The following is a 984,680-nucleotide window of genomic DNA, read 5'->3' on the forward strand; positions in this document are numbered from 1 at the left end:
TTATGTGGGGCTCAATTCCAGGACCCTGAGATCATGATCTGAGCCAAAGGTAGAGGTTTAACCCACTGAGCCATCCAGGCACCCCAAGTCTGACATTATTCTGATGGGCTTTCCTCTGTATGTAAGGAATCTCTTCCCTCTAGCTGCTTTCAAGCGCTTCTGTCTAAAATTATGATTCATCATTTTCACAATCAAGTGTCTTGAGGTCTTTCTAGATTCTGTGATCTTGGTGCAGACCTTTATGCCTCTAGGACACAAATGTTGATTCCACTCACCAGATTGGGAAAATTTTCATAGAGAATTTGTTCAAGTATATTCTTCTTTCTTTCTCCTCTCCCTCAGGGATTCCAATAATTGTGACATTGGAACATTTAGTGGCATCATTTATTTCCCTAATTCTGTTTTCATGGCTTCTAAGCTGTTTGTTCCAGGCTTCCTCTTGATCCTTTTTCTCTATTAGTTTGTCCTCCAGATCAGTAATTCTATCTTCTGTCTCAGTTACCCTAGCTGCTAGAGAATTTAGATTAGATTGGAACTCATTGAGAGCATTGCTAACATCATCCCTGGTGGCTTTCACTTCTGCCCTAATCAATTCCATTTTGTCATTAAAGGCTTCCCTCAACCTAGCCTTTGCCTGGATAATTGTTAGCCTGAATTCCCTTTCTGACATACTGTTTATGTCATTATCCAATAGCTCTGATGGAGAGGGCACAGTCTGTGAATCTTTCCTCTGTTGGGCATTCCTCCTTCTAGTCATTTTGGTGAGAGATAGCTGAACAGATGTATAGCTAAATGTATCAAACATGGTGCTGGCAAGGTGCACTCTGGAACACTTCTGAGCAACTGGGAGTCCCCACCAAAAACAAAGAAAAAAAGAAAAAGAGATAGAGAGAGGAAAAAATATTTAAAAAATAAAAGAGAAGATAAAATCAAAAATAAAAGAGAATATCCAGTCCAAATGGGCCCCAAAGGTAATCTATTTCTTTGACTTTTATTAATTTTTGTCTTTTACTTGGTTTAGCCTTTATTTGATGTTTTTCTCCATCTCCATTAGGTATAAGGTTAGCCTGTGTATTTGAGGTGTTTCTAATTTTTTTTAAGATTTTATTTATTTATTTGACCAATGGAGATCACAAATAGGCAGAGCAGCAGGCAGAGAGAGAGGAGGAAGAAGTCTCCCTGCTGAGCAAAGAGTCCAATGTGGGGCTTGATCCCAGAACTCTGGGATCATGACCTGAACCGAAGGCAGAGGCTTTAGCCCACTGAGCCACCCAGGTGCCCCAAGGTGTTTCTAATTTTTTGAGAAAGTTTTGTAATGTTCTGTAATTCACTCTTAGGACCACCTATGCCAGATCCCAAAGGTTTGGAACAGTTGTGTTTTCATTTGCATTTGTTTCCACTAATTTTTAAAATTTGTCTTTCATTTCCTTGTTGACCATTTATTCTGTAGTAGGATGCTTGTTAACTTCCAAGTATTTGAGTTCCTTCCCAATTTCCTCTTGTGATTGAGTTCAAGTTTCAAAACACTGTGATCTTCAAATCTGCAGGATATAATCCTAATCTTTTTCTACTGGTTGAGACCTGATTTTTGAGCCAGGACGTAATCTGTTCTGGAGAATATTCCATTTGCACTTGGGAAAAATGTGTAATCTGTTGCTTTCGGATGAAATGTTCTGAATATATCTGTGTAGGTCCATCTGGTTCTTGTTTCCTTTCTTGATTTTCTGCTCCCATTATCTGTCCATTGCTGTGAGTGGGGTTTTAAAGGCCCCTATAATTATTATATTATTAGCAGTGTGTTTAATTTTGTTATTAATTTGTTTACATAATTGGTTGCTCCTAAGTTAGGTGAAAAACATTTAAAATTTAGATCTTGAAGTTCGATCTTGTCTGATAGACCATTGAAGTATAATGTAATGTCCCTATTCATCTATTATTGCTTTCTTTGGTTTAAAATCTAATTTATGTGATAAGGATTGCTACCCCAACTTTCAGTTGGTATCCATTAACATGATAGATGTTTCCGCACCCTCTCACATTCAGTCTGGAGGTGTCTTTAGGTCTACAATGACTCTATTGTAGACAGCATATGGATGGATCTTGCTTTTTTTCCAGTCTGATATCCTGTGTGTTTTGGTTGGAGCATCCAGCCAATTTATATGCAGAGTACCTATTGAAAGATATGAATTTAATGCCATTGTATGACCTAGAGTTCATTGTTTCCATATATTGTCTGTGTTCCTTTCTGGTCTATGTTACTTTGGGGGTCTCTCTTTGCTTACAGGATTCCCTTTCATATTTCTTTTAGGACTCCTTTAGTTATCACAAATTCTTCTATTCTCTGTTTGTTCTGAATGCTCTTTACCTATCCTTCTGTTCTGAATGACAGCCTTGGTGGATAAAGTAATCTTGGATGCATATTTTTCTCATTCAGCACCCTGAATATATCATGTCAGTCCTTTCTGGACTGCCAGTTCTCTGTGGGAAGGTCTGCTGCCAGCCTTACATTTCTTTTTTTTTTTTTAAGATTTTATTTATTTATTTGACAGAGAGAAATCACAAGTAGGCAGAGAGGCAGGCAGAGAGAGAGAGAGGAGGAAGCAGGCTCCCTGCTGAGCAGAGAGCCCGATGCGGGACTCGATCCCAGGACCCTGAGATCATGACCTGAGCCGAAGGCAGCGGCTTAACCCACTGAGCCACCCAGGCGCCCCAGCCTTACATTTCTAACCCTGTAGGTTAAGAACTTATTATCTTGATCTGCTTTCAGGATTTTCTCTTTATCTTTGAAATTTGTAAGCATCATTATTATATGTCAGGGTGTGGAATTGTAAGGCGCCTCTCTGCACCTCCTGGATATGAATAGCTATTTTCTTCCTCAGATTAGGTAACTTCTCTGCTATAATTTGCTCAAATATATCTTCTGTCATCCCCCTTTCCTCTTATTCCAAGACCTCAATTATTATAATATTGTTTTGCTTTATGGTATTACTGATCTCTTGAATCATCCCCTTGTGATCCACTCTTTTGCTCAGTGTTTTATTCGCCATAATTTTATCTTTTATGTCACCAATTCTTTCTTCTGCTTCATTTATCCTAGCAGTAAGATCCTCCGTTTTGTATTGCATCTTTTTAATAGCCTTTTGATTTCTATCTGATTAGGTCTTAGTTCTTTTATTACCCAGAAAGGATTCTCTAGTGTGTTCTGTGCTCTTTTCAAGCCCAGCTAGTATCTTTATAATTGTTATTCTGAATTCTATTTCTGACTCTTTGCTAGTATTCATATTTAAGTCTCTGGAAATTCATAATGTCTCTTGTTCTTCTTTCTGTAATTTTTTATCCAGTTTTGTCATTTTGTCCAGGCATGAAAAGACAAATGCAAGAATTAAATACAAACATATCAACCATGAGCCCAGCAGAACAGACACTAGACAAATCTAATGAGATCAGAAATGAAAAAAGGATAAAAAGAGAATATATTCAACCAGGTGGACAGAATAGGGTGGTACACGAGGTCCTAGGTATATTTTCATCCATTTGTTTGAGGGCAGTAGATCCAAAATTGTAAATTTCTGTGACCCTGGTGATCCTGAAACTACACTGGCCCAACTAGGATTCTTCTCTGCTTTGTGACCTGAGCACCTTTCAGGCAGAGACATCCCTCAATGAAGAAGACTTACACATTCTGGTTTTGGCCTTTGCTGCTATTCACTTTCTGATAGCCAGCTTATGGAGGCTCTCTCCCTGCACAGTTTATCTTCCAATACATCACCCCAGATTCACTTCTCCACACCTCCTACCTTGCAAAAAGTGGCTGCTTTTCTATTTGTAGAATTGAAGCAATTCTTTTCCTTTCATCTCATGTTGAGTTCACAGGTATTCAGAGTGCTTTGACAGCTATCTAGGAAAGTTCCATGGACCAGCCAAAATTAAGGTTCCCTACTCTTCTGCCATCTTTCCTCCTGTCCCTCATTGTGGTCTTGATTTGTATTTCCCTGATGCTGAGTGATGTTGAGCATTTTCTCATGTGTCTGTTGGCCATTTGTATATCTTCTCAACTGGTTTCTATGTCTGTGTTGATGCTAGTACCATATTGTTTTGATTACTAAACTTTATGGTATAGTTTGAAATTAGAAAGTGTGATGCCTTCACTTTTCTTTTCTCAAGACTGCTTTGACTATTTGTGTTCTTTTGTGATTTCCTATGAATTTTGGGATTTTGATTGGGAAACTCAACCAGTATTGGTCTGCTAAGATTTTATTTTTTCATGAGCTGGTCTAAGTGTTTGTATGTCTCTAGCAGTTTATCTATTAATTCTGTGTATTCCAATTTGTTGGCTTATAGTGATTTATGGTGATCTCTTGGTGATCTGTTGTATTCCTGTGGTATCAGTTGTCATGTTTCCTCTTTCAGTTCTAATATTATTTCCTTGAATCTTTTCTCTTCATTTACGGGTGAATGTATACAAATGTTTATCAGGTTTTTTTATGTTTTTTAAAAACCAAACTCTTAGTGTCTTTGACCTCTCTATTTACATCTTATTCACTATTTTATTTGTTTTTATTTAATATCATCCTTCTGAAAAATAAGATGAGAACATTCCCATTAAAATAGCATTAAGAAGTATAAAATACTTAGAATAAATCTAAGCAAAGAAGTGAAAGAACTGTACAATGGAAACTATCAGATATTGATGAAAAAATGGTTGGTGATGCAAACAAATGGAAACACATCCCAATGGGTTGGAAGAGTTAATATTGTTAAAATGTTCATAATCCCAAGGCAATCTGCAGATTCAATATCTTTCGTATTTAAATCCAATGGGATTGTTCAAAGATGCAGAACAAATAATCCTCAATTTGGCATGGAACTACAAAAGATTCTAACAACTAAAGCAGACCCAATAAGGAACTAATCTGGAGACATCAGAGTACTGATTTCAAACTATATTACATAGCTATGGCAATTACAACAGTAGATTGTGCACCTAAAACACATGTATAGACTAATAGAACAGAATCAAGAACCCATACCTTTACTCACACCTAAATCATCTACTAATATTGCATCAGGAAACCAAGAAGACTCTATGGAGAAAGGATAATCTCTTTGATAAATAATGTTGGGAAAACTGGACCATCATATGCAAGAGAAATTGGGTTGGTCACTTACATCACTCCCAAAAATGAAATTTAAAAAATGGATTAAAGACTTAAATTATGTCTTGAAACAGTAAAACTCTTGAAGGAAATCATAGGACACATGCTCCTTGACAATGGCCTTGATGATGAATTTTTTTATATGACCTCCAAAAGACAGACAATGAAAGCATAAATAAGCCAGTGTATATCCATCTAAACACCTTCTTCACAGCTAAATAAAATAATTAGCAAACTGCACAGGCAACAAATGGAATGGGTGAGTATATTAATAAACCATCTTCTGATTAGGAATAATAACCAAAGTATATAAATAACTCATATAATTTTAATAGCAACAAAATAAAACAAACTGATTACAACTAGGAAAATTTAACAGATGTTTTTCCAAGGAAGACATACAATTACCAACAGGTACATAAAAAGAGACTCACTCTCACTAGTCATCAGGGCAATGCAGATCAAAGACACAATGAGATCTCACTTCAAACATGTTAGATTGGCTAAGCAAGTGTTGGCAAAGATATGGAGAAGAGGAATTCTTGCTTACTGTTGGTGCAAATGTAAACTATGGAAAAAGGTATGGAGATTCTTCCAAAAATTAAAATAGTTACCCAGTTTTCCCAGTACCATTTGTTGGTGATACAGTCCTTTTCCCAGTGTTCTTGTCTCCTTTTTCAAAGATTAGTTGATTTATATACAAGGGTTTAATTCTGGGCTTTCTATTCTGTTCCATCATTACACACGTCTGTTTTATTTATTTATTTATTATTTATTTATTTATTTTTAAAATTTTATGTTATTTTTTCAGTCTTGCAAGATTTATTGTTATGCACCACATCTAGTGCACCATACAATGCATGCCCTCCTTAATACCACCGGGCTCACCCACCCCTATGTACCCCCCCTTCAAAACCCTCAGTTTGTTTGCTATGTCATGCCAGTGTCATATTACTTTAATTACTATAGTTTTGTAATCTAAATTTGAAATTGTTACTGAACCAAAGTTAATCTGCTTCTTGGTGAGTCATAGAAACTCCACCAGGTGGCATTGCCTCACAAAGTTATCTTTGTTTGTAGAACTAAGAAGACCATGCAGAATAATTCCCAAAGCCGTGACTCCCCTAAAAGAAGAAAGCAATTCCTTTCATTTAAAAAAATATTTTTTGAACCTCCATTATTATAGTCATATTTTGTCCTTCATTGTATCTAACTTTATTTTTTGTATGCACATAGGGCTTTTTTCTTCTTAAAAAATCCGGGATACAACTTCTTCTAACATATCAAAATATACCCTAAATCCAGCACAGGACTTTGTTCTAGACTCCAGCCTGAGCAAATTCCCTCCACTTTCTTTTTCTTTATTCTCCCAACCAACTTATCTTATCAACTCCTTTTTTAGAAATTAAAAAAAAAGCTTCTCATCTTTACAGTCATATTCCATCCCCTCATCATGTTTACCCTTATTTTGTGTGTGTGTGTGTGTGTGTGTGTGTGTGTAAAATTTTGGGCGGTAGCTTCTTCTAAGAGACCAAAATGCTCTCAAAATTAAATAGGTGACTGTTCTATTCACCAGTCTAATATATATATTTTCTTTTTTTATATTTTTCTTTCTTTTTCCTTTTTAAATTTTTTTTTCTGAACCTCTTTTTACCCCCTTTCTTCCCCCCCACAATTTGGGGTCTCTTCTGATTTGGTTAAGGCACATTTTCCTGGGGTCATTGCCACCCCTTTAGTATTTTATTCACTCCTTCATATATTCTTATCTGGAAAAAATGACAAGGCAGAAAAACTCACCACAAAAAAAAAAAAAAAAAAGAATAAGAGGCAGTACCAAAGGCTAGAGACCTAATTAATACAGACATTGATAATATGTCAGATCTAGAGTTCAGAATGACAATTCTCAAGGTGCTAGCTGGGCTCAAAAAGGGCATGGAAGATATTAGAGAAACCCTGTCTGGAGAAATAAAAGCCCTTTCTGGAGAAATAAAAGAACTAAAATCTAACCAAGTTGAAATTTAAAAAGCTATTAATGAGGTGCAATAAAAAAATGGAGGCTCTTACTGCTAGGATAAATGAGGAGAAGAGAGAATTAATGACATAGAAGACCAAATGACAGAGAATAAAGAGGCTGAGCAAAAGGAAGACAACTACTGAGCCATGAGGGGAGAATTCGAGAGATAAGAGATACCATAAGATGAAACAATATCAGAATAATTGGGATTCCAGAAGAAGAAGAGAGAGGGGAGCAGAAGGAATATTAGAGAATTATTGCAGAGAATTTCCCTAATATGGCTAAGGGAACAAAAATCAAAATCCAGGAGGTGCAGAGAACCCCCCTCAAAATCAGTAAGAATAGGTCCACACCCTATCATCTAATAGTAAAATCTAGAAGTCTTGGAAAGAGAAAATCCTGAAAGCAGTCTGGGACAAGAGGTCTGTAACATACAATGGTAAAAATATTATACTGGCAGCAGACTTATCCACAAAGACCTAGCAGGCCAGAAAGAACTGGCATAATATATTCAGAGCACTAAATGAGAAAAACATGCAGCCAAGAATACTATATCCAGCTAGGCTATCATAACCAGGAAGGAGATTGAAGCAGTCATCAAAAATCTCCAAAGAAACAAGAGCCCAGGGCCAGATGGCTTCCCAGGGGAATTCTACCAAACATTTAAAGAAGAATTAATTCCTATTCTCCTGAAACTGTTCCAAAAAATAGAAATGGAAGGAAAACTTCCAAACTCATTTTATGAGGCTAGCATTACCTTGATCCCAAAACCAAACAAGGATCCCATCAAAAAAGAGAATTACAGACCAATATCCTGGATGAACACAGATGCAAAAATTCTCATCAAAATACTAGCCAATAGGATCCAACAGTACATTAAAAGGGTTATTTACCACGACCAAATGGGTTTTATTCCAGGGCTGCAAGTTTGGTTCAACATCCGCAAATCAATCAATGTGATACGATACATTAATAAAAGAAAAAACAAGAACCATATGATACTCTCAAAAAGATACTGAAAAAGCATTTGATAAAGTACAGAATCCCTTCCTGATAAAAACAGGGATGTCCATTATCACCACTGCTATTCAACATAGTACTAGAAGTCCTAGCCTCAGCAATCAGACAACATAAAGAAATTAAAGACACCCAAATCAGCAAAGAAGAAGTCAAACTATAACTCTTTGTAGATGATATGATACTCTATGTGGAAAACCCAAGAGACTCCACTCCAAATCTGCTAGAACTTGTACAGGAATTCAGTAAAGTGTCAGGATATAAAATCAATGCACAGAAATCAGTCGCTTTTCTTTACACCAACAACAAGACAGAAGAAAGAGAAATTAAGGAGTCAATACCATTTACAATTGCACCCAAAACCATAAGATACCTAGGAATAAACCTAACCAAAGAGGCAAAGAATCTATACTTGAAAAATTATAAAGTACTCATGAAAGAAATTGAGGAAGACACAAAGAAATGGAAAAATGTTCCATGGTTATCGATTGGAAGAACAAATATTGTGAAAATGTCTATTCTACCTAAAGCAATCCAAACATTTAATGCAATCCCATTCATTTTTTTTCAAAGAAATGGAACAAATAATCCTAAAATTTATATGGAACCATAAAAGACCTCAGATAGCCAGAGGAATATTAAAAAAGAAATCCAAAGTTGGTGGCATCACAATTCCTGACTTCAAGCTCTATTACAAAGCTGTCATCATCAAGACAGTATGGTACTGGCACAAAAACAGACACATAGATCAATGGAACAGAATAGAGAGCCCAGAAATAGATTCTCAACTCTATAGTCAACTAATCTTCGACAAAGCAGGAAAGAATACCCAGTGGAAAAAGGACAGTCTCTTCAACAAATGGTGTTGGGAAAATTGGACAGCCACATTCAGAAAAATGAAACTGGACCAATTCCTTACACCACACATGAAATTAGACTCAAAATGGATGAAGGACCTCAAAGTGAGAAAGGAATCTATCAAAATCCTTGAGGAGAACACAGGCAGCAACCTCTTTGACCTCATTGCAACAACTTCTTCCTAGGAACATCGCCAAAGGCAAGGGAAGCAAGGGCAAAAATGAACTATTGGGACTTCATCAAGATCAAAAGCTTTTGCACAGCAAAGGAAACAGTTAACAAAACCAAAAGACAACTGACAGAATGGGAGAAGATAATTGCAAATGACATATCAGAAAAAGGGCTAATATCCAAAATCTATAAAGAACTTATCAAACTCAACACCCAAAGAACAAATAATCCAATCAAGAAATGGGCAGACCATAAGTGACTCTTAATCTCACAAAACAAACTGAGGGTTTCTGGGGGGAGGGAGGTTTGGGAGAAGGGGGTGGGATTATGGACATTGGGGAGGGTATGTGCTTTGGTGAGTGCTGTGAAGTGTGTAAATCTGGTGATTCACAGACCTGTACCCCTGGGGATAAAAATATATGTTTATAAAAAAATTAAAAATTAAAGTCAGAATGGCTAAAATTAACAAGTCAGGAAATGACAGATGCTGGTGAGGATATGGAGAAAGGGGAACCCTCCTACACTGTTAGTGGGAATGCAAGCTGGTGCAACCACTCTGGAGAACAGCATGGATGTTCCTCAAAAAGTTGAAAATAGAGCTACCCTATGACCCAGCAATTGCACTACTGGGTATTTACCCTAAAGATACAAATGTAGTGATCCACAGGGGCATGTGCACCTGATTGTTTATAGCAGCAATGTCCACAATAGCCAATGAATAGCCTATGAAAAGAACTTAGACGTCCATCAACAGATGTATGGATAAAGAAGATGTGGTGTATATATATACAATGGAATACTATGCAGCCATCAAGAGAAATGAATAGCCAATGAATAGCCTATGAAAAGAACCTAGACATCCATCAACAGATATATGGATAAAGAAGATGTAGTGTATATATATATATATATATATATATATATATATATATATATATATACAATGAAATACTATACAGCCATCAAGAGAAATGAAATCTTGCCATTTGTGATGATGTGGGTGGAACTAGAGGGTATTATGCTTAGCAAAATAAGTCAATCAGAGAAAGACAATTATCATATGACCTCCCTGATATGAGGAAGTTGAGAGGCAACTTGGGTGGGGGAGGTTGGGGAGTAGGAAAAGAATAAATGAAGCAAGATGGGATCAGGAGGGAGACAAACCATAAGAGACTCAATCTCACAAAACAAACTGAGGGTTGCAGGGGGGAGGGAGAGGGTGGACATTGGGAAAGTGTTTAAACCTGGCAATTCACAGACTTGTACCCCTGGGGCTAATAATACATTATATGTTAATTAAAATTTTTTTTGTTTAAATTCTTAGTTAATTCAGAATACTCTAACATTGTAATGATGTTAGGTAAGTCACTTACAAATCTAGAATAAAGGTTAAAGACAAGAGTAATAAAAATAAGTATAACTACTATAATTTCTTAAGGCTATGCCATTTTAAAAGATACAAATTGTAACATCAAAAACAAAGCAGGAAGAAGGCTGTAAATGTGTACTTTTGTTTGCATTCAAAGTTAAGTTGTTATCAGCTAAAGTATACTATCATTACTACAAGATGTTTTCTATAAGCTCGATGCTAACCACAAAACAAAAATCTATACTTGGGATACAAATGAGAAAGAAAGGAATCTAATCATAACACTACAGAAAATCATCAAATCACAAAGAAAGAAAGTAAAACAGAGGAACTACAGAACCTTGAGAAAACAATAAACAAAATGTCAGTAGGAAATCTATACCTTCAATAATTGCTTTAAATTTAAATGAATTAACCTCTCCAAACAAAAGACGGATTGGCTGAATTAATTAAAAAACTAAAACTATTGGACATTCTTTCCTGCTTTGTCGAAGATGAGCTGACCATAGAGTTGAGGGTCTATTTCTGGGCTCTCTATTCTGTTCCATTGATCTATGTGTCTGTTTTTGTGCCAGTACCATGCTGTCTTGATGATGACAGCTTTGTAATAGAGCTTGAAGTCCGGAATTGTGATGCCACCAACGTTGGCTTTCTTTTTCAATATCCCTTTGGCTATTCGAGGTCTTTTCTGGTTCCATATAAATTTTAGAATTATTTGTTCCATTTCTTTGAAAAAGATGGATGGTACTTTGATAGGAATTGCATTAAATGTGTAGATTGCTTTAGGTAGCATAGACATTTTCACAATATTTATTCTTCCAATCCAGGAGCATGGAACATTTTTCCATTTCTTTGTGTCTTCCTCAATTTCTTTCATGAGTACTTTATAGTTTTCTGAGTATAGATTCTGTGTCTCTTTGGTTAGGTTTATTCCTAGGTATCTTATGGTTTGGGGTGCAATTGTAAATGGGATTGACTCCTTAATTTCTCTTTCTTCTGTCTTGCTGTTGGTGTAGATAAGTGCAACTGATTTCTGTGCATTGATTTTATATCCTGACACTTTACTGAATTCCTGTACAAGTTTTAGCAGTTTTGGAGTGGAGTCTTTTGGGTTTTCCACATATAGTATCATATCATCTGCGAAGAGTGATAATTTGACTTCTTCTTTGCCGATTTGGATGCCTTTAATTTCCTTTTGTTGTCTGATTGCTGAGGCTAGGACCTCTAGTACTATGTTGAATAACAGTGGTGATAATGGACATCCCTGCCGTGTTCCTGACCTTAGCGGAAAAGCTTTCAGTTTTTCTCCATTGAGAATAATATTTGCGGTGGGTTTTTCATAGATGGCTTTGATGATATTGAGGTATGTGCCCTCTATCCCTACACTTTGAAGAGTTTTGATCAGGAAGGGATGCTGTACTTTGTCGAATGCTTTTTCAGCATCTATTGAGAGTATCATATGGTTCTTGTTCTTTCTTTTATTGATGTGTTGTATCACATTGACTGATTTGCGGATGTTGAACCAACCTTGCAGCCCTGGAATAAATCCCACTTGGTCATGGTGAATAATCCTTTTAATGTACTGTTGAATCCTATTGGCTAGTATTTTGGTGAGAATTTTTGCATCTGTGTTCATCAAGAATATTGGTCTATAGCTCTCTTTTTTGATGGGATCCTTGTCTGGTTTGGGGATCAAGGTGATGCTGGCCTCATAAAATGAGTTTGGAAGTTTTCCTTCCATTTCTATTTTTTGGAACAGTTTCAGGAGAATAGGAATTAGTTCTTCTTTAAATGTTTGGTAGAATTCCCCCGGGAAACCGTCTGGCCCTGGGCTTTTGTTTGGAGATTTTTAATCTCCTTACTGGTTATGGGTCTTTTCAGGCTTTCTATTTCTTCCCGGTTCAGTTTGTTCCCGGCTTTTGTTTGTTTGGAGATTTTCAATCTCCTTACTGGTTATGGGTCTGTTCAGGCTTTCTATTTCTTCCTGGTTCAGTTGTGGTAGTTTATATGTTTCTAGGAATGCATCCATTTCTTCCAGACTGTCAAATTTGTTGGCGTAGAGTTGCTCATAGTATGTTCTTATAATAGTTTGTATTTCTTTGGTGTTAGTTGTGATCTCTCCTCTTTCATTCATGATTTTATTTATTTGGGTCCTTTCTCTTTTCTTTTTGATAAGTTGGGCCAGGGGTTTATCAATTTTATTAATTCTTTCAAAGAACCAGCTCCTAGTTTCGTTGATTTGTTCTATGGAAAAAAGACAGCTTCTTCAATAAATGGTGCTGGGAAAATTGGACAGCCACATGCAGAAAAATGAAATTGGACCATTTCCTTACACCACACACAAAAATAGACTCAAAATGGATGAAGGACGTCAATGTGCGAAAGGAATCCATCAAAATCCTTGAGGAGAACACAGGCAGCAACCTCTTCGACCTCAGCCGCAGCAACATCTTCCTAGGAACATCGCCAAAGGCAAGGGAAGCAAGGGCAAAAATGAACTATTGGGACTTCATCAAGATCAAAAGCTTTTGCACAGCAAAGGAAACAGTTAATAAAATCAAAAGACAACTGACAGAATGGGAGAAGATATTTGCAAACGACATATCAGATAAAGGACTAGTGTCCAAAATCTATAAAGAACTTAGCAAACTCAACACCCAAAGAACAAATAATCCAATCAAGAAATGGGCAGAGGAGAGGAGTCAAGATGGCGGAGAAGTAGCAAGCTGAGACTGCTTCAGCTAGCCGGAGATCAGCTAGATAGCTTATCTAAAGATTGCAAACACCTGAAAATCCATCGGCAGATCGAAGAGAAGAAGAACAGCAATTCTGGAAACAGAAAAACAACCACTTTCTGAAAGGTAGGACTGGCGGAGAAGTGAATCCAAAGCGACGGGAAGATAGACCCCGGGGGGAGGGGCCGGCTCCCGGCAAGCGGCGGAGCAACCGCGCACAAAATCAGGACTTTTAAAAGTCTGTTCCGCTGAGGGACATCGCTCCAGAGGCTAAACCGGGGCGAAGCCCACGCGGGGTCAGCGTGGCCTCAGGTCCCGCAGGGTCGCAGAAGGATCGGGGGTGTCTGAGTGTCGCAGAGCTTGCGGGTATTGGAACGGGAAAGCCGGCTACAGAGACAGAGCCGACAGTAAGCTCGCAGCTCCGTGTTACCTTGAACCGGTCGCAGGCTCGGTGAGCTCGGAGCGCGGCCGGAGGTCAGGCAGACGGGAGTAACTGGGCGCTGTTCTCTGAGGGCGCACTGAGGAGTGGGGCCCTGGGCTCTCGGCTCCTCCGGGCCGGAGACCAGGAGGCCGCCATTTGTATTCCCGTCCTCTGGAACTCTACGGAAAGCGCTCAGGGAACAAAAGCTCCTGAAAGCAAACCCGAGCGGATTACTCACCCCGGCCCCGGGTAAGGGCGGTGTAATTCCGCCTGGGGCAAAGACACTTGAGAATCACTACAACAGGCCCCTCCCCCAGAAGATCAACAAGAAATCCAGCCGAGACCAAGTTCACCTACCAAGGAGTGCGGTTTCAATACCAAGGAGAGCAGCAGAATTCCAGAGGAGGAGAAAGCCAAGCACGGAACTCATGGCTTTTTTCCTGTGATTTTTTTTAGTCTTGCAGTTAATTTAATTTTTTCTTTTTCATTTTTTTTTTTTTCTCGCCTTCGGGTAAAATTTTTTTTAACTGTTACCTTTTTCTTTTTTAACGATTTTTTACTAGTTTATCTAATATATATATATATATTTTTTTTTACATTTTTCTTAGGTGTTTTCTTTTTTAAAAAATTCTTTTCTTTTCTTTTTTTTTTTTCTTTTTCTTTTCTTTTTGTTTTTTTTTTCTTTCTTCCTTTTTGAACCTCTTTTTATCCCCTTTCTCCCCACTCACGATTTTGGATCTCTTCTAATTTGGTTAAAGCATATTTTCCTGGGGTTGTTGCCACCCTTTTAGTATTTTACTTCCCCCTTCATTTACTCTTATCTGGACAAAATGACAAGACGTAAAAATTCAACACAAAAAAAAGAACAAGAGGCAGTACCGAAGGCTAGGGACCTAATCAATACAGACATCGGTAATATGTCAGATCTAGAGAGTTCAGAATGACAATTCTCAAGGTTCTAGCCGGGCTCGAAAAAGGCATGGAAGATATTAGAGAAACCCTCTCGAGAGAGATATAAAAGCCCTTTCTGGAGAAATAAAAGAACTAAAATCTAACCAAGGTGAAATCAAAAAAGCTATTAATGAGGTGCAATAAAAAATGGAGGCTCTCACTGCTAGGATAAATGAGGCAGAAGAAAGAATTAGTGATATAGAAGACCAAATGACAGAGAATAAAGAAGCTGAGCAAAAGAGGGACAAACAGCTACTGGACCACGAGGGGAGAATTCGAGAGATAAGTGACACCATAAGACGAAACAACATTAGAATAATTGGGATTCCAGAAGAAGAAGAAAAGAGAGAGGGGAGCAGAAGGTATACTGGAGAGAATTATTGGGGAGAATTTCCCCAATATGGCAAAGGGAACGAGCATCAAAATTCAGGAGGTTCAGAGAATGCCCCTCAAAATCAATAAGAATAGGCCCACACCCCGTCACCTAATAGTAAAATTTACAAGTCTCAATGACAAAGAGAAAATCCTGAAAGCAGCCCGGGAAAAGAAGTCTGTAACATACAATGGTAAAAATATTAGATTGGCAGCTGACTTATCCACAGAGACCTGGCAGGCCAGAAAGAGCTGGCATGATATTTTCAGAGCACTAAACGAGAAAAACATGCAGCCAAGAATACTATATCCAGCTAGGCTATCATTGAAAATAGAAGGAGAGATTAAAAGCTTCCAGGACAAACAACAACTGAAAGAATTTGCAAATACCAAACCAGCTCTACAGGAAATCTTGAAAGGGGTCCTCTAAGCAAAGAGAGAGCCTACAAGTGGTAGATCAGAAAGGAACAGAGACCATATACAGTAACAGTCACCTTACAGGCAATACAATGGCACTAAATTCATATCTCTCAATAGTTACCCTGAATGTGAATGGGCTAAATGCCCCTGTCAAAAGACACAGGGTATCAGAATGGATAAAAAAAACAAAAACCCATCTATATGTTGCCTCCAAGAAACACATTTTAAGCCCGAAGACACCTCCAGATTTAAAGTGAGAGGGGGTGGAAAAGAATTTTTACCATGCTAATGGACATCAGAAGAAAGCAGGAGTGGCAATCCTTATATCAGATCAATTAGATTTTAAGCCTAAGACTATAATAAGAGATGAGGAAGGACACTATATCATACTCAAAGGGTCTGTCCAACAAGAAGATTTAACAATTTTAAATATCTATGCCCCCAATGTGGGAGCAGCCAACTATATAAACCAATTAATAACAAAATCAAAGAAACACATCAACAATAATACAATTTTAGTAGGGGACTTTAACACTCCCCTCACTGAAATGGACAGGTCATCCAAGCAAAAGATCAGCAAGGAAATAAAGGCCTTAAACGACACACTGGACCAGATGGACATCACAGATATATTCAGAATATTTCATCCCAAAGCAACAGAATACACATTCTTCTCTAGTGCACATGGAACATTCTCCAGAATAGATCACATCCTCGGTCCTAAATCAGGACTCAACCGGTATCAAAAGATTGGGATCATTCCCTGCATATTTTCAGACCACAATGCTCTAAAGCTAGAACTCAACCACAAAAGGAAGTTTGGAAAGAACCCAAATACATGGAGACTAAACAGTATCCTTCTAAAGAATGAATGGGTCAACCGGGAAATTAAAGAAGAATTGAAAAAAATCATGGAAACAAATGATAATGAAAATACAACGGTTCAAAATCTGTGGGACACAACAAAGGCAGTCCTGAGAGGAAAATATATAGCGGTACAAGCCTTTCTCAAGAAACAAGAAAGGTCTCAGGTACACAACCTAACCCTACACCTAAAGGAGCTGGAGAAAGAACAAGAAAGAAACCCTAAGCCCAGCAGGAGAAGAGAAATCATAAAGATCAGAGCAGAAATCAATGAAATAGAAACCAAAAAAAAACAATAGAACAAATCAACGAAAGTAGGAGCTGGTTCTTTGAAAGAATTAATAAAATTGATAAACCCCCTGGCCCGACTTATCAAAAAGAAAAGAGAAAGGACCCAAATAAATAAAATCATGAATGAAAGAGGAGAGATCACAACTAACACCAAAGAAATACAAACTATTATAAGAACATACTATGAGCAACTCTACGGCAATAAATTCGACAATCTGGAAGAAATGGATGCATTCCTAGAAACATATAAACTACCACAACTGAACCAGGAAGAAATAGAAAGCCTGAACAGACCCATAACCAGTAAGGAGATTGAAACAGTCATTAAAAAATCTCCAAACAAAACAAAAGCCCAGGGCCAGACGGCTTCCCGGGGGAATTCTACCAAACATTTAAAGAAGAACTAATTCCTATTCTCCTGAAACTGTTCCAAAAAATAGAAATGGAAGGAAAACTTCCAAACTCATTTTATGAGGCCAGCATCACCTTGATCCCAAAAAACCAGACAAGGATCCCACCCAAAAAAAGAGAGCTATAGACCGATATCCTTGATGAACACAGATGCGAAAATACTCAAAAAAATACTAGCCAATAGGATTCAACAGTACATTAAAAAGATTATTCACCACGACCAAGTGGGATTTATTCCAGGGCTGCAAGGTTGGTTCAACATCCGCAAATCAGTCAATGTGATACAAACACATCAATAAAAGAAAGAAACAAGAACCATATGATACTCTCAATAGATGCTGAAAAAGCATTTGACAAAGTACAACATCCCTTCCTGATCAAAACTCTTCAAAGTGTAGGAATAGAGGGCACATACCTCAATATCATCAAAGCCATCTATGAAAAACCCACCGCAAATATCATTCTCAATGGAGAAAAACTGAAAGCTTTTCCGCTAAGGTCAGGAACACGGCAGGGATGTCCATTATCACCACTGCTATTCAACATAGTACTAGAGGTCCTAGCCTCAGCAATCAGACAACAAAAGGAAATTAAAGGCATCCAAATCGGCAAAGAAGAAGTCAAATTATCACTCTTCGCAGATGATATGATACTATATGTGGAAAACCCAAAAGACTCCACTCCAAAACTGCTAGAACTTATACAGGAATTCAGTAAAGTGTCAGGATATAAAATCAATGCACAGAAATCAGTTGCATTTCTCTACACCAACAGCAAGACAGAAGAAAGAGATATTAAGGAGTCAATCCCATTTACAATTGCATCCAAAACCATAAGATACCTAGGAATAAACCTAACCAAAGAGACACAGAATCTATACTCAGAAAACTATAAAGTACTCATGAAAGAAATTGAGGAAGACACAAAGAAATGGAAAAATGTTCCATGCTCCTGGATTGGAAGAATAAATATTGTGAAAATGTCTATGCTACCTAAAGCAATCTACACATTTAATGCAATTCCTATCAAAGTACCATCCATCTTTTTCAAAGAAATGGAACAAATAATGCTAAAATTTATATGGAACCAGAAAAGACCTCGAATAGCCAAAGGGATATTGAAAAAGAAAGCCAACGTTGGTGGCATCACAATTCCGGACTTCAAGCTCTATTACAAAGCTGTCATCATCAAGACAGCATGGTACTGGCACAAAAACAGACACATAGATCAATGGAACAGAATAGAGAGCCCAGAAATAGACCCTCCACTCTATGGTCAACTAATCTTCGACAAAGCAGGAAAGAATGTCCAATGGATAAAAGACAGCCTTTTCAATAAATGGTGCTGGGAAAATTGGACAGCCACATGCAGAAAAATGAAATTGGACCATTTCCTTACACCACACACAAAAATAGACTCAAAATGGATGAAGGACCTCAATGTACGAAAGGAATCCATCAAAATCCTTGAGGAGAACACGGGCAGCAACCTCTTCGACCTCTGCCGCAGCAACATCTTCCTAGGAACAACGCAAAAGGCAAGGGAAGCAAGGGAAAAAATGAACTACTGGGATTTCATCAAGATCAAAAGCTTTTGCACAGCAAAGGAAACAGTTAACAAAATCAAAAGACAACTGACAGAATGGGAGAAGATATTTGCAAACGACATATCAGATAAAGGACTAGTGTCCAGAATCTATAAAGAACTTAGCAAACTCAACACCCAAAGAACAAATAATCCAATCAAGAAATGGGCAGAAGACATGAACAGACATTTCTGCAAAGAAGACATCCAGATGGCCAAACAGACACATGAAAAAGTGCTCCATATCACTCGGCATCAGGGAAATACAAATCAAAACCACAATGAGATATCACCTCACACCAGTCAGAATGGCTAAAATCAACAAGTCAGGAAATGACAGATGCTGGCGAGGATGCGGAGAGAAAGGGGAACCCTCCTACACTGTTGGTGGGAATGCAAGCTGGTGCAGCCACTCTGGAAAACAGCATGGAGGTTCCTCAAAATGTTGAAAATAGAACTGCCCTATGACCCAGCAATTGCACTATTGGGTATTTACCCTAAAGATACAAATGTAGTGATCCAAAGGGACACATGCACCCGAATGTTTATAGCAGCAATGTCCACAATAGCCAAACTATGGAAAGAACCTAGATGTCCATCAACAGATGAATGGATCAAGAAGATGTGGTATATATACACAATGGAATACTATGCAGCCATCAAAAGAAATGAAATCTTGCCATTTGCAACAACATGGATGGAACTAGAGCGTATCATGTTTAGCGAAATAAGTCAAGCAGAGAAAGACAACTATCATATGATCTCCCTGATATGAGGAAGTGGTGATGCAACATGGAGGCTTAAGTGGGTATGAGAAGAATAAATGAAACAAGATGGGATTGGGAGGGAGACAAACCATAAGTGACTCTTAATCTCACAAAACGAACTGAGGGTTGCCGGGGGGAGGGGGTTTGGGAGAAGGGGGTGGGATTATGGACATTGGGGAGGGTATGTGATTTGGTGAGTGCTGTGAAGTGTGTAAACCTGGTGATTCACAGACCTGTACCCCTGGGGATAAAAATATATGTTTATAAAAAATAAAAAATTAAAAAAAAAAAAAAAAAGAACTACCACGTGAACCCCCCGAGCCAATCAGCTGTGAGGAACCACGAAAAATCCCTAGTTTGCCTATAAATGACTGTACCTACAAAGCCTGGGTGCTCAGACTTTGGGAAGGATCTCACTGAGCCCACCAGGGACAATAAAGCTGCATTCTCCCAAAAAAAAAAAAAAAAAAAAAAAAAAAAAGAAATGGGCAGAGGACATGAACAGACATTTCTGGAAAGAAGACATCCAGATGGCCAACAGACACATGAAAAAGTGCTCCATATCACTCGGCATCAGGGAAATACAAATCAAAACCACAATGAGGTATCACCTCACACCAGTCAGAATGGCTAAAATCAACAAGTCAGAAAATGACAGATGCTGGCGAGGATGCGGAGAAAGGGGAACCCTCCTACACTGTTGGTGGGAATGCAAGCTGGTTCAGCCACTCTGGAAAACAGTGTGGAGTTTCCTCAAAAAGTTGAAAATAGAGCTACCCTATGACCCAGCGATTGCACTACTGGGTATATATCCTAAAGATACAAATGTGGTGCTCCAAAGGGGCATGTGCACCCGAATGTTTATAGCAGCAATGTCCACAATAGCCAAACTATGGAAAGAACCTAGATGTCCATCAACAGATGAATGGATCAAGAAGGTGTGGTATATATACACAATAGAATACTATGCAGCCATCAAAAGAAATGAAATCTTGCCATTTTCTACAACATGGATGGAACTAGAGCGTATCATGCTTAGTGAAATAAGTCAAGCGGAGAAATACAACTATCATATGATCTCCCTGATATGAGGAAGTGGTGATGCAACATGGGGGCTTAAGTGGGTAGAATAAGAATCAATGAAACAAGATGGAATTGGGAGGGAGACAAACCATAAGTGACTCTTAATCTCACAAAACAAACTGAGGGTTGCTGGGGGGAGGGGGTTTGGGAGAAGGGGGTGGGATTATGGGACATTGGGGAGGGTATGTGCTTTGGTGAGAGCTCTGAAGTGTGTAAACCTGGTGATTCACAGACCTGTACCCCTGGGGATAAAAATATATGTTCATAAAAAATAAAAAATTAAAAAAAAACTAAAACTAACATGTACCCCTGAAACAAATGCATTAAATGTTAATTTTTAAAAACCTAAAAACCAAGTTTATGTTGCCTACAAGAAAGTCACTTCAGCTTTATGAACACACGTAAACTGAAAGTGAAATGATAAAAAAAAAAGTTATCCATGTAAATAGAAACCAAAAGAAAACAGGGGAGATGTATTTATCAGACAAAAAAGAGTTTTTAAGCAAAAAAAAAAAAAGTGAAACAGGACACAAACAAGATCGCTATGTGATGATAAAGGGGTCAACTCATCAGGAGAATATAACAAGTATAAATACAAATCCTCCCAAAATCAGAATACCTATGCATATAAAGCAAATATTAAAAGATCTTATGGGACAAACAGACAGCAATACAAGGACTGCAGGGAATTTCAATATCCAACTTTCATCAATGGATATATCATTCAGACAGAAAACCAATAAAGAAACACTGAATTTAAACTATACAATAGATCAGATGGACCAAACAGATACAGGATACAGCAGTAGAATACACATTTTTCTCAATTACACATGGAACTCTCCAGAATATATCATAAGTTAGGCCACCAAAATAAAAATCTTAATAGATTTGAGAAGATTAAAATCATATCAAGTATCTTTTCTGACCACAATAATAAGCACGTAGGATTTTGTTACAAGAGGAAAACTGGTAGAGTCATGTATATGTGAAGATTAAACAACATGCTCCTGAACAACTAGCTGGTCAAAAAATAAGTCAAAAAAAAAAAAAAAAGAAATAAAAAAGCATCACTGGGTGGCTCAGCTGACTAAGCATCTGCCTTTGAGCTCTACGTTGGGCTTTTTGATCTGTGAGGAGCCTGCTTCTTCCTCTCTCTCCCCCTATGCCTGCCACTCCCCTTGCTTGTGCTCACTCACTCTTACTATCTCTCTCTGTGTCAAATGAATGAATAAAACTTTTTTTAAAAAAGAAAGAAAAACTCGAAAATGAAAATGGAAACACAACATACTGAAGCACATAGGATGAAACAAAAGCACTTTTAAGAGCAAACTTTATACCAAGAAACAATATATTTCTTAAAGGAATCCTCTCAAATAAACAACCTAGCCTTACATCTCAAGAAACTAGAAAAGAACAAAGGCCAAAGTTAGTAGAAGAAAGGAAATAACAAAGATCAGAGTGAAAATAAATGAAAGAGAGACTAGAATGACAGAGAACAGCAATGAAACCAAAAGGTGGTTTTTGAAAAGATAGAGTAAACAAAACATTGAATGAACTAATAAAAAGACACAAGACCCAAAATCGGATACAAAAGAGGAGACGTTACAATGGAGAACACAGATAAACTAATGACCATAAATGACTACTGTGAACAATCCTATGTCAACAAATTACATAACCTAGAATAGATAAATTCCTAGAAAAAGAAAAGCTACCAAGACCAAATCATAAAGAAGCAGTAAATTTGTTCTTTTTTAAAAATTTTATTTATTTTCTTGACACACACAGAGAGAGAGAGAGAGAGAGCATAAGCAGGTAGAGAGGCAGCAGAGGGAAAAGAAGCAGGCTCTCTGTTGAGGAGGGAGCCCAACACAGGTCTCTATCCCAGAACATACCTGGGCCAAAGGCAGATGCTTAACCAACTAAGCCACCCACTAAGTGGTAAATTTGAAGAGATTTCCACTAAGAAGTTTCAACCAGTAAATAAACCTCTCCCAGAAAACAAAAGGCCAGGACCAGATGGCTTTCCTGGTAAATTCTACCAAATATTTGGGAGCATATATTTAAAGAATTAATACCAATATCTCTCAAACTCTTCCATATCAATGAAAAGAAGAGAATATTTACAAACCCATTTCACAAGGCCAGCATTACCCTGATACCAATGCCTGAGAAGGACACTACCAAAAAAAAAAAAAAATAGGCCAATATACCTGATGAACAATGATGCAAAAATCCTCAACAAAATGCTAGCAAACTGAAATCAAAACTACATTAGAAGATTCATACAACATAATTAGGTAGGCTTTATTCCTGGAATGCAAGGATGGTTCAAAATATGCACATCAATAAATGTGATTCACCACATAAACAAAATGAGAGAAACCCTACAATAATCTCAAAGGATGCAAGAAAAACATTTGACAAAACTCAACATCCTTTCATGAGAAAAAACTCTCAACAAATTAGGCACATAGTTAATTTACCAAAATACAATAAAGACCTTATATGACAAGCCCATATTTAATGTCATACTCAATGGTAAAAAGAGAACCAGATTTTGTCTAAGATCGGGAACAAGACAAGGATGTTCACTGCCACCACATATTGTTTAATTTCCTTTAGCAAATGTAACAAACAGCATTATATTAGCTTCTAGTGGACAATATAGTGACTCAACAATTCCAGACATCTCCCAGTACTCACCACAAAGGCCCCCCTTAATCTCCATTACCTATTTCACACATTCACCAACCCACCTTCCCTCTGAGAGCCATCAGTTTGTTCTCTATACCTAAGAGACTGCTGCTTGGTGTGTCTCCTTCTGTCCATTGCTCCTTTGGATTGTTTCTTAAATACCACATATGAGTGAAATCTGATGTTATTTGTCTTCCTCAGACTGACTTATGTTATCATGATACTCTCTAGCACCATCTGTTAAAAATCACAAGTCTTCATTCCTTTATATGGCTGAATAATTTTACATTCTCTATATATGACACCTCTTATTTAACCATTCATAATTTTATAGATATCTCGGAGGCTTCCATACCTTGGCTATTGTAAATAATTCTGCGATACACAAAGGGGTGCATGTGTTCCTTTGAATTAACAGTTTTGCATTTTTTGGATACCTACTGATTACAATGATTGATGCATCATAAAGTAGTTCTACCATGAAATTTTCTTACCCATTTTTTAAAATTAAATTCAATTAACCAACATACACTACATCATTTGTTTCAGATGTAGAATTCAGTAATCCATCAGTTCCATATAACACCCAGTGCTCATCACATCACATGCACCCAATTACCCCATTCCCCCATCCACCTCCCTTCCAGCAACTCTGTTTGTTACCTGTACTTAAGAGTCTCTCATGGTTTGTCTCCCTCTCTACTTCTCATTCAGTCCCCCCCCTTACCCTATTATCCTCTGCACCATTTTTTATATTCTACATGTGAGTGAAACCATATGATAATTGTCTTTCTCTGATTGACTTATTTCCCTCAGGATAATACACTTCAATATCATCCATGTCAGTGTAAATGGTAAATATCCATCCTTTATGATGCCTGGGTAAAACTCTATTGTGTGCATATATATCTATATCTATATCTACTATATCTATATCTATATTGGCTCTGTCCATAGCGTGGCTATTATGGACATTGCTAGTATAAACACTGTGGTGCAGGTGCTCCTTCAAATCACTATGTTTTTATACACTTGGATAAATATTTACTAGGGCAAATGCTAGGCTATAGGGCAGTTCTTTTTTTTTTTTTTTTAAGATTTTATTTATTTACTTGACAGACAGAGATCCCAAGTAGACAAAGAGGCAGGCAGAGAGAGATCGGAGGAAGCAGGCTCCCCGAGGAGCAGAGAGCCCCATGCGGGGCTCGATCCCAGGACCCTGGGATCATAACCTGAACCAAAGCAGAGGCTTTAACCCACTGAGCCACCAAGGCGCCCCCCATAGGGCAGTTCTATTTCTAAATTTTTGAAGGTACCTCCATACTGTTCAGAATAGTGACACCAGTTTGCATTACGACTAACAGTGTAAGAGGGTTCCCCTTTCTCCACATCCTCACCAACCCCCTTTGTTTCCTGACTTGTTCCATTTAGCCATTCTGACTGGTGTGAGGTGGTATCTCATTGTGGTTATGATCTATATTTCCATGATGCGAAGTGATGTTGAGCATTTTTTTCATGAGTCTGTTGGCCATTTGTATGTCTTCTTTAGGAAAATGTCTGTGCATGTCTTGTGTCATGTAGTGACAGGATTCTTTCATTTGGGGATCTTGAATTTGCTAAGTTCCTTATAGATCCTGGATACTAGCCCTTTATCTGTTAGGTCACTTGCAAATATCTTCTCCCATTCTGTTGGTTGCTTTTAAGATTTCTTGACTGTTTCCTTTACTGTTCAGAACTTTTGAACTTGATGAAATCTGAAATCCCAATAGTTCATTTTTGCTTTTGTTTCTCTTGTCTTTGAACACATGTCTAGCAAGAAATTGCCGAGTCCATGGTCAAAGAGGTTGTGGCCTTTGTTCTCTTTTAGGATTTTGATGGATTACTGTCTCACATTTAGGTCTTTCACCCATTTGAGTTTATTTTTGGGTATAGTGTAAGAAAGTGGTCCAGCTTCATTCTTCTGTGTGTGGCAACCCAATTTTCCCAACACCATTTGTTGAAGAGACTGTTTTCTTTCCATTGGATATTCATTCCTGCTTTGTCAAAAATTAGTTGACCAGGGGCGCCTGGGTGGCTCAGTGGGTTAAAGCCTCTGCCTTCGGCTCAGGTCATGATCCCAGGGTCCTGGGATCTAGCCCCACATTGGGCTCTCTGCTCCTCGGGGAGCCTGCCTCCTCTCTCTGCCTGCTTCTCTGCCTGCTTGTGATCTCTGTCTGTCAAATAAATAAATAAAATCTTTAAAAAAAAATTAGTTGACCATAGTGGAAGGTCCATTTCTGGGTTCTATTCCATTGATCTATGTGTCTGTTCTTGTGCCAGTACCATGCTGTCTTGATGATTACAGCTTTCTAATACAGCTTAAAGTCCATAATTATAATGTCACCAGCTTTGGTTTTCTTTTTCAAAATTCTTCTATCTATTCATGGTCTTTTCTTGTTCCATACACATCTTGGAATTTTTTTGCTCCACTTCTGTTAAAAATGTCAATGGTGGGGCAACTGGTGTGTGACTCAGTTGGTTAGGCATCTGCCTTCAGTTCAGTGCATGATCCCAGGGTCCTGGGATCAAGCCCCACGTTGAGACCCCCGCTCAGCTGACAGCCTGCTTCTCTCTCCCTCTGCTTCTCTCTCTGCTTGTATGCTCCTGCAATCAATCAATCAATCAATCAATCACTCTCTCACTCTCAAATAATTAAATAAATAAAATCTTTAAGAAAAATTTCAATGGTATTTGATGGGGAAAGCATTGAATGTGTAGATTGTTTTGGGTAGCAAAAACATTCTAACAATATTTATTCTTCCAGTCCATGAGCATGGAATGGTTTTCCATTTCTGTGTCCCCTCTATTTCTTTAGTTTTTAGAGTACAGATCCTTTACCTCTTTGGTTAGATATATTCCTAGATATCTTGTGGTTTTTTGTGCAACTGTAAGTGGGATTGATTCCTTAATTTCTCTTTATTCTGTCTCATTGTTAGTGTATAGAAACACAGCTGATTTCTGCACATTGATTTTTAAAAATTTATTTCTTATTTTCAGCATAACAGTACTCATTATTTTTGCACCACACCCAGTGCTCCATGCAATCCATGCCCTCTATAAAACCCACCACCTGGTACCCCAACCTCCCACCCCCTGCCCCTTCAAAACCCTCAGATTGTTTTTCAGAGTCCATAGTCTCTCATGGTTCACCTCCCCTTCCAATTTCTCCCAACTCCCTTCTCCTCTCTATCTCCCCATGTCCTCCATGCTATTTGTTATGCTCCACAAATAAGTGAAACCATATGATAATTGACTCTCTCTGCTTGACTTATTTCACTCAGCATAATCTCTTCCAGTCCCATCCGTGTTGCTACAAAAGTTGGGTATTCGTCCTTTCTGATGGAGGCATAATACTCCATAGTGTATATGGACCACATCTTCCTTATCCATTCATCCGTTGAAGGGCATCTTGGTTCTTTCCACAGTTTGGCGACCGTGGCCATTGCTGCTATAAACATTGGGGTACAGATGGCCCTTCTTTTCTCTACATCTGTATCTTTGGGGTAAATACCCAGGAGTGCAATAAGGGTCATAGGGAAGTTCTATTCTTAATTTCTTGAGGAATCTCCACACTCTTCTCCAAAGTGGCTGCACCAACTTGCATTCCCACCAACAGTGGAAGAGGGTTCCCCTTTCTCCACATCCCCTCCAACACATGTTGTTTCCTGTCTTGCTAATTTTGGCCATTCTAACTGGTGTAAGGTGGTATCTCAATGTGGCTTTAATTTGATTCTCCCTGATGGCTAGTGATGATGAACATTTTTTCATGTGTCTGATAGCCATTTGTATGTCTTCCTTGGAGAAGTGTCTGTCCATATCTTCTGCCCATTTTTTGACATGATTTTCTGTTTTGTGTGTGTTGAGTCTGAGGAGTTCATTATAGAACCTGGATATCAACCTTTTGTCTGTACTGTCATTTGCAAATATCTTCTCCCATTCTGTGGGTTGGCTCTTTGTTTTCTTGACTGTTTCCTTTGCTGTGCAGAAGCTTTTGATTTTGATGAAGTCCCAAAAGTTCATCTTCGCTTTTGTTTCCTTTGCCTTTGGAGACATATCTTGAAAGAAGTTGCTGTGGCTGATATCGAAGGGATTACTGCCTATGTTTTCCTCTAGGATTCTGATGGATTCCTGCCTCACGTTGAGGTCTTTTATCCATTTTAAGTTTATCTTTGTGTGCGGTGTAAGAGAATGGTCCAGTTTCATTCTTCTACATATAGCTGCCCAGTTTTCCCAGCACCATTTATTGAAGAGACTGTCTTTTTTTTACTGTATATTTTTTCCCGTTTTGTTGAAGACTATTGTCTATACTGCCTAGAGCAAGCTATACTTTTTTTTTTTGTTGTTGTTTAAATCTTTAATTTTTTATTTTTTATAAACATATATTTTTATCCCCAGGGGTATACTTTTAATGCCATTCCGATCAAAATTCCACCGGTATTCTTCAAAGAGCTGGAGCAAATAATCCTAAAAATTGTATGGAATCTGAAGAGACCCTGAATAGCTAAGGAAATGTTGAAAAACAAAAATAAAATGGGGGGCATCACGTTACCTGATTTCAAGTTACTACAAAGCTGTGATCACCAAGACAGCATGGTACTGGCATAAATACAGACACATAGACCAGTGGGACAGAGTAGAGAGCCCAGATATGGACGCTCAACTCTATGGTCAAATAATCTTCTGCACATAGATTTTATATGCTGACACTTTGCTGAGTTCCTGTATAAGTTCTAGCAATATTGGGGTAGAGTATTTTGTGTTTCCTATATAGAGTATCTTGTAATCTATGATGAGTTGTAGTTTGACTTATCAATTTGGATGCCTTTTTTTTTCTTATGATGTCTGATTGCTGAGCCTAGGACATCTAATACTATATTGAACAACAGTGGTAAGTATGGACATCTCTGTCGTGTTCCTACCTTAAGAGGAAAGCTCTTCAGTTTTCCCCCCATTGAGAGTGGTATTCACTGTGGGCTTTTCATAGATGGCTTTTAGGATATTGAGGTATGTTCCCTCTACCCATATATTTTGAAGACTTTTAATCAAGAAAGCATGCTATATTTTGTCAAATGCTTTTTCTGCATCAAAAGAATCATATGGTTCTTGCTGTTTCTTTTATTAATAATTAATTTTTATTAATTATTAATGATTTTTTTATTAATTGATTGACTTGCAGATGTTGAACCACCCTTGCAGCCCAGGAATAAATCTCACTTGGTCCTGGTGAATAATCCTTTTCAGGTACTGTTGGATCCTATTGGCTAGTATTTTGGTGACATTTTTGGCATCCATGTTCATCACAGATATTGGTCTATAATTATCCTTTGTGGTGGGGTCTTTGTCTGGTTTTAGGATCAAGATAATGCTGGCCTCATAGAATGATTTTGGAAGTTTTCCTTCCATTTCTATTTTTTGAAACAGCTTCTGAAGAATAGGTATTATCTCTTCTTTAAATGTTTGATAGAATTCCAGCTCATCTGGCTCTGGGATCTTGTTTGTTGCAAGATTTCCTTGCTGGTTATGGGCCTGTTCAGTTTTTCTATTTCTTCCTTGTGTTTTGGCAGTTTATATGTCTCTAGAAATGCTTCCATTTCCTCCAGATTGCTAAATTTGTTGACATATACTTGCTCATAATGTGTTCCTTAAATTGTTTGTATTTCTTCAGTGTTCATTTTTGATTCTCCCATTTAATTCATGATTTTATTTATTTGGGCCTTTTCTCTTTTCTTTTGGATAAGTCTGGCCAAGGGTTCATCAATCTTATTAATTATTTCAAAGAACAAGCTCTTAGTTATACCAATCTGTTCCACTCTTCTTTGGCTTCTATTTCATTGATTTCTGCTCTGATCTTTATTCTTTCTTGTCTCTTGTTAGGTTTAGGGTTTTTTGCTGTTCATTCCCCAAATCCTTTAGGCATAAGGTTAGCTTGCATATTTGAGACCTTTCTTGTTTCATGAGAAAGGCTTGTATTGCTATGGACTTCCCTGGACAGCCTTTGCTGTATCCCAAATATTTTGAACAGTTGTGCTTTCATATTCTTTTGTTTCCATGAATTTTTAAAATTCTTCTCTAATTTCCTTGTTGACCCATTCATTCTTTAGTTCAGTGCTCTTTAACCTCCATGTATTTTTGTTCCTTCCAAATTTTCTCTCATGGTTGACTTCATTTTAAAGCATTGTGGTCTGAAAACACACAGGGAATAATCCCAATCTTTTGGTACTGAATAAGACCTAATTTGTGACCCAGAATGTGATACATCCTGGAGAATGTACCATGTACACTCAAGAAGAATATGTATTCTGTTACTTTAGGATGGAATGCTCTGAATCTACCTGTGAAGTCCACGTGGTCCAGTGTGCTATTCAAAGCCTTTGTTCCCTTGTTAATTTTCTTCAATGATCTGCCCAGTGCAGTGAGTGAAGTATTAAAGTCCCCTACTATTATTGCATTATTATCAATGTATTTGTTCAGCTTGGTTATTAATTGGTTGATATGATTAGCTGCTCTCAAATAAGGAGCATAAATATTTATAACTTGTTGGATAAACCCTTTAAGTATCATACAGTGTCCCTCTTCATCTCTTATTACACTCTTTGGCTTGAAATCTAATTTGTCTAATATAAGAATTTTTACCCCAGCATTCTCTTGATGTCCATTAGTATGATAAATAGTTCTCCACCTCCTCCATTAATCTGGAGGTGTCTTTGGGTCTAAAATAAATCTCTTATAGACAGGATATGGTTGGGTCTTGTTTTTTTATACAATCTGATAGCGTGTGTCTTTTGATTGGAGCATTTAGCCCATTTACATTCAGAACAACTACTGAAAGATAAGAATCTAGTGCCATTGTATTACCTGTAAAGTCAGGGTTTCCATAGATTGTTTCTATTTTTTTTTCTGGTCTCTGTTACATTTGGGCTCTCTCTTCACTTAAAGGATCTCCTTTAATATTTGCGACAGGGCTGGCTTAATGATCACATACCTCTTTAGTTTCTGTTTGTCCTGAAAGCTCTTTATCTCTCCTTCCATTGTGAATTATAGCTTTATGGGATGAAGAATTCTTGGCTGCCTACTTTTCCCATTCTGTACAATCAGTATGTCATGCCAGCGCTTTCTGGTCTGCCAGGTCTCTGTGGACAGGTCTGCTGCCCATCTAATGTTTCTACCCTTGTACATTAAGGAACTCTTCTCTCTCTTTCTCTCTCTCTCTTTTTAAAGATTTTATTTATTTATTTGACAAACAGATATCACAAGTAGGCAGAGAGGCAGGCAGAAGGAGAGGAAGGGAAGCAGGCTTCCCACTGAGCAGAAAGCCCGATGCAGGGCTTGATCCCAGGACCCTGGGATCACGACCCAAGCTGAAGGTAGAGACTTTAACCGACTGAGCCACACAGGAGCCCCAAGGACCTCTTCTCTTGACGTGCTTTCAGGATTTTCTCTTAATCTCTGAACTTTGCAAGTTTTACCATGTTGAGGGTTGATCTATTTATATCAATTTTGAGGGGGTTTCCTGTGCCTCCTGGACTTGAATTCCTATCTCCTTCCCCAGACTAGGGAAATTCTCAGATATAAGTTGCTCAAATATACCTCTGTCCCTCTCTTTCTTGTTCCTCTGGGACCCCAATCATTCTAATATTGTTTCACTTGATGGTACTGCTGATTTCTTGAAGCCTCCCCTCATCATCCATTAGCTGATTTTCTTTCTCTTAGCTTCCTTACTTTCCATCATTTTATCTTCTATGTCACTGACTCTCTCCTCTGCCTCATTTACCTAGCCATTAGGGCATCTGTTTTAGACTGCATCTCAGTTAAAAGATTTTTAATTTCTGCATGGTTAGGTTTAATTATTTTACTTCTGCACTAAGGGATTATCTTGTGTCTTTTATGCTTCTTTCAAGCCCAGCTGCTACCTTTACAATTGTAACTCAGAATTTTAGCTGACATTTTACTTACATTACCATATTGATTAAATCTATGGCAGAGAGTATTACCTCTGGTTCTTTCTCTTGTTTTGAATTTCTCTTTTAAGTCATGTGTCTAGAGATGAATAGATGAATGAGAGAACAAAATCAAAAATATCAAACATGATCTCAGTGAAATAGACACTAGACAAATCTGAAGAGGTCAGAAACCAAAAACAGAGAAAAGGAGGGGAGGGGAAAGAGAGAATATAATCTAACAGACACTGGATCCCAAAATTGTAAAGAAACACACACATGCAAATAGAATGAAAGGAAGCTAAAAAGGAAGAAAATATCTACAAATTTTAATTATTAAAATTTAAAACATTTAAACAGTTGATACAATAAACTAATTGAAAGGAGGAAAAGAAAAGGGATGAAAATTTTAAACTGAAGTCATCATGGAAAAAAACACTCAAATTATATATACTATTTTCCCATAGTGCAGGGTTTTTCAGTTCTGTGTAATCCATAAAATTTGTATTAGCCTGATGCTCCTGCTGGTCTTTGGGGGAAGGGCCTGATGCAATGATTCTTAGGTGTCTTTGAGTGTGGCTGCACCACACCTTGCCAGGAGGCTGAGCTCAGTGAAAGCTGTTTCAGGTTGTTCTGTGTGGCTTTTGATCCCTGAAGGCTTTGACTACATAGAGGATGGGGAAAAAATTTAACAAGCTGGCACACCAATCTCCATCCCTGGACCTGAAAGATCGTGGACCCCACTCTTCAGTGAACTCTCAGAGAAAATCAATTAACCACTTTTGTGTGCATCAAACTCTGTAGACTAATGTGGTTGCACACATGCACCAGTCCTCTGGGGAAGGAGGGACACAACAGTTAGATGCTTGCAGGGCCCCGACTCATGGAGCAGTTGCCCAGTTTTGCAGTAGTTCATGGTTAATGGAAAACAGAACTGTGAGCCCACTCTTGGGCCCTGCTCATTGTAGGCAGTCTCCCTGCAACAATGCTTGGGAATGCTGCCAACTCAGACACCCCTTTCTTTCTATGACCCCAGGGACTCTGAGACCACACTGTCCCACTTCTGCCCCACTTCACCACGTGAGCACCTTTCAGGGAGGAACAACCCTCACAAGAGCAGATTTCTAAAAGTTCTGATTTTGTGCTCCAGGTTTCTATCACTTCCTCGTTACCCTCATTGCTTATTTTCTAATATATTTCCCTGAGATTCACTTCTCTGCACCTCAAATCATACAAATAGTGCACCTCTTCTACTTGTAGAATTTCAGAAATGCCTTTCTTAGATCTCAGGTTGAATTAACAGGTGTTCAGAATTATTTGGTAGATATCTAGTTGATTTCAAGGGACAAGAAAGTAAGAGGTCCCCTACTCTTCTGTCATCTTCCCTCCTCTAGCAGCCATGATTGATATTTATGTATTGATTTTGTATCCTGAAACTTTAGTTAATTCATTGATTTCCTCTAACCATTTTTCTTGGAGTCTTTCAGCCTTTTTATATAACATAACATCTGGAAATAGAGACCTTTCTTTATGATTTGGATACCTATTAAATCTTTCTTGCCTAATTGTACAGACAGGACTTCCAGTACTATGAATAAAAGTGGTGAGAGTGACCTGATACAAAACCAGATAAAGTCACTACAAAAAAGTACAGGCTAATATCTCTGATGGACACAGTTGCAAATATCCTCAACAAAATACTAGCAAACCACATCCAACAATACATTTAAAAAATCTTTCATCACAATCAAGTGGGCGTTATTCCAAGATGGAAAGTGATTTATTATTATCAACAACAGGAGAAATGACAGGTATTGGCAATGATGTGTAGAAAGAGGAACTCCTGGGGGGGAGGAGTTAAGATGGCAGAGTAGTATGAGACCCTAAGTTTGTCTGCCCCTGGAATTCAGGTAGATAGTTATCAAATCATTCTGAATATCTGCAAAATCAATCAAAGAACTGAGAAAAGTATGCTGCAATTCTACAAATAGGAAAGTGACCAATTTTTTTTAAGGTTTGATTGTTTTTCTGGTGGTGTTATTTTTGTCTTTTCTCTCTTTCTTCTATTCTTTTCTGGACACAATGATGAGATGAGGAAACTCACCCCAAAAGAACAAGAGGTACTACTCACTGCTAGGCTTTTAATCAATATGGATATATGTAAAATATCAGAACCTGAATTCAAAACAATAGTTACAAAGATACTAACTGGGCTTGAAAAAACATAAAAGACACCATAGAATCCCTTTCCAGAGAAGTAAAAGAACTAAAATCTACTCAGGTCAAAATTTAAAAGGTTATTACTGAGATGCAGTAAAAAAAAAAAAAAAAATGGAGCCTCTAACAGGTAGGATAAATGAGGCAAAAGAGAGAGTCAGTCATATAGAAGACAAAATGATGTAAAGTAAGGAATCTGGGAAAAGAGAGAAAAACTACTAGATCATGCAGACTAACTTTGAGAAATCAGCAATACCTTTAGGTGAAATCATATCCAAATAATAGGGGAAGAGAGCGAGGAGAAGGATTATATGAACAAATTATAGTGGAGAACTTCCTTAATCTGGGAAAGAATATAGGCATTCAAGTCTAGGAGGCACAGAGAACCACCCCCCCCCACCAAAAGCAATAAAAACTTGTCAACACCTTGACATGTTATTACATGAAGCTTGCAGATTTCAGAGACACAGAAAAATTCCTGAAAGCAGCTAGGGATGAGAGATCCTTAATCTACAAGGATAGACACATCAGGATGGCAGCAGATATAGCCACAAAGACCTGGAAAGCCAGAAAGGCCTGGCATAACATATTCAGGTACAAAATGGGAAAAATAAGCAGCCAGGATACTTTATCCAGCAAGGTCATCATTAAGAATGGAAGGAGAGATAATGAGCTTCCAGGACAAACAGAAACTAAAAGAATTAATGATCACTAAGCCAATTCTGCAGGAAATATTAAAGGGGATCCTTTGAGGGAAGAGAACCCCAAAGTAATAAAAAACAAAAAGAACAGAGACAATCTACAGAAACAGTGAACTTACAGGTAATACAATGGCACTAAATTCACATCTTTCAATCATTACTTGAATGTAAATGTTAGACTAAATGCTCCAATCAAAAGACACAGGGGTATCAGATTGTATAGAAAGCAAGATCCATCCATATCCTGTCTACAGGAGATTCAAGTAGACCCAAAAACACCTCCAAATTGAAAGTGAGGGAGAGGTGGTTTCACAGGTGAATTTTACCAAACATTTAAAATATACCTACTGTCCTCAAAATATTCCCAAAATTAGAAGCAAAGCCTCCAGATTCATTCTATGAGGCCAGCATTACCTTAATAACAAAATTCAAAAAAGACACCACAAAGAAACAACAACAACAACAACAACAAAAAGAAGACTCAGGTTACTATCTCTGTTGAGCAAAGATGCAAAAAGCCTCAATAAAGTATTAGGTAACAAAATCCAATAATACATTACATAAACCACTCACCAAGATCAAGTGGGATTTATTCCAAGTGTGATTCAATATTTGCAAATCTACCAACAAGATACATCACATCATTAAGAAAGGATAAAAATCATATGATCATTTCAAGAGATGCAGAAAAAGCATTTCAAAAAGTACAACATCATTCATGATAAAAACTTACAACAAAGGAAGTTTAGAGGGAACATACCTCAACACAATAAAGGTCTTCTATGAAAAACCCACAGCTAAAATCATTCTCAATGGGAGAAACTGAGAGCATTCCCCTAATATCAGGAAAAAGACAAGAATGCCCAGTCCCACCCTTTTATTCAACATAGAACTGGAGGTCCTCACCACACTAATCAGATGGGAGAAAGAAATCAAAGACATCCAAATCAGTAAGGAAGAAGTAAAACTTTCACTATTTGCAGGTAACATGATACTACATATAGAAAACCCAAAAGATTCTACTGAAAAACTGCCAGATCTGATAAATTCAGAAAGGTCACAGAATATGAAATCAGTATACAGAAATCTCTTGCATTTCCATACACTAATAATGAAGTAGGAGAAAGAGAAATTAAGAAAACAGTCCTATTTATAACTGCACCCAAAATAATAAAGTACCTAGGAATAAACTTAACAAAAGAGGTGAAAGATCTGTACCCTGAAAACTGTAAAATATTAATGAAGGAATTTGAAAATGATGCAAATAAATGAAGGAATTTGAAAATGATGCAAATATCCCATGCTCTTAGACTGCAAGAACAAGTATTGTTAAAATGTCATACTATCTAAAACAACCTACAGAGTTAATGTAATCCCTATTAAAATACCAACAACATTTTTCACAGATCTAGGATAAATAATCTTAAAATTAGTATGGAGTCACAAAAGAATAGTCAAAACAACCTTGGGATAAAAGAACAAAACTGGAATTACAAATCTCAGATTTTAAGTTACACTATAAAGCCATAACAATCAAAACAGGGTGGTACTGGCACAAAAAGAGACACATAGAACAGAACACAGAGCCCAGGAATAAGTCCACAATGATATGGTCAATTAATCATTGACGGGTGTTAAATGGAGCAAGAATGAAGCAAGAATATGCAGTGGGAAAATGACATTCTCTTCAAATGGTGTTGGGAAAACTGAACACTTATATGCAAGGGAATGGAACTGGTTCACTTACACCATACATAAAACAAACTCAAAATAGATTAAAGACCTAAATGTGAGATCTGAAACCATAAGTGATCTGTTCATTAGTGAATATAATTTTAGCTTCCCTTTGCAATCTCATAGGTGTGGGGACTTAGTAAATAGTGAGATAACTAGAATACCTGTGCAGTTTGAGCAGATACTGGAAGAGGAGGTCCAAGAGAAAGGTATCCACTTAGCCATGCTGTCTCCCACAGTGAAAGAATATGGGCATGTGTGTATCAAATACAATTCAAGAACAGCCAGCAAACAAGATAGTCATAAAAAGTTGATAAGAGAATTGCCCAGCAGAAACATCTTAGAGAATAGTCATAAAAGCCACCACTTTAATAACTGACACATTCTGGCTTTTATTTTAAAGTAATCTCTATACCCAAAATGGGGCTCGAACTTACAAACCTGAGATCAAGAGTCACACGCTCTATAGACAGCCAGTCAGGCACCCCAATAACAACACATTCTTAAAAATTAGAGTAATTTAAATTTTGCAAAAACCCTAAGCTTTAGTTTTTTTTTATTTTTTTAAAGATTTTATTCATTTATTTGACACAGAGAGAGAAAGAGAGCGAGCACAAGATGGGGAGTAGCAAACGGAAGGAGAGGGAGAAGCAGGCTCCCTACAGAGCAGGGGAGCCCAATGTGGGACTCAATCCCATGACCCCCGGAATCATGACCTGAAGGCAGTCATTTAACTAACTGAGCCACCCAGGTGCCCAACACAAAGCTTTAAATTTTGCTTTGAATCCTTTCTGTAGAATGTACGAACCTTAGTAGAAATCAGCCTTTTCAGCCAGTTGGTTGAACCACCCTTATCTACATTTAAAAGCCTCCCACTTAGAAGTCAGCTTGTTAGCTTTATGATATTTTTTGTCAGACCTCACTCAGGAAAGGAAAGCAAAATATTATGGAGGAGGCCTGCAACAAAACCACAGTGCAGACTAGTATATCTCAACACCTCAAAATCACTCCATATGTGTTTAGCCATGGTAATAACAGAATCTTCAGTGTTAGGCCCTTCAGCTTGTTCTCAAAATAATTTTGAAAGGTTTTGTTTTTACATGTAAAACAAAACAAAAAAACCCTTCAGATGAAATTTTTTTTTCTCTTCCTAAGAAAGTATTTTGATCACAACTTGCCAATGTGACTAAGAATTAGAAAGCTAGTTTTCTTGAAGCCAAATATAATTTTTCTATAAAAAAAATTTATTCTATAAAATACATCCAAAGTAATAGGTCTGTTCTGCTTAGCTCCTTATTTACCTTTGTTTGGTGTTCAAGCATTTTCCTGGCACACTTGGTTCTTATTTCTAATTAATTTTAAAAAGGGCAAAAATAGAAAAGCACAATCTTGAACCTCATATGGTTGAGTCACAATTGGAATAAAACAATTTTCTGAAATGAACAAAAACAGTTAAATGGACATTGGCGCAACAAGTATGTACTCTAATGTAAAGTATTAACAAGTAAATGTAAAGCATTTAACAAGTAAAACAACACTCTGGAATAAACATTTACTAGTAGTCAACAACAACTCTGTAGAGTCAACAACTCTGGAATAAACATTTACTAGTAGTCAATGATGCATAACTAAAAGACTGTTCCATATAAAAGCCAAGACTTTTATATCAAACCATTCCACTGCAGTCAGCAATTTCTTCCTGAAGACTTTTGTATGGTTCTAACAATCTTTAGCATTTCTTACTATATAACTCAGCATGAGAAACCAATTTTCAAAGGTGGTTATTCATTATATTAAAAGTGCAATGCTGAAATATGCCAATGTTCTATTCAAAAAAGTAAAAAAAAAAAAAAAGGCAATCTGGGTCACATATTGAGAAGATGGCTGTACATAGTAACACTTTGAAAGCTTAAAAAAAAAATCTCTTCTTCTCTTCATATAGCCATTATTTACTAGTAAGATATCAAGACTAAGAAGAACAAAAACTATCCTTGACATTGTAGTCCAGAAAAGAGACATTTATACTGTTACTCTAAAGATGCTTTGGGTTATAGGGAACAGAGAACCCAGTCTACAATAGCATATACAAATATGGATCCAATTTTCACACAAAACAAAAAATCCTGAACTCAGTGATTGCTAAGGTTGGGTTAGTAATCAACAATGCTATCAATACCTTTAATATTTTTGCTCTACCATCCTGAACATATTAGCTTTTCACATTCATATTTGTTGTCTAATAATGCCAATATGATAACTGCAGGTCCAAACATCATCTCTAAGGTCAAAGCAAGAAAAAGGCTTAAGCCCACCCTGTATGGCTTTTATTTTAAAAAATGGAAAGCTTTCCATGAAGTTCCCCAGCAGATTCCAGACTGGAATCTGGAATTTTACTGCATGGCTACTGTAGCAGTAAGATTCAAAAATCAAATATTCAACTTTCTAATTTTTATGGTATAGGTAAGGAATGGATATGGGCTGCCACCAACAATGTCTGCCAATCCACAACTCACTATGCACTCACACACTTCTTATACATATATGTTAAACAGAACAGACTTTCCATGTTCTCAAGGAAGACAACCCCACTATTTTTTTTTTCTTGCGTCATATTAGTCCCATAAAATACAGCATTAGTTTTTGATACAGTGTTCCAAGATTCATTGTTTATGTAAAACACCCAGTGCTCCATGCAATACGTGCCCTCCTTAATACCCAACACCAGGCTCACCTATCCCCCCACCTCCTCCCCTCTAAAACCCTCAGTTTGTTTCTCAGAGTCCACAGTCTCTGATGGTTCATCTCCCCTTCTGATTTGCCCCAATTCACTTCTCCTTTTCTTCTCCTAAAGCCCTTCATGTTACTCCTTATGCTCCACAAATTTAACTTTTAGAATTTAACTTTCTCTGCTTGACTTATTTCACTCAGCATAATGTCCTCCAGTCCCATCAATGTTCATGCAAAAGTTAGGTATTTATCCTTCCTGATGGCTGAGTAATTTTCCATTGTATATATGGACCACATCTTCTTTATCCATTCATCAGTTGAAGGGCATTTCAGCTCTTTCCACAGTTTGATTATTGTGGCCATTGCTGCTATGAACATTGGGGTACAGATGGCCCTTCATTTCACTACATCTGTATCTTTGGGGTAAATACCCAGTAGTACAATTGCTGGGTCATAGGGTAGCTCTCTTTTTAATTTTTTGAGGAAGATCCACACTGTTTTCCAAAGTGTCTGTACCAGCTTGCATTCCCACCAACAGTGTAAGAGGGTTCCCCTTTATCCACATCTTCTCCAACATTTTTGTTTCCTGTCTTGTTAATCTTTTTGCCATTCTTTTTTTTTTATTTCTTTTCAGCGTAACAGAATTCATTGTTTATGCACCACACCCAGTGCTCCATGCAATCCATGCCATCATTATACCCACCACCTTGCTCCCCCAACCTCCCACCCCTGGCCCCTTTAAAACCCTCAGATTGTTTTTCAGAGTCCATAGTCTCTCATGGTTCATCTCCCTTTCCAATTTCCCTCAACTCCCTTCTCCTCTCCATCTCCCCTTGTCCTCCATGTTATCTGTTTTGCTCCACAAATAAGTGAAACCATATGATAGTTGACTCTCTCTGCTTGACTTGTTTCACTCAGCATAATCTCTTCCAGTCCCATCCGTGTTGATACAAAAGTTGGGTATTCATCCTTTCTGATGGAGGCACAATACTCTATAGTGTATATGGACCACATCTTCATTATCCATTCGTCTGTTGAAGGGCATCTTGGTTCTTTCCACAGTTTGGCGACCATGGCCATTGCTGCTATAAACATTGGGGTACAGATGGCCCTTCTTTTCTCTACATCTGTATCTTTGGGGTAAATACCCAGGAGTGCAATTGCAGGGTCATACAGAAGTTCTATTTTTAATTTCTTGAGGAATCTCCACACTCTTCTCCAAAGAGGCTGCACCAACTTGCATTCCCACCAACAGTGGAAGAGGGTTCCCCTTTCTCCACATCCCCTCCAACACATGTTGTTTCCTGTCTTGCTTATTTTGGCCATTCTAACTGGTGTAAGGTGGTATCTCAATGTGGTTTTAATTTCCCTGATGGCTAGTGATGGTGAACATTTTTTCATGTGTCTGATAGCCATTTGTATGTCTTCATTGGAGAAGTGTCTGTCCAACCTTCTGCCCATTTTTTGATACGATTGTCTGTTTTGTGTGTGTTGAGTTTGAGGAGTTCTTTATAGATCCTGGATATCAACCTTTTGTCTGTACTGTCATTTGCAAATATCTTCTCCCATTCCGTGGGTTGCCTCTTTGTTTTCTTGACTGTTTCCTTTGCTGTGCAGAAGCTTTGATTTTGATGAAGTCCCAAAAGTTCATCTTCGCTTTTGTTTCCTTTGCCTTGGGAGACATCTCTTGAAAGAAGTTGCTGTGGCTGATATCGAAGAGATTACTGCCTATGTTCTCCTCTAGGACTCTGATGGATTCCTGTCTCACATTGAGGTCTTTTATCCATTTTTTTATCTTTGTGATGGTGTAAGAGAATGGTCCAGTTTCATTCTTCTACATATAGCTGTCCAGCTATATGTAGAGAAGAGACTGTCTTTTTTCCACTGTATATTTTTCCTGTTTTGTTGAAGATTATTTGACCATAGAGTTGAGGGTCCATATCTGGGCTTTCTACTCTGTTCCACTGGTCTATGTGTCTGTTTTTATGCCAGTACCATGCTGTTTTTATGCCAGTACCATCACAGCTTTGTAGGAAAGCTTGAAATCAGGTAACGTGATGCCCCCCGTTTATTCAACATTTCCTTAGCAATTCGGGGTCTCTTCTTATTCCATACAAATTCTAAGATTATTTGCTCCAGCTCTTTGAAAAATACCAGTGGAATTTTGATCAGAATGGCATTAAAAGTATAGATTCCTCTAGGCAGTATAGACATTTTAACAATGTTTATTCTTCCGATCCAAGAGCGTGGACTGGTCTTCCATCTTTTTGTGTCTTCTTCAATTTCTTTCATGAGTGTTCTGTAGTTCCCCAAGTACAGATCCTCTACCTCTTTAGTTAGGTTTATTCCCAGGTATCTTATGGTTCTTGGTGCTAGAGTAAATGGAATCAGTTCTCTAATTTCTCTTTCTGTATTTTCATTGTTAATGTATAAGAAAGCCACTGATTTCTGTACCTTGACTTTGTATCCTGCCACATTACTGAATTGCTGTATGAGTTCTAGTAGTTTGGGGGTGGAGTCTTTGCGGTTTTCCATATAAAGTATCATGTCATCTGCAAAGAGAGAGAATTTGACTTCTTCATTGCCAATTTGGATACCTTTTATTTCTCTTTGTTGTCTGATCACTGTTGCTAGGACTTTTAATACTATGTTGAACAAGAGTGGTGAGAGTGTTCCTGATCTCAATGGGAAGGCTGCAAGCTTTTTCACACTGAGGATGATATTTGCTGTGGGTCTTTCATAGATAGATAGATTTGATGAAGTTCAGGAATGTTCCCTCTATCCCTATACTTTGAAGCGTTTTACATAGGAACGGATGCTGGATTTTGTCAAATGCTTCTTCTGCATCAATTGAGAGGACCATGTAGTTCTTATCTCTTCTCTTATTGATTTGTTCTATCACATTGATTGATTTGTGAATGTTGAACCATACTTGTAACCCAGGGATGAATCCCACCTGGTCATGGTGGATAATCTTTTTAATGTACTGTTGGATCCTGTTTGCTAGGATCTTGTTGAGAATCTTAGCATCCATATTCATCAGTGATATTGGTCTGAAATTCTCCTTTTTGTGGAGTCTTTGCCTGGTTTGGAGATCTGGGTAATGCTGGCTTCATAAAAAGAGTCTGGAAGTTTTCCTTCTGCTTGAATTTTTTTTTAAACACCTTCAGAGGGATAGGTGTTATTTCTTCCTTGAAAGTTTGGTAGAATTCCTCAGTGAATCCGTCAGGTCCTGGGCTCTTGTTTTTTGGGAGATTTTTGATCACTGCTTCAATCTCGTTACTAGATATCAGTCTATTTGGGTTGTCAATTTCTTCCTGGTTCAATTTTGGGAGTTTATAGTTTTCCAGGAAGGCATCCATTTCATCTAGGTTGCTTAACTTACTGGCATATAACTGTTGATACTAACTTCTGATGATTGTTTCTATTTCCTTGGTGTTAGCTGTGATCTCTCCCTTCTCATCATAATTTTATTAATTTGAGCTTTCTCTCTTTTCTTTTGGATTAGTGTGGCCAATGGTTTATCGACCTTATTGATTCTTTCAAAAAACCAGTTTTTAGCTTCATTGATATGTTCTACTGTATCTCTGGTTTCTACCTCATTGATCTCAGCTCTAATCTTGATTATTTCTCTTCTTATGTGTGGAGTTGGTTTGATTTGTTGTTGATTCTCCAGTTCTTTAAGGTGTAGAGACAGCTGCTGTGTTCTGGATTTTTCAATTTTTTTGAGAGAGGCTTGGATGGCTATGTTTTTCCCCCTTAGGACCGCCTTTGCTGTATCCCATAGGTTTTGGACCAAAGTGTCTTCATTCTCGTTGGTTTCCATGAATTGTTTCAGTTCTTCTTTGATCTGGTTGATCCAAGCATTCTTAAGCAAGGTGGTCTTTAGCTTCCAGGTGTTTGAGTTCCTTCAGAACTTTTCCCTGTGATTGAGCTCCAGTTTCAAAGCATTGTGATCTGAGAATATGCAGGGAATAATCTCAGTCTTTTGGTATCGGCTGAGTCCTGATTTGTGACCCAGTATGTGGTCTATTCTTGAGAAGGTTCCATATGGACTTGAGAAGAATGAGTATTCTGATTTTTAGGGTGGAATGTTCTGTATATATCTATGAGGTCCATCTGGTCCAGTGTGTCATTCAATGCTCTTGTTTCTTTATTGATTCTCTGCTTGGATGATCTGTCTATTACTGAGAGAGGTGTGTTAAGATCTCCTACTATTAATGTATTCACATCAATATGACTCTTTATCTTGATTAACAGTTTTCTTATGTAATTGGCTGCTCCCATATTGGGGGCATAGATATTTACAATTGTTAGATCATCTTGGTGGATAGTCCCTTTAATAATGATGTAGTGTCCTTCTGTATCTCTGACTATGATCTTTAGTTTAAAATCTAATTTATCTGATATGAGAATCACTACCCTGGCCCTTTTTTGAGGCCCATTGGCATGAAGGATGCTTCTATATCCCTTCACTATCAGTCTGGATGTATCCTTAGGTTCGAAATGGGTCTCTTATAGTCAATATATGGATGGGTCCTGTCATTTTATTCAATCTGCAACCCTGTGTCATTTTGTGGGTGCATTTAGTCCATTTACATTGAGAGTGATTATTGATAGATACGTTTTTATTGACTTCATGTTAACTTGAAGTCTTTCTTTCTGTAGATTGTCTCCATATTTCTGTTCAATGATATTCTTAGGATTTTTCCTCTCTTATAGAACCCCCCTTAATATTTTCTGCAGTGTCGGCTTGGTGGTTGCATAGTCTTTTAAGGCTTGCCGGTCTTGGAAACTCTTTATCTCTCCATCCATTTTGAATGTCAGTCTTGCTGGATAAAGTATTCTTGGCTGCATGTTCTTCTCTTTTAATGCCCTGAATATGTCTTGCCAGCCCTTTCTGGCTTGCCAGGTCTCTGTGGATAGGTCTGACATTATTCTGATGGGCTCTCCTCTGTAAGTAAGGAGCCTCTTTGTCCTAGCTGCTTTTAAGAGAGCCTGTCTACAATTATGATTCCTCATTCTTACTATCAGATGTCTCAAGGACTTTTGAAATTCTATAATCTTGGGGAGGAGACTGTTCTGCCTCTAGTACATGAACACTGGTTCCATTATTGGGAAAATTTTCATTGAGAATTTGTTCCACCACATCTTCTAGACTTCTTTCTTTCTCCTCCCCTTCAGGGATTCCAATAATTCTGACGTTGGAATGTTTTATGGTGTCATTTATTTCCCTATTCTGTTTTTGTGGCTTCTAAGCTGTTTGTTCCAGGCTTCCTCCTGATCCTTGCTCTCTATCTGTTTGTCCTCCAGATCACTAATTCTATCTTCTGTCTCAGTTACCCTAGCTTTTAGAGAATTTATATTAGATTGGAACTCATTGAGAACATTGTGAACATCATCCCTGGTGGCTTTCATTTCTGCCCTAATCAATTCCATTTTGTCATCCATGGCTTTCTCCAATTTAGCTATTGCCTGGATAATTGTTAGCCTGAATTCCCTTTCCAACATATTGTCTATGTTGATAGCCATTAGCTCTATTGCAGAAGGCTCCGCCTTTGAATTTTTCTTCTGTTGGGCATTTCTCCTCCTAGTCATTTTGGTGAGAGATGGCTGAATGGATGTAGCTGAATGTATCAACTGTGGTGCAGTCAAGGTGCACCCTGGAACACTTCTGAGCAATCAAGAGTCCCCACCCAAATGAAAGAAAAAAGAAAGAGAAAAAAAAGAAAAAAGAGATAGAGAGAGAGAGGAAAAAAAGAAAGATAAAATAAAAGAGAAGGCCCAACTCAAATGGGCCCCAAGGTAAGATTTATGAAGTATACAAACAAAAACATACAAACAAAAAGACTGATAACAGTAGATGACAAGAGAAAAAATATATATATATATGATGTATATATGCATCATATATATATATAGATATATAGATATATATAAGCAAAACAAAAAAAGAACCTCATCAAAAAGAACCCCAGATATAAGATATATATACTACCAGGACAAACACAAATACAGAGAAACACTGGCAGAAGAAAAATATGGGAGAGTGGTTCTAAATTCTCAGTGTGGGCAAGGTTATTAAAATAACTCAAGGTTATTTTGAGTCTTCCTGGAAGTATCTTGATATCTTTGTTAAAGGACTCAACTTTCCTAAGATAAAGGGGGATTAAAAATTGGTTTACCTGTTATGCCCAAGTTTTCACATCTGAGAGACCACCAAGGAGCCAAGAACAGACAAGCTTAAGCTTGGTCAGAAGTATACCCGACACAGCGGAGTAGGGACTTGGACCCTAAACGGGATTACAGTCAGAGTTTTTAAATGCAGAGTAGGAGTAGACTCAGCGGTGGGTGAGGACTATGTTATGTTATGTTATGTTATGTTATGTTATGTTATGTATGTTTGATGTAAGTCTATAAGGAATCAAGGTCTCCAGGACCTTGAGGGGTTAGTTATTGTTGGGAGAAAGGTTATTTATTACCAGTAATAAAAATCTTCTCATGAGACCCTTTAGATGTGTATCAGTGGGCCATATGCTTGGGAATGATTGTTGACACTATCTTGGAGGTTTAGAGAAAAAGTTTCCTAAAGGAATTGTTAAAGTAGACTTACAGGATCCTGGTTGGAACTGTCGGGTTAGGGGGTCGGTCAGGCCAGGATTGTCCTGAGCAAAACCTCAAGGTGAGGGCTGTTGAGTCCCCAAGGGAGAGCCACTCTGTCTGTTTCAAGGGCTTGTCAGTAGGTAATTATTCTTCTGCCTCTATGTCCCACTTCATTGCCCCCTGAACAATTTTGACCCTTAAATCTTTAAGGTTGTTGAAGGTGGAAGGTCTCATCTTCTGTAACTTCTTCCTGCTGAATAGGGGTGTAGAGTTGTCCCTACCCACTTGGGCCAACATTGATCAGTTAAGGAATGTATAGGGGAGTTATGAACGACAGAGGCAACTAAGTCCAGCACTGACAGAGAAGTGTCTCTGTGCATGGTAAGGATCATCTGTCGTCATGAAGTCATTGCAACAATGGAGTCTCAGCAGTAAGTAGAGAAACATTGAATAAGGCAACACATTAAGATTAATAAGGCTATAAGAATGAGAAGTCCAAAAGTTGGCCATAGTCCTCCTTTAAACCAGGAACTTAACCAATCACTGGGGGGCGGGGGATCCTGCAGAGAATGCCAATCAGTGCCCTGTATAGGGGAAACCCTCCAGGGTAACCAGACATACTTGACATATGCAAAATTCCACATATCCAACAATCTGTTTGATTTGAAGTTCAGCATAATGCTGTGCCCACTGTAGAAAGGAACTGTCACTTAAGATAGGTGAGAGGAAGAGAAAGAGAATATATACAACCTTTATTTTTGTTTGAAGAGAAGTTTGAGATCTTATGTGGGCTCACAGGAGTAAGAAGGCACGTTAATTTACTCACTGGGTTCCTTTTGATGCTTCTTTAGCTGTGTGCTCTGCTAAATTGTTTCCTTTAGATTCTAAGGTCATATCCTTTTAATGTCCTTTGATGTGAATCACCACTACCTCCTTGGGCAGCTGTACAGCCTCAAGAAGTGTTATGATCTAAGGCCTATATTTGATTGGGGAGTTATAGCTTGACAGCAATCCCCTTTCCTTCCAAATAGCCACATGGACATTTAGTACCAGGAAGGCATGTTTGTAGTCACTATTAATATTAATTTTTAAAACTTTGGCAATTGCAAAGTGCTAGTGAGCACTATGGCATACTTAGCTTTTCTTAGCCAAAGCATTTGTTTGCAATTATATCTCAACAGAGGTGGCTTCTAGAATAAATATGACTAAGGGATGAAACTATTAAGAAGCCCTTTGAGTGGTCCAGCCTTAACAATATTCTGATTACAGAGGATCACTGGAAAATGGAAGAAAACTTGTCAAGAGACAAGGGGAGTCCCACATGCATCATCCAATCCAATCATAAAGAAAGTGGGGTCATCCATTATCTCTACAAGTCCATAGTTAATCCTATGGAGTGCAGTATGCTGGCTTTTAGGCAATTTCATTATCCCAGCCACACACAAGGTGATAGTTAAGTTATCCAATTGTTAGGGAATCAATCCCATTTTCTAGTTGTTTAATCATGTGCCATGGGGTTCTGTTATCATCCCCACAGAATAATAAGCAAGATCATGTAAACGAGCTATTGTGCAACTTTTTCTGAAGTTTACCTCAAATTGTCTAGCTTAGGCAAACAAACATTTAAAAACAATCAAATTTAGAATTTGACACCCATAAAGGTGTGTTATTAAAACATAATTTTTCTCTCTAAAATAACCCTCATTTCCAGAGATAGCCAAATTAGGACTAATTCATTAGAAAAACAAGTCCAGTTTTAACAAACTTGGCCTAATTACTTACATAAGCTCAGCAAGAACAATGAGTGTGATCATAAGATCTTTCAGAATCGGCTTGGCTGGAACTTCTTATAAGGAATATCTAGGTTGAACTTTTAGTAGCCTCTCCGGGCCAGAAACCAAGCCACGTACTTGTCAACAGACATGCCTGCAATACCTGTCGATTTGGGTGAATTACTCTTCCTGAGGTGCCCAAAGTATCCTGAGGCTCTGCACCTACCAGGGAGTGACATTCTTTACTCACCTGGTGAGGCTGCTGGGAACTCTGTAAGCAAGGTGTCAGGCCAACAGTTCCAAAGGGCTTTATGGCTCCAGGTTTTATAAAGTCAACCTTAGTTCCTTTAAGTTGTCTGGTCATATCTGAGTCTATGTATGTCTTTCTCAAATATGACATTCCAGTCAAAGCCTTGGTTATTAAATAACCAGTGTTTCCAATGGTGTCCTGTTACAAGGAGAACAGATTCTTATTGAACTTATGCAAATGACTGATTGCCATGGAAGAAGAATACTTACTGAGACCTTTTGGTTTCAGAGGGTTCAGATGGAGAGAAAAGTTGAATGGCTTGATTCATTTACAAATGAATACTTTTACAGCTCTGTAAGTTACAGATAACTTAAGAAAAAGTTTCCTTAGTCTGGAAGAGCAAACATTACAGAACCAATCATGTTTAAAATAAGACAATACATTAAGAGACACAACATTACAATTTTTTAGTTCATTTAGTCCCATGTTGCTAATTCTGGTTTAGTCTGAATGCAGCTTTTAATATGTTGAATACCTGTATTTGTCCTGAAAGTACTTTATATGAATCTCCTTGAAGATAAAACTCATCTTACAAGAGAATCAAGACTTAGTTCAAGATTTAAATCTTGGGGATGTTTGTTAAAACCTTTTAAAGCACTTGCCTAGATAGGATTAAGGATGTTAAAGATATGATAAAATAAAACATAGAAACTGGTTTTTCTGGGCAAAGAGAAAACCATTTACATTTTCTTCTTAACAGCAGAACAACCAATCTAAGAAAACTTTGTCCTTTCAAACAGAGAGAAAACCAGCTTTTCTATACCAGTGTCTTTCCTTTTTTTTTTTTTTTAAATATTCTTAAGCATGGGGTCTTAAGATAGTGAGTTTACTGGGTTTTCCTCCCATCGTGAATGATGTCGCAGACAAAGGGAAGGGGATCTTTCAGATGCTGTCCTGCTCCCATTCCTCGAAAGGAACTTAGGAGTGTCTTAGCTAAGGTCTGTCTGTATAAGCCCAGGACCAGGCTACTCCATGGAGTAGATAAAGATGATCATTATGGCATATGATGCCCCGCGAGACTCAGGGTGCAGTCCACTCAGACTCCGTAGCTGAAGCAGTAGAGCCATACAGACAGATTCACACGTTCAGGCACTCTTCAGATTCAAACAGGTTGGATACCCGCCTCTGGATATCCCTGGCTATTGGGAGGTCATCAGTCTCCCCTTCCATTCTATACAAATGGGTCTGGCTCCACAGTGGCCCTGGGGCTGCTTTTCTTTTTCAAACAGGATCAAGCATCTGGTCTTTTTCTTTTTTCTTAGTCCATCCTGACCATACCTAGATTCCATTCCAAAGATTTTCCTTCACAAACCTTCTACAACTTTCCTTTGCATCCAGGTTTTGTCCCAAGGCATTTCCTTCCAAACAACCATCTCCTTTAGGACAAAATTACCTTCTCTTACTTTCAACAAAATGTATTCCCATTCCTTAAATCTTTCTTACACATCTCCTACTTTCCTACATACAGAGTTGCTTTCTTTATTTCCATCAGTCTTAGTTACACCTAGCAGAAATTTGTACTCTTAGAAAAATGTTTAGTTATTAATGAATTATCAGCTATTAACCAATTGTGAATGGTTGTAACAGAATTCTTTAGATGCCAATTTATGAATCAGTTAAGCACAAACCATGTTTACCAACAGATTTAAATACTCTTAGTTTCTTTGCTCTAGGAAGTCAAAAGCACAAACCTATGTTCAGGAATCAATCCTTAGCATTTATCCTATTTGGAAAAGACATAGATGTCCAACAAATTTAATTCCATTTGTCATCCAAGCAAAACTTTAAACTTTCAGGTTACCAAAGACTTTGAAAGCTATCCCAGCAATTACCCATTAAAACTTTGAGACAGATAATTAACCATCAGTTTAGTCATCTCTTTGCTAACAAATTTTAATAAATAATACGAGCTTATTTGACCTTTAGTAAACTTCAAAGTTTCACGTTTACTACTAATAGCTTAAAAGACATGTATATCTTAATTAAACCAACAAACTTAACTTAGTTTAAATACTGATTTATGTTCCACCTGGGCCCACTCCACTTTAAATGTTTACCTGAGACATGGGTGGGAAGATCTGGAGTGGGGGGGTGTTAGGTCCAGGGAGTGCTCTTCTTGCTCCCTGACAGTGAGGAGAGAAGGAGCCATGGTGCATGATCTAGAGGCTAGACATGCAGGCTGCATGCACGTTGGTGCAGAAACACGAGAAGGGGAGACAGAAGAAATAAAGTGCTGCCAGGAGGCAGAGAAAGGATTCCCAGTTTAGAGCTCATCAACTCCAACAGAGGAGCAGACACCAGCAAGGGGGAGAAGGGGTAGGCAGTCCACGTCGGGCCAGAGTGGGCAAGGAATGTCCCCAAAACAAAGGTAGTTTTGGCAGCTGCTTGGGAATATTCCTTAAAGACTCTGTCTCAAGTTAGACCAACCACAGTTGGCTCCAGTGATAGCCATTAACACGGGAAATGAGTGAGGGATAAGCACCCATATCTATTAGAAGGAACATAGAGAGATAAAATCAGAGTCCCCTTTGCTAGGGATGCCCAGCAACCAGGGTTTACTAGAAGGCTTATTCTGCAAAAGGCCCTTAGATCAGGGTCCTAGTGTAGAGCAATGAAGGCCTAGGTATGAGCAATGAAGGTACAGCTTTAAGTAGTTAGTAGAAGACACTGACAAGAAACAGTAAAGGCTGAAATCTATCATGGTCTATGCGACATTCCAACACATGTGGTTCTTACAGACAACTTCCCTAGGAAATGGTCCCCGGTTGCATTTTAATTCAAATGGGTACTGGTTTTGGCTGGCTCCCAATGGAGGTCCCATGGCCAGAAGTGGCTAGACCAGGAATGTGGAGGGGATCACATTAGATCAGCCAGGAGGAAACCTCACATGGGAGTCTTAAGATTGGAAGCCGTCCTGGTGACTTTCCCTTTTGCACTCAGGTTATGAGCTCTTTCCTTGATGTCCGAGAAGTGGTCAATCATCAGGGACAGAAGGGTAGTCTGTGTCTGTCCCATCATGCCTTCAGTCCACAACAAGGCACATACACTTACAACAATTAACAAGAACACACTCACACAGACAAACAATCCGGTGCAGCTGTGAAGACAAAACTGAAAGGAAGTTAAGGGAGAATCCAACTGCAATGGCAGCCAGCTCTCCTGGAGAGCCTGGTCCTCCAGGTGGGGGTAAGAGACATCTCTTCCAAAGGGGCAAGGGACGTCTCTTCCAAAACTCCCCATAAGCTTAACAAACAGCACAACATTAAAAATAATAATAATATAATTAATTAATTAATTAAAATTTTTTAAAGTTTTAAAAAAACAAAACAAAAAAACAAACAAACAGCACAACAGACAACAAAAACAAGATGCCTGACCACCTAGGGGGACTTGAACCCCCTGGCTGTCTTGAGGGACCACAAACCCCCTGGTGACCGCTTAGGGGGACTCCAACCCCCTGAAATGGCTGGGGACTCGAACCCCCTGCGGGGGCAAGGGACGTCTCCACAAGACCCCCCCGGTCAACAGCCCGCCACGTGCCCGCTTGAGCCAATGCTGACCCAGATACAAGTTGGAATTCCTATGGATAAAAATGCAGATTGGAGCTCCCAAAGTATGTGCACAAATAGATGACAATGAGTGCACTGACCAGCCGGTGCAAGACCCTCCGGGTTGGGGTTCTGGGAGTCTCCCAGATCTCGGTGGGACCTCCAAATGTTATGCCCAAGTTTTCATGTCCGAAAGACCACCAAGGAGCAAAGCACCAATGCAATCACAAGAGGATTTATTTGACAATCTTAAGCTTGGGCCCAAGTATACCCGACACAGCGGAGTAGGGACTTGGACCCCAAACCAGATTATAGTCAGAGTTTTTAAAGGCAGAGTAAGGGTGGACTCGGTGGTGGGTGAGGACCCTATGTTATGTTTTGTTTTATGTTATGTTATGTTATGTTTGATATAAGTCTCTAAGGAATCAAGGTCTCCAGGACCTTGAGGGGCTAGTTATTGTTGGGAGAAAGGTTATTTATTACCAGTAATAAAAATCTTCTCGTGAGACCCTTTAGATGTATATCAGTGGGCCATATGCTTGGGAATGATTGCTGACACTATCTTGGAGGTTTAGAGAAAAAGTTTCCTAAAGGAATTGTTAAAGTAGACTTACAGGATCCTGGTTGGAACTGTCGGGGTAGGGGGTCAGGCCAGGATTGTCCCGAGCAAAACCTCAAGGTGAGGGCAGTTAAGTCCCCAGGGGAGAGCCACTCTGTTTCAAGGGCTTGTCAGTAGGTAATTATTCTGCCTCTGTGTCCCACTTCATACCTCTAGGGGTAGCATTGATTGGGGAATGGGGATTACCTTGAAGTTTAACTCTATATGAATATTTAAAAATAAAAATAAAAAAAAAGAATAAACTAACCTAAAATAAAATTTTTTAAAAAATTTATAGATCCTGGATATCAACCTTTTGTCTGTACTGTCATTTGCAAATATCTTCTCCCATTCTGTGGGTTGCCTCTTTGTTTTTTTGACTGTTTCCTTTGCTGTGCAGAAGCTTTGATTTTGATGAAGTCCCAAAAGTTTATTTTCGCTTTTGTTTCCTTTGCCTTTGGAGACATATCTTGAAAGAAGTTGCTGTGGCTGATATCGAAGAGAATACTGCCTATGTTCTCCTCTAGGATTCTGATGGATTCCTGTCTCACGTTGAGGTCTTTTATCCATTTTGAGTTTATCTTTGTGTACAGTATAAGAGAATGGTCGAGTTTCATTCTTCTACGTATAGCTGCTCAGTTTTCCCAGCACCATTTATTGAAGAGACTATCTTTTTTCCACTGTATATTTTTTCCTGTTTTGTCAAAGATTAATTGACCATAGAGTTGAGGGTCCATATCTGGGCTCTCTACTCTGTTCCACTGGTCTATGTGTCTGTTTTTATGCCAGTACCATGCTGTCTTGGTGATCACAGCTTTGTAATAAAGATTGAAATCAGGTAATGTGATGCCCCCAGCTTTATTTTTGTTTTTCAACATTTCCTTAGCGATTCAGGGTCTCTTCTGATTCCATACAAATTTTAGGATTATTTGCTCCAGCTCTACCGGTAGAATTTAAAAATAAAAAAGCAAAAGAAAAACATGGGTATATGTATCAAAAAGTTCAGGTTAAAAGGTTGTTATGGAATTTGATGTATTGGACATCTCACTGTAATGGTAAATAGGTTAAAAATTATCTATAAAGAAAATGAACCCGAATAGTGGGAACAAATTAGAAAATAAAAGTTGTATCTATGAGGTAGTGGTGGTTGTTCTCTTGTCTCCCCCCCACCCCCGGGGTTGGCTTTCTGGGGGACAGGCGGGCCGCATGGGTTTTCAGGCAGTGTTTCCTGAGTTAAGTCCTCCTGCACCCCTCAAGGGGATGGGCTCCGAGGAAACTGGTTTTTCAGGCTTTTGTTCTCTGGAGGTTTTTTTGTTTGTTTGTTCAATTGTTTTCTCTTGCCTTGACAGCTTTTGATGGTTTTTGGAGGTTTAGAGGAAAGTAAATTGTACCCAGACCTCCCTCTTAGAAAGAAGCCTCAGGGATGCCTGGGTGGCTCAGTGGGTTAAGCCTCCGCCTTTGGCCCAGGGTCCTGGGATCAAGCCCCACGTGGGACTCTCTGCTCAGCGGGGAGCTTGCTTCCCCCTCTCTCTCTGCCTGCCTCTCTGCCTACTTGTGAGCTCTATCTGTCAAATAAATAAATAAAATCTTTGAAAAAAAAAAAAAGAGAGAAAGAAAGAAAGAAAGAAGCCTCAGTCTGTTCCCCTCTGGGTGCTCCAGAGCACATAAATTCCCCCTTGGCCACTGGCAAAGCATGTTCCCAGTCACAGTCCCTGAGGATGCAGGAACTCCTGCTTGTACCCAAAACCATGACAGCGATGGCTGTCTGGGCAGCTCCAGACCGCCAGAGAGGTCCCAAGCAGCGATAACACACTGAGATTTTCCCGCTGGCCTGGGCTGGGAGTGCTCAGACTTTCTGGGTCCGAGAACGCCAGGCTGGTGCTGCGCGCACTTCTCTCAGGGGGAGGTACGGGGCGCGACTCAGACTCTAATAGCATGGTGTGGCCCGCTCGTGGAGACTGCAAAAGGGCTCTGGTTCTGCCAGGGGCGAGGCTCCCAGCCCCTCATGGGAGCCACCACCCAGGCGCTCTCAGGCACACTAGCGGCTCAGGGACCAAGACCTGGTTTCTTCACCGCACTCTCTCTGGCTCAGCACCAAGGGTGGCTGTCCTTAACCCCGGGGACTTAAGCCCTGTCCCTAACCGCCCCAATTCCCACATTTCCCCGCACAATCCTTTGCTCTTTTTGAGTGCTTTCAACCAGACTCCCAGTTAATGCTGGTCCCCAGTGGCAGGGCACCCTCGTATTGCGGTATTACTTTCCAATGGGTTGCTTCTGGTGGCTCCCTCCCCCTTTTGTTTATCTTCTGATATCAGTCCAATGTTCCCACTCTGCTTTAGCTGCCCACTGGTGTCTTCTGCCCCTGTAGAGATCCAGACATGTATAATTCTAATCTCAGGCTGATTTCATGGGTGATCAGAGTTCTTTGGTAGGTAATCAGCTCACTTTACAGTACAGGTTGAAACGGCACCTCCTCCTAGTTCCCCACAATCTTCCATAGGTCAATCTTTTTGCCATTCTAACTGGTATAAGGTGGTATCTCAATGTGGTTTTGATTTGAATTTCCCTGATGGCCAATGATGTTGAAAATTTTTCATGTGTCTGCTAGCCATTTGTATGTCTTCATTGGAGAAGTGTCTGTTCATGTCTTCTGCCCATTTTTTGACATGATTGTCTGGGTTTGTTTGTTTTGTTTTTTTAAGATTTTACTTATTTATTTGACAGAGAGAGATCACAAGTAGGCAGAGAGGCAGGCAGAGAGAGAGAGAGGAGGAGGAAGCAGGCTCCCTGCTGAGCAGAGAGCCCGATGTGGGACTCGATCCCAGGACCCTGAGATCATGACCTGAGCTGAAGGCAGCAGCTTAACCCACTGAGCCACCCAGGCGCCCATGATTATCTGGGTTTTTTGGGGTGTTGAGTTTGAGGAATTCTTTATACATCTTGGATATCAGCCCTATGTCTGTAGTGTCATTTGCAAATATGTTCTCCCATTCTGTGGGTTGCCTATTTGTTTTGTTGACTGTTTCCTTTGCTGTGCAGAAGCTTTTGAATTTGATAAAGTCCCAAAAATTTATCTTCACTTTTGTTTCCTTTGCCTTTGGAGACATATCTTGAAAGAAGTTGATGTGGTTGATGTTGAAGCAGTTATTGCCTATGTTCTCCTCCAGGATTTTGATGGATTCCTGTCTGACACTGAGGCCTTTCATCCATTTTGAGCTTATCTCTCTGTATGGTGTAAGAGAATGGTCGAGTTTCATTCTTCTATAATAGCTGTCCAATTTTCCCAGCACTGTTTATTGAAGAGACTGTCTTCTTTCCACTGGATATTTTTTCCTGCTTTGTTGAAGATTATTTGACCATAGAGTTGAGAGTCCATATCATATCTGGGATCTCTATTCTTTTCCATTGGTCTATGTGTTTGGTTTTGTGTCATTACCATACTGTCTTCAACCCCACTACTTCAACAATTATTGCCTGAAATAAGATCTCTGGGTGATTTTCTCTCTGTTCTAGGTAGTACAAACATAGCAACTTTTATCTGACCATCTGTATGGCTGAAGATAACTTGTCTCTGAACCATTCTCTTCCTATATATATTTATAATAATGAAAAAGAAAAGAGTGACATCAATAAAAACTCCATTAAGAAAGGGGATAATAGGAAGCACACAGTGGTCAGTAGTTCAAAACCCATATCAAATTTTATTGATGAGAAATCACAGGTTCCTTGGCAGGCAATAAAGTAAACTCCTTGACTAGTCAGTGGCAGCTGTTAGTTTAAATCTCTAGAGTATCTGCTTTGTCACTGTCCTGTATAACCATATCTAAGACAGGTTTTCAAGTGGTTGCCCTTCTCAGGGGTTCCACAGTTTTTGTAATCTACTTCATATTGGTTTGACTTAGGGAGGAAAGTATGAGAATTGCTTAGAAGGTAAAAACCATCAGAAGTAATTTCCAGCTTCCCTCAAATGTCCTCAAAAATATATCAAGCCTCTGGGCTGTTTTTTTCAGATCAATTCCTGGGAGTAAACACAGCCAAAGAATATTTCTTGAAATAATTTTTAGGCTTGGAGATCTTCATCTCTTAGCTACTGAACTCTCATAAAAGATTTGAAGCAATTCTAGAAATAGTCTTAGGTGAGGAGGTACTTCCCTCAATCCCTACAAAATTCCAAAATATGGGACTCTTTGTCAACTTAGACTGTGAGCTAAAGCCAGAATACTTCTGAACCTACGCTGTATTTTGTTGCCCTCTCTGCTCTCATGCTGAGGAGCACTAATCTGAGTTCACCCCCTTCTCTAGGATCCTTCAGAAAAGTCACAAAAAGTAACCAACACATGACAATATTCTAAGCTTTTCCTAACACTGCAGCTTCAGAGGCACACAGTCAGCCTTCCAAGAAGCAGCAGTCACAGGTTAATCAAAGCTTTGCTATCATATAACAAAGGTTAAAACCTTCACCTCCCCCCCAATTTTCCCCTCAAAATAAGCCTGGAGGTAGGCAGTCCAAGATTGGATTTATTGTCCAACAATGTTCCAAACTCTCATGATCTATCTCCTCCATGATCCTCCATTTGTTTGGAATCACATTTTCAGCCTCATACTTGTCATCTCATGATTACAAGATGGCTCCTACATCTCCCAGCTTCATATCTGCATTCAAGGCACAAAGAAAGTAGAAAAAGGAGAGTACCAACCACCTATGGTCCCTTTATCAGGAAAACAAAAGCCTTCCCTAAAGTCAATAGACTTGTCTTCAGGATCACTGGCAAAATGGAATAGGATTGTCATGACTAGCTTTAACCAAGGTTTTTTTACTTAAAGCTGGTTACACCATGGTCCCTAAGAAAATTACAGTGAGCAACACAGAATGGGTATTAGTAAGGTCACTAAGAATAACTGCCACACATAGATATTTATAGATATAAGAGAACATTTGACACGTAGAAACCAATCTCTATTTGGTGAAATTTCAGGCAATATAACAGAAGGGGGAAAAGCCCCCCAGGCAGTGCTACAAAAGTACATTTTAGGTCAAGAGATCCCTACTCATCCTACCTCGGAGTTCCATCCCTGGAATTAGCACCCTTTAGCAATTCCTGCTTTTCACAGACTTTCTCTTCCTTCATTTCTGAACCCACAGATTCTCTAAATACCCATGTTTATTAACAACTGTTTCTATGGCAGCAGAGCCCCTGGTGGGGGGGGGGACAGGGATGGAGGCTATTTATAAGTTAAGGATTGCCAGTTCATGCCAATTGCAGCTATCATTGATGATATCCTTGAGGAATTTCTGAAAGAGACAAATAGTGGGGGGGGGGAACATGAGATATTTATGTTGCCTGTTGTTCACCAAGAAACCTCTTGATTATAATTTGATTTCCCATCTAGGCCCACAACCTGAAAGAAAATACATTGATCCTCCTGGTCTGACTGGTTTATGTGACAGTTTTATCTCATTGTAAATTAATAAACTTGCATTCTGGCTTTACATATTTGGCTGATGAGATTGTTAGATTAATTTAATCCTCTCTGGGACACTTAATGACCAGACCAGGTTTCTAAGACCACAAAACTGAGTCAAATCCTGGTTAATTCACTAAGGTTATACCACTCAATGTAGTCTTTTGAGTTACAGCAACTGGCCTGACCAAGGCAAGAGCCCTTCACATCACTAAGTATATCAGCGTGAACTTGTCTAAGACATAGAGAAGCAATACGTCAATTTTCAATCTAAGGAGCAGTGCACAAAAGCCACTTTTTTGACTGAAACTCTGCCACCTATCAATATACTCAAATCACCAACAGATCAAGAATAATAGTTTCCAGGCAACCCAGAATTCACAATTTTTATACATAAAAAGGTATACATAGTTTGGGGTGGGGGTAAAAGCATGGGCTCTAGAGCCAGAAAGATGGAATGCAAATCCCTGTTCCACACTGGAAAGAAATTTCCACCACAGAGTAAGTGTGTGACATTGGATAAAAAATCTTTGCATCCAGCTTCCTCACCTATACAAGAGAGCTTGGGACAGAATAATAGTGCCTACTTCAAAGAGTTTTCTGAATAGAATGTCAATCTATACACGTAAAGCACCTGGCCATAAGAAGCCCTCAACAAATGTTAGCTATCCTTACTCTTAACAGGAAAACCTAACTGGTTTTCCTTTTAAGGTTACATTTTTGCAAATAGGAAATGAATGGATAATAAAGATTCATTTTTATATGTAAAATACAAAATAACACAAATTCCCCAAATTAATAATTCATCAAGAGTCACAGTTTTGAAGTCGGCTGGTGAGTGATTTATTTATTTTTTTTAAGATTTTATTTATTTATTTGACAGAGAGAAATCACAAGTAGATGGAGAGGCAGGCAGAGAGAGGGGGGGGAAGCAGGCTCCCTGCTGAGCAGAGAGCCCGATGTGGGACTCAATCCCAGGACCCTGAGATCATGACCTGAGCCAAAGGCAGCGGCTTAACCCACTGAGCCACCCAGGCGCCCCATGGTGAGTGATTTCAAGAACTCTTTGAAGCTACTGCCACATGGCAATAGCAAACTGCATTCTTTACTGCCAAGAATAGTCTTGAATTATGAAGGTCTGCTACAAAATGCTACTGCTCTACACAGAGATGTAAAGAAGTTAAAGATAATTTCTTCCCAAACTTACTGACCCCTTAGTGTCGTCCCTGGCACCCTGGTCTTCCTAGAGTTATCCTGTGTCCTTGAATACCAGACACTCTACAATCAACATCCAGATTTAAGGCTCTGAACACTGTCCTAGGAAAACTTTTCTTGAAATAAAGGGTCAGTCAGACTGGTGACTTTTCACATATATGTGCCCTTTCTTAGTCCTGCTTTTCTCCCTCTTTGATGACTTCCCATTCAGTTTTCCCTACATTCACCTATGATCCTCTGTGCTGTTTCTTATATTCCACATGAGTGAAACTATATAATCGTCTTTCTCTGACTGACTTACTTTGCTCAGCATAATGCCCTGCAGTTCTTTTTTTTTTTAATTAAATTTTTTAAACAACTTTATTTATTTAACAGAGAGACACACAGTAAGAGAAGGAACATAAGCAGGGAGAGTGGGAGAGGAAGAAGCAGGCTTCCCAATGAGCAGGGAGCTTGATGCAGGGCTCAATCCCAGCACCCTGAGAACATGACCTGAGCTGAAGGCAGATGCTTAATGACTGAGCCACTGAGGCAACCCGTGCCCTCCAGTCCTATCCATGTTGATATAAATGGTAAATAGTCATCTTTTCTGGTGGCTGAGTAATATTCCATTGTGTGTGTGTGTGTCTGTACGTAAACCACATCTTTATCCATTTACCTGTTGATGGACATCTTGGCTCTTTCCACAGTTTGGCTATTGTGGACATTGTTACTATAAATGTTTTGGTACAGTGCCCCTTTGGATCACTACATTGATATCTTTGGGGTAAACACCCAGCACAATTGCTGGGTCATAGGGTAGCTCTATTTTTAACTTCTTGAGGAACCTCTATACTGTTTTCCAGAGTAGCTGTACCAGTTTGCATTCCCACCAACAATTTAAGAGAGTTCCCCTTTCTGGGGAGCCTGGGTGGCTCAGTGGGTTAAGCCTCTGCCTTCTGCTCAGGTCACGGTCTCAGGGTCCTGGGATTGAGCCCTGCATTGGGCTCTCTGCTCAGCGGGGAGCCGGCTTCCGGCTTCTCCCCTCTCTCTCTGCCTGCCTCTCTGGCTACTTGTGATCTCTGTCTGTCAAATAATAAACAAAATCTTAAAAAAGAGAGAGAGAGAGTTCTCCTTTCTCCCCATCCACTCCAACATTTGTTGTTTCCTACCTTGTTAAATCTTTGCCATTCTGACTGGTGTGAGGTGGTATCTCATTGTAGTTTTGAAAATCTTTGATTTTTCTAATGTAAAATCATCCTGCTGCATTTCTCCTCTGGATATAGGAAAAGGACAGGCAGCATTCTTAGTATGACAATATTTTACCTACATGAAAAGTATTATCACCCCTTACCCTTTGCTTTTCCAAGCTCAACAACTTGGACTATTTTCCAGACTCTGACTAGTTTCCAAAACTTTAACCTTCATTAGCCCTATTCATATTGTTTTTAAATCATTAAGACCAAACTTAAATTTAACCAGTTTACAGAATTTTGTTATTTTTAATGTTTGTATGGTTCTACCAACTTCTCAAATATTAAAATTGAGACCCAAGCTTCTATAAATTAATACTTACAGAACTTTATATACTGTGGAGTCTACCTTATTGTCTCTTAGTTAAATTAAACCCATGATCTATGGTTATAGTTGACAAATTACAGCTACATGTGTGGCACCAAAACATTAGAAAGAATGAATCAACACTTACCTGATTTATCATTGAGTAAAAGTTTTTTTCTACTAAATTGCAGAGTAGAGAAGAAACTGTCTCTCACTTTATAATTCATGTCTATTTCCTCTGCTTTGATAGAAATCATGGCAGCCATAAAGAAAAATAAAAATGGAAAATAGTTTACATAACAATTTTAGGAGCACATGAAGAGAAGGAAAGAAGAATGTTTACAAATTTCATATGAGATTTTTCTTTTACTTGGTGATACTCCTGAGGACTTCATAAGCAGCAGAAATCTTATTTAGTTAATATATTTAATCCCCACCCCCCAACTTTTTTTTTCCTCCAGGAAAACAACTTACTGTTAAATACTGGGCTAAAAGTTGGATTAAGAAGGAAACGGAATTCTATTAAAAGAGTACTGGGTTGCCTAGGTGGCTCAGTTGGCTAAGCATCTCACTCTTGAATTCAGCTCTGGTCATCATCTCTGGGTTGTAGAATTGAGCCCTATGAGGGGCTCATGCTCAGCACAGAGTCTGATAATTCCTCTGCCTCCTCCCTCCACTCACATGCTCTCTCTCTCTCTCCCTCCCTGAAAAGTGGGAAAAAAAGATACATATAGAGAGAGAGTACTGAATGGAGGAGGAGAATGCCCTTTAAAGCAGGGAGTTTGGATGGGTGGATGGATGACAAGGAATTATATTTCTTTTTTTTATAAACAAATATATAAATATATATTTTTTTATAAAAAAGAAATTTAATTAAAATTTATTTTGGGGGACACCTGAGTGGCTCAATCAGTTTGCCTTCAGCTCAGGTCATGATCCTGGGGTCCTGGGGTGGAGCCCCTCGTGGGGCACCTGCTCAGCAGGAAGTCTGCTTCTCCCTCTCCCTCTGACTTGCCCCCCTGCTCCCCTGCTCATGTTCTCACTTGCTGTCTCTCAAATGAATAAAAAATCTCTTTTTAAAAAGTTTCTTTGTGGGGCACCTTGGTGATGTAGTTGGTTCAACATTGGACACTTGGTCTTGGCTCATGATCTCAGGATCCTAAAATAGGGCCCAGCACCTCAGGCTCCATACCCAGTGGGGAGTCTTTCCTCTCTCCCTCAGCTCCCTCACATCTCTCCCTTTCTCTCAAATAAATAATCTTTTTTTTAAAGGTTTTTTTTATATTATGTGTCTACTAAGAAAAAATATTATGGATACAGAGTTAATAAGCACTGTCATTTCAATAAGGTGATAACGGTCATGAGAAAGGAGGAAAAGTGGTATACACTATGACCTATCTTCACCTTTAATAGTTCATTTCCCCCAAAGAGCTTTACCTTACATGGCACTGAGAAGGTCAAAGCAGTGGCTCACAACACCTAAATTACATAAAAGTAGCATATATGAGTAATAGTTTTTATATGAAGCCAATTTTTTGAATGTACAATCAATCCCAAAGACATTTATGGTCTTTTTGTAGTCAAAGAAATAATGAACATAAAAGGTTAAATAGTAGTATAATTTTGCAACTGCAAAACATCAGAAATTTAAATTCAATTTAGTCTATTGGATAAATGAAAAATCAAATTTTCTTTTTTTTACATAAAAATAATCCTAGAATCATCAAAATTTGTAACTAGAAAGAAATTCAGAGAACTTCTAGGTGGAGTAAGTTCAATTCTCTCTAAATAAGGACATTCACCTAATTGCCTTATTCAAAGTTACAGAATAAATTAATGATGGAACTCTAAAATCCAACATGCTTTTCTCACTGCAAAATGATTTCTCAAACTCACGGAGGCACAGTAGGTGTATATATGTGAGTCATTGAGACACTGGGGTTGAACCTGTGCTCTCTGAATCAGAGTAAATCCTCATTCCTCCACTTATTAGCTGTATGATCTTAAACAAGTTACTTAATTCCTTTGTGTTTCAGTTCTTTCTCTATAAAATGAGGTAACTCTACCTTCCCATTAAGGTTGTTCATACAAAATTAATACATATAAAGCACACAGAATGGTATCTGAGACATAATATTTAATAAATGTCAGCAACGACTAGGATTCCATAGACATGTGCTTGCTAATTTATAAAATAGCCCAATTTTACTAGAATTTGAATATTGGATCATTTTCATGTTTAAAAAATGAATGTATGTGTGTATAGATATAGATATATTCAATGCTATTGCATTTCAGCCCATGAATTATGTAGCCAAAAGTACAATTTCCTCATGAAGGACAAGTAAAATTCTAAATATTAAGCTTACAGTAAAGCTCACTTAATTTAAATACCATTCACTTTATGAACATTTTAGCCCCGTGGTATATTCAGAATATGACACAGAGAGGGGTAGCATTTTTAATGCCCCTTCCCCCGTGTGACAAAATTTCAAGTAATGATCATGAAATGAAACAAATAATAATAGCCAGGATAGAAGACTGTGAAAATTCTTTTTTATCTTTAGATTTATTTTTTGAGAGCAAGCTCTCGAGTGGGAGGAGGGGTGGAGGGAGGGAACGTCAGGGGGATTCCACGCTGAATGTGGAGACCAATTCCGGGCTTGATCTCACAACTCTGAGGTCACAACCTAAGCCAAAATCAAGAGTTAGACGCTTAGCCAATTAAGCCACCCAGGCGCCCCCAGATTGTGAAAATTCTCTTATTCAACTCCATCTATATGCCAATATAAAATAAATATTATAGTACCAAAAAAAAAAAAAGAGTAGTGGAATTAATGTTTTTGAAGAAAGGAAAAACTTAAACCTACATATTGGTCTGTTGAAGTGGTAAATAAAAACAATACACTTCCTATTCTCTTGATTTGTTCTTCAATTTTGAAGCAAATATTTACAAAAAGAATAAATTTCAATGTTAAAAATATTTGATTCAGTTCTTTAAAAGAATAGTTTCACTAATGAACTAAAATTTGTACTTACCAACCAGAAAAAATACATCTCAAAGTTTGCACTTTGTCTCACTCTTACATTTTTCACAGAAATGAAAACTCTTGAAAGTTTTAAGGTCACATACAATAATAACACTGAAGTAATCAGGTTCTGTTTCTTCATCCTTACAAGCACAATGTTACCACTATTTATTAATAATAAAGAATTATTTAAGTGAGGGAAATGGACCAAAGGAGGACATGAACTATGCCCAAAGCTCTGAATTATCCTGAATTTTTATGAATTTACTTAAGAAAATACCCATATTGAAGAGTCTATGTTTATTAAGGCCAACTATTTAATGGGGAGTTCTCTGAATTAACTTCCATGCAGAATATATTTATTAAATGATAATTAAAATATGCTAATTTAAGGTTACATATACATTATTAAAACTTAACAATAACTACAGAAATTGTTTAGAACTTAGTTTTTTTTTAATCACCAATGCTGCTTGGGATTTCTGATATATAAAAACTACCAGTAATATGGGGCTCTTGGGTGGCTCCATTGTTGGGCATCTGCCTTCAGCTCAGGTCATGATCCCAGGGTCCTGGGATCCAGCCCCACATCGGGCTCTCTGCTCAGTGGGAAGCCTGCTTCTCCATCTCCCACTCCCCTGTTGATGTTCCCTCTCTTGCTGTGTCTATCAAATAAATAAATAAAATCTTTTAAAAAAAACCTACCAGTAATAAAAAGCACAGAGACTTTGGGTGGGTTTATTACCATTTAAATTTTCTAAGGACAATGAGAATTATTATTATCTACACTCAATGATGTTCTTATTGTCCCATTCTTGGTATTTCGCTGCTCAGAGTGAAATCTGTCATTGAAGTACCATCTGTAAAGATGAGTTTGTTGCCTTAAGTATATTTAACCTACTTCAAGAAAAACTTTTTAACATGAATATTAACTGAGGACCTACTGAGTACATGGTAGTATGCTTTATATTTTACCCACACAGATTGTATGCACATGAACTTGGCTAACTTAAAGTCAATCATATTTACTTATTAAAGCCATTTCAGCAGGATTTTTTAAAAGATTTTATTTATTCATTTTAGAGAGAGAGAGAGAGCATGAGCTCCAGAGTGGGGAGAAATAGAGGGAGAGGGACCACTAAACTGCTAAGCCTGACACAGGACTTAATCCCACAACCCTGAGATCATGACCTGAGCTGAAATCAAGAGTCGGTTGAGTACAGATGCCCCTCAACAGGATTTTTTTTTTTTTTTTGACAGAGAGAGATCACAAGTAGGCAGAGAGGCAGGCAGACGATGTGGGACTCGATCCCAGGACCCTGAGATCATGACCTGAGCCGAAGGCAGCAGCTTAACCCACTGAGCCACCCAGGCGCCCTCAGCAGGATTTTTTAAAAGCTGTTTTGTTAGCACTTATCGTGTGTATATATGTAAATGTTTAAATAAGAATGACACAAAGTCATGCATATTCCATTTTTCAGGATTCTCACTAACCCAGATTGGCCTTCTCCCTGTGTGTTCTAGGTAAATAAGATTGTATTCTAAATCAACACTTAGAAAAGTTTTTAAAATATTAACAGATACATAAACATTAACAATTTAAGATCTCTTGCTATTAAATTTCACAAATCATGTGGGTGTCAGATTCATATGTTCTATTTTTACAAGCAACAACCTCAAGAGAACAAATTTTAATTCTGATATCAATCTTTTTCAGACATTCACAAGATCCACATAATCTCAAATCTGCCCTCTCATAATCTTGTAGCTACACACATGCACAAATTTTCTGATTATGTGATGCTGGTACTCTTGAAAAGACTTTTTAACTTAAGAAAATCTGGGATGCCTGGTTGGCTCAGTTGTTAGAGCATATGACTCTTGATCTTGGGGTTATGAGTTCAAATCCCACATTGGGTGTAGTGTTCACTTAAAAAAAAAAATCTGACTTACCTCAAAAGATGTTTTGGAGTGGGATATGACCAACGACAGCCACGTTAGAAGTAGGTATATCTGGCAAGAAAGTGACATAGAAGGCTTAAACCCAGTTAATTTCTTCCACTCCTGCTTTATATTTTTTCTATTGCTGTGGAATAGCAATTTTCCTATTGCATGGAACTTCCTCACCCACAAAATTCCCTCTGGTTAGTCACCTGGTCTTCAGAAACAGTACCTGCTCTGTTTATAACTCCAGTATTCCCCCAACCTCTCCTATTGATAAGAATCCTGGGGCAATTAAAAATAAAAATGCTACTTTCCTATAGATTTGATTTTAATTTGCTTGAGGTAAGGCTCTAGAATCTTATTTTAAAAAAGAGTCCCTCAATGTGGTTTTAATTTGAATCTCCCTGATGGCTAGTGATGATGAGCATTTTTTCATGTGTCTGATAGCCATTTGTATGTTTTCATTGGAGAAGTGTCTTTCATATCTTCTGCCCATTTTTTGATATGATTGTCTGTTTTGTGTATGTTGAGTTTGAGGAGTTCATTATAGATCCTGGATATCAACCTTTTGTCTGTACTGTCATTTGCAAATATCTTCTCCCATTCCATGAGTTGCCTCTTTGTTTTTTTGACTGTTTCCTTTGCTCTGCAGAAGCTTTTGATTTTGATGAAGTCCCAAAAGTTTATTTACACTTTTGTTTCCTTTGCCTTTGGAGACATATCTTGAAAGAAGTTGCTGTGGCTGATATCGAAGAGAATACTGCCTATGTTCTCCTCTAGGATTCTGATGGATTCCTGTCTCACGCTGAGGGACTATGGACTCTGAAAAACAATCTGAGGGGTTTGAAGTGGCAGGGGAGGTGAGGGTGGGAGGTTGGGGTACCAGGTAGTGGGTATTATAGAGGGCACGGATTGCATGGAGCACTGGGTGTGGTGAAAAATAATGAATACTGTTATGCTGAAAATAAATAAAAAATAAATTAAAAAATAAAAAAGAGTCCCCAAGTGATTCTTACAGACAAGTTTAAGAACAAGCTAGAGGCCTGCCAGAGCTCTTCACAGTTCCTCTAAACTGATCAGCCTCAAGGGCTGGTCCTCCGCTGGGTGTCAGGGGTGTTTGAAAACAAGAGCAGGACCCGTTTGGAGAAAGCTGAATGCCACCCTGTCTATCTACCTCTGTTTTCAATACCCTAAATTTACCTAATTAAAATTTAATTTTGAGTACGTGCTGTGAAGTAGAATACCACCAGGGGGCAGCATAGAGATGACAAATTATACACGTTTGGGTTTTTTTGTTTGTTTGTTTGTTTGTTTTTTTAACTTCACCGTATAAAATGGTCACATGTACATTTTAGGGGAACTCAGACCACCCAAAAAAAGGGGGGGGCTGGGGCTTTACACTTAGAAGATACTGGTAGGGGCTCCTGGGTGGCTCAGTGGGTTAAAGCCTCTGCTTTTGGCTCAGATTATGGTCTCAGGGTCCTGGGATTGAGCCCTGCATCCGGCTCTCTGCTCAGCAGGGAGCCTGCTTCCTCTTCTCTCTCTCTCTGCCTGCTTGTGATCTCTGTCAAATAAATAAATAAAATCTTTAAAAAAAAAAAGGAGAAGAAGAAGAAGATGATGATGATGGTGATGATACAGGTAAAAGATGTTCCACATAATTTCAATGTATTTTTTTCTCTCACTGGCTGTCTTTACTGCAACCATTGTAGACAAAAAAGTTCCCCTGAAGTAGCATTGCTCATGGAACCAAAAATGGTATTGGACTACAAAGACTCCAGGTAAACCATAGTGATCTTCCAGTTCGTATGTAGTTTCCACTAGCATTGGAACTGGGTGCTTTTCAATGGTGTTATCAACACTCTAGAGTTCTCTAAGTGGGGTAAAAGGCAGTGGATAACAGTGTGATCCAACATTGCCAAGGCTTTTTGTTTTTGTTTTTATACTTTTTAAAAAAGTAATATTTTATTTATTTATTTATTTATTTATTTGGCAGAGAGAGAGAGAGAGAGAGAGAGCTCAAGTAGGCAGAAGGAGAGGGAGAGCAGGCCCTCCGTAGAGCAGGGAGTCCAATGTGGGATTCAATCCCAAAGGGAGATGCTTAACTGACTGAGCCACCCACGCACTCCGCTTTTTTCAAGTATAACTGAAATGTTGCCAACACTTGTCAGAAAACTATACTCCCCTCACACACCCATGTCATCCATAATCCCAAATTTTCTTGACCCATCCAATCACTTTTTCCCTTCCAGTCCACATTTCTTCATTCTGGAAATGTTAAAGAAAGATCCTCTAGCAACCCAGGTAGCTTCTACAAAGATCACTTCCAAGGGCTTTTCTCCCTCTGAAATTCCACCATTAGCATAAGGAAGCACTGAAATCTGAGGGATGACCTGAAGAAAGTTAACCTATTCCCAGCTTGTCAAATTAGATATGCACGCCCTACCTAAGATATTTCTTGGTCTCAGAAAAGCATGATCCAGGCTCTGGGGCAATTCCATGACTTAGGTTTGGAAGTTTTTCAATTCCACAATTTCCACCTTTTAGCTAGAAAAGCAGAAGGGGAGGAGGAGGCAAGAATGACAAACAGGGGCTCCAGCGTGGCTCAGTCCTTAAGCATCTGCCTTCCAGCTCAAGTCATGACCCCAGGGCCCTGGGATCCAGTCCCCCATCCCTGGCTCCGCAGGGAATCTGCTTCTCCCTCTCCCTGCTTGCTTTCCCTGCTATGCTCTCACTCTCTGTCAAATAAAATCCTGGGGCACCTGGGTGGCTCAGTCCATTACGCAGCTGCCTTCAGCTCAGGTCATGATCTCCCAGGGTCCTGGGATAGAGCCTCACATCAGGCTCCTTGCTCAGTGGGGAGCCTGCTTCTCCCCAGCCTGCCATTCCCCCTGCTTGTGCCTGGTCTCTTCTTCTCTCTCTCCCTCTCCCCTTTGCTCTTTCTGTGTTAAATAAATAAGTAAAATCTTTTAAAAATTCAGTAAATACAAATAAATAAATAAAATCTTAGAAAAGAATGACTAAAACATTCCTGGGAGGCCAAATGGGCCTAAGCAAAAACCAAATAGCTTCAGAAGAGGTAGGAGAACTGGAAGTCCACTTTCTCTGCAGAGCCAGAGGCTACACTGGACTGTGTTCTAGAAAGGAGCGTTTCCAAACTTTTCAAATACCTTAACAAAAATGTCAGGACCCCACGGCTGTATGTTCAGCATGAACTGGTGGAGACTGAAAATAAAAGCTAGGAGTTCAGAAACTGCCCGAGTGACCGTGTTCCACTACTCACGGCAGGACTTGCAGACATTAGAGTTGTACATATACATGTGTGAAGACTCTTCAAACCTGCAGAGAATATTTGTGGGTACGTCCAGAATCCTCACCCACTCCACTGACCCCACCTGCTAACCCAGACACACAGTGCTAGAACAGACACTCTCAGAGAGGCGGATACCATCGCCAAGGGGAGAGATCTTACTACTCGTATAAAGCGCAACTACACATAACGTCCATAAACAGCTATACAGTTTATCCCTGATATCTGAACCTCACAGCGGTGGGAGGGGAAGGAGGTGAAGGGGCGGCGGTGATTCGTGACCAAAATGTCGGAAAAGCTCTCCTAAGAGGCCGATCACGGAAGGTGGGGGGGAAGGTGGGGAAACACTGTCCTGCAGGGGTCCTGGGCTGAGACTATTCATCACATGAAGGTCCTGAGAGGCATTTTCCTCCCAAGACAGCACACGGAGGGTCAGTGGTCTCGGATTCTGTCAAGATCTGGGCCAGACAGCGGTGTTTCCCTGCCATTCGCTGCCTCAAAGGATGCCCTGTGCCGACCTAAGGAAAAACTGGCGAAGAGCTCTGCAAACTGCCAAGCCCGGCACCAAAGCCAGAGGAGGCTTCTTTGCCGGCAACTGTAGGAAACCCTAGCGGGACCCTTTGGGCCTCCGCACTTGTTGCTTCCCCCGGGCGCCCGTCCACCTTCACCTCACACCTTCTCTTCGTGAAACCCTTCTCTTCACAGGAGCACACGCGGGCCCCCTGACTGGGCCGCGCGAACCCCTCACCCACGCCATGACGCGGGCGCGCCGTGTTGGAGCCCTGCTGGTGGCGCAGCCTCCGACCCCTGCCCGGCTCCCGCCGCCAGTCGGACCAGCCCAAGCCGCGGTTTCCTAGACAGCCGCGCCGCGGCTCGGGAGCCGCCACAGTAAGCACTCGCCGGTGAACCGCGTTAGGCAAGGGCGCAGGCGCCGACCGGCGAGCTGCTGGAGCGAGGCCGCGCACGCGCGCCCCCGAGCGCGGTGGGCGGAGGAGCCCAGGGAGCGGCAGAGCCGCGAGGGGGCGGGGGGAGGGGGGACCGGACAGGGGAGCCCCGGGAGCGCGAGCTGCAACCGGCGCCAATGCAGAGCCTAGCGAATCCCGAGCCCAGGCAGCAGGTATGTGTCTTCGAAGCCGGCCGTGGCCAGGGCTCCCCTCCTCTATGTTGGGGTCCTGTGGCCAGGGCGGGGGTGGGGGCCGGTCAAGGTTTGCCGGGTGCGCGTCCGGGAGGGCTAGTATCTTACCACTGACCTTCATCCTGGCTTGCTGAGGGAAGCAGGAGGAGGGTGTGTGGGGAAATCCAGGGCTTCAGCTCCAGCCTGGGGAATCTGCTTCTTGTCACATGCTTCTTATTTATTTTTGCAAACTGCTCTGGTTGGGGTCCAGCTGCAGATGCTTTAGCTCCCGTTCTTTGCCTCCGTGTGCCATCTTGCATTTATTAATAAAACATGCAAGCTGGGGTGTGGAGGGGGGAGGTGGATTGCTGCTGGGGGGAATCCCATTGCAGTATGGGTTGAGTGGCGCCTATTTTCAGTGTTCAGGCACGGTACTGAGGTGGAAATTCCACACCCTGGGCATTTGTGGCTTGCTTGGTCGTGAGCACTTACTAGTGGGCTTCCCTCATTTGTCTGGAGGCGCTACAGCGGCAGGTTGGGCTGTCAAGAAAGCATGGTGGGCATTCAGTATCAGGCCAGAATCCCCTTCAGGGGACAGGTGCACACAGTACCCTGCTTGCTAACTTGCCAAGGACGCTTAAACCCAGAACATCGTTTCCGTGATTACTGAGAAGAGGCCTTGAACAGAATCCTCCAGACTTGCATACTCAAACTCGTTAAGGTTTTGCATCTGAAGAGGACTAAAGCTTGCCACCTGTTGGAAGTCAGACCCCATGAAATCCTCTATAATCTAGCCCACCAATCCCTGTTTCAGTCACTAATACATAGCAATAGGCCCATCCTGGTTCTTCCTATCTTCTTTAATATTGTTTGTCATTTCTTTTAAAATTCAATCCATGATTTTATGTTCCATATGTTATAAATTACATTATTTGTATAACATCAACAAAATTTGTATAACATTGTATTGAAAAGACTGAATTTCTTTTCAGTGTCCCCGTTAACCGATTTCCTAGCTTTTCACCTTGCTTCTAGCAGCAGTCCAAAAAAAAGTGGAATATATGTAACTGATTACCTTTCTCTGCCCCCCCCCACCATGCCATGGTAAGAAGTACAAGCTGGAAGCATAAAATGGAAATGCGTATCACAAAACATTGGGGTATGGCGGCAGAACTAAGTGCTTGTAAACTATAGTCAGTGTGCCACATCTAATCATGAGGACACATTGTTGAATGCTCATATGTGCCAGGTACGGAGCTAAAGGGTACTTGTGCATGATCTCGTTTAATCTTCACAACAAACCTATTATCTCCATGTTGAAGGTGAGGAAGGTGAGACTAAGAAAGGTCAGCTAACTTGCCCAAGGTCACACAGCCCAAAATCAGAATAAGGATGCAAACTCAAGTGTATCTGATTGCTGGGGGTGGAGGGGCATTGGGAGGAAACTTTACCCCTGGTGCTGCCCCTGCATCTATATAGTAATTAAGATCAAGTTTCTGCATAAACATACATGCTTGGATCTGATTTTCCATTTCATAGATTCCACATCCCTCTTTGTGGATTTTTAGAAACGGAATCGGCTGTTTTAGAATGGGTCTGTATGGAATTTTTTGAGGTGGCACTGAGCCTATAAAAAATGGTGTCCTAGACACGTTTCCATTTAACTTTCTCAAACAAGCAATTAAGCTCAAAAAAAGTTGTTTCCCTTCAGATTTAAATTCATAAAATGTATGTGCATCAGATAGAATGAGTCACTCATGTTTTTCATTCTTGCATCCCACTCCAGTCTTCTTGCCACCTTGCACACTGGCTTCTGGTGTCAGTGCCAGTCATTAAAAACAACATTGTCTAACACACTCCTGTGTGAGTGCCTTGATGGGGTGAAGGAATGCAGACCAGTCATGGCCCATAATCCAGTCTCTATGATAGTAGCAATTATTCACTTGAAAATCTTGTAATCCATGCATTCAACTATGAATGTCTACTTCATCTTGTTCTACAAGTGCACTATCATAATACAAATATTGGATTTTGCTCCACATTCCAGTAGTTCTCATAAACTTAGAAATTGCTACAGTTGCATCTTCAATGGAAAATCCAGTCAATGGGGCTACAGACTTTTGTATTCAGGACATGTATTTATAATGGTAGTGAGAAAGGTAAAGGTAGATATAAGGGATTACTTGAAATATCCCATGGAAATTAATAGCTTTGAATTATAAATTGATGGCTAATATTAAGTAGGAAATATAAGACTCTCTTATAAATTCTGTAAGCTCTGTTCCCCCCCCCCCTTGGGCAATACAACTGGTTTTAGAACACCATGATCTTACTTTTTTCATTATACTTTGTTGTGTTGACAGTAAAGCAATTTACATAGCCATTTTGCCTCGTGGAAAACACTGGGTTTTAGAAAAGCATATTCCCCAGTGCTTATAGAAATGCTGAGATGGAGTCTTTCCACCCTGAGGATTTCCAGTCTATGATCAGATAAACTCAGGAGGAGTCCTGATGTTACTGGTGAAGCAGCAGAAAGCAGAGAGAGGTATTGCTTGATTTCTGGACAGGATCTCGGTTGTCCAACGTAGACCATCACTATTTTCTTCAGTCAGAAATCTCTTAGTTAAAAAGCATCCAAGAAGTAGAAGTCTACTCTATTCCATTCAAGCAAAATTGTATTTAATGCAAAGCTGAGTATCCTTTTGGGTGCAATGGTCAATATGAGGCATGTAAAAATGTTTCTGGACTACATTTGTTTTTTTCCTTGAATCATATATCTAAACTGGGGAAAACCGTATGATCAACTATGGATGCTGAAGCATTATTTTTTCCCCTCACCAACTGTCTTTTGGGGTTTTTTTGGAAGTGAGGAAAACAACTGAAATTTTTCCAGGAAATGGGTAGCATGCATTGCAACGAATGATTGTAATGCACATTTTAATGCATCCTTGAGTAAGACACTGGGAACTGGCTTATGTATCTCTCTTTGACCAACCTCGTAAACTACTTAGTTGTGAAATGTGTTTTTGTTATAGTATGCTTAACTTAGTATTCTTTAAAAAGAGATGTGTGTTTTTTTCCAGTGTCAACAATCTTGAATCATAAAAGGAGTTCAGTCAGCTTAATTCAAGATACTTTATTTTCATGGGTCTCTTTTTCTTTCCTTAGTGGCAGCCATTGCAAGAGTTTTAATTTTATTAAGAAAATGGTTCACAATCCATGAGTTAATCCATCCCCTTTCCAACTGGGACCAGAGTTCACAGTTGATGGCCAGGCACACTCCCATAGGACCTTCATCTGTGAACCCTGTAACTCCCTTTGGCCTTATTTGCACCCAGTTTCCCCACAAAGAAGGTGTAAGGATTCCTAAAGTCAGGTCCCATGAGACAGGCCTTGCTTGGGTAAGTGAGGTAGAATAGCGGCTACTTGATACTGATCTAGGAGGATCAGGGAATCACTTCTCCTGCAGCAACACTAGCCTATATTGTGATTTCTACTTGTAAAGATAGTGTGTACCCGTTGTAAAATGCTTAAGCATTACATAAATATAGAAGGTAGGAAATCCATGGCTAGAATCATTAGTCATCTTAATAGCAATAGTCAGTAAATAATTTGCTGTGAAGTTTATATTTTTTAAGCTTTAATATCTTTTTTTTAAGATTTTATTTATTTATTTGTCAGAGAGAGAGAGAGCGTGCACACAGGCAGAGTGGCAGGCAGAGGCAGAGGGAGAAGCAGGCTCCCTGCTGAGCATGGAGCCTGATGTGGGACTTGATCCCAGGACATTGGGATCATGACCCGAGGCGAAGGCAACCACTCAACCAACGGAGCCACCCAGGTGTCCCTGAAGTCTGTATTTTTTAATGTGGATACTGAGTTGTTACTGTTTGCCAATAATACTATGTATGGATGATATGGTTTGCAGGGTTTTTTTCTTTTTCTTCCATAGGGTTATTTATCTTGCTCCCTTAGAGGCCCATGAATGGCATACACTTTATTCAGCCACAGTAGGAACTAGATGAGAGGAGCCTTGTAACCAGGGGAAGAGGCAAGGGACTAATGTGTGGTGGGTAGGAACTGGGCATGATCCATGTCCCGTGATAGGTGTTTTTACATTCTGTATCTCATTTAACCCTTTGCAATTACCCTTCATGTTTAACTATGTATAGATGAGGAGAGACAGAGTCCAAGGCCCATGAGATTTAAGGCGCCAAGCTAAGATTCAAGCCCAGATCATTGTGGCTCAGATTCAGGGCTTTTTCTTTCAGAATGAAGAGCGCACTGCCTCTGCCCTTCCACACTGACCTCCTAGCTGTTCCCCTGCCTCAGAGCCTTCACACTAGTGGTTTTCTCTCCTGGAATGCTCATCCCACAGACAACTGCTTTGTTTGCTCTCTTGAACCTCCTTTTGGCTTTGCTCAAAGTCTGACTACTCCTTTATAAAACTAAGCACTCTCCCAAAAGCATTCTTTGCCTTCCTTTCCACTTTGTTTTCATTCATAGTCCCTCTTCTAGTTTACCCTATAAGTTGGTTGTTTTATTTACTGTCCATCTCCCCAGAGAATGAATGCTCCATTTTGTCTCTTTTGTTCACTTCAGTCCAGAACCTTGATGTTGTGGAAAAGAACTGACAAGTCACTGTGGCAATCTTAAATCTTTTTAGCCTCCTACCCTCCTTGTTTTTGTTAGCCCTTACACTTCCCCATAGTGAGCAGTGAAGCTCTAAAATGCAAAGACTCTATGTGCGTGTTTGGGGGAATAACAGGTGAAGTAGAGAGGAATCAGGAGGGATCTTGTCTTAGATGAGTGTCAGGGAGAGAGAAACCTCCTCCCTGGTAGACAAAGGAGGATGGAAAGAAAGTCACCTGAGGGCTGAGGTGTGGCATAAGGCAGCTAAAAGTACATGGTGGGGAGAGGGGGTGGGAATGGCCAGGAACGAAGAGGAGACCTATTCAGGTTCCCCTCTATTTGGCATACATACTTTTGTTGAAGACATCCAAAGGAGAAGACACCAGATTCCACCAACTTTCCTAGTGACCTACGTTACTAGAAAGGAAAAACAATCTATGGACATTCACACAGGTAGATTAATCACTGCACTACCAGCATCAAACTGTTGCACTTCTTAAAGATTAAATACCTGTTGGTATCTTTCCCGTTTAAGCCAGAGTGTGAGAGTTCATTGCCAAAGCACTTAGCTCGCGAGTCTGAGTTTTGGCAGGAAGCATGTTCCAACAGCATCACAGTCTGAGATTCTTTTGGCCCAAGCAGTCCCAGACTCCCGGTTACCTCGCATACATCTTTTGTTTGCAGGAGTTCTTGGGCCCAAGCAAAATGTTGGGTATGGGCGGAAGAATTCAGATTGAGAACATTTTAGAGTTGAGTACACTGGGGTGCTGGATGGAGTTCATGGTTATAGGATAATGTCAGTGAAACTGCTCCTCAGCCACAGGAAGCCCTCCATCTCCTCCTCCTCACCTTCTCCTCAGTGGCCTTAATTGCTACCCTAGGCAGTCTGAATTACCCGCTTGTGGAGAATTCCCCTTCCAAAAAAATGTAGCCTCCCTAAAACTTTTGATTTGTCATGAAAAGTACTCAGTAGCTAGAGCAGGGGCTGATAACTCAGGTTCCCACAGCTGATTAAAGCAAAGAATTTTAATAAGTATTCTGCCCTTTGCAGCCCAGGTTTTGGGAAGTCCGGGCTGCAATCAGGCAGCTGTTCTCGGGATTTCTGTCTAAAACCATAACACACACATTGCTTTTGGCTGCTCTCTCTTGGCTCAGAACAGGTCTGAAATGAATTATTTCATCTGTGATTCCCTCATGGTCTCCTACCTTAGTTTCCAAACTGACATCAGGCCCTGCCAATACAGTATATAAGGTCAAGAGGTCAAGTAACTTTCTCCATAACAAGGCCCCTCAGACAGTTAAATCTTTGCATTGTACCTCAACTTGATGCAGTATTTTTAGTGAATAATTTCGGTGACACTTGCTAATTCTCCTTTAACTATGCCTGCTGAAATGTGTTAGTCTTGCCCTTCCAAACAGAGAACAGGGTGAAATATATATAGTCCCTTAAGTAAAGAAAGTGTTCCACTGTTTGGGGGCATAGTCTCAAAAGAAAATGTTGGGAATTTCTCTCCCATCTCTTGCCTGTCCTTTCATTGTCCAGTTTCTTTCCTGGTGCTCTCTCTGCTGTCAGTCCTCCCAAAATGTCCTACAAGAAACCACTGTCCCTACCCCTCTACTGAAACGGAACTCTTAAAGGTGACCCATGATTGCCTAATCACAGATCCAATGGCTGTTTCTCAGATTTCGTTCCTGATGGCTCAGCAACATCTGAGCCTATCGACTTCTTCTACTCCTTGAAATGCTCTATTGGCAGCACCCTCCCAAAGGTGTCTGATCTATTCCTCTGCTTTCATCATTCCTATCCTATCGAGAGGCAGTCTGGAGAAGTGGTTAAGAGTGTGGACTCTGGGGCGCCTGGGTGGCTCAGTGGGTTAAGCCGCTGCCTTCGGCTCAGGTCATGATCTCAGGGTCCTGGGATCGAGTCCCGCATTGGGCTTTCTGCTCAGCAGGGAGCCTGCTTCCCTCTCCCTCTCTCTCTCTCTCTGCCTGCTTCTCCATCTACTTGTGATTTCTCTCTGTCAAATAAATAAATAAAATCTTTAAAAAAAAAAAAAAAAAAGAGTGTGGACTCTGGCCTTTATGGGTTTGAATCCTGGCTCTTATATTTGCTAACTGTGTGACTTGAGTTATTTAATCCCCCTGAGCCTCAGTCTCTTCATCTGTAAAATGGGAGGAAGAGTAGCTAAGTCATAGGGCTGTCAGAAATTAAATGAATGTGCCTTGTAAAGAGTAAGCACTTAGTAAACGCGGTCTTTCATCACTATAACTTCCTGTTTGGATACCTTCAGAGGCTCCCTTGTTCTCTGCAGGATAAAACCTTAACTTTAACTCTTAACTAGCTTACTTACTGCCCACAGCCTTTCCTAGTGTGTGCCCACCTCCAAGCCCTTATCCATGCAGTCTGCACTTGAGGACCACCTTCACCCCTTCCAGCTCTGCCCCTCCTTCCCTGGCCAGAGGAGGGAGAGTACTGAGGGCTGCGCCCACCTGCTTCAAGGCCCTGAGCACAGGCCATGTGTAATGAAAGCTATCCTCTCTTAGGCACTGAGCCTCTCTCTCTCAGGCAAATTATAAATTACTTAAGGACACTAGCTGTGATTTATATTTCTTCAAAATATCCTTCTCAGCACTTAGCGTTATATACATACTAGGAATTTAACTCCTATCTTCTAACTGCCAAAACATGATAGTTTTTCTTGGTCCTTCTAGAATTATTTTTCCTCCTAAACTGAAACTTGTATTGATCAGTCCTAAAGCCTATATAAGCTTTATATGGGAAAATTGAGTCAACCTACAGGGAGAGTTAACCACATCAGAACCTTTTGGAATGAGGAGGGATATATAGAAATCACTAAAATAATGGGAGCACAGGGAGTAACTTAACACTTTTTAAAAGGAGTTTGACATTCTCCCAACCTGTGAAGCTGTCAGGATTTTCTACAGTGTTTGGGACTTCTTCCTGTCTTGATGCCATCCCTTCCAAGCAAAATGAGTGCCCATTGCATTACTACCTCCACCCCCGCTGTGATCATAAAAAATGCCTCCAAACATTGCCAAATGTCACTTAGGGTACACAAAACCATCCCCATTTGAGACCCACTGCTCTATAGGACCAATCCAGAAAACTCAGTATGTTCCCATTTCACACAATATCAGAATTTGGACAGTGTGGATCAAATGAAGATGACAATTATAGTAGATGTGAAAAATCAATTTGGGTTCAAAATTACTAACATAGAGAAAATTTAGCATCTACTGATCTTTGGTACATAACCCCATTGTACATTGGAAATGTGGTTAAGTGGAAAATGCATTGAATACATCTAGCCTACCCCTGGACATCATTGTTTACTGCAGCCCACCTTAAACATGCTTAAAATACTGACCTTAGCCTACAGTTCGGTAAGATTGTCTAATGCAAAGCCCATTTAATAAGGCAGTGTGGACTATCTCATGTAATTTATTGAATACAGTAGATGAACAAAGTACTGGTTGAATGGGTACCGAATGGTTGTAAACGTGTTGGTTGTTTCCCCTGGTGGTCTTGTGGCTGACTGGGAGCTGCCACTCACAGCTGCTGCCCAGCAGCAGGAAATATCATCCTGCATATCACTAGCCTGGGAAAAGAGCCAAATTCAAAATCCGAAGTATGATTTCTACTGAATGCATACTGCTTTTGCACCATCATGAAATCAAAAGATCATGGGCTGAGCCATTACAATTGGGGGACCCTCTGTATAAGCAGTTATGGATTCTGTCATGAATAGGGAGAAGTAAACCAATAAAGTAGTTACAGAAATTCAGACCATCTTCCCCCTACAGGACTTGGGTCTAAAGACAACAACTCCAAAGCAGTGCTCCAATCATTCTTAGAATATTTTTGTTGGAATTGTATTTAAGTCCCCAAGCTACTTTTCTACTTTTGACAATAAGTATATTAAATCAAAAAATAATGATTGGAGAACTCTTAGTTGATCACTATTGGAGGGAATTACGTTTGAGCTGAGGGAAGCTGACTCTCCCTAGCAGAGGCTGCTTCTGACCCCAAAGCTGCCCTGAGACAGCACATCAGGTGCTTCAGGGATGAAGTAGGAATGACTAGGGACTCTGTGCTTTGGTTAATGGCCCCACTTGCTCAGGATCCTTTTTGCTTGTTAGATAATCGAGCTGTAGACATCTGATTTAAAGCCCACCTCCAATTGACATTCACCATTATGCTCCGTCTAAATATAGTAGCGCAGAATACATGGCTTCCCCAAAGGCTGAAAGCAACAGTTAAACGTAGTACTTTCTTGGGGGGGGGGGGGCAGGGAGCAGAGAAAACATTAAGGCTCCAACCTTGGGAGAGACCTGCTGTGGCCAGAGACCACCTATCTGCCTTTGAAAAGGGAGAGCATACAGACCTTCAAGATGATCCCTGACCAATAGTCTAGAAATAGGCCCTGTGCAGTGTCTTGAATCTGGGAGGCAAAGTACAATTACTCCTTCCTTCTACAGACAATGGTGAGCATCTGTGTTCCAGGCTCGTGCCAAGAAACTCCAGTAACCATGATGGCCTGAATTGTGTGCCCCTTCAAATGCATATGTTGAATCCTTAACCTCCAACATGACTGGAGATAAGGTCTTCAGAAGATACTTAAGGTTAAATGAGGTCATAAGGAAGCCTTCTAAGAAGAGGAAGAGAGGGGCACCTAGCTGGCTCTCTCAGAAGAGCTTGTGACTCTTGATCTCAGGATCATGAGTTCAAGCTCCATATTGGATGTAGAAATTACAAAGTAATAATAATGAATTTTTTTTAAAGGGGTAGAAGAAGAGAATGAAAGATTTCTCTTTCATTCTCTTCACCCTTTGAGGACACAGTAAGAAGGTGGCCATCTGCAAGCTGGGAAGAGGGTTCTGACCAGAATCTGACCATGCTGGTGCCCTCACCTTGGATTTCTAGCCTTCAGAACTGTGAGAAAAAAAAAAAAATCATTGTTGTTTAAGTCATTCTTGTTGTTTAAGTCATTCAGTATGCCTTTGTTTTCACAGCCCCAGCTAACACATTCTGCATCCTTGTTGTATAGACAAGGAAACTGGGCCCAGAGAGGCAAATGACTTGCCCAAGGTCAAGTTACTAGTTAGTGGCAGATCTAGAACACAGACCTAGTTTTCCTGACTAGTCTGTTGTACATTCCCCTTTTTGTACCACCTCAGGTCATATAGGCTTCTGTTCATTATCTCTAGAACCTGTGATTCATTTCTTCTGTGAGTATCAGGGTCCTTATACCTGCCCTGTTTATCTCAGGATTGTGATAAGGATGGATTAAATGGTACAAAAAAGACAATGTAAGTTTCTAAACAGAATATTTTACAGATGTAGGTATCACTCAACTCGGATTTTGCCTGATTATCAGGAATCTTTCTACCTTTGAAAATTGTTTTTTTTTTTAAACACCTGAAGCCTAGTCTTAATTGCTGAAATGAGGTAGTTCTTGAAAGTGTAACCAGAAAGCTCTGCAGTCTAGAGACAAATGTTATAAATAAAGTCATTTCTAGTTTTAACCACATTGAGGCTATTACTTGTTACTCTTCTTTCCAGAGGTAATATTCTAAATTTTGAAAAGAAGCATCAGATTAAGGCATAAGAATTTCTGGAGTCTAGCCCATACACTATTCTATACAGTAGAAGTGTAACCGTGGACAAGTCACTTCACTCTTCTGAGTCCTGGTGTCCTTTCTTGTCAAATAATGAGATTAGGCTTTGTGGTTTAGGGATCCCAGGATAATTCCTCTGAACCATGCAATGCCTTAAGACAGCAGGACAAAATAATTCACCCAGTGATCTTGCTTTACAAATTATACTTCAGTTATAGTTGTTGGAAGAGTCAAACATAGATGAATGGCATTTGGCAAGAGTACATCTGAAACCCTTAATTATACACTGTAGGCAGCTCTGAAGCTTGGTCTGTGTCAAAGACACCACATTATCCAGTGACACAGTGCAGAGACATTTGGAGTCATTGCAACAGCTTGTTCATCTGTGGCATGATTGGCCTGCATCGGGTAGCATCCAGTTTGCATTTGAAAATCTGACCCTCTTATACTGAGATTAAAAGACCTCCTGTCCAGTTCCTTTGGAAATGAATCTATTAAAATTGATGACACTCAGTGGGGAGTTTGGGGTTCATAGCCGGTGACACATATGGTTTATTATCAGATTTTTATGTAATTAAATACTATACGAGGTATACGTTGGCTCTCACAAAGTATATTTCTCTGGTTGGAGCAGGCTGACACTTTCCTGTTTGGCTTCCTTCTTTTTCTGATCATTTTCCTTCACACACTTCAGGAAACTATCTCGGCTCTTAGAGCACTATACATATATCAGTTCTCTTGGCCAGAATCTTGCCCTTAACTTGTTCGTTGATAACAATGCCAACCACATGCTGATTAACATTGTAGGCTCTTCCAGTTTTGCCGTGGTAATGTTTGTGGTGTGTTCCTTCTTGAACACTGCGCATCTCGTTGATGTCCACAATACCTCCTTTCTTGAAGATTTGCATGTATGTGGCCAAAGGAACAACTCCTTGTTTTCTAAAAGGCCTAGAGAATGTGTAGCAGGTACCTCTCCTCTCTTTATGTTGGTCATTTTGGTGCATTACTGGAAGATGTTGGTTCCCATGAATCTTCTTGCTAGAAAATCACTTCTCTCATTTCCTGACTCTTACCAGTTACCAGTTATGTGAGAACGTTCCCTTCTAGCTGAATGTTAAATATCTCATCCTCCAGGAGACAGTCACCTGATTTTCTAACTCCATTGACCCAAAACAAACATCTTTTCTTGGGCCCTCTAAGAAAACCAGTGTTTTGGGGGGTTTCATTTGTTTGTTTTGTTTTGTTTTTCTGGCTCTGTATAGAGAACAGTCTTAGTTTGTTGTGGACTCTAACCTGCACTCTAACAATCAGGAGTTCCCCTTATATTCATCAACCAACAATTATTTAACAAAATGCCAACAATATACTATGTTATATTTATTGAGTGTTATTTGGAAAGAAAATCCCACTCAGGAAGAGTTTACTAAGTCCCAGGCAGAAATGATTCCTCTGGCTAGGGAAGGAAGAACTCAGAGGAAGACAGGATCATGAGGTGTGAAGGTCAGATAGTGTCATGGGTGGTTCCCAGGAAGGTGGGTCATTAGCTGTGCCCGAAAGGATAGAAATGATTTGAGTAGGAAGGACATAGGATAATCATGTAAGATACTTGATATCATAGTCAGAGATGACACTGATTGTGGTTACATTTATACTGACAGATTGGCCTGAAGGGATGGATTCACTGTCAGAAATAATTCACATTGAATCATGTACACATGAAACCCTATCATGCTGACTGTGCTTGAAAAGTCTGCTGTATAAAAGTTCTGGATTACCTTTTGGAGTGATGTTGGTAGTATTTAGTGGTAGTGAGGTGCCTTAGAATTTGGAGATAAGATTGCTTTACTTTACCTATTCAGTCCATTTGTGTGTGACATACTGAAGATAAATCAAGATAGTTCCCAGTCTTAAAATCCACAACTGGCATTATAGTAGGCCCTAAAATGCCAAAATGCCAAAATGTATCCACCTCACATCCTTGGAACCTGTCAACGTTGCCTTATTTGGAAAAAGGGCCTTTGCAGATGTGGTTAAGTGACAGATTTTTTAAATGAGGAGATGATCATTCTGGGGGATTACCTATCGGTGGTTGGAAAAATACTATCCCAAGTGTCCTCGTAAGAGAGAGGAAGACAGAGATTAGACACAGAGCAGAAGAGGACATGACAGTGTGTTCACAAAGACAGAGGAAGTGATGTGGATTCAAGCCAAGGAGCACCTGAAGTGACCAGAAACTGGAAGAAGCAAGGAACGGATTCTCCCCCAGAAAGAAGCACATCTCTACTGACACATTGATTTTGGACCTTTGCCCTCCAGAACTGTGAATGTATTTCTGTCCTTTTAAACCACCAGGTTTGTGGTAATTTGTTGAAGCAGCCAGAGGAAATTCATACAGGTGGAATTAGTTATTAAGGGAACAAGGAAATTGAAAATGTGAATTTGGAAATACCCAGTACATTACTTAGGGTGACCTGGTTTGTGGACTTATGTCTCTCCCAACAGTGTTGTTTTGTTTTGTTTTGTTTTCTCTATCGTTTTTCCCATTTTGCTGCCCTTTCACTTCAAAGGAAGAGTTGTTCTTCTTTTTTAAAACTACAAATCTGTGTATTCTTGATTGCGTCCCTTCCCAGCTCTGTCAGAACTGTATTTATGTACTTCATCTTTTGATCTCTGTTGGCTGTGGTCCCTCAACAAATTTTAAGTTGCGGCTTTTCTTTTCTTTTTTTTTTTTTAAGATTTTATTTATTTATCTGACAGAGAGAGATCACAAGTAGGCAGAGAGGCAGGCAGAGAGAGAGAGAGGAGGAAGCAGACTCCCCGCTGAGCAGAGAGCCCGATGCGGGACTCGATCCCAGGACCCTGAGATCATGACCTGAGCCAAAGGCAGCGGCTTAACCCACTGAGCCACCCAGGCGCCCAAGTTGTGGCTTTTCTTAAAAACACTCTTCCTTTGATAGTGCAGCCCACTCAGGATACATATAGTCTGTTTCCTTCAGCTGTCAACTTCTTGAACCCTTCTAAAATTTATTCATAAATGTCTATTACATACGACCTTGTGCTGGGTATCGTGACAGAAAATGGGCAGCCATCAGGACTGTCAGCAGAGGATATACTCCTGGTTCTCCTGCTCCTGTGTCTCAGGCAAGACAAGGACCAAGTCCTCAGCAACTTGTGCTCTGGCCTTGCCCAGCTCTCTGTCCTCCTGTGGGACCATCACTCTGTCTTCTGTCCTTACCCACTTGCTTTCGGGTTTTTGGTTTTTTGTTTTTTTTAACAGTCCCAAGTTCTCTCTCACCCTCAAGGAGGGAACACACTTCACCTACTTAATTCCTTGTGCCTCCTTTTGATCCCAGTTCAAACATTATTTCCTCAAGGAAACCTTCCTTTCATGCCCCCTCCTCCACCCCATTTAGGACAGATTTGTCTTTTACATTCTTATAGACTCATCATTCCTTTTGTTTAGAACACTCAACTGAGTTTCTAATTTTGCATTTATTAGTATAATTACATTGACTGTCTTTTCTACTCTACCCTAAGCTGTGTGGGTTCCTAGACCACGACTGTTTTTACTCCTCGTTCAATGTGCAGTTCCTAGCATAGAGTCTATCTAGAGGTAGGCTGTCATTCAATCATAGAAAAATTAGGAGAGTGTCTTTCAGGAACTGGTCAGGTAGAAAGAAGCAAATAATGTATTCTAATACTTCAAGCAGAGTATTATAATGGAGTTAAACTCTGTATGTCAGGGGAGCAGGGAATAGCAGCAATTAGCTCACAGGGGTGTGGGTGCAGGTGTGAAGTAATCAGCAAACACCTCTGAAAAGATGAGCAGGCATTAGCTATGCAAATGAGGGAGAAAATGGCATTGTGGCAGAGGGAAGGGCTTGTGCAGAACTGTGAAAGAACTTCATGAGTTGAGGGAACTGGTATGAATGGAGAGAAGGGAGCATGTCGAGAAATAGCTAGAGATGGGACTGGACAATTGGGATGGAAAATGGAGGGCCTCGGCTATGTCGTGTGGAATTTGAACCTGTGTGGAAAAAGCCAGAGACAAGTTTAAAGTAGGCAAATAGTATGACAAATTTGCATTTTTTTAAATGTCTTTTGACAACTGGGACTCTCATATGTGACTGGTGGAATTATAAAATTGTATAACCACTCTGGATAGCTGTTTGGCAGCTTCTTACAAAGTTCAGCATACACCTATCCTACAAACTGGCAATTCTACTCCTAGATATTTACCTAACATTAAAACTATATACTCAAAAAAGACTTTTACAGAACTGCTCATGACAACTTTTTCATAAGAGCCCAAACTGGAAACAACTCAATTTTTCATCAACAGGTGAATGGAAAAATAAATTGTGGCATATCCATGCAGTTGGACACTCCTCGGCAATATAAATGGGCAAACTACTGATAAACACAATAAGCTAGATGAACCTCACAGACATTATGTTAAACTAAAGAATCCCCACACAAAATAATCTATGCCATGTGATTTTAAGGCATAGAACCAATCTCTGGTACTAGAAATTAGGATACTATTTGCCTCTGGGTATCAAGGGTTCGACTGCAGGGAGTCATCAGGGAACTTTCTGGAACAATGGAAATATTCTGTATCTCAGTTGGTATGAGAATTCTGTTCAAACCGGCCAAGCTGTACACTTTTAATGTGTGTGTTTTATTGTGTGTAAATTATGCATCAATTTTTTTTACATGAAAGAGAAAAAAGACATCTTTGGAAGCAGGGTGGAGAATGCTGGAAGACAGGATTGAGACTTGACTTAGGGCGATTTTAATAATGCAGCTGAGAAATTTTAGGGCCAGGATTTAAGCAGTGGTAGTGGGTAGTAGATTCTTTGGTAATAGAGGTATAATCAGTGGAAATTGAGAAGGAGGTGTTGGGGGGAGAGTTTTGGTTGCAGGAGATGAGTTGAGTTTTAGAAATGTGAGGTTGTTGTACCTCTGGGGCATTTATACAAGCGATGGGCAGAACTAAATATGGCTTAGGTCATGATCCCAGGGTCATGGGATAGAGCTCCACATCAGGCTCTGTACTCAGTCCAAGGCCTGCTTGGTGTTCTCTTCCTCTCCCTTCCCCCCTCCCCCTGCTCATGCACACCGTTTTTCTCTCTTTCTCTCTTTTTCTCTCTCTCTGTGTCTCTCTCAAATAAATAAAATCTTTTAAAAATAAAAATTAATTAATTAATTAAAGAATCTGGATCTAAAGCCTGGGGAGACTCCCTGACTGGAGATAAGTATGTGGGTTTGCCTAGGGGTAGGCATCATTGAACTTGTCATGAATAGGAGAGTTTATCCAGTAAGCAGAGACAAGAGCTAAAAACAGAACCCTTGAATCCTTGACATTTAGAGGGTGATAGAGAACAAGGAGCCCTTGAAGGAATCTGAGGTGATGTTAAAATGTTCTATCATAGAAGCCAAAAAAGGGGAAAGTGATTAAATAAAGGAGGGGTGGATGTCAAATGCTGTAGTAGTCAGGTCAGGAAAGAACTGCGTCCTCACCATTCCGTCTCTCTTAAGCCCTTCAAATCTCCACTCTTTTCTCATGCCTCCGGAATGTTTTTCCTAAAGGTGGCCAGATCCAGAGACCTGTTGCCCAGCCTCATCTTCAACCTCCCTGCAGCATTCAACATTGCTGACCATTTCCTCAACCTTGGAATTCTCTCCCTTAGTCCTTTACTGCACAGCAGGGTTGTTACCCTCACCTGACCCTTACCTAGGCTCCTCTACCTGCTCCTGAACATGATCATTCCCCAAGGTTCTCTCTTCTTTTCTTCCCTCAACGTTGAATTGCAGCATCTTCTAGTGGTTCGACTTGTGCTGGGTGCTGATGATACCAGTGAGTAAAGCATAGGCCTGGTGTCAGAACTGGACAGCAAAGCTACAAAAGGAAGGTAGAAATAGATATCAACAATATCGTACGTTCAGAAGTTATTAGTAGGGTACTCTGGGAATGTAGAGAGAACAAATGGGCTTGAAGAACTTAGGAACAAACCAGTAAGAAAGCTGTGAAGGGAACAGTGCATGAGAGGGCTGGGATCCTCAGGAATTTCTGTGGCTGAAGTGTAGAAAATATGGGGTTGAAGGGTGAGAGGAGCTAGAAAATATAAATAAATGTAAAGCAGTAAATTGCAAAGTGTTGTGCAGGATTTTAAGCTTTGTTCTATATGCAGTAGAGAGACATATGGTGTCTTAAATAGGGAAAGGCACAACAAAAAACAATTTTGGGGGGAAGATAACTAGCTGAATGAAGGCTGAAGAGACCGGGGAGAGAGCATGGGCAGAGAGTCCAGTTAGGAGGGTGTTTCAGGAATACAAGTGAGAAATAGTGAGGATTTGAATTAAAGTAGTAATGAGAACAGAGATGATGATGAAATCCCAGAGATATTTCTGATATAAACTTGGGAAAACTTGTCACTGGCTGGTAAATGAGAGAGGGAAAGGTTGAGGATGACTCCATAGTTCTTAAATAAGGAGATTTGGGTGGATGGTGACTCCATGAACTGGGATTAAAACCACAAGAGCAGAAACAGCCTTTGGACTGAGGTAAGATAATGAATTTAGAATTGGACCTATTAATTTTGAAGTTCTTATGCAACATTTAGTTAGAGCTCTGTTTTAACACACAGATGGTGGCTGAAGCCCTAGTGTTAGATGAGCTATTTCAGAAAACCCGTGCAGAGATTGGGCATCAGTGGGCAGAGATGTGACATCAAAAAAATATCAGTTTTGAAGGGTTATGAAGAGGAGGAAAAACATCAAAGGAAATAAAAAGAGGAAGAGGAAAAAAATACATACTGTCCTCAAAAGCAAGAGAAGAGAGAATTTTAAGAATCAGAGGGTCATCAACCATGTCAAATTCTACAGAAAGGTGTAGGGTTAAAAAGTGTCCACTGCTTTTGGTAATTAGTTGATCACTGGCTAACAGCAAGACTGCTCCATTGGAGGCCAGAGATAGAAGTCACTGTTGAAGTTGGAGGAGAAAATTTAGAGGAAGTATAATGTAAAATAATGTCACATTCAGACAAGTAAAGACTCGGAGAGTTTCCTTTCCACACAATTTTACTGAAGAAAATTACTTAAGGATGTACTCCTGCAAAGATAAAAGGAATCCAGCAAAGAAGAAGATATAAGATGTGAGAGAAAAAAATGTAGCCAAGCCAGGATGACAGCCATGCAGCAGATCCATAGAGTGATGTGTCCCAAACTGACTGTTTCACAGGATAATTAGGGATCTGGACAATCCCATCATAAAGAAAACATGTATTTCTACTTTCTGTTAGGAAAAAGGCAATGAGAAACTTCAGGAAGAAAAGGAAGAACCTGTGGAAGAAGTCTGGACCAAATATGAAGCACATTGAAATGTGGCATGATTTTGAGCAATTTGATGGAGTATTAAAAAAAAAGAAGAAGAAAAGAAAAAAACCCCACATACTTGAGCATTTCCATCCAGCAATATGGGTTTAATGAAATAGTATTATATCCCTTTCTGTGATGATTTATTCACACTACCTGATTCTGCAGTGAATATAAGCATAAACATAAATGTTACTTATTGGTCTTGAAGTTTTAAATTCAATTTATGAGCAATTTGCAAAGCATGAAGAACTTTATATATAGCTTCAGAACAGAATCTAAATTATTTAAACTGTCACATGTAAAAAAAAAAAAAAAGTATTGGCCTAGCCTTTCAAACTTGGCTTGTTGAGAAGTATATGAGCTAATGTTTCTTGAATCTCTGTCATGTCCCAGTCCCTATCCTAAGCCTTTTGTGGGTTATTGAATTCATACAATGCTACCAGTTAGGTGTGATTTTCCTATCCATTTTCCAAATAAGGAAACTGAAGTATGGAGAGGTCAAGTAAGCTGCCCACAGTCATGCAACTAGAAAATAGAAGCATTGAGATTGGTACCCCCACTGTCTGGCTCCAGGGCCTGCCTCTGCATTGCACTGTTCTGTCTCCTCAGGAGAGACAGTCCTGGAACCAGTGACCCCACCATACACATGGAAGGGATGGGATATACTAACCCAAGTTGATGCATCAGGCAAGATGCTGAAGCATATTTTTTTTAAAGTAACCTGGGGGAGTTGTCTCTGTAGGTTAAGGTTAGGATTGGGAGACTGAGGGGAAAACATTTACTTTGTCATTTTATATACTTTAGAACCATGTAAATTGTTTTTACTATGTGCATGGGTTGCTTTCATCATTTACAAATCCTGCCTCTACTTTAAAGCCATATGAAAGAGTTTCTTCCAAAAGTATCCCAAATTCCTTCAGTAAGAAATGGCCTCGTCACCCTATGAGCTCCCAAAGGGCTTTGTCTCTGCCTCTTTAGAACCTGTTACTGCTGACTTTACTACAGTTGCCTTTGAAAATGTCTTGAGAGAGTCAATTATCATATGGTTTCACTTATTTGTGGAGCATAACAAATAGCTTGGAGAACATGGGGAGTTAGAGAGGAGAAGGGAGTTGGGGGAAATTGGAAGGGGAGGTGAATCATAAGACTATGGACTCTGAAAAACAATCTGAGGAGTTTGAAGTGGCGGGGGTGGGGTGGGAGGTTGGGGTACCAGGTGGTGAGTATTATAGAGGGCACAGATTGCATGGAGCACTGGGTGTGGTGAAAAATAATGAATACTGTTATGCTGAAAATAAATAAATTAATTTTTTAAAAAAAGAAATTGTCCTGAGGACAGCATCTTTGTCAGATTTCTCTTGCTTATTTCCATAGCCTTAGGACCATGCCCTCCCTATGGTATGTGTTCAGTAAATGTTGAATAAACTGGATGAGTGGCTTCTGCTGATGCCAGACTATGTCTGTTCTCTTCATGCCAGGGGACTTAGAAAATGTAGCTTAGGTATGTCCATGTGTCAGGCATCGTTTTCCACTGGGTCATGGGGTGGGAAGAGAGAAGAATGTGGAGTGGACACTGTCCCAGCCATCCAGAAAGACAGAATCACAGAATAACAACATCAACATAGATTTTAGATCATTAAGTTCAACCCCATCATTTTACAGATGAGGAAGCTGAGCCCAGTGAGTAGAAAGGACTTGAAAGCCCACAACCAAATTGTAATAACTATATCAGCTTAGATTCTTCAGAGTTGTTTTTGTTTTATTTTGTTTTGTTTTCATTTTTACCAAGGCAATACATGTTCAGTGCATAGCTTGGGGGTTTTTCCCCTATAATATTTCTATATTTTTATCTGAGCATGGTTTTTTAGATTCTGTTTTTCCTTTAGTGGCCACACTTTGGTTGTCATACTGCAAGCTGGCACAAATTCTTTTTGGATGTCAGTGAATAATGAGTGGGTGGAGAGGTGCATGAATTAGTGGCTTTCTCTCAGGATAACATGGCTGGTCATTGCTGAGATTTAGCAAACCATATCACTAGGGATGCCAAGCAGCTGAAGTACCTGGTGTAAAAGCCCTTCAGAGTTGCCATGACAACTACCATTTGTTCTCTAATTTCCATCATCTGTGTAAGGATCAGGGTCGGACCCTTAAATACAGCCCCAGAGGTTAAGGCCCCAAAGAGGAAGCTCCTTACCCAGGCTGTGACAGTGCAGCCTCTCCTACACTCAGGAATCTGCATTTTGTTGAAAGCACCGGGCCTGGTCTGAAAGAGGGGCTGAGAGAGATGGACCCAAAGGACACTGTTAATCCAAGCAACACCATGTTGTGAAGAGATGCAGGAGACCAACCCAGATTCCAGTAGTGGCTCAGGCACTAACTCCTTAAGTGACTGTGGGCAGCCCAACACTTGTCTCTGAGTGTCATTTTCTTACTTAAGAAGTGAAATGGTTCGACTAGTACCACGGTGATGTCCAGCTGCTCTTCCTGCATGAAAATGCCCTAACACCACCACTACAAACTGTCTCGTTAGTACCCTGAAAAGGCAGATCCTGCTCCTTTGGGGACTCCAACCTCAGGCTCACAAAAAGGAAATACCCCTCTCCTTACCCATTTATTACCCTCAGTCTCCACTCACCTAGAGACAGCCAGAGCAGAGGGAGGCACCCTGAAAGCAAGTAACCTCCCCAACCCTAGCCAGCTGCCCACTCCATTTGGGTGAAGGAGTGGGGGTCAGGAGCAGATCATTACACTTCACAGAATTCTTTTGGTTTTATGAAAAAGTTGGGAACCACTCCAGCTACTCACACAGTAAAAATCCAGCTTCCAGGGTGCCCACGTGGCTCATTTGGAGGAGTGTGTGACTCTTGATTATGGGGTTGTGAGTTCAAGTCCTTTGTAGGGTGTAGAGACTACAGGAAGGAAGGAAGACTTTAAAAAAAAAAAAAAAGATCTGGCTTCCAACTGGAAGCAAGGGTATGTCTTCCTCCTACTCCCTAAAGACAGAGGCTTGTGGGAGGTCAGCAGTACTAGGAGGATAAAGAAACCACCTGGACAGAGGCATAGAGAGATTGGGTAACATGCAGAGCCTCTCCACCTGTGCCCAGACCCCCAGCATTTTGTGTCCCCAGTCTCTTCATGAGCCATCTGCCCCTCTAGCTCTCTATCTTCCCTACTCTTATACCTATAATTCATTTTTTCAGCAAATGTTTCCTGAGCACCTATAGTTCTGAGTGCTGGGGATAAAAACCCTCCACTCAAGGAGCTTACATTCTAATGGAGGAGACACTTTATAAGTAAATAATGACTGTATTTACTATGTAGATGGTGGGACATACTTTGAAGAAACATAAAGCAGAGAGAAGAGATAGTAAATGTGGACAGAGCATCCTATTTGAGTGAGGGTGGTCAGGGAAGACCTTACCAGTGAGGTGACAGTTGAGCAAAGACCTGATGGGAGGGGATGAGCTATGAGACATCTTGAAGAAAGAGCACTTCTGGCATAGAAAAGCCCCAGAAGTGGGAGTGGGCTTGGTGTGTTGTAGAAAAGAAAAAGTCGGTGTAGCTAGAGGGCTGGAAGTCAGAGAGGCTGCAGGAGGAAGTGTAGAACTGCAAAAGCCATCACACACTGGCCAGGATGGGAAAGCACCAGGAGCTAGTGAGCAGGGAAGTGATATGTTTGCTGTGTGGAGGGCAGGTGAGGGTGAGGACAGGGAGAGTGGTTAGTTGCCTATTGCAGTAACCCAGCTGAGAGATGACAGGGACTGAGACCAGGATGAGAGGGGTGATGAGAAGACTGAGCATGTATTTGAAAGGTAGAACTGACAGATTTGCTGACACCTCAGGTGTGGGGCATGGAAGGGGGGGGTCTAGGATGACTCCAAGGCTTTTTGGGCTGAGCAACTGAAATGATGGAGTTGTCAGTAACAGAGATGGGAAAGGCTGTGGTAGGGCCAGTGAGACATCTTGGCAGAGAGGTCTGCTATGCAGTTGGGCCCATGAGGCTGGAATTAAGGGAAATACTTGAGGATAAAGATGTATTTGTCAGTCATTGGCAAGTGCATCTGTCCTGTCCAACATAGAAGCCACCAGCCAGGAGTCACACTAGTCGCATTTCAAGTGCTCACCAGCCAGGTATGGCCAAGGGCTACCATGTGGGACAGCACATAGTATACTTCCATTGTTGCAGGAAGTTCTGTTGGACAGTGCTTATATATCTTGAGATTGGGTTAGATTCCCAGAGGTGTGAGTCCAAAAAAAGTGAGCATTTATTAGCTGGGGAGATGAGGATACAAATCCAGAAGGGAGTGGATTCCTACATGCCGGTGATGAACATGTGTTGAAGAGGAGGGAGAGATTCATCAGGTCAAATGCTGCAGTTAGGCCACAGAGATTGCAAGCTGAGAATTGGCCAATAGATGTACTAAGGAGGCTGTTGGTAAACTCAATGAGAGCAGTTTTAAGGAAGTAGAAGCAAAACCTTGAGTGAAATTGTAGATTTAAAAGAGAATGAAAGGAAAGGAACTGGGGGGGGGCACCTGGGTAGCTCAGTGGGTTAGGCCTCTGCCTTCAGTTCAGGTCATAATCTCAGGGTCCTGAGATCAAGCCCCACATCGGGCTCTCTGTTCCACTGGGAGCCTGCTTCCCTGCCTCTCTCTGACTGCCTCTCTGCCTACCTGTGATCTCTGTCAAGTAAATAAATAAAATCTTAAAAAAAAAAAAAAAAAAAAAAGAAAGGAATTGGAAGCAGCCCATGTGCACACATTTTCAAATGAATGTGCTAGGAAGGAACAGAAAAAAAAAAAAGGGTACTGCTGGAGAGGGTGGTGATGGTAAGGGATGCTTTCAGGACAGGAGGGGTAATGTAGCATGTTCAAAGCACTTGGGATCCATCCAGCAGAGAGGGAGTAATTAGCTCTACAGGAGTGAAGAGGGACAGGTGAGAGAATTATTAAGCAGATGGGATCTGGTCCTTAGTGGTAGGGTGATCACTGGCTAGGATTTTAACTGTTCATTGGAAGAGAGGAGGGAAGGCAGAAGCAATGGCAAGGCTGCAGATAAGAGGGAGACTTCGGGCGGTGGGGACAGAATGGCAATGTCTAGAGCTTCTCTGGTGATTGTCTGAGTTTCCTCTGGGCCATAAGAAGGACGTCATCAGCTGAGTACGAGCAGAGACATTGAAGGTGTGAGGAGAGAGGAGAAGACATCAAGTAGTCATCTCGGAAAGAGGGTTGAGTGATGGGATTAACAATAGAAGTGGGATTGCTGGGCTACCCCAAGTGTCTGCTTGAAGCTGGTGTTCTTGCCAGATCCAGCTTTTGGAATGGACCCTGTTTGCCTCTCTGTGGTCACATATGCAGTTTTTTCTTCTTCGAGGGTCCCCTCTACTTCCCTACCAGATTGTCTTCCCAACAAACCCATGGTGCTGCAAGGCGTACCTTGGGAATTTCCTCTGGCACCTCCCTCCCTTTCTTCCCATCCCTCTCTTCAAATTCTCATCACGTCACACGGTCTTTCTTTGCTTACATGTTTGTTGCTCGAAGGCTGGGGTCAGCAAATGTTTTCTGTAAAGGACCAGGTAGTAAATATTTTAGGCTTTGTGGGCCGTATACTCTCTGTTACTTTATTTGTTCTGCCGTTGTAGCACAAAAGCAGCTAGACAATACATAAAAGAATAGGTTGGCCTATGTGCCAGCGAAATTCTGTTTACAAAAACAGTCCATGGGCTGGATTTGGCCTGCAGACCTTAGTTTGCCAAGCCCCATTCAAGAAGATGGCAGGGATGATGTCTCAGTTATTTCTATGGCCCCCATACCTAGTGTGGTTTCTGAGTACCAGCAAGGAGCTAGGGAAATATTTGAAAGGATTAGGGATGAATAGAAAAAGTGTTTAGGCCTGCCAAGGTACATATATTAAAGGCAATGCTCCCTTGTACAGACAAGTTCTGGTGTTATTTGTCAGTGACTGGTCTTACTACACTCACGCTGAGGCTATGGAAGGAGAGTACTTGGGAGCATGAGCCCTGGATACTCAGGAAAGATGGGCTTACTGTCTACTACATCCATGCTAAGACCCCACCCTGTGTAGACAACCTCTTGCCCAGTTGTTCCCAGGTGCACATCCCCCAGTTCAGTGGGACCAGCCTCTTCACAAACAAGCCCTATAAATTTCAGCTATATTGGTGTTTTCCCTGTGTTCCTCTTCTGCCCCCCAACCCCTACAAATAGTGAATAGTCATCAGGTACCTACCATATACAAGGCATGATGGGAGAATTATATACCCTTCCATGCAGAAGCTCATAGCCTGGTGCATCCCACTGAGAATGCCTTCTGCCTACCCATGCCATACTTACACTTGACCTCCTCCTCAAAGCTTTCCATAACCATCCCAACCCATCTGATTCCCCCTTCTTTTCCACGTCTTTGTAGGCTTGTGGTTCTCCACCCTGGTGGGGTTCTCTTGAGTATGGATTCATGTGTGGATATTATTTTTCCTACCACAATGTAAACTAACAAGGACAGCAGAGTATGGTTTTGTTTCTTTTTTTTTTTTTTTAAGATTTTATTTGCTTATTTGACAGAGATCACAAGTAGGCAGAGAGACAGGCAGAGAGAGAAAGAGAGAGAGGAGGAAGCAGGCTCCCCACCAAGCAGAGAGCCCGATATGGGGCTTCATCCTAGGACCCTGGGACCATGACCCAAGCCAAAGGCAGAGGCTTTAAACCACTGAGCCACCTGGGTGCCCCAGTTTTGTTTCTTGAGACCAGTGCTGTGCAGTGTATAAGCTACATGTGTAATTTTAAATTTCTAGTAGCACATTAAAAAAAGTAAAAAGAAGCTGGTAAGATTAAATTTAATGTATTTTATTTAACCAATATATCCAGAATATTATTTCAATTGGGAATAAATATAAAAAATCATTTTATTTATAGTAGCTCTCCAGTGTCCAGTGTACCTTTTACTAGCCACATGTGGCTAGTGGCTCGCACAGTAGAAGATGTAGCTCATGCAAGGCATGTGGTCGGTGTGTAAGGCATCCATCCCACTGAGTCCTCCTCCTCCTGAAGCGGGTCTAATCCTCATCACAACTTTATGAGAGAGCAACTGTTACCCCCATATTCTAGATCAGAAAACCAAGAATTAAGAGGTTGCTTGTGCCCAGCTAGTATGTTGCAAAGCTCAAATTTGATCCTAGGTCTGAGTCCAAAGCCTTTCTTTAAAATAGAATATTTGAACTGAAGTTTCTCTAAAAGTGTTTGCAAACTGTCGACTCCATAAATATCACTTGTGTTCCCAGCACCTAGCCCAGTGTAAGGCTCATCCTAGGAGCTGAGATATTTGAATGAGCAAATCCGGTCTCATTTTCCAGATGTGAACATTGAGGTCCAGAAAGGGAAGGAGACTTGTTCAAATGCCTCAAAATAGATAAGTTTGGGGTGTGTGGAGGGTGTCTGAGTGGCACAATATGTTAAGTGTCCAACTCTTGATTACACCTCAGGTCACGATCTCAGGGTCCTGGGATCAAGCCCTGCATCAGGTTGTCAAGTTCCACACAGCATGGAGTCTGCTTGAGACTCACTCTCTTCCTCTCCCTCTGCCCCTCCTGCTCATGCTGTGTGTCTGTCTGTCTGCCTCTCTCCTTCAAAATAAGTAAAATCTGTAAAAAAAATAAAAAATTTTTAAAAAGAGGGAAGTCAGAGCTAGAACCTACATTGCCAGTTCCCATGGCATAATTTGTGTCCCATGTCCTTCTGTTGTACAAGTGATCAGCCCAAAGAAAGCAAAGGAATTTGATATCTGAATGTTCTTTGTATTTACAGGGAGAGATTTTAGCACACACTATCCTTCCCCCACTACTAAGTCTACAGCCTCAGAACTTGCCAAAAATGTTCCTTGCAAACTCCCTTCTCTCCCTTCTCTCCCTTCACTCTCTCTACTCAGCAGCCCAAAAGGCGAGCAGAACAGCCAAGCCTGCTCAGTGATGGGGAGCCAGGTCTCTAAGGGAAGCTGCATAAACGGGCAGAGCTCATGTCACATGAGCACCACCCCTAGCTCCCATCTTGGGTCATGTTCTGTTGTAACAACTTGAGCCATTCCCCTGGCAGAAGGGCAGCATGAATCTCCTGGAGGGTCATGCTGACCAGCAGCCTGGATGCCTGGCACTAGAACCTGCCTGCTGAGGCACCCTCAGGCTCTCTTCAGGCCCAGCCAAGTCAGGATCCTACCAGGGAACTCCTAGCAGCCTCCCTCCTGACAGGGTCAAAAGAAATGACACAGATTGTAGAAGCTTAGAACTGAAAGGGAATTTAAAGATCATGCCTCCCAATACTTCTCAGACTGTGATGTCCTATAAATCTTCTGGGAATCTTAAGTACAGATCTCTGATTCATTAGGTCTGGGACAAGATGAGAATCTGCATTTCTAACAGGTTCTCAAGTAATGCCAATGCTGCCACTGGTCCAGGGACCACACTCTGAATAAAAGAATGGATCTCATCCATCCCTATCAGCCCTTGTTATAGGTGAGGAAACAAGGGGGAGGAATTACAATTAAAGCCACAGTACAAGTCTCCTAATATTAGCCACACTAACCAGCTATATTTGCTATCTGCAGAATTCTTTGGCATTTATCACAGATTACTTTATGTTAATATCCTCTTCCAACTAGACTGCTGGAAGCAAGTCTGTATCTTATTCTTCTGTGTGTCACCCTTTGAGTCCCACCTGAGTGGCCACATGAGCTGTGGAAAGCACAGTGACCTGGAACGAGGCCAATGGGAAGGGTCTTTGCACCAGGTGCTCCTGGGATCAGAGGCACAGTGGAGTGGACCAGAAGCTGGTGCCAGAAGACCTCAGCAGATACCAAACCTGAAGAACAAGGTGAGGATGGAAGTGGGAAAGGTGTAGTGTGGGAGTTGGCAGAAAGTCGAGAGGTCGTGTTGAGTTGTTCTGAGTTCAGTCCATGGATTGAGAGAGAATCTCATTCAGTGGTGCCCAGGGCATGTGGCAGAGACAGTGAGGCTGCTTTGCAAGCAAGGAGCCAGGCCCAGCATTGAATCCTGCAAGGGCCCTAACATTTGAGGAATAAATTCACCAGTGAAGGTCAAAAAACATGCAGCAGTAATAATGAAACGTCAAACTCCACATGCTTAGCAATGATTACACACTTCTGGCACACTTCAGAAGTGGCAATGGCAAGGTTTCCTATTTGACTTAAAAGTCAGTTACTCTTTTGAAGCCAGTGAATTGAGCACCCACACAAAGCCAATCAAAGCCAATAGACTCTGCCAAACAGAGTTGCCCAGTAAAGCTGGAGGTCAAAGATGGCTCAGTCTGTCTGTCTGCTCTGGTGCTTATTTTCCCAAAGATAAAAAACAAATGTAATGAAAAGACAAGCCACAAACTGGAAGAAAATATTTGAAAATCACATATCTGGTAAAGGACTTGTGTTCAAATTATACAAAGAACTCTTGAAACTCAGTAATAAGAAAATAACCCAGTCAAAAAGTAGGCAAAATCTCTGCACAGTTACATCACCAAAGAGGGTATACAGATGTCAGATGAGCATACGAAAAGATGCTACACATCATATGTCATTAAGGAATTGCAAATTAAAACAACATGATTCCACTACACATCTATTAGAATGGAAGAATCCCAGAACACTGACACACCAAACCCTGGTGAGGGTGTAGAGCAACAGGAATTCTCACTCAGGAGAATGAGGGATGCCCATGGGAATACAACATAGTATGGTCCAGCTACTTTGGAAAACAGTCAGGTGGTTTCACACAAAACTGAATGTGTTCTCACCATATGATCCAGCAGTTGCACTCCTAGGTATTAACCCAAAGGAGTTGTCCACACAAAAACCTGCACACAAATGCTTATAGCAGTTTTACTGAAAACCACCCCAAACTGGAAGAAACCAAGATGTCCAATAGGTGAATGGATTAACAAACTGTGGTACATCCAAACAATGGGGTTTAAACAGCAATGAAAAAACACAAGCTATCTAGCCACAAGAAGACATGAAACAACTTTAAATGCATATAGCTAAGTATAAGAAGCCTATTTGAAAAGGCAACATGCTATATGATTCCACCTATATGATGTTCAGAAAAGGCAAAACTAGGATCCCTAAGGTGGCTCAGTTGGTTAAGTGTCTGCCTTGGCTCAAGTAATGATCCTGGGGTCCTGGGATCGAGTCCCATATGGGCTCCCTGCTCACTGGTGAGCCTTCTTCGCCCTCTCCCTCTGCCTGCCACTCCCTACTTATGCTCTCTCTCTCTCTCTCTATCAAGTAAAAAATAAAATCTTTGAAAAAAGAAAGAAAAGGCAAAACTATAGAACAGTAAAAATATCAGTGGCTGTCAGGTATTCAGGGGGATGGAGGGAGGAATGAATGGCTGTAACAGAAGGTATTGGGGGGCCATGAAACTGTTGTGTAGGATATTGCTAGGGTGGACACATGACATTATGAATCTGTCAAAACCCATAGAATGTAAAACACAGTGAGCCCTAATGTAAACTGAAGAGTTTATGAAGTAGCATATTGGTTCATCAATTGTAATAAAGGTACCATGCCAAAATAACAAGTTAATAATGGTGGAAACTATTAAGAGGGAGCTACATGGGAACACTCTGTATTTTCTGCTCAATTTTCCTGTAAGCCTGACACTGCTCTAAAAAAAATAAAGTCTATTAATTTTTTTTAATGTGCTCCTGAATTCTGAAGAAAGATGAGTTGCTGGATAACAGTTCAGCTAAGTTTCTCCTTAGACACAAAAATGACCTTGCACGTTCACTGCTAACGACACCTCTACAAGCTGCCTCAGCACGGCATTGACATGCTGAGAGCTATTCTCGAGCTTGACGGATTATTGAGGAATACTTTTTGAATGTGGGAAGCACACTCATGGGGCCATCCAAGAGCCTTGCATTATTTTATTTATTTATTTATTTGTCTTTAGAAAAGCCACCGACTAAATCTGGCACATAGAAATGTGCCTGAGAGGTTTTTTTTGTTTTTTGTTTTTTTTTTCAATTTGCTGATTATGAACCCTGAGCTTTAAGGAACATCAGTCTAGAGTAGATAGAATATGACCATAAACCACTGTAACAGGGAGTAGAAAAGTAATTCGTGCCCTGAGAGAGATACAGTTGAAATGGGTGGGAGAGAAGAAAGAGATGTCCTCAAGTGGAAGCAATATCACTGGTTTAGAGAAGGTTGCATTGGAGAACCAGACATGAGTGGGGGCTTTTGGAGTAAGGAAATCCATATTCCAAGCAGAGAAAATTCTAGAAGCAGTGGCAGAGTGGTCAGTGTGTGTGTATGTGTGTGTGTCCATGCACTAGGAACATGGCATCTGAATAAGGTGGCTGGAGTATAGTGCATAGAGAAGGATGAGGAATGGTTTAAATGGTTGAGGCCAGATGGTAGAAGGCTCTGAATCACAGGCCAAGGAATTGAGACTATGTTCAGTAGGAAGTGGAGAACCACTGAGGGTATTTGGGTCAAGGAATAAACAAATCACAGCTATGCTTCAGAAAAGGCATCTGGTGGCAACTGTAAGGTGTTTCTGAGAAAAGAAGTATGGAGGTAAGGACATGTGTGAGGAAGCTACTTTAAGGAAGGTAACAAGAACCCAGCCAAGTCTTCTGCCTCCGAATTTCCACAGTCCCTTCTCTGTACCTCTTATGCACATACCAATTTTTAGCCTATGTACATATTTTAAACAGTAGACTTAATTCATTATGAAGGAAAATTAGACCATTTAGAAACATAAACAGTTAACAGTAGTCTCACCACCCAGAAATAATGACTGCTACCGTCATGGGATAGGTCCTTTCAAATTGCTTTCTTTATAACTCACACATTGGGTTTCTTATATTGGGCATAATTTTAAAACCTACTTTTTCTAATTTATGGTGAACATATTTCCCTGTCAATTATTATATCTAAGTGTTTGTTGTCATTCACTGGTTTTTGTTTTCATTTTCCCAGTTTTTAAAATTGTGAAGTATACAAAACATGAAATTTACCATTATTGGCATTCAGTATATTCACACTCTTGTACAACAATTTCTGTTTGGTTCTAGAACGTTTCATAAGCCGAAAAGAAACCTTGTACCCATCAAGCAGTCACTCCCCATTCTTCTGTCCCTTTACACCCTGGCAACCACTAATCTGTTTTCTGCCTCTGGAGATTTATCTGTTCTGGATATTTTATATAAATGGAATTGTACAATATGTGGCCTTTTATGGCTGGCTTTCACTTAGTTCAATGTTTTCAAGTCTATCATATCTAGATTTTTTTTAATGGAGATATCCTTTTAAAAAAATGCTCATGAACAAAAAGCATTCTCCTCAAGAATACCACTTCCCTGCCTCCCTATGTGTAACTGCCCTTAGTGATTGGGAATAGAGCTACCCAGACCTCTTAGATGAATGGAAGTTGATAGGAAACAATGTGCCTTTATCCACCATATTCTGTTGTCTTCCCTTTTCCATCACTAGATATGAATGTTTGGAGGCACCTTAGATTTTCTAACCACTCTCAAGATTTAGGAAAGGCTCATTTTTCAGAAATTGAAATATTCCATCTAAATCAATTCTTCAGTCTCTCATCCAGTCAGCACAGCCTGACCTGTGGACCAGCTATTCTTCTGCCCTGACACATCCCACTCCCACTGCACACTCTGCCTCCTCTGATGCTTCTGTAAGTTCCTTCAGAACCCAGCTCCTGTGTCTAGCCTACTCACAGCCCTCCCCAGCAGGGCCAGAGAGGAGGGCATTGCATGCACCATTCCACTGGACATGCTGCCTGAATTCTTAGGGCTACTTCTAGTTCCTGCTTTGGCACTATGCTGCTGGGACCCTCTAGCCTAAGAGGCAGCCTTCTTAGGTAGCTGGTCAACATGCCCATAGGAAATCTGTAACGACAGAAGGTACTTTCCATATCTGTGACCATCCCATCCCCTTTAAATGGCCTTTGCAGTTTCAGGGAAATTCCCAGATTGAGTCCACCATCCAAGGAATAGCCTCCCTTGCCTCCAGGATGCAGCTGTTTGATCTATCTCTGCCAATGAGATGGAGCTGTGGTTTCTAGAACTTGGAAGGGAGAAGGAGAAAATGCTTGTGTGGTGCCACAGCATCAGTGATACTTTGGCTGGAGCAGTGCCCAGGTCTGCTTGGTGATCCTGACCATGCAGTTTCTATGCTTGGCTCTCTGGCCCACCCCACGATTCAGTATCCTTTAAAAATCCATGCTCTGCTGGGGCGCCTGGGTGGCTCAGTTGGTTAAGCATCTGCCTTCAGCTCAGGTCATGATCCCAGCGTCCTGGGATTAAACCCTGCATCGGGCTCCCTGCTCTGCGGGAAACCTGCTCCTCCCTCTCGCCCTCCCCCTGCTTGTGTTTCCTCTCTTGCTGTCTCTCTCTCTATGTCAAATAAATAAATAAATAAAAATCCATACTCTGCTTAAACTATTAATTTTCACTGAGAACTTTGGTGCCATATCTTTGCTTAGTTGGTAGTTAAGGACAGGCTGCTCCCATCACTGTCCTGTGTCCTCACCTGGCCATCTCCCACTGCCCCAGCTAGCCTGGGAGTCTGGCATGCATTTTTCTAGCTTTCTCTCCAACGGACTGTGGGGAGTAGTCGTTACTGGACCAGCTTGACCATCTGTTCCAAATAGATGGTCTGGCATCTTTCTTTAGAAAATGTGAGTGCTTACCATGTTTGTCCTTAACTTTAGGGCATCTACAGAGCTCTAGAACAATAGGAAAGTCTGCTGCCACACTCTGTCATACACATATTTTCTACATATTTTTCATAAATGGGGGTCATCATATATGTTCTTTTATCATCTTTTTTTTAGTTAATGTTACCTTGCAGACAACTTTCTGTGTTAATGACAATAGTTTTCATTAGTTTCAGTAGTTCATCCATTTTTTTAAAAAATCAACCATGTTGCTGAATGTATAATAAACAAACAATAAAAAGCACTCACTTAAATGGACACTGCAACCATCACCAAAACTAAGACTTAGAATGCTTCCATTAGGGGCACCTGGCTGGCTCAGTGGGTTAAAGCCTCTGCCTTCCGCTCAGGTCTTGATCTCAGGATCCTGGGATCCAGCACTGAGTTGAGTCGGGCTTTCTGCTCAGCAGGGAGCCTGCTTCCCTTCCTCTCTATCTGCCTGCCTCTCTGCCTACTTGTGATCTCTGTCTCAAGTAAATAAATAAGATATTAAAAAAAGAAAGAAAGAAAGAATGTTTCCATTTTTCCAGAAAATTCCCTCATATCCCTTTGCAGTCAGTTCTTTCCAACCCTCAGCTCTAGGTGACATACATCCTGTTCAGTAGCTATATAACAATCCCAGAATATATGAGTTCCTTATTTATTTAACCAGTCTCCTATTGATAGACATTTTTGTTGCTTTCAATTCATAATTTTATTGATTCTGTATCAAATATTTTTGGAGCATCTGCTACGTGCTAGGCATGGTGCTAGTAAAATAGTGATCCAACAAACTTACATTGTGTGTGTGTATATTTAATAGCTTATTTCCTTAAAATCTGTCTCCTAAAAGTATAATTGCTGGGTCAAAAAGTGCATGTTAAAATAATTTAGATAAATATTATCAAATTACCCTTCAGCAAATTTGCAACAATTTACAATCCTATCACTAGTGCGTGTGAATGGCCATTATTCCCACACCATCATCAATACTAGGTTTTATAAATCTTTCCCACTCCATTAGGAGAAAAATGGTTTGAATTTATGTGTTTTTGTTTATTTACTGATAAGGCGGGCCATCTTAGGGTCTGTGACTTTTATTTGTTTTATGGAAATAGCCCCAGGAGCCAGCCTCCCTAGTCTTCACCCCTCAGAGTGAAGCTGTGGCTGGGCTCTCTATCCACTGAGTTGGAAGAATGTGCTATCCTGTTGGAAGCTTGATGCAGGTCACCCTTTGGTTTCTGAGAACTCCCTATGGGACTCCCCATTGTACAGCCACTTTGGAGAAGGCCCCTCAAGGCTAGCATTGGCCCTGGTCTCTTCCGCGATTAGACCTGCCCCTGCAGGTGCACCTGAGCAGGTCTACACCACTTAGAAACTGGTCCATAGGAGCAGATGGTAGAGCAGGTAAGGCCGCACTCTGTCAGCCCACCTCTGCTGCCTGGGGGCACTTGCTGATAATGCAGGAGATTAAAGTTGCCTCCAGTGTGGCAGCCACATCTCTCCTGGCTCTCCCAAGAGAGAGCTTCTGTCACCCTTCCAGATTTAGGAGTCTCAGGGATATGGCTCTTTATGACTCCTCGGGTTGCTTCTCTCTTGATGGACAGGACGTTATGGTCTGAATTCCCCTTTTGTACTTTCACATCTGCACTCCCTCTCTCCCTTCCCTTGGCTTTTTGGTCATTTAGTAGCAGAAGAAAGAGTTTGTAAGGCGGCTCTAGACTGCTTTCTTCCTCAGCCATCCTTATATTTAGTTTATATTTATTCTTATCTTCTTATGTTTTAAATGTTCAATATTAATAATAACCCCAGATTCACCATCTTCAGTGCTAACACTGAATTAATGGTTTCCTGGTATTAAAACTATTAGGGTCTTCCAGTTGATGCACAGATTTAATGTGACAGTATGTAAGTTTTCTCGTGGACAAGCTGTTACTAAATTGTGTACATTATATCGAGGCTTCTTAGAGACAATGGTACATGGTCATAACAATAAAAATTTCTCACATGCCATACTACTTTGCTGCCTACCAGGATCAAAGGAAATACTGTGATGGTGCCTGAGGCGGGTCTGTCACCTCATCCCAGTGGCAATACTGGGCTCTGACTAAGGGATTTTCCCAGTTTCCATACATCTGTCCCATGAAGCCTGTACTGCGTTAAAAGCCCAGTTTGGGTCTTAGAGTTGTTTTATTGTGTTTTCTGAGCCTGTAAACCTTGTTGAGAGTATCTGTAGTTTGTTCTGAGTGGAGGGCAGATAAGAAAGGACTGTTGAGGCTGGAGAAGTGGACTCAGGGCCCAGAGCTTCTAGAGATGATGGAGGATTTTCCAAGTGTAGACAAGCTGGAAATGGCAGTTGGTTCACAGAGGGTTGGCAGGAGAGGGGAATGGAATGAACTGAGGCCCGGAGATATTTGTGTAATTAAAGAGACCCTAATTGTGGTTCTTGAAGGAGGGGCATAAAAGTACAGCCAGTAGGGGGTGGGTAAGTTAGGCAGGCTGGGTTTTCTCAGGTGGTCAGTCACCTGGGCTGCAAGGAAACTCTAGTTCCCGGCTTCCTGGATCAGGATCACTAGAGTGGCCCAGTAATCTGCATTTTGGACAATCTCTACATGTGGTTCTCAGGCCCGATGCAGCTAGATCCTCTGGTGGACATCATTGGTCTTGAGGCTGAAAAGCTGATGTTGTCTTCTTACTCTTGCCATTGACCAGGTAAGTGGTGTGGGGCAAGTCCAGGTCACAACATCCGTGTGAAGAAGCACTGCCTTTTCATTGTACAGGCCACACTGCCTCCCTCCTGCCTTCCTCTTGCCAGACCTTCACTCTGTACTGCTCAGCACATGTCCCCTTCAATCGTTACTTCACATATTGCTGCTCTGGAACCTTCAATCTGATGAGATTGGAAACTTGAGAGCAGGGTTGTCCTTAGACCATGTTGTATCCCAGTGCTAAACACCAAGCTTTGAACTTTCTGGGATCTCTCTAAATGCCTGTTATCTGAGGGGCCCTGACTGATAGAAAGGCATGTGGATACCTGCCTTGCATTTGCTCCAGTCTCTACCCTTTTTAAAATAAACAATGTTGGGCACCTGGGTGGCTCAGTGGGTTAAGCCGCTGCCTTCGGCTCAGGTCATGATCTCAGGGTCCTGGGATTGAGTCCCGCATTGGGCTCTCTGCTCAGCAGGGAGCCTGCTTCCTCCTCTGTCTCTCTACCTGCCTCTCTGCCTACTTGTGATCTCTGTCTGTCAAATAAATAAATAAAATCTTTTAAAAAAAAATAAATAAACAATGTTGTCTAGAAGGAAGTGAAGTCTTTCCAGCATCCCAGGAGATGTCTGTAGAGCACAGTTGCATAGCAACGTCATATAGAGTGATAGCTCCAGCTGGGAAGATACCTCCAAAGAGAGGTATTAGTGAGTGGCACTTCTCCCCAAATCATGACCTGAACCAGAGAACCAGCTTTGTGCCAATGAGCACTATGCCATTGGTGTTCAAATGGGACATTGGCCAACATTTTGACCATTGTCATCTCAAAGACCTGTAATCCATGAAAGGACACCCGACTCTCCTGGGAGTGAGGACAGGCGAGCACAACAGTGGAGGGGACGACTTCAGGAAATTCTGGTGTCACCTTCTGACAGTGTCTGGTGATGTTATGGGCACTGTCTTATATATTGGTACACTGAAGTTGTGAAAAAGAGGTGGCTCTTCCTAAAATTCTTCTCCTTTGATAAGATATCTAGTTGGTAAGGAACTATATCTAGTTTAAGCTTGCCATATTTTTACCCATTCTCTTTGCCAGCTTGTCAGTCCTGGCAGTAGGCCTGGGGTGGGTTCCCAAGAGAACCCAGAAATTGATTATTTGATTGGTTTGCTTTGGATGGTTAGGGTTTATGGCACAAGGAAAAAAGTAGGATTTTGAGGGTTGACTGTTGCCGAAACAACACATAGGAATACTTTGACAGGATGGTCCCTACGTCAAGTGAGTATGTTGTGGCATAAAAGTATGTATTATTAGTTTTGCTTTCATCCTTGTCTCCTGTTCTCACTCCAGAGCTCCATGGGAAGGGGGTGTAATTAAGCAAGTGTTCACAGCCACCCTTAGCAGCTTGTGAATGATTAAGACTCTTCCCTCAAAGAGTTATGCTGGAGTATGAATTATTACAGTCCTTGGGAAAGCAATCTTATTTTAACTGTTAAAATTTTAAATATATACTCTTCAGTCCGCTAAGTCACTCCTGAAAATCTATCCCATACACAGAAAAATAAATACAAATTGAAATGTTTATTTCAAGGATGTTTATCATAGCATTTTTCACAGTGGCCTAAAAAAAAATAAGAAACTGCCCATCAGTGGGCAAATTGTTAACTAAATTATGGCCCATTCACACCATGAATCCTATACAGCCTTCAATTAAAGAATGAATTTGAGTTTTCTGCTTACTTGGGAGACGTTTTTGAGAGTGGACTTGGAAGATATTGATTAGGAAAAGCAAAAAGTAATAAGTATGAATAATGCATATTTTTGAATAAAGCAAACAACTTTGTACAATTGTATAAGCACAAAGAACAGTTAGGAAAGACACATATAGGTTTAACATGGTTATGTTGTTGGGGGAGAGAACAGTAAAGCAGGTAACATGGGGGAAGCAGGCACCACTAAAAACTTGAATTTTATGACAAGCCATTTACGTAGAGTTGTATATGTGCATGTGTGTATATGTAAGAATTAAGAAATCAGGAAAAAGTATAGATCTTTGCCTGTTGACCAGAAAGGATGTCCATTATATATTGGTGAGTGATGAAAGCAAACTGCAGTTGGTTTTTTGTTAAACACAAACCCACAAAAATTAACCTATAGTTGTGAGTATGGGTTTGCATGATTCTGAGCAAGGATTTCTACACCTGGATGTTAACACAGGGACCTCAGCTGAGATGTGAAAGGTGAAGATGGAGGATGCAGGGAAATGTCATGCTTTAAAAATATACATCTTTGGGGACGCCTGGGTGGCTCAGTTGGTTGGGCAGCTGCCTTCGGCTCAGGTCATGATCCCAGCGTCCTGGGATCGAGTCCCGCATCGGGCTCCTTGCTCGGCAGGGAGCCTGCTTCTCCCTCTGCCTGCCACTCTATCTGCCTGTGCTCACTCTCTCTGTCAAATAAATAAATAAAATCTTTAAATATATATATATATATACATCTTTGTATTTTATGTGTTGCAGTGGACATTTGTCTATAATGTATCAGTGATCTATTGCCACAATAATACCACATAATTTAATACCCCCAAAACTTGGTGGGCTTAAAAAAAACAAACCTTTCCTTGAAAGATGGCTGAAAGTAGAGGGGATTGTGCCTGCCAGTGTGAGGAATCATTAGTTGCTTAATATTTATGAAGAGGTTCAGAGCTTTGAAAACACTCTTGTAATGTTTCATAATTCTCACCTTTTTGAATTTTAATTTCCATCTATGCATCTGTCTATCTATGTCTTTCTGTCTCTATCACTAGCCCACAAGTTTCTGGAGTATAGTGACCATGTCTCATTTATCATGATAATGTCAATGTCTGGTATTATTCCTGGAACATGGAAGATGCTAATAAAGAACTGAATAATGAATTTAAAAAAAAAAAACTTTATTTAGCTCATGAGTCTGGGTTGGCAATTTAGGCTCGGCACAGGTGGGTGTTTCTTCTGGTCTTGACTGAGCTCACTCAGGGGAGCAGTTGGCCATTGGCAGGCCTTGACTGAGGCGACTGGACGTCCTGCAGCAGGCAAGCTCGAGTGTGTATGTTGTCATGAAAGAGGGCCAGCCCATTTTTTATTCTGTTTCTCTGTAGTTCCCCAATATATCAGCAAACATGAAGCATGGTCATGTGATTGGGCTGGCTGATTATGGAACCTGAAAAGTCTAGTCAGGAGAGCCAGTGGTATAAGTTGGAGTCTAAGTCTGAGAGCAAAAGACTGATGATGTCCCAGCTCAAAGACAGTGAGGCAGAGAGAAAGAATTCTTTCTTATTCAACCTTGTAGTCTTCTATTCAGGCCTTCAACAGATTGGACGAGGCCCACCCGTATTGGGGAGGGCAAACTACTCTACTCAGTATACCAATTCAAATGTTAATCTCATCCAAAAACACCTTCACAGGGGTGCCTGGGTGGCTCAGTTAATTAAGCATCTAACTCTTGGTTTCTGCTCAGGTAGTGGTCTTGGGGTTATAGAATTGAGTCCTGCATTGAGTTCTATGCTGGGCATGGAGTCAGCTGGAGTTTCTTTCCCTCTCCCTCTCTCTCTGCCTCTCCCTCTGCTCATGCTCTCTCTCTCTCTCTCTCTCACACACACACACACACAGAGACACACACTCTCTCTCTCTTTCTCTCTAAAATAAATAAAACCTTAAACATACAGACACACCCTCACAGACATACCCAGAAGTAATGTTTAAATATCATTTTATGTGTCAAGTTGACACATAAAATTAACCATCATAACCTCCAATCTACTTGGACAAATCCAGTCACATAGCTAAACCCAGAGACAGGGCAATGAAAAGTTATGAGACTACCTTGGTCCATTCAGTCTGCTGTAACAGAATACCAGAGACTGGGTGACTTCAACAACAAACATTTCTTTCTCTCTGTTCTGGAGGCTGGGTAGTCCAGGATAGGTGATGGTAGATGGTATCTGGTGAGAGCTCTCTTCCTAGTTTGCAGATAACTGTATTCTTGCTGAATCTTCACATAGCCAAGAATCTCTTCCTATGAGTGTACTAATCTAATTCATGAGGGCTCCACCCCTACGATCTATCCAAAGACCCACATCTTAATACCACCAGACTGGGGTTAGGATTTCAACATAGGACTCATGAGATGGAGAAAAACAGGCTGTAACAAAGCATTGATATAGGAGGATAAAGAATGGGGGCCGCTTTTACATCATACCATTTGTAGTATGAAAGTATTGAAGAAAGAGGACTTTTTCCCTCCATTTAACTAAGAATGGTCACTTACCTGGTGTCATGAGGATTTAGCAGCAAAATTAACTATATCTAGTTAATATCACATAAAGCAAATATTGCTTTGGGGATTTGCAAGGTGTGGCATAAATACTTAAGATTTGCCTGATCCAGTAAGGGGTAATTGGGACAACCATTATACCCCCTGCTCATTGTTGGCACTTCCCAAAACCATAGATAATAGAGTTTCCCAGAAGCTCTGCAGAGTTCCAGAGGGAAAATGACAGCCTGAGGAGTGCCTGCTAAGTGGCATTCTTTCCTATCCAGGCCAGTTAGGGGTAAGGAGGCCATGAGGGGATCCTTTGTCCATCAGGGACATGAAATGTTCAATTTAGGGAATGTTTGTTAGGAAAAAATTATTGAGGGGAATGAAAAGGTTATGATATTGGTCCTCTTGATTTTCTTCCTGGAATATCCAAATAATCTGGACGATGGGATCTAGTTTTGTGTGATCTTGCTTTGTGTTTCCCATACTTGGTGAGACTGAGAATAATTGATAGGCTGCATGACTAAGTGAAGAGGAGCAAATACAATAGAAAGTTAGAGGCATCCACAGGACACTTACTACACCTAGAAAAGAGAGCCACTGTGGGCTACCTGTCCACTCATTTGATAGCTGAGAATTATGCAATAGACTGGAGATTACGGTGGGAGAAGGCTTGGGTACATGATTGATTGTCTTCATTTTAGTTCCTTGTTAATGGAGCAAGGTATTAATGGGTCAAGGTAACAACAAGGATGACTTTGTGCTGTTATACAGAAACTTTTCTCATTCGGCACAAAAAACACAACTTTCTCCTCCTGAGGGTGTGGAACATAAAGTCTGTGAAAGGTGCCCCAGTGCTCAGTGGCTTCTCTCTGGGAACAGATTCTACAACAAGCTTGATGATGTCAAAATTGAACCTCAGACATCCAATGCTTTCTAAATAAAAGAGCCCTGAAATTTTGTGAGAGTGCATCCTTTATATTTCCTGCCACCCACTTACCAATATTTGGTCAGTCTTATTTGGAGAGCTAGGAAACTTATGCAGCTGAGCCTCAGAACTGTATCAGAAGTATCCCAACCTGGCCTGGCAGACAGTTAGTTACACCTGCAACAGCTCCTTCCCACTTCTTGCTGAAGAGAATGGAGATTTGTTTATGGAAACAATATGCCCAGCCCCAAGAGATGAACTATGACTGAACTGGGCTCTCCTATCTGGCCTTATTCCTTTGGCCAGCTACCCATTGTCCCAGGCTTCTTCACAGCCATGTGACCATGTGACCCAGCTCTGCCCAAGGAGATATCAGGAGATGTTGGCTAGAGGGCTTGGAAAGATAATTCCTGCATAATAAAAGATCAGAACTTTGTGAGGAGAAAGCCTTTGGTTCTCTCTTCCTGTTGGGGAGCTGGCATGCAAGGTGGAGCTACAGCAGCCATTCTGGCAACCGTAGGGCAATAAGTGTGAGTAATGCACAGAGGATTGGGAAAGGATGGAAAGGGTTTGAGTCCTTGGTGATATCTCAGAGCCACTGCCTTCAGGCTTCTTGCAAGGTAAGATTATTAAAAGTCTTTACTGCCTGAGTCACTGGTAGTCAGATATTCTGTTATTGCAAATGAAAGTATTTCCAACTGATAAACCTGGCCTCCTTGAACCTGGCCAGGGTAGATTCTGCTGACAGCTCCATCATGTAAGCTTTGCAACCAGTCCACTCCGACTGCAAAATAGGGATTAAAAGGCCATCTTTATCCATTGAGGTTGCCAAACTGTGGAAAGAACCAAGATGCCCTTCAACGGACGAATGGATAAGGAAGATGGGGTCCATATACACTCTGGAGTATTATGCCTCCATCAGAAAGGATGAATACCCAACTTTTGTAGCAACATGGACAGGACTGCAAGAGAATATGCTGAGTGAAATAAGTCAAGCAGAGAGAGTCAACCATTATCATATGGTTTCACTTATTTGTGGAGCCTAACAAATAACATGGAGGACAAGGGAGATGGAGAGGAGAAGGGAATTGAGGGAAATTGGAAGGGGAGGTGAACCATGAGAGACTATGGACTCTGAAAAACAATCTGAGGGTTTTGAAGGGGCGGGGGGTGGGAGGTTGGGGGAGCCAGGTGGTGGGTATTAGAGAGGGCACGGATTGCATGGAGCACTGGGTGTGGTGCAAAAACAATGAATACTGTTATGCTGAAAAGAAATTTAAAAAAAAATTTTTTTTAAAGTCCATCTTTACCTCAAGTAGTTTCTGATTCAGAAGATCAAAATGTGGTCTATGGATCAGCAAACAGTATCCCCTCAGAATTTGTTCAAAACATGAATCTCAGGCTCCCACCCTAAACATACTAAGTTAGAAAGTTTGTGGATGGGGCCAGTAGTTTTCCGGGTGATTCTGGTATGATGGAAAGTTTGAGAACCATTGATATATATAATAGTCAGTCAAATGGAGTGGTTGCATGTCAGACACCTGGGGAACTTCAAGATTGTCAAACTCCACCTGCAGAGTTATGATTCAGCAGTTCTGCAATATAGCCTATGAATTTATGCGTTCCAAAAGGCCCCCAGGTGATTCTGAGTAAACCAGACTTGGAAACCAGTGGGATGCATATGAAAGCAGGTCACGTAAGCCAAGGGGCTGATACACAAGTAAGGGATGACCAGGGTGCCTCTGCTGGCAGGTGAACTGTATTACGGACTTTTTCACCTGACAAGTGAGGGAACTGACCACTTGATCTTAGAAGTCTTTTTCAGCTTTAAAATTCCTAGGATGCCAGCCTGAATTTTGCAAATCTGGCTGGAACAAGCAAATGATATTGGTAATTACAAAGGCTGTTGAGCAACACATGGATTTTACTAAAGTCAAAAAAGGAGCCTCACTACCCACCATAGCCAGACCCTGTAAATCCAAAACAGGTTTTCTCTTCTGCTTCTACCAGGTTTATGAGACAGCAGGTTTGCACTTCAAATGTTCATTTATAGAGTGCTAGACTACACCTGCTTCGTGCTAGGCTTGTGCTTTGGGGTTATTTTATTTGGAGAATACTGTTTTTAAATAATATCACCTTCAGGGAGCTTGCTTTCTAAAATGTGCTGCTTATTAAGGATCAAAACCACTAACTGAAGCAGCCTACTCACTGCCCATCCAAATATGTTTTACTCTCTGTCCTACCTCATCTTTGCCTTCTACTGGAGATGCCAATCATTTCTTACCCACCCCCGTATCTGTTTTTTAGGAAACTACCATCCCGCTTACCAGGGATTCTGTTCCTTCATTCAACTCCTGCCAAGTTAGTTAATTCCATGATGCTGTGGAAAATTAAAAAAACAAGCAAACAAACAACAACAACAAAACCCTCGTTGACTGAGTTTGGAAGGTAACAAGATACCAATTAATCAAATTTTGAAAATCAGTCAATAAAAGGAAAAGTTAAGCATTTATCCTTTTCTATCTTAGGTTATCTTAGGTATCTTAAAGTAGGTAATCAAATAGTTGATGAGGAAGAGTTTGTCTACATATAAGCTGGTAAATGGCAAAGGCATGATAAAATCAATATACCCCTTTTGCAAATCCTAATGAATTTATGGATCTAGGAAGTGATCACCAATGACTATTACTATCATGAAAAGAAGAACAAGAAGACATGTATCTCCTAAGGAAAGTCATAACACTGCCTACATAGTCTTGCCAAAAAAAAAAAAAGAAGAAAAGAAAACTGAATCTGATTAAAGTCCCTGTAGATTAACTAAAATTTGCAGGAAAGGTAGAGGACAGAATCATGGCATGAAAGGGATACAGTTACCATAATCCAGACTGGGAAACTTTCCAGGACAAATGACCCAGCTTTTCCAATAAATTGCAGGAAGAAACATTGTATAGAGGGGATAACCTACATATTCATTGAGAATTAAGGGTCATATTAACCAATCATAATGTTGGCTTCTGATTCAACAAACCTTAAAAACTATAGGATAAATGGAGAAATGTAAACAATGCCTGGATATTTAATAATGTTAAGAAAATATTGCTGACTTAGGAGCAGTGATAGTTTTGTGGTTATGTCTTTTAAAGGGAATCCTTATTCTTTAAGCTACATATTGAAACTTTTACAGATGATTGAAATGACATAATCATGAGGGGTGGGGATGGACAGGGATATGGAGAACACAAGACTATCCATGAATTGATAACTGTTGAAGTTGGGTGATGGATAGCTAGAAATTCATTCTGTAATTCTTTATAATTCTATATATTTGAAGTTTTCCTTCCCAAATAGTCCAAGAATCTTTAAAAGTCATTTTCATTTCTGTTTCTATTTTATACCGGCCATATTATATTAGCACAGTAGTTCATCTTTATTACTTACAGAACTCCCAGTTTTTGCTCATTCTTCATGACTAGGGGCACACAAATTTTTGAATTTTATGTGTTTCAAACTTGACAGCCCAACCAGACTGGGAGGTCCATAAATGCAAAGATCTTCCTTTTATATCTTTCACAGGGCTGATAACTTTTTGCAGCCTGTAGAGTGCTCACTAGGGAATACAGCTTGTTAAAACACCATTCTTAAAGAGGTCATTGCTCACATGGTCTCCCATTTGTGCATACCCTGAGCCTGATATCACTGAGGCAGAGAACAGAGAAGATTAAGAACAGAAAAGATTAAGACCGAATATGTCTCTATTATAGGATGCACACCCATAAAAAGCTTACTGTACAATTAATACCCAATTCCAAATACTGGTAAAGGAGAGTTTTGATTCTAGTGTTTAGAACCTTCTTACTAAGGTATACTAAGGTAAGGGGAAACCCTCAGCAGGGGGTGTTTACAAAACCCCTCTCCAAATTCTCCCTGCCCTCATCTCTTGCTTTTTGGGCCCCTCGTACAGCTGTTGTGGAAACAGTGGCCTCATATATTAAGGTCCTTCTAATTTTAGAAAGTTCTCTATCTCTCCTCCAGTTGCACTAAGACATTCCCAAGATTTCCTCAATTACCTTAAACTTCAGCTGTCATTTCTTAATTATACAGAACTTCAGGGAGCTTCCCCAGTTTGCAGATTTACTATCCATCTTCTGGTCCTGGGAGTGCCTATGCCTTTTACGTGATGTCATACTTCTTTTGTCTCTCGGGTTCAAGTGTCTCTGCTTGCTGAGCTTTGGGACTGGGAGAGGGGCTCTCTCTCATGGTGATGTCTTGCAGCAAAGGCAGTTTGCAGCAGAATGCAGTATCCACAAGAATTGCCCCTTGAAGCAGCCTCCCTTGTAACGTGTACAGAATCACCCAGAACCCAGCTCTGTCTCTTTGTGTACCCTCTGCCAGATTGTTACTGTATCTTAGAAGACGTCCAGGTAGTGCCATGGTGCTGGTTTATAGAAAAATGTATTCTGTTTATTTAGTCCAGATTTTAAGAGGAAATCTTACACCCAGCTGTCCACATGCTTCGGAATGTGCTCAGATTCAACAGACCATACAACTTAAATTGATTAAATAATACTTGCGATAATAAAAGCCAGCACTACACACCAGGCGCTATTCTAAGTGTTTCATATGCATTAATCAGTTAGTTAGTTCTATTATCACTCTTACCTTTTAGGTGGAGAAACTAAGGACAAAGGGGTTAAGTAATTTACCCAAGGTGACAAGGCTAATAAGTGGGAGCCAAGCTCTGACCCCAGGCAGTCTGACTCCGGGATGTGCTGCCTCTCTCGTGGGAAAGCATTTGAGATTTTTGAGATTCCTAAAGCTGGAGTATAAAATTACCCTGGTTTGCTTACACATGCTGGAAAAGTGGAAAGAACGATAGATAAAAATTTAGAAAACCTGGGGTCCAGTCTGGTTTCTTCTGTCATCTATGTGTGACACAGAAAAGTGATTTTGTCACTTTGGACATATTTATTCATCTCTAAAATGGAGAGTAATTCTGCCTGTTCTTACCCACAAGAACATAATTGTACGAATCTGTTCAACATATACTTTGTTCAAACATAACTTTGAAGAAAAGTGCTATATTGAAGAAAGTTCTAAGGACTTCTATTTTTAGACGAGTTTAGGAGGACTTAGGTTCGACATCTGAGTGTAATAAATTCCTACCATTCAATTATTTGTTTTCAAGGTACCATTCTGTAAGTCTTATAAGAACTCACGTTTAGCAATGCTGACAGCAGGCTTCAAGACGGCTGACCCCCAGTAGACACCAAGAAAACCCATGGCTCTGGGAGCATCTTTCAACATGACCAATCCACAGTAAGTAACAGGCAGGATCTCTGCTCTGGGGATGATGAGTTAGTACCTCAGAATCATGGGCGCAACCAGGAGCTCCTTCCTCAGCCCTGGGAAGATGGAGGAGCTCCAGGCAATTTTGCCCTCAAGCCCAAAGTTAAAATGACATGTTAAAAATCAGCTCTTTCAAAAAAAAAAAAAAAAAATCATCTCTTTCTCTGAGTTTCCTGACTGATATCATCACTTTTTTTTTGGTTTAAAAAAGCAGAGGAATTCTGTAGCCCAAAACTGTTGCTATAAATCTTCCTTAAGACAAGGATCTTCTGGGGCTCCTGGGTGGCTCAGTGGGTTAAAGCTTCTGCCTTCGGCTCAGGTCATGATCCCAGGGTCCTGGGGTCGAGCCCTGCATTGGGCTCTTTGCTCAGCAGGGAGCCTGCTTCCTTCTTTCTCTCTGCCTGCCTCTCTGCCTACTTGTGATTTCTGTCTGTCAAATAAATAAATAAAATATTAAAAAAAAAAAAAAGACAAGGATCTTCTGATTCACTATACACACTTCCTTTAGCAGGATGCCATAGAAACTGGGGAAAACTTCAAAAGCAAACCTCAGGAAGATTAGGACATGCTTAAGGTGAATTAACAAAATGGGAATTGCAAGGAAGTTTTAGAAATCATGAGAGGGTTTCTAAAAGCAGGCTTTGAGAGCAGAACTCTGAAGGCAGAAGTGCTTTCATTTCCCAAATCTGAGATGCCATGTGGACCACCACTTCTTACCAAACACTAGCAAAAACACAAAACACTTATTTTGTGTTTTGCAACTCACTGGCAAAAATACCAAGATGGGAACAGCATTCTTTCTGTCACACTGCATGGCCCCAGCCTGCCTAGCTATGGGGCTGGCTGCTGTCGTCATGGAGCAGGAACCCATTATCTCTTGCCCACAGTAATGCTGTGTAACAATGAGCTCTGGAACCTGTGTAGAATACAGCAGTCAGTTTTTATTCCTCCATGTGTGGGGTAGCCAGCTAGATAGCTGCCGATCTGGAATCACTCTTCGACATGGGGCTTGGCTTGCTGTCAGCTGATCTGCATAAAACTGGGCTCTGCTCATCCTCCCTTAGGCTAGGCTGGTCACCTTCCAATGGCAATATTGGAGTTACAGGAGAAATTGAAGCTCCTTTTCATGTTTCTGCCTATGTCATGTCTGCTAACATCCCCTTGACCAAAACAAATCATAAAACTGAGCCCAGCATCGAGGGTGGAGAATCACAGTCTTCCTTCTGATGGGAGGAGCTCTGCAGGGTCCCATGGTTGAAAGGAGAGGCTGAAGAATGGATTAATGCACATTAATGCACATTGTCCATCATAGTGTTCTTCATATCTGAGATCAGAGTCTAGTCTCAACACCCAGACTATGAACTGTGGGACCTTCGCTCTCACCTAGGGAGGCCTTGTTTTCTCCTACGGAGATGACCACACAAGCAGAAATGGTGCTGAGCTGCTGTAACCACTGGCAAGGGGGAAACTGCAAAAAGTCAGGAAGGCTGAAGTAGTCTGTCCCCTGCTGCTCAAAGCCACATCCTGTTAGTCTCAGAAATTCACTCCAGCCCTCTGAACAGCCCATGGATCAGAAAGTTCTCTGTGTCCAGTAAGCCACCTGTAGCTTCCGTGAGTAGCCCAGAAGAAAAGAGAACAAACTCAACTCAGCATCAATTTTTTGGAAACACCTGGAGGAGCCAGGATTTCCTACCAAACACCCACATTTTTATTTCAATTGTTGAGAAACACAGAAGCCTCACATCCTATGACTGTTCTCCCTGAAGATCTTGAGGCATTTTGTAAATGTCACACAATGATGAGTACTACTCTCTGTGCTTGACAGGTAGGAAAAAGCCAAGGTTTAAATAAGCCCTACCAAAGAGAATTGGGGCGCTGGAAATTACTTGGTGAATCCAGGTGGTTTAGGCTGCCAACCCGTGGCATTCAGATAAAAATCCCACTTTTTCCTCAGTTATCTGGATGATTCAAGCAAGAGACAGCAGGCAGATTCAGCTCTAAACTTCCTCGATAACTGCCGCTGTGTATGACTGGTTAGAATTCAGTGATGGTTGGGAAGGAAAAGTCTGGAACTTAGAGATCCCCGCCCACGTGTAGGGACTAGTCACTGCAGAGTTCCTCCGCTAAGGTCCATGTCTCTTCTCCACATCAGACACTAGGGTGAAAATGAATGGCCCTTAGGAAGCCTCTGTTTCACCTCCTTGTGTTTCAGTTGGAAAAACTGAGGCTCCAGAAAAGCCCCAGGGACGTCAGCATCGGAGTCAGCACCAGAGCCCAAGAGCAGCACCAAGACTGACTGCCACCCCAGTTTTAAAACTGGCCTCTCGATGTTCCCCCAGATATTTCATCTCTACTCCTCTCCACTCGTGCCATTTTTCTTTCTGACCTTCATTGTTTAGCCAGAAGCATAAGACCGAGCCCCTCAGATTCTACAGGTTAAGAGAGGGTCAGGGATGTGTTGGGGGACCAAAGATGGCACCCCAGGAAGTTAAACCAAAGTGCTCTTACCCAGCATCTCTCCGCAGGGTCTCTGCTGGTGTTTGGACAGGACACTGCCACGCTGCCGGATATGTAATCCTCCAGTCCTCCTGATGTCAGTAGTGGCTCCCTGTGGTCTCCATGCCAGGCAGACTGCCACACATCCGCTGGGAGCAGTGACGTGGGCCCTCAGTGACATGGGCACACAGTGATGAGGGCACGCAGTGACAGGGGCCCACAGTGATGGGAGCATGCCGTGATGTAGGCGACAGGCAGCTCCATGGAAGTTTGATCAAGTGGCCTCCATTTTCTATTCTCAGCCTTAAAAGGGGAGATGTAATAGGACCATTTCATGTAGGAAGAAAGTGGCAGCCAGGGACAGCTGTCCTCTTCTGTCCTCACTGTCCAAGGCCCACACGGTCTCTCCCGGTCCGTTCCCCAACCACCAGAAGGACATCCAGTCACATACAGAAGCCTCTTCCCTCTATTGTGGTACAGAGAGTAGGAACATTTCAGAGAACCTTTACAGAGAAACCCAGGAGACAGTTTAAAAAGAGTTTATTACTTCGGGTCGCCTTGGTGGTTCAGTCAGTTAAGCATTTGACTCTTGGGTTTTGGCTCAGGTCACAATCTCAGGGGCCCTGAGACGGAGCCCCAGATTGGGCACCCCACTCAGCAGGGAATTGGCTTCCCCTCTGTCTCTCTTTGCCCCTCCCCTTGCTTGTGTTCTCTCTCTCTCTCTCAAATAAATAAATCTTAAAAGAAAAAAATATATATTACTCCCATATAAAGTAAAGGAACCAAAAATGTCTGAAAAGTCTAACCCCTGATTTTGCTGGTGGGCAGAATTTCGATCTGGGTCTATAGCCCCCTTGATAAGGATCCTACCTCCATAGCTCCTATTTGCAGATGTGAGCAATTCCTCCTAGCCTTCCTCCACCATTCTCCAACTGGTGGAAGAGACAGGGGCTTCAATCTAGTCCCTTGGGTGGCCAGTGTGGAGGACTGGCGACCTCAAGCTTCCTCCACTCACCCCCAGCACATGGATTCTGATGCATTCTTCTTGCTTCCCTTGGAGAGTAGAAGAATTACTTTGCTCCTGAAGGTTGACTGCCCTATCGCTCTTCTCCCCAACTCAGGCCTGCCATAGAAGGAGGAATTTCTGAAGTTGAGATCATCTCCCAACAAGTAGACGAAGAAACCAAGAGCATTGCTCCCGTGCAGCTGGTGAACTTTGCCTATCGTGACCTGCCCCTGGCTGCGGTTGACCTCTCCACGGCAGGCTCACAGCTCCTGTCAAATCTGGACGAAGATTACCAAAGAGAAGGGTAGGTGCCGGGAGTTTTGAGTAGCTAAGAAGGCTCTTGCATAATCCCCCGAGTTTCCATGGGTACCTCAATGAGGCAGCACAGAGATTAGAGATCAGAAGTTCACATCAACCACCCAAGCTCGTTTTCTCCTCAGACATTGCTTCCTCAGAAAAATGCTTTGGGCACAGAAATATCTGTTCTGCTAGACAACCTCTTATGTGACATTTGCTTGAAACTCAGAGATTCATAACATTGTTTTAGGACTGAATTGCTCATTAATGGCCCATCCAACCTCCTTGCTGTACATTTGGGAATCAGGAGACCCATAGGGATTAGCGACTGGCCCAAGTTCACAGATCCCATATGGGGTGGACTTGGACCGCAATGCCCATAATTATTATTATTATTATTATTATGCCCAGGGAAGAGGCTGGGAAGAAAGCATTCTGCACACAGTAACATGCTGAGTGTGTAAGGGAATTTAGCAGCATTTAGCTGGGAACTATGCAGACATTAGCTGCTCTCTTTTCAGCAAGGACATGTAGGATATGCTAGTCCTTGATTCAGACGAGTGGCCGCTACCGACTCCTACTTAGCTTGTCAAGCAGGTTGGATGCCTTTGTTCCCCAGTGAATTTCTCATTAGCCTGGTCTGTCTTACAAACCTTCTGAAGGTGAATGGGTGTTAGAGCTGAATGAGGCAGGGAGACACACCAGTTCAATGCTCCCCTTTTATGTAGCGGAACCTGAAAGATGGGAACAGGTACTAGGGTCTCCCAGCAGGTCAGACTTTTCTCAGCCCCATCCTGTTGCTCTTAGAGAATTATAAACATTGGCTAGGACCTTTGGAGCTACTTCTGGGCCACTCTTCTTGCTCAGGTACCTGTCCATAGTGTGGAACATGCAGGCTGCTTTGAATATAAAAATGAAGGGTTGCTGGGTTGTTTTAGAAGCAAATGAGAGGGCTTAGTTAAAGTTAAAATTTGCAGAGCTTGGATTTTCTGTGTTTGTTTCCCATAGGGGCTCTCCCATTTCCCCAGAGAAATTTCCTAATAATTGTGAAACCATACACCTTTTGCAAAAACTGCACCCTTAGGGCTTTCTCTGAAAATATAATTTTCTCTAGGTATTGTGCGTAGTTGAGTCAGGAGGATATTGGGGGAAAGGGGCAGGCAAGCAGGTGGAGATAGTGAGGGGATGCCTGGCACCCTTGAGCACTGTCGGCACCTGTCTGAGGGCAGGGCTGGCTCCTGGATCTCCAGATCCTTGAGGCTCCAAGTCAGGGCCAGTGTCAAGTCCTGCAGCCTGTGCTGTTGCACAGGCCCTGTTTCTGGTTTAATGCTTTGCTGCTGCAGCCTTGAAATTAATCGGTTTTGAAAAAGCCTTGCATTTTCACAACTTAGGTTGGGTACTTCCCTGAGCACCCTGTCTCTGTGTTACTGCATTCTGGTGGTCAGAAGTGGTAGTGCGGCCGGTAACAAATCCCCCATCTTTCCCAAGGACCCGTTTTGCGCTCAGCCCGAGCCAGTGTTAGCAAGGCCCTTTTCAGGTCTGTGGTCAGAAGGTGTGGAGAGAAACGGGGGGCAGGAAGACCTCTAAGGGTTCTGGCTTGAGGTAGTGTGCCCATGGGCAGCCTCCGGGCTCAAGTACTCGCTGGCCTGCTCCCTCCCTGCCCCAGGAAGGGCGAAGGGAGGCCTGCTTTGTCATTCCCGGTGCTCCTGAATTAGACCCCTGCGAGGTTTCTTTTGATTAGGGAGAGTACAAATGAAGTGCGCCGGGCGGAGAGGCTCTTGATTTGATTTGAGCCTCCAGGTGTGCCCAGAAAGCTGCTCCTGTTGGGTCAATAGGAAGCAGCCGGGGAAGGGATTTGCAGGTTGCTCGAGCTCTTGGGTGAGGAATTGCCCTGGCTTTCAGAGGGCTTCCTGGAGGAAGGAAGAGCAGGCATGGGGCAGAAGCCAGGAGAAGAGGAAGTGAAACAAAAGCACACTGTGGAGGGGCCAGGCCTGTCTTCACAAGGCTTCTTGGCTCTTGCTGCATTTCCTGGGGTTTCCCAGAAAATCCAAGCTGGCCTTTTCTGAAACACTGCAAAACAACACTACCTACTGTTTGGGTCAACCTTCCAAAAGGTGTGACATAAGTCTTCAAAAATACCTCTTCTTGCTGTTAACAAACAAAATTTGGTTGAGTAAATTTGAAGATCTAACTGGCTTTTATTCAGTTATTCATGAATCAGGTGCCATGCCATCTAGCAGATAGAAAGGAGGTCTGAGGAGCTGAACGACACGAAAGACTTTGCCAGACAGGAGGCAGCGCAGGAGAGTTATTCCAGGAAAGAGTGGTTTGTTCGGGCAAGGCCTCCTTCCATGCGGGATGGCAGGGTCTGTAAGCAAGATGACCTCACTGGTGCTGACCAGGGAATTCCAGGGGGACTGCTTAAAGATTATATTCCTGGGAGAGGCTGAAGCTACAATTACGTTAAGTGTTAAAATCTCAGATTACTGATGTGGGGCTTAGCATGGGTGACTCCCATTCTGGGCTTGTTATGTCTTTTTTAAAACTGCCAGAGGAAGTGTGATATAGAGACATCAATGTTGTCTGTAGGAAGAGGAGACCTCAGGGATCCCAGCAAGAATATGTTTAGGGACCCCACTGCCCTGCTATTGAGTTTTGAACTCAATGATGTCTCAATGCTTTTACAATACCCAGAATCCGAAAACGTTAGAGCTGGAAAAGACCTATAGGAAACATCTATGCTAAGTATTCTAATATTCTAGAGTCCAGAGAGTACAAGGAACTTGCCCACGGTCACACAGCAGCAGACTCTGAAACAGAGCCTGATCTCCTGGCTCCTGAGCCAGAGTAGTACCACTGAGCTTCTGTTTGTCACCTGACCCTTTACAACATCACAGCTGTGACTGTGGTTAACATGGCTTGCCCACGTGACACCACTGAGGCATCAGATATCTTTTGCCCATGAAAGCCATGTGAAGCAGCAGTCGCTGTGATGTGGGTAAGCCCCCAGCCATGGGGAAGAGCCCGTCCCCACCAAGCTCCCTGCCTTTCCTAAGAGCCTGTAGTCCTTCTCATGTGCCTGCTTAGCGCAGCCCAGACCGCAGCTCTCCACTCTGCTCTCTGCGCTTCCACACCCAGGCTGCGGAGGGCTCGGGGAGGAGAACCAGCCATCTGTGCAGATTGGCACCTTTGTCAGCTCAGGCTGCCACAACAAAAGACTGGTGCCTTAAACATCAGAAATGTTATCTTCTCACAGTTCTAGGAGACAGAAGTCCATGATAAAGGTGCCAGCAGAGTTGTGGTTGGCAGGGACGCTTCCGCTTATAGATGGCCGCCTTCTTGCTCTGTCCTCACATGGCCTTAACACATTACATGTGGGTAGAGGGAGAATGCGAGCTCTGGACTCCACCTCTTCTTTTTTTATTGTATTTTATTTCTTTATTACTAACATGTAATATATTATTGGTTTCGCGGGTACAGGTCTGTGATTCATCAGTCTTCCACAACACACAGCGCTCCCTACAACACATACCCACCCCAGTGTTTCCACCCTGCAGGCCCCTCCCTGGCCTCATGTAAACCTGATCACCTCCCAGAGGCCCACCTTCAAATACTATCACACAAGAGGTTAAGGCTTCAATATAACATGGGGGGAGGGGGGTACAGATATTCGACCCATAATAGCACATCCCCAAGACTCAACGTCTCTACTCTCAACTTGCCTCTCGGTTCTGCCTGACCATGTCCCCCTGTGGTCCTGGCTGGCAGGCACTCCTGGTCCCAGGTGCTCATCTCAGATTGCCCCCGCCTGCCTTCAGCAGATGACCTCCTCTGTTCCTTCTTCAGGAAACAGAAATTGTTCCAGTGGGCCTGCACCCCATCCCTCAGGCCCCCTGCTCCTTCAAGGGCCCCCCTCGTCTCGGACCTCTGATCCCCTTCCCCTCCCACCTTCTGTATGTGTTTCCATCAGTTACATTCTCACCCTGATTCACCACGCACTCTGGTCTCACATTCTCCCTTGACTCCATGTCCCCTTTAGCTGCCACCCTCTCTCTCCTCTTCGTGGTCAAACTTCCTGAAAGCCTCATCTACACTGGCCACGTCCCTTTTCCTCCCAGTCATTCCTCAGCCTGCGCAGTCCAGCTTGAGCCCCATCTGCGTAGTGGACTGTCCCGTGTTGCTGGGGCCCTTAGGTTATCCTCTGGCCAGGACTGGAAACGAGCAGCCACTTCCTCCCTCTTCAAACCCAGCCTCCCTGGGTCTGCTGCTCTACCACACTCTCCTGATTTCTTCCCGCCCCTCTGGCCCTTCTAAGCCTTTTAAAACTTATTCTTTCTCTGCTTGGTCCCTCAGGGTTGGGGCTCTTCATTTTCTGTCTTTGGTCATTTTCTCTCTACTTTCATCCAGTCCCATAACTGAATATTTTTCAGCTTGCACTTTGAAAGCCATGTCTCTAGTGCAGATTTCTCTCTCAGTCTACCGGCTCATATCCAACCACTTCCTGGACATCTTCACCGGGATTCCAAACACACCTCAGAATCCTAACAAGTATCCGTGGAATAGTCTATTCTTCTCCTGAGTCGTCTGCGTATTTGACAGGAGAGTTCTTGTCTCCATACACTTCATTGCTAAAAAGAGCCGTCTCAGTAACAGCACCCAAGTGCAGCCTGGGGAGCCACAACCTGCCACTCCAGGACTTCTGGCCACCTTAAACCCAAATCTGAACCTGAGCGGTCTTTTCCCAAAATGCATTTTCTGTAGCTCCCATCAGTGGATCTATACCTAGCTGCCTGGCCTCCTGACCCGTTCCTGCCAAAATGAATCACATGTGTATTTTGGCTCATTTCGAATGACTCTGAGCTACCTTGCCACCTTGACAGGAGCGACTACAACTCTGTAAAGCTAGTCAGTCAGCTGTGGTCACACTGGAGTTTGTGTCCTTCCTCCTCGCCTGCTCTGGCTCCTTCTCATCCATGTCCACAGCCCTTGAACCCACTGCCACCAGCAATGCCTATTGTGGCAATGTTTGTCAGTTCAGGAGCTTCAGAAACCCCAGAACCACAGGTACCCATGCAGTGTGGGCTCCACGCCAGGTGGGGAAGAACAGCCTCCCCCCACCAGCCCCAGCCCACCCTATACTATCTGTGAACCCAGAATTGGCTCTGCTTACAGCCACAGCTCTGGTCCTGTTTGCTGCTGACCTTCACCCCTCTAGCAGCAGCTGTCCAATCTAATCCACAGGGAGGCTGGCACACCTTGCCCCTGTGGTGATCATCCTTTCTCTCCCTGCCTCTTCCCCCCCACGCTGCCAGCTGGGTGCCTCTTCCTTCAATAGTGACACAGCACAAACCCGCAAGTATGTCCACAGACGAACGGTCAAGAGATGGGAAGGGGGGAACAGAGAAGGTGTCTGAGCCCCACCCAACCTGGTCACAATGCTGTACTACACCAGTAGTAACCTGAGAGACCAGGCCAGTTCCTTTGCTCTCACCTCTCATGTTCTGCCATCTCCACGTCCTGTAAATTCCTATTGTCTTAATACCTCTTCCTTATACCACCCTTCTCACAAAGGATTGGTGACCATAGGCCAGCTACTTTGAACTGCGTACAACAGAAAGCCCATCTCAGACTCAGTCAGACTTTGATTAGCCCATGTAATATGGAGCACAGAGTCAGGCAGCATCTGGGTTGGTCCAGAGGCTAAACAGCATCAGTAAGGACCACAGTCCTTCCATCTCTCTGTTCTGCTGCCAGCAGTACTGGCTTCAACCTCACACTAAGGCTTCCTTCAGTTTGTGAGAGAGCTGCCTACATTCCTCATTCATGTCTGGTAAGAGAGAATGACTGCGCACTATGCTGTCTTAAGAGGAACAGAGAACTTTCCCAGAAACATTTACCTGCTCTCTCTTCATGTCTCATTGGCTAGAATTGGGTCACAAGGGATATGGGACCCATCACTTGAACGCTATCATTTGCCAAAACACATTGCTGTTACCGATGGGGCAGGAGTGGAATGAATATTGGAGAATCACCTACAACGTACTACAGTCTTCAAGAGCACCAAGTCTCCATTCATAGCTGAATTAAATCTTTTCTTCAGCTTTTCTTGTCATCATTTGGGAAAGGTCTAGGACCATTGTCTGCCTTCTTAAAACTGTTTCTTCTGTAACTTTGTCAACTTGATTCTCTGCAGTTTCACTTGTGTTTGTCATCCCGGTTGACAATGCTTTGTTTCCTTGTAACCAAATCCCTTCTGCCTAGTTCTTGTTCTTTGCCATTGGACATCCCCCCATTCAGGGTGGGGAAGTGAGGCACAGAGCTCTTCTCAGTGAACCAACTGTCCGCTTTTAGATGCGGGAAACTAGGTTTGCAGGAGGCTAACTCATGGCACAGAGTGGAAGTTCTACCTTCTCCTAACCAGCTACATGGCATTGGAGGCCTGGTTGGATTGCAGAGTCTGGGCTAGACAAGAGGCCACAAAAGGAAATTCAGAGAAGCCCAGAGTCTCCACCCCAGAGAGATGATGGTGATCGAATGTGTCGAGGAAGGCAGTATAAGACAAGAGTCATTCACCTCCCCTTTTACAGAGGAGACTCTGTGGCCACAGAAAGAAACAGTGCTCCCCATATTTTTGGTGGAAAGAGGATACAGAGAGGGTCATGAGATGTGGTGGGATAGTCTTTGTCAAAAATCTAAAAATAAAGGAAGAAATGAAAGATATTCAGCCCCTTGTAATTATTTCTATTTTAGTGTTCTAAAAGGTTGAACCTGAGAGTTCAAGGCTAGACCCCCAGAAAACAGAAGCTTGGAGGAGGATGGGTAGACAGGAAGGATGTTATTAAAGATGATGCCAATGTCACATTTCTGTTAGAACTTCACAGTCAGAGGAAGAAGGCATAACAGGAGCACAGGAATGGCTTTTTAGATGTTAGGCTGGGAGAAAAAAAAAAAAAAGAAGAAGATAGGTCCAATATAGCAACATCTTTAAATAAGGACTAAACTAATTTTAGATATACCAGCAAACAAAGGCTGGAGGCAAAGAAGGTGGAAGGGGAGGAACGTACTAAACCAAAGCCCCAAATACTGTCCTTTCTCCCTACACCGTCTAGCTCAAGGACTGTCTCCTCCAAGAAGACTTCTGTGCCCCCACCCCACCCATGGCAGGGCCTCACTTCTGTATACCCCTAGCCCTTTGTCTCCCTTTGTCTCAGCAGGCATGACACTGGGCTCTACTGGCCTGCTCACCAGTCTGCTTCCAGTACTGGACCATGTGTTCCCCTCAGGGCAAGGATCAGATCCTTTGAGCCTGAAACAGAGAGGGTGTTGATGGAAAGAAGGAATGATTTGGATGAATGAGTGAATGAGTGGATAGATAGGACTGTGTTAAGGATGAACAGAAGGGGAAGCCAGCTCTGTTTGGGGAAAATTGGGGCTGGTTCCCAGACTTCGGTGGGGTCAAGGATGAGCCACAGGGAGGGAACAGGTTTCTCATGCCCCAGAATGCAAGGCTGTGGTCCATGGCTGGCCCACCTCTGAGCATCCCTGCTAATTTCACATCCCTCCACAAAGTCATCCCAGAAAAAGTAAATCAGATTTACCTCAAAACATACCAACTTCAACACATGAAAAAATGTTCATCATCACTAGCCATCAGGGAGATTCAAATTAAAACCACATTGAGATACCACCTTACACCAGTTAGAATGGCCAAAATTAACAAGACAGGCAAAATTAACAAGACTGGCAACAACATGTGTTGGAGGGGATGTGGAAAAAGGGGAACCCTCCTACACTGTTGGTGGGAATGCAAGTTGATGCAGCCATTTTGGAGAACAGTGTGGAGATTCCCCAAGAAATGAAAAATAGAGCTTCCCTATGACCCTGCAATTGCACTACTTGGTATTTACCCCAAAGATACAGATATAGTGAAAAGAAGGGCCATCTGTACCCCAAAGTTTATAACAGCAATGGCCACAGTCGCCAAACTGTGGAAAGAACCAAGATGCCCTTCAATGGACGAATGGATAAGGAAGATGTGGTCCATATACACTATGAAGTATTATGCCTCCATCAGAAAGGACCAATACCCAACTTTTGTATCAACATGGGCGGGACTGGAAGAGATTATGCTGAGTGAAATAAGTCAAGCAGAGAGAGTCAATTATCATATGGTTTCACTTATTTGTGGAGCATAACAAATAGCATGGAGGACATGGGGAGATGGAGAGGAGAAGGGAGTTGAGGGAAATTGGAAGGGGAGGTGAACCATGAGAGACTATGGACTCTGAAAAACAATCTGAGGGTTTTAAAGGGGCGGGGGGGTGGGAGGTTGGGGTACCAGGTGGTGGGTATTAGAGAGGGCACGAATTGCATGGAGCACTGGGTGTGGTGCAAAAACAGTTACACTGTTAGGCTGAAAAAAAATTAATTTAAAAAACTAAATATAAAGTAAAAAACAACAACAACAACAACAACAACTTCACCTAGAAGAAGGAAAAGCCTGGTACAGGGTGGCTCAGTTGGTTTTGCCTTTGGCTCAGGTCATGATCACAGAGTCCTGGGATTGAATCCCGCATTTCCTTCTCCCTTTGTCCTTTCCCCCAAGTTGTGCGCTCTCTCTCTCTCTCTCAAATAAATAAATAAAATATTTTTTAAAAAGAAGAGGGAGGGAAAGCCTTTTGGGGTTCAGGGTTAAAAGACAAGTGCATCCCAGCCATGCCCTTGCAAGTGCAGCCTAAAAAGCTCTATATCTTCACTTGGCAGGCAACATCTTTTGCATTTTCCCCCCAATGAGAAAAAGTTCAGAAGGAGCTTCATTAATCCATCTTCTTGATGTCAGCAAGATTTGTCTATAATAAAATGCCCCTCTTTCCTCGGCCGTACCAACTCGGCCCCAAGCAGTCCCAGTGACTCTGTATTTTCAGAGGCTAAGATTTGCGGGGGGCTTCTTGATGCCCCAAACGGGCAATAAAGGTTTAATTAAGATTAAAGAAATTTCCTGGTAAACACAGGTTATCTTCTTCTCTGTAGTCCAAAAATCTCAAAGATTTTTCTTCGATTAAGAGGACGATAAATTCACGGATTGATTCTTTCTCTGCAATATAAATCACCTGTCCACTCTGACGCGCAGGTGCAGGGTGTACGGCCACAGACTAGCACTAGGTGGCGGCAGAGAACCTCTGACCGCCTTCGCCGGGTGCGTGAGTGTTGCCTGGAATGGCGGAGGAAAATGTAACCCCACGGACAAGTCCCCCGCTCTAAGTGGGCTGAATTTTTGGTGTTTGGGGGTCCTCGGTCACCTTTGGAGGCACCTGGAACCTACACTTTTCCCAATAGAAAGAGTGTGGCTGCCTCAGGATTTGCCAGAACACAACTCAGAACCAGAGAGATGGACAAAGAAGTGGAAAACAGTAGGTTAAGAAGCTGGCCTAAGTCATGTGTCCCTGCTGCAAAACTTGGCAAAGGAGATTTTCAGACTTGTGGCCAGTTCTGCAAACTGAGGACTCCTGAGGTGGGAGGGAGCCTTAGAGCCACTGTCCAGCAGCACCCCCTCCCTTACAAATCAGGTGTGGCCCTTCAGACCTGCATAGACAATGCCCTGGGTACCCCCCACCCCAAGTAGGAGCAGCCAGTCTGTGGTGTGTGTCTGCCTTTGTGTCCCCAGAGAGGGGTTTTGTGCCTCACCAAGGTGGGTGACAGCTCCTAGCTCCCAGACCCTAGCTGGTACCGCCACACTCTGCTGTCTTTCCCAGAGTAGGCATTTCCCAGGATGCAAGAAACCTGAAATTCTGGGACAAGCAAATGTCAGACTTCCTGACCCCCACTGCACACAGCCTTCCTCCTGCTCTCTTCCCCAAGGCAGTGAGGCTAACCTTTAGCTCTGAAGCTGCCAGTATGGAAACCAATTTCTTTAGTTCCCCAAATGGCTGGGGGAGTCATCTCTCACCTCCAACCTGGAGTTCCTGTTACATGATGTGGATTTATGTGCTCATCTTTCTGGGTCTGAGAGCATTGCAGTGGCTTGCCTCCTGGAATTGGATGCAGGAACAAAGAAGATGCCTGACAACGCTTTTCCTGTTGTTCTGGTTCTCCCTGGGAGAGAAAGAAGCCCCAGTGACCCTTTCAGATATTTAGCAAAAGGGTGTCCCTGTGGGCATTGGGTTGATGGTTCTCCCGAGTGGATATTAGCCTCTTTGGAGAAGTCTGTGCATGTGAGCTCATTTCCCTCTCCTGCTTTTTTTTTCCTCCCTTTATTTTGCTTTTCGGAGTGGCCTAAGGCCAGGGCCCAGTCAGAATTCCTTTACAAATCTTCAGTCTCCGTGAGGATGAAGACCCTGCCCACTGTCTTATGCTCACCACATAATGCAGTGCCTGGCACTTAGGGGGCACATAATAATTCTGCCTGGAATGGAATGAACATTGAGACTTCCCTTGCTTAGATAATTAATCCCTTTTCTAACGCCCACATACCTAAATCATCATCACAGTAGATGTGCATAGTAGGCATGAACTAAGCACTATGTTATGTGCTTTACATATGCTATTTTCAATATTTTAGCACAACAACCCTGCAAAGGTAAATAATACCCCTCTTTTGGAGATGAGGAAATTAAGACTCAAAGATTACACTCAGAGTTCAGTCTGTTGCAGGAGTGTGACTTGGAGACTCCAGTCACCACCCAAACCTAACTGATGGAAAAGTCTGGCTTTCCCCACCATCCATTAACAGAGAAAAAAATGGAAGGAATTGTCTTCTAAAACAACTAGATGAGTTAACATTTGTAAAGTGCCCAGAAAAATCCTGTTTCATAGTAAATGCTGTATTGTATTGTTAAGTCAATAAAAAATAAAGCCTAGGTCAACGCCAGAAGTTGGATTAAAGTTCGCCTCATGGCTCTCTCTGACAGTGTTTTAATCACCAGGAACAAGTGCAGTAAAGTCAGGTGGGGCCCTGGGCTGTTGTGTTGACCCTTGACACCACAGGGGCGGCAGGATCCAAGCCACAGGTGTTAGGCATCACAGAACTGGAGCCCTCTGGGGCTAGAAGGGGTCTCAGACTGCCCAGTCCTGGAGTTTGAACCTGGAGCTCACATGTCCTTTGACAGTCCCTCAGTGAGACTCAAAAGGTCCATTACCCCTTAGAATGTGATGCCCAGTGTTGTGGTTTTCTGCATTTTTCAGGCACAGGGCCACAGTTTTCATCCCATTAGAGAGCTCTGCGACCCAGCAGGGTTTTGAGGCTCTGGTCTAGCAGTGCCTTCTGAGGTCCGCGTTAGCGGCAGGGAGGAAATCCTAGTCCTTGGGACTTCATTCCACTCTTGCTACCAAACAGGCTTCTGACTCCCTCCACCCCTCTCCCAGTTACTTTTCTAGGGCACTTGATGGATGAAAAATCACCAAGTAGGACTGGCAGGTCCATCTGGTCTGGCTGCCTGCAGGGAAATGAGCTTTTCTGTCGTCTGCTGCCTTCTCCCAGGACACCGTGACTCTCCACTGCCTGGGAGCACCTTTTCCCACCACTTGAAGGGCCCCCCATTACCCACACTCTCGCCCCACCCCCTTCCCCTATCATGCACATTCCCAGCCACGCCAGCATGGCAGGCAGGCACGGTGGCCCGACTGGTCAGTGGATTGTGGGGGCGGGAGAGGCCACAGGAGCAAACAGCCTCCTCTTCTGGCACTGCAGCTTCTGCCTTGCCTGTCATAAAGGGGCTGTGTGAGTTCCAGCGTTGGGAATGCGGCCTGATAGTGCAGTGACCTGGAACTGCTTGCTTCCGAGCCACTTCCGTGGCCTTACCTCACATGGAAGATAGGACGGAAATTTGCCAAAGTTCGTCCTAACTTTCTAGAAGTTATTCTTTCAAATATTTATCAAAACACCTCAGAATATAAAGCAGAAGTAAAGGTACCCAGCATCCCCGCTCCCACCCCAGGATTTCTCGGAGGCCTCAGGAACTAGTAGAACCTCACAGTAGAACACCTGCCTACCTGCCAGGAGATGCCATCTGGCTGCCGATATTTACAGACTTTGGCAGCCCAAGCCTGCCTCCTGGAGCTGGCCCCTTGCTGTCGCTGCAGTAAGCCCTGAAATTGAGAGACGCCTGCCCTCTGGTGGCAATTGCAGGGATAACACCACCCTGAGGCCCAGCTCCAGGGCCCTGATTGGGCTGGATGCTGAAAGAAGTATCTTCTCTAATTAACAAGTCAATGCTGATTTCCCTTCTGGCCCATTAAGCTCCTTGACTCATTATTTAACCACTCGGGGATATTTTGAAACTGGACAGATTCTATTTTTTCTGTTAAAACACAGTCTCTTAGGAATGTCTGAGTCATTCGAATTTCACAGGAATTTTATTAGCAGTTTGGGATTTCCAAACAGCCCCTCAGCCAGAAAGTACAGCTTCAGCCCAACCTCTGTCCTCGAGCCTTGGGGTCCAGGGTCCTGCTCTTCAAGGAGCTAGAAGCCAAGAGCCTATTTGGATTCTGACTTCAGCCTCGTATCTCTGGCTAAGGAGGCCCTTAACACCTCCACAAAGGTACACACTCAGTCTCGGTGAGTGTCCCTGAGCCGGGGTTGGGGGGGGGGGGTGTCACAGGCTGAGCTGGCACCCACTTGCATTCACTGGCTTGTAGCTCTTGCTCCCAGACTCCCTTTGTCATGCTCCATCTGTCCTCCGAAATACCTCACCTCTCCCAAAGCAGTTCCCCCCATCGCCATCACACTGAAATGCGAACTCTTACTCAGTGGGCACGGAGCAGGCCCATGATTCTGCATTTCCAACCAGGTCCCAGATGTGCTGATGCTGCTGGTCCGTGGAGACCACTCGGCTTCAAGGACCTCCAACATTGGTTCTTAATCTCGGCCATGCACTGGAATCACCCAAGAAGATCAAAAAATACTGAGGCCTGGGTCCTACCCTAGAGGTTGTGGTAGAAATGGTCTGGTGTGTGACCTGGGTCCTGGAACTTTTGAAAGCTCTCTGGGTGGTCCTAGGATGCAGCCAGCTTGGAGAACCACTAACCGCAGTGCAGACTGCAGATTTCCAGGCCCAGCTCCTCGTCAGTTGCTCTGTCCCTCCACCTGCTTCAGTTCAGTCCACCCCCGTGTGTGTTGCCGTGGGGTCTTGGGGTCCACATCTACCGTGATGCAAATAGAACTGCTTGACCTTGTGCAGAATGGGGGCTGCCTGAGGTTCCTCCGTGGTGGGCCTGGTTGAGTGCTGGTAGTTGAAAGCAAAGTTGGGGCAGGCATGAGGGACAGTCGGGTTGGCGCAGATGGAAGAGCAGGACCAGCGCAGTGGTCACAGGCTCCATTCTGATGCTGCCTTGGGGTTCTCTGGGAACTGTGCCTGTTATGCCCTGGGCCATAGGAATGCCTGCAGCGTCTGCCCTTGGTGGGCTTTGGCAAACTGCACTCAGCAATGAAGGGGAAAGCCCTGTCTTCTCCCAGCCCAGCTCCTGGCTACTGTTCCTCTCCTGTTTATTCTGTTGGAAGCTCTTCAGGCCTGAGCAGAGTTTTGCCATCAATAGTTGCTTTGTAGTGTACATCCTACCACACCCCAGATGGGCCAGGCCGCACTCCCTCCAGCTCTTTCTCAAATGTCAGTTTCTCAGAGCGGTCTTCCCTGACTGCCTTATTTAAAAGATCACCCTCGGTGCCCATCCCCACCTCCAGTACCTCCCAACTGTAGTACCCACCACATAATCTGCAAATGTGTTGTGTTTACTGTTGGACTCCCTCCTCCACTGAGATGTAAACTGCCCCAGGGTTGCTGCCCGATCACAGTACCTCCCTAGCACCCGGCGGGTACCTGGCATTCCTTTGACTTCCCTGCCTGGTTTCCGAATCCTGCTGGGTGCCTGGTTCCCTGCCTGGCTGCTCCCCGAGGCCGAGGAGCGCTGTGGCATCAGGGCAAGGCTATTGCCCACTGTGGGCGGACTCCAGACACCTGCTGTTTACTGGGCCACGAGTCCCCAGTCTCAGCCACCCCGGTTTGCTCCTACAGCTTCCCAATAACCAGCCCCTGGCCTGTTAGGAAGTTTTTCTAACCCAAACAAGAAAATGAAAATCAGCATTTCAGCATTTCAAGCACCAACGTAAAATGACTTTTCCCTCCCATGGAAGCAGGTCAGTTGAGACTGGAGTCTGCTCTTTGTAGAGAAACAAATGTTTTGTTTCATCCTCTTCTTTCTTTCTTTCTTTCTTTCTTTTAAATTTATTTGAGAAAGAGTGAGAGCTAGAGAGAGAACGCACACAGAAGGAGATGGAGAGAGAGAAGCAGGCTTCCCTCTGAGCAGGGAGCCCGATGCAGGGCTCAATCCCAGGACCCTAGGCTCCTGACCTGAGCCGGAAGCAGACACTTAACTGACTGAGCCCCCCACTGGCGCCCACTCATCCTCACCTTTCTTTGGGACCTTGTTGTTGTGGTAGAGGGAGCAGACTCTGAGAGGCACATCCATTCACCTGGGGTGTACAAGGCACAGAAACCAACAAATGCCCTGGGTCCTTGCACTGACCACGTGGACAGTCTTCTGCCAGTTGCTCGGGGTGACACGGCCCAGCCAGATGGCCTTCGCAGCTACCCCTTTTAGTTATAACTATAGGACACGCTTGCCTCCCATTTCAGATGACAATAAAACGACATCAGTTTGGGGGGCCACCCATAATTGGACTGGGTTTCCGAGAGGATGTGGATGTAGAGCAGAGTCTCTTTGGGAGCTGGCAGGCAAGGTGCTTGTGGAGATGAGTGAGCTGGGAGGAGCTGACAGCGGGGCAGGAGGGAAAGTGCTGAGGCAGCTGCAGGCTGGCATGAGAGAGGTGTGAAAGGGGAAAGGATTAAAATAGGGCCCCTGGGCTGTTGGGGGCAGGAATATCACACTGTGGGAAAAGGAGAAGGCAGGGTAGGTGAGCGGTGCAGACAGGTGAGGAGCAATCAGCTGAGTAATTAAGGCCAAGGAGATCTTACAATTCAATTCATATCCAAAAGCAGCAGCTGCTGGTAGCAACAGTGGGCGGCAGCCTCTAGGCCTCTCTGAGCCTCTTGAGTTGTGAGGTGGAGGCTTCAGCAGCCTCGTCCTCCTTTGGGGGCCTTTCCTTCCCTGGCTCTGGCTTCTCACCTGCAACTCCAGGTTCCCCTGCGTGCCTCTGACCAAACCATAGCCACCCTCACCAGACCCCCTCCACACCCCTCTGCTCTGAACACAGGACACCCAGTTTCAGTTGAATTTCAGACAAACAATGAATAATTTTTTAGTATAACTCTATCCTTTGTGGTGTTTGGGATGTACTTATACTAGAAAATTGTTCCTTGTTTATCTGAGATTCAACTGGATGTTCTGTGTTTTCTCTGGCAACCCTCCTGAGCTCTGTGTGATGTCGGTTTGGGGTCTTTGTACCACCTTCCAACAGCTGGCTCCTCCAAGCTTTCCCCAGATGGTTCATGAGAAAGAAACTCCACCTCAAAGCACTCACAGTATTCCTTTGCAGAGAAGGGAGCATCTCAGAATGCCCTCTTCCAGTGACATCCTTGGGATCCCAGGGAAGGGGTGGGGGGGGGGAATGCGGGTGCTGACCACCCCCCTCAGCAGTTGCTCCCTCTGGTTGAAGAGGAGGGAGGTAGCCAAGTGTTTGGGTCATCAAATAACATCAACATTCTCATCAACCCATTTCAGCAACATGGTACTTCATAGGTCAGATACATTCCCTCATTTAACTTTCAATAACCCTAGGAGTTAAGGAGTTTTATGAATGGGAGACTGAGGCCCAGAATGCAGAGATACCTTCACACATAGTCCTGGATGTCCAAAGGTGGAGCCAAAAGTGAGGGCTTTCCCTGCCAAGTGCTGTCTCTGCTCCTTCAGGATGCCTAATTCTTCCTCACCAAGGCATTGAGGCTTGGCTTCAGCACTCCCACCCCCCTAGAGGCATCCCTCTTTCCCAGGATCTTGTGTTCTGGAAGGGAGTACATCAAATGCCCTGAGAGACCTACCCAGCTCTGAGGTTCCACCCCTTCTTCCCACCTTCAGTCCTACTCAGGAAAAATTTCGCCCTTGGTGGCTTCATCTCCACCTGTTGGGGTTCCCCAAAAGATTGTCCATGAAGCACTAGTCCCACCAGATACTCGGTGACCAGACATTGTTATGATCCGGCGAGTTTGGAAAGCATGGCTACTGTGATCCCTTTTGAGCATGGTGATGCATAATAACATATTCAAGCCACTGAAATGTCCAACCTAGAAAAATGTCCATTTGGATTTGACCCAAATTTTCCAAAACATGTCCAACCATAGAAATTATCAAGTGACAACCATTCACATTCTGTGGAACTGGGATTCCATACAACCCACTTTGAGAAACAGAGATTTAGTTCAAATCTTTGCATAGCTAAAAAGCTCTGGAAATTCATTCATTAGTTTTTTGAGCATTTATTAGAGGTGAGCTGAGGGCTTCCTAACTTTAGAGCCTATGCTAGATTCCGAGACCAAACAAGTTGTACGATAATAACAGCTCATTTTCATGCAGTTCTTACACCCAGCCAGGCTCTTTGCTGACCTTCATGATCTCCTCCAGTGATTACAAGGAACCTATGCCACGTGGGTTTCACACCCATTGCAGAGTCCGAAGCACGAGCTGCTGCTGCTGAGCTGCCCAGGTCAGCCTCCGTACCTAGCTCCATCTCCTCCTGAGATGGTTTTCCTCTTCGTGATTCTACCCAGTGGCCTCTCAAATAAGGTTGCATTTTGCTGAGAGATGCAGAGCTGGGGAGGAATGACGAGGGTGACTCTGAGAGCAGAGCTATGGCCGGGATCTCACCCTCTGTCCCCCCTCCTGTCCCGCTTTTTTCCCCACAGGTCTACCTGGCTGAAGCCGTGCTGTGGGAAGAGAGCAGCCGTGTGGCAGGTATTTTTGCTCAGTGCGAGTCTCAACAGTTTCCTGGTAGCCTGTGTAATATTGGTGGTGATTCTCCTGACTCTGGAACTTCTAATAGATATAAAGCTTCTCCAGTGTGAGTAGCAAGAGAGATACATATGCAAATACATATGATGTCAATATTCAATGTGCATCCATCAGGGGTCCCCAACCAGCAGTGCAATCGACCCCCCAGCCCAATGCCGCTGTCGTGCCCCTGGCCCCATGGCTCATGGGGATTGCCACCCAGGGAGGAAATCTGGCAGTTCCTCTCCCCATCACCTCCAGTATCTGTTTACTCTTTCTCCCCAGTGTGGCCTCTCCAGCTCCCCCTGCCCTTCACAATCAGAAACTGATGAGATCTAAAACGTTGGGGACCCCTGTGTGCACTGTTTTGTTTTGTTTTGTTTTTTAATTTTTCCCATTTGGAATTCTCCAGGTTGGATTTTTCTGTAGCTTACAGAGAGTTCTCACATGTGGAGGCGATCGCCTTGTAGTCACTGAAAGGAACAGCAACCACAGTGATGATAGGATTGCTTGTATTGTTATCCAGCCATCAGTTGGCAGAGTTACTTATGGCTGTGAGCATCCTGAAAGCCCTTCTCCATACCTGTGACCCTAGCAGGAACCCTGGGAGGTGGCTGTGACTGATTTTATCTCATCTTATAGGCAAGGGAATTAACATTTGGAGAAGTTAGAGACTTCCCCTAGGTAAAGGACTTCAGGCCTCCAGGCCATTCAATGGCCCAGCCAGTTTCCTTCCCACCATAGTTCTCTTGGTATTCATCCTACTCTTGTGTTTAAGGGAGCCTGATGCACATGGTCATCGATGGCTTGTCTGCTCCCTCTTCTGTCCTTCTGGATGTGCCGAGGTAACGTGACTGCTGGGGCGGGGACACCTCCTGTCCCCGACCCTTGCAGACCCCTATTTAGTACTCCAGTGGGGAGAGCCAGGCATCTTCACTCTTGGCTTTGGATGAGTGAGTAGTTTCTGGTAGAACTCTCGGATCGCCCCCCCCCCCCCCCGCACACACACATTTCTCTGATTCAGGAAGCAGATTATTCAAGTGCAAATAAAAAAGAGATGAAATTATTGGCCCCCAAGATTCTGCCATTGGCAAAATCTAAGACAGTAGACCTAGCCACCCCCAAACCCATTAAGTTGTCTTCGACTTGTTTTCTCAAATGTCCCCAATTCTTTTACTGGAGCCTCTGTTTTTAGGATCCATCAGAGCTCCTTCCGTGCCCCATCAGCCTTCCCTACTCCCTAAGAGAGGATGACAGGGAGTACAGAATTGCTTTTGTCTGATAAGCCTCCTTGGGTTTTGTGCAGCTGGTGGCCCCTTGGTTCCAATCAAAGTATCTTCCAGCATAAAGTGACCAGCACTGGTTTTAAACTCAACCTGTCTTCAATTAAACCATGTTGTATACTTTCCCTCCCACTCATCCATATGTCTGCTTTTTATGAGGTCTTGGCCATAACAGAGTCTTTCTTTCCCTGTCGTAGGTTATACTTGGGGCCCTCGGCTGCTCAGGTTGTGACATGGCATTGAGTAGAACTGAGAACCTGGCCGACACTGGAATTTTGCTTAAAATTAAGTATCCAGGAGATTGATTTTGGTGGGAGATCCAATAGCAGCTCATAAAAGGCATCTTAAATTCCATAAAATGCACAATCAGAGATTTATTGCTCTTCTAAAGCAAACCGTAAAAAAAGGCACAGGAATTCATTTGAGAAATAATGGGGAGAGATTTTATGTTTTCAGAATCATCTGGAGGTCTTTTCAGAGTCACACAGGCCTCAGACTCTCCCTTCCCACTAGTCCTCATGTGGCCTGGGATGGAAAGAATCCACAGTGCATCCAGGCCTCATACTCTAAGGGTCACATTGGCCCAATACCAGGGTACCCCGAGGTCTCCCACCTGGAACCTGGTATTGCAGCCTTGCTGTATATGCTCTGGGGACATGCTCCAGGGCTGGGGTTCTGCCCGCCCGCAGGGCTCACTGATCTCAGCACTTTGGGGGAGACTGTGGGTTCTTCTCTTTCAAGCCAGCTTCCCCACTGAGGCCCTGGATATTTTCCTTTAGCCCTTCAGGCTACACGCTAAGCAGGCCTGGCCCAACCCCAGAAGAGAAACGGCAAGGCGCATTTTCCGCAACATTCCTGCACCCTGTTTGGGCCCTGCCCACTGCCCTGCATTGTCTCTTTCAGGCCTGCCTTCTAAGAAGCATCCCCACCCATCTATTCTCCATCAGAGCCCACCTGACCCTCATCTCATCCTGGGCCCCAGCACCCTGCTTTTGACCTCACTACTTGATGAACTATGCCCTTCTTAGGCTTGGAAGCTGGTCTTGGCTCCTGTATTTTAAGAGGGTCTTTCAGAGCAAGCGCCTTCACTCCAAGGATTCTCTAAGTGAAAGGTGCGGTGGGAGCTTTCGGGGGCTGACAGCTCTCTCCACTTGCACTCTGGAGTCTGGAGGGCAAATGGAGCCACCTGGAAGGATAGCAGAGCCCGAATGCTTGTCCATCCACGCTCAGGAGGTGAAGGCCCCTGTACAGGGTTTGCCTCCACCCTCATCCCCCAGACACTCTGGCTAACTGGCCTCGCTACACTCAGAGTTTTCACAGTGAAAAGCCAAAGGAAGCTTGCCTTGAGTCCCACTGACAGTTTTAGGACAAAACTGAGCCCACACTTTTGAAGGGGAATGGTGGTGGGAGTTTCTGAAAGCTCATCTGGACTTGACTGAAGCTGCCTTCCCAGCTCTGAAAGCCACGGAGGACTTCCTAAGCCTGGCTCTGGAGGGCCCTTTCTAGGAGGACGGCTGTAGCTCGAAGCCCACAAGGCTGATGGGACTGCGCTGGAATTCTGGGAGGCGGCCTATGGGGGAGATAGAGGAGGCCTCTCAGAAGGAAAGAACAGCACCACTGGCCAGCCGTCCTCCCCCCACCTCCACCGCAGACACCATTTTAAGCTGCCCTTGATGTTCTCTGGCCTGATTCTGTCCAGATCTCAGTGTTCCCAGGAGCAGGCCCTGGGCTCCCAGTGGTCTGCCTCCATGCTGTGAAGGCCCTCTACCAATGCACCTAACTCCTTCCACCTAAAATTGGCCCATTATTGTGTTTGTTGCAGTTTCCAGCGCATTCCAGTTTGCCGGCATTATTCACTGGATCAGCCTGGTCATTCTTTCTGTATTCTTCTCAGAGGTAGGTAAAGACTTGGGTCCTGTGACCTCTTTAGGACAACTCCTGCCGTGGGGAGACCAAACTCTGTTCCCTAAATATTTACCAGTGTCCTGCCCTCTGCTGGCCCTCAAGGCTGCACAGAGGGGAAAACAGGGCAGGGAGCTGGGCTCTGGGCTAGGAGGTGTTTGTGCCACTGCTGACGCCTCCAGGGAGGCCTGAACCCCAGCTCATGACCCCCACGTGGAATCCCAGAGGACAAGCAGGTGTCCTCCGAATAAGGGGTAGGCAACAACGTGTGTGAAAGTGAGACTGAGGAGGAAGTGGCTGAGGGAGGGCAAAAGGCCATGTGTGGTGAGCAGCAGGCAGGGGGCTGGGCTGATGCCCGGGGGGCCTGCAGGTGGTGAGAACTACCCGCGGCTTGGGCACACAGTGGGCAGAGAGAATGGAGTCCCAAGCCTGGGCAGTGGACTTGAGCAGGGGATGCAGGACTGTGGGGTCTGCTAGGCCGCGTATGAGCACAGGGCCACAGGAATGGAGTGGTGGGATCGGGGATCACGGACACCCTTTACCATTGCTATAGCCAGCCAACTGAAGCCCAAGTCGGGATCTCCCTGTGTGAGGTAAGAGGGAACGAGCTCCTGGGGACTCCTGGGTCACTGGGTTTTAGTGTGCGTTAGTTGCCCAGTATGAGACTGAACCGTATGGGCAGCCAGGATAATAGCACCTTGCTCTGCCTGTCCACAGGGGTGAGTGACCCTTCTTACGAGCAGTCCCCAGACCATCCCAGTGATACCCTGGCCTGCATTTCAGTGCCGTTGACTTCGGACTGCTATGGGCCAGGTCTCCCAGGGGGCTGGGAAGGTTGGACTTTTTATCTTGTGAGCAGTGGCAAGTCATTGAAAGATGGGAGAATTTCCTGTGGAAATCCAGTTCTTCCCAATGGAACAAAAGACTAGCCCAAGTCAAGCTGCTCACTGTCCCTATCCGCCCATTTGCCCCACCTCCACGGCCACAAGCCCACATCAGCTCACGCAGAGGGCCCAATGGGGCCTTTCAGCAGGGTCAAAGCATGGGGAGAATGGCAGAAAGAAAAGGCAGAGAGCCTGTTGGAGAGATGCGTGCACATGCACACACACACACACACACACACACGGCTCACGTCAACATGGATGCTGCTACCCCACAGGCTCAGGGGGCTCTGGGTCCCAGAGCACAGCAGTGCCTCGAAGGGAAAAAGGATGCTGTGCGAGAGGAACCTCATGAGTGAAGGTATGGAAGTACAGACTATTTGGAGACATGGTCAGGAAACCTAAAGAGTTAAGAGTCCCGAGGTCCTCTTGTGGGCTGGCTCTGGCCCCTTGTAGTAGCCCTCAGTAGCCTTCAAAGATCAGTCCTGAATCCTGAGTCTGGGTATGCGGTGTGGTGGGGCTGGGTGGCAGGCAATCCAAGCATAGAACATTCCCTCCGCATGCCTCGGTTCCTGCAGCCCACAGAGTTGTCAGGCAAGCCCGGGCCTGAAGCTCTGGCTATGGGGGCAGATCCCAACATTGACCCTCCCGGGTAGTGTCCCCACCAGCTCGCTGAAACCATTGCCCTGGAGGTGACTCAGCAGCCCCTCCACAGTGCCTGCTTCCCAGCCTCCCTCCCTTTGGAGGGTCTTGCCCTCCCCAGCTCCCTTGCCTCCACTCCCCATGATTCCCTCCCGCAGACACACAGGCCATGGCCAGATGTCTCCTTGATGCAAACCTTGGAAAATGTGTCCTGTGCCTGTGACTGCCAACAAAAATGTTTCATCAGTTGCTGCAGTTTTCCCCTCTATCCCTCTGCTTTGGTTTTATTGACTTTGCAGAATTTATTTCCTAGCATGAATTTGGCATTCCCTTCCTGTCACTGCCAGAGACAAGATACCTGAGACAGACAAGCCCCTGTGCAGAGGAATCTCAGCCTCAAACCCCCACCACCCACTCCCAGACACACACCCAGAGTGGGAGGAGCCAGGGCTCCCCACCAGCTTCCCACCAGTCCCTGCCCTTGGCCTTGTCAAAGACCGAAGACCAGGTCGGGTGGAGCCATAACCGGGTGGCATCAGAGGAGTAACGCGGAGTAACAGAGGGCTAGCAGGGGAGTAACAGGGCACCCTGCCCAGTGGGAACTCAGGGCTGCTACACGCTGCTCTCCAGATGGAGCAGCCCAAGTCATGCACCTGGGTTTGCACATGTCACGGAGTGCCCCGAAGAACCAAGCATCAGCAAGCGCAAGAAAGCCCCCTCCACCCCTGTTCCCCAGTGGGTTTGGAGTTGTGGGATAGTGTTTGTGCTCCTTGGTGACTAGGGCACTTCTGGTGAGAAGGGCCAGGGAAGCCAGTGTCCCTCAGCTGTGCATTTTCAGTGGACTTTTTCAAATGGTACAGACAAAGAGAGTGGTGTGGGGTTACTTGGCCAATTCTGGCCAAAACTGGGCCCAGGCCTCTAGGCTGTCACCACTGCATCCCTCTGTGGTCCTAGTGACAAAAGGTTGTGAGGGGACCGAGACTCTGGGGGAAGGGCCAGGGCCAGGAACCAAGAAAGAAGAGATCCAACCCTTCAAAGCCTTGGACCCCTGACCCAACCCAACCAGCACACCCGCCTCGTCTTGTGTGAAATGAACATCTCTCCTTTGAAGTCTGGCCCCATTTTCCTCAGGAAATACCTAGAGACATGGCTATGGGCCGAGGGTGGGGTCATTCCAAGACTCCAAGCCTGGCAGGACTTAAAGAATGGGTGTTAATTCACAGATTCTGCAAAGGTTTGACCTACAAGGCTCCTGATGCTGTGGTAGGTGCCTTTTGACCAGTCCTGAGCAGTATGCTAGCTCTTGTCTCAATTAAGCTTTAGGGAAACCCAGAATGTGGGTGTGGCATTTGACAAGTTGGGACAGTGAGGCCTGGAGAAGAGTGGCAAGCTGCCCAGGGTCTGCAGGAATGACAGGTGGGACCAGAAGCAGGCTCTGTCCACCCCATCCTTTGCCCATCTCAGTGCTCTGAGGGCTGCTTCAAGGCAACTGGGTCACCCTGTGCTGTGCAGCCCCAGGAGACATGTCTAGACCCAAAGAAGAGAAAGTTGAGGCTGCTCTGGGCTCAGTTTGAGGACATCTGTTCAAACAGGCTGTGCTACTTGCCTGAGATACTTCTCAATGTTGTGATAGTGGGTATCAGGCAGGCAGGCTGGGTGGGGTCCCTAAAAGGGCCCAAGGTGAAAGCAGGTGCCCCAAGAGTTTCCTGGGCCCCGATAGTGACTGTGCTTCTAGACGGCTCTGTAGCACCCAAGAACGAGCAAAACTTTTGGAGTCCAGATGGAGAATTGTACAAATGCTGTGTGCAAATCATACAACCCCACCCTTGGCTGACATCGGAACCAGCCAGCCACGTACAACCGGGGAGCCCAGCTGCTTCTCTTCCTGAAACTGTACGGGGTTGGGGCCTAGCCAGACTGGGCCACCCAGTAGCAGGGTTCTCGCACGGGCCAGGAGGTGTTGGCCCCATCCCCTAATGCTGGGCGTGGTGGGAGGGGGAGGGTAGAGAGGCCCAGCTCTTTTCCTGGAAGAGGAGAAAGCTGACCTGTGGCTGGCCCTCTAGATAGGAGCCTCAAGACAGTGGTGGAAGCAGCTGCTGCTTTGTCCTCCTCTTCCTCTTATTATTTTATTGAGGTGAAATTCGCATAGCATAACTCTTTAAACTGTACCATCCGGTGGCATTTAGAGCATACCCTGTGCTAGGTCACCTCTTTTGAGTGTCAAAACATTTTCCTCCCTCTCAGAGGAGGCCTGAAGCCACGATGCAGTCACTCCCCATTCCCCCTTGACCCAGCCCCTCCAACCACTGATCCGCTTTCTCTGTCCGGGAACTTAACTAGTCTGGGTATTTCACATAAACACAGTCATATGACCCATGATCTTTTCCATCAATGTAGCATTGTCAAGGTTACCCATGCTGTTGCATGGCTTAGGGAGTCATTCCTTATTATGTCTGAATAAGATTCCATTGGATGGAGAGGCCACATTTTGTTTTTCCACCTGTCAGTTGGTCACGGCTTCTTTCGCCATCAGTTGTGGTTGCCCTCTCCTCTCCAGTGCAGCCTCTCCATCTCAAGGGAGCCTGGCCTGCTGGCTTACCTGTGCCTTTACCAAGGGAAGGCCATTGCCAACTAAGCCAAACTGACCCAGAGCTTCCGCTTTCCAAATCAGGAGCCAGCCCAAGACTCTGGACTCATGAGGGGGTCCCTTTCCCACCTGCCACTTCCTCCCAGGGGTGAGCCTTGGTCATCCCACAGATGGCAAGAAGCAGTGCTGGGCTTCACGCTCTGAGAAATGATGCATTTGCGTCCCCTCTGTGTCTGACGAGGATGCAACAAGAGGGAGCCAGTTTGGCCACGGGGATGCAGCATGTGGGGCAAGTCACGGGCGCTCTCTGGGCCTTGGCTTCCTCATCTTTGACCTGAGGGTCTTGGGATAGGCCCAAAGGGGGCGCACTTCGGGAAGAGAATCTGGCTTCCCTGTCTGCCTTTCCACGTTTCAGAGAGGTGGAGGGAAATCAGGGCCCCAAGCTGCCTTTCCCCCAGCTGAGAGAGCCACACATCCTGTCACTTCTGATTGCACTTTTCCCTTCCATAATGTGAGCAGCGACTGCCCCACCACCTCACAGGAAAAGCCTGATAGGATTATGAAATTGTCCTAAAAAGACTGAAGAGGAGGAAATGGGTAAGAGCCCAGAGCACTGGACTTCTCAAGGGATCAGGCTTGATTCAGAAGGTGCGAGGCTGCCATCCCCAGCCTGGCCCGTGTGCCCCACCACCCCCGTGGGACCAGCACTGGAGCAAGCCTGCTGTGACTTCTTGCTGCTCTTCCACCACTGCCAAGAGCCCTTGGTCTTCGCATACCTCAGCCAGGCACCTGAGGTGCTGTGCAGAGATAAAAATCTGGTGCCACCGTGCAGGCCCAGCTTCGGGGTGTCTGTAGTTATCTGGGAAGCAGCCAAGCAAATATGAGAGCCCTGGAAAAGGGGCTGAAGTTCAAGCTCAAGGTAGTCATGGAAGCAATCTGTCTGCAGAGGTGTGAGCTTGCAGGTGGGTGAGCTGGAAGGACCTCAGGCAGCGGTCACAGAATGCATAGGGGACAGAGGCGGGAGCCAGAACCCTGTGTCTGGTTGTCCACTATGGCAGGGGAGGTGGTGAGACATCTGGGGAACCCCAGCAAGACCAGATCACAGAGGTCCCTAATGTCTTGCTCAGGGGTTGGGGTCTTGATCTAAAGCCAGTGGGGAGCCACTGGAGGCCTCTAAGCAGGAGAGGGGTGTGATGACATTGGCTTTTTAGAGAAGTCACCCTGACATCCAGGTCGGGAGGAAGTAGGAAGACTGGAATTTGGAGACCATTTAGGAGGCATGGCTCAGCTGTTCAAGGTTAATGGTTTGAACCAGAAAGTAGGAGGGAGATGGAGAAAGGGACAAGGGGAAAGAGATTAAAGAGCTACACTGATCACAGATCATCACTGGCAGCCAGGGGTTGGAGGGGAGCATGGCAGTGGAGAAGGCCAGCCAAAGAGGCAACAGTGATGGGATGTGCCAAGCGGAGCTCCTGCCAGACACATGGACTTAGGGGGCTTCTGGCTATGGGTGGGAAGTGCAGCCAAGGTAGCGATCGTCCCTGGATGGGGTTAGGGAGTAGAGAAGAAACTGGGGCCCTGGGAAGCACTGTCGGTATGGACGGAGGAAAAGAAAGCCCAGATGAACAAGCAGGTGTAGCCAAGGGAAGTGGGAGGAGAACCCAGAGCTGCTGGTACCCTGGAGACAGAAGGGGGGTTCTTGAAGAGGAGGAAAGTGCCCAGCACACTAGACACTGCCACACTGAGATAAATTGCAGGACTTTATCCATGAGAGCCGGCATCGCTAACAAGGTAGGAGAGGTTCCACCACTGTGGTGAGGCTCATGGCAGATTGCAGCGGGTGAAGTGGAGGCGCCACCTCCAAACCTCCGCCTGGGAGAAGAGGAACGGCGGCAGCTGAAGGGAGACATGGGATCAGTGAGGGATGTTTTAGAATGAGGAGACTGAGAGGGTTTGGGGGCTGAGAGGAAGTTCTGGAACTCAGCTTTTCACAGCCTGTGTGTTTCACGCTTGCTTCCTTACCCGAGGGCTGGCACAGAGTGCACACACACAATGTAGAAGGGACTGACAACTGGTCGTGTTGTCTGCCCTATGGGTCTCATACCCATTCTTTCAAGGGAATTGAGCACCTCCTGCCAGAATGAAGCCAGCACCAGGGAGAGTGCAGCAGTTTGCCCATGAGCCGTGGTCCGACGGAGGTATTGGCTACTGTGTCTGGTCTGGAGTTCACGTGTAGACCCCTAGGGAAGATACCAACCTCCTGGGGAGGAGGCTTGCTGTGCTCCATGCCCATGGATTTTGAGAGTGTGAGGATGGAGGAGTGAAGGGGAGGCTGGTCCCTTTGCTCCTGTTTTATATCCCATGTGCCAGAGCATCCTTAGCTCTTGGAGGCAAGGTTGGACTGAAGGGGCTGAAAACCTTCAGTCCTAGGCAGGAAAGAGGCAGCTGGAGCTTCCAAGCTCCAGGAATTCCAAGGATTTGGGTTTCCTTGGACCCTTGCTCAAAGCCCTTTGCAACTCTTGGGGACAGGATTGCAGGACAAGGGGCCTCAGGTTGGAGTGAGTGATAAAACAGCCGCTCCCTACTGCCCTGCTCTTGCCTTCCCTGTGGAGCTTCGTAGCAGCCTGGTGAGGCAGGCAGCCTGGGTCGCTGGTCCACCCTCGTTCTAGCCGATGGCACATGCGTAGTAAGGGAGAGAGCCCCAGCGAGGATCAGATTTTGGACTGTTACTGTAATTCTCCTCCCTGTTGCATCTAGGCATGTGGCCTCCCTGTTTCCAACATGGGACATTGTTGCTTGATAAATCCCTGTGGTTCCAGTGGGTGCCCTAGGGAAGTTTGTGAAAAAGGCATATTCCTGGGCCCTGCCCCCATAGATTCGGATACCTGGATCTCCATGCAAGCTCAGGAATCTGCATTTGAGACAGATCCCCAGATGCTGACGCAGGGAGACTTGCCTGCCTATCGAGAAACACAGCTGTGACTGGATCAGTCAGCCCCTCGCAGGCAGTGTGGCCAGGTGCCTGTCTCCATGGGCAGGGAAATTTGGCAAAGGATGCCGCAGACGAAGGCCGCCAGGTGGGCTGTCTCCAAGCTGGGTTCTTTTTCTAGCTTTGACTCAGACTTGGAGCAGCTCTCTCCACGCCCCCAGTTCCCCCTCCGCAGCGGGAGGCTGGGCCAGGAGGTGTCTCCACAGCTGCCTTTGGCTGTTGTGTTTCCACGGACTGGGTTAGGAAGGAGGAGGGTGACCTGAGTCGGACCTCAGAGGATGGACCCCAGGGGGATGGGCCAGCAATGAGAGAGACAAGTAGCCCATGCTCCAGCTGCTCCGCTGGTTTCTGTGGCTCAGCTTTAGCCTGGTAGCCATTCAACTTCCATCCCTTCCCGGAGCACAGAGGCTCCATGTGTCTTGTCTGCTGCCTGCTCCTCCCCTTGGGGTTGCTGGCTGCATCTCGAGCCTGGCCGGCTCCCTTCTTCATCCCCCAACCCTGCATCCCCTGGACTGCTGCCTTGTTTATCAAGAAGTGAGAGGATTCCTTTTATATGAGGGTCCTAGAGTAGTCAAACTCAGAAACAAAAAGTAGAGTGGTGGTGACAGGCACAGTGGGGGTGGGGGGGTGGGGATGGGGAGTTGGGTTTTAATGAGTGTGATGGAAAACTTCTGGAGATGAGCGGTTGCATGACGGTGTGAATGTACTTAATGTCACAGTACACTTTAGAAATGGTTAAAATGGTAAAATTTGTGTTATGTGTATTTTACCACAATTTTAAAAGAGGAAAAAGGAGAAGTAGCAACCCCAGGAGAAATCCTATTTGGACCAGGCCCTCTTCCCCTCTCTCTTGGCCCAGACTTTCTGCTTCTGGGAGCCTCACAACTGGGAATTTGGAGTGGATGTAGCCAAAGTGAGATTTCAGAGGAGATAAACACCACATTTCAATGTCAGCCCAGTTAGATGGATGGAATAACAACCAAAGAAATGAGGTCCATCTGTGGCTCCACTGCTGGAGAATGCCACGCAGAGTCAAAACCGTCCAGGTCCAAAGGCCAACTCACCATCCAATGCCCGAGTGACCTGGGAAGCCCACTTCATCTCTGTGAGCTTCAGCTTCCCTCTCGGCAAAATGAGAACCACATGTGAGGTACTGGCCCAGGGCCTGGCACTTACTGGTATGTAGTAAATGGCAAAGGTTAATTTCATAAGGAATTGGGAGATTCGAGTCATTTAACCCATCTCCTTGGCAGAGGGGAAACTGAGGCACAGAGAGGCAATTTGATTTGCCCAAGGCCACACATTACTGAGCTGTGACTTCAAGATGTCTTGGACCTCAACCCAGGTTTCTGGAGTTTGTCCAGCAGTTAAGCATTGGTCCCCTATCAAGAAGCCATGTGAGAATGGACATCGGGCTATCACATGACCCTCTCTGTTGTCAAAGATGCCGCCAGGATCCCACCTACTCATTCCTTCATGAAGACAGGATAGGCTTTAACAAGGAGGAGGTGAATTTTATCAGCCAAACCTTTTCGTGCTGTAAGTGTGGGTGGAGATCCATGGGCAGTCAGTAGCTTTGTTGAGTTCAGATGGCTGGTCTTATACTGCAGCCCATGCCAGCAGAGACACCATCTGGTGTGAATTACTGGGAGCTAGTCGTCTTGCTTTAGGAAGGACCTCCAGACACATGTACCAGGGTCCTCTGAGACTGGCATGTACATACTCTCTTTGGAGTGAGACATAGTCCTGGGAAGGAGCCCTCTCCTGAAGGCAGCAGCACTGGAGTAAATTACTAGGGGTCTTAAGGAATTCGTCCTTCCTGCGTGCATTTGTTCATGGACTCAAGCCACACTTGCATTCTGTGTCTACCCTGCGTGAGAGAAATCAGTGTCTCTTGAGCCTTGCCTGGGGGATCAGGGAAGTAATCACCACAAGGTACGATGAAGCACCCCAGAGAGTGATTGATGTCCCCAAGTTCTGCAGGAACACCAAGGAAAGACTGAGCCCAGGGAGTGTGGGAGTCCTTCACGGAGGTGACATCCCAGCAGGGGCCAGAAGGACAGGAAGGCCTTTTCCAGGTAGAGAAGGGAAAGGGTACCGCTGCTTAGCACACTGGCCACATTGCTCTAAAAAGAAAACAGAAAACACAAGGACTTTAACGAGGCGGGGTCCATTTCTCTCTCACGGAAGGACAAGTGGGGTGAACAGTTCAGGCAGATGTGGTCGTTTGGGGCTGCTGGGGACCCAGAAGGCCTCCATCTTGTTGCCCAGCCCTCCCTACCAAAGACGGCTCACCCACCGTACCTGCACCGTCTAGTCTTTGGGAAGAGGGAAAGAGGAGAAGGAGCCTAAGGCCTTCAACAGCTGGGAGATGTTGGCTGTGGCTGGGTGACCATGCTAATTATCCAATTATTCTCTAAGAAAAAGAGAGGAGATTGGGGGAGAAGGGAGAGGAGCGAACAGGCAGTCTGCCATGTGCAAAGAGGAAAGAGCTTGCATGTTTGTAGATTTGTGGCATAGACAGGCGTGCAGGCGATGAATCTGGAGAGGGAAGTGGGATCGGGGTATATTCTGTATGTCCTGGGAGCACTGCAGTGTGTTAGGGTGGGGAGGGGGGGAGGTTTTTGTTTTTGCATGGATCGTGATGCAAACCAGGAGCTGAGGCAAAGTGTGATGGGGAGGGCATGTAAGCTGAGAAACTCTCAGAGGGTGGTAAAGACATTTTCCATTACTGAGCAAGGAGGCAGAGTCCCCGATTCTGAGCTCTGGAATCTTCTCCGCTGGGGGTATGGGCACAGGCTGGAGAGCAGTAATCATAATCTTTTCTCTCATTTCCTCTCCCCAGACTGTACTTCGGATCGTGGTGCTTGGGATCTGGGATTATATCGAAAACAAAATAGAGGTAAAGGCCAGCGTCAGTGCGCACCCCCCACACTGGCCATTCTGGGAGCCGGAAAATATCCCTCCGGGTGGGACCTCAAAAAGGCCTGATCCTTCCACACTGGGTGCAGAAGTCCCTGTGGCTGTGTTGTTGGGGTTGGAGGGCAGGGGACAGGCAGGTGGAGAAAGTTCCTGGCAAAGGGACAGCCTGAAAATTCTCCTCAAAATTCTGCAAGATTTGAGAAGTTTTTTTGAGTCAGTTGGAAAAGCTTTGAAATGTGTCTTAAAACAAATGATTCCACTCTAAAATGGCCCAGTGGTCAGAGAGCTGGGCAAGCTTGTTTCAGTAGAGTATCCGGCCGCTCTGCTTCCTGTAAAAGTGTCTGGTTTAGTAGGTGGGGATGAAAGGCCAAGGAAGCCTGGCTGTCGCTGGGAGTTTTGTACATGCAGGACCAGGACCATGTCCATTGTCCACTCCTTCCTCACCCACCTCCCGCCCCACATCCACGCTGTAGCCTCTTTGGGCCACGTGCTGGGAACAGACATAAAGGGGCCTGGCCCATGGAAGTCCAGATGAACCCAAGCTTGAGCAGACAGGTAGAAGGTCGGGGCCCAAGGCTCAGTTGCCCATGCCGGGCCCCCTCTTCTCCTAGCCCTTCCTCCTTGTGGTGAGAGACTCAGCGTCAGATAGAAATAAGATGTAGGCTCTGGGCTCCTGCTACCCAAGGGATCCAGCCTTCAGCCCCCACTGCCAGTGAGGGATTCAGAAAGGCTAGAACAGGAACACTGGGGCATGGAATACAAGCCCACTCCCAGGAGGGGATGAGACACTGGGAAGATGCCGGGAGCAACCCCAGGCCGTTGGAACAAAGTCTGTGGATGAGCTTAGGTCACTTAAGAGGGAAGAGAGTACCATGGGCATGTCTAGGAGTGGAGAGGTCACTGAAGAGATGGAGGAGGGTCAGGGGAGACCTGAGGTGGGGATAGGGGAGAACTGATGTGGGGACAGACCTCCTGGAGAATTCAGCCATACCAGCTGCTTTGTCTGACCTGCTTCTGGGACATCCAGGAAGTGGCCCATGGCACTGAAATCCAATTCCTCTCACAGGTGTTTGATGGGGCTGTGATCATCCTGTCCTTGGCCCCAATGGTGGCGTCCACTGTGGCCAATGGGCCCAGGAGCCCCTGGGATGCCATCAGCCTCATTATCATGCTCCGGATCTGGCGGGTGAAGAGGGTCATTGATGGTGAGTGGTCCAAGAAGGGTCAGCGGCGCTGGCAGGGTGGCAGGTGGCCACTACTGAGTCTGGCACTATTGACTAAGAGCAGAGGGAGGCCACGTGGTACGGGGTAGGTGGGAGGCATAACCCTGCCAGCCTCAGGGACTGGAGGCCAGAGCCTGCTGGTGCAGAAACAACAAGCCTGTCACCACTCACTCCATGTCACATGTCCAGGAGCTGCACACACTGCCCAGATGTCCCGTGCAAGCACTTGAGCGTTCGTTCCAACATAACTATTTATTCTATGTCCTGCTGGCCAGCGCCTCCCATGAGAACTTACAGCAGGGCCTGCCATTCTGGAACACCAGCATTCCACAGCCTGAGGGTTTGGACGCACGCCTGCCGCCCGCCGCCTACAAACTCACCACTGGCTTTGTCCAGCCTATTGGTCGAGGGGTTGCTCCCTGTGGGGCCCATCTCCCCTCTGTCCAGCAAGGGGTGCCCCGCCCCTAACCTGTCGACCTGCAAACAGCTCAAGATGGTTTCTGGGAGAGGTGCTGGCTTGGTCTGCATTTTGGCTTGTTTTGGTCAGTGTTAGTGGCACGTGCTCCCATCTGAGCTTCCGTTCCCAGAGAGTGTCTGTTACCTCCGCTCTCTGTTACCTGCCTTTGCTACCATCAGAGCCAAAGGCCACCCTCCCAAAGGAGCCACCTCTTGTGGAGAGCTCTGCCCTGACTTAGGTCATTCCTCTATTTCCAGGAAATGACAGACCTGAGAGTGTCCCCCCGGAAGAGGACACCCAAATGAGAGAATTCTGGAAACCCTGTCCCTGAAGAATGGGGCAGGGTACTAGGATGGGGTGGCCTGGGGATGGGGAAGAGGGAGAAGCCAGCTCCAGGTTCCAGAAGGTGGTCCTTAGACCTCCCAGGACATGGCAGAGAGGCCCACCTCACCTCAGCCAGACTCGACACAGACCAGGCACAGAACCACCACAGATGGGCTGGCCTGCCCCTCAAGGAGGTGGGCTCCTGCAGGAGTGTGGGGCAGTCTGAGCCAGGTGGTCACATGGAGGGGCAAGGCACAACAAGGAAGTTATATAGATGACGATTCCTGAGCTTTTTTAAAGTAGCAAAACCTTTCTTCTGCAAAATCTTATGCAGCTCGCCAGTGTGAAAGATAGATTAAAAGGGAAGTATTTTTGTTGACTTGAAGTGGGGGTGGGCAGAGCCTACCTCCTTGCCCTCTCTTCTCCTGGGGGCATCTTTTTTTTTTTTTTTTTGTACTTTACTACCATTTATTTATTTTTTTTTTAATTTTTTATTTTTTATAAACATATATTTTTATCCCCAGGGGTACAGGTCTGTGAATCACCAGGTTTACACACTTCACAGCACTCACCAAATCACATATCCTCCCCAATGTCCATAATCCCACCCCCTTCTCCCAAACCCCCTCCCCCCGGCAACCCTCAGTTTGTTTTGTGAGATTAAGTCACTTATGGTTTGTCTCCCTCCCAATCCCATCTTGTTTCATTTATTCTTCTTCTACCCACTTAAGCCTCCATGTTGCATCACCACTTCCTCATATCAGGGAGATCATATGATAGTTGTCTTTCTCTGCTTGACTTATTTCGCTAAGCATGATACGCTCTAGTTCCATCCATGTTGTCTCTTTTTTTTTTTTTAAGATTTTTATTTATTTATTTGATAGACAGAGATCACAAGTAGGCAGAGAGGCAGGCAAATAGAGAGAGGGGGAAGCAGACTCCCCACTGAGCAGAGAGCCCGATGAGGGGCTCGATCCCAGGAACCCAAGATCATGACCCGAGCCGAAGGCAGAGGCCTAAACCACTGAGCCACCCAGGCGCCCCTCCTGGGGGCATCTCTAAGGACCTTCTGGAGCAGGTTCAGACCACCATTAGATAGACTATTAAGACTACAGATTGTATCGTATACAGACTCTTAAGGTCACTCTGGCCCTGAAATTTGGTTGCAAATGTCAGAAATTGTGGCTATGAGGATACCTCAACAGCATTTGCAGGGGAGTGGGGGAAGGGTATGGGGCAGGAAGGACAGCCTCTGGGGTTTCTCATCCGCTGGCAGGGTTTCCTCTTGCTAGTCCCTGCCCCCACATTCCACCCCGTTAGCACTGTGGGATGTGATGTCTTTTCAGGGAGCTAGCTCCTAATCCAGAATCTTCATCCAACTGGAATGTGACTTTGTAAGGTCCAAACCGGGAAGGCTCTGAGAGGTCGTCTCGTCCATTCCTGTCATTTGACGGATGGGGAAACTGAGGCCAAGAGGGATAAGGGTCGCACAGCAAAGCAAATTGGAGCTCAGGCCCACCGGCAAGTGCCAGTGTGCTCTTTATCTGTACACTCACCCTCATCTGCTCAGGGCGGGTCCACTCACAAGAACATCGTCTCCCTTCAGAGCAGGAACAGCGCCTTCTGGCTCTTCTCAGCCAGCTGTGAACAGCTGGTCACCCTCACAGTGATGGGTCTTGACAGCCCATTGCGAGCGCTCTTCCCAGCTGCTGCCCCTTTATCCTGACATAGCAGGCATGGCTGTACCACTGGAAGCCTCAGGATAGGGATGTGCTGGGTGAAAGTGTGGGTGTTAATTTGCTTCTCTCACCCTGGGTGTGAATTGGCTTCAGCAGAGCTCTGAGGAGGCAGAAGCCACTGGGTCCAGCCTTGGGAGCCTGGAGACGGGCCTGCAGGACAAGTGGGCTGCCCTCCAGTTGAGAAGCAAACATGAGAATTCTGCTTTCTCTGCCCCACATGATTCCTGCAGCAGCCAGAGAACACCCAGAGGGTGGGAGATCATGGGTGGAAAAGGAATCGAAGAGTGGAGATGTGGAGAGTTGTAGAATACAGCGGCAAGAGAGGCACGTGACCAAAATTTCTGACTAGTCAGGAAAAGCTGAATTCTGTGATATGAGAAGAGCATGAAGGCCAGAGGCCAGGGTCGGGTCAGGAGTTGATACTGAGACTTCACAGAGCCTGGAGAACTGCCCAAGGGAAGGGCCCATGTGGCTACCAACAGGCTACAAGATCTGGGGCCCTCCAACCCGAGGCTAGACTCTCTCTGGGTGAATAGGACTGTCCATGAGTAAAAGAGACCCAGAATGACAGTGACTTAAAGCGGAAGCCTTTCTCTCACAAGAAGGTCTGCAGGGGTCGGAGTCCCGGGCTGATGTGGCACTCTCTGTGGTTGAGACTCCAGGCTCTTCCTGTTTGTTGCTCTGCCATACATTGTCTACTTTCCAAAGTCACCCCATGGCCCAGGATGGCTGCTCCAGGGCTAGCCATCACATCCTTATCTCGGCCACTAGGAAGAAGCAAGAGAGGAAGAAGATAAAGAGGCAAAAGGAAAGCCCCAGCTGCCTTTCCTCTTTAGACATCTTCATTGAGATATAGTTCTCACATGAAACACCCATTTAAAGTGCACAATTCCATGGCTTTTAGTATATTGCTAGGGTCATGCAAATATCACCAAAACCTAAGCTTAGAGCCTTTCACCACTTCAAAAAGAAAGCCCGTACCCATTAGCAGTCACTTCACATGACCCTCCCAGCCCTAGACAGCCACTAACCTACTTCCTGTCTCTGTAGATTTGCCTCTTCTGGACATTTCCTATGAGTAGGATCATAGTCTAGGTGTTCTGGTGTGTCTGCTTTCCTTCACTGAGCAAAAGCGTTTCATCCATGTGTAGCCTGTGTTTCATTTCTTTTTATTTTTGCATCATGCTCGTTTGTATGGACAGGCTACATTTTCTCGATCCCCTCATCCACTGCTGGACGTTTAGCTTGTTTCCCCATTTGACTACTGGGAACATCCATGTCCAAGCTTTTGTGTGGCGGTATGTTTTCATTTCTCTGAAGTGCCTAGGCATGGACTCGCCCTGCCCTGTGGTCACTCTGTTTTAGCCATCTCCGGACCTGCTCCACTGTTTTCCAGAGCGGCTGCCCCATGTCACTTTCCCACCAGCTGTGAGTGAGGATTCCAGGATTTCTGCTTCCTTGTTACCGCCAGCTCCCGGAAGCTGCTGCACGACACCTGCACTTGCCTCACAATGTCCAGACTGTGGTCTCACAGCTGGCCATAGCTGCACAGGATACTCAGAAGTCCAGCCCTTGCTCCGGGCAGCTGTGCACACAGCCAGAAGGAAGGGTGCTGTCACTAGGACAAAGGAGGAAAACAGTTCTCTTGGTCACCGCAGATTGGGGTTCTAGCCCTTTTATACTGTCTGGGTACTGTGGGGTGCCTAGACAACCCCTGAGCCCCTGCACCCCCCGGCTCCTCTAGGAACCACTCCCGGACTTGAACCTGCCGCTGGCTGGCTGCTGGGACTGGCCCCTCTCCCTCCTGAGCCCCACTACTGCCAAGTTCCTCATGGAGCTGTCTCTGTCTTCCAGCTTACGTCCTGCCGGTGAAGGTGGAGATGGAGATGGTCATCCAGCAGTACGAGAAGGCCAAGGTCATCCAAGACGAGCAGCTGGAGAGACTGACGCAGATCTGTCAGGAGCAAGGGGTAATGCCCTGCCACTCCCGGGTCTGTCCAGAGCCAAGGGCCCCGGTGATGCCTAAAACCGCAGGAGACCAGAACTGCAGGGCCCCCGAGGACACATGGGGAACCTAAGGCCCACAGAGTGGGAAACCAGTCTCTGAAGGTCACTCCTGCTTGGCCTCACCAGGCCTGGGCTCAGCACCAACTCTCAGGCCAGGGTGCTTTCTCTTTGTACCATGGTGACCAGTGAGCCTTCCAGCCTGAGCCAGCCATCACCAACTTAGTTCAGCAGAGTCTTCTGGACACAGTGGTCTCTAGAGCAGGGGACAGCTTCTGTCCGCAGAGGTTGCTGGGCACCACTGTGGACCAGTCACCACACAAGAGGTGTTCACAGTTCTCTGTGCCTTCCAGGAGCTATGGGGAAGACAGAGAGGGGCCCTGTGAGGCCATGCTCAGCAGAGCCAGTGGGGCGGGGCGGGGGGCCAGCTGGGTCCTGCAGCAAGACTACAGAGCTCTGTAAAAACACAGCCTCCAGGGAGGGGATGTTCTCGTACCTGGTGAGAATGCCAGTGAGATTGCCGCAGAGGGGACCAGCAAGCGAGGTGGTGGAAAGTGTGGAAGAGAATAGACGAAATGAAATATATGGTCATTCTGGCCTCTCCGTTGGATTCTGGGAGGAGGACAGGCCACTGCCCCTTACCCTATGAGCCACATAAGCTATTGCCCCCCACCCTTAGTCCCCAGGGCCAGCCCAGGCAGAGTGCCCCAGCTACTTATCCCGTGTGGGGCTGAGTGCTTCTGGCTTGCAGTGCAGTGAGGATGGACACCCCTTGCTCCCTCCCCCTGCTCCTCTGTGGAGCCCACAGGCACTCTCTGTGGGGGTCTGAGGGCCACATGCATCTGCCTGGCTTTTCACCCTCATACATCCTTCATGTCGTACATAAACACTCTGAAGAAGTCAGACAGAGTCACCTCCCATTCCGACAAGCGCTGTGCCGTCCCATCTTTCATTTTGGTTGTGATGTACCCCTTGCCTGAGCCCTTGCCCCTTGTCAGCCCTGCCTAACTGATTTGTGTGTAGCCTGCGTGTCCTGGCTTTTCCACTAACCACAGCACTGTCCTCCTGCAGCAGTCACTGCTCCCTTAACCCCTGGCCCTGCTGTGGGCCTCCACTGAGCACTGGGCACTCGCTGCCACGGGCTCTGGTTCTCTGCACCCGGGACTGCTGCTCCCATGGAATGGCATGCTCCCGCAGGATAGACCTCGTCTGACTTACGTTTGCCCACAGCCCAGCACCCTCTCATGGTGGGTCTCCAGGGCCCCCAACCCCAACCTCTCCTAGCTAGAAGAAGAGCTGGAGGGAGTGGGAAGTCTGTGGAATGTCACCACAAATTGATCCCTAGAATTGTCCACAAGAACAGGCACACAGAGTCTTCAAAATCATCTCTTTGGAATGTCGGTCAGGGAACCAAATCTTTTTATCTACTTTGGGAACACGATGGCCTTTCATTTTAGCACAAAATGTTTATGAGAGACAAGAGGGGACATCAGGGGACACAGCCCTCAGGAGAACATCCTCCTCCTCAGGATACTGGGCATGGGGCAGTCTTTACAGGGTTGTGGACCTGGGAAGACCAGTGTTCTAGTCCCTAAGTGGTTGGCATCAGCTTCACCCTCACCCATGCATCTAGTTTGCCAGCACCATCACGGCCTGTGCTGGGCACTGGGGGCACTGTGGTGGAGAGGATTTGGCCCCTACCCCCAGGAGGCTCTGTGTGGCTCCAGTCTGGCAGGCCCAAAAGCAAACAGGGGCAGTCTGGTGCCTGCCTGGGGCAGGGACATGTCTGGAGTTCTGCATGCCAGTGGGCAGGGGAGCGGATGGGTTTCCAGAGGAGCTGGCATTGGGCAGGGCCACTTGGAGAAGGGTGCCTGTCAGAGGGGACAGGTGAGGCGTTAGAGTGGGTGTTGTACCAGGGGAGTTCAAGGCCATTCAGGGAGGAGGAGGCTGGCTTGGGAAGGGCCTACATGGCTGATCTAAGAATTTGGGCTCCATCCCGTAGGGAAAGGGGAGGCCTGGGGTGTTAGAAGCAGGGGTGGGAAGTCTCAGGTTGGCGTTTTTGATGGATCTCTCCGGCTGCTATTGGAGGTGGGATGGGCAAGAGTGAGGAACGGAGATAAGAAGCCTGGGCTGAGAAGCTTTTTCAGCCACCCAGCAGGGAGAGGCCTGGGTTCAGAGTAGACGGAGGTGTAGAGGAGGAGGGAGAGGACACATCTGGGTGTCAGCCAGGATCTGGCTGGAGCTTGGTCAGGCAGCTTTCAGTCTACTAATAGGAAAATGAACACCACGTGGCTGCAGTTGGCCACGTGACACACAGCGACAGAATACCTCATCTGCCCTTCATAAGCTCTCACATAGCCCTCCAGCCCGGCAGAGAACAAGCTGACCCACTGCAAGCCTCATAGTCACAGCGCGTGGGCCACATGGCCAAGAGAAAACCCTACCGGCAGCCCCACCCCCAGTTCTTTCCACTAGGACCCCCGTCCTCAGCCCACAGAGACCCCACATGTGGCCTCCTCCCTGGGGTCCCGGCCAAGGGGAGACTCCCTTGGATTCTGCACAGGAAGGAGCTAATAAATAAAGACAGATTTCCTCTAGGTAATGACATCTGGAAAAGAAATGAGCAGAAACAAACCATTTTAATTTAAAAAACACCTGAAGCCTGTCATCTTAGTTGAGGCAGCAAAAAGGGCCAGCTGGGCTGGAATCCCAGTGGCTCACAGGGAAGGCGGGAGGAGCCCAATAAGAGCAGAGAAACCAGGGCTGCTGCTGTCCCAAAGCTGAGCACTGCCCTCTCCATGGGGTAGGCACATGGACACCTCATTCCCAGGTCTCTTCAGGACCAGGTTTGAGATTTGACTGGGTTACAAACAGCCTTAAAGAAATGAGAGTGCTGGCTCACGACACCTCCAGGACGGCCAGACACTTTGAGAGAAGAGCGCCCAGAATGGTTGAGAATAGACTTTAGGGGCAGACCTGAGTGCAAAGCCAGCTTGCAAGGCCCACTGATGGGCCTTGTGGCTTTGGTCACTGATGGGACCTGTGTGGCCCTTGGTTTTCCTAATCTGAAAAAGAGGAATAGTGACAAATTCCATGAAGGATGGTTGTGACATGGTGTAGCCTGAAACCTGACCCATGACGAATAGTGACTGCCAGCCCACCCCTTCTCCCCCAGGTACATCCATTTATTTTATGGATAAGACGACTGAGGTGTGGGTGACTCGCCTGAGAGCTCACAGCTAGTCGAGGGCTGTGAGAGCCAGGAATAGACCCAGCTGTCCTAATGGAACACTGTTCTTTCCCAGCCCACCTTGCTTAGGGTCGCGTTCTATGTCGTTTTTCTACCCATGTCACTTTTCGGTGCTCGGTGAAGACATTGGCCAGATGATGCCCCAGGATGCCTTTAAACCACAGCCTGAGCGCAGCTCTCGGACAGGGACAGATGTAGCGGCACTCAGCCATCTTGGTGGTATTTCCAGACTCTCCCACTGTATCCATCTCCCTGCCCACCCCCAAACCCCCTCTTTGTCAAAAACTCTTGCGCTCTCTCTTCCTGCTGGAATTCTCAGTTTAATAAAGCAGTTTCCACATCAGATTCATAGGTGCTACTTAAAACGCTGAAATTTACCAAAGTTCCCATGAAATGTTCAGGATCTCAGATTAAATGAAACAGCCAATTGTATTCATCCCACTCTCTTCCTGGGGTGTATCTGTGTATATATTTCCCAAGACATTATTCATCTTAGCTCTTTTTAAAATAAACTTTATATTTTGGAATGGTTTTAGATTTATAGAAGAGTTGTGAGGATGGTACAGAGTTCCCATGTCCCCCATACCCAATTTCCCTGTTAACATAACATCTCCTATCAGTATCATGCATTTGTTACAACTAAGGACTTGATATTGGTGTGTTATTATTAAAGTCCATACACTGTTCCGATTTCTGTAGTTTCTAGCTAATGTCCTTGACCTGTTCCAGGATCCCATTCAGAACGCCGCATTAGATGTGGTTATCACATCTCTTTGGGCTCCTCCTGGCTATAAAAGTTCCTCTGACTTTCTTTGTTTTTGATGACTGACCATTTGGAGTACCGTTCAGGTATTGTGTAGGATGCCCCATGATGGGGATTTGTCTGATGTTTTTCTCATGATTAGACTGGAGTAATGGGTTTTAGGGGAGGAAGATCGTCACATCACATCACAGGTTCGAGGGAACCTGCTGTCAACATGACTTCTCACCGTCTGACGTTGTCTGATCTCTGCTCTGTAAAGTTACTCTGTTTTATTCATCTTGGCTTTTTTAGAAGGCTTAAATTGCTTGTCGCTGTGACCCTGTAAAGACTCTTGGGTGACATAGTTTGCTGGTTTCTTGCATGAATATCTTGTACATTTGATCTTCTGTGCCACGTGGCAGCTCCCTTCTTACCACAGGCACACCCATTGTGCCCCCGGACCACCTTATGTTATAAATGAAAGTGTCCTTAGAGGGCATCTGACACAATTCTAGATTCGGCACACGGGGGCGCTCTGAGGCCCAGAGAAGGGGAGAAGTGTGCCCAACATCACACAGCGATTAGGAGATGAGGATGGAAACAGGGTCTCTTACCCCCTCACTGCAGTGCTCCCCCTGCGTCTAGAATCACACTGGCCTCTGGTCTTCACAGGGAGACAGGACACGCTGTTTCCCTCATGTCCATGATCTCTTCTGCCTGCTAGGCTCACCTCATCCTTAGATTCCTCCTGGAAATCTGGGGCCAGCAAAAAGGAGGAGACTCTAATGTTAGGCAGTCTTACTTTTCCGAAGCCTTGGCTGGCCTTTGGCGGCCTGCTTCCAGATTGCTCCCTTCTGTGACGGGAGCAGAGAGCCTCAGATCCTCTGTGGAAAGTTCCTCCCCTTTCCCTTGTATTTTGCTCTCTGTCTGGATCTTGGCCAGATTTTCTTCGGAGTTAGTCTTGCCGGTACACAGGTGAGCTCCAGAGGTGGGATGCTAGTTACTGTCCTTCGGAGAGATGGTGTGAGTTCTTTGTCTCCATGTACTGGCCGCTTCCGAGATTAAGACTGTTTGAGGTGCAATAGTTAAGTCACTGCAATGATATATTCTTCCAGCTCATCTTAAGAAACCGCTTCTGAGGGTTTATGTACAGCTGTGTGCAGGATCTAGCTCTAATTCTGAGGCATATTCTGAAGTCCTCGTTGTACCTGCTCTTTGCCCCGTAAGCTTTGCCTTTGGCCTAGAGTTAATAGGATCCAGCCTGGCTCACTGTCAAAATGTATTTCTCTTCTCTGCTGGGTCCTGTGGGAAGGATGGAAGAAAGTTCATTTCTCTTTCCTCAGGACCATCCACCCTGAGACCATTCGCAAAAACCCAGGTATCGAGGGTGACTTGAGACCCAGCCTGCAAGGAGACGCATGGAGCTCTGTGAACCCCTTAGGACAGCCTTGGGCCTTGGGCCAGCATCAGTCCCTGGATGAGGAGTCCTCTGTGGGGGCAGCCCGGAGGGGTGGAGGGAGTCTGCTTAGACAAGGGGCCAACAAGCAAGATTCTGACCTCTGCTCTGCCAGCGGCTAATCTCCCCTTTAATCCCTGGGCCTCAGTTTCCCTGTTGGAAAAAATGGAGGAAACAAGGCTTATGTCATGAGGATGCTCTAAGGATCAGACTAATTCAAGTATCATATATAAAGTCTGGTCTACTGGAGTCTTTCAGTAAATATTAAAAAAAAAAAAAAGGAAAGAGAGTAAAATAATCACTCATATAATTGGGACCACTTACAAATGCACCCCCGTGTATTTTAGCTTCCTTTGACCTTACAGTCAGAGTGCATAGGCTAGGTCTGATTAACCCCTTTGTAAATGGAAAGACAACAGCTAAGAGAGGCCGTTGCTCGCCCAGGGTCGCCTTGTGGTGGAGGGCGGGGGGATGGAACTCAGCATCAGGTCCGTCTGCCTGCTTCCACCAGAAACAGGGTGTCTGGACAAGTCACTGGCAGGAGTGACATAAGCTGCTACTTCAGACAAATCCAGACATCACAGTGGCCTAACACAAGAGGAGTTTGTCATTCACATCACAGCCCAGTGCAGTTGCCATGGACAGCTGGTGATGGCTCCCCAGTCCCCCGTCACTCTGGCCTCCAGGAGCCGGTCATTTTCTAACTGCTGCTGCTAAGTCCTTGGGGCTTTCTCCCTTCAATGGGGGAGAAGTAGAGAGTTATGCAGTTAGTCAGGCTTCTGCCCCCCTTTTGTCAGTGGAACTCAGTCACACAGGCACACTTGAGGCACCAGAGGCTGACCGAAGTGGTCTATGTGCCCAAGAAGAAAACAGTCACCTGAAATGACGCCCATGGGCTCATGACATTCTCTGCCCCTCTCCCTAGTCCCATGGACACAGTCACATTTAGTAATCCTCCCTGGGTGGTGCAAGTCTCCCTGGCCTTTTTCTAGAAGAAACAGGATAATAATCTTGACCTCAAGCAACAGGCATTTCTGGTGGTGGTAGGCAATGGTAGGAGGGGTGGTGTCCTGCTCCTCCCCCTCCTCCTTCCCCGCCACACACCTTTCCCTCCATCCACTATACCCTCATGGCAGGGGGTTATAGTCCACTTGTTAGGTCGTGAGAGGTGACCTGGGGGCCTTGCTCTGCACCCACAGCTCCCTGGTACTCAGCACACCTGACAGAAGGCCAATGGCTGCACAAATTCTCACCTTTGAGGCTGGGCAGCCAACTCAGAGCAGGGCCTCTGTGGCCATCAAGAGATTGGAAATCGTAAAAAAGTGGTCCCATCCTGGTTCTGGGGGTGGTGCTTGATAGCTCATTCCAGAGAGTCCCCTCTTTTTTCCTGGAGAGGCCACAAGTCCCCAGCTCAGCACAATTGTCTTTGTTACCTGGATTATTCAAGATTCCACTGTGGGAAGGGAAGTGTGTGTGTGTGTGTGTGCGTGTGTGTGTGTGTGTGTGTGTGTGTTTAAGCATGGGAAGTGATTTGTAAAACAGCAGATAGCTTTAATGACAGGCCTATTTAGCTGATAAAATTAGCCATCAGAGGAATAACTTATGTTATCCTTTTGCCATAATTTAAATTTATGGCCAACTACCAGTCATCTTCACAAAGGATGGAAAGGGGCCAAGGTCGAATTCAGCTTCCCCCGCTCCTAAATCATTAGTTTGCAACTGTCTCCTGATTTTTATTGTTACCAACAATGGCAAAACTAATGGAAATAAACATTGGATGCCATCCCAATGGCAGATAGGTTTGAAGGCAGGGCATTCTGTGCAGACAGCACTATTTGGATGGAAGAAAATTATTGCTGTTGCATTAGATACCGTCCAGCTTCTGGCCGGAGTGTGCATTGATCAGGCCAAGGCCGTGTCAAGTGTACTCCACAAACCAGACCATTAAAGGCAGAGATGGACTGGGTGTGCCGGCCCTGCCGCCCCAGGGGTCTGGCCCCACCTGGGTAGCCACTAAAAGCCCAGCCCCAATGGAAGGGGCCTGACTGCTCTGTAATGCACAGTGAGGGCTTCCCTGTGGATCCTGGCGGATCTGGTCCGGTTATCTGATAGAAATACTTAGCTAATGATGCACATTAAGAAGGGCTGTGATTGCACTTTCATTCTTCCTGGGTCTCAGGTTGGTCTTGAATTCCCCATGTGTCTTCAGCCCTGGAGGCCCAGGCAAGCCCTGAGAGCCTGGGTGTTCCTTCTTACCTGTTTTCAGCAGTTTGACTGCAGCGTGTCCAGGGGTGGGGTTTTTGTGTTTATCCTGCTTAGGATTCTGTGTTTCTTGAATTTGTGGATTGATATTTTTCATTAGATTTGGAAAGTTCCTGGCCACGATTTCTTGACCGATTGCTTCTGTCTCAGCCTTCCATCCTCCCCCTGGAGCTCTGGTTGCATGTTCGGCGCTAGGAGCCTGCCTTCCATCTTACACCCTCTTCTGTTCACTCACTCTCCCTTTTTTTTTTCTTCTTTTCTGGCCATAAGTTTCAATATTTTTCTATAGACCTATCCTCAAGTTCAACAGTCTTACCTTCTACCATGTCCAGTCTGCTGCTAAACCTACACAGTGGAAAACCCAATCTCAGACATTGCGTGTTGAGGTCCTAGGAGCTCCACTGGATTCCTCTTACAGGTTCTGTTTCTCTGCTGAAATGCTACATCCATTCTGCTCATCTTTCCCCCACTTTAACATATTAATCACAGTAATTTTGAAGTCCTTATCTGCTAACTCAAATAGACCTAAGTCATCTTCAGTGGAAATTCTAAGCAGCCTCTGAACTGCTCTATGTTTTTGTTATTGTTGTTGTTGTTGTTGTTGTTTTTGTCAGAGAGAGAAAGAGCATGCGCACAAGCAGGCAGAGTGGCAGGCAGGAGTAAGAAGCAGGAGTAAGAAGCAGGCTCCCTGCTGAGCAAGGAGCCCAATACAGGACTGAATCCCAGGACCCTGAGATCATGACCTGAGCAGAAGGCAGCGGCTTAACCGACTGAGCCACCCAGGTGTCTGCTCTATGTTTTTATAATCAATTCTTTTTGTGCTGAACTGCTCTATGTTTTTATAATCAATTCTCTTTTTTGCTTGTTTGCATGAATAGTAATTTTTACTGTGTGCTACACATTTTTGATAATGTGCTTTAGGGATTCTGGATTATGTTATCTTTCTGTAAAGAGTCGGCCCTCTGGGAGTGGGGCATTTCATCAGGGAGCTGGGGTGGCCCTCAAGACAGGAGCTACCTGTCCCTTGTGCTTTATTCCCTCCCAGCTGGGGTCCCAGAGCCAGCATGGTCCTTGTCATAGACTCAAGAGCTCAGCTAGTCTATTTGCCTTATTGAAAACACAGTAAAACCGAGGCCCAAAAAGGAAGAGATTCACCACAAGTCAGGGTGAGGGAGCGCAATGGGCTGAGAACTCAGGCTCCTGCCTCCTCCAGCCCTTACTTTCTCCCCACTTGGGAGCCTCCTGCTCTTTCCTAGCCCCTGTAGCCTTGAAGCCCTCTGTGTACCGCTTGAGCTCAGTCTCTTTCATCTGGTCCCTAAGGCTTCACCTTGATACAAAGTCTGTGAAGCTAGAGGTCAGAGGCCTGGGGTCTGGGCCTGGCTTTGCTTCTGATGCATCCTGTAGTCTTAGCTTTTCCCTTACCCTGTCTCCCAGGACAGAGACTCCTTCCCACCTGGAGCCCCAGTTTACCCACTGACTAATTAGGTCCTGATATCCTAGGACCCCTGACAGGCTTTTGGTCAGCTAGGGAAGCACACATAGCCTTGTTCAGTATAGGGAAAGCAGCAGCCAGGCTCTAAGGGTCTCAGGGCCCTGCCAGTCCCCTGGAACTGAGCTGGGCTGAGCTGAGAGCCAGAGAGCTATCTGCAGTTTCCCTGTAAAGCGTCTGTCCTTCCTCCTTGGCCAAGGGCTGAGAGCATCCAGCCACCACACCCTCTGAAGCTTGTAAAATTACATCCCTCTCCTTCACCCGTTCCAGTGCACGCCCATGCTGACACTTTGACCTCCCAAATAATTTCCTCACCTCCTGTCTCCACTGTCTCCAACCCAGTCCAAATTCTGGTCATCAAGCCTGGGCTGCAGACGTAGCATCTCAACTGTTGGTCCTACTTCCAACCTGGCTCATCTCCGTCCAGTCCTTCTCTGCTCTGCTACCAGCATGGGCCTTCCAAAGTGCTCATTTCAATCAGCACACCACTTCCTCCAGCACTATGCCTTCTCTTCAAAAGATTTTAGAGGCTTCTTGTCGCTTTTTTTTTAAAAAGGCTAACATCTTATCACATCTTACTGTGGCTAACGGGCTGTGCCTGGAGTGGACCCTGCTGATCTCCCCAGCCTCTCTCACCTCCCAGTCCTCTGTCTTGCAGACACACCAGGCCTTCCCTGCAACAAATGCCACCCAGGGTCAGCCCCTAGGACTGGTGTGGGAGATTTACTGCAGTGCAGCACACATGGCCCCCCTCACTTGGGGCCACTGAAGACTCACTTCCAAGCTGGGAGAGGCATTTCCATTGCAAACCACATAATAGAGTTTTAACATAGCCCTCACCATGCTTTACCTGAATGAGTGAATGAATGCATGCCTGCCTGCCTAGGAGAATTCCATACACTTGGGGTTCATATCTCTAGCCTAAACCTTGTTTTAATGTATGTGCCTATGTCTCTACATATGGGCTTGGGGCTGGGCAAGCCCTGGCCTCTGGCTGTCTGGCCTAAATTCCAGTGGGACACTAACGGGCAGCTCTGGATCAATTACAAGTTATCAATAATGCATCTGCTCAGAGTGGCCTAGGAGGCCATTAGCCTCCTGGCCCTGATGAGCAGCCTTGGAGAAAGTGGGCTATGTATGCCCATGGGAAGTTCAGATCAGCCTGGGTAAGAGGGGCTTCTAGCCCCCGTGGAGCTCAGGAGGGTTGCCTCATCAGCCCTATGGGACCTCTGAGAACCTGCTGCCAGAGGGGTGGTTTGACCTCTCTCCCCATGGTCAGAAGGCCACCCCACAGAAAGCCAGCCTCACTTTCTCAGCCTCTGCAAATAATAGACCCATTCGAGTACTGGGTTCTTGAAGTCTAGAGTCAGAGCCTAGACTAAGAGCAGTGTTAGGGCTCAGTATGGGATCAGGCCTGGGACTCAGTGTGTGAGCAGGTGTAGGGTTCACAGCATAACTATGGTTGGAGCTCAGTTTGTGACCATGGTCAGAGTTTAGTGTGCGAGCAGGGTCAGGGCTCAGACTTTGTCTCATCTTTGGGCTAGGATTGGGGCTCCGTCTGAAACCACAGAATTGAGAAAAGCTAATTAGTTCATGCATTCATTTATCTAACAATATTTATTGAGTGCCTTCTCTCTACCAGGCAACAAAACAGACAATACCCCTGCTCTTGCAGAGACTATATTTTATTAAGGGGTGAAGGGCTGCGGTCATGGGCTGGAGCTCTCACTCCTGGGGGCCAGTTAAGTACACTTCTTCCCAGCTCTCCATGACATTGTGTTGGTAGTTTGCAGTTGGTCTTGGAGGGGTATCTACACCACAGAGGTTAGTATGAACTACTCATCAGGGTTTGTTTGTTTGTTTTTAACCTGTGTACTATCACTGAAGTAAGAGAGGGAAAACCAATAGGCAGTCCTTATAGAAAATGGTAGAATGACCACACATATTTATCTGATCTTCTTTCCCAAACTCCACTAAAATGATAATTTAAAAACTATAAACACATAAGAATTAAGAAAGTGTCCCTGAAAGGCCTATTCATAACAACCAAGAGGATAGAGATTTCAGTGGATTTGAGGAAAATGGACAGAGGATGAGAAAGGGGTAACCAATCTACCAGAGTGGAGAAATTATAACGAAAGAGCATAGTGAGGGAAATGGGCTAATTCTCCCCTCAAAACCCCTGAGAGTTGGGGTGAACAAACCGGAAGCTGACCAAAGGGAGAGGGGTTGGCTAAATGCCTGTACACACAACATTTGAGCCCCCTAGATGCCATCCCAATCCTACACAGCCAAGAAACCACATCTCCCCCACTGTACAGGAATCACAGAGGTTTGTTCTCTGGAGAAACTGAACCAGAGGGCTCTGCAGGTGGGCCCTGGGTTAGAAAAGAGCCTGGGGAGAGGCGCAGGGCTGAAACCAAGGATTCAGTGGAAATCCTTCCATGTAATAGAGGGTTCCTTTACCCCATTCCCCTGCCCGGCTCCCAACACAGAGGCAGCCAGAGGCTGATGGGTTTTCTGAAAAACTGAGTGATCCTGGAGACAAAATATGTGGACAGTGACATTGGGAGGTTGCCCTGATGTCAGTCTGCTGCCTGGCGACCCTAATGTTAGTGAGTGGTTTAATTGTGCATTTCACTGACACCAAAAGAAAAATATTAAAATAGATTTTAAAATATCAGAAGGTGATAAGTATAATGCAGAACATTCAAGAGGCTGGTGTGACAAAGTACATGGATGGCTACCTTGGGGGGATGGGGGTCAGGCTGAAATGGGCAGGGCCAGACGGTGCACCTGCTTTGTAAGTCAAGGGTAAGGAGTTGGGTTTTCTCCCAACTGAGGTCTGTAGACAACGTGAGGGTGACATGATCTGATCTAGGTTTGTGAGAATCCCACTGATTCCTACTGGGGATGGTAAAAGGCTGTAGAAGTTGCAGTTGCCCACGTGGTGGAGGTGGAGGGGGGTAGACAGGCTTGGGGTAGCACTTGGAGGTGGAGCCGGACACGGGGACAGACTGGATGGTGGGGGAGGGAAAGCAAGGAAGCAAGGGAGGTGATGACATTTTTGGCTCCAGCTAAGATGAGATAAAACCACGTGAGGAGCAAGTTCTTGGATATAGTGAAGACTCCTATTCTTACCAGGTTGAGTTTGTGATTCCTATCTCCCAATTCTGTGTTGCTGTCAGGTAGGAGTTGGAGGTGTGAAGCTAACTTTACAGGGAGGGGTCAGGGCTAGACGCTGACTATCATGAGCAAGTAGGTAATCTAGGTAGGGATCCCAGTCACTGGGCTTCCCTGGGACCACCCTGCATGTGCACGCAAGCTCCTACACACCTGTTTCAGGCCTTCCGGGTTTACCAGCAGGTTATGCACAGCGATGCAATGTGTGCTTGGAGCACTAGGTGGCAGTGAAAGCTCTCCTGGCCGCTGAACCCACAGCCAGGTCCTTCAATGTCCGACCGGAGCTGTCTTGGCCCAGATGGCCCAGAAAGGTCCCAGAGTGTAAACAGCCATTTCAGCCACAAACCCAAGAAGCATCTGGGAACCTCTTTGGTTCCCCAACAACAAAATTAACCAAAATCAAAATGTGTGCAGTGTTTTACACAGCCCTTACATAGCATTCATTCATGTCCTTAAAGAGATCTAGGGGGCGAGAACCCCTTACTATACAGACAAGGGAACAGAGGCCACAGGGCCAGAAAGTTGCAGAGCGGGGAATGGAGCCCAGTCCTTTCTGAACACCTCGTAGGAGAGGGAAGTGGGTGTTGCTGGAAGACAAATGGCCAATGGACAGACAGCCCAGGGAGCACAGGATGCCAGGGTGGGCTCCCAAGGCTGGTTAGGCTGGCGCTGTTTGTTCCGGGGCATGCGGTCTTCCATTCAGCATCCGTCTAAGACCCCTGACTATGGCTTTCGCTTTGACAAGCACCATCTGGGTCACACATTTAGGCAAGGAACCAGAAAAAGATTCCAATCCAGGTTTTCCGATCCCTCCTTCAGCGCCCTTCCCACAGACCATGGCCGTGTTTCCTCTCATGGCCACCTTGTCTTCCCAATGCAGCGACACTGTACAGTATTGCAGGAATGAGACACAGTAACACGCTGTAGTACTTGGAGAAGACTCCAGAAACGGCTCTTGCGACCCAGATCGGTGTCACTGGAGCCCTGTAGTGCCCACCCCACCCACCCTGCAGACGCTCCGCGCACACCTTCCGGCCCCTAGGCTCAGGCTCAGGCTCTGGCTCCAGCTCCGCCCGCCGCCCCCCCGCCCACTCCCCCCCCCCCCCCCGCTCCCACTGCTCCTCTCCTCTTGCAGTTTGAGATCCGGCAGCTGCGGGCACACCTGGCGCAGCAGGACCTGGACCTGGCTGCGGAGCGCGAGGCGGCGCTGCAGGCCCCTCACGTGCTCAGCCAGCCGCGCAGTCGCTACAAGGTGGTGGAGGCCGGCACGTGGGCGGAGGAGAGGACGGCCGAGAGCGTCGTGGAGGAGCTGCAGCCTTCGCCAGGTGAGCCCGCCCACGGCCCCCACGGTCCGGCCCGGCCCCAGCAAGGGCTCTGTGCCGAAGTGCCTGCGTCTCGGGGAGACTGGGGCGGGGCTCCGATGGCGGGGTGGAGGGTGCAAGACAACCTTTCTGAGCCTGGGAGCAAGCATTTAGCCAAGATACCTCGACCCAATCTCCAGACGATCCTAGTGACTTGTACCCATTTCATGCCTGTGGGTCGCTGGTGTGCTTTGCATGCGTTATTTCCCCGGTCCTCCGAGCCAATAGGAAGTATGACTTGACTATTTGTGGATGAAATAAAAGTCGTAAAGGCGCATCACCAATAAATGGCAGAGCTAGGCTTCAAGCCAGAGACCTGAGACCCTTACTGGACCGCGCAGCCCTCAAGGGCCCAGAGAGGAAGTCCAGGCCTAGGGCCACGGCCAGTACGGCCCAGAAACCTGTCTTGGCACTGGTAGTGAATGGATGGATGGCGGGTAATGTTAATGGAAATGGGAGCACGGGGCATGACCCAGGACACTGAATAGAAGGCCGGCGGTGTCACCTCAGACCGGGGACTTAATCCTCTGAGCCTTGGTTTTGCTAGCTAACAAATTCGAACAATGCAGAGCTTTCCTCACAGGGCTGTTGGGAGGCTCAGGAAAGCCTGTGCACGTGGCCTCCGGAGCTGCAAAAAGCCCCACAAATGCCAGGTATTGTTTTGTGATGGGGTGAAAATACCAGCACTTGGGGACGCAGATGGGTCAGGTTTGGGTCTTCTCAGGCTTTCAGGAGGCTATGTTCTCACAGGCTCGGGCCAGGGATCTACCTCAGCTCAGTGGCATCGGGAGCCAGGCAGGAGGCAGGATCTGTGCCCGCCTTAGGGCCCCAAAGGGATTCTGAGTGCTCCCAACACAGACCATCCCCCAATCAGGCACATTTCCTGTTCATGTCTGAGTCCTCCCTTCCTTACTTGCACCTGAAAATGTTACCACTAAAATGATGGGTAAGGGGTTATTTCACGTTACTAAGAAATTCTTTTAATTATTGACCTCCCCTAATAATTCAGAATAATTCACCTTTAAAGGTAAAGGTACTAAAGTTTATCAAACCCATCCGAGGGAAGTTTTCACAGTGTGAGCTGGTTGAATCCTCACACCTCCTTTGTCTCCTGTGGAGCAGGAAACTCAGACCCAAAAAGGTCAAAAGAATTTCACAGGGTCACACACTGGAAATGATGGTGCTGAGCTTGGAACCCAGGCTGTGGGACCCTAAACCAGAGCTTGGTCAAGGGCCCCTTCACCTTCCCATGCCATGTTCCCCTTGCCAAAACAGCCAGGCAGGGCTGGGCAGTTGGGAGGCGGGAGGCTGGAGCCCCAGACTCTGCTACTCCACAACTCTATGACTTGAGGTTTAGTGTTCCCTTCTGTAAAGTGGACTCACAGCTCCAGCTCTGACTGCCTCTAAGGAAACATGAGGAAGCTGATGGGTGTGAGGAAGCTCTGGAGAAGGCACTGGGAATGACTTTTGTGGAGTGGAGTGATTGCTATTATGATCTTCTGAGAGACCTTCACACCTCAAAACTGTAGAATTTGAGCACTGGGAGAGACTTCTTGGAGTCCAGCCGACACACTAATCCCATCTAAAACTCTTACTGGCCTCAGTTTACCTTCCTTTAACAGTAGGTGCTCCAGCCTCCCAGGGAAGCCCACACCAACTCAGCTTCAAATGGCTCTGCTTATTAGAAAGTAGTCTTCAGGCACACCTAGGTGGCTCAATCCACTAAGCGTCTGCCTTTGGCTTCAGGGTCCTGGAATCGAGCCCCACAGCCAGCAGGCTTCCTGCTCAGCGGGGAGTCTGCTTCTCCCTCTCCCTCTGTCCCTCCCTGCCATTCACGCACACACACTCTCTCTCTCTCATAAATAAAATCTTTAAAAAAAAAAAAAAAAGTAATTCTCAGACTGAGCTGAGGTCTTGCCCCTAGGTACCTACCTCTCCCACTTGGCTGCAGTTTTTACTCATTGGTGTGGGCTGAGGCATTCTTTCATTTTATTCTTTTATTGAGGTATATTTGACACACAATGTCACACTAGGGCATCCTTTTGGAGACTGGCCGCTAAGTGTTTTCTCGTCCAGGGACTGTCACTACATTTCTACACCTATCCTCAGGGGAGAATCTCCCCAGGTTTTTGCTGTTTTGTCCCTCCTTGAACATTCCACTGTTTTGGTTCCTCTTGGAGTGATATCCAGAACAAAATGCAGTTCTTGGGAGCTGCAAGACCAGGGTGGAGTGCTAAGGGGCCACTCTTGCTTTTCTGTTCTGAACCAAGACCCCTTAGATGTGGCTTCCAGGTGGGAAAAGAAGGAGGCAGAGTAAGACTGGAGAAAGCTGGGTCACACTTGAAGCCCACTTAGGGTCAATTTGATGTCACCAACCAGGATGTCACTGGTTTGTGCTCACCCTCTTGGGGGTCAGAACGGGTTGGGGGGGGGGTCTGAACATGGCACTCAGGCCTCCCAGAGAGATGCCAAACCTGTGCCTCTGGGAGCAGCTGCAGATGCCCCTCCCATCTAGTCCTGGACCCCCACCCTGGCCTCCTTTCTCTCTCCTGTGAGACCCCCACCGCCCCCTCTTTGGATGCACACCTGCCCTCCACCAGTCCCAGTCTGTGCCGCCTGCCCCATACATTCCCCCGTGTGCCTCTTGGGCCACCTCCCAGCCAACCTCTAGAGCCATCAGTAGCAAAGCCAACACCTCTGAGGCAGAGGGCAGAAGCGGGGGAGGAGGGCAGCAAGTGGTGAGGGTGATTCACAGCCTCCTGTGGGCCCAGGAGAGAGGGCATCTCCCGGCTGATTTCTCTTTGACCAGGAGCTATGTCCAGGGAGGGATTTCCATGACATTAGAATTATGGCCAGCAAGCTAGGGGTGCTCCAGGCCACTCTGGGGATGGAGAAAGGGCAGCATTTGTTTCTTCTGATGACCATCAGGCCAGTGAGGGCTCTGAAGTCCACCATGTCACAAGCGTGCACAGGCAGTCCGGGGATTAACCTGCAGAACTGAGCAAGAAGTGACAGGAGCTTGGGGAGGAGGCCGTGCTGCGGGAGAGCAGCCCCAAAGGGCGGGCAGAGTGCCGAGGGGTTCCTGAGGTTCAACAGTTGTCAGCAGGTCAGACCCAGACTAACGCCGACCAGCTTCTGTTTAGACTTGCTCTAGCACAAATCATTTTTAAAACCCAGGCTGCAAAGTTCCAGGCTTTGGGGCCTGCCAAGTTCCCGGTGGCCCTGTGTGGTCATTAATACTTCCCTCCCAAATTTATTAGTCTTGAACCTAGCCCATAATTTATGAATTACACCCGCCGGTGAGAGTGCTACAGGGTGCACTGTATATCACGGCAAACCCCAGAGTCCCTCTGTGCTGCCCTGGCGCTCACAGAAACCCTCAGAGTTGCCCCAGGCCAGCCGGTCTGGGCTTCCCCTCTGCCAAGCAGAGCTGGCTCTGATGTGGACCCTAGGAGGGGGAGGCCCATGTGCTGTGGAGACCAATTGGGGTTTCTGCCACCACTGGCCTCCTCATGTTCCTCAAAAAATTAAAAATAGAACTTCCATAGAATTCTACTTTGGGGTATTACTATCCAAAGTAAACAAAGGTACTAACTTAAGAAGTTCCCTCACCCACATTCATTTCAGCATCTGTCATAATAGCCAATGTAGGGCAACCACGTGAGTGTCCAATGGTGGATGGATGAAGTAGATGGGGTGTATATACAAGTGGAATACTACTGGGGGACCCTGAGGATCCAGAGGATCTCCAGAGCTGTCGAGCTGGACCAGGAGGTCCTCGCATGAAGTAGTGAGGCAGCTGTCAGGGCAGAGTAGGCTACAGCAATCCTGAGGAAGGTACGAGAGTGGAAAACTCAGGCTGGGTTTGAATCTCAGCTCAGCCTTGAACAAGTGACTTAACCTCTCTGAGTAGGACTGGCTTCATGGTTGGGTGACCCTGGGTGTCCCAGCCTTGAACTTGGTTCACTGCTCTGCTGTCACCCTCCTGAAATTCTTAATGCTTTTTTTTTTTTTAAATGTGTAATTGACATATAGCATAGTACTTTCAGGTATACTGTGTAACGATCCCATACTTATTTATATGGCAAAATGATCCTAATAAATCTAGTTAACATGTTACAAAACAGTCACAAAGTGTTTTTCTCTTGATGAGAACTTTTAAGATTTACTCACTTAGCAATTTTCAAAAATGCAATACATCACCACTAACTGTAGTCACCATGCAACATCATATCTCCAAGCTTATTTATTTCATAACAAAATTTGTACCTTTTGAATCCCTTCACCCATTTCACCCAGCCCCCACCTCTAAAACTACCAGTGTGTTCTCTGTGTCTGTGAGCTCCGAGTTTCTTGTTTTTGTTTAGTTTTTAGATTCCACATAGGTGAGCTCATACAGTATTTGTCTTTCTCTGCTTGACTTATTTCACTTAGTGTAATGCCCTCCAGGGCCATCCATGTTGCAAGTGCTGTGATTGCTTTCTTTTTTTGTGGCTGAATAATATTCTGTTGTGTGTGTGTGCATGCGTGTTGTGTGTGTCCATATATACCACATCTTCATCTGCCCACCACTAGACACTCACGTTGTTGGCTGTTGTGATAAATGCTGTAATGAATGTGGGGGTGCCTCTTCTCAAGTCCGTGTTTTTGTTTACTTTGGATAAATACCCCAAAGTGGAATTCTTTTTTTTTTTTTTTTAAGATTTTATTTATTTATTTGACAGAGAGAGCTCACAAGTAGGCAGAGAGGCAGGCAGAGAGAGAGGAAGGAGGAAGCAGGCTCCCTGCTGAGCAGAGAGCCCGATGCGGGACTCGATCCCAGGTCCCTGAGATCATGACCTGAGACGAAGGCAGCAGCTTAATCCACTGAACTACCCAGGCGACCCGCCAAAGTGGAATTCTATGGAAGTTCTCTTTTTCATATTTTGAGGAACCTCCATACATTTTCCATGTGGTGGCAACAGTTTGCGTTCCTCCAACAGTGCACGAGTGTTCCTTTTCTCCATATCCTCGCCAGCACTTGTTGTTTCTTAAGGTTTTGATTTTAGCCATTCTGACGAATGTGAGGTGATATCTCATTGTGGTTTTGATTTACATTTCCCTGTGATTAGTGATGTGGAGCATTTTTTCATGTGTCTGTTGGCCATCTAGATGACTTGTTCGAGAAAAATATCCAGATCCATCCACTTTTTAATGGGTTTGGTTCTTTTTGCTGTTGAGCTGTAAGAGTTCTTTGTACATTATGGATATTAGCCCCTTATCATATGACTTGCAAATATCTTCTGCCATTCAGTAGGTTGACTTTTTGTTTTGTGGACGGTTTCCTTTGCTGTGCAGAATCTTTTTAGTTTGATGTATTTCCTCTTGTATACTTTTACTTTTATTGCCTTTGCTTTCGGTGTCAAATCCAAAAAAACCACTGCCAAGACTGATGTCAAGATGCCGACTGCCTATGTTTTCTTTCAGGAGTTTTAGGGTTTCAGGTGTCACATTTAGGTCTTTAATCCTTTTTGAGTTAATTTTTGTTGTGATGTAACATAGTGGTCCAGTTTTCTCAACACCATTATTGAAGAGAGTGTCCTTTCCCAATTATATATCCTTGGCTCCTTTGTCATAAAGTCATAAATTAATTGGCCACATATGCATGGGTTTATTTCTGGGCCTTCTTGTTTTTTGAACAAGGGACCCCACAATTATGCTGCTGGTCCTGTCTCTGAGCCCCAGTTTTTCCAGAATAAGAACAGTAGCAGAAGCATATCTTCTCTAAGAAGTATTGGGCTTTTGGTCATAGACACAGCCCTCATGCATGGCACACAGCAGGTGCCTTCCTGTGAGGGCTGCTGAGGCATGGGCAGCAAAGTGGAGTTAGGAAGCAGAAACCCCAAACTAAGAATCAGGGCTTCCGTCTGAGCATTGGGGGCTGTGTCTGCACAGGATGTGGGGTCCTGGCACCCCACCCCACAGCACAGCTCCTCCCACCCCCTCCAGGGGCCCCAGCTGACTCACACCCTTTCTCTCAGCCTCTGCCTTGCCAGGCAGGTTGGGGCTCCGCCCAAGGGGCAAACACAGATAATGAGCGTTGCCATGACCAGCACTCCAAGGGCTTTGGGCGGATTAGTCAGGATGCATTTGCAGAATGCTTTCACCCCAGGAAGAAAGGCGCCAGGCAGCCAAGAGCAGCTGCAACAGCCGCCACAGAAGGCTCAAGACTTTGGGGTCTGGGGGCACCTGGGTGGCTCAGTGGGTTAAAGCCTCTGCCTTCGGCTCAGGTCATGATCTCAGGGTCCTGGGATCGAGCACCACATCAGGCTCTCTGCTCGGCAGGGAGCCTGCTTCCCCTTCTGTCTCTCTGCCTGCTTGTGATCCCTGTCAAATAAATAAATAAAATCTTAAAAAAAAAAAAAAAAAAAGACGTTGGGGTGGGTTGGGAACACCGTGGGCCAGGATTCAGAGGGGTGAGGAACAGCCCCAGGCTAGACTTGACGTTCGTTATCTCAGTAAACCTCACAGCTCACCAGCATCCAGGTGTTTCATCCGCATTTTACTTGGGAGGTAGCTGAGACTCAGGGTGCCTAGGGATCTGCCTGGGACCACAAGGCGGCGGGTTTGTCCGGGAGCCTATGTCCTGAGCTCCATCCTCAGTGTGGGGTGGCTCCTCTGTGGTCCTGGGGTGCCTTGGGGCTGAGTCAAGACAAACCCTGGAGCAGGGGATTATTCTTAGGTGAAAGGTGAGCAGACCCCCTGTGGAGGCTCAGTGGTGTCCTATTCCTTGTCACAAGCCTCTGGACTTGCTTCCCCTCCTTTCCCCACCAGTCACTAGTGTCCAGGCAGGTACCAGTGACCGGGAACAAGGCTGTGTGTTGTAGGATGACACGGCCTCACAGAGGGTGAGGTGGACGGTGCCGGGAGACCCTGCAGGCCTCTGACCCAGACACGGTCATCCGTCCTACCAGCACTATCGAGTGGAGGCTGCCGTGTGCCAAGCCCTGTGGGGAGTGCGAGGAAGATGCCAAGTAAGATGAGGCCCCTGCCCTCAGAAGCTCTCAGCCCCTGCCATGGGTGGGGACATGACCCCAGCCCAATTGGTCTGTTCTGGAGAAGAGAGCCTGCTTGAGGCAGAGAGTGGGGAAGGCTAGTGCCAGCATTGCTAGAAGAGTCTGGGCAGGCCTTGCTTTCAGATTTCTTCTTTTTAAGATTTTATTCATTTATTTGTCGAGAGAGAGAGAGAGAGAGAGAGAGAGCACAAGTAGGCAGAAGCAGAAGGGAGAAGGAAGCTCCCCTCTGAGCAGGGAGCCTGATGCAGGACTCGATCATGACCTGACCCGAAGGCAGATACTCAAACATCTGAGCCACCCAGGTGTCCCTCAGATATGTGTCTTTAAGCTCATTCTGAGGCCCCTGTGTGGGTCCAGGTTTGGAGCAGAGAGAGCACATGCAGCCTGGACAAACGTGCAGTGGCCACCTGGGTGAGATCCGGGCTCAGTGTCATACATATCCACAGAGCTAGTGATCCCATTCATTAAACCCGCAGCCGTGACAAGAGTCCAAAGGGGAATGCATGAGGTCTGACCTACAGTTGGACCACTGGACCACAGCAGAGGCATCAGGGGTCCCTGGACTAGTCACAGACTTGGTAGGAGTTGGGCTGTTGGTAAAGAAAGAGAGCACCGCGTAATGACCAGGGTCCCAGCCTGGGTGGGCAAGGAAACCATTCACCAGAAGGAGGTGGAGGGAGAAACTGAGCTCTGTTGCAGACATGAGGCGTCAGAGGTGGCTTCAGGTCCTGCAGGAGAAGTTGTCTCGTTGGCCAGATCAGCCAAGAGCTCAGGAGAGATATCGGGCCTGGCCTAGCTGGTTTTTTTCAATGGCGTGGATGAAGATGGGTCATCCTTGGTTAGCACGGAGCTAGGAGGAAGCTTTGATCCCTGCACTGAACCAAGATTAAGAGTGCTCCAGAACATACCAGTCCTCCATGGGGGTGACACAGCCAACTGTGGTCAGGGCTTGGTGTGCCCTGCCACCGCACCAAAGCCCTGGTGGCTCATGAGTCCGCAGAGTAGGGCGGTCGCTGTATGCACAGGGAAGGCACTGGGCTGCATGAGGGGGTGATCTCGCCAGAAGATCTGGGGAAGGACAGGTCTCCTGAGTCACCCTGGCCTCGCAGGGCAGAGGTGAGGATTAAAGAAGCGTGGTGTGTGCCAAAGCCAAGGTGTGGCGCTTGAAAGGCACAGTGAATGCTAGCTCCCTCCTGGGAAACAGACAGTGGTTTCCCAGAAGAGACTCTCAGGAGGGCTTTTTAAGGATCAGAATGTCTGTCACATAGATGGTGAAGAGCAGGAGTCTTAGCCCTGGGACCTGTGAAGGCAGGACCACTGTCCGCAAGGCTTGATTAAATGAAGATGAGCTGTTTGACCAAGGCATGACACCCTGCGGAGGCCCTGATTGTGTGCCTCAGAGGCAAGGAGTCCTGGCCTGGGTACCCCGTGCGGGGTGGGGCACGCTGAGATCCTACTGAGCACAGACCGACAAGAAGCTGCCCACAGCTGGTTATCCCAGCTGTTCAACAGAGAGGTGGGCGCTCCCTTCCAGGTACACAGGCCGGGGTAGAGAGCCCCCAGCAGGAGGAGTGAGCGATGCCTGCCCAGGTATGCGGGCCACAGCCTGGGACCTCTGGTCCCCTCCCGCACTGGTCTCACCCCTCTTGGAGCTGGCGGAAGTATCGTGAGCCCTCCAGCCAGGCCACATTAGGATCTGCTCCTCGAGAGCCTCCCCAGCCCCTGGTGGTACAGAGGAAGAAACTGGGGCCCAACAAGGGAATACGGCCGGCTCAAGCTCTCATGGCAGCAGCACACACGGACAAGAACTAGGATCTGGCTTATTTTGTTTTTGTTTTTTTTTATTAAGATTTGCGGTTTCCCTTTTTATAATTTTTTTTTTTTATTGAAGTGCAGTTGACTCACAATGTCGCATTAGTTTCAGGTGTACAACAGTGATTTTACAAGTTTGTACGTTGCGCTGTGCTCACAAGTGTGGCTGCCATCTGTCACCATACCACACAGTACCACACATACACACAGTATCATCGACTGGATTCCCCGTGCTGTACCCTTCATTCCATAACCAGAAACCCACAGCTCCCACCCTGCTTTGCCTGTTTTCCTATCCCCCAGCTCCTCCCATCTGGCGGCTACCAGTTCTCTGTATGTATGGGTCTGTTGCTGCTTTTTGTTTGTTTATTCCTTTGTTTTCTGGATTCCACCTGTAAGTGAAGTGATATGGCATTTGTCTTTCTCTGACCTAGCATGATACCCTCTGGGTCCCTCCATGTTGCCTCAAAGAGCATGATCTCATCCTTTTTTGTGAACAATATTCCAATGTGTGTGTGTGTACGCGCGCGCACAAGCACGCGCGCACGTGCGCACATTTCTGTGTACCACACCTTTATCCATTCATCTACGGATGGATACTCGGGTTGCTCCCATATTTTGGCTATTGTAAATAATGCTGCATTAAACATAGGCGTGCATGTATCTTTTCCAGTTAATGTTTTCATTTTCTCTGGGATCAGGTGGTGAAATTGTAAGGTAGCTCTGTTTTTCACTTTTTGAAGAACCTCCATACTGTTTTCCACAGTGGCTGCTCTGGTTTGCATTCCCAACCAGCAGTGCATGAAGGTTCCTTTTCCTCCACATTCTTGCCAACACCTGTTGTTTGATTTACGTTTCCCTGATCATGAATGACATTGAGCATCTTTTCATATGTCTGTTGGCCATCGGGGTGTCTTTGGAATAATATCTGTTTAAGTCCACTGCCCATGTTTTAATGGTGTTTGGGTGGTTTTTTTGCTGTGGTGGGCTATGAATTTTTATATATTTTGGATATTAGCCCTTATCAAAAATAATTTGCAAATATCTCCTCCTATTCAGTAGTTTGCCTTTTCATTCTGTTGATGGTTTCTCTTGCTGTGCCAACACTTTTTAGTTTGGTCTAATCCCGGTAATTTTATTTTTTCCTTTGTTTTTCTTGCCTTAGGAGACATTTTGAGAAAAACATTGCTATAGCTGACATCAGAGAGATTTCTGCCTGTGTTCTCTTCTAGGAATTTATGGTTTCAGGTCTCATATTTAGGTCTCTCATCCATTTTGAGTTTATTTTTGAGTATGGTGTAATAAGGCGGTCCAGTTTCATTCTTTTGCATGTAGCGGTCCAGTTTTCTGGGGTCTGGGTTTTTCTTCTTCACCCCAGGCCACCTTCTATGAGTAACTTCCTTGGGATGAGTTCTCATGTGTCTGTGGATAGTTAATAGTTCTGCCCATGTATACAAGGACCCCTCAGCCAAGGCCGAAGGATAATCCCAAGGGAAGTGACTAGAACCTCCTGTCTGGCCCAAGAGACCTGGTGCCACCAGCTCCTCTCACTGCTTGCCAGGAGCAGCTACACCAGCCTCCACCTACTTCCCAGGGTGACCTGCAGGGACAGAGAGCATTTACCACATGAATTATGAAGAGCCACAGAGAACTGTATGGCTGTGTGATTTGGAGGGCGCATTGCTGCCTGATCCTGGACCCAGGCCTAGGTCCCTCCCTCAACTCAGGCATTAATGCAAACCACATCTCTTACTGAAGGCATTTTAAGATCAAAAGAGGGCAAAAAAGGTTTTAAGAGCCAGGTCTATATTTGTCGCTACGCAGCCTTCCAGGGTCTGTGCTGATTGGCTTTTGGAGGGATGTCAGGTGTGCCAGGGAAGGCAGCCACAGAAAGCATCTGGCCCATTCATTTGCAGACCACCACTCCTGGGAGAATCGCCCAGGGGGGTGGGCTCCCGCAGACTTCTGTAGGAAAGGAAGGACTACACTCCTGTGTGTTGAGGGCGCAGAAGGCTGTGGGCCCGAGCCCACTCGGGAAGTCTGACATTTGTCAGCCTCTTTATCCTCCTTAATGGGTAAGCGAACAGAGGCTTAGAGAAGACCATTTAGCTAAAATGTGGTGGGGCTGAGGTTTGAAATTAGGTCTGATTCTAGTACCCTTTCAGGACGCTAGGACTCAGGGTAGACCAGTTGCTAAAGAGCAAGCCCTGAGCTCAGTCTGACAAGTTGACTCAGTGGAGTCAAGGGTCCTCGTTTTGTCACTCTCCAAACCCTGCCAGGTTCCTCCTAATTATCACTTGACCCTTATCCCTTCTCTCTGTCTCATCAGGCATCACCACCCGTCCCCACCTCAGAACCTGTCATCCTCACCTGGGCATCATTTCTGATCTTCCTGCATAAAGTCTGGCACCTTCTGAACTACTCTCCCCACAACCTTGGGAGTGAGTCACAGCTGGCCATGTTCAGACTTTCCTGTCATTCTTCACTGTCCTTGGGAAAAGGCCAAGCTCCTTGGGATGGTTTTCGGGGTCTCTGGTCATTTGCTTTTCCTCCCAATCTCAGGCCACTTGGAATTTCTCACTTCTTTCTCCCACTCCTTCTTTACTAATACCAAGAAGATGAACCAACATTTCCTTGAGACTCTCGTTCCTGTGTTCTCTCCTTGGACGGCTTTACACCTTGTCACGCATTATTCATGCAATAACGAATTACTGAGCGCTCACTGCTTGCTAGGAACTGTGTAGGTCGGGGGAGGGGGAGGGAAGCGCAGCCCCCAGGCCATCCCGGTACTGTGTGGGAGACAGGGTCCTCTGACGGACAAGCCAGCAGGCTATCGTGAAGAATCGGCCCCTGCAGCTGGCTGTGTCGGGCCACTAACAAGGGTTTGAGACTTTTGTACCAAGGACAGTGTTTCCAGACACCCTGAGAGCCCCGGGTAGACTCAGAGACTTGGGCCATCCAGGCAGGAAAAGCCCTGGGCAACTATTTCCTTATCCCTCATCTCAGAGATGGGGAAAATGAAGACAGAGAAGGAAAAGGCCCTGCCTCTGTCCTGTGTCAAGCTAGATACTTCATGAGGACCAGGGTCGCTGATGCCCAGTGCAGCCCAGCCCTGGGGCAGATCCCCCACTGAGGACTGGGAAGCTGCAGAGAGCTCCAGGAAGACCAGGACCTCCTTCCGTGGTGATGGATAGGGGTGGGGGTCTGGAGGGAGGGGCACAAACTGGCCACAGCCTGCTCTCAGACTCTCGGCATGCCGCCACGCTGCCCTTTCTGCTTCCTCTGTGAAGGTGCCGCAGTGAGAGATGACATGAACAGCTACGTCAGCCAATACTACAACGGGCCCAGCAGTGGTGAGTCTGTGTCCTGAACCATTCTACACACACCAGACCCCTGTGGCCCCACGCAGCCCCTAACATTGAGAATGGGGATAGCTTGGCCTGGCGTGCCCATCCCTTGGTGCCCGTGGGCCCATAACTGCAGACAGAGTTTAAGGTTCAAGTACCTGTAGCTTTGGCTCCCAGCTCTGTCCAGTGCCGGGGCTATGGATGTGAAGGTAGGAGTGCTCTGTGATCACTAATGAGGACAGCATGTGGGACCCTCATGTGGAAATGGGGCTGGAATCTAGAAATCTAAGAGACCTCAGTGCCTCTCAACCCACACCCCTCATGGCATGAGGACGATGGGGTGAGGTTAACAGCAGAGTTGGGCTTGAGAAGCAACAGTTATGGGGTATGTCCTTGCTTGATTTGTTTCATTCGTGCTCTGGAAAGAAGTCTCAGTGGTTCTCATTTGTGGGCAAGGTTGAGTTTTACAAGAATACCCCATTCTCCTTAGCCAATGTCTTGAGTCTCATAATTTGTCTTTGACAGTCCATGAACCCTCATATACTCCCTTCTGAGGCTAGAGTGTTACATTGTGTGATGTATAATACAGTGGATTGTTTTCTTGCCTACAGTGTCATCCCGAAAGAGCTCTTCTCTCCTTCTCTTTCAAAGCTGCATCCAATCTGCTGATATCAGAGACCACCATCTCTAGCTCAGACCCCCAGTGCACTCTCCCCACCACTTTGGGGAGAGACCTTGCCCCACTACACCCACTGTCATGCAGCCCCTTGGTACTTCCTTAAAAACCTTCTGGAGTGTCGTCTGTCCTCACCCTACAAGGCATCCTACAGGGGTGATGCAACCTGCTGAAGCCACAGCTCTGATCATGTCACTCTCGTTTGGGCCCCTTTTAAAACTATGACTCCACCATGAAGCCCAGATTCTAATCCTGTGCCTCAGGCTTTCTGAATTAGGATAAACTAGGCTATGCTGCAGTGGCAGATAATCCCAACATCTCTGTGGTTTAAATCAAAACAGGTCCTTGGCAGATGAGCCAGGGACGCTGCTCCCGGGTTGTCATCTTTCCTCCATCGCCTGGGGGGGGGGGGGAACAGCTACCCTCTGTTCGAAAACACTGCTCACTGCAGGCAGAGCACGGCTGTGTCGATTGCCACCGCTGATCAATCGCACGGATCATTGGCCAGCACGTGTCACATGTCCAGAGAACGTGGCAAGAGGAGGGCAGGGCATAACCCTCCCTGGGGCAGGGCAGCAGACACAGGCAGATGGGACGGCAGAGCCAGACCTCCCTGCCCCCCCCACCCCCCCCTCCCTGTAGAGCTTGCGCAAACTCCCTGCCTGCCATTTGGGTCAGAGCCGCCCCCAGCAGGGCCTACAGAGGTGTAGCAGAGGCCCAAATGTGACCAGCATCCCCTCCTTTGTTGCAGACAGTGGTGTCCCAGAGCCCGCCGTGTGTGTCGTCACCACAGCTGCCATAGACATCCACCAGCCCAATATCTCCTCCGACCTCTTCTCCATCGACGTGCCCCTGAAGCTCAGCAGCAATGGCACCTGTGCCAGTGCCACGTCCGAGAGCGCCTCCCGCTCCGCTCGCAGCTCCGTCACCCGGGCCCAGAGCAACAGCAGCCAGACACTGGGCTCCTCCACAGACTGCAGCACCGCCCGAGAGGAGCCCTCCTCAGAGCCCAGCCCCTCTCCTCGGCCACTGCCGCCGCCACCCCAGCAGCAGATGGCAGAGGCCACGGTCCAGGACCTGCTGTCCTCCCTGTCCGAGGACCCCTGCCCATCCCAGAGGGCCTTGGACCCAGCCCCTGTCACCTGGCCCAGCCCTGCGGGCTCAGCCCAGACCAGCCCTGAGCTGGAGCACAGGGTAAGTCTTTTCAACCAGAAGAATCAGGAGGGCTTCACAGTCTTTCAGATCAAGCCTGTCATCCACTTCCAGCCTGCTGCACCCACGCTGGAGGAGAAGTTCAGATCTTTGGAATCCAAAGAGCCAAAGTTGCACAGGGTCCCTGAAGCCTAGAGCCTCCCGGTGGGCAGGGTGGGAGGAGGGCAGAGAGTGATCAGGATGCTCTCCTAGGGCCCCGGAGGCCGCCAGGGGCCACACGCTGGGCCCAGGAGCCCACCTGGCCTCCCTCAGGGTGCTGCCTGCCTCCGGGGAGGTGTCACCAGGCCAGGGGGCCACATGCCTCAGACCTCAGAGCCTCGAGCTGGCATCTCCTCCGGCCCTGCTCAGGGGAGGGTGGTGCTCCTGGCTGGGGTCTTTTTAAACCATTTTTACAAAACCAGCCTGTGGCCCAGCTTCAGCAGGGTAGAGCGCAGGGACCAGCCCCGCCTCTTCCGTTGCCTTCGTTCCTGGCTCCCACCCTGGACCCCTGGGAACAGCACTGTGAGCAGGGGCTATTTAGCCCCACCCCCAAGCCGTCTTTTCCCAGAATCCTGGGTGGAGCCGACACAATCACAAAGACCACCATCTGAGCCTCTTTCGTCCGCCCTCATTCTTTCATTTGGCATGAGCATTTCGGAGTCTTTTCCAGACAAATCTAGTTTTCACCTCCATAGGACATAAGGGAATGAACCTGGAGGGGGGTGGGAGGGTGACAGCGGGTGGGGACAGCCGTTTTCCAATCTTGGCTTTAATAATAAAAACCAACTGCACTGAGACATCTGGTTGCCTGAGGTGTTCCTTTGCAATTGCTGGCCCAGGTAAGAAGCCAGCATGACTCTTCTGGGTTTGGGTTGGCCTGGCCTGATGAAGAGCCACCCAGGGAGGCCCCAGCCCCCTCCCACTGCTTCCAGGTTTCTCCAAAGAAGGACCCGTGGACCCCAGGCGGGAAGCTCTCACACTGCCTGGCCAGGCGACTGCGCCGATCTCTCCCCCCAACTCTTCACCCCCCTTCATCTCCCCCCCACCCCTTCATCTTTCCGAGGAAATAGCTCAGAATTCTGCCTTCCTTGCTGAAACTCCCACACTCAGCTCCCTGAGCCAAGACTCCATTTCTTGGAGTCTTCAAATTCCACAGGTCCAGGGCTGAAGGCAGTATCTTGCCCAAAGCCCGCTCTGCCTTCCAGGTTCCCAGCTGGGGCACCATCATCCACCCAGCCATGGCGTTGGTGTCTTTGACTCCCGTCTCATCCCTCATAAGCAGGCATGAAGCCTGGCCATTCTGGCCCTCAGGGCACCTGTCTTAGACCCCATTACAGCCTTGCTGAGGCCCAGGTACAGCCTCTGACTCCACGTCCCATGAGTAGTTCCTCCCAAGCTGAACCTAATCGGTGTCTCCCTTGCCAGAGAGCCTCCAAGGGGTTCTGTGTTTATAATCCCTATGTTTTCTTTTGTATTTACACCAAAGGGCAGACTTCATTTTAATTTCAAGGGCTCCCACTGTCCCAGCTGAACTCAGAATGGTCACAGCCCCTTAGCTTATTTGTCTCTCTGGCTACCCTCCCAACCTGTTCTTTGTTGCCTCTCTCTTCGGGTGCTTCTGTGTCTCGTTAGTCTCTCACTATAGGTCAGGGTGTCCTCGGGGCTTCTGTGGCCCCTTGCTCATTGAGACAGTGCAGTGATCCCATGGCTTGGCCAGCAGCATCTGCTTTCCTGCCTGCCTTCCCTTGGTCCTCAAAAGTAGGGCTCCAGAGCCACTTGGGAAAGATAGCTAAATTGGAAGATATTTCCACATGCGGGCAAAGAGCCACACCTTGATTCACGGGGAGATGAGCAGTTTGCACCCGAGCCTTTAGGGGAGAAACTGGAGGCATTCCGAGTCACCAGTGGCGTCATTACAGCTTCCAGTACCGAGCACTGTACGAAGACCTCTTCTCGGGCTCCTTGAATCCTGCCAGCAATCCTGTGAGCAGGTATTTCTAGCCCCATTTTACAAATGGAAGAACCTGGGGCTAAGAGAGGTTTAAGAGACTTCCCTGAGGTCAGACCCTAACAGGAGAAGCACCGGAACTGGAGCCCACACTCACCTGATAGTGTGCCAAGCTTTTGGAAGCAAGGTGGTCACCTGATGGGTGTGGAAGGCATTACTTGCTAATCTCTAGGCTTGCTAATCTCTAGGGCGGAAGCCACAGGGGCCTGTAATTAGTGGTCTGTGTCTGCTGGGCCAGAAACGGCTGCTGCCTTCAGCCAGGCCTAACTTACTGAGCTCCCACGAGTCTAGCTCTGAAGCTCATGCTGGCTACTCCAACGGGCTCAGGAGCCTGCCCTGCTCCAGCACTGAGACCCAGCCACCCGCCAGCACTCACCTCTGCTCTGGACTTCTCCAGAGAAAACCACAGGACAGGAAGAAGGGCAATGGAGTAAGAGGCTAGGTGAGTTGTACCTGCTCTCTGCCTCAGTTTCCCACCTAGAAATGGGGTTTACAGAAGAGCTCTACTTTTTGAAAGCTGATTTCTGAGGGAATTTACAAACCGCTGTGATGTGAAATTCTGCCTGAGCACTCGATGTTGGCTGGTCCAGTTTAGACTTGCCCCATGAGCCAATTAAAACAGGACGACAGAGACCAAGAGGTGGTCCCCAGCTCTCAGAGGGCAGAGTCCACAGTTAGAGTGTGGGAGGCTGCACCCAGTTAGAGCAAGCCTCTCGCCTGCCTGGGGACAGGCGTGGAGTGGAGCCTCAAGGCCTGGAATGCAGGAGGTGGAGAGCTTTGGCTCTCACTGCTCCCCAGGGGGCCATAGCCTAGCGTTATGGCTGGTGGGCAGCTGGTAGTCTGTGGAGATGGAGCCTGAGCACTCCCTGGGAAGTTTGCAGCTCTGGGAAATGGCTCCCTGTTGTTCGTCTGCCTGCTAACGGTCCCCACTCACTCTGGTGCTCTCCCACAAGGCAGGAGAGCTTGGGTAACAGCCCCTGTATCCTGTAAGCCAACAAGGGGGGGTGATAATAATGACTCTCCTGTATCCACTTCCTGGTGTCACAGGTGCTCTTTGCCATCTTCCCTCTTTATCACAATCTGCAAAGTGGGGCTATTTTCCCTGCTTGCCAGAGAAAACAGGCACAGGATAATGAAATGATTTGCCAAGGACACAGAGCTAAGTGGTAAGCGAGTGGCAGGATTCAAACCCAGGTCTATCTGGGTGACATGCCATGACGGCTATGCTGAAATGAGCTTCCTGGAATCAAACCAGGTGTCATCAAGGGAGCCAGAGATAAAAATCAGGACTCTGGCCCCCAGGCCATCTATCCATCAGCCCACACAGCCCCCTCGGTCTAGAGGGACCAGCCTACTGTGTCTTCAGAGCCTGGTGGCCTCTCTTACAGAGCCAGACTTCCCTCTCAGCCTTGCCCCTGGAGCTGAAGAGGAGCCAACCCCATGGCCAGGGTGCCACCCTGACTGCCAAATCTGACAGCAAGGACAAGGTTCAGAGCTAAAAGTGCTATTGGTCACCTCACAGCGGAGCTGGGCTAGAGCCCTGCGGACCTGGTTCAAAGTCTCCCCAGGACTGGGGACCTGTAAGGCCCTCCCTGAATGACGTACTGGCTCCCCTCCAACCAGCCCCTCAGCCAAGGCCCAAAACCCAAACCTTGGCTTTTCAGATCAAGTCCACGACTGTGAGATTTTTCACAGATCCTGCATGATCAGAGGCTAGTGGCCTGGAATTCTCTTTAGCATGGTGGGCCTTCATTCCATCCACCACCACAGCTCAGGCCCTCCTTTCTCACTCCAGGACTACTCTTGACTGAAGCTCTTGTCCTGGGGCTGCCTCCATGCTCCTTTCCAGGGACAACTTTCTCATTTCTAAAGAGAAACACTAGGAGTGGGACTCCCCTCTCTGAGCTATGGGGGCCTCCAATGAGATCAGGTCCAAGGAAGCCTTCTTAAAAGGAGAGTATCTTACTAACTAGTCAACAGGGTACTTGTGTGGAGTTGCCTAGCAAGGACACTCAACAACTCCAGGGACTGGCACGGCTAACCCCAGCTTTTGAATGGACTTCTCAGGGCTGGAGAGAAGTCAGGATCACTCCGCCATCCTTTACCTCAGGCGCTGTTAGGCACCTAGGGTGTCAAAGCCCAGGCACCTGGATCGTCAGCCCAGCCCCGTTTCCATTTATGTGGCTCCAAGTGAATCCTTGGGCCCACCCCCCCCCCATACGGCAAGAATAATAACTCCTGAGCCCCCTGCCCCCATGAGGGTTGCTGGGATAGCTAATGACATAATGGAAGGGAAATCCCTTTGAGAATGTTTCAAGGGAGACACAGAAACCATCCTTATTAATAATAGATGCCTGGGGTGTTGCACTGCCTGCCGTGTTCAGCACTTCTGGGGAAGGCTGTGCAGGAGATGCTTAGTTATTTCATTGGCTGCTGCAGTGTGTGGTGTGGGGAGGATGGTAGTGGGGTGTATGGGTGCTGGGACATGAGGGCCCTGCCCCCAGCCCCAGTGGCCAGCCAAGACACTATCTGCTCCTCCGAGCTCTCCCTGCTGGCAAATCCCCACTGGTTCCTCTGTAAATAATGCCTTGGAGTCAGCCCGAGTTAGGCAAGAGAGCACTGTTCTCCAGACAGGAGGCACCTTACCTGCCTTCCTCTCCCTTCTCCAGTACAAGATAAAAGCCTTTGTTTTTCTGACACAAACTGAGCGAGGTTTGTTTTTTTTTCTCACGCCAGCACTGAAAAGTTTGGTATCGTGTCCTGGTGAAGAGTTAATTCAATTATCCAAATAAAATGATGAAACATTTGCTGCTAAATTTATTGCAAGCTACCAAAGAGACGATGCTAGCATAATTTTATGCAGAGCCCTAGGCTACAGCGTAGCCGAACAGACTGCCTATTCATCCTGAATAAGCAAATGAAATTGACTACCCTGGAGATCAATCAGGACATTAAACACTGTGATGAATGTGGAAGAATTCTTCAGTGTCTGAGATTTACTGGGCACCTTTCACCAAGCGCTCTAGAAGCCTCCTCAGCATCAATTAGGCTTCATAACTAGGTAGGTTCACCTCTGCCTCTGCCGCATAAAGAAGGGGCGTGGGGTTCTGGGAGCCAGTTTTCCTCCATGTTCCAAAGGGAGCCAGTGTGCAGACCAGATCCAGATTCTAGAACAAAGACCCCTGCCTCCCTGAACAGAGTGGTTCAGAATGGAGGAGTATCGGGCTAGATGGGGACCCAGGACTGGGGGTCAGGGTCTCTCTTGTTCTTGGTGTTTCTGTACCTTGTCCTTGCTGGGCCTTCTGCCTGAGACACACTTCTTGATCGGTTGTTTTGGCAGCTTCTTCTGAACCTGGCTGAGCAGCCTCATCTCGCCTCTCCATTCAGCTTGCCTCAGCCAGGCTGCATTCACTAGGTATGTTCACTGTGATCCCAGAGTGGACAGGACATGTGGCTGAGAGTAGATGTTGGCCTAGGGTCACCATGTACTAGCTGTGAATCCATGGGCATGTGTCCTAAGTTCTGCAGGCTTCTGTGTTCTCATCTGGAGAGTGGGGACTACTGCTACGCCTCGTGGGGTGGGAGGCTTGAATGAGCTAATGGATATAAAGGGCTCAGTCGAGTATTGTGGGCATAAGCAGCTCTCAAAAATAATTTTTGTATCTGCCTAACTAAGCTGTTTGAGATCTGCCAACACATTCACAGGGGAAATCTGACGACAGTTTGAGAGATCACTAAGTTCAGTTTGCCATTTCACAGTCAATGAAAATGAAGCCTGAAGGAAGAAGCATGAACAGGCTGCCCCTGAGGCAGTGACAGAACCAGGATAAGAGCACAAGTGTCCCTGGCACCAGCCAACTCAGTGTCCCCAGGTCCCAAACCCCAGTGGTCCCCATGCAGCCCCCACATTGGCTGGAGGTGGGTGTACTAAAAGTCAGTAGGAAACCTGCCTTCCCTCCCACAGCCAGCTGTGGGAGACACAGGTGAAACCCAGGTCAGTGAACCCTCACGAGGACCTGGCCACTCACCAATCCAGGCACCATAGAAAGTAATATGCCGTTTCCTTCCCAATAAATTCCCAGTTCCACCTCTGTACCATGCTTCTAATGACAGGCTGCTGTTCTGAGTAATACCAGCCTGAGAGTCCTGGAGAAGCTAGGAGATGCTGGGAGGCAGCCTGGTATGGTGGAAAGGCCAAGTTCTCCAGACCTGGTATCCCATCCAGGCTGCACATCTCACTGACTGTGCCTCTCGGGTCAGTTACCTCTCAGCCCGCCTATTCATCCAGAAGGTACGGGTGATGATATCCATCCCTATGATGATATCCATTTAGGGCTCGTTGTATCAGAGAAGGCTATATAATGCCCCTAGTAGATTCTTAATAAATAATATTTGCCAAAATATTGGTTTGTGTTCTAGTTTTACCATTTGCTTTATGACTTGGGGCACTTCTGAGGGTCTGATTTCTTCACCTTTCCTACCCTTTCCACCTCTGGCATGGTAATTTACATGAAAGTGTTCTATAAACCAATAGTTATCAGCAACTTTTCTTCATTTGAGCTCCTCACAAAACATTTTTTAAAACCTAGGGCTATATGAAATTGTGGCCGTATATCACCCGATACGGGCTTTTTACAAGGTTTTCAGTCAAGCCCCCTTTAAGCCCCCTCAGCAACAGCTAACCAAATCCATCTGTTGTAATCAATAGTGTTCTTAGGGTTTCCCAGCCTTTTAAGCCCACTTTTATGTAAACCAAAACAAAAATCCCTCGTGAGAGACAGCGTGAAATGCAACCAAGCTGATGATCCCTTTCAAAAAGACAGCCAAGAGCACTTATGGTTGGGGTTTCAAGGCCTCCAGTGCCCTGCAGACACGCCCAGGCGCTGCCGGCAGTGAGGCTCCCACACCGTCCCAGGAGGAAGGGCCCCTACTCTCTGCCAGCCTCGCCCACAGCGCTGGACCCATTTCCAGTCTCCAGGGACTCATTCTGTAACCAAAGAGCTTTCAGCCAAACCCATCAGGGGCATAAGGCCAGAAGATTCCTGCAACAGCCTCCCAATGCCTTCCGCCCTCTCCTCCCTCTAGCCATCCTGTGTGCACCACCAGCTCAAGCTACTCCTCAAGGTTAGGGTATGGGACCCTCCTCAAAAAAAAAAAAAGTCAATCTCTCCCTGTTGCTAGGAGGCTGCTTATGACTTCTTCAGGTGGCAGTCAGGTAGCACTTATGGAACATTCCGGATATACAGACATATTTAATTCTAACATGCAAGCAAGGAACAATTAGCAACTATCAAAAGGTATTTTTAAGAATTCAACACATGTCCACTGAACAAAAGCTGCAGGGAGTCGTGCTGTTTACCTCCTTAGTTAATATCCGTTTGCTACTTGTTATTTCACTTTGGAATCTGCTTAAATTCCTAAGACAAGGGATAGCAGCCACCAAAGTTTGAGGGGAAACAAGTGTGCAAGACTTAGGATTGGGAAAATTCTATTAATTTTCCCCGCAAATCAGAAAAGGCTTTTCACAGTATCATTCCTGGTCTAGCTCCTGAAATGGCAGTATTCCTTGAAGGCAAAGTTTGAGAACCACTGACCAATGGGGTAAAGGCCAAACTGCTCACCTAAAAGTCAGTGGCCTCCACCCTACCACCCTCAGCCCCCAGTTTCTGCTCCTCACCGCTTCAAGCATTCACATGAGCTGTTTCCACATCTGCCCCACATGTAAATATCAAAGCCTCCATGCCAGAAGGAATGACTGCGGCTGGCCCATTAAGGGAGCTCTCTCTGTATACACTATTCATACAAGTCTCCTTTCTAATCACACCTTAAATGCAAAATCTTGGGGGCAGGGCTGTGCCTTCAAAGGACTGTGTTCTCAGAGACCAGCAGGGTGCTGCTTCAGGACAATGGCTGGGCCAGACTCCTGCAGGGCAGAGATCCACACAGAAATACGTTAGCCAGTGAGTCCAGCAGGGAATATTCCCCCACAGTACTGCTGAGAACCAGGACCACAGAAAATGCTGGATGTTGTGCTTTCTCAACTACTGAGAAGCTCCAACCAGACCCTCACTGGGTCTCAGTCCATAGAGTAAGGAGGGCATTTGCTTGATCCAGACGGCTGGCCTCAAGGACCGGAATACAGCTCTGCCCTCACAGGGCATGTTTGCCCTCCAAACATGGCCAGAGTAACCAGGCCACCAAACTCCCAGGGCCTGTATGAGGTTAACCGAAGACTTCAAGAAACTAGGGAAAAAAGCAGGAAAGATACACAAACACGGTAACAAAAGCTACCCCTAACATCTCTCCCCACGTTGCTTCCAGCTGCGGCTCTGGGTCCCCAAGCCTGAGGCAGGGGCAGAGTCATCAGGAGCTGACAGTTTGGTGCCCAATAAAACAGGATAAAAAGAACCCATCAAATTGCACCTTCTGGCATGTATTATGGTTTTAATAATTGCCTCCACCTCACACCTTTTTAAGGTGAACTCTATGTGGGCACTTAAGAAGGGCTTTTAGAACTGAATAAAATCCCACTGGAGAGACAAGCCCAGAGCACAGGGTCTCCTCCCCAGCGAGGATCCTGAATGTGTGCCCTGTCCACCGGCACCAAGCACTAGTGCCTTTTACTGCGCAGTGACTCCCCCTGTTCCTTGAGCCAAGGTGAGGTAGAAACATGGCTCTGACCCAGACTTCCTGGTTTCAAACCCTGGCTCTCATTACAGGTGATCTGAATTTGGGCAAGTTACAGAACTTGCAGTGCCTCAGCTTCCATGTCTGTAAAACAGGGATGGTAATCATAGCATCAATCTTAAGGGTGTTGCGGACAGCAGGGGTTCGGTATGTGTACAGCATTACTGTGGCGCCTAGCACACAGTAAGCGCCACTCAGTGCTACTGTGATGATGAGCTGTACCCAGTAAAACTGGAGTGAACTGCCTGAAGGTGGGACATGGCAGTCGTGACAGGAGGACACGGAGAGAAAGAACCATCAATTCCACTTCAAGGCTAGGAGCCATGCAAATGTACCACCCGGGACTGGCCCTCCCTGAGCCAGCATACCCTAGACTCAGGGTACCTCTACCATGTCACCTTCGCATTTCTCCTCTCCCCAAGTTATAGTGTCCAACAGGGTAAATGGAGAAGGCCCTGATAAGCAAGGTTAGTTCCGCTGGGAAGAGCCTCAAACCCAACAACTCGATATGGGAATTAGGTTCACAAGAGTGGTTCAAACCACATGGCCTTGGACAAGTCACTTGGTTGTGCTTCAGTAATCCTTTGTGAACAGGGGGGCTGATGGTCATTCTCAGCTCTGACACTCTAGGATGCTGTGGTTCATTTTATTGCTATCTTCTCATCCTATTAGGTTCAAGAAGGTTGAAATCCCAGAGACATTTAACTTCCAAAAGTGTTTTGAAAGCCAGTGACTGTGACAAAATCAAAGAGTTCAAGGAGCCAAGCCCCAGGATGGCCAAAGAGAGGGACGGGCTGACCACCTCTGCCCCATCCCCTCTTGTACCACTGGCCACTTCCCAGCTCCTCCCTGCTGTCGTCCTTAGTCTGTTAACTACTGTACCTTCTGCAGATCTGCTTCAGGTGGCAGTTGTCTTCATGTTATTCAGCTGCTGACCCGGGCCTTTCCAGAACCTTTCCAGGACACCCTCTCACAGGACAGACCAAAGCCTCCCCAGCTCCCGTTCTTGGGCCTGCATGAACACTGGCTTCTAGCCCTTGTGACACTCTCCATCTCAGTCATGCCTCAGGGCAGCAGAGGGAGAATGCCAAAGCTAAACAAACATATGGTCATCTCACATGCTTGGCTGTTTTCTAAGACAGCTCAAAGGAAGCATCAGGAGGGCCAGAGAAAAGCCAAAGCATTCTCTGAGCAGGAATTAAACATTCATATTAATCACACTATCTGTCAGCGTAAGAGGCCATGTTGCATCACCACAGCCCGTCCTTCTCCCCTCTCCTTCAGAGACACAAAGTCCTATAAGCTGACAAAACTTTGAAATGAAATGGAAAATTAAATTTAATGTAAGCCAACTAAATTCATTCAGCAAGTTCAGGTTTAAGTCGGGTCTGCTTTGGTCCTATTAAGGTCTTCTGAAGACTGGAGTATATTTAAGTTAATATTCATGCTTTGTGGCCATGCTTTTTTAACTCGGAATTTGCCAATCTAGGTCCCTTCTCTCAACAACTAAATTAAATGATTAGTCTGGAGAGAACAATCATGTTCACAATCTTGCCTAAACACAGAGTCCTCGGGCACCTGGGTGGTTTAGTCATTAAGCGCCCGCTTTCAGCTCAGGTCATGATCCCAGAGTCCTGGGATCAAGACCCATGCCAGACTCCCTGCTCCACTGGAAGCTTGCTTCTCCCTCTCCCACTCCCCCTCCTTGTGTTCCCTCTCTCTCTCTCTGTCAAATAAATAAACAACAAACAAACAAACAAATCACAGAGTCCTCCATGAAAAAGACAGGCAGAGAAAAAATAAATTTTCACCCCATTTCTTCAATTTTCTTTCTTTACAAAGCTAGGCATATTTCTGTTAGTAGTTTTAAAGCCGTGGAAATGTTTTATTATATATTTTTTACAGAATTAGAAAAATTTTAAAAATTATTACTTGGAGCCACAAATAATTAAAAGAAATATAGTAACAGGCTCATAAAAAAGCATTCTGGCATCTGTGAGAATTTTTTTCTCAAATTATGATATGTAGCTCTCCATACTTTCCAATGATTACTGTAATAGCCATGAATTTCTATTTCAGTTGAATACTTTGATATATTTTCCTTCTTAAAACACTGTAACTCATTTCTTCTTCAACAACTCAGTCATTTCAGGAACTACCTGCAAATTAAAACAAAAAAAGTAATTAAGCAACTTGAGCCTTCAGTGTGATATGGTCACAGCTCTATAGGAAGTACACAGAGATGGGGCGCTGAGGCAGCGTGTGTGCCCCTGGTCCTGCCAGCCTTGTGTCCAGGTGGTCTTCCTTTCAAAGGCTGCAGTCTTGGAGCGCCTGGCTGGCTCTGTCGGTTGAGGGTCTGACTCTTGATTTCAGCTCAGGTCATGATCTGAGGGTCAAGGGATCAAGCCCTGAGTTGGGCTCCACACAAGTAGGGAGTCTGCTTGAAGATTCTCTCCCTGCTCATGCTCTCTCTTTTGCTCTCACTCTAAATAAATAAATAAATAAAATCTTTTTAAAAAAAAAGTATACAGAAGCCGAAAGAAGCTACGCGCGCGTTGCTGCTGAGGCTTGAGGTGTGTCCCCATCCCCAACATGTTCCTCTAGGCTCTCCTCTTATCTGTGAGAATGTGGGGTCTGTGGAATGACTACATTTAAAGATTTATTTACTTTAGGGAGTGAGAGAGAGAGGCGAGAGCATGAGTGGGGGGAGGAGCACAGGTCAACAGAGAATCTCAAGCCGACTCCCCACTGAGCACAGAGCCCCATGGGGGTGGGGGGAGCGGTCTTGGCTTCATGACCCTGAGATCATGACCTGAGCTGAAATCAAGAATCAGACGCTCAACCGACAGAGCCACCCAGGCACTCCAAGACTACAGCCTTTGAAGGGAAGACCACCTGGACACACTGCTGGCAGGATCAGGAGTGCACACACTGCCTTGGAACTTTACTTTCTTTCTTTCTTTTTTAAATAAATAAAGATTTATTTTTCTATTTTGGGGGGCTGAGGAGAGGGAGAAGCAGACTTCCCACTGAGCAGGGAGCCCGATGAGGGACTCTATCCCAGGACCCCGAGATCATGATGTGAGCGAAGACAGACACTTAAGTGACGGAGCCACCCAGGCGCCCAGGGGAGAGTGCATCATGAAGAGACTCCACACTGACCGTGGAGCCCGACCTCATAACCCTGAGATCATGACCCTGAGATTATAACCTGAGCCGAAACCAAGAATCAGATGTTTAACCGACCGTGCCACCCAGACGCCCTGACTAGGAACCTTCTGACATAATCACAAACCTCAGAAAGGCACCACAAGAAACAGGAGTCCAATTTTTCTTCTGTGAGGAGAGTAAGGTGTATTTTTCACCTCTGTGATTTCTGGTTATTCTTCCTACCCTTACTGCTCTCCTGCCTTTCCTTCAAAGTCCACAGCAATATTCAGACATGACCCCGTCAATCTGCTCTAGCACTTGTTTTCTCATTGTTCATTTGCTTACACATCTGTCATTCGACAAACACTGTAGTTGCTTCCTCAGCACACGTTCCTATCTTTTGGCACATAAGAATGAGCTGCATGCTGAACATTCAGTTTCATCATGCTCTGTTAAAGGCCTTGTGCTAATGCGGTGTCTGGTCAGCAGACAGAGTAAGAAACCACAGCGAGGGAAAACTGACCAAGTTGGCTCCCATTTTTTTTTTTTTTAATTTTATTTATTTGACAGACAGAAATCACAAGTAGGCAGAGAGGCAGGCATAGAGAGAGTGGGAGGCAGGCTCCCTGCCGAGCAGAAAGGCCGATGCGGGGCTCGATCCCAGGACCCTGAGATCATGACCCGAGCCGAAGGCAGAGGCTTTAACCCACTGAGCCACCCAGGCGCCCCGGCTCCCATTTTAAAAAGGATGAATTACTAACTCTTAGTCTCCACAGTTCAGTGGCTGCAACTGGAGCTTTCCACGCGGAGCTGCTTTGGGGTAGCCTGACAGCACAGGTGCCCTGGGCACGGGGACTGCAGGGGATGTCACATGGAGCCCACCTGAAAACTAGCTGAGCCATCTGTGTAAAATATCAATTACCCAGTCTTCCACGGGGCCGTCGACTGTCCTAGCTCAGAGAGATCCCAGCTGAACTCGCCACTGATGAATACAGCCTCTCAATTATTTAAGAGAGCTACATTTCCATTAGGTGGAAATAATGTGTTCGTACAAAATTTATTAAGGAAATTGTCAACATGTTGTTTCCTCCTAATGTCACTTTGTCTCCAGCCTATTAAAGGCCCATGTTTACCATGAGCCAGTGGGCAGTAGCTCAGGGGCAGCACTAAGAGCTGGCACCATTTCTCCCAGCTCTGCTCAGTGGAGAGTCCATGAGCTGATGCCAGGCACACAGATGACACGCTAAAGAGGCCTCTTGTGGGACCTATGTGTTTCATGAAAAATAGGCTAGAGCCCAACTTCTTTTAAACATTAACATTAAACATTAACTTTTAAACATTAACTTGATTTGGAACATATAATTTTTAAAAATCTTCCAGAATGTCTCCCTGCTACAACCCCCCAAAAAGGGCTAAAGGCACTCTGTCCACCATCTATATCCTTTTTTATTAGATCAACCTCAGACTTTCCAAGCATATTACACAATGCCTTATCAGTTAAGGAAAAGAAAAATGCCACTCAAGTTCACTGCATGTCTGACAGCCTGAGCACTAACTCAGAGATTCGGATTCTTATTTTTATTTTAGATAGTGCAGGCCCAGCTCTCTAGTCAGTAAGACCAGATGAAAGTGAATTTACATTTAAAATAAGACAACTTAGGGGCATCTGGGTGGCTCCGAGGGTTATGATCCCAGGGTCCTGGGATCGAGCCTGCTCAGTGGGAAGCCTGCTTCCTCCTCTCTCTCTCTCTCTCTCTGCTTGCTTATGATCTCTGTCTGTTGAATAAATAAGTAAAATCTTAAAAAAAATAAAATAAAATAAGACAATCTACTGATAGAAATCAAAACACAACTACATTCGAGTCATTTAATTAGTATTCTCCCAGGGTGAGCACCACGGGAAATAAAGTTCAGGTGTAATTCTTGCCCACAAGGAATTCTACCCCCGAGCTGGGGAGAAAAGACCGAGATCTATGAACCACACAACCAAAAATGTACCCATCTTACACTGTAATGTAAGAAGATGAAAAGAATAGCACTAAATGCTCACAATCCAGGGGTTCTAAGGAAGAGATTAAGTGTGGGCTCAGAAAAATCAGAACATTAACATGGAGGAGAAAAGGATTCTGGACAAAAACTGAGGAGGCAGACAGAGATAAACCCTGCAAGTTCCAGAGAGAGAGCATAAGGGGTTAGAATGACTCTAATGGGCAGCTATGATAGGAAGAAGTAGAAAAAGTTTTAAAAAACAGGTGGTATGCAAAGTCCAATGAATGGGAATAAGAGTCTCTCCAACAGAGACGGTGCTGTGACAACATGCAAAAGAATGAAGATGGAACCTCACCTCATACCATATGCAAAAATTAATCCCAAATTAATCAATGACCTAACTATGGGAGCTAAAATAAAACTCTTAGAAGAAAACTTAGGGCTAAAGCTTCAAGACTCTGGATTTGGCAATGGATTCTCAGACATATCTGAGAAAAAACAAAAAACAACAGTAACAGAAGAAAAATATAGATGAACTGGACTTCATCAGAATTAAAAACTTTTGTGCCAAGGTAATTATAAAGAAAGTGAAAGGATAATCTACCTACAAAATAGGAGAAAATATTTGGAAATTATGTATCTGGTAAGAGTTAATATCCAGGATATTTAAAGAACTCCTACAACTCAAGAACAAAGACACACATTCAATTAAAAAAGGATAAAAGATTTGGATAAACATTTCTCTAAAGAAGCTACACCAATAGCCAGTGAGCACATAAAAAGATGCTCAACATCATTAGTCATTAAGGAATGCAAGTCAAAACCACAATGAGATACCATTCTATACCTACCAGGATGGCTCTGATTTGAAAAATAAAAAGTAACAAGTGTGAGCAAAGATGCGGAAAAACTGGAAGGCCTGCACATTGCTGGTGGGAATGTAAAATGGTGCAGCCACTAGAGAAAGCAGTTTGGAAGTTCTTCAAAAAGCTAAACACAGAATTACCATATTACCCAGCAATCCCCAGGCATACACACAAAGGAAATGAAAGTGAGGACTTGAACAGATACTTGTAGGCCTATAATCACTGTACTGGATTAGGCAGAAGTTTCACATATAGTACACCTACTAAAGGGAAAGCAATAAAAAATAGATAGATAAACTGGACTTCAACAAAATGTAAACTTTTGTGCATCAGAGGACATAAAGAATGTGAAAAGACAGGGGCTCCCCTCTACTTGCTAAATGGGATGCTATCTGATACATGACTTGTTTAATAAAGTCAATAATACAATAAACAAATAAAGAAGGGAGGGGGAGGGAGGGGGTGAAGAAAAGAAGAGAATGGAGGGGAGAGGAGGGGAGGGGAGAAAGGAGAGGAAAGGAAAGAAAGAAGAGAAAAGAAACATTATTACTGGGAATAGTATTATTGGTGGGAATGTAAATAGGGCAGCCACTTAGGAAAACAGGCTGGCATTCTTCAAAATGTTAAAAGTAAGAGTTATCAAGTGACCCCAAAATTCCTTTCCTATATATGTACCCACACAAGATGAAAACATGTATCTACATGAAAACTTAAATGCTCATAACAGCATTACTTATAATAGCAAAAAAGTAGAAACAACTCAAATGTCCATCAAATGATTAATGGATAAACAAAATGAGGCATATCCACACAACGGATATTATTTAGCACATTAGAACATTATGCAAAGAAGCCAGCTATAAAAGACCATATATTACATGATTCTGTTTATAAGAAATGTCCATGAATGGCTAATCCATAGAAACACAAAATAGATTAGTAGTTGCCAGGGTCTGGGGAGAGTGGGGGAACAGGAAATGACTGAAAATATGTTTGTGGTTTCTTCTCAGTGTGATGAAAATGTTCTGGAATTAGATAGTTGATGGCTACATAACTCCTAATATACTAAAAATCACTGAACTATACATTTTAAAAGGGTGAACTTTATGATTTATGAATTAAATCTCAGGAAAGCTATATAAAAAAACAACCACCAGTCACATAGTATCCCATACTCTGTCACTCTGACTCTGATTATAATATTTACCATTTATTGAACACTTATTATAATGTATGAAAGGAAATATAAATAGGGAGCTTAATATTTAACACAGACTGTACTAGGTACAGTATAATCTCATTTAACCTTCAATACAACCTTGTAAGGTACGTAGTATATTTATATTACTTTTGAGTAAGCTTGCATTCAGAAAAATTAAATAACTTGGCCAAGATAATTTAACTAGTATGTGGCCAAGACAAAATCTGAATTAAAGCTCTTAACTACTGAACTGTATTATTTTCCTTATATGAAGAAAGAAAAAAAACCCCTCATGTCTCTAATTCGTGATTATTAGAAGGAGGAAGTAAAACAATAATTAAAAATTAAAATCCATACACATTTTTACTCCAGACATAATAAAGTTTGGTGGAAACCATATCATTCAGAGCATTATTAGTCTATTATGTGATAGTCTGAAATTTAAAATTTTTACACAGAAATTCAGTCTTAAAAAGTCCTTTTTGCACAACTATTATGTGACTCATGATATTCTTTTTCTTTTTTTTTTCTTAAAGATTTTATTTTTGGGGATGCCCGAGTAGCTCAGTCTGTTAAGCATCCAACTCCTATGATCTCAGGGTTGTGAAATTAAGTCCTGCATGGGCCTCTGCACTGGGCGTGGAGCCAGCTTAACATTCTCTCTCTCCCTCTGTACCCCTCCTCCCTCTCTAAAAAAATAAAAACAAAGATTTTATTATAATTTATTTGGGGCTCAAACTTAAAATCCCAAGATCAAGAGCCAGGTGGGTGCCCCTGACTTAAACTATTTTCTTTAAAATCTTAATCTGAAATAGATAATGCTATCTCATTCATAATTTGCATAGCCATATTTTTATGTGCTGTTATACCTTTAAATATTTGATTTTTAAAAAACAGAGCATGGCCCTGAGGAGCTTATTCACTACACCACCTTGTCCATTCTTTAGTCAGAATTACTAATATTCATGTGCCATATTCATTCTAATTTCAACTGAAAAAACAATTTGATAGATACTGTCTAGGTTCCTAGAGTCTGCCAAAGGTGAGGTCCTTTTTACTGCAACTTATCAAGGGTAGAGGAGTCCTGGTGAACCACCTGGCCAGAGTCCCTGATGAGTTAGAAAGGCAGGGTGATGAGTAAAAGAACAGAATCAGGAGCCTGGCTTAATTGTGCCAAAAACTTGCTGAGTAATTTCCGCAAATCACATCTCTCTGGGAAAATAGATAACCTAAAAAGAACATATTACTTGTCTTATACATGTAGTAGCAACCAGGAGGCTACAACTCAAGCAGCACTGCTTTTTTTTGTTTTGAAATTTTATTTTTAAGTAATCTCAACACCCAACGTGGGGCTTGAACTTACAACCCTGAGATCCAGAGTCAAATGCTCTACTAACCAAGCTAGCCAACCGCTCCCAAGCAGATTTTTAATATTTTCATAATCTAATCTGGTTCCCCCCACAGACTGCTTTTTAAAGGATTAACTTTATATTAATCAAAAGGTATATATACTGGGGCACCTGGGTGGCTCAGTGGTTAAAGCCTCTGGCTTTGGCTCAGGTCATGATCCCGGGGTCCTGGGATCGAGCCCCGTATCGGGCTCTTTCAGCGAAAAGCCTGCTTCCTCCTCTCTCTGCATGCCTCTCTGGCTACTTGTGATCTCTGTTTGTCAAATCAATAAAGGTCTTTAAAAATTAAAAAAAAAAAAGGTGTATATACCTGTGTTCAGAACTTCTGAGCATGAGGTAACCACTACCTTAATATAATTCTAGCTATTAACAAATAGTCCAAACACATTATCAAATGCGGGCTTCTTAAAACACCAAAAATAGCTTGAGAATGTCTGGTTAGAAATCTGCTCACTGATTCTTGAAATTCCTTTCCACTTCTACTGTCTTAGGACTCTCACCAAAATACCTCTCTCAGCATGCACACAACCCTCACTCGCTCTCATACTTTCTCTTTCATGTTCAACCTGGGAGCTGCCCTTAATGCAAGAGGCATTATGACACCATTCCATCAATAATTGCTACAAAGATGGTCCTGCCCCAAGGCAGGTATCCACTATATAAACATCACAAATTTCCAATTGTCTAACACTTCATCCATTTATCAAGGAAGCCCACTCTGTAGGTTGCAATATATAGTACACAAGAAAACAGAAAAATGTATCGCAAAATAAGCAAAATTACTTGTAAACTTATTTAAATATTCACTTGGAGAAAAATATAAGGCAACTGCAGTAGATGTCTGTTTCCAAACACATCAACCCGATACCTGGTGAGGGTTCAGAGGTGTTTCATTTTTACTTAAAAGGTCTTTACTCCTTTAAGCTTCTCACTGTAGCTAAATGCTAGCAACCTGAACAAAGTTATCCTTGTACAGAAAATTTTTTTTTTTTAAAGATTTTATTTATTTATTTGACAGAGAGAAATCACAAGTAGACGGAGAGGCAGGCAGAGAGAGAGAGAGAAGGAAGCAGGCTCCCTGCTGAGCAGAGAGCCTGATGCGGGACTCGATCCCAGGAACCTGAGATCATGACCTGAGCCGAAGGCAGCGGCTTAACCCACTGAGCCACCCAGGTGCCCAGTACAGAAATTTTTTAAAAATTTCTCTTTCATACTAACTTTTCCTCCCACTGATGTTACTGTAGTGGTCAAATGACTGTCATTAAATATTGTTTGTTCTTACAGAGCTGGACCAAGTAACAGGAGCAGCAGAACTACCTAAATTCTAACTTTCAATTACAGGACCCCAGGATCACTGAAGAGGGGCTGTATTCTTCCTAGGGCAAGATATAGGCTCTTTGGGAGGCCAGAGGCAGGGAGGGGGTGCTGAGGGGAAGGCTGACCCAGGGAAACAGCCCCATTCTCGTCTCTGCATGAGGAGTTGAAGGGTCCATTTTCACTGAGCATGAACATATATTTGAGCATGAACTTCAAAGTACAAATGGGCTCTCAAAGTACACTCATTAGTTCATCTGGATCATATACAGTGCTGATGAAGCCATGGTAATGGACCAATTCTCTTGTCAAGGGGACTACCCTGGCTCTCTTCTCAGGCTGCAGCCTCTCTATTAAAGCCCACAGTAACTTGTTGTAATTCTGTGCGAGGGGTTCCTCACTCTAGCAAACCTACCTACTTCTCCCAGTGTTAGGTGTTACTTTCAGAGCCTCAATGGCTGCATGAGTGATTTCTGCATAAGGCAACCAGGAAGTTTATAGGCAAGCCCTGAGGGACAGAAATAAACCAGGCCAGGCATGAGCTAAGAACCTTTAAATGTGGCCAAATGGTACACATCAGTATCACTAAAGTAATTTTGCTCATGGGGAGGGCAAAGATGGGGGTGATGGCAGGGTAGAAAGAACACTCAAAAATGTGAAGAGTAGGAGAGTGCAGAGTAAGTGTTCTTCCCTACATATATCACATTAGGAAGGCATTTAACTCTCAAACACAGGAAGCAGAGCATACTTGTTGAGTCAGATAAGCTGGACCCGAGTGCCCAATCTTCCCTTGAAAAGCTGCAGCACGGGGGCACCTGGATGGCACAGTTGGAAGAGCATCCAACTCTTTTTTTTTTAAAGATTTTATTTATTTATTTGACAGAGAGAAATCACAAGTAGTCGGAGAGGCAGGCAGAGAGAGAGAGAGAGGGAAGCAGGCTCCCTGCCGAGCAGAGAGCCCGATGCGGGACTCGATCCCAGGACCCCGAGATCATGACCTGAGCCGAAGGCAGCGGCTTAACCCACTGAGCCACCAGGTGCCCCAGAGCATCCAACTCTTGATCTCGGGATCATGAGTCTGAGTGCTGTGGTGGGTGTAGAGATTACTCAAACAAATAAAACTTAAAAGAAAAGCTGTAGCATTTCTGGCAAATCTCTGAGTAAGGGTATTTGATGTGAATTTCTTTAAGGTACCTGCCAAATATGATTCTCGGTCATAATTACTTGAATCACTTCACACTGTGTGCTAACTTAGAACACAAGATGCCAAAAGCCATGTGGATATTTTAAAGACAATATGGACTCCTTAAAGGTAAAAGTTATAATACTCTATATAAACTTCACGTATTTATTAGGACAACTTCACAGTTCAAAACTGTGTACAAATATTAATACATACACAGATACACAGGTACACAAACAAACACAGTGTTTTCCTATAATGGCTTCCTCTCTGACCAACTCTAAGAGGTTCCTGGATGACAAGCTAGGTAACAGCCCTCTCTCCCAAGGCCAACTTACCTTAAATAAATCAGCAACTATTCCATAATCAGCCACTTGAAAAATTGGAGCTTCTGGGTCTTTGTTAATAGCCACAATCGTCTGTGAAATAAAAACAAAGACTTTGGTCTTTATCAAGAAAACATACCACAGATTGATGTTTCTACTTTAACACTCCCAACAATAAATTTATATTGTTAAAGATGTTTACTAAATAAGATGAATTTGATTCATTTGTGCCAATACTGTAAATTTAGGGATTTCTGGGTTTGCACATACAATTATCTCCTACACCACCACTAGCCCATCACAGTATTTAAAAAGGTTTTAAGCCATTATTTTTCTAAGTTCTTTTCTGACATGAAAAACAATGTTTTAGGAAGTAACAAATGAGAGGAGAGGAATCTGGGAAGATGGCAAATTAGGAAGCATCAGGAGGAATCTGTCTTCCTACCTACACTGTTAACAACAGCACTGGCAGAATCTGTCTAATGTAACCATTTTGGAAATCTAGAGTCTACTGAATGCTTGCAACTTCCAGGGGAAGGCTTGCATGAGCTGTAGCTCTTAGTGCAGTAACAGGTACTCAGTCCCTGCCCCAGTGGCAAGCAACTGTGCACATGTTCTTGCAGCTGCTTGTACACAGCCTGCAGGAGACAGAGTGGGCAAAAAGAACCCTGTCCTCTAGGGACTGGGGACCTGTGCTCTGATTCCGGATTGCTGTTACTGATCAAAAAGATGTTGCTTATTGCACCTCCCCCATTGTTAGAAGCCCCTCCCCTCCTCTGGCTAAAGTTACCTCTAGGGGATTTAAAATGTCAAAGCACTTCTGCCTCTCTTCAATGTTCTTTTTCCCTTTTGGAAGCCAGACATTCAAGACTAGGACACTTAGAAGAAACTGGATATACAAACTAACCTCACATACAGGCTCAAAAAGGACACAAAAAGATCTTAAGTTTATACCTCAGGTTAATCTTTGGCACATATACAACCTATAACAACCAAAAAACAACAATAATAAATAAAAACAACAACAACAAAACAGCAAACCCTGGGGAAGGAGGAGAATCTGATTTCCAGGAATAGATTATTAGATTCAAATCCCAGTTTTCAACAACAACAACAACAAAAATCAAAAAAACACTAAGAAACAGGAAAGTATGGGACCACTCAAGGAAAATAAAATCAAGAGAACTGCTTCTAAGAAAGGTCTGATGGCATCTCTATGAGGAAAAGACTTTAAAACAACCATTTTAAAGATACTCAAAGAATTAAAAGATGTAGAGAAAGTCAAGAAGACAATGTATGAACAAAAGGGAAAAAGCAAAAGACAAAACCTAAAGAGAAACCAAAAAGAAAATTCTGGAGTTGTACAGTGTAATAACTGAAGAGAAAAATTCACTGGAAAGATTCAAAGGCTGATTTAAGCAATCAGAAGACAGAAACAAGTCTTTAGAACAGAAAGAAAAAGATTAAAGAAATGTAATCAGAGCACTTAAGGGTCCTCTGGACCAACATCAAACAAACCAAAATATGCACTGTGGGAGTCCCAGAAGAAAGAAAAAGGCGCAGAAAGAATAAATGAAGAAATGGTGGCTGAAAATTTTCTAAATGTGATGAAAGACATGAATATAAACATCCAAGACACTAAACAAACTCCAAGAAAGATGAATTCAAAGAAACCCACACCAAGACACATTATAATCAAACTTTCAAAAGCCAAAGATAAAAAGAGAATCTTGAAAATGAGGACATGTGGCTCATCACACACAGGAGATCCTCAATAAGAATATCAACAGATTTCTCAGAAATTTTGGAATCCAGAAGGCAGTGAGCTGAACATTCAAAATGCTAAAAGAAAAAAACTGTTGACCAAAAGTATTATATCCACTGAAACTGTCCTTCCAATGACATTTTCTGCAAAAATTTAAAAAACCCATCCTAAAATTCATATGGAATCGCAAGGGACCCTGAATAGCTAAAACAATCTAGAAAAGGAGCAAAGCTGGAAGACCCACACTTCCTGATTTCAAAACTTACTACAAAGCTACAGGAATTAAAACAGTGTGGTACTGGCATAAAGACAGATATATAGACTTGGGGGATAAGAATAGAGAACTGAGAAATAAACCCTCACATATATGGTCAAATGATTTTTGACCAGAGTGTCAAAATCATTTAATGAGAAAAGGACAGCCTTTTCAACAAGTAAATTACTATGTCTCCTACACGAACCACCAAAAGATCCTATTATCTCCTATAAAATTTTTTATGTGAAGGATTATAATGACAGATGAGCAAACTAAGGCAAAATAGTCCTAAAAACAGTGCTACATGTACCAATTATTCCTTTATTAGTAATGGATTATATATTACAAATGGTTTGGTATTCTCCATAGTTTTTTTTTTTTTTAAGATTTTATTTATTTGACAAAGAGAGATCACAAGAAGGCAGAGAGGGAGGCATAGAGAGAGGGGGAAGCAGGCTCCTCGCTGAGCAGAGAGCCCGATGCGGGGCTCAATGCCAGGACCCTGGAATCATGGCCTGAGCCAAAAGCAGAGGCTTAACCCACTGAGCCACCCAGGCGCCCCTTTTAAAAAGATTTTATTTATTAATTTGAGAGAGAGCACGTGCACACATATAGAGGGGAGGGGCAGCAAGAGAGGGAGAGTCTCAAGCAGACTGCGCAAAACACAGAGCCCAAGGTGGGGCTCAACCCTCCAACTCTGAGATCACGACCTCAGCCAAAACCAGCCACTGGATGCTTTACTAAATGTGCCACCTAGGCACTCCTCCACAGATGCTTCAAACACCACTGCAATTAAAGTAAAATTAAAGTTTTGACTATAATATTTGATTCTTATGTGTTATTTTAATACAGTATGATGATTTATCTCCATAGAAGTAAAATTAAGTTTCTACCTGCTTGTTACTCTATCACATGAAAATAGCTGAAACATATTTTAAGAGAATTTTGATACAGTCTGACTTAACATACAGGCTACAAGACATATGTGTAACTCCCCTAGGTTCTCTCAAAAAAAGATGAAAATATTCCAGAATATCTGAGATTGAAGCATAGTGGTAGTCCAGGTTACTACTATTCCAGTCAAACATGCCATATGTATTAAAAGATGTGTGGTCAGAGACAAGAAATGATGGTTTCAGTATAAGCCTCAAATATAAGTCACAAGTACAAACATTTCAAATCACAGGCATTTGATTTGCATCGAGGTGTTTCTCTTCTGGGAATATGTAAGCCTGCTTCACAGGAACTAGCAGAGATTTATTTAATTAATGATGTTAATGATTTTCCTGGAGGCCACCTAGTCAAACATCTGACATTTTAATCATGTGAAAGCTTTTTCATTCCAACCATATAAAAGTTATTTTTAAAGCAAAAGCACACAACTGTGGACAAGGAACCATTAAAGTATTTAAGAAAAAAGATTTGGGATGGTTACAGTTTTTCAAATTACTAAAAGAATATTCCTGGATTGTCAACTGTAAATGAGTATCATAAAATCTTGCTTGTATCCTAGAGCTCTCCTAATATGTCCTTATAAATTCATGCTCCTCTTCCTTACACAGCTTTTAAAGCACAGATTATAATCAATGATATTAATATGTATATAGTCCAGAAAGTACTCTCATTACATCGAATAGTTTCATATAACAATCAAATCTCATTCTTCAAACTATATGACGATGTTAAAACTATAACTTGTATGCAGTATGATTATTAGATTTAAGCCAATTACTCTAATATTCCATTTTAGACCTCAACCAAAATTATAACCAGAAATTGTTGCATCTCCTACACAAGTTGGTGATGACAAGAGCTGTTTTTTTCATTTAAACATCTCCTGCATCTAGTACAAAAGTAAATGCTTAATAAATTTGTTGACTGCATAAACAGACAACATCTTGGCTCAAATTTATTCTTATAAACAGTTCCCAACGCTGGTCTCCTTACTTCAATCGTTCCCTTTTTTGCTTTAACCTACTAGCTAGATCCTCTCTCCCCTAATCCAGTCCTGTTGCCATGGCATGACAATTTTTACCAGGATCTTCTTGGCAGGCAGAATCGTTTGAGAAGTAGAATTCTAGATATGTCTGAACTCGCCCCGCTAAAAATGTTTTTTAAGGTTGCTGATGTTGGAGTGGTTTTTTTTTTTTTTCCCTTTAATGCAGCAGTAACATTTTCCCCACTGGCACTGCTTGTTTTCATAGCTCAGTAAAGAAACCTGCCATCCAACTGTGAAATCTGACTGGTTTTGAGCCAATTCATTTAGAGGTTACAAGGAGGTAGTGAATGTATTTTTTCAAGTTAGAAGTTAAACCTGTTAAAAGTTTTATTACCTTTATATCAAACTTCCATCTGAATGGATAAAAGCTGAAGTGTCAGAAGCATCTCTGTCTTCATGAAAGACTAAGTTCATAATTCAAAGTGTGCATTGGTATGCATGAATTAATGTGTCACCTTCTGAAATATATGCTCAGAGAATCCTTACACAGGGCTTCCCAATACAGTCCTAAGTAGCAAGTCAGCATCCAGTGTTTCTTCTATACACTATATTGCTAACAATTACTGAGATATGGAGATGCTCCAACCCTAAATGTTTCTGTCACACTTTAGTAACATACCTGAGAAGAGGAGCTTTGCTGCCATATAAAGGTGGGACTTTAAGGGGACCAGGGTGAAGCAGACAATCAGGGATCAGAAACTTCACAAACTAGTTAGATGGTCAGAACCTCATCAAGCTTTATTCACCCTAAATTTTCTACCCATAGATGGTCAGAGCTGAAAGGGACCTTAAACATCATCAATGAATACATGTATTAGGCAAAGAACTGAGGAACAGACAAGACACATCATGTGGTAAGCTAGGGGCAGAGTTGGGACTCAGGGTCACACTTCTTTCCATGACATAACAATGCCTCTCCTACCAATGGTACAGCTTCAAGCCGTGAACAGCACCTTATATTTCTTTCTATTCCTAGACAGAATATTAATCTGAATGGTTGAATGTACACACTGTAACTATACGGAACGAAAGAAACCAAAATTTTAAAATCAGGTAATTTTTCTTCTAGGATTATTATTGTGTAGTTACCTTGCTATCTTTCATCCCAGCTAAATGTTGGATGGCTCCAGATATTCCTACAGCAATATAAAGCTCCTGAAACAAAAGAAACCATATCATTAATATGTACTTATATATATTGTATTGTATCCTCCATAATACTGGCATTAGCAATTCAAGTCTTAGGTTAAAGATATTTTAAATAAAATAGATGCAATATGTTTTACTTAAATCATGTTTTCTTCCTTCTCTGATCTAACCCATAGTCTTCTTTTTCTTCTGAATTCCTATACTAGTGGTGATATAATAATAAATATGCAGGTAATGAAAATCAATGAGCAGTAAGTATGTGCTAAGCATTTGACATCAACTGTTTCACTTAATCTCATAATTTGCTGTGAGGCAGCACTTTTGTTTGGGCTGCTCATTTAGATACCACATTTGAATTCATCACTCTGTATATATTCACTATACACAAACACACACACACACATATCAATACATATCCATATATACCCATTCACAATATATACACAATGTACATATAAACACATACACATATTAAAATATATTTTGACTTGTTTGCCTCCTCATAAAAGAGTATTTATTAAAATGATAAGATATAGTCATTAAACTTTCATATTTAGAATAAAAGTACAAAACAGCCTTAAGGGTTTCTAAACACAGACACACATACATGTGCACATGCATACACAACCTCCCTAAGAAATACAAACTTCTTGAAGGAATAGGCTAAGCCTATTTCAAGGTTTATAAAAGGACCCCCAGACTGTAGTTTCTGAGCAAATGTTGATGACAATATTTGCACTCCCCGCCCCGGCCCTCTGCCCTTAGGAATAACAGAGAATGACTACTGATTACTGCTCTCTGCCCCCTTACCTAAAAAATTTAGTGTCCATGTTTAGAAAACTACTAAGTGCTTAATTTAAAAGAGTTTAGCTGCTTCATTCTGTCTACTAGATACAATTAAAGCTTTAACTGAAAAGCTTTTCCTCACACATAAACTGACCAAGTCTGGCCTTGGGTAGGATGTTTATCTACCATATAACCAAACTGACATTACGGATTTGCCACAACTGACAGCAGTCACTCCTCAATATGAATAAGGTGGAAGGCACTGAAAGTGGCTTTGTCACACTCAGTTTTATTATTTAATGACAGTGTTAGGTAGTCCCACCTTGTTTTCTACACTGCTTATGATTTAACAACTGCTTGCCCCAAAATGTGAGAGCATTTCAGCCAAGATCTGAGGATAATGTCAGTAAATAATGCTATGATTTTTCATAACACATAACATGTGTGGCTGTATACAAGTCAATTCCCCCCTTTCTCAGTTTCTCAATTGTAAACAGAGGGGGGTATAGCCCCCAAACTAGAGATTCTTTAAAAAGCTTTCCAGGATACTCTAACATGCAGCCAGAGCTAAGAACCACTAGAAAGGTGATCGCTCAGCTCTAATGCAGCTTAAAACCTAAATTCTTTCCAATAGGACCAGGCCAGGGGATGCTATATACCCAGGCTTTATCTTTAAAGGCATAAAGTGGGCGAATCTGGGTGGCTCAGTTGGTTAAGCATATGCCTTTGGCTCAGGTCATGATCCCAGGGTCCTGGGATCGAGTCCCACGTCAACCAGGATGCCTGCTTCTCCCTCTTCCTCTGCCTGCCCCTCCCCCCAGCTAGTGCACTCTCTCTGTCAAATAAATAAATAAAATTAAAAAAAAAAAAAAGGCATGAAGTGTCCAACCACTTCTAAGGCATCAAGATACCATTATAAACCCTGGGAAAGGAGACAACCTAGTCCCCAAAGTGAGTTCAATCATCTAAAAATGAGGTAGGCTTGTTTTCCAATTCAACTTGCTCTTTAGTTACCACCAAAAGCCTAAATTTCAGTAGGTACAATTTGACCTAAAAAGACGTTCTTAGGCTGCAGGAAGTAAAACATACGGGTAAGGATAAAAAAAAAAAATCCCAACTCCATGATTCTCTCTCAAACATAAGCAATGAGTCTGTTATGACCACTTACACTTGGACAATGCAATAAGACCCTGTCATACTTCATCAAGCATGGTCACTACCATAAGTGATAAACAAGCTTCTTTTCTTTGAGACAGCACCACTATTTTTTATTTAAGACTTCAGGTAACTTCAATTGATAATTTCAACATCATTTCAGTTATTCTGACTGGCATTTCTTTCATTTAAAGGACAATCATTAAATTGTTTATCAAAAATATATACTTATTAAATCTCACATTCAGGAAAACTAGGCCAACAAGATTTTCAAAGCAGTTATTTAGAAAAAACAAACCTAAAGGTTTGTCTTCAAGGTTCAGAGGACTCAGAAAACTATCTCACTAACCACTCTTCCAAGTACATTCTCAAAGCAAGCACTGGAAAAAATCAATAGCTCTGTAAATGAGTCCTTCTAACATACATGTCTACATTAAAATTCAACAAGTCTTAAAAGCTCCATTTGCATCATAAAATGCTAATAAAAAACGTTGATCATTCTGGCAATAAACATCTACATAAATATAATATAAATGAAATTTATTTTACACCCCCTGAGAAATGAATACCATCGGCTTTAACTATAAATGCCACTAAGGAAATTAAAGATTCTGGACCAAAGCAAACCAAAGGGCCATTCCTGCTTTTCTGACCAGGGTTAAGTAATCCAAATGGGTTCACATGACCAACAGGCCCTCATTTTACTGTCTTACAAACATGATTCTCTGAATAAATATAAAAGCATTAAAACAATAACCAGAAAGAGTCCTGGGATTTGGGCTGCTGTTCTGAGATCTGTTCTGCGATTTGATAGCTCTCTCTGGCAGGAAGAGAGAATTTTTTCTTCTTTTTTAAAAAACATGTACAGGCAATTAGACTATTACCTTAAGATGCTTCCTTATGGCTCAGAAAGCATTTCTGTATTTCAATAATAATAATTAGTATGTATAAAACTCTCTACAGATGCTAATTTATGGAGCACTTTAGACACCACTTCACAACATAACAAGGCAATCCCTGCCCTGAGGCACTTACCTTCCAAAATCAGAAAGTAAGATAATTTGGATAGAAAAATGAGAGGTGATTTTGGAGGGAGCAGCAATTAAGGGTTCAAAAAAAGGTAGGATTAAAGAAAGGAGCAGACAGAGAAGTAAGGAGGGGAAGTTCTGGAGATAAATTCCTAGGAGCCTTAAGGGAAGGAATCTAGAAGTGAGATTAGATCAGCCTACATGAGTTGGCAGCAGTTCTCGTTGGTCATTCTGCAAATAAAGAATGGGGACTGGTGGGAAGAAGTAAAGCCACCAGGGCAGTAACAGGACCAGAGGTTATTCTGAAATGTAAAGAAGGGACAGCACTCTCACTTCAATAGAAACAAGAACCAGCAGAACAAAGCACAAATCCCTCTTTCTTTGTAACAACCTAGAAAGACTATATAGCTGTAGACTCATCAAAAGAACTCAGAGGCCAGGCTCTAAAACACTTTACAGTGGGCTGAGATGAAAATAGGAACAGGGATTGGAAACTGCTGCATCCAGTTCGCAAGAGGAATACATTACTGAGGTTAAGAGCCTAGGCTCTAGAATCTCATCGCCTATGTTTAAATTCCAACTCAGCCACCTGACAGACACAGGACTGTGGGCCAGCTATTGAACCTCTCCATGCCTCGGCCTGCTCATTTGAAAAACTGGGATTATTAAGTATCCCTACGTCGAGGGGTACGGTGAGGCTTCAGTCCTTAGCATAATAACTAGTTTCTCAAGATACTGATGTGTCTTGAGGTTTGCTCAAATATTGTTTCTCTCAGCCCACTGACTGGCCAGCTAGGCTCCTGGGGTGGTCTCAAGGCCACCACATACAGCTGAGCTACTACACTGAACAGCTCCAGAGGGAGGTGTCATGTCACTTACATCATATTATCACAGAACACATTTTTATTACAATAATTTTCCAACAGATGGCAGTAATGTAACTTGAGAAAGAGATACGTTTCTCCTAATTCGTACAAAAAAGTTGTATGGACTAGAAGTACAAAGAAGCCAGAATCCTCTGTGATACAAGAACACTGTAGTTTTCTAAGTATGCCATACCAGGAAAAAGTTGAGAGACATGAACTATGATTTACTCTTGTTGATACATCTTACAGAGACTATATAAAGACACTGTTCTTTGTCCCATGTCCTCAAGAAGCTCACAGTCTAACAACATAGGTTAAGATAAAATCATAATAGTCTATAATCCAATCTGGGGGGGAAAAATCTAAGTATGTCAGAGCTCTGGTCTCTTGTGTAAATGCTTTCAGTACCTGCCACTGAGAAGTGGAGAGGTCTCTGAAAGCAGGAAGCAGATCAGGGGACGACATTCCTCTGTAGTCATTTCTACTCTCTGCCAGACAGAAGCCCACTTTCGCAGCTTATCCCATCTGCTATGGCTCCTTAGTCCTTCAGACAAAACAAGCTTTTATTTAATTTTTTCAAGACACACTTTTAAAAGCAGGTTTTATTGGTCCTAACTAAATGATAAACCTGAATGTCTGATAAACAGAAAGATGACTGGAATGAAACCTTAACTACTTTTACAGAAATTTAACCAACCTGTGGAATCAACATGGCCAGAGTATTCTCTGATACGTGACTTGAGTTTTGGTTACTTTCTTTGGAAAGAAGGAACATCACTCCTGCTTAACCCAAACCTTGTACAGGAAACCTGGAATTCTAAAAGGTATTATCTGAGTCCTATTCTCCAGAGGATTTTAGTGCAGAAGCTAAGGAGAAAAGTGGTCTCTTACTTGTACATTGTGATTTTTGTCTAACGCTGTTGTTAGATACAAAAAAATATAAAATGTGTGAGTCACCTATTTAATTTAAAAAATTTTTTAAAAATATTTTATCTCTTTGAGGGGTGCCTGGGTGGCTCAGTCATTAAGCGTCTGCCTTCAGCTCAGGTCTGATCCAGAGTCCAGGAATTGAGCCCCACATCAGGGTCCCTGCTCGGCAGGAAGCCTGCTTCTCCATCTCCCACTCCCCCTGGTTTGTGTTCCCTCTCTCGCTGTGTCTCCCTCTATCAAATAAATAAATAAAATCCCTAAAAAAAAATTAATTAATTAAAAAAAAGATTTTATCTATTTGAGAGAGACAGTGCCAGAGAGAGTGTGCACAAGTGGAGGGGAGAGGCAGAGGCAGAAGCATCCCTGCTAAGCAGGGGGCCCAACATGGGGCTCGATCCCAAGACTCTGGGATCATGACCAGGGCCAAAGGCAGAAGCTTAACTGACTGAGCCACCCAGAAGCTTAACTGACTAAGCTTAATTAAAGTAAAACAAAACAAAACAAAAAAGTAAAACTAACTTTAATAATGCAATCTCAATTCAGACTAAGTACATCTCAAGTGCCCAAGAGCCACATGTAGGTTAGTGGTTACCATATTGGACAGCACAGATCCAAGATAATTTTAGAATAAGCTAAAGAACAGCTTTCTTGTAAACTCTACAAGGGTACTATACTACATGGTCTGACAGTGGATGTAAAGATAAAATGATATTAGTCTCATGTGTCTGCCTTGCTTGGATTGGCTCAGAACAAGATCATTTATAGGTTGTTTTAAACTCAGAGAGAGAACCGAAAAGGAAAGTCAGCAGTGTAACAAAACTGAAGACCAGCATGAGAAGCAGCAGGATTAAATAAGAGGGCAGCCAACAACAGATAAATCACAAATAGATGACAAAAGTCCATCAAATTTAAGGTAGTGTGGACCATTACAGGAAAGCCAAAGGCAGATGAAAACCAAATTTAATATGGTAAATTTATACTCTGAAAAGAAAACTATTAAATTTTACCCTCTTGTAGGTTATGATTTTTTCTTAAAACTCTAGAACTCAAAAATCTATCCTTAAAAACACATTTTTTTCAAAAAAGTATCTAAGTAATGAGTAAAAACAATATTTTAAAATAGAAATTTAGAAGTAGTTGGAATGAAACACCAAAAAAGGCAAAGTTTATCAGAATTGTAGGATGCAGCTAAAGTAATACAAAAAAAGATTTATACCTCTAAAATGTTTATATTAGGAAACAAGATTATCAAAAATTAATGAGCTAAGATCTCAATTCAAGAAAGCCAAAAATGAGGGGCACTTAGGTGGCTCAGTCGGTTAAGCATCTGACTTTGGCTCAGGTAACGATCCCAGGGTCCTGGGACTGAGTCCCACATTGAGCTGTGCACATGGCTCTCTGCTCAGTGAGGAGTCTGCTTGTCCCTCTCTCTCTGCCCCTCCCCCTCTGCACATGCTCCCATTGTCTGTCTCTCAAATAAATAAAAAAAACTTTTTTAAAAAGTTGTAAATAAGTATACAAAGCCAGTACATTTATACAATCACTATTATAACTAAATAAATAGGATCAGAGATGGGTTCAGATCCTGACTGTTCCACACATACCCTCTATATTCTCAAGCAAGTTATTTAACCTCTCAGAATCTCAATCTTGTGTGCAAAATAGAGATAAACTGCAGCTAATAGGACTGTTGTGATCATTAAATAACCTAGTGCATGTGAAGTGTTCTAAATAGGTTAGATGTTAATACTTATGCTATCATTATTACTACTAAATGATCACTAATTCCTTAAACTAGAAGGCAAAAGACAGCCAACTATTATCTACATTCCAATTTGAAGTGGCAACAACCACCTCAAGGAAGTTGTTATTAATTTGATATAATTCTTCTGGGATAATGCACTGGGAAAATTTCTTTTAACTGATACTTACTTACTTAACTGATACTCTGCATATAGTACTGGCAATAAAGTTGGAAATTCTGCCCAACTTTCTAGATAGTGTTGGCTTGCTTAGGAAGTTGGGGTAAATTTCTTTCCAAGATTCTAATGCAATCTTATATAGAAATATATACCCCAGATTCAGGTATCAAGACATATCATACTGGTTATATAAAACATATATATGAGGCACCTGGGTGACTCCTGGTTTTGGCTCAGATCCTAATCTCTGGGTCTTGAGATAAAGCCCTATGTTGGGTTCCACTTAAGAATCTCTCTCCCTCTCCCTTTGCCCTTACCCCTGACTTGCATACTCTCTCTCTCTCAAAACAAAATCCATATATATACACATACACATATATATGAAGTTGAAATTACATGAGTTTATGTTGTAAATTCATACATTCCCTTTTTTCTGGAATTGGACAGTATTCTGCCTGCAGCAACTTCAGATATGCTTTACTTTAAACAAAGTAGAAAGATTTAAACATTCACTTTTTTGTTTATATGAAATATGAATGAGTGGAGTAGCTAAATCTGAAGCTTTCAGAGCAGAAAAGCCAAGCCAACATTGCTTTATCTCTTTAAAAATCAGGTTTAAAGTTTCTTTTCTACCAGGAGTCTCCCTTTCTAGATAGAGTTGGGGAAGGAACATAAAAACTACATTTCTTCAAAGACAGAAATTTGAAAAGACATCCTAAAAGTAATTCTAGAGCTTGGAGATCCAATAACCAATAACAATAACCTCATGATAGCTTCAGATAGGACACCAGTTTTACAAAATGGCAAATGCTTTCTCAACCTTCTTATTTAGAAGACTACAGAAGCATTACTTTAAACAGCAACTGTTACAGCTAAAACACAACACACACATATATAGGACAAATGCCAGGTTAGGAGTTAGATGGAATTTATCATAGCAAATAATGAATGTCTCTGAGAAGCAGATTAACAGAGCTATATTTTCTAATTACTGCAAGTCTCCTGTGCATTAGTATTGCTATATTTCATCCTGTTGCTCATTTAAAAGGCCAAACTATTTCTTCTGTTTGCCAAATTGTGTTAAGTCTCTTCTCTTTTTGGAAGAGGCCCCAAAACACAAAGCACAACTCACTGTGGCTCTTTTCTCCAAGAGCTCTATGCCTGTGTTACGAAGTTCTCAGGCAGGATTATGGCTAAACTGAGTTTTACATGAATGGAGGACTTTACACATACTCTTGATTTGAAGCCGAACATATGTCCCAGCCATTAGACAATGCTCCTGTACTAGGACTAGCTCAGGTTTTTATCAAGAGTCAAGCTAGCATACAAATCATTACAGTTACACACACTGTCTATGATATTCTGGTAACTACGCTGTACTTTACAAACTTGATCTCATATAACTATGACAAGTCTATAGGATAGGAATTACTCCCATTTTACGGAAGAGAAAAGCATAGGCTCAGGCAGGCTATGTGTTGTCCAAGGTTATGTATAGTGTACCTAGTAAAAGGCTGGCTTCTTAACCCAATTCCTTTGATTTTTAAATTCAGTACTTTTTTCTATTATACCATAGATAACTGAATATTATGACAGTACTGGTAATATGCTTTAACTGAAGCCACTAGTCTTTAAAACGGCAATAAATATATTTATCTTAGAGAAAAATCATTAACACAAGATGAGATGAACAGCTAACTTAAGTTTAAAGTACCATCAATTTTACAGGTGCCTACAGCTCAGGTCATGATCCCAGGGTCCTGGGACTGAGTCCCACATGGGGTTCCCTGCTCTGTAGGGAGTCTGCTTCTCCCTCTGCCCCTCTCCCCACTCATTCAATCTCTCTCGTTCTCATGCTCTCTCAAGTAAATAAAATATAATCTTTAAATATTTAGCTATTTTACAATTAAATGTGCAACATTTACCTAATTCACTTCTATGCTAATTCCCGGATTTCCCACTGTGGGAAAATACTCTTTATGCATACTTGGAATAACAGAAAACCAAGTTTATTATCATATACTTTGCTAAAATTATTCAGATGATTAAAATGAAATACCTGGGAATATGCCATCAAAACACTTAGATATAGAATCACTCTATTACAAAACTTTGTATTTTAGTGGGTCAAATAAAAACTTTGATTATCGAATTTTTTGTCGGCAAGATTTTTTAATTGATTGAAATCAGTTAGAACATGCTAAATTATATAGTCCTACATAGAATTTTGTAGTAAGGCACCTCTGACATTATCTATGTAATTGTTTTATTTTAACAATGAAAAAATTGTGGCCCCACAAAACAAACATGGCACCAGGACCTGACTTCCAAGCAATATTCTTTTCCCTCAACCAAGCTGCCTCTTTCCTAAACTTACTAAGAGTTAAGTCATTGCTTCTGCATAGCATTCCTTGATCTTTATTCTAAAATCCTTAAGATAACTTCTATGCCAAGGACCTCATGAGAGCTACAAAGTAACCAGAGGAAAGCAATTTGGCAATTCTTCAAAAAGCTAAACACAGAATCACCAAAAGACCCAGCAATCCCACTCCAAGATATAAACCCAAAAGAACCAAAAACAGACTCAAACATATACTTGTATGTGAATGTTCACAGAAGCATTATTCACAATAGCCAAAAGGTGAAAACAAAACAATGCAAGTATCCACCTGCAGATAAATGGATAAACAAAATGTTCATGGTATATTAATGGAATATTCTTCAGCCATAAAAAAGGAATGAAGTTCTAAAGCGTGCTACAATATAAATGAAATCTGAAAACATGATAAATAAAATAAGACACTCATAAAAGGACAAATACTGTTATGATTCCACTTTTATGAAATATCTAGCAGAGGCAAAAATTACAGAGACATAAAGTAGATGAAAGATTAGCAGGGACTAGGATGGGGGGAACAGAGAGTTACTGCTTAATGGATATAGGGTTTCAGTTTGGGGTGATGAAAAATTGTGGACATAGATGGTGATGGTTGCATAACACTGTGAACGTAATTACTGCCACTGAATTGTACACTCAAAAATGGTTAAAATGGCAAATTTTTAAAATTTTACAATAAAATAGTCATTAAAAAGTTAGCACCCTTGACAGAAGCCTTCACTTAATTCTCCACCTTCAAAAAACTTGAGCTCTAGAATCTTGTGGTTTTGACAATTATCAAAAACAAACAGTTCACATAACATTAAAAAAAAATAACAACAATAACAGAGGAAACCAAGTACATGATTTATGGGAATTCTCTGAAGAATCTTTGCAAATTTTCTGTAAAGCCAAAACTGTTCTCAAAAGTAAAGTTTACTAAAAAAAAAAAAAAGGCAACCAGAGTTGTGAAATTCAACCCAAGTTGAATTAAAAGAACTAAAAGACTCCTTTTAGTACTTTCTAAAGCTGTAAGAATTTTTTTAAAAAGATTTTATTTACTTATTTATTTGACAGAGAGAGAGAGAGAGCAAGCAAAGGGAAAGCAGAAGGAGAGGGAGAAGCAGGCTCTCTGCTGGGCAGGGAGCCCAATTTGGGGCTTGATCCAAGGACCCCAGGATCATGACCTGGACTGGAGGCCGATGCTTAACTGAGCCACCCAGGGACCCCTAAAGTTCTAAGAATTTTAGCAGTGCTAATAATGTGGAAAAAGAAAGTGCCTATAATAAAATAATAAATTTACTATTGATCCAACCTAACTAGAGACCCTCTAAGTAATCTCACGTCAAGGAAATGGAATACATTCTTTTGTCCCAGACACCGTACCATTTCCCAAATTCCTTTTCACCAAACTAAATTTGGTTACTATCAATATATAACATTATATATTAATTATATATATAAAATAATTAGACTCAGTTGTTCAAATATTCTTTTGTACAAGATTTCAAGTATTCATATCTTTAGCCCTAAAGTGAACAAAAGGTCTGAAGTACATACTCTAAATGAACAATTATCTGTTAAATAAACATTTCCTGGGTGCCTGGGTGGCTCAGTGGGTTAAAGCCTCTGCCTTCAGCTCGGGTCATGATCTCAGTGTCTTGGGATTGAGGCCCGCATCAGGCTCTCTGCTCGGAGGGAGCCTGCTTCCTCCTCTCTCTCTGCCTGCCTCTCTGCCTACTTGTGATCTCTGTCTGTCAAATAAATAAATAAAAATCTTTAAAAATAAATAAATAAATAAATAAACATTTCCTTCTATTATAGTGTCTTATGTTCTCTGACATTCATGTGCATCTTTATCACATCTGAAGCTATACCTGAGAAAATAAGTTAGCATTTATGTGAAAGAACCAAAAATACAGTAGGAATAAGAATTTAGAATAGTTTTTTTTGTTTTGTTTTGTTTTTAAGATTTTATTTATTTATTTGGCTGACAGAGATCAAAAGTAGGCAGAGAGGCAGGCAGAGAGAGAGGAGAGAGGAGGAAGCAGGCTCCCTGCTGAGCAGAGAGCCTGATGCGGGGCTCGATCCCAGGACCCTGGGGTCATGACCTGAGCTGAAAGCAGAGGCTTCAACCCACTGAGCCACCCAGGCGCCCCAGAATTTAGAATAGTTTTATTCCTTTCCAGTTACCACACAAGGATAGCTAAGATAAAGATCTGTTGTCTACTCTTATCGATTTTCATGCCAGCTGTTAAATTAGATTGACTGCCTATATGATATGTCAATTTATCATAACCATGGCATGCTTTTAAACAGTTATATATGGAAAAAGAGTTCAAGAACTCTCCAAAAACTTAAAAATTTCAACCTTATATATAAAATGATAATGAATGAAAAAACCTCATTGATATTGGTCCTCTGGAATAAATGTTTAAAGAAATCCGTCTAATTAAAATTAGCTAAGAAATCAAAGCTATAATTTGAATGCAAAGATATTATCAGAATAAATTCTTAGCAAAAGGGGTGCCTGGGTGGCTCAGTGGGTTAAAGCCTCTGCCTTCGGCTCGGGTCGTGATCTCAGGGTCCTGGGATTAAGCCCCACATCAGGCTCTCTGCTCAGCAGGGAGCCTGCTTCCCTCTCTCTCTCTCTCTGCCTACTTATGATCTCTCTCTCTGTCAAATAAATAAAATCTTAAAAAAAAAAAAACTTAGCAAAAAAGTTTTTAACTATTGCACAACTGAACAATTTATATAGCCTTACCCCAGTTTATAAATTCTACAACTTCTTCATTGTCATTTTAAGTTTCACTGTCAGGACTCTGATCATCCAGGCCACGTAATTACCTTTAAGAAGCATGCTAAGGGTGTTTTCTGGACTGCAGGTCCATACAGCAGTTTTCTCTGCCCTCTTGGGAATAAAACATCAATTGCTTTCAGCTAAATGCACTCACATATGAATATTTTAGTACAATTTAATGCTTCTATACCAACCCCAAAGGAATAGAGCATCAATTTGTGAACATAGTTCTCCTGGAGTTAAAAGCCAAGCTGGATAATGCAGTATGAAAGGGCTTGTCAATCTTTAGCTTTTTAGCAAGTCAGAAAAGCAGTCCCTAAAGTCAGTCCCAGCTGTATACAAATAATTCTATCAAGTTTGTTCCTACAGCGACTTTTCAACATTAGTCAATTTTCAAAAGAGAAACCCCAAAACAAAATTTCTTGTATTGGTAAATTCCCCCAAACTGCTTGTTCACCTAGTAACTATAATCTATTCTCAGAGTTATAAACAGACCACTGATCTGTTAGTAAAACACCAAAATATAGACGAAGTAATCTACTTCCACTAAGAAGCTGTGCTAAGTGTAAAAACACATTTCCTGGGGCACCTGGGTGGCTCAGTGGGTTAAGTCTCTGCCTTCAGCTCAGGTCATGATATCGGGGTCCTGGGATCGAACCCCACATCGGGCTTTCTGCTCAGCAGGGAGCCTGCTTCCTCCTCTCTCTCTGCCTGCCTCTCTGCCTACTTGTGATCTCTGTCAAATAAAACCTTTAAAAAAAAATACACATTTCCCTGGCAGTAAGTAACAGATTCTTTAATGACTGCAGTATGCTTATATTAGGATGAATAGGAAGGTTAAGGCACAAAAAGAGCTTCTAAAGGCAACCCAGAGAAAAATGTCAAATAGGAACTACCATTAAATATGCCAAGGCTTACAAAGTCATTTGAGCTAAATTCTAGTCATTATAACATAAACACGTCACTCCACTAAGCTCAACAAATACTAATTAACGTCCTAATAATCCAATGAGACAATCAAATATGAGTTATAGAAATCAGATTTCAATACCTGTTCATGATTTCAAAACAAAACAAAAAAATCTCTTAGCAAACAAGGATTTGTAACTGTAAAAATAGTTAACACATAGCACTTACACTATATGCCCTGGTTGTAAGTGTTTTACATATACTTATTCTATCTTCACAATTTCCCAAGAGGGAATGACTATCATCACCATGATATAATTGAAAAAACTGTGGTACACAGAAGTTAAATGCAAGTTACATAAGCAAGCAACTGTTATATGACACCATTATAGAAAACTTTAAATCTCATAAAAGAGATCTACTAAAAAGAGATGGCAAACATCACACCTAATGGTGAAACTTATTAGAAATTACTAGAAAATAAGGGACAGAATGTTTATTATGACCAATTCCATGAACAATGTCCAGGGAGCCACAGCTGATGTAATAAGAAAAAAAAAATTAAACAAAAGGATGAAACAAAATTTCCTTATTCCCAGATGATTTATGTATGTACAACACCCAAGAATCTATAAATTAATAAAAGCAGTACATAAACATAAATTACACTCCTATTTGTCTATCTACATTTATACAGGAATTATAAAACTACCTAAATAAATGGAGGAAATAAAATCATGCATTCATAATTTTTTAAAAATTTCTTTTCATTGTAACAGAATTCATTGTTTTTGTACCACACCCAGTGCTCCATGCAATACGTGCCCTCCTTAATACCCACCACCTGGCTCCCCCAACCTCCCACCCCCCGTCCCTCCAAAACCCTCAGGTTGTTTTTCAGAGTCCCTACTCTCTTATGGTTCCATAATTTCTTACTTGAAGAATTTCTGCTACTGAGTATTTGCTACAACGTATCCTTTCCAAATCCAGAAGTCACTAATCAAATAATTTAAAAAAATTAAAATGAACTTGAGTGAGTGCACATTTAAGGTGCTTATGAATCTCAGAGAGACTGCTGTGTCCACTCAGCAGTTGTGTCTCAGCTATTTAACTGACAGGATTGTATCTCAGCCTCACACTGTATAACTATAAGTAACAAGAACACAAGGAGGTATCTATTTTGAGATTTTTTTTCATCTTGTTGCTTAACTAAAGTCTTTGGACAATGATTCAGAGCATCTATTTCTGGAGTCTCGGGAGCCATGAAGAGAAAACTGCCCAATACCTCTCAGCATCTGAATGTGAGCCCCTTTACCAACTCCTTCCCATGCACCCTAACTCACCATGTAACTCTCCCAACTCCCGCTACCAAATCTCACCCAGGCAAGTCCTCAGTCAGTAAATTATCATTTTTTAATGGTCCTGGTTATTAGCTAAGAATTATTTGCCTTTATCATATATCTTTAGCATACTTTTTCATCATTTGTTTACATTACAATTCGTACATGTTTGGAGCAGTACAGAAGAAATATCTGACATTGTCCAGTATCTGTCCAGAAAGATGCTAATGAATTTAATAAGTGTGAAACAACTAAGTAATTGATTTTAAATATTTTATATTATGTTGAAAATCTTGGTTGATTTTATTATTTAAGGGTTTTGGGTGGACTGGGAACTAGTTATTAATTTTCTCTTTTAAAAAATAAAACAGATTTAGATTTTCATCAACTTTGATTTGATTTTCATCAAATTGGAATTTTCATCAACTAAACAATTTCAAAAATCACACTAAATTTGAATAAGATAAATCTACATTTCTAATCAAAACTTCAACTGTGGAGTTTGACAAACTAATTCAAAACTGCAAGAGAAAGGCAGAGAACCAACAACAGCTAAGACAATTGTGGAGAAGAGAGGAGAGGGAAATTGCCCAACTAGGTATTTTTTTATTACAGCTTTAGGGGTAGTACTGGTTCAAGGACAAACAACTGACAGGACAAAACAGAGAGCCCAAAAATAGGCTTGTGCAGGTAATATAAACATGTACAAGGTGACTCTAGAGACCAGTGGAAGAGAAAGAGAATGTATAATCGAAGATTAGTTATATGAGGATAAAGTGAAAACCTACTTCACACCAAACATAAAAACCAAATCAAGTAGATTAAAAGCCAAAATATGAAAAGCAAACTTTACAAGTTTTAGGGAAAAAAGGGAGCCAGGGTGGTTTAGTCAGTTAAGGATCTGTCTTCAACTCAGGTCATAATCCCAGGGTCCTGGGATAGAGGCCTACATCAGGCTCCCTGCTAGTGGGGAGTATGCTACCCCCTCTATCCCCCACCCCACCCCCGCCCCACTCATGCTCACTCTCTTTCAAAAATAAATAAATAAAATCTTGAAAAATAAAAGTTTTAGGAGAAAAACACAGGTGAATATCGTTATGACCCTGTCTTAGGAAAGATCCCTTAACACACAGATGGTAGGTACTAAAAAGGACAAATTAAGTTCAACCACATTAAAATTAAAAGCTGTTTATCAAAAGCTGTAATTTTAAAAAAGGGAAAGACAGCTAAAAACTGAAAATTTATGCAACACACATAACCAACAAAAGACTAGAACCCAAAACATATTAAAAACTTCCAAGAACTGATATGAAAAAAATTCAATAGCAAAATGGGCAAAAAGACATGAACAAAAATTCAGAGGGAAAAAAATCATTAACAGATATTTGGGATGCCTGGGTGGCTCAGGGTCCTGGGATCAAGACCCACATCAGGCTCCTTGCTCAGCAGAGCGCCAACTTCTCCCTTTCCCTCTGCCTACCACTCTGCCTAATTGTGACCTCTCTCTGTCAGATAAATAAAATCTTAAAAAAAAAAAAAGAAAAGAAAAGAAAAACAACTGTGGCAAATACACATAACATAAAATTTACCATTTTAATCATTGTTAGGAGCAGTTCTGTGGCATGAAGTATACTCACCTTGTTATGCAACCATTACTGCTATCTCCAGAACAGCAAAACTTTAAAAAACCAAAAATACCAAAGTTCAAAGAGGATGGGAGTAAAGGTAAGTTTTATTAATTGCTGGTAAATATAAAGAGTTACTGTGCTTGACCCTTCATCAACATCTGGTAAGCTGAACACTTCCTATAATTGAGCAGAGTTACACTCAGGCTTACTTCCCTAGGGAAACACTAACATACAAGGAGACATAAGAATCTTCAAAGCAACATTATTTGTAACAGCAGGAATTATAGACTACCTAAATAAGCATCCATTACTGGAAAAATGGGTGAAGTGTGACGTATTTATTTAATAGGATACCATACATGAATGAAACACAAATGAAGAACTGCTACCTGAATTAAAATGGATGATTCTCACAAACATTAGACTAAAAAACACATACAGTATGCTGTTGCTGTAAAGTTTTAAAAATGTATACAAAACAATGTAACCTATCAGTGTCTTCCAATTTTTTTATATCATGGAACACAGCATGTGAACGTAGCATGTATGTGGTACCCTGGGCTACGTGAACAAGTCTAGTCACAATAATAATGTTTTATTATGTTCCAAAGACTGAGAGGATCAACATCTTGGCACACCTGTAAATCATGCACGGTACTCAAGTTGAAAAGTTCAGCTATATACTGTTTATGGAACTGTAGATATCCAGTAAAAGTACTGAAATCATCATCAAATTTAGATAATAGTTACTTCTGAGGGAAAGGAAGGATATGTATTAAAGTACACAGGGGCTTTAAACTGCATTATAATATTGTTTCTTAAACTTAGTAGTAAAAACAAAGGTGTATTCTGTATTCTTTATGTATAAATATATATATATATATGCATATGTACATGCATATATATATATATTTGGGGTTTTTTTTTAAGTAAATAGAAAAGAAGATTAGCCTACCAAGAGACATAAAAAGCTAGTAGGGAAAAGAGGCTGCTGGACAGACAAAGAGTCTTCCTTTTTAAGATTATAAAAAAAGGAGCCAGTAGAGAGGGAGAGGTTCTGAACCCAGAACATGGGGGTAAAAAATGGAATACTGTCCTGAAGGAGGTAGGAAATAATGAGATCCAAGGATATAAGTAGACAGATGAGCATTAAATTAGAAAAGGATAGACAAAAGAGTTTTCCTTTTTTTCTTTTTTTTTAAGATTTTTAAGTTTTATTTATTTGACAGACAGAGATCACAAGTAGGCAAAAAGGCAGACAGAGAGAGAGAAAGGGAAGCAGCCTCCCTGCCAAGCAGAGAGCCGGATGCGGGACTCCATCCCAGGACCCTGGGATCATGAACCGAGACCGAGACGAAGGCAGAGGCTTTAACCCACTGAGCTACCCAGGTGCCCCAAGAGTTTTCCTTCTTAAGGTTATTTTAAAAAGGAGCCAGTAGAGAGGGAGAGGTTCTGAACCCAGAGCATGGGGGTAAAAAATGGAATACTGTCCTGAAGGAGGTAGGAAGTAATGAGATCCAAGGATACAGATAGAGAGATAAGCATTAAATTAGAAAAGGCTCACCTCTTTCTTTGATGTATATAAGTTAAGTTGTATTGTTTTGCTTTTAGAGAGAGGACAGTAAGTTGGCTTGTGAAGTAGAAGGAAAGATCAGTGCCTAAGAATAAGGGAAAAAGTACTAAATAAGGAGTTTTAAAAATTTGTCCAATTTAAGATAATGCTCATATATTCTAACAGAGGACAAAATCAAAATTCAGTTCAGAAGATCTATTTGTGGAGAAGTGACGCTATGCAATCCATCAGTTTTTCCTGGACAAGTGGTTTTCAAAATGTGCTCAGGGCTCTAGTCATTCTGCAGAGGGGCCAATAGAGACTCTTTCAGAAAAATGAGAAAGAAAAGAGCTATGTTAGCAGCACTTGAGGTTACACCACTCCATTGCAACTCCACTTTTCCTATTATTCATAGGGCTTCCTGACAAGAGATCACCTGAAGAAGGGTTCTACAACTAACTCACTACTACTCTGAAATTTTATCCTAGAAAAGTCAGAGCAGCAAGCCCCAAACCAAATAATTCTGGCACCTTATGGAAATGCATTTAAATATTGGGCAATTGGCTGACATTGAGGGACATTATATATCTAAAAAACAAAAAAACACAGCCTTATGAAACCACTGTCCTATTTATAGTAAGGACATTGTTGAGGATGTTAATCAATACTGTCCTCTATATAAGGGCTCAAGGGATAAATCTCTCTCTGATCTTGATACCAGGCCAAATTATCCTTCCCATGTGCATTAAGTTTGTTTTTAACCTTAGGGACACTGTAATCAGGACACTGATCTTATTTCCCAATATGAACAGGCTTTCAGAAAACCTAGTGCCAGATTTGCATACTAGATCTGCAAATGGATAGAATGATACAGAATTTATTTTCTTTAAAACCTCTCTCCCAGTTTAACATATTTCCAACCTTTGTTTATCTGAGTTTTCTCAAGACCAAACTGTCACCCAGTGACTCCCCTGAAGAGACAAAGGCAGTTTGGTTACTACAGGTATGGGCAGTGGGGGAATAGGAGTAGGAACACTAAGAAGGGTACAGAAGGCCTGCTCAAGACTGAGGTTAAATAAGAAGTGAGAGTTAGGGGCACCTGGGTGGCTCAGTGGGTTAAAGCCTCTGCCTTCAGCTCGGGTCATGATCCCAGGGTCCTGGGATCAAGCCCGGCATTGGCTCTCCGCTCAGCAGGGAGCCTGCTTCCCCACCCCCCTCTGCCTGCCTCTCTGTCTACTTGTGATCTGTCTGTCAAATAAATAAATAAAATCTTAACAAAAAAAAGAAGAGTTACTCCTTACTACAACCATGAGCTTAAAGGTTAAAGACCTATGACAACTAAATTCAATACCTAACCCTAAACTGGATTCTGTACGAAGATGGGACAATACTACAATGAGCATTATGAAACTAAATGAGAAAACTGGAATATCCCATTAGAATATGGAAAACAAATTACAACTTAAATTGACGAAGTCCAAATACAGAATGTAAGTGTACTTTGGAGTGTAAGAGAATATTTCTATTCTTAGAAAATACACACTAAAGGGGCACTGGGTGGCTCAGTTGCTTAAATGTTTGACTCATAATTTTGACTCAGGTCCTGATCTCATGTCTTATGGAACTGAGCCCCACGTTGGTCTCTATGCTCAGTGGGGAGTCTGCTTAAGTTTCTCCCTCTTCCCCCACTATGCTTGCTCTCTCTCTCAAATAAATTAATAAAAGAAATACACACTTAAGTATTTAGAGATCAAGATATTACTGTCATATGTTCAGGGAAAAAAAAAACAAACCCTGTGTGTCTATGTGTATATACATACACACTGTACTATTTCTAATTTTCAACTTTTTGTAAGTTTGACATTATTTCCAAATAAAAAGTTCATTAAAAAATGAAGACTATGGGGCACTTGGGTAGCTCATTGGGTTAAAGCCTCTGCCTTCAGCTCAGGTCATGATCTCAGGGTCCTGGGATCAAGCCCTGTATCGGGCTCTCTGCTCAGTAGGGGGCCTGCTTCCCTCTCCCTTTCTCTCTCTCTCTGCCTACTTGTGATCTCTGTCAAATAAATCAATAAAATCTTAAAAAAAAAATAAAGACTAATATAGAAGAACTTGTAATAGTAAGCTATAGATTAGTGGTTCCCCATCACTAGGTCTGAATTCTTGCAGGGAACATGAATCCATAAACATACTAAGAACTGTTCTATCTTCAGTATGCACGTATAAAACAGCTGTGAATGATACAAATGTATTTAAAAGTATAACTAAACTCACGGCATCTTTTTCCTATTTTCTCAATTGGTAATAAAACTTTTGTGAGGGTAACAAAATTTGCCTTTATGTCCCCTTACTTGAATAGGGAGTTTTTACTGTTTTCATCAGAGACAACCACAGTGATGCTTCCCATAGCTATTACCAAATGGCAACAAAATAGAACACAGGATCTTCAAAGAATATAAAGTTGAGAGGAATGTGAATAGAAAAAAAAAATCAAACTTTAAAAGAATCAAGAGACTTCAATGGTGGAGAACAAAAACCCAAATTTAATAATGACAGTGTTCAGCTTTAAACACAAAGAACAATTCATTATTATTAGATAGGCGAGACATGGTTTAATAGACAACAGAGGTGAAGGAGAAGTTTGGAAGTCTACAAGTGTAATACATGCCAACACTGGGATATGCCTGCCAAAAACCTAATGCAATATTAAGTAGAATTAATTAAAATATTATTTAGGAAGATGATAATCTAATTCTGTACTCATTAGAGTACATGTGAAGTAATGCATTTGATTCTGGCCTTAGGAGTCCTGCACATGGTCCTGAGGGAACTGCTTTTGTCAGACTAAATGAACCTTCTTGCAGAGAAAAATTATGAAAACTTGTTAAAATACAGACAAGAACTATGTAAATAGTTTGGAGATCAACCAAGACAGCACTTAAGAAGGCTGAATTCTGTAGGGGAGGGAAGCACAAGATGAATTTACCTTGTACCACTACTTTCTCCCTTGGGGCATTTGCAGATTTCTCACAGGGGATAAAAGCCGATCAGAAAGCAGTTGCTTCAGACAGAAACCTGCAGTCTTATTAGCTGAGGAAACACACAATTTGTGGCTGCCATATTTGCTGGAAAGGAAGGAAAAAATTCCAGAAAGAGAACCACACACTCTACATATATACTCTGCTTAAAACTCTGGTGACCCCCATATTAGAGATGTGCAAGGTGGCTTCTTAGTTGTCTGGCTAGTACTGAAAGAGAAAACAGTTTGGAGTTTCAGTTTTGTTTTGTGTTTTGTGCTTTAGTTGTATTTGTCCAGAATCAATACCAACTAATTATTGAAGAATTCCTTTATATGAATGCTTGGCAACAAGCACAGTGCTGAAATAAATACTCAGGATTAAATAACTTTTTTGAATCTCATTATTTATCCTGGAAAAACTGTATTAACCTTTGCACTGATGATGCAAAAAGAACAATAGTAAAACTACTGTCTGCATTAATCCAGACCGCTGCACCAAAACTGAACTAGTTGTCACTATATTCTTCAAGGCCACACACTCAATTAAAAAAAAAACAAAAACCTGAAAAATAAAAAGCTAATTTCATTTAAGATTGCTCTTGATGAAGCAGTATCAATTTTTAGTTTTATTAAAAGTTGACCTTTGAGTATACATGTTCTAGAATTCCATATTATAAACTGTGAAGTACACAAGGTACTTCCACTGTATATCAAAGGACAATAACCATCATGAGGAACATCACTTGGGTGATGGTTCAAGTTACAAGCTGAACCAGCCACTTTATAACACTTTAAATTCAAAGAACAAGTGGCAGGTATTTGATGTTTTAGCAGACATTTTATTGAAATGAAATGAGCTTATCAATTCTGAGAAAACAACTTAGAAGTTTTTGTTGCCAATCACAAAATTTGAGCTTCTATTTTTATTTATTTTTTTAAGATTTATTTATTTGACAGAGACACATTAAGAGAGGGAACACAAGCAGCAGGGAGTGGGAGAGGGAGATGCATGCCTCCCAAGGGAATCCCAAGACCCTAGAATCATGACCTGAGCCAAAGGCAGATACCTGCCTAATGACTGAGCCACCCAGGTGCCCCAAAATTTGAGCTTTTAAGTAATAATTAGAATTCTGTTTTTTATTACTATTTTTATCATGTTATGTTAGTCACCATGTAGTATGCCATTCGTTTTTCATGTAGTGTTCCAAGATTCATTGTTTCTTTTTTTTTTTTTTTTCAGCATAACAGTATTCATTATTTTTGCACCACACCCAGTGCTCCAAGCAATCCGTGCCCTCTATAATACCCACCACCTGGTACCCCGACCAAAATCAAAATGACCTGAGCCATGAACTCATGAACTCATGACCTGAGCCAAAATCAAAATGACCTGAGCCAAAATCAAAAGTCGGACATGTAACTGACTGAGCCACCCAGATGCCCCAACAAGTAGTAATTTCTTAAGGGTTATTTGCAGTGTGGAATGTGAAACCATATCAATGACCTTTTATTTGAGAGAGAGGCAGGCTACCCGCTGAGTTTAATCCTGGGATTAAGCCCCACATCAGGCTCCCTGCTCAGCGGTTAGCCTGCTTATCTCCCTCTCACTTTGCCCCTCATCCTGCTTGCTCTGCCTCTCTCTCTCAAAAAAATCAATCTTGGGGGAAAAAAAAAGAAATTATTACTTGTCAAGTTCTGGTATAATGTAAAAGTAAAAGAAAGATATCCACAATTTTCCAAAGAGGCTATTAAAATACTCCTTTCTTCCCAAACATATGTCTATGTGATGGTAGATTTTCTTCATATATTTTAATAAAACTAATAAAAGAAAACATAGTGGAAGCAGAAATAAGAATCTAGTAATTTTCTATTAAGCTAACTATGAAGCCAAAAATGTAAAGCAATGAAACTATCCCCATTAAAATCAATTTTTGTTTTATAAGTTATTTTCATCAAAATGTTATTAATATTAAGAAAAATGGTTTTATTATCTTCAAGTAAATATTTAAAGATATTTAAATTTTTCTCGATTTGAATTTCTAATACAATGACCCACATAATAAAACTCTTTGAGAGCCTTAGGAATCCTAAGACAAAAAATTTGAGAAGCACTGTACTACACACAGAATAAAACAGGAAAATGTGAAAATCAAATCAAAGGAGATAAGCCTCGAAATAACCCAGATTTTGGAATTAGCACACAAGACTTTTAAAGCAGTTACTGTTAAGTATGATCAAGAATGTAAAAGAGGGCGCCTGGGTGGCTCAGTGGGTCAAGCCACTGCCTTTGGCTCAGGTCATGATCTCAGGGTCCTGGGATGGAGTCCCGCATCAGGCTCTCTGCTCAGCAGGGGCCTGCTTCCTTCCCTTCCCCTCTCTCTGCCTGCCTCTCTGCCTGCTGTGATCTCTCTCTATCAAATAAATAAATAAAATCTTTTAAAAAAAAAAAGAATGTAAAAGAAAAGTTAACTGCAATGACTACACAAATAAGAAATCTCAACAGAGAAATTAAAAATTATAAAAAGAACCAAATGCAAATCTAGAACTGAAAAAAAACTGAACTAAGAAATTCCCTAGGTGGTTTTAACAGCAAATTTGAAATTATGGAATAGTCAGTGATCCTGATGATAGACCAACAGAAATTATTTAAATATGCATTTAAAATATGTGTAACTGGAATTCCAGGGTAAAAGTAGAGGTGACACACTGTTCTATAAATGTTCAACAGGCCAAATCTGGACTGTTGCCTGTTTCTGTATATAAAGTTTTACAGTATAGAGCCATGGTCATTCATTTACTTATTTGTCTATAGTTGTACATTCTATAGCCCATAGAACAAAAGTATTTGCTATATTACTCTTTACAGATAAAGTCTGTTGACCCTGGTCTAGATCTTTTATGTTCTTACTGAATTTCTTGGTCTAGTTATTTTATCAATTATTAGGAGAAAGTGTTAAAATCCCCAACTATGATTATGGATTGTTTATTTCTAACTTTAGTTCTCTTAGTTTTTGCTTGAAGTATTTTGAAACTATGTTTTTGGGCACTTCCACAATCATGATTGTTCTGTCTTCCTGAAAATTAATCTTTTTATTATTATGTAATGTCTCTCTTTATCTTTGGTAGTAGTTATTGTCTTAAAGTCTACTTTCTATGATATTAATAAAGACATTCAGATTTCTTAATTTCTTATGCTTCCTGCTTGCATGGTGTATCTGTTTCTCTTTATTTCCCCCAAAGATTTATTTATTTTTACTTAAATTCAATTAATTAACTTACAACATATTACTGGTTTCCGAGGTAAAAGTCAGTGATAAAGATTTATTTATTTATTTACTTGAGAGCGAGCATGTGCACACAGGGAGGGGCAGACAGAAAGGGAAAGAATCTGAAGCAGACTCCCTGCTGAGCGCACAGAGCCCTGAGCCCAGACACAGGACTTGATTTCACAACCCTAGTATCATGACCTGAGCCAAAATCAAGAGATGGATGCTTAAGGGCCTGAGCCACCCAGGCACCCCTGGTGTTACCTTTTTCTTTCCCTTCCCTTTCAATATGTATCTTTTTTATATTAAAATGTATTTATTATAGGTGGCACATAGATGAGGTTTTACTTTTTACACATTCTGACAGTGTCTGTTTCACTGTTTTTTGTTTTTGTTTTTTTTTTAAGATTTTATTTCTTTATTTAACAGAGAGGGGGAGAGAGAGCGCATGCACACAAGAGGGCAGAACACTGGGAGAAACAGACTCTCCACCGAGGAGGGAGCCCAAGGCAGGGCTCAACCCCAGGACTCCAGAATCATGACCTGGGATAAAGGCAGCCTCTTAACTAACTAACTTAACTAACTAAGCCACGCAGATGCCCCCAGTCTCTGCTTTTTGACTGCAGCATTTAACTCCTATTTTTCTCTGCTTTTAAGAATGTCTTTTTATCATCCTTTAAACACTTTGATTATGATGTGCCTTGTAGCTTCTGTCATGTTTACTGTTCTTGGGGCTTGCTGAGCTTCTGAGATCTGTAATGTTTATAGGTTTCATCAAATTTAAAAATTTTCTGGTTATTATTTCTACAAAAAGTTTGGCTATTCCAACTATACACGTATTAGGCCTGCTAAAATTGTCCCACAGCTCATCAATGCTCTGTCCATTTTTTTGTTTGTTTGTTTGTTTTTCTTATTTTTTCCCTGTGTGTCATTTTGGAGTTTTACTACCATATCTTCAAGTTCACTCTTTTTTCCTGCACTGTCTAATGGCACAATACATTCTTTTCAAGTTCATCAAGAGAGGGCATTTACCATACCATGAAATGAGTCTCAATAATTAAGACTGAAATATTACAGAGATATTCTCCAAAATTAAATTATAAATCAGTAACAGAAAGCCCTCTAGGAAAAAAAAACACAAATATTAAACATTTCTAATTTTATAAATTAGAAAGTATTTTTAAATAAATGATAAAAATATATCAAAATTTGTGGAATAAGCTGAAGCAGTGCTTAGACAGAGATTTATACCTTTAGTATTTACATTACAAAATAAACAACACAGCTTGGCCAACTCAGTCAGAAGAGCATGCAACTCTTAATCTCAGGGTCATGAGCTTAAGCCCCACATTGGGTAAAAAGATTACTTAAATAAACTTCAAAAAATTTTTTAAAAATAAACAATACAAAATAAATGAAGTTCTACCTTAGGAGCAAGGTAATTAGTAATTAATTAGTAAGTAATTAGAAGAAGAAAATTAAGAGGAAAAAAAACTCACAACGAAAACAATTAACAAAGCTAAAATTTGACTCACTGCTGGTGTAGCTGCCATGGGAAACAATTTGGCAGGTCCTCTAAAGGTTAATCAAAGAGTTACTATATGATCCAGCAAATCCACTTCTAGGTATATATCCAAGAAAAATTAAAATATATGTGTTGCAAATGAATATTCATATCTGCATTATTCAGAATAGCCAGTAAGTGAAAATAATCCAAATGTCCATCAAATTACAAATGGATATATAAAATGTGGTATACCCACATAATGGAATACTATAAGCAATAAAAAGTAATACTATGACATGGATAAATTCTGAAAACACTTTGCTAAATTAAAAAAAAAAAACACAAAAGACCACCAATTGTATAGTTATTAATATTATGAACTATTAATATGAAATGTCCAGAATAGGCAAATCTATATAGACAGAAAGTAGAATCTTAATTGCCTTGGCCTGGGGAGTTGGGGAAAAAAAACAGGTAGGTGTCTTCTGGGGGCAACGAAGATGTTCTAACACTAAGTGAGATGATGGTTGTATAACTGTGAATACACTAAAAGCTACTGAATTAAACATTTAATTGGTGAATTGTGTGGTACATGAATTGTATCTCAATAAGGCTGTCATTCTAAAAAAGATGGATCACTGAGATTTTAAAAAAATTTTTTATAAACTCTTCACTAGACTGATGAAGAGAAAGTGAACAAAAAAGAGAAGATACAAATTAACTGCAGAAATTAAAGAAGAGCTATCACTACAGATCTGACAGACAAAAAAAGAAAATAGGGCAGTATTATAAACACCTTTATCCAATACATTTGACAACTTAGAAGAATTGGACCAATTCACTGAAATATATCCCTTAGCCGAACACTCTCAAAATAAAATAGAAACTCTGAATAGCCCTAAAACCATTAAAGAACTTGTGTTAACTGTGAAACACTCCATCAAAGAAAACTCCAGGCCAAAATGGCATCACTGGTGAATTCTATCACATTTAAGACAAAACAAAAAACAAAACAAAAATACCAATCCTACACAAACCACTCAGAAAATAGAGCAGTAGGGAACATCTTTCTGAAGCCAGAGTAATGTTGATACCAAAATTAAACAAATATTTTTAAAAATAAAGTTATAGATTATTTTGATCAAGATAGACCCCAAAATCCTTAACACAATACCAGTCAATCAAAACCAGCAATATATTAAAAAGATATCATGACCAAGTAGGGTTTATCGCAGTAACTCAAAGTGCTTTAATATTCAAAAATCAAACAATGTAATTCATCATATTAACAAAATAAAGGAGAAAAAACAGAAGATCATTTCAGTAAATGTAGAAAAATATCTGACAAAATTCAACAACCATTCATGGTAACAGTTCTCAACAAAATGGAACAGAGGGGAAATTCCTCAACTCCGTACCATTAAGAAAACAAATAGGCAAGGCTTAGCTTGCAAGAAGTATGTGCAAAACATATCTGACAAAAAGCTCATATATTATAGCTAGTTATTACAGAAGTAATTATATACATATTTTATACACACACACACACACGTGTGTGTCACATTTCAGTAACAAAAAGACAAGCAATAAAAAAGGGCCAAAGAATTAAACAGACACTTCTTTTTTTTTTTTTTTTAAAGATTTTATTTATTTATTTGACAGAGAGAGATCACAAGTAGGCAGAGAGGCAGGTAGAGAGAGAAGAAGGGAAGCAGGCTACCTGCTGAGCAGAGAGCCCAATACGGGACTCGATCCCAGGACCCTGAGATCATGACCTGAGCCGAAGGCAGCGGCTTAACCCACTGAGCCACCCAGGCCCCCTAAACAGACACTTCTTGAGGAAAACATGTGAATCCCCAAAACACAGCGATGTTCATCATCATTTAGATATCAGGCAAATGCAAATTAAAACCACAATAATGTACCACTACATATTCACCATTCAACAGCTAAAACACCAAATGTTGGTAAAAATGACAAGCAACTGGAACCCAAATACATAGTTGGTGGGAATGTAAAATTGTACTTTGGGAAGAAATTATCCAGACAGGAGTGTCAGAGTCCAAGCAAAGCGGAGAGGGTATCTATATGAAAGTACTATTCAGTGCAGGTATCAGAGTGGGGCAAGGAGGGCATCTGTTAAGGGCAAAGTCTAGGTTGTTCAGTAGGAAAAGGGCATTACAAAAGGGGAAAGAGAGAGAACTAGAATTGATACTGCGGTATTGGACTGGAATTGGCAGTATCGGAGTAAACTACTGTTTTCAGTAATATATGGAATAGAGACTGATAGAGAAATACAAATGTAAATGTGTGTTTATGTGCCTACACATACACATAGCTATGCACATTCCACAGCTTTTCTCACTGAGAGGTCCTGGGAATAACAACATCCCAATAGCGACGAAAGCAGCTAACATCCAGCTGTTGGCTGCTAAATACTCTTCTTCACTAAAAGGAACCAGGGCTCTTTAGAGGAAAGATGGATTCCAGGGCTGAGACAAGAAACGTACAAAATGAGCCTGAACATAGTGTTCTGTTAGAAAGTAAGAAAGTGCTCAGAGAAAAATGGGAACATGTCAAAAAAGACACAGAAGCCACCTTTAAGACGTTCTCACTGGCCAAATGTGGGACAATTTGTACAATAATGATGATGATGGATTTTTACCCACTTGGTGGTAAAATGGGAATCCAAAGTCCAAACTGATATAAATATATGAATTGAAAGTCTAAGGAAAATTGGAATGTTCACATCATTTCAAAGTATCTCTTCATAAAACACTTACTAATTACAAAGGGAAAAGTGACTATATAGCAGAGAAATTTCACAGATTTCACCTTAATGAAAAAATCAAAGTGAAAATTATTGGTAACAAGACAAAATGAAATTGTGTACCACCTGATAGGATGAAATACCACTTCTGTGATAATCCTGTCAAAGATACATAAACTAAATTGGATTGTGAGGAAATACAACAAACCTAATTTGAAGGATATTCTACTCTTCAAAATGGCTATCCTATAATCAATCTTCAGAAGTGCCAAAGTCATGAAAGTCAAGGTAAGACAGGAATTGTTTAAGATGGTAGGATACATGACAACTACAGGCATCATGTGATTCTGAGCTAAAGCCTTTTCCTATAAAGGACATTACTGGACAATAGGCAAAATCTGAATGGGATCTGATGATAAGACGGAATTAATCTATCAACAGTAATGTCTTGATTTTTAAAAGCTGTATGGTGGTTATATGGGAGAATGTTCTACATAACATATCTAGGAATGATGGAGTATCATCTCAGCAACTTATTTTCAAACGGCCCACAAAAATAAAGGTTTTTGGTCTGTATTTGAAAGTTTTCTATACACTTGAGATTGTTTCAAAAAGGGTTTTGGGGGATTTTTCTAGGAGACAGAAAGAGCACACATGCACACATGAGCAGAGAAGGGAAGGGCAGAGGGAGGGGAAGAGAATCTGAAGATGGCTCCATGCTCAGGGCAGAGCACAATGAGGTCCTTGATCTCACTACCCTGAGATCATCCTGCGCCAAAACCAAGAGCCATATATTTAAACTGAGTCATCCAGGCACCCCTAGATTGTTTCAAAAGTTTTAAAGCTTAAACACATGAGCGCATAAACACAATTAAATATGTATATATGTGACCAGGCCTGACTCAGAATTAATGAAGCAGAATCTCTGGGGATCATATGATTTATGTTAAAGAAAGTCTTTAAAGTATTCAATATATTTAAATTCCTTATGAAACAACCAAAATAATTCTATATTCATAATGGCAATGTTGAAGAAAGGTGACTACTGTATGACATTTATTTTCAATACAGATAAAGATGCCACTGGTCATTCCATCATTCAGATAGCCTACTTAACAAGGGCTGCCTTTCAGTCAAACTAAATAGAAGTTTGTCTGCCACCTCAGTGCATTCTTAATTTCTTGTAGAAGTATTATTAATTAGGAACGTTGTGGGTCTGATCTTCTGTAAATTCAAGCCTGAAGATGTCTACCCATGGAATGTGTAATGTGAACAATCATTAGATACGGTTAGTGACTTTTTTTTTTAAGATTTATTTATTTATTTGACAGACAGATCACAAGTAGGCAGAGAGGCAGACAGAGAGAGAGGAGGAAGCAGGCTCCCTGCTGAGCAGAGAGCCCGATGTGGGGCTCGATTCCAGGACCCTGGGATCATGACCTGAGCCGAAAGCAGAGGCTTTAACCCACTGAGCCACCCAGGCGCCCCTAGTGACTTTTTTTTTTAAGATTTTATTTATTTATCTGACAGAAAGAGAGAGAGATTGCAAGAGAGGGAAGACAAGCAAAGGAAGTGGGAGACGGAGAAGCAGGCTTCCCCCTGAGCAGGGAACCCGATGTGGGGCTCAATCCCCGGACCCTAGGATCATAACCTGAGCTGAAGGCAGATGCTTAACAACTGAGCCACCCAGGCACATAGGACTGAACTTTTAAACCAAAGTATTCATTTTCTAAGTTTGGGACAGGCTTAACTGAAAATTATTCTAGTATCACTTATCTATATGGATCATAATTTTCTGAATTTCATGCAGCTAGACAAAATAAGAGAGAGAAGGTAGCTGTACAGGATGAGACAACTATTATTCATAGCTCCTGATTTCAAGATTCAGTGTTCATTAATGCAGTTTTTATTAATAGTAAATAGGCTTTATGGTAAATAAATGTTAACATGACCTTATAAAATCCATTTACTAACAAAATGTTATTTTCACCAATTTTATATTTAGTGTGCAATCTGAATATTTTTTAAAGATTTTTATTTGAGTGGCGCTGGGGTGGCTCAGTTGTTAAGTGTCTGACTTTGGCTCAGGTCATGATCCCAGGGTCCTAGAATCGAGCCCCACATCCAGCTCCCTGCTCAGTGGGAAGCCTGCGTCACCCTCTCAACCACTCCCTCTGCTTGTGTTCCCTCTCTCACGGTCTCTCTCTGTGTCAAATAAAGAAATAAAATCTTAAAAAAAAAAAAAAGATTTGACGTGAATCTGACAGTGTTCCACTGCTTTAAAAAAATCTGAAAGACATTGGAATTTTTTTCTTTTTCTTTTTTTTAAAAGAGAGGGAGAGACAGGGAATGGCAGAGAGAGAGGGAAAGAGAGAATCAAGCAGACTCCAGGTCTAGTACAGAGCCTGACAAGGGGCTTGAACTCACAACCCTGAGATCAAGGCCTGAGCTGAAATCAAGAGTCAGACACTTAATCGATTGAGCCACCCAGGCACCCCAAGATACTGGAATTTAAATAAAAATTTTAAAAAGAAAAATCTGAGAGACAACGCCAGATTTAAGAACTGCTAAGCATTTTACTGAGACCAAGAAATCCACAGAACTTGTGAAGACATGTTCCCCACTGTAATAGTTAACTGCTTAGATAACACTGAAAGGTATCTGAGATGGTTATTCAACAAATATATATATATATAGATGTACACACAAACTTTTTATCCCTACAGAATTTTGCATTACATATTTTATTGCAATACTCACTGGTGCTACTATTTTCCCCGTCTGTCCAACTTGCATGTCATTGGGAACAAAGCCAGCATCAACAGCAGCACGAGAAGCACCAACTAAAGGAGAAACATATTTGTCATTTTTTTTAAGCTCTATTCATCAGCTGGTTGGGATATTCACTAATAACTGTATAAAGAAACACCGAGGGGCGCCTGGGTGGCTCATTGGGGTAAACCTCTGCCTTTGGCTTAGGTCATGATCGCGAGCATCCTGGATTGAGCCCCAGATCGGGCTCTCTGCTCAGTAGGGAGCCTGCTTACCCCTCTCTGCCTCCTTATCTGCCTACTTGTGATCTCTCTCTCTGTCAAATAAATAAAAAAAAATCCTAAAAAAAAAAAAAAGACACCGATAAGTACACTTACAAATTTATTTTATAAAAGCCTTGTTTATAAAAAAAAAAATCCCCTTATCAATGATCAAGAATTCTAAAAGGAAGTACTAGAGCATTTTATTCACAAAACTTCAAGAAATGCCTTCTATTTAAGATTTTATTTATTTGACAGATAGAGATCACAAGCAGGCAGAGAGGCAGGCAGAGAGAGAGAGAGAAGGAAGTGGGCTCCCCACTGAGCAGAGACCCCCCCCCCCCCATGCGGGGCTCGATCCCAGGACCCTGGGATCATGACCTGAGCCGAAGGCAGAGGCTTTAACCCACTGAGCCATCCAGGTGCCCCAAGAAATGCCTTCTATTTAAACCGAAGGATTTAAAAGTTTAAATTTGGCTGAAGTCCTCTGCTTGCTTTATCAAAAAGGCATCTAGGCATTCATAAAAGATACACTATAATCTGTTTGGCACGCCATTATATAATGTCCCTTTATGCAGTAACTTCACAATTTTTGATATCATCTGTGATCAGATAAAGACACGTTATACATAACACAAGATAAGTTTTAACCTATCTAAAAAAAAATGAGAAGTTAAGTAGTCTTTCATCCTCCTTCAGCAGATGTCAACAAGGAGCCCTGTACTTCGAGTGAAGTCACCCCTCTCACAGCAGGGGTCAAAATGAGTCTTAGGTCTTCTTCATCTTCATCTAGAGAGGACAAAAGGAAGCCACAGACAGTACTCACTACCTCCTAATGCACACAGTCTCGACACTACCTAAGTGAGGACTGGTCACATACTGCCCTTTACTTACTTAAGTCACTACAACAAGGTCCAGACTCAAAGGTTATCCTTCATAACCTACAAACTAATCTCCATAAAGCCCTGCATACTCCCTAATCTACACCCATCTTCCCCTTTGTCTAGATGCTCCCTGAAGACAATGATTCCCCTGCAGACCCTTCTAGCAGATGCTGCTCTGCCACCATCTTCATACCACTGGTCCTGGAGGTGGGACTCCTCACTGACACCTTCAGAAAGTTCTCCCTCCTTCCTCCTTAAAAGTCTTCAGCTTTGAATCTCACATGACCAGATCATGTCACCCATTTATTGCTGTGCTGGCTATTAACCACAAGTCCATTATCCTTCATTTCTCAATGATTTTTAGCTTCTGGGCCATTGCCACTTTCTCCAATATTAGTCTTAATTCTCAAAGATATCAACACCTGGCCTGTTGGCTCCTTAAACTCTTCTCCAATCATCTGGGTCCTCAGCCACACCCGTGGTCATATCCCCAACCTTTCCATTATCAATATCCTTTGACAATCTCAATCTCCAATGTCTCTTTGTGACCTACTCTTTCTAGCTGACTCCCTTCGCACCCAGCTCTAACAATCCTCTGACCTCACTGGGATCCACATTTCTATTTGCTGACCCTCTCTCCTACTATATTGTCTTTTCTTTAACCTAGCTTAAATTCTATGATCAATGATTCTAATCACTTCATTGCATATGCCTTCAATCTCCTTGCCTTGGAGATCACACTCAACTGGAAAAACTCCATCTCCAGTTAACAGATTAACAGATAAACAGTTAACAGATAAATAACCTATCTACATTTTCCATACCTGTCCCCCTGTAGTTCAGCATAACTGGAGAAAAACACCAACACTAAAGCTGTGTGCACTGGGTTTTACTTTAAATAAATAGACTTGAATTCTCTGCTTCCTAAACTATAACTCTGAATCTTTTCTTCTCTCATTAAACACCCCACATCTTTACCATCCTCACTCTCAGCCAATGACCTTGTTTCCTATTTGACTTAAGAAATTGATATCATCACAAGTGAACTTCCATATGCTCCAACTAACATACACCCACCAACCTACAGCTGTGTCCATATACTTTTCTGCCTACTTAAGATACCACTCCAGATATCTCCCCTCCCTCTCCTGCATCATTAATTTTCCCCTCTCAACTGGAGCATTCCCATCAGCATAGAAGCATGCTATTATTTGTTCCTTCTTTAAAATATTCCCCTGCCAAATACTGTTCATTTCTCTGCTTTCCCATATAGCAAAATCTCTCTAAAGATTTGTCTGTATTGATTCCAGTTCCAGGCCTTCCAATCTATTTCTAAAAACTTTATTAAAATGTAACACATGTATAGAAACACATGCAAATTACAAATGTACTGCTCAATGGTTTATCATAAAGTCAATGTAGTCATGTAAACACCATTTTGGATCATTCTTTAAAATACATTCCACTCAGGTTTTTGTCCCCACTACTCCACTAAAAATGCTCAGTCACCAATGACCTCTAAATGGCTAAATTAGTCACCCTCAGTCCTCATTTTCCTTGACCTATTACAATACCTGACTAAAACACTTCAATTGGATTCCAAAACATCGTGCTCTCTGTCCTGGTTTTGTTGCCTTACTTACCACTCCTTTTGGTCTTTCTCTCCTTCTCCCCTGCCTTTTAATCTTACAATGTCTAGGGCTTAGTCCTGGGACCTCTTTTTTATCTACACTCACTCCCTTGACGATATCATCCAGTTTCATGGCTTTAAATAACATCTAAATGCAACTGATTACCAAATTTATACTCCAACCCAAACTTCTCCAATGAACTCCACATTCCTATACCAACAGTTTAATTGACATTTCTACTTGTTTCTTCATTGTTAGCTCAAAGTGGTTTAAGCCGCTGCCTTCGGCTCAGGTCATGATCTCAGGGTGCTGGGATCGAGTCCCGCATCAGGCTCTCTGCTCAGCGGGGAGCCTGCTTCCCTCTGTCTCTCCCTGTCTGCCTCTCCATCTACTTGTGATTTCTGCCAAATAAATAAATAAATAAATAAATAAAATCTTAAAAAAAAAAAAAAAAAAACTTAATATGCCCAAAATGGAATTCCTGATCTCTCCCTGGAAACTGTGCCATTTGGAGTCTTCACTGTCTCAGCTAATGGTAACTTCATCCTACCAACTGCCAGATAAAAACTCTCTCTCACAATATATATCCAATCTGTCAAGAAATCCCAGTTTCTTTACCTTCAACTATATATCCTAAAACTATTTCTCCCCACATTTATTGCTACTAACGTGATCAAAACCGCCAGTATCTCTTACCTGAATGATTAAAATAGCCTCCTAACTGATCTCCCTCTTAATGCACTTATTCCCCTACACATATCTGTGCTCAAAACTGTAGCTAGAGTGTCCAGTCATGTGACTCTTCCACTCAAGCCTTTCAATGGTTTCCTATTTCATCAAGAAAAAAGCAATCTCTTTACTAAAGCACATAATGCCCTATGTGTACTGGTCTTTTATTCCCAATCTTATCTCTTACTACTCTCCCTTTTTGCATTTTCCATTCCAGCCACACTGGCCTCCTTGCGATTTGTCACATAAACCAGACATACTTCTCCCTTAGCTGGACCCTTTGTACTTTACCTATCCCTTTACCTGAAACATTCTCTTTCTCAGATCTCCTCATGGCTTGCTCCTTCACTTCTATCAAACCTTTGTTCAGGGATGCCTCAGTGACTCAGTCATTAAGCATCCACCTCTGGTTCAGGTCATGATCCCAGGGTCCTGGGATGGAGCCCTGCATTGGACTTCCTGTTCAGCAGGAAGTCTGCTTCTCCCTCTCCCACTCCCCCTGCTTGTGTTGCCTCTCTCACTCTCTCTCTCCCTGCCAAATAAAATCTTACAAAAACAAAAACAACAAAAAACACCTTTGTTCAGATGTCTCCTTATTAAGGCCTCCTCTGACATCTTACTTAAAACTGACATCTTTCCTCTTTCTAAACTCCTCCTTTTCATAGCATTTATTATCCTCTAACATACTATTATATGCTAATGTATTACATTTAGTGTCTGTGGTAGGCAGAAAAACGGCCCCTCCAAAAAATATATTCACTTTCTAATCCCCTGTATTACCAACACGGCAAAAGATACAATACAAAGGATCTTAAGAAAGGATCCTTATCCTGAATTATCTAGGTCGCCCCTTAAATATCATCACATGTATCCTTATAAAAGGGATACAGAAGGAGGTCTGATAGAGATACACAGAGAAGAAGGTGATTTGAAGACAAAGCCAGAGATTGGAGTGATGCAGCCACATACCCAGGAATACTGGGGCAGCCTCTAAAAACTGGAAATCAACAGGGGCACTGGCGTGGCTCAGTGGGTTAAAGCCTGGTCATGATCCCAGGGTCCTGGGATCAAGCCCCGCATTCGGCTGTCTGCTCAGCAGGGAGCCTGCTTCCTCCTCTCTCTCTCTGCCTCCCTCTCAGCCTACTTGTGATCTCTACCTGTCAAATAAATAAATAAAATCTTTAAAAAAAAAAAAAACTGGAAATGAACTGATTTGCTACCAGAGTGTGGTCCTACCAACACCATGATTTCAACATAGTTCTGGCATCTAGAACTGTCAGAATAATTTTCTGTTTTAAGCCACAGAGTTTAATAGCAATTTGTTACAGTAGCCACAGAAAAATAATACTAGTCTCACTCAAATATAAATGTAACTTCTATAAGGAGAGAGGCTGCTTATTTTGCTCACTACTATTTCCCAGCTCCTAAAATAATACCTGACCTATGGCAGACCCTCAATAAATATTTGTTCAATTAAAGAATAAATGAAGGAAATAAACACCCTCAAAGAAAACCATCTGATTATAGAGTCAACATAATGCCCTTATTCAGACAAAACCATTACTGTTTCTATGAGTACATGTATTAGCTAATATAAAAGCATATAAAAAAACCTAGAAAGTTATACTCAAAACTCTTTAAAAGGGGAAAGAAGAAAAGAATGGAAACTTTTTTTTGAAAGAGAGCAAGCGAAAGAGATGGGGAGGGAGTGGGAGAGGGAGAAAGAGAATCTTAAGCAGGAAAGGAAGGGAGAGTAGGGAAGAGCAAGAATCTTAAGCAGGCTCCATGCCCAGTGTGGAGCCCGACACAGGGCTCCATCTGACGATCAAATCAAAAGTTGGACACTTGACCAACAGAGTTACCCAGGCGCCCCACTGTATAAAGATCATATTCATGCAATAGTTCTATAATTAAAAACTAAAATATTTCCAATTTTCTGATTTCAAAAACCATTCCATTCTCTTCAGTACATTTTTAATACATTCTATCTTTCCTTTAAATGGTTAACTACAATTTTAAAATAACATTAACTTCTATTTTTATGAGAGACTGATATCAGACTACCAATAACGAGAAAAACAAGGGCATTCCTGAATCTAAATAGGCACTGAAGCTGACATTTAAAGATTTTTTGAAATGGAAAAACAGGGGTGCCTGGGTGGCTCAGTCAGTCAAGTGGCTGCCTTCGACTGAGGTCGTGATCCCTGAGTCCCAGGATCAAGTCCTGGGATAAAGCCCCACATCAGGCTACCTGCTCAGTAGGCAGTCTGCTTCTCTCTCTGCTCTCGTCCTCTCTCTCTCAAATAAATAATAAAATCTTTAAATAAATACATAAATAAATAACTAAATGGAAAAACAACAAAGATTTCACATCTTTAAGAGTGTTACATAAACAATAAAAAAGTACAAGGGCCCTCTGTACACTGAATGCTATATCACTTAATTGGCAACTAAGAAAAACCATTTCAGAGAGAAAAGTTGAAAACCAGAGAAAGCAAAATAATCTGTAGGCTTCAGTGACTTATATACAAATGAAATAATAAAGAAAACATATTTCCAACAAAAAGGGAGTATTTTTCTACTAAAGAAAATACCTTTACCTGCAGCATGTAGTTGATCTGCCAAATCATACAACAACTTAAAGTTCTCTCCGCTCTTCAAACCCCGACCTCATTGAAGAAGACAAGAAAAATAAATTAATTAATTAATTAAGTAAGTAAACATAAACTCCATTCTATACAGCTTTAGAGATGACTTGTACCAAGCTCCCCCTGGTGCCAGTGATATAGATGTGCAACTGAGAGACGAAATTGTATTATCAAGCTCATGATTTCATTATCCTAATTGGTAGAATGGGAATAATACTTGCAACCTACCTATCTTACATTTGGGGAAAAAAATAAAATCTGTACTCCTCTATAATAAATACTAATAAAATCAATTTTAAGTTTATAACATCTTTTAAAATTAATAAATTATAATATTCCACTTACCACCAGATACTACCACTTTGGCACCAGTTAGCTCTGGTCGATCACTTTTGGTTAATTTCTGGTCAAGCCACTCTGCTATCCCCACTGGGGAAGGACTTGATGCTGCATACATTGATACAGATAACAAAACAATGACCGTGAGTTAAAATTTAATAATAGCATTTTTTTAAAGAAATACATGAAGAATTCCATGAAATTCAAGTTTGTTAGTTACTGTGAATTTTTTGTGCTTCTAAATTCATTCTCTCTGATTTTTGTTAAGAATTGAAGGGATAAGATTCCAGCCTTTACCTCATGAGCTATATGACCTTTGAGAAGTCATTTAATTCTCTAGTCTATCTATAAAACTGGAATAACCCTCTATGAAGTTCAAACACAGTACCGATATATATATATTAAAGAGTAACACCCTCTATACATTTACTATTAATTACATTCTTCCATTATACCGAGTCTCCCAAGTATTATAATATGAAACAGTGAGAAAAAAGTGAAGCAACACCCCTTTGATCTATCAAAGCAACTATAATAGTACCAAAAATGATATGAAAAGGCATGTTATAAATATTTCTTTTTTTTGGAAAGCTTGGAAATATTATTTAGACTGAGCTCTCAGACACTGTTCAAGAAATTTAACCAGAGGCCATACCTTATTCTAATATAATCAATGAACTGAAAAACAAGAAACAAAACAAATTTCAAACAAACACTCACCCTTTTCTGAACTGGCACTACCTCCACTTGTTGCTGCAGCTTCAAAAGATGTTCCTCGGACAGAAAATACCTTCACTTTCTCATCACACTTCACTGTACATAAAGCATTCCCTGAAATACACAATTTATTTTTTTTAAAAATACCCATGAAAGGCAAGTAATCCTTTGAGGTTCAGAATTTACTTCATGAAAACAAGGAAGAAGTAACTATGAACCAGTTGTTTTCTACTAAGTATAGGAAAAGGTACCATAACACTGAGGAAATTCATCAATAGAGATTTGTATAACCTTGGATGTTTTTAAAAGCAGGGCAAGCGCTGACCTGCCTGGAAGCAAGAAACTGGAATAGGTTAGGCAGCCACAATAAGAAGGCATACTTCTTCTAAAAGGAATATAAACAAAAGCTTTCTTCTCCAAAAACACAGTCAGTAACTCAAGAATATGAGTTGCAACAACTTAGGAACACAGCTACTAGGCTTATTAAGAGAGGAAAATAAATGACAACATGATAGGGCAGAAGGCACCTGGGTGACTCAGTCAGTTAAGCGTCTGCCTTCCACTCAGCGTCCTGGGATTAAGCCTGGCATCAAGCTACCTGCTCATGGGGAGTTTGCTTCTCTCTCAACCCCTCCCTCTCCCCCTGCTCATGCTTGCACGGGTGCTCTCTCTCTCTCTCTCTCTCTCTCTCTCAAATAATATCGTTTTTTTAAAAAAGAAAGAAAACATAATAGGGCATAAAGAACAAGAGGTGTTGATACTCCAAGATTTTAAAAGAATTATGGATTAGCAATCACTTAAGAGTGACCTAAACTTGACCAATATTTCCCCCTCAAAAACTACCAAAGATGAAAGATCTAATTTGAGAACTGAGCATTAAACTGAAACACACAACTTTAATCAGAAAGAACAAAGAGTCCACTGCTTTCTCTAGCCCCACTAGAGACTAGTGTGCTTAGCAGAAGAGCAATCAACTAAAGAGAAACTGAAATGAATATCTTAATGCAGATGGAAATGGGAGTAGAAGCAGTGAAGATTAAGAATACTGTTTTTTTTTAAATGGAAAAGCTTTGTTTCTCCAGGTGCCACTTAACAAAATGTATTGAATAGTGAATCTAATTTTTATTGATGACTTGAAAAATCTCATCGCTCTGTAAACTGAATAACCAAGCAGGAAAGAACTGTGCTCTGGATCTATCAAACACAATGTCATGTCATGGTCTAGCAGCAAATCTAGGATTAAGACTTTTCTCAGACATGTTTAAGATGGTCCATTTAAAGCATGACTTGTTTAAAGTACTATCTTCAAATTAATTTCTGCTTTTAAAATTCACAAAAAGTTAACACGTTGATTATTTTCCTTGGCTACTCACCTGCATAAATAGTTCTCACAAATGTGTCAGGAGACTTGATTGCAATGATGTCAGAAATTGGGGCAACATCAAGTTTGGCTGCTATCCTGGGCAAAAGGTTCTAAAAGCAAAAATAGCTTTGAATTACACAATATATACTGATGGATGGCTATCAACTACCAACACTAACATTCTTAAAACGCATACTCTGCAGAAGTTTTAATTCAAAACTTTTATATTTCATATGCATCATTAGACATACTATAATTTCAAGCACAATTTTTTGGATAGTCTTTGAGATTAAATAAGATAATTCCTGTAACTATAATTCCTATAACTACATTAAGAGTTTTATGAGTTTTACAGTAATAAACCATCTTTTTTTTTTTTTTTAAAGATTTTATTTACTTATTTGACAGACAGAAATCACAAGTAAGCAGAGAAGCAGGCAGAGGGAGAGGAGGAAGCAGGCTCCCTGCTGAGCAGAGAACCCGATGCGGGGCTCGATCCCAGGACCCTGAGATCATGACCTGAGCCGAAGGCAGAGGCCTTAACCCACTGAGCCACCCAGGCACCCCATAAACCATCTTAACTCAGTATGCTGAATTACAAGATATGATATTCACTTTAATGAGTATCACTCACAAAGTGTGACCACCATGGATTACTGAATTTAGGTGAAACAGACAAATATTTAGAAGAGCAATAAAATTCTCAAATACTAAAACAGATATACATGTATATATTTACTTACTGTATATGAAAGAAAAGATTTCAAAGCAGACATTTTCACCTTTTTAAAAACTAAATATTGCATTAAAAAAAATCAAAACTAACCTAAATATCCATCAACAGGGGATAGGTCTATTAATTATAGCTTATCCACATATTGGAATCCTACATAACCATAAAGCAAACAAGAATGAGAAAGGTGAGGAGCAGCCTGAATAATATGTACAGGAGCAACAAAACTAATGTAAATTCTGCAAGTTCTCTAGATGTGCACATAACATCTCTGAAATAGACACATGCACTAACTGCACCCTTACTAGCGGGGATCAATGGGAAAGCCACAATATCCCCAAGTCTCAGTTACTTCATCTCACAAATGACAGAAAGAGAATTCCTGGTTTTAGCTTAAAATTCAAGGACTCTAAGGCTATAAAAAAGAGTTAGTGAAGCCAGAATATCCATTACTTTCTAGTCTCAAAGGTTTCTTTAGATGATAACATCATCTAAGCATAATTTAAAAAGTGAAGTGTTATATTTATTTTTTTTAATTTAAAGATTTATTTATTTGAGAGGGAGTGCTCATGCACGTGCCAACAAGCAGGGGTGGGGGTACAGAGGGAGAAGGAGCAGCAGACCCAAAGCTGAGCAGGGAGCCCAACGTGGAACTCCATCCCAAGACTCGACCCAAGCTGAAGTCAGATGCTTAAGAGCCATCCAGGCACCCTGCGTTGCTTTTATCACACAAATAGATGAATTATACACGGCTGTCTACATAGATCTTATTCCATGGCAGCTACTGAACTTGGTACATGAAACCTAGTGAGAGCAAACTCTCACTATAACAGTATTCAAGTTCCTCTCCTCAATTCCGTCCCCAAATCCTCTTTCTCTAAGAATTCTCCCAAGATTACCTTCTAATTACTCCTTTATTCTGTATCCTCCTGTGTGCATGTACAATTACACTATTTAATTGGCACTACATATAGTTTGTTTTAAAATAACTTTAATATGGGGTGCCTGGGTGGCTCAGTGGATTAAAGCCTCTGGCTTCGGTTCAGGTCATGATCTCAGGGTCTTGGGATCGAGCCCCATATTGGGCTCTCTGCTCAGCGGGGAGCCTGCTTCCCCCTCTCTCTCTCTGCCTGCCTCTCTGCCTACTTGTGATCTCTGTCTGTAAATTTAAAAAAAAAAAAAATTTAATATACATACTTATAATGACCCTCAACTAAACTTAAGCACCCCCAGGGTAGAGATTTTGTGTCTTCCATTCCTCTTGTGTCCTCTATATACTAAGTGGTTTTAAATATACTGATGCTAACTAACAAGTGTTGACAGCCTGAGTCAATATTCCTCATGTTGTATCTACAACAGGAAAGATCTTCTAATTTTCAGTTTATTTTTACCTTATTATACAGCAGTCCTCTTTCAACCACAACAGAAGAACTACTGAAAAGTACCACAGTTTATAAAAACCGCAGTTAGAAAAAAATTAAGATCTCTTAAAAAATAAAGCATTTGGGAAAACAATTAAAATGCCATCAAACATACTTCTAACTTGGTAAATACAAAGTTTAGAGGATACCTACTTTCAAAATAAATCAAATTTGATAGCATTTAAAGCCTGCTTCACTAAGTAACTCTTTTTTTAAAATCTCCTTCAACTCTTTAGGAAATACCACTGGAATATTGTTACCTGGCTAAAGAAATTCTCTAACAAACATTATGTTATGCAGATTATGTTTCTCTTTATAGTTTTAAACTTTCTAAATTGCTTGAAACTTAGTATCTTTTGTACTTCCATTATCCCATATTTCATTTTAACATATCTTGAAAAAAAAAGACCATGGTGCTTAAAGTATGTATCTCCAGGTATGATCTTTCATTTGAATGTCCTGAGAGGGTAGATGGTAAACAGATCTCTCTCTCTACACTCTCCAAGCAGGCTTCACCACATTGGTTTCAGAAGAGAGGCACAACTGTCAGAGTGTTTGTTCATACATAAAAAGATGACAGATTTTTAAATTCTAGCATACCAGTATAAAAGTGTGCTATCTCAAAACCATAGTTGGTAAAGGACTATTAAAGAGCAGATTGCTTAGCCTCATCTAATGGATTCTTTCTCATTCCAAACCCATTCAGAGGCTACAGCACAGGCTACTCTTATGTGACCCTTGTTCTCAAAATTTTCATATGCTGGGCGCCTGGGTGGCTTAGTCAATTAAGTGTCTGCCTTTGGCTCAGGTCATGATCCCAGAGTCCTGGGACGGAGCCCCGCATCTGGCTCCCTGCTCAGCAGGGAGTCTGCTTCTCCCTCTCCTCTGCATCTCTCACCCCCGCCCCGTTCTCCCCCCCCCCTTATGCTCTCTCTCACTCTCTCTCTCCCTCACTCACTCTCTCAAATAAATAAATAAAATCTTTAAAAAAACAACTTTCATATGTTACAACACAGCAATCAAAGTCAGACTATTAAAATCTAGCTACTTAGATGCAACAAACACCCTGTCTGAGTTTAATAATCTCTTCGGAGAACTGTCACCACAAACTCAAGACTCATGAAATTTGTTTAACTCATCTAACACAGAAGCAAAACTCTCAGAGATAGAATGGTGCACAAAGATCTTTCAGTTCGATGCTCATCTGTAACAGAAGTTGGATGTTAATCCTCTGACTTAAATCTTCTCCAGAGTAAGCAAAGACACCCACCCTCCCCCCTTTTTTTTAACATCTCTCTTTGGCAGATCTTGGACATCACTTGGTTAAACTGCATCATTTTACATATAAGAAAAACAGACTTCAGTAAGGTAAAATGACTAGTCTAAGGCCATACAGGTCTGTGGAACTACTTACCAATTACTAAGTTGTACAAAAAACCTAAAAATTTATGATAGTCTACAATGTGACAACCTAATAATAGAAGGATAACTGTTTATTAAACTCATGTGTTTACATTGTTAACGCCTAGAAATTCTGTTAACTTTAAAAGAAAAAATTTAATGAGTTCAAACTGATAATTCTAAAGGTTAAAAACAAACTACAAGCAATTTACATGGGTTATTCTGCAAGTTCTCTAGATGGGTTGCAGTGATTCATGTCTAGAAGCAATACTGCACCACAGATAAATATTCACAAACTACTCATTTTGCACAAAAAGAGATGAAGGTCTTGGAAGCTCACTGTTATTGTCACTCAACATAATTAGTTGATCTAAGAGATTGTATCTTATTCCTCAAACATATTTTAAAATCAATTACAACAGAATTATGATAGTAAAAGGAAAAAAGTCAAATCAAGACAGTTCAAAGAAGAAATAAAAACCAGTAACTGTATGAAAAGGTATTTGATCTCATGATCAAAGAAATGCACAATTTAAAAGGATATAGTTTTTCACCCATCATATTGGGGGAAAAGATGTTAAAATGTACAATACCAGGTATTGGCAAGTCACCCTCTCATGCGACTCATGGAATGCAACTTGAGACATCCTTTTAAGACAGCAATTTAGCAATACATATCAAAACTTTAAATGTACACCGTCTTTGACCCAACTCTTTCACTTCTAGATCTCTAGTCTAAGTAAATACATGTATACAAGGATGCATGTACAGGCACATTTCCTTACAGCAAGGTTTACAAATGCAAAAAATTAGAAACAATCTAACTGTCCAGCCCTGGCTAAATATGGAATATTATGCAGCCATTTAAAAAACGAGAGACATGTTTTATTTTTCAAGACACAGTCTTAAGTAAAAACCATCAGTCACAAAACAATTCATGATATAATATTACATTTTAGGAGTAAAAAAAATGTGTACAGGTATTATAATTTCAAAATCCATAGCAAGGGGACTAAAATAATATACAACTGTTAACACCTATATTTCTGAAATAGGAAGAGGGAGTTGGGAAGAAAGGGGAACTTTGATATCTTGCTCTGCATACTACTGTACTATATGCATCCTTTCTAATAAAAATGTATTTGTGTACAACCTAATTTATAATCTTTAAAACTAAAAACTGCAACTTATTAAGAATGGGATAGAAGAAAAGGGAATTAGAATACCCGTGGCGGGGCCCCTGGGTGGCTCAGTGGGTTAAAGCCTCTGCCTTCGGCTCAGGTTATGATCCCAGGGTCCTGGGATCGAGCCCTGCATCGGGCTCTCTGCTCAGTGGGGAGCCTGCTTCCTCCTCTCTGTCTGCCTCTCTGCCTACCTGTGATCTCTCTCTGTCAAATAAATAAATAAAATCTTACAAAAAAAAAAAAAGAATACCCATGGCCACAGAGAGAGAAAGAACAACCCAGTGACAAATTCTCTTGGGCCCCCCCTTAGTTTATCTCCCTCTTTTTTAAAATTTCATGCAGATAACTAACCATCTGATGGCACATTCTTTCTTCAGACATATCACAATGCACACGATCAGATTACAGCTTTCTTCATCCTAAGGTTGTTTCTAACTACCACGCAGCCCTTCCAAATTCTCCAAGGAGACAGAATTTGGCCTTTGTAAATATCCATCAGCCACTCAAATAAACCACTGCTTAGGGTGGGTTACTACTACAAATGACATTTACACACAGACAATTCAACATTGTTTTTAAAGAAAAATAATCTTTAAAAAGATCCTAGTTTTCTCCATGACAAAATTTGAACATGTGGAAGTAGCATTCTAATAATTCTGACAAAATCTTGAAAGAACAGATTTGTCTCTGTGACAAAATTTGAAAACATGGAGTTGGAGTTGGCATTTTTAAAGAAATTGTAACAAAGTCTTAAGAGAAAAAATTTTAGCAAAACTACCATATTAATTCAGAAAGCCAGGATTAGCTACCTAAACAGAGTCTGTTGTACATTTTCAGCATAATGAAATCCAACCCCTCCAAGTAATGACATCAGACTCCACATTCTCGATCTTCTCACCTTTCCAAAGGCAGATGCTCCCGCACAGATGTGTGTGTAATTGAACTGCTTCTGAGTTGCCAGAATCAATGGCGTCAGCTCCTCTGAGAATTAAACACATTTGTGAAATACACTTTGTGATATTTTCATATTCTTATATTCAGGCATACTCAGACACTACACTTTTTCCACTGGAAAAGCTCACCTGGAAGGAAGCCTTTGTATGTATCATGCTGAGCCACCAGAACTTTTGCTACACCTGCTACTTTGCAGAGATCTTGTACCACCTGTAATTAAAAGAGTAATTATCCACCTAACAGAAAGATACAAACAGAGCCACCACTACAAAAACCACAGAACATAAAATCTTGATGGCGAACTACAGAAATCATTGCTTTTTAGACTACAGAAATAGTTCTTAACAGAAAAAGAGCAACTTAAGTAAAAACAAAAATTCTTCAACAACAAAAAAAATCTTAGGCCAATTGATCTTACTACCAATTATCTTAAACAAAAATTCCTGCCTTGAGAAAGAAAAGTATTAATTGATAAGCCAAAATTAGCACAGCTTTCTACTCAAACTTAGTTATAAATTGTGCTTCTTACCTTTCAATTAATTCAAGTATAAATTCATCATTTTAGAAATGGTGAAAATGAGGCAATGGTTAGTTCTCTCTCTCAGACACACAAACAATAACAACACAGCCTATGGGTTTGCTAGAAGCAAAGAATAGGACCTAACCACACTGGTTTACAGGCCTCTGCACTCTATTTGGCAATAATGATTTCTGCTGACTTTAAAATTATTGAATTTAGGCAAGAGAAAAATCTTATATAATGATCCATTGTCAACTTCTGAGTTCTTGCCCAACTACATATATTTAGGTATGAGAAAGCAAAATAATTTTTACATTAATTCCTCATTTCTTCCTGTGTGGAATCAGAATGAAGTTCTGGGAAAATTTTTTGACTACTCAGAATTCTTATATACAGAAGGTAAGTAGAATCCCTTTTATTCTCTAATTACAGCAAGACTGGCTTTTGCTTTAGAAGGGACATAGCTATCATATCATGGTCCCTGTCTTCTTGTTCACCTCCATGATGATTCGCAGATGAGTAGGCATGAAAAGCTGTGCCTCCTGCCCCAACTCAATGGAAGGTAAGACTGCAACAATATTCACGGTTTCCAAGGTCGCAAAAGTACCTCTGTCAAACCAAGTATTCACTGGCAGACCATCTGGTACTATCAAAACTGTCTTTTTTACCTGAAAAAACTTCTGACACTACACAGAAAAATCACTTACTGCTTACAATAAATAACTACAAAAAAAAAAAAAAAAAACCAGTATAAAACTGAAATTTGCCTAAGCTATTAACTGTTTCTTTACACAAGTACTATTTTTCTTTCAGATAAGACTGTGACAAAACGAGATCGTAACTAAAGAGAAAATGATTTCTGCTTTGGTTATTCTCAAAAGAGTGTGAATAAAACAGCATTTCAAGTCCCCAGCTGCACACTTGGCAGCTCCTGCACGGTACAGGAGGGAACTGGTAGCTCAACTTAACTGGAGCATGATTTCAACTACACTGCAGCCCAGGAGTACAGATCCTGCAAACCATATTCTAGCATCCTTCTAGAGAGTTAGTTCACAAAGCCATTATCTCATTGCAACAACAACAACAAAACGAAGAATACCTTTTACTAAGAGCTATAGTTTGAAAAGCATAGTACTTAACATTTGAAGTCTTATACCAATTAAAAATTAAAATCCATGATACTCCAGATTTACCACTTTCAGGAATTAAAAGCAATTAGCTAGTATATTCATCAATACAAAAAAGGGATCGGCTATTAACCTCTAAGGAGACTCAAATATTATCATTCTATTTGGTACCTGATGGCACACGATGGTGCCAGTGGAACTAAATCAAGTATTTTAACTCATTTCAAAAGACAAAATGCTTAGTGAGCAAACCTTTTAGTTCCTTTTTCACATGTAGTAATGACTATGACATTGGCCATTTAATGAGGATTAGAGCCCAGTTTGGGTTATAGTCCTCAGCATAATTCTCTGTTGCCATCTTTCCCTGTCTCTTGATGGAGATTATATTTGCTATGGCTGACCTTAAAGATTTCTCACCTTGTCACATTTGGTTCCAGCTACTAAGCAAGACACTTCACCTCCAACACGTTTGGCTGCAGTGATGGTATTTAATGTAATGGGTGCTAGGGTATCATTTGCATGCTCGGCTATTACCAGGGTACTTTGAAATCGTAGCAATGAGGCCTAAAAGAGAAAAAAAAAAAGGTGGAACAGAATATTATAATACAAATAGGTTTTTAAAACCCTAATTGTTAAGCATGTGTGCTTTTAAAAAAAATGCACACAACACTCAGTTCTATAAATGTATTCATAAAGTACTTGCTCAATGGCAAAAATAAACTATTTGTGTCTATTATTCTATTACTAATATTCTAATATTAAAATAATACAAATATTACTAATAATATTATTCGCACTAATAATAAAAAGTGCGAATTTATATTCTATTAGAAAAATTTAATTATTTCAAAACAAATTTCCCATTGATCTATGTTTCTGAATATTATGTGTCCAATGAGAGACTGCCAACTGCATCTAAATTTAAAATTCCTAAGTCGAGAGGTGCCTCGGTGGCTCAGTTGGTTAAGCATCCAACTCTTGATTTGAGCTCAGGTCATAATCTCAGCGCCGTAAGATGGAGACCCACGGCAGACCCTGCCCTGGGTTTGGAGTCTGCTTAAGATTCTCTCACTTCCTCTCCCTCATCCCCTCATCCCCACCCCAACTCAGGCACATGTGCTTTCTCTCAAATAAATAAATAAATAAATGTAAAATCCCCCCCCCCCGCTTTTTTAAAAGATTTTATGTATTTATTTGACAGATAGAGATCACAAGTAGGCAGAGAGGCAGGCAGAGAGAGAGAGGAAGGGAAGCAGGCTCCCCGCCAAGCAGAGAGCCCGACGATCCCAGGACCCCAGAATCATGACCTGAGACGAAGGCAGAGGCTTTAACCCACTGAGCCACCCAGGTATCCCAATAGATGTAAAATTCTTAAGTAGAACACATTAACTATCAAACTCAGAATCAAACTATTACTAGTTATATCCGCTTGTACCACAACTGCTAAAGATACAGTATATCCAGAAATAATGGGTTTGAAACCAATTACTAAAGTTGATTTTATTGCTTTCAGGCAAAATGCATTCAATACCCAAATAACTGATAATGTAAATCTGTCTTTAAAACACAGTATCACACAGTTATTTTGGTGGGCTTCCAACTGTTTAAAACATGCTTCTAAATTCAAAAAAGAAGCTTGCAGACCATATCTTGAAACCAACCAGTATCCACCTGTATCTCCTGTGGACTATCAAGAGACCATCAATAGCTCACAGTCATCTGGAATAATTTCCAACACCAGGAACACAAAGATGAACAAGAATGGTCACTGTACTCAAGGACTTTAAGGGAAATATGACTTGTTTTCATACAATTATGAGAACAGTCTTTCAATCAATGAAGAGATCCAAAAGGCTGGAGGTTGCAGATCATGAAATATAGAATCAAGAGGAAGAAACGAAGAAATTTAGGTGTTCTTGTCATATGAAAACATGAGGAAGGCTACCACAGATGTGACAAAATAAGAAAACTCTGGAACTATCCTTATGAAAAATCACAATGAGAAATGAGAAAAGGAGGTGCTGATGATCAAACGGCATGGTTGTATGGCTTAATTCAGCAATAATCTTTGATCTGGAGCTGGAGTGAGGAAAGCATGGTACAAAATTTACACCAGAACTGGAAATTTACAAAGGAGGGAATGAATGAAAGGCAGGCAGGCATGGGACTCTAATGCTCATTACACAACTAAATTTACAAAATACATTTACTATACTGTAAATACCAATTGCTATATTTTAATATTCTTTATGTTTTTATTGCTATTAAGTATATGAGCATACCAGTTTAACCAGTTCTGTAATCATTTGAGTAATTAGTAATTTTTTATTATTGTTTATAAAGATTTTCTCATGTATTGATTTGAGAGAGTGAGAAAGCACAAGCAGGGGGAGCAGCAGAGAGAGAGAGAGAGAGAGGGAGGGAGGAAGCAGACCCCCTGATGAGCAGGGAGCCCAACATGAGGCTGGATCCCAGGACCCTGGGATCATGACCTGAGCCGAAAGCAGATGCTTAACTGACTGAGCCACCCAGGTGCCCCTGTAATTTTATTATCATAAACAATGCAGGGGCATCTGGCTGGCTCAGTCAGCGGAGCATCCAACTCTTTATCTCAGGGTTATAGTTTTGAGCCCCACACTGGGTGTAGAGATTACTTTAAAAAATAATAAAATGCATAAAAATCAAACAATCCAGAGAAAACCATCCTTATAGCTGAATCTTTGTACTCACCCTCAACAAAACAGAGTTTGTTTTTGTGTAGAAAGACCCTTCTGACTGGAACCTGGCCAGACCTTAGCTGCTCTGCTTCCAAAGCCAGATTCTCTGCAACCTTTAATCAGTTATAGAGACCCTCTTCCCCTAAGCTGTCTACCTGTACCAGTTCATCCTCAACCTTCTCCTCAGTCCTCTAAATCACCTCTTTCCTTGAGGAACCAATCCCAGAGCTGGGGCCCAGAAACTCTAGGGATATGCCAGTGGAAGGAATAGTTGCATTATGTATCATGGATGGCATTTCTTGTCTTTTTCTTCCCTTTCTGCTTACTCAAAGGAAGCAAGGAAAGAGGGGAAATGAGACTTATGTTGTTGCCAGATCAAGTACCTGCTTGTATAACTTATTCTTTTTTACAATTAAAAAAACTTGTCTTCTTACAGGAGGTGGTTAAAGTAAGGTTAGAAATCTTTATGCATATCTTATGCTTCTTTCTTATGACAAATTCCTAGAAGTGTTAAATCAAAAGGAAGGCACACTTTTAAATTTTTTAAATTTTTAAATACTGACTGACACAAACTGTTCCCCAGAAAATTGTAGCAATTCACAACAGTTCACAATTCTTGGAATGGAATAAAAGTTCTTAGAAGGCAAATACCATGCCTAGCCAAAGAACCTAGTACAGTTTTTTTTAATCTACATCTGTAGAAATATATAGCATTTTCTCTATTTTAATCAGATGATCACAGTTACCTTGCAAAGAACTCTAATTAGGACTCAGTGGCATAATTTATTATTTAAATCACATTTCATAAGAATTGCCAGTAACAAACTCCTTATTACCAATATATGTCAGATACCATATTTTGATTATGTTTCATTCATCATTTACTATAAAAATTATGAGATTTCCATCATCATTTCAAGAATAAATCCAAGATTTGGTGGCAGAAAGCCCATACTTGCCATAAATTATAGTTTCAGCATAAGATAAATTAGGCAGTTCTCCCAAGGAATCATCAAGCTTTTTAAACTTCTGAGGGAACACTGTATATTCTTTTTAAAAGAGTATTCAAAATTGTAAAAGTAAACAACAACAAAAGAACATACAAAAGAACCCACTCAGTTATCTACCTGATCAATATTTACTAATTATTGTTACATCATTCGGGCACTCTATATTACTTTATCACTTGACTCCTTATAGTTTTTAACACTAAGTTTCCTTCTAACTTAGTGTTTTCTACCTTCTATTCCTCAGATACAACCTGAAGAGAAGCTACAGCACCTAAACATGGTTATGTGGCTTAATTCAGCAGTAATAGTTATGTGTAGCAGGAGAAACTAGTCTGTAGCCTTTAAAATGTTATGCCTCAATATAGGGCCCAGTTTCTTTATCTGCAAATTGAGGGTGGTTAGCTAGCTCTGAGGAATTCAAACTACACTCCATATAAGACTAAGGGTGTCAGGGAGACATACCTCAGGAACCACTACATAGGATAAAGTGAAAACCAGGCAAGCAGGGTTGCCAGAATGACTCCCCAGCTCTGCTTTAACCAAATTAACTAAACCAAAATATACAGACATTGAGAGAGAGTCGACCATGGAAACACATGGGGGTTAGGGCACTGACCCTTGATGCAGTCAAAAATCTACATTAACTTTTGACTCCCCCAAAACTAATACCATACTGTTGACCAGAAGCCTTCCCAATAACAAGTCAATTAATACATTATTTTGTATGTTACATATATTATTATATACCATATTCTTTTTTTTAATAAACATATATTTTTCCCCCAGGGGTACAGGTCTCTGAATCACCAGGTTTACACACTTCACAGCACTCACCATAGCACATACCCTCCCCAATGTCCATAACCCCACCCCCCTCTCCCGACTCCCCTCCCCCCAGCAACCCTCAGTTTGTTTTGTCAGATTAAGAGTCACTAATGGTTTGTCTCCCTCCCAATCCCATCTTGTTTCATTTAATCTTCTCCTACCCCCTATACCCCCATGTTGCATCTCCACTTCCTCATATCAGGGAGATCATATGATAGTTTTCTTTCTCCGACTGACTTATTTCACTAAGCATGATGCCCTCTAGTTCCATCCACATCGTCACAAATGGCAAGATTTCATTTCTTTTGATGGCTGCATAGTATATACCATATTCTTAAAGTAAGCCAGAGAAAAGAAAATATTAAGAAAATCATTAGAAGATAAAATGTATTTACTGTACTGCACTCTATTTATCAAAAAAAAAAAAAATTCACATACAAGTGAACCAATGCAGTTCAAATCCATGTTGTTCAAGAGCCAACTGTATATCTTACTTAAAGTTTACAACTCTCTGATGTAGGTATTATTATTAACTTAACTTTTTACAGATGAGGAAACTGGAGCTTAGGGTCTACATAGCTAGGAAGCAGAGCCTGTTTAAAAGTGTAAGCAGGGGGCGCCTGGGTGGCTCAGTGGGTTAAGCCGCTGCCTTCGGCTCAGGTCATGATCGCAGGGTCCTGGGATCGAGTCCCGCATCGGGCTCTCTGCTCAGCAGGGAGCCTGCTTCCTCCTCTCTCTCTCTGCCTGCCTCTCTGCCTACTTGTAATCTCTCTGTCAATAAATAAATAAAATCTTAAAAAAAAAAAATATTTAAAAGTGTAAGCAGTCAGGGGCACCTGGGTGGCTCAGTTAAGCAGCTGGCTCTTGATTTTAGCTCAGGTCATGATCTCAGGGTCCTGGGATCCAGCCCCACACTTAGCCACTTAGTGGGTAATCTGCTTGTGGATTTCTCTCCCTGCCCTCTCCCTGCTCATGCCCACTCACACAAGCTTTCTCTCTTTCTCAGATAATCTTTTTTTGAAAAGCATAAGCAGTCAGACTCCAGAATTTGCGTTTTTAATTACTAGCTCACAACAAAGTACCATCATTTTTAAGCTGTTTTATATTGGTATCCCTAGCTTTTCAAAAATTCATTTTATGCCACTTCACTTTTATGAAGGATGTACCTGTTTCCGCTACCCAAAAGAAATCTGAAGAGGATTTTCATTTTTATGAAAAAAGGTGAAGAACAAAAATAGCACTGAGCATTTGTTTTGCAACAAGCTGTACCCCCAAAGCATCACATACCCCAAAGCAGCAAGAGGGGCACCATCAAGCTCCTTCCCTGGAACTACACTCAGCATCAACTCACCATAGCTTTGAACTGTGTGAGCATCTGTGATTTGTCTTATTTTGTGCATCCATTAACAAAATGTATCCTACAGGGCACCTGGGTGGCTCAGTGGGTTAAGCCGCTGCCTTCGGCTCAGGTCATGATCTCAGGGTCCTGGGATCGAGTCTCGCATCGGGCTCTCTGCTCGGCAGGGAGCCTGCTTCCCTCTCTCTCTCTCTGCCTGCCTCTCCGTCTACTTGTGATTTCTCTCTGTCAAATAAATAAATAAAATCTTAAAAAAAAAATGTATCCTACAATATGAGAAAAACCTAAGGTTATTTTTTGGGTCTGAGAACGCTAAAAAATGTTTCCTTGTAAGTTAATGGCAACTGCTTCTTCACTTTACACCATTTTAGCTTAGGAAAGGTTTTAAACAAAAGCTCTGTTTTGCGTATCAAGGGAAACCTGTAGATGGGTCTATTCCTGTAAGATTTCACTTAGCAATATTTTCCTAATTTTAAATAAATAGCATTAATCAAACAGAAACAAAAAAATATGATGTAAAAGTCCTCTTTTTCAGTTCTAAACATTCTATAGCCCTAAAATCCTACTTTAGGTATAAGAGCAATATAGATAACTACTAAAGATTCAAAAAGGTCCATTACTGAAAAGGTTTTTTTTTTTCCTGAAAAGGTTTTTAAACAGAAGTTATATTATGTTTTTTTTTTGTTGTTTTTTTGTTTTTTTTAAGAATGTATTTATTTGTCAGAGACAGAGAGACAGAGAGAGCACAAGCAGGGGGAGCTGCAGAGGGAGAAGCAGACTACCGGCTGAGCAGGGAGCTCAATGCGGGGACTTGATCCTAGGACCGTGGGACGACCCAAGCAAAGGCAGGCATTTATCTGACGAAGAGAGTCCAATGCTAGGCTCCGGGCTCCATCCCAGGACCCTGAGATCATGACCTAAGCCGAAGGCAGAGGCTTTAACCCACTGAGCCACCTAGGCACCCCAGGGCCTTCTTTTTAATGGGGGGGGGGAGGGAGCCAAATTCTTTTAAACATTCAGAGATAACTATAGAAAGACTTAATAAGGTAACAGCCCCAGAAATGAATCTCAACCTCTTCAAAACACTGAAACTACTAACGCAGGAGGCTGTCACCATAAATTCTGGCTCATTTGACCTGGGCCCTCAAAATTGCCTGACAATGTTACTATGTTACCCACATTGGCAAGCTCACTCTCCATAGCAACTATTTCAAATAACCCCTTCTGATGTTTCTCAAATGCTAATAGAGTCAGCTTCCTACTGTGAGAAGAAGCCTCATTTCCTACTTTATTCACAATGAAAACTGAAGCCCTTAGAGTGGGGGAACTTGCTTCACCTTCCTGATATCCAACAAAAATTACTGTCCCTGTCCTATCAAAATAGAAGCTACTACAGGTCCTAGATTTGATAGCTTTATCTGAGCTCTAGATTCTGTCCTCTTAAATCTAGCTGAAGACTTCTTTCTATAATCTCTCAGTAATATCTCTAACCTCTCCCATTTTCCAGGGCTCCCTCTGATCAACATTTAAACATGTTTGAGGCTCTCCCAATTTTAAAGAAGCCCAAAATTAAAAACCCACTAGCACCGCCTTCCACTCCAATTCTCTAATTCCTCAACTTCCATTCATGCCTCAACTACTGGCACTCTGGCTTATGTCCTCACCAAAATTACCCTCAGATACTTTTCAGGCTTTACCTTACTTATTCTCTCAGGAATATTTGAAATTATTGACTACTCACTTCTCATTTTGCATGGCTTAATTTATAATTTATGACCTATATAAGAATCACATATATATATATGGAACAAGGAAGATACTAAATCTTATTCCTAAGTTCCTAAGTACTGGACCTAAAATTAAGTTACATCTGCACATCCAACTGACTTGGATGTCAGTCTTGCCTGTCTCCATCAAGCACTCACCAACTCAGCAGATCCTAATCTTAATTCATCTTTCCCCTGATCTTCTAGCCCCTTACCAGACTGCCTCTCCAGAGGTCTTTAAGGGATGTACCACACTCTCTAACAAGTTGCCCAAACCATGATCTGAGAGTCATATCTGAGTTTCTTCCTCAACCCTCACATCCAACAGACTACAAAAGTCATACCAATTCTTCCTTCTAAATACAGCATCTCCTAAATCCATTCACTTCTCTCCATCATCAATGCCAACACTTAGTATACGTCATCATCCTTCTCCTCTATCACTCCACATCTCCCAAACCAGCTTTCTCCTCTCCACTCCATTTCTCTGTCCTTTCCATGACACAAATCCAGCATATTATTCCCCTGCCTAAAAACATCAATAGCTTCCTGCCCACTAAACTCTTTAGGTCGGCTTACCAGGCATTTATTTTATGGTGTGCTCTATCTCTCTATTCATTTCATGGTGTGATATATTTATCCATATATTCCTCTCTTCATTTATACCTTATTTTCAGATACTTGAACTTGCTCTGCTCTCTCTGACCCCCAGCTTTCCCTTATGTTGTTCCTTCTACCTAGAGGACCTCTTCCCCTGTTACCTGATTAGCTTCCAGTCAATCATCCTTAAGTTTTCTGCTTAAATGTCAGACTTTCCAAGAAGCCTTAGTACAGTGCAGTGGCAAACAGTACAGGCTCTGGAGCCACCCTGCGTAGGTCTAAATTCCACTACCACTGCAACTTCTCTGTGTCTCAGTTCCCTGATCATAAAATAGAGATGATGATGGCCTCACAGAGTTGTGAGAATTTAATTACTGGAATAGTACCTAGAACATAAATGCTCAATAAACATTAGCTATACAGAAAAGCTTTCTTTGGATCTCCTTGGACGAGTTAACTTTGCCAGCACCAGCACAGTACACTGAATTGCCTTCATTACAGCACTTATCACACTTGACTATCCTCACTCAATTACTCTGCCATGTCCACCTGATTTTTTTTTTTTTTAAGATTTGAGAGACTATAGACCCTGAAAAACAACCTGAGGGTTTTGGAGGGGCAGTGGGTGGGAGCTTGGGGGAACCAGGTGGTGGGTATTGGGGAGGGCACGTATTGCATGGAGCACTGGGTGTGGTGCAAAAACAATGAATACTGTTACACTGAAAAGAAATTAAAAAAAAAAAAAAGATTTTATTTATTTTTTTGACAGAGAGAGAGAGGGAGACCGCGAGAAAGGGAACACAAGCAGGGGGAGTGGGAGAGGGAAAAGCGGGCTTCCTGCCAAGCAGGGAGCCTGATGCAGGGCTCGATCCCCAAACCCTGGGATCATGACCTGGGCCAAAGGCAGAAGCTTCACGACTGAGCCACCCAGGTACCCTGACATTGATTTTGAGGACAGGGGCCATATCTGATTTTCTTACCACTAACCCCAGTTTCTACTTCAGAGGAGATAATCCAGTAAATGAACTGAACATTGATTTTAAAAATAAAGAATGAGATGACAAGCAACAGATTGGGAGAAAACTATTTGCAAAAGACATATAATAAAAGGCTGTTATCTAAAAGAACACAAAGAACTCTTAAAATTCAACAATAACAAACTGATTTTTAAATATAAGCAAAAGATCTGAACAGACACTTCACCAAAGAAGTGGTGGATGGCAAATAAGCACATGTAAAGATGTTCAACATCATGTATTAGGAAACTGCAAATTAAAACAAAATGAGAAATACTGCATACCTATAAGAACAGTGAAAACCTGGGTGCCAGTGGGGCTCAGCAGGTTAGGCTTCTGCCTTCAGCTCAGGTCATGATCTCAGAGTCCTGGGATGGAGCCCTGCATCAGGCTCTCTGCACAGCAGAGAGCCTGCTTCCCCCTCTCTCTCTCTGCCTGCCTCTCTGCCTGCTTGTGATCTCAGTCTGTCAAATAAATAAATAAAATCATAAAAAAAAAAAAAAAAGAATAGTGAAAATCCAAAACCCTGACAATACCAAATGCTGGTGAAGATGAGGAGCAATAGGAACTTTGGTGGAAATTAAAAATTGTACAGCCACTGTGGAGGACAAAGCGGCAGTTTCTCACAAAACTAAATATACTCTTGTCATATAATCCAAAAGTCATACTTCCTGGTATCCACCCAAATGAGCTGAATTTATTTACACACAAAAACCTGAATATGGATATCTACCCCAGCTTTATTCGTAATTACCAAAACTTGGTAGCAACCAAAAAGTCCTCCAGTAGGTAAATGGATAAACTGTAATTCATCCAGAAAACAGAATATTCAGCACTTAAAAAAAAAAAAAAAAAGGCATATCAGACCATGAAAAGGCTACATAATGTACAGTTCCACTTAGACAGCATGCTGGAAAAGCAAAACTATAGAGACAGATCAGCAGTTGCCAGGGATTGGGGGCAGAGAGGTGAGAGGGAAACAAGCAGAGCACAGATTTTAGGGCAGTGAAACTATTCTGTATAATACCATAACTGTGGATATGTGCCACTGTACATTTGGGATACACCCATAGAATGTAGAACACCAAGAGTGAACCTTAACATAAACTATGGACTTTGGATGATAATATGTCAATGTGGTTTCATCAACTGGAACAAAAGCACCACTGTGGTGCAGGATACTGATAGTGTAGAAAGGTGGGGACTGGCAGAGGGAAATATATGCGAACTCTCTGTAGTTTCTGCTCAATTCTGTGGTAAATCTCAAACTGCTCCCCCAAATGGTGTATTTTTTTTTCACATAGTCTATTTTTTAAAAATCTTCTGTTGCTTTAAAAACATCCTTTGAATAGTTCTACTCTATGCACTGAGCTACAGAAAACAATTTTAAGGGCACCTGCGTGGCTCAGTGGGTTAAAGCCTTTGCCTTTGCTTCAGGTCATGATTTCAGGGTCCTGGGATCGAGTCCCAAATTGGGCTCTCTGCTCAGCAGGGAGCCTGCTTCCCACCTCCCTCCTGCCTGCCTCTCTGCCTACTTGTGATTTCTGTCTGTCAAATTAATACATAAAAACTTTTTAAAAATATGTGTATATATATAAAAAACTATTTTAAGACTCTAGATCAGCCTTTCTCCAAGGCTGCTCATCTAACTCAGAGAAAATCTAAATGACTGTTCTCTTAATTCTCCCAAGAATGAACATAGGAGAGAAATTAATTCATTGCATATAGTGGGTGCTTTAAATGTTTGTTGCCACCTTACACTTACTAACTTCCTTTTGTGTGTGTGAGTGTACAAGAAGCTTATTGGGGAGTACTCCTGGAAACAACATCTATGAGGCATCAAGGAGACAAGACCATGTGGTGGAAGAAGCTAAACTGCAAGACTGCACTGCAGTCACAAAAACGATCTCAGCTGATCCCACAAGGAGTCTTGGAGCTATGATGGCCCTTCAGAGTTACACAGAAATGAAACAAGGGTGCTACAGATCTTCCTTTTCATGTGTGTCATTACTCCAGGGCTAATTTTTTTTTCTTTTCTTAAGTTCCAGGGCTCCTTCAGCATGTGCTTGGACCTTACCTTGGACAAAATTCACATACACTTTCAATTTTATTTTAACAATCAAACTAACATGACTGATGCTTTATTTCTGTTTCTAGCTCAACCCTGCAAATAATCCATTTAAAAACCAAAATATCTAATAAGAACACATACAATATAAACAGAATTAAAATAATAAATGATTAAAGATAGCCAAAGCTCAAAAATGTTTACCTAAAGAAAATCCTTCACCTTTATTACTTCATCGCTCAATAACAATTAAAAAGCAAAGTAATTTTCAGTTTACAAAGTAATTTCAGATATCTTTTTAATTTCCCCAACCCCCAACTAGATTATCCTCCCTGCTACTACGTGTTTCCTAAATACCCTATACACCTTCCTGTTACAATGATCATACTTAAAATAATGTGTTCAACGTCTGTCCTCCCTCATCTACTCACACCATGTGAGCAGAAATTAGGTGTATCTGTTCTCCACAGTGAATTTTGTACCTACCTTTGTGCCTGCCACATAGCAGGCACTCAATGAATGTTTAGTGACTAACTGAAGTTTCCCCAAAATGATAAACTAAACTCTTTGTATCTCACTGGTAACTTCATTATCTAAGCACTTACATGTCTACCTACCAAGAACAGTATATAAACTGTTAAACCACTACAAAAGATACCCCATCACGCTTTCAGAAAACTTACCAAAACTGACCAGACTTAGTTTAAATAGTAAAATGTGAAGTTTTCTTTCACATACCAACTGCATACCTCACAGAGCTCGCTGGCCCTTCTGAGATGGTATACTTTTTGAGGGCAAGCCTTAAAGGGGTTATCATTCTCTCTCCACGCTTTCAGAGCCAAACTTCTTGAAAATAATGTAATCATCAATTACTGCCTCATCTCTATCTTCTTTACTCACAGCAAACTGGCTTTCACACCCACTATAACACTGAATCCAGTTTTTTCAAAGTCACTAACAACCTTGTTATAGCTAAGTCCAATGGATAAATTTTGGTCCTTCTCTTAACAATGTTGACACTGCTTTTCATTTTTCAGTCTTTTAGGTGTAACCACAGAAATTTACTACTCAGGAGTTCCCGCTATGACTTCAAGTCTGTGTTCCTGTAGTAAACTACCATAAGGGTTAAAAAAAAAAAAAAAAAAAAAAAAGCTGGATTCTAATTCCCTACTTTACCCTTACAAACCCACTCAAAACTTAAAGTAGTAAGAATAATTTTAACCTACTCCTCTCCCCACCCCCACCATCTTTGAAAACTAAGTGAGATATAGGTAAGGAGAAGGACAGCATGAGGATCTTTTTGCTTAACTCAAAAATAAAAAGGCAAGAATAAGCTATAAAATCTTTCCAAGTTCTGGGACACCCGAGTGGTTCAACTGGTTAAGCATCTGCCTTCAGCTCAGGTCATGATCCCACAGTTCTGAGATGGAGCCCCGTGTCCAGCACCCTGCTCAGTAGGGAGCCTGCTTCTCCCTCTCCCCTCTGGCCACCACCCACCCCGCTTATGCTCTCCCTCTCTCTCTCAAATAATAAATATCATTTTAAAAAAACTTTCCCAGGTCTAATGAAAAAGATAAATAATATGTAATTAAAATCACCTTTCCTTATTTTAACATACATTTTATAGTAATAAAATGTATATTACATTTTTGTACTTAAACTAAATAACTTACTTTAACCTCTTTGACAAAATATGGTAGCTTTTAATCATGACTAGAAATGTCATGACATTGGTTATAATATTAAAAACACACTCAATTTACTTCATTTTAAAAACAGACAAGGCCCTTAGTAGACACACTAGCAGGCAGAATAATTTTACAGAATTCATCTCATACAATAAATCTTTTAGAACCATCAAAATTGGCTCTCTTTCTTCTTTCAAAAGAAATTAAAATTTGCATGCAAATTACACAGTTCAATCTTATTTGTCAATGATAGGGCATGGACTCTGAAAAATGCCATGTTCCCTCACACCAGTTTCACAGCTTCTGAATCGTGATTGTTATGCCTCCCCATGTGGCAATGAATACAAAAACAGGAACATTCAAATGCCCTTGAAAAGGGTTGCTTCACTCTCTACATAAAGTATATCTTTGGTATCTTAATTAGTCAACAAATCAATTTCAAATGCAAATGAATATAAAATAATACTCATAATTCAGATTGATATCCCCACAAGAATGTTAACTAATTGCAAATGACTACCTATTTTCCTCTTAATGTGTTCTCTAGTTCTTTACTGTAGACATAAAATACCACCTTCATTAAACAGATGACATTGAAGAGCCCCCCAAAGATGAAAGACTTTGCTCAAGGGCACATATCAGGTCAATACTGGAAATAGAACTTGGAAACCAAATGCAAGTCATTTAACTTACATTCCAATAATTTAAGATATCTTTTCTTTAAAGATATAAAGATACTTATAAAATGTATCATCTTAATTATTTTTAAGTGTGTGGTTAGCTATGTACACATCGTTAACAGTTCAAGATAATCTTTTAATAGATTATAATCTATTATTAAAAATATATTTTATGGAATTGTATCTTCCTAAATAATCCATGGTTAGCTACAGAACCAATTTTCTAAAATTTCAAGAGTAGGGATTTTGGATAAGCTATTTGACTTTATGACATCACCGATGTATAAATGTTGGGGTTCAGAGCTGATGTCCAAGAAAGAGTTCTTGAGATGTCTTCAGTGCAAAAGGGTGATTTTAGTAAAGCACAGAGACAGGATCCATGGCAAGAAAGAGCTATACTGGCGCTATGACGGATGACTAGCTTCTGAGGCGCTAGCCATTGTTAGGGAAAGGTCACTTATTACTATCTAGTAAAACCTTCGTCATGAGACCCTTCAGATGTATATTAGTAGGCCATATTCTTAGAGGATGATTGCAAACATGTATCTTAGTGGTAAAGATAAAGGAAGTTTCCAAAGGAATTTGTATGTGTAAAGAAGACTTACAGGATCCTGGAGGTCAGGATAATGTTAATCATAGAGGCAGCTGAGTTCCTAGAGGAAGGTCATCTACCTGTTTCAAGGACTTGTCGGTAGACTGTAGGCAATAAGAAAATTTAATTTTCTTCTTTTGGCTTTGTTTCCCACATCATCACAAGAAAACAGGAGCCAGAAGGGACTCCCACTATAGAAATATACGACAACTTGAAAGCATCAGAAAATTTAAGATAGTGGGGCACCTTTGTGGCTCAACCAGCCAGCTTTTGATTTCATCTCAGGTCGTGATCTAAGGATCCTGGGATTGAGCTCCATGTTGTTGTCTGCACTCAGCAGCAAATCTGCTTGAGGATTCTCTCTCTCCCTGTGCCCCTACCCTACCCATACAAGCTCAGGGGCACATGTACTCTCTCTCATAAATAAATAAATATTTTCTAAAAAAATGTTGTATTAGTGGATTTTAACATACTAACGGATCCATAATAAATACATAAATAAGCAATAAGGAAATGTTCTTCCTTAAAATGGAATGCTAATAAATGTAGAAAGAATGATGGAATTAGAAAAATTACCATTTTACACCACAGTAATAATTTCTCTTAAAAACGATCGATGTTAAGACTACTGGGTGAACTGCTATTCTACATAGTACTAGAAGTCCTAGCCTCAGCAATCAGACAACAAAAGAAATTAAAGACATCCAAATCAGCAAAGAAATCAAACTCTCACTCTTTGCAGATGATATGATACTTTATGTGGAAAACCCCAAAGACTCCACTCCAAAACTGCTAGAACTCATACAAAAATTCAGTAGTGTCCGGATATAAAATCAATGCACAGAAATCAGTTGCATTTCTATACACGAACAACAAGACAGAAAAAAGAAAAGTTAAGGAGTCGATCCCATTTACAATTGCACCCAAAACCATAAGATACCTAGGAATAAACCTAACCAAAGAGGCAAAGAAGCTGTACTCAGGAAACTATAAAGTACTCATGAGAGAAATTGAGGAAGACAGAAAGAAATGGAAAAACATTCCATGCTCATGGATTGGAAGAACAAATACTGTGAAAATGTCTATACTACCTAAAACAATCTACACATTTAATGCAATCCCAATCCAAATACCATCAATTTTTTTCAAAGAAATGGAACAAATAATCCTAAAATTTATATGGAACCAGAAAAGACCTCGAATAGCAGAGGAATGTTGAAAAAGAAGATCAAAGTTGGTGGCATCACAATTTTATACTTCAAACTCTATTAAAAGCTGTTAATCATCAGGACAGTATGGTACTGGCACAAAAACAGACACATAGATCAATGGAACATAATAGAGAGCCCAGAAATGGACCCTCAACTTTATGGTCAACTAATCTTCGACAAAGCAGGAAAGAACGCCCAATGGGAAAAAGACAGTCTCTTCAACAAATGGTGTTGGGAAAACTGGACAGCCACATGCAGAAAAATGAAACTGGACCATTTCCTTACACCACACATAAAAATAGACTCAGAATAGATGAAAGACTTCAACATGAGACAGATATCCATCAAAATCCTTGAAGAGAACACAGGCAGCAGCAACCTCTTCAACCTCAGCTGCAGCAACTTCTTCCTAGAAACATTGCCAAAGGCAAGGGAAGCAAGGGGAACATGAGGCTATTGGGACTTCATCAAGATCAAAAGCTTTTGCACAGCAAAGGAAATAGTTAACAAAACCAAAGGACAACTGACAGATGGGAGAAGATATTCACAAATGACCTATCAGATGAAGGGCTAGTACCCAAAATCTATGAAGAACCTAGCAAACTCAACACCCAAAGAACAAATAATCCAATCAAGAAATGGGCAGAAGACATGAACAGATATTTCTGCAAAGACATCCAGAAGGCCAATAGACACAAGAAAAAGTGCTCTACATCACTTGCTCGGCATCAGGTAAATACAAATCAAAACCACAATGAGATACCATCTCACACCAGTCAGAATGGCTAAAATTAACAAGTCAGGAAATGGCAGATGTTGGCAAGGATGCGGAGAAAGGGGAACCATCCTACACCATTGGTGGGAATGCACGCTGGTGCAGCCACTCTGGAAAACAGTACGGAGGTTCCTCAAAAAGTTGACAATAGAGCTACCCTAAGACCCAGCAATTACACTACTGGGTATTTACCCTAAAGATACAAATGTAGTGATCCGAAGGGGCATGTGCACCCAAATGTTTATAGCAGCAATGTCCACAACAGGCAAACTATGTAAAGAACCTAGATGTCCATCAACAGATGAATGGATAAAGAAGTGGTATATATACACAATGGAATACTATGCAGCCATCAAAAGAAGCAAAATCTTGCAATTTGCAATGACATGGATGGATCTAGAGGGTATTATGTTGAGCGAAATAAGTAAATCTGAGAAAGCCAATTATCGTATGATCTCCCTGATATGATGAATTTGAGAGGCAGAGCAGGTGGGGGGGATTGGGGGAGTAGGGAAGGAAAAAATGAAACAAGATGGCATGGCAGGGGAGATAAATTACAAAACAAAGAGGGTTGCTGGGGAATGGGGGGTAGGAACAGGGTAGTTGGGTTGCGGACAGCGGGAAGGGTATATGTGCTATGGTGAGTGCTGTGAAATGTGTAAGTCAAATGTGTTGACTCACAGACCTGTATGCCTGGGGCAAATAATACATTATGTGTTAATTAAAAAAAAAAAAAAAAAAGACTAGTGGGTGAAGGCCTGAGAGAAACAAATGATTTACATAATCTCAATATATCTCCCTCCAAATTAGTTTAAAATCACAAAGAAGTAGTTACTTGTTAGTGGGAAAACCTGGTGAACACCACTTAAGCCAAGTAAAGTTAACACCACCGATAATGGGATAAATCAGTATTATTAGCCTCCTAAAATGATGCCCTGAGAACACGTATCACTTCTGCAAAACTCCTGCCAAAATAACATGAGGAAACACTAGACAAACCTAAATTGGAAACAGTCAACAAAAAAGACCTGTACTCTTCAAAAATGTCAATGCCATCAAAGCTAAAGAAAGGCTGAGGGGCTTTTCCAACAAAGACTAAATGAGAGATGAAAACTAAATGCAAGGCATGATCCTGGACTACCCTAAACCAAACTGCTAGAAAAATTGCTACAAATGATATTAATGTGACAACTGGCAACATCTGAATGTCTACAGATTTTATAACAGTATTGTATCATTGTTAAAGTTCCTGACTTTGCCAATTTTACTGCGGAAATGAAAGGTGAACCTCCTTGTTCTCAGAAAATACACACCGACTTACTTAAGAATAAGGGGCATGTCTGCAAAACATTCTCAAATTGTTCAGAAAAATAACAAGGGGCACCTCGGTGGCTCAGCTGGTTGAGTGGCCAACTCCTGGTTTCAGCTCAGGTCATGATCTCAGCTCCACAAATGGGATCCTGTGGATTTTCTCCTTCTCCCTTCGCCCCTCCCCCAGCACAAATGTGCACGTTTCTCTCTCTCTCTCTCTCTCTCTCTCTCCCTCCCTCTCACACACAAGCTACCTCTCTCAAATAAATAAATCTTTTTAAAAAGGGGGAAAAGATAAATAATAAGTATATATAAAAAGAGAGAAAGCAAATAAGCCAAACTGTTAATAGCTAGTAAAACTGAAAGGGTTTTGAGAATTATGTACACTATTCTTAGAGCTTTCCTGTAAGTTTGAAGTTATTTCAAAATTTAAAAAATTAAATATGTATGGGTATTTATGGATCTATTTTAGAAGTGTTCCCACCACTTCCTTATATTCTTGAAATTCAACTCTGAAACATTCTTATGACCTTAGAGCAACTACTCTACTTAGCTTGATTTCATATTTTCAAAATAAGTCAAGGTCAAACTTCTTGGCAAACCACAATAAAGATTTTGGAAATACTGTGAATGTCTATCGGTAAATTGTGTTGACAAGAATTACTTAAGCTAATCATTCCATTTTTTCCGTTAGATCTAAAAAACACCTGAGTCTTAAACTGCCCCCAACTAAAATTATTTCATTTTTTTAAAAGATTTTATTTATTTTAGAGAGAGAGAACACAGTGGGGGTGGAGGGCAGAGAGAGAAGGAGAAGCAGACTCCCGGTGAGCAGGGAGCCAGACATGAAGCTCAATCCCTGGACCCTGGGATCATGACCTAAGCCAAAGGTAGATGCTTAACCAACTGAGCCACCTAGGTGCCAAATTATTTCACTTATGCCAGACTCCTAACCAGTCCACAAAACTACCTTCTAATTACTGTGTAGCTATTTTTCTGCCAGTCTGATACTGATAGGTGAATTACCCCAAATCCATGACTTTAACTTGTTTATGTCTTTATCTTCTGAGGAAAAAAATCTCCTGAGAGAAAGAATGAACACTGCCTTAAAGGATGGAGATTTGAACTTTTACAAGGAAGAGGGACACACGAGATTTTTTTTTTTTTTAATGAAACAAGGAATACACAGAAAAAGAGCCTACAGACATCTAGGAATATTGCCAGCTATGTCTCAGAGAGAAAATCTCTGTGGGATGGGAAAATATGCATGGATAAAACCACCTGCAGGAAAAGTACAAAACGTCAGCAAGGTTTCTGACCCAGTTTAACAATCTTGTTTTTCAGTTAGCCTGATTGTAAACTGGAAAACTTACACGATTCACCATATAAATTGTTATTTGACTTGTAATTGATCAACCTCCAAATACTACTGTCCCATAGCATAAAGACAAAGATATACTTTCCATCTGTATTTCCCACAAGAGAGGAATGTGGTAAACTCATGATTTGTCACAAAAGAAAGCATCGAAAACTCATCCACTATCAAGAGTTCCCTGGCTCTTTGGCCAACAATCTGCTACTGCAGTATAAAAAGATGCCTGCCTTTCCAAACTGGCTAAAGCTGTCAAATTGGATGACTGACTTTACACTACATTCACCTATACTCAGCACTGCCCCAAAAGCCAGGGAGCAGAGCAAGTTTCCACAAAACCTCCCCTTCCAGCCTCCGTCCCCCAGATTGTGAGCGGATGCCAGCAGCCACGACGGGCCCAGAGAAAAGGTTTTCGAATTCAAACTCTTTCCCAACTTTCCCAGAGGGCATCCCAGCAGCGACATTTTCCTCCCTCCATTAGTGATTCCGGGGATGTGGCAGCCTGCTCCCAGCCAACACAGAGAACCTGGCGGCCTGGCAGAGAGCAGAGTAAACCCAGAGCACGGAGTGGGGGTGGGAAACAGACGCTCAGCCTCTAATTAAGGTCACTCTGACCTCGGACTTCGCCCCCGCCCCCAACGCAAGCGACCCGGAAGGAGTTCACAGCAGGCTCCAGAACCCCGAGCCCGAGCTACAGACCAGGCTGGGCCTGCCTGCGGTAAGGTCGGTCAGGTCCGTGGGAGACGGTGACCTTCGCCAAGACTCACGGGGACGGCACACTGAGGCTGGCCCGTCACCGGGCTCGGCCCACCCCTCCGGGACTCACCGCCCGCCGTAGCTGCCTTGGAGCCGCAGCTCGGAACATGGTCTCCGCTCCCGTCCGCCTCGCAGCAACGTCAGTCTTCCAGCAACCCACAGCCCAGCGCAGCTGGGCCGCCTCTGCGAATCACTATAACGCTCGCGAGACGCGCGAACGAGAGCGGGAACGCCTCAGGCAAGAGCACGAGTTCACGGTTTCTGTCTGCCCATTGGGCAGTCGCGCAGCCAATGGGGATGGCGGAAAGTTAGGGACCAGACTTAGAAGTAGGGCAAAGGTGAGACGTTCCTCTGAGAGTCCGCGGGTGAAGTGCGGCGGGAGAATGCCTGGCGGAGCTGGTCATTTGCAGATTACGGTGGCCCAGAAGGCCTCTCCGCCGCACAGTGGGCACCGTAGTTACCGAGAACTTTCCCCCTGGGATGCTGACGTCACTTTCCTGGCTTCCCGGCCCTCACACTCCTATATCTTTTGCTCCCTCATTTGTTCACACATAGCGCTACACTTGTAACGTGCTGAACACATTTTCCAGGTCAGGGGATTATAATAAAAGGATGCATGAGATGCTGACCTCACCAGACTCTGAAGGAAACAATCGTTCCTTCAATGGAAAGAGGGATCTGCCAGGCTGTTGCTATTTGAGCTAGGTTCTAGGAAAAAAAATAACCGTGTGGGCAAAAACCCATAAGGGGAAGGTTCAAGGACAGGGATATGACTGTGTGCCGCCCACAAAAAGAGGCAAAATGGCTGGAACAACAGATTGGGCAAGGCCTTGAAAGTGGGTGACTTGGGGCCCACCCTGGCCCTGTCCTCTCCCCACTCTGTCACTGGGCACACCACCCACATCCTGGCTTCAGGGCCTTTGGCTGCCAAATCTCTCCTGACCTTTGGATCCATGTATATATGGGCATCTTCTCAGGAAGTCCTGCAACATCTCAAACCCATGCAATTGACTGCATTCCCTTCTCGATTTAATTCTCCTGTATTCCCTTTTTTCAGAAATGCTTTCCACCTCCACTCATCTGCTCAAGCCAGAAACCTAGGGGGACCATCCTTGACTCCTTTCTCCCTTTCATTGCCTTATCCTACCAGTCACTAAGTTCTAGCAGTTCCACTCCCAAACAGCTCCCAAATCCATCTAAGACTCTCTTCTACCCCACTCTGTGTTTGAATTGCTCTAGTTACCTTCTTTCTGTTCACCCAGCTTCTATTCTTCACCCTCCAATCCACTTCCCACTGCAACCAAAGGGCTCTTTCAAAAGAGTAGATTGGTGATGTTACTCCCTTGTTGAATACACTTCAGTGCCACTACCATGGGCTTTTAAGATAAAATGCAAACCCCTTAACATGATGTATAAGCCCTACATGAACTAATCCTTTCCTTTCTCTTGAGCCTTGTCTTCCCCCGACCCTCATCCCCCATGGCCATACACCTTCACATCCTCCAATGCCCTACCCACTCTGCCTTCCCACTCTCTTCTTCCTCATTCTACCTTTACTCCTTCAACTGTTTAATAACTATTCATTTTTGAAATTTTGGCTTGGACATTCCTCCCCCCACTAACTCTGAATGAAATACCTCTCCCATGTGCCCATATTTTCACCTGTACTTTCCCTATATTGACAATTGTCATATGGGCTGTAATGACCTGGTTACTTCTTTGTCTCACCCATCCGACTGTAAGGCCTACAAAGGCAGAGGGTATGTCCTACCTCTTTTTTTTTTTTTTTTTTTTTTTGCGTCTCCAACACCTTCCACAGTGCCTGGCTCATAGTAGGCATTCGATCAGTGTTTGTTAAATAAATCAACAAACCAAAAAAGGACTTGTTAAAAAAGTCTGAACTTTACCATAAAATTTTTAGGCAGGGGAGTGATATGTTTGAAAATGGTCTCGGGCACCTGGGTGGCTCAGTTGGTTGAGCAGCTGCCTTTGGCTCAGGTCATGATCCTGGACTTCCAGGATCGAGTCCCGCATCGGGCTCCCAGCTACTTGGGGAGTCTGCTTCTCCTCTGACCTTCTCCTCTCATGTTCTCTCTCACTCATTCTTTCTCAAATAAATAAATAAATCTTTAAAAAAATAAATAAAGAAAGAAAGAAAGAAAGAAAATGGTCTCAATTCCCAATTTATCAACCACCTATCTTTACACCATTTTTCCATCCTAACTAATAAATCCCACTGGCTTTACCTTCAAAAGATCTCTAGAAATCAATAACTTCTACCAACACCTCTTTATTCCTCTACCACTACCACCTTCCCTATCTTCTCTCACACAGATGACTGCAGGAGCATCCAATCTGTTCTATGTATCCCCTGGCCTCCTGCATTTTCTTCCCCAAACAGCAAACTGAATATCCCCTCTTCTGTTACTGTGCCCCAGACACAGGCCTTGCTGCTCTTGAACTCACCAAGTGGCTCCCATCTTAGGGCTTTACACTTTGGCTGTTCCCTTTGCCTGAAATGCACTTTCCGGAGGATCCACATGGCTCTTTTTATCACTTCATTCAGATTGCTGCTCAAAACCCACATTTTCAGAAAGACCAACCTTGACAACTTGGGCTAAAATAGCACCCTCCTCTCTCATTTGATTTTTCTGCTTGGCATTTGTCACCACCTAATAGGATACACATTTTTGTTCATTTGCTTATTGCTGATCTACTTGCATGGGAATGTAGGTTCTCTGGAGCAAGAACTTTGAGTCAACAAACATTCTTAGGACCCTGTGCTCAGCTCTTGCTTTTTCCTCTTTCCTCTTTCTCATGTCGAGTCCACCTTTAACACTCCACTCAGGGGCCATTTCTTCTGTAGGGTCTTCCCTGATCTTCCAGGATAAATGAATCCTTCCCTCTTCATCCTCCCGGTTCTGTGAACAATGAGGTGAGAACTTAGCTTGAACATCTACATGCAACCACGTAGATGATGTCTGTACCCATGAGGAGACTGGAGCTTTTGGACGCCCCCCCTCCCCCAGTGAATCATCTGTGGAAGGGACAATTTAGTATTCCACTTATCCCTGCATTTGCCTCCAAATCTGGTCCCCAGCTCAACTCATCTGAGTCCTGTGGAAGTGGAAGGAAGAGGGAAGAGTCAGTAAAAACTGAAAGGGATATTTAACTAAAAACCATGTCAAAGATAGGTACACAAACTAACCTCCTTCCATGCCTCCCCACCCATGACAAAGCAAAACACAAAAGCGGGGAGAACATTCCCCAGCCTCACCCCCATGAGACAGCTTTGTCACCTTCCAGGCTGTGTGAATCAGCATCATCTGTGTTCTCAAGGCATAATACCCGTGGAGTAGAGTGTTTCCTAGCAGAGCAGAGGAGAAGGCTGAAAACTGCCAAAGTCTGCGATAACAGACAAGACCTGTTCCTGAGCACACATGAGACGCTGCCTAAGGATTTTGTGGGGGTTGAGGGGGGTGTGGAGGAGTTTTATATTTACATGAAGGTCAAGTACTACCAAAATGTGAACACTGTATTGGAAGATCTTCTGTATACATATTTGGGTGTCTGTCCTTCCCACTCAGTTATAAGATGCTTTGGTAGTGAGACCCACAGTTTTTACTACTTGGTTCACGTCTGTGGATGTTTAGTGAGCGGAAAAGGAAGAGATGGGTGGGGGAAAGGGAGGGTGGATTTACCAGTCAACCATGGAAGGCCTACTCCAGTCTATTTTGGAAAACGTGTCATCATCTTCTTTCCTCTCCACAAGCCAGCTTCAGGAGCACTCCTCCAGGTTCCTGATGAGAACTTAGAAGAGGAGGGTTAGTGGGACAAACTACCGACCCAGCTACTGCACCTGTCCGGGGGCCACAACTCATACTCATTGTCTCCCTACTTGTTTTCAATCCTAAATTCCCCTCACCTTCAAGTAGCAGCTTCTCTGGTCTTGGTGGCTTACCTGAGGTTCTGAGCCTTTGACCGCCACAAATTCTCAGGGGCTTGGGGCTGCTACACTTGTCCATTTATTGCCAAAATTGAGCAAGAGAGTACTGAGAAGCACCCAAGTAGATCACTCTTGGCCAAGATGATGACTCTTCTTGCCTGCTGGTCCCCACAGACAAAGTGCTCAGGGAGCAGCTGTAGCTTATAGTTCAATAGGACTCTTGCTGTGTCCTCTTGTGGAAGATTCCCCCTCTGGGGAGAAATACCTCTAACCCTGCCAAGCCCAGAGTTGTGAGATTTGGAAGCCCAAATTCTACAAGTGCCCCCTGAGAGTGATGGTAGTAGGTCTCCCCTGCTTCTACCCGGTGGTTACTGAGCCCATGTATTCTTCTGACTGGAGACACAACACCATATAAAGGTCTTTGATGTAAGATGTACCTGGCATCCTGGAAGATGAACCCCATCTTCATAAAGTATTGCCTCCAAGGTGACACTTCACGTGGGCCTTCAGGAGGCCATTCTGATGCCCTATCAGGCCAGTACCTTCTGGGTGATCCAGTCTATGAAGAGATGAGTGAATCCGATGATCATGGACTCCTTCCTGAACCTCTGCTTTGGTGAGTGGGGTCCCTGATCTTACATGATGTTATGTGAGATCTTGTGCTGGTGAATGAAATATTCTAAATGCCCCCTGCATAGTGGTACTGAATAGGATCTTGTGGGCAGGAAAGGCAAACAGTACCCAGAATATATGTCAATTCCTGCCAGGATGAATCACGGCTCCTCCAGGATGGAAGGGGTTCAGTGTAGTCAACTTGCCACTACAAGGCCAACTGGTCTCCTGGAGGACTGTTTTTATACTGGGGACACATTCAGCAGCAACTAGAGCTAACCGTAGTCCTTGTAAGTGGGAGCCCATGCTATATCTGCCACTGTGGCTACTTCATTTAAGTGTCCTTAGTGCCAGCATTGGGTGGCTGATGAGGGAGATTGGCTAAGTTCACCTGACCAAGTGAATTTTGCCTTTCTTAGTTACTTAACGCCTCTTCTAAGGTGGATGCTTTTTGGTGGGTCTTAACATGTGATCTTCACACTCTAGGGCACCTGGCTGGCTCCGTCAGTAGAGCATGTGACTCTTGATCTTGGTCATGAGTTTGAGCCCCACGTTGGATGTGGAGACTATTTAAACAAAGATCTCTATACCTTGTAGCAACTCCCATACATCTTATTCATCCTTGTGCCTCTATCCCAAACCACCTGTCCCTAATCTTCCCAAATTTCTTCTTCCAGGCCCTTTCACCATTTCTCCTGAGGTCATATATATTCTAACCTTGGGACATTTCTCTGTCCACAAAGTGGATGCCCAGGCATACCTCCTGAAGCTCTGCCCACTGACCTCTTCTTTCACCCTGTTTCTCAAGATCACCCCTAGGGGGCTGTATCATAACTGATGTCCATTCTCAGTCACATGCTGAGGCAACTCTCCATAAGCCAAATACAGGCTTTGTCCTCTTGCAGCTGGTGGCAAGGAAGCCTACATAGAGCCATCAGTGTGAGCTGAGGATGTGCTTGTCTAATGGTGGCGTGATGACCTGCTGTCTGGGCTGCCTCCTCAGGCCAGACTTGTCATCTGATCCCACTTGCGTTCAATCCCAGATGCACCCTTTCCATCAGAGGATGGATTGCTGCTCCGGCCCGATGTTACGTCTTGGCGGGTTTGATAGAGCCTGCCTCATGATGGGTAGTTCTGACATGTGGTCACTTGGTTTATTATGATCAGGCCCAGTGGTGCACAAGCAGTTTTTTTCAAAAGGCACATAAATCTCTCCCACAGATGGCACAGCCTTGCTCCAGCACCCCAACATTGTGATTCCCAGCAAAACTTGCCATAAACTAGACACAGCATCTTTTTCTACCACTGAAAACACTGATACCATCTATACCATCCATAGAAGCATAAAGGGATGGCTTGCACTGCAGCCTAAAACTGCTCTATAAGCTTTTTCTGCCTTGAGCTCCACTGAAAGCTGGTGGCCTTTTGTGTCTCCTGGTTTGTGGCCCAGAGCGATATTCTTGGTGTGAAATATACTGTGTCCAGAATCCAATGAGAGCTACCAGGTATTATGCTTCCTCTTCATGGTAGGAGGCAGTAATTTCTCTTTATCTTTGGATGGAATATGTGGCATGCCCTTGACACTGGACACTTCATGATATGACAGCCCCTGAACTTTATACAATTTATGGCCCACCTTCTGGACTATATGTGTCACACCAAGGCCTCTAATGGGTTAGCCACATTTTGTCCATCAGGCTGAATTAGTATGATGTCATCAATGAAATAGATTCAGTGTGATGTTCTGGGCAATGTTCAAACGTTCCTGATTTTTGCAGCCCACATTGTGACAGGCTGAAAGTTAACATAGCTTTGGAGGAAGACCACAAATGTACCTACATATACTGTTGTATCTTTCACGTGAATACATACTGTTTCTGGGCCACTCTTCTCATAGGGATTAAAAAAGAAACCAAAAAAATCTTTAAAAATAAAAAAAACAACTATTCATCAAGTCAATGTCTGTAGGAAGTATACTTGGGGCTGTGTTAATTTCTCCAACAAAGAGAGGAAATCTGGTGCGGGAGCTGCATAGGGCTGCTCCCTGGGTGAGTCTGTGGTAGTTTACTGCTATCCTCTAGGTTTCATCTGATTTTCACAGGGGCAATACTGGTGAATTCAACAGAAAAAGGATGGGGAGCCGTTTGATCCTTGAAGTTTGCGTTGCTGTAGGAGGCCCTCTATCTTTTATACAACTGCCTGTTTATAACTCCTTGTCTTTATTTTTTTTAAGATTTTATTTATTTATTTGACAGAGAGAGAGAAAGAGAGAGATTGAGAACAGTGGAGGGAGAGGGAGAAGCAGACCCCCTGCTGAGCAAGGAGCCCAATACAGGACTCGATCCCAGGACCCTGAGATCATGACCCCAGCTGAAGGCAGATGTTTAATCGACCCAGGCACCTTTGCTCTTCATCTTTAAAATAATTTCTTCTGTAAGGCCTCAAGGAAGCATAATAATTGCCCCACAATCCCATCGTGCTATTTCCTTACTTCCATGTTTCCCACGTGCCTCGTCCATTCCCTTCTGGATGCATACCATCCCAGTTCACCATCAGGGAAAGTCTTCACACCTGGACCTCTGCTTTCTGCTAAGAGTTATCTGTGTTCCAGGTCCCTTCAGTGCAGGGGTCCTCAAGTGTGAGGCTAGCAAAGATGGCTCCCAAATCCCATCTCATCCCCTGCTTTCTCAGAGCACGCCTGCACTCCTATACTCTTGCTCCTTTCTCTTGGACAAGCAGGAGGATGCTGTCAGGATCCACCCCTGTGTAAAGTGAGACAGAAGCAGAATTGGGCAGAAGGAGAGCATGGGCTGATATGCCAGCCTGAAAGTAATCCAAGGGAATATGAATTCTTCTGTTATTGAATTAGAGGACAGTGCATTGTGTTTAATATGCAATAACACAATAACATGATAGCCATGCTAAAAATAATACAGTTATATTAACTAGCCACCCAACACAGCATTCTCGATTCATAATAGAACAACCATCAGAAAAACTAGAAAATTTAAAAGGGAAAATATCATCTACGTGAAATATTTAAAACAGACTATCTCATTACATCAGAATTTCTTCAAAACGGTGGAGAAGACAAGTGAGCTGCAACTGAAGTTACTGAGTAGTTGGTTTGCTAGCCGAACAAGGAGGGTCATTTACTGATGGGGAATTACTTAAACTGGGCCTGACTGCAGCAGCTGACAAAATATGTCCAGCAAAAATGAACTCCTTTGCTACTGTGAGATTTGAGGGCAGAAGAGAACATGAGGAAGCAAGTCAGTAATCAATTGAGAGCCAAAGCAGATTATTTCCAGTAGCTTTCCTTGGCTTTTGATGAGTTAACATTGAAATTGTTCTCAAATGTTTATAACAGCTTGATTTATCACAGCCCCAAACTGGAAATAAACTAAACATCTATTTACTGGCAAATCATGGAACAAATCATGATCTGGTATATTCAGTTGTGCCGTGGACTGAGTTCTGTTCCCCAGAACTCATATGTTGAAGATTTAACCCCCAATTTGATATTTGAAGATGGGGCCTTTGGTAGTTTTGTGTGAAGGAGGCTCTGAGGCAGAGCTCTCATGATGGGATTAATGTTGTGTCCCTCCCCGCTGCCCCACATGATGACCCACCCAGAGAGAAGTTGGCAGTCTGCAAGCCTGGAAGAAAGCCCTTGCGAGAAGCTGACCATGCCGACACCCTGATCTCAGACTTCTAGAACTACAAGAAAACATCTCTTTCCCTTGTTTAGGTTAACCTGTCTATGGTATTTTGTTAGGGCTTCCCAAAATAACAAAGTATGGTCTATTGCATTCACTGTAAAGCAGTGAAAAACGGACACATGGAGTGATGAGGAGCCACCTGAAAAGCACTATACTAAGTGAAATAAGCCAGACGCAAAAGACATATGATTCTATTTCTATGACAGTTGTTAAAAGGCAACCAAAGGAAGAGAAAACAGGCGAGTGGTTTCTAGGAGCTAGGCCTGGCAAATGGGCACGAGAGAACATTCTAGGAGGATTAAAAGGTTCAATAACATGACTGCAGTATATGCAATGACTGTATACATTTACCAAAACTTAAAAAAAAAAAAAAAACCTGTGCATTTGAAATCGGTGAATTTTACTTGAAGTTTACAAAATTTCACCTCAATAAAGTTGCTTAAAACACATGCACACAGAAACATGCACAGCAGGTCACTAGCTTGAAAGCTCTGCTTCTGTAATCTACAATCAGGATGTTGGTAGAAACATAACCGAAACATTTCATTTTAAAATCTGACCCACAGTCCTCCCTTCAATCCACCTGCAAATGTTCTTGGCTTTTAGCTTTATGCTTTCACTCTGGTCCAAGCTACATTCTCTCTGCCTGGGACTTTTGCAGCAACCTCCCAACCAGTCTCCAAGCCTCTGCTCTTGCCTTCACAGGCTCTCCTCAGAACCAACAGAGATGCTCTTAAAATATAAACCACATTATACCATCATCTCTGTTCAAAACCCTCCCCCATCACATTGAGGAAGAAAAATCCAAAGATCTTGCTGTGGCTTCAAATCTTTCCTTGATCTGGCCCATGCTTGGCTCTGATTTATCTCATTCCCTTCACACTTTGGGTACTCTTTCTACTCTGCCTCCAACACAGAAGCACACTCCTACCTTGAGGCCTTTGCAGTTGCTGTTCACTCTGTCTGGAATGCTTTTCCGCCAGAGCTTCTGCAGAATTTGCTCCCCCTCTTCATTCAGGTCTCAGCTTAAATACAACCTCCCAGAAGAGGCTTTCTTCAGTCACAGCTATGTAGACCCTTCTCCATTTTCCCCTTCTCCTAACTATGCTTTATTTTTCAGGGCAAGGGCTTTGCTCCATTCATTACTGGATCCCTTGTGCCTGGAATAGTATCTGGCACATGTACATACCCAGTGCCTATTCTTTTTTGGATGAACAAATGAGTAGAGGATAAACAGATGAGCTTTTTCCTATGAAACCTTCTTAGACCTCCCAGCCTGCACCTTTCTCTTCCTTTCCCTCATCCTTCTGGCTTTGGTTGTCTTTGTGTTTTTGTTTGTTTTTTAAAAACAGGTTTATTGAGATATAATTCACGTGCCGTATAATTTACCCATTTAATTCTTACAGATAAATTATTTTTTGTGAACTCTGAGTTGTACAACCTTCACCACAGTCAATTTTAAAATATTTTGATCACCTCAAAAAGAAACCTTGAGGGGCGCCCCGATGGCTCAGTGGGTTAAAGCTTCTGCCTTCAACCCAGGTCATGATCCCAGGGTGCTGGGATCAAGCCCCGTAACGGGCTCTCTGCTCAGCAGGGAGCCTGCTTCCTCCTCTCTCTGCCTGCCTCTCTGCCTACTTGTGATCTCTGTCAAATAAATAAATAAAATCTTAAAAAAAAAGAAAAAGAAAAAGAAACCTTGAACTCTGGCTCTGGCTGTCACACCCCTGTCACCCCACCCCCCAAACCCTAAACAGTCACTCATCTACCTTCTGTCTATGGATTTGCCTATTATGAACATTTTTTGTAAATGGAGTCATATAATTTGTGCTCTTTTGTGACAGGCTTCTTTCACTTAGGATAATCTTTTCAAGGTTCATCCACATTGTAGCATGTGTCCATATTTTATTCTTTGCAATGACTGAATAATATTCTATTATATGGGTAAAGTGCATTTTATTTATCCATTCATCAGTTGGTGGACATTTGGGTTTTTTTCCACTTTGGGGCTCTTATGTATAATGCTGCTATAAACATTTGTGTGCAAGTTTTCATCTGGATATGTTTTCATTTCTCTAGGGTTAGAATTGGCAACTTTATGCCTAACCATTTAAGGAACTGCCAAACTGTTTTCCAGTGTGGCTACACCATGTTACATTTCCACTAGCAACCTGTGAGTGCTCTGATCCCCACAACTCTTCAACTGTATTCATTGATCTATATGTGGCTTTGCTGTCTTGCCACAATACAAACATTTCACTGTATTTCTGGAACCAGTTTGAACCTTAGGTTGTTATTGACCTTGTTAATAGTTAATGTTTAATATATGTGACACTCACTACCTCAACTGAACTGTAAACTCTTTTAGGACAGAGTCTATGTTTTGTACATATTCCCTTCATCCCATGGTGAAGTGCCAGACATGCAGCTATTAACTATTTGTTAATTGTATGAAAGAATCACAACAGAAGTTGGCAACAACTAGGAAGGAAAGAAGGAAGGAAGGAAGGGAGAGAAGGAGCAGGAATTCAGAGCTACAGGGGAAGTTAAAACATAACCATTTGAATTTTAAATGTTATAACAAAAGATCAAACATCAAAAATCTCATTCTTCCCCTTCTTCTTGAAAAAGCAACTCATTATGAGGTTTTCCACATACAAAAGAATGAAGCTGGACCCCTTCCCTATACCATACACAAGAATTAACTCAAACTATAGACCAAAACACAAGAGCTAAAACTATAAAATTCTTAGGATAAAACATGAGTAAATTATCTTGACCTTAGTATAGGTAAAGCCATCTTAGATATGACACCAAAAGCATGAGCAACAAAAGAAAACATGGATAAATTAGACTTTATATTTAAAGCTTTTGTGCTTCAAGGGACACCATCAAGAAAGTGAAAAGACATCTCACAGAATGGGAAAAATATTGGTGAATTATATATCTGATAAGGAATTGTATCCAGCATATATAAAGCACTCTTCCAACCCAATAATGAAAAAGAACCCATTTTCTTTAAATGAGCAAAGAATCTGAATAGACTTTTTCCCCCAAAGAATATATATACAAATGTCTTCTTCATGTGTCAATAAGCCCACGAAAAGACACTTGACATCATAAGTCATCAGGGAGACGTAAATCAAAACCACAATGAGATAGCTTCACATGCACTAGAACAGCTATCCTCAGACAGACCATCACAGGTGTTGAGGAGGATGTGGAGAAAGTGGAATCCTATGCAGTTGGTTGGCTGAACAATCTAGCAGCTCCCCCAAAATGTTAGACGTAGAGTTCCCTCGGGGGCCAGCAATTCTGTTCTGAGGTGTGTGCCCAAGAGAAATGAAAATGTGTGCTCCCACAAGACTTGTACATAAATGTTCATAGCGGCATTATTCATAATAGCCAAAAAGTGAAGACGCAAGTGTCCATCGACTGATGAATGGATAAACAAAGTGTGATATGTCCACACAACAGACTGAGCGAGAGTTCAGTAACAAGGAAGGATGCAGTGCTGATGCGTGCGACTGCATGGATGAACTTTGAGAAGATCATGCCAAGGAAAAGAAGCCAGTCACAAAACAGGACAGAGTATGTGCTTCTATTCATGAAATGTCCAGAATAGGCAAGTCTGAGAGATAGAAAGTAGAAGAGTGGTTGCCTATGGCTGAGGAGGGAATGAGTAATTGGGAGTGACTGCTAATGGGGATGTACTTTTGGTGGGGGGTAATGAAAATGTCAAAATTGTGGTGATGGTGGGCAACTCTGGGAATATACTAAAACCCAATAAACTGTACACTTTAAGTGTCTAAATTGCATAGGATATAGATATACGCACAACATAGATACACACACACATCACGCATGAGGATGTTATGGTAAGTTCTCTCATTTATTTTCTGTTTTAACAAATCCTTTGAAAAAGGCTATAATTTAATCATTGGTAATTACAAAGGTCTCAGACATATCTCACACACCAACTTAGACCCACCATTGTTTCAGGACTCCAGGAGTGAACACTGCAGCTTTACACCTTAATTTGATCTATCTAAAACCCCTCAGTTCTCTCTGTTATCCATCAATATGGCTCAAGTTTGGTGCTTCCGAGAGCCACCCTAGAATTTCTGTACAGGGGCAACAGTCTGGTTGGAAGAAAAAGAGGTCCAAGGATGTGTCTTAAAGCTGTGTTTACCCAGTAGATCCACTTTTCCCCTTACCATTTGGAGGCTGATGGAGATTGGGTCCCAGAGAACTGCTTCTGGGGAGTTCCCCCCTCTGCTTCAATGAGGGCCACATAGAAGTGGGCCTATATTCATATTTTCAAGATTCATCCACGTTCTCAACAAGCTATTGTTTTGCTAGGACATTCACTGACTTTCTAAATATAGCACATGAAAATGGTCCTACGTTTTAGCAGTGTCTGCCAACAGGACTTCTTTCTTTGTGCTAAAAATACCTACAGATGATTTTAACTGTGCCATTTTCAGATTCTCCTTTCAACTCTTCTGTTCCTTCTGATGTGTTGTCATTTCTCTATTTGGAAATCATGACCATGAAACCTCAAACATTTATGGGTTATGCAAACAGCTTCCCTTGGTATATTTTTAATAGTCACTGCTCTTATTATTACCAGATGCCAAAATCCCAAATGATAACAGAGAGACAGACTTGAAAGGTTAATATTTTTTGAGTAAGAGAAATGTGGTATTTTTGTTCTCTGAGAGATAACAGGTGTCTGACCTGAGTTTGTATCCAAGGTGTCTTAGACAGGTTCCTTGATTTCGCTGACCTCTGTATCTTCACTGGTCAGAAAGTGTTGTTAATGCCTTCCTCATAGGGTTTTTGTGAGAAATGAGTGGGATTTCATGTTGTACTAGTTATCTACTGCTGTGTCACAAATTACAAATTACCCTCCACATAGAGCATCCTGAAACAACATGTATTATCTAACAGTTTCTGAGTTTGGAGGATCATGGAACGGCTCAGCTGGGTGGTTCTGGCTCAAACTTCCTCACAAGGCTACATTCAAGCTACTGACCAGGGCTGCAGTTTCTGAAGACTTATATGGGGCTGAGGAATCTCTTCCAAGACCACCTGTGCAGCTGTTGGCAGGAGGTTTCAGTTCCTTACCACAGGGAACTATCTATGTGGCTTTTCCCAAAGGTAGAGATCAGAGAGGTGGATAAAGATAGAGATATCTGAGCACCTGGGTGGCTCAGTAGGTTAAGCATCTGCCTTCATTTCAGGTCATCATATTGGGATCTTGGGATCAAGCCCCATTTCGGCTCTCTGCTCGATGGGCTTCTCCTCCCTCTGCCTGTCATTCTGCCTGGTTTTCTCTCTCTCTCTCAAGTAAATAAATATAATCTTAAAAAAAAAAAAAGAAAAAAGGACAGAGATATGAAGATGTAAGCTCTACGCTTTTATTGCCTAATCTTGGTAGTGACCTATCATCATGACTGCCATATCCCCCCAGTGACACTCACCGACCCTAATAGAGTGTGAGAGAGGACTACACTAGGGTGAAAATAACAGGAGGCAGGGATCATTGGGGGCCATCTTGAAAGCTGTCTAGCACCTCCACCTAAGCAGGGACATCTGGATACCACTACTTCAACAACCATTTATTGAGCAGTTATATGCAGGCTCTATTCTGAGCCTAGAGGTATAAAATAGACATAGTCCTCACCCTCAAGGGCTTCCATCCTAGAAGCTCCTCATAAGTGCTTAAGAAATAGGTTTTCTCTTAATGAGAAAGAAACAAAAGTACTTTATAAAAAGAGACCTTGCCAATCAGAAGTATAGCCACAGTCCAACTAATTCCCACTTGGGAAAGTTGGGAAACCCTCCCCATATGTGACAATTACAAGGTGGAAGACTCTGCACTTTTTAGTTTAGAGGCCGCAAATTTAGAGTAAGAATACCAGCTGAAGAGAGTCTAAGTGGCTCAGTCATTTGGGGTCTGACTCTCGATTTCAGCTCAGGTCATGAGCTCAGGGTCGTGAAACCGAGCCCTGTGTTGGACTCCACATCTAGCGTGGAGTCTGCTTGGGATTCTCTCTCTCCCTTGCCTCTGCCCCTCTCCCTGTTTGTTCTTCCCCCACCTCAATAAATAAAGAATCCTAGCTGAAGTAATGACATCCATTATAATCATCCGTGAGAAAAAGGTGTAATAAGCAAACTGATTTTATCTACCATTGTGGAAAAGTGATTATTTTCCAAAACTATTCTTCCAGACATTGGCAGCATCTCTAGGCCCACTAATAAACAAGCTTCTAAAGTCATGGCATTCTTAGCTCCATGTGAAAGCAGCCAAGGTGGGACCTCTGTTTGGCCATGACTCATCTACTATCAATTTTGTTGATGTTTAACATAATGTGTATATACAGACATGTATAGATTATATAAGAAGATGACTTTGAGTTTAACATCATCTAGAATGCATTCTGACTTCCAGTTTGTCCCAATTAGTGGGTTTTTACTCTCCCGATACTCTACTTGTGCTAAAATATTCAGATTTCAGGCTCTTAGAGGAGACATGTATGATTCATGGGATTAATGGCAAAGGAATTTGCCTACATTATCAAGTTAACCTTGCATTTTGCTTGCCTTCATAATGCTGAAGTGAAGCTTGAGCTTTATACATAAATATTGAAGTCTTATTCTGAGCTTAATAAAACATGCATATCTTTCCAATATACCCATAGATAGAAATGAATACTGAAACATTTGTTGGTGCAAAGAGCCTGCAGGTGCCCAAGAGATACCATTGGAAGTCACACTGGATGACTGTCCTTCCCTGGAATGCCCTCAGCCAGACTTTCAGGGGACCTGAAGACTCTGTGGTTCAGAAGCTCTTTGCTGAGCTTGCTGTCCCCACCAGTCCTGTAGAAAATACAGGAGAGGAGACTGATCCCACAGGTTCAATGAAAGACACTTGTCCCATAGTCTCCTCCTCCATAGAGAAAGGGTAGGGATTATGTGTGTTATTCACAGATGTATTCTCAGTGGTTAGAAAAGGGATTTCAAGTTATCTTCATTAGGATCCCTGAGAATTAAATCATCACTTGGCCCCCAGAACTCTCCATACTCACCTCACACACATGAAACGGTAATGAGAGCCTTGGGGACAAGCAGAGAGGCCATATCTTCCACAGTGTCCACATTGCTGCTTCCCTGCTTTGCTGGTGACCCTTTTCATTCCTAAGGCCCTATCTCAGTTGCCCCCAATATTCAGCCCAAGATGAAGTTTTTAGCATTTTTTGGGCAAATGAGAAACATAAAAATGATGCAATGAGTTTTTCACAAAACTCAATGAAAAGGAATATTTATTCTGAAATGAATCTTTTCTTTTTTCCATGTTAATATGTTTCCTTTCATATGAAGTGATGATGCTAGATAGTAACTTTTTAAAAAAATGTCTCACTTGGCAGGGGTGCCTGGGTGACTGGGTCGGTTGAGCATCTGCCTTCAACTCAGGTCATGATCCCAGGGTCTTGGGATGGAGCCCCACATCAGGTTCCCTGCTCAATGGAGAGCCTGCTTCTCCCTCTTTCTTTCTGCTCCCCCTGCTTGTGCTCTCTCACTTTATCTGTCAAATAAACAAATGAAATTTTAAAAAATTAAAAAATTAAAAAATGTCTCACTTAGCAACACAGAATAGTGGCAGTCCCGTATGTTATCCCTATTGTTTTTTTCTTAGACCTTGAATTCCAAGTCTGAGAACCATTGTCATACAAGACCTGTTCAGTGCCCAGCTCATTTTTTCAGGACTTCCTGATTATTGATGGCTTACTTTTCCTTTCTTTATTTTTTAATAATATATTACTTGTTTATTTGACAGACAGAGATCACAAGTAGGCAGAGAGGCAGGCAAAGAAAGAGAGGGGGAAGCAAGCTCCCCGCTGAGCAGAAAGCCCAATGCGGGGCTCGATCCCAGGACCCTGAGATCATGACCTGAGCTGAAGGCAGAGGATTAATCCACTGAGCCACCCAGGCGCCCCACTTTTCCTTTCTTTAAAAAAACAAAGTTTGGGTATTTCCCCCCTAAAGTCATAAGTATATAGTGTAGAACAGTTGGTAAAATTTAAAAACTCACAAAGAAGAAAATAGACATCCTCTATAAACCCACTTCTTAGAGAAAATAAATGTAACAATCTGAAAGACTACTTTCTGTTCTATTTGCTGAGTTTGTCATTTAACTCCTTAATAAAAATGGAATTATTTTGCATAAGTTGCTTGGTAAGGTCATGATACCCTATCCTCCCCAACCTGCTCCACAATCAAGTGCTGTCTTAGCACAACAGGTACATGAATGAGCATTTAATCCTCCCAACAACCCGATGAGATGGGTACTGTTATTATCCTCTTTGTAACTGAGGCTCAGAGAGGTTATGATACACACCCATTTTGCAGAGCCCCTAAATGCTAGAGCCTGGATTCTGACTATGGTTGCCTGGCACTGGAGCTCAAACTGTAAAACAGTGTGAATCAGTTCACTTCCATTATGTGGATTTACCACAATTTATTTATTTTTACCTCAATTTATTTAACCAGCCTTTTACTTTTATTTATTTTTATCTCCCTCCTCTTTTTTTTTTCCATTTTTGGTTTTATAAATAAGGCTTCAGTGTACAACTCAAGATTAAATCTTTAGTACATTATCCGTAAGTATTTCCATGAATAGTTTCTAGCAGAAGTTATGCTGGGCCAAAGAGACCACAGAGTTTTAAGTCTTTGACAAGTTTTGGCAAAATTGCATTTCAGATTGTTGTACCCCCCCCCCCAACACCCCCTCCAATGGGCTAGGGTAGGGCCAGTTTTCTCACACTTTGCCAACACTGGGAATTTTGGGGTTTTTTATTTTTTTAAATCTTTGCCAGTGTGAGATGCCAAAAATGACTATTCATAATGCTTTAATTTGCTTTTCTTTCATTACTAATGTGGTGGGTACATTCTAAGGTTAGAATGATCCCCATGATCCAAACCTGTGTAATCCCCTCCCCTTGAATACCTATGATTTGTTTCTAACAAGTACAGCAAAAGTGAATGGATTTTGCAAATGTAATTGAAGTTCTAATCAGTTGATTTGGGGCTCATGAAAAGTAGGTGGGCCTTACTTAATTAGGTGAACCCTTTAAAAGGGCATCCTCAAGGGGGCACCTGCGTGGCTCAGTTGTTTAAACATCTGACTTCAGCTCAGGTCATGATCTTAGGGTCCTGGGATCAAGCCCTTGAATCAGGCTCCCTGTCCAACAGGGAGTCTGCTTCTCCCTCTCCCTTTCCCCATGCTTGTGCTCTCTCTCCCTCTCAAATAAATAAGTAACTTTTTTAAAAGGCCCCATCAAGTTGGAAACTCAACTCAACAGAATCTCTCTCTTTCTCTCACTCTCTCTCTTGCTGCTGCTGCTGATGGCTTTGAAGAAGCAATTATTCATTTACATGTTGCAAGTAAATGAATCCCACCACCAGTTTGGGAGCTTGGAAGCTTATCTTTCCCTAGTCAAGCCTCATATGCACAGAATGCAGCCCAGCCAACATCTTCATTTCAGTTCTGTAAGACCCTAAGCAGAGAACCCAGTTAAGCCATGCCCAGAATTCTGAGTAACAGAAACTGGGAGACAATATATTGGTGTTATATTAAGCTATGGAGTTTATGGTGAGACAGTAATTTTTTCATGTAATTGATCATGATTTTTTTTCTTCTTTCCAGCCCATTTTTCTGTTAGAATTCATCATTTTCTTATTTAAATCATTAATACACTAAACCTTTTTTTGTAAGGCTATCAACCCATTTGTCTGTCATAAATAATAAACAGCCATTGCATTTTCTTTTGTACAAGAAGTAAGCCTACATTTCCTTGTTTCACAAATAGGGTTAGCTGAATTGGTTGCTTTTGTTAGTTAGTCTAAGAGACCAAATCCCATATCCTCACTGGACTCCTCCAACTCTTCCTTTGCTTCCACTTTAGCTGGGGCTATGGTCACAGAGGCGACAGCCGTGGATGCAGATGGATCCACCATGAAGTCTATGACCTTTTCAGCAAGTGGGAAGGTGTCCTCAGTCTCCACAGACAAAGCCGGGATGCACTTGTATCCATTGATGGCAGAATGGGGCACTGATGCAAGGGTGGGGTCACCTACCTGCAGACAGATCCTGGAAACATCACAGACACCCTCTGGAAAGTGCAAATGCAGTTTCCTCTGTCATGTCAAGCACTTCAGGGGTGTAAATGCTGCCATTGTCAAACACCTGCTAGATGATCAGCCCAAAGCCCAAAGGAGAAGGGGGAGATGTTCAGCATGCCCAGCAGCGTGTCTTCACTGGTTGCCACTTGGTCTCCAGTCTGAATCAGCTACACATCACTCAGGTGCCCCTGGAGATTTTAGTGGTGATGCCTAAAGCTTGGAAGAAGGAGGTCTTCACAGGCCCTGACCAGTGTCCTGGGCTGGCACAGGAACTTCCCATGGGCTATGGCACCAGTGTGGGAGGCAGCTGGCACCTTGGTGGCCAGCAACAGTGATCTCAGTGAGGTCTTCCTTGGTAACAAGACCCCCCATACAGCCCCCCACACACATATGAGGCAACAGTTTCTCCAGAACTGGGTTGTTCTCCAGATGCCTTTGGATGGCCTTGTGCATCATGGTGTTCTTGCCCATCTTGTGTCTTGTGGATCTGCTTGGAGTCCATGTTGTCTGCTCTCACAGTGAAGCATTTGGGATAACCATCCAAAAGCTGGATGATCTTAAGGAAGCAGCTGGACTTCCAGGTGACCCTGTCTTCCCTGGGCATCATGGCAGTGTGTGAGGGAGTGCCATGCAGGGTTTAAGGGCGATGTCACCCTCACAGGGATGCCTGGAAAGAGCAACTCATTGCATTCTTATGCAGTCAAATTCATTAGTCTTTCCTGTCTGGGGTCTACCTTCCTTGTGCCACTTGGAAGACCCATCGTCATCCTAAGGTTACAGGAAGAGTCACATATTTTTGTCCAGTACCTTTGTGTTTTTTGTCATTACACTTAAATCTTTAATCTGTTTGGAGAAGGTTGTGGTGAATAGTGCAATGCAGAGAGATCTGACTTAAATTTTTTTTAAATGTACCAATAATATATACTGAATAATTGTTCTGTTATTCCTCTTCTATTGAACTCCTATTAAAACAAAAGTCTGATTTTGGAGCTTCTCAATGTTATATTAAATCTACCAAGTTCTTCTTTAGTATCAAACAGTTTTCATTATTAGAACTTTATACTGCATTTGAATATCTGATAGGGAAAAGCACCCTTCATTGCTCTTCTTTTGTAAACTGTCCTCACTAATTCTCACACATTTCTTTCTTCATCTTATTTTTAGAATTATTGTGTCAAATTCCATGGGCAATTTAACTATATTTGTGGTAAACCAAATTACATTTATAGATTTATACATTTAAAGAGAAATTGGAGGAAAATTGATGTCATATATATAATTCTACACTGGAACATATTTTGGTACTCTATGTGTTTTTTTGTTTTTCAATGCCCTAGTCAAGAAAGTTTTCTTCATAATGCCTTCTTACATTTCCTGTTGACTTAATGATACAGTTTTAAATGTTTTCATTTAAAATATATTAATTGTGGTATATCTTTTAAAGATTTTATTTAGGGGCGCCTAGGTGGCTTAGTCATTAAGTGTCTGCCTTCGGCTCAGGTCATGATCCCAGGGTCCTGGGATCGAGGCCCACGTCATGCTCCCTGCTCAGCGGGAGGCCTGCTTCTCCCTCTCCCACTCACCCTGCTTGTTTCCCTCTCTCACTGTGTTTCCCTCTGTTAAATAATAAATAAAATCTTTAAAAAGATAAAGATTTTAGGCTCCGTAGCTCAGGGGTTAGAGCACTGGTCTCGTAAAAAGATAAAGATTTTATTTATTTATTTGAGAGAGAGAGAGCACAAGAAGGTGGAACAGCAGACAGGAGAGGGAGAAGCAGACTCCCCGCTAAGCAGGGAGCCCCATGTGGGACCTAATCCCGGAACCCCAAGATCATGACCAAAGCCGAAGGCGGACACTTAGCCAACTGAGCCACGCAGGTGCCCCTAATTGTAGTACATTTTTATAATTGCTTATTGCTAGATTATAAGAAAGATATTTATTTACTTAATTAGGCAACTGTAAATTAGCAAAAGTCTGGCAAAAATCAGTGAAAGCATTCTATAAGAATCAATTGACTATGTGGAAATTAGAATTGAAATACAATTACATATTTACAATCACAATTCAAATTACAATGTATAATTAGAATATAATTGCATATTTTATTATTTATAAGTTCTTTGCTATGCTTCCTTTGTATCAATAAATTTATAATAAACACATATATATGTATATGTATATACATATATACATATATATATGTTCTTTACTAAAGAGCCAGTTCTATAAAGATTTATTTGTTTGACAGAGAGAGACACAGCAAGAGAGGGAACACAAGCAGGGGGAGTGGGAGAAGGAGAAGCAGGCTTCCTGCCAACCAGGGAGCCCAATGCGGGGCTGGATCCCAAGACCCTGGGATCATGACCTGAGCTGAAGTCAGATGCTTAATGACTGAGACACCCAGGCGCCCTAAAGAGCCAGTTCTTAAAACATTTATCAGCACCCCTCTAGTGGGGTATGTGCCAATTAGTCTAAACTAACATGGGAATCCCTAATTCCTTTCAGTGACTGGTTCAGGAGGGGGCAGATCTAAGCCAGGGTCAATGAAACAGAAATCAGGTTTTCTAGGAGATTCTTTGGTGAGAGCCCCAAGACACCAGCTTCTCTCACTGGTCACAGGCTGGAGGCATATGGACCCAAGTATTTTGGCAGCCATTATGTGACCCTAAGACTCACCCCCAGAAGGAAGCTATGGACAGTACAGCAGAGAAACAAAGAACCTGCTAATGACACCTTCAGACCCCAGGCTCCTCTAACTATACGGTCTACCCTACCTCTGGGCTTGTTGTTTGAGTCAGCTCATTTCCGTTTATATCGCTCTTCTCTAGGCTTTCTGTTAGCCCAGAGTTCCTGCTGATGCATGAGGACTGAAAGAGATGTATGACCTGCCAGCCACAGGGCATAGCATCGGCTCAACCAATGATATAGTACCTTCCCTTCCCTCTGTTCTCCCCAAACCATGCTTCCCTGCACCCAGGGCATAGGTGCAGCCCAGCCTCTGGCCCTGGCACACTCCCTCCTCACTCATGGGCCATACTGGAAGCTTTCTCTCCTTTAAAGCCAAAATCCCACCACCCTCATTAAACTTGTCTAGTTCATGCTCAGCTTGAACAAGCCTCACCACATACTGCTCTCTCCGGATGCCTGTGCTTTCCTGAGGCTGGGTCCTTCTTCTCAACTAGAGCAAAATCCTTGTGGGCCAAGACCATTCTGTATGCATCCGTTGGCCTTTTCTACTGCCTGGCTCAACCTCTTGCTCCTTGTAATGTTCAGTCAGTACTTTATGAGGAACCTACCGGCCTTTAATCTCTTCGCTTCCTTGCTTTTTATAAGCTGTGGGCACAGGGATCCAGCTGAATGAGAGTCCTACAACAGCAAGAAGAGTGTGATTTTGTTTTGAAGGTCTTTACAAGTATAAGGCATGTCTAAAGTGGCTATAAATAATTTATATTGTCCATAACTCAAGCTGATCAAAATAGACCTCATCACCGTGATGCGGCAAGATCTGGTACAAGCTGCTTTTCTGCTGCTTCCAAACCAATTACACATTTGGAGCAGATGAAAATCTGACTGGATTCCCTTCTGAATCGGATTAATGCCCCATCCACAATCACATTAATCACAATCTGTCTATGATTAGACATAGGATAATCCCATTGGAGTAGAGGTGACAACCCAGATTCTATTATCTCATTTATAGTCTATTTTTGGAATTTTCTGGTAATAGTAACCTTCAGAACATGTTTTCCAGTGAAAGAGGATCATCTGTGCATTTCTTTTTAAAATTCTGCTTGAAGTACTTTGACTGTAGCCAAATAGTTGGTGTCATTTATAATTCCTATTTTATTTTAAGGTGTCGAAGAGACAAAATAGGGCAGGAGAGTGTGGTCCTTGTTACGAGAAAAAAATAAACATAGTTAGCATCTTATGAATGTGTGTTGGAAAGAATAAAAGACATCCCTTAAAACCTTTAAGGGACATTGGGTGGCTCCATCGGTTAAGAATCTGACTCTTGATCTCAGCTCAGGTCTTGATCTCAGGGTCATGAGTTTAAGCACTGCGCTGGGTTCCACACAGGGTGTGGAGCCTACTTTAAAAAACAAAAAACAAAAAATCTCTTAAAAGATTATGACAACAGCTTTATGAAGAGGCATCCTCACATTTGAGAATATACGATAAATCATTATCCATTTGTGTGAGTCTCATGAAGGGCAAGCACCTCTGATTGGTAAGGGGACAGTAACTGGCCCCCCAAATCTGCAAAACCTGAACCCACGCACATCTGTAAAGGAGAGCAGAGCTTGTGACAATATTTCATTTTTCTGCTGGGGAAATCCACTGGAAAATAGGCATCACTCATGTTCAAGTCAAGCAGATAGCAGACAGTTCCCCAAGTTTTATCTAGAAATACTGCTAACAGGAAATACGGGGACCATGGCAGTCAGGGAGATCTTGATTCCACGCCTGTGTTCCCAGAGCCCAGATCCCTCCCCCCACCACCAACCACCAACCACCAACAGACAGAACCTGTAGAGAAAACCTGTAGTCTCCTCCCACCCCGGGAAATAGGATTCACAATGCAAGACTGGTCCCTCTGATACTGGTGTCTGAATCTTAACCCAGATTTTCAGTACCTTTTTTCAATATCTTTAACAAGTAAGTTACAAATGAGTGGTATTCTTTTCCTCTTGCCTCAGGATTTCATATAGAAATTCTTCTCTTTACCCCCCATAACTGGATGAGATCAATTGATCACCCTCCACCTCTTCCTCAGACCAGCCTGCCTTCAGGACTGCCCGTTTCTAAGGAGAGAGCCGCTGGCCCAAAGTCCACAGGCAGGTCTTCTTCCCTCACACCCCTCCCCCACACCCTCCTGATTTACGGCCTGGTTATTTCTTGCCTGGCTTGACTCATCCCTGTGTTAATCTTTCCACAGAAAGATGTTCACGCCGTGTTCCCATCTGAATCTCTTCACGCTACAACAGGGTCACAGAAGTTCTCCTTTGCCGGGGGAATGCCCTCCGTCTGGCAAGTGAGGCTTCCTACAGTGGAACCCAAACTTCTCCTTCAGTCTCTTGCTCTGCGGTCTCCTCTGTGACAGTCCAGCCACACTCACCTACTGTGGATGGCATGGCTGTGGCTTTGCTCGTGCCCCTGCAGAGCAAGGGAAGGAATAGTTCTGAGCAGAAGCAGAGAACTGGAAGGGAGGCCCAGTCCGGCTGCGGGCTGGCAGGAGACAGGAACTCCAGTGCACCCGGCCAGAGGCTCAAGAAGCGCTCCCAGGCTGTGCCAAACTGGCTAGGCCTCCCCCTTCTGGAGAGAGAGGAAAAATGCAGCTTTCCCCTAAAACACCAGACACCGCTCTTCCATGTGGACCCCTCCAGTCCCCAAATCTAAGGATGGCGGTCGTCCCTACAGCTATCTTCGGGGTGTGATTTGGAAAGAAACAAAGGCTGGGGTAGAGGGAGAAGAGAGAAAGAGAAGCAGACTCCCCGCCGAGCAGGGAGACCCATGCGGGCTCGATTCCCAGGACCCTGGGGTCATGACCGGAGCCCAAGGCAGACACTTAACTGACTGAGCCACCTAGGCACCCCAAAGTTAGGTAGGTCTTATATTCATTGTTCAGCAGCTCAGAAATGAAGAAATCAATAACTTCACTTGTTAATGCCCAATAAGAGGTGGGACGGAGACTCAAATCCACACCCTCACTAGTCTATGAGACTAGTTAGTAATTTGTGCTAATGAGTCTATCCACATGGGAATGGTCTTGTTTGTTCGTTTGTTTCTTGGTTTACAATGGACATGTGCTGAAGTCATTGTGAATTAAGAAACCCATGGTCAGGGCGCCTGGGTGGCTCAGTCAGTTGGATGTCTGCCTTCGGCTCAGGTCATGGTCCCAGGGGCCTGGGATCAAGACGTGCATCACACTGGGCCCCCTGCTCAGTGGGGAGTCTGCTTCCCTCTCTCCCTCTGCCTGCCCCTCCCCCAGCCTGTGCACTCGCACGTGCTCTCTCTCTCTGTCAAATAAATAAATAAAATCTTTTTAAAAAAAGATTTTATTTATTTATTTGACAGATAGATCACAAGTAGGCAGAGAGGCAGGCAGAGAGAGAGGGGGAAGCAGGTTCCCTGCTGAGCAGAGAGCCCAATTCAGTGCTCAATCCCAGGACCCTGGGATCATGACCTGAGCCGAAGGCAGAGGCTTTAACCCACTGAGCCACCCAGGCGCCCCAATAAAATCTTTTTAAAAATGTTGAAGACCTACCTACCTTTGAGGCAGGGCTGGCTTCACAGGCATGCAACCTGTGCATTAAATGAGATAGTCTGCAATTGATTAGCCCAGGACCCAGCCTGCAGCAGATGCTCAGTGGGCATTATGGGAGAGGGAAAGAGCTCAGAAGGCGAAAGAGGGCACCCACCAGTGCCATGCCATGGGGGTGCCTGTGTGTTCTAAGGGACTTGGTGGAAGGCAGGCAAGAGAGGTTGGGGCAAGAACACCGGTTTGATGTCAAGAGGCCTAGAATCTTGTCAAGTTTCTGCCTTTTCTCAGGCCCTAGTTATTTTCTCTGAAGCATGGTGCCAAACTCCTACACCAAAACCCAGCTCTGAGAATTGTATGGTGGGTGAGGCTGTGAATGCTGAGGTCCTCCTTGGCCTATTCTCTACAACATCTCCAACTGCCTTGGGAGAATAGTAGAGGATTCTGGGCATGGGACTGGTCCTCAGAGGGGCAATGGCAGAAGCCCATCCCCAGGGTTACCAGCAGGGAGATCCCTGGTTTTCAGTTCCATCTCTGTTACTTACCTGCTGGATACAAGGTCACCAAGCTTCCGTTTCCTTACTGATACTCATGGTAAAGATTAATGCTCCTTCCACAAGCATCAGCTTCCGTTGTGCCTGTGGAGTTCCCTTTGTGAGTGATCAGGAGGTGAGATGGTGCAATGACTCCATAAGCAGGATCTGCAGGCAGAGAGACTGATTCATAGGCTCCACCAGCTTTGTGACCTGGAACAAATGACTCAACCTCTCCAAGCCTCAGTTTCCTCATCTGTAAAGCAGGGACAATTTCAACAATAGTAACTTCTTTCCATAATCATTGTGAGGATAAGGACCATCATGCGTGTGAAGGTGGCCCCAAGCGAGAGGCCAGTATTTTAGCCATCATGGTGACGATACTGAAGGTGTAGGTTATATCCAGTATTCCTCCTCACATACGTGACTCCATGAAAACAAAGATACAAAACATCTTTGTGCCAGTGAAGATCTCACGAGTGGAATGGGAAGGAAGTCAGTTGGGAAGGAAATCCAGTGTGGGCGAGCGTGTACGTGTGGGCGTGCGTGTATGCAGGTGCCCGGGCTGTCTGGGCCCCCCAACTGGGATCTAGTCTTGGATAGACAGGCAGGAAGAGGATGACCACCTTCTCTGGTAGTCAGTTCCTTCTCTGTCAAACACAGGGCCAGAAGAGAATGTCTCTAGTTCTAGAGTTGTAGAAGAAGGAAGAGGAAGGATGAGAGGACTAAGTAAGCAAAACTGTGAATAATACAAGTTGGTTTTTGTTTTGTTTTGTTTTAGTGATCTGGCCTGCTTTGCTGACCCTCCCCCACTCCGGCTCTGGGGCCCTCAGGTCTCATTCCCAGGGTGAGAGCCTCTATCACTGCAGTGTGAATGACCAGCTGTTGGTCTGTTCTTTCTCAAGGTTCTTTACACAGTGAGTCGATCTTTCAGTGGAACTGTGAGCGGAGTTTTAGGCAGCAGTGATGGGGTGAGGAGATTTAGGGAGAAGAAATTCAGGGAGACTTCTCTGTGCTTCTGAAATCTTCCCAGGAGAAGGGTCACAGTTGGGGTTAATTTTACGGGATAACACAGAGCTATGGAGCTTAAGCTCTATTCCTACTAAGGGAAAACAGTGCTCCAGAGCCCAACAAAAGAGGCACCCAGGTCTCCTGCGTGTGGTAGCCTGGGATGTGCAGAGCAGTGTGGCCCCTGCCTCTCCCCAAAGGGCAGCCTGGGAGCAGCCAGGAGGCAGAGAAACTGGGCATGGCCAGATTAATGGAGCCCTGTGGCTATGCCAGGGGAAGAGGTTTTCTCTCCTTCCACACCAGCGCTGATCTCCCAGGGGGGTGGAGGGGCTGTGACCCAGGAGACGAAGGTCTCACATTGAGGGATTGAGGGATCTTGGAACAGGCTGCTGGTTTTACAGCTCCAGAGAGGTGAAGGGGGTGAATGTGGAATCACACTGCTGTGGGTGTTCAAGGGCACAATGAAAGAAGTAAGGCAGACGGAGCCAGGCCAACCTGGCTGTGAATGCCAGCTCTGACTTAGTGTGTGACCAGAAACAGTCGTGTCTGCTCAGAAGCCTCAGTTTCCTTGGGGACTGAATGAGTCTGATATTACCCACCTCACAACATCGCTCTTAAGTCCTGGCTGTAACAGGGGATTTGCGCTTGGTAGGGGCTGAGCAAATATTAATTCTTGACTTGGCTTCCTGGCATCCCTGGAGAGGTGACTATGCCTCCCCTCCCCCTAAAATGGTCACAGAAATTCTCCCCACCCTGTGGTGAAGAATTTCTCCTCTTGGCAGGAAAGGGTTAAAGTCAAGGCCTAAGATTCTGCTGGAGCCATCCTCTCCTGGTGGCTTTCTTCCTTGAGTAATTGATTATTCCCTTGCTCCTGGCCAGGTCCTGGGAGTCAGGCCAGGCTTCTGGTGGCCTGAAAGAGAAGCTAACAGCCTAGCTCACCAGGACACTCATCTAATGCCCCCCCCATTACAGGACTGTGCCCCCAGATACAGAGACATCACCTATGTATACAAACTCCACACTCAGGCCACGCTTTTTGATTGTCCACCCCACAGCAGACCCACACAGAGCAAATACACATGGAGCCATACAAAGAAATGTTCAGGTGATATACAGACGTAGTTAGGCCTCCCCTCCACATCCACACACAGGCCTCCCCACCACACAGAGGCTCCCAACAGGAGGGTATAGCCAATAATAGTAATGACCATAGTTAACGCCTACTGCACACATACTATATGCCAAGTATTATTCCAAGCCTCTTCCAGAGAATAGTTTAGTTCTTACAAGCAGAGATAGCTATTATTTTGTTCCCTATTTTTACAGATGAGGAAACTGAAGGACTGAAAAGTAAAATAAGATATCTTAGGTCACAGAGGGGCCTGGCGCAGACACAAGCACCGATTGCCTTCCCCCTTGCTGCTCAATCTTTTTTTTTTTTTTTTTAAAGGATACATTCAGCGGAAGTATTGCCAACCCCGCCCAGACCTGCCCCCGCCCCCACCGCCCAAGACCTGCTCCATACACACTCAGGGTGGGCGCCCCTTGGGAGCTAGTAGCCAAAGACCGAAGACGTGGCTTGGCAGAGTGATTTCAGATTGGTGACAGGACCACGTCTCAAAGGATGATCAGAAGCCTTGCGTTTCAAAGGATGATCAGAAGCCTTGCGGGACGACGACGGGACAGCCAGAGTGAATCGCTGGACACAGCGCGGGCTGCGGATGGGCGTTCGCGGGCTGTGCAGGGGACCATCGTTGGGCAGCTAGTTTAGTTGCATGGAGGGCCTAGCCCCTGCTCCCCGCAAAGTCTCTCCCTGCGCCCTTGGCTGCACCCATTTTCCGGAGAGTAGTCTAGAGGCCTGAGGCCAAACAGCTTTAGACTTTTATTAGAAGGGCTGCGGCGCTCCACCACGCCGTCAAGCCGACCCGACCTGGGTCGGAGTCCGGGGTTCCAGTGGAGACAGGCGGGCACCGCGTCCCGCCCAGGCGCGCACCAAGTTCCTGGTACACCTTTTAACGGGAAAACAACAACAGCCTCCATGGTTAGATAGGTGTTATTTATAATTCATAGGCTAGTCTTTGAACCCTTTCAGACAAAACCCACAGCGATTTCTTTGAAAGAAAAAAAAAAATGGTTGCACTCTGCTCAGAAGTCTTGGGTTTTCTAAGGACCCACGAACCGCTGCACAGATAGTAAATTACCCCGCGCACCACATTTGTTTTTGATTATTTGCTTTGCATTTGGTTTGCGAAATGAAACAAAAGAGGTTATAAAAATCGCTTATTTGGGAAGTAGGACACACATTCGACCCCAGCATTGTTCCTAGAAGGAGCTGTGCTATTCGGTTAGGGGAAAGATGAGGGAGTCCGTGTCAAATTAACCTTCCTTTCCCGGCCCCCATCTCCAAATTAAAGTCAATGCTCGAATCAGGATCCGACAAACGTCTTCGGATTTTGAGTTCTGGCGCTACCCACCTAATGCTCCAACTTGGAGAAGTCTCCACAGGCGGGGGTCGGGGTGTGGGGATAGGGAAGTCTATAAAGAGTTTATCCAAACCCCCGCAGTGGTCGTTCCCTAACTTCCCTCTCTAGCTTGGACCCTGAGGACAAAGGCGCAGGAGAAGAGAAAGGTGACGGGCTGGACGGTGATGGTTATGTCCTAACAGACGCCCTTTTCACCCAACTCTCGTTCCAAAACAGTGGATTTTTATTTTTATTTTTTTAATTTGTGAAAGAAAGGAACATTTAAAGGAGAGGCCTCCCCCTGCCTACACTCCCCAGGTATCCATCACCCTCCTCGGGCACGCCTGGGAGACCGCCCTGCAAGTCCAAGAGGAAGCTCAGAGCTGCGGTGGCGGCGAAGCCAGCTCGGCGGTGACGCAAGGTCCAGCAGGGAAAGCCCGACCCGGGTTAAGAGAGAGGATCCTTGTAGATTTCGGACTAGGGGGCTGCGCTCCATTGTTCACTCAGGGCCAATCAGAGTTTGCCCATTTCCTTGCAGCCAATCCCCCGTCACCCTCGCCTTCCACCCAAGCCACCCCGCCCCGCAGCCCCCAGGTCCCCATTACCTCCCCCGCATCCCTCGCGGTTCTGGGGAAGCTTCGTGACGCCACAGGTCCCGCCCCCAGCTCCAGCCCCGGGCGAGTGCGTGCTGACGTCATGCTGCGTGCGGGCCGGTGCGGAATCGCTCCTTCAACTCAGCGGGGCAGGAGGAGTTAGTTACCAAAGAGCCGAGGCTGGGCGCGCGACCCTCGTCCTTCTGCCCCTGGCCGCACACTTTGCGCACATCTCTTTTCTGCATGGTGGATATTATTTTTCATTATCCTTTTCTGGGTGCTATGGGGGATCATTCCAAGAGTAAGTCTTTCTCTCTCTGTGTGGGTGTGTATGTGTGTGTGCTTAATATGCAATATTTCTAATGCAGAAGAATGTTTAGCGGATTCTACAAGTGGCTTCTATTTGACAGGACACTGGGAGAGAACAAACAAAACGAATGCATTTCCCCTGCAGGCCACCTAGCCTTTGGAATCCTGTTGTTTTAATTTAAAATTAAACATTCTTTCTCAATGTTAGGCTGCTAGGCTGACCTCAGGCTGTGAAATCTGCTTCTGTTCTGCGCTAGGGCAATTAGGTTTGATCTGGGGATGTGGGCTTTTTTGCTTGCGTTGTCTTTTGGCTTTTCGAAAAAGGCAGGTTTCTCTAGTTTGATCTGGGATATTTAAGAAATGTCAGAGAGGACGAGAAGAGACTCCGCTGAAAGCTGATGTGTCTGTGTTGGGATTGGAGGGAGTCGCTGTAAGAGGGAGTGTGTGGACAGAAATGCCGGAACATCACCGTTCAGTATTGATGCGGTGGCGTCCGCAGTGCTTAAATGTCTTTTTTCCTTCTTCTCACCTATGTATTAGCTTTCAGTTACAAGATACATGGATAAAACGACTGTGTCCAAATGAATTTAGTAGCAAAAAAAAAGGGGGGGGGTGAAGGGGAGACATAAAGCCTTCTCAAATTCGGAAGACTTTGTTTTTTCGTTTTCAGTTGTTTGGACGTTTAGAAAGCCCACTTTTCCCTGTGGTCGCAATTCTTGAAAGGGAGCGAGCGAGCGAGCGGGTTGGGTTGGGGCTGGAGTGGCCGAGGCCCGCCCGGGTCCGCGCAGCCTGGCCTGACGCGGGCCCCGCGCCCTTCCCCGGCAGAGAAGCCCGGGACGGCCATGTGCGTGGGCTGCGGGAGTCAGATCCACGACCAGTTTATCCTGCGGGTGTCGCCCGACCTGGAGTGGCACGCCGCCTGCCTCAAGTGCGCAGAGTGCAGCCAGTACCTGGATGAGACGTGCACGTGCTTCGTGAGAGACGGGAAGACCTACTGCAAGCGGGACTATGTCAGGTGAGGCCGGCGAGAGCCCGGGCTCAGCTACTGCCTGCCGAGGGCTGGGGCTGCCCGCGGCGGCTCATCCGCGCTCCCCGGCTGGGGGAGAAGGCCACCCCAGCTCCGCACGTGGGCCGCCGTGCGCATCTGGGCCCGCGAACTCCCCGAGGGCGGGTCCCCGCAAGCTCCCTTTGGGCCACAAAGCGTCCTGGGCGCGCGGGCCCGGAGCCGGTTGCAGCCCCGGAGGCGAGGCAGGCCTCAGGCTCCTCGCTGACACCGACCGCGCCTTGGGCCCGCAGGCTGTTCGGCATCAAGTGCGCCAAGTGCCAGGTGGGCTTCAGCAGCAGCGATCTTGTGATGCGGGCGCGGGACAGCGTCTATCACATCGAGTGCTTCCGCTGCTCCGTGTGCAGCCGCCAGCTGCTGCCCGGCGACGAGTTCTCGCTGCGGGAGCACGAGCTGCTCTGCCGCGCGGACCACGGCCTCCTGCTGGAACGCGCCGCGGCCGGCAGCCCGCGCAGCCCCGGCCCGCTCCCTGGCGCCCGAGGCCTGCATCTGCCAGGTAAGCCGCGCGCGGGGCCCAATGCCGTTGTGAGTGCGTGCCTGTGTGTACGGGGTGCTTGTGCTCCGATGAAAAGTTGTCACTCGGGTGTGGTCCCGTTTGCCAGGATTTTTGAGTGCAGAACTGTGGCTAGGAACACAGCTAAGTGTGTGTTTGGGTGGGGGTCGCATGGTGGGGTGGGACACAACACCACGAACCGGGATTGTGTGTGCATATGGGGTATTGTGGAGAATTGTGTTCTCCATGACCCGGAATACCGGACCAAGGTGAATAACCACAGAATCTGAAATGGTGTCCGTCTGGGGAGTTTGCATGGGGAATTTCAAGTAGTGTGTGGTATTGCCAGAGAGGAAAGGTGGGTTTGCCCCTGGGGGTATGTGTGTAAGGAAATACAGTTCCCATCCTAGAGCTGGGCCTGAGTTCAACCAGCCAGACGGCTAGCTAGCTGGCTGCCCCCACAAAGACTGGGTGTCTGTGTTGGTGTTTTGAGGCCCAGTTTGATGAACAACTTAGCCAAGTGCTTCTCGGGGAGGAGGGTGTGGCAGCCACAGTGGACTCGGGATCATAGAGAACACTCCAGGGATGCTCTGGGTCTGAATCAGGAGCTGCCCAGAGATGGGATCTGAGTGCACATTAGTGGCCAGAGATCGTGCCCCAGGCTGGGCAGCCACAGACTGGAGCACCAGTCTCAGCCTCTGGATGCTGTGTGGTCTCCTAGTGCTCCTTCCTTCTCTGATCCCCGTTTTGCCTCCCTTATAGAGTGAGGAAATTGGGTTGGATGGGTTATTTGTAAATATTTATCCAGACCTAGTTATGCCCGTGGGGGGATAAAAATTCAAACAGTGCGACTTTTTCCCATGGGTGTGTGAACCTGGTTTATCGGATGGGGGTGTGAAACGGGATGAAGCCGGTGCCGAGTGCACTACATCTCGGGTTTCAGAGGGGCTCCCTTTTGTTTGTTGGGGGTTTGGCTTGCGGGCCCGTGGGCATCAGGCTCTATTTACCGGGGGGGGGGGGGGGGGGGGGGGGGGGGGCTAAAAGAACCCAAAGCCAAGCGAGAATGCTAGCGGCTGCGCTCGGGCCGGGAGGGTGAGCGGCCGTTGCACCGGGGAATCTAGAGGAGGTTAGAGGAGGAGACCTTACAGGAGACCCGGGAGCTGAGGCCCGAGCGCTGGCAGGCGAGCCCCTTCTGTCCCTGGAGGCCCATCGGCGCTCCAGGACAGGTCTTCGCGGCCTTGTCCGAGTGGTCTCTGAAGGAGGAGGAAGGGCTCTTGCAGGCCCCTAGGGGCAGGAGACAAGCCCCCTAATCCCGAAGCGGCGCGGCGCAGGGGTCCGGTCGGCCTCCTTCCCCGCCCAGAGAGTCCCGGGAGCTCCTCCTTCTTCTTCCTCTCAATCTCCGACTTCTTCCGGAGGGCTTCCTACGTCCCGCAAGGGCCCAAGGGGGCATTCCTAGGGTAGGGTAAGTGGAGGAGGAACAGCCGGGAGCGGCCACTCCCGTCCCGCAGCGGCCTGGCGCGGGACTCCCACGCCCGGCTGGCGCTCCGGGGCTGCCTGCTCGGGGACTTGGGAAGGGACGAAAATGCATAGCTCTCGCCGGGTAGGGCGCACAGCTGGAAAGGGAGAGGAACTATAAAGCGAAATCACCGGCGACGAAGAGAAACGAAATAGGTCCTGGGAGGGCTCAGCCGCCTCAGGGCGGGGCACCGGGCGGGCGGGGGGCGGCCCCGCGCTCACCTCTCCGCCTGCCCTCGCAGACCCCGGGTCGGGCCGGCAGCCCTCGCTGCGCCCGCACGTGCACAAACAGACGGAGAAGACAACCCGCGTGCGGACGGTGCTCAACGAGAAGCAGCTTCACACTCTGCGGACCTGCTATGCCGCCAACCCGCGGCCCGACGCGCTCATGAAGGAGCAGCTAGTGGAGATGACCGGCCTGAGCCCACGGGTCATCCGCGTCTGGTTCCAGAACAAGCGTTGCAAGGACAAGAAGAAATCCATCCTCATGAAGCAGCTGCAGCAGCAGCAGCACAACGACAAGACGGTGAGGGTGAGGGACTGTGCACCAGGAGCGGGTAGGGCAGGGCCCCGAGTTCTCGCCGAGGCATCTGCGGGCCCTTTTCTGGGCGCGCTCTGGGGAGATCCAGGGGCAACTGGATTGTCCAAATAGCGTGTGTCTGCGCGTTCAGAGCAAGGTTTGCCTTGGAGATTAAGGCTGCTTAATCATTGTACCGGAGGTCGGATCTTGTCCCAGCGACAGACCTGAGTTGGAAGCTCCGAGCCTGAGGCGGCTTATGCAGCTCCTGTCTGGACAGGTTGTGTCCTCTTGGCATGGCTTGGTTTGGACACTTTTCCTCCCGAAAAACGGGAACCTTGAAGTCCTTTGCTCTGTTGGCCCCCTGTTGGCTCCAGCATTGAGGCTGGACTATGGTGGAGGTTTCTGGGGCCCGAGTGTCTTAAAAGGGAAGGAGGACTACCGGGTTGTGGTGTTGGGAGTGCCTCCCCCAAAAGGGCTTCAAGCCCCCAAACTGCTTCAGGTCCCAAATCTCGAGCCTCAGTGTCAAGGACGTGGTGGGAGACACAGTGCCTAACTTGAGCATCTTTCACCCTGACTTCCGCTTGTCCCTTAGAGCCTCCAGGGATTGACCGGAACGCCCCTGGTGGCGGGCAGCCCCATCCGTCACGAGAGTGCTGTGCAGGGCAGCGCAGTGGAGGTGCAGACATACCAGCCACCTTGGAAAGCCCTCAGCGAGTTTGCCCTCCAGAGTGACCTGGACCAACCGGCCTTCCAGCAGCTGGTGAGGTCCTGCCCTACTCACCCAGACCTCAGGACTGGGTGGGGTGGGATTTAGCCGGTTGATCAAGGTGGCATGTAGGGACTTCCCAGGGGATGAGGGGCTGGGGACAGCTCTAGGCAAGGGGGAGGGATAGATAAGGGGACTGCAAATGCACCTTAGCCCATAATTCGCTCTAAACCAGGTCTCGCTGGATTAAAGCACTCGCAAGGGAGATGGAGAGATTAACCAACTAGATCTCCCTCCCTAATACCCCAGCGAGCTCTTGGGGATCTGGCCCACATCTCTGAAGGGCTTGCTCCCAGCTGGTGGTTTGTCCCTAAGGGACCTCCTCGATTCAGAGTATTCGGCCTGGGAGCAGCAGCTCCGGTGCCTCTTCACCCTCCTCTTCTTGGTGTCTGCACATCCCCAGGTCTCCTTCTCTGAGTCTGGCTCGCTAGGCAACTCCTCCGGCAGCGATGTGACCTCCCTGTCCTCGCAGCTCCCGGACACCCCCAACAGCATGGTGCCGAGTCCCGTGGAGACGTGAGAGGACCCCATCCACGCCAGCCCGCGGACCTCGCATGCTCCCTGCATGAGACTCACCCGTGCTCAAGCCATTCCAGCTCCGAAAACTCTCTCGCCTTTGTAATTATTATTATTGTTATTTAATGAGAGAGGAGAGAGAAGCGGTCAGGACAGCCCAAAGCTCCAGGATACAACCTGCTTTCACCAGACCGGAGAGCCCTAATTCGAGAACTTTTATTTTTTCAAAACCAGAATTTGGGATTTACTAGCGTTAGCTCTGCCCTCTCCTCTTCCCTCGCTCCGCGTGGCCAGCGCCGCTCTGTCCACGCCCCCCACGCGTGGAGAACAGGCGGGGCGCATCCGGCGCGGGGCTACCCCGAGCTCGTTCAGGCCGGTTCCTACCCCAAAGCCGGCGGCTTTGTCCGGGCTCTAGGCGGGGACAATCCAAATGGAACAGACACTGAATCCCCAAAGCGCATGATTGCCGGAAAAAAGTAGAAACGAGACTTTCCTTGAAAATGTTTTAAATTATCAGTCGACGGAGGACAGAGTGTGTGAGCCTTTGCCGAACAAAACGTAAGTTATTGTTATTTATTGTGAGAACGGCCAGTTCACAGTGGGATGGATATTTTGATCTTAATAAAAAAAAAAATAATAACCCAATGCGATGCTGCTGCTGTGTGCTGTGGGCGCAGCGGGAGGGCCGGCCGGCCGCAGGTTGGGGCTGGGAGCTCGGTGTAACGAAAAGGCGGCCCGGCGACACCCGCTGTGGGGTCCCGGGGGTGGGTCCAGCTGCTCGTGCCCGCGCCTCGCGCGCCGCTGCTCCGAGGCCTCCCGCACGGCCGGGGGCGGGCCCGGCGGGGATTGGGCGCCGCGTGGGGGGGCGGGGCTGGGTCGGTGCGCCCCCAGGCGGTTCCTGCCCGGGCGGAAAGTGCCGCGGCCCTCCCGGAAGCCCGGGCGCGCTCCCTGCTTCGGGCGGCTCTCGGCATCGCGCACCCTCCACCACGGTCCCTCGCGCTTCGCAACTGAAGCCCGCGGGGCAGGTGGGGAGACTTCGTTTGAGCGGGAAACCTGCGACGCTTGGTTGGCGGCAGTTCGGCGGACTCCCGCCTGCAGTTAGGCTCGCGAGGGCGTCTTGCTCCCTCGGCTTTGCCTCGGGTGGAGCCTGGTGCCGGCCAAGGACCGAGTCTGCGGTCCCTTGCTGCATTTTCGGCCGGTGCACTCGGGCCCTGCCTGTGCTTTTCCCCCACGCAGACCCCTCTGCCCCGGGCGTCTCGCCCGCCTGCCACTCCGGCCAAGTCCCCGGAGCGGACAGGGGGCCTGTGACGGGTCACCCTCGGCGCTGTCCCCAGAGTGGATGCGCGACGTGATCAATCTCGCTGCATTTATTAATTCCCCCGTCTAGACAGAGGAGAAGGCCGGGCGGCGGCTCCTTATCTGCATTTGGCATCACCTGCAAGCGATACACTGAAGGAGCCACAACAAGCCCCCGCTACGATCGCGGCTGGCCGGGAAAATAAGTCCACCCAGAACCAGTCTGGCGTGTCCTTGGTTTATTTTCTTTCCAGAGCCTAAATGCAGGGGGCGGGGAATGGCCCGGGTGGGAGGGGGCTGGGAATGGCCCCTGGATATGCTGTGCCCAGGTCACTTGGTGTGACATTTCAAACCCCTGCGACTTGTTTTCTTGAAAACGGGCTTTAGTGATCGCAGGAAATAAGCGAGAGATACTGAATCTCCAGCAGGCCCCCGGGCTAGCACAAAAAACAGGAGGCTCAGGTTTTACCCTTAACAAATATTTAACCCTTTGACAGCCTGGGACAGTTCTTTTCCTCAGACCGGGCCTCACTTGGTGGACTCAGGAAGCTGCCACCCTACCAGTCAAACCACTACTCTTGAAGAATCTCTGGCATTGGGTTTCTGCTTCCTTGTCCCTCGAGATAAATGACCCGCAAGTATATCCTCCTTTGTACAGGATTTGTTTTGAAAGAGGGAAATGCCCTGAATAGGGGATGGCTCAGGTAGAGTCTGGTAAGGAAAAATGTGTCCGTGGGGCAGTTGTGGCCGCTCGTAGGTGCCTTCTGTTAAGAAGCTATGTTCTGCTCAGATGGCCAGAGGTCACTGTAGGTTTTTCAGCGGAGCTGATGGCAGGATTCCATGACCCCACCCAGTCCCCAACCCTGAGCCCCCATTAGAAAAGGAAAGCTGGAGGGCTGGCAGTCAATTATTGAAAGAAAATGGGAGGTGGGCAAATCAAGCCAAATTTATGTTTTACTTCCTCAAAGTCAAGGTGATGCCAGCACAAAATTTGAAGAGAACATTCCCTTTCTTTGGGATTTAGGAAATAGTGGCACAAACTTAGAGATAAGGGAGGAGATCTGTAGAGTTAATGAGGACCAGCTTTACCTCTCAAGTGCTTAGAAACGGTTTTAATCATCAGAGTTAGGTTCTTTGAGGCTTCACTCCCTTAACTGAGACCATTCCCTCCCAAACAGAAATACAGATATTTCCTCTTACCTTCTGGCTGGCCATTGGATAGGAGGCTAAACTTCCAAGAAAACTTAATTTTAAAAAACTTTTGATTAATCCGGCTTATTGGGTTTTGTCATTTTAAAAAAGGAAACAAGTTCTTGAGCAAAGAATTTCATTAATACATATTGTTCATTAGCTCTGAATTTTTGCTTTTGACAGACTATTTAATGCTATGAATGGAAACATCTGCCTATCTAATTACAGTGAACTCTTACTCTTGGATCAGATATCTAATTCCCCTTTTTGATATTTATGTGAGTGTGCTGATTTTGAATATTGGGAAATTACCCAGATAAAAGTGGTTACTGTGTATCAGGATGCCTGAAACTGTCTGTATTACTGTAGAAAACATGACAAGCTCTTCTCCTGCAGTTTGCTGCTAGCCGCCCGAAAGGGCAGACCATTTCCCATGTGGGTTACACTGGGGAAAGGCTTTGACTTTGAAACCTTATTACAATGGTCGCTGGTGAGGTGTCAAATCTATGGCTTGTTAGCCACATTAATAAATATCAGTTTTACTGGTTCCCAGGTCATCTTTAAACATGTTCAGTAATACAGCTGGGATTTCCTTGTAAATTAAATTACCTGTAACAATCACAAATTTTGTATTTTATGCTTACTGAACTTTGTAAGTGAGAAACCCCATTGTGTGGTAAAAAGTCAGTTCAATGAAAAGGGGCTATAGGTGGAAAATGGGAGTTATTTAACTAGATTCACTTTAGAATAATATTTTTTTCCAGAAGATTTATCTAATAATTTGGATAGCTCTATGTAATTGAGGCAGGAAAGGGATTCCCAGAGATGGAAAACTTTATGGCCATTATACCACAAAATTTAATACATATTGAAAGGCTGCACAATTCTGGGAAATTCAGAGTCCCTGTGGCAGTATTCCCAATGAACTTTAATATTTAATGGGTTTGTGGAACAGAAATCAGCCTTTCAATTTTGAATGTGGGATGACTTAAAGCTCAGAGCTGCAAATACTGGGTTTAAACGAGACATTGTCTAAGATTGTTCTCTAGAAAATGTTCAGATTCTACCACTGCTGCCTAGGGGAGGATATACATTGCCTTACATTTAGTTAGCTGTGTTTTCCCATAAAAATGGTGACCAAAGAGAGCAAGAGAATTAGCTGAATAGCAGCATGCTGGAAAGGAAACAATGAATGAATAATAAACTATTTGAAGAGAAGTTCTAAGCAGGAAATTCAGAGTTTATTAAACTGATGTAGGGAAGATTAGAGGCTTTTAAATATGGGTCTGATTGATGTAAAGGTAAACTCTCCTCAAGATACTGGGATTCAGTGCAATAATGGGGATTGGGTGACCAATTACAGACTAGCACCTTGTTGATGAAGATAAATGCAGTTGGACTGAGAGTAGTAATGGCAGAGAGAAAGGGCACAAGGATATACTCTTTGGGATCCAGACGTGGATTTGGGGTTGGCTCAATTTATAAAGCAAGTTTGGGGCCCCACAGCAATCGGGAAAGAAAGGCAGGAGTGTTAGGTGAGTGGGGCCTTTGTCCAGAAGGTTAGGAGCTGGCAGGAGAGTGAGTCAGGGAGTGGGCAAGGGGGCAGGGGTTCAGTAAGGCTGAGAATCTCCTCACCGGGAAACTGGATAAGGGGGTGGTTTGAATACAGAAGGCGGGAGAACCCCTGTGTCAGGGTGTGGGAACTGGAGAGAGCAGTGCAAGAATAGGGACGGTGAGGAGTAATCTCTTTGCAGATTATTGAGAACGAAGAATTTAGAAGGCTGGCAAGGAGATCTAGAAGAAAGGACCCAAGTTTCCGAGCTGGGGGAGGGACGGAAGGGAGGAAAAGAGGAAGAAAGGAAGGGAGGAAGGTAGGACGGACGGACGGACGGACGGACGAAGGGGCAGGCTGGTCCGGCCGGTGAAGTCCAGACCTGGGCTTAACAGGGGTGGCGGTCAGGGATGGGGGGGGGTCACAGAGGCCCCGAGTGTCTGGAGCCTGGGAGAGGCTCCGGAACTTCGGGCAGGAAGCTGCAGCCCCGACATCCTGTTGGGCGACCAGAAAGACGACGAGCCCTGCCAGGCTCCCCGGAAAGCGAGCTGCGGCCGGGAGCAGGAAACTCGGTTGGACAACCGAGTTGGGCGCTCAAATGTCATCGCTGCCGGGCCGCGGACAGCTTTTTTCCTCTTTGGCTTAGATTCTGGGCTCTGATGCCCGAGCGAAATAGTTGCTTTTGCCCCGGCTGTGCCCATTCACACCGTCAGCTTTACAGGCTGGCCCCAGCAGAGGCCTTTCGCCTGGGCGCGGCGTGACCCACCTGTGGCTCCGGAGCCTCGGGAGACCCGAGACGCGGCCCCCGCCGCAGGAGAAAGCCAGTGGGTGGCACTCGTCCCCGCAGATTGGAACGAGATGTGCCGGCGCTCACCTGCGCGCCGCGCTCCCCGATCCCTGGAGAGTTTGGGAGTCGTAAAACTCAGGGGAGTTAGAGCTTAAATCAATGGCCGCGCCAAACGCGCCTTAAAGGAGGGAACTCGAGAGACACAAGAAACCATGCGAGTCGCGGGGCGCCGCGGAACTCCAGGCCGGATTCTCGCAAACTCCCTAGCCGGGCGGAGCCGGCATTTGTCTCCATCAACCACCCCCCCTCCCCTCCCGGACGAGGGGGCAAAAGACACTTTTCAATTAAATGTTTAATTGCGAATTCTGGTATGGTTTCTGGGAGGTTAATCACAGCTGTCTCAATTATTTATGACTTTCTGGCAAATTTCCGACTAGATAAGAAGTATATTCTATTGTGAAGCGTCGTGCAGGAAATCTTATAAATATTTGATTATTCCTTTCAGCTACAAGGATTCTGCGTTCACGCCCCAAGACGCGCTGGGCGGGCGGTGTTCGGGAACTCCTCTCCTGGCTGGGGCGCCCCGGGCTGGCCGCTGCGGGTCGCGGAGCGAGCGGGGGGGGGGGCGCACACCTGCCTGCTCCCCACCCAGGGCAGCAGAAGAGCCCCGGCAGCCTTCCGGGAGGAGGGTCCCGGCGCACAGCCCGGCTCGCCTTGGTTCTGCGCGCGCCGCGGGCGGTGTCTCGGATTCCGCGCCTCCGGACCGAGTCGCCCCCGGAGAGCCCTGGCAGGAGGGGCTTCCCCCGGAGCGGGTCCCACCGGCTCGGGAGCGGGCGGCCCCCGCCCCGCGGCCCTGGCGAGATTGGTGGGGTTGGAGCCGCCGCCAGGCAGTGGCCCGACGCGCGGAAAACGCCGGGTCCCGCGCCGGCCGGGTCCCGCGCCGGCCGGGTCCCGCGCCGGCCGAGTCCCGCAGCGCACCCGGTAGGGGCGAGGTGCGCGGGGCTGGGGGTGCGGGGGACGGTCGCCGTCGATCGATTGATGGATTGTTTGAATTTTGGGGACCTCTTTATTTCTTCCGATTTGCAAAAAAGTAAAAACAACATACATGTAACTCAGCAGTTTTGTGAGGCTCCAGAAAGAAGTGTCCTGAACATTAGGTAGGCTAAGTTTGCTTTAAAAAAACCGATTAAATTTTTCTAGTCCCGCCCATCCGACTTCCCTGTACTCTGGTCTCTGACACATATTCAGGCCACTTTTTTCCCAACCAGATCTTCTTTTCTTGATAATGTTTGATCCTTATCTGACAGAAATGATTACAGTTGTCACTCAATGAACAGCTTAGCACTGACCATCGGCTTAACGTGGAGAAAGGATGAGCAGGAGCTGGGAAAAGGTCGACGTCTCCCGGGCGGACTTCTCATGTTCAACTGTGAGCGGTGCACGGGGGTCGATTACAACTTTTACCCAGAGCCCTCGTGGCCTTCTGTTTTACTTTTACTTCAGCGTTGACTTCACAATTATTGAGAAAATACTTCAAGGTGATTCACTGTGGCTCATCATTTTGAATCGCTTATGTTTATTCTGGAGAATAATTTCAGTTCAGCAATGCTATAGGAAGCTCTCAGTACTATCTGCCAGGAAAAGCTGGGCAGACCAATGAACACAGGGTTCCCAGTCCATTTCAAATGGTCCCCTAAACATATTATATAATTAGAATACCCAAGCGTTAAAACATCTTTACTCCACACCTTAAAAAGGGAAATTTAGAGGTTAACTTTAAGTCTTTAACTAAGACACTCCCAGAGTTGGGGTTAACATTTTTCTTTCCAAATTTTACTGCCTTAATAAGAAAAGTCACCACTGCAAACAGAATAAGTTATTTTATTACAAGAACAAAACAGACTTGCTAATTTAATGTCTAATTTCACCCATGTTACAAATAAATGCAAAGTATATATTATCATAGGATGTAGGTTACTGAACTCCAAAATATTGTGCATAAATGAAATAAACTCAACTTGTAGAATTAGACCATTAAAGTATCTACAGGCATTATAAATAGTGCAAAGTATATACCATATCTACAGTGCAGGGGTAGAGTATAAACATGTGAAAATGAGTTTCTTAAGGAACAGTTAGAACATTTGTTTGAACAATTTAAAATATTAACAAGGGTACTCAAATACAGAACTAACAAAGTCATTTATTTTTTCTCTTTTTTTAAAAAAAACTGTCGAGCTTCTTCCCAGGCCTCCTGAGGAAATCTGTTAGCCAGTTCAAGATAGTCTTGGGAACCAAGGAATTTTCCTGAGAGGGAAAAAAGAAAATAGTTAAATTCTTTGAAGTTTAAGCAACTGAAATTATTTTGATATCTGACTACAAAATGGAGTCATTCACTTCAAATAAACCATGATGTAAGTTTATATAAAGAAAGTAATTGATCTGTTTATCTCTACCTACAGCACTATATATATATATATATATATATATATATATATATAAAATCACAATTGATTTTGTGCTTCTCACATATTCAGACATTAACCCCCCTCTGTAAAACATTATAAAAGATTGTTTTTGGACTCCAGAATAAGAAAACAGGGGAAAGTAAGTATGGTGAACAAAATAAAATGATAGATATTCATTCTTAAGATAGCCTTGAAAAGGTAAATCTGTATGTAAACTCGATGTTTATCTTCTAAAATAGTCTAATTTAAATATTTTAAGCATGACTTTTAAAAAGCTCAAATCTGGTGTTCAGCCATCTAACAAAGCAGAGGGGATGAGTAGGAACTTTATTGGTTATGATGTGGGCAAAGAAAACAATCTTCGTAGCTGGAGAGTGATCAAGCAGTGAGACTAGAACACCAGAATTCTTTAGCAATTAAGAATATGGTGCTATGAGGAGCTGCTTTACACTTACAATGCGGAGCTTTCCTGGGTGATGAACTCAAAATGCCTTGAAACATTTTATGGGGACTAAATCTAACCAAAGGGGAACAGACATCCAAAGTGCAGACTGGCACTTAGTGTGGCATAATCTTTCTTTTAAACCAGGTAAGCATATCAGGAGCTGTCACCAATATAATGATGACTCTTTCTGACAAATGCAGAGAACAAGGCCCCATTTGCTGTATTGTGGATTAAGCCCATCGTAACTGGGGAAAGCATGGACATCAGAGAAGATGGGCCCTGGGAAAAGAAAGTAAGTTGAAACTCCCACAGGCCTCAGCCCACCATGCAGACAGTCCGGGCTCTTAGGACTCTGCCTGCCAGATATGTAGCAAATGGTGACTCATCCTTACAGCCTAGAGAAAGGAAGAAAAACAATGTCTATACTTCTTACTGGCGAAAAAAAAAATGCTGTACTATTAAAAATAAATACATTAGAAGATTTTTAAAGATATTTTTATATATTCAAGATTTAAGACATTGCTTTATAAGAAATGGTAACAAATTATACTGATTTCTCCCATGCAGGCTCCAATAGCTTAAAAAAGAGGCTGTGAGTGAGTCAGGGCAGACCTGAACTTGCACGCTAATTCTGGCTTAGACAAATGGTACTGACTATGATGTTGACTGGAATTTCTGAAAAGGGGCATAGCTTTCTGTTTACTTCTCTGAATGCCTGATCAATAAAACATGACATTTTTTTCATGATATTGTTACAGCTTTATATTCTTTTCTATGTACTTTTCAACACCTGTCCCCATAGACAATTGGTGCACGTGTGTGTGTGTGTGTGTGTCCAACGTGACTCCTCACCCCCCCTAAGTAGGGGCTACTTTGTGGGGGCCCTAGAGGGTCCTGCTGGAAGTGGGCCTCTGGCCACTTTAAAGACTATCACACTAATGGAAGAATTGGGGAAAATCTGTATTAGGGTCTCATTAATCAGAGATGCTGTCCTGACAGTCAGACAACGAGCAACTTGTACTTCTCAATTACAGTGTGAATAGAAAAGTAAAAATACTTCTCAATTACAGTGTGAATAGAAAAGTAAAAATGCACTTTAAGATTCTACATCTCTTGCTCTGATCATAGGAAACACCTCATCAGGAACACTACAGGAAAAAAAAAAGCTTATAAATCTTTGGTCTTTGAACTCTTGCTAATCTGTTGGCTTTTTCTCCAAGAAAAACAATTTTATACTTTATATTCTCAATAAAAAAAAATAGGGGGAAAATATGGGCTACTATCATTAATAGTTTTATTCTGAACATAGGAAACCAAACCCATGTGATTTTAGCATTTATGTGAGGAATGTAGGTGAATCTTAATGATCTGCTTGTCTCTGTATTATGAAGCAGCTCTTTAGTAATTAGTCACCATTTATTATATCTTGCATGAGGTGAATATAAATTACAGAAAGATGTTTTGTGCTTTTCTTTTACTTCCATAGATTTTTACTTCCATAGATTTCTCTGTATGTTCTGATGCATTCATGTTGATGACAAAGTCTGTTTCTTTACTCATTGAAATATACTTGATATCCAGATCTCAAATGTTTTAGGTGGTGTAATAAATTGATTCCTGTAACAGTTCCAGAGGGTGGAGTTAGAAACATGTCTGTTCGGCTAACAAACACACGACAATTTGATTTCAATAGAGACGTACCTTTGGGCTGATGAGGCTGGTTATCTGCCTGACCTGATGTCTGTTCAAAATCCTGTGTGAGACAAGGAAAATGTTTTTATACCAAAGCTAGACACAGAGAATTCCGCTGAGGGCAGCTTCAGATGTGCTTCTGAATTCTGAGAGAACCATCTTAGCATGAATACTCTGGAGCCCAAATATAAAAGCTTATGAAGTTGATGTTCAGGTTCTCTCAATTTAAATTGAACAGTGATGACTTACATCTTGCTAAGGATCAGTAGTGGCTATGCTGCTGTCTGTTGTAAAAACGATAACTTTCTTTCAGCTAACAAACTGAAGGCTTTGGGCAGATTAATTATCCTAAAATATTGACAGGTTTTTAACACTTTTTAAAAAAAGCATGATTCTAAAAGGTCTTATACAATCTACATCTAAATCTTTAAAGTCTAGAAATTTCACTTTTAGAGGGAAAGTGAAAAATATCGTACATAATACGTAAATTTTCATAAACCTATGACATACCACCAGCTCCTATTTTTAGTATCATTTTCTAGTGACTATTAATACTCTAACACATGGGGACCTCAAAGAACCATTCTATAAACTCAAATCTAATATATATTTATTTCCCTGATAATAATTATAGAAATGAAGACCTGATTCAATTTCACTAATCTAAGAAGCTATCTCAAATAAGAAATTTCTATAACATTTACAAAATGTGTGTGTCCCAATGTATGTTAAATGTGTTAAATTACATTTAACTGTCTTAGAAATACTTTAAAGATGGGGTGCCTGTATGGGTTAGTTGTTAAGCATCTGCCTTTGGCTCAGGTCATGATCTCAGGGTCCTGGGATTGAGTCCTGCAGCCTGCTTCTCCCTCTCCCACTCCCCCTGCTTGTGTTCCCTCTCTCGCTGTGTCTCTGTCAAATAAAAAATAAAATCTTTAAAAAAGAGAGAGAGAAATACTTTAAGATCGATACGAGATAAAAACAAGTAATACATATGTTCTTTACTTTAGAGTCTGATATCATTTGTACTTTTATAAATTGTTTTCCAGGCAGTTGAAAATGTAAGGGACTAAGCTGGTATAGATGCAAGATTGTTTTTGCTCAAATATCACTGTCTTGGTTGAGGCCTCTCTGCTCATCACCCCCTGGAAGTCCCTACCCCTCTTTCCAGCGCTTAACACCATCTGACATGCTATTTGTTTGACTTATTTTTTTGTTGGTTTGTTTGTTTGACTCCCCCAACTTTAATGAAAGATCTATAAAGGCAGGGATTTTTATGTTTTTTTTTTTGTATTGCTGTATTTTTTGATTGCTTATTTTTGATTGATTATTCCCAGTGCCTAGAACAGTGCCCAGTACCCCAGAGCGGGGGCGGTGGAGGGAAAGAATTACCTGTTGAACAAGAGAAAGAATTCTAAGATCAGTCTTAAAAAACCTCTATATCATATTTTCTATTTAATTTTTAACCATAAGGCTTTAAGAATATATGAGAATTCTTAAATGTTGAATTGATGGTTACGTAAGACTTCATCAAGATTTTAATTTAACTGTAAGTTTTTTTTTTTTTTTTGAAAATCCATACCCTACCTGTGGATCTGAATAGCTTTGAAAAATTTTTCAGAAAATAGAACCCAGACTCAAAGAGAATAACTAAGCTGAAAGTAGACATTTCTAAACACAACTGATCTAGTTGTATTTATTGATTGGTCATCTTATAGAGGATAGTTTAAAAAATGTAAACCCCGAACTGCTGTCTAAGGTGAAGAAAGCTAGACTCTTCAGCCATCCCAACCAGCCAGGAAGGATCGCATCCTTTCAACGATGATATGTGCATACTAGCCAGGATAAGGGAAAACACTAATACAGAGCTCTGCTTTCTGTTTCATTATTACAAACAGAAAACATTGTCTGTTAATCACACGTACGTCATGGAACAAAAACACACTGGTTTTTATGGTAGAACATTTAAAAGAAAATGGAAGATTTTCAACAATTAATGATCTATAATGACGGGAAAAAGAATAGCCAACTTGATTTTCTATTGTCAGTTGACTGAGTTAATTTAGCTGCGGAAACGTTGCTATACTTTGCTCCAGCGCTAATTCTGATTCCAGTCCTATAGACTTGAGCTGGATCAGAAAAATATAAGGCCATTCTTACAAGCATTAGATCTTTTAAAAAAGCAATATAGCAAGATTTTATGACACATACACAGATGTGTATATGAATCATATTTATTTAAAAACTTACAAATCAATTGAAGTTTTACTTGATCTTTCTTCCGTAATCCTTATCTGTTCCCTGCAGCGAGGCTGAAAGCTAGATGCATGTCAGTGCTAAAGCCTTAAAGAAGTTGGGCCATCTTTTTAAAAACATTTCCTTGGTGTGGGTTTTACCATTTCATCAACTGGAAAAATGTCCTTTTCTTGAAATCCTCCAAGTAGAAGTTGCATAACACTCAACCCCAGTTTTACTACCCTCATATTTTAGAAAGTAATTTTCAAGCACAGAGATACGTGCAAAATTCAAAATGGCAAGAATAAACAGCTGGTTCACTTTTACTTTTCCACTGCATTAGCTTACACATAAAGCCAGGGGATCAGGCAGGAGACAGAAGGTACCTGAATGAACGTGGCCAGTAAAACACAGCTCATCTCTTGCTCCAGAATGATCTTGTTCTGACGGTTGTTGTAACAAGCAGCGATAAGTGAAGGGAACAGCACTTTGATCAGCCGTGGGTCACTGAAATACTGGAAGGGCAGCTGGCAGAGCTTCTGCAGGACCGTGGGGTGGCGGCCAGACTGTACGATTACCTGAAACAGGAGGGAACCTATGTCAACTGCCAGAGAGCCGTGCCTGCTCCTTCCTCCTGCAGCCCCAATAGTGTCTGTAAGAAACATGGAGGATAGGCAGAAGGAGTGGAAGGAGAGAGGGAGAGGAAAAACAACAACAACAACAACAAAATAAAAAACAAAAAAAAAAAAAAAAAAAAAAGAGAGAGAGAGAGACTCGGAACTCCTAAGTGCTACTGGAAAGGAACAGAAAGAAAAGAAATCTCCTTCCCAAAGTTCTGCAGCCATTTACACTCCACAGTAAAGAGCATGGCTGCCAAAGGAGAGAGGATGCCTACGAAATGGATTCAGGATACACACCGCTTTAATAACGCGCCTGCCCCTTCTCCCCCTTAAAGCAGAGCCGCCCTATTGCTTGAAACCTGCCAAAAGCTCGCTCAGAGGAAAGATGCCCTCTCCTACCCCTCTGCCTGCTGCAGTCTTCCCCGAACCTAGCTCCTGGAATAGACAGACCTATTCACTACGCAGATGAGCCCTTGCAAAGAAAAGGGGACTGTAAGGAGAGTGGGAAGTTTCAGCAAGCACAGGCTCCAAAAGATCCTTCCTCTGATCCATACTCCTTATCTGTGTTTCCATCAGTGCCATTGAGTCTAAAAGGAGAATTGTTTAGATAAATGAGACTCTTGTCTTGAAGCAGTCTAGGTTTACAACTGTGTACATTTTAAGAAATGGGGCAATGCAATTAATGGACTTGAAGGGAAGCCCTCCTAATTTACTCCCTAGTCCTCCATGATAAACTAAGGAAATGTCAAAATCAGATCTGTTTCAAGTAACCTTGATTAGACGGTTCTAATATGAAAGAGCTTGGTGACCCAAAGCCCACTTCTTGGTATAAGAGGAAGCTCATAGAAAGCTAGGAACACTGTAAAATCTAAGGTCAGGACTGTAAATTGTACTTGGAAAAACATAATTTTACAGGTACACACCCAGACAGGACTGCATTCAAATTAAAACCAGAAGGACAGAGTGAAATAGCAGAGGCAGGAGAAACATAAATTACAGGGATTTACAAGTTTTCAAAGTACTTTTAACAATACTTTAAGAACACACTCTCAGATGATAATGCAGTTTGGTTTAAGAACAAAATCAACAAAGTAATAGTTCACATATTTTAGTTCAATAGCTAAAATGACATCAAAAACCTTTAGAGAATGTTGATAGGGACTTGTTAATACCTTCAAATCCAGCAGGAATTTTAAAGACTCACAGTGTGACAATTCAGCACATGGCTATGTGCAGCCGTTTCTGACCACTGGCTGAGAAAAATATGTCCCATCATCTATTTTATTGATAAAGCATTTACTTAAAGCTTTATTTTAATTATTAGCTACAAATTTTGTAGCACAGCCAAATGACCACCACTTTAGAATTTATAATGATCCCATTATTATAAGTCTCTTTTCCCCCTTGTCCAAAAATGAAGCAGAAGTTTTTTTCTTTGGAACTTCATTGTTAAAATGCTATTATTGGAAGATTCACTAATTGAAAAGATATTAAACCAGCCAGTCTGGCTGGCACAGGCACAATGTTAACTCAAAGATGACAGCTCCTGGTTCCTGGTAAATGAGCACAGAATGTGCCAGCTTAATGAGAACTTCTTCCACCTGGACTCCTGACCCTCATGGGCCAAAGCAGAGCCCCTCGGGGGCCTGGAAGTTCCTTCCAGGAATGGAGCTGGCTCTCACTTGCCCGTTGAAGAAGTGAGCTTACAGAGGTCACCAGCAGTCTCATGAGATGACCTACCAGAGGCCACTATTTTTAAGTCTCTATAGTGCAGAAGACACAAATGGAGTTAGGAAGTTTGGTCACCTTGGGTAGGGTGTTCTACCCATAGGACCACCCAGGAGAGAACTTAATCAGGTTATAGGTAAGAGGTCTGCTGGGGAAGGGGGGTGGTGGTTAAGAGCCACACCCCCTGGCTTGCCTGTGAGGCAGTGGGGTATCTCATCAGCACTGTCCTTTGAACCATATTTCTGACACTGTGGGAAGACAAGATTAGGAAGTCCGTGGTGGGGCCAAACTAGGGCACTGAGACCTAGTGGGCAAGACCACTCCTGGGTAATTCTGGTACAGAGGGGTGGCATTTTGCTGTCAGTGAGCACAGGTGAGTGGTCATTAGGCTCATCACTTCCCACAGGGGCGGGGAAGCAAGGCTGGGGCACAGAGAGCATGATCTTGCTAAGCAGGGCCTTCGGGGCCAGGAGAGAGTTGCCCGAGAGGCTTGGTGCTGATCAGGGGCTGAGGGCAAGGCTCAGGTTTATTTCATCCAGTCACTCGCTCTCAGGCCTTGGCATGGTCAAATGTCACACGAGCTGCTCCAGCTTTCCAAGGTTTAGAGAGTCATCACGGAATATGAAAGTCTTGGCAAATGAATGAAATGCAAACGGTTAAGAAAAATCTCAGATTTACAAGGATGTTTTCTCTCTCTCTGCCTTCCAGATGGAGCTGTAATTATCGGTCTGTCACCTTTCTCTAGACCAGTGGCTGCTGATAAGGCCTAAGGTGAGTTCTACACTGAGCCTGGCCAGGCCACCTGCCCTTCCTTTCAGGGCACACAGGCCAACACACACCCAAAGGGGCTTCCCACAGAGCTCCTTTCCAGACCACTGCCCTGAGAGAAAGGAGGTGCTTGGCTATAGATTTCTTTGGGGGTCACAGTCATCAGTTAGACAGCATGTAGGGGGCCAGGATGGCTCCATAATAACGAGAAGACCCCCTCTCCAATATGATGTCCACTTTCAGATGCACAGCAGCGCTCCAAGGAAATGAGGGGAATTTCCAGCAACAATCAGATCAAAAGAAATTGAAATTGAACTTTCCACTTGCTCTTAGGCGCAGTTCCACATACTAACTAAAGAGCTGGGAGGCCTGGGTTCTTGCCTTTACTCCCGGCACCAATTTGTTGTGTAACGCTGGGAAAATGGTCCAGTTTCTCTGGGTTTCAAGGTAGAGAATTTTCTCAAAAGTAAACTTCTCATCAAAGCATAACATACATGCACCTCTTAAGTAAACAGCTCCATTTTTATAAAGTGAAAACACCTGTGTCACCAGTGCCCCAATAAAGAGAGAGAACATGACCAAGGGTGCTGGATCTTTAAATATATTCCTTTTCATTCAAAACTAGATTCCTACACTTTGAATTTAAGACAAATCATACTGAAACTATTTGCCTGTGCTAGAACACAAGAAAGAGTACTTATGAGCACCATGGGTCCCTCCTCTGGTCTTCTCAGCAGAAACCGGTGGGCATAATTCCACCATCAGTGAAAGACATCTCTTACCCAAATGTCCTGGTATGCACCACTTTTTTCGTTATTATGATTGACAGGGGTTTGGGGGAATGATGGTGGCGGGGACGGGGGAGGACCGCCCACTCTCTCTTTGTTTTGGAACTATCAACAGTTCTGGGAAGAAGGGGCTTTATAAGAAGGCTTTACATGCTGCCAATGTGTACTACAGCCTGCTGGAGGGCCAGGAGGATCTGAATGCTAGTGTTAAGAAGGAATCTAGTAAAAAAAAAATTTTTTTTTTAAGGAATCTGGACTAGATAACTGGATGTGCTGATTCCTTCATCTGCCAACCTCTGGCCATCCACCAGCTCTAATTGTTGTGCTTTCACAAAGTAGAGAGTATAGGTGAAGTATAACTTGATGCAGTGAGAGGCAAAGCCGGGAGAGAGCTCTAGATTCAGCCGACATTTACTGAGTGCCTCCTGTGCCAAGTGCTATAGGAACACAGAATCCATGCTTCAGCTCTCAGGGAGCAGAGGTATGTACGCAAATGACAGCTAATACAAAGGAGACTGGGTCATCAGAAGGGAAGGACAAAGGATTAGGGAACCCCGTGGGAGGGAAGGATTACTTTTAGGTAAACGTGGAAGGCTGCACTGTGAGGGTGGGTTGGACCTCAGGGCAGATGGGTGGGGAGGAATTTTAGGTGGAGAGAAGCTCCTAGATGCAAATACCAGCCTGCTTTAGTCTGTTCCGGCTGCCGTATCAAAATACCATAGACTGGATGGCTTAAACAACGGAAATTTATTTTCTTATAGTTCTGGAGCCTGAAAGTCTAAGATCAGGGTGCCAGCATGGTTGACGAGTGCTCTCTTCTTGGTGCGTAGACCGACACCTCCATGAGTGCTTGCCTCGGTGAGTGTACACAGAAAGAAAGAGCTCTCTTTCTAGTCTTAGAAGGCCACCAATCCTATCTCATTAAGACTCCACCTTATGACCTTATTCATCTCCAAGTACAGTCACATTGGGGGTTAAGGGACAGAATATGCATTTTGGGGGACGCAATTCAGCCCATAGCACAGCGCTGATTCCTCAACTGCTCCTGGCCAGCATAATATTTCAGGCGTTAAGCATCTGCCTTCAGCTCAGGTCATGATCCCAGGGTCCTGTGATGGAGCCCCCCAGTGGGCTCCCTACTCAGCGGGAAGCCTGCTTTTCCTTCTCCCATTCCCCCTGTTTGTGTTCCCTCTCTCGCTGTCTCTTTCTCTGTCAAATAAATAAAATTAAAAGAAAAAAGAAAAAAAGAAAGAAAGACTACCCTCGCTAACCAGGTATATTTCAGAGTTGATGGGGAATCAATTGTCTCTCAGTGGCCGTAAGTCACAAATCTACAGGCTCAAGACGGCTTGCTGTTGGGTAGCCCTGGGCCCTAAGGCTAGCTCTGGTCAGTTAACCAATTTGAGCCTCAGGGTCCTTTCTATAAAATAGGGATAGATATTCTGCACAGCAAAGGGAACAATCAACAAAATTATAAGACAGCCTACAGAATGGGAGCAAAGATATGCAAATGACATAAGGGGTTAGTATCCAAAATGTATAATGAGCTTATAGGGATACATGGGTGGTTCAGTCACTTAAGTGTCTGACTCTTGATTTCAGCTCAGGTCCTGATCTCAGGAGTCCTGAGACTGAGTCCTGCTTTGGGATCCTGGCTGGGCATGAAGTCTGCTTAAAATTCTGTCTCTCTCTCTCTTTTCCTCTGCTGCACCCCCATTCCCACTCCTACACATGCTCTCTCTAAAAAAACAAAAGAAAACCAAACCAAACCAAAAACCAAACTTAAACAACTCAACACCTAAACCCCAAATAATCCAATTAAAAAATGGACAGATGACACGAACAGACATTTCTCCAAAGAAGAGATCTGAATGGCCAACAGACACATGAAAAGATGCTCAACATCACTCATTATCAGAGAAATGCAAATCAAAACCACAAAGAAATATCACCTGAGGTGTGAGGTGTCATTCAGAATGACTAAAATAAAAAACACAAGAAATGACAAGTGTGGGCAAGGATGTGGAGAAAGGGGAATCCTCTTGCAGTGTTGGTGGGAATGCAAACTGGTGCAGCCACTGGGGAAAACTGTATGGAGGTTCCTCAAAATAGTAAATAGAATTCCCATATGATCCAGTAATTCCACTAGTGGGTATTTATCCAGAGAAGACAAAAACACTAATTCAAAAAGACACATGCACCCATATGTTTACTGCAGCATTATTTACGATAGTCAACTTAGGGAAGCAGCCTGCGTGTCCACCGACTGATGAATGGGTAAAGATGATATGGTGGATATACACAATGGAATATGACTCAGCCATGAAAAGAATGAAATCTTGCCATTTGCAACTATGTGGATGAATCTAGAGGGGTATAATGCTAAGTGAAAGAAGTCAGTCAGAGGGGCACCTTTCCCCGCCCTGCTCGTGTTCTCTCTCTCAAATAAATAAATATATCTTTAAAAAATATTATTAAAGAAGTCAGAGAGAGACAGATGCTCGTATTTGGAATTTAAGAAAGAAAACAAATGAGCAAAGAAGAAAAGACAACGGACTCTCAACTGTACAGAACAGATAAATTATTCGCAGAGGGGAGGTGGTGGGTGGATCATCATGAGCACTGAGGACTGTATAGAACTGTTGAATCACTATACTGGACACCTGAAACTATTGTAACACTGTCTGTTAACTACACTGGAATTAAAAGAAAAAAACAGGGAGAGAGATAGATGGTAGCCTTCAGGGTTTAGAATATAATGTGAATCTGTGACTATAATGTGAATGGTTATCTCACCAGTTTTGCTGCTCCAAGTCTTCTCCTGCTGGATCTGGCTTCCATATACTTGTAGGACCAGAAGCCCCCTCCCAGTACGAGACCTAATGAGTGTTTTCCATCATCCCACCCTCCTCTCTCCATAAGGGCCACACATTAGAATGGGGGTCTGGCAGCAGCAGGCCCTGCATGCTGGCGGAGACTCCTCGGAAAGCTTCAGGCTACCTGGGAAGCCACTGCCGTGGCCTCTCCCTGGCCCTGCCTGCACAGGACAGAGCTCTGCAAACAGAGCTGGGGATGCCAGCCAGGATCTTGCGGTGGTGGGGTAGGAAGTGCATTCTGACAGCTCTGAAAAGAAAATCCCAGCATAAGCACGATCCAAGAAACAAAGATGAGTGGTACAGAGAAAGAGAGGCTTAGCTAACTCTGTGTGTGTGTGTGTGTGTGTGTTGAGGCTATTGAGGCTGTTATGCTAGACTTGTCAATCTGAAAACAGAGTAAGAAGGGCTAAAGCTAATAGGCTTGTGTTGTGGGCTCCTGATTCAGACCTGTGATGAGCTTCCCTTAAAGCACATAAGGAAATCCTTAAGCCCAGGAAGTCTGCCCAGGCAGCACAGCCAGCAACAGTCCTTCATTTTCAAACCAAAAACATGGCAGCAGCAATTACGATGTAAGTGTGTATAGCTTCATTTCTAGTTCCAAAAGGGCCAGGACTGTGTCTTTCACTCGTGTGTTCCATTGCTCTCCTGGAGGGCTAGGCACATGAGAGTTACTGGAATGAGTGAATCAAAGTGACAGGGGGTTTATAGTTAACAAATTCATCTGTGCCTGGCCTTGGGGAAGAATCCTACTATATCTCTTCTTCTTAGGTCCAGAGCCCATTTTCTGACTCAGAGGTTTCAATGGGCTTCACGTCATGTTGCCGCAGGTCTGTATATGTTGTCCCTTATTATAGAATGAATGTTCATGTCCCTCCTCCACTCATGTTGAAATCCTAACCCCCAGTGTGATGGCATCAGGAGGTGGGGCCTTCGGGAGGTGACTGAAAATGACAACGAAGGAGCGCTCATGAATGGGGTTAGTGTCCTTATAGAGGAGACCTCAGAGAGCTCTCAGGGCTGCTCCTGGCCTGTGAGAATACAAGAAGCTGGCTGTCTGCAACCTGGAAGAGAGTCCTCCTCAGAACCCAAGCAGGCTGGCACCCTGATTTCAGACGTCCAGTCTCCAGAACTGTGAGAACCACACTACAGCCCGAACTGACTCCTAGGACTTCCCTAAAGAATGAATTTTATGATAAGCTATCTTCTACCCTAGAAGGAAGTTGGGTTTGGGAACCTCAAGGTCCTGAGTACCAATTCAGCTCTCCTTGGCCTGGTCATAGAGAAGGGTCTGGAAAAGATCCAAACCCTCCCCCCACCAAAGCAGGTCATGAGTGACACTGCTCTCTCATTTGGTGTAAAGGAATCCAAAGTCCTCTAGGACACTGCATTGCTAGAAGCTCAGCAACACTCACCACAATGTAAAGCCTGTCACGGGCAGAGCCAGTACTCAAGAGTTTATAAAGCTCCTTACCTACATGGTCTCAGTCTCTGAACACTCTGAAGCAGGTAGACAGGGATGACTCTGCTCTTTTATAAGAAGAAATCTAACACTCAGAAAGTTCGAGAGACTTGCCCCAGCTCCCCCCAGCTGGTCACTGGTGGAGCTGGGTCTGGAAAACTCCTCTGACTGAGTGGTGGCCTCTCACCTCCCAGGCCTGCCCAGGAGAGTCCTGAGGCCGCCCCTTCCTGGGCACAGAGCCTTTCTGTCCCTTCGCTGGAGTTCCTTCCCATGTCTGGCTGCCAGCCAGCTTCTCGCACACCTCTGCCAGCCCACGTGAAGATGAGGATGACACACGGCCATCACACAAAGACTAAACCAGCCGACATACACAGATTAAACCAACACAAAAGGCCTTTCTTCAAAAACCTATATTCTGCTTGGCTAGGTATCAAATAACCAGTTCTTGGCTGTGCTGGGTGGTGCCAAGGGTTTGCCTCAAACCATAAGACCGAAGGATCTGAAAGGGGGGTCGGGGAGAGAGCCAGACGCTCCAGGGCAGGCTGCCGGGCGGTGTTGCTCTGTGGTGAGCGCTGGCTTGTGACTCTTGCCGCCATCGGTCTTCTGAGTTCTGAGTGCCCGCAAAGCTGGTCTGATACTCTGGAAACAAATGCTATTGAGTATAATATACTGATAATGTGAATCCTTGGTATAACTTGAATAATTTAAATTTAAAAAAGAAAAAAAAAAGGAAAGTGGAGGTGGGGTACTGAGTAGTGGTGAGTCTGGTTTAGAAATGGAACAGGCCTGGGAGAGTCTGTAGATTTTATGTCTGTAAAATGACAACTGCTGTACTCATTGCATAGGATCCCAAGGAGAGTGGCTAGGAAGGCTGTGGAGTCTATCCTGTTATGTAAATGGAAAACAGCCGGATTCTCCTTACCCAGAGGGCCCCTTTCCTCCAACTGTGACTACCTGGAATCCAGCCCAGAACCAGGAAGCGAGCAAACAGGCCTCCGAGCAGACAAATTAGTCTATTCATGAAAGGTTTACTGAGCATCTACTCTGGCCAAGTGCAGTATGAGGCACCTGGAAGGAGCTAGAGATAAGTCACAGACATCCCTGCCCTCAGAATGCCCAGTCTTTCCACAAAATCTATGTCAATTACTCACAGGAAAGTTCTGCAAGCTCCAATTCAGTCTACCAACTCATGTTTCAGAAGCAAGTCTAATAAAAGTGGTTTTCTGGCCTATAATAGATTGGAATCAGCAAATTAGGAGACTGCTGGGGATAAACTGACAACAGAAAGAAGTATCAGTATCAGTCAACACCAATAAATGAAGAGGTGGGAATTGAACAGAAATGAAAATTCAGAAAGTTGTCTGGAACCACTTGGTAGAAGACTAACTATCCCTACCCTTTTCATTTAGTTTTGAGAACATTACCATATTGTAGTAAAGTATCTTATTAGAACCCATTATCTTTACTTAGTACTCTACACTTTAAAATTTGCTTCCACACACACAGTAATCATCATGTGCCTAACACTATGGTAGATATTAATTTCTCTCTTTTTTTTTTTTAAAGAAGGATTTATTTATTTATTTGAGAGAGAGAGACAGAGAGTGTGCATGCACGAGCAGGGGGAGTGGCAGAGAGTGAGGGAGCCCATTCGGGGCTCGATCTCACAACCCAGAGATCATGACCTGAGCCCAAACCAAGAGCTCAATGCTTAACTGACTGAGCCACTCAGGTGCACCTACATATTATTTCTCAAGGCATCAAAAAATATATAATATATTAAATAGAATTAAAGTTTAAGAAGGCAGGGAACTATAATATTTTTTAAAAATGATCACAAATAGTTAATGTCAAATAAACATCATGTTTTAAAGGTAATTTTGGTAATTTGCAAATGACCACTTATGTGGGAACAATTCATTCCCCGACAATACCAAAACCATGGCACTACATAATAGCAATAAGCTAGAGAAAGGTTCCATAGCGGTTTCTTACCTATGTACGTAAATATATATATATGTGTGTGTCTACCTGTCAATCATGGATACAACCATGGTGGTCTCTAGTGAAATCTTTAGCTCTCTAGAGATCATCCACATTCAAGGAAACAAAATGGAAAATGGCCAAATTCTGTTTTATCTACTTGTACTCTATGAAGCCTGCTGATTTTGCTAGGATCCAAGAGTGATCCTGAATTTCCCCCTATTTAGGAGTTCCCTCATGGGTTTTAGGAAGCTCTGCATTTTGTTTTATTTCTTTATTTATTAATTATTTAGATATTCAGAATGCCTGCCGGCAAGTTTCTAAATAACTTATTTCCTCAGGACCCCAGCCCCATGTCTGCCATGGACCAGAAGACGGAACCATACACATGGCCCTGCTTGGCTCCAGGCACATGGGCACTTGTTCAGGCAAAGAACAGACGTAAATACCCAGTTTTCAAAAGTCTCAAAGCTGTGAGCTCGGTAGGGACAGGGGCTGTGCTCCTTTTACTCACTGCTCTCTCTCTGCTATCTGGCATGGTGCCTAGCGCAGTGCCTGACAAATGATAGATGCTTAGTGAGTATCAGGGGAATGAATGAATTAGGGCTGAGGTTTGGTCCCTAAACCCAATTCCAAGGGCTGCATCGGGGGCCCGGGCTTGCTTGGCTCAGAGACGTTAAGGTTGTCAAGTGATACTATCTTTGCAGCACCCTGTGGAATTCAACAACCTCCTGGGACAACAGAACAGTAAGCAGGGGTGGGTGGGGTGGTGGCAGCTGCCTTCTGCAACCCTTGTGAGCCGGTCAAACTGCAGGTCAGGCCAGTTCTGTCGGTCAGGTGGTAAGGTAAGTTGAGCATACACTCACACACACATGTATACAAATAGTTAAATCTTACCAAGCAAATTCTTCACGCTTAAGAATTCTTGTTTTGATTTTTTCTTTTTCTTGTCAGAGACAAGATGTCCTCAACAGAGGGGCAAATATAGGTGTCTAGACATCTAGATTCATTAAAAGAGACAGCAGAGAGAGTCTGTAAATGATTGGAACAAAGAATATTTTTTCTAGCAGACCAGAAACAAAAGTAGTTACGTTCCTTTCTGTAAAACTGGTCCTGCTACAAATGCTGGGGCAAAGAGGCAGCAGTCACAGCAACCAGGCCAAGTCGCTCTGTCCACATCGCTATTGACCAGTCTTATTCATACGGGAATCCCGGGCCCGGGATAGTAACAATGTGACAGGAGGGGCCTTGAGGTCAGTGACCTCTATGAATCATAGAAAGAAAATGGCATGCCCCAAACTCACTAACCTGATACCTTGTGGATAGAGTAGGGAGGGTATGGAGTGGCTTTATTTAAGTATCACAGGAGAGAAATTTGAAGTCTGTCTGTCCACATACATAAGCCAATCAAATTTAAAGCAGAGAAACACGAAAAGTCCATTGGTTAGCACTGCAAGAAGTTTTTCTCCTCCCAGACTTGCTCCTGCCATAAAATAGATTTCTAAGCTGAGATTAAATGCAGAGATCTTGGCAGACTGTGTGGGAGGTAGGTCCTTTAAGCACTAGCCTTCTTCCTGGTGGTCCCAGGGATTCATTGCTGTCAGGCACCAGCACAGTGTCCAGGAGGAAGGAGAGCGAGGGAAGAAGGGAAAGAGGAAGGAAAGCAGCCAGGGTCAGGAGGAGAGACGAAAGCCCTTAGTTGGGGGTGTGGCCTCTCACAAGCTTCGGAGAGCAGGTGATCCTATGGGAACAAGGGTCTCCTCATGTAGTGAGGGGTGAGTGGCTGTCCTCCTGTATCCCTCCAGGGAAACTGAGAAGGCCCCTGACTTGCTGTTCTCTGCTTCCTCAGGGAGATCAGCTAAGTGCTGGTTACCCCCAGCAGAAGGATGCAGAAGAGGCATCTGGGCTCCTCCGACACCACTAGGCTCCCATAGCGGAGAACACCTCAGAACCAGGGGCACCTGCTCCATTCTGGGGCTCCAGTATGAATCTCTTGATGCCTATTTTCCTGTTCCCACAAACTGGAGTAACTTTGAGACACAGTTTGAACATATCATCTCCTGCTAGTAACTTTTAGGGGCTTCTCATCCTCTTCCAGAGGGGAAATGCCCAAGTTCTTGATCTAGCACACGGGTCCCTTCTTGACCTGGGCCTGGCCCACTTCTGCATCCTAGCTCGTGTTCTTTCTCCCACCTCCTGAAATCCAGTTGGAGTGAACAGCTTGCTGTTCTCTGAACCTGCCAGGCTATTTTACATGGCGGTGCCTTTGCTTATGGTCTTTTCTATGCCTCGAATGTCTTTCCTTCCTTGCTACCCAGTGAGTATCTTTCAGACATCCGCCAAAGCACCACCTCCACCATGAAATACCCCTAGAGGAACTCCAGCACAGAGCCAGGTTTGTTCATGGTCTGTCCCTTTCTCCCTCCCAGAATGTCAGCAACTGGAGGGCAGACTTGGTCTATTTTGTTTCCCACTGCATCCTGGGTGTCCAGAGTGCCTGGGCCACCAAAGGCACTTGTTAAATGTTTGCTGAGGGAAGGACAAGGAGGGACTGAATTGTCTGCACTGACAGTACTGCTCCGGGGCTATGGGTTCCACGAGACAAGATCTGGGTTGTATTCCTTTCTGCATCTCCCAGAGGCTGGGCATTTGGCAGAAGTGGATATGCGAGAGAAGGAATGAGGGATGAATGCTCACATGGACACTAAGCACACGGTCCTGGCATCGCCCCAAGAATAAGTCACTTCCAGCATTCTGTTCTGTATTAGAGCTTCTTTTTCCTTCTTTCATGTTGCCTATTCTGTGAGAAGAGTTACCTTTCAAATGAAGCATGTTCTAAATTCCCTTCAAACACATCTTGCAGCACAAGAAGGTTGGGCTAGATTATCTTAAACACTTGGCTAACCCTAAAAGTCATGGATTCTACAATCTGTCAGGGACTATGCTCAGAAGTGCTGTTCCATTTCAATTTATGTTTCAGAAAGAACCTTGTCTAAAGAGCACAGACCTTGGAAATAATACAGACTCATCATCATACATTTGAGGGACTACTTTATTTTGGATTTTCTGTTTATTTGCATTATCTGTGTTCCATCTACCACAGGATGGGGGGAGGAGGAGAGGGGGAAGGCTGGTCACAGAAAGCCTTAGATAGTTTGTCAGGAGGCTCGAGGTTGGTGACTTTGAGCAGGTCCTCCTCCTCTTTGGCAATGAGGGGAGCTGGGCTAAATGGTCTTTGAAGACCTGTAAACTTGCAGAAATATTAAAATCCTGTGCTATGAGGATTCACACATCGGACCTCCTTATGCTGCCTATACCTGTGCAGATATTACACTTAAATATGGTAAAAAAAAAAAAAGCTTACTCTTTTTTCTGAAGCATGAATAAAAGAGTTATTATGCAAAATATGCTGCCCACAAATTCTCAACTAGTAGCTGTTCTGATTTCTAAAGCAGCTTCTTTAAAAAAAGAGAACTTATAATTACACATGGACACAGACACATCCATTACAGACATTACAGGACGTGTGTGAAGGAGGTGGACAGATGACGCTTTTAATAATGTCTTAAAAAAGACATTCCAAGGGGACTTCGGATCATTCCTGTGAGGAGAACTTGGGTCAAATCTTGGGTGGTGTGAGAACAGCAGGGCTAACAAATGGAGAGCGTAGGCTGATAGATTTTCTGGTCACATCCTAACAGCAGTCAGAGAGCACGGATGCATTCCATGGAGCATTTATGGGCTCACTAGCACTAGTCTATGACAATTTTATTTAATCATAAAAATATAATAGTAGTCAAATCTTTTTGTAGTTTCAGTTTACTGCTTTCTTGAGTGAAATAAATGGTCTCTCAGATTTCTTTTGCTTTCATCTCGCTGCTCTAAGTACAGTAGGATAAGGTTCCAATTAAGACCCATTAAATGTTCACATTGATTCATGCGAGCCATTTTCCAGTTTCTTTTCTTAACACAATCTCAATGCACCTCTGAGTTATCTCTGTGGTGTGTTTTCAGTTTAGCAGTTGCCCGTACAAAAGAGAATTATTTGGGTGTGAGGTCTCCCTTCCTCTTACTTCTCCAGCCCAAAGTGCTGAGCAGAGACTCTCCTTCAGTGTCCTCCAGTCATGCATATGTTTATCACCTGTCAGGTATGTCCAGCTGAACAAGGCATGCCCCTTGGGGGAGGGGGTGGCTGGCAGCTGGCCAGAGCCAGACTGGCCCTCCCAACCCCCTTCGGCGGCTACACCAGAGCAGTGTACTGAATGCACTGGGCCCAGAGACATCTACAAGAGGATCCTCTGGTGCTTTTGCATCTTTCAGGTCCACAGAGGGACCTTGGAGGCAGGGGACGCATAGAGCTTTCTCTAGCTTCTCCCTAGGTGGGAACACATACTCAGACAGCAGAGATGGCCCATCTATGCTAATAGCAAGTGCATACTCCATAGCTTCTCCCACTACGAGCAGGGAATCTGGAGGCAGACAGTGACCGTTTCAATAACATCACCATCAACATCATTCTGGCCCAGGAAAAGTGCTCATCACCATTGTGCATGGTCTAATTTACTTTGCACAACAATGCCATGAAGTATTCTTGGTGCCATCCCTATTTTATAGATGAGGAAGCAGGCTTGTGCAGGATGGTGGAGCTGGGACAAGAAATTATTAGGTCGCCAGGCTCCAGAGTCCATGTTCCTCTTATCAAGCTAGAAAAACATACTACTGAGGCCTTAAAGCAGAGGCCAGAGCACATGCCGCTGCCACGACAGGGCCTCTCATACACCAGGTTCTCTCGTGGTGTGCGGCATCTGATGCCCCACTAAGGGGACACGTTCCCAAAGGACCTGCATGTGAAGAGATTGAAGAAAAATATTTAAAGTTGCCCTTAGGAAATGTGTTAAAAAAATGAATGAATGATGTGGTGGTTTGGGAGCCTTTGAGTATAGATTTTCCTGCAGTGTGATTTCTTAGAGTGGGACATACCCGTCAAAAAACGTCTTCTTTTTTTAAACCCAATCATAAGTCAGAGTAGATTTGCCATGACAAGGCCACCGACTAAGTGAGTAAAGACTCCACAGGCATCCACTGCCACAGCTGAGAGTTAAATCTGAGACCGGAGTAATAAGGATGACAATTTACTCTTCACAACAATCCTAGGAGCTGGGGTTCGTCTCTATGCTATAGTTGCAGAAAGTGACACTCAGGATAGCTGGCCCACGTTTATCATCCAAGTGAAAGGAGAATGGCTAGGATTTGATCCTAAATCCGCCCCCAAAGCTCTCTCTCACATATCACTGTTTTCTCAAGTACAGTATTTGCAAAATCTTCAAACACAGTAGCTTCCTTTGGATCTCAGAACACTGGTTCCAGCAAAAACGAAACTACGGGGTTTCTTTTAGAATAGATTAGAAGACAAATAACCCATAATGCCGAGGAAATGGCTCTTAAATTTTTAGCTCTATATCAGGTCAGGAAGTGTGGGCAGTAAAACAGAAGTATTGTATGGTTCCAAACCTGGGACCATTTTAACCTTTTCTGCAGTATTATGCCCAAGGAAAGCTGTATTCTTGCAACACCCAATCATTCATTAAACGCATGCTTATTAGGTAACTGCTAAGTGCCAGGCACTGCTGTGGCACTGGGGTCAGACTCTGCTCTCAAGGTACCTCTATTCTAGTGGGATGGGGTGGGGATGGGTGTGGGAATGCGGAGACAGACAAAGGAAATATATGGCAGGAAGTGTAGAAAGGAAAATAGAGTAAGGTAAAGGGGGAAACAGTAACCATGGGGCTTATCTACTGTTTTAGATACAGTGGTCACCGAAAGTCAGATAAGATAATAAGACATCTGAGAAAAAAAATCTGGAAGCCTCTCCAAACCATGCTGATTTCTGAGGGAAAAGTATTCGAGGTAGAAAGCAGCAAGGACAAAGGCTTAAGGTGTGTTTGTGGAACAGTGACAGACCAGCTGTGGCTAGAGTGGAATATTTGTGAATGCTATCCTTAGAAATGAAAATGATTAAATTTATCTACTTATGTTGGTCTGGCCATGTATTCACACTTTGTCTCGAGAATTATATATCCATCTTCTATCAGAGTAGGAAGGGCTCTTCTGACAGCAGGAAAGTGAAGCCCAGAGAAGAGCAGAGACGTGCCCAGGACGGCTTGGCTGAGCAGCCGTGAAAGGACTGGGCCGCCCTCACTGCTGCACCAGCATTTGATCCATGGCGATGGGCTTTCCGTGATAGAATTGATAGAATTTCCTATCTCAGTGGAGGGGTTTTCTTTGTGATGATACTTTAATTCTTAACCCACTGAGCCACCCAGGCGCCCGGTTATTCTTTAATTCTTTATAATCTGTCTCGGTGATTTATGAAAAAGGTCCTCAGTGACTGAAGACCAAGGCAGGCCCAGAAAAATTAGATCTACCACCAGTCAGGAGTTAAACTCTGATCAGACGTTCCTTTTGATATCATTTTCTTATACATATTTGATGACCCAATAGAGGATTTTCCAGGGAGCAAAGGATGACTGGGATTTGCGTGCGCAGCTGTCCTAACTGTATTCACCCTGCTCAGAGGGTCTGGGTTCAGGTACTTTGGGAAGAGGGTGCCGACAGTTTATTTCTTGGCTTCCCTTATGCGTCTTCTACAGCTCTGCCTCATCTTGGGATGGAACTCGGAAGGGAGTGATTAGCTTCGTGTCCCTTTGCAGTTTAATTACACAAGACACTAGCCTTCAGAATGACACTACTCACGTTCCTGGTCTCACAGCCATGCTGAAGGGGCTTAGTGGGTTCCCAGCTTTTTATGGTCCCACTGAGATGAAGCTATGGCTAGCTTTCAACTTCAAAGCTTTAATGTTAGACTTCAGGATAATTATTTTCCTGGAATGTTCTGGATCTGAGTTCCTCAAAAACAAGAAACTGAGGAAACCGGTAAAGGAAAGACAATTTATCCATAGGATCCTGCTTTTTTTTATTTTCTAGATCACTATGTCAAAATTATGAATTTAGCCCATTGCTAAAGCAGGTGTATTATTTAGTGCTGTGAGATGGTGTTAACAGGGCAAGGGGGTAGCAACTGCTCCGTCCATGAGCATTCACTGTGCTCCTTCCCAATTTGCACAAGCTGGGAAGTAGTGGTGACACCTCCATTTTCCGGATGAGAAAACTGAGGCTCAGCGGCCAGTAACTTGCCCAGAGTCATCCTGCTAGCATAAAGCAGAATAGAGGTTTCCAAGGCAGCTGACTTAAGCATCCATGCTCTTATCCTCTATGACATCTGACTTTAGGAACCACTGGAGATGAGTTCAAAACCTCAGGGCAGACTGATTCGCAATATGAATCCATTCAGGTACCACCCTACCAACTGCCACTGGACCACACAAAGGAGGATCTGTGTGAATTACAAGTGTTACGAATCAGGAAGCAATCCCACACAAAGAGCGAAGAACATTCCTTTCTTAGTTACACAGTACAAGCATCCATGGCCAGGGTTGGTGCTGAGTGGTGCAAGGGTCCATCTGAAGCTCGGTGGGGGCTGCCATCAGCTCCAGCTGATCCCCTGGGGAGGCAGCCAGGCATTCCCTACAAGCTCTCAGGGGCTTTACATGGGGTGAGCATGTGGTGTTCCAAACTACCCTTGTGTTGGAAAACCCATCCGAAGAGATGAGGGGAGTAAGAGGTGCCTTTTATTTAGCTTCTTTGAAATTGGTGACTTTCAATATAATCAACCCAAACTGGCAACTGGCAAATTTTGCCATTCTAATACTAACCAGGTCACTCACTAGAAGTGTTACATGTTTGGATGGGCAGAAGTTAATGTATAGTTAGGAAAGTTATTGTTCTTTTTTTGGAGGGAAAAAAATCCCACATTTTTCTTTGGTACTATAACAGAGTGTAACTTCAAAATGGTTACATTGTTAAAATTGTTAAGCTTTTCTTAGACATACAGTTCCATTTTATGTGAGGAACTGTCTTTGTCACACAAAGAAAGATATGGAAGGTTGGATGCCTGTGTGACAGCTAAAGAACGAGCTGCCAACACTGGGAGGACAGGAAGGCTTCAAACACTGGTGTTTCTGCCCTGAGCCCACCACACTGGACTTCATTCATGGACCTGCGTGGGGCCAGGGGAGTTTCCCAAATGGGTGTGACCTGCGACCATCCGCTTTGAGAAAGACAAAGACCTAAGAATGTTTGAAAAATTAGGCCCCTTCTGTAAGTTCTAAAAGCTGAAATGGGGCTCTGGAAAACTGCCACTCTGAAAATGTCACTCTGCTTCCCTCACCTGCAGATGCTGTACAACGAAGAAAGTGACCAGTTTTTGTTTGCAGGGAAATGTCCAAGGTGAGCACAATAGATACAGTTCAGGTATGTTTAATCAATCAATGTTTAGGTTTTCTTACTAAGTCATCAAATTACAGAAGACCTGGGATATGCATGTCACCCAGCTCAGGCAGAATCTGGTTTCAAAGGCTTCACTGTCCAACTTCCTCACCTGTTCTGATCTCCCCAGAAGTGCTGGAGCTTCTGGTACAGTGCAGGGATCTGCAAGGGCTTCCCTCTGGAGAAGCTGGGTGGGGGCAGGGGGCCACAGGAATCCCTCCTCTCACCTGCCACAAGAGACTCCGGCTCTGGGAGCTGGGATCTATGGGGTCTTTCCAAATGAAAAAGTCACTAACTAAAAGGAATATGCAAAGGTGCTTATTCCCAATACAGTAATATGCAGGCAGTCAAACAATCTGTCATTCGAGTTAATTTAATTATCAGACTGCATTTAATTATTCAATATAAAATGTAAATAAAGTGAAGGGCTGACAGCACTACTAATTATGTTCATTATAATAATTAAATGGGAAGGGATTTCAAAAGAGTCACAAAATTAACATAAAATACAAGGAAGTTTTTGATTATAAAAACAACATTTTAATTAGATACTGCAGCCCGATAGGAAACAGATGATTGGTTTCATCAAGAATGGGGTATTATATTTTATTATTCAGGTTTCTCTTCTGAAGTCATCTTTGGTATCAGGGGGGCTCAGTACTTCCAGTTAATAGACTAAATGGTGGCAAAAAAATAGTGCCAATCCTTTATGCAAAGCAGTTGCCTAATAAAACAGCCTTCGGCTGTTCAAAATCTCCTGTCTTATAAAGACACAAGCTGTTTCCCCAGGAGGAAATAAAGGACCCACTGCGGACATACAGGCCTGCAAATTAACATGACTTCTGACTAATGATATAGAAGCATTAAATGAATTGAGCATCATAATTTCTCCTCTGAAATTCCTCTGATTTAGAGAACGTGGCATCAGGTTAAATACATTCGCTTCCCAAGAACAGAAGAGAGGTGGAAAGGGCACTGACTGCACTGCCAGTGGTGGGGCAGGGGCATCCCAGGTCCTGCTCGCAATTCCTTCCCTTCCTCCAAGCCTCAGCTACTCCACCTGCAATCTGAGGCAGCTGGACTGGAGACTCCAGAGCGCTTCCAGGCGAAGACTCCATGAATCTTGACCAGAGCTGGGAAGAGAGCTGAAAGCTCTATTTACCACATCCCCTCAGCAAACACTCAGCAAATTACTGGGTTTTGGGGAGATTAGGAAGGGAATTCAATAAAACAGGTTTTTAGAATGAAATAATCAATTAGCTTTTTAATTGCAGAAAACTCCCCGATTCTACTGGGATAGGAGCAGTTATCATCTTAGTAAGCCTGAGGCTCTTTCCCCCAATGCAGCGGGATGGCACGGAGCGTGGCTGAGAGCCGGTGAGCACAAGCCTCTGATGCAGCTAGAACTGTGGCCAGAGATGGCTCCACAGAGCAAGGCCCAGACATCTCACCTGTAAGTCCCAGCTCATCAGTGTCTGTCAGTGGAGCTCCTCTACTAATTGGGGGCCAGGGGGCTCCAGGGTATTTTCAGCTTTTAAGGATGAGCTGTCATGGAGGCCACTAAATAAGCCATCTGGTGCTGACAGAATCTGGAGCAGAGCAAGGAGCGTCTGAAAAACCACAAAATGGCTTGGAGTTCCCATGAGATCAGAAGGCTGCTCTGTCTGTGGTTCTAATCTCAGCTTTTAAAATATCACAGGCTCATGGAACTCATAAGGGAGGTCATCTAGAACAATCCACTTCTTTAAACAAAGTTTTTTTATTGTGATATAATATATATAACATAAAACTTACCATTTTAACCATCTTTAAGACTGCAATTCAGTGGCATGAAGTATATTCACAACATCATGCAACCATCAACACCATCATCAACCATCAACCATCAACATTTCCAGAACCAGTATACCTCCCTGTATTGTCAAAAATGCTCAAATCTCAAGAGGGAATATGATTAATTTAAGATCACACAAGGGGCATCTGGGTGGCTCAGTCAGTTAAGCATCTGCCTTTGGCTCAGGTCATGATTCCAGGGTCCTGGGATTGAGCCCCTCATCGGGCTCCCTGCTCAGTAGGGAGTCTGTTTCTCCTTCTCCCACTTCCCCTGCTTGTATTCTCTCTCTCTCTGTCAAATAAATAAACAAAATCTTTTTTTTTTTTTTTTTTTTTTTTTTATTTGTTTATTTGACAGACAGAGATTACAAGTAGACAGAGAGGCAGGCAGAGAGAGAGAGGGAAGCAGGCTCCCCGCTGAGCAGAGAGCCCGACGCGGGACTCGATCCCAGGACTCTGGGATCATGACCTGAGCCGAAGGCAGCGGCTTAACCCACTGAGCCACCCAGGCGCCCCAAATAAACAAAATCTTAAAAACAACAACAACAACAACAACAAACCAAAAATGATCACACAGCTTGTGGCAGAGAGGTAGGTTAGAACCCAGGCCTTCTATTTGCTAGACTGCAGTCGATTTTATGCTCATAAAATGCACTCATTTATAACTTGCCAGGATTTTTACAAGTTTCCTGAACAAAACACACAGGTATGTCCCAGCAGCTTTCCAATCGGTCTTCAGAGTTGTGGAACAACAGCTTCTCAGTGTACTGTCTTGGTAAGTGGGCATTATTTTCTGTACCCCAACCCCTGCCCAGGATACACATTAGAGATCCCCAGTAGATGGGGTCTGTGATACGTGGGATTTTCTTAAGCAACACGAAATGAAAAGTACACTGAGTCGAGTGCAAGTTACTCTGTAAGACCTGGGTTCTAGTCCTGGTCTTCTAGTGATTCTTCATGTCATGTCCGGGACTTGCTTCACCTCTTCAGACCCTGGTTCCTCACTTGTTTGAGAGGCAGAAATATACCCTGTAGAGCCTCACTGAAGAGCTAATGAGGTCCAAAAGACAACAGATGGGAAGAACAGTACCGAGAATTCTACAAATATCAGGGGTTATGCTTAGAAACAGCACCTCCGTAATGTACAGTGTCTCAGTGTTTGACAATTACTATAATTTCTTTCAATTTCTGATTTCTCTACTTTTTATCATAGTCTTTCTTCTTGTCATTTCATCAACTGCCTGAGGCTGCAGTGACTTCTCTGATCTTGTTTCTAGTCAGAAGTGATGTCCAGTTTAGTGTTGTCTTTCTGGGAGGCAGGCGTCAAAATGGGGATCTGGCTTTTTTCCCTTTTCTCATTTCTTCTTCATAATGAGCTCACCTCTCGACAGTTGTCTCCACATCCCTGTTGCATCTTCCTCCTCAGCTGATGAGCCACAGAGCACCTGTCTCCTGCCTGTGCCGCCTGGTACTCTCTCTGCCTGCTTCCTCGTGTCCCAGTGTGCCCAGTCTCTGCTCTGTCCCCTGGTCCCAGGCACTGCTGCCATGCCATCTCCAAATGCCAGTTCCCTCGACCTCATTTCCTGTTCATTCTGGTGAGCCTACGAAACTTAGGAGGTATGCCTGATCTACAGAAAAGGATCAGTCTGTAATCTAGCAGCAGCGGCAAAACTCTTTTAACTCCCACACAACTCTGAGTTCAGTAAATTCATCACAAAAGAGTTGGCTTCGACAAAAAGTTTCAAACCATCCCCAAATGTGGGAGTGCTGAAGGAGCTGAACTCTTGCTGAGAAACTGTAACACAGCAAAATCCTCACCTCTTCACAAGCGCAGTAGATAGCATTGCCATATATGTTGAACAACTTAAGTTTAAAACAGGAAATCGTTTGGTAAACCACGGTCTATCTATACAACATAAAGCATGCAGCCAATAAAAATGATACAACAGTGTGCGTCAGCTATATGTCAATAAAAAAAATACCCACAAAGTATGATTTTGATATACAAATGCCGCCTGACTTATGATGATTCAACTTTTGATTTTTCAACTTTATGAAAGCATACACATTCCGTAGAAACTGTACTTTGAATTTTGATCTTTCCCTAGGCTAGTAATAGGACACTTTCTGGAGATGTGCAGTGTTGGCAGCTTCTACCAGAAGCCCCCCTCCTCGGCCTCGTCATCCACGTGATCATGACGGCAAACAACTGACAGACTGAACAAACATTCTGTACTCAGACGTGCTTCTGTTTTTCACTTTCACTACAGTATTCAATGAGCTAGATGAGATATTCAACACGTTACTATAAAATAGGCTTTGTGGGAGATGATTTTACCCAACTGTTAGTGTTCTGAGCATGCTGAAGCTAGGTGAGGTGTCTGAAGTGTACTTTCCACTTAAGGTATTTTCAACGTATGATGGGTTTATTGGGACATAACCACAGTGCAAGGAAAGGAAGACCTATAATGTCACATGTATAAACCAGGACATAAGGGTTTGCACAGTATGATCTTGGCTAAGTAAAATATTCATACAGGGGTGGTGGTTTGTGAAACAGGGAAGGTGGTCAGAAGGCACAGACTTCCAGTTATAGGATAAAGAAGTTCTGGGGATTGTAATGTATAACATGGGGACTAGCACTGTATCATACATCTGAAAGTTGCTAAGATAGGAGATATTAAAAGTTCCCGCCACAAGAAAAAAGTCTGTAACTCTGTGAAGTAATGGATGTTAACTAAACTTACTAGGGTAGTAATTTTGTATGATATGCATATATTAAATTACCAGTTTGCACACTAAAATGAATACAGTGTTATATGTCATCTATATGTCAATAAAACTGGAAAAAATATTCATAGAAAAAGGACTGCAAGGGAACTTGCCAAAATGGTAACAGTGGCTATCTCTGATGGTGAGGTCAGGAATAATAGCGATCCCGCCTTCTCTATGCTTGCCTGTCTTTTTCATGGTGAGTAAGGAACACGTTTGTAATGAGAAAAATAAAAACAAACTTCTAAAGGAAAATAAAATACAATTTAGTAGGCTGAATGAATGAATACATGTGAAGAAAAGAAAATCACACAGATTTCCCTCAGCTTTCCTTCCCTGAGCAGCTTGTAAGAGACTCATGAACCTGCTGGGCACTGCCAGAATGCTCCAGGGGTGGGTGTGGGGTGGTGGTGAGAAAGAGCTGTGTCTGAAAACAGGGATTTTCTATGTACGACACTTGTTCCGGTGAGGGTCCACATTTTCTAGATTTTAATCATGAAAATCTTTCTAGAATGAACTGTATGTTCCTCACTCCTAAAAAGAAATGCAGGGAACATACATTTTGCTTCCATGCTCATTCAGAGTTAGCTCTGAGGAGATAAAGAATCTTCTTGGAAATAAAGTACAGGGTTCAGGGTGCCTTTGAACCCAGATGACTGCAATTTCCGAGTTTTGGACCCTGCCTTATTTTTTCTTTTGCTCTTTCTCCTTATTAGGTAGACAGTTTCAGCTCATAGTCTACACCTTCTTACCTTGTAATCGGCTCTATCAGTGTAACCAGCGCCTGTCCTTCTCCTGCCCTCGTCTAGTTTGCTGTAGGCTAAAAAGACCTAATGAGCATGCTTGTTAGAGATCTGCCTAAGATAAAACTTATTAAGTTTGGAGTGAGAGTTAAGAGTTGTCCAGATGCTTTTTTTCTCAGCTATAATCCATACTGTTAAGGTTGCAGTAGGCTTTAGATAAATGATGCTGTCAGGAACTACTATTTGATACATTAGTTATGCCATTACTCTGGTTTTAAAAATAAAGAGAAATAAAGTGCTCATCATCATCATCATCATCATTATTATTATTTTTACAAAATCAGTAACATAGTCTTCCCAACTTCTTAAAGCAGCAGAACCCTATTTACTAATGAACCCTTGCCTGAAAACTACATTATCCCAACAGTTAAAAGCAAAACTACTCTGGGTGACTCAAGGGAGAGAAGCCCAAGTCCTGTTTTCTCAGGCCCCCCTCCAACACCACCTAGTAGCCTCTAAGCACCTAGGCAAAAGCCAAGCACCAAAAGCGGCTTCAGAAAGCCCCTGACTCTAATGCTATCTGCAAAGTGATCCAGGCGGAAAGGTGCGACCGACCTCCTCAAAACAAAACAAAGACATGGATAGAACATCAGAACCTGTGTGGTAAGGGTTTGATGCTTCTGTGGAGTGAAGGTTGTATTAAAAATATTTTATTTTTACAGCTCTAAGAGGAGGCCTTGGTGCTAATCTAGTGCTGACCACATCTCTTTGGATAGAATAAGTCAGAGACCTGTCCCTGGACCCTGGGTGAAGGGCCTCACACAGGACAGATGGGTTCCAGCAGGCCAGCCTGCCTTTTCTCACTCCAATACCTCACACTCTTAGTGTTGGGGGGGGCAGTCTAAGAAGTGTCCAGGGCCTCTTACCTGGTTATCTGGGTGGTTGACAGTGAAGTAGCCCACACAGACGATGACCTCATGAAGGAGGCTTTCACAAGAGACTTGGCTGCAGTGGCCCAGCAGGGAGCTGGCGATGTGCCGGAAAGCCAGGGACAAGCCCTCTGCCCCTACAATAGACTGACAAAGACAAGAAGCGGTTAGAACTCCTCAGCTAGGGGAGAGGGGCTGCAAATCACAGAGCAAGACTGGACCCTGTGCACTTTCTGCTATGGTGCTGGAAAAGCATAGGAAATTTCTAGAGCACTATGTTTCAGAGTTCAGTTCAGGGATTCCCGCTCTAATAAATGACCACAATAAATTGAATGTTTAACCTGAGAAGAGACATGGAGAAATACGCTTTACTATGTGGATCAAGATTCTATCCGCCTAAACCATGGTTATTTATTCCATCTGCAGTATGGAATTTTTTTCTCATGGTACAAATACTCTCACTGTAGAAAATTTGGAAAAATACAAAATACCAAAATTCTCCTGCGAATCTATCATTTAGCTAACTTCTAACACTTTTTTTTTTTTAATCTGAAGGAGAAAACATTTTCTTGAACACAGGGATAAAAACACAATTCCAAATATTTACTGATGTTCAAATAGGGAAGCAATACGAATAATGACTGCTTATTATTCAAATAAAAGGCTCTAGAAACCCAGCGTTCCCAAAAGAATGTAAAAAAACCAACAACCCACTTCCCCCCAATAAAAACAAACCACGGAGCCCCCTCAACTGTAAGGCTTCTGGGATCCTTTCTCCAGACAGGCAGAGGGCTGTTGTTGGTGGGCAACGCGGGAGGAGAGCCTGACTCTGTCTGTGCAGCCTGAAGCTTCTATTTAATAAACATGTCAAACAGACAGAGCGACAGGAGGGCAAAGGGGAGAGGCAAAGCCCACAGAATACACTCGCAGCCGACACTGGAATGAAGCACCACTGCTGGCCTGTGGGAAAAGGCCGTGTTTTAAACTCATCTCTTGATTTGAGGTCTTGCTGGGCTTGAACCAGGTCAGATACGTTGCAGCTTGGAAGTTGTAATGAATTCACTTTGCCTAACGGTGGTGAAACACAGTTCTGTTAGTGAGTATTGCTGAAATAAAATGACCACTAAATTTTAAGAGTGCCTTCTGTCTCAGTTTCATTGCCCTGAGACAAAATGTTTTTCAAGCCCCAAAGAGGCTTCACGAGAGCTTTGTTCCTTTAAATCAAGTAATGACACCTTCTCAGCTCAGCCCTTATTTAATTAGTTGTGTCCAGCATGCTGTGACCCAGTACCCTCTGTTTAACCTTCACTGATAAGAGCAGGTCAAGGGGCATGTAAGTTTGAATATAAAAATTAAACCAATTTTTCAAGGAAACTATATTTCCTTTTTAGCCAGAATTAATTGCCAAGTCAGTACATTGATTTGTTTCTTGAGACCACCTTCGATTGTAAAATCTGTCAAAGTGTATGCAATATACAATATCCAGGATCTCAAGGCCATCTGTGCCTATGAATTCACAGTGAAATCAGACTCTTTGCTGAAGGGGGAAAATATTTTGACAGCCTTATTCGTATACAATGAAATGGAATAAGCTAAGAAAATGTTTGACTACATGATGGGTTCTCACATGAAACGAGCACATGGGCTTATGGCTGGGCAGAAGTGTGGAGGGGCACTGGGAATGCTGCACTCAAAAGTCAACCTTCTGAACCAATGTCTGCAAAGGCAATTTGGGCAAATTCTTCCTCCACATTCCTTGAGGGCCTACTATGTGCTAGCTAGCACGGTGCTTCTACCTAATCTCATTTAGCCCTCATACTTGTGAGGTAGGTGTTTTCTGTTTATTATACAGATGAGAAACTGAGTTCAAACGATTTGTCTAGGGTCATAAAACTTGATAGTGTAATGGCCCAAAGTCACATCAGTGACTCCAGATCCAAAGGTTGATAAGGATGCCCATTGCAGCTCCGTATTCTTATGATGCCCTGGGCCTCAAATGGTCAACACATCTCACACCATCTAATTCAACTCTTTGGCAGGTCAGACAATTTATCTCATTTCGACTGTGGTCCTCTCAGGCAATTCATAAATTGTCTCCCATATTTTCCTGAGGTCAGACCTATGTGTACCTAAAATCTCTTTTCCTGTCTTTTATAAATGTAGTTCCTAAGATCTCACTTGTGACAAGTAAGTTGTTTTGATGAACTAGAACCTGAGTTTCTCTGACCATATTTATCACAATAGCACTTTTCTCCCACACTTGCCCATTGCTTTGTGATGCATACACTGTTATTTTATACTGTATTTACCTGAGTGTTACATGCTTGATCAGATGTCCATCTACATCAGTGATATCTGGTGGATGTTTTACTTTAGCTTGCTAAACAGAGTGCAGTGGTCCCAAAAAATGCCTATAAATCCTTGACAGTCCTCCCCCTGAGAGGTGGGGCTTATGCCTTCTCCTATTGAATCTGGAGGGCTTATGACCGATTGAACAGAGAGTATGGTTGATAGGTAGCTATACGACTTGTAAGGCTAGGCCATAAAAGGCCATGCAGTTTCTGTTTCTTTTGGAACATTTGTTTTCTGGAAGCTTCCTCTCAGGACACTCACTCAGCACCCAGCATGATATTTTAAGCCCAAGTCACACAGAAAAGCCGTGTAGAGTCTTTAGCAACAGTCCTTGGTGAACCCAGTCTTTAAGTCATCCCAGGCATCAAAAAGAAGAGTGAAGGAGCCTCTGGATAATTTTAGCTCCCAGCTCTCTGTGTCAACCTGTCCCTCCATTCCCCCACTTGTCGTCTGAGGGTCTCGGCCGAAGCCTTACATCATGGAGCAGTGACAAGTCACCCCTATCTGAATTCTGCCCATAGAAACTATGATCATAATAAAGTGGTTATTGCCTATTAAGGTTTTTTCTTTTAAATGTATAAAAGTAACTGGAACAATAAGGTAATCATTGGTAGATGTATTAGAGGCCCTGATGCTAGAAATTCTGGGCATTTGGGGGCCCGCATGTGCTGATGAGGAGTAAGAAAAAATGAGCTGGACCTTGAATTTAGAAAGGATGACAGCCAAGAGGAAGGTTCATGTAGGCTTTCCTGGCCCATGCACTAGTCAAGAGGAAAAGGGTACGTGGGAATAATGTCTGGGGAGAGAATGAGAAATAATTATGGCCAAACTGACTAAGATAAGATAAAACAGGAGTTAGAACAGAGATTAAAAAAAAAGAAGAAGAAGAAGAAGAAGAAGAAAATAGAAAATAAAGTTAAGAGAACTTTGGAACTCCATGAAGGACAGAGAAAAAGACATAAATGTACCAGAGAACAGTCAGGAACCAGCCAAGAAAGGGCATTCCACTTGGGAAACAGGGCATTTGAGTCTAAGAATGGGTTGAACACTCTTGAGTCACCCTGGCATTTTCCCTGCTGTTTCGGACAAAAGCAGCTCAAGCAGGGAAATACATTTCAGGCTAGACATGGTGAGGAGGTAGAGAGAAGTCTTGGTTTTTATGTTCATTTGCCATGAAGGGCTCCAAAAATAAGCTTCTGATTTTTCTAATATTATTTGTCATTGCACTTAAGGGCCACTAGGGGAGCAGGGCGGGTTGGGGTTCAGTGGTGTTCCTTTTGAGTGAGACTGAACAGGTTGCAAGCTCACAGGAATGGTGTGGGGGTGCATGGATCTGGGCTCCCTGACACTCAAGAGTGACTGATGGAACGGCTGACTTAACACAGGTGCTTTTGCTTATCACGTGGAGCACCCTGCAGCAGTTCGAATCCTGGTCAGAAGACCTCTGCCACTAGAAGCTAAGAGACAGTTTTCAGATATTTTGTTTTCATGATCCCTGGTGACAAAGGAAATCACTTTACTTGGACTAGCTGATGGGTGACTGCTAGTCTCCATGTTCTCAGGACAAAAATTTAGTATCTCCTGATTTCCAAGCTGTTTCGACACTGAACAAATGGGTTTGGTTCTTCACAAAAACCCAGATGTTATGTTCAACCCAGAGGCATGAACCACTGGCATTTTCTGGAGCAGACAACGTGAGGTGTGCCTATAAACTCTCAGAACTTTATATAGATTAAGTAGTTATTACCTCAGACCAGTTCAAGCCCTTTGGAAACTGAAATGCATTAACCCTAAAGAGATTTCTGTTCTTGGGATGGATAAACTAACTCTTCAAAGTGGAAAGATATCGAATCCAATGATACAACTTACTAATTTCCTGTTGTGAATGGAATGACAGGAAGACAAGAATTCCACATTTGTCACTGGCTACAAAACAAATGTTTCTTCTAATTGGGAACGGCCAAAGTCCACCATTTTCATACGTTTGTATCTCTATAACCTTTTTCCCTCTGAGCAAAGCAATTCATCTAAATTATGGGTTCATCATCTGCCAAGTTTGTTCCTTTTTTAATGAAATCGCTTGACAGTTAATAAACCGAAAGAGAAGTCTACTCCTTGGGGCTTGCTCTGTTCCAAAGGTTCAGTGTTTTTGAAAATTAAATTTCCTACATGAAAAAAAATCTATTTCTCAGCTGACAGTCTGGTGTTACAGCATAAAGCAATTTTTCTTTCTTCAGCTATAAAAACTGAATTTATAGAGGTGTGCACATATAACTACACATGCACTTTATACTGGACACAAGTCAGTTAAATCATCCACAGAAAGTCCTATCAATCAAAACAATTTTGGTTCTGTTTATGTAAGAAACCATGACTTTCCTTAATATTTAAAAGTTTATGGGATAATAATGCCTTTCCATAAAGAAATCAAGACAAGATTTGTTAGGAGCAGAGTGGCACAGATTTTGGGGTCAGAAAACCACAGGTACCAGTCCTGGCAAAGCCACATGTAACCTTGGGCAAATTATTTAACTGTCAGCATTTTCCTCTGTAGAATGGGTATAATATTTTGCAGGACCATCATGAGAATAAATGAGAACACATATGTAGAGCACCTAACATGGTTCGCAGAAGACAGTAGTTTCATAAATAGTATGTATTGTGATTTCCTTTACTGTGGTTTATTCGTTCTGTTCCAAATGCAGAAGAACCTCACACCATTACCTACAATAAAATCTGAGTTCTTGGTTGGTTAACATCAACACTGACCAATGCTTGGTACCTGGAAAGCAGGCAGATCAAGAGCTGCAAAACTGTTGAAGAACTGTAAACTCTGAATGGCCACTTGGACTGTATTCTGAGCGTAACTCTCCTTGGGGCTGGCAGTACTAGGGTCCGAGATGGTGCCGTGGAAGAGGACACAGTAGAGCGTGTGCAGAACTCCGGCCAGGTCCGTAGCCTGAAGAGCAGCGGTCAGTCCCGTGGGATCCTGGCGATTATCGTCAAATATGCTGTATGACCTGACAAAGAAACATTCAACTCTTTAGAAGAAATCTACCTAAGGATGTGAGCATTTTTATAGGCCAAATGGAATAAGACAAGCAGAACGTTAAAAGCAAACCATCTGAGTCATGGAGTAAGGTAACTAGAAACCTCAGGGAATAGACACAGCCTGCAGCTTTTCCCTGCCCAGGAGGGTGGGCGGCTAGCCCCGTTCTCCTTGGGGAGAACCCCCCTGTGCTTTGTAACCTAGGTGGGCTTGCTTTGTTTTAGCTTCTAGGTCTGGGCAAACTGGACAGAGTCCAGGAGAGCCACTGGAACTCCGAAATAGCATAGTCTCCTTTCTGGATACACAATCTTCTCAGGGGAGGCAGCTACCAGGAAAGTGTGAGGCCTCAAAAACTCAGTAGCATGTTGGTATCCTGTGGTAGGGAGACACTTCACCTGCTTTTAAAAGCAGAGTTCCATCATGGAGGAATACTGGCAGGACGGGCTGTAGGGGCTGAACTCCCAAGAACAAGCAAGTGCTGGATTAGCCTTACACAAATCAACATGAAGCCAGCTTAGTAGCTGTGGCAGGCAGGGCTATGGGTGAACAAGAAGCAAAGGCTGTGGCAAGTGAGTTCCTCAAGTCAACAGGAGAGCCAGCAAGGGTTTACTAAATCCATCTCACTCCTGAACTTGGATCTACACAAAGCAGCTAGTGATCAAGAGCCTGTGGTTTTAGTAAATGTGGTGGCCAAGCATTTGTCCACACTTTTTCCCCCTAGACACTGCACCCAGATTTCTCTCTGAGGAATGAGCCCCCCACTCTCTCTTATAACCTATGTGCTCCAGGGGGCCTCCTTCCGCTTCACTCTGACTCCAGGGCCCAAGGTACTAAAAGGCACACTTCATTTCTCTGGCAGTCCAGTATGGCTCAGGGATGGCACCTGTCACAGTTAGAGCTCAAGGAAGCAATGGAGATGCCTTTGCTGAGATGCTTGGAAAGAAGCCCTTATTTTTTCTCCCCTGGGCTTGAATCTGAGAAGATGTAAGGTTTGCAGCTGCTACAGCCGCATATTCTACACAGATCCTCAGGTCTCTCCGTGCCTTTCCACATGGGCCGGTCTTCCCTTTCATGGACATACGTTTCTTCCCCCGCTCAGGAAGAGAAGTTACAAGTCCCTGTTCAGCGTCTTCCTTTATGACAGATACTCTTCCCTATTTGTAACATGGATACAGGTCCCCCACCGTGCCCACCCTCCAAGGTTGTTTTGTTGTTGTTCCTTTCAGATGGAATCTGGAATGTGAGAGGGGCATTAAAGATCTATGCTAATCTCATTAACTTGCCCAGAAACACTCTGGGAGATGGTACTAATAAACATTCCGAAGTGCTGGCTGGCAAGTTTCTGGTCTCTTGTCTAGTTTTCTAATTCGCTACTAGTTTCATCAAAGTAGAGTTTTATTCATAACCATGGGAAACATTTATTTCTTGAATGTGGACTATTTCTAATACTAAGTGAGATGACATTATATATTATGATATATACATTATATATATATATTATATATGAGGGGTACCTCATTCTCTTTTCAAGAAAGTAGCTCTCTCAGGAGGCATTGTCATCTCATTGTCATATAACAGGATCTACTAAGTACATTCACATCATTTACCTCATCGGTTTTTCACAGGTGGTAGGGAAGGTATTGTATTGCTCCCCTTCACTGTACCCACGAAGATTAGTTGAGACACTCTAGATCATACACACTTATCGGTGGCAAAGGCAAATCTGAGGACCAAAACATCCAGGATAACCAGGAGGTGACTTTTCTTTCCATCCCTTTTCTTAAGTCAAATCTTGGGGTTAACTGAAAGCCATTAAAGTATAGGGAGGCTATAATGTAATCTTATATCATCACGGAGAGATACGTTTTGTTTTATGGGACAGGATATGAACACAAAGTCAAGAAATGATATTTATTTGCTTACAGGAACATCTGAACCTTTCCACAAACTCTGTTAGCTAATGTCAGTCGGCCCGCCCCTCTTTCCTTTCTTCCATTATACCCTAAGAGCTTGGGGTCAGATCCTGACTAGAGACATGAGTAGAGATTGATGTGTCTGACTTTATTATATAGGCTCCCAAAAGGGATCTGTGTTTGCTTAACACTGACTGCCTTTTAGAACCAAAGGCAAGTCAGAAGGCATTTTTACCTAGTTTCCACTAGGCTTTTGGAAATTTAGGCATGAGTAACATCAGTATTGGTGACAACAGGGTTTTTGCTCTGTGATTCAGAATGCTGACCTTACCCTTATTGCCTGTGTTTTTTAAAAACTGATTATTAGCATATATAAATACAGGTACTCAGAAATATAACTTTATCATTTTAAAGCAATTTGTCATACTTAATCTTGCCAAACATTTAAATGACATGAATTAACTGCTATTACTTCTTCAAAAGAATATATAAAAATTTTTAAAAAGTGAAGGTCATCAGATTACTTATTCTTCCTCTCTCCATTCCATCCTATTATTTGGGAAAACATTAATCACAAACTATAAACAACACAACCCGGGATTTTTGCAATATTCTCCTGGTGAAATAAAAATGTTGACTCAGAAAAATGAATTAAATGATCACTCAATAACTTATATGTGGAAATGAAAAATCAGATCTGAAACTTTATGTACTACATTCTGAGATCTTAATTTTACTGAATTTTAAAGTGTTTTTGTTTATTTTCTAGAACTAGAGATCTTGGTGGTATATTAAGTTCTGTTCATTAAAAGCCAGATTCAATTAGGAAAAACTATAACTGGACCATCAATATTCCTGCACAGCATATGAAAAACCCTACTTTGCCTTATTGGACAGTATAGTTAAAAAAAAAAAAAGCGCAGTGATTTGTGTGGGCATGAATCAAATGCCATCCATTCACCTTTGGTATTTCTTTTTTATTTGATGAATTTTACTTTATTTTTAAAGTTTATTATGTTATGTTAGTCACCATACAGTGCATCATTAGTTTTTAATGTAGTGTTACATGATTCACCGTTTGTGTATAATACCCAGTGCTCCATGTAATACGTGCCCTCCTTAATACCTATCACCAGGCTAACCCATCTCCCCACCCTTCTCCCCTCTGAAATCCTCAGTTTGTTTCTTGTTGTCCATAGTCTCTTATGGTTCATCTTCCTGCTGATTTCCCCCTCTTCATTCTTCCCTTTCTTTTTCTAATATCCTCCATGCTATTCCTTATGTTCCACATATAAGTGAAACCATATGATAACTGTCTTTCTCTGCTTGACTTATTTCACTTAGCATAATTCCCTCCCGTCCCATCCATGTTGATGCAAATAGTGGGTATTCATCCTTTCTGAAGGCTGAGTAACAGTCCATTGTATATTATGTACCATATCTTCTTGATTCATTCATCTGTTAAGGACATCTCGGCTCCTTCCACATTTGGCTATTGTGGACACTGCTTCTGTGAACAATGGGGTGCATGTGACCCTTCTTTTCACTACATCTGTATCTTTGGGGTAAATATCCAGTAATGCAATTGCTGGGACATAGGGTAGCTCTATTCTTAGCATCCTGAGGAACCTCCATACTGTTTTCCAGAGTGGCTATACCAGCTTGCATTCCCACCAACTGTGTAAGAGGGTTCCCCTTTCTCTACACCCTTGCCAACAGTTGTTATTTCTTGCCTTGTCAATTTTTGCTATTCTAACTGGTGTAAGGTGGAATCTCAATGTGGTTTTGATTTTAAATTTCCTGACGGCTAATGATGTTGAACATTTTCCCACATGTCTGTTAGCCATTTATATGTCTTCTTTAGAGAAATGTCTGTTCATGTCTTCTATCCATATTTTGACTTGATTATTTGTTTTTGAGGTGTTGGGTTTGAGAAGTTCTTTGTCCAGTCTTTTATCTGTAGTGTCATTTACAAATAAATTCTTCCATTCAGTGGGTTACCTCTTTTTTTGGTTGACTGTTTCCTTTGCTGTGCAGAAGCTTTTTATATTGATGAAGTCCCAAAAGTTCTAAAATTTGTATGGAATGAGAAAAGACCCAGAATCACTAAGGAAATGTTGAAAAAGAAAACCAAAGCTGGGGGGCATCATGTTGCCTGATTTCAAGCTTTATTGCAAAGCTGTGATCACCAAGACAGCATGGTACTGGCACAAAACCAAATACATAGATCAATGGAACAGAATAGACAGGCCAGATATGGACCCTCAACTCTATGGTCAACTAATCTTAGACAAGCAGGAAAAAATACTCAATAGAAAAAAGGCAGTTTCCTCAATAAATGGTACTTAGAAAATTGGACAGCTATATACAGAAGAATGAAACTCGACCATTCTCTTACACCATACACAAAGATAAACTCAAAATGATGAAAGACCTCAATGTGAGGCAGGAATCCATCAAAATCCTAGAGGAGAACATAGGCAGTAACCTCTTTGTTGTCAGCCACAGCAACTTCTTTCAAGACACATCTCCAAAGACAAGGGAAACAAGAGTGAAAATAAACTTTTGGGACTTTATCAAGATAAAAAGCTTCACATTTAGTTGGCCCCCAAAAGCAAGTACAACAGGCTGGGATACAACAACCCCGTAAAGGGGTTGTTTGTTCCTGGCTTGTTTACTCTCTTCTGCCTGGTACCCATTTTTCTGGCTTGGTAACACCAACTGTGATCTTCTAGATGGTTCTACTATCTTCTTGGATTTTGGCTTTGTTCATTTCTTCAGTTCTGGAATTTTGAGGGATCTTGTGAGAACTTCCCATTTTAGTCCCTGAACCTTGAGATTCCACTCAGTCATCTGGATAGTGTTGGGAATGGATGGGATTAAGTCACTGTCTCTCCTACTGATGGATGTAAACTTCACTGTTCAAAAGTGAATTATTTTTTTAGAGGTAGTCCAGTGTGGGCTTTTAAGTACAGGGATATTCTGGGAAAGCTGATCTACATCCAGTGATATCATTCATCAGGATTTGTGATAAGCACAAGGGGCATGATGATCTGTCAGATACTCTCAGTTTGAAAAGCCAAAGTGCCTGTGCCCCCAGAACAGTGACCAACTGTAACATGTGCAGCCAAAGAAGATCTGGTTCCTGTCCCAGGGAGGTTACATGAGGCGCAGGCATGTGTATTAGTTCCTACTGCTGATGGAACACATTATCACAAGCTTGTAGCTCAAAACACTACAAATTTATTCTCGTACAGTTTGGGAGGTCAGAATCCAAAATAAATCTCACTGGGCTAAAAATTAGGTGTTATTAGAGCAGTGTTCCTTCCAGAGGCTCCACGGGAGAATTCGCTTCCTTGCCTTTCACAACTTCTAGAGTGCAAACGGATTCCTTGGCTTGTGGCCCCTTCCTCCATCTTCAAAGTGTAAGCAGCAAAGCACCTTCAAGTCTCTCTAACACTTTTCCAGTTCCCTCTTTCACTTACAAGGGCCTTTGTAACGACATTGGGCCCACATGGATAAACCAGGATACTCTTCCCATCCCAAGATCTTAACTTAATTTCTGCAAATCTCTTTGGTTATGTGAAATAACACATTTACAGTTTTGGAGGATTAGGATATAGATATCTCTGGCAGGGCATTATTCTCCCCCTCCCCCCTTTTTTAATGTTAAGATACATATAACATAAAATTTACCATCTTATTTTAGGTGTATAGTTTATTGATATTAAATACATTCATTATAATGTTTAACTTTCACTACCAACCATCCCCATAACTCTTTCATCTATACCTAGTAAACAATAATTCCCCACCTCCACTTCCCCCTACAACCACATTCTACTTCCTGTCTCTATGACTTTGACTACTCTAAGTACTTCATATAAGTGAAATCATCACAGAATATTTAGTTTCTTTGTGACTGGTTTATTTCACTTAGCATAATGTCCCCGAGGTTCATCTATATTATTGAATGTGCCAGAATTTCCCTACTTTTTAAGGCTAAGTAATATTCCATTGAATGTATACACCACTTTTTGTGTATCCATTCATCCACTGATGAACACCTGGATTGCTTTCGTGTTTTAGCTATTGCAAAAAATGCTTCTGTGAACACAGGCATACAAATAGGTTTTTAAAATCCTCTTTTCCCAATTCTTTCAGATACATGCCCAGAAGTGGAATTGCTTGATCACATGGTAATTCTATTTTTAATTTTCTGAGGAACTGCCAAATTTTCCACAGCAGCTATATCATTTACACTCACAGCAATAATGCACAAGGGTTCAAATTTCTCTGCATCCTCACTAACACTTGCTATTGTCTTTTTTTTTTTTAAAGATTTTATTTATTTATTTGACAGACAGAGATGACAAGTAGGCAGAGAGGCAGGCAGAGAGAGAGGAGGAAGCAGATTCCCTGCTGAGCAGAGAGCCCGATGTGGGGCTCGATCTCAAGACCCTGAGATCATGACCTGAGCTGAAGGCAGAGGCTTTAACCCACTGAGCCACCCAGGTGCCCCCCCCTTTTTTTGATAGTAGCCATCCTAATGGGTATGATGAGGTATCTCACTATAGTTTTGATTTGTATTTTATTATCAGTAATGTTAAACTTCTTTTCATGTGCTCATTGGGCATTTGTATATCTTCTTTGGAGAAATGCCTATTTAAGTTTTTTTTGCTCATTTTTAAAAAAAGGTGTTATTTATTTATTTGAGAGAAAGAGAGAGAGTGAGAGACAGGATGAGAAGGGAGAGGGTCAGAGGGAGAAGCAGACTCCCTGCTGAGTTGGGAGCCCGATGCGGGACTCAATCTTGGCACTCTGGGATGATGACCTCACACCACCCAGGAGCCCTTGCCCATTTTTTAAAGTGTTTTTGTTGTTGTTGTTGTTGTGGAGTTTTAGGAGTTTTCCATGGTTTCCGTATATTAATTCCTTGTCAGATATATAATTTGCAAATATTTTATCCCATTCTCCAGGTTGCCTTTATACTGTGTTGATACCATCTTTTAATGCATAAATTTAAAAATTTTTCATGAGAAAAATACTTTTTCTTTGTCATTGTTAATGTATAAAAATGCAATTGCTTTTTGTTACTAGACTTTGTATTCTGCTACCTTGCCAAATTCATTTACTATTTTTAACAGGTTTTTCCTTTCTTTCTTTCTTTCTTTTTTTTTTTTTTTTTGGTGTGAAGTCTTAAGGGTTTTCTACATCTAAGAGCATATCATTTGCAAACAGAGATCATTCTAATAACACTACACTTCTGATTTGGATGCCTTTTATTTATTTATTTATTTTTTGCCTAATGGCAAAAACTGGGACAGAAATCCCAGTACTATGTCGAGTTGAAATGGCAGAAGTGGGCATCCTTGCCTTGTTCCTGATCTTAAAGGAAAATCTAGTCTTTCACCATGATTATGATGTTCCCTGTGGGATTTGCATATATGGTTTTTATTATGTGGAGGTACTTTCTTTCTGTTCCTAGTTTTTTTGAGGGTTTTAAAAAATTAAAAAAAAAAGATTTTATTTATTAGTGAGGGAGAGAGCGAACGTGTGCACATGTATGATCAGGGGAGAGACAAAGGGCGAGGGATAGGGAGATAGCAAATCTCTCATGCAGACTCCACTCTGAGCAAGGAGCCTGATGTGGGACTTGACTTTAACAGTCCTGAGATCATGACCTGAGCTGAAAGCAAGAGTCACATGCTTAAACAACTGAGTCATCCAGGCACCCCAAGTGTTTTATAATGAAAGGGTGTTGAATTTGTCCAATGCTTTTTCAATTGAGATGATCACGCATTTTTGTTTCCATCATTCTGTTAACGTGGTCTAATTACAATGACTGATGTTCATTTACTGAACTGTCTTTGCATTGCAGGAATAAATCCCACTTGGTCATGATGTACATAATCCTTTTACCACGCCTGCTAGATTTGGCTTGGTAGTTTTGTTGAACATTTTTACATCAATGTTCATAAGGGTTATCAGTGTGTAATTTTCTCTCTGTGTCGCACCTTTGTCTAGCTTTGGTTTCAGGGTAATGCTGGCTTCATAGAATGAGTCAAAGGGTTCCCTTCCCTTCAGTTTTTGAGAAAGGCTTGAGAAAGATTGGTGTTAGTTCTTCAAATATTTGGTAGAATTCACAACTAAAGCTATCAAGTCTAGTGCTTTCCTTTGAACATTTTTGATTACTGATTCAATCTCCTTACTAGTTCTATAGGTCTATTCAGATTTTCTATTTCTTTCTGACTTAGCCTTGGTAGGTATTTTGTTTCTAGAAATTTATCCATTTCATCTAGGTTATCCAATTTGTTGGCATACATTGTTAATAGCTCTCTCTCATAATCCTTTTTATTTCTGTAGAATTGATAGTAATGTTCCCACATTCTTTTCTTCCCTCACCTTTACTGAGGTATAATTGACAAACAAAATTATAACTTATTTAAAGTATACAACATGATGATTTGATATATGGATACATTGTGAAATGATTCTCACAATCAAGTTAACACATCCATTACTTCACATAGTTATATAGTAGAATGCTTAAAATCTACTCTCTTAGTAAATGTCAAGTATATTATAACTATAGGAAATATGGAACACTTCAAGAATTTGAGTGTCATCCTTGTGCAGGAGCCATACTAATCTCTGTGTTGTTCCAGTTTTAGCACTCCATTTTCATTTGAGCTTAATAATTTGATTCTTCTCTCTCTCTTTTTTTTGTTCATCTAGTTGAAGGTTTTGTTAATTCTCTTGCTCCTTTCAAAGAACTCAAAGTTTGGTTTGATTGATTCTCTTTTTGTTATTTTGTTCTCTATTTCATTGATCTCTGCTATAATCTTTATTATCTCCTTCCTTCTGCTTTGAGTTTAGTTTGCTCTTCTTTTTCTAGTTCCTTAAGTTGTACAGTTAGTTTTTTTTTTTTTTAAGATTTGATTTATTTGAGAGGGAGAGGGAGAGGGACTGAGTGAGCATGAGTGGGAGGGAAGGGTGGGGCAGAGGGAGAGGGAGAGGCAGACTTCCTGCTCAGCAGGGAGCCTGATTCAGGGCTTGATTCCAGGATCCTGAGATCATGACCTGAGCTGAAGGCAGACACTTAACTGACTGAGCCACAGGGCTGCCTCTGTATAGTTAGGTTGTGGATTTGAAATATTTCTTTTTTAATGTAAATGTTTATAGTTATACACTTCCTCCCTCAGCAGTGCTTTTATTGTGTCTTCTAAGTTTTGATATATTATATTGTTTTCATTTTCATTCATTGTTAAGAATTTTCAAATTTCCCTTGTGATTTTTTCCCTCAATCCATCTGTTGTTTAAGAGTGTGTTGTTTAATTTCCACAAATTTGTGAATTTTTTAGTTTTACTTCTATAATTAATTTTTAACTTCATCCTGTTATAGTTGGAGAAGATACTTTGAATGGTATCTATCTTTTTAAATCTCCTAAGACTTCATCTTTGGCCTAACAGCTGGTCTATCCTGGAACATGTCCCATGTGCACTTGAGAAGAATGTGTATTTTGTTTTTTCTGGGTAGTGTTCAGGAGAGGCATCATTCTGCTTATCACAATGGGACTCGTTATTCACAATCCATGCATTTATTCAACAAATATTTATGGAGGACCTACTTTGTGACAAGGACTACTCAATGCACTAGGGATCAGCAGTAAAATCTATGCCCTTTTCCTGATAAAGCTTATATTTTAGTGCAGGAAGATATTAGGAACAAATAAACTATATATGAAATCGTATGGCAGGTATACAAAGTGCTACAGTGAAGCAGGGGACATGGCCAGATATGAAGATGTAGGTGAATGTATAATACTATTTTATACAGGATAGTTGGGAAAGCTCCTTCCTCCCTCCTTCCCTCCCTCCCTTCCTTTAAATATTTTATTTATTTGACAGAGAGACAGTGAGAGAGGGAACACAAGCAGGGGGGGTGGGAGAGGGAGAAGCAGGCTCCCTTCTGAGCAGGGAGCCTGATGCAGAGTTGGATCCCAGGACCCCAGGATCATGACCTGAGCTGAAGGCAGACACTTAACAACTGAACCACCCAGGCATCCCAGGGGAAGCTCTTTCTAAAGTGTTAAGTAAGAAGAGTTCTATAGAAAGTGAGGAAGGAAGCCATGAGGTTGTGAGACCAGAGTGTTTTTTACAGAAAAGCAGCAGGTGTCAGGTCTTGGGAGTCAGGAAAATGCAGGACATGTTCAAGAAATAGCAAGGCCATGGGCGCCTGGGTGGCTCAGTGGGTTAAAGCCTCTGCCTTCAGCTCAGGTCATGATCTAAGGGTCCTGGGATGGAGCCCTGCATTGGGCTCTCTACTCAGCAGGGAGCTTGCTTCCCCCATTCTCTCTGCCTACTTGTGATCTCTGTCTGTCAAATAAATAAATAAAATCATATATATATATATATATATATATATATATATATATATATATATATATGAAATAGCAAGGCCAGTGTGGCTATAGCAGACTGAAGGAATAGAAGAATTAGGAGACAAGATCAGAGAGGCCAGGAAGATCAGGTAGGGTCTTATAGACCACTGTAGAGAAAAAAAAGGATTTCACTAAATGAGAAGGAAAGTCATTGTAAGGTTCAGAGGAGTGATGTATCTGACTTAAGTTTAAAAATAATCACTATAGGGGTGCCCGGGTGGCTCAGTTGGTTGGGCGGCTGCCTTCGGCTCGGGTCATAATTCCAGGGTCCTGGAATCGAGCCCCGCATCGGGCTCCCTGCTTGGCAGAGAGCCTGCTTCTCTCTCTCCCCCTCTCCCTGCTGCTCTGCTTACTTGTGCTCTCTCTCTAGCTCTCTGTCAAATAAACAAATAAAATATTTTAAAAAAATCACTATATTCAAAGGGGCATGAGCACCCGAATGTTTATAGCAGCAATGTCCAAAATGGCCAAACTATGGAAAGAACCTAGATGTCCATCAACAGATGAATGGATAAAGAAAATGTGGTGGGGTGCCTGGGTGTCTCAGTGGGTTAAAGCCTTTGCCTTCGGCTCAGGTCATGGTCCCAGGGTCCTGGGATCAAGCCCCACATCGGGCTCTCTGCTCAGCATGGAGCCTGCTTCCCTCTCTCTCTGCCTGACTCTCTGCCTACTTGTGATCTCTGTCTGTCAAATAAATAAATAAAATATTAAAAAAGGAAGATGTGGTGTGTGTGTATAGATTACATATATGAATGAATATTAGCAGCCATCAAAAAAAATGAAATCTTCCCATTTGCGACGACGTGTATGGAACTAGAAGGTATTATGCTAAGTGAAGTAAGTCAGTCAGAGAAAGACAATTATCATATGATCTCTCCGATATGAGAAATTTGAGAAACAAGACAGAGGATCATAGGGGGAGGAGGGGAAAATGAAACAAGATGAAATCAGAGAGGGAGACAAACCATAAGAGACTCTTAATCTCAAGAAACAAACTAGGGGTTGCTGGTGGGGAGAGGGATAGGGTGGTTGGGTGATGAACACTGGGTAGAGTATGTGCTATGGTGGGTGCTGTGAATTGTGTAAGACTGATAATTTACAGACCTGTACCCCTGATGCAAATAATACATTATATATTAATAAAAAAATAAAAATGTAAAAAAATATCACATAGCTAATTGGTTGAAGAGCTTTTAGAAGAGCCAAGGCAGAGGCAGGGAGGCTGTTTGGATTATCCAAGTGAGAGATCATGGTGGATGAACCAGGTTGGTAGCTATGACTGTGGTGGGAAGTGGCTGGATTCTGAGAGTCTTCAGATGGGAAAGTCAGGATTTCTTGATAGACAGGATGTAGGTGTGAGGAAAGAGGAGTAAAAAATGGCTCACTGGATTTTGGCCTGAGTAACTAGAAAAATGTGGCTGTCATTTATAGAAATGGGGAAGACAGTGGATAGAACATGACTGGGGTGGAAAACCAGGAGTTCAGTCTTAAACTGTTAAACTCAAGATGCCTGTTAGACATCTAAGTGGAGATAGTGAACTAGAAATTGGATAAAATGAGTTTTCCAAAGGTAGCTATTTTTGTCAGTTTTGTCCCCAGGGCTTAGAACAGTGGTCTGACATAGTAGCCACTCAATAAACATTTGTTGAATGACTGAATAAATATATAAGCCAAAGGTCAGAGGAGTGGTTGAACTTGAGACATGTGGGGGTCACCAACACATACATGGTACTTAAAGCCAGGAGCCTATCCAGTAAGTGAGCACAGATAGTGGTTTGAGTATTGAACCTTGGGATACTCACACATTTAGAAGTTGGGGAGAGAAGAACAAATCGCAAAGGAAACTAAAAAATAGAAACCAACAGGGTAGGAAGAAAACCAGGAAAGAATGGTGTCCTAGAAGCAAAGTGAAGATAGTTTCAAGGAGAAGGAAGGAATCAATAAAAAAGTTTAACTAAAAATAAATGATAACTGAAAAAAGGATGAAATTTATAAAAATGACTGTTAAATCCTATTTTTAGATTTTTATAAAAACTAACTGCATATGTCTGGGATGGGAAGATGGTATGGTGACAGGGGATTGGAATACAGCTCTCAGGGGTAACTGGGGGAAAAGGCTTAGCAAATTAGCTGCCTAACAGTTCAAATGAGGAAAGAGTATTGCTTTTTTACCAATGAATATTATTCCATTTCTGACTGAATTAATAGGAGCACAATGTACATAACAAGAAAGGTTCAGTTTGGGAACCTTGGAACCTTCCACTACCTTGGAAGCACTGGCTCCAGCACTGGGTGCCATACCACATTCAGGACACTGATGTATCAGAAAGTTCCCTAGGAAAGTGACTTGTGTGGTAGAAGTATCTGGAGCTGAAATATCTCAGAAGTTTCTCAGAACTGAAGGCCATAGAAGTTATTTTCAAACTGAAGAGGTATTATATTGTTATTTATGACCCCAGAGAAAAGACATTACCTGAAAACAGATAGTAGATAAACTTCTGAAAATCTTTCTAAGAATTAGAACACCCCAAAGTTAAATGGGATATTGGTAAGGTATTACATTCTTCCCTATTCTGGAAAAAGTAGAAGATCCCATCCACTTAAGTGGCAGAGGGTACTCAAACCTCAGCTGGGCATGGAACACAACGATGTCTAAGATTCTGTTCACTCCTGGGTTGCTGTAACAGCTGTGAATCTACTTGGAAAATTATACTCTCCTACACACTCCTACACACTCCTACACACACACACACACACTGTAGCTTGTTTGATGCAGATCTAATTTGGAGCCCCACTGAAGGGAATGCAGATGATTTAGTGGAGATGTAAGAGGAAGAGAAAACTGAAGGAGGGAAAGATGTATGTGTAAGCATTGTAAGATACCTGGATATTTGGTTAGAGAAGGAAAGAAGTATAGGGACAATTACAATAAGATTATCAAGTAGGGTGAGGCTAGCTAATATTTGGGAGGATTTCCAAAGTGCCTGATGATAAGTTTCAGTTTAACTCCAAGAGGAGTTTCTGGGAAGGAAACCTTCCTGGGAAGAGAAGTCATAGATGATGAAAAGAGATGGACATTCTTGTTAGTTAGAACTGACAACCTGGAAGAGGCTGGAGAAAGAGGAAGACCAGGAGAACACCAATGGAAACAAGAGGTAGAGGGTGAGGCCACTAAGAAGAAACTGGGGCTCTGACAGAGGTCTGAGTAGAGGCCCAAGAAAGTGGAAGATACAGAGGTGATGGCCTCAAGATAGTCAACTAAAGGTAGAAGGAAGAAGTGTCAGGGAGGAGCCCAGGAGGTGAGAGTACAAGCAGCTCTGGGTGACTGACAACAGGATCTAGTTCTGGATCTTGGAATTGTGGGTTAGGGCTACTGTCCAAACATGTCTCTCCGAGCGGACATTTCTAACCTCCTAACTTTAGCTTTCTTATAGGCACTGTAAGTAGCGAAGGGCCCTGTATTGCTTTTGGCTGGTTTTGCTGATGTTCTGGCTTCTCCTATCTTCAGAATTTGGCAGTTAGGATGAAGGAGCTCTTCCAGAGGCTCTGCTGTGCGGCCAAATGAAGGCAATTGCTTTTGCTGGGTGAGTAACTGGGAGGAAAAACTGTCATATTGGGGCAGCAGTACCTCCTGCCTGAGTTTCCCTGCTTCCCTTCTGGCGCCTCTAATCCATTCCTCACAGAGTAAACAGATGCTCTTTCTACTTTTTAAGTAATCAGATCATGCCACTCTCTGGCTTAAAATCCTCACATGGCTTCCCATCATACATTGAATAAAACCCAGACTACTTCTCTCTCGGTCCTCAACTCCTGGCCCTTACTTTGACTTCATCGAGCACTTTCTTTCCTGCTCGTCACATTCTAGTATTCTGCCTTCTCTGTTTCTGGAACACACCCGCCCCAGATATTTGGGAGTCATCAACTTAGCGTTTCTTCTCAACTACAATATTCTTCCCTTGGATCATTACATGGTTGACTCCTTAGTTTCAGTGTCATCTCCCCAGAGAGGTTTCCCTAACCTCTCCACCTACAAGCCACTGTACTATTACCCACTTTATTTTCTCGTATTGCCACCACTAGTTCATATTATCTAATTTGTTTACTGATTTATTGTCTTCTTTTCCTGTTAGATTGTAAGTTCCATAAGTGGAGGTGTTTTGTCTACTACTACAGCCTTAATGCCTGGACAAATGTCTGGCATATATCAACTGCTCAATAACTTGTAATGAATAAGGAGTAAACAAATGAATGTATAAAGAATATAAGATAAATGAATGGATAAAGAATAAATAAAGGGATGAATAAATAAAGCAATGGAAGGAAGTGAGTAAGAATTAGTCTCATTCCTGCCCAAGGAATGAAGGTCTTGAATATCTTCTCACCTCAGAGGGAGAAGAATATGAGATGTGGGCAGCCTTTCTTCCCATGTGAAGAGCAGGTGCAGGAAATGGGGTCCTGGCATAGATTAACTATATACACTGGTGTTTGCTAACTCTGCCAGTCACAAGCTATCTCCTTTTTATTTTGTTTTTGGCTGGTGCTATGTGCCTCAAGGGGAACTGCTAGGACATGGAGAATCCTTCCTTAGGGAAATCTTAGTTGAAGACATAAAACAAATACATAGGACAAGAGAACTAATGAATTAGCAGTAGGCAAATATTAAGTAAGAGGTATAAATAGTAGGTTCCAGCTCATATTTCGGAGGCAAGCATCCCTTTGATTATATCATAGAGGACTGAAATGGATTCTGGGGGATAAGTTAGAGGTAACTAAAGACACATGACAAGAATCATGAGCAGAATAAGGAGGTGAAGAGCAATAGCCTACTTTGGGTGAAAGCCAATGGGTTTTAGAATCTGACATATTAAGTATAACTTCTTGGTAGAAGCTGCCAGTAGGAATTCCAAGAGGACATGTCCATCAGGGCTTTGTTATGAATATGATCTGTGCCTTAAATTCACTTGCTCCTGCCTTGCTTTACTTTTTCCTATTTTCTTTTGTTCTAGTTTTTTCACTAAAAAAATATACTGTACTCTCTCACAAATCTGTTTGGAAAAAAGTGGGGAACAATAAATATATATTAAAAACAGCACCTCAGGCAAGAGACAGATGTGTTAGTTCCCATTTGCCCCTGCCTTGTCTAAGCCTGTAAGGGAAGAATTATCAAATTCACTTTTACAATGTGAGGAAACAGGCTTTGAGAAGCCAAATCTGCCACTGGTCCCAGAGCTAGGACAGCAGGAACAGCACCCACCTTTTTCTGACTCCCAATCTGTGCTCTTCAACACAACCCCACACAAAGGTTTTCTTCTTGAGATCCTGCCCTCCAAAGTTCTAGAACCAGGAGGAGTCTAACTGCAAGTATATCCTGGATATATTCTGCTGCTCTAAGCCTGGTGAGCCCACACATGTACTGACAGTCTGCCTTCGTCATACCTTATCCCCTCTGGGAGTGGTAAGTGACTGAAGGCTACCCCTAAATGTTGGTCTTGTGGGGTATGATCCAGAAAGCTCCCTTTCTCTGGCACAGTGCCTGGCACATAGTGGACATACAAGTTGAATTGTAGCAATGAAATGGTCATCATTCTGTCTCTATAACTCAACTAAGTCTTTATTATTAGCAGGGATGGATCTTTCAGAAATCTCTAAACTAGCCATTACCCAGTTGTGAATATAGAAATAGCCCAGAAGTTTTGCTCTTGTGTTCTTCTCACTCTCTAGCTCTGAAGCATGCGGCAGTCACTCCTCCTTATCACTCTTAGAGGCTACCATGCTCCCTTGGTATGAGCAGCATTGCTGGAATGTAACTCTACAAGGAGCATTTAGCCTGGGACACATAAAAGGTGTTCACCAAATGTTACTTCCTTTACTTTTACTTGCTGAGTCCTATTATATTTACTTCATTCCCTATCTCCCAATCTCAGAAAGTCTTTTGTCTAAGGACAGTAGCTAATGACCACAAAAGGTTTGAAAGTTAACAGAAGTGATGTCAAAAGATAGGGTGACAATACCAGATATAAGACTGCAGAGAGAACAGAAGACAGATGAGAACAGGATATTGGAAACACATTTATCTTCAGAGTAGGCTGGAACGTGGAAGATTGCATCTTTCAAACACAACTATGGCAATATTTCTGGTCCTATATGCTCTTCTAGGACCTTCATATTCCCCATGAAGAGGTGAAGTCCTATTTCTCCTCCCTTTGAAGCAGTTGGGGGGATGTTGTGACTTTCTTGATGAACAGAATTCAGAGGAAGTCATTCTGCATAACTTCTGAGGCTAGCTCATAAAAGGTAATATGGTTTCTACTTAGTTCTTTGTCAAGATACTCCTTCTTGGAATGTGGCACCACATTGGAAATCCAAATTAGCACTGCAGAGTGACCAGATAGAAAGGTCTTCAGCTAACAGCCATATGAACTACAGATTTGTGTGAATAAGCACTTTGATTTCAACTGCTAGCCTTCCAACTTCTAGCCTTCTTCCAACTGAGGCCCAGATATCGTGGAACAAAAACGAGCCATTCTCGATACAAACATAGTGATCCAAAGGGGCACGTGCACCCGAATGTTTATAGCAGCAATGTCCACAATAGCCAAACTATGGAAAGAACCTAGATGTCCATCAACAGATGAATGGATCAAGAAGATGTGGTATATATACACAATGGAATATTATGCAGCCATCAAAAGAAATGAAATCTTGCCATTTGCGACAACATGGATGGAACTAGAGCGTATCATGCTTAGCGAAATAAGTCAAGCGGAGAAAGACAACTATCATATGATCTCCCTGATATGAGGAAGTGGTGATGCAACATGGGGGCTTAAGTGGGTAGAAGAAGAATCAATGAAACAAGATGGAATTGGGAGGGAGACAAACCATAAGTGACTCTTAATCTTACAAAACAAACTGAGGGTTGCTGGGGGGAGGGAGGTTGGGAGAAGGGGGTGGGATTATGGACATTGGGGAGGGTATGTGCTTTGGTGAGTGCTGTGAAGTGTGTAAACCTGGTGATTCACAGACCTGTACCCCTGGGGATAAAAATATATGTTTATAAAAAATAAAAAATTAAAAAAAAATTAAATTAAATAGCTGATAAAAAAAAAAACAAGCCATTCTCTATGTATCTTGACAAAATTCCTGACACAAAGTCTGTGAGATTAATAGATGGCTTTTTTTTTTTTTTAAGATTTTTTTTTTTTAAATGTACTCTCTACCCCTGATGTGGGGCTTGAACTCATGACCCTGAGATCAAGAGTTGCACGCTCTAATGCTGAGCTAGCCAGGTGCCCCTACAGATGGCTGTTTTATGCCACTAAGTTTTGGGGTGATTTGTTATATAGTCATAGTAATTGGAACAAGGAGAAGAATAGCAAAGGAAAATATGTGGAAGGGTAAGACCAGAGAAGTTCAGGGAGAAGAGCAGGATTAGAATATTCTGTAAGTTGTCAAAGAGCAATCAGGACTAGTTCTAATGGGTAGCAGTAGGAAAACACGTTACAGATGGGTATGAGAGATTTATTAGGCATTAAAACTTACCAATGACAGAATACATTCCCTTAATAAGTAATGAGTTCCCTGTCAAAAGAGATATTCAAATATAGACTGGATGAGGTTATTGAAGAGATTCACACATGAATAGAAGACTGGATTAAGGTAACATTAAGGCTCCTTCCAATCAGCAAAATGTGACAACAGATTAGATCTGGGGTACAAGGAAGAGAGATGAGACAGAGATGACAATGTCTGGAGTCTGATGAGGTCATATATAGAGAGACTTAGAGAGGATTAAAATAAATTCTTTTTCATTCCTTTTGCTTCTTCCCCGGGTGATTGTTAATGGTTTCTCCCACATTCTACCTCCTCTCTAATACGTTCTCCACCAGGTACTCTTGATACTTGATTAATGCTCTCAGAATATGCTTCTTAGCAAGCCACTTCAAAGGTTTTTGATGACACCACTATAACCACATCTCAGCAAGTCATTTTATATAGTTCACACAGTACTCTTACATTTATTATCTAATCTTTTCTATCTATCTTATCTATCTTATTATTACACTTATTATCTAACCTCCTAACAACCTGGGGGGCACTAAAATCACCACTACAGACATCTCACAATGAAGCTCAAGGAAGTACTCCACTGGTTCTTCATGTATCTCTCCCATGATGTCTTGGCTTTAGTTCTTTTCTATATTTGCCTTTCTCTCAGCTCTAAATGTTCCAACCTTTCCTGTCTTTCAAGGTCTATATTAAATTTTAGTCACTCTAGGGAATCGCTAATTCCTACAACAAAGAATGGTCTTTCCCTCCTTTTAACTCCATCGATAATGATGTAATAACAGTAGCCAATGTTTACTAAGCATGTACTACATGCCAGGCAGTGTGCTAAGTGCTTCCATGTGTTATCTTCTATCCTCTGTATCACTCTCTGCCTTATACAGTGGGTCTCTGTATACACGTCTTCTTTCCTCTACTAGTTGACGAGGTCCTTGAGGACACAAGTGATGTCTGAGTCATTTCTGCTTTCTCCCAAGCTTAGCACAGCGCCTGGCACAGAGCAAGTGCTACATAAATATTTGTTTAATGCATGAGTCAATAATTCAAGCAGGCAAAGTTAAAGTTTACCTTTGCCTGAACAAATGGTTTTCAAGCACCCTTAAACACTTGAGAAGCACTCATTTATATCCACATAGTTAATGAGCTAAATTATAAATCATTCTTATCATTTTGTGACACTGGTTTCCAGGGACCTTGGCTAGAACCCATTTTAGTTTAGTGTAGTTTAGTGTAGTTTATGGATATGAAAATTATGGATTTTAGTATAGTTTGTGGATATGGAAATAAAACCCACAAATACATATAACAACAAACTCCTTTTTGTGTAAATACATTCTAGAATTCAGAATACTCTTCTCTAGCCAGTCAAAATTAGCTAGGTTTTATAAGCTCATCTCCTTACATGAGGACTACTGCTTCTAGCCCTCTCCCTGTGGTGCCTAGTATGGTTATGGACTAGGAAGTGATTGCTGACTCAGTGAAAGGACTGTGTTGGCTACAATTTATAATCACTCATTACTGTTCAGATCCTATTATTCAGCTAAGGAGTCAGCATCTTTGAGGGGGCCTCCGTAAGTCTCAGCCAATTAAGTCTGTTGAGATGCTGCCCTGAGATTTGAAAACTATCCTTTTCTCTTTACTACTTAAAGGACAAGAATGGAAAAGTGACAACAGTGAAGGCCAAACAAATGAGCATTTTTGAAAGTCCTATTACAGAGGGTTGAATTCTGCTTAAGTGATTACGAATTGTAACTCGCAAAAAGTTCTTGGATTCACATTCTGGAGTAATCCTAACATAAAATCAATCCTTTCAGCAGAAGATCACAATTTCAATTTTTACTTAAATACAAGTTCAAAACCAGGCCTGGTACAAAAATCATCCATCTTTCCCCCACCCCCTCCCACACCAGTGCTAAAGCAAAGATTACTAACATAACCCCCTGACACCCAAATTGTCTTTCACAAAACCTAGGTAAAAATGAGAAGATTAAGGGCACAATAGGAGAGTAGAGCAAAGGCAGCCCTGCTGTAATCACCGTCACAAAGGCTGGGCCACCAGCAGACTGCAGTGTTTACCCAGAGCCCTGGGCTAATCAGTGTACTTAATTATCTCAGGGCTTGCCAACTCATAAGAAGTGATTTTTGAAGGCCTCTCTGGCTCCTCTTTGTCTTTCTATTTCTGCTGGTCATAAAAGAGCTTTGACAACAAGCCTTCCCCAACTTTCTGGCTCCTTGGTTTGTCCTGATAGCCAAAATAGGCATTATGTGAATGACTCTGATACAGCAGCCACACTACCTTTCTCCCTAGACACAGTGTGACCTTCTAGAGAGAAACTCTGACACATGTAACAAAGTGCTTTCAACAGGCCGTTGTAGGTTGTAGTTTAGAAATAAAATTTCCATGAAAAAAGGGGAAGTAGTCTGAAATGGTCTTGTAAATATCAGAGGCAAACTAATCTGAAGAGGTCAGAAAGCCCTGTATTCTTGCGGCTTGGTGGCGTTCAGGAAATGTTGAGGACTGAAGGATGAGGAGAGCAGCAATTAGGGATCCTTCTTTCACCCATTCACACAAGCGGCTGATACTTATCCTGCTAAGAATTTCCGAGGTAAATTAAGCCAGGAAACCACCTGGACCTTTTTTTCCTAGAATAATCTGCTTTTGTAGCAAGGCCTACTAATAGAAATTGGTTGAGTAACTAAAGATGGAGAAGGAAATTATAAGGGGAAAAATATGGACCAAGGACTCTCAAAAACCACCATGTGCCATGTGTTAACACCATGTGTTAACCACTGATTTATTTAAAATCCAGTTGCACATGAACATAGAAACAATATACATATATACAAAGACACTGGTCTACGTGGATAATCCTTAGGCATAGTTCCTCTATGGAAAACTGCTTATATTCCCTACTCTGGAGATAATACCATCTACCACTCACAAATTTCAAGTCAGAAGCCTGGGAGCCATTAGATTCCTCCCCGCTTCCTTTTACTTCCCATGCCACCAAGCTCTATGCCATCTCGCTTACATCTATTTCGCCTCCTTTTAATGCATTTGCTCTTATTTCTGCTGTTCCCACAGCCCTCAACAGTTCCCACTTGCCTCATGCAAGAGCCTCTCCATTATTCCTTCCACTTCTAGGTCATGCCATTCCAGTTCTTTCTACACTTTTCACTTAACAGAAATGTGATCCTGTTACTCTCTCTTAAACAACTTCAGTGACTTTCCATAGCTATAAGCTCTTGTCTCCCTTTTGGCCCCCTAGGAGCTAACATCTGTGGGATTCATTTAATACTTCAACTCCTGTCACTCTTCATAGTTACCCTATTGTGCAGCTACATCAAACTGAGCCTGAGAAAATATCTTGTCTATCTGTATCTCTTGGTTTGGGTTGCTTCCAAACCAGGTCCTGAAACAAGGGTATGGGTACAAGGAGTTTAATTGCGACAAAGCCGATCAAGGATGTGCTACCACATAGTTTACCACCAGTGCCCCTCTGACAGACTGTACAGAACACCTTGGAACTGCCTCACTGGGGGTTAGCGGAGCTGCAGAGTAATCCACCTATTTACTGCTGGAGAGTCACTCCTGGAGGTATCAACTCCCTGGCACTTGTAGCAAACAGCTACTTGTCCAGAGAATATCCCCAGGCAGGCAGAGAAATTCAGGAATCTGTTGTCAGGCAACCTCCAGGGGTGCCAAAGACAGCAATAACATCTGCCACATCACACAGTGCATGTATTATGTCCCCTTTCTCTGTTGCATTCTTCCCGCTACTGTCTTCCTGGGTCCTTTAAGATTTAGTCCATTGAAACCTTTCTTGGGGCGCCTGGGTGGCTCAGTGGGTTAAGCCGCTGCCTTCAGCTCAGGTCATGATCTCAGAGTCCTGGGATCAAGTCCCGCATCGGGCTCTCTGCTCAGCAGAGAGCCTGCTTCCCTCTCTCTCTCTCTGCCTGCCTCTCCATCTACTTGTGATTTCTCTCTGTCAAATAAATAAATAAAATCTTAAAAAAAAAAAAAAAAGAAAAGAAAAAGAAACCTTTCTTGACCTCCTGTAGGAGTGCTTTACCTCCGTGTCTGTGAACAGTCTCTTCTGTGGCAGCTGTTAGTTTACAGGTCTGACCCCAGACCAGGCTCTGGGCTCCCTGAGGGCAGTATCTTGGGTACCTGTCTTGGCATCTGGCACAGGGCAGATGCTCAGTGTCTATTGAAGAGGAAATGACTGTGTGTGTTAAAGAGAAAGGGATCCTATATTCCATATATGTAATTGAGAAAATCTTAAAAGAAATTAAGTATAGGCTCCTACCATTTTGAATTATACCAAGTCAAGCGTGAGAGTGCTGAGTAGGAATCTTGTATCCTAATTCAAGTTAGGTTGGCTCAGTTGCTTTCCCTATAAAAGTGGCCTCTAAGCTTCTTTTCAAGCTCCACAGATTTCAGGTGACTAAATCTGTGTGTGTAAGTGAAAGCTGAAGCCCACAAACTGTACAACAAACACATAAGGAAAAGCTTATGTGTGTGATATTCATCTGGATTTAAGGAAAGAATATAGGTGACAAAGACTTGGATGCTGGCAGGTTTATAATGCTGTGTAAACAAAAGAACCGCTGTCAGAAGGGGTCTCCTGGGTGAGAGGATACCTCCCAATGAGCAGCCTGGCTACTGCACAGGGCCTAGCTGGGCAGCATGGCCAACCCTAAGTTGGCAGGCGCCAATGCCCTGGACGGAACCATGTTCCTTCTGTGAGCCTCTCTGTGGTGTGTGGTAGCACTTGATCATATTTAGGTTATAGACCCATGAAGAGCCACTTCCTAAGTTCTCACCTAATCCCTGGAAGGTAGGCTCTGTCTGCACTTCTAGAAAGGAACACTGAATATAGGTTATGCTTGGCCTCCCGAACTTTCAGGTAGTCTTAATCTTCCTAGAAATGTGACTAGGGGTAGAGGGAGGTTAACATAAAGAAGAATAGATGGGTTTTGGGGTCCTATGTATAACAGACTAAAAAAATATTAAGCCAGTTCATTTCAGAAAGCAAATTCTCTCTTTTAAAATATTCTGAACATAGTCACTGGCATTCTGTGTACATTGAATATGGATGGATATTTCTTAAGCACCTAGACTTTCGAAGTTTCAAATTTTTAATTTTTATTTTAGTTTTAATTTTCTTCTTGACATGTCCTTAAAAACCATATAATTCTTTCTCTAACAAATCGGTGGCATAAAAAAAGAGGCAGAGGGGAAAGAGAACTATTATAGAATAAGAGAGACTTGAGAGACATAACAACCAAATGACACCTGAAATTTGGATTCTGGTTCCAAGAAACTTAAGGTAGAAAGATGTCTGAGACAGTGGGGAAAAGTGAACATAGACCAGGTATGCTACAAAATTACTGTTTATTATGCTAGGTGTGATAATGGCATCAGAGATGCATGCTTTAGTGTCTTCCCTGAAATGAATACCTGAAATTTGTTATAACATGCTCTAGCTATAACTCCCTTCACCTGAAACAAAAATCCAACAAAACAAAACAAAAACTGCGGAGGTGAATGGGGGAATAAAATAAGACTGGAAAAATACTGATAATAGTTGGAGCTAGAAAATGGATACTATCAGGGCTCATCACTGTACCCTTTCATTTTAGGAATGTTTGCAAAAGTATATAAAATACAAACAAAATGGGCTACAGAAAAAAAAATTATATGCAGTGCTATTTAGAATTTAATTGTGAGAAAATTATTTTACTAAACATTCTTAATATGCCTGAGGGCTATGTCATATTCCTATCAGAAACACTGAATCATTATTGCAAATAATTCTTAATTGGTGAGAAGGGAAAGAAAAGAACATAATGAGGGTTTACTCTGCCTGTCCTAGAGAATTATTACTTTTGAGGACAGTATACAGCATAAGGGGAGGGGTCTAAAGAGCCAACCAGGCCAGCAGCTGTCCCTGGCACACTGGCCATAATTATGTCCATAGCGTAGAGGCCGCTTTTGGGCAACCAACTTGTGTAACAGAAACCTGAGTAAGGTAGAGGGCCCACAGTGACCAACCCCCATGGTGAATACGAATAGGTCCCTTAGACCACCCACCTCAGAATATCCATAAGCCCCAGCTGACCAATGGGCTACTTCCACCAATGGGCTACCAGGCACAGGTACCAAAAACAGAAAATTCCCTATGTTCCCACACCTCTTCACTACTCCCTCCTTAACTACAGCCCCCCACCACTGCCTCAGGGCAGACTGTCTTTCCTCTGCTGTCCCGCCTGCTGCTCCCTGCAGTATATTCAATAAAATTTATCTCCTTTGTTATGCCTTGGGAGAATTCTTTCACTACCCATGCTACTGGCCTCTACCTATTCAGGCTGTCTGTCCTACACATTGGTCATATGTAACTTCAGGGAGCTACTGTTTTTGGATGGCTCCCTTCCCTTATACATGAAGGTGTCTTGGAGAAAGAGGCAAAAGGGGGAAAATAAACAAACCTAGGAGGCTGTAAATAAAGCATGTGAACACAGTCACAGACACTAGGAGGCTGTGCTGTATTGCACTGAGGGTCTGGCTTGATCTGGTGTAGGCTTTGTTACTGACTCACTAACTCAAGGAAAATCACTTGCTTCCCCTGAATTTCAGTGGAAGTTAGGACTGGATGCTTTCTAACATCTCTTCCAGCAAAGATAGTTAAGTGTATGATACCAACAAGAAAAACAGACTCTGACAGGAGCATGTAGCCAGGGAAAGACAAGAAAGGTAAGGCTAGTCTCAATATGGGAGACCAATAAGGACAAAGGCAGGGCAAAGAAAAGAGGCCAAGATGACCACTTGTATCCCTATGAAGTAACCTCAAGATGGGCAAAATTTAAGAGATCTTTCCAAAGTTGAGTCCAGACTGATATCAAGTAGAAGCCTTACCTTCTGGTGACAGCAAAGCACAGCATGCACATTCCATGTAAGAGTTCTGCAGCGTGCTGCAGAAACGTGGCCATCTTGGGATTCTCATCCACTGGTCCTTGTACCGAGAGGAAGCAGCCATGAAGCTTGTTGATAAGACCTATGTTCACCACGTAGCTAGATGTAGGAAGAAACATCTGTGTTATCAGTCTGCACGGGCTGGCAATATCTTCAAAGATAAGTTTGAAAAACACAGGCTTAGACCCCTCTAACAAGCAAAAAACACAGGTCTGGGTAAAGCATCTTAACTAATAATTTCCTTAGATTTAGTCCTGAATAATCAGCTATTTCTGTAAGTGATTCTCTTCCCTCTTGGTTAGTCTGATCCTATTCTTCAAGAAAGATGAGTGAAAATGATTATGTGATCATTTTTAGTGGTCTAAAGAGCCTGTCAATAGTTAAAATGACTTATAATTACCTCTACACTTTTGAAAAGCAATATATTTTAAAGTACCAGACAGCCAGTTCACTAGAATGTAGGGATTCAGAAAATAAGATGATGCTACCCAGATATACTCTTGTTACAACCCAAATTTCTAATGCCATATGTAGGTTCTCTATTTTTCAAAACCTCATCACCATTAAAAGTATAACAGTGAGAATCTAATTGCTTTCTGTTATAAAAAGTACTAGTCTTGACAGTTGACAACAGCATTTAAGAAGTCACTTTCAGTGGCGCCTGGGTGGCTCAGTGGGTTAAGCCTCTGCCTTTGGCTCAGGTCATGATCTCAGGGTCCTGGTCGTGATCTCAGGGTCCTGTGATAGAGCCCCACATTGGGCTCTCTGCTCAGCAGGGAGCCTGCTTCCTTCTCTCTCTGCCTGCTTCTCTGCCTACTTGTGATCTCTTTCTCTCTCAAATAAATAAAATCTTTAGGAAAAAAAAGAAGTCACTTTCATCTTTTCAGCCTAACAAACAGCTATATGTTGCCTCCAAAACTCATTTTAAGCCCGAAGACACCTCCAGATTTAAAGTGAGGGGGTGGAAAAGAATTTACCATGCTAATGGACATCAGAAGAAAGCAGGAGTGGCAATCCTAATATCAGATCAATTAGATTTTAAGCCAAAGACTATAATAAGAGATGAGGAAGGACACTATATCATACTTAAAGGATCTGTCCAACAAGAAGATCTAACAATTTTTTTTTAAAGATTTTATGTATTTTTTGACAGAGAGAAATCACAAGTAGATGGAGAGGCAGGCAGAGAAAGAGAGAGGGAAGCAGGCTCCCTGCTGAGCAGAGAGCACAATGCGGGACTCGATCCCAGGACCCTGAGATCATGACCTGAGCTGAAGGCAGTGGCGTAACCCACTGAGCCACCCAGGCGCCCCAGATCTAACAATTTTAAATATCTATGCCCCCAACGTGGGAGCAGCCAACTATATAAACCAATTAACAAAATCAAAGAAACACATCAACAATAATACAATAATAGTAGGGGACTTTAACACTCCCCTCACTGAAATGGAAAGATCATCCAAGCAAAAGATCAGCAAGGAAGTAAAGGCCTTAAACGACACACTGGACCAGATGGACATCACAGATATATTCAGAACATTTCATCCCAAAGCAACAGAATACACATTCTTCTCTAGTGCACATGGAACATTCTCCAGAATAGATCACATCCTTGGTCCTAAATCAGGACTCAACCGGTATCAAAAGATTGGGATAATTCCCTGCATATTTTCAGACCACAATGCTCTGAAGCTAGAACTCAACCACAAGAGGAAGTTTGGAAAGAACCCAAATACATGGAGACTAAACAGCATCCTTCTAAAGAATGAATGGGTCAACCGGGAAATTAAAGAAGAATTGAAAAAAATCATGGAAACAAATGATAATGAAAACACAATGGTTCAAAATCTGTGGGACACAACAAAGGCAGTCCTGAGAGGAAAATATATAGCGGTACAAGCCTTTCTCAAGAAACAAGAAAGGTCTCAGGTACACAACCTAACCCTACACCTAAAGGAGCTGGAGAAAGAACAAGAAAGAAACCCTAAGCCCAGCAGGAGAAGAGAAATCATAAAGATCAGAGCAGAAATCAATGAAATAGAAACCAAAAACACAATAGAGCAAATCAACAAAACTAGGAGCTGGTTCTTTGAAAGAATTAATAAAATTGATAAACCCCTGGCCCGACTTATCAAAAAGACAAGAGAAAGGACCCAAATAAATAAAATCATGAATGAAAGAGGAGAGATCACAACTAACACCAAAGAAATACAAAGTATTATAAGAACATATTATGAGCAACTCTACGCCAACAAATTTGACAATCTGGAAGAAATGGATGCATTCCTAGAAACATATAAACTACCCCAACTGAACCAGGAAGAAATAGAAAGCCTGAACAGACCCATAACCAGTAAGGAGATTGAAACAGTCATTAAAAATCTCCAAACAGGGGCACCTGGGTGGCTCAGTGGGTTAAGCCTCTGTCTTCGGCTCAGGTCATGATCCCAGGGTCCTGGGATCGAGCCCCACATCGGGCTTTCTGCTCTGCAGGTAGCCTGCTTCCTCCTCTCTCTCTCTGCCTGCCTCTCTGCCTACTTGTGATCTCTGTCAGATAAATAAAGAAAAAATCTTTAAAAAAAAATAAAATAAAAATCTCCAAACAAACAAAAGCCCAGGGGCAGATGGCTTCCCGGGGGAATTCTACCAAACATTTAGAAGAACTAATTCCTATTCTCCTGAAACTGTTCCAAAAAATAGAAATGGAAGGAAAACTTCCAAACTCATTTTATGAGGCCAGCATCACCTTGATCCCCAAACCAGACAAGGATCCCATCAAAAAAGAGAGCTATAGACCAATATCCTTGATGAACACAGATGTGAAAATTCTCACCAAAATACTAGCCAATAGGATTCAACAGTACATTAAAAGGATTATTCACCACGACCAAGTGCGATTTATTCCAGGGCTACAAGGTTGGTTCAACATCTGCAAATCAGTCAATGTGATACAACACATCAATAAAAGAAAGAACAAGAACCCTATGATACTCTCAATAGATGCTGAAAAAGCATTTGACAAAGTACAGCATCCCGTCCTGATCAAAACTCTTTAAAGTGTAGGGATAGAGGGCACATACCTCAATATTATCAAAGCCATTCATGAAAAAAACACTGCAAATATCATTCTCAATGGAGAAAAACTGAAAGCTGTTCCGCTAAGGTCAGGAACACGACAGGGATGTCCATTATCACCACTGCTATTCAACATAGTACTAGAAGTCCTAGCCTCAGCAATCAGACAACAAAAGGAAATTAAAGGCATCCAAATCAGCAAAGAAGAAGTCAAATTATCACTCTTCGCAGATGATATGATACTATATGTGAAAAACCCAAAAGACTCCACTCCAAAACTGCTAGAACTTGTACAGGAATTCAGTAAAGTGTCAGGATATAAAATCAATGCACAGAAATCAGTTGCATTTCTCTACACCAACAAGACAGAAGAAAGAGAAATTAAGGAGTCAATCCCATTTATAATTGTACCCCAAACCATAAGATACCTAGGAATAAACCTAACCAAAGAGGCACAGAATCTATACTCAGAAAACTATAAAGTACTCATGAAAGAAATTGAGGGAAGACACAAAGAAATGGAAAAATGTTCCATGCTCCTGGATTGGAAGAATAAATATTGTGAAAATGTCTATGCTACCTAAAGCAATCTACACATTTAATGCAATTCCTATCAAAGTACCATCCATCTTTTTCAAAGAAATGGAACAAATAATTCTAAAATTTATATGGAACCAGAAAAGACCTCGAATAGCAAAAGGGATATTGAAAAAGAAAGCCAAAATTGGTGGCATCACAATTCCGGACTTCAAGCTCTATTACAAAGCTGTCATCATCAAGACAGCATGGTACTGGCACAAAAACAGACACATAGATCAATGGAACAGAATAGAGAGCCCAGAAATAGACCGTCAACTCTATGGTCAACTAATCTTCGACAAAGCAGGAGAGAATGTCCAATGGAAAAAAGACAGCCTCTTCAATAAATGATGTTGGGAAAATTGGGACAGCCACATGCAGAAAAATGAAATTGGACCATTTCCTTACACCACACACGAAAATAGACTCAAAATGGATGAAGGACCTCAATGTGAGAGAGGAATCCATCAAAATCCTTGAGGAGAACACAGGCAGCAACCTTTTCGACCTCAGCTGCAGCAACATCTTCCTAGGAACATCGCCAAAAGCAAGGGAAGCAAGGGCAAAAATGAACTATTGGGATTTCATCAAGATCAAAAGCTTTTGTACAGCAAAGGAAACAGTTAACAAAATCAAAAGACAACTGATAAAATGGGAGAAGATATTTGCAAACGACATATCAGATAAAAGACTAATGTCCAAAATCTATAAAGAACTTAGCAAACTCAACACCCAAAGAACAAATAATCCAATCAAGAAATGGGCAGAAGACATGAACAGACATTTCTGCAAGAAGACATCCAGATGGCGAACAGACACATGAAAAAGTGCTCCATATCACTCGGCATCAGGGAAATACAAATCAAAACCACAATGAGTTATCACCTCACACCAGTCAGAATGGCTAAAATCAACAAGTCAGGAAATGACAGATGCTGGCGAGGATGCGGAGAAAGGGGAACCCTCCTACACTGTTTCTGGGAATGCAAGCTTGTGCAACCACTCTGGAAAACAGCATGGAGGTTCCTCAAAATGTTGAAAATAGAACTGCCCTATGACCCAGCAATTACACTACTGGGTATTTACCCTAAAGATACAAACGTAGTGATCCAAAGGGGCACGTGCACCTGAATGTTTATAGCAGCAATGTCCACAATACCCAAACTATGGAAAGAACCTAGATGTCCATCAACAGATGAATGGATCAAGAAGATGTGGTATATATACACAATGGAATACTATGCAGCCATCAAAAGAAATGAAATCTTGCCATTTGCAACAACATGGATGGAACTAGAGTGTATCATGCTTAGTGAAATAAGTCAAGCAGAGAAAGACAACTATCATATGATCTCCCTGATATGAGGAAGTGGTGATGCAACATGGGGGCTTAAGTGGGTAGGAGAAGAATCAATGAAACAAGATGGGATTGGGAGGGAGACAAATCATAAGTGACTCTTTTTTTTTTAATCATAAGTGACTCTTTTTTTTTTAAAAAGATTTTATTTATTTATTTGACAGAGAGAGATCACAGGTAGGAAGAGAGGCAGGCAGAGAGAGAGAGGAGGAAGCAGGCTCCCTGCTGAGTAGAGAGCCCGATGCGGGACTCGATCCCAGGACCCTGAGATCATGACCTGAGCCGAAGGCAGTGGCTTAACCCACTGAGCCACCCAGGCACCCTCATAAGTGACTCTTAATCTCACAAAACAAACTGAGGGTTGCTGGGGGGAGGGGGTTTGGGAGAAGGGGGGTGGTGTTATGGACATTGGGGAGGGTATTTGCTTTGGTGAGTGCTGTGAAGTGTGTAAACTTGGCGATTCACAGACCTGTACCCCTGGGGATAATAATATATGTTTATTTAAAAAAAATTATAAAAAAAACAAACAAACTGTATTATTGAAAAGTTTTAACATAAGCCAAAGAAAGACAGACTAGGATAACAAACCCCCATGCACTTATCATTCATCCCTGATCACCAACAGCCATGGACAGTCCTACCCATCCAGACCATCCACATCTTGCATTATGCATAAGCAAGTCTAAGTCATTACATAATTTCATTCATAAATGTTTTACTTTGTATCTCTAAAAAATAAGAACTTAAAAACCCCCCACAATACCATTACATCTGAAAATAACAGTAATTCTTAGCACCATCAAGGAACTAGTATTCAAAATTCCAAAAGTATCACAAAGTCTTAACATTTTGGTAGTTTTTAAAAAAATTAGCATCTAAATAAGAATCATACATTATAATTGTTTACTATATCTTTCTAAGTCTCTTCTTACTCTGTATGTTAACCCTCCATCTCTCTCTTTTCTTCCTTTGTAAATTTATTTGTTGAAAAAATCTGGTTGTTTATTTTATAGTTTCCTGCAATCTAAATCTTGCTGATTATATCCCTGTCTTGTCATTTACCATATTTTTAAAAACTATGTATTTCCTTTAAAGTGATCTAGATTCTAGAGATCTGATTGCATTCATGAACATCCTTTTTTTTTTTTTTTTAATGGGTGAGTAATTTCCTACCAGTGGAACATTTCTGGAGCTTCTGGTAGTTTTCAGTATCCATCACTATAAACCATGTTGGGATAAACATTTTGTGTATAAATCCTTGCCAGACTTCAAGTTATTTTCTAGAAGTAGAATTACAGAGCCAAAGAGTATGCAGATTTTCAGAGTTTGTGATATGTACAGCCCCCTTACATTAAAAAAATCTTGAATCAATTTATAATCCTCCCTGTTGGGTATGAGAAAACCACATTCAGTCTGTGGGGGCTGATATTACTATTCCCATCTGATAGATGAGGAAACTGAGGCTCAGGGATTGTGAAGTACTAGCCTAGTCAGGAGAGATATGATATCCTAAGGTCTTCTGACTCCTGATAAGAGTGTTCTTCCCATAAAGTACACTCTTGCCTTACTGAGGTATGAGTCATTGTTGTTGTTTTTCGGGGTGGGTGTGGAGGAGCAGAGGGAGAAGGAGAGAGAGAATGTTAAGCAGGGTATGAAGCCTGATGTAGGGTTTGAATTTCACAACCCTGAGATCATGATCTGGACAGAAACCAAGAGTTGGAAGCTTAACAGACCGAGCCACCCAGGCGCCCTGAGGTATGAGTTTTTTAAACAAGAATGGAAAATATTTTCTCAGACCATTCCTGAGACTAATAATGACCACACAAAACTTCAAAACCACCTAGTTTTGAGATGAAAACGGCTTAACTGGATTTCCTGTACTGATCTTGAAATAGCCAGAAAGGAGGAAAGACTTCTAGAATGAATGAAGCAGCACAGAAAAATCAAACCAAACCAAAATGAACACCATTGAGTGGGTGGTCCTTTCTGAGCAAGGCCTCCTTTGGTTACTGAGGGCCATCAATGGTGCCTACTGAGTCTGACCAATGTTTTTCTAAACTTCCTGGGTCCTGAATCTCTGCTCTGGCAATCTTTAGATGATTTGCCCATGAAGACAGTGAAACTAAATGGCTCTGAAGGATCAGTGTAGAAAAATTCATTTTGCCAACTTCACAGTTTTGAGGGAAGAATGTTGAATCTTCCAATGGATGTTGGGATCAGCAGCAACATATCTTTTACACTAACTGTTAGCCTGAAATTATAATGTTGAGACTGTTACCCATATACTAGATGTAAAAACTTTAACATGGACTTCTTAGAATATACATCCTGGAAGAGAGGCTGCTGTGAATGCTCCAGAGAAATGGGCCTCTCCATTTATTTTACCATTTGAAATTAAAAACAAGTCCCTCTGCAGCTTTTGCCACTGGAATGTGTAAGCTGCAAGATTATCTATCTCTTCTTCTTTGCCCACCCTTGTTCAGCTACCCACTTTTGCCCCAACTGAAATGTCCGAAGGGTTCTATTTCTGAACTAGGTTTAGTAAACTCATGCTTTTCCATGGTTTCAACTATCCTCGATATGTCAATAACTCCCAATTCTCTATCTTTGGGTCTACTGCTTTTCTGGACTTCTTTCCAGAAGTTCATGGATATGTTCAAACAAAAGCTCATCAACTCTTCTCCTGAAATCTGCCAACATTGTCTAATTGAATATCACCAATTCATCCTATAAATGATGCAAGAGATGTGGGGGATAACTATTTGTAATCATGCATTAATCCACTCAATTATTTCTAATATATATAGATTATTATTAACATATTGATAATATTATTATTTCTGATAATATATAATTTCTAAATATGATACTGATGCTAACCTCAAGGACCTCTTAGAGACTGACACCTAATAATTTCTATAAGAGGGAGGTTCAAAGTAATACTACAGTTTAGCAGGAAGACCTAATTTTGGCTCAGTGGGTCAGGTTATTTGGGGGTCTTCAAGTCTTTAAATGCATTCCCCAGTATTCTGGAGGTTGAGAGACAGAATTTGGGTCATATATTTTTGAGGGGCAGAGATCTAGCCAATGTAGTGTGTTCCAGCAGCAGTGAGCTCCTGGATGGAACAATACGAATGGTTAAACACAATTCATGATACAGCAGCTCTTGATTTTGATAGAAATAGCAGCTTTTCAGTTTTGCAGTACTCTTCTAGGAGTCATTTCCAGAGATCTAGTCTACAACCTGCTATTTCAGTCCTTGTAACAATTTGGTAAGCACATAACTCCATGTATTAAATTCTTTCTGCTTAAAATAGTTTTGATGGTTTGTTTCCTACAAACGAATTCTGATTATAACAAAGGCCAATAAACAATATTCACCCTCACTAGTGATAAACACAATGTAAATGAAGATGACACAAAATGCCATTTCACACATCAGACTGGTAATTCATAAGTGTGCTAACATAAAACAGTGATAAAGATATGGGGAAATGGAACTGTTATCCTTTGCTGATGAGAAGTGAAGTTTGTATACTTATTTTTGGAGAACAATTTGGCATTACTTAATAAAGTTAAACATGCATTTATCATCGCATTCATAAATTCACATTATAAACATGTAAACTCAAGAAACTCCCATTTAGGTGCAAGAAAAGAGTTCTACAAGGATGTTCACTACATCATTTCTTGAAATGCTGAAGAAGTAAAAATTACTGTCCTCAGGTGGAAAATGGATAAGGAAACTGTGAATCTATACATTTAAAAGAATCTGTAGAGCAGTTAAAATGAATTAATCAGATGTATATGCATTAACATAAATAAATCTCAACAACATGTTGGGTGAAAAAAGAAGTAGACAAAACAGTATGATGGCATTTATGCAAATCTTAAATACATGAAATAATAGAAGGTAGATAATGTACTTTATGGATATCTATTTGATCTTTAAATACAGATGTACAAATAATTTATACCTATGTTTACAAAAACATACACGTACATATTTTTATAGACTGCTTATATATAAAACATACATACACACACACATATATATATTATAAAACCATGCATGGGAATGACATACACAAACTAAAATAGTGATTTAGCTCCTGAGAGGGAGTAAGGGGAAAAGCATGAAGATGGGAAGTTAGCTGCATCTGCGACATTTGGTTTTCTTATCAATAAGAAAAAAAAAATCTAAAGCAATATAAAAAAATGTCATCAGTTACTGAAAAATGTTATCAGTTGGTACTTAGGTGTTAGGTGTATGAGACTTTTAATGTGCTCTTGAATTTGGTTTGCTAGTATTTTGTTGAGAATGTTTCCATCTACCTTTGTTAGGGATATTGGGCTGTCTTTTAATTTGTTTTCTGGCTTTGGGTAATGCTGGCCTTGTAAAATGAGTTTGACAGTGTTCCCTTTTCTTCAGCTTGTCTTGGAACAGTCTGAGAAGGATTGGCATTAATTCTTTAAGTGTTGGTAGAATTCGCCAGTGAAACCATCTGGTCCTGAGCTTTTTTCTGTTGTGTTTTTGATTATTGATTCAATCTTCTTACTCAATACGAGTCTGTGCAGATTTTCTATTTTTTTTTTTATGATATATGGTCTTGGTACTTGTATTTTGTAAGCTTTACTCACTTCTTCTATGTTGTCCAAATTGTTGGCATATAATTGTTCATAATAGTCTCCTATGATCCTTAGTATTTCTATGATATCAGGTATAATATCTCCTCTTTCATGTATAATTATATTTCAGTCCACTCTCTTCTTGGCTGGTCTAGCCAAGAAGGTATTAAAGGTATTGCTAATCTTTTCTATTGTTTTCCTATTCTTTTTTCTCATTTATTTCTCCTTTAATCTTTATTATTTCCTTCCTTCTACTATCTTTGGGCTTCGGTTGTCCTTTTTCTAGTTTCTTGAGATGTAAAATTAGGTTGTTTATTTGAGATCACTGTTGTTTCTTGAAATATGTGTCTATCAATATAAAATTCCATTTTAGAACTGCTTTTTGCTGTGTAGTGTAAGGTTTGGCTTGTTGTGCTTCCATTTTCATTTGTCTTAAAAATATTAAAAAATTTCTTCTTTGATCTACTGATTGTTCAGGACTGTGCTGTTTAATTTTCAGCTTTCCTCCCATTACCATTTTCTAGTTTCATACCATTGTGGTAGGAAAAGATACCCGATAAAATTTCTATGTTCTTATATTTGTTGAGACTTGTTTTGTGACATAATATATGATCCATCCAAGAAAATGTTCCATGTGCACTTGAGAAGAATATATATTCTGCTGCTGTTGGATAGAATGTTCTATGTATATTAGGTCCTTTGGTCTATAGTGTTTAAATCTGCTCTTTCCTTATTGATTCTCTGTGTGGAATATCTGTCTATTGTTGGGAGTGGGGTATTAAAGTCAATAACTATTATCATATTATTGTTTATTTCTTTTAGTTCTATTAGTATTTGTTTTATATATTTAGGTGCTCCAGAGTTGGGTACATAAATATTTATCACTGTTGTAACTTTTTAGTAGACTGACCCCTTCATCATTATACAATGACCCTCTTTGTCTCTTTTTAGGTTAAAATCTATTTTGTTTGATATAAATATAGCTACCCCTGCTTTCTCTTAGTTACCATTTCCTTGAAATATCTCTTTCCATCCCTTCACTCTATGTATGTCCTTAATGCTAAAATGAGTCTCTTATAGGAAGCATATTGTTGGATCTTGTTATTTCCTCCATTCAGCCACTCTATGTGCTTTGATTAGAGAATTTAATCCAATTACACCATTAGTAATTATTTATTAGTAAGGACTTACTATTTTGCTGTTTTTTGATTGTTTTTATACTTTCCTTATTCTTTGCTTTTCTTGCTGTTTTCCTTTGTGATCTGATGACTCTTTGTGGTGGTGTGATTTGACTCTTTATAATAATCTTTTGTGTATCTACAACAGGTTTTCCTTTGTAGTTACCAAGAGTCTTAAATAAAATATATTTATTACATCTTACTTTAAGCAGATTAAGTTTGACAGCATATAGAACCTTTATGCTTTTACTTTTACTTCTTCCCTGCTCACATTTTAGGTTAATGATGTGATTTTTTATATTTTTATTTATATTTTTTATAATTTATATTTTATATAATTTATATTCTTAATAATTTGTCTTTATATTTTTATAAAAATAATTTATATTTTAAGAAATAACTTATATTTTAAGTAAATATTTATATATTTTATAAATAACAACTGATATTTTTATATACATAAAGTACATATTTTATATATATTTTAGGATATTGTTGTAATAATTTATATATTTTTATAAAATATATATATTTTAAAATATAAAGCATATTTTATATTTTATAATATATATTTTTACAGGTTGATGTAATATTTATATTTTTATTTTTTAATTTTTATAATATATATTTATGTATAAATATAGAAAATATATTTATATTTTAAAAATATAAAAGATATTTATTATATTATATAATTTATATTTTTATAATTTATATATTTTATATTATTATATTGATATAATAATTTATATTTTTAATATGTGTTTATCCAATAACAGATTACTGTAGTTATGGTTAATTTCAATATATTTGATTTTTAACCTGTAAACTAGGGTTTTAAGTGAATTGTGCACCACCATTACAGTATCAGACATTCAGACTTTGCCTATATGTTTGCTATTTCCAGTGACTATTACATGTCCATGTATTTTTGTTGTTATCCTCCTTTTGTTTTAGCTTGAAGAGTACACTTTAGCGTTTCTTGTAAGGCAGGTCTAATGGTGGTGAACTTTTTCAGCTTTTGTTTATTTGGGAAAGTATTTTTTCCCTATTTCTGAAGGACAGCATTACCAGGTACAGTATTCTTGGTTGGCTGTTCTTTCTTGCCATATTTTGAAAGGTGGTGCCTTGATGTTGGGCAGGGCTGCAGGCTGCACTCTAGGTAGGCTGCTGGCTGTACTCTGATGTTGGGCAAGTTTGCCAGCTGGGTTCTCTGGTTGTGAGGGGTTCCCAGCTATATCTCATAGTTGGATGGGGCTATAGGCTATGCTTTGAGGTTTCTCAGGGTCACTGTTCAGGCTTCCTGTTTATGTGTGGGGCAAGAAACATGATCAACAGTTGGGTAGAGATGCTGGCTTGGCTACCTGCCTATGCACAGCTGTTGGATGGGCTTCATGGCTTCCTGGGTTCTTTGGCTGGTCGAGACCCGAGGTAATGCTGAGCAGCTGGGCAGGGATGTCAATTTGCTCCCCTGCCTGGGTGGGACTCTAGAACAGGCTCGACAGCCAGTACAACCTGGTGACTAAGGAACCAAATCAGGGAGAATTGCTAACCAAGCTCCTTGTCCAGATGGGACTATTGGTTTATGTCTATGAATGGGCAGAAATCCTATCTGAGATTTCTGCTCAGGAATGCAGTCCACCAGGATTTGAGAGCTGATTGCTGTCAATCCCCCCCACCCCCCATCGTATGATAGCCCTACAGATTCCCCCAGTGATTCTCATGAGGCAAAACCCAAGTGGGCCTCTGAGGGAGTGTCCCAGTGCCCCAGGGGAGCTGGATGTTCACTCTGGGATCTCTTTTTGCACTGGACAACTATAGGCTTAGCAGGACCCTCTCAGTGTATGTAGCACTGTGCCAGTCTGCGGGAGGGGTGATGCAGTCAGAGTGTTAGCTCTTCCTTTTACCCTTATAATGCAGTTCTTCTTGGTCCCTGTTGTTCAGGGAGGTTTACTTCAGCCTCACCCACCCTCAATTTCTGATATTTTCACAATGGCATCTTATCTACAGATAGTTGTTAGCTGGTCTTCCTGTGAGGGGAACTGCAGTTGGCAGGAACCTATGTTGCCATTTGGTCAGTGACACAGTCAGCTCTACAGCAGAGAACTAAGGTCTTGTAAATAGGGACCTACCCCAAGGAACTAGTACTGCTCCAAATAAGCAGAGGCATTACCTGTGGCCCTGTGCTACCACTTTCATAATAGGATGGTTGGTAATGTTTTAGTACATTCCATCCACATCTCAGCAAAGTTCTGAAGGTGGGATTGACAGCAATCTGAAGGCTTAAAGTCCAAAATCAAAGGGCTGACAATGTTGGGCTCCTCTGAGGACTCTCTTTGGTTTTTAGATGTCTGCCCTTTTGCTGCCTCTCCACAGTTGTCCCTCTGTACATGTACCTAGTATTCTTAAAGTATGAAGGCTCAATTGGGTCCACTCTCTTCTTGGCTAGTCTAGCTAAAGGTTTGTCCATTTGACGTTTTGTTAATCTTTTCTATCATTTTCCTATTCTTTTTTTCATTTATTTCTGTTTTAACCTTTATTATTTCCTTCCTTTTACTATCTTTGAGCTTAGGTTGTTCTTTTTCAAGTTCCTTGAGATGTAAAATTAGGTTGTTTATTTAAGATCACTGTTGTTTCTTGATATATGTATCCATCAATTGGCTCAATTGAGTTGCTGTATAAATATTGTATAAATCTATGATTACTCATAGGTAATCTTTGGGTAGGTCAATTTGGCAATATGGACAAAAAACTTTAATGCATATTCTTTTGACCTAGAAATTCTACTCCTTAGCATTTATTTTAAGAAAACAATCCGTTTGACTTATTTCACTCAGTATAATCTCCTCCAGTCCCATCCATGTTGATACAAAAGTTGGGTATTCATCCTTTCTGATAGATGCATAATACTCCATTGTATATATGGACCATATCTTCTTTATCCATTCTTCTGTTGAAGGGTATCTTGGTTCTTTCCACAGTTTGGCGGCTGTGGCTATTGCTGCTATGAACATCGAGGTACAGATGGCCCTTCTTTTCACTACATCTATATCTTTGGGGTAAATACCCAGTAGTACAATTGCAGGGTCATAGGGTAGCTCTGTTTTTCATTTCTTAAGGAATCTCCACACTGTTTTCCAAAGTGGCTGCACCGACTTGCATTCCCACCACCAGTGTAAGAGGATTTCATTTACTTATGGAGCATAAGAAATAACACGGAGGACACTGGGAGAAGGAGAGAAGAAGTGAGTTGGGGGAAACTGGAGGGGGAGATGAACCATGAGAGACTCTGGACTCTGAGAAACAAACTGAGTGTTTTGGAGGGGAGAAGACTGGGGGGTTGGGTGAGCCTGGTGATGGGTATTAAGAAGGGCACATATTGCATGGAGCACTGGGTGTGGTGCATAAACAATGAACCTTGGAACAGTGAAAAAAATAAATTAAATTAAAAAATATAAATTATAAATAAAACAAGCTCATTAATAAAATTCAATAAAATAAATTCAAATAAAATAAAATAAAATAAAATCTCACCTGTACATAATCAACTGAAAACAAAGAAAACAAAACAATCAGTTGTAGGGAAAGGTGAGTGTACAAAGTTGTTCTTCATAGTAGTATCTGTAGTAAAAAAACTAGAATAAACCTATATGAGTAATAATAGGTTACTTGAAGCAAATCATTGCTATATAATAAAATACTGGGAAAGCCAGTAAAAAGTAATTTGCAAGTTCCTATTGATTTAGAAAAATAAATAAAAACATGATAAATAATATGTACGTGTATTACAGTATTTTTAAAATTAAAAAAAAAAAGCACATGTCTGTATATCAAAACCAACCCAGTGATTATCTTTGGGTGGAAGGAATTGAGGTAATTTTTGTGTGTTTATAAAAATACCCATTGTTCTCTTCTGTGTTTTCCAAATTGTTTTTCTCATTGAGCACAGAGTAGTTTTATAATTAGGAAAAAGAAGTTATTTTGAAAAGGAGAAATGAGAGAGAAATAGCCAAACTATCTGCTATTGCAAGAGAACCTGCACATTTAAAGACACAAGCAGTAGAGTGAAGGTAGTAAATCTGAGAGAGAGTGACAAGGAGAATCAATAAGTAGTAAAGACTGACTTGAATGTTGGTTTGGTAAAGGAGTCTCTGTGAAGAGTCTGACAATGCTTAGATTGTGGGCTTAAGTAATTGAATGGGATACTGGTGCCACTGACAAGTACAGAGGACACAGGAAAAGGAGTTCCTCTGGGTGGAAAGATTATGTATTCAGTTTTGAATTTGGGGAGACTGATGTGCCTATGCTACCTCCTTGTATGTGGCTAGGGTTTGTTGGCTAGCAAAATGCTAAAGCACAGTTTTATAACTTCTTGAATAGATGCCTTACATTTAATAACTTTTGATTCCAAAAGACTGGTTTCAGTGACTTGGACTCATCTATTTGCCTTTTGGTTGTACTGTTTCATTTTCCTGTTTTGAGAGATAAATATAAATTTCTAATTGGATATGATGAAAAGAATTGTGTGGCAACAAAAGACTTTAAAGAGCCAAAGCAACCCTGTAAAAGAAGAACAAAGATGGAGGCATCACCTCCTGATTTTGAACTATAATACAAAGCTGAGGTAACCAAAACAGTATGGTACCAGCACAAAGACAATTCTGTCCCATTGGTCTATACGAATGGGACAGAATTGAGAACCTAGAAATAAACCCATGCATCTGTAGTGCACAAATATTTGACAAGGGAGCCAAGAATACTCAATGGGAAAGGACAGTCTCTTCAATAAATGGTGCTGGAAAAACTGGATAATCACTTGCAGAAGAATGAAATTGGACCCCTATCTTTCACCACTCACAAAAATGAAATTGAGATGGATTAAAGACTTAAGCACTTAAGTATTTACGACCTCCTGAAACCATTTAGCTCCTAGAAGGAAACACAGGGAAAAAAAACTCCTTGCAGTGGACTTGGTAATTTTTTTTTTTTTTTTGTCATATGATACCAAAAGCATAAGCAACAGAAACAAAGATAAAGACGTGGGGCTACACCAAACTTAAAAGCTCCTGCATAACAAAAGAAACAAACAACAAAATGAAAAGGCAACCTACTGAATGGAAGGAAATATTTGTAAACTATGTATCAGATAAAGGGTCAATATCCAACATACATAAGGAACTCCTACAACTCAATAGTAAAAACACAAATAATCTGATTAAAAAGTGGGCAAAGGGGGCGCCTGGGTGGCTCAGTAGGTTAAAGCCTCTGCCTTCGGCTCAGGTCATGATCCCAGAGTCCTGGGATCGAGCCCAGCATCAGGCTCTTTGCTCAGCGGCGAGCCTGCTTCCCCTTCTCTCTCTGTCTGCCTGTCTATCTGCCTACTTGTGATTTTTCTTTTCTGTCAAATAAATAAATAAAATCTTTAAAAAAAAAAAGTGGGCAAAGGACTTGAATAGACAGTTTTCCAAAGAATATAGAGATGGCCAACAAGTACAGGAAAAGATGCTCAACCTCACTGATGATCAGGGAAATGCAAACTAAAACCACAATGAGATACCACATTGTACTTCTAAGAATGGCTATTATCAAAAAGACAAGAGACAATTTTGGCAAGGATGTCGAGAAAAGTGGACCCCTGTACACTTTTAGTGGGAATGTGTATTTGTATGGTCACTATGGAAAACAGTAAGGAGGTTCCTCAAAAAACTGAGAATAGAACTACTATATGATCCATCAATTCTACTTCTATGTATATATCTGAGAGAAATGAATCACCATCTCAAAGAGATATCTGGACTCTCACATTCACTGCAGCATTACTGAGAACAGCCAACACATGGAAACAACTCTATGTGTCTATCAGCGGATGAATGGATAAAGAAAATGTGGTGTGTGAGTGTCTGTGTGTGTGTATAATGGAATATTATCCACACTTGATCTTAGCCAGAAGGTCAAGAAGCAATAATGGAATATTATCCAAAAAAGGAAGGAAATCCTGCCATTTGCAACAACACGGATGGACCCAGAAGACATGTTAAGTCTATGCTTAGTAAAATAAGTTAGATGGTAAAAGATATATACTGTATGATGTCTCTTATATGTAGAATCTAAAAAAGCTGAACTCCTAAAAATAGAGAATAGAATGGTGGTTATTAAGGCCCGGGCCCAGGGGAAATGAGATGTTGGTCAAAGGGTATGAGGGTAGAAACTTCCATTTCTAAGATGAATACGTTTTGGAGATGCAATGGCGACTATAGTTAACAGTACTATATCATGTACTTGAATGTTGCTAAGAGAGTAGCTTTTAAATGTTTCACCACACATATAAAAGGTAATCAATCATGTGAGGTGATAAAGGTGTTAACTAATCTTATTGTGGTAATTATTTTGCAGTATATTTGTATCAAACCATCACAATTTACATCTTAAACTTATACAATGTTATATGTCAATCATATCTGAAGAAAGTTGGAAAACAGAATTGTGGAGCTTCAGGGTTGGTCCATTTCCTGAACAAATTTCAAATCAGTATTTTTAAAAAATGCAATCTGCTTCTATCCTACAAACAATACTGCTTTCATAGAACTGTGCTAAACACTGTCACTGCCAATATTTTCACTTTCTAGAAAGAAGTTCTGATTTTTGACAGCCAAACAGTAATATTTGGATATTCTGTTAAAGGTCTTTTTTAAAAATTTATTTTTTATTTATTTTCAGCAAAACATATTCATTATTTTTGCACCACACCCAGTGCTCCATGCAATCCGTGCCCTCTATAATACCCACCACCTGGTACCCTGACCTCCCACCCCCCACCCCTTCAAAACCTTCAGATTGTTTTTCAGAGTCCATAGTCTCTCATGGTTCACCTCCCCTTCCAATTTCCCCCAACTTCCTTCTCTTCTCTATCTCCCCATGTCCTCCATGCTATTTGTTATGCTCCACAAATAAGTGAAACCATATGATAATTGACTCTCTCTGTTTGACTTATTTCACTCAGCATAATCTCTTCGAGTCCTGTCTATGTTGCTACAAAAGCTGGGTATACGTCCTTTCTGATGGAGGCGTAATACTCCATAGTATATATGGACTACATCTTCCTTATCCATTCGTCCATTGAAGGGCATCTTGTTAAAGGTCCTTTTATTTGTTTTTGTATCCCAGGACCTTGTATGGCGTCTGGCACCAAGTGCTACAGGTGACCATTGCATGAATGGATAAATATTTCTGAGACGTCCTTAGATCTAGACTGCACCATGTAAAATAATGACAATAAATCCTGGTATTACCATCTTTGTTAGAAATCCTCTTGCTTCTTTTCTCCCAGATGAGAAGAAGGAGGAGGAGCCATGTGTCAGGGTCCTGTGCTCTGCTCTAGCTCTATTTCTAGAGCACAAGCCAGAGAATAGCACTAAAGACTGTGCTCGAACTTTCTCTGCCCAGCTTTACAACTCTACAGATATAATAAACTGAAAAAAATTTCCAGGTTATGGCAGGGACTGGGGTGAGATTTCTAGTCATTATATCTGAGGTGGTGAGAAAGCAAGCATGGAAAGAATTAGACATGTTCTGTTTGCTTCATTAGGCAGATCTAAACTACAGTTGGTGGTTCTGCACATAGCCATCATGAAGCCAACTAACAATGCATTATATGTAAGAAAAGAACCTTCACCAAAAGTGGTTCAAGTCAGAGATAAGGAGTGGCAGAGTTTTGTTCTAAAGGACTGTGATTGTCCATTATCCATTTTAAGATACATGAGATTTGGTTTGACAGATTACCAGTTATTTTTTTCCCCAATACCTTCCTCATTAAGGAACGATCTGGGAACCATGATAATATATGTGAAAACGTATGTATTTTCTCCTGGAAAGTCCATTAGAATTACACTGAAGCCTTTGGCTGATCCTTCTACCTCATCACAGCTGAGGCATGGACAAGAATGCAGGGTTGCTGTATCACACGGCAGCCCTAAGGAGAATGCTGGAACAGAATGGCATGTATTAGCAGAGACGCTGTAGGTTCTACAGTGACCTAAGGAGGTGGGGGAAATTGAAGGGGATCAAGAAACTGAAAGGCCAGGGAGGATGAAAGTCAAGTGCTATAAGATAAACGGTTGTGAACCCAAAGGGCCTAGTACTTTCTAGCAATAAATATGCTTGGGGAAAGAGGACAGGTAAATGGAAGGGAAAAGTGAACAAAATAATCAAGGGTAAGAAAAAGACTGAATGAAACAACTGTTCACAAGAAACCACTACAGAAAAACCAGAGGAAATTTATAAATTCTTTTGAGACAAATGTAGAAGAGGACATTCTCTTTTAACCTATTAACCTACCATAAGCTTCAGAGCAATAAACTGCAAGGATTTTGGAAACCAGAGATCTGTGCTGATCACAGAAAAGTTACTGATAGGTAGGGCAAGAAACTGTTTAACACCAAATGGAACCCTACTGGGAAATTAAATGCCCTGCCTGATTCAAGATTCCTGAGGGAAAAAGAGTTCAGATGTCAGAATAGGAGGAAATTTCCCTGGAGAAGAGGTGACCTTAGGAGTGAACAAGGGTTGACCTTGAGCAGGTGTCAGAAATTGCTACGTTTGTGTAGTGGAAAGCACACAAGTTTTAGGAATCTAGCTAGACCTGAGTTTTAATCTCAAATCTCCTACCTACTTTTTATATTTATTTATTACATAAACTTAGGCAAAGCACTTAAGCTCTCTGGCAATTTCCCCACCTACAAAGTCTGAATTAGAAATCCTACACCTATAGGGCTGCAAAGCTTCTATTACAATATGTTTACATAATGAGTGCTCCATAAATAATAGCTATTATTGTTTTAAGTCTGAACCAAGTTTAAAACCAGAGATGACCTGAAATAAGGGAGTTCTTAGAAATTCTTGAGTTGGGAAATAGTTGACAGAAAGAAAGTTATAAAAGCTAAGACACTACATATTATAATATCAAATATCTAAATATCAAGAATGACAGATGAGTTCTAACTGTATTGCTTTTCATTAACAGGACTTTTCTTCTCTGTGTTACAAAATGTAGTGTATTTTCCACCAAAAATTTATGGATGGTGTTGTGAGAACCAATGCCTTCACATGGGCACTGAGATTTAAATAATTTTAGTATTTTTTTAAAGAAGAAGAAAGTTTGAAGAAATCTAGCAATTTTACCTGATGAGGTCCTGAACTCGACTGTTAAAAGCATCACCTTGTGAAGGTTTGCTTTTCATTTCCTGTGTTGATATTTTTGGTGTAGCTGGCTGGCTGTTTCCATCTGGTCGATTGGCAATCAGGCAGCTAAAAACCACAGCACTGACTTTGAGAAGTCCAGTTGTCAAACCTTCAAAAACTTGCTTATTTGTATTTCTTCCCAAAATAGCATTATTTTCATCTGGAACATACACCTAGATGGAAAAAATACAGTAATTATATATCAGTAAAACCACCAGAAACGGACAGAGATAATTTGGAACCTTTCTGGAATCACAAGTAATTTTGAAATTGTAGAGGTGGCTAGTTAAATGTTCAGGTATTGGTTTTGACGTTATGTTGCTGAGTTCAAGTCTCAGCTTTGTCCTTGCGAGTTGAGCGACCCTGGCCAGGTTAATACTTCCACGCTTCATTTTCTCATTTATAAAACAGGGACAACGACAGTGCCTATATCTTAGGGTTCTTGTGAGGATTAAGTGAGCTAATCTGTATAAAATGCTTAGTTCATGCCTATGTATATAGTAAGTACTCAATAAATATTGTTTATTCAATTGAATAAATTATTTTTAAAATTTGTATGAGCCCGGAAAATGAACTAATGGGTAAACTGACAGCAGCATTGTTTTCTTGAATTGAATTCTTTTCTTTCATTGAATTCTAAAAATATCTAATCTAAATTTCTTTATTAAAGTGAAATTTGTATTTTTTTTTATCACAAAATGGCAAAACAGCTTTTCCTCTAATATATAGGGTCATATTTGGCCATCTTTGTGTATAGTTTACAGGAAGTAACATGGTTAAAAGTGGGACTAGGAGTTAGAACCTGGGCTTGGGTTTTGGCTCTGAAGCTATATGGTATTAGACAAGTTCCTTAACTTTTCTGTGTCTCAGTTTCTTCAGTTGTGAAATGAGGATAATCATAATCATAGCAGTAAATCAACCTGTGTAAATTCTTAGAACAATGTGTGGCACATAGGTAAGCCCCACAGACATGTTATCTGCTACTACAACTGCTAATCTTACTATGATTCCTCCTATTACTAGGAGTAAATACTACTGTGTATGAACATCAGCTGTCACAAAGAAGGATGACTTAAGAAGTACAATGGCTAGATACATAACTGCCAGGCTAGGAGCTCTGTGTCCTTGTTCTGCAATTGGCTACTTAAAGGCTCACTCTTCCCAAGAAGAAGAGCAGCTGCCTCCTGAAGGCCTTACTACCAAGAAAGGGGCTGAGGCAGTAAGCTAAGGATGAGAAGAAAGGAGGTATGGACTTGGAATCAGATGGTACTATATTCAAGATCCAGTTTTTCTTCAGCAGATTATAGGACTTTAATAATTTTACATTTCTGAGACTTGGTTTCTATATCTGCCTACCTGCTGAGACTACTATAAAGTTCAAATAAATGATGAAGGGGAAAACACCTGGCAAATGATGACACTTTACAAATGCACTTACTTAGTAACAATCACCCTCTACTTATCCTCACTCTATACCTGCACCAGTTCTATCAGAAGACAGAGGAACAAATAATCACTTGGATTAAAAAAGAAAAGGATCTTTATAAACACAAGCAAATGTTTCTTCCATTCCTTTTGTTGTTAATTAGACATTTCATGAAAATCACTTCACTGAGACTAGCCTGTTATAAGACTGTTGACCATAAGTTATCTCTGACCACTGAGCCATTCTGAAGCCCAAGTAATTAGAGTAGAATTTTTCTGCAGTGTGTACTCCAGTTAACTGATGAAAGTTCCCTTTGAAATTCTATAGCAGTTATAAAACAGTCACACAAAGCTTTTCAGATTGTGACTAGTGTAACCTAGACTGTCCCAATTCAGAAGGTGGTATATGATGAATGGAGTTTGAAACTATCATAGGTCAGAAAGAGCAGGTTATGGTGCAGTGAAACACTCCTCAAAAGTATCAGTGGCTTCAAACATAAAGCTTTATTTTTCATTCACATGACATGTCCATGTCAGGCTGCCTGAAACTCTGCATCCCTATTGTCCTTACTCGGGAGCCCAGGTGACAAAGCAACTATCATTTCTAGCAACAATGACCCAAAGAACTTTCTAAGATGATCAAAGTGTTCAGTCTATACTGTCTATATCTGCACTAGTCACAAGTGGCTTTTTTGAGCACTGGAAATGTGGTTAATGTGACACAGGTACTGAATTTTTAATTTTAATTAATTTTAATTTGAATAGTCCAATAAATTAATTTATCAGGGACAGTACAAGGCACTGCAGGTCACAGTGGCAGAAAAGAAAAAAAGATCTCTGCAAGGTCCTATATCAACATTTAATGCAGTATCTGAAAGTGACACCATTTTTGCTAGAACTAATCACATAGTCCAACCCAACCATAAGGGAGCCAAGAAATGTCATCCTACTATGTACTTGGAAAGAGAGAAGTAGAATATTTGGTTTGCAGTACTACTGACTGCGTGGTATTGTTTCTTCCATTATGACTATACATATATTATTCACAGTTAAGCTATTTATCATATGATGACTATATTTACTTTCTTATACAAGTTTTTTGTTTAGTTGGGTAACTTTTTAAAAAGATTTTTATTTATTTATTTGACAGATGGATCACAAGTAGGCAGAGAGAGAGAGGAGGAAGCAGGCTCCCCACTGAGCAGAGAGCCCGATGCAGGGCTCGATCCCAGGACCCCGGGATCATGACCTGATCCGAAGGCAGAGGCTTTAACCCACTAAGCCGCCCAGGTGCCCCTCGGTAACTTTTTTTGTATGCTGAATTTCCTATTTACCTATCATTAATGCATTGTCAACCTTTCTGGCTGAATTGGAATTTCCTCTCAAGTTCAGATGCATCAGGAATTATTGGTTCTTTTTAGCTCCCTCAGTGGAGACATTCTCCTGAACCCTACCACACCCCCTGCACTAACCTGGCCTGCTTGCTCTGTACTGTATGACTCTCATTTTGAGACTGTCTTTTATCTTCATCTTAAGAATTCCTCCCACCCCTTCCCAGGTTAGATTCCCTTTATTTCTTGGATTCCTCTTTTTCTTCTCATTCTCTCATTTTGTTGAGGAATATATTGCAACAACTTCCTAAGAAAGGGTGCAGCACTGGGTGTTCTACATAATTAATGAATCACCAAAAGCTAATCATGTACTGTATGCTGGTTAACATAATAATAATAATTTAAAAAATGGTACCTGGGAAGAAAAATTTTGAGACCCGTGTATCTGTAAATATCTTTCTTTCATCCTTATACTTGAATGATAGTTTGGCTGAATAGAGAATTCTTGGTTGGAACTAACTTTCCTTTGGAGTTCTGAAAGACAGCTCCCTTCTTTCCAACTTCAAGTACTGTTGTTAAGAGGTCCAATCTAATTCTTAATGTTTTTGTACCTAGTCTGTTTCATCCTTTCTCAGAACTTTTAGGAACTTCTTATCTCTGATTTCCTGTATAGGTCCTTCTTCATTGTGTGTGTGTGTGTGTGTGTGTGTGTGTGTGTGTGTGTGTTTGTGTGTGTGTGTGTGTGTGTGTGTAAAAACTCAGTTGTCCATTTTTTTAAAAAAAGATTTTATTTATTTATTTATTTGACAGGTAGAGATCACAAGTAGGCAGAGAGGCAGGCAGAGAGAGAGAGAGAGGGAAGCAGGCTCCCCACTTAGCAGAGAGCCCGATGTGGGGCTCAATCCCAGGACCCCAAGATCATGACCTGAGCCGAAGGCAGCGGCCCAACCCACTGAGCCACCCAGGCGCCCCCTCAGTTGTCTTTTTAATCTGAAAACTGCATGTTTCACTTATGGGGAAATTTCTTGCATTATTTCTTTGCTAATTTCCTCCCATTCATTTTCTCTGTTGGACTCTGGTCCTGAACTGAGCCTGTAACTTTCTAGTATTTTGTTTTCTCCTGCTTTTCATCCTTTGTGTTTTATCTTACTTCTTAGATCACCTAACTTTATTTTCCAGTCCTCCTTCTGAGTTTTTCATCTACTATATTTCTAATTTTCATGAGATTTTTTTTTTAAAGATTTATTTATTTCAGAGAAAGAGAAAGAGCACCATGTGGGGGGAGAGTGAGAGGGAGGGGGAGAGAGAGAATCTCAAGCAGACTCTGCACTGAGCATGGAGCCCCACAAGGGGCTCAATCCTACTACCCCGGGAGAGATCATGTCCTGAGCGGAAACCAAGAGTTGGATACTTAACTGACTGAGCCACCCAGATGTCTCTAATTTTAGGTGCTCTTTTTGGCTCCGTATATGTTTTGTTTTTATAGTTTTTTGTTCTACGGATACAGTATTTCTCATCTCCGTGAGATTACACTTTTTAAAGATTTTTATTTTGTTTCCTACATGGTCTCTATCTCCTCTGAGTTCTTTCTCTGTACTTTATATTTTAAGCTTTCCTTACATATGTGGTCATGTGGGACATTCTGTTCATACTCAAGACTGATAGACAGATTAGTGTATCACAATCTTGATCTAGTCACAAGCTGGATACAAATTCTGTGTGAAGGGCTTCAGTTTGGATGACTAAACAGATACCTAGCTTTTCCACTGTGGGAATCCCAAATATTAGTATTTATATATCAGTTCTTCCAGGAGAGTTAGTTTCATAAGAATGAAATCCTGTATCTTCCAAGCCTGGAGTACATAAGATGGGCTGCCCATTTTTGCACAGATTCATAGAATTCTGAAGAAGGCTGAGAGGCTCATTATTTAAGGAATAGTTTTTCACTTAATCATTTTTTTAAAAGACTTTATTTATTTGACAGAGATCACAAGTAGGCAGAGAGGCAGGCAGAGAGAGGGAGAAGCAGGCTCCCTGCTGAGCAGAGAGCCTGAAGCGGAGCTCGATCTCAGGACCCTGGGATCATGACCTGAGCTGAAGGCAGAGGCTTAACCCACTGAGCCACCCAGGCACCCAATCATTTTGTTTTTGTATGACTTTTTGTGGCTGTAGATGGTGTCCCCATGCCTGGAGTAACTTTGGTTCAAACTCTTTTTTCTTCTGCCACAGTTGTGGGGAGGAGGCACTTGCTATACACAAGGCAGATGAAATCTAGGACATTTAAACTGCCTCTTATTTAGACTGTCAATCAATTAGACTTTATAGCCCCACTTTCAACCTCATTTTCTGATAATCCTGGTGACTTTAATTCTTGAGCCTTTTGGGGTTCTACAGAACAAATTTTCTTCTGGCGTTTTTCTTCCTGTTAATTTAGGTTTTAGCTTTTAGATAACCATCTTTCAACTATCTCCTTTTCAGATTAAAACATATTTGCATTCCTTTTCTTCCCATTCTCTCTGTTTTTGAGGATTCAGGCCTGTATCTACTTACTGTAATATTAGTGGGCCCCCGGCAGAGGAAATGTAACTTGTGTGTTCAAATTGGCCACATTTTAAAATTAACTCAATAAATCCACCAAAAACACAACTTTTTCTTTTATACACTACAGAGAGAATATGAGAAATACATTTCTGGGTAATGTCAAGGTTTTTCATCATCACAAATTTTCATAATCCTTTCTTTTCAAGAAACCTGTACTAATTTCCTTCAAGTATTTCAAATAAAACACTATGCATGTGTATTTGGCAATCTTTCACTAAATCAGAAGTACTTTATCCACTACTGCATCTTTAAAGAATATAGTTGAGAATTAAGGAAAAATATAAAAAATCTGAAATACCAAAATTAATGTCATTTATTTAATCACTTGCTTATCTGGCATTTGCATATCTACTACATAAATGGTCAAGGGATCAGAGTGATGCTCTGTTGACCTTAAGGGTCATTCAGAGCCTGCAGACTTTGATTTTACAAAAAACTGTAACAAACTGTGGTTTTATGGTTTATAGAAGAACAGAAAGAACAATATAAAAGAGAAAAGCGGTGACCATTTTAGAAGCACGTAGTAGCAAAATGTGACACCAGTTCTGGAAACACAAAAAAGGACATATATGAGTGAAAAAAGGCACTTTATTGTGAGACTCAGTTATTACTAAGACTTGCTCATTTTTATTTCTTCTGATATTATTACTTACTACATATAACTAGCTTATGCTCAAAATGACAACCTAAAGATAACCCCCCAAAAGGGGGGCTAAATTATGAGTCACACTCACTGGGAGGGGATAAGAGAAGAAAGGATGAAGATTAACATCTATGAGGTTTTTCTACTAAGCCAAAAATGCTTAAGCTTTTTTCTTATATCATCACATTTAATTTTTACAAATAAATAATTCAAGTTCAGAGATATCAAGGACATGCTAGTTAATGGAAGGTCTGGGACTTGAACCTGAATTTATGAGACTTTAAAGCCCATGTGCTTTCTCTTACCCCCTGCAGATTTCCTCTCATTGGGTATCTCTTTTACTGAGGAATCTGTAGAAACTCTGTCTTTGGTGGAGGGAAGCAAAAATTGGTCATGGGCCAAACATTGTTTTTCTGATGTCTCTTCCATTAAAAAAAAAAAAAAAGACGAAGAAGAAAAATTCTTTTAGACCTTCATTTTGGCCAAAGGGCAAGAAAATATATTTAAGGGTTGATGGGATAATTCTGGGTTAAATGTACTAATCTCCTTATTCAGAAACTGTCAATGTGGTTTGAGCGTGAAATGTCACTTCTTCATCAGCCCCAAGAAAATAAGCTCAGTATAATGTAAATCAGATATATTTTTATGATATTCTTATGTTCTTTGTCCACTTTTGATTTTCTATTTCATTGGGGCTTTCTACTTGATTTTAGAAACACCACTTGGCAGTTTCTCATAAACACAAATTGAAAAATTTCTCTAACAATCTGGCAGTTAGATGAAGAACGCTTGTGGCCTGCAGGAGCCAGCCTTCCCTTATTAGGCTTGCTGCACTGAATCCTGGGATTTCAGACCTAGGTCTAAAGGCCCTCACTGTACTGAACAGTATTTTACTTTCTCCCCATAATTTTCTAGTTTCCAACAGTCTAAGTTAGTCTGACATTCAGTTCAGTCCCTCATCATATTTTCCCATAGAATTCTGTGCATGTATATCTGTGGTTTTTTTTCATTAGTATTGATCACTTCACTGCTGAGAACAGAGTTTTCTTTTGCCTGAAATCTTTAGTGAAGTCTTTTTTTGTCTTATCAGGACATTTTATTCAAATGGTCACAAAAAATTTCCTTATCCGTCTATATAGATTTTTCTTTTGCTGGTTTTAAATAATTTAACAGCAATGCTTTAATAAGAAACCAATGTTTCATCTATCAAAGAGTTTTTTCTTTTTATGATTTTATTTATTTACTCATGAGAGACGGGAGCGGGGGGAGGGAGGCTGAGGCACAGGGAAGAGCAGGCTCCCTGTGGAGCTGGGAGCCTGATGCGGGACTCGATTCCAAGACTCTGGGATCATGACCCGAGCCAAAGGCAGACACTTAACCAACTGAACCACCCAGGCACCCATAGGAAAGAATTTCAGGATGTGAGGGTGATCTGGCTGCGACATCTGCCACCCCACTGATCACCAGGGTTGATTTGGCTGGTCCGGCTGGCTAGGTGGGTGTCCCCTTCCTCCCTCACTGGTCCATGTACAACTGTCCCGAAGCTGCGTGCTTGTTGGAAGAGGAGCACCTTCCCCCATAGAGGAAGATCATTCTTCCGTCAAGGGTACAGAGCAGCTGCGCTCCCCAGCCAGGACCTCCAAACAAGCTCTTAAGGAAAGAATTTCAAAATTGCCTAAATTAAGGTAAGGAGGGGCTTATCTTTAGTGAGACAAAAGATTCTTTCTCCTCTTTAAAAATGAGATTTGATAAAAAGAAACTTGCAGAAGGTATCTATACTGTAAGGATAATGTATTCAGAGCAGTTCTCTATACTGTTATCTTTTGTCTACTTGGATATCATTTTTACTTGCCAGAGGTAAAATAACTCATTAGCAGTCTGCTCTTTGGGACACTTAGTAGATGAAAGGCACACCTCGAGTTCTCATACATGTTTATAGACCAACACTGGAGTCTGAACTAACTTCCAGCACAGTTGTTTGGCCAAGAGCACACTGCAGGTTGAGGACCCTGTCCTTTAGGAAAGGTGTGCTAGCAAAATCTTCCCCACCCCCCTGCTCACTGCCCTGATCTACTGCACACCTGGCTTACCTGAATCTGGAACACATTCCATCCTGGGGTGGGTGGTCTGTGAAGGGCAGGGGAAGGTTACTTTCCCAGCATGCAGCAGTGCTTGTAACTACCACCTGCTGGTATGCACCAGGTCTGGCCTGGGAAAAAACAGAGCTATGTAGCTTTTGGCTCTTCTAAATCTGTCACTTCTGAGGCAGAAATCTAAAACCACAACTTTCTCCAATGGATGAAAGGTATTTCCTTTAGTATATTTCTTCAGAATACACTGGTGTGGCCATTATCTTATAGTTGCAAATTAAAAATTGATTTCATGTATATATTCTTACTGCAAAATGTCCCCTTCCTCTCAAAATATATTTGACCTTTGTAAAGTCTGCAGATATTTCATATAGTTTTAGATCTAGAAAGAACCTCACAATCAATTTTTTTCTTTTACTTTATATTTGAGGAAACCATGGTCCAGAGGAGGAGACTTTCCTGAGGATAAAGAAATCATCAGGGTTGGAATAAGTACTGTGCTGCTTCTCTAAACCTGCTCCAAGGAGAAATTCAATATTTTTAGGACCAAGCCCTGAGGCAAAGAGTTTTAGTAAAATTAAATTAAAAGTCATTATCACTTTTAAAAGGCAAATTCACATTCTTTATCCACCACTATCTCATACTACCAAAATTGTTCCAAAAACTTTCTACATTCTTTTTCAAAATACAGGAGGATGCTTTTCTTAGTAGTACAAATCCATCCTTCTGTAACGTGATTCCAAGAGAGAGAGAAAATTAACTTGGTAATCCAGTGGTAATTCTATCCAACTTATTTTTACTATTGTGAAGTTGGGTTTATGTATTTTTAAGTTGTATAGTGTATTTGTTCACAATGGTCAGTATATGAATTAAGTTCACTGAGAACCACTAGGAGATTGTTTAGAAATAAAGGCTTAGCTCAAGAACCAAGAAAAATCTCAAATAAACAACCTAACCTTATACTTTTTTTTTAAGATTTTATTTATTTATTTGACAGAGAGAGAGAGAAACAGTGACAGGGGGAACACAAGCAGGGTGGGTGGAGAGGGAGAAGCAGACTTCCCACTGAGCAGGGAGCCTGATGTGGGGCTCAATCCCAGGACCCTGGGACCATGACCTGAGCCAAAGGCATATGCTTAAGGACTGAGCCACCCAGGCGCCCCCCAAACCTTAAACTTAAAGGAGCTAGGAAAAGAACAACAAATGAAGCCTAAGGCCAGTAGAAGGAAGGAAATAATAAAGATCAGAGCAGTAATAAATAAAAGAGAAGCTAAAAAACAAAAACAAAAACAAAAACTAATAGAAAAAAAATCAATGAAACTAGGAGAGGTTCTTTGAAAAATTAATAAAAATGATAAACCTCTAGCTAGACTTATCAAAAAGAAAAGAGAAAGGACCCAAATAAAGTCACAATGGAGAAAGGAGAAATAACAACCAACACCACAGAAATATAAGCAATTATAAGAGAATATTATGAAGAACTAACTATATGCCAACAAATTTGGACAACCCGAAAGAAAGAAATGTATAAAAGCTCCTAATAAAGAAAAGTCTAGGACCAGATGGCTCCAGGTGAATTCTACCAAACACTTAAAGAAGAATTCATATCCATTCTTTTCAAACTACTCCCCAAAATAGAAAAGGATGGAAAACTTCCAAATTCATTCTATAAAGCCAGCATTACTCTGATACAAACCAGGTAAAGACTCCGCTAAAAAAAAAAAGGAACCAAAAGCCAACATCCCTGATGAACATGGATTCAAAAATCCTCACTAAAATACTAGCAAACTGAACCCATTAATACAGTAAAAGACTCATTCACCATGATCAAGGGGGACTTATTATTCAATACTGACCAATCAATCAACATGACACACCACATTAATGAAAGAAATGATAAGAACCTTATGATTACTTCATGCGATGCAGAAAAAGCATTTGACAAAATACAACATCCACTTATGATAAAAACCCTCAACAAAGTAGGTTTAGAGAGAATACCTCAACATACTTCAACATAATAAAGGCCTTATATGAAAAATCCACAGCTAATATCCTCCTCAATGAGGAAAAACTGAGAGCTTTGCCTCTATGGTCAGGAACAAGACAGGGATGTCCACCCCCACCACTGTTATTTAACTAGTACTGGAGGTCCTAGACACAGCAATCAGAAAATGAAGTGAAATAAAAGGCATCTAAATTGGCAAGGAAGAAGTAAAACTTTCACTATTTGCAGAGACATGCTACTCTATATAGAAGTCCTGAAAGGCTCCACCAAAAAAACTGCTAGAATTGATTCACAAATTCAGTAAAGTCGCATGATACAAAACCAATGTACAGAAATCTTGCATTTCTATATACCAACAATGAAGCATCAGAAAGAGAAAGAATCAATCCATTCACAATTGCAACAAAACTAGTAAGATACCTAGGAATAGACCTAGGCAAAGAGGTCAAAGACCTGTACTCTGAAAACTATAAACACTGACAAAAGAAATTAAGATGACACAAAAAAATGGGAAAACTGTCCATGCTCATGGATTGGAAGAACAAATATTGTTCTTTGCTACCCAAACAATCCACACATTTAATGTAATCCCTATTAAAATACCAAAGCATTTTTCATAGAGCTGGAACAAACAATCCTGAAATCCTAAATGATCCTAGAATAAAAGACCCTGAATGGCCAAAGCAACTGTGGAAAAGCAAAGCAAAGCTGGAGGCATCACAATTCTGGTTCCAAGTTATATTACAAAACCACAGTGATCAAGACAGTACGGTACTGGCACAAAAACAGACATACAGATTAATGCATTAACATAGAAATCCCAGTAACAAACCCACGACTATATGGTCAATTATTCTTCAACTAAGTAGGAAAGATTCTCCAATGGAAAAGGACAGTCTCCTTAGCAAATGATGTTGGGAAAACGAGAACAATGCAAAAGAATGAAACTGGACCACTTTCTTACATCAGACACAAAAATAAATTCAAAATGGCTAATGACCTAAATGTGAGACCTGAAACCATAAAATCCTAGAGGACAACATAGGCAGTAACCTCTTTGACATCAGCCACAGCAACTTCTTTCTAGATATGTCTCCTGAGCCTAGGAGGTAAAAAGCAAAAATAAACTATTGTGACTTCATCAAAATAAAAAGCTCTGCACAGGAAAAGGAAGCAATCAACAAAACTAAAAGGCAACTTACAGAATGGGAGAAGATATTTGCAAATGACATATTCAATAAAGGGTTTCCAAAAATATAAAGAACTTACAAAACACCAAAAACCAAAACAATTAAAAAATGGGCAGAAGACATGAACAGACATTTCTCCAAAGAGAACATACAGATGGCCAACAGACATGGAAAGATGTTCTACATCGCTCATCATCAGGGAAATGCAAATTAAAACTACAATGAGCTATCACCTCACACCTGTCAGAATGGCTAAAATCAACAACACAAGAATCAATAGGTATTAGTGAGGACATGGAAAAAGGAGAACCCTCTTACACTGGTGGTGGGAATGCAAACTGGTACAGCCAGTCTGAAAAACAGTATGGCATTTCCTCAAAAAGTTAAAGGAACTACCTTTTGACCTAGCAATTGTACTATGAGGTATTTACCGAAAGAATACAAAATACTAATTCCAAGGGATACATGCACCCTGATGTACAATAGCCAAATTATGGAAACAGCCCAAGTGCCCATCAACTGATGAATGGCTAAAGATGAGGTATATATATACAATGGAATATTACTCAGCCATAAAAGAATGAAATCTTGCCATTTACAATGATAGGAATGGATCAAGAGAGTATAATGCTAAGTACAATAAGTCAGAGAAATCACACTTGATTTCATTCATAAATGGAATTTAAGGAACAAAACTAATAAGCTAAGGGGAAAAAAAGAACAGAGAAGGAGGCAAACCAAGAAAAAGAATTATAAGTATAGAGAACAAACTGGTGGTTACCAGACTGGAGGTGGGTGGGGCTGGGTGAAATCGGTGATGGGGAATAAGGAGGGCACTTGCTATGATGGGTACCAGGTGTCGTACGATAGTGTTGAGTCACTATATTGTACACCCGAAAGTATTAACACATTGTATATTAACGGCAATTTAAACAAAAACTTAAAAAAAAAAGAGGAAAGCCCTCTCAAGACCGTGTCAGAGTAAGGAAAAAAGGGAAAAAAATGCAAAAGGGTTCCAAGAGCAGAAGATGTTTCTATACTGTTGGCATTATCTTATTTCCTTTAGTTACTGTCATTAGACATACAACAGTTTTTTCCCTATTGATTTTTATAAAACATCTATACTTATGTTTTTATGCATAAAAAGAGAACTAGTGAAAGATATTTACCCTGATGATTTACTTGGCTTCAAAGTATAAAATCAAATAGGAATGGCTAATAATTTTCAACATCTTTTTTTAAATTCCACAAATAATATGACTATATTAAAGAGAATGTTAAATTTTATCCCAAATGTTATTTCCCTTTCTAATAGTTAGAACTTCTAGTCTGTTTACATATTTTATGCAAAGTCCTAAATAATATAGTTTTTTAAAAAGATTTTATTTATTTTGACAGAGAGAGATCACAAGTAGGCAGAGAGGCAGGCAGAGAGAGAAGGAGAAGCAGGCTCCCCGCTGAGCAGAGAGCCCCAACACAGGGCTCCATCCCAGGACCCTGAGACCACGACCTGAACTGAGGGCAGAGGCTTTAACCCACTGAGTCACCTAAGCGCCCCCTAAATAATATAGTTTTAACAAACTTTAGAGGACACGCCTTAGTGGTCATGATGCTTGGAAATGTCTTGTTTTTAAGTGTTGAATCATATCATTCTTCTGCTCCAAACATTCCCTGGATTCTTTTTTTTTTTTTTTAAGATTTTATTTATTTATTTGTCAGAGAGAGAGAGAGAGAGAGAGCACGTGCACAAGCAGGCAGAATGGTAGGCAGAGAGAGAAGCAGGCTCCCCACTGAGCAAAGAGCCCCATCTGGGACTCAATCCAGGACTCTGGGATCATGACCTGAGCCAAAAGCAGCAGCTTAACCAACTGAGCCACCCAGGGGTCCCAACATTCCCTGGATTCTTACCTCTTGTAAACTAAAAGCCTAAAACCTCATAATGGCCAACAAGGCCTTTCTTGATCTATTGCCTCAGTTACTTCTCTAAATTCATATAGTGCACTGTGTCTCTTGTCTCTATTCAAATGCTACCCTATCCTTAAGCCTTTGTAGACTACCTTTTTAAAGTAACATTATTTTCCCCCAAACCACTTTCTCTTTACTGTTTACTCAGCTTTTTGTTCCACTGCAATGGTCATCTCCTAAAATGCATTTTTTCTTTCCCCCAACTAGAATATAAGCTCCATAAGGGCAAGACTTTGTTTTGTTCACTTCTCTGTTCTTGGGCCTAAAACAACATTGACTATGTAGTACAGGTGCTCAAAAAATAATTGTTGATTACATGTAGATATTGATACTTAATGAAAAAGACTATGTCATCCAAAAACTGTGGCTCATTCAGAAGGTCCACGTATCAATAAAACCAGCACTTAAAAAAAAAAAGTATAGTATATTGTCACCTTGGGTAAATTTGTGAGTAAAAGGAACAAAGGAATCTTTCAGGTTACTTCTTGTCCACACAATGTCCTACTTCTTCTTCACGTTTTATTCCTCTTTCAGTTGCTGCAGTCTATGTGATACATATTCTGTCTTCCCCACCAACAACATAAGTTTTATGCCTCAACTGAGCCCCTGGGAATGCTCTGCGTTATTACACTAACCACATGCATTTTAAATGTCTCTTAACTGTCCTTCCTACTAGACTGTGAGCTACTATTTGCTTCTATACTTCTGGAGCTTATGGTCTAGTTTGTAATCCTAAATATTTGTGGAATGAAAGAATGAGTAGCTTCTAGAGGCATTTACAAAGCAGCTTTGGTAGGCTGAGAGTACTTTGCTGGGATCCAGGAGGCCTGAGTCTCAGTCTAGCCTACCCACTAGTACCAGGATGACCCATGTGCCTCCAGTTCCTCATCTATAAAATCAGGGAATTCAGCTTTCACTAATATATACTGAGAGTCTACTGGGTGAATGAAGTGTTTTTATATGCATTTGTCTCATTAAATGTTTACAGCAACCCTCAAATATATCTATTATTCTCCCTTTATGCAAATGAGAAAACAGAAGCTCAGAAAGGTTAAGCAACTTGCATAAGATTGTGAAGTCAGTAAATGGTGGAATAGTTTCTCAAATCAGAAACTGGAGTCTATGTTTAGTGATTTATCACACTCAACATCATTGTATCTTCCTTGTACAAGGTTAGACTGGTTAATCTCTAAGGCCTCCTTCAATCCCCAGATTCTATGATTCTGTAGGTCTTTACTTATGATCATGAAGTTATCTAAGTAAAGTCATCTATCTGGAATATGAACAAGAACCAGGAAATAACAAAACCAGTGAAAAAGGAGATGGAAGCAGGCATACTGATGCCAGTGAGAAAACAGTTAACTAGTGAAAACAGAGGTAAAATAATGATACTACCACTTAAGAAATAATATAATAATAATGCTAGAGGGAGGAACCGTTAGAATAGAGAATTAGAGACTCTCAGCACTGGACAGCTCCATAGTTAGGTCAGTATCTGGTCCATCTTCTCAAACAATAGAGGGATTTCTTAATATGGGTCTGACATCCCCAGCACCAGAGGGTGCTCACTGAGGCAGGGCTTTCCAATTTTAGATAGTTCTAATTATTGTGTTTAAGGCAATGTCTGTCCTTTCCCCCAACCTATTAGCTCCTCACCAACTCACTGGTCATTGGTCTCTTCATTCCTCTGTGGCAATAAGGAGTGCTCCCCTTTTCCCAGGAAAACCACTCAAAAAATACTGAGTCCCAGTTTTTTCATTTGTTTCTTATAGGGCATGGTTTATACTTCTTTACCTATCTGGCTACTCTCTGTTCTGAGAAGGACTATCATACTCTTGTTCTAAAACACTATTCAACTACATGTTATCACCTGTTTTTTCAGAAGTCATGCAACACCCCTGACATACTAAGTTCACAGTCATCTAAAACCTATAGGTCTTTCCTCTAACCTTGAGCCTTTTACACTGATGCAACAGAGAAGCTAAGTTATTAGCACACCTTATATTCTGGAGCTATTTTTTTCAAACTGAACACCAGACCATCAGGATCTGTATCAGTCCCAATTCTATCACTCTAAAAATTATCTGTTCCTCCTACTTTTGTACAAAGGTGATATGCCTGCTTTCTATGCCTCTCACACACCAGACTTAAGCCTGAATTCTCTGAATGCACATAGTCAACCAAGGAGCACACACTGGGATACATCTTACCATAATAGCTTTCATTCTCTTTTGGGAATTCAAACCATGCCATTTGTACAACAGAAGCAACTGGGACTAATGGGCTAGGGGTAAGAAGTATGTGTAGGGGAGGGGTGTGTGTGTGTGTGTGTGCATGTGCATGCCCACACTTTCATAGATTTATAATTGTCAGTTCTAATATTTTCATTTGATTTATCTTTGTATCTTCTATTTCTTTGCTGAGACTTTCTCTCTTGTCATTTTAAAAGCATATTTGGGGGCGCCTGGGTGGCTCAGTGAGTTAAGACGCTGCCTTCGGCTCAGGTCATGATCTCAGGGTCCTGGGATCGAGCCCCGCGTTGGGCTCTCTGCTCAGCGGGGAGCCTGCTTCCTCCTCTTTCTGCCTGCCTCTCTGCATACTTGTGATCTCTGTCAAATAAATAAATAAAATCTTAAAAAAAAATAAAAGCATATTTGTAATTGCATGTTGAAGCATTTTTGTGATAGCTGCTTTAAAATCCTGTGAGATAATCACAGTATTTCTATTTGGCTTTCTTTTCTCATTCAGGTATAAATTTTCCTAGCTCTTGGTATGATGACTGATTCTTAATTGTATCTTAGACATTTGGATTATAGGTTATAAGAACACTGGATCTTACCTAAATCTTGCATTTTAGAATACCTCCCCTGATACCACACTGTTGGGGGGGTAGGGGCGACAACTTGTTACTGTTAGGTAGGGATGAAGTCCAGGTTGCCCACTTGGCCTTCACTGACACTCTCAGGGGGAAGGGATGGTGTCCCATTCTAGTTTGGTGACAGTAGGAGTTCAGGCTCCTCACATAGTTTCTCCACTGATACCACACTGGTTTGGAGCGGGGAAGAGGTAGTATGTTACTTTTCCCCAAATGGCCTCCAAAGGAGGGTGGTGGGGCATGTTACTAGGGAAAGGTGGTTAAGTCCCAGTTTCCTCCTACTCAACCTTCTCTGAAACCACCATAGTGGAAGGGCATTGCACAAGTGCTTAATTGCTTCTTAAGGCCTCCGATTTTTCCAGAGGGTAATACCCACTGTCACTTTACAAGGATTTTTCTTGTAGCAGTAATAGGGGTGGAAGAGGCAGTAGTGCTAGTAACAGCTTACATTAGCATTGTAAGATCCTGTGCTGACAACTTCACCCAGATCCTCACACTTGATCCGCATAATACCCCCACAGAGCAGTACTATTATCCCTATTTTCAGAAAAGAGAACTAGGGTTTAGAGAGGTTAAATTATGGCAGAGTCAGGATCTCAATCCAGGTGGTTCCCCTGCTGAGCCTGAGCCTTTAACTACTTGACTGTACTGTAGTGAGGGTTAATCAAGAGGACACGTGAAAGCACTTGGAAATTTGAAAGCACTAAACAAGTGTGAGGAAATTTTTATTACCACTTTCCAGAGTCTTTACATGTGACCATGATTAGGTAAATCAAAATGCAAGCTTCATCCAATGTTAATCATTTAAACATTGTTTCCCTTTGTGACAGCTACTCAAAGGATGATGCTTCATATTCAGCAAAAGCTATAAGCAAGTACCTCTGAAAGTTTCAAAGGTAGAACTTTAGGAAAATACACATACATATTACTTTCTGATAGGTATTTCTACATTTTGCATACATAGAAATGAGAGTTGAATTTTGCTTTAATCTCTTCAAAAAGATTTGAGTGGAAACTTGTGAGGAGAGACAGGTTATAAATAATCATTGAGCCATGCTTATCTACATTACAGAAAGGACATTAGCATTGTGGAGGAACTTCAGTTTAAGGAAGCACTTATATGTAAATCATGAAGTACATGAATTCGCATGAGAAACGAAATGTATGCCATCCACATTTCACCTATATTTGAAATAACTGTAATTCTCTGATCCACAAAACACATTAGCTTACAACAATTTCTTTTATTCACTTATCAAATATTTTTCAAATACTACTAGTATTTTATTTTTCAAATACTTCCTAGGCTCTGTGGTGAGCTCAATTGGTGAAGATCACGAAGACACAGTTCCATTCTCAAGAGTTCACAGATAAGTACACCAGAATTAGAATTCCAAGTGATAAGTGCAACAACCCTAGAAATAAACTCATGGCACTGAGGACTGGTGCAAGGAACACTGCCCAAAGGAGGCACCTCCTGAGCATCCCCATCAAGGGATGAACTTCACTTGGTGAGGTGGTGATAGTGTGGGGCAGCAGAGTGCACCAAAGTAAACAGCATGAAAGAAGGCATCAGAGTGTGTGGACATTCAGGGAGTTGCAAATTGCTGGGTATAGCCAGAGCAGCGGGAAATCAGACTGTTAGATCACAGAGGCCTGGTGCACTTCATTAAGAAATTCAGCTCTTAATCTAGAAGGTGATGGGTTAGCCAGCGAAGGATTTATTTCAGAGAGAGGACTTGTCACAATGTGTAGGCTGTTACAGAAGAGGTTAAAACTAAAGGCAGGGAAGGAGGCTACTGTATTGTTAAAATTAAAAGATGATGGGGAATGGAGAATAATCTGATTAAATTGCATATTTGGGTAATGGGGAAGAAGGAATTATTTACCAGGATAGGGAATAGAGAAGAAGGGAAGAGGACAGTCCCAGTTTCAGACATGCTAAGTTTTGGATACTGAGTATGGAGATGCTGATTTAGGATCACTAGGGTCTGGATAACAGTTGAAGCTATAAACATAAAACTGTCCAAGAAGATTGTACAGCTTGATGGGGAGGAAAAGAAAAACTCGAAAAGGAATCCTAGGAAACATCAACATTTGTAAAATGGCCCACTGGGAGGACAGTCCAAAGGAGAACTTATATAAACCAAAGGAGGAAAGAGTTTCAACCTGGAAGTCACTGGTGATCTTGGTGAAAGCGCTCTGAGTAGATGGTGGGAAGAAAAGCCCAAGTATGGTGGATAGAAAGTGAATGTGTAGTGCTGAAATGAAGAGTGAAGGCAGATAGCTCCTTAAGATGCTTGGTTGTGACAGAAAGGGGTGGTAAGTGGGACAGAAGCCCATGAGCTATGACTTCTCTTATATTGGGGAAAGAACAGTGCCTAATGACATGATACAATGAAGCCTGATGATGCTAGTGTCTTATACATGATAGCTTAGTTTTTGGCAGCTTGGAGAAAAACACATGCAGGAATTAAACTGTCATAAAAATATGAAAGTGCTAGTCTCAAGACAGGTAATGTGATTCAACAAAGAAGGCGATCTTCCCAAGTTAATGATAGGCAATAGTAAGTTTTCAAAATCATGCCATTTATTCATTTTTCTAAAAATACCTACCAAATTAAACTTTACATAAAACTTACAATTTTTTAAAAAGGTTTCAGGAAAGGAAAAGTGAATTGGGGTAAATCGGAGATGAAAGGTGAGAGACTGCAGATTCTGGGAAACAAACTGAGGGCTATGAAGGGGAGAGAGGTGGGCAGATGGGTGAGCCTGGTGGTGGGTATTAAGGAGGGCACATACTGCATGGAGCACTGGGTGTGGTGCATAAACAATTAATCTTGGAACATGAAAAAAATAAAATTAAGATGTTAAAAAATAAAGTATTTTGACCAGTGGTGTTAAAAAAATAAATAAATAAAATTAAAAAAAAATGTTTCAGTCTTCCTCTTTGATTTGGGGAACAAAATCCCCATGTATTTCTCATTGCATGCACTAAATCTCAAAGGAAGGGAGAATATGTGTGATATGAAAAAAGTCTTCTGGAGAGTCTGCCTGTATTCCCACAGAGCCACTCTAGGAGGCACTTCAGTAAATGCTGAAGTGTCTCAGTGTGGTACAAGGTTTGGAGGGAAAAGCAATGGGTATGGCTTCCCCAATAACTTTGCATGTGGCCTTGCAAGAGTTATTTAAGACTCTGAGTGTGTTCCCTGACCTGAAATTTGAAAGGGCTGTATGACAGAATCTTTTTAAAGTTCTTTACAGCTCTTTATATTTTATGATATGTTGACAAGTGGGTCTAAGGTTGTTGAATTAGCTTTTTTCTCCCTCTTTCAAGAGCACATGGAAAGATTTCCTTCCATGCCTTCTGTTCCAGCTATTTGACACTCTGTTCCCACCTGCCTAATTCCTACATAGGTTTGGTTTTCAACACCACTTCCTCAATGAGGCCTTCTCCAGCCTTCCTGTTAGGAAGGAATCTCTTTCCTCTGACCTTTCAGAACACTGATTTTTATTTTGCTTATAGCATTCTCTTCTTTGCCATTCATGTTTTATTTTACTAGACCAGAGGGTGGTGCACATTTTCTATAGAGGGCAAGATAATATATATTTTATACTTTGTATATCACACAGTCTTGCAGCTACTCAATTATACCACGGTAGGGGGTAAGCAGCCAAATGTAATGAGTGGGTGTGGCTATATTCCAATAAACTTTATTTACAAACACCTGATGGTTTTGCTAGATTATAAGGTTCCTATGAGCAAATTCTACACTATAGTCTCTCTGTATTCTTTGTGATGTCTAGCATAGCATATTCTTGACACAGAGGACATACAAATAAGTTAAATTGTTTTCACTTAAAATATGAGGAAAGAAAAATCCATAGCCATTAACTCAATTTATTTCATATCAAGAAAAAAAGAATGAATATGAATGCATATGAAGATGTGTTAGTCATCAGCCCTCTGGCTTGTTTCTCCCTTTGATAATCTAGTTGGCGTCTTCACATCATTGTATTTTGGACAGAGTATTTTTTTCCCCTTCTAAATCTAGGGCAAGATAAAATTTCACTCAGCATACAATGCCAGAAGTCAAAGGACCCTTACGCATGTACACAAAAGCACATTTCCCTCAATTTTTTGTTTTGAAAAGTGTCAAGCTGTCATAATAGCCGAAGACTAGTATACAATGAACTATACTCATTTTTTTTTAAAAAATATTTTATTTATTTATTTGACAGAGAGAGATCACAAGTAGGCAGAGAGGCAGGCAGAGAGAGAGAGAGGAGGAAGCAGGCTCCCTGCTGAGCAGAGAGCCTGATGTGGAACTCCATCCCAGGACCCTGAGATCACGACCCGAGCCAAAGGCAGAGGTTCAACCCACTGAGCCACCCATCGCCCCATGAACTATATACTCTTTACCCAGACTTAGCACTTGATATTTTGCCACATCAGCAAAAGCACATTTTAAAAAAATTTTATGCTAAATTACACCCATTTTAAGTGTATGCTTCAATAATTTTTTTATTAAGATATAATGTATTATTTGTTTCAGGGGTACAGGTCTGTGATTCATCACTTACACAATTCACAGCACTCACCAGAGCACATATCCTCCCCAATGTCCATCACACAGTCACCCCATCCCTCCTACCCTCCCCTTCAGTAACCCTCAGTTTGTTTCCTGAGATTAAGAGTCTCTTATGCTTTGTCTCCCTCTCTGGTTTCATTTTCTCCTCCTTCTCCTATGATCCTCTGTCTTGTTTCTCAAATTCCTCATATTGGAGAGGTCATATGACAATTGTCTTTCTCTGATTGACTTATTTCCCTTAGCATAATACCCCCTAGTTCCATACACGTCATTGCAAATGGCAAGATTTCACTTTTTGATGACTGCATAGTATTCCATTGTATATCTATACACCACATCTTCTTTATCCATTCATCTGTTGATGGACTATCTAGGTTCTTTCCACAGTTGGGCTATTGTGGACATTGCTGCTATAAACATTTGGGTGCACATACCCCTTTCGATCACTACATTTGTATCTTTAGGGTAAATACCCAGTAGGGCAATTGCTGGGTCTTAGGGTAGCTCTATTTTCAACTTTTTGAGGATCCTCCATACTGTTTTCCAGAATGGCTGTACCAGCTTGCATTCCCACCAAAGGTGTAGGAGGGTTCTCCTTTCTCCACATCCTCGCTAACATTTGTTGTTTCCTGACTTGTTAATTTTAGCCATTCTGATTGGTATGAGGTGGTATCTCGTTGTGGTTTTGATTTGTATTTCCCTGATGCTGAGTGATGTTGAGCACTTTTTCATTTGTCTGTTGGCCATTTGAATGTCTTCTTGGCAGAAATGTCTGTTTATGCCTCCAAGCCCATTTCTTGATTGGATTATTTGTTCTCTGGGAGTTGAGTTTGATAAATACTTTATAGATTATGGATACTAGCCCTCAATCTGATATGTCATTGGCAAATACCTTCTCCCATTCTGTTGGTTGTCTTTGGTTTTGTTGACTATTTCCTCTTCTGTGCAAAATCTTTTATCTTAATGAAGTCCTAATAGTTCATTTTGGCTCTTGCTTCCCTTGCCTTTGGTGATGTTTCTAGGAAGAAGTTGCTGCAGCTGAGGTCAAAGAGGTTGTTGCCTGTGTTCTCCTCAAGGACTTTAATGGATTCCTGTCTCACAAGGTCTTTCATCCATTTTGAGTTTATCTTTGTGTATGGTGTAAGAGAATTGTCCAGTTTCATTCTTCTGCATGCAGCTGTCCAATATTCCCAACACTGTTGTTGAAGAGACTGTCTTTTTTCCATTGGACATTCTTTCCTGCTTTGTCAAAGATTAGTTGACCATAGAGTTGAGGAGTCTCTATTATGGCTCCATTGATTGATGTGTCTGTTTCTATGTCAGTACCATACTGTCCTGATGATTACAGCTTTGTAATAGAGCTGGAATTGTGATGCTGCCAACTTTGGTTTTCTTTCTCAACATTCCTCTGGCTATTCAGAGTCTTTTCTGGTTCCATATAAATTTTAGGATTATTTATTCCATTTCTTTGAAAAAAAAATTGATGGTATTTCGATCAGGATGGCATTGAAAGTATAGATTGCTCTGGACAGCATAGCCATTTTCACAGTATTTGTTCTTCCAATCCATGAGCATGGAACTTTTTTCCATTTCTTTGTGTCTTCCTCAGTTTCTTTTATGAGAACTTTGTAGTTTTCTGAGTACATGTTCTTTGCCTCCTTGGTTCGATTTATTCCTAGGTATCTTATGGTTTTGGGTGCAGTTGTAAGTGGGATTGACTCCTTGATTTCTCTTTCTTCTGTCTCATTATTGGTGTATAGAAATGCAACTGATTTCTATGCATTGATCCTGACACTTTACTTAATTCCTATATGAGTTCTAGCAGTTTGGGAGTTGAGTCTTTCAGGTTTTCCACATAAAGTATCATATCATTTGCAAAGACTCAGAGTTGACCTCCTCTTTGCCAATTCAGATGCCTTTGATTTCCTTTTGTTCTCTGAGTGTTGAGGCTAGGACTTCTAGTACTATGTTGAATAGCAGTGGTGATAGTGGGCAGCCCTGCTGTATTCCTGACCTTAGGGGAAAGGTTCTCAGTCTTTCCCCATTGCGAATGATAGTCACTGTGGGTTTTTCATAGATGGCTTTTATAATATTGAGGTATGTACCCTTTATCCCTACACTGTGAAGAGTTTTGATCAAGAAAGGATGCTGTACTTTGTCAACTTTTTTTTAGCATCTATTGAGAGTATTGTATGGTTCTTGTTCTTTTATTAATGTATTGTATCACATTGATTGATTTGCAGATGTTGGACCCATCCTTGCAGCCCAAGAATAAATACCTCTAGGTCATGGTGAATAATCCTTTTAATGTATTGTTCAATCCAATTGGCCATGATCTTGGTGAGGATTTTTTTTTAAAGATTTTATTTATTTATTTGACAGGCAGAGATCACAAGTAGGCAGAGAGGCAGGCAGAGAGAGAGGAGGAAGCAGACTCCCTGCCGAGTGGAGAGCCTGATGTGGGGCTCGATCCCAGGACCTGAGCCAAAAGCAGAAGCTTTAACCCACTGAGCCACCCAGGTGCCCCTTGGTGAGAATTTTTGCAACCATGTTCATCAGCGATATTGGTCTATAATTCTTTTTGATGGCATCTTTGTCTGGTTTGGGGATCAAGGTGATGCTAAAATGAGTTTGGAAGTTTTTCTTCCATTTCTATTTTTTTTGACAGTTTCAGGAGAATAGGTATTAATTCTTCTTTAAATGTTTGGAAAGGCAATGGCCCTGGGCTCTTGTTTGTTGGAAGATTTTTGATGACTGCTTCAATCTCCTGACTGGTTATGGGTCTGTTCAGGTGTTCTATTTCTTCCTGGTTCAGTTTTGGTAGTATATACGTCTCTAGGAATGCATCCATTTCTTCCAGATTGCCAAATTTGCTGGCGTATAGTTGCTAATAATATGTTATAATTGATTGTATTTCTTTGTTATTGACTGTGATCTCTCCTCTTTCATTCATGATTTTATTAATTTGGATCCTTTCTCTTTTCTTTTTGATAAATCTGGCAGTATTTATCAATCATATTCATTCTTTCAGAGAACAGATCCTACTTTCGTTAATCTGTTCTACTGTTCTTTTGGCTTATATTTCATTGATTTCTGCTCTGATCTTTATTATTTCCCTTCTCCTGCTGGGTTTAGGTTTTATTTGCTGTTCTTTCTCTAGCTCCTTTAGGTGCCGGGTTAGGTTATATATTTGAGACCTTTCTTGTTTCTTGAGAAAAGCTTTTATTGCTATTTACTTTCTTCTTGGGACTGCCTTTGCTGCATCCCAATGAATTTGAACATTTGCGTTTTCATTTTCATTTGTTTCCATCAATTTTTTCAATTCTTCTTTAATTTCCTGCTTGACCCATTCATTCTTTAGCAGCATGCTCTTTAGCCTCCATGTACTGGAGTTATTTCTAACTTTCCTCTCATAATTGAGTTCTAGTTTCAAAGCATTGTGGTCTGAAAATATGCAGGGAATGATCCCAATCTTTTGGTACCACTTGAGACCTGATTTGTGACCCAAGATGTGATCTCTTCTGGAGAACGTTTCATGTGCACTAGAGAAGAATGTGTATTCTATTGTTTTGCAATGGGATGTTCTGAATGTATCTGTGATGTCCATCTGGTCCAGTGTGTTATTTACAGCCTTTATTTCCTTGCTGATCTTTTGTTTAGATGATCTGTCCATTTCAGTGAGGGGATGTTAAAGTCCCCTATTATTGTATTATTGTCAATGCGTTTCTTTGATTTTGTTATTAATAAGTTTACATAATTGGCTGCTCCCATGTTAGGGGCATAGATATTTAAAATTGTTAGATCTCCTTGTTGGACAGACCCTTTAAATATGATATTAAATATGATATAGTGTCCTTCCTCATCTCTTATTATAGTCTTTGGCTCAAAATCTAATTTGTCTGATATAAGGATCACCATCTCAACTTTCTTTTGAGGTGCATTAGCATGGTAAATTGTTTTCCACCCACTCACTTTAAATCCGGAGGTACCTTTGAGACTAAAATGAGTTTCTTGCAGACAGCATGTTGATGGGTCTTGTTTTTTACCCATTCTGATATCCTGTCTCTTTTGACTGGGGCGTTTAGTCCATACATTCAGGATAACTACTGAAAGGTATAAATGTAATGCCACTGTATTGCCTGTAAGGTGATGGTTATATGGTCTCTTTTCCTTTCTGATATGTTACTTTTAGGCTCTCTCTTTGCTTAAAGGACCACGTTCAATACTTCCTGTAGGGTTGGTTTGGTGTTTACAGATTCTTTTAGTTTTTGTTTGTCCTAGAAGCTTTTTATTTCTCTTTCTATTTTCAGTGACGCCTAGCTGGATATAGGATTCTTGGCTGCATATTTTCCTCGTTTAGTGCTCTGAATATATCATGCCAGTCCTTTCTGGCCTGCCAGGTCTCTGTGGATAGGTCTGCTACCAGTCTACTATTTCTACCATTGTAGATTACAGACCTCTTGTCTCAAGCTGCTTTCAGGATTTTCTCTTCATGAGATTCTAAGTTTTACTATTAGGTGTCAGGGTGTTGACCTATTTTTATTGATTTTGAGGGGGGTTCTCTGTGTCTTCTGGATTTTGATGCCTATTCCCTTTCCCAGAATAGGGAAGTTCTCTGCTATAATTTGCTCCAATATACCTTCTGACGTTCTCTCTCTTTCTTCTTCTTCTGGGAACCCAATTATTCTAATATTCTTTCATCTTATGGCATCACTTTTCTCTCAAATTCTCTCGTGATGCAGTAGTAGTTTATATCTCCTTTTCTCAGCTTCTTTATTCCCCATCATTTGATCTTTCTAGATCACTAATTCTTTCTTCTGCTCTCATTTGCACTAGCAGTAAGAGCCTCCATTTTTATTTTTGAGATATTTATTTATTTATTTGACAGACAGAGATCACAAGTAGACAGAGAGGCAGGCAGAGAGAGAGAGGGGGATGCAGGCTTCCTGAGGAGGAGAGAGCCTGATGCGGGACTTGATCCCAGGATTCTGGGATCAAGACCTGAGCCGAAGGCAGAGGCTTTAACCCACTGAGCCACCCAGGTGCCTCGGAGCCTCCATTTTTTATTTTACCTCATTAATAGCTTGTTTAATTTCAACTTGGCTAGATTTTAGTTCATTGTTTTTCCAGAAAGGTATTTTATTTATCCAGAAAGGGATTCTCTGGTATCTTCTATGCTTTTTTGAAGCCCAGCTATCATCTTTATAATCATCATTCTGAACTCTAGTTCTGACATCTTACTAATGTGCATATTGATTAGGTCCCTAGCAGTCAGTGCTGCCTCTTGTTCTTTGAGGTGAGTTTTTCTGCCTTGTCATTTTGTCCAGAGAAGAATAGGTGAATGAGAGAACAAAATGATAAAAGGATAACAACAACTCCAGAAAAATATACATGGAGCAGAAATCTCCAGAGGAACCAGTGCCGGGACAGGAAAATGTGAGACAAAAATGGATGAATTGCAGGAGGCTCTGTGTGGACAAGTGTGAGGGGTAAAAACTCCTCAGAGAGAAACTCCACAGTTTTGTGAGTGGTACTTAGAGAGGCCCCACCAGTGCTTCATTAAGTTTTGACAAATGTATATGTCCATGTAAGAAGAATCATAATCAAGATACAGAACATATTCAACACCCACAAAAGTTCCCCTGTGCTCTCCATACCTGAGGCTCTAGGCAATCACTGATATGCAGTGTCATAGATTATTTTTGTACTTTCTAAAATTTCAAATAACTAGAATCATATCATAGGTAGACTTTTGAATCTGGCTTTTTTTTCACTCTGAATAATGCTTCCATGGATTCTGAAAAACTCATCCATGTTGCTTAATGTATCAATAGTTCATTCTTTTTTATTATTGCAAAGTATTACTCCATTGAATAGATATATCACAATTTATCAATTCACCTACTGGTGGTGTTGTTTAGGAATTTTAATAATTGGCTGCTATGATCATTCTTGTGCAAATCTTTTTAGTGAAGAAATATTTTCATTTTTCTTGGGTAAATAGTTAGGAGTGAAATTGCTTGGAAGTAGGGTAAGTGTATGTTTAAAATAAACAGTCAAACTTAAGTCACATTTTTTAAAATATAGGGATTTGTTAACTTACTTGTCAAGATTCAGGAGAAAGAAAGTTATCTTTCAAGGAACACAATTACATACTAAAGTGTACAGACTTAATGGATTCTCATTTGCTGCAGTCAGAGGCATTAATGAGACCTAATATTGCTGCTTTTACTTCTCTAACCAGACTGCTTTCACAGGTGAGAATCAACTGAGCAAGAGCAGAGGCCAACCACAAAGAATGCTTTTAGTCCATTTCCTACATCTCATAAAACCCCAAGAAGAATGGGAAAGGGCACAAAAACAGGAACTTAGCTGTGTGTATGACCATTTTAATGTCTGGGGTTACTGTTTTCTTTCATTTACTGAAAAAGCCAAAAGGCCTTCTGCATGAAATATAATAGTATAAATATGAAGACATGGAGATGTAAGCTTCAAGAGGGCAGGCAGAGAGACTGCATTACTACAGAGTGCTGGCAAAGGCCTAAACAGGATTTCTCTGTATTTGCCTTTCCCATTTCTCTGCATGGCCCGTTCGTGACTTTGAGTCTCTTCTCTTCTCCATCCTTTCTCCTTCCTTGGCCCTCCTCTTGTATCTGCTTTGGTTCTCTTCCTGGGTCTCACTCTTGTCTTCCTTTTAGTCTCAATCTTCCATTTTCTTTCACCTTTCTGCCTTCTCAGTGTGTGCACACATGTGTATGCATAGGACTCTTACCCTTGCTAGGTTTCTTTATCTCAGGCTTCTGTTCCCAGTCTCTTCTCTTCCTGAACAAAAGCTACCAAATCTGTACCTCCAGAAATGTTAGGCATAAACTATATTCTATTAGAACTAAACTATGAGAACTATTCCTAAACTAACAGAACTATTGCCTTGCAGTTGTTGATGGCCTTCATGCTTTTCAGTTGTAGTTTCCTCCCTGCAACTAAGAACATTATACTACAGACTCCCATTTGAGTACTGGACCTGCACATTTCTTTGAATCTCCATGTTAAAGAGTGACAAGAGTGCGTTCAAATTGGCACAAAATTTACATTGAATAGCTGTCCTCCCCATTAAAGAACTTTCATAAACAGCTCTGTTAATAATTCCTCTGCAAGTATTATAAATGTGTTTCAATTATGTAACTATAGATATAGAGTCTACCATGACAGCTTCATTTTCCTTTCATAGGAATAATCATTTTTTTCCAAAAAGGAGATCTTTGTTAGTTCAAGGTCATTTTTAAGCCCCAAGAAATAAGCCCTAGTATTTAAATTACTAAGTGTCTCAATCACTGAGGTCAATGCATGTAGTTGATGGAAACCACATAAGTCTTAAATCATTCCAGGTTTTAGAACTTGACTTTTGCCCTTTTTAAAAAGATACTTGTGTGTGTTTGTTTGTATAAAATCTCAAACTTCGGAAAAGTTGCTAGTCCAGAATTAAGTTACATATAGTTGTTGTGTCTCTTTTCTGCCCACCAAAAAAAATTCTCAGTGATTCCTTGAATTTTCATGATTTTGAGACTTTTGAAGTTTATATGCTATTCTGAATAATGTCCCACAACGTGGGTATGTTTGATGTTTCCTCCTGATTAGATTCAGGTCATGTATCTTTGGCAGCCATATTACAGAAGTGATGCTATGTTCTCAGTGCAGCCTTTTGATTTTTGATTTGTGCATTATTGACAATGTACACTTTGATCACCTGATTTGTGCATTATTGACAATGTACACTTTGATCACCTGATATGGTAGTGTGAGCCAGGTTTTTCCACTATGAAGTTACCTTCATTTTGTAATGAATAATAATTCTGTAATGTTAACTATACTGGAAATTAAATTAAAAGTGTAATTAAAAATAAAAATAAATAAAAATTTAAGAGAGAACACTGATAAAAAGATCCATTAATCACAGTACTGGATATTTACTCCCAAGATACAAAAACACTAATTCAAAGGGATACAAGCACCTCTATGTTTATAGCAACATTATTTACAATTGCCAAGATATGAAAGCAGTCCAGTGTCCATTGGCTGAAAAGCAGATAAACAAAAGCAGATAAACAAAAGCAGATAAACAAAATATATCACATTTTGTTTCAGTATATATGTTTCAGTCACAAAAAAGAATGAAATCTTGCCACTTGCAATGACATGGATGGAGCTAGAGAATATTATGGGAAGTGAAATAAGTCAGTCAGAGAACGACAAATATCATATGATTACACTCATATGTGAAACTGAAGAAACAAAACGAATGAATAAAGGGAAAAAAAGAGAGAAACTAAGAAAGAAACTCTTAATTATAGAGAATAAACTGATGGTTAGCAGAGAGAAGGTGGGTGGGGGGAAGGGATACACAGGTGATGGGGATTAAGGACTGCACTTGTGATGAGCACTGGGTGTTGTATGGAATTGCTGAGTCACTAGATCGTACACCTGAAACTAATATCATATTGTATGTTAATTAATTGGAATTTAAATAAAAACTTAAAATATAATTCTGTAGGGATGTACTCTGAAACTAGGTTAATATTCCATTCCTCATTACACTTTCATTATTCTTAAGTAATTGGTACAGTGTATTTCATACATGAAATACGTATTTATCTTTCATTGTTAAAAAAATGGCAGAATGATACCTGGAACAGAACTGGAGATACAAGTCTTCCTGCTTAAACTGAGAGATCAATTATCATCTGTATCAATTTAAAATATAAGCCATTGTTTCTCCAAGCAGTTGTACAATAGAAATATTCTTTCAGGGTGCCCAGGTTTTAGGACTTGACTTTTGCACTTTTTAAAAAGATACTTGTGGGTGTGTGTGTTTATATAAAATCTCAAACTTCAGTTTGAGTTGGTTCAGTTAGTTAAATGTCCGACTCCTGATTTTAGCTCAGGTCATGATCTCAGGATCAAGCCCATGTAGGGCTCTGCATTTGGTGGTGTCTGCTTCTCATCCTCTCCCTCCCCCACAATGCTTGCACACTCTCTCTCTGAAATAAATTTTAAAAATCTTTAAAAATCTTTTTTAAAAATAGGTACTCTGAAAAACAATCTGAGGGTTTTGAAGGGGCGGGGGTGGGGTGGGAGGTTGGGGGAGCCAGGTGGTGGGTATTATGGAGGGCACATATGGCATGGAGCACTGGGTATGGTGCATAAACAATGAATTCTGTTACGCTGAAAAGAAATAATTTTTTAAAAAGGTACATTCTTTCCTCACATTTTCCATCAAATGTGAAACCTGAGAGATAGCTAAAGCCATGTAATTTCACTATCAACTCATTATCTCTCATAACCTGATCTTTGCTTATGTCCAGCCAAAGCTGTTTCCACTAGCACTCATTCCTCTTTCCCCTGCCTTTACTTAGGCTGGAAGCTTTGCTAAGACTGACATTTTCTCTCATTTCCCTACATAAAGATTACATTACTCATCCTTTAGGTCTCAGTTTAAATATCACCTCCTCCAGGAACTTTTCCCTGACTTTTCATATCTCACACCCTGTCTTGACTCATCATAAGCCTTAAAACGTGGTATATGTGTTTACTTGTTTCAGTTATTTATCTATGACACTGTAAATTCCAAGAAGACTGAGACTATGGTTTTAATTTACTAATTAAAAATTAAATAATTTAACTATAACAATACCATGAGATTTAAACTACTTTTGATCTTTTCTGCTATCCCATTCCCCTGCCTTTGTACCTAAGTAATCATGATCATGACTTCTATTTATCATTCTCTTCCTTAAAAAGCTTTTTATCACATTTGTATATGTCCCTAAAGAATATAATGTTTAGTTTTCCTTGCTTTCACACTTTATAAAAACAATATTTTTTTATAAAACAAACTGAGGGTTATGGAGGGGAGGGAGGCAGGGGGATGGTTGAGCCTGATGGTGGGTATTAAGGAGGGAACATATTGCATGGAGCACTGGGTATGATGCATAAACAAGTCTTGGAACATGTTAAAAATAAAATGAAGTTAAAAAAAAGATTTAGTAAGAAAATTCTGTGATTACATACAAAGCAATGGTTGGTTCATGGTGGAAACTAAATAAATTTATGTTTTCCTTATGACTATGAAAAAATATTTAAAAAATAAATCAGTGGGAAGATAATAGAGTAGGCTAGGCTCACCTTGTACATCTAGATTAACACCCACATCACTCTAAATAACCCATAAAATGGCCTGAAGACTGGCAGAACAAACTCTGCAGAGCTAAATGTATAGAACAGGTCACACTGACCTGTGTGACCTGTTCTATAGGGTAGGAAGGGTAGAGATGGGGACAGGAACCAAACTGACTGTCTGAAGGAGGGAGGGATGCCCAGGCATGGAGACAGGAGATGAGCAGATTCTACCCCAGGTACCCCAGGCACCCCAGGCAAGGGGAGCTGCACTGAGAAGATGAATCCCCAAAACATTAGGCTTTGAAAACCAGAGGGGGGTGGTTAACTTCACCAGTTCTTACAATCAGTGAGGCTTAAACCCTGAAACTAAAAACACTGAACTTGGCTCTGAGAGAACTGGTGGGGGGTGGAGGGCAGGGTGGTGGTGGTGATAGAAAACATAGTCTCTACCCTTAAAGAGACAGCACAACAAATAGGCCCTCTAAGATACATTTAAAAAAAAGTAGTTTGAATGAATGATGCCAGGGGTATATGGGAGGGAGATTTGTTTATTAATCTCAGAGTGTATGCTGGAGAGGCAGGAATTGTTGGGAGACTTTTGCAAGAACAAAAGAGCTGGCAGTGCCATTTTTCTCTACCCAACCCCAGCTCAGATACACAGACACATGGGGAACCAGTGCAGTGCCAATACTCTCCATGTAGATTGTTTATATCATGCTTTGCCACTGTGTGCTTCTGCAGAACCATTCCCTTTGACCTGGCCTTGGCAGTTTTCTAAAACAGCTCCAAGTCCCTTCCCATAGTAAAACTGTGCAAACTTTGTTAACACTGCATGCCCAGACCCCATGTTCCCCTGTGACCTGCCCCCTCCAACTTGCACTCAGCAGGCCCATCTAAGTCAGTGCGACAGAAGTGGCAGTGTGCAAACAGCCCTGAAAGGGGTCAGCACCCCTCCAAAGTGACTCCTGCCTGGGGAAATGGGAAGAAAACCACATACACCAGTTTCACTGTGGCCCCAGTAGTGGTCTGGGGGCAGATTATAGGGTCTGATTATAGGCCCTACCCACCAATGAAAGCCTCTCAGGGAAACAACACTGGGAAAGTGCCCTGCTGTTCAGTATGACGACAGCTCTGACAAATGCATGGTCTGACCCAACTCAAGCTGAAGGCAGCCCAGACTAGCCCATTAACAACACAGGGATCAAATACTGCCTGTTACAGGGAAAGAGATCAACAGCAGACAACTGGACTAAAGGGAAACATGGCTCAGCCACAACAGTAGAGCACATATAATATACATGGGAGATGTCCTGAAGTGCCATGCTCTGGTGAACAGGGGACATAAAGGGTACTACAGGACCTCTTCTTCATAAAGTCACTACTTTCAAGAGCAGGAGACATAGTGACTTTCCTAACACAGACAGGAAACAAAAAAGTTAGACAAAATGAGGAGATAATGAAATATGTCTCAAGTGAAAGAACAGGACAAAATTCTAGCAAGAGAGCTAAGCAAAAGAGAGATAAGCAATATACCTGATGGAGACGTCAAAATAATGGTCATAAAGAAATCACTGGATTTGAGAGGAATGGAAGACCCTAAAAAAAATAAATAAAAGGATAGAAAGCATAAAATAGAACCAACAAAATATGAAAAACTCAATAACTGATATTAAAAACACACTAGAGGGAATAAACAGTCCAGAAGAAGCTGAAGAGAAGATCAGTGACATTGAGGAGAGAATAATAGCAGGCAATCAAGTTGAACAGAATATGGAAAAAAGACAAATAAAGAATGAAAATACATTAAGGGAACTCAGCAACACCATCAAGTGTAAGAACATTTGCATTATAGGGATCCTAGAAGGAGAGGAGAGAGAAAAGGGGGCAGAGTTTATTCTAAGAAATAGTGAAAACTTCTTGAACCTGGGGAAGGAAACAGAAATCCAGTCCAGAAGGCACAGAGATACCATAACAAAATCAACCCAAGCAGGTCCAAACAAAAACGCACGGTAATTAAAATGGCAAAAGGTAGTAATAAAGAAAAGGTAGCAATAAAGAAAGAATTTTAGAAGCCCCAGGAGAAAAGAAAACATTTACATACAAGGGAAACCCCTGGATGCTATCAGCTAACACTTCAGCAAAACTTTGTAAGCCAGAAGAAAGTGGCATGATATATTAAAAATGCTGAAAGAAAAAACCTGCAACCAAGAATACTCTATCCAGAAAAGCTATCAGAATAGAAGAAGAGGTAAAGAGTTTTCCAAACAGAAGTTAAAGAAATTCATCACCACTAAGCCAGCCTAATAAGAAATGTTAAGGGGGACTCTCTTAGTGGAAAGAAAAGACCACATAAGAAGAAATAAGAAAAGTAGGAAGAACAAAAGAAGTAAAATAAAGTATATCTATAAAAATCAGTCAAGGGATGGGGAGCTTTGGTGGCAAAGGAAGTTAAGTGTCCGACTCTTGATTTTGGCTCAGGTCATGATCTCAGAGTTGTGGGATTGAAGTCCATGTTGGGCTCCACATTAAGCATGGAGTCTCCTTGGTATTTTCTTTCCTCTCTCCCTCTGTTTTTCCCCCTTGTGTGTTCTCTCTCTCTCTCTAAAATAGTAAATAAATCTTTTAAAAAATCAGTCAAGAGAGTCACAAAATATAAAGATATAAAGTATAATCATATACCTAAAATGCAGAGGGCAGTGGAGGAAAAATTCAGTGCTTGGGTTCAAACTTATTATAGACTGCATTCAAACTTATGATAGACTGCTATATGAATAAGCTATTATATATAAACCTAATGATGATTACACATTAAAAACCAGTAACAGACATATAAAAAGTAAAGAGAAAGGAATCTAAGTACATCATGAAAGAAAGCCAGGAACCTGTGAGAGAAGAAAGTAAGAGGAGATGGGATCAGAGAACTACAAAAACAACCATAGAACAAGTAACAAAATCTCAGTAAGTACATATCTATCAATAATTACTCTGGGGACGCCTGGGTGGCTCAGTGGGTTAAGCCGCTGCCTTCGGCTCAGGTCATGATCTCAGGGTCCTGGGATCGAGTCCCGCATCGGGCTCTGCTCAGCAGGGAGCCTGCTTCCCTCTCTCTCTCTCTGCCTGCCTCTCCATCTACTTGTGATTTCTCTCTGTCAAATAAATAAATAAAATCTTTAAAAAAAAATAATTACTCTGAATGTAAACCAGTCCAATCAAAAGACATAGGGTGGGGACTCTTGGGGGGCTCAGTTTGTTGGGCGAGTGCCTTCGGCTCAGGTCATGATCCTGGAGTTCCAGGATCTGACCTTCTCCCCTCTCATGTTCTCTGTCACTCTCTCTCTCCCTCAAATAAACAAATAAAATCTTCAAAAAAAAAAAAAAAGACATAGGGTGATAGAATGGATTGAAAAGCAAGACTCATGTATATACTGCCTACAAGAGACTCATTTCATACCTAAGGCACTTGTAGACTGAAAGTGAAGGGATGAAAAAGCATTTATCATGCAAATGGAAGTAAATACAAAGCTCAGATAGCAATACTTATATTGGACAAAATAAAACAGACTTTAAAACAAAGACTGTAACAAGAGAGAAAGAAGGATACTACATAATCACAAAGGAAACAATCCAACGAGAAGACATGGCAATTATAAATATTTATGCACCCAACATGGAGTACCCAAATAAATAAAGCAGCTATTAACAAACATAAAGGAAGTAATCAATATTAATACAATAATAGTAAGGGACTTTACATCCCACTTAATTCAATGCATAGATCACCCAAACAGAATATCAATAAGAAAACAATGGCTCTGAATGACACAATGAACCAAACAGATCTATCAGATATATTTAAAGGTTTTATTTATTTTTCACAAGTAGGCAGAGAGGCAAGCAGAGAAAGGGGGGGAAGCAGGCTCCCTGCTGAGCAGAGAGCCCTATGCAGGGCTGGATCCCAGAACCCTGGGATCATGACCTGAGTGGAAGGCAGGGGCTTTAATCCACTGAGCCACCTAGGCGCCCTTGTCTTATTCCTGATCTAAGGGGGGAAGCTCTCAGTTTTTCACCATTGAGTGTGGTGTTAGCTGTGGGTTTTTCATAGATGGCCTTTATTTTGTTGAGGTATGTTCCCCCTTAGCCCTTTGAGAGTTTTTAATCCTGAATGGATGTTCAATTTTGTCAAGTGTGTTTTCTATATCCATTGAAATGATCATACAGTTTTTATTTATCATTTCACATTGTTTTGTGAATATTGAACCACCCTTGCAACCCAGGGGTAAATCCCACTTTGTCCTGGCGAATGACTTTTCTAATGTATTGTTGGACTTGCTAATATTTTGTTGAGGATTTTTGCATGTGTTCATCAGAGATATTGACCTGTAGTTCTCTTTTTTGTATTTTCTTTATCTTGTTTTAGTATTAAGATAATGTGGGCCTCATAGAATGAATTTGAAATCATTATTTCAAATATATTATCTCTGTCTGTCAAATAAATAAATAAAATCTTAAAAAAAAAAAAGGAATAAGACAAAGATGTCCACTCTCCCCACTTGTATCAACATACTACCAAAGTCCTAGCCACTGCAATCAGTCAAGAAAAGGAAATAAAAGACATCCAGATTGGTAAGGAAGAAGTAGAACTTTCACCATTTGCAGATGATATGATACACTATATAGAAAATCCTGAAGACTCCACCAAAAAACTATCAGAACTGATAAATGAATTTGGTAAGGTCACAGAATACAAAATCAATACACAAAAATAATAAAGTACCTAGAGGAATAAACTTAACCAATGAGGTGAAAGACCTGTACTCTAAAAACTATAAAGGATGTGAAGACAACACAAACAAATGGAAAGACATTCCATGCTCATGGACTAAAAGAACAAATATTGTTAAAATGTCCATACTACCCAAAGCAGTCTACAGATTTCATGCAATCCCTATCAAAATACTGACAGCATTTTTTCACAGAACTAGAACAAAGAATCCTAAAATTTGTATGGAATTACAAAAGACAACAAGTAGTCAAAACAATCTTGTAAAAGAACAAAACTGGAGGTATCATAATCCCATATTTCAAGATATACTGCAGGGCTGTAGAAATCAAAACAGTATGAAATTGGCACAGAAACAGACACATTGATCAGTGTAACAGAATAAAGAGCCCAGAAATAAAACCATGGTCAATTGATCGTTGACAAAGGAGGCAAGAATATGCAATGGGTAAGAATCTCTTCAACAAATGGTACTGGGAAAACTAGACAACTATATGCTAAAGAATGAAACTGGACCACATTCTCTTACATCATACTAAAATATAAACTCAAAATGGATTAAAGATCTATATGTGAGCCTGAAATGATTAAAATCCCAGAAGAGACCATAGTAATTTCTCTGACATCAGCTGTAGCAACATCATTCTAGATAGAACTCCTAAGGCAAGGGAAACAAGGGCAAAAATAAATTATTGGGACATATAAATTTATAGATTTATTTTAAATCAAATTAAAAGCAAAATTTAAATTTCTTCATAGGAAAGCAAATAATCACCAAACTAAAATGGGAGACTGAACAACCTACTGAATGGGAGAAGATGTTTGCAAATGATCTATTCAGTAAAGGGTCAGTGTCCAAAATATATAAAGAACTTACACAACCTAAAACCCCAAAATGTGAGACAGGAATCCATCAGAATCCTAGAGGAGAACATAGGCAGTAATCTTTTCGATATCAGCCACAGCAACTTCTTTCAAGATATGTCTCCAAAAAACAGTATGGAGACAAAAGCGAAACAAAAGGAAACAAAAGCGAAAATATACTTTTGGGACTTCATCAAAATCAAAAGCTTCTGCACAGCAAAGGAAACAGTCAAAAAAACAAAGAAGCAACCCACGGAATGGGAGAAGATATTTGCAAATGACAAAAGGTTTGTACAGACAAAAGGTTTATATTCAGGATCTATAATGAACTCCTCAAACTCAACACACACAAAACAGGCAATCATATGAAAAAATGGGCAGAAGATATGAACAGAGACTTCTCCAATGAAGACATACAAATGGCTATCAGACACATGAAAAAATGTTCATCATCACTAGCCCTCAGGGAGATTCAAATTAAAACCACATTGAGGTATCACCTTACACCAGTTAGAATGGCCACAATTAACAAGACAGAAAACAACATGTGTTGGAGGGGATGTGGAGAAAGGGGAAACCCTCTTACACTGTTGGTGGGAATGCAGGTTGGTGCAGCCTCTTTGGAGAACAGTGTGGAGATTCCTCAAGAAATTAAAAATAGAACTTCCCTATAACCCTGCAATTGCACTCCTGGGTATTTACCCCAAAGATACAGATGTAGTGAAAAGAAGGGCCATCTGTACCCCAATGTTTCTAGCAGCAATGGCCACGGTTGCCAAACTATGGAAAGAACCAAGATGCCCTTCAACGGACGAATGGATAAGGAAAATGTGGTCCATATACACTATGGAGTATTATGCCTCCATCAGAAAGGATGAATACCCAACTTTTGTAGCAACATGGACGGGACTGGAGGAGATTATGCTGAGTGAAGTAAGTCAAGAAGAGAGAGTCAATTATCATATGGTTTCACTTATTTGTGGAGCATAACAAATAGCACAGAGGACATGGGGAGTTAGAGAGGAGAAGGGAGTTGGGGGAATTGGAAGGGTAGGGGAATCATGAGAGACTATGGGGAATCATGAGAGACTTTTTCAGACATTTCTCTGAAAAAGATATCCAGATGGCCAACAAACACATGAAATGATGGTCCATGTCACCAATCATCAGGGAAATGCAAACCAAAACCACAATGAGATATCACCTTACACCTGTCAAAATGGCTAAAATAAAAAACACAAGAAACATCATGCTGGCAAGGATGTGAAGAAAAAGAAATTCTCATGTACCATTGGTGGGAATGCAAATTGGTACAGATACTTAAAAAAAAAAAGTAGTATGGAGGTTCCTCAAAAACTTAAAAATATAACTACCATATGATACAGTAATTCTACTACTGGGTATTTACCCAAAGAATACAAAAACCCTAATGGAAAAGATATATGCAAACCCACGTTTAATGCAGCACTACTTTCCATAGCCAAGTTATGCAAACAGCCCAAGTGTCCATCAACAGATGAATGGATAAAAAACCTCATTGGAGAACAATGTGGAGATTCCTCAAGAAATTAAAAATAGAACTTCCCTATGACCCTGCAATTGCAACTTTGGTATTTACCCCAAAGATACAGATTTAGTGAAAAGAAGGGCCATCTGTACCCCAATGTTTTTAGCAGCAATGGCCACAGTTGCCAAACTGTGGAAAGAGCCAAGATGCCCTTCAATGGGCAAATGGATAAGGAAGATGTGGTCCATATACACTATGGAGTATTATGCCTCCATCAGAAAGGATGAATACCCCACTTTTGTAGCAACATGGACGGGACTGGAGGAGATTATGCTGAGTAAAATAAGTCAAGCAGAGAGAGTCAATTATCATATGGTTTCACTTATTTGTGGAGCATAACAAATAGTATGGTGTACTTGGGGAGTTAGGAGAAGGGAGTTGGGGGAAATTGGAAGGGGAGGTGAACCATGAGAGAGTATGGACTCTGAAAAACAATCTGAGGGGTTTTAAGTGGTGTGGGGGGTGGGAGGTTGGGGGGAGCCAGGTGGTGGGTATTACAGAGGGCACGGATTGCATGGAGCACTGGGTGTGGTACAAAAGCAATGAATACTGTTATGCTGAAAATAAATAAAAAATAAATTTTTTAAAAAAAGAATGGATAAAGAAGAATAAACACCAGTTTCATACATGTTTGAAATTTACAACTTCTATAGTTGGAATCTATTTCTTACAGCATTTCTGTTCTAAATTTTGTCCTGCTCAGTTTGAGATTATATAAGGAATCAATTGACGTAATTGTATGCAACTTGGTTGCAGTAGAAAAATTTTGATTCATAAATGTGCAGACGTTAAAAAAATAACTAGGCAGACGTTAATTTTCCTGATTTTGGTAAGTATTCCTTAGATTTTTTTTTTTTTAAACCTGGGTTTGAGAAATCGAGGAATGGAAATTAATCCCTGGGGAATTCTATCAAACATTCAAGGAAGATATAAAACCCATTCTACTGAAGCTATTTCAAAAAAATAGAAACAGAAGGAAAAGTTCTGAACTCGTTCAATGTGGCCACAATTACCCTGATCCCCAAATCAGGCAAAGACCCCATCAAAAAGGAGAATTTCAGACCAATATCCCTGATGAACATGGGTGCCAAAATACTCAACAAGATCCTAGCTAACAGGATACAATAGTACATTAAAAGGATTATCCATTACAATCAGGTAGGATTTATTCCCAGGATGCAAGGGTGGTTCAACATTTGCAAATCAATCAAAGAAGAGACAAAAACCATATGATCCTCTCAATTGATGCAGAAAAAGCATTTGCCAAATACAGCCATCCTTTCCTGATTAAAACTCTTCAGGGTGGGGGCACCTGGATGGTTCAGTGGATTAAAGCCTCTGCCTTCGGCTCAGGTCATGATCGCAGGGTCCTGGGACTGAGCCCCACATCAGGCTCTCTGCTCAGCAGGGAGCCTGCTTCTACCTCTCTCTCTATTTGCCTGCCTCTCTGCCTACTTGATCTCTGCCTGTCAAATAAATAAATAAAATCTTAAAAAAAAAACCCAAAAAACAAAAACTCTTCAGAGTTAGAGATAGAGGGAACATTCCTCAATATCATAAAAATCATCTATGAAAACCCCACAGTGAATATCATTCTCAGTGGCGAAAAGCTGAGAGCTTTCCCCTTAAGGTCAGGAACACAACAGGGATGCCCACTCTCATCACTATTACTCACCATAGTACTAGAAGTCCTAGCAACAGCAATCAGAAAACAAAAAGAAATAAAAGGCATTCAAATTGCCAAAGAAGAAGTCACTCTTCATAGATGACATGATACTTTATGTAGAAAACCCAGAAAAATCCACCCCTAAATTATGAGAACTCATATATCAATTCAGCAAGTGGCAGCATACAAAATCAATGCACAGCAATCAGCTGCATTTCTATACACTAATAGTAACTGTAGAAAGAGAAACTAGGGAATCTATTCCATTTACAAAAGCACCAAAAACCTTAAGATACTTTGGAATAAACCCACTAATAGTAGTAAACACTAATAGTAGTAACTGTAGAAAGAGAAACTAGGGAATCTATTCCATTTACAAAAGCACCAAAAACCTTAAGATACTTTGGAATAAACCCAACCAAAGAGGTAAAGGATCTGTACTCTAGAACCTACAGAACACTTATGAAAGAAATTGAGGAAGATACAAAAAGATGGAAAAACATTCCATGATCATGGACTGGAAGAATAAACATTGTTTAAATGTCTATGCTTCCTAGAGCAATCTACACTTTTAATGCCATTCCTATTAAAATACCATTGGCACTTTTCAAAGAGCAGGAATAAAATAATCCTAAAATTTTATGGAACCAGAAGAGACCCCGAATTGCCAAGGGAATGTTGAAAAAGAAAACCAAAGTTGGCCGCATCATGTTGCCTGACTTCATGTTATGTTACCGAGCTGTGTTCATCAAAACAGCATGGTACTGCCACAAAAACAGACACACAGACCAATGGAACAGAACAGAGAGCCCAGAAATGGACCCTCAACTCTATGGTCAGCTAATCTTTAACAATCTGGAAAAAATATCCAATGGAAAAAAGGCAGTCTCTTCAATAAATAGTGCTGGGAAAATTGGGTAGCTACATATAGAAGAATGAAACTCGACCATTCTCTTTACACCATACACAAAGATAAACTTAAAATGGATGAAGGACCTCAATGTGAGTCAGGAATCTATCAAAATCCTAGAGAAGAACATAGGTAGTAACCTCTTCAATATCAGCCACAGCAACTTCTTTCAAGACACATTTCCAAAGACAAGGGAAACAAAAGTGAAAATGAACTTTTGGGACTTCATCAAGATGAAAAGCTTCTGCACGGCAAAAGAAACAGTCAACAAAACAAAGAGGCAACCCAAGGAATGGGAGAAGATATTTGCAAATGACATTATAGACAATGGCCTGATAGCCGAGATCTATAAAGAACTTCTCAAACCCACACCCAAAAAACAGATAATCATGTCAAAAAATGGGCAGAAGAGATGAACAGACACTTCTCTAGAGAAGATATACAATGTTTAACAGACTCATGAAAAAATGTTCATAATCACTAGGCATCAGGGAGATTCAAGTCAAAACCACATTGAGATAACACCTTACACAAGTTGAAATGGCAAAAATTAACAAGGCAAGAAACATCAAATGTTGGAGAGGATGTGGAGAAAGGGAAACCCTCTTACACTGTTGGTGGGAATGTAAGTTGGTGCAGCAACTTTGGAAAACAGTGTGGAGGTTCCTCAAAAAAATTAAAAATAGAGCTACCCTATGACCCAGCAATTGCATTACTGAGTATTTACCCCAAAGATACAGAGTAGTGAAAAGAAGGGCCATCTGTATCCCAATGTTCATAGCATCAATGTCCATAATAGCCAAAAGAGCAGAGATGCCCTTAAACAGAAGAATGGATAAAGAAGATGTGGTCCATATATACAATAGAATATTACTTAGCCATCAGAAAGGATGGATATCCAACTTTCGCATCAACATGGATGAGGTTGGAGGAGATTATGCTAAGTGAAATAAGTCAAGCAGAGAAAGATAATTATCATATGGTTTCACTTACTTGTGGAACATAAGGAATAGCATGGAGGACATTAGGAGAAGGAAGGGAGAAATTTAAGGTGGGGAATTAGAGTGGGAGATGAACCATGACAAACTGTGGACTCTGAGAAACAAACTGTCAGTTTTAGAGGGGTGGGAGGTGGGGGATGGGTTGGCCTGTGAGGAGTATTAAGAAGGGCATGCATTGCATGGAGCACTGGGTGTTACACATAAACAGTGAATCTTGGAACACCTCATCAAAAACTAATGACTAATGTATGGTGACTAACATAATTAAAATAAATAAATAAATAGAAAAAAATTTTCATTTTTGTAGTACTCTTCATTCTGTCATTAAGGTGGGAATTTTCATTGGGTATCTTTTTCTTCACCCAAAGGACTTCTTCTTCTTCTTCTTCTTTTTAAAGATTTTATTTATTTATTTGACAGACAGAGATGACAAGTAGGCAGAGAGGCAGGCAGAGAGAGAGGGAGAAGCAGGCTGAGCAGAGAGCCAGATGCGGGGCTCGATCCCAGGACCCTGGGATCATGACCCAAGCCGAAGGTAGAGGCTTTAACCCACTGAGCCACCCAGGTGCCCCCTCAAAAGACTTCTTTTAACACTTTTAGTAGTGCAAACCTATTGTCAACAGATTCTCTTGGGCATCTACTTTTTAATATGCAAATGTATTTAATTCACCTTCATTGTTAAAGGTTTTGTTTTGGTTTTTGCTAGACACAGAATTCTGGATTGTTTTTTTCTAAGGATTTTCAGGGTCTTCCAAATTTTGTTGATGTATTGAACTCTATTTGAATCATTATTTGCCTGTATACAGTGTGGCTATTTTCAAATTTTTCTCTTTAGGTTTGATTTTTAGTAGATTGACTGACCAGGCATGATTTTCTTTGTTGTAATTTTTTTTGGAGTTTGCTAAGCTCTTTCATCTTTTTGTGTATGTCTTTCACCAAATCTGGCAAAATTTTAGCCATTATTTTTTCTAAGTATTTTTTTTTTAAGATTTTATTTATTTATTTGACAGACAGAGATCACAAGTAGGCAGAGAGGCAGAGAGAGAGAGAGAGGGAAGCCGGCTTCCTGCGGAGCAGAGAGCCCCATGCGGGGCTTGATCCCAGGCCCCTGAGATCATGACCCGAGCCGAAGGCAGCAGCCCAAACCACTGAGCCACCCAGGCGCCCCTTTTCTAAGTATTTTGATGCCTCATTCTCTATTTTCCTTGTAGATATCCAGTGTATACTACAGGGTATTACACTGTTTGATACTTCAATAAATGCCCAAGGTTCTGTTCCTTTTCCTTTTCTTCTTTGTTTTCCCCCACCTTTTCTATTCTTCAGATTGAATAATTCATCTTAATACAACTCAGGTTCAACAACTATTCTTTCTGCTACCTCCACTCCTTTTAAAAATTGAATTATAGGAGATGGCATGGACAGTGATGACATGGTGACATGGCAGCTAGTGGTGCTGGCACTGCCAAGCACCAAGGGCAGCTCTGGGGCAGGAAGCAGGCTCTGGACTTCTGCAGATGATATTGGCTCCAAAACATGCTTTGAATGATAGTGCCACTGAGATTGTCAGCCACTGCTGGGTGAAGTGGGGGGGCAAGGTGCTGAAGTACAGACACACTGCCTGGAGAAGAAGTATGAGGTGGACTTGGATGACCACTCCAGTGAGTATGCATGCATCTTCCTCCCAGAGCATTCAGTCAAGACCAGCATTGAAATGAAGGGGCTCCCTAACATCAAGGCCACGAATAATTCAGAGCATGCCACTGAGGGGGAGATAGTCATGCTGGGCTGCAAGTTGGACTCCTAATCGCTGGTTAGCAACTAGGTGTGGTAAAATTAGTAGCTCCAGGGACCAGGTCCTCAGTAACTGCTCACAGAGTAAGTCCTTCGTGGTGGCCTTGGAGACCAAGATGGAGCTGCATATCTCGAATCTGGATGTTGAGGCAGACCCTGGCAAATATGCCTGCAATGGCACCAACTTGGAGGGCACCACCAGCCAGACCATCATTGTGCCATATGTGAAAAACCACTTTGCCATGCTTTTGCCCTTCCTGGGTGTAGTAGTTGAGGTGCTGGTGCTGATCACAAGTTATTTTCATATATGAGAAACGGCAGAAGCTGGACAATGTACTGTAATGATGATGGCATGGGTTCTGTTCCTCTGAAGAGCACTGGGCATGTGAACAATAAAGGCAAGAACATTTGCTTGAGGAACTCCAACAAAGGCCTCCAGCCTCTGTTCAGTGCAGCCTAGCTGTCTGGTATTTGCAGATGCCATGTTCTTTCCTCTTAAGGGAGACCTGCCCCATGAAAGCAGACCATGCCATGGGTTAGATCACATTTCTTTCCTTTTTAAAACTAAAATAGGGTTTTCTACATGTAGAATTCTGTTCTTGAGGGTTTTGTTTGTCCTTTTGAACCATTTTGTAAGTACCTTGGGGGAGCCATAAGCATCCTGTGAGACCCCTCTTGTCCTCTGCCTGTCCCCTTGTGATCCCTGCACCTGTCCCTCCTGTCCTAGCACTGTCTCCTGCCTATACCCTGCTGCCCTCCCCCTAACTCATCCCCTCCATGTTCCTTGGCCATTTAGCTTCCTAGCCTATCACAGAAGCTGTGAAGGGTAGCCTGGTCTTTTTCTGGGGTCTACCTCTTAAAGTTGCTGGGCCTTGTTGGGAGCCTTGAAGAGGGGTAAAATGTTGTACATGGTATGAATATCCTGAGTATCTGAAGACAGTTCTGGTGGGCTGCCTTGGGTCTGTGTTGTGAGTTGAGACAGCTTGGACCATGTGGCTGCTGGTAGGCCCTATCTGCCCCCTCACTGCTCTGGCTGTCCATACACCCAGTTACAGGGGGGTAGTAGTCTGGTCACAGAGGCTGCAGGAATTGCTGTGATAGCAAATGCAGAACACTTATCCCAGTTGCTCCCTGCACCCTAACTTGCCCATTGCCTGCCTATTCACCAATAAAGAAAGGCTGACCAGTTAAATAAATAAATAAATAGAATTATAATTGACTTTCAAAATTATAGCAGTTTCAAGTGTACAAGATAGTGATTTGATATTTTTACATATTATGAAATAATCAAATAGGTCCAATTGCCATTCATTATCATACAAAAGTATTACAATATTATTGACTATATTCCCTATGCTGTACATTATGTGCCCATGGCTTATATATTTTATGACTAGAAGTTTGTCTCTCAGTCCTCTTCACCTATTTTGTCTATCCTTCCACTCCCACCACCTCTGGTAATTACCACTTTGTTCTCTGTATCTGTGAGTCTCTTTCTGTTTTGTTTTGTTTTTCAATACTCCATATAAGTGAAATCATACTTGTCTTTCTCAATCTCTCTTATTTCACAACTACCAAAACCAGAAAATAGATCTTATTAGAATTTTCCCAGTTTTCTCACTGATGTTATTTTATTTATTTATTTATTTATTGGCCCTGGGATCCCACAAAAAATTTAGTTGTCACATCTCTCCAGTATCCTCTAATCTGTGAGTTTTTCAATCTTTGCATTTTGGTCAGTCACTTCATAGACTGCCCTCAATTTGGATCTGTCTGATGTTTTCTCATGACTAAGTGATGGTTATGCATTTTTTATAAGAATACCTCAAAAGTGATGCTATGAACTTCTAAGTAGATAATATCAGAAAGTAAATGATGCTGATATGTTGTTTCTGGTGATAAGCTTTGATCACATGGTTAAGGTAATATCTACCAAGTTTTTAATTGTAAGGTTTCTATTTTCCCTTTTTGTAATTAAAAGTTTTCTTGCGGGGAGTTACTTTGAGGCTTCGAAAATATTGTTTCTTGTCACACTTTTGCTCACTAATTTTGACATCCATTAATGATTCTCTCCTGCAGTATTTATTACTGTGGTATTTGTCTACTGGTAATTTTTCTAATTATCATCACTCCCTTTCATTTATTATTCAGTACATTTTTTATTTCAATTACTGTACTTTTTAATTTGATTTTCTTTTTTAGAGCAGAAGTTTGACTTTGTTAGATTCAAACTGCAAAACTATTCATGGATAACAGCTGAAATCTCCCTTCAGCTCTTTTGTCTTTAGCTCTGTCTGTCCCATACATTTATGTTACTAGGATAATTCAGACATTTATAAATAATTAGGGGATCCCACTTTCTGGCTCTCTCATTTCTGAACTTAATCTTCACATTCTAGCAATTGTTTTTGTCTTGAATTGTCCTCTAGTTCTTCAGGCCAGAAAGAATGGATTTTCTATGGTAATTCTAGTAGCTGCATGTGGTACCAACTATGCCCTGCTCTCAGGTAAAAAGGCATAAACCAGGGAACTCACACAATGCTGTTCTCCTCTTCTAAGTGTCTATTCCAATCAGAAAGTATCAGTTTTTGAATGACCTCTAGTACCTTTAGGTATTTTTTTCATGCTTTACCCAGTTATAGGAGCCTATTCAGTCAAACCTAAAGCAGAACAGGATCCTATGTATAACTGATTCTTTGACATTTATGAAGACCTGCTCAGAGGTCTATTACACAGTCAATTCTTATAAATTTTCCATGTGTTCTTATAAAGCATGTATATTTCTAATATTGGATATAAGGTTCTTTGTGTTAAACCAAGTTTATTAATTTTTACATATTTAATAGTTTCATTTGCTTTACCTACCATTTGAAGGCAGTGTGGTAAAATCTCTGTTATGAAGCTAGATGTGTCAATTTCTTCCTCAAGCAGTCAATTAATGATTTTAGATTATAGTCACAATGATGGTGATGATACTATTTCATATGACTGCACTGGAAGGACAATTAAAGTTATACCATAATGTTCTTATAACATTACATACATCCAATAATTACATAGAATCCTTAATTAACATGGTAAACAATTTGAGTGTTTTATACAAAGAGAATGATGTAGAATCTCTATTATGGGGGTGCCTGGGTGGCTCAGTGGGTTAAGCCTCCTTCTTTAGCTCAGGTCATGATCTTGGGGTCCTGGGATTGAGCCCCGCTCTTTGCTCAGCAGGGAGCCTGCTTCCCTCTCTTTTTGCCTGCCTCTCTATCTACTTGGGATCAAGTATTTATCAAATAAATAAATAAAAATCTTTAAAAATTTTCTATTATGTAAAATTCTAACACTGAAAACAGCATTCTGCAAACATCATACAATAAATGACAATTACATACTTAAAAAAATAAAGTTATAATCTGTTAGCCATTTACATGTCTTCTTTGGAGAAGTGTCTGTTCACGTCTTCTGCCCATTTCTTGACTGGATTCTTTGTTTTTTGGGTGTTGAATTTGAGAAGTTCTTTATAGATCTTGGATACCAGCCCTTTATCTGTAATGTCATTTGCAAATATCTTCTTCCATTCCATGGGTTGCCTTTTAGTTTTGTTGATTGTTTCCTTTGCTGTGCAGAAGCTTTTCATTTTGATGAAGCCCCAATAGTTTATTTAAAAAAAAAAAGATTTTATTTATTTGAGAGAGAGTGAGCAAGAGAGAGAGAGAGAGCACATGGTGGAAGTGGGGGAGGAGCAGAGGGAGAAACAGACTCCCTGCTGAGCAGGGAGCCTGATAAGGGGCTTGATTCCAGGACCCTGGGATCATGACCTGAGCTGAAGGCAGACAGTTAAGCTACTGAACCATCCAGGTAGTGCCCAATACTTGATCTTTGCTTTTGTTTCCCTTGCCTTTAGAGACGTGTCTTCCAAGAAGTTGCTGTGTTCAAGGGCCAAGAGGTTGCTGCCTGTATTCACCTCTAGGATTTTGATGGATTCCTGTCTCACATTTAGGTCTTTCATCCATTTTGAGTTTATCTTTGTGTATAATGTGAGAGAATGTTCCAGTTTTATTTTTCTGCATGCAGCTGCCCAATTTTCCCAACACCAGTTGTTGAAGAGACTGTCTTTTTTCCATTGGATATTCTTTCCTGCTTTGTCAAAGATTAGTTGACCATAGAGTTGAGGGTCCATTTCTGGGCTCACTACTCTGTTACATTGATGTATGTGTATGTTTTTGTGTCAGTACCATACTGTTTTGATGACCATAGCTTTGTAGGATAGCTTAAAGTCAAATGGCTAACAGACACATGAAAAAATGCTTCATATCACTAGCCACCAGGGAAATAAAATCAAAACCACAATGAGGTACCACATTACACCAATGAGGACAGACAAAATGAACAAGACAGGGAACAACAAATGTTAGCAAGTATGTTGAGAAAGGGGAACCCTCCTACACTGTTGGTGGGAATGCAAGTTGGTGCAGTCACTCTGGAAAACAGTATGGAGGTTCCTCAAGAAGTTAAAAATAGAGGGGCACCTGGGTGGCTCAGTGGGTTAAAGCCTCTGCCTTCGGCTCAGGTCATGATCTCAGGGTCCTGGGATCGAGCCCCACATCGGGCTCTCTGCTCAGTGGGGAGCCTGCTTCCTCCTCTTTCTCTCTGCCTGCCTCTCTGCCTACTTGTGATCTCTCTCTCTGTAAAATAAATGGATAAAATCTTAAAAAAAAAAAAGAAGTTAAAAATAGAGCTGCCCTATGACCCAGTAACTGCACTACTATGTATTTACCCCAAAGACACAGAAGTTGTGAAAAGAAGGGGCATATGCACCCCAATGTTCATAGCAGCAATATCCATAATAGCCAAAAGAGCCAAGATGCCCTTCAGCAGATGAATGGAAAGAGGATATAGTTCATATATACAATGGAATCTAATTCAGCCATCAGAAAGGATGAATACTCAACATTTGCATCGACATGGATGGAACTTGAAGGTATGCTAAGTGAAGTAAATGAGTCAATCAGAGAAAGGCAATTATCATACGGTTTCACTCATACGTGGGACACAAGGAATGGAGCAGAGGACAATAGGAGAAGGGAGGGAAAACTGAAGGGGAAGAAATCAGAGAGGAAGACAAACCATATATATGAGACTCCTGACTTTGGGAAATAGACTGCGGGTTACAAATGGGTAGGTGGGTAGTTGGATGGGGTAACTGGGTGATGGGCATTAAGGAGGGCAGGGATGCGATGACCAAGTCCTATATGCAACTAATGAATCATTGAACATTATATCAAAAAATAATGATGTACTATATGTTGGCTAATTGAATTTAAATTAAAAAAGAAAAAAAGTTATAATCTGACCCACTTTTTTTTTTTTTTTTGATAGATCAATTCTGAATGTAGCTTTGAGGGCAAAGCTCTACAACAATCAAAACATCACTTAAATGTTCTTGCCATACCTAAATTAGCAGTGTGTCAAGTAACTGAGTGGAAAGAATACTAGGTTGGGATTTAGGAAACCTGAATTTGAATCACAGTTCTATTGGTAACAGGCTGTGAAACTTCTGGCAAGTACTCCACCCCATACTTCCATTCTTTTCCTCTTTTTTTTTTTTTTTTAAAGATTTTATTTATTTGTCAGAGAGAGAGAGCGAGCGAAAGCGAGCACAGGCAGACAGAATGGCAGGCAGAGGCAGAGGGAGAAGCAGGCTCCCTGTGGAGCAAGGAGCCCGATGTGGGACTCGATCCCAGGACGCTGGGATCATGACCTGAGCCGAAGGCAGCTGCTTAACCAACTGAGCCACCCAGGCGTCCCTCTTTTCCTCTTTTGATTTCCACTGCTCTCATTTATAAAACAGGAGGACTAAACTAGACCAGATACTATGAAGGCCTCCTCTCTGATTCTGATATTCTCTGTGTCACTAAGATATTTATTTGGTCTATTAGACACAGACTTCACATTACTGATGAAAAAAGTGCAGGTTGTCCTTGACAGCCTGAATAAGTGACACACAGTGAAAGGAGGTACTAATATGCAATTGGCATCAGGAAGAGTACCATTACCTGTGGAGGACTGAAGGATTTCTAATCCCATGTAATTAACTACGGAGTCCATGTTCTGGCTCCTTAATACAAAGAAAACAATGTGGTTAACGGCCAGTTCCAGGCTTTCAAACAATGTGGTTAACGGCCAGTTCCAGGCTTTTGCTCTTATAATGAAAATCAAACAGGCACCTGCATGGCTTTGCAAATGACTCAGCAAAAAACAATCCCCTTGCTGTAGGGTTGCACTTGTATTTTCTTTGTTTATATAAGGAACTTTCTTGTCACCTTCTGAAGTGCTCACCAATAGACTCTTAGATCCAACAGTATCATATCAAATTATTTAAGGTTTGTACATCACTTTTCTTTTCTTTTTTTTTTTTTAAGATTTTATTTATTTATTTGACAGAGATCACAAGCAGGCAGAGAGACAGGCAGAGAGAGAGAGGAGGAAGCAGGCTCCCTGCCGAGCAGAGAGCCCGATGCGCGACTCGATCCCAGGACCCTGAGATCATGACCTGAGCTGAAGGCAGCAGCTTAACCCACTGAGCCACCCAGGCGCCCCATGTACATCACTTTTCAATTAACCAACTCCTTGGCTAAGAAAATATATACACATACTATATCAGCATATTCTTTAAAATATTCCCTGAAGAACAGGTCACTATGAATTAAAACTAAGGATGCTAATAAAATATTTAACGCTTTTTAAAATGCAATGAAACATCAAGAAATTATGTCTTTTAATTAAATGCTTTTTCAGTGAATCCTACTCAGACAATATTAGATATGTATAAAATTAAAGTCACAAATATGTTGCTTTGTCTCATTTGTCAATTCAGTAAAATGAGGACACATTGATTCAGGTTACAGGAAGGGAAACCCTGGATAAGGGCTCAGGAGACTATGACCCAGGTCATGGTTTCATTACTAGGAACTTATATGTTCTCTGTCACATTTCAATTTGCTCATCTGTAATATGGACTATTTACAATTTCAAACAGAAGTCTGTTAATCTATTTTCCCGTATTAGTACTTTCACTGGTCTTTTAAATGATAAAAACATGTAATATAAATTTACCCTCTAACAATTTTTAAGTATATATTACAATCTAATTAACTATAAGCACAATGTTATAAAACAAATCTCCAGAACTTTTTCATTTCACATGACTGAAACTCAATACTCACTTAATAGCAGCTTCCCACTTCCCTTCATCCCAGCTCCTGGCAACCACCATTTTACTTTCTTTTTTATGAGTCTGACTACTTCAGGTATCTCAAATAAGTGAAATCATATCATGCAGTACATGTCCTTGTGTGACTGGCTTATTTTGTTTAGCACACTGCCCTCAGGTTCATCCACGTTGTAGCATAAGACAGGACCACCTTCTTTTTTATGGCTGAAGAGTGTTCCATATATATATGTGTGTGTGTGTGTGTATGTATACACACACACACACACACATTTTCTGTATCCACTCATCGTCAATGGACATTTAAGTTATTTCTACCTCTTGGTTATTATGAATAATTCTACATTGAACATGAGAGTGCAAATGCAGGCCCACCTCTATTTATTGTGCTTCACATGGAAGATTTATGGCAACCTTGCACTGAGCAAGTCTACTGGTGCCATTTTTCCAACAGCATTTGCTCACTTCATGTTTCTGTGTCACATATGGAAATACTTGAAATACTTCAAATTTTTTCATTATTATATTTGTTGTGGTGACTTGTAATCAGTGATCTATGATGTTATCATTTTAGTTGTTTTGGGGTACCATGAATTGAACCTATATAAGATGATGACCTTGATAAAGGTGTACGTTATGACTGTTCCACCTACCAGCCATTCCCCCAACTCTCTTTCCTTGGGCCTCCCTATTCCTTGAGGCACAATACTGAAGTTAGGCCAATTAATAACCTTATACTGGCCTCTACATGTTCAAGTGACAAGGAGATTTCCAGGTTTCCCACTTTAAATCAAAAGCTAGAAATGACTGAACTAAATGAGGAAGGCATGTCAAAAGCTGAGACAGGCCAAGAGTTTATTCTCCTGCATTAAACAGTTAGCCAAGCAGTGAATGCAAAGGAAAAGTTCTAAGGAATTTTTTTTTCCTTTAAGGAAATTGAAAGTGCCACTCCAGTCAACACACAGATGATAAGAAAGTGAAACAACCTCATGGCTGAGATAGAGAAAGTTTCAGTTGTCTAGATAGAAGATCAAACCAGCAACCACATTCTCTTAAGCCAAAACATAATCCAGAGGAAGGCCCTAGGTCCCTTCAATTCTATAAGGGCTGAGAGGTGAGAAAAATGTAGAAGAAAAGTTAGCAGAGGTTGGTTCATGAGGTTTAAAGAAAGAAGCCATCTCCATAACATAAAAGTGTAGGGTGGAGCAGCAAGTGTCGATGTAGAAGCTGCAGCAAGTTATCCAGAAAATCTAGGTCAAGTAATTAACGAAAGTGGCTACACTAAACAGCAGATTCTCTCAATGTAAATGTAACTGCCTCATAATGGAAGAAGATGCCATCTAGGACTTTCATAGCTCGAGAGGAGAAATCCATGACTAGTTTCAAACCTTCAAAGGGCAGGCCGACTCTCTTGTTAGGGGCTGATGCTGCTGGTAGCTTTATGCTGAAATGAATGCTTATTTACCATTCTGAAAATCCTAGGGCCCTTCAGAATTACACTGAATCTACTCTACCTTTGCTCTATAAATGGAACAAAGCCTGGATGACAGCACATCTGTTTATGAACCTGTTTTACTGAATACTTTAAGTCTACTTACAAACACCTACTTGCTTAGGAAAAAAAGACTTCTTTCAAAATACTGCTGCTTATTGACAATGCACCTGATTACCTAAGAGTTCTGACAGAGATATACAATGAAATGAATGTCGTTTTCATGCCTGCTAACACAACATCCATTCCATTGATCAAGGAGTTACTGTGAATTTCAAGAGTTATTACTTAAGAAATACACCTGTAAGGCTGTAGCTGCCACAGACAGTGATTCTTCTGATGGGTCTAGACAAAGTAAATTCAAAACTTTCTGTAAAGGATTCACCATAGATGCCATTAAGAATATTTGTGATTCATGGGAAGAGGTCAAAATATCAGCATTAACAGGAATTTGGAAGAAGCTGGTTCTAACTTTCATGGAGGACTTTGAGGGGTTCTAGACTTCAGTGGAAGAAGTAACAAGAGATGTGATGAAAATAGCAAGAGAATTAAAAGTGGAGCCTGAAGATGGGGCTGAAAGGCTGCAATCTCGTGACAAAACTTTAATGGATAAAGTGTTGCTTTTTTAAGGATTAGGACAGAAAGTAATTTCTTGAGATGGACTCTGATGAAGGCACTAGAGAGATTGTTGAAATGACAAAAAAGCATTGAGAATATTATATAAAGTTAGCTGGTAAAGCAGTGGCAAGAATTGAGAGGACAGACTCCAATTTTGACATAAGTTGTACTGTGGGTAAAATGCTACCAAGCTGCATCACATGTAACAGAAAAATCATTTGTGAAAGGAAGAGTCAACCAATGCAGCTAATTCGTTTGTTGTCTTATTTAAAGAAGTTGTCAAATAAACTTAATCAAGGACATGAAAGATCTTTAAATTTGAAAAGTATAAAACATGATGATATAAGTATAAAGTATAAGTATAAAGTATATTATATTTATATATATATATATATGAGTATAAAGTATAAAACTAACGATGACACAAACAAATGGAAAGATGTTCATGTGCTTCACATGGAAGATTTATGGCAACAAATACTCTTAAAATGTCTATATTACCTAAAGCAATCTACAGATTTAAAGCAATTCCTAGCAAAATATCAATAGCATTTTCCACAGAACTAGAACAAATAATCATAAAATATGTGTGGAATTAAAAAAAAACCCAAATAGCCAAAACAATCTTCAAAAAGAACAACAAAACTGGAGGTATCATAATCCCAGATTTCAAGATATACAACCAAGCTGCAGTAATTAGAAAAGTATGGAACTGGCACAAAAATAGATGTACAGATCAATGGAACAGAATGGAAAATCCAGAAATAAATCCACAATTATACAGTCAATTCATCTTCAACAGAAGAGGCAAGAATATGCAATGGGGGGAAAAAAACCCTCTCCAAAAAGTGGTTTTGGGAAAACTGGACAGCTCCATGCAAAAGAATAAAACCAGATGACTTTTTTTATACCATACTTAAAAAAAAAAAAAAGAGAGAGAGAGACCCTCAGAATGAGTTAAAGACCTAAATGTGAGACCTGAAACCATAAAAATCCTAGAGGAATACACGGATTTGACATCAGCCACAGCATTTTTTTTCTAGATATGTTCTTGAGGCAAGGGAGGCAAAAGTAAAAATAAACTCTTGGGACTACTTCAAATTTAAAAGCTTCTGCACAGAAAAGGAAACACTCAACAAAACTAAAAGATAAACTAGTAAATGGAAGAAGATATTTGCAAAGGACATGCCTGATAAAGAGTTAGTATCTAAAATATATAAAGAACTGATATAACTCAACATATGGGATATGGAATAGAGCAGAGGATCACAGGGACAGGGACAGAAAACCAAATGGGAAGGAATCAGAGAGGGAGACAAACCGTGAGAGACTCTTAAAATCTGGGAAATAGACTGAGGGCTGCAGAAAGGGAGGTGGGTAGGGGGATGGAGTAACTTGGTGATGGGCATTAAGGAGGGCATGTGATGTGATGAGCACTGGATGTTATATGCAACTAATGAATCACTGAACATTGCATCAAAAAGAGGAGATTATGCTGAGTGAAATAAGTCAAGCAGAGAGAATCAATTATCATACGGTTTCACTTATTTGTGGAGCATAACAAATAGCATGGAGGACATGGGGAGTTAGAGAGGAGAAAGGAGTTGGGGGAAATTGAAAGGGAAAGTCTCTCTCCATGAGAGACTATGGACTCTAAAAAACAATCTGAGGAGTCTGAAGTGGCAGGGGGGTGGGAGGTTGGGGTACCAGGTGGTGGGTATTATAGAGGGCACGGATTGCATGGAGCACTGGGTGTGGTGAAAAAATAATGAATACTGTTATGCTGAAAATAAATAAAAATAAATAAAAAAAACTAATGATGTATTATATGTTGGCTAAACAAACAAATAAACAAAATAACAACTCAACACTCAAGACAAATAATCCAATTAAAAAATGAGCAGAAGGGGCGCCTGGGTGGCTCAGTGGGTTAAGCCGCTGCCTTCGGCTCAGGTCATGATCTCAGAGTCCTGGGATCGAGTCCCGCATCGGGCTCTCTGCTCAGCAGAGAGCCTGCTTCCCTCTCTCTCTCTGCCTGCCTCTCCATCTACTTGTGATTTCTCTCTGTCAAGTAAATAAATAAAATCTAAAAAAAAAAAATGAGCAGAAGACATGAACAGACAGTTCTCAGAAGAAGACATCTAGATGGCCAACATATGAAAGGAAAAGATGCTCTGCATCACTAATCATCAGGGAAATGCAGATCAAAACCACAATGACATATCACCTTATACCTGTAAGAATGGCTGAAATAAAAAACAAGTAACAATAAGTGTTGGCAAGGATTAGAGAAAAAGGGACCCTAGTGCATTGTTGGTGGTAATGCAAACTGGTACAGCCACTGTGGAAAACAGTATGAAGATTCCTCAAAAAATTAAAAGAATTACCTTATTATCCAGTAATTCCTCTATTGGGTATTCACTGAAAGAATATGAAAACACTAATAAAAAGAGATATATGCTCCCCATGTTTATTGCAGCATTTGCAATAACCAAATTATAGAAGTAGTCCAAGTGTCCAATGACAGATTAATGGATAAAACCATGGCATATCTCAGATTTGCTGACTTGTTCGTGAACTAACGTGATCTCTACGGAAGAATGTTCCATGTGCACTGAGGAAAATGTGTATTTTGCTGCTGGTGAATGGAATATTTTGTATACATGTGTTAGGTCCATTTGGTCTGCAGTATTGTTTAAAGCATCTGTTTCCCTAATTAGTTTTCTTTCTGGATGTCTATCCATTATCCAAATTTGGGTACTGAAATCCCCTACCTTTATTGCTTTGCCATCTTCTTTTTCCTTCAGTTCTTTCAGTGTCTGCTTCTTATATCTGGGTGTCCTGATAGTGTCTTTGTATTTAAATTGTTATCTATTCCTGGAAAATTGAAAATTGTCCTTTATATCTTCTGATTCACTTTAGGACTATTAGTAATAGTCACTTTAAGACTATTTAGTCTTATAGATGTATGGCCACTCTACTCTCTTCAGGTTATTAATTCACATGGCATATCTTTTTTTCAATTCTTTCACCTTCATCTTATGTGTGTCCTTAAATCTAAAGTGAATCTCTAGAGTCTATTTGAGTAGACACTATATAATTGGATCTTGATTTTTGTGTGCCTTTTTATTGGGGAGTTTAACACACTTACATTACAGTAATTATTGGTAGAAAAGGGAGTATTTTGTTTTCTATCTTGTAGTTGCCCTGTCCCTCATTCTATTCCTGCTGTAGATTTGTGCTTTTGTTCTACAGATTGTTTTGTAGTAACATGCTTTGATTCCTTACTTTCTTCTTTGATAGGTATTTTCTTTATGTTACTAGTGGGCTTACATATAAAATAGTTGTAATGATCCATTTTAATCTAATAATAACTTCAACTGTAAACAAATATGCTATCCTTTTACTTATCTCCCCAACATTTTATTTTATTGATGTCACAATATATATGTATATTTTTATGCATGGATCCCAGTGTGTGGCTTGAACTCATGACCATGAGATCAAGAGTTGGATGCTTAACTGACTGAGCCACCCAAGTGTCCCACAAAATACCTATTTGTATATTAGGTATTCATTAATGTATTTTTATAGTTATTACTATACTTTTATATAGAAATATACAAGTTGTTACCATAAAGTTTCTATATTATAATTCTTTGTCAGAATTAAAATGATTTATAGCCTCCTTGTTATAGTAATGCACAATTCTGAATCACCAGCAAGCTTTACACAGTTGACCTTTGAACAACATGGGGATTAAGGGTGCCAACCCCATGTACAGTTGAAAATCCTAATACAACTTTTGATTCCCCTAAAACTTAACTACTAAGAATCTTCTGCTGATTGGAAGACTTATGATAACATAAACAGTTAATTAACATGTATTTTGAATGTTACATGTATTATATACTATATTCCTATAATGATGTAAGCTAAAGAGTAGACCATGTTATTTAAAAAATCATAAGGAAAAGAAAATACACTTATGGTACCATATGTTTATTTAAAACATCCATATATAACTGTACCCATGCATTTCAATCCCATGTTGTTAAAGGATCAATTGGACTTTCATATGCTTTCCATATTGGTGTTTGGCATCCTTTTGTTCCTACTTGAAGGACTCACTTTAGAATTTCTTTTTAAAAATTTTTAAAGATTTTTTTAAAGTAATCTCTACACTCAATGTGGGGCTCAAACTCACCACCCCAAGATCAAAAGTTGCCATGCTATATGGACTAAGCCAGCTAGGCATCTCTCGCTTTAGAATTTCTTGTAAGGCAAGTCTAGTGGTGATCATTCCCTTAGGTTTTATTTACCTGGGATAGCTTTTTCTTCTTCATATCTGAAGGATAGTTTTACTGGGTATAGTTTTCTGGGTTGGCCATTTTTTCTTTTAGTATTTTTAATACATCAGTCTATCCCTTTTGACCTGCAGGGTTTCTGGTGAGAAATCATTGATTTTATCAGGGTTCCCTTGTACATGACAAGTCATTTTCCTCTCACTGTTTTCAAAATTCTCTCTATGTCTCTGACTTATGACAAGTTGGTTATGTTGCTTTGTGCGGATTTCTTTGGGTTCATTATAGTTGGGAGTTTGTGGGACTTCTTGAATGTGGATATCCATTTCCTTCCCCAGACTGAGAAATTTTTAGCTATTATTTCTTTAAATAAGCTTTCTGACCCATTCTCTCACTTTTTGGGAGTACTATAATGTGTATATTGGTCTATCTGATGGTACCGCATGCATCTCTTAGGCTTTCTTCATTCATTTTCATTCTCTTTCCTTTTTGTTCCTGTGATAGCATGATTTCAGATGACTTGTCTTTGAGTTCACTCATTCTTTCTTCTATTGGATCAAGCCTGCTCTTGAAATCCTGTACCCAATTACCTAATTTTTCAGTTCAATTATTGTATTCTTCAGCTTTAAAACTGGTTTTAAAAAATTTTTTCTCTTTTTAAAATTTTTTTCATGCATCATTTTATTGAGCTCATTGAACACCTTTATGATAACTGTTTTGAATTCTTTGTCAGTTAATTCATATACCTGTTTCTTTAAGATTGGTTTCTGGAGATTTATCTTGTTCCTTTGTATGTGCCATATTTCCCTGTTTCTTTGTGTGTCTTATACCTTTGTTTTGGGATCTGCACATTTGGAAAAAAAAAGGGGGGGGGACTTCTTCTAGACTTTACATCCTGACTTTGTAAAAAAGAAGACACCAATCACCTTGGCTAGGAAACCTGGGGGCTTCTGAAACCTTTTTGTGGATTATGAGACAATTTTTCAATTAGAGAGTTTTGTTGGTTTATTTTAGTTTCTTTTTCAGGACATCATAATCTCTTGCTCCCTCTGGTGTCTGTCTGCAACATTTTAAGTTCTCTGGTTCTGAGCAGCAAGCTGCCCTGCTCTCCTGTTAACAGGGGATACTAGGCATTCAAAGTATGCCAGCTCTCTGTCAGTGTCTTGAGTCAGGTGAGACAGGTTCAAGACCCTTGGGTAGCCCCCCCAAAAGCCAGAATGCCACTCTACTCCTCTCTCCCCTCTTAAGGAGAACCCATGAACTGGGGTATTTTCTGCTAGTGCTGAGTTGTGCTGGTTGGGGAAAGGGGGGGGGGAACACAAGTAAAATGAAACAGTTCTTACTCATTTCAGTGTGGCCATTCTTGGCTTTGAGATTGGCTGGGGGTACTGCAACATATTAACTGTCTTCTGGAATTCTCATAATGGTATTTTGGTCCATATACTGTTTGGTTGGTGTCTCTGTGGGGTAGTGAGGGCTGGGACTTCCTGTTCTGCCACCTTGCTCTTTTTGCTGGTGATTTTATTGCCTTCCAGTGTTCATGTCTGGTCTCCTCAAGGAGACATTTTGAAGCTAGAGACTCATGTTCTGTGCACTGGAAAGATTTAGGCACAGAAAAAAAGGTGCTTAACCATGCTTCTAGAATGGTAGAAGTAATCTGCTTTAACATATTTAAAAACTCTCATGCTTCTTGGAAAATAATACATGTATGTGAGACTTTATCCTAGATCATGTCTATCTCAATGTACCATTTTTACAGGGCTCCCAATAAATTCCCCAAGAACTTATCCCCAAAATCCTACTTTGAATCTCTACTGCAAGGTATACTTTACAGTGCCACCTGTGCTAATTTATCTTTTGTAAAAATCGTAACTCAGAATTGTAGAATTTCTACCCTTCCTCTGAGCATATTGAAATCCAATTTCTTCCCAAAACCTTTCTAATCCTCCAAGTTAGAATTCATTCATTAAATATTTAAGGAGCACCTCTTATGCGCCAGGTACTCTTCTAGGTTGCTTAGGCTCTGTAGCTCTCATTATGTGACATAACTTCTTACAGCTATTCATGTGTGCACATTCTTCCTCTCTTAACTGGGCTTCTGGAGTGAAGGAAATGTGTCCAATTTACCTCTGCAACCCTGGCATCTGTACAGTGCTTTGCACATAATCTATATGAAATACAGGAATGCTAAAACAAAGGCAAAGCAGCTAGACAAAAAAAAAAAATTTTCTAAACCACCTTAGTTTGTTAAAGAACCAAAACAGGCTGAAGTGCCTCATTATTGGGTATCTTATAAATCCCACCAGATCTCAATTAATTAGCTTCTTTTACGCTTCCTTCTCATCCTTCTGGAAAACGTGTTGATGACTATTTTCTATCCATTACTTACAGGGTACTGCAAATTAATGGTCCATATTTTTGTTACATTAGTATCAAACCAATTATCAAGAAAAATGGAAATGTATTTAAGTGATTTCAAGAAATGTAAAAATCACCATCCCTAGCCATCTCTACCCCGTCTCTCCAAATTAGGAAACACAACCTCTTCTCCCAAGTGTCACCAACTGAGTCATAGCAGTACTAGAATTGACAGCTACAGATTAAGAAACCTAAAAGGAACTGTAAAAACCAGGAAGTGCCACGTATAAGGAAAGGAGGAAGAAAATGTGTTTGCCAAACATGTCCCAGGATTACAGCTCTGAACTGAGCAAAATAAACACAGAATATGCCAAAATCCACTGGTTGGGAGATTAAAAGCTATTCTGAGTGTCAAGAAACCATGAGGTCACAAGCAAAGAAATACTACTTAAAGGAAACTAGGGCTTTCAAAGTAGAGGGGGAGCATGGAGCCACTTACAAGCTTCTGGCACATGGTAGACATTTAGTAAATGATAGCTATTATGAAGAGCTAAGGTCTAGTTCAAATGTCCCTCCCTTTGTGATGTGTCAGACTACAAAAGCCCTCCTCTGTGCTCCCAATGTAGTTTGTATACGCTGCCATCACAGTGTTTGCTACATCGAATCTGTGTATCTGTTCCCACTCCTAAAATGGGGTTTGCCGGGTGATGGGGATTATAGTCCATGCTTCTCTGGAAGTAGAAATAGTAAGCACTTAATTATTTTTTAACAGTATTTTTAAAAAAGATTTTATTTATTTGAGGGAGTGTGAGAGCAGGAAAAAGAGAGAGGGAGAATGTGTGGGCACAGGCACCAGCAGTGGAGGGGGTAGGTGGGGACGGCAGAGGAAGCGGATGCCCTGAGGAGCAGGGAACCTGTTGCAGGGCTCAATCCTGGGACTCCAGGATTATGACCTGAGCCAAAGGCAGACACTTAACTGACTGAGCCACCCAAGCACCCCAGTAAGCACTTAATTATTAAGTATGAAAATAATAAACTATTTTTCTATGATATCTCCTAATAAGAATAAGTTTTGAACAGAAAAGACTGAAAAGCTAGAATAGAAGATCCTGTCTGTAAATCTTCTTACCCATCTCTTCACATTTCAAAGGCTTTTTTGTTACCTCTCCTGTTCAAAGTATATAAATGTCTCTTCTTCCATTACAGTATAGAATAAGTTTCACAGAATAAATTCTGCCAGATGATGCAGCATGAAACATAGTGTTTTTTTTTAAATTTTTCACATCTTATTTTATGTCTTATTTTAAAATAATATTAAACTAAGAGATATGGTTCAAAAACAGAGTTCTCTTCACTTAGTACCTCCTACTGTTAACAAATTACAAAACCATACTCTAATTAAAGCAGGAAATTAACTATTCTGTAGACTTAAATGAATTTCCTAGTTTTCCCACTAACGTCCTCTTCCTGGTGTAGGATCCCACATTTCATTTACTTGTCAGTACCTCTTCCAATCTGTGACAGTTCTCCATTCTTTGTCTTCTGTGACATTGACATTTTTGAAAAGTAGCAATTAGTTATTGTATGGAATGTCTCTCAGTTTGGGTTTGAGAGACATAGGTTTGACTCTCAGCTCTGTGACTTTCTTTCTCTGTAGTGTTGGGCAAGCCACTTTCTCTGGGACTCCAGTTTCCTTGTTGGTAAAAGGGATAATAATACTGACTTTGTGTTTAAGAAAATTAAATGAGGCAATATATATTAAAATATATATTAAAATAAGGCCATACAACAAATAATAAGTCTTTTCTCCTTATCCCTGCCTTTCAACTATATTGAGTAGAACTTTGTGCCAAAATGTCTTATCCGTATTTCAATGCTTTCTTTTACAGATATAACCAAATAAAATTGGCCCTCAAGTAATGACACAGTATCACCATGATAAATAGCCATTGCTGTACTGTTTTAATCAGTTCTAGGTTTGTGACTTTGTTCTCTCTCACTGGCAACCCCTCTCATCTTAGTATGCCTGCCTGGAAGGGCCTCCTCATTCCCTTTCTGATTCTCAGCTTGAGATGCGTGGGGATCCACCACTTCTCTCACATAGTCATCAATGACACACTAAACCTACTAAGTGTCAGGCACTGTGTTAGGATCCTGGAGAAGATGATAAGTTATCTTCTATCCTTGTTGATTTTATGGTTAATGGGTAGACAGACAATTAAACAGTTAATTCAATGTGATGAATTCTATGAATAATTTAATGCCTAGGAGCACATAAAAATTTCCTAACCTGGACCTGGGGAGAGTCAGGTTAGGGAACGTTTCATGATGAAGGTGCCATTATGTTTCAGTTAAGGTCTGTAGAATGTACAGAAATTAATCAGAAGGGAGAAAGAAAGATAGCACAAGGCAAGTAGTTTAGAAAGAGGTATTAGAAGTATGTGCTGAGTAAAAGTAAATTGGTTCTGAAAAATAAATCTCTTGTGTTGTAAACTTGTAGCTTAAGAGAGGTTTTGTGTCAATACCTCAGGGGCTCAGAAACTTCACCAGGAAACTTCTGGTCCCAGGGCTGTGTTCTGGAGGCTGCAGTTGACAGACCTAAACCTTTGGATATTATACTGAGCTTACCTCTTTCAACATCTGTGAACTGAAGTAAAATTTAAGGCCATAACTGGTTGCTTGTTCCCATTTCAAAAGTATAACAGGTTAGCCCCTTTTTGCCAGAGAAGTTTCTTGCTTCAAAAAACAGTTATCAAGGGCCATCAAAAAGTCCTTTATAAACCACCCTTTTAACTGAGTTGGCAAGAGAAGTTATGAGGCTTTCCTAAGCTTTCTTCCCTCCTACAGCACTCATTCCTGTGGGCTCAGAGGTTTGGCTTGGAGTCCAGCTGACTCTGAAGTCCCAGTCTAACCATGTAAATCTGCGAACTTGGCAAATGTTACAATATATTATCTATTAAATACTGGAACTTAGGAGAATCCAATAAGAGATTTCCAAACTAAGAGGTTTCTTTGCCAGTCCGTAATTTACTCACCCCATCATCTTTACTCTTTTTCATCTAGAGGGTAAATAAGCTAAATTCTTTGAGTTTTCTCCACAGGGAATATTTCTCAAAACTTAACTGCTTCTAACTTAAAGCAGTAATATTACATACCGTCAACTGGTGTATCAGGAGGTCCATTAAGAAGGTAATCTTGTTACTAAACAGAACATCCGTGCAATTTTCTGAGCAGTTATTGCAGGTGAGGTTGTAAACGTTGATTGCATTGCAGAGAGACCTAATGGAGAGAAACACCATTTGTAAAACTTGAGCAGCTCTTCTATACACAGTTTAAAATATGTAAAACGAATGGTACAAAAGCAACAGGCACAAGATGGAAATCATTCTGAGAAAAAAAAAAACGCCAAATATTAAGTACAAGGCCCATCAGCTAGATATAAAGGCTTATAATTTTTTATCCAAGGCCAGGTGTTTGTTAGTTAGTTGTCTCTTACTAATTTCTTAGTTACATAGCAGGTAATGGAAATGTATTTAATAGTCTATCTGATAATGTCTTTTTTAATTTAAAATTTACTTAGTTAACATAGGGTGATACAGGTTTCTGGAGTAGAATTTGGTGATTCATCACTTACATACAGCACTCAGTGCTCATCACAAGTGCCCTCTTTGTTAAGAAAGTTTTTTTTTTTTTAAAGATTTTATTCATTTACTTGAGAGAGAGAGAGATAGTGAGAGACAGCACAAATGGAGAGGAGAGAGAGAAGCAGGCTCCCCACTGAGCAAGGAGCCTGATGAGGGGGTCGATCCCAGGACCCTGAGCCAAAGTCAGATGCCTAACTGACTGAGCCACCCAGGTACCCCCACTATGTTTTTTTAAAGATTTATTTATTTGAGAGAGAGAGAGAGACAGAGCACATGTGTGCACGGGGTTTGGGAGGGAGGTGGGGGAGAAGGAAAGGAGGAGAGAGAGAATTTCCAGTATATTCCCTGCTGCGGGAGGAGCCTGACATGGGACTTAATCCCATTACCCTAAGATCATGACCCGAGTTGAAATCAAGAGTCAGGTGTTCAAACAACTGAGCCACCCAGGCACCCCACAAGTGCCCTCTTTATCACACATCGCCCATCTAGCCCATGCCCACCTCCCTCCCTCCATCAACCCTCAGTTTGTTCTCTAACGTTAAGAGTCTCTTACGGTTTGTTTCTCTCTCCCCACCCCCCACTTCCCATATGTTCATCTGTTTTCTTTCTTGAATTCCACATATGAGTGAGATCATATGGTATTTGTCTTTCTCTGACTCATTTCACTTAACGTAATATACTCTGGCTCCATCCATGTTGCAAATGGTAATAAGAGTTCATTCTTTTTGATCACTGTGTGATATTCCATTGTGTGTGTGATATTCCACACACACACACATCTTCTTTATCCATTCATCAGTTGATAATGTCTTAATAATCTAAGGATTAGATACCTATCACCCAGGAACTCTGGACCTGGAACTTTGAATAATACCTGAAACAAAGGTCTGTCAAAGCTCCTCTTCCCAGATCTCCTGGTCCCAGATCAAGGCAGATGATGGAAGAAGGGAGAATACATGAGGACAAACTAGATGCTTTCTCTCTAAGAACTGCAGAGTTCTGGGGAGTGAGTACCCCGCCTGCTTAGAGACTGTATGGATAAGGATTCAGAGCACCTCAACACAAGAAAACCTAGAGAGTACAAGAGTCTAAGGTCAAACTGTTCAAATTTATGTTTTCCTCTTAAGGGATAAAACCAATTTACATATGCCATCATTCAAAGAAACTTTTGGAGCCACAAACTCAATGGGCACTCTTCTGAGTACTTTGAAAACTATTTAAAACTAACACTGCCCAAGTGATCAATGTGGATTCTGGCCTGTCTAAATAAATCTCCTGCTTAAGTCCCAAGTACAAATGAAATAACGTAGTCTATTAGAACAAATCCTATAGGACCATGATCCTACAGGATCAGAAGCATCAATATCACCTGGGAATTTCTTAGAAATGCAAATTCTCAGGACCCACCACAGACCTGCTAAATAAAAACTCAGAGAGTAGAGTCCAGCACTGTGTGCTTTAACAAATTCTGCAGGTAATTCAGATTCACCTTCTAGTAAGAGACCCCCGGCTCTAGAATAGAGGTTCTATAGTTTGAGCATTGGAATCTTTAAAAATACATTCTTGCCTGAGTTCCTCCCCTGAAGATGCCAGCTGGGTGACTTTCAGACATCTGCGTGTTTCAAAAGCTCTATGGGAGCAATTCTGATGTGCGTATAAAGTTAAGAATTGAAGAACCACCATATGAGTATTCATTCACCTAACAAATATCTACGTGCCTATGATTTTCCAGGCATTGTTAGGTGAAAAAAACAGCCAACCTCTCTGTCCTCATTTGGAAGAGAGAGAGTGAGAAAGCTCCTGTTGTACTTCTGATCATCTCCTGTTTGTCTGATTTGGTTGGACCTTGCTTCATATAATTGATAGGTTCCTGAACTCTGGGCATAAGAGTATAATTGTTAAGAGCAACAGCCCTAGGGTAAGATATATCTAGGTCAGAATGCCAGTTCTGCTGGGGCGCCTGGGTGGCTCAGTGGGTTAAAGCTGCTGCCTTCGGCTCAGGTCATGATCTCAGGGTCCTGGGATCGAGTCCCACATCGGGCTCTCTGCTCAGCAGGAAGCCTGCTTCCTCCTCTCTCTCTCTCTCTGCCTGCCTCTCCATCTACTTGTGATCTCTCTCTGTCAAATAAATAAATGAAAAAAAATCTTAAAAAAAAAAAAAAGGAATCCCAGTTCTGCCATTTGAGATTTTAGGAAGCTACATCTTAGCACTGGTAAATCAGTAAATTAACATCTTAGTAAATTAGTAAGTTAACATCTTAGTATCCATTTTATCACATATAAAACCAGGATAATAATATGCAGCCTTCACATAAGCATCATGAATAGTAAATGAGACAATACATGTAAAGTACTTAGGAAAGTGCCTGGCACATGGTTAACTATAAGTGATAGGCTTTATTTAAGTTACTAATCTTATTATTTTTGTTATGAATAAGGCACAAATGGAATTTAATAAACTGAGTCAAATTAAAGCATGATATAAAAGTTATTATTCCCAAGATCATGAAGCACATTGTTTCCCAAATGTTTTCCTGGTACACTGGCATGAATGAAAAAAGGACTCTAGGCAGCACGGCAGCAGGAGACTCAATTCTGTCTGGCTTCACTCAATCCCTGAGGCCTGTACAGAAAAACCTGGACCATACTAAACTCATTTATGATAAACTGTTTGGAGGCTCTACTTGGTAAGTACTTCATAAATGTAAATCGGCACCATTTCACTTATCAGATAATATATCTAGATGTTGCTAAAGAGTGCTTTCCTGGGTGCCTGGGTGGCTCAGTGGGTTAAACCTCCACCTTTGGCTCAGGTCATGATCTCAGGGTCCTGGGATCAAGTCCCACATTGAGCTCTCCACTCAGCAGGGAGCCTGCTCCCCACCCCCACTCTCTCTCTGTGCCTCTCTGCCTACTTGTGATCTCTCTCTGTCAAATAAATAAATAAATAAATAACATTTTTTAAAAAAGAGTGCTTTTCTTTTAAATTAAAAAATAACTTGTATTTATGACAAAAATAATTTTTGTTAATTTTATTTTTAAAAAATAGCTTCCACACTCAGCATGGGCGTTCAAGGTGTCACCTTATAAAAATAATTTTCAAAGTAATTGTAATAAATTTGGGAAAGACAAGGACAAAGAAATAGTACAAAACTATCAAGAAGCAATCTGGGGGCATCTAGGTGGTTCAGTGGGTTAAGCCTCTACCTTCCGCTCAGGTCATGATCTCAGGATCCTGAAATCAAGCCCCACATCAGGCTCTCTGCTCAGCAGGAAGACTGCTTCTCTCCCTTCCTCCCTCCCCACCTGCCTCGCCGTCTACTTGCAATCTCTTTCTCTCTGTCAAATAAGTAAATAAAATCTTTAAAATAAAATAAAAGAAAGAAGCAATTTGGTATTTGTACTTCTGGTCTTTGTTCCCTTACTCACATAAATGTACATTTATTTAACAAATACATAATGAATATTTCTCCAAGACATTTAATATTCTGTAATAATGGTCTTCAGGTTTTTTTGTTTGTTTGTTTTTTAAAGCAGCAGAATGCTTTCCTACTCAGAAGATTAAAAGCTTACAAAATTTGGGGGTGCCTGGCTGGCTCAGTCAGAGGACCATGAGACTCTTGATCTCAGAGTTGTGAATTCGAGCCCCACATTAGGTGTAGAGATTACTTAAATAAAAATAAGCTAAAAACAAAACAAAACTTAAAAAATCCTCGATGCTTAAACCAGAGAACTGATAAAACCAGAGTTGCTCTGACTGAAGCAGCAGTGTGGAAGCCAGGGTCCTACTCTGTTTTCTCCTCTCAAAAAGCCTTGAAAGTTTCTTCAGAGACCTGAGGGTATGTTCCCATGAAGTGCAGTAAAAACTACTGAGCTTTGGCGCACCTGGGTGGCTCAGTGGGTTAAAGCCTCTGCCTTCAGCTCAGGTCATGATCCCAGGGTCCTGGAATAGAGCCCCGAGTCGGGCTCTCTGCTCAGCAGGAAGCCTGCTTCCCTTCCTCTCTCTCTCTGCCTGCCTCTCTGCCTACTTGTGATCTCTGTCTATCAAATAAATAAATAAAATCTTAAAAAAAAAACCCCAAACTACTGAGCTCTGATGTAATATAATTTAGCTTTGTAGCTTTTTGACTAGGAATGAAAACCATAGTACAGTATGCACAAGAAAGGGTATATGGTGAAAACCATCTCCCTCTTTCTTATGTCCTTCAGCCACCCAATTTCCCACTTTAGAAATTACCATGGTTACTAGCTTACATATTCCTCCAGGCATAATCTATGCATTCTGAAGAGTATTACTCTAAATACACACAGTGGGACTGTGCTACTTTATTTGATTTCCTGATCTCTGATCTGTACTGGTTCTGTGGTTTCCTGGGTGTGAGACACAGCTGTGTAATGTTATTTATTTATTTATTTATTTTATTAATTTTTTATTTTTTATAAACATATATTTTTATCCCCAGGGGTACAGGTCTGTGAATCACCGGGTTTACACACTTCACAGCACTCATTTCCTTTCCAACTTGTGCTGGCCTCAGAGGAGCAGTGCCTCCAGTGGATATGTTTGGTATTGTTCTGGAGTCAACACAGAGGCCTACAATGGCTTCCAACAATTTAAAAAAAAAATTTTTTTTTTTTATAAACATGTATTTTTATCCCCAGGGGTACAGGTCTGTGAATCACACTTCACAGCACTCACAAAAGCACATACCCTCCCCAATGTCCATAATCCCACCCCCCTTCTCCTAACCCTCCTCCCCCCAGTAACCCTCAGTTTGTTTTGTGAGATTAGGAGTCACTTATGGTTTGTCTCCCTCCCAATCCCATCTTGTTTCATTGATTCTTCTCCTACACACTTAAGCCCCCATGTTGCATCACCACTTCCTCATATCAGGGAGATCATATGATAGTTGTCTTTCTCTGCTTGACTTATTTCACTAAGCATGATACGCTCTAGTTCCATCCACGTTGTCGCAAATGGCAAGATTTCATTTCTTTTGATGGCTGCATAGTATTCCATTGTGTATATATACCACATCTTCTTGATCCATTCATCTGTTGATGGACATCTAGGTTCTTTCCATAGTTTGGCTATTGTAGACATTGCTGCTATAAACATTCGGGTGCATGTGCCCCTTCGGATCACTACATTTGTATCTTTAGGGTAAATACCCAGTAGTGCAATTGCTGGGTCATAGGGCAGTTCTATTTTCAACATTTTGAGGAACCTCCATGCTGTCTTCCAGAGTGGTTGCACCAGCTTGCATTCCCACCAACAGTGTAGGAGGGTTCCCCTTTCTCCGCATCCTCGCCAGCATCTGTCATTTCCTGACTTGTTGATTTTAGCCATTCTGACTGGTGTGAGGTGATATCTCATTGTGGTTTTGATTTGTATTTCCCTGATGCCGAGTGATATGGAGCACTTTTTCATGTGTCTGTTGGCCATCTGGATGTCTTCTTTGCAGAAATGTCTGTTATGTCCTCTGCCCATTTCTTGATTGGATTATTTGTTCTTTGGGTGTTGAGTTTGCTAAGTTCTTTATAGATTTTGGACACTAGTCCTTTATCTGATAGGTCGTTTGCAAATATCTTCTCCCATTCTGTCAGTTGTCTTTTGATTTTGTTAACGGTTTCCTTTGCTGTGCAAAGCTTTTGATCTTGATGAAATCCCAATAGTTCATTTTTGCCCTTGCTTCCCTTGCCTTTGGCGATGTTCCTAGGAAGATGTTGCTGTGGCAGCTTCCAACAATTTTACAAGCATCTAGTATTTTAAATTTCCTTTCTGAGAAATACTGCACAATTTTAAAAGGATGAACAGTGTTATACTAAGGATATAACATTTTTCCCCACAATTAATCCCTTACTATTTCTGTTTTCAACTTTCACTGTTACAAATAATGCTATTTTAATAGTCTTTTAGTTACAAGTCACAGGAAGAAAGCTCTGGTTGACTTAAATAGAAAGGAAATTAAATGATAGGCTATTGGGTATATTGTAAGATTTAGAAAACACACAGGCACTAAAGTTACATGGCCAGGACCAATACCAATTCATACACTACTATACAGATCTGATGAAAAAACCAGCGGGCACCATATGCCACAGCTTGAACTTACACTGTGAGTTTGGATGCCAGCTGCAGCTGTCTCTAATTGTCCAAAGAAGAGAGGTTGGGATCTCCTTACTCCTCTACCCTTACTTTTTTTTTTTTTAATATATATATTTGTTTATTTTACCCTTATTTTCTACTCCTTACTTACCAGCTTCAGAGTGGAAGCCTGGAATATGTATACTGGGTTGTGAAGCTTAGGTCTCATGACTATATCTTAGACACAATGAAAACTGGGCAGCAATTCTCAGGTACTACGGGGGAGGGCCACCTTATATGCTTGGGAACTCAGCAGACATAGGATATGCTCAATGGTAAAACTTGTGCTCATTATAGCTATACCAAAAATATTATTCTAGTTCCTTGGGATAAATTTCCAGTAATAATAATTTGGGTAAAAAGATAAGAACATTTTAAAGATTTTTGACTGACAACTGACAAAATTCCTCATCAGAAAAAAAATATTTTAAACTGATTTATCCTCCCAGAAAAACTTTCTCCATGCCTTTACCAAAACTGGATTATCTCATTAAAAAATCTTTACCATTTTGACAGCTAAAAATAATATTCTTAAAGATTGCATTTCTTTTATTACTAGTATGATTAAAGACCTTTACATGTGCTTATTGGCCATGCGTATCTATATTTTTTTGAATTGTCACTGTGTACCTTTTACCCATTTTTCTATTGGGGGAGGTTTGTGTTTTTCTTACTGACTTATAAGGCTCTTTACCAATAATAAAGATGTTAACATTTGATCACTGTATGTTGAAAATAAATATTCCAATTTGCTGTTTATCTGAACTTAGTTTTGTCATAAAGAATGTTTTCATTTTTATTGGATGAAATCTGTCAAACTTTCCTTGAGTGTATCTGAGTTTTGTGTCAGACTTAGAAGGATTTTCCACTTCATGATTTTAAAAGTATTCTTTTAAATTTACTTTTGGTACTTCCATAGATTTCACATTTAAACTCATGATATAAAATTGATTGTGGGATAAGGTATAAGGGAGGGATTTATTAGATTTTTTTTCAAAATGAAGTTGCCATTCATACTCATCTTTTTATTAATTATTCTTATCCTCTAAACATTTTTTACTGGAGGTTTTTATCTTTTACTCAACGATTTAGAAGGGTTCTCTCATAAATATAGCAAAGGGTTAATTCACTTTGTTAGTATTTTTTCCAGTTTATCCACTGCCTTTCATTTTGCTGTTTTTTTTTTTTTAATGTATGGAAGTGAAACAATTTTATGTAGTCTAATGATTTTTTTCTTTGTAGTTTTATTTTTTTGTCCCTTCCCTTGATTGTTTAATAAGTTCTTATTCCAAAATGAGATGGGGTAGCTATACATTTGTACCCAACCCTTTGTATTTATTTTTTCCTGAATTATCACTGTGTGTAGTAATTTTAGGGTTTTGTAATTCACTAGCAAATCATTTGGAATTTATTTTGGCATATGATGAGAGCCAGAAGCTAAATTTACCATCCCCCCTCCTTTAATAGGTTATTGAAAAATTCACCTTTCTCTACTGGCTTGAAATGGTATCTTTATCGTAACTAAATACAGGACATATTCCCCGGTTTCCTACTCTAATTGATAATTTTGTCAGGCATTGTGCCATATTATATGGTTTTGAGTATTGTAGCTTTATAGTAGGATTAAAATATAAAATTATAGATCCCTAAAGACTAAAACAAATGAGGGTATTACATTTAGATTACCTATGGAATCTTAAAGCTCTATAATTGTATCTTATTTTTTGCTTTTGTTTTGATCTATAAATTTTATAAACTTGATTTTTAATTTCTTTTTTCTGTTTTATTCAAGAAACACAACTTGTCTACAGTCATTTGTAGAATATCATAAAGCATACCCATACATATCATAAAACATGCCCATAAAAAACACAAGGTATAAGAATTTGTCCTAATGCTTTCTGTACTTTAAAGAAAATGCATTTCCTGGTAAATTGTGGAATGTGCACTTATATAATCTTTTGCTCACAAAACTCCCCCAAGAAACTTCTACAAAGAAACTACTTTTTGATGAGAAAAAAGGGGGGGAACCAAAAATCTCAAGGTCAGGAAAAACTTGTCCACTCAGTAAAACTTGTTTGAAAGACAACCTCTATTTGAAAAGCACCTGTCTTAGAAAGATCACTTCTTTGAACCCAGCCTGGGTGGTCTGCTCAAGGAGCTTTCCCTGTAATTTAAAACTCAAATGACTAGAAGCACTTTTAAACATCAAACAGAAAGCCCCAGATTTTAAAAGTATCTTCTGAGAAGACATTAAAATCTTACTGTCCATTCTGTCAAAAGTACACTGTGGCTGGGCTGAGATAAGGGCTTTGTGTCCCAAAAGATCACAACTACATGAATGAGTCTTACGTCAGGAAGTCTTCTCACTGAAGACCTTGCCTCTGAAAAACAGAGGACAGAAAAGGAATCACAAAACTGGGTATTTCGGCAATAAGTACAGTAACACATTTAGATACAAAAAGGACAGTGGTAGAAAACAAGTGTAGTACAACTCAGACATTAAGATTAGTACTTATATATGATGAAAGAGTTAAACAGAAAAGCCCCAGGTGGTTGTAGCCTAAGAGGATTTGATAATATAACTTAGGAAGTACATAGTTTACTTTATATCCTTATGCAGTTTGCAGTGGTTAAGACTTTCGGAAAATACTGTTCACCAAAATCCACCGTCTTACACCTGTGTCAAGACAGCAGACATTTAAAAACAACTGCCATGGGCATTTTAAAACTGGAGCCCCAGCACATATTGTAACTTACCAAATTCCTTTGGTTTGCATTAAGCATTTAATAAATGATATGTAATCACACACACAGGGGAGAGTGAATGACTACGTTTCTGCAGAGCAAAATTCTGTGCCAAGTAGGCACAGCAAGTCCCAGAGTCCCATCAAGAGAGCTGCAAAGAACAACTTGGAATTTTCATCAATTACTCTTTTACCCTGATGTAGATAAGTGTGGAAAAGTGACAGATCCTCAGAAAACACAGATAATGGTTAGCAAATGACACAGAATTAGCCTGACGCAGGGCCTGATCTCACGACCCTTAGATCATGACCTAAGCCGAACCCAAGAGTCAGTTGTTTAACTGACTGAGCCACCCAGGCACCCCTAAGGTAATTTATTTCAATAGTATTAAAAAGAGCTATCTGAAACTAAGGAGATCCAACTGCAGGTAGAATTCTAATGCCCTGGGGCGCATGGGTGGCTCACTGGGTTAAAGCCTCTGCCTTCCACTCAGGTCATGATCCCAGAGTCCTGGGATCGAGCCCTGCGTTGGGCTCTCTGCTCAGCGGGGAGACTGCCTCCCTCTCTCTCTGCCTGCCTCTCTGCCTATTTGTGATCTCTGCCTGTCAAATGCCTTAACTGGACTCACCAAGTGAGTGGCTGCCCACAGAATGAAGCCTGTAACCTAGGTCTGGCCTTGCACAGAGTGGCCCACCTGAGAACCACAGGTGCCAATTCTTGAGGCAGAAAACGGAGATTCCTGTCGAACCACTGAGAACTCTATTCCATTACACGATTACTCTAAGTTACTTCTGGATGAGGTACTTTTTTTTTTTTCTTTAAAGATATTTATTTATTTATTCAAGAGAGAGAGAGATAGCAAGAGAGAGCACAAGTGGTGGGGAGAAGGAGAAGCAGGCTCCCTGCCGAGCAGGGAGCCCAATGCAGGGCTTGATCCAGGACCCCAGGATCCCGGCCCAAGCCAATGGCATACGCTTTACCAACTGAGCCACCCCAGCACCCCTCTTCTAGATAAGGTCCTTGCCTGATTCCTCCTCTTTGGAGCCATCACAGTATATGGTACCAAGTTGGCTGAGCACAGAGATGTCTAATGAAGGGGCAACTGTCTTCCTTGTTTCAAGCAGAATATATAAGAATATACAACTATGGACTATATTAACACCTTAGTTACCTACACTTTCTACTATTCTATTTTTAAAACAGTCACCAGAATGAGTAGAAGTAGGAATCATGCACCTACTTAAAGATAAAATATCTTATGAATGCATAGTGATATTTCAAATTCAAAACAGGATTAAGGGATTTTTTCCTCTTTAATCTCTTCTATATAATCATAGCTCTCTATCTTTTCTTTGGCACTGAAAATCTTGGCCCTCATAGGCATCAAGGATGACAGAAATAGAGTATCTGTTAGGTACTCATTTGTATTATGCTACAACACACAAGAGTTTCGGAAACACAATATTAATAGTACCACCACTAATTATAATTACTAAAAACAGTTAAAACATATTTTGGCATATGCTGTATGCATTCCTCACCTCTAATGAGGTTATATTAGCTACACTATCAGATTATCAGCTACACTATGGTCATTTCCTAACATACATTCCCTCTTAATCTGTTTTCTTTCAGCAGTATTTATTGCCATGACCCATGCTGCCTGACCCAGTGATGGGCATAAGGGAAATGGTAAAAGTCAGTCTCTACCACCTAGTCTCCTGGGGAAGCCTCAAAAGGCACAGAAGTTTCCTGCTGAGAGACAGTCTGCAGATGGCCACAAGATGGAGGTCAGGGAAAGCTCCCTGAAGAAGGTCTAACCAGACCCTGGGAGCCCTGAAAGGTCATGTGTGTCTGGGTCCACTTGCAGGACAGAGGCTGATGGGAGGTCCTATGTGAAGCAGTACCACGTAATCCATAAGAACATGAGGTGGTGCCCACCAACTTTTTTCAAGGTGTTGATCCTGGAGGAGGCAGCAGGCAGGCAGAGTGAACTCCATTCCCCATGTGATGACTGATGTATGTATGGATTATTCAATTTTGACATTCTTGTGTCCACAGAAAAGGTGAACTTGTGACAGAATTTGGGAAGGCTTTTTTTGTAGTGGGTAAGGGTACATGTGGATCAGCATGAGCCACGGATGAAGAGGAAACGTGGCACTGTGAAGACTAGTCTAAACTCATACTGCCTTTCTTGCTCTTGCTCCATCTGTCTGATGCCACAACATGTGGGATGGGTGGGGCTAGTGAGGGAGCCAACATTCAGGAACAGCAAATCTCAGCTCAAGATGGGGGTTCTTCAAGGGACGTTAATAATGCTGTTGACCAAATTATCTTCACTGTGGAGATATATATGATATAGGCTCTACACTTCAGTTTGCATTAAAACTCAATGTAATCATCACAGAGGATTCTGCACTGCTTATCACAGTCTACCACATATTTTGACAAAACCAAAATTAATTTTTTAAAAAATTTATTTATTTGACAGAAAGAGATCACAAGTAGGCAGAGAGGCAGGCAGAGGGAGAGGAAGGGAAGCAGGCTCCTGGGTGAGCAGAAAGACCGATGTGGGGCTCGATCCCAGGACCCTGGGATCATGACCTGAGCTGAAGGCAGAGGGTTTAACCCACTGAGCCACCCAGGTGGCCCCCAAAATTAATTTTTAAATTAAACTATTTTCCTTATTAAAATGATGCCCAGAGCAAGGAGTAAGAAACCTTCAACTAGATGTATTATTGCAAGGGTTTCTTTTTTTAATTGGTCAATTTGGTACAATAAGAATTGGCAATTTAATTATTCCACAGAGACATATTCTAATTTTAGATGGGAAAATCATATATATCTTAAGTACCGACCTAATTAAACTTTCTTCATTTCCTAAAATTAACCTCCCACTGAGAAGGTGTTATGTTTCAAAGATTAGAATAATACATTTAAAAATGTAGGGTGGGCATCAAATTAAAACATTAATTCTAAAGTCTAGGGCTAACTCTGTCTTGTCTAGTAACAAGACAGTTACCATTAGCCAGTCTTCAGATATGTTCGTAAGAAGGATCTGGTTATGTAATTTTAAATTCACAATTAAACATGTGGGCCCTGGAGAAGACCCCAGGTGGTTTGCAGTGTTAAACAGCAGATTAAAGTCTACAAAACTAATTTCTTTACTTTAATCTTATTAGTGGTACAACAGCTGTCAACTGTAACCATCTCTGTGCAGCCTTTGAGACACAAACAAAATGTCTCAATATGTCAAATGGAGAAGAGTATTTATCAATCACTATGGCTAATTTGCAAAACAATTTTTTACCTTTATTGTCTTAGGGAAAGTTATTTACTTTTATTAAACCTTGATCTAAAAATAGATATTTAGAATTATACTAAGAATCCTGCTTAGAAATAAGGAGTTACTAACAATGGGCTGTCTTCCAGATTTCACTTACAGTGGCAAATACCATCTTTTTTTTTTTAAGATTTTATTTATTTATTTGACAGAGAGAGAGATCACAAGTAGGCAGAGAGGAAGGCAGAGAGAGAGAGAGAGAGGGGGAAACAGGCTCCCCGCTGAGCAGAGAGCCTGATGTGGGGCTCGATCCCAGGACCCTGAGATCATGATCTGAGCCAAAAGCAGCGGCTTAATCCACTGAGCCACTCAGGCACCCACAAATACCATCTTATTAACACTTCCTGAGGGCTATCATGTAGTGGACACAGGAGGTAGCATGTGGTTTCCAACTTCAGAATATCTCTATCAGTTACTGATGGCAAGTAAACACTATGAGAAATTTACTCCATGTGTGCCACCTGATTTAAGTTCTGAAAAGGGTGTTTAAGGAAACAAAGAAATGTTAGGTTTCTTTTTTCAACTTCATTGCTAGATCTTTCCTGAGCATTTACTCTTATACATACATATCGCTTTAAGTGGTTTTGGTTACTGTTTCCCAATTTCTGTTAGATCAGTTCCTCTTGTCCCTCTTTGACTCCTAGGTGGGGAAAATGATTCCGCAAGCATTTCCTATACCTACACCAACAACCACCAAAACTCCTAAATTAAAAATCCCAAACCTATCAAACAACATCTTCCCTACCAAAAGTCAAAAGCTAAACAACAAACATGTAACAATAACAACAAAAAAACCTCCAGCAACTCACAGGAATAATGACAGTAATTTTTTCTAAGATATCAATGAAATGGTGCTTTATTTTTATTAAAATAGTAAGAGCTAAGTGTTCATGTAGCAGAAACAATAAGGCAATAAGGTATAGAAAAATGGACACCAGACCAGGATGCTCATTTCTGGCTGCCCATTTGAGGATTGATGATAAATCATTTAGTCTTTTTAAGCCTCAGTTTCTTCATGTATACAAGTGATAATATTGGTGAAGATATGCCAAAGACTGTTAAATAAGTCTAATATATTTATAAAGCAGCTTTACTGCTCTTGTATTTCTGAAAATGCCAAGTGTTTTGCAGGGGGTTAGAGTACTCCTTTCCAAAAGTTCTCCCTCTCTTGTTCACCTTCTAGCCATGTGGATAAAGCAAGTGCCAAGTACCTGGCAATAAAAGTGTGTTAAATGACTGAATTCCTCTTTGTATTTGGTAAGATAGTAGCAGCAATTAATAGATGAGTGAATAAAACTGATTATGACTTTTTTCTCCCCCAAATGTGAAAGAAATAAGGAATAAATACATATTACTCTTCACAGAATTGCCATTTGCCCAATTTGCTCATACCTAGATACTTCCGATATTATTCTAATGACATTAGGACATTTTTGGTCTAATAATACAAATGTTTATAGCTCCCTAAGCACATCCTATTATTTCAGGCCTCCATGATCTTGCACATGCTGTGCTCTCGGCTCACTTATGAGGATTTGTTAATTTGGCAAACTCTGAATCTTTTTAAAAACTGAGTTCACATGTTATCACCTTCAGGTGTCCTCCTCTGGCAGTTAATTACTCTATCCTTTGTGCTATTTATGTACTTAGTGCATACTTCTACAGTTTTACTTAGCACACTGTACTGAATTACATCATTCCCTGTTCAGCTCACCCCCTAACACAAGTGAGCCTCCCGAGGATATGGACAATGTCTTATTTATTTCTACAACTCTACTGCCCAGCACATAGTTCACAATCGGGATTATATAAATTCTTTAGGTGAAACATAGAAATGTGTAATGACATATTTGGTTTTGAAAACAACTGGGAACACATGTATCTAATGGGTGTTTAACGTCATTTAATGACCCAAAGAATGTCACATACCTTGCAGTGGGCAGGACAATCCTGCATTCTGCCCCAAATGCCACTGGTGTCCTGTGCTAAAGCATGGCAATTCACAAAGCCCCTTTATACATATTAGCATTTCATTATCACAGTGACCCTGTAAGATAGGCATCTTTCCCCCATTTCCTAGATGAAAAATACTATAGCTAGTAAGGTTTTAAGAGACAGGTCTCACACCAAGTACTGGCAACGCTGGTATCTGAACCCTAATGCTCTTACACCAAGTCCCAGTTGACTTTAATCTGTTAGTGCATTATATTCCCTCTTTTCTAATTCGATATACAGGTATTTCTGGCTTGAGTTCCAAAACAAACCAAGTGGGAAGGTGACTACGTTTACAGAAATGAATTTTCACCTAAGTACATTACAAGTTAGACTGTGGTAGTATTTGTAAAATATGATATAATCTTCATCCTCTGTAGGTGTTTTTCAAGAATTCAAGCCACAGAAGGTGACAAGAGAGTTGCAAAGTTAGGAAAGTGCTACATAATTTATCATTCTGAAAGTGCTGAAGCGTGTTTTCAACAAGACTGCTGTGTTACACTGTCTAGAACACCAAAGGACTTGACTACAACTCCCCACTGATTGTTTAATGCTTTGACACTTTGCCCATAGAAATTCATCGTTGACTTGAAGAAAATTAATAAGAAAATTGGATTCACTTAGTAGAAATTAACTTTACCATCATCTTTGCTAGAATACATCATTTTGAAACGTGAGAGATTTGTATTTACCTTAACTCAAATGCCAGTGCAGAGAACTATCCATATGCATCTTGATTTTCAGTAAAGCAATTGAACTGAATCAATAGCTAGACTTGGTGAAAATAATTCAGGAGAAGGTAATAGTGTAAAGAAAACAGAGCCTCAGATAAGTTGTGAGTACTGTCCCAGGAGTGATTTAACATTGATAGTCTAGTTAAAGATTTTCTTGAGTAGATAGGTAACCAAAAATGTTTGACAAAACATTACTTGAGAGCTTTCTACTTAGGAAGCAAAAGCCTTAATGTAGACTGAACTATGAAAACAAAATTTTGAAACTGCTAATTTTATTAGAAAATGTGAATCCAGCACCTAAAGATGCAATTTTGGTAAAATCACCATCCCCTCCAGAATGAAGTCTTACATTTCTTAGTGGATGAGAGAGAGAGAGAGAGAGAGAGAGAGAAGAAGAGACAATGCAATGCTCCGAAGCTTGCATCACCTGCTTGAGTATGCCATGCTCTGGGGTAGATGTCGAATAATATGGACATACTGCTTGGTTTCCCCTGAGAGAAACAAAACTGCAATCCCAAGAAAGGTTGCCCTGAAAAGATACAAGCCAGTGCTTTTAGTTCTTCTGTTACATATTATAAAATGACTTAACTAATGGAGAACAAATTGTCTTTTACAAATGTTCCCTCTCCTAGCAATTGAAACTGTGCCCTTAAAGGCATATTATTCTGTTCTTAAAAGTGTAATGAAGCTTTATCTTGGAGCACAGGATTAACATTCTGAGCTGCATCACACTGCCAGGACTTGAGCGGGGGCAGGATAGCTGCTCCTGCAATCTTCTCACCTTCTGAACACTGCAGCCTCATCATCTCAACTGGCAACTGGTTTCCAATTTCAGAAAATAACTGGTGAAATGATTGAGTTTCTCAAGAACAAAGTTATCTTTATTAAAAAGTTGGAATATGGCCCATTATGATCCAGTTTGAGAGAGGAGGGTCTAAAGAAATAGATATTTCAGTTGTTTATAAATATAAGACAATGTTACTGGGATTCAAACTAAGTCCTAATTATCAAGTTAATGCTGAGGTAACCAACCAGGGACCCAAGGGTCACCAAGAAAGTTAACACTTAAGAGCTATTAAAAAAAAATATGAGCAGTACTGTTATTTGTTCTTAAAGACCAATACATAATACATTCTCTTATCTTTGATTCTGAAGATAAGCTCCATACTCTAGAGTATATTACTTAAGTGTGTTTGCCTTAGAAACCAGGGATAATAGCAAGTTTAATCTACATTATTTTCTACACAGATTCTCCAAGTTAGGGTTAGTAGAGAAAAGGGAAGTTCAGCCTGTAGAAACATTTAATGTTCACAATGAACTATACCCTAGAGAACCTGCAGAGCGTGCTTTCTCTCTATTTCTACTTTATACTGTGGCCATTCATTCATTCATTCATTATTGATTTGATTCTTTGTTTTAGAAAAACAAAGGAAGTCACAAGGAAGGTTCTATAACATAGTCAAGTATTTTCAAGCCAATCAAGAGTTTAGGAAATCTTCAATATTGGGGCGACTGGGTGGCTCAGTCGGTTAAGTGTCTCTTGATTTCAGCTCAGGTCATGATCTCAGGGTCCTGGGATCCAGCCCTGTGTCAGGCTCCTCACTCAGACTCTAGGAGTCTGCTGGAGGGTTCTCTCTCTCACTCTCCCACTGCCCCTCCCCTCAAGCTTGGGTGCGAGCACACACTCTCTCTCCCAAATAAATAAATAAATCTTGAAAAAACGTTTACCATTTTTTATTTAAAAGTATTAGGCTCTTTTGGTTTGAAGGGACAGAAATTCACTAAGAATATTTCAAGTAAAAAGAGGCATTTGCTATAAGGTTACTGGGAACTTCCCACGAATCCAGGAGAATATGAACTCCTAGACCTCAGGAGGGCAGGAACAATGCCAGCTCTGTAGACTGGACCCACTCTCATTTCCATCTCCCTTCTCTCTCCTGAAACAGTTCTGTTCTCCCTTTTTCCCAAATGGCCTTTTGTTGGCCCTGCTAAACTGAGAGCCCTGTAATGGCCATCCCAGAAGTTACTCTACATGATTTTTCAAATTCAAATACACTAGAAAAAAATGAGTTGGAGCTATACAACTTTCCAACTGCAAATTCCTGAGAGAAGCCTGACTGGCTCAGTTTAACTTTCTGGGCTGAGTTTTAAGTCTGATATTGTTGGCTGGTCTATAGATTGGCTGCTGAATTCAAATGTCCACTTTTGGTTTAACCAGGTATGGCCACTGAGGGAGGCATCGCATGGCATAAGATGAGCTGCTAAGAAGAGGCCTGGGTGCAATGTTTAGAACAGGTGGTATTCACAACACCCAGAAAAACAAGGAGCCGACAAATATGAAGTGAATGTGACAAAGCAGCAAGAGAGATGAAAGGATAATAAGGAGGGAAACTCCTGGTAAAATTGGATGAACGGGGTCTGGACTGTGTTGCAAATTGAAGAGAAAGGCAAAGATGTAACAAATTTAACAAAATAAAACAACTACCCACTCCCACCAAAATGTAAAGTAAATAAGCCCCCAAAAGAACAGACAAGTGAGTCAAGAGACCAGAATAAGAAGTAAGCTATAGTACACACGAGGGGAGGCATTTCAGGAAACTACGTTTACAGATACTGGATATTTAGCAAAACAGTACTTTTATGACTAGTTAGTGTATACCACCAGAGTGCCAGCCGTGCAAAGGTACACAGCAGGCTACTACTAACGATATTTAAAGTTTAATCCATCTCACTGTCTATGACCCTAAGTTCCCTGTGGACAGGGTCTGTTTTGAATGGCTCCTAGATGTGGCAATTCCGTTCCCATGTCCACACATGCATACAACTGCTCCTAAGGGGACTGCCAAGAAAATAGTTTTTCTCCTGGTTATTAGGATTGGAAGCCCTAGATCATTCACCTGCTTCTGGAACACAACGGGATATCTCTTTGCCATTATAAGATGAACTCTACTAGTCTCTATGCTGAATAACAAGACCAAGAAAGGGAACAGAAGCCTTTAGGGACAAAACCTCAGTAATCATGGGAAAGCAATTCTGAATGCTCTCTTTGCCATTGGGAATGAATAAACATGCTTTCAAGAGGGATATCATGGCTCTTTCAGGTTGCAGTCATGGTCCAAATATGATTGCTGCCAACCCTCATTCTGGTAGTGGGCCATAGGCATGGCTGCTAGTGACTGTGAGGAGTGAGCAAGGTAATACAGGTGGAAGAGTGTCTGGCACGAGGACACACTTGGTAATGTTAATTAAGGTCTGTCTCCTCACCAATAGAAAGGATCCGGTAAATGCAATACTGCCAAGTGGGTTTCATTTTATTTTACACTTAGGAGAATAAATTTGTGATATCTTATAAATGATCTTCCTAGGAAGCAAAACTCCACCTCATATCCTTCTAAATTCATTCCCTTTTATTATTATATTCAGTGACTACTGTTTTACCTGAGAAAGACTGGTTTATTAGAGGAAAAGGTCTATACTATGAAGAAGCAAATAAGCAACTTAATTTGTTTGATCTGAATAAATAGGTAAACTTCATAAAGAACACAGCAGTCCGAAGGATCTGTTTTTCAACAAAGATTAAAATGGGGACAATCTTATATATACTGACATGCCCTGGTTCTAAAACTGTGATAAGGATGACCAAGAATTCAGTTCTAGCATTCCCATTTGGCTTTTTGAATAAGTAGCAGTACAGATACTTGACATAATTACAAGTACACAGAAATTTAAAGACAGAATTAAGAAAACTTAAAGTCTAGCTAAGAGAGTGGTCAATATCAAGAGGCCCCTATTTGGCTAAGTCCACAGAGTCAAATATTTAATGCAGTGGGTTCTTTTACTACTTTATTTCCATGTATGGGGAAAAGAATTTATTCACATATCCAAATGATATTTATTAAGATGCCATGGTGATTTATAATAAATAGTAATAATGTTTTTATAATAATAAAAGTAATACATTTACTATGGTTTTCAGTACCAAGAAATTACAGTCTGTCTGTACAGAGATGGGGAGATGACAGTACAACAGATGGAATACTTGGCAAGACAGCACATTAATAAGATGTTAAATGGAACTACTTCCTAATATTTGGGGCATCAGTGATTTAGACGAAGACGCAGGTATTCTACAGATCAACTTTAGGTCTGGCACAAAGTTTAAGAAAAAGACACTAAGTTAGAGGTCAAGTCAGAATCCAAAAACGATCTTGACAGGTGAGGCTAAAACTGACCAGGATGAAGACTGGGCCTAAGACAAAAAAACAAATGCCCAAGTAAAATGAGTATATTACAGCTCTTTAGAAGCCAAAGTGACACAGAGTGAGGGACTTAAAGCTCAGTAATTAAGTAGGGTCATGCAAAGTCCACCTCATAACAACTAAAACAAAACCCACCAATATGAGTTAAGTGTTTTTGTGGTACACGTACTTTGAATTCTCACAACAGCTAACAAGTCCTACACCACAGGGTAGTGTTACTGCTTAACCGAGGCTCCGTGAGAACACACAACTTGGCCCAAGGTCATATAACTAATCAGTGAAAAGCAGAGAATCTAAGCTCAGATGTGACTCCAGAGCCTGTGTATTTTCTTCTGTGCTATGCAGTCTGCATTGGTTCGTATCGATGAGACTACTTTTATATTAAAAAAAAATTGGGTCCAGAGGGACAAAGAAGGAAGACAAGCAAGGCTGACAGAGAAGAAATGGCAGCCTGGTGAGTACTCCAAGTGAAAACCTAGAGTGGCTTGGTGAGTTAACCATTTGGCCCCTTTGTTGTCTGTGAGTATCAAGAACTAAGGATACCAAGTAAGTAAGAGGCAACCTGGGAAGATTTAGCCCAGTGATTGCTTTTCATGGCCCCAAAGGTTTGCAGGTAACCATCTATTGCTGCCCGAAACGGTCTGGAGATGTGGAGTGCCACTGGGTGCCAACTCTCCCTTCTAGTATCATTGCTGCTCTGTAAATATATGATAAAAACACAACACAAAGCTTTGGTCACAGCAGATCTATTTTCTTATTTACATCACCCAGGGCATTCTCTATGCCCCAAGAAAATGACAGACCAACATTTATTTTCAAATATTAAAAGCTAAGTTAAACAACTATTATTAGCCTAAACCAAAAAAAAAAAAAAGGCTAGAATATTTATTCATTCTTTTGTACTTGTCTTCTGCAATTTAAGTTAGCAGTACATTAATAGGAGGCTTCTCCAAAGTATATACCACAGGAAATGAAAATCACCTTGTTTCAGGCTGATCTTTCTTGGCACCAAAAACAATTTTATTGGAGCACATTTGTTAAGAAGGTTGATTTTGGAATATCACATCTTAATAAAGTCCTCTCAAGAATTCAAGGATTCAAGCAGTTATATGGGCTTTTCTGGTTCTAACAAAGGCAAAACAACCCACCAACGATTTCAGAAAGGTTTCACAAACTTAAATTTTCAGAAGTGGGTATAATTCTCAATTTTACATTTAAAAAAAATCTGCTGGAAGCAAATATTCACTCCCAGTAAGTTACACAGCAAGAATTATAGGGAAACTGCTAAGGTACTACATAGAACAAAAAGGAAACGAGGCAGGGTGGTGAGAAAGGAGAAGCAGGGAGCTGGTCTCTCCACTGTCAGAGCTCAGGGCTGCAGGGCTGCAGGGGCAGTGAAATGCTAGGTCTCCAATCACAGGTGAGCCATATAGTAACTGTCTAGATGAGCCACACGGTGAATATTTCCCGATAATGACTGACACTTCTCAAAACCTCTGCTGTTTATTATTGAGAAAAATTAATGCAGGATAGTAAAAAACAAACAAACAAACAAATCAAAAAACAACAACAAACCCAGCCTCTCTGGGTAAGAGGGATGGGAGCTCATCAGGGTCAGAAGGGGAGGGCTTGGACAGGCTGAGAGCAAAGGAAGTCCCCAGGGACTATGGAAGTCTAAGGAGCAGGGCAGGGGGCGAGGGGTTGTGTACAACGGTAACTGGAAGGAATATAAGAAAGAACACTTTACGTTAAGCCACTGCTCATGCCTACCAGAGTGCTCTGAGTCTATACTAATTCTCACAGAGCTGGGGCATGTCTCCTGCCCCTTTCTGAGTAAGCAGCATAATACTCTCATAGTCTTAATCTGTTAGCTCCGAGAAATGAGGCTAACTTAGAAAGTAGAGTCATCATCTTGATCAATGCTCAGGAGAAGAGAATCTTAGAGCTGCTGCTTGATGCCCAATGACCCGAGTGGAGCCCCACTCCTCAAGCAGTGCCTGGCTGAACACACAAATCTATTGGTCTAAGGTGAGATGAAGAAACAAACTCTCAGTCCTGGCACTGTGGTCAGCCGGCCTGGACTCCCCGGATTCCAGGGCTCCTTGCCAACGTTGGTGTGCTAATTCTTGCTTAGGTCTTCTTAGGAACCATGGAAACCTCTTCTGTTCCCTAAATGATGGTACAGGTAAATACCAGAGCATGCTTTTTGCCACAATGACAAAAGTAGCTTTTGTGAAACAGGCATGTAGTTTGGCTTACCAGCCAGGGAACTCAGTGTCATGCGTGCGGAAACCTACCAGAAAACAAACAAACAAAGAAAGCAGAACAAAACAAAACAAGAAGCTGCAGGTACTTTTAAGATGAACAGTATGAATGATTAACAGTTATCGAAGCACTGTCCCAAAGAGTCAAAAGCCGGTTCCTTTCTTACCTCAAATTTATTGTTTCATTCTTTTCCTTCCCCTCTCTCTCCCAGTCAATTAACAAACACTGAGTGATGACAACATGCCCAACAGCATACTGTCAATAAATTCCATTTTGAAGAGGAACACCAACTCTCCCGGGTTAGAACCTGACTCAAAGGCTATCTATTCCTTCTTTTATTAATCTGCACTTTGTCAGCAGAGCAAAGGAACTCAAAGTAACTTCGGCATCAAACAGTTTGTACTTAGAAATGTCTCATTTCAAAAAGACAAAACTGTCTTAAGGCAGAGGCAAGACTATCACCTAGAAACCGTCAGCTCAGATTTATATAAAAAGAACTCTCACATGTATTTCACTTGATCCCCACAGTAGAGGTGAATATGATGACCCCTGTTTAAAGGAAACTGATGCAACAAGAATAAGGCACTTGCCCAAATTCTCCCAGCTAGGAACCAACAGAAGTAAAACAGAATCCAGGTTCATCCGACTCCAAAGCCAGTGCTCTTTTTATTTTGCCAAAATGTCTCTCAAGAGGAAAGATAACATATTCTTGGAATTTCTTTTCTATAGTATCCAGTGGACAAATAAAGTACTCACTTATGTTGGGCTAACTAAATATTTAGGTTTTCTCAGTGATATAAGTGAACTTTTATCAAAACTCACTTAAACTCTAAATAAGAGTCTCCGCAAAATATCCAGGAATTGTGTATGCTATGTCTCTGGAATGTAATACTTCTGAAATAAAGCTGTCTGCTACTATATCCCAGGTGGCCAGGGCTCACCGAGTGACTGAAGAGAAGGGGAAAGCAGATCTTGGGTGGAAATCTTACACAGGATTCTTATGACAAAGAGCAGTTTGCAGTTAAAGACCAAACTGCAGTTCAGTCCCCAGCTATTTGGCTGGGACTCTCCACTACGGCAGTCTTGGCTTCAGACTGCTCTTCCGTTAGTTAGGGATTTCTTCAAATTTCACAGCTCAGGCTTTTGTTAATGTACTTACCTCTTCTAGTACCCAACGCAGAAAGTAACCCTTCTGTTACTACTATTCAGCTCCATGCAATTTATGTAAGCAGTACAGCTGCCCAGGAGTTCATCCAGTCTCCTTGTTTTAGGATTCGAGAAGGTCACAGACCAAAGAGATTTCCTTTCTAAGGCTTTTTTGGCTCGATTTGAGTTTTGTAAGTGAAGTTGAGCTCCTCTGTTTTTCTCCCTAATGGGGGGGTGTAAGCTTTTGCTATGCAAGCCTGAATACATATACAATTTTCTTATGGTCCTCCATATGGAAACCATAGGGCAGAAATGACTCACAAATGAAACGTGAAAGACAGATTAAAAAACTATACTTACTTAGGAGGAATTCGTGAAGCTGTGTTCACATTTGTGGTTGGGACTACTACTTGAAGAATGTGTTCAAGGGCTGTTAATCCACCAGCAACTTGAAATGCAATCTGATCTGCTACATTCTAGACAGAAAAACAAACAGAAATCAGCCCAATTTCCCAGGCATAAAATTATCACCAAATAAAATATTTAGTGGTAGTGTCAAACATTGTGTTGATTCCATTATTCTGCAAATATTTATTGAATGTTTACCCAGTGCTAGGAACAGTAGGTCAAAACTGGTGAACACATAAGACAGAATCGCTGTCCTCCATGAAGCTTAAAATTTAGTGGATGAGAGCAACACCAGTCAAAAACCATAAATAAAATAATTTCAATTATGATAAGTACCTTAAAGAAAAAGGAAAGGTGCTCTATAAGAATAATGGGGAACCGACTACAGATTGGAGAAAGGGTCAGCACAGGCTTTTCTGGGAAAGTTGAGGCTTTGAAGCAGGCCAAAGAAAAGGGAAAGATTGAGCACTCTAAGCAGAGGACAAAATCTTTTCACACAGAATTTTTAGCAATACTTTAACGGACCACATCATTTTGTCATGTTAATTCCCACCTAACAAGACAAATGGACTGCCATAAAAACTTCCTGTCCTATTCCTTTTCAGTTGCAGAAGATAATCTAATATCTAACCATCCACATGTCTTTATTCACCACTTCAGCTATTTTAGGGAGGATATTAAGTTATCGTTTTAGAACTCAACCTATGATTCTTTCTGTAAATAATTTCTGGATTGTTTACAAATCTCATGAAGGGACCATCTCTGGGTTCTTTGCATTCCTGTGGCATGGGGAGAGGCCAGAGCCATTCTATGGTCCACTGTACTGTTGTTTTTTTTTTTTTTTTTTTTTTAAAGATTTTATTTATTTACTTGATGGAGAGAGATCACAAGTAGGCAGAGAGGCAGGCAGATGGCGGGGGGGTAGGTGGGGGGGAGCAGGCTCCTTGCAAAGCAGAGAGCCTGATGCGGGACTTGATGCCAGGACTCTGAGATCATGACCTGAGCTGAAGACAGAGGCTTAACCCACTGAACCACCCAGGCGCCCCACTGTACTGGTTTTTAACGCACACACAGAATCACTGCATCATATTCCGAAAAAAGTAGGCTAGCAACCTGTGATGGGCTACATTGTGTCTGTCTCCCTGCCCCCAAATTCTTAGGTTTAAGTCCAACCCCTAGTACCTCAGCATGTGACTGTTTTGAGGAGGTCTTTAAAGAAGCGATTTAGTTAAAATGAGACTGTTAGGGTAGGGCCCTAATCCGAATGACTGGTATCCTTCTAGGAGGAGGAAAAGACACCAGAGATCCAAGCGCATAGAGAGAAGGCTGTGTGAGGCAGAGAGAAACCTGCTATTTATAAACCAAGGAGAAACTGACCTCAGGAAAAACCAAACTTGCTAACATCTTGATCTCGGAATTCTAGCCTCCAGAATTGTAAGAAAATACATTTCTATTGTTTAAGTCGCTGGAGTCTGTGATACTTTGTTACGGCAGCCCCAGCACAAAAATGCACAACCCCCTTATTATGTCATCACCTTAGGTTTCTTCTAATAGTATTTTACAATTCATGAAGCCTTGAAATATCTTTGACATACTTAAGTATTTTTTGGGGGGGATACGGAGGGGAGGGATATGAATTATACACAGGCTCTGTCAAACATGTTTGCCTGATTCTTCTGATGTTCTAAGCACAGCGCTCTGCTTGATATGGACTACTGATTACTGACCGGCTCTAGTATAGGTCTAGACTCTGGTAGTATAGTGCCTTAGTCATTCAATTACCTACTACATGCACAATAAAATACAGTTTGAGACTATAATAGGTTTATTGTGAATCCTAGACAGGAACTCATATTTTGAGGACAGATAATTTTCTTTGCAATAAAACTAACAATTAAAAAATTGAAAAACCCAGATGTATTCAGTAATATGCAACCATAATGCTATTACCATTCTTTCTTCTTATGCTAGGATGTCAGTGTGATTAGAAAATGGTAATAAATTTTGAAGATTTTATTTACTTTATTTATTTGAGAGAGAGTGTGAGCATGAGCAGGTGGAGAAGAGGTGTGTGTGTGGGGGGAGATGGATAAGTAGACTCCATGCTAAGCATGGAGCCCAACATGGGGCTCAATCTCAGGACCCTGAGATCATGAACCCAGCTAAAACCAAGAGTCAGATGTCTGAACTCTTGGTTTTGGCTCAGGTCATGATCTCAGGTCTTGAAATCAAGCCCAGCCTAGGGTTCCAAGCCCAATGAGGAGTCTGCTAGAGTTTCTTTCTCTCTCTCCCGCAGGCCCCTCCTACCACTCACTCCCTCTCTCAAATAATAAATATTTTTTAAAAATTTGTATTAGCACATAACACAAAGAAAACGGCACTAATCATAACTGTGTAGCTAGATGCGGTATGACAAACTGAACATACCCTGTAACAACTCCAAAATAAAAAATGAATCTTTATAATATCCCATATCTTCGATACCCATCACATGAAGTCTCTCTCCTTCTTCCCCAAATGTAAAGAATCACAGACTCCCTTTGTCTTTTCAGTTCTATAAAAATGTAATCATACTTTACATATTCCATAGAATCTAGCTTTTCTTGCTCATTTTTTCCCCTAAGTTATCCTTACTGCTGTCTATACCAATATTTCATTCATTTTTTCCTTGTTAGAATATAGTATTCCTCTGTCTGATTATATACCTCAACTTATTTTTTTTAACAGAAGAATTTACTTTATTCTAGTGTCTTTTTTCCCTCCTCCCACATTAATTTCACTTTTAACATTATAGGCTGAAGATGATTACTATCTTATTATCTTACTCAGCTTACTTAAATGTTTCACTGCTAACTGACATTTGGATTGTTTCCACTTTCAGACTCTGGAAGATGCTGTTTTAAACATTTTGGTACAAGTATTTGTGCAAATGTGACATGCAGTTGTGCTGCACTTATGCTTAAAAGTGGAATTCCTGGGTCACACAGTATATATACATGTTCAATTTTACTAGCTATGGCCAAACAGCTTTCTAAGGCATTTGGAACAATTTGTGTACACAATACAGTGCAGTGATAATTTCAGTTATTCTACATTCACACCAAAATTGATTTTATCAGTTTTTTTTTACACTTCAGTCATGCTAATGGTGTGTGATGGCATTTCATTGAGGTTTTTATTTGCCTTTCCCTGATAATTAGTGGGATCGAACACCTTATGTTTACTGAGTAGTTTTTTAAATTGAGGCACACTTTACAATTGCATGAAAGGCTCAGATCTTAAGCATACCATTCAAATAAATTTGAGATGCTTATCAAGACCCAAACACTGGGGCGCCTGGGTGACTCAGTAGGTTATGCCGCTACCTTCAGCTCAGGTCATGATCTCAGGGTCCTGGGATCGAGTCCTGCATTGAGCTCTCTGCTCGGCAGGGAGCCTGTTTCCCTTCCTCTCTCTCTGCCTGCCTCTCTGCTTACTTGTGATCTCTCTCTGTCAAATAAATACATAAAATCTTTAAAAAAAAAAAAAGACCCAAACACTTCCATCACCTTAGAAAGTTCCCTCATGCCACTTTTACAGTTGCTCCCCTCTTCTTGAAGCAACTACAGATTTGATTTACAGTACCATAGATGACACACCAAAAGCAAAAATAAATAAGTGGGACTACATTACACTAAAAAGCTTCTGTGCAGCAAAGGAAACCATTGACAAAATGAAAAGACTATCTACCGAATGGGGGAAAATATTTGCAAGTCACATTTCTGGTAAAACATATAAAGAACTCATACAACTCAACAGTAAGAACCACAAACAATCTGATTAAAAAAATGGGAAGAGATAAATATACATTTTTTTAAAAGACATACAGATGACTGAGAGGTACTTGAAAAGATGTTCAATTAACATCATGAATCATCAGGGAAATGAAAATCAAAATCACAACGAGATACATCTCACACCTGTTAGAATGGTATTATGAAAGAAAGAAAGAAAGAAAGAGAGAGAGAGGAAGAGAGGGCAGGCAGGAAGGAAAGAGGGAGAGAGGGAAGACGGAAGGAAAGAAGAAGCCTGGGAAGAAGGTAAGGGGGAGGGAGGGGAAGGGTGAGGGAAGACAGAAGAACTAGTGCTGGGGAGGATGGGGAGAAAAGGGAATCCTTACGCACTTCAGGTGGGAATATAAATTGGTACAGCACTATGGAAAACTGTATATAGGTTCCTCAAAAAATTAAAAATATAAGGACCATATGATCCAGAAATTCCACTTCTGAGTATTTATCTGAAGCAAATCAAAACACTAATTTGAAAAGCTATATACACCCCTCTGTTCCCTGCAGCATTGTTTATAATAAACAAGATGTGGGGGCAAACTAAGTGTCCAATGATAAGTAAAACCTCTACAGATGTGGTATATAGATATACAGACTATTACTTAGTCACAAAAAGAATAAAATTTTGCCATTTGTGACAAATGGGTAAACCTTGAGAGCATTATGCTAAGGGAAATAAGTCAGGCAGAGAAAAACATATGGAATCTTAACAAACAACAACATTAACTCACAGATACAGAGAACAGATCAGTGGTTGCAGAGGTTGGGGTGTGCGGAAAGTGGGATGGGTGAAGAGGATCAAAAGGTAAAAAAAGAAACAAAATACAGGTTAGTTTTGTCTCTTGTAGAACTTCATATAAATGAGATAATATAGTTTGCGTGAATATTTTCTGGATTTAATTTGGTAGTGAATGGTCATCCTGCCAGCAATGTTTCTATTGCATCTGGTACCATGAAAACATATAAAGCATACGGAGTACAGCAGAGAACCACTGAGTCAAGATAGGGAAGTAAACACATACAAACACCTCCTTTTTTCTTATACTCAAAAGGAGTAGGGTATGTATTGCATGGAGCACTGGATGTGGTACATAAACAATGAATCTTAGAACACTGAAAAAAAATAAAATAAAATTTAAAAGTGAAGAAAAGAAGTAGGAATTATAGATAAAATATTTAATAATGTCAAAAATGCACAACCACCTTAAAAAATAAATGCAACATCTCTGTGAAGCAGGGATGGAAAAGCTCAAAGTAAAGCATAGGGCAAGAGTCCAAAAAGAATATTTGCCCTTCTAGACTTTTCCCTCTTTCTCAGCTTTCACACTGATTCAGCCTCTACATTCTGATTATTCCATTTCTGTTGGAGCTCTCAACTCTTGCCTACTCCTATCATGTCAGTTCAGACTTTCAAGCTCTCCTGCTAGAGGTACTGCAGCAATTACCTAACTAGTATCTTTGGATCTGGGCTCAGCCCAAACAAGCCTATTCTCTGGAGTAGTATTTCCCAAGTATCCTAAGATAAAAGTTATTCCTTTCCTTTCCTTCCTTTGATTTTTACTCCACTATAGACCAATACTTTTGTGAAATACAATACAAAAATAATACTGAACAAATGAGGGAAAAAATGTACAAAATAAGAAACCACATTTTAAAGTATTAGAGACAACAGACAAAAGTTATTCTGCCAATTTACTAAAACTTACTCTTGATTTGCGTATTTATTTCACCCTGTTGTAGTGACAGTGGCCCAGCACTGGACTGGGGATTCCCTTTCGAGTTGTCCTACTCTGGATGCCTATATGTGCAATGAGGATAATAATCTCCAGAGTAAATGTAATCATGCTACTTTTTTGCTTAAAACACTTGAATAAATTCTTCTTCACTATCTGCAGGAGGCTCAAATTCCTTAGCACAAATCTTCAGAATCTGATGCCCCATTAATAGCCTTCTTCCCTCCCATGCTCCTGCCTCTCCTTCAACCAAATTCCCAACCAGGCCCATTTTCTCTTTCATGCCTCTGTGCTGCATCTACTGTTCCACCTTCCCAGGTGGATGATCCTCCAGCATTTTATCTTTGTATTGCCCACTAAACTCAGAGCTTCCTGAGGTTAGGGACCTTGTCTGCTTCACCACAGCTTCGACACCAAGCAGAGGGGATTGCACTCAGTGAGTGCTCAATGGTTGTGAGTGACAGTTTTAAGAAAGAAGGTAGATAAGGGTACTTGGACATGATTTGACAGTGAAAATACAGTCAATAACTTCTCTGCAGGTTAAAATCCTGCACCTGTTATGTGTATGCCTTGTAGAATCGTTTTTCATTATAAGTGAGCTTCATGACCAAAGAATAAAATTCAGTTTTTCGAGACTGAGCCTCCTTAATAGCCATTCAGGGAAGGTACAGCCATTTCAATGTAAAGCCTTCATATATTGATATCTCTTAGTTCAGAAACACAGTATGTTATACCTCAAGCCAAGCAGATGGACCAACTGATGCAATCTGTCCACAGGGAAATAAAGCAGCACCACGGCTGTTCTTGTAGACTTTTCCACAATGGGAGAGAACTGGGTCAACATTGCACAAGTGGAGGGGAAAAGGAATGAGTAAAAGCAGACCATTTTAATGTATACATCTACGTTTTAAAAACAAAACAAAACCCAAAGCCTTTTATGCAGTGCCAACAACATGGACGTGACCTCTTGAGAAACGTAAGATATAGGCTCTAACATGAAGCAGGAAGAAGTATGCCAGTGGCAGGAAGATAAAAGCCATTCAAAGCCAAATTCTTACTAATGTATTATCGAAAACTGAAGTTTTAATTTATCACTTGCAGCTATTCAAGGAGATAAACCAAAAAGCAAAACCAACTGTGAAATAAGAAAAATCTCACACATCTCCTTCTGGAGTCATGGTGGTTTCTGGTTATATGGACTTCAGCGCTGCACATGCAACAAGCCATTTCAGGATTCTCTTCCATAGAACTCAGCCCGATGGCAACCCTGTTTAGGATCTTCCTAACTTCTCCTTCATCTCCAGTATCAACTTGTCTTCATCCTGTCATCTCTGCCCTACCTCAGGACCCCCTTCCATCTGTAAGCCCCGTAAGTGTGACAGCTGGCTCACCTCCTTGGCCCCAGTTCTAGCTTAGAACAGGCGCGGTGAGGGACGCCTGGGTGGCTCAGTTGGTTAAGTGGCTGCCTTCGGCTCAGGTCATGATCCCAACGTCCTGGGATCGAGTCCCACATCGGGCTCCTTGCTTGGCAGGAGCCTGCTTCTCCCTCTGCCTCTAGCCTGCCACTCTGTCTGCCTGTGTTTGCTCGCGCTCTCTCTCTCTCTCTCTAACAACAACAACAAAAGAACAGGCGCGGTGAATACCTGTGGGATGAGCGACTGAACGAAGGGATGAACAATGGAAAAGACTTCTCTCAGAGGGCAAAAAATGCCTTGTCAGCTCTTAGAGGCAAATACAACACCCAGGCCCATGAGAAAGGAGGAAATTCCTTCACGCAGTGCAGATGAATAGCTTTTCCTCCTCTCCACACATAACAGTGGATGAAACGATCCCATGATAGCCTATGACATTTTCACCTCAGGCAGACAGAAAGGGAAAATCAATCTGGCTCAATGATGAGCTGCCCAAATGCTAAAATTGAGGAAGAAACCCACCTTCTTAAGCACATGGCATTATGAGCAAAGACAAAATGGAAATCACATTCACACAACAATCCACAACCTCAAAGGATGCAGAGAGTCTCCCCTTTCCTCTTCCTCTCTGAGGCCACCACACTGACTTCTAGCGCTGCTCACTTTGCACCGAGCAAAGTTTGTTTAATGACAGATAATATCTCATCTAGAAAGGTAACCTTTCCTTTTTCCCTTTACTCCTTATCCAAACACTCTATATTCAGACATGTGAAAACGGAGTTCTGATTTGAGTGAGGAAAAACTACCCCTACAGAGGAAATGTGTGGCTTTACTTAACGTACCTGGCATAACACCTTAATAGCTCTGCCTTCCTCTGCTCTCGCTGACTCTGAGAATGACAAGTGACTAATAGGATTAGTGGCTCCATTCTAATAACCCAGCTTAGCTGAAGGCCAGCAAAAAATGACAGCTTCAATCTGAATTACATGGCCTGGGAATCCATTCAATTATTAACTAGAGTAACTGTTATTGCCTCTCCCAATCAAAGAAGAGGCAGCTGTTAATCTTTGGTGGCCTACAAAGGCTGGTGGCCTTTGTACTTGACTTCTCTACAGACGCTAATTATGTTCTTTGTGATCACGGAGGAAGGCCTTCCTAGCCTTTTAGACAGAGGTGGCAGATGGGGAAAACTGTTTGCCTGTTCATTAGCAGGATAGGCTAGATTTGTTCTGAGCATCTGGTGGTACCTTGGGCCCTGTTTAGAGACAACACAAGCAGGTTTCAGGCAAGTCCATACATTTAGAACTCAATAGCCCAATTTATAGAGATGAGGAGATCCTGGAGTACATTTTTTTATGGTTATTTTTCCCACATGGAAAATTTTGCTAACACCGAAAGGACATCTTCATTCCTCTACTATCTTCACCTGTTAGTGTTAGCTTAAAAGAAGCTAACATGATGAGCTGATAGTCCTTGTTCTATGATTTTTCCCTTCTGAGCCTTTTAATGTTGGTTTCTTCAACTTCCCATAATCTACATAAATGTCTAGGCTCAGCTTTTCAGCTGTACTCTCACACTTGAAAGGATTCAGGTGTTGGGGTCAAGAATATCACAAGGAAATCAGAAACTTAAGGAAATGCGGTGCCAGAAAGAGTAAAATCAAAACATACCACTTGAAGGCTTGTGTAATAAGGTAAGTGGGGCTGAGAGAGGCTGGAAAAGCTATCTCAAGATGACAGAAACAATTCCTTTGTAATGCTAATCAGAACGTGGACCCTTTGGAAGGCTCTCCCTAAGGGAGCTGAATTGTGCCATTTTTGACCTGGTTGGACTAAGTGAGATGAGGGCAGGGTGAATGAGAGGGGGTGGTGCGGAAACTCAAGGATGAAAGCAGGACACAGGACCTCCTGTTCTTCCGTTGAAGCTGTTATGAGATAGATGACCAAAGATTAGTGTACAGAGTTCACTACTGCAATCCAACAAAACTCACAATTAAAGTTATTCTCATCTCCCTCATCCTCACATGCTGTCATGCTGCCTCATGGCAGGCGCTGGCCAGGCCCAGCGCTCACAGTCCTAGTGACAAATGCAATGCAGTGAGTGCCAGAGCGCAGGGATGGATGTACACAGAACCGTATGCCCACAAGGAAATGGTTCCTGGGACTAGTTCTTCAGGACACAGGGTCATCCATATGAACAGTTTTCTGAGTAACTATACTTATCACATAAAAAGACAAAAACCCAGAGTCAAGGACCTACATATAAGGCTCCTTGAACAACTGCTTTATTTGCCCCACCCTTCCCAAATTCCAGGTACCTGCTGGTTTACAGCAGAACTGAGGAGTCTTACTGAAGAAGTTCCTTTTCCCCCCGTTTCTGCATCTCAGGGGTCCTGGATATTCTAACACTTAGAGGCAAAAGGAACTTGGGACTGTGAGACCAAGGAAAATCTCTTTTGGCCAAGAATGTGATATGGACAAAAGTGAGTAACATGGACAAACTCCTTTAGGTCTAGCAGTAACCAGAGGGCAGGACCTGAGAGGCTCAGAGGCTCTTTTCCACCTCGATGGCAAGGAAAGGGAGAGTGTTCCTACACCACTCTGTTCTCTCTCCATCATTATATTTATAGTTCTTGACTCATTTTTTTATGATTTAATTATAGACTAGATCATACTGATTATCTATTTACTTAATCACAAAGCAGACTAGGAGCTCCTGGACAGCTGGAATTGTGTTTATATAGAATCTAGGGGAAAAAGTAGGTTTGAGATTACTCAATCATTAAAAAAGAATGAGATCTTTCCATTTGCAAAAAGAATGGACCTAGAGGGCATAATGCTAAGTGAAATAAGTCAGAGACAAAGACCATATGACTTCACTCATATGTGGAATTAAAAAATCAGAACAAATGAACAAAGAAAAAAGTGACAAACAAAAAAACATACTCTTAGATACAGAGAATAAATTGATGGTTGCCAGAGGAGAGGTAGGTTGGAGGATGGATGGAATAGATAAAGGGGATTAAGAGTACACTTAAACTGATGAGCACTGAGCAATGTATAGAATTGTGAATCACTATATCGTACACCTTAAACTAATGTAACACTATATGCTAACTATGCTTCAATTAAAAAATTTTTTAAAAAGAGTAGGCATTCAGCAAATGGCTGCTCAATCAAAAAAAAATAAAGGTACAGCCTAGTTGCAAGGATTTTAACATCAGAAACTGTCCTAAGAGGAGAGAGAAAAAATCCATCAAGCCTACAATGAGAAAGAAAAGGTGTAGAAACACCAATGTGCTTGGGGAAGTCAAGATAAAGGTACAAGTAAGCTAGAAAATGTGGAAGAGGTTAGTACTTCTTGCCTGTGTTGGCAAGGCAAGGCAAGGCAAGCCCAGCCTAGCCCAGCCCAGGCCAGCACAGCCCTGGTTTGAAGAAGACAAGCCCAGAGAGGTAAAGGCCAACAGCATCTTTGCTTACACACTGCCCTACTCGTGTTGGCACCATTTTTTTTTACCCTATTCTCAAGAAGACTCAGACTCTTTCATGTCTTTAAGGAGGGACACAGAAGAAAGAGGGAGGGGGAAGGCAGTTTTAAAAAGTGAAAGCAAACTAAAGGAAGGAACAGGGACCCAAACTTTACTTTTCTCAAAGTGCCATCCTGGAGGGCTAACAGTGACATTTCAAGGGCTTATCATGTGGCAGGCCCTGGGCTGTTCTCATATAAGCTCTCACAATAACCCTATGAGGTAAGAATGATCATCCATTATATAGATAAGAAAAACAGCCTTAGAGGAGTCACTTAAGTTCTTCCTCCTAGTAAGTGGCAGAGCTTGGCATGGAGTCTAGGCTTATCTGACTTCATATGATGGATCTACTCAAAGAATATTGTGGGAAAATCTGGCATATTATTATCGAAATTTGCTTGGCTCCTGGCATACTTATCACTAAACATCCCAATTTTATAAAATCTTAGTCTTTTTAAAAAATGAAAATTAAGTTAATTTTATCTTTTTAAAATATTTTATTTATTTATTTCACAGAGAGAAAGAGAGAAAGAGAGATCACAAGCAGGCAGAGAGAGGGGGTGGGGAAGCAGGCTTCCCACTGAGCAGAGAGCCCTATGCAGGGCTCAATTCCAGGACTCTGAGATCATGACCTGAGCCAAAGGCAGGGACTTAACCCACTAAGCCACCCAGGTCCCCCAAAAATTAAGTTTAAAAATTTTTAAAGAAAATTTTATTTGGAAATTATTTAGATCTTTTATTATTTTAGATTATGTACTTTAGAAAAGTTTCAAGGACACTAGAGCATTCCTGTATACCTTAATCTAGCTTTCCCTCATGTTAAAATTTTACATAACCACTGTACATTTATCAAAACTAAGAAATCACATTAAAAGTATACTGCTAACTAAACTCTAGACATTATTTGGCTTTCCCCTAGTTTTCCCACTGATGCTTTTTTCTGTTCACCATCAAGTCTAGAATACCACATTGAATTTAGCGCAACAGTATTTTGAAGAGAAGGTGAAGTTACTTTTAGCATTAGAGGAAGTATCCTTAGCTCTCTTATATAAGAATTCACTAACAACTTAAAAAAAATTCTTGAAATAATCCAGACTCAGAGAATGTAAAGGAATGCCAAGTTTGACCATCACAAGTAAATAAGAAAGGAAATGAGAGCAAACTAGATTCTAAGGGACTGAAATACGAGTAGTTCTTTTAACTGGTGGTGCAGTTCTTGAGACTGTCAGGAAATGGGAAGTAATGTGCACACAGCAGGAGGGAAGCAGACTTTGAGTGAGGAGGGAGGGAATGTGGGACCAGGGTTAGAAAAGACTCCAGGTGGCCCAAGATGCACTCCCTCCACAGCTCCAGTCCCCAAAGACCATCAGTACACTTTTAGCTGGGGCAGACTTTCAAAACCCTTTCCTTCCCGAACGTCAGTGAAGTCTCTGTAGGCTTGGCTTCTAACTTCAGCTCAGACATTGCTTCAGTCTTTTGAGTATGCCTTCTCCACTTGCACCCACGGTAGGATATTTATTGCAGGTTTTGTTGTTGTTTTCCCCAGAAGCAACTAGGTTAAAAGCCTTGTGACTGGGTACTAGGAAAGTTAAGAACTGATTTTAGAAATGAATCTGCTAGGGTCTGCTTTATTTAGTCCAGAGGAAATAAAAGGAGAGAAATGGCTAGTGACAGACAATGCTTTTTAAGAGCGATTATCTGGAGCCAGCACTCTGGTTGAGGCATTCTCTAGCATCTAAAAGGTATAGAGAGAAAACAGGAGACAAAGGCAGGGCTAAATCTGTTATTTAGGAGACTGATATAAAATGTGGCAAGGAAGGAGGGAAAAATAAGGAGTCCTTCCGATTTGGGACCTGAAGCTGATCATGTTAACTTATATTTTGGTTATGGAAGAAAACTGCTTAATCACACAGAACTTCTGTTCTCCATGACAATGTTGCAAATAGTACCTTCTTCTGTGGAGAATAGTGCGAAGGCTTTTTTCAGAATATCTGGTCTTTCTTCTTAATTTTAAAATCGTATGTTGACTGAAGAGTTAATGTTGCCCGCCTGAATTCTAACATTAGAGCTGCTCTGTGCTACCATTTTTAGCTAGTGAGAATAGATAAGACCTCTAGTAAAGATGAACCAAAACGTTTAAAAGTCTGCTTATTCAAGGCAAATAAAACCCAGAAGAGTCTTTAAGTCTGGAGAACACCAGGCCATTACAGAATCTTTCTGCTTTATGAAAAAGAAAATAAATTCATTTTTCTTTAAAAGGATTACTCAAGTTCATTTGAAGGGAAATTTGATGATCAATTTTTATTTATACAAAGCCTTTAGTCAGAAGCCTGCAACCAGTTTTGCTTTTAAATCAGCATGCCAGTCCATATCCTTCCAAAACGATAAGTAAAGTCATCATCTGGTAAAGATCCTAAAAAGAATCTGTCCCTCTGAAGGCATTCGTGTGTGAACGTGAAATGGCACACAGTGCTAGACCTTTTTAGCAGAGAGTGGGAGAGGGAGGGATCTGAGAAGGATGTGCGGAAATAATGTACTGCATGGGGGACTCACATAAAAAGACCATTTAGGTTGCTAACTTCGTGATATAAAAGACTGCAAAATAATTCTTGTCCTGGCAGCTGTCGCCCAGAACAATTATTGTCCTCTAGACTGAGCTCCCTGTGGATACAAACTGTGTCTTAGTCACTGTTCGGGAACTGTCAGCATGGCCTCTGGAATAATTCTGCGAAGGTTTGAATCCCAACCTTTTCACACTTACTAGCTATATAACATCAGGCAAGTCACCTATCCCCTTGATGCCTTAGTGTTCCTACTCCTAAGTCAGGACACATAATTCCACTCTAAGTGGTTGCTGAGAGGATTAAATCAGCTGTGCTGCACAAATGTTAGTGATCATCATCTTCTTTACATGCCCTCCCTCCTCTTGCTACCTGCCATACTGTCATCAAACAAATACCAGCTCCTACCCCTATCTTTGTGACATCTCGAAATTGTACTAAAGCGTGATTTCTCACACAAATATCTCTGTTTTAGCTATGAGTCTACCTTTTTGCCTTATCAGTCTCAACTTTCATGTCATTTTCCTCCAACGGGCCTTCTCTGACCTCTACGTTGTAGTCAGTCTTCCTGCTACATTCATGAGCACCTCTGCATTTCCTCAATCCTTTCCTCAAACACTCATTGCTCTTAATTGTAACTGCTTGTTGAATTGTCTAGAAGAACAGGGCCTCTATCTGTCTTAATTACTGCTATTTCCTATGTGCTTGGTATGTTAAAAAAAAATCTCCATTTGCTGAGCACATGTGTCCACGCCCCACGTATTCCAAGTACTGCCTTGCAGGTCATGTCTTATAAAATATTCACGACAGTGTGAGGTGGACACAGTTGGTGAAATTAAAGCTCCAAGAAGATAAGTAACTTGTTTAAGATTACTTAACCAGTAAGAGCTGATCTAGGAATCAAATCCAGATATGTCTGACTTTAGAATCTCAGCTTTAATCATCACTCTGTATTGCCTCTCTGTGCAGCAGACACTGAAAAATAAAATTGTTTCACTGAACTAAAATGTCTGCAAAGTAGAGGTAATGAATGATAGAGCTAGTGTTGAGAAGTTTCCCTAGAAAGGATGATAGCATTACAGGCAAACCATAAACTTCTAGATTTAGGCGGGCTCTATATTGTTCTTGAGAGAGACCCCTGAAGCTTTGGAAAAGGGCCATTATTCAAGTAGTTAAAAATAAATGGAAAGAGACAGGAAAGAATTACAAAATATAAAAATTTTAGATGGAACTTGAAAATGATGTAACTTCCTTATGAAAGTTAAACATATTAGATGAGGCCAAGATGTGCCAAAATATAGTAAGGTAGCCTTTTTGGGTAGTTTGGCAAATATTATGTGCTCTATAATTTTACTAGATTTTTAATGGCATATTTTACAACTTATTGGCTTGGGTTTATATATGAACAAGCCTGTCATATCAATTCCCCAAACAAACTACCTAGTACCTAGAATATATAAGGAAATAGTTGGTGCTGTAGAAGCCCGAACCTAAAAAATGGATTTTGAATACTTTGGATTTTGAAGGGAACAATATAAATTATAAGGTTTTTTGAGATAAAAAATTTATTTTCTAGTTTCCTCTGGTCCTTGACATAAATATAATAAACTTAGGATATGTTAAAGAAAGCAAGCACAACAAAATAATGAGTCACAGCTAGTACTGCAACACTCTAATACCAGTTTTCCCTCTGAATAGACTGTAATGTAGTCCCAGAACTAAGTGTTTCCTGGTATCACCAAATCTACCAAGTTGGCCATTTCTGAAAAGGACGCTATTTGGCCCACACAAGCATCTGTCTTGAGTATTTAGGCATTTGCTTGACTTAAGGCAAGGGATGGACTAAAGACAAAACAAAACTAAAACAACAAAACCCCACTGAATTTAATTAAACAAGCATTTATTGTCTGCCAGCTATGAACCTGGTGCTTGCTAAGTGGTAGAAATACAGAAGCAGAGAGGATCAGCATCTGCCCTCAAAGACCTCACATTCTATGGAGAAAGCTCTGAAAACAAGTTAGTGTACATAGCGTGGTAAGTCCTATGTATGACATAGGTACAGGGTACACCTTGAGCTTACCTAGTAGGTACCTAACATGGTTGGATGGAGATCAGGGGAATGACAGGGAATACTTTCTGGAGGAGGGGACACCAGAGCTGAGTCTCAAAAAACACGAAGCCATCCACGTTAAGTATTTGTTTATGTGATAAGGATGGAAATGTGTGTGTTGGGATGGGGGCAGTGTGAGGGTTGGGGGAAGCAAAAAAGTTGAGTGGGAGAGAGGTAGGGGGTGAGATGTATGGAGATAAGAGGGTGCAAGGACCCATTCAAGGGATCATAACCCATTTAAAATGGTTAGAGTGTAACATGGGAGGGGAGAAGTATTGAGACATGATGACAGAGGGGTAGAAAGAAAATATATTTTACAGGGGATCCTGTATACAAAAATATTAGAGAGTATGACTCTTATTCTAACACATCAGAGAGACACAAAACAGTTTAAAGGAGACAATGACACACCCAGATTTTCACTTATGGGAGCTATAAGGACGATACAGTGGAGAGAGTTAAAACAAAGACCTCAAATAGGAGATCATCATATTCTGATTTAGAAATGAGCAGGAATCTCTTCTCAGCATTTGGCTAAGATCAAGTGTAGAAATGAGCAGGAACCCAGCACCATCAGTGACAATTCAAATAGAGAAGATAGATGGCTGGCTAGAAGCTATACATATACACAAGTGAAAGCTATAGGTTTGGCTATGGATTGGACGTGAGGAGAAAGGGGAGAAAGAAGAGCCAATTTACCAATCATTTTGTATACATAAGGCATAAGGGATATGAACTGGTTTGGTACAGAATCATAGTCTCCTCCATGAAGCAGCTTAGAATCTAATTGGGTAAAGTAGGCATAAAAAAAAAAATCCAATGATTTTCCAAGATAATGTCTAAGTACTAAATGAGTATGTGGCAGTCACAGAACCCAGGCTCATGCAGGGCAGGGCAGAAAGAGCTCTCATGACTCCTTTTCATAATGCCAAATGAAAAACACTTCAAAAAACCATTTTAACTTTTTAATATATAGCCTTGGTGACAGTAAACAGTAGCTCAAATTGGGTATTTGTATATAGGATTGAAAACTGGATATTTTACTGTATTTGTCATTAATTAGCCATTCTTGTTCAATATTAATTCCATGCAAAAGATAAAGAAGCAAAATATGGAGGAAGGGAAAGAAAGAGAACATATGGTGCTTCTTCTGGAAAGGCAATTTTTATTCTAATGGCTGTCATATATTGGTTGCCATATACTCTGAACAACAACAAAAAATACCTACTTTTCCTTCTCCTTAATTTGAATTTACAAGGATTGCATGTTCTCTGAAGGTTTGGTAGATATTGGTTTGACATCTCTTCTCTGAACACAGCATCAGGGTCTATATCACAGGCCACTAAAATCTGTATCAAAATTTAGAGAGTGGACCTGTTTGAAAACAAAACAGTTCAAAGAGGAGGCTAGACTCAGAGTGATTTTTGTGCGCCCTTGTGCTCATTTCCCAAGCCCTAGCCAGAATCTATAAGCTCAGAGGCAGTGCCTACTGAAGCTCTGAGAGCTATTAGCTATTCACAGACACCATTTTGTCTTCTCAGAATGTGTATTTTATTTTATTTTTAAAAAGATCTTATTTATTTATTTGTCAGAGAGAGAGAGAGAGAGCACAGACAGGCAGAGTGGTAAACAGAGGCAGAGGGAGAAGCTCCCCGCAGAGCAAGGAGCCAGATGTTGGGACTCAATCCCTAGATGCTGGAATCATGACCGGAGCCAAAGGCAGGTGCTTAACTGGCTGAGCCACCCAGGCATCCCATAGAATATGCATTTTGTTAAGTAAACCTATTTCTGACAAGTCACCTCTTCTCTCATCTACCAAGAAATAGTTACTGTATTTCAGATGGCCAATGAGTTGCACTGCCAAACAGTCAGGAGACTGCAGCAGATATGCAGTTATGTTACTTTTTTTTTTTTTTAAAGAACAATACAATTTGATAGTAAGAACTATGGCTATTTCAAAGTAACCTGGCAAGTCAAAACCCTGAAAAACTTCTATACAACCATAGCACTTAATATACACAGTATGAATATATTTACATGAAGATGTGAGCCTAAATCAGGTAAATTAAGTTGCATATTAAAAGCTGTACTTTAGGGGTGCCTTGGTGGCTCAGTGGGTTAAAGCTTCTGCCTTTGGCTCAGGTATTGATCCCAGAGTCCTGGGATTGAGCCCTGCATCTGGTTCTCTGCTCAGCGGGGATCCTGCTTGCCTTTCTCTCTCTCTGCCTGCCTCTCTGCCTGCCTGTGATCTCTGTCAAATAAATAAATAAAATCTTTAAAAAAATGCTGTACTTTATAATATGCTATCTGCCACTTTAAAAATTAATTTTTATAATCCTAGTATCTAACATAGTGCCTGGCACCAAGTAGGTACTACTGATAAATCAGCTCCCAGCATACAGAAGGAATAAATCACAAGATAGAAGTCCCTAAATATATGAAATACCAAAATACACAAGCTGCAAAGGAGAACTATATTCTATATAGAGTCCTCTGCCCAATACACATTATTGGTACCAGAATTTAACGTACTGTATGTACCTACAATGTATACATTGTAACCATTCAAAACTATTCTTTTTAAAAGGCAGAGGTAGAGCTCTGACATTGCCAGTGGTCACTGCGTACCATTCCCATATCTCCTCCTCCAGCCCCGAGCGATAGGGTGGTAGAACACGCGTAGAGAACAGCTCCCTGTGGCTATCAGTCTTCAGGTAGCACTGCTCTCCTCTTTTCTCTCTTCTAGTGTGTCTCATAATTTTTGTAATGAAATCCTTGGTTAAAATACCCCTTTTTTTGAAATAAATACTGACAGTAGTTACTATTTTCCTAAATGGATACCATCCGAGCCATTAATCAGGGCGTTACTCCTGTCCGTGTACCAGTGCTCAACACTGCCATTCATTTATTCAACAACCATTTATCAGTGACCACTATGCTCTCATACTAGGTATTGGGGGCAGACAAAACAGACATGTCCGCACCTTTATGGAATTTAGAGTGTAGCATTCTAATTTGGTATAATTAGTTTCTATTCATGAATATGTAAGGATTATAAACTCAGTAAGATCAAGAAGTACCATGATGAATGCTTTTATCAGAAAGGACCTCTCAAATTGAGTTTATTGCTTTATGTTAACCAAAATATACAAAGTAATTTTTATTAGTTAATAAATCAAAATGATAAGAAGATCCCACCCTTAGTAATTCATTCCTGTCCCTGATGTTACAGTCAGGCATCAAAAGAACACATAAATGATACAACTTATACAGAGGGTATACAAGGGATACACAAAGCAGATACAAAGACCTCAGGAAAGCTGCACAGGCTCATCAGATTTACCAAAACCCTCCTTCAAATTAGATAAGAAACTTATTGAATTTGTTTCTATGGCATTTGATACAAAGATAGTAGACAAGTCCAAAAAGTCCTATCAAATGGACTCAGCAGTCTAATGTGTCCCCAGATGCTAGGCTACCAATTCGTTTATCACTGATCTTGACTATAAGGCTGTTAATGTATTATTCATAAGTACATTATGCATTTTACTGCTTGTCTACAGAGATTTTAATTCAGAAAATGCTCTGTGCCGGCAAGAATTTAGTGTAAATGATACAGATAAAAAAATCATTTCATGTGTTTGATAAGTGATTTACATTTCTATTAATCAAAATGGACTATTAATGTATAGTAAAGCTTGTCATTCACATACATGGGCTTTTTTATTCTGAAAAATTCAAAATGCTTTGTGACTAATCTTCTAATAATTGTCTAAATCTATGAAGAACAATTTAGGTCAAGAAGTATAAACTGAACACACAAAATCCAAATAATGAGAGACAGAAAGAGAGAGAGAGAGATTAACCCCATATGATATCTTCTAATATGAATTGGGTGGAGAGATAGCTCTTTAATCACTGTGCAATCACTTATTATTGATGGTAAGTCAGTTAAAAGACTGATTTTAATTCTGTCAAAGCAACGTTAGTCTTCAAACAATATAATAATTTTTAAGTTTTATTCTTGGTAGGATAAAGAATAAAGTGATAATATACAAATTACTACATCAGGAACTCATTTAAACATATAACTTGTAACAAAATATGCAAATCAGGACTGTAGAGAGAAACAGATTATCTGAAACACACACAGAGTGAACTTCTGATTTTTATACTAATACAAGGTAGGAAATAAGTATTTCAATCATGAGTGTAAAAGTTAACAAAATGCTAGGGGGGGTGGGAGGGTTAGGGAGTGCTGACTAAAGGGTATGGAGTTTTCTTATGTGGTAATGAAAATGTTCTAACAATGATTATATTGATGGTTGCACAATTCTGTGAATATACTAAAAAACAGCAAATTGTATACTTTAAAATAGGTGGATTTTATGTTATGTGAATTGTATCTTAATAAAGTGATTAAAAATGCTAACAAATTGGTCTAAAAATACAACTTCTTGAAATACTGGTTTCTGAAACATTTATAGCAATCTTGAAATAGACTGAATAATTTAACTATCATGCAGCATTTACTCTAATAAAAGTGGCACAATGCTTTAAGTAAACATGATACATAAAATTCAAATTAGGACACTATTTTATAAAAATATTTTCTACTTTAGGGGTGCCTGGGTGGCTTAGTGGGTTAAAGCCTCTGCCTTTGGCTCAGGTCATGATCCCAGGGTCCTGGGATAGAGCCCTGCATCGGTCTCTCTGCTCAGCAGGGAGCCTGCTTCCCCATCTCTCTCTCTGTGCCTGCCTCTCTGCCCACTTGTGATCTCTGTCTGTCAAATAAATAAATAAATCTTTAAAAAAATATTTTCTACTTCACTAAAGATTCAGACTCAGTTGACAGGACCGGAGTTATAAAGTCTTAAATATTAGATCAGAAATACATATTTGCACAAAATGAGGAAAACTTGGGAATCAGACAAAAGTCTCTGATGTTAGCTTCTTGTATAGACTGACATGTTTCTCTCTCTCACAGAACATTTTAGTACATTTCCAAGACTGAGGCCATCGAAGTGCTCAGTTACTGGTTTCAGGATGGTCACTTTATGGGAATCTCATAGAACCAACCCATAATCAACAAAGAGACTCAGAATGATGTACTTCAGAAAATGTGATAATGTAAACAGCCTTAAGGATCCAAATTCCAAAGGCAATTAAACTACATTCAGGGACTCATTCGATAAACGTTTTTGGGGGGTATCCATCCAATGCCAGTACTGAGGTGGGTCTGTATTAAGAAGACAGAGAACGCCCCATAATTCTATGGTAGATGCTCTAATAGAAGTATGATCAGAGGGCTCTGAGAGCAGAGAAGAGGAGAAACTGCTATTTATTGTTTCTTTTTTAAGGAAATACATGCTTTATATATGAAAAACAACTACAGCATGTTATCAGCCATGCTAGAAAAGATGATATATTTTCCACTTCACTGTCTTAGTCAGTTTAAAAAAAAAGGTGCATAAATCAACTATCAAAAATCCCCACAGTTGTATGTGATCAGGGTGAATTCACTTAACCTCTCCCACCTCAGTTTCTCAGATATGTCATCAATTCCTAATTCTGTTAGGACTGAAATGACAGTCGGGACTTAAATAAGACTCTTTTATGTTAAATCATTGCTTGAAGTTCTTTCAAAACATCAACACAATTGTCAGTACACAAATCTTTTTTTTTTTTTGTATCAAGCTTTTATTTAAATTCTAGTTAGTTAACATACAGCATAATATTAATTTTGGGTGTATAATATAGTGATTTAACATTTCTAGTGCTCATCGCCACAAACGCCCTCCTTGAGCCCCATCTCCCACCTAGCCCATCTCCACCCACTTCGCTCCAGCAACCCTCAGTTTGTTCTCTATTGTTGAGTCTCTTATAGTTTGCCTCCCTCTTTTTTCCCTTTTCCTATGTTCATCTGTTTTCTTTTTTAATGTAATGGTCCAATTATTAAAATAGAAACTTTACCAGCATATCTATAAAAATTTCATAGCTTTGAAAGACAAAGCTTTTTTTACATACTGTAAAAAAAGAATTTGTTTATAGTGAAAAACAAACAAACAAAACTCCAATATGTGAACAGCCACTCATGCAACAGTGGCATGTTGTGCATGTGGACTGTGCTGGTGCGCCCTGTGAAGGATAAAGAGCCATGGTATGAGACCTCAAGGAGACCAGTGTCTATGAGGGGAGATAAAAGTCAGGACAAGCAGCTCTAAACTAAGGCAAAACATGGCACTTGTCCTAAGAAAGATACAAAGTATTTAGGGTTCTAAGAAGACAGGGGCACCTGAGTGGCTCATCCAACTCTTGATTTAGGCTCAAGTCATGATCTCAGGGCAGTGCATCCCAGGCCCTGTGCAGGGCCCCACGCTCAGCAGATACACTCTTGAGCTTCTCTCCCTCTTTCTCTGTTCCTTCCCCAGCTCCTGCACACGCTCCCTCTCTCTATCAAATAAATAAATCTTAAAAAAGAAAAAAAGGGAAGAAAGAAAAGAAAAGGCAGAGAGATCGATCATTACTTCTGGGAAAATATTTTCATTTTGGTTACTAGGCTTTTATGGGTGGTTTCATTAGAAATAAGACCAACATATATATAAGTGAATGTTTTAAAATACATTATTTTTTAATACCTTACTGAATAGTTGTTTTTGCCTCTGCATTATCTTTGATAATCAGAAATAGGAAATGAGGATATTACGATATTCTGATATTCTACTTATAAATGTTCATTCTGTACTTTTGGGGATATTCTTTAACAGTTTCTGATGTCTTTCATCATTCATGTAGAAACTTGTCAATACATGAAGAGTATGTTCTTGAAATGAAACAAGCATTGGAGCCTAATTTTGAAAGATCTCAGGAATAAATATAAATGCCTCTGCTAGCTATAGGTTTATATGGAGGGAAGATTTTCTAAGAGACCTGGACCATTCAAACAAGCCATCACAGGCCTCTTAAATGATGAAAAATGAAACACTATTATTGGTCATAATAATATTGACTAAGCCTGTATATGACTATAAGGTGGTTTTATTTTTCGGAAATTTTTATATATGTATAAAATATAGGCATCCCTTATCTAGGCGCCTATTTTTGGGTTGAAATTTCTATCTGTACTTAATATACACTAATATTTTCTAGTTGAATTTTCTATTATATACTTAGAAAATATAGACATCCCTTACCAAGGTGGCTTTTTAAATGAATCACTATTAGAATTTTACCCTGGTAATGATTTTCAAGGCCAGATCAAATAATTTTATCTTTGTCTTATGATATCATTGGCCTCCTATGGTTTGTCTAATTTTTAAAATGTCTTTTCTTTTCTTTTTTTTTTTTTTTAAGAGAGAGAGTGAGGGAGGACGGGGCAGAGGGAGAGAGAGAATCTTAAGTCGACCTCATGTCCAGTGCAGAGCCCAATGCAGAGCTTGATCTCACAACCCTGAGATTATGACCTGAGCCTGAATCAAGAGTCGGACGTTTAATGGACTGAGCCACCCAGGTGCCCCTGACTTATCTAATTTTGAATCCTTAATCTAACATTATTCCTGTGGAGTAGTTTTGATTCATAGGAATAGTAATCTACTTAAAATCTTCACCTATTTCAACTCTTATTTTACCATTTCCAGCATAAGGCCCTTAGGATACCTTCACTTTCAGTTATATACCCTTCTCCTTTTTTGTTATCAGGAACTAAAGGGTTATATTTTTTCCTTTTCTGGTAAATTTTAAAAAAGTGTTTTAACACTGTCAATGATTAATGAAACAACAGATGCATTTTCACAGCCTCTAGGCCCACCATTTTTACATAACCCATTCCTTCAGTATGAACTTACTTCCTCTGGCTGAAATAGATCCTTTAATTGATTTACTGAGGGCCTATAGTAGTTCTAATTTCCTTTTTTTCTTGAGTGTCTGAAAACGTCTTCTCTGCCTTCATTCTTTTTTTTTTTAAATTTTATTTATTTATTTGACAGAGATCACAAGTAGGCAGAGAGGCAGGCAGAGAGAGAGGAGGAAGCAGGCTCCCTGCTGAGCAGAGAGCCTGATACGGGGCTCGATCCCAGGACCCTGAGATCATGACCTGAGCCGAAGGCAGAGGCTTTAACCCACTGAGCCACCCAGGTGCCCCTGCCTTCATTCTTGAATCATGTTTCAGTGGCATTAAATATCTGTTGTTATACATTCTGAAGATACTGCTCTGTTGTCCTTTGGCAACTCCTATTGCTGACAAGAAGTTTGCTATCAGTTTAACTACTTTTTAGGTAATCTGTCTTTACTCTGGTAGTCTTAAATTTCTTCTTCTTCTTCTTGATCTACATGTGTGAATTCATGCCCTTCTTTAATTCTTGAAAATTCTTAGATATTAAGTGTAAAATACTAACTTCACTTTTCTCTCCATTCTCTCCTTCTACAACTCCCAGAAAAATGCTATGGAACCTCAGTCTACATTCTATATGACTTTAAAAAAATTTTTTTATTTTATTTTTTTCAGTGTTCCAAGATTCATTGTTTATGCACCACACCCAGTGCTCCAGGCAATACGTGCGCTCCTTAATACACAACACCAGGTTCACCCTACCTCTCACCCCCCTCCCCTCCAAAACCCTTGGTTTGGTTCTCAGGGCTCTTTTTAATTTCAAATATTGTATTATTTCCTAGATTGTCAGTCCTTTTTCATATTACCTATTATTTCATTTCTGCTTAGGTGCTTTCATTATCTCCTTGAGCATATTACATATGTTCAAAAATCTTTTTCAGCCAGTTCTATAAAACTAATGTCATCTTTTATAAATCATGATTCTATTTTAAAAGGTTGTTTCACAGCTGTATTTCCTAAAATTTGATTTATTCATGTCTGTAATTTTGGTTTGCAGGCACATTTGAGAGACAGGTTTTATTCAATCCTTTTCTTCCCTTATTTAGCAGCTTCACAGGTGCACCCAGGACTTCAGGTCCCATAAATGGCAATTCAGAGGTTAGAGCTGCAGCAATAACACTGAGAATACCATAGATTCAGTCACTGAGCAGGCAGGTGGTTTGGTTTAATTGTTGGTCATGAGGCACTGTGTTCTCTTCTCTACTAGGCCTGAAGCTTCCCACAAGCTGATGCACTAGGCAGTGGTCAACAGCAGTTTTTATTCAGCTTCCTATCATTAGTGGAAAAGTCCCTACCCCAAGCTCTGACCTTAGGTCATGAACATGGCTTTCTACAGGGCATCTACCTGGTTTTAGCCTGCAGGAACCCAATCCTTGTCATCACTGAGCCTCTGGACCAGCACTACCATGGTACTATGGTTTCTGCTATTTTTACTTTGTGTTTCTAGTTATTCCACTTCTGGTCCACTAAATTCCCAACTTTGATTTTGACCTGGCTATGTCCTCTTAGTTTTCTTTTTAAATAATTTTTTTTTCTTATTTCTATATATTTGAAGCAGAAGAGATATGCTAACATGCTTAAAGTTTCCCTATCTGAAAACCCTTGTTTCTCCCCTTGGTAAACACAGCACTTCATTCTTCTGTTTTTTGCCCCCATCATTCTCATCAACATTTATCTTCGTCTTTGAAAGCTTGTCTTCTTTTGCTGAAATCAGTAAGCTTTTCCTTGAAGGACCAGATAGGAAATATTTTAACATTTGTAGGCCAAGATGCAAAATTAAGGGCATTATGTAAAATGTAATCATTAGTAAACATAAAGGCCATTCTTAGTTTGTGGGCCATTAAAAAACTGGCAGTAGGCCAACTTTGGTTCATGGGCTGTAGCCTGCCAGTCTCAATCTGTGGAGTAAATAATATTATTCCTCACCCCTCTACTCTAGAGATTATTACCCATTTCCATTGTTTTCTTCACTATATCAAGCTGATCCCAAAGCTCTATCGCTAGTCTAGATGCCTCTAGTTTTTTTTTTCCTTTTTATTTATTTATTTATTTATTTTAGAGGGAATATAAAATGGTACTCCCTTTTATTTTTATTTTTTTTTAATAGATACCTGAAAGAATTTATTGGCTGAAGAAATAACTAAATGCAGCGGAAATAGGAAAGAGCAATCTTGAGAAACACTAATTAAACAGATTTTTTAAATGTCTTTTTCCAGAATCAATACAGGGAAATAAAGTTCTCTTTTACATACTGCTTCCAAATAAATGAACAAATAAACAGTTCATACTTGCAAATGAAACACAATAGTCATAGCTTTTCTCATCAGACTTAAAATAAAAAGGTACTATTTTTGCTATTCTAGGATTATACCTATTTGCCCATACCAATTCTTAAAATTGTTACTTTTTTTGTTTATTTATTTATTTATTTGTTTGTTTTTATTGTTTTTTTTTCTTTCAATATAATTTTTTATTTTTTATAAACATATATTTTTATCCCCAGGGGTACAGGTCTGTGAATCACCAGGTTTACACACTTCACAGCACTCACCAAAACACATACCCTCCCCAATGTCCATAATACCCACCTTCTCCCAAACCCCCTCCCCTCAACAACCCTCAGTTTGTTTTGTGAGATTAAGAGTCACTTATGGTTTGTCTCCCTCCCAATCCCATCTTCTTTCATTTATTCTTAGATGCCTCTAGTTTTAATTGCAGTATAGTTAACAATTAGTTTCAGGTATACAATAAATACAGTGATTCAACAGTTCTACACATTACTCAGTGTCCATCACGATAAGTATACTTTTAAATAAATTTTTAAAAAGATTTTATTTGTCAGAAAGAGAGCGCGTGCACAAAGAGTGATAATAGCAGGCAGAGCAAGAAGCAGGCTCCCGGCTGAGCAAGAAGCCTGATGAGGGACTCAATTCCAGGACCCTGAGATCATGACCTGAGCCAAAGGCAGATGCTTAACTGACTGAGCCTCCCAGGTGTAATAATAAGTCCTTTTTAACCCCTTCACCTGTTTTACCCACCTCCTCCACCTGCTGCCTCCAGTAATCATCAATTTGTTCTCTGTAGTTGAGTCTGTTTCTTGGTTTGTCACTTATTTCCCTTTTGTTCTTTGTTTCTTAAATTCCATATATGAGTGAAAACGTATGGTATCTGTCTCTCTCTGACCTATTTCACTTAGCATAAAATTCTCTAGATCCATCCATGTTGCTGTGAATGGCAAGATGTTTCTTTTTTTATGGCAGAGTAATATTCCATTGTATGTGTATGTGTATGTATGTATATATACATATATCACACATTGTATCTTCTTTATCTGTTCATCTATTGAAGGACACTTGGGGTGCTTCCATAGTTTGGCTATTGTAAATAATGCTGCAAAAGACATAAGGATGCCTAGATCTTTTTGAATTAGTATTTTTGTGTTCTTTGGGTAAATACCCAGTGCAATTACTAGATCACATGGTAATTCTGTTTTTAATTTTGTGAGATATCTCCATACTGTCTTCCACAGTGGCTGGCACCAGGCTATACATTCCCACCAACAGTTCATGGGAGTTCCTTTTTCTATACATCCTCACCAACACCTGTTGTTTCTTTTGTTTTTTACTTTACCCATCGTGACAGGTGTGAAATGATATCTCATTGTGGATTTTGATTTTGATTTCCCTGATGATTAGTGACGCTGAGCATCTTTTTGTGTGCCTTTTAAGCCCTGTGTGTGTGTGTGTGTGTGTGTGTGTGTTGGAGGGTGGGGTACCATGTTTTTATGGTTTTCAACTAGGGATCTCAGTAGCATTTGGATGTCATACAAGCATATCATGTCCAAAATGAAATCTGTTACTTTTCTCTCTTATAGACCTGACCTTGAAAGCCACCATCATCTACTCTATTCTCAGCTTCTTTTTCCTTACTTCTCACAGACAGTATTGATTCTGTCTCTTACATACTTTCAAATGCATCTATTTCTTATCCCTACCACTGTCAGCTTACTTTGGTCTGCCACCATCTCATTTCAATACCCAAAATAAATAAGCAAGGGGACAAAATAAGAAAGAAAGAGGGAGAAGCCATGAAGAAAGTCTCTTAGCTATATGGAACAAACCAAAGGGGAGGTGAATGAGGGGATGGGGGAAATAGGTGATGGGGATTTAGAAGCGCATTTGTGATGAGCATGGGGGGTTGCAGGGAAGTGTGGAATGACTATATTGTACACTGTATGTTAACTTTGATTAAAATAAAAAATCAAGAAAAAATAGCCTCCTAAAATGCTTTCCTGCTACAGGCTTGGCTTCCTCTAATCTACTAACTACACTGCAGCTTGAAGGTTCTTTTCAAAGGAAGTAGCAAACCTAATCACTCCTTGTTTGAAATCCTTCAGTGGCTCCTCAAGTTTTTATCTGCCCCTTCATTTTCTGGCCCCTGATTATCTCTCCAGTCCCACTGCTTGCTACTCTCCATCATTGCAGTGTTTCAGTTGTGATGAATGGCTAGAGTACCACACATTCCTTTGTGCTTCTCTGGGTCTTTGCAAGTGCTGTTCTCTCTGCCTGAAACACTGTTAAAAACTTTCTGTTCATCTGTGAAATCATGGCTGTAACTTAAAAGTCTTCTCTGATACTCAGAGAAGGATTATGAGAGTACATAGTACCTTCTATTTAGCTTTCATCTGTGACTAATTCAATAAGTATTGATTAAGCACAGACAAAAATCTGTACTTTCATGAAAGTTATATTGCAGTTAGTGCAGAAAGTCATTGACAATATAAACAAATATGTTACGTGGTGATTACAGAAAATAAAGTAGAGAAGAGTGGCTGCGGGCTGTGGAGGGAGAAGGGGTTGCAGTTTTAAATGGGGTGGTGAGAGAGGACCTGCCGAGAAGATGACATTTGAGTGTAGACCCAAAAGTGGTGAGGAATAAGCCTGCAGCTTTTCAGGAGAGAAGAGCAGATTTAAGGGCCTATGGCAGAAGAGTGTTTAAGTACAGGAGGTCCATGAGTCAAAAGCAGAGTGAGGGGGGAAAAGTGTCAGAGATAAAGTCAGAAATGTAATTGTGGGGTAAATTTATTGCTTTCTAGTCTACTGTAAGTACTTTAGCTTTTGCTCCAAGTATTCTGGGATGCCACTGGAATGGACTGAGTGGGGAAGTGATGTGATGTGACTTATGGATCACTCTGGATGCCATGTAGAGAACAGACTGAAAGTAGCAAGGATGAAAGCAAGAAGACCAGTTATCATGGCTTATTCTATCTTATTCTAACTGCCTCTTTACTTCTCTGTAGTCAGCTATTAGACCTAAGCAACTTGTGGGCGGGATCTGGTACACCATTTAGGCATTTATATTTGTTGGAAGAATGTATATATATACTTACTTCCTAAGGATCTGCTCACATAGTTTTCAGGAATGCAGGAACATGCACTCATAAGAATATATTGCATAACAAACACTGTGTGACTTTCAGTGGAAAGATGAAATATCCTTCCAAAGTACAAGACAGGACACACACAAAATGAAGTCTGCATCCATCAGCCAAGTTATATACCAGCTTTATGTTTTAATGCTCATGTGACTTATTGGCTTTCAAAGACCAAGGGAATCCTACTCTCAGGTACCCTGTTTAGTTTTTGGTCACTGTACTCTTTTGAAAGAGAAGTGGGCATTATCAACTTGTAACTCATGTACTGAGCATTTTAAACACATTTAGATAATCTTAATGTGGTCCGAGAATGAGAATATTTTAAAGGTATCATGAACTGGGTTCCACTGTCCAGAAAGATCTGTTCTAGAGACACCATGGCAAATTTATCAACCCCTTCATTGACATACTTAAATGAGGATCCTGTTCTTCTTACATTTGTTTTCCCAAAAACTGAAGGTGGTGAGAGTGTGTACCTGCACATGGTTTCTGAGTGTGCACCAAGGGAACTAGAGAGCATCTGTTTCCTGTGAATAGGCTATGTATCTGGAAATCATCACCATCATATGTTAATCATGTACCATGGTTCACAGAACAACTTTACAGTGCTGAGAAGAAGAAAAAGAAAAGGAAGGAAGGGAGAGACAGAGAGAGATGTGTAACAATGGAAGAAAATATCCAGAAACATATTTCTTGTAATCAAAGAATTTTAAAGTTGTATGTGATATATATATATATATATACACATATATATAATAAATATATAAATATATGCTATATTTAACCGAAACCAGAAAGCTGACCCTTGAACAACATGGGTTTAAGCTGAATGGATCCAATTACATAAGGATTTTTAAAATAAATATAGTACAGTACTGTAAATGTATTTTTCTTTCTTATGATTTTCTCAGTAACATTGTCTTTTCTCTAGTTTACTTTATTGTAAGAATATAATATATGACACATACACAAGATCTGTGTTCATTGACTGTTTATGTTATCAGTAAGGCTTCCAGTCAATAGCGGGCTATTAGTAGTTAAGGTTTTGTGGACTCAAACATTATACATGAAAAAAAAATTATACATGGGTTTTCAACTGCACAGGAGGTTGCACAGGAGGAGCTCCCCTAACTGCCACACTCTTCAAGATCAACTGTAGTTAAAAATAAGTTTTGGACTATATAGATAAAAGCTATTACTTAACTCGATATAACAGAAATTGAGGGTGGAAGTTTGCAAATCTCAGAATTAAAAAGTTGATTATGTTAGCCTTTAAGAATACTGGTTATTTCTCCTGAATATTTGAGGGAAAGTTGAGGGCATAGAGATCCTAAATTAAAATGTGCTAGAAGAATCTACTTAAGTTGGTAGAGGAAATCAGAAGATCAAGCCACTTGGGATGAGATATCTGTTTTCCTTACTGGGCTGGAAAAACACTCCCTTTAAAAAATCTTTATGATACTGAAACTATGACTCTTACAGCTGTAGCGTATGAGAATGTATGAAGACAGATCCAAAATTCTTGCTGGGGGAATTAAAGACAGTCACATTCAGATGCACACTTGAGCAAACAAGAAGCAAGATAAATACCAACCTGCTTTAGTCAGTATATCATAGTGATTAATAGCATGGACTCTGACAGGAAGCTATCTGTTTTCAACTCCTGGTTCTCCACCTACTTGCTGTGGGAACTTGGACTACAGCCTCAGTTTCTTCCCTCGTAATATGGGGATAATAAAAGCAAGAGGGTTGCTATGAGGATTAACTTGTTAATATAGGTTAAAAATTTAGAATGGGGGGGCGCCTGGGTGGCTCAGTGGGTTAAGCCGCTGCCTTTGGCTCAGGTCATGATCTCAGGGTCCTGGGATCAAGTCCTGCGTCAGGCTCTCTGCTCGGCAGGGAGCCTGCTTCCCTCTCTCTCTGCCTGCCTCTCTGTCTACTTGTGATCTCTGTCTGTCAAATGAACAGGAATGGGGGGCCCCCTGAGTGGCTCAGTGAGTTAAAGCTTCTGCCTTCGGCTCAGGTCATGATCCCAGGGTCCTGGGATCGAGCCCCGCAACGGGCTCTCTGCTCAGCAGGGAAACTGGTTCCTCCTTTCTCTCTGCCTGCTTCTCTGCCTACTTGTGATCTCTGTCTGTCAAATAAATAAATAAAATCTTTAAAAAAAATTTAGAATGATACCTGGCACAAAATAAGTGTTAATTATGATTATTAGTCTGTACCTACTTAATTATATTGCTTAGAGATATTTCCTATACTCTAGTATCTTCTATCTCTGAGTAAAGACAGCCTTCAGCATCCCACAGAGAGTCAGTGGCCTATCTACCAATCTTCAGTACAGTCAATGAATTAGATGACTAGGTTGTGTTTATGTTCTTTTACTCAGCAGATTCCCTGTCCCTTTGGTATCTGTGTTTGTTAAACATGGATCATCAAAATCATCCCCCAACAACCATACACATCATCTCTGGGATGGAGAAGTTAGAACATAGGCTCTCTCCCACCTGTCACTCCACACCGGGTACTCTCTACTTCCTTTGTCCTCATTCCAACTCCTATGGGCCCATCAGCTTTGGTCTAACTTTTGTTAGAGGATTTGCTCACATGAGGAATGGGGTGAAAAAGATCTTTTGGAAACCATGGCACAGTCTACAAATATAAGCATTATTAATAGCCTGGAGTTAGAGAAATGGTGTATCTATTCTGAGATTTTACCGACTTCTGATGCTGCTTGCTGAAAGCTTTCTAATTCATATTCTACTCTTCTATAATTGTGCTTTGAGTCAATCAAAGGGGGGAAAAGTACATTTAAATTCTTTTTAAAGGATACAACCATTGTCTTGAACTCCTATAATGCTTGTCCTCTGTAGTCAAATAATAACCTAAAACTCCCCCTCTGCCATGACTACACAACTCTTCCAGCAGGGAGAGCTTCTGCAGTATGGTTCCAGAGACACGTGTTAATTAAGTTCAAATCACTGTCCCAAATAGTTCCACTCAGAAAAGAGTTTTGCCACTCTTACTTATCTGCAAGAATCCTAGACTGGAGAGCTAAAAGAACTCTCAAAACAACTGCTACAGGGCGCCTAGCTCAATGGGTTAAGCCACTGCCTTTGGCTCAGGTCATGATCCCGGGGTCCTGGGATCGAGTCCCACATCGGGCTCTCTGCTCAGCAGGGAGCCTACTTCCTTCTATCTCCCTCTCTGCCTGCCTCTCCGTCTGCTTGTGATCTCTCTCTGTCAAATAAATAAATAAAATCTTAAAAAAAAAAAACACACACACACACAACTGCTACAGACATCAGGAAATACAAGTTAAAGGTTTGTCATTCCCCAGGGCATACATCCAGGTAATGGGACAACTAAGGCTTATCATTTCAGGTGCTACTCTTCCTCACCATAGACATGACTACACTGACAGTATATTAAATTCCATTAAGATAATTTCCTCATCACTTATTTTCCTCTTTGTTTACTCTTTTTTTTCCTTATAAGTCTTCAGGCTAATGTCGACTTTTTACTCATCTACTTATCATTTATTTTTTTACTGATTATTATTTTTATTGAGATATAATTGACATATAGCATTATATGACATTGTATATTACATATACAGTTTCAGCTATACAACAAAACAATTTGATATTTGTATATATTACAAAATGATCACTACATTAAGCTAACATCCATCACCATAAACAGTTACAAATTTTTTCCTGTGATGAGAACTTTTAAGATCTATTCTTTTGGTAACTTTCAATATAGTCTCATACATTTTTTTCAGTAAGTATCCTGAGGACCTATATCACTCACCACAGTCTCTAAATCAATCAAGGGGTTGAGTAAACATGGGTTTTCCAAAGGAGATGCATCTTGAATGTGGTCTTGGAGAAAGCAGGACACATAGATAAGGAGAGGAAATGGGGGCCTATGACAGAAACAATATCACAGAGCACCTGGGTGGCTCAGTTGGTTAAGCATCAGCTCTTGATTTCGACTCAGGTCATGATCTCAAGGTGGTGAGATCAAGTCCTGTGTTGGGCTCTGAGCTGGGCATGGAACTTGCTTCAGATTCTTTCTCTCTCCCTCTACCCCTCCCTGATGACCCCCCACCCAAAGAGAGAGGGAAAGAGTAAAGAAGAGAGTGTCATAAGGAAATGCAGTAAAAAGCATGGTGTAGCCACAATATAGAGGATGCTGTTCTGATCAACAAGTAATAATGCCTTTGGAGAGACAAGGAATGAAAAACAAGTGAGGGAGGCCATGAATGCTAGTATTCTAGATTAGCAATAAGGCGTCCTAAATTAAATAAGTCAGCATTTATTTAGCACCTACTATAGGCCAAACATTCTTCTTTACATTAATGACACATGTTTAAATAAAAGAGTCCCTACCTTTTAGGAGATTATATCTTGGTAGGGGGAGATAAACAAGAAAATCAGTATTGTATTATGTGGTAGAAGTGACAAGTTATAGTATGCAGCTATAACAAAGCTGGGTAGGGACGATAATAAAGTCAAACAGTAGACTAGATAAGGCTTCTGAAGGTGGATACTGAGATTAGTTTTGAAGAATGAGCAGAGGGTGGATTCAGGGAATGGGTGTTCCAGAAGAAATGGCATGTAGGCAGTCAGGAAGGAAGTGCACTGTTAAAAATTCAGTATGTCAATATTTATATACATATACATGATCTATGGACACAGCTTAAGCAATACTAAATTTATTTATATACTTCCCCACACCCCTGTTCAACAGGTGATTGAGTAAATGCCTGAAATTGAGAAACAGGTTTTAAATGGCTATAATAGTTGACATGGGCATAGTGCAAGCAAGGAGCTATCCCTCCTTTCTAGGAGCTCCTCCTCTGCCTACCTGTCAGCACTTTTTCTCCTGAACTCACTTGGAAAAGACAGGCAAGAATATCACCAACAGGAAACACATTCTACATATGAGTTTCCATATTTCACTTTTGGAAGAGGGTCATTAACCAAAATAGTAGTATCATTTCCAAACCTGGAATGGCTTCTCCTCATCCTTCAGCCATCATCACTGTAAAACACTCTTTACAAAGACTAATTCAGAGCAATGTAGGGCAACTAGTATAAAAATTCTGTGTTATTCATCTTCTCATGCTGCAATTGGTCACTAATGTGAGCAGGCCTGACAGTTTGCAGATTAAAATGTAAACACCAAGATCGACTCAGTTATGTTGAGGCCAACCATTTCTGACAGTCTCTACAACATGATAAACACCGTCTGTCCACAGTTCCCCTGTATTTGAAAGTTACGACAAACATTTTGCTGAAATGTAAACAACTGACATCATGACTGGTGAAGCAGTGGGCTGCAAATTTATCTAAAATCGAGAAAACAAAGATCTTGTTTGACACTAGATAAACCATTAGTGGTCACCAAGAGAGCAGCTTTGGGAGGTCATAAGTGTTGTCATCAGTCTTCAAAAAATATGCACCAAAGATATTGTCGCAATTTAGTTGAGGCAAGAGTAAGTTATATGAGAGACAAAAGAATTACAAACCAGTAGGAAAAGGGTAAATTTTTCTCTTTACTCTTAAGGACAGTTTTTTATTAGAATAAAATTTAAAATCTTGTTAGCCTTAATTTTTGGTTTTGAAATGATTTTGGGTAGAAGAGTATGGAATAAAATGTATACTTCTTATTTTCTATAAAACTTAATGAATCTCATTCTTTCCATTCCTCAATTATATAAGAAAATTTATTGTTACTTCTTCGTAGTGTTTTCCTGAAGAGTTATGCAAATCCAGTGAATAAAAGTTACCTAAGTCCAGTCCAGTTCTTATGAAGACATCAAGTTAGCTTATAAGATGGCACTGCAAGCCAAAGTCTATTATTTTACAATTATAAATAAGGTTAAGTTACATTTATATTTATAAATTACAGGTACCTCTGCTTTCTGAAAGTTCACATTACGCCACTTCATGTTTATGAAAGCCCTACACTGGTACAGGTTTCTCCTGCTACCTGAAAGCAGAGCATTATTTCTCCTATGAAACCTTTTGTAAGCTGAAATGGCATAAAGCAAAGAAGCAATTACCATTCTCTAAAAGAAAATCCTCTTCGGATCTCTTTCAGTTAGCAAAAACAGATACAATGTAGATCTTTTCATAAAAGTGAAGTGGGGTAATATGAACCTTTTGGAAGGTAGGAAATACTCTTCACTTTATGCCATTTTGGCTTAGGAAAGGTTGCATGAGAATGTTCTACTTTTGGACAGCATGGGAAACCTGGATAAGTTAGAATATTGCTGACTTTTTATGTCAGTCCATAAATGTTTCTAACTCCCACATCTGCATTCCTAGGCTACATTCACTTACAGCTTAATGATGACTTCTAAACATGAAAGACAAATATATGAGAATTTCTAATTTCTAAGTATGTTTAAAAGGATTAAAGAAATGGAATGGAGGTCTCTTCAAGACATAGTATCCAATCTACTAAATGAGTCCAAAACCAAGAACTTGGTTTCTTATAGTCCACAATTAAATTATTTCACATATTTAATATAAGGTATTCATATTATACTGTATGGCAAATTAAAATCTTAACTTTTTTCGAATAGATTTATGGTTAATCTTCCATCATTCTACCAATAATCTAAATACATAAAACACACTGCAAAGACCTCTTTAAAAAAAAAGATTGGAGAAGGGAGAAAGTCTTACTATACAACTGAAAACAGAGGAATCTATATATTTTACCCTGATCACATCAACTAAAATAACTGACAGAGCTTTATTCTTATGATACCATTATTATTTTAAATCCAAACTGCCAGACTCACTTTGTAAAACATGCGGTTATAAAATCAAAGACAAAAGCATGAATTTTTTTACCTGGTCTAGTTCTTGCCACCGGTTGGCTCAGTCTTGTTTCTCATCAAATATGAGTTCTAGGTTCAGCCCTCTAAAATTTCTTTTAAGCTACCATGCATGTCTCTGAAAAGACCCAATACCAGGAAAAGAAGTCGCTCAACAATACTCTCCAGTCATAGCCTCGGGCTAACTTACTTTTTGACCCAAGCTACTTGGCAATTTCCATATGCTTCTGTTCCTCCCAGGTACAGTCATGTTGCTTTTTCTTCTGTTTGTGCCCTTCCTTTGCCTTTTATATCAGTCAAGATGCTCAGCCCCATTTTTATACCTAAGAACCTGACCACAACAGAAGAGCCTTAGGTAAGCACTTTATAGTCTTGGTTTGGTTCACCCTAGGACCAGATTATTCTAACTTTTTCCTCCAACATTGTCCTGGACCTAAAGTCTAGAACTACAGAGCATGCATGCTTGGGCTTAAATTCTCAGTGTATAGGAAAAAATCTCTAGCTACCAGTTTATGGGAAGAAATCCATACCCTTCATAAATTATCTATTTATTGATAGAGTTTAGAAATCTTTATAGGCAAGAAAGTCCTCCTAATGCACAGTCTACAATTTTGGCCTATTTTTCCTTCAATCCTCAAAGAAATTGCAATTGTGCATCTTATACCTTTTACAAAAACCTTTTATATGTACACCGTTCATAAGTTTACTCTTTACCATTTTCCCAGTTAACTGAATAATATAAATCACTCATTAATTTTGTGGTTTCTTCAGTAAGTCTTTGTTGAGTTTCTGCTAATAGGTCAGACACAGGGCTAGGTTCTAGGGACACAGAGACAAGAGGCCCCCCAAAGACTACAATCCTGTAGGAAGACAAACAAACTAAGTGCCAGCTTGCTTAGTTGGTTGAGCAACCAACTCTAGGTTTTGGGTCAGGTCATGATCTCTGGGTCATGGGATCATTGTGCTCCATGCTCAGTGGGGAGCCTGCTTGGGATTCTCTTCCTCTCTCCTTCGGGTCCTCTCCCTCCAACTCACTCTCAAGCTCTCTCTCTGCAGAAATACATAAATTAATTTAAAAAAAGAGAAGACAATCTGATGAAGTACTGTTGTAAAGTACTGGCTGCATCTCAAAATTTTCAGTGGAGGTTTTTATTTAGTGAGTCTGTGGTAGGCCCGAAGAATTTTTTTAAAAAATTTTGTGATTAAAAAAAATTTCAAACACAGTAGTCATCTATATTTAGTTTAACAAAATTCCCAGGGCACCTGGGTGGCTCAGTCACTTGAGCATCTGGCTCTTGATTTCAGTTTGGGTCATGATCTCGAGGTCCAGAGATTGAGCCCCATACTGGGCTCTGTGCTCAGAGGGGAGTCTGCTTGAGGATTCTCTCTCCTTCTCCCCCCACTTGTGCATGCTCTCTAAAATAAAAAAATAAAATTCCTAAGTAATTCTGAGACACAGAGTTGAGAACCACTACAATGCACTAATGAGAAGGACTATGAGAGAGGTAAACACGAATGGATGGGATTATAAAAGAATAGCAGCTCATTCTGTGTGATGACAGACTGGGTGTATGAGTATATGGATACAGAAGGGGCAGCCTGCTTGGGAAAGCTTCTAGAGGATATGACACATAAGCTGGTCTTTTAATAACGAGATTTCCAATCAGAAAAATGGAGGTTCTAGCATGGACATTTTAAGCTTACTTAACAGTAACACTGCTACAGCCCCTTTTCCTGAAGCTCTCCTCTTGGCTCAGCTAGAATTCCCAGTGGAGAAGAAACTACACCTCTCCTTAGTTGAATAGCACTTTATATGCTTTAGGAGTTTACCCTAATATGGGGATCTTGAAAGACAAGGAATGAAGAAAAGATTCTCATAAAAGCCTGGATGCAACAGTGCATTTTGTAATTTTACTTCTAGAAATGTGTCCTATAGAAATACTCATACAAGTATTCAGCAAGGTATATAGATCATAATTTTATTCAACCAACTTCACATTTTACTAATATTCTTTGTTCTAGAAAAAATTTAAGAGCATAAGGTAAAAATCAAGAATAGCTATTCTTCTTTTGGAATTGTAGTGACAAAAATATCAACTTAAGGATGGAGTATGTGAGAATTCAAGGTAACCAATTAAAAGGGTTATCAAACAAAACATTTTCAGAAACTGTGGCCTAGCAAGATGTTGTGTCTGTCTCTCTCATTTACATCTGGATACTTCCCATAATAATAGGCAAAACTTAATGTAAACACATGTCTTTACCTGCATGATGGAAACGTGGTCAAGCAGACACACTATAGAAATGAATTTAAAATCTTTGATTCTAGACCTAACGGTTTATCATGTCCATCATGACCATGCAGTCCTCTTCTGCTAAGAGGATAGGAAATTCTATTTTAATTTATGTTGTTAAGGCCTTTTCAGATTTGAAGCATCAGCATAGTGCATCCCCAACATCCTACAAATAAGGGAATGGGAGAGTCAGCTAAATAGTTACTAAGGTTACTTAACTTCTAACATTCTGTAACATCCAATAATTTCTAAAAATAGGAAAGTACCTTGTATACTCAATCTATACTTGTCAAATATTATCAACCACTCTGTAAGTTTATATCATGAAAGGAAAATACATTCCCTATGCTATGGAGACTACTTCTATTTTTTTTTCCAGAAGGTTTTAACTCCTTTTGTGAATATGACATTGAAAAGCTGAATATCTCATTCATGCAGTATACTTAGTTGTCAAGTAAAAATGTCTTAAAAATATTTTTGACTCTTAGCTCAACTACGTACTATGTGACCTTGGCCAATTATAAGTTAATCTCTCTGTGTTACAATGTCTTTTTTATTTTAATTATTTATTTATTGTTTGTTTTTTCCGTCTTTATTTTTTAAATGGGAAAAACATTATAGAGTTACTCAAATGAGTTTACAAAACAACATTAAAAAGTGTTACAAGAGTAGATATTCAATAAATTCTAGAGTTTTGTTGTTGTTCACTGACATTTTCCAATCTTAAAATGCTTAATATATTAATAATGCCTAGTTTTATCAAGGATGAGCATAAATGGGCTCTTGCAATCCACAGACAGGCATAATAATCAGTATAATATGAAACTCTTTAATAGATCTCCATATAGCCAAAATGATGGAATAATAGACATTCTTCATTTCCTCAGTAAAACTTGTAGATTTGGTGCCTATATGCCAGGGAGCATTCTTGCCTCTGAGTGTTACACTGAGTAAGTTGTATCTGTTACCAGACAAGTTTATGTCAATTGACTATTTACTAAATTATGTAATTTAACTAAATGTCAAGTAAACTAATGAAAAATTAGAAAAAAAAAGTTTCTATAAAAACTAAGTTGAATGCTTTAGAAAGATTCAACAATAGCAGTTACTATACAAAACTGTGAGCAAATTAGGTATAAGTTATACAAGTTTAATGGTGAAGGAAAAATGTAAAAATCTACAGGATGATTATGAACTTGAATTATTCTGTACTTAAAAGAACCCTGAAAGTGGAATTTTTAGCTATGATAGGTATTACTTGTTTAAGTATAACTAACTACTGGAATTCCAAAGAAGACAACTATTCATAAAGAAAAGCCTTGCCCCTACTTCAGAAGATTGGCAAATGAATATACATTTTAAAAAGTTTTATGTTAAAACAAGTATCAAAAATATTTAGGTGATTTTTCATGATTTTCTTGGTTTGACTTTTGGGCAACTGACCAAACTACTAATACCAATTATACTGGCTAAGAAGGTTACTATTTTTTAAAATTTTATTAACATATAATGTATTATTTGCTTCAGGGGTACAGGTCTGTGAATCATCAGTCTTACACAACTAATAGCACTCACCATAGCACATACCCTCCCCAATGTCCATAACCTAGCCACTCTTTCCCTCCCCTTCCACCCCTGGCAACCTTCAGTTTGTTTCCTGAGATTAAGAGTCTCTTATGGTTTGTCTCCCTCCTTGGTCCCATCTTGTTTCATTTTTTTCCCTCCCTTCCCCCAACAACCCCCACTCTGCCTCTCAAATTCCTCATATCAAAGAGATCATATGATAATTGTCTTTCTTTGATTTACTTATTTCCCTTAGCATAATACCCTCTAGTTCCATCCACGTCATTGCAAATGGCAAGTTTTTTGATGGCTGCATAGTATTCCATTGTATACCTATACCACCTCTTCATTCTCCATCCATCTGTTGATGGACATCTAGGATCTTTCCATAGTTTGGCTACTGTGGACATTGCTGCTATAAACAATTGGGTGCACCTGCTCCTTTGGATCACTACATTTGTATCTTTAGGGTAAATACCCAGTAATACAATTGCTGGGTTGTAGGGTAGCTCTACTTTCAACTTTTTTGAGGAAGCTCCATGCTGTTTTCCAGAGTGACTGCACAAGCCTACATTCCCACTAACAGTGTAGGAGGGCTCTCCTTTCTCCACATCCTCGCCAATATCTGCCATTCCCTGACTTGCCATTCTGACTGGTGTGAGGTGGTATCTCACTGTGGTTTTGATTTGTATTTCCCTGATTCTGAGGTTACTATGTTTTTTTTTTTTTTAACATGTCTGAAGGATTATCTGGGCTTTTCTTAAAAAAATCAAAATTTCAGTTTCACATCTAGTAAATCTATCCTGGAAAATAAGCCCAAGTCCATAATGACATATGTACAGGGATGGTCACTGAAGCATTTTTGAAAAAGCTAAATCTCCCAAACAATCCAAACAAATGTCTACCAATAGGAAAATAGTTGTAGGAATAGAAGAAATAGGAAAATACTAGTACAACTAATCCATGAAATACTATGCAGTTTTGAAAAAAACTGCCAACATTAAGTAAAAGAGGAATTTCCTTTTCATTATATTCCCTTTTGGAAGATAGTTTAATTTTTCAAGCCACTTCTTTTAAATTAAAAAAATAAACCCAGGGGAAATTGGAAGGGGAGGTGAACCATGAGAGACTATGGACTCTGAAAAACAATCTGAGGGTTTTGAAGGGGCGGGGGGTGGGAGGTCGGGGTACCAGGTGGTGGGTATTATAGAGGGCATGGATTGCATGGAGCACTGGGTGTGGTGCAAAAATAATGAATACTGTTATGCTGAAAATAAATAAAAAAAATTAAAAAAAAACCCTGGTTAATTAAAAAGGAATTAGGTAGCTCTTAATGCCGATATGGAAAGCTTTATAGTTTGATTTTTAAAAAATATTTTATTTCTTTATTTGACAGACAAAGATCACAAGTAGGCAGAGAGGCAGGCAGAAGAGGGGGAGGCAGGCTCCCCACTGAGCAGAGAGCCCGATGCAGGGCTTGATCCCAGTACCCTGAAATCATGACCTGAGCCGAAGGCAGAGGCTTTAACTCACTGAGCCACCCAAGTGCTTGCCCCTAGTTTGATATTTTTAATAAGAAAAAAGGTATGTTTATTAATACAGGAAAATATACAGACAAAACAGAGGGAAAGATACTTTCCATACTGTTAATAGCTGGTATGTCTGAGGAGAAGGACGAGGAGGGGAAAGTGGGGTTGATTTCACTTTTCCTATTTATGTATTTCTATATTGCTTTATTTTTTATGATTAAAGTATATTACAGATCATTTTTCCTTTAAGAAAGGCTTTGCGAATCGAATGATCCCCTAAGCAGAGGATTAGCTAAATAAATTATACTATTCCCATATTACAGAATATTGTGTGGTCCTTAAAATCATATTCATCAGAAATAATGAGAGAATGTTTAAGTGTTACATATTTTCTACAACACACATCAGTTTAAAAAATAAAGCTACAATATTTTATTTTAAAATTACATATACTTTAATACATATGCTTTGTTTGAAACATTGTTGGTTGCCACTCTTAGGACTTCTGAAAGTCATAAGTAGAAAGGAGCTGCAATAATCAACTTTATATTTTCTGACAACAATTCTGTATCCATCCCAGGCCATTAACGGAGGAAAATCAATGCAATCAACTCATACCTACTGGAGATTTGTATAGATTTGCTCCTCTCCCCTTCCCCCTACATGATGGTTTATTTTTGTTCTTTTTAGGGAAATTCAATTAACAATATTAGTCTCCTCCTCTGTCAATGATGAACACCATTGAGATTCTCCCTCACCACCTTAAGACATGTATGATGGGCTTACTGATTCCCTGACTTGCTAGTTAACAGGAGAATTACTGCCCACTCCTATAAATGACTCTATATGCTTCTTGTCATAAACACAGTGACAGCTCCTGAAATCAATCTTTCATGACCTTATTGATTAGGACACTTAGAAATAATGAGACTTCACCAGTGGCAGAGTAATGCTTGGAAAAAGAAAAAAATACTCCAATGAGGGCTTGCCTATTAACACTGCCAAATTTATCTTCCCATTGCTCCTTTCCTATTATAGACATTCACCTAGAAATATATATGATAAAAGTTAATAATCAATTTTGTGGTTCATATGTTTTTCCTTAATACTTCTTATAACATATTTTAAATGAACAAAATAGACATAAAAACAATTTTTGATCACTGTCTTCCAATGCTGATAAAGATCAGTATATAATTTCTAAATAAGGGGAACACCTGGATTTCTCTGAGAATGATTACAAGATAAAAGCCATTGAGGAAAAATCTGAGCATTATAAGGCAGATGTTTTAAAACCTGTTTTGCTGATCTCAATATTTTCTGCTTATATGATGTGCTTAAAGAAAAACAAATAATTTGAACTGGACAGAACCATAAAGATCTCCTAATTCAAACTACTTCTCTTATTATAAACAAGTAGAGCCTAGGGAAGGGAATTCACTTGTCTATGGTTATATCTAAACAAAGCTAGCTTTAGAATACAGAACTCATCTGATAAGATGTTTTATGATTTTCCACAAAGTAAGATGAGTAGATAGAGCTGATTATCTAGTTCCTGAAAAAGGAAGAATTTTATGTCTTTTGCCTGCGGTATAAGTTTCAGGGTATCCAGGATGGCATTAGGAACCACAAACATGCTTATAGACAAGAATTGTACTCCTTGTACAGTATAGATGCTCAGTAAAACAAGCATACCTCTGAAAAATGTTTCTATGGATAACATTTTCCTGGAATGCCTCTTGGTTTTTAATACTCAAAATTCATAAAACACACTTATTTCTTGTTGGGCACAGCAAAGATGGCGCTGGCCTGCCTTCTCTTCCGGCTAGAAAAGGAGCCACCGTGGCAGTATTGGCGCCAACGTGGCGGTTTCGGTTCCGCATATCTCTGATATTTCCTCCTCTCGCCCAACACACCCTACCCAGTTACTGACTACGTAACCAAACCCCATAGGCTCTCTCCCCGCTGACCTCATTTCCCATCCCCTACCCAATATAAGCTGCAACCCTGCTCAATAAAGTGAGATCCTGCTTCGACAGATCCCCCGAGTCTGGTATGGTTCCTTAATGCGCCTGGACTCCCGACACTCGCCATCCCGCTCAGCCCCAAGGGGAGCTACCGGCTGGCCCGGACGCTCTCCTCGTGCCTGTCGGCCCGCAAAACCTACCGGAGTCCCACAATTTCTAAATACAAAGTTTTTCAGTAGATATGTATACAGAAAAATTTATATGTACCCCAAACCAGTACATTTTAAATACAGAAGAACACAACCTGAATTACACTCCAAACAGAACTTGCAGAATGTCAGGATTACATGTGAACATTTTGAAAAAAAATGCACTGTCAACAAAGGGGATGTGTAATATGCTATTGTGTGCAAAGCAAACTATTAACCATATTGTTATGACATTTTAAATATTTTATATCATAATGTGTCCATTATTTATATGGCCATTTTACTATATTTTAGTATAGTTTAGGAAACTGGCTCAAGTTTAAGATAGAAATAAACACATTTTTTTCTTATTTAAAGTAATGTGAAGTAGTTTCAGTTAGCATCCTGATGCAGTAATCCATGGATTACTAATGGCAAGAGGAAGATTTTCAGTGTGGACACTGCTTGCAACTACTGGGCATAGCACTGTAGTTTGCACTGCACAGAAGGAACTATATGCTACCTCTAACACCTCACAATGTTGAAATCTGAAAACTGCATGAATCTGTTACTACCCTTACTGGAATGAATCCATTTTTTTATGTTTTTCTTTTTTATCTCCTTAAACTCTGATACAAAATATGACATGGGTGTTTCTAAATGGGAAAACTTATTAGATCATATGTGCTGTAAGGAAAGCTGGAAAAATAGTTTTCTTGTTTCCATTTTGGGAAAGCTTGTACTCATAAGGTATGGGGTTCCCTAATGCCATGAAAACTAAGACCTCAATCTCATAACCTTGGATTGAGAACCCAAACCACAAGCAACAAAAGAGATAACATACAAATTAAACATCAAATTTAAAACTTTTTTATTTTAAAGATTTTATTTATTTATTTGAGAGAGAGACATCAAGAGAGAGCATAAGCAACGGGAAAAGGGAGAAGTAGGCTCCCTGCTGAGCAGGGAGCCTGACATGGAGCTCAATCCCAAGACTCTGGGATCATGACCTGAGCCAAAGGCAGATGCTTAACTGCATAAGCCACCCAGGCACCCCAAATTTAAAACTTTTATCCTTCAAAGGACACCATCAAGGAAATGAAAAGATAACACAAATAATGAGAGAAAATATTTTCTGCAAATCATACTACTGATAAAGGATTTATATCCACAACATATAAAAGACATAATGACAAATAACCTAGTTTAGAAATGAGCAAAGGATTTGAATACATATTTTTTCAAAGAAGATGTATAATTAGCCACATGCAAATACTCAGTGTCATTAGTTATCAGGGAAATGCAAATCAAAATCTCCATGAGATACCACTCTACACCCACTAGAACGTCTATATTTAAAAAGAGAGAAATTAGTAAGAATGAAAATAAATTGGAATCTTCACATACTGCTAGTCAGAATGTAAAATGGTTCACTACTTTAGAGGAGTTTGCCAGTTTCTTGAAAAGTTAAATAAATAAATTACTATAAAACTAAGCAACTTCACTTTTAGATACATACACCAAAGAAATGAAAATATACAGCCACACAAAGAGTTGCACATGAATATTTATGAATTATTTATAATACCCAAAAAGCAAAAACAACTGAGACTTCGAGGGAAGATGATGGAGAAGGAGGATCTAGGCTCATGTCTTCCCACAGAAACATGTAGTTAATACCTACAGCAGTGTAAATAACCCATAAAACAATGAAAAAAAAAAAACTGGCAGGACAAACCTTTCACAGCTAAATGTAGAGAAAAGACCAAATTCAAAAGGATGGGAAGGACGGAGAGGTGGTCAGGAGCCAAACTGGCCTGTGACCATGGGATGGTCACAGGAGAGAGGGACACTACAGGCTTGGAGAGGGAACAGGAGCAGAACCTACCCCAGGAACCACAAGAACAATGGAACTGCAGTGCCAAGATGAACTGCATAACATCTGGCTTTGAAAACCAGAGGGGAGGACCTCACGGAGACCCTCATTAAAGAGATAGAAAACTTAAAAAAGAACCTGTCAGAAATGAAGAATTCAATAACTGAAATTAAAAATACACCAGAGGGAATAAATGGTAGACCAGACAGAGCAAAAGAACAGATCAGCAACCTGGAGGAAAGAGTAATAGAAAGTAATCAAGCTGAACAGGAGAGAGAAAAAATAATAATAAATAAAAATAGACTAAGGGAACTCAGGTACATTATCAAGCATAATAACATTCACATTATAGGGATCACAGAGGGAGAAGGAAGAAAAAAGGAGACAGAAAATTTATTTGAAGAAATAATAGCTGAAAACATACCGAATCTGGAGAAGGAAACAGAAATCCAGATCCAGGAGGCATAGAGAACCCCCAACAAAATCAACCCAAGGAGGTTCACAGAAAGAAACATAATTGTCAACATGGGAATAAGTGGTGATCAAGAATTTTAAAAACAGCAAGAGAAAAGAAACAGTTACATACAAGGGAAACCCCATAAGGCGATCAACTGATTGTTCAGCAGAAATTATGCAAGGCCAGAAACCAGTGGTAGGATAAATTCAAAGTGCTGAAAGAAAACAACAACAACAACAAACAAACAAACAAACCATCTTTAACCAAGAATACTCTATCCAGCGAGGCTATTATTCAGGATAGAAAGAGAGATGAATAGTTTCCCAGACAAACAAAAGGTAAAGGAATTCATCACCACTGAATCAGATTTACAAGAAATGTTAAAGGTACTCTGCATGGAAAAGGAAGAATATAAGCAGGAGTAAGAAAAACAGGAAGCACAAAAGTAGTAAAAGGAAGTATACCTACAAAAATGAGTCAAGAAATTCACAAAACAATGAGATTTAAAGTATGATACCATATGCCTAATAGGTGAGAAGGAGTAAAAACTTAGTGCCTTTAAAATGGGTTCAAGCTTATGCAACCATCAACTTAATACAGACTGCTATATGCCTTCTGCATGTTGTATGTTTGTTGTTATATATGACAACAAATCAGAAGTTGGTAAGGGATATGCAAAAAATAAATGGAAAAAAATCCAAGTAAAAATCACTAAAGAAAGTCAGCAAAATGTGAGGGAACAGAACAAAAGAAGCAAGGAACAAAGAACTACAAATACAACCATAAAACAAGTAACAAAATGGCAATAAATACATACCTATCAATAATTACTTTGAATGTAAATAAACTAAACATTCCAATCAAAAGACATGCAATGACAGAATAAATAAATATCAAGACCTACTTCTATGCAGTCTACAAGACCTAAAGACATGAAGATTTAATAGTAAAAGAAAGGAGAAGGATTTATCATGCAAATGAAAGTGAAAAGAAAACCAGGATAGCAATACTTACCTTGGACAAAATACCTTTAAAACAAAAACTATAACAGGGGACAAAAAAAGGATACTATATAATCATGAAGAAAACAATCCAACAAGATGATATAATAATTGTAAATATTTATGCACCCAATATGGAAGCACCCAAATACATAAAGTAGCTATTAACAAACATAAAGGAAATGACTGATATAATAATTGTAAATATTTATGCACCCAACATGGAAGCACCCAAATACATAAAGCAGCTATTAACAAACATAAAGGAAATGACTGATAGTAATATGATAAGAGTAGGAAATTTTAACACTCCACTCACATAACTGGACAAATCATCCAAATAGAAAATCAATAAGGAAACAGTAGCTATGAATGATATAATAAACCAGATGGATCTAAGGATATGTTCAGAACATTCCATTCTAAAACAGCAGAATACACATTCTTTTCAAGTTTACAAAGAAATCTTCCAGAATAGATCATGTTATGCCACAAAATAATGTGAACAAATTCAAAAAGCTTGAAGTTGTACCATGCATTTTTTTCTGACAACACTATGAAACTAGAAATCAACCACAAGAAAAAAATCTGACAAGAACTGCAATATATAGAGGTTAAATGACATGCTACTGAACAATGAATGGTCAAACAAGAATTAATAAAGAAATTTAAAAAATGGAGACAAAAATAAAAACACAATGGTGTAAAACCTTTGGGATGTAGCAGAAGTGGTTCTTAGAGGGAAGTTTATAGCAACTGCCTCAAGAAGTAGGGAAAAATCTCAAAGAACTTAACCTTACACCTAAAGGACCTAGAAAAAGAGAACAAAATAAAAAACAAACCAGTAGAAGGGAGGAAATAATAAAGATTAGATCAGGAATAAAATAGAAACTAAACAAAAAACAAAAAAAACACAAAACAAATCAATGACAAAAGAAGCTGGTTCTTTTTTTTTTTTTTTTTAAAGATTTTATTTATTTATTTGACAGAGAGAGATCACAAGTAGACAGAGAGGCAGCTAGAGAGAGTGGGTGAAGCAGTCTCCCCACTGAGCAGAGAGCCCGATGCGGGGCTCGATCCCAGGACCCTGAGATAATGACCCAAGCCAAATGCAGAGGCTTCAACCCACTGAGCCACCCAGGTGCCCCCAGAAGCTGGTTCTTTGAAAAGATCAACAAAATTGATAAGCCTCTAGCCAGAGTCATCAAAAAGGAAAAAAAAGAAAAAGAAAAGAGAAAAGATGCGGAGAAAGGGGAACCCTCCTACACTGTTGGTGGGAATGCAAGCTGGTGCAACCTCTCTGGAAAACAGCATGGAGGTTCCTCAAAATGTTGAAAATAGAACTGCCCTATGACCCAGCAATTGCACTATTGGGTATTTACCCTAAAGATACAAATGTAGTGATCCAAAGGGGCACATGCACCCGAATGTTTATAGCAGCAATGTCCACAATAGCCAAACTATGGAAAGAACCTAGATGTCCATCAACAGATGAATGGATCAAGAAGATGTGGTATATATACACAATGGAATACTATGCAGCCATCAAAAGAAATGAAATCTTGCCATTTGCGACAACATGGATGGAACTAGAGCGTATCATGCTTAGCGAAATAAGTCAAGCAGAGAAAGACAACTATCATATGATCTCCCTGATATGAGGAAGTGGTGATGCAACATGGGGGCTTAAGTGGGTAGGAGAAGAATAAATCAAACAAGATGGGATTGGGAGGGAGACAAACCATAAGTGACTCTTAATCTCACAAAACAAACTGAGGGTTGCTGGGGGGAGGGGATTAGGGAGAAGGGGGTGGGATTATGGACATTGGTGAGGGTATGTGCTTTGGTGAGTGCTGTGAAGTGTGTAAACCTGGTGATTCACAGACCTGTACCCCTGGGGATAAAAATATATGTTTATAAAAAATAAAAAATTAAAAAAGTGTAAAAAAAAAAAAAAGAAAATCAAAAGTGAAAGAGAAGAAATGATAACCAATATCACAGAAATACAAAGGATTATAAGAGAATATTATGAATAATTATTTGCTAGCAAATTAGACAATAAAGAAGAAATGGATAAAATTCTAACAACATATAACCTACAAAAACAAAATCACGAATAGAAAATTTGAATAGACTGATTTCCAGTGATGAATTGGTAATCAAAAAATTCCCAGTAAACAAAAGTCCAACCCAGAAGGCTTCACAGGTGAATTCTACCAAATATTTAAAGATTTAATTTCTTCTCCAACTATTCAAAATAGGGGAGGAAGGAAAGTTTCCAAATTCACTCTCCAAGGTCAGCATTACCTTGACACCAAAACCAGGTAAAGACACTACCAATAAAGAGAACTACAGGCCTATTGCTAATGAACACAGATGTAAAAATCATCAATAAAATATTAGCAAACCAAATCCAGCAATGCATTAAAAAAGTCATTCACCATGATCAAGTGGGATTTATTATTGGGATGCAAAAGTGGTTCAATATTCACAAATCAATCAAGGTGATACATCACATATCAACAAAAGAAAGGATAAATACCATATGATCATTTCAACACATGCAGAGAAAGCATTTGATAAGGTACAGTAACCATTCATCACCACAACCTATACATAGTAGGCTTGGAAGGATAACATAATATTATATATCAACATAATAAAAGCCATCCACAAAAAAACCCACAGCAAATATTATACCCAGCTGTGAAAAACTAAGAGCTTTCCCCCTAAGATCAGGAATAAGATAAGGATGTCCACTGTCACCATTTTTATTTAGCACAGTCCTGGAAATCCTAGCCGTAACAATTAGACCAAAAAAAAAAAAAAAAAAAAAAAAAAGAAAAAAAGAAATAAAAGCCATCCAAATTGGTAAAGAAGAAGTAGTACTTCCAATATTTGCAAATGACATGATACTCTATATAGAAAACCATAAAGATTCCAACAGAAAGTTACTAGAACTGATTAATGAAATCAGGAAGGTCACAGGACATAAAATCAATAAACAGAAATCAGCTGCATTTCTATACACTAACAATGAAGTAGCAGAAAGAAAAATTAAGAAAACATTCCCATTTACAATTATATCCAAAATAATAAAATATCGGGGAATAAACATAACCAAGGTGGTGAAAAACCTGTATTCTTGAAACTATAAAACACTGATGAAAAAAACTGAAGACGACACAGAGAGATATTTATTCCATGCTCACAGATTGGGGTAATCAATACTGTTAAGATATCCATACTACCCAAAGCAATCTACAGACTTCATGTAATCCCTATCAAAATACTGACAGAATTTTCCACAGAACTAGAACAAACAATCCTAAAATATATATGGAACCACAGAAGATCCTTAAAGAGCCAAAGCAAGCATGAAAAAGAACAAAACCAGAGGTATTAAAATCCCAGATTTCAAAATATACTACAAAGCTGTAGAAATGAAAACAGCAAGGTACTGGCCCAAAAGTAGACACACAGATCAATGGAACGGGAGAGAGAACCCAGAAGTAAGCCCATAACTATACGGTCAATTAATCTTTGACAAAGGAGGCAAGAATATGTAAAGGGTTAGTGTCTTTTCAACAAATGGTGGTAGGAAAACTGGACAGCTACATTCTAAAGAATGAAAGTGGACCACTTTCTTATCCCATACATAAAAATAAACTCAAAAGACCTAAACATGAGATTTAAAACCATAAAAGTCCTAGAAGAGAGCATAGATAGCAATTTCTCTGACACTGGCTATATTAACATTTTTCTAAATATATGTCCTGAGGCAAAGGAAACAAAAGCAAAAATCAAGTATTGGGACTGTCATATCAAGAAAGTTTCAGCACAGCAAAAGAAACAATCAACAAAACTAAAAGACAACCTACTGAATGACAGAAGATACATATGTAAATGACATATCTAAGTAAGGATATACCTAGTAACAGCACCAAATAAGGTTTCATGAAAAATATTTTTTGCATGTTTTTCATGATTTCTTCAATGTTTATGTTAAGCAAAAAATAATTTTTGTACTACATGCCAAGGAGAAGGAAGAGTGTTCTACCTGCCTTACTTAGTATGTAAGATACGTGAAATGGAGTCTACTAATGAAAAGCACTGAGCTGAATTGAAGATAGCTAGCATCAAGGTCCTTATATGGGCAATTTCTCATTTTTTACTGTCACTATTTCCGAGAACGTAGATTTATATAAATGTGGTTAAAAACAGTAAGTGTTTACTCACTGCATCAAGCAATCAATCACTAAGGTAAGCCCAAGAACAGAATATTGCTAGAGAGGTATCATGATGGAATACTGTCAGGTTGCTATGGGTAGAAACTTCAATAATCACAGCTCCTTACTGAGAGGTGAAATCACTCATGGCATATGCTGGGTTGAAGACGCTCTCTTATTAAGTGTTTATTTTAATTCTAGTTAGTATATAGCATCATATTAGTTTCAGGTGTGCAATTTAGTGATTCAATGACACCATACATTGCCCAGTACTCATCAAAAAGTGCACTCCTTAATCTCCATCACTTATTGAACCAAACTCTCATACCCTGCCCCTCTGGTAACCATCAATCTGTTCTCTATAACTAAGAGTGTTTCTTCATTTGTTTCTCTTTTCTCCCCCTTTGCTTAAATTCTATATATTTAAATATGTATATAAAATATACTCCATATATTTATGTATTAATGAAATAATATGATATTTATCTTTAAATTATTTCGCTTAGCATTATAGTTTCTAGCTCCAACCATGCTGTTGTAAAATTACATTCTCTTATGGCTGAATAATATTCCATTATCTACCTATCTCACACCCTTTATCTTCATATCCATCAATTGATGTATATTTGGGCTGCTTCCATACCTTGCCTATTGTAAATAGTGCTGCTATAAACCTAGGGCTGAATGTGTCCCTCTGAAGCAGTGTTCTTGTATTCTTTGGGTAAATATTCCAGTAGTGAAATTGCTGGATACTAGAGTAGTACTATTTTTAACTTTCTTTTTTTTTTTTAAAGATTTTATTTATTTATTTGATAGAGAGAGATCACAAGTAGGCAGAGAGGCAGGCAGAGAGAGAGAGGAGGAAGCAGGCTCCCTGCTGAGCAGAGAGCCCGATATGGGACTCCATCCCAGGACCCTGAGATCATGACCTGAGCCGAAGGCAGCGGCTTAACCCACTGAGCCACCCAGGCGCCCTATTTTTAACTTTCTGAGGGACCTCCATACTGTTTTCCATAATGACTGCATTCCCACCAACAGTGCATGAGTGTTTTTCTACAATCCCCACTAGCACCTGTTGTTCTTTGGATTGTTGATGTTAGCCATTCTGACAGGTGTGAGGCAATATTTCATTGTGTATTTGATTTGCATTTCCCTGACGAGGAGTGATGATGAACATCTTTTCATGTGTCTGTTGGCCATCTGGATGTCTTCCTTGGAGAACTGTCTGTCCATGTCTTCTGTTCATTTTTTAATTGGATTATTTGTTTTGGGGACTGTTAAGTTGTATCAGTTATTTTATTTCCTTTTTAAAAAAATTTAAATTCAATATAGCCAAGGTATAGTACATCATTAGATTTTTAAATAATATTCATGATTCATTAATTGAATATAACACCCAGGGCTCATAATATCACATGCCCTCTTTAATTCCCATCACCCAATTTCCCCACCCCCACAACCCTGTTTGTTTCCTGGAGTCAAGAGTCTCATATGTTTGTCTCCCTCTCTGATTTCTCCCCCTTCTGTTTTCCTTCCTTCCCCTACTGTCCTTTGCACTATTCCTTATGTTCCATATACAAGTGAAAATGTATGATAATTGTCTTGCTCTAGTTGACTTATTTTACTTAGCATAATACCTTCCAGCTCCATCCACATTAATGTAAATGGCAGATATTCATCCTTTCTGATGGCTGAGTAGTTTTATATTGTATATATGAACTACATCATCTTTATCCATTCATCTGTTGAAGGACATCTCAGCCCCTTCCACAGTTTGGCTATTATGGACATTGCTGCTATAAACAGGGGTGCAGGTGTCCCTTCTTTTCATACATCTGTATCTTTGGGGTAATTATCCAGTAGTGCAATTGCTGGGTCATAGAGTAGGTTTTTAATTTTTTATTCAATTTATTTTTGTGATGGTATAAGAAAGTGGTCCAGTTTTATTCTTTTGCATGTTGCTCTCCGGATTTCCCAACACCATTTGTTGCAGACACTCTTTTTTACATTAGATTTTCTTTACTGCTTTGTTGAACGTGAATTGACCAACCATATAACTGTGGTTTTATTTCTGTGTTTTCTATTCTGTTCCATGGACATAGGTGTCTATTGTTGTGTGAACAGGTGCTCTTTTACACTATTATCTATTATTTATTTGTTTTTTATTAAAACAGAGACATACTCAACAAGTAACTATTTGTGAAAATTTTTAACAATCTGTTTTTAATTTTATCAATAGCATTGTAATTTTAGCAAATACATTAAGATTATATAATCATGGTCCTACTTCCAGCTCTCAAATATCATGTTTACAACACTTCTTACTAAATGTATCTTGTTGAAAACTTCTTTATCAACTACTTTACCACAAACTATTTTATAAATTAACTTTCTTCACAAGATAATATTAAAATATTCTTCTGTATAGGTATGTATAAAAACATAAGAGTATAAAAAATTTTAATCATTTTTTTTGCCTCTAATGTTTGAATAAAATTGACACACTGGGGAAGTATACTTTTTTTTAAAAAATCAAATGGCTTTGAGTATCTTCCTTTAGTAATATTCTAAGGAAAAATATCACAGTAGATTAGCATTCACTTAGTCAGATGAATAGTGTTTGGTCATCATGCTTACCTCTCATGAGGCATATGACTTTCTCCTTATTTCAAAGAGGAAAAAACTAATAATCACCAAAAAAAAGTGAGTAGCTGAGATTGTTAGAATATTTTTTAATTTTTAAATTTTATTTTGCAGTTCTAGTCAAGACTCAAATAATAATTCTCTGAATGAGGACCTGCACTATGCTCAGTTAGCAAATACAGACCTCCAAAATCTTTTTAAAAACCTAATCCTCCAAAGTTGATACTTTTAGACAACATACATCTTTTTTCCAAGATTCGCAACATGGCTTGATATGAAAAAGGTTGATCCACACTAGATAACTGGAACACCCATTTCCCCAAATCCTGATGTTACAGATATTATTATTATTTTTTATTTTTAAAGATTTTATTTATTTATTTTTAGAGAGTGGGTGCAAATATGTAAATGCAGGAAGGGGCAGAATGAGAGAAGCAGACTCTCCACTGAGCAGGGAGCCTAATGTAGGACTCCATCTCACCTGAGACCATGACCTGAGCCGAAATCAAGAATTCAACACTTAACTGACTGAACCATCCAGATGTCCCATTACAGACATTATTTTAATATTTTCCATCCTCTTATATATTTTACTTTGATAAAGTGGTTTAAAATGATACTAGAAGGACTACTTCATTAAAAAATGGCAAGTAAGGCAATGAAGACAAGTCCTCCCACTGAAACCAAAAAAGGTAACATTTAAAAATATCCTTAGGGCACCTGGGTGGCTCAGTGGGTTAAACCTCTGCCTTCAGTTCAGGTCCTGATCTCAGGGTCCTGAGATCGAGCCCTGCATCAGGCTCTCTGCTCAGTGGGGAGCCTGCTTCCCCCTCTCTCTCTGCCTGCCTCTCTGCCTACTTGTGATCTCTCTCTCTGTCAAATAAACAAATAAATAAAATATTTTAAAAAATAAAAATAAAAATATCCTTAAATGAATTAAAATTACCAGGGAGAGAACTGCAAGTCAAAATCCAGGAGGGGGCGAAAACCAAGAGACAGCAGCATAGCCCTCTCAAAGTTGCTTTTGCTAATCTAGAAGAAACTTTTATGAATGATAAAAGGTAAACCATTTTAAGCAAGACCATAAAAAATTTCATCCTTATAATAAGCATGAAACTGAAACTGGCCAATCAACCAAGTTGTGGCCTATGTTCAGGACATCCATGTAGCCTTGGGAACCTTAAAATTTGAACTTGGATTAATATGGTTCCAGAAACACTGGTACTCTTATCACCTAACACAAGTAAATGAAAATATTTCCAGAGGAAGATACCATTATATTAGGTCTCAAATTATTCTTAATTTTTAAAAAATTGTTCAAACACAATATGCCCTAAACAAATGTAAATAATTTTAAAAGACTGAAATTATACAATTTGTCTTCTCTGACCACAAAGGACTGAAATTAGAAATCAGTAACAGAAGGAACTCTAGAAAATTCAAATACATGTGGAAATTAAACTGGACATTCTTGTACAACCAATGTGTGAAATAAGAAATCCCAAGGGCACCTCAGACCTGTCAGAATGGCTAAAATAAAAAAGACAAGAAACAAGTGCTGGTGGGGATGTGGAGAATAAAACCCTAGCGCACTACTGGTTGGAATACAGCTACTATGGAAAACCATATGGAGGTTCTTCAAAAAGTTAAAAGCAGAAATACTATAAGATCTAGTCATTGCACTACTGGTATTTACACAAAGAATATGAAAACACTAATTCAAAAAGATCTATGCACCTCTGTGTTTATTGAAGCATTATTTACAATATCCAAATTATGGAAAAACTCCAAATATCCATCAACAGATGAATGGATAAAGAAGATGTTGTTAAATACATAAATGCAATATTACTCAGCCATAAAAAAGAATGAAAGCTTGCAATTTGCAACAACATGAATGGATAAGAAGGTGTAATGCTAAGGAAAATAAGTAAAAGAAAGAAAATATCATATGGTTTTACCTATATGTGGAATTTAAGAAACAAGTGAACAAAGAAAAGTAGAAACAAACAAATAAAAAAACAAAAACAGACTCTGAAGTTAGTGAATAACCTGAGGGTTTAAAGAAGAGAGGTGAGTGCATGATGGGTGAAACAGATGAAGGGGATTAAGAGTACATTATACACCGCAAACTAAAGTAACATTGTAAGTTACACTGGAATTAAAATTGAAGAAATAATAATAGCAAAAAAAAAAAAAGAAATATTAGAGAAATTATAAAATACTTAGAAGGAGGAAAAAGATGGAGGAGGAGTAGGAGACCTAAATTTAATCTGATCCCAGGAATTCAGCTAGATAGTTATGAAACCATTCTGAAACCTATAAACTCAACAGGAGATCAAAGCGAAAAATAGCAGTATTATCCAGAGAAAAGAGACCACTTTCTGGAAGACAGAATGTGCAGAGAAGTGAATCCAACGTGATACACAGGAAGATAGACCTTGGGGGGAAGGGCTGGCTGCCAGCAAGTGGTAGAGCAGGAAAACACAAAATCATAACTTTTAGATGTCTGCTCCACTGAGGGACCCCACTCCTGGAGGCAGGGGGTGGAGCCTTTCCTGGGACAGTGCCATCTCTGGACGCTCTGGGTCACAGAAAAACCAGGGGTGCCTGAGTGTCGCAGAGCTCCAGGTATTGGAACAGGGAAGCCGGCTGCAGACACGAATATGAGTGGACTCTCAGACCGCATTGCCTTAAACCGTGATCCCCTGCATGGTTGGGCTACTGCTCTTTAAGCAGGGACCCCACAAGCGGCAGATCTGAGGAGACTCTCCCTTCCTCCACTGGGAGGAGTGGTGCAGGAGTATGCTGCAGGAATCTGTTGGGTTTGCAGATTCCAAATGGGGCTGTACACTAGAGATAGAAACACTCTGTCACAGGCTGGGTGAGCTCAGAGTGTAGCTAGAGACCAGGGAGACAGAAGTGATGGACTGATTTTCTCTCAGGGCTCACTGAGGAGTGGGACCCTGAGCTCTCAGTTCCTCTGGGGCCAGAAATTGGGAGGCCACCATTTTCATGCCCACTGTCCAAAGCTGTGGGAAAGGCATTCAGGGAATAAAAGGAACCACAGAAAACCCAAGCAGATTACTTAGCCTGGCCCCTAGCAAGGGCAGTGAAATTCCACCTAAGGCAAAAACATTTGAGAATCACTGCACGAGGACCCTCCCCCAGAAGATCAGCAAGAATATCCACCCAAGACCAAGTTTACTGATCAATGAGAACTGCAAAACACCAGTGCTAGGGGAATACAGCACATAGAATTCATGGATTATTCTCCATGATTCTTTAGTCTTTCAAAGTTAAATTTTTAAAAATTTCATTATTTTTTTTCTATTTTTAAAATTTCTTCCTCTTTCTTATTTTAACCTATTTTAACTATTTTATCTTATCAATACCTTTTAAAAAGTCTTTTTTAAATTTTCACCTTCATAGTCATATTCTATCCAGCCCTTCATTATATTTAACCTTATTTTTTATACATATAAGTTCTTTCCTTAAAATCATAAGATAGAGTTTCTTCTAACAGACGAAAATATACATTATATATGGCATATGACTTTGTTCTAGTCACCAGCCTGATCACATTCTCTCCTTTCTTTAGTCAACCAACTTCTTATCAGTTCCTTTTTTAAAATCTTTTTTAACTTGTCATCCTTCACAGTTAGTTATATTCCACCCCTTCATCGTGTTTACCTTTATTTTTCAACATATATAAGTTTTTGTTTCTTTAAATTTTTGGAAAGCAGTTTCATCTAACAAACCAAAACATATCCAAAATCAAGTGTGTGGCTCTGTTCTTTTCACCAGCCTAATCATATAGATATTTTTTTTCACCCTTTCTTCTCCCCCTGCTTTTGGGTCTCTTCTGATTTCATTAGTGTTTATTTTTCGGAGGTTATTGTTACCTTTTTACCATTTTGTTCTTTCATTCATCTATTCTTCTCTGGATAAAATGAAAAAGCAGAAAAACACCTCCAAAAAAAGAATGAGAGGCAGTATGGACTGCCAGCGATCATATTTTTCTCCCCCTCTTTTCTCTTTCTTCTTCCTCCCCTGGTTGCAAGTCTCTTCTGATTTACTTGGTGTATATTTCTATGGGGTTGTTGTTACCCTTCTAGCATTTTGTTCTCTTGTTCATCTGTGCTTCAACAAAATGATAAAATGGAAACACTCAACTCAAAAAAATAGAATAAGAGGCAGTACCAACTGCTAGGGACCTAATCAATATGGACATTAGTAAGATGTCAGAACAAGAGTCAGAATGATAACTATAAAGATGCTAGCTGTGCTTGAGAAAAGTATAGAAGATAACAGAGAATCCATTTCAGGAGAAATAAAACCCCTTTCTGGAGAAATAAAAGAACTAAAATCTATCTAAGTTGAAATAAAAAAAGCTATATAATGAGGTACTATAAAAAATGGAGGCTCTTACTGCTAGGATAAATGAGGCAGAAGAGAGAATTAGTGATATAGAAGGCAAACTGATGGAGAATAAAGAGGCTGAGAAAAAGAGATAAACAACTACTGGATCACAAGGTGAGAATTCGAGAGATAAGTGATGCCATAAGATGATACAATATTAGAATAAATGGGATCACAGAAGAAGAAAGAGAGAGGGGGGCAGGAGGCATACTGAAGCAAATTACAGCAGAAAAATTCTCTAATTTGGGGAACGAAATAAGCATCAAACTCCAGGAGGCACAGAGAACACCCCCACCCCCAAAATCAATAAGAATAAGTGGACACTCCTCATCTAACAGTAAAACATACAAGTCTCAGAGATAAAGAGAAAATCCTGAAAGCAACTCAAGACAAGGAATCTGTAACCTACAATGGTAGAAATATTAAACTGGCAGTAGACCTATCCACAAAGACATGGCAGGCCAGAAAGGACTGGCATGATATATTCAGAGCAGTAAATGAGAAAAATATGCAGCTCAGAATCCTATATCCAGTTAGGCTGTCATTGAAAAGAGAAGGAGAAATAAAAAGCTTCCAGGACAAATAAAAACTACAAGAATGTGCAAACACCAAACCAACCCTACAGGAAATACTGAATGAAAGGGGCCCTCTAAAAAGAGAAAGCCAAAAGGTAACATAACAGAAAGGAAAAGAGACAATATACAGTAACAGTCACCTTACAGGCAATACAATGGCACTAAATTCATATCTTTCAATAGTTACCCTGAATGTGAATGGACTAAATGCCCCAATCAAAAGACACAGGGTATCAGAATGGATAAATAAACAAGACCCATTGATATGTTGTCTACAGGAAACTCATTTTAGACCCAAAGACGACTCCAGATTTAAAGTGAAGGGGGGAAAACAATTTACCATGTTAATGCACATGAAAAGAAAGCTAGGATGGCAATCCTTGTATCAAATTAGATTTTAAGCTAAAGACTATAATGAGAGATGAGGAAGGGCACTCATACTTAAAGAGTCTGTCCAACAAGAAGTTTTGACAATTTTAAATATCTATGCCCCAGCATGGGAGCAACCAATTATATAAACCAATAAATATCAAAATCAAAGAAACACACTGACAATAATACAATAATAGTAGGGCACTTTAACACCCCCTCACTGAAATGGACAGTACATCTAAACAAAAGATCAGCAAAGAAATAAAGGCTGTAAATGACACACCAGACCAGATGGACATCACAGATATATTCAGAACATTCCATTCCAAAGCAATAGAAAACACTTTCCTCTCTGTGCACATGGAACATTCTCCAGAATAGATTACATCCTGGGTCACAAATCTGGTCTCAACTACTACCAGAAGATTGGGATCATTCCCTGCATATTTTCAGACTACAATGCTCTGAAACTAGAACTCAACCACAAGAGTAAAGTTGGAACTAACTCCAATACATGGAGGCTAAAGAACATCCTACTTAAGAATGGATGGGTCAAGCAGGAAATTAAAGCAGAATTGACAATATTCATGGAAACAAATGAAAATGAAATCAAAATCTTTGGGATACAGCAAAGGTGGTCCTGAAGGTATATAGCAATACAAGATTTTCTCAAGAAGTAAGAAAGATCTCAAACACACAACCTAACCCTACACTTAATGAAACTGGAGAAAGAACAGCAAATAAAGCCTAAACCCAGAAGGAGAAGAGAAATAATAAAGATCAGAGCAGAAATAAATGAAATAGAAAACAATAGTAGTACAGATCAACAAAACTATGAGCCTGTTCTCTGAAAGATTTAATAAGGTTCTCTCGTGTCTTTTGATTTTGTTAACTGTTTCCTTTGCTGTGCAAAAGCTTTTGATCTTGATGAAATCCCAGTAGTTCATTTTTTCCCTTGCTTCCCTTGCCTTTTGCGTTGTTCCTAGGAAGATGTTGCTGCAGCAGAGGTCGAAGAGGTTGCTGCCCGTGTTCTCCTCAAGGATTTTGATGGATTCCTTTTGTACATTGAGGTCCTTCATCCATTTTGAGTCTATTTTTGTGTGTGGTGTAAGGAAATGGTCCAATTTCATTTTTCTCTCGTGTCTTTCATATAAAGTATCATGTCATCTGGGAAAAGAGAAAGAGTGACTTCTTCTTTGCCAATCTGAATACATTTTATTTCTTTTTGTCTGATAGCTGTTTCTAGGACTTCTAGTACTATGTTGAACAACAGTGGTAAGAGTGGGCATCCTTGTCATCCTCAGCTTTTCCTCATTGAGAATGATATTCCCTGTGGGTTTTTCATAGATTTTATGAAGTTGAGGAATGTTGCCTCTATCCCTACACTTTGAAGAGTTATAATCAGGAATAGATGCTTTATTTAGGCAAATGCTTTTTCTACACCAATTGAGAGGACCATGTGGCACTTCTCTCTTATTGATTTGTACTATCACACTGATTGATTTGCAAATGCTGAACCACCCTTGTGTCCCAGGGATATATCCCACCTGGTCATGGTGGATAATCTTTTTTTTTTTTTTTTTTTAAAGATTTTATTTATTTATTTGACAGACAGAGATCACAAGTAGGCAGAGAAGCAGGCAGAGAGAGAGGAGGAAGCAGGCTCCCTGCGGAGCAGAGAGCCTGATGTGGGGCTCGACCCCAGGACCCTGGGATCATGACCTGAGCCGAAAGCAGAGGCTTTAACCTGCTGAGCCACCCAGGCGCCCCTGGATAATCTTTTTGATGTACAGTTGGATCCTCTTAGCTAGGATCTTGTTGACAAGCTTGGCATCCACATTCATCAGGGACATTGGTCTGAAATTCTTTTTGATGGGGCCTTTCCCCGGTTTGGCGGTGAAGGTAATGCTGGCTTCATAGAAAGAATATGGAAGTTTTCCTTCTGCTTCAATTCTCTGAAACAGCTTCGGGAGAACAGGTATTAATTCTTCTTTAAATCATTGGTAGAATTCCCCAGGGAATCCATCAGGTCCTGGACTCTTGTTTTTTTGGGAGGTTTTTAATCAGTGCTTCAATCTCATTACTAGATTGGTCTACTTGGACTGTCACTTTCTTCCAGTTTCAGTTTCAGAAGTTTATAGGCTCCCAGGAATGTAACCATTTTTTCTTGGTTACTTAATGCATTGGTATATAAGTCTTGATAATAATTTCTGATGATTGTTTCTATTTCCTTGATGTTAGTAGTGATCTCTCCACTTTCATTCATAATTTTATTAATTTGGGTCCTCCCTTTTTTCTTTTGGATTAGTTTGGCCAGTGTTTTACCAAACTTATTCTTTCGAAGACCCAGCTTCTAGTTTCATTGAAGTTTTCTACTATATCTCTAGTTTCTAACTCATTGATCACTGCTCTAATCTTAATTATTCCCTTCTGATGTGGGGGGACTGGCTTATTTTGTTGCTGACTTTCCAGTTCTTCAAGGTGTAAAAAGAATTGGTGTACTTGGGATTTTTTTCAATTCTTTTTGGAAAAAAAAAAAGGTTATATGTTTTCCCCTTGGGACTGCCTTTACTGTATCCCATTGGTTTTGGACCAATGTGTCTTCATTCTGATTGGCTTCCATGAATTGTTTACGTTCTTTGATTTCCTGCTTTGATTTCCTGGTTGACCCAAACATTCTTGAGCAGGATGGACTTTAGCTTCCAAGACTCTACCACCAAATTACTAAAACTCATACAGCAATTCAGTCATGTGGCAGGATGGATACAAAATCAATCCATAGAAATCAGTTGCTTTCTTAAACACTAACAATGAAACTATAGAAAGGGAATTAAATAATCGATTCCATTTATTATATTATCAAGAATCATAAGAAACCTAGGAAAAAACCTAACCAAAGAGGTAAGGATCTATACTCAAGGAGCTACAGAACACTCATGAAAGAAATCAAAGAAGAGATAAAAAGACGGAAAAACATTTCATGCTCATGGATCAGAAGAATAAACATTGTTAAAATGTCTATAATTTCCCAGAGCAATTTATACTTTCAATGCCATCCTGATCAAATTAACAACGGCTTTTTTCAAAGAACTGGAATAAACAATCCTAAAATTTGTATGGAACCATAAAAGACCCAGAATTGCTAAGGAAATGTTAAAAAAGAAAAACAAAGTTGAGGCATAACACTGCCTGATTTCAAGGTTCACTACAAAGCTGTGATCACCAATACAGCATTTTACTGGCACAAAAACAGACATAGAGACCAATGGAACAGAGTAGATAGTGCAGACATGGACCTTCAACTCTATGGTCAAATTATCTTTGAGAAAGCAGGAAAAAATATCCAGTGGAAAAAAGACAGTCTCTTCAATAAATGATGCTGGAAAATTTGGACAGCTATGTATAGAAGAATGAAACGTGACCATTCTCTTACACCATACACAAAGATAAACGCAAAATGGATGAAAGACTTCAATGTGAGACAGGAATCCATCAAAATTCTAGAGGAGAACATAGGCAAAAGCCTCTACAACTTGGCCACAGCAACTTCTTTCAAGACATACCTCCAAAGGTAAAAGAAACAAAACTGAAAATGTACTTTTGGGACATCATCAAGATAAAAAGCTTCCACACAGCAAAGGAAACAGTCAACAAAACAAAGTGGAAACCAGAGAATGGGAGAAGATCTCTACAAATGACACTACAGACAGATGGCTGATGTCCAAGATGTATAAAGATCTCTCAAACTCAAAACCCAAAAGACAGATAATTATGTCAAAAAATTGGCAGAAGACATGAACACTTCTGCAAGAAGATATACAAAATGGCTAGCAGACACATGAAAAAATGTTCATCATCATTAGCCCTCAGGGAAATTCGAATCAAAACCACATTGAGATACCACCATACACCAGTTAGAATGGGAAAGATTAACAAGCCAGGAAACAACAGATGTTGGAGAGGGTGTGGAGAAAGGGGAAGCCTCTTACAGTGTTGGTGGGAATGCAAGCTGGTGTAAACACTTCTGAAAACAGTGTGGAGATTTCTCAAAAAATTTAAAATAGAGTTCCCTTTGATCCTGCAATTGAACTACTGGGTATTTACTCCAGAGATACAGACATAGTGAAAAGAAGGGCCATATGAATCCCAACATTCATAGCAGTAACGTCTACAATCGCTAAACTGTGGATAGAGCCAACATGCCCTTCAACAGACAAATGGATAAAGAAGATGCCGTCCATATATACAATGGAATACTACTCAGCCATCAGAAAGGATGACTATCCAACTTTTGTATCAACATAGACAGGACGGGAGAAGATTATGCTGAGTGAAATAAGTCAAGCAGAGAGAGTCAATTATCATATAGTTTCACTTACTTGTGGAACTTAAGGAATAACATGAAGGACATTAGGAGAAGGAAAGGAAAAGTGAGTTGGGGGAAATCAGTGGAGACAAACCGTAAGAGAATGTGGGCTTGGAGAAACAAACAGGGTTTCAGATAGGAGGGGGGTGGAAGGATGAGTGAGCCTAGTGGTGGGTATTAAAGAGAGCACCTATTGCTTGGAGCACTGGGTATGGTACATAAACAATGAATCTTGGAACACTTAAAAAATAAAATTAAAAAATTAAACATATAATATATATTCCAATACTATGTTGGGAAAATAAGAAAGAAAGAAGTAATAAGATTGATAAATCCCTGGCCAGACTTATCAAAAAGAAAAGAGAAAGGACCCAAATTAATAAAATCATGAATGAAAGAGGAGAGATCATAACCAACACCAAAGAAATACAAGCAATTATAAAAACATATTATGAGCAACTATACATGAGCAAATTTGACAATCTGGAAGAAATGGATGTATTCCTAGAGACATATAACTACAAAAACTGAACCAGGAAGAAAGAGAAAACCTGAACAGACCCATAATCAGTAAGGAGACTGAAGCAGTAATCAAAAATCTCCCAACAAACTAGAGCTCAGGACCAGATGTTTTCCTAGAGTAATTCCACCAAACATTTAAAGGAGAATTAAAACCTACTCTCCTGAAACTATTCCAAAATATAGAAATGGAAGGAAAACCTCCAAACTCATTTTATGAGGCCAGCATTACCTCAATCCAAAAACTGAAGGCCCCTTCAAAAAGAATTGCAGACCAATATCCCTAATCAACATGGATGCAAAAACCTCACCAAAATACTAGCCAATAGGATCCAAAAGGACATTAAAAGGATTATTCACCACGACCAAGTGGAATTTTTCCTGGGCGGCAAGGTTGGTTCAACATCCACAAATCAATCAATGTGATACAATACATTAATAAAAGAAAGAACAAAAACCATATGATACTCTCAATAGGTGCTGAAAAAGCATTTGACAAAGTACAGCATCCTTTCTTGATCGAAACTCTACACAGTGTAGGGATAGAGGGTACATACCCCAATATCATAAAAGCCATCTATGAAAAACCCACAGTGAATATCAATCTCAATGAGGAAAGACTGAGAGATTTTCCCCTAAGGTCAGGAACACAGCAGGGATGTCCACTATCACCACTGCTATCCTAGCCTCAGCAATCAGACAACAAAAAGAAATTAAAGGCAACCAAATCGGCGAAGAAGAAGTCAAACTATCACTCTTTGCAGATAATATGCTACTTTATGTGGAAAACCCAAAAGACTCCACTCCAAAACTGCTAGAACTCATACAGGAATTCAGTAAAGTGTCAGGATATAAAAACAATGCAGAGAAATCAGTTGCATTTCTTTACACCAATAGCAAGACAGATGAAAAAGAGAATGAAATTTGGAAGACAGGCAGTGTCTAGTCAGACCTGAACACAATTTTCTGAATGCAATTAGACTGAAAAAGCTCTGAGGGATGACTGGTTTATCTTCTCTGAGTATATGCATGTGTAAAATAGCCACAAACCTCAGTTGGCAAAAAAGCAGGAAAAAAAAGGGCAGGGTCAGGAAAAGTTTGTATGTTTCTACCTTTCATAGTTACTTGTTGGTGAAATTTTGCAAGATAAATTTCAAAAACACTGAAACATGGCAGGGTTTACTAAAGGTATCAAAAAGTGATTTGACATCTATCTCTCAATTCAGTTCAAATTATGATTGCTGTCAGCTATGTTGTTTGCTTATTCAGCTTCAAGAGAATCACAGCTGAATCTCTATTTAAATTTGGCAGGATTAAAAAAAAAGTCAGGAAAGGGAATTGGAAAAACTCCATATCCAATCCATCTGCTTAAATTGTTTACTTACAGTAACAGCATACAAATGTCTCATGTTACTGATAAACCACAGAAAGCTTCTGGGATGCTGTTACTATCCAAATTCAAATGCAATGTTCATCATCACAGAGTAATGAGAAAAGTCAATGAAAATACAAATCATGCTCACTTGGACCAAATTTCATAAAATGGCACAAACAAGGAAAATTCCTCTGCATGTATAAGGAAGTTTTAGAAACTTTTATTTGAAATAATTAAACATTTCTGCAACAAAAGGGTTCTTGGAGCATTTATTTTAACTTGAATTTTAAATGGAATTTCATTGTGAAACATAACAGACATACGGAAAAGTGAGAAAAATGAGAAAACATGTAAGTACAATTTGAAGAATAACTGTAATTTAAACATTGTATATCATTGCCATCTGGTCAAGAAAAAGAAGACCAGACACACTCAAGAAGCCACCTACATGAATCTTCCTGATCACATCTCCCTCCCAACTCTCTGAATAATCATTATCCTGATTTTTATGAGAAATATTTCCTGTGTTTTCCTTATAGTTTTCTCTTCTATGTGTCTATTGCAAAGCAATATAGGTACTTTTGGCTATTCTTAGACTTTACATAACTGGAAATGTAACAGTGTATTATGTATGTTCACCTCTGTGTATATATATATACACATGTACATATATTCATACATATATTTTTTTTGGTGACCCACGAAACATTCTGAGATACATTCATGCTGTTACCAATAGCTGTAGTTCATTTTTATTTTTGAATAATATTCTATTACACAAATGTATCATAATTTATATATTTAACTGTTAATGGATACTTGGGCTTTTTTCCGTATTTGGTAATTATAAAAATGCCACCAAACAATTGTATATGTGTCTCCTGGTACATAAATGCATTGCTGTCTTAGGGTATAGACCTAGAAGAAAAATATGATGCAAAAATAAAGCCTGAGCTTTAGTCAATAATAACAAACTGCTTTCTAAAGTGGTAGTACCAACTTATATAATCACAGAGTATGAGAATTCCATTACTCTAGATCTTTGGCAATAGTTGGTATTTTCAGTCTTTAATTTTGCCATTCTGACAAGTGAATCATAGCATCAACACTATGTTTTTCATTTGGAATTTTCTGATTACCAAAGAGATTGACTATCTTTGCATTTACTTACTGGCTACTTAGACGTCTTTTGGAATGCCTATTACCATTTTCCTACGTGCTGTTTATTTCTTTTCCTTTTTAACTTTAAGAATTCCTTATAGAGGATGCCTGGGTGGCTCAGTCAGTTAAGTCGCTGCCTTTGGCTCAGATCATGATCCAGGGTCTTAGGATCGAGTCCTGCATCAGGCTCCTTGCTGAGCAGGGAGCCTACTTCTCTCTCTGCCTCTGCCTGCCATTCTGCCTGCTTGTGCGTGCTCTCTCTCTAACAAATAAATAAATAAAATCTTAAAGTAAAAAAAAAGAATTCCTTATATACACTGGATTCCACTTCTTCACGAGTTATAAAGATAGATTTTCTTCCATCATATTGTCTTTTAACTGTTTTTCTGGTATCTTTTGATACCAGATTTTTAACTAAAATTTCACTTCCCTATATAGCTAATTTCTCGTGTCCTTTTTTTGTTCTAGCAAAACCCCAAAGTTAAAATATTCTTTGTTATTGCCTAAAAGGTTGTTTTTACTTTTCACATTTAGGTCCATCTGATTTTTTGATTATGATGTTAGGTGGGGTCAAGTTTTATTTTTAAAAGTATAAGGATATTCAATCATTATAGCAACATTTACAAAAGGGACCATATTTTCCCCTAATGTTTTGCCATGTTTCCTTTTTCTATATATGCATAAAAAACTGCCTCACATTGTTCATTAAGCATACTATATATGAATTTAATTAAGTATGTTCCATTCTTCGTTTCTGCCATCTTTGCTCCAATAACACATTATTTTAACTACTGCAACTTTATAGTAAGTTTTGATACTTGGTAGAGCAAATCCTCCCATATTATTATTTTTCAACAGTGTCTTGGCCATTATTAGTTCTTTGAAATTGTGTATTTTAATTTTAGAATCTGCATTTCAATTTCCATAAAATAAAGATACAGTTGCACAATATAAAGAATTTTCATTCCAAATGGACTAAATCTACAAATAAATTTGTGGTGAAAAGGTATATTACTATAGTGAGGGTTCCAATCCATGAACATGATTTATTTACTCCTAGATACTTAATATTTTGTTGGTGATATAAATAAGATTGATTTTTATATACTGTTGTTGTAACCTAGTAGACTTTTTAAACTTATTAGTTTATGAAATTAGCTACATTTTTATTTTAGATACAATCTGTGAGTTAAGGAAATTGTATTCTATTCCTTGTTTACAATGATGAGTTGATTTGATGCTGAACTTATCAAATGCTTCTGCTGGGTCTTTTGAGATGCTCACATCTTTTTCTCTTTTCATCTATTAATATGATAAACTCTGATTGACTTTCCAGTGTTAAATCAACTTGAATACCTTGAATAATTCCAATTTTGTTGTGATATACTATTCTTTGTATACATTGCAACATTTTGTTTGACAAAAATTTGTTAAGGAATTTTGAATCTAAGTTCATGAATGAGATTGGCTTATAATTTGATTTCCTACAGTTTCATGATGATGTATTTAGGTGTAGATTTCTTTCTTTCTTTTTTTAAAATTTCTTTTCAGTGTAACAGAATTCATTGTTTTTGCACTACACCCAGTGCTCCATGCAATATGTGCCCTCCTTAATACCCACCATCTGGCTCCTCCAACCTCCCACCCCCTGCCCCTTCAAAACCCTCAGATTGTTTTTCAAAGTCCATAGTCTCTCATGGTTCACCTCCCCTTCCAATTTCCCCCAACTCCCTTCTCCTCTCTAACTCCCCATGTCCTCCATGCTATTTGTTATGCTCCACAAATAAGTGAGACCATATGATAATTGACTCTCTCTGCTTGACTTATTTCACTCAGCATCATCTCTGCCAGTCCCGTCCATGTTGCTACAAAAGTTGGGTATTCATCCTTTCTGATGGAGGCATAATACTCCATAGTATATATGGACCACATCTTCCTTATCCATTCGTCCGTGGCATCTTGGTTCTTTGCACAGTTTGGCGACCGTGGCCATTGCTACTATAAACATAGGTGTAGATTTCTTTTTTATTTTCACTGTTTGGGCTTCACTGGGTTTCTTGAATATCTGAGTTTATTTGTAAAGGTTTAGAAAGTTCTAAATGAGAATCACTTCAGGTACTGTTTCTGCCCTTTTCTCTCCTCTATTCCTGAATAATTATACATAAATTAAAAACCTCACTATATTTGATATGCTTCTATTCTTTTCTCTATTTTTCATATATTCTCTCCATGTTTTAGTCTTAGGACTTAGAATATACTTATTTTCTCTTCAGTGGGTTTATTTTGCTGTTACATGATGAATAGTTTTCTTAATTTTGATTACCAAAACGTTCAGTTCTTGATTTTCTATTTTCTTTCAAATGTGCTATACCTTTTAAAAAATGGTTAATACTTACATCCTTGAACATAGCAAGCATAGCCCCCATTGGTCTGTTCCCAGTGATTTTTATCCATGTTATCTTGCCCCTTTATATGGTTAACTACCTTTCTCTATCAGACACTGTATTTGAAACTTATTTTGTCGAAATAATTGAGACTTAGGTTGATATTATCTTTCTTCACAGTAGATTTCCCATTTGCTTTTGTTAGGCACCTGGAGGTATTAGCAATCCAAGATCACTTTGTTTATTTTTCCCCCCAACAACTGTTTTTTCTTTCTTTCTTTTTTTTTTTTTTCAGCCACCCAGATGATCTGAAGTTAAGCTGCGGTCTGTGCAATGACTGGCATACTTCCAATCTACCCTTGACAGTCCTAGACTACAACACTTTTAATCCACCAATTTTGAATAATGTCAAAAATATTACTCAGCTTCTTATCCACTTCTTTTGGATCACCAATCGTACCCAGCCCCAAAATGCCTTGTTTCCAGATCTCAGCCCAGTAATTCTTTACCACTTTGTTAGCAATTCAGCTCCAGTTTCTATTTTGTCAAGCTTTATTAATTGGCATCAGTAGAACTATTCTGATTTATATACCCTGCCCATATGTTTAGATATTTTCAATTCTTTTATTTCCTTAGAAGATAAAAATCATAGTTTTATAATCTGTAACTGGTATTTACAAAGATTTGCAATTCTAGTCTCTGCTTGTTATAACTCATAATGATTTATTTACTTTTGCACACCTTTTTTTTGGGGGGGCTGTGGCTATCTGTTCTTGAAACTTATTTGACAGAAATGATCTAAAGCCCAGGATTATAAGTGTCTTCTTTAAGTGAGGACTTGCATTTCCTTCTGCCAAGTGTCTAGGGATATCACTAATCAATCTGGGACTACTTCAAATTCAATTCACCATTTGAAATGATACAGGTGATATGAGTTTTGGCTGAAAGTCTACTCCAGGGCTGGATTATAGTTATAACTTCTGCACTATGCCATAACACTTTCTTTGCAGTCTCTAAGAATGAAGTAAGTGGGTTCATGATTATATCACAGAATAGGTTATGGTGGTCTTATCTCTGTAAACAGAAAACCTATTAGAGGTCATACCTTAGGCAGCCCTTAAGCTTTTACTTTTCTTCCCTACCCCATTGCAAATCATAACTCTTGGGGGATTCAGTTATAACTGAATACAACTTCCTAAATTCTTTTTTTTTTTTTGACCCGGTAATTCTTCAATTTTTTCTTAGCAATTTGATGTTTTTAAGAAAGCTACTTTAAATTTTTCCCAGTATTTTTTAATCATTTAATTAGGTTATAATGTTAAACAAGTATTTAACACAACTTGCCAACCATTCATGATACAAATACAAACTCAAGCCAACTTGTCAATGTGATGAACAGCATCTAAGGAAGACCTATAGCTGATAAGATGCCTAAATTTGAAATACTCAGCACTATCTCCCTAAGACCAGAGTAACACAATGATGTCTCTTCTTACCACTTCTACCCAATACTATAATGGAGGTGCTAGCCATTGCAGTTAGTCAAGAGAAACAAATAAGGGGGCATAAAAATGGGACATAAAAACCAGTATTTTTAGATGTTTTTGTTGGTAGAGTGGGTGCAAGTACCCAAGACCATTGTATTTCTTGCAGAACTGGGTGGAGTTTGTTAAAAACTATAACATGTGCAACACAGCTTACAGGCTTTTTAATTCTAAACAGAATCAGAGAACCTGAAAAGTAAGAAGGGACCTGACACAAATGGTAAGTACTAATAGGCATGTTTCCTCAGTTCCCTGATCTTTCATTACAACTTTGCGCATCACAAAGTTTAACCGGCTATCTCTAAAGTAGTTCCAGAAGAATTATCTAAAGAAAACTGTATCAAAGCATTAACAAAAAGCATCAGTGTGTTGAGATCTCAATTAAGAAGGTAAAGACCTCAAGATTGATCTCTCACCATTCCTCAGGGAGTGCTTACCCAAGTTCTACCAGGCCCACCCTTGTCACTTCTAGGCTGTCTTCAATTCCTTCACTGGGTACTTGGCTTTGGCTCTAATGATTTTCTTACTCCAGGGAGTTTTCCAAACAAAAACGAATGGTTATTTACAATTCCTAAACTGAAATCATAAATATCAGCTGAATTACACTGAAATGTCAGTATAACTCTATGAACAGAATTCCACATAAAGTGAGTCTGTCTTGGCTAGGTAAAAAAGGGATTTTAGTTATAAAAATAGCAAAAGGATCTTACTGTAGGTAAGTTTAGACTCTCAGGTGGTCCTGCAGTTTATACTCTGAGGACAGCTTTACAGCAAGGCTTCTGACACAGACCATTTAGACCAGGAGCCAGACTACATTTTTCTCCCCCAAATTATAAGGAATCAGTGGTATTCCAGTAAATTGCCCCTTTGTGAATGAAATAACTTTACTTAGATTTTCATACTGAATACCTTTCTTATACAGATCATTTTACTTTTTCCTCAAAAGTTCTCTGATTACTTCAATCTAAAACAATATTCATGAGATAAGGAACACATAGTGGTATCTTCAAGTAAATCCCTTTTAGTTCAAAGTATAAGTACCCTTTATAAAAATAATCAGTGCTAATTTTTAAAATAGAGATTTTTTCCAAGGTATATCAAATCTCCAAACACTCCCATCTAGCACATGTCTGATAACTACCAGTTTCTGAACTCTGACACTCTGAAAGGGATGCGTTCCACAGAACTGACTCTGTGGCTCTGCTGCAATGCCTCAGTGAATATGCTGCTCTCAGTTCCTACAGAGAACTGTACAATCTGACCCCAAAATGCAGCTGAACACCATCTTGTGAATATGCCTGAGAATCCAGTAATTCCACCACTGAGGTGTATGCCCTAGACAAGAGCAATGATTCTCAAAATATGATGCCTGGACCAGCAGCATCAGTGTCACCTGTGAAATACAAATGCTTAGGACCCACTGCAGAACTAATGAATCAGAAACTGAAGGTGGGCTGTGTTTTATCAAGTCCTAATGATTCTGATGTAGACTAAAGTCTGAGACTCCCCACTTTGGAGAAATTTGTTCATTTGCTCTGATACAAGAATGCTGGAGCAGCACTGTCTCTAACTGCTCAGTTTCTTTTCTCTCTCTCACACACAAACCGATACACATTCAACTCTGACTGAATCAATCCTGGAAAACAATGTCCGTTTCAGGAAAATGGATTTAAAAACTGTATTATTAACACAATGAAGTACTCACTCATAATAGAGAAAGTAAATGAAAAACAGCTATATTTATAAGCCTAAATAAAACTTAGAATCATAATTTTGATTGAAAAAATCACAGAAGTCTATAGTATGATATTTTATAAAGGTCAAATATAAGCAAAACTAAATAATATATTATGTAATACATTTATAAAGGTGATAAAGAAAAAGCTTATTAAAAAACAAAGAAAAGATATCCCTTTAATACTGTATAGTATTTCCTTCAAAGGGAGCAGCGATGGGAATGGGGGTGGAAGAATCACACCAGGAACCACAGGTGTACTGGGAACAGTATAGTTTTTAAGTTGGGTGGTGAATTCACAGCTGTTCATTATATTTAGGTTATTTTTATCACTACATTCTTTTGTGTATCTCAAATATTATAAATTTAAACCCAGAAAACAAAACAAAAAAAACAAACAAAAATTGCAGGTAATAAACAAAGATGGCCATTACACCAAATGGAAAAATTAGAAACCAACTAAGTGATATAAATTGCATAAATTGATATGTTCATTTGGCTACAAGGAATATTTAAAGAGATGAGAAAAAATTTATGATAAAATCAGCCAGATAAAATTATGTGAGAAATGGGAGGAGGGGGGTTGGGAGAAGGGGGGGGTGGGGTTATGGACATTGGGGAGGGTATGTGCTTTGGTGAGTGCTGTGAAGTGTGTAAACCTGGCGATTCACAGACCTGTACCCCTGGGGATAAAAATATATGTTTATAAAAAATAAAAAATTAAAAAAAATAAATAATATGAAAAAATATTATGTGAGAAATGTACAATAAAAAGTAAGAAGAAAATATAATAAAATGTCAACAGTGGGTACTATAGGGAGTTGACTTCTTTGTGCATTGAAAATTTTCTATATTGAGTAATAAATACTTTAGAAATCATTAAGAATCTTTTAACTATCACAAGAACATTCACTGTCTCTAAGTCACTAAAGAAAACTGCCAAATTTTCTGTTGGAAACTGTAAGGAAATTGATGCTTTGTAGAAATATGGTTGTGATTCATGAGTTCTATAATTCAAAGTTTTATATTTTCTGCCATAAAGTTGTATACTTTCATTACTGTGATTCCATTTAAAATAATTTTGTTTTTGTTTGTATGGGGGAAAATATGATTGACCCAATGATCATGTTTTTGCTATTGAGGATTCCAATTTAAGTGACTGAAAACAACATCAGTTTAATTAATGAAAGGAAAAAAAAAAAAACATTGATCAGTGGTTGACCAGGTTTTGGAAACACAGACAAATTGCATAAATGAGAGTCAGCCTTATAGTCCTATGTATGCCCTGTCATAGTGAGAAAGAACCACAAATATTAAGGCCAAGCAAGGCAAAAGATTAGTTACATACCTTTTTTTCCAAAATTCTAGTGATCTCGCCTAGGGTCCGATCTAAAGCAGAAACTTTATTGTTTGCCCATGAGCCACTGTCTTGTACTTGTAGTTGTTTTAGAAGATCTTTAGCTAATCGCTGAAGCCTTCAAAATAAAATGAAAGGGAAGAATGACTTTAATGAATTAGACTATATTTCATTTTCCTCAACGTTTTGAAAGAAAAGTTACTTTCATTATTGTATTAGAAACTGCTTCACAGAACAGCTCTGAGAAGGAACAAACAAACCACTCCTCAGGCTGATATTACTTAAATTCATGATTATCGACCTAGTCCTCATGGCACAAAATAGAACTAGAGGACAGTAGATTAGCTAGAACAACAGCTACCATCAGTTTCTGTGTGATATTTAAACTAGAACAGAACTGCAGATGGGGAGAAGGTGAGACTATGCAGGCAGAGAAAATGAGTATAAGAAACTCTGGGTTTTCATATTTGGACTTAAATCTTCAAGGTAGACTTGGATATCATGTTGTAAGCATTGTAAACTCTCAAAATGTCAAACTCCCCATGTTTCAGTTTACAAGCCATTTGGGGATTGCCTGCCACTGATGATGTCATTTACTTAGGCAACAAAGCAATTATTTGCTTTTCACCAGGAAATAACAAACATTACTTAGACTGTGGGATTCTTTAGTGAGTGAAGTATGTGTAATATTTCTTTGTAGCCCTTCCTTCTTCTGCTTCATATACCTCATTCTTAGCAATCCTCTCCTTTCCACTTAACTTGCTTAAGTAGTCCACCAACAGATATTCACCAGACACACTCCCAGATCTCTCTACTTCTCCCCTTTACATCACTCCCCTGTTGTCTCACTTTCATTTTTACCTATGATAGATTCTGTAGGCCATCATTATAGTCACTTTCTGGCAAGCATGCTACATTCCTTCTCTGCTGTTCTGTTTGTTACTCCTACTAGCCAAACCCCAGCAGTGGTAATAGTCACTAATGTTTAGCTCTTTCTGTAGGCACCATTCTCAGTGTCTTGATGTATTAATTTAGTTAGCTGGATAATGAACATCTGCCAGCCTTTTCCATCTCTGATCTTGGTATGACCACACATTCAGAATCTTAGTGAATCCATTTAGCATTCTCACTCTCCCACTCTCCACAAAGACTTGCTTCATACATTATCTATTCTCTTCCATCATTTCCTTTCCCCCCTTGCTTTCAAAAGAAGATCTTTCACTTCAGAATAAACGTGGAACTACCGGAACAGGAAAATCCTCACTTTCTGCCACAAAATCTACAAACCTATCTGCATTTCAGCCATACCCTCCTTTGCTTCTCCCATTACAATCAAGGAAGACTAATTCCTCCTATGTAGGCCTTATCCTGCCACACAGAATCTGTGTACATGAAGTCCTAATATCAAAATCATCCTCTTCTTCCACTTCAGTGTCTTTGCAAACACTCTTCTTTCATTCCTTCTGAAACGCTTTCCTCAACTCCACATTATCTAGAAAATTTCTACTTATCCCTGAGTTTTCAGCTCAGACATTGCTTTTTCTGATTTGACTAGTCCTTTAAATCACTCATCACAAGTCTTTCCCACGGAGAGGTTTGCAACAGAACTTTTAGCAATGATGGGAATGTTCTGTATCTGTACTGCCCACTATGGTGGCTGCTAGGCAAATGTGGTCATTACGCACCTGAAGTATAGTTAGTATCACTAAGGAGCTAAATTTTAAGTCTTATTTATTTATTTATTTATATTTATGAGAGAGTGTGCAAGCAGGGGTTGGGGATGGTGAAGGGCAGAGAGAGAATCTTTTTTTTTTTTTTTTTTTTTTGCAGAGAGAGAATCTTAAGCAGACTTCATGCTCAGCACAGAGCCCCTTGCAAGGCTTGATCTCGCAATCCTGAGATCATTATCTAGGCCTAAATCAAGAGTCAGATGTTTAACCAAATGAATCGCCCAGGTGCCCCTTATGTTGTATTTAATCTTAATAATTTAAATGCCCACTTGTAGCTAGAAGCTATTTTACTGAACAGTGCAGAAGCACAGTTTTAACTGCATGAAAGAGGGCTCCTGTCTACCTGTTCACTGCCTATCCACAGCACCTAATATGTTAACATAAATGCACTCAAAAGATGCTTAATGATTAGTGTACTAAGGAAAAATTTCTTCTCTAACCTTAATAATATCTATAACTTCATAGGTTACAAAATACATTAATGTACATGATTTTATGTAATCCTATGAAAACAATGTCCATTAGTATTTTTCCCATTTGAAAAATGAAGAAACTAAGGCTCAGACAAATTCAATGACTTTCCCAAGGTCTCACAAGGGGTAAAAGTTATTACTAGGACTAGCCCTTTGGTCCTCAAATCTCATGCTTTTGTATCCAAACCATACTAATCAATTCAATAAGGACATTTTATTCACAAATAAACAATACCATAGAATAATACATATTTATATTACATGTAAATATATATATGTGTATATATATATATTTTTCCCCCCTTTCAGAGCTTTTGAAGATTGAAAGTAATTAATGTAATGTACCTAACACCATTCAGGAGTAAGGTAGACATTCAATAAATGGTCAACTATTATTACTATTCATTGACAGAAGGTCTCAATCCAACAAAAGGAAAAAGAGAATATAAAAAACACAGAAATAGAATAAGAATAACATACTTCTTTTCCCTTTCAATCGAATATGGGCTGGAGTCCCATCCGATTAAAGTTACTGACCTTATCATGTTGAGGAATATTGGCAGCGAACTTTATCGTGTGATAGATAAGTAGCCACTTCGGCTTTTGGCTGAATAAAGCCTGCACACCATGTAACTAAATATCCAGCCATAGCCATGGATGCATATGAATCTAGCAGTATTCTTACCAAGAATGGTCACATTCCACTGAAAACCAGGGGTACTTAGGGAGGCAAAAGGACCATTTTAATTCACAGAATACAAGAGGCTTATATTTCACCCTGAGGTAAATCAAATCTGGGATTCATATGAACCTACCCTTCAAGGGAGAATGCCAAATCAAGGGGATGCTTTGGTAACATGAGATAAACCTCTGTTTCATTCCCTGCCTCCACAGAAGTACCACAAATAATATAGCCCCTCTCAAGGAGAAAACCATCAGATTTTGATTCATACTATGAGTAATTACAGACTGTCAGGACGTAGGCCCTGAAAAGTATATTTTCCCTATAGGGGAAGAAAAGAAGCTGTTTAGAGGGTGCAGTTTTTAGTACAGAAATTGTTATCTGAGTTACTTCTGGCAGAAAAATTTTCTAGCATGAAAAGAAAAAGTAGAGGCTTTGTAACTCCTAGCCTAGAGCATGAATATTATCTGTCAGATAAATAGCTTTGTGGAGAATGTTGTAAGGTCAAATACTCTCTTCTCAAAACTAAAACATTAATTCCCACAACAATTCCAACTTCAACTGTGTCATTGGTAAATGTGAAATGTAAATAAATTTCTGTAAGAAGCCCTAATCTGTATCACAGTCAAATTTTGGTCAGTTCATTAGGATCACCGGGATGATTAGAAAAATTTAAGGAGATTGAGCCCACTTTAGGAAATGTTGCTCTTTAGTACAATGGACAGGAAGACATGAACACATTAACATTTTTTTCTTTCACTTTCTCGATTTGAAAGATACATAGTCTAAATTCAGGGCAATTGGTTCCCCTTCTATTTTTAAGTAATATGTTGAAGGCTTTATTTTGAAATATAAGAGCCTAAGAAAATCTCTACATAAGATGAAAAAAATCCGTGTACATACACTGCCTCCTACATTGCACACCTTTCATTTTTACCTGCCAGCATCCCTTCTTGTAGAAAATGAACCCATCTATCCCTTTTAAGGAACCACCTTGCCTTCATTTACATGGGTGTACTTGATGTGCTCACTGCTATCAGGATGTTGCTATTCCCAGGCCCTCGCTCTCAGTGGAAAGAGCTAGGAAATGCATATATTATTTTATAAATAAATATTTAAAATATATATCATATATATCCCTACATATTTACATCTATATTTCTATTTCTATATATTAGAAAATATAATTAAAACCAATACCTACGATTCCAATTTGCTACAGGGTCTTTCTATTGTCCCTAGATATTTTTAACTCTTCTCCAACAGCGAGCAATCTGCCTTTCATCATTCTTAACTTTATCTTATGTATTTGACCAATTCCCCACATGTAATTTATCACCCATCCACCCTCCCTTCCTTTCTTTCTTCCTTTTTCTTCCTTCCTTTCTTTCTCTCTCTCTCTCTCTTTCTTTCAAGATTTTATTTATTTATTTGGGGGGGGGGGAAGCGAGCAGGGGAAGGGTCGAGGGAGAAGCAGACTTCCTGCTAAGAAAGGAGCCTGACATGGGACTAGATCCCAGGACTCAAAGATCATGACCTGAGTCTAAAGCTGGTGTTTAACTGAATGAGGCACCCAGGCGCCTCCCATCTTTGTTTCCATATGTATGCTATTATGTCCCCTTGGGCTCTGACTCCCCAGTCTGGGTGGTAATACTTTCTCACCCTGCTTGGGTTTCAACAGCCACTGTTTTTAACTATCTGAGGAACCTCCATACTTTCTTCCAGAGTGGCTGTATTAGTTTGCATTCCCACTAACAATGTAGGAGGAATCCTCTTTCTCTGCATCCTCACCAACACCTGTTGTTTCCTGACAGGTTAATATTAGCTATTCTGACTGGTGTGAGGTAGTATCTCACTGTGGTTTTGATTTGTATTTTCCTGAGGCCGAGTGATGTTGAGCACTTTTTCATGTGTCTGTTGGTCATGTGGATGTCTTCTTTGCAGAAACTGGATCACATCTTCTTTATCCATTCATCTGTTGAAGGGCATCTTGTCTCCTTCCACAGTTTGGCTATTATGGATGTTGCTGCTATGAACACTGGGGTGCAAGTGCCCCTTCTTTTCACTATATCTGTATCTTTGGGGTAAATACCAAGTAGTGCAATTGCCGGATCATAGGGTAGCTCTATTTTCAACTTTCTGAGAAACCTCTATGCTGTTTTCCAGAGTGGCTGTACCAGCTTGCATTCCCACCAACAATGGAAGAGGGTTCTCCTTTCCCTACATCCTCAACAACATTTTTTGTTTCTGTCTTGTCAATTTTGCTATTCTAACTGGTGTAAGGTGGTGTCTCACTGTGGTTTTCATTTGTAATTCCCTGACTGCTAGTGATGTGGAGCATTTTTACATGTGTCTGTTAGCCATTTGTGTCTTCTTTGGAGAAGTGTCTGTTCATGTCTTCTGCCCATTTTTTTACTTTTTTTTTTTTTTTTTGAGTGTTGATTTGGTAAGTTCTTTATAGATCTTGGATACCAGCCCTTTATCTGTAATGTCATTTGGAAGTATCATCCCCCATTCTGTGGGTTGCCTCTTGGTTTTGTTGACTGTTTCCTTTGCTGTGCAGAACATTTTTATCTTGATGAAATCCTAAAAGTTCATTTTTGCTTTTGTTTCCCTTGTCTTTGGAGATGTGTCTTGAAAGAAGTTAATGTGGTTGATATCAAATAGATTACTGCCTATGTTCTACTCTAGAATTTTGATAGATTTCTGTCTCACACTGATGTCTTTCAACCATTTTGAGTTTATATATTTGTTTATGGTGTAGGGAATAAGGAGGGCATGTGTTGTTATGTGCGCTGTGTGTTATATGTAACTAATGAATCACTGGACACTACATCAAAAACATGTTCAGTGGCTAACTGAACATAATGAAATATGAAAATGTAATTCACATGCTTTTGTCAAATTGGTTCCCTATACTTTGCAGTGAAAATATTAGTTATTTGGGGGTTCTTTCCCTTTCTTTACAAATGTTATCTCAGTTGTTTCTTTTTGCTTTCTTTCACACTGATGTAAATGCCATGCAAGTCTTGTGGCTGTTTGGATTTACTTGCCTTTTTTTTGGATTTCTTGGAGCTATCTGGTAATGTGGGGTTTTTTGAAAATGCTGCCAGGGGTTTTTGGTTTTAACTATTTATCTTGTTTCTATGTGAGGATTTGGAGACACTACAAAATTATGCTTCTGTAGTTACTGACATTTTTTTTCTAGGTTTATAATTTAAAGGAACATCCTGGTTGCCCAGTGGCCTATAGACTGTAGTAAGGAAAAGCAGAACCAGTTTAAGACTAATTAGGAGGCTACTACAATAACCCAGATGAGAGATGATCATAGGTTAGACTACAGTAGTTACTATGAAGGTAATGAATAGTGGTCAGATTCTGAATATATTTTAAAGATGAAGCCAACAGAATTTGTTGATGGACCAAAAATGAAATGAAAAGAAAGAGAGGTTGACTTTAAAGCTTTTAATCTCAAAGGATGGACTTACCATTTCCTAAAGATGAGCAAAAAAATATGAGGGGTAAGATTGGGAGAAAATTTCAGGAGGGGTCTACCTGAACCCCTGTGTGTGGGTTATCTATGTGGAAATATTAAGCAGGAAGCTGGATATATGAGTCTGGAGCTCTGAGGAGAGGACTGGTGTGGTGTCATATATTTAAAATCCATCAGTGACTATATGTTTAACGTTACAAAACTGAGTAAAATTGCCAAGGGAATAATTCTGCATTTGAATTCTCAAGACAAAGGCATGCGGATGTTGGAGGTCAAGGAGACAAAAAAGAACCAAGCAAAAGATACTGAAAAAGAGTAGCCAGTTAGGTGAATCCAGAGAAAGTTCTGTAATACACTGTTAAGTAAAGGCTCCCCTTGAATTGTCTTACTATCCAAGACTTGTATAGTTTCCTACAGTGACTCTGGACTTGGTGAAATGACTTGCTTTGGCCAATGTGACATAAGCAAAGTAACATAAGCAGAGGCTTAATAAGACTTGATATCCCATATGAACATTAATTAAAAAATCCTCAACAGAACAAACAAAATGAATCCAACAACATATTAAAAGGATTATCACCATGATTAAGTGATGCTTTATCTTCAAGAGGGCTGACCCAGGCTTCCTTACAGGGCAATCACAGCAGAGAGCAAGAAAGTGAGGTTGAAAGCAGAAGGCTTAAGACCTCTATGGCCAAGTCTTGTTATCACCTATTGCTTCCACAGTCGTCAGAACAAGTCAAAAGGCCAGACAAATTCAAGAGGAAAGGAAAGAGAGTTCACCTCTTGATGGAATAGTGGCAAAGTTATATTATATTACATAGGGGCATGCCTCCAGGAACGGTTCAACTTCTGGCTATCTTTGTAAACACTATCCCACCATCATATATTAAATTTACTCAAATATTTGAATCTATTTCTAGATTGTTTTTAAAAACTGATTCTATCAATTTACATTTTTATTCATGTGCTGATGCAAAATTATTTTAACTACATAGGTACCATCAAAATATTATTAAGTATCTGTTAGCACAGACCTACCTCATTCTTCTTTTACATTTTTTCCTAGAAATTCTTTTATTTTTCCATACATTCTTTAAAATGATTCTATTTTTTAAAAGGTAGTTATTTTATTCAGGTTATGTTTCATTTGTAGGAGAATTTAGAGAAGTTACCATACCATGTTTTCTATCCAAGAGTATAATTTGTCTTTCCATTATTTAAGTCTTTTTTAATACCCTTTGTTAGCATTTTAAGGTTTTTAATTTTTATGGAGACTTTACATTTCTTAAGTTTATTTTTAGTTTATTTTTTATTGCTATTGTAAATGGTGTTTATGTTTCCTAACTGATTATAAGAAAAGAAAATACTACTTTTGTAGACTAGATGCAGCATAACCTCAAGGCAAGTTACTCACCCTCTGTAAGGCTTAGCGTCCCTAATGAAATTTATTGAGTTATTGTTAGAAATAAAAGAGTCAACACAGGTAAAGAGCCTGGAATGAAGCGAAGGTTCATTAAAAACTACCTATTATTAATATTATCACATTAATTTGGTGATCAGCCACCTTACTGAATTGATTCTCTAATTTCTACTAATTTTTCACTTTATTCTCTTGGGTTTTTCAGATATGCAGTATCATCATAATCTTGATAATTTTGTTAACTTCTTTACTATTTTACAAATTTTTTTTTCTTTTAGAATGGCAATGACTAAAACAATAATTAATAAAAGTAATTTTCTGATCGGTTATCTCATTTCTCACAGGCAACAATATTTCTGTTTTAAATGTAAATAACTGCAGCATCAAAATGCTATAGCATATCTACACTAACCACTGGTTACAGATATCCTTCAATTTATGGCAGTTAAGTTCTTTCTTGAATTTTTCACTATGAGGAGTAATATTAAAATAGTTAATCTTTGTACATAAATGTTCAGGTACACTTTGCATTACTTCTCTCAGCAGCCTAAAGTAGATGTTCTAAGTTCTGGATTCAGGTTACCTTTCAATAAGACTACACTAACTTGCAGTCCCATCAGCAGTGTTTTTGAGTACCTTCCTCACTGCACCTCTACTGGTAATATATTTGAGAGAAGCAAAATGATGGTGGTTTTGTATAGCTATTGTGTAGTGAAACTAACACCCAGTGGTGGAGTCTAAGTCCTCATCTATCAAGTGGCATTAGCAACAGTCCTGAACAAGACCTCCTCAGAGCAAGAACCAGCGCAGTGCTGCCAGAACCTATTCTGTAAGAGCAGGACTTTTCTACCGGGGCACTACTGACATTTTGGATGAGATAATTCTTTGCTTCAGTCTTGCCCAACGAAGAGTGTTTAAGAGCATCCTCGGGTCTCTATGCATTTGACAGGAATAATGCCATTTCTCCCAGCTGTCGTAATCAAAATGTGCTCACATATCCCCAAGCATAGCCAAATGTCCCCTGCCACAACTGTTCCCTGCTGGACACCATTGTGTTAGAAAAATGAAGTTCTAGGCTTCAGATATAAAGTTTAGGGTCACAGGAATACAAGTTCAGGTAAACTTCTATAAAGACAGACATCAATAAAATAGAAGTAAAATGCAGAGTAATATACTCACTTTGCTTTATAAGGTGAGTCAGATCCAGAATTTTTTGTTTCCATTAAACTCTCATATTCCTTGGCCCTGAAGAGAAAAAAAAAGTATCACTGTTAGTTATTTTGCTGCCAATTTTTAAAACAAACTACATTCCTATTTTTTTTCCTATCCCAGTATTAGAAACTAGTGTAACACTTTGATTTCTGAGAATATATCTTTAAAATACTATAAATGCTATCAAAAATGACTAAAAAATAAGTTATTTCCTCATAGGATAAAGAGGAGCTTCATAAAAACAATTCTCAGTTTACAGACTTAATATAGAATGGGCCTTATTTTTCAGAAATGTTAAAATCATGATAATTAAATTGGAAATCACAGAAGTTTCTACAAGATAGCTGAAATAACTAAATAGCCATATGGCTTAAGAGGTGTACAATGCAAAACTGAATACAAGAAAGAGTTATTTACCATGAGAAATAATTTAAAAGGCCGTGGAAATGACTACACACTCAAAGATTTGTCTTCTTCTGTTTTTGTTACTTATATTTCCTAAATACCTAAAGTCTGGAAAAATCTGAGATAACATTTCTCTGCCACTGTCTAACTAGGCTCCAGCTTACTTGAACCAATACAGAGAACCATAAATAGTTAATCAATCTAACATAGGTGTCACTATAGTAATCCATTATTATTGCCTTAATTTTAAATGTCACCGTTTGAAATTTGAAAAAGAGGAAAATACTAATTTAAATTTTATCTGCTCACCCAAAGGGTCCTAGTCTCAAAGAAATTAGTCTAGTGACCTATGAGAGAATTAGTCACAATGTGTATACCAATCTAGACTGCAATGATAAAATAAGTAATACTTCAAAAAAAATCATGAAAGATGCAAATTGTAACAGATTTTTAAAAAATATTTTATTTATTTGACCGAGAGAGAGAGATCACAAGTAGGCAGAGAGTCAGGCAGAGAGTGGGGGAAGCAGGCTCCTTGCTAAGCAGAGAGACCGATGAAGGACTCGATCCCAGGACCCTGAGATCATGACCTGAGCCGAAGGCAGAGGCTTAACACACTGAGCCACTCAGTTGTCCCTATAACAGCTTTAATAAGGAAAAGGGAAACTAACACAGGTTAAACATGGGAGCAAAAGAATATATTAGAGTTAAACATTAAATTATGTATTGTTTTCCCACCAACAGTGTAGGAAGGTTCCTCTTTCTCTGCATCCTTACCAGCATCTGTCATTTCCTGACTTGTGCAACCACTCTGGAAAACAGCATGGGGGTTCTTAAAAAGTTAAAAAAGAGGTACCCTACAACCCAGCAATCACACTACTGGGTATTTACCCTAAAGATACAAATGTAGTGATCCAAAGAGGCATGTGCACCCGAATGTTTATAGCAGCAATGTCCACAATAGCCAAACTATGGAAAGAACCTAGATGTCCATCAACAGATGAATGAATAAAGAAGATGTGATATATATAAATACATACACACGCACGCGCGCACACACACACACAATGGAATACTATGCAGCCACCAAAAGAAATGAAATTTTTAAAAAAATTTTTTGTTTTTTATAAACATATATTTTTATCCCCAGGGGTACAGGTCTGTGAATCACCAGGTTTACACACTTCACAGTACTCACCAAAGCACATACCCTCCCCAATGTCCATAACCCCACCCCCCCCTTCTCCGAACCGCCCCCCAGCAACCCTCAGTTTGTTTTGTGAGATTGAGAGTTACTTATGGTTTGTCTCCCTCCCAATCCCATCTTGTTTCATTGATAAAAGAAATGAAATTTTGCCATTTGTGATGATGTGGATGGAACTAGAGGGTATTATGCTTAGCGAAATAAGTCAATCAGAGAAAGACAATTATCATATTATCTCCCTGATATGAGGAATTTGAGAGCCAATGTGGGGGTTTGGGGGATAGAAAAGGAATAAATGAAACTAAAATACTCTTACTCTCACAAAACAAACTGAGGGTTGCTGGGGGGAGGGGGGAGGGAAAGGGGTGGGTGGGTTATGGACATTGGGAAAGGTATGTGTTATGGTGAGTGTTGTGAAGTGTGTAAACCTGGCGATCCACAGACCTGTACCCCTGGGGCTAATAATACATTATATGTTAATAAAAAATTTTAAAATTACTTTAAAAAATGAAAAAAATATATATATTGTTGTAAGCTACACATGCTCATCGCTATAAGCCAAAATATTAAAGCATATGAAAATGGGGAAATAACCATTGTAGTAGCAAATAATTATGAACTTGAATGAAAGGGAGAAAGAGCAACAATTATGGAAGGTTAAATATATTCCAAGTATTCTTCCAGGAGCTGAACATCCATTGTCTCATACACAGTCCTAAAAACTCGATATGGTATGATCCCCATTTTACAAAGGAGAAATTGAGGCTTAAGAGGACGTCTATTATATAAAAAAATACATTTATCTAAAACTTAAAGTGGGACAAATCAAATCCATTCTCTCACTCATGTACATACAACTAAAAAATTATCCAGAAAATTCTAACTTTACCCAAACTGAGGATAATCACTTTTTCCTAACTTGACTCTTGTCTTGATTCACTTTTCAGCAATCAAACACTTATTTCCAGGTGTCTGCTCTGTATAAACTAAGAGGTACAAACATAGCAAGGATGAGGCATAAATGTAGTAAGAATATTCAAGGAATTTCTTCTCCACAAGGAAGAAGAAGACATAACACTATGAAAAGATACCCAAGTCTACGAAGCAGAGTAAATGAGAGCTTATAATGTGTAGCCCTTATTTCCTTGTTGATCATCAGTGTACTTGTCCTACCCACTACTTAAAGTGGGGTACTGAAGTCACCAACTACTACTGTTGATTTATCTCTATGTCTCCCCTCAATTTTGTCACTTTTTCCTTCATATATTTTGGGGCTCTGTTAGGTGTATAAATTTTGTAATTATCTTTTTGATGAGAATTCACCCATCATGATTATATAATGTCCTTCTTTTCTATTGCACAATTTTTGTCTTAAAGTCTATGTTGTATGACAACATAGTTACTTCAGCTATATTATTTTGTAGAGGTACTCTGCATAAAATATCTTGCAATCCTTTTCACATTAAACCACTTGGGTCCTTTTATTTGAAGTGTGTCAATATATTAAATATATATATTATATATATATATATATATATATATTACATATATATATATTTGAATCATTTCTAAAAATCCACTCTGCCAAACCAGAGTATTTAATGTATTTACATTTAGATTTAATGTAGTAACTGATGAGGACTGGCTTTTGCCATTTTGCTATTTCCTATACATCTTTTGTCCTTCAATTTCTCCTTATTACTGCTTTGTTTTGTGTCAGATATTTTCCAAAGAACCATTTTCATTCTCTTCTCATTTCTTCAAGCGTAACTATATGTATATGTGTATGTGTATGTATATATATATAATATTTAAAAATACTTCAGAGTTTCTTAAAGTGAAGGTGTCATAACAACAAATTATCTCGGGCTTTATCATGGAATATATAATTTCTCTTTCATTTCTGATGTTTTGCCAGACAGAATTTTTGGTGACAATTTGTTTTTGTAACCAGGAAACTGAATATGTCATCCTACTGCCTTCTAGCCTTTATAGGTTCTGATGATAAATAAGCTCTTAATTATATTAAGAATGTTTTCTATATGAAGAACTGCTTCTCTTTTACTTTCTTTTTTTTAAGATTTTATTTTTTTGAGAGAGAGAGAGAGAGTAACAGCATAGGCAGGGGGAGGGGACAGATGGAGATGGAGAAGCAGACTCCCCACTGAGCAGCGTGCCTGACATAGGACTTGATCCCAGGACCCTGGGATCATGACCTGAGCTGAAGGCAGACACTTAACCGACTGAGCCACTCAGGTGCCACTACTTTGTTCTTGTCTTAACAACAGTTTGATTATAGTATGTTATAGTGTGGATTTCTGAGTTTCTCTTAGGGTTTGTTAAGCTTCTTGGATATGCAGATTAATATCTTGCATTAAATTTGGAAAATTTCCACCCATAATTTCCTCAAATATTTGTTCTGCCCTTTTTTCTCTCTACTTTCCTTCTGGGTCTTCCTTTCTGTATATGTTGTTCCCATAAGTCTTTCAAACTCTGTTCATTTTTTTTTTTCATTCATTTCCCGTTCTGTTCTGTGGAGATAATCTAACTGATCTAACTACAAGTTCACTAATTCTTACTTCTACTTACCCAAATTAGCTGCTCAATTCTCCAAGTGAATTTTTCATTTCAGTCACTGTATTTTGCAACAACAAAGTTTCTATTCACTCCTTTTTATAATTTCTAATTATATGTATTAAAATATAAATATAAATTTAATATAACATCATCATTACTATTCCCCAGTTGGTTAGATATTGTTTGCATGGGTCCTCTAGTTCTCTGGGCATATTTTAACATTTTAATTTAAAGTATGTCCAGTAAGGCCAATGTCTGGGTTTCCTCGGGGACATTTCTATTAATTTTTTTTTCCCTGAGTATAGGCTAACTTTCTTTCTGTTTGAACACCTTCTAAAATTTTGCCCAAAACTAGACAACTTAAATACTATAATGTAGCAATGATGAAAATCAAATTTCCCTCCTTTGACAGGGTGTGTTTTTGCTGCTTGATGTGGCTTCATATATTTGTTTAGTAACCTCTCTGAACTAATTTTCTAAAGTTTGTATTCTTTGTCATTATGGCTACTGAAGTCTCTGTTCAATTAGTTTAGGGATCAACTATTGATAAGAGTGATTTCTTTAAATACCTGGAATGACCAAAAAAAAAAAAAAAAGGTCTTAATCTAATATTTGTAAATGAGCTGTATGTGTGGTTGAGGCAAAATGACAAAACTCTGGCCATTTACAACTCTTCCTTAGCCTTCACTTCCTACTGCACAGAAGCCTGATGGTCAGCCAGAGATAAGACTTCAGGAACTTCTCAGGTCTTTTCCAAACATGTATTCAGGCCTCAGTATGCCTGTCTAGATTTTTCAGAGTATGTGGGAGCTCTTCAAAGCCCTTATTACTCAAAGCATTTCCAACATCTCCTACAAGATTCTCAACATCCTCCAACTCCTACAAGGTTTTTGATTAGTCTATTTTTTTCTCTGTTTTTCCTTGCTCCAGACTATACTGACTAATACACTTGCCTTTAAATTGTTTTTGACAATTGCCCCCAAGTAGCATCAAAATTCTGGGAGAATTTTGAGTTAGATAAAAGAAAGGCAACATCCTTCAGAGAACCAACAAACAGGTCAAAACAACTATACATCTTTGAATGTAAGGTCAGATTTGCTCCCTCCAGAACTAGGTTGTATCAGGGATGCACGTGGTTATCTTCAAAGATGCACCTGAGCTGGGGAGTGGAAGGTGGAATCAGGGTAAAATAAAGTGCCATTAAACACTCTTAATGACATTCAGCTGAGTGCTTAAAGGGAAAAATCTGCAGCCAAGAATACTCTACCCAGCAAGGCTATCATTCAGAATAGAAGGAGAGATAGTTTCTTAAATAAAAACAAACAAACAAACAAAACTAAAAGAGTACATAGAACCAGGCCAGAAGAAATGTTAAAGGGGATACTTTAAGTGGAAAGAAAAGACCATAGGTAAAAGTATGAAAAGTGGGAAACACAAAAGCAGTAAAAGTAAGTATTATTTGTAAATATCAGTCAAAGGATTCACAAAATACAAATATGGAAAAAATGATACCATATATCTAAAACATGGATTCAAGCTTAAGAGCCCATCAGCTTAATAGAGGCTGCAATATACAGTTTGTGCTATATACAAAAAAAAATTGTAACCACAAACAAAAAACGGAAAACAATATGCACAGAATTAAGAGAAAGAAATCCAAGCATATCAGTTTTTAAAAAGCCAGCAAGACTCATAGTTCCTTTATCCAGTTTTTAAAAGCCGAAAAAATCCTAATGATATGAACACTAGTCCCACAGTCTAATCTCATCTAATTCTTTTTAACAAGTGTTTATTGAAAATATACTGGGTGCCAGCAACAGAGAAAAAAATCTTCATAAAGTTTATATTCTAATGGGAGGAAAACAATATGTAAATAATAACCAAATAAAAAGGACTTTAGATGATGGTAAGTGCTACAGCAAAAAGAGCTGCAGAAATGCCAATGATGCTGTTTGACAATTTTGATTTCAGTCACTATAGACAAACTAGCATCATACTGGCCCTTCTGTTATGAACAACAATAAAAGTTCCTAAAGCATATGGAATGAGTGATTTTTATCTATAGACAACTAGTAGCCTAGGACAGTAATCCCTGAGCAAAAGGAAACAAATTAACTAGGTTCCATGATTCCTTCATCTTTTGCCTGAAGGCACTTTCTAAGTAGCTATCTATGAGAGAAAAAGCAAAACAGGATGGATGAGCCAAGGAGACAGGTGGAATTTATGAATAGAGAAAAAGAAGGAATGTGTGCCACAAAGGCCCAGAAAACTCCAAAGGTCCTCTTTAAGTCTTTGGCCATATTAATCTGTGAATGAGCATGGCAAGACATTGCAGGGCAGAGGAATGACCAACTACCAAGGAACTGTAAGTTCAACGATTTCCAGAGTCTGCATAAAGCTGAGAGGTGTTTGAGTTTCAAATGCTATATTACAAAATTTATTGAACACTCCAGTTATTCAGTGGAGACTTTATAAAGGCCAAACATTTAGAAGCAGGGCCAATCTAGTTCTAGAATTAAAGGTTACTCAAAACCCACATCACAAAACTTAAAATCAAGGCATGTAACCTGTAAGAGAGAAGAAAATTCCACATTCTATTAAGACAAACAATAAAATCCACACATACAATAACATAGAGTTCATATTGTCCAATGGAAGGATAAAAATAAAAATAATAGTAACAAAATCAATGGGGAGAAAACCCAATCAATAAACCATCTCAGATGGAGAAATTACAAGTATGATGGACTTCAAATAAATTCATAACTGTGTTAAGAAAGTAAATGAAACCATAAACATATAAAAAGAACAAATCAGAAATTAGAAATAAGTAAACTGAAAGTATAAGGAAGAACTAAAAGGGACTCTGAAAGATGTAAAATGAACATATGAAATGAAAAATTCAGCAGACAATTTTAATAGCAGATGACAAAGAGCAGAAAAAAACATTATATAAGACAACAGAACTATCCAAATTGATGCAGAGGAAGAAAAATGACTTGTAGAACAACATCAAATACTCTATTTTAAGTGCAACTGAAAACCCGGAAAAGAAAAAGAAATGGTCTGGCACATAAAAAGTTTTATTTATAAAAAATAAAAAAATTAAAAAGTTTTGAAGAACAAACAAATAAAATCTTTAAAAAATTTCTTTGAAGAAACAGTGGCCAAAATTTTTCTAAATTTGAGGAAAAGCATAAACTCACAGATTCAAGAAACTCAATGAACAAAAAATAGAAAAAAACACAAAACCGCATCAAGGTATACTATAATGGAATAGCTTAAAACCATCATATGAAAAATATACTAAGCAGCCAAATGAAAACCAGAAATATTGTATGTATGTAGTAAAAAAGTATTAGAATGTGTGCTGCCTCTTTTAAAAAATTTATTTAAATTCAAGTTATTTAACACATGATGAATTATTAGTTCCTGGCATTGTGTGCTGCTTTTTAATCAGGGACAACCCCAGCATAAGATAATAGAACAAAACTATCAAGTGATTAAAGAAAAAAAAAACATTATCACATAATTCAACATCAATCAGAAATGAAAGTCAAAAGCATGGAGGACATGGGGAGTTAGAGAGAAGGGGGTTGGGGTAAATTGGAAGGGGAGGTGAATCATGAGAGACTATGGACTCTGAAAAACAATCTGAGGGGTTTGAAGTGGCAGGGGGGTGGGAGGTCGGGGTACCAGGTGGTGGGTATTATGGAGGGCACGGATTGCATGGAGCACTGGGTGTGGTGAAAAAATAATGATACTGTTATGCTGAAAATAAATAAATTAAAAAAAAATGAAAGTCAAATAAACACTTTCAGGCAAACAAAGGATAAGAAAATCTATTCCCAGTAGACCTGCAATATAAAAATTGTTAAGGGAAGTAATTCATGTGAAGAAAAAAGGTAAGAAATAGAACCTGAGAACTACATGTAAAAATGAAAAGCACAGGGAATGGTTTTGTAAATTATGTAAAAGATACCTGAAAAATCAGAAGAAAAAATTATAGTGGGATGTGGAATATACATATAGAAGTAAAATATGAGGCAATAATTACATAAAAACAAGAGAATATAGATACTACTATAAGATTCTAAACTTATAATTAAAGTGGTTTAATATTATATAGTTATCATGATAGTTTAAGGTTACATATTTTAAATGAAGCAAACACTAAAAATAAAGCAGTAGAGATACTAAATCAATAAAGAAAAAAAAATGGAATACTAAAAAAATAACCCAAAAGGAGGGAGAAAAGAAAAAAAAGGAAAGAACAACAGATGAACAAATGATAGTGAAATAGTATACTTAAAACAACTATAGCGGGACACCTGGATAGCTCAGTTGGCTAAAATAACTATAGCAATAATTTCACTAAAAATAAACTAATGAAAAACGGCAAACAGACTGTCAGAAAAGACGCACATATGATGATTATAAAGGTGCACAAAAATATACAGAGATGAAGTTACAAGAATAAAACTAAAAGAATGGGAAAAGATTTACCATGAAAATACTGAGTGGAAATGATACTAATATTAAATCAAGTAGACTTCACTGTAAGAAATATTACCCAAAACAAAGAAGGGCACTTTGTAATGGTAATGGGATCAATTTTTCAAGGAGATAAAATAATACTACATTTGTATCTATTTATCAACAAGCTTCAAAATTTGAAGCAAAACTGGAAAATATTGAAGTGTGACATAGAAGTGTGAAATAATCAGAAAGGTGAATATTCTTTATGTAACTGATACAATATGAAACAGACAATATTAGAGATACAATGTGGAAGACTTTAACAGCACTGTCACCCAACTAGACCTAACTGACATTATAAAAACTACACCTACCACAAGCAAGTGCAACCCTGACCAAGACAAACCAGATGTTGGGCATAAAACAAGCTTCAATAAATTAAAAGGAACTGAAATTATGCACAATATCTTCTCTCACCACAGGAAATATCAAGAAAAAAAGATATCTGGAAAGCTCCCAATTATTTGAAAATTTAGCACTTACATTTTTAAGTAACCAATGGGTCAATGAATTTTTTTTAATTAGATTTATTTATTTTCAGCATAACAGTATTCATTATTTTCTCTCCATACCCAGTGCTCCATGCAATCCGTGCCCTCTATAGTGCCCACCACCTGGTACCCCAACTTCCCAAGCCCCTGCCACTTCAAACCACTCAGATTGCTTTTCAGAGTCCATAGTCTCTCATAATTCAACTCCCCTTCCAATATGCCCTAACTCCCTACGCTTCTCTAACTCCCCATGTCCTCCATGCTATTTGTTGACTCTCTCTGCTTGACTTATTTCACTCAGCATAATCTCTTGCAGTCCCGTCCATGTTGCTACAAAAGTTGGGTATTCATCCTTTCTGTGTATATGGACCACATCTTCCTTATGCATTCGTCTGTTGAAGGGCATCTTGGTTCTTTGCACAGTTTGGCGACCATGGCCATTGCTGCTATAAACATTGGGGTACAGATGGCCCTTCTTTTCACTACATCTGTATCTGTGAGGTAAATACCCAGGAGTGCAATTGCAGGGTTATAGAGAAGTTCTATTTTTATTTTCTTGAGGAATCTCCACACTGTTCTCCAAAGAGGCTGCACCAACCTGCATTCCCACCAACAGTGTAAGAGGGTTCCCCTTTCTCCACATCCCCTACAACACATGTTGTTTCCTGTCTTGTTAATTTTGGTCATTCTAACTGGTGTAAGGAAATGTTGAAAAACAAAAATAAAACTTGGGACATCACGTTACCTGACTTCAAGCTTTATTGGATACATTTTAATTCTCAATGTGGTTTTAATTTGATCTCCCTGAGGGCTAGTGATGATGAACATTTTTTAATGTGTCTGATAGCCATTTGTATGTCTTCCTTGGAGAAGTGTCTGTTCATATCTTCTGCCCATTTTTTGATATGATTGCCTGTTTTGTGTGTGTTGAGTTTGAGGAGTTCTTTTAGATCCTGGATATCAACCTTTTGTCTGTACTGTCATTTGCAAATATCTTCTCCCATTCCGTGGGTTGCCTCTTTGTTTTTTTGACTGTTTGCTGTGGAGAAGCTTTTGATTTTGATGAAGTCCCAAAAGTTCATCTTCCCTTTTGTTTCCTTTGCCTTTGGAGACTTATCTTGAAAGAAGTTGCTGTGGCTGATATCGAAGAGATTACTGCCTATGTTCTCCTCTAGGATTCTGATGGAATCCTGTCTCACGTTGAGGTCTTTTTATCAATTTTGAGTTTATCTTTGTGTACGGTGTAAGAGAATGGTCGAGTTTCATTCTTCTACATATAGTTGTCCAGTTTTCCCAGCAATATTTATTGAAGAGACTGTCTATTTCCACTGCATATTTATTCCTGTTTTGTCAAAGATTATTTGACCATAGAGTTGAGGGTCCATATCTGGGCTCTCTGCTCTGTTCCACTGGTCTATGTGTCTGTTTTTATGCCAGTACCATGCTATCTTGGTGACCACAGCTTTCTAATAAAGCTTGAAATCAGGTAACGTGATGTCCCCAGTTTTATTTTTGTTTTTCAACATTTCCTTAGCGATTCGGGGCCTCTTCTGATTCCATACAAATTTCTGGATTATTTGCTCCAGCTCTTTGAAGAATACTGATGGAATTTTGATCAGAATGGCATTAAAAGTATAGATTGCTCTAGGCAGTATAGACATTTGAACAATGTTTATTCTTCCGATCCAAGAGCATTGAATGGTCTTCCATCTTTTTGTGTCTTCTTCAATTTCCTTCATGAGTGTTCTGCAGTTCTTCAAGTATAGATCCTTTACCTCTTTGGTTAGGTTTATTCCCAGGTATCTTATGGGTCTTGGTGCTATAGTAAATGGAATCGACTCTCTAATTTCCCTTTCTGTATTTTCATTGTTAGTGTATAAGAAAGCCACTGATTTCTGCACATTGACTTTGTATCCTGCCACGTTGCTGAATTGCTGTATGAGTAGTTTGGGGGTGGAGTCTTTTGGGTTTTCCATATAAAGAATCATGTCATCTGCGAAGAGAGAGAGTTTGACTTCTTCATTGCCAATTTGGATACCTTTTAATTCTCTTTGTTGTCTGATTGCTGTTGTTAGGACTTCTAATACTATGTTGAACAAGAGTGGTGAAAGTGGGCATCCTTGTCTTGTTCCTGATCTCAACAGGAAGGCTGCAAGCTTTTTCCCATTGAGGATGATATTTGCTGTGGGTCTTTCATAGACAGATTTGATGAAGTTCAGGAATGTTTCCTCTATCCCTATACTTTGAAGGGTTTTAATCATAAATGGATGCTGGATTTTGTCAAATGCTTTTTCTGCATCAATTGAGAGGACCATGTGGTTCTTCTCTCTTCTCATATTAATTTGTTCTATCACATTGATTGATTTGCGAATGTTGGACCATCCTTGTAGCGCAAGGATGAATCCCACCTGGTCGTGGTGGATAATCTTTTTAATGTGCTGTTGGATCCTGTTAGCTAGGATCTTGTTGAGAATCTTAGCATCCATATTCATCAGTGATATTGGTCTGAAATTCTCCTTTTTGGTAGGGTCTTTGACTTGTTTGGGGATCAGGGTAATGCTGGCTTCATAGAAAGAGTCTGGAAGTTTTCCTTCTGCTTCAATTTTTTGAAACAGTTTCAGAAGAATAGGTGTTATTTCTTCTTTGAAAGTTTGGTAGAATTCCCCAGGGAATCCGTCAGGTCCTGGGCTCTTGTTTTTTGGGAGGTTTTTGATCACTGCTTCAATCTCGTTACGAGATATCGGTCTATTCAGGTTGTCGATTTCTTCCTGGTTCAATTTTGGGAGTTTATAGTTTTCCAGGAATGCATCCATTTCATAAAGGTTGCTAAGCTTATTGGCATATAACTGTTGATAATAACTTCTGATGATTGTTTCTACTTCCTTGGTGTTATTTGTGATCTCACCCTTTTCATAATTTTATGAATTTGGGCTTTTTCTCTTTTCTTTTGGATTAGTGTGGCCAGTGGCTTATCGATCTTATTGATTCTTTCAAAAAACCAATTTCTAGTTTCATTGATATGTTCTAATGTATCTCTGGTCTCTACCTCATTGATCTCAGCTCTAATCTTGATGATTCCCCTTCTTATGTGTGGAGTTGGTTTGATTATTTGTTGATTCTCCAGTTCTTTAAGGTGTAGAGAAAGCTGCTGTGTTCTGGATTTTTCAATTTTTTTGAGGGAGGCTTGGATGGCTATGTATTTCCCCCTTAGGACCGTCTTTGCTGTATCCCATAGGTTTTGGACCGAAGTGTCTTCATTCTCATTGGTTTCCATGAATTGTTTAAGTTCTTCTTTGATCTCCTGGTTGATCCAAGCATTCTTAAGCAAGGTGGCCTTTAGCTTCAAGGTGTTTGAATTCCTTTGAACTTTTCCTTGTGATTAAGCTCCAGTTCCAGCATTGTGATCTGAGAGTATGCAGGTAATAATCTCAGTCTTTTGGTATCGGTTGAGTCCTGATTTGTGACCCAGTATGTGGTCTATTCTTGAGAAGGTTCCGTGTGCACTTGAGAATAATGAGTATTTTGTTGCTTTAGGGTGGAATGTTCCGTATATATCTATGAGGCCCATCTGGTCCAATGTGTCATTCAATGCTCTTGTTTCTTTATTGATTCCCTGCTTCAATGATCTATTTCTGAAAGAGGCGTGTTAAGATCTCCTACAATTAGTGTATTCATATCAATATGACTCTTTATCTTGATTAACAGTTTTCTTATGTAATTGGCTGCTCCCATATTAGGGGCATAGATATTTACAATTGTTAGATCATCTTGGTGGATAGTCCCTTTAAGAGTGATGTAGTGTCCTTCTGTATCTCTGACTACAGTCTTTAGTTTAAAATCTAATCCATCTGATATGAGAATCGCTACCCCAGCCTTCTTTTGAGGTCCATTGGCATGAAAAATGCTTCTCCATCCCTTCACTTTTAGTCTGGGTTTATCTTTAGGTTCAAAATGGGTCTCTTGTAGACAACATATGGATGGGTCCTGTCATTTTATCCAATCTGCAACCTTGTGCCGTTTTATGGGCGCATTTAGGCCATTCAAATTGAGAGTGATTATTGATAGATACGTTTTTATTGACATCGAGTTACCTTTGAAGTCTTTCTTTCTGTAGATTGTCTCTATATTTCTGTTCAATGCTATTCTTAGGATTTTTCATCTTTTATAGAACCCCCCCTTAATATTTCCTGCAGTGTCGGCTTGGTGGTTGCACAATCTTTTAATACTTGCTAGTCTTGGAAACTCTTTATCTCTCCATCCATTTTGAATGTCAGTCTTGCTGGATAAAGTATTCTTGGCTGCATGTTCTTCTCATTTAGTGCCCTGAATATATCTTGCCAGCCTTTTCTGGCTTGCCAGGTCTCTGTGGACAGGTCTAATGTTATTCTGATGGGCTTTCCTCTGTAAGTAAGGAGCCTCTTTGCTCTAGCGGCTTTCAAGAGATTATACCTACAATTATAATTCCTCAATTTGACTATCAGGTGTCGTGATTTTTTTTGGAATGTATAATCTTGGGTGGGGACCATTCAGCCTCTAGCACATGAACGCTGGTTCCATTTGCAAGATTGGGAAAATTTTCATGAAGGACTTGTTCCACTATATCTTCTAGACTTCTTTCTTTCTCTTCAGGGATTCCAATAATTCTGACTTTGGAACGTTTCATGGCATCATTTATTTCCCTGATTCTGTTTTCGTGGTTTCTTTTTTTTTTTTTTTTAAGATTTTATTTATTTATTTGACAGAGAGAAATCACAAGTAGTTGGAGAGGCAGGCAGAGAGAGAGAGAGGGAAGCAGGCTCCCTGCTGAGCAGAGAGCCCGATGCGGGACTCGATCCCAGGACCCTGAGATCATGACCCGAGCCGAAGGCAGCGGCTTAACCCACTGAGCCACCCAGGCGCCCCCGTTTTCGTGGTTTCTAAGCTGTTTGTTATAGGCTTCCCCCTGATCCTTTCTCTCTACCTGTTTGTCCTCCAGATCACTAATTCTATCTTCTGTCTCAGCTACCCTAGCTTTGAGAGAGTTTAGATTAGATTGGAACTCATTGAGAGCATTGTGAACCTCCTCCCTGGTAGCTTTAAGCTCCGCCCTAACATTGTGAACATCCTGTCTGGTCGCTTTCAGCTCGGCCCTAATCAATTCTGTTTGGTCATCCATGCCTTTCTCCAACCTAGCTATTGCCTGGATAATTGTTAGCCTGAATTCTCTTTCTGACATATTGTCTATGGTGATAGCAGTTAGCTCTGTTGCAGAAGGTCCATCCTCTGTATTTTTCTTCTGTTGGGCATTCCTCCTCCTAGTCATTTTGGTGGGAGATGACTGAACAGATGTAGCTGGATGTATTAACTGTGGTGCAGTGAAGGTGCACCCTGGAACACTTCTGAGCAATCAGGATTCCCCACCCAAATGAGAGGAAAAAGAAAAGGAAAAAGAAAAAAAAGAGATAGAGAGAGACAGGAAAGAAAGGGAAGATGAAAGAGAAGGTTCAGCCCAAATGGGCCCCAAGGTAGGATTTATGAAGTAGACAAACAAAAACAGAAAAACAAAGAGACTGATAAAAGTATATGACAAGAAAAAAAAAATATATATATGCAAATAAAGGAAGAACCTCGTCAAAAAGAACCCCAAGTGTAAGATTTATATACTAACAGGACAAACACAAAAACACAGAAACACCTGTGGAAGAAAAAGATGGGAGAGTGGTTATAAATTCTTAGTGTGTGCGAGGAAGTTTGTTTTGATTCTTCCTGGATGTATCTTGATATCTTTGTTAAAGGACTCAACTTTCCTAAGATAAAGGGGGATTAAAAATTAGTTTACCTATAGGAGTAGTACTGATTGGGGAAAGGGGATTACTTTGAAGTTTAATTCTATATGAATATTAGAAGATAACAATAAAAAGGAATAAACTAGACTAAACTAAAATTTTTTAAAAAAGAAGGAATTCAAAAAATAGAAATGCAAAAGAAAAACATAGGTGTATGTATCAAAACGTTCAGGTTAGAAGGTTATTATGGAATGTGATGTACTGGATAGCTCGCTGTGATGGTTTTTAGGTTAAAAAAATAACCTATATTTATAAAAAAAAAAATGAACCAGAATAGTGGGAATGAATGAAAAATAAAAGTTTTCCTATGAAGTAGTGGTTGTTCTCTTGTAGTCCTTTTTTGTTCCTCTTTTTTTTTTTCTCTCTCTCTCTTTTTTTTTTTTCTTTCTTGGTTTGTTTTCTGGGGGAGGAGCCTGCCACCTGGATTTTCAGTCAATGATGTTCCCAGACTTAAGTCCTCCCGCCCCTCTCAAGGGGGTGGGCTCTGAGGAAACATTTTTTTTTTTTCCCAAGCTTTTGTTCTTTGGCAGTTTTTATGTTTGTTCACTTTTTTTTTTCTCAGTTTGACCACTTTTGATGGTTTTTGTAGTTTTAGAGGAAAGCAAACCGCACCCTGATCTCACTCTCAGAGAGAAGCCTCAGTCTGGCTGCAGAGCCTAAGTAAGTTCCCCCTTGGCGGCTGGCAGAGCAGGTTCCAAGTCATGGTCCCTGGGGACGCAGGATCTTTTGCTTGTACCCAAAGCCAAGGCAGTGGCGGCTGTCTGGGCGGCTCCAGACCGCCAGAGAGGTTCCAAGCAGCAATCGCACACTGAGATTTTCCAGCTGGCCAGGCTGGGAGTGCCTGTTTTTTCTGGGTCTAAGAGCGCCCGGCTTGCGCGTACCAATTTCAGGGGAGGCTGAGGTTCGTGCGCGGGTCTCAGGCTCTGAGAATGGGGCGCAGGTCCATGAGCACCAGGCTGGGCCTTCGCGCACCTCTCTGTGGGGAGAGTTTGGTGCAGGCTCTGAAACAATGGTGCGTATCAAAGGACACTGGCTGGGCCTTTATACCTCTCTCAGGGGAGTATCTCAGGCTCTGTAGCAGGGCTCGCGTGTTCTGCCGCCCGTGGCTCCCATACCCTCACAAGAAATGGACCCCACTTGTTCTCAGGCACGCTGGCGGCTTAGGGAGTGGTTTCTCCGCTGCACTCTCTCTGCCTCAGCACCAGGGTAGGCTGTCCTGGGACCAAGGACTTAAGCCCCTGTCCCTAGCCATCCTGATTCCCACAACTTCCCCCGAGATCTTTTACTCTTTTGGAATGCTTTCAACCAGTCTCGAAGTCAAGGCTGGTTCCCAGACGCAGGGCACTCTGGCTCGTATTGGGGAATTACTTTCCAACTAGTCGCCTCTGGACTCCCTTTTGTTTATCTTCTGATATCAGTCCGACGTTACCTGCCCACTGGTGTCTTCACCCCCTGTAGAGATCCAGACATGTATAACTCTGATCTCAGGCTGATTTCATGGGTGATTGGAGTTCTTTGGTAGGTAATCAGCTCACTTTGGGGTACAAGTTGAAAAGGCGCCTCCTCCTACTTCCCTGCCATCTTGTCCCCCCCGGGTCAATGAATTTGAAGTGATACTAGAAAAAATATTTTTTTTTTTACTTGAGAGACAGAGAGAGAATGAAATAGAGCATGAGCAGGGGGAGGGGCAAAGGGAGAAGCAGACCCCCAGCTGAGCAGGGAGCCCCCGATACAGGACTTAATCCCAGGACTCCAGGATCATGACCCTAGCTGAAGGCAGCCGCTCAACCAACTAAGCCACCCAGGAGCCTGAAACTGGAAAATATTTTGAACTGAATGAACAATAAAACACAACATATAAAATATGTGGGACATAGCTTAGAGGGAAATTTATAGCTATAATCACATATATTAGAAAAGGAGTCAGGTTTCAAATCAGCAATCTTAAGTTTTTACCTTACGAATCTAGGAAAAAAAATACCAAGTAAGCAGAGAAAAAATAATTAAAAACATAAGTGAAATGCAAACACTGATACAGAACAGTTTCTCCTCTTACCAATAGCCTGAATTCCTAAGTGCTCATTTCCCTATATTACACTGTAGAACGTGTTCTCAGGACACTTTCTGCCTCTTTCCCAGCCTCCCTCACCAGTGTGTACATGTATATGTGTGTGCATTGTTGTCATTGCTATTTAGAATTAGGTGGCACCTTAATCTTGGGGGAAAAAACTCAATTTTTGGCAATTTAGTATTATTTAACACATTAAATATTATTTATAAAAGTTAAAAAAAATAAGTGAAATAGAAAAAATAAAGAAAAGTCAATGACAGTAAAAGTTCATTTTTGAAAAGATTAATAAAGCTGATAAATTCTTGGCCAGAATAATCAAAGAATAATTATAATTCCCCAGAATAAAAAGGGGGGTGTTAGTATAGATTCTTACAGGTTTAAAAAATGATAAAAATTTTGAAAGACTTCATTTTTTATAGAAATTTCAGGTTCACAGAAAAATTAAGAGAAAGATTCAGAGAGATTTACACCCATATACCTGCCATCCCAAACATGCTTACCTCCGATATCAACACCTCCCAACAGAGTGGTACATTCATTACAAGTAATGAACCTACACTGACACATTATTACCACCCCAAGTTTATAGTTTACATTACAATTTACTCTATAGTGTTCTATATTCTATGGGTTTGGACAAATATATAATTATATGTATCCACCATTATAAGTATCATATAGAGTCCTTTCACTAACCTAAAAATCCTCTTTGTTCTGCCTATTCATCTCTCCCTCTCCCCAACCTCTGGCAACCACACATCTTTTTTGCTGTTTTTATAACTTTGTCTTTTCCAGAATGTCATATACAAATGCAAATTGCCATTTCCAACAACATGGATGGACTTTGAGGGCGTTATACTTAGCAAAATAAGTCAGACAAAGACATATATCGTATGATCTCATTTTGGTAACCAAAAACAAAACAAAACAACAACAACAAAAACAACCAAGCTCAGAGATGAAGAACAGACTAATGGTTGCCACATGAGGGTAAGCAAAATGGTAGAAGAGAGTCAAAAAGTAAAAACTCCCAGTTATAAAATAAATGTCATGGGTTGTAATGTATAGCACAGCAACTATAGTTGATAATACTGTACTGTATATTTGAAAGTTGCTGAGATTGAATCTTAAAAAATAAAAAAAATTCTATAACTATATATGGTGACAGATGTTAATGACTATGGTGATCATTTCACAATATAAAAACATCAAATCATTATCTTGTACATCTGTAACTAATACAATGTTATATGTCAATTATATCTCAATAATCAATATAGAATTATGCAGTTTTTATATGTGAATTGTATAGGATGTGAATATATCTCAATAAAACTATTATAAAAATCAATATAATGAAGTTTGTTGATAAAATTAAAAGGCACATTTCAATAGATGCAGAAAAGGCTTTTGAAAACATCGAATATCTATGAAAAAAGCTCTCAGGAAACTAAGAATAAAAAAAGCAGCTTCAACTTGATAAAGGGCATCTACATAAAATGACACCTAACATAGTACCTTAACATGAAAAACTAATTGCTTTCTCCCTAAGAACAGGACAAAATCTGTTCAAAATTTTGCACAAAGATGCAATACAGTGCAAGAGACAATGAAGAGAAGTAGACAGTATATAATTGAAAAAAAAAAACTGTTTTTATTCTCACATATGTTTATGTACCTAAAGAAATATTACAAACTCACAAAACTATTAGATCTCATAAGTCAATATGGCAAGGTCCCAGTATATAAAGTTAATATAAAAATCAATTGTTTCTGTATACTGACAACAACAAAAAAGGAAGTAAAACTATTTTCAATAGCATCAAAAAACTAAAAGTGCTAGGGATAAATTTAGTAAGATATTTGTAAAACTTCTACACTGAGAATTACAAGATATTACTAGAAATTAAAGAAACTAAACACCCTAATCATGGGTGGAAGACCCAATACTATCAGATAGATGTTAGTTCTAGTTACTCCTAAGCTAATCTGTAGATACAATGCAACACCAAAAAAAATCCCAACTGGTCTTTTTATTTTAGAAACTAAAAATTAATCCTAATATTTATGGAAAAACAAAAGACCCAGAAAAAGAAAACAATCTCAAAAAAAAAAAAAAAGTTGGAAGACTTCTAATTTATTTCAAGACTTAATATAAAGCCATGGTAACGAAGACAGTTTGAAGACAGATGAATATATCAGTGGAACAGAACTGACCAGAGAGTCCAGAAATGGATCTACACTTCAAAGGCTGATTTTTATTTTTTATCAAGGTTTTAAAATAGAAGAATGAAATAGTCTAAAAACAGACTCATACACAAAGGGAAGATTTCTTCCTCTCTTCCTCCCCTCCTTTCTTCTTTTCCTTTCCTTATGTTCTTTCTTTTTTCTTTTCTTTCTTTCTTTTTTTTTTTTTTAAGGATTTTATTTATTTGACAGAGAGAGATCACAAGTAGAGAGAGAGAGGAAGGAGCAGGCTCTCTGCTTAGCAGAAAGCCTGATACGGGACTCGATCCAGGACCCTGAGATCATGACCTGAGCTGAAGGCAGAGGCTTAACCCACTGAGCCACCCAGGCAGCCCCATTTCTTTTCTTTCTTTTTCCCCAAAATGCTACCTGTATAATGGAAAAAGAAACCTTTTCAGCTAATAATGTTAGAGCAACTCTTTACCTATATGGAAAAATAAACTTGGACCAATGCTTCATATCATAACCATTAATTTATTTGAGATTAATCATAAGCCTAAATAAAAAAATAAAACTTACAAAGCTTCTAGAAAAAAATACAGAAGGATTTTTAACCTTTGTTCAGAGACCTCTTAGAACCCCAAAACCCAAAACAGACACCATCACAAGTAAAACCCTTTGCTTATCAAAGGCTATCTTCAAGAAAATGTAATAGGCTATTTCCAGACTGTAAGAACAAATTAGCAATACACATATCTGACAAGGAACTTTGTGGTCAGAATATATAAACAACTCAAAAGTAAGGTGACAACTCAACTTTTAAAATGAGCAAAAACCTTCAGAAGACACTTCATAAAGAAAGATACTGAATGGTTAAAATGCACATGAAAAGATGCTCAATATACTATTAATCACTAGGGAAATGCAAATTAGAAACACACTGAGATACTTTGACACTCTCACTGAAATAGGCTAAAATTTTGAAAAAACTAACAATATCAAGTGTGTACTGGGAAGACTGTGGAGCAACTGGAACTCCCACATATTGCTGGTAGGCATGTAAAAGAGTACAACCACTATGGAAAAGGGTATTCCACTTCTAGGTATTTACCCAGGAGAAATGAAAAAATATATACTCGAAGACTTGAGGGGAGCTTAATTTACAAATGCTCAAAACTGGAAACCCAAAAGTCTATCAACAGATGAATAAATAAAAATTGGAGGATATGCACACAACGAATATGTATAATAATAAAAAGACTCAAAACTATCTACACATAACAACAGTGATATATCTCAAAACGGTACACTCAGTAAAAAAAAGCCAGCCACAAGGGAGTTTGATTTCATTGGTATGCCTTTCCTGAACAGGAAAAAGTAATCTATAATCATAGAAAGCAGGTCAGTGATTACCACAGACTAGGAGTGATAAGAAACCCACCCGAAAGAGGCACAAAGACAATTTTGATAGGAGTATGGATTACATGAGTATTTAGATCTGTCAGAAGTCAACAAACCATACTGAATCACTCTACATTTCACTTAAATAAATCATACTGCAATGAAGAATAAAGTCTACAGATAGAAGTAGATATGTATAGAAAATATTAGGAACAGAACTGTAGAGACTTTTCCTATAATTTTATAATTTTAATAAACTACCACTACTTATGTTTCAAAAGACAAACAAAACAAAAGTCAAGCTCTTGAGGACAGCCCCACCAAAAAGGGAACATTTGGGCAAAGACCAGAAGGAGATAAGGGATGTAGGTGTATGGATATATGTGGGAAGAGGAAACCTGAGGTTTTGAGAAGTGACATGATCTAATTTACATTTTAATACTCTGGCTAGAGAATTTGGAATAGACTGCAAGGAGGCAAGGTCAGAAACAATGATAATAGTCACAGGGCTCATGCAGTAATTTAGGCAAGAGATGACGACGGACTGGTTCAGGGGAAGCAATGAAGTTAGGCATAGTCGAATTCTGAATGTATGTATATATTTTAAATTAAGGCTAACATAATTTGCAGTTGGACTGGATGTGAGGTGTGGGAGAAAGAAAGTCAAGGATGACTTCAAGAATTTTGGCATACAAAGCTAGAATACAGTATCCATTTACTGAGACAGAGAAGACTATGGGACAAAGGGGTTTTGGTGAGTGGGGTGAGGGAGAGAACAGGAGCTTGTGCTGGAGTAAATTGAAGATATTAAGTTGGTGGTCATTACTAAGTAGATGATATTCAGAGACAGGACTGGGGAGCTTAGCAAGGGAATGTGTACACAGAGGGAAAAAAAAATTCATAAAAATAACATTTCTGTGTCAGGGCAGCAAACTTCTTAGCACAAACTAGAAATGAAGGTCAGGAATACCTTCAAGTATACTATGAAAATATTTTTAGGAAGTTAGAGGGATCTCAAAAAATACAAACAAAAAAGCCTTTTCTATTCTTTGCTTGAATGAGTACTTTGAAAGTTTTCATTGATTCTGGAAGATGAAATGGACACCTTTAATTACAATCTGAAATTGGAAACTAGAGTGATAACCACCATTCACCTTCTAGAACTGTATTGCAATAATCCCACAGGTCAAGCTTCTTCAACTTTGAAAACATCTGGTAATAAAAGTAAAACAGGGGCACCTGGGTGGCTCAGTGGGCTAAAGCCTTTGCCTTCGGCTCAGGTTGTGGTCCCAGGGTCCTGGGATTGAGCCCAGCGGCAGGCTTTCTGCTCAGCAGGGAGCCTACTTCCCTTCCTCTCTCTGCCTGCCTCTCTGCCTACTTGTGATCTCTGTCAAGTAAATAAATAAAATCTTTAAAAAAAAAAAAAGTAAAACAACATATTTAGATTACCTTCTCCCAAAGAGCAAAAATTATCTACACTACAGAGGAACTACATTTGTGCCCTAAGACTCATCAGTCATCAGGTGATGCTCAAAGCATGTGAGGTAATGATGTACTACTACACAGCTGTCTGATCCACGGATGTTACTTTGGAGGCTGATGATAAACTACAGGTCTGACAACTCACTTTCCATTTCAAGATATTTCTTGAACTTTTTCTTGTTGTGACAGGCAACCAAATTGATTAAACCTAGTCATGGGATTTGACACTACAGCCAGCAGACTTCTATTTGTTGATTGCTATTGATTTTCTTTGATACCTCATTTAAAAATCAATAGTTGGAAAGAAAAATAGGCTTAGTTTACACATACTTAAACATACTACTGTATGCTGGAGAAGGCACAAGTTTGGCAGGGCTTTGGCATCCAATTATAAGAAGAGCTCTTAACAGGTGAAAGCAAGGGCTTTAGATCGATATGCAGTTTTCTTTCTCAATCAAAGAAAGTGGCTATAAATTAGGCTCATCAGTATTATTTTCAAGGCTTTCTTAAAGCAAACAAGTTTAAACTTTTGTGTGAGGCAGAGGGTCTTCCTCAGATATACATTAAAAAGGATATATCACTAACAGTTTCTGTTTTGATTTGAAGGATATTTATAGTACCTGGAGTTCATCCGGGCTTTTATCTTTTTGGCTTTTCTTTTATTTTTCTGCCGCTCTTCTCCATCTTTCAAAGGTTCTGGTAGAGCTGCACTTTCAACCACAATGTCAATAACATACTTCTTTAAAGAGAGATGCTCCTGCAAGATAAAAAACGATGATGATGATGTTGGTTAAAAAATGACAGAGCATTGCAACAGACTACAGTGAGTATAAAAGGGTACACAGATGAAAGTAAAAGCAATCTTTAAGAAATTCTGGTTTTCACAATTGCTTTGGAAAACACTGAAGAAACTGTTTTACTTAAGATTTCATTGACTTAAGGAGGGCACATGATGTGATGGGCACTGGGTGTTATATGAAACTGATAAATTATTGAACACTACATCTGAAACTAATGATGTACTGTAAGTTGGCTAACTGAATTTAAATTTAAAAAAGGATTTCATTGACTTATCAAACATTTGCTGCACATCAACTGTGATAAATGCTAAGGCTACAAGGACATATGCTTGTCCCTCACAACCACACAGTGTAGAGAGGTTTAAAATACACACACACACACACACACACACACCCCTACAATATCAACCAATAAGTGCCAATTAGAAAGTTAGAGTGCTACAGGAGTTCAAAAGGGAAACAAAAGCACTGTTCACTGGGGGTGAGGAGGAAAGGTTTCAAGAAGGAAGTACCAGGTCTGCTATCTCTTGAAGGACAGACTGAATTTGAACATATGGATATTGGATATATGTGTGTGTGTTTGGACTGGGTGTTAGGAAGGTGGCAGAAAGGAAAAATAAAAAGGGCAACTCAAAAAACACAAGCAGAGATGAAAACAAAATATGGTTATTGGCAACAGAGATCTGGTTTAGCTGGAGCACGCAGAATCTGGTCCCATGTCCCTCCTTACCAATGTTTGATTTTATCCCCCTCACTAAAAATCACTTCCTTGTGTGTACATTCCCTTCCCCTCTCTTCTTTATTCATACTTGCATGGCAAAATCCAAACTCCAAATCCAACTTTCACCCTGCTCTGTACACACACCTGGGCAGATTAAAGTGGTTATAATTACAAATTGTGTTGACTATTCTCACATTAAATTTATGACATTACATCTCAAATGGCCTCTAGTATTACCAGGCAATCAAGGAAACAAACTATTTTCTCCACACACTCTAGAAATTATTTTAGACTTTCCCCTCAAATTTCTAACACCCTGTAGATCACCTCCTTTTTCCTGAAATTTTTTCCCCACTAGGTTTCCAGATGTTACACTATCTTCCTAACCTACAAGCCACACCTTCTAACTCTTCTTTGCTGGACCCTTTTGCTCTGCTTAACCAGTACATGTTGGAGCATCCCCCAGCTAGTCTTCTCTATCCAAACTCACTCATCAAGTACAGTGACTTGAAATACTATTTACACAAAGGCAATTCCCCAATTTTTATCTCTAGCCTTGACTTCTCCTCTGAACTCTACTCCTATATCAAACTGTCTAAAAATCTCCATATATTTCCATCACAAGCATTTCCAAATAACAGTCCATTACAAAACAGTTATACTCCCCATATACATACTCTTCCCGGAGTGTTTCCCATTTCGGTAAATGGTACTATCATTCACACAATTGCTCACAAATACATCAGCAAATCTTAGGAGCTTACTTCCAAATATATCCCAAAATTCATCCCAAACCAAATCACTTCTCCCCACGACCATCATCAGCTCTTGTCTGTACTACCGCAACAGCCTCTTAACTGGTCTCCCAACTTCTAATCAGACACTCAAGTCTTTTTGTTACAAAAGCAGTCAGTGATATTTTAAAAATATTAATCACATCATTCTTCATATTAAAATTTTGCCTTCTCACCACGTTTCAGTAAAATCCAAAGTCCTCACAATGGCCTACCAAGCTTCTATCATTGATTTCTCTGACCTCACTTATACTACTCTTTTCTTTTTAAAAAATTTTTTAAAATTAAAAAAAAATTTTTTTATAAACATATAATGTATTATTAGCCCCAGGGATACAAGTATGTGAATCGCCAGGTTTACACACTTCACAGCACATACCCTCCCCAATGTCCATAACCCCACTACCCTCTCCCTTCCTCCCTCAGTTTGTTTTGTGACATTAAGAGTCTCTTATGGTTTGTCTCCCTCCCGATCCCATCTTGTTCCATTTATTATTTTCCTACCCCTCAAACCCCACATATTGCATCTTCACTTCCTCATATCAGGGAGATCATATGATAGTTGTCTTTCTCTGATTGACTTATTTCACTCAGCATAATACCGTCTAGTTCCATCCATGTCGTTGCAAATGGCAAGAATACTACTCTTTTCTTTATTCACTTTGCTCCATCCACAGTACAGTGGATGTTGTTCTCCACATTCATCAGGACTGTTACTGCCTCAGAAATCTATTTATGTTGTTCCCTGAGCCAAGAATAGTCTTCTTCCAAGTATTTGCATGGTCTAAGCTAAAATGAATACACAATCTCAAGTAACACTCTTTACTAGCTGCCCTCTCTTTATTCTGTTTATTTTTCTTCATAGGACTTGCCTAACATCAAATATTCATTTGCAATCTCCTGCACTAGAATACAAGTTTCATGAGGGTAATGACTTTGTTCTGTTCATTGATGTTTCTGTATCTGGGTGTTACGGCCTCACATATGGTAGGCAATCAATAAATATGTATTCAATAAATGACTAAATGAGAAAAGAGTCATGTAGTAAGAACTAATAACAGTATTTATGGTCAAATAAGTGAAGGTGCTCAAAAAGTGCAAACTTCCAGTTACATAAGTTAAATAAATCCTGGGGATGTAATGTACAGCATGGTGACTATAGTTAACAATACTGTATTAAAAGTTTGAAAGTTTCTAATAGATTAGATCATTAAAAATTGAAAAGAAAAAAGAAAGAAAGAAGACTTTCTAACTTTGGGCAAGTAATTTGACTTCATCATCACAAGAAAAAAATTGTAACTATGTGTGGTAATAGATATTAATTAAATTAGTTGTGATAATTATTTCACTACATATATATGTATATATATACACACAGATATACACACACATTCAAAACATTATGTTGTACACCTAAAACTAATACAATGTTATATGTCAATTATCTCAATTTAAAAAAACACAGAAATATTTATTAAGGCGTATTACTAAGCTATACTTTACATATAATTGCTCATTTAGTCCTTTTAGCTATACTTAGAACATACATAGAAGATATGTATTTTTATTATTCCCATTTAAATTATAAGAACAAACACAAAAAGTCAAATTACTTGCCCAAAGTGAGAATGTCAAAATCATAACTGAGTAACTTTTGCAGAGGGTACAGTGATAAAGCCTAAATTTAAATCAGACAGTATGATTAGTTTCTATACTCTTGGCTTCTATACTGTATACCTCTACACTTCTATACTCTATACCTTGAAGATATGACTGGAAAATAAGTTTGGGCCACAGAATTGTATCATTATGAAAGTTTTCAAATCATAAAGAACCAAAAATTAAAAATAAACCCAAAACTCTATAGCCAAAGGGAGAATATATTCTCTCAAAAGTAGAAGCAATTACTTTCTTTGATAAGCTAGGTCCCTTTATTTCAAATCCAACTAGAAAAAGTAATGCAGGTCTCAAATCAAATGAAAGCAATAATATAAATAAAGATAAATTAAATTAAATTAAAGGAAAGATAATCCTCTTACCATATCTCCTAAGGGTACATGGTACAAAGCAAGTTATCACCATCCATGTTATCATTTTTTAATACTTACTGTGTGATCAGCAAAGGGCTAAATGGCATACGTTATTTCCTATAATCTCAACCCCACAAAACAGGTGGAAATATGTTTACATTTTACAAGATGCTTAACAGTGGCTCAAAGAGGTTGTTGTTATGTCCACAGTCACAAAGATCAAGGTCAAAACCACAGCTGGCTGACTTCACAAGACCAGGCTTTTCTAGTACTCTACATTCTACTCTCTAGTACTCTACATTCCCTCCACTGCAAATGTTTAACATGGCTCACACAGACTAAGTCTCTCGTGTAAATTTCTATTTCTACACCAAGGAAAAGTAATATTTTAAATGACATCTTTAATTTTATAAAAGTTCCAATTATACTATTTTCAGCTATATATAAATGTCATTTAGATATCTCATAGAATCCACTTAGGATCCTTATAAATAAATGCAGACACTACATAAGAAAACTTGGGGCTCTATCCAGAACTATAAAAAATTACATCTTTTTAAAGAACAATTCATTTACATATGCAAACATACATGCATTATGTACTCATATTAACATTTTTTAAAAATCTGACAACTATAAACAAATGAGAACATACGATTTTTATGACTATTTTAATAGTAAGCTCTTTCTTTTTTTTTTTTTTAAGATTTTATTTATTTTATTTGACAGAGATTACAAGTAGGCAGAGAGGCAGGCAGAGAGAGAGGAGGAAGCAGGCTCCCTGCTGAGCAGAGAGCCCGATGCGGGGCTCAATCCCAGGACCCTGGGATCATGACCTGAGCCGAAGGCAGAGGCTTTAACCCACTGAACCACCCAGGCGCCTCAGTAAGTTCTTTCTTAATATAAAATCAGTAAGTGTTAATTATAGAATATATGAATAAAATTAAGAAATAAAAATCTCAAAAAATATAAAAAAAACAAAAACAAAAAAGAAAAAATCTATAACGGTAACACCTAAAAATAATAATTTGATTATATCCTTCCAGAACCTTTCTTTATAAATATATTTTTGTAAAAGTGGGAGATACCATTTATGATATTTTATAAACTGGTTTTTTTTTTAATAAGCTTTTTTTTTCATTTAACTTTGCAAATATAGGTGTGGCCTCAGTGGCTTAGTCAACTAAACATCTGCCTTCAGCTTGGGTCATGATCCCAGGATCCTGGGATCCAGCCCTGTCCAGCTCCCTGCTCAACTGGGAGGTGTGCGGAAAGCAGCCCTCTGGCTCACATCTGCTAAGGGACCCTGAGCAATTCGTGGGGACTCTCTGAGCCTCTGCAGAAAAACACAGCATCCCTGGTCCCCTTGGGGCCAATTGGGAGCCCAGAATGAGCAGCATGGTGGCCTCCCCAAACACACTGATTCTCTGTCTCCCACTCCACTGCCCCCCCCCCCACCCAACACCTGTGCTCACTCTCTCTCTCAAATAAATAAATAAAAATTTTAAAAAACTGCACATATATTTATACCATTACATAATATTCAACAACATAATCTAGTGGCTGTAAGGTATTCCATTCCATGAATATGCATAATTTTACTAAATGCTTTATTTTTAGATATTTGGATAATTTTTTATTTTCAATATTATAAAAATCATTGCAACAAATATTTCTATAGTTAAAATTTTAAACACATAATCTACTTTTCCCTTATGATCAAATCATGGGAATGAACTTCCTGCATCGCAGATTACACATATTTTTAAGGATTTTCATTAAGTGTTCGCAAACTGAACCAAAATGGGAATTAAATTTTATCTCCACAAGGGATCTGCCAGTACCTAGTATTTCTATTTTGTTTGTAAATCTCTCAATCTTTTGGTTGAAATACTGGTGTTAGTATGTTAGATCATTTGTATTTTGTCCTCTGTGACTTAAAATGTGTCTTTTGTCTAGGTTTGTATAAACACATTTCAAGTTTTTATATATTTCCTTCTAGTGGTTTTCATTCTATTTTACTTTCTGTCAGAAACAGATTGGTTCTGGGTAATAAAAGAAACACATTGTTGGATATGATGGAGAATAATAGTTATTTTCCCATCAAAACTATAAAGACTTTATACAGGACATTTCTGAGATGGCTTCTGAAGATGGAAAGCATGCATAAATGTTCAACATTAAGAATCAGAGGGCAAGACAAACCATGAGAGACTGTGGACTCGAAGAAACAAAATGAGAGTTTTGGAGGGGAGGGTAGTAGGGCATTGTGTGGGCCTGGTGGTGGGTATTAAGGAGGGAACATATTGCATGGAGCACTGGTGAGGTGCACAAATGATGAATTTTGGAACACTGAAAATAAAATTAAATTAAATTTTAGAAAAAGGAGTGGTTGAGAGAATTTTGGTATATTTCCATGAGGAAGTATTAGTAATTAAAATGCTTGTAACAGAAGATTATGACGGAAGAAGGCAGTGGCAGCAAAGTTTTAGATTCTTTCTAAATTATTATATAGAACAGAAAGAGCAACTATGTTTCAAAAGCAAAAATCACAGAAAATATTTACAATAAAACAAGGTGACAATGTATCCTCTTAAACCCAAGAAAAAGTAGGTGAGGTCATATTACCAAGACATCAGTAGGGTTTCAGTGTCTTTGAAGGAGAAATCAAAGGGAAACAATGGGCACAACCATTTTTGCTCTGATCCTATGAGAGGACCAGAAAGCCTCCAGGGAACAAAAGCCACAGAGAGGACCAGTTTCCACTGTGCCCATCCCCCTGACAGGGGTCAGACTACTCTGCCGAGGAAGGGAAACCTCAGAAGCGGCATGGCAGGCCCCACCCCAGAAGACAGACTGAAAGAACAGGTGGACAACAGCTTATGGATCCCACAAGACTCCAACACCAGGGGAAAACAGTATATTGAGCTCCAGGTGTTGCCTCATGACTCATTTATTTTTCAGGTAAAATTCTCCTTTCCTTTTTTCTTTTTCTTGTTCTTTTTTTTCTCCTTTTTACTTTTTTCCCATTTCAGCTAGATTCTTAATATATCAACTTATGTTTCAGAGTTTTTAACTTGCATTTCTTAAAATCTACATTTTATAGATATATGCATCATTTTAGTCCTTTTTTCACTCTATTATACACACACACACGCACAACACACATAGGTGCGCGCACGTGTATGGGTGTTTTTTTGTTGTTGTTTTTACTTTTTCACAATTTTGGGATATGGTGTCTTCTAACACAGAGACCAAAATTCACCCAGGAACAAAAGAATCACTCTGCTTTGTCCACCCTGCGAGATTATACACTTTCTTCTGCTTTTTTAAAAAAAGTTTTTAAAATTTTTATTTTATTCTTCTGTTTCATTTGGCTTTGTTTGCTTTCCTGTGGTGGCTTCCAACCACTTTGGATTTTTCTCAGGTGGATTTTGCTTGGGTCATGGTTGATATTTTGGACTCTGTTTATTTGCCCACCCACTATTCTCTGGCAAGAATGACTAGAAGGGGGAACTATCTCTCTCTCTCTCTCTCTCTCTCACACACACACACACACACACACGTACCTTGTTATTTGCCACAGAGCTAATCAATATGGATATAAGTAAGATATCAGCAATAGAATTCAGGATAGCAATCAAAAAGTTAATACCTAGGCTTGAAAAAAGCATAAGTGACAATACAGAATCTCTAAAGGTGGAGATGAGATCTAATCAGGTTGCATTTAAAAATGCTACGAATGAGATGTAGTCTAAACTGGATGCTCTGACAGGATCAATGAGGCAGAAGGGAATAAGTGATGTAGAGGATAGGCAGATGGAAAGGAAAAAAGTAGAGAAAAAAGGGGAAAGACAATTAAAAGCCTATGAAAAAGCTTAAAGAGATTAATGATTCCATGAAATGTTCAAATGTCAGAATTACTGGGATTCTGCAAAGGGGTGGAGAAAGAGCAAGGGCCTAGAAGGTATATTTGAGCAAACCATAGCTGAGAACGTTCCTAATCTGGGGAAGGAAAGAAGCATCCACGTCCAAGAGGCAGAGAGGAACCCTCTCAAAATCAATAAAAATAGATCAACACCCTAATATATATAATAGTGAAACTTGGAAATTGGAGAGCCAAAAAAGCACCTAGGGAGATGAGGTTCCTTATATATGGAGAGAGGAACATCAGAATAGTATCAGACCTAGCCACAGAAACCTGGCAAGTCAGAAAAGGTTGGCAAGACGTATTCAGGTTAATAAATGAAAAGTACATGCAGCCAAGACAGCTTTATCCAGCAAGGCTGTCATTCAGAACAGATGGAGAGATAAAGAGCTTCTAGAACAGGCAGAAACAGAAAGAACAAGCAACCGCCAAGCCAGGCCTGTAAGAAATATTAAAGGGGATTCTGTAGGTGAAGAGAGACAACAAAAGTAATATAGACCAGAAAGTAACAGAGACAATCTACAGAAACAGGGACTTCTTCGGCAATACAACAGCACTAAGTTCATATATTTCAATAGTTACTCTGAATGAAAATGGGCAGAACGCTCCAATCAAAAGACCCTGGGTATCAGATTAGATAAAAAAGCAGGACCCATCCATATGCTGTCTACAAGAGAATTATTTTGAGCCAAAAGACACTTCCAGATTGAAAGTGAGGGAATGGAGAACCATTTATCATCCTAATGGACATCAAAAGAAAGCTGGGGTAGTAATCCTCATGAGACAAATTAGATTTTAAACCAAAGACTATAGAGGGACACTGTATCATACTTAAGGGTCTATCCAATAAGAAGATCTAACAACTGTAAATATCTATGCTCTGAATACAGGAGCATAATAAAAAATTTAAAAATAAAAATAAAAAAACATATTGATAATAATACATTAATAGTAGGAAACTTTAACACTCCACTCACAGCAATGAACAGATCATCTAAGCAGAAGATCAACAAATAACAAGAACTTTGAATTACATATTGGACCAGAGGGACTTCATAGATATGTGTATATCTTCATAGATATTCTGTATACAGAATACTCCATCCTAAAACAACCAAATAGCCATTCTTCTCGAGTTTAAAAGCATTTTGCTGAAGAATGAATGGGTCAACCAGGAAACTGAAAAAGAACTTAAACAATTCATGAAAACAAATGAAAATGAAAACATATCAGTTCAAAACGTATGGGATACTGCAAAGGCAGTCCTTAGAGGGCAGCACATAGCCATCCAAGCCTCACTCTAGAAAAATCCCAAATGTACAAGCTAACCTTACACCTAAAGGATCTGAAGAAAGAACCACAAATAAAGTCTATACAAATATATATACAGAGAGAAGACAAATAATAAAGGTTAGAACAGAAATCAATGAAATAGAAAATAGAAGAACAACAGAAGAAATTAACAAAACTAGAAGCTGGTTCTTTGAAAGAACTGGTAAGATTGATAAACTGCTGGCTAGACTTTTCCAAAACAGAAAGGACCCAAATTACTGAAATAAAGAATGAGGGGCACTTGGGTGGCTCAGTCGTTAAGTGTCTGCCTTCAGCTCAGGTAATGGTCCCAGGGTCCTAAGATTGAGCCCCACATTGGGCTCCCTGCTCGGCAGGAAGCCTGCTTCTCCCTCTCCCACTCTCCCTGCTTGTGTTCCCTCTCGCTGTATCTCTCTCTATCAAATAAATAAATTAAATAAATAAATAAATAAAATAAAGAATGAAAGGCGAGAAATCACAACCAATACCAAGGAAATAGAGGCAAAGTTATTAGAACTTATTATCAGCAGCTATATGCCAACAAATTATGCAATCTGGAAGAAATGGATGCATTCCTAGAAAATTATAAACTACCAAGACTGAAACAGGAAGAAACAGACAATATCAAAAGACCAATAACCAGCAAGGAAATTGAAGCAGGAATCAAAAACCTCACAAAAAGGGGCACCTGGGTGGCTCAGTGGGTTAAGCCTCTGCCTTCAGCTCAGGTCATGATCCCAGCATCCTGGGATCGAGCCCCGCATCGGGCTCTCTGCTCCGTGGGGAGCCTGCTTTCTCCTCTCTCTCTGCCTGCCTCTCTGCCTACTTGTGATCTCTGTCTGTCAAATAAATAAATAAAATCTTAAAAAAGAAAGAACTCTTTAAAAAAAAAAAAACAACCCAAAAAAACCTCACAAAAAGAAGAGTCCATGGGGACGCGTGGGTGGCTCAGTTGGTTGAGCCGCTGCCTTCGGCTCAGGTCACGATCCCAGGATTCTGGGATCGAGTCCCACATCAGGCTCCTTGCTCAGCAGGGAGCCTGCTTCTCTTGCTGCCTCTGCCTGCCTCTCTGCCTGCTTGTGTGTACTCTCTCTGTCTCTGGCAAATAAATAAAAAACCTTTAAAAAAAAAAAAAAAAAAAGAAGAGTCCATGGCCAGATGGCTTTCCAGGGGAATTCTATCAAACATTTAAAGATGAAACAATATCTATTCTACTGAAGCTGTTTCAAAAAACAGAAATGGAAGGAAAAATTCCAAACTTGTTCTACGAGGACTTCATTACCTTGATCCCAAAACCAAAGACCCCATCAAAAATAATTACTGACCAATATCCTTGATGAACATGGATGCCAAATTACTCAGCAAGATCCTAGCCAATAGGATCTAACAGTACATTAAAAGGATTATTCACCATGACCAGGAGAGATTTATTCCTGGGATATAAGGGTAGTTCAAAATTTGCAAATCAATAAATGTGATAGAGCCCATTAATAAAAGAAAAGAAAAGAATGATATGATACTCTCAATAGATCCAGAAAAAGCATTTGACAAAGTATAGCATCCTTTCTTGATTAAAAGTCTTCAGAGTGTAAGGATGGAGGGAACATACCTCAATATCATAAGAGCCATCTATGAAAAGCCCACAGAGAATATCATTCTCAGTGGGGAAAAACTGAGACCATTTCCCTTAAGATCAGAAACACAAAAGGGATGCCCACTCTTGCCACTATTGTTCAACACAGTACTAGAAGTCCTAGCATCAACAGACAATAAAAAGAAATAAAAGGCATTCGAATTGGCAAAGAAGTCAAACTCTTCTTCTTCACAGATAACATGATACTTTATGATGAAAGCCCAAAAGACTCTACCCCCAAATTATTAGAACTCATACAGCAATTCAGCAACATGGCAGGACATAAATTCAATGCACAGAAATCAGTTACATTTCTATACACTAAAAACGTGACTGAAGAAAGAGAAATCAAGAAATCAATTCCATTTACAATACCACCAAAACCCATAAGATACTTAGGAAGAGACCGAATCAAAGAGGTAAAGGATCTATACTCTATAAACTACAGAACACTTATGAAGGAAATTGAGAAAGACACAAAGAGATGGAAAAACATTCCATGCTCATGAATTGGAAGAATAAGCACTGTGAAAATGTCTGTGTTGCCCAGAACAATCTACACATTCAAAGCAATTCCTATCAAGAGACTATCGACAATTTTCACAGAGCTGGAACAAACAATCCTAAAATTTCTATGGAACAGAAATGACCCCAAATTTCCAGAGGAATGCTGAAAAAGAAAAGGACCCAATCAGAGATGGAAAACTTAGTTACAGTAAAAATACACTAGTATGAATAAATAGTAAACTTAAGAAAGCAAAATAACAGATGAGGGAACTGGAGGACAAAGTAATGGAAAGCAATCATGCTGAACAGAAGAAAAAGGATGAATAGAAGAGGAGAATAATAAAAGACACACAGGGGCACCATTAAGCAGAGTAACATTTGCATTATAGGGATCCTAGAAGGAGAAGAGAGAGGAAAGGGGACAAAAATTTTATTTGCAGAAATAACAGCTGAAAACTTCCTGAATCTGGGGTAAGAAAGAGAAATCCAGATTCAGCCGGCATGGAGATCCCACAACTAAATCAACCCAAAGAGGCCCAGAAAAAAGCAAACAATAATTAAAATGGCAAAAAGTAGTGAGAGAGAGAGAGAGAGAAAGAGAGAGAGAACCCTTAAAGTAGGAAGAGAAAACAATTACATACAAGGGAAACTCCATAAGGCTATCAGCTGATTGTTCTACCAGATACTTTAGAGGCAGGAAGGGAGGGTCATGATATATTCAAAGTGCTGAAAACAAAAAAACAAAATAAAACAAAAACAAAAAGAGTCTGCAACTAAGAATACTCTATCCAGCAAGGCAGTGATTCAGAATAGAAGGAGAGATAAAGAGTTTCCCAAACAAAAGTTGACAGAATTCATCACCACTAAACCAGCTTCACCACTAAATCAGTTCCTTAAATGGGACTATTTGTGGGAAGGAAAAATCATAAGGACGAATAAGAAAAGTAAGAAGCATAAAAGCAGTAAAATTAAGCATATCTATAATAATCAATGAAGGTATTCCCAAAATAAAAGGATATAGAGCATGATACCACATACTTAAAATATGGGGAAGAGAGAAGAAAAAACTTAGTGCTTTTAGAATAGGTTCAAGCTTCTGTGACATCAACTTAATATAGATTACTATATGCAGAAGATATTATATATAGAGGTAACCACAAATCAAAAACTATAATAGTTAAGCAAACAGTAAAGAGAAAGGAATCCAAGTATATCACTAAGGCAAGCCAACAAACCATGAGAGAGCAAGAGAAGAAAGGAACAGAGAAGAACTACCAAAAAAAAAAAAAAACCCTATAAAATAAGTACCAAAATGGCAATAAGTATATAGTAACAATAATTACTTTGAATGTAAATGAAACAATCAAAAGACATAGGGTGATGGAATGGATTAAAAAAAAAAAAGAAGACCCAACCATATGCTGCCTACAAGAGACCTATTTCAGACATAAAGACACATGAAGATAAAAGGTAAGAGATGGGAAAGCATTTATCATTCAAATAGCAGTGAAAAGAAAGCCAGTAGTGATACTTAAATTGGGCAAAACAAAGACTGTTAATAAGTGACAAAAAATGATCTATATAATCATAAAGGGAACACTCAACAAGAGGAATAACAACTGTAAATATGTATATGCCCAATATAGGAGCACTGAAACACATAAAGCAACTATTAATGAACATGAATAAGTAACGGAATAATTCAGTAATAGCAGGGGACTTTAAAAACCACTTAAATCAATGGACAGATAGCCAAATAGAAAACTGACAAGAAAACAATGGGTTTGAATGACACATTGGGTCAGATGGATCTGACAGATATATTCAGAACAATCCATCCTAAAACAGAATACACATTCAAGTGCACATGGAATATTCTACATAGTAGATCATATTATACCGGAAAATAAGTCTCAACAAATTGAAAAGAGGAAGTCATACCATGCATCTTTTCCAACCACAATACTATGAAACTAGAAACCAACCAGAAGAAAAATTCTGGAATGAAAACAAATACATAGAGGTTAAATAAAATATTATTAAATAATGAACGGGTTAATCAGAAATCATAGGAAATCAAAAAACATGGAGATAAATGAAAATGAAAGCACAGTAGTCAAAAATCCTTGGGATGCAGCAAAAGTGGTGCTAAAAGGAACTTTATAGTAATAAGTTTATAGTAATACAGGCCTGTCTTGAGAAGAAAAATCTCAAATAAACAACCTAATTTTATACTAAAAAGAGGCAAAGAAAGAAAGAACAAAACCTTAAACCAGTAGAAGGAAGGAAATAATAAAGATTAGAACAGAAATAAATGAAACAGAAACTTTAAAAAAGATAAAACAGATCAATGAAACAAGGAGCTAGTTCTTTGGGGAAAAAAAAAATCAACAAACTGGTACACCTCTACCCAGATTCATCAAAACAAATATAGAGGACTCCAACAAAATCAGGAATGAAAGAGAGAAATAACAAACAACACGACAGAAATACAAATAATTACAAGAGACTATTGTGAAAATTATATGCCAACAAATTGGACAATATAGAAGGAATGGATAAATTACTGAAAACACACAACCTGCCAAAACTGAATTGGGAAGAAATAGACAATTTGAATAGACTGATTACCAGCAATGAAAATGAATCACTAAATCAACAAAACTCTCATCAGACATGGCATCATAGTAATTCTACCAAACATTAAAAGAAGAGTTAATACCTATTCTTTTCAAACTATTTAAAACAATAGAAGAGTAAGAAAAGTTTCCAATTTCATTGTATGAGGCCAGCATTATCCTGATACCAAAACCAGATACCAAAACACTAAAAGAGAGAGAGAGAGAACAATAAGGCAATATCACAATATATCTGGTGAACACACATGCAAATATCTTCAACAAAATATTAAACCAAATCCAACAACACAGTAAAAAAAACAAAACAAAACAAAAAAACAGTAAATATGATCAAGTGGGATTTACTCCTGGGATGCAAGGGTGGTTCAATATTCACAAATCAATCAATGTGATACACCAGATCAGCAAGAGAAAGGGGGAAAATCATATGATCATTTCAAGAGATGCCAAAAAGCATATGATAAACTATGACATCCACTTATGATAAAAGTTCTCAACACAACAGGTTTACAGGAAATTTTACCTCAACATAATAAAGGCCATCTATGAAAAACCCACAACTAACATCATACTCAATGGTGAATGCTGAGCTTTTCCCCTAAGATGTGGAACAAGTATAGGATGTACACCCTCACCACTTTTATTCAACATAGTCCTGAAATCCTGGCCATAGCAATCAGATAAGAAAAAGAAAAGGCATTCAGATTGGTAAGGGAGAAGTAAAACATTCACTACTTGCAGATGACATGATACTATATATAGAAAACCCTAAAGACTCTACCAAAAAATACCTACTAGAAATAGTAATTTATTAAGGTTGTAGAATACAAAATCAATACACAGAAATCCATTGCATTTCCAGACACTAATAATGAAGTACCATAATGAGAAATTAAGAAAACAATCCCATTTACAATTGCACCATAAACAAAAAAATATCTAGTAATAAACTTAACCAAGGAGGCAAAGAACTGTACTCTGGAAACTATTAAACATCAACAGAAGGAACTGAAGATGACAAATCAAATGGAAAAGCATTCCATGCTAATGAATTGGAGAACAATTATTGTTGAAATGGCCATACAACCAAGCAATCTAAAGATTAAATGCAATCCCTATCAAAATATCACATTTTTCAAAGAACTAGAATGAATAATCCTAAAATGTGTATAGAACCACAGAAGACCCCAAATAGCCAAAGAAATCTTGAAAAAGAACAAAATTTGGAGGTATCCCAATCTCAGATTTCAAAATAAACCACTAAGTTGTAGAAATTAAAAGTGTATGGTATGGCACAAAAATAGATACCGTAGATCAACGGAACAGAACAGAGCCCAGAAATAAAACCACTCTATATGGTCAATTATATTCTACAAGCAAGAAAATGCAATTAGGAAAAAAAGAGTCTCTTCAATAAACAGTGGTGGGAAAACTGGATAACTGCATGCTAAAAAGAGTGAAATGGGACCATTTACTTGCACTTTAAACAAAAATAAACTCAAAATGGATTGAAGACCTAAATGTAATACCTGAAATCATAAAAATCCTAGAAAGCACAGGGAGCAATTTCCTTGACATCAGCTATAGCAACATTTTTCTAGATATGTCTCCTGAGGCAAGTGAATAAAAGCAAAAATAAATGATTGGGATTTCGTCAAAATAAAAAGCTGTGCTCAGCAAGCAAAACAATCAAAATTAAAGGCAACCTACAGAATGGGAGAAGATATTTGCAAATGACATGCCCAAAAAAGGGTCAGTATCCAAAATATATAATGAACTTGTACAACTAAATACCCAAAGAAACAAACAATCCAATTAAAAAATGGGCAGAATACATGCACAGATACTTCTCCAAAGACATACAGATGGCCAACGGACACATGAAAAGATGCTAAACATTACTAATTGGCAGGGAAATTTAAATCAAAACCACAATGAGACATCACCTTACACTTGTCAGAATAGCTAAAATCAAAAACACAAGAAACAACAAGTGTTAGGCAGGATGTGGAGAAAAAGGAACCTTCTTGCACTGCTGGTGGGAATGTAAACTGGTACAGCTACTGTGGAAAAGAGTACAGAGGTTCCTCAAAAAATTAAAAATAGAATTACCTTTGATACAGTAATTCCATTACTAGGTATTTACCCAAAGAATACAACAACACTGATTGGAAAAGATAAATACACCCTTATGTTTATTGCAGCATTATTTACAAATACCCAAATTATGGAAGCACACCAAGAGTCCATCAGTAGAACTGATAAAAGAAGATGTGATATATATCCATCCCGTGTGAAAGATTGAAATCTTTCTATTTGCAACATGGCTGGATCTAATGTTAAATAAGTCATCAGATAAAGAAAAATATAATATGATGTCATTCATGTGTGGAATTTAAGAACCAAAACAAAGGAACAAAGGAATAAAGAGACAAAGAAAAAACCAAACTCTTAATCTTAAATATAGATGGTAACTGGTGGTTACCAGAGGGGAAGGGGTGGTAGGATGTGTGAAACAGAGGGCACCTAAAGGTACACCTATCATCATGAGCACGTAGTAATGTATAGACTCCTGAATCAGTATATTCTTTAACTGTACTGGAATTAAAATTTTTAAATAAGAAAAGAAATGAAAAAAATTTTAAAAATTAAACAAAATTTAAAACAATGAATCATGGAACACTACATCCAAAACTAATGATGTACTGAATAGTGACTAACATAATAAAAAAAAACTACAAAAAAATAAATTTAAGGAAAATTTTTTAAAAAAGAACAAGCCTTAGAAAACCAAAATGACTAGGAAGACATAGACATAAGGATTAGTATTAACCATTACAAACTTAGAGAGCTAAGACTAAACTGATGGTTAAAGGCTGAAGAAAACAGTATAAAACAGCTGTACCTCAGACTTTTCTTAGTATTACCATTTTAAAAAATGGAAAGAATGGGAAAACTTACATCTCAGTAAGTACATTGGAAGCGGAAGTAGAGGTAATTCTGTTCTTAGACTGTTGTGTGTGTAATATGGGATGAAGTAAAGGGTATTTTGCATATTGTAATTTTATCATTCCCTGCCTTTGATTTCCAGAATGTCTGGTATGGAAGAAAAGAGATATAGATACAATACACAGGAGGTTAAATAAAAGACCAGTCATCTTAAACTTAAATTTTAAGAATTCATGAATCCATCATCTTTAAGTAAAAAATAAATGTATATGTATACATGCAGATGTATATGAGTGTTAATACATACACAATTGATATATGTATCACTATATCTAATTTATTTCCTAATTCTGTTCACAATAACCAACCCAGTAGCAATATGTATCCTAATAATGCTCTTGGAATACCATCTCTAAGCAAAAGTAACAAGGGCTTCTTAGTGAAATAACTGATCATAAGGGTAAATATCTTGCCATACCAAGTAGAAGGATAAGTATCACATTCAACTAATAAGCTCATGTCAAAAGAACATGAGTGCAAACTTTTTAACAGGGTCCCACTGACCAAAATATGGTATAATTTGAGCTCCAAAAAGGAGAATTTCAAATGACTGAAACCCCTAAGAAGTGTTCAAATCCAGGAGTTTAATAACACATATATTTTTTTAAAAAACTAGTTGGAAGCTTTGCAGAATATTCGGGAACTAATTCATTACTTTGAAAACAGGCAAACAAAAATTTACCCTGCCTTTCAGTAACCAAATAGATGAGAGAAAGCATCTCTTTATAAACATATATCAAATAATAAACTAAAATGCAAAATTAGAATATACCTATTAATTAATGGATCTAGGTACCACTTAATCAATAGCTAAAACATTAAACATGAGAAAAAGACAATCAGACATTATTATGTTCATGTTGGTGAAAGAACTCAGTACCAATTATAGATTTCCCAGTTATTGAACTCAATACTAATTATGGCTTTGGGTTGAACCTTACTCTGATCAGGCCTCTAGATTCATCTGCCCCTGGGCATGTAATAGAAAAGACAGAAAAACCTTGAACTGAAGCACACTATACAGTGATAGAGCCTTAAGAAGTCACATTATTCCTTGGCTAGGAACTGAATTTCCTAGTCTTGTAAGTCCCTCTTATAGGTAGAGGTAGCCAGGGGCCTGAATTCTAATCAACACAATATGAATGCATGCTGTGTTTGAAAGCCCATTCACTTTATTCCTCCTCAGCAAACTAGAACAAAGAAGAGCCTCTAACAAGCTCAGAGTCTCAAGGGGAGGGCGTATACTATAGAATATTAGAGAAAGAAGAAGATGGGTCCCTGAAAAATCACATGGCATTTGATTCCACTCAAAAAGTGGAATCTGGGATGGGAGTCAAGATGGCGGAGAAGTAGCAGGCTGAGACTACTTCAGCTAGCAGGAGATCAGCTAGATAGCTTATCTAAAGATTGCAAACACCTGAAAATCCATTGGCAGATGGAAGAGAAGAAGAACAGCAATTCTGGAAACAGAAAAACAACCACTTTCTGAAAGGTAGGACTGGCGGAGAAGTGAATCCAAAGCGACGGGAAAATAGACCCCAGGGGAAGGGGCCGGCGCCCGGCAAGCGGCGGAGCAAGGGAGCACAAAATCAGGATTTATAAATGTCTGTTCCACTGAAGGACATCACTCCTGAAGATAAACCGGGGTGAAGCCCATGTGAGGTCAACGTGGCCTCAGGTCCCGCAGGGTCACAGAAGGATCGGGGTGTCTGAGTGTCACAGAGCTTGCAGGTATTGGAACGGGAAAGCTGGCTACAGAGAAAGAGCCGACAGTAAGCTCGCAGCTCGGTGTTACCTTGAACCAGCCGCAGGCTCGGTGAGCTCAGAGCCCAGCCGAAGGTCAGGCAGATGGGAGTTACTGGGTGCTGTTCTCTGAGGGCGCACTGAGGAGTGGGGCCCCGGGCTCTCAGCTCCTCCAGGCCAGAGACTAGGAGGCCGCCATTTGTATTCCCGTCCTCCAGAACTCTACAGAAAGCGCTCAAGGAATAAAAGCTCCTGAAAGCAAACCTGAGCGGATTACTCAGCCCGGCCCCTGGTAAGGAGGTGCAATTCCGCCTGGGGCAAAAACACTTGAGAATCACTACACCATGGCCCTCCCCCAGAAGATCAACAAGAAATCCAGCCAAGACCAAGTTCACCTACCAAGGAGTGCGGTTTCCAGACCAAGGAAAGCAGCGGAATTCCAGAGGAGGAGAAAGCAAAGCATGGAACTCATGGCTTTCTCCCTGTGATTTTTTTAGTCTTGCAGTTAATTTAATTTTTTTCTTTTTCACTTTTTTCTCTTCTTCTGCTAAAATTTTTTTTGACTTTTACCCTTTTTTTAACGTTTTTTAACTAGTTTATCTAATATATATTTTTCTTTTTTATGTTTTTCTTTATTCTTTTTCTCTTTTTTAATTCTTTTTTTTCCTTTTTTTTTATTCCTTTCTTTCTTTTTGAACCTCTTTTTATCCCCTTTCTCCCCCCTCATGATTTGGGATCTCTTCTGATTTGGTTAAACCATATTTTCCTGGGGTTGTTGCCACCTTCATATACTCTTATCTGGACAAAATGACAAGGTGGAAAAAGAACAAAAAAAAGAACAAGAGGCAGTACCAAAGGCTAGGGACCTAATCAATACAGAAATTGGTAATATGTCAAATCTAGAGCTCAGAATGACAATTCTCAAGGTTCTAGCCGGGCTCGAAAAAGGCATGGAAGATATGAGACAAACCCTCTCGGGAGATATAAAAGCACTTTCTGGAGAAATAAAAGAACTAAAATCTAACCAAGTTGAAATCAAAAAAGCTATTAATGAGGTACAATCAAAAATGGAGGCTCTCACTGCTAAGATAAATGAGGCAGAAGAAAGAATTAGTGATATGGAAGACCAAATGACAGAGAATAAAGAAGCTGAGCAAAAGAGGCAAAAACGGCTACTGGACCACGAGGGGAGAATTCGAGAGATAAGTGACACCAAAAGACGAAACAACATTAGAATAATTGGGATTCCAGAAGAAGAAGAAAGAGAGAGGGGAGCAGAAGGTATACTGGAGAGAATTATTGGGGAGAATTTCCCCAATATGGCAAAGGGAACGAGCATCAAACTTCAGGAGGTTCAGAAAACGCCCCTCAGAATCAATAAGAATAGGCCCACACCCCATCACCTAATAGTAAAATTTACAAGTCTTAGTGACAAAGAGAAAATCCTGAAAGCAGCCCAAGAAAAGAAGTCTGTAACATACTATTGTAAAAATATTATATTGGCAGCTGACTTATCCACAGAGACCTGGCAGGCCAGAAAGAGCTGGCATGATATTTTCAGAGCACTAAACGAGAAAAACATGCAGCCAAGAATACTATATCCAGCTAGGCTATCATTGAAAATAGAAGGAGACATTAAAAGCTTCCAGGAAAAACAAAAACTGAAAGAATTTGCAAACACCAAACCAGCTCTACAGGAAATATTGAAAGGGGTCCTCTAAGCAAAGAAGAGCCTACAAGTGGTAGATCAGTAAGGAACAGAGACAATATACAGTAACAGTCACCTTACAGGCAATACAATGACACTAAATTCATATCTCTCAATAGTTACCTTGAATGTTAATGGACTAAATGCCCCAATCAAAAGACACAGGGTATCAGAATGGGATAAAAAAACAAAACCCATCTATATGTTCCCTACAAGAAACTCATTATAAGCCCGAAGACACCTCAGGATTTCAAGTGAGGGGGTGGAAAAGAATTTACCATGCTAATGGACATCAGAAGAAAGCTATGGTGGCAATCCTTATATCAGATCAATTAGATTTTAAGCCAAAGACTATAATAAGAGATGAGGAAGGACACCATATCATACTCAAAGGGTCTGTCCAACAAGAAGATCTAACAATTTTAAATATCTATGCCCCCAACGTGGGAGCACCCAACTATATAAACCAATTAATAACAAAATCAAAGAAACACATCAACAATAATACAATAATAGTAGGGGACTTTAACACTTCCCTCACTGAAATGGACAGATCATCAAAGCAAAAGATCAGCAAGGAAATAAAGGCCTTAAACGACACACTGGACCAGATGGACATCACAGATATATTCAGAACATTTCATCCCAAAGCAACAGAATACACATCCTTCTCTAGTGCACATGGAACATTCTCCAGAATAGATCACATCCTTGGTCCTAAATCAGGACTCAACCGGTATCAAAAGATTGGGATCATTCCCAGCATATTTTCAGACCACAATGCTCTAAAGCTAGAACTCTACCACAAGAGGAAGTTTGGAAAGAACCCAAATACAAGGAGACTAAACAGCATCCTTCTAAAGAATGAATGGGTCAACCGGGAAATTAAAGAAGAATTGAAAAAAAATCATGGAAACAAATGATAATGAAAACACAACGGTTCAAAATCTGTGGGACACAACAAAGGCAGTACTGAGAGGAAAATATATAGCGGTACAAGCCTTTCTCAAGAAATAAGAAAGGTCTCAGGTACACAACCTAACCCTATACCTAAAGGAGCTGGAGAAAGAACAAGAAAGAAACCCTAAGCCCAGCAGGAGAAGAGAAATCGTAAAGATCAGAGCAGAAATCAATGAAATAGAAACCAAAAACACAATAGAGCAAATCAACGAAACTAGGAGCTGGTTCTTTGAAAGAATTAATAAAATTGATAAACCCCTGGCCTGACTTATCAAAAAGAAAAGAGAAAGGATCCAAATAAATAAAATCATGAATGAAAGAGGAGAGATCACAACTAACACCAAAGAAATACAAACTATTATAAGAACATACTATGAGCACTCTACGCCAACAAATTTCACAATCTGGAAGAAATGGATGCATTCCTAGAAACATATAAACTACCCCAACTGAACCAGGAAGAAATAGAAAGCCTGAACAGACCCATAACCAGTAAGGAGATTGAAACAGTCATTAAAAATCTCCAAACAAACAAAAGCCCGGGGCCAGACAGCTTCCCGGGGGAATTCTACCAAACATTTAAAGAAGAACTAATTCCTATTCTCCTGAAACTGTTCCAAAAAATAGAAATGGAAGGAAAACTTCCAAACTCATTTTATGAGGCCAGCACCACCTTGATCCCAAAACCAGACAAGAATCCCATCAAAAAAGAGAGCTATAGACCAATATCCTTGATGAACACAGATGCGAAAATTCTCACCAAAATACTAGCCAATAGGATTCAACAGTACATTAAAAGCATTATTCACCACGACCAAGTGCGATTTATTCCAGGGCTACAAGGTTGGTTCAACATCCGCAAATCAGTCAATGTGATACAACACATCAATAAAAGAAAGAACAAGAACCATACGATACTCTCAATAGATGCTGAAAAAGCATTTGACAAAGTACAGCATCCCTTCCTGATCAAAATTCTTCAAAGTGTAGGGATAGAGGGTACATACCTCAATATCATCAAAGCCATCTATGAAAAACCCACCACAAATATCGTTCTCAATGGAGAAAAACTGAAAGCTTTTCCCTAAGGTCAGGAACACGGCAGGGATGTCCATTAACACCACTGCTATTCAACATATAGTATTAGAAGTCCTAGCCTCAGCAATCAGACAACAAAAGGAAATTAAAGGCATCCAAATCGGCAAAGAAGAAGTCAAATTATCACTCTTCGCAGATGATATGATACTATATGTGGAAAACCCAAAAGAGTCCACACCAAAACTGCTAGAACTTATACAGGAATTCAGTAAAGTGTCAGGATATAAAATCAATGCACAGAAATCAGTTGCATTTCTCTACACCAACAACAAGACAGAAGAAAGAGAAATTAAGGAGTCAATCCCATTTACAATGGCACCCCAAACCATAACATACCTAGGAATAAACCTAACCAAAGAGGCACAGAATCTATACTCAGAAAACTATAAAGTACTCATGAAAGAAATTGAGGAAGACACAAAGAAATGGAAAAATGTTCCATGCTCATGGATTGGAAGAATAAATATTGTGAAAATGTCTCTGCTACCTAAAGCAATCTACACATTTAATGCAATTCCTATCAAAGTACCATCCATCTTTTTCAAAGAAATGGAACAAATAATTCTAAAATTTATATGGAACCAGAAAAGACCTCGAATAGCTAAAGGGATATTGAAAAAGAAAGCCAACGTTGGTGGCATCACAATTCCGGACTTCAAGCTCTATTACAAAGCTGTCATCATCAAGACAGCAGGGTACTGGCACAAAAACAGACCCATAGATCAATGGAACAGAATAGAGAGCCCAGAAATAGACTCTCAACTCTTTGGTCAACTAATCTTCGACAAAGCAGGAAAGAATGTCCAATGGAAAAAAGACAGCCTCTTCAATAAATGGTGCTGGGAAAATTGGACAGCCACATGCAGAAAAATGAAATTGGACCATTTCCTTACACCACACACAAAAATAGACTCAAAATGGATGAAGGACCTCAATGTGAGAAAGGAATCCATCAAAATCCTTGAGGAGAACACAGGCAGCAACCTCTTTGTCCTCAGCCGCAGCAACATCTTCCTAGGAACAATGCCAAAGGCAAGGGAAGCAAGGGCAAAAATGAACTATTGGGATTTCATCAAGATCAAAAGCTTTTGCACAGCAAAGGAAACAGTTCACAAAATCAAAAGACAACTGACAGAATGGGAGAAGATTTTTGCAAACGACATATCAGATAAAGGACTAGTGTCCAGAATCTATAAAGAACTTAGCAAACTCAACACCCAAAGAACAAATAATCCAATCAAGAAATGGGCAGAGGACATGAGCAGACATTTCTGCAAAGAAGACATCCAGATGGCCAACAGACACATGAAAAAGTGCTCCATATCACTCGGCATCAGGGAAATACAAATCAAAACCACAATGAGATATCACCTCACACCAGTCAGAATGGCTAAAATCAACAAGTCAGGAAATGACAGATGCTGGCGAGGATGCGGAGAAAGGGGAACCCTCCTACACTGTTGGTGGGAATGCAAGCTGGTGCAACCTCTCTGGAAAACAGCATGGAGGTTCCTCAAAATGTTGAAAATAGAACTGCCCTATGACCCAGCAATTGCACTATTGGGCATTTACCCTAAAGATACAAACGTAGTGATCCAAAGGGGCACGTGTACCCGAATGTTTATAGCAGTAATGTCCACAATAGCCAAACTATGGAAAGAACCTAGATGTCCATCAACAGATGAATGGATCAAGAAGATGTGGTATATATACACAATGGAATACTATGCAGCCATCAAAAGAAATGAAATCTTGCCATTTGCGACAACATGGATGGAACTAGAGCGTATCATGCTTAGCGAAATAAGTCAAGCGGAGAAAGACAACTATCATATGATCTCCCTGATATGAGGAAGTGGTGATGCAACATGGGGGCTTAAGTGGGTACGAGAAGAATAAATGAAAGAAGATGGGATTGGGAGGGAGACAAACCATAAGTGACTCTTAATCTCACAAAACAAACTGAGGGTTGTTGGGGGGAGGGTGTTTGGGAGAAGGGGGTGGTATTATGGACATTGGGGAGGGTATGTGTTTTGGTGAGTGCTGTGAAGTGTGTAAACCTGGTGATTCACAGACCTGTACCCCTGGGGATAAAAATATATGTTTATAAAAAATAAAAAGTTATATTAAAAAAAAAAAAGACAACTGATAGAATGGGAGAAGATATTTGCAAACGACATATCAGATAAAGGACTAGTGTCCAAAATCTATAAAGAACTTAGCAAACTCAACACCCAAAGAACAAATAATCCAATCAAGACATGGGCAGAGGACATAAACAGACATTTCTGCAAAGAGGACATCCAGATGGCCAACAGATACATGAAAAAGTGCTCCATATCACTCGGCATCAGGGAAATACAAATCAAAACCACAATGAGATATCACCTCACACCAGTCAGAATGGCTAAAATCAACAAGTCAGGAAATGACAGATGCTGGCGAGGATGCGGAGAAAGGGGAACCCTCCTACACTGCTTCTGGGAATGCAAGCTGGTGCAACCACTCTGGAAAACAGCATGGTTGTTCCTCAAAATGTTGAAAATAGAACTGCCCTATGACCCAGCAATAGCACTACTGGGTATTTACCCTAAGGATACAAACGTAGTGATCCAAAGGGCCAGTGTACCCGAATGTTTATAGCAGCAATGTCCACAATAGCCAAACTATGGAAAGAACCTAGATGTCCATCAACAGATGAATGGATCAAGAAGATGTGGTATATATACACAATGGAATACTATGCAGCCATCAAAAGAAATGAAATCTTGCCATTTGCGACAACGTGGATGGAACTAGAGCGTATTATGCTTAGCGAAATAAGTCAAGCAGAGAAAGACAACTATCATATGATCTCCCTGATATGAGGAAGTGGTGATGCAACATGGGGGCTTAAGTGGGTAGGAGAAGATTCAATGAAACAAGATGGGAATAGGAGGGAGACAAACCATAAGTGACTCTTAATCTCACAAAACAAACTGAGGGTTGCTGGGGGGGCAATGGGAGAAGGGGGGTGGGGTTATGGACATTGGGGAGGGTATGTGCTTTGGTGAGTGCTGTGAAGTGTGTAAATCTGGCGATTCACAGACCTTTATCCCTGGGGATAAAAATATATGTTTATAAAAAATAAAAAATTTTTTAAAAAGTGGAATCTAAGAAAATAAAGAATAAACAAAAAGCAGGATCTGATAAATACAAACTAATGGTTGCTAGAGGGAAGAGGGGCAGGGAAGAGGGGCGTTGGGCAAAATGAATAAAAGGGCGTGGCAGATACAGGCTTCCAGTTATGAAATAAATCAAGGGAATAAAAAGCACAGCATATGTAATTCAGTAAATGATATTATTTTAGCGATCTAGCAGGACAGACAGTAGTCACACTTGTGGTGAACACAGTTTATACTAGTGCACAAACTTGTCAAATCATTAAGTTGTACATCTGAAACTAATGTAACATAGTGTATCAACTGTACTCAAAAGGAAAAAAATAGAGAAGGAAGGAAGGGAGGGAGGGAAGAAGGAAGGGTGGACCACATGGCATAAATCTACCCTAACAACTTACACTGCTAACCTCAGGGCTGTATTGTAAGAAATAAACTTGTATGTTCTTAACAATCTTTGTATTTTTGTTTCTTTTATTACAATAGTTTAGTTTTTTCCCTAGCTAATGTAATAGTGCAAAAAAATTGTATGTATAACTATAAATATCTTTGTATACTTCTATGTGTATGTATAAAATGAGTATAAGAAATCAAGGAAGAATACTAAAATTTTCACAGATGAATATGACAGATTTTTAATTTTCTCTTTTATAATAAGTATATATAATTAGCAGAAAGAATATCTTTTTAAAAATAGCTATCATGGATTACTATCTGGAATTGACTTCAAAATAGTATTTGGGAGGGATTCACCATTACTTTATCATTATTATGGCTTACTATTCTGTCCGCTATTATGTTTTAAATTCTCCATAATAGCCAGTTCAGAAAAGTCACTTTGTAAGGAAAAGTAATTTGTACACATGAATCTTAAAACTCTGGCTTCCCAAAAGGAGTAAATGAAATCATATATTCATATCTTTCAAGCATCTAAGAGCTGAACCTAAAATGTAATTAACATAGGTGCAGACTATTCAAGTACTAAAGTGCATACTGCAAGTTTGAAATCTGTTATAAGGATGGGAGACATGTCCTGCAAAAAAGTAGAGATAACAAGAAAGTGCTTCACTGAAAGAAGTAGTTATATATTTTTATTGATAAAATATATTTTATATATTTTTATTTTATGGGACAGGGCAAAATTTAACCAGCAATTACAAAATGATAAACAACCTGAGCCTCCTAAGAAACAGTGCTAAGCACAAAGAGACATGCTCTGCTTATTGAGTCAGAGATGAAGGTCCTGAAGCTCTTCACCTAACCTAATTCCATAGCCCAATCTGTTGTGACAGGAAGTACACTAGCAGGATCCATCCACTAGTTAATAATTTCATCCACTGAAATTAATCTTGCACAAGGCCAGCATCCAGTGTATCTGAGTGATCCTTGCACATCTGTGTACAGAGACAGGCAGCACTTCTCACTCTATGCTCAGCAGTAATCTGTTCCATAAAATCTGGTTCCATTTTTTTTTCCCCTCTCCCTCCTCATTGTTCTAGATTCCTCCTATGATCTGAGTGCTGCCCTGAGACCTAGAACCTAACCTTTGGGGCTGTAATCCTTGATGACATCCTTTCTTGAAAGGAATGGCGGAGATCAGAAAAATACAGCAATCTCATTTCCTTTCATTTGAAATGTTACATGCTTCAAGTTACCTATAGCTCTGGTCATTTACAAAGGGAGCTTTTCAGATATTGTTATCTCTGTCTCCATTCTATATAAACAATCCTATCTACTTAATGTTTAATAAAACACTCAATTAAAAAAAATAATAAAGTTAGCTTAAATAACTTTACTTCAGCAAAACTGCCATAAGGAAACAGAGAGGTACAAAAATATTTCTCTACAAATATATTCACTGCAGTGAAATTTACAAAATAGCAGTAGGGAATTGATTACATAAATTATGGCACATACATTAAGATGATACTATACAGACTTGATAAATTTTAAACAGTAATGATATTAAAAACATACAATGTATAATGTTAAAAAATCAGGATTCAAATCTATGCAATGTAGTTTATAAATAAATAAGAATGTAAGACATATATTTATATATAGAGACCAGAAGATAAGCCAAAATGTTAAGAGTAGGCATTATTTTTTATCCAGTTTTCTACAATTAATATTAATATTTTAATTATCACAAAATTAATCCTAATATAGAAATGCAAAGGAAAGCAAGCTTTCTAAAGAAAACAGTGTTGATTTATACAAGGTTAGAGCTGCTGTAATGCTGCAGAATAATGAGTATAACTGTACAAAAATATACTCACTTTCCATATCTACTCAGTTCTATTATGCCACAGAGATAAGGAAAAGCAAAATGTACTCTTTAAGACACGGTATCTATGATTTACTCAGTCATTTTCAAAATATGAAGCACTCGGGACCAAAAAATCTCGCCAAAAGCTGCTAGATCTCCTCCCTTCCTAACTAAAAAAGTATACCTCTTAGCCTCATGGAATCCTGTTCAATGCAACTCCTACTCTCTTATTAACAAGCAGGAAATTGGCCATTTTGACTATTTGATACTATTAATCCTAATTAAGTATGAATAGGAAACACTGTTTTTCTTATAGGCATAAAAATCAGGTTGGTGCAGTAGAAATAGCACTGAACTGGGGTCAAAATACCTACACCAACATAAATTCTGAAACTCATATGACAGAGTGTCTTACCTGGGCCTCAGTTTCTTCCCTAGTAAAATAAAGGGATTAGACAATAAATTCTAAAGTCCTCCCTTTTCTAACATTCTAAAAATCAATGTAACAAGTCCAAAAGCTAATCAGTGATGGCCAATTACACACACACACACACACACAAATTGTTAAGTCCATTGCTAATAGTATGAAATACAAATAACATATATAAGAAACTAACACCTATACAGACATGATCTCATCAGTTTATACCCTTCTTATTCTTTTAATTACCTTTAATGTTTTTTTCTACTATAATTTACCATATTTAATGAAATCATTCATACAGAAGTTTATGACCTTAATATTCTTTCAGACTCCTAAAGATTCTCATAGTTCCTTGCTTCTTAAAAGAGACATGAAAAAAATTAAGCTGCAGATAGATGCATGATCTTGGGGAAAGAATATAAAAAGCTCTAAAAATAGAATACACAAGAAAACATAAATGACACAATATAGAATTTTTTAAATTGCCATTTTTAGAACTCCAGTTATACCTCAGAATAAACAGAGTTCATAAAATGTTGTACATCAAAAGAAATAATCTGCTCCCCATTACTTAAAAATATTATAATCTGAGGGTTTTGAAAGGGCGGGGGGGGGTGGGAGGTTGGGGGAAGCAGGTGATGGGTATTAGAGAGGGGACAGATTGCATGGAGCTACTGGGTGTGGTGCAAAAACAATGAATACTGTTACACTGAAAAGAAATAAAAAATTTAAAAAAATATTGTAACACAGACATGAGAACTTTGAATCCTAGTTCAAAAGGGTTTAAATATGTCTCCTTTGGGGGAAAAGAAAAAGGACTAAAGCTTCATTATAATGACACAAATGTATTTTTTTTTTTTGAAAATCAAGTTTTCTTTATAGAAATCCAATCTCACACACAAGAGGCTTACTTACTTCTAAAATCTAAATCTAAACCTAAAATCTAAACAGAGGAGAAATTAATGTAAGGGTTTTCACATATTCTTTGGAAAAACAGGATTTTTTTCTAAACCTCATCCAGTACTTCAACTTTGAATCTAAAATCCAATGACAATGACATCAGTCTATTCCAGAGTTACATAAAGTTTTTCTTTAAATTCCTAAAAATATCACAAGGCATTCCACTCTTTTAAGCCTGCCTGGCAGAACAACAAATAAGATAAATAGGAGGCATTTTACAACTTTCCCTATTGCCTTCTACAAAAACTGGGGAAAAATGGAGGCTGGAGGGCTCCAACATTTTTTTGTTTTTCTGGATGATGATGAAGGTAAGAAAAGTGAGGGATGAGGAAGGAGTGGAGGAATGGAGAGATGAGGGCATTGGGGAAGAAAAGAAGAAAAATTGGGAGAAAAAGAGAAGCCAGATGACGGAAGAGAAGAAAAAAAATAGAATACTCAATTAAAAACAACATGGTATTTTTAGATAGCACTCTTCCATGTATTTTGAATATCACTCTCCATAGATATGGTATACTGAAAACAATAAATTGTAGTGTAGCTCATTAACATTTAGTTTACTAACATTTAATTCAATACTTTACTGTTTGCCAAGGGCTTATGCTAACTGCTTAAGTTAAAGGGTATGATTCTCTGGATGTCTGTTTCACCCAGAATACACCAAAACAATCTGTAGTAAACTATTATTTTGACTGATATCACTCCTCCGTAAAACTATTCCAGCAGATTAAACTCCAAAATGACTTCAGAGGAAAGCTGATTTGTAATTACGGATTTGTGAGATGGAATTAGTTGTTATCAAATAAAGTATGTACAAGCTGTCCCTGAATTTACAGCTGAGAGAACACAGCAACCCAGAAAGCTAGGGCCTAAAGAGATTCCTGTTTAAAAAGTAACCAGGTTAAAAAAAAAAAAAAAAAGTAACCACATGTTGAAGGGCTCCATGCTATTGTTGTGTCAGATCGAGACAGAGTCCCTGTTATTAAGTGGCCAATGATAATGCTCTAGGGCATGCTTAGAGACCTGGTTTCTTATCCATATTTGCCCTTACAACAGACCAAAGGAGCAAACTTGGACTTCCAAAAAGTGAGAGAATCATCTGTTACTGTAACACCTACAAAAGTGGTTCAATTCAATCATTTACCTTTGGCAGTAAGTTTCATAGCCAGCAGCAATGCCAATACAGGTCTCACTGTCAGCCTAGAAAGGAAACTTGCTCTGTTATTTGAAGAACTGAGACAAATTGTGGGAGTTTCTTAATCTGGCAGTGACTTTGATGTACACATTTTTTCACTGTAACAGACACCATATCAATCTGGCAATCTTTAGACCACAACAATACTTGTATCCATGTACTCAAGAAAGGGCCCCTTTTCACACCTGACACTAAAGAGTCTACAGATATATAATTTATTGACAGATTGTTATCTTTTTCTTGTGCAGCATCTTTTCTTAATTTAGTGAGATCTAGGGACACCACAGAAATGGTTCAGTTCATCACAGCTCCCATGGAATGAGTCCAGTTGCAAATATATGTGAGATTCTATTCTGTGGGTCAGAATCAAAATGGTATTTTGATCCACTTGAGCCATTAAGTACTCCCTATTATATAATATGCCCAGGCCTGCAGAATGATGCAGACTGTTTTTATTGTGAATAACAATGAGGACATAGTTTTCTTTACATTGTTTTATTTCTTTGCATTGAGTGTGAGGAAGATAAATTGGCTTAGTAAAACTAAAATCAGTACAATCACTACCTTTTCTATGTAAATATAAATAAATATCACTAATTGACTTGATTCTTCTCAGAAGGTGCTGCTCTTTAATGAAATGAAAATGATAACAAATGTCTTTTTTTCTCTGCTCTGCTTTCTATAACCAATCAGTAGTTTTATGTTTGTGTGCTCTTTTTAAAATTTAGAGGAAATTCATTATTGAATTCTGTTTCCAATACTGGTATGTCTGTAAACATGGTAGTACAGCCATTTTTTTCATACATGAATATAAATAAAACAGTATTTTTTAAAGTATAGTTTTGGCTACTAAAAATAAGCAAAATTAATTAAAATAAAGTATGTACATATATTACTGAAACACTATCTAAAAATGAAAGCACCATATAAAGAACTAGCTCACTTTTTAAAATGAGCATGTTTAGAGATTCATGAAACTCAGACTGATAGCATACAACGAGGAGTTAATCACCCCTGCCATTATTTACTTGTACTTTCCTGGTGCCTGGACTAATGCAGAGTGCACAAGCAGGTGCTAAAAAAATGCTTTAAAGATAAAAAGTTTGAGAACTCCATTTTTTAAAGATTTTATTTATTTATTTATTTATTTGAGAGCGCGAGCAAGCATGAGCGGGGATGAGGGGTGGGAGAAAAGGGCAGAGGAAAAAGGACAAACAGACTCCCTGCTGAGCAAGGAGCCCCACATGGGGCTCAGTCCTAGGGCTCTGGGATCATGACCTGAGCCAAAGGCAGACTTAAGCTTAACTGACTGAGCCACCCAGACACACCTAGGTTCCATTATATTTAAATAAAATTTTGTCAAACAGTAAATTTTTAAAAATCTGAAATATAATGTATCAAAACAATGTCTTTTATGATAGCATCCATTTTTGAAAAATTAAACATAAGACAATGACAACTTTTAAAACACAATAAATTATTTTAATTATACAAAAGATTAAAGTCTGCCAAGGTCCCTTTCTACAGGTGTAGGATATACTTTTATTTTTTATCTACTACAGTCTATATAGTGTATTGTTTGAAGTGACAGAGAGGAAAAATATAGCTAATGAAATACTGTGAATCAGACACCACGCCAAAGAGAAAAGGCCATCTTCGGATAGGATGATAGCTGGCCATCTGTCCCCCTGCCACTCAGTGACAATTACAAACACTCCATCAGTTTTCTGGTAGGTGGAGATGATAAATGAGGTAAAGACTTCTGCAGATTCTGATGTTCCTTTCTGATCTGATCTGAGGTTTAACAGATGACTCAAAGAAAAGCACAGAGTTCAACAAGCCTATTAATTTATCATGCTGTTAAGATGGAGAAAGGTCTGAGCTCAATAGCAAAACAGGAAATGGTTCAGTTATATTGAACGAAGCCTTGTAATGAAAGCTATATTCAGAGAATTCTCAGATTTCAAACACAGCATGTTAGACTGCAATTAGGCTTCATCCTTAGAAATCATTTCAATAATATCCCAGTAATGATATGACACAAATAACAGCACCCTTTCAAAAAAAAAAAAAAAAAAAAAAAAAAAAAAAAAAAAAAAGATCAAAGTAAAAGGAATGCTCAGAGACGGGGCCGGAACTTTTCAGCTCTGAGTGGCTTTCGCAGCCCTAGGTGACAAGAACTTGACAGAGACAGTGGCTTCACATCAAACTCAACAGCACCAGAACAAAGATTTTCCTTAAGTCTATTTAACTTTGAAGTGTTTAAGAAAAAAATACATACAAAAAAATATGTTAGAAGAAAAAGATACACTACTCTAATATTAGACAGAAGAAAGCTGAAATGCCTAATTAATATTTAGACAAGGTAACAACAATATTATTAGGAATAGAGAAGGTCGTTTCATAATAAAGGGGTCAATACTCAAGGGGACATAACAACCGTTACCATTTATGCTCCTAATACAGCTTGAAACCACATAAGGCAAAACAATTAAACTGCCATGAGAAAGAGAAAAATTCACAATTAAAAGATTTCAATATCCCTTTCTCAAAAAATGATAGAACAAAAGTTGGCAAAAAATCAGCAAGGATATAGTAAATGAGGAAACTTTCTAAGGTGGCAGACATGTTCACTGTCTTCATCGTGATGATAGTTTCATAGGTTGAATATGCCAAAAGTTATTAAATTGTAAACTTAAAAATAAGTGTAGCTTAATGTATGATAGGCCTCAAAGATGTTGAGAAACAGCAACAAATTCCCAATCCATATGAATCTATGCACTATAATATTCAGTAGAAAAGAGTTTAAGTCAAAAGATTACATATAGCATGGTATATATAACATACCTAATAATATACCTAACAGAGAAGCAAACAATTAAAATAAAATTATACTTTTTAGGAATAGACCTACATGCAAAAATAAAACTATGATGGGGACAAGAGCAAAAGGGAGAAGAAGGGAGAGGAAGGATAATAAAGGGACATATCAGGCAGCACCATGCAAAGCTAGGTTTGCCAAATTAATACCATATAAAAATAATATTCAAGGAAGAGGCATGAAATAGGAAAGAGATGTTTCATATTCTTAAAAAGTAAAATTCACCAGATAAAAATTATGTAAATAGTTTTAATCGTGATGATAAAACATTGATATATATATATATATATATATATATATATATATATGAAGAATTTTAAAACACAGGAGACATGCATAAATAATAATAGCATATTGACAGTCTTTCCATTTTTGACAAAATGATACTAGGGAGGACAAAAAAAATGGGTTAAAAAAGTCAGAATATTTGCATTACAACAAGCAAATCTGATCGAATATATACACCCAAAGAGAGAGAAGACTTCTTGTTAAAATTTTACAATGTATTAAGCAATAAAGAAAAATCAATAAACCATCCAATGTAGAACCTGGATAAACCATAATCTCTGATCATAATGCAATAAAAGTTGAAACTGAAAACACAAAATAGCACTCATTTTAATATCACATGTATACTTTTTAAAGATTTTATTTGACAAAGAGAGAGAGAGAGAGAGACAGAAAGAGAGGGAATACAAGCAAGGGGAGTGGGAGAGGGAGAAGCAGGCTTCCCGCTGAGCAGGGAGCCCGATTTGGGGCTCGATCCCAGGACCCAGGGATCATGACCTGAGATGAAGGCAGACACTCAACGACAAAGCCACCCAGGCACCCCTCACATATTTTAAAATTAAAGCAAGTCCAAAAGATGAGCCTGGTCCCTATATACAATAGCAGTCGAATCCATGAATCTTTTAAACACACACGTACACTTATCCTCATAAAACAAAATGTACTGCAACCCCTCTTAATCTATAACCTTGAAAATATCTCAGTATGAAAGGAAATAAAAACTGAGCCTCGATGGCTCAGTTGGTTAAATGTCAACTCCTGATTACAGTTCAGGGTAGTGAGATTGAGCCCTGCATTGGGCTCTGTGCTCAGCAGTGAGTCTGCTTGAGATTCTCTCTCCCTCTCTCTCTGCCCCTACCTGTGCTTGTGCGCTCTTTGTCTCTAAAATAAAACTAAAAACAAAACAAAACAACCTTCTTTTAAAATCCCTGAAATTTGGAGGAGGGGAAAGATGGTGGAGAAGTAGGAGACACCGTTTCAACAGATCCCCTAAAATGAGCTAAATATCTACCAGAACACTCTGAACACCCATGAAATCAGCCTGAGATGTAGGATTATACACTTATGGATCTCTACAGGGGCAGAAGGCACCAGTGGAAAGGTAAAGCAGGGTGGGAACACTTGGACAGATATCTGAGGATAAGAATAAGGGGGAGGGAGCCACCAGAAGCGACCCATTAGAAAGTAATGCCCCAATATGAAAGTGCCCTATGGTTGAGGACCAGCATTAACTTGGAGTCTGGTTAAAAGCACTCGAAAAGAGCAAAATATCTTAAGGGGCAACTGGTAGAATCAGGCAGTCATGGGCACAGGCCAAAACCCATAGACTGAGGTCCGCCACCGCTGGCGATCACCCGTGCCAGACAGACTGTGGCAGAGCCTCCAATTCCTCGTCCCTGCGCCCCTGGCTATGCGCTGCTTGCACCACTGCTGGGTGGGGTGGTCGCACATGAGGGAGTCTGGTGGCTGCTCTCTAGAACTATAGCCTTCTTTGCTTTGCATGCACTGTGCAACTGGGGTCTGACCCTATTCCCTGCCTGCGACTGAGAGAGCTCCGTGTGTTCACTAGCCAGCGGTCTCTAGGACTGGAAGAGGGTCTGGATGCTCCAGCCCACCCTGAAAGATCTTGGCCTGATACCTGGATGGGATTCCTCAGCAGCAGAAGCCTCATGACTGCGCACACCTGGAGGCATGGGCCTGGTCCCCAGACAGCAGTCCCAGCAAAAGCAGCCACCAGAAGTGGGCTCCCTGGACCAATATCACTCACAGTTTTAGTGGCACAGGGGTACAGAGACAAATGGGCACTTCAGACAACACCTGAGACAGTGGCTAGGGACATGCACTGCCTGTGGGAGGTTGTGGTGTTCAGCTGAGTTTGCAGAGGGGGAAGTTCTGGACTACCCAGAGGGGAGTCTGGACAGTCCAGAGTCTGTGTGTTCTGGACTGCTCAGAGGGGAGCAGACTGAGGCTTCTCTCTGAGGCAGAGGTCTGGGTGGAGTTTGCTTTACACTAAACCTCCGAAAAGCCGCAAAAAGCTGAAAAAAGAAACAAACAAAACAAAACAAAAAAAACCCTCCAGAAAACAAAAGCCTGAAAAACTGGTTTCCACAGAGCCCAGCCCCTTAATGGGAGCAGGACAACTCAACCCAAGCAAGACTGACTGAAAAACAATATGGCAGGCTCTTCTCCAGAAGGCAAGCCAAAAGAACAAGAGGACAACCACCACAGGGTCCCCATAAAACCGAAAAACCCCAACATCAGGAGAAAACAATATATTAAGCTCCCGGTATTGCCCTAAAACATGTATATTTCATAGATACAGTTTTTTTTTTTTTTAAATTCACTCTCACGATTCTTGTTCTTTTAATTTCTTTAAGCTACCTACCACTATAACTAGAGGTTTAATACAACATACTCCATAATAGCCTTTTAACTTGAATTTTTTTTCATACATATGCCTGCTTTATTTTTCTTTTTTTAAAAATACATATAGATATCAGCTTCAAGGTAATCCTTTTTCCCTATTCATTACTACCCCTATATATAAACCAGTTTTAATCTCCCTTTATCTTTGGAAAGTTGAGTCCTTTAACAAAGATGACAAGATACACCCAGGAAGAACCAAAATAACCTTCCTTGCCCACATCGAGGATTTATAACCACCCTCCCATCTTTTTCTTACTATCAGTGTTTCTGTGTATTTGTTTTTGTTCTGGTATTATATAAATCTTATTCTTGGGATTCATTTGACTGGGTTCTTTTTTTGTTTGTTTGTTTCTTGTCATTTACTTTTGTCGGTCTTTTTGTCCGTTTTTGTTTACATACCTTATAAATCTTACTTTTGGGGCTCATTTGCCTGGGTTTTATTTTTCCTTTCTATCTCTCTCTTTCTCCCTCTCTTTTTTTCTTTTTTCTTTCTTTTTGGTGGTGACTTCTCATTGCTCTGAAGCGTTCCAGGGTGCACCTAGTCTGGATCGTGATTGATATATTCAGCTATAAATCCCCTCAACCACCTTTCACCAAAATGACTAGGAGGAGGAACACACAAAAGAGGAAAAACTCAGACACTGTGCCCTCTCCATCAGAACTACTGGATATAGACATAAACAGTTATCCAGGCAATGGCTAGGTTAGAGAAAACCATTAGTGACAACATAGAATCTCTAAGGGCAGAAATGAGAGCCACCAGGCAGAAGTTTAAAATGCTATCAATGAGATCCAATCTAATCTAATACTCTAACAGAGGTAACAGAGGCAGAAGATAGAATTAGTGACCTAGAGGACAAAATGATAGAGAAAAAGGATCAGGAGGAGGTCTGGAACAAACAGCTTAGAAGCCATGAAAACAGAATTAGAGAAATAAATGATGCCATGAAATGTTCCAACGTCAGACTTATTAGGATCCCTGAGGGCATGGAAAAAGACAGAACACTAGAAGATGTAGTTGAACAAACTCTGGATGAAAATTGTCCAGTCTGGGGAATGGAACAAGCATTCAGTCCTAGAGGAAGAAAGAACACCCCCCAAGATCAAGGAACCTAGAAAGACCTCAAGGCACTTAACTGTGAAACAGACAAATCATAATTTTAGACAAGAGCTTCTGAGGGCAGCTGGGGGAAGAGTTTCCTTATGTACAGAGGAAGGTCCATCAGAATAACGTCAGACCTGTCCACAGAAGCCTGGCAAGCCAGAAAGGGCTGGCAAGATGTAATCAGGGCATGAGAAGAACATAGAGCCAAGAATACTTTATTCAGAAAAGTTGACATTCAAAATGGAGAGATAAACAGCTTCCAAGCCTGGCAAGGTTTAAAAGAGTATGTGACCATCAAGCTGGCACTATAAGAAATATTAAGGGGGGTTCTATAAAAGAAGAAAGAACCCATGAGTGACATAGAACAGAAATTTACATAGACAATCTATGAAACAAGGATTTCACAGTCAAAATGATGTCAATAAAGACGTATCTTTCAATAATTACTCTCAAAGTGGATGGCCTAAACACTACCATAAAACAGCACAGGATTGCAGATTGGATAAAACAACAAGACCCATCCATATGCTGTCTACAAGAGAACCATTTGGAATCTAAAGATACATCAAGTCTGAAAACGAAGGGATGGAGAAGCATCTTTCATGTCAACGGGCCTCAAAAGAAAGCTGGGGTAGTGATTCTCATCCCAGATAAATTAGATTTTAAACTAAAGACTATAGTCAGAGATACAGAATGACACTACATCATTCTCGAAGGGTCTGTCCACCAAGAAGATCTAACAATTGTAAATATTTATGCCTCCAACATGGGAGCAGCCAACTACATAAGCCAACTGTTAATCAATATAAAGAGTCATATTAATATGAATACATTAATAGCAGGGGATCTTAACATGCCACTCTCAGTAATAGATCATCCAAGTAGAAAATCAATAAAGAAACAAGAGCTTTAAATGACACACTGGACCAGATGGACCTCATAGATATATACAGAACATTTCCATCGGAAAACAACAGAATACTCATTCTTCTCGAGTGCACATGGAACTTTCTCCAGAAGAGACCATATACTGGGTCAAAAATCAGGGCTCAACAAATACCTAAAGACTGAGATTATTCCCTGCATATTCTCAGACCACAATGCTTTGAAACTGGAACTCAATCACAAGAAAAAGTTTGAAAGGAATTCAAACACTTGGAAGCTAAAGACCACCCTGCTTAAGAATGTTTGGATCAACCAGGAAATCAAAGAACTTAAACAATTCATGGACTCCAATGAGAATGAAGACACATTGGTCTAAAACCTATAGGAGATTGGCAAATGCAGTCCTAAGGGGGAAATACATAGCCATCCAAGTCTCACTCAAAAAAACCTGAAAAATCCAGAATACACTGGCTCTCTTTACACCTTAAAGAACTGGAGAACAATAAATTAAGCCAAACCCACCCACAAGAAGGGAAATAATCAAGATTTGAGCAGAGATCAATGAGATAGAAACTAGAGATACAGTAAAACACATCAACGAAACCAAAAGCTGATTTTTTGAAAGAATCTGTAAGTAACCACTGGCCAGATATGAACCCACAACTCTATCTATGGTCAACTAATCTTTGACAAAGCAAGAAAAAATATTTTCTTGGGAGTGGGAAAAAAGACCGCTATGTATAGGAGAATGTAACCTGACTATTCTTTTATTTTTTTTTTCCCTAAAGATTTCATTTATTTATTTGACAGAGAGAGATCACAAGTAGGCAGAGAGGCAGGCAGAGAGAGAGAGGAGGAAGCAGGCTCCCTGCTGAGCAGAGAGCCCGACGCGAAACTCGATCCCAGGACCCTGAGATCATGACCCGAGCAGAAGGCAGCGGCCCAACCCACTGAGCCACCCAGGCGCCCCATGACTATTCTTTTACACAAAGAAAACTAGAAATGGATAAAAGACCTCAACATGAGGAAGGAATCTATCAAAATCCTAGAGGAGAACATAGGCAGTAACCTCTTCGACATCGGCCACAGCAACTTCTTTCAAGACATGTCTCCAAAGGCAAAGAAAACAAAAGCAAAAATGAACTTTTGCTTCATCAAGATAAAAAGCTTCTGCACAGCAAAGGAAACAGTCAACAAAACAAAGAGGCAACCCACCAAATGACACTACACACACAAAACAGACAATCACATCAAATAATGGGCAGAAGACATGAACAGACACTTTTCCAAAGAAAATATACAAATGGCTAACAGACACATGAAAAAATGTTCATCATCATTAGCCATCAGGGGAATTCAAATCAAAAACACATTGAGATACCACCTTACACTAGTTAGAATGGCCAGAATTAACAAGACAGTAAACAAGTATTGGAGAGGATGTGGAGAAAGGGGAAGCCTCTTACAGTGTTGGTGGGAATGCAAGTTGGTGCAGCCACTTTGGGAAACAGTGTGGAGATTCCTTAAGAAATTAAAAATAGAGCTTCCCTATGATCCTGCAACTGCAGCACTGGGTATTTACGCCAAAGACACAGGTGTAGTGAAAAGTGTAGTGTCTTCTGTACCCATAGTACATAGTAGCAATGGTGCAGTCACCAAACTGTGGAAAGAGCCAAGATGCCCTTCAACAGACGAATGGATAAAGAAGATATGGTCTATATATACAACAGAATATTATGCCTCTATCACAAAGGATGACTACCAAACTTTTGTATCAACATGGATGGGACTGGCAGAGATTATGCTGAGTGAAATAAGTCAAGCAGAGAGTCAATTATCATATGGTTTCACTTACATGTGGAACACAAGGAATAACACAGAGGACATTGGGAGTTGGAGAAGAGAAGTGAGTTGGGGGAAATTGGAGGGGGAGAAGAATCATGAGAGACTGTGGACTCTGAGAAACAAACTGAGGGTTTTGGATGGGAGGCAGGGGTGATTGGGTGAGCCTGGTGGTGGGTATTAAGGAGGCCATGTATTGCATGGAGCACTGGGTGTGGTGCATAAACAATGAATCTTGGAACTCTAAAAAACAAAAAACAAAACAAAAAAATCACCTGAAATTCAAAATGCTTTTAAAACCTATTAATTTAGAAACAAAATAAGCTTACTGTGAAATGTTTAAGACTTAAATCAAGAAGGGCGCCTGGGTGGCTCAGTGGATTAAGCCGCTGCCTTCGGCTCAGGTCATGATCTCAGGGTCCTGGGATAGAGTTCCACATCGGGCTCTCTGCTCAGCAGGGAGCCTGCTTCCCTCTCTCCCTCTCTCTCTCTCTCTGCCTGCCTCTCTGTCTACTTGTGATCTCTGTCTGTCAAATTAACAAATAAAATCTTAAAAAAAAAAAAGACTTAAATCAAGAAAATGAATGCTTAACTAAAGAACACATAAACAAATGCAAGATATAAGTAGGCAAACATGTTGTTGGATGAAAAGAAAAAATATTTAAAAGATGTCTACTTATTAATTTAATCTTGCTATAATTTCACTGCAATCTCAAAATCAAAAAAAGAATTTTCTTAGTTTAACAGGTTAATTGGAAATGTTATGTACCAAGTAAAAAAGGAAAGGAATAGCCAAGGTAATTTTGAAAAATAATAAAGAAGAACACATCTACCCTATTAGGAATAGAAGCAAGAAAACAGCAAATAACATCTACTCAATTTTTAGAGAAAATAATTATTAAGTTAGAAATCTACACCCAGTGAAAATATCTTTCACTTTCAAGTACTATGAACAAACAAAAACAGAATTTCCTACCAGGAGATTCTCATTAACATGAGTAGTGGGCACACAGATAGTTGTTTTATTATTATTCTACAGATAACAGCAAAAAAAGGGAAAATCCAGTATTTGCTTTTTATAATATACATATATTTCTCTTTTTTAAAAGACTTTATTTATCTGTTTGAGAGAGAGAGGGCACAAGTGGTGGAGCAGGAGAAGCAGACTGTCCATGAAGTGGGGAGCCTGATGCAAGGCTTAATTCCTGGACCCTGGGATCATGACCTAAGCTGAAGGCAACCACTTAACCAACTGAGCCACCCAGTCGACCCAGAAAATCCAGTATTTGGATTAACGGCATCAAAGGATACTGCAATAAATTTAAGAGAATAAAGAATTAAGGAGGTAACTGGCCAAAATATTCAAGTTCCCAAGGCCTTCTTTGGTTGCAGATGTGTTTTCTAATTTAACCATGAACAAAAAACAATGGACAGAACACAGAAGATTCCTGAGCAACATGGGCGTATACATAATTACCACTGTTATATTTCTTTTATTTTTTTAAAAATGTTTTTGCTTTTGTCAAAGTTACCAGCAAATATACTTTACATAGTCAATGGTTCAAAGAAAGTACTTTCCCACTGCTTTCCCCACTCCTTTCCCAATCCAGGTGCAATGGTTTTAGGAGACTTATCTTTCTTCTCTATATTCCTGAATCTATATTGTATTACTACTTCTTCATTTTTCAGTTTTAAGATTATCAATGGAATTCTCACCATGGATTTACCTCTATTTCCTGAACCTGGCTCCACCACTCACACTTGATATATGTTGTATCCCTTCCATCGTTCCATGTAGGGAGGGACCAGAAAAGAAGTGTTATCATTTAACTACTAGGTGATGCTGAAATATTTTGTAAACTCCAAAAAGAAATGAGAGAGGACCAAATTTGGGGATTGTGAAAATTTTGTTTTACAGCTTTGTGATTTCCTGACACAACAGATGTGCCTATTCTAACAATTCCAAAAGAAGTCAATTGACAAAATAATTATTACTAAAACTCAGTTAACTCTCATCAAAGATACGATCTTCTATAAATATTTACTTTGGAACTAATATACTGGCCATTGAATTTCAGATAAAGAACCTAATACAGTCAGAATTAAAACAAAACATTTATTTTTTTAAAGATTTATTTATTTATTTGACAGAGAGAGAACAAGCAAGGGTAACAGCAAGCAGAGGGAAAGGGAGAAGCAGAGATTCGGGGCTTGATCCCAGGACCCTAGGATCATGACCTGAGCTGAATGCAGACACTTAACCAAGTGAGCCACCCAGGTGTCCCAAAACAAAAGCATTAATAATCAATTATTTGGTAAGGAAAATAAGAGTTATATAAATTAGGCAGGAAAAATACTAAACTTGTCAGCTATCCTTGTCAGAGAAAGAGTGTTCCTGCTTATAATATCCCATTTTTTAAAAGACTATTATTTATTTATTTATTTATTTATTTGAAAGAGAGAGAGAACATGAGCGAGCTAGGGGGAAGAGGGCAGAGGAGGAGAGAGAGGGACAAGCAGACTCCATGCTGAGCACAGGGCCCTACATGAAGCTCAATCTCATAACCCTGAGATTACATACAACCTGAGCCAAAATGAAGAGTCAGGCCCTCAAGTAACCAACCCATTCAGGCACCCTTGTTCCTGCTTATAAACTTCTATTAATAAATCCTTCATTCTCTTTATTCTTCCAACATGAAATTGTCATACTATGGATTTCAAGATTGGGTATGCATAAAATTTCCATATAATAAAGTACATATCACAAAACTTTGAGAGAATATTCAAGTAGAAGCAGCTTGATTGTATAAATTTGCCTCCCTGCAATATTTCTGATCCTTTATCATCCAACTGAAAGAGAGCAGCTGCAAAAGTCATCATTACAACAGCTTTGGTCTTTTAATGTTGCCCATGGCCGCAATTCTGCAACTCCTCACAACTGACACACAAGAGCCAGATGAGAATGCACTGGTCTGTAATCTGTAGAGGTATACAAGTGTCACTATTGTAATCATTCCCAGCTACCATGATCTTGAATAAGAGTTTAAGGAGTTTAAAGATTTATAAATTGTCTTTTAAAAAGAACAGTATTTAGATATTTAATTAATTGTGTAAAGGCAATGGGTATCAGCTACAAAAAGATAGCCAAAATACGTTATAACTTTAACACTTAAATTATCAGCTTATCCATTCTAATTCCCAAATAAACAGATGTAAAGAGGAAAAAATAGTCTTAATTACTTTAGGCAAACTGTAAAATTAGATAGCCACTGTAATGCAAACAAAAAAGCAGCATGTGTTATAGTAATATGGTCCAAGGACTCATGCAGAGAAATATGGCTGAAATGGCTTTTCACACTTCTATAGTTTAATTGTATTATGAGAACTGTCTAAGAGTCACAAAATAGTTTTATCAAACACTAACGAGCTTAAGTTTCTAAACTGCAGAGATATTTTGCCTATAAGAAATTTCATTTTAAAATAAAGCAACTGTCTGAAAGAAAAGATTCATGGAAGAGAACATTATGTCATTGTAATTTACCAAACCAATGACAGAATCTGAAAAATCTCTAAGAAAAATATAGTTTTTTAGGCTTCTTGTTCTGAATCACTGATTAATGATCAATATCTCCAAAACTGAATGTTTATTAAAAGAAAACCAGTACAGAAAAGATACTGTGATTATTACCAGTAAAAGTGCAAGGGTCATATTACAACAGAAAAAGTATGAAAAACAGGTATCAATGGAGTAACATTTCAAAATTATGAGTAATTATCTCTTTTGTTCTTCTTAGCATATGGCACTTGTCCAATACAACTTGGCTACAGAGGTGATCAGAATTTATTCTAAAATAAATATAAGAAAAATACACTCTTTAATAATCAATTTTAAAACGGAAAACAGATATATGCAGTAAGATAAAAGTTTATAAACCAAGCTAAGAGCCTGAGATTTAATAAATTTATCTATCTTATCCTTTAGCATGTCAATAATGAGGCCTGGAAGATTCAAACTATAGTTTTACTCTACAATATAAAGAATTCCTTTTTCTAACCTTAAGGCTTAGCTGCTTGGTTGTAATTAAGACAAAGAATGGTTAAAGTAAAATTTTTCTTGCCAGTCAAAAAAATTTGGAGATAAAAGGAGAAATAAACTTTTAAAATATGTATCCTAAGGGGGACAGTGTATTAGCTAAGTGAGAATAATACCAAAAGTGTAATTTTGATTCTGAAAAGAAATGATCTCAGGGCAACTGGGTGGCTCAGTCATAGGGCACTTGCCTTTGGCTCAAGTTGCCATCCGGGGTCCTGGGATTGAGCCCAGGGTCCGGCTCCCTGGTGACCAGGAAGCCTGCTTCTTCCTCTCCCACATCCCCTGCTTGTGTTCCCTCTCTCCCTGCCTCTCTCTCTGCCAAATAATTAAAATCTCTTTTTTAAAAAAATGATCTCTCCACCTGTCCCTGCCACCAAATATTATTATATTAATATAGCCATGTTATGCGATCAGTAAGAGATCTTGTGTTTAAGCTTTTCCAAAATGTTCTTAATTCTTATGTGGTGTGAAGCCAGTAGGCCTGCCAGGGCCAGAATGAAGGTTATGGCAAAAACTCAGAGACATGTAGGCAGAGAGGACTGAGGAGTGACCTGCTCAGGAAGAAGAAAATAAATGTCTGATACTCGACTGAACACTAAGTGGAAAGAACAGATCAAGGGTTCATCAGCCATTCCTCAGGATTGGTGGCCTAGAGAAGACTAAGTGAATAGGTAGAGAAGGGCCTCACACCGTAAATCAGAAAAGACAGAAGACATTATGTAGAAAGATCTCAACTTTTCCTCGAAATGTGGGGTCCTGTAAGCCATACTCTTCCTTTAATTCATATAGGGACAATCTCAAGGAGATAAGCAAGGATATAGGGAATGAGGGCTGTTATTCAAAAGAAGGTAGGTACAAACCAGAGAAACTGTTTAAATTATTGGGTCAAACTAAGGTTTAAAACAAATTGGTTACCTAGTTAAAAATCTTCCTTAAATTAATGAAGAACATGAACTCAGCTATGGATAAATAACCAAATATTCTCCACATGTCTCTAGTTACAATTTGGGTGAACTTATCACCATAAGAATTCCAAAAGTTAGAAGAAATACAGAAGTTAACTATCAACTATATATGTGTGCGTTATACACTGAATACATACGCAGGTTCTTTCTCACACAAATCTCACAGGTGCTTGCACTCTCTCTGTCTCTCTCTCTCTCACACACACAGACACTCCATAAAATTTTTCCCATCCTATTAGAAAGAAAATTTAGGCAATGGAAGTTATATCCTATAAGAAAGGATAAGACATTTTTAGCTCATTTCCCAGTCTAACTTAAAGTATACCCAACTGAAGTACTGGGTGGGGGGCACAAAGATTTATTCTAAATGAGTTCTAATTTGTTTATTTGACTTGATTTTCTGTAGAAAAGTAGACAGAATGTTTTCCTAAAAGGATCCCACCAAAAAAGAGAGCTATAGACCGATATCCTTGATGAAAACAGATGCGAAAATACTCAACAAAATACTAGCCAATAGGATTCAACAGTACATTAAAAAGATTATTCACCACGACCAAGTGGGATTTATTCCAGGGCTGCAAGGTTGGTTCAACATCCGCAAATCAGTCAATGTGATACAACACATCAATAAAAGAAAGAACAAGAACCATATGATACTCTCAATAGATGCTGAAAAAGCATTTGACAAAGTACAACATCCCTTCCTGATCAAAACTCTTCAAAGTGTAGGGATAGAGGGCACATACCTCAATATCATCAAAGCCATCTATGAAAAACCCACCGCAAATATCATTCTCAATGGAGAAAAACTGAAAGCTTTTCCGCTAAGGTCAGGAACACGGCAGGGATGTCCATTATCACCACTGCTATTCAACATCGTACTAGAGGTCCTAGCCTCAGCAATCAGACAACAAAAGGAAATTAAAGGCATCCAAATCGGCAAAGAAGAAGTCAAATTATCACTCTTCGCAGATGATATGATACTATATGTGGAAAACCCAAAAGACTCCACTCCAAAACTGCTAGAACTTATACAGGAATTCAGTAAAGTGTCAGGATATAAAATCAATGCACAGAAATCAGTTGCATTTCTCTACACCAACAGCAAGACAGAAGAAAGAGATATTAAGGAGTCAATCCCATTTACAATTGCATCCAAAACCATAAGATACCTAGGAATAAACCTAACCAAAGAGACACAGAATCTATACTCAGAAAACTATAAAGTACTCATGAAAGAAATTGAGGAAGACACAAAGAAATGGAAAAATGTTCCATGCTCCTGGATTGGAAGAATAAATATTGTGAAAATGTCTATGCTACCTAAAGCAATCTACACATTTAATGCAATTCCTATCAAAGTACCATCCACCTTTTTCAAAGAAATGGAACAAATAATTCTAAAATTTATATGGAACCAGAAAAGACCTCGAATAGCCAAAGGGATATTGAAAAAGAAAGCCAACGTTGGTGGCATCACAATTCCGGACTTCAAGCTCTATTACAAAGCTGTCATCATCAAGACAACATGGTATTGCCACAAAAACAGACACATAGATCAATGGAACAGAATAGAGAGCCCAGAAATAGACCCTCAAATCTATGGTCAACTAATCTTCGACAAAGCAGGAAAGAATGTCCAATGGAAAAAAGACAGCCTTTTCAATAAATGGTGCTGGGAAAACTGGACAGCCACATGCAGAAAAATGAAATTGGACCATTTCCTTACACCACACACGAAAATAGACTCAAAATGGATGAAGGACCTCAATGTACGAAAGGAATCCATCAAAATCCTTGAGGAGAACACGGTCAGCAACCTCTTCGACCTCTGCCGCAGCAATATCTTCCTAGGAACAACGCAAAAGGCAAGGGAAGCAAGGGAAAAAATGAACTACTGGGATTTCATCAAGATCAAAAGCTTTTGCACAGCAAAGGAAACAGTTAACAAAATCAAAAGACAACTGACAGAATGGGAGAAGATATTTGCAAACGACATATCAGATAAAGGACTAGTGTCCAAAATCTATAAAGAACTTAGCAAACTCAACACCCAAAGAACAAATAATCCAATCAAGAAATGGGCAGAAGACATGAACAGACATTTCTGCAAAGAAGACATCCAGATGGCGAACAGACACATGAAAAAGTGCTCCATATCACTCGGCATCAGGGAAATACAAATCAAAACCACAATGAGATATCACCTCACACCAGTCAGAATGGCTAAAATCAACAAGTCAGGAAATGACAGATGCTGGCGAGGATGCGGAGAAAGGGGAACCCTCCTACACTGTTGGTGGGAATGCAAGCTGGTGCAGCCACTCTGGAAAACAGCATGGAGGTTCCTCAAAATGTTGAAAATAGAACTGCCCTATGACCCAGCAATTGCACTATTGGGTATTTACCCTAAAGATACAAATGTAGTGATCCAAAGGGACACATGCACCCGAATGTTTATAGCAGCAATGTCCACAATAGCCAAACTATGGAAAGAACCTAGATGTCCATCAACAGATGAATGGATCAAGAAGATGTGGTATATATACACAATGGAATACTATGCAGCCATCAAAAGAAATGAAATCTTGCCATTTGCAACAACATGGATGGAACTAGAGCGTATCATGCTTAGCGAAATAAGTCAAGCGGAGAAAGACAACTATCATATGATCTCCCTGATATGAGGAAGTGGTGATGCAACATGGAGGCTTAAGTGGGTAGAAGAAGAATAAATGAAACAAGATGGGATTGGGAGGGAGACAAACCATAAGTGACTCTTAATCTCACAAAACAAACTGAGGGTTGCCGGGGGGAGGGGGTTTGGGAGAAGGGGGTGGGATTATGGACATTGGGGAGGGTATGTGCTTTGGTGAGTGCTGTGAAGTGTGTAAACCTGGTGATTCACAGACCTGTACCCCTGGGGATAAAAATATATGTTTATAAAAAATAAAAAATTAAAAAAAAAACAGTAAATTGAGAAAGAATAAAAAAAAAATAAAAAAAAAATTAAAAAAGAACAAATACTTCTGCTTCTACAAAGGTAAGCAAGGTGAGGAAATGAATCAAGTAGGAATTATCTGTTATTTTCTGAATTGTCCTCAATTCTGGGGGACAGCTAGGAGACTTCTTTTATCTCAACACCAGCACCCTTTCACAAAAGAAATCAGCTTACATTTCATTAAATACAGTAATGTATTTATGTTTCTGCTAATTTAAAATATCATTTTTTTCTTTCAGTAACCTAATGTGCATAATTTTTCCACATTGAAATACTAATTTGAGATTCTCAAAATCACATTTGATTGTAAACATTCAATAAATTATAGTTAACAACCTTCATGAAAGTCCTTTTTATACATCTATACATCAAATGAAAATAAACTTCATATAAGTACACAGGTTAACAAAGAGAGCTCGTATATTTTACATGTTTTTAAACCCAAGGAGTCTTACAAAGAGAAATATATGGATTTTTAAAAAAAACCTTTTAATTTCATTCTCTATGTATGACTGAATGTACTTCATTCATGTCCACAAAAATCACTATTAGCTTCTTCAGATATTAGTGTGAAAACAGGATGACACAGAAATCAGAGGTTTAGTTAAAACTTATACTTTATTATATCTTTAGCAATGTATAAAAATTAAATTTTGGAAAGTATTTATACTAGCCCCCATATGTTGGGAACTTCAAAAATTAGCTACTTTTATCATTTGGATTCTAAGACAAAGAAAGAGGAAAAAAATAAAACATAAAATAGCTCTTTTTGTGAAGTTTTAAAAAACAAGAAAAATTTCCTGGTAAAATTACAATAAAAACACAAAACAATATAACCTTCTTACTGGGCAGCTACCTATTATGTTTAACAGACTTAAAACAAAATGTGTCAAAGATCAAGAGTAAGTTATCTGATATGTCAAGTGCATAAGGTCAAAGGTAAAATTTTATTAGGTCAGAGGTGGTATAAATAAAATCTTACATGTCAAAGAAGAAGGGTCACAGACAAGGTGTATATAACATAAAGACATCACAGATGACAAGTAATAACTTTAAGTAGAACAAGTATGTTTACTATAGATACCTTCACTGATTAAAAATGAAACTTCCACATGAGTAAATATAAAATTGCTTTACTATATCACATAATTCATATGCTATATTGCATGCTTGTTTTCAAGAAGAAAGGACTATTACCAAGAATAACTACATGAATTAAGTGACTTAAAGAAAATTTAATTCCCTTGAGCTGAAATAGTACACAAAATGAACACATCAACCAAATCTCAAATCAAAACAGCTAAACAGCAGGCTATGCTGTAATAGCTACAAAAGTTGGATAATACTGCACATTTTTCTTCCAAATTGCATAAACTACTCTTTCCTTCTCAACTTTTCTTATTGAAGTAAAACACATAAAATTTAGATTTCAATTTATATAATAGCAATACTCCAGAAAAGGTTTAAACAATTTGTTATAAATTAAATAATGTATTTTTTAATTAAAAGAACTTAATTACAAATAATTTTTGTAAATTGAAGAATTTCATTTGTAATAGAATAATTAAATTCTAACTAATGAAAGCAATTTAAGATTTTTTTCTAACTGGCATACACACACACGACTCTAGTTCTAAACAACAAACTTAAATGGTGAATGGGGATAATTACATGAATGATTCAAGTAAAAAAAATCCTTATTATTCACTCTTAAAATATCTGTACAATTTGAGTAAAGGACAAAAAATTATTTGATTAATTTTTAATTAATAGATGATTAATTATATGTTTTATTAATAATACCTAAAGCCATTATGTATAACCTTTCAGTTCAACTCAGCTCAATGAGCCTTTATTAAATACCTTACTATATGTCAAGCATTTTGTTAAACAATGGATATATAGGAATTAAACATTAGGAGACTTCCAACACCAGCTACAGTGAACTGGCTTATATTGGACTATCTTCCAACTCAAAATGTTGCACAAAATATATAAAATATCAATTTGAAGGCATTAAAGAACAGCTAACAGAGCCAGGACTTGAGAGACCATGATCCCTAAAAGAAAGGAAGCACATGAAATGAGCTCCACATCTACTCTGGATTTTTCCTTAAGGGCTTATGCCTATTTTTGACATGGGAGAACACTGTAAGCTGAAAGTAGCAGCCTTACTGAGCTAAAGAGAGAGAACTTGGTTTGGAGCTGCCGAAGTGACTGGAAATTGAGGGGGTAATCCTCAAAAGGAGAAAATCACAGAGAAGTAAGCCCAAGTAACTGTGTGCAATTTCCCTTCAAGCATGAGTCATGTCCAGAAACTTGAAAGAAAAGAGTGGCTTCAGTGCTCCTACCTCACTAAGATTTATTGATTTATTAAGAAGCAGCCACAAAAAAAGAAGCCCTGTGTTTCCTGACAGTATTCAATCCAGACCAAAGCCCCAAATCCTTGAATCCTTCCCTCCAGATGAAATTACCTAGCACAAGCCCCAATCCTGTAAGTCCTTTCTAACACCTTATTGAGAAGCTCCATAACGCTCCACAATGTGCATTTTCCATTCTTTTAATAAATTAATAAAACCCAATTTTATTCAACTACAGATGTGTTCCTTATGGTCTTTGCCTAGAAAGCACTGAAAAAAGCTAAGACAAAGAATGAACTTTAGCTTCATACAAACATTAAACATCAATCTCACAGTTAGGGATGGGTGAAAGTAACCAGATACAAAAAGTTCATGCTCACTGATACGGTGTAAGTAAAGCTCCAGAACAGACAAAAGTAACTAATGGCAGTAGAGTCAGAGACTAGTTACCTTTTGGGGACATGTCTGGCACAGAGCATGAGAGACCCCTCTGTGGTACAAGAAATAATCTGTATCTATATATGATTGAAACATATGTAAAAATTAATCAAGCTATATATTTGAAATTTGTGTACTCTTAAAAGATGTTAAGAGTACATATATTAACATATATTAAGAGTACACAAAGGAGCGGAAGAGGAGTTAAACACACACATGTATGTATACACAGGTACTGCCCTCATAGAACCACAATAACCTTTCCTGGGCATCTTAACAGATGCTCGACAAACACGAATGTCTCATCTTTGAGTAGCTTTAGAAATGAGCTATTACAAATAGAACCAACATCATAGATTAGCAATGTCATCCACGTCTAGATAACAGCTGATTGTAAAATATTTATAAAAATATTTGTATAAATCTAAATTCCATTACAAACAATTATAGGTAGATAAATAATGCATTTCAGAAAACTTCTACATACTGTATTTATACAAATGCTATCCATTTGACATTTATATTGTTAACTATTTTATAAGAAATGTAGAGCATCACTAAACAATTCTTTCCTTTACTATTTTTTAAATTTAAATTCAATTAGCCAAAACATAGTACATCATTAGTTTCAGATGTAGTGTTCAACAATTCCTCAGTTTGTGCAACACCCAGCGCTTACCACATCACGCGCCCTCCTTAATAATGTTCCCCACCCAAAGTACCCCATCCTCTTCTTAAGCAACCCTCAGTTTGCTTCCCACAGTTAAAAGTCTCTCAGGGTTTGTCTCCCTCTCTTGACTTCTTCCCATCTAGTTTTCCTTCCCTTCCCTTATGATCCTCTGCACTGTTTCTTATATTCCACATTTGAGCTTAAAACCATATGATAATTGCCTTTCTCCAATTGGCTTATTTCACTTAGCATAAAACCCTCCAGTTTCTTTGATATTAAAATTTCAAAATACAATAGCATTTTTATATAAATAACAGTATTACATTCTTATTCCTATGTTTGTTAAAATGTACACTAAAGTGACACATTTAAATACTATATTTTAGTCATTATTAAATGTTATAGCTTTAACATATGAACATGCAATTCTTCATAATAAAAGAACGCATATTAGATATTCAATCAATATGTGTAAATGAATAAAAGTAAAGCTTACCACTTCTTCATCTGAAAGTTCACGCCCTTGGATGCTGCTATTCTCTCTCACAGCTTGCTGGTGTTTTTTTCCTTTAATGTGGCTAAAAAGATACACCTCTGAAGAGATCTAAAAGCATAAGATCAAAGCAGCTGTAATCAACATATAATTGTATCTAATTGTAAATATTACATATTGAAGCCAGTATATTATATCAAGTTGAAATCACTCTAGCCTTTACACACTAGGCTTACAAATATTTTCTTTAAAACACACTTCTGAGAATCCTCTAGAAGATACATGGTCAAAAAAAACATGCTTTTGTAGCCAATCTTAACAGGATATAATTTCTTCTAAGTATTAAAGTTCAAGTTTCAGCACTAAAAATGCTCTTTTCCTTTTTGTTTCCAGTACCTAGAAATACTGCTTGGGCTAACAATTAAGCAGGTATACAGCCATTTCAGCAGCAACTGCTTGCACTGGCATTTTGCACTGCCACTCCTAAATGCCAATACTATTTTTCTAGTACTTACCTTGCATAAAAATCATGATAGTAATCCATGGTACTCATCAGATGCCTTAGTATGAATTTTAAAAGACTGGGAGAATATATTTCCATAGTTTAATAAAATTTAGTAAAGAATTCTATCATCACAATATTAATAATGACAACCTACCAGGACATTGCAGAGCGAACATTGCTTCTTTCTTTCATAAGGGGTCAGTTTGGGGGCATAATCAGTATTTGCATGCCTCCCACTGCTTAACTCAGCAGCTTTTTCTTTTCTTTGTTCAATCTGTTCCATGTGCCTTCGAATGCTTTCATCATGCTGTGAATGAAGTCAAAGTGTGAAAATAGAAAAAATTATCCAAATTATACTGAGAACTTGAAAAAACAGTATTTCCATTGAATTTTCTAGAACAAAAGAATGTCTTAATTCAGCGTTAACTTGAGCACCAAGAATAAGAATTTACATAAAGCCCTTCAATATCTCCTGCATGCACAAAAGTGACTCCTAAAGTGTGCTTCATAGAACTATACCATGGAAGAATACTAAGCATTTTGTGGAAACAAAACAAAAATATATTTTCAAATACATTTCAAAAATGCTAAATTAGGGGTGCCTGGGCGGCTCAGCTGCTTAAGCAAAAGGCTTTGGCTCAGGCCATGATCCTGGAGTCCTGGGATCAAGTCCCGCATCAGGCTCCCTGCTCAGCAGGAAGTCTGCTTCTCCCTCTGACCCTCTCCCCTCTCATGCTCTCTCTCTTACTCTTTCTCTCTCAAATACATAAATAAAATCTTAAAAAATAAAAAAAATAAAACACTAAATTAAAGCTAAACAGGTTTTTAAAATAGAACTATTCTAGTATGTTTCTGTGCTTTATGACTCAATTAAACCTAGCTTATACTAAGAAACATATTACACATATATGTGACTATAATACACTTTTGAGAAGCACTTTGGGAAACACATTGGGAAATGCTGACCCATGTGGGAAGACTAAGCTTATCCTCACAGCAGACAAAACCCATCATGATGCAGGCCTCTATCCACATTAACTCTACACCATACCATTTCTGGCTGTTATACACTTGCAGTGACTTCCCCCAAAAACAAACAAAAGAAAAACCAAGCTTAAAAAGAACTACAATTCCAGACTTCTGACTTCATGCTCATGCTTTTTCATATGACTGGAAATATTATCCAACCAACCTACCTATTCTCCTATTAATTAAACTCCTCTCTCTTTCAACTCGGAAGTTTATCTCTAAAATGTTTCCCCTGACTTCTGAAACCCTTCATGTTAGACTAAGTGTCTTCATCTGTACTTCCATAGCATGCCAAGTACACCTCTATCCATATGGAAATTATCAGCATCTGAATTTTACACTAGATTAAGAGTTTCTTGAAACTTAGGATCATGACTTACTCATCTCTGTACCCCATAACTCCCACAAAGCTCAATAAATTTTTGCTGCATTAAATTGAAATGAATGATAAAAGTTCCAGGACTACATAAATAATACAATATGGTCCTCTACCTTATGGAATTTTCTATCTCCGCACGAAGCCAATGTGTAAATAATTGTTAAAGAGTGTGAAATATACTGCTAGAAACTATATTCCTAATGCTAAGCATATTCCAGAAAATAGCAGTTTATCATAATTTCCCAAGTTACAACTGCACAATTCACAAGCACTGAAGAGCAAGTGAAACGATTTACACTAATCATCTTCTAGTTTATTTGTAAATGATTGAAAGTATGAATATCAGAAGCCAAATAGTAATGCCTTCATGTCACTGACAAACTAGTTAGTAAAAAACAAGAAATGTTAGAATTCCCTTAATTATTCTCCACATTGTTTTATCTTATTAAAATAAATTTAGTTTTTAGATAGTTGAGTTAGAACTGATCATAACCAAATCACGTCTCATTATCTAATATTAAAAATACAAACTAATTAAAAAATTTTCACCATTCCATAAATAAAAGATTTAATCTTATGCTCCACTGAAAGCTCTAGAATTTTAAATTAAAATTATCATATCCTTACCTTGAGCTGAATTTTTTTCTGTAGCTCTTCCATTGCTTCTTGTTGAGCAGCTGTGAGTGCAGCCAATCGTTCTTCCCTATCTCTGTAGAAAAATAGTAAAAATTATAAATTCAACTACTTGGAATAACAAATTTCATGAGATTAAAAAAATACAACTGGGATATATACGCTTATATATTCTAAAGAGTTATTATTTTTAAAATTTTTTCCTTTATTTTTTATTTTTTCAGCGTAACATTATTCATTATTTTTGCACCACACCCAGTGCTCCATGCAATCCGTGCTTTCTCCAATACCCACTACCTGGTTCCCCCAACTTCCCACCCCCCACCCCTTCAAAACCCTCAGATTGTTTTTCAGAGTCCATAGTCTCTCATGGTTCACATCCCTTTCCAATTTCCTTCAACTTCCTTCTCCTCTCCATCTCCCCTTGTCCTCCATGCTATTTGTTATACTTTTATGAGTGCCTAAGCCCCAAATATACTGCTCAATAAATGTTTAAGAAGCAACACAAATTCTTAGTTATAAAATAGGTTATAGTTATAAAAATAGGTTTCTGGACCCACACTAAGTATGGGTTCAAACAAAGCTCTCATTTAAATATGGTATGTTGAAAACCTATTTTTCTCTGAAAACAAAACAAAACAAAACACTAAAAGCACAAGAAATGAACAGAAAAGGCATAGACTCACAAAGACAAAAGTAACAGCAAAGGAAACAATCACAAATTATGAGACATACAAAGAAGTATGACCAGGCTTTGAAAAAAGCAGTCAGTTGAAACTGTCTCTGAATGAGGCTATATCGTATATTTAGTAGACAAAGACTACAAAACAGCTGTTACAAATATGTTCAAAGAATTAAAAGGAAGTATGCCAAACTAAAGAAAAATATTATGATAATGATTCAACAAATAGGGAAACTCAACAGAGAAATAAAAAAGTAAAAAAAAAAAAAAAAACAAAGACAACTTTCCAATAAAAGGAATCAAGAATCTTTAAACAAATAGCTGATTCTACGGGTGGAGCAGAGAAAACACAAGATGAGTATGGACGATCCTGCAGTGCCAGAAGGGCAAGAAGGTGCTCAAAAAATAAAATGATGAAGTATGTTGAAGGCACACAGGGGCTAAAAGAAAGAGCTCCCAACATCCAAACCTAGAACACTTTGAGCAACAAAATAATACTGGTTTATAGCACAGTGTATAAAATAAATATCTATAAGTCCACACTGACATTTAAAAAAGAATTTAATAACTAAGTAGGAGAGAACAGACAAATGTCCTGTTACAGAAGAACTGCAAATAATTTACGTAGGAATACTCCTCCCAAGGAGGTAAAATTCCCTATCTTTTCAGTATTGGTTAGGCTTAGTGGCTTGCTTCCAGGGAAGATAGCATAGAAAAAAATTTTAGAGTAACTATACAGTGGAGAAATCTGACAAACACTACCTTAGCCGAGATCAAGGTTAAAAAAATTAGTGATAAGTCAAATTGACAGCATGAACCTTTGACATGTTATGAATGGTAATTCATAGTTATTTCTGTGTTCTTCCTTCCAAAAAGTTGTAACATCAATCTAACCAGGAGAAGGACATCAGACAAGTCTACGTGAGGGACATGCTACAATATACCTGACCACTATTCAGAACTGTCAAGGTCATCAAAACTATGTGCAGCTTGAGAAAATGTGACAAATCAGAGATGCCTGAAGAGAAATGACAATTAAACATCTGAACAAATAACAGCCAAACACTTCCCAAACTTGATTGTACAGAACTGAATAATCATGAATAGAACCAACCTAGACAAATCATAGTCTGATTACACACAAACAGAAAATTCGAAGAGCAGGAAAGAAAAAGCAATTCCCCCATACAGAGGAAAATCAAAATAATTAATGGCTAACTTCTGTATCAGAAAAAAAAGAAGTTAAAAGATTCAAAATAGTGAAAACAAAAAAGAACAAAACCAGGAACTCTGAACCCAAAAAAACTATCATTTAAAATGAAGGAAAATGTCAAGTATACTACAATAACAAAATTTTTTAAAACCAAAATGAAGGCAAAATATTCCCAGATAAGCAAATGCAAGATAATTGAATGACAGCAAAACTCTCTTACAAGAAATATTGAAAGAAACCCATGTAGCTAAAAAGGAGTTATGCCAAAAAGTAACCTGAATCCACAAAATAAATGAAGTACCCCAGAAATGGTAAGTATGTTAATAAGTATAAAGGAACATAAAAATACATTTTCTCTCTTATTCTAATTTTTTTGAAAAATGTGGCACTACATAAAGAGATAATATAACACTACATTGTTGAATTTATTACATATGTAGGTATACTTTATGTGATGATAATAACATGAGGGAAAGGCTACACAACTATAATGAAACAAAGTTGCTCTATTTTACAAAAATTAAGTTAGTTTTAATCAAAAGTAGATCATTTTAAGTCAAAAATATTATAATAAAGAGAGGAACTACTAAGCAAAATTAAAATAAGAGTTTAAAAATCAGGAGAAAGAGATGCCTGGTGGGTAGGTGAGGCGGTGAAACATCTTGATCTTGGCTCTTGATCTTGGCTCAAGGCATGATCTCAGGCTCGTGGGATCAAGCCTGATGTCAGGCTCCCTGCTCAGTGGGGAGTCTGCATCTTTCCCTCTCTCTCTGCCCCTTCCCCTGCTTGTGCTCTTTATCAAATAAATAAATAAATAAATCTTTGAAGAAATGAAGAGAAAAATTTAAATTATGCACTAAAAAGTATTAACAAAAAAGGCAGTAGTAAGAGAAAACAAATAAACCCTTCAGATATATAGAAAATAAGTATCAAAGTAGAAGATATAAATGTGATCATATCAATAATTACATTCAATGAGAATGGACTAAATACTTTAATCAAAGGGCAGAAATTAGAATAGATGGAAAAGGAAACCTCAACTATATTTAGTCTATGAGAGACACAGTTGAAGTAAAAAGACAAAAAAGGATGAAAGTAGAAGGACAGAAAAAGATATATCATATAAATAATGACAATGGAGATACTTAAAAGAGGAAAAAAGTTGACTTTAAGGCAAGAAATATTTTTTAAAAGTCAAAGAGGAACATTTCATAACGATGAAAGAGTCAATACCTCAGGAAGATATCATATGCCTATAACACTAAGGCACCAAAATACATAAATCAAAAACTGTCAAAACTAAGATATAAATGGACAATTCAAAAATATTTGGAAATTTCAACAACCATCTATCAAAAATTAATAAAACAAAACAGAAAACCAATAAGCATACAGAAGTCTAGACAAAACAATCAACTAAGTTAACTGACTTTTTTTTTTATAAACATATATTTTTATCCCCAGGGGTACAGGTCTGTGAATCACCAGGTTTACACACTTCACAGCACTCACCAAAGCACATACCCTCCCCAATGTCCATAATCCCACCCCCTTCTCCCAAACCCCCTCCCCCCGGCAACCCTCAGTTTGTTTTGTGAGATTAAGAGTCACTTATGGTTTGTCTCCCTCCCAATCCCATCTTGTTTCATTTATTCTTCTTCTACCCACTTAAGCCTCCATGTTGCATCACCACTTCCTCATATCAGGGAGATCATATGATAGTTGTCTTTCTCTGCTTATTTCGCTAAGCATGATACGCTCTAGTTCCATCCATGTTGTCGCAAATGGCAAGATTTCATTTCTTTTGATGGCTGCATAGTATTCCATTGTGTATATATACCACATCTTCTTGATCCATTCATCTGTTGATGGACATCTAGGTTCTTTCCATAGTTTGGCTATTGTGGACATTACTGCTATAAACATTCGGGTGCATGTGTCCCTTTGGATCACTATGTTTGTATCTTTAGGGTAAATACCCAATAGTGCAATCTCTAGGATAATCTACACCCAAGGCTATAAAATAAGTCTCAGTGAATTTAAAGGAACTTTAAAATTTACACAAATTTAAATTTACACAAAGTATATTCTTTGACTACAAAAGATTAGAAAATGACAGAAAATTGGGGATATCCCCAAGTACTTAGAAACTAAACAAAATGATTCTAAATAACTCATGGATCAAAAAATCATTAAAAATTTTAAAAATATCTTAATTGGGAAGAGGGAGGAAAGATGGCGGAAAAGTGGGGGATCCATATTTCATATGGTCCCTTGAATTCTGCTAGATGTCTACCAAATCATTCTGAACACCTGAATTTAACCTCAGATCTAAGAAAAGAACTGCTGCAATTCTACAAACAGAAAAGTGACCACTTTTTGCAAAGTAAGAGGTGCAGACACAGGAATCTAAGGGGATATATCAGAAGATAAACCACGGGAAGTGGGGAGAGCCTTTGTAAGCCGGCCAATGGAAAGTGATAGAGCAGTGAAGTACAAAATTGTAAGCTTTAGAAGTCTGCTCCTGTAAAAGAATGTCCCTGCCTGAAAGGTGCTCAGGTGATGAAGTGGCCCAGACTGTAGGTGGGACAGTGTGGTCTTGGATCCCCAGGGTCACAGAAAGAATGAGGGTGCCTGAGTGTGGCAGAGTTCCCAAGCATTGCAGAAGGAAGCTGGCTACAATTAGCAAGCCCCAGAGAAGCCTATCGGCTAAGTGTTGTCATAAACCATGAACCATGGCATAATCAGGTGACAGGTCTCTGAGAAGGGGCCCAGCAACAACAACTTCTGGGAGATCTGGCTCCTTCCCCCCAGAGTAGCGGCACAGGTATGCACAGGATAGGGCAAACAGTCCCTGAGCAGGAGCCCAGCCAGTGGCAGGGCATAATGAGATACCCTTCCCCACCCTCAGGACTGTTGTGTCTGTGCCTGCAGGAGTCTGTGGAGTTGGTGCACAGGAAAGGGAATGACCACCTTTCCCTGAGGGTGCACTAAAGAGTGGGGGCCACAATCATTCAGTTCCAGACCTGGAGACTGAGGCGCTGCCATTTTTTTATTTCCATTCTCTAAAGCAATACAAAAAGCCTTCAGGGAACAAAAGCTACATAGAGCAAGCAGCTTACAAGGAGCCCTGCCCTAGGGCAAGGGGTAATACAACTCTGCTAGGCAAAAACAGCTGCAAATCAGTGGAAGAGGCCCCACCCCCAGAAGACCTGCAGGATCCTCAGGCAAATACCAAGTTTACAGATCACTCATAAATGAAAAACTCCTATGCTAGGGTAAAACAGTACATAAAATCAGAGGTTTTTTGGCATAAGTCTTTATTTTTCCAGTTTAATTTTTTTTCTTTTTTTTCCTTTTCAACTAGTTTTTTTGTATCAACTCTTTTTTTTAAGTCTTTTTTTAATTTTCATTTTTACATTTACATTTTATTGATACAACTTCATTTTTGGTTTCCATTCACTGTATTCTACTATGTATATATGTTTTGCATTCTTTACAATTTTTTGATTTAGTGTGTTATAACAAACCAAACTACATTAAGGACCAAGTGAATCACCCTGTTTTGTCCACCTGGGAGATTATATACTTCCTTCCACCTCCCTTTTTTTCTTTTCCTTTTCTTTTTTGGCTTGCAACCTATTTGATTTGTCTAATGTGTATTTTGCTTGGGTTGTGGTTAATATTTTTTATTTTGTTTTCTCATCCATTCATTCTTCTCTGGGCAAAATGACTAGAAAGAGGAATTCACAACAAAAGAAAGAACCAGAGGTAATACTCTCTTGCTTCACATCTAATTGGTAGAGATATAAGTAAAATGTCAGAGATGGTATTCAGGATAACGATTATAAAGTTACTAGTTGCGCTTGAAAAAAGTATAAAAGACACTGGGGGAATCTCTTAGTGCAGAATAAAATCTAATCAGGACAAAATGAAAAATGTTTTAATGTGATGCAGTCTATAATGGATCCTCTAACAGCTAAGGTATATGAGGCAGAAGAATGAGTTAGTGACAGAGAAGACAAGATGATGGAAAGGAAGGAAACTGAAGAAAAGAGAGAAAAACTACCGGATCATGAAGGAAAACTTTGAGAAATGAGCAAAACCATAAAATGAAACAGTGTCAGAATTATTGGGGTCCAAAAGAAGTAAGAGAGAAGTACAGAAAGTATATTTGAGCAAATTATAGGTAAGAACTTCCTTAACCAGGGGAAGGAAACAGGCATTCAAGCCCAAGAGGCACAGAGAACTCCCCTCAAAATCAACAAAAATAGGTCGACATCATGACATATCATAGTGAAACCTGAAAAATACAAAAACAGAGACAGAATTCTGAAAGCAGCTCAGGAAAGAAGATCATTAACATACAAGGGTTGACACTTAGGCTAGAAGCAGACCTGTCCACAGAGACCTGGAAGGCTGGAAAGCCATGGCATGATATATTCAACACAGTAAATGAGAAAAATATGTAGCCAAGAAAACTGTCCAGAAAGGCTGTTATTCAGATTAGAAGGAGATAAAGAGCTTCCAAAATAAACAAAAACTAAAGGAGTTCATAAACTCTAAACTAGCTCCACAAGAAATATTAAAGGGGACACTGTGAGTGGGCAAGAGAGACTAAAAGTAAAGACTAGAAAGGAAGAGATAATCTATAGGAACAATGACTTTACAATACAATGGCACTAAATTCATATCTTTCAATAATTATCCTGAATGTAAATGAACTAAATGCTCCTATCAAAAGACACAGGATACCAGAATGGATAAAAAACAAAACAAAACAAACAAGACCGATTGATACACCGCTTATAAGAGATTCATTTGACACCCAAAGATGACTCCAAATTGAAAGCAAGGGGGTGGAGAACAATTTATCATGCTAATGGACATCAAAAGAAAGCTAGAGAAGCTATCTTTATATGTCATCCTTATATCAGACAAACTAGATTTTATTTATTTTTTATTTCTTTTAAGATTTTATTTATTTATTTGACAGAGAGAGAGATCACAAGTAGGCAGAGAGGCAGGCAGAGAGAGAGAGGGAAGCAGGCTCCCCACGGAGCAGTGAGGCCAACATAGGACTCGATCTCAGGACCCTGAGATCACAACCTGAGCCGAAGGCAGAGGCTTAACCTACTGAGCCACCCAGGCACCCCAAAAACTAGATTTTAAACTAAAGACTGTGATATAAGACGAAAATGGACTCTACATCTTAATAAAGGGGCCTATCCAAGAAGAAGATCTAACAATTTTAAGTATTTATGCTCCAAATCTGGGAGTAGCCAAATATATAAATCAATTCACAACAAACTTAAAGAAACTCATTGATAATAATACAATAATATTAGGGGATATTAACACCTCACTCACAGCAAAGGACACATCATCTAAGCAGAAGATCAACAAAGAAACAAAGGCTTTAAAAGACTCACTGGACCAGATGGACATAACATATATTCAGAGCATCTCTTCCTAAAGCAGAATATACATTCTTTTCGAATGCACATGAAACATTCTCCAGAATAGATCACATACTGGGTCACAAATCAGGCCTCAACTGGTAAGAAGAGACTGACATCATACCATGAATATTTTCAGACTACAATGCCATGAAACTTGGAAATCAAACACAAGAAAAAATTTGGAAGGAACACAAATGCATGGAGGTTGAAGAACATCCTACTAAAGAAATTAAAAAAAAAAATACATGGAAGCCAATGAAAATGAAACTATGACAATCCAAAAACCACTGGGATGCAGCAAAAGCCATCCTAGGAGAGAAGTATATAGAAACACAGGACTTCCTCAAGAAACAAGAAAGTCTCACATACATAATCTAACATTACACCTAAAGTAGCCAGAAAAAGAATAGCAAATAAAGCCTAAATCCAGCAGAAGAGAAATAATAAAGATCAGGGCAGAAACCAATGAAATCAAATTAAAGAAAAAAAAAAAGACAGTGGAACAGATCAACAAAATTAGGAGCTGTTTCTGTGAAAGAATAAACAAGATTGATAAACCCTTCAGTAGATTTAGCAAAAAAAAGACAAAGGACCTAAATAAAATGATGAATGAAAGAGTAGAGGTCTTAACCAACACAAAAGAAATAGAAAGAGTTATAAGAGAATATTATGAGCTCTCATATAGTAACAAATTAGGCAATCTAGACTAGGAATTGGATAAATTCCTAGAAACATATAAACTACCAGCACTGAAACAGGAAAAAATAGAAAGTCTGAACAGACCCATAACCAACAAAGAACTTAAATCAATAATCAAAAATCTCCCAACAAATAAGAATCCAGAGCCAGACTTGGGTTTCTAGGTGGCTCAGTCAGTCAGTGTCTGCCTTTGGTTCAGGTCATGATTCCTGGGTCCTGGGATAGAGCTCTGCATCAGGTTCCCTGCTCAGCAGAGAGTCTCCTTCTCCTTCTCCCTCTGTCTGCTGCTTGTGCTCTGTCAAATAAGTAAAATCTTTAAAAACAAAACAATACAACAACAACAACAACAAAAAGAATCCAGGGCCAGGTGGCTTCCCAGGGAAGGACTATCAAACATTTAAAGAAGAATTAATAAATATTCTTCTGAAATTGTTCCCAAAAAAACAGGAATGGAAAGAAAACTTCCAAACTCATTGTATGAGGCCAACATTACCTTGATCCCAAAACCAGACAAAGACCAACAAAAAGGAGAATTACAGACCAATATTCCTGATGAAAAAGGACGCAAAAATTCTCACAAAGATCCTAGTCAATAGGATCCAACAGTACATTAGAAATATTATTCATCATGATCTGGTGGGATTTATTCCTGGGTAGCAGGGGGGGTTCAACATCCCCAAATCAATCAACATGATAAACCACAATAATAAAAGGAGAAATAAGAACCACATAATCCTCCCAATAGATGCAGAAAAAGCACCTGACAAAATACAGCATCCATTCTGAAAAAAACCCTCACAAAGTAGGGATAGAGAGAATATACCTCAACATCATAAAGGCCATATATGAAAGACCCACAGTTAATACCATCCTCAATGGAGAAAAACTGAGCGCTTTTTCCCTAAGGTCAGTAACATGACAGGAATATCCATTCTCACCACTATTGCTCAACATACTGCTGGAAGTCCCAGCCTCAGCAATCAGACAACAAAAAGAAATAAAAGGCATCCAGATTGGCAAGGAAGAAGTCAAACTTTCACTCTCCCAGAGGACATGATAATCTATGTAGAAAACCTGAAAGAATAAAAAAACTGGTAGAACAGATACACAAATTTAGCAAAGTCAGAGGATATAAAATGAACACAGGGAAGTCTGTTACATTTCTATATACCAATAATGAAGTAACAGAAAGAGAAATGAAGGAATCAAACCTATTTACAACTGCAACAAAAATTATAAGATACCTAGGAATTACCCCAGCCAAAGAGGTAAAAGATCTGCACTCTGATGAAAGAAATTGAGGAAGACAAGAAGAAATGGAAAAACATTTCATGCTCATGGACTGGAACAAATATTATTTAAATGTCTATATTACCCAAAGCAATCTATGCATTCAGTGCATTCCCTATCAAAATAATACCAGCATTTTCACAGGGAATAAACAATCCTGATATTTGCAGGAAACCAGAAAAGCCCCTGAGAAGCCAAAGCAATCTTGAAAAAGAAAAGCAAAGCTGGGGGCACCACAATTCTGGACTTCAATTTCTATTACAAAGTTGTAGTAATCAAGGCAGTATGGTACTGGCACAAAAACTGACACATAGATCCATGGAACAAAACAGAAATCCCAGAAATGAACCCAAAAATGTATGGTCAATTAATCTTCAACAAAGCAGGAAAGAATATCCAAAAAAAACAAAAAGCAAAACACAATTCTGGGGCACCTGGTCATTAAGCACCTGACTTTGCTCAGGTCATGATCCCAGAGTCCTGGGATCGAGCCCCACATTGTGCTCCCTGCTCAGCAGGAATCCTGCTTCTCCCACTTCTGGTGCTTGTGTTCCCTCTCTTACTGTGTCTCTCTCTGTCAAATAAATAAAATCTTAAAAAGAAGAAAGAAAGAGGGACGCCTGGGTGGCTCAGTTGGTTAGGCAGCTGCCTTCGGCTCAGGTCATGATCCCAGCATCCTGGGATCGAGTCCCGCATCGGGCTCCTTGCTCAGCAGGGAGCCTGCTTCTCCCTATGCCTCTGCCTGACATTCTGTCTGCCTGTGCTTGCTCTCTCCCCCTCTCTCTCTGATAAATAAATAAAATCTTAAAAAAAAGAAGAAGAAGAAGAAGAAAGAAAGAAAGAAAAAACCAATTTCTCCAAAAAAGGATATTGGGAAAACTGGACAGCAACATGCAAAAGAATGAAACTGGACCACTGTGTTACACCATATATGAACACAAATTCAAAGTGGCTTAAAGACCTATAAAAGTGAGACCTGAAACCATCAAAATCCTAGAGGACAGCACAGGCAGTAATCTCTCTGACATCAGCCACAGCAACTTACCAGATACGTCTCCTGAGGCAAAGGAAACAAAAGCAAAAACTATTGGGACTTCATCAAAATAAAAAGCTTCTGCAAGGTGAAGTAAACAATCAAGAAAACTAAAAAGCAACCAGCAGAATAAGAGAAGATCTTTGCAAAGGACATATCTGATAAAGGGTTAGTATCCAGTATCCATGAAGAACTTAAAAATTCAACACACAAAAACCAAATAATCCAGTTAAAAATGGTATATCTGTGACATGACATGAATAGACATTTTTCCAAAGAAGACATCCAGATGGCCAACAGATGTGAAGAGAAGATGCTCAACATCACTCAACATCAGGGAAAATAGAAATCAAAACTACAATGAAGTATTAATTCACACCTGTCAGAATGGCTAAAATGAACAACACAGGAAACAATAAGTGTTGGCGAGAATATGGAAAAGTGAAACCCTCTTAAATTGTTGGTGTGAATGCAAACTGGTGCAGCCACTATAGAAGACAGTATGGAGGTTCCTCCAAAAGTTAAAAATAGAACTACACTACAATCTAGCAATTGCACTAACAGGTATTTACCCAAAGGAAACAAAAATACTAATTTGAAGGGATACATGCACCCTGATGGTTACAGCATCATCAATAATAGTGAGTCATCAATCATCAATCAATCATCAATCATCATCAATAATAGTGAAAATATGGAAAGAGCCCAGATGTTGATCAATGGATGAATGAATAAAGAAGATGTGGTGTATATATATACAATGGATTATTCAACCATAAAAAAAGAATGAAATCTTGTCATTTGCAACCAAGTGGATGGAGCTAGAGAGTATTGTGCTAAGTGAAATAAATCAGCCAAAGACAAATACCATATGATTTCACTTGCATGTGGAATTAAGAAACAAAACAAACAAACATGGGGTAAAAGAGAAGAAAATCAAGAAACAGACTCTTAAATACACAGAACAAACTGATGGTTATAGGAGGGGAGATGGGTGGGGCAAATGGATTCAATAGATGATGGGGATTAAGAAGGGCAGTTGTGATGAGCACCTGGTGTAGTTTATAAGTGTTGAATCAGTAAATTCTATACCTGAAAGTAAAAAAAGACCAAAAAAACCAAAAATCACAAAATTTTTACAATTTCCTTTTTTTTAATATAGAATTGAGCAAGCTGAATTCTAATAGTGGAAATGCAAAAGGGCCAAGACAGTCCTAATAATAAAAAATAAAGTAAGGGATACTAATAGATACCAAGAATTATGGTAAAGCTTTGAGACTTAAGGAGATAGAAAAAGTGACCACTGGGCCAGAAGATAGAGCCTACAAAAGAATCATGCATACATGGAAGCTTCATTTATATTAGAAATTTTATATATTAGTAGGGAAAAAATTGATGCCTAAATTAGAATGGGGTATCCACATGGAGAAAAAAAAATGAAATTGGATTCCTACCTCAACCCATACAATTAAATAAATTCTAAGTAGATAATGACTTTACTATTTAAAAAAACACCAAAACAAAACATTTTGGGTTTTTTTTTCATCTCCATCCTTCCTTTATTTAGTCGCATATAGTACATCATAAGTTTTTGATGTAGTGTTCAACGATTCATTAGTTGCATGTAACACCCAGTGCTGAACACAACATGTGTCCTCTTTAACTACAACATTTTGAAGAATATCTAATGAGTCCAGAGAGGAAGGGATTTCATAAACAAGATTTAAAAAGCACAAATCACAAAGTTTGTTCAGTTTTACTGCATTGCAATCAAGAATTATATTAATCAAGTGGGGGAGTGATTAAGTAGGTGAGGAGCACCAAGTGTTGTAGGGAAGTGCTGAGTCACTAGATTATACACCTGAAACAAATATTACATTGTATATTAACTAACTGGAGTTTAAACAAAAAATAAGAAAAGGAATTATATTAATTAAAAGCCATCATAAAGAGTAAAACGACAACCAATAACCCATAAAAATATTTGCAACAAATATATCTGACAAAGAATTGGTATCTAGTAAAGATAATTCCCAAATATCAAGAAGAAAATATTCCAATAGAGAAAGGAACAAAAAATTTAAATAGGCACTTTACATAAAAAAAAAAAAAAAAACTTGTGTAGTTGGTAAGTATGAGCAAAGTTGCTCAGCCTTATTAATCTTGGCCAACTAGAAAAGCATATTAAAACAACAAAGAGCTATCTTTTCACATACACTAAATTTGCCACAATTAAGAGGTCAGAAAATATATTATTAGGTGTAGAGCAACCAAAATGACTTGGACGTAGCCAATTAAATGTCTTTTCCTGGATCTTTGAATCTTAAGTGATTTCAAAATGTAGGGATGGCTGAAAGTCATTTATCATAATCAGAGTGGCAATATGCTGACAGGACTGCTTCCATCAAAAGACCACCACTGTGCTCTTGTGGCCTAGCCTTTGACACCTGACCATTTCCAAGCTTGTTCCTCTAACTTCCTATCACTTTTACTCCCAATATTTTCCAAAAACTCTCTTGCTTAAGCTAGCCCATATCAAATTCTGTTTTCTGCCATCAAAAAGTCTTGAATTATCAAGTTTCTCACTCAGTAGGAAGATTCAAAAGGTTTCTATTTAAAGTACAATCACATAATTCCTGGAAATTGAAATTCAGTAATTTCAGTATTTGTGACTATTTCTTTAAAAATCTACATGACGAGAAATGGCTTTACTTTTAGACATGATTTGAATATCCACTTATGACATCAAGTTCATCAGGATCAAAATCATAATAGTAAATGAGGTACCTAGCTCTTTCTCGGGCAGCATCCTCACGGGCTTTTTCTTTTTCTTGCCTCTGCTGTTCAATTCGGGCTTCTTGTTCTTTCCTTCTCATCAACAATTCTTCTACACGGGCCTGCCGTTCTGCCTCTAGAGCTCTCTTGCGTTCCTACAATCAGAAAGAAAAAGTTTAAAATATTAGAATTAAGTGTAAAGTGAAAATAATTAAAGGTGGCACCATTTTGACATAAATTTATATATCAAGCCAAGTAGATCCTTGGCTTGCTAGTAGGTATGCTTCTCAGAATTAAAAAAAAAATAATAAGTACCAGTGATATGTGGTTTTCATATGTCATTTACCAGTGTTATACATAATTATAAGAATAAATGCTCCTTGAAGCAGACACTATGTTATTCATATTCTGTGAGAACCTAACATGCATTTTGTGGTTAATCACTTCTAAACCCTCATATTTACAGAAGATTTCAGAAATGCCAGAACATGATGAAAAAGTATAGTTAACAAATTTCTGAACTAAGCACTCATGAAGGAGTTAAGGGGTGTGTGGGGGGGGCTTGTGGCAAGGATAAAGAGCTATCATAATACAGCACAGTGGGTAAGAGAGTGGGCACTGGGTCAGATTCCCTGATTTTGTTTCATGACCCTATTATTTACTGGCTCAGGAACACTGGTCTCGGTATATTATAAATGTGCCTTCGTTTTCTGGAAGACAAATAACAACACTACTAATGTCTTCAGATATTCTGAAGAACAGATGAGATAATGCATAAAAAATACTTACGAGAGGGCCTGGCATAGAAAATTTTCAGTAATTATTGATCATCATCAAGGCAGAAGATAATCAAAATACTATGCCCTATGTATGTTTTTGCCTACTAGGAGTACACTGCTGACTATCACCATATTACTAGCTGTACTGATATATTTTATTTTTATGTGCATATAGTTTTATTTTTCTGTTTGGCATTTTATATACACTTGTAATATGAGGATACATTTTGTTATATAATTAAGAAAAAATTTCTACCATGTATTTAGAAGTTTCGTTTCCATCATGGCTTCTAATATTTTTGTTCGGTTTTGTTAAAATCACATGTTGACATTTTTATCTCCAATGTCTTTCAGCATTCTTTTAAATATATTAACCTCCATATTTACTAATACAGCATTATGGGTAAATTTCAAGACTATCTTGAAATTATTATTCTTTCTTCATGGAAAGTGTATATATTATTACATCTTCATTTTCTCTTAATAATATTATTTTTCATTTCTATTATCTTTTTTTATTTGTATTTTAATCACCTGGTGCTCCACACAAGCACACTCCTTAATCCTGACCACCTATATTTCACCCATCCCCCACCTGCCTCCCCTCTGGTATCCATCAGTTTGTTATCTATTGTTAAATCTGTTTCTTGGTTTGTCTCTCTTCCTTTCCTCTGCGCCTTTGTTTCTTAAATTCCGCATAACTGAAATTATATCGTGTCTTTCTCTGACTTATTTCACTTAGCATTTGTCTAGCTCTAATCATGTCATTGTAAACAGCAAGATTTCATTCTTTGTTATGGCTGAATATTCCATTTTAGGTATATATACCACATCTTTTTCCACTCATCAGTCGATGGACACTTGGGCTGCTTCCATATCTTCGCTAGTGTAAAAAATGGTGCTATACACAGTGATTTTTTTTTTTTTTTTTTTTTTTTTTAGAGAGAGCATGAAAGTGAGTGGGGAAAGAGGGAGAAAGGGAGAGAGAACCTTAAGTAGGCTCCACACTAGGGCTCGATCTCATGATCCTGAGATCATGATATCAAGAGTCAGATGCTTAACAGACTAAGCCACCGAGGTGCCCCCATTTTTAATTTTTGGAGGCATCTCCATACTATTTTCCAGAATGGCTGCACCAGTCTGCATTGCCACCAACAGTGCACGAAGATTCCTTTTTCTCCACATTCTCACCAACATCTGTTGTTTCTTGTGTTGTTAATTTTAGCCATTCTGACAGGTGTGAAGTGATATCTTACTGTAGTTTTGATCTATATTTCCCTGGCACTGAGTAATGATGAACATATTTTCATGTTCTACTGAAATACTAATTATTTGTTTTGTGGGTATTGAGCTTTATAAGATATAAGATACATATATAGGATTTTAACCCTTCGTGGATATGGTATTTGCAAGTATCTTCTCCCATTCCATAGGTTGTCAATACAGACTTTTTTTAAGAAAAAAGAAATCTGAATTTAAGAGAAAACTCTTTTGTTTATATTTTCTTCATTGGAGATAATTTTCTGTGCCAAATTTAATTATTTTTACTCTTAAAGAGTTTTTGAGATCTTAGAGAGCAACACAAGTTTCCACATATTATGCGTACCTAGTACTGTAAAATAACTATAACCAGTTTGTGTATAGTATACCCGACATAAAGAATATATTTAAAAACCTAACCGCATGCCTCCAGCAGTCCGTAATCTGCCACACACGCCTTCCTGAAATCAGTGCATTCTCTCTAATTCCCAGTCCCTTCCTGTCCTGGACCAACCTATCCACCAAAAAAAAAAAAAAACCCCCAAAAAAAATAAAGCCCAAAAACAAAAATAAGTAGGGACTTTCTGGCTTACGAGTTTAAAAAGATTTTCTTCCACTGGGGTAGATAGGGTTTGTTGTAGGTATGAAGTTACTGTTGTCAGTGTAATTACGTATTAGAAGTATTCATGTCTTGGGGCGCCTGGGTGGCTCAGTGGGTTAAGCCGCTGCCTTCAGCTCAGGTCATGATCTCAGGGTCCTGGGATCGAGTCCCGCATCGGGCTCTCTGCTTGGCAGGGAGCCTGCTTGCTCCTCTCTCTCTGCCTGCCTCTCTGCCTACTTGTGATCTCTCTCTGTCAAATAAACAAATTAAAAAAAAAAAAAAAGAAGTATTCATGTCTTCTCAGTGTTCTCTAAACAGGAACAGCTTTATTATTTTTTTTTCTATGCTAAACACTTAGCTAAGTCCATACTTATATAAGCAGTTTTGACATCACAAGAAACTGGGGCTCTCTAAGGCAAAATGACTTGCACAAGGCTATATAAGTAATAGTTAGAAGAACCTAGATCAGTGTGGCCAGGGAGAGATTGTGTGAGCTACCTGGGGTATGGGGATGAATACAATCAAAACATAGGAAATAACAGGTGTCAGCGAGGATGTGGAGAAAAAGGAAACCTCCCTCTTGCACTGTTGGTGGGAATGCAAACTGGTACAGCAATTCTGGAAAACAGTATGAAGATTCCTAAAAAGTTAAAAATAGAATTACTCTCATGGGGCACCTGGGTGGCTCAGGGGGTTAAGCCTCTGCCTTCAGCTCAAGTCATGATCTCAGGGTTCTGGGATCGAGCCCCGCAGTGGGCTCTCTGCTCAGCCAGGAGCCTGCTTCCCCCTCTCCTTGCCTCTCTGACTACTTGTGATCTCTGTCTGTCAAATAAATAAATAAAAACTTAAAAAAAAAATAGAATTGCCCTCTGATCCAGCAACGTCACTATTGGGTATTTACGCCCAAAACAGAAAAACACTATTTCAAATGAATACAAGCACCCCTATGTTTATAGCAGCATTCTTTACAATAGCCAAGATATGAAAGCAGCCCAAGTGTCCATTGACTGATGAGTGGATAAAGAAGATGTGGTATACACACACACACACGCACACACACACAGGCGTGCATGCGCGCACACACACACACACACACACACATCCCAGAATATTATTTTGTCATGAAAAGAATAAAACTCTGCCATTTACAACGACATGGACAGAGCTAGAAAGTATATGCTAAGTGAAGTAAGTCAGAGAAAGACAAATATCATATGATTTCACTCATATGTGGGATTTAAGAAACAAATGTGCAAAGGAAAAAGAAAGAGACAAACCAAGAAACAGACTGGTAACTACAGAGAACCAACTGATAGTTACCAGGGGGGAGGGTGAAATAGGTGGTGGGGATTAAGAAGGGCACTTATGAACTTGTGATGAGCACTGGGTGATGTATGAAATTGTTGAATCACTATACTGTACAACTGAAACTAATATAACACTGTATGTTAACTGAAATTGAAAGAAAAGCTTAAAAAAATCTGTATTATGTCTGAAAACACGTTTCACAATGAAATCCAAAAGGCTTAGGCATTAAATATAAAAAACTAAACCAGAACTTTTCACTTCATATTTTGTAAAACTAAAAGCTTTAAAAATATACTTTCAAAAATTATAAAATGGTCTTATAAATAATAACTGGATTTCAAACTGTATTCAGTCTTTCAATTTTTGTTTTTAATTAATGGAAAAAGATAATTGGTAACTATAGTTAATGAATAAAATCGGTAAATTCAGCTACTATTTTCCTTTCTAAAATTTAAGTTTTTTAAATAAAAGAAACTTGGTACCCCACATAAGCATTTCATACAGGACAGGAGTTCCATAACTATTTGTTAAATGAAGCGTAACTTTATAAAATAATATGCATTATAAATCTAATCACATACAAATAATGAATTAGAAAGATGTCTAATTCTTAGCCTTCTGAAACCTCTGAAACACTCATACACTTTGCTTTATAGTCAGGGATTTGTTTATGGCAGCCTAAGAATGGATAATACAAATCCCTACCATTTTAGGCCTATAATACAAATCCCTACCATTTAGGCCTATAATTCAAATGATTAGGGCAAAAGCAATGGCAGAATATCTAAAGAAATTGGACTTCAAACTAACCAATAATTTACATAAGAAAAATGACAAATTGAGAATATATGATGACAGCATTTACTTAGTATTTTACCTACAAAAAGAAGGATCACAATTGCCTGTAACCATTTATGGGAATGCTAAAATGTTAAAGTAGGGAAAGTAAAGCAGACAGAGGACCTTAGTATTATTTTATCTAGAGAATATGTGGCATTAGTGCCTTGCACATCTAGTAATGACTACACATTAAAAAAATTTTAGTTATATATATTCTATATATTATCAGTGGACTTTTCCAACATCAAAAATGTCAAGTCCTATTGGGTAGGGTATGTGCTGTGAAGTGTGTAAATCTGGCAATTCACAGACCTGTACCCCTGGGGATAAAAACACATTATGTTTATAAAAAAAATTTTTTTAAATGTCAAGTCCTTTTTCCTAGACTGTGCAAAAGACGTCTTCTCCTCCTCTTCCCAAGGAAATGGGCCTTGTCTGTGAAGACAATCCTAACAGTGTGGAGGTGGCCCTTGCAGCTGGCATGCAGGTGGCCAAGGTTCCATATGGAAATGTGCACCAACACTTGACATCAAAGGCCACTCTGGTACTGGATTCCCTGCTGGACTACCAGCCCAAGTTTTCGGTTTGCCGCCCTACAAGTGAACAGCCCGCCACACTTCTCTGGGAGTCCTGGCCACTACACCCACTCTGATGACCCATGCTACCCAGAAAAATTGCCATGGAAGTAGTACTTCCAGCTGATGAGGTTGGCCTTCTCATCCCATGTGGGCTTGGCCTACTCTGGCTACTGATGACAAATCACGACACAGGTAAGAAACAGCAAAGCAGAAACAGTCCAGAACAGAGATCAAAATACTCATTTGCATAATCATAAACAATATGTGAATGATCATACAATGCCTTTATATTTGAATAATCATGCAAGAGTCATATACAGCAAATATATATACATACATAAACATGGCTGTATATGAGTACTTGTACATGTACACATATATATGTGTGTATTTGTACATGCACATATATATGCAAAATATATCCTTTTCCAAGACAAAGTGAAATTAAATTTGTGTTCTTTTCTTTTTTAGTTTTTCTAAACCCTGGCTGTAAAAGGTAAAATGTGTGTAGGTGTGGGTGTGTGTTTGTGTGTATGCTTATGTATATGTATATGCTTACATGTGTATGAATATATATGTCATAATCATATATTTCCTACACTACTTCACTTGCTTAAGTGTTGGTCTTAATGTGCCATAGCAACTGAGAGAAAAGATGGTAACTGTATTTGGCTTGCAATCTGAGTAGAAAAGCCAAGTCATGGATATACCCCTGAGAAATCATGGATATACCCCTGAGAAATCATCTTCTTTCTAAGCAAAATTCAGTATTTCTGTGGCCTCAAAATCTCTCTGTGGACCTCTACTCAAAAGCAAATTTGGAGTCATACCATATTTTCAGTGAGAGGAAAATGTAGCTTGAAATCTTACATCTAGGTGAATGTCCACATTTGAGGATGTTTTCTACCTCAAAAAAAAAAAAAGTCCTCCTCCTCTAAAAACATTTATTTTCCTAATACAGTCTTTGACACAAATATAATTTGAATTCAGAATGCACACTTGCCATAAAGTCTTAGGGGCAAGACTATCTACTGCCATAAAGTCTTATGGTCAAAATCTAAAACAGTTTATAAATATCAGTACAATTTATGTGTTAACCTTTCTTCCTATCCTGAAATGGTAGCTAAATTAGGGTTTAACCACAGAGGACAAGAGCTAAGCAACTAAAAGTATCCGAAGATACTGCCCAATAAAGGACAGGCATTCCTTGTCATGAGCATAAAGATCGCCCAGTTCTGTAAGGCTACATCTACTGGTTCAAACACAATCCTTTTGTGTGGAATTGAAAGAGCATATTCTTATGAAACCCAATTAGCAAAAAATAAATAATATGTCCAAAGCAATTTAGTCTTTCACCTGGTTGAGACTAGAGATTCAACTAGATTCAGACTCTAGTCTCAATCTAGTTTGACTGCTCTGTATTGATGAAAACACTGATTATCTTATCTGAAGGAATATACATTGTCTTTTGGCAATCAGACTTCATGTTTCCAGAATGCTATAGCAAACCATGCACTCTTGGGTCAAGACTAGGTTTTAATCCTTTTTGGATCCTCAGCACATAGCTCAGAGCCTAGGATATGGCAGGTGTTCAGTAACTGCTTGCCAAATAAAATTCTACCTGAACAGCTTCATCACGTGCTTGTTTTTCCTCCTGTCTTCGCTGACGTTCTTCCTGTAACTCATTAAGCCTCTGTTCATATTCCTTCAATTTTGATAAGACATCATGGCGCTTATTCTGGGCTTCAAGGGTATTTATGAAGGCAATTTCATTTACCTTCGATAAAAACAAAGAAAGTGAGTATTAAATCAAATTAATTCTAAGACACAACACCACAAAAATAAAAAACCTAACAGCAGTCTTTGATAGTAATATAAACTACTAATAAGGCATAAAACAAAACAGCTTTTTTCTTTTAATATTTGCCTCAAAAATGGATAGTAATCCAGTGTATGTAAGAAACCCAAAGGAATAAGAATTGATTTAGAATAAATATTTTAGTGGCAGGTCTTAAGCTAAGAAACAAATCAAGATTCTTAAAATAAACATAAATTTCTACTTAATTAATTACAATTTGCAATTACATAAATTATATTAAGATTTAAATAGGTACATACATGTTATTCTAATGAACTTGGTAAAACAAACTTAAAATAAGCAATACATCATTTTTCTTCAACATACAGCAAATAAGTGACAATTTGTCAGGTAGTAAAATATCTATGACATCCTCAACTTCACATATGTTGATACTTACTAGCCAAGTTTTGCTAGAAAGCATAGTTTTTATGAGTAAAGTTTAGCGAAAGATAAAGCTGGAAAAAGTTAGTTGGGATCAAATTTCTCATTTTTGAAAGCCAGAGTGAAGGCATACTACAGTGAAATGGTAGACTGACTCTGACAGAAGTACAGACTCCAGGAATCCATGCTGGTAGAATAAAACCTATCATGAGGCATGTTAAAAATCTCAGACAAAACAGTTTGAATATGTCTAAAAACGATTTCCCAATCCCTTTGCCACGTGGCCACTTTTTAAAGTAGGATAATAACATAACCATCTTTCAAACTGTACTGAAAGTATAAGACAAACAGCTGTACTCAAGGAAAAGGAATCATACTACATCAGGGCTCACTTGTTAAGCATAATCAAGATCAAAGAAATAGGAATGGGACTTAATGCTAGAGACAAAATAAATAAGTAAACTAAAGTTAGAGGGAAGAGTGTGCAAAAGTTGGGTAAAAATTTCAAACTGTGATGTTGGTCAAAGGGTACAAAGTTTCAATCATGCAAGATGAGTAAGTTTTAGAGATGTACAGCATGGTGATGACATTTAAAAAATACTTGAAATTAGCTAAGAAGATAGATCTTCAATTTTCTCAGCATATATGCAAACACATAAATGGTAATTAAGTAGAGGTGACAGATACGTTAATTAGCTAGGCTGTGATCATTCCACAATGTATATGTATACTAAACATCATGCTGTAAACCTTAATATATATAATTTCAATATGTCAATGATGTCTCAATAAAGCTATAAATAAGTAAACAGAACAGAAGTTAACAGAAAAATTAAAAACCCAGTCTAGAAGAAAACATAACCCAAGGAAAACCAGAAAACTCCCTCGGCAAACTATTTAATATAAAAGGAGTTAAAAAAAAAACCCTGAATTTAAAGGTGCAAACAACTGGTAAGAGAACAAAACAATAAAAGATTAGAAAGCTAAGGAAACAAAGTTAGGACAAAATTAACTCTATCACTGAATTAGAAAAAGCATGGAGCAAATAAAAATGACAAAAAATGATATCACTAAATAGAGGCAAGTCTTAATGTTAACATTAACATTATGTAATGCTAACATAGCATTAACAATGTTAATGCAGAACTTAAAATGAAAATTTATGTATAAGTAATAAGCTCTGAATATAATGAACAGGCCAAGATCGCCAAATACAAGGATGAATAATATCTATAGTTAAGAAAGACAAGGGGCACCTGGGTGGTTCAGTCAGTTAAGCACTTGACTCTTGGTTTAGAGCTCAGGTCATGATCTCAGGGTCCTGGGATTAAGCCCTGCCTCCAGTTCCAGGTTCTGCACACAACATGGAGCCTGCTTGTCCCTCTCCACAGCCCCCTGCTCTTCCCTCCACTCAGGTGCACTCTCTCATAAAAAAGTAAGTAAAATCTTTGAAAACAAAAAAGACAAAAGAAAATATTCCAACATATAATATGGAAAACTTTCTATGGGGGGAAAAAAGAAACAAACTGAAAATTGAAAGAGCACATGTTATTTCATGAAAAAATGTTCAATACCAAGAATATCCTTATTAAATCTTATTAAATAATAAAATGCTAAGGAAGAAGAAGAAATTTAAGCTTCCAACCAGTAAATGCAAATCACCTACAAGAAGGAGAGGAGGAAAACTCAGTATAGCCTCAGGTTCTCCCCAGAAGTAGTTAATGCTAGAAGAAAATAGTCTACAAAATTTTGAAGGAAAAACATTATGAACCATGAACCTGATCTCTAGCAAAAATGTATTCAGAAGAAATCCCTCAGCCTTAGATATGGAAGAACTCAAGGAATAGAGAATATATAAGTTCTTCCTGAAAAAATCACTTGTTAATAAAATCCACCCAACCAGAGACAAGTCAAAACAAACAACTCATAAATGGAGAATGAGTGAAGCTGTAAGTCCATTTATATACAGAAGGAAAACTACATTAAGGAATTTATAATTTCAGAAGTATAAACGTTATCTATCTTAACAATGTAAAAACAATAAAACTATGAAAAATTATTGGGAGGAGATTAGGACAAAAGAAAGAAATGGTAGTGCTCGTTTCCTCAAAACTTTATACAATGAAATAGAGTGTAGTAAATATAAGTATTCCAAACTCTGAATTTTTCATAATTTTCATAATCTTAAAAGAAATTATTAAAAACAATGCCTTTTGTGAGAAAGAAACATTTATTATAAATCAAAAATTGCCTCAATTTTACTGCCATTTTATTTCCATCTAAAATGGAAATAAAATCAAGTTTAATACTTCTTATTCATAAGTACCATTTATAGTATAATTCTATTTTTTTAAAGTTACATATTCATGCCATGTGAACATTATTCTAGAGAGATGTCTGGACATCTCTCTATTTGCCATTATTTGCCATTAGGTATTTCTTTGGTGGCTAGTTCTGAGGTGGAATTTTGAGTTGCTCTTGCTATATTGCTTCAGTTCTTTAAAATGAAATCAAACTATTTCTATAATAATTATGGCTACTACTCTTAATATAAAATAATATTAAAGAAAGCTAAAGAAATGCATTTATACTAAGACTTGAAGATAAACGAAAGTCTCTGAAAGTTTTTGAGCTAAGAAGTAATACAATAATATCTTGCAGAAAGATTAATTTAAAGGGAAAAGGGAAAAAAAGGCAAGCATACCAACTACAAATATTTAGGAGGGAGATTAAAAAAAACCTGGTGGCAGTTATCATAAAAACACATGAGAGACTAAAGAACTGTAAAATTTGCAGCTCAGTATATATATGGGAAATGGAGGAAGAAGTCGAAAAGATCAGCTTATCTTTTTGCTATATATAAAAGAATTACTCAAAACAACAACAACAATGAATCAAAGTAAATGATCAGAACTTTGCCAAGTCTAAGTTAATGGGAAATTAGTGATACCATTATCTGAAATACATATTTCAGGAGAAGCAGATAGTGCAGAAGACAGAAGCAGTGAGCTGATGAGTTCCACTGAATAAAATCATCAAGAAATAGATAACTGAATCCAAACATCAGTTGTGGCCACAAAACAAGTCTCAACAAATTCCAAAAGACTGAAGTTATGCCATGCATCTTTTCCAACCACAACACCATGAAATTAGAAATCAAACACGAGAAAAAATTCTGGAAAGAACAAAAATATGGAGATTAAATAACATGCTACTAAACAATGAATGAATAACATGCTACTAAACCAAGAAATCAAAGAGAAAATTTAAAAATACCTGGAGATAAGTGAAACATAACAGTCCAAAATCTTTGTGATGCAGCAAATGCTCTTCTAAGAGGGAAGTTTACAACAAGATAGGCCTACCTCAAGTAGCAAGAAAAAGCTCAAATAAACAATCTAAACTTATACCGAAAAGAGCTAGAAAAAGAACAACAAACAAAATAAACAGAACAGTACAAGGAAAGAAACAATAAGGATTACAAACAGAAATAAATTAAATAGAAACTAAGAAAACCATAGAAGAGATCAGTGAAACCAGATTGTTTGAAAAGATCATCAAAATTGATAAACCTTTAGATAGACACATTAAAAAAAATTTTTTTTCAAACAAAATCAGACACAAAAGAAATACAAAGGATTTTAAGAATATGCCATGAAAAATTATATGCGAAAAAATGGACAACATAGAAAAAATGGATAAATTCCTAGAAACCTATAATCTACTAAAACAGAATCAGTAAGAAATATAAAATTTGAAAAGACCGATCACCAGCAATGAAATTTAAACATTTAAAGAAGTGTTAATACCTATACTTCTCAAGCTATTAAAAAAAAAGAAGAAAAAGAAGAAGAGGAGGAAGAGGAGGAGGAGGAGTAAGAAAAGCTTCCAAATCCATTCTGTGAGGCCAATATTATCCTGATACCAAAACTGGATAAAGACACTACAAAAAAAAGAGACCTACAAGTCAGAATCTCAGATGAACACACAAGCAAAAATCCTCAACAAAATATCAGTGAATCCAACAATACACTAAAAAATCATTCTCCATGATCAAATAGGATTTATTCCTGGGATGCAAGGGTAATTCAATATGCACAAATCAATCAACTCGACACACCTCTCAACAAGAAAAAGGATGAAAATCATATGATCATTTCAACAGATGAAAGAAAGCGTCTGATAAAGTACAACATCCACTTATGGTAAAAACTCTAAACACAGTAGTAGGTTTATGGGGAATACACCTTAACATAATAATGGTTATCTATGAAAAATCCACAGCTAACACCACACTCAATGGTGAAAAGCTGAGAGCTTTCCCCCTTAGATCAGGAACAAGACAAGGATGTCCTTTCTCACTGCTTTCATTCTGGAAGTCCTAGCCACAGCAATCAGACAAGAAAAAGAAATTGGTAAGGAAGAAGTAAAACATCCCCTACTTGTAGATAATATAATACTATATATAGAAATCCCTAAATGCTTCACAAAAAAACTACTAGAACTGATAAATGAATTCTGTAAGGTCACAAGATACAAAATCAATATATAGAAATCTGTTGCTTTCTATATACTAATAATAAAGTAGCAGAAGGAGAAATTAAGAAAATAATCCCATTTATAACTGCACCAAAAATAATAAAATATCTGGGAAAAGACTTAACCAAAAAGGTCAAAGATCTTCTGAAAACTATACAACATTGATAAGGAAACCAAAGATGACACAAACAAATGGAAAGATATTCATGCTTATGGATTGGGAAAAGAAATATTGTTAAAACATCCATACAACCCATTAATGCAATCCCTATCAAATCACCAACAGCGTTTTTTCACACAATTAGAATAAATAACCCTAAAATTTGTGTGGAACCATGTAAGACCACAAATAGCCAAAGCAATTTTGAAAAAGAACAACTGGAGGTATTGCAAACTCATATTTCAAGATATAATATTAAACTGTAGAAATCAAAACAGTATGGTACAGACACAAAAACAGACATACAGATCAAGGGAACACAAGAGAAGAGCCCAGAAATACACCCATGATTATACAATCAATTAATATTTGACAAAGGAGGCAAAAATATACATTGGAAAAAGACAGTCTCTTCAACAAACGGTGCTAGGAAAACTGGACAGCTACATGCTAAAGAATGAAACTGGAGCACTTTCTTATGTCATACACAAAAATAAACTCATAATGGATTAAAGATCTAAATATGAGACATGAAATCATAAAAATTTTCAAGGAGGAAAATAAAGCAGCATTTTCTCAAACATCAGCTGAAGTAACATTTTTCTAGGTATGTCTTCTGAGGCAAGGGAAACAAAAGCAAAAATAAACTACTGGGAATACATCAAATTTAAAAGATCCTCAAAGCACCCTGAAACTAATACACTATATGTTAAATACAGTGAATTTTAATTTAAAAAAATTTTTAAATAAAAATAAAGCTTCTCAAAGCAATCCACACATTTAATGCAACCCCGATCATAATAGCACTATCATTTTTCACAGAGCTAGAACAAACAATCCTAAAATTTGTATGGAACCACAAAAGACCCCAAATAGCCAAAGGAATCTTGAAAAGGAAATGCAAAACTGGAAGCATCACAATTCCAGACTTCAAGCTATATGACAAAACTGTAGGTGATCAAGGCAGTATGATACTGGCACAAAAACAGACACATAGATTAAAGAATGGAAAATCCAGAAATGAACAAATACGTGGTCAATTAATCTAGACAAAGCAGGAAAGAATATCCAGTGGAAAAAAGAGACAGCCTCTTCAACACATGGTGTTGGGAAAACTGGACAGCAACATGCAAAAGAATGAAACTGGAACACACTCTTATACCATACACAAACACAAATTTAAATGGATTAAAGACCTAAATGTGAGACCATAAAAATCTTAGTGATGATTACATGCAGTAACTTCTTTGACGGGGGCCATAGCACCTTCTTACTAGCTATGCCTCCTCAGGTAAGGGAAACAAAAGCAAAAATAGACCATTAGGACTTCAGCAAAACTAAAAGGCAACCTAAGGAATGGGAGAAGATATTTGCAAACAACATATCTGATAAAGGGTTAGTATCCAAAATATATAAGAAACTTATAAAACACAACACCCAAAAATGAGTGATTCAATTTAAAAATGGGCAGAAGGAGGAGTCAAGATGGTGAAGTAGCAGGCTGAGACGACATCAAGAAGCAGGAGATCAGCTAGAGACCTTATCTAACCATTGCAAACACCTACAATCCAATGGGAAATCGAAGAGAAGAAGAGTAACAATTCTAGAAACAGAAAATCGATCACTTTCTGAAATGTAGGACCTGCGGAGAAGTGAATCCAAAGCGACGGGAAGATAGACCCCATGGGGGAGGGGCTGGCTCCCAGCAAGCGGCGGAGCAACCGCGCACAAAATCAGGACTTTTAAAAGTCTGTTCCGCTGAGGAACATCGCTCCAGAGGCTACCCGGGGCGAAGCCCACGCGGGGTCTGCGTGGCCTCAGATCCCGCAGGGTCACAGAAGGGTCGGGGGTGTCTGAGTGTCCCAGAGCTTGCGGGTATTGGAACGGAAAAGCCGGCTACAGAGACAGAGCCGACAGTAAGCTCGCAGCTCGGGGTGACCTTGAACCAGTCGCAGGCTCGGTGAGCTCGGAGCGCGGCCGGAGGTCAGGCAGACGGGAGTAACTGGGCGCGGTTCAGAGAACGCCTCACAAAATCAATAAGAATAGGCCCACACCCCGTCACCTAATAGTAAAATTTACAAGTCTCAGTGACAAAGAGAAAATCCTGAAAGCAGCCCGGGAAAAGAAGTCTGTAACATACAATGGTAAAAATATTAGATTGGCAGCTGACTTATCCACAGAGACCTGGCAGGCCAGAAAGAGCTGGCATGATATTTTCAGAGCACTAAATGAGAAAAACATGCAGCCCAGAATACTATATCCAGCTAGGGTATCATTGAAAATAGAAGGAGAGATTAAAAGCTACCAGGACAAACAACAACTGAAAGAATTTGCAAACACCAAACCAGCTCTACAGGAAATCTTGAAAGGGGTCCTCTAAGCAAAGAGAGAGCCTACAAGTGGTAGATCAGAAAGGAACAGAGACCATATACAGTAACAGTCACCTTACAAGCAATACAATGGCACTAAATTCATATCTCTCAATACTTACCTTGAATGTTAATGGGCTAAATGCCCCTGTCAAAAGACACAGGGTATCAGAATGGATAAAAAAACAAAATCCATCTATATGTTGCCTCCAAGAAACTCATTTTAAGCCGGAAGACACCTCCAGATTTAAAGTGAGGGGCTGGAAAAGAATTTACCATGCTAATGGACATCAGAAGAAAGCAGGAGTGGCAATCCTTATATCAGATCAATTAGATTTTAAGCCAAAGACTATAATAAGAGATGAGGAAGGACACTATATCATACTCAAAGGGTCTGTCCAACAAGAATATTTAACAATTTTAAATATCTATGCCCCCAACGTGGGAGCAGCCAACTATATAAACCAATTAATAACAAAATCAAAGAAACACATCAACAATCATACAATAATAGTAGGGGACTTTAACACTCCCCTCACTGAAATGGACAGATCATCCAAGCAAAAGATCAGCAAGGAAATAAAGGCCTTAAATGACACACTGGACCAGATGGACATCACAGATATATTCAGAACATTTCATCCCAAAGCAACAGAATACACATTCTTCTCTAGTGCACATGGAACATTCTCCAGAATAGATCACATCCTCGGTCCTAAATCAGGACTCAACCGGTATCAAAAGATTGGGATCATTCCCTGCATATTTTCAGACCACAATGCTCTGAAGCTAGAACTCAACCACAAGAGGAAGTTTGGAAAGAACCCAAATACATGGAGACTAAACAGCATCCTTCTAAAGAATGAATGGGTCAACCGGGAAATTAAAGAAGAATTGAAAAAAATCATGGAAACAAATGATAATAAAAATACAACGGTTCAAAATCTGTGGGACACAACAAAGGCAGTCCTAAGAGGAAAACATATAGCGGTACAAGCCTTTCTCAAGAAACAAGAAAGGTCTCAGGTACACAATCTAACCCTACACCTAAAGGAGCTGGAGAAAGAACAAGAAAGAAACCCTAAGCCTAGCAGGAGAAGAGAAAGCATAAAGATCAGAGCAGAAATCAATGAAATAGAAACCAAAAACACAATAGAACAAATCAACGAAAGTAGGAGCTGGTTCTTTGAAAGAATTAATAAAATTGATAAACCCCTGGCCCGACTTATCAAAAAGAAAAGAGAAAGGGCCCAAATAAATAAAATCATGAATGAAAGAGGAGAGATCACAACTAACACCAAAGAAATACAAACTATTATAAGAACATACTATGAGCACTCTACGCCAACAAATTTCACAATCTGGAAGAAATGGATGCATTCCTAGAAACATATAAACTACCACAACTGAACCAGGAAGAAATAGAAAGCCTGAACAGACCCATAACCAGTAAGAAAATTGAAACAGTCATTAAAAATCTCCAAACAAACAAAAGCCCAGGGCCAGACGGCTTCCCGGGGGAATTCTACCAAACATTTAAAGAAGAACTAATTCCTATTCTCCTAAAACTGTTCCAAAAAATAGAAATGGAAGGAAAACTTCCAACATCATTTTATGAGGCCAGCATCACCTTGATCCCAAAACCAGACAAGGATCCCACCAAAAAAGAGAGCTATAGACCAATATCCTTGATGAACACAGATGCGAAAATACTCAACAAAATACTAGCCAATAGGATTCAACAGTACATTAAAAAGATTATTCACCACGACCAAGTGGGATTTATTCCAGGGCTGCAAGGTTGGTTCAACATCCGCAAATCAGTCAATGTGATACAACACATCAATAAAAGTAAGAACAAGAACCATATGATACTCTCAATAGATGCTGAAAAAGCATTTGACAAAGTAAAACATCCCTTCCTGATCAAAACTCTTCAAAGTGTAGGGATAGAGGGCACATACCTCAATATCATCAAAGCCATCTATGAAAAACCCACCGCAAATATCATTCTCAATGGAGAAAAACTGAAAGCTTTTTCGCTAAGGTCAGGAACACGGCAGGGATGTCCATTATCACCACTGCTATTCAACATAGTACTAGAAGTCCTAGCCTCAGCAATCAGACAACAAAAGGAAATTAAAGGCATCCAAATCGGCAAAGAAGAAATCAAATTATCACTCTTCGCTGATGATATGATACTATATGTGGAAAACCCAAAAGACTCCACTCCAAAACTGCTAGAACTTATACAGGAATTCAGTAAAGTGTCAGTATATAAAATGAATGCACAGAAATCAGTTGCATTTCTCTACACCAACAGCAAGACAGAAGAAAGGGAAATTAAGGAGTCAATCCCATTTACAATTGCACCCAAAACCATAAGATACCTAGGAATAAACCTAACCAAAGAGACACAGAATCTATACTCAGAAAACTATAAAGTACTCATGAAAGAAATTGAGGAAGACACAAAGAAATGGAAAAATGTTCCATGCTCCTGGATTGGAAGAATAAATATTGTGAAAATGTCTATGCTACCTAAAGCAATCTACACATTTAATGCAATTCCTATCAAAGTACCATCCATCTTTTTCAAAGAAATGGAACAAATAATTCTAAAATTTATATGGAACCAGAAAAGACCTCGAATAGCTAAAGGGATATTGAAAAAGAAAGCCAACGTTGGTGGCATCACAATCCCGGACTTCAAGCTCTATTACAAAGCTGTCATCATCAAGACAGCATGGTACTGGCACAAAAACAGACCCATAGATCAATGGAACAGAATAGAGAGCCCAGAAATAGACTCTCAACTCTATGGTCAACTAATCTTCGACAAAGCAGGAAAGAATGTCCAATGGAAAAAAGACAGCCTCTTCAATAAATGGTGCTGGGAAAATTGGACAGCCACATGCAGAAAAATGAAATTGGACCATTTCCTTACACCACACACGAAAATAGACTCAAAATGGATGAAGGACCTCAATGTGAGAAAGGAATCCATCAAAATCCTTGAGGAGAACACAGGCAGCAACCTCTTCGACCTCAGCCGCAGCAACATCTTCCTAGGAACAACACCAAAGGCAAGGGAAGCAAGGGCAAAAATGAACTATTGGGATCTCATCAAGATCAAAAGCTTTTGCACAGCAAAGGAAACAGTGAACAAAATCAAAAGACAACTGACAGAATGGGAGAAGATATTTGCAAACGACATATCAGATAAAGGACTAGTGTCCAGAATCTATAAAGAGCTTAGCAAACTCAACACCCAAAGAACAAATAACCCAATCAAGAAATGGGCAGAGGACATGAAGACACATTTCTGCAAAGAAGACATCCAGATGGCCAACAGACACATGAAAAAGTGCTCCATATCACTCGGCATCAGGGAAATACAAATCAAAACCACAATGCGATATCACCTCACACCAGTCAGAATGGCTAAAATCAACAAGTCAGGAAATGACAGATGCTGGCGAGGATGCGGAGAAAGGGGAACCCTCCTACACTGTTGGTGGGAATGCAAGCTGGTGCAACCTCTCTGGAAAACAGCATGGAGGTTCCTCAAAATGTTGAAAATAGAACTGCCCTATGACCCAGCAATTGCACTACTGGGTATTTACCCTAAAGATACAAACGTAGTGATCCAAAGGGGCACGTGTACCCAAATGTTTATAGCAGCAATGTCCACAATAGCCAAACTATGGAAAGAACCTAGATGTCCATCAACAGATGAATGGATCAAGAAGATGTGGTATATATACACAATGGAATACTATGCAGCCATCAAAAGAAATGAAATCTTGCCATTTGCGACAACATGGATGGAACTAGAGCGTATCATGCTTAGCGAAATAAGTCAAGCGGAGAAAGACAACTATCATATGATCTCCCTGATATGAGGAAGTGGTGATGCAACATGGGGGCTTAAGTGGGTACAAGAAGAATAAATGAAAGAAAATGGGATTGGGAGGGAGACAAACCATAAGTGACTCTTTTTTTTTTTTTTTTTTTTTTTTATCAGAGAGAGAGAAGGGGAGAGAGCGAGCACAGGCAGACAGAATGGCAGGCAGAGGGAGAAGCAGGCTCCCCGCTGAGCAAGGAGCCCGATGCGGGACTCGATCCCAGGACGCTGGGATCATGACCTGAGCCGAAGGCAGCTGCTCAACCAACTGAGCCACCCAGGCGTCCCCATAAGTGACTCTTAATCTCACAAAACAAACTGAGGGTTGCTGGGGGGAGGGGGTTTGGGAGAAGGGGGTGGGGTTATGGACATTGGTGAGGGTATGTGCTTTGGTGAGTGCTGTGAAGCGTGTAAACCTGGTGATTCACAGACCTGTACCCCTGGGGATAAAAATATATGTTTATAAAAAATAAAAAATTATATAAAAAAATAATAACAGGACAGAAATGAATGTCTTTGGTATATACGTCTCAAGGGAATTAAATTTTTAGTAGAACTTAAGTATATTTTTTAAAGCCAGTTAAAAAATGACTGAATTATTAGCACTCTTGGATTAGTAATAATACAACAAAAATGCATTGAGGAAAAATTAAGAAGTAGAACACAAATGGGATATGGTGTTCTACAATTCTAACATTTTATCAAGTATTTACAGTACACCAGAGATGGCACTGACTGCTTTGAAACAAGCATATACTAATTTAATCCTTTCCTCAAAATTTTTGAGATGTAGGTAAGGTCATTCCTAATTTGAAAATTAACAAATAGGGTAAAAAGTAAAATACCCTAAGGTCGTTCAGCTACTAATTGGTAAAGTCAGGACCTGAATTCAATTCTATCCAACTATAGAGACTTCAGTCTTCAATATGACAAAAAGTTACTTTTGAAGAAGGAACAATTCTTTGATGAATGTTGAGCCAAAGTTCCTGATTCTAAGAATCACCTGGAGGACCTATAAAAAATAACGTTCTCCAGGCCCCACTCCAGCTTACTGAAGGACCCTGGAAGGACAGACCTTAGAAATCAGATGACTGTTATGATCAGGCAACCTTGGAAAACACTGGCATGTGACAAAACCAAAGGCAAGAAGAGATTCTGTCTCATAAATTAGTATGTCTGGGTATAAAATTATGTGATAAATTTCATGAAAACTTTTTTAGATATTTATGCAATTACCCTAAGAGCAATTCAATCATAATACTTTTTTAAAAGATTTTATTTATTTACTTGAAAGAAAGAGTGAACATGAAAGAGAGCAAGTGAGAGAGAGAGAGAGAACACATGTGGGGGGAGGGCAGAAGGAGAGGGGCAATCAGACTTCCCACTTAGCAGGGAGCCTGATGCAGGGCTTGATCCCAGGACCCTGGGATCATGATCTGAGCCAAAGGCAGAAGCTTAACTGACTGAGATATGCAGGTGCCCTGACATACTACATTCCAAAATGGAGTTTTGGAATGTAAAAATTAAGAGAATGGACAGGGTAGAAATTGGTAGCATAGTTTTAAAACTATAAAATAAAAATTAAGAGAATGGATAGGGTAGAAATTGGTAGCATAGTTTTAAAGCCCTGTTTCATATTTCCATAATTTTAGTACAGACTCTTGATTCAGTTTACCTTGATTATTAAGAATTTTTAGAATTACAAAAGACAGCTCATATTCTCAGGTAAAGACAGCCAGCAGCTTGACCATTCACCTTGATGGAGAGTTTTTAAACTGTAGTTTGGGTTAATATGCTTATGAAGCCACTATGGCTTAATAAAACTATAATTTTATAAAGTAAACATATTAAGCAATTTGACAAATCAAAATTCATTTAAATCATATGAAAAGAAGACCAAAAAATGAGAATACTAAACCAAAACCACAGTTGTAAAAGCAGAGGCTTTGGAACCACAAAGACCTGGATTTTAATTCTGGCTGTGTGACCATCAACAATCTACCTTCAGATTGCCCCTCTAGAAAATAAAGATAATAATAATAATACATAGTTCAAATCTTCCACTTCCGGCCCTGAGTGACAGGGTCCAGATATACCCTCTCACCTTAAATAACTAAAAAATTAGGTAAATATATAAAACATAAATTCAATTGGTGTATTATAGCGAATATCAAGAGAACAAAAAACAAAAGCTCACTATTTTGCAACAGATGCAGAAAAGCAATTTGACAAAATCCAACATCCCTTTGTGATAAAAACACACAACAAAATAGGAATAAAAAGGAACTTCCTCAAGCTGATGAAAGGCATCTATAAAAACACACACCTAACATCATACTTTATGATGAAAGACTAAATACCTCCCATAAAGACTGGGGAAAAGACAAAGATATCCTGTCCACGTTTATCACTTCTATTCAACACTGAATTTCAGGTCCTACCTAAAGCAAAAAGGAAGAAAAACTAATCAAAGACAACCAGGTGGAAAAGAAATAAACCTATATCTATTTGCAGATAACATGATCTTGTATATAGAAAGTCCTAAAGAATCCACTAAAAAGCTATTAGAAGTAAAGAGTCAGTTTAAGCAAGGTTGCAAGAGACAAGACTAACATATAAAATTCAACTGTATTTTCATGCACTAATAATAAATGGTCTGAAAATGAAATTAAAAAAACAATTCCAATTTATAAGCATGTCTACAAGAATACATATTTAGGAATAAATTTAAATAAGGTGACTTTCACACTGAAAACTTCAAAGCACTAAATTGACATATACATCAAAGGGATACAATACTATAATGGTAATCAAGATAAAGTGGTATTGGCATAAAAATGGGCACAGAGACAAATGAAACAGAATAGACAGTTAGAAACAGACCCATACATATGTATGGCAAATAGCTTTTCAACAACAATACTACAGCAATTCAATATAAAAAAGATAATCTTTTCAACAATTGGTACTTGAATATTGGATATCCCTACATAAAAAATCAATCTCAACCCTACCTCACACCATATACAGAATTTAACTCAAACGGGAACATAGACGTCATTGTAAAATGTAAAACTCCTACAAAAAAATTAAGAGAAAATCTTAGTGACTATAAATTTAGGTAAGGATCTCTTATTTATTTATATTTTTTAAAGATTTTATTACTCATTTGACAGAGATCACAAGTAGGCAGAGAGGCAGGCAGAAGAGAGGAAGGGAAGCAAGCTACCCGCTGAGCAGAGAGCCTGACTCGGGGCTCGATCTGAGGACCCTGAGATCATGACCTGAGCCCAGGCAGAGGCTTTAACCCACTGAGCCACCCAGGTGCCCCAGAGATTTTTTATATAGGACACAAAAAAACACAAAGTATAGAAGGAAAAAAGTTAATACATTGGACTTTGGCAATTTTTAAAACTTCAAAACACACTTTAAAGAAAAGGAAAAGGCAGGATGCCTGGATGGCTCAGTCAGTTAAGCATCTGCCTTCTGCTAAGGTTATGATCCCAGAGTCCTGGGATCAAGTCCCTCATCAGGTTCATTGCTCAGTCTGCTTCTCCCTCTGCCTTTGCCTGCCACTCCCCCTGCTCATGCTCTCCCTCTCTCTGTCTCTCTAACAAATAAATAAATCTTTAAAAAAGAGAGAGAGAGAGAGAGAAGAAAAGGAAAAGGCAATCCAAAGACATAAGAAATTATTTACAAAACATAGGTCTTAGTATCTAAAATACATGGAAGTCCTTTAAGAAATCTTTTCATTTATGACAACATGGATGAAACTGGAGGGCAAGATGCTAAATTAAATGAGCCAGACAAAGAAAGACAAATGCTGCATGGTATCACTTATATTTGGAATCTAAAAAAAGTTGAACTCATAAAAACAAAGTAGAAAAGTGGTTGCCAGGGGCTGAGAATGGGAAAAGAAATAGGGAGAGGATGGTAAAAGTGCTTAAACTTTCAGGTTTAAGATGAATAACTTCTGAGGATCTAATGGGCAACACAGTGACTACAGTTGATAACACTGTAGTGTATAAATGAAATATGCTAAGAGAATAGAATTTAAACATTCTCTCTCTCTCTCTCTCTCTCTCTCTCACACACACACACACACACACACACACACACAGAGATAAATATATGAGGTGATGGATGTCTTATTTAACCTGATGAGGGGAATGCTTTCACAATGTATATGTATAACAAATCATCATGCTGTATACTTTATATGCCTTACTATTTGTCAATTATATCTCAATAAAGCTAAAAAATGTAATAATAAAACAATCCAACTTAAATAAATAAGATGTTTGAACACATATTTCACCAAATAAGAGATAAAGATATGAAATAAGCACTGAAAAGATGTTCAAAAATGAAAATTAAAACCAAATGAGATATCATAGACACATAATAAAGTGGAGTGGCTAAAATTACAATGTGTAACCATGTCAAATGTTGGTTAGAATGTGCTTAATTAGAACTCTCATCCACTGCTGGTAAGAATATCTAATACCACAACTATCCCCTGCTTTTTGAAAGTTCTCATTATACCACTTTGCTTTTATGAGAGACCTACACTAGCACTTGTTTTTGCTAACCAAAAGAAATTCAAAGAGGATGTCTGCTTTATGAAAAAAAGCAAAAAAACAAAAATCATGTTCAGTGTCTGTTTTTACAGTGAGCCATTATAGAGTCAGCACACCCCGAACAGTATGAGCGGCGCTGCCCAGCTCCTTCCCTGGAAACTACACTCAGCATCTCAGCATCAGGCCACCACAGTTTTGAATTGTGTTTGTGAATATCTGTGCTTTGTCTCAATTTATTTTGTGCATCCATTAGCAAGATGTGTCCTAACGTATCAGAAAAGCCTAAAAGATATTATTTTTCCATATAAATTAATGGTAATTGCATCTTTATGCCATTTTAGATTATAAAAAGTTTCATTGGAACACTCTAATTTCAAATAGTGGGGGGAAACCTATATAATAACCACTTTGGAAAACCATATAAGTTAAATATGAACCTATTATGTGCTATGGTGAGTGCTGTGAAGTGTGTAAACCTGGCAATTCACAGACCTGTATCCCTGGGGATAAAAATATATTATATGTTTATAAAAAATAAAAAATTAAAAAAATACATGAACCTATTATAAGGCTCTGCTATTTCATTCTTAGATATTTACCCAAGAAAATAAAAGCACACATCTGCACAAAGACTTGTACATGACAGTTCACAGCAGCTAGATCTATAATGGCCAAAAAACAAGAAAGTAAACAAATAGCTATCAACAGGTGACCGGCTTAACAAATCATGGTATTTCTACACAATGTTATACTTCTCAGCAATGAAAAGGAAGTGATACACACAATAGTATGGATGACGTCCAAAGTAACTATGTTGTGTGAAAGATGCCAGAGGAAAAGAATATATACTGTATGGTTCCATTCATATGAAATTCTAGTGAATGCTAACATCCTTAGTGACAAAAAGCAAATCAGCAACTGCACAGTAACAGAGTTGGAGGAAGGAATGAATACAAAGAAGCGTGAGCAAACTTCTGAGGGCCCGGAAACTGCTTCTTATCTCCATTGTGCTGAGGTTTCAGGAAATCATACATGTCAAAACTCATCAAACTGATGCTTTACATACGTGCTATTTGTTGTCTGTCAATTGCACCTCAAAAAAGCTGCAAAACATTAATATACATCTTAAAGGATTATTGTTAAGTATATGATTTTGCACCTAATATGTTTTAAGCGAGCCTATTATTCTGGCACAGAATAATTACTTCACAAATATCAGCCTCTTATATTAACAATTGAAAAGAGAACTTAGGGAACTAATTCAGTGTTCAAAGTACCTAAGATATACCTTAGCTTCTTCCTCTTGTGCTTTTTTAACAATTGCTTGTAATTGCACCTCTCGTTTAAATTCAGCATGAAGTAATTTCTCTTCCATCATCCTGCGTCGTTGATCTAATAATTCTTCCTTCCACTTCCGGACATCCTTCTCCTATACAGAGTGAGATAATCACACATAGTAATTTAACAGATAAACAGCTTAGGAATTACAAAGTCTAGAACCTAGAAAGCCCTAAAGGAGCATGACTTGTGATTTAGAACCCAGACTAAGAAGCCAGACTGCTTGAGTTCACAACTACCTTGGTCCCTTGCTAGCAAAAGCAAAAGTTGGTTCAACATGAGTGGGAATAAAACTAACATTTCAGTTGAATTTCAGCTATATAATTATGTGCTTAACCACCTAAAAAAGTATGATGTGGAAACAGCTCTGGATTAGGAGCCAGAAGACAGATCTTTAAAGCTCTTTGGTCAGCCAATTATCAGTCATATGCCACTGGAAACAGTACTTTACCTCTCCTAGACTCATTTTTCACACCTATAAAATGGAATTCAGTAACTGTCCAACTCTGTGAGCTACAAAGAAGTCTGGTGATGAGATCACATATGAAAACAGTGCTGAAACTATAACCTATTATACAAACAGAAAGTAGATTTATCATTAAAATCAAAGAGAAACTTACATAAATGGAAAATTAAACCAAAGAACCTCTAACATCTTGTACAATTTCAAGAACTTATTATTCTGTTTGCATGAATACTGGCAGATTATATTACATAAGAAAATAAACTATATAACTTTATGTGTCTTAAAGACACAGTAAGAAGTGCCCGGGTGGTCTAGTTAGTTATGCATCTGCCTTCAGCTCAGGTCATGATCTCAGGGCCCTGGGATTGAGCCCCACACTGGGCTCCCTGCTCAGCGGGGAGTCTGCCTATCCCTCTCCCTTTCCTTCTGTCCCTCTCCACCCCACTCATGCTCACCTGCCCTCTCCCAAATAAATAAATAAAATAAAACTTAAAAAGACACAGTAAGAGGGAAGTTGTAGTTATGTTACAACATTTCTCTAAAACTAAAAATTAAATAATATATTAACTCTTACAGAACCCCATAACATGGAGTCTTTTTTAATTTTGATTTACTCATTCTAAATGATTAAAATAAAAATAATGACAAATTCTTGAGATTCAGGTAAAGATAAAAGTTGCAGATTTCCTTCTTTTTCTAGTCAACTTTTCTATTGTACAAAACTTAGAATCTTATACTACACCTCATTTTAAAAAATATTTGATTATTTGATACAATTATCTCTCCAAAATTTAAAATATACATTGTAAGTAATGCAAATAATATTTTTTTGAGATTTTATTTTTTTTTTATTTTTCTAATACAGTTTTTTTTTTATTTTTTAGAGATTTTATTTTTAAATAATCTCTATACCCAACACGGGGCTTGAACTAACAACCCTGAGATCAAGAGACTTTCACATGCTCCACCAACTGAGCCAGCCAGGTGCCCCAAAGCAAATATTTTTCATCTTTGTATATTAGTACTCCTTTCTAGTATTAGAAGATAACAAAGGAGCTCACCTATACTATAACAGTCACATATCTTTTGTCATGTTGTGATAGGTACTTAAAGTACGCAGGCTCCAAGATGGCTCCCAGCAATCCCAGTCACCTGGTATTCAGATCCTTCTGTAATTCCCACCCACACTGTATCAGGATTCTGACCAATAGAATACAGCAAAAGTGACAGCATATCACATCCACAATCAGGTTACAAAAGGCAATGCGGCTTCAATTTTGGAGCTCATTTGTTCTTTCCCTCTCTCCATCCTCATCTCCATCCCCAACCCCTTCGCCTTTCCTCCCTTTCTCCTGGACTGTTTTCTGTAGGGAAGCCAGTGACCATGTCAAGGACACTTGGGCTGTGGAAAGGCACACATGACAAATAACTGAAGACCATGGTCAACTGGTAAGCAGCACCTTAAGTCTGCCTATAACCACATGAGTGGGTCCAAAAGTGGATCCTTCAGTTCCAAATGACTGACCCCAGCAAATAGCATGACTGCAAACTCACGAGAGACTCCAAATAAAAATCATTAGGCCAGACACTCCCAGGTTCCTTGCCCACATATACTGTGAGCTAATAAACATCTGTTGTTTAAAGTGGCTCAGTTTTAAGGTCATTACTATACAGCACACATAAATAATATAGTACTTGCCTATATCTGGCATGTTGAAGTAATAATAAGAATGATCATACAATGAGCAACCGTCATCCTAACACTATGCTACTATTATACATAATTGCCACAGTTAATCATGTCAAGTTAATAATTATAATTGTCATTTTACAAATAAAAAAACTGATATGCAATATTGACAAATAACTTGCCCAGGGCAATATTTTATCATGTGGAAAAACCGGAATTTGATCCCTGGTTGGCTATCTCCAGACCCCATGTTCTTCCCACTCTATCACACTGATCAGCTGAGAATCTTTTCTATAAATTCAGTCAGTACTCCACTTATTCAAACCTGATGATCTGAGGCTCAAGACTATCCTACCAACCATCGTACACTGTCTACAAGACTCCCCAAAGAAACACCCCCATAAAAATGGCAAAAGACAAAGCACAGCTTAATAACTTATGCCAATTCTGCAAACATCAAAATTATTAGCGGGTTTAGAAATGTCAACTTTTTTCTTTTTGTAGGCAACCTTCTGTAATTCAAAAAGTAGAAACGCTTTTGTTTCCTAGAAAATTTAATTATTTTTATAGTTCTGCTAGCTTCTCTTAGACAAAAAATAGTCAAGTTAAAAATCAGCCCATCAATTTAAGGCTATCAGAATTTTCTAAATATTAAAAACTCACCCTTTCTAATAATTTCTGCAGCTTTAATGTTTTCTCTTCACGTAACTTTTCCCTTAGCTGCTGTGCTTTCATTTGTTTTTCTTCATGTTTCTTCTTAGATTCTGCAATTGTTCTATTAACACAAACAAATGGAAAGAAGACACAAATGTTTACATGATAAAGCCAAAATATTTCCTTTAGTCTTCAACATTCCTAAAGTAAATATAAAAAGTATACAAACATATTTCTGGTCTAACGTTTCAGGAAAACATTGTCACTTTTCAATGAATCTGTAACTATCCTGAGTAATATGCCTTATAATGTTGTTTAGCAACTCTATTTAATAATCAAGAGTAGCTATTTTCCCTTCTGTGAAACATTTCAAATTAATTTTCAAAGCCCAACCTTTTACGAGATGGTGAGGAAAGTTTTTCATGCATGTGAATTCCATGGCCTGGAGGTCTAGCAGGTTCCTCCTCTACAATATCCCCCCATGATGTATTTTGGCGCCAAGTTTCACGAGCTGCCCAAAGAAAAGAAAACCACTGTAACTGTTTAACCACACAGTTCTGTAAAACCAACATTTGAGAACAGAATTTTAAAAGGCATCAGCATTCCCACTCCAAATTATTTATTTTATACATAAACTCCCATTTAGTAAAATAATCTACTTTAAATCCCTCTAGCTACACACACAGTGTGCATGCATGCACGCACGCGCACGCACACACACACACACACACACACACACACAGAATACCTTCATAATCTGCAAGGACATCATTCCAGTCCATTGACAAACCACAGAAAGATACACTCCCACTGCCCATGCTGGCCTAAAATGTAATAAGGAAAAGTGAAAAAGAAATACTTGAACATAATTATAACCTTAAAAAAATGAACTGCAAATGTAATTTTCCTAATACATTTAACAAACAGTTCAAAACCAGAAAAACGTTATATACCTCTTTTAGATATACTAATCACCAAGTTAAAATATTATAGTCTATACGTTTTAAGAGGAAGATAAACCTACTTTTCTTTAACAGCAGAAACAAATCAAGTAAATTTAAAAGAAACATATTGGCCTCATATTATTACCACATAACTCTGCCATATTCATAATACACATGAGAAGAGCTCAAGATTATTCTCTGGGTATTAAAATTTAATAGAAAAACATTTGAAACATTTATGGTTACGTCCATTCTGTAAAAAGTCCCTCTTAGCAACATATATATCCTGAGGGCTTAGTGACAGCAAGGCATTATCATTTGCTTTTTATTAGTGGAAAAGAAAAAACTAAAATACCTTAGATTCTATGTCAATCTCTGCAATTAAAATCTGATTAATGTTCTTACTTTTTTGAAGATTCAATTTATCGCTTGGTAAAACTTTTTACCAGCTTATTAATGAAATTATGTATAACAACTTCCAGCTTATCAATGAAATTATGTATAAAAACACTTTATAATGGTAAAAGTGCTAAAGAAGGATTTCCTATTGTTTTTGAAACAAGTGAAAGTCCCTCTGGCCCTATGAATTTTATTTCTAAATGTAATTTTTTGAACAATTATGTTAAAAATTCTAAAAGGCCACAGAAAGAACCCAACGTGGCGGTGAAGTAGGAGGACCCCAGGCTCATCTTGTCCCGGGAACACAACAAGGTAACTATCAAATCATCTCCTAGATACCATCCTGAAGACTGACAGGACAAACTAACACTAAAGGGAGAGAAGAGGTCACAATGAAGAAGATTGGAAGTACAGAGACATGATTTAGGGGAGAAATGGATCAGATTGCTGATACTGCAAATGGGAGAGAGCATTGGTCGCAGGGAAGGGCAAGAGAGAGACACACAAGCACAAAGGGGCATGCACAAAGAGAACTTTCCCCAAAGCCTTTGGTTTGGAAAATGAGAGGGGCTGAATTTTGTGAGTTCTTGCAACCAGCAGGGCTTAACAGATTTGGAGTTTTAAAAGCCAGCAGGCTTGGCTAGGATGGAGCCCAGAGGGCACAGCCCTGCTCCTGGAGAGAAGACAGGCAAAAAAAAACCAGGGGCAGACAGTGTGGAAACAGTGGGGCACACCTGGGGCACACAGTGGGAGATTATTCACTATTCTAAGAGCATTTCCTTGAGGTGCAGCACAGTGTTCACAGAGATGCCTCTCTGGGAACAAAAGAGCTAGGAAGAGCCATTTCTCTTCCACACCCCTCAGCATAAACACAGAGCCATCTGAGGGAAGAAGTTCAGCACCAACGCTGCCTGCCTAATTTGCTTACATCATGCCCTACACCCCTGCATTCTGGCAGAACTGCACTTCTTGGTCAAGCTTGCCTCAGTCCCAGAATGGTAGGCCCCTCCCCACAGAAGATCAGCATAAACTCCTGCCCAGATCACAAACCCTGAACAGAGTTCTGCAAGGCCTCAGTTCAGAGAGTTGGTGTCAGGTCTCAATTCACAAACATACCAGAGCACATCTAGTTAAAACTCACCACATTCAGCCCAGGGATTAAACAGTGTCCCCAGTAGGCATGGAGAGCCTCTGCAGACAACTGGCCTGAAGCATAAAGCAGCTAAAACACAACAGCAGAGCACACAAATACCAAAGATATTCCATGAAGTGCCAGACCTGAGGCACTACATGACCTCTTCTTCAGAAAGCCATTACTTTCAGGAGACAAAACTGGCTTTTTTTAACACAGGGAAGAAGGCAGAGACTTAGACTAAGTGCCAAGACAAAGAAATGTATCCCAAATGAAAGAACAAGATAAGGCCATGGCAAAACAGATATAAATAACATGCCTGATGGAGAATTTAAAGCAACAATCATAAGGATATTCACTGGACTTAAGAAAAGAATAGAAGACACCAGTGAGACTGACAGAAATAAAAGACAATAAGAGATGAAGAATTAATAAATGAGACTGGAAACAGGCTTGATGCAATGAACAGCAGGCTAGAAGAAGCAGAGAAACAAATTAGTGACCTCAAAGATAAAATAATGGACAATAACGAAGCCAAACAAAAGAGAAAAAAGAATTATGCAACACAAGAATAGATTTAGGAACTTGGTGACTCCATTAAATGTAAAAACATCTGTTTTGTAGGAGTCTCAGAAGAAGAGAGAGGGGAAAAAGAACAGAAAATTATTTCAAGAAATAATGGCAGAAAAGTTCCCTAATCTGGGGAAGGAAACAGACATACAAATATAGGAGGCACAGAGAACTCCAATCAGAATCAACAAAAGCAGGCCAACACCAAGAAATACTATAATTCATTTTGCAAAATAAAGTGATAAAGAAAAAAAATCTTAAAAGCAGCAAGACAAAAAAAAGTCCTTAACTTACAAGGGAAAACCCATAAGGCTAACTGGAGATTTCTCAACAGACACCTAGCAAGCCAGAAGTCAGTGGCATGATACAGTCAATGTACTAAATGGAAAAAATCTGCAGCCAAGAATACTCTACCCAACAAGGCTATAATTTAGAAGCAGAGATAGAGTTTCTCAGACAAATGAAAACTAAATGAGTTTATAACCCCTAAACCGCCCTGCAAGAATTATTAAAGGGGACACTTCCAGGGCAAAGGAGAGATCAAAAGTGATAAAGACAAGAAAGGATCAGAGAAAATCTCTAGAAACAACTGTAAAATGCAATAAATATGCATCTATCAATAATTATTTTAAATGTAAATGGACCAAACACTCCAGTCAAAATAAACAGGGTGTCAAAATGGGTTAAAAAAAACAAGAGCCATCTCTATGCTGCCTACAAGAGACTCATTTTAGACCTAAAGACACTGGCAGATTCAAAGTGAGGGGATGGAAAAACATTTGTCACATAATACTTATATCAGACAAACCAGACCTTTTTCTTGTATCGTTTTTATCTTTTTTCAGTATCAGGATAGTACTGGCCTCATGGAATGATTCTGAATGTGTTCCCTCTATTCCATTATTTATAAGATATCGACAAAGATTGTCATTTTTTTTTAAATGTTTGGTAGAATTCACCAATGAAACCATGTGGTCTTGGGCTTTTCTTTGCTCAGAGATTTCGGGTTCCCAATTCAACTTTCATTCCTGTTATTGGTGTACGAAGACTTCCTACTTTCTGGATTCAAGATTCATTATTCAATCTTAGTAACTTGTATGTTTTTAGGAATTATCTATTTGTTTTTTTTCCTAAGTTATCTGATTTGTTAGTATATAATTGTTTATAGTAATCTCTTGTGATCTCATCTGTTGTATTATTTTCTCTTTCATTTCTCATTTTGGTTTTTGACTCAAAATTTTTTTTTGCTTAGTTATATAGTTAAAGCACTGCCGATTTTGTTTCTTTTGGTGGAGGGGAACTGGTCATGACTTTCAATGTTATGTTATTATTTATTCTCGTCTCTATTTTATTTATTTCTGAATCTTCTTTACTTCCCTCCACTACTAAATTTCAGCTAAGTTTCTTCTTTTTCTGCTTCCCTGAGGTATAATGTTAAGTTGTTTACTTCAACTTTTTTTCTTAATACAAGTATTTAAAGCATAAATTTCACTCTAATGTCTGCTTTTGCTACATCCCATAGATTTGACACATAGTGTTTTCTTCTTCTTTTCTTTTGAGACTTATTTTGATTTGCTATCTCATTTCTTATTTGGCCCATTACTTGTGTAGTAGTGTGTTGTTTAATATTTACATTGTGGATTTTCCCACTTTTATTGTGGTCTTTAGTTTTGTACCACTGTGGATAGAAAATATACTTGGTATGATCTCAGTCTCCTTAAATTTGTAGTATTTGTTATGTCTCTTTTTATATTATTTAGCCAGGGGATTCTTCAGTGTGTACTTAAAGAAAAATGTGTATTGAATTTTTCTTGGATGGAATCTTTTATATATATCCTTTAGAACATGTGTTCTGCAGTATGCTTCAAGTAAAAAATGTTCTTGTTAGTAAAAAAAATACCTTTAACTGAGGGTACACATTTAAACTAAAGTATATCAAAGGTGGAGGGGGATGAAACAGGTGATGGGGATTAAGAGTACACTTATCATGATGAGCAATGAGTAATGTTGAGAATTGCTGAATCACTATACTGTATACCTCACACTAATATAATACTGTATGTTAACTACAGTGGAATTTTATTAAAAAAAAAAACTTAAAAAATTAAAAATAGAGCATCCCTATGACCCTGCAATTGCACTACTGGGTATTTACCCCAAAGATACAGATGTAGTGAGAAGAAGAGCCATCTGTACCCCAATGTTTATAGCAGCAATGGCCACGGTCGCCAAACTATGGAAAGAACCAAGATGCCCTTCAATGGACAAATGGATAAGGAAGATGTGGTCCATATACACCAAGGAGTATTATGCCTCCATCAGAAAGGATGAATACCCAACTTTTGTAGCAACATGGACGGGACTGGCAGAGATGATGCTGAGTGAAATAAGTCAAGCAGAGAGAGTCAATTATCATATGGTTTCACTTATTTGTGGAGCATAACAAATAACATGGAGGACATGGGGAGATGGAGAGGAGAAGGGAGTTGAGGGAAATTGGAAGGGGAGATGAACCATGAGAGACTATGGACTCTGAAAAACAATCTGAGGGTTTTGAAAGGGCAGGGGTGGGAGGTTGGGGGAGCCAGGTGGTGGGTATTATGGAGGGCCCATATTGCATGGAGCACTGGGTGTGGTGCAAAAACAACGAATTCTGTTACGCTAAAAAGAAATAAATAAAAAACATAAATAAATTAAATTAAAAAAATAAAAGCTCACAGAAAAATCACTGTCGTTGTCAGTTTCAATATTAATATCATTGTTTTCTTCTGCTTCAATTTCTCTGGTTAACTGTTCCTCTTCAGCAATAGCACTAGCAATGGCTTCTTCATTGGCCTTTTCTAGACGATCTGCTAGCTCTTCCTTTTTAGCAAGAACTTCTGCCATGGACTGTAAAGTTAAAAATAAACAAAAGAATTATCAGTTGAGTAGAAAGTTATTCTTTATGTTCTAACTACACATTCAACAGTACACAAAAAAGTAGCATTGATCTGGAATTATAAAATGTGGGGTTCAGTATAGGTTCAACCACTTGCTACCTGTGTGACTTAGAAGCTTCTTAACACCAAAAGCATATTTTGTATTCCACAAAATGGTACAATAATTTGTGACTTACCTTCTTTATCAGACCACTATGTATGAGAAACTGTGAAGTTATACAAATGACAGATATTATTAATTTCAAAGTATGAATCTAGTTTGAATGCCAAAATTCAAAACAGTTGTAGATCAAATATCTTTAAAACAAAAGAAAAATATATAAAGGGAACAAGGAAAGATTTTATTCTGTAATGGTAATGTTACTTTCTGAACATGTATATGTAACTTAAAAATACACATTAGAAAAAAGTATAAATAACATGCAACTAAATCATTAATTAATAAATTCATATGATAAGCTAAAAATGTGTACTAGAAACTCTGAAGCAAACAATGAAATAATAAACAGTTATGACTAATAAGCCAACAAAAGGAGATAAAAATGGAATTATCAAACATAATTAATCCAAAAGAAGAGAGAAAGAGAAGAAAAAGGGGGTGAAAAAGAGGTGAGTCATAGAGAAAACAAATCATACGATAGTATATTTAAAGGAACCATATCAATAATCAATAGAGTGGAATAGTTTAAACACCTTAATTAATAGAGATTGTCAAATGGGATAAAAAGCAAGATCCAAACATATGCTGCCCAAAAGAAACTTAACTGAAATATCAGAATATAAACAAATTACCAGTTAAAGTGCTACAATGCTAACACTAATCAAAAGAAAACTGAAGTATTAATACCAGACTTCAGAGCAAAAATATCAGGAGGGATAAAAAAGGTCATTTCATAACAATAAAAGGTTTAATTCATCAAAAAGACAAAACAAACATAACCATTTATGGACTTAATAATGGAGATTCAAAATACATGAAGCAGAAATGGACTGAACTACAAAAATAAATAAACTTAATGCAAATGTAAACTGTGGAAAAAGCCAAGATGTCCTTCAAAAGACAAATGGATAAAGAAGGTATGGTCCATATATACAATGGAATATTACTCAGCCAGCAGAAAGGATGAATACCCAACTTTCATATCAACATGGACGGGACTGGAGGAGATTATGCTGAGTGAAATAAGTCAAGCAAAGAGAGTCAATTATCATACAGTTTCACTTAACTTGTGGAGCATAAGGAATAACATGGAGGACATTAGGAGAAGGAAAGGAAAAGTGAACTAGGGCAAATGCGGAGCAGGAGATGAAGCATGAGAGACTATGGAGTCTAAGAAATAAACTGAGGGGTTTGGGGGGTGAAGGGATAGGTGAGCCTGGTAGTGGGTATTAAGGAGGGTATATATTGCATGGAGCACTGGGTGTGGTGCATAAACAATGAATCTTGGAATACTGAAAAAAATTAAATTAAAAAAAAAAAAACTTAATGGGAATAAAAAAGGTGCTACCAGTTTGGAAAACAGTTTGATAATCCCTCAAAAAGGTGAAACATAAAGTTTCCATATGAGCCAACAATTGCAAGATATTTACCCTAGAAAAATGAAACCATATATCCACACAGAAACGTATATACAAATATTTAAAGCAGCATAATTTATAACAGCCAAAAAAACAGAGACAGCCCAAATGTCCTTCAAGTAATGAATGGATAACATGTGGTGTATCCATACAATGGAATATTCTTTGGCCACAAAAAAGGAATGAAGGCTAAAACATCAATGAACCTTGAAAACATTATGCCCAGTGAAAGAGGCCAGTCACAAAAGACCACACATTATATTCCACTTCCATGAAATGTTCAGAACAGACAAACCTATACAGATAGAAAGCCGTCTGTGGTTATCTAGGGTTGGAAGGATGGAGTGAAAGGAGTGACTGCTAATGGGTATTGGGTTTCTTTCTGTAGTGATGAAAGTGCCCTAAAACTGATCATGGTGATTGTTGCACAACTCTGTGAATATGCTGAAAAATATCAAATTGTAAAATTTAACTGGGTAAACTGTATGCTATGTACATTTTACCTCAATAAAGTTGTATTTAAAAAAAGAAACAGTTTCACAGTTATATTCAGAGATTTTAATATCTCTTTCTCAACTGATAGAACATGTATTGAAAACTGGCATGGATCTAAGAGACCTGAACAATACTCTCAACAAAACTGACCTCTACGTATCTTTGTAGGAGAAATGAAAGCGTATGTTCAAAACAAAGACAAACGTTCATGGTGCCATTTTTCATAACATAGAAACTGGACTCAAGCATCTGTCCACAAGTGAATGGATGGATGAACATTCTGTGTGGATGAATATACTGTGTTATACGCATACAGTAGAATACTTCCAAAGGCAGTAAAAAGAATGAACTATTAGTACACAAAACCACATGGATGAACCTTAAAATAATTATGCTGAGTAAAAGAAGCCAAACAAAAGATTATATTACTCTATTTACATAAAGTTTTGAAAATACCAATCACTATATAATGACAGCAGAACAGTGATGACCTGGGAAGGAAATACTGGGAAGGACAGAAAGGAGGGATTACTAAGGGAAATCTGAAAACTTTCGGAGTTTGTTCATTCAGTATGTTCATTTTCTTGGTTGTAGTGATGTTTTTATAGGTATAAACACATCAAAATTTTAATAATTTGTATATTTTAGATACCCGAAGTTTACTGAAAATCAATTATACTTCAATAGAGGTATTAAAATATGCAAATGCTTGAGCCCCAACTTATAACTGAATTGGTTTAGAGTGCAGAAGGGCACTGGTATCTTTATTAATGCTTTCTCCTCCCTCCCCAACTTCTATCTACTCTCTTGATACTCTGTCCCACCAAAACACAAAAGATTGCTTCTGGGGAATAAAATGGGAGGGGGAGGGAGTTTAGATGAGAGACTAATTCTTTGCACTATAAGCTTCTTCTCTATAAACCCTAGATTATTATACAAACTGACTGTTGTTAATGTGCAACAAAGACCTTACAACTTAAGAACAATTTAAAAATCCAAATGTTAAAGTTGAATATATATAACTTTGCAGAAAGTTCTCACATGAGCCTATTTGCTCTCCCAATTTTATTTTCCCCACATGTACATTTCTATTTAGTCTCTGAAGATCTGAAAAGACTTTAATGCAGAAGTACAGCTTATGGATGAAATAATGATTCAATTATTCATATACAACTTTTAGTATTTTCACACTGTGAAATTCAAATAAATACCAACATATATCACTTTTTTAATTTTCAAATTTTCATTAAAATTTCAAATTTTAGTAAATCTAAAAACACAGATCCATTGTTAGCTAGGTTTTATATTACCACATTTTTACAATAGTGGCAACAGTAGACCTTAAAGTAGAAAGGTTCTAAGTCATTTTTTACCAAAATTTCTGTTAAATGAGACAACTGCAGAGTTTTACCTTTAACCAGCTATATGATGATACTTATTAAGAAAGAAAACAGTTCTCTCATCACTGCAGCAATTCTCTATAATCCCCCACTGAGAACCTAAACAAAGAGGTACATCTAGAGCAAGCCAAAGACTTATCTCTGCCAAGACAAATCAAAAACAAATTTTTTTTAAATCTTAGTTTAATTAAAATTCCTCTAACAACTCTAAAAATAGATGAAGAGTCATATATAAAGCAGACTACATAAAATATATAAATCTGATTCTTAAAATAACCAAGAGTTTTTAATATTCTACCACAAGCTTATTTACATATGTGATCAAAATAAAAAGGATGAAAGAAGAATTTTTAAATACTTTTTTAATGCTTATTTAAGTATGGGATCTTTTCCTCTTGAAATATGATTCTCACAAAATAAGTAATAATATGAATATAAAAAATATAAAAGTGATCAACTTCTAGCCCATACATTGTCTAGTATTTATATGGTCACAATTATATTCAACCTTTAAAAACAGTCACACTGAAAAAGCCAAGTTAAAATACAATTTGCTCTTTATTCCTTATTTTAAAATTTTAAATGTTTTTCTTATTACTATAACCCTTATTTTTCTCTTAACCCTCAAGTTTCATCTACATCTAATGGTATTATGTCAAAAAAATGTATAATTTGGTCTAATACCATATGTTGATAGCATCTTTCAGCATGATGAGGCCTTAAGTCTTGAAGAAAATGATAGTATATAGTTGCTATCTAAAAAATAAAATTTGAGTAAGTTTTCTCAACAACTGTTTATATGTGCCTACTTCTTTTGAAAGTCAGTTTTAAATTAGAATGATCCATTCTGGATTATCCTCTGGTCAAGTATCTTAATTCTAAAGTTGGAAACAGAAAGACATGAAGATAAATAAGTAGTCATCCAAATACATAAACTTCTAATTCCAAATCAACACATTTTAAAATTTCCACAACAGAAATGGTAAGTAAATTTCATCTTAAAGACCAACTCCAAGCAAATGATAGAAGCTAGAGAATTTTTTAAAGTGCAGTAGGCAGCATTTCCCATCCATCAGAGTGCTAGATGTTGCATGGAAGACTTTATTGTTACTGGTTTCATTTCTTAATGCCAGACTAAGGAACACTTGATCAGATCACAAACTGAATGATTTTAGCAATAGTTATTTAACTTGGACAGTCTCATTTTCCTCTTCTACAGAACAAGAAGAATCTTAACTATATTAAAAGCTTGCTATAAGAATAAAATGTTAAGCTGAAATAACATATATAAAATGCTTTATAAACTGTAAAATAACACACAACACAATTATTACTAGGGTTTATTCCCTTTTAATATATTTACTCATAATTCTGATAAGTTGTTCTTACCAAGTTAGCAGCACTCACATTTGAAATATCTGAAGGATCCATTTCAGTTTCTATCCCTGCTTTTTCTGCTGAAAATACATCATTTGCTTGCAAAGGAGGTGTGTCAGCTTGCTGAGTAATTGAAACACACTCTGTATCAATATGAACAGCAGGTATTTCAGAAGTTCTCACAGAACTGTCTTGTAAAGTACTACTGCCAGAGTTCTTGACATCATCCAACGGACTCACTGTGAACTAACAAAACACATTTGCAGAATGACTCAGAGATAATAAAAAATTCTCACAAACTACTCCATTCTAGAAAAACTGATTATACTAAACCTATCAACTAAAGCAGCAGTTGACTAGCCGACAGATGACCCATTTGTCTTTTTTATAAGTTTCAAGTTTAAAAAAAGAAAAAAAAATTAAGCAGCCACAAATTTTATTTGCACATCTAATATGTATATAGGGCACTGTCTGAAATGCTTTATGAAATTAAGCTATATTATAATTACATTTTTTTAGTAATGATTCTTGATGAGTATTTTATATAGCTCACAAAGGAAATTCCAGTTGGAAGTATGATACTTTGTCTTATATTCAAATAACTAAAGATATTTATGTGGTTTTTCCAAAGGTTGTCTGCCGAATATTAAATGAAGGCACTTTTCACCAAAATATACACTTTGAGGGCATTTTATTCAAAACATGACACTTGCTCTCTTTAAATAACATTAACAAACCTTAAAGTATCTTTCATGTATAACCACAATGGTACACAATACCAATTCTCAGATTTAAAGAGAAATATACCATAAAAAGTATAGTATATCATAGCATGAATTCTCACCACTTATGTAATTCCTATCTAGATTTCCATATCCTCCTCATTAGCCTTTAGGAATACTTAACACATTAAACCATTTAAATCAAATAAAATACTGTCTTAAGCCAAATACATATCCATTTTTTTTAACTTTCCAATTTAGTAAAAAGAAACAAGTTTTTATTTTCATATTATAACAGAGTATAGAAGAATGCTGCTGTGTTTTCCAATTATATTCAGAGTAATGAGCTCCAGGTAGAATTAAAATCTAAAATTATGAATTTAAAATCCACTAATATCACTACTTAAACTTTAGATAAATACGGCAGTGGCTATAAAACTCCAGTTTGGTTAATTATTTATATAAATATTAAACTTTGTCAAGTCTTATAAACTACTTTAAAAATTCTATTGGTCGGGACGCCTGGGTGGCTCAGTTGGTTGGACGACTGCTTCGGCTCAGGTCATGATCCTGGAGTCCCGGGATCGAGTCCCGCATCGGACTCCCAGCTCCACGGGGAGTCTGCTTCTCCCTCTGACCTTCTCCTCTCTCACCTTCTCACTCTCTCTCTCTTAAGTAAATAAAAAAATAAAAATCTTTAATAAAAATTCTATTGGTCAAAACTTAGAGTGTCTCTAAGTGTTGATTTTAATATAAGTATTATTTAAGTTGTATCACATTGTTTATATTACTATCGACATTATCTATACATTAGTCACCAAAGTTTATAATCTTCTTGGCAATATTTACATTAGCATTACTGATGTTTACAATATAGTCAACCCTGCATATTAAAAAATCAGTATCATTTATACAACAAAATCAAAGCTAAACTATAAAGTAATGTTTAAAAATACATAAATATGCTAATTCCATTTTTAGAACAACAGTGGAAAAATTCTATCAATTAGCTTGGATACCAATAGCAATGAACTTTTTATATTGAAATATTTTAGTAATACTTTAATTACTCAAAGCTATATGTAAGGATTATTCCTAAAATCCCAAATCGTGTAAGCTTATTCATTACACAAAACCAATGTAATTATTGTATTGTTAAATTTTATGACTAAAATAAATGTTAGCAAAAATGCTAGGTGTTAATGTTAAGTGATTTCTTTTTCTGTTGTCTTTGTTCTTACTGGTTTTCCTCATTCTCCTTTCTTTACTGGACAAAATGACAAGATGGAAAAATTCACATGAAAAGAAAGAAAAGGAGGCAGTACTCACCGCCAGGAATTTAGTCAATAAGGATGTAAGTAAGATGAACTGAATTTAAAACAACTATAAAGATAATAGCTGGGCTTGAAAAAAGCATAGAAGACACTAGAGAATCTCTTACTGTAAAGATAAAAGAACTAAAATCTACTCAGGATGAGATTAAAAATGCTATTACCAAGATGCAGTCCCAAGCAGAGGTCATAAAAATGAGGATGAACAAAGCTGAACTATATGTTAAGTGATTAAAAAAGATTTCTTGGGGCACCTGGATGGCTCAGAGGGTTAAGTGACTCTTGATCTTGCTTCAGTCATGATCTCAGCATGAAATCAAGCCCTATGTAGGGCTCTGTGCTCAGCAGGGAGTCTGCCTGAGATTCTCTCTCCTTCTCTTTCTGCCCCTCCCCCGCCTCGCACAGCCTCACTCTAATAAATAAATCTTAAAAAAAAAAAAAAGACAAAACCAAATTTTAAAAAGAGAGACTTCATCAGGTTTAACATTAAAAGCTTCTTAAAGGTATACCCCCCCAAAAATACTGATTATTTTCTATGTGTTTAGGACTCTGCTCCATAATGTGGGAAATTAAAAGGCAACATAAGATAATGCTCACAAGGAGCTTCCAATCTCACATGGGCATATATACATTAAGGAGTTACAGAACATCAGGAACAATGTACAAGTAAGAGCCATTATCATCATTAAGAAGAAAAACATGGAAGTTGAGTAGAGTTTCCAGTAACAATAAATATACTAGAGGTAAAGAAAGAAAACATTAAAAATCGGACACTATTCTAAACTGAGAAATATTATGACTATTTTACAACTCTTCTACTTAGCCCCTGTGTCATCCACAAAGTACAATTTAAAATAAATTTAAATAAATAAAGTATATATTAAAATACAATATCTCCTGTATTTCATTTTACATAAAATTATACTAATTGAACATGAATATTTATATAAACAAATACCTGAAAAATTCATTCCTTCATCAAATAAGTAAAATAAATTTCAAATGGACTAATAGCACAAATACTGAAAACAACAGCTCTAAAGAACTGTATTAAATATCAGCAAATTATTCTACACTTGGATTACAGGACATAAAAGGAGAGCAAGTCCAAAAAGATCCTTACTTTCATCATTATTTTTAATAATACTTCAAATGAAGCAGAAGGATGCCTCTTAAAACAAAAAATCAACAATCTTGGGCAAATTAATATCATATGCCTCTAGATGCCCTCTCATAGCAATCGCTTTATTTCTGTCAAAAATACATAAGCTAACTTGGATAATGAACTAACTGAAAGACATTCTACAAAAAAAGAAATGCAATGTATTCTTCAAAAACATTAACAGTGAAAGACAAAAATAAAAACTGCCCCAGGTGAAAGATGTTTAAACAACAACAACAACAACAACAACAAAGCTAAATACAATGAGTGATTTAGACATTGGATCATGGCTAAGGGAAAAAATTCTATAAGGAAATCACTGGGACACAAATATGAATTATAAATTAAATGAAAACACTATACAGATGCCAAATTCCCTGAATTTTACAATTAAAATGGTTAAGAGTTTCTTTATTCCTTGGAGATATATCCTATATTTAAAGGTGAATAATTATGATGTTTGCATTTTATTCTCAACTGTTCAACATACAATCTGTGTTTGTGATGCATCGATACAGAGAGAAAAGAAAAAAATGAGGTAAATTTTAATCTATGAATCTAGGTAAAGGGGGTATAGCAGGGTTCATTGTTCATTCATGCAACTTTCCTGGAGATCTGAAATATTTCACAATAAAAAGTTAAGTAGGAAAATAAGACATTCCAGCATAGACATATCCTTTATAAAAAGGCAGTAAAAGGATTTGCAGAATGTACTACCTGGGTTCTTTCAGCAAGAGGATGGTCACAAGAGTGTAAGGAGTCTTTGGACCGAAATTCTATAGTATTAGAAAGTCCATCTCCAGCAAATTCACCTTTCTGTATGCTTTCGTCAGGTAAAAGATGTATATTTTCTTTATCACTGTCATCCTTTGACCTTAATGTTTCTGTTGCTACTGAAACTTTTGTCATCACTGCTGTTGATCGTGAACGAACAGGCCTTCCTCTTTGAACAGTCTCCCATCCTTCAGCATCTTTCCGTTCTATGCAATTGAGGGAAGGAAATAAATCAAGATTTATTTAGATGATATTTTCAAAAATCTATAAAATAAAAACATTTCCAATCTAATTCCCACTAAATGTAACTAATATACAAACAGGACACTAATTTCATGCAAGGCATAATGTGTGTGTGTATGTGCATGTATAGCATCTAATACAGCTACACTGTGGGGTAGGTATAATTTTCTCTATTTTACAAATGACAAAACTGAGATTCAGATTAAGACTGCCATAAGGCCACAGAATCAGAAAGTAGTAATAAGCATTTATATAGTGTGTACCATGAGACTGATGCACTATCAACTGTGCTAATGAGGTACCTGATACAGTGTAGACTATATGCTAATACTGTTCCAAGTGTTTTACACAGAATAATTCTTAATCTTCACAACAACCCTGTAATACCAGTACCATCACCCCAAAGTTTTTAAATTATTTTTAAAGATTTTATTTACTTATTTGTCAGAGAGAGTAGAGAGGGAAAACAAGCAGGGAAAGCTCCAGGCAGAGGGAGAAGCAGGCTCTATGTGGAGCAAGGAACCCAATATGGGACTTGATGCCAGAGCATGACCTGAAGGCAGACGTTCAACCCACTGAGCCACCCAGGCGTCCCATATCATCCCAAGTTTATCATTGATAAAATCTATTATTGTCATTTCATTTATCCCTTTGTCATTCAGAAAAATTATACGAAGAGAGATTAAGTAATTTCCCAAGGTCACATGCCCAGGAAAGGTAAAGCCAAGATGTAGCAGGAACTGGAGTTGCTTATCACTTGACCTTTTCCCCCACCCCTACGCTCAGTGTGGCCCAGTAGGAAGATGAACCTCCATATCCACTGAGCAGCAATGAGACTGAATGAAGCAGTGCAAGTCAGAACTGAAAACAGTGGTCCTCCCTAAACCCCAGGGTCAGCAGGGCCCAATGGAAGCACAGCCTCCACTTCCATTCAGCATCAAAGGCAGAGTGTGAAATAGGGACTAGTCAACATTCTGTTCTCCCCCTTCACCAGTATCAGCAGATCCCTATAGAAAGCTGAGCTCCCGGGGCGCCTGGGTGGCTCAGTGGGTTAAGCCGCTGCCTTCGGCTCAGGTCATGATCTCAGCGTCCTGGGATCGAGTCCCGCATATGGCTCTCTGCTCAGCGGGGAGCCTGCTTCCTCCTCTCTCTCTGCCTGCCTCTCTGCCTACTTGTGATCTCTCTCTCTGTCAAATAAATAAATAAATAAATCTATCTTAAAAAAAAAAAAAAAAGAAAGCTGAGCTCCCACTAAACCAACATTAATGTAACAAAATAAAGTGCTGGAGGGCAGGTTTACTTGGCACATGGATCTCCCTTCCCCTTGCCAAGGAGGGAACCTAAGAATCCACCTCACCATACAGCAACAAGATGGCATGAGTTGTCCTCCCTTCAATCATAAACACATATTGTATACTAAACATTTCCTTCCTTCCTGGCTCAGTGGGCCCCAAAGAAGGGATGAGCTTATACAACCAGGAGGAGCCAAGGAGATGGTAAAATGTGGTGTATCAGTTTTCCTGGGAAAGTGTCATTGAGAACAAGAACAGAGTCTCAGGGACCTGTGGGCCAATTATAAAAGAGGTAACATGTGTCACTGGAGTCCCCGAAAGAGAGGAAAGAGAGTGTAGAAGAAGTATTTGATGAAAGAAAGGCTGAAAACTAGCCAAACTTAGTGAAAGACATAAACGACGGATTCAAGAAATTGGGAAATGTATCCTCCCCAAATCCAGGCTAAGACACATCATAATTAAACAACTGGGGGTTGGGGGGGGGGAGAAAGAAAGAAAGAAAAAATTATTGAAAGCAGCCACAGGGAAAAATATATTATCCAAAGAGTAACATAAATTCTAATGGCAGCAGATTTCTCCTCTGAAATACTGCTGGCTAGGAGGAAGTGACATGTTTTTCAGGGACTGAAAGAGCTATCAATTGCAAATTCTATATCCAGTTAAAATATCCCTCAGGAATGAAGAATAAATAAAGGCATTCTTAGATGAAGGAAAAACTGAAAGAACATATCAATAGTAAACCTCCCATTGAAGAATGGCTAAAGGAAGCTCCCTAAAGAAAAATAATAAGACAAGAAGGTTTAAAAATAACAAACAAAAACAAACACTGCAATGAGTAAAACTGGAGGTAAATAAACTATTCTTCTCACTCTCTTGAATCACATTTGAAAGTAAAACAAAAAATTAGGGAGGGCACATATTGTATGGAGCACTGGGTGTGGTGCAAAAACAATGAATACTGTTACGCTGAAAAGAAATTAAAAAATTAAAATACCATTTAATACAGGAAACAATATGATTAAGGCAATTACACATATAAGTTGAGAGAATAAAGGGAAACAATTAGGTTTCTACATTTCATTCATGGTGGTAAACATTAAAGCCAATAGAGTATGATAATTTACATATGTACAATGTAATACCTAAGGAAACAACTATTTAAAAAAACTGAACAAATCAATATACTCCAAAACACTATAAATAAGTCAATATGGAATCATAAAGTTACTGATGAGAAAGCCAAAAAAGGGAAACAATGGAAAGAGAAACAGAGACAAGAGAAAAACAGTAAAATGACAGGCCTATATCCTACCCTAACATACCAACAATTACCTTAATTATAAAATGTCTAAATATACCAAATGATAAAGACTGGCACAGTATATTAACAAGACAGTAAACAATGTGTGTTGGAGAGGATGTGGAGAAAGGGGAACCCTCTTATACTGTTGGTGGGAATGGAAGTTGGTGCAGCGATTTTGGAAAACTATGGAGATTCCTTTAATTCCTTAATTAAAAATAGAGCTTCCTTATGACCCTGTAATTGCACTACTGGGTATTTACCCCAAAGATACTGATGTAGTGAAAAGAAGGGCCATCTGTAACCCAATGTTCATAGCAGCAATGGCCACAGTCACCAAACTGTGGAAAGAACCAAGATGCCCTTCAATGGACGAATGAATAAAGAAGATATGGTCCATATATACAATGGAGTATTATGCCTCCATCAGGAAGGATGACTACTCAACTTTGGTATCAACATAGAAGGGACCGGAAGAGATTATGCTGAATGAAATAAGTCAAGCAGAGAGAGTCAGTTATCATATGGTTTCACTTACTTGTGGAGCATAAGGAATAACACAGAGAACATTGGGAGATGGAGGTGAGTTGGGGGAAATTGGAGAGGGAGACAAACCATGAGAGACTGGACTCTGAGAAACAAACTGAGGGTTTTGGAGGGGAGGGGAGTGAGAAGGTTGGGTGAGTCTGGTGGTGGGTATTATGGAGGGCACGTATTGCATGGAGCACTGGGTGTGGTTCATAAACAATGAATTCTGGAACACTGTAAAGAAATGAAATAAAATGAAAAAATTAAAAATAAAAATACAATTGAGTTTTATGTTATCTATAAGAAACTCACTTAAATATAAGGTCTTAGGTAAATTCAAAGTGAAAGTATGGAAAAAGTATTCAAATATTAATTAGGAAAGCAGGAATTGTTATATTAATATGAGATATAGTAGACTTCAGAGCAAAGAAAACCACTAAAGAAATAAAGACATTCTATAATGATAAAAGCATTCCGCAATGAAGATATAAATCCCTAAATACATACACCAAACAAACTCAAGATACACAGGAGAATAAAATGATAAGGCTGAAAGGAAAAAGAGAAGAATCTACAACTATACCTGGGGACTTCTAACTCACTCTGAGGAACTGACAGAACTAGATACAACCAACTTGAAATAATAGCATATACAGAACAATCTACTCAACAACATTAAAAACAAACAAAAAAACAAAAAATATATACAGAACATTCAGTATGATAGACCATATTCATTCTATAAAATAAACTGGAAAGACCAATTCTAAAGTAAATACAAAACACCAAAACTGAACCAAGATGAAACAGACTATCTGAATAGTCTTATAATTATTATACAAACTGAACTTGTACTTTAAAATCTCCCTCACAATATTTCTATCCCCAGAAGGTTTCTCTAACAAATTCTGAACAACACTTTATTTTAAAGATTTTATTTATTTATTTGACAGAGATCACAAGTAGGCAGAGAGGCAGGTAGAGAGAGAGGAAGGGAAGCATGTTCCCCGCCGAGCAGAGAGCCCAATGTGGGGCTCAATCTCAGGACCCTGGGATTATGACCCGAGCTGAAGGCAGAGGATTTAACCCACTGAGCCAACCAGGCACCCCTACACAACACTTTTAAAAGGATGAAAACTAATTTTAGACAAACACTAATTTTTATTCCAGAAAACAGGAGAGGAAAGAATACTCCCCCAAGTTATAAGGTCAGTTTTACCTCGATAGAAAAACACATAAAGACAGTACATTAAAAAAAAAAAAAACAACTAACAATATTTCTCATGAACTTAAATATAAAAATCATCAACAAAATAACAGCATATCAAAACTAGCAATGTATACAAAGAATTACAAACCATGATCAAGTGGAATTACTTTCAGGAATGCAAACCTGGTTCAACATTAAAAAAAATCAATGCAATCCACTACTGGTCAGCAGACTAAACAAGGAAAATCATATGATCTTATCAACTGATACAGAAAAAGTATTTCACAAAATCTAATACCCACTCAAGAGAAAAACTCATTAAACTATAATATAGGGGAACTTACTCAACTTGATAAAAAATATCTACAAAAAACCTATAGCTAGGGGCACCTGGGTGGCTCTACCAGTTAAGCATCTGCCTTCCTTCAGTTCAGGTCATGATCTCAGGGTCCTGGTATTGAGTCCTGCATCAGCATCCCTGCTCAGCAGGAGTCTACTTCTCTCTCTCCTTCTGCCCCTATCCCCTGCTCATGCTTTCTCTCTCAAATGAATAAATAAAATCTTAAAAAAAAAAAAAAGGAGCACCTGGGTGCTTCAGTCATTAAGCATCTGCCTTCAGCTCAGGTCATGTTCCCAGAGTCCTGGGATTGAGCCCTGCATCCACATCAGGCTCCCTGCTCAGCAGGAAGCCTGCTTTCCCTCTCCCACTCCCCTTGCTTGTGTTCCTGCTCTCACTGTCTCTCTCTCTCGCTGCCAAATAAATAAAATCTTAAAATAAGTAAGTAAGTAAGTAAATAAAGCAAAAGAAGAAATAAAACCGCCCTTAATTTCAAATGGTATGATTGTCTACATAGAAAATCCCAGGGAATATACATAAAAATTCCAGAATTATTACATAAATTCAGTAGACTTTTAGGATATAGGTCAACACACAAATCCATCACATTTGCATATACTAACATTGAACATGTGAAAAATAAAATTTAAAACAATTTACAACAACATCGGGGTGCCCAGCTGGCTCACTCAGTTAAGCATCTCCTTCAGCTCAGGTCATGATCCCAAAATCCTGGGATCCAGCCCTACATCTGGCTCCGTGCTCATTAGGCAATACCCTTTTCCCTCTCCCCTTACTCCTCTCCCAATTTTGCTCTCTCTCTCTCAAATAAATAAAATCTGGAAAAAACAAAACAAAACAAAACCAAAACCTTACAATTACACTGAAGAAAATAAAATAGTAATACATTTAGCAAAAAAGGTACAGTATATGTTACAAAATTACAAAAGACTGATTAAAAAAAAGATCTAATAAATGAAAAGTCATATCACATGTATTCGAAAATAAATGTTGAGTAGAAAATTCAACTTAGTAAAAATGTTGGTTCCTCTAAAATGATCAACAGCTATAATGCAATTTCTATCAAAATCCCACTAACAGAGACAAGATGGCGGGGAAGTAGGAGGAGGCACCCTTTCAGCCCATACCCTAAAGTGAGTTGATTACCTTTCAAAGAACTCCGATCACCCACAAAATCAGCCTGAGATCAGAATTATACATGTCCGGATCTCTACCGAAGCAGAAGACACCAGTGGGCAGGTAAAGCAGAGTGAGAAAGTTGGACTGATATCAGAAGATAAACAAAAGGGGGAGAGAGCCACCAGAGGCACCCGTTGGAAAGTAATAACCCAATACGAGAGTGCCCTGCACCTGGGGACCAGCATTAACTCCGGAGTCTGGTAGAAAGCACTCAAAAAGAGCAAAGGATCACCGGGGGTAAATTGCAGGAATCGGGGTGTTAGGGTCAGGGGCTTAAGTCCCCAGACCCAGGACAGCCACCCCTGGCGCAGAGCCAGAGAGAGTATGGCAGAGAAACCAGGTCTCAGTCCCTGAACCACTAGCCCACCTGACAGTGCGTGGCTCCCGTGAGGGGCTGAAAGCCTCGCCAGCCAACAGAAGCACAGCCTTTTTGCAGTCCCCACGCGAGTGCCCTGCCATGCCATCAGAGTCTGTGTCGTGCCCCGCACCCTCCCGAGAGAGGTGCACACAGGCGCCAGCCAGGTGCTCTCGGACCAGAAAGATCAGGCATCCCACCCGGGCCAGCGGGAAAATCTCAGTGTGCGATCCCTGCTTGGAACTTATCTGGCAGTCTGGAGCTGCCCAGACAGCCACTGCTGCCAAGGTTTTGGGTACAAGAAAAAAAATCCTGAGTCCCCAGGGACTTATTTATGTATACTTCATAAATCTTAACTTGGGGCCCATTTAGGCGGCCAAGGGGGGATTTATTTGGGCTCTGCAGCCAGACTGAGGCTTCTCTCTGAGAGGGAGGTCAGGGTGCAGTTTGCTTTCCTCTAAACCTACAAAAACCATCAAAAGCAGTCAAGGCAAGAGAGAAAAACAAAAGTGAACAAATATAAAAAACTCCAGAGAACAAAAGCCTGAAAAAACCAGTTTCCTCAGAACCCACCCCTTTGAGGGGGGGCGGGAGGACTTAACTCAGAGAACATCATTGACTGAAAACCCACGTGGCAGGCCCCTCCCCAAGGAAAACCAACCAGGAAAGGAAAAAAAAAAAAAAAAAGACGACAAGAGAACAACTACCACTACTTCATAGGACAATTTTTATTATTAATTCGATCCCACTATTCTGGCTCATTTTTTTTGTATAGATAATTTTTTATTATTATATAGATAATTGTTAACCTATTTACCGTCACAGTGAGATGTCCAGTATATCAAATTCCATAATAACCTTCTAACCTGAACTTTTTGATACATACACCTGTGTTTTCCTTTTCCATTTCTATTTTGTAATTTTTTTTAATTTTAGTTTAGTTTAGCTTATTCCTCTTTTTAATATTTATTTTCTAATATTCATATAGAGTTAAACTTCAAGGTAATCCCCTTTCCCCAATCAATGCCACCCCTATAGGTAAAACAAATCCTAATCCCCCCTTATCTTAGGAAAGTTGAGTCCTTTAACAAAGATATCAAGATACATCCAGGAAGAATCAAAACAACCTTCCTCACCCACACTGAGAATTTATAACCACTCTCCCATCTTTTTCTTCCACCAGTATTTCTGTGTTTTTGTGTTTGTCCTGATAGTATATAAATCTTACACTCAGGGTCCTTTTTGACGAGGTTCTTCCTTTATTTGCATCTATATATATATATTTTTTTCTCTTGTCATATACTTTTATCAGTCTTTTTGTTTGTCTGTCTGTTTGTATACTTCATAAATCTTAACTTGGGGCCCATTTAGGCTAAACCTTCTCTTTTATCTCACCTTTCTTTCCTGCCTCTCTCACTCTCTCTTTTTTTCTTTTCCTTTTCTTTTTCCTCTCATTTGGGTGGGGAACCCTGATTGCTCAGAAGCATTCCAGGGTACACCTTGACTGCACCACAGTCGATACACCCAGCTACACCTGTTCAGCCATCTCTCACCATAATGACGAGAAGGAGGAATGCCCAACAGAAGAAAAATACAGAGGATGGACCTTCTGCAACAGAGCTAACCGCTATCAACATAGACAATATGTCAGAAAGAGAATTCAGGCTAACAATTATCCAAGAAATAGCTAGGTTGGAGAAAGCCATGGGTGACCAAACGGAATTGATTAGGGCTGAACTGAAAACGACCAGAGATCATGTATTCAATATTAGGGAAGAGCTGAAACTACCAGGGATGAGCTTCACAATGCTCTCAATGAGATCCAATCTAATCTAAATTCTCTCAACGCTAGAGTAACTGAGACAGAAGATAGAATTAGTGATCTGGAGGACAAACAGATAGAGAGAAAGGATCAGGAGGAAGCCTGGAACAAACAGCTTAGAAGCCACGAAAACAGAATCAGGGAAATAAATGATGCCATGAAACGTTCCAACGTCAGAATTATTGGAATCCCTGAAGGGGTGGAGAAAGAAAGAAGTCTAAAAGATATAGTGGAACAAGTTATTCATGAAAATTTTCCGAATCTCGTGAATGGAACCAGTGTTCATGTACTAGAGGCCGAATGGTTTCCCCCCAAGATTACAGATTCTCGAAAGTCCTCGAGACACCTAATAGTAAGAATGAAGAATTATAATTGTAGGAAGAACCTCTTGAAAGCACCTAGGACAAAGAAGATCCTTACGTACAGAGGAAAGCTTATCAGAATAACGTCAGACCTGTCCACAGAGAACTGGCAAGCCAGAAAGGGCTGGCAAGATATATTCAGGGCACTGAATGAGAAGAACATGCAAGACTGACATTCAAAATGGATGGAGAGATAAAGAGTTTCCAGGACCGGCAAGGCTTAAAAGAATATGCAACCACCAAGCCGATACTGCAGGAAATATTAAGGGGGCTTCCTTAAAGGAGAAAAAAGCCCAAGAATAGCATTGAACAGAAATATAGAGACAATCTACAGAAAGAAAGACTTCAAAGGTAACATGATGTCAATAAAAACGTATCTATCAATAATCACCCTCAATGTGAATGGCCTAAATGCGCCCATAGAACAGCACAGGGTTGCAGATTGGATAAAACGACAGGACCCATCCATATGTTGTCTGCAAGAGACCCATTTTGAACCTAAACATACACCCAGACTGAAAGTGAAGGGATGGAGAAGCATCTTTCATGCCAATGGACCTCAAAAGAAGGCTGGGGTAGCGATTCTCATACCAGACAAATTAGATTTTAAACTAAAGACTGTAGTGAGAGATAAGGAAGGACACTACATAATTCTTAAAGGGACTATCCACCAAGATGATCTAACAATTGTAAATATCTATACCCCCAATATGGGAGCAGCCAATTACGTAAGAAAACTGTTAATCAAGATAAAGAGTCATATTGATATGAATACACTAATCGTTCGAGATCTTAACACGCCTCCCTCAGAAATAGACCATTGAAGTAGAAAAATCAATAAATAAACAAGAGCATTGAATGACACATTGGACCAGATGGACCTCATAGATATATATGGAACATTCCACCCTGAAACAACAGAATACTCATTCTTCTCAAGTGCACATGGAACTTTCTACAGAATAGAACACATACTGGGTCACAAATCAGGACTCAACCAATACCAAAAGACTGAGATTATTCCGTGCACATTCTCAGATCACAATGCTTTGAAACTGGAGCTCAATCACAAGGAAAAGTTCCGAAGGAACTCAAACACCTGGAAGCTAAAGACCACCTTGCTTAAGAATGCTTGGATCAACCAGGAGATCAAAGAAGAACTGAAACAATTTATGGAAACCAATGAGAATGAAGACACTTCGATTCAAAACCTATGGGATACAGCAAAGGTGGTCCCAAGGGGGAAATACATAGCCATCCAAGCCTCCCTCAAAAAAATTGAAAAATCCAGAACACAGCAGCTGTCTCCACACCTTAAAGAACTGGAAAATCAATAACAAATCAAACCAACTCCACACATAAGAAGGGAAACCATCAAGATTAGAGCTGAGATCGATGAGGTAGAAACCAGAGATACAGTAGAAAGTATCAATGAAACTAGAAGCTGGTTTTTTGAAAGAATCAATAAGATCGATAAACCATTGGCCACACTAATCTAAAAGAAAAGACAGAAAGCTGAAATACATAAAATTATGAATGAAAAGGGAGAGATAACAACGAACACCAAGGAAGTAGAAACAATCATCAGAAGTTATTATCAACAGTTATATGCCAATAAGCTAAGCAACTTAGATGAAATGGATGCATTCCTGGAAAACTATAAACTCCCAAAATTGAACCAGGAAGAAACTGACAACCTGAATAGACCAATATCTAGCAACGAGATTGAAGCGGTGATCAAAAACCTCCCAAAAAACAAGAGCCCAGGACCTGATGGATTCCCCGGATAATTCTACCAAACTTTCAAAGAAGAAATAACACCTATTCTCCTGAAGCTGTTTCAAAAAATTGAAGCAGAAGAAAAACTTCCTGACTCTTTCTATGAAGCCAGCATTACCCTGATCCCCAAAACCAGGGAAAGACCCTACCAAAAAGGAGAATTTCAGACCAATATCACTGATGAATATGGATGCTAAGATTCTCAACAAGATCCTAGCAAACAGGATCCAACAGCACATGATAAAGATTATTCACCATGACCAGGTGGGATTCATCCCTGGGCTACAAGGATGGTTCAACATTCGCAAATCAATCAATGTGATCGAACAAATTAATAAGAGAAGCGAGAAGAACCACATGGTTCTCTCAATTGATGCAGAAAAAACATTTGACAAAATCCAGCATCCATTCTTGATTAAAACGCTTCAAAGTATAGGGATGGAGGGAACACTACTCAACATCATAAAATCTATCTATGAAAGACTCACAGCAAATATCATCCTCAAAGGGGAAAAAACTGACAGCCTTCCTGTTGAGATCAGGAACACGACAAGGATGCCCACTCTCACCACTCTTGTTCAACATAGTATTAGAAGTCCTAGCAACAGCAATCAGACAACAAAGAGAAATAAAAGGTATCCAAATTGGCAATGAAGAAGTCAAATTCTCTCTCTTCATAGATGACATGATACTTTATATGGAAAACCCCAAAGACTCCACCCCAAACTACTAGAACTCATACAACAATTCAGCAATGTGGCAGGATACAAAGTCAATGTACAGAAACCAGTGGCTTTCTTATACACTAATAATGAAAATACAGAAAGGGAAATTAGAGAATCGATTCCATTTACTATAGCACCAAGACCCATAAGATACCTGGGAATAAACCTAACCAAGGAGGTAAAGAATCTTTACTCGAGGAACTACAGAACACTCATGAAAGAAATTGAAGAAGACACAAAAAGATGGAAGACCATTCCATGCTCTTGGATCTGAAGAATAAACATTGTTCAAATGTCTATACTGCCTAGAGCAATCTATACTTTTAATGCCATTCCAATCAAAATTCCATCAGTATTCTTCAAAGAGCTGGAGCAAATAATCCTAAAATTTGTATGGAATCAGAAGAGACCCTGAGTCGCTAAGGAAATGTTGAAAAACAAAAATAAAATGGGGGCATCATGTTACCTGATTTCAAGCTTTACTACAAAGCTGTGATCACCAAGACAGCATGGTACTGGCATAAAAACAGACACATAGACCAATGGAACAGAGTAGAGAGCCCAGATATGGACCCTCAACTCTATGGTGAAATAATCTTCGACAAAACAGGAAAAAATATACAGTGGAAAAAAGAGTGGTGCTGGGAAATAATAAAAATAAATGGTGCTGGGAACACTGGGCAGCTATATGTAGAAGAATGAACCTCGATCATTCTCTTACACTGTACACAAATATAAATTCAAAATGGATAAAAGACCTCAATGTGAGACAGGAATCCATCAGAATCCTAGAGGAGAACATAGGCAGCAATCTCTTCGATATCAGCCACAGCAACTTCTTTCAAGATATGTCTCCAAAGGCAAAGGAAACAAAAGCGAAGATGAACTTTTGGGACTTCATCAAAATCAAAAGGTTCTGCACAGCAAAGGAAACAGTCAAGAAAACAAAGAGGCAACCCACAGAATGAAAGAAGATATTTACAAATGACAGTACAGACAAAAGGTTGATATCCAGGATCTATAATGAACTCCTCAAACTCAACACACACAAAACAGGCAATCATGTGAAAAATTGGGCAGAAGATATGGACAGACACTTCTCCAATGAAGACATACAAATGGCTATCAGACACATGAAAAAATGTTCATCGTCACTAGCCATCAGGGAGATTAAAATTAAAACTACATTGAGAGGAGGAGGAGTCAAGATGGCGGAGAAGTAGCAGGCTGAGACTACTTCAGCTAGCAGGAGATCAGCTAGATAGCTTATCTAAAGATTGCAAACACCTGAAAATCCATCAGCAGATCGAAGAGAAGAAGAACAGCAATTCTGGAAACAGAAAAACAACCACTTCCTGAAAGGTAGGACCAGCGGAGAAGTGAATCCAAAGTGACGGGAAGATAGACCCCGAGGAGAGGGGCCGGCTCCCGGCAAGCGGCGGAGCAATGGAGCACAAAATCAGGACTTTTAAAAGTCTGTTCCGCTGAGGGACATCGCTCCAGAGGCTATACCGGGGCGAAGCCCACGCGGGGTCAGCATGGCATCAGGTCCCGCAGGGTCACAGAAGGATCGGGGGTGTCTGAGTGTCGCAGAGCTTGCGGGTACTGGAACGGGAAAGCCGGCTACAGAGACAGAGCCAACAGTAAGCTCACAGCTCGGTGTTACCTTGAACCGGTCGCAGGCTCGGTGAGCTCGGAGCGCGGCCGGAGGGCAGGCAGACGGGAGTAACTGGTCGCTGTTCTCTGAGGGCGCACTGAGGAGTGGGGCCCCGGGCTCTCGGCTCCTCTGGGCCGGAGACCAGGAGGCCGCCATTTGTATTCCCGTCCTCTGGAACTCTACGGAAAGCGCTCGGGGAACAAAAGCTCCTGAAAGCAAACCCGAGCGGATTACTCACCCTGGCCCTTATAGGGCGGTGCAATTCAGCCTGGGGCAAAGACACTTGAGAATCACTACACCAGGCCGCTCCCCCAGAAGATCAAGAAGAAATCCAGCCGAGACCAAGTTCACCTAACAAGGAGTGCGGATTCAATACCAAGGAGAGCAGCAGAATTCCAGAGGAGGAGAAAGCAAAGCAAGGAACTCATGGCCTTTTCCCTGTGATTTTTTTTTTTAGTCTTGCAGTTAATTTAATTTTTTTTTTCATTTTTTGTTTTTTTTCTCGCCTCTGGTAAAACTTTTCTTTAACTTTTACCTTTTTCTTTTTTAACGCTTTTTAACTAGTTTATCTAATATATATATTTTTTCTTTTTTATATTTTTCTTATTTGTTTTCTTTTTTTTAATTCTTTTCTTTTTTTTCTTTTTTCTTTTTTCTTTCTTTCTTCCTTTTTGAACCTCTTTTTATCCCCTTTCTCACCCCTCACGATTTGAGATCTCTTCTGATTTGGTTAAAGCATATTTTCCTGGGGTTGTTGCCACCCTTTTAGTATTTTACTTGTTCCTTCATATACTCTTATCTGGACAAAATGACAAGACGGAAAAATTCAACAGAAAAACAAGAACAAGAGTCAGTACCAAAGGCTAGGGACCTACTCAATACAGACATTGGTAATATGTCAGATCTAGAGTTCAGAATGACAATTCTCAAGGTTCTAGCCGGGCTCGAAAAAGGCATGGAAGATATTAGAGAAAACCTCTCGAGAGATATAAAAGCCCTTTCTGGAAAAATAAAAGAACTAAAATCTAACAAGTTGAAATTTAAAAAGCTATTAATGAGGTGCAATCAAAAATGGAGGCTCTCACTGCTAGGATAAATGAGGCAGAAGAAAGAATTAGTGATATAGAAGACCAAATGACAGAGAATAAAGAAGCTGAGCAAAAGAGTGAATACTTTTGTATCAACATGGACGGGACTGGAAGAGATTATGCTGAGTGAAATAAGTCAAGCAGAGAGAGTCAATTATCATATGGTTTCACTTATTTGTGGAGCATAACAAATAGCATGGAGGACATGGGGAGATGGAGAGGAGAAGGGAGTTGGGGGAAATTGGAAGGGGAGGTGAACCACGAGAGACTATGGACTCTGAAAAACAATCTGAGGATTTTGAAGGGGCGGGGGGTGGGAGGCCGGGGTACCAGGTGGTGGGTATTATAGAGGGCACGGATTGCATGCAGCACTGGGTGTGGTGCAAAAATAATGAATACTGTTATGCTGAAAATAAAAAATAAATTTTAAAAATGTAAAAAAAATTCCAGTAACATTTTTTTAGATATTAGAGAAGCTTATTCTAAAATTTATACAGAAACACACAAACTAAAATACCTAAAAACAATTTTTAGAGAGAAGAATAAAGTAAAATCCATCATTCTACTCAATATTAAGTCTACCACAGAGCAAGAGTAATCAAGACAATCAATGAAATAATCAAGTAATCAAGACAGATCAATGAAATAAATACAAAACCCAGAAATACATCCACAAAAATATGCCCAACTGATTTTTGACAAAATTTAAAAAGAATATTTAACAAATGGTGATGGAGTAGTAAGACATCCATAGTCAATATCTAAAACTAAAACTCACACTTCACCCAAAAATTAATTTTTAAGTGTCACCAATTTAAGATGTAAAACTATGAAATCTTTAGGAAAAACAAAACAAAACAAAAAAACTTTCGAGGGGCGCCTGGGTGGCTTAGTGGATTAAAGCCTCTGTCTTCGGCTCAGGACATGATCTTAGGGTCCTGAGATCGAGCCCCGCATCGGGCTCTCTGCTCAGGAGGGAGCCTGCTTCCTTTCCTCTCTCTCTCTACCTGCCTCTCTACCTACTTGTGATCTCTGTCAAATAAATAAAATCTTTAAAAACAAAAAAAAAAACTTTGGAATGTATGGCTACACAGTGAGTTCTTACACTTGACACTAAAAACATAATCCATAAACAGAAGGCCTAATGGATCTCATCAAAATTGAAAATATTCCCCCTGCAACAAACTCTGAAGAGAATGAAAAGACAAACAACAGTCCAACAAAGGACTAACGTCCAGAATATACAAATAACACTCAAAATTAAACAGTAATATTACAAACAATACAAGAAGAAAATGCACCAAAGATGTGAACAAACATCACACTGAAGGTACATGCAAATGACAAAGCACACAAAAGATGTTCAACATCTTTAGCCATTAGAGAAGTGCAAATTAAAAACCACAACGAGATATCAAAATGTACCTATCAGAATGGCTAAATAAAATATAGTGAAAATACTGACGGGAATCTAGGATTAGAAGGCTGATAAGTAAATGGTATAAGATTTTTTTTTCTTTCCTGTTCTCCTGAGATATAATTGACATATAATATAATATTAGTTTAAGGTGCAATATATTGTTTGATATATGTATATATCAAGAAATCATTACCGAAACAAGTTTAATATCCAGCACCTTATCTAGTTACAAACATTTTTTCTTGAGATAAGAACTTCTAAGTTTACTCTTTTAACAACTCTCAAATATATATACACCACATATTCTTTATCCAAACGTACTTTAGCTCATGGATCAATGGGCACTTAAACCGCTTTTATGTTTTGACTACTATAAATAATCTTGCTATGAACAATATTGCTATGAACAAGTACAGGTATCTTTCCAAGATAGTGTTTTCATTTCATTTGGATATATACCCAGAGGTGGCATTGCTGGATCATATGGCAGTTCTATTTTAATTTTTTAAGTATGTATTTTTAAGTATTTTTTTTAATTTTTTAATTTTAAGTTTAAACTCCATACTGTTTTCCATAGTCGCTCTAACAATTTACATTCTCACCAACAATGTCCCAAGGTTAAATGTTCTCTTTTCTCCACATTCTCTCCATTTGTTATCTCTTGTCTATTTGCTGATAACCATTCCGACAGATGTGAGGTGATATCTCATTGTGGTTTTGATTTGCTTTTCCCTAATGACTCATGATGTTGAAAACCTTCTCAGGTACCTGAGGCCAGCTGGATACCATTTTTGGAAAAATGTCTATTCAAATCCTCTGCCCATTTTTTAAATTACATTGCTTGTTTTTTGATACAGAGTTGTATGAATTCTTTATATATTTTGGATATTAACCCCAATTACATATATGATTTGCAAGTATTTTCTTCCATTCTATAGGTTACCTCTTTATTCTGTTGGTTTACTTTGCTATACAGAGCCCTTTAATTTGATGTAGTCATGCTTACTTTTTGCTTTTGTTGCCTTTGCTTTTGGTGTCAAATACAAAAATTCAATACCAAGAGATATCTTTTCAAAGTGATGAAAATGTTCCGTAATTGACTGTGTTATGGTACTACATATGTGTAAATATTTTAAAAATAGATGAATTATATATTTTAAATGATGAATTGTATGGCATATGAATTGTATCTTAACAAAGGTGGTATAAAAATTAACAGGAAAAATTTAAAAGGAAAAAGTGGGCTGATTTCTGAGACATATTTCTGAAAAACTGAAAACTTACATCACAGCTGAAAACTACATTTTTTATGGATATCAAGACCATACCACCAAATGAATCACTAAAGGGAAGTAATTTTATTTAAAGGGGAAAAAATACTTATAATTGCTTGTAACTAGGAATGAATACAGCATCCGTTCCTCATTAAAACTCTTCAAAGTATAGGGATAGATGAAACATTCCTCAACTTCATAAAATCTACTATGAAAAACCCACAGTGAATATCATTCTCAATGGGGAAAAACTGACAGCCTTCCCTTTGAGATCAGGAACACATCAAGGATGCCCACTCTTGCCACTGTTGTTCAACATAGTACTAGAAGTCCTAGCAACAGCAATCAGACGACAAAAAGAAATAAAAGGCATTCGAATTGGCAAAGAAGCAGCCAAACACTCTTCGCAGATGACATGATACTTAATGCAGAAAACCCAAGAGAGTCCACCCCCAAATTACAAGAACTCATCTAGCAATTCAGCAATGTGGGAGGATACAAAATCAATGCATCCATCCATATGCTGTCTACAAGAGACTTATTTTGCACCTAAAAATACCTCGGGATTGAAAGTGAGGGGATTGAGAACCATTTATCATGCCAACAATCCTCAAAAGAAATCTGGGGTAGCAATTCTCTTATCATACAAATTTGATTTTAAACTAAAGATTGTCGGGGCACTTGGGTGGCTCAGTGGGTTAAAGCCTCTGCCTTCGGCTCAGGTCATGATCCCAGGATCCTGGGATCAAGCCCCGCATCGGGCTCTCTGCTCAGCGGAGCCTTCTTCTCCCTTTCTCTCTGCCTACTTGTGATCTCTCTCTGTGTCAAATAAATAAATAAAATTTAAAAAATAAATAAATAAAAATAAACTAAAGATTGTAGTAAGAGATGCAGAGGGACACTATATCATAACTAAAGGGCTATCCAACAAGAAGATCTAATAATTGTAAATATCTATGTCCCCAACATGGAAGCAGCCAACTATATAAGATGACTATTAACCAAAATAAAGAACCATAAAGAAAATAATACATTAATAGTAGGAGATTTTAACATTCCACTCTCAGCACTGGACAGATCATCTAAAAAGATCAACAAAGAAACAAGAGCTTTGAGGGACACATTGGATCAGAGGAACTTCATAGATATATACAGAACTTTCCAACCTAAAACAACAGAATACTCATTTTTCTTGAATGCACATGGAACATTCTCCAAAATAGACCACATACTGGGTAACAAATCAGGTCTCAACAGATACCAAAAGATCGAGATTATTCCCTGCAAATTTCCATACCACATTGCTTTGAAACTGGAACTCAATCACAAGAAAAAATCTGGAAGGAATTAAAACACTTGGAAGGCAAAGAGCCTTCCAAGTTAGGGTCAACTAGGAAATTAAAGAAGAACTTAAACAATTCATGGAAACCAACGAGAATGAAAACACACTGGTCCAAAATCTATGGCATACTACAAAGGAGGTCCTAGGAGGAAACACATAGCCATCAAAACCTCACTCAAAGTGGAAAAATCCCAAATGCACAAGCTAACCTTAAACCTAAAGGAGCCAGAGAAAAAACAGCATATAAAACCTAAACAAAGCAGGAGATGAGAAATAATAAAAATGAGAGCAGAGATCAATGAAATAGAAACCAGAAAAAGACTAGAACAGATCAATGAAACTAGAAGCTTGTTCTTTGAAAGAATTAATTAAGATGGATAAATCTCCGGCCAGACTTATCCAAAATAAAAGAGAAAGAATCCAAATTAACAAAATCATGAATTAAAGGGGAGAAATCACAACTAACACCAAGAAATAGAAACAATTATTAGAAATTATTATCAGAAACTATGTGCCAACAAATTAAGCAACCTGGAAAAAACAGATGCATTTCTAGAAACTTATAAACTACCAAGACTGAAACAGGAACAAAGAGACAATATGAATAGGCCAATAACCAGTAACGAAATTGAAGCAGTAATCAAAAACCACCCAAAAAAAACAAGAGTCTAGGGCCAGGAGGCTTTCCAGGGGAATTCTACCAAACACTAAAAGAAGAAATAATGCCTATTCTTCTGAAGCTGTTTCAAAAAATAGAAACAGAAGGAAAACTTCCAAGCTTGTTCTATGAGGCCAGCATTACCCTGATCTCAAAACCAGGCAAAGATCCCATAAAAACAAAACAAAAAAAAAAAAAAAAACGACAATTACAGACCAATATCCCTGATGAGCATGAGGCCAAAATACTCAACAAGATCCTAGTCAACAGGATCCAACAGTATGTTAAAAGGATTATCCACGCAACCAGGTGGGGTTTATTCCTGGGTACAAGGATGGCTCAACATTTGCAAACAAATCAATGTGAGAAAGCACATTAATAAAAGAGACAAAAACCATATGATCCTCCCAACTGATGCATATATTTGACAAAATACAGCATCCTTTCCTGATTAAAACTCTTCAGAGTGTAGGGATAGAGGCAACATACATTAATAACACAAAAGCTGTTTATGAAAAGCCCAAAGTAAATATCATTCTCAGTGGGGAAAAAGTGAAACCGTTTCCCTTAAGACCAGGAACACAACAGGGATGCCCACTCTCACCACTATTGTTCAACACAGAACTAGAAGTCCTAGCATCAGCAGTCAGACAACAAAAAGAAATAAAAGGCATTCAAACTGGAAAAGAAGAAGTCAAATTTTCCCTCTTCACAAATGACATGATAATTTATGTGGAAAACCCAAAACACTCCACCCCCAAATTACTAGAACTCATACAGAAATTCAGCAATGTGGCAGGATACAAAATCAATGCACAGTAATCATTGTTGTGCATTGATCTATATTGATCTATAATCAATATAGAAGGCTTTTCCATATGCTAACAATGTAACTGTAGAAAGAGAAATTAATGAATCAATTCCATTCACAATAGCAACAAAAACCATAAGATACCTAGGAATAAACCTAACTAAAGAGGTAAAGAATCTATACTCTAGAAACTACAGAACACCTATGGAAAAAATTGAGGAAGACCCAAAAGATAGAAAAACATGCCATGCTCATGGATTGGAAGAATAAACATCATTAAAATGTCCATCCTGCCCAGAGCAATGTACACTTTCAATGCCATCCCTATTAAAATACCATTGGGATTTTTCAGAAAGCTGGAACAAACAATCCTAAAACTTGTGTGGAACCAGAAAAGACTCTGAATTGCCAAGGAAATGATGAAAAAGAGAAACAAAGCTGGGGGCATCACATTGCCTGACTTCAAGCTATATTATAAAGCTGTTATCATCAAGACAGCATGGTATTGGCGCAAAAACAGACACACAGACCAATGGAACAGAATAGAGACTCAAGAAATGGACCCTCAATTCTAAGGTCAACTAATCTTAGATAGTCTCTTCAATAAGTGGTACTAGGAAACTTGGACAGTTACAATATAGAAGAATGATACTGGAGCATTCCCTAATAAAACACACAAAGATAAACTCAAAATGGGTGAAAGGCCTCAATGTGAAACAGGAATCTATCAAAATCCAGTACCTCTTCAACATCGACCAGAGTAACTTCTTTCAAGATACGTCTCCAAAGGCAAGGGAAACAAAACCAAAAATAAACTTGTGCGACTTCACCAAGAAAGCAAGCTTCTGCACAGCAAAGGAAACAGTTGACAAAACTAAGAGGCAGCCCATGAAATGGTAGAAGATATCTGCAAATGACATTACAGATAAAGGGCTGATATCTGAGATCTACAGAGAACTTCTCAAACTCAACACTCAAAAAACTAATAACCCAGTCAAAAAATGGACAGAATGTCGGTGCCCGAGCGGCTTGTAGCGCATGTGCGGTGATGCTTCCGAGCCCGCCATGCCCGCTCATTGCCTTGGCCGCCGCTGCCTCAAGCCGACGCCACCGCCGGGTGGCGACGGTGCGGAGCTGCTCCGGCTGGGCCCGCGGGGGGGCCCCGGGCGCCGCAAGACTTTTTCGGTGCCCGAAAGTAAATACGCCATTAAGATGGCAGCTGGATGCGAGCCAGTAGGCGGAACTTAGGATTTTGTATCTATGTGGCTGCGAGTGATGGGTTGTGCAACCTTGGTATATATAGACATGCACGGGCGGGGGAGAGAGGAGATATCAACAGCTACGCAGAAATAAAGCTTGCTTCGCTGAGGTCTCCTGGTCGTTCTTGCTGGCGAGAGCGACAAGTGGTGCCGAAACTCGGGAAACCCGAAACCTACACCGAGGAGTTCTCAGTGAACGCAACGATCTGGTAAGTGTGCACAAAATTTCAGATAAGAAAGTTCCTAAGTATAGGATGAGAAGTGAGAAAGTTCCTAAGTATAGGAAGAGAAGTAAAAGGGTTCCTAGGCATAGGACAAGAAATAATGGGATCAAAGTTTACTAAGATGGGAGGATTACTGACGGAGGTGCTTAAGGCTAATGGCACTCCGCTAGACTCTAACCATAAAACGGTTAAAAATGTTATCGAGGAGCAGGTCAGAGAAGCCTCTAAGGCAGGATCTAGCAGAGGGGGAGAAAATTCAGAGGAGAGCTCCTCTGAAGATGAGCTTGGAGAAGCCATGACACACTTAAAATTAAAAGAGGAAGTCCCTAACGAACCTTTAAAGGGAAAGACATAAAAAGAAGCCGGGAAAAAATATGACTCCCTAGCGCCCTCTGTCAGAAGGTCAAGAATTCCTACCCCTGAATGTAGGCCTATAGTGCCACCTGTAGAATGGCCACCACAATATAACACTTCATGCTCCCGAGGGGCATGCGGTTGTCCAGAATGTAGAAATGCAGGATGGAGGGACATTACGGACTTTACTAAACCCTCCCCTCTCGCATACCCAGTGTTAGAAGATCAAAATCAACAGAGGTTTCATCAACCACTAGACTTCAAACTTATTAAACAGTTTAAGGAAGCAGTCACTACTTATGGGCCACAGGCTGCTTATACACTTTCACTTTTGGAAGCAAATTGCATTGTGCCGTATACTAAGGAACAGATTCGCCTACTATGTGCTACCCTAGATAATTGGGCGATACTGACCACCTCTTACTCAATAGAATTTGATAATCATTATCCTTCACACCCACTTATAGAATTCACAAAGGGTATTGAATTCATACTACCAAAAATTAGTAGATCGACACCCTAAAAGAAGCCTCTACTGTCTTTACAGATGGAAGTAAAGAGGGTACAGGAGCTTATATCATAAATGGAATCGTGAACCCAATCAGTTCCTGCCAGGTCGGCTCAACAAGTAGAGCTACTAGTAGTGCTCCTAGTGCTCCAAAGATTTTCAGACACTCCCCTAAATATTATTTCTGATAGTCAATATGTGGTAAATGCAACAAAATATATTGAAACAGCCACCCTCTCCTTAAGTGATTCACCTATTCCATGGATCTTAAGGCAACTACAAGAGGTTGTGCAACTGCGCACTGCACCATTTTTTATAGATCCCATCAGAGCCCATATGAGCCTACCAGGACCATTATCTGAGGGCAATGCTCTAGCAGACCACAATAGTTGTTTCCAACTTATTTGCCCTACCTTAGAACAGGCGAAGCTGTTCCATAGCAAATGGCATGTGAATTCTAATACCTTAAGATATTGATTCCATATCACCAAAGAACAGGCAAGAGATATAGTAAGGACCTGTGGGAATTGTGCCACATTACTCCCTCAGCCTTCCTTAGGGGTAAATCCCAAAGGCCTTCAAGCTAATCACCTATGGCAAATGGATGTCACACATATACCTGAATTCGGGCAACAAAAGTACGTACATATATCAGTAGACAGACACTTATTCGGGTATCATAATGGCTACTCCCCTCACGGGGGAGAATTCAAAACAAGTCATCACACACTGCCTACGATGCTTCGCAGATTGGGGTATCCCAAAACAAATAAAGACAGATAATGAACCTGCATATACATCAAAATCTATCCATCAATTCCTAAGTCAATTTGGTATAGTCCATACTACAGGTATACCTTACAATCCACAAGGTCAAGGAATAATTGAACGTGCCAATGGCACCTTCAAACGATGCTTACAAAAAATAAGAAAAGGGGGAATAGGGGATGACTACAAGTCACCCCGTGATCTTACATCTCTCACCCTTTACATTTTAAATTTTTTGTCCTTGGACCATAATGGTACATCTGCAGCGGACAGGCATGCAGCGGTTACCGAACGCACTCTAGCCCAGGCAAAGTGGAAGGATATACTCACGGGCCAATGGAGAGGCCCTGACCCGGTCCTAAGATGGCACCGAGATTCTGTTTGTCTTTTTCCACAGGATGCCCAAGTGCCTATCTGGGTCCCGGAGCGACTGATTAGAAGAATCGATCAACATGGCCCGCCCCGTCCTGATGCTTGGCCTGATAGCGATCCTGGCGACACCAGCATCCCTTCAACAGATGCACCAATGGGCAATAGTGAAAGCCTGGCCGTTCCCCATGCCACTGATGAATGAGTCCGCCATCCTCCCTTCTGTATACCTACTTTCATTCCCATGCCCGTTTCTGTAAATCCTAACAATTCGCCTGTATTGCTCTCAAGACATAAAAGAGACTTTGGGATCACTGCAGCCATTATTGCGGCTGTAGCAGCTTCCACAGCTGCAGCAACTGCAGCGGCTGTAGCTCTCACCACATCTGTAACAAGTGGACATTCTCCAGAAACTATTGACGACCAGATGCATCCAATCACTTTCTGGACTTTGCATAACCTCCGTGGCCTATAATGACCTTTCTATTGCTGCTAATCTGTCGAAAGAATTAAGCAGATAAGATTGACATAGCTCCATTACGGGATTGGGTATCTGTTGTAAATCCTTATGTTCCACCGTTTTGCATCATTACGTAAACAACAATGTAGGCAACAGTTGGCGCTAGTACAAGCTTGTATGGCACTGGAAACTGGTACATTTCCCCAAATCTGGCTGGCAGCGCTAGATCGGTAGTCAATGACGGGTAAGATTGGCTGCATGCACATAGCAACCTAAGCCAGTTCTCCAACCAGGGGGAATTATCCGATGACGGGTAAGCATGTTCATGGCAGCTGACAACCTAAGACAGGCGCGATCTCCTGCCTTGCATGCCTAATATAAAAGAAAAGGGGGAGATGTCGGTGCCCGAGTGGCTTGTAGCGCATGTGTGGTGATGCTTCCCGGCTCCGCCGTGCCCGCTTGTTGCCTCGGCCGCTGCTGCCTCAAGCCGTCGCCACCGCCGGGTGGCGACGGTGCGGAGCTGCTCCGGCTGGGCCCGCGGGGGGGCCCCGGGCGCCGCACGAATTTTTCGGTGCCCGAAAGTAAACACGCCATTAAGATGGCGGCTGGATGCAAGCCAGTAGGCGGAACTTAGGATTTTGTATCTATGTGGCTGCGAGTGATGGGTTGTGCAACCTTGGTATATATAGACATGCACGGGCGGGGGAGAGAGGAGATCCCAACAGCTACGCAGAAATAAAGCTTGCTTCGCTGAGGTCTCCTGGTCGTTCTTGCTGGCGAGAGCGACAACAGAAGACATGAACAGACACTTCCCCAAAGAAGATATACAAATGGATAACAGACATATGAAATAATATTCAACATCACCAGCCATTAGGGAAATACAAATCAAAACCATAATGAGACACCACCTTACACCAGTTAGAATGGCAAAAATTAACAAAACAAAATACAACAAGTGTTGGCGAGGATGTGGAAAAAGGGGAACACTCTTGTTGGTGGGAATGCAAGCTGGTATAGCCACTCTGGAAAAGAGTATCAAGGTTCCTCAAGATGTTAAGAATAGAGCTACCCTACAATCCAGTCCTCGCCCTACTGGCTATTTACCCCAAAGATACAGATGTAGTGAAAAGAAGGGTCACATGCACACCAATGTTCATAGCAACAATGTCCACAACAGCCAAACTGTGGAAGGAGACAAGATGCCCTTCAACAGACGAATGGATAAAACAGATGTGTTCCATATATACAATGGAATACTACTCAGCCATCAGAAAGGATGAATACACACCACTGGCATCGACATGGATGGAACTGGAGGGGATTATGTTAAGTGAAATAAGTCAAGCAGAGAAAGTCGATTGTCATATGGTTTTACTCATGTGTGGAACATAAGCAATAGCATACAGGACCAAAGGGAAGGGAGGGAAATCCAAAGGGGGAGAAATCAGAGAGGGAGATGAACCATGGGAGACTATGGACCCCAGGAAACAATCTGAGGGTTTCAGAGGGGAGGAGGGTGAAGGGAAAGGGTAACAGGGTGATGGATATCAAGGAGAGCATGTGCTATGATGAGCACTGGGTGTTATATTTAACTAATGAATCACTGAACACTACATCTAAAACTAATTATGGGGGCACTTGGGTGGCTCAGTGAGTTAAAGCCCCTGCCTTTGGCTCAGGTCATGATCCCAGGGTCCTGGGATCAAGCCCCACACTGGGCTCTCTGCTCAGCAGGAAGTCTGCTTCTTCCTCTCTCTCTGCCTGCTTCTCTGCCTACTTGTGATCTCTGTCTGTCAAATAAATAAATAAAATCTTAAAAAAAAACTAATTATGTACTATAGTTAACTGAACATTAAAAAATTAGTAAAATATTCTTTTAATTTATATTTAATATTTAATTAATTTTATAATGTATATTTAAAAATATAAAATCAACCTTTTAAAATCATATGTACCAAAAAAAGAAGTAACTAAATTATGAAATTAAGTTTAACAAAAGATTTCAGTTTCCACTTAATTTAACTGGCTCACCCTTAGGAACTGTATGATTAATAACTTTACATTTTAAAGGAAAGAAAAACACCCTCTTTCAAAGCTTTCTTATAAAAAGAAATACTGCTTAATACTTGAACCTAGTCCATAACCAATATGATGGCCAACACAAACACTACCATGTAATAAAAAGAGAAAGTGAAATAACTGAAGCAAGTCAGAGGAATGTATCAAAACAGAAACTATAACACAGGTCTCTTAGACACTAAGAAATTAGCTATGAACAAATTACATTTTTAAGGAGCCTTCAGTAAAAACTATATTGAAAAATTATTCCCATAAAGAAGAATGTATGCTGAGAATAGCAAATCATGCAATTAACCTGTCAGAGAGCTTCTAAATACTTAGAATAATTTTGTAAATACAGAAAACTCAAAATTTTATTTCATATCATAGTTTTTACACTCCAGAACTTATATAATTTTTAATATTTTACAGATGACATTAATAAAGTAACATTAAATTCAAATTAATACAACCAATAAATGAAAAGCAACAGAATAATCTCAACATGACTGATATATTACTATTTTCATTTATCACTATATCTAATGTAGTAATATTCTGTTTACAATTTATCATTCTTCAAGAGAAAATGTTCTATTTTATAATATCCTTTATTAGGTTATACTGGCATCAGAAAACAAGATCCACTTTTTTATTCTCAGTAAGAGTTTCCATATAGTTAATGTTAGTTTTACCTTAAAAGTTTGAAAGAATTCACAATGAAGCCATCCTGACCAGGAATTGTTCTTTGTGAAAAAAATGTTTAATTATACACTCAGATTTCTAAAAAAAAAATACTTATTGAATCCCTTCCTGTTATGTAATTCCTGCTATAAAAGTTTGATTACATACTGTTTTTCAAGAAATTTGTCATTTTCTTCTGTTTCTAAATTTAGCCTAAAATATTGTTCATAATATCCTATTACCTTCTCAATATCTGTGTGATCTCCACTAGTGCCCTTATCTCATACATCGTATTATGTCTTGTCTCCTCTTTTTCCATAATCAGTATTAGAAGTCTATTAATTTTATTAGCCTATTCAAAGAATAACCTTTTGGTCTGCTGATTTTCTCATTTCTCATCTCTACCTTCTCCTTCTTTCTTATGTTCCTTGGGTTTAATTTGCTCCTTTCTAATTTCCACAGATAGGTTTTCTTCTTTTCTAATATATGAAATTGAGGCTAGAAATTTTCCTCAAAGCACAGCATTACCTTAAACCCACAAGATTTTAAATGTTACTTTTCACTGAATTCCCACTTTATACTTTTCATTATGATTTCTTCTCTGACTCATGGATTATTCAGAAATATATTCCAAAATTCCAAAAATTTGAGAATTAAACGGCTATCTTTTTAAATGGATTTCTAACTTAATTCTACAGTATTCAAGAAGACAAATGAGTTCAATCATCTAAAATTTTATGAAATTTAATGGCTCGGCATGTGTCAAGTCTGGTAAATATTCCATGTATACTTGAATATATATTTGGACTTACAAGACAAAGTAGGCTATATCAAAATTAACCTTCTTCATGCCAAACACAACTATAAAAGCTAGACAACTACATAACTGAACTGTCTAAAGGCATTGGAAAGCAATCACGATAGGCAAGATTTGAGGAACTACCATTCCTGAGAAAAGGAAAGGACAAGATGAGATCCACATTGACCCTAGAACCTTTTCTGAAGACATTTCAAATTCAGGGGGAAGTGAGTCCTAGCTGAAACCAGCAATCATGTCTGGCTGAAACAAATACTGGAGTTCAATGAGTCTAAAATAACTGAGACTTCAGGAACAAAAGTCTTGGAAAGGGAGGAACTGTATTTAACCTTCCCTTAGGAGTCTGACAACTACTACGGTTTGCACATACACACCAAGACTCCAAAATACCCAGAAAAAGAAGCAGCTGGAATGCTAATGAACTAAGCAGATACTATATCAACTATAGAGTGGTAAGGAATTCAGGAATGTAGTAGTCTTGGCAAACACCCCAGATTTTCAGTTAAGACTCAAAAGGAATAAGGACAAAACTGAAACACATCAACTTTAATAAAACCTCAAACCAAACCTTCAAGGATTAAGGTAAACTCCCTAAGCTCTATCTTCTTCCCAAAAGAAAAACAACAATATTTTTGAAAACAGCCTCTATAATTTTAAATACACCATGTTAAACATTCAATTAAATATTATGAGGCACATTTAAAAAATAAGGTTCAAATACCTGAGAACTCCCCAAAAATGTTTTTAAAGTAACAAACGCACAGGTAGTTCAGATATTTGAATTTTTAATTTTCAGACACAGACTTTTCAAAATAGCTATTATTAATATATTTAAGATAATATGGATTAGACATACAGAATAGAGGACCAGTGGACTAGAAGACATGTCAGTAAAAAGTTTCCAGGTTGAAGGATCAAAAGAAAAAGGAAAAGAATAGCATATTTGTTTAAAAAAAAAAAGCTTATTTGTTAGACATATCAATTATATCAGGTTCATTAATCACATTGTTTAGATACCCTGGGGTTTTTTTTGTTTGTTTGTTTACTTGTACTGTCAGTGTTGAGACAGTTATTTTAAAAGCTCATAGAGTGAGTATACATTTTTCCATTTTTCCTTTCAATTATGTTAGCTTTTGCTTTATATGTTTTAAAGATGTGTTACCACACAAAACAGGCAAACATATCAAAAAGTGGGAAGAAGATATGAACAGACACTTCTCCCATCGAGACATACAAATGGCTATCAGACACATGAAAAAATGTTCATCATCATTAGCCATCAGGGAGATTCAAATTAAAACCACATTGAGATATCACCTTACACCAGTTAGAATGGCCAAAATTAACAAAACAGGAAACAACATGTGTTGGAGAGGATGTGGAGAAAGGGGAACCCTCTTCCACTGTTGGTGGGAATGCAAGTTGGTGCAGCCTCTTTGGAGAACAGTGTGGAGATTCCTCAAGAAATTAAAAATAGAACTTCCCTATGACCCTGCAATTGCACTCCTGGGTATTTACCCCAAAGATACAGATGTCGTGAAAAGAAGGGCCATCTGTACCTCAATGTTTATAGCAGCAATGGCCACGGTTGCCAAACTGTGGAAAGAACCAAGATGCCCTTCAACGGACGAATGGATAAGGAAGATGTGGTCCATATACACTATGGAGAATTATGCCTCCATCAGAAAGGACGAATACCCAACTTTTGTAGCAACATGGACGGGACTGGAAGAGGTTATGCTGAGTGAAATAAGTCAAGCAGAGAGAGTCAATTATCATATGGTTTCAGTTATTTGTGGAGCATAACAAATATCATGGAGGACAAGGGGTGTTAGAGAGGAGAAGGGAGTTGGGGGAAATTGGAAGGATAGGGGAATCATGAGAGACTATGGACTCTGAAAAACAATCTGAGGGGTTTGAAGTGGCGGGGGGGGCGGGTTGGGGTACCAGGTGGTAGGTATTATAGAGGGCACGGATTGCATGGTGCACTGGGTGTGGTGAAAAAATAATGAATACTGTTTTTCTGAAAATAAATAAATTGAAAAAATTAAAAAAAAAAAAGATGTGTTACATTAAGAATTATTTTCCAGGGGCGCCGGGGTGGCTCAGTGGGTTAAAGCCTCTGCCTTTGGCTCAGGTCATGATCCCAGAGTCCTTGGATCGAGCCCCGCATCAGGCTCTCTGCTTGGCGGGGAGCCTGCTTCCCTTTCTCTCTCTCTGCCTGCCTCTCTGCCTACCTGTGATCTCTGTCTGTCAAATAAATAAAATCTAAAAGAAAGAAATAGTTACCATTTAAAAAAAAAAGGGGGGGGGGCGCCTGGGTGGCTCAGTGGGTTAAGCTGCTGCCTTCGGCTCAGGTCATGATCTCAGGGTCCTGGGATCGAGTCCCGCATCGGGCTCTCTGCTCAGCGGGGAGCCAGCTTCCTCCTCTCTCTCTGCCTGCCTCTCTGCCTACTTGTGATCTCTCTCTGTCGAATAAATAAATAAAATCTTTTAAAAAATAAAATAAATAAAAATTAAATTAAAAAAAGAATTATTTTTCAGTTCTGTTAAAATACTCCTTTAAAAACTAAAAAACAATTTCTCTTTAAAATGTTTCTTGGCTACTGTATCTATTTTGTCTGGTAATAAAGCAATACCACCTTTGATTTGAATAAGACATGTACAGAATATCTTTTCCCATCTTCTTTTGACTTTTCTGTTTTCAAATTGAAGGTATATCACTTTAAGTTTAACACACTTGGGCATTATTTCTAATGCAATTATAATTTCAAAAATTTAATATTTAGACCATTTGCCTTTAGTGGACTTCTAAAGAAAGCTGGGAAAGGAATCTTTATATCAAACTAGATTTTAAACCAAAGAGTACAATAAGACAGGAAAAAAGACACTAATATCATAATAAAAGGGTTTCTCCAACAAGAAGATCTAACAATTGTAAATATTCATGCCCCTATATTGGGAGCAGCCAATTATATACATCAGTTAATAACAAAATTAAAGAAACACATGGATAATAAGACAGTAATAGTAGGGGACGTTAACGCTCCACTCACAGCAATGGACAGTCTATCTATGCAAACCAACAAGGAAAAAGGGCAATGATGACCCACTGGACCAGGTGGACTTCACAGCTGTATTCAGAGCATTCAATCCTAAAGCAACAAAATATACATTCTTCTTGAGTGCACATAGAACATTCTCTAGAACATATCACATACTGGGTCACAAGTCAGGTCTCAACCAGTAAAACTGGGATTACTCCCTGCATAATTTCAGACCACAATGCTTTAAAACTTGAACACAATTATAAGAGAAAATTTGGAAGGAACACAAATACATGGAGGTTAAAAAGCATCCTATGAATGGATCAACCAGGAAATTAAAGAATTTTTAAAAATTATGGGGAAATAAAAATAAAAACACAACTGCTCAGAATCTTGGGGATGCATTGAAGGCAGTCCTAAGAGGCAAATACAGAGCAATACAAGCCTTTCCCAAGAAACAAGAAAAGACTAAAATACACAAGCTAACCTTCACCCAAAGGAGGTGGAAAAACAACAGCAAATAACACACACACACCCAGCAGAATAAGAGAAATAATACAGATTAGAGTAGAAAACAATGAAATAGAAATTTAAAAAACAAACAGTGGAACAGATAAACAAAACTAGGAGCTGGTTCTATGAAAGAATAAACAAGACTGATAAATCCCTAGCCTAACTTACCAAAAAGAAAAGTGAAAGGACCCTTTTCTTCAATCATGAATGAAAGAAGGGAGGTCACAACCAACACTTCAAAAATACAAACAATTATAAGAACATATTATGAGTCACTGTATACCAACAAATTAGGCAATCTGGAAGAAATGGATGCATTTCTAGAAACTTATAAACTACCAAAACTGAAAGAAATAGAAAACCTGAACAGACCTATAAAGAAATGGAAGAAATGGAAGCAGTAATCGAAAATCTACCAACAAACAAGAGTCTAGGACCAGATGGCCTTCCAGCAGAATTCTACCAAACATTTAAAGAATAATTAATCTATTCTGAAGCTGTTTCAAAAAGTAGAAATGGAAGGGAAACTCCCAAACACATTCTATGAGGTCAGCATTACCTTGATCCCAAAACCAAAGACTTGGTCAAAAAGGAGAATTACAGACCAATATCCCTGATGAACATGGATGCAAAAATTCTCACCAAGATCCTAGCCAATATGATCCAACATTATATTTAAACAACATTACATTATTCACCATGACCAAGTGGGATTTATTCCTGGGCTGCAAGGGTAGTTCAACATCTCCATGGATTGGAAGAACAAATATTATTAAAATGTCTTTGCTACCTAGAGCAATCTATACAATCAATGCAATCCCTATCAAAATACCATCAACATTTTTCAAAGAGCTGGAATAAATAACCCTAAAATCTGTATGGAACCAGAAAGACCCTGAACAGACAAAAGAATGTTAAAAAGGAAAACTGAAGCTGGTGGCATCACAATTCCAGACTTTAAGCTATATTACAAAGCTGGAATCATCAAGACAGTATATAGTACTGGCACAAAAACAGATGCACAGGTCAACGGAACAGAATACAGACCCCAGAAATGGACCCTCAACTTACGGCCAATTAATCTTCAACAAATCAAGAAAGAATATCCACTGGATAAAAAACAGTCTCTTCAACAAATGGTTTTGGGAAAACTGGACAGCCACATGCAGAAGAATGAAACTGCACCATTTCCTTACACCATACACAAAAACAGATTCAAAATGAAGGATGAAAGACCTAAATGTGAGGCAGGAATCCATCCAAATCCTAGAGAAGAACACAGGCAGCAACCTCTTTGACCTCAACCACAGCAACTTTTTGCTAGACATGCCCCCCCCAAAAACCAAAAATTAACTATTAGGACTTTATCAAGATGAAAAGCTTTTGCATAGCAAAGGAAATATTCAACAAAACCAAAGACAACCAAAAAAATGGAAGAAGATATTTGCAAATGACATATCAGATAAAGGGCTAGTATCCAAAATCTATAAAGAACTTATTGACTCAACCCCCAAAGAACCAATAATCCAGTCAAGAAATGGGCAGGAGACATGAACAGATGTTTCTCCAAAGAAGACATGCAAATAGCCAACAGACACACAAAAAATGCTCCATATCACTCAGCATCAGGGAAATACAAATCAAAACCACAATGACAGACCATCTCAAACCAATCTGAATGGCTAAAATTAAAAAGTCAGCTAACAAGAGATGTTGGCAAAAATGCAGAAAAAGGAGAACCCTCTTACAATCTTGGTGAGAATTCAAGCTGATACAACCACTCTGAAAAATAGTATGGAGGTTCCTCAAAAAGATAAAAATAGACCTACCCTATAACCCAACAACTGCACTACTACATATTTACCCAAAAGATACAAACAGTGATTTGAAGGGGAACCTGTACCCCTTTTATAGAAGCAATATCCACAACAGCCAAACTATGGGAAGAGCCCAGATGTCCATCGACAGAAGGTGTGATACACACACACACACACACACACACACATACATACAGAGGAATACCACTCAGCCATCAAAACAATGAAATCTTAACTGTTTGCAATGACACAGATGGAACTAGAGGTTATCACACTACATGAAATAAGTCAATCAGAGAAAGGCAATTATGAGTTCAGTCATATATGGAATTTAAAAAACAAAACAGAAGATCATAGGAGAAGAGAGGAAAAAATAAAACAATCTGAAATCAATGAAGAAGACAAACCATAAGAGACTCTTAACTATAAGAAACAAACTAAGGGTTGCTGGAGGGGGATGTGGAATGGGGTAGCTGTGTGATGGGAATAAAGGAGGGCACTTGATGGAATGACACGGAGTGTTATATGCAACTGATGAATCACTAAATTCTACCTCTGAAACTAATAATATACTATATATTAATTAATTGAATTTAAATAAAATTAAAATTAAGAGACCATTTACCTTTAACTGAGGTTTTTGCATTTTGCATTTTATAATTTGGTTTTGATTTGTCTCATCTATTTTATAATATCTAGTACAAGTCAGAATTTTTGTAACTTCAAAAAAATGCAAGGATCCTAAATATAAACATTTTTTCTCTAGCTTCCTTTACTATAAGAATATGGTATATAATACATAAAGCATACAAAATATGTGTTGACTGTTTATGTTGTCAGTAAGGCTTGTAATCAATAATAGGCTATTAGTTAAGTTTGGGGGAGACAAAGGTTATACAGGGATTTTCAAGTATTGTTCAGGGTTATCTGAAATCTTTTATTTATTTATTTACTTTTTTACTCTACTAGTAAAGATTTATTCTCTGATTTGTGGTATTTTTATTATATTACATCTAAATGAGATATGTTTTCTTTTTTTCCTTCTTGGAGTTCACAGTGCTTCTAAAATATGAGACTGATATTTTAATGGTTTGGGGAAATATTTAGGGATTATCTCTTCAAACATTACTTTTATACCATTCACTCAACCCCTTCACAGACTCAACTTATAGGTATGCTTCTTCTGTGCTTCTCCGCATTTTCCTGTTTCTTCTTTCTCCATTTAAATAGTTAAATATTTGCGACTGCACTTAGAATTAATTCAATCCCAACGCTCCTAAATTCTAAAACTCTTTTTGATGTGTGCAAATACATCAGATGTTTTAAAAATTTCATTTATTCCTATCTTCCAGAGCCCTGTAACCATCAAAAATCTGGACTGGTTGCTCCCTAGACCTGGAACAGTTATCATACTGGGATCACCACCATACAGTATGACCTTTGCCTCTCTTCTGGGATGGCATCCTCCAGTAGCGAATAGGTCCATGGAGGCAAAAAAAAAAAATTCTGAGATCTTGCATGAATGAAAATATCTTCAGCCAGCTTTCACATTTAATAGATAATTTGGATGAGCATAGAATTTTACATTAGAAATAATTTTCCTTCAGAATTCTGAAAACTTTGCTCAATTTTCTTGTGGCTTCTAGGCACAATTTAGCAGAAGCAGATGCCATTCTGATTCCTGGTCATCTGTATCTAAAATGACTATGTTATCTAATTTTAAGACTCTCATCATCTGTAGTATTCATAAATTTCCTAACATGTTTTGGTGTCAATATGTTTTCATCCACTGAAGTGGGCACTTAATGAGCCCTTTTGGTCTAGAAACTTATATCCTCTGTTAAAGGAAATCTCCTTTAATTATCTAATTTCATGATTCTCTCCTTCTGCTTTCTAAAATTCATGTTACTCAAATGGTGGATAATTCCATTATCTATTTTTATATAGCAAACCCAAAACCTAGCATCTTTTATTTATTTACTTATTTTTATTTTTTCATTAACATATAATGTATTATTTGTTCCAGGGGATAATCATGGTCTGTGATTCATCAGTCTTACACAATTCACAGCACACATCATATCACATAACCTCCCCAATGTCCATCCCCCAGCCACTCCATTCCTGCCACCCCCCTCAGCTCCAGCAACCCTATTTGTTTCCTGAGATTAAAAGTCTCCCTCTCTGGTTTCATCTTGTTTCGTTCTTCCCTCCCTTCCCCTATGATCCTCTGTTTTGTTTCTCGAATTCCTCATATCAGTGAGATCATAAGATAATTGTCTTTCTCTGATCGACTTATTTCGCTTATCAAAATACCCTCTAGTTCCATCCATGTCACTGCAAATGGCAAGATTTCAGCGGGGGTTGATGGCTGCATAGTATTCCACTGTATCTTCTTTATCCATTCATCTGTTGATGGACATCTAGGCTCTTTCCATAGTTTGGCTATTCTGGACACTGCTGCTATAAACATTTGGGTACACATGCCCCTCCAGAAACACTGTGTTATGTCCATGCAATTCTTTGAGTAAGAAATCTGAGGAGTGCTCAGTGGAGGGAGGTTTCATCTACACATGATTATCAGCTAGAGTGCCTCACCTAAGGCCAGACTGTTCATGATGTCTTCACTACATGCCTAAAGTCTTGGCACCATTGTTGGCTGAGATAGCTAGGTTCTCCTTCTCATGGCCTCTTTCTCCTCACATAGTCCCTTATTATTCAACAGCCTATGCTGGACTTCTTTACATTGCAGCTGGCTTCCAACATGGAAAAAATGGAAGCTGCAAGGCCTCATACAGGCTAGACTGGGAATCTACCGATCACTCTTGTCATGTTCTACTGATCATATCAAGTCATAGGGCAAACCAAAAATTCATGGGGAGGAAAAAAAGACTCTACCACTTGACAATCAAACTGGCATGCATGCACAAGAATGGAAGAAATTGTTGACACCCATCTTTGCATACAATCTACCATAGTTCACAACGTGGCTTCAGATTGCCCAAGTCCCCTAAGAAGAGCAGACAGTCATCCAATTACAGTATCAACTTCATAATATCACAAGTCCAATATCTCATGATCTATACTGGATCTTGATTTGCTCCACAGGTGTGAATTCTCTTGGTCTGCAAACCTGGTAGCTCAATGGGAGAAGAGGGCTTGAAGCAGAAACAAGGAAGAGGCATCTCAACATTATCTTTACAGTCTTCCACTTAATCTGCTTATTATCAATCATTACTCCCAACTTTCCAATGTGCCTGGTATCCTTCAGGTAAGACACCATCTCTTTTACCATCCATATAGAATAAACCTCCAATATTCTTCTGGGGTGAGGGAAATACTGTCATCCTACTATTCAGAGTTGAGGGCAAACAGGGAGAAATTTGGGATGACTACATATAATCCCTACCTTTATCCTCACTTCCAGAGACAACTGTTCCCAATTTTTTAACCTCTGGGGAGTTCTGTGGAACAAACTGGATTGCTTTACAGTTTTGCCCACTCTCTTGAGTTTAGGACTCAGCTAACTCACTCTAACGTCTGGTCTACTTTTCAGCTTCCAAAAACTTGTCTGTAACTCTTATCTCTTTTTCCTTAAGTCCTATTTTTCAATCCTTTTATATCATTTTAGCTGAGTTTAGGAAAGACAGTAAATGTATGTGCTCCAACTGTCACCTTTAACAAAAATCATTTTTATAGGCTATCATTACAAACTTCAATACTAGAGCTAGTGCTATTATAAATTACTTATGATATAAACCATAATTCATGTTCATAAAAGTACATCAAAACCCCAAAACTGGAAATCAAAGTAGTCAAGAACAAAATTTCCTGATATATGCACATGGATACTTTTAAGCCTAGTTATAATCAAGACCTATCATTTCATCTCAACCAAATGAGTCACACTCATAAATAATCTGAGAGTAATGCTTTAAACAAAACCATGATATACTTTAATACCATGATTCCTTTAAGGTATTTTTTTGCAATTAGATTTAACACATTTTTCTCAGACTCTTTCACAATACAGAAACTAAACTTGGTTCCACATTCTCTTACCTTCTCCTAAGAGAAAAACTCACAACCACTCTCAATTTTGGCAGCATAGACTACTACTACTAGTCTATATAGAGAAACCAAGGGCAATATACTGGGTAAGACTAAGGAGTATTATTTAAAATAAGCAAACATGACTTACTGAGGCCAAAATGGAAAAAAGAATATCTGTAATGTAAAGATGGCAAGGCATTTGTTATATCCAATAAAACATTTCTTTTTGAACGAACACGCTCTAAAGGGATCTTTCATCAAAGAAAAAGAAAGCAGTACTCTCAGTGTGCTCCTTAATTCATAACGTAAATTCACTGTAATAATTCTAAAATCCAAGGCCCAGTAGAAGTATAAGAAATTCACTTGGGGGGGATGGAGGCAGCCCCCAGTAATAAAGTGTGACCCCTGGGGTCCAACAGCCTCCCAACCACTGTAGTGACAGATGGAGTGGGAGGGCCTGGCAGAGTTCTCAAAGCCAGCCTCCAGGGCATGGACACCTACCTCACCAAGGGGCCCGGCTCAAGGTGTCCACTGCTCTGGTCCTCTGACCCATGGGCCTGAAGCAAAAACATGCCTGGAGACTGCCCACTGGCTCTTCTCTCTCTCCTCCCCTCAGCCTCTCTGCACTACCCCGGGCTAAAGGCAGGCGAACCAAGGCTCCAAGAGCAATGGTTTGATCTCCCACTACAAGTGAAGAATTCATCTTGGTTTTGGAATAGGCTTTCCTTATGGTTTGTATTTCAAGGACACTTAAAAGAGAGAAATCGCATAGCTCACCTACTGCCAGCTTGGCAGCATAACTTTTAGGAGTCAAGAATGAACACTGGGTTATTTCCTAAGATGGAGCCTTTAAAGTCCAATTGGATGCTGCATAGCCATGTGCACACTTGAACAAGAAAATGATCTCCCATCAAGATCTCCCTCTTCAACTAAATCAACTGCAGTGGTTGGAAGAATGGACCCCCTATCTGACCAAACTCAGCCAGACAAATTAAATCAGTCTTTTAGAGCAAGAAGTAAAGCTGTTGCAAGGGTTGCCTAATCAATTTCTGCTTGTACCACCACTGAGCAGTCCCCTCCATATATATAACATATATATATGATATAAATATATAACATATATAATTGTAAAATTGCCACCTATATGTAGGTGGTGCCTACAAGGGTACCTGGCTAAGACTGTGAATGAAAGCTGAAATCCTTCCAGGCTCCACTCACCAAGCCAAGTTAATTGGTGTAAGGCTGTGTCTACTCAGATGATGTGGCTCCTTTTTCTAAACTGTACCAAGGCACCCTGTATGGGCTAAATGCTGTTCTGACCATCCTACTACCATATCCCTCTTCTACCCAGGATTATATTCCTTACCTCAGATGGACTAAAGATGCTCATGAACAGATTAGGCTTATAGTAAAAGGTGAAATATTTGACCCAAAATAAAATTAATTCCAGAGGTAAACTCAAAATATTACTACAGATATGAATTATATTTGTATTTTTATACATATATATATATACAGTTACGTGGATACACATTTCTATATATCAGAAGTTAGCACAACTTAAACTTAGCAAATGTGTACAATTAAAAAAAATTCACTCTGGATTTCTATATAAAAATACTTTATGAAAGAAAAGAATTTTTTTTTTAACATTAGATAATCAGTTTTGGCTTTTTATATTCTAAGTTCAGACAATTTTGAGCTAAGAGAGAAAAGGTAATGTCTATGTTCCAAAAGAGATTCTGGTTAGATCTGATATGTTCTCATTTTCATTACTTCTCTTTTTGATTAATAAGAATCCCACTCCCTAGTGAGACTGCTCACTAGGGTACCGATCATGGTTAGTTGCTTCCTCCTGGTCCCCATCCTTCCCCATTGTAGCAACAAATTTATCTTCCCAAATCAAGGCTGATACTATTTAATGTCCACTTAAAATTCCTTCCTATGACCTCTGCTTCTCCACTGTATACTCTAGGTTTTACCATTGTTGTCAAAGTCCATGAAGGAAATTCTTATGGAATAAACAGGCCCTTGGAATAATAGCCCTATTTATTTGTGCTCCATAATTATTTTCATGGTATAGAAAACAAATGTGTAAGCAAAGATAAACTGAGTATGATTTTAGTGCCAAAATAATATTCAAATATAAATGAAATGAAATGGTGACATGCTACTTAAAAGTGTACACTGCCTAGAGAATGAATTAGTAGTCAATTTTTTCTATTTTAAGTCAAAAAAGAGTTATAAAGATTTCATAAATGAATTGACGAAAGAATGATTATCTTAAAGTTTACACAGGGCAACCCTGAGATTAGAATGATCTGCATAAGCTTTCATACAGTTTTTAAGATTACTTTATTAAGATTATTTTAAGGCAAATTAATATCACATGAATGATGCAAAAAGATAAATATGTAATGTTATTAGCATCAGTTTCAGGTAAAATATATAGAACTCCATATGCTTCTACCTGTCTACTATATAAAAAGATTGATTCAAAGTCATTTGCCATTTTGGGACCACTCAGTCAGTTAAGTATCTGACTCTTGATTTCAGCTCAGGTCATGATTGCAGGGTTATAAGATCAAGCCTGCTTCAGGATCCATGCTGGGCATGGAGCCTGCTTAAGAAACTCTCTCTCTTCATGAAAAAAACAAAAACAAAAAAACAAAGTCACTTGCCATTTTTGCGAGAAGTCTTCTGCACAGTCATTGGTGGGCATGATTGAGCAGGAACTACATCTGAAGCAGCAGGAGAGCCGGTATGATGAGCCTTCACTTTGTCAGCCCAACTAACACCTGTAGGAGCCAGACGGGGAGCAGTCACTGTGCCAGGCGAACCCCTATGGAGAAAATTCTGCATTAATAAATCAAATATAAAAGCTAAAATTTTTAAAATTTAAATATATACTTAGTATTATTTTGGGTCTCTTTTTCTGATTTTTCTTTACTATTTCCTTCCTCTACTAAATTTCAGCTAAGTATCTTTTTTTTCCAGTTCCTTATAGTATAATTTATTTGTTTTAATTATTTTTTTAATACAAGCATTTATAGACTAAATTTCACTCTAACATCTGCTTTTGCCACATCCCATAGGTTTTTGGAACATTGTATTTTCTTTTTCTTTGAGACATATTTTGATTAGCCACTTGATTTCTTATTTGGTCCACTGCTTGTGCAGCAGTGTGTTGTTTAATATTTACATATTGAATATTTAATATTTACATTGTAAAAAATTTAAAAATTTGAAAAAAATTTAAAAGTGAAAAATACCATGAAATATTATGCAGCCAATAAGAACAAATGCAATATGCATGATTTAAAAAAAAAAAAAAGAACTTGGGCTATTTCCAAATAAAAAAGCAATATAACATATTATTCTCCACTCATTTGGTTATATGTCACATTTCTATCACTGTTATTTACATCTTGTTTATTTAAATGAAATTTAGCACAGTTCAAAATTATTTCAACTTCCCCCCAAAAAAGTTGAAATCTTAAATATATACTTAATACATTTAAGTTCTAAATAAATTGGGTGTGTATATCCACATATATGGAGTACCATACAACCAGAGAAACTGAAGTCAAATACATTGGTCAAATACATCTCTTTCCTCTGTTAAAACCTAACCTTTCTTAATTGCTTTTTAAATTTATGTTGGTCTAATACTTCATTAATCCAATATAGTACAACATATTGTATGGGAACAGGGATAATATAAAAGCCCTCATTAATTTGGTTTAAAAGAAAATTTCAGTTAAATGGAGGATCCTTATAAAATACATATTTTATTTCAATTTAGGCATTTATTTATTTCGATTTAAAAACTCCTATCTTTAAATAATATAAATGTGCATTAACTTGTCAATCTATTGACAGAGATACTATCAAAACAGGCTTTCTCTTTGTGTACATTTCTTACATGAACCATGACCACAAGTATAATGCCTCATTGGCAATATCCAATTTCTGTCTCTTTAAAATGAAGTGAGAATTTAGTAACACCTCTTAAACATTCTAAGTGAATAATGCTCCTCAACTTTAACAATATTTTCCCCAATCTTTTGACAGCAAAACTTTAATAGTTCACCTTTATCAAAGCTTTCTGAGAACTTTAAGTTTTCACAGAAACAATGACTCTTTCTGTATCATACTTAACCATTTTATTTAATATTTAAATTATGAGTTAAAATAACAAAGAAACTTAAATAAGCAAGTTTAGTTTACTATATATTCTGAGTAAACATTTAACTCAACCAGTAGGAGAAAAGTGAGTAGATAATTTAAAAGTAGACTATGAACCACAATTTTTCAGCACGCCGAAAAAAACAGGTTTTACATTGATAATAAAGAGTGCCATTTAATCCAACAATATGATTATATGGAGATCAGTACAAGAACTTTTACCATGCATGCATTAAAGGCTTCCAATGTTAAAAGAAAACATGCATTATACAACATTCTGAGCCACAGACCAATGGAATACATAATATAAGTACATCCCTTAAAATGGTGCTTGAATATACAATTATTTGGTTTTGTTTGCTTATATACCTTTCTCCTATTCCATTAAAATACAATTACTCTAAGTTTCCAAAATCCATTAACTTTCACCTGAGGCAATACTATTCAATAATCTCAGCTGAAAGCAAAAATTTGGTTCTGCCTAGCAACCTTAATAAGCTTTTACTAAATGCCAGGTACAATCTTAAGTGCTTGGGATACAGAAGATATGACAAGAATTTGTGTTAAAGATCCTAGCATGAGTACAAAAAAGAAACATTAAAAAGGTTGTACTACATGGCAAATGTAATAATAACACAAGTAGATGCAAGGCTCAGCAGTAACAAGAGATGAAGATGACAGTGACATGGTTGGAGTGAGGATAAAAAGCAATTAAGAAAGGTTAGGTTTTAACAGAGGAAAGAGAACTGACAGAGCAAACTATTTACCACCCCTCTATTACACATCCAGTATTAAGAGTCACTCTAAAGAATTAAGAGTCCAAACAAAACTGTGTCTTAAAAAACAGATTTCCCCAGGAACATTAAAGAAAAACAATAGTGAGGGCTGTTTAACAAGCTGCCAAAAGTTGCTGTAACACTTGGGGCAAACAAGGGCCTAAACAAAAAACCTTTAAAGGAAAATTTGGAGAATGGAATGGCCACAGGGGGCTTTGAAAAGCTCCTAAATGCTCCTGAAAATCAAGACGGCCACATATAAAAGTCAGGGTTCAGTGCATGCCCCAGAAAGATCTGAGAAGGCCCTAACACCTCACTTCTAACTAATCTTGAACCTGTGAGGAGGCAGGAAGTGAATTCTAGAGCACTGAAGGTACAGAACTAGGAAACTTCTGTCAAATCAAGTAACTTTAGTGACTACACATGACAAAGAAAACAGACTGCAGAAAACTAGTTCAATAGTGTTGGTTTTTTTTTTAAGATTTTATTTATTTATTTGAGAGAGAGAGACAGTGAGAGAGAGCATGAGCGAGGAGAAGGTCAGAAAGAAAAGCAGACTCCCCATGGAGCTGGGAGCCCGATGTGGGATTCGATCCTGGGACTCCAGGATCATGACCTGAGCCGAAGGCAGTCATCCAACCAACTGAGCCACCCAGGTGTCCCAAGTTCAATAGTGTTTTTGAACAGTAACAATATTACCACCACAAAGCAGCCACAACAACAAATCCTGAAGAGGTAGCAATCTCCAAAGCTGCCAAACTACTTAAAATATTCAGTTTCAACAACAACAGAAAGTCACATGACATGCAAATAAACAGGAAGATATGACACATTCATACACAAAATAAAAGAACAGTAACTGAAACTGTCCTCAAGGAAACCCAGACATTGGGCTTCCTAGACAGACTTTAAATCAGGTACTATAATTATCTTCAAAGGATACTAAAGAACAAAAGAAAATTGTGTCTAAAAACTAAAGTATGCAAACAATGTTTCACCAACTATAATATCAATAAAGAGAAAATAAATATAAAAAAGTACTATACAGATATTCTGGAGTTGAAAAATATTAGTAATTGTAATGAAAAATTCATCAGAGGGGCTCAACAGCAGATTTGAGCTAGTAAAATAAACAATCAGCAAACTTGAACACAATCAAGGACAATCTTGAGGACAATCGAGATTATTGAGAAACAATGAAAAAAGAAAACAACAGAAAAACAGAACCTCCAAGACCTGTGCAACACCATCACAAATCCCAAATCGGTATAGAGGGATTCCCAGGAAAGAATATTTGCAGGATATTTGCAGAAATGAACAAAAACCTTCCAAATTTGATGAAAAACATTCATCTATTCATACAAAAGGTTAAATGAACTCTAAATAGGATAAACTCAGAGACCTACATCACAATCAAACTATTCAAAGACAAAGATAAAATCATGAAAACAGCAAGAGAAAAGTGAGGCATCTCAAAATGGATCCCTAATAAGAATAACAGTTGCTTTCTCATCAGAAACCATGGGAGTCAGAAGAAAGTGAGAGGGGGTTCCTGGGTGACATAGTCAGTTAAGCATCCAACTCAGTTTCAGCTCAGGTCATGATCTCAGGGTTGTGAGACTGAGCCTCAAGTAAGGATCCATACTCAGCATGGAGTCTGCTTGAGATTCTCTCTTCCTCTGCCCCTCCTGCTCATTCTCTCTCTCCCTCTCTCAAATAAATAAATAAATCTTTAAAAAAATAAAAAGAACTTTTAAAAATTAAGAAGGAAGTAATAAGACATGTTCAAAGTCCTAAAAGAAAAAGACTTTCAACCAAGAATTCTATGTACTATGAAACTATCCTTCCAAAACCGAAGGACAAATTAAGATATTCTCAGAAAAACAAAAACCAAGAAAAACTGTCAGTAGCAGACCCGCCCAACAACACATCCTAAAGGGAGTCCTTCAGGCCAAAATGAGAGGACACTAGACAATAACTTGAATCTACATGAAGATATAAAGAACACTAGTAAAAGTAACTACACAGGTAAATACAAAAAATATATAAAAGTGTGTTTTGTTTATAACTTTTTTCTATCTAATTTAAAATATAACCACATAAAACAATAATTATAAAACTGCATTGATGGGATTACAATGCATAAAGATACAATTTTCATGACAGTAACACAGCTTATGATATATATTTAGATCTTTTGCTGTAAAAGAAATTGCTAATTCATGTTATGAATCATTTAGCATGACATATGTTTATGGGTTTTAATTTCTGGATCCTAACTATATTTGAATACATTACATTTCCTAAAAGCTAAATTTTATTCTCTTGGATTTTTTTTATTCAAAAAATTTCAAACATATAACAAACATATACATGGATTTTTTATAGTGGAATATCAGTTTATAATACTGTATTATCCACAGATAATAATTAACTGTAATCCAAGTCAGTTTTTTTGAGTTCATCTCACCCAAAATTTAAGCTTCTTCGAGCATTTGATGTTACACTTATTCTATCTGTCGATGGACTTGGAATCACATGACGTCCTGGAGACATCTTCTTTACTTCCCAAGCCAAAGAAGTTGGTCTGTCAATTCAAATTATAGAAGACATTAAATTAACAGAGAATAAAAAGAAAAACCTAGTATTTTCCCTTTGTCGTTAATGGGTGAAAACATAACCAGGTCACAAATTTTCCCTAGAGTCACCAGAAAGTTTACCATATTACCCAATAAACCACACAGATGATGCATGGTCCAGGATTTTCTACACACTGCAGTACAGCAACATAACCCTATTTCTCTAAAAAAGCCATGGGTTTACAAAGACATGAGATATACTATTTACATTTTAAAAGCCTCCACATACTCAGCTAAAAACATATTAAAAAGACAATTGTACTAAATCAGACTACTTATAAAAATCAACTTGTGTCTGCTGTCCTGGAAAACTGAGTTGCAGAACAGGACAGAAAAACAGTTTTGAGGGTTAAATGAAGAATACACAAGAAAATATGAAGTCCCCTTTCCTCTACATGAGAGTGGGAGCTTAAACATTTCCTTGCTCTTCGCTGGAAAAGCTAACTTCTTCACTGGTCCCACAACTTTGAAAGGATGCACAGGCTTTACTAAACTGTTTTCCAGGAATATTTGAGTGGCTCAGTCAGTTTAAGCATCTGCCTTCCCTCAGGTCATGATCCCAGGTTCCTGGGATTGAGTCCCACATCAGGTTCCTTGCTTAGTGGAGAGCCTGCTTCTCCCTGTACGTGCTTGTGCTCTTTCTCTCACTCTTTCTCTCTAACAAATAAATAAAATCCTTAAAAATAAATAAATAAATAGATAGATAAATAAATAAATAAACTGTTTTCCTCTAGTAGCGTTTCCTGTATTTCTAATGGCCTCAGCACAACCCTCCATAACTCCCCAGAATCTCCTTCCCTCTTACCTTCCATTCAATCTAGTGGTTGTGATTTTTTTCTCACATTAAAAAGTAGTATTTGATGGGGCACCTGCATGGCTCAGCTGGTTTATTTGACTCATGATTTCAGTTCAGGTCATGATCTCAGGGTTGTGAGATCAAGCCCTACATAGGCTCCATGCTGGGCATTGAGCCTACTTGAGATTCTCTCTCCCCCTCTCTCTCTGCTCCTCCCCAACCTCTATCTTTCTCTACCTCTCTCTAAAAAAAAAAGTGGTATTTGTCATTAGAAAACAAGAAATTAAGATAAAAGATTATCCAAATAAAGTCTAAATTAATTGTCAAATCACCTTTCAGAAAGCTTCTAACAAATTACACCTCTACTAGATGAAAAGTGCCCATTTCCCTTGAACATTGCCAACAGTTAGGATCTTGTTTTAGAAATTTCAGTGGCTTATGAAAGAGATGGCATTGCTTGCAAAGTAAAAAAATTACTACCTGACACTTTATAGGAAGAGTTCGCTTACTCCTATGCTAGAGTTTTGGTCTTGTGAGGAGTTTCTTTTACTTTTTTAAATATTTTCTTATTGATTTATCTAGTTATTTGGCGGGGGAGAGCATGAGTGGTGGGATGGGCAGAGGGGAAGGGAGACAGAGAATCTCTAAAGTCACGTGGTCTTTTTCTTATAAAAATTTCAATAATGGTGTGTGTTTTTTTAATTTTTTATTTTTTATAAACATGTATTTTTATCTCCAGGGGTACAGGTCTGTGAATCAGCACTCACCAAAGCACATACCCTCCCCAATGTCCATAACCCTACCCCCCCCTTCTCCCAACCCCCCTCCCCCCAGCAACCCTCAGTTTGACAGAATGGGAGAAGATATTTGCAAACAACATATCAGATAAAGGACTAGTGTCCAAAATCTATAAAGAACTTAGCAAACTCAACACCCAAAGAACAAATAATCCAATCAAGAAATGGGCAGAGGACATGAACAGACATTTCTGCAAAGAAGACATCCAGATGGCCAAGAGACACATGAAAAAGTGCTCCATATCACTCGGCATCAGGGAAATACAAATCAAAACCACAATAATGGTGTGTTTTTTAAAAAATTCATTAGCAAATTTTTTTTTGTTTTTAAAAAAATCATATATTTTTATTATCATTACTAGTGAGGCTGTGAAGTGTGTAAACCTGGTGATTCACAGACCTGTACCCCTGGGGATAAAAATATATGTTTATAAAAAATAAAAAAATTATATATTAAAAAAAATTCATTAGCAAATTTTTTTTTTGTTTTTAAAAAATCATATATTTTTATTATCATTACTAGTGAGGCTGATCTTTTTTTTTTACTAGCCATTTAAATTTCTTCTTTGGGAGGGTGCCTGGGTGACTCAGTCATTTAAGTGTCTGACTCCTGATTTTGGCTCAGGTCATAATCTTGGGGTTCTGAGATCAAGCCTTCTGATGGCTCCATGCTCAGTGGGGAATCTGCTTCTCTCAATTTCCTTCTGCCCTGACCCTGCTTGTGCTCAACCTCTCTCTCAAATAAATAAATCTTAAAAAATATATAAAATAAAAAATAAATTTCTTCTTCAGGATTAGCATGTTGGTAACTTTTGTCATTTTTTCCACTGGGATTTTCATCATTTTCTAATTTAGGACTATTACTACTATTACTACTACTACTACTAATACTACTATGGTTACATATCCTTTGGCAGAGATAACATAACTACTTAAAGTTTAATCTTTTATGCAGAAAGGCAAATTTTATTCCTATTAAATCAAGCCTATTAATACTTTCCTTTGTGGTTTCTGCCTTTGTCTTATAAAGTCCTTACCCACAATAAAAATATATAAATATTTATCGGTTTTCTTCTCTATGTACAACTGCACTTTTTACATTTGAATCTCAAATGAATTTTGATGCATGATTTGAAGAAAGTAAGATGGATAATGCCATCTTTAGGGAATTTAAGGTTGTTTTCTATAACCAGGAGCTGCCTCAAAAAGCAAAGAGCAGATATGCTGATAACCAGTTAAGATAAAAAGAGAAATCTCAGGTATACTTCTGAACCATGGTACCAGGACAGCGTTCACCTTGGACTTGGCCTCAGAATCTTTCTTAATACTATCCTCAACATAGCCACTGCTACCTGACTGTAGTTTATAGGCAGGCAAAAAAAAAAAAAATTAGTTCATTTCTTATACATTGGTGGTGATATTTGTAGACCCTTTTGGACATAAGAAACAGAAACTCAAGTTGATTGTAAAAAGTAAAAGAGGGCTGCCTAGGTGGCTCAGTGGGTTAGGCCTCTGCCTTCGGCTCGGGTCATGGTCCTGGGGTACTGGAATCGAGCCCCGCATCGGGCTCTCTGCTCGGCAGGGAGCCTCTTTCCCCCTCTCTCTGCCTGCCATTCTGCCTACTTGTGATCTCTGTTAAATAAATAAGTAAAATCTTAAAAGAAAAAAAGAAAGAAAGAAAAAGAAAAAGAAGTTGAAGATTTACTCTAAGGATATAAACTATATAAAAGGTCAAGGACATCCAAGGTGGGGAAAAACTGGAATAAAGAATCATGAGGATTAGACCAAGAGGAAAGAAGCATAAAAGCAACAATCTTAAACTCTCAAAGACCACATGATTTCCTTCATCCCTGATTCCCCTTGTATATCTATTCCATTTTCTTTGAACTTGCTTTCTTCTACTTATCTTCACAAGAACAATAGAGCCACCAATCTCTGATCAGCATGATGATCCCTTAACTTGGTTCAACCCAATGAAGCAATGTATCACCCCTAAATTTAATCACTTCTCAGAGATTAAGGGTGAAACTGCTTGGTACAAATGTGGACTAGGCCTGATCTACCCAGGGACTATAGGTAAAGCAAGTAAAAACCGTATCAAAACTTGCTATTATGAGAGGAGAGATAAGTCAGTCAGAGAAAGACAAACATCATATGGTTTCATTCATCTGTGGAATTTAAGAAACAAAACAGATGAACATAGGGGAAGGGAAGGAAAAATAAAGTAAGATGAAAACTGAGAGGAAGGCAAACCATAAGAGATGCCAAACTCTAGGATACAAACTGAGGGCTGCTGGAGGGGAAGTAGACAGGGGGAAGGGATAATTGGGTGATGGGCATTAAGGAGGGCACTTGATATAATGAGCACTGGGTGTTGTATGCAACTGATGAATTACTAAATTCTACATTTGAACCTAAAAAGAAGAAAATAAAAAAGGGGGAAAAAAGAAACAAAACAAAGGTTGGGGGAGACAAACCCCAAAACCGATTCTTAACTATAGAGAACAAACAGATGGCTAGAGCCAGGGCAGGGGAGGAGGGGCAGTGAATGCGTGAAACAGGCAAAGGGGATTAAGAGTACACTTATTGTGATGAGCATGGAGTATATGTATATAATTGTTGAACCACTATTCTGTACACCTGAAACTGATATAACAGTGTATATTACTACACTGGGATTTAAAAGCATTTTTTTTTTCATTATGAGAAACAAAAATGTTACAAGGACCAACACAACATGGTTTCCCTGGATTTGGTTTCCTGGGGATCAAGACTTTCTAGATTTATTGCGTGGGATTCCTTCACTCCCCTGGTTTCCCCATGGTGCTGATAGACAGGACACAAAACATGTTCTTTACTGGATGATTCCACTTATAGAAATTGAACCACGGTTAAATCCAAGCGAAAGAGGCAGCCTAGGCCTGTCTTCTCTGGGAGAAAATGTATTATAGTAGCTCCATGTGACTTGGCCTAGTCCACAAGGGATCAGGTCTCATTTATAAGGATAAGTGAATATCTGCCTTTGCACATAACTGAAATAATACTAAGTCTAGCTGATCATCAATCTTTGGAATATCTCTCAACTCTCCCCATTGCTACTACTCCAGTCTGAGTAGCCATAATCTATAAACTAAACTGCTGTACCTCAACCTTACCACACTACAGCCAGAAAGATCTTTTAAAATCACAAATCTGAGGTCACTTCCTTACTTAAAAACATTTTATGGTTCAAAATAAAGTCTAAAGTTTTTATGATGCCCACAGAACTCTACATGATCTGGTCCCAGCCTACTTCTCTAGGCTCAACTCATGCTACTACTCCCCTTATTCTCTCCATTTCAGTCCTGCTACACTCAAAATTCCTTGACTTACTATGCTCTCTTCTACTTCCAGGTTATCACATATACCATTCCCTCTACATGCGGTTACTCTTTTACTTTCGTTGTCATGCCGACTCCTACATGATATTTCTGTCTCACTTAAATACGACCTCCTTGGGTAAGTCTTCCTGGATTCAGCAAACTGGTTGATGGTGCTTTTCCTTATATCCCCAAAGTACACTGTATTTTCATGACACTTTGTACACTGTTAAGTATTTAACATTAATTTTTCCTGCAAATGCACTATATACTTCATGAGGACAGGGACTGTGCTTGTTTCCTTCTTCGCAACAGTCCCAGAGCCTGGTGCATAGGACTTAGGTGTTGTGTGGGGATTCCAAATAAAAGTTTCTCAAATCAGATGAACCTTGGCAGGGGGGGAGGCAAACCATAAAACAAACTTTTAACTATAAAGAACAAACTGAGGGTTGCTAGAGAGAAGGTGGGCAGGGGGATGAGTTAAATGGGTGATGGGTATTGAGGAAGGCAACTATGATGAGCATTGGGGATTATATGGAACTGATATCTTACTAAATTCTACTCCTGAAACTAATATGACACTATATGTCGTGTAATATTACATTTTTTAAATGTATATTATTTTTAAATATTGAAAAGAAAAAAGTGAATGTTTCTAAAGTAACTTTGATCTCTCATGACTACCCTAATCAAAAATCATCAATTTTCCTTACTGCCTTCCTCACGTATGTATTTCTTCTTAAGGTAGTATATGTTTCCCTACATTGGGAAGAAATATATATATTTCCCTATATTACTTTCACTTCACACATGCTCTGCACTTCAACAGCTGTCTGAACTTGCTCTCTTCATCTAAAAGACCAACCACTTGTTAAAATCCACCACATCTTTCCAACACTTCTTCCTATCCTCCATGAAATCTTTCCTGATCTATCCTCTACAAGAGAGATGACCCCGTCTTGCCCTGAACACTTGCAATAGTTTTTTTGTGGTAATAAGTTCTATTTTTATCCCACCCTTAGACTACAAACATGGGAGTAGTAAATGCATCATATTCAGCAATTAAATCTCTATACTGGATAAAAGTACCTTGCACTAGTAAGGACCCAATAATATTTGTTACTGAACTGAAGGAGAAATACAGCTCCCAATTTTTAGATTGTTTATAGGTTTCAAGTTAAACTTAGGTCAAGGTTATTGTCAGTTTCAATTACTGCTTTTGAAACTGCTAGCTGCTATAAAGATAAGAGTTCATTACCTGCTTTGTGCATCTGTCTTCTCTAGCTTTTCCTGAAGTTGAATCCAGTCAATCAATGCTTTAAAATCCCTTACGTAGTTATCCAGCATCATTAGCACCTCCTAATTAAAACAAACAATAATAATTAAATTCCTTCCTGAGCCTGAAAAGTTTTAAGAACTGACGGACTTGGGAATTAATAATTTTTATATTATACTCCTCATCAAGAAAGTAGCAAACCCTACTGATTAAGTTTTTTAGGTCTTATTTTTATTCTCACTATACAGGACGAAGTTAGTAAATCTAAGCTGATAATCTAAGGATCGATAGACGGTACTGATATTCCTTCTCAAACCACCCCCCCGAAGACCATTCTTTTAATAAACCTTTTTTATTATTAAGTTTAATAAACAGAAAAATGCATAAAATATACAGATTATTTCAAAGCAAAGACCCATGCATCCATCCACCCAGACCAATGCTGGTCTCCAAAAGTTACCTGGTGTCCCCTCCTAATCACTACTCTATCCTTGCTCCAAGGCAACCACTGCTTTGACTTCTAATAGTTTGATTTCATCTGATTATGAAATTCATATAAATGAAATCATATTTATTATTTTTTCACTTCTTTTGTATTTTTTTTTTACTAGGTTCATTCATATTGCAGAATGAACCTGCAATTCATTTACTGTCATTCTCCAAGGTCACTGCTGAAGAGTATTTTATTGTATGTGTATTTATTTATTCAATCTACAGTTTAAGAACATTGGAATGATTTCCAAATTATATGCTCTTATTTATATGTATGTCCTCTGCACATATGTATGCATTTCTTTTAAGAATAAGCCCAAGAGAGGAAATACTGAGTCACAAGATGAGCATATGTTCTACTCTAGTGTATAACATCAAACTCTTTGCCACTCCCCACCAGCAGTGTATATGAGCTCTTACTCCACACCTTCGACTACACTTGGTATTATCCATTTGGGGTTTTCTTTATTTTTAACCTGAGCCATTCTGGTTGATGGCTGTGTAATGGTTTTGCTTTTGTTTTAATATGATGATTATAAATGATTTTCAGCCCTTTTTCACATGCTATTAGCCATTCTCATTTTGTGAAGTGCCTATTCAAGACTCTAGCCCAAGCACCTATTAAATACTCCTGACTTTTTCTTTTTGATAGGAGGGAGTTCCTTACATCTTTTGGATATGAGCCCTTTTTTCGTTATATATGTTAACCACATATATTTGCCTTTCCACTCTCATAATGGAATAGAATCTTTTGATGAACATAAATTCTTAGTACTGAGGTCGTCTAACTTCTGACTCTTCTAAGACTGGTACTATTTGTGTCATTTTTTTAAAGATTTTATTTATTTATTTGACACACAGAGATTTTAAGTAGGCAGAGAGGCAGGCAGAGAGAGACGAGGAAGGAGGCTCCCTGCTGAGCAGAGAACCTGATACGGGACTCGATCCCAGGACCCTGAGATCATGACCTGAGCTGAAGGCAGAGGCTTAACCCACTGAGCCACTCAAGCACCCTATTTGTGTTATTTTTAAGAAATTATTTTCCTACCATAGGTCAGGAAGATATTCTCCAACACTGCCATTCAGAGCATGGGTCTTTTTCTGGAGTCTCTCCTCTGTTATATTGGTCTGTTTATTCTTGTAACAATACCAAACTAAGTTACCCTGCTGTAGTTCTAAAATAAAACTCAAGGGGTGCCTGGGTGGCTCAGTCAGTTAATCGTCCCACTCTTAATTTCAGCTCAGGTCATGATCGCAGGGTTGTAAGACCAAGCCCCAGGACAGGCATGGCACTGGATGTGGAGCCTGCTTAAGATTCTCTCTCCCAGAGGAGTTAGTATGGCAGATATGTAAAGGACCCTAATTTCCTCTGGTCCCTGGAATTTAGCTAGGGAATTACCAAATGATTCTCAACACCTGTGAAGTCAACCAGAGACGTGAGAAAAGAATTCCTGCAGTTCTACAATAGAACAGCAACCATCTTTCACAAGGCAGAAGGTGCAAAGAAGTGAATGAGGGGTGATATATCAGAAGACAAACCACGGTGGGGAGGGAGCCTCTACAAGCCAGGTACCAGAAAGTGTTACAAGCAGGAGAGTTCAAAATCAGAACTTTTAGAAGTCTGCCTAAAACGTGCTCAGGTGGTGAAGCAGGGCAGAATCCCAGGTGGAACAGCATGGCCTCAAGATCCCCAGGGGTCACCAAAAGAATGGGGGCAGAGATCCCAAGCATTGGAGTGGGGAAGCCAGCTAAAAACAGTGAGTCCGAGTACCAGCTTTCTGCTCAGTGTTGCCATAAATCATGAACTACTGTGATGTTGGGCAAGTGCTCTCCAAGCAGGGGTCCATTAAGAGGTAGACCCACAGGGAGAATCCCCTACCTCTCCTGGGAAGAACGGTGCAGGTGCACGCCTGAGGAGTCCATAAAGTTTGGAGACTCCCAAATGGGTTTGGGGTCACATGCCTGAGATAAAAACGCTCAGTCATAGGCTGGGTGAACAGAGTGTGGATGGAAACCAGGGAGACAAGAATGATTGACTGCTTTTCTGTGAGGACTCACTGAGGAGTAGGGGGGGTGCTCAAACTTTCAGCTTTGGGGTTAGAGATCAGTGTGCCACCATTTTCATTCCCCCCATTACTGCTGAAAGGCTTCAGGCAGCAAAACAGCCACATATGACAACCACAGGCCACTTACACTGAGCCCAGACCACTGGTAAAGGAGGATACAATTCTGCCAGGGCAATGATACCTGAGAATCAGCGCAATAGGCCCCTTCCCCCAGAATACCAGCAGAAACATCCAGCTAATCCCATGTTAACTGATCACAGAGAGCTGCAAAACTCCAGCTCTGGGGGAAAACAGTATATAGCATTCGTATTATTCTATAGTCTTTCAGTTTTATATTTTTTTCCTTTTCAGCTATTTTCTTATTTTATCAATTCTTTTTTTAAGTCTTTTTTAATTTTCAGTTTTACATTTACATATTATATATATTCCATGTTCATGGATTCTAAGAACAAATATTGCTGAAATGTCTAAGCTACCCAGAGAGACCTACACATGCAATGCAAACCCAATCAAAATACCACCAGCATTTTTCACAGAGCTAGAATAAACAATCCTAAGATTTGCATGGAACAAAAACAACCCTGAATAGCCAAAGCTATTCTGAAAAAGAAAAGTAAAGCAAAATGTAACACAATTCCAGACTTCAAGCTATATTACAAAGCTGGAATCATCAAAACAGTACAGTACTGGCACAAAGAAAGACACATAGATCAGTGGAACAGAATAGAAAACCCAGAAATGGACCCTCCACTCTATGATCAACTAATTTTAGACAAAGTAGGAAAGAATGTCCAATGGAGAAAAGACAGTCTCTTCAACAAATGGTGCTGGAAAAACTGGACAGTCACATGCAAAAGAATGAAATTAGACTGCTGCCTTACACCATACACAAAAATAAACTCAAAAAAGGGGTGCCTGGGTAACTCAGCTGGTTAAGTGACTGCTTTTGGCTGAGGTCATGATCTTGGGGGCCCCGGGACAGAGTCCCACATCGGGCTCTCTGCTCAATGGGGAGCCTGCTTCTCCCTCTTCCACTCTCCCTGCTTGTTCTTCTCTGTCAAATAAATAAATAAAATCTTGGGGGGAAAAAATCCTACATGTAATAAATAAACAAACTCAAAATGGACGAAAGACCTAAATGCGAGACAGGAATCCATCAAAATCCTAAAAAACACAGGCAGCAACCTTTTTGTCCTCAGGCACAGCAACTTCTTGCCAGACAAGTCCCCAAAGACAAGGGGAAAAAAGGCAAAAATGAACTATTGAGACTTCATCAAGATAAAAAGTTTTTGCAGAGCAAAGGAAACAGTTGACAAAACCAAAGACAACCAAAAGAATGGGAGAACTATTTGCAAATGACATATCAGATAAAGGGCCAGTATCTAAAAATGTACAAGAACTTCTCAAACTTAAATAAATAAATAAATAAATAAATAAATGAATAAATAAGATAATAAAATAAAACTCAAAACCCAGCAGAGTAAATCCTCCAACTATATCTTTGACTGCAGGGTAGCCTGGGTTAATGCCAGCCCTTTGCATTTCCATAAAAATTCACAGTTTCTCAATTTCCCAGGGAAAAAGGTAGAATTTTATTTGTAATACTATTGATTCTATAGATCAACTAGACGAAAACTGACATTTTTATAATACTGTCTTTTCTATTGTATGAACAAATTCACATATACCTATATATATACATTTGCATTTTATTCAATGTCTCTCAAAATGTATCAGTTTTCTGTCTAAAAGTTTTGCAAATCTTTTATTAGCTTTAGCCCTAGGAATAAGTGGTAGTTGCTTTAAATATTTTTAAATTTTCTGTTACTATTGATTGTTATATTTTGAACTTGTATCTAGCAACTTTAAATAACTCAATACATCTGATAATTTCTCTTTAGATTCTTCTAGATTTTCTAAATATGTAAATGTAAATATGTCAACTGTGAATAATAACTTATTTATTTCTTTCTCTCCAAGCCTTATATATTTTATATATTATTCTTATCTTCCTGTGTTGGCTAGATTCCTTTTTTGCCCCTCTTTTTAAAATTAATTATTTTTATTTTTATTATATTACGTTAGTCAATGTTAACTAGAAATAAAGAAAGCTGACTCTGCCTGATTTCCAATTTTAGAAGGAAAGTTCTCAACATTTCACCAGTAAGTATGATGTTTACATAGGTTTTTTGGAAGTTTCTTTCAGTAAGGATGTTCTCTTTTATTCTCAGTTTGCTATTTTTATCATGAATAGGTGCTGAATTTTGTCAAATACTTTTCCTAGATCTATTGGACAATCATATGATTTTTCATCTTTATCATCTAATTTGGCAATATTAATTTCATACTGAAAGATTAAAACCAACATTGCAGTACCAGAATGAACCTAATTTGACTGTCATCTGTTTTTAGATATTTGAATCACCAGATTTAATATATCAATATTTGTTTTAGTATTTGTGCATCTGTACTGCTAAGTGGTCTGTACTTTTCTTTCTCATAAAAGCTTTGGTTATCGGGACGCCTGGGTGGCTCAGTGGGTTAAAGCCTCTCCCTTCAGCTCAGGTCATGATCCCAGAGTCCTGGGATTGAGCCCCACATCGGGCTCCCTGCTCAGCGGGTAGCCTGCTTCCCCCCACCCTCTGCCTGCCTCTCTCTCTACTTGTGATCTCTCTCTGTCAAAATAAATAAATTAAAAATCTTTAAAAAAAGAAAAAGCATTGGCTATCAAGGTTATGCTGAAAAGAGTTCTCTTTTTCTATGTTCTAGAAAAGTTTGTGTAATACTGGCATTTTTTTGCTCAAGATATAACATTTTTTTAAGATATAACTCATACACCATAAAATCTACCATTTAAAATTATACAATCTGGTCATTTTTAGTATATGCACAGAGTTGTATAACTAACTCCAGAATACTGTCATCATCGCAAAAAGAGATCCAGTACTGATGAATAGTCATTTCCCATATTCCTCTCCCTCCAACCCTTGGAAACCACTTATCTACTTTCTGTCTCTATGGATTGGCCAATTCCGGACATTTCAGATAAACAGAATCATACAGAATATGGCCTCTTGTGGCTGGATTTTTTTACTTAAGGTTTTCAAGGTTCATCTACCTGATAGCATGTATCTGTACTTCAGTAACTTTTAGACTAAATAATAGCATAAATAAACACATTTTGTTTATTCACTTATCAGTTGATGGAAATTTGGCTTGTTCCCACTTTGTGCCCATTATGAATAATGCTGCTATGAACATTTTTGTACAAATCATTCTATGAACATGTTTCTAATTCTCATGGGTATATTACCTAGCGGTGGATTTACTAAATCATATGTAACTCTAAATTTAACATGAACTACCAAAGCTTTTTCATCAACACTGCACCATTTTTACATTCTGATCAGCAATACACAGGCACATCTCATTTTATTATGCTTTGTCTTATGGCAGTTAGGAGATAACATGTTTTTTACAAATTAAAGGTTTGTGGCAACCCTGCACTGAACAAGTCTACCTATGCCATTTCTTTTTTAACAGTGCTTATTTCATGTCTCTGTGTTACATTTTGGTAATTCTTAAAATATTTTCATACTTTCTCATTGCTGTTATATTTGTTATGGCGATCTATAATCAGTGATTACAACTCATTAAAACCTCAGATGACTGTTAGCAATTTTTAGCAATAAAATATTTTTATTTAAGGCAAACACATTGCTTCCTTAGATATGATGGTACTGCACTTAGACCACGGTATAAACATAACACGTATATGAACTGGGAAACCAAAGAATTCATTTGACTCACTTTACTGTGGTATTTACTTTATCACAGTGGTTTGGAACTGAACCTGCAGGATGTCCAAGGTAAGTCTGTATGAGGGTCTCAATTATTCACATCCTAGAGCACTTGCTATTTTCCAACTTATTGAGTCTAGTCATCCTAATGAGTGTTAAGTGGTACTACTGTGCTTTTAATCTGCATTTCCCGGAGGACTAAAATTGTTGAGCATATTTTCATGTGCTTTCTGGACACAGCATACCTTCTCTGAAGAAACACCTATTCAAATCATTTGCACCGCCCCCCCTTTTTTTAGAGAGTGGGATGGGGAGGGACAGAGGGAGAGGAAGAGAGAGCCTCTTAAGCAGGCTCCCAAACCAGAGCAGAGCCCAATGCAGGGCTTGATCTCACAACCATGAGATCGTGACCTGAGCTGAAATTAAGAGTCAGACATTGAACCAACTGAGCCACCCAGATTCCCTGACCATTTTTAACCTAGGTTATTTGTCCTCTGTATTTTTGAGCTGCAAGAGTTCTTTATATATTCTGGGTATCAGACTCTTGTAAAATACATGCCTTGAAAATATTTTCTCTCATTTTGTGGCGTGTCCTATCACTTGATAAGAGTTCTATAACACATATAAGTTTTTAATATTAATATCTGTTTTTTTCCTTTGGTTACTTGCATTTGGGTAGCATATCTAAGAAACTATTGCCAAGTCAAAAGTCACAAAGATTACACCTGTTGTTGTTGTTTTTTTCCAAAGAATTTCATAGTTTCAGCTTTTATATTTAGGTCTTTAATCTAGGTCAGTTTTTTTTTATATTTGGAATGAGGAAGGGATTCAAATTCATTCCTTGTGTGTGGATATCTAGTTGGTCCCAGCACCATTTTCTCAAGACTATTCTTTCTCCATTCAATGGTCTTGCCACCCTTGTCAAAAATCAATGATTACAGAGTCACCTGGGTGGCTCAATCAGTTAAGCCTCCCCCTCTCTCTGTCCCTCACCTCACTCATGCACTCGTTCTCTCTTTAAAATAAATAAATAAATCTTTTTAAAAATTTCAACATTCACAGATGTGTGGACTTATTTCCAGGCTCTCAGTTCTTTTCCACTGATCTATGTCTATCCTTATTCCAGCACCATGCTATTTTGTTTACTGTTGCTTTGTAGTGAGTTTTGAATTTAGGGAATATGGGCCCTCCAACTTTGTTCTTTTTCCAGAATGTTTTGGCTATTTTGTGTCCCTTCCATTTCCATGCAAATTTTAGGATCAGCTTGTCCACTTCTGCAAAAAAGGAGACTAGAATTTTGGGAGAGATTACACTGAATCTGCATATCACTTCAAGGAGCACTGCCATTTTATTTTCTTAATTTAAATACAATTAATTAACATACAATGTATTATTGGCTTCAGAGGTGGAGGTCAGTGATTTATCAGCCCTATATAAAATGAGTACTCATTACATCACATACCCTCCTTAATGTCTATCACCCAGTAACCCCATCCCCCTGGGACCCTCCCCTCTAGCAACCCTCAGTTTGTTTCCTCTGATTAAGAGTCTCTTATGGTTTCTCTCCCTCTCTGGTTTCATCTTATTTTATTTTTAGCTCTCTTCCCATATGATCCTCTGTTTTGTCTCTTAAATTCCACATATGACTGAGATCACAGGATAATTGTCTTTCTCTGATTGACTTATTTCATGTAGCATAATACCTTCTAGTTGCATCCATGTTGTTGCAAATGTCATGACTTCATTTTGTTGATGGTTGAGTAGTATTCCATTGTGTGTGTGTGTGTGTGTATGTATATATATATATATATATACATTTTCTTTATCCATTCATCTGCTCACTGACATCTGAGTTCTTTCCATAGTTTGGCTATTGTGGACATTGCTGCTATAAACATTGGTATCCAAGTGCCCCTTCGGATTACTACATTTGCATCTTTAGGATAAGGACCCAGTAATGCATAGGGCATAGGGCAGCACTATTTTTAACTTTTTGAACCTCCACACTGTTTCCCAGAGTAGCAATACCGGCTTGCAAGGGTTTGCAACCTCACCAACATTTGATATTCCTGACTTGTTAATTTTAGCCATTCTGACTGGTGTGAGGTGATACCTCATTGTGGTTTTGATTTGTATTTTCCTGATGCCGAGTGACAGTGAGAACTTTATCATGCATCTATTGACCACTTGTATGTCTTCCTTAGAGAAATGCCTATTCATGTCTTCTGCCCATTTCTTGATTGGATTATTTGTTTTTTGGGTGTTTGGTAAGTTCTTTATAAATTTTGGATACTAGCCCTTTATCTGATAGATTATTTGCAAATATTTTCATCCCATTCCGTTGGTTGTGTTTTGGTTTTGTCGACTGTTTCCTTTGCTGTGCAAAAGTTTCCTATTTAGATGAAGTCCCAAAAGTTCATTTTTGCCTTTTTTTCCCTTGCCTTTAGACACTTAATCTAACAAGAAGTTGCTGTGGCCAAGGTCAAAGAGGTTGCTGCCTGCATTCTCCTGTAGGATTTTGATGGATTCCTGTCTCACATTGAGGTCTTTCATCCATTTTGAGTCTATTTTCATGTATGGTGTAATGAAATGGTCCAGTTTCATTCTTCTGCATGTATCAAAGGGACTGTCTTTTATCCACTGGATATTCTTTTTTTTTTTTTAAGATTTTATTTATTTATTTGATAGACAGAGATCGTAAGTAGGCAGAGAGGCAGGCAGAGAGAGATAGAGGAGGAAGCAGGCTCCCTGCCGAGCAGAGAGCCCGATGCGGGGCTCCATCCCAGGACCCTAGGATCATGACCCGAGCCGAAGGCAGCGGCTTAACCACTGAGCCACCCAGGCGCCCCTATCCACTGGACATTCTTTCTGTTTGTTAAAAGACTGTCTTTTGTCCATTGGCTTTCTGACTTTGTCAAAAATTAGTTGATCATAAGAGTTGAGGGTCCATTTCTGGGTTCTCTGTTCTGTTCCATTGATCTATGCATCTGTTTTTACACCAGTACCACACCGTCTTGATGTTTACAGCTTTGTAATACAACTTAAGTCTGGAATTGTGATGCCACCAGTTTTGGTTTTCTTTTTCAACATTCCTTTGGCTATCTGGGGTCTTTTCTGGTCCATACAAATTTTAGGATTATTCTTTCCAGCTCTGTGAAAAGAGTTGATAGTATTTTGATAGTTAGTATAGATAGATAGTATTTTGATAGTTACACTTTGAATTTAAGTGTAACTGCTTAAAGTGTAAATTGCTCCAGTTTAACAATATTTGTTCTTCCAATCCATGAGCATGGAAAATGTTTCTACTTCTTTGTGCCTTCCTCAATTTCTTTCATGAGTGTTCTGTAATTTCCTGAGTACAGATCCTTCAGCACTCTGGTTAGGTTCATTCCTAGATATGTTATGGTTTTGGGTGCAATTATAAACAGGATCTACTCTTTGATTTCTTTTTCTTCTGTCTCATTGTTAGTATATAGAAATTTCTCTGCATTGATTTTATATCCTGCCACTTAGCTGAATTCCTGTATGAGTTCTAGAAATTTGGGGGTTAAGTCTTTTGAGTTTTCCATGGAGTATCATGTCATCTACAGCAAGTGAGAGACTTTGACTTCTTCTTTGCCAATGTGGATGTCTTTTTTGTTGTTGTTGTTGTCTGATTGCTGAGGCTAAGACTTCTAGTACTATGTTAAACAGCAGTGGTGATAGTGAACATTCCTGTCATGTTCCTGACCTTAGAAGAAATGCTCAGTTTTTCCCCATTAAGAACATTTGCTGTGGGCTTTTTGTATGTGGCTTTTAGAGTATTGCCATCTTAACTCTTCCAATCCGTAAGTTCAGATGTCTTCCTCTTTATTTAGGTCTTCCTTAATTTCTTCTAATGATGTTTTTTAGTTTTTAGTGTACAAGTCTTGAACTTCTTTTGTTAAATTTACTCCTTAATGTTTTTTTTCTTTCCGATGAAACTTAACTTAATTCGACTACTTTCTTAACTTCATTTTTTGATTGTCCATTACTGACAGATGGAAACACAATTGATTTTTTTGTCTACTGATTTTGTATGTTGCAACCTTGCTGAGTTTATTAGTTCCAATAGTTTATATATGTTCATAGATTCTTTAGGGTTTTCTAGATGTAGACCCATGTCACCTGCAAATATAGTTTTACTTCTTTTTTTCCATCTGGATGCTTTCTATTTCTTTATCTTGTCTAATTTCCCTGGTTAGAACCTCAAGTACAATACTGAACATAAGCAGCAAGAGCAAATGTCAGTGACTGTTACAGCAGGGAAATCTAATTTTCTTCTTTAGATAATCCAAGTTACATTACTGTGACACTACTTTCTACACATCTGGCAAATATGTTTTTTTCTGGGCACTAGTCTTGCATATCAATGGCAATGAAAATTTATATAAGAAAAGATTGTAAAAGCATAGACCACTGAGATCTATTTCATTGCTCAGAAAGAACTTATCTCAAATGTAAATATGTGTGCAGACAGTGGTTAACTGGTTAAAGCTGTCATTTAAATGTATAAGACAAAGAACTTTAAAGTGTATTTATTTTATCATACCATTCACACCTTACTATAAAGACATGCAGTCTCATTTTAGTATAAAAGACAACTTTCCATACTCCCAAGATAATCATCAAAAAATACCAACCAACTAAAAAAATGATTATTTGGTTAATAAATACATCATTTTTCCATAAGTAAGTCTTAGACACCTTCTAGTTTCAGTGGAACTCAAAATCTCAAAAACACTTCTCACTTAAAAATGTTTTTTAAATTATAGATATACTTCAGAAATCAGACCCAAAACTAATAATAAATGTATGCCAAATTAGTCACAAATGAAATATAGTACCAACTTCACTTTAGTCATAAAAGTTACATACTAACTTAAAATACTCTTCTGAACAAAGAAGTATTGTTTATTTCCTTTCAAAGGTAATCCTTCATGCCAAATCACTAGTAATAAAAAGTCTTCTACAATCCAGAAAAGGAAAAATTAAAAAAATTTACTTGACTTCCTCTTCTCGATTCTACAAATATAATACAAATTCAATTAAATTCAATTTAAATCACCTACATTAGGCACAGGAAGATATTATTCAGAATAATTTATTTCAGGATTTTATTGCTTTCCCTTTTTGCTAAAAAAAAAGGGAAAGGACAAAGAAAAAGAGAAGGAAGAAAAACCTTCTAACGATTAAGAATAGAAGCAGCTATACTTCTGATACTAGTTGGCACAGAGAAAGTACATTTGGTGGCTTAAACAACCTATTTTAAGGAATGTTGAGCACAATGTTATCAGAAATGATCAGAGTGGTACCATGCAACTGTAATCCGAGTCATGTTTTATGAACAAGGGAATACAAACAAGACAAGCAGCTGGAGCAGACTCTTAGTCACTGATGCACATCTTTCTCCCTACAGCTATGAAGGCCATTTTGTCAAGCAGGATGAAACAGAACAAAAGTGGCTCTGAAAGTAATGTTATAGGCATTCAGATAACTACATATAGATATACAGCTAAAATTACCAATTAGTTTACCAATTGGCTGCAACGGATTCGATTGGTTTGTAATTAATTCTAGTTACTGGCGCACAGAGCAGGATGGTTGGCGCCATCCCTTTGTCCTCCTGACACACAATACTAGTGCACAGGCCCTTGGGCTCAGGGCATCAACACAGCCCTCTGATTGAGCTACAGGAATAAGCACAGTGGTGTACCCCTGTAGGGACACAGGGATGGAAACATACATCACATGAGAAGTCAGTGATAAAGGGACCTTCTATGAAAGAGCTTTACCAAAAGTGAAAAGTTTTAAAAGGCATTATTTTTTAAGAAAAACTTACTTAATTTTTTTAAAGCTACTAATAGAATAAATCAAAAAGGAAATCAGCTGAAAGGAAAATGCCAAGTAAACCACTTTCAGAACTAATAGTATCATTCATGGTCATCTTCAACTTTCAATCATTCATCTCTTTCAAATACCTCCCCTTAATTTTCAGTATAAACAGCTTGGTTAAAAAGAAATACAAAACATATTCAATAAATGAAAACCTATATATGAAAATATGCTAATAGAACCATTCTCCTATAATTCAATCTTTACCAGGATTTTTGTGGATAAATAAAATTTGCAGTTGTCTGGGTAATGATACAAATATCTTACTGCAGTAGCTAATTTTTATCTCAACTTATTTGCAAGTTGGCTTGAGAAGACACTTTTCTTTTAAGGTATTTCCCACTGAGAAAACTCAAAAGACCTACTGCAGCTAAGAATAAATAAAGATGCTAAAAAATATTTTGTTACAAAGCTCAAAGTAACATATTTAATCAAATTCCCCACTGAAGCCTGCATAGTTACCTAAACATCTGCTTAAGGCATTTCTTTTACCAGAATATTTTCCCTATACCAAACTAAAAGCTTATACTCAGACTGAAGGTCTTCAGCCTTCATTGTAGACCAAACTCTTCATTTACAAATACAAAGGTTGAATAAGGTTTGGTGAATTTTCTAAAGTCATACAACTAGCTTAGCAGAAACACAGAAATAACTACTATCCCATGAGATCTACTACTTTCCCTGCAAACGACAATACAAATACCACATGCAAAAACTGTTCCACAATCCTACAGCCCAGTCACCTCTCCTGCTATAAATACTACCAAGTATAATAACTAATGGGCAAAAATCCTAAGTGCTATTCCTGAACCTGAAAGGGATAAAAACACTTTTTTCCCTATGCCATTTATTTGTTATAGTGCATCTCACATCCTAAGAGAAAAATACCATGAGGGTTTTCTAAAATTTTAACCTCTATTGAGTGACCATATTTGGAAGAACAAAATTTATTTCAAAGACATAAACAGGGGGGCCTGGGTGGCTCAGTCAGTAAGTGTCTGCCTTTGGCTCAGGTCATAATCATGGGGACCTGGGGTTGAGCCCCACATCAGTACATCAGGCTCCCAGATCAATGGGGAGCCTGCTTCTCCCTCTGCCTGTCATAAATACCCCTGCTTGTGCTCGCTCTTTCTCTCTCTCTCTGTCAAATAAATTAATTTAAATACTTAAAATGCCCTCCCCATTAAAAAAAAAAAAGACATAAACAGACTTTCCTCAGCAAACAAATCTCAAATTCTTTTCATAACCCAGAGGAATAATATAAAAGAATGATAACCTTTGCTGTACATCTTTTGATCTGGGCTCCAAGAAGATCTATGTTCTGGGTTGCACTTATTATCTGGTAAATTTCTATCATTTCAAAATAACAGCAGAAAATAATTGAAAAAAATTTAAAAAACAGAATCCCTCAATGAAAAGTATAAATAACCCAATATAATACCCACAACAGGAGTAGCACAGATACTTCTTTCTAAAAGAAAGTCTTTGAATAAAATTTTTTTAAACTTTGACTTTTTAAAAATTTAATATAATTTTATTTTATCAGTGACCTGTAATAAAACTTTGACTTTTAAATCAACCTGGTGTGTTTGACCTGAAACAGCTTTTCAGGTCCATGAATAGCACCCAAAACAGTACATGCTATAATAAATAACCAGTGAACAGTTGTTGCCTGAAAGATAACTCCATTTGAGTTCTAGCTTATAGCTCTACTATTAATTCATTACATAATGTCAGATATGTCACTTATTTTTACAGTTTCCTATTGGTAAAATAGAGGGCTGGATTATATAATTTCTCAAATCATATTCATGTATCATGATTTATGATACTATTTCACGTTCTGTTATTTTTGTTTCTAATACAAATCATATGTACATTTTTAATTCTTTTTTCTGATAAACTAAATTAAAAGTTATGTCTGTTTCTATTTCTTGATTTTTTAAATGTGACATTTTACAAGAAGAAAACACTCTCTAATTATAAATAGGAAACAAAAACTGTATCTTTTATGGAAACTGCTCTATCTCCCAGAATCCTAATAAATTCATTCTTTAATACTTCTAAAACTCAACTCTCTTAAGAAATATCATGCTCTATTGTGAATACTGTTGAATTACAAGGTCAGTATTAGTGTATCCATTAAATTAAGTATACATTTAAAAAAAAAGTTTTACCCTTTATCAGAAGATTATTTCTGAGGCAACTAACTTAATTTTAAAACAAAAATACTCTGAGAAAGATCACCGCAGTTTAGGTTTAATGAGAAAGATGATATGTTAAAAATAAACTAATTGCCAAGGAAAGATTATAGAAATACTATCATATTTTGGAGGCCCTGTAAATTTCTACTAGAGTACCACAGACTAGATTTAAGACCAATTTATTACATTTTTACTGCATATACTCTGAAGTGTGGTGGAAACAAAAAAGCACATGACATGGTCTTCATTAAAGATGCTTCCAATTTTATTAAAAACACAAACCACCAAACACTTCTACATAAGAAACAGATCATGACCAAATTTCAATGTGAACACTCATTAACAAAGAAAACCATAGAAGATACCTGAATCTTTACACAAATACATCACCATGAAATCTGTCTAACTTGTCCTACTAGGAACAATTACATCTGTAAACTCCTCAAATTGTTCTATTTCATTTATTCATTCTTTTGTTGGGAGGATAATTTGTATAAATAAATTGTGCTACGTAGTTCATATTTTCACTAGCACCTAATGAAATGAATAGCAAACTGGTATAAAGACCTCAATCCCATAATCATTAAGTATATCATTCCAACTAAACTGAAATAGCTGAAGATAATGTTCACCTGAGACATTAGTGCATAAAAAAATTAAGAGGGGGCACATGGGTGGCTCGGTCCATTAAGCAGCCAACTCTTGGTTTAGGCTCACATCATGATCCCAGGGTGGTGATACTGAGTCCAATGCTGGGCCCTTGACTCAGCAGGGAGTCTGTGAGATCCTCTCTCTGCCTCCCACTTTCCATCTCCTCTTATTTGCACTCAAGTGTGTATGCGCAGTCTTGCGCTCCCTCTCTCAAATAAATAAAATCTTAAAAAAAAAACAAAAACAACTAAGAGGACTGCAGAGATAAGCCATATGAGAGCTAATTATTGTTAGTTCCGATACTGTTATAACCATGCATGTTGTCATTCTGAGCTCAGTGGCAGCACTTCACTTATAGGACTTTGCCTCTATTAAATATTTTAAAATAGTGAGGAAAAGAGGTATGGTATAGGGCAACTGCATGATAGTGTACCTAGATCCCACTCAAATGATTGTCTCATCCTCTCCTGAAAAGGAAATAAGAAGCTTCCTGCCTAAAAACACAGGACAGGATTTTCCTGGGTTGTAGCCCTTTTAGAAAATCAATTTCCTAAAGATTGCTCTGTTTCTCAAGAACATCAGCTCAAACTCTGATTTGTCCAAGGGTACCAGTAAATTCCTTTTAAATAGTTTTCACCAAAGAAACAAAACTTGCTTATTATTCAGTAAACATTACGAATTCAACGAATTCAATGTTTACCTTTTCAGTGTTCTTGCCTTGTTTTATTCTGTTATCCTACTTTATAAGTGCAATATATTCAAATTTTTAGGAATCATGAAAAGATAAGGAGGTATCTGCCTAACATAATTGTGGTAAGAGTCATTCCAACAAGAAGCCCGAGTCTGATAAGCACTGCCTTATCAGTGGGAGGCTTTGGGATTTCAACTGGGAACAGTTTACTGAAAATGGATTTAGTGTCCCTCATTTGAAAACTTGGATAATACAATATGGTGAAATAAGCTGTTCTCTGTGACTTCATTGAATTTGATCTCAAGCACAAAAGTAGTGTCTGGAGGTGAAATTCATCTCCACTTTATGTAATTTTGTTTGAATTCATTAGGTGCATAATTGTTTATATTTGCCAGAGCAAATAGACAGAACAGCTGAAACCTGCTATTGGAAGACATGGTCGGAATACTAGGAAATAGGGATTGAGCAAAACCTTGACAGGATTCATGGACAGGATTATAGCAAGTGAACAGGATTCAAGATGAGGCAGTCTACACACAGGCTTGAAGCCATAAGGTACCTAGAATAGTTAAAATAACAGAGACAATAGTAGAATGGAGACTGCTAGGAGCTGAGGGGAGGAAGAAATGGCGAGTTATTGTTTAACTGGAATAAAATTTTAGCTTTACAAGAATAATGTGGTCCTCTTTTAGGGCTGAATAATACTCCATTATATGTACGTATCCCATTTTGCTTTGCCATAAGCATGGTTAGAAAGAGACTTAGGATCTAGAAGTCTAACATGTTGCCACAATCAAAAACTGACCAAATTACTGGCACCATGGAATGAGGCCTGGTTAAAACAATAGAGAAGACAAAAGCAAAAGCATTTTTTTAAATTTATTTATTTATTTTAGAGAGTAAAAGTGGAGGGTAGGGGAGTCAGAGGGAGAGTGAATATTAAGCAGGCTCACACTAAGTGCAGAGTCCGATGCAGTGCTCAATCCCACAACCCCAAGATTATGACCTGAGCTCAGGGAATAGTGCAGAAGAGGTGGGCTCCTGAAATTATAAGAATCAGATTTGAGGGATAGAGTGTGCAGACCAGACGAAGATCTTGGACAAATCTGCCATGATGACCCCTCTGTGACCTGAAGCCTTCTTAAGCATGCCCCCACCCACACTTTCTTTTGTTTAACCACACCCTCTAGTACATCCTTGGGGCATAACATCATGGTCTGCTCTTGAGATAGGACTGTACTCAGAGACTCTAGAGTAAATTCTGTTAATAAACCCTTTCTTGTTTAAAATAAAGAATGGAGATTGCCAGGAACTACTGTTCTCCCAGTCACCTGCCCAAGGCAGACACTTAACAACTGAGCCATCCAGATGCCCCAAAATTCATGTCTAAAAATGAAATGGATAGAAGGCATGCCCAGAAAGCCCCCCAAAATACAATTATGCACCTAATGAATTCAAACAAAATTACATAAAGTGGAGATGAATTTCACCTCCAGACACTACTTTTGTGCCAAACCAACTTGAACAAACATCCACTTTCAAAGATCCTTACCCAGTTTCCTCTCTTTAAAAGCAACAGGTGGCTGCTCTTGAGATCAAATTCAACGAAGTCACAGAGAACAGCTTATTTCACCATATTGTATTATCCAAGTTTTCAAATGAGAGACACTAAATCCATTTTCAGTAAACTGTTCCCAGTTGAAATCCCAAAGCCTCCCACATTCTAAGGCAATGCTAAAATTTGGGTTTGGACCCTGAGGATTCAGCTCTCCCAAACTATGAACCCTTTATGATACAGTATACAGGCAGGTTAGCACTGATTATAACAAGCCTGGAAAAAAGTCAACGAAGACCATATAGTAGATTTTTAAAGCCAACACAATGAGTCTATTCTGGACTCAGAAGGCTATGGAGATAGAACCAATAAAAATTTTATAGCAAGGGAATAATAAAATCAGAACTGTTCTCTACAAAGATTAATGTCCTTGGTAAGAACTATAAAGGAGGGGGGAACTAGAGGAGGACATACCTAAAAAGACAAGACAAGAGCTCACCACAGAGTCATAAGGGTTTTAAAATGTAACATACTGACACTAGGAAAGAAGAAGTCTGTGATTAGAAAAGAAAAAAATGCAAAAGATGAATGGACAGGAACTTTGTAGCTGACCAAGAGGAGGAAATATGGATGACTGGGAGAACAGTAGTTTCATTAGCAGAAATAAATCAGTAAGAAATACTTTAAAAGTAAAAGAATGGAGAGGGAGCTTGGGAAGATGGCAGAATAGGAGGACTCTGAGCTCATCCCATCCCACATTTACTACTAGGTATCATCTACATCCAAGTGAGAACTATCCAAAGACTGGAAGAACAGGGGCGCCCGGGTGGCTCAGTTGGTTAAGTGGCTGCCTTCGGCTCGGGTCATGATTCCAGGGTCCTGGGATCGAGCCCCGCATCAGGCTCTCAGCAGAGAGCCTGCTTCTCTCTCTCCCCATCTCCCTGCCACTCTGCTTACTTGTGCTCTCTCTCTAGCTGTCAAATAAACAAATAAAATATTAAAAAAAAAAAAAGACTGGAAGAACAAACTCCACTGCTAAATACAGAAAAAGAAGCTGCATCTGGAAGGTTAGGAAGATCAGAAAGGCAAATGGAAACTGCCCAAGAGAGGGAGGGAGCTGCACACACAGAGCAAGGAAATGGACACTTGCACCATAGAGCTCACATGGGTAAGACTTATTTCCATAACCTATAGCTTGAAAAACCAAAGGGGCTCGGGGTCCTGGGATTGAGCCCAGCTTCTTGCTCAGCAGGGAGTCTGCTTCTCCCTCTCCCTTTGCCCCTCCCCTTTCTTGTGCTTTCTTGCTTTCCCTCTCAAATGAATGAATTTAAAAAACAAAACAAAAAACCAAAGGGGCTGAATTCCATGAGTTTGTAAAATCAGTCCAATTTCAAGTGTGGGGCTTAAAAGTCAGTTGATTCAGAGGGTGAGAAAGCTGGGTTGCCACCTTTAAACAGCAACCTGTATGACTACAACATAAAAATGGCAGTTTATATAACACCAGGGCCAACGGGAGATTGATCTGTTAATACTGGTTTCAGACTGTGTTAGGGTACTTCTTTGAAAACAAGGTATGTGGCAGGTGCCATTTTTTTCCCCCACCTTCTAGCATAAAGACAGAGCTACCTATAGGAGGTGAGGCTGCACAGACACTTGTAGCCTCAGCCCAGGGCTCAGGGCAAATTTTGTTAAACCTGCCTTGTTTGTGGGAGGTTGAGGAAGCCAGGTGGTGGGTATTAAGGAGGGCACCTATTGCATGGAGCACTAGGTGTGATGCAAAAACAACGAATACTGTTACAAAATAAAAATAAAGGAAAAAAAAAAAAAACACCTGCCTTTTTCACCAGAATCTGGCACTTCAGGAGAGTATCCTGTATGTGTTGCTTACATCCTGCTCCTGTGTCTGAGCCACTTTTCCTTTCAGTGTAGTTGTCTACACTGACTTTCTACCTGTTGTGGACTATGCCTGCTCTCCGTGTTATTAGTGGGGCCCAGACAGGCCAGCTGGGGAAGCATGCCCCCAGAGGAATTTGGGAGGATTGCAGTGTTAGCAAAACTTGTGTTATACCACTAGTCCTACGTTGGATCCCCAGAAACACTGTGGCAGCTGGAGACTGTGGCCAGAGGGGGCAGGAGTGTGTGGCATGCACGAAAATGGCTGGGCTGACTGGGAGGGTGCAAGATGGCAGCTGTGAACCTGATGTATGGGCTTGGCAAGGGATAGTGGCTGGGGGTGTGTGTGGGTGCTGCTGCTGGATGGTCATGATGTGACAGCTTTGTACCTACATAGTAGCTGGGCATGGCATGCAGGTTTAACAAGAGGACAAGGCCACAGTCAGATATCCAAGCAAAACAGATGTAATAATGTGTCTAATAGAAAATTTAAAGCAGTGATCATAAGGATATTCACTGGACTTGAGAAAAGAATGGAAAACAGAGAGATAAGGAATAACATAGCAGATACAAAGGCTCAATAAGTGAAATGAGAAACAAGCTTTATGGAATGAACAGAAGGGTGAAAGAAGCAAAGGAACAAATTAGTTACCTAGAAGACAGAGTGATGGAAAATAATCAGGCTGAACAAAAGAAAGAAAAAAGAATTACATAAAACGAATAGACTTTGGGAATTCAGTGACTCCATGAAAGATAATTACATTATTATTATAGGAGTTCCAGAAGGAGAGAGAGAAAAGGGGACAGAAAATGTATTTGAGGGGCGCCTGGGTGGCTCAGTGGGTTAAGCCGCTGCCTTCGGCTCAGGTCATGATCTCAGAGTCCTGGGATCGAGTCCCGCATCGGGCTCTCTGCTCGGCAGAGAGCCTGCTTCCCTCTCTCTCTCTCTGGCTGCCTCTCTGTCTACTTGTGATTTCTCTCTGTCAAATTAATAAATAAAATCTTTAAAAAGAAAATGTATTTGAAGAAATAACAGCTGAAAATCTCCCTAATCTAGAGAAGGAAATGGGATATCCAAATCCTGGAAGCACAAGGAACTCCCATCAAAATCAACAAAAGCAGATCTACACCAGACATATTATAATTAAACTTATAAAAACAGTGATAAAGAAAAAAATCTTAAAAGCAGCATGACAAAAGAAGTTATTAATATACAAGGGAAAATCCTTAAGGCTAGCAGGAGATTTTTCAATAGAAACTTTGCACAACAGAAGAAAGTGGCATGATATACTCAAAGTACTGAAAGGGAAAAGTCCACAGCCAAGAATATCCAGAGCAAGGTTATCATTCAGAATAGAAGGAGTGATGGAGCTTCCCAGAGAAACAAAAACTAAAGGAGTTCATGACCACTAAAACCATTCCTGCAAAAAATATCAAAGGGGATACTCTGAATGGAAAGGAGAAATGAAAAATAAGAAGATAAGTTCAGGAAACAAAAAAGCAGTGAAGGGGTGCCTGGGTGGCTCAATCAGTTAAGCATCTGCCTTCCACATAAGTCATGATCACAGGTTCCTGGGATCCAGCCCTGCATCAGGCCCTCTGCTTGGTAGGCAGTCTGCTTTTCCCTCCCCCTCTGGTTTCTGGTCACCCTGCTTGTGCACTCACAGTTTCTATCGCTCTCTATGTCAAATGAATGAATAAAATCTCTTTTAATAAATAAATAAATACTGTAATTTTTTTTAAAAAAGCAGTGAAAATGACTATTTCTGTAAAAAAAATCAGCCAAGGACCTTGGAAAAGAAAAAGATATAAAATCAATAACATATCTAAAACAGGAGGAAAGGAGAAAAGAATGGGTTCAAACTTAAATGACCATCAACTCAATACAAACTATAAACCATAATACAAACCTAATGGTAATCATATGTCAAAAAACACTAATAAATATGCAAAGAACAAAGAGAAGAAATCCTGGGGGCGCCTGGGTGGCTCAGTGGGTTGGGCCGCTGCCTTCGGCTCAGGTCATGATCTCCAGGTCCTGGGATCGAGTCCCACATCGGGCTCTCTGCTCAGCAGGGAGCCTGCTTCCTCCTCTCTCTCTCTGCCTACTTGTGATCTCTCTCTGTCAAATAAATAAATAAAATCTTTAAAAAAAAAAAAAAAGAGAAGAAATCCTAATATATCACTAAAGAAAATCAACAAAACATAAAAGAGAGAAAGACAAGACTGGATCAGAGAAACTCTGCAGAAACATCCATAAAAACAAGTCATAGAGTAGAAATATATATCTATCAATACTTAGTTTGAATGAAAGTGGACTAAATGCTCCAATCAAAAGACACAGGGTGGCAGAATGCATAGAAAAACAAGACCCACTTATATGTTGCCTATAGGAGATTTATTTTAGACCTAAAGACACCTACAGATTAAAAGTGAAGGGACAGAGAAACATCTATGATACAAATGGTTGTCAAAAGAAATCCAAGGTTGCAATACTTATTTTGGAAAAAACAGACTTTAAAACAGACTGTAAGAAGAGACGATATAATAAAGGGCACAATCCAAAAGAAGATATAATAACTGTAAATACTTATGCATCCAACATAGGAGCACTCAAATACATAAAACAGTTACTAACAAACATAAAGGAACTAATAGATAACAATACAATAATAATAGAAAATTTAAAACCAACTTACATCAATGGACAGACCACCTAAACAGAAAATCAACAATGAAACATAGCTTTGAATGACAAAGTGGATCAGATGGATTTAACAGATCTATTCAGAACAGTATATCCTAAAATAGCAGAATATACATTGTTTTCAAGTGCACATGGAACATTCTCTAGAATAGATTAGAGCTCACAAAACTAGCTTCAACAAATTCAAGAATATCGAAGTCAGGACATGCACCTTTTCTGACCACAACACTAAGAAACTAGAAGTCGACCACAAGAAAAAATCTGGAAAGAACACAAATACATGAAGGCTTAATAACATGCTGGTTGGCAAATAAAAGAAGAAATAAAAGACTACATGTTAACAAGTGAAAATGAAAACACAACAGTGCAAAACCTCTGGGATGCAGCAAAAGCAGTTCTAAAGGGCATGTTTATAGCAATACAGGCCTATCTCAAGAAGAAAGAAATTTTTCAAAAAAATCTAAACTTACACCTAAAGAAGCTAGAAAAAGAGCCAACAAAATCCAAAACCAGTACAAGGAAGGAAATAATAAAGACTAGAGTAGAAATAAATGACAGAGAAACTAAGAAAAAAAAATTGAACAGATCAGTGAAACCAGGAGCTGGTTCTTTGAAAAGATCAATAAAGTTAATAAACTTCTAACCAGGCTTACCGAGAAAAAACAAGAAAGGACTAAAATAAATAAAATCACCAATGCAAAAGGAGAAATAACAACCAACACCATAGAAATACAAACAATTTTAAGACAGTATTATGAAAAACTATACGCCAACAAATTGGACAACCTATAAGAAATGGATAAATTCCTAGAAACATATAACCTACCAAAACTGAAACAAGAATAAACAGAAAATGTGAACAGATGGATAACCTGGAAAGAAATTAAATCAGTAAGAAAAATAAACAAACACTTCCCACAAACAGAAGTCCAAGACTATGGGACACCTTGGTGGCTCAGTCGCTTAAAGCCTCTGCCTTCGGCTCAGGTCATGATCTCAGGGTCCTGGGATCAAGCCCCCTTGCATCGGGCTCTCTGCTCAGCAGGGAGCCTGCTTCCCCCCACCCTCTCTCTCTGCCAGCCTCTCTGCCTACTTGTGATCTCTGTCTGTGAAATAAATAAATAAAATCTTTAAAAAAAAAAAAAAAGTCCAAGACCAGATTGCTATATAGGCGAATCCTACCAAACATTTAAAGAAAAGCTAAAACCTATTCTTCTCAAACCATTCCAAAAAAAGAAAGGGAAACAAAGTTTCCAAGTTTATTGTGTAAGACCAGCATTACCCTGATACCAAAACCGGATAAAACACCACTTAAAAAAAGGACTACAGGCCAATATTCCTGATGAACACAGATGCAAAAGTCCTCAATAAAATACTAGCAAACCAAATTCAAAAATACATTAAAAACATAATTCACCACAATCGAGTGGGATTTATTCCTGGGTTGTAAGGGTGTTCAATATTTGCAAATCAAACAATGTGACACATCATCACATCAGTAAGAGAAAGGATAAGAACCATATGTACATTTCAATAAATGCAGAAAAAGCATTTAACAAAGTACAACATCCATTATTGATAAAAATCCTCAACAAAATTGGTTAGAGGGAATATACCTCAACAGAATAAAAGTCATATATGAAAAACCCACAGCTAACACCATCCTCAGTGGGGAAAAACTAAGCACTTTTCCCCTAAGGTGAGGAACAAAACAAGGATGCCTACTCTCACCATATTTATTCAACATAATCCTGGAAAAGTCCTAGCCACCACAGTCAGACAACAGAAAAAATAAAAGGCATCTGCTTTGGTAAGAAGAGGTCAAACTTTAACTATTTGCTCATGACATGACACTATATAAACAAAACCTGAAAGACTCCACCAAAAAACTGTTTGAACTGATAAATGAATTCAGTAAAGCTAAAGAATACAAAATCAATGTACAGAATCTGTTGTATTTCTATACACCAATAATGAAGCAGCAGAAAGAGAAATTAAGAAAACAATCCTATTTACAATTGTACCAAAATTAGCAACATACCTAGGAATAAACCTAACAAAAGAGGTGAAAGAACTGTACTCTGAACACTATAAAACAATAACAAAAGAAACTGAAGATCCTATGCTCATGCGCTGGAAGAACAAATACCGTTAAAAACGTCTCTACTAGCCAAAGAAATCTACATATTTAATGCAATCCCTATTAAAACACCAACAGCATTTTTCATAGAACTAGAACAATTCTAAGTATTTGTACAGAACCACAAAAGACACCGAATAGCCAAAGCAATCTTGAAAAAGAAAAGCAAAGAGGTGCCTGGGTGGTTCAGTGGGTTGGTAAAGCATCCGAATTCTGATTTCAGCTCAGGTCATCATCTCAAGGTGGTAAAATCAAACCCAGCATCAAGTTCTATACTGGGTGTGGAGCCTGCTTGGAATTCTCTTTCTCCCAATTAGGCCCACTCCCTCCCCACCATACATGCACTCTCTTGCTCTCAAAACAAAACAAAACAAACAAGAAATAAATAAAACAATAACAACAACAACAACAACAACAACAACAAAAAGCAAAGCTGGAGGTATCACAATTCTGGACATCAGGTTATGTTACAAAGTTGTAGTAATCAAAACAGTATGGTCCTGGCACAAAATCAGACACAAGATCAATGGAATAGAACAAAAAACCCAGAAATAAACCCACAACTATATGGTCAATTGATCTTCAAAAAAGGGGGAAAGAATGTCCAAGGGGAAAAGGACAGTCCCTTCAAACAAATGTTAGGAAAACTGGACCACTGTCTTATACCATAAACAAAAGTAAATTAAAAAATGAATTAAAGTGGGGCACCTGGGTGACTCAGTGGGTTAAAGCCTCTGCCTTCGGCTCTGGTCGTGGTCTCAGGGTCCTGGGATTGAGCCCCGCATCAGGCTCTCTACGTGGCAGGGAACCTGCTTCCTCTCTCTCTCTCTCTGCCTGTGTCTCTGCCTACTTGTGATCTCTGTCTGTCAAATAAATAAATAAAATCTTTTTTAAAAAATGAATTAAGGTCCAAAACATGAGACCTGAAAACATAAAGAGGTTACTACAGGCAGTAACCTCTTTGATACATGCCATAGCATTTTTTTTCTAGATAGATCTCCTGAAGCAAAGGAAACAAAAGCAAAAATAAGCTACTGAGACTACATCAAAGTATAAAGCTTCTGCAGAGCAAAGGAAACAATCAATAAAACTAAAAGGCAACCTGTGGAATGGGAGAAGATAATGGTGAATGACAAAATCAATAAAGGGCTAATTTCCAAAATACATAAAGAACCTCTACTACAACCAGAAAACAAAAAAATCCAGAAGACATGAACAGACATTTCTCCAAAGAAGACATAGAGATGGTCAACACATACATGAAAAGATGTTCACCATCACTTACCACCAGGGAAATGCAAATCGAAACTACAATGAAGTATCACCTCACACCTGTCAGAACAGCTAAAATCAACAACACAGGAAACAACAGGTGTTGGCAAGGATGTGGAGAAAAAGGAACCCTCTTACTCTGTTGGTAGGAATGCAAACTGCTGCAGCCATTGTGGAAGACACTATGGAGGTTCCTCAAAAAGTTAAAAATAGAACTATCCTACCATCCAGCAATCAAACATTGGGTCTTTACCCAAAGAATAAAAAAACACTATTTCAATGGCATACAGGCAATACTATGTTTATAGCAGCATTAATTACAACAACCAAGATGTGGAAGCCCCCCCGCCAAGCATCCCATCAGTTGAATGGATAAAAAAGATGTGGTATATACATAAAAAGGAATACTATTCAGCTATAAAAAGGATAAAATCTTGCCATTTGCAATGACATAGATGGACCTAGAGAATATAATGCTAAGTGAAATAAGTCAGAGAAAGACAAATGCCCCATGATTTCACTAATATGTGGAATTTTAGAAATAAAACAGAAGAATAATGGCAAAAAAATGAGAAACCAAGAAACAGATTCTTAATTATAGAGAAGTGATGGTCACCAGAGGGGAGGAAATGGGGGTTGGGTTATATAGGTGATGAGGATTAAGGAGGATACTTGTCAAGATGAGCACCAGGTGATGTAAGGAACTGCTTAATTACTCTATTGTGCACCTGAAATTAATATGACATTTTTAAAAACATACTTACAAATTAATCAATTAATAAAGTAGGGTATAAAATGGTATGAGGCTTACTCCTAAGAACTAGGCTCATAACTTGGGTATAACTAACCCCAGTAATAGTTATGACATGGTAATTGTACAATCCAGTTATTAAGTTCTCCCAAATAACCAAAAGAAAAATAATCTATGCTCTACTGATTATATGAGAACAAGGTATGAGAAACAAAGATTTGTCAACGAGGAAATCATCAATTAAGTGTCATGTTAAATAGACTAAAATGAAACTCATCTATCGCTACAACTTTAATACTGAATCACAAACTATTTTGTAAACTTATAAACATAAGAGAAATTAATTATTTAATCAATCAGACAGCAAAATTTTATTGTAAGCCTAAAATGAATGAAACACAAAAAAGAAGAAATATCTAGAATAAGACTCAGAAGAACAGATACAGATAAGGAAAAGGACAATTATTAATGGGGTGGGAGTAGGCACAATGGGTGAAAGTGTCCAAAGGTACAAACTTCCCAGGACAGGGAGGAGTTAAGATGGCAGAGAAGTAGCAGGCTGAGACTACTTCAGCTAGAAGGCGATCAGCCAGATAGCTTATCTAAAGATTGCAAACAACTACAAATCCATCAGCAGGTCGAAGAGAAGAACAGCAATTCTAGAAACAGAAAAACAACCACTTTCTGAAAAGTAGGACTGGCAGAAAAGTGAATCCAAAGCGACGGGAAGAGAGACCCCGGAGGGAGGGGCTGGCTACTGGCAAGCAGCGGAGCAACAGAGCACAAAATCAGGACTTTTAAAAGTCTGTTCCACCAAGGGACATCGCTCTGAGGCTAAACCGGGGTGAAGCCCACGCGGGTCAGCGTGGCCTCAGGTCCCATGGGGTCACAGAAGAATGGGGGTGTCTGAGTGTCGCAGAGCTTACAGGTATTAGAACGGGGAAGCTGGCTACAGAGACAGAGCAGACAGTGAGCTCACAGCTTAGGGTTATCTTGAACCAGTCACAGGCTTGGTGAGCTCGGAGCACGGCCGGAGGTCAGGCAGACGGGAGTAACTGGGAGCTGTTCTCTGAGGGCGCACTGAGGAGTGGGGCCCCAAGCTCTCGGCTCCTCCGGGCCGGAGACCAGGAGGCCGCCATTTGTATTCCCATCCTCCAGAACTCTACAGAAAGAGCTCAGGGAACAAAAGCTCCTGAAAGCAAAACCGAGCGGATTACTTAGCCTAGCCCCTGGTAAGGGCGGTACAATTCTGCCTGGGGCAAAGGCACTTGAGAATCACTACAACAGGCCCCTCCCCCAGAAGATCAACAAGAAATCAGGCCAAGACCAAGTTCACCTACCAAGCAGTGCAGTTTCAATACCAAGGAGAGCAGCAGAATTCCAGAGGAGGAGAAAGCAAAGCACAGAACTCATGGATTTCTCCCTATGATTCTTTAGTCTTGCACTTAATTTAATTTTTTTTTCTTTTTCATTTTTTTTTTCTCTTCTTCTGCTAAAAATTTTTCTAACTTTTACCCTTTTCTGTTTTAAGATTTTTTAACTAGTTTATCGAATATGTATTTTTTTCTTTTTTATACTTTTCTTTATTCGTTTTCTTTTTTTAATTTTTTTTTCTTTCTTTCTTTCTGAACCTCTTTTTATCCCTTTTCTCCCGCCTCATGATTTGGGATCTCTTCTGATTTGGTTAAAGCATATTTTCCTGGGGTTGTGCCAGGGGCAAAGGCACTTGAGAATCACTACACCCTTTTAGTATTTTACTTGCTCCTTCATATACTCTTATCTGGACAAAATGACAAGGCAGAAAAATTCACCACAAAAAAAAAGAACAAGAGGCAGTACCAAAGGCTAGGGACCTAATCAATACAGACATTGATAATATGTCAGATCTAGAGTTCAGAATGACAATTCTCAAGTTTCTAGCCAGAAACGAAAAAGGCATGGAAGATATGAGAGAAACCCTCTCGGGAGATATAAAAGCCCTTTCTGGAGAAATAAAAGAACTAAAATCTAACCAAGTTGAAATAAAAAAAAGCTATTCATGAGGTGCAATCAAAAATGGAGGCTCTCACTGCTAGGATAAATGAGGCAGAAGAAAGAATTAGTGATATAGAAGACCAAATGACAGAGAATAAAGAAGCTGAGCAAAAGAGGGACAAATAGCTACTGGACCACAAGTGGAGAATTCGAGAGCTAAGTGACACCATAAGATGAAACAACATTAGAATAATTGGGATTCCAGAAGAAGAAGAAAGAGAGAGGGGAGAAGGTATACTGGAGAGAATTATTGGGGGAAATCTCCCCAATATGGCAAAGGGAACAAGCATCAAAATTCAGGAGGCTCAGAGAATGCCCCTCAAAAACAATAAGAATAGGCCCACACCCCGTCACCTAATAGTAAAATTTACAAGTCTTAGTGACAAAGAGAAAATCCTGAAAGCAGCCCAAGAAAAGAAGTCTGTAACATACAATGGTAAAAATATTAGATTGGCAGCAGACTTATCCACAGAGACCTGGCAGGCCAGAAAGAGCAATAAATGAGAAAAACATGCAGGCAAGAATACTATATCCAGCTAGGCTATCATTGAAAATAGAAGGAGAGATTAAAAGCTTCCAGGACAAACAAAAACTGAAAGAACTTGCAAACACCAAACTAGCTCTCCAGGAAATATTGAAAGGGGTCCTCTAAGCAAAGAGAGAGCCTACAAGTGGTAGATCAGAAAGGAACAGAGACAATATACAATAACAGTCACCTTACAGGCAATACAATGGCAATAAATTCATATCTCTCAATAGTTACCCTGAATGTTAATGGGCTAAATGCCCCAATCAAAAGACACAGGGTATCAGAATGGATAAAAAAAAAAACATCTATATGTTGCCTACAAGAAACTCATTTTAAGCCCAAAGACATGTCCAGATTTAAAGTGAGGGGGTGGAAAGAATATACCATGCAAATGGACATCAGAAGAAAGCAGGAGTAGCAATCCTTATATCAGATCAATAAGATATTAAGTCAAAGACTATAATAAGAGATGAGGAAGGACACTATATCATACTCAAAGGGTCTGTCCAACAAGATCTAACAATTTTAAATATCTATGCCCCCAACGTGGGAGCAGTCAACTATATAAACCAATTAATAACAAAATCAAAGAAACACATCAACAAGAATACAATAATAGTAGGGGACTTTAACACTCCCCTCACTGAAATGGACAGATCATCCAAGCAAAAGATCAGCAAGGAAATAATGGCCTTAAATGACACACTGGACCAGATAGACATCACAGATACATTCAGAACATTTCATCCGAAAGCAACAGAATACACATTCTTCTCTAGTGCACATGGAACATTCTCCAGAATAGATCACATCCTCGGTCCTAAATCAGGACTCAACCGGTATCAAAATATTGGGATCATACCCTGCATATTTTCAGACCACAATGCTCTAAAGCTAGAACTCAACCACAAGAGGAAGTTTGGAAAGAATCCAACTACACGGAAACTAAACAGCATCCTTCTAAAGAATGAATGGGTCAACCAGGAAATTAAAGAAGAATTGAAAAAAATCATGGAAACAAATGATAATGAAAACACAACGGTTCAAAATCTGTTGGACACATCAAAGGCAGTCCTGAGAGGAAAATATATAGAGGTACAAGCTTTTCTCAAGAAACAAGAAAGGTCTCAGGTACACAACCTAACCCTACACCTAAAGGAGCTGGAGAAAGAACAAGAAAGAAAACCTAAGCCCAGCACGAGAAGAGAAATCATAAAGATCAGAGCAGAAATCAATGAAATAGAAACCAAAAAAACAATAGAACAAATCAACGAAACTAGGAGCTGGTTCTTTGAAAGAATTAATAAAATTGATAAACCCCTGGCCCGACTTATCAAAAAGAAAAGAGAAAGGACCCAAATAAATAAAATCATGAATGAAAGAGGAGAGATCACAACTAACACCAAAGAAATACAAACTATTATAAGAACATACTATGAGCAACTCTACGCCAACAAATTTGACAATCTGGAAGAAATGGATGCATTCCTAGAAACATATAAACTACCACAACTCAACCGGGAAGAATTAGAAAGCCTGAACAGACCCATAACCAGTAAGAAAATTGAAACAGTCATTAAAAATCTCCAAACAAACAAAAGCCCGGGGCCAGACGGCTTCCCGGGAGAATTCTAGCAAACATTTAAAGAAGAACTAATTCCTATTCTCCTGAAACTGGTCCAAAAAATAGAAATGGAAGGAAAACTTCCAAACTCATTTTATGAGGCCAGCATCACCTTGATCCCAAAACCAGACAAGGATCCCATCAAAAAAGAGAGCTATAGACCAATATCCTTGATGAACACAGATGCGAAAATACTCAACAAAATACTAGCCAATAAGATTCAACAGTACATTAAAAGGATTATTCACCACGACCAAGTGGGATTTATTCCAGGGCTGCAAGGTTGGTTCAACATCCGCAAATCAGTCAATGTGATACAACACATCAATAAAAGAAAGAACAAGAACCATATGATACTCTCAATAGATGCTGAAAAAGCATTTGACAAAGTGCAGCATCCCTTTCTGATCAAAACTCTTCAAAGTGTAGGGATAGAGGGCACATACCTCAATATTATCAAAGCCATCTATGAAAAACCCACTGCAAATATCATTCTCAATGGAGAAAAACTGAAAGCTTTTCCGCTAAGGTCATGAACATGGCAGCGATGTCCATTATCACCACTGCTATTCAACATAGTACTAGAAGTCCTAGCCTCAGCAATCAGACAACAAAAGGAAATTAAAGGCATCCAAATCGGCAAAGAAGTCAAACTATCACTCTTTGCAGATGATATGATACTAACTATACATGGAAAACCCAAAAGGCTCCACTCCAAAACTGCTAGAACTTGTACAGGAATTCAGTACAATGTCAGGATATAAAATCAATGCACAGAAAGGAGTTGCATTCTCTACACCAACCACAAGAGAGAAGAAAGAGAAATTAAGGAGCCAATCCCATTTACAATTGCACCCCAAACCATAAGATACCTAGGAATAAACCTAACCAAAGAGGCACAGAATCTATACTCAGAAAACTATAAAGTACTCATGAAAGAAATTGAGGAAGACACAAAGAAATGGAAAAATGTTCAATGCTCCTGGATTGGAAGAATAAATATTGTGAAAATGTCTTTGCTACCTAAAGCAATCTACACATTTAATGTAATTCCTATCAAAGTACCATCCATCTTTTTCAAAGAAATGGAACAAATAATCCTAAAATTTATATGGAACCAGAAAAGACCTCGAATAGCCAAAGGAATATTGAAAAAGAAAGTCAAAGTTGGTGGCATCATAATTCCGGACTTCAGCTCTATTACAAAGCTGTCATCATCAAGGCAGCATGGTACTAGCACAAAAACAGACACATAGATCAATGGAACAGAATAGAAAGCCCAGAAATAGACCCTCATCTCTATGGTCAACTAATCTTCGACAAAGCAGGAAAGAATTTCCAATGGAAAAAAGACAGCCTCTTCAATAAATGGTGTTGGGAAAATTGGACAGCCACATGCAGAAAAATGAAATTGGACGATTTCCTTACACCACACACGAAAATAGACTCAAAATGGATGAAGGACCTCAATGTGAGAAAGGAATCCATCAAAATCCTTGAGGAGAACACAGGCAGCAACCTCTTCAACCTCAGCCGCAGCAACATCTTCCTAGGAACATCACCAAAGGCAAGGGAAGCAGGGGCAAAAATGAACTATTGGGATTTTTTCAAGATCAAAAGCTTTTGCACAGCAAAGGAAACACTTAACAAAACCAAAAGACAACTGACAGAATGGGAGAAGATATTTGCAAACGACATATCAGATAAAGGACTAGTGTCCAAAATCTATAAAGAACTTAGCAAACTCAACACCCAAAGAATAATCCAATCAAGAAATGGGCAGAGGACATGAACAGACATTTCTGCAAAAAAGACATCCATATGGCCAACAGACACATGAAAAAGTGCTCCATATCACTTGGCATCAGGGAAATACAAATCAAAACCACAATGAGATATCACCTCACACCAGTCAGAATGGCTAAAATTAACAGGTCAGGAAATGACAGATGGTGGCGAGGATGCGGAGGAAGGGGAACCCTCCTACACTGTTGGTGGGAATGCAGGCTGGTGCAACCACTCTGGAAAACAGCATGGAGGTTCCTCAAAATGTTGAAAATAGAACTGCCCTATGACCCAGCAATTGCACTACTGGGTATTTACCCTAAAGATACTAACGTAGTGATCTGAAGGGGCACATGCACCCAAATGTTTATAGCAGCAATGTCCACAATAGCCAAACTATGGAAAGAACCTAGATGTCCATCAACAGATGAATGGATCAAGAATGTGGTAATATATACACAATGGAATACTATGCAGCCATCAAAAGAAATGAAATCTTGCCATTTGTGACAACGTGGATGGAACTAGAGAGTATCATGCTTAGCGAAATAAGTCAAGCAGAGAAAGACAACTATCATATGATCTCCCTGATATGAGGAAGTGGTGATGCAACATGGGGGCTTAAGGGGGTAGGAGAAGAATAAATGAAACAACATGGGATTGGGAAGGAGACAAACCATAAGTGACTCTTAATCTCACAAAACAAACTGAGGGTTGCAGGGGGGAGGGGGGTTGGGAGAAAGGGGGTGGGGTTATGGACATTGGGGAGGGTATGTGCTTTGGTGAGTGCTGTGAAGTGTGTAAACCTGGTGATTCACAGACCTGTACCCCTGGGGATAAAAATATATTATATGTTTCTAAAAAATAAAAAATTTAAAAAAAAAAACTTGCCAGGGCACATGAGTGGCTCAGTGGGTTAAACACCCGACTCTTGGTTTTGGCTTCGGTCATGATCTCAGGGTCATAAGACTGAGCCCCTCACTCAGCACAGAATCTGCTTGAGGTTTTTTCCTCCTCCTCCAACTCTTTCCCCTGCCATTCCTCCCTCACTCAGGCACGTGAGCGCTCACTAATAAATGAGTTAGTGAATGAGTGAATAAAATCTTCTTTAAAAAGGAGCAAACTTCCTGTTACAAAAAAATTAAGTCCTGGGATTAATGTACAGCATAATGACTATAGTTAATAATACTATATTACATATTTAAAAGTTCCCAAGACAGTAGCTCTTAAAAGCTCTCATCATAAAAACAAAACAAAAAAAATTTTTGACTATGTGTGGTGATGGATGTTAGACAATGGTGAGGTAAAAAAAGCCTACTCCTATTAAAGAACAGGTGAACTCTTAACCTGCTATCTCCATGGAAAATCTCATGTTCTCTGTTCTCTGTGGCAAATTTCAATACCTGAGCTAAAGGGTAATGGGCAAATTGAGCAAACAACAACAAAAAATTATAATATTAATATCACACAAAACAGAAATCACGAAGAAAAACATTAAACTGCACAATGGGATCATTTTTATACTGAGAAAATGTTAAACTTATAATGAAAGTTAACCTCTTATAATCCTTTACACAAGTAATAATAAGATAGCAAAATGTGTAACAAAAATTCTTAGAAATTAAGAGAGATGTTGAAGAAATTGCAATAGTAGTGAAAGACTTCAAAATATCTAAGTATCTGACAGACGATGGAGGCAAAATGCGTACCAAGTATTTGAAATATCCCTGAGATCATGACCTGAGCCGTAGGCAGTGGCTTAACCCACTGAGCCACCCAGGCACCCCATGTATTTTTAGTTTTATATCTGTCTCTGTTAGACACTGAGCTCTCTGTCTAGTTAAAGCTCCATTGGGTTTTGGTTTTGGGCGGGGTTTTGTTGTTGTTTTTAGATTTTATTTATTTATCTGTCAGAGATCACAAGTAGGCAGAGAGGCAGGCAGAGAGAGAGGGAGGAAGCAGGCTCCCTGCTGAGCAGAGAGACCAATGCAGGGCTAGATCCCAGGACCCTGAGATCATGATCTGAGCCGAAGGAAGAGGCTTTAACCCACTGAGCCACCCAGGTGCCCCAAAGCGCCACTGTTTTGTATCCTTCTGTCATCAATTCTTGGTACTGAAACTGGAACATATTAAATGCTCAGTGAATAGATGTTAAATGACTGTGTGAAACAATGAGAGTATATATATGTTTGTTGTGTCACAGTCTTCACAGTTATATGATATCACTCTCTTTTTATTGCATGTCATACCTTTCTCTTTTTTTATGAGATTTTGTCCATTTAAATTCAATTAATTAACATATATTAATAGTTTCAGAGATACAGGTCAGTGATTCATCAGCCTTATTTTTTTTTTAAGATTCATTCATTCATTTATTTATTTATTTATTTCACAGACAGAGATCACAAGTAGGCAGAGAGGCAGGCAGAGAGAGAGGAAGGGAAGCAGGCTCCCTGCTGAGCAGAGAGCCCAATGCAGGGCTAGGTCCCAGGACTCTGGGATCATGACCTGAGCCGAAAGCAGAGGCTTTAACCCACTGAGCCACCCAGGCGCCCTAATTCATCAGTCTTATATAATACCCATTGCTCATTCCATCATGTGTCCATCACCCAGTTACTCCACCCCCCACCCTTCTCCCCTCCAGCAAGCCCCAGTTTGTTTCCAATGATTAAGAGTCTCCTACGGTTTGTCTCCCTCCCTGGTATTGTCTTAATTATTTTATCCTTTCTTCTTCATTTTCTGTTTCATTTCTTAAATTCCACATAGGACTGAGATCATATAATTGTCTTTCTCTGATTGACTTATTTCACTTAGCATAATATCCTCTAGTTCCATGCACATTGTTACAAATGGCATGATTTTTTTTAGATTTTATTTATTTCACAGAGAGAGAAAGCACAAGCAAGGGGAGCAGCAAGCAGAGAGTCTGCAAAAGGAGACTCCCTGCTGATGTGGGGCTCAATCCCAGGACCCTGGGACCATGACCCAAGCCAAAGGGAGATGTTCAACTGACTAAGCCACCCAGGCACCCCATGATTTCATTTTTTTGATGACTGAGTAGTATTCCATTGTGTGTGTGTGTATCTGTATATGTGTGTACACATATCCAGTATATATATACATATACATATATATGTATACACACACACACACACACAACCCATCTTCTTTATCCATTCATCTGTCAATGGACATCCGGGCTCTTTTCATAGTTTGGCTACTGTGGATATTCCTGCTATAAACATTGCTGCTCAGGTGTCCCTTCGAATCACTACATTTATATCTTTGGGGTAAATACCCAGTAGTGCAATTAAGGTAGCTCTATTTTCAACTTTTGAGAAACCTCCATACTGTTTTCCAGGATGCCTGCACCAGCTTGCATTCCCACCAACACTATAAGAGGGTTCCCCTTTCTCTCCATCCTCACCAACATTTGTTATTTCCTGACCTGTTAACTTTAGCCATTCTGACTGGTGTGAGGTGGTATCTCACTGTGGTTTTGATTTGTATTTTCCTGATGCTGAGTGGTAGAGAGCATTTTTCATGTGTATGTTGGTCATTCATATGTCTTCCTTGGAGAAACATCTTTTCACGCTTTCTGCCCATTTCTTGATTGGATTATTTGTTTTGGGGGGGTGTTGAGCTCAGTAACTTCTTTACAGATTTTGGATATGATCCCTTTATCTGATAGGTCATATGCAAATATCTTCTCCCATTCTGTTGGTTATCTTTTGTTTTTGTCAACTGTTTCCTTTGCTGTGCAAAAGCTTTTTATCTTAATGAAGTCCCAATAGTTCATGGCCTTTTTCCCTTCCCTTTGGACACTTGTCTAACAAGAAGTTTCTGTGGCCAAGGTCAAAGAGGTTGCTGCATGTATTCTCTAGGATTCTGATGGATTCCTGTCTCACATTTAGGTCTTTCATCCTCCATTTTTTAGTCTATTTTTGTGTATGGTGTAAGGAAATGGTCCAGTTTCATTCTTTTGCATGTGGCTGTCCAATTTTCCCAACACCATTTGTTGAAGAGACTGTCTTTTCTCCATTTCTTCTTTCTTGATTTGTCCAAGATCATAGAGTTGAGGGTCCATTTCTGGGTTCTCTATTCTGTTACACTGATCTATGCATCTGTGTTATCAGTACCATACTAGTTTGATGATTAGAGCTTTGTAATAGAGCTTGAAGTCTGGAATTGTGATGCCACCAGCTTTGGTTTTCTTTTTCAGGATTGCTTTGGCTACTTGGGGTCTTTTAGGATTATTTGTTCCAGCTCTGTAGAGAAAAAAAAGTTGATAGTATTTTGATAGGGATTGAATACATATACTGCTCTAGGTAGCACAGACATTTTCACAATATTCTTCTGTCCATGAGCATGGCACGTTTTTCCTTTTTTTGTGTCTTCCTCAATTTCTTTCATGAGTGTTCCATAGTTTTCTGAGTACAGATCCTTTGCCTCTCCGGTTAGGTTTATTCCTAGGCACGTTATGGTTTTGGGTGAAACTGTAAATGGGACTGTTTAACTTCTCTTTCTTCTGTCTCATTGCTAGTGTAAAGGAATGCAACTGACTTCTGTGCACTTATTTTATATCCTGCCACGTTGCTGATTTCCTGTATGAGTTCTAGCAATTTGGGGATTGAGTCTTTCAGGCTTTCCACAGATTATCACATCATCTGCAAAGAATAAGAGTTTGACGACTTCTTTGCTGATTCGGATGTGTTTTATTTCTTTTTGTTGTCTGATTGCTGGGGCTAGGACTTCTATTACTATGTTGAACAACAACAACTGGGTGGCTCAGTGGGTTAAGCCGCTGCCTTCGGCTCAGGTCATGATCTCAGGGCCCTGGGATCGAGTCCCGCGTCGGGCTCTCTGCTCAGCAGGGAGCCTGCTTCCTTCTCTCTCTCTCTGCCTGCCTCTCAGTGTACTTGTAATTTCTGTCAAATAAATAAATAAAATCTTAAAAAAAAGGGGGGGGAGCGTCTGGGTGGCTCAGTGGGTTAAGCCACTGACTTCAGCTCAGGTCATGATCTCGGGATCCTGGGATTGAGTCGCGCATCCGGCTCTCTGCTCAGCAGGGAGCCTGCTTCCCTCTCTCTCTCTCTCTGCCTGCCTCTCCATCTACTTGTGATTTCTCTCTGTCAAATAAATAAATAAAATCTTAAAAAAAAAATTTAAAAAAAAAAAAAGTGGTCATAGTGGAAATCCCTGCTGGGTTCTTGACCTCAGAGGAAAAGCTCTTAGTTTTTCCCCTTTGAGTATGATATTTGCTGTGGGCTTTTAATATATGGCCTTTGCAACGTTGAGGTATATTCCCTCTGTCCCTACATTGTGAAGAGTTTTAATCAAGAAAGAATGCTGTACTTCGTCAAATTCTTTTTCTACATCTATTGAGAGGATCATATGGTTCTTGTCCTTTTATTTAGTGTATCACACTGATTGATTTGCAGATGTTGAACCACCCTTGCACCCCAGGAATAAATCCCAGTTGGTCATGGTGAATACTCCTTTTAATGTACTGCTGGATCCTATTGGCTAGAATCCTGGTGAGAATTTTTTTGCATCCATGTTCATCAGGGATATCGGTTTATAATTCTTTTTGGTCAGGTCTTTCTCTGGCTTTGGGATCAAGGTAATGCTGGCCACACAGAATGAGTCTGGAAGTTTCCCTTCCATCTCTAGTTTTTGAAACAGCTTCAGAATAGGTATCAATTCTTCTTTTAATGTTTGGTAGAATTTTCCTGGGAAGCCATCCAGCTCTGGACTCTTTATTGGGAGATTTTTGACTACTGCTTCAATCTCCTTGGTGGTTATGGGTATGTTCACGTGTTCTATTTCTTCCTGGTTCAGTTTTGGTAGTTTATATATTTCTAGGAATGCATCCATTTCTTCCAGATTGCCTAATTTTTTGGCATATAGCTGTTCATAATTTTTCTTAAGATTTTATTGATTTATTTGACAGACAGAGATCACACATAGGCAGAGAGGCAGGCAGAGAGGGAGAGGGGAAAGCAGGCTCCCTGCCAAGCAAAGAGACCAATTCAGGGCTCAATCCCACTTGGGATCATGACCTGAGCTGAAGGCAGAGGCTTAACCCACTGAGCCACCCAGGTGCCCCTCATAATATGTTCTTGTAATTGTTTGTATTTCTACAGTATTTGCTGCAATCTCTCCTCTTTCATTCATGATTTTATTATTTGGGTCCTTTCTCTTTTCTTTTTGGTAAGGCTGGCTAGGGGTTTATCAATCTTGTTTATTCTTTCAAAGAACAAGTTCCTAGTTTTGTTGATCTGTTCTACTATTCTTTTGGTTTCTATTTCATTATTTTCTGCTCTAATCTTTATTATTTCTCTTCTCCTGCTGAGCTTAGGCTTTATTTGCTGTTCATTCTCCATTTAAGGATTAGATTTTCTTGTGCATTTGAGACCTTCTTTGTTTCTTGTATTGCAATATACTTCCCTCTTAGGACTGACCACCTTTGCTGCATCCCAAAGGTTTTGAACAGTTGTGTTTTCATTTTCATTTGTTTCCATGAACTTTTTAAATTCTTCTTTAATTTCCTGCTTGATCCATTCATTCTTTAGTAGGATGCTTTTTAGCCTCCATATATCTGAGTTATTTCCAAAATTCCTCTTGTGACTGAGTTCCAGTTTCAAAGTTTTGTGGTCTGAAAATATGTGGGGAATGATCCCAATCTTTTGGGATCAGGTCTCATACCAGTTGAGACCTGATTTGCGATGTAGTATGTGATCTAGTCTGGACAATGTTTCATGTGCACTCAAGAAGAATGTGTATTCTGTTGCTTTAGGATGGAATGCTCTGAATGTATCTGTGTAGTCCAGCTGGTCCAGTGTGTCATTCAAAGCCCTTGTTACCTTGGTGATCATCTGCTTAGATGATCTGTCTACTGCACTAAGTGGTATGTTAAAGTCCCCTACTATAATTGTATCATTATCGATGTGCTTAATTATGTTATTAATTGGTTTATATAATTCACTGCTCCTATGTTAGGGGCATAAATATTTACAACTGTTAGATCTTCTTGTTGGATAGACCCTTTACTTATAAAATAGTGTACTTCCTCATCTCCTATTGGTCTTTGGTTTAAAATCTAATTTGTCTGATATAAGGATTGCCACCCCAGCTTTCAATATTACTTGTGACAACCAAACTAAATTTGGAGGATTTCAATTACTGTTCATTCTGATACCTGCATCTGATGAACCATATTTTTAGGCTATTCTAAGCTGTTTCCAATTTTAGAGGAAACACAGCTGCTGTTTCAACGTGTAACTTTTCTTTGACCCTTCATATATTTCATAGGTTAAATAATGAATGCCAGGGTTTTCAATCCTGTTCACTGTAGAAACACAAGCTGTGTAATACGTCTATGATGATAAATCACTCTAGTTTTTATCAAAATAATTTCATTCAGTATAAAGTAATATAGTGTATAGTTTCTGTTTTCTAAAAGACTGGGCTTTTTAGTGAATTTTCACAGACAGATGCACTATGTATCTAATATCCTATTACAAACACAAGGTTATATGAAATTAGAAAATACACCTTACAATGACATCCCAATCCCACCCAGGATTGTTTATGGTTAGACATCAATCTCACTTTTCCCTAACCAGAGTGAATTAGAAGAGTGATAAGTATCTCAGCAGAAAGGAAGCAATGTCCAATTAAAGACATTAAACATGAAACCAAAGAATGTGAAAATCTCACTAGTGCCACCTACAGTACTAGACAATGCAGATAAGAGAGATCTTTAAAATAATTTTGTGTGTCATGGTTGTGTTGTGCATATCCGTCTTTTTTTATTTCTTGCCCAGGACTATGTACCAAATCTTGCTTTGTACCAAATCTTACTCAGAACATTACACAATTAGATAACGCAAAACACAAGAGTACTCAAAAAAATCAAAACCAAAAAAACCTGAAGCACTCATAGAAGGAAGGTAGAACAGTGGTTCCAAGGAATGGGGAAAATAGATGTTGGTCAAACTTTTAGTTGTAAGATGAGTAAGTTGTAGGGATCTAATGCACAGCATTGTGACTACACTGAATAATACAGTATTACATATTGAGTTAAATGATATGGTCAGGTTAATAAAAATTGGAGAATTTAGCTTTAGATGGATTACAAAGTCTCAAAGCAAACCTTACCTTACATTCTACCACACTCTGATCTGATTCACAAGTTTCATAGATTTCATCTACTGCTCGACGAAGATTGTCAAAAAGAAATGCCCAGTATCTAGCTCTTAGGTCAATTTTCCGAGGATGCCTTGTTTTAGTGGGACTTTTATCAAAGTGTTTATCTCCAGTTGTAGATGATGCTATTTTACAGTCTACTGCAGCATTCTGGTGAAATAAAACAAAACATTAAAAAAATATTTCTTAAAAGCCTCCAGGGATTTGATCTTTGTATAAAACACATTTTTCAAAATAAATACTTAAAAATGGACATTCTTCTTTTTATCTTATATCACACTAAATTTATCAAAACAAAGCTTCTCATCTTAAAAGCAGGTTTGTAAGGTCATTTTTTTAGTTCAGACATGTCTTACTGAAGATTAGCATGGCTTCAACAGTGAACAGACCCTTAGTCAAAAAATAAGCACTAAAGGACCCACTCTTTCCTCAGTTGCACAGGCAAACTTTGAAAATAAAGATTACATTCTATAGTTTTACAGACTGTACCACAGAATCATTCCACTAAAAAGCATGTAGTTTACATAAAGACTGAAATTCAAAATGCAAACCTAAAGCTTCTGACTAGAAGTCCAAAAGAGTTGCTTATCTCTCTTTGGCTACTTAAGCTGAAAAATAAATAAATACTAACCCTCTACTACAGTTAGAGCAACAAACAATCCCAGGTTTCTTTGGGTTGTTTTGTATGTGTGTGTATCATTCCTGTTTGCTTGTTTTTCTTTTTCATAGGAGAGCCCCAGAGTGGAGAGTATCTGAAATACAGGTTAATGCCCTCCTGCTTTGTTCTAGGCTTTGGCCTTCAATATATGTGATTCCTAAACTTCAATCTTTTATAGCCAATCATTGATTTATATAGAATGTATACCACCAAAAAGGAAGCACACATAACACATGTATGCACACAGATACATACACGCTGGAGAGGCTAAAATGGAATTACTTGTCCTCCCTCCAAAGTCCCCCATCCAGACAAGGTTGCCAGATTTCACAAATGAAAATTAGCAAATATTTTAAGCAATAGCCATGGTCCAGGCACAAATTCTCAATACTCAAGCAATAAAATTTAAAGTAATGTCAACAATCCATAAAACCATTGCCTCAATTGCTCTCCAAGTTCTTTACAGCCCTAGTATAAATAATTTTATTATAATGGCAAATATCCCCTCCTTGCATTAAACCAAATTCAAAATCCCATTCAGGCAGCATCTGTCCTGAAGTAAAGCTTAATTCTGTCCACTCTCCTGATAACTCTGACAACTGACCATTTATACAGGATTATAGATCATAAATCAACGACACAAAATTTCTAACCTCCTTCACACAATCTTTAAAGTAGGTATTATTAGCTCCACTTTACAGTTTAGAAAACAGGCCCCAAGGCTAATAACTCATTTGTCAAAGATCATCTAACCACAGAAGACCATCTTCCCATTAGAGCTCTACAATAACAATGGCGGCTTACCAGTATACTGCCTCAGGCCTGTGCTGCCAGTGGTTGGCCAAATATTCCAGACTACCTCATTTCTCCTCCTGTACACCATCCAAAGTTAAAATTAACTTGAGAGGTTTCCCAATTTTACCTTCTTCATGATCAGCAAAATGTTAGTAACTTCCTGTGAATTTAGACTCTAATCTTAAGGAATTCTCAAAAGTACTCTCACTCAGTTTCACCCATTTACGTATTTATCATGCATCAAATATTTTACCAACCTTTCTTACAATGTAAAATAGGCACCATTGCGTCCAGGTTAAAATGTCTCTATTCTTTGTGATTGCTCTAGGTGAAGCTTTTACAAAGAAAGATGCCAGTAAGACAAAAACTACAGTTACATAATTCCATCTGAAAGGCAATGTGCTACACAAATTTGATACTTAACTTTGCCAAAATGATAATACTTTATACTTGCATGCTTATTCATATTTTATGAAGGAATTCTGAATACATTATCTCATTTAATCATTACAATAAACTGAAGACAGGACAAATATTATTATTCCCATTGTAAATAACAAAACTGAGGCCCAGAATGATTGAATTTCTTTGCAAGTCAAAAGGTTGAGTGGTGGGGCACCTGGGTGGCTCAGTGGGTTGAAGCCTCTGCCTTCAGCTCAGGTCATGATCCCTCCTGGGATCGAGCCCCGCATGGGGCTCTGCTCAGCAGGGAGCCTGCTTCCCTTCCTCTCTCTCTCTGCCTACTTGTGATCTCTGTCTGTCAAATAAATAAATAAAATCTTTAAAAAAAAAAAAAGGTTGAGTGGTGGAACTGGAACCAGAACCTAGTCTTTCAACTTTTCCCATGTTCATAAAGCATTTTACATAGCACCAAGCACACAATAAAGAATTTTACATAGCACCAAGCACACAATTAGTACCCAAATAATGTTAGGTATGATTATAGTGGGAAAGATAAAGAGAAGAAATACGCTCATAAAAAAAAAATGTGAATAAACTAATGGCAAAATTGTCAAATCTGTGAAAGAGTAGACTGGCAAATCAAATTGTAGAGGTTAAGTCAGTATACAGTTCCAAAGTATAGGGCTCCTACCACTGATAAAAACAATAGCAGTGATAATAGTAATTGCAGCAGCATCTCACATGCATGACACACTTGCCAGGTGCCAGGCACTGTGCTAAGTGCTTTCCATACAGTTGTACTTGATTTAAACTTTGAAGCAATTTTGTATCATAGGTAACATTATTATCTCCTTTTTACAGGAGAGAAAACTGAGGCTTAGCTAAATTAAGTAATGAGCCCCAGGTCTTACACTAAGTGATAAAGCCAAAAATCAGGTAACTATCCTATTACTACAGCTTACTACTACTTCCAAGATACTCAAGAAGACAAAGCAATCTCAATTTGTGGGAAAAGTTAGACACAACTGAATTCCATGACGTTATATTGTTTTAATCAATGACTTTTGAGAGAAAGAGAAAAAGTGAAGGGAAAGAGGAAGGAAGAAATTGAGATTTCTGACTTGTCTCTGTCAGAAGGGCTCACTGACTCCTCTGAGAATCTAAAAATGTTTATAGACCTATTGCAGAAAAATGCATGGGCACATGAAGTCAAACATGTATTTTCTTGATGTACCAACACTGACACTGACACATCATAATCATCCAAAGTTCAGAGTTTACCTTACAGTTTACTCTTGGTGTTGTTCATTTTATGGGTTTGGACAAATGTATAATGACACGTATCCATCATTACAGTATCATACATAGATAGTACTGTGATTGTACTAAGAATCTTCTGTGCTCTGCCTATTTCCCTCTCCCTACCCCTACCTCCGACCCTCTGGCACTACTGACCTTTTTACTGTCTCCATCGCTTTGCCTTTCCAGAATGCTGTATATTTGGAAACAGTATATAGCCTTTTGAGGTTGGCTTTTTTCACTTAGTATAATGCATTTAAGGTTACTCTATGTCTTTTCATAGCTTGATAGCTCATTTCTTTTCAGCAATGAAGAACAGTCCATTGTCTGGATGTACTACAGTTTCGGTATCCATTCACCTACTGAAGGACATCTTGGTTGCTCCCAAGTTTTGACAATTGTGAATAAAGCAGCTATAAATATCCATGTGCAGGTTTTTGTGAGGATATAAGTTTTCAACTCCTTTGTGTAAATACCAAGGAGTATGACTGTTGGATTATATGGTAAGCATATGTTTAGTTTTAGAAGACTCTATAAACTGGCAATTTATAAACTGCCAAGTGGCTGTACCATTGTGAATTCTCACCAGCAATGAATTAGAATTCCTGTGGCTTCACATTCTTACCAGCATTTGGTGTTGCCAGTATTCCTAATTTTGGCCATTCTAATGAATATGTAGTAATATCTCAGTGTTACTTTAATCTGCATTTCTGATGCCATATGATATGGAGCATCTTTTCATATGCTTCTTTGCCATCTATCTATCCTCTCTGGTGATGCATCGGTTAAGGGCTTAGGCCTATTTTTTAATCAGGTTGCTTGTTTTTTTATTATTATTTTAATTCTAGTACAGTTAACATACGGTATCGAATCACTATATAGTATACTTAAAACTAACATAACACTGTATCTTATTTTTGAATTTTAAGAGTTCTTTGTATATTTTGGATAACAATCCCTCATCAGGTATGTCTTTTGCAAGTATTTTCTCCCTGTTTGTGGCCTGTCTTCTCATTCTTTTGATACTGTCTTTTGTAAAGCAGAGTTTTTAATTTTGGTGAAATCTAGCTTACCAATTATTTCTTCCATGGATCACTACTTTTGGTATTTTACCTAAAAAGTCATCACCATACCCAAGGTCATTTAGGTTTTCTATGCTATCATCAGAAATGTCAGAGTTTTTGCTTTCACATCTAGGTCTACGATCCACTTTTGAGTTTAATTTTGGGAAGGGTGTACGGTATCTGTCTAAATTCATTTTTTGATATATAGGATGTCCAGTTGTTCCAACACAATTTGTTGAAAAAATTACCTTTGTTCCATTGTATTGCCTTTGCTCCTCTGTCAGAGCAGTTGATTATTTATGTGGATCTATTTCTAGATATTCTACCCTCTCCATTCATCTATTTATCTATTGTTCTGCCGATACCACACTGCCATCGTTACTATAGCTTTACAGTAAGTCTAAAAGTTGGCTAGCATCAGTCCTCCAACTTTGTTCTTCAATATTTCATTGGCTATTCTGGGTCTTCTGCCTCTCCATATAGTTTAGAATCAGTCAATAGCTATACAATCACTTGTCAGAATTGTATTGAATCTACACATAAGCTGGGAAGAAAGGACATCTTGACAATATTCAGTTTTCCTGCATGAACATGGAAACGCCCTTACATTTATTTAGTTCTTTGAGTTCTTTCATCAGAGTTTTATAGTATTTCTCATATAGATCTTTGTACATACATTGTTAGATTTATACCTAGGTATTTAATTCAAGGGAGTGGTAATGTAAATCGTATTGTGTTTTTAAGTTTCACTTGCTAAGCACTGGTATACAGGAAAGCCACTGACAGAATTCTGTGTATTAATCTTGTACCCTGCAACCTACTATAACAGATTATTATTTCCAGCAGTTTTTTGTTGATTCTTTCAGATTTTTTATATAATCATATCTGCAAACAAAGACAGTTTTATTCCTTCCTTTCTAATCTATATACCTTTTCCTTCCTTTTCTTGTCTTCGCATTAGCTAGAACTTCCATTACAATGTTGAAAAACAGTGGTGATAGGGGCATCCTTGCCTTATAACCGATCTTAGGGGGAAAGCTTCTAGTTTCTCACCATTAAGTACCACATTAGCTATAGGGTTTTTTGTAGATTTTTTTAATCAAGTTGAGAAGATTCCCTCTACTCATAGTTTATTGATAGTTTTCATCATAAATGGGTGTCAAGTTTTGTCAAATGCTTTTACTGAACCTATTGAGGTGATAATGTGATTTTTCTTTTAGTCTGTTGATGGACTAAAGACCAACTATGAAAACAAAAATTTAAAAATATCTAGAAGGACATTTTTATAATCTTAAAATAAGAGAGGTTTTCATAGATAAAACAAAAAGCACAACTCATGGATAAATTACGTAAAATTAAATTTATATACTTGGCATGGTGTATCATTCTTTTCAAATATTGTAAGATACAATTTGCTAATATTCCTCTATTTGGAAATCATGGCTGCTTTTAGTTGATAACCTTAAATTTTTATCATACACACTTATATTCATATTTTCCTAACAAAAACTTCTTCCTAAATAAGACAAGAATTTTATTACTCTAGCCCCCTTCCAAAATCCCTACAATCCAGTCTTCATGTTAATATTGTCTAAAACTACAGTTCCACTTTTCTAAATCGAATCATGTGAGGGTTTTTTTTTCAAACCATCAACAGGTAATGAGATTTACAAACACATTTTACATATATCTATTTTAATTTAAATTCAATTAGCCAACATATAGTATATTATTAGTTTCAGATATAGTGTTCAATAATTTACCAGTTGCATATAACACCCAGTGCTCATCATATCACATACTACAGTTACCTTTTTAACAAGTTCCTTCCCCCAGGTTACCTTTTTTTCCTGCTGAAGTTCATCTTTAGTTCCTTTATTAAGGGTCAGTGGGTAGCAAACACTTAGTTTTTGTCTAAAATAACTAAAAATAGTTCTATTTCATTCTTGCACTTGGCTGGGCACAGAATTATGAGTTAAAAGTAATTTTGTCAGGGCTCCTGGGTGGCTCAGTCAGTTATGCAGCTGCCTTCAGCTCAGGCCATGATCTCAGGGCCCTGGAATTGAGCCCCACATCAGGCTCCCTGCTCAGCAGGGAGTCTGCTTCTCCCTCTCCCTATGTGCTCTCTCACTCTTAAATAAAATTTAAAAAGCATTTTTTAAAAGTAATTTTGTCTTATAACTTTGAATATATTGCTTCATTATCCTTTTGTTTATAACAAGGGTATTAATTTATCATTCCTCTGTGGTTCTGTTTACTTCTTGGTATTTTTTGAAGATTTTTTTCCCATAATCTTCACATTCTTCAGACTCTTTAGAATGTAGCTAGGTATATAAATCTATTTTTACTTACCCTGCTCAGCTCCACAGTCATGCTCTGAAGCTCTTCAGAACTCAAGTGAGAAAATTTTTCAACATTATTTCTTCAAATATTCAATGTCCACTATTATTTACCCTCTATTTTTAAAAGTCCGATATGGCCTATATAACAATTTCTCAATCTTAAACTCTCTTATTTTCCATCTTGTTAGTTCTCTGCAATATGTTTTAAATTCTCCTCAGTAATGTCTTCCAATTCACAAATTTTCTCTTTGTCCAATACAACATTTATTCCATTAATTATGGGTTTTTTAAATTTCATTGACAATATTTTCATTTATAAGATTTCTAACTGGCTCACTTTTATCTATAAATGTTCAAAACTAATGGATGTAATTAATGTAATAGATGGATACCTGTTTTACTTCAGAATATCTCCTTCTTGTTTATAGTTATTCTTTCCTTTGAGGAACTTAAGCTCATTTTTTTGAAAGTCTTCCTTAGGAAAATGGCCTTTTTTCATCACCTCAAGGGTAAATTCTCTCACTCATAGAATGTGTTATCTGTATTTTATAACATTATTTTCCTCATGTGCTTTGATATTTTACTTTGAATTTGAATTTCTTATATTTTAGATCTTCATTTTGCTCACCCTCATTCCATGTATCCTACTGTTACAGCGACCATCTTCCAGCCCACTGTGGTCCCACTTCCACAGGTCTTTTACTGGATACTTAACACTCTCACCTGTCAAGAATACTAGCAGAACCAGTCATAAACCATGGGCCACTTCCTTTTACTGCTTCAGACATCAATTCACAGGGCACAACCCAGGCAGATTATAGCTTTTTTTGCTCCTAGTGCAAACCCTGCATAAGCCCAAAACTTTATACCATGAGCCTGGATTTGTTTCCCCACCATAATCAGGGAATTTTAGCCTTCTTTAATCCCTTAAGACTTGTCCATTAAGTTTGTGTCCCTAATTCCACTCACCTGTCAGTGTATTTGTTTTATTTCTTTTCTCTTTTTAATGTAAAAAAATTTTTTATCATTGGTAACATTGTAGGTGAGGAGTTGGGGATTATTTTATGAACTCACAATGACATGTTGATTAGAAATTCATGTTTTCCTTATGTGAAGTTTTGGGTCTGCATAACCATATTGATATATTTAATAACATCAAAACAAAATAATATATATGGAAAAGTTCAGAGAAAGTACTATGAATTAAAAAGCCAGTACTAATGTGCTAAAGAACACTTTTAAAATAGGCTTGTGCTCTCCAAAATTTTAATAAAGCAATATGGAAATTTTTAGAGACAATACTTTTACTATTCTACAACCTAAAGACATCACTATACCAAGAAAGAAAATCATAAAAGAATTCACAAATATGGGATGTGTAGCAGAAGGCTTAAGAGCATAAACTAGAAATTAACGACCTGGGTTCAAATCTTCGCTGTGCCACTCACTAGCAAGTTATATAACCTCTCCCTACCTGTGTTTCCTCATTTTTAGATTATCATTTAGATAATAATAATGCCTACGCTGAAGGGACTGTTACAAGAAACAAATAAATTAATATTTGTAAAGTATTTAGTACTAGCTAGGCACCCAGTACTGTATACACATTTGTTAAGTGAAGAATGTTACACTGGAATTTTATACGAAAACAAAATATACAATACTCAAATCCTGAAAAATTACATTTTCTCATTCAAATTAAAAGTCAGTAAGTAGAAAGTTGCATATGCTGTACCTGTTTAGTATTTTTATGAGTTCCTTGAATTGTCCTCTTTGCTTTTCCACCAGTTTGACATTTGGATTTCCCTTCAAGGCAAAAATAGACAAATATAAAGGTCAAAAAATGGGTAGTACAGGGGTGCCTGTGTGGCTCAGTCCATTAAGCAAATGCCTTCAGCTCAGGTCATGATCCCAGGGTCCCAGGATCAAGCCCCACATCAGGCTCCTTGCTCACCAGGGAGACTGCTTCTCCCTCCCCCTCTGCTGCTCTCTCTGTTTGTGTTCTCTCTCTTCCCCTCTTTCTCTCTCCCTCTCTGTTAAATAAATAAATAATTTTGGGGGGCGCCTGGGTGGCTCAGTGGGTTAAGCCGCTGCCTTCGGCTCAAGTCATGATCTCAGGGTCCTGGGATCGAGTCCGCATCAGGCTCTCTGCTCAGTGGGGAGCCTGCTTCTCCCTCTCTCTCTCTGCCTGCCTCTCCGTCTACTTGTGATTTCTGTCAAATAAATAAATAAAATCTTTAAAAAAATAATTTTTTTAATGGGTAGTACAAAATTGAACTATATAAGTCATTTGGGCATACTAATAGATAATTTCCTTCCAGAGATCACAGAACAGTACAATCTATATGTGATCAATATGAACTACTGATAAAATAAAAAACAAACTTCCATGTTCCCAGGGACTGATTTTATTGTATGGCTTTCTCAGAACAGGAAAAACATCAACCTCTTAAATAAGTCAGATATTCTGACAATTTAAAAACAAGGCCAAGTCAACAGGGAAATACAAATCAAAACCACAATGAAATATCACCTCACACCAGTCAGAATGGCTAAAATTAACAAGTCAGGAAATGACAGAAGCTGGCGAGGATGTGGAGAAAGGGGAACCCTCCTACACTGTTGGTGGGAATGCAAGCTGGTGCAACCACTCTGGAAAACAGCATGGAGGTTCCTCAAAAGGTTGAAAATAGAGCTACCCTACGACCCAGCAATTGCACTACTGGGTATTTACCCTAAAGATACAAACGCAGTGATCTGAAGGGGCACGTGCACCTGAATGTTTATAGCAGCAATGTCCACAATAGCCAAACTATGGAAGAACCTAGATGTCCATCAACAGATGAATGGATAAAGAAGAAGTGGTATATATACACAATGGAATACTATGCAGCCATCAAAAGAAATGAAATCTTGCCATTTGCGACAACGTGGATGGAACTAGAGGGTATCATGCTTAACGAAATAAGTCAATCGGAGAAAGACAACTATCATATGATCTCCCTGACATGAGGAAGTAGAGATGTAACATGGGGGGTTAAGGGGGTAGGAGAAGAATGAATGAAACAAGATGGGATCTGGAGGGAGACAAACCGTAAGTGACTCTTAATCTCACATAACAGAGGGTTGCTGGGGGAGCGGGTTTGGGAGAGGGGGTGGGGTTATGGACATTGGGGAGGGTATGTGCTATGGCAAGTGCTGTGAAGTGTGAAACTTGGCGATTCACAAACCTGTACCCCTGGGGATAAAGATACATTATATGTTTATTTAAAAAAATAAATAAATAAGGCCAAGTTACTTGATACTTCTCAACTCATAAACAGTTCTGGAAAATACTCTTTGAATTCAAATTTTATTTTAACAATAAAATCGAGAATACATTTTTTACCATTTAAAAATCCAGTATTTTGTTTTGACAAACTTATCTGATTCATGAAATTCACAGTTTAATTTGAAAAGAGAAGTTTTCAGTTCTTTGTATTTTTGCCATCAGATATATCTTTCTCACCTGCTCTTTTTTATAATAAAGATACTAACTACTATTTCATAATCATTCTATTTTTGAGAGCAATTCAAAATAGAAATAAAATTCTATCTATAATGTACAACAGAATAATTTTCCTTTCAGCAAAATAATTTTGGGCCAGGACCTGTGAAGCAGTACAAATGAAGTGAGCCATAACAATTTACCCACACATAAGTGGGCCTCCCTCAACTCTTCTACCAGGGATGAAAGCAGAACTCGACACTCAACTACACAGCCTTTATCCATCCTTTGATTATAGAGAACAATGTAGGAGCAGGACTTTTAGAATATCCAGTAGAATAACCAGCTTAGAACAAGTATTAGAGAAAACAGAAATGAAACAACAGAAGAAAACTTATAAAAATTGAAAGATTATTCTCAGAAATATCTGAGTATGTATTATAGCTATAGATAAGAATGAGTTGCTTTTTAAAAAAAAAAAAAGCAAGTAAAGATTTTGCTATTATTGCCAAAGTTTTAACAATATAAAATAATCCTTATCAGAAATTATGAAATTGACATTCTTATTTTGTCATCATTTAGATATTCAGAAAGTTCTAATTCTATGGGTTCACAGTTCAATTGTTTTGCAACAAGCATAAATGAAGCTTTATAATTGTAATGGCCAATTTTTTATGTACTTACATGCAAAATCAGGTTATATATAGATATGTGATTCATTATTGAATTTTCTTTCCTTCCTTGAAGAGAAGCAATTTTAATAAATCTCAGATTATTTTTTGTTCTGATTAATCCATGGAAAGTGAAAAAATAAAATTTCATAAAATAATATGAATCATACACAGCAACCATAAGAAATTTTTAGGTTTTATGTTATTATTTTTATAGTAAATAATGTTGATATATGTTTTTACCAAAGAAATGAAAGTAACAGTAAGCTTCCTTATGAAAACTTCAGCTAGTACAGAGTAAATTTAAGAAGATAAATTTAATTTCCCCCTCTATTTGGTAGTTTTTGATTCAAAGTAACTGCTCCTTAAAAATACCTAGGAAGGGGTGCCTGGGTGGCTCAGTTAGTTAAGCATCTGCCTTTGCTCAGGACCATGATCCTAGAGCCCTGCCTTCCTGCACTGGGCTCCTTGCTCAGCAGGGAGTCTGCTTCTTCCTCTCCCCTGCTTGTGCTCTCTCCTGGTATCTCTCTCTTTCTCAAGTAAATAAATAAATCTTCAAAAAAAAAAAAATTAGGAAGACTGACAAAAGCTACTGAGGGAGGACTGGTCTAAGCAGATATTTTAATATACTATAATACCTCTATAATTAAAACAGTGTGGCTTTCACACATGAATTAGATGAACAGCTCGGTGAAATAGAATGTAAGTACATAAGGAAATTCAATTTATGATACAGTGACATCTCAAAAAAATGGGGCAAAGATAGACTTTACAGTAAGTGGTGCTGGAGCAACTTGTAATCCCTACAGAAAAAGATAAAATTAGATCCATAACTCACACTATATATATGAATAAACTACAAATGGATCATTGATACAAGTATAGAAAAATAAAGATAGAATAAAAATAAGTTTTTAAATGACAAGTATAAAAAATAAAATGTAAAAAATATGTAAAAGTAAAATAAATTTAAAAGAATAAAACATGGATGAACTCCTATATAACTTGAAACATCTCCCTGGGTAAGGGTGTTCTCAAAGAATATGTCAAAAGGAAACAGGAGACAGCTTAACAGGTCTCCCACTCATCTAGACAAACCTAGAACTAAAGACTAGGTTTGAACAAAACTAAACTAAAACTAAAACTAAGACAAACCTAGAACTAAGCATCAAAATAGATAAATCAGAACTCATTAAATAAGAACCATGACTCCATATAAACTTAAATAAATGCAAAGTTACACATATACTACTAAAGGGAAAAGGGAAAGCTCTCTCTTACATTAGAATGTCAGCTTTTAATAAAGAACACTGGGGTCAGCAAATCACCATTTTGCAACCATCAGAGTAGTAACTTAATTAGCTAAGAATTATCAACAGAAGCTAAAAGTAGTGAGTAGACTACTTCAAGAGAAACAGGACATTTACGTAGTCTCAAACTACCTTACCACAAATTACCTACTAATTACAAAGTTAATAGTTACTTTCCAGTGCAGAAACTCAGGAGATATCACCTTAGCCAAGTGATTAATGTTGACATCACTAGTAACGAAACAAAACCACTATCATGTGCCTCCTATGACCCGATGGAAAGGAAATAACATAATTTCTATAGAATCCCTCCAAAAATATATAACTGAATCTAAGCATGAAAAGATACCACACAAACCCAATAAGAAGAATAGTCTACAAATCCTCAGAAAATTTCAAAGCGAGATCCTCTTTGGTATACCCCAACCTCCTGTTTTCTATCTCCCCATCCAATCTTCTAGTCCCCAGGATTTAGGCAGTGCTCACAATGATCCTACCCATGAAAGTAAAAGGACTAAAAAGGTATTTTTTCTAGTTCAAATAATAACAACTCAAGAAATACAATCTTTTTTTCCTAAAACATTAACCTGTAACTAACTGTGGTGAATATAGTAAATTTTTTAAAACCTGTTTATTTTTATTAGAATTTAATAGAAGAAAAAATCTCAATCTCCTATAAGTTAAAAAAGAAAACTAATTTGCCAATCATAACAAACCTACCTTCGTTCCTATGTGAAACAGCAAAACTAACACTTTCATAAAACCATTTGTATATTATCTAAGAAAAAAAGGCAATAAAGGGGCACCCGTGTGGCTCAGTCAGTTGATCGTCCACCTCTTGATTTCAGCTCAAGTCATTATCTCAGGGCCATGAGATCAAGACCCATATGGGGCCTTCTCGCTCAGCACAGGGTCTACTTGAGATTCTCACTCTCCTTCTCCCTCTTTCCCTCCCCCACGCATGCATGCTTCCTCTCTCTAATAAATAAATGAATAAAATCTTTTTTAAAAAAGCAATAAAAAAGTTATTTCTTATTTCATGTATGCTAATTTGCCCAACAGTTCAAATCATAAAGTTTTGGATCTATCTACTGTTTAAGACTAAATGTACCCTCCTAAATTTAAAACAAAAATGAAACAGTTTAAAAATACATACCATCATCATCTTTGCTTTCTAGAGGAACACTCCAAGCTATCAGATTTCTTGCTGTACGACCCTCCTCTGCAACTATTCTCCTAACTTTGTCATGACTATTGGAGCGCTGGAATGATGCCTATATACAGAAAATATATATTAGATTATTAGATTAGTCAACATATAAAATATATTTGGCTGACAAATTAATTGTTTCTCACATTTTCTCACAAAGGCAACACTTAAAACTAATTTAGGATTGAAAAGGTAGTTAAAGAGAGAAAAGAAAGTTAAGTCACAGATCTTTTTATTTCTGAAAAGACTAGTTTTACAACTTTAAGAATAAACAAATTCTTTCAAGAATAAATACAATCTAAGGTTTGAACATGTGCCCTAAGAAGCACAATACTGCTTTGTACACATTTCACCACCACCACTTACACAGCAACAGGTCTGATCCCTCGGATTTCAGTCCTACACACAGGTTCATTTTAGCCTTTCTCTTATTGGTAATTTCTTTCTCTGCCAGTCAGAAACCCGGTTCTCATTACCTAAAATATATTTACTTATCTGTTCAGTTCTAATACATACATAGTTTCAGAATTGCTAACCCACAGCATTTATTAACAAGATCACAACATTTCTATACAGTTCTTATCTTTAGCATTACAGTATCCAAAGTACTGGATTTTTTTCCCCAAAATGACTTAAGTTGGTTCTTCTCATCCTCACCCCTTTCAATGTGATTACATTATTCCCTTGTAAGATGTCACTTCTTCTGTTCTGTTTTCGGTGCTCCTCACTTACTGGTTAATTTTAAGTGCTTGTTTATGGGAATATGTGAAAGAAAGCAACACATTATTCTCAAAGTAACTTACTGACAAGGAGCCTGACTTGAAGAAAAGAAAAAAGGCACTATACTCTAGTGCATGGGTCAGCAAACTTCCACAAAGGGCCAGATAACAACTTTTTATTTTAGGCTTTGCAGGTCATACAGTTTCTGTGACAACTAGTCAATCATGACTTTTTTGTGTGAAAGCAGCCAGAACTTAACTTTCACATCTTTAAAATAAATACCTGCCCCCACATTCCTTCATTCCTCTGACCTTGTCCTGGATAGCCACATGGCATCTCTAATTCATAAGTTTATGCTGAAACTCATTAATCTGTGACCACTATTCCAGCTCCACCCTATGCAAAATTCTTGAATCATCTCTATTCCCATATTTTTCAATCAAGTTAACACTATAAAATCTCCTTTTTTTGGAATAAACACATCTCCCAGTGCTTATTAGCTCTAACTTAGGTTGGCATCTATCATTTAAGTTACCAAAACATTGTTTTAAGCAAGAAGTATAACTATTCCTTATAGGCCAGATGAACAAGTTTAAATAGGTGGCCTACTTTTCAGCTCTTTTTCAGACAATTTCAGATAATTATGCAATCACATAAAATCTATAAAATTCATTATTCTATACATTATTCTCTAATTCAAGAGTCCTCATAAAGTGATAATTCTCTAGGAACTAAAGTGATCAAAAGATAGCAATGTTATAATAATGCTAGAACAGAAAACTTGAAATCTAATATTCTTCTATAAATGTTTCAATTCTACCATAAATTTTGCAAAGTCAGTTCTTTTTTTAAAGATTTTTATTTGAGAGAGAGAGAGCGAGCATGAGCATGCACATGTACAAGCCAGGGGGTGGGGTCCAGAGGGAGAAGCAGAGTCCCTGCTGGGCAGGGAGCCCCACATGGGGCTCCATCCCAGGCCCTTAAGATCATGACCTGAGCTGAAAGGCAGACATCTAACCAACTGAGCCATCCAGGCACCCAAAAGTTAGTTCTTTTGTATTCAATACACATACACAAATTCAAAGAAAAATATATCACCAACTCAAAACTTTAATTCTTAATTCTAATACTTCACATGCAAAAACATTGTAACATTCACCTTACTACAATATCTGACTGAAAACCATTTTTCCATAAAATCACAGGTGCATTCTGTAATATATTCTAACTGAACTCTTTTCAATAAACTGACAAATACTAGTCATTTTTAATAACCCTGTTGTTATAAAGATGTCAGCAGTAACTTAAATACAATAGTTTAAGCATTTTAATCTAATGACTCTGAGATACTTCATAACATTACAGATACCTACTTCAAACAGAATTTTTATCTAGGTTCTTCCAAGAGACTTAAACAAAATACATTATTTGCATCCCAAAGTCACAGTGTGCCACCTAGTGCCATAAGGAGATTTTGCAGATGCTTGTTCAAATACTAAATGTTTCAATAAAAAGCATAACCATCAGTCTTAAGTTAAAGTTTTTATGTTTAACACTTAAAGAATTATTTGAGATTTAAGTGCATAATTTCTGAGACTTGTTCCTAGATTGGGAAAAAAAATTTTTTTTGACCTATCTGCTAAGGCTAAGAAAATCTAAATAATTTCTACTTTAAGCAACTTCGTTCATAATCCCAAACTGGTTTCAAGCACTATTTATTAAATTTTTATGTTTGCACCCCCATTAAAATTACTGCTTCTCACAGTTCTTCAAAATACACCTATAATACTACTTGCTCATAAAACTAATTTCCCTTCTTTTTTAAAATGATTTTTCAACTTTCTAAATAACTAAGCAAAAATTCTTTCTTTTAAATTCTCACTAAAAAAGCTCCTCATATTTTTAAGCAGTTCAAAGACAAGATTACCAGTCACTGAACACCAGGAGTACATTAAAATTCTAAGAGTGGGAGCACATATACATACTTTTAACAAACCACAAACTTACCTGAGAAACTGAGTAACTGGGACAATTTCCCTAACATAGGATGTGGAGTGGAATTCTGTACAGTAACCTACAGATCTTACTGATGTTTCACATCTTTCTAAAGGTAAAATCAAGTCCTAGATGAACTAAGGCTGTCCAGACTATCACAGGGGACAAAAATAAACTTCAACCTTGTATGGGCTGCTCTGTTTTGAGATCTGTTAGAACAGATACCGAATCTTACTAATTCTATGTCCTAAATATATTCTGAAACTGTAAATCCACTAATCTGAGCCATCATCATGTCAAACATATATTATTATAACAGCTTCTGTGACAGACAATAATATGTTCACCAAAACCACTCCATTTTTGTCCTGCTACAAAGCTAGATAATACTTACTGGGCTCTTGAAGCTAGATGGCTATATGACTAAATTCTGCACACTAAAATATAGGCAAAAATAAGATAAGCCATTTCCAGGCCTGGCTTATAAAGAAAATCTCATGCATCATCATTTATAGTCTATCTTTTCTCCCACTTACTGGCCAGATGCAGATGATCCAAACACAGAACTCTCTAGAAAATGAGTAAAAAACAAAACAAAACAAAAAAAGAGTTGGTTCCTGAATTACAATGTGAAAGGCTGAATACTGAATACCTGCACTGAACTATTATATGAATAATAAACTTCCCTTCTGGGGCACCTGGGTGGCTCAGTGGGTTAAGCCTCTGCCTTCAGCTCAGGTCATGATCCCAGGGTCCTGGGATCAAGCCCCGCATCTCTGCTCGGCAGGGAGCCTGCTTCTCCCCTCTCTCTGCCTGCCTTTCTGCGTACTTGTGATCTCTGTCTGTTAAATAAATAAATAAAATATTTTTTAAAATAATAAAAAATAAAAAAATAAACTTCCTTTCTGCTTATAAAGGGCTAGGTAATTCAGACCAACCATGCACTTGAGAAAAACTGTAAGAGCTAAAGAAAATATGTTTTAAAAATCTGTTTAAAGCACCAGAAAAAAGTGAAGGAAGCAAGCAATTATACAGCAAGATCAGGGAACATAAGATATTTAAAGAGGTGAGTCCAGCAATCAGGGCTGCCTTTGCCCCAGAGGCACCTGGCAATTCCAACGGATACAGCCAAAACAGAAAAATTGGCAGGGTTTGATAGACTTGCAAAAGTACAGAAACTAAATCTGTCCAGGGCCACCCAGGCATTAGGTTGAAACCTGGAAGTTTCACCCCAAGAATAAGGGTAAACTAGAAATAGATAAGCCCTCACAAAAAAACAGAGCCAATTTTGAATCATTTCAATATCTGGCAGGATTAAACTATGACTGCCAGTGTTCCTAGCCATTGTCACCCCCCACTCATGCTCTCTCTCTCTCTCAAGTAAATTAAAAAATAAAATCCTTTTTTAAAAAAAGAAGTCAGGTAGAGAAAGACAAATACCATATGATTTCATCATATTTGGAATTTAAGAAATAAAACAAATGGACAAAAACAAAAGAAACAAACTGACTAATATATGGAATTGCTGAATCACTATACTATACACCTGGAACTAATATAATGCTATATAATAACTATGTTGGAATTAAACTAAATTTAAAAAAAGAATGGTAGCTTTATTAATATTGAACAAAGCAGACTTTAAAGCAAGGATTACTGCTAGAGATAGAATGATATTTCATAAGTGTAAAAGGTTCATCAACCAGTGAATTATAATAATTCTAAATGTGCATCTAATAACATCTAAAGAAAAACTGAAATAGGAAAAAAGCATCATGGAAGATTTAACATACCTCTTTAAGAAGCTAGCAGAATAAGTAGACAAAAACAGTTAAGTAACAATACAGAAGACTTGAACAACATAATTAACAAACTTGACATATTTGACATATCCAGAACCCAACATTCAACACTGGTAGAATATACATTCTTTTCAAGTGTATGCTATTTTCCAGACTGTCGATACCATGGGTCATAAAGCAGGCCTCACTAAATTTCAAAGAATAGAAAGTAACAAAGAGAGATAACCAGAAAAATCCTTGTATGTTTGAAAATTAAGCATTACATTTCTAAATAACTTACAGATCAAAGAAGTCACATCGGAAATTTTAAAATATTTTCAATTGAATCATATTAAAAATATGACACATCAGTACTTATACAGCAGCCAAAGCTATCCTTAAAGGAAAATGTAAAGCCATAAAAATGACATAATGACAAAAAGCTAAAAATCAATGATCAGAGTCTCTATTTCAAGAAGCTAGAAAGAATAGCATATTAATTAAAAAAAAAAAACAAGACAAACATATGATAGTGAAAAACTAATAACAAAACCTAAAATGGGTTATTTGAAAACATTAACAAAAGAATAACCAATATGAGGAATAAAAAAGGAACACCACTATAGATTCTAAAACCTCCAGGCTTTACAAAGATAAAAGGATATTATAACTAACATATCAACTTATAATATTTGATATTGAAATACTGATACTGAAATATTGTTGACTTAAAAAGTATAATCTACCGAATCTTGACATAAAAAGAATCTGAACATCTACTAAAGAAACTGAATCCCACAAAAAGAAAATTCAGAACCAGATGGGTTTCATGGATGAATTCTCCAAAACCGCAGGAGCAAAAAATTACACTAAATTCTTCTAGAAAATAAAAGGAACACAACTCATTTTATGAGACCTACATAACCCTAATATCAGAACCGAAGAGGATAAACAAGCAAAGTTAACCACCAGTTCAAACTATTTCAGGAGTAAAGATGTGAAAATAACAAAACAAACACACATTTGTAAATCAAATCCAGGTAAGATATCACAAGTTGAGTTTATTTCAAATGCAAGGCTGGTTTAACATTTTTAAGTCAGTTAATGTAATTTACCAAATGAGCAGAATAAAGGAATAAAGCCTTATGCTTATCTCAACAGATGAAAAAAAGCATGTGATAAAAATTTCACAAACTACAACAAATACCATATTTAATGACATAATGTTGAAAGAGACAAGGATGCCCACCATCACCACTTTCATTCAACACTGTACTGAAGTGAAGGCCCTAACCTGCACAATTAGTGAGAAAAACAAGGAACCAGTGAAAGCACAAAATGAGCCTGTCTCAGTTTGTTACATCAGTAAGTACAGAAATGCTCAAAGAATAATAGGGACATACCACAAGAGCCAGGTTGAAGGAGCTTCCACCGGCTAACTCTGGGACAATTTGAGCATCAAATTAATATCAGTAACAGATTACAACACCAAATAAAATTTTAAAATCCAAGAATCTAGATACACAGACAGTTGGGGAGAATGTAAATGTTTTCCTCACAGAACTTTAATAAATGTTACCATCAATGAGTGCTAAAATTAGCAGGTGAATGTTTGATGAGGTACTGCGTACATACACAGCCTCAAAGTCTATCTCAACAAACTCTTATTAATTTCAAAAGAGAAAACACAAACTTTAAAAAGATAAACCAATACTCTATATTAACCAAGTGATCAAAGATAACATGACCTAAAACAGAACAAAATGACCACAACCAATCATGTGATACTCTGCCAAAAAATACAAAATCCAACTCCACAGGCACCTGGATGGCTCAGTTAGCCTACTCTTGATCTCAGCTCAGGGCTTGATCTCAGGGTTGTGAGTTCAAACCCCATGTTGGGCTCCTCACTGGGTATGGAGCCTACTTAAAAAAAAAAAAAAAGTCTGACTCTAACCAATTAGGGATCACAAAGAGAAACTTAACATAATGGCAACAAAACAGATGGCTGAAAAGCAATCAAATCCTTGGTGACACTGTTGAGCACAAGCTACTGAAAGCACACTAACATAGTGTTCCTTCTAGCCCAACTAAAACCTACTGGTCTTTCAAGTCTCAACTTAAAAAGTAACTCTCTCAGGGGCACCTTGGTGGCTCAGTGGGTTAAGCCGCTGCCTTCGGCTCAGGTCATGATCTCAGGATCCTGGGATCGAGTCCTGCATCGGGCTCTCTGCTCAGCAGGGAGCCTGCTTCCCTCTCTCTTTCTGCCTGCTTCTCTGTCAAATAAATAAATAAAATCTTAAAAAAAAAAAAAAGTAACTCTCTCAGAATGAAGTCTTTTTAAACCCCAGACTTAGCCAGGATCACTTTTATATGCTCAAACCAATCTGTACTCTTTTGCAGTACATCTCACAATTACATTTTAAATCCTTTAATTAGATATTTACCATCTATCTTCCCCCATGAACGACGAATAATTGACATGATAAAGAAATCATGAATAACTAAAGTAAGTATGTCATGAATAAATGAACAACATCATTGGGAAATGAGGTATTCAACATAAATCCATAACTAATGTCTGCCCTGCTAAGCACAAATTTTTTCCATTTTACCATTTTGGATAAAAATTTCTGAATCACACTTCCCTGACTTTTAAACAGAAGCTACTAAAGGAATTTCCTCTTTTCTTGGTACTTTTAGGTTATCACTATGAACAACTTTTGTATGATATTATAATATGCCCTCAGGAGCCGTAGAAGTACAGAGGATGGTACCTGTAAGATAAATGGGCCCAGACCAAAGTGCTTTTTAGACCTTTTAATTACTTTACTTCCCGATGATTGGGCAGAACACAAAAGCTTAATTTTCAATTATTTTCTCTTCTGATCCAGGCATCAGCTTTCAATTCTTACTTATTAGAATTATGGGAATGTTACTACTATGGTTCTGAATATGAAGTTCAAGAATTCTACAAGCACAGTGAATATACTTTCACTGTATGTTATGGACGATCACAGGCATTTTTAAATTACTCTTGGGTTTTTGGCCACCTTCCTTAAAGTCACGGTTGGCAGACTAGCAGTGCTTTACTACATTTTGCCCATTAGAGTTGTTTAAAAACAAGACAAATCGGGACCCCTGGGTGGCTCAGTTGGTTAAGCAGCTGCCTTCGGCTCAGGTCATGATCCCAGCGTCCTGGGATCGAGTCCCACATCGGGCTCCTTTTCAGCAGGGAGCCTGCTTCTCCCTCTGCCTCTGCCTGCCATTCTGTCTGCCTGTGCTCGCTCTCTCCCCCTCTCTCTCTGATAAATAAATAAAATCTTAAAAAAAAAAAAAAAGACAAATCAGTAGGAAATACTATGAAGCAGTAAAAGAAAATGAAGAGCTCTGATGCTATAGGATATGCTGCAAAGATACTAAATGAAAAAGAGATGTAAGGAAAGGAGGACAAAAAAACCTAAGGTTAGTGTTTAAGGTAGATCGATCACTTACCATCATTCTTTAATTCCCTTGTATGCCAAGAAGTTCATTTAGCACATAAACCCCTGGGGTGTGACTCCTACAATAAAAAAAAAAAATATATATATATATACTCTTAGTCATAACATTGTCAAAAATGTTTGTACTTAAAAAGATCAATTCTCATCACCACAAGTTTGTCATCATATTAAACAACAACAACAAAAAATTGCTCCTTTATACTGCCTATTTGGATATAATATAGCAAATTTTAAATATTCTATACTGAATAATACCTTAATGCTCTCACTCCCAAAATTTTTTAAGTTAAACAGAAGAAAAACACTGTTAATTACATGAATAGTCTGTGAGATCTCAATGCAGATTTTTTTTTACTACCATCTATATAGTGCACACAACACACATACAGTATATCCTTCACAAATACATGCTTAATTGAAACAAGTTTCATAAAGTAATGTTTATCCCTATTGTGTGAGATGCATTCTGATATATCTTTGTTTTTCAAATGCTGCTTTCATTAAATTGATTTAAGACCCACTAATGAATGACTACTAGTATACAAAACATTGTAACCTCTTTTTAGGAACTTTCGAAAACTGATATTTTATCAGAATTTTTAATTACTATTACAAAATCCTCCACATAGAACAGATCTTACTTTTAAGGATATCAACATAAGGTAGCCAAACCTTTACTCAAAGAAACCATGCAGAAACCTAGATATAACACAAAGGGCCAGAGATATTGCTATAAAGAATGGCCTGACCCTATAATGAATGAAGAAAAGCAGCAGTTGAACCTAGGTGCTTCTAGGATGAGAGCCTAGCGAATTTCCATTGCTAAGTGAATTTAATCCTTTTAAAATGCAGCACCTCAAATGAAAACACGTCTACATAAAAACTTATTTCCAAGTATTCATAGCAGCATTATACATAATGGCCCAAAGTGGAAACAACCCAAATCTCCCCCAAATGATGGATAATTAAAATCTGGTATATCCATACAATGGATTATTATTGGGCCATAAAAAGTAATAAGGTACTTATACATGATACAACATGGAGGCACCTTAAAAACATTATGCTAAAAAAAAAAAAAAAAAAGATTATGCTAAGCTAAGTGAAAGAAGCCAGTCACAAAAGACAGTATATTGTATAATTTATAGGTAATGCCCAGAATAGGCAAATCCATAGAGTCAGAAAATAGATTATTGGCTGACTAGGGTTAGGGACTTGGAGAAAAATAGGACTGACTACTAACGAGGATAGAGATTCTTTGGGGGATGACAAAATGTTCTAAAATTCATTATGGTGATGGCTGCACAACTCTGTAAATATGCTAAAAACCTTTTTTTTAAATGTCTGAATTGTAGGCACCTGGGTGGCTCAGTCAGCTAAGTGTCTGCCTTGGGCACAAGTCATGATTCTAGTCCTCGGATTGAGCCCCATGTCGGGCTCCCTGCTCAGCGGGGAGCTTGCTTCTCCCTCCCCCTCTCCAGCTCCCCCTACTTGTGCTCATGTGCGCTCGCTCTCTATCCCCCTACCTCCCTCTGTCAAATGAATAAATGAATAAATAAATAAATAAATCTAAAAAAATTTTAATGGCAAAAGTGTATGGTGTATGAACTATATCTCAATTAACTTGTTTTTACATGCAGTGCCTCTATTCACAACTCTCCAATTCCTCTCCATCTTGGAGTAAAAGCCAAATCCTCACAGTAGCCTACCATACTCATACCTCTCTAACCACACCTCAACTCCTCTCCTCTTTGAATTTCATTCTACTCCAGCCGCACTGGCTTCTTTATGTTCCCCAAAATGCCAGACACACACCTGCCTCAGGGCTTTATGCTTATTGGATCCTTATTTGCAACACTCAAGATTTACTCCCTTTGCTCACATGTCACTTCCTCCGTGAGGCCTTCTCAAACACTCTATTATTGCAACCCATTCAAGGGTGCCTGGCTGGGTCAGTCAGCAGAGCATGCAACTCTTGATCTCAGGGTTGTTGAGTTTGAACCCCAGGTTGGGTGTAAAGATTACATTAAAAAGTTAAAATGGGGGAAGGAATCAAGATGGCAGAGGAGTAGCAAGCTGAGATGACATCAGGTAGCAGGAGTTCAGCTAGATAGTTAGCAAACTGTTTCGAACACCTACAAATCCAATGGGAGATCAAAGAGAAGGAGAAGAGCAATTCTAGAAACAGGAAATCGACCACTTTCTGAAAGGTAGGACCTGCGGAGAAGTGAATCCAAAGCATCTGGAAGATAGACTGCAGGGTGAGGGGCCAGCTCCAGTCAAGCAGCAGAGCAACAGACCACAAAATCAGAACTTTTAGCAGTCTGCTCCACTGAGGGACATCACTCCAGAGGCTAAGCGGGGGTGGAGTCCTCGCAGGGACAGCGTGGTCTCAGGTCCCGCGGGGTCACAGAAGGATCGGGGTGTCTGAGGGTAGCAGAGCTCACAGGTATTAGAGCAGGGAAGCCGGCTACAGAGACGGAGCCAAAGAGTGAGCTCTCAGCTCAGAGTTACCTTAAACTGTGATCTGCAGCACAACCAGACCATTGCTCTTTGAGCAGGAACCCCACAAGTGGCAGACCTGGGGAGAGCCACCAGAAGAGCAGAGCGACAGGAATCTGCTGGGTTTGGAGATTCCAAACAGGGCTGTGTTCCAGAGACAGAAACGCTTGGTCACAGGCCGACTGAGCTGGGAGCACGGCCAGAGACCAGGGAGACGGGAGTGATTGATCGCTTTTCTCTGACGGTACACTGAGGAGTGGGGCCAGAGATTGGGAGGCCGCCATTTTCCTTCCAATCCTCCAGAGCTCTACAGAAAGCGTTCAAGGGAATAAAAATTCCCGAGAGCAAACCGAGCAGATTACTTAGCCCAGCCCCTGGCAAAGGCAGTGCAATTCCACCTCAGGCGAAAACACTTGAGAATCACTACAACAGGCCCTCCCCAGAAGATCAGCAAGAAATCCAGCCAAGACCAAGCTCACTGATCAAGGAGAACAGCAGAATTCCAGAGGAGGGGAAAGCAAAGCATGGAATTCATGGCTTTCTCCCCATGATTCTTTAGTCTTGCAAATTATTTTTTTTAATTTTATTTTTTTCTTATTCTAATTTTTTTAGCTTTTACTCTTTCCTCTTTTAACATTTTTTAACTAGCTTTTCTTAACAATACCTTTCTTTTAAAAAATTTTGAACTTTTATTATTATAGTCCTATTTTATCATTCATTGAATCTAACTTTATCTTTTGTATACACATGGGGTTTTTTCTTCTAAAAATTTTTGGGACACAACTTCTTCTAATAGATCAAAATATACCCTAAATCTAGCACAGGGTTTGTTCTAGTCTCCAGCCTTAGCAAATTTTCTCCACTTTCTTTTTCTTTCTTGTCCCAACCAACTTATCAACTCCTTTTTAGAATTTTTTAAAAATTTTCATCTTTACAGTTATACTCCATCCCTTCATCATGTTTACCCTTATTTGTGTGTGTGTGTGTGTGTGTGTATGTTTCTTTCTTTAAAATTCTGGGAGGTAGTTTCCTCTAAAAGACCAAAATACTCCCAAAATCAAGTGGGTGGCTCTGTTCTATTCACCAGTCATATATATATATATATATATATATATATATATATATATATATACATACATACACACACACACCTTTTTTTTTTAACTTATTTTTACACCCTTTCTTCTCCCCATGATTTGGGGTCTCTTCTGATTTGGTTAATGCACATTTTTCTGGGGCCTTTGCCACCCTTTTAGTATTTTATTCTCTTGTTCATATATTCTTATCTGGATAAAATGACAAGATAGAAAAACTCAACACAAAAAAGAAGAACAAGAGGCAGTACCGAAGGCTAGGGACCTAATTAATATGGACATTGGTAATATGTCAGATCTAGAGTTCAGAATGATGATTCTCAAGGCGCTAGCTGGGCTCAAAAAAGGCATGGAAGATATTAGAGAAAACCTTTCCAGAGAAATAAAAGCCCTTTCTGGAGAAATAAAAGAACTAAAATCTAGCCAAGCTGAAATTTAAAAAGCTACTAATGAGGTGCAATCAAAAATGGAGGCTCTTACTGCTAGGATATATGAGGCAGAAGAGAGAAATAATGATATAGAAGACAAAATGGTGGAGAACAAAGAAGCTGAGCAAAAGAGAGGCAAACAACTACTGGATCACAAGGGAGAATTAGAGAGAGAAGTGATACCGTAAGATGAAACGATATTAGAATAATTGGGATTCTAGAAGAAGAAAGAGAGAAGGGAGCAGATGGTATACTGGAGCAAATTATTGTAGAGAATTTCCCTAATATGGCAAAGGGAACAAGCATCAAAATCCAGGAGGTGCCGAAAATCCTCCTCAAAATCAACAAGAATAGGTCCACACTCTGTCTTCTAACAGTAAAACTTACAATTCTTAGTGACAAAGAGAAAATCCTGAAAGCAACCTAGGACAAGAAGTCGGTAACATACAATGGTAAAAATATTAGATTGGCAGCAGACTTATCCACAGAGACCTGGGAGGCCAGAAAGAACTGGCATAATATATTCAGAGCACTAAACGAGAAAAACATGCAGCCGAGAATACTATATCCAGCGAGGTTAACACTGAAAATAGGAGATATAAAAAGCTTTCAGGACAAACAAAAACTAAAAGAGTTTGTAAACACCAAACCAGCTCTTTAGGAAATATTGAAAGAGGTCCTCTAAGCAAAGAGAGAGCCTAAAAGTAGTAGACCAGGAAGGAACAGGGACAATATACAGCAACAGTCACCTTACAGGCAATACAATGGCACTAAATTTATACCTTTCAGTATTTACCCTGAATGTAAATGGACTAAACGCCTCAGTCAAGACACAGGGTATCAGAATAGATTAAAAAAAAAAAAAAAAAAAGACTCATCAACTTGTTGTCTTCAAGAAACTCATTTTAGACCCAAAGACACCTCCAGATTTAAAGTGATGGGGGGGGAAGCAATTTACCATGCTAATGCACAGCACATCAAAAGAAAGCTTGGGGCGGGGGTTGGGGGGCAATCCTTACATCAGATCAATTAGATCTTAAGCCAAAGACAATAAGAGATGAGGAAGGACACTATATCATACTAAAGGGTCTGTCCAACAAGAAGACTAACAATTTTAAATATCTATGCCCCTAACATGGGAACAGCCAACTACATAAACCAATTAATAACAAAATCAAAGAAACACATCAACAATTATACAATAATAGTAGGGGACTTTAAAACCCCTCTCACTGAAATGGACAAATCATCCAAGCAAAAGATCAACAAGGAAATAAAGACCTTAAATGACACACTGGACCAGACGGACATCAAAGATATATTCAGGGCACCTGGGTGGCTCAGTGGGTTAAGCCGCTGCCTTCGGCTCAGGTCATGATCTCAGGGTCCTGGGATCGAGTCCCACATCAGGCTCTCTGCTCAGCGGGGGGCCTGCTTCCGTTCCTCTCTATCTGCCTGCCTCTGTCTACTTGTAGTCTCTGTCTGTCAAATAAAATCTTTAAAAAATATATATATATATATATTCAGAACATTCCATCCCAAAGCAACAGAATACACATTCTTCTCTAGTGCACATGGAACATTCTCCAGAACAGATCACATCCTGGGTCACAACTCAGGTCTCAACCAGTACCAAAAGACTGGGATCATTCCCTGCATATTTTCAGACCACAATGCTCTGAAGCTAGAACTCAATCACAACAGGAAATTTGTAAAGAACCCAAATACATGGAGGCTAAAGAGCATCCTACTAAAGAATGAATGATTCAACCAAGAAATTAAAGAAGAATTGAAAAAACGCACGGAAACGAATGATAACGAAAACACAACTGTTCAAAATCTGCGGGACACAGCAAAGGCAGTCCTGAGAGGAAAATATATAGCGATACAAGCCTTTCTCAAGAAACAAGAAAGGTCTCAAATACACATCCTAACCCTACACCTTAAGGAGAACAGCAAAGAAAGCCTAAACCCAGCAGGAGAAGAGAAATCACAAAGATCAGAGCAGAAATCAGTGAAATAGAAACCAAAAAAACAACAGAACAAATCAACAAAACTAGGAGCTGGTTCGTTAAAAGAATTAATAAGACTGATAAACCCCTGGCCAGACTTATCAAAAAGAAAAGAGAAAGAACCCAGATAAAATCATGAATGGAAGAGGAAAGATCACAACCAACACCAAAGAAATACAAACAATTATAAGAACATATTATGAGCAACTCTATGCCAGCAAATTTGACAATCTGGAAGAAATGGATGCATTCCTAGAGACATATAAACTACCACAACTGAACCAGGAAGAAATAGAAAACCTGAACAGACCCATATCCAGTAAGGAGATTGAAGCAGTCATCAAAAATCTCCCAACAAACAAGATCCCAGGGGCAGATGGCTTCCCAGGGGAATTCTACCAAACATTTAATGAAGAATTAATACCTATTCTCCTGAAACTGTTCCAAAAATAGAAATGGAAGGAAAACTTCCAAACTCATGTTCTGAGGCCAGCATTATCTTGATCCCAAAACCAAAGACCCCATCAAGAAAGAGAATTATAGACCAATATCCTTGATGAACACAGATGGGAAACTTCTCACCAAAATACTAACCAATGGGATCCAACAGTACATTAAAAGGATTATTCACCACGACCAAGTGGGATTTATTCTAGGGCTGCAAGGTTGGTTCAACATCTGCAAATCAATCAATGTGATACAATACATTAATAAAAGAAAGAACAAGAACCATATGATACTCTCAGTAGATGCTGAAAAAGCATTTGACAAAGTACAGCAACCTTTCTTGATCAAAACTCTTCAAAGTGTAGGGACAGAGGGTACATACCTCAATATCATCAAAGCCATCTATGAAAAACCCACAGCAAATATCATTCTCAAAGGAGAAAAACTGAGAGCTTTTCTGCTAAGGTCAGGAACACGGCAGGGATGTCCATTATCACTACTGCTATTCAACATAGTACTAGAAGTCCTAGCCTCAGCAATCAGACAACAAAAAGAAATAAAACGCATCCAAATAGGCAAAGAAGAAGTCAAACTATCACTCTTTGCAGATGATATGATACTTTATGTAGAAAACCTGAAAGACTCCACTCCTAACCTGCTAGAACTCATACAGGAATTCAGTAAAGTGTCAGGATATAAAATCAATGCATAGAAATTAGTTGCATTTCTATATACCAACAAGACAGAAGAAAGAGAAATTAAGAAATCAATCCCATTTACAACTGCTCCCAAAACCAGGAATAAACCTAAGCAAAGAGGCAAAGAATTTGTACTCAGAAAACTATAAAGTACTCAAGAAAGAAATTGAGGAAGACACAAAGAAATGCAAAAAAAGTTCCATGCTCATGGATTGGAAGAACAAATATTGTGAAAATGTTTATGCTACCTAAAACAATCTACATGTTTAATGCAATCCCTATCAAAATACTGTCCATTTTTTTCAAAGAAATGGAATGAATAATCCTAAAATTCATATGGAACCAGAAAAGACCTTGAATAGCCAGAGGAATGTTGAAAAAGAAAGCCAAAGTTGGTGGCATCAAAATTCCAGACTTCAAGCTCTATTACAAAGCTGTCAAGACAGTATGGTATTGGCACAAAAACAGACACATAGAATGAATGTGTCTGATACAGAATACAGAATACAGAGTCCAGAAATAGACCCTCAACTCTATAGTCAAGTAATCTTTGACAAAGCAGGAAAGAATGTCCAATGGAAAAAAGACAGTCTCTTCAACAAATGGTGTTGGGAAAATTGGACAGCCACATGCAGAAAAATGAAACTGGGCCATTTCCTTACACCACACACAAAAACAGCCTCCAAATGGATGAAAGACCTCGATGTGAGAAAGTTGCTATGACCTCAGCCGCAGCAACTTCTTTCTGGAAACATCGCCAAAGGCAAGGGAAGCAAGGGCAAAAGTGAACTATTGGGACTTCATTAAGATCAAAAGCTTTTGCACAGCAAAAGAAACAGTCAACAAAACCAAAAGACAACTGACAGAATGGGAGAAGATATTCGCAAACAACACATCAGATAAAGGGCTAGTATCCAAAATCTATAAAGAATTTATCAAACTCAACACCCAGAGAACAAATAATCCAATCAAGAAATGGGCAGAGGATGTGAACAGACATTTCTGAAAAGAAGACATCCAGATGGCCAACAGACACATGAAAAAGTGCTCCATATCACTTGGTATCAGGGAAATACAAATCAAAACCACAGTGAGATACCACCTCACACCAGTCAGAATGACTAAAAGTAACAAGTCAGGAAACGACAGATGCTGGTGAGGATGCGGAGAAAGGAGAATGTTGGTGGGAATGCAAGCTGGTACAGCCACTCTGGAAAACAGCATGGAGGTTCCTCAAAAAGTTGAAAATAGAGCTACCCTACAACCCAGCAATTGCACTACTGCACTACTTACCCTAAAGATACAAATGTAGGGACCCGAAGGGGAAGGTGCACCTGAATATTTATAGCAGCAATATCTACAATAACCAAACTATGAAAGGAACCTAGATGTCCATCAACAGATGAATGAATAAAGAAGATGTGGTATACATATACAGTGGAATACTAAGCAGCCATCAAAAGAAATGAAATCTTGCCTTTTGCGATGATGTGGATGGAACTAGAGGGTATTATGCTGAGAAAAATAAGTCAATCAGAGAAAGACAAGTATCACATGATTTCCCTGATATGAGGAAGTTGAGAAGCAAAGTGGGGGGTCTGGGGGGTAAGGAAGGAAAAAATGAAACAAGATGGGATCAGGAGGGAGACACACCATAAGAGACTCTTAATCTCACAAAACAAACTGAGGGTTGCCAGGGGAGGGGAGTAGGGAGAAGGTGGTTAAGTTATGGACATTGGGGAGGGTTTGTGCTATGGTGAGTACTATGAAGTGTGTAAACCTGGTGATTCACAGACCTGTATCCCCAGGCCTAATAATACATCATATGTTAATTAAAAATTAAAAAAAAAAAGAGGAATTGTTTTCTGAAGCAATGGTAATAACAGCCATCTTGCCATCACGAGACGATCTGTAAGAGGCTCAAAACTAGTATGCTCAGAATGATAAAGAGAAAAGACTTAAAAAGACAGAAAGAGGCTTGGTCTCCAATAGTATTATTAAAAAGCAGAATGTCTGACAGAAAGTACTTCTTCTGGACTTCTTTTTTTTTTTTTTTAAGATTTTATTTATTTATTTGACAGCGAGAGATCACAAGTAGGCAGAGAGGCAGGCAGAGAGAGAGGAAGGGAAGGAAGCAGGCTCCCTGCCGAGCAGAGAGCCCGATGCGGGACTCGATCCCAGGACCCTGAGATCATGACCTGAGCCGAAGGCAGCGGCTTTACCCACTGAGCCACCCAGGCGCCCCTGGACTTCTTGTTATTTGGGAAAAATAAAGCTTTATTTGTAAAATGTCAAAAATAAAATAAAATTAAATCTTTAAATAAAATAAAATAGCAACCCATTTATCCTGATTCCCACCCCTGACACTCCCTATCCCACTTCTCTAGAGCATTTATCACATTATTTACTTAATGGGTATACTGTCCATCTCTCCTTACAAGAACATAAGCTTCATGGTGTTTGTTGGTTTTGTTACTGCTTTAGCTTCAGGACTTAGAACAGTGCCTGGCAATGACTAAGCATTAAATACTTACTTACTAATAAATAAAGTTCATTATAAAAAATACTTGCTTACCAAATTGCTTTACTCTCACGCTTCTACATATCCAGAGCCTTCCAATTGTTTCAGATCAACTCAAAAGTTATCTTCAAAAAGCCTATTCTGACATCCCCAGCTGACAGAGATCTTCTACATCTGAATTTCCAGACCATTTCAGCTGTATTCTTTACTTAAAGCATGAAATAGTACAGAGAGTAGTATATAAGACATTGGAATCAACCAAATCACTGGCTATGTGACTTTGAGAAGTCATTTAATCTCTTTGAGTATCAGTATTCTCATCTATAAAGATGAAGAGGTTAAAAAGGCTATGTCCCCATTTTTCCAAAATAGATATACAAATAGCTAGTAAGAACACGAGAAGATGTTGAACATCATTAGTCATTACAGATATACAAAGCACAACCACAATAAGATACAACTTCACACCCATTAGGATGGCTATAATCCAAAAGACAAACAATAACAAGTATTGGAGAGGATGTGGAAAAACTAGAGGCAATATACACAGCTTCTGGGGAATGTAATATGCTGTAGCTGGTTTTGTAAATAATCTGGCAGTTCCTCAAAAAGTTAAACAGAATTACCATATGACCCAGCAATTCCACTCCTAAGTATACACCCAAGAGAAATGAAAACATATCCACAGAAAAACTTACAAATGTTTATAGCAGCATTATTCATAATATTCAAAAAGTGAAGCAATCCAAATGTCCATCAACTAATGGATAAACAGAATATGGTATACCCACACAATAAAATATCGTTCAGCCATAAAAGACATGAAGTTTCTGAAAAAGTCAAAACTATGGAGACAGGGAAAAGATCAAGTGTTTTAGTGGTTACGAAGAAGGCGGGATAAATAGAACACAAAGAATTTTCAGGCAGTGAAAGTATTCTTTATGATACTATAATGGTGGACAAAATACATGTCATTACACATTTGTCCAAACCCATAAATACAACACCAAGAGTAAATACAAATGCAAACTACAGACTTTGGTGCGATAGGCGCTTGTCAATGTAAGTTAAATGAATTGTAACAAAAGTACCACTCTGGTAGGGGATGTTGATAAAAGGGGAAACTATGGGGGCACCTGAGTGCCTCAGTGGGTTAAGCCTCTGCCTTCGGCTCAGGTCACGATCTCAGGGTTCTGGGATCAGGCCCCATATCAGGCTCTCTCCTTGGCGGGGAGTCTCTCTCTGCCTGCCTTTTTGCCTACTTGTGATCTCTGTCAAATAAGTAAATAAATAAACTCTTTTAAAAAGGGCAGGGAGAGCTATGCATAAGTGGAGGCAGGGAGGATATGTACTTTCCTCTCCACTTCTCTGTGACCCTAAAACTGCCCTAAAAAATTAAAAGTATTAAAGGAAAAGGTAGTGCTGATACATGCTACAACTTGAATATGGAAAACACTATGCTAAATGAAGAAGCCAGGCACAAAAGACCACATATTATATGATTCTATTAATATGAAATGCCAGAATAGGCAAATCCACAGAGGAAAAAAAAAGTAGATAAGTGGTTGCCTAGGGCTGGTGAAGGAAATAGGATGGAGAAACAAGGGAGGTCAGGAACGGGGAATGGCTGTTATGAGGTTTTATATTGGGGTTTTGAAAATGTTCTAAAGTTAATTGTGGTGATGGTTACACAAATCTGTGAATACACTAAAAACCACTGAAGTATACAAGTTAGTGGCTAAATTTTATGGTATATGAAATATATCTCAATAAAGCTACTCAAAAAAAAAAAAAACTTAATACCTAATCCAGAACTTCCAAAATGTTATGCATTCAGTTATTACTTTCATATTTGAAAGTAATAAATATTTCATATTTCATAATATTTTTCTCTAAATAAAACTTTTACTTCTATTTTAAAAGAAAATTTATAATGCTACCATAAACAAACAGTTTATATAAAAGATGGATATGGCAAATATTGGCAATGTTATTCAAATAAATTAATCTTAAGAAGAAACTCTAGAATACAGCAAAACAATGGGCAAACAGAAAATAGAGCACATAACAACAACAAAAACCAAACAAGTCAGTAAACAGGGAACAGACACCAGGATTGACTGGGCCAGAGATTTCGGAACAATCTGGAGCCAGTGATAAACTGAAGTCTCACTTGTCCTAGCCTGCCCTACGGTCCCATGAAGTCTGTGGAGACACCTGAGAGTGCTACAACTGGCAATGGGCAGATTGATTCCAATGCCAGGAAAGGCCTGCCTCTCTTCTTTACCTGAGTTTAGGTACACGGGTCCTGAAAAGGCAAAAAGTAAATGGCAGGCCCAAAATAGTAGAAGACTGCTAGTAACTAAAAAATACAGGCACATCTAATAGAAGCCAGGACAGTACATCTATGAATTGTTCTCATGTTTGCCAGTAAATTCTAGAAAAACTGGATTTGGCAATATACAATGTTCACAAAATCTATCACTCAATGTTCTGGCATTTTCTGAAATTGAAGAAAATCTGAGTATTTCCCTGAGTCTGGTACTTAAACAACTGTCAAAAACTATCCCCAAAACTATCAGTAATTATTCACATCTTTGCTGAGTGGAAAATAAATGCATTATGGTAAAATAAGTACTCTGAAGACCACCACAGACATTTTATAATTCCAAACTGTTTAATGAATTTTTCAATTTTCACACTCCCATATATACTGCCATGAATGAATCAAACAGGAAGCATTTATCTTCTCCCATGAACCTGGCATGCCTCTTTGAAAATACCAAACTACTTTTCTTTTGCAGTACTATATTAAACAAGCCTAACACAAACTGAAATCTTTAAAAATCAAATATGTCTGAGATTTGCTTCAAAACAATGAAGGGGTGTTAGCTTTTATAAGATAAGACTGTCCATGTGTACATAATTACTGAAATATAGAGACTGATACATAGCAATTAATTCTACTATTCTAATCTACGTTTTCAAAATATATAATGAATTTATCGATATGGGGGGAAAAAGGCAAAAGAAAAATTAAATTTCCTTACAACCCATAGCCCACTGACAAGTCCTTAAAACAGGCAGAGTGACATTCCTCTAGGGACTCAGCTGCCTTGATGTTACTACTTTGCTAAGGCAAAAGGCAGTCTTAACATGACCCTCCAGGTTCCTGTAAGTCTACTTTAACATATAGAAATTTATTTGGAAACTTCCTTTATCTCAACTCCTCAAGATACACGTTGGCAATCATCTCCCAAGCATATGACCGACCAATATACATCTGAAGGGTCTCCTGACTAGGGTTTTACTAAACAATAATAAAGGACTTTTTCCCAACAATAGCTAGCCCCCTCAAGGTCCTGGAAAACTTGCTTCCAAAATTCCTTAGAGACTTGCACTATCCCTAACCCCAACCCCCAGCTTTAAAGTATATAATGGGCAACTCCTCATGACCCCAGTGCAGCTCTTTCTGCCCATGGGTCCTGTCCCACACTATACTAAAACCAAATTTTTGCCCCCAGAGACATCTCAAGAAATCTTTCTTGGCTGTTGGCTTTGAATCCTAATGTCTTTCCTACATCACTTACTACTTTAAGAAATTATTTAAGGGGCGCCTGGGTGGCTCAGTGGGTTGGGCTGCTGCCTTCGGCTCGGGTCCTGGTCTCAGGGTCCTGGGATCGAGTCCTGCGTCGCCTCTCTGCTCGGCGGGGAGCCTGCTTCCTCCTCTCTCTCGCTGCCTGCCTCTCTGCCTACTTGTGATCTCTCTCTGTCAAATAAATAAATAAATAAATAATCTTAAAAAAAAAAAAAAGACAGAAAGAAAGAAAGAAATTATTTAAAAGTAGTCATTAGGACACCTGGGTGGCTAGTCTGTTAAGCGACTGCCTTCGGCTCAGGTCATGATTCTGGGGTCCTGGGATCGAGTCCCACTTTCGGCTCTCTGCTCAGCAGGGAGTCTGCTTCTCCCTTGATACTCCCCTTCTCATGCTCTCTCTCCCTCTCTCATTCTCTCTCTCAAATAAATAAATAAATAAATAGCTTTTAAATAAATTAATTAAAATAAAATAAAAAGTAGTCATTATTTTAGCAAATCTTCATAAAATCTTTAGTGTTTCATGTCCAGAGTAAATAAAGTCTTTCTATATATCATTTCCTCTTAAAAATTTTTTAAGGTAGAGTAAGATCTTTGAAATAAAAATAAGAACCTCTGAAAAAAAAAAATTTTTTTTAAGGTGGCTCCACCAGTGAACTGCAGGTCTTTTTGCTATTTATACCACATAAGATGTACTGTCGAAGCCAAACATATTTGTGAAAAAGGTTATCATCCCAGCACAAAACTGTAAACAGATATTTATTAATTACTGAGTTATTCAAGCCATTTACAGTTATCACTTCTACAATTTCAGAAATGCCAATTTCACAATGGATATCAGATTGCACCATTAGAGAGAATTCTGTTTAACTTCCCACTAAATACCACCACAACTTTCTAAAAATTTAAAGAATGTTCACAATGTGATTCCCAAATAATTTTTTTTCTCCTTTAAGACAGAATCTCAAGCCCCTTCCATCTTATCTTTAAAACATTCCTGAAAGTGGTTAAGTGAAGGTATTAATAACATTAATATCAAATCAAACTTTTGATGATTATTAAGTATCTATGAAGCCCTAAGGACATTTTTAAAGCCTATGTTTAAAACACTAATCCTTTGAATCCTAATCACCAAAATAATTTATAAATCGATTTATATAGTAACATTGATTATGCTTCCATGCATAATCCACAAGGCAGACTGACCAAAAGTGGTTAACTATAGAGAAAAAAAAAAGTACAGCACAAGGGAGAGGGGAGAAAGAAAAAGCAAGCATTTGTTGAGAGAAGACTTTGGGGGAGGAGCAGTTCTTAATTCTTCACAGACACCTCATTTACTTGCTATCAACAAACATATGAGGTGAACGATATTATCTCTATTTTACAGATGAGGAAATCAAGACTCAGAAAAATTTAGTAATCTTCCAAAGGAGTGAGGCTCGGATTCAAACTCTTACCAATTTGCCTTCAATACCATCATTATCACACTTCCTCCCACAAAGAAACTTCCCAAATAATATTAAAAATGGACTCTGAATAATTAAAATATTAATACCTTAAAAATGAAATCTTGCCATTTGCAACGACATGGATGGAACTGAAGTGTATTACACTAAGCAAAATAAATCAGTCCAAGACAAATACCGTATGATTTCACTCATATGTGGGATTAAAGAAGCAAAACAGATGAACATAGGGGAAGGGAAGGAAAAACAAAATACGATAGAGAGGAAGGCAAACCATAAAAGACTCTTTAATATAAGGAAGAAACTGAGGGTTACTGGAGGGTGGGTGGGTGGGTGGAGGGATGGGGAAACTGGGTGATGGGCACTAGGAGGACACTTGATGTAATGAGCACTGGGTGTTATATGAAACTGATGAATTACTAAATTCTACCCCTGAAACTAATACTACACTATATGTGAACTAACTTGAATTTAAAGAAAATCTCGAACTAAAAATAAAATATTAATTCCTTAGTGGATATTATTCGGATCATTTCCATATGTGGCATAAATCAATCTGCATCCAACACATTTTGAGGAAAAGTCATAGTTAGAAAAAAATAAAAGGGCCGGAACACCAATATAAATCAGAGCGGGATAATGGTCGGATTACCAACCCTAGGTCTGAAAGCATCATCCCAGATCAAGCATTACCAGCAGGTGACCCTGGGGCAAGTCGTAATGTCTCTGGAACCTCAGTTTCCCCATTCTTATGAGAATGAAATAGTTAATGTTGGTGAAATCAATGTGTAAACTGCAACGAATTATAATACATACAAAGAATTGCTATCTGTTCGTCAAGTGACTGTAATGAATAAGTTCATGGAAAATATCTTGGCACAAACAAAATGAGGGATACAGTCCACCAGCAACAGGAAGCTGCTCTCAGGCAGGCAGCCCCATCTCAGGGAGAGCCACTTGACAGCAGCAGGTGCTCAGAGAATCAGTTTTCTGTCTGCTTTCTAAAAATCCCGTCACTCACTGGCTGGGGGGAAAGGCGCGAAGGAAGTGGTGGGAAAGGAGCACTAACAGAGGCAGAAGGCTGGGTCCTATTACTCCCAGGTGCGAGGCACTGGTTCAACTCTTCACCCCTCTAGGCCCCTCTAGGCTCTCGTTAAGACGGAGAGCCCATTCCCGCCCTGCCTCCCTGGCAGAACTAAGACCCAAATCATCGAGCAGGGAAAGCGTGGTAAATCCTGCAGAGAATGAGATGATGATGGCGATCACCTGTCAGATGAAGGGCCTGTGGGAGTCCCCTCCAGGAGCCCCTTGCAGTTTGGACATTCCAGATGCCTCGACAAGCGCGCGGCCGCGCACCCCGAGAAGGGGTGAGCAGTCCCCTGCCCACCCCCCGGCCCATGGGGTGCACAGGGTCCCACGTCCCTCACACGCCAGCTGAACCCACTGGGCAGGCCGAGAGCCTGCCCACCGTCGCCCCCCAGGCCTACTGAGGGGAACCCCCGGCCCTCTTTGGCAGCCGCGGCTCCCCTCCCCCAGCACCGATCGCTGTCCCTCTCCGCCCGCACTCCCAGGTAAGGGAAAAGGGTGAAGGGGTGTAGTCGCCGCCATTTTGTCCCTTGGACCCCGCAACGCATTCCGCCGACCAGCGCCCCAGCCCAGGCCCTCCCCGGTCTGCGCTTCGCGCGCCCCTCGCGGACACTCACCCCCGGCCGCCCTGCGCAGTTCGGGGCGGCTCCGAGCGTCCCGCCGGGAAAGGGGCGGGGCGGGGAGGGGCAGTAGCGGAGGGGCGGGGCGGGGCGGCTGCCCGGTGTACCACGTGACTTCCAGCCACGGCCGCGAGGCTCCGCGCCTCTCGCCGCGGCCGCCCGCGCGCAGGCGCAGCCGAGTTCGCGCCGTCCGGCCGGGAGGCGGGAGACTGGGCGGGTGTTAGATTTCCTCGTCCCGGCGCCGCTGCTTCCCGGGATGTATTCCCCTCGGTGGGCTGCACTCGCATCGCTGCTTTTAGCCACAATCTTTGATTCAGTCCCTTTCTTCCTCCCGTTTTACCGCCAGTTAGTCCCAGAGATTGACGACCTAGAGGGCCGCCTCACAAAAATCTGTACTTGGGAAAAGGCTTTGAGCACAGCTTACCCTCCGCCGTGAAGCTTTATTCGTCCCTTGTACGCCAGCCGTGAAAGGCTCAGAGTACAAAGACCCAACAAGTGCGTTTTCTCTACTTCAAAGACAAAGTAAACACACGAACGGTGTTTAAATCACAGTTCTGAACAAACAGAAAAGAGACTCAAGGCAGACCGTAATTGTCAAATGAATATTACACATCACTTTTCATCCACCCGGGATGCTCGGACCCAACCTTTCCCTATCCCTTGCTACCCACAATATCCAGAAGTCGTGGAATCCAGTTGAATCTACCTCACAATTAAGACTATAAGCTTACGGTAGGAGAAGATGGATCAGGGAACATAATGCAATTTCATAAAAGATGGTTGGGGCTTTATTCCTCCTTTCAACTATTCCTTTTCTCCTCTCTTTTAATTCCCATAGTATTTAAATACCTCTCTGATCTTGAAATCTCCTACCCAACCCACCAAACCCCACTTCAATCTGGTTTTTTCCTCCTCTTTACAGATCTGCCTGTTCCCGCTACACTTCTCCAGTCATCCAAACAATGTCTCTACTTCCTCAACTACAACTCATGTACAGTAGTAACTCGTGTTACTGCCCTACCGCCATATGGAAACCATTCTTTCCAGAGTGATTAGGTATCTCCTAACTGCAGGTGCTGTGAACGTATTCATCATGACCTAAATTAATTTCTCTGCATTAGTTGACACTCCTTACTTCTGGAAACACTCTTTCCTTGTCTTTCGTCTTTACTCTCTTGATCTCACCTTTCCATCTCTACCTACCCCTTCTTCATCTCTTTTGAAGTCTCCTTTCTTCCATCTTTTAAGTGTTGGTATCACTCAAGGATAGGTGCAAGCTCTCTCTTTTCCCACTGGACACACTTTTTCTAGGTGATTGCTTGTCCCATAATTTCAGTTAGCATTTTTGTGCTTTATATTTCCCAGTATATACCTCCAGGCCTGATTTCTGCTCCTGAGCTCCAGATCCACATGGTTGCCTGGTTGCCTCCACTTGACCCTCTCAAAACCAACAAGACAAAAATAAAAACCACTCATTATCTTCCTTATATATGATATAAAACAGCCTTGTGAAATATAACTTACATAACATACAATTCACACACTTAAAGAGTTCAGTGGTTTTTAATACATTCGCAGAATTATGCAACCATCACTATACTCAATTTTAGAATATTTTCATCATCCCAAAAAGAAACCTCATACTCCTTAGTAGTGGCCCATTTTCCTTCAATTCCTTATTCTGGACATTTCATGTAAAGGGAATCATGCAATATTTTGTGACTGACCCCTTTCACTCAGCATAATGTTTCAAGGTACAGCCACACTGTAGCATGTATCAATACTCCAATCCTTTTTTGTGGTCAAATAATATTTCAATTTATGGACATACCACATTGGATTTATGCATTCATCACCTGAAGGACATTTAGATGATCTCGACTTTTTCCTTGTTATGAATAATGTTGCTATGAACATTTGTGTATGACTTTTTGAGTGGACATATGGTTTCATTTCTCTTGGGTATATACCTAGTAGTGGAATTGCTGGGTCATAGGGTAGCTGCGATTAACTTCTTGAAAAATTGCCAGACTAGTTACAAAACCAGCTGTACCATTTTACATTCTTGCTAGAAGTTAATAATGGTTCTAATTTCTCCACATCTTTTCCAGCCTTTGTATTGTCTGTCTTTAGGATTACAGCCATCCTAGTGGGTATCAACAATGGTTGTGATTTAGATTTTTCTTAATAACTAATGACGTTCAATAGCTATTCGTGTGCTTATTGACCATTTGTGTATGTCTCTGGAGAAACATCTCTTCACATACTTTGCCCATTTTTAAATTGGGTTACCACTCATTAACTTTTGCCACAAAATCTGTTTCTATTATTGTTCTGCCAAATATTCTGATGCCCTTCCATAAAATGCCACTTCCTCAGGCCCAGTGATGGCAGACTTGACCATGTGACTTGCTCTGGCCAATAAAATATGAGCAGAAGGGTCAATTCCAAGCAGAAGTTTAAAGAGCCAGCTTGTGGGTTTACCATATCTCTTTTCTGTCTGGCAGCAATTTATTTCAGAGAAAAGTTGTTCCATCAACTTGGGTTCCAAAGTGAGGGTGACATGGAACAAAACCAGGTTATGTAATTGCATGATTCCCCAATAGATATATAACATTTGTTTTCATAAGCCACTTAGATGCTTGGAACATTTGTTATTGCACCCTAGCCTAGCCTGTACTACTTGTCCCATGTGCTGCATGACTTGCTCTACTGTCTCTCCAGGATCCTTGACATGGCCCACAAGGCCCAAATCAGGCCTCATTTCCAGGTCATTTCCTCAACCACTCTATGTTCCAGACAAAATAAAATACATTGAGACCTGAAATTCACTTCTTTCTCTCTCTTTCCCTCCCTATCTGAGCCTTTGCTCAAGTTGTTCCTTATTACTGGAATAATAATAGCTTTCTCTGCCTAAGCATTTCCTATGTGCAAACTATATATAGAGAGAATCTCTTTTCATCTGAAAACAACCCTGAGAATTAGGTAATTTCTACCATTTTACAAATCAACAAAGACCCTAGATTTACTTTTCCGGAGGCAGACAGCTAGAAGTGGGTAGAGCTAGGATTTGAAGATCTATTTTATTTTTTTATTTGAGAGAGAGTGAGAGAGAACATGTATATGAGTTGTGGGAGAGACAGAGGGAGGGAGGAGTCTCTAAAACACTTCACGCTGAACAAGGAGCCTGATGTAGGGTTCATTGCAGGGCTCATTACCACCAGGCTCAATGCAGGTCTCGATATCATGATCCTGAGATCATGACCTGAGCTGAAATCAAGAATTGGTCCCTTAGCCAACTGAGTCACTCAGATGCTCCAAGTAGAGCTAGAATTTGAACCCAAGTCTGTTTGACTCCAAAGCCCCTCTTTGAATCATTATGCTGTAATAACATACTAGAGATAGTTAGCTCTTATTGAGCTCATACTATGTAGCAGTTATTATGCTAAAGCACTTCACATAGACTATATTTAATCCATGTAAAGAAATTACATGAAATAAAAATATAAAATAGTAGTATCCCACCACAGATCTATCTCCCATCTTAAGAAACTGACTTTCCGTTTTTTAAAGATCCTGTAAACAACAGTTGCCCTGCAAAGAAATGGATGTCTTTTCTCTCCAAATTCCTTGCATCACCCCTCATTAACTCCAAACCCACTTCCATAATCAAACCCAGGAACCCAGGACAGAATTGTAAGTTTTATTCTAGGGACAAAATAAAAAAACTTATACACTCAAAGAATTGCAATACCATCTGTATTTATATCACCAGTAATCTAGAAAACTCTATAGGAGTAGATTCTAGGAATGCTACATCAGAAAAGATAGAATAGGGACGCCTGGGTGGCTCAGTTGGTTAAGCAGCTGCCTTCGGCTCAGGTCATGATCCCAGCGTCCTGGGATCAAGTCCCGCATCGGGCTCCTTGCTCAGCAGGGAGCCTGCTTCTCCCTCTGCCTCTGCTGCCATTCTGTCTGCCTGTGCTTGCTCTCTCCCTCTCTCTCTCTGACAAATAAATAAAATCTTTAAAAAAAAAAAAAAGATAGAATATATTGATGAGCCAGGCTAAATTGGAATACAGGCGTCATTACCTGAGGTCCTGATTTTGATGTACTAAGTTGACACCTGGAAGCAGCTTTAACGGTTTACTTGGTTGATTGACTTCATTGAAGCTGAGATGCCAGAACTTCAACCACACAACGTGGAGAAATGAATGTAAAAGGTCTTATTCAATGGGATCAAGCCACAGGATAAAATATGTGCAAGCATCAAGGTGATGGGAATGTTGGACTGGATCTATTATGTGTAACTGGCTCACCCTTTTCCTGACTATGTTTCCCAGAAGGGACAAGAGGGCATTAAGGGACTGAGAAAACATTAGTGAGAGAAACATAGGTATCCTTGAAAACTCTGCAATGACTGTCCACTCTAGACTAAGAATGCCTGAAGAGACCCAATGACAAGGTCTCTAGGAATGAAATAGATGGGTAGTCTACTAAAGTATTACTTGATATATACAACTGTGAAAACTATACATCTAGTGCATGAAAACCTGACTTGAGTGGTCACAAAAGGAAGTCATAGCCTCTCATTTAGTTCCCAGATCTCAATTATGCCACATATCCAGGAAGCAGTGACTGAAGGAGAAACTGAGTCCCCTTAAGAAGGACACTGTAATGTTGTCGCAACTATATACTACAAATATTTCTCCAAGCCTTTCCCCCCAAAAAAAAACCACCTGTGATGATTAACACAACAAGAGTGCACTGAGGAAAGGGACATATCCAAATTTTTGAAAGATTATTAGATATGACTCTGAGTTTATGCATATCTTTGGGGACCTTCTGTACTCTGCCATGTATTAGTAGTGATAATCACAAGGACTGTAGAATAAGTTGACAACGTCACAAGCATTAGGCAGCTTAGAAGAATAGATTGAGGTTTAGATTTGGGCGATCAGATGGTAAATTAATAGATTTGGGTGATCAGATGGTAAATTAAATTTATATCCAAGTCCATCACACAGAGGGTTCAATGGCTTCTGTAGATATATGCAGAGGCAATTTCTTGGTCCTAAATGCGTATTTTGACTAGACATACTTGGTAGCCAGCAGATTCTCTGCACTGGCTCCCTAACTCATAATGAAAGGGCTACTGTGGTAGGTAGAGCCAAATACAGGCTCCTGGAACTTTCCTTCTCTAACAAAATAGTACGCTGAATGTAATACCACATCCCTGTGGGAATTGAAGGAATTAGTGCCACCATCAAAGATTTAATAGATGCAGGTTTAATGGGGCTCATTACCCCTCTGTTTAATTCCTACATTTGACAGTTACAGAACCACCCAGTGATTCACTTGCAGCTTCTGAGCCAGATATGGCATCTTTGCTAGAATAGATCAACACAGTCCTGTCATCTAGTATGCAGCTATTATCTGACAGATCATTTCCCCCTCATATTAATTAGCAAAGATCATGAGAAACAGCAAAGTTTCACCTGTCAGCAATATACCTTTACAATCTTACTTCAGGGTCATGTCAACTCTCAAAGTGTTGTCACGGTATAGCCCACAGGGATCTTGATCATCTGGACATCCCATAGAACATCACTCTGATCTACTACATTGATAACACCATGCTATGAGCTTGGTGAACAGGAAGCAGCAACTATTTTCAATATGACATATGAATGCCAGAGACATAAAAATTCAGTGAAATGATTGTTGCAAAAGCTCTCAACCAGAGGCAATTTTATTCCCAAGGGGACATTAAGCAGGCAATACCTAGAGAGGTTTGGGGTTGTCCCAAGAGGGGTAAAAGAGTTAGTGGCTATGGGCATCTAGTGGGTAGAAGCCAAAGATGCTGCTAAATATCTTGCAATGCACAGGACAGCTCCCCACAACCGAGATTTATCAAGCCCAAATGTCAAAATTAGGTTGAGAATCCTGGCCTTAAAGTGAAAGACAAATTTCTGTACCTGGCACATCCTAATACTAAGAAAGAAGCACAATCTTGATAGACCTCTTTGGATTTTGGAGGCAACATATACCAGATTTGGGTATATTTCTCTGACCCATTTACTGCAAATCCTGTTTCCCAGGAAACAAAAAACTCTGCAGCAGGTCCAACTGCTGTTCAAGCTACATTGCTTCTCAAGCCTAATAATTCAAAAGATCCAAAGTGTCTATGGTAAGTCAGGATACTGTATGGACCCTCTAGCAAATGCCAGCAAGAGACCCAAAGCACAGAATCCCAGGGTTTTGACACAATGCCATGTTCTCTTCTGCTGAAAGAGCACTGGATACTGGTAGAGACTGGGTCCTGATGACATCAAGATTGATGTGATCTCGGCTGCCATTCTTGAACTGCCATTAAGACTGGGCACACACAGCAATAAATCAATTAAAAATTAAAATGGTATAGAAAGTTAAATGGTATAGAAAAGATCACGCTTGAACAGGTCAGGACACAAGGAAGTTGCATGGGCAGGTGGCTCAGACTCCAAGGCCTCATGAAAAGTACTTTATAACCAGCTGTCAGGGGGAAAAACTTGGACCTAGTTTAAAGATGGGTCTGTGCAATATTTTATCATCAGGTGGTAGTGGACTGTGGCACTGTTACCATCACATTCAGGAGTCACCCTTAAGGAAAATGGTGAAAGTCAGCTCTCTCATTGGGGAGAACATTGGGCGGCACATCTGGATGTTCATTTTGCCTGAAGAAGACATGGCCCAAAGTACAAACCTCTTCTGGTTCATGGGTAGTAGCTAAATATTATGCCTGTTACTCAGAGACTTGGCAAGAACGATACCAGAATATTGGTAACAAGGAAATCTATAGAAGAGGTATACAGTTGGATCTCTCAAAACTGGTCAATAGTATGAGGATTTTTGCTTCTCACATGAACACTCATCAACAGGAATTTCCTGAAGAGAAGGCTCTCAGTATAGTCAGATGGATGAACCGTGTTATTGATATTAATCAGCTCCTTTATGAAGCCACCTCAGTCCTGGTACAGTGGGCCTGTGTACTAGTAGCCACAGCAGCAGGGTTAAGGGTATGCCCAACAACATGAACTTCCTCCCCAAGGCAGAAAGCCCAGCCTGCCAAAAGCAGAGGCCAGTGTTGAGCCCTGTAAAGATTCTTTGGGGGCAGTGCTGTCATGTTGATTATTGTGGACCTCTATCATCACAGGGAGGCGGAGATTTGTCTTCATTAAAATAGATTATTTTTTCTCTTTCCCTATCCAAAATGGTTCTGCCAGCAATACCATCTGTGGACTTATGGAATGTCCTGAATCCATATTTCATTGCTGTGATATCCTAAACAAGTTGCTTCTCACCAAGGGTCTCATTTAAAAGCAAGAGAAATGGACTCATATTATTGGATTCCACCAACCTTATCACATACCCCCATCATCTGGGAACAACTGACCTAGAAGATTGGTGGAATGGCTTCCTGAACTCATAATCACAGCACCACCTGTAGGCTAACACCTTTGTGAGACGAGAGTGCTGTCCTACAGAACGGAATATATGCTTTGAGCCAGTGACCAACAGATGGTGCTATTTCTCTTACAGGCAAAATACCCAAGGTTCCAAAAACCTAAGGACCCACTGACAATAATTTACTTTTCCTTCTCCATAACCTCATACTCTTCTAGTTTAGAGGTCTTGGTTCCTGTCTTAGTCTGGGTTCTGGTCCTAAGACAGATCTTGGGTGCAGATAGTTTGCCTGGGCAATGATCCCTGGGCAATGTCCCAGGAAGGACAAGTGAGGAAAGAAGGAAAGTGAGTCAGAAAAGGGAGAAAAGCCAATAAATGTGTGACAATGAGTAGATGAGTGCTGTAGGCAACTGAAGCTCAATCTCACCAAGAATCCTCTGAAAAACAGTGTGGAACAAGCTTCAGAATTGTCCTTTTGAAGGAAAGCAGGGTATATACTCATCAACACCAACTCATAGGACATTAACTCTTTCACATTTCTGGGCTCTACTTTGCTTTGGCAGGGTGCCAGAGAAAGCCCACCAGAAGAGACAAGAGAGAGGGAAAAGCTGTCATTGTGCAGGAAACTCTCCATTGCAGCTGCAGATGAACTCAGATGGATGGATGGGATACGGAAAAAGGCATCTACCTCATCTGCTACAGTCCCAAGGGTGGTAAACTGTCATGAGTACCCAATAATAACCCAAGTAAATGAGAAATAGAAACTGCCATCTGACTATTTGGGGCCCTCATGCCAATGAACCGATAGCCAAAGGAGAGGTTATAATACTGGATGGAGTGGTAAGTCCAATTAACAATGAAGGCAGAGAGGACCCTATCTGGTATCCAGGGGGGAAGCACTGGGGTGCCTCTCTTTTTTCATCCCCAACAGAGAAGTTTAAAGGAAGAACCCCAAAAAAGGCAAAAACCAATAAAGGCAAGAGCAGTAGGACTTAGAGCCTTCAGGAATGAAGGTTTCAGTCACTGCACAGGTAAAAAAATCACAACCAGTCAAAACACTGACAGAGAACAACAGAAGCACGGAATGGGTAGTGAAAGAAGAAAATAATAGATATCAAGTCTGCCCTTCTGACCAGCTATTGAAGTAACTAACAGCTATGCATATTTTTCTTAGGTACATATTAATATTAACCATTTTTTCTTTTTTCTCCTTCTTCCTTTACTATTTTGCACAAAGAAGGTCAATGATATTTAACTTTGCCAATTAGTTCATACGTCACCAGACCATAAGAAACAGGGTTTATTGGAAAAAAACTGAATTCCCTAGAGATCTTGGACTTTAAAATGGCAATGATAACTTATCTCACCCCCATTGAGCAGATGATGAGGACATCTTTATGTGTGTGAAGCATAGTTGCATCCTGTTAGGAAGAAGTATGATCCCGTGATAAAGGAGGTAAATATTTTGAATACCAAACAATGTGGATTGTGACACTTACTTGCCTATTTGCTCTTGGTCCATTCCCTGATCTTCCCTTGCTCTGCTCTGACTCTAGGGCAACTACATCTTCTGGCATCCCTTGGCAAGTGGCTTCCAGACAGATTTGGCCAGTGAGAGGCCCTGAAAGAATTGGAGGGTGGGAGGAGGGAACAAGCAGGGCATTATGCTCTCTCACTTCTTCCAGGCAACATGTCCATTAATGGCTATGTCTCCAGCTCTCTCCAAACAATCTAGAAGGTGGGAAAGGACTTCTGGACGGAGCCCTGCCAACACCTTTATTTCAGCCCAAACTGAATTGAGACTTCTGACCTCCAAAACTGTGAGAGTAAATATATGGTGTTTTAGGCCATTGAGATGATCACAATTTATCATAGTAGCCATAGGAAACTAATAAAGGAACCTGCATTCTTTTGTGTACTTTTATATACCTGCATTTTACCTGTGTTATCTAATTTAGTCCTCAGAACAACCATAAGAGATAGGTAATTTAGGGGCACCTGGGTGGCTCGGTGGGTTAAAGCTTTTACCTTTGGCTCAGGTCGTGATCCCAGGGTCCTGGGATGGAGCCCCGCATCGCATCAGGCTCTCTGCTCAGTGGGAAGCCTGCTTCCCGCTCTCTCCTATGAGAGAGAGGAAACTGCCAATGACTATTTGGGGCCCTCGTGCCAAATAGTGGCATTTGGCCACTCTCTGTGTGCTCCTCTCTCTGTGCCTGCCTCTTTGCCTACTTGTGATCTCTGTCTGTCAAATGGATAAATAAAATCTCAAAAAAAAAAAGAGAGAGAGAGAGATAAAGAGATAGGTAATTTAAATATGAGGAAATCGAGATAGGGAAACTAAGGAACTTATTCCAGTGTGACACTTAGTAAGAGACAAATCCAGTCAAGGCCACCTGACTATAAAGTCCAAGCTCTTTCTATAATGTCACACAGATCTCATCTCTCTGGGCTTTGGTTTCTCCACTTTCCTTCCACTTCACTGACCCCAGAGGTCACGGGGTATGTGGGAAAGGAGATAGTATGTTACTGCCACCTCCAGAGAGAGGAAGGTCCAAGTTGGTCATTTGACTGCCATTTTCTTGGGCAGAAAACTGCTCAGAGGTTCGGTGATTCTGGAGCAGTCAACCAAGGTGTATTTTGTCCCATTCTCTGCAAATACTAAGTTGAATCCTCTACATTTAATCTCATGGAGAAGAGGCACTACCACCTCCATCCAAGGAGAGTATCTTGGCATCAGAAAGGAGTTGAGTTTTGCACACTGGTGTCTAGCTTCAGCAACTTCATGAATGGGGATGCCATTGTGGTTCATCCTGGGGATTGACTCAGGCTCCATGGAGTATCTTCCTGCATTGTAAAACCGGGAGAGCTGAAAACTGCCTTTTCTAGGCTCTTCTGCAACTAGGTTTCTGAATGTGAATTAGTTTCTGATATTGAGATAAACTTGTGAAATATGACACATAGAAATGAGATAAAGTTTAAAGCCACTTTGTTAGACTCTATACTATCAAGAAAACTTGTGAAAATGTGAATTCCTTCCACAGCTGGATTCCAGTGGCCATTTTCCAGCTTTCTGAGTACCAAGAGGCAGTGATACCATTTATGGTGGCGGTGAGGACAGCTTCTGGATTACAGTTTCCAGATTCCTGGATCAAGGCTATGGAGGTATATCTTAAATAAGTCCAGTGATGACCTTGGAATGTTGCCGTTGGTCCAGTTTTGTATTTTTCTGGGAATAATTTCTAGTGGTCCAGCCTAGCTCTTGCTCTCCTAAACCTTACAGGCATCAGTTTCTTATAATAAGTTTCTTCCTGTAAAAAATACCTGGAATGGTTTCTACTTTCTGCATTGGAACTTGAAATGTAAAACTTTCAACTGAAAAAGCAAATATGACTAATTCAAGTTAGAACATATTTAATTTGATTTTCCACTAAAGGGTAGCCATCCAGTTATTCAAAAAATATTTATGGGCATCTACTGTGTTAGAAACTGTGCTAGTCAGTGAAGAAAGACCAGTGAAAAAGAGACCTAGCTACCCTTTTAAGTGGCTTAATTCAGGTTGGAGAGGCAGACACATAATCAGGAATAGAGTGTTATAAATACTCTGGTAGGTAGAGTACCCTGTATCATGAGGGTACATGTAAGAGAGTCACCTAACCCAAAGTTAGGGCCCAGGAACTTTTCCTGGAGGAAATGATATCTGCAACTTTGAATTAATCAGAGTTCACAGAACCCAACACTGATTCAGTTAAGCAGAAAATAAATTTGTTTAAATGATAAAGGAATTTGAATTTGGACTATACATTAGATAATTGTATTATATCGATGATACATTTTCTGATTCAGATCATTGTATGGTGGTTATGCAAGAGAACACCTGTCTTCTTAGGAAATACACACTGAAGTATTTAGGGATATGGAACAATGTTTACAACTTATTTTCAGATGAATCAGAAAAAAAATATGTGCGTGTGTATGTGTGTGTTGCTAAAATAGTTAGGGAACTGGTCAACTGGGTGGCTTAGTCAGTTAAGTGTCTGACTCTTGATCTCAGCATTGTGAGTTCAGGCCCTGCATTCAAGCCCTGAAAAAAACAAAAGTTAAGTAACTCCCATATTCCCTTCATTTAATTTTACCAATTGCTCACATTTTGCTTCATTTGTTTTACCATTCTTCCCCATGCTTGCTCTTTTTCTGCCCTCCACCCCCCGCCAAGGACATATGGTTCCTTAATTCTTCTTGGCAATTTGGCTGATAAGTATTAAATTTTATAAAAATCAAACTTTGCAAACAGAAAACATGATATAGAAGCTGTTTCTAGAGGTGCCAGGAGAGTGGAAGAACATGTTTCAGGCTCATTGCTACCCAGCCAGAAACATATCCAAGATTCATACCCTGGAATTTGTTATTGAAGATACCACTGCTGCCCCAAAAAACTAGATCATTCTGTAATGTTGCTGTTGCCTAGCAGTTCCCCCACAGTCCTCCTTTGGGTTACTCTTGATATAGAGTATTGGCCGATTGTGTCTCGTTAGATCATATACCCATACCCTAACTGTAAGGAAGGTAAGAAAGTAAGAATTTGCCAGTTTCAGCTTCAGAGTGAGAGGCAGACTTTAAGGCAGGGAATTCTCCAGTCATCAAGAGGAAGACAGATGCTGGTTGAAAAAAGGTGACAATATTCACTAGAGTTCACTTTTTTGCTGCCCCTGTCCAATAGTAACATGAAGTCTTCTTTCCATATTTAATCCTACAGGAGAAAAGATTAAAATGTGCTCATTCCCTCCCTAAAATGATGATAACCTCAAATCCCATTGATAGCTGAATCCAGCTTGAATCTTTATATGGTATTCAGTTTTACACATAATGTAAATTAGAAAAATTTTTTGTTTTCCATCCCTATGATTCTTGATCGGCTGATTTATGGGACCTCTTCTGGTCCCATCATGATCCTGTCTCAGAATTCTGTAACCCATGAGTAAACTGCAAAGTTTAACCACCACCAGCATGCCCAGGAAGAAAGGGATGAGAAAGAATATAAAACTAGTTTAAAATATATGCATAGCAAAACAAGTGAGAAAATTAGGCAGATTCTATAACCTTTATTTCTTCAAATAGTCATAGAACTGTAATTGATATTTCTAACCTCCATCCTCCACCACCTGTTTCACGTTGTGTTGCCCAAAGCAAGAACTCCAGCTGGTCAGGCATTACCTGTTTGAATGACCCAAATCTTCATTCCCAAGAGATTCAAGCCCTTGATGGTCTTGCACCATAAGATTGGTGGAGTCTTCCATTAACATTACCACTGGATATGGCGTTACTAAGAGTGACCCCAAGGAGATCTGTAAGTCCCGCAGTCTTAATTTCCAATTCAGGAGAACTGGTATGTCCCCTGACAGAAGCATTTCTCTCATGCACACCAGACCTAAATTCTAAATCAGCTGATCAAGAATCATAGGGATGGAAAACAAAAAAATTTTCTAGTTTGCATTATGTGTAAAACATACATTTCCCATTTCCATCTTGGAACCTGTACTTTTGCTGTGGAAAAAAATAAGACTATATCTTTGTTGCTGACTTAGAGCACACCTTGTAAAGTAGTATCTTAACCTTGGAAAATCTTCCTGCTAGCATTATTACTGAGTTTTCAATAGACATTATATCTCCCTATAAGACCACCTGCTTCTGAGTGATGGAATAAATAAATGATAAGACCAATGAATCCCACAGACATCAGTTCATTGCCTTAACTCTTTCATCATGAAGTGAGTTTGCCAGAAGCAATATTACGTGGGATAACATGATGGTGTGTAAGATAGTTAAGGGTTATGGATGGTGGTATGGTCTGAGGCATGGTGTGCAGGGATATTGAATGGTACCATCAGACAGCAATTATCCAAAGACTACCATATATCCCACTTCAATTCTAGGCATCCTACCTCCCAATAAATGCCTTCATTTTCACATAAGAGAAAGGCTGTGTCAATAAGTGTCTAAATTCAACAATTGAAAATTAAACCTGGTTTACAGCCATTTATAGTTGTAGGAAGCCAGCTGATGGTTTTCAGTTCACAGCTCCAGTCATAGTCATTGCCCAAAACAATTCATTGAAGTGTGTTCATTATATTTTTGATCATAGTTATTGCCATAAAGATGAGATTTGGTTGAAGAAAAATGTGTACAAAACAAATGATGGATTTAGTACTAGGTATCAGAAAGCAAATTTTTTTAAAGTAAATGATTGGAAATAATAATTTCTCAGTTTAATTTTTCTCCAAACAAGGGAGGGTTCAAAATACCATATTTAAGTTCCTGAATACAGATCACAACTGTAGATCACTAGCTACCAATCCAATGCATCAACTAGCTACCAATCCAATGCTTCTGATGTTTTCACCAGGTGATCATCCAGCTTGTGTTTGAAAATCTAAGAGCACAGGAAATTCAACCTAACCTGAGACCACCTTAATAGCTAAAAAGTTCTCTTTGGTAAATGGAATTTCTTGTCACTGTAATTTATACCCTTGAAACTAATTTCACATCTTGAAGTCTTTCATATTTCATTGTTAATGAAGTTTCTACAAACATACATAATCTTCCATATAGAATGTGAATCAAAGTCTATTAAAATGCCTTAGGAATATACTGTTATGTATGCCAAGATATGCTCTGATCCAATTTTAATGAGAATGATTTTTTTTTATTAAGTTGAAGTTGAGGAACTGCTTCCTACAATAACTTGGGTGTATGTGGTCTTCCCAGATATTAAAAATCCATTGGATGAATGACTGCTTTCTTACTCTGGTGAAAGAATTGGCACCTGTAGTTTATTTGGCAGAAATTTCAAGTAAGATTCACTAGAAACAACCTGAGATGGGTATTTGTGTGTGATTTATTGGAACACAATCAGAAGAGACAGGGAGGGGAGAGAGGAAAGTAGGAGAGGCAAGAAATTATGCAAGAATGGGCTTTCAGGTTAAATCTAGTTTCAGCTTCATCCTACAAGAAGTTGGGGAGTATAAAGAACACTGCAGGACCTGTCTTGCCTTGAAGCAAGGGAGTAGAATTTTTGTACCTTTGCCCCAATCATTTGTTGGCCACAGTTCATGAAATGGGAGGTTGGTAGAACTCCCAGGAATTTCTAGCTCTAGAAGCTTCAAGCATACAAGAGAAATCTTCCAAAGAAAGTTCTAGGTATGGCCCATTACTCCAAATATCTATGGCAGCTGGTCAATGGACACAAAAATCAAAGTGGAAGAAGGGAGCTCAGAAGATCTAGGCAGAGCATCAAAAATGTCTGCCAAGGTCTACCTCTTGTACTGTTCGACCCATGTGCTTTACATATTGGATTCATTCTATCTTGTCACAACTTCTCCAGGATTCTGGTCAATTATAATTTCTGGCAAAATGTAAGAAATGAGCTGGGGCGCCTGGGTGGCTCAGTGGGTTAAAGCCTCTGCCTTCAGCTCAGGTCATGATCCCAGGGACCTGGGATTGAGCCCCGCATCGGGCTCTCTGCTCTGCAGGAAGCCTGCTTCACCCTCTCTCTCTGCCTGCCTCTCTACCTACTTGTGATCTCTGTCTGTCAAATAAATGAATAAAATCTAAAAAAAAAATTATAAAAAAAAATGTAAGAAATGAGGGTTTGTGAGATGAGCTATAGCCTCTGCTACTGTGCCTGCACCCAAGGCCATCAGTGATATTCACCATTTCTCTCCTCTACCATCCAATCTAGATTCTCCTCATCCTCAGGTACTGCTTCTGCTGGTGTAGGTGGTTTTTCAGGTGGGATGACTCAATCCACATCTTGGAGGAGCCTGAGATCCTGATTACTATGCCCTTATCAACTATAGTTCCATTTATAGTTAAAACTGCCATGAGAGTACCAAGAGATTCCTTAGTGGTCATCTAAGTGCTGAACATTTCTTTAAAAAAGAAAAAAAGATGTATGTATGTGTGTATTTATATTTATTTATTGAGAGAGGGTGTACAAGTGTGGGGAGGGGCAGAGGGTGAGGGAGAAAGAGAATCTCAAGCAGATTCCCCACTGAGCACAGAGCCTGATGCAGAACTCAATCTCACGATCCTGAGAGCATGACCTGAGGTGAAATCAAGAGTGAGATGCTTAACCAACTGAGCCACCCAGGCACCCTGCAAGTACTACACATTTCTGCCTCTCCCCACTGTGCAGCAGCAGGCCTGTTTCCTCATGATTATCCAAGTCAATTACCATTGAAACTAAAGTTGGGGGGTGGGGGGACAAATTCTTTCAAAGGGTTTTAGAGATTGCTGATGACTGGGGCTGCTCCTACTTTCACTCTTTGGTTTTCAAACCAATGCATTATACTGCCTGGGAAATAGCACTATACAATGATTGCTGATTTGAGGGGAGAAATAAGATGGAGACCCATTCTCACAAAGTCATCACAGCCAGATGTTCATTCTTTACCAAGACACAGTAGCATAGCTAGAGATGTTTTTCAAATGGTTAAAATAGAGTTTAACTCCATTTTCAAAGAAAATTCTTAGCTGCCATGGATGCCATGGCTTTACTGTAGAACCCAAGTACACCCTGACTCCCTTTCTGGAACTTGCTATGGTAAATATGTGGGTAAAATAAATATTGATTTGTAGAATAATAATAACATCTTACAGAACCTAACACCTAGAAAGAATTATAATACATGACACCAATAACAGTAAGACATGTGGTGGGTAGTAAATGTAATTAAAGGATTCGAAGATCATTGCATTGTACAGAAGAAATAAAAATTCTAATTTATATTGGAAAAATGAATGTTAAAATCTCTTTGATAACATTAAAGGAACAGTAGGTCAGTGCATAACTAGCAAGATAATGAGAGAAAAAATAGTAAAAAGAAAATTAATTTTAAAAAGGCAAGAAAAGGGAGACAAAAGAATATAGAACATATCAGACTGGTAGAAAAGAAATAGTAAGATGATGGCTTTAAACCCAATCTGTCAGTCACTAGATCAAAAATAGAATAGGTAAGTTAGAAGTGAAAAATTTTAAGAACTGAATGTAAATCTTCAACTATATGCCGCTTTCAAGAAATACACCTTAAATATAAATACTCAGCAAAGCTAAAAGTAAATGAATAGGAAAATTACACCTGTAAACAGTAATGAAAAGAACTCTGATGTAGTTACACTAACATCAGACAAGATAGTCTTTATGACAAAAGGTTTTACTAAAGGTAAAGATAATATTTCATAATGTCAAAATGTCAGTCTGCCAGAAAGATAAAAATCAGTAGTTTGTATCCTTAACAACATAGCCTCAAATATATATAACAAAAATTGACAAAACTTAAAGAAGTAGAGAAATAGCCAGAGTAGGAGATTATGAAATGTATCTCTCAGTAACTGATAAAACAAGCAAACTATCAGTATAGATAAAAAAGATTCATACTATGCAATAAACAAATGTTACCTAAGAGATATACATAGAAAACTGCGATCAACAACTTCAAAATATAATTTTTCTTTTCCCCTAGTGCACACTGTGTGGAAATCTTTAGGAAAAGACAATGGCAGTACGAGTCCAAGATCTGGCCTCTGTAATAGAATAAATAACAGATATAATCATGTCTGTCCTTCCCTCTTGTGTTCCAATTCCACTCGCTTATTAAGCGCTGGGGGAAAGGGGCTGTTTAGCTAGAGCATGAAAGTTACCTTTAATTTTGGGTATTATGAGCAAAATGTAAGAGTAGAGACCAGGAGCCATATTTTGGAGGAGACTCAAAGGTCTGGTTTGTTATACTCGATTCCAAAATAGATTATACGTTCCTAGAGGTGAGATGGCTCTAGATGAGGCAGGATTTGGGGGGGGGGGCGTGCAATTAGAAAGGGGAAAGATGAGGAAAAGCCTACCAGGCAAAAGTTCAATACACAGAATTGACACCAAGAAATTCCTGAGACAGAATGTTTTTAGCTTGTCCCCAGAACTTATATGACATTCTAGGCTATGTTCCTCTGCTTTCTTAAGCTATTTCATTGATAGTAGTAACTTCCTTTTTATCTTATTTTTGCACAAGGCATATCCGCTTCAAAAGTATATATAACATACAGAAAAACTCTGGAAAGTTAAACTCCAATGTTAATGGCAGTTATCTAGAAGAATGGGATTTGTGATTTTTTTTCTTTTTGCTTATTTGTATACACTGACTTTCCTAAAGTATGCAAATAAGTATGGATTATATTTGTAATTCCTTTGTTTCTGCACTACATCACAGTACAAACCTTATTATTATTATTATTTTTTTAATGGAAACCAACTTCAAAAGCCCTCAGACCTTAGCTTGATTTTGAATCCAAAAAACTGAAACCCCAATCACGCACAAGTCCCGGAACACCATCTTTTGATGGAATTGTGATCATAGCAACCAAATTTTCTCTGTTAGTTGGCATCTGAGAACATGTAAGGCTTGAAACCATGGTATGACTATAAAGCAATCCTGAGTTTTCATTGTACTAACACCCAAAACTTATGCATTCAGGAAGTTTTGTCTTTCAAAGAAGCCGCTCTGCTCATATCAGTTTTGGAGTTTCTCTGACAAAATAGTCTTCAGAGCTGGTTGAGTAATGCCAAAAGAAAATCAATTTCATTATAATTCATAAAAACTCCTACTTAGTCCACAGTCTTACTCTTCTTTTTGCTCCTTGTCACACTTCCTTCTTTAGCTAAGTTTTATCCCTCCCTTCTTTGTACTCTTTATTTTTACTGCTACTGTGTTTGACTAAGACTTCAAGGACCTATTGTTGAAAACCTGGGGAAAAGAGTGTGGGAAAGGGGTCTGAGGCTTAATAAAGACTGGGACTTGGGGAGGAGGCTGAACAGTTTGATTGTAAGGCCCAAAGGTAAGGTGACATTATAATTTATCACCCCATTCTGGAATACTTTTGAGAATGAAAGGGGACGTGATTAACAATTATGCCAGGTCAACCAAGATATGCAGTTGCCCTGTGGATTTAGAGAGCAAGTCAGGGAAGGCATCTGACTAATATCTGTCCACTTGGGCCGTTTTAGGGCAGAAATGGGTGTAACTGGCCTGGGGCCATAAATGTTAATTGCCGGATATAGAGGATGACTCCTATTTGAGGATAGAGCTGTCATTACATTTGATCATTGATTCATGTTTAATTTGAGGAATCCTCATTCGGTAAGAAACAGTTACCTTGAATTTCTTGGAATTACTTCTTGTAGGTTATTAAGATTTTATGACCACTTACACACTTATGGATACTCCTTGGAAATCAAAATAGTTTCTAGGTATTGTAACAGTCCCACCCACCTGCCTATTTTCTGTCACCATCTAGGACTCCATTATAACCCTGGGATTTTCACATCTCCTCTCCTCAAAAGATGAATGAAAGATTAAACAACCAACAAAATCCCTCTAATTATGTGATCATTCAGTCTAAGTTGTTCCTTCAGTCACTGCCCTAGAGTCTGTTCCTTTGTCTTGTGTTTCCCAACTTTGGAAAAGCTACAAATTCATTGAGTTTGTTGGCTTTCCCACTACAGTTGTTTATTGTGCCAAATCTCCCTCATCCCCATGGGAATTGGCCTATAACAGAAGTGCCCACACCATATGTGTTAAGTATTGCTTTGTTCTTTAAGCTGCTGTTCATCATAACACACATTTTACCCAACTCAAGAAGAAATCTGTAAAGTCCTTCTTTTAATAGTTTCCAAGCTAACTCTCCTATCTATGGTACATACTAAAAGAATGTGAGTACAGCAGAATTCATTCCACAAAAATTTACTGAGCTTCTCTTACTAGCAGGGGCACTAGTGAAATACAGGCACAATCACACATTTCCTGACCTCAAGGCTCCCACCTTCTTGTAGTGGGTGTCAACAAACAGTCACAGTAGATTGTGCTAAATGCTGGAGCAGAGGAACATATGCACAGTGCTGGAACAATGATGAAACAGAGAGACCTAAGAGATCAAAAATTTTGGTTGCCAGGGAGTTAGGAAAGGCCTCCTTTAGGGAATGCTTGTGTTGAGTCTGGAAGATTGAATAAGAATTTTCCAGGGGGAAAGAAAGAAAAATAAAAAATTTTGAGCCCTTTCTATGGTTCAGATATATAGATTATTTAATATTCTCCACACATAAAGCTTATCAGATGGTTTTTTTATTATTCCAGTTTTTACAGAGTCAAAAAAAAAAAAAAAGACGAAGCCACATGTTCAAGGTTACATAGTGAGTGAGCTATGGAGCCTGAAGATTCAAACTCTGTACATCTGATTCCAAGATGGCCTGTGTTCTTTCCATGGCACCATACTGCTTTCCAGCAGGGCAGAAGGGCATATGATTAGTAATTTTCAGTGTTGTCTGATGCCATCTATAGAAAGTTCAAGGACAAGCAAAACTTACCTAGGAGGAGAAAGGTCAGAATACTGACTATGTGTGGCGGAGATGTGGCGGAGAGCAGGAGGGGGATTTGGGGGGTGTTGGGCAGGTTTCACAGGTGTATCTAAAAATTCATTAAGCTGGGGCGCCCGGGTGGCTCAGTTGGTTAAGCGGCTGCCTTCGGCTCGGGTCATGATTTCAGGGTCTTGGGATCGAGCCCCGCATCAGGCTCTCAGCAGAGAGCCTGCTTCTCTCTCTCCCCATCTCCCTGCCACTCTGCTTACTTGTGCTCTCTCTCTAGCTGTCAAATAAACAAATAAAATATTTTTCAAAAATTCATTAAGCTGTACACATAAGATTTGTGCACTTCGTTGTCTATTAATTATATCTCAAAATGTAAGTAATAACAAATTTGTTCTGTGCTTTTATAGGGCAAGAAAGCTGATCTCTGCATTCTCACAATGCCTTTTTTTTTTTTTTTATTAATAGTCTGCTTATTTTAGATACTTATTTTTCCCCTGAGTAAAATGGATTAATTACAGGTAATGACAGACAGGGCATTAGTCTTGCCTCTCTTGAGCATGGGTCTTTATTATAATCAGCTTCCTAACAATCCTGACTGTCAAGATCATAAAGCTGTGGATTTTAAGAGATGAAGAGTTGCTTGGTGCCTGGGTGGCTCAGTTGGTTAAGCAACTGCCTTCAGCTCAAGTCATGAGGCCAGGGTCCTGGGATTGAGCCCTGCATCGGGCTCCGTGCTCAATGGGGAGTCTGCTTCTCTCTGTCCCGCTCCCCTCGATTATGTGCTCTCTCTCTGTTTCTGTTAGGTAAACGAGTAAAATCTTTTTTAAAAAAGATAGAGAGAGATGAAGAATTGCTTAGAGGCTTCTATGGGGGCTGCCACAATGGATCTTTTTGAGACTCTGATGAAAGCAAACTATAGACCTCCTGTCCGGAAATGTACACATGTACAACATTTTGCATGAGATTCAGAGATTATCACACCATTTAGGACCCACTTAGCAGTCCAAGGATCTCAAATTCAGACCTTCTGAGCTAACTCAATTTTTTTCTTATGGAGTAACAAAATAGGCCCAAGGAAGGAAAGCAGCCTTTATAGGGACTGAGGGAAGACAGAACCCATGGCTTCTGGTGCTCAGATATTTATGCTGTTCACCTCACTGCTTCTTCAGATATCATTAGAGTTCCTTTGCCTCCAGGGCACCTGGGTGGCTCAGTGGGTTAAGCCTCTGCCTTCCTTCAGGTCATGATCTCAGGGTCCTGGGATTGAGCCCTGCATCAGGCTCTCTGCTCAGCGGGGAGCCTGCATGCTCCCCTTTCTCTTTGCCTGCCTCCCTGCCTACTTGTGATCCCTGTCAAATAAATAAATAAAATCTTTTTAAAAAATAAATAAATAAAATCTTTAAAAAAAAAAAAAAGATTTCCTTTGCCCCTAATCTTCCATGGGAAGATGGGAAGAACTTTGAGATGGGAAGAACTTCCATAATACCTGGTATCCTACCCTTACCCTTTGAACTGGAATCACATCAGAAGTTAGTCAAGGTTTACCTTGTACTTACTGGAGAACAGTAGGTACAGAGCTGAGTTGGGGACATTTATCTCTTTTTTCACAGACTGCCTTAAAACTGGAACTGAAGTTAAAATGGCCCGGTGATAAAAGTTTTTTCCTTTCTTTTCTTTTTTTGTTTTAAAGAAATCAACTCTAAGGCATAGTCTATATTTAGACTCTGAAACTTAAGACTTTATTCTTCATTGCTCTTTATAACAGTTAAAAGATCCCATTTGAAATTACTCTGCTCTGTAAATCTTTCAATGGTCTCTGCCCAAAAACAATAAATTTCCACCCTGACCCAGGAAATTTGTCTGATCTGTGCCCACTCAGTTTTTCAGTTTGGAACAGGATTCTTACTCCCAATCCAAATAGAAACTGTGAGAAGAGAAAAAAGACCGAGAAAGCCTTTTCTTCTGTGTGAAAGGCTTGATCCTAAGTGGAGCAATCAATGAAAGAAAAGGGCTCAAGCTGCAGCCTACAAATTTCTTCGGGTTTAGTGTGCTCAGTATGAGGTACAGAAATGACATAGACCCGCAGATAAAACATGGCATAGAGCCCACCAGTATACAGTTTCTACCCATAAAGGTTTTCCTAGGTACTTGGTAAGCCATTCCTTCTGTACAATCGTCTGCTTTTCTACCTGCATGGACGGACGCTCACATTTATTGAACACTTAATCATATGTCCTAGCTACTGTTCTGAAAGCATATTATTTAATGTAATCTTTACAACTCTTTAAGCTCATCTTATTACTATGCCCATTTTATAAATAAGCAAGCAGGTTTTTCAAGGGCCAAGTAACTTGATCAAGGTCAATGAACTTGTAAGTCACGATATTGAGCATCAGATAAAAATACCTGGCTTCAGTAGCTGGGTTTGTTCATTCTGCTCTGGTGAAATAAATAAGTAGGCATACACTGAAGACTGGGGAATTCATACTGTAGGTTGGTTCCTCAAGGCAAACATTTTTCTGGGTACCGTATTTTTTGTCCACTCAAATCGGCAGCCTTTCTCACTGATGGAAGCCGGATGGACACATGGATCGGACAGGGTCAGTAACAAGGCTGACTGGAAGAGACAGGGCGGGAATAAGGTGGGGGAGTGTTTTCTCTGGGGCCGAGGTAGGCGCCCGCGGGGGTCTCCCCTCCCGGCAGCCACCGCTGGCGCCGCGAAGCTGCTGTGCCCGCTGCAGACCGCCACATCGGCGCGGCCCGCCCCCAGCGCGGTGAGGCCCAATCAGTGGCGCGGCCTGGCGCCCCGCCCCCTCCGCCCGGGCCATATAGGCCTCGGCCTCGCCAGCCCCTGCCCCGCAGTTGTCGCTCGGGCTTCAAGAGGCGAGACGGTGAGGAACGACGGCCACCGCCCCCTGCGCGTCGCGTTCTCTCCTCCCCACGTACGCCGCGCCGCCCGTCCGCAGCCGCCCGCGGAGCGCAGCCGCGGGCCTGAGCCCCCGCCGGTCTCCTTCCTCGCCTCTCTGTGTCCGCGGCGGGCCGGAGCGATGCGGCTGGGCCCGAGGCCCGCGGCGCTGGGGCTGCTGCTGCTGTGCGCCGCGGCAGCCAGCGCCGGGGACGCCGAGGAGCTGCACTACCCGCAGGGCGAGCACCGCAGCGACTACGACCGTGAGGCGCTGCTGGGCGGCCAGGTAAGGTGGCCAGGCCGGGGGCTGGGAGGGCCGGGCCTCGAACCGCGGCTGCCGCGGGCTTTGTCCCGGGACAAAGAGGGGCGGCCAGGCCAGGCCTGGCCCGGGCGGCCTGACAATGGGGTCCGGGCGGGGCGTCGCTCACTGTCTGGGGGACCCCGAGGCCTCTACCTCTGAGGAAATAGCGCGGCCCGGGAGCCGGATCTCTTCCACCCTCCGTACACGGGCTTGATCGCTGAGGGTGTGTAGGAGGCGGGGGCCTTGGAGAGCAGGTGTGGGTCACCCCCAAATCCCTGGACAGAGAAGGCTTCTGGTAGCCTTTTTTTTTTTTTTTCGCCACCATCTTGCCCCAGTGATAGTAATGCTTTACTCCTCTGTGTATCGCTTACCCCCCAAAGGAAGAAGTCGATGAATATGTTAAACTCTCCCCCGAAGAGCAACACAAAAGACTGAAGTCAATCATAAAGAAAATTGACTTGGACTCAGATGGCTTTCTCACGGAAAGTAAGGACGTCCTACACAGTTAACAATGGAGAAGACCCTTTGTAGGAGATAAAAGCACAAACATTTAAGCAGGGCTGTTTGTTTCGTGTAGATTGCTCCTGTTGCAACAAATGTGAGGTGTACGGTGAGAAGGGGAAAGAAGGACATGTTGAGTAGGTTTTATATCTGGAAATCTTCCGATATAGGTCCCAAGTATAAATCAGGACTTTCTCCAGTAATACATAAACATCGTTGACTTAATCGATATGTGCAAGTCGTACGCTGACCAAACACCGTATTCCTTATAGGACTTTTATCAATGTCAAGAATATGCCAGAAACCGTCTTATGGCATTTTTTACATGATTTATTGCTGTTTTGATATATGTTTCATTAGGAGTTTAAGAATTTCCATCTTTTTTATAAGTAGAAAAAGACCTGTTGCATATGAATTTATGATAATCACAAATTATTACAGCTGGCAGGGGTCTTAGAATTATCTTATCCACCTCTCTTTGTAGAGCTGAAGATACTGAAGCCCAGAGGGGTAAGTGCCTTTCTAAAATGAGTGGCAAAGCCAGGACTAGAATCCAGATTTCTTGCTCTTAATTCAGTTTTTAATATCCTTCACTTAAAAAAAAAAAAAATCTGAGGGGCACCTGGCTGGCTCAGTTGGTGGAGCATGCAATTCTTGATCTCTGGGTCATGAGTACAAGCCCCAGGTTGGGTGTAGAGCTTACTTTAAAAAAAGAAAAAAATCTGAGTGCTCTTAGGTTCTCCAGTCAGAAATGAAATGCACAGAATATTAAAAGAATATTCAATTGCTTTGCAACTGTCTTTCCTCATTGCTTAATTCAAGTGGTGAACTCTATCAACTTTCCAAGTTGATTTTCCAAAAAAATTCAGGAGATATTTTGCTATAACTCTTATTTAAATGTTGCTCACCATCCAAGAATTGAAGTTGCTGAAGAGAGACTTGCCAACTAATTGGTAAATTTAAGATGTGTTGTCAGTAAATTTGGTGCCCTTGGGAATATTAAGGTTTTGATTTCTCTAAATAAAAACAAGAGCTTTAGACTCTAGTTGTCCACTAAGAATAGGTCTATCTTTGGTTACACTAGCAAGCACACAGAAAAAATTGATTTGGAAGACTGTGGTTCCGTTCTGTAAAGGCCTGTATATATTCAAATATTTAATAGTAAACTTTAAAAAATTTTAAAGTTAAATTTTAAAAGTTAAAAAATTTTAAAGTTAGGGCACCTGGGTGGCTCAGTGGGTTGGGCCGCTGCCTTCGGCTCGGGTCGTGGTTTTGGGGTCCTGGGATCGAGTCCTGTGTCGGGCTCTCTGCTCAGCAGGGAGCCTGCTTCCTCCTCTCTCTCTCTGCCTGCCTCTCTGCCTGCTTGTGATCTCTCTCTGTCAAATAAATAAATGAAATCTTTAAAAAAAAAAATTTTTTTTTTGAAGTTAAAAATTTTTTTAACTTTAGTTTAGAGTTAAACTCTAAACTTTAAAAATTTAAAGTTAAATTTTTAAAGTTAAAAATTTTTAAAGTTAAAAGTTCACATCTTCATTTTACATATAAGGAAACAAAAACTTGAGAGGACTAACTTGCCCCTTATAACAGAGCTGAAGAATGAACCCATGTTTCTGGCCCCTTTTGCGTTCGGTATTCTATTATGTGATGATGATCTCTTTAAAAAAAAAACAGAAGAAACCCTCATTGTACTTGAAGGACCCTTCAGAGAAGTTTGCTAATTTGTATTTTAAAGTCCAGCATAGTACTTGGTTGCTATAGTAATTATAATTCTGCCTTAATTTAGAGTTTCCAGAGAGACAATGTCTTTACTTTTCTATTCACCTGACCTCCCCTAGACCAATAAAGGGGTAGCACTCTTTAAACCAAATGGTGTATTACCTTTAAATCAAATGCTATACTCTTGCCATCCTTGCAAATATTCACCTTCTCCCTACCACCTTTTTTCTATAATACAGTGTAGTAAATATCTCTGAATAGATTTTTTTTTAAGTTGACCTGAATGCAGACATTAGAGGTTTAGAAACTTTCCCCCATGTCTTCAGGTACCAAGACAGAGAGCCAATTGCAAGATTGGCTCATAATTGCTACCCATAACTTTTGTTAAAATTTCCTCCAGAAGTTTTAAGATGGTCGAAGGACATATACTGTAACAATGTTTCTCAAACTTCAGTCACTTGAATACATTTTCACAATTTAGGCCCTAGCTATTTACCATCTATTATTTCCTTAATATGGTTTTGATTCAACTCAACATAAAATTTATTTTAAAGAGAAACTTTATATTACTTTCATAAGTGGAAAACACTTTTTTCTATTACATATTAGAATAAATAGGCCATTATTAACATATTTGTACTTCCTGAGAGATCTGTGATAGCTAGCAAACATTATCTGCAATTTTGTGGATGATAACTTTTAAAAGTCAAGTACTGTTTTGGCCAGTTGGCAATTCATTTAGCAAATAAGTGACGGAGCCAGATACTTTTTAGGTCTTTAGAGTACCTCAATGAACAAAACCTACCTGAACTCTGTATTCAAGGAGCTTGCATTCTATTTGGATCATATATTGTTATATTCTTGGGCTCCAAACCACTCTCACGCCTTCTATTCCTATTTCTATGGATACAACTCTCAGTATTTGAAAACACTCAAGGTTGTTTTTTTTTCCTTTTAGAGAAAGTTTAGAAACCTTTGCTTCTGTAAATATCAAAATTACTTGTCAACATTCATTTGTGTCTGGGAAATTCTCACAGGCGAACTCAGTTCGTGGATTCAGATGTCTTTTAAACATTATGCTATGCAAGAAGCAAAACAACAGTTTGTTGAATATGACAAAAACAGTGATAATAGTGTGTCGTGGGATGAATACAACATTCAGATGTATGACCGTGTGATCGACTTTGATGAGAATGCTGCTTTGGATGATGCCGAAGAGGAGTCTTTTAGGCAGGTGAGTAGCTGTGCAAAAGCTGTTCCTTTTGATCATATCAGTTCACTTTTCCTTCCTGCATGAATGAGCACAAGACGGTCTGAGGTCATAGACTGGGATTGCCTTGCTCTCTGGGCAATCACTTGTTCCACTTCAGTGGTCGTTTTGATGATTTCCTTTCTAGCCGGATTTTGGCCTCTTATTCTGCACTACCTAAATTATCCTTGCATCTGTTTTTCTCAGTGGCGTCATTTGTCCTCATTTCGAGTTGCTTTTTGGTGTATTTTGAATATGTATCTTGCTATTTTAATTTTTGTTATTATTGAATAGTTTTATATCATAGTTACGAAGACTGTAGAGATCCATTTGCATCTTTGAAACAGATAGTTTTATATAAAATAATGATTACAAATTTTTAATTTTAATAAAATGCACATAAAATTTAACCATTTTTAAGTGTGCTGTTCAGTAGTGTTAAGTACATTCACATTGTTATACAACCAATCTCCAGAACTCTTTTCACCTTGCAAAACTGAAATTCTAAACCCTTTAAGCAACAATTTCCCATTCCTTCTCCCCTAGGCCTCTCTGGCAACCACCATTCTACTTTCTATCTCTGAATTTGACTTCTTGGTACCTCGTATAAGTGGAATCTTACATTTTTTGTCTTTTTGTGAGTAGCTTACTTAAGATACTGTTCTCATAATGTTGTAGTGTGTGTGAGAATTTCCTTTTTAAGATTGAGTAATATTCTATTGTGCATATATACCACATTTTGTTTATCCACCTATTGATGGATACTTGGGTTGCTTCAACTTTTTGGCTATTACGAATAATGCTGCTATGAACATGGGTGTACAAATACCTCTTTGAGACCTTGCTTTTAATAATTTTGGGTATACATCCCAAAATGGAACATCTGGATCATATAGTAATTCTATCTTTAATTCTTTAAGGAACTGTCATATGGTCTTCCACAGAAGCTGCACTATTTAATAATAACTCATTTTTGAAGATATAGTATCACTATAGGTTTTGTTGATTCTCCTGGTTTAATTTGCCAAAATTAAAAGATGTCTTGTTCTAATGCTTCTTAAACAGAGGTGAGGAAGCCCATTTTTATTTAGGAATTAATAAGAACTTTTAGTGATACGTAGGAACTTTTCAAGACAAAGGACTATAAGCTAAAGAAATTGCTATTTCCATACTTCTATATTTCAAGGATAATTATAAAGACTTTCTAAATTTAAATTCAGATTTTATTTTATTAGAGCATGAGAGAGCATGCGGGGACAGGGACAAGCAGACTCCCCCCTGAGAGCAGAGCCTGACTCAGGGCTCGACTCCAGGACCCTGAGATCATGACCTGAGCTGAAATCAAGATTAGATGCTTAACTGACTGAGCTACCCAGGCACCCCATTATAATAAGGACTTTCTGAAAAGATACATTTTTATATGTGGAAAAAAACAAAACCAAACACCTTGTTGCAAACTGTTATTCCCCAAATATTAGTCAAGCTTGGAAAACATTGAGCTTCTTCCATTCCTTAACTTACCCATTGTAGTACCTACCCTTTAGTTTTTGTTGTGGCCATATTTATCATTATACAGGCTGTTTATTTTAGAATCATGTTGGCCACTTGAACTCTATAGCCATCACTAACACAAAGCGTATTGCTTTTTCTGCTAATGATCATTCATCTGCCACCATTGTAGAGCTTAAGGGCTTCAGCCTTGGAGCCAGTCTGCACAGCTTCACATCTAGCTGTATAACTTAAGAGTTGTGTAGCTGTGGGTAAGTTATTAAACTTCCTTATCTCTCAGTTTCCTCATATCAAAAAATGAGGATAACAATAGTATAGAGGAATAGTAATATATTTATTATATTATACTATGAAATATCCTGTTCTAGCAGTTGGGCTGGTAAACAGGTGTGTGTTGATTGAAGAGCATATTGTTGAAGAAAGCATGTGCGATCCACCTAAGTTTACATTTAATATTTAATATATGATTAGCTTTTTAAAATTTTTGTAGCAGGGGGCGCCTGGGTGGCTCATTGGGTTAAGCTGCTGCCTTCGGTTCAGGTCATGATCTCAGGGTCCTGGGATGGAGCCCCGCGTCAGGCTTTCTGCTCAGCAGGGAGCCTGCTTCCCTCTCTCTTTCTCTCTCTCTCTCTGCCTGCCTCTCCATCTACTTGTGATCCTCTCTGTCAAATAAATAAATAAAATCATTAAATAAATAAATAAATAAATTTTTTGTGGCATTTGTTAACTGTATCAGCTTTAGGTTAGTTAAGATTCCTTTTCACGGGGCGCCTGGGTGGCTCAGTGGGTTAAGCCGCTGCCTTCGGCTCAGGTCATGATCTCAGGGTCCTGGGATCGAGTCCCACATCGGGCTCTCTGCTCAGCAGGGAGCCTGCTTCCCTTCCTCTCTCTCTGCCTGCCTCTCTGCCTACTTGTGATCTCTCTCTCTCTCTCTCTCTCTCTATCAAATAAATAAATAAATAAATAGATCTTTTTAAAAAACAAAAGATTCCTTTTCACTTTCTTTCCTCCTTATTTGGGTTTTCATCTTACAGCAGACTGAAGAGAGTAGAAATCAGTCTTTGTACTACTTGTTGCTTAAAAAAGAAACAAATGATAATGAGATTTGGAATTTGTCTGTCTAGAGATATCCTGTAGGAATTAATCTTAAAAGCACTATTCAAGTTCTGAGACTTTTCTAAAACCAAACCATGGTATGGTATTATAACTTCCCTGCTAGGTAACAAGAGAGACATTAAATATAGTATTTTAAAATCTTTCTAGAATCAGATTATAATTGTGTCCTTTTTTTCTTTTGGCACTCCAAAAATTTAATGACTATCCCATCAAAACATGAGAAATGTGTGTGTGGTTTCTTGAGTTTCCTTATTCTTGGGAGGTTGTGATTAGTAACAGATGGTGGTGTTGAGAAGAAAATCTTCACTTTGAAGAGATATAGGACTCATTAATATAAACGACTTATGAACAGTTTTTGTTTTTAAAAAAAAAAAAAGTCTGGTTCTAATACTGTGTTCACCACCCAGGTACTCAGTACATGTTGATTATAAGACTGTACGTTTTAAGAATGAATTAGTTAGATCTTAATAGTGCTAGGGAATTGATGGATCCCTAAAATGAACACTTCTCCATGGTAGTCCTATTGGTAATTCTCTGACAACCCATCTCTACATGCTTAAGATTCTCTCTCTCCCTCTCCTTCTGCTCCCCCCTTCTCATACTCTCAAATAAATAAATAAAATAATAAATATTAAAACAAACAGCAATTTGATGCTTGAATTTTCTTATTTTTAAGCTTCCATGTAGAGAGTAGAGATCCTCTTGTGCAATGAAGTTCCTGAAAAAGCATTTCTTTATGTAATGATGAACAATTATAGTCAGCACTTTTAAGCAAGATAATTAAAGTTTGGGGACCTACCTGGCAAAAGTTCAGTTGTTCTAACTCCCAAAGCCAGATGCTGAATGTGCATGTACAAGCAATATTTATTTATGTAAGGTACAACCTAGCATGTGACTAATCAGAATTTTTAAGACCTATACTTTGTTGTGGCATCATCTGTTTCCTCATGTAAAACCATTAGTCTACCAAAAGATGGCAGTTTTGTGCTTCTCAAGTTTCTATTGATATATAAAAATAAATGATTTTTGTCCTTTCCTCCTTTTTACTACTGTATGTAGCACTTTCTACTCTCCACTAGAACACAGAATTTTTACACAGAAGGAAAAAAAGTGTGCTGAGGTTTTGTGGAACTGACAGCCTTTTTTGTTGTTATCTTTGCCATTTTGGAAAAACAGTCTTTCTGTGTATTGGCTTCTTTAATTTGAATTGCTCTTTAATTGTTTTCTTTAAATGACCACGACTAAAACTGCTTCTTAAAATCTCATTATTTAATTTTATTTTAAAAATTTGAGAAATGTGAACCAGAAAACTACTTTCCTTAATTTTTTTAAACAACAATCTGGGCTTGCTGAAAGAGATCCTTTCTTTCCATAGGCAAATTTGGCCAAATTCAGCTCCTGCTGCTGAAACATGGACCTTTTTGCTCCAAACTGAAGGGTTCTTTCATAAGGAAATCTAAGCACTTAGTATTTTGAATAGTGGTTTATTCAAAAAGAATTTGATTGACTCAACAAAGTATCTCGGATTCTTGTTTGTATGCTTCTCCCCTTGTTAAACCCCTGGACTTCAAGTATAAATTATTTGGTCTAGTTATTTGAAATTAAGAAATGTTAAGTTAAAAGCAGCTATTTGGAAACAAGTTTGTTGTTTTTCTGTCATGATTTGGTAAGTATAACTGGCTAATGGAAACTAGATGGTCTAAAAGATGAATTCTTTGGGGGAAGACGTGAGCCTCTCCGCCGTAAATCGGTCATTGTAAAAGTAGTGTTCAGTAAATGACCGCCACCCAACCTCTATTCTAGAAAACTGAAAAGAGTATTTCTTTTCAACAGTAAGACACATAAATTAAAAGCTCCTAAAATATTTGAAACTGTGTGGTTTTTTAAATGTGCTAGTTAGTACATACAGTTTATAGAAAGGAGAGTTGTTTTTTTTTTTTCCCAGAAATGCTCAAAATGGAATTTATTCAGGATTAGCAATATAGCACTATTGGCTTCCAAGGCTCTTGATTACAGAATTACCTTTGAGAAATGCATTAAAAGCAGCCTTGTCCCTAATAGCTGCTACTTGATTTACTACTTAAGCATACTTTACAAAAAGAGAAAAAGGAAGATGGGTGTGAGAAAATAGAAGTGTGTTTACTTAATCTCAAAATAGGTCTTCAGTTTTGGATGTTTATGCCTGAACATACATAATTATTAGCACTATAAAGTGACTACCAAGAATAGACTTCCAAATATAACATACATATATCAAAAGTATTCTCATAGAAGGACTGTTTTTCTGAAACCTACTAACATTTTTGCAAAGTCATTACAAGGACCAGAAACAATTTGAAAATGGCATATCAAGAATTAACACATAGTCTGAATTTATTGTTTTTTGGGCATTCAAAGCAGCTGAGATTGTTAAAGAAGAGAGTGTACAATACTGTAGAAGAACAGGGAGAATCATAGTCCAACTTATTTTGCTGTATTTCTGACATACCTCTCAATAAATCATTTAATTTCCATTTTCTATCATGTAATATGTGACATATTATATTTTTTAAATGATCAGGTTTACTAATTTGATAAGAGCCCTCATCCCAGTTGCTTTATAGAGATTTTTACCCTGATTTTATAGTTGAGGAAACCAGAGAGGTTAAGCATTTTGCCCTAAGTTAGGCAAAATGCTCTTACCACAGCTGATAAGTGGCATTGCTGGAATTCAGATCTGTGTCTCTGACTCTGCAGTCTATGTATATTGCTTCTCATAAATATGTGTGATTTTTCTAATGTACCTTCAAGGGGATAATGTGAATATAAGATAATGTATGAGAATGTACTTTAGATTTCACATAGTATGTAATTTTCAAAGTATGTATAATGATGTTTCCAGGTGGATGAGACCTTAATCATGTTCCATATTTAATTTTCAAAGCTTCATTTAAAGGACAAGAAGCGATTTGAGAAAGCGAACCAAGATTCAAGCCCTGGTTTGAATCTTGAAGAATTTATTGCTTTTGAGCATCCTGAAGAAGTTGATTATATGACGGTAAGGAAGAAACATTTTGAGAGAATTTGTGGGGTGCCTGGGTGGCTCAGTGGGTTAAAGCCTCTGCCTTCAGCTCAGGTCATGATCTTGGGGTCCTGGGATGGAGCCCCGCATCGGGCTCTCTGCTCAGTGGGGAGACTGCTTCCCCCCGCACCCGTCTTTCTGACTATTTGTGATCTGTCTGTCAAATAAATAAATAAATAATTTTTTTAAAAAAGAGAGAGAATTCTTGGGTGACCAAAACTTTAAAACCTGTTTTTTTTCTAAGTCATTAATATGAATTATATGGGGCAACCAGAATTTTAAGAGACAGCAAGATCCAAAGTTCTCCTCACTTCAGATAGGGGTGGGAGAGGGTTACTGGTGGTGGGAAGAGGAGTGCTGATGAGGAGGGAAGGTAAGTCTTCCTGGCTATTTCCTCCCACACAGCCACATTACCTTTATTGCCTGCCTTTTTGTAGCTTTTAGAATTTTCTTTGTTTTCCAATATCAGTAACATCAGTACTTCCTATTTAGTTTATATCACCTCCAAAAACTTTGGTTCTGGGAAGGCTTATCACCTTTGGATCCTCTTTCATGGGGTTTTGGGAGGGGGGGTAGCTCCTACTGACTAATATGTTTACAGCAAGAGGCCTAGCGAGTCCTCTCATCCCTTCAATACTTGAAAGAAGTACCAGTTCTTCAGAATTTTTGTTGAACTCTAGTTTTAACTCCAGTTAAAACTCTAGTTTTAACAAACATTGATTGAGTCCCTACTATAACTTGGCAAGCTTCTTGAGAGGAGAAACTGTCATGTTGGAGAGTAAAGACTAGTATAACAAATAGCTTTGTAGGAAATAGACTAAACATTTATATTAAGGCTTATTGTCTAGCCTCAGCTTCTAGCTGTGTGGCTTGGTTCTTTGGATATTTCAGGGAGGGAAGATGTAGCTTTATGTTAAATGGGTCATGGTTAGAAGCTGCCACTTTGAATAACAAGGCTGTAGAGAACATTTTTCTCCATACTTGAGTGGCAAGACAAGACTATTGCCACTACTTGTGCCATTGAGGCTTCTGATTTCTCCCTTGGAACAAAACATACAACTTAAATTTAGAACAATGCTGGGCACAATTTGTTTAACTGCCAAAGTTAAGTTGAGACAAGCTAATTGAACTCTACCTAGCATGGCAGGCAGAGCATGCTGGATATTGATTCTCAGGGGAATTAAGGAATGATTGAAGACTGGAGAGGGGAATGACCAGTGAAAGCATTGAAATAATTTGGGCATGATATGCTGTGACCCCAGAGTTCGATGTGGCAATGGAATGAAATGGACATGAACAACCTTTTGAAGAAAGCGCAAGCAGGAATGTTGACTGATTAAGTATGAAAAGAGAAAGGAAGAGTCAGAGATGACTCTAAGGTTTTGAGATTGTGTAAAGTGATGAAAATGGTAGTACCTTTGACAGAATGGGGTGTGTCAGCACAACTTGCTTGTGCTGAGTTGGAGTTGATTGCAGTACATAAGAGGTGTGACCATGAAGTGTCTAGTTCAGAGCACCTTCATTAATTCTTATTTACCTTTAATTTGTTCTGCTGTATCACTTTTTCCATTTAAGGATATATTTGATGAAGGGAAAGGCAGGGTGCAAGATCAATGAGGTGATTTTGATTTGGATTAAAAGTTAGAATTTAGAGATAACTTCATTCATGTAGTTTATTTTAATTTATGTAATTTATTTTATGTTATAAATTACATATAAATATAAGTATATACAAATATAATACATTTATTTAATTTATGTAATTATGTCATATAATTTATTTTAACCATGGCAACATTATTGAAATAAGTCTGTTGTTTCCCAAGAGGATTACTTGAATGGAGGAATAGTCATTGTAGTCAGTGATTCTTAACTTATCTTGGATCACAGACTCCTTTAAAAATATGGAGCAATCGGGGTGCCTGAGTAGCTCAGTAGGTTAAGCATCTGACTTCTGATTTCGGCTCAGGTCATTATCTTAGGGTTGTGAGATAGAGGACAGCACCCAGCCTGCTTAAGATTCTCCCTCTCTACCTCCCCCCACACCCCTCCCTCCTCGAAGTTCGTTCCGTTCACATGTGTATGCGCACACTCGTTCTCTCTCTCTCTCACACAAAAATAATAAACAAAAATAAGCAATCTATGGACTCTTTCCCAGAAAAATCACATATGCTCATATACACAAAATATGGGATTATAATTTCAGAAGAGTCTCAGATTCTCTAAAAGTAATCTTTGGATCTCTGGTTAAGATTCCCTGATTTCTATATATAAAATCTGTAACATTTGATTTCTTAAAAACTAACAATTTGTATTTAAGTGTTATTTCATACAGATAAAAAGGAAGCCCTTGGGTTTGGCTAGAATTGGAGACTTTTGAGAGTGTATTTTCATTACAGTTGTGATGCAAGAATCCAGGTTTGAAAGGTATTTGGGTGACAACAGGTAGTGAGGAAATGAGAATAGTAAGCGTAACCTGTAAGAGACCTGGCATGGAAGAAAAGAAACCAGGATGGTAATTAAAGAGTGCAGGGGACTTGAATGTGTTTAAAAGCATAGAAGAAGGAGCTAACAGAAGAGAGTAGAGCCTTAGGAGAGGCCACAGTTAGGAGTGAAAGAAAGCACTCAAGAAGTAAGAAAGGGTGGGAAATCAAGTAAGACCCTTGAGGGCTTCACCCTAGAGAAGGGGGAAAGATAACTTTAACTCCTGAGGTTGAAGAGAAGGATGAGAGGAATAGGCATAAAAATAGAGGTAATTCAAGGGGAGAATGCAATGCTGGTAAACAGGCATTTCAGAAGCCTTATACCTTGTTTGGAAAAATGGGTACATCTTTGCCGAGAGAGCTATTTGGAGAGTGTTTTGATAAGACTCAAAGTGGAGTTTCCAAAAAACAGCTTTAGAGTATGTGTTAGGGAAACTGAGGCAGAGACAGACTTCCAAACTGTAGTGAGAGCCCACTGAAGTGGGAAAAAATTAATTTTAAGGGTTAGGTGTGTATTTCTCTTTCCCTTTCTTTTAGACTTTATGATTCTGGAATAAAGGAGAACATGATATGGGTCTGCTGTGCAGGGTGGAGACTGGCAAAGTAAGAAAAGGTAGAAGATATAGGAAGGTAATACAGAAAGAACTGAAACAGCTGGCCATTAAACAGGTCATCTTGGGTCCAGTGTAACTAGAAATCGTAAATCTTTGGGTTAGAGAGGATTGGTTGATAAGCCATGATAGAATGAGGAACAGATTTGGGGCAGTTTGGGGTGGATGGGATAGATTTGGTTGAAGAGGAAGCAAGGAGGTATAGTATAGGTTTATAGGGGACTGACACCTTTGATTTAGATCTGGAGGCAGAACAATAGTTCTGTGCAGAGGGATCTGAGATAAGGGTTCTTTTAGGGATGTTAATGGAGTGGAGGAAAAGTGAAGTTAAGGAAGACCAGGGTAGTAAGAGGTGTCCTTCTGCAGAAGGGAGGGGAACATACAGAAATTTAAGAGTTTGAGATTAGTGCCCAGGTTGTTTAGGAGGGCACAGTGGAGTTCGTGATAGCAGAAGCTTCAAGATGTTGAATTCAAAGCTACTCAGTACTTCCAGTTTTTGTTTGTTTGTTTGTTTTTTAAGATTTTATTTATTTATTTGACAGACAGAGATCACAAGTAGGCAGAGAGAGAAGAAGCAGGCTTCCCGCTGAGCAGAGAGCCCGATACTGGGCTCAATCCCAGGACCCTGGGATCATGACCTGAGCTGAAGGCAGAGGCTTTAACCCACTGAGCCACCCAGGCGCCCCAGTACTTCCAGTTTTATTCCTGCCTCTAAATTCCACTGTTCAGAAAGATTGCCTTGCAAGAATGGACAACAAAAATGAGTATTGCTAAGGAAGTTCCATAATGGAATAGATGGTGGTGGGAAAATTTTGTGACTTAATTGTTTTATTTTGGTTTTTTATGAACATGCAATAGGAATTTGTCATTCAAGAGGCTTTGGAAGAACATGACAAAAATGGTGATGGGTTTGTTAGTTTGGAAGAATTTCTTGGTGACTACAGGCGGGATCCAAGTAAGTACCCTGGGTGTGTGGAAGGAGGGGGGAAACGCCTGGAATTAAAGAAGAAATGATTTGAGAGACAGTGTTGCTCACTGAGAGCTGTATTTGACAGGAAAATGGAACAAGAAGGGGTATGCATGATTTCTGCTTGTTCTGCCAAGTTAAATGTAATACAAGCAAAACAGCAGGACTCCCAGCTTATGTGAGAATGCTGTCTCACTCACTCTTAGTTCCATGTCAGGATTCAAAGATTTTTCTTCCTTTTCGAACAAGTATAATGTAATTCTCAATTCAAATGGGTGAGGAAGTAAAGGTTGATATTTTTAAACAAAATCCTGTACCTTTTCATGTAGATCTTAAAAGAAACAAAATACTACAAGTACTGGTATAGAAGGTGTCTCACTGAGTGTTTAAAATTTGAGGATTTTGCATATGCAGCTTTTTCTGTTCACAGATGTCTTTTCAGAATTGTTGCTTAAAAGCATCACTTACTGTGATTTTCACTTTAAAATTAAACATGGTATTACGTTATAAGCACACGTAGGAAACTTTATATAGTCACACGATGTACATAAAAACATTACCCAGCTCAACTGTGGGGAAAAAATCTAGATACCAGAACAAGTAGCAGCAGTTAACAGACTTACTGGTTTGTGATAATACATATCGATTAAGAAACTCTGAGCTGTTTAGACTTAAGTGTCACTTTTGAAAATTCTGTAGTGTGTACCTATGTCAGGACTTTTTAGATAAGTAGATCTATTTTGTCAGGCTTCCTTTATAGTGAGGTTTAAGTTCATTTCCTTTATTCTAGGAATGTACTTCTCATTGGCTACATGTTACATTCTTGTGTATGTATAGTATGTTTTATTTTTGCTATTAAGCAGCAAATGAAGATCCAGAGTGGATACTGGTTGAGAAAGATAGATTCCTGAATGATTATGACAAAGATACTGACGGCAGGCTTGATCCCCAAGAGCTGTTGTCTTGGGTAGTACCCAATAACCAGGGCATTGCTCAAGAGGAGGTGAGTGTTACAAAAGGACTGTATATCCCCTTTCTCCCCCAAGTTAGGTGCAGCTGGTAGGAAAGAAAGTGCAAAGACTGAGGCCAAAGAAAGAAGGAACAGAGTTGTTTATTTGTTAATTTGGCTTAACCTTGAGATATCCTAAATAGGATTTGAGTGGGGAGGAGGCAGAGCCTAGCAGAAATTAAGAAAGAGGATAATGAGAAAAGCTATAGATAGCCCTGGTTATAAAATGTAGCATTTTGATATACGCAGACAGTAATGAGTACTTGGCATACCTGAATGACTGTTGACAAATCAGATCACATTGAAACGTGAACATCTTGCTGAAAATACTTATTGTACTTGATTTGTTTTGTTTTAAAGGCTCTTCACCTAATTGATGAAATGGATTTGAATAGTGACAGAAAGCTCTCGGAAGCAGAGATTCTGGAGAACCAGGACTTGTTTCTTACCAGTGAAGCTACAGATTATGGCAGACAGCTTCATGATGAATATTTCTATCATGATGAGCTTTAATCCCTGGGTAGACCAGAATAGAATACTGTCTTCTTTTATAATTTGTTACCAGCTTTACTTTTGTGATAAAATATTGATATTATATTTTACACTCAAGTCTTACCACAGTCAAAATTATCTTAAATGTAGATTGTAATTTTGGCTTTTTAGAAGAAAAATGAAACAAAACCTGGTATTTATTTCAAAATGTATTGAAGAAATAAAACAATATTGTGCCATATGACAACAAAGTCTTTCCTAAATATTCCATCTGTTTAGTACTGTATTGTGGGATATTTGAGTTCTATATCCATACTTGAAAAAATGGAGGATTTTAGAGATGCCTGAACAATATTATTTAAATAGTATGTGACTGAGCTATCAGTTTTTCTTTTAAGTAGATTTAACTTGGGAACTGACAAAAAGGACATTGTTTTTAGATTTAGCATTTTGTTTTAAAACCTTTAAAGGAACCTTTAGAAGGACTTATACCTCACATTTTAATGTTGAGAAGTTCTGCTTACTTTTAAAATGGTTTCTATAAAGGGTTTTATTGTATGAAATAGAACTTTATATTTTTGCATATGTATAGATAGTAATTATATTTAATGTGTAACAATAGCATTATGGTGTGTGGAATTTGACATTGTCCAGAACTCTTCATTTTTGACTGATTAAAAATGAAATGTCCTATCTTTCTATATGTTTTGTTTGTTTTTCTTTCATCTCCCAGATAAACCTAGAATTTAGGTTTTGTTGAATTATACATTATCTTACCTTATCCGTTCCTATATTTGTGTAGTGACTGCTGTCCAACCTTGAATTATTCTTGATGCATATTGTTATTTTGTTTTTTTTTCCTTTTTGATAAGAGAATCATGTTACAATTGCATGTATACCTGACATATTTCAGTAGCTGTGTAACAGATGTGGTCTTGCTGTTTGATGCTAGAAATAATCATAAGAATTACACAGGTCAGCACACCTGGGTGGCTTAGTCAGTTGAGCATCTGCCTTTGGCTCAGGTCATGATCGCAGGGTCCTGGGTTCAAGCCCCAGGTCAGGCTCACCATTCCAGCCCCAGGAGTCTGCTTCTCCATCTCTTCTCTCCCTCCCCACCCCTGCTCATCCTCTATCTTCTCTCTCAAATAAATAAATAAAATAAAATAAAAAAAGAATTACACAGGTTGAAATCAGTAGAGCTGGTTAGTTATCACCAGTAGAGCTCAGTATCCATTATACTAAAAGTAAAATCATACTTGGTAAGTTTGTCTATACCTAAATGGTCAATTTTAACCTTATTGTGGAGATCAATTTATTTACCTTTGCAAGGAATAAGAAAAGTGAGAAGGTGAGGAATTTGTGTTTTCTAGCCCTTACCCACAGATAGTTTTTCTTTCTTTCTTTTTTTTTTTTTTAATTTTTAAAATATTTTAAAGATACTTTATTATTTGACAGAGAGAGGGAGAGAGAGGGAATACAAGCAGGGGGAGTGGGAGAGGGAGAAACAGGTTTCCTGCTGATTAGGGAGCCTGAAGTGGGGCTTGATCCCAGGACCCTGTGATCATGACCTGAGCTGGAGGCAGACGCTTAACGACCGAATCACCCAGATGCCCCGGGTTTTCTTTTTCTTTTTTTTTTTTTTAATTACTTTTATTTGTGGGGGGAAGATGTCAGTTATGTATTCTGTTAATCTTTCCCCAGGCTTAAGTTGTAACCTCTATGGCACACATAGCATTCTGGAGGCTTAATGAGCCCTTAATGAATATTTGGGAAAACAAGAAGCTCTTTTCTGATAGAACTGACAGCATCTGCCTACCTCTCTCCCATCCCCATCTTTGCTGATGTGAAGTATGAATGCAAGTTGTAAACTTTCATACCATACTGATAGCTCTCTCCCCTTGGTATCTAAAGTACAAGGTTTTCATTTTAACCTACAACACCTATCTGGTCACAACAGTTTAAAAATTAAGCGTAGACCGGGGCGCCTGGGTGGCTCAGTGGGTTAAGCCGCTGCCTTCGGCTCAGGTCATGATCTCAGGGTCCTGGGATCGAGTCCCGCATCGGGCTCTCTGCTCAGCAGGGAGCCTGCTTCCCTCTCTCTCTCTCTCTCTCGCTGCCTGCCTCTCCATCTACTTGTGATTTCTCTCTGTCAAATAAATAAATAAATAAATCTTTAAAAAAAAAAAATTAAGCGTAGACCATTATCACTCACTTGTTACTTGTCAGCCTTTCTGAAATTGGGTTATTTGCAATAAATAATTTGATTAGCATCATAATTTGTTTTTATTACTAGATTCTTCAAAATCTATACCAGAATTGTTAATAGATCGTTAGATACAGATTTTAATTTCATCTTAATGAGTTAAGAATTAGCATTCTATATTCAGCTTTGATATTACCAGATAAAAGAATTTTGGTGACATTGTTAGTGTTCACTAATATCTGTTCTTTCATTCCCGTCAAGAGAAAATTATACTTCCTAGCCCCCTTACAGGTAGACAGTAGCTACTTCTGGTCAGTTAAAGTGAGTGACAGTAGTATGTGTCACTCCAAGACTGGGCCAGGGACAAACCCACTTCCTTTACATGGCATTGTAGAGAAGGCCTCAGTTGACATGGGTCCACAAGATCCAAGAGGCCTTGATTTCTGAGTGACCACATGGAGACCAGCTGGACTCTGAGTAGACTTCACATGATCAGGAAATAAACTTTAACTATGTTAAGCCACTGAGATTTTGTGTATGTGTTAAGCCTCTGAGATTTGGGGGAAGGGAGGGTGTATATGTTTAGCCACAGCGGAGTCTAGCTTATCCTGAGTGAAGATTTAGTATTAAACAATTGGCTTTTATAAGCATACAGAAAAAGAGAATTGCTTAAAAAGAGTTTCTGTATCTTCTGCTAAGTCAAACTAGAAAAATTTATTTTTAAGGGTATTTTTGGATTTTAATAAACTCTAAAAAATAAAGCTTTTTATTTTGATAGAATTAGGAGAATTTGAATTTATCCTTACAGCATAAGAGTAAGAAGAGAATGTGGCTTTCTGAATTGTTGGCTGATCCTGGCTAAAGGGTGTAATCACTTCCACTGTTTGGCTGCAGGTACTACTTCACAATGGAAAAGTGGAGAGGATTTGTACAAATCAATACATAGGTGGTTCTGATTGGACAAATTTGCAGGATAGAAAATGAGTGTCTAGTTTGTGACACAAATTTAAAGGAAACCTGGACACTCAGGGCAAAAGCCATGATGCCATATTTGCCTTACTTCTTTCCATTGCAGGTTTTTTTGTTTTTGTTTTTGTTTTTTTAGATAGGCTTTATTTTTTAGGTCCATAGCAAAATTGAGCAAAAGGTATAGTGAATTTCCATATACTTTCTGCTCCCCACATTTGCAGCCTTCCCATTTCCCAGAATCCTGCACCAGAGGTGGTATTTGTTACAATCAATGAACATACATTGACACAATATTATTACCCCAAGACCAAAGACCATAGTTTACATTAGGGTTTACTCTTGGCATTGCACATTCTGTAGGTTTGGACAAATATATAATGACATGTATCCGCAATTATAGTATCGTACAGAGTAGTTTCATTGCCCTAAAAATCATCTATGCTTGGCCTATTAACCTTCCCCATCCCAAACCCTAGCAACCACCAAATTTACTGTTTCTAGTTTTGCCTTTTCCAGTATGTCACATAGCTGGAATCATAACAGTATGTAGCCTTTTCAGCTTCCTTTACTGGTTTAAATGTAAGAATAAATTTGTGCTGTTGTTTCCTTTAGGTTTTTGTGTAACAATATTCCTAAGTGAGAAATTTCTACTTAAGGTATGAAATTTTTCTTCAGAAAATGATTTAGGAAAGCCAACTAGAGTTGAATTTTTGTTTTGAGAGAGAAAGAGAGTGGAGGTGAGGGAGAGAGAGAATCCCAAGTAGACTCTACACCCGGAGCAGAGCCCAACTTGGGGCTCCATCTCACAATCCTGAGATCATGATCTTAGCTGAACTCAAAAGTTGGATGTTCAACTGACTGAGCCACCCAGGAGCTCCTGGAATCCAATTTTTGATAGAAGTATAACAACTAATTTGCTTCATTTCAACATTTAGTTTTGTGGAATAAATATTTGGCTAGATTTCCTGGCTGCTATAAATTTTTTTTATGACTGGTATTGGTTGAGAGTATCTCAGCTACCTAAGGGCCTCCAGAGAAGCTACCAAAATATAAAATATCTCAATTTTATTTGGAAAAAAAGACTCAATCCAAGCACATAGAAAAACAATTACCTAAAGTTCACCATATCTTCATTTCAAATTAACCAAAGACAGTTCATGAGGTATAGAAAAGAAACCATTTGAGATTATAAAACTATTTAAAAATGGTTGAAGGGATTTTTAGAAATGACATAGCCTTTAATCTTGGTTTTACGTATCTTAAAAAATAAAGCCCTACCTAGTTCTCTGTTCTACAAAGGTATTTTTCCTCTCTTCTGAGACCAGGTTCCAGCGAACAGAGGATATCACTGTTCTGCTCTGTTGTACCATTAGTAGTATTTGGTAATACAGGTAAAGAGGCCATCCCATTACAAGGACACACTGAAATAATGAACAAAGGTCTTTTTTGTGCCCTCTGAGGGACTGTCGGAATTGATGTTTTGTTGTTCTACCTGCGACAGTGACATCATACAAGTGATAGATTTTCTAAAAGTATGCTAATGAAAAACTTGGTCACATTTAATTGTGGACTACCTTCATGGCAGTCAGGAAAGGGAAGCTGGGCTAAGCTGAGACTGAGCTGTGATGAAGCTATTGTTACACAACAATGTAGTCTTCAGTCTTCCACATTATAGACCACAGCACCTCGGCAAAATCCCCCTAACCCCCAAACAACCCACCAAAGCAAACAACAATTAATACATGCTTACAGAGGGAAAGAGATGAGGATGGTTTGCATTAATGCTACTATCCTGCAGATTTAAAGACCTGCTAAGTATTTATAAAAAAAAAATTTTTAAGATTTTATTTATTTGACAGACAGAGATCACAAGCAGGCAGAGAAGCAGGCAGAGAGAGAGGAGGAAGCAGGGAGCCCAATGTGGGGCTCAATCCCAGGACCCTGGGATCACGACCTGAGCCGAAGGCAGAGGCTTTAACCCACTGAGCCACCCAGGCACCCCTAAGTATTTATAAAATTTATGTGTGACAAAAAGAAAAGCATAACAGTTTATTTAGAAATCAATGTGTCATCTTACATTTTTAAAAAATGGAATGTAGGCTTCTTGAGGGCTGTAGCTATATCTTTACCATCATGTGTCCAGTATGTGATCAGTACACAGTAGACACCTCCTGAATGAATTCACTAACGGTACACGGTGGGAGAGCAGGCATAATATCAGTCGATTTCAATGGCTGTGTGTGTGGTTTTTTCTTTATGTCTCTTAGCCTGTTCTTGCCTTGGGGTTTCTATGTTCTTTATCTCTTTGGATATTTAAGTATATTTATGTTCAAGTATCTTTGAAATGATTCTGTTTTTTCTAGTTACATTCCTATTTGTTAGTCCACTGACTCTCCCTCATAACAGTTTGGAAATCTGGGTTGAATTCACATTTAGTGAGAGTTGTTTTCATGGGAATCTCATATGTCCAACATTGTGGAAGTGTCCTTTGTTAAACCCTTTGGTTTTATCTGTTCTAGGTTGGTTTCTGTGTTAAACGTCTCAGCCTGAAGTTTCTATACTTCACAGTTGAGTGAATTTGTACCTCCCATATATCCACACAGGTATAGTTTTGGATCCCAATTTATTTATTTATTTCTCTCTTTCTTTCTTTTTAAAAGATTTTATTTATTTACTTGACAGAGATCACAAGCAGGCAGAGAGGCAGGCAGAAACAGGCTCCGTGCTGAACAGAGAGCCTGATGTTGGGCTAGATCCCAGGACCCTGGGATCATGACCTGAGCCGAAGGCGGAGGCTTTAACCCACTGAACCACCCAGGCGCCCCAGGATCCCAGTTTCTTATGTACTACACTTCCTCGCTCCATTTTAGATCAGTGAGTGGTGTTTTTCTAGTTCCATTTCAAAGAGGTCTTCCTTTCTTTATGGCCAGATTCCTCCTTTGTTTTTATTCCTTCTTTGTTTCTAGCACCTGGAAATTTCTCTTTCTTGCTTTTGTACTCTGGTCTATATTCTTAAATGTCTTAGATTATATTTTATCCAGGATTCCCATGTGTTTGGAGCAGGATTTCAGTCAGCCATGACTATCAGAAGCCTGTGTTAATTTACATTGAAAAAGAGCTGGAGATGTTATGTGGCCACAAGCTAGTAGCATCTAATAATGCAAAAATAATCAAAGTATATAATGCAGTCTTATCTGCTTTTAAAATAAAGTTGCCATGTGCAGATTGTGAGAAAATTCCCATTTCTAGTTAGATCTCATTTGCATTTTGTTCTTGAGACTTAACCATGAAGTCAGAGCAAACTAGAGGACCAACTAAATGATAACCTAGAATTCTTGAAATTTCCCAAAAGAAGAATAATGGGGACATGTCAAAAGGACACTGGAGTCAGCTTGTAGGGTTTACCCCTGGCCAAATATAGACAGTTTACACATCAAAATGAATCATGGTCATAGATTATAACCTTTTGAATGAAGTAAGGAATCTATGAGTCTGTGGGCATATAAAGTAATGTGTTAAAAAGTAAGTGAGAGGAAGAGGGAACCTGCCTCCATATAGCAGAATGCCCACTGATAAATGTAGAACAAATGAAGGAGTTAGGAAATCATCAATGGGGGCACCTGGGTGGCTCAGTCAGTTAAGTGTTTGACTCTTGGTTTCGGGTCAGGTCATGATCTCACGGTCCTGAGATAGAGCACAGAATCTGGCTCCCCAAGGAGTCTACTTAAGACCATCTCTCCCTCTCCCTCTGCCCCTCCCCCTGCTCACATGCGCCTTCTCTCTCTCACTCACTCTAAAATACATAGATCTTTAAAAAAAAAAAAAAATCAATGGATGTTAAAAAAAGAAAGAAAAAGAAAAAAAAGAAAGAAAGAAACAGAAGCTTGGGGGCCATCAGCAGGGCAGCTGTCCCAGTAGTCTGGGGTGTTCCTGGCCCCCACAGTGGGAGCCCCACCTCACTGGCTTTATCTTCATTTCAAAGGCCACCATCTAGTTCAGGGTTTCTCTTCCTTAGCACAACTGGCAACTGGGGCTGACTCTTGGCTGGGAGGCTGTCCTGTGTATAGTAAGAGTGTTGAGCAGCATCTTTGGCCTCTATTGGTGGATGCCAATAGCGTTCCCTCCCCCACAAAATTGTGACAGATAATGTCTCCAGATGTTGCCAAATGTCCCCCAGGGGGTAAAATCACCCCATTTGGAACCACTGGTCTAGTTGCTCCGGGTAGTGCTTTCAGAGCTTGGTTTTGAAAGCCTCTAATTTTGTTTTCTGTGCCTGCTCTGGCAGGAAGCAGCGGCACTGAGTCTGGGAAAGGCACTAGCTGGTGTCAGAGCAGACCCGGGCCTCGGCCACTCCAGGGAGCCTGGCGCCTGACTTTTCAATCCTGGCCGCACTCTCTCCTTACCTGGGTCTGGGTCCTCGTCAGAGGGCTGGGGAAGAGATAGCACACAAAGTGGATCTTTACATTTCCTTCCAGCTCTCTTTGTCTTTGCCTGCTTTACCTAGCAGCTAGTTGGAAATGGAGTGTGTTTTAATACTTGATACATTTATTGAAGAGAATTTTATATTTCCCACTTAATTAAGAAAAAGTTTATTAAATTGCTTTATGGTTATGACTTTATTGATTCCCCACTCCTCTCAATAAGTTTCCTGCACCAACCTCCCAGGGGACAAACTAAAAGTAAGGCATGACATTGTTTTCATTCCTAAGTTACATAACCAATTTCAGTGTGGAATATGATTTAAACAGACAGGAAGAAACAGTGCCTTTTTATGAGAGGAATTTAAAAGGGGAGAGGATGGATTTAACAATTTAAGTCTCAAAGACAAAAAAAATCTGCAGGAATTTTAAAATGTTGATGTTATCTTTTTAACATAGTTGTTTTTTTTTTTTTAATACAATGCTAATATTAAGGGAACTTCTTTGAATTATTTCCAGCTTGGAGTGCGTGATTTCAAACAAAGCTGCTAATTCATAGACACTCCGTTCCTTCTTTCCCTTCTCCTTTTTTTTTCTCTGACAATCATTGATTGAGCCCCCTTAATGCGACATGGTAGGGCAGCCACAGCGCCCATAGATCACAATGTGTATGGAAAGCCCTGCAGTAGGGCAAATGGGCGGCCCCTCTGGGCCCTGGGGATGCAAAACCCAGCTAAAACTGATGCCTGGCCCTTTAAGAGCCAACAGTGGAATCCGAGGAAACTGTAAAGGAGGCAGTAGGGGGGGCGGGGCGGGGGAGGGGGGTTGTGAAAGGCAAAGCACTTGGGCTTCTAAGTGAGGCCTGGGAAGACTTGGAGTCCTTGACTCCTCTCTCTCTCTCTCTCATTCCATTTCCAGCATAGCCACTTCTCACCCCTGGCTGCTCCTGCTGGGCATATCTCTTCGGTTCATGTTGTTGCTTTTTATTTCTTGCCTCCATCTTGACTCCCTTTTCCCACCCTCCACCTCCTTCTCCATAATCTCTTCTCTAGAGGGCACCAGAGAATAGATTTGCTCCTCGCCACTTCACCTTTCACTCCATGAAAACCGAAGTCCTTATGAGAGCTACAGGGTCCTACAGAATCTGGCTTTGCCCCCCTCCTCTTGTCTCTCTGACCTCATCTCCTGCTCTTTCCCCTTCTCCACTCCACTCCCTCCACACAGGATACCATTCTAGTTCCTCAAATACACCAGGCACTCGATATTCCTGCCTCAGGACTTCTGCACTAGCTGCTCCTTCTTTTGAGCATGCTCTTCCCCCCAGACAGCCAGAGGGTAACTCCTTAACTTCCCTCAGGTCTTGGTAAAAGATCCCCTGCTTGGTTCAGCTATCTTGACCACCTGCAGCTTATGACTGCAGCCTGTCACATACTGTCTCCCCTTTCCCTAGCCCTTCTTTTGATTCCATAGTACTCGCCACCTTCAAACACACTATATACTTTACTAATAACGTCTGTTCTCTTTTGTCCATTTCTTGCCACAAGAATGTAAGTTCCATGAAAGCAAGGTTCTTTGTTTTCTTCTCTCCTGTTTTCCAAGCACTTAGAACAATGCCTGGAAAGTGATAGATGCACCAAGACCACTAACATGATTGATTGAATGAATGAATGAATGAATGAAGCCTCCTCTGTCTCCCACTATACTTTCACACCTCTACTGAAGCACTTAATCATTAGATATCGTCTCTTCCACAACTGTGAAACCTGACCTTGGGCAAGCCACTTAGCATCTCTCTGCGTCTGTTTCATACTATTAACTGGGAATGATGAGTAACTATATATATTTACCTAATATTATGAGGATCAAATGAGTTCTTGAAGGGGGACAGTGCCTGGCCCTTGGAAAGTCCTCAGCAAGTGTTAGCTGTTGTTATTGTTGTTAAAACTGTAGCCTGAGGCGAAAGTAAGGGCACAGTGGGTGTCCAGTGAATGAATGAGCTCCAGGCTGCCCAACGCACTTGCAAAGGTTATGGGGGCAGGAGCTGGGAACTAGGAGACTGAGCAAGGGGAAGCTGGAAAGGCAGGTTGGTGGTGGGCTCTGTGGTGCCCTCCTGTGGAGGATTCATGGCCCTAGGAGAGATCTGTGTTTGGGGAAGTATGTAGAAAATGGATTATTAACAAAATGAGAAGGAAAAGACAGGTAGGGTGGGGAGATGGGAGGTGGGGGTGAGGAAGATGTTGACTCATCTAGAAAGGAATAATGAGCCGTTAGGGTAAGACAACTGCCTTCACAACAGACAGTGGAGACATTTTGGAGAGAATCAATTCCTTCAAAGTAAGCTCAGGAAGGCAATGTCCTTTTTATGCTCTATCAGGTAGCAAAAATAAGATTAACATGAATTATTTTCACTCTTACCTACCATTAATTTCTAAATAGACTTTCTTTTTATTAACAGCCTCTTTGGCCTATTATTCAGAAGCAGACTGTTTTTCTCATGGGGAATGTTTAGACTAGGAAAAAAAAAAAAGGAAATTCTTTCCTTGCTAGGTAATAATAAAAAGATGAAGCAAGCACGGCCAAAATACAATGTGAAGGAAAGTTCTGGAACCTGCTGTCATAAAACAGTTCTTGTCAAACCTCAGTGGGTACCGTAGCAGTTCCTCTTGAAGGTTAAAACTGAAAATACACACATTCTGATTAAAGCTCATCTAAGTTCTGATAGCCGCTGACAATGGTTTGAAAACTCTGGCATTTCAAGATCTCAATAAAGTGACTTTCTAAGCAACAAAAGGGCAAAGCTTTGATAAGGAGGCAAGGGAAGATGAATCCCACAGCCGGGAGTTAAGATGCAGGAGAGGAAACCCCCTTTTCCAAGGACCTTGGCTACCAATTGACAGCTCCTGTTCCTTAAAGTTAATTGCCCATTCTCTTGGACCAGGAAGTTTCACAGTCTGTTGTCAGTCTTTGATGCTCAGATGGTGGTAAAAATTTAAAAACCTGACAACCTCCCTCACGCCTCCCCAAATTCTCACACCTCTTTGCCCGATGACAGCCCAGCCTCCAGCTCTGGTTTCCTGCTCAGCTTCTCTTCCTGAGCAGCGTGGTCTGGGATTGCAAAATCAGGTCGCCGCTATTGTTCAAGTATTTCTCATCTCTTAGGAGCCACATTTCTTGGGAACCGTATTTCTCAGGATTTTGAAATGTGCCCTGTTGAGGTCTCTCGGACACATCTGCAGGGCCCTTTGACGTACATGGGTGACGCTTAAGTGCTGGTTGCGGGCACAACGGGGCTCAGCGGGATGTTCCGTTCTCTGGTTGTCGCCACCACCAAGATGAAATGGCTGTTTTCTTACCAATTCCTTTTTAATGGCCAAAATTGGGTCCAGAGGAGTGGTTCCCTTTGGTCTCGGAGATGAAACGGTTGGCAAAGCAAGGCTTGTGTTTCAGAAGCACTGCTTCCAGGCCCGTGAGGGTCCGTTTGGGGGCTGACGCTGCAGGCATTTGGGGGTGGGGTCGCGCTCGGGCTCAAGCTACCTGCAGAATGTGTAGAACCGGCCACAAGCTTCCCTCCTGGGCACTTAGAAACACGTCTGTTCTTTGGAGCCTTGGTTTCTTTGTGAATGCTTCTCATGGTCATTTCACCCAGTGGCTCTTAACGTGTAGTTCCACGACCACTAGCAGAGGCATTGGGCATCGACCGGGGACCAGTTAGAAATGCAAGTTCTCGGGCCGCACCCCTTGCCTCCTGATAATGGGAAACTTGGCGCTGGACCCGGGAATGTGTTTAAACAAGCCCTCCAGATGATTCTAGTGCAGGCGCTCAGGTTGGAAACAACCAGCTTGAAAGACAGTTTCTGTTGGTGTGGGTCATCGGACCTCTTCACCTGTAGTTCAGAAAGCCTTTCCTGTGTAATTCTGCGCCCCGCACCTGGCGATAAGGCTGCTCCCCCCACCCCCACAGCCACAAACTCCGTGAGGGGAAGGGACGAAGGACAGTGCTGGGAAATGTCTGGGGAGGCAACCTCAGACCTGCTGGAACCTGCCTTCCATCTTCACACGGGGAAGAGAACTCACAACTAGGAGGAAACAAAAAAAGAAAAGAAAAACATTAAAGAGAGAACTGCTGTTTTGAATCAGTAGCACAACAGATTGAAGTGATAGCCTTAAAGCATTTTCACTTCTGACAAGAGAATCCCTTTAGGGGAGGTAATGGTCTGTTAAATATCAAAGAAGCCATGAAGGACCTGAGGATGTTTAATAAGGAGTAAAGGTGAGGCGGGGAGGAGGGGGAAGGAGGGGAGCTCTGCCTTTAGCTGGATGCAGCCCAGTCAAAGAGATAAAGACAGGAATAGGACCAATGCAGAGAAGCCTGGAGGCTTTGGGGGCTCCTTATCATGAGAGCTGCCCAGCAGTGAAATGGTATCTTAGGGGCAATAAGGAGCCTCCTGGCTCTGGGAGCATGTAAGTCTGGATGGTCATGTGACAGAGATGCCACAGGAAAGGGAATTCTTGTATCAGGCAAGAAACAGCCTTAGGGTGAGTGTTTTGCAGACTTACTACCTTTTTTTTTTTTTAACATCAGAACTCTTTCTTCAAGCTAGATAGTACACCGTGGTACCTAAATTTACACAACAGATTGAAGAGGCGCCTCTTTGGTGATCCCTGGGGCACCCTTGGGGTCTCTTCCAACTTGAGTTGCTCTGATTCTGTGGTGTTTTGACAACTTTTCAAACCAGAACTTCTCCTTCCAGGCTTCTCCTGAGCTGCCCACGAGCTTCCTTGGATGTGGCATCAACAAGATAACGTTGTTTGGGGGCGAGGGTGTGTGTGTGACAAATCCAGGAGTGTGCTAGCTGCAGCCACAGGGCTCCCCTGCTCTCCCTAGAGAAGCACCCCAGTGCGTGTGCATGCAAGCCAAGGCTGAGGATCCCAGTGGCCGGGAGGGGGCTGAGGCTGTCTTTGGAGCTCACCCAAGTGTGACCTGCCAGTCTTTAGCTGCCTTCAGTGCAAACATGACAAGGCAGGCAGACCCCAAAGCCTGAGTCAACAGGTAGGCATGAATGGAACGGTTGCCATGCCTGTGGGAAACCCATCTTGATGGGAGCCCAGAAGCCTGTCTGGGCCTGCCTTGGTGGGAATCCCAAGGGTGAACGGGGCGGGGGGGGGGGGCTGTACATCTTCAACTCTGAAGGGGTCAAACGTGAGATGGCCCAAGGACCTGCTGTGGAAGGCTGGCCTCGGGGGCCCTCCCTTCTCTGCCCAACACTTGCTGGCTCTGAGTCTGTTTTTTCCGACAGAACCAGAGCTGTTGTAAAATTCTCAGACTCCTTGAGTTTCTAAATTATGATATCTTTTTTTCCCCCATAGTGATGATAACTCGAATCACTCTTATAAACATCTAACAGGCAGGAAAATCTTTCCCTTCAGAAGGATAACAAAAAGAATAACACCAAGGAGATTTCATTATGGTGCAGCTAACTTTCTGGTTGGTGAGAGGCATGGCTGTGACCTGGAGCGGATTTTGTTGATTTAAAAGGAAAGGCAATGCTCATCCAATGAACATTTACTGAGCATGTAGAGCTGCTGGGCTTCTGCTGGACCTGGAAGCTATGAAGTCAGCCCCCTTTGTAGGAGCCAGGAGGTGAGGGGGTGGGCATAGGAAAATCACGGTCCATGCACCCATGCATTGTCAGTGTTTGGTTTACACAGGCTAGCCAGGTGAAGAAAAGAAGGAAAATCTTATAAAAATATTAAAATAATAAAGACAATTAAAACTTTGAACACTGGCTGGATATTTGATGACACTAAAATTATTGTTAGTTGTTTTTAAGTGTGATGTAATTATGGTTTTTTTTTTTTCAAGAGTCCTTATGTTTTAGAAATACATGAAAAAATCTACATATGAAATGATATAATGTCTGGGATTTGCTTTGAAATAATGGAGGAGGGGAAGAATGGGAATGGGGGTAGAGATGAAATGAGTTTGCCTCTAAATTCATAATTGCTAAAAGTGGATGTTGGGACCTGGGAGTTCATTATTCTGTTCCACCTTCTATTCTACTTTTGGATACGTTTGAGATTTTCCACAATAAAATGTTTAAAAATAGAAATACAGGGAAGCCTGGGTAGCTCAGTGGGTTAAGTGTCTGTCTTTGGCTCAGGTCATGGTCCCAGGATCCTGGGATCTAGTTCTGCATAGGGCTCCCTGCTCAGAAGGGAGTGTTTCTCCCTCTCCCTCTGCCCCTCATGCCACTCATGCTTACTCTCTCTCTCTCTCTGAAATAAATAAATAAAATATTTACTAAAATAAAATACTTAAGACTGCGCTGAAACATGGACTCTTAAAAAGGGCTCCCTCTTCCTCCCTGATCCCCCGGCCCCCGCTTTGTCCTACGTTGCAACGAAATGTGTGCACATGCACGTAGAAATCTGAGCTCACATGTCCAACCTCTGTCCACACTGTCTGCCCAAGCTCCCCTTGGCCAACCTCTGGGTCTATGTCGCACATGCCAACAGTTTAGTTTACCCTCAGGAGGACATAGTTGTGAAGAAGAGGCCCTTGCAGGCTTAGAAGCAGTTTGGGAAGGCTATTCCAGAGGTTCAGGAGTCTGAAATTTGTTCCAGAAAGAGGGCACAGCTTTGCATGGATGTATCTCTTTGATCCTGTTGACTCCTTATGACTCTCCTTATGGAGAGGAATGTGGTTGGAGTGCTGTGATGGGGCCCAGAGTCTATGGGTCCCCAGGGTAATACCAGTGACGGTTGCTGGGAGGACAGGAATTTTATCTCAGATGAAGCAAAATGGTGAGTCCCTTGGAGCTTTCAAAATCCACAATTAAATACATGACTTTCATCTAAAGAATACTGGAAAAAGGATCATTTTCTTAGTCCTCAACCCTATTGCCACAGCAAGATGACAAGCCATAGCAAAATCAAGGCACACAGATGGAGAGGGTATCCTGGAAGCCATCTTAAATCATTTTAAACCTTCTTTGAGGGTTTAAAATAATTATATAAATAATATAGTGTGAAAACAATTTTATTATTATCTATTTTATAATACATAATATAATATATAAATAACATAATAATATATTGTTTGTATATCAAATAATTATATTATTTATAATATTACTCTAAATAGATTTTTTTTTAAGATTTTATTTATTTATTTGACAGACAGAGATCACAAGTAAGCAGAGAGGCAGGCAGAGAGAGAGAGGAAGCAGGCTCCCTACTGAGCAGAGAGCCCGATGCGGGCTCAATCCCAAGGCCCTAGGATCATGACCCTAGCCGAAGGCAGAGGCTTTAACCCACTGAGCCACCCAGGCGCCCCTCTAAATAGATTTTAAACCCTGAAAGGATGAATCCATCTTCTGATTATATTATGAAAATAATTATATTATTTATAATGGGGGAAATAAGTATTAATTCAATTAGACCCAATGTACCTTCTAAAAAGTCATAACACTCACTAAAATTGAATTCATCTTGTCCTTCCAAGATGAAACTGGCATGCTTCCAAGACCAAACCAGCAGGGAATAATGCCTCCAAGAGTTATTGGGATGGTTGGCCAGGTGGCAGTCTCTTGACTTAGTTTGGAAACTGCTTCTCAGCTGCTTGAAGTCCCACCATCAGCGCTTCATTCCTTAGCATCAGCAGCAATACACATACATCAGGCTCTTAGAGCAACTTGCAACTTCTCCGAGGAAACCTTTCAGACCCTCACACCTTAGTGAGAACAAGTTGATCAGCTTTTCTCACAGGCAGGGCTGGGGGAGTAGAGGCTCAGGCATCCTGGCCCCTGAATGGAGGGCTGAAGAATGAACAAAGGACTTCAGATAGGGTAGAGACATCCACCCAAGTTTACCTTCTTCAAGGGCTCCTGTGCTGCAGGAGGTGGGAATACAGAATGTATCGCAGACATAAAACGCCTGGCCTTTTTCGGAGCTCTCTAAGCCAGGCTTAGAATCTGTGAATCTGAAACTTGTGTCTCTTTGGAATTTCTTTCCGGAGCTGGATGTAGAGGACCAAAGGCATAGCAGGCTTCAGGTTGACCAGCGCTGTGCCAGCGACCTGCCCATCCAGTTCCTGTCCTCGCAGCCATGGTGGCCTCATTCTCTTGGAAGTTTATGTTCAACTCAAATAGACCAGAAACAGAATTCTGTGACCACAGGCCACCTTTCTGGTCTCTAGGGGGTGCGTTTCTCTGTCTTTAAGGTCATGGGGTGAAACTTGAGCCTTGAATATCTCCCCTACAAGCTTCTAGAAATTTTCTGTAATGCAGGATCTCTGGGTGGGTGAAAAGCCACAGGCTTTTGATTCAAACTCTTGGATGAAGTTGGGCCCCAGAGCTGGAGAAGATGGTCTTGGCTTTGGCCTAGAGACAGGGGCTTTGCAAGTTTCTTTGTTTTTTTGCCCTTAGGTGTCAGGAGGAAGGTTGAGTTACTCAGTGTTCTTGGCCCATTATCACCCCTCAGTGAGACTCCCTTGATTTTGAATTGATGAATTCCCTTTTATATCCTAGTTTCCTTCTTTCCCCTTCCCCACTATAGATAAACATTCTGATGTGCTTAATACCTATGTTTTTATTTACATGAAATCTTATATGTGTTCTGTGTGTATATATATTTTTAATATATTTTTAACCTGGAAAACTATGTATTTTTCTTTAATATAAGTGGAAAATTATAAGCATTAATACATTACAAGAACTTTATCCACATGTAGAATAAGTATGTTTTTCCAAACCCAGGGCCAGGCAATGTGAAGATGAAAAATAATTTGAGGAGCAAAAATACATTGTGATTAACTCGTATACTTACATTTTTACTGATGTACCTTATTCCTGTAAATTTATAACATTTTCAAATTTTATTATTAAAATAGTGCAAATTACTGAATGGTACTGAATTACCATAGTTACTGAAATAGCTTTCAACTATGCGAAAGATGCAAAAGTGGCAAATTAAAAAAATTTTCACGTAGGTGAGATGTTGTATAATCATGCCGGTCTATGAAGTTAGGTGTCAGGAGGACACCTAATTCAAATTTTGGATGAGAAAACATTCCCCCAGTGTCCCCCAAATAAGCGAAGTCCTGAAATATTTTACACCGGTACAAGATAGTATTCATTTTATGAACAGCAAAGGCAATAGTACAATGCTAAAATCAGCGTGCACCCATGCCTGTATTATTAATATACAGAAATGGTATCGTGTTATAGAATCTCATCTGATTTCCCATTTATTTATCATTCCATTTTAGGATGCATTTATGTTGCTGAGTGTGCCTGCAGCGCATGGCCCACGTTTTACTAATCCACTACCCTGCGGCTGGACTCAACCTGCTCCCTCCTCCAACACGGGCCGTGGAAAGAACTTCTGGGTCATTGGACTGAGATGGAGGCTTTAGCCTGGAAACCTGCCTAGTGCAGCAGATGCCAAAATGCTTTCCCTGTGCCTGGAAGAGATGCTCTGGACTCTGAAGAGCCACACTGCCTTTCCCTAGTGCTAGGCTTTAACGCTCCCAACTATTGATTTGGGGTATGAAAGTCGGAGTCGAGGAACAGCCAGTCTCTGCTCTGAGAAAAGTCATCCTGGGATCCAGTTGAGGGGCCCCACATCTCTGAAGAATTTGCTCGGGTGTTGCTTACAAAGTCCTAAATACTGAACACAGCTCAGAGTAGGGAAAGAGCCATCTCTCACCCAGGACTAAGGAGACTCAGGCATGGCAGGCAGAAGACTTGAGCAGGTATACCTGGGATCTGATGGGATCAGATGGTGCCTTTGCACCTGTCCCTGCACCTGGGGAAGTCCGGTGGGGAGCATCTTCACTAACCGTTGGACTGAAGCCACCTGAGGAAGCTCAGGCTTCTTGCACTAAATACAACTCAGAAATGCCCAGGCTGATTCTGGCATGAGGCTCTTCAAGCCCAAAGGGGGACCTCAGGGTCTCCTCTTGCTGATTTCCACTGTCTCACCCTTCTGGCCTTTAGGGGGTGCTGTTCCTCCACATCTGAGGGTCTGAGCCAGAACCAAGCGCAGCTCGGAAGGGAAAGCTTGGTGGGCCTCCTGGGGATGGTAAAGACCACTCAAATAATGGCTTGTGGAGAATGAAGGGAAATTGGCCCAGGCAGAACCCAAACCCGGACCAGTCCTTTGTGGTATAGCTCGGTTCTCTTCCACCTTGCTCCAACAGCACCACCTTTCACCATCGTTCCAGGAGCTCCTCCCATTTATCCAGACCGTTCCAAAAGTGACCGAGACAGGCTGAGCCCTCCTCCCACCACTGGCTAGTGTTGCAGTCCTGCCCCCTCTCCTCCCTAGCAGGACAGCAGTGGCCTTCCCTGCTAGGCCCCCAGGGTGGCTTATCTCAGGAAGACACAAGCCCAACTTCTGTGTATAACAGACACCACCACACAGTAAACAGCGGGGCGGAGGGCGGTGGGTGGGGGGTCCTTGTCTTTGCCCTCTAGACCCTTGTCTTATGGGCATGAGTGCAGGTTAAGGACACCCACGCTGGCGCAAGACCAGTGAGATTGGGGGAAGTCAGAGTGGAGAGGTGAGTAGGAGACATGGGGTGCCAGTGCGCTCTGGGGCGGCCCGGGGTGTGTTGGGTGGCGGACCTTCTAGGTAAGGCTGCTGCCTAGAGAAAGGGCACTCAATGGGAGGGCAGCATTTCTTCCTTGCCTCCACAACCGTTCTGTAAGCCACTCTTAAGTGTCAGGCACTGTGTTAGTTGCAGGATACAACTGTGAACAAGAGACGGGTCCTTCCTGCTGCCGTGGAGCTGACACTGGAGGGCAGAAGAGACAAGCTGCCAGAAAATACATAGTTACAAAATGGAAGAAGAACAATGAAGGAAACCAGGAGGCTGCTGAGATCGAGAATAATGGAGGAGGCGGGAAGGAGCTACTTCCGATGGGGCAATCAGGAAAGGAGACATCGAGCTTTCCTGTGGCTGAAGCTGTGAACTAAGCGATGTTTCCCCTGCCCAGCACCCCTTTCCTTCCTCTCACGCAGCAGCTTTCTCAGTTCCGTCCGCCACTCTGGATCCACGTGGGCGCCTGGAGTGGACATGTGACGCAGATCTGGCCAATCAGAAAACTCCACCCCATCCTGGCCGCGGTGATTGGTTCAGAGATGGGCACCCGACCCCAAAGCGGCAAAGGAGTTAGGCCAGGGAAACCCTGACTGGAGCCTTGGAGGAGAAGGGTGCCCCTTTTCATCTGAGGATGCTAAATGAGGATGTCAGCCTTGAACAGCCAGGGGCAGCCACGTGGAAAGAGCCTGACCGAGGGTAGAGCCCACCTCAAGGAGAACAGAGCTGAGAAAAGGAGGGGGCGGGGAGAGACCTTTTGATCAAGCTCTAACACCAGGTTTGATTCTCTGAATCTGCAGGAGGGGAAAGGAGGAGATACATCAGCATTCCCCAAAACTCCCTCTGGGCTCATCTTCCTGCACTGCTCTCCCCTCTGTCCCTAACTCTACCTAAAGCTGGAGGCGGATGCCATGCAACAGTGCGGGACCTATCTGGAGCCCCTGTTGGCAGACCCTACCCGCACAGGCAGTCTCCTAATGTCTTCGCTCATCTTCACCTCTCGGTGTCAGCCAAAACACTGAGATGACAGGAAAGACCGATTTAACATCCTGTCCCAGGAGCATCGTTGGTCCTTTTCTACAAATGACACCCAGAGAAGTTAAGCAACTTGTCAAAGACAGGAAGTTAAGCAACTTGCCAAGGACGGGTATCTGGGCAGGGACAGAGCTGAATTCACAGCCAGGTTTATCTGATATCCAGTCACCTTCCCTGTTTCTACTGCCACAGCCTCGGGGTAGTGTGGTCCAGCAGGGAGGGCTGACAATGGCCAGACAGACACACATATGGAGCCAGGAGGCTCCTAGCATCAGGGACACAAGCAGTTTGGCCTGGGGTTCCTGGCCCTAACTCCAGCTCTGTCATCTGGGGCAGGACAGTCCTCCATCCAGAGGAAGTGGCATTTATGGGGTCTGGAAGGTGCAGCTCAGGGTCTAGGGTTAGCCCCAGGGGCTGAGTGCCCACTGTGTGTCAGACACCAAGCCAGGCACCTCACTGTGTTGCTGCATTTCATCCAGATGGAAAACTGACTAGCAGCCAGAGCTGATGAGACCTGCTGCTGGATGGCTTCTTAGTCTTCTTGCTTGGGTCAGGCCTGCTCCTTGGGATGGGATGGAGCTGAGGCTGACCAGCAGGGTGCCCCCGATGTCAGAACAGTATCAGAAGCCAAGCCCATACACTTGTCACCCATGTCCCTCCTTCCCTATCCCTCTGTGCCAGCCTGACCTTGTCACAAGCTCCTCAGGCTTTTCTAGAAACCTCCCCTGCCTCTCTGTCTCTGGCCCTACCCCTCACACCTATCTACCAGAGCTGCCATTGTTTTCCTGATTATTCACTATTTTGCTTTCAAATTCATGGTCTGAGAACATGTATTATAATGGCGACCTTTATCTACAAAGGGTCTCTGAAGCTTCCTGGCCTGGCATTTAAAGGAGTTTAAAAAAAAAAAAAAAAGTGATCCTACTGAACTTTCAGCTTTATTTCTCCTTCCTTTCAGAGGTGTCTCCTGTCCACGTGTCACACAGCATGTGCTCATTCCTGCCGCCACACCACAGCCTGCCTGTCCATCCTGCTCTCCTCTCTCTATCTGGTTAATATAACAACTCACTCCTTCAGCTTACCTTTCATTTGGCAGATATTACAGGCGTCTCACTGTATAACCACCACTCACCTCACCCCTTGTATCATGATCTCTGCAACTCATCTATTAACCTCCCATGTGAGACCCCACCCTTCCTCCTCTGCTCCGCTCAGCTGCAAACCCTTCTGCAGCAGAAGCTGTGTCTTGCCCATTTCACAGATCTACGGTGTCCTGCCTGTGGCAGGGGTTAACGAACAATAAACGTGTGTCACGTAAATTGGACAAATGCAGGCTCTGATTGACGAATACTAAACACTTGCTTGAGAGTGTAGAGCTTAGTCCCAGCTCTGCCACTGACTAGCTGTGTGGCCTGTGAAGAGCTAGTGGCTTTCTCTGGGCCTTTAGCTCTCCACCTGCAAAACGGGACTACCCATCCTTGTCCTGGCTACCTTACTGGATTAAGGTGGGTGGGAGATTTGGTGCAGATGTGGGCTGTGATTACAATGGTTTGCCTGCAATGAGGATGTATGGGGACTGGAGGCAGATGACTGTTTCTTGGAGCTCCTTGGCCGTAAGACCTGAGCTGAGCAAAGCCAGCAGAAGGCCCCTCCCATGCCCCTCAGAGGCCAGCCCAGGGAGAGTAAAGCAGGGGGAAATGGCCAGCAATGTGCCACTCACGTCTGGATCTGTGGTGTGAGTGAGGTGCTCCTATGCTCCTGGGCTTTCTGCCAGTGTCCAGGAAAGGGCAGGAGCTCTTCCCCAGACCAAGGCTGCTTGCAAGGGGTCAGTGGATATGACCTCACTTGGATGGTTGCCATCCTGTAGTCTCCAAGTCTCCAGGCAGCTCCCAGGGAATCGGGGTGGGGTTGGGGTCAGATCAGAGTATTTTCTCATCATTGGTTATCTGTGATGATGGGGAGGAACAGTTGAACCCTCTGAGTCAGCACCTTACTGTACAGAGTGGAACCTTGCTGTCCAGAGGGGAAGCCAGAGCTCATACAGGAAAAGGGACCAGGCCAAGGTCACCTTTACAGTCCTGGTGTGGGTTTTGCAGATAGAGAAGTTTGAATTTCTGCTCTGTAACTTACTAGCCCAGGTTGCAAGTTGTAACCTGAGTCTTAGTTTCTGTAAATATTAACAGGGGCTTGCAATTCTAATGTTTTAGAGCTGTGAGCACTGGCAGGAATGATTGTATTAAGGTGCCCATTCCTGAGTGGCAGCTTAGGCATCTGGCTCCATTCCCCACCCCTGCCCCAGGGTGATGGGGATACTTCCGCTTCCCCATCCTGGACGGCTCAGGGGAAACACTGTCCCGTTTCTCAGGTTACAAAGCTGCCAAAGACTTTCGGAGAGACTTGGGTTGGCTGTGGGCTCAGAGCAGGAGGTGGCAAATCTAAGATCCTGCCACTCAGAAGACTGATTTCAAAGAGGTGAGTGGCCTGGGAGTGGGGCCAACCCTTCCATCCCCTTCTGTTCCTTCATTTGCTCACTCATTCCACAATGGGGAAGCATTCACTTGGAAACAGATTCTATCTTGGCTGCTGCTCAGTCAGACAGGACTGAGACCCAGGTGCCCGCTGTCTGAGAGGCTCGCGGCCTAGTAGGGAGACAGACAAAGCAGGAGTGCACCCCGCTGTTGGATCGATGTCCCCACCAGGCAGGGAACACCGGAGAACTGGGGTTGCTCAAGACTCGCTCTTCCTTCTTTTTTTGTTGTAGTTGCAGAGTATGTTGTCATGGTTGAGATCAAGCTGTATGCATAAAGCCTATTTTTATTTGGCATTATGTCATAAACACATTCCCCTTTTATTATTAAACTCTCTAAATATTTTCAGTGGCTACAGTGTATTTCCAGTAGAGCAATGCCATAATTTAATTAGGCTTGGACATTTAGGTTGTTTTCAGGGTTTTATTTTCCCCCTATCATAAAGAATGCTGTTACGAACATCTTTGTGTATAAATTGTTTCCTTGGTTTCTTGTTATTTCCTCAGAGTAGATTTCTTGTCACGGAATTCCCGATAGTATGTCAACATGTTAAAAACCCCTCCGCAGTCCCTTGATATTTACTGCCAAAGGACTTTCTGAAATGGTTTTCCTAGTGCGCCCTATGCTAGTTGTGCACTGTCAGTGTTTAGGTCTGTCTGGAGGTACATGGTTATAGTAGAAAGACAGGGTTGGGGTGGGTGTTGAATCAAACAGACCTGGGGGTCTCATGGCTTTGGCCACATTCATTCTCCCTCCTGAGGGGAGTAAGACAGAGTGATAATCCTTGAGCAGCTTTGTGAGGCGTAGACCTGGTGAATATAAAGCATTTAACTCCATGCCAGGCACACACTAATTGTTTACTGCCCCAGTGTGACACTTCGTGATGGGGACTGGTGTGAATTCATGCCCTTCTGTAAGCTGGTGCTGCCGGGTGAGACCTTAGCTCTAAAGTGTCTCCACTACCCCGGCATGCATGTCATTACACTGACCAAGCAAGGGCTCCCCAGAGCCCTGCAGACAGCAGGGCGGAAGGCGGAGACCAGGGCCAGGGAAAGTGAACAAAGTGTTCTGAGGGCAGAACTGAGGGAAGAAGTGATCTCCTGGCTGACTCAGAAGGGGATCTGGGAAGGAGAAGGGAGAGGGCTGGAGGGGCCCACAGGAAAATAAAGACCAGGGGGCTGAGATCCAAAGGGAAGGGTTTTTTGTTTTTTGTTTTTTTTTAATTTTTAAAGATTTTATTCATTTATTTGACTGAGAGAGACAGCCAGAGAGGGAACACAAGCAGGGGGAGTGGGAGAGGGAAAAGTAGGCTCCCCACTGAGCAGGGAGCCTGGCTCAATCCCAGGATCCTGGGATCATAAGCTGAGCTGAAGCCAGAGACTTAATGACTGAGTCACCCAGGTGCCCCAGGAAGGGCTGGTTTAATACCAGGACCTAAAGTGAATCCAGGTACCAGGTGATCAGAAATGGGCAGGAATGGGCACCAAGGGGCTCTGACAGGCTGCCCAGCACCCCTCTGACTAGCTCGCTATGGGATCTGACACAAGAATTCGCCCTTACCAGGTGCTGGTTCACTCTGCGGCCAAGACAGGCTCGGAGGGAACTGACACCGGAGACTGCTGATTCCTCTCCCCACAGCTGGGCAGCAGTTCCTTCCATGAAGGGGGATCTGGGTAGGGCATCTTCACGTTTGTCCCACCTTGGGCAATGAACAACCTGCTGAACTATACAAGGCAGTCTCATGAAAGAGAAATTTTTGAGGACACAAACCTGTGCCTTGTCCAGATGCTTAAAAAAAATGTGAATAAGGAGAAGAAAATCAAATAAGAAAATCAAAATCAAATAAGAAATCATTGCATTTGTACCAAGGGAGTCCCCGTTAGGAGAGTCAGATCCTCTGAGCACACTGATTTCTGATTTTCCATCCTGGCAGTTTTGAAAAGTCCGGCTTGTTACATCTTGCCACTTCCCTCCCCACTCCCTGTGCTAGTTTCTGGGGCTGGGAATAAACTTTCTGCTGGGAGAGGGCAATCAGATTATTCTTTAGTTAAATATTATCTCTCTCCTTTTCCCATTTCTGTGTGATCTGCCCTGAGTCCTCAATGTTAGGGAGAGAGGCATCCTAGAGGAGGCATGACCTGAGCCTTGAATCTTCAAGAGAAGGGAAATGGGACCTGCCACCATCAAGGCCTTCAAGAACCGTTTAGTGTCCTTAGCGCAAAGTCCCAACTCTTAGCCTGGCATGTAATAGCTTTATGATCTGGTCCTGGCTTTTCCCAGGCTGGCACAGAGTGGGGACTCAGTGAGCGTCACTGAATGGATGGAAGTGTTTATTTTTATTAATAGCAATAATAATAATAAAAGAACTCGTGCTTTTCTAGGCTCCATCAAAGAATAGGCACTCTTACAGGTTCAGTGTAAGCAATGACCTAAAACCTCTTGGCTTACCTGCTCATACAAACCCTGGACCCTCTCCTCAAAGTCTACTCCATCCATTTCTGGGAGACAAGAGAAAAAGAGCAACTCGTTAAGAGCAAAAGCTTTGGGCTTACCATTGAAAGGAACCAAAGATCCTTGGAGAAAGGTTGATTGCAGAGCTGGGGGGAGGTAACCTACAAGATAAGCCTTTGCATCTTATGCAAGAAATTGAGGAAGTGCTCAAAAAGCAGTAGGGCTGTATCAGAAGGAAACAGAAAACACCAGGGAAGGGCTCGTGCTCACCAAATCTGGGACAGTTTGAGCATCAAAATAAATAATAGTAACAGATTACAACCCTGAGTCCACATTAATATGAGCAAATAGATAAACACACAAATGAGGGAAAGGGGACTCTTTCCTTTTCAGTAGGATGCCAACTACAAACACATCTGGCACGATGGAGTTAGAAAATTATCAATGGAGGCCAAAACTAGTGGGTGAAGTTGCAATGAGGAACAGGATACAGATATTTACATAGTCTCAAAAAGTTTTCCTATGAGATACTTATGAATCACAAAGGGGAAAACAGTAACTTTGTGGTGAAGAAAACTGGTGGACGCCATCTCAGTCAAGCGGCCGAAGTCAACACCCCCACCATGGGACCAGCTTACATCACGTGCCTCCCAATACGATGCACTCAGAGGGACACAGAACCACTTCTGGGGTCTGTGCATGATCAGAATCTCATCATGAGGAAAGGATTAGACCCAAACCTGAATAGAGAGACATTCTACAAAGTGACTGGCCTACAGTTTTCTAAAGCATCAATGTCATGAAAGTCAAAGCAAGACAGAAGAACCATCACAGACTGAAGGAGAGCAGGAGAGAAGAAAATAGACTGAAGGTACATTACGATTGCTGGAATCTGATTTGAATGAGGAGTGCAGCCTTGACAATAGCGTTGTATCAGTGTAAATCTTCATTGTAAAAATTGTACTGTGGCTATGTAAGAGAATGTTTTTATTTTTAGGAAACATACATTTAAGAGATTAGGGGTAAAGGGATACCATGTCCATAATATAAAAAATTAATATGCATGTATAAAAATAGAGAAACAATAATAAAGCACTTGGGGTAAAAGTTAAACAATCTGGTAAATCTGGGTAAAGGAGACAAGAGTTCTTGGTACACTTTTCTCTAAATTTAAAATCATATCCAAATAAAAATGTATATTTTTTTAAAAAATGAAAGAAAACATGGGGGCACCTGGGTGGCTCAGTTGTTTAAGCAACTGCCTTCGGCTCAGGTCATGATCCTGGAGTCCCGGGATCGAGTCCCACATCTGTCTGCTTCTCCTGCTGACCTCTCGACTCTCATGCTCTCTCTCTCTCTCAAATAAGTAAATAATATCTTTTTAAAAAATGAGAAAATGTGCTTTTTTTCCAATACTATTTTTAAATTTAAATTCAATTAATGAACATATAATGTATTATTTTTTTAAGGAGTACAGGTCTATGATTCATCGGTCTTATATAAATACCAGGTGCTCATCACAATACACACCCTCCTGAATGTCCATCACCCAGTGGCCCCAACCCTCCAACTCCCTTTCCCCAAGCAACCCTTAGTTTGTGTCCTAAGATTAAGAGTTGGTTATGGTTTGTCTCCCTCTCTAATTTCTTCTTTTTTCATTTTTTCCTCTCTTCCCCTGTGATCCTCTGCCTTGTTTCTTAAATTCAACATATTAGTGAGATCATACGATGATTGTCTTTCTCTGATTGACTTATTTTGCTCATCATAATACCCTGTAGTTCCATCCACATAGCAGCAAATGGTATGATTTCATTTTTTGATGGCCGTGCAATAGTCCATCGTGTATATATTCCATCTTAATCCATTCATCTGTCGATGGACCTCTGGGCTCTTTGCCCAGTTTGGCTGGCCCTAGTTTGGCTGTTGTGAACATTGTTGCTATAAACATTGGGCTGCAGGTGCCCCTTGGATCAGTACATTTGTATCTTTGGGGTAAATACCCAGTAGCGCAGTTGCTCAGTCATAAGGTAGCTCTGTTTTCAACTTTTTGAGGAACCTTCATATTGGAAAACATGCTTCTTACAGATAACCGCGAGGAGGGTGCTGCTGAGGGCCAGGCATGGAAGGGAACTGGGGAGCTGGACAACAGCATCCCGAGAACAAGAGGTCTCAGGGTCTAAGGGGAGTCGCCGTCAAGCTCTCCACGCTGCCCAGGCCACTCGTCCCTCCTCAGCCTGGCTCTGCTATGAGAAGCCCTGCTGCTGCGAGCCTGAGAGAAGACAGCTTGGGCAGCAGCAGTGCCGGCTCTCAGGACGCATCACCACCGTGGGGTGGAAGCCTGCTGTGTGTGCTGGCTGGGCGCCTTTTCACGTTCTCAACCTCTAGGCTAGGCACATTCGAAGCCCCTTATTTAAGCTCTAATTTAGAGCAATGCTTTAAATACACAGGCTCATTATCCCCGTTTTTTCAGTTAAGGAAACCGAGTCTCGGCGAGGTGAGGCTGGGACAGGTTTCAAAGTCCGCTGTCCCTACTCCAAGTCTAGGGCTGGAGCCGCCTCTCTGGACCGGGGCCGCAACTTTCCTACCCCCAGGGATTGCCGCGCGCCCTTCTCTTTGCCTACATCCAGGGTCCCCTCCTCCTATCTCAACGTCCTGAATTTCCCGCCCTCCGCCAAGTGAAGTCAAGGGTCTCCTACCCCTGAATCCCCCAAGTTCTCAGTGAAAAGTAAACATCGATTAGGCCATAATCAAGCGTGGCCTTACAGTGAACAAGTAATTTCCTGACGAAATTAAAACCAACCCAACTGGGGAGAGGACGCGGAGAAACTCCTGAAGCTCTCAGGCGAGACAGCTGCGCAAAAGGAAACGCAAACAAGCTGGACGGGGTGGGGGTGGGGGCGGGGCCGGGGCTGTGGAGGGCGGGGCCACGGTCTGGGTGGGCGGGACGTGGTTACATCCGGCCTTTCCCGCTAGAGTCAGGTGAGTTCTCTCCAGCTGGACCTCAGTTTCTCCGTCCCCAAATGAAGCAGTAGGATGATAGCAGGAGTTCTGACCCAAGGGTGTATGTCTGCCTCACTTGTGAAACCTACACACTGTGCAGATTCCCTGGCCCCCTCCCAGTCAGGAGGTCTAAGTTGGAAGCTCACCATACACTTTTTTACAAAATATCTCAGGGCTTCTGGGAGGCTTCTCTCCTGACGTTTGAGAACCTCCAGATGGCCTTTGTGGGCCCTTCCACCATGGCAGGCCTCTGTCCTCTGATCAATGAGCTGTTGGTAGTGATTTTTGGCCCTCACTGAAGGAGCCCCTGCCCCATAGCTGCTGGTTCTCTGTTTGGTTACTCTGCCAGCTGCCCACTGGCCACTTTGCACCTCTTTGATGTCTCTCAATGATCCTGAGCAGCACCCCATCTTCTGAAGACTCACAGTACTTGGAAACTCAGAGTCACACTCTTGTGGCCGCAAATTAGTAAATCTGAAAGCTTGTTGTCAACTCGGAAGGGCTGTCTGAGTGGAAAGAAGCCTTACTGGTTGCAACTGCTTTCTCCGTGCAAATTGAAAAACAAGCTCTATTGGGGCTGAGACTCACACCCTCAGGAAGCATCAGGGGTCTGGGAGAAGAAGGCTATCTCCTAGTGTCAGACAAATGATCTGGGAGCCCCAACCCCTGCCATCTGGGCCCCTGGTATCCACACTTCCTCCTCAGCTGGGGACTTCCCTTCTTTCCCCTCCCATCATTCTTTTGCCTGAGACCCTGGCCCAGCCTCTCACCTCCAGCCCCACACTCTAGGAAGGAAACATTCCACTTAGGATGGGACTCTGACAATTAAATGAATTCTCTGAGCCTCAGTTTGTTTATCTGCTGGATTAAGTGAGACACACGGTACATGAAGAGCTTAGCACAGGGCCGGGTACAGTGAGACCCCAATAGGCTATGGCAGTCTTTTTGGAATTCCCTTCCTGCCTGGTCTCACTAGTGAGTTCCTTCTCATTTACCAGGCCCTAGATCCCCCTCCTGTGGGAGGGCTTCCCAGCAGACCCTGCCTCTTTCTGCATATACTGCTGTCCTGCCACTCAGCACGTCTGCCCACCTGGGCTGCCTCTCCTACCAGACTAGCAGGAGCCATGCCTTGTTTCATGTCTCCAGAAGGAAGGCTTAGCAGAAGCTCATGGTGCACTATAATGGGATTTTTCCCATTCCAAGGCAAAGTAGGTGGGGTTGAGAGAGTGAGCCCCAATTCAGGGGACATGTGCCTCTTGAAGGACCCTGCAGGCATCCCCCACAGTGGTCAGGTGAAGGAACATTCCAGTTCAGCCACTGGGCACCTGACAGTCACAGCCAATGTCATGGGAGTGCACTCTGCTCCTGCAGGAGGGAAGGAGATGCATGCGTTGCCTGGCCTGCCTGGATAATGACGGATGGTATTATGACAGCATGTTAACAATGAAAGGAACAAAACAAATACCCCTTGCAGCACAGGCAATGCCATTTCCAAGTGAAATTTATGGTAAAGGCCTTCTGGCTTCCTGATGTTACCAAGCAGCTTTGAGAGACTCCTTCTTTAGAGCCTGTTCCCCTTTCCAGGTCTTGCTTCAGATTTTTCCTGTATAAGAAGAGGTTGAAAGGTAGGCTGGGGCCAGATCACACAGGGTCTTTAATCTGTGTAAGAACAACAACCATCAGGGGCACCTGCGTGGGTCCATCCGTTGAGTGGCCAACTCTTTATTTCAGCTCCGGTCATGATCTCAGTGTCCTGGGATCAAGCCCTGCATGGAGCTCTGTGCTCAGCAGGGCGTCTGCTTGAGACTTCTCTCTCTCCCCCCCTCTACTTAGGTCTCCCCCCACCAAAATAAATAAATTAATTTTAAAAAAAAGAACAATGACCATTGTCCTAAGAATGATGGGAAGTCATAGCAAGATGACAATGGGAAGGCACAAGATCAAATTTGGGTCTGAAAATGTGACACTGTTGTGTGGGGAACAGACAGTAGTGAAGAGATCGGGCTTCAAGGATGAGCAGCTCCGCACAGGGTCCTGTTGCTCAGAAGAACCCTGCACTTGGGTCTTAATGCTCTCCAGTCACTGTCTTGAAAGTCTTCCTTTTTAAAAAAGGTTTATTTATTTGAGAGAGATAGAGAGCGAACGTGAGTGGGTGGGGAAGGGCAAAGGGAGAGAGAGAGAGAGTCTCAGGCAGACTTGGCATTGAGTGTGGAGCCTGATGTGGGGCTCAATCTCAGGACCCTTGAGATCATGACCTGAGCGGACACCAAGAGTCGGACGCTCAACTGACTGCACCACCGGGGAGCCCCTTGAAATTCTTAATAATATAATCTTCGAATTTGTGTTTTGTAAGTGCAGTGTCACAAGACAGTGAAGGGCTTGGAGCCTGGGCTCCTATGTGGTCCTGGCTCCTACTACCTGCCCTGCATTGGTTCTCAGCTTCCTTGCTTGCCTAGCAACCACGGCCACTCTCTGCCCCCTGCAGGGACCTGGGCTCAGGTATGGGGAGGCTCAGGGTTGCCTGGTAGCACCTCAGGATGGGGCACGTCAGTGGCTTTCACTGCCCTTGGCTGACAGCACCATGGTACATTCAACAGGTGACTTGGTGGGGGTAGGAGGTTGGGTGAGTCTTTCTCCCATTCCTGATACAGGTGAAAAGTGCATCTTTGGGGCACCTGGGTGGTTCTGTCTATTAAGCATTTTGGCTCAGGCCATGATCCCAGAGTCCTGGGGTTGAGCCCCACATCGGGCTCTCTGCTCAGTGGGGAGCCTGCTTCTCAGTCTCCCTCTGCCTGCTGCTCCACTTGCTTGTTCTCTCTCTCTGCCAAGTAAACAAATAAAATCAGGAAGAAAAAAAGAAAGAAAGAAAGAGAAGAAAGAGCAAGCAAGCACATCTTGGCTTGAGTGTGCAAAACCCCAGGGGTTTCCTATTCACTGGGGAAGGGGAGAGGACTGGCTAACCTCCCTGTCCCTAGCCAGGGAACTCAGTCCAGCAGTGAGGAAACCCAGCAGCTGATGGGGTTTGGGCAGAAGCACATTCAATAGGAAGTAAAGCACCATGACAGAGTGAGAGAACATGGCAAAGAGGATAACTTTACATTTTAGTGCCTTTAACGGCAATTTTTGTCCTTTCTGTTTTCTTCATTTTCTGTTTGCCTTAACCCCACAAATGAAATAGCTTGCCCTGGTAGAAAGCAGTCAGTGAGCTAAAGCACGCAAACTGTATGCAGGTCCCGCAGATACTGAGATGCCCTCCATGGTGGCTAGTAGTATTGATTTTGTTGTTTATTTGGCTCAGAAGGTTAAATGAAGTGGCTTTTGGAGCGGAGCCCTGCCCAGGGTCTGGAGGCGTTGATCGATGTGACAACTGATTTTGCATTGTATTCTCAATCCTTGGACCTACTACATCTTGAATCCTTCAGGTAGATGTGTTCAAATACCAGGCAAAACAGGTTAGGGGCTCTGCCTGTATGGGGGGGGGGACTCTCCCTTAAAAGAGGGGCCAGAGCCTGACCTGAGGCCTAGCCACCCACACCTCAAGGCAAACTGTGTTTTGAAGCAACTGGAACAGTCATTTAAAAGCTGTGATTTTCTGGACTGGATTCACCTCCTTGGGGGGCTGGTGACTAAAGGAAGCCTGAAAAGAGTTCCGTTTTCTGAGGGGCACTCAGATGTCTGTCCTACTTCTCTACCTCCTCCATGACTCACATCCATCTCCCCATCCTGGGTGCCCCACCTACGCCTCATCTCACTTACTCTTTCTGTCTCAGGAATATAACAACACCCTCTTCTGACTTCACCCCTTAACTTCTACCCTAAGGTACTTCTCATTGGGAGTAATCTTTCTGGAACCTGTCCGTGGGTCCCTCCAGACAGAGACCAGGGCTACCTACACTCTGGGCCACAATTCTAGCAAGATCTGGCAGGAGTCAGTTCCCAGCCGTGTTTGTGGACTTGGCTGAGACACAGCCGTGGTAGTCATGGTGGTTGGCCCCCAACATCCATGACACCCCAAGGGATCTCCTTCCCAGTGGTGAGGTATGAACATGTGGCTCTGGGGAAGGTCTCCTGGGAGGATGAGTGGGGAGGACTTCAAAGAAAATTAGATGTGAGGAGAGGTGGCCTTTTTCTTCTTGTATTTGTGGCTTTGTCTGGAGTCATAGAGCAGAGCTGCTGCTGTCCGAGGGGGAGATAGAAATAGAGGAGAACCACAGAGACGCTGCACTGAAGCCCTGAGGTACCCCATCTGGGGACCACGCTGCCTCCAGCCCCGTATGTAGAGACAACACACTTCCTCCACACCAGACACTTTGGTTTTGTTTCTTGTAGTGAAGGCATCAAGTGATGCAAGTAACACAGTGAACATGGACGACTGTGTGCCAGCGCTGGACTGTCCCCCAGAAGTACCACCAGCCCCAACAACCTCCCGAGACTCAGTTTCTCCAGCTCTGGATTGGGGTGAAATGTTCAGGAGGCAGAAGTGGAGAAAGGGAGGCTGAAACCCATTATTAAGAGAGGGCTGTTGGTAAAAGACACCCATGGAGGTCAAGAGCATGGGCTTTGGCATCAGACAGACCAGGGTCTGAAGCCCAGCACTCTGTTCATGGGCTGTGAGGCCTTGGGTGAGTTATATAACTCTTATCCCTAGAATGCTCTCCTGGGAAGCGGAGGCAATGGTAGGGTGCCCCCCACAGGCTGGGGTGAGGGCTAAGAGGGGTAGGCCATGTGAAAAGCTTCCTGGTCCCCTTGCCCTCTGCAAGGGCTCTAAAGCCAAGCTGGCTATTCTGGCCACCCAGCCTTGGGAGCTGCAGAAGGTAGGGTGGTGTGAGGGGAGGAGGAAGACCTCTGCACCCGAGAACTCGGGAGCCTCTTTAGATGCCTGCCAGTACTTCCTTCTGCAATTGCTCTGACCTGCAACCTGCACGGTAATCTTTCTGGGGTGTCCTGCCTCGACCAGGGCAGTTGGGAAAGGAAGGCCTTCTGTGAGGTAGGCCCTGGGGGGACTTGGCCAGGTAAGGAAGGTCAAGGAATGCATGCCAGGAGGGAGGCTGCAGAGCAGATGGGGAAAGTGTGGCAGCTGAGAAAGGGACCTTTGGGGAAAGGGAAAAGGTCTGTTTGGAGCAGAAATTTGTTGGGGGTGATGGGAGGAACCCCTGGAGAGGCAGGGGATGGAAACTGGCTGTGAAGTTGTCTGCCTATGAGAGGGTAGAAGCCTTCTATAACCAGAGGGTTTCCAGTCTGCCCCCAGCACTAGAGGCATCACCTCATTTGATAGATGAAAAAACTGAGGCCCGGGAGGCTGAGTCAGTGCTGTTGGAGGTGGTGCTATCAGAGGCCGGTAGGATAAGGTGCAGCCTCGGCATTTGGCCTTCAGAGTTCAAGGTGATGTGTACACCATCAGCTACAAAATCAGCTGCAAGCAATAGAATGCTTGGGTGCCTTCAGTGCTGAAGACGTTTATTGGCTCAAACCTAAGGGCTCTGGAGGTCGGGGTCTAGCAGGGGCAATCCCGCTGCTCTGCAGTTCTCCCTAAAGTATTCTGTCTTGGGCGGCTATTTCAGAAGGATGGGTGTGCCTCATCTCTAACCCGGGGCACACATAACTGGCACCTGGGGGCCTAGCTCTCTTCTGCACCAGCTTTCATCTCTCTTACCATCCCTAGTCTGGTAAAGCAGGCATTGGTAAGGGTGGTGATTTGTGGACAAGGCTGACTCATCCCTTCTTCCCTACGTAGCCTGGGCACAGGCCCCCCTGAAGGCATATTCTGCTGAGTAGTCAGGCCCTGGCTCCTTGGGGCTGTTTGGGTCAGCAGCCCAAGGCTCTTTCTAAGGTGGTACCAGACCTGTACCCTGTGCCTGCAACCAAACCGGAAATCCCAGTAACATTCTCAGCATCATCTCCTTTATAAAGATGGGGGGTGGGGGTGGCCAATAGGGAAACTAAAACTAAGAGACTTGGAGGCTACATTAAGGTCCCTCAACCCCTCAAGGGCAGGACCAGACAAAACAGAAACAGAGACCTCAACCTGGGTTTTCAGGCTCACTCCCACATTGCCTTTACAATCCTGTCTCTCAGTTCAACCACAGTCTTTCAGCCTGAAGACTCTGGGGGAGGGGCAGGGGTCTTCCTGCCCCAGAGAGTGTGTGACCTGGAGACTTAAGGTGCACTGCCTTTGAGAGACCCCAGCTCTTCTCCCTTGTCTAGGCTTCAGGCTCCCAAAGCTTCTGGCCTCTGAGCATGGCCCTGCTGGGGCTCTGGAAGGGGGCAAGAGGGGGCGGGCACAGGGTGGCAGGTGACAGGCGGGGCTGCACCAGGGAGCCCTGTGGCTCCACTTCCTGTGGGCGAGGGCCCCCGTGCTTGCCCCTGAGGGAGCTTGCACAAACCTTCCTGCGCAGGCCCCAGGCTGCCTTCCCGCCTGGCTAGTGCACCAGCCTGCCTCCCCACTGGCTACTGCCTCCCACCCAGGGCTGGCATCCGTGCTCTCAGTCCTGCAGCCTGGACTGTGCCTCCATCACCAAAGGGCTGGCGGGGGGCCGGCCGGACACCAGGGCCCGCCCTCCCATCGCTGGACGGCCACTGCTCCTTCCTCATTTTGCTGCCGATTCTAGCCCCAAACAAAACAGGTTGAGCCCTTTTCCTCCCTCCGGCAGCTCCTCTCTGGCTTGCGGCTGCCTTCTGAGGCGCTGCAGACGGCGCCGGCCAGGGAGGGGGGGCCTGGGCCAGCCCTGTCGGGACTGGGACGGTGCGCCTGGCTCCTGGCCCTCCTTCAGCCCTGTCTGTGGCAGGAGAGTGAGCTTAGCCGCGGCAGTCCCCTGACGATGATGCCCCAGCTCCAGTTCAGAGATGCCTTTTGGGTGAGTGAAGACTGGCTGGGACACTGAGCAAGTGGAATGGGCCCCCGGGAGGCCAGCTGGGCTGGGATTGCCCCGTGGCTGTTAACGGGGATGCGGCTGCAGGGGGGAGGTTTTCTCATGAAAATAGCAGTTGATTTGGGGTCTTAATTATGATGGGGCATAACCTGGGCTTCTGTCCCTTCTGAGTTGGAAGGGGAAGAGGGGTCCTTGGTCTGGGGTACTGATTGCTCTGGGAACCTCACCACAGTGGGCGAGGGATGTCATCTGTCCTCTCAGGCCTGAACTTCTCGGACAGACCCTGCCCCCAACGGCAGGATCTTAGTAAGAAACTGTACTATATGGGTGGGAACTTGAGAAGGCCATGTGAGGTGAAGGAGGGAGGGGAGCAAGTGTTTGGGGACCGGAGAGACTTGAATTTGGGTCTTGGCTCTGCTACTTAGCAACTGGGCGAGCTGTTTGACCTCTCCGAGCCTCTCTTTCCCCAGCTACACAGTCCAGATCAATATTAATAAATATCTCAATGGAATGGGAGAATTTAAAGGGGCGAGCTCATGTAATCAAGTTCCCAGCACCTTGCTGGCACGCGAAATGATCACTCTTTTGCCCCTCACACAACCTCTCTTCCTCGCAGACTCTTGGGGTTCTCTGAGGAGGCTGCAGGCCCCAGGCAATTCCTTGCTTACTTTACTCAGTTCAGGGCAGGTGTCCTTCAAGTCCTTTTCCCCCATGAAATGATAGCCCCCAACAGGCTCGGGAGGTGAAATGGCTTAGTGTGGGCCACACACAGCCTGCAAGTCCACTCTGGACCCCAGATCCCCTCAGCTTTTTTTGCAGCTGTGCCTCTACCTGTCCCTCTGCTTCTCAAGCTCTGGCTGTTCCTAATGGCTTGTGGGAAACAGCTGAGACCCCTCTGCTGAGAGCCGGGGAAGGAGGCCGTACTGAGGGCACCCCCCTCCACCCGGTAGAGGACTCCCTGGCCCCTTCACTCAGCCGGCTCAGACTCAGCCAACAGCCTGGCCCTCCCTGGGCCCTTTCCTGGGGCCTGCGGCCAGGAGGATGAGAGCTAACGAGCCAAGCCTTCCTTCCCTTCCGGGCCGTGCTCTGCTTGGGGCCTGTGGCCAGCATGCGAATGGCCTGCTTCCTGCCTGCCCTGACCACACAGTGGGCTGAGGGCCATCAGGGGAGGGTATCCCGTTCCTCTCTGGGCCTCCATTTCCCCAACTCTATAAACAAGAGGTGGGCTCAGGTCAGAGATGCCAATGGAGACAGACCTGGCTCAGCCCAAGCCAAGCACCAGGCTGGCAGCTGGGCTCACACAAAGGGGCGGTGGTGGCAGTAGGGGGTGGGGCAGTGAGTCATCACCTCTGCTCTGCCTAAGAGTGCAAAGTGAGGGAAAGAGGTAGGGCCTAGATATCCAGGGTGCTCTGTAGCCCAGAGCAGACCAGGAGATCCTGACCATTTTACCTCTAGGATATCTGTCCCAGCCCAGGGCTCCTGGCCCCACCTTCCCAAGGCAGAGCTCTGGCCAGAAGCAGTCCCCATGGCAGGATCTGGGCAGTGGGGGATGGTGTGGGGGGGGCAGGGTGCGGCAGGGACAGCAGCAGCTGGAAGAAAGGAGCCCACCTGTGACTGAGGGACAGGCAGCCATGCTCTGGGCTTGCCCCACCTCTGCGCCACCCCAGGCTTCCTGAGCTCCAGTTTTCTCCTCCTCTCCCCTGCTGCCTCCCTGGGCTCCAGTGAGGATCTAGCCCAGGGAAGGCCAGAGGCAGATGGGTAGAGAAGTGGCCCATAGGAGACTCTAACCCCGAGCCTGGGGAAATGCCCCAGAAGGTCGCTGTCAGCATCACAGCCCCCAGGGCTCTGAATTTAAACCCATCTCTCTGGGGCTTGGCCCAGCCCCGCCTACAAGGACTGCTAACACTGAGTACTAAAGATGTGTTAGGCGCTGTTCAAAGGACTGTTTATCTATTCATTCATTTAAACTGGTGAGGTAGATTATCTCATCCCTATTATTCACAAGAGGTAGTTGAGGCACAGAGAATTTAAGTAGCTTGCCCAAGGTCACACAGCAGGGATTAAACCCTGAAAGGCTAGCTCCGTGTCTGGGCTCTCACCCAGGTTGCTTTAACCTCCTCTCTCAACCCAGTGGATCACTGGATCTTTGGGCATCGACAAAACAGAGGGGAAGTTTCTGTCCATCCACCACCCAGAGAAGTAAGAAGATCAGGTGAGGCTGATGGAAGTAACTGGAAGCTCAATTTACAGACAGATCTATAACACGAAAGACACAGTGATCTAATCGCTGTGGGGGTACTAGAGACAGAACCCAACCTGCCCCCACCCAAGCCCAAGGCATTAAACCTCACAGCCTCACAGTTCGAAAATGAGTAGTCTTGCGTAGTGGGAGGAAGCCCTTGAACTAGAAGGATCATGTCTAATACCATAGCACTGCAGTTAACATCCAGAACCCTCAACCCTCAACCATTCCGGACACAGGTGAGAGCTAGCCCTGTTCCCAGCACTCATTCGTCGTAAGAGCAGGAAACAGAAGTGCTTTCTGAGGAGCTAAGAGCTTATATTAAAGCTCATATACTTTACTCACATGAGATGCCCCATCGTTTTTTAATTAGGGCCTATGAACCTAATCTTACCCATGATTTTAACAAGCTTAGTCATGTGGTCTTTATAGATACAGCAGTTAGGAGAGGTCTATGTGGAACTTGACATTCAGTTGGTGACAGATAAATACTGCTGGGCCTGAATGGTTAGAGACAGTGTCAGAGGGAGCGGGTGGCCTGAGAGCAAGAGGAGACCAAAATATTCTAAAAAGCAGACAGAATGGCTCAGAGGTAGGGGGAACATCCAGCGTGGGAGCAGGCCCGTTCTGTCCCTCAGTACGCCTGTATTTGTCATTTTATCAATGTGGCCACCGGTATTTATTTATAGCCTACTGTTTCCTGTGGCAAAACACCGGGATGCAGGCCACTTGTGGAGTGAGGTGGGGGTGAACTAGACACAGGGCGAGGGGATAATTTGATTTCTGTTATACAGATGATAAGGGGCATCGCAGCTTTGCAGGAAGTTGGTGGCTGGGCCTCAGAGTGGGGCCTGTCAGTGACACAAAGCTGAGAATGAGAATACCAGGTACTTGAGCTGAGACAGCTTTTGATCTTGTAAACCCTGCCTCAGCCATAAATCCGAGGGGCACAGAAGCCCAGAGAAGGCGGGGTCCTGGCCCCACTTCCCAGTCTCTCCTTGCCAGTGGCTCTTCTCCAGGCAGGCAGCCCAACTCTGTTGCAGAAAACATCTGTCTGCATCTTCAACAGCCTTACCAAGCAAGGTAGTGTTCAGTTTTTGTACAATAAATCTAAGAACAATGAAGGTCTCCATGGTCCCACCGCCTTCCTGAACCCATTTTCTTCTTCGTTTCACTTTAGTTCTATTCTACAAATGGCTGTCAAGTGGGATCCTCTGGGAGGTGGTCTAAGCTGGATCCCTAGCCTTATCCCCACATCCATCCAATCAGGTGAATGAGACTGTCTGGCCCTCAAGGAAGTCTCTGTACTGCACTGGAGACAAAGGTTCCCTAAAGACTGGGTGAGGCCCAGGGAGGGGCTGGGCTTTGAGCTGTGCCTTTTCACCCCACCCTCTCGCTCCCTCCCAGACCTGTGCAAAGGTTTTAGCGAGATCCACGTCCTACCCCTTTTGAGATTGTGAAAGGCAAAGTAAGGGCTTGAGGAGGCTGGGCCACATACTACCGTGACATCTCCCCTCACCTTGGGCAAGAACCGCCAAGGGGGTGGAGGGAGTAAGTCCCCTCTGACTTGTAGCCACATCGCTTCCCTTTGAGGTGAGGCTCCAGCCTCCTCTAGAAACCAGCCAAACTGGGAGAGGCTGAGCTCCCCAACACGCAGAGGACTGAGGCAGACACCACTTTCTGGGTTGGGGGGATGACTCACGAGGGACACACAGGGAGCTACAGATGGGCCCATCTTTCCCACACATGCCGGCTCAAGAGGCTCTTGCCTCTTCCTCTTCCCAGCTCTGAGACTCTGAGTTTCCCCATTTAGGAGAGAGGCCCCACTTTGGCCTGTCCGCCCCGCCCCCCGGACCTGCCAGTCATGGCCCTGGGGCCTTCACAGAGAATCAGGAGAGGCTCATGTTCTCTGGGCACCTATTCTGTTCTGAGCATTTGAAGCTATGTATATACCTCCTAACGCAACAAAATCAATCAGTATAAGATCCTAAAAGGAAAAGAGGAAAATAGAGAAAACCAGGTAAAAAAGCACCCTTCGTCTCACCACACGAAGACAACCGGTAATATTTTGCTGTGCTTCCGTAAGAGTATCTCACGCAGGTGCAAGTGTATTGTGTACACAGTGTTGTATTCTCCCTGGTTTGGTTTTTCTTGCATTTTAAAATTGGTCTATAATTGTGGTAAAGGATACCTAACATGAATTTCACCATCTTAATGTTTAAGTGTACAGTTCAGTAGGGTTAAGCGTACTCACGTTGTTGTGGACACCCCTCCCCTCCGCTTTTCAACATAATTCCATTTTGAACATGTGTGGGTGTGGGTGTGATTTCCTCGTTTCAAAACACCATTGTTAATGGCTACCCAGTCCAGCTTGTGGGTTTGGTAGACACAGGCATGATTCATTTATCCAATCCCCTATTGCTGGACGTTCAGCATTTATCCAATCCCCTATGGCCGGACTGCCAGGTTGCTGCTGCAAGTTATTCATTATTCTGGATAGAGATGCAATGGGTATATCCTTGTGTATCAAAAATTCTCACTTGCGGATTATTTCCTTGAGTGGATTCCTGGAAGAGGAGACATTCCTGGGGGAGAGAATGGGACCACGTTTCTAGACAGGCAGGAGCCTTTTGATCCAGGAAGAAGGGGCCAGAGTGGCCCAGTTGGGGCTGGGGGGCGGGGGGGAAGGAACCTGGACAGACTCTACTGGGAACCAAAGCTGCTCAGACTTTGGGGGAGCACTTGCCGCAGGGCCGTGGCCTCGAAGGTCAAGGAGGCCTGCGGTTGAAGAATGGGTCCTCCTGAGCAGCAGGATGTCATAGACCATGAGGAGATGGGAGAGGGAGGGCCTAGCTGTCCTGCCCTTGCTGCTACCCACTGCCTTCTCGGTGCCTCCCTGGCTGCGTCTGTCTGAAGGAATGGGGACAGACTCTTTCCGTCAGCATCCTCCTATCTCCTGAATGGAGACATGGGCAGGCTTCCTTCAGGGTCACCTGTCCGGGACAGAGCGGGGACTCCCACCCAGGCCTGTGGGCTGCCATCTTACTCTGCCCCTGAAGCCAAAGAGATAGGTGAGTTTATTCTTGTTTGAGTTCTAAATAGTGTAGGACAAATGGGGGTGGGGGGTTCCCTGCATGTTAGCGTTGATTTCTGTGGCTTTGGAAATAGGGTTATTTTTTTTTTCTATCTGCCCCTTGATTTTCCATAAGTGAACACAGATTATGTATGTTATTTCTTTTTAATTTTTTAAGAGAGAGAAAGCTATGGCAAGTGCATGCGTAGGTGTGTGAGGGATTGGGGGAGGGGCAGAGAAAGAGAATGGGGGAGAGAGAGAGATAGAGAGACTCTCAGGCAGGCTGCCCACCCAATGTGAAGCCTATGTGGGGCTCACAAACAGGGTCTCAAGGTCCCAACCCTGAGATGATGACCTGAGCTGAAATCCAGAGTCAGACACTTAACCAAAGGGGCCACCCAGGGGGCCTCCCCATTTATGTCATTGAAAAGGAAAATATTTAAAAACAAAACTAAGCAGTTCTTGTTTTCAAGCCTAAGATGGTGTTTTTAGGCGAAATTTGGGGCCTGATAGTCTTAGCTGTTCCACACACTCTGTGCACACTGGTGGTACATGGTGGCTCAGGGGCTGGAGAGCTGGTTGACCTGTGCGCCTTCCACAGGATGCAGGCTGCTGGCTGGTGCTGAGAGAAGATCGCAGAGGTCAGTGGTTCTGCCTGCTCTGCCTTTGCGATGCCCGCAGCTGGGGGTCTGGGAGGTTTACTGGGTGGAGCAAGAGAGTCACCCACACCTTCGCTTTCATTCTAAGTGGGAAAGGAGATCTGCTTCTCAGTGGCCCTCTTTGTACTCCAATTCCCAGGGACTTGTGAACCCCTCCTGGCTATTCCCCAGGAACCCCAGGAATGGAGACAGGGGACCCTGCTTGGGCTTCGCAGGGTGGGCAGAGGTTTGGGGGGTGGCAGGAGGGCAGGTGGCACTCCAGCAGAAGGAATTGCAAGGGCAAAGGTGTGCCAGTGGGAAGTGGGCACAATGGTTTTAGAGGCAGTGTTCTGCCCCAAAGTAGGGTGCAGGGAGCTCGGTAGGGAGGGAAGGCCCCAGCCAGATTGTGAAAGGTCCTGACCGGCCTGAGGTCGTGGCAGAAACACTTTCTTCTGCTCCGCTGCAGACTCTCCAGTGGTGGGTGTTCCTCTCATGCAAAGGAGGCTGGAGGTTGCAGGCCGTGGGCGGGATGCCCTTCTTCCTCACCCAGAGTCTAGCTGATGCCACAAACCACACAATGAAGGGAAACGTGGTGTGGAAACTGAAACTGCCTGGGCTTCCAGCAAGAGAGAGCGGCCCCCTGTTCCCCGGGGGCTGCCCACACCGGGGCCCCGCCCTGGACCAACTCCTGCGGGGTCTCCCTCCAGACTCAGGAGTCAAATGCTGCTTTGAAGCCTCACTCAGGCCTCCTCCTTCCCTTGCTGGGCTCTGGAAAAGGATTGCCCCTCTCTGAATTTCCGTGTCCTCACCTGCAAGACATCAGAGTGATGGTCACCTCAGACAAAGGCTTTGAAGAGGGGGAGGCGAAGGGCAGGGCTAAGGGCCAGGGGAGTGAGCAGAACAGAAACAGGGTCTCAAGGTCCCAGAATTACGACGGTGCGACAGTGTGCTCCCCCTGATTCCCAGAATGCCTCCCCAACTCTGTTCACCACTGCCTAGTAAATCCTGCCCTCTGAGAGTCATTCCCATGGCTTCAAGTGACAGGACACATTTGATTTCAACAATAGCCCTGCAAACGTGGTATTCTTATTTCCGTTTTGCAGAGAAAACTCACAGAGGAGGTGTGGCCTGGAGGTGCACCGAGGTGGACTTTGGGGTTACTGGGCCAGACCTGGCTGCTCCCTCTGAGGCCTGGCTCAGAGTGCCCTTAGGAGTTAGTGGGAGGCGTGTGGTTTGCAAAGATCTGGTGCCCTGAGCTTTGGGTGAGAGGGTGGGTGAGTGGCAGCCCGTCCCGCTGGTGTTTGCAGCATCCACTATTGGGCAATAGGAAGCACCAGCTGGCACTCCAGAAATTATAGCCAGCACAGCGAAGGGGTGGCAAGATGGGGCTCAGGGCTTCCCGGCAGCAGAAAAGGGGAAAACGGAAGCTGAGCCCTCCTGGGGAGGGACGATGGGGTGAGGGCTACCTGATGTGTTCAAGGGACAAGGGGGCCTGTGTGGCTGGGACCAAGGAACCGTGATGGGGAGTACTTGGAGTTAAGATTGGAAATGTAACAGGGAGCCAAATCTCGTAGGACCGTATTCTCCAAGGTCCCAGTGCCCTGGTCACACCCAAGTCCAGTTAGATCTGAATCTCAGGGTGGGAGGCTGGGCAACAGTATTTTCTGGAGTTCTTGAGTGTTTCCCCTGTGCGGCCAGGGTTGAGAAGCATCAGTGCCCACCATCGTGGTGAAGCTTTGTGCAGTGTCACCGCGGACACGGAGCACACATCTGGCTAGTATCACTGATGTGACCTTGTCTGACTCACTTGTGAATGAGTCGAGGCTAGAGCTTGGTGTTAGTTTTTTTAGCCTTATAATCTTCTACCATTACGTTTTTAAAAATTGTGGTAAATAAATGTAATATAAAACTTACCACTTTGGGGGCACCTGGGTGGCTCAGTGGGTTGGGCCGCTGCCTTCGGCTCGGGTCATGATCTCAGGGTCCTGGGATCGAGTCCTGCATCGGGCTCTCTGCTCAGCAGGAAGCCTGCTTCCTCCTTCCTCTCTCTCTGCCTGCCTTTCTGCCTACTTGTGATCTCTCTCTGTCAAATGGATGAATAAAAAATCTTTAAAAAAAAAAAAAAACTTACCACTTTAACCGTTTTTAAACCTGCGATTCAGTGACATCCATTACATTCACACTGTTGCACAACCATCACTACTATTTCTAGAACTTTTCCTCATCCAAAGCAGAAACTGTACCCATGGAACAATAACTCCTCACCTTCCTTCCCCCATCTCCTATTTCTGTTCTGCTTGCCAGGAATCTGCCTACGGCAGGAACCTCGCAGAAGTGGCATCATAGAGTGTTCATCCTTTTGTGTCTGGCTTCTGTCACTCAGCATGTCTTTAAGGTTCATGCATGTTTCGGGGTGCTTGGGTGGTTCAGTCTGTTAACCCTTTAACTGGCTACCTTCAGCTCAGGTCATGATCCCAGAGCCCTGGGATTGAGTCCCACATTGGGGTCCCTGCTTAGTGGGAAGTCTGCTTCTCCCTTACCCTCTACCCCTCCCCCCCCACCTTCTCTCTCTCTCTCTCTCTCTCTCTCTCAAATAAATAAATAACATCTTTAAAAAGAGCAGGTTCATCCATGTTTCAACAGACATCAGAATTGAATTTCATTCTTTTTGTGGCTAGACAAGATTCCATTCTCCTTAAGATCCCATTTTGTTTACCCATTCATCTGTGGATGGATTCTGGGGCTGTTTCCTCCTTTTGAGTATTGTGAGTAATGCTGCTGTTAACATGAGTGTACAATATCCATTTGAATCCCTACTTTTAGGTCATTGGGGCTTTAGCCTCAAGTGGAATTGCTGTCATACAGTAATCCTATGTTTAACCAATTCAGTAATTTCAACCTGTGTTCCCCAGCTGTGTTCTATTTCCATTCCCATCAACAAGGCATGAGAGTTCTGATTTCTCCACATCTTCACCAATACCTGTGTGTGTGTGTGTGTGTGTGTACGTGCCCTTGTGTGGGTTTTTTTTTTTAATTATTTGTTTGACAGAGATCACAAGTAGACAGAGAAGCAGGCAGAGAGAGGGAGAAGCAGGCTCCCCGCCAAGCAGAGCCCGATGTGGGGCTTGATCCCAGGACCCTGGGATCATGACCTGAGCAGAAGGCAGGAGATTAATCCTCTGAGCCCTCCAGGCGCCCCAACCCCCATGTGTTTTAATTACAGCAGACTCTGGGCGTAAAGTGATGTCTCACTGTGGTTTTTTTTCGTATTGCCCTAATGACTAATGATGTTGGGCATCTTTTCATGTACTTATTAGCCATCTATCTTCTTTAGATAAACATCTATTCAGGTCCTTTGTCTACTTTTGAATTATTTGTGTTTGTTGTGTTTCTTTATATATTATGGATATGAATCCCTTATCATATATATGGTTTGCAAATATTTTCTCTCAGTCTGTGGGTTGTCTTGTTATTCTCTTGATAGTATCTTTTGATGCATAACAGTTTTTCATTTTGACAAAATCTAATTTATCTATTCTTTCTTCTGCTAACTATGCTTTTGTTAACTATGCTATTTGGTGTCAAATCCAAGAAATCATTACCAAAGTCAATGTCTTAAGGCTTTTCCCCTATGTTCTCTTTTCAGAGTTTTACGCTTAAAAGAGCTAAAGCTCTTACATTTAGATCATTAATCCACTTTTAGTTAATTTTTGTGTTTAGTGTAAGGAATGGGTCCACCTTCATTCCTTTACATGTGGATATCCAGTTTCCCAGCACTGTTTGTCAAAAAGACTGACCTTTCCCCATTGAATGATCTTGACATCTTTGTTGAAAGTCATATACGTGTTTATTTCTGGGCTCTCTATTCTCTTCCATTGGTTTCTCTTTATGACAGTAACACACTATTTAAAGTATTGTAACTTAAAGTACTGTAGTAAGTTTTGAAATCAAGAAGTGTGTCTTCCAACTTTGTTCTTTTTCAACATCATTGGCTATTTGAGGTCTTGAATGGAAGTGGTTAGTTTTTTTTTTAATGTTTTATTTATTTATTTGACAGAGAGAGAGGTCACAAATAGGCAGAGAGGCAGGCAGAGAGAGAGGGGAAAGCAGGACCCAGAGATCGTGACCTGAGCTAAAGGCAGAGGCTTAAGCCACTGAGCCATCCAGGCACCCCTGTGGAAGTGTTTTTATTGTTCCCATTTTATATGTGAGGAAGCTGAGGTTTGAGCCTTCCTGTGGCTGCCCAGCCTGGACTGGCCACCAGTCTCTGACAAACCTTCCGTAACTCTCCCAGCCTGGCACATTGGAGAAACCCCCTCCTTAGAGAGTCTGGTTTTCCTGTTCTGGTATTGGCCACATTTGTTCCTTTAATCCCAGGGTCAATTTCTACCCGCTTCCATGTCAGAGTGATAGTCCTTACGGGCACCAGCACCAGATGGCGGGATCCTCTCTGTAGTTGCCATACCTTCTGGCTTCCTGGGCTTCCTTGAGATCCCACTGGCTCTCACTCTTAAGGAACACCGGCCGGGTCGCCGAGTTCCTCGGTGGATTGTGGGAACGTCCTGCAGGGAACTGATGTCTGCCCTTGCCTTGGTCTTGGTCTGCCTGGACCTGAGGAGCCTTTGAAAATTGAAACTTCTGGCCCCAGACTTCCCAGTGGCCTATAGGGAAAGTTAAACCATATATGGTCTCAGCTTGCCCAGGGGTCCCTCAAGTAGGCCAGCACTTCAGGGTCTGGGGGAGCATCTTGCTCTATTTAGAGATGAATTTTCCTGTAGCATGGCTCTACACCAGAGGCACACATGGCTGTATTGGGCACTGTAAAGTGATTTCCCAGTCTCCAACACAGAACCCTTCCTTGGAGGGCACCATCTTTTTCTGTCACGCTGCCTTTAGAACCCAATGCCCTGCTTTAAGTCTACTGCATTCACAGAGTGGCCCTGATGAGTCCCTCTTCTCTTTGAACCTCTGGCCTCTTGTCTGTATTAAACTGAGGTTTGTGGTTAGAAGATAGAGACTTGGCAATATGTCCATTAAAGGCCTCATCGGGGCAAGGAGCTTCATGTGCAGACCCCGTTCAGGAGCAGAGGCCCAGCTTGTACACAGGCTTAGAGAGCTTTGCAACCAGAGCCCAGGGTCATTGCTGAGACCTAGAACCTGCCAAGGCCGGCAGAGGCCAAAGGGCTTTCTGCAGAGGCTGCAGGGGTGTGTCCCTGCCTTCGGGAAAGGGTGTGGTTGTGGCCATGGACCATCTCTGCCACTCCAGGCCTCCATCTCTGTCTCCTGAGCAAGTCTCACGCCCCAGAGAGGAGCATTCACAGCCACAAAGACACCCCTTGTCACCCCTGCAAGAGCCCATGGGCCAATTGTTCTTCCCATTTTACAAATTAAAAAAAAATTGAGTCCGAGAAATTAGAAGCCACCAGTCCAAACAAGTGTTCCAGCCCAGATTCAAACCTAGCTCCCATTTTTGATTTCCTTTCTTTGACCTAATATGTCCTTATCACTGTGGGCACCGTTTTCCAGGAACACATTCAGTGTTAGAGGCCCGCTGTTGGACTCTTCCATGTATTCCAGCCCAGAGGTGGGCGGTAGGTTCACATTCATTTTACGGAGGAGGGACTCTGTGCTCAGGAGGTTAAGTAACTTGCCCAAGGTCACACTGACTGTGTGTATGAAACTGTCCGGGACTAGAATCCAATGCCTGAACTCTTGCCACGTCCTGCTGCCTGGACTTCCTCCTGTGGTGGGGTTCCATGGGGCCTCCCCTGGGAGGGGTAGGCAGTGTGGGAGGGGTGACACTTGGAGAACAGGTTGTGCAGGGAAAGTAGGTGGGCCTTTAGGGCCAGCCTCTGGTTTCTGGCTGCTCACCACAAGCTGAAGCCTGTGTGGCAAGGAGCCCCGTGTGGCCCGCCATGGGCGGGGGCTGGACAGTGCCTGTCCTTGCTGAAGGGGTCCATCCCCTCCGGGGCTCAGGGTCTGGTATGGCTCCTTTCCTCCGTCAACCATCCTCTGCGTCCCACTGCTTCTCTGACCCACCCTTGCCCACTCAGATCTGCTTCCTACTCCACCGAGTGCTAGATCAAGGGAGCCCCGCTGCCAAATCAGTGTGGTAGGGGCGATAGAGGAACCGTGTGACCTGAGCACGTCATTCACCTTGCTGAGCCTCACATGCTCCTCCATAAGGTGGGGTGATAATTATGGCACCGTCCTGACCTTCCAGGGGTTTCTGAGGATTCGATGTTACAAAATATTTAGAGCACTGGCCTCTAAGTCCTGCATCCCACCCAGCTCCCTTCCTCTGAACTTGAAGCCTGAAAGGGAACCCTGGATCCCCTTCCTTCCTGGGAAGCCCCCACACGTGCTCCTGAGTCTCTCCTCCAGCTGGCTTCAGGCTCCCTCTTCAGACAGCTGCTCAAGTCTCACTAGGACCAGTCAGAGCTCTGGGAGACTGACCTCCCATCTCCTGAACCCCAGGGGCTCATTCCCATCTGCGTAACCCTGCCTGGACTGGTGTTCACTCCCGGTCCCTCCCCTGTTCTACTTTTTCTGCACGTTTTGGTTTCATAAAGCAGGAAGAAAAAGTTGGGGGGTGGTGAGCTGGGCCTTTAAGACTTGAGAGAGGGAAGGGGAAGTGGGCAGGGCCTCACCGACTTGGGGGGAGGGGAGTGCGATTGCAGGAGATCTTCCCTTCCTGCTAATCTGAGGAGGTTTATTTATTTATTTATTTATTTATTTTTTAAAGATTTTATTTATTTATTTGACAGACAGAGATCACAAGTCGATGGAGAGGCAGGCAGAGAGAGAGAGAGAGAGAGAGAGGGAACCAGGCTCCCTGCCGAGCAGAGAGCCCAACGCGGGACTCGATCCCAGGACCCTGAGATCATGACCCGAGCCGAAGGCAACGGCTTAACCCACTGAGCCACCCAGGCGCCCCTGAGGAGGCTTATTTAAAAGCACACAACTTTCAGACCAGCTGGATTCTGGTGGAAAGTTAGGCCTGCCCACGCAAGTGCTGACCGGGCCTGGACTAGTTGCATAAACCCTCTCATCCTTGTTTTCCTCCAGCACCCAACGTCAGTTTCACTGAGCTAAGCGCCCCTTCCCCTTACTGGCCCATACACAGGAGGCCCTCTTCTGGTGTTCACCCCACACCTGGTGAGGTGGGAATTCCTGGGAGGATCTGAAAGTTCGCAGGGCCTTGACGGGCCCCTGGAAGGCACGGGGTGACCCCTGGCCATGTGGGGAGGGGCCCCAGCCAGCAGGGCTGCTCTGTTGTTTGGCTGCTTGGGTCAGGGGCCCTGAAGGCCCCAGGGAGGCTGGGGCTCAGTGGAAAGCTGGAATCCTCTGGAAACTCATTTCTAATCTCCAGCTCCTGTCAGCGCAGCTGAACCCAGGGTCACTCATCGAACTGCATTCAGTGTGCTTTTTTTCTTTAAAAATAAAAGTCCGTCTTTGCCTTCATGGCTGTCCCTCTGGCACCTACCCTGGGCCATCTTAGAAAAGCTGTAAATCACCCCACAGTTATTGGCTTATGCATGAACCCCTCCTATCCTTGGGTCAAGGACACTTTGACCCAGCTCACCCTCCCTGTGGAATCCTTAACCTGTGGAGGGGGGGTGCTCTCCACCTGCTCAGCAACTGGCCCTGTGCAACCATATCTGGGACCAGCTGGGCTCTTGGGAAGCTCTTCCTTGTGCCGATCTGGAGATGGCCTCCCTCCCTCTACTCACAAGAGTCCCGGCAGGGACCCCAGCCACAGACTCTCCCTATGCTCCTGATGGCCCCACAAAGGCCTACAGGCCTCAGTGATTTCTTGAGTGCCTGGGTTTGGGACCCTCTCTTCACCCAACCTCCCCTGGATACTCTAGGGAAACAAGTAGCTTGCTTACTGAAGTCTCTGGCCATCCATCTCTCCACCCAACCATCCAAGCCATACCTGGGTTTTTGGTCCTTTGCCTTCCTCAATTTGCCAACTACGAATAGTGGAGATGATCCCCACTGTGAGGTGTAGCTGTAGGGCAGTGGAAAGGGCCCTGCTGCTACTCATGGACTGACCCAACCTGAGCCTCAGTTTCCTTGTCTGTACAATGAAGAGAACAATAGTTTAAAAAGTAGAGGGCATGAGTCTGTCTGGCTTATGTAAAGGTGTTGGGTAATGAGTCATTGCAGTGCAAGCCAATGATCTGGTCCTCCCCATAGGACTTCTCCTGAGCCAGTAGTCATAAAGCCACATCCTCTCGAGGGCTTCCCTCAGACATTTGTTTGGTCCAATGTATTTGTGCTGCAGATGCTGGGCTCTGGGAACCAGTAGAGAAACAGACCCACTTCTCGCCTTCAGGGAGCTGCCTCCTGGAGAGCTCAGTGCTCACTACCTCCAGTTGTCTTCTCAGTCCACAGAAGACAAGCACCAGTAAATAGTTGCCAGTAAGCAAACTCAGGAGGCATGCTGGCCGCAGAGGTCAATTCTGTGACACTGGGACTGTGCCGCCCCAAATGCCTGCTCCGACAGCTGTCCCAGCCTTCTGGGGCATCTGGGATGAGAAGAGTGAGTCTAGTCTCCTGTCTCCTCTCCCACGGATAAAAGGTGATTTTTTTTTTTTTTTAAGTCTAAAAAAAGAATGGGGGAACTTAAGTGGCTCAGTCTTTAAGCAACTGCCTTCAGTTCAGGTCACCAGGGTGTGGGATCAAGCCCTGCATCATGCTCCCTGCTGGGCGGGAAGCCTGCTTCTTCCTCTCCCACTGCCCCTGCCTGTGTTCCCTCTCTCACTGTGTCTCTCTCTGTCAAATAAACACATAATATCTTTTTTAAAAAATTAAAAAATTTTAAAAATTAAAAAAGAATGAAGAGCCCATCAACCCAATAGCATGTCAGACATTAGAAAGATTTTCAACAAGAAATGGTTAACATTTTACAAAATGGTTTTTGAGCCTGGTAGGGGACAAGCCAGCAACTTAATTTTTCTCTCTTTCACCTTCTAAAGCTGCTGTTGGTTCTCCCTTCCCCATGCCTGGGCATGTGTTAGAGTTTTTCTAGTCCTTTTCTAGTCTCTGTATAACTCACTCCAGTTCAACCTTAATGTCAGAGTTTCACTCTCTTGTTCAGTTGAACACTCCCGGTCTCCAGACTCCACATGGGAAGCCTACAGTGGGGACAATGGGGAACGGACGGGCCCGTTTCTTCACTTGCCATGTTCTCTCCATAACCACTGCTTACGGTGTCTCCTCAGACAGGGTGGGCTCTGAGGTCTGTGACTCTAAAGGGGTTAAAAGTCTTATTTCCCTGGAGCTCTGGGAGCTGGTGGTGGTGCAGCAGGTGGCAGAGGCCCCCCGGGGTAGCCCTTTCTCTCCTGGTTGTTTGGTGAGCCTGTCCCCCCAAGGATGACCTACTCTGCTCCCTGCAGCTGTCCACCTCTGACCCCTCGAAGTGCACCCAGCAGTTGGCTCCACGAGGCCCCCTGTGGCGGCTCCTCCCTCCCTGTCAGGTAGTTCTCACGAACATGGAAAGTCCCAAAGCTGCTCTTCCCAGTTCCCTTCCACAGCCCTTCACTTGGGCCCCAGGAAGAACATTGGCCAGTTCCTAGATGCGCCAACCCCTTTCACACCTCTGCCTGGTGGTGACAGGCAGGCAGGGACAGGGCAGCGCCTGGAGAACACCACTTGCCCAGCAGCCACTGAGCTTGGGGAGTTGCAGAGAGGCGTGAGACTGGGAGGTGAAGAGCTAAGATCTTGGCCTGGGAGAGCTGGCTTCAAATCCCGCCTGTCCCCAAGGCACATTAGGTGACCTCCCTGCTTTCCATCTTCCTCACCTGTAAAATGGGGGTAATAATCCTCAGCCTTGTACCCGACATGCTGTGCTCTCTGTTCACCGTTCTGAGCTGTGCACATCATTTCATGACTTCTCAGAACACCTCAGGTGCTGGGAACTGTTGGGCCCCCTTTCCTGCCAGAGGGAGAATGACCCGAGATGTGAACCCAAAGCTAGTCTGCCAGAGTCTGGACTGTTTCTCAGACAGTTTTCTCAGGCACCTCCCTGACTCAGCAGCCTCGGTCTGCCCTGAGGGGGCTGTTCCCTAGAGGAACAGGTTGTCAGGGCAGAGGGGAGAGGTTGACCTCTGTCCCCACTTCCTAAATGAGGAAACCAAATCCCACCAAATTCCTCAGGCCCTGGTCTTTGTGGTCTAGCCCCTGCAGCCACCAAAGGGTGATATGGGTAAGAAAAGGGGGAAGTCGTGGTAAGTGCAAAGACTGTCTTTCTATCTACCCAGTGGGGCCATGGCAGGACCAGGGCAATGGCTGACAGGTAGAACTGCCTGGAGAAGGAAGCCGCTGCGCTTCCCTGGACAGCAAGGGGCACCTGGGCCACACTGCCTGAAGGCTGAGGTAGGAATAGGCTTCCACCTGCTCAGGTCTCCCCTGAGCACTTCCTTCTAGAGCCTCGGGAGACTTCCTGCTGTTCTGATTTGGCTTTGCTGGGGGGAAGGGAGCCCCAGCATGGCCACACAGTGTGATGGCCTAGGCTCCCACACCTGGCTTGAGCAAGCCTTCTAAAGGAGGGGACTGTGGCTTCTCAACACCTGGCACCCTCCCTGGGGTGAACTGCCCTGGGGTGTCACCAGGCCAGGCCCGGATTCTGGCTGTTCACTGCTTCCCGGTGTGCTCATCTGTGGAGCCAGCACGGCCCCTCTCCAGGGAAGAGCTCCCCTGACCCGGCCTGGGCTCAGACCCTGTCTCTGGGAATCCATGGGAATGGAACGATAGCCCAAAATACAGCTTTGATTTAAGCTGGAAAGAATTTGAGTCATCATTTTCAAAAGTGATCTTTCAAAATGATTTTTTGACTTTTCAAAATGAAAAACAGTGCTGGTTATCTTGTGAATGACTGACGTAGGTATGTGGCCTGGGGGAGAGGTGGGCCTGGGTTCACAGCCCAGATTCTGACCTTTACCCCTTGAGAGATCTTGGGCCGTCACTTCCCCTCCGTGGGTCTCCTTGTCACTGTCCTTACCTCCGTGAGTGAGAGGCATTTTCAATAAGCAAAACGCTATGATGGGGTGGCTCAGTCGGTTAAGCATCTGCCTTCAGCTCAGGTCATGATCTCAGGGTCCTGGGATCGAGCTCTGCGTTGGGCTCCCCAGAGAGCTGGGAGTTGGCTTTTCCCTCTCTCTCTGCCCCACCCCTGGGTTGTGCTCGTGCTCTCTCTCTGACAAATAAATAAATAAAATCTTAAAAAAAAGAAAAAAGAAAACCGCTGTGATGTTTCTAGTGTGTGGCTCCTAGACCCCATAATTTCACTAAGATCAAGGCCATGGGTGGGTTTCGGGCAACAGAGGCTGTGGGTAGAAGGAGGAGGAGCGAGGCCCTGCCTGGCAGCTTCTGCACTGTGAACCTGTGAGCCAGTGAAGGAGAGAGACTTGCAGCGAGCCCTTGGCACTTAGAGGGTGGAGCTGGGTGGGTTGCTGGGGAGGAAGGCCAGGGGGCTCCGGCAGGGGTGATGTGTGGTGGGGCCTGGATTATGAACTTACAGAACTGATTGATTATTTAATTGAATGATTGGTTCATTCATTTCCTCAACAGCAGCTTGAGCAGCCTCATTCCCTGGAGGAGGTGGTGGGGTAGGGGTGAGGAGGAGGGTGCAGGCTGGGGGAGGGGTGTAGTGCTGGGAGGGAGCAGCCCCCACGGAACGAGGCACTTCCTCAGAACAGTCTCATCGCTTGTGACCATGGCTCACTTGGCCACAGAGGCTGCTGACGCCACTGTTGCTCTGAGCAAAGGCTGAACACCCTTTTGGAGCCTGCGGCACTTGGGGGACCTGAGCTCCTGGGGATCCAGCTTTCTGCCTCCTACGGAATGGCCAATGTAGGTTTGGTTTTGCTTGTCTTTTCACTCTGAGCAGCTCCATAAAGATGGAAGGCACCCCTGTAGAGCTGGGACCAGGGTCCTTGGAAGGGTAGAGCAGAGCGTCCTGCTGCAGGGTGGGGGACAGGGGGAGGAAGAGGGGCCGGGTGGCTACTTCTGGCTCTCCCAGGCTTCGTGGAGCAGCAACAGGTCCCCTGCAAGTCCACACGCTTTTCCTGCCTCTGCCTGGGCTTCCTAAAGTCGGTTCTTCCCTTCTCAGGGCCTCAGCCTCCCTGAGGACTGAGGGGCACTGGACAAGATGCTTCCTAGTTTGGTGGTCTGTGGAACTGGGCCCTGAAAGCACTGGTGTCCAGCTCAGGGTGCCTCCCTGCTGGGGAGAGGACAGGAGGCCGAGGCTCCAGATTCCTCCCCTTCCCCAGCTGTCACGACCTTCTGACAGCTGGCTTTGGAGGGAGGGCAGGGGCCAAGAGGCAGAAAGCCCTGGTCTGCTGGCTAGTTAGTGGGCAAATGGCCACTCAGAAAAGCCAGAGAAATGAAAGCCTGGCCCAACCACACCAGCCCAAATGTGGGGGCTGACGCCTGACCCAGGACAGTCTGGCAGGGGTCCTGGGGATGATTTCTTTCTGTTGGGGCCCTGAATAGCCAGCAGGGCCCATGAGCACTGCTTGATACCCAGTAGGCAGCCTGGGCCTCAGGACTTTCCAGGAATGCTTATGGAGGAGGGCATAAACTTGGAGTCCTATATATCCTATAGGCCTGGAAATTTCACTGTTTTGAATTTGCTGAGGGAGAGCTGGCAATTTGTGCAATCCCTGAACTTCCTACCATGTCTGATTCTACTTATACCTCGAAGAACAACACCTTCTCTCCTAGAAACTGGCTTGAATGACTCTTCCTGTGGGAAGTTCTCCTGGCTTTAGACTTCTCTCCTGCCTCTCCCTACATACCCACACAGAGCATTCGAGGAGAGGCACAGGGCAGGGAAAGATGCACCATCAGCTCTTGACTCTAAGGTGGGCTAGACTTGCCTCCCCCAGGGTTGTGATCCCACTGATTCACTGTGTCTGAGATGGAGTTATGATACGTATGTTCAGGAAAGCAGACTGTTTCTCTAGTCTCCGAGGCTCTGGGTGGGGTGGTCCATGCAGATGGAAAAGAAGACAGACTAGGAGCTGAATCTCAGGGCTTGTCTCAATTTACAGTTGCTTGGCCTAGCATCCAGGGGGTTAGGAGTGGGGGTAGGGGTCCTTCCTCAAGCATGGACGCTGGAGCCAGGCTCAGGTCACAGATGCGGGAAGACCCAGCTCTCAGCTTAATGTTTCACCGCTTTCTGGATCTCCCTCCCCTGCCAGCCAGCCTTGTGTGCAGCCTGGCCCTAAGACCCACTCCTCAGACCCGGGGGGGATGTCCTAGGAGACCCTGGAAGTATGACCTCCCTTCCCCAGCTTCCAGAAGCAGCAGCTCAAAATCCATTCCAGGGCTGAGAAAGGAGAATCTGACCGGTTGGGAGCACCAGGATAGTCTGCGCAAGTGCCTGGTCTGCGCAAGTGCCTGGTCGGAGGGCCAGCTGTGGCCAGGAGAATTCTTCAAGATGCCCCTTTCCCCACGGTCTTGCTTGATGGCTGGCCCTAGGGTGCTAGCATGTGCCAGGGATTCTAGGTGTGTGTTAGGGTGTGCACGCCTTCTGGCGGCGGAGGTCGCTCTCCATGCCCACCTCACCCTGCGGGTTCGAGAGGATTCCCTGAGTCCACACACAGAGTCTGGCGTGCAAATGGCACACAGTTGACCATCAAGAAACATCTGGTGCTGATGCTGCAGAAGCCATGTGGTGTTGAGGTGGAGAGCGTGGATCGAGCCAGACAGCTTGAGTTCAAGGCAGCGGCGTCCCTGTCGGCAGCCTCTCCCACCTGTGCCTTGGTTTGCTCCCTTGGACCAGGGAGATGATAGGGTTATGGGGAATGTGACAGCAGCAAGCCGTGCGGGACACCCTGCAAGGCTGTCATCCCCGGGCCCTGGAGGGGGCCCTTCCACGGCCATCTCGTGTTGGACTTGCTGCGGTCCTGGATTGGGAGCTCTAATCGCGGGTGGGCTCAACACCCCGTGCGTCCACGGACAGGGCCCTGCTGTGCGCCTGCGCGAAGCCGAGCCCCGGCCCTTGAGCGGGGGCGTGGGGGAGGCGGCTGGTAGGTCAGGCCCGGGTCGCTGCAGGGAGACGTTCCCTGGAGGCGACAGTAGGGTCGTTGCCCCGCCCGCCCTCAGGCGCCCCTCTGTTCCGTGTTCCAGTGCAGGGACTTCACAGCCCACACAGGCTACGAGGTGCTGCTGCAGAGGCTGCTGGATGGCAGGAAGATGTGCAAGGACGTGGAGGAGCTGCTGAGGCAGAGGTGAGCCAGACACCAGGTGGGGGCCTGCAGGGGGCGCGGCGGGGGCTGTGGAAGCAGCAGCCTCCCCCTCCCAGCCAAGCTTCCGTCAGGAAAACATTCCCCACCCCCCACCCCCCCAATCCCTGGGAGTGTGGCTTTCCTGCCTTTCCCAGCCTGGGACTCCCCTCGGTTGGCCAAGAATCTGACACCCCCCCAAATGCGCAGGTATTTGGCTAACATTTATTTCAAAGAAGGGCTGGGACTTAACGTTCTCAAGGAGGAGCCTGCAGGGCCCGCAGAAGCCGACTGGGTGGACCCTCAGTTTCCAGCACAGATGTACAGGGGTCGCTGAGGCCAGAAGCAAGGGGGACACGGAGCCGGCGCTTTGTTCCTGCAGGGCCCAAGCCGAGGAGCGCTATGGCAAGGAGCTGGTGCAGATCGCCCGGAAGGCAGGTGGCCAGACAGAGATCAAGTAAGAGGTCCCGTCCCCTGGGCTCCCTGGGATGGGTTGGAGTGAGGCGGCCCAGGAAGGGTCTGGATGGCTCCAGGGCAGAGATGCCTGGAGAACAACTCCCTCGGGGGCGGGGGATTCTGGGTGAGGTCAGGTTTTGTGTGGGGTAAACCCAGCTGTCTGAATGCCAAGAAGGCTGTGGGCAGGGGACAGAGGCCATCTGTCCTCTGGTGCTTGTGGCACAGCCTTCAGCATCTGGGTAGCCTCCACCCAAGTCCTGAGAGCCAGGTGACAGGCCCTCCCCTGGTCGCCCGTGCCCCGTGCTGCCTTGGCTTAGGCCGAGCGTCAAGGAGAGAGGTGTGAGCAGGGACAGCGGCAGGACATGTCCTTACCTGCCAGCTGTGTGATCATTGGCTGGGTCAGGCTGCTGCCTGACACTCTCCCTGCTTCCATTTCCTTGACAGAGGGCAGAAGAATAACGTAACCTTCCTCAAAGGACTCATGAGGTCCAGAGGCTCAGCTCAGGTCTGGCTTGGAGGGGAGGCAAGGGGGGTGGTTGATGATGCTGTGAAACAAGGTTCTTCTCCAGCCCCGAGGCCTGGGTCCCTGTGTGCAGACTGGGAGAGCGTGAGGATTGGAGGGCAGCTGAAGAACTTTCTTCCCAAGGCAGCCCTTGGGAAGGTGTGAACTCTCCCCCTGGGTCAGGACCTTCTGTCCAGGAGCCCCCACCTGCAGAGCCTGCCGCTGCTCCCCCAGAGGTCAAGCTAGTCAGCATCTGGCTCTGCACAAGGAAAGTGGTTCCAAAACCTGGCACCAAGTTCCCTCATTTGAGCGCCCTGAATACACAACACTCTCGGGTCTTCTAAAGACACAGGGGACCCTGGCTGGTTCCTGCTTCCAAACAGGAGCCAGAGAAGCTATGGGAAGAGCTAGAGGAAGTTTTAGAAGTAGTGTGGGCCAGGGAAGATTAACACTTAATGCCCAAAGGTCTGTGCATGGGCCCAGAAAGCATGAACACAGCCCCAGAAGTAAGAATGCATGAGCGCCTGTCCCCACTTGGCCTTTGCGAACTGTGTGACTGGGGGCAGGTTGCGTTGGGTTCTCCTCTGCCCACTTTGTGCAGAGAAACAGGGCAGGGCTGGGGCTGGACGCAGACTGGGTTCAAGGAGGGCTCATGACCTGGTAAGGAATGAATGGAAGTCTGATAAAACCTTCTTCGCCTTTTCTGGGGAAGAGGGATTGAGAGAGTATGACCCAGGAGGCGTCCCCGCCCACCTCCTAGCCACCCAAGCCAGATGGAAAAGGAGAACCTTCCCAGAAAGAGAGGAGACCCACTGGGGGTGGGGGGACAGGGTGCTCCGGGCAGGACTGTGATAGGCTGGAGGTGAGCCGTGTGAGGCACACTCACACTCAGAAGCCTGTGAGTCACTGGGCACTTAAATAGGGAAGGAGAAGCAATTGACAGAGAGAACAAAATGGAAGGAGATCCTGGTGGATGGTGGGAAAGGGAGGGAGGGACACAGCATCTTGCCCCACTGCAGGACTAGGAAGTGGGGGACAACAGTCTGGGCAGTCACGGTCCCCTGCATGGCTATAAGAGGCCAAGTGGGGCAAGATCTACTGCCCTCCTGTGTGGTGTGACCATGGGGTGGTCACTGCCCCTCTGAGTCCTGTGCTGGGCTGTGAAAGCGGAGTTGCCCTTGGGAGGTGTCCTGGAATCACCGTGTCAAACAGAGAGAACCGGGTCAGGGCAGTGCTCAATCAACAGTGGCTTCTTGCCAGTCTTATAGGCACCCGTGTATGTCAGACAAACTGGGCTCGCCCTACTTGGTTTAGGGCCGAGTAGCCTGACCAGGCAACCTAGCCATTTCCTTTAAGGCCCAACCCCTCCCTGGCCCAAAAAGCCAGAGGCCAGCATCACTGGAAGGGCAGCCTTGGTCCAAGTGGGAGCATCAGTGGTAGAGCCCCAGACCAGAGCAAGGAGTAGAGACAGGGCCTGCCTTCTGCTTACCAAGGAGGGGCTGGAGCCCAGGTTGGGAGTACCAGGTCTCATGGCACAGCTGACCCAGCATGGGGGCTCCACAGCCCAGCACGCAGGTTTCCACAACAGATGGAATGGTGGGTGAGAACAACCATGGCCCCGACTCTGCCATCAGGCTGTGGTGGTCTGAGCAGGGTGGCCTGGGGAGGGCACCTCCTGGGAGAGGCGGAGAGGAAGGGGAGACACTTTCCTGCCGGAGGACTTGCTGGAGGTGGGCAAAGTTGGGGAACATTCAAAGCCAGTGGGCAAGAGGGGCAGGGGTTGAACCGTCCCCACCCGGTTCACCTGCTGCCTGCCTTAGGGTCATGTCCTATGCAGCTCCCAAGTGGGCTGTCTGCACATACTAGGTGCTCAGTAAGTGTTGCTATTGAGCCACGTGGCATGTACTAAGACTAGTGAGACCGTGCAGTCCTTCCTTTTTTTAAGGGTGGGCCAAGCATCCAGCATCCATTCATTTAGTCAGCAAGCGTTTATGGAGCACCTAAATGATGTGCGTGCCATGCCCTGCTGAGTTAGGTGGATTCAAAAATCTAAAAATAACATAAAATAAATGGCCCCACTATCCCAAAGCTAGACTCTCTCCAGCACACTGTGGGGAACCTACCCGATCATTTGCCTTAAAACACTTGCATCTAGGGCCTTCTGCTCCACCTCCTCCAGGAAGTCCTCCCAAACACTCAGCCTTGTGTGACTCACGGGACAACATGGGTCACTTCCTCATTGTCCTGGAGACTGGGAGGTGTGTTGGGGTTGGCCTCTGGGAATAGGGCTCATCACCCGGTGGGGTGCAGCAACCAGCCTTGCCATGGCCACCCCCCTTTCTAGGTCCCATGGGATGCTTTCCCTTAGTTCCTTGGGGGTCAAGTAGAGGACTGGGGGTGCACAGGCTAGACAGGAGCAAATGGGGAGATGCAAGCTGAGGAGTTAAGTGACCTCAGGAGAAGCCCAGTGAGAGCAGAGAGGCAGAGAGGGCCAGCCTCCCTGGCCTCTTCTGCTGCCTGAAGGGACAGCATTTCTTCACGATCCTCTGACCTCAGGCCAGAAAGCTCGCTAGGGCCTGGAGGCGCAGTCCTGTATGCTGACAGGAGGTCACGCTCTGTTTCACACCATTTCTGACAGTAGCCACCGCCTCCTCCTCCTCTGCCTGTTGCCTTAGCTAACGCCCCCGCTGGGCTGTGGAACAGAGAATGCCCCGAGAAGACCCGCACTGAGGGAGCCTCACAAGCCCTTTCAGTGCACTTTGAAGACCTCATTTCGCGGGTGACGGGCTTATCCATACAGTTTAAGCTGCATAGTCGGCTCAGAAAATTCACCTTGACCCTCCCTTCCAGCCTCCAGGCCTTTGCTCTGGCGGCTGCTCTCATTTCTACCCTGCGCAGTCCTACCCATCCTGTCTTGCTCCCCTTGCCCCAGGTAGGGTCCTGAGGTGCCACAGGGCAGGGGTTCTGGAAATGAAAGGAAATCAAGGCTGGCAGTCCTGGGGCCTACTTCCCGTGAGCCCCGGGGTTGTTGCCACAAGTCAGGATACCTCCTCCAGCCATGTGGGTTTGAATCCCCGCCTCACCTGCTCTTGTCACAGCCTAAAATGCTGTGGTTTTCCTGTCAGAAGGGATTTTTTTTTTTTTTTTCATGATCTCTCTTTTGAACTCAGAGAATGAAGACATGCTGAGGCGTTAGTGGGAGGGAGGCAGGCCTTCGTCCCATCAGGCGTCCTCTGACAGCAGTGCAGCCAGGCCCAGCCTCTGGCACAGAGGCAAGAAGAGCCTGCTGCTGGCAGCTGGGAGGCCAGAGCCTCTGGCCAGCAGGAGGGCAGGGGCAGTGAGGCCCCAGCAGGGGCACGAGATGAATGGGAGAACATGGAAGGAGGTGTTCACACTCGGAATTTCTTGACTATGTTTGAGCCGAGCGTTTCAGGCCGTGCGTCCTGAGAGCCAAGTCAGAAAGAGCAATGAGATGAGTCACACATAAGGATGCTGGTGAGAGATAACAGAGGGTAGAGGCCTGCATGAGGCCCCGTCCTTGCCATGTGACAGAGACACAATAGAAGAGAAGCTTGAGCAGGTCCTGGCAGCAAGAGGGAGGACCTGGGAGGGAGAAAAGCTACGAGATGCCATCTTTTCTGGGTCAGATGGAGCATAGAAAGACTACAAATGCTCCACAAATACTCCACAAGATCAGGGTTTAAGGCCATTCTCCAGGGGTGAGTCTTGGCTAATCCACCGTGGGCTGCCTCTGGTTCCAGGAGAAGTAAAGACCGCCCTCCCCCCACAGAACTAAGGCCTTCTTGAAAGTCTGGGGCCAAGAAAGAGAGGTGGTGTCCCGGGCCCTATTGTGTGAATGGAGCTCTGGTGGCCTGAAGGTCCCAGGCACTGGGTACAGGAGGGCTGGGCAGGAAGGACTGCAGCCCAGAGGTGAGCAAGGGGTGGGGGAGGGGAACTTCTGGAGTGGTCACAGCCTACAGTCCTGCCTCCCACCCTGGTCCCAGGCAGAATGAGCACCGTCACCCCTGCAGCCCCACTGGGCAGCAAGCCAGGGGACAAATGGGAGCCCAAGGAGAGCATGGGCTTTGTCATCATCAGGACTGACCAGGGTGGAAACAGAGATTGCATGTCACATGGCAGTGCCGTGGACTCAGGCAGGGGCTCCCAGCATCCAGGGGTGGGGTAGGGAGAAGGACCAGCTGTCCCAGGAGACTGTGTTCCTTACAGACACTCTGGGCCTGGGAGGGAGGGCCTGGGTCCACAGGCCAAGGAGGGTGAGGCAGGGTAGGTTTGGGATTGAGAAAAGCCTTGGTATTTAGCAAGTGTTGAATTTTTCCCCCCCTAGGGATAAGGGGGAGGGGAACCAGGCGGAACCAGAAGGAGAACCTTGCTCAGTGGGCTCACAGTTCAGTGGGGGGACACTCAAGGCATCCGCCCAAGGTGACAAGAGGAACAAATGCTCAGAGGGACAGAAGGGGAAGCCTAGCAAAGATGTTGCACAGAGGTAATTAGCATGTGCAAATGCCCTGAGGCGAGAAGGAACTTGACAGAAGGAACTGGTGGGTGGTCAGGTGGCTAGGTAGCCCAGAAAACAGGGCTACCAGGTGGGGAGTGATGCTAGGGGACAGGAGCTGAAGGGGCAAGGGCTGGGGTGGTGGTAATGAGAGGCGGACAGAGAGGAGATTGAGGAGGTGAAAAAGAAGGCAGTGGAAGGGGAGGGAGAGGACTGAGAAAGGACGACTCTGGGTTCCTGGTGCAGACAGCCAGGTGCAGGCTGACACCTTCACTGAGAGGGGAGTGGGCTGAGAAGCAAGCTTTGTGAGGGAGCTGAGTCCAGTCTTGGACACTTTGCATTTGAGGTGTTCCTGAGCTGTGAGATCTAAAAAGAGGTGAAAACCAGGCAGTACATGGGCTGCCCTGAGCTTGGGGGCGGGATGAGGTCCTGAAGGATTTGGGGCCTGAGGGGAGTGGGAGCACGCACTGAGGCTGGAGGGGTTCTCACCATGAATGGAGAGACTGAGGCAGAACATGGATGTGTGGGTTAGCGGAGGGATGGGAGGGAGAGCCCCTGGCAAGGTATCGATTCTGTCAGAAAAGGGTCCTGCCCCTCATCCCCAGGGCAGCTGGGGTCACCCTGGCAGTCCCCCTCTCCTTCCTTTGGTGAGAAGCCAGGGATTAGCCTTGCCCTCTCACCCGCTGTGTGGCCACGGGTCAGTTTCCTCACCTCGCTGATGCTTGTTTTTCTCATCTGTGAAATGGGGACTGTCTCTGGCAGAGCTGTGAGGATTAAAGAATTTAGGCCAACTATTCTCACATTGGAACAGACATCAGCAGCTCCCGGAGGCCTGTTAAAACCCAGGGAACTGGGCCCCACCCCGGAGTTTCGGCTTCATGATCTGCCTTTCCGACAGGCCCCCAGGTGATGGTCAGGCTGCTCGTCCTGGGTCCACACTTGGAGATCTACTTAGTTTAGGGATGGTGTCCACCCCAGGCCAGACCCCCGCAGTTCTCTTCTAGGCCTGGATCCTTGTGGGTCCTATCAGGTTGCTGAAACCTCAGTTTCCCTAACTGTCCAGTGAGAAGAGGGAGGCCCCTGGAAAGCCTGCCTTGACGCTGCAGAAGGGCAGGAGCTCAGAGCTGTTCCGTGCGGGCGTCATGAGGACATACGGCCACCAGGGGGCGTGCGCGCTGCTCCGCGGAGAGGCAGGCAGGGAGGACGAGGGGCGGAGCGCGGAGCCTGAGGCCAGCGACCGCGGCGTGGGGGCTGGGGGGCGTGGGGGCGTGGAGGCGGGTTGGCGAGGGCAGAAGGAACAGGGGTGGGGCGAGTGGGGGATGGGGCGAGCGGGGGGTTCCGGGGGGAGCTGGGGGGAGCGGAGGGGGAGGCGGTGGAGGAAGCGGGGCGTGTTGGGGGAGGTGGGAGAGGTGCCTGCCCGCTGCTTCTGTGTGATCCAGCAAGTCTGGCCACTCTCTGGACTCAGTTTCTCTTTCTGCCTTGATTGCGCCTCCTCAAGGCATCCTGGTTGCAGAGGGTGCCCCAATTTATTTTGCCTCCTTGGTTAAGGGTCTGCCAACGCAGGCAGAGAATTTCACTCCAAATACTACCTTAGGTCCAGTCTGCAACTTCTGCGATCCTTCTCTGGGTACACTCAGAGACTTGGCACCCATGGGCCCACACTGGGGCACGACAGGCCCAGGCATCCCTCACACAGCTGCTGGTGGACACAAGTCGGTCTGTTACGAATGCCCGCAAGGGCGGCAGGGTGGGGGTGGGGGGCCGAGGTGGGGGAAGGGACCCCAGAGAGAACCTCAAGGGAACCCCTAACTGAAAGCAAGACCTGGGGGGTTTCTGATTTCTGGGGGCACCCAGTAAGCTCTTAAGCGGGGCAGTATATAGCTCAGGTCAGGTTCAGGGACCTGGGGGACCCCCCCCACCCAGGACGGGGATGTGCAGATGTGGATGTGCAGATGTGGACCCGGAGGAGGGTGGCACAACAGCAGCCAGGTCCTGACAGAGGTACTTTAGACCTATTAATTAATTTATTCCTCATCACCGTCCTGTTTGTGCTATTATCCCCATTTTACAGAGGGGGAAACCAAGGCACAGAGAGTAAGTCCCTTGCCCAAGGTCACACAGTGAGTGTGCAGCAGATCCTTGCCTGGACCCAGGCTACCTGGCTCCCGGGTCTGCTTCTGATTCATGTGGGAGTGCGGAGGGAGCGGGAGTCCCTGCCCAGGGCCTGCTGCCTTCCCAGGCTGGGATTGCCAGTCACTCTCCTGCTCCATCGGGCGGGGAGCTCACCCCACTGAGTGGTCCCTGCCCCTGAACCCCAGTGACCTGGAGAGAGCCGTTCACCCCTGTTGGTTGTGTTTCTGACCCAAGGAGATGTTTGCCTCATGGCACCCCATTACCCCTCAGGAGACAGGATTGGGTCCTGGGTGGGCTCCGACACCTTAGCTCATTTGTGGTTCTGGGGGTCAGTCCCCACCGTAGGGCCGGGCCGCTGCATAGAATATAGGAGGCCCAGTTACATGCGAACTTCAGATAAACAACAAATACTTTTTAGATGTAAGTGTGATCCATATATTACATTATATTAAAACACCATTTGTTGTTTGTCTGAAATTCGCATGTACCTGGGTGCCCTGTATTTTTCTCTGCTGTCCAGCAGCCCCACCCCTGGGCGTTCTCCCCCAGGGCCAGCCTTTTCCCTTCTTGCTCTTCGAGGGCCCACATCTCTACTCCAGAACAGCCGCGATGCTGCCTCCTGACTCCTCCTGAGAGGCTCTCTCAGCCACCCCCGCTCAGTGCACCCTATTGTATACTCCTCCTGGCTCACGTACTTGGGTACGCCCAGCATCCTGGGTCCGCTCTTGGAAATGTCACCACTGTGTGCCCAGCCACACCAGCCAGGAACAGGGACAGTTTCTCACTGTCCTCCCCCATACGTCCTGTTCTTCCTGCCCCACCGTCTCTCTCCTCTGGTACCCCTGCCTGGCTTGCCTCTCCCTTCCAGCTTCTTCCAAACACCCTCCAGGCCACTTGCCTAAAGCCAGGTCTGTACCCTGCATTGTCCAGCTTCAGCTCGTCCTGATGGACTGGCTGAGGGAGGGAGAGTTCTGAAAACACAAAGCCAGGAGCATTGCGCCACAGCTAGGAGGTGTGATAGCTTTACCATTCCAAAAGAGGAACTCTGCCTTCCAGAAATCCCAGCTTGCTTCTGAGCGGTGGTCATGTCTGGGTCTGGATCAGTGTGTGTGTGAGTGACCTAGAGCCTTCCCACCAAATGAAAAGTCCCTGGGCTGGTGGTGGGGCGCTTCCGTCCTGTCATGCCCTCCTCCCGCTGACCCTGGCCTTTCTGTTTTGCAGCTCCTTGAGGGCCTCCTTTGACTCCCTGAAGCAGCGTAAGTTCCGACTGTCCCCAACCCCAGGCTGCAGAGTGACAGGACCTTCTGGGAACAGCCATGTCCCCATAGGTGGAGGTAGATAGGTGCTAGTTGGGGGTGGGAGGCGGGGAGGAGGGCGGTGCTCAGGCTGCGCACAGGGCCCTAAGGCTAGTGGAGGATCTGGGGGGTGTGGGGCTGATCTGGGCAGAAGTAAGTATGTGCGTGGTTGAAGCTCCTCACCCCCGTGCTCTGCCCCCAGAGATGGAGAATGTGGGCAGCTCCCACATCCAGCTGGCCCTGGCCCTGCGCGAGGAGCTGCGGAGCCTTGAGGAGTTCCGTGAGAGGCAGAAGGAGCAGAGGAAGAAGGTGAGGGGGGTGCTCGGGGGTGGGGCATCCTCACTGAGAAGGTTGTGGGGGATGGTCCCTCCAGACAGAGCCCAGGGAGGGTGGGAGACTCACTCCAGGCTTGGGGATGAGAGTGACTTGATGGTGAGAGGATGGCTGTGCGCTGAGATGGGGCCCTGGAATCAGGGCCCAGCATGCAGGCCTGAGAACCCCACTGGGGGTCTTCCCCTGAGCTGCCTCATGCCAGGGAGAGGGAAAGGCATGGGTCTTCTTGATTATCCTCCTACAAGACTGTGGAGGATCACTGACAGTTTGGGAGTATCCAAAGGCGGTAGCCTGATTGGGGGAGTCGCCAGAAACTGGTCCTCAGCCCAAGGGTCAGGGCTGTTTGAGCAGGAGAAAGGCAGACTTGGCGGCTGGCCTTCGCAGCTGTTCTGCCACGCTGCCAGCCTGAGAGGGGCAGACAGAGCCTGTGGGGGGCTGCCAGGCCTTCCCTGGCATCCCCAGGTACTTCTCACCTGTGGATGGGGCGTGGCTGTCCCTGCGCAGAGGATCTACATGGGAAGGAAGTAAGGTCCCCATCATGGGAGGTATGCAAGCAGAGTCTGGAGGTTCTTTGTCAGGGAAGCTACAGGGGTAGGGTGGGGGCGGGCTTGGTGATCTCAGTGTCCCAGGGCCCTTTCCCAGGCCTGAGACTCTCTGAGTGGCTGAGCACTTGGCTGCTGGGAAGGCAGCTGGGTCCACGTGCGCACTCTCTCAATGTGATGAGGGCGACGCCCCAGGCAGGATGGGAGAGGCCAGCACACAGAAACCCTTCTCGCTTGGAGGTGAAGGATCACTGCAGACTCTCCAGAGAACCGAGAAATGGAGAAGTCCACACAACTGAGCTGTGAGGGGAAACGCTTGCCTGCTGTCGGCTGGAGCCAGGCTGGGCCTGGGTGTCCTGGGCAAGCTCTTCTCCTTTTGTGCCTCAAGTTTCCCTCCTGCAGGCTTTGGGGACCCAGCCCTGGTCCAGCCACCCGCCCCCTTGGTCTTCTCAGATAGGCTCCGGCTCTGATGAGTGGCTCTGACCACAGAAATCTAGTGTGGCTGCCCTCCCTGCCCACCCAGCCAGCCACCTCGGGGCCTCGGGCTTTCACGATTCTAAATTTGGGTCCCTGAGCAGACAGCTGGTCTCCGAAGCCAGCCCCAGAGGCCAGCTCCACCTCGAGGTGCCGGAGCAGGTGGCCTCTCTGAAGCTGGGGCTTGTCTGCAGGGTGCAGAGCACCCGCTGAGGCAGCGAGGCCCTAGACTGCCTATTTTGAGTTCTCCTGGGGCCAGAGCGGGTGTTTCAGAGAGACGCCCTCCCCAGAGCGGCCGGGGCCCCCCCAGTGAAGAACTGTGGGGTAGTCTGCAGGAACACAGCCTGGGCTCATGTGTATGCACCCGTGTGCCTATGAACTTGTGTGTGTGAGGGGGAGGGGGGAGCGGGGGGGCCCGGCACACGTGTGTGCCTGCCTGTGAGCAGCTGCGTGTGTCTCGTGTGTGTGTGCCTGTATCTCTGTGACCCGCTGGCTTGCCGGAGGGCTCCCTGTCAGCCCTGGCCCCACTGAGACCCGAGGCAGAGCCAGCCCCGGTCCTCCTTAGACCCCGATCTCTGTCACAGCTCCTTTCAGTCTCTGCCTGAACAAGAAGTCTGAGAGGTGAGGTCAGGGTGCACTGGCCTTGTGTGTACGCCTCGTGTATCCACAGGCGGCAGAAGTTTGGTGGCAGGGGTGTGTGTTCCCCTGTGTGAACAGGCCCATGGCTGTGCACAGGGACGTGCAAGAGTATGCTTGTGTGTCCTTGGGTGTGGTGTGTGGATGTCCTGTGAATGCGCACATGAAGGCCTACATGTGCAAGTGTGTGCAGTGGGGACACTGGGGACCTGTTAGTGTGTACTTCTGTGTGTGTCATGTGGAGCTTGGCATGCGTGTGCCAGAGTATGTACACAGTGTACAGAAGCCACGAGGGGGTCTCTTTAAGTGTGTGTGTCTGTGTGCGTGCATGCGTGCGTGTGTGCAGGGTGGGTATTCCAGGGACAGAGACCAAGTCTTGGCTGGAGTCTGAAGCAAAAAGTCATGATGGACACATCCTGTCCTGGGCTCTAGTTTTCTGTCCTGAACAGAGATTGAGAAAGAGTGGGGCGCGGGAGAGAGGACTTCTTGTCACTGTCCCCTTCAGAGCCAGGAGGGGATGCTGTGCCTCATCCCGGGGCCACTCCATCCTCTTGGCCTAGGGGAGCATCCGGTTGCCACAGCGCCTCTGCTCAGAGCCCCATGTCCCCCACAGTACGAGGCTGTCATGGACCGGGTCCAGAAGAGCAAGCTGTCGCTCTACAAGAAGGCCATGGATGTGAGTGTGAGGGTGTTGGGCCTGGAGGCGTGGGGGACTTATGGTGCAGACCCCAGGAGCCCTGAGCTGGGTCCCTGGGACGGGGCTAGCCTCTGACCACCTGTCCAACAACACACGCCATGGCCTGTTGGGTGCTCTGGGATGCACAGGGAACCCAGGGCCCATGTGGCTAGGCCCAGGCCCTGCCCTTGGGGGGCTCCTGACTGAGGAGCAGGCAGTCAGTCCCAGACAGTGGCCCACAGGATGATCTATGCTGTCAGTTGGGGACTCGGGTGGAGGGACAAGAGACTGCTGAGCTGTGTCCCCTGGGACTCCAGCTGAGAGGGAGCAAAGGGGTTCTGCAAGAGGGGACAGCACAGGCACAGGCCAGCATCATGAGGATGCATGGCATTTGCGGGGACCATGTCTCTAAACAGGATGCAGCCATGGGCAGGGCCAGAGTCCCCAGGGGGGCAGGGCCTGGGAATAAAACTCCCTTCTCCATCTCCCTTCTGGACCCCCAGACTCCTGTTCCTGGTGAGGAGGCCCCAACTCCACCCACAGGCCCCCGACAGGGAGAAGGGAGGCTGGGTTCAGGGACCCTCACTGTGGGCGCTCCTGCAGTCACACTTCTCCACCCCCTCCCACCCAGTCCAAGAAGTCATATGAGCAGAAGTGCCGGGACGCTGATGATGCCGAGCAGGCCTTCGAACGCATTAGCACCAACGGCCCCCAGAAGCAGGTGGAGAAGGTGCGTGGGGCCACTGAGGCCGTATGGTGTCACCCATACAGGGCTGGAACAGGGCGGGTTGGGAAGGAGGTGCCGTAGACACCCCAAGAAAGGTCTGCAGCTGGGATATCTGCTCACTCCTCTCTGAACCTCCATCTCCTCATCTGCGAAAGGGGTTTCCTGGAGTCTCAGGGCATGGACAGGCACGGCCAGCTTAACTCTCACATAACCCATGGAGAGGGGCTCAGGAGACCCATGTCACAGAGGGAAAACAGGCCCTGAGACAGTGAATGACTTGTCCAAGGTCTCAGAGCCAGGAAGCAATGGAGAAAGGATGCACACCCAGGTCATCAAGCGCCCAAGATCATGACTGCTCTGGCCTCCAGACCAGGGTGGGCTGCCAGAGATACCAGGGCCCAAGAGCGCATTTCGCCCATTGCACAGACAGGAAAGCTGAGGCCCAGAAAGAGCAGGGGCCTGAGGGTGAGTTAGGGGCAGCAAGTCGAGGGCAGAGCCCAAGCCCCAGCCAGCAGGGTCAGCAGTGGCCAGGTGGAGCGGTGGGACCTGCCCATCCACATTTCTCCCTCAGGTCTTCACCTCCAGTTGTCGCACGTGTAGGCGTGGGCTACATGCTTCTGTTTTTATTTTTTTGTATTGGACCTTTTTTGATTGTGGTCCTCTGTGGGGTGAGGCTGAAGTTAATGGTGGGATGTGCCCACAGTTGGCTGCTGAGTGTCCTCTTGGGTGGCTCAGGAAGGCTGGGACAAAAGCCCTTCAGAGCCCCCCAACCCCAGGGAGGCTGAGCCCCCGAGGGCTGGGGCCAGCTCAGCTCTGCTTTCCCTCTCTCTCTTCAGAGCCAGAACAAGGCCAAGCAGTGCAAGGACTCAGCCATGGAGGCAGGTACGCGGCCCTGCTCGCTTCCTCTGACCTGGGAGGGTGGTCAGACAGGCCTGCCCCCGCCCCCCGGCACTCTTTCCTCGCCCTGGGGACGCACACGGACACATGACTCCACAGAGGCACACGCTCACCACTCTCATATAATCATGCGAGTAAAATAAAGACATCCGTGTTCTTGGGGCTGTGTGTGTTTCAACTACTCTGCTTAACAACCCTATGAGGTGGCTGCTATTGCTCTCTCCCTTTTAAGTTTTTAACAAGCATAGTTGGCGTATGCTGTTATATTAATTTCAGATGTACAACATAGTGAATCGACAATCATAAGCATTAGGTAGAGCTCACCATGATCTATGTGGTTGCCACCTGTCACCGTGCAGTGTTATTACAGCGTTACTGACTCTGTTCCCTAGGCTATACTTTTCATCCCTGTGATTCGTGTAATTTATTAATGGAAGTTTATAGCTCTTCATCCTCTTCCCCTATTTTGTTCGTCCTCCTAGCCCCTTGCCTTCCAGCAACCGCTAGTTCTCTATTCTTAGGATTCTGTTTCTGTTTTTTGTTGTTTTAAATTTCAAACATAAAGTAAAATCATACGGCAGTTCTCTTTCTCTGTCTGATTTATTTCCCTTGACATCATGCCCTCTAGATTCATCCATGTTGTCATGAATGGCAAGATTTCGTTCCCTTTTATGGCTGAATAGTATTCATATATACCACTTCTTTATCCATTCATCAGTTGACGGACACTCAGGCTGCTTCCGCATCTTGGCTATTGTAAATAATGCTGGAATTAACATAGGGGTGCATGTATCATTTCCAATTAGTGTTTTCATTTTCTTCAAGTAAATAGCCAGAAGTAGAATTACTAGATTGTATGATAGTTCTGTTTTTCATTTTTTGAGGAATCCCTGTACTATTTCCCATAGAATTGTACCAGCTTGCATTGCCACCAATAGTCCAAGAGGGTTCCCTTTCCTCCACGTCTTCACCAGCACTGGTTGTTTCTTGTCTTTTTGATCCTAACCATTTTAACTAACATAAGGTGATATCTCACTGGTTTTTATTTGCATTTCCCTGACAATGAGTGATATTGTGCATCTTTTCACATGTCTATTTGTCATCTGTATGTCATTTTTGGAAAAGTCAGGTCTTCCGCCCACTTTTTAAATCAGATTGGGTCCCCCCCACCGCCTCTACCACCAAGATTTATTTATTTACTTTAGAGAGGGAAAGAGAATGCATGGCGGGGGGCATCAGGAGATGGAGAGAGAAACTCAAGCAGACTCTATGCTAAGCACAGAACCCAACGTGGGGCTTGATCCCACGACCCTAAGGTCATGACCCAAGCTGAAAACCACAGTCAGACACTAAACCGACTGTGCCACCCAGGTGTCCCCGGGTTGGTTTATTTATTTTTTTTAAATGTAGAGTTGTATGAGTTCTTTATATATTTTTAATATTGTCCTTTGCCCATTCAGTTGGTTGTCTTTTCATTTTGTGGATGGTTTCCTTTGCTGTGCAAAAGTTTTTTAGTTTGATGTAGTTCCAATTGTTTACTTTTGCTTTTGTTTCCCTTCACTGAAGAAACAGATGCAGAAAAACATTGCTAAGGCTGACATCCAAGAGTTTACTGCCAAGGTTTTCTTGTAGGACTTTTATGGTTTTGGTTTCACATTTAGGTCTTTAATCCATTTTAGCTTATTTTTGTATATGATATAAGGAAGTCCTCTGGTTTCGTTCTTTTGCATGCAGCTCTCCCGTTTTCCCAGTGCCGTTCATTGAAGAGCCCGTCTTTTCCCCATTGTATATTCTTGCCTCTTTGTCATAGATTAATTGACCATATAAACAGGCGTTTATGTCTGGGCTCTCTATTCTGTTCCACTGACCTATGGATCTGTTTGTGCCAGTACATGTTTTGATTAGTATAGCTTCGTAGTATAGTTTGAAATCTGTGATTGTGATACCTCCAGCTTTGCTCTTCTTTCTCAAGATTGTTTTGGCTGTTCAGGGTCTTTTGTGGTGCCATACAAATTTTAGAATTTGTTCTAGTTCTGTGAAAAATGTTGTTGGTGTTTTGATAGGGATTGTACTGAATCTGTAAATTTCTTTGTGTAGTGTGGACATTGTAACAATATTAAATTTTCTAACCCATGAACATGGTATATCTTTCCATTTATTTGTGTTGTCTTCAATTTCTTTCATTAAGGCCTTTGTTTTCAGAGTATAGGTCTCTCATTTCCTTGATTAAATTTATTCCTAGGTATTTTATTCTTTTTGGTGCAATTATAAATGGGATTGTTTTCTTAATTTCTCTTTCCACTAGTTCATTATTGGTGTACAGAATCACAACAGGCTTCTGTATATTGATTTTGCATCCTGCAACTTTACTGAGTTCATTTATTAGTTCTAATAGTTTTTTGGTGGAAGCTTTAGAGCTTTCTATATATAGTCTCATGTTATCTGTGAACAGTGACAGTTTTACTTCTTTCTTAGCAAATTGCATATTTTTTTTCCTTTTCTGATTGCTGAATAAATATGGTGAGAACGGATATCCTTGTTTTACTCCGGATCGTAGAGGAAAAACTTTCAACTTTTCACCGTTAGCCGTAGATCAGGTCATATGATGGCCTTCATTATGTTGAAATATGTTCCCTCTAAACCCATTTGTTGAGAGTTTTTATCAGGAATGGATGTTGAGTTTTGTCAAAGGGTTTTCCTGCATCTGTTTTTTTTTTTTTTTTCTAGTAGTCTCTTATAATTCTTTCTTTTTGCAGTGTCAGTTGTAACTATTCTTTCATTTCTGATTTTGAGTCCTCTTTCTTTCTTGACGAATCTGGCTAAAAGTTTATCAATCTTGTTTTCTTTTCAAAGAGCTTTATTGTTCTATTAATCTGATCTTTTTTTTTTTTTGGTCTATATTTCATTTATTTCCACTCTAATCTTTATTATTTCCTTCCTTCTACTAACTTTGGGCTTTGTTCTTTTTTTAGGTCCTTTAGATGTAAAATAAATTGTTCATTTGAGGTTTTTCTTGTTTTGTGAGGTAGGCCTGTATTGGTATAAACTTCCCTCTTATAATTGCTTTGGTCACCTCTCAGAGATTCTGTAATGTTGCGTTTCCATTTTCATTCATCTCCAAGTATTTTTTGGTTTCCTTTTGTATTCTTCGTTGACCCATTGGCTGTTTAGTAGCATGCTGTTTAGCTTCCATGCATTTGTGTTTTTTTTTTTTTTTCAGTTTTCCCCTTGTAATTGATTTCTAGTTTCATACTGTGATCAGAAAAGATGCTTGATAGTATTTTAATTTTCTTAAATTTACTGAGCCTGGTTTTGTGGCCCAACATGTCACCCACCTGGGAGAGTATTCCATGTGCACTTGAAAAGAATATGTATTCTGCTGTTTGGGGATGGAATCTTCTGTATGTATCTTAAGTTCATATGCTCTAAAGTGTCATTCAAAGACATCATTTCCTTATTGATTTTCTGTCTGGATCATCTATCCATTGATGTAAGTGGAGTTGGTCTCCTAATATTGATTGTTGTTATTTCTGTCAGTTTCTCCCTTTGTGTTTGTCACTATTTGCTTTGTATATTTAGGTGTCCCTATGTTGGGTGCGTGGATATATACAATTGTTATATCCTCTTGTTGGACTGATACCTTTATCTATGTAATGCCCATCTTTGTCTCATTACAATCTTTATGAAAAATCTGTTTGTCTGATGTATTCCTACCCTAGTTTTGTTATTGTTGATGCTTCCATTTGCATGGAATATCTTTTTCCATTCCTTCACTTTCACTCTGTATGTGTCTCTGAGTCTGAAGTGAGTCTCTTATAGGCAGTATTTGGATGGGTCTTATTTTTTTTTTTTTTAAAGATTTTATTTATTTGAGAAAGAGAGAGCAAGACCAGGGGAGAAACAGAGGGAGAGGGACAAGTAGACTCCAGGATGAGTATGGAGCCTGATACAGGACTTGATCCCATGAGACTGAGATCATGACCTGAGCAGAAATCAAGAATCAAATGTTCAACCAAGTGAGGCACCAGGCACCCCTGGATAGGTGTTATTTTTTATCCATTGAGTTACCCTATGTCTTTTAATTCAAGCATTTTGTACATTTATATCTAAAGTTACTACTGATAGGTATGTATTTATTGGCATTTTGTTAACTGTCTTCTGGTTGTTTTTATAGTTCTTCTCTTGCTCTCTTCCCGTGTGACTTGATAACTTTAGTGTTACACCTGGTTTCCTTTCTCTTTGTTGTGTATCTATTACAGGTTTTGGGTTTGTGGTTATTATGAGATTTATATGTGACATTCTATGTATATAGCAGTTTATTTTATGTTGATGGTCACTTAAGTTCCAACATGTTCTAAAATCACTGCAATTTTTACTCCTCCCTCTACATTTTATGTATGTCATAGTTTACATCTTTTTATTTTCCATATTCCTTGATTACTTTTTGTAGATATAATTGATTTTACTACTTGTTTCTTTAAACCTTCATACTGGCTTGATAAGTGATTTACTATTTTTACAATATGTTTGCTTTTACTAGTGACATTTCTTCCCTTTCACTTTCCCTTCCCTCCCCTTTCACTTTCTTGCCTTTTCTTTTACATTTAAGGAAATCCCTTTAACATTTCTTGTAAAGTCAGTTTAATGATGAACTCCTTTAACTTTTCTTTGAATGATAATGTTGCTAAGTAGAATGTTCTTTTTTTTTTTTAAAGATTTAATTAATTAATTTATTTATTTACTTTGACAGACAGAGGTCACAAGTAGGCAGAGAGGCAGGCAGAGAGAGAGGAAGGGAAACAGGCTCCCTGCTGAGCAGAGAGCCGGATGTGGGGCTGGATCCCAGGACTCTGGAATAATGACCTGAGCCGAAGGCAGAGGCTTTAACCCACTGAGCCACCCAGGTGCCCCTAAGTAGAATATTCTTGATTTTAGGTTTTTAAATTTATTTTTAAAGTAATCTCTACATCTGGGATGCCTGGGTGATTTAATCATTAAGCATCTGCCTTTGGCTCAGTCATGATCCCAGGGTCCTGGGATTGAGCCCCGTGCCGGGCTCCCTGCTCTGCGGGAAGCCTGCTTCTCCCTCTCCCGCTCCCCCTGCTTGTATTTCCTCTCTCGCCATGTCTCTGTCTGTCAGATAAATAAATAAAATCTTAAAAAAACAAAAAAGTAATCTCTACATCCAATGTGGAGCTCAAACTCACAACCCCAAGATCAAGTCACACACTCCCACCAACTGAGCCAGTTAGACATCCCTTAAGTTGTTGTTTTCTTCTTTTCTGTCAGCATTTTATTCATATCACACCACTATCTTCTGGCCTGCAAAGTTTCTGCTGAAAAATCAGCTAGCAGCTTTATGGTGTCTTTTATATATAACTAGTTGCTTCTCTCTTGCTGCTTTTAAGATTTCTTAGCTTTAATTTTTGACCTCATAATGATTATTTGTTTTGGTGTGGTCCTCTTTGGATTTGTCTTGTCTTGTTTGGGGCTTTCTGAGATTACTGGACCTTGGAAGTCTGGACCCAGATGTCCGTTCCCTTCCCCAAGTTTGGGATGTTTTCAGCTATTATTTCTTCAAGTAAGTTTTCTGCCCCCTTTTCTCTTTACCTTCTGGGACCCCTAAAATGCAAATTTTAGTACACCTGATGTCCCTTAACCTATGCTCATTTTTAAAATTCTTTTTTCTTCTTGCTATGTATCTTGGATATTTTCTACTACCCTATCTTCCTGGTCACTGATCTGTTCTTCTACATCCTCTAATCAGCTGTGGATTTCCTCTAGTGTATTTTTTTAAAAAGATTTTATTTATTTATTTGACATAGAAAGAGAGAGATCATAGAAAGAGAGAGATCACAAGTAGGCAGAGAAGCAGGCAGAGAAAGAGGGGTAAGCAGGCTCCCTGCTGAGCAGAGAGCCCAATGCAGGGCTCGATCCCAGGACCCTGAGATCATGACCTGAGCTGAAGGCACAGGCTTAACCCTCTGAGCCACCCAGGTGCTAAAAATACACTAGAGTGTATTTTTCATTTCAGTTATTAATTTCTTCAGCTCTGCTTGGTTCTTTTTTTATATTTTCTGTATCTTTGTTGAAGTTCTGAGTTCATCTACTCTTCTCTCAAGTCTGGTGAGCATTTTTATGACTGTTACTTTGAACTCTTTACCAGGAGATTGTTTATGTTTTGTTTTCTTTTTTTTTGAGTTTTTGTTTTATTCTTTCATTTGGAACATATTCTTCTTCTGTGTTTGTTTCTATGTATTAGGTAGGTCAGTTATGAATCCTAGACTTGAAAGTAGTGGTCTTATGTAGAAGTTTTCCTGTGGGGCCCAATAGTACAATCCTTCCTGTTCACGAGAACCAGGACTCCAGAGGTATCACCTGTGTGGGCTGCATATATACTCCTGTTGTGACTTGGCCTTGACTGCTGCAGGCTTGCTGGTGGGGAGGGCCAGTCACCGACCAGCATGGCTAGCTGACAGGTTTGGCTGCAGCTGCTGCAGGTGTGCTAGTGGGTAAGGTTAGCTCCTAGTGGCTTGGCCACTGTAGCATCCCCCTTTTTAACAAATGAGGAAACTGACACACAGAGCGGTAAAGTAATTTACCTAAGGTCACACAGCCAAGAAATGGTGGTGATTGCATTTCAGCCCAGGCTCTCTGGCTCCAGAGCCCAGGACTTTCACAGCCCTGCCATCACGGGAGACAGACACACTCACCTCACACAGTCTCCTCTAGATCTCTTTCTCTTCTATTTTTCACCTGATGCCAGAACCCCAACACCCTTTGTCTCTGTTGGCACACCTCCTAGTCCAGAGAGCTCACCCCCACTCTCCCTGGAAATGCTCTCCTTTCTGCTCTGCCTCTCCCAGGACCCAGCTTCTCCCTTGGCTGGCAGATAGGTGTCCCTCAGATTTCTGGGAATGGAGGTCATGGCCAAACCTGCTGGGTTCCATCCCCGCAGCTCCCATGCTCCTACCTCCTTCAGTGCTGCCTTCTCCAGGCCTCACTTTCCCATCTACAAAGGGTGAGGGGGTGGGACCCAGGGATGGCAAGAGGCCTGAACTCTGATCTTGAGGGATGGGCTCGACTGCAGCACTGGGCAGCTCAGAGCACAGTGGGAAGTGAAGAGTCACCTTCAAAAGACCAGTACCAGAATAGGTGGCCATAACAGGCATTCAGATGAGGCACCACAAGCCAGGGCAGGTCTGTGGGAGGAGGGGGCACTCCAGGGATCTGGAGGGCACTCTGTACATACAGGGGCACTGTAGGAGCAAAGGGGTAGGGGTCGGGGAGTGTGCCTGGGCCCTGGCCTCCTTGAGAACCACCTGTGCTTCCAGAGCGAGTGTACAAGCAGAACATTGAGCAGCTGGAGAAGGTGCGGGGTGAGTGGGAGCAGGAGCACCGGACCACCTGTGAGGTAAGTGACCTCGGGCATGGAGCCTGTTTCCCCAGCTGCAAAATGGGAAAGATGTTCATTCCTATAGCTGCTTCATGGGGGGAAAGCAAGGCAGTGGTGGGAGGAAGGCCTCATTCCCTCATTCACCCATCTACTCTCTTCCCAGGCCCTGTGCTGGGTCCATGTCTCTGGGAACTCACCATCTTGCTTTGTGCCCTGCCCTTTTGTTATAGGCAGGCATCCCTCCCCCTTTTTTGCTGAGGCTCAGACAAAACTCATAGCTTCTCTGGGTCCTGTTGGTAGACAAGGCCTGGGACACAGGCTTCAGGGCTCCGGGTCTAGTGCTCCTCTTACAACACTCCCCAGGACTTTTTCCAGTGTGTGGTGGAGCCTGGAGGGTGGGTGAGGGCAGGAACCAGAAGCCTCAGGCTTCTGAGGTGGGGATGGGGATCCCTCAAGAAGGATGTTTCCTTTGGACTTGGCTTTCAGCAGAGCAGGGTGTAAGCTAGTCAGCACCGGCTGGGTCGAGCAGGGCCCAGTCTGGCCTGGCCCTAAAGCCCTTCCTCACTTCTCACTTCCCTCCCGCCTCCACCTCCCAGGCCTTCCAGCTGCAAGAGTCTGACCGACTGACCATCCTTCGCAACGCCATGTGGGTGCACTGCAACCAGCTGTCCTTGCAGTGTGTCAAGGATGATGAGGTGGGGGTGGGGGGCGTGGGCAGGGAGGGGCAGGGAGTAAGCGGGGGGTAGGGTTACTAGGGAGGGCAGCCTGCAGACAGCAGCATGCCTGGGTCCATCTGAGTCCATCAACAAGTACTCAGGGTCCCGAGGACAGAGGCTCGGTGCAGGGCCCCGGCTTCCCCACCTGGAAGGCTGCTTCAGGGGTTGCCCGGGCATCTGCCTCCTTGCTTACCCTGCTCCATGGTCCTTGGCTCTGCTCTCAGGGCTGCAGAGTGCCTGTTCCCCCTGTTGGGGTTGGGGAGGCCAGTGGACACTGCCTTTCAGAGATTTGCAGAGGCTGGAAGACCCTGGGCAGCTTACTCCACCTGGTGCTTGCAGGAGTCCCTCCTTGGCCCCCAGTCCCTGTGGGGTGTCCTGGTTCCCCTTACTGCACTCTACATGCCAGGAGTGTCAGGGGGGTTCCCCCAGGAAAGAGGGGCTGCCACTTCCACACCGGGGGCTCTGACCTCTGTTAATGCAGCCTGAGAGCCATGAGCTCTCTTCTGAGGTAGTTGGGACTCCCTGATGCCCATTGCTGTTCCTTGCCTGACCCCTTCTGCCCATGGACTGCGGGGTTTGGAGTTTTCCCCCCTGAAGATGACCTGAGCCCACCTGGTGGCCTCCTAAAGAAGGAGTGTGGGCTTTGGATCGTGTCAAATGAAATCCAGTCTGGCTGCACTGAATTCTTGCTCTGGGACCTTGGGCAAGACACTTGCCTTGTTTCCTTGTCTGTGAAGTGGGGAAAGCGGTGTCTACTTCTGAGGGCAGGAGAGAGGGACACCCCTTGCACAGGACCTTGTGCACAGCTAGTGTTTAGGAACCAGGAGAAGCTGGCAGCCAGGGCTCTGACCCCTCATGCCATGGTGCCTAAATACAGGCACTGAGCTGTGCACACAAGGCCCGAGAGGAGGCTGGTGGGATGGGGGTCCCTGGCCAGAGTTCAGGCGCACTGAGGAGCAGGACTTGGACGAGGGTGGGCATCAAAGACCCTCAGCATCTGCTCTTCCCCAACCCCAGCTCTACGAGGAGGTGCGGGTGACACTAGAAGGCTGCAGCGTGGAAGCCGACATCGATGGCTTCATCCAAGCCAAGACCACAGGCACTGAGCCCCCAGGTGAGGCCCAGCCCGCAGGCAGCATAGCTGCTGGGGCCAGCCCCACCTGTCCCAAGGATGCCTGGCCCCCAGCTGAGCCTCCCCTGCAGGGACAAGATAGGGCAGCTCACAGCTCACTTCTGGGTGAAGAAGACTTGGCAGACCCAGAGGAGGGGTCAGGGACGATGCAGGCCCCTGGCTGGGTTCCTTGCCTGCCGCAACACTCAGAAAGGGGAGTAGGGCTGGGGATCCCTCTTAAAACCTCTTTGGTTCCATGTCTCATAGAAGAGAGAGAGGCCCCTTCCCCTGCCTGGAGGCAGCCTTGGGCCAGAATGGGAAAGTGAGGCCTCAGTCTGGGTCTCTGGATGGGGACAAGTTGCAGTATCAGGTGGCACAGGTCCTGCCTGCCCTGTCCCCGGCCACCGTGGGCCTCACCAGCTTGCTGCCCACAGCTCCTGTGCCCTACCAGAACTACTATGATCGGGAGGTCACCCCGTCGTCGGGCAGCCCTGGCGTCCAGCCATCCTGCGGCATGATAAAGAGGTGAGGAGCCTGATGGGGCTGGGGAAGCATCAGGAAGAGGGTCTAGCCTTCCCACCTGCAAGTGGCTCTTCCACATGCATTTATTGAGCTCTTGCTGTGGACCTGGCGCTGTGTTAGGTCTTGGGCACTCTGGGGACAAGACAGACTCAATGTGGCTCATGATACCTACAGCCCAAGGGGTCCCAGACATTAAGCAAATAATCACAGCCCACTACTCACCAGTGACTGTGCTTGGAGCTCCAGGGAGGCCCCAGGCTGGCTTGCATGTCCCTCGGGCCCCGCTGCTATCCTGGGTTGGTGCCCTGGACAGTCACGCTGCAGTGGTGACACTCTCCAGCTGGGGCAGGACCAGGACACAGGAGCAGGGCCGAGATTCTTGGGAGAGTTCCCCGGGCTTCTCAGGGCCTCTTCTCTGGCCTGGCTGCAGAGGGCCCTCGTACATGTGTCATTGTGTCACCTGCACAAGTCACTTGCTTTCTCTAGATCCGGAGCCCCTGAGTTGTTTGTGTCAGACTCAGAACTAAGGGCTCTCTTAGTTCAGGCCTGGTGGGCACAACGGTGACAGCCCACTGAGAGCACTACAGCCTTCTCAGGGAGCCCTCCAGCAGCCAGATTCCTGAGGGGGCTGTGTGCCCTGTCGCTGGGGATCTGAGAGCATCTGTGGGTTTTATGTGTACCTGCGCCCCACTCCCACTCTGAGGCCCCTGTGATGCCCTCTCTCCGTCCAGCCTCACGCAGAGAAGGCCCAGGCTGCAGGTGGTGGGGAAGGATGAGGATGGGCTGATGGGTCCCCCAGCCCTCGGAGGACAGCTTTCTCCTGAGGCCTCAGGAACCCTGGAGCCTCCCCTGGAGGCCGCCTCTGGGCGGTGTTGAGAAAGGGGTGCCTTCCTGAGGACGACAGAGAGGGATGCCCAACTGGGTAGAGGGGGCCTGGCCCCTGGCAGGATGGGCAGGGGCCACTACAGGGGCCAGCTAGAAGCCAGGCTCAGCGGGGGAGGGGTGTGCAGCAGCCGGGAAGTGCCTAAAGGAACTGATGTCATGGGGTTAGATAATTCTAGAGAAACGGGCAGTCGGGGGGGGGCCCACGATCTCCTCCCAGTCACAGGCCTGCTGGCTTTTACCCTGACTCAGTGGCCCAAGGGGCAGGACTATGCCACTGCTGTTGCAGCTGCCTGGCCTGGGGCCCACACGCGCCTATCCCTGTGTCTCCATCCTGGGCATGTGTGTCCACTTCCAGGCCCGGGGCTCATTTGTGAGGGTGGGATCACTGAGTGTCCCCACCTGTGGGAAAAGGCCCTTTGTGCCCCAGGTAGCACTCCAGGACAGTCTCCCACAGTAGCGAGCCACACTCAGGGCCCCTTGGGGTCTGGCCTGGTCCCTATTCTAGTCTTGTCTCCGACACCCCCAGATGGGCCCACTTCGCAAACTCCTCCACCCATGCGGAGCTCCCCCTGCACTGCTGCTGCTCACTGGCCAACACTTGTGCCATCTCCCTGGTAAAGCTCTTTCAGGACTTGGCTCGACCCCACCCGGAAGCCTTTCCTAAAGCTGGGAATAGCATCAGCCTCGACTTATGTAGCCCTCAGCACTGCCTGCTTCATGGGGTAGCCACATCTGCCTCCCCACCGGTGCACGGAGTGTCTGCTTCTTGCTTGTTCCGTTCTTTTATTCAACAAAACTTCATGACTCCCGCTCAGCCCAGGCCTGAGCCAGGCACAGGGGAAGGGGTGAATTACCCTGGCACTGCCTCATGTGGACACTGACCTAGGTTGCACGGTCAGGGAGTAGTAGCTGGGCTGGCCGGGTCACGGTGGAGTGCAGGGAGTTAGGATTGGCTGGGTCCAGGCAGGAGAAGGTCCCAGGGGGGCACGAGTGGGCTGAACTCTGAGGGGACCACCCTTGGGGGAGCCCTCTGGCCTGAGGGGCACTCCATATTGCTCTGTTCCTGGGGGCCAGATGGCCCTAGCCCTGAAGCTTTGCAGGTCCCCTGCCTCATCCCCCTCCCTCCAGGGCCTACCCGCTTTCCTTCTTGTCCCCAGGTTCTCTGGGCTGCTGCATGGAAGTCCCAAGACTATATCACTGGCAGCTTCTGCAGGTGACTGGGGGTGACATGGGGGCTGCTGAACAACTAACCCCAGGGGAAAGAAGACTCCTTATGGCACGGATGGGTTGTCCAAATGCTTTTGTGGGGGTGGCTGAGCCAAGCCTGGGGGAGCTCTGTGCCGGGGGTGTCTCCGGGGATCGCTGCCTCTGACAGGTGGGCTCCAGGCCTCTCATGCTGCTTTCCACTTCCACAGAGACCCTGACCCCAATGCCCGAACACAATGAGGTTGTCTACTCTTCCATCGCAGTGAAGGAGGCGCCGGGCCCCCCAACCCTGCCAGCCCAGGGATACAGGGTGCTCTATGACTACACGGCCCAGGTGAGGCTCTCACCCTCCCTTCCTCAGGCGGGCCAGGTCTGAGCGTGGTCACACAGAGAGGCACGTGCCCTGGAAGTGTGCTGGGGTATGTGCCCTTAGAAGAGCAGCTGCCACTGTGTACCTGTGCTGAGCAAACGATGAAGGGTATGAGGGCCTGTGTCTGCCTAGGTGTGCGTGCAGGTGCAGGCGCGCTGATGGAGGCTGCGGCTACCTGCAGGAAAGGGTCTGTGGGTCAGCCTCTGTGCCCTGGGGTTGGGGCTGTGCGTGCCAAGAACAGGCCATAGCCAGAATGAGCCCCTCAGCTGGGCCCGGGTTGGTTTTCCGAGGTCTGTGGGGACAGAGGATGGTCAAGGGCCACTGGGCAGCTGTGCCAAGATCCTTGGGAGTCCAGTCTGCTCCCTGCTTTGAGGTGAGGGTTGCAGAGCCCCCTTAGTCCACCCGGATCAAAGGAAAGCATGCAGACTCCCAAAGTCTGGTCCTTGGCTGGCAGGGGGACAGGCCAAGAGAATGAGAGTGCACTCGCATGACAGGGGCTGGCTCACCAGCAGCGGGGAGGCTGCATGCGGTGGGCCTGGAAATGTGTGCAGCATGGTGAGCACACCTGACCCTGTGTCTGGAGCAGAGCTGGGGGATGGGGGCAGCAGGGGGCAAGTGGGGAGAAGAAGCCCCAGGGTGAGGGACACCTACAGTGACAAACCAGGGAGGGCGGGAGGCTGAGTCCCACAGATACCCCACCCCCTTCCTGTCTCCAGAGGCCACCCTGGCCCAGAGAGCAGCTTCGTCCTGTGGCTCCAGGAGGCCACGTGTAGCTCTGAGGACTCTGCCCACCCAGGAGACAAGCTTGCATTTACTGCCTGGGGTGGGGCGCCAACCAGAGCCCAGCCCCAGCCCCCCCAAAGCGGCCCTTCCAGCCCAACGCACTTTTGTTCTCTTGCCCAGAATTCCGACGAGTTGGATATCTCCGCTGGAGACATCCTGGAAGTCATCTTGGAGGGGGAGGATGGCTGGTGGACAGTGGAACGGAATGGGCAGCGTGGCTTCGTCCCTGGTACCTACCTGGAAAAGCTCTGAGGAAGGGGCAGCAGCCCCCACCTGGACCTGCCCTGCCTCTGGGGCCAGTGGTACCCCTAATCATTGCCCTGGCCTTGCTGGGGCCCCAAGATGGAGCCTGTCCCCCAGGATAGATGCTGGCAGCTCCCTGAGCTGTCTCTCCTGCAGGGAATAAAGGAGTGCATTTTTATTCCTTGGTCTTCAGGGGTCCCTTTTGCTCTTCTGCCCCCATGTCCAAATACCCCGACCAAAATGAGGCAAAGGAGTGGGGGAAGAAGTCTGGGGGTTGGGGGGACAGAGCTTACTTACTTTCAGTGTCCTCACGGAGGCCCAGTCCAGTCTGTCCTGAGGTCTGCTGGTGGGGAGAAGAGCCTGGCCCCAGTTTGGGAACTCCCAGACTGTGAGGGAGACACACTCACATGCGGGCAAATGGGAGAAGGCTGCAGGGGTTGGGAGGACAGGGTGGGGCGATGAGAAAGGGCTCAGGAGACCTGCAGTGGGGCACTAGCCTTCTTTGGGGCAGAGGGACTAAAAAGGGGTCTTGGAAGAGCAGCAATAGACAAGGCACAAAGAAGAGAAGAGCATCAAGGTGGGATAAATATGGGCACACATATTTAGATATGAAGATATTTAGATAGAAACGCCTAGAACATTCTGGGGATGAGCCAAGCTCAGTCTGGGAAGGAAACAGGCAGTGGGTCCCCTGGAGGTGAAGGGGCCATGGTGCAGAGTCCAGGAAGACAGGCTTAGCACCTCGTGGGTACAAGTGATCCTGTCGCCCACCCCCAGCTAAGGCACAGGGAAGCCACTGCAGCCAGTGCTGCAGACACGGCAAATCCCACCCAGGCAGGGGCTCCAGAGCCCATGCAGGCCGGCTCTGGGCCCTGCGGGGACGACTCCTCTTCTGTTCTACATGCTCTCAGGCCTTTCTCTTTTTTGGACCCAGGCCCCTAGAAACACAACTTCCACTGCTGGCCAAGGCCTGCCAAAGCCCTGCTCTGGCCACAGAAGGCTCCACCCTTGCTGAATTAGGATTAGGTGTGAGGGAGAGAGCAGTGCGAACTGATGGCTTCTCAGTCCTGGGCCTCCCCCTCACTCGCCTGTGGGAGCCCAACACTGTCAGCACAAGGGGCCAGACTGCAGGGGCAGAAGGGGGACATGCCATACTTCTCCACTGCACACACCTTGAGAAATCCTGCTGAAAGGGGTTACTGTCCCCTGCAGACCACCCTTCTCTAGAACTGTTCCTTTGCTTGCTCATTCGTAAGCCTCTGTGGTCTGCCCCATGTGAGAGCAAGAGGAGTAAAGCCTCAGTCCCTTGCTTTATTCAGGGAGCTCTTGACTCAGTCAAGAGACCAAGCAGCCCAGTAAGTTAATGACAGTACAGGAAATGTCCTGAGATTGAGAGCAGTCATGAGATTGAGAGCAGTCATGAGACTTCTGGGAATAGGTGACCCAAGAAAAGCCAAGGAAACAGGGAGGCTATTCTGAGAGAGTAAAGGGGGGTTCCCTTCTGCTCCTGCCTGCCTGCAGTAGTCTGCCATGGGCTGAGAGAGGGTTCATGTGTGGTGGAGAAGGAAGTGAGGGTCAGCACTGGAATCTCCAAGGTCCAGGACCAGAAGAGCCTCTGGGAGAATCTAATCTGACCTCCTGCACGAGGCCTGCCTGCCCTGCCCAGGACGGGCACTGGACACCGCGTACCGCCGTCAACGTCAATATTTCTGGTGACAGGCAGCTTGTGGCACCCACGAAAGCCCGCATGCCCAGGCAAATGTTAAGTGCCACGGTAACAAAAATGAGGCCTCTGACCAAGGTCTGTACCAGGCAGAGGGCAAGGAGGGCCCCTTAAAGGGGGCTGTTCCCATGGCCCCTGTAGACTTCCAGCCGTGCCTCATCTTCCTCAGCTGAGCAAACAAGTGTGTGTGACTAAGCAAATATGGCACCTGGTGACAGAGGGGACAGGCTTTGTTCTTCTGGGAGGGAAAATGCCTTTGGAGTGTAGCCTCTCCACTTCTCAGGCGCGGACACCTCACGAGTCTATTAAGCAGTGAAAGGGTTGTTTCCGCCCAAGTACTACTCATGCTGGGGCAGGCAGGGGTGGAACAGCCCAAGGTGGCCTGGGGCAGGGTAGGCCCCTGGAAGCAGGACTCCAGCTGGCCCTTCGCTGGGTGTCACCCACCAGTGCTTCGACCACAGGATGTGTGGCAGATGGGGTAGGGAAAGGCTTTGGGCTTCTGAGAAAAATCAGACTGAGGCTTAAATCCTTCTGAAAATGTCCTTTTCCCTTATAAGGCATATCCTACAAGAGAAGTGACCGAATGCCCTGACCCATCTGACGTTAATAAATAGGGATGTTCAGAAATAAAAATGTAATCTTATGCTTGGTCTTATACTCTGGTCTGTACTTTGCAGGACAGAGTAGTCAGTGTATAAAGGCCTATGAAAATTCTTGCCTGGGATGGCCACGCACGAGACCTGACTGACCCTGTATTTGATAATGGGGGCAAAGGGTGCTAAGATAAAGGGGTGCCTTCAAAGAGCTCACTCATTCCAGAGAGGGATACACAGATGCCATAATCCCTCAGACACAAGGCAGACAGCAAGCATGGTGAGATGGGAGCAGGCCCAGGTTAACCAACATAGAGGTGATGGTGGCTCGTCTGGGAAGTGACAATGGGGCTGCAGAACAATTCTGGAAGGACAAGGGAAGCAGATCAACAGGACTTGGTAACTTATAGGCTGTAAGATAGGAGCAGGAAGAGGGGAAAGGAAGGAGGTGAGGAGCGACTTCTGAGCTGAGCCAGGCCTTGAGGATGGACAGGAGGCAGAGCAGGAGGCAGAGAAGGGGTTAGCAAGCAGGGACAAAGCCTGAGCAAGGGCCCAGAAGAGGCAGGGCAGCCGAGAAGACTGCCCACCAGGGTCAGGTGATGTATGGGCAGCCAAGAGGTAAGAAAAAGAGAAAGTTAGGTATCAGTGCTTTATTTATCCTCTGAAAATACCTTGTCATCTTGATTGAGCATTCCATTCGACTGCATAGATTTTTTTAAAAACCTTTGGCCTAGATATTTATCTTCATCTCTCTGACAGGTGCTGCAGTGTCTACGGGCCCCAGAGGGCACTTGGGTAATGAGTGTTAGATAACAGAGCCTGCGCTCCAGTCATTCAGGGAGTGAGAGAATGGAACTGAAAGCAACTTGGGGGTCACAATTCATCCCAGGGAAAAAACCCACAAATGAATCTGAGTCAGATTCATTGCCTCTGCAGCATTCTCCACTCTGTGCACCAGGCTGGTCAGAGCTTCAGCGGCTGTGAACCAATCAATGGACCAACAGCCCTCCCAGCAGAAGAGATGGTGCCAGACAAAGAGGGGGCTGGCATGTGTGTAACTGGGGGTACAAATAACTGTAGCCCTCTTCCCAACAGAGGGCTGCTCAGACAGATGGAGTGGGGAGGGTAGAGAATGGCGCCTGAAGTCAGAACATCAGGGTAGAGCCAGGCCCAGCCTTCCCTGTGTGCTCTTAGGCAAGCTGCCATTTCTCTGGACCACATTTTCATCATCAGTAATACAGGTGCAATAAGCCCTTTGTGTAAGTTGCTAACCCCATAAAGCTCAAATTAGATAAAACCACTACCTAAAAGCCATTTTTAACAAAAAGGCCCACTACTTCTGAATCTTGGCTATAATCAACAGCAACCCTGGGCTTGGCATAACCATCCTCACACAGCATGCCATCTGGAGAGCTGTGATTACACCAGGAAGTCCCTTCCAAAGGTGACAAGGAGTCAAGGAGAAGCAATCCATTATTTGGCCAAACAAGATGCACAGAGGCCCAACACCTAATTCCCATCACCTTCCCAGAGCTATTCCCAGGCCCTGCGACCTCAGCACAGGAGAGCCAGCTCCTCTGGCTGAACCAGGATGTCTGCCTTGTTCCCATCCTGGCGTGTGAGGCAGCAGTACAAGCCCCGAACAAAACTGTCACCAGCAGGTGGACACCAGCCTCCACACGTTCTAAGGGATGACTTGGCTTTCAAACTGTGCCCAGAAAACCCTGCTGGGGGCCGACGGGAAGAGCGAGGGAGCCCCGCTCTACCTCAAGCCCTACTCAGAGAGTTTACGTAGCAGACAAGCAGGGCAGTTACTAACAAGTCTTTTGAAAATGCTCATGCTTTGGCCTCGCCTCCGACAGACTGAAACCAATTCTCTGCCTGCTAAGTTTGAGCATAAATATTTTAAACATTCTCCTGGTGATTCTAATATGCAGCCAGGGATAAGAATCTTTCGCTAAAGGGCTCTTCAGCTTAAAAAAAGAGAAAAACAAAAATCATATTCTTATGGCACCACAGTGTCTTATTTCAGACACTCAGGGGCTACTATGTGCCAGGTACTGGAAATGCAAAGATAAACAATTTCTCTTCTATCCTATTATTATAACTTCCATACCTACTTTCCTTTCAGCAAATAAACTCAGGAGAGAAAGACCTGTGTGTGAGTCCATTTCCCCACCACTAGTGATGCACTCAGCACTATCCAGAAAGGTGTTCAGTAGGTAGACCTTAGGGTGTTTCTACAAGGTCACAAACACCCTCGGGAGACCTCAGAGACACTGCAATAAAGAGTCACCCAGAAGATACAAACTTTTTTCAAGAACCCCTGGATGCTGGACACAAGATCAATGTATCCGAAGTGCAGGTGTTCCTACACACCAACAATAACCAGTCAGGAAACAGATCAGGAAGATTAGCTCACACACCACAGCAGCACCAGGCACTGAATTTCACGGAAGAGTTTCCTAAGTAAACAGCTCTGTAAGGGAAAAAAAAACCCACTGCTAACAACCTATCAAACTAAGCAGATGACAGAAACTTGGAAATCCAACAGACACAAATGATTGAGGCATCTTTGAAAACATCCTGGGCCTAGCTACTAGTCAAAAAATACATATTCTTATCTATCAGACTGGAAGAAAAATAAAGGCTGATAACACCCAAAGTGTCAACGAGGATAAAGGGAAATGCATTTTCATTTGCTAGTGGGAATATAAACTGGAATAACCTTTTTGGAGGGCGAGTGGATGTAGCTATGAAAAACCTTCACTGTGGCTTTTGGTCCAGAGTAAACCCACTACAAAGACTCCATCCTTGAGTCCATATAAAAATGCACAACATGGGCGATGTAAATGCTTTGGAACCAGAGAGAGGAGGTGGCTACACAATACCGTGAGTGTGCTAAAATGCCACTGAACTGGGCACTTTAAAGTGGTTAAGTGAACACTGTGAATTTCACTTTAATAAAGAGTTTTTAAAAATTAAAAAAAAAAAAAACTGAAATGACTCACAGTAGGTGTATGGAAGTATTCACTGCAGCAAGGCTGGATTCCATCTGAATGTCTGCCCACTGTATGCTTGTTAAGCATGATACTAATATATCCATGGAGCTAACAAAAATGTCAGAAGTCTACATTCTGATATAGAGTACATACGATGTGGTGAAGAAGGAAAAAAGACCTTGTAGGACAGAATTCATATATTAGTGAAAAGCAAAACTAAACCCCACCACCAAATCTGGTTTTATATATGTAAATAGTCTGGAAGGATACATACCATTGCTATACTTATCTACCTCTGGGTACATTTTTCTTTAGAGATATGTTACGATTTACATTTTTTAAAAAACTGTTACTTTTGTAAAACACACAAAAAAGGGAGGGGAACAATTTTAAGAGTAAGACAAGCTCTGATAGGCTGAGAGGCAAAGACACCCCAGTAGTAATGAGCACAGGTTGGGCCAGGGACCAAGGCTCCTCAGAAACGGATTCCAGGACTGGGCACCAGGGGTACAAGAAGAGCCTGGAACATCTTATTAAGTCAGAAATTACAAAAATGTTCAACAAAAATGTCAGGACACAGAAAGCAACCTCAAGAGGCTCCCAAGTGGCCAAATGTGGAACTATTTGAGAACCAAAAACAGAACACAAAAGGAAAATAAGATCTTCTAGACCACTGGAAAAAATGGGAATCCATCAGTCCATAACAAATATAAACAGATATATAAAATAACTGGGGGGGGAAGGGAGGGAGGACGGACTGGTAAATTAGGAAGGAGTGCCAGAATGGAACAGTGTTTTACGACCATCACAGGAAAGATGAAATCTAAAAAATCTAAAACAACAATCATCAGAAGAAAGCCTGAATCAGGTCAGACTGCGATCTTCGCTAAACCACGAAGGAAGTTTGATGAGGAGCAGGATAGTTAAACATTTCGTCTTATAGTAGAACGTCTCCAGAAATGGCCTAGGTTGTAACTCCACCCTTCAGAGTAGAAACCACCTTAACCAAGTGTGTCAACCTTGCCCTGCGTCTCCCTTCCTTGCCACGCTGGGACATTCCTCTTCCGCCAGCTAGCCAAGAGGGGCCTGTGAAGAGGATGGCCCAGCTAAAGGAGATTGCGTTTCGGTCTAAGCATTCTCCACAGTGCCAGCACTCTGCCCTCCTGGCTCGCTGCCAGGCACCTCCGGGCACTCTACCCTGCGGCATAGGGCAGGCGGCATGCTCCTGTCGGAGGCTGGAGCCTCAGACTTGCAGGGCCCTGCTCTAAGTTTCCTAGTTCCTTGTCCTCTCTCTCTCGACCCTCTGGGTGGCAGCTGTTTCCTACTAAGTTGCTTTCGGGCCTTTTTTTTTTTTTCCCTTTAACCCTTTCATAGTTAACCAGTCTTTACCACACTCAGCAATCGTTTCTATCATTTCCTGCTTACACTTTTCCCCCCACTGGGCCCTGAATGTTACACCAGGTGATCAAAATAAACATCCCCATCGTGGGCCAGATGACACTGTGTGCTCCCGTTGTTACACCCTGAGAGGACGCATGACATGGGTAGTGCTCCAGCCACCTGGAATGCAAAACCTAATCTAACCAAGAGGGAACATCCGATAAACCCAAAATGAGCAGCAGCATTTAAAAGAAGGGACTATATTCTTCCAAAATGTCAATGTCATAAGATTAAAAGCTATGGCAATGTTCTAAATTACAGGAGACCAAAGAGAAAGGACAGCTAACTATAACACCTGGTCCTTGACTGGATCCAGAACTGGAGGGGAAATGGTATAAAGGATGTTGTGAGGTCAAATGAAACACAAATGGAAGGTTTAAGTATTGTATCAGTGTTCCATGTGCTCAATTAGAATATACTTATCCTTAGGACATACCCACTGAAGTACTAAAGGCCATGATACTGGTGCAGAGAGAGACAGCACATGCAAGAACACGAATGACAGGGTAAGCAGGGCAAAATGTGAATATGTCAATCTAAATGAAGGGTTTTGAGGCCGCCTTGGATGCATCATTCTTATTCTTGTAATTTTTCTGTAACTTTGAGATTATTTCCAAATAAAATTAATTAAAAAAAATTTTTTAAAAGCCAACAAGGGAGCGCTGGGGTGGCTCAGTGGGTTAAGACTCTGCCTTCGGCCCAGGTCATGATCTCAAGGTCCTGGGATTGAGCCCCACCATCAGGCTCTTTGCTCAGTGGGGTGCCTGCTTCCCCCTCTCCCTCTGCCTGCTGCTCTGCCTACTTCTGATCCTCGCTCCCTTTGTCAAATAAATAAATAAAATCTTAAAAATAACCAAACTCAACGGGATATGGTTGCAGTTCTTAGCTTCACTGCTCTCTGGAAGCTCTCAAGGATCTGGGATCCAAAGTTCTCTAGGTGATTCCAATGTGCAGACAATGGTGGGGAAAGTGGCACAGCCTGAGGGCTCATCCATTAAATTCAGACCAAAAAAGTGGCTCTTTTGCCCTCTGAAGAAATAAGCACTGGGGAAAAGAACTTCAGGGTAATACAAACTCCTAGTCCACCATTAAAGGGAGGAAGCTGTTCTTTTGCCAGGCAAGCAGAGAATGAGTAAAGGAGTGTGTGGGCATCTTGGGCAAGTTCAAAGGGTAGACTAGAATGGCCTATCTTCCCAAAGCAATTTCTTACTTTGGAGGCTCAGTTCTGCTGAGGGCAGAAAATGCTGAGGGCAACCAACCTCAGTCCAGATCATCGCGCACTCCAGCTCCAACCTGTGACGGGGAAGCCACAGAATGATACACATATAAAACCGGAAGGGGGAAGAAAAGAAACAGGGCTGGAGGGGAGAAGGCACTAGTGAAAGGTTGTGCGGACAAGCAAAACATCCCTGCCTGCTGTGCAACCTGTAGAGGGGGGATGGGTCAGGGGACATATCAAACCATCTGTAGTTCTCAAAAACCATGACTTGTTTTAGTTAATTTCCACTTTATGAACAGGAGTTAGTTTTTACTCCTCTCTCAACACCTCCATTTTCAGGCAGGACAGACTTGCATAATTTCCCCCAAAACTGACAGATCGAAAACAGAACGTGAACCCATACCCCTAGATGTGGTCCTTATTTACTCCCTAGCTCTGTTTCTAATTCTGTTTCCTCAACTGACTGAGCCAGAAACCTGGGCCTCATGCTAGACTCCTTCCATCCTCTCCCTTCTCACTGTCCCACGTGCAACCAGTGATGGAATTCCACCACCCTCCTCCCCACTGCCACCAACAGTGCCCTACTCCAGGCACTCCCACTCTCCCCCAAACCACGACACCCACACCTCACTGAAGCCCAGTCACATTCTCTCCAATCATTCTCCCTGCTGCAGCCACAGGGACATCCACAACACATCCATTGGCACATACTCGGCTGCCTCCATTTTCTGGTGATCTTGTACCTTCACAGAATGTCATGGGACACTCTAGAGGACTTGTGCTTTGCCACTTCAACTTCTTTTCCCAGCCCTGTATTTTAAGCTCCAGGAACAATAAGCTACTTACAGCTCCCTGCACACTCCAACCCATCTCATACTCCTGTGTATCCTCTCCTGCAAAGCCTATCCAAACTCTGAGTTCAGGCCTCTTCTCCAAGAAGTTGGCCTCTGACCCCTCTGGGTACCTCCTCTGCACTCTTTTGTTACTACAATCATGTAGGGAAATTATCTGCTTCTGTATCTGTGCCTCCTATAACAGGACTCCACATTACCCTTAAAGGCAAGGAAGGCACCATCACTGTATGCCGGTGTATCACATCACTGTATGCACATGCTTAGCTGTTCCATATTTGTAGGATATACTGGCTGAAAAGCATCCGTGGTTTTCTGGATCCCAAGGCCTTTAGAATTTGGCAACGGATATAACTAAAACACATGCAAATCATGACAGCACCAACATTTAAAACATTACACTGCTGCTTGGGAACTGAAGTATCCCCAAATAATTAAAAAGTACATGTTGAGGGGTGATACAGAGTTTATTGAATTAGATTTTTCTATTTACAACTGAGATCACATCTACATACTATTTTGCTAGTCTACATGGGTACATTAAATCCTAACGAGTTTAGACTTACAATGAATGGGCTCAATCATACAAAAACACACACACACTCACACTAATTGTTTTAAAACAGTAGTGCATACATTATACTCCTCCTATAAAGCCAGCTTTGATTAAAAACTGCTAGTTTCAAAGATCAGTCTGATTTTGAAGATGAACCAAGAGACACACTGTATGATTCTAAAATCTATTTTAGCAATTTTATACATTTGCTATCTTATTGGACTACAGTATATGTTTTTTAAAAGGACACTGACGAGGGGCACCATCTGGTGTTAACTTAACCGCAGCTGGTTTCCTCCCCCTCCCCCCAAAAACTTTTGGCCCGAGTTCTCCATCATGAAGACTGAAAGGGCCCAGTGATACTCTGGCAGCAGCCCCATTACTGCATGGAGGTAATAGAAGCAGGCCCAGGCCCTCCTTTGATTCTCCCACACTATGCAACCTGCAAATGGTTCTGAAATTAGAACATATACTGCCAGACTTAAAAACTTAGGGACATGGAGAGTCAGCTAGACTAGAGGAAAAGAAAATTGTAGGTGGGTAGGGAAGTAGGTGGGCACATGAAGAGCCAAGCTGCTTTGTCCGACACCTGTGTGCTTTAACTAAATGAACTCAGGCCGCCAATGCAGTCGACCTGCTCAATTCACCTTCCAAATCAGAATAACAAGACTAAAAAGCTCAGGCTTGCGTGTTCTACTATGCATAGGTTCCGCCGGTGATGAGGAGCTCATAAGCAGGATCTCTACTCCTTCTGCACAACACGATGCAGGCGCATAACATGCCCAGCAGCTGTGGGAAGAAAATAACAGGAGAAAAAAGAAGGCTGAAGACCCTCTCATGGCAAGTGTGTATTTCTTGGTTGGCAATGGAGCTGTTTCAAGGTTCCACAGTAAAAACAGGAACAGAAACAATTTGTAAGGAAAGCATTATCTTTTTAGGAACCAACTGCAAAATTATGTTTTTTATTTTATTTAGATTAATCTGAACTTGGGACACATGTAACTGGCTAGTGGCAACCATACTGGACAACAAAGGTCTAGGGAGTGGAAAGACCAAGGCTATGTGTATCAAGGAAACTTACTGGTGGTCTTTTTAGGCATCTGGATTTGGGGACGCAGACTTTATCTACAATCCACAAAATTCAGTACATGAATAGCCCAAAAGCCCTATGGTGGAAAACTAATCTTGATGCCAAAATATTGGTTTGAAGGGTTTTGTCTCTTTCATAATTATTTACTATTTTTGAAATCCCGATTTGGCTCTATGGTACTACACACACATTACTTTTTAAAGGTCACTCTTCTTTCATCATTTTATTTTAATAAGTCCTAATCCTTCTGTGGTAGCAAACTGGAATTGTAATAAAGTCATGCCACGTTATTTTGAATAAGCAAGAGGATTAAAATGGATTAAAGAGAAAACGATTCTAGAATTTTGACCTGGCTTCTTATAAAATATAAATCGTAACCAAAGAGCTAAATAAGAGTAAGTTAATTTGCTGTTCTAACTTTTCATTGGCAGTGAAAGGTCTCAGTTACTGGATTTTAAAAGGCAAGGCTTTCTGTACAAATGGGGTTAATCAATTTCAACAAAATGTACTGGATCCATAAACACATTCTCAAAGTCTGAAGTGGAAGATTACTAATGAGACACAAAACACAGAGAATAAGGATGTCCTCAGTCTGAATTCTCCCTGGTATAAAAGTCACACACTCCAATTTCTGCCCTCAATTAACCCACATTCTTTCTACCCATTCAGGATATATATTTGCTGCTTAAATCCATCAGTTTCATTATATCAATATTTGCTAAGTGCAATAATAGCACAAAGCACCTTGAAGACATTCTAAAAGTGGATATTATTAAAATTCAGTAAATATCTTTAGCCAGTTCTGGACATGTTTTGTATCTAATTCTTAAAGAAATACATTTCCATTCACTGTACATCATCAAAATACTCTTAGAACAGCTATAAAATCAAACACAATTATGTTCCCAGGCAATGTTAAACTGAGCAATAAAAATGCTAAGCTCAGAAAATACTGATTTTTTGGAAAAAAAAAATCTCTCTTCCCATCCCACTTCCCTCAGATTCCTTTCAGTTGGTTAACTTCTACTGAAGGAGTCAGCATTCTCAAATGGGGTCTGAAATAAGCATCATTTCTTTTCCTGACTTTTATTTCAATTAAGTCAACTTGTACTGATTTTAAAACAACTAAAAAAGCTTGATAAAACCTACTCATGCTTGGGAATGAGTCTGTTTACGAACATTAAGCTCTACACATTAACTTCTTACAGTCCAAACCTCATCACTAAGTACTACAGGCTCACTTCCAAAGCTCTGCTATACAGAAATTTCACTGATTATTAAAATTTTCCAACAACAGACTTCGAAATATTTTAACTCCAGAGTTATTTCTTGCAATAAAAATTTCCCCTGCAATATTCAAGTCATGAGAGCTAATGTGCACTTAGTCTAAATATAACACCAAGCAACTGCAAAAAATGATTGCTAAAGAGAGAGGCAAGTGGTGATTAAAAAAAAAAAAAAACAACTGCCAAGGATTAAATGTTCTAGAATATACTGTGTAGGGGGGGTATTGTTATACAAGGTTTTGGAACTGCACACTGGAAACAACCTTTTCTAAGAAAAATGTGGAAATAAACCTATCAAAAAGCCACGGCCTCCTCAACTTCATAGCTACAAAGTTTTGCTACAGACTTTGTACAAGCATACAGAGGTTATCCACTACTTGCATTTCTATAATAGCAAGACTTATATAAATGCCCATTAATGTAAATTAAATTATAAAGTTTGTCCCCCAAATGGAATACTATGCAGCCACAGTGAGACACAAGAAGGAACCAGAGGTTACATACCATATGGTTCCATTTATATATTGAAATGACAAAATTTTAGAAATGGAGAACAGATCAGTGCTTGCCAGGGTATGGGGGGAGGAGGCACAGGATGGAGGCAGGTGCAGTTAGTTATAAAATGGTACTAGGTGGAATCAGTGTAGTGGTAGAACTGTTGAGTATCTTGATCGTGGTGGTGGGTACAGGAACCAGGTCATAAAACTACATAGAACAGAATATACACAAATAGAAATGAAAAATCTGTATAAAATTGGTGGATTATATCAGTGCCAATACCCTGGTTGTGATACAGTATAGTTTTGCAAGGTACCACTGAGGGAAACTGGACAAAGCACACAAGGACTGAGGGAGGCTTACATTTTTCTAAATTTATATCATCTGAAAAGAATTCTATCAAATGGGTAAACTTACCACTTCTAAAAAAAGTTAACAATTAAGATTTAATTTCCTCTAAAATAAAAACAAAACAAAACCTAGTCCTTCAAGAATTAGCTTCCCAAGCCTTGGTTTAAATTTTCTAAAGAAGAATTACTTCAAATATTTCTTTAAAAGTGTGTCAAAATCAAGCCAGGGTCCTGGGATCAAGCCCTACATCATGCTCCCTTGCTTGAAGCACAAGAGATCACTGATCTTTGAGTTGTTTTTGCCTTTGATCAGGTTTTCCACACCGAGGACACCAATCTAAATCAGATTCTGAGTATCAAAAGTTGAGAAAACTTACAGGTACTCTTTTAAAAAAGAAAACATATTAGGGAAAACTCACTATTTCAACTCTATGTTTTTTTCCCCTTAAAATCAAAGTTTTTAAATTTTCAAAACCACTAGGTTTTGAGTCTGTGAAAGTTCTGAATCCTTGACTGAGTTTTGCTGAACTGAACACATCAAATCTTTATCAGCCATTACCTAAAATCAGGGTGATTTAAGTATAAAATGCGTATGAGAAGGCATACATAAGTTAAGAGACTAGTTAAAATATTTATTAGCCCTCACTGAAAAATACTTAATGAAGCAATATCTGCCTGGTTAATAAGCGTAACTAGATGAAGGACATAGCTAAAGTAACGATTTTCATTGGTCTTCTTTATACATGCTGCATATTTCATGATCACAAGCACCTTACAGTTTCAAAGCTTTTTTTGTCACATGATAGTATGTGCTGATTTAGTAACACAAGTAAAATCATTAAGAACGCACAGACCAGGATTTCCCTTGGGAAAAAAGACCTCCCTTATGTTTCATTATTTTTAGCTAAATGAATGTGTTTGCTCAGACAATCAAAATATGAAATAACATGCCTGCTGATCAACCTATTACTAGCCTGAGCCGCAAAGTAAATGCTTAGAAGGGCAGAGACCATAGCAAATAAAGAGCTAGGCTTTTTAATGAATCATTTCAGAGCTGTTTGAATACCAGCAAAGTAAACAATCACCTTTTTGCTATTTTAAAAGGCATTTCCCATCAAATACACTAGCTTTTGTTCAAATATACAGAGAGCAGGAAACCCAAGCAACTACATTGATTTTATCTAACAATTAAAAGATACCTACACTTTCTTAAAATAGATTCTCTAGGCTTAAAGCATATTTCAAGAACTACCAAAAGAATACTCTGAGAACTAGATCTGATACAAAGGATTCTCAATCATTTCAAACAATTGGCTGTTCCTCAGTTTAAGATTCCTCTGATATAATCCCTAAGATATACTGTATACACCTGAGAAACTAGCAATGTAGTTTCAACAAGCAGAAAAATAGCTATCTTTCTTCTTTGTTTTCAGGTAAAGGATAAGGATGTGGGGGGGTTGGTGGGAGAGGGAGGAAGGAGTAAAGTAAGAAGTAATTTAACAGTCACCAGCTACTTTGAGCATGCCATTATCAGGTGGAAAAAAGACTGTAGGAGTTGGTAAAACAAGCCCCTTCGGCTACCCATTTGCAGAGGTGCCAAGTGATGACGTTGGCTCCTTGATGGCTGTCAGTTTGAAAAAACTAAGTCCACAAATACAGAAAAGATTAGAGCCTCAGTTTTCATTGGTCTTTTCTTCCGTAAAGCAAAGAAAGTGTTTCTACTAGTTTAAGAGACTAGTGCTGTAGTCAGTTCTTGCTTTACATACATGGACATACAAAACCCTTGAGGACAGAAAAGCAAGCAGAAGAAATAGTACAAAAAGAAAGAAAGCTTTCTATTTTCAAAGTGAAATAAAGCAGTAAAATTTTTAAAAATTCTGTTAAGTTCTATTGAAATACCTTCCAAGAATACACTGAGACTGGGAACAGTATGTATTTTGAAGAGGCCACTCATTAATCAAGTCAAGAAAATAAAGCAAAGTCCCCTCAGACACAGTCCCCACATCCAGATCTCTGGTTTCTTAGAATCATTTTGGGTCTAGATTTAGAGACAGGAAATGGAAGATGTTGGAAACTGGTGGCCTATTCCTCAATCACTTCCAAGTTATCTATATACACCAAGTTTTAATAGCATTTAATGGTTAAAACCATTCACGGCTGACATTAGAGAATCAGCACACTCTGATAACAACTCCTTGGCTAGCTGCACTTACCTGAATAGCTGCAAATGCCAGTGCTGCCCAGATAACATGCATCATGATTTCTTGTAGCTTCTTCACAACTAGTGCTTCGCATCCCTGAAACACATAGTCATCCTCATTAGAAGTCTTTTTTAAAAGTGAAAGTTGCAAGGTCGAATATTACTACTTAGTGGTGGAAATGGAAATAATAGAAACCCAAAGAAGGAGAGACAATGCATTTAAAAAGAATTTACAATAACATAAAACAACATTAGACAAGCAAAAGAGCACAGAAAAGATGTTCTAGGTAAAGACAATTCACAGAGAAAAACAGGCTACCAAGCTAGATTCAAGTCTTAGCCAAGAAACCAAATTTACCTCGGCATAGAGGTCGGAGGGGTGGGCCAGACTGCCATTACAGCTGCTGGCTGTCTCTCTGCAGCAGCTCAGCGGGACACTCTGGTTTTTAGTTTCTTTGAACCAGTCTGTATTTTCCCAGTCTGAATAGTTGTGAATTCCACAACAGTGCAGCTAGTGGGGAAGAGAACAGAAATATCAGTCCTCACAAGACACACATAACTGTGTTGAACTTTATAGTTCTGCGCACTGCAGAGCTTTAATCTACTCTAGACCAAGGAGGTCCAATACAACTTGCTGTAATGATTGAAATGTTCTGTGTCTGCATGTTCAACATGTTAGCCACTAGCCACTTGAGGCTACTGAGCACTTAAAATGTGGCTATGATGACTAAGAACTGAATTTTAAATTTTAGCTTAAATAGCCACATACGACTAGTAATTTTAGAACCTCCACATGAAAAGCACATAACCCACAAGAGGTAATTTATAGCTAAGAAAAATCTTCATATCTTACATGTTAAAAATCTGGTTCTGAATTAAATATTATTTCCAATGACAATGTGCTTCAAATATTTTCTCTGAAATGTCTGGGATTTGCTTTAAGATAATCTAGCAAAGCCATGTGGAGTCAAGATGAAATAAGACTGAAAAAAACTAACAATTTGGGGGTAGGTTTATGGGTACTATACTATTCTACCTTCATGTACTTCAAATTGTCCTTCCACACTGTCCCCCGCCCCCGGCCCCACGCTATCTTTCCTGGTCTTGCTTTCTAAATGTATATGAAAAACCTCTTACCACCTCTGAAGTCCTTCGAGGCATCCACCTTTCCTATTGACCATACCCTTCTTCAGTTATCACCTTCCTAATTATTTATTTATTTTTTGGTAAAAAGTCAAATTCTTCTTATCTAGTTTTGATTAGGTGATAGTGGAAAAAACTTTTCAAGGGTGAAAGTAAAAATATTAGACACATCATGAAGCTAACCATGACTATGAAAATACATGTCTAATTTACATAGTAATAGAGTTTAAGATTGACCCAACAATAACTGGCCTTCAAAAAGAAATTCACCTCAAGAGAGCTCACCTGTCTTTGTACATAATCAATAGCCCGGCTAGCAGCATCAGGGTTGGTTCCATTGTAGGTCTTATACACTTTCTGAATGCTGCGATCAACTTCATTTTCCACCTGAATCAAAATAAAGAACTCAGTCCCTTAATAATACTGGTAAAATTAACATTTGTCAAGGCTCCAGCTAAAGTACCTAACTAACATGTATGGCAAGTTGCCAGATAGCTCTGTGAATTTCTCATTAGAAACAAAAATTTCTCCCTTCCTGTCTCCACAGAAATTCAGATGAAAATTCAGACACATTACAACACAGATTAAAACCATCCAAAGAGAAGATTGTGTGCAAGATGGCAGATTAACAATCTACTCAAGAGGGACAAAGCAGCTGAACCCTGAGACAGATACTGTAAATTATAAATGAACTGCCTTCCATTTCAAATAAACTTTTAGTGGGCTGGACTTGCTCATTTTCCTTTCCAAAGGGAGGTAAAAATAAAAGAACTTTAAGCCCCCCCTCCCCTTTGGAACAAATACCAACAAGCTTTCCATTTTATTTATTCAATGTTTAGATTTGGTTAAATATGCAAAAGTAATCAGCAAGTTAAAAAAAAAAAATCAGTCCCTAACAGTGGCCTTTTATGAAAAAAGTGCAGTTCAATGTGTGAATGAGGAGACAGGAAATACACTTAACTTATTGCTGTCAATCACTAAAGTGGCAAGAAAGTGTCATTTAGTAAAATTTGCTTGTACCAGATTCTCCTTACCCTTCTAAGATGATGAGACCTACTTAGTAATTATACCAGTTATGTGATACAACTATAAAGTTGATAACCAGTAGGGGTATAATCCGATGCATTCCTTTTTGGCGGCACAGCTGCCCTGGTGCCTTATGTATCAATGGTCTGAATATTAAACTGGCATATTATGCCTTTGATTTAAAACTGTAAATTACATTAGGAATACTTCTACTACATCTTTATCATAGCTTTAAAGTTATACTCTAATTAATTAATTTAAGGCAGATTGTTTAGCCTAAATGGTACTGTAGATAGCAAAAACGGGCAACATAGAAACATATGTGAAAGAAAAGAGGAAGTGACTAAGAAAGAGGAAAGGGACAAGAAGGGGGTGGCTGGCAATGGCTCCCTTGGTGTTCAAGTTGGAGGGACCCCTTGCTCCTCCGGATGGGCATAGATGGTAGGATCTCAACTAACAATTATCTTTTTCTAAGTCCAGAACCAAGGCATTTTTTTTAAAGAGGCAAAGGAAAATGAAGTCCTCATTAGTTCTTCGAAAGTCCTTTAGTTCTTCTAAAACAGAAAGCAGAAAACTTGTATGTCGTCCTCTCATACATGGCATTTATGGGCTAAGGAAATCTGACCAAACTTCTCAGCTGACCAACTATTCATCTGCAGCTCATACTGAGGTAAAGAAAGTTAAATACTCACAAATTAGAACAGCAGAACACTTTGTTATATAAATAAGACCAGACGCCTTGACAATTTTTTTATTCAATCCATCACCCAATTCATCTACTATCATAACACCTTGCCACTGCTGGACAGTCAAAGATGACTGCCTCACCCTAAAGGAATTCGGAGTCCCCAGACTAGATCTTTTGAAGATACACTGTAGCAGAATCCAACAAGGGGAAAAGAGAGGAAACTATCTTGTTCAGAAATCACTTGCTTGTTGGTTTAATGCTTCTATTATCCTGCCTCAAATGAGGAAAGTGAATTATGATCAGATATTACAACAGCCTCTAATTTAAGCTCCAGAAGGATTTTACAAAGGGCTATAACATCTCCCCCATGTGGAACAGTCACTAGGGTGTGCCTATAAAGTTTAGTTAACGGTTAGCTGGAAATTCTTCATGAACAAATCAACCACATGAAATAGCCTGAGGTTAAAAGTGGGCCTGGATGAATCAAATTTTAAAATGAATCCTTCCTTCAACAGACAGCTGAAATGTAATGTAGCTGATAACTGAAAATTCTCTAGCATATCTTGGGTTGAGAATATATGAGACAGTAGGAAAACCCTTTGGCTGATCTCTATCCTTTGAGTTCCAGAGATTTATGTCATAAATTAATTTATACATACAAAACCCCTGTGTTGTTCAAAGGTCAACTGGGGGGTGAGCTGGGTATATATATATGGGTACCCATATACATATATTTGTCAAATATAGTTTGAAATCCAAGCAGCCCATCTATGATTTTGACAAAGTTCTAAAACCATTCCTAACAAATATTTGTGGAATAAAGGACCTAATCATGACCTAAATTGACTTTCACATACTCTCTCAATCCAAAGACTATCTTGTGCTTTTCATTATTACCTCACATGTAAAAATCAGTGGCAAAGGCAGTTATACCGTATTTAACAAATGGAGAAGCCTCCCATAGTAAGGAGTACTTGGTTGGTAAACTGAGAAAGTCCATAAAAATCACGGGCTTTTAAAAAAGTAAACATTTTCATTTAGCTTAAAGCACAGAAATGTATACTTCACACTGATCTTATGATGCAAGTCTGTCTTGTCTTTGCATAAGATTCACTGATTAGAACACTTTATCATTTGTTCTGCACAAATCACATCCTTAATACATTGACAGTGACTTCCAGTTCTTTAAACTGTTGAAACATTGCAATAAAATCAAAGTGTAGAATCTATTAAATATTAATCAATTTCCCCTAAAGCTATACAGTGATCATACCCATATCTGATTTGATCAAAAAGGTTTTAGTGACCACTTGTTTTTACCAAGTTTCTTCAAATTGTCCAATTTTCTTTCTTTCTTTCTTTTTATTTTAAGATTTATTTAACAGAGAGAGAGATCACAAGCAGGAAGAGAGGCAGGCAGAGAAAGAGGGGGAAGCAGACTCCCCGCTGAGCAGAGAGACTGACATGGGGCTCGATCCCAGGACCCTGGGAGAGGCTGAAGGCAGAGGCTTAACCCACTGAGCCACCCAGGCACCCCCAATTTTCTTTTATGTGTACTAATTTTTTCATAAACTTAGTATCTAATTAACTACATAATTACACTAACAACTACTTGGGAGTACACTTGCATCAGGCCTGATAGCTCACAGCCAGTCCTGGCTCCTTCCCCATGTTCTCTCACAGAACCTTCCTCTAACAGAATCCATGTACACTGAATTCCACTTTTGCATGTGCTTCTTACAAGACCCCAAATTACAGAGCACACAATACATTATAGAAAAAAATTACTGTGGTAGAAAAATACATAAAAACTGAAGTAAGTCAAGCTTTCAGGAGACTTCCTGAGATCAGAAACCACATTTAAACATAATCTTAGATGCCTACGTAGGTATCTTCAGTGGAAAGAAGTGTTCAGAAAGAGCCTGAAATGTTGCAGTATTCTTTTTTTAAAAAGAGTTCCTTTTACTTACTTATTTGAGAAAGAGCAGAGAGAAAGAGCGCACAAGCAGGGGGAGGGGCAGAGGGAGAGAGAAGTAGGCTCCCTGCTGAACAGAGAGCCTGAGGTGGGACTCAATACCAGGATCTTGGGATAATGACCTGAGCCAAAGGCAGACACTTAATGACTGGGCCACCCAAGCACCCCTGCTGCAGTATTCTTAAACATAAAACAAAAGCTCAGTTCTCTGGTATATATTCTTTATTAAGCCAAAAACTGGACTTGCATTTACTAAACGCATTTTGTTTTCTTACACACACACACACACACACACAAAATGAAGGCAAAACTGACATCTAACATTATATTAGTTTCAGCATGGTTTAAACTTTTTATATGGCAAAATGATCACCATAAGTCTAATTAATTCTTTCACCATATATAAGATTTCTTTATTTTGATAAGAGAACTTTTAAGATCTACTCCCTTAGGGGTGCCTGGTTGGTTCAGTGGGTTAAAGCCTCTGCCTTCGGCTCAGGTCATGATCCCACAGTCCTGGGATCAAGCCCCACATGGGGCTCTCAGCTCATTGGGGAGCCTACTTCCCTTCCTCTCTTTCTGCCTGCCTCTCTGCCTACTTGTGATCTCTGTCTGTCAAATAAATAAATAAAATCTTGAAAAAAAAAACTACTCCCTTAGCAACTTTCAGACATGCCTTACAGTATTACTGACTTTAGTTGCCATGCTGTACATTATATTCCCATGACTGACTTACCTTTATAACTGGAAGTTTGTACCTTTTGTCCCTTCACCCATTTTACCCAACCTCCCACAAATAGCAACCACCAATCTGTTCTCTGTGCAATTTCCAATGAACTTTAGATATTTAAAGCAGTGACTAAACTGAAGTAAGGCAAAAGAACATATTTATTCTGATAAAATGAATTTGTTCTATTTCACTTGAAATACTTAAGCTGCCTTTTAAAACATATGAGTTACAGCAGACAACATACCTTTGCTCTGTAAACGTATCCCAAAACCACTACAACAACTTCTGTGACAAAAACCAAGAGTAGGATGATGACAAACTGTAAGGAAGAAAACAGTGTCAAAGTTAAATACAAACTGCTCTAAATAGTCTTGATATAAAACCAGTTACCTGAGATAACTGCTAGAAGACAAGTGCTAATTCTGTTTCAATCGTAAGAGCCAAAGAGTTTCATGCTCGATTCAAGCCAGTAATACATACAAAATATTCCCACATACCATGATGACACACAGTCAGTAAAGTGCTGACTTACCGTGGCAAGTCCACAGCGGCTTTCTCGGATAGTGGCGCAGCAGCCAATTAGGCCAATAATGAAAAGCAGGGCTCCTACAGCTATGATCACTACTGCAGGGATGAGAGTATATACATCTTCAAAGAAGTGGTCATAGTCATCATAAGTGATAAAGACATAGGCTCCCACATAGCATAAAATTCCAGCTGCCCCCTGTAGAAAACAAGATCAGAGCACTGGTAAAAATCTTTAAACTCTGTTAGTAAAGTGTTCCTACTATTTCTTAGTAGGTTATATTATTTAATGAGATTTGCCATCACTTAAAAAAATTTTTTTATTAACATATAATGTATTATTTGCCCTAGGGGTACAGGTCTATGAATCGCCAGGCTTACACATTTCACAGCACTCACCATAGCACATACCCTCCCCAATGTTCATAACCCAGCCACCCTGTCCCTACCTCCCCAACCCCCAGTAACCCTCAGTTTGTCTCCTGAGATTAAGAGTCTCTTATGGTTTGTTTCCCTCCCTATCCCATCTTGTTCCATTTTTTCCTTCCCTAACCCCGACCATCACTTTTAAATCTACTCATATACTTTTTTTTTTTACAGTGACGCTGAAAAACTATTATTCATTAGTAAGAACACTTCCTTACTAAAGTTGAAAAGTTTCCCAAATGCTGCCTTCTTTTCAATAACTGATGGTTCGGTTAAGATCAAGAAACCATGAATCCAATAAATATTGTCAAAAACAAACTCTCCGGGGCACCTGGGTGGCTCACTGGGTTAAGCCTCTGCCTTCAGCTCAGGTCATGATCCCAGGGTCCTGGGATCAAGCCCTTCATCTGGCTCTCTGCTCAGCAGGGAGCCTGCTTCCCCCTTTCTCTCTGCCTGCCTCTCTGCCTACTTGTGATCTCTCTCTCTGTGTCAAGTAAACAAACAAAATCTTTAAAAAACAAACAAACAAACTCTACCGTCCCCAAACACACAGGCTTATATGCAACTCAATTACAGGTCTACCACAGATCAGTGATGGGGTGGTGGGGTATGCCTTTGCTCACTGTAGTTGCCCTCAATGAATGAAAAAAATTATGTACGAGTTATATACAAGTGGCATAGCCAGGATTTGAATCCAGGCAATCTAACTCCAAAATCTGCACTTCTAACCTTTATCCACCTACTTGGAAAAAGAAAATACAATAATAGTTAGTAACCTGAATCTCTGTTTTCAAAAAACTTACTGTCCTAAGACTGCAATAGTAAAGCCAGAAGGCTCAGTTAACTAAAGAACTTTGCAAACCCTTCAATTTATTCTTTAGAATGGTACTTCTCAAACTCTAAAGTTAACAGGAATCACCTGAGGACCTTATTAAACTGCAGACTCTGATTCAGTAGGTCTGGGGTTGGGGCCCGAGACTCAGCATTTCCAAATTCCCAGATGATGCTGATGCTGCTGGTTCTTGCACTACACTTTGGAAAACAAGGCTTCCTACAGGGAAAGTGAGTGCAGAAAGTCACAGAATAGAGATCTATCTTATTTCGCCTCTGCTCCAGACACCATTCTCCAACTACAGTTTTATATGCATTCTCCTCTCCTTTATCATTGTCATTTTGTTATAATTTTGTACCTGCTCAATGCTGACAGCTTAATGCCACGTGTTTATATGTGAATGATCAAATGCAGTGTGAGGCTAAGTGTTAAAACACTTAGTGTAATGACTTATCATTTGTAGAACACTTTGAGACTTTCACAGGAAAAGAATGGTTTCACTGTCCTTTAAAATTTAACACATAAATCATTAATCTCCAAACTAGAAAACAACCTCCACAATGATATTAGAAATATCATTAACTCTTCCAACCTAAACACGCAGTTTTTTTCCTCCAGTCTATGGGACACATTTAGTTTGGGCAAACCAGATCAAGACATGAACTTGGTTAAAATCAGAACGGGGCAAAATAAGGCCCATGATGAACAAAGCTGCTGCTCCCTGCTCCTCACCTCAGATTCCATTAGCCTACATACACCCTAAGAGAAAACTGCTACACCCAAATGTACACATATTCTCTCATTTCTTTACCTCTCTGCTGTACTTGTTAGAATGCCCTATCCACACCTGCCTGAGGACTCCTTGTTGTCTATTAAGATGCAGGTTCTTGGCCTTTTCAGGCTGGAATAGGTGCCCTTTATGCACTCCCACATCACCTGGCTCTAACAGAGTATTTATTACAACTGTTGCAACTTAAATATGTCTCAGTGCACACATGCAGACACACAACTGCAGTAACCATACATGTCTCAGCACACCTTTAGGGCACAAATTTTGCCCATCTGTCTTTTAACCCCATATCACCACCCAGCACCTAGAACGGTGTCTGGCGCAATCAAAATTTATTGAGTATAATTCATCTTATCCTTTCCCTTGAAATCGCACACCCCCCTTTTCTATCATAAGATTTAGTTTTTGGTTTTTTCTCTTCGGTCTAATTTTATAGTTTTTAGTTCACTATTCAAACATGATTTGGCAACTTAATCTGCTTTACTAAATTCCTGATGGTCATCACATCCAGAATAGATTTTTAGTTTATAAATGCTGAACTGATAGCAACCATGCCTGTTCAAAAGTTCTCAGAGTTCACTGACATACTTACTTAGGGGGTATATTATTATGGGATGAAGGCAAGCCTAGGAAAGGGAAAAGAAGAAAAATAGCTTAAGAGTTTGGGTGCATTATTACAGAAGTACCTGGGCTACTTAACATTCTTACCAAAGAAAAACATTCTTTTATTTTTTAGATTTATTTATTAATTGAGAGGCACAGAGCACATGCACATGCACTTATGAGTAGTGGGAAGCAGAGTGAGAGAATCTCAAGCAGACTCCCTGCCAAGTAGGGACTCAGAGCTCAATCTCACCCTCAAGATCATGAGCTGAGATGAAATCAAGAGTAGGATGCTCAAACGACTGAGCCACTCAGGCACCCCAATACTACTATTATTATTTTTTTACTATATATGTGTGTGATAAACACACACATGTATGTACACATACATATTTTGCTAAAGTAAATATCTTCAGTCTTCAACTGAATTAGAATCCTAAATATGAATCAATCAAATTTTGTCCAGTTTGCCTTCATTAATCATCTTTCATTCCTTCGGATTCTTAGCTTTTCTTACTCTAAAAGGTAATTTTTATTTTTTAGAAAGCTTAATTAAAATAAATTTGAGCTTCTAATAAATGAAATTTTAGCCTACAGAAATCTGAATGAAAACAAGATAAAACTGGAAGAGATATGTATTCAATTAATCTGAAGCATAGATACTAAAGTACTTGCATTTTAAATACAAAATGATGAGCCTTTTACCTAAAGAGACTCACAATTAAAGAGACTCACAATTAGTGTTCCCTGGGAATGGGCCAAGGGAAATACTTCCAGTGCGGCCACCCTTTACCCAGACTTGAAGCACTCAACTGAAAGTGAGACTCTGAGGAAGCAGGAAAACCAACCAACAGCAGATCTGACCAAACATGTAACAAATGCAATGGAAGGCTAGCAGGAGATGCCATCTGTAAGGCTGCCTATTTTTTTCTAATTGACTTGAGAGCAGTATCTTTTCCAAGGCTGCAAAGCAGTCAACAGCCAATTCACACAGCAGAGTTGAGAACATAATAGAACTCTGTTTTGAACACATAGTGGGAAACAACTTAGTAGTTGCACAAAGCAGAAACTACACTGATTGCTGGTGAGTATATAAATCAAATGGCTCGTAACAGCTTTGTTTCCTAAATTGAAGACAACTTCAAAATTTTCTTTTGATATCTGTATACAGTGTTTATATTTTAAGTTGCATAATAAGCAACTTATGAAATGACATCAGTATCTTTGAAAATATGGAGTAGGTATCTGAACAATAGCTGAAGGGTTAAAAACAATATACAACTTCTTCAATGATTCTAACCACCAGTATGAAAAACAAAGGTAGAGCTGTATGGCATACAGAGAGGAAGTTATAAATAATTCCTAACTAGTATGCAGAGTCGTCACACAGATGTTTAATATAAGAATTACGGCTATAAGAAAGGCTAAAAGGTAAGCTGGGTTAAATCCTGCTTTTGAAGGGTCATGATGGGATTGGGATCTATCAAAGGATCTGAGCTTTGCCAACAAAGCAGCTGCAGAGGGGGAGGTGCCACAGAAGAGAAGATGAAATGCAGAACTTGGAAGAAACTGCACTGCACTGCTTTAGTCACTGCTGAAAAAAATCTGAGCCTCGAAGGAGGATTTGTGCCAGGACAGTATACTAAAAATATTCATCCTTTTTCCAAAGACATGAAGGGAAATTTAAAGGAAAGGCTGAGGGCTGAAACTATCAAAAGAATAATTTTTTAAAAACTATCCTTCCTTATCTTTTAAAAAACTCATGCCCTAAATTAAGCCACAGAATTTCAAAATTATAGGAGAGAGAGTGTTTTTCCCATACCAAGCTGTTCTCTAAAAACTAAAGCTATCTTGCTATCAAATTTTGGAAGTAGAATTCCAGAAGTATGATATTCATTTTATCCTTTTACCCTTCTACTACATACACACAAATGTAAAGTCTCTTTAAAGTAAAACATTTCATTCTTACTTAAGATTGCTTGTTCTATAGTTTAGAAACTATAAGCTATATAAAACTATAGTAGGGTTTTTTTGCTTTGTTCTGTTTCTATTTTTCAAAACTTCTGTGAAAGAAGTAGCTGATAAAATGCTGAAATCCAAAAAACTACTAAATTCTTTCAGAAGAAGAAGGAATATGAAACAAAAGGGGGCACATTATGCACAGTGCAACTTGGCGAGGGAATGTGGCACTATCAGCCTTGTTAAAAGCTAGGGAATAAAACAGTTCTGTTGTGAAAAGTGTACCTATATGGAAGTTTAGAAATGTGACGGTGAAAGCATCCCATAGAACATTCTGGTGAAGATAAAGCAAAGAATAGAAGTGATTTTCTTACACTGGTATAGTCATTGATTCATGTCCAGAACTGGCAAGAATCTCAAGACAGTGTACAGCTGAGGGACCATGTGAGGTCATTCAGCAAAAATCACAATGTTTGACAAGTTCTTATCCACCTGCGTGAACTGCTCCTTCAGACTAATTTTTGCCTCAAAGAATCAATTGGTAAAATAAAAGTGATTGGAATATTGGGAGAAAAAACAATCAAGAAAAGGCAAGGTGAAAAACACTGTGTACTCTGGACTTTTTAAGAAAGCAGATTTCAAAAAGAAAGCAGAGGGTTAAAAAACAAGTAGAAATCCATCATATGTACAACTTTTAACATTTAATTCAGTTTCCTGTACACTAAAAGAAAGAGAGAGAGAGGAAAGAAAGAACGAAGGAACGAGCAGGCCAAGCTATATTCAAAGATGTGTGAGGGTACAGAGAAATGAACCCTCAGGCTGGAGTAGAGATTAATACAGAATAATCTTTTTGGAAAGCAATCTGGCAACACATACTAGCCTCAGTATTTATGATTTCACACCTATTAATTCCACTTCTAGGAATCTATCCTTATGAAAATAAGTCAGATGGAAACAAAGAATTTGTATGGAAGGTATGTTTATCAAAATGTTATAATATTGTAACAAAATTATAGCAAAACAAAAGAAAAAACCCTGGCATCCAGAGGTATACTTGGCATTAAAGCTTTTAAATATTTTGTTAAAGCATAATTAATAATAATAACTAATAATGTAATGTGCTAAGGGGAAAACATACATCACATATGGACATTAAAAAACAGTAAATTTTGTCTCTGCATGTGGAATTATGGTGATATTAGTTTGTTTTCTTAAAAAGCAAATACATTATTTGCATAATGAGAAAAGTAAAATATTTATATATTTTTTAAAGATTTTACTTATTTATCTGTCAGAGACAGAGCACAAGCAGGGGAAGCAGCAGGCAGAGGGAGGAGCAGACTCCCTGCTGAAACAAGGAGCCTAATGTGGAACTTGATCCCAGCACCCTGAGATCATGGACTGAGCTGAAGACAGATGCTTAACCAACTGAGCCACCCAGGCATCCCAAAATATTTAAAATTATATCTGAAATTCAGACTTTGGTGTTCTCTCACAAATAAATTCCTATATCTGTCCTTAACCACCAACATAAAACAGGCATCTCTTCCACCCTAAATACTTTAGGCACCTCTGGCAATCTCCTCTGCTTATCACTTTTCTCTGGTCTACCTGCCTTTGACTCATCTTCAGATGTTTTCTGATTATCTAACACAATTCTGATTCTTTCAGTACACATTATCCTTCCATCCTACCCCCATCACCACATAAACATCACCTTTCAAGGAGACAAAGTAAAAAAAAAAAAGAAAAAATTCCTACTTAGGGTTGCAAGGTTTTGACAATAAGCCACTTCTGCCATCATTATCTGTATCACTGCATTATTGTCATCATTCTTAAAGAAGAAATATCTTAATCTTTTTGCACCGCTATTATTTTGATGATATGCCAGAGGTCATGTTCCTCAATTCTGTCCTCTTTTCATTTTCTGTATTCCGTTTTTTGCCATTGTTTATCTAGTTTAACAAAGTTGTTCACCTAATCCAATTTATAGCTACCAGCTGAAAGACCCAAAAGTTTGGGTGGTAATGAAATTGGAGATGAAATAATTACCAGAGCCAGATTATTTTAACAGCATGGAAACTGGCTATTTTCAGACTGTAGGGCTCCAAGGGTCATCTGAGAAGCATGGAATTTAAACATGCATTTTCTTCCTGAGACCTTCTGTCCCCACAATCTACTCTGACTATAGAAAGAATCAGTTATTACTATAGGAGCCTGAGATGCATAAACTTTATAGTTTGTCCATATTAGGTGAGTATTTAATCAGTAATCTACTTAATCAGTAGAAACAACAATGTAAATACAATATCTTGGCATTTACTATATACCACCTTTAGTAAATTAAAAACAAATTTATAAACACAAGTAATTTTTCTCATCACCTGATTCTACCAAATTATTAAGGCAGGGGAAGGAGAAGACATAAAGGAAGACTTGAGACTGCCTATAAGATTTACTTGAAGGGAGAGAGGGAGGAAGGTACACCTAGAAATTAAATTCAATAAAGTATTAGAAGAATTTGCCTATCTGCTCCCTCACCCCATGGGCAGTTAGAAAACAGGGACCATCTTTTTGGTTTTTGTACTTCTTAGAAACAAGTAAAGCACAGATATTCAACAAGCATTTATGAGTGAATGATTCTTCGGGTATACCTGTCTGGTGCAAGTGTAAATTTTATGGAATATGTTTTCTGCAAAAATCCTAGAATGAACTGGATCTTATGGAACAAAATCCATGAAAATATTTTAATGCATGACAAATATTCTAAAAAGCTAAGAAACAACCTATTCCTTAAATTCCAACTAAAGAGAACACACCTACATTTGGTCATCTGACTGATTCCAAGTTCCCAATGAACTTGAGTCCCAATGACTGAGTTCTTTCAGTCAATAATTACTCAGAGCCACAAGGCACTTGTTCAGTGGACAGATGACTCTAAATGAATTAAGACTGGAAACATTCAATTTCTTAACGGGCAAACACAAGGTGAGAAATAGGTCTCCTGTTATGTACCATGACTAGCTTACTGTCAAAGTTAGCTTTTCTTTTGGTGATATAAAAAAAACAATAATGGGGGGAAAAAATCTGTTAGCTGAAGGTGACACAGTCTTTGTCAGAGCAGTCATTCATGATGATAGAAATATGGGAAACAGAGAAGCAAATTCCAGTATGTCTGATGAAAGTTCCAGTTTAAAAGTATCACATCCCCAACCCAAATGCATAAGAAGTGCTGGAAAACACAAAATATGTATAAGGAGATTTCTGACAAGAAGTTTTCCTTGAAATATTTCATTATAAATTTTTTTTTAAACAAAAGCAGGAATGTATAGTTAAATCTTCTTTTGGTAATTTACCAAAAGAAAATATACCAAGTATATTTTTACCATTAGGTGTACAGGCTGTTCCCTGCTTTAAATGCCTTCATCACCCCCAAATCACCCCAAATCAGCTCCTCCTTATACTCCAGATTACATTTCACCTCTTCAGGGAAGACTTCTTTGCCAACCTAAAGCAGCCATTAACTCACTCACTCTGTGATATTACCATGTTTTAATTGTCTGCATAATCACATCAGTATCTGATATTTTTCTTGCTTATTTTTGCTTGCTCCCCTAAAAAGAAAGTTCTGTAAGAGTAAGAGTAAGATCTTCACTGTCTCTTCCATCATTTTATCAATAACATAAGCACAAACTAAATGCCCAAGTATCTGTGCTATATTTAACAAAGGAACTTTCCTTAATTATACATATTGAGATGGAAGTATGATGTGAAGCTTTTCTTAAAAAGATAAATCTGAAAGGTTACATATGGCTTTCAAATATTATTTGTATGTATAGGGGACTACATATAAGTGAATGATGATTAGTGAAGGTGCCACATTCTGAAGTTACTTAAAAAGGCACTTAAAAAGTGTCTCACCTTCGTGTCGTACTTCCTACTCCATAGATGTTTTAGCATTACTATTGCCTCTCACACAAATGAAAAAGTCCAAACAGATATGACACATTATATATTCTACAAGCATGGACAAAGTTTTGTCTTGCAGTCCCTATAATGCCCAAGACACATATCAGCAAAATAAATACAAGCCAACTGGCTTTTTCTTACAGGGTAGAAAAAGTAAAGCCAATTTGTGTAATGTGGAACTTGACTGAATACTCAACCAATTTCCCAGAAAAAAACTTGAAAATTAAAAAGTACTGATTTAAACTTATTTTAGATGAGTCCTCCTCTGGGTCAGATCAAATGACCCAGTGAATTAAGAATCCTTTCTGACCTTGGTACAAAGGTGCAGTTTATAGAAGAGGCATTAGTTCTCCTTGAAATATTTCATTATAAATTGAAGACGATTCCATTAGTCTTCAGCATTTAGTCATGTCCTCAAACACTCCAGTCTTCCATAAATTATCATGGCCTAGCACTAATACACTTAACATGTAAAAAACAGAAATTCAAGTTGTACACCTGATTTCACTTGTCCAAAATTATCTTTCAAGTTACAGGCCCTAACATTCTGGAATTTGGTAAGGAACTCTCTAGTTCCATGAGGACAGCCTTCAGGATTTTAGTAACAATTGTTCCCCCTTTTAGTTTGTGCCTTTCCACAGTTAATCTTCTTAGACTGCACAGTCCAAAAGGATACAGACCAAGTCAATATTAACAATTTCAACTGTCAGGCCATTTAGCGCCAAGCCTAGGTATTTCAGGTACATATCTAGTTCCACAGCTCATTGAACAAACTGTCAACTAAAACAGGATTATCAAGATATTAAAAGGTATAGTTAATTTTTTTTAAAGATTTTATTTATTTATTTGACAGAGAGAGAGATCATAAGTAGGCAGAGAGGCTGGCGGAGGGCTGGGGGAGAGGGGGGAAGCAGGCCCCTACTGAGCAGAGCCTGATGCAGGCCTTGATCCCAGGACCCAGGACCTGATCATGACCTAAGGCAGAGGCTTAACCCACTGAGCCACCCAGGCATCCTTAAAAGGAATAGTTTAAAGTTCTTGCCAAAGCAATTAATCCACACTCAGCCATTATCCACAAAAGCCATTACCATCTGATAATGAATAGGCGGTGCTACAGAACTATAAAGTCTTTAAAAAGTTGCCCAAGGGAACCTAGGTAAACTTTTGATATGCTCTATGCAGGGAATGTTTATTCTTCCGTGTGTGTGTGTGTGTGTGTGTGTGTGTGTTAAGGCATTAAAAGGAGGGAGGGGCTGCTATTTAAGAATACACTTAGGGGTGCCTGGGTGGCTCAGTGGGTTAAAGCCTCTGCCTTCGGCTCAGGTCCTGGGATCGAGCACCACATCGGGCTCTCTGCTCGGCAGGGAGCCTGCTTCTCCCTCTCTCTCTCTGCCTGCCTCTCTCTGCCTACTTGTGATCTGTCAGTCAAATAAATAAATTTTTTAAAACCTTAAAAAAAAAAAAGAACACTTATTAGGGGCGTCTGCATGGCTCAGTCATTAAGCATCTGCCTTTGGCCCAGGTCACGATCCCAGAGTCCTGGGATCGAGCCCCACATCAGACTCCCTGCTCATTGGGAAGCCTGCTTCTTCCTCTCCCACTCCCCCTGCTTATGTTCCCTCTCTCGCTGGGTCTGTCAAAACGAATAAATAAAATCTTAAAAAAAAAAAAAAAAGAATACACTTATTAGAACTGAAGAATGCATTACAAATTCTCAGAACCAGTTAACATCTGTTGTATGTACTTCCTCATAATGACCTAATTTTTTAAACTGACAAGTCAGTGTACTTTAAATGATGGTACAGGCTCTAACCTTAGTTAAATCCTGTACCAGGTTTAAAGAAAGTGACTCTAACCTGGCTAATGAGTTAGCCAGGTTTAGAGAAAATGACTCTAACTTGGCTAATGAGTTCCTTTCCCCTTCCAAATCTTTTAAAAGATTTGCTCTAATATCACGGGCTCCAGAGTATAAGACAACCTGGGTTTGAACACAGACTCTGCCACACCTTGGGTGTGCAACTTCACCAGTAAACCTTAATGCCCTCATCTGTAAAATATGCATAAGAATATTTACTGGCAGATGGGGTTATGGTAAGAACAGCACTGTAAATTGCTCAGCACAATGCCTGGGTGTAATAAGTACTCAAATGTTAGTTATTACCAGCATCATCAGATTCCAACAATCTGTCCTTAAACCAATCCTTTAGTGGGAGACACATCTAATACTGTTTCCTCATTAGTTACGTTCCACTAATCCTGCTCTAAGCCACAATCTCCCCCTTGCATGTCTGCTTAACTTATCACAGCTCACAAAAGCTTTACTATCCTACTAACCTAGAAAAATGATATTTTTACTACACAGTATGACTTTAGTCTTGGCAATAACCCACTCTGAAAAGCACAACTGAAATTCAATCTAACCTTTCTTTACAGAAGTACCAGTAGTACATATACGTACACCATTTCTAAAGATTCATGAGCAATCACTTAGAATTAACGGATATTTCAGAGTAAATGAAAATTTAATTATCTTTTAATGGTTTTAAAGATTTATTTGTTTGAGAGAGAAAATGCTTGGAACTGGGAGGGAGAGAGGGAGAGAATCCCAAGCAGACGCCCCACGAGTGAGAGCTGGGCTGAGCTCAGGGCTCAATCGTGGGACCCTGAGATCATGACCTGAGCCAAATCAAGAGTCGGATGCTTAACCAAATGAGCCACCCAATCGCCCCCCAAAATTTAAAGAAAATGGTTCCTGTATTTTAAATATTGTGTTACATTAACAACAATTCCAGTCCATGAGACTGAATAGTCTAGAACTCACTTGATAGTCTGTTTTTCAGAATCAAATAGCTATGCCCATAAAAATCCCAAGAAACTGTAAAGGGTACAAAACCAAGTCTCTGCCTAAGTACCTTACTATCTAATAGAGTGTCTCTCACTTGAAGATCCCTGAAGAATTCTTTTACCTTTTAAAAAGGTTTGTAACTCAAACTACAGTGTGAGAAACACTGCTCTAATTAGAAGAGGTCATAGAAACCCCAATGTCACCTGGGTGATTTTGAACAGGTATTAGCAGGACCCTTTCCATCACACCATAAATAACCTAAAAGACTCCATGGCAATATTTTTGTGTAGTGCCTTATTATATATAATTACCTTTTTATGCTACAGCAGACAGAACATGAAAAGTTTCATCCTCTGTTGAGGTGGGGGCATGTAAGAAGGCAAGGATTCTTTCCAAATGAGGTGTGTGTGTGAGAAATTGCTGAATGGGGACATACAAAAGTATGGGAAGTGGGAATGTTCAAGAAGTGTCTGGGGACTGGGCAGCAAGTATTTAAGAGCATGACCAGTCATGAAGAAGGAAAGGTGACTTAAGACTTCTGCTGCAATACCAAGAGGAGGTTGAACCTTATTGTACTGCTGACGATTTTTTCTGGGGGGGAGGGGTTGGTTTTTTTTTTTTTTAATAAAATGATGTGAGGGAAGAAATGCTTAATTTATCAGGGTGCAAGGTTCAAATGGACTAGAGGGTGGAGAGTGATAGGAACAACACCGGTTACTACAAAAGTTCCTGGCGAGATAAGAACCTAAACTGCCATGAAGTGATTATAAACACCCCTTTCTTTGGGGGCGTGTCCAAAAAACCCCCATAAGCCACCTTTTGCTGAAAGTGAACTCACTGCTTTCAAAGTCTTTTGACATCCGAATCCTATGTAACCAGGGCTTATGATCTCCCGTTACTCACGCCCAGTGACCAAAACAAATATACCGATTTTCTTGGGCAAAGAATGATCTGGCTTATCAAGTAGAAACCTTTCAGTTTTCTGGGCGGGTAACCAGCTAAGCAGTTCTCTACACACAAAGAGCAGTAAGTCAAAATCCCTCAGCCCTGAGTCGCTAGCGTCCCCGCGGAGCCGCACGTTTGCTCACACGCCTCGGGGCTGCCACTGGAGCTACGGGGGCTCCGGGCCCTGACAAAGAAGCAGAGCCTGACCCGTTGGGGAGTATCCTATTTCGAGCCTGAGGTCCTGAAAGAATCTGCAGTGAAAGCCCGCCATGGAGCAGGTTGGTCCAGGGGGAGGGCCGCAGCCTCACAGCCCGGAGCCCCTGGCGGGGAGCCAGCGGGCCGGAGACCGGAGCCCCAGGCGCGGAGGCCGCCGGAAGCCCCTGAGAGCTCCCTTCTCCGCCCTCCGTCCCAGCCCGAGAGGAAGCCTCCGCCGCCGGGCCCTGTCGTCCGCAAGCTCGTTACCGCTGCCTCCGCAGCGCCGGGCCCGTCGAGCGCCTCAGTAGAGGCCTCCCCTGGGCCGCGCCGCCGGCCCCTCGCCCTTCCCCGCCCGTCGGCCCCGCTCACCCAGAAGATGAGGTTGAGAAACACCAGCACGGTCTTGGAGGAGGTGATGCCGCACTGGCCCATGGTGCCGGCGGCCCGCGGGGGCCCTGCTCGGCGAGCGGGATGCGCTCACCGAGCGCGGCGGCAATGGCGGCGCCTCTCCACTGGTAAGTGCCCGGCCTGCGCTGCGCTCACCGCAGCCCCCGGTGCCGTCGCGCAGCCCCGGCCCCAGCAAGCACCTCGCTTCTTCGCGCAGCCGCCGCAGATCCCCAGGCTCCCCGCGCCGCTCCCTGGCAACCGAGTCCCGCCCCCGCCAGCTTCAGCCAATCACTCCCGCGGTAGCTGCAGCGAGGCCACGCCTCCTAAAGGAGTCGAAGATTCAGCGCCTGTTGTTGGCCTCCGGCCGCCCTTGAAAGCCCTAGTCTCGTCGACGAGTTCCAGAGGAACAAACCCACTCCCCTATTATTGAGCTACGTTTGCTATGCTAGCCTTCTAGATGATTGAGGGCTCGCAGAAGGCTCTTTCTGCCTAGCCCGTTCTCCCCTAAAGAGGTCGGAGCGTGAATCTCTCCCACTTCACGTCGTTTTCCTGACAAGGTAGCACCAAAGCAGCACTGTTTGGGAGAAGTGCAGTGAACACCAGCAAATTTTTATGGAGAACTTCTTGGGCCAGGCGCTAGGTCAGCTCTCAGAAGCGTCATCAGAAAGGAGAAAGGGCTGCTAACGGCGCTGGCAAGGCGGAGACACTTTTGCGTGGTGAGGTGGCAAGGTAACAAGTCAGTCTCAGAGTAGGACTCGATGGTTTACAGAAATGTAAATTTCTTTCTTTCGTTCCTTCCTTCCTTCTTTCCTTTTTTTTTTTTTTTTAACATTGTAACATTTCATTCTCTTCCCACAATCTTGGATTGATCATAATAATTAGCATTTATTTAGAGCTTACTGCCTATCACCCACTTTCTGGCTACTAGCTCATTTAACCCCCATGGCAACCCTAGGTGGAGGGACTATGGTTATCAGCCTCATTTCACTGTTGCGAGAATTGAGGCAATACCTTTTCATCTCACCAAACCATTCATTTGTACTAGGTTGCATCTGCCACTTATTCACTCCAAACTTTTTACAGGTGCACCTCTGTGCCTCACTGTTCTAGGCAGTGGGTTTTCCACAGCGAGCAAGACAACGGAGCTTGCATTCGGGTAGGGAAAGCAGACCTAAACAAATAGGCAAGTAGCTTTATGGACTGATGTTGGGCAGTAATGGAAAATAATGCAGAGGACGGGGATAGAGAGTGATGACCCTCATCACTTCATTGAGGAGAGTACGCTGGAGGAGATCTAACTGAAGGTAAGGAAGCAGGCCATGTGAATATCTGGAGGAAGAACAGCCCATAGGTGGGGATAGCAAGTGTAAAGGCCCTGAGGCTGGAATGTGAAAGTAGGAAAAGGAACACTGAAGAGCCTGGTGTGCTGGAGGTCAGTGGAAAGACAAGAATAAAGTCACCAAGTGCCTAGTAAGCTATGTGTCATGGGAAGATACTGCAAGACTCAGCAGACCAGTAACCCGTCTGACTTTAAGTACCATTCTTGCCACCATGCATGTCTTAGTTAGCATTTAAGAAAGCAATTGGTTGGGTGCCTGAGTGGCTCAGTTGGTTGGGCAACTGCCTTCAGCTCAGGTCATGAGCCTCAAATCCTAGGATGGAGTCCTGCATCGGGCTTCCTGCTTGGCGGGGAGTCTGCTTCTGCCTCTGACCTTCCCCCTCTCGTTTTCTCTCTCTAAAATAAATAAATAAAATCTTAAAAAAAAGAAAAAGAAAAAGAAAAGCAATTAATCATGGCTCTCAGGCACAATTCCCTTTGAGTATCTATTGCCTTTTGGACCCTTCTCTCTAAAAATTCCTCTCTCTGCTTTATTGTTAATGCCTTTCCTCCTTCTCCAAAACATCTCCTTTGCTTTCTTCATCCTCATCCCATCCCTTCCTGTTTCCCTGAAGAGGCCTTTATCCGTTTTTCATTCCCCGGTGCTTGCACCCTCATCCTGTCCTTCCTTTTGTGTGCCTACCCCCCTGGTAGCTCTCTACCCTATCCCACATGCTACACAGCTTTCCCAAGGGTAGGCCTTAGAAAACTGGTCATTTTAACAGCATCCCAGGTGATTTTTTTTTCTTAAAGTTTTTTTTTTTTTTTAAGATTTTATTTATTTGGGGGCGCCTGGGTGGCTCAGTGGGTTAAAGCCTCTGCCTTCGGCTCAGGTCATGATCCCAGGGTCCTGGGATCGAGCCCCACATCGGGCTTTGTGCTCAGCAGGGAGCCTGCTTCCTCCTCTTTCTCTGCCTGCTTCTCTGCCTACTTGTGATCTCCGTCTGTCAAATAAATAAATAAAATCAAGATTTTATTTGTCATAGAGAGAGCACAAGCAGGCAGAGTGGCAGGCAGAGGCAGAGGGAGAAGTAGGCTCCCCACTGGACAAGGAGCACGATTCGGGACTTGATCCTAGGACCCCGGGATCATGACCTGAGCCGAAGGCAGCAGCCTAACGGATGGAGCCACCCAGGCGTCCCATCCCAGGTGCTTTTAATGTGCTACAGGAGTTCCAAACCATTGGTCTCAGTTTATAAATATGCTCAAGATTCTCCAACCTAAAAAAAGAGAAAAAGCAACCTTTCACTTAATGCTGTGCTTTTCTTTCTTGCTCCTCAACCAAAATTCCTGAGATCATCTAATCCAACACTTTTCAGACTTCACTGTGCACATGAATCACCTTATTAAACTGCAGAGTCTGATTCAGAAGATAGGGCTGGGGCTCAAGGTTCTGCATGTCTAAAGGGCTCCCAGGTGGTGTCAGTGCGCTGGACCACTCTTTGTAAGGAAAAGCTGGATTGCTGGTCTTAACTCTCTTGCTTCCAACTCACCGTTTGCTCATTGCCATGTGGCTTCACCCCACAGCACAGCCGACATTTGTTATCCCAATGTTACCCATGAGCCACCTGTTACCTCTGATCTGAGGCAGCATATACAACGGTGAAGAGCGCAGACTTGGGAACCAGATCACCTGGGTTCAAAATACAGCCTTCCCACACTGGCTGGTGACCTCTCTGTGTCCCAGTATCTTCATAGCAGGGAGGAAGTGATGATGGTAACACCTGCTGCACATGTGGTCTCCAGAATTCAGTACACTGAATTCAGTACACAGATTTAGTACACTGAGAGCTGTTAGGAGCTGAGAGTGGCCCACCAGTCCTTCATAAGCATTGCTGTTTTTCATTTTACAAGACCTCCCGGCAGCATTTGACTCCACTGACTCCTCCATACCTATAACTCTCTTCTCCCTTACCTTCCAGAACACAACCCTCCCTTTGTTCTCTGCCTACGTTTGCCTACATTGTCTTCCTGGGATGATGATGTTCCCTGGGGGTTCTGGCTCAGGCTCTTTGATTTTCTCAACCCAGCTGAGCTCGGTGGGTAACCCATCTTAGCCAGTGCCTTGGATTCCGTTACTATCTAAGTGTGGAATTCTCCTGAATCTAGAGCTTTATCCCAGGTCTCTCAGTTTCCTATCCACATATCTGCCTGCTGCAGGGCTCCATGTAGATTCATTAATTCATTCAACATGTTTGTTTTCCTTACTTATTCTGTGCCTGATCCTATGCCAGGTGCTGGGGCTATAGCAGTGAAATGGTCAGACCTGGGCCAAGACCTTTGGGAACTCACAATCTGGAATGGAGATTCAATACTAATTCTGTGATTATTGATTAAAGTGTAATTGGGATAAGCAATACAAAGGAGAGTTGCAGGCTGTTCTGGGGGTGTATAATGGGAACCTTGACATTGTCTGGGGGTGACTCATATGTTCTCCAGACCAACATGTCCTAAACCAAACTCATCACTTCTCCCAAACATTCCCTTCTTCTGTCTGTGTTGTTTTGCTCAATGAACAGCACACCCGTCTTCTTATCCAGTGTGTCATGACCCACAGTATCCCTCGCTGACCCCTTCTACCCACTGGGAGACTCCTCCTTTCTAGAAAATTACCCTTCTCAGATAACTCCTGGCCCTCTATAAATTCCTACTGCCTCGTGCTCAAGCAGTCTTATTTTACTGGTAAAGTTGTACCTAGAAAAAAAAGCAAAGAAGGAGTGAGGGTCATCCTCAGAAACACAGACCCACTGTGTGCCCTGTGGCTCCTGACTATGACACTCCTGTCTGGGGGACAAGGAGAAGATGGAACACTTGTGCTTTTTCTCACCGATTCTTGGCTTATAATTTCCCTCTATAAACCCTGTTCTTTAGTCCATACTATGGGAAATAAAATGCACTCTGATCCACATTGTGTAATACAAGTGTCTATATTTTAGCAAGAAAGAAAAAATATATTATTTCCATTATAAAAGCAATGCCTACTTATGGTAATTAGTGTCTTTATTAGACCAGCTCTGCTCTCTGATTTGGGACATTGCAAATAAGAATTGTAATAATAATATTTGAGTGTGGTTGACATTCATCCTATTTCAAGCTATCTCACATTTGAACACCCTATCTCTTTGGAAGAATCTCTACCGTATGAACCTTATAGGAAGCCTGGCAAGAGCCAGACAGTCCTACCTGTGCTCAGGCAGCTAGAACATGGGCACATGATTATTGTTAGTGAATCAGATGATTCTGCCCAGAAGTCTGGACCATGAGAGAGTGACACGAAGACACAGGCACAGTTAGAAAGAATATTTGTTACAGCAGTGCAGACATCGGGAGTCCAGCAGCAGTGATGGCTAGGGATGTCTGGTGACAGTCCCAGCAACAAGGTCCTAACCAAACCATTGATCTTGGTTTGACCTTGGTTGGGTTCTCTCCTACTAAGCCTTCCTTAGCTTCCAAAAGATGCTGAGAAGCACCTAATGTTCTTACAATAAATCCTTTACTGCTTAAGGTGACTGGAGTCAACTTCTGTTGTTTATAATCTAAAATCATTTTTTTAAAGTATGTATGTATGTATGTATTTTATTGAGAGAGAGCATGTGAACGGGGGGAAAGGGCAAAGGGAGAGGCAGAGAATCTCAAGCAGACTCCATGCTGAGTGTGGAGCCCAGTGTGGCACCCTGATCCCACAACTCTGAGATCATGACCTGAGTCAAAGCCAAGAGACAGATGCTTAACTGACTGACCCACTCAGGTGCCCCTATAAACTAGAATCTTGACTGATACAATGATTGCTACAGAAAAATTGTAAAGTTCTAAAACGTAAAGGAAAGGAAAAAACCCATTGTTCTACAAACAGAAAAAAATTACTATTGACTTCTTCTAGTCTTTTACTATATACATATATTTGACATAATTACAAGTACGTGATTATATAAAACTTCATATACTCTAAGCTGATTTTACAGTTGTATGATTTAGGGCTCCTGGGTGGCTCAGGAGGTTAAGCTTCTGACTCTTGATTTTGGCTCAGATCATGATCTCGGGGTTGTAAGGTCAAGCCCTGGTTCGGCCCCTTGCTGGGCAAGGAGCTTGCTTAAGAGCCTCTATGTCCCTCTGCCTCTCCTCCCGGTCTCTAAAAAAAGAAAAAAAGAATCATATGATTTAAAAGGTAACAGATTTGTTGTAGAAAATTTGAGGATACCAAGAAATAAAAAAATAAAAACCAATGCGAAAAAGCTACAACCCAAGATAACTGCTGTGCATAATTTAGTGTATTTCCTAAAAAATCTTTTTCTGCATTTTTACATAGCTGAGAATACACTGATTATTCCACACATTTATGCATAGTTAACTGAGCAATTTTAACAGTTCTAGATAAAAGGTAGTGTGAAGAGGAGCTCAGGGATGGCTATGGATAGTCTCTGCCATGCATGTGGTATATTACTCAATACCAATTAAAAAGCCTTAATGGATTCAGGGCTTTAAAGATGCAGAAAATCATTATGCAAGTTTCTTGGCAGTAACATGCATATTATGCTGCCCGTCACAACTCTGCTTCTAGTGACAAAAATACAGAAGACATTTTGTTCGGCAATTTTCCTGACACTGTTCCAAGCTCTTAAAAAGTTTGTCCATTACTGGCAAGTCCTGAAACACCATAGGAATCACTATTGTTCTTAGTGTCATCAAACATGGCAAAGACACCCCATGAATTGTGGAATCGATTATAGAGTTTGAGAAACACTGTTCCAGGGACAGGGGAAGGAGTGGAGCAGAAGAGAAACAGCTGACAAGCTGACTCCGTGGGGTGGCATTGGGCGTGAGTCCTGGACCCCAGCTGCTGAGGTTTGACTCTTGGACCTTACCACTTAGTTGTTTTGTGACTCTGGGGAAGTTCCTTTAAACTCTCTTGGCCTGTTTTCTCACCTGTAAAATGACATTTGCTGATAAGTAAGTGAGTAACTATGAAGTAACTATAAAGTGCTCAGCTCTCTTGCTGGGCTGCAGTATCCATGCATGACACAGAATTCAACTATATCACAGAATCTGAGTAGCCTTGTAAATCCTTTATACCACAATTTCCCATTTCCTAATTTATTCCTTTTTTATTAAAATTTTTACTGAATTAAGACATATTCAGAAAGGTGCACAAACCATAAATGCACAATCTGGTTGTACCAAAGTAAACATACTTGTGAAGCTACCATCCAGGTCAAGAACTAGATGACCAACATCTGAAATCTCTCCTAGGCCCTGTTGGTCATTATCTCCCACTATCCAGACTTCTGACACCAGAGATGAGTTTTGTCTGTTTTTGAACTTTTTAAAAAATATTTTATTGATTGATTGATTGATTGATTGATTTGAGCATGAGCAGGGAGAGGAGCAAAGGGGGAGAATCTCAAGCCGACTCTGTGTTGAGAACAGTCCCATGACCTGGAGACCGCAACTGAGGCAAAACCAAGAGTTGTATGCTCAACTGACTGAACCCCCAGGCGCCCATGTTTCTGAACTTTGGCCAGTGAAATCACACAGTGCATATCCTTCCACGTTATGTTTATGAAATTCATCAGAGCTGTTGCATGTAGCAGAAGTTTACTCATTTTCATTACTGAATATATTCAATTGGGTGATTATATCATGATGAATTTGTGCATTGTATTGTTCAGGAACATTTGGGTTGTTTCCAGTTTAGGCTATTTAGAATAGTGTCAGTATGAATATTCATAGTCCTTCAATCTATGAACATGGTATATCCCTTCCTCTGTTAATTTAGATTTTCTTTAATGTGCCCCAATAATATAGTATGTGGTCTTGTACACATTTCACTAGATGTGTTCCGAGATATTCGTTGCTTTTTGTTTTTGTTTTTGTTTTTTTCTTCTTAGAGAGGGTGATAGATCACAAGTAGGCAGAGAGGCAGGCAGAGAGAGAGAAGCAGGCTCCTTGCTGAGCAGAGAGCCTGATGTGGGAATCCATCCCAGGACCCTGAGATCACAATCTGAGCTGAAGGCAAAGGCTTAACCCCCTGAGCCACCCAGGCACTCTTTGTTGCTTTTTTGATGTTACTGCAAATGGCATTGCTTTTGAACCTCACTAATTATAGGTGCTTAGTAGAAGTACTATGGAGTTTTGTTTATAGAGTGGATCCAGCTGCATTGCTAAATTTAATTAATGAATTGTCTTCTTATTTGACTCATTTTTGTTATTATGTCTTCTACTTTACTTGGGCTTAGTCTTCTTTTTACTTTTCTAACTTTTTCCTCCCCAAGTGGGGGACATCTTCTGTTCCTGTTGTCTGGTCCCTCTGCCCTTCTGGATCAGTGGAGTTTATGAAAAACTGCATCAGCATGCATCATTAACAGCTGTCCCTTCCTTCTCTCCTCCTATCTCAAGGCTTCGTGTTGAGATTCTTCACCTTTCAGAATGATAAGTGCTAGCCCTAGTAGGCTCCCCTATTTTCTCTCCTTTGGGGATTGCAACCTCATTTAGTGCAAAAAGGTAGATGTGAGGACCGGAATTTGATGGGATGCCTGGTTGGCTCACTTAGTGGAGCATGTGACTCTTGATCTTGCGGTTGTGAGTTTGAGCCCCACATTGGGAATAGTGATTACTTAAAATTAAATCTTTACCAAAAAAAAAAAGACAGGGTACCTGGGTGGTGTAGTCGGTTAAGCAACTGACTCTTGGTTTCAACTCAGGACCTGATCTCAGGGTCGTGAAATTGAGCCCCACACTGGGCTCCATGCTTGGCACGGAGTCTGCTTAGGATTCTCTCTCTCCTTCTACCCCTATCACCCAGCTCTCTCTTTTTCTCTCAAATTAAAAAAATAGAAATAAATCTTCAAAAATATGGGACAGGAATATGAGAATACTGCACTGGCTACCTCAAAAAAGCAGCCCATTTACAGCAAAAAGGCAGTTGTGCTATTTTCTAATTATTAAATATTTGGGGTCTCCAAATGGCAAACAGAATTAAGTGTATTTCTACCTTTATTTAAGTGAATGCATTGCTCTGTTTCCTAGTCCAAGCATGGACAAGCAATTATTTTGTCTTTCAGATTCTTGTAATTGATTGCCAGTTTTGATTTTCAGAATTGTTATGCATTTTTGTGTTCTGTGGGTGCGCACGTGCGGGAAGTACAGAAGGCTGCAACAGCAACTGCTCTCCAGGCACCATTTAGAATCAGACATCTCCTGGAATGAGCTTTCTAAAATGCAGCTCTGACTATCCCTTACCCTCACTTAAAGGATTTCAATCATTCTCTTTATCTGCTGAATAGGGACCAAACTCCCAGTTTGGCTAAATGACCTTTTGTAACAAAGCGCCTGAAGGAGGTTCTGGCCATACCCAACTATTTACTGTTCTCCAAAACTGCCCTGCCTCTCCCTGCCTCCTGGCCTTTGGACATGTCATGCACATGTGCTGGGATACCCTCTCTCACCTGCCTTAACCTTGAAGGACAGCTCATCCTTTAAGATTCAGCTCAGTCATTGCCTCCAAGAAGGATTCCTGATCTACCCCTCCAGCTGAGTGACGTCCTCTTCCCTGAGCTCTGGCAGCCCCCAACCCCCAGGCATTCTACCGTCAAGTCACTTGCCACATTGGTTTTCGAGGGACTGTGCTAACCTACGAGCTCTTAAGAGAAAGGACCATTTCTTAAGCATCTCTTTATCCCATGTCCTGTGTAGGGAAGGCAGTCATAGGTTGTTGCTTGAACAGTGTAGTTCCTTTTGGGGCTGGGAAGGCCTATCAGATGTGATACTCGTGGTACTAAGGCTTCCACACAAATGAAGACGCTGGTGCATGAAAGGCAAGGACAGCCTCATTCACTCCCATACATCTACTGTTCCCGCAGGCTGTGTCCTTAAGCATGTGCAGGCAAACAGACAAGCATTGCTTCCCATGCCCACCCTGTGCAGGCCAATTGCCCTTTTCTGTCCTCTGGGCCCAACTCTCTCCCACATCCCCCGCCTGTCACACTTGGGGTAGAAAAGAGACAAAGCAACGAACCAGTGTGAAATCTGCTCCTTTTTGCTATCAGAGCTGAGAGAGGGCTGCTCCAGCCAGTGGAAGGAACCTAGCCTTGGGGTGAAACTATCCTGGAATCAAATCCTGATGCTGCACCTCCACTGTCACCTGTGTGAGCAACTCAACCTCTCTGGGCCTCAGTTTCCTCATCTGTAAGGTAAGGTTAACAAAGCCCAACTTGCAAGTGGTTGTCAAAATGAAACAAGG

The 984,680-nt window shown here is 40.7% G+C and overlaps 7 protein-coding genes, 2 long non-coding RNA genes and 3 pseudogenes across 18 annotated transcripts; 5 read left to right on the forward strand and 7 right to left on the reverse strand.

Annotated features, from left to right (window-relative positions):
• Positions 1 to 55,094: 55,094 nt before the first annotated feature.
• On the reverse strand, positions 55,095 to 59,824 carry LOC101691882. Its single transcript, XR_001180508.2, has 3 exons — positions 59,736 to 59,824; positions 59,200 to 59,303; positions 55,095 to 56,663 (listed from the first exon to the last, which is right to left on the reverse strand). It is a non-coding gene; the product is annotated as an uncharacterized LOC101691882 (long non-coding RNA).
• A 2,366-nt stretch (positions 59,825 to 62,190) lies between these two features.
• LOC123389301 lies at positions 62,191 to 69,347 on the reverse strand. Its single transcript, XR_006603894.1, has 3 exons — positions 69,121 to 69,347; positions 64,570 to 64,629; positions 62,191 to 62,277 (listed from the first exon to the last, which is right to left on the reverse strand). It is a non-coding gene; the product is annotated as an uncharacterized LOC123389301 (long non-coding RNA).
• TMEM266 (transmembrane protein 266) lies at positions 68,818 to 181,953 on the forward strand. Of its 3 annotated transcripts, XM_004758491.3 has the most exons (12): positions 68,819 to 68,987; positions 110,607 to 110,747; positions 113,485 to 113,615; positions 117,263 to 117,451; positions 134,295 to 134,449; positions 137,485 to 137,558; positions 147,509 to 147,565; positions 148,652 to 148,790; positions 153,183 to 153,298; positions 166,850 to 167,039; positions 179,233 to 179,295; positions 180,717 to 181,953. In XM_004758491.3, exons 3-12 carry the CDS (start codon positions 113,578 to 113,580, stop codon positions 181,310 to 181,312), a joined length of 1,617 nt encoding a protein of 538 aa, XP_004758548.1. In that variant the 5' UTR covers positions 68,819 to 68,987; positions 110,607 to 110,747; positions 113,485 to 113,577; the 3' UTR covers positions 181,313 to 181,953. The 3 variants fall into 3 exon arrangements, with proteins under 3 accessions (XP_004758551.1, XP_004758548.1, XP_004758550.1); XM_004758494.3 differs by lacking the exon at positions 179,233 to 179,295 and having other exon boundaries at positions 68,818 to 68,987; XM_004758493.3 differs by lacking the exon at positions 110,607 to 110,747.
• A 9,759-nt stretch (positions 181,954 to 191,712) lies between these two features.
• On the reverse strand, positions 191,713 to 272,956 carry ETFA (electron transfer flavoprotein subunit alpha). The gene is made up of 12 exons (XM_004758490.3): positions 272,811 to 272,956; positions 253,414 to 253,560; positions 251,478 to 251,559; positions 251,294 to 251,376; positions 245,667 to 245,766; positions 244,297 to 244,407; positions 243,583 to 243,684; positions 243,190 to 243,258; positions 237,074 to 237,156; positions 206,399 to 206,464; positions 201,302 to 201,382; positions 191,713 to 192,010 (listed from the first exon to the last, which is right to left on the reverse strand). The coding sequence occupies exons 1-12, from the start codon at positions 272,847 to 272,849 to the stop codon at positions 191,972 to 191,974; spliced, it is 1,002 nt and encodes a 333-aa protein (XP_004758547.1). The 5' UTR covers positions 272,850 to 272,956; the 3' UTR covers positions 191,713 to 191,971.
• Positions 272,957 to 290,847: 17,891 nt separating this feature from the next.
• Positions 290,848 to 291,905, reverse strand: LOC101679487 (annotated as a pseudogene).
• A 10,295-nt stretch (positions 291,906 to 302,200) lies between these two features.
• ISL2 (ISL LIM homeobox 2) lies at positions 302,201 to 307,884 on the forward strand. Its single transcript, XM_004758488.2, has 6 exons — positions 302,201 to 302,364; positions 303,198 to 303,387; positions 303,669 to 303,931; positions 305,686 to 305,969; positions 306,556 to 306,723; positions 307,133 to 307,884. The coding sequence occupies exons 1-6, from the start codon at positions 302,307 to 302,309 to the stop codon at positions 307,247 to 307,249; spliced, it is 1,080 nt and encodes a 359-aa protein (XP_004758545.1). The 5' UTR covers positions 302,201 to 302,306; the 3' UTR covers positions 307,250 to 307,884.
• Positions 307,885 to 313,932: 6,048 nt separating this feature from the next.
• SCAPER (S-phase cyclin A associated protein in the ER) lies at positions 313,933 to 822,856 on the reverse strand. 3 transcript variants are annotated; one of them, XM_013059414.2, is made up of 32 exons: positions 822,761 to 822,856; positions 806,287 to 806,353; positions 798,242 to 798,359; positions 793,353 to 793,423; positions 785,010 to 785,207; positions 744,722 to 744,822; positions 738,343 to 738,459; positions 733,590 to 733,750; positions 694,515 to 694,777; positions 690,613 to 690,828; positions 685,512 to 685,682; positions 680,497 to 680,572; positions 680,142 to 680,259; positions 679,758 to 679,869; positions 676,889 to 677,029; positions 659,425 to 659,580; positions 652,450 to 652,592; positions 639,278 to 639,359; positions 637,397 to 637,549; positions 636,741 to 636,848; positions 585,026 to 585,162; positions 562,191 to 562,256; positions 553,202 to 553,328; positions 480,259 to 480,374; positions 456,775 to 456,898; positions 394,091 to 394,323; positions 374,039 to 374,194; positions 348,930 to 349,167; positions 343,793 to 343,942; positions 319,298 to 319,489; positions 316,686 to 316,737; positions 313,933 to 314,378 (listed from the first exon to the last, which is right to left on the reverse strand). In XM_013059414.2, exons 2-32 carry the CDS (start codon positions 806,290 to 806,292, stop codon positions 314,275 to 314,277), a joined length of 4,206 nt encoding a protein of 1,401 aa, XP_012914868.1. In that variant the 5' UTR covers positions 806,293 to 806,353; positions 822,761 to 822,856; the 3' UTR covers positions 313,933 to 314,274. The 3 variants fall into 3 exon arrangements, with proteins under 3 accessions (XP_012914868.1, XP_012914867.1, XP_012914869.1); XM_013059413.2 differs by having other exon boundaries at positions 690,595 to 690,828; XM_013059415.2 differs by lacking the exon at positions 785,010 to 785,207 and having other exon boundaries at positions 690,595 to 690,828.
• Positions 357,704 to 357,802, reverse strand: LOC123389410 (annotated as a pseudogene).
• LOC106006447 lies at positions 591,580 to 615,354 on the forward strand (annotated as a pseudogene).
• Positions 822,857 to 845,451: 22,595 nt separating the features above from the next.
• Positions 845,452 to 861,236, forward strand: RCN2 (reticulocalbin 2). 2 transcript variants are annotated; one of them, XM_013059412.2, is made up of 7 exons: positions 845,452 to 845,806; positions 846,202 to 846,307; positions 849,076 to 849,272; positions 854,836 to 854,949; positions 858,926 to 859,022; positions 859,895 to 860,037; positions 860,404 to 861,236. In XM_013059412.2, exons 1-7 carry the CDS (start codon positions 845,663 to 845,665, stop codon positions 860,554 to 860,556), a joined length of 954 nt encoding a protein of 317 aa, XP_012914866.2. In that variant the 5' UTR covers positions 845,452 to 845,662; the 3' UTR covers positions 860,557 to 861,236. The 2 variants fall into 2 exon arrangements, with proteins under 2 accessions (XP_012914866.2, XP_044926512.1); XM_045070577.1 differs by having other exon boundaries at positions 859,898 to 860,037.
• Positions 861,237 to 882,219: 20,983 nt separating this feature from the next.
• PSTPIP1 (proline-serine-threonine phosphatase interacting protein 1) lies at positions 882,220 to 941,401 on the forward strand. 5 transcript variants are annotated; one of them, XM_045070498.1, is made up of 15 exons: positions 882,220 to 882,238; positions 914,710 to 914,810; positions 915,112 to 915,261; positions 923,630 to 923,664; positions 923,906 to 924,012; positions 926,302 to 926,364; positions 926,996 to 927,094; positions 927,928 to 927,973; positions 935,323 to 935,402; positions 935,981 to 936,079; positions 937,118 to 937,214; positions 937,646 to 937,736; positions 939,776 to 939,831; positions 940,034 to 940,158; positions 941,098 to 941,401. In XM_045070498.1, exons 2-15 carry the CDS (start codon positions 914,776 to 914,778, stop codon positions 941,227 to 941,229), a joined length of 1,215 nt encoding a protein of 404 aa, XP_044926433.1. In that variant the 5' UTR covers positions 882,220 to 882,238; positions 914,710 to 914,775; the 3' UTR covers positions 941,230 to 941,401. The 5 variants fall into 5 exon arrangements, with proteins under 5 accessions (XP_044926433.1, XP_044926434.1, XP_012914864.1 ...); XM_045070499.1 differs by having other exon boundaries at positions 915,187 to 915,261; XM_013059410.2 differs by lacking the exon at positions 882,220 to 882,238 and adding an exon at positions 894,119 to 894,599.
• Positions 941,402 to 950,496: 9,095 nt separating this feature from the next.
• TSPAN3 (tetraspanin 3) lies at positions 950,497 to 975,311 on the reverse strand. Its single transcript, XM_004758482.3, has 7 exons — positions 975,049 to 975,311; positions 962,123 to 962,314; positions 961,835 to 961,909; positions 957,457 to 957,558; positions 956,387 to 956,539; positions 956,042 to 956,125; positions 950,497 to 951,393 (listed from the first exon to the last, which is right to left on the reverse strand). Exons 1-7 carry the CDS (start codon positions 975,109 to 975,111, stop codon positions 951,301 to 951,303), a joined length of 762 nt encoding a protein of 253 aa, XP_004758539.1. The 5' UTR covers positions 975,112 to 975,311; the 3' UTR covers positions 950,497 to 951,300.
• Between the last annotated feature and the right edge of the window lie 9,369 nt (positions 975,312 to 984,680).

This window comes from Mustela putorius, unplaced genomic scaffold (genome assembly GCF_011764305.1).
Source record: "Mustela putorius furo isolate JIRA1106 unplaced genomic scaffold, ASM1176430v1.1 tig00003972_pilon_pilon_pilon, whole genome shotgun sequence".
Taxonomy (NCBI): domain Eukaryota; kingdom Metazoa; phylum Chordata; class Mammalia; order Carnivora; family Mustelidae; genus Mustela; species Mustela putorius.

Excerpts from the sequence above, each read along its gene's own strand:
- TMEM266 (XM_004758491.3), top strand. The coding sequence starts at position 113,578 with ATGGCTCTGGGAGCATCTTTCAACATGACCAATCCACA. Across the intron at positions 117,452-134,294 it reads GAAGATTACCAAAGAGAAGG|GTCTACCTGGCTGAAGCCGT; the intron begins GTAGGTGCCGGG and ends TTTTCCCCACAG. Across the intron at positions 137,559-147,508 it reads TTTCTGTATTCTTCTCAGAG|ACTGTACTTCGGATCGTGGT; the intron begins GTAGGTAAAGAC and ends TCCTCTCCCCAG.
- ETFA (XM_004758490.3), bottom strand. The coding sequence starts at position 272,849 with ATGTTCCGAGCTGCGGCTCCAAGGCAGCTACGGCGGGCG. Across the intron at positions 237,157-243,189 it reads AGATCAACTACATGCTGCAG|TTGGTGCTTCTCGTGCTGCT; the intron begins GTAAAGGTATTT and ends TTTCTCCTTTAG. Across the intron at positions 192,011-201,301 it reads TAGTTGCTGATTTATTTAAG|GTAGTTCCTGAAATGACTGA; the intron begins GTAAGTTGGCCT and ends TTTAATTTGCAG.
- ISL2 (XM_004758488.2), top strand. The coding sequence starts at position 302,307 with ATGGTGGATATTATTTTTCATTATCCTTTTCTGGGTGCTATGGGGGAT. Across the intron at positions 303,932-305,685 it reads CCGAGGCCTGCATCTGCCAG|ACCCCGGGTCGGGCCGGCAG; the intron begins GTAAGCCGCGCG and ends CTGCCCTCGCAG. Across the intron at positions 306,724-307,132 it reads AACCGGCCTTCCAGCAGCTG|GTCTCCTTCTCTGAGTCTGG; the intron begins GTGAGGTCCTGC and ends GCACATCCCCAG.
- SCAPER (XM_013059413.2), bottom strand. Across the intron at positions 637,550-639,277 it reads AGAAAAAAATTCAGCTCAAG|CATGATGAAAGCATTCGAAG; the intron begins GTAAGGATATGA and ends CTTCATTCACAG. Across the intron at positions 585,163-636,740 it reads AACTTTCAGATGAAGAAGTG|GAGCATCTCTCTTTAAAGAA; the intron begins GTAAGCTTTACT and ends TTTATCTTGCAG.
- RCN2 (XM_013059412.2), top strand. The coding sequence starts at position 845,663 with ATGCGGCTGGGCCCGAGGCCCGCGGCGCTGGGGCTGCTGCTGCTGTGC. Across the intron at positions 846,308-849,075 it reads AGATGGCTTTCTCACGGAAA|GCGAACTCAGTTCGTGGATT; the intron begins GTAAGGACGTCC and ends AAATTCTCACAG. Across the intron at positions 860,038-860,403 it reads AGGGCATTGCTCAAGAGGAG|GCTCTTCACCTAATTGATGA; the intron begins GTGAGTGTTACA and ends TTTGTTTTAAAG.
- PSTPIP1 (XM_013059410.2), top strand. The coding sequence starts at position 894,564 with ATGATGCCCCAGCTCCAGTTCAGAGATGCCTTTTGG. Across the intron at positions 894,600-914,709 it reads AGTTCAGAGATGCCTTTTGG|TGCAGGGACTTCACAGCCCA; the intron begins GTGAGTGAAGAC and ends TCCGTGTTCCAG. Across the intron at positions 937,737-939,775 it reads TCCTGCGGCATGATAAAGAG|GTTCTCTGGGCTGCTGCATG; the intron begins GTGAGGAGCCTG and ends TCTTGTCCCCAG.
- TSPAN3 (XM_004758482.3), bottom strand. The coding sequence starts at position 975,111 with ATGGGCCAGTGCGGCATCACCTCCTCCAAGACCGTGCTGGTGTTTCTC. Across the intron at positions 961,910-962,122 it reads GCCGCTGTGGACTTGCCACG|TTTGTCATCATCCTACTCTT; the intron begins GTAAGTCAGCAC and ends TCTTCCTTACAG. Across the intron at positions 956,126-956,386 it reads CCTCCGACCTCTATGCCGAG|GGATGCGAAGCACTAGTTGT; the intron begins GTAAATTTGGTT and ends TATGTGTTTCAG.